This window comes from Chiloscyllium plagiosum, unplaced genomic scaffold, assembly GCF_037043375.1.
Source record: "Chiloscyllium plagiosum isolate Xiang-an unplaced genomic scaffold, Cpla_swu_hap1 HiC_scaffold_39, whole genome shotgun sequence".
NCBI lineage: Eukaryota > Metazoa > Chordata > Chondrichthyes > Orectolobiformes > Hemiscylliidae > Chiloscyllium > Chiloscyllium plagiosum.
The window spans coordinates 2,126,195-2,943,876 of NW_028270177.1; the positions used below are offsets into that span (position 1 = coordinate 2,126,195).

General features: G+C 40.8%; 7 protein-coding genes and 3 non-coding genes across 25 annotated transcripts in view; 3 read left to right on the forward strand and 7 right to left on the reverse strand.

The window, feature by feature from the left end:
- Positions 1–112,734, reverse strand: part of dennd4a (DENN/MADD domain containing 4A) — a 151,600-nt gene extending 38,866 nt beyond the window's left edge. For 7 of the 11 annotated variants that reach the window (XM_043674614.2, XM_087981450.1, XM_087981449.1 and 4 more), the window contains exons 1-18: positions 82,304–82,433; positions 81,675–81,989; positions 75,410–75,659; positions 60,747–60,816; positions 59,747–59,916; positions 55,298–55,539; positions 54,045–54,111; positions 53,609–53,667; positions 52,116–52,260; positions 46,659–46,834; positions 45,635–45,735; positions 42,131–42,349; positions 41,454–41,599; positions 13,318–13,451; positions 10,173–10,308; positions 9,641–9,847; positions 7,294–7,422; positions 1,868–2,015 (exon numbers count right to left, since the gene is read on the reverse strand). In XM_043674614.2, coding sequence (XP_043530549.1) covers positions 1,868–2,015; positions 7,294–7,422; positions 9,641–9,847; positions 10,173–10,308; positions 13,318–13,451; positions 41,454–41,599; positions 42,131–42,349; positions 45,635–45,735; positions 46,659–46,834; positions 52,116–52,260; positions 53,609–53,667; positions 54,045–54,111; positions 55,298–55,539; positions 59,747–59,916; positions 60,747–60,816; positions 75,410–75,659; positions 81,675–81,979 — 2,704 coding nt within the window. In that variant the 5' untranslated portion in view covers positions 81,980–81,989; positions 82,304–82,433. Of the gene's footprint in view, positions 1–1,867; positions 2,016–7,293; positions 7,423–9,640; positions 9,848–10,172; positions 10,309–13,317; positions 13,452–41,453; positions 41,600–42,130; positions 42,350–45,634; positions 45,736–46,658; positions 46,835–52,115; positions 52,261–53,608; positions 53,668–54,044; positions 54,112–55,297; positions 55,540–59,746; positions 59,917–60,746; positions 60,817–75,409; positions 75,660–81,674; positions 81,990–82,303; positions 82,434–95,572; positions 96,240–112,598 lie in introns of those variants that run through there. The other 4 variants (XM_043674605.2, XM_043674604.2, XM_043674607.2 and 1 more) reach the window with 4 other exon arrangements.
- A 16,472-nt stretch (positions 112,735–129,206) lies between these two features.
- On the forward strand, positions 129,207–147,101 carry rab11a (RAB11a, member RAS oncogene family). Its single transcript, XM_043674615.2, has 5 exons — positions 129,207–129,332; positions 140,429–140,624; positions 141,082–141,275; positions 142,564–142,644; positions 144,697–147,101. Exons 1-5 carry the CDS (start codon positions 129,293–129,295, stop codon positions 144,834–144,836), a joined length of 651 nt encoding a protein of 216 aa, XP_043530550.1. The 5' UTR covers positions 129,207–129,292; the 3' UTR covers positions 144,837–147,101.
- A 430-nt stretch (positions 147,102–147,531) lies between these two features.
- On the reverse strand, positions 147,532–633,292 carry megf11 (multiple EGF-like-domains 11). Of its 3 annotated transcripts, XM_087981453.1 has the most exons (25): positions 633,072–633,292; positions 538,294–538,405; positions 532,965–533,087; positions 526,999–527,100; positions 525,891–525,991; positions 462,268–462,360; positions 301,278–301,524; positions 285,542–285,662; positions 280,824–280,960; positions 249,601–249,813; positions 244,238–244,412; positions 229,178–229,298; positions 226,465–226,628; positions 224,786–224,888; positions 209,593–209,739; positions 204,134–204,268; positions 196,696–196,824; positions 189,198–189,326; positions 187,990–188,118; positions 181,220–181,348; positions 177,897–178,130; positions 159,291–159,409; positions 158,184–158,307; positions 152,890–153,090; positions 147,532–151,296 (listed from the first exon to the last, which is right to left on the reverse strand). In XM_087981453.1, exons 3-25 carry the CDS (start codon positions 533,075–533,077, stop codon positions 151,121–151,123), a joined length of 3,342 nt encoding a protein of 1,113 aa, XP_087837579.1. In that variant the 5' UTR covers positions 533,078–533,087; positions 538,294–538,405; positions 633,072–633,292; the 3' UTR covers positions 147,532–151,120. The 3 variants fall into 3 exon arrangements, with proteins under 3 accessions (XP_087837579.1, XP_087837580.1, XP_087837581.1); XM_087981454.1 differs by lacking the exons at positions 158,184–158,307; positions 159,291–159,409; XM_087981455.1 differs by lacking the exons at positions 187,990–188,118; positions 189,198–189,326; positions 196,696–196,824.
- Positions 633,293–646,219: 12,927 nt separating this feature from the next.
- Positions 646,220–699,499, forward strand: dis3l (DIS3 like exosome 3'-5' exoribonuclease). Of its 3 annotated transcripts, none has more exons than XM_043677085.2 (17): positions 646,220–646,490; positions 647,399–647,552; positions 662,433–662,561; positions 664,375–664,510; positions 672,698–672,874; positions 674,404–674,482; positions 674,565–674,744; positions 675,623–675,792; positions 677,856–678,017; positions 681,897–682,144; positions 683,524–683,616; positions 684,241–684,774; positions 686,660–686,814; positions 691,706–691,884; positions 694,790–694,932; positions 698,027–698,201; positions 698,809–699,499. In XM_043677085.2, the coding sequence occupies exons 1-17, from the start codon at positions 646,331–646,333 to the stop codon at positions 699,109–699,111; spliced, it is 3,177 nt and encodes a 1,058-aa protein (XP_043533020.1). In that variant the 5' UTR covers positions 646,220–646,330; the 3' UTR covers positions 699,112–699,499. The 3 variants fall into 3 exon arrangements, with proteins under 3 accessions (XP_043533020.1, XP_087837474.1, XP_087837475.1); XM_087981348.1 differs by having other exon boundaries at positions 646,395–646,935; positions 698,809–699,494; XM_087981349.1 differs by lacking the exons at positions 646,220–646,490; positions 664,375–664,510 and having other exon boundaries at positions 647,414–647,552; positions 698,809–699,491.
- A 15-nt stretch (positions 699,500–699,514) lies between these two features.
- tipin (timeless interacting protein) lies at positions 699,515–734,859 on the reverse strand. 2 transcript variants are annotated; one of them, XM_087981350.1, is made up of 8 exons: positions 734,723–734,859; positions 716,939–717,095; positions 709,994–710,087; positions 708,136–708,211; positions 704,883–705,005; positions 703,486–703,549; positions 702,269–702,469; positions 699,515–700,378 (listed from the first exon to the last, which is right to left on the reverse strand). In XM_087981350.1, exons 2-8 carry the CDS (start codon positions 717,072–717,074, stop codon positions 699,999–700,001), a joined length of 1,074 nt encoding a protein of 357 aa, XP_087837476.1. In that variant the 5' UTR covers positions 717,075–717,095; positions 734,723–734,859; the 3' UTR covers positions 699,515–699,998. The 2 variants fall into 2 exon arrangements, with proteins under 2 accessions (XP_087837476.1, XP_043533023.2); XM_043677088.2 differs by lacking the exon at positions 734,723–734,859 and adding an exon at positions 719,107–719,208.
- A 13,823-nt stretch (positions 734,860–748,682) lies between these two features.
- On the forward strand, positions 748,683–808,711 carry map2k1 (mitogen-activated protein kinase kinase 1). Its single transcript, XM_043677090.2, has 11 exons — positions 748,683–749,171; positions 785,293–785,503; positions 787,283–787,429; positions 788,685–788,762; positions 790,102–790,153; positions 794,503–794,627; positions 795,559–795,760; positions 796,425–796,489; positions 797,579–797,640; positions 801,123–801,168; positions 804,767–808,711. Exons 1-11 carry the CDS (start codon positions 749,092–749,094, stop codon positions 804,878–804,880), a joined length of 1,182 nt encoding a protein of 393 aa, XP_043533025.1. The 5' UTR covers positions 748,683–749,091; the 3' UTR covers positions 804,881–808,711.
- A 1,589-nt stretch (positions 808,712–810,300) lies between these two features.
- Positions 810,301–816,728, reverse strand: rpl4 (ribosomal protein L4). Its single transcript, XM_087981456.1, has 9 exons — positions 816,476–816,728; positions 815,075–815,181; positions 814,671–814,809; positions 813,512–813,636; positions 813,205–813,334; positions 812,513–812,669; positions 811,630–811,713; positions 811,066–811,186; positions 810,301–810,419 (listed from the first exon to the last, which is right to left on the reverse strand). Exons 1-9 carry the CDS (start codon positions 816,711–816,713, stop codon positions 810,378–810,380), a joined length of 1,143 nt encoding a protein of 380 aa, XP_087837582.1. The 5' UTR covers positions 816,714–816,728; the 3' UTR covers positions 810,301–810,377.
- Positions 811,490–811,560, reverse strand: LOC122541138 (small nucleolar RNA SNORD18). The gene has a single exon (XR_006309529.1). It is a non-coding gene; the product is annotated as a small nucleolar RNA SNORD18 (small nucleolar RNA).
- Positions 812,169–812,240, reverse strand: LOC122541139 (small nucleolar RNA SNORD18). Its single transcript, XR_006309530.1, has one exon. It is a non-coding gene; the product is annotated as a small nucleolar RNA SNORD18 (small nucleolar RNA).
- LOC122541140 (small nucleolar RNA SNORD16) lies at positions 814,867–814,966 on the reverse strand. Its single transcript, XR_006309531.1, has one exon. It is a non-coding gene; the product is annotated as a small nucleolar RNA SNORD16 (small nucleolar RNA).
- Positions 816,729–817,682: the final 954 nt, after the last annotated feature.

The following is an 817,682-nucleotide window of genomic DNA, read 5'->3' on the forward strand; positions in this document are numbered from 1 at the left end:
ACATTTTATAAATTTCTACTTTGGATAGAACCAGTCTGACTCAAGATTGGGATACAGACAGACTCTAACTACACACCTTTAATATATTGTCTGAGCTGAGATGTCACCTGGTTTTTATAAAACCTCAAGTTTCACAAGAATTTGACTTAAACGTAGTTCTGGGATTAACATATTAATTAACCAAAACTTGCAACCCACTCAAAAAGATGAAAGATTTAACAGCAATCTAGGTTTGTTCAATATATCATTTCAGTTACATGACACTGTAATCTTTTGCTATACCTTCTGTGTCTTATGATCCTGTTCCACAGTTACCAGATGAAGGAGCAGTGCTCCGAAAGTTAGTACCTCCATATAACCTGGTGTTGTGTGATTTTTAGCTTTGTCCACCCCAGTCCAACACTGACACCTCTGCAACAAGAATGATTGAGGTCAAGTGTTCAGGAAACTGGAACAACATACTTGATTTGAATAACATTATTGTGGTAACAAAATGAAATTCTTCTAATCATATTACTTCAGTTCACAACAGTTCATCAATTAAATCAATCACCATTTAATAAGATTTTTGATCCTCCCAAGAAAAGCAAATGATTCCCAAGGCTTCATTATGGAAGAGATGCTGATTGCAAGAGTCCTCCAAGGTTTAATTTTCACTTAAATTGATTAAATATATGAGAACAGAGATGAAACATTAAATCATTCTTCAAAATGGCATTTGAACCTCCTATGTTACTGCCATGGTGTTAGATGGAAATCTGTGAAATTTGTGATCTGTAGTTAAGAGGGATAAGACCTTCACCTGGAAATCAGTCTGGGGAGAGGATAACTGCTAAAGCTCTAAACATTTTTCTATCAGAATATTGTATCGTGTGGGATTCAAGTTTGTCAGTGAGCAGAGCTGGCATAGCTAGCATTATTGATGTTCCATTTCTGACAGTAGCAAAACAGAAGAATACTCCCAATAAATGTGGACCAAACACAAATATGTGATGGAAATAGAAGATAATGAATTTTTGGTCTTCAGAAATAGATTCTCATAGATGTTAACACAATATTAAAATATTTCTAGTTACAGGAAAAGCAATTAAAAATATGTAACAGATGAGCTGTAAAAAGCAGAGTATGAGAACTTCAAAGCAAAACTGAACTATAAGGAAATTATACCTGACAATGATATCTTTATTAAATATTTTTCACACAGCCTTGTGCACTGCAGACTGTGAAACATCTGTACTCTTCCTAGTGTGTGCTGTCCACATGAACATGCTATCAATCTGTTCCATCTCAGACAAAAGCATCAACACAGAGGTTCTGCACCTCATGGGTCAGCAATACTGTGTTTTAGGAAGGTCATCTGATGAGAGCAATGTGCCTGGTTTGACTCTCAGTTTTTACTGAATTAGTTGCTTTCAAGTATGGCACTGACAGCAGAAGGCCTGCTGCCCACACTAATATTCAATACATTCCTGTTCTATGCAATGTTACATTTTTATAGCAGGGAACAAGAGCATTTAAATATAATATTGAGTTTTACATCTTATTATATTTAAGTTGAAATATTTTTAGAATTATCAGTAAACCAATTTAATTCAGAAAATAAGACAATTTCATATAGTATTTGAACACTGTCTTCCTACATGTTTTATTATAACTCTGAATTAAATAAAGACTTAAAAAACATCTTCAACTCCTAAGTAAAATTAGAATAAAATGGTTTACAAAGCCTATGGAAATATTGCAACTCTCAAGACTACATCTACTGAAATTATCAGCTTTACAACTAAATGCGCCTCTGCATAGATCAGCTGAACAGCAAGTGCTTTCTGAATCACACAGATTGCCTGATTCTAACTTTGAGTCCTACCTGAGAGCACTGGAGTTTGTGGTGGGTTTGCTGGGGCCCTTTTCAAAGCTCTGCGGAACTGAGCTGTTGCAAGCACAACATTCCTTATCTTCATCCACAGAAAATAGCCGCCTCTGTTGCTTGATGGCCACGTACTCTCTAAAACAGCCTGTGGAAAATCAAATGCAGCCCACTATTAGCCCAGTGCAAAACCAAAAGAAAAAGCTCCTTTTTGAGGGCATAAAATCAAACTGTCTGGATATTGGTAAAGTTAGATTTTACTTGCTATTCAGGCTGTAGGTAAAGAAATGTAACTGTCAGTCGGGAATTACAGAAACCCTAGCTCCTGTGTCAACCCTGATTGTGAATGAATCCTCATCTAGTGCAGATGACAGAAGCTTGCTGCATGACAAGTAAAACATGATGGACTAATGTTCACAAAAAGTCCCATTTTTATGATAATAAAAACAAAACAACTTCCAATTATATCAGAAAACATCCCAAGGTGTTTCATCAAGTGGAATTTAAAAAAAATTGTCAGGACAAATGAGGTGCTATTAGGATGGGCACCAAAATCTTGGTCAAAGAGGTGGGTTTTAAGGGTACTTTAAATGAAGAAAGGTTGGTCGAGAGATGGAAGGGCTTGGTACTGGAATCTCAAAGTGCACTGTCCAACCTGTCAACTTTGGGATGTGGAATTATGGTCAATGCACATGAAACCAAACTCAAAAGGATTAGCAAGGCTAGATCTCATGGAAGAAAGGGAGAACTAACCATTTGGATACAGAACTGGCTCAAAGGTAGAAGATAGAGGGTGGTCGTGAATGGTTGTTTTTCAGACTGGAGGCCTGTGACCAGTGGAGTGCCACAAGGATCAGTGCTGGGTCCTCTACTTTTTGTCATTTACATAAATGATTTGGATGCGAGCATAAGATGTACAGTTAGTAAGTTTGCAGATGACACCAAAATTGGACTTGTAGTGGACAGCAAAGAGGGTTACCTCAGATTACAACAGGATCTGGACCAGATGGGCCAATGGGCTGAGAAGTGGCAGACGGAGTTTAATTTAGATAAATGAGAGGTGCTGCATTTTGGAAAAGCAAATCTTAGCAGGACTTATACACTTAATGGTAAGGTCCTAGGAAGTGTTGCTGAACAAAGAGACCTTGGAGTGCAGGTTCATAGCTCCTTGAAAGTGGAGTCGCAGGTAGATAGGATAGTGAAGACGGCTTTTGGTATGCTTTCCTTTATTGATCAGAGTATTGAGTACAGGAGTTGGGTGGTCATGTTGTGGCTGTACGGGACATTGGTTAGGCCACTGTTGGAATATTGCGTGCAATTCTGGTCTCCTTCCTATCGGAAAGATGTTGTGAAACTTGAAAGTGTTCAGAAAAGATTTACAAGGAGTTTGCCAGGGTTGGAGGATTTGAGCTATAGGGAGAGGCTGAACAGGCTGGGGCTGTTTTCCCTGGAGTGTCGGAGGCTGAGGGGTGACCTTATACAGGTTTACAAAATTATGAGGGGCATGGACAGGATAAATAGATAAAGTCTTTTCCCTGGGATCGGAGAGTTCAGAACTAGAGGGCATAGTTTTAGGGTGAGAGGGGAAAGATATAAAAGAGACCTAAGGGGCAACTTTTTCACGCAGAGGGTGGTACATGTCTGGAACGAGCTGCCAAAGGATGTGGTGGAGGCTGGTACAACTGCAACATTTAAGAGGCATTTGGATGGGGATATAAATAGGAATGGTTTGGAGGGATATGGGCCGGGTGCTGGCAGGTGGGACTAGATTGGGTTGGGATATGTGGTCGGCATGGACAGGTTAGACCGAAGGGTCTGTTTCAATGCTGTACATCTCTATGACTCTAAAAGGAAGAGCGAGGGGTGATTTGCAGGACTGAAGATGATTACATTCATAAAAGGATTAAGCCAGAAAGAAAATGTAAACACAAGGATGGGAATTTTAAATCTGAAGTCTTGGCTCCCAGGAGACAAGGTAGGTCAGTAAGGAGAGAGGCAGTCGGTGAACAGCACTTGGCATGCAATAGGTTAAGAACGTTTTGGATGAGCTGATGCTTATGGAACATGGGAGAGGATTGGACCAGTCTGGAATTACAGGCATGGTTTAGATTTCAATTACAAGAGGGTATAAATCAGTTAAGGTAAATCATGTTACGGAGGTGCAATGGAATTAGGGTCAAATTGGGTGTTAAAGTTGCAAAGAGTTTGGTTCAAGCTGAGTCAGTACCCAGGAGGTGGATGGAGTCAATAGCCTGGTACAGAGATTTTGTGGAAAAGAGTGAAGGTATTTCAGACTAAAATATTCACTGACATCAGAATGAATAACAGTATCACTGAACAATTCTAATGTGAAGTGGGGGTTATTAAAGAATGACAGGATGCGAAGATAGTATTTGACACATTTGCCTTCATTGGTCATAACATGATTATAGGAGTTGGGATGTCATGTTGTAGCTGCACAGGGCACTGGTGAGGTCACTTTTGGAATACTGCATTCAATTATGGTTGTCCTTCTACACGAAGGATGCTGTTAAACTTGAGAGGGTGCAGAAAAGATTTACAGGGATGTTGCCAGGACTAGAAGGTTTGAGCTATGGGGAGAGGTTGAATAAGCTGGGGTTTTATTTCCCTGGAGTGGTGGAGACTGAGGAGTGACCTAATAGAAGCTTATTAAACCATGAGAGGCATGGATAGGGTGAATAGCCAAGGTCTTTTCCCTAGGGGAGATAATAGATCATAGATGAGAGGGGAAAAAGTTAAAGGAGTACCTGAGGGGTAACTTTTTCATGCAGAAGGTGGTGCATGTATGGAATGAGCTGCCAGAGGAAGTGGTGGAGACGGGTACAATTACATTTAAAAGGCACCCGGATAAGTATATGAATAGGACGAGGTTTGAATGATATGGGCTAGGTCCTGGCACTTGGTACTCATACAGATTGGGATGTCTGGTTGGTGTGGATGAATTGGACCAAATAATAGGACTATAATATCTTTGTTCTAGTACTGCATGATGTAATTTATAGAATATGGCAGAAACTCTTAAAAACATTGCCTTTGAAATCAACATTGAAATGTGCATTAAGGGATTGAGGAATAAAGCTAATATTTGACTATATTCTAAAGAGCTAGATTGTTGTACTGTAGCTTTCAGGCTCCATTATATAATTAATGACTATGAAACAGCTCAATCCTGTTCAGCTTGCATTGGAGTCAATGGCATCATAGATCGGCAAGTTCAATTAACTTTAATCAGACCAACATTGACAGGTAGAAGTCGAACAGGTTCATTTTAAAGATTATCTTATAAAATACAATAAAGTTGTGCAGCAAAATTATTCAATTTCAAGTTATGAAATCATTTTTTATTTTATATAGTAACAGTGAAAACAGAATTTAAACAAAAGCTTATTTGTCTACAGAAAGTGTAAGTACAGTTACTCAATGAATAAATATATGCACAGTTGAGGTTCAGAGTGATATAGACCAGAAATGATATGTTTCTGAGTGATAGAACTGGAAATTATGGGGAAAGAGATTATACAGATCAAAAATGAGGGGTACAGTCATCCATATTGGGAAAAATATACAGATCCATGTGAATTAACTAATCTCAATTGGCAAGAATCAGTAAAGGTTTATGAAGTCAGCCGTATTTTCCCGGTCTCAGGTCAGGGCAATAACATACTATTGACCCCATTGCTTTTAAGCAGTAACTTCAGCTAAACTGTGCGCATGAATGAACAATAGAAACCAAGCTTAGCTTCAACATTCTTTTGGATAGAATAGCCTACCAATTTATAATCCACACTCATACTCAAAGAACAGATTCTTGGACAAAATAAGTGCAGTTGTCAGTTCCATGGAAACAAACTCTACTAAAGCAGTGCCTTCAGGAAATAAGGGGAACAAAACAAAAATCAGATGGAGGAAAAGCAATGCCATTTTATTTAAAAATGTAATTTCAGTTATTAGAGTACAGAAAAAAGCAGGGTAGTGTGATGAGTTTTGCACTGTTCCCTAGGACATTAACCTGTGACTCTGGATTACTTGTGCAGTGACTAACTACTAAACCACCATCTCTCCATAGGGATTTACCGCAGAATTCTGCATTATAGAAGGCCTTTGTACATGAGCCACAAAACAGCAAGTCCAGTAAGTGATCAGAAAGGCAAATGGATGCTGGCCTTTATTACGAGGGACAGAGTATGAAAGTAAGGATGTCTAAATGCAATTGTCTGGGGTTTTGGAGAGAATGCATCTGGAGCACTGTGTATAGTTTGCAAGGGGAGGCTTCAATTGCAGAGAAGCAGGACAGAATGGGATCACTCAGCTCATTCCTGGGGTAAAGGGATTGTCTAATGAAAAAAGGATGAGGAGGTTGTACCAATAATCATGGGGGTTTGAAGAATTAAAGGTAATCATATTGAAATTTGTAAGATTCTGACAGAGTGGACTTGACAGAGAAGAAACTGAGGAGATATTTCCTCTCGTTGGGAATCTAGAACTAAGGGCACAGTTAAAAAAAAGATGCCTCTATTTGAAACAGACATGTGGAGAAATATCTTTTCTCAGTTGGTCATTAGTCTTTGGAATTCACCAAACAGCAGTTGAGGCTAGATCATTAAAAATATTCAAGGGTGAGTTAGATATCTTTGATTGATAAGAAAATCAATGATTATGGGATGATAGACAGGAAAGGGAGTTAGGACCTTAAGGAGTTCAGCCATTCTAATGAATAGTAAAGAGTCAATGGGCAGAATGGCATTCACCTGCTCTTATTTTTCTGAGTTTATTTATCTTTTTAGGGGTCGAACATCGATTTCCAGTGAGCATAACCTGGAAAATTTCTCAAGAAACTCTGAATCTAGTTTAAGTAAACTTTGCTGAATTTATTGTATTTTGACACAGAACTTTGAATTGTAAACTAATCATACAAGTCACTGGCTCAACTTGTAAACTGATCCACCACAGCTGTCAATCCAAAGCATCAATATAATTCTAAAACCTCGAGACTGCTGGGGTTTCCATTCTTCTATAAATCATTGAAGTACGGATCTTCTACAAGACTCATGTTAATAAATGAGCTGCTTTACAAAAATAGTAAAGAATTTAAAGGCATGCTATTGATTAACATGTGTAGTCACACTGGTTTGGACCTTTAATATTGTAACACAAACTGAAGTGCTTGCAGCATTCACAACACAGTGTCAATGGTTTCACCAATTAAATACTGAGCATTCAGAATGATGTTACCCTCATTAGGCCTATTAAATGTGTTTGCAGCTTGCTGAAGAGTAACACTGGCAGAGGATGAAAACAGCTCACTACCTTGGGAAAAGCAATGTAAGAAAAAAAGGTGAGAGAATAAGAATAATTTACAATTAAAAAGCAACACAAAGTCTCAGTAAACATGTAGAGGCTCATACCTTATTGTAGTAACCATATGTTATAGCATTGGGGTGAACCCCAGCTTTCTTCATCTCAAACAAAACTCTCACAGCTAGCACTGGCTGCCCATACTGCCCACATAACTGCATCAGAACACGGTAACAGACCTTGATTGGGGAGAAAAAAAAATCTTCCTTCAGCAGGAAATTGTCAGGGAGATCCACTGAAGAAATTATCTCCCAAATGTATTCCCATAATTACACAAGTGCCAGAATCACTGTTCAACACTGTCAGGCAAAGATGTACATCACCTGAAGGTTTTGAAAGTTGTTGTCAGGATATGATTAAATCAGGTTTAACAGGTTTACAGTTTAAATGACATACAAGTGCATATTGGCGAAATCCCAGCATACGTTGACTTGCTCCAACAATAAATACTTCTTGATAAAGCTTTGCCTGCTTGGAGAGCGCTTTCTCTTCATATTGAAGAGATTTTGTCCTATATCATTCAGTTTATGACTTTAAGAGAAAGGTTGAGCAATATCAATAATAATTGGTTATGAAGCAAAGCCTCAGGAAGATTCCCAAATTCCAGCTACGACTATTTGTGCCTCCGTGCAGGACAAGTGGAGGCATCTGTGCAAGTATATGCTTGTCTGTGTCCATCGCACTCTTGCTCTGCGTCTGTATCTCTCTGCACCTGCATCTTTCTCTCTCTCTCACTTTGCGCTTGCATCTCTCTATCTACTAATGGGTTTGGATGGTGCTGTCCAAGGAGCCTTGGTGAATCTCTGCAGTGCATTTTCCGCTTTTCATATACTTACAGAAGCTTTTATAGTCAGTTTTGCGTTTCTTGCAAATTAACCCGCATATTTTATTTTCCTCACTCTTCATCAATCTTTTTGTCCTCTTTTGCTGAATTCTAAAGTACGCCCACTCCTCAGAATTACTGTTTTTTTTCTGGCACTTTTATATGTCTCTTCTTTGGATCTAATACTATCCTTAAATTCATTTGAAAGCAATGATTGAGACATCTTTCCTGTTTTATTTTTGCACAAAGTAGGAATAATACCTGTTGTAATTCATGCACACATTCCCTAAATATACGCTGTTACCAAACCATTGCCAATCCTTTTGGTAAGATTCTCTCAACCATCATTGCCAATTTTTTTCACTCTCCACCTTAATTACAATTCCATCATATTACGGTCACTCTTCCCAATGCCTCCTTAATTGCAACTACATAGCACCCACGAATATCTAACTGCAGTGTTAATTCACTTACTTTATTGCTTATGCTCCACCTATTAAACACAATATCTTTAAGATTTGTCTTAACATCATTAGTCACCTTAGTTTTACTTTGCACTTTGGCCTCATTTGTTTTTTGTTCTTTTTTCTAATTTCCTCTAGTGCTTCTTACACTTCTGCCTTTCATTACTGGATTAGAGTGGTGCTGGAAAAACATAGCAGTCCAGGCAGCATCCAAGAAGCACGAAAATACAGTATTCCTGATGAAGGGCTTTTGCCCGAAACATCGATTTTCATGCTTCTTGGATGCTGCATGAACTGCTGTTTTTTTCCAGCACCACTCTAATCTAGACTTTGGTTTCCAGCATCTGCAGTCATTGTTTTTATCTGCCTTTCATTACTATCAATCCTTACCCCTGCTCAAGTTCCCATTCTCCTGTCAGTTGAATTTAAGCCCTCTCGAACAGCACCAGAAAGTAGCAATTCTGTGATTATTACCTTTGAAGCTTTGCTTTTCAATTTATATCCTAACTCTCTATATTTAGCTTGTAAGACCTCATCCCTATTATTACCCATGTCATCGGGACCAATATGTACCATGACCACTGGCTGTTCACCCTCTCCCTTCAGAATATCCTGTCACATCTTCAAGACACACTCAACTCTGGCATCAGGGATGCAACATACTATGCTGGAGACTTGTGTAGCTGCAGAAATGCCTGTTCCCCATATTAATGAATTTCCAAACATTACAGCCCTGTCATTCTTCTTCCTCCCATCTCCTGCAGCAGTGTCACCTGTCGTGCCACAGACATAGCTCCTGCTGCTATTCTGACAAGTTGACTCTCCCAACAGTACTGTATATGTTAGTGAATGGGACGGCAACAGGAAAGGTGTATGGGGATTATTTTAGATGTCCCATAATTATTGAAATAAATAGGGAAAAAAATACTGTTTTTAAGTTACACTGATGTTCAACTGGGGTTAGTTTGGCAGAGGAAAATCAGAAACAAAACAAGCATTCCATCACAGTGAACATGTTATTTATTATATTGTCTTTCCTCTCCCACCAAATCACATGGCAATACTGACACCATTGTTTGCTAATATGGTACAATGTGACTGTATTCATACCTCATCAGGTGGTTCCAACTTCTTGACTTGCATCTTCCTCAATACATCGTAAGCAGTCCGAAGAGCCCTAACCTTTGAATGGCAAACTTGCACATAAGCAGGGAGGCAGATAAACCAGAGGCCATAGCAATGGCGCAAGAGACATTTCGACCACATCTGAGGAATTGATGAATAACGCTTTGCAATTTTTTGAGCTGATTTTATTTCCTGAAATACAAACAGATAAAATTATGAAATGAAATTTATAATTCACATATGCATTCAAACAGTTCACAATTTTAATGTTTTACATTTAAAGTATTACTCTTCCTACACAGCGGTGACATGAAACACACTGTTCACCCAATTATTTATACATTCCACTTTTCCTACAAAATTGATTTACATTTCCACTCGAACAATACAGCCTAACCAATCCATCATTCTCCCCACTGAGTACAGTATTCAATCTTTCAGTGTGCCAATAGTACCTAATGGTATTCACACACTTTATGACAGAATATTCAGAATACAAACATCAATCATGGTGTACCTGCTTAGTTCTTCTGCCCATGGGCGCAGGACTGTTGGGACAACTATTTTTTGACGTTAACCTGTTTGCTGGAGTTTTTAATAAACCCACCGGTCTGTCAAAGAGCTCTGGTATTAGCACAGGGAAGCTAGAGTAACTGAAAGGACAGGATCAGTTTGGAGTTAATATATTAAAATGTCGTAAACATAGTCAACAACCAAAATGTAATTAACCACACATTTCAGTGCCAAATAAAGGCTTCACCTAACCTACATGTAACACTAGACATAAAAAAACTAAATATTGGATATATGGATGAAAAGCTGAAAATGTGTTGCTGGAAAAGCACAGCTGGTCAGGCAGCATCCAAGGAGCAGGAAAATCGATGTTTCGGGCATGAGCCCTTCATTCCTGAAGAAGGGCTCATACCCGAAACGTCGATTCTCCCACTTCTTGGATGCTGCCTGACCTGCTGCGCTTTTCCAGCAACACATTTTCAGCTCTGATCTCCAGCATCTGCAGTCCTCACTTCCTCCTATATGGATGAAAAGTCAAAACTGTCAAAAATTCACAAAGTTTGACAGCATTTGCAAAGTATGAGACAGGCCAACATTTTAGGAGCTTTAAGACATGAAAAAGGGGAGCAGAAAAACTGATGTAACTCAGCAGGTCAGGCAACATTGGAGGAAACGACCATGGTTAATGCTTTTTCAGAGTACACACATCCAGAGGGGTCTTGACAGGGTCTATGTGGAGGCAATGTTTCCTCCTTTGGGAGAATCTAGAACTAGTGGTTACTGTTTAAAAATAACGGGCCAATCATTTAAAACAGCAGTAAGGCAAAACCTTTTCACAGAAGGCCTTTGGTACTCCTTTCTTGAGGTGGTGGAAGCAGAGTCCTTTTTAAGGCAGAAGTTGGTAAATTGTTGTTAAGCAAGGGTTTAAAGGTTACCATGGTAGGCAAGAACATGGTTTTGAGGTTACAATCATGTCAATTGTGATCTTACTGAATGGTGGAGCCAGCTCAAAGGATCGAATTGCTCCTACTCCTGATTCATGTGTTCTTATGTACACAAGTAAAGCATTAACTCTTCTGTTCTCTCCACAGATACTGTAAAACCTGCTGTGTTTATAATTTTCTGTTTTCTTCCAGATTTCTAGAATCTGCTATTTGCTTCTTAGGTTCTGGGAAAGTATCCTTTATTCGTTGGATGGCCACACACCATTTCAGGCACTGCTAGTATCTGGCTTTCTGCCCTCAATCCAAAGCAACCGTCTGGTCCATGACATCCTCAGCACACCAGATTAAGCAGAAAAGAAAAACATTAGCCTAGATTTTCAACCTGATTGTTATGGAGTGGCATTGGGAGAGCATCGAATGCATATCCTTGTAGCAGCTGAACCACAAAATGCTGCCAGTTGGGAGAGCTATCAGATAGCCCAGAACTACTTTGGAATGAGACTCAAAGCAATACAACATTTTCAGAAGACAGCTAGATGTTTGTTAAACCCAGTGTTTGCAATCTAGTATTCACAATTTTCATCATTTGAAAAAATGTTGTTTTCAAAGCAGAGCAGAAAATTTATGTAAAGCATTTTTAAAAAATACAGTAGATACTCCCTGGAGGAGCACAGTTACATTCTCAACACTAAAAACAGATCTAATGAGTTTGCATAAAAATAATTGGCAGTGGTGAATACAAGGCTGCAGCATAATCACAGTTCTCTAAATTACAATACAAACATGCTAATTTTCAAAACTGTATGTAGTAGTTAACTTACAGCTTTTAAATTGAAACTTCATACTATAGAACATAGAACAATACAGCGCGAACAGACCCTTTGGCACTCAATGTTGCACCGACCTGTGAACTATTCTCAGCTTGTCCCCCTACACTATCCCATCATCATCCATGTGCTTCTCTAAGGACTGTTTAAATCTCCCTAATGTGGCTGAGTTGACTATATTAGCAGGTAGGGCATTCCACGCCCTTACCACTCTCTGCGTAAAGAACCTGCCTCTGACATCTGTCTTAAATCTATCACCCCTCAATTTGTAGTTATGCCCCCTCGTACACACTGAAGTCATCAGCCTAGGAAAAAACCATTCACTGTCTAATCTATCTAATCCTCTGATAATCTTGTATGTCTCGATCAAATCCCCTCTTAGCCTTCTTCTTTCCAATGAGAACAGACCCAAATCTCTCACCCTTTCCTCATAAGACCTTCCCTCCAGGCAACACCCTGGTAAATCTCTTCTGTACCTTTTCCAATGCTTCTGCATCCTTTCCAAAATATGGCGACCAGAACTGTACACAATATTCCAAGTGTGGCTGCACTAGCGTTTTGTATAGTTGCAGCATGATTTTGCGGCTCCGGAACTCAATTCCTCTACGAATAAAACCTAATACACCGTATGCCTTTTTAATAGCACTATCAACCTGGGTAACAACTTTCAGGGATCTATGTACATGGATTCCAAGATCCCTCTGCACATCCACACTACCAAGAATCTTTCCATTGACCCAGTACTCTGCCTTCCTGTTATTCTTCCCAAAGTGCATCACCTCACATTTAGCTGCATTGAACTCCATTTACCATCTCTCAGCCCAATTCTGCTTATTATCCAAGTCCCCCTCAACCTGTAACATTCTTCCAAACTGTCCACCGACTTTAGTGTCATCTGCAAATTTGCTAATCCATCCACATATGCCTGCGTCAAAGTCATTTATAAAAATGACAAACAGCGGTGGTCCCAAAACAGATCCTTGTGGGCACACCACTAGTAACCAGACTCTAGGCTGAATATTTTCCATCGACCACCACTCGCTGCCTTCTGTCAGAAAGCCAGTTTCTAATCCAAATTGCTAAATCACCCTCAATTCCATGCCTCTGCATTTTCCCCAACAATAGATGTTTAAACTTTGCATCTGAGTAGAGACTATGCCAATTTCATCCAACTTTGTGTACACAGCATGTCCACACCATTATACCAAAATAGAACTACCTACACTTTATGCAGTGTAAACGTTTTTATGATTATTAGACAGGGAAACAGCAAATGAAAATGATTCTAGGCATTTAAAACATTGTAAATACTAGACACATTCTGAAACCTTACGATTTCCTCTGTGCTCTAACCATGCAAGCAAACTTAGAATCATACCTATATTGAAGGGGATGTTCTTCTCCATTAGGCAAGCTTGGAAGATCAGGAGGTGTTATGAAAACCGTATGTTCACTTCGGTGAGACTCATCCAATTCTATGAGATGCAAATCATCGGGGCGCTCTGCGTCTAACTGGTTTAGCATAAATGGTAGAATTATCATCTCAAGTCAAATAGCATACTTCATACTGCATGTTACAATCAAATGGAATTGATAACACAGAGGAAAATGAAACAAGAACTACAAGGAAGTGCAATCTGTTTGTTCTCTCAGTTCCCATATGTTATGCAGTTTTTACAGCCAAAATAAAAGAAAATCTAGGTCCACCATTTCAATTTTTTTACTTTTAGTTGGATTTGACGAAGTTGCAGAGAACAACCTCAAGTCTGCAGTGAGAACTGCCTATTAGTTGAAATAAACTATTAACTTCATCCCATCCTTGATATATGTTAAAGAACACAAAACTTCCAGCACCTGCAGTTTCTTTTGTCTCAATTGCATTAATTATTGCAGTCATTTTAATCTATATTTCCTAGCCTTCTCCTATAAGCCCTCACATGTTATTTTCCCAATTGATGTTGCATGTAAGGGTCTTGGGCCTGTACACCTTATTGTCGCAGTATGTTGCTGAAACATTTTTTTTCTGCATTCATTTCTCACTGCTTTAGCACAAATACTCAGACTGCCGCCTTTGGTTCAGGATTGCCCTGCTAAAGAACATTCATTTCCCTTCTTTGGGCAGAGAATCATTACTGCACATAGAGGCCTTTTGGTCCATTGAGCCTAAACAGGCTTTCTGTAGAACTTCTAGGCTTATTTGGCTCATGGGCTTATTCAATTTCCTTTTGAAATCAGTCAGTATCTCTGCTTCCACTCACTGGTAGAGATTTCCTGCTGTTTAAGCATTTGTATTAGATCAATCCTCGCTAATACAATATAACTCTTTCAGTCTTTTCACTTGGATGAACTATTGCTGGAGATTCCCCAGGTCCGTTTGTCCTCCCTAAACTTAACTGCCCTTAGTAGTAATTGGAACACTTTCAAATGCTGATTGGATTTCAAAACTTCATTGTTTCAACAAGAGGTAAAAGAAAGAATGCATGACAGTCTCCCACACATCAGAGCTGAGGCCATCTCTCTCTACATTGTATAAAATACTTAATTTTGCCTTTAACCGTCACACATTAGTCGACAATGTATCAAACCTTTGCATCAGACTAGCTTATGGTCGACAGGTTTTGTAATTATGTTTGCAACTTGGGAACGTACAAGTTAGGAAATAGTATTTTCATTCTTTTTGCAATTAGTTCCCAAAATTCAAGTTAGGCATTTCTTCAGTTAGTAGCTGGGTTAGTAGCCATCCGATCCAACTCTTCCACGCTGACCAGATATCCTAAATTAATCTAGCTCTATTTGACAACATTTCTCTAAAACCCTTCTTATTCATGTACCCATCCAGATGCCTTCTAAATGTTGTAATTGTCCCAGCCTCCACCACTTTCTCTGGCAGCTGATTCCATACATGCACCACCCTCTGCATGAAAAACCTGCCCCTTTGGTCCCTTTTAAATCTTTACCTTCTCATCTTAAACCGACACCCTCTAGTTCTGGACTCCCCTACATTGAGAAAAACATAGAACATAGAACATATAGAACATAGAACATAGAAGAATACAGCGCAGTACAGGCCCTTTGGCCCTCGATGTTGCGCCGATCCAAGCCCACCTAACCTATACTAACCCACTATCCTCCATATACCTATCCAATGCCCGCTTAAATGCCCATAAAGAGGGAGAGTCCACCACTGCTACTGGCAGGGCATTCCATGAACTTACGACTCGCTGAGTGAAGAACCTACCCCTAACTTCAGTCCTATATCTACCCCCCCTTAATTTAAAGCTATGCCCCCTTGTAATACCCGACTCCATACGCGGGAAAAGGTTCACACTGTCAACCCTATCTAACCCCCTAATCATCTTGTACACCTCAATCAAGTCACCCCTAAACCTTCTTTTCTCTAATGAAAACAGCCCCAAGTGTCTCAGTCTTTCCTCATACGATCTTCCTTCCATACCAGGCAACATCCTGGTAAACCTCCTCTGCACCCGTTCCAGTGCCTCCACATCCTTCCTATAGTATGGCGACCAAAACTGCACACAATATTCCAGATGCGGCCGCACCAGAGTCTTATACAACTGCATCATGACCTCAGGACTCCGGAACTCAATTCCTCTACCAATAAAAGCCAGTACGCCATATGCCTTCCTCACCGCACTATTTACCTGGGTGGCAACTTTCAGAGATCTGTGTACATGGACACCAAGATCCCTCTGCTCATCCACACTACCAAGTATCCGACCATTAGCCCAGTACCCCATCTTTTTGTTATTCTTCCCAAAGTGAATCACCTCACACTTAGCTACATTGAATTCCTTATCCATGATCCTCATGATTTTATAAACATCTATAAGGTCACCTCTCAGCCTCCAATGCTCCAGGGAAAATTACCCCAGCCTATTCAGCCTCTCCCTACAGGTCAAACTCTTCAACTCAAGAGCATCCTTGTAAATCTTTTCTGAACCCTTTCAAGTTTAATAACATCTTTCCTATAGCAAGGAGACCAGAACTGAATGCAGTATCCCAAAAGTGGCCTAACCAATGTCCTGAACAGCCACAACATGACCGCCCAACTCCTATACTCAATACTGAAAAATGTGTTGCTGGAAAAGCGCAGCAGGTCAGGCAACATCCAAGGAGCAGGTGAACCGACCTTTCGGGCATAAGCCCTTCTTCAGGGATGAGGAGGATGTGCCAAGCAGGCTAAGATAAAAGGTAGGGAGAAGGGACTTGGGGGAGGGCTGTTGGGAATGCGATAGGTGGAAGGAGATTAAGGTGAGGGTGATAGGCCGGAGAGGGGGTGGGGGCGGAGAGGTCGGGAAGAAGATTGCAGGTCAAGAAGGCGGTGCTGAGTTCGAGGGTTGGGACTGAGATAAGGTGGGGGGAGGGGAAATGAGGAAGCTGGAGAAATCTGCATTCATCCCTTGTGGTTGGAGGGTTCCTAGGCGGAAGATGAGGCGCTCTTCCTCCAGGCGTCGTGTTGCCATGGTCTGGCGATGGAGGCGGCCAAGGACGTGCATGTCCTTGGCAGAGTGGGAGGGGGAGTTAAAGTGTTCAGCCACAGGGCGGTTGGGTTGGTTGGTCCGGGTGTCCCAGAGGTATTCTCTGAAACGTTCTGCAAGTAGGCGGCCTGTCTCCCCAATATAGCGGAGGCCACATCGGGTGCAGAGGATGCATTAAATGATGTGTGTGGAGGTGCAGGTGAATTTGTGACGGATATGGAAGAATCCCTTGCTGCCTTGGAAGGAAGTGGAGGGGAAGTGTGGGTGCAAGTTTTGCATTTCTTGCGGTTGCAGGGGAAGGTGCCAGGAGTGGAGGTTGGGTTGGTGGGGGGTGTGGACCTGACGAGGGAGTCATGGAGGGAGTGGTCTTTCCGGAACGCTGATAGGGGAGGGGAGGGAAATATATCCTTGATGGTTGGGTCTGTTTGGAGGTTGCGGAAATGACGAAGGATGATAGAATGTATCTGGAGGTTGGTGGGGTGGTAGGTGAGGACCAGTGGGATTCTGTCCTGGTGGCGATTGGAGGGGTGGGGTTCAAGGGCAGAGGAGCGGGAAGTGGAGGAGATGCGGTGGAGAGCATCGTCAACCACGTCTGAGAGGAAATTGCGGTCTTTGAAGGAGGCGGCCATCTGAATTGTTTGGTATTGGAATTGGTCCTCCTGGGAGCAGATGCGGAGGAGGCGAAGGAATTGGGAATATGGGATGGCGTTTTTACAGGGAGCAGGGTGGGAGTAGGTGTAATCTATGTAGCTGTGGGAGTCGGTCGGTTTATAATGAATGTCCCTCTACAAGCAAATCCTCTTGCAAGGATGCCTTCCTTGAAGAAGCTCTCTTCCTCCCTCTACAAGCAAATCCTCCTATACTCAATACATTGACCAATAAAGGCAAGCATACCAAATGCCTTCTTCACTGCCCTGTCTACCTGCGACACCACCTTTAAGGAATTATGAACCTGCACCCTAAGGTCCCTTTGTTTCGCAACACTCCCCAGGACCCTAACATTAAGTGTATAAGTCCTGTCCTGATTTGCCTTACCAAAATGCAATACCTCATTCGTATCTCAATTAAACTCCATCTGCCACTCCTCAACCCATTGGCCCATCTGATCAAGGTCCCGTTGTACTCAGATAACCTTCTTCACTGTCCACTACACCGTCAATTTTGGTGTCATCTGAAAACTTACTAGCCATTCCTTCTATATTCACATCCAAATCATTTGTATAAATGACAAAAAGCAGTGGATCCAGCACTGATCCTTGTGGCACACCGCTGATCATAGGCCTCCAATGTGAAAAGCAACCCTCCACCACTGTGTCTCTTATCTTCAAGCCAGTTTCATATCCAAATGGCTAGCTGCCCCTGGATTCCATGTGGTCTAACCTTTGTAACCAATCTATCATGCAGGTGGTTAGATCTCATGGAACATAGGGAGAACTAGCCATTTGGATACTGAACTGGCTCAAATGTAGAAGACAGAGGGTGGTGGTGGAGGATTGTTTTTCAGACTGGACGTCTATGAACAGTGGAGTGCCATAAGGATCAGTGCTGGGTGCACTACTTTTCATCATTTATACAAATGGTTTGGATGTGAGCATAAGAGGTATACAGCGGTGTTGCACAGGGATGGGAGGGCGGGTGAGGCGGTGTTGGGGGTGGGGGTGAAGTGTTGCACAGGGCGGGGGGTGGTTTTGGGAGTGGGGCGGTGCTGGACAGGGTTGGGGGCGTGGGGCCTCACGGGCTGTGTGCTTCTCAGGTCTCCTGAATGGGGAGCAGACTTTAAAAAGTTCAACCCCAGAGGAAAGGCATTTAATTGATTAACCGAATAATTGATTATTGAAACGAAATTGTGCCCGCCCATCATGTTCAGATAATCGAGGTTCCCCTGTAGTTAGTAAGTTTGCAGATAACTCCAAAATTGGAGGTTTAGTGGACAGCAAAGAAGGTTACCTCAGATTACATCGGCATCTTGATAAGATGGGCCAATGGGCTGAGAAGTAGCAGATGGAGTTCAATCTGGATAAATATGAGGTGCTCATTTTGGGAAAGCGAATCTTAGCAGGACTTATACACTTAATGGTAAGGTCCTAGGGAGTGTTTCTAAACAAAGAGACCTTGGATTGCAGGTTCATAGCTCCTTGAAAGTGGAGTCTCAGGTAGATAGGATAGTGAAGGCGGCGTTTGGTATGCTTTCCTTTATTGGTCAAGTATTGAGTACAGGAATTGGGAGGTTATGTTGTGGCTGCACAGGACATTGGTTAGGCCAATGTTAGAATGTTGCATGCAATTTTGGTCTCCTTCCTTCAGAAAGATATTGTGAAACTTGAAAGGGTCCAGAAAAGATTTACAAGGATGTTGCCAGAGTTGGAAGATTTGAGCTATAGGGAGAGGTTGACTAGGCTGGCGTTGTTTTTCCTGGAGCATTGGAGGCTGAGGGGTGACCTGACAGAGGTCTATAAAATCATGAGGAGCATGGATAGGATAAATAAACCAAGTTTTTTCCCTGGGTTAGGGGAGTCCAGAACTAGAGGACATAGGTTAGGGTGAGAGGGGAAAGATATAAGAGAGACCTAAGGGGCAACTTTTTCATGCAGAGGATGGTACGTGTATGGAATGAGCTGCCAGAGGAAGTGGTGGAGGCTAGCACAACTGCAACATTTAAAAGGCATTTGGATGGGTATATGAATTGGAAGGTTTTGGAGGGATATGGGCCGGGTGCTGGCAGGTGGGACTAGATTGGGTTAGGATATCTGGTCAGCATGAACAAGTTGGACCGAAGGGTCTGTTTCCTTTGAACACCTTGCTGACGTCCATATAGTCAATGTCAACTACTCTGCTTTCATCAATCTTCTTCATCACTTCTTCAAAAACTCAATCATGTTATGAGATAGTTTCCCACACATGAAGCGATTTAGGTGGGCCTGAAATCAAAGTTCTCAACTCGTGAAAGGCTGATTTTAATAAGATGAGATATGATTTGGCCAGAATAGACTGGGAACAGATATGTTCAGATAAATATATCTCAGAATAGTGGGATACATTCCAGAAGGAAATATGGAGTGTACAGGGCCAATATGTTCCAATAAGGAGAAAGGGTGAGACCATCAAATCATGTGAACCCTGGATAGAGAGTTATATAGCAAATCAGTGGGTTGAAAGAAAAAGGAGGCTTTTGGCAGATACTGGGGTCTTAAACTGTGGAAGCCCTAGTGGAGTATAGAATGTGGATGAGAAAACTTAAAGGGAGTTTATGAGAGATATAATGGATATTTAAGGATATTGGCAGGAAGATGCCAACTTGCCTTAGGAGGTACATTAAGGTAAAAGGAGAACAAGTGCAACAGTAGGGTCCATTAAAGACCAGAGTGGTAATCTGTGTGTGGACTTGGAGGATGTAGGTAGGGTTCTAAATGAATACTACGTGATGGTGTTCACTAGTGACAGGGACAATGTAGGTACGGAAATCAGCGAGAAAGACTGTGATACAATTAAAGAAATCAGCAAAGATAGAGAGGAGACTCTAAGTGGTCTGGAAGGCTTAAAAGTAGAAACATCTCCAGGGCCAGATAAAATACATCCCAGGTTGTTGAATGAGGCAAGAGAACAATAGCAGGGAAAATACTTGCAAAAACTTTCAGTTCTTCTCTGGCCACAGGAGAAGTGGCAGAGAACTGGAGGACAACCTATGTGGTATGGTTATTTAAGAAGGGAGCAAGCGATAAACCAGGGTCGAAACTCAATGGTGGGGAAACTGTTGGAAGCAATTCTGAGGGAGAGATTTAATCAGGACTTAGAAAGGCAGGGATTAATTAAGAATAGACAGCATGGTTTTGTTAAAGGGATTTAATTTCTGCCCAACTCGACTGGATTTCTCAAAGACGCAACCTGGTGTGTAGATGTGTGTAATGCTTTTGACGTAGTCTGCTTTGAATTCAGCAAGGCTTTAATAAGGTCCCACATGAGAGATGGATAGCAAAGATAAGAGCCCATGAGATCTAAGGAAATTTGGTAAACTAGATCCACAATTGGCTGAATGGCAAGAATCAGAGTGCGATGGTTATGGGGTGATTATTCTAACTGGCAGTCAGTGTCCAATGGGATCAGTGTTGGGTCAGTAAGTTTGCAGACGATACAAAAATTGGTAGGGTGACAAGTAGTGCAGATGATAGACTTAGACTACAAGAGGATATACATAGGCTGATCAGTGGCAAATGAAGTTCAATCTGAATACATGTGAGGTGATGCTTTTGGCAGGTAGGACCCTGGGAAGCACCAAGGATCAGAAGGACCATGTTGTGCATGCGCACCAGTCCCTTAAAGTGTCATGACAGGTAGATAAAGTGGTTAAGATGACATGTAGGATACTTGCCTTTATTAGTCAAGACACAGAAATTATGCGGGAGCTGTTTAAACACTTTTTTTTATAGATACACGGATCCTTCATGTTTAAAGCGTAGCGTCGCTGGGTAGCGTAAGGAGTACTGAATATTTAAGTCCCTTAAACACTTCTTCGCCTCATCGAATGCCTTCCTCTTTCAGACCAGAGCTGGGAAAAAGTCCTGGAATAACATGATCTTGGATCCTTTACAGATCATGGCTTGGGGATCTTTTCCAAGATTTCTAGAGGCTTTTAGGAGTATCTGCCTCTCCTTATAGCTCTGCAGCCGCAACAGGATCGGGCAGGGGTGCTGATTCGAGCCGGGCCTGCGTATTGCAACCCGGTAGGCTCGTTCCACCCTTACTTGGCCTGATCCAGCCTCCAGATTTAAAAGCTGTGGAAGCCAGTGTTCAAGGAACCTTGTCAGCTGGCCTTCCTCTTCCCGTTCGGGAAGGCCCAGCAAACGAATATTTTTTTGACGACCTCGATTCAAAAACCCTCACAGCATTTAAGTAGTATGTGTGAACCTGTGATGTGGACTTGGATGCCAAGTCATACAAAGGTATGGGCCAAGTGCTGTTGTTTTAACCAGAATGGATGTGATGGGCTGAAGGGCTTTTTTCTGTATGAAATATCTCCGTTTCAGGCATAAGCCCTTCTTCAGGGCTGATTCCTGAAGAAGGGCTTATGCCCGAAACGTCGATTCTCCTGTTTCTTGGATGCTGCCTGACCTGCTGCGCTTTTCCAGCAACACATTTTCAGCTCTGATCTCCAGCATCTGCAGCCCTCACTTTCTCCTCTATGAAATATCTACATACACACATGCCAATCTCAATTAGCATAACAGTTCAGCTTATACACAACATCATAACTGAGCAAGTCTTGGTTAAGAACAACCAATGCCTAAATTAGTGTAGTCTCAAGCATGACAAACAGCCACCTTCAGTGGCTATTCTTTTTTCAGACAATGCTCGGAAAAAAATAAGATAAACCATTCCTACCTAGATTGACATGATGAGTTTTCCTTCATTACTTTGAAACCTAGGAAAAGAGCCTTCTGTGACTAGTCTTCCTTCACTTGTGAGAGAAAGAAGCGGAGGATCTCTAAGATCTCAATATGACGCCCCTTCTATACTAATGCACATTGGGGCAATGCTAAACCAACAGCATTTGGTGACTTAATTATAAATATTCCACCTTACTCCTGGATAGTATCTAATCATTCCAGAGGAGAATAATGTTTGCATTCTTCTTCCCTCGTCTCCAATAATCATTTTATTTTGAATACATAACACCAAGATAGAGCTTCTCATTAAGACTACTGGCACCATTTAAGCACACCACTCATTAAAAAGAACATTTTCGGTCTAGAGATGCAGAGAGTTTTACTATACTGCCAGGAAACTTCAAGACGCATGACTATGCTTCAAGAACTCAGCCACATTCGGGGCATTTACACAGTCCTTGAATAAGCATATGGATGATGATGGGATAGTGTAGGGTGTTGGGCTTAGATTAGCTTACAGGTCAGCGCAACATTGAGGATCGAAGGGCCTGTTCGGCACTAAAAAAATTATTGTGGTGAGATATATATTTTTTTCCGTCTCAAACTGAAGATTGTGAAATAACTTATTAGAAATGCTCGGTACAGTAAAAGGAGCAGCAAAGTAAATGTGGAATTTTTAAATTGCCAGCTTAACTAGCAAGACAAGTGGCTAGAAGTTCAAGTTAAACACTGGATAAATAAAGGGAAGATAAGAATTTCTTTTAAAACAGACTTATTGAAATGAGACACAGAAGAGTTGCAAGTGGCAATTATTCAGTATAGTTTAGAAAGCACTGAATAACCCAAAGAACTTAAAAGCATATATGAAAAGAAGGAAATTATATGTTAAGAAATCCCAAGCTCTACCATTACACTGTCAATCTCCAGTCACAATCTCAAATTTACAATGTTTAAGTGGCATTCAAAGTCCATGGCTTAGGGCAACAGACTGTTGAAGTTTGCTCCACCCAAAGTCATTTTTAATTTACCAGGTTGTGCATCTTAATAAGGAAAAACGGAAAACAGTAAGTCAAGAAAAAAGATAACAGCATATCTGATTAGCAGTGACTTGAATTTTTTTTTTGGTTTCAACAGTAGTACACTGCACGGATTTAAAGAGACAGTTTTCAGGCAGACAGGTAGGCTCAGTTCCTAAATGGCAATTTACATAGAAATCTCTATAAGATTCGCAACTACCAGTTCTGCAGTGCATTTTAAATGCTCTTCTTCCTAAACAACATTTCCTACAACTGATGATTACATGTCAACAATCTGTAAAAGATCATCAGATCAATCCTGGTGCTAACTGATTCTCTCATGCACAAATGTGGTTGGATGTTTCACAAAAATGCACTGTTTACATAACCATATATCAAAGGGGTGCAGACCATTTGAAATCAAACAGAGGGACAGACTTGTTTAATAATATGAAATATCCAAACGATATTCATCAAACATATGTCAGAGCAAACTCTTCAGTGTACATTCCATTCCAGCCACTCCACTGTGTTAAGCTGCCATAGCATATGTTTTTGCTCAAGACCAGCTGAAGAAATAAAAGCAAATATCAACATGGCTGACTTCTTAATTTGACTCAACAGATTTTATGTCCACTGGGTTTATTTGTTGGAGTAAAATGTAATTCTGAGCCAGGCCACTTGTTTCTAATACAGTTGTCTGTAGACAATGAGAACATCTAAAAGGTCTTAACCAACACTCTATAGAGGCAGAAAATGTTTGGCTCCATCACAGCAAGATCTCAGAGAATAAAAGTGCACGCATTGACTTGAATACATAGTTTGATTGTACAACATGTTAGAATATTAGAAAGCGAGACATTTTGTTTGGCATCAAGAAACAGCTAAATGTGTTTCCGCAGCGAAAATGAACATAGGGCACAAGGGAATGGTTATGAAATTGCTGAATTCTTAAAGCCTTGAAGACGTTTTATTGGGAAATTGAGCACTGAGGTCAGTAGGTTCATTGGCAATAATCCTCCACAATTGAAGAATGGCAGGTGACCTACTTTTCCCCAGGAATCTTGCCTGAAGGGAAACAACAAAGGCGACAGAGAGGGAGAGAATGAATTTATCTGAACAGTGAATGGAAAGTAAACTCCAGCACTCTACGTAAATTATAGATTTCCACGTAAATTAGCATTTTACTGGTCTAACTTCAAATATGTTAGTAAAGCTTTTTAATCTTTGACTTGCAGAAATGCTGTAGGGCAAAGGATGCAATAACCAAATGTACAGGAAAATAATTTGAATGAGACTTTTATTACAACAGAAAATGAGGGCGTGCTATTTAAGAATGTAAAGAATTAGATGAGGTAGAGTGAGGATGAGAATTGCTAGGACTCCTCGTTTCCTTTTAAAGCTAATACAGAAAACTCCATTCAGAAATTAACTTTGGGTATACTGAGTGTTTATTAAAAAGAAAATTACATGCAAGTAAATAACAGTCGAAAAAAAATCACTCCAATGAACTAAGTCTGATTTCTGAATTCAGGAATCTAACTCAAACTAAAATATACATTAAAATTATTCCAGCATAATTAGCATAAATCAATGAGTGAATCCATCCTGTGTACATTTCCTTGCCCACATTACCTCATGCTAAAAGTTCTTATGGACAAGGGCCCAATGGTTCCAGTTTACATGAATGGTAGAAGGGATGAGGAAGTTCAGTGAAGACAGATTGGAGAGGTTTGGGCTGTTTCCTTTGGAGAGAAGGCTAACTGGAGATTTAACAGGAGTTTTTCACATCATGAAGGATTTGGACAGAGTAGACAGGAAGAAGTTGTAGAAAGGAAGAAAATACTTAAAATAATTTGCAAAAGAAGCAAATGTGAGACAAAAATAATGTTTTCTCACAGGAAGTAGTTAGGTACCAGTGACCCAAGAATGATACCCCAAGCTGGGTTCTACGAAGAACATAACCATTCACTCTTTTGGCTTTGAAAAATAGCACATAGTTAACTTCAAGAAAACAGTGGAATAAAAAAAGGGAACTGTATTGACTGTAAGACAATATCTGGAGGAAACAGTGAATTAGTTGCCTACGTCAACCTTTTGTTTATGTTTGTCGTATTTGGTGGAAGAACTGGCACAGTCCTACTGCCCCTTCGTCTAGCTTCTAGATTGCAACAATTTTGGAACCCATCAGGTTCTGAAGTTCAGTCATGCAAGATTACATATTTTAAGAGCTACCTTTCATTTAACTTACATCTGTCAAACACTTAACTCTTTCACTTGAATGCAGAATAGAAACTGTAGCATAATTAAAGCTGATACCTCTGTACTTCCTGCACTAGGTTACCCAATGGCTGCAGATAGATAAGATTTAAGACATCTACCCTTTCTTCTTCTGTTAATATCTTATGTTGGTGTCCAGAATTACAGTTGCCATTTGTATCTCTCCTGAGCAATATGATATATATATATAGCTATACAATGTGATCTGGATAGTAAGTGCTGGTAGGTTATTTATAGTTCATAGAGGCATACAACATTGAAACAGGCCCTTTGGCTACCATGACAATGCCAACCAAACTATACTAATCCCACATATCTCAATTTGGTCTCTAGGCTACTATGCCCTCTCATTTTAAGTGCTCATTCAGATGCCTATTAAATGCTGCCAAAGTACTTACCTCCACCATCCTCTCAGGCCATCTCTCACATCCCTCCCTAGGAGCTTCTTTCTCCTTCCCACACTGTTCCCTCTCTCCTATATGACTCCCTTCCTTCCTTCACCATCGTTTCACATACCTCCCTTCCCTTGCTTCCTGCTCTACACCAACTTCCCTCCCATGTACAGCAGTGACCAGGGGCACTAATTGATACATGGAGATATCTGTGGCCAGTTACCGTGGTGCATTTGCTAACCTGTCCCACCAATGCAGCCCACCGAGCAATCAGAAAATGCAGACAATACTGCTTACAACTATAAGCCATTCAGGCATAAGCCATTCCTGAAGAAGGGCTTATGCCTGAAACGTCGATTCTCCTGTTCCTTGGATGCTGCCTGACCTGCTGCGCTTTTCCAGCAACACATTTTCAGCTCTGATCTCCAGCATCTGCAGTCCTCATTTTCTCCTGCTTACAACTATAGTCTAGTTTAGTTTGCAAATTACACATTTTAGTATCAGAGTTTTAGGTTCCATCCTCTACGAGACTTCAATAACCTTACATTAACAGGGCAGTGCAGACTTGGCTCAATTGTGGCATCCCCAAAGAGTACAAGATCATGGATTCAAGTCCCAATAAGTTGCAGTACTGATCAAGCTATCATTGAATTGCAGAAAAGGAAGATAGTTGATGCCTGCTTTTGCAATTCAGGCAGAGTACTGTACTTAAAATCATCCTAAGCAATTTCACTGTTCAACTTCATGACAAATTGGAGGCTGGCAATGAATAAAGAAACAGAATACAAATGCTGTTATCTTAAGTGAACAATGAAATATGTAATGGGAAAGTTCAAATTAGTTATTTGTATTAGCTCATCACCATAACTGTTTGCTCTAAACACACCAGTTAAGTTGCTGCTAAATCAATCATAACTTTTCACCATGTGAAAAAATAGCATGGATGCTTCTAATTCCAAACAAAATCCATATGTATCTTTCTGTTTCTAAATTACATGGTCAGCTTCAGATGTCTGCACTCTGGTAAAGCATAGTTCAGTTTGTAAGGTTATCCTCAAATATTGTTAAGTATCCAAAATGGCATTTGATTTATACAATGTAGCATTTTTAAGAATCCATACAACTGGGTAGAATATATAAATTCAGTTGTATGCAGAGAACAAATCCACCCAATGGGATTTAATAACCTTCATTCACAGTTTCACTGTTGATCTACTTTACTTGTTAAAATGCAAAAATGTCAGTTATTCACAATAGGCTCTCCTCAAAGAATGATACAATTCTAACCATTAATCTTTCAAAGAATTTAGGCTTACTCCCATAATGCTAAACACAGTAAGTTCCTGGATGTCGCTAAAATAATTAAAAGGAATCAACAGAACAAGAAGTTAGGCTAGCTTCCACACAAAAGATTGACAGGAATAAGTCTCAGCTATTTGATTTTCAAAATTATATTAACTACACATCTTCTCTCATCCTCTATGCAAAGGGCAGAACCATGCTTTCTATAAATCAAAATGAGATTGTTTCTATTAAATAATCTAGGAAATAATATGCTCTGAGGCAACAAATAAATGCTTTATGCCTCTGGCCAGCACAACAGAAATACAACAATGTACTTCTAATTCAACTCCTGGGGATGGGATTCCTGGGATGGCAATATTGTCACATGAAGAGATACAGGGAAGTGGGTCTATATTCTTCAGGATTTAATAGAATGAGGGGCAAGTCAGGTGACTTCATTGAAATATACAGGGTTTGGGGGGTATAAGTTGAGATGAGGAGGAATTTTTACATGCAGAGAGTGGTGAATCTTTGCAACTTTCTACTACAGAGAGCTGTGAAGACTCAGCCATTCAGTACGTTCAAGACAAAGATTCATGAATTTCTAAAAAGACATCATGATATGTGGATAATGTGGATAAATCATTAAGGCAGAAGACCAGTCATCATCTGATTGGACTGTACACTAGACTGAAGAGCTCAAATGTCCTATTTCCTGTTTTTATTTTCTATATTCTCCTGGTCACTGGCAACTAAGACGCTGATAGACTGCAGGATACTAAACGATTTATTGTGGCTTGGATTTGTTTAGTTATGTTTCTCTTTTGTCCCACTGAGGCAAGGAAGGGACGGTCGATGGAAAGAACCGTGGGTGACAAGGGATATGGAATATCTACCCAAGAGGAAGAAGGTAGCTTACTTAAGGTCGAGGGAGCACGGATCAGACGGGGCTTTAGAGGGTTACAAGGTGGCTAGGAAGGAATTGAAGAATGGACTTAGGAGAGCTAGAAGTGGGTATGAGAAAACTTTAGTGGGTAGAATTAAGGAAAACCCCAAGGAGTTCTACACTTACGTGAGGAACAAGAGGATGGCCAGAGTGAGGGGAGGGCCGATCAGGGATAGTGGAGGGAACGTGTGCTTGGCGTCAGAGGAGGTAGGGGAGATCCTTAATGAATACATTGCTCCAGTTTTCACTACTGAGAGGGACCTTGATGTTTGTGAGGACAACGTGGAACAGACTGAAATGCTTAAATAGTTTGATGTTCAGAAAAAGGATGTGCTGAAAATTTTGAAAAAGATAAGGAAAGATAATTCCCCTGGGCCAGACAGGATATATCCAAGGTTACTACAGGACGCAAGAGAAGAGATTGCTGCGCCTTTGGTGATGATCTTTGCATTCTCACTGTCCAGATGATTGGAGGGCAGCAAATGTTATTCCCTTGTTCAAGGGAGGGAATAGGGATAATCCTGGGAATTACAGACCAATCAGTCTTACATCTGTGGTGGGTAAATTATTAGAGAGGATTTTGAGAGACAGGATTTATGAATATTTGGAAAACCATAGATTGATTAGATAGTCAGTATGCCTTTGTGAGGGGGAAGTCATACCTCAAAAATCTTATTGAATTCTTTGAGGATGTGACAAAACACATTGATGAAGGTAGAGCAGTGGATGTGGTCCATATGGATTTTAGTAAGGTGTTTGAGGAGGTTCCTCATGGTAGGCTCATTCAGAAAGTGAGGCGGCATTGGACGCAGGGAATTTGGCTGTCTGGATATAGAATTGGCTCACTCACAGAAGACAGAGGGTGGTAGTAGATGGAAAGTATTTAGCCTGGAGTTTGGTGACCTGTGGCGTTCTGCAGGGATAGGTTCTGGGACCTCTGCTCTTTGTGAGTTTTATAATTGACTTGAATGAGAAAGGGTGGGTTAGTAAGTTTGCTGATGGCACAAAGATTGGTGGAGTGGTGGATAGTGTGGAGGGCTGTTGTAGGTTGCAATGTGACATTGACAGGATGAAGAACTGGGCTGATAAGTGGCAGATGGAGTTCAAACTGGAAAAGTGTGAAATGCTTCATTTTGGAAGGTCAAATTTGAATGCAGAATACAGGGTTAAAGGCAGGATTTTTGGCAGTGTGGTGGAAGAGAGGGATTTGAGGTGATGTCCTTGGATCCTTCAAAGTTGGCACCCAAGTTGATAGTGTTGTTAAGAAGGCATATGGTGTGTTGGCTTTCATTAACAGGTGGATTGAGTTTAAGAGCCACAAGGTTATGCTGCAACTCTATAAAGCCCTGGTTCGACCACACTTGGAATACTGTGTTCAGTTCTGACCACCTCATTATAGGAAGGATGTGAAGGTTTACAGAGAGTGCAAAGGACATTTAGCAGGATGCTGCCTGAACTGAAGGCCATATCTTATGAAGTAAGGTTGAGTGAGCTAGATCTTTTCTCACTGGAACAAAGAAAGATAAGAGGTGACTTGATAGAGGTGTACAAGGTGATGACAGGCATAGATAGAGTGGATAGCCAGAGACATTTTCCCAGGGTGGAAATAGCTATCAAGACAAAGCAAAATTTTAACGTGACTGGAGGAAGGTTTAAGGGAGATGTCAGAGAGTGGTAGGTGCATGGAATACACTGTCAGCAGTGGTAGTACAGTCAGATACATTAGGGACTCTTGGATAGGCACATGGAAGATAGTACAATGCAGGATATGTAGGTTAGTTTGATCTTAGAGTAGGATAAAATTGAGGGCTGAAGGGCCTGTACTGTGCTGCACTGTTCTATGTTCTGTGTTCATTCTTCCACAAGATGTGGACATTACTGGCTAGATCAGCATTAATTGCTCATTCAGAACTGCCTTTGAGAAAATGGTAATGAGCACCTTCCTGAACCACCACAGTCCACGTGATTTAGCAGCTCTCAGTGCAGTCAGGGAGTGCCAGGACTTCATTGATTCTGGAAGAAAACAAGAAACTATATGCCAGCTAGCTTGATGTTTGTCACGGGAGAGGCCTTAGAAGTGATCATTCATTTTTAAAATTACTGTCACGTGTACCAAGATACAGTGAAAAGTGTTGTCTTATGCATTTTAAAGGCAGATCATACTACTGTATACAAGTGCATCAGGATAACAGGACAGAGTGTAGAATATTATGTTATAACAGCCGAGAAGGTGCAGAAAGAGATTCTCTAGAGATCTTACAGGAGATTACAGCTGACATTTAGAAAAATTCAAGGCAATTGAGGAGAGTCAGTAAGGTCTTGTGAAAGGAAGGTCATGCTTAATCAATTTATTAAGGATTCTTTGAAGAAGAAGTTTGTGGATAAAGTGGAACATAAAAACTAGGAGGAATAGGCAATTTAGCCCCTCTAGCTTGCTCTGCCATTTAAAACAATCATGGTTGATCTCATCTCATTCTCAACTCCACTTTTCTGCCCGCTCCCCATAACCCTTTACTAATTAAACATCTGTCTAACTCTTCAAAATTAATTCAGTGTTCTGGCATTCACCACACACCTGGATACACTCCTGTACATTTACAGAATACACTTGACAGGGTGCCAAATCAAAGGTTATTGTACAAAGTAAGAGTTCATATGTCCCTCCACACATATATTACCTCCAGATACATATTATCATGAATAGAAAATTGGCTGAGAGAGTGGTGGGCAAAATCTGGCAGATGGAGTATGCTGTATGAAAAAAATGAAGCTGTTCACTTCAGCAAAAATGATATAAACATAGAGTATTACTTAAACAGAGAACGATTGCAGGATTCCGAGGTGCAACGGGATCATCTAGGTGTTCTACTGCATGAGTCACAAAAAGTTAGTTTGCAGATATAGGAAGTAATTAGGCAGCTAATGGAATGCTATTCCTTTATTATGACAGGAATTAAAAACAAAGGTAACAATGTTATGCTTCAGTTATACCGGGCATAGACGAGTCCACGTTTTAAGTTATGGTGCGCTGTTTAGGTCTCCTCATTTGAGGAAGGATGCAAATGCATTGCAGGTAGTTTAAGGGGTTTTATTAGACTGATATCTGCAATGAGTGAGTTGTCTTCTGAGGAAAGGTTTGACAGACCAAGCTTGTTTCCAATCAGGATGATGTGTGGCTTGGAGATAAACTTGTAGGTGGCATTCTCCTGCATGTTCTGCCCTTGCCCACGTAAGTGGGAGAGGTCACAGGTTTGGAAGATGCTGTTGAAAAAGCCTTGATGAGTGGCTTAAAATTAAACAGAAGCTAGAACAAATAATGATGCAGATGGATTTTTAGATCTTTTTTTCACCTAATCCAGAAGATTATGTGGCTTTTGGGGTGCAAGTGTATAGATTCATGGAGTTATGGAGACGTACAGCATGGAAACAGACCTTTTGGTCCAACTCGTACATGCCGACCAAATATCCCAACTCAATCTAGTATCACCTGCCAGCACCTGGCCCATATCCCTCTAAATCCTTCCTATTCAAATACTCATCCAGATGCTTTTTAAATGTTGCAATTGGACTAGCCTCCACTTCCTCTGGCAGCTCATTCCATATATGTACTATCCTCTGCGTGAAAAAGTTGCCCATTAGGTCTCTTTTATATCTTTCACCTCACACATTAAACCTATGCCCTTTAGTTCTGGGCTCCCCGACCCCAGGGAAAAGACTTTGTCTACTTATCCTATCCATGCCCCTTATGATTTTATAAACCTCTATAAGGTCATCCCTCAGCCTCTGATGCTCCAGGGAAAACAGCTCCAGCCAATTCAACCTCTCCGTATAGCTCAAATCCTCTAACCCTGGCAACATCCTTGTAAATCGTTTCTGAATCCTTTCAAGTTTTGCAACATCCTTCCGATAGGAAGGAGACCAGAATTATATGTACATTTTTATTCACAAGGCATCATAATACATGGTAGGCTTTTGAGAAGATTTGTAGCTCAGGTTGAGGTTCTGGATGTAGGTTTGCTCGCTGAGCTGAAGATGGGGTAGGCTGATGAATCCGTTGGTATAAACAAACAGTTGCCAGTAAAATACAAAAATTCAACATCATTTTCCAGTTGTAGAAAATCTGCTGGCTGAATGCATTCCCTCATAAACTGAAATGTCTTTCAGAGTATAAATAAGAACATTGAACCAGCTCCAAACCCTGCAACAAGTGAATAGCACACCCGATCGGCTGGCTGACAATTACGTACATAGAACCATCAGGTAGTCCAAGATTAATGAGCGCTTTTTCTGCATCATTCCCCATAATGTGCATGATAGGCACATGTGATATTGATGCTAGAACTTCACCTATTTAAAACGGAAAGTTCTTCCTCTCTCACAAGGCATTACACTCAATGCTACCCCAAAGAAGACAAATAATCAGTTCCTAAGTTTCTGCGAGTTTCAATCCAGACTCACTAAAAAAATTCAGCGTAACCCGAACAAATCTGTATCTTTCTTTAAAATTGAGCAGTTCATGTTTGCTGTTTGTTGCTCTCCCTTCATCACTGACATGGAGTTCAATTAGAGAATTCCCATTTGTGGAATCATGAGTGCCAGCCACCTTGTATCTTAGTACACAATACCATGGTGCATCAACTCATTATTCTGTCAGTCCCAACTCTCTCAGTACTGGATTGCTTTTAACATGAAAATAATGTTTACTCTTATTAGGGCTGCAGATAGATCTTTGCAATCAAGATGATAAATCTATTTTTCTTGGGTCAGATGCTACTTGAATAAACAGCTGGCGACAGTTCTCATCAGTGCAAACTCATGGGAAATCAATCAGCTTGTTTTGAACAGGAATAGTAAGCATGCAAAGTTTTTTAGATTACACTGCATCCAAAAAGAATCCTTCCTTTTTCTCTGTAACAAACTCATACAACTCGCATCAAATAAACACTCCCATCAATGCCACTCAAGGAAGCAGTGTTGTCTTGTCTCACTTCCAATTGTGATAACGGTATTTGCTATCCTTAGATTGCTAGATATTCTGCACTAAGAAGCTTTTGCTAATAAAATGGAAACAACCACAATCATTTTGTTCAAACATAACTGAGGAAATGATCAAAAACAACCAGCAGGAATTACTACTTTGCACATAAATTATTTGCATGTTTTCATAATTACCTTACAAAAACATATGTCACAATCCTTTGTCAGAAGCAGGACTTTATTCACCCTTATTGTAAATTATTCCCTATTAGAGTCCAATCAAACACCCCACATGTAAGAAATGCTTCTGCCAATCTGGATACTTCAAAATGCATTTACACACAAACAGGAGAGAAGTTCTGAGGAAGGGTCACTCGACCGGAAACATTAACTCTGATTTCTCTCCACAGATGGTGACAGGCCTGCTGAGCTTTCCCCAGAAATTTTTATTTTTGTTTCTGATTTACAACATCTACACTTCTTTTGGTTTTTATTTGAGAATCTCTTCCAATTAACTATGCAGGAATATGATGCCTGCATCAATTGCCACTGCAAAGTCAGTACACTTATTTGCCAGATAAAATTCACTCAATGGGCATTTTAGAATGGGAAGAGCCTGGTCCTTTCAGACAGAACAATAAAACAAACATGTAGTTGCTGCTCTCGGCTACGTTCAGGGCACTTAGAATCCCACTCAAACAAAGCCCTCAATCATCTGCTGTAACTGGGAAACGTTGTCACCCCCAGGGCCACATGTGATGGTGCCTGCCTTGGGAGGGTTCAAAAAGATCTGGAATTTGGGAATTCCTTGATCAAGTCTAATCTGCATAATGTCCACAACCTATAAAAGACATCAGGACGCAGTGGAAAAGGTTAAAAATAAATTATAAACTTGAACTAAAACTGAGAAGGCACAACTGTCAGGAAAGATGGAAGTGGCTGTGGTTTGCCTTTCTAGAAAAAGACTGACTGTAAGTCATTAGGATAGATGTAAAGATGATGTTTCCATTTGTGAGGGGGTTCCAAATTAGGTGCCATAAACAGAATAGCTATTGCTAAGGAAGTCACTCAGCTCATTATGTGGATGCCATTAACCTCCAAGAGTACTTCGGTTGGTTCTACACTTGCTCATTTTCACTAGCTCAGTAATTTTCTCTTTTCAGATGCTGCACAATTTTCTTTTGAAAGTGACATAGAATTTGCCTCCACCATACTCTGAAACACTCACTCACTCCAAAAAAGGCTTTTCCTCATATTGCCATTGCTTCTTTTGTTAATGGCCGTAAATAAGTGTCCTCTGTTTCTCGACTTTTCCACCAATGGGAACAGTTTCTCTCTAGAGCCCTCATGATTTTGAGCACCTCTATCAAAACATGTCTCAACATTTTCTAAGGAAAGGAACTAAGTGGACACCAACATCCCTATGACTATGACTCTATAAGAGGTTGTTTTCCCTAGCAGGGCAACCAGAAACAAGGGGACACTGCTTCAGCTTAAGGGTCAATCATTTTCGACTGATAGGACAAGAAATTTCTTCACCTGTGATAGGGTTAGGGTTCACTTTAGGGTTGCCAATCTTTGGAATTCTCAAACATACAGGAGCCCCACCCTGTTGACAGGACCCTCCATTGATTCCAACCTAGATCACGCATGTCTGCTCTCACTTCCCCTTTTCCCTCCAAAGATCAAGACAGGGTTTCCTTTGTCCTCAGCTTCTACCCCACCAGCCTCCATATTCAACATCCTCTGCCACTTTCACCAGCTTCAGCAGGATGCTACCACCATTAAAACATCTTTCCTTGCTGCTCCTTCTCTTGCAGCATTTAAGGGACATGACACCAGTGTCCCTGCTGACTGCATCTGTGGGAGGTGCACTCAACTTCAGCTCTTCAAAAACTGCGTTAGAGAACTGGAGCTGGATGAACTTCGGATCATTTGGGAGGCGGATGGGGTTATTGAGAGGAGTTACAGTGAGGAAGTAACACCTCAGGTAAAAGAAGGTGGTAGATGGGTTACAGTCAGGGAACAGAAAGGGAACCGGCAGGCAGTGCAAGGAACCCCTATGGCTGTTCCCCTCATCAACCAGTATAGTTTTGAATACATTTGGAGGGGAAGACCTACCAGGGGTAAGCAATGGGGCACAAGTCTCTGGCACAGAATCTGTCCCTGGTGTTCAGAAGGGAAGAGGGAAGAGGATCCGAGCATTAGTCATTGGCGACTCCATAGTTAGGAGGACAGACAGAAAGTTTTGTGGGAAAAAGAGAGACTCACGGTTGGTGTGTTGCCTCCCAGGTGCCAGGGTTTGTGATGTCTCTGATCATGTTTTCAGGATTCTTACAGGGTAGGGGGAGCAGTCCCACATCGTGGTCCACGTAGGCACCAACGACATAGATAGGACGAGAGATGGGGATTGAAGGCAGAAATTCAGGGAGCTAGGGTGGAAACTTAGAGCTAGAACTAACAGGGTTGTCATCTCTGGTTTGTTAATCGTGCCACGATTCTCGATAAGAGTGAGAGTGACGGGTAGTTGTTATGAGGGACTTCAACTTCCCAAATACTGACTGGAAATACTATAGTTCAAGCACTTTGTTTGGGTCAGTTTTTGTCCATTGTGCGGAGGCTTTCCTGACACAGTATGCAGATAGGCCAGCAAGGTGCGAGGCCACATTAGATTTGGTACTGGGGAGTAAATCCGGCCACGTGTTAGATTTGGAGGTAAGTGTGCACTTTGTGATAGTGACAACAATTCAGTTATGTTTACTTTTGCGATGGAAAGGGATAGGTATATACCGGAGGGCAGGAGCTACAGCTGGGGGAAATTACGATGCGATTAGGCAAGATTTAGGATGCATAGGATGGGGAAGGAAACTGCAGGTGATGGGCACAATATAAATGTGGAACTTATTCAAGAAGCAGTTACTGTGAGTCCTTCATAAGGCTGGGAGGAAGTTGTTGAGCGCAGGATCTGATGTTTACTAAGGAAATTGAATCTCTTGTCAAGAGGAAGAAGGCAGCTTATTTTAGGATGAGATGTGATGGCTCAGTTAGAGTGATTGAGAGTAACAAAGTAACCAGAAAAGACCCAAAGAGAGAAGGGGAGCAAGGAGGGGACATGAGAAGTTGTTGGCGGAAAGGATCATGGAAAACTCTAAAGAGTTTTTTTATAGGCCTCTGCAGAGATCCAGGGAGGTGGAAGAGAAAATTAGCAAAATTATACTGGGTAGGAGTGAAAGGAACAGGGTGGTCGTTATGGGGGACTTTAACTTCCCCAAAATTGACTGGAAATGCTATACTCTAGTACGTCAGATGGATCAGTTTTTGTGCAATGCGTACAGAAGGGTTTCCTAACACAGTATATCAAAGGGCCGACAAAAAGGGAGGCCACACTGGATCTGGTGCTTGGTCATGAACCAGGCCAGGTGTTTTATTTATTTTAGGTGAGCACTTTGGCGAGAGTGACCATAATTTAGTTACGTTTAGTTCAGTGATGCAAAGGGATAGATACATGCCACAGATCAAGCGTTATCGATGGGGCAAGGGCAATTATAATGCGATTAGGCAAGAATTAGGATGCATAGAATGGGGGAGCAAAATGCAGGGGATGCAGACAATGGAAATGTGAAGCTTGTTTAAGGAATAGATATTGCGTGTCCTTGATAGGTATGTCCCTGTCAGGCAGGGAGGAAGCGATAAGCTAAGGGAACTGTGGTTTACTACAGAAATTGCATCTCTTGTTAAGTGGGAGAAGGACGCTTATGTGTTGATAAGACAAGATGGTTCAGATGAGGCGATGGAGAGTTACAGATCAGATAGGAAGGATTTAAAGAGAGCTAAGAAGAGCAAAGAGAGGACATGAGCAGTCTTTAGCAAATAAAATAAAGGAGAACCCTAAAGCTTTTTATAGGTATGTGAGGAATAAAAGGATGACTAGATTAGGAATAGGGCCAAAGACAGAAGTGGGAAGTTGAGTGTGGACCTGTGGAGATTGGAGAGGTGCTAAACGAACATTTCTTATCAGTTTTCACTGAGGAAAAGGAGAATATTGTAGAGGAGAAGAATGAGGTACGAGATATTAGACTAGAAAGGACTGAGGCTAGTCACGAACAGGTGTTATCAATTTGAGAAGGAGTGAAAGTAGACAAGTCCCCTGGGCTGGATGGGATTTATCAGAGAATTCTCTTGGAAGCTTGGGAGGAGATAGCAGAGCCTTTGGCTTTGATATTTGAGTCATCATTGTCTACATGTTTAGTACCAGAGGACTGGAGGATTGCAAATGTTGTGCCCTGTTCAAGAAGGGCAGCAGAGATGATCCAGACCAGTGAGCGTTGTAGGAAAGGTACTGGAAAGGATTATAAGAGATAAGATTTATAATCATCTCGCAAGCAACAATTTGAGTTCAGATAGTCAACATGGTTTCGTCAAGGGCATGTCGTGTCTCACAAACCTCATTGAGTTTTTTGAGAAGGTGACCAAGCATATAGATGAGGGTAGGGCATTTGACGTGGTATACATGGACTTCAGTAAAGCCTTTGATAAGGTTTCACATGGTAGCTGTTGGAGAAAATGCAGAGGCATGGAATTGAGGGTTTTTTAGCAGTTTGGACTAAAAACTGGCTTTCTGATAGAAGGCAGCGAGTGGTAGTTGATGGAAAATATTCAGCCTGGAGTCCGGTTACTAGTGGTGTGCCACAATGATCTGTTTTGGGACCACTGCTGTTTGTCACTTTTATAAATGACTTAGACGCAGGCATAGGTGGATGGATTAGTAAATTTGCAGATGACACTAAAGTCGGTGGAGTAGTGGACAGTTTGGAAGAATGTTACAGGTTGCAGGGGGATTTGGATAATAAGCAGAATTGGGCTGAGAGGTAGAAAATGGAGTTCAATGCAGCTAAATGTGAGGTGATGCACTTTGGGAAGAATAACAGGAAGGCAGAGTACTGGGTCAATAGCAAGATTCTTGGTAGTGTGGATGTACAGAGAGATCTTGGAGTCCATGTCCATGATCCCTGAAAGTTGCCACCCAGGCTGATAGTGCTGTTAAGGCATAAGGTGTGTTAGGTTTCATTGGTAGAGGGATTGAGTTCCGGAGCCGCAATATCATGCTGCAACTGTACAAAACGTTAGTGCGGCCACACTTGGAATATTGTGTACAGTTCTGGTCACCATATTTCGGGAAGGATGCAAAAGCATTGGAAAAGGTACAGAGCAGATTTACCAGGATGTTGCCTGGTCTGGAGGGAGTGTCTTATGGGGAAAGGCTGAGACACTTAGGTCTGTTCTCATTGGAAAGAAGAAGGCTAAGAGGGGATTTGATAGAGACATACAAGACGATCAGAGGATTAGATAGGGCAGACAGTGATAGTCTTTTTCCTAGGATGATGATGTCAGCTTGTACAAGGGAACTTAACTACAAATACCCCTACATTTACCCCTTACCTAACACTACGGGCAAGTTAGTATGGCCAATTCACCTTACCTGCACATCTTTGGACTGTGGGAGGAAACCAGAGCACCCGGAGGAAACCCACGCAGACACAGGGAGAACGTGCAAACTCCACACAGTCAGTCGCCTGAGGCGGGAATTGAACCCGGGTCTCTGGCGCTGTGAGGCAGCAGTGCTAACCACTGTGCCACCGTGCCGGCCACAGATTTAAGACAGATGTCAGAGGCAAGTTCTTTACTCAGACAGTGGTAAGGGCATGAAATGCCCTACCTGTCAACGTAGTCAACTCAGTCACATTTGGGAGATTTAAACAATCCTTGGATAAGCACATGGATTACGATGGGATAGTGTAGGGGGACAAGCTGAGCATAATTCATAGTTGGCGCAACATCAAGGGCTGAAGGGCATGTTCTGCACTGTATTGTTCTATAGTCTATGTTCTAAAGCTTTCTATAGGTATATAATGAATAAAAGAATGACTATAGCAAGATTAGGGCCAATCAAGGGCAATAGTGGGAAATTGTGCATGGAGTCAGAAGAGATAAGGGAAGCACTAAATGAATATTTTTTATCAGTATTCAATCTAGAAAAAGACAATGTTGCCGAGAAGAATACTGAGAAACAGGCTACTAGACTAGATGGGATTGAGGTTCACAAGGAGACGGTGTTAGAAATTCTGGAAAGTGTGAAAATAGATAAAACCACTGGGCAACATGGGATTTATTTTAGGATTCTCTGGGAAGCCAGGGAGGAGATTGCCGAGCCTTTTCCTCTGATCTTTATGTCGTCACTGTCGACAGGAATAGTACTTGAAGACTGGAGGATAGCAAATGTTGTGCCCTTGTTCAAGAAGGGAAGTAGAGACAAACCTGGTAATTATAGACCAGAGAGCCTTACTTTGGTTGTGGATAAAGTGTTGGAAAAGGTAATAAGAGATAGGATTTACAATCATCTCGATAGGAGTAAATTGATCAGAGATAGTTAACACGGTTTTGTGAAGGGTAGGTCGTGCCTCACAAACCTTATTGAGCTCTTTGAGAAGGTGACCAAACAGGTGGATGAGGGTAGAGAGGTTGATGTGGTGTATCCGGATTTCAGTAAGGCGTTTAATAAGGTTCTCTATGGTAGGCTACTGCACAAAATACTGAGGCATGGGATTGAGGGTGATTTAGCAGTTTGGATCAAAAATTGGCTAGCTGAAAGAAGACAGAGGGTGGTGGGTGATGGGAAATGTTCATCCTGGAGTGCAGTTACTAGTGGTGTACCGCAAGGATCTGTTTTGGGTCCACTGCTGTTTGTCATTTTAATAAACGACCCAGATGAGGACGTAGAAGGATGGGTTAGTAAATTTGCAGACAACACTAAGATCGGTACAGTTGTGGATAGTGCCGAAGGATGTTGTAGGTTACGGAGGGGCATAGATAAGCTGCAGAGCTGAGCTGAGAGATGGCAAATGGAATTTAATGCAGAAAAGTGTGAGGTTCACTTTGGAAGTATCAGGAATGCAGCGCACTGGGCTAATGCTAAGATTCTTGGAAGTGTAGATGAACAGAGAGATCTCTGTGTCCATGTACATAGATCACTCAAAGTTGCCACCCAGGTTGATAGGGCTGTTAAGAAGGCATACGGTGTGTTAGCTTTTATTAGTACAGCGATCGAGTTTTGGAACCATGAGGTCATGCTGCAGCTGCACAAAACTCTGGTGTGGCTGCACTTGGAGTATTGTGTACAGTTCTGGTCACCACATTATAGGAAGGTTGTGGAAGCTTTGGAAAGGGTGCAGAGGAGATTTACTAGGATGTTGCCTGGTATGGAGGGAAGGTCTTACGAGGAAAGGCTGAGGGACTTGAGGCTGTTTTTGTTAGAGAGAAGAAGATTGAAAGGTGACATGGTAGAGACATACAAGATGATCAGAGGGTTAGATCGGGTGGACACTGACAGCCTATTTCCTTGGATGGTGATGGCTAGCACGAGGGGGGCATAGCTTTAAATTGAGGGGTAATAGATATTGGACAGTTGTCAGAGGTAGTTTCTTTACTCAGAGTAGCAGAGGCATGGAACACACTGCCTGCAACAGTTGTAGACTCGCCAACTTTACGGGCATTTAAATGGTTATTGGATAGGCATATGGAAGAGAATAGAATAGTGTAGGTTAGATGGGCTTCAGATTGGTTTCACAGGGCAGCGCAACATCCAGGGCCGAAGGGTCTGTACTGTGCTGTAATGTTCGATGTTCTATGACACCCTGGCTCATACTTCATTCACCACTATGACATATCCTCTGCACTCGCATGGAAAGGTAACATCTTTAACTTCTTCCTGTTCATCATTCAAGGTCCTAATTACCCCTTCAAATGAAACAACCATATTGTATTCACTGTTCACAATGCGCTTTCCCCTCAGTCCTGAGAAGCAAGGGGGTGAAAGGTTATCAGGGTTAGTGGTAATCAGATCAGCAAGGATCTTACAGAACATGTAGCAGGTTCAAAGGGCCATGTGGCTTCATCTCCTCCTCGTTCCTATATTCATTTTTATGTGAATACAATAAGGAGGCCAAACAAAAACCATGTAACTACTTTGCAGAACACCTATGTTCAGTTCACAGGCTTCTAAAAAAACCTTTCATGGGATGCTGACATCAATGGCAAGACAAGCATTTGTTGCGCATCCTAATTCTCCTTGAATGGAGTGACCTTTTGGCCATTTCAGTCAAAAACAATGTTCAGGGTCTGATGTCATATGTAGACCAGTCCAAGTAAAAACAGTAGATTTTCTTCTTTAAAGCATAATCGTAAATTACTTTAACAACAAAAGATGTTAGTTTCATACCAACAGAGATTAGCTTTTAATCCAAAATTCATTGATAAATTTCTTGATGAAACTTGAATTTTATTAATAGTCTCTCCTGCCCTCCACCTTATCAAAAAAATTCCTTTTCATCCCTCCTGCCCTTAACCACCCTTTTATTTAAAATTGACATTTCTACCTTTTCTTAGTCCTGGTGAAAGGTCATCTCCACATGAAACATTAACTCTTGTTTTTCCTCCACAGATGCTGCATGACATGTTGAGTATTTCCAGCAATTCTTGTTTTATTAAAAATTAAAACTGGATGCAGAAGTCTCCAAGCACTTTTAATTTCAGAATCCAGCCCATAAAGAACCAGTTTCGTCTCATTGTCCATACAACTTAGATCATTTATAAACTGACTGAAACATAACTTTCAAGTATTTAAACAGCTTTTCCATCTCAAAGAAAACAAGTGGAAAATTGACAGGTTAATATTAGACTTACTTTGTCCACACAATCATCAAAGAAAGCCAGACTTGCATCCTTGTCACTCACAAAGGAACATTCCTCAATGAATCGAATGAACATCTGTGTTTTAGTCATCAATGAGTAAAACTTCTGGTGAGGACGGTCCCGACTCTTCAGGAAACCTATAAAGGTTAGCATGAAATCAGCAACCTTTTAAAAAATTCCTCTCGATCTGATCTCCAAAACATTGGTAAAGGACTTGTAAGACAGAGACTCCCCCTTTGATTAATTAATGACTTTTGAATTTCCCAGAAAAAGAGAATTGCAAAACAAACTAACAGAGTTTGGCTTAAGTTCCTTGGGAAAGACTTTCCAAAATTTCAAGGCCAATTGCTAAACGCAAGTGACAAAATTAAAGCATTTTGTTTTTATCACAGCTTTTATGTCACAATATGTGATTTGGATATTAATACTAAATTCACCAAAAGGAAAAAACTTTTAAATATAAATTGGAATGTAATCACTAATTTGATTTATAGTTTAAGTTGTGTTATGTTTCGAAAACACAGGTAACTAGTGCGTTTGAGTTTAAGTAATCTATAATGCTGGCAATATTGTGTCAAATATTTTACAAAGGAGCCATCAAACTTTATGATTGCCAAGTTGAATTGATAAATATTATTTTCTAACTATTTTCAAACTTTTGTCATCACCTTGAAGGTCAAACAGTGAGCTTGCATCTGTTGCTTTTTCAGAGGGAGCCTCCGTGATGGGTCGAAGATAAGTTCTGTAACCCTTCAGTATTGAAGCCATGAATCGGAGGAAAGCTTCTTGTATTTCTATCTCCAGTACTTGCATCCTCTTACCAAAGTTGAAATCATGATCATTCATTGATAACTCCATTAAAGCTTCTTCTCTGGGTCTTTGATGCACTGCAAGGGAATAAGTTTCATTTTAATTTTAAACGATTACTACAAAATGTACATTCTCAAATGCACTGTAGTGAATGACTGATTCAGCTTTAATTTAAAATTATTTTTCAAGTTATTTCTGCAAGAAAAGCTTAAATTCCTCTCTTGATTACAGGGCCTAACTCCTGGTAGGCACAGAGAAGGCTTGTCTTTTTTCCAAGTGGCCGTTTTTCATTTTCAAGCATAGGTAACGCTGTGTTGGGAGGTTTCTTCGCTGTGGATAGCATTAAATCTGATTTTGTTATGGGTTTGTCATACATTTGTGCGTTTAACTTCTACTATAAACCGACCGACTCCCACAGCTACCTAGACTACACCTCCTCCCATCCTGCCCCCTGTAAAAACGCCATCCCATATTCCCAATTCCTTCGTCTCCGCCGCATCTGCTCCCAGGAGGACCAGTTCCAATACAGTACAACCCAGATGGCCTCCTTCTTCAAAGACCGCAATTTCCCCCCAGACATGGCCGACGATGCCCTTCACCGCATCTCCTCCACTTCCCGCTCCTCCGCCCTTGAGCCCCGCCCCTCCAACCGCGATCAGGACAGAACCCCACTGGTCCTCACCTACCACCCCACCAACCTCCATATACAGTGTATCATCCACCGTCATTTCCGCCACCTCATTTATTGCATCCGCTGCACCCGATGTGGCCTCCTCTATATTGGGAAGACAGGCCATCTACTTGCGGAACATTTCAGAGAACACCTCTGGGACACCCGGACCAACCAACCCAACCACCCGTGGCTCAACACTTCAACTCCCCCTCCCACTCCCACTCCACCAAGGACATGCAGGTCCTTGGACTCCTCCATCGCCAGACCATAGCAACATGACGGTTGGAGGAAGAGCACCTCATCTTCCGCCTAGGAACCCTCCAACCACAAGGGATGAACTCAGATTTCTCCAGTTTCTTCATTTCCCCTCCCCCCACCTTGTCTCAGTCAAATCCCTCGAACTCAGCACCCCTTCCTAACCTGCAATCTTCTTCCTGACCTCTCCACCCCCACCCCCACCCCCACTCTGGCCTATCACCCTCACCTTGACCTCCTTCGACCTATCACATTTCCAACGCCCCTCCCCCAAGTCCCTCCTCCCCACCTTTTATCTTAGCCTGCTGAACACACTTTCCTCATTCCTGAAGAAGGGCTTATGCCCGAAACGTCGATTCTCCTGTTCCTTGGATGCTGCCTGACCTGCTACGCTTTTCCAGCAACACATTTTATGTACAATACATTCAAGTCATTTTGCAACTTTTGGTCTCTATCAAACACAGGTATTAATTTTTATACTGGTGCAGTGATTTGAACAAAAACGGAAACTCTGATCAGAAAGTTATACAGCATGGATCAGACACTTCTTGTCCATGCCAACCAAACATTCTAAACTGATCCAGTCCTACATGCCAGCGTTTGGCCCACATCCCTCTAAACCCCTCCTGTTCATATACCCATCCAGATGCCTTTTAAATATTGGAATTGTGCCAGCCTCCACTACTTCCTCTGGCAGCATGTTCCATATATTCATTCTGTACACACACCAACCTCTGCATGAAAGCATTGCCCCTCAGATTCCTTTTAAATCTTGCCCCTCTCACCTTAAACATAAGCAATCTAGCTTTGGACTTCTCTACCCTGAGGAAAAGACCTTGGCTATTCACCCCATCCATGCCCTTCATGGTTTGTTTATTAAAAACCTCCACAAGGTCATCCCCCAGCCTCTGACGCTCCAGGAAAAAAAACCCCTAGTCTATTCAGCCTCTCTTTATAGCTCAAACTTTCCAATCTCAGCAGTATCCTTGTACATCTTTTCTGAACCATTGAGTTTAAAAACATTTTCCTATATCAATCGATCATGCGGAATCTTGTCGAATGTCTTGCTGAAGTCCATATGGACAACGTCTACCACTCTGCCCTCATTAATCTTCTTTGTCACTTCTTCAAAAAACTCAATCAAGTTAGTGAGACACAATTTCCCATGTACAAAACCATGTTGACTCTCCATAATCAGCCTGTGCTTTTCCAAATGCATGCAAATACTGCCCCTCAGAAACCCCTCCAACAACCTACCCACCGCTGACATCAGGCTCACTGGTCCCTGGCTTTTCCTTAACACCTTTATAGACTCAGAGATGTAAACAGATCCTTCAGTCCAACTCATCCATGCCAACCAGTTGTCCTAAAATTAATCTAGACTCATATGCCAGCACTTGGCCCATATCTCTCTAAACCCTTCGGATTCATATACACATCCAGATGTCTTTTAAATGTTGTAATTGTACCAGCCTCTATCATCTTCACTCTGGTAGTTCATTCCATACACGCACCACCCTTTTTGCGTGAAAAGTTGCCCCTTAGGTCCCTTTTAAATTTTCTCCTGTTACCCTAAACCTAGTCCTGAACTCTAGCCCTCTAGTCCTGCCCCTCATGATTTTATAAACCTCTAGAAGGTCACCCCTCAGCCTCTGGCACTCCAATGAAAACAGCCTATTCAACTTCTCCTTATAGCTCAAACCCTCCAGCCCTGGCAAGATGCTTGTAAATCTTCTCTGAACCCTTTCAAGTTTCACAACATCCATCACATGAACTAACCTCCAGCTTTCCGGCATCTTACTTGTAGCTACTAATGATACAAATATCTCAGCAAGGGGCCCAGTAATCTCTTCTCTAGCTTTCCACACCTTATCAGGTCCTGGGGAATTATCCATCTTTATGCATTTTAAGACATCGAGCATCTCCTCTTCTGTAATATGGACACTTTTCAAGACATCACTATTTATTTCCCCAAGTTCTCCAGCTTCCATATCCTTCTCCATCATAAATACTGATGCAAAATACTTGTTTAGTGTCAGAGCCATCTCCTGTGGTTCCACACATAGATAACCTTGTGATCTTTTAGAAGCCCTATTCTCTCCCGAGTATCTCTTTGATGTATTTGTAGAAGCTCTTAGGATTCTCCTTAACCTGACTAAGTTTTATATCATGTTTCCTTTTGGCCCTCCTGATTTCCCCCTTAAGTATACTGTACTCTTACTGCCCTTATCCTCCTCTAGGGATTCACTAATTCCAGCTGTCCATTCCTGACATATGCCTCTTTCTTTTCTTGACCACAGCCTCAATCTCTCCAGTCATCCAGCATTCCCTATCCCTACCAGCCTTGCCTTTCACATTAACAGGAACAGATCAGAAAGGACCTTTTTGAAATCATGAACAAATTACAATATTTGATAGCTCAAAACATACTTACTCTCTGCTAACTGCTCATAAATGCTGCTCAAAGAGTTGATCAGATTTTTACAAGCTTTCTTAGGAAGCAGTTTCCATGTCAGGTTTTTTCTATCATCCGTTCTGAAACAACAACTTTACTTTAAATACAATTCTTGAGCTCAAACACAGCAAATGAATTCAGAATTTTCAATCGCAACATTGTTTTCACTATCAGCTGCAAGTACCCTGTTTAACTGATAGTCAGTTTAACAAAACAAGAATGTGTTCTAAATTATAATTCAGTATACACATTGATGAATCAGTGGCTAGCTGGAGTGTTTTGAGCCATGGAATAACATTGACAGGTATTGTAGCTCATTTCATTCATTAATATGGAACTGTCCCTCACTACCCTGACACAGACCACAGCCAGCATGATGAAGTTACTTGTTTATAAAGTAATTTAATGGCTAGAACAAAGAACAGCTCACCAGTCTAGTCAAAATGATTTGTGGAAGTAATAACAATAATATTAGACAAACAATGCACAGGTTTCACACTAGAATTCCAAATGTCTGTGTAAGGGCTCTTGTGGCACCATGGTAGTGTCCCCATCTTGAATTGGCAGCTTAGGTTCAAGTTCCACCTGTTCCAGAGGTGTATCACAATATCTATGAACAGGTTGATTAGAAAATATCTGCAGACAGCCAAAGTTACAAATGCAGAGGTGTTACAATACCACCTGAGGGAAGGATATAGGGAGACATTAAATCTTGTATAGGTATTTTCATGATAAATCTTAACCGAGAAACTGATAAGAAGAAAAATTATGGCTGCAAAACCTGGCCATAATTTCCAGCCTCAGGAGAAGATCACATAAGATCTCGTCTCCCTAATTTCTATCCTACATGTCGTCTAGTTATTGCTCAAAATGTCCATCTTATGGTGAGACGTTTCTGTTCGCAACATGGAATTCCTTTGATGAAAGTTTTTTTTCCTCCAAACACAATTGTTATTCATAAATTCACTTTATACTCTAATTGTAATTGCAATTAAAATCTTACTGAAAGATGGTGTTAGTGTCCAGGTCCACACAGCTTACGTCACTTGGAGGATCATACAGGTCAAAGTAGCGAGAGTCAACTCCTACGATGAAAGGGCAAGGGGCACTAAGAACATCTGCCAAAGCCAATGGGCAGAGAGGAATATATGGACATGGCCAATGGAATGGAAATATCATCTGCATAGAAAAAAGTCACAATAACGTCAACACACTTTCTCTTAAAAATCCACTTGCTTTCCGTTAACTGATGCAAAAGTGTATCACTTGCTCAGCTAAAGTTAAATAATTGCGAAGGGTCTCAACATTTTTTTTTAACATTCTCATAACATGACTGAAAGAAACCAAGTGCCAACTTTAGAAATCTACAAAACAAAATTACTTTGTTCCTGCAAGTACATCTTCATGTTAGAACTCTATTTTATAAGCAGAAATGAAAAGGAGTGAAAACTAATGTTTCCTTGCTAAAATATTTTGCAGAATATGCAAGCATTAATTATATCATATAGTCAAAAATGTCAACACACATCTAAGGATAGGATTAGATTGATCTGTCATGTCCAGTAAACCTACTCAAAAAACTTTATTCAATCTAACAAAAGAAGTTAGGAGGTACAATTGTATCTTTTTAACCTATGTACAATTTGGAAGACATTTATAAATGCAAGGGAGTAACAAAACCCAGCAGCTGTAGTAGCAAAGTTTTTACAAGTTCAATTCAAAATTATTTTCCACATTATATTTGATACCTTTAGTTTACAATTTTTTTTCAGATATTATGACTTTAATTAGAATTTGTGGATTCTGCAAAGTTCCAGCATTCAAAGCCATATGAAAATATCTCACCAATACCAATAATGACAAGGTAATTCTGCCAACACTCAAGTTAGACCTTTATTCTCAAATACAATATCTTTTTCAGTTGCACCTCAACATTCTTTATGAATCCATGGAGTTTGTACCCTTGCCCACTCTGCTGTATGGAAAATTTTCTTCAAAGCATTTTATTTGCTTGTAATAATATCCTTTGCGGTATAAAAGAAAATTATTCAATGCGGACGGCTGAAGCTAATTCTATCGATACAAGTAATTTCCCTTCCCTATCCCAACAGAAAATTCATGCAGACTTCCTCATTACAACTTCACTACACCATTAAATAAACAACATCTTTATTGACGTGAAAACCATTATTAAATACTTAAAGCAATCCTTTAATAATCCTTTCCCACTTCTCTATTCTTCTGATTGGCTCAAGAAGCCAATGTTATAAAAAGGAAGCTGTTATTATCTGTTCCTGCATTGCTATGATTTAGAATTTCATACACTGAACAGATATCTTTTCAACTTAAAGATTAAGTGCCACCCTCATGCTTTTAAAACAATGTACTTTTAAAGAAATGATTAGTTCCAAAGTTCTTTCTCACTTTTTCTTGGGTTTTAAGACATTTTTATTTAAGCAATGATTTTCTGGCACACCATCACAGACCAGCTGAACGGAAATACCGAACCTGACTGCACCAGTTGAATTAATATAAATGGTGAAAACCCAGGGGTGCTTTGGTGAATTATTTCACCCGCAGATAAAGGGACAGCTGGAAAATGGGAAGCCTTCAAAACTGAGATAACAAGAGTGCAGAGATAGTACATTCCTGTTAGGGTGAAAGGAAAGTCAAAGACTGTGGTGCTGGAAAAGCACAGCCAGTCAGGCAGAATCAGAGGACCAGGAAAGTTGAAGAGCATCAGGATGAATAGCTTATGCTCGAAACATCAACTCTCCTGCTCCTCAGATGTTGCCTGACCAGCAGTGCTTTTCCAGCACCGCACTCTTTGACTCTGATCTCCAGCATCTGCAGTCCTTACTTTCTACCAAAGGTGAAAGAAAAGGCTGGTGGGTGTAGGGGATGCTGGCTAACGAGAGAAATTGAGGTTTTGGTTAAGAAAAGGAAGGAAGCATATGTCAGGTATAGACAGGAATCCTTAGAAAAATATAGGGGGTAAGGGTATACTTAAGAGGGAAATCAAGAGGGCAAAAGGGGAATATGAGATAGCTTTAGCAAATACGGTTAGGGAGAATCCAAAGGGATTTTATAAATACATTAAGGACAAAAAGGTAACTAGGGATAATCAAGAGCACCTCAAAGATCAGCAAGGCAGCCTACGTGTGAAGCTGCAGGAGATGGGGGAGATATTAAATGAGTATTTTGCATCAGTGTTTACTGTGGAGAAAAGAAATATATGAAAAATATAGAATGTGGGGAAATAGATACTGACATCTTGAAAAATCTCCATATCACAGTGAAGATGTTGCTGGACATCTTGAAACACAAAAGTGGTTAAATCCCCAGGACCTGATCAGGTGTACCCTAGAACTCTGTGGGAGACTAGGGAAGTTTTTGCTGGGCCCCTTGCTGAGATATTTGCATCATCAATAGTCACAGGTAAGGTGGTGGAATATTGGAGGTTGGCTAACATGGTGCCCCTATTTAAGAAAGGAGATAAGGAAAAGCCAGGGAACTATAGACCAGTGAGCCTGACATTGGTGGTGGGCAAGTTGTTGAAGGGAATCCTGAGGGACATGATTTACATGTATTTGGAAAGGCAAGGACTGATTAGGGGCAGTCAGCATGGGACATGCATGGGACATCATAGTTGAGAGGGTGGCGCTGAAAAAGCACAGCAGGTCAGGCAGCATCTGAGAAGCAGCGAAATCAACGTTTCGGTCAAAAGCCCTTCATCAGGAATGAGGCTTGTGAGCCGAGGGGTTAGAAAGATAAATGGGGGAGGTGGGGGTGAGGTAACTGAGAGTGCGATAGGTAGATGGAGATGGGGTTAATGGTGATAGATTGGAGAGGAGAGTGGAGCAGATAGGTAGGAAGGAAGCTGGACAGGTAAGACAGGTCATGAAGACAGATAGACAAGCTTGAATGAGTTTTTTTGAAGAAGTAACAAAGAGGATTGATGAGGTAGATGTGATCTATATTAGACTTCAGTAAGGCATTCGACAAGGTTCCTCATAGGAGATTGGTTAGCAAGGTTAGATTTCATGGAATACAGGGAGAACTAGCCAGTTGGATACAGATCTGGCTGAAAAGTAGAAGACAGGCGGTTGTTTTTCAGGCTGGAGGCCTGTGACCAGTGGTGTACCACAAGATCGGTGCTGAGTTCACTGCTTTTTGTCTTTTATATAAATGACTTAGATGTGAACATAGGAGGTATAGCAAGTAAGTCTGCAGACGACACCAAAATTGGAGGTATAGTGGACAATGAAGGAGGTTACCTCAGAGTACAACGAGATCTTGATCAGATGGGTCAATGGCCTGAGCAGTGACAAATTGAGTTTAGATAAATGCGAGGTGCAAATTGGAAAAGCAAATCAGAGCAGGATTTAGACACTTAAAAGGAAGGTGCTGGGGAGTGTTGATGAACAAAGACCTTGGAGTGCAGGTTCATGGTTCCTTGAAAGTAGAGTCGCAGGTAGATAGGATAGTGAAGGAAGTCAGAGCATTGAGTATAGGAGTTGGGAGGTCATGTTGCGGCTGTGCAGGACATTGGTAATGCCACTTTTGGAATACTGCATTCAATTCTGGTCTCCTTGCTATAGGAAAGATGTTATTAAACTTGAAAGGGTTCAGAAAAGATTTACAAATCTATTGTCAGGGTTGGAGTATTTGAGCTATTGGGAGAGGCTGAATAAGCTGGGGCTGTTTTCCTTGGAACGTTGGAGGCTGAGGGATGACCTTATAGACATTTATAAAATCATGAGGGGCATGGATAGGATAAATAGACAAGGCCTTTTCTCTGGGGTGGACATAGAACTAGAGGGCATAGGTTTAGGGTGAGAGGAGAAAGATATAAAAGAAACCTAAGGGGCAACTGTTTCACACAGAGGATGGTGCGTGTATGGAATAAGCTGCCAGAGGAAGTGGTGGTGACTGGTACAATTACAGCATTTAAAAGACATTTGCATGGGTATATGAATAGAAAGGGTTTAGAGGGATATGGGCCAAGTGCTGGCAAATGGGACTAGATTAGGTTAGGCTATCTGGTTGGCATGGATGAGTGGATTGAAGAGTCCATTTCCGTGTTGTACATCTCTATGACTCTATGATTCCTGTTTTACATTGTTAGGCTCAGCAATTTCTCTCTGGCAGCTCCTCAATCTTATTATTTCAGAATTTGTTTTTTTAAACTAACTTCTTAAATAAATCTGAGAGAAAAAAGCTAGGATTTACCATTGGCATAATTCCTTGTGAAAGTGTCTCCAGATTGTAAACATGTTTTCAAATAACCTGACAGTTTCATGGGCTGTAGGGAAAAGTTTCAATAAACATCTTTGCAGACAACATGCTTACAACTTCCCAACAAATATCTCCATTTTTGATCAGTGTTATGAGCCATCTGAAGTGACACAAGCACCTCAAATCACCAACCTTCCTTACAGGAAAGCTCTGAAGACACAACTAAATGGTTTGGCAAAATTATCAAAAATTTAAAATCTAAGAAAACTTTAAAAATTTAAAAGCTGAATCTGACCATTCCACAATCCTTCCAAACCCCTACATGAAATGTCCCAAATGTTTAAAACGCAGCAAGTTATCACGTTCTACCATTTCATTTTCATGATGTATGATTAAACTATCAATTCTTCAAAGGGTGAAGTATTTGTCAGTGATAAACTGCACTTTATTACTATCATCAACAATGAATGCAGAAGTTACGGAATTCTTACGCATCAATAAACCTGGATACTTCCTTTCCACCACCGAACGCAAGTTCATTTCATAATTATAGATTCTATGATAGGTCATATCAACTTCTCATATCTTTCATTATTGCTGATGTGATATTTGTAAGGGAATTCATAAGAACATTGCGGCTTTTAGAAGAAGTCTAGTTACAGTGATGGAAAACTAGTTGTCGTATCAGAAACACCAACAGAAAGGTGACTGAGGAGGTTCTCAATGGCTCAGATGTAAAGACAGAATTCACCTGAGCAGAAACTGACCAGAAGATCCTGGATGTGATTTCTATCTGTGCTCAGTTTGTACATCAGATGGTGGAGGTCAGAGTGCTAGAACTGATCTCAATGCTCCAAAAGAAAACCAACATTGATCACATTTTTAGATGCTCTGCAGTGACTTACAGCAAAATGCAGCATTACATTATGTGATTTGATAATTTAATGATTGCAACAATAATTCTACTTACCAATTTGCAAATATAATCAATTTTTTAAAAAACTTCGTGTTTTGGTCATTCATTTAATTCCACCTATCATTAATTGTAAATTCACAGTTAAAGGCGAACCTTAGACGAGATGTTTTAGTCAAGGTAGAGCTAAGTTAAGGTTACAGGGTTTAAAGCAGCAGGAAAACTAAGCACAAAAATATAAATCAAACTACATCTTTGCAAATCTTCCTGACAAAATCTCTCAGAAGTTTGAGTGAGCTCAATACTCACAGAAACGAGCGCTTCAGCCACACTAGTCAACACAGCAGGGCGGAGAGAGTGAATAAGAATCTTGTGCTCAGTTACTGCATACAACAGCAGACTTATTGCTTTCTCTGGGCCCAGGTTCTGCAACAAAGTAGTGAAACTGCCACCACTGAAAGGAAATGGACAGACATCAGAATTCAGTGAAGTAATGCACTGGTTACTTTTCACTTCGTTTGTCTGACTAAAATATATTCCTGGAGACCCCAATTTATGCCTCTTGTTGCAGAAAGTATTACACGCATTCTCTCCACTCTGCAGATCATTTTCAGGCAGCATCCGAGGAGCAGGAAAATCGACGTTTCGGGCAAAAGCCAACTGCTGTGCTTTTCCAGCACCACTCTAATCCAGAATCTGGTTTCTAGCATCTGCAGTCATTGTTTTTACCTAGATCATTTTCAGACAGAGTTATTGTAGCAGATGAGCTGATTGCCCTCAAGGAAAATATCTTCCAATAATTTTGAAAACAGAACAGTACAGAACCAGATATTTAGATAATAATTTAATCTGCATTTTTCCACCAGTTGAAAATATTCGACAGATATCTGTCAAAATCTAGAGGAATTTGCATAATTGCCAACTTGCAACTGAAAATCACAAGATGGTGACTTTTCAACAAGGTATTTGATATCAAAAGATGAAAGGGAAGAAGAAATAGTATTGCTCTCTAGTTATAAGTGTACCATATGCTGCTGGATTACGTAAGGAACTGATGCTGGGAATGAATTGCATAGTTGTAAGTCAGTCAAGACTCTTGTGACAAAGTGAAAGCATGAAGCTTTGTTCTTACTTTTTTTTGCTTCATATTTGAACTCATTTATTTTTCTGATTTTTATGTCTTTTTGTTCTTGCATTTTGTTTGCTTAATCAGTAGAACAGATTAAAATAGTGGAGGCGAAATCTCTTTGGTACAGGAAGTTACATATTTACCATAGAGAGCTTTGGAGACATACATTACCGTAAGAGATGCAGCTTCATTTATATTACAGTTTTAGCTACTGCACAAATATAGACAAGTGAATATTGGATTTTCTGCTACTAACACCGCTACTCTGTTGTTCTCTTGTAGGTATACTGTTGTAGACAAGTTTACATCAGTGTTTTGGAGTTGTCACACTGGCATAAGAGCAAACACCAGATACAGAAGCTTAAAAAATAATAACAACAAAGTACTTATTCATAGAACATGAGTTCAAATCCCACCATGGAGATTTCAGTGTTTGAATTCAGTTTCTTAAAATGGTTGGTATCAGTCATACCATCGGTTTGTTGTCTAATCCACTAGTTCACTAATGCTTTTAAGGGAAGGAAGCCTACAAACTTTAACTGTCTAGTTTACATAGCTCCAACCTCCACCAGTTCTTGCTTATTTGGAAATGCTGAGTGGGACAGTGTTCAGGATACAATTTTCACTTTCAAAAATGTTTAAAAGAATTAAATTTGTACTTATCCATACGTACCTCAAAGGTAATGGTGATGATACAGGTTGGCAAAGCATCAGATAGTCATGTGGTGATTGCTATAACAAACGAGAAGATAGAATCTGCTAAATTTTAATCTAATACAAATTCTGGTCCAAGCAGAAGTATTCACATTAAGGAAAGCTTCTCTAATATCAGTTTCTTGCATTTCAAATTTTAACAATTTTAAATTCCGAATCGCTCACTTTTCACGTTTTTTGCTAACATTATTTTCAATGACACAATATTCTATGGAATTTGCTTAATCCATTGAACTCTACCATTTCAGATGCACTATCATATTACAAATGTTCAGGATGATTTTTGGGGTAAAAAATCAAATATCAATATACTCCTGCTACAATCTAAACAACAGAAGACATCTAAGAGCACAGTATTGTTGTTGTGAATAGCAACCGTGTAAACAGACACTCACCTGCACAAGAATCCTTGGCCTTTGAGGAGAAGGAAATGGAACATTATGCATGAAATGACTGATGTGCCTGCAAAATAGAAGTTTAAGCATGTTGAATGCATGGAGAAAACACTAGTATTCACCATCATCTTTTAGCTACAAGTCTATCCAATTCAATATATTATTTTATAACTTCTTTAAGCAAACACTTTAAGGTAAGGATTGTATATTTTTTGATCTTTGCCAATGTATTAAATCAGATTTTTGAGATTTTAATGTGAAACACACATCTTTGCTAGCTTACACTGAAGTGAGGAGCATAAGAATAGCAGAGCTCACACATATATCACAGCTAAGGAGGAGAATAGGGAGCAAAATGCAGGAATAAATAAACAAACACAAACACTCCAAAGTGATTGTTTGCATCAGCAACATTTTTTCAAAAGCTCCCTGTCAATCTTGGCATAGTATGTGAGGCAGACATCCACTGAACGCCAGTATATAATTGCTGGCATGTGCTGCATATTATCCCAGTTTTGCTATGAGAATAGCAACTACCATGGACTTGAGAATAGCAACTACCATGGACTACACACATCATGCAGACTTGAAATCATGATTATATTTCAACACACCAACTGCCAAGGTAGGAAAATATTAACAGAAGGAAGATGCATTAATTATTCAGAAAACTATCTACACTACATTAGATAATTACAACACATTCACCAATATGACACATGTTTAAAATCTTTCCTTATTATGAAAATAGAAGGGTAGGGAGCAAAAAAATGCAGGGTTCCAGGTGTGACCCTCTTCTGTTAGTGCTGAGTTATTTGACTTCAGCTATCCCAGAATTAATAGGCCAGAATTTGGAATCACCCTGTAATGTAAGGTTGCATGCCGTTTCTAATTTTAAAAATCCTTGCCAATTTAATTCATGCCCTTGTATTCTAAAGGCATCTACCCTCACTAACTTATAGCTAGTACTGCACCCTCTAATACTTTGGCCAGTTGGGTCTTAATTCTTAATTGCCAATGACAACAGCTGGCTGTTTGGTAGGGGGTGCATCACCCAACATTAACAATGTGCGTTTGCAGCATGACCTATTAAACAGCTGCTGCAGCAGCAACTTCCCTTCTCCAGTCAGGTGAACCATCACCACAGCCCAAGTGAGGCTAACTAACAAACAGGAATAATGCCTGGGAACATTCAATACCTACTGTCAGTTCTGGCAGAATCAGGAAGAATTAATCTTTTAAATGGAACTTACTTCTCAATGGGTAGTGCATGAGGCCCAGAGATTGAATAACGGTACAAAAACGTGAGAAACTTTCTAAAAGCTTCGAAGAACGGCCAATGTGACAGAAGGCAGATGCATTTGCTGGTATAAGCTGCTTTTGAGAGGATGGGTTTTCGGTCGGCAGCACTGACCAGCCCTAATTGGGATCGTTGCTTGTCTGTTAGATTCTCTTGAGGAAGAGGTTCATAGAACTGAATAGCTGCACCATAAACCTAGGAACAATGAGGAAGGGTGCTTGAACCATTACACAGCAGAACATTAGGTGGCAATTACCAATCTGGTATGATGATGAAAGCATAAACAATTCCAATAAATTATTTCAAGTATAAATCTGTAATTAGTTTAGGTGTGTCAAACACTGCATCATATAATTTACGCAACAGAATTTGGGTATAAAAACCATGCCTTGGTTTTGATTTTACTTTGAAACTAAGGACAGGCAAGAAATGCTGACCAGTTAGCAACGCCCACACTCAACAAATGAATAAATAACAAAAACTTACTATACAATGATGATGAAAGGGATTGTGTGTTTGCAAATATCTGGCAAAGTGGGATGTGTTTCCTGAATTAATTCTGACTATTTAAAAGGGGTCAGAAAGGAATATTCAAAATTTATTTCCTGGATGTTTGTTCTTTCGGAAAGCCAGCATAAACGTGGCATAACATACGGCCCCTTATAACCAATCATTTTATGATTTGAAGATGCCAGTCCTTCAAAATAAACCTGTTGGACAATAACCTGGTGTGTGATTTTTAACTTTGTTCTGGGTTTTCTAAGGCTTTTTCCATCTCCCTCAAATTTACATCTTTATTAGGTGGGATAGATTGGGTTCTGTATACATTGTGGCACAAGGCATCATAGATGCGTGAACAAACTCAACTATCCAGGAGTCTTTTATTTAATCCATTGTTCCACACTGGTCTAATCCATTCTGCACTCTGCCATTCTACACTCTGCCAATCCTGCCTGTTCAGATTTCTTTGTAAAGGAATCTGAAAGTAAAGCAACTGCTTATGTCTCTTTCTCTCGACAGAAAATTGGTTAGCAGACAGGAAATAAAGCGTCAGAATAAATGGGTATTTTTCTGTATGGTAGGCAGTGACTAGTGAGTATCACGGGAGTTGGGACTAGGGCCCCAGCTATTCACGATATATCTTGTAAAATTTTTAGATGAGGAACTAAATGCCATATCTCCAAGTGTGCAAATAACTCAAAGCTGGAGGGAGGGTGAGCTGTGAGGAGGGTGCAGCGATGTTGCAGCATGATTGCAACAGGCTGAGTGAATGGGCAAATACATGACAAATCCAGTATAATGTGGACAAATGTGAGGTTATCCACTTTGGTAGCAGATATAGGAAGGCAGGTTATTATTTGGATAGTTGTAAATTGAAAGAAGAGAATGTTCAACATGACCTGGGTGTCTTCGTTCACCAGTTAGCTCTTGGGGCTAAAGGGATCAAAAGATATGGAAAGAAGGCAGATTTAGGATATTAAGCTCAATGATCACCCATGATCACATTGAATGACAGAGCAGGCCTGAGGGGTCATATGGCCTACTTCTGTTCCTATTTTTGATGTTTATATGAATTAGCAGTGGAAAACTTTAGTACGCTGAAGTGGAAGTTATATCTGGGTATGCACATTCCATGCTCTAACTATGCTGATTTGTGTCTAAAGTAAGTAAAATGGGTTATCAAGAAATATCATATCCCATATCAGGCAAATTGAAATTCTAAGGGTGGATCTCTCAGAGTTTTAAGTTACTTTTGATTTTAAAAAATATGCAAATTAGAATACACACAATTGGCTAATAAGTTTTCAGATGAGGCTATTACAGAAATAAAACCTCTGAAAATGGAGATAAAACCTCTTCATTTGTGCAGACATTATTTGACAGGTTCCTGCCCTATTTACATAACATGCTTGCTTACTATCACAATTTCTACCATAATGGAATACAGTCACTCAGTTGTATTCAACTCTGCACACATCAGATAATGAACTGAGGATAGTCCTGAACCGTAGTACTTGGGTACCCAATTTTACTTAATTTTAAATCGATAAAATGTACTGATTACAAAAGGGAACATATGGGTGATCAGAACATATTAGGTACAAGTAATTAGTCATCACAATGGGCCTTGACAACACTCTGGCAATAGACCTGAAGACTTACGCTTCAGAAAGTGCCATCCCCCTAATCAAGCTGTTCCAGTACAGCTGACAACACAAATAAGTGATCAGATACATCTTGTACATATAAACCAGGACAAATCCAACCTGGCCAATTACCACCCAATCTATCAGCCATAGTGATGGAAGGGGTCGTTAACAGTGCTATAAAGCAGCACTGGTTCAGCAATAGCCTGCTCACTATCACTTAGTTTGGGTTGCACCAAGGCCATCCAGTTTGACATCATTAGAGCCTTAGTTCAAACACAAACAAACAGCTGAATCCCAGAGGTGAGGGGAGCATGACATCAAAGCCACATTTGATTGCATGTGGCAAAAAGGAGCCCTAGAAAAATGGAATCAATGGGAATTGGGGGAGGGAGCTCTCTGCTGGTGACAGTCATAAGGATGAGACTGCAGACTACTTGGAAGTGCATGGAAAAATAGGGTTGAGTCAGCATGGCTTTATCAAGGGGAGGTCATGCCTGACAAATCTATTAGAATTAACTGAGGAGGTAACGAGCAAGTTAGACAAAGGAGAACCAGTGGATGTGCCACACAGGAGGCTGCTAAATAAGATGAGAGCCCAAAGAGTAGGAGCAAGTTACTGGGATGAATAGAGGATTGGCTGATTGACAGAAGGCAGAATGTAGGATAAAGGGTTCTTTATCAGGACGGTAGTCATTGACTAGTGGAATGCAGTCGGGGTCAATGTTGGGACCACAACTATTCACGGTATACATTAACAACCTGAATGAAGGAACTGAGGGCATTGTTACTATGTTTGCAGATGACACAAAGATAGGTAGTTGAATAGTTAATGCTGAGAAAGAGTGGTGGCTGCAGAAGAACTTGGATAGGCAAAGAAGAGGTAAATGGAATACAATATGACACAGTGTGAGATTATACATTCTGGTTGGAAATACAGAGGCGTTATTTATTTTCTAAATGAGGAAAGGCTTTGGAAATTTAAAGCAGAAAGAGACTCGGAAGTTGGAGGTCAGGATTCTCTTAGAGTTAACATGCAAGTTCAGTTAACAGTTAGGAAAGCAAATGCAATGTTGGCATTCACTTCAAGATGGCTATAAAACAAGAGCAGAGATGTACACCTGAGGCTGCATAAGACTCTGGTCAGGCCACATTTGGAATATTGCAAGCAGTTTTAGGCCCTGCATCTAAGGAACGATGTGCTGGTGTCGGCCGGGGCCCAGAGGAATGATCCTGGGATTGAAGGGCTTGTCATTTGAGGAGCAGTTAAGGAATCTGGATCTCTACCTGATGGAATTTAGAAGAATGAGGGGATGGCAGGGATCTGATTGAAACTTGCAGGATTCTAAGAGGCCCGGATAGAGTGGATAGGGAGAAGACGTTTCCACTAGTAGGGACTGACTAGGGGCACAAACCTCAGGGTGAAGAGGTGACCCTTTAGAACTGAGATGAGGAGGAATTTTCTTCAGCCACAGATGATTAATCTGTGGAAATCTTTGCTGCAGAGGGCTGTCGAGGCCGTCATTGAGTGTACTTAAGACAGAGATAGATAGGTTCCTGATAAGCAAGGGGATCAAGGGTTACAGAAGTCTTAAGTGCGAACATTCTCTACAATGCTCAGCACCATTCACAATTTCTGAATTATTGAAGCAGTCCGTGCCCAAATACAGCAAAACCTGGATAACATCTAACTTGGGCTGAAAAACGAGAAGTAACATTCGTGTTACACCAAATGGACTGCAGCATTAGACAGCTCACCACCACTGTCTTAAGGGCAACTAGGAATAGACAATAAATGTTGGCCTTGCCAGAGTCGCGCATATTAATACATTTTTAAAAATTGAAGTATGATCACATAGGATGAATGCTGAAGGGCAGTAGGTCCCCTTTCCTAAAATGGCATCCATGGAAGAGATGGGCTTTTACAACATAATGATAATTTTGGATCAGAACCTTGGAAGCGAATAGAATTAATGAATTTACTTTCACAAATTCGTCACCTGATTTCAAATCGTGACCACTAACCTGTTCATCTATCAACATGTTATCAAGCCCCTTAAATTACAATAAATGTTTTGCAACTTTTAAAAGGCAACAAATTTATAATTCAATCCTTTTATTTTCCTTTATAAGTTCAGTCTTTCTCTTTCATATATTTATATGAACGTTTTAACAAACTGCTACTTTGACTAAACAAAGACAAGCATACAGTATATTGTGCAGTAGATTAAATGTCAGGCTTGCTACGAATGTACCTTTGCTGCAGAAGCTGCCGTAAGCACAAATGTGGAGAAGACAGGAAGCGGATATTTGGTATTATAAGGCCAACATTCAATGGTTGCTCCCATTGGCAAGCAAAAGAGAGGTACTGATGCAGGCAGTGGAAAGGATTCATAATCTTCCTCTGGATACCTACATATTAAACCTGTAGAGACAAGACAACAGACAAAAATGAAAATATCTACATTAAAACCATTCTCATCTGTGTACAATGATTTTTGAATGTTGAAACTACATTCAGATTTAGAAGATCCTTTCATGAAACCCAGAAATAATGTATGATCCAAATACAACATTCACTGGACCAGTGTCTCATTAAAATACTGACCAATCTGTAGGTTTTATTTCTCAGCTAATCAATTGTAAATCTCCTGAAGACTGGGAGAGAAAAAAAGCTGGATTCCAATTAGCCTGTCAATGATGACAATTTATGGCGACCAGCAAACAAGAGTGACAGTTTCCCCGACACAATCTCACTGGCACACCCTGGCCTCAGCCTAAACAATGGCAGATGCACCCTGGCCTCAACATGGAAATGCCAAAGAGTAATTGTGCATATAAGGTAAAATTGCAAATACCTTTTAATGGCGCTATATGAGAATTATATGCCATTTTCAGATCAATTTAAAGCTTAAAGTTACATTCAGTGCATCTTAAAATCTACTATAGTAGTAAAGGAAAGACTATGAAATTTGGAATTCTTAGGAAGAGTTTAATGAAATTGCGATGAACTATCGAGTTCAAATGATCTTTTCATTCATGCTCTGATCACTCAATATTAATACTGTCTCACTTCCAAATGCTTTGTTATCTTATTCACTAAAAACATCAAAACTTCAGCATGTAAAATAAGTTCATGTTGGCAAAACTCCTAGTGTAAGATGATCAATTTCCTAACAGTATACACAAAATCAAAATTTTTCAGATGATTTTTCCTTGCCAAAAAAGTTATCCAATCATGGATGCAGCACTTACCAGCTTTGTATGCTATACTGTTTGTCTTGGCCAAGGACTTTTTGTAACACAAATATACTGCTGACCCCCACTGCAACAGAAAATGAAATAAATCACTAAACTACTAATACAAAGTAACACTCTCCAAAACCGCAACATAGCTACTAACTAGAACTACCAAGGTCTGTCCAGATATATTTCTGTTTAACCTGTTTTCATTACAATACAAAGAATTTTAGGCATTTTGTAAAAAGACGTTTAATTATATTTTTTCATTTTGTGCCTTCGGGTGTCTCTTGAGCAAGTCTATATAAATCTACATATCCATTCACAAAAAAGTTCTTCCCAAATATTAATTGCAAAAAACGAATTCCATAAAAGAAAGAAATGTCACTGGAATAACAAGCTGTTCTTAGAGATCCCAAAGGAACACATGCAGTCAGAGAAACAAACAAGGAAATACTGAAGTGAAAAGGCAATTACAATAAAGTTTTTTTTGCAGCATGCAAGTTCCAAGTACTTATATTCACTAGAAAAAGAACAGCTTTCTCCAAGCTTGGATGTGAGTAAATGGTTTCTGCCAAATATACAACCATTAGCTAATCAAACATATCCTTTAGTTCAGGAATGTATCATCTTGAAAATAAAAACTCCCCAAAGTAAAATTAGTTATCAGACATGGTTTGGATCAGAGTCTCTGCAAGTCCACTGTGATTTATTTTTGGAATGTTTGAAAAAAAGATGAAAGGCTCTGGGGACCAGTAGTAATTCATTCACCAAAAGGGAAAAACAAACAAAAGTCTGCTGATGACATGGAGTGAAGAAAACAATGTGGACTACTACCCACTGATGACCACAAGGTACAAGGTTGCACGCACAGAATTTGTATCTTCTGAAACAGGCCAAATTCCTCTTCATTGACTCCATGCGGAGCTTTTACAGCAGCTCAATTCTTGGCAAAACCTGCAAAAGTTCACTTTCACAATTCTAGTACAATCCAACAAGTTAATTACTAGCAAAATGACTTTTCCTTCTGCAACATGTTAGTTAGGATGCACTGCACAATATTTAAAGCATTAATCTTTGAATTACATATTCTTACCATTAAGAAAATTTTCCAGCAGCTCTAACCAGTGGTACAACACTGATTGGATGACTACAATCTCCTGTTTATTATCTTGCTAAATTACAGTCAGAAAACATCCTGACAATCTAGAATGTCTTGGGAGGACAGGAAATGTTACACAACTCAAGGTTAAACAAAAGAACAGATCTAAGTATCAAATGCCACTGAATCATGCGGCCCTGACTCAACACTTTAGATTAGATTAGATTACTTAGTGTGGAAACAGGCCTTTTGGCCCAACAAGTCCACACCGACCCTCCGAAGCGCAACCCACCCATACCCATTCCCCTACATTTACCCCTGCATCTAACACTACGGACAATTTAGCGTGGCCAATTCACCTAACCTGCACATTTTTGGACTATGGGAGGAAACCAGAGCACCCGGAGGAAACCCACGCAGACACGGGGAGAATGTGCAAACTCCACGCAGTCAGTCGCCTGAGGCGGGAATTAACCCGGGTCTCTGGCGCTGTGAGGCAAAAGTGCTAACCACTGTGCCACCGTGCCGCTCACATGGGCACTTAGAATTAAGTTCCAGACTAAGGTCCATTCAATAAATATGTTTCACTTCACTGGTTTTACTCGGTGATCTAGCTCTGAAACTCCAATTAAAACATGCAATATTTTTCAAACTAATAATGTGCAAAATAGAAGCTGAAAGACAACTCCAACTAAACATGGTCCAACTAAACATGGGAAGAAACAACATTTGGTTTTTAATCCTTAAGGTTGCCCAGTAGGTTATAAGAACTCTAATGTACGAGAACATGCATTTTAAAAAATTTACTCATGGGATATGGGCATCGCTGGCATTTATTGCTGAGCCCTAGTTGCTTTTAAGAAGGTGACAGTGAGTTGCCTTCTTAAACCGCTGCAGGCCATGTCCAATAGGTTGATGCACAAGGCCCTTAGGGAGGAAATTCCAGGATTTTGACCCAGGAACAGTGACATATTTCCTAGTTAAGACCATAAGACATAGGAGTGGAAGTAAGGCCATTCGGCCCATCGAGTCCCCTCCGCCATTCAATCATGGCTGATGCGCATTTCAGCTCCACTTACCAGCGTTCTCCCCGTAGCCCTTAATTCCTCTAGACAACAAGAATCTATCAATCTCGGCATTGAAGACATTTAGCATCCCGGCTTCCACTGCACTCTGTGGCAATGAATTCCACAGGCCCACCACTCTCTGGCTGAAGAAATGTCTCCGCATTTCTGTTCTGAAATGACCCCCTCTAATTCTAAGGCTGTGTCCACGGGTCCTAGTCTCCTCGTTTAACTGAAACAATTTCCTAGCATCCACCTTTTCCAAGCCATGTATTATTTTGTATGTCTCTATTAAGTCTCCCCTTAATCTTCTAAACTCCAACGAATACAATCCCAGTATCCTCAGCCGTTCCTCATATGTTAGACCTGTCATTCCAGGGATCATCCGTGTGAATCTCCGCTGGACACGTTCCAGTGCCAGTATGTCCTTCCTGAGGTGTGGGGACCAAAACTGGACACAGTACTCCAAATGGGGCCTAACCAGAGCTTTATAAAGTCTTAGTAGTACATCTCTGCTTTTATATTCCAACCCTCTTGAGATAAGAGACAACATTGCATTCGCTTTCTTAATCACGGACTCAACCTGCATGTTTACCTTTAGAGAATCCTCGACTAGCACTCCCAGATCCCTTTGTGCTTTGGCTTTATTAATTTTCTCACCATTTAGAAAGTAGTCTATGCTTTTATTCTTTTTGCCAAAGTGCAAGACCTCGCACTTGCTCACGTTAAATTCCATCAGCCATTTCCTGGACCACTCTCCCAACCTGTCTAGATCCTTCTGTAGCCTCCCCACTTCCTCAGTACTACCTGCCTGTCCACCTAACTTCGTATCATCGGCAAACTTCGCTAGAATGCCCCCGGTTCCCTCATCCAAATCATTAATATATAATGCGAACAGCTGTGGCCCCAGCACCGAACCCTGCGGGACACCGCTCGTCACCGGCTGCCATTCTGAAAAAGAACCTTTTATCCCAACTCTCTGCCTTCTGTTAGACAGCCAATCCTCAATCCATCCCAGCAGCTCACCTCGAACACCATGGGCCCTCACCTTGCTCAGCAGCCTCCCGTGTGGCACCTTATCAAAGGCCTTTTGAAAGTCTAGATAGACCACATCCACTAGTTGAATGGTGAGTGGGTTGGAGGGGAACTTGCAGATGGTGATTCCCATGTATCTGCTGCCCTTGTCCTTCCACATGTAAGCGATCATGGACTTGGAAGGTGCTATCTAAGGAATTGCTAACCTTTGAAGAAAATCTTGCTTGAAGACTTCAATGCTTTAAGCCATACTATCCCCATAACCCTTTATGCCACTAATAATCGATTACTCTCTAAAACTTAGTTAAAGACTGATCTTCCACAGCCCTTTGGAACAGAGAACTCCAAAGATTCACAATCCTAAGTAGACATAATATTTCTTCATTCCAATTCTCAATGGCATGTGTTTTATTTTTAAGTTGTGCCCTCTGTTCCAGAAACATCTTATCTGTATCCACTGTGTATTTTCTCAGTTTGAATGACAGCATCTCTCATTCTTCATAACTCAAGAGAATATAGACATATTCTACCCAATGACTTGTCATAGGAATTCAGAGGTTCAAGTCTGGTGCACCCCATCTAGGGGCAGGGGGAAGAAGATCAAAACTGGACACAGTATTCCAGGCTCAGAACCCAGGGTCTTAGCTATAGATAGGATTTAAACCTTTCAGTACAGAGATGACGAGAATTATTTTCTGTGGTGAGAGTGGGGAGCCTGTGAAGTTCACTATCATAGAAAGTGGCTGAGGCCAAAACATTGTGTTTCCAAGACGGAGATAATATAGCTCTTGTGACTAAAGGGGTCAAGGGATACAGAGGGAGGCCAGGATTAGGGTATTGAGCTCAATGATCAGCCACGATCACACTGAATGGCATAGCTGGCTCGAGGGGTCAAGTGGCCTACTCCTGTCCTATTTTCTATGTTTCTCACACTTATCTGAATTGAATTCAATTTGTCACTGATCTCATCTATACCCTCCTGTAATCGAAGACTATCCGCCTCACTAGTTGCCAGCCCAGCAATTGTCGGAACATCTGCAAATTTACCGACTGACCCTCCTCCATTCAAGTCTAAATCGTTTATGTATACCACAAATAGCAAGGGCCCCAGTGATCAATGTGGGACCCAACTGGACACAGAATTCCAAACACAAAAACATTCCTCGACCATCACCCTCTGCGCCTTGCCACTCAGCCCTATCTGGATCCAATTAGCCAAACTTCCTTGGATCCAATGGGCTCTTACTTTTGCTTTGTGTCTCCCATGTGGGACTTTTCAAAAATGGAAATGTGTTGCTGGAAAAGCGCAGCAGGTCAGGCAGCATCTAGGGAACAGGAGAATCGACGTTTCGGGCATTAGCCCTTCTTCAGGAAAGACTTTTCAAAAGCCTTGCTGAAGTCCTTGACGTGGAGATGGTAGTGTTGGACTGGGGTGGACAAAGTCAGAAGTCACACAACACCAGGTTATAGTTCAACAGGTTTATTTGAAATCACAAGATGGACTATAATCTCATGTTGTGTGACTTCTGACTTCACTGAAGTCCAAGTAGACTATGTCAAATGCATTGTCCTCATCGATACACCTGGTTTTCTCTTTGAAAAATTCAAGCAAGTTGGTTAGACATGACCTCCCCTTAACAAAATCGTGCTGACTATTCTTGATTAATCACTGCCTCTCCAAGTGCAGGTTAATTCTTTCCCTCAGAATTGCTTCCAATAGCTTCCCCACTATTGAGTTTAGACTCACTGGCCTACAAAGAAAATTACAGCACAAGAACAGGCCCTTCAGCCCTCCAAACCTGTGCCAATCCAGATCCTCTACCTAAAGCTGTCGCTCCCTGCCCATTCATCTAACTGTCTAGATACATCTTAAATGATGCTATCGTACCTGCCTCTACCACCTCTGCTGGCAACATGTTCCAGGCACCCACCACTCTCTGCATAAAGTACTTTTCATGCATATCTCCCCTAAGCTTTTCCCCTCTCATCTTGAACTCATGACCCCTAGTAATTAAGTGCCCCGCTCTGGAAAAAAGCCTCTTGCTATCCAGTCTGTCTATAGCTCTCATGATTTTGTAGACCTCAATCAGGTTCCCCCGCCTCCATCTTTCTAACGAAAACAATCCTAACCTACTCAACCTCGCTGCATAGGTAGTGTCCTCCATACCAAGCAACATACAGTTTCCTGGTTTAGCCCTTGCTCCCTTCTTGAATAACAATACCACACAGGCTGTCCCCTAGTCCTCTGGCACCTCTCCAGTGGCCAGGGAAGAATTAACAATAATTGTCAGCATCCCTGTTTCCTCTCTTGCCCCACTCAACAGCCTAGGATGCATTTCATCCAGCCCTGAAGATTAGCCTACTTCTAAGCCCGCCAGATCACTCAGAATCTCCTCTCTGTCTATGGTAATTTCTTTCAATATATCACAATCTTCGCCCTGATTTCTATACCCACATTGTTTCTCTGAATAGTGAACACCATCACAAAGTATTAATTCAGAACTCTACCCACATCCTCTAGCTCCACACACAAATTACTGTGGTGTTTAATGGGTTTTTTTCTTCCCCAGGTGTCCTATGATCCTTAATATACTTGGAAAGCAACTTAAGAATTTTCCTATATTTCCCTGCCATTATTTTCATGCTCCCTTTTTGCTCTCATAATTTCCTTTTTAAGTTTCCTGTTGTACATTCTGTACTCCTCTAGGGCTCCTAATGTTTTGAAGCCTCAGTATCTGCCATAAGCCTCCCTTTTCTCTTAATCCAATACAATATATCCTTGATATCCAAGGTTCACAGAACTTGTTGTTCCAACCTTTATCTTTTTTGGAACACATTGGCCCTGAACCTACCCTATTTCCTTCTTGGATACATCCACTACTCTTGATACAGATTTATCTAAAAGTCTCTGCTTTCAGTCCATTCTGGCCAAATCAGATCAGATCTTATTAAAATCAACCTTTCCCCAATTTCGAAATTTGATTTCAGGCCTAACCTTGCCTTTTTCCACTGCAATCATGAATCCAACAGAGTTATGATCACTGTCGACAAAATGATCCCCACTGATACATAAACTACTTTCCTGGCATGATCTCCTCAAATTGTCCTTCATGTTCCTTCTCTTGTAGGACCTTCTAAAAACTGGCTTAAAAAGCTCTTCTGGATACACTTCAAGAATTCCATTTCCTTCAATCCTTTCACACTATGACTACTCCAATTAATTTTGGGGAAGTTAAAACCCCTACTGACATTATCCTATTAACTTTACACTTCTCTGAAAGTTTCTTACATATTTGATATTCCATTTTTCTTGGACTACTAGGGGCAACTCATACAATTCCAGCATTGTGATTGCTCCTTTTTGGTTTTTAAGTTCTGTCCATGTGGTTTCATTTGAGGAGCCTTCCAAAACATCATCCCTCCTTACTGCTGTAATTGATTCCTTGATCAATATTGCACCATCCTCACCTCTTTTACCTCCTTCCCTGTCTCTTCTGGAATATTGAGCTGCTAATCTTACCGCTCTCTCAACTTTTGTATCAAAAGTAGCAATGACATGATACTACCATGTGTAAATTTGTGCCTTTATCTGCATTGTGCATCAGACTGTTTGCATTAAAATAAATCCATCCAACCTTAGCAAATGCCCTTGTGCATTAACGGGTCTTAATTTTGATGCCTTCTTGACTCCCTTGCTGTCTAATTTGACTGTTATCTCCCCCCGCTGAACCTTTTCTCTGGATCTCACTCACTGCCCAGTTAGTTGAAATCTTCCCCAACAGCATTAATAAACCTTCCTGCAGAGACTACTATCTTTTGGCTCCATTCTTTAATCTATTTCCTAGCTCTCTAAATTCTGCTTACAGAACGTCATCTCTTTTACTACCATGGTCTTGGTACCCTTATATACCATCAATCTGTGTCTGTTTACCTTCCCTCTTCAGAATGCCCGAAGGCCACTGAGTGACATCCCTGACCCTAGCACCAGGGAGGGAACATTCTGGAGTCTCTTCTGTAACTGCAGAAATGCCTGTCTGTTCCTCTTAAATTGAATCCCCTACTACTATAGTCTTGCCATTCTTCTTCCTTCCCTCTTATGCAGCAAGCCCAACCATGCAGTCATGGCATGAGTTTCCACTGATTCTCCCTGCACAGCCATCTGTCCAACAATATATCTCTTAGAAAGGGAATGGCCATAGAAGGCTCCTGCACTACCTGCCCTCCTCTACTCTGCCTGATGGTCGCCCATGCCCTTTCTGCCTGTTCAACTTTCACCTGCAATGCGACTACCTCAGTAAACATGCTGAACTTAGCTTTGTATCATCTGCTATATATTGTGAACAGATGGGATTCAAATACTGATCCTTATAGCACCCTACTAGTCTCAGCCTGCCAATGTGATGATGTCCATGTATTCTCATGCTGTTATAATAGATTTAAAGATTTTTCCCTACCACCAATGTAAGATTGACAGCACTGCAGTTCTGTTTTCTCTATTGTTCCCCTTTTAAATGGGGGTGACATTTGCTTGCTTTCAATCTGCAGGAATCATTCCAAAATCTATAGAATTTTTGAAGATGATCACCAATGCATCAATTCTCTCTATTCAACACTCTGAAATGTAGACCATCAGGTCTTGCAAACGTATCAACTTTCAGACCCATTAATCTGCAATCTTTTTAAGAATACTGGTTTCCTTCAACTCTTAATTTTCCCATGTCAATTGGATCGCTACTTCTGGGAGTTTTAATGTATCTTCCTCAGTGAAATTAGATACAAGGTAATTGTTTATTTTCTCTACCATTTCCCAATATAAATTAACCCGACTCTTTTCATGTCCCCATAGAAGCTTCTGAAGTACATGTTTTGTTTTTGCTAGATTGCATTCATATTATGTTCCCTCATTCTGATCAATTACTTGGTCCTCCTTTGCTGTATTCTATAAACCTCCCAATCCTCAGATTTATTACCATTTCAGGTAACTTTAGAAGCCTGTTCTTTTAACCTTATATAATCCTCAACTTCTTTTGTTCGCCACAGTTGACTGACTTCTTTTAGTTTTCACACCTTGAAGGAATGTATGGCTGCTGTAAGCTATGTAAATGTTCTTTTAGCACTCTCCCATGCCTATGTAAAGTAATGCCTGTTATTGTATTTTCTCAATCCACCTTAGCTAGTTTTTGCCTCATGCCTTCATTACTCTTGTTTCAGATCACTTTCAAACATTGTGTAAAATGCTACCATATTGTGATCACTCATTTCTAATTGTTCTTTTACAAGATTATTAAGTAGCCCCTTTATATTATGGAATACTAGATGTAAAACATGCTGCTCTGTAGTCAATTTCCAAACATACTACTCCAGAAAGCCATCCCCAAGACACTCCAGAATCTGGTCCCTCACAGCTTTAATTAGTTTACTCAGTTTAAATGCAGACTGAATCCAGAGGGGTCTTATGACCGTGATAACATCCTTGCCTCTGAGCAAGAAGGTCTGGGCTCAAGTCCAACCAGCCTTTCAGATGTGTGATAATGTGTCTGAAAAGGTCGATTCAAAATACAAGGAATCTTGTGGCGCAATGGTAGACTATCTCATATTAAGTCCTATCTGAAAAATGAATGAATGTGTAGACTGAAGTGACTTATGACTACAATGTTGCTCATGCTACCTCCATCTTTCATCTCTTGATTAATACCATGTTCCACACTGCAAATACTATTTGGTGGCCTACAATAACTCCAACCATTGTCTGCTGCTCCTTACTGTTTCTTAGCTCCACCCAAACAGATTCCACACTTGTTTTTCTGATCAAAGATTCTCCCTTCTCACTCATCTCCTTCACAGGTAATACTATAACCTCAAGTAGCTACCACATTTGCCCAACAACATACTTCATTCAATAATTAATTAAGCACAACCTCTTCTCCTGGCTCAATCAATGTGAAAAGGAAGTCTGAATTGTTGACTTTTGCCACAATTGAAGCAGACATGAACATTTTCAGTGACTTGTATTTCAATGCAATTTTATTTGTATTTCAATGCACTTTGACAGGAACTCTTTACTCCAAAACACTGTTTCCCACATCCAATTTTGGCATGCTTTCTAGGCTAACACTGGCTGAAGGTTCTGTTACAAATAAGTCACAAAATCAAAGATCTGCAATGGTCTGGATACAGTTTAGATGTAGAAAAACTGAGCAGGAAGTTTACCAAGTGCCCTGACCTAGAAACCCCCTCAACCAACAGCACAAAAATCAACTACATATAAGCAGTTGACTGCCCATGAAACAGCTGCTGCATTTCAAAGAAATGTATCATTTGTGAAGAGCTCTGACAGGTCTGACAACTCAACTTTTCACTTTGTATATTAATGATCTAGATGAAGGAATGGAGGGCATTCTGGCTAAGTTTGCAGATAATACAAAGATAGGTAGAGGGACAGGTAGTATTGAGGAGGTGGGGAAGCTGCAGAATGTTTTAGACAGGTTAGAAGAGTGGACAAAAACGTGGCAGATGGAATACAACGTGGGAAAGTGTCAGTTCATGCACTTTGACAGGAAGAGTAGAGGCACAGACTATTTTCTAAACGGGGAGAGAAATTCAGAAATCTGAAATGCAAAGGGACTCGGGAGTCCTAGCCCAGGTTTCTCTTAAGGTAAACGTGCAGATTGAGTCAGTAGTTGGGAAGGCAAATACAATGTTGGCATTTATTTCAAGAAGACTAGAATACAAAAGCAGGGATGTACTTCTGAGGCTTTATAAGGGTCTGGTCAGACCATATTTACAGTATTGTGAGCAATTTTGGGCCCCATATCTTAGGATGGATGTACTGGCCCTGACGTGGGTCTGAAGGTTCATGAGAATTATCCCAGGAATTTAACTTTGTACACCCCAGTCCAACACCGGCATCTCCAAATCATGACTACTATCGACACCACTAACTTAAAGTGGAGAGGATCTCCAAGAAGATTGCACATATCGACACAGACATCAAGTTTCTACAGGAATGCAGGCAAGCAGGAAAGATCCCAAAAGGATTACGGATCACGAACCCACTTAAGTCGACCTATAACACAGACTACACAGAGAGACTTTGCCACTGCACCTCTCGTAAACTCCTCAATCATCTCATGCACCAACTCTACAGTAGGCGCCACAACCTTGAAATTCAAATGGAGTCCACACTCTCAGCCTGCACTCAGGATACATCAGTACAATTACGTGACATTGCCAAACAGACAAGGTGACAAAACTACAGCACGTACATGCACGCCAAGAACAAAAAACTGGAGAAACTTGGCATTCTCACCGGTAATAGCAAAGCCCACACTGGAACCACAGTAGACAACATCATCACTGTGGGGAAGCCTGTTATCAACTTATCGGACCACACCCTTCGACCAAAAGAAATTGAAGTCCCGAGTAGGAGTCTCAACTTCTGCCCCACCACCAAAATGGACCTGTTGGTTCTGGCAGCATGCACGGAGGAGTTCATCAGACGAATGAGACTCCGGGAATTCTTTCAAGGTGCCAGCAGTGATCCCAATGAGCCCACTGATGAACTGGAACAGTCATCACAGGGATCTGTAGAGGAGCGACCAAAGAAGGTGTCAATTTGGATCCCACCGGAGGGCCGCTGCCCTAGGCTTGACATGTTTGCTCAAACAGTCAGGAAATATATAAATGCCAGATTCATCAGCCGCACCCACAAGGTAGAGCAAAATATCACCCATTCACAGCGCAATGCCATCCAGGCTCTCAAAACCAATCACAACATTGTCATCAAACCAGCAGATAAAGAAAGAGCCATTGTCATTCAGGATAGAACAGATTACTGCAAGGAAGTGTACCGACAACTGAACAACCAGGAACACTATGGCAACTACCAGCTGATCTGACCAAAGAACACACCCGTGAATTAAACGCACTGATCAGAACTTTGGATCCAATTCTTCAGAGTTCCCTACGCGCCCTCATCCCACGTACTACTTGTGTAGGCGACTTCTATTGCCTTCCAAAGGTACACAAAGCCAACACACCAGGACGTCCCATCGTATCGGGCAATGGGACCCTATGTGAGAATCTCTCTGGCTATGTGGAAGGCATCTTGAAACCTATTATACAAGGCATCCCCAGCTTCTGTCACGACACTACGGATTTCTTACAGAAACTCAGCACCCACTGACCAGTCGAACCGGGAACATTCCTCATCACAATGGATGTTTCCGCACTCTACACCAGCATCCCCCACAATGATGGCATCGCGGCAACAGCCTCAGTACTCAACACCAACAACTGCCAATCTCCAAACACCATCCTACAACTCATCTGCTTTATCCTTGATCACAATGTCTTCACCTTTGACAACCAGTTCTTCATCCAGACACACGGAACAGCCACGGGGACCAATTCTGCACTCCAATTTGCCAACATTTTTATGCACAAGTTCGAACAAGACTTCTTCTCTATGCAGGATCTCCAACCAACATTATACACCGGGTACATTGACGACATTTTCTTCCTCTGGACCCATGGCGAGGAGTCACTGATTAAACTACACAGTGACATCAACAAGTTTCATCCCACCATCAAACTCACCATTGACTACTCTCGACTATCTGTCTCATTCTTGGACACATGCGTCTCCATCAAGGATGGACACCACAGCACCACACTCTACCGCAAACCCACAGACAACCTCACAATGCTACACTTCTCCAGCTTCCACCCAAAACATATTAAAACAACCCCTATGGACAAGCCCTACGTGTACACCAGATTTGCTCAGATGAGGAGGAACGTGATGGACACGTGGAAGTACTCGGGGATGCCCTCACAAGAACGGGGTACGATGTCCAACACATCAACCGCCAGTTCCGACATGCCACAGCAAGGAACTGTAATGACCTCCTCAGGAGACAGACAGGTACTGCAACCGACAGGGTACCCTTCGTTGTTCAGTATTTCCCAGGAGCTGAAACATTACGCCATGTTCTTCGTGACCTGCAACACATTATCAATGAGGATGAGCACCTCACCAAGACCTTCCCCACACCTCCACTACTTGCCTTTAAACAACCGCCAAACCTCAAATAGATTATTGTTTGTAGCAAGCTGCCCGGCTCTCAGGACAACTCCATACAACCCTGTCACGGTAGGTGCTGAAGACGAGTCAGAGTGTGGACATAGATACCACCATTAAGCGTGGGGACACTTCCCACCTGGTACATGGCAGGTACTCATGTGACTCAGCCAACGTTGTCTGTCTATCTTATATATTGCAGGCAAGGATGCCCGGAGGCATGGTACATTGGGGAAACCGAGCAAAGGCTATGACAACGGATGAATGGGAACCGCACAACAATCAACAGACAGGATGGTTCCCTCCCAGTTGAGGAACACTTCAGTGGTCCAGGACATTCAGCCTCGGACCTTCGGGTGACCATCCTCCAAGGTGGACTTTGGGACAGGCAGCAGAGAAAAGTGGCCGAGCAGAGGCTGATAGCTAAGTTCACCACCCATAGGGAGGATGTCAACCGGGATCTTGGGTTCATGTCACATTACAGGTGACCACCATTGCACTATACACACACACACACAGGTACTCCTACGCACACACACTGGCACTCCTATACACACATACACCCACACACACCCTTCCCACACTCATACATACACCCCCTCACAGACTTAAGACATTCTGCACTCACTACACACACACACACACACACACTTTCTCACACTCTTAACCTCCAGCCCAGACAGACAGATACACATACACACACACACACACACACACACAGACAGACAAAGACCCACATGCACACATATATTTTGTGGGGTGAATTTGTACTTGCAGGGTTACATTGTACTTTGCTCAAAAACTGCATGCATTCATGTAGAACTCTGAGCTCAAAGACTGCAAGAATTTATGTAAAACTCCATTATCTCACTTTTTAGATTAGAATCAATCTAAACATTATGGCATAGACAGAGAACACAGGGGGCTAACACCTTCAACATATTGTCTAGCTATCACCATTGTTAACAGCTAACCCGAGAATGCAACTTTTTAAAAAAAATGTTTTGTGATTTACACATGAAAGAAGTGAAACTATCACTGTATTCTAACAGATGAAAGGCTTAACAGACAATCAATTTTTCAATGTATAATTTCAGTTACATCACACTGCAAATTTTTGCTATAAATTCTGTGTGTTAGGATTGAGCCCTCCATTACCACCTGATGAAGGAGAGTCGCTCCGAAAGCTAGTGTGCTTCCAATTAAACCTGTTGGACTATAACCTGGTGTTGGGTGATTTTTAACTTTGTACACCCCAGTCCAACACCGGCATCTCCAAATCACAATCCCAGGAATGAAAGACTTAACATATGAGGAAAACTTGAAGACTCTAGGTCTATACCTGACAGAGCTTAGGAGAAGGAGGGGAGAATCTAACTGAAACTTACATAATACTGAAAGGCCTGGATAGAATGGACATTGGGAAGATGCCTTCATTAGCAGGAGAGACAAGGACCCAAGGACACAACTTCAGACTTAAGGAAAGACCCTTTAGAACAGAGATGAGAAGAAACCTCTTCAGCCAGAGAGTGGTGAATCTATGGAATTCATTGCCACAGAAGGCTGTAGATGCTAGGTTATTGAGTAAATTTAAGAGCGAGATATATAGTTAAGGAGATCGAAGGTTACGGGGAGAAGGCGGGAGAATAGTGTTGAGAAACTTATCTGCTATGATTGAATAGCACAGCAGACTCGATGGGCCAAATGGCATAATTTATGCGCCTATGTCTTATGATCTCTTCACCCAATTCAAACTATTCAAATCAGTTTTATCTTGTATGTTGAAAACCTCTAGTGTTCCATCAACTATAATGTGTTGAATTAATTCAGCTCAGAATTTTCAAACTGCAGCCCAATGAATCCTTGGACACGCACAATGAAATCTCGCAGGAGGTGAAAAGTCGTCATATCTCGACTGTGCCTTACTAAAAAAACCAATTATTCTCTAGTAATGATATTGTTTTAACCACGACAGCTGCTGCAGTCTTTCACAACTCATGGCAGGGAATGCATCGATGTTTGCAGTGGGATCCATACAAGGAAGATGATTTGATAGTTAATTGAAGCAAAAGCCTTTTTAAAGAAAATGTGTTCTTTTCTATAGGATTGCTGCAATATTGCAAACTAAAGGATAAACCTTTTAAAATAAGTAAAAATAACAATAATTTTAAATTTCATAAAGTAATATCAAGAAGCTGTATTTCATAACACAAATATTCTGAGCTAAGATAGAATCAGAGATAGCATTACAATTGAGATGACAATGTTGACAGGAGATTAGACAGACTGTTTACAATTTAATCTTTACAATGAGTATAATTAACTTAGCACTTGTATCTGACGATATCCATTACTCTACCCTAAAGGTTACCTGAATGTAGACTGTTGACCTTACCATGCTGCTGTTTAGATTTTTATCCACTCTGCAAAAAGTGTGTGGTGGAGTCTCCCCTTTACTTGGAATAATAATACAAATATCAGTGACGGCTAAGGAATTCTGGGCCATATTTTCTGATGCACGACGGTACGTTATATAGATTCGTTGAGATGAAGTCCCACCACTGATATTAGCAGGTCGGCCATAAGGCGTAGTTTGAATGATCTGACATCCATGCTTTAGTCTCTCTTTCCATTCATATAAAACTCTAGAAAGCAAAACAGGTAGATCAGCTGCTGGGAAAGTCATAATGACACTAAACTAATTCTGCTTCATCAAGCAAGCTTCACACATTTAGAGTTTGGAATATGTTGCATTTAGAATTCAAAATGAGTTGCTTATCACAAATCAAATAAGCGGTTCAATATTAAGTATGCTAGAACTCACACTTATAATCAGTAGAACAAATACCAAAATTGACCATCTAAGAAAATGGCCATTAAGAAATCTTTCAAAGCATATTATGCTAATCTAAGAAAACTACACTTTGATATATTAATTTCAGCTTTTTCACAGATTTTCTAACTGTAATAATCCTCTTGCAAGCATTAAACAATCAATAATGCTCTAACTGCACACTAATATATTATGCTTCGTCTGGAGGCTCACTGAAAATGTTACCTAGTATGGTGACGAAACGTCTGAAAATGAACCTCAGCGAGCAAACCTACATCCATTATGGTAATAATTGGGGAAAAATCAAATGTTTTAAAAAGAAACCAAAAGCACTACAGATGCTGTCAATGAGAAACAAATACAGAATTTGCTGGTAAAGCTCAGCAGGTCTGGCAGCATCTGAAGAGAAATCAGAATTAACGTTTCAGTTCAAGTGACACTTCCTCAGAACTGATGCTGTCAGACCTGCTGAGCTTTTCCAGCAATTTGTTTTAAAAATGTTAGTTAAAAATCGGGCCTGTATTCACTTGAAGAATAAGAGTGGATACTGTTAAAACAAAATGCTGACAGTGCAGCACAGACATTTTATCTGTAGGTGGGGTAGTTTGTAGAACTAGGGATCACTGTCTCAGAATATACAATAAGCTATTCTGAACTGAGCTAAGAAAAAATCTTTTCAGTCAGTGGTAAACCTGTGGAATTCGAAACTGCAGAAGGCTGTGACGGTCAGGTCATGGAAATAATTAAGAAATAAATGGTTAGATTTCTAGAAACTAAAGATGTCCAGGGCTTTAGGAAGACAGTGATAGTGTGGTAATGTGGTGGCATCAGACACCATCATGTTAAGCAGCAGAGGAAACACACCAGACTGAATGACCTACTCCTGCTTTTCATGTTTCGCACTGCTGTCTTTGGATTCCAATCCCTGAACTGATTGCGATTCTGTTGGTGTGTAAATCTAAACAGCTTTCGATGTTTGAAGTGACATCAAACTGCATGGAGTTATAGAGAACATCACTACAATATTGAAGTCAGCATTCTGACTTTTCATTCAACCAAAACCAAATACCAGACAGTCTAAAACAATTCCAACAGCAAACCACTAAGTTTATACAATGCAATTAAATGTAGTAAAATATCCCCAGGTACTTAGGGGAGTGGCAGTAGAAGAACTGGATTAAGAAACAAACCTGATTAAAAAGGCAAGTTTCAAAAGATTATTAATGGCAGATTCATGGGTAGCACAGATAATGTTTTGAATGTGGGGTCAAAACAAACTGGATACCTACCATAGAATAGGAGGCAGTGAATGCAAGTGAAAACCAAAAGCCATCAATGTATCTGCTGGAAGAGTGAGGGAGTGAGGAAGAGGAGAGGAGGGAGACATACAGACAAGAGAGTGCAAGAGAGAGCAAGAGTGAGATAGAGCAAAAGCGCGCAAGAGAGGAGAGCGAACAAGAGGGAGATAAGAGATTTCGGAGACTTTCTTGGACTCCAGTGACTCCTGAAAGGTTTCCAACAAGGCCTCCCCAATCTCCTCAGCTATCTCCTTCAGAACTCTGGGATGTATTCCACCTGGTCCAGGTGATTTACCCACTTGCACATCTTTCAGCTTCCCAGCACCTTCTTCTTCGTGATGGCCACTACACTTACCTCTGCCTCTCGACTGTCTTGAAGTTCTGATATGCTAATAAGGTCTCCAATCATGAAGATTGAAGCAAAGTATCTATTAAATTCCTTTGGCATTTCTTTATTCCTCATTACTATTTCTTCAGCCTCATTTGGTGGTTCAATGTCCACCTTTGCTTCTCTCTTAACGTTACATGTACCTAAAACAACTTAGTTTATATCACTCGCTACCTTAACTTAATATTTCATCCTCCTCTTCCTTATTGCTTTTTCAGTTGTCCTTTGCTTGTTTTCAAAGGTTTTCCACTAATTTTCGACATATTACATGCTGTTCCTAGCTTCCCGTGTCAGTCATGATTAGATTAGATTACTTACAGTGTGGAAACAGGCCCTTCGGCCCAACAAGTCCACACCGACCCTCCGAAGAGCAACCCACCCAGACCCATTCCCCTACATTTACTCCTTCACCTAACACGATAGGCAATTTAGCATGGGCAATTCACCTAACCTGCACATTTTTGAACTGTGGGAGGAAACCGGAGCACCCGGAGGAAACCCATGCAGTCACGGGGAGAATGCTCTCACGGGCAAACTCCACACAGACAGTTGCCGGAGGCGGGAATTGAACACGGGTCTCTGGTGCTGTGAGGCAGCAGTGCTAACCACTGTGCCAATCGTGCTGCCCACATGGTTGCTTTGCTCTTCCCTAGGTAAAAACAATGACTGCAGATGCTGGAAACCAGATTCTGGATTAGTGGTGCTAGAAGAGCACAGCAGTTCAGGCAGCATCCGAGGAGCACTCAGTCTCTCTACTTTTGAGTTGAATTTCTGCTGTGCCTCCTGAAAACCCCCAGAAACTCCTGCCATTGCTGCTCCACTGTTTTCCAATCAACTCTGGCCAGCTCCTTCTCCTTGTCTTTGTAAAAGGCAGCATTCTTCAATTGCGGTCATGAGAATTTCCAACATTGTGTGCCCACTCAAATGAGAAAGGAAGTTTTGCTAGACCTGCTTCTTGGGAATGAGGTAGGCCAAGTAGATCACATGTCTGTGGAGGAATATTTAGTGGACAGTGATCATCGTATCATAAGGTTTAAGACATTGAAGGACTTCAATGGAGCAAGAATGAGGCTGGGCTGGATAAACTTGAACCAAAAGTTGGTGGGAGAAAACTGTAGCAGTACAATGGACTACCTTCAAAAGGGGTGATGGATCAGGCATAGTTAAGGCATGTTCCCTCAAAAGGGAAAGGTAGGGCAAACAAATCCAGAGATTTCTGGTGGACAAAGGAAATAGAAATTAAGTTGAAGAAGAACATCTGGGCCAATAACAGGTGTTTGATAGAAAATACAGAGGAGAAACAAGTTGAATATAGAAGTGGCAGCAATGGATAAGCCGTCATTACTTGGCACTAGGTGCAGATGAGATACATCCAAGAATACTGAAGGAAGTGAGTGTGGAAGTGCAGAGCCAGTGATAATTAATCTTTCAAACTTTCCTGGACTTGGATGTCAGAAGACTGAAGAACTGCAGACATGATGCCCTTCTTCAAATAAGGATTGCAAAGATAAGCCCAGCAATTTTAGAGCACTCAGTTCATCTTTGGTGTTGGGGAAATTACTAGAAACAATTATTTGGGATAGAATGATAATGACATGGAAAAATATGGACTAATCCGAAAAGGTGGCATGGATTTGTTAATGAAAAACTGTGTCTAACTAACTGGCTGGAGATTTTTTTGAAGCAGTAATGGAGAAGGTAAATAAGTGCAAGTTGATGTGATGTACATGGTCTTCCAAAAGGTTTTTGAAACAGTGTCACATACAAGACATGGCAGCAAAATTATAGCTCATGGAATAAAAGGTTTAATAGTAAAGTAGATCCAAATTTGGCTTAGGATAGGATAAAGAGAACAACAGTTACTGGGTATTTTTGGGTTTCAGTGAAGCTACATTATATATTAATGATCTATATCCTGATGTGCAGGGGACAATTTCAACGTTTGCATATGATACAAAACTTGAGAGCATTGTAAACTGTGAGGCCAATGTAGAATTTCAGAAGGACATTGACACGTTGATGGAGTGGGCAGTTGGTGACAGATACAGTTCAATGCAAGGATGTAGGTCATACACTTTGGTACTATTTTATATGATGTGCAGGAGCAGAGAGGGTCACTGAAGGAAGTAGGTCAGGTACAGAGAGCTGTTAGTAAAGCATACAGTTTTTAGGCTGACTAATAGGGGCATAGAATACAAGGCTGAACTCATTCAGAACACCAACCAGTCCTTAACTGGTGTACAGTGTACAATGCTGGATGCCATACTTCAGGAAGGATGTGAATATACTGGACAGTGCACAGAGGTTTACAAGAATAGATCCAGAAATGAGAAACTTCAGTTATGAGGATAGATGGGAGAAGTTGAGACTGTCTTCCTTGGAGAGGAGATGGCTAAAAGGAGATCTGAGGGAAGCTTTCAAAATCATAGGAGGTCTACATAGAGTAGATAGGAAGACGTGGTTCCTGCCCACAAGAAGATCAAGAGCCAGAGAGCATAGATTTTAAAAATTTTGCAAAAGAAGCAATGATGGAAGTAGACTCAATTGAGGCATTCAAAAGGGTAGATGATTATTTAAACAGAAATTATGGGCAGGGTCACAGGTATTAGCATTGGAAGCAATCCAGACAAGCTTCTCTAGATTGGCTCCAGGTACAGAGTGATTTTCTTATGGGAAGAGGTTGAGTAGGTTGAGCTTGTGCTCATCAGAGTTTATAAGAATGACAGGAGACCTTATTTAAACATATTGATTCTGGGGATATTTAGGGAAACAGAGTAAATGAGGAGAAGTTGCTTCCTCTTGTGGTAGAGTCCAGGAACAGAGGACATAATCACAGAGTAAGGGATCACCCACTTATGACAAGGATAGGAAGGATTCTTTCCCTCTTCTCTCAGAGGCTGAGACAGACAGATCTTTAATTAAGTAATGGAATCCAGAACTGTGGGAGTTAAGGCAGGGAAGTCAAGTTGTGGATTAGCAGATCAGCCGGATCTCAATGAATGGCGGAGCAGACATTGTGGACCAATTAACCAACTTCTTTCCACTTTATGCTTTCATGGTTTTGGAAAGAAGACAGGAGATTGGTAGCAAGTGAAAACACTCAGTTGTTGCAGACACAATAAAATTGTCTTTATGTGCATGGTAACAATTCTGTGATTCTGTTAAAAAAAAAATCAAACACTCTTAAAACCAACATCAGTTGTGAAAAAATGGGAAGAATTTATTCATCCTTTTGGGCTTGGTCATAACACTATCCAGTTTCCTCTCAAATATTTCCTGTATATTAATGAGTTCCATATTCTGACAACTCTTCTGGATTTCTTACTGGATTTATTTGCAATCATCTTATAATTAAGGCGAGTAATTCTGGTCTCATTTGAAAAGGTTATGGCTACCCTTAAAAAAAAACTTGCATAATTTTCAAATCTCCATCAGATCAACCATCTTCTGCTCTTTTCCAGAGAAGAACCATAGCATGCTCAATCTTTCCCAATAGCAGAACAGAAAATATGTTTATCATTCCGGTTTATTCTTTTCTCAATGAGCCCAGAAGATGAACAGTACTCTAGGTGCACTCCAACCAAGTCTCCCTACCAGTCAAATACTTGTCCTTAAAATGCTCATTAGCCAACATTTATTTTGCTTTTTCTCTCCTAGCTGCGTTTTGGGAGAAGAACTGTGATTCTTCTGAATTCATAGTACATTTCTGGAAATGGGAAGAAAGAGGGCATAGATTTAAGGTTATTAGCAAAAGAAGCAATGGTAATGTGAGGAAAAACCTTTTAATGCAGAATGGTTAGGATCTGGAATGAACTACCCAAATGCAGGTAGGCAGGTTCAATCGAGACATTAAAGAGGAAATTGGCTCTCTATCTGAATAGGAATCATGTGCAGCCTGTCAAGTACCAACATTTCACCCATGTGCATAATGCAGTATCTCGGCCTTACTGTACAGGTGGTAGTGATTAACAATTGGATCTCATTAGGCTGTGATATCACCATATATTTTAAACAGTTTACTGGAGATTATGATAGACAAGACATGGAACACAAAAAGTTTGCATGATAAGAAAAATCGCACATGATTTTGCAATGCATAATTTGGATCAATGTTAATTTGTATAAACTTTCAGTTACGTACCCCAAGTCAGTCAGAGGTGGTTTATCTCGACCCCTTTTATAGCAAAGCAAAATTTGAGGGCCCATTAAGCTTCCATTATTGAGATCAGCCGATAATCCAGTTTGAGTGGTTTCCACACACGTATACCCCTGGGGAACTTCTTCGCCCAATGATTTCACAATAATAGCCACATCAGTGATTGGTGCTTTTGGTTTAGCTATTTTGTGGCAGCTGTCATTAAACTGTATTTCCTCTTCGAGTGGCTTTGAAGCATTAGTCATGCCTGCCACCACAAAATAGTCTGCAACACGTGGGCCTTCCATCATGGCAGATCACCTGAAATGCAAGAACATCATCAAAACAGTGCAAACACTAATCTGTCACTGCAGGTAGGCAAACTGAAGCTACCCTTGAAAAAGGGAAATCATAGAGCAATTCTAAGGTCAGAAATTTTAGTTGAAATTCTAAAAGGTTCAGCTATTTTAATGACTCTATATCCCGTATCCCCACACAAACATCTTCTTTACTCCATCCCACCACCCCAACTCTTCATTTGATCATATTTCACATGCAAATACAGTGAGCTTCAAATCAAAATCCAAAGTGATACAGCGAAGGATTGAGATTAAAAAGAAAAATTGTTTACATGCCTTTCAAAAGAGAGCACATTTAATCTGTCGAATAACCTATTCATGATCCAATGATATCCATACACAGGCCTTTGACACTATCATCTGATACCAATTTATTTTGAGGTAATCTGGGCTGGCATTTTTCTCTCTGTAGTTGAGGAAGAAGGCTATTAATATTTAATGCAAAGGAGATACATCAGTGATTGGTGCTTTTGGTTTAGCTATGGTTTAGGAGAGCAGGAACAGAAGTAAGCTAAAAGAGTGGGGAAGGAAATAAATTAAAAATAGAAGGCAGGAATGAAGAAGGATGAAAGTGAGTTTTGAACACACAAGTAAAGGAAAAGTAGCCCTCCTGATGAAGGGCTTTTGTCTGAAACATCGATTTTCCTTCTCCTTGGATGCTGCCTGACCTGCTGTGCTTTTCCAGCACCAATCTAATCTTGACTCTGATCTCCAGCATCTGCAGTACCCACTTCTGCCTAAAGGAAAAGGAGGCCATTCAGCCCTTGAATCTGCTCTGCCATTTAGCAAAACCCTTGGCTGATGTAGCTGTGGCCTCAACTTCAGATTCCTATCGCACTCCCATAATCCTGGGTTCCTATAACCTCCCTTCTTACTCACTGCTGCAGGAATCTTCTGGTGCAGGAGTCCCAATTTTGGGCTTGCAATGTCGGGGCATAGGTACATTGGAATAGTGGGTGCTGCTGACACACATTGAGGGGATGTGGTCACCTCAGCATGGAGGCGACCACGACCATCTGAATTGAAATTTTTAAATAAATCTGCCAAGGCCAACTGAACTAATGGGTAGAGGAGAAACTCTCTGCAACATTTTTCAAACAAGTAAATCCAGTCTTTCATCCCACAGCCATCATTAGAGCGTGAAGCCTCCGACTCTGGTGTCCACCTGGACTACCACCAGGAATCCAATGAGTACATTTCAACCCAAAAATGATTTAGTAACAAACCACCCAAAAACAGGCTTTCAATTTCTGAATCATGACAAAGAGTAAAATTGCAAGATGGGTGAAAAAGAAAGAGACACAAAAGCAATCAGGAGAATGGACTGCAGCAAAGCAATCGCCTCAATTGCACCCACAACCAAAAAGCCAAATTCCCTGCCAACAAAGCAGGGTTTGCTGGGGGTTTGTTTTTGCACTTTTGATATTTGTTTTAATTTTAAAACTATGTGGCTTACACTTACACTGACAAATATGTAATATATTAGTAATGCAACTTTTAATAATTATTTACAATCGACTTATTCTTTTATAGTCAGCAGCTGTTCAGTACTTAGGAGTGCTGGTTGGCTTATGTTCCAACCACCATAGCAATATTCTGTACGCTTCATACAATGTAACCAACTTAAAGACAGAGTTAAAGACTAACCCTTCTACTACAGTAAACGAAAGCAACATAGCACAAACAATTTAATTGTTTCCATTTGCGAAGTGGGGATGCTGGGGTCAAAATGATATCAGCAAGCTTAAAACAAATGATAAAATGTAAGGTGCAAGATAAATGTGAGGTGTTCTCCATTAGGAAAGGATCAAGAACAAGATGGCACAGATGTGAAGTAATAAGTAAAAACAGCAATAAAATGATATGGGGAAAATGCTTTCATACAAGTGGCTCAGGTCTGGAATGCATTCTCTAAGAGTGTAGTGGAGACAGATTCAATCAAGGCATATAAAAGAGAATTAGACAGTTTACTGAAAAGGAAGAATGTGTACAACTCCAGGAAGATATCAGGAGAACGACATTTGCTGAGAAACTCATTAGGCAAACCAGAACGAATGTGTGAGGCCAAATAGCCTTTTTTTGAACACAGGTAAATATGATTTGAGGTTGTAATGATTATTTATTGCCAACTTAGGTTTGAAAAGCACAATGATTGTATGAGAAGAAAAAAGACTAATTGCATTAAAGAACTACATAGTTTTGGAGTCTTGGGAGAATGAGTGAGCAAGTAATAGGACAAGCAGTCTTGTTTTCAAAATAACAGAAGAATTTTGGAAAGCAGATTTTCATCTTAAAAGAAACAACGGGAAAATTCAGAACAGAATTGAGAGTAATTTATAAATGAAATGTTAAATAAACAAGAGTACTTTATTATACATTCCATGCTTGTAATACAGCACACAAAATTAACAATGCTCTTTTGAGAAATAGCTCAATACCACAGCTAAAGTGGAAGATCATTGTAACATCATTTTATTGGCATCACAGTAAGTCTACAAATTCTCCCATCAGTTTGAATGCCAGATTATTGTACATGGGTGGATTGGAATGTACTACGAGCACTACAGTTACAATACAAACACTTAGAGTTCACAGAAAAATACTTTTACTTTAACTACAGATTAAATTCAATGGCAGCCAGTTACAAAGTAAACAAATAATCCCAGGTTTAGGATGTTGTGCAAACAGGCTGTTAAGAGGTCCTTTAATTTTTTTTGTTAAGAGGCAAACAAATTAGCTGACAACATAAAACTGCACAATCTGAATGAAGTCTTATTCTACTTTAGAAAGGCCAACAGCATTAGAAGTACGATCAGTTGAGGTGAAGGGCACGTTGCCCTTGGTGCACATTAAACAGGTGCAAGACAGTTGTGTGCAATGGTGTTTATAGCCATCCCATAATAAACATGTTACAAATGTTCCAGAAAGTAGTTATGTAAAAAGGTCACTAATTATATTCACAGCAAGACGCAACAACAATTTGTTTGTTTTTAATTTAACCTGTTTTTTAAATGGACCTGTTGCATGAGGTTATTATAAACCTCTGAGCAAATGGGACTTGAACCAGGCCTTTTTGGACCAGGGGTAGGGATCTACCACTGTGCCATCTAAGTCTGAATTTTTACAACTACAAAAGTTTTGCACCACAGCAAGAGTGGATTGATTTGATTTCATTTATTATTGTCACATGTACCAAGATACAATGAATAGTATTGTTTTGTATGCTAACCAAACAAATTATACCTTACTCAAGTACATCAGGGTAATGGAACAGATTCATACAGTGCAAAAAAGGTGCTTCGGCCCATCAAGTCTGCACTCTCATATCTACCACTAAATGTGCGCTAATCCCAATTTCCTACACTTGCCTCATATCCTTGAACGTTCTGATACTCATTCAAATATTTTTTTAAAGGTTGTAAGGTTTCCAGCTTCCACTACCTTCCCAAGCAGTGCATTCCAGATTACCATGTCCAACTGACAACATTTTTTCTCAAATCCCCACTGAATCTCCTGCCACTTATCCTAAGACTATGCCCTCCCATGATTGACGCTTCAACCAAGTGGAACAGCTGCTCGCTTTTCACATGTCCATACCCCTCATAATCTTATAAACTTCATTCATGTCCCCTTATCCCCTCCCCAGTCTTCACTCCTCTGAAGAAAACAATCCAAGTCTATCTAGTCTCTCCTTATAACTCAATGTCTCTTTCCCAGGAAACATCCTGGCAAACCTCGTCTGTAGCCTCTCTAGCGCTATCACATCCTTCCACTGGTGAGGTGACCAGAACTGCACATAGAACTCCAATTATGGCCTGACCAACGCTCTGTACAACTCCAACATTACCTCCTTGCTCTTAAACTCTATGCCTACGAATACCTAAGTATACCAAATCTTCTCCAAATCTCAATACCTACTTATTCACTACAGTTCTATCTTCAACACTATAATCCCAACCCCAAACTAATCTCCAAATTCCGAGACCTAGGTCACTGCAACTGGATGCTCGACTTCCTGACCCACAGACCACAATCAGTGAAGATAGGCAACAGTACCTCCTCCATGACAATTCTCAACGCTGTCGCCCCACTAAATACGGACTCAGCCCCCGACTGTATTTCCTGTACACTCATGACTGTGTGGCCAAATATCATCTCAACATCACCTACAAGTTCGCTGACGACACTAACTGTAGGGTGGATTAAACGGTGACGAGACAGAGTACAGGGAAGAGATAGAGTGCTTGGTGGAATGGTGTAAAGATCTCTCTCTCAACGTCAGCAAAACTAAAGAGCTGATCATTGACTTAGGAAGCAAGGAGGGCGGCATACCCCTATCTATATCAATGGAGCGGAGGTGGAGATGGTCAAGAGCATCAAGTTCCTAGGGAGTGGCTATCACCAACAATCTGTCCTGGACCACCTACATTGCTGCGATGGTCAAGATGGCACAACAATGCCTCTTATTCCTCAGGAGGCCAAGGAAATTCGGCATGTCCATAAGGACTCTCACCAACTTTAAAGATACACCTTAGAAAGCATTCTATCTGGTTGCATCACAGCTTAGTATGGCAACTGCTCTGTCTAGGATCATAAGAAACTACAGAGAATTGGGAACATAGCCTCGTCCGTCACGAAAGACAACCTTCCATCTATTGGCTCCATGTATACTTCTCAATGCCTTGCAAAGGCAGTCAACATCATCATAGATCCCTGCCCCCCCAGGATATAATCTCTTAAAACCTCTTCTGTCAGGCAGAAGGTACAAAAGCTTAAACATATGCACCAACAGGTTCAAGAACAACTTCATCCCTGTAGTTATTAGACTTCTGACTGGAACTCTCAAATTTCAAATCTAATGTTGATCTTGCTTTTTATGCACCTTCTTCGCAGCCATAACTTTGTATTCCTCGCTTTGTTCAATCACCCTACCAACTTTCTATGTTATGAGCTGCCTGTACTGCATATAAAACTTTTTACTGTACCTAGGTATGTGATAATAACAAATCAAAATGCCACAACTGATGAAAGCAAGTGTCCCATATGCTTTCTTGACTATCCTATTCACGTGCTCTTACATCTTTGGGGATCCGTGAATAATTATCTCAAGATCCCTCTGTTCCTCCAAGCTACCCAGTGTCCTGTCATTAATTACATACACTCTCACCTTGTTGCTTCTTCTAAAGTGCATGACCTCACACTTATCAGGGTTAAATATCATCTAACACCGGTGTGCCCCTCTGACCAACCCACATATATCTTCCCTGTAATCTACAACCATCTTCTTTACTATTAACCACTCTACCAATCTTGGTGTCGTCTGCAAATTTGTTTAACATTCTTCCCCACATTTTCATCGATATCATTTATGCATGTAACAAACAATAAGGGTCTCAGTACTGATCCTTGTGGTATATTGCTGGATATTGGCCTCCAGTCACTCCAACAGCCTTCTACCACTACCCTTTGTGTCCTATTAAGTCAGTTTTCAATCCATCTCGCCAAGTTTCCCTCAATTCCATGTCCTTTAACCTTCTCAATCAGTCTCTCATGTGAAACCCTGTTAAAAGCTTTGCCAAAATCCATATAAACTACATCAACTAAACTTTCTTCATCCACACATATGGACACATTTTCAAAAAATTCTAACAAATTTGTTCGGCATGACCTCCCTTTGACAAGGCCTTGCTGACTATGCCTAATTAACCCATGCCTTTCCAAATGGGTATTAATTTGCTCCTTCAGAATTATCTCCAATAGTTTCCCTCCCACTGCCGTGAGGCTCACTGGTCTATAATTTCCTGGTTCATCTCTACCACCCCTCTGAATAAATGGAACAACATTATGCATCTTCCAGTCCTCTAGCACATCCCAAGTGGCCAGAGAGGAATTAAAAATTTGTGTCAGAGCCCCTGCAATTCTTGTCTTTCCTCCCACAGCAGTCTGGGATGCAATTCATCCTGACCAGGGATTTGTCTGTTTTTAAGCCCGACATGACTTCCAAAACCTCCTTATTTCCTATGTCGAACTGTACAAGCTCCTCATAGTTCCGCTGAATGCAGAGTACAGCATTACAGCTACAGAGAAAGTGCAGAGAAAACATTGTTTCTTCTGTAATTAATGATGTACTAGTAATGTTGTGGGAATGAGCAATTTTGAAGTGCAAAATATTTTCTTTAAAAGTGGGAATTTCCTAGGTACTAACCCTGTCTCTACAAAGCAGTGGCCACCTAACAGCTTGTCAAATCATGGTTCTTAGAGACTGAACAGAATGATGCACTGAGGGACTGATGCATTGATGGCCCCCTGATCTCACTTCTGCTCATTGACTGAATAATTATTAGTTGGTTTGACATTGGCTTGAATATGTCAACTGAGCCAAACATCATATTAGATTCAATTAACGAAAAGTATCAAATTATATTTCTATGCAAGTGTTTCAGCATTTTTGATTTATTTTAACAGATGCTAATGGATCTACCAGATTTTTTTTATTTTGCCATTTTTGTATCAGCAAAGGAAACTGCCTAGCAGAGCTACCAGATGACTAGTTAGCAGATGCAACCAAACTGATGCAACTGCTTGCTGGTGATTTTATAGGACCCAAAATAAATTAAGCTTTTTCAATTTATTTATTCTTTCCATGGGATATGGGCATCATTGACAGGCTTTTGTTGTCTATCCCTAATTTTCCTTCAACCAAGAGTTTTGCCAGGCATTTCAGAAGACAGTTAAGAGTTAACCACGTTGATTTGGGTCTGCAGTCATGTGCAAGTCAGACCCGGTAAGGACAGCAGATTTCCTTCCCTAAAATACAAAAGTGAACTGGATGGGTTTTCAATGACAATTGGTGATAATTCCATGGCCACCATTACTATGACAAGCTTTCAATTCCAGAATTATTGGTTACATTTAAATTCCACCAACCATTGTGGTGGGTCTTGAACCTGTGTCCCCAAAGCATTAGTCTGAGCCTGTGGAATACTAGCCCAGAGACATTACCATTACACCAGTTTTATTCAATTTCTGGAGTGTTACTAATATTCAATTGCCATCTGGCTTACAGAATCTGATAGAACGGCTATTGCAATGTCAAAGTGGCACACAGGATAGATGGATTTCTGAGACTCAGGCAGAACACAGAGATTAATTGTGTCTAACTCAGCAGGTCTGGCAGCATGTATGGAGAGAAATCAGAGTTAGAATTTCGGGGTTCAGTTCTAGAGAAGGGTCATTGAAACTGAAACAGTAACTCTGATTTCTCTCCACAGATGCTGTTAGACCTGCTGAGTTTTTGCTGCTTTTTCTGTATTTGTTTCCAATTTCCAGCATCCGCAGTTCTCTCAGTTTTTTTGACATTAACTGTGTACCTCAATTTGATGTTGACACAACAAAAGAAGACAAGTTAGATTTCACAAGCTGATATCCAAGAATTTAATGTTGAAAAATCTACAAGTTTTCAATACAGATTGGTTTACAAATAGGTAAAATACAAAGATCTGATAGGAGTCTAATCCTTATTAAAAATGTCCTGCAAGAGTGTCATAGCCAACCTCTTCAAAGTATCACTTGCGTGGTATCATTGATAGCCTTGAGATGTCCTCAGAGTGAATACCCTGCTTTATTTCCCATCCATGTGATTTTAGATGACAGGCCCACAGAATAAAACTGGCTCTCCATAACAGTGCTACCCTTTGTTTCAGATTGGTTAGACTTATACTCAATGTAAATGTCAAATATAATTAGAAATGATGATTAAAGATTCACAGTGATAGTACTACATATCGACTTAATTTTCTATTCTACTTAGATTTATGGGAAGGTGACCACTAGACTACTAATCCATGTTCTGGGCACCTGGGTTTGAAAACCACTGTGGTGGGATTATCAAATTCAATTAAAAAAAAACTGGAATTAAGCATTTACTGATGACCAAAAAAACCATTATCAATTTTTGGAAAAACCCATCTGGCTCACTAACGTCTTTCAGGAAAGAAAACTTGCCATCCTTACCTTTTCTGGCTTACATTGTGACTCCAGACCAAGAAGGTAGATCACCCCACCTTCTCAAGGGCAATGATGGATGGCCAGACATGCCCATGAGTGAATTTTAAAAAAAAAGTGAAATGCATAGTATTATGGCTGAATTAGGAAAAGAAAAGACAAGACAACAAAGCTTAACAATTGAAGATTATCAAAAAAGATCATTATATGGAGGTACTAGTGTTGGACTGGAGGGGACAAAAGTTAAAAATCACAAAACACCAGGTCATAGTCCATCTGGAAGCACTAGCTTGTACTTCAAAATAAACCTGTTGGACTAAAATCTAGTGTTGTGTTTTTTTTTTAAAATAAGATCATGACATTTGGTATGATATTTTAGAAGAAAAAAGAACCATGTTAGTCCATTGTACATCAACTTGGATGGAGTTGGTAGAATTACTGTTTGTGGAGAAAGTGAGGTCTGCAGATGCTGGAGATCAGAGATGGAAATGTGTTGCTGGAAAAGCGCAGCAGGTCAGGCAGCATCTAGGGAACAGGAGAATCGACGTTTCGGGCATTAGCCCTTCTTCAGGAATTAGCCCTTCTCCTGAAGAAGGGCTAATGCCCGAAACGTAGATTCTCCTGTTCCCTAGATGCTGCCTGACCTGCTGCGCTTTTCCAGCAACACATTTCCATCTCAGAATTACTGTTTGTGTAGAGTCTTTGGAGGAAATTGGTTGGGTGAGCTGATATCCATGCCCTTTTCATTTGTTTAATGTTAAACTCAAGATTTCATCACAAAATATTACTATTGCTGAAATATCTTTTAAATTAGATTTGAGAATGATCGAGTGTTTACATATAAACTAACCTTGACACAAAGGAGGGGACAAATAATGTTGTCAATTGTTTTATGTACATTTAAATTTGGTCTTCCAAATGCTAAAACAGCTTGTGTCAAATCTAAGGGAGAAGCATAAGAAACCAGATGTGTTTCACGACTTATCCAAGGATAATCAAGTGTTGTAAAACTCAATCTTGCTCCAAGTCTCTTGACTGACCTCCTCTGTACTTGCAGTCTGCCAAATACGTAGCTCTGCCTGCCCATCCATCCACCCACAACAGATGGCCAGTTATGCCAGCCTCATCTCATAACAATCTGTTAACACAAGGTGGCTCATCTGAACTCATGAAGTATTTCGTCTTTCGAAGTCCTGAACCTAATATTACATTGGAAACTTAAATAAAAAAGGATCAAGCCGTCATTCCACTGAAACAATATCATGGTTGCTGTTCTTTATGATTTTCCACTAATTAATGGAATAGTTTGAATTCTGCTTTTGCAAATCACGAAAATTAAACTTTGTCATAAGGTCAACTTGCGACATTGAATATAATCTTGACCGAATGATTTTCATTAAATGATATGAAGTGTCGTGCAATCAAGTACAATCGTTAGTATAAAGACAATATACTTACACTTTTAACATGTAAATAGTTTTAACACATTTCACAGAAGCATTATAGGCCAGAAGATGTAGCAGCAGAAGTAAGCTATTTGGCCCATCAAGTTTGCTCTACCATTCAAGAAGATCATGGTTGACCTGATGAGAATATTCAACATCATCTCTCTGCCTTTCCCCACAACCCCGAATTCCCTTGCTGATTAAAAATGTTTGTTTATCTCAGCCTTGAATATCCTGGACGATCAGCCTCCACAGCCCTCTGTGGGAAGCAATTTCACAAATTTCTTGCCCTCAAAGAATTGCTCCTCATCTCCATCTTAAATGGGCAATCTTCTAGACTGAAATTATGCCCTTGGTCCTAGACTCTCCCACAAGAGGAAACAACCTCTCAGCATTTACCCTGTCAACTCTAGTAATTTTATATTTTAATTAGATTTCCTCTCATTCTTCTAAACTCCAATGAGTACAAGTCCAATCCACTCAACCTCTCCTTATAAAAAAATCCATTCACACCCACAATCAACATCGTGAACCTGAACTGGTCTGCCTCCAGTGCCAGTACAGCATTCCTTAAATAAGGGGTCCAAAACTGTTTGACCTTCCCATTTTTAAATATTTCTTTCTCTTTGAACTAAAGGCTGACAGTCCATTTGCCTTTCCCAGTACCTGCTGAATTTGTACACTTGCTTTTTGGGATGCATTCCCAAGGACCCCCAAATCCTTCTGTGCTACAGCTGTCTGCATTCTTTCCCCATTTAAATAATATTTAGCTCCTCTATTCTTCTTGCAAAGGGCATAATCTTGCATTTTCTTGTATCATATTGCATCTGCCAAGTTTTTGCTCACTCACAAACCAGCCAATATCCATCTGGAGACTGTTATTCTCACCACTTGCCTTCCCACCTTTTTGTGTCATCCACAAACTTGGCAGCAGTGCATTCACTTCTCTTAATTGAATCATTAATATATATTGTAAACAATTGTCACTCCAGCACCGAGTCTTATGCAATTAATTAAACTGCACAATATTGCTAAAAAAAATTAAAAACCAGCAGTACATTATGCTCTCCCATAAAAGTCTACTTATCCTTCATACACAATGTTTTGTACTGAATGTGTTCAAGCTCTACTAAAGGCTCTTCAGCAATGGAGATCCAGAAAAAAGACACTTCCAAATGGAAAGATGGGAATAATGGAAAGGTGACAAACAATAACATGAGACAACACATCAAGGAAACAACACAGCCTGCTCGTAAGTTAGAGCAAACTAGGATACTCTCTTTATGTTAAGACAAGCGCCACAAGCCTGCTCTAGCTGTTATGAACTAAAGGAATATTTACATATTTTTCATCACAATATCTTCTCTGTCAACACTGGACATTTTAGCAGTTGACTTCAAACGTTTGAATGAATTAAAATACTGAAACTACATACACAAAATGCTGCTTGATAGTTCACTCAGATTACATTCCTGCTGAATAAGATCTGCAAATAAAATAGTTCAGCAATGGTCTGCCACTTATATACACAGGATCAAGGTGGGATACTATTCATGGGGCTTGTGTTGAGGGTAGCTGGACGTGAGGCCAAACATTTGCAGTTAGAAGTCACATTTGGCTGCCATCAAGGATTACAATTTGAAGATGCCAGTGTTGGACTGGGGTGTACAAAGTTAAAAATCAGATAACCTGGTGTTGTGTGATTTTTAATCAAGGATTACGTGATGAGCACTTACTTCATAACTTATACTGGAAACTTGGATGTGTTGGAACAATTTTGATAGCATAAACAAGGAGAAATTGTTTCCACTAGCAGGAGGGTTTTGTAACCAGAGTACACAGATTTAGCTAATTGCCAAAAGAATCAGACATGACATGAAAATTCTTCAGTACTTTCTGTTTTCTCTCAGATCTCCAGAATCTGCAGTTATTTGCTTTATATTTATTCACGGTAGACTTATGAGATGCTTTACGATAGATATGGCAGCAGATCTACAGGCCAAATGTTTACTTTTAGCAGGACCCTTCATTTGCTCTTGATATCTACCCCTTATCTCCTTTGGGTATGAAATCAACACTCAGTCCCCCAGTTCGGTAAATATCCTACAGCTGGGAAATTGGTGAATACAAACACAGATTTACATGAAGTAAGTCTAGTGAAAATCAGGAGATAAAAGTGCAGCAATGGCAAGTTGGACTTTCAGTGACACAAACAGACATAACCATGTTGACCAGTCAAGTTTTAAAAGTATTTGCCAAGTTGATGGCTTAAAAATGGAACAGAAAAAACTTAAAAGAGTGAATGCCTGGAAGCCATTCGACCCGAAGATATATCATCATAATGCCTATTCCTTTCCTTATCCAATGCTCCATCTTTCAGTTAGAAGAAACTGGATAGTAATCAATAGCATGAAACAAGGATGATTTCTCCAGGTAAAGAAATAAGCCACTGATCTGCTTTCCAATTTCAGCCACTGTCACAATCATTTATCACAACAGACCAGAGGTTTTGTAGTCTAGGGCCTTCCAGCATGTATAGTACATTAGCACACATGAACACCGCATGTGCATACTAAGTCAGCATGGAGGCAAACTATATTTTGTATTGAGCATTGTACAGAACACCGAATAAAATTAAGTAAGTTTTGAGAATCATAACTTCCAAATCTATTGGTGTACAGTAATTAGTATTTAAGAAATTTGTATTTTCTTGGTTTTTTAAGTATTAATATGTAACTAAATTATCTGAGTTGGCTGGATGGCCGGTTCATGATGCAGTGTGGTGCCATCTTCTGAGGTAACCATAAAGACTCTCCTTCTCAACCTCTCATGTAACAGGAGGCATGGTGACCTTCAGGCATGGCGACCATCACCAGCTCCGTCTCTCTCTCTCTCTAATGAGAGAGTAGTGTTATGGTCCAAGAGGACTACGGCAACTTTTATCACACACTTTAACACAGATACTGCCACATATTCTTTACCAGTACACATTTCCTTATGGACAATGGGCAAAGTGTCAGACTCAAGGTTATAAAAATCGAAGCCGTAGACCATATGGCCCACTGAACCTGTTCCGTCAATTACTAATACAATAACAGCTATGACTGCGGCCTTAACTGCACTTTCCTGTCCATCCTCTCATATATATAAATCAAAATATTTGTTGGATCAGCTTTGAATATAAATCCAAAAAGCTTTCATCTCAGAGATCATTCTAGTGAATCTATTTGCTTCCAATAGAAGTATACCCTAAAGTAAGGAGGACTAATCTGTACAAGTATGCCAGATGGTCTCAACAATATTCTATTCAGTTTAGATTAGATTCCCCCCAATGTGGAAACAGGCCCTTTGGCCCAACAAGTCCACACCAATCCTCTGAAGAATAACCCACTCAGACCAATGCACCTAAAACTATAGGCAATTTAGCATGACCAATTCACCTGACCTGCACAGGTTTGGACTGTGGTAGGAAACCTGAGCACCCAGAGGAAACCCACACAGACACGGGGAGAATGTGAAAACTCCACACAGACAGTCACCAGAGGCTAGAATCGAACCCAGGTCCCTAGTATGAGGCAGCAGTGCTAATCATTGGACCACTGTGCCACCTGTGCCATGGGTCAAACCCATGTTAAGGTCAACACAACGGCAGCATTTTCAGAGGCTGTTCCACGTATTCCCTTGGCGTGCTGAGGTAAGAGTCACAGTGCCATGTCCCCACTGACACACAAAAAGAAACCCTACTTACTCTGCATCAGGATAGACTGTTACACACATCACATTATTTTTAAAAACTTCAAAGCAGCGAGTCTTTCATGGAGTCCATAATGCAACATTATCAATTCACATTCAAGTGTTAATTTTATAAATTTCACACTAAGAATCTACAGACAAATGATATAAAGAATTACAGTTCACCCAAATGTACATTCTTACTCATAACGATGATGATTTGAAACAGACTTTTCCGTTAGCTGAGCAAACCAAACCATTGAATAATTGGGTCGATTATATGGGAAAGATCCAAAAGTGTGACTATTGCTGAATTAGCTTCCCTCATTGTAGGTTTTCAAAACTTTTTTTTTAAGTTACTTACCTGCTCAGAATAGTAAATGTTGGCCGCTTTTCTTCCCTCCTAAGAAATCCATCAAATATTTGGATTGTGTGTAATGAATAATTTACAAAATTTATATCCCAGTCTTTACCCAAATACCCTAACAATATCATGCAGGATAGTTTCTGAACAGTTACAAATCTTCATCTTGTGCCATTCTCTTTCCTGTTCTCGCAATCTAGTCACTTGCCACGTTTTTCCTCCTTTGTCCACTATGCACCATACATCACAACATCATTATCCGGTTGGGTTACCGAAGAACAGGATGTGTTACAACATCTTTAGGGCATCTAAATGAACTTAGCTGCTGATATAAACAAAAAGACATTAATCAACAATGTGAAAATTCAATGCAGTCATGAGTCCAATTGTGCAAATATCATAGGCACAAGTTTAAACTGGCCCTACTGTTGCTAAAGTCAAAATCTCACCATTAGAGATAGAAAGAGGTGGCATGGATCAACTAACTGCGTATGACAAATTCATGTAACCTGTCACACCAAGGGGGAGTTCCATCAAACAGCATGTGCATTAAATAAATCTTCAAGTGGTTTTGCAATGGAGTATCATGCAGTAATGCACTGTGACTCCTGTACATACGCAAGTGCAGCCATTATTGTCCAGATATACAAATGAAAACACAGATCATATTTCCATTTTAAGGGATTATTCCCATTCTTGATTACATCACAGAGCACAAAAATGCACAAATATCAATCAGACCTTCAGTCACAGACTAAACCTTTGCACCAAACTGTGCTTCTAAAGATTACACACCATCAAGGCTGTCAGAGATACTTGAGGCAAAGTGTCAAAATCAGAAAAACCCACATTTGCAGAATTCATGCAGTGCTAAAAGAGGATTACCAATAAACTTATGTAAGGGACCTCAAAGCTGAAACAAAACAATTGTCACATTTCAGTCGAATTTACCTTTCAGTGTGGTAGAAGACATTTCCTCTAGCAGGCAATGCAAAAGTAATAGCTGCAGCAGCACAATTTGCAGGCATCAAAATTAGCTTTGGTAATTCCAATGCACTTGGACATCTGTTACATGCTAAGCTGCAATCAATCTTCAGAGTTTTCCTGCCAAGACATTTTTTGCTTTCACCATAAGGCAGTTATTGGCATGGAAATTATAGAAGGTTATGATCACATCTCAAGTTCAATCAGTTTGAGTTTTAAAATAATGTTAAACAATTATGTAAAGAGTGCAATTAGGAAAAGACCTGGGGTGGATTATACAACTGTTGCTCTAAACTCTTCATTAAACTTCCCAAGTTGTTTATTCAAAAGCATTATTTTTAAAAATGCCAATATAAGTAAGAGGACTCCAGTATTCAGGCTCCAAAACCGTCATGAGTGGTCCTGAACTCAAAACATTAAAGCAACACCTCTGTTATATTTCAGTATTGTGATTATTAGGTCACAAAACAAAACCAAGTATTGACACAAAATACTAAATTACTTGGGTGATTAAAAATTCACAAGTAGGGATCTGGGTGTCCTGGCACATAAATCACAAAGAGTGTGCAGATACAGCAAGTGATTAAACTATTAAATGGAATATTGCCTTTTATTGCAAATATATTGAAATATAACAGTCAGGATGTTTTACAGTAGGACACTTGTGTAGAGTGCGATTCGGTAACGCCAAATCCAAGAACTGAGTAGTTTTGATTTCCTTATTCAAGCAAAGCTATGACCGTGTTAGCACTTCAGAAAATATACACTCAGTTGATAACTCAGTGGGGATTCTTGTATGAAGGAACAGTTCACCAAGTTGGACCTGTATCCACCAGACTGTAGACGAATATAGGCACAGGAGTATGCCACTCAGCTCCTTGAGCCTGCTCTGCCATTGAATAATATCGTGCTTGATTTGATTACTCCACATTTCTGCCTTTCACCATTTTGCTCATTAAAAATTTGTCTATCTCTGCATTAAAAATAGTCTATAGCTCTGTTTTCACAACATTTTGAGGAAGAGAGTTCCATAGACTCTCAACATTGGTACAAAAAAATTCTCATCTCGATCTAAAAATAAGACATTTCTTTTTTAAAACAGTGATCCCTAGTTCTAAATTCTTTCCACATCCACCCTGTTAAAACTCCTCAGCTCTTAAATGTTTCAACAAATTGACTCTCATTCTAAACGCCAGTGAACATACGCATAACCTGTCCAACCTTTCCTCACAAGATAACTCACTCATACCAGATATAAGATGAGTGAACCCTTTCCAATCTGCTTCCAACACTTTCACATCCTTCCTTAAATAAGGAGACCAATACGGTAACCAACACTTCACATGACCCTGCCAAGGCCCTGTATAGCTGAAAAGCAAAACCTGCCTACTTTTGTATTCAAGTTGCTTTTCAATAGAAACATTCCATAGGGTTTTCTAATTACTGGCTATATCAGTATACTTATGTTTTGCAATTCTTACTCTAAGACACTCAGACTCTCTACATTACTGTTCTAAAACATGACTCAGCATTTTATTCTTCCTGCCAAAATAGACACTCATATTTTTGCACATTATGCTCCATTTGCCAGATCTCTGCTCACTCACTTAGCAACTTTATCCTCAATCCCTTCATGCAAGGAATTTACATAAATTGTAAAACAGTGAGGTCCCAGAACTAATCCCTGTGACACCCTACCTATCACATCTCACCAACAAATATTTATGTCGAGTGTTTCTTGTTAGCTAGCCAATCTATCTACTGGGCATGCCAACATGAGGTGGCACCTTATCAAATTTCTTCTAGAAAGCTAAATGCAGCACAACCAAAGAAAATATTACTTCTTCAAATAACTCCAATAAGTTGTTAAACATGAATTCCCTTTCAAAAAACCCAAGTTGATTCTTGCCTATAATATTTAATGTTTCAAATATAAAAAGTGTTTAATAGCTTCTAATAAACAGATGCTAACTGATATGTAGTTTCAGTCTCCCCCTTTATTTGAATAAAGCAGTTACATTCACTTGTTTCAAATCTAATGGAACTTTTCTTGAATTGAAGGAATTTTGGAAAATTAAGGCGAACGCCTATTGATTGTGTCACGAGCAACTTCTTTTAAGGCACTAGGATATAGTCCATCAGGACCTGGGAATTAGTAAGGCCACAGCTTCAATAGTTTACTCAGTGTCATTTCTTTGGTGACTCTTTATTTCTCGAAGTTCCTCTGCTCCATCATCAAAATTTAATAAATTACTTAATTTGCATTGTAACGTACCCTGCACCTTGCCTATATTCTGATACACCTTAATTCCAGGTGTCTGTACAACATAAATAATGTTGGCACAGACTGAATCACCATCAATCTTTAATATTTACCAATGTCAGAATTTTTGACAGAATTATGGATGGATGAAAAATCTTCACAAGAGATTTCATTAGGTATTTAGCCTGATATATATGCTTCTCCAGTTAAAAGCAACACATAAAGGCAATTGTTTTCAAAACTATAACGTGATCATAATATTTAAATTTTTTTAAATGGAATTTGAACTGTTCCTTTGTAGATTTCCTCATTCCCGATGAAGGGCTTATGCCCGAAATGTCAATTCTCCTGCTCCTCAGATGTTGTGCTTCTCCAGCACCACACTCTCGACTCTGATCTCCAGCATCTGCAGTCCTCACTCTCTCCCTTTGTAGATTTCTTGGTTTCTAAATTGTTAAATGATAAAGCCATAATGTAGTGCAACTATCATTTAAATACCTTTATGCAGATAAAAATGTTGAAATGAGACATTCTTTCAGTTTAGATCATAATTAATTGGTCTTTAACAAATCAGATTTACGATCTGGACACTTTCCAAATTGATCAAATGAGTTAGGGACAAAAATCTCAATTTAGAAAAATATTGCTGTGTGCTGGGAATCATTTTGCGTTGAGCAGATTCTGTTTCTAAAATTTCAGTAGTTCAATTATAGAGGTGATCTACAAGCATGGCTGCAGCTACAAATACCGAGAAGTACAGTTCAGACCTATGACGTGGAGGTGTCAGTGTTGGACTGGGGTGGACAAAGTTAAATATCACACAACACCAGGTTATCGTCCAACAGGTTTATTTGGAAGTACTAGCTTTCAGAGCACTGCTCTTTCATTAGGTAGCTAGTTCAAACCTAGGCTATGTCTGTAGGAAATATTTTGAGCCCTTTAAAATGAATTGAATTATGAACAGTAATGAATTTAAAATGATGAATTAGAATAATCCTGAAAATTCACACACTTCAAGCTACAGTGAAACGGTGTCCATCTATTGTTCTCTCAAAACACCGTAGGAATTGCACTTAAAATGCCAAAAGGTTTGACTTCAGTTTTACATCCTGATTAGTGAGTTTAAAGGGATTGAGAAAGATTACCTGCACTTCCTCAAGAAATTTAAAAATAATGGGAAAAGTATACATCATTGTTTGGTCCAGTCATTGGGCAACAGGAAATGTTGCAAGTCTGTGGTACAGCGGAAAAAAAAACTTAGAAATACAAATATAAATCACTAATTAACTTTGTGATGAAACAGCTGTGAAGACACATCCTGTCTTCCAGGACCTCCCAAAAGCATAAGAAAGAGTTCAAACTGAATGTGAGCAAGAAGAAACGCACATGCTACCACACAATATGTAGGATGATTTGTCAACTTCAGAAATTGTTTCTTGTTCTCAAAACATTGCGAGACAGTTGTTATCAACCCCCAAACTTGAACAGAAATACATGAATTAGAGTGAAGTTCACACATTCTCCCCATGTCAGCATGGATTGCCTCCTACAATCCAAAGATGTGCAGGTTAGGTGAACTGGCCATGCTAAATTGCCCATAGTGTAGGTTATGTGCATTAGTCAGGGGTAAATATAGAGTCATAGGGTAGGGGAATGGGTCTGGGTGGGTTACTTTTCAGAGGGTTGGTGTGGACTTATTGGGCCAAATGGCCTGTTCCCACACTGCAGGGATTCTATTCTACTCTATTAGGCCATATATCCCTTCTGACTGAATGGCTCAAACTCCCCCCACGTAATTCAAAGATACCATTTATATGACCTGCATATCTTTTATTAAATCAAAAGGAGCATTAAGTATACTCTGCAGTAAAAAAAAAGAGTCTGGAAAAACATTTAAAATGATATTGAGCAAACAGAATAGGATTTCAAAATCACGGCTGGACTTTTGAGTAATAGTGAACAATTAACAGGTGACAATTACAATAGTGGAAAGGAAGACAAGATCATTGTAATAGACTATAGATTTTTCACTTTTGGGACTATATACTAAATTAGAAGTTGGACTGCAATGATTGGAATATCTAGAAACTTTGGTTACTTAAAAAGAATCAAGTGCTGCATGTATTGTTGAGCTGTGCAATGCAGTGTTCTGTTTTGAAGCATTAAGAGGGAGAATTCAAGACTGAACGGCATTGAGAGCCTGTTGATTTAAAGATTCTGTCTAATAACAGCCCTTCTGCTTGAGCTGCAGTGATAAAAAGCCGCAAATACCAAGAGCAACAGAGAAGAAACATCCAAACTTTGAAGATACAAAGCATGCAGCTCGCTTTCTCTTTGTGCAAACACAACAGAAAAAAACAAAGCATAAAAAGCAGAATTCATTCAAGCGGAGGTCCAAGTCCACCTGTTTGTCTTAAAGTTATATGTGTTACAAAAATAGAGCTCCTTTTTTCCAATTACCAATGACACTTGGTATGAATCACTTTCATCCCAAGTAACAGTTAGCGCAGAAAGTTGTTCATATTGGTGGTGTCATTGGACTTTTTTACACTATGTGACAGCATGTGGAACAGAGACACATCTGTACATTCTTTACAGTAGGTCGTGACAGGAGAAATGGCATGTTTAAAATATTAGTTTATTTTTTATACACACAAGGAGAATACTCCTTTGCTCCTTTATCAACAAGTTAAAGGAAGTTCTACACTTCATATTCACTTATAGCAGACTAATTAGCTTTTAATAGTTCCAAGAATATATAAGGAAACAGTAAACACTTAACTGTGTTTAATGTTCTATGGCAGATTGCATCACATCTCCTTCCCAGTAAGCATGTGGCAATAACTGTCATCACTGCTCAGATAAGCAATGACTAATCCATTTCGAAGGACAGTGGTAACTGTATCAGATTTAGTTCAAATATACTGGGAACATTCTGTTTTCATGAGAGGATTTCAAATTTTTTTAAAATGACAATTTGCATCTTCATAAATTTCAACAAGAATATTTCAAACATTCATATGGATGATGCTATGAAAGAATCAGAGATTGAATCTCAACTCTACACTCCTGGGTATCCCCAGTCATTTTCCATCTTTTTAGTGTTTTAAAAATATTTAATGATTCTTCATCCACTATCTTTTGAGGAAGGGAATGCCAAAGACATTCAATCCTCACCGAAAAAAAAGTTTTCTCAGCTCTATATTAAATGGGTGACTCTTTATTTTTAAATTATGACCTCTAGTTCTCAATACTTGGGAGGCATGGTGACTCATAGTTAGCATTGCTGCCTCACAGCACCAGGAACCCAGGTTCGATTCCGATTCCACCCTTGGGTGACTATCTGCGTGGAGTGTGTACATTCTCTCCATGCCTGTGAGGGTTTTCTCCCATAGTCCAAAGATGTGCAAGTTAGGTGGTTTGGCCATGCTAAATAACCCTTTGTATTCAGGGACGTATAGATTAGGGGGGTTATTCATGGGAAATGCAGGGTTACATGGTAGGGGGATAGATCTGAGTGAGATGCCCTTTCAAGGGTTGGTGTGGACTCATTGGGCCAAATAGCTTGTTTCCACACTATAGGGATTCTAAGATAGTCCCACAAGAGGAAACATCCTTTCCACATCCATGTGGTCAAATCCCCTCATGTTCTTACATGCTTCAAATAAGACACCTTTAACTCGTGTAAACTCCAGAGGATACAGACCTGGTCTATCTAGCCTTTCCTCATAAGGCAATCCACTCATTCCAGGTATTAAGTCGAATAAACCTTCTCTGAACTTCCCCCAATGCTTGAACATCCTCCTGTAAGTTTGGTGACCAGTACACACTACTTTTGATGTAGTCTCAGCAAAGTCCTCTATAAATGAAGCATAATCCACCCTTACAGTTACATTCAATGACCCAGCAATAAAACATAGCATTCTATTAAGCACAATAATCATTTGCAATTCACACACTAGGTCTCACAGATTTTTATGATATTAAAATTGTTATTTTGTAAGGAGTTCTATCGATAAGTTATATTCACCACTTCAACCACTTGACTTCTTAGTCTCAGGAAGACTACTTGAAAGCATAGCGGATCAAAAACAAGAAATGTTCTTCTTTGGACAGACATGTTAGAAAAACCAACTCACTATACTCTCATATCTCCAACAAGGAAAAAAATCTAAGAATCTGAAAATGTAAATAGAAAGGCATCTTGATGCTCAAAAAGAGACTCAAAGTTAAAAAAGGTAAAAACAAGGACTGCAGTTGCTGATGAAGGGCTTTTGCCCGAAACGTCGATTTTACTGCTCCTCGGATGCTGCCTGAACTGCTGTGCTTTTCCAGCACCACTCTAATCAAAGTTAAAAAATCAGACACATCCTCTCACTGGGTTACAACATCACAGTCTTATGTAACAGGGCTGGAGCCCTGGATTAATACAACAAGAAAAAAAGCTGACATCAGGAAAAGGGACCTTAAAGCTCAGATTGTAATAAAAACCGAAATGATTCATTAACATCTGTTAGAATAGAGAAGGAAATCTGCCATTCTTACCAAGTCTGGTTATTATGCAACTCTAGTTTCACACCAACATGGTTGACCCTTAACTTCTAAAAAAGCAACTTAGTTGCATCAAACACAAAATCCATGACCACCTTCTCAATGGAACTTGAGAATTAAAAGAATTTTTCGACGTAACATAATTCTTACGAGAAAAGGCATGCTATATTAATTCTTCATAACTGAATGTACAAGATTGTCTAACATCCTGTCAGAATGTTACCAGTGGTATTCTAAATGACTCTACCTTAGGACGTCTTAACCAATATTTTCATCATCGCAGAGTTGCAAATACAACAACTAAATGTGCAGACAATAAGAAAGTCAAAGAACATAACATAAGAACTAGGAACAGGAGTAGGTTGTCTAGCCCTTCAAAGGTGGTAGTCTCCAAGGTTAAAGGGGATAGTTTGCAAGGATATTTAAATATGCTTGAGCAATAAGCAGATTGGTGACAATGTTTCACATGCAGGATAAATGTTTAGAAAGGACTGCTACATCAATGTAAAGAAAACAAAGTGCATGGGAAATGAGAGAGATCGGAGGTCCTCATTAGTAGTGACCTAAAGCTAAACCAATATCATCGGTGGGAATGAAAAAAAGAAATCAGAGATAAATTAAAAATTTAACATTGAACCAAAATGATGAGGATTCCTGCCCTATTATTAGAAAAACCTATTTTCTAATTAAACTGTTTATAGATGTCAACACACCCTGCTGGGACAGGTGAGACTTGAACCCACCAGTTTACAAATCATTGGTGCAACCGTACTTAGAACACTGTATACAATTCTAGTCACCATAGTAGAAAAATGAATACTGCTGCTATTTAAAGGGTGCAGCAGAAAGTAAGATAATGACTGAGGCATAGGTAGACTGACTAACAAGTAGGGGTGTTGTAAACTTTATTTCTCACTGGAATAAAGGGATGGGGGGGTGATATGATTGCTGTTTTAAGATTTTAAAGAGACTGAATAATGTAAAGCAGGACAAACTGTTATACCTTATCCAGAATAGTAGACCTAGAGGGCATGACTTGTTTAATGAGATATAATGCCAAAACAAATCTGCAGAAACAGTAATTCAGTGAGAAAGCAATATGGAATTACTCCCAAATGGAAAAGGTGAAAGCTGACATTTTGAATCATCAAATGCAAATTAGATAGACATTTTAGGATTTAGCACACAGTACAAGTAATTTGAGGCATAACATGCTGTGAATAGATCGCCCTTGAGAGTTCTGGCCTTGGGTTTTCAAAGGTCTCCATCACTGGGCTGTTTTCTCTGGAGCGTCGGAGGCTGAGGGGTGACCTTATAGAAGTTTATAAAATCATGAGAGACATGGATAGAGTAAACAACAAAGTCTTTTCCCTGAAGTGGGAATTAGAGGGCATAGGTTTAGGGTGAGAGGGGAAAAGATAATAAAAGGGACCTAAGGGGCAATCTTTTCATGCAGAGGGTGGTGTGTATCTGGAATGAGCTGCCAGAGAAAGTGGTGGAGGCTGGTACAATTGCAACATTTAAAAGGCATCTGGATGGGTATATGAATAGGAAGGGTTTATAGGGATATGGGCCAAGTGCTGGCAAATGGGACTAGATTAGGCTGGGATATCTGATCAGCTTGGACGAGTTGGACCGAAGGGTCTGTTTCCATGCTGTACATCTCTACGACTGTATGACTGGCGTTTTGTGTCTCATGGGGATCTGCCATAGATTCATTGACAGAGATTGATCACTGTGATTAGTCAACAACGCCATTATCATTGTATCATGTGACTATAGTCGATGAGCTAGATCAGCTATTACTATGCTAATTAAGAACCTACTGTCTGGAAAGTTGAATAATTTCAGGTGCAGAATACCTATAAGAGGAGATGTCATATACCCTACAATCCTCACGTAAACAAATATGAATTAGAGAAATTCTGTCTTAACTGTTTCATAAGCTTCATAAATCTGGGATTGATGCATACACTGGCACACGAGGCCATTCCTTTCATTGTTTCTAAATAGACTGAAAGAAAGCCAGCCAGTCTAATTCAGCTTGCTACCTCTTCCTATTAGACTTACAAGTTACAACACTGTATATGTATAAGATGCTCCCTTTGCTCTCTACCACCCTTTGCAGCAAGATGTTCCACATCCCTACCATCCTCAGTGAAAAAGAATTACTTTTAAATTACTTTAATTCGATGCCTCCTGATCATTGACCTCAGAATTTCCTATTCACTCTATTCAGAACTCTCATAACTTTGTGCATTTTAAATAGTCAACTTTGTTCCAAGAAAACAACCTAATCTTTCTGATCTTTCTTCAAAGCTACCCTGCAGGGATAGGTGGATATGCACTCCAAATTCCCTCTGTTTCTCCATACTTCAGTTTTCCGCCAATAATCTTCCCTTGTTTGCTCACCTCACATGTATAACTTCACAATTCTTTGGACTGAATTCAATTTTCAGCCTACCTAACCATTCCATTGATCTCTCAATGTGTACATATCTTCCTCACTACATCCACAGGGAATAATAAATGCTAACCTATTAGTGGGAGCAAAGACCAGGAAGATCCCATTTGAACGCACAGTCTATTCGAAGTCTATTCTAGTTACCTTTCAAACAACTGATAATGGAGATATAAAAGAAAGGAAGCAAGAGTAAACCTTGAGACATCTCAATCCTGTGCCACTACTTAACAAATGATCTTCAATCTTAATTCCACATTCCCATCTGATCCCCACAACTCAAGTATGGAAATATTGTTTTTCTTGTGGAAAGGCAATTAGATGTTGGCATTAAAAAGTCTTGAAGAGCTTGTACATGAATGTTATTTTTAACAATTTGAAAACATCCCATTTATCTATTCTCCGTATCAAAGTGATTAACCTCACATTTCCCGATATTATATGCCATCAGCCACATTATTCCTCATTCAATTAACCTATTTATATCCCTTTACAGATCTTTGTGTCTTTTACACAGCTTATTTTTTCACCTTTGTATCACCCATAAACCTCAGTACAGTTCATTCAGTTTATTTAAGTGGAGTGTCGGAGGCTGAGGGGTGACCTTATAGAGGTTTACAAAATTATGAGGGGCATGGATAGGGTAAATAGGCAAAGTCTTTTCCCTGGGTTGGGGGAGTCCAGATCTAGATGGCATAGGTTTAGGGTGAGAGGGGAAAGATATAAAAGGGACCTAAGGGGCAACATTTTCACGCAGAGGGTGGTTCGTGTATGGAATGAGCTGCCAGAGGAGATGGTGGAGGCTGGTACAATTGCAACATTTAAAAGGCATTTGGATGGGTATATGAATAGGAAGGGTTTGGAGGGATATGGGCCGGTGCTGGCAGGTGGGATTAGATTGGTTTGGGATATCTGGTCGGTGTGGACGGTTTGGACCGAAGGGTCTGTTTCTGTGCTGTACATCTCTATGATTAAGTGATTGATACGAATTGTAAAAATCTGAGCCCTGGTACTGATCATCACAATGGAAGTAACTGAAGTTGAAGAGAGATGTTTTTCAAAGGCACCTTTTAAGTACTTGTGTTATTCACATTTGCCTTTGACCATGGACTCCTGCTTGTCAAAGTGTATGAACATGAAGATAAATAACTGAGGTCACAGGCCTCAACATGCCTTCCTAAAATTAATCCCGGCTGTTTACAAAATGTAACATCAATGCTGCATGGCAAACTGCTTTTATACCAACAATTAATGAATTGGTAATGGGAACTACAGAATCAATGTAAACTTAACAAAATCGGATTTGCATTAATTTAGTTTTCAAGAACAGAAAGTTGCTGTTTTTTTTAAAAAAAGAGCAGGAAATCCACATTTCTGAAAAAACCACAATGTCAACTAAAAAGTATAATTTAATTCAAGGTCCAGTGGAAAGATCAGAGGAGTGGATTAGTTGGACAGGTCTACCAAAGCACAATAGTCCAAATGACCACATTCTGTTGTGTACTGGTCTATGAATCTAACATAGCAAGCCTTGATTAGATATCTTAAGAGATTCCATATACGACTCGGTATTTGATGGAGCATCAAAAAGTAGTATAAGGCTGCATCCACTCTGGTAAAAACTACTGCTGTAACTTTCATATCATGACTGACTGCTTAATAGTAACCTTTCTACAAATAAATATTCACAACAGCAACTAGCTACTACAAACAAGACGACTGTTTATTGAATACTGATGAAACATAGACATGCTGCCAAAGCCGTTGGTTACATTCATCAAGTCAAATGTAAGAAAACCAAATTTCAAAACAATTACGACAATTTTTACTTTCTTACAATGAATGCTGCTGAGAAGTTCTGTACTACTGTTTCTGGAAACAGTGTACAGCCTTAAAATAGGTGGTTTCTGGATCCCACTGGGGATACCACAACATACATATACACATTAAAATTTGTAATAAAACAATTAATACTTAAAACCAGTGCACAATCACCATTCTTTTCATCCTGTTCAGGCTGTTATGAAAACTACCCTATGATAAATTTGACATTTGCATAGCTATCTGAGCTTAGCGAGCACTGAAGAAGTGTTTCAGCTATCTAAACACACACAAAGGAAGTAAATCACCATGACTCTCACCTTCTCAAGACCAACCAAAACTCTGCACTGCCCAAATTCTGCTGAACATCTGCTCACTTACTGGCTCTCAGCCAGGAATGTTCCATGCACAGGCGAACTAAAAATAAATTACAAACTACACCAAGAATTAGCACTGTGAAAGTAAAGTGCCTCAGAGTGACACCATATCTTTCCCCACCTTACTCATGAAGGTAGTGATTGTTACCAGGACACCACACAACTTACACACAGGTACTGATGTCTGGTCCAGGAGATCAATATACTAAGCACATTTTACACATAAATTCTATACTCGCTCTCACACCAGGATACAAGCACTTCCAGCAAGTGGAAAGTGTATACTCACTCAGGTGCAGGAATTCTGAATCTTTCCTATTTTTCCCACCCAGGTATCCATCTGAGTGAGCATAGCATAAATAAAGATAAGGCAAGCATGACATGTGGTGATTTAGCTGATCTCCCCGATGAAGAGCAGCCAATATGTAAATGGAGGCAAAATTTCTAGATCCTACCCTGGCAAGGAATCAACACCTTTTTATAAGATGGCATAGGGAAAATTTGCATAAACAAGACTCTCTAAGCAGGCATGGTAGGAACTTGCAATAATTTCATTCATTAAATCTAAATGTGAAGCAAATGGTAGAGCTTTCACTTTGAATTAATACACGACATTCTCTCAACTGAGAGATTCAGAAAATTATTTCAGCCAATTAACACAAATGATGTCATCAATACCTTTGTTTTAGTGAAATCAAATTTACAATTAAAATTTATAAACCACATTGCTACATTGTTATATTTTTCAAACATTTGTTGATGAAATTGAATTGTGCAACATCTTAGCAGATCAGTATTCAGTGATGACGCTAATCACAAATGGGGATGTGGACTGTCTACAGCAGACATCTCAACATACTGGCGCAGTACCGACAATGCACAAGATCCTGTACCCCCACTGGGAAGACAGCTACACCAATACCAGCGTCCTGGTATCAGGCCAACACCCCCAGCATCGAGGCACTGACCACCTTTCATCGGCTACGATGGGCTGGGCACATTGCACGACTTACACAAGACTCCCCAAGCAGATGCTCTAATCCCAGCTCAGAAACAGAAGGCGAGCCCAGGTGGACGGAGAAAGTGCTTCGGAATTCTCTTAGGATAAAGTGTGGCATTTCCACAGACACCTGGGAACCACTGGTCCAAGACTGTCCAAAGTGGAGGAACAGTATCTGGGAAGGCTTTGAGAATCTTGAGACTTGCCATCAGGAAAAAGCAGAAGCTAGGCAAAAACAGCAAAAAGAGCGCAATGTCACACTAACACCCCACCCACCCATTTCCACGATCACCTTCTGGCCCAAGTTTGGCAGAGTTTGCAGAAGCCGCCTTGGATTATTTAGCCACAAACAGACGCACCAAGAGTGGGAGAGAGTTATCCTCATCTGCAACGGAATGCCAAGATACTCTCAATGCCGGCAAAACCAAGGAACTCATTATTGACTTTTGGCAGGATGTTACTCATGCCCCCCTACACAAATATGCCAAAGTTAATAGCACAGAGGTGAAATGAGTGGAGAATGTCAAACTCCTGGGAGTTGTCATCCACAACAAGCTTTCCTGGGCTCTTCATGTGGATGCACTGGTTACAAAGGCCCAACAACGTCTCTTCTTCCTCAGGTAGCAGAGAAATTTTGGCAAGACAATGAATACCCTTGCCAACCGTTATAGGTGTGCCATCGAGAGCATTCTGTCAGGATGTATCACTACCCGATATGGTAAGTGAACCATTCAAGATTGGAGACGGTTACAGAGAGTGGTGAACTCGGCCCGGACAATCACAAAGGCCAACCTCCCATTTATAGAATCTATCTACCAGGCCCGGTCAAGGAAAGGCCACCAGCATTGTCAAAGATCCATCCCACCCTGGCAATGCTTTTTTACAATCTCTACCATCGGGGATAAGGTACAGAAGCCAGAACACATGCACCAGCCGATTTCGAAACATATTCTACCTATTGTTGTTAGAATACTGAATGGACTCTCAAACTCTTAGCATTTGCCTGTACTCGTGTTTTTGTTTTTGCCGCTGTTCACTTATTATTTACTTATCTATGCTATTTAACCATGTGATCTACCTGTATTGCTCGCAAGACAAAGCTTTTTACTGTGCCTCAGTACATGTGACAATAAAGTCAATTCAATGATGATAATGATGTAATCACAAACTGTCAGTTCAATTACCATTTATTTTGAGGTAAAAAGTGAGATCTAAATATGAAAATTTTCAAACTTAAACTGCAGCATAGTGTGAAAGCAACATCAGCAGCAGCAATGGCTTACACCAGTGTTTTCCTGAACTTAACTCCCTATGATGAAAACAAAACAAGCGACACTCACTTTGGCTAACAGTTCACAACCACAGAAACAAGTTAAGTGATTTGCTAAGTTGTGGATGAAGCCTTCTATTAAAATACTCTAAACTTTCCCCTCAAATTAATTTTAAATAGATGGATCTTGATTGGCTAACAGTTGCTTTAAGAACATGCAATTCCTAAACTATTTAGCTTTTAAAAAGTTTATTTTTCATACATCATATGACTGTTGTGAAATTGAACCTCTGAGCAAAATGACACTTTCCCTCATCCATTCACAACTTACTCAAAAAGAAACAATTTGTACAGTAAAGGATAAATGTACACGTGCAAGCACAGGGTTTTCCCAGTGACATTTGCACAGATGTATCAGTGTGTTTTCGATACTATCAATAGAGCTGATGCTAAACCACAATGTGAATCCCAGAAAGCCCCTATTAACAAAATAACCCAGAAACATCCTGATACCTAACATTCATTTTAAAGTAAATTTCAGCAAAAGAATATTCTCCAGTGAAGAATGAATATGCCAAAGTTAATACATACACCCGTGCAATATGCCTTTGTTAAACCAACATTTTAAGTTCTTTTTAGGAGCTCACAGTAGTTATGCCACGCGATTCCTCCAATTAAACCTAAAGCGATTAGCTTATGAAACATCAAATACGAATTCTAATTTAAAAAAAAACACAAATGAATCCTAACAGAGCTCAACCGAAAGATAATTTCTACTCACAAACCCAGCCCAGGTGGGAATAAGGAACAAGATCAGAGTTAAACAGGAGACTGTCTCCAAATGTTTAAACAAAACTGGATTGAATCTCATTGGTTATTTCTGTGCATCCACTTTGTTAGCACCACAGATACTTTAAATAATGAATACCGTTATTCATTAGTCACCCTTTCGTGGTTTGAAAATATCTTCCAGAATTTTAAAAATAAAACCAAAATTTTGCGCATTATCTGACCCCAAAAGCAGACAAACGGAAAGAAATCTTAAGATGGAGAACAGATTATTTATTTTATAGACTTACAAAGCTATAAACATGTATGACCAGTGTGGTCATTAAGAACATTATTCAAGGACAGAGGATTATAGGAACATTTTTGGGGTGGGCAGTTTATAAAGAACATTGGAAGGCGTTTATATAAAGGACTATTAGGAAAGAGGGTTTATACAGAACATTAGGAGGGTACACAAAAATACTGGGTATTATAAATTACCTTGGAGGAGGGTTACAATGAACAGCAGGCAATGTTACAAAAACATGGGGAATTATAATGAACACAGGGCAGCCAGAAAGACGCTGGGGGATTATATTGAAATTAGGGGTTTTTTATAAAATCACTGGTGGGAATATACCGAATATGGGTGGTGGGGTGGGAGTTTATAAAGAATGTTAAGATGGGTAAATTACAAAGAACACTAAAATTGGGGAAGTTATAAAGAAGAATAGAGGGATATAAATAACATTGGGGATTTAAAAAATCAATGGGCTGTGAGGATTTAATAAAACATTACGAGGGGTCATAAAATCATTTCATGGGGGGGGGGTTATATGCACACCGGACTAGGGTGGGGTGCATGTTATATACACACCAGGCTGTGTGTGTTATATACACACCAGGCTGGGGGGGTGTACGTTATATACACATTGGGCTGGGGTGGGGGGGTGTGTTATATACACACCGGGCTGGTGGGTGTGTGTGCGCGTGCGTGCGCATGTTATACACACACCGGGCTCGGGGGGGGGTTACACACACACTGGGCTGAGGGGGGGGTGTTATACACACACCGGGCTGAGGGGGGGGGGGGTGTTATACACACACCGGGCTGAGGGGGGGGGGGGTGTTATACACACACCGGGCTGAGGGGGGGGGGGGGGGGGTGTTATACACACACCGGGCTGAGGGGGGGGGGGGGGTGTTATACACACACCGGGCTGAGGGGGGGGGGGGGGGTGTTATACACACACCGGGCTTGGGGGGGGTTATACACACACCGGGCTGGGGGTAGGGGGGGGGGTGTTATACACACACCGGGCTGGGGGGGTGGGGGGGGGGGTGTTATACACACACCGGGCTGGGGGGGGGGGGGTGTTATACACACACCGGGCTGGGGGGCGGGGGTGCAGGGGTTCCGTAAAGATCAAGATGACGGCAATGCGCCTGCGCACTGGCCCCAGTCACCAGCCGTTCACTAAACCCGGAGAATGTGGCGGCGGTACGATGTGGGGGGTCTCCCAAAACTCACCGCGCCCCCCAGGAAGGCGTGTCTTCCGCTTTTTCACCAGACTGAGGATTCAGACCAAAATTGCAATTATAGTGGTTTTTAATTCATGGTGAGTGCCGTCCGCTAACGGGAATCTCGCGGCTCGGTCCCGTGCCGTCCGGCGCCATTTTGGTTGTGAAGGAAACTCGCGCGTGACCGCGGGTGCGCGCCTGGAGCAGCCGGAGTCCGAGCGGTCCTAGCGCTCATCGCATTAGGTTCCTTGGAGCATTGACCTTCATCGCAATTACCTAAGGAGATAAAGTAACTGTGAAGCTGCTTCATGCAATGTCCGAATGATCAGATAAAGTCAGGAAATACTGGAAATGCTCAACAGCATGGCAGTGTCTGTGGATAGGAGAAAGTGCAGATGCTGGAGATCAGATTCGAGAGTGTGGTGCTGGAAAAGTACAGCAGGACAGGCAGCATGAGAAATGGTCCTGATGAAGGGCTTTTGCCCGAAATGACAATTCTCCTGCCCCTCGGATGCTGCCTGTGCGTCTGTGGATAGACAGAGTTAACGTTTGAAGAATGTGACCCTCACTTCTGAAGTACTAAGTTTGTTTTTCTCTACAGATTGTGCCCAACCTTCAGACCCAGTATTTTGTAGTTTTATTTCAAACTCTCAACTTGCGAGGAGGTTCTGATTGATGAGGCAAAGTAACAGCAGAGAAGGAAACACACCCTATACCCGGATGCCGCTATCTCCTGGGACATCCTGTGCCACATGCCTGAAGATAAGTGGCTCAAGAATTGGCCTGATCAGTCAAATAAAGAACCGTTGCAGAATTTTGAAAGACTGAGTGGACATCATCTTTGAAACCAGTGGACAATCAACAACCACTGTTCAACCACATTGGCTTATCCTCTACTCTGAGGAACAGCAACTTTGTACAATGGCATGAGTTGAGCATTGGGACATTTCTGTATATCTCTCCAATTTGTTCCTGGGAATAACTAGTGTATTACTAATGCTTGTTGAGGCCAAAATCTTTAATTGCCTACTGTTTTAATAGAGTTGTTGGAAGATATAGCCCAGAAACGGGCTGCTGTTACTTTTGCTCTACAGAAACTCCATTTTATCCCTGTTAAACCTTCTCTTGCGTTTGTGTCTTGTGCTAGCTAGCTTCTCTTTTAATGCATTTATGCTATTCATCTTTACTGTTTTTCACTGTAGTAGTGAGTTCCACATTTTTGCCACCCTTTGGATAATGTTTCTCATGAATTACATATTCAAGCTATCAGTAACAATATTATATTTATGACCCCCAATTGCAGACTTCCCTGTAAGTGGACATGTAATCTCCATGTCTGCCTAGCAACTTCACAATTTTAATGAATTTTAATTAGACTTTGGGATTCCTTGCCTCAAAAGACAATTGGGGGAGTGGTGTGGTATTGATTAACTCTAGGACAGATAGTTGGTTTCTTGTTAGGCTGGGAATTAAGGGCAGTCAAGATAGATGGAAATGTTAAACAGATCAGCCATGGTCTTATTGAATGGCAAAGCAGGTTTGAGGAACCAAATGGTCTATGTCTGCTCCTATTTCATAAGTTTGTATTTTCATTGGTCATTTCCCAGCCTTTTTTACTTCTCAAGAAATGAGCCCCAGCCTAATCCTTGCTGGTTGTTATAAAATCTCAGTTCTGGTGTCATCCTTATGAATCTTTTTTTGCACCTTCCTCTGTGCAATGTTATAATATGGGGATCGGCACTGTGCAGAACAATACAAATGTGCTTGAATTTACTTCATTTATACTATTTTGCTATTTTTACTTGGAATTAAAACAGGAGAAGGAGCTTCTAGTGTTTCTGTGATGAGCAGATCCAGAACTTGGTGAATTCTCCAATTTGAGATATGACTCAGTTCCGTCAATTCTAAATAGTTCACAAAAGAAAAATCAGTAACTGCAGGAGATCATAGTCTGGGATGTTGAGACCACAGACAAGGATCTTACAACAACAAAAACTACTTGCATTTTTTATAACTCCTTTAGGGTAATAAAATATTTTGAGATGGTTCACAGAAGCGTTCTAACCTGGAACATAAAACTGAGCTACACAAGATAGACAAATTATGGAAAACTTGGACCAGGAGGTATTTTAAAGAGGATATTAAGGAAGGAGTAAACACTTGAGAGGTGGAGTGGTTAATGAATTAATTCCAGAGCATTGGCAACCATGCCTTCAGCTTTCTAAGCCTAATGGTGAAACAATTAAAATTAGGATTCTCAAATCAGTGAGAATTGGAGGAGTGGAGTGGAGTTGGTGAAGATACATAAATAGGGAAAGTGAAACCATCAAGTGATTTAAAAGCGAGAGTGTAAGTTTTAAAATTGAGCCTTTACTTAACTGGGAACCAGTGCATATCAGTGAACACAGGGGCAGTGGGTGAATGGGATTTGGGTTGGCTGTGGACAAGGGCAGCAGAAAATAACAGGACAGTGAGGTTAGGATTACATGAAGGTGATAGAGATAAACCAGAAAACTATAAACAGTGAGTCTAATTTGGAGAAAAAAAATCTCCATTTAAAAAGGCAAGGCTTGGTCAGAGATAGTCAATGTGGATTTGTCAGAAGGAAATAATGCCTAACAAATCTGATGGAATTTTTCAAGATGGTAACCAAGTGTTTGGCTGAGGGTAGGGCAGCAAAGGAAAAATCTGGAATTAAGAGTTAAACATGACCACAAAACTCTTGTCAATTGTCAGAAAAATCCATCTAGTTCACTAATGTACTTTAGGGAAGTACATTGGATAAATAAAAAAAAGTTGATGTAGTTTTTATGGACTTCAGCAAGGCCATTGTTAAGATCCCACATGAGAAACTGATAAAGGAGGTAAAAGCTTAGGGGATCCAAGATAACTTTGCAAGATGGATCCAAAATTGGCTAAGTGGCAGAAGACAGATGGTGGTAGAAGGCTGTTTGTATGTTAGGAGCCCAGTGTGCGGTAGTATACCACAGGGATCAGTGCTTGGTCCCCTATTGTTTGTTATGTTCATAATGATGTACATGAAAATATGAGGGATAATAAATTTGTGAATGACACAAAGATTGATTGAGTGGTTGACAGGAAGAAATTATGGGTTACAGGAAAATATAGGCGAATTGCTCAGATCATTGGCAGATGGAATTTAACCCTGATCAAGTGAGGTGGTGTTCCTTGTAAGAAAGAACAAAACAAGGGAGTTCTCAATGAATGATAAGACACTAGGAAGCTCAGAGGTACAGGGGTATTAAGAGGTGCTTGTCTACATTTCTATGAAGGTGGCGAGACAGGGAATAGGGTAGTTCAGAAGGCATACAGTTGCTTGCCTTTATCAGTCATGGCATAGATTATAAGAACAGAAGTCATGTTGGGAGCTCTACAAGACTTTGGTTGGGCCACGGCTGGAGTACAGTGTGCAGTTCTGGTCACATTATAGCAAGGATATGATTGGACTGGAAGGGGTGCAGAAGGGATTTACCAGGATAGTGCCTGGGATGGAGCATTTCAGCTACAAGGGGAGGCTGGTTAAGCTTGTGTTGTTTTCTTTGGAGCAGGGAAGGTTGAGGGGAAGCCTGATAGAGATGTATGTGATTATGAGTGGCATTGACAGGATGAATAGAAAGCAGCTGTTTCCCTTAGTTGAAGGGTTAATAACAAAGGTACATCATTTCAAAGAGAAAGGCAGGAGGTTTAGGGGGGATTTGAGGAAACACATATTCACAGACAGGATGGTGGAGGTCTGAAATGCACTGTCTGGAAGGTAATTGAGATGGGAAACCTCACAACCTTTAAAAAGTATGTGGATGAGCAGTTGAACTATCATAACATTTAAGGCTATGGCATAGGGCAGGAAAGTGCAACTAGAGTATAATTAGCATGTTTTTTGGCAGCAGAGACCAGTATTGTTCTTTAGTGTCATACGGTAAAGAACAAGCACAGGTTTGATGGACCAAATGGCCTCTTTCTCTATTGTAAGTTTCTACGATTCAGACTGGAGTGATCTCCTGGAACAGTACAACAGCTGGGTTGCACGCTCAGTCATATCACAATGAATGTACTGGCTGTTTCCAAACAAACTTGGACATCTCTTGACTCAGTATGTAAACAGTTCACCATCGCCCTCCTCTGCCCACAAGCTGATATTTCTTGAGTTTAACAATAGTTTGTAGCTAAAGAAACAGGACTAACTTCACTAGGCAGTCAGCATTTTCCAATTACAAAACATCAAGTGTATTCAGTGTCTATGCTTTAGACTGTGCCCTGACTTGCCAGCATTACTGCTCCCTGAATAGTCAGATAGTGTGCAAAATATTGTGCAAGTTAATGCTTGTTTTCCATAGAGTAATTGCTACACACGCATCTTAAGGGAATCAAGGGTTCCATTATGTTTAAAGAGAATTGGCAGAATATGTTGTGGTTTGGGGGGATCTTGGATTCTCTGCTCTAATCACCATTTGCCTGGAATCCCGAGACATCACCAAATACATTAACAGTGACATTTGATCAGACAGCAACCGAGGGGCAAGGATGTTTCAAGCATAAGCTCTTCATCAGGACTGAGGGGGTGGCCCAAGGGGGCTGAGAAATAAATGGGTGGGGGGGTGGGGCTAGGGGGGGAAAGTAACTGGGAATACGTTAGGTAGATAAAGGTAGGGGTGAAGGTGATAGATCGGATAAGAGGGTGGAGCGGATAGATGAGAAGTTAGGACAGTTCAAGAGGGCAGTATCGAGTTGGGAGGTTGGACCTGGGATAAGGTGGGGAAATGAACCTGGTGAAATCCATGTTGATCCCGTGGAGCTAATTCAAGGTGATTTTATCTAATCTGACACATTCTACGTTGGATTAGGTTAGTCGAGTGCAATCTGGGTCAGCCTAAGCTAATTCGCTAAGTACAATTACTTTTTGAATCTCAATGTGGAGCGATTGTTTTGTTTTTTTTGTGATGGTTTTAGTTTCCTGTCAACATTTTTGTAATATAAGATTGTTATATTGTTTTTCCTTTGTATTTTTATAACTCTGTAAAAGTATAAAAACCTTTTCTAATAAAAAGAAATGTAAAAAAAAAGTTTCAAGTGTTTTTCAGTTTTCTAGACCCAAAAGCAGAATGGAGAAAGTGAGGACCGCAGATGCTGGAAATCAAAGTCAAGAGTGTGGTGCTGGAAAAGCACAGATCAGGCAGCATCCAAGGAGCAGGAGAATCAACATTTTGGGCATAAGCCCTTCATCAGGAAAGAGACTGTTGGTTGGGTGAGGGGGGGGCTCAGTGAGGAAGGTAGCTGAGAATGTGATCGGTAGATGAAGGTGAGGGAGAAGGTGATAGGGCGGAGAGGAGTGTGGAGCGGGGATGGGTGCTGCCTGACCTGCTGTGCTTTTCCAGCACCACACTCTCAATCCCAAAGAGAGAATGGCTGTGAAATGGCACCGGCACAACATTGAAAGATGAATTTAAGCATTTTGGGTCCTATACTAAAAAATGGAAGCCTTTGTGTAATTCAGTGGAGCTGGGGGAGGAACTAGCTGGATGGGTATTTGTTGAACATAATTATAGTTAGATTTGAATTTCCAATTGTTTATCTCAGGATTCAGTGTTGGATTATTACTCTTTACCACTGTTGTTAATGATCTGGATGTGTGCATTGCAAATCATGATCTGCAAATTTAAGATTTGTTTGAGTGTGGAGATGATAGATCCTGTCAGTCTCAAGTGGATCTTGATGTGTTGAGAGATTAGGTTCACGACTGTCAAATGATGTTTAACTTGGATAAATGCAGTGTTTTGTGGGTAAGCATGGTGGAAAAAGCAACAAATAAATGGAGGAAGAATACCCTGGGTGATTGAAAATTGGTCTCAAAATGTTTGTATGCAATAGCCAGAGTTTGGGGGCATTCATTAACACAAGGCATAAAATTCCTTTCATGGTTATGCCTTGTTTAGGAGACTTGTTCTGATTTGGGCTCCATATATAACATGTGATGTTGAAGCATTGGAAAGGCTGCAAACAGGAATTGCAATTTTAAAGGCCAGCTCGAAACATCTTGATGAAGAAAGGCTAGAAAATACTAGAACTAAAGTACACTTTAGAAAAGTGTAGATTTACAGATGACTTGACTGATATTTATAAAATAAAAAGATTAGATTGTGTTTGAGCTAAATAGATAAGGGAGAACCATTGTCCGCAGTATCACTACAAAAGCAAAAAAACAGAAAGTGCTAAGAAAACCTCAGTCGCTCTGGCAGAATCTGTGGAGAGAAACAGTGTTAACACTTAAGGTCAATGGTCCTTTGTTAGGACAATGAGATAAGGTTATGTAAGGCTAGATCTAGGTTCAAAGTTAGGAGATGGATCTTCTTCCAGAGATTGATAAGTTTATGATGCTCCTGAATTCCTTCAAGAAGCTGAGCTTGTTTTTGATTCGGAAACCCATCAGTTCTTACAAAGTACAGCTACTACAGGGAATTATCAATATCAGAGAGAACTCTTCAACCAGTTTTAACCATCTAAGGGGATGGAGTGGAATTTCCCAGCTTTGTTTCTTTCCAAAATTTTCCTTTTGTTTGTGCTTTCTCACTTCTTCTTGGAGATCACATGGTGGGGAATGTAATTATATTTGTACAAAGTTAATGGACTGAAGCTCTTTTTTATTGTTTCTCTCTCAGCAGGAACTGCCAGACCATGCTGAGCATTTCCAGCATTTTCTCTTTTTATTTCAGATTTCCAGCACCACAGTATTTTGCTTTTTGACTCTTCTTGCCTGAAGTGAGCTGTATGTTGTTAATTTTTTGTGAGTGGTTTATAAATGAAATATGAACTTACCTTATTTAAAGTCGTTCTTCTGAAAACAATGTGCTCTTCATAGAGTCATCAGATTCTCTATGTGATGGAGATTACTGTTTATGAGACTTACTTCTGTTCTTTGCACAACTCATCAATGTCCGCTCCCATTACCAGAACAACCAGAACTTGGAGTCAAAGTGTCAGCAAGTTCTGTGTGTACACCTCTGCCCCAGTGATAGGAACCCCATTGTGGAAAAGTTCAATAAGAACAATGATTTCAGATATGCAATGCTAAAAATCTTCCCATGTTAGATTAAAACATTTGTACACTCTCTGTTCTCTTGCAGCAATGTGATATTTCCAGCTCCCACACAAAAGTGATAATTGTTCGTCGAGTATCAATCTGTGGGAAGGTTTGTTTGTGAAGGCACAAGGACTGGGAGTTGGAAAGTGGAGAATTTAGGATCCTTGAATCTAGAAGTAGAGACAATATTTATTCCATCAACAAAGGCTGACTTTGAATCCTGCAGACAGTGGACTGATGCACAACAATTCTAACTCCCCATCTGCTGTTGCAATTTATATCACAGCAAGCTGAATTCCTATGGCATTGCTCATGTCCATTTGAGTCTAAAGCACAATTAGAGGTTTCTCTAGTGAGGTGGAGCTGAGAATAATCCTTCACTTTAATGCCCAAAGAGAAGCAGTCCCAGGAGGAATGTGTTGAGGTTCATTGGAAGAGAGTTTTAGTTGCTAATGAATCCCTGATTTCTGCCATTGAGTGGGGGCCAAGTTAGTGAAAGTCTGAAGAACCAATAGGAAATAATTTGTTTCACCTTTTGTGTTACATGCTCTTGCTTTACATGTGACACCCGAAATGTAACCTGTGTAAAGAGCCATATGGCAAGGATATAAACAGTTCAGTGGGTAAGAACATCTGCTGTTTGATAAACTCAGGAGTGGTATAAAGGAATAGTATTAAATCTGATTATTTTACAAAGTACTTGAATTTGTTTACTATTATAGACTTTTATCTATTTTAACTGTTTCAATCCATTGAAGTATCAAATTTGACAAAAGTTAGAATTGATTGACAGCTCTGTCATATCACATGGCTGTTACAGGAAATTAAACTGTATTTATGTCATTGATTTCAATGCAATAAGCATTGCAGCACAATATTAAAAATAAACTATAATAAACAAGTTTACTGTTTCAATACAGCTCATTTAACAATTTAATTACTCAACTTATCAAGGATCATTGGATCAGCCTTCTTGACAGTGAACCCATGGAAAGCGGCTGGTCCAGATGGAGTCCCTGGCCACGCACTCAGATCTGGCCTGGACCAGCTGGCGGGAGTATTTGTTGATATCTTTAACCTATCCTTAGAATGATCTCAAGTCCCTATCTGCTTCAAAAAGACCATTATCATCCTGGTGCAAAAGAAAAATCAGGCAACGTGCCTTAATGACTACTACCCAGTGGCTCTGACATCCATCATTATTTGATTTGGTTTATTGCTGTCATGTGTATTGGGGTACAGTGAAGTGAGTGGTCTTACATGCTTTACAGGCAGCTAGTACTATAGAAGTGCATCAGGATAACAGGAACAGAGTGCAGGATACAATGTTACAGCTGCCAAAAAGGTGCAGAGTGAGATCAATGTTAACATTAAAGAGGTAAATTCAAAAGTCTGATAACAGAGGGATATAAGCTGTTCTTGAATGTGTTTGTATGTGTATGCAAACTTTTATATCTTCTGCACAATGGAAAAGGGTGGAAGAGAGTATAACAGGGTGGGAGGGAGGGATATTTGATGTTGGTTGCTTTCCTGATGCAGCCAAAAGTACAGCTGGAGTCAATGGATAGAAGGCTGGTTTGCGTGGTGACTGGACTGTGTTCACAACTCTCTGTAGTTTATTTTGGTCTTGGGAACAGCAATTGTCATACCACACTGAGATGCATCCAGATAGAATGCTTTCTATGGTGCAGCAATAAAAATTTGCTAGAGCCTTTACGGACATGCTTCCGGAGGAAGTAGAGGCATTGCTGTGCTTTCTTCACCATAGTGACAATGTCGGTGGACCAGGACAGATTGTTGGTGATCATCACTCCCAGGAACTTGATGCTCTCAACAATCTCTACCTCAGCACCATTGATGCAGATAGGGACGTACCCTCCACTTCACTTCCTGAAGTAATTAACCAGCTCCTTCATTTTGCTGACATTGATAGAAAGATTGTTTTGTTTATACAGGTCCATAAACCTCTGAAAGTGACAACACAGGTGGATAAGGTGGTCAAGAAGGCATACATTATGCTTGTCTTTAATCGGCTGGGGCATTGAATATAAAATTAGTAAGTTATGTTACAGCTATACAAGAGTTTTAGTCAGGCCACATTTGGAGTATTGCATGCAGTTCTGGTCACCACACTACCTAAAGAACATGGATGCCCAGGGTGGAAAGGTCAACTACAGGAGGGCACAGGTTCAAGGCGAGAGGAGAAAGGCTTAGGGGAGAAGTGTGGGGAAAATCTTTCACCCAGAGGGTGGTGGGTGCCTGGATGCACTGCCACGAGGTGGTGGAAGCAGGCATTGTTTCAGGTGTACCTTGATAGACACATGAACGGGAATGAACAGAGGCATACAAACTGTGTGTGGGCAATAAACAACAGGTCTACATAAGGAACAGGTATTGGTGCAGGCTTGGTGGGCCGATGGGCCTGTTCCTGTATTGAATTGTAATAAAAGTTTTTAAGTACCCTATCTCCATCCTGTATTCTGTCTCGTCTTTGTTTGAGATCCAACCTACATTATGAAGTGCTTTGAGAGGTTAGTAATGGCACATGTCAACTCCAGCCTCCCAGCTTGCATTGATCTGATATAATTTCCCTACTGTCACAATAGGTCCATGGCAGATGCCGTTTTCCTGACCTGACACTCATCCCTGGAACAGTATGTTAGACTCCTATTTATTAACTTTAGCTCTGCCTTCAGTACCATAATTCCAACAAAACTCATCTCCAGACTCCAAGACCTAGGACTCTGCTCCCCCATCTGTAACTGGATCCTCAACTTTCTGGCCCATAGATTGCAAACAGTAAGGATGGTGACAACACCTCCTCCACAATAATCTACAACACTGGTGTCCAGCAAGGCGGGTTACTCAGCCCCTTAGTATACTCCTTTTTACAATCAAATGTGTGGCCAAATTCTGCTCTAACTCCATTTACAAATTTGCTGATGACATCGCCGTAGTGGGTTGATCTCAAACATCAATGATACAGAGTACAGGAAGGAGATAGACAACTTACAGCCATGGTGTAAAGACAACAATCTCTCCCTCAATGTCAGCAAAACAAAGGAGATGGTCATTGACTTCAGGAAGCAGAACGGAAGACATGCCCCTGTCTGTATCAATGGTGCGGAGGTGGAGGTGGTCAAGGGCTTCAAGTTCCACGGAGGAAATATGACCAAAAAGTCTAACTTGGTCCATCCATGTCAACACTACAGTCAAGAAAGCACACCAACACCTCTACTTCCTCAGAAGGCTAAGAAAATTTAGCAAGTCCACAAAGACTCTTACCAATTTGTATAGATGCATCACGAAAAGCATCCTGTCTGGATGTATCACTGTTTGGCATAGCAACAGCTCTGCCCAAGAAATTAGAGAGTTTGGAATGCAGCCCATTCCATCATGAAAACCAGCCTTCCTTCCATTGACTCTGTCTACACTTCCGGGTGCCTTGTGAAAGCAGACAACAAAATCAAAGACCCGTCCCGCCCCAGTTATACTCTCTTCCACACTCTTCCATTGAGCAGAAGATACAAAAACTTGAAAACTCTTACCTACAGGTTAAAGGACAGTTTCTTCCCTGCTGTTATCAGACTTACAAATAGATGGCTCATGTATTAAAGTTGATCTTTCTCTGTATCTATAACACTATATTCTGCATTTTGTTCTATTATCCTGATGTACTTATATAAGGTACGATTTGTTTTGATGGCATCCAAGCCAAATCTTCTCACTGTACCTCAGGACATGCGACAATAAAAAATAAAATTGAGTCAAATCTTTCTCTTTAGTATTGCAATCACTTTTAGATCAAGGTTCTGCCCCCATTTGAGTTTGTGCACATTTAAAACATGGGAAGTTAAAAGCATCACAAATGGTGAACATTAACAGCTGATGAAGTGATTTTTACACCTTCAGAAAAATGCTTGTCATGTTGATTACCAAAGAAATTGCTAAAGCCCTGGCATCTGATGTAAAAGAAAGACATTGAAATTAGTTTCTCACACCCAAACAAAAATGCTTGTTAAAAGGAAATGTTTGAAATCTTGGTCAATTTTGAAGTTCGGCAAAATGTTAAACTTGGAGAAAGTGAGGACTGCAGATGCTGGAGAGTTGAAAAGTGTGGCATTGGAAAAGCACAGCAGGTCAAGCAGCATCCGAGGAGCAGGAGAATTGATGTTTTGGGCATAAGCCCTTCATCAGGAATGTGGGAGTGGGGACTGAGAGATAAATGGGAGAAGGTGGGCTGGGAGGGAAGGTAGCTGGGAAGGCAATAGGTAGATGCAGGTGGGGGTGATGGTGATAGGTTGAAGGGGAGGGTAGAGCGAATAGTGGGAAGGAAAATGGACAGGTTGGACAATTCAAGAGGCGGTGCTGAGTAAGAGGTGTGGATCTGGGATGAGGTGAGGTGGGGTGGGGTGGGGGGAGGGGAGGGGAGATGAGGAAACTGGTGAAATCGTTAAATTTGTCAACCAAACCTTCTCTATATCTTGCATGAGCAAGTTGCTGTTAGCCAACAAAAAAGCCATCTTTGACTTATGTGAAGAAGGAAACTCACTGTGAAGCCAATCACCTTGAAGAATCTAAATAAGGAAGTCTCTGCTGGAATATTTGATTCGCTATCAAATCTGGTTCAGAGAGAGAGAGAGAGAGAGAGAGAGAGAGAGAGAGAGAAAGAAAGAAAATGTTAGATTAAGATGGAATGATGGAAAATGAAAGAAACAACAATTTGTATTTATGATTTAAATTATCTTACAATCACAAAAATGTCTTTAAAAATCTCCAATCAGTAACCAACATCTGAAAGAATATTCCAACATCCATTTATTCGGAGTACGAGTCCTGGAATAGATAGAGTACTTCCAAAACCTCAGCAGCCACCTCTCTCAAAAGGTCATTATTGACAAGTAGATCTATCACTGGCTCAGCTGAACCAGATCCACTTTGTACAGATTATGTTGAGACAACAAAGAGCTCTTCAGCTGACCAAAGATTTTAGTTTACAAATCAGCTGCCATCACCACAATCCAAGACAGCACTGAGACCTGGAATCTGAGTACTCAAAAAATACAATTAACAATGTCTCCGCCACATCCTTTGGATTCAATGGGAGGATGGTCACACACTCTAGGTGCATTTAGGCAAAACTCCTACAAAATCACGGTAGACAGTCTGGCTATGTGTCGATTGTACCTCACCAAGTCCAGTTCTCTTAACTCTCAAAAGATCACGTTCCAGTGGAGGCCAAAGAAAACCCTCCGAATACACTGAGGCTTTCCTAGAAGGGCAGTAGTATTTGCATTAATAACACAGAGGCGTGTGCTACTTCCTGTCTCTTCCTTGACAACCCCATTTTACTTTCACTAATCTCTTCTTAGAAACCCATGGAAGCTTTCACTATCTACTTTTAGGGCTGAATTTTTGTTTTGGGTAAGTCTGAGCTGCATTAAATTTTTTAAATGATTTCTCACCATAAGGTTGAGCAAATTCTCTCTATATGGGTTTCCTCCGGGTGCTCCGGTTTCCTCCCACAGTCCAAAGATGTGCAGGGTCAGGTGAATTGGCCATGCTAAATTGCCCGTAGTGTTAGGTAAGGGGTAAATGTAGGGGTATGGGTGGGTTTCGCTTCGGTGGGTCGGTGTGGACTTGTTGGGCCAAAGGGCCTGTTTCCACACTGTAATGTAATCTAATCTAATCTAATATCTTATCGAACTCACCTCATTAATTACCTATCCATCTCTCACATCCAATTTCCACCTCATCTGACCATGCATTGTTTCCAGAACAACTTGCCACTTCCTGAGGATCCTGGAATTCACTGGCATCAGAAAAGACGCCATCAGTCCGCAGCTGCCTATCTTACATAGTTCATTATTTGCCCAGGACATAGCAGACAGGGATAATCAGTGTCTCTGAGTGGGCTGGGATCTGGATCTCCGACTGGGATGGGATGAGGTTGATGTGGGATGTTCTCGTCTCCCAGTGACCAGCAGAGAAGGCCCCGACACCAGACCTGAGGTTACACATCCACTCCCTCCACCACAGGTCAGTGCAGTCTCAGTGTGTGGAGGAACGTGGTCATCTTCCGCTTGGCAACCTTGCAGCCCTCCGGACTCAATATCGAGTTCAATAATTTTAGGGCCTGAACTCCCCCATGTCCTCTCCCTGCACCAGGCCTTGTTTTAACATAGGAGAAAGTGAGGACTCCAGATGCTGGAGATCAGAGTCAAAAAGTGTGGTCCTGGAAAAGTACATCAGGAATGATGAAAGGCTTATACTTGAAACATTGATTCTCCTACTCCTCTGATGCTTGCTGTGCTTTTCCAGCACCACACTTTTCAACTTGTTATAACATAGTATGCCATTACACACTACCCATTAATTCTCCATTAACAGGTATTCATCCTCCCAGCCAGATTGTTATCGACTCCTTTGTTTGTTCAACTGTTCATCTCCCTCTTTGGGCTCTATCCCCAGCTATTGTTTACTCCTTACTCTCCCCCACTCCATCCTCTGCATACAAACTGATATTTTTCCAACTACATCAGTTCTGAGGAATGGTCACTGGACCTGAAACGTTGACATTAATTTCAGTTCACAGATACTGCAAGATCTGCTGAGCTTTTCATAGAACATAGAAAAGTACAGCACAGAACAGGCCCTTTTGCCCACGATGTTGTGCCGAGGTTTAATCCTAATGTAAAAAATATAATAACTTAACCTACACACCCCTCAATTCGCTGCTATCCATGTGCATGTCCAGCAGTCGCTTAAATGTCCCTAATGACTCTGCTTCCACCACCACAGCTGGCATCGCATTCCATGCATTCACAATTCTCTGAATAAAGAACCTACCTCTGATAACTCCTCTATACTTTTCTCCTAATATCTTAAAACCATGACCCCTCATACCAGTCAATCCTGCCCTGGGGAAAAGTCTCTGGCTATTGACCCTATCTATTCCTCTCATTGCAAGGTTTGTGAAGGTTTGTAGCTCAGGTTGAGGTTTAGGGTGTAGGTTTGCTCGTTGAGCTGTAGGTTTGATATCCAGACGTTTCATTACCTGGCTAGGTAACATCATCAGTGGCGACCTCCAAGTGAAGCAAAGCTGTTGTCTCCTGCTTTCTATTTATATTTTTCTCCTGGATGGGGTTCCTGGGGTTTGTGGTGATGTCATTTCCTGTTCGTTTTCTGAGGGGTTGATAGATGGCATCTAGATCTATGTGCTTGTTTATGGCGTTGTGGTTGGAGTGCCAGGCCTCTAGGAATTCTCCGGCATGTGTTTGCTTAGCCTGTCCCAGGATAGATGTGTTGTCCCAGTCGAAATGGTGGGTTTTTTTCATCCGTGTGTAGGGCTATGAGGGAGAGGAGGTTGTGTCTTTTTGTGGCTAGCTGGTGTTCATGTATCCTGATGGCTAACTTTCTTCCTGTTTGTCCTACGTAGTGTTTGTGGCAGTCCTTGCATGGAATTTTATAGATGACTTTGGCTTTGTCCATGGGTTGTACAGGGTCTTTTAAGTTTGTTAGTTTTTGTTTGAGAGTGTTGGTGGGTTTGTGTGCTACTAGGATTCCGTGGGGTCTCAGTAGTCTGGCTGTCATTTCTGAAACTTCTTTGATATATGGTAAGGTGGTTAGGGTTTCTAGCTGTGTTTTGTCTGCTTGTCGTGGTTTGTTCTTGAGGAATCTGCACACTGTTTTTTTGAGTATCCGTTGTTCTTGAATACGTCGTATAGGTGGTTCTCCTCTGTTTTTCAAAGTTCGTCTGTGCTGCAGTGTGTGGTGGCTCTTTGGAATAGTGTTCTGATACAGCTTCGTTTGTGTGTGTTGGGATGGTTGCTGGTGTAGTTGAGTATTTGGTCAGTGTTTGTCGGTTTTCTGTATACGCAGGTTTGTAATTCTCCCTTGTCCTTTCTTTCTACTGTGACATCCAGAAATGCGAGTTTGTTGTCAGTTTCTTCCTCCTTGGTGAACTTTATACCTGTGAGGGTGTTGTTGATGATGTTAAATGTCTCTTCTATCTTGTTTCGTTTTGTGATGACAAAAGTGTCATCTACGTAGCGAACCCAGATTTTTGGTTTGATGATTGGTAGGGCTGTTTGTTCTAGCCTTTGCATTACCGCTTCTGATATGAATCCTGATAGCGGAGATCCCATGGGTGTGCCGTTGGTTTATTTGTAGACTATGTTGTTGAAAGTGAAGTGGGTGGTGAGGCACAAGTCCACTAGCTTCATGATGTTTTCATTGGTAATGTGATTGATTCCTCTCATTGTCTTGTATACCTCGATCAGGCCTCCTTTCTTCTTCCTTCTCTCCAGAGAGAAAGGTCCTAGCTTATTCAACCTTTCTTCATAAGATAAGTCCTCCAGTCCATGCAGCATCCTGGAAAACCTCCTTTGCACCCTCTCCAAAGCCTCTGTATCTTTCCTATAGTAGGGCAACCAGTATTGGACACAATATTCCAAGTGTGGTCTCACCAGGGACTTGTAGAGCTTTAGCAAAACCTCGTGGCCCTTTTCCAGCAACTTCTGTTTTTATTTCTGATTTACACCATCTGCAGTTCTTTCAGTTTTTAAGTGCAAGTGTTATTAGAATCTGGAAGCAGGACTAAAGTTCCACCAACCAGGGCACCAGGTTGTCCCACTGGGATGACCATCCCCGGACGCTACCGCTAGGTAGCGCTCAAACTACGTTTAATGACCACCTGACGTCACCATTACGAGAGAATACCGCGTCCAATCAGAATCGACAAGGCCCCGCCCTATGGGTGGTGTCGCAGCGAGACCACGCCCCCAAATGAAAACTCACCAAAAATATTGAAGTCCAGACAATATTAACAAACTTAGTAATTTATTAATTAATCCTCTGTTACTATGAACTGATTTATTTATCCACTGTTCATTAATTTATTAATAAACTTAAATATCAATAAATTTATTAACAGACCTCTATTAAATAATTTATTAATCCACTGTTATTTTAAACTAATTTATTTCGACAGTTAATTAACTATCAGATTGTAAACGATTAATTAACTAGGCTGTTATCATTAACTGATCTATCAATACTATAATTTATTAATTAACGTATTACTTGACATAACTAATTTATTAACAGACTTATTTATAAAAACATGGTTAGTCAGTTTGTAATTGAGGCATTCCAAGTACTGTTTCTTTATTAACACATGTTTATTTATTAAATAATCAACTATTATTTATTAATCGATTAAATTCTATTATTATTTATTAACCCATTATTATTTATTAATTGATTAACTCCCATTATTACTTGTTTATTAAGCCATTATTATTTATTAATTGATTAACTTCCATTATTATTTAAGCCTAGTGTTATTTATTAATTGATTAACTCCCATTATTACTTATTTATTAACCCATTACTGTTTATTTATCGATTAAGTTCCATTATTCTTTATTTATTAACTCAGTGTTATTATATTATTAATCTATTGTTTCACTCCCTATCTCTTGACCATTTCCTCCGCGGTCGACCGGAAATATAATTTTGGAGAATTCCTGGTGGATTGTGACCGCTGCACCGGAAGCGGAAACGAGCAGCAGTGGGAGTCAGTGTAGAACTTTCGGCGGAGAGCGATGGGCGCCCGGGACGATGAGTATGATTATCTCTTCAAGGGTGAGTCCGCGGGCCTGTCTCTGCATTCACCCCCCCCCCCCCCCCCCAGCCTATCCCCAGGGACAGGGGAATGGAGTCGGGGAGGGGAATGGGGTGGTTACCTCTCACGGGGCTTCGGCACCTCCTCGTCCTCCCGGATCAATTCCCCGCCCTGACCTCGGGCCTGCCTCCCCATTCCCGGGGTCCCTTCCCTTTTTTTTTCCTTCCTTCCCTTTTTTTTCCTTCCCTTTCCCTTTCTCTCCCCTCTTCCCCCCCCCCCCCCCCTCCACTGCTACGTATAATTGATCAGATTTTTCCAGGACCTCTACTATAAATGACCATGATTTTCCATTTCTAGGTGCAGTCGTAATGAGCTTTACAGGGTTTGAAAATTTGATAATTGTAGAAACTCCAGAGTAGTCAGGAATTCTGGCCTTTAAGCAGTGGATAGTGAGTTGACTTTCTGTATTTTAGTTCTAGCCTCTTTTGTCAACATTTTAGGTATAATTGCACGACTGCCACTAACTGGTAGCCTGTGCTTTAAGGTAAAGGGATGCTGCCTGAATTGCTGTGCTCTTCTAGCACCACTGATCCAGAATGTGTTTTAAGGTGGATTGAATGTAGGCAGTTGGAAAATAGCACTGCTTCTAATTGGAAGAAAAGTACTTTTAGATCTCCAGTGGACTGAAGGAAGAGAGGACTTAGATGGTTGTGTTCTGTAGGATAGTATACTATTGGAGCATTTTGTAAAAACAGTGAGGCAGGTATCTGGATGTCTGAAGCTATCTTAATCTTTGATTTTCTGAATTTTTTTTGTAACAGATACAGGATAAGAGGATCCAGAATGCTCCAGCATTTCAGTTGAGCCCTAGTAACATTTGGGGTGGCACTGGCTCAGTGGTTTGCATACTACCTCACGGTGCCAGGAACCCAGGTTTGATTCCAGTCTCTGGTGACTGTGTGGAGTTGGAGCATATAGGTGGGAAGGAAGATGGGCAGGTAAAGAGGGTGGTGCTGGGTTGGATGGTGGGTGTTTTGGAAACTAGTGAAATTGACGTGTGATTGAGGAGTCCCAATGTGAAGTATTTTGTCCAGTTGTAGGATGGCTTGGATTCGGCAGTAGGGGAGTCCCAGGACTTGCATGTCCTTGAGTTGAAGTGGTCAGCCACAGGGTGGTGGGGTTATTGGGAGTGTGTCCCAAAGATTTTTCCTGAAATATTCTGCAAGTGGGAGTCCTGTCCCTCCAATATGGAGAGCAAGAGACGCAGTAAATGAGGTGGGTGGGTATGCACCGGATGTGAAAAAAATAAAAACTTCTAAAATCACAAGCAAGTTGAAGGAGTAGTGTTTCTAAAGAATGAATGCTTGGGTGTATCCACTTTGTATCAAGTGACAAATTGGAGGAAACTGTTCCTAACTGCTGCTAACTTGGCCAGTTTAAGGAAATGATGACTAAGATGTAATAAAAGCTCAAATGGTTTGGTCATGGTGTTTAGTAGCACAGTACCAGTATTTAAAATGACTTTTTGCAGGAGTGATGAGTCCTGATTCACAACTGTTCAAGCCAACTACTTTAGACCAGGATTTGAACCTCTAGTGTTCCCATTTTTATTTATAATCCGATATTGGGTTTTGTACCACAAAGGAATTGTCAGAGGAAATGCTTTGCATTTTAAAGCTGTTCATAACAAAGGCATCTGAATTTATTTGGACTCTTATTTACAGATCAGTTCTGGGTGTGTCTCTTTTAACAATGCATAATACCTTTTTTAAAAGGAGTCTTCAATTACAAGAGGGATCTTTATCCGGTGTTCAATCATCCGACCGAATCGCCAGGTCCCGAGGTGTGGCTAACGATGTTATCCAGCCTTTGGTTATCTGCCAAAATACTCCCCACCCGTATCCTTAGGATAATTGACTTTCCTCTAACTGCTGTGTGAGATGTGACACTGAAACTTGGTTGTGTTGATACTTGTCTGGGTTTGAGTAGGCGCTCGGTGAAAGAATGAGGACCACAAGGAATAATCTGAGCACTGCTTTTGGAGAGCTAGGGCAATGCAGTGATGGAAGGGTAAGTGTGAAACTGCAACTATTACAATATCCTGGCTCTAATTGTACTTTCAGGCAATGGCATGATTTACGAATAGTTACTGTAAGTACTGCAGACGCTAGTCTGTGTCAGTGTGTGCAGGAAAATCACAGCAGGTCATATAAGATCTAAGAGAGTCAGCATTTTGGGCATAAACCCTTCAGGATGAAAGCTTATGTCCGAAACATCAACTCTTGTGCTCGGATGCTGCCGATCTGCTATGTTTTTCGAGTGCCACGCTTTTTGACTTTGATCTCCAACATCTGCAGTCCTCATTTTTCTCCTTGACACTGGTCTGTCATCTAACTGACATTAGGCTTGCTGCAGTAACTACATACTGACTCCCATTTTGATGTAATCCAGGAATAGGAATTTATTCACTTTAATTGGTTAAACTTGGGGAAAACAACAGCTTGAATTTTCATTGTAAAACGAATTTGTTCATTGCAATTTCACAATTGCTGATTGTAGTCACTAGTCTGTTTTTGTTTTAATGTGAGTTTTTTTTGTTTTTAAACTTGGACCTTTTGTCATTGTGGTTTCCAGATTAATGAAGGTGACACATAGATAAGCATTTTGATTTGAGATGGATCCCTACTCTTGTATATTCCAGAACAAAGTTTGAACAATTCCCTTTTCACCCTCGCCTTATTTCTGCCCAAAATCAAGCATATGGGGAAAAAATGTGCTCTTTGCACTATATGTCACTATCTCCTATGTCTTTACTTCTCCACAACTTGAATGGAATTGGGGCATCTAAAGAAGGAAGTTTAAAACCCACATGAGGTGTGTTTTGCACAGGCTTGGCTGGAGGAAGATGACTGACTGAGTTGGAACTGGTGTTTCTCTTTCATCTAAGTGGCAGGAAATTTGAAGTCCTACTGACCAAGGAAGATAATTATTGGTCAGTTCTGGTGTATTTTCTCTGCAAGAGTTCCTAAGGGTCATGTCCTATGCCCAACCTTTCTCCACGAAGTCAGAAGTCACACGTTTGCTGATTGCACAATATTCAGTGTCATTTGTGATGACTCAAGATGAAGCAACATCTCACTAGCCCAGTTTGGCCTGACGTGGTGCGTAACACTTGTATCATAAATGCTGAGTAATGATCACTTTCAATAAGAGAATCTAACCATCAACTTTTGACATTATTGGCTTTATCGTCATTGAATTCTCCTGTTAACAAATCCTGAGACTATCATTTGGCTGGAAACTGAACTGGATTATTAATGAAGCCTGTGACCAGCTCTTGTAGACCGTACAGTAAATAAACCGTGTCCTGACTCTCTAAAGCCTGTCCATCATCTACAAGGCAAAGTCAGGAGCATGATAGAATACTCTACTTTCCTGGATGAGTGCAATTTTTTTCCCCTAATGAGTGCAGCTCCCACAACACTCAAACTTGACAACATCCAGGAGAAAGCCTTGATTGTTTCCTGTATTTACAAACATTCATGCACTCCACCACCAACACACTCAGTAGCAGCAGTGTATGCCATCTACAAAATGCACGGCAGGAATTCATCTAAGATCTTCAACATGTTTTCAACCCATGCCCATTTCTACCTAGAAGGGCAGCAGATGCATGGGACCACTACCACTTGCAAGTTCCCCTCCAAACCATTAACTACCCTAACTTGGAAATAGATCACTACTCCCTCAGTGATGGATCAAAATCCTGGAACTCTTCATTTTCTTTGCCCCCACAAATGGCATTGTATGTTAGCCAAAACACATGGACTACAGCAGTTCAATAAATCAGCTCACCACCTTCTGACTGGTAATAAATGCTGGTTCAGAAAGTTAAAATCCCATTCCCTGAATTTTCTTTATAAAATTGCCCCACAATAAAGTTTGTGCTGTGGAGCTGTTGACTAGTTTATGATGCAACTAAATTTTGCAGATGGCAAATGGGGGTAGGGCTTCAGATCTGAGTGTTCTTTTAATCAGTTACTGCTTTAAACTGACCCCACATTTTTGTGGTTGGTGTTTCAACAGCAGTTGAATAATGAATTAAAATCTTTTCAGTGTTTTGAATTCTTCCCTTTTTTTTCTCATTCAACAATCATCTTTCCCTTTGTCCTTAATCTTGTGGATTCCTCAAACTGCTGAAACGTTACTCTGGAGTAATAATAGGATGTAGTTGGGTGTGTTGCTCTTTTGAACAGGTCAAGTGACCTGGCATTAGGTGTTAGATGGGTGGTCAAAGACTGACAATGGAGCTGAGAGGGGGGACACCGTATTCCCGAATCAAGTTTATCCTCCACCTTGTGACCCAGTCCCAGGCATCTGGATTGTTGCATACTGAGTTCAGTGACTCGTGCAGAATCCTTCTGTACTATTGGAGAATTTTTTTCAATTAAAGGAAAAAGGTGTGATAGACTTGGGATTAGTGCTCAGGACTATCATTTTGTTTAATTCCACATGGGATGTGGGTGGTGTTGCTCAGGGCAGCAGAGCCCTCCACATTACTGGAATGGAGTCACAGGCCAGACCAGGCAAGATGGCAGTTTTCCTTCTCTCAAGGCCATTACTGAACTGAGTTTTTCCAAAAATTATCAGGAGACTCGTGATCCTTTAGACTCCCAATTCTAAATATTTTGTTGAAGTTCAATTCCACCATCTACTATGACAGGATATGAACCCAGGTCCCCAGAACATTACTGGGGTCTCTGGATTAATAGTCCAGTAGGGCATCACCACCTCCAAATATTAAAAAAAAACAGGAAATGGGATATACAAGTGTGCAGCTACTGCAGAAATTATAAAAAAGGGTGGCATAGTGGTTAGCACTGTTGCCTCACAGCGCCAGAGACCTGGGTTCAATTCCTGCCTCAGGCACTGTGCAAACTCCACACAGACATTCTCCCAGTGTCTGCATGGGTTTCCTCCCACAATCCAAAAATGTGCAGGTTAGGTGAATTGGCCATGCTAAATTGCCTGTAGTGTTAGGGTGAAGGGGTAAATGTAGGGGAATGGGTCTGGGTGGGTTGCGTTTCGGCGGGTCCGTGTGGACTTGTTGGGCCGAAGGGCCTGTTTCCACACTAAGTAATCTAATCTAAAAAATATGAACCGGGATGTCTGGCTATTCAAAAGCTGCAGAATCTATTGATTTATAAAATTCCAGGCTGATCAGGACAATGACAAACTGCACAGGTTCAACTTACTGAGTTTAGGGACTCCTGGTTGTCTAGGATCTCCATATCCGCTAATGCAAAAAATGTCTTGCTGCATCCTACTACCAGCATCCCAGAAGGGACCTGACCTGAAATGTCAACTTTCCTGCTCTTCCAATGCTGTCTAACCTGAGTTTTTATAGCTCCACATTTTATTAACTGACTTCTGGCATCTGCAGTATCTCCAATTCTAGGACCATTTCAATGTAGATAATTAAATTGTGATTCCACGTATCACTCTACAAATTCTGACTGTAGCTGTGCAGTCAGTTACAGACTTTGCCAATTAAGATAGAAATGATGCTTCAATTTCAGGATTTGAAAGTCAGCTCCAGCCAGAGGAATGGGCTGCAAGTGCAAAATGGATAAGGAAAGTTTGCATCTTCTCCCTAATTTAAAGCAAGGTAATGTTTTCTGGGGTTTGGCTGCAGTCCCAGTTTCTGCAGGGTAATGGGTTCTGTCATATGCGCACTCTTCAAGTAAGAACAATGAGGTAATGCATTACTGAAACTGAGATTAGATTGTTACAGCCTAATCTTTCTCCACTTGTTCCTGCCCTGTTGACAGACACTCATTGTGTAATGTGGTTCCCTGCACCCTGTAACACCAACTCCTATTGGTAGAAATTGTTTTTAATCTTTAAACTGCACAAAGGATTACATGGGATATCACATGAAATGTATAAACTGAAAGTTTCTTGGGTTTTAAACTTCAGGCAAAATTAACTTTTTGGTTAAGTACTTCCTGAGTTGAATAGCTTCTTAAAAACAAAGTCCAGGCTGTTGAAGCGGCTGTTTATTTTTTAATTGTTGGAAGTGCTTGGCAATTGGTTCTAGCATCTTAATGGCAGAGGGGCAAATGAACTTTATTTTGCAAACCAGTTGTTCCTTTTCTGGAGTCCTGTCCCTGCCCTGGCACATGTTTTCCTGTCACTGACCAACTGATTTGTCTTGGTTTTTACAGGTGCTGATCTTTCAAGTTCTATACACAAGGGTGACCCAGAAACAGACTTCCTTCAATTTTTATACTTGCTAAAATTCCTGATGTCATCACTATAATCTTTACTCCTGCCATTTCCCATGTTGAGTGCAGTGGAGCTGCAAAATAGTGACATCCACTGCATCCCCCCCAACCCCAAAAACAAATTGATTTGTAATGACTGAAGTGAGTTCATTTTGTTTAACTGTAACCTGTCCCAAAGGCTTTATAATAGCATTTGTTGTGAGGAATAATTCCCTCATTTATCTGAGTTGGACCTGGTCGTTTGAAAGTGTGACTGGTTTGTGGCCCAGAAACTTGGCCATATGTCTCATCAAGCTAGTTGTTCCCAGTTACTGATCCTGCAATCATTCATATATCTGCTGTGGGCATTTTTCCATTGCTGCACAGTTAACAAACCACTCTAGAAGTATAGCCACATATTCACTAACCTACATTGGCTTCCCAAATCCCAGTGGCTACAATTTAAACTAGAACCCTTGTCTCAATTCCTCTATGGCCTCAAAATCCTTTTCATCTGTTGTGTATGTTCGGAACAGCATAAATAAGTCTAGTTGGATAGGCTGAGTTCTATAGGGATTTTTTTTTCTGTTTTTAAACTCTACTAATCAACCTCGCTAACTCATTCTGGGTAATGTTCACTGTATACTTAGACCATAACTTTGCAATTTATTTCACTGAGCTGCCTGCTTAATGTTCTGAGTGGTCTGGCTTACTCCATAACAAATGTAGGAAAGTGAGACATCGTGTCCAGGAGGAAGATTCAAAAGGCAGACTAGTTAAATGGAACAAAACTCCAAATGAGTATGCAGTACAGAGGGATCTGGATATTCATGTGCTTGCAATGTAAGGTTTGCATGCAGGTGCAACAAATAATTAAGGCAGCAAATCAGGTTTGACCTTATATTGGTAAGGGGTTGGAGTTTAAAAATAGACCAGTTTGGTGAGGCCGCACCTGGGAGTTGAAGGTTGAGGAGCTTGCACAAAAGAATTGAGCACTGGAGCAAACAACTGTAATGTTGTTGAATGTCAAAAATCATAATGGATTTTGGAGTCCCTGTTCCTTCCTCAGGCAAGGAGTGGGGGGCTGTGAAGGGTTGCGGTTTCAAGTAAACCTGTTGGACTATAACCTGGTGTCATATGATTTTTGACTTTGTCCATTCCAGTCCAACACTGGCACCTTCACTTCATGGTTGAATGGCAGAGCAAGCTTGAGGGATCGAATGGCCTACTCTTTTCTATTCGTGCTCTGTTCTACCTGCTTATTCTAGTTAATAGAAGCTGTGGATTTGGAAAATCTGACTCTTGTAGCCCCTGAGTAATACCACTTTTTTTTAAAATGGTTTTTACTGCATTCAATGTGGGACAAATTCCTTACTGAATGGAGGAAACACCCCCCCCCCCCCCCCCCCCCCAATCCAGTATCTGCTCAACCCTTGTGCTGCCTCCTTATCAAGGATCAGATTTAAACTTGATTCACCAGTTTGTGATTTTGAGTCAAACATTGAGGAATGTTTGCTCAGATAAAGAGAGTAATTGCAACAGTGTTCTGTACTTATTAAATACCCTGCTTCCTCTGAGACCTGTGATTCCTGTTGTCATTGAGCCAATGTGACTGAATTCAGAATTCTCCTCCATAGGACGTTTTAACTGTTCTTAGCACTCTGCTGCTTTCCTTTTCCTGTGATCTTCTGATTCCCATCACTGTGTGCTGGAACAGTCAGCTGAGTCCACAGCTGTCAACTGTAATCTCACTTAATCACCTTACCCGCCATTCTTCTTTCCCAAACAAGAATCAAGATTGCTTTAAAATGTCTTTAGCTAGTTATGGTCAAAGTTAAGTTCCATATTTGGGTCATTTACAGCTTTCTGCTTAAGGACTGATTTGCTCTTGTCTGTGTACTCTTTGATCTCCTTTTATGGCCATAGACCTGTTGAATGAGCTACGGAGCGAGAGAAAATATCCATGTTGAGCTGACTGCTGTTACTGTGAAATTTAAAATGTAGGGGGTTATCTATGGCAGAGAACTCAACAGTGATTTTGTCTTGATGTTAAAAGATTAAATGGGAAAATCTCTGGACACTAATGTAATATTTAAACTGCACTGAGTCCACATACTGGATGGGGATGACAGTCATGCAGTAATGCAGATGACCCTCCCACTCCACTTAGACAGCAATTTGCTGCTACTCCCCCTACTATTATCAAACTAAACTATCATTCAGTCCCAAAGTTTGGGAGAAGATTTGTAGTTCGGGTGCTCGTTGTTGTGGTTCTGTTCGTCGAGCTGGGAATTTGTGTTGCAGACGTTTCGTCCCCTGTCTAGGTGCTCAGTGCTTAGGAGCCTCCTGTGAAGCACTTCTGTGATGTTTCCTCTGGCATTTTAGTGATTTGTACCTGCTGATTCCGGTTCAGTTCATTGTCTGCTGCAGTGGCTGGTATACTGTTCGAAAGGGCCACAACACACTGCAGTACACCAGAACTGCAAAAAGAGTAAGAAGAACACCTCTTCAATGTATTTGCCAAAAATGGATACCCCCGCACATTCATCAACAGATGCCTAAGGGAAAGACAATGGAATGAGGACATGCCACAACCCAAAGGACTAACCACACTACCATACATCAAAAACATTTCTGAACTGACAACCAGACTACTGCGACCACTAGGACTCATAACAGCACACAAACCAACAGCTACTCTCAGACAACAACTCACCAGGACAAAGGACCCGATACCCAGCATGTGCAAAACCAACTTAGTATACAAAATCCCATGCAAGGACTGCACAAAACACTACATAGGACAAACAGGAAGACAACTAACGATCCACATCCATGAACACCAACTAGCCATGAAACAACACAACCAGCTATCCTTAGTAGCCACACACACAGATGACAAGCAACATGAGTTTGACTGGGACAACACTACTATTATAGGACAAGCCAAACCAAGAACATGCAGGGAATTCCTAGAGGCATTGAATCTGTGGATGAGTGTCACCAACAAGCACATCGACCTGGACCCAATATATCAGCCACTGCAGCGGACAGCTGGAACTGAGAAGCGGCAGAGACAAACACTACAAATGCCGTAGGAAAGATCACAGAAGCGCTTCACAGGAGGCTCCAAAGCACTGAGGATGTCACCTAGATGGGGCGAAACGCCTGCAACACAAACTCCCAGTTTGGCAAACAGAACCACAATATCATTCAGTCCCTTCCATTCGAAATGCTTTCTAGCCATCTGCTGAAGCTAGGTACGTCACACCTGCATTGTCTTGTGGAATCACGGAGACAGAATCGTTAGCATAACAATTCCCCAAGACTAGGGCATTCTCACTTGCTATGTGAGAATGATCTCATCTGACCATTGTACCTGGGGTAACATGTGACTGGGGGTTGTCTTGTGTGGCATGTGACTATGGGGAAGTCGTCAGAGTATCTGTAAGTCTGGCCAACTGACCTGTATAAAGGGAGTCTGTTTTCTTTGTTCAGTGCCTCTTTGACTCGACTTCATCGTCCTGTGAAAAGGGTCAAAGAGGGTCACCTAGCTTGAACAGGCTTTAGTAAACTTTAACTGTTTGCAGAATTGGTGTGTGCAAACTGCATCTTGTGTGAAACTTCAGGAAAAGAACCTAACACTCCGACCTTTCATGTAACTCTAGTTAAGTCAAGATTTCACTTACCCCTCCTGGATGGATCTTAAGGCAACTATTTGATGGAAATTTCTGAAGTGTTCCTTATTTTACTAATCAATTTTAAAACCACTATCTCAATTATTAAATCACAATATAATCTCCACATGGGAAAAAATATTTGAGTCTACATTTTTCTCAGTAACTATTGAATTGGCTGTTAACTGCTTATTCAATTTGGTTGTGAAGTGTGATTATACAAATGTAATTCCTTTTTTTTTATACACAACTGTATGGCCCAAAATGATTGACTGAGTAGAAAGTAAAGATAGAGACATTGATCAGGGTTGTGATCCTGCAGTCTATGGGAGCGCACCAGCATTTGATCTTCAATAATTGGAGTCAACTGTTGCTTATCTCTGTCCTCCTGATGCTGATCCCAGTTGGGAAGTTTTTTTCCCAGAAACGAAGGCTCGCTTTCCCTCCCTCTCTTTTCGTGCACGCGCTCTCTGATTTGAATTGTATTTAGCAATGAATTCTTTTCTCCTAAGTGGTAAGTAACTGAAATGGAATGTTGGAGTTTACTGCAAGAGGACTACAATGTAAAAGTAAGGATGTTTTACTGCTGCTGCACAGGACGTAGATGTGACCGTATCTGGAGCACTGTACCACTGTCTCTGAAGGGTATAACTACTTTGGGAGCACTTCAGAAAAGTTGCACGTGGCTCATTCTGGGATGCCAGGCTTGTGTTATGAAGGAGGATGTAACGGGTTTACACTTATGTCCATTGGAGCTCAGTGAGATCTTACTCAAACCAGTTAATTCATGGTGGGACTTGATACGGTGTCTCTAATATTTGGGAACATCCAAGTATTCAATCAAAGTCATAGTTTCAGATTGAAGTCTATCTTTTTAAAGTTTTCTCTGGTTTTTTTGGCATGTAGAATTTTCTTTCACAAAGGTAGTGGCAGCTGTGTCTTTAAATTTATCCAAGGGAGTCGTAGATTAAGGAGTAGAGACAAAGTGCCACTGAAACAGCAACTAGATTGTGATCAAATCGCATTGTCTTGTTTGTGGACCTACATCTTGTGTTTCTCCTCATTCAGTGCTTGTACCTTTTTTTTTTCTTCTATGCAACCTTAGACTGAAGACTTCTGTAATCTAGCTCCTCAGTTACAGTTTAGACTCCTTTTCCTTTTTTTTATATATAGTGGTGCTGATTGGCGATTCAGGTGTTGGAAAAAGTAATCTCCTATCGCGCTTCACACGCAATGAGTTCAACCTGGAAAGTAAGAGCACAATTGGAGTGGAATTTGCAACAAGAAGTATCCAGGTAGATGGGAAGACAATTAAGGCACAAATCTGGGACACAGCCGGGCAGGAGCGATACCGAGCCATCACCTCTGCGTGAGTTTTAAATTTTCTGGAACAAAAAGTTGTCTTGTCTCTGAGCATTTTTTTTTTTGATTTCTTGCTCAGTCCAATGCCGCATTACACGTGTGGGGACACTATAGGTAATGGTGGGATCCTGAGTCAGTGCTGCATGTTGGGGCAGTGCAATGGATCTTGCCTCATGAGGGAACAGCAGCTTATCTTTGCTTGCAGTTTATTCGTCTGTTTATTTGAGCTGGTGTGATTGTTTGACTGCGCTTTAGTTTCTTGCATCTGAAATTCCATAAACTGTAAGGCCATCCTGGGAGAGAACCTGTGCCAAAAAAACTGGTTAGGCTCATGTAAGCCCTGTTATGATATAGGTACAAATATGTACATCATTCCAATTTAAATACTCACCACTTTCATAATGAATTAGAGACTAATTAAATAACTAATGAGAATGTTGTGTTTTGTTTTGTTTTGTGATTAGATATTATCGAGGGGCAGTTGGTGCTCTGTTGGTTTACGATATTGCCAAACACCTTACCTATGAGAATGTGGAAAGATGGTTGAAGGAGCTGAGAGATCATGCGGACAATAACATCGTCATCATGCTTGTAGGGAACAAGAGCGATCTCCGTCATCTCCGAGCTGTGCCTACAGATGAGGCTAAAGCCTTTGCAGGTATGTGTTCCAGATCAATCTTAGAGCTATTCTGGTTTAATACCTCCATTTATAAATTAGCCAGAATGAAAGAAATATGTCAGTTATGGATGATCCTCAACTCATTACAATACTTAACTTGAATACTAAATATGTACAGAATTTTTTTTAAAACTTGAGCTGGAAAAGCATGCAGAGGGCTCTCAGAACTGTTGCTCTTATCTTTAAGACTTCACGTAATTTCCATTTCTATCATCATCTTATCAATGCTGTACTGGTGATAACCTACTTTGTTTTTAAGCATTATCTGGATCTCTGACTTGAACTAAAGGTCACGTACTGCACCATGTCCACTTTTCCTGACTCATTCTAGGGCTGGAATGGGTCAGCCTATTGACCACAGCATGTGGTTGTACATACTGGAAGCATATATCATTTATCTCTCCACCCTTCAGGCACTCTGCCTGTATTCCTGATGAAGGGTTTTTGCCCGAAACGTCAATTTTCCTGCTCCTCGGATGCTGCCTGAACTCATGTCCTTTTCCAGCACCACTCTAATCCAGAATCTGGTTTCCAGCATCTGCAGCCATTGTTTTTACCCATACTGGAAGCAATATCAAGATGCTTGAAAGCATTATGGCAGGTTAGAAGGTGGGAAGATTTGAATCTGCTTTGAGAATCAGTGTTTGTGTACCATCTAATGCTATTATTAGTTTCAAAGTTGAAACAGTTTATACAAATAAGATGGCAGCTTGGTTGGAGTATTGGAGATTCATTACATTTTAACAGTGCCTCCACTAGGAAGTGGTTGCAATTTTCAAATGGCAGTTTACATAGACTTGCCCTTTTCTACAATGGGAAAAGGTGACAGGAAGCTGCACTTCTGAAAGATATTTGGATAGGAAAATGATAATTCGGCCATTTTTAATTTCTACCCCTTCTAAATGCAGCTTTCTTGACTCAGTGACACATTCACCTCAGTTAAAGGTAGGCTGTGGGATGGATTGATGAGATTGTTGTCCCCATTGGTTTTTATCTCAATCTCCAGCATTTCATCACTAATAGGCAGCAAGTGATCTGACCTACTGTTGGATTATCCATAATCTGGGGAAAAGGGACTTGTGCAGATGTTGTGTCCATACTTCTGAGCCAGGAGACTTGGGTTCAGGTGCTGCCTGTTCCAGAAATGTGTAATAACATCTGAGCAGGATGATTTTAGAAAATACCTAATTCTGGGAAACACAAGAACCGCCATTTCTCCTATGACTTGACTTTTTTGAAAAAGCTGATCAAAGTTTTTTGTTTTCAGAAAAAAATGGTTTATCCTTTATTGAAACCTCCGCTTTAGACTCTACAAATGTAGAGACTGCATTCCAGACTATCCTCACAGGTACGTCAATCTGCTTCAAACGTTGATATTTTGACTAGTTTGTTTTTGGGGGTGGGGGCAAACACACTGGGGAATTGTAGTTGTGATGGTTATGTGCCTTTAAAAGATACATTGTGTCCTGTTTCTGTTAGAGAGAAGTGTTGTCAGAGTGGTCCTGAAATGTCTCCTGCAGACAGGCAGTTGATAAACAGCTTCGCGTTCTCCCTTAATTTTTTTTATATAAAGGGTAAGACAAAAGAATCAGAGGTGGGGGGGGTCAGACTTACTGGGGCGGCACAGTGGTTAGCACTGCTGCCTCACAGCACCAGAGACCCGGGTTCAATTCCCGCCTCAGGCGACTGACTGTGTGGAGTTTGCACATTCTCCCCGTGTGTGCGTGGGTTTCCTCCGGATACTCCGGTTTCCTTCCACAGTCCAAAGATGTGCAGGTCAGGTGAATTGGCCATGCTAAATTGCCCATAGTGTTAGGTGAAGAGGGGAATGGGTCTGGGTGGGTTGCGCTTCGGCGGGTCGGTGTGGACTTGTTGGGCCGAAGGGCCTGTTTCCACACTGTAATCTAATCTAATCTTACAGACTACAAGACTTTAGTTTTGCTTTCAGTTGAATAGGGTTTTGCTGGAGCACTGCTGTTAGTGAAGTCTTCAGCTTCCTTTTAAAATCAAAAGGGACAAATTTGTTTTTATTTCTACTGGACTGGAGAGAAACAGCATGTGAGAATAACTTGCTGAATTGCCTTTGCCAAAAGTGTGTTTTTGGAATGCTGTCTGTAATGGAACAATTGATTAGTGGTTAAACAGTATACTTGAGTATTTTAATATAACAATTTTTTTGTATCTTAACAAGCTTAGTGATTTAAATATTGTTTTTTAATGTTCCTTATTAATGTAGAATGAAACTGTCTTCAGTGAAGCTTTCTGTCACTTCCAGTTCAGTTATAAGGAAAACAGTAGATCCCATGATCATATCCATTCTGTCAGCAATGAGCCCTTATCACTGCATTTGGTCAATAACTTGTGTAGCCTTAATAGTGATAATTGCTAATTAATTCCTTGTCTAAAGTATTTTGTACCTTTTTTGGATAAGAATTGTTGGAAACTTTTAAAAATTGTTTAATATTTATACTTTAATCAATTCCATAGATGGAAAGAAACAATTCACATTCCTTTTTGTTTTGTGGTCTTCATTTTTTCTTCTTTCTTTTGAAAGATATGATGTTCCAGGAGCCCTGGCTCCACTGTTCTTAGCTTACATTTTAATCAAAATATTAAGTGGGATATAAGATGAAGCCTATTTTCCCAGTAAAGCTGTGAAATGCCCTGCTTCTGTAATTTCCTGCCAATGAATTCATTGATGGCAATTGTTTTAAGTTACTTGAGTGGTTAATGAGGTCAGGCTAACAAGGGAGGGCAGGTCCTGTTTCAAAGAAATAATATCATTGAAATTTGAGTTAGTGTGGATGATAAGTACAAATATTTTTGCTGTTTTCTAATTGTAATTGTTTGGGTCAGTATGGATTCAATGTCTTACAGTGTGAAACTGTAAATTTATTTGTTCTGTGACTGACATCATTTCTACCACCACCTCACCATTCTGCCCCCTCCCCACCCAGAGCCCTTCTCTCCCAGCCCTCAACCTCTTTATCTGCAGCTTCTCACACCCCCACCTCCATTCCTGAAGAAGAGTTATACCAGAAACATCAGACTTCTACATCTGATGCTGCCTGGCTTGCTGTGCTCTTCCTGCCCCCTACCTGTCTATTTGACATTCTTGCTAGCAAGCCTTGGCTTATAACTATTTTTGGCCTTCACTTAAGGAACAAGAACAATCTGTTTAAAGTTTTTGTGAAGATCTTTGTGTTTTTTAATATCCAATGACCTCTAAATTAGCTATGTGTGCATATACAACTGGCACATGGTCACTCAGCAGCACCTTCTCCAGCTACTCTGCAGGAGTGTGCCTCTGCAAAATTTTCAATAACACTGAATTAAGATCTGAAATATTAAATGTCTTTATTTATGAAAGATTGTATTAATGTTGTTCTTTCCCCTTCAGAAATTCATCGTATTGTGTCACAGAAGCAAATGTCAGACAGACGTGAAAACGACATGTCACCAAGTAACAATGTGGTCCCTATTCACATGCCTCCAACTACTGAGAATAAACCAAAGATGCAATGTTGTCAAAACATCTGAGATAAGCAAATTGCTGTCCATTCCCTGAGCCTCCATCCACTTTGTACTTGTGTAATACTTATGATTTTTCATTGTCATTCAATTTGCTGATTAAATGTAACAATTATCATAAACATGTAACTGTCTTTATAAATTCCAACATGTTAAAGTAATGTCAGCTGTGGTGCATTTTTATCTAATTTGCAGGTAGTGTAAAATGGTTTTAAAGCCATTTTGTAAATGAAGTTATCATGTAAAAGGACAGAAGGGATACAACACAAGCTTTTTGTGGTTGGTGCTTTGAGATGGAAATGCTTATTTGAATCAGGAATGCTCATGAAGTGTGAACAACACAGATGGCATTTCTTAATTCAACCCATCACTAATTTGCCTCACTATTTTCCTGGTAACATTTTTGTAAATTGTATTTTATGCTTGTACTATAATCTCATTTTTATGTTATAATGGTTTAAAATATATTGTGTACTTGAATCTTCATTAAAATGAAATGGAAGGGAATTGGCTTGGATTACTTCAATACAAGGTGCTTTTTAGATGATTAGATTACAGTGTGGAAATAGGCCCTTCGGCCCAACAAGTCCACACCGACCCGCTGAAGCGTAACCCACCCAGACCCATTCCCCCTACATTTACCCCTTCACGTAACACTATGGGCAATTTAGCATGGCCAATTCGCCTAACCTGCATTTTTTTGGATTGTGGGAGGAAACCCATACAGACATGGGGCGAATGTGCAAACTCCACACAGTCAGACGCCTGAAGTGGGAATTGAACCCAGGTCTCTGGCGCTGTGAGGCAACAGTGCTAACCACTGTGCTGCCCACCGTGCTGTGTTAGACCTAAACCATTTAACTGGAATCCAGATCAGAATGGTAGTCTCTCTCTGTAAATAGGTTTTACAAGAGAAGGGTACCTTCTTGAACACTGAAGGGAAGCTCTCACCAGCAAAATGAAGTATCAACTGATTGGGGATACTCCACCGGGCCAGCTGCCTACTAAATGAAAAGCAGATGATCCCATGGGATTAAGTGCTGAATCATTTAACTGACGCTACTATCTTTAGTTGATTTGATTGGTAGATTGGACACGCTCTCTCCAACAAGAGGAGACTATATGAACCACCTCTAGCATAGTCAAAGAAAGTTATCACAAGTAAAAAGGCAAATTGTGAAAGTAACATTTATTATTTCACACAAAATGACAGTAAACATACTAAAATCAATTCTAAAAGGTGTTACTGGAGGCCAGTGTCTACTGTCTTATGGAACTACCACTAGAAAAACCTGTTCCTTCTACAGCAATACATTTTGATTGAAGTGAAATATTATGAAGTAGCTGGTTTAACGCTTTAGTTCTGGCCCCCAACTCAATGTTAAAAGCAATCAAACTCAGATTTGTTTCACACTTTAATTATAATGAACACACATCTTTTGTAAGTTGAAGTTTTTTTACTCCATTTTAAAACCATCTGAGCATCAAAATCACTGGTTCTGTCCGTGAACAAAAACAAAGCTTGTAATGTTGGTTTAAGTTAAAAATTCCCCATTTGTGTTTTCAAATAATTCTAACTCATTTCTGAAGCATAGTAGTGCTTCTGTGGTAATTCTAACTTTTGTTTTAAAATTGGGTACCATTGATAACAATGAAAGGTGGAAACATCAGGAAGTTGTACAACTTTTGTTGCATGATCCTCCACTTTCCAGAGGATCCAACTAGAATAGACTAAGATGTCTACCTTGTTAACCATTCATTAAGCATAAACCATTTCAACCCCATGATTAAACAGCAAATACGCTTTAGATCAATGAGGAGGATCAATTTACAGGGTAAAGTGATTTGGCCCACTGACTATTCTTGTCACAGACCATATACAGTCAAAAGTTTTTATTTTTAATAAACACACTTTCTCCTTCATGCTTAAAAGTAATGAATATTAACTTGCAGAAATCAATATTCATCTGGTCATTTCTAGATCCCATCAACAGTACATGTATTCAATAATTTGTCTTGACATGATAGTGACTTTGCAGAAATATCTACTGGCAAATAAACCAAAGGTTACAAAGTAATTTGTATTGACTGATTTTGCTTTTGGTGTTTGCTGTCATGGACAGTCAGATTCTGTGCCAATTACATTAATTGTTTAAAGTTACTATTAAAGTTGTAACAAGATTTGTAAATCCATAACAGTGAAATCATTCTTACAATTAACATGTTCCACTAGGATGCTGCCACTTTTTTTAATAAATGAAGCTATTGAATGACTATCTTCTGGCAGAATTCCTGTATTGTAATAGTTACCAATTTGATCTAAAGTTAATTTTCTTAATTCCATTTGCCAATTTTATAAAAGCTGACTGACTGACCGTATTCATCCTGTTTCTTTGCCCCTTAATATTTGCTGTTATCCCTGCATCTGATTTTATATTCACTTGTAACTTGCAAATCATCCTCTGTATTAGTGCCTGGATTTTTAACTTTTCAGTGTGAATACCCTTTTTCTTCCTCCAATTGATAACTTTGACCATGTCCTTAGCCTGAAAGGGAAGTAGTAAAGCAAACATTCTATTGGGAGGTAAGTCAGTACAAAATAAAACTTATTACCATATTTCCATTTGATATTGTATATACAAAGTTAATTTGTCAATTATTGTTTGATAAAAGACAAACTTGAGGAGTTGACCTGTTTTTAACAATGTTAAATATGTCAAAATCGATGATGCTGTCATAGGATTCCTCTAAGCTCAGTTCTTGAGTTTCATGAGAAACTTCCCTTGAGGAATAGCTCATCTGTGTTTTGGATACATAGTCAATAAATACTACTGTGAAATGAAACATAATAAACATAAGGATCTCCTTTTTTAATGGGTTTTATTCTAAGCTAGTTCACCTCTAAATGGAACTGCTAAATGAGCTCCGAGAATTCTAGCTGGGAAGTCTGCCTTGGGTTTCCTAATACTGTTCACTATAAACTACCTTTTTTTTACTGGTCAGTATGTACATAGTTTGCATAGTTCCACTTACTACAAGATTGATCTTTAATTGTAACCTCACAAAAAGGGCTGAAGCCATTTGCTTACTTTGCAATCTTAATGAAATAGCACAGCAAGGCAATCCTGCATGATAACTGTCCATATCAGAGAATTTCTTAATGAATGCTGCACAAACTTAAACAGGCCTAAGGCCCTTTGATATTGAAGAGTGCTCATTTGTCTGAGGTTACTCTGGAAGACTTGAGTGACAGATGAAGCTGGCTGTTTCATACTGCTATTATGCAGTAACGACACACAGCGAAGAGCATGCAATCAAGCCAGTAAGGCATTCTGCCAGTTTTCACTATTGAGTAATGTTATGATGATCGCTGGTGTGATGCTAGGTATAAATGCCATAAAGACCAGACCTTTTTGGGTCAAGTTGCTTGTAAATATCCAACCAGCCTTCGTTTCTGGAATCTTTTATCAATTAAGAGTTCATCTGCCACCTAATATAAATGTGTTATTCCTCTTTACATTGAAATACTTAAATTGTCCAGATGAGTGCAAGCTGACCATTTCAACAAAATGTATTTTTTTTTCAGCAATAGACAAGTGCTGTATTACCAAATAACTAAAAATGTTTTAATAACAGTAAACCACACACTTTAAAAAGTACAATAAGAAGGCAAGTATTGAAATTAAATGTAAAGTCTGCTATTCTTTAAATCCTTATTATACAATGCGGTGTCACTTTGTAGCTAGTTTCACAGATCACAAAGCCAGCTTGTAGCAAAAATAAATCACTGACTCCAGAATGAACAAAAATACAATCTTCACATGAACGAAATAGAAAAGGTGTAATTTTTTTAAGGATTTCCAAACTTTGGAGCACTGCAACTTGTAACTTAATTTGTGCAAACTCAATAGGACAGTGTGAATGTCCAAGGTTTCCTTGTATGTGAATGTATTCTGATCTCCCCACTCCCTCTGGTACATTCTGTTAATAATTAGTCGTCCAAATGGGGATGTGCCATTGTCAGTACAGCTATGCAATCCTTTATCCGAAATGCTCATGACCAGCTAGTTTTTGGAATTTGGAATTTTTTGAATTTTGGAATAAGTGACAGTTTGATGGTGAAATTAAAAAAAAAACAACTTATTGAAGTTACAACTTACAACAGACTCACTGAGTAATACAGGCTCTGAGACAGAATTGAGGCCTGCCAGTGCTGGGCCACGCCCACCCACATAATCTCTGAATGACCTGTATCGAGTGGGTGTGGAGTTGGGTTAACTGCACGCCAAACAACCTTGTTAACAAGAGAAAAACTTCACCGGAAAACTCTGATTTTGGAGCTTTTCGGAGTTCGGATAAAGGACTCTACCTGTAATCCATAATCCATAGTTTAACCTGAATGATGTAATATTTATCATGATTAATTTTTAAGCTACAGAATGATCTCATTACTGTCAGCAATTAGGGCTTTGAGAGCAATGCGCCAAGTTTTTTGAAAGGATTTTTACAATATAGTAATTGTTTAATGTAACAGCCTTATGAGTCTTCAAATATCCATTAAGTTTTAGTTTCCTCCATCCTTATGATTTCCCTTGTCATCCTCTCTTTGCTTCCCCTCATTAGAGAGCCTATGACTAGAGGGCATAACCTCAATGAGGATCACCCTTTTAAGACAGAGATAAGGAGAAATTTCTTCTGAGGTTAGGGAATTTGCAAAATTCTTATCCTCAATGGGCTGCTGAGGGTAGGTTTTAAGTATATTCAAGGCTGAGATGGAGAGGTTTTTACTCAGGGACTCAAGGGATTTAGGTAAAAAGCAGGAAAGTGGACCTGAGGAATATCAGCCATGATCTCATTGAATGACAGAGTAGACTCAATGAACTGAATGGCTTGCTTCTGCCACTACATTTTAAGGTATTTCAATGCCTGATCAAGAAGCAACCTCCCGAGCGCTAAGGCTATCAGGATCCTGCCAATGGCATTCTGAAACTAACCACTTAGCAATACGGAGCAGCATCTGCGGCTGAAGTATCTCATCAGTCCTTGGCAGCTCCCTTTCATCTTTCTTTCCCAGATCAAGAACTTTGTTTGTTGAACCTTGAGGTGTTAGGTCCTATTCCATGTTCGATACTTCCTAAGGCTGCCTTTTACAGCATCATCACCAAATTTAGAGAATGTCTTATGTTCATTAGGTTTCTGTAATAAGCCCACTGGAATGTATTTGATTCCCCTTCTCCCTTGGGACTCCCCACGATTGTAAGGATGTGGAGGTCCAGCACATTGTTTAAACCTAGCATCTGTCCTGCAGTTTAGATAACCTGTCAGTATGATTTACCAATAGCCTCCCTCAACTCTTTTACAGATAATCTTGGTAGGCAAATTCATTCTCTAATATCCACATCTGAAAGTTAGCAAAAACTTCAAATTTGTTAATGCTGTGGTACTTCATAGTCAGAGACCTACCTATCCACTGTATGCTGTTAATGGTGCTTAGCTTTCAACATGCTCACTCATCCTGGGGGAACAATTACTTTACCCACAAATGCAATGCAGTTCAAACAAATCCTAAAAATTCATATGTTGTATAAATTTTATAGGAACCCTACAATCCTTATTGTGTCCTAATGAATAATTTGACATTGGCAATTCTTCATGCTTCAGTGAGATCTTTAGGGAACATTCAACCAATCTTCTATACAGTAACTATTGGGTTTAAAATGCCTACTAGAATAATCAATGAAATTCTGGCCATACGTTCATTAATTCTCTTAAACAATGGCTCTATTTCAATAAATCATTCTCATTAAGTAGCAGTAATGATTAAAATGAAATATAAAGTTTCTCAGATTTTCTTTGTGTTCTTTTCTCTCCCCCAGTAATGAAATTGTACCTCCAATGTAGAATTTTGTTGCTGTTTGGTTTCATCCATTTCCTTGACAGTCACAGTTGCAATTGAATCAGCTAAATGATATTTGGGTTTACCCTTATAAGGGTTGAACTAGGTAGTACAGACAACTTTTTTGTTTTGAAAGAGAAACCATTTTCAAGTCTAGAATCAAGCTTCCTTGTTTTAATGTCATTATATGAAAGTTGGTTTTTTTTCTTTAAATACCATGCAGCAATAGAAATTTACACGATGGAGGCTGACAGATTGCTTGTATGCAATGTTCATGATTAGAAGTTATTTACAAGATACCTTTGAGTTTCATCAGATTTTAGGGCAAACGATTGTCTTTTCCGTCACCTTTGTTTGTGAGCAACAAGTTACAAAGGAGTGAGTGAGTTGACCAAAGTCATGCTTTGATTGGTTTGTTACATGCTTTATCATCCAAGTCATGTGTTGGGTTGAGCCTCACAGGTAGCAAGTCATAGTGACTTGGAATGTGGCTGTTCTTAGGAAGGTCATATGGGTTCTGGCTGCAGCTTGGGGTGATTCCCTGACCTCCTTGAACTACACTTATTGTTGGCTCTAGAAAAAGGAAAATAAAGCATTTGTTAGGTTCACTGAACTTAAATAAAACTGACCTCATTCTGGTCTTTGGAAACTCCAAAACTAAGAGTACCTGCTAAATGAGAATAACAGACTTTATTTTCTCTCCACGAGTGGATCCAATCTGCTCATTTACTGTAAATTCATAACTTTCTTTAAAAATAAAGGTACAAGGAAAGGCTGCTCAATCTTTGTACCTACCCTCACAAATGTCTTCATTTTCTCATCGGGTCATCGCATTAAATAAGCTTGAACAGTGAGCACTTAACTTCGTGAACAAATTATAAGGTAGGCAATAAAAAACAATGAGGCCATGGACTCCTCCATAGCCTTCAAAATGCAGCTCTCCAACTTATTTACTTAGATTCACTGAAAAGCACAAATATAACTCTTCAGAGCTTATGCTGCATCTGAGTAACAGCATTGAGATACGTTTTACATACCACATATATTTAATATTAGAAAGCACACTGTCAAAAGACCTTCAGAATGAGGTTAAAATTGGCAATCTGGCACACACCCTAACAAGTTGAGTCTCTGTACCTTTTTGCTGACCTTTTTGACTCACAAACGATCAGGAAAGTTGGTCCTTGGTTTGTTGGACACTCTACTATTCTCCTGATCAAGGGAAAGCAATGGCCTGTTAATCCAGAGACCCAACTAATGTTCTGGGGACCCAAGTTCAAATCCTGCTATGGTAGATGGTGGAATTTGAATTCAATAAATATCTGGAATTTAGAATCTAACGATGACCACAAATCCATTGCTAACTTTGGGAAAAACACATCTAGTTCATTAATGCCCTTTAGGGAAGGAAACTGCCATCCTGACCTATTCTGGCCTAAATGTGACTCCAAATCCACAGCAATGTGGTTGAGTCTTAACTGCCCTCTGGGCAATTAGGGATGGACAATGAATGCTGGCCTAGTCAGTGCTGTCCTCATCCCAGGAATTAATTTTTAAAAATCTCAAGGTAAATATCAGAGCTACAGGGATAGCAAAGTCTTCCAGAGACTGGATAGTTGGTAAGTAATTTGTTGAGTTAGAGAATTTGAGTCTGCAAAGGTCCAATAAAAACATTAACTACTGGATGTAAGTTTGCTCGCTGAGCTGGAAGGTGCATTTTGAAAGGATTTCAAATCCTTTGAAAACGAACCTTTTAGCTCAGCGAGCAAACTTACATCTAGAACTCAAAGTTTGGGTGAAGATTTGTAGCTCGGGTGCTCGTTGTTGTAGTTCTGTTACATCCAGAACCTCAACCTGAGCTACAAATCTCAAAACTCGCTAACATTCACTACATTTAACTAGTTCAAAACAAAACCCTGAATCCCACGAAAATTTACATAAATCAAGAGTGCCGATAATGGGTTTAAGGCAGAGATTGTGTTGGGGCAGTGGAAATATAGGGTTAGTGGCAACTTGGTTGAAGTGGAAAAGGGATCAGTGAGAGCTAGGAAATAATTGAATTTCAAGTGCACCATAACTACTTCTAAAATTATGGCATCCTGTGTTGACAAGAAGGCTGATTTTAGATGCTTTCTAATAATTCTATCTCTACCAGCAAGCACTTGCCAACTTCGTAGATGTTTTTGTTTGTGGAGGTTCCGGTCTCCGTGTAGGGGACATCCCTGTGAACAGGGGACTTCATCTCTACGTAGCTGCTTTCAGAATGCTTGCAGGTTAACATTGGCGGGTCTTTAATGGTAGCGTACGGGTTTTCACTGCTGTTTAACGAACATGTGCTGGAACTGCACACTGAGCCCTTCATATAATCTGACAAAAAAAAAACAAAAAAGAAATTAGAGATGCCATTTGCCTTTTATACTCATTCTGAGTAAACCACCTTAGGGACATTCTGGCCCAAAGCCGTGGGAGCATTGTAAAACGTCAGGGATTCTTCAGTACATTGTCAAGTGTTCATTTTAGCAGGGAGTATATCCATTCAGTAAGATTCCTCAGTGGGTGTGCCACATAAATTCCCTCTAATATACAGAAAATATGAACCACTTTATGACAAAAACTCAACTTTAATAACTAACTTTGCCTGTATCAACTACTGAGCAGACAAAGTAAATGTAAATAAATAGTATCCCACACACTATAATCTACTCATCTCCTTAACACACATCACATATGCTAGGAACACAGGAGCAGGAGTAGGCCATTTAGCCCCTTGAACCTGCTCTGCCAGTTGGGATTATGGTTGATCATCCAAGTCAATGCCATATTGTGTAAATTCTCAACCCTACACTATTAAAACTGACCCCTCACTCTCTTCCTGTCTGCCTACACAGAAGTGTCAGAATTCATCAGATGACACAATAAGCTCAATCTAAATTCACTGCCATTCTAAGATGCAGAGTCTCGGTTATACTGTGGCTTCTACTCATTGTGATTTGTCAATGGATAGGTGTGTCATGGAAGCATTGTGGAAATTCACACTCCCTGGACACAATGTGTGGATATCATTTTAACAAGAATATTATTCTCAGAAATATAGTCATTCAACTGAAACCTTCAACTGGTTTAATACAGTTCACGAAGACAAGTGTACTGAGAGGACTTCAATAATTCTAGAAGCGGCCCTGGCCAGAATAAATCCATTTTAAGAGTTTGCCCTCCTCTTGTAATTTTAACAAAGCTCACATACATTATTGTGTTACTGTATTACCAAATGATTTATTCTGGAAATGAGTACCCCTTTATTGTGAAGTTTTTTTTGTACTTGCCAGCATGACCAGGGCTTTGCTAATGGGATGAGTGAAATTGCTGATAGGCGTTCCAGTTGTACTTGTGTTGGGGGAGTCTATATTCAAGATCTCTCATCTCTCAGCCAGGAGTGTGATGTTCAATCACAAATCAATCATGCTCCTTTCCCAGGACTCAATTTCAGACACAACTGACTTTTGCATGTCTTTAAGTAGTGTCAAAGAGACAAGTCTGTAAATACCTAATAAATACAAACTCTGAGGTTTATACAAATGTTGAAGTGACATCCAGTAACATCCACATAGCAGATTACTTTTTGTCCCAAATTGCCAACATGATGGCCATTGCCTGAACTCCTTTATGTGTAAAACACATCTCAATCCAGTAAACACGTTTCCCTCTAGAATAAAAAAATCAGCATCCATTCTAGGTTTACATTGCCGTTTCCACACGGAAAGCTTTCATTGACATAACGCTGAAAATGCAGATTAATTGAAAGTGATATTTCTTTCAGTGAACAGAAAAATAATTGAACAGAACCTGAAGGTAGAGAAACCCCTAATTGCTGTTCCATTCCAGCTCTCCCTTTATTGCAACAAGAACAAGAACTAAAAATTAGCAGCAAGTTCCAAAATTGGGTGAAGGAGAAGCAAAGTGTATTGAAAACCTTAGAGAGAAGAAATTGATTAGTGGTAGAGCTCAAAATATTAAACAATATCTTATATTTCAAAGCTTTAATGTGCCCCAGTGTTGGAGTTTTAATCAGTTACACTCATTCTGTTTTCAGTGTAAGTCTTGTGAGTTGGCTCCTACCATTCAGAGAGTTGACTCTTGCACCTCTCCCCCAAATATGTATGTCTCATTTATTTTTGAGATGAGACAGCTGCTGCCAGATGGCAAGGATATATTTTGCAATATATTAACCAAGAGTCAACTCTCAGAATCCAAGTTAAATAAGGCTTTGTTTTAGATTCCAACTCATGTTCCTTTGTCATCTTTAGTGAATGAATCTTGCTGGATTCTCTCACTGCCAATTGATATTTCACCTGAGGTAATTTGTTATAAGTGAGTCTGCATAGTGAATGTTGGCAAACTCAACTGTGGACAGCATCACAGCTGTCCTCACCTGGCTTTGAGTTATCGAGTCATTCAGCATAGAAACAGGGTCTTCGGCCCATCATGTCTATGTAGACCAACAAACACCAAAACTACACTAATCCCATTTACCTACAGGCTTATCTAAGAGTTTTACAACAAGTGAACACAGGATAGTGATCAGAAGCATGGTCCAGCTCACAATGACCAGAAACCATTGTAATAATATTATTGACCTATTTGTCATCTCTTACGCTGAGACCACCACAGATTTCACATCAAAGCTGGGTCAAAGTCAAAAGATTAGCAAACTCTTTGTGCTATACAGTTAAAGGAAAATCTACAAGTATTGGAAAACTTAAGTAAAAAACATAAGATGCTGGAAAGAACAATTATGCGAGCACCATAGTTAAAAAAATAACACATTTGCAAGGCCATAGGAAAAGCTTGGGTGTGGCACTACATTGCATAGTTCTTTCAAACAGCCAGCACAGATATGAAGGGCCAAATGGACTCGACTGTAACAGTCTGTAATTCTAAAACACGTAGCTTGGCAGGAAACATCCAAGAACAGAAAATACAGGTTATGGTATTTTGTGTTTTATAATCTTGTATCAGGACAAACCATAAAATAGCATCTGAAACATCACAATTTTGTCTGACCTGTACAATGTTACACTAAGGTAAATTGGTAAAGAGAGATTACACAGTGGGAGTCCACAGTGCCAAACAATACTAGACTGATTTACAGAATAAGATTTGACACAAGGGATATACTGTACAAGCTAGGATTGGAGAAAAACATTAGATGCAAAAACTTGTGACATTTGTATCATCATCATCATCAGCAGAAGGGGAGAGCAGAAATCACTGCTAATGCTGGAACCTAACACCAGCAAGTGTAGTTTTAGCAAACAGGAAGTTCGACTTAATACATTTGATTTTTTTCTGAAGAGTTATTATGGTTTGAAGAAATTAGGCAGATGTAGGTGAATTTAATGAGCTGAAATACAGGGTTTATAGACAAAACAGCCAAAGTGAGTATTAGAATGAATTTAACTATATGCGCCATTTATAGCTAGAAACAACAGTTCAGAAATGTAAGAGAGAAACTCAAAATGATTGAGAATCAGAAAGAAAAGTAAAGTTGAATTATTAAGAGAGGCAGAATTCAAAGCAGATTAGCTAGAGGTGAAAGTGGACATTGAGGTTTGAGAGCTCCTTCACATTGGAATTCACAATAGGAGATGAATGGAAAATATGGCAATAGGGTCATTGGATAGTGGGGGATGCAGTTATAGCTGGTCTCTCATCTGCTTAAGGGAGTGCTGCACTATTGGATGTGAATGACAGGTCAAGCTGAAGACCCATTACCTTCTCAGATAGATCTGAAACTATGTTGAAGAAAAGCAGAGGATTTCTCCAATGTCCTAACCAATAATTATCTTTCAATACTGCAACTGTTTAAAAAAAAGGCCACTGATTTTATTATGTTAATGGAGCATGCTGTACGCAATGTGAACAGTGACATTTCAAAGTACTTCATTGGTTGCAAAGCACTTTGAATGTTCTAAAGTCATGAAAGACACTGCTTTGATGCAAACCTTTCTTTCTAGGGCCTCTGTTTGAATCTAGAAGTCAAACTGACTGTACAGTTTTACAGTTAAACTGACTGTACTGTAGAGTTCTATGTGAAAATAATTTGGATGAGTTCATGAGACATATAAATCTAAACACAAAGCTAATCATACTTTGACTGTTAGCTCCAAATTGTCGATGTAGTTCAGACAAGGCACTAACATGTGCTAAATGGAAATGTTCACCAATGCAGTGCTGACCAAGGTTCAAAGTGATTACATAAAATATCTTCATTGGGATAAACTGAAACAAGTGACTCAATTCACTGATGGATGGATACAGTGAAAATAATACATTCTTAAAATGAGTATTATCCAAGAATAGTGTAAGAAAAGGCTTTAAATATCTTGTGCTAGGCCATGGGTAACTGACTGAAGTTTAGCTGACATCTCTTTTTTTGGTCAGACCCAGGCAGCACAGAACACATAAAACCGTTCATATTAAAATACTGCCACCCATATAATCCTGAATGTTCAGAAATAAAAATGTGTAAGGCAGTGACATCACCACAGAGTTTAGTTGCAGTTCTTCAATCTGCCTGTGTTTTATCCTAGAATTAAGGTAATCAAAAGCTTGCTTTTTTCAGAGTGAGGAAGTGAACTGGTGGAAGGCTCTTCAAACTGTCAATGGAGTGTGGGATGCAGATTCAGTCTTAGCTGTATCATTATAGGAAGGTGCAAAATGAAAGTTGGCGCTTGCTCAGTTGGGGGCTAGTGTATGAAAAATAATTAGACATCAATCCATGGGCATTTTCTTGTTTCTGGATAACTGGAATCAGGTCTATTCATCTGCAATCTTGTTCACATCTGGGAAGAAAAATAGTAAGCCCTTGTTAAAGCACCACCAAGCTCACATTTTAATTATTGAATTGTTTCAACCCAATTCCTATTAGACGTGTTAATCCTTCAATTGGAACGAGAAGTGTAGATTTCCATCTTCCTCATTAATGAGGGGTGAATGCAGTCTCTTTACAAACATGTCTGAATTACCTGCATTAGGAATGTAAATGAGAGCACTCAAATGTCTGAACTGCATTGTAACATGATGTTTGCTCTCTGACAGCCCTCACATTATATTTTTCCAAACAGAAACCAAGAACTTAACAACCTCAAGAATTAAAAGAATGTTTATAATGGATATCAGCCCATAGTTTCTCAATATACTGTGTCAAAAAGTCTTTTCAAGGAAGTAAACCGTAAGCCATGTAATATATTTAAGGCAGGATTTTGCACGTCAGCATTGTAATATGAACTGTAGGAATATTGGAGGATTGGGGGAGAGGCTTGCACAGTACACAGAAGTATTCATTTTTGTATTAATGAAGGCATGCACAGGATGAATTTTGTTGATATCATCACTGCTATCATTTTAACCTGACATAAACCTCAATTTCAAAAGCAAAACCATGTTGAGGGCTTACTAACCTAAATTATTCAAGTTACTGTAGTATCTCCATTCAGGATGCAATGAGTTGTTGAAATCTTGTCTACAGCCTTCTTGTCCAGAAAGCTCTATACTCTTGAGACTTGAGAAAAGCTGTTTTTTTGTCTGTTCATGAATTAATAAAAGATTGCAATAGTTAAATGGGCAACTTTTAGCAAAAGTTAGAATGCCAGATATGTCATTTCAATATTATATCTTCACTTTATGCAATAGTAGTGCCACAGATTGGAGTGTGCAACAAGGCAGTCTAGTAAACAATTTTTAGAATAATCTTCCCAGTGAGTCTGGCCATAGCTATAAATTACACTGATTTTTTAAAAAACACTGCCACGCACACCATTGCACCTGGTGGGACACCACTCTACTCCTGCCTCCACACTGTCTTTCATATTCTTTACAGGAAGAAGTCCATACATGGTAAATGATCTCTGGAGCACTACTTACAGGATCATTATTCATGTGTGAAGATAGTAACTGTTGCTTATATTGCTAACAACAAGAACCCATCCTACTCTGACATCATATTGCAGCAATGTCAGATTTTCTTTGCTTCATCATCAAAAAACTTTTTTTTTCAAATGTGAGGTGTCAGGTTGCTCCTTATTTTAAGCTACTTTCTCCTTCTGTTTCTCTTGCTCTCCCTGGCTTATGCATCGATTGCAGCTTCCAGAGCAGTCAGTTGATTCTCAGATTTAAAATCCTCTGAACTAGTTATTAGGAAATGTGAGAATCTAATCCAGAAATTAGATTCACCAATGTGTAGGTAAATACTTAACTTCTCCCTACAATTAAGTAACTAAAAGCAGAGTCAAAGTTGTATGTCCTATGCTTTCCGGTTATGTCTTTTGTTGCATTTACTAAAAAGCACTCATAAAATGTATAAGGTTTAAGGGTGAAATTCAATAAAACTAGGAGACAGAATAAAAGATTGATGAAGTTTTCTTAATCTGTTGAATCTGCACTTGAAACTTGACCAATCACAGTGTGTTTCATGATATATACAGCGTTTCCTTGGGTTTTAGATTCCAATTAGAACTTGAGGCTTACATTAGCCATTGCAGTTTAATGTAATATTGTATCTTACATACCTTGATATAGCATCTTTCATCCGAGTTATTGATAAAACGGGTGAGTCTCCCACTCTGGGATAATGTGTGGTAACTAGGGTTGTTGAAACAGTGAAAGGTGCTGGTATTCTGAGATGGATCTAGAAAAAAATAAGTCAGCACAAAATGTATGTATATGGAGTAAATGTTAATTATAAAGGGAGGGAGAAAAAGGCAAGAAAGAGAGAGATTCAGCAAAATACAGTAAGAAAGTGCAAATGAACAAGTATGAGGCAGTGTGAGGTTGAGAAGTAGGAAAAAGGTAGAGAGAGTGAGATGAGAACAGAGAGACAAGGAGACAGAAAATGAGGGACTGGTCTCTTCCAGACATGCAGCAGACTGCGTTATAATGTTCAGTAACTTCTATATATAATGCTTGTGGGTATAGTTATGTTATAACGATTTTCAAATAAGACATAAATGCAAAACAGAAATAAAATTTAAATAAGACAAATTAATGCTTGTCACCAGGTTACAATGCAGCTGTAAAAAGCAGTTATGGAAACAAATCAACAGGAATTAATGAACAATTATCAATCCAGAGATTAACAAACAACAGCACGCAGCCGGACTGCAGGAAGAACACATGATTTCATTATGAGAGTTACAAAATTTACAAGAATTCTTGAAACTGATTATGAATTAAGCACTTTCACAGACTCAATGGGAACACTACACCCCAAAAAGTAAATCAACTTCATGCTGGAACCCAGTGAAGCCAAAAACCTTTGTCAGAAAAAGACAGTATTGCATGGACATATGTTATTACAGTCAAATTCTGAACCTATAAATGACAGGATCCACAAACATAAAAAATATATTTTATTTTCATGGCAAGAAAGGGCAAATGAGTTTCTCCCAGATCACTGCTTTCAACCACTCATTAAGCAAAAACAAAGTTCATCTCTGCCTCCATTTTGCCTCAATTGTTCCCTCTTGTGGGGAATTGTTTAATTACTGGTGAAGAATTGTTGAAGCATTGGAGTGGAGGAGCTGGTGTTGGACTGTGTGGACAAAGTTACAAATCACACACACCAGGTTATCGTCCAACAGGTTTATTTGGAAGCTCTAGCTTTCAGAGTATTGCTCCTTCATCTGGTAGCTGTGGAGCAGGATCATAAGACAGAATTTATTGCAAAAGATTACAGTGTCATGCAACTGCAATGATATACTGAACAAATCTAGATTGTTGTTAAGTCTTTCATCTTTTAGAATGGGTTGCAGGTTTCAATTCATTAATATGTCAATCCCAGAACTTCTTTTAAGTCACATTCTCGAGATAAGGTTTTATAAAGAAGGCGACAGCTCAGCTTAGACAATACATTAAAGGTGTGAGGTTAGAATCTGTTTTTATCCCAATCTTGAGTCAAACTGTTTCTACTTCTAAAGTTGAATTTACAAAATATTACATGGATTGACTGCCTGCATTGATCGCCTGCAGATTGTGCATTTTTGAACAATATAGAATGTATCTGCAAATATAATTCTGCAAATACAAATTCACCCCATAGACTTATATATGTGCATGAGAGAGGGAGTATGCATGTGAGTGTGTGTTTGCGTGTGTGCAAGCTTGGTAAAGAGTGTGTGAGTGTGATGGAGTATAAGCCTGTGAGAGGATGTGTGCGTGGGTGTGTGGGGGTTTGTATGTGTGTATGTATGAGAGAGAGCGCATGTGTATGAGAAAGGGTCTGCGTGAATGTGTGAGTATGTAAGAGCGTGTATGCATGTGTGAGAGAGTGTATAGTGTAGGGGGTCACCTGTAGTGTGACATGAACCCTCGACTTCGAGATAGGCAACAATGCAAACTGACTGAACAGAGGCTGATAGCCATGTTCAGTACTCATGGGAATGGCCTCAACCGGGACCTTAGGTTCTTCTCACACTACAGGTGACCCCACTACACCATACACTCTCACACACACTCTTACATACTCACACATTCATGCAGACTCTCTTACTCACATAAACATACACTCACACCACAGGCTTCTCTCACAGGCTCTCACAGGCTTATACTCCATCATACTCACACACACACTTTACCAAGCTTGCACACATGCAAACACACTTTCTCACGTGTGCACACACACATTCATAGATTCACTCTATCTCTCTCTTTCATGCATGCACGCACACATACAAGTCTATAGAGCAAATTTGTATTTGCAGAATTATAAGTGCAGATACATTCTATTTTCCCAAGTAATGCACAATCTGCAGGCAGTCAATCCATGTAATTTTAAAAAAAATCCACTTTGGAAATAGAACCAGAATGACTCAAGATTGGGATAGAGACAGACTCTAACCTCACATCTTTAATACATTGCCTAAGCTGAGATGTTACTTTTTTTATATAAAACCTCAAGACTGTGACTTAAAAGAACTTCTGGGATTTACATATTACTGAACCGAAACCTGCAACCCATTCTAAAAGATGAAAGATTTAACAACAATCTAGATTTGTTTAATATATCATTTCAGTTGCATGGACACTTTAATGTTTTGTCATAAATTTTGTGTCTATGATCCTCCTCCACAGCTACCTGAAGGAGGAGCAGCGGTCCGAAAGCTGGTGCTTCCAAATACACCTGTTGGACTATAACCAGGTATTGTGTGATTTTTGACTTTGAAGCGTTGGAAGTATTCCCACAGATGGTGAATAAGCCATGATTTCCTCAAGACCAGCAATACTGATGTAGATCAATTGATCTGCATTTATTAGGAGTTACAATCACTCATTTTAATTAGACACATTAGATACTTTGATGTACACTTGGAAATATAGACATACAGATCTATACTTAGAGAGAAAGCTTATAATTTGTTCCACTCTCATGGAGCATGAATGATGCATACACAATAACGTTTTCATATTATAGAAGTTATGACAAAGTTATACCCTAGTTTACAACCAGAGGGAGTGAGAAATGGGAGAAGGGAAGAATGCATTAATGTGTGGAAAAGATAAAAGGGAGAAGTCAGTAGACTGGGGGGGCGGAGGGGGGGGGGGGGGGGGGCGCGAGAAACAGAATAAAGGCAGAGAGGAAAATAGCAACCAGAGTAAACTATACAGTGCCTAGAGTCTGTTTCATAATTTAATCATGGTTCCTTTGTACTGCAACTCCATTTACCAGTCTTTAATCCTGGGAGTCTGCAATATCAATTCCATATCTTAAAATGAAGTGCTTACTTTGTGAAGCTACACCACAGCTAAGTAGTAGAGGCAGCATGCAATAGAACAAGTAATCCCACAATCAATGCATCAGATCTGCAGTCCTGCTGCATTTGGTTGGACAATTAAATGACCAACTTGATGAGGCTCAATAAACAACAGTATACTCAATGGTGGAAAGTGAAAGGTAAGCAACATTGAAACATTTCCTACAAATTTCTATCAGCGATACTGAAGAAATGGCTTAAATTGATTTTTCTTCAATGTTCTCAACTTCACAGATTCAATTCAATACATAGGATATCAAGAAACGGCTAAAGACACTCAATACAGCAAAGGGTATTGGGTCTGGCAACATCCCAGTTGTAATACTGAATACCTGTGCTCCAGAACTATCTGCTACCATAGCTCAACTGTTCCATATAGGTACAATACTGTCATCTACCCTATTTTGTGAAAACTTGCACAGGTATGTCCTATTCACAAAAAGCAGTACAAATCCAATTATCATCCAATCACGAAATAAGGTAGGTGAACTTGCAGCGTGGGTAGGTACCTGGGATTTCGATGTTGTGGCTATTACGGATACATGGGTAGAACAGGGACAGGATTAGCTATTGCAGGTTCCAGGGTTTAAGTGTTTTAGCAGGGTCAGAGGTGGGGGTAAAAGAGGGGGAGGTGTGGCATTGCTTGTCAAAGATAGTATTACAGCGGTGGAAAGGACGATGGATGAAGACTCGCCATCTGAGGTAGTTTGGGCTGAGGTTAGGAATAGGAAAGGTGAGGTCACCCTGTTAGGAGTTTTCTACAGGCCTCCTAATAGTCTTAGAGACGTAGAAGAAAGGATTGCGAGGATGATTCAGGAGAAGAGTGAAAGTAATAGAGTGGTTGTTATGGGGGATTTTAACTTTCCAGATATTGACTGGGAAAGCTATAGCTCGAGTTCGTTAGATGGGTCGGTGTTTGTCCAATGTGTGCAGGAGGGTTTCCTGACACAATATGTAGACAGGCCAACAAGAGGTGAGGCCATACTGGATTTGGTTCTGGGTAACGAACCAGGCCAGGTGTTAGAATTGGAGGTAGGTGAGCACTTTGGGGACAGTGACCACAATTCGGTGACTTTTACTCTTGTGGTGGAGAGGGATATGTGTGCACTGCAGGGCAAGAGTTATAGCTGGGGGCAGGGAAATTATGATGCGGTGAGGCACGACTTAGGATGCGTGGCTTGGAAAAGTAGGCTTCAAGGGAAGGGTGCAATTGATATGTGGAGCTTGTTCAAGGAGCAACTATTGAGTGTCCTTGATAAGTATGTACCTGTCAGGCAGGGAGGAAAGGGTCGTGTGAGGGAGCCGTGGTTTAATAAGGAATTGGAATCCCTTGTTAAAGGGAAGAGGGCGGCCTATGTAAAGATGAGGCGTGAAGTTTAAATTGGGGCGATTGAGAGTTATAAGGTAGCCAGGAAGGATCTGAAGAGAGAGCTAAGAGCAGCAAGGAGGGGACATGAAAAGTCCTTAGTTGGTAGGATTAGGGAAAACCCAAAGGCTTTCTGTAGGTATGTCAGGAATAAAAGAATGACTAGGGTAGGAATAGGTCCAGTCAAGGATAGTAGTGGGAAGTTGCGTGTGGAGGCTGAGGAGATTGGGGAGACACTGAATGAATACTTTTCGTCAGTATTCACTCAGGAACAGGACATTGTTGCCGATGTGAATACTGAGTCACAATTAATTAGAATGGACGACTTTGAGGTATGTAGGGAAGAGGTGTTGGAAATTCTGGAAAGGATGAAAATAGATAAGTCCCCTGGGCCTGATGGCATTTATCCTAGGATTCTCTGGGAAGCAAGGGAGGAGATTGCAGAGCCATTGGCCTTGATTTTTATGTCCTCGTTGTCTACAGGAATAGTGCCAGAAGACTGGAGGATAGCAAATGTGGTTCCCTTGTTCAAGAAGGGGAGTAGGGATAACCCTAGTAACTATAGGCTGGTGAGTCTCACTTCTGTTGTGGGCAAAGTCTTAGAGAGAATTGTAAGGGATAGGATTTATGAACATCTGGATAGGAATAATGTGATCAAGGATAGTCAGCATGGTTTTGTGAAGGGCAGGTCGTGCCTCACAAACCTTATTGAATTCTTTGAGAAAGTGACTAAGGAGGTAGACGAGGGTAAAGCGGTAGATGTGGTGTATATGGTAGTAGTTGATGGTAAAGGTTCATCTTGGAGTGCAATTACTAGCGGTGTTCCGCAAGGATCTGTTTTGGGACCATTGCTGTTTGTCATTTTTATAAATGACCTGGAGGAGGGGCTAGAAGGTTGGGTGAGCAAGTTTGCGAATGATACAAAAGTCGGTGGAGTTGTTGACAGTGAGGAAGGATGTGTCAGGTTACAGCAGGATATAGATAAGCTGTAGAGCTGAGCAGAAAGGTGGCAAATGGAGTTCAATGTAGGTAAGTGTGAGGTGATTCACTTTGGTAAGAGTAACGAAAAGATGGGGTACTGGGCTAATGGTCGGATACTTGGTAGTGTGGATGAGCAGAGGGTTCTTGGTGTCCATGTACACAGATCTTTGAAAGTTGCCACCCAGGTAAATAGTGCGGTGAAGAAGGCATATGGCGTACTGGCTTTTATTGGTAGAGGAATTGAGTTCCGGAGTCCTGAGGTCATGTTGCAGTTGTATAAAACTCTGGTGCGGCCGCATCTGGAGTATTGTGTGCAGTTTTGGTCGCCATACTATAGGAAGGATGTGGAGGCACTGGAACGGGTGCAGAGGGGGTTTACCAGGATGTTGCCTGGTATGGTAGGAAGATCGTATGAGGAAAGGCTTAGGCACTTGGGGCTGTTTTCATTGGAGAAAAGAAGGTTTAGGGGTGACTTGATAGAGGTGTACAAGATGATTAGGGGTTTAGATAGGGTTGACCATGAGAACCTTTTTCCACGTATGGAGTCAGCTATTACGAGGGGGCATAGCTTTAAATTAAGAGGTGGTAGGTATAGGACAGATGTTAGGGGTAGATTCTTTACTCAGCGAGTCGTGAGTTCATGGAATGCAGTGGTGGACTCTCCCTCTTTATGGGCATTTAAACGGGCATTGGATAGGCATATGGAGGATAGTGGGCTAGTGTAGGTTAGGTGGGCTTGGATCGGCGCAACATCGAGGGCCAAAGGGCCTGTACTGCGCTGTATTTTTCAATGTTCTATGTTCACACTATTCATAATAATCAACATGATGAAAGGTGTCAGTGACAATAATGTATGCACTGACGCTCAATTTAGGTTCTCCTAGTGCCATCAGCTCTTGATGTCATTACAGCTTTGGTCTAAAGATGGATTAAAGAGCTGAACTCAAGAGTGAAGGTGAGAGTGACTGGCCTTGATATCATAGCATATTTAATCGTATGTAAGAAAGTTGAAATCAATGAAAATCTGGGGAAAATTCTCCATTGATTGGTATCACATCCAAAACAAAGCAAGATAGCTGTGGATGTTGGAAGCCAATCATCTCAGTCCTAAAGTTCCTCAGACAGTGTCCTAGATCCAACAATCGTCAGCGGCTCCATCAATGACCTTCCCTAAGGTCAGAAGTGGGAATATTTCCTGATGAGATCTTGCTTTTAAGGCATAATGAGGAGAAATACTTTCTCTCCTTTCACTCTGTGTTAGGACTTATTAATCTGTGTTATAACTTAATTGTAAAGAGTGTACCTGTACTAATAATCATGTTCTACCGTTCCACAAGTCATCACAAATGTATAAAATTCCAATGAAACTACCAAAGTAACCCATTTGGCTGACTGACTGCTACTCAGGACAAAACAAATTCTCACCAGGTTTCATCAGTGACAAAAAAACTATTCACGCACTTAATTTGAACAAGAGCAGAGGGAAAAAAGGATTTCTAATCTAATATGTAACTTAAACTGTACCTCTTCAAAACCCCAAATCCACACACACTCAATCACTATTAAGACAGAGAAAAGACAAATAGTTTAACACAGACATGAAGGGTGGAAAAAGAATATAGACAGAGTAAATGTAATTCTGAGATCAAAGCCCAGCCCACAAGGTGGAAAGTGATTTTCTCAGTCTTTTTGACTTTAGCACTGAAGACTCATTGTTGTCTACAGAATGATAGTTGGTCTTCAATTAAATGGTTGATTAGGTACATCTTGGTCTTCTAATGCTATAATTGTTTCATCTCAGCTTTCTTGATTTTCCACATGGAGACAGGGAGGGAATGAAGAGATAAATTCTTTCTGTTTGTAGGCTCTGGAAGTTTCTCTCTTACATCCTGACACACTTGCCAATTTCAGAATGCTGCTGTCAGGCAGACTTCCCTCAACTCAAAACCGTCTTGAGGTCACTCAATCTCAGATTCTCCCTCTGACGGCTTCAGAAAGCACCATTGCATCATGCAGCTCAAACAAAGATAGCATTTGATTTTCAAGTTGTATAACTTTCCTGGTAATGTAGTCACAGTGGTCCAACTTCCATTTCAGTTTATATTCCAAAAAATAAAAACATTTGGTCTCTTTCATGCCTCCACTCTTAAAGAAAGTGAAATGCTATTTTTAAATACATTTCATTATGAGAGGAACTCAACATAGCACAAAACTACATAACAATATTTTACTAATTCATCGCCCTTCATTCCTGATGCAGGATTTGAACAATTTCTTTGTCATTTACTTCCCAAATTCTTTCAGCACAATCACACTCTTGAATAATTTATCTCCGACTACATTATCTTGTCCAGCAATGTGATCAATTTTTTCACTGAATAGTTGAATCAATCAGCTCAATTGAAACAATCTTGTATTTCAATTCTTAAATTTGTCTACCAAAGCTAGCAAATGATCTGTATTGATTAGTGTTTCTTTGTATTCCCGTCAGACATTGACTTCAAAATGTTGAAGAGCCAACAGTAATTGCAACGTCCCCTTTTCCATTTTAGAGTATTTCCTCTGATATTGGTTTAATTTCTTAGAAAAGTACTCACTAATTCTGAAGAAGGGTCACTGGATTTGAAACATTAACTCTGTTTTCTCTCCACAGATGCTGCCAGACCTGCTGAGTTTCTCCATCAATTTCTATTTTTGTTCATTTTACCCCTTGGTTTTCCTACTCCCGATTCATCATCTTGCATCTACCCTCAAATTACCAGTATCAATTGCCCATGTTAAAAGATTTTGTAAATTCAGGAGTTTCCAGCAATTGTTCACTTATTAAGATTGTCTTCAGCCTCTCAAAGACTCTTTGGCACTCTGCTAACCACCTTTGTCTGTTTTCATAATAAATCTGTAAAAGGAACCAACTGTTGTGCTGAAGCTAGACTCAGATTTCCAATAAAACTTATATATTCCCGAAAATTTCCCAATTGCCTGTTTCATTTTAGAATAGGGAATTCTATCATAGCTTTCACTTGACCTTGCCTTATTATATGTTCTAGGTGAGTTATCCTCACTTTTGCAAATTCACTCATGGTGAGATTTATTCTTAAAAAGCTAACTGCTTAATCCTGGTTATACTCCTTAGAAATGTCTTCTAACAGCGATGCATAAATTTTATGAACTCCACCTGTTAACTTGCTTTCCAATGGGCAATGTCCTGTTTTCCTTTGGTCACTTCATTTGTTTTGTTATTTTTTCAAATGACTCCACATTCATTTCCTCAAATTTTAGCATAAACTTAACATTTTCCAACTGGATTTTAGATTACGATCAGGACTTTCCTCAGTGATTCTGACAGTGTCTAACATCTCTTTATTAGCGGCTTCACTTTAAGCCAGTATTTCACTTTTCTCTCCTGTATTTCCATTTCTCTCAAATTCAAGTTCATGTTTCTCATTGACACCTCCTGCTTTTGAAGTTCCTTTATCATTCTTTTCATTTCCACCAGTTTCCTTTTCTAGCTTTCTCAGGCTATTTTATCTTTTTTTATTCCTTCAATGTTGCTGAAATTCCCTCCTTAACAGTACTTTGATTATAGCTACTTCATTTGGGTTGTAATAGTTTAAGGCAGGGGCTCATCACCACATTCCTGAGGGCAATTAGGGATGGGTAATAAATGCTGAGCTTGACAGTGAAGCTCACAACCCATGAAGTAATCACCAAATGCATTTGAAATTTCTGGGAAAGAGAGTTCATATTTCCATCACTTGTAGGAAGAGAAAGGAAAAAAGATAATAAGGACAGAATTACAAAGAAACAAAGAAGATTGAGACAACAGAAATAACAGAATAAGGTAGAGGAAAGTGAGGGTGATTATCTGCCTAGAATAGAGGGAACAGGCACATAGTAGATAGACAGCTTGAAATGGAATGAGAAACATGCACAAGCAAGTGATGAGAGGAAGCTAAAAAGAGTCTTTCTAAGGAGACCTTCTATACTATTCTGATGAAGATCAATTGCATTTTATACTTCCAATTAGGCAATTTCTGCTCTTTGGCATTAATATTGACCTCGGACCACAACATATAGCTTCTGAACATGGCCAATGAGGTGGTATGTGGGGCTTGGGTTTGGGGTTGAGGTTGAGTCCTTCTATTGGAGCAATACTGATAAGGTGATCTGCGTGTTGGTGTCTCCTGACTTCTTTCTTCTTCCAAGTTGTATGGTCTCTGGAGCTTGTACACTTTGCAAATTTTAATGCTTCACTTTTCAACTGTCGATCCACTGTTGCTTTAGTAATTTACATACACTTAGTCTCACTTATGTCATTTATTTCTCTCATAATGCCACGTTCCATCACATGTGAATATCACTTCTGGTATTTACCCAATTTTTCCCTTTTCTACTAAAAAAACTTGAAGTGGCATTCGATATATGTATGTGCATCTGTGAGTGTGTGTGTTTATGTGTTTTAAATTGATAGAATGAGTTTTCATCACTTAAAGGTTCAACATTTTCAAAATGGATGTATTATTTACATATATTTGAGTTCATGACTGTGTGTGTGTGTGTGAGAGAGAAGCTCCTCTATTTGAATAAAGTGACGGAGACTGAGTGATTGAAATGTATTTTTAATATTATTTGTGTTAAGATTAGATTTGAGGATTTTAAAGTAGTGATATATGGGTTTTGGGATTACGTGGAATTATTTTCAAAATCTTGAAATTGTATTATAAATAAATATGCTGTCTTATTTTCATGTTCACTTCTTTTGCTTGATAAACTTCAGTTTTTTTATGTTAAAATCAAATCTGCAACAGAATACTTACGTTTCAAAGAAGGATCAATTTGTTAAAAGCAAAACAAATGTGATCTATCAAATTAGACTTCACTCTGAAATATGATTTGTCCAGTAATAACATCAGTTGGCATTATGACAATATACATAGTAAGACCTAACTTTACCTTGCTAGCATTTGATGCACTATCTCCCTCCTTTGTAGCCTGGCTTCCTTACCTTTCCTGGTGAAGGGTTTTTGTCCAAAACATCAATTTTCCTGCTCCTCGAATGCTGCCTGACCTGCTATGCTTTTCCAGCACCACACTCTCAACTCTAATCTCCAGAATCTGCGATCCTCAGTTTCGCCTTCCTTATTTCTTGCCTGGTTTCTCATTGACTGCATCAATTTAGGGTTCCAGTGAATCACAGTGCAAATTGGAGGAACAACATCTAATTTTCAGACTAGGCTCTTTACACACTTCTGGATTTAATATTGAGTTCAACACCTTTAAATTGTGAACCATTTCTTCCCTTTCTTTTCACCCGTTATCATATCCTCCCCTCCCCCATCTCAGTTACTTCCCTTTCAACTCTGGCAGGAGATACACCATTGTTCTACTATTCTCACATTCCTATCACTTAATCTGAACTATCAACATTTTCTCTCCACCAGTATCCTACACCCACTACCCCCGTACCCCACCTCAAATTATAGTATAACGCTGTACCCCCCCACACTTCACTTTAACTCTGATGAAGAGTAATCTAGACTTGAAAGGTTAGCTTGCTCTCTCTCCATGGATGCTGTCTGACCCACTGGGATCTCCAGCATTTGTTATCTTCAGTACAGATTCCAGCATCTGCAGTAATTTGTTTCTACATCCCATTTAATCTCATGCTGTTTTGCCTTTACTCTGCATTACTATGTCTCTTTGATCTTTCATACAGTTCACACACTCAATTATTTCATGCAATGCATCCTTAATCCTTAATTTCCTGCAAGGCATCATTATGCTGCTGATTGCCCATTTTCATTTCTTTACACAATTATACTCATTCACCTCACTCATTAGATGCTAACCTGCAAAGGTGGATTCATCTGCATCAGCGAACATCTGCTATATTTATATCCATGTTGAAACCATTGAGGGGATTACTTAGCCCTTCTGATGATGTCTTGTACCCACTTAGCAACCTCACTAGAGCACCTATATTTCTCTGCACCTCAGAATTCAATCATTCTCTATTCAAGTGACACTTTACTGTTTTATCCTTTTCGCCAAAGTGAACAATTACACATTTTCCCATATTATATGCATCTACCAGATTTTTGTCCACTCATTTACCTATATCCGTTTTCATCCTTGATATGTGACTGTCACAACATACTTTCGTAGCTATCTTGTTGTCATCTGCAAATGTGGCCATCATATCTTCAGTCCCTTAAGATTTGAGTTAGGGGCACATGGGTTTTGGGTTTATGTGTCTGAAGGGTTTTAGAATTAATTTGTAAGTATTTCTGTAGCTATTATTCGTATTATTTTAAAATACATTTTGAGAGAGAACATTCTTGCTGTGTATTGGGGTTTTGCTTTCATTGGGAGAGTTGAACAGTGAACAATATCCATTAACCTTTCAGTTTACAAGTTCAGGGATTTTGTTTTTCTTCTGATTATGGGGAAACCCCAGAGTTTGGGAAAAAGCTTTTGGATTTCAGTTTGGGAGTTTTGCAGACATCTTGGCTGAAGCTGAATGTGTAAAGGGAATGGTTGAGAACTGTTAAGAAATAGGTTACCTATTTCTAGTATAAGCAGTATAGTTTGAACACTTCAGACCAGAAGTGATTAGCTCCAATCCTGAAAGGGTTATTTGAAAATGAGAAATCTAAGTTGCAGTTCAAGCTTCAGGAAGAGGCAATCAGTTAAATTAAGCTCCTCAGATGTGAAAGAGAAGGGCTGGTGTGATAATTGTACAGGAGGAATTAAAGATAATTTGTTTTTTATTATTACATGATGAGGGCATCGCTGGATGAATTGGCATTTACTGCCCAAACCAGACGGCAGTTAAGAGTCAACCACATTGCTCTATCCAGACCAGGTAAAGACAGAATTTCCTTCCCTCGACAATGGTTTCACGGTCATCATTAGACTCTTTTTAATTGTCTACTAAAATGAATCATCATCGGCCATGGTGGGATTTGATCCCAGGACATCTCCTCAGTCTCTGGTTTAACTGTCCAGTGATCACACCACTAAGCCATTGCTTCCCTGGCCATTCTAAATCTTAAAACTTGTGATATGTGTAAATAGTTTGTTTTATTCTATTTCATCTTCACCTGCTTTGCATAATAAACCTGTTTTATTGTTGGATCTGCTGCATTATGTACTGGTGCTTTAGTCAAAGATCACCTCATTCACAGTGAAAAAAAGAAGCAAAAATAAAAATCTATCAAGCCAGATTTCAGTCTGAGATCTGATGTATCTAGTAATAACATCAAGTCATTGCTACAAAATGTGAAATATTGAACCAGTCACACACCACAGTAGTACTCCACTCATCACATTCTGCTATTACAAAACATTCATTCATGCATCCTCATTGGTTTCTGCCTGGCAGCCAGCTGTGAACTTTCTGTTCATGCTAGCATTTTATTTGCTAAATCATGAGCTCCTACTTTATAAAATACCCTTTTGTATGGAACCTTGTCAAGTCCCTCCTGGAAATCCAAATACAATACATCAATGGGCTCCTTTTATTCAGAGCACATATTACTCCCTCAAGGAATTCCAATGAATTGGTTAAACAGAATTACCCTTTCACAAAACAATGCTATCTCTTTTTTCCCTCTATTATCTTGAGTCTTTCAAAGCGCCCAGTTTTAACACCCTTAAAGATCAATTTTAACAACTTCCCCACAACAGATATTAAACTAAACTGGCCTACAGTTACCTGTTTTCTACCTCCCTGCCTTCTTGAATAGAGATGCTATATTTGCTACTGTTCTGTCTGACGGAACCTTTCCAGAATACAGTGCATTTTGGAAAATTAAATCCAACACATCTACTACCTCAGTAGCTACCTCTTTTAAAACTCTAGGATGAAGGCCAACAGATCCTAGAGTTTTAACTACCTGCAACTCCATCAGTTTGTACAATACCAATTCCCTAGGTTCACCAAGTTCCTTTCTTTCTTCAAACTCCAGAGTAACATGTATTAATGGAATTTTTTTTTTCCTTTGAAGTTAAGACAGAAATATTTATTTTTTACCATTAACTATTAACTCCCCATTCTCACTAAGAGGACCAATTCTCACTTTCCTTCATCTTTTCCTTTTTTGATGCTTACAGTAACTCTCGCTTTCTGTTTTTACATTTCTAGCTGACTTTCTCTTGTGGCCCAATTTATTATTAGTCCTGATTAACCTTTTAGTCATTCTCTGCCATTTTTATATTCTGACCAGTCATCTATTTGCCACTCAACTTTGTGTAGTGATACGATTTCTTCTTAAATTTGATACTCCCCTTAACGTCTTCAGTTAACCACGGATGGTTGGTTGTCTCCTTAAAATTTCTCTTCACAGTAGGCATGCACTTATTCTGCAATTTCTTTTAAATGACTGCCCCTGCTATTCCAGTGATCTATGGCCAAGGTTTCTCCCAGCTAGCAGCTTTCATGCCCATAGTTGCCCTGCTTAAAGTACTTGGCTTAGACTCTCTTCTTTTCAAACTGGATGTAGAATTCAATCATTTTACAATCGCTGTGATCTAGAGGTGCTTTTATTCTGAAGTAATGAATTAATTATGTCAGATTATACAGTATCAACCAAGTCCACTATGGCTCACTCTCTGCTTGTTTTCACTCTAATAAACTCTCTCAAAAGCATTCAATGATCTCCTATCTAGGGTACGCTGTGAAATTCATTATTCTGGCTACATTATAAAACAGAACACTGATTCACTACTGAGGGAAAGTGTGAAACAGAAAGCTGATTTACTTTCCATGGTCAGTATGACATGGGAGGATAATTCACTATACAGTTGACAAGGAACCCTGTTTGAGCAGAAGGGTACATTTTGAAATGGCACCCTTTTTCACTATCAAGACTACAATGTGAAATGGGATGCTGATTCACTAATGAGGGTATGTTGTACAATGGCACTCTGATTGGGTATCAAGGGTTCAGTGTGAAACAGGTTGTTGATTCACTTTATCTGATAGTGTGAAATGGGATGCTGATTCACTAATGAGGGTATGTTGTACAATGGCACTCTGATTGGGTATCAAGGGTTCAGTGTGAAACAGGTTGTTGATTCACTTTATCTGATAGTGTGAAATGGGATGCTGATTGACCACTGAGGGTAGAGTAGGGCATGGGGCCCTGCTTGATTGGTGAGGGTTTAGTATAAAACAGGATGCTGATTCACTATTTGAGAGTACATATTGCAATGTGGCACTAATTCATTATCTAGGATACATGAGAAAAAGGATGTTGAGAAATAGGAACTACAGTGTAAAACACAATGTTGAGTCACTATCAAGGGTACTGGTTCACTATATGTGAAATAGATCGTGATTTACTTTTGAGGCTGGCAATAGAACATGGGTAGCTTTGGCTACTTTGAAATGAAAGATACTGCATGTATATCTAATCTTCCAATAATTAAAGCCTGAGAAGATTAATCATTATTCAGTAGAAATTCTGCAAGTGCACCCATTCAGACAATTTATTACAAAGATTCTACTGAAGAGTGATGGTAAACAGAAATGCTGATGAGTCAGTCAGTAGTAATGAAATGTTCAGAATCCCATCTTGATTTGTCACAGGGCACGGTACAGGTGCTAAGTACAAATCTGCTCATTGTATTCATGGTGCATTTTATGCTGATGATGTGAGTAAATTACTTGATCTGTGGCAGTACAAGAGAACCATATGCCTACTTAAAGAAAGGAACAATGAATAATAGTGAGCTTCTTCTGCCTGTATCACTAGCATAGTGTTAGGTACATTTTGTAGTCAAAATTATTTTGTTAAATTAATGATCATATATGACTGCGTAATTAATTTAGACTTCAGAAAGAGTAAATAGGGGATCTTGAGATGTTATAAAAAAATTGAGGGTGGGAAAGGTTTGAGCACAAATTTATTTTTGTTCTCAGTGCTTAAGCTTATTATATTTCTCTGCACCAAACATGAATATCAGGATCACCACATGGATCTATATCAATTGGAAATAATTACAAAGATATGGAGAAAGAACAAAAATATGGAACACTAATTAGATAGCTCTTTCAAAAGAACCAGCATAGACATGATGGGTAAAATGGCCTCCTTCTGTCCTGCATTATTTGATGAATTATTGTCAATTGGTACAAATTTTAGCAGATATCGTTTCAAAGTTGAATTTATTGGAAGCACTCATTTTAATACCGTTGAGATTAAGAAACTATTAACGAGATGAATAACACCCAGACATCCATTCCTCTGTATGAAATAGATTCACAGGTGCATTTCTTGATCAGCAATGAGGATCAGTAATTGAGAGGTAATGACAGTCATATTGTTTTGAATGGGAAAAGGAAGTACTATGACTAATCTCATCTGATCAATGAAATAATCTGTCTGAAACTTTTGACGCATAGCTATTAAGTAGTTAACAAATACAATTCATATGCCACATATGTAACTGTTCTGCAAACCATGGTGATTTACAGAAGAACTATAATCAAAGGCATAGTTCATATAAGCTTAGCTGTATTTCAGAAGGTTCTCTTTGTGTTTGATTACAGAAACTGGAAATATGATGATTTGGAGGTGTTGGATAAGGTGTACAAAATTAAAATTCACACAACACCATGTTATAGTCCAACAAGTTTATTTGGAAGCACTAGCTTTTGGAGTGCTGTTCCTTCATCAGGTAGTTGTGGTGCATATGGTTATACTGCACAACCACCTGATGAAGAAGCAGTGCTCCAAAAGCTAGTGCTTCCAAATAAACCTGTTGGATGATAACCTGGTGATGTGTGATTTTTAACTTTGGAAATATGATGACCATAAGTAATGATTATCATAGGGTATGGATAAGTTAGCAAGTTTTGAGAAGATTTGTAGCTCAGGTTGAGGTTCTGAATGTAGGTTTGCTTGCTGAGATGGAAGGTTCATTTTCAGACATTTCATCACCATACTAGGTAACATCTTCAGTGAGCTTCCGGACGAAACACTGCTGGGTTTCCTTCAGTTTGGGTTTCCTTCAGTTACCCAAACATATAAATAGAAAGCAGGAAACACCACCAGTGCTTCACTTGGAGGCTCACTGAAGATGTCACCTAGTATGGTGATGAAACATCTGAAAATGAACCTTCCATCTCAGTGAGCAAACCTACATCCAGGTATGGATAAGTGTGAGGTAGTTCACTTTGGAAGAAGTAACAGGAATGCAGAGTACTGGGCTAATGGTAAAATTCTTAGCAGTGTAGATGAACAGAGAGACCTCGGTGTTCAGATGCATAAACCTCTGAAAGTTGCCTCCTGGGTTGATAGGGTTGTTAAGAAGGCATATGGTATGTTGGTGTTTATTGGTAGGGGGATTGAGTTTCCGAGTCACGAGGTCATGCTTCAGCTGTACAAGACACTGGTAAGGCCGCACCTGGAGTATTGCATACAATTCTGGTCACCGCATTATAGGAAGGATGTGGAAGCTTTGGAAAGGGTTCAGAGGAGATTTACTAGGATGTTGTCTGGTATGGAAGGAAGGTCTTATGAGGAAAGGCTGAGGGAACTGAGACTTTCTTCGTTGGAGAGAAGAAGGTTGAGAGGTGACTTAATCGAGGCGTGTAAGATAATCAGAGGGTTAGACAGGGTGGACAGTGAGAGCCTTTTTCTTCAGATGGTGAAGGCTAACACGATGGGACATAGCTTTAAATTGAGGGGTGATAGATTTAGGACAGATATCAGGGGTGGTTTCTTTACTCAGAGAGTAGTAGGGATGTGGAACAGCCTGCCTGCAACAGTAGTAGACTCGCCGACATTAAGGGCATTTAAATGGGAATTGGACATACATATGGATAATAATGGAATGGTGTAGGTTAGATGGGCATCAGATTAATTTCACAGGTTGGCACAACATCGAGGGCTGAAGGGCCTGTACTGCGCTGTAATGTTCTACGTTTCTTTGTGAATTATTTCTATTTTGCTACATTAAGTATGAATATACTAAGCATTAAAAATGCTGGTGACTGGTATTACCAAGGTGATCAAGGTTAAAAGAGTCATCAGCATTAATTTGACTGTGGAAAACATACTGGCATGCAATTCACTTTGGCCTGGCCACACATTCACCTTTATTTCCTGTCTATTTCATAATCTATTCTTCCTAAATCACCATAATTCAAAATTACATTAAAAAGAACTTATAATTATAAGCCATCCTTATTCAAATAACAATTATTGAATATACCTACTGTTGTTTTGTACACAGACTTGGCAGAGGTTTACACAGCAAGTTCCCACAAACACCTTTGCAATAAATCATCACATGAACTATTTTAGTGGTGTTGTTTGAGGAAAAGCTGACCAGCACATTGGGAGAGATCTCCGCTCTTACTGAAATAATGCAATGAGATCTTTGACATTATTTGAACAGACATTGGCTTACTGTCTTATGACAAAGATCGGGCTCTGTAGCAGAGCAACAATTTCTTGATCTAAGATTGAAATGTTAGCTGAATTGTGGACTTAACTTCCTGGAATCAGGCTTGACCCTATGATCTCTGGTTGAATGAGAGACTGCTACAACAGAGAAAAGCTGGCACTAATCCTAACAACAAACTATTTTCACGTATTATTTCATTCATTATTTTAATAGTGCCTGGTGAGAATTGCAAGTAAAAATGAATGAATTTTTAATATGTTGCTGATTAATGAGCCATAGGTCCAGCTGACCCATTTCTTGAATCACCCCCAAATGGCTGAAACTGAGATTTGACACACATCTTTTGTTCCTCTCCTCCCTCAACCATGCTTAATTTCTTGCTCCATATTGCAATGCTGACCAGTATTCCCATCTCTCCTAGGTTTCAAGTTGTGTACAGATTTTGGGCATTGTACATTCATTAACCCGGTACAAGAACCATTGAATGGATTTGGATGCAATACCATGGACAGTAACTCAATATATATTCTACTACATTTATTCAGCCTTAGAAACCAGTGCAACAGTTTGATTTCCCTCTGTTGCACTGAAGCTGATCTTACCAGAGAGAGAATAGTCTGTATTAGTTATCCGCATGGCAGGAGTGTATGATACGCTGGGCATGTCGTGTCCTTTCTCTTTCTTTTTCCATTTGTACCAGATGAACAGAACCAGTAGTACAACTATTATCAAGAGAAGAATAATGATCCCAGATATGGCTCCAATGGAGTGCCTGTCTGATGCTAGTGCTGGACTGATCCTTGTGTAGGGGTTTAGTTCATCCATCAGTAGAGCAGCTGGAAAAGAAAGCAGATTTATTAGATGAAGAACAAATGTGACTTTGAATTGTATAACAATGCACACAATTACATGGAGCTTAAAGCACAGAATCAAAAATTCAGTTTGACAATGGCTGTAATCATGCTTCCTCACCCTATTCTTCATCTCACTTTACCAGATTATCCTCTATTCCTTTCCCTCTCATATTTTCATTTGTTTATGGGATGTAGGTTTTGCCAGTTAGATCAGCAATTATTGCCCGTTCTTAATTGCCCATAGGGCAGTCAGGAGTCAATCACACTGCTGTGCATTTGAGGTCAGATGTAAGTCAGAACAGCTGGAGGAGAATAAATTTCCTTCACTAGAAGATGGCACCCTCCAGCACAGCAGCATTCTCTCAGTGTAATATTGACGTGTCAGCTGAGTTGAGGACCTAAATCCCTGGAATCCCAAAAGGGCATTAATGAACTGGATTTTGTTTTACAATTATTGACAATGGTTACATGGTCACCATTAATCTTGTTTTTTTTGTACTGAATTCAAATTTCACCACCTTCCATGGTGACATCCGTTAGCCAGGGGCTCTAGAATACCAGTTCAGTGACATTATTAGCTTATAAATGCTGCACATAAATGCTTCCCTTAACTTTATCTATGTAAGGATTCCAAATAAGTGTGGCAGGTATTAATGTTTTATTAATAAAGATATTTTTAAATTACAAGCTAAATTCCATACTAAAAGAGAATCTGAAAACAAATACAGGAGACTGAGTGTCATGCATTACAACATACTGTATTATCTCAACTAGCCAGCAGACGGCAACATCAGATTTTCTATGTATTGCACAACCTACAAACAACTTCCTCAAATGAAGAAACTCTAAACCAGATAGTATGCTGTGCCTACATTTTCCTAATTGCATTGTCCAAAATTATTTGAACTGAGCAAAGTGGGATCAACTTGAGGGAATTTGATTTTTCATGCAGTTCTCCACACTGTCAGTAGCGAGTGATGCTACTGTTGAGCATGATTTGGAGGTGTCGGTGTTGGACTGGGATGTACAAAGTTAAAAATCACACAACACCAGGTTATAGTCCAACAGGTTTAATTAGATTAATTACAGTGTGGAAATAGGCCCTTCGGCCCAACAAGTCCACACTGACCCACCAAAGCGCAACCCACCCATACATTTACCCCTTCACCGAACACTACGGGCAATTTAGCACGGCCAATTCACCTGACCTGCACATCTTTGGACTGTGGGAGGAAACCAGTGCATCCGGAGGAAACCCACGCAGACACAGGGAGAATGTGCAAACTCCACACAGTCAGTCACCTGAGGCGGGAATTGAACCCGGGTCTCTGGCTAACCACTGTGCCAGTGACTATGGCCAAAGCCAGACCAGAAGCTGGGATATTCAGGAAGTCTTGATCCAAACCATTAGGAATTCCCATGTGATAGTGATAGTCCACTATCACCTGATGAACGAGCGGTGCTCCAAAAGCTAGTGTGCTTCCAATTAAACCTGTTGGACTATATCCTGGATTTGTGTGATTTTTAACTACTGTTCAGCAAGTTGTCAGGACATAGATATCACTTATATGGTCAATTCATCCTACATTATTAATCATCTCTTTGTGAGAATGCATTATTGGGTGAAATCTTGATGAGGCAGTGGGATGTTATTAGCCAGCTGGAAACCTGATGAAAGACTCATGATACTTCTTCCAGAGAAGGTCTACTGTGCCACACATCAATCTGGTGGTGGCAAGATCATCAGCAGGTCACCTCCTGGAATCCAGTCTCCCAGGAAAAGGTCCCTCCAATGGGAGCTTCTACTGATCACTGTGGCAGCTGCTGCTCAGCAGTGTTAGATGGCGTACTGAGTGCAAACTCAAGGGTGAGTTCCCACTAAGCTTGTGTTAAGTCAAGACCCTTGATCAGGTATATCACCCAAAGTGACAAGTTGCTAACACTGTTTGACCCATTGAGCATACTGCATAGCCCTAGCCTGCTTGGAGCAGTGGCAGACTGAGGCGGTGAAATGGCCACTTAAAGATTTTCAGTTGGTGGTGACCAGAAGCCTTCCCACTAAAATTTAATTTTGCTGTAGATGAGAAGGTATCATAGTTTGAGAATGCCACTGGCCCATCTATTAAATTCCTCACCTCTCTCCAAACTCAGCACCTACAGAAGCAGAATACTCCAACCACTTTCTGCTTTGAATCTTCCTCCCAATAATATTCAGTGAGCAGCTACATGCTACCTCTTCCATGCGAATGCAATATTCACAGAAGATGTCACCATATACTGGACACCCACTTGAGTAATCATTACCTGCTGGTATAAAACAGGTGGAAAATGCTGGAATATTCATCAGTTTCTATTCTTTGCAGCACCTCCAGGAAGTAACCTCTCCAAAGAAGGAAGCCTGATTCAATTATGTGAAAACAGCCCCCTGAATGGAGCTTTACTGGCGTTCTGCCAAAAGGAATTCCCAGGCAATACCTCACACACAAAAACTGTGGTCTGTGAATCAGCCACTCATGGTATATCTCTTAGTGTTTGGAGTTTAACTACTGCCCGTCACATTGAATGTTGAATTTTATGGCTTCATAATAGCTTCAGGAGAAGAGGGAGAGAGTGAAAAATCAGTGAAAAAAAGCCCTCCTCTTTGATGGATCCAAACTATAAAACCCCACTTGACCCAAAAGCCTCCGCAGTTTTCAGTAAATCATTCCCAAATTCTGACGCTTTACAGCAGGATACTTTTAAATTGTGACTGGCATTGAATCTGTACAAAGGCAAATTCCAATCTTTGTATTTCCGCCTCAATGAGATTTTATTTAAAAGAATTGATACATGGGAATTCCTAATGGTTTGGATCAAGACTTCCTGAATATCCCAGCTTCTGGTCTGGCTTTGGCTATAGTCACCTCATAAGGAGCATGAGCCTTTTCTTTAATGGGGCTCTTGTGGCATAGTGGTTATGTCTCTAACTCTGGCCCAAGAGGCCTGGGATCAAATCCCATTTCCTCCAGCGGTATGTGTAATAACATCCTTGATACAGATTGATTATAAATATCTCTACAAGCATCACATACCTTGGTCACACCGGATGCCTTTGAATCCAGATGTGCAGTAGCAGGTCCCAGTCACGTGATCACAGGTGCCATTATTCATGCACTCACATAGCTGTTGACAACCATAGCCAAATGTACCAGGAGGACACTCTATAAAGCATTGACAAAGAAATTTTAGGATTCACACAGTCCCTTCTATACTCTAATGAATCCAGTAACGTCAAGGTTTATGGCAGTTATGACACAGTATTCATCTTTTTGGAAGAGTGAACTTTCTTAGGAGCTCTTTTTTGAAAAACTCTATCGACTATGATCTATTTGTTTATTTGTTTTGTCTTATGTCATAAGTTACTGTATGAAGGTGGCTGTTTAGATGTACATTGTACATATCCAGAACATATTAGCATTCCTACATCTGTGCATGCCCTGTCAACTCTTCCCATTATAATTTTCCATATCCTCACTTGTATTGAAAACAGCCTGTATATCCTTTTCTTGCTCATTACAGTGAAGTGTGTAATTATAAGCTCGTCGAGCACCCATCTTGGTGCAGCTATTCAAAGCCTAAATTTAGTTTTCAGGTGAAAGGGAGTTAGAGGATAAAAATTGTATCAGAGTGTGTAGATGTAATTCACAAGATCATAGAAGTTTTCTTTATTTTTGTATATGCATAATAAAATTTTACACCTCAATTATATTGAAAACTTGTCCCTAAAAGTTTAAAGTAGGGAATGCATTATGTTTACATATTTTTGTCCAACATTTTTCCCTGATCTCTAACCTTGTTTCACCCGAAAATGATGTTGTTTTGACTCTCCATCTGCAAAATGGAGCATCAACAATTGCCTAGTTTGTCCTTCTTTGCCAAAATCGTAACTTTTGCTTGAATATATTTATTTACACATGTACATAATATATTAAAAGCCCAGACCACTTCCTTTTTTATGAACTTCCTGCTTTTAACATTTGATTGTCTCAATCAATATAAACTATGTTGTTAATGTGAAACTGGCTATGTATAAATATTACTATAAGAAGACTTGCATTTATATAGTTCTATACAAGACCACTGGATGTCTCAAAATGCTTAACACACAATGAAGCACTTTTGAAATATAATGTAGGAAACACAGTGGCTAACATGAGCAGTGAGCTTCCACAAACAGCAATGCAATAATGATATTATAAGTTGCTTCTTTTGAGCTATTGGTTGAGAGATAAATATTGGCCTTAATATTAAGAAGAACCCACAACTGTTGGTCAAGTAATGTTACATCTTTTATACCTACCTGTGCTGGCATGTAGAAACTCAGTTTCATGTCTTATTCAAAATATAGCATGAATGATCATGCAGGACTCTTTCAATACTACATTGGAACATCAGCCTCAATGTTTGTGCTCAAGCCCTGAAGTGGGACTTGAACCTGTGATACGAACCTGTAATAATGTGACTTTGAAGTGAATGCGCTGCCAATGGAGACACAGTTATTAGCTCTGAATTCCCTTTCTGGTTATGTCAGTAAGCCTGATTACACTGATAGTCTTGTGATTTTGAACAGATCCAGCAGTCCAAAATAGGACATCCAGGAGATGCTGTGGGCCATCAGCAGCAGAACTATATTTAACCACAATCTGTAACCTCATGTCATGAGCTCACCCCGACCCTATCGTGACCATCAATGCAGGGGATCAATCGGATTTCAATGGTAGCAAGGCATTTCAGATGCTGCAGAAGGCATAACTTTCAGTGAGGTGTCATAGAATCCTTCAAGTGTGGTAGTAGGGTATTTGGCCCATTGAATTTTTTTTTAGATTACTTACAGAGTGGAAACCGGCCCTTCGGCCCAACAAGTCCACACCGACCCGCCGAAGTGCAACCCACCCATACCCCTACATTTACCCCTTACCTAACACTATGGGCAATTTAGCATGGCCAATTCACCTGACCTGCACATGGGAGGAAACCGGAGCACCCGGAGGAAACCCACGCAGACACGGGGAGAACGTGCAAATTCCACACAGTCAGTCGCCTGAGGCGGGAATTGAACCCGGGTCTCTAGCGCTGTGAGGCAGCAGTGCTAACCACTGTGCCACCGTGCCGCCCACACCAACCCTCCTAAGAACATCCCACCCATGTGCACCACCTATCCTATCCCTTTAAATCTGCATTTACCATGAACACTATAGCAATTCAGCATGGCTAATCCATCTCACTTTCACATTTTTGGACTGTAGGAGGAAACCGGAGCACCTGGAGGAAAGCCACTCAGACATGGTGAGAACATGCAAACTCCACACAGACAATCATTCGAGGTTGGAATCTACAATACAGGACTATTTGCATGCCCAACAGTCGAAGCAGCATATGACACATTGAGCTAGGTGATCCTGCAAATGATTTGTTCAGATCTAAGCTCTTCAATCTGGTCACATCTAGTCATGGACAGTGGCCAATTAAATTGGAGGAGGGGTCTCCATGAACACTCCATTCTCAATCATGGAGGAGCAATGAATATCTGTGCAAAAGAGAAGGCTGAAGTAATATATACTATGTTGTTAATGTGAAACTAGCTATGTATAAATATTACTATAAAAAGACTTGCATTTATAAAGGCTAAAGTATTGCATCCATCTTCAGCCAGAAGTGCTGAGTGCATTAACAAACCACCTACATCACATCAAATGTGAGGAATGTTTGCTGATGATCTCACAATGTGCATAAGCAACAAGATTTGGTCAGTACTGAGGTTTGGGAAATTGCAAGTAACATTCGTGCAGCACAATTGCTAGCAAATGACTGTCTCCAAGTAGAGAAGGACACTTAGAATGTCAAAGATTACAGATGCATAGAATTATGACTACTTGCAAGTTTCCTCCAAGCCACACACCTTCCTGACTATTTCACCACTCCTTCAATGTTGCTGGGTCAAACTTCTGGAATGCCTTCCTAACTGCGTTGTGGGTGTAATCAAACTCCATGAGTGCAATTGTTCAAAAAGGTGGCTCACCATCATCTTCTCAAGGGGAGTTATGGATGAGTAATAAATGCTGACCTAGCCGATGACCCACATTCTATGGAAAACTAAATATAAAACTAGAATAGACATTTGTCTTGACAGAGTATATCCTTTGGTTGCCACATTCATTGAAAAGTCCTTATCTATTTAACTGAACCTATGGAACCAATCGCATGTGTTTTCTTATGCTTCAATATTAAAACATTCCCTACTCTAACTACAACAATGTTGGAAAGTTTCCACCAAACATGATGTAAATATCAAAATCTTTTGAATGATGTACATTCAACATTTTGATATGGATTAGATTAGATTCCCTACAGTATAGAAACAGGCCATTTGAACCAACAAGTCCATACCAACCCTCCGAAGAGTAACCCACCCAGACACTAGCCTATATTTACCCCTGACTAATGCACCTAACACAATGGGCAATTTAGCATGACTAATTCACCTAACCTGCACATCTTCGGATTTTGGGAGGAAACCCATGCAGACACAGGGAGAATATGCAAACTCCACACAGACAGGAGGCAGGAATTGAACCTGGTCCCTGGTGCTGTGAAGTAACAGTGCTAGCCAATGATATAATACATATCCACAGCGTACAGCACACATCTTTCCATAAACGGGTGACATGTTGTATATTCTCCACTGCTTTCAGAGTAGAGTGCGAATGAGGAATTAGCAGGTTAGTTCATTATGAACAAGGAGTTAGCAGGTTAGCTCATTATGAACTACGCTTCTGAAAATATCCTACACAAATTTGCAGAAATTATGCTTAGGATCACATAACCCCAGTGGAAAATCAAGACTCCTGAGTGCAGCTACTTTTAAAGCTGGATCTACAACTAATCTGTGTATTACTGCTGTCAAGTAATTTGCAGAATACTGCTGTAATACTGTTTTATGTCCTGCCTTAAGGCTGTAGGAAGAAAACAGAGAAAATGGGTCGATGCATACAATGTTGAGTCTTATTCCCAGTTTCCCAGAAGACCGAACATTCTCTTTATTTGCATATTAATGACTTGATTTTGAACTAACCTGGTCTGTGAGGAAATGGACGATTTTCTTGTGTTCGCAATAACCACAGCAAAATCACTATGTCTCACTGTTTTGTGGAAGTCTGTCAAAAAGATGCTGTAGAGGAAGAACATTTCCTATTGCTCAGGAAACCAGACACAATGTGTGTAACATGAAATAATCTGACAGAGATGGGATTTGCTTCACCAAGAAGGTTCCATAGGTTCAGTTAAAGAGACAAGAACTTTTCAGTGAATGCTACAATCAAAGGATATAGGCTCTTAAGACAAATGTCTATTCTAGTTTTCTGTTTGAGCGGAGTTGGATTTAATGGACTGAATTTTGTTTCCATAATTTTGTCTGTGTCATGATCAGCACAGAAACTACCTCAGATGTGACAAGTTCTTAATGCTGCAACTGTAGCTTTTTGCTGAAAAATAAACATAGCTTTTTATACGTGGATCTACGACAATTGACCACTGATGTCAGTGGTAAGGAAATTATTGGAAAAAAATTCTGAGAAGTAGGATTAATCAATACTTGAAAAGGCAAAGATTGATCATAGCTAGTTAGCAAGGAATTCTTAGGTGGAGATACTGTCTGAATAATTTTACTGCATTTTTGAAAAGCTGCCTAAATATAGTGATGACGTAAAGCAACTGATGAGGTATAATGGACTTAAGACAAGCCTTTAATGAAGTCCCATGTGGAGGGATGCTCCAAAAGGTAAGAGCCCTGGGATTCAAGGCAAGTTGGCAAAGTGGATCTAAAATTGGCTTGTGAATTGGGTGATGGTGGACGGTTGTTTTTAATGTATGAAAGCCTGTGATCAGTGGAGTACCACAAGGATCAGTGCTGTTTGGTTATGTATGTTAACAACTTGGATGTGAAGATAGAAGCTATACTTTGTCAGTTTGCAGATGACATGAATATTGATGGCATTGTTGATAGTGAGGAGTATGGTCTCAGGCTATTGTCTGATATTGATCAGCTGGTAAATTGGGCAGAGCAATGGCAAATGGAATTTAATCCTGATAAATGCGAAGTAATGTGCTTTGAGAGGTCCAAAATGAATAATAAGTCCCTATGGAGTACTGAGAAACCAATGGATCTTGGTGTACAAGTCCACAGATCGTGGAGGTGTCAGCACAGATAGACAGAAAAGTGAAGAAGGCATATAGTCATAAAGACATACAGCACATAAACAAACTCTTTGGTACAACCAGTCCATGCCGAACATAATCAAAAATTATCTGATAGTTATTTTCATTAGCCAGGGTATTGAATGTAGGAGCAAGGAGGTTTTGTTACAGCTCAGTAGAACATAGGTTAGGCGACATAAGGAATACTGTTTGCAGTTCTAGTCATCACATTATTAGAAGGATGTCATTGTACTGGAGGGGTGCAGAGAAGATTTACCAGGATGTTGCCCAGGATGAAAATTATATCATGAGGAGAGATTGGATAGGCTGGGTTTATTTTCCTTGGATCAGAGGAAACTGAACGGGAATCTAACTGAGGTATACAAAATTTTGAAAGGCATAGGCAGGGTAGATTTTCCCCACTGCAGACTGATTTAAGACCAGAGGGTATAGGTTGAAGGTGAGGAATAAATGCTTCAGAAGAGATCCAGGGAAAAATGTTTTCATTCAGAGGGCAGTTGAAATATGAAACATGCTTCCTGAGAAGATGGTGGATGCATGTGCTCTTACAACATTTAAGAAGTATCTGGATGTGAACTTAAAATGCCAAGGTATAGTAAGTGATGGACCAAGTTTACATAAATGAGATTAGTGTAGTTGGGAGCTTGTTGGTTGGTGTAAACATGGTGGGCCAAAGGGCCCGTTTCTATGCTGTATGATTATGAATTCAGAATTACAACTGGGTTACTAGAGAGGGAATAGCTTTACACAATGTGTGAAGCTTCAGTTCCTCTTTGTCCCTGAGAAACAGTATTATTCCAAAAGGAAAGATTTACTGCATGGTGCTCCTGTGGCACCCTAGGATTGTTTTTGAATAATTACACCCACCTAGATTCTCTGAGTTTCCTTTCATTATAACAAACGTATAGAAATTTCTCACCATATACCCTTGTTATGAATGCCAAGGGAGAAGATCTCTCTTTAAGGCTTCATTATACCCTGCATAGATTATAATTACAAAGATTCTCCATTTGTTTTCTTGAGACAACAGAACGCAAATGCATGGTGGCTATTACATGAGATGATATCTCAGGAAATATAGCATGATTATTTCAGGTTAACATAGACATATCAAATGTACACTGGGACATCGCATGAATGCAACAGATGTCAAATAAATGATTTTTAAAAATACTCATGGATGTGGGTGTCACTGGCTCAGCCAGCATTTATTGTCCTCATTGCCTGGAGGGTAGTTAAGAGTCAAACCAGTGCTGTGGGTGTGGAGTCACATGTAGGCCAGATCAGGGAAGGACAGCTGTTTCCTGGACCAAATGGATTGTTATGACAATCAATAAGTGTCATGGCTCATAAATCCATACCTTTATTGAATTCAAATTCCATCATCTGGTAAGATTTAAACCTTGGTCCCCAGAACATTACCTGGGTCTCTAGACTAATTACCTAGTGATAGCACCATTAGGCCATTGCCTCTCCTTAAACTGGAGTTGGAGTTGTTACGGCTTCGTGAAATATGTGTTGGCTGGTGATGTTCTCTACTTCATGCAATGTGAAAAGAATGTGTGTGTGCTTGTGCTATCTCACTCACTCTGCTCGCAGTGTTTCCCAGTGAATCCTGTGCGACACATGCATTCTCCTGTCACATAGTCACAGTCTGCTCCATTTTGGCATTTGCAGAGTTGAATGCAATCTTTTCCATAGAAGCCCATTGGGCACCCTGGAATGTAAATACTCTGTTAGAAAAGTTTTACATAATGCTATTAATTTTTTTATCATTACTTTCCAATATGAGAATAAATAAGTAAGAACGGGCCAGAGTCTGAGAACCACAGACAGCTGGAAAATTCTTTAAACTTTGGCCATTGAAGCAACTCACTGTTTTACAGCTGACAGTGACAGGGAACAGTAGGAGCAGAGAGTGATATGAAGGGGAAGGAGCAGAGAATGACAGAGAGGAGTAAGACCAGAGAGTGACAGGGAGGAATAGGAGCAGAGAGTGACAGCAAGGGGAAGGAGCAGAGAGTGACAGGGAGGAGTAAAACCAGAGAGTGACAGGGAGGAATAGGAGCAGAGAGTGACAGCAAGGGGAAGGAGCAGAGAATGACAGGGAGGAGTAAGACCAGAGAGTGACAGGGAGGAATAGGAGCAGAGAGTGACAGCAAGAGGAAGGAGCAAACATTTATGCCCCAGTCCTCACATGGAGCTGCCAATCTCCCACTTAGTAGCAACAAATTACTGCAGATGATGGGATCTCTGATGGAGAGTCATCTAGACTCAAAATGTTAGCTTGCTGTCTCTATGGATGCTGTCTGATCCTCTATGATCGCCAGCATTTGCTGTTTTTATTCGCCCACTTGGGCTCTGTATGAAGGCTTCTATAGCATTTTTGCCTCAGATTGGCTTCTGTTTTACTTTGAAATTAATGAAATCCCATTCTCAGGAGGCCAAGTTTCCAAATCACATATTCTTGTGATTTCAACAAATCATCAATTACAATGAAAAATGTCATTCCTGATTTTCAAATTGGAGACTGATTTTGACGCTGGTGTCTGGAAACCTCAGAATGTGCCTCAGAACGTGCAACAGTTGTTGCATAGAGATTTATTGATTTGCATCAATAAAATCCTTGTTGTCATAAAATTGGCTGATCTAGCATTAGAAATATTTAAATGTATTATGGAATAATTATTTTAGCATTGAATGCTCTACTGTGTTACTTTGTTGCACCACAAGATGGCAAACCCTTCACATGTTGGCTTTGGTTTGCATAAGGCTTCAACTGGAACTGTTACTCACTCTGTGTGCAATACAAGCCAGTCCAGCCCTGTGTACATCGACATTCTCCACCATAAGGACTGCACACTGCTCCATTATGGCAGTTACATATATGGATACAGTTGGGGCCCCAGTAACCTGGCTGGCAAGCTGAATAGAAAGAGAAACTGATGAATAAAGAAATCAAATATACAAAAAATACATTAAAAAACGCAGTGTCTGGAAGCTTAACCCAGATCTCAGGGCAGTACTTGCAGCGAGATGCAGGATGAGAGTGGAGTTCATGTGATCAATATATACCAATCAAGAGAACCCGAATGAGGCAGAGAGCAAGGATCCTGAGAAACCAGTCCTATCCCACAGACACAATGTGTTCACCATATCTGAGGATAAGGCTGTTAGATGATCAGCAAAGTTGCAGGCCGTGGACTTTGGAACAGGAGGCTATTCAAAGGGAGGATGTGAAAATGGAGGAGCAGAAGCATAGCATGATAGATGCTGGGATTTCAATTTGTTCTGAAGAAGGGTCACTGGATTCGAGGTGTTAACTCTATTTTTCTCTCCATGAATGATGCTAGATCTGCTGATCTTCAAATCAGCCTGAAGATATAGTCAACAGGAAGGAGGAAGATCTAGCTAGTATGATCCATGTGGGAACCAGCACATACTAATGAACAATCTGTGTTTTAAATCTGCTACCCCTTTTCCTAAAACTATGACTTCTTATTCTAGTGGCCCTACATAAGGAAACATCCTGTCGATATCTACATTGTCAATTCATTTTAGCATTGTATATACCTCAATTAGACCTTCTCTTATTCTTCCAAACTCTACAGAGTACAGGCCTAAACTGTTCAATCTCTCTTCGTATGACAAATCCCCCACCTACAGAATCAATCCAGAATCTCCTCTGAAATGCATCCAATAAAATTACACCATCTCTCAAGTAAGAGAACCAAAATTATATGCAATATGCCTTGTGTGGTCTCACTAATGCTTTGTACAGTTGCACATTTTCCTACTTCCCTATTCCTCTGGCAATAAATGCCAAAATCTCATTTGCCTTCCTGAAGAGAAGGCAAAAAGTCTAGTTTGGAAAGTACCAAGATCTTGTAACTAAATGAAAGAGTAGGATTCCAAGGGTTATAACCAGTGGATTACTAAACAATGTAAAAATTGCTGAATAGAGTCAGATTAGGGAGATGAACATGAAGATGACAGTGTTTTGTGAGGATGAAGGTTTCATTTCTTGGGATATTAGCACCAGTACTGGGACAGGAATGAAGTATACTGTTGGGATGGGCACCTCCAGAATTGGGTTGATCTCAGGGCACCAGCAGAAAGAATAAACATGACAGTCATTCGAATGTTAAGTTAGTAAATGGGAAGGAAGATTTAGGAGGAAAATGTAATATAGCTAATCACAAACAAAAGGGATGGGACAGAGCAAGGGTCAGAGATTATGCCTTAGGTACTAAAGGTACACAAAATCTAAAAGGTGAATAAGTCATTAAACCAGGGGAAAGCAACAAGAAATTTGCAAGTAACATATCACAGCAGAAAAACACATTTGGCCTTTTAGACCAAGTAAGTGCTCTTTGTACAAACATAGTGTATTTCTATTTTAGCGAACACAGTATGAAGTAACAAATCAAATTAATTACAGGTGCAAATTCAATTTGGAGGAGTTCAAACAGTCAGAATTGGAATCTGACCATAGCAGGGTTACAAGATTTACGGTAATGGCCAGGAAAATGGTAAAGGTGAGGAGTACCCACAGTGAAGACTGAGATCACTTCAATTATTAGGAAAAATATCAGTTAAGATAAACAGGCAGTGAAGACTTTAAGGATAGATTTAAGAACTAGAAATGTATTTATGGCGGTAGTGGGAGTTACATATAGGTTCCCTATGATGTGATCTGATGTATGAGTGGGGTAAGTAGACAAACATACAGCAAAGCTACCCTGATTTTAGATGAAAATTGAACTTTCAAATAATTTGGGATAAGTAGATAAGATCATCTTACCAAGGTATGAGAGTTCTTGAATATGTTCAGGATAGTTTTCTGAAGCAGTGTGTACTTAGAATAAGAGAGAGCAGGATCTAGATATTTTCTCTAATCAATCTGGTCAGAGTTATTATGTTACACCTCTGGAGCGGGATGGAATGTGAACCAGAGCCTTCTGGTACACAGGAAGGATACTACCACTATGCCATAAGTGCCTGAACAACTGGCTCTATTAGATTTATTAATGAACATTGAGTGAGATTTAGTTAACAGTGTAACAGTGTGTGACCACTTATCTAATAGTGATCATAATATGATTGAGTTTAATATGGTGTTTGAAAAGGAGAACCACATCATGGCTATTAAAATTAGATAAGGCAACGAGGCACAGAATATTTACCTGTGATGGATAAAGTTACTGAAATAGTCAAAAATAGACAATACAGAGCCAGTTAATATCCTAAAAGGAGATTTTTTTCAAAAGTTTACATGATAACATTGCAGATATTCTAATATTGCAGATATTCTAATCCTAATTTGCCACAGTTCTCTTGATTTGCATTCTAAAAAATTGCTGATGTCATCCTGCTGTTTAAGAAAACTCAGAAATTAAAACCAGGGAATTATAGACTACTTGCATAAATATAAACGTTTATACATACATTTATATAATGCTAGATCCATGGTGCTGTTACCTCTCGATTTTATCTTTTCAAAGCCTTCCTGGCTGGTATTCACAAATTTGATGTCATTCAGAATTCTGTTCTTGTTGTATGCAAAATTGCACTAAGTCCCATTCATCCATTTCCCATAAGCTCGCTGATTGACATTGAGGTGTTGTTTGGAAAGGAGCCAATTTAAAAATTTTCCTGCTTATTTTCAAATAATTGAATTAACTTCCCACTTTGATTTTCCAGTAATCTCTTTGTCCTGCAACATCTCCTAGATCACTCCTGCAAACCTTGCCACTTAGTCATTTCCAGTTTCAATCAGTTCAATGCAGAAGGCCATATTTCCAGTTGCCTGTGTTTGATCTCCCTTTCTTTCCAGCTTTAAGATGCCTCCTTAAAGACACCTTGAATTAGGCTTTTGGTATCTGAAGGTTCACTTGAAACATCATGCATCAAAAATATTTTTCCATACCTCCTGTATAGCACCATGGACTGTTTTACATAAAAGTTTATATATTAATGAAAGTTGTTGTTTGTCATTACTAGAGTATACTAAAGTCTGAATGCCGCATCACCTTGAAAATTGTTCAACTGATCAGAGAGAACCTGCAGAAATTTATAAAAGGAAGTCATGTTCGAAAAATCAATGAATTTTTTTAAACAGGCAACGAAAGTAGTAGACAAGTCAAAGGTGTTTATTAATATGGGTTTAATGAAGACATTATATGAAGACCCCATAAAATATGATTAGCTAATATTGAAGCCCATGAAATTGAAGGCAAACTATGATTTGGTTTGTAAATGTGCTGAACAGAAGGGTACAGAGACTAAGGAAAATGATTAGGTACTCTAATTGGCAGGTGAGTTGAGTGGCACCCATAAGGATGTATCAAAGCTTCAACAATTCACATTTATTAACAACTTGGATAATAGGATAGAAAGCCACATATCCAAATTTGCTGAAGCTACAAAGAAAAATGGTATTGGAAGCAGTGTGTATGGAAGCATAACATTAAATGGATAAAATTATGGTAGTAATGAATTTATATTGTCAAATGTTGTTGAAAAGCTAGAAACAGTTGCAATCCAAAGAGATTTGAGTGACCATTTACAAAAACTATTAAATCATAAATCATTAAGTACAGGCGCATAAAATAATCCAAAGGTTAATGGAATGTTGGGCTTTTTAGCTAATGGACTAAAATACAAAGGGCTAGAAACCATGCTACAGTGATAAGGTTAGATCACACCTGGATCATACGAGCAGTTTTAGACATCGCTTCATGAAAGATATATTGCTCTTGGAGGGACAGCAGAGTAGATTTTCCAGAATTATACCTGAACTCCAAGGACTAAAGTAAAAGGAGACATTGTGCAAACTATTACATGAATCTTTAAGATTAAGGAGCAATTTGATTTAGGTATTGAGGATATTGAAGGGATAGGCTAGACAATGGAATTATTGCCATCAATTGGGATGACAAGTTTCCTGATTTTCATGGGGCTGGACTGAGACAGTACTGAGGTCTTGGGAAAGTGGAGGGTTTGACCCAATTCCAAGATTCCCACCCCATTACCATTTCTAGACGTTTGTGCCAATCTGGGATAAGCATGTGGATTAAGCAAATCCACTGCACTGCCGGATGTTGTGGGGTAAATCCATGGGATTGACCTTGGTACACAATGTTAGTTCAGAGTGTAACATCAAATTGTAGCTCAGACGTCAGCTATATGACAAAATATAAAACTGCTCAGTGTAGGGAGACTTGACAGTTACATTATAATCTGTAATATCTTTCTTGTAGTTTAGAGTTTGCAATGACTATATTCTATTGAAACAAGTACAAGGGAATGAGAGCCCTAGAAAAATTGATAATATTTGATAGTAAGCATCTCCAGGAGGTTTAATTTAAAAGGGGTAAGTGATAGTAAGAGTGCTCAAAGTTGTGGTATGTTCTTCCTATTCTACGTGAAAGCTGGGAACTTTTCCTGGGAATGTTTCCATTGCCTGGAATCATCAGCATATGTACAGAAGGTGTCTCCAGCTGCAGCTCCAGGAGCCTGAGGTTTCAGAGCTGAAGGAGTGTCTGGAACACTGGGGATTATTGGTGAGGTGGCCATGTTATGCTTAGCATGTACAGAGAAGTGGGCACACAGCAGGCTAAGACTCCTCAGTGGTTAAGAAGGAAGCTCATCATCGCAAGAGCAACTCAGGATGGGCAATAAATTTTGCCAGCCAGCAATGCCCACGTCACATGAATGTATAAAAAAAGTATCCAAATAAGAGCTTCAAAAAGGTGTGTTGATGATGGAATTAACAATATTCACAAAGAATTCTTAAATTTAGTTATTTTTATTTTAATAATATTACTTAGACAACAAGTGTTGGTGTAATTTGTCATGGGGAGAGGAATTAGCTTTGAACTCTTCAGGGATAGGGAACGACCTTGAAACATATTGATAGTGATGTCAGTACACAATCCAATTAATTTGGTGGAAGGAAAGCAAACCATGAAACACTCAGGACACAGATTCATCCAACCACAAGAACTGCCGAGTCAAAAACAGAAATTGAAAAGTCTTTGGTGATTTCAGGGCTAATTAAACAAAATTACAACAGACTAATTAGTACAATTTAATTCACTTTTCACATTTTAGTTTGTTATTGAAACAAGAGTTCTCAATCTTACTTCATGTGTAAGTAGACACTACCAATTTAAATATGCAACTTCCCAATTACTTAGCACGTTCGGTAGATGATACCTCTTTAACTCTCAGTGTTAGTCAGTCCAACTCATTGACTCACAACCAACCACATTATAGGTCACTTCAAGAATCCATAGTCAATGATGATAACATTTATGAAAAACAATTCCAGCAAGATACATGAAGCATGTTAATTTTCAGTTTTGTCAAGTTAAGCACTTTGTTCTCTCACTGATTACTCGCTGTCATGTGATGATGTATATGTGATATTTTAAAATCATTACTAAAATTAGAATGATAGAATATATGCCTGTCTGTATGTGTGCATATATGTAGCCCTCTGTGCAGAGAAGGGTCTACACACACAGCTACCTTACTTAATAACATCTTGACCTTTGTTCTTGCATAACCCAGAGCAGCAAAAATTGAATTCAGGAAGATCAAATCAAGATAGGAGTTTCATGGTGAATGGTAGGGCCTTAAGGAGTGTAGTGGAACAGAGGGATCTTGGAGTTCAGGTTCACATTCTCTGAAAGTGGAGTTACAGGTAGACAGGACAGCGAAGAAGGCTTTTGGCACACTGGTCTTCAGTCTGGGCACTGAGTACAGACATTGGGAAGTTATGTTGCAGTTATACAGGACGTTGGTGAGGCCGCACTTGGAGCATTGTGTTCAGTTTTGGTCACCTTGTTATAGGAAGGATGTTATTAAACTGTAAAGAAGAAATTTACAAGGATGTTGCCTGGACCCAATGGTCTGAGTTATAGGGAGAGGTTGGACAAGCGAGGTCTTTTTTCTTCAGAGCATAGGAGACTGAGGGGGACCTTATAGAGGTCTATAAGATGATGAAGGACATGTATAGGGTGAGTGCACTCAGTCTTTTTCTCAAGGTTGGGCAATCGAGTGCCAGACGACATCAGTTTAAGGTTAGAGAGGAAAGAATAAAAGGGAATCTGAGGGGCAACCTTTTTACAAGAGGGTGGTACACATATGGAGTAAGCTGCCAGCGGAAGTGGTTGATTAACTTATCGACCACTTAAGTTCGATAAGTTAATCAACCACTTCCGCTTGCAGCTTATTCCATATGTGTGCCATCCTCAGTTGCCTACATATGGGGGGGGGTATATTAACAGCATTTAAAACCATTTGGACAAATACATGGATAAGGAACGATAGGAAGGATATGGGCCAAGTGCAGGGAAATGGGATTAGAATGGACAGACATTTTGGTGGGCATGGACCAGTTTGCGCCACAGGGCCTGTCTCCGTACTAAAGGACTATATGACACTACAGGGTCTGATCTCAGATTTATATATAGTTGAAGATAAACTTGGGCAGATTTCAAACAGATTTTTTAACCATTTTAAAATATATTTCTTCAGAAAAATTTCCTCTCAGTCAATTGTAAGAATAAAACAAGAAATAAATAATTTTTGTTAAGGTTTCAAACAACAGCACAAATGACATAAAATCTCATATGACATTAATGTAGAATTTTTAAAAAAGGATTATTCAAAATGCTCTGTGTGATTGGTTACTTATTTTTCAATGGAATTGGGAGGTTTAAAGATAGTCTCTAACTGATAGTTATGGTCCCCACATCAGCCTGCAACAATTAAAATTGACACAAAGTGGTTATCTGATCATACCAACTTGCAATATTTCTCCAAACTAATAAAAGTTTACAGATTTCAATACTTTCTGAGCATGTTCTTTCAACTCCCTCACAGGCAATAAAGTCAATTTGCTGATATCCTGCACTTTTATGGCCAATTTCACCAGCATTTCAGAGTTGAAAGCAAGTCAACGTTTTCGGTTGAACAATGGGATTTGACAACTCTGCAAAGACCTAAAATACACTAGGAAATTTTTAGCTAAGTCTTATAAAGTTTTATGTAAGGGAATCTTCCACAGATCCAGTTTGCGAAGGAATATTGAGTGACCTGCCCTAAACCTGTGTGGGAACCTCAACTGATTGCTGCAATTTTTATTGCATTTCTAAAAATAAAACCAGTCTTCAGATGTGGGCATTGTTGGCTAGGCCAGCATTTATTGCTTATCCTTAACTGCTTTGAGATGTTTCAGAGCACTCATAAACAACTGTAAAATGCAGATATTTCTATGACTTACTCTGAGAACAGTTTTTTCCAATCCAGCCTGGGAAACACTGACAAGAGCCATCGATAGGATTACAGGTGCCATTGTTTGAGCAGGAGCAAGTGTTAGAGCAGTTCTTGCCAAATTTTCCAACAGCACATACTATGGAAAGGAAAATGAAATGCAAATCAAATACATTTTGATAAAGGGTTAAAAAGCAAAATTCTTTTTGTTTAGCAAATTTACTTTCTAAAGATTTGGAATAACCTTGCTCCTGCTCTGAATCTCACTGTTGCTCCTTGTCCTGTTCTCTTTATCTATCTTGCTAATGTTCCCCTCTCCACTTTAATTGTGTTCCTTGAGCAGCTCCCTCACCTACTGCTGCTCTACACCAGATTTCATTCCCTGCTGCTGCACCTGTGCCACTCCTGATCCTTCCTCCTCCCTGATTTCTGAGGTTGTAACATATTTGGAAGCATGAGTAATTGGATTGGAGCAGAGGAAGTTCTCGGTACTGTCTGAGAGTAAGTTGTGAAGTCTGATAAGAGTATTCTAAAATTCTCTTTCCTTCCCTGTTCATGTGAAGGAGCAGCTGTGTGACAGAGAATTGACACCTTGGCTAACTGTCTTTCTATTTTTCTTCAGGCAGTCCCTCATGGTGAGGATGAAATGATTCTACACTAAAAATGAAGGACACTCTCAAAGTCTCCTTGAGTGCAACATCCCTATCAAAACCTGGGCTAACTTTATCAGCACATGCAAGTAATCAGAAATTTCTAATTTCAAAGACAGAATTGAAAAAATTGCAAGTCAGGAGCAGAGACCATTATCCCCTTATTTTTCCAATACAATATATTACAAAAAACCTTCTCCGAGCAACCTAATCCAGAAGCATGATTATTTAATGTTGCTCTTTGTCGGATTGCGTTAGTCTGGCTTTTCCATTCTATGTTTCAATTTCCTCCATACCACACACCATTCTCTTAGCAAAGGAGACAGGCAAACACAGCTATTGCTGAACTGATTCTGATTGCTAATAAATACATGAAACCAGCATCTAAGTTCTCTAAGATTTTCTCCTTGCTCATAATGCAGCCAATATCAAATGAAGATTATAAATGTCATGCTTACAGCATTGGCAACCTATAGACTCCTTAAAGTAGCAAGGAAAAGTACATGTCATTCTGTATTATGGAAAACAGTCTCTTTGTGTGTATCTCCTTGTGGCTGCCAAGGGCATTCACAGGTATAATCAAAAGCATTTCTGGGTGAAACACAAGGACTAAGCAACCAGTGAGTGAATTCCCAAGGAAGCACCATGTGAAAGAATGAACAAAGGCCAGGTGAGGGCAGGCATTAATGAGCAAATATCAAAAAGTGCAGTCCTGTGCAAGGATCGCCAACTCAGCAAATTGTCACCAAGAATTTGAGCAAACGGAAAGATCAAGAAAACAGAGAATTGAATAAGTGCAGCAATCTCAGTACAAAGAAAGAAAGGTTACAATATATGCCAAGCAGCCTGTGTTAGTGTTTAATTTCATACCAGCATTAATTCTGTTCCCTTAGGCTGTATCTTATAGGTTCTGAGGAGAAAGTTATAGCAGAATTGGATAAGAATTTTGGTGAAGTCCATCTCGTGTTGAGAGTATCGTGCTGCATCTTCTATATTTTTGACAAGTGGCATGATAGATTTCTTGCTAGGCAGCAGCAAATTAAGGGGACTGTAGCTTGTTGAACGCCTAGCTAATGGTAACTCACCTCATTAACATTCCACTTCCCACCTTACCAAACACACAAACAATATGGCTATCAAGAAAACCCAACATGGAAATCAGAATTTGTGCCTAGCAATTCTTTGTAGCTCATTGTTTACCCTGAAGGACCTCTATGTTGAGTACCAAACAGCATCTCAGCATGATTCACATGCAGCAGCCACACAAACCCCTCATCCACAGATACTACCATCCAGCATTCTCCAATCTCTCTTGACCATCATAGCACCTTTCCCATAAGCTTGCAGGCAGGGCACATTGAAAAGCTACAGCAAAGGCACTTTATGCACATAGATACGGACCTACCTCACAGATTGGACCAGGCTGCATTTCAGGGCTGCTCACTTGCTGTCAGTACCCATGCCTTGCTTACATTAGCAATGTCACACAACCAGGCAGCTTGCCTTTCTGGTCAAGCAAGAGTCCTCTGTCAAGGGATAATACACCTTGCTGTCGGGGTGTGTGCTGTATAAATCTCACACCTGCACCATATGCCAGCAGCTTACACAACAAACATACTCCACATGCAGCAAACGGACAGGCATGTCGTAAAGCCTTAGTATGAAGGCACCCAAAAGGCAGGGGGTTCCCGCACATTTAGTCAAGGGCAGTCTCTCAGATCAGTCCAGGGGATGGGCCATTGTTAGACATCCAGTCAGGGTGCTCTTAGACAAGTAGTTGGTGTCCCTGCCATCTAAGGAGTGGGTCACAGTTAGTCCTGTGGATCCATAGCTGCTAGTCCAAGGGTGCACTATCATGGTCAAGGAGATGTTATAGCTACTACTGAAGGGTCTAGATGCTTCCTGCTTGGGGCTGACAAATTGGGTTGCTCAAGGTGGTGGGTCATGGTCAGTTTGTTGCTTTCATCCACAGAAACTAAGGGGAAAGGAGGTCAGGAAGATGCTGCTGTGCAGGAAGGAAACTCGCTAAGTTATTCTTTGGGATGGCATGCAGCAGGCTGGAAGAGAGGAGGGGGATGGCACTTGTGAAGGGGGCAGCAGTATTGGCAAAATGGGGATGTAGCAAAGCATGTTGGGGTCACCCAGGGTTAGCAGTACCCTGACTTCAAGGAAAGGGGTGGACAGTGTATAACCACATTTGCACGGTCACTTCATATGCCAGGGACTTGAGCAGCTAGGTATATAAACTGTAGACAGTTTAGGTGACTACCTGAAGATATGTGGTCTATCAGGTTTACAGGAAGGGTTACTAGGAAGAAGATCTGGATATTTTGAACTTATTGACTGGAAGAGGCAGAGACTGTCACCTTCCATCATGCTGGAAATTGAAAATGCCCAATTTGGGAGAAAATAGCTGAAACCAAAGTCAGAGTGGGTAGGGTAAGGATCTGACCTGTGATAAGGGGACTGCCACTCACTACATCTCCCTCCCACTACATCTTAATGTACTCCCTGCTTTCACAGAGGCATGAAGGGAGTTTACTCAGCAGTGTAGCCTGTTAGCTCTAGAGGTTTGGTCAGACGACCCCAGGGGATTCTGTATCCGGATGCATCAGACAAGCTGACGGTCTTCTGCCATTGCAAGTGTACCCTCTCAGCATGATCCTCTAAGGATTGAAGGAGCAGGTGGTGGGGATGGTGTCCTGAATGGAGACTTCTGAGCAGCCTTTGTGTGGTTTGTCCTCTGGCTGTGTGCCTCACCTGGAGTGCGCACCAGGTTCCCCATCCCCCAGGCTTTGGTCTTGGAGTGAGTGGCTTGGGCATTGCTTAGTCAATCGGCTCTGGTGCTGTCATAATGAGTTCCTGTGATTCCACAGTTTTTAAGTCTAACATTTGCATTGCGGTATCAGTATCTGAGCTGGTGGTGGGTGGGGATGTGATGCAAATGGGTTAGGGAAGATGTTGCTGGCAATAGTGAGAATGGCAGAGCATGATGCTTGGTAGGAGGTGTGTGCAGTATCAGTGACAAAGTAAGTGTGAGGTCGCAGAAAGAAGGGTGTGGAACTTTACTTGGCACAGATCATTGAAATTCTTATGACACTGTTGGCTGTTCTCTACCTGGGTGGCGACCTCAGACTAGGCTGTGAGGATCTGGTGACCTAGTCTCCTCCACTGGTCCTCTAGAATGAGAGCTCCTCTCCTTTACATAATCCCCTTGACCAGGACCCTAGGTGTCACCTTTGCCTTCTACAGCATGCTCTGGAAACTTCCTTGACCAAGCAGGACAGCTTCAAAATGCGAATGCTCATCTGAAAGCACAGCAGCCTTGTATAGATAGGATGATCTTTTTGTGGATATTTGCAGAGTGGCGAGTTGTTCTGGGAACAGCGTGTGCTAAGATGGGGCTGGAATCAGATGTGGTGAATTGCTTTGGGTCAGGGTAGGTTGTTAATGAGGCAGGCTTATTAAGATATATTGTGAAAACTAGCTAGGCCTCGTGATGAAAATCTCCAAAAAGCATAACACAATTTGCAAGTAGCCAAAAAAAGTAAGATTCTGCCCATTATGTTTTGAGCCTGCAACATATTTCAATAAAATCATAACTGATATGATTGTAGCCTTGACCTCACATTCCCACCTATCCCTAAGCTTTGACTCCCTTATTAATCAAGGGTCTAACCACCTCTGTGTTAAAAATACCCAATGAGTGTTCTGCCTTAAATTCTTTATTTTGAATCATATTTATGCCCATATTTTCTACACCTTGCAAAAATGGAAAACAGTCAATTTCTGTGCATATAGTTTCATCCATTCATGGTTGCAGGCACCTTCCTTAACATTCCTTAATCTCCTGTGACCTCACTTTTCCATGATGTGGAGGTGCCGGCATTGGACTACGGTGGACAAAGTCTCACGACACCAGGTTATAGTCCAACAGGACTCTGAAAGCTTGTGATTTGAAATAAATCTGTAACCTGATGTTGTGTGACTTTGGACTTTGTCATTTTTCCATGCATTCTTTTATATTTATATTCTCTCATACCAGGCAGCACAACCTAGTGAAACTGGGCTGTATTGCCTCAGTGTTCTTCATACAATATGGAGCTCAAAATTCAAAACAGAACAGCATAGTTTGATTCCTTGCAGCATGTGATTTTTAAATAAAAACATTTTCTGGTTGATGTTATGGACTGTTCAGTTGAATATTGTGGAAATTTTTAGTTTGGGAATGTGGTAAAGGGGGCAATGTGTGTCTAAACTTCTGCCTTTTGAAAGCTGGTGGGAATATCAGCAGAAGATCATTTGAATACATATGGCTGGCTGAGGGACATTCTGTGATGGGAGGATGAGGATATTGTGTGGCGTTATATTTGGTGCAGTACTTGACTAATAGTTATAAAAAGAAGTGGAAACTCAAGCTATTTGCGGGACCTTGGGACTGGAGAAGTGTGAATGTCCATTATTAAACCAGCAAGATCCATTATGCAGCAATGATAGAAAAATATACTTCTGAAAATTTTCCTTTAGAAGCTGCCTCTACTGTTTGAACTTAGTTTGGTGATCATACCTCTTGGTGGAAGGGTAAAATTTTTCTCTCATTTAGGAAAAAATAAAACATGTCCCTATTCAACATCCAGGAATCCTTGCCAGAAGTTTGTGCATTTGGATACAATGAATGACAGCATCATTCTCAGCTGAGATATCCTCCATAGCTGATAACGGCAGACAACAATAGCAGTCACCTAAGTTTGGTCTAGATATTGCTAATCAACCTGTTCAGAAATGTTGTTTCACACCTCAGGAACAGGTGGATCATGGATCTGGACCTCCTGGCCCTTTTGTTTTTCAAGAAAGATGGTTTGGTGGCGGCAAAGCACCCTAAGATATTTCAGCTCATATCTTACATTATAAGACAGAGACAGCACAGAAGACATTGACATTATCAGAGTTAGATTTTTAATCAACCTGTTTAGACATGTTATGACACACCACTGGAACAGGAGTGACATGAAACCGGGCCTCCCATTCCAGACGTAGGAAGACTATCACTGCAGAGGAGCCCTTCCTGGGTGAGGTGACATGAGGATGGTCAGTGCCTCTGGAACCCAATGATAAAAGTCAAAGCATTCAAAAGATATGGAAGGAGATACCCTTTAAAAAAAATTAAAAGAATAAATGCTCTCAGCCACAATTTATACCCAAATGTAACTACAATCATCAGATTAAACATCTGATATTCAGTATGTTAACTATCTGAATTCCTTAATTGTATTACCATCTTGTTTCACCTTCTTATCAAATAATCAATGATTTATAAGTCTCTGGAATCTCTCTCAAATGTGCATTTCTTGCTTCTATTGCTATTTGTGGAAATATTTACATTACAGTGTAAATTTTAGCACAGTTTCATAAGTGGTTCCATACTTAGCTTACAAATTATATAACTTTTGGAAAACTTTCTTTTTGATCCTCATTTTAGTTAATGTACATCCAGCATATAGATCACACAAAATTCTTCTTAACCTTCTGATTCAAGAATCAAATTGGGCCAAAACCAATGGCTTGTCTGATGAAGCACTCAGTCAACTGAGAGACCCTTCTCATTTTAAGTAGCAGATGGCAGAAATTTTAGAGCAGAGCAAAGAACATCAAAATCCTTCTTAAGATGATTTATTTGATGGTATACCGCTGTTATTCACTATACTGGGAATTAATTCTATTAATCTATATTTAATTTATGTTTAATGACTATGGATAAAAAAAATTTCATAGAATTGATAATTTTGAAAAATTGTTGAAGAAACTTGCAATTAAATTTGCTAACAAGCTTGACCCCTAATTCAGGTAAAATGCCAAGGGAACAAATTAAAGCCTTTCAGAAAGAAATCAAAGGGATACATAACATTGCTGCTAATGCAGCATCTTGTAAGATTCATTAAAAAAAATTAGGAAGAGGGTTATATTATCATAGTCCTAGTTCTCAAACACCCACTCACCGCTAATGAGGCAACACATGAGGTGAGACACATTTTTCAGAAGTATTTCTGAAGTCTTGAATATGGGTGGATAGGGGTACACAAAGATTAAGAATGAGTTACCATGAGGCCCTTCAATGACCAGAATCATTAAGGAATACACCACTAAGATCTTCATGCAGTGCTTCAAGCACCTTGATAGATTGGGGGGGTTGTCTTACTACCCAGGCGCACTGTATCTTTCACATCACTGCTGCATAAAGAGGCCTAGCCATGAAGAAAGAAGCTAACCCTCAAGAGAGGCCAAAACAGAATGCCAACACCGATCAAGGGATCAGACTTGAGCTTTAATATCCTATCCGGCTCTTTATACATTTCATGCCATACATTTTAATTTGTACTCAACCTGGAAATTTCCATTTAAAAAAGTAATGGGAATCAAGTAACTCTTTCAAAGAGTCAGCACAGGCATGATATGTTAAATATCTTTATTCTTTTAATTCCTGCAATACCAATTAATGAGTAAATGTTACTGTTACTGAAGTTAGTGAAGAAACCAAACAACATTCCTGAATTTTGATTCTAAAAGTACAGTGGCATTAGAAGCAGACAAAGCTGGTGTAGCATCCGAGTACCAGGTCATAGCAAGATGTTGGTTCAAATAAGTTTCTTAACTATCTGTATTCTTAACCTTGATGCATTCTGGAGGTTTGAAATTTCTCGACAAAGAGCATTAAAGAAACAAAAGATATTCATCATGCCAGTGTAAAAGACTCATTAACTTCTATTGTCACATGTGACTCTGACACACTCAAGAGATTACCTTGGTTGCAGAGTGAACCGGTGAAGCCTGACAAGCATTCACAGCGGCCTGTGACATGATGACATGGTCCAATACTGTGTACGCACTGAGGACAAGCTTGATTGCAATGATGGCCATAAAATCCAGGTGAACAGACTATAAGAATGCCAAAATAACTCAAACAGTTAAACAAAATACTCAGCATCTGTGAATGAAAAACCTTTGCAACTTTCTCTTTTTAAAATATTTGCTTAAAATGAACTATTTCCTGATGTTTGATCATTTTTAACATTTCCACTGCACTGCCAAAACTGAAGTCAGTTGATTGATTTTGAAGGTTGATTCTCAGTCAACTAACCACCAGATTTTCTGTTCATTGTGTAAGTGGACAAAAATCATATGCAATAAGATTGTGATTCCCTGAATTTCCCTTTGAGTGTCACCTTTATTCAGCAATATAACTCTCACCTGAGCCAGAACCCCCACTCCAGGAAATCAGCATAACTTCTAGGCTGTGTTTTACAGCAGTACTACAAGGGTGCTGTAATGTCAAAGTTACTGTCTTTTTGACTGGATGTTAAACTGAAGCTTTGTTCATCCTTTGGTGGATGTAAAAGATCCTATAGCAATATTCGAGTGAGGATAGGAAATTCATTGCAATATCATGGCTAATATTTTAATATCAATTATAAATATTAATAAGTATTTTTCAATCACCACTAAAGATAAACGTAAATGATTTTATTGTTGATTGTCAGGTTTTGTCATATTTGATTTGAAATGTTACATATAGATGAAGACTGATTCATTTTGCCTATCCTGTCATGACAGGATGATTTCATTCTTTGTTTTTTCAGATGATTAGATTACTTACAGTGTGGAAACAGACCCTTCGGCCCAACAAGTCCACACCGACCTTCCGAATAGCAACCCACCCAGACCCATTCCCCCACATTTACCCCTTCACCTAACAGGCAATTTAGCAATTCACCTAACCATCTTTGGACTTTAGGAGGAAACTGGAGCACACTGAGGAAACCCACACAGATACAGGGAGAATGTCCACACAGAGAGTTGCCCGAGGCGGGAATTGAACCCGGGTCTCTGGTACTGTGAGGCAGCAGTGCTAACCACTGTGCCACCGTGCCGCCCAAAGCCATTGAGATTCCCAAAGCAGAAACATAATTATGAAGAATTCTGTTGAGTTTATTGATATCAATATTAACATAAACAGCAATCTCATTCAGCAGTTGGCTGCATACGAAACAGCTTTCTATTAGCAGATCAAAAATATGAGCTGTGTCATTTGTGACTTCAGAATATGATTTGTTTATGACCTATAGTAACTCCTAAACATGCAGTCTATAGAAAATAAATGTATGTAGGGACTGGTGTAGGAACCTTTGAAAAATGGTAATATAATTTAACAAAGCGTTTACTGAAACATATGGACTTCATAGAAGCAAAGAATAGAAAAGGCAGAAAGCATTGCTAAACCTGTATAGAATACAAGTTCAGCTCCAGCTGGGGACCATGCATTAGGAAGAATGTAAATGCTTGAAAAGATTTGAAATGGTTTCATATAATGGCTCCAGTTTTGTAGATACACTGGAGAAGCTGGGGGGTTTTCTCCTTAGAGCAGAGCAGAACTAAGAGGAAATTGGACAGAGGTGTTTAAAATCATGAAAGATTTAAATCTGGGTTGCCAAACTGTGGGACATGACCTAAGACAAGATTTTGGAGTTGTGTTGTCTGAGGCAACATGTGGTGTTAGAACTTTAAAATGCGTACCTCTTTTTTAGTGCAGTGTGGGGACAAATCAACTACTTATAAAGCCGGACTACTGCTGTGTGAGACCCTGTACGAAAAGGTAACCGTTCATTTTGCATGGTTTTTAATCAACTGTACCACGGGGGAGATGAAAGAAGGATGAGGGTTGGTGAGGGGAGACGTGCTTGATATGGTGTTCATGAAGGGAGGGGTGGGAGGAAAAGTGGGGATAGCTCATATCATTTTCGCACTTACTACAACTGAAGCTGCTTATCACTTTTGACTTAACAACTTAAAGTCCACTCAACAATTCTTGGGCTGCCACAAATTTTCACTGGGAGTCACATGAAGTGAGGTCCGAGAAAGGAGTCACACTGGAAAAATGTTTGGAAGCATTGATTTAGATAGAGTGAATAAATGATATTTGGTGGAATGTTTAAGAGTGCAACAGGATCTTGATCAGCTGGACAAGGAGTGGCAGATGGAGTTTAATTTAAATAAGTGTTGATTGAACAGAGAGACCGAGGGATTTGGGTACATAGTTTTTTGAAGGTTGCATCACAGGTAGACAGGTGCTTAAGAAGACGTTTAGCACACTTGTCTTCATTGCTCAGACCATTGAGTAGAGGAGTTAGGATGTCCTAATGTGGTTGTACAGGACCTTGGTGAAAAGCAACTTTTGGAGTACTGTGTATAGTTCTGGTCGCCCTGCTATAGGAAGGATATTATTAAATTGGAGAGGGTTCAGAGAAGATTTTTACTGCAAGGTGTTGCTGGGAATGGACGGTTTCAGTTATATGGATTGGCTTGGACTTTTCTCACTGGAGCATGGGAAGTTGAGAGGTTACCTCATTGAGGATTGCAAAATCATAAGGGGTACAGATAAGATGAATAGCAAGGGACGTTTTCCTAAGGTGGGTGACTTCAAAACTAGGGGCCATATTTTTAAGCTGAGAGGAGCAAAATTTAAAACGTACCTGAGGGGCAACCTTTTCACACAGAGGGTGGTTCATATGTGGAATGAACTCCCTGAGGCAGTGGTAAATGCAGGTACAGATACAACATTTTAAAAGACATTTGATTAGGTACATGAATAGGGAATGATTTGGAGGTGTCGGTGTTGGGCTGGGGTGTACAAAGTTAAAAATCACACAGCACCAGGTTATAGTCCAACAGGTTTATTTGGAAACACTATCTTTCAGAGCGCTGCTCCTTCATCAGGTAGTTGTGAATCAAAATTACGTTTTGGGTCCAGTGACCCTTCCTCAGAACTGAGGAACGTTATCTTTGATTTCTTTTCACAGATGCTGCCAGATCGGCTGAGTTTTTCCAGCAACTTCTGTTTTTGTTTGTGTTGGAAAGGGTACATGTTAGTGGGTCTGGAGGGTTTGAGTTACAAGGCTGGATTGGCTGGGACTTTTTTCCCTGGAGCATAGCAAGTTGAGGGGTGACCTTATAGAGGTTTATAAATCATGAGAGGCATGGACAAAGTGAATAGCAAAGGTTTTTTTCTTCCCTGAGTGTAGACGAGGTCAAAATTAGAGGGCATAATTTTAAGATGAGAGGAGAAAGATTTAAAACAGACCTCAGGGGCAACTTTGTCACAGAGAGGGTAGTTCATATGTGGAATGAAATACCAGGAGAAGCAGTAGGGTCAGATACAGTTACAACATTTAAAAGATATGGTGGCACAGTGGCTAAGTGGTTAGCACTGCTGCCTCACAGCGCCAGGGACCAGGGTTCGATTTCAACCATGGGCAACACTCTGTGTGGAGTTTACACGTACTCCCAGTGTCCATGTGGGTTTCCTCTGGGTGCTCCGATTTCCTCAAAAAATCCAAAGATGTGCTGGTTAGGTGAATTGACCATGCCAAATTGCCCATAGTGTTCAGGGATGTGTAGGTTAGGTGCATTAGTCAGAGGTAAATGGAGGATAATAGGGTAGGGGAATGGGTCTGGGTGGGTTACTTTTCAGAGGGTTGAAGGGCTTGTTTCCACACTGTAGGGATTCTAAAATAAAAACGATATTCTATAATAACATTTGGACAGGTACATGAATAGGAAAGGTGTAGAGGGATATGGGACAAGCTAAGTTTGGGTAACCTGGTCAGAATTGACTGAAGGGTCTGTTTCTGTGCTATGTGAATCTATGGCTCTATAAAAGGGCATTAAATTTAGGCACCTATCAAAAGAATGAGAAGCAACATAGAAAAAACTTTATTGCACAACAAATTATTAGCATTTGAAATGCGCTATGTAATGAATGGTGGATGCAGATTCAATAGTTGTCTTCAAAGAGAACAGGATAAACACTTGAAGGAGAAAAGAATTGCAAGGATATCAGAATGAGCAAAGGAGTGGGACTGACTGAGCTGCTCTTTGAAAGATCTAATAGACTTAGTGAGCTGAATGTTCTCTTTTCTGTGCTGTATAATACAATGATTCTTGTATACACTACTGGAGTTAAAAAAGTCAACAGTTTGTCTTCACTATGGCTGGAATCTTATGTTGCTCTCCAGAGTGGAATGACAGGGAAACCGAATTGGATGAGAGATCAAAATTCAGAACCCCAATCCTGGAATGAAAGTATGCAAGTAACTTCTCAGAATTTTAAAGGTAAGCTAAGTCCCCTGATGGCTAGCATTGGGGAGCTCTTTTGCGTGTATGTGCATGTCATGAATGCTCATTAAATTGCCAGCTCACCAGAATTAGGTTCCTATTCCTTATTAAATTCTATCTGACTGAGCAATATGTGCCTTCAGTTCACGGATGCACAGAAATAGAAATGTGTAGTAGACTTTGGAATGGGTAACTGATGCTAGGCCTCTTTGCAGGGCATTCTTCTCTGCCAAGATATGACTGTGATTGAATTGTGATTGTCTGAGTTGCACATGGCACAGAGAATAACCAGGAGGACAGAGGGAGAAGATAATGGGCACAATCAAGGAGGCTGGCAAACAGTGGAAGTCTGTTTGGGGAAGGGTGAAAGGGTCAGGATATTTTAATGCAAGGATCCGTTCCGGAAACTGGAGTGATGCTACTGATTTGCAGGGAATAAATGGTTCCAGAACCTTTAAGCATGGTTCCAGGACCTTCAACCCTATAAGTTAACAGCTTTGGCAATGCTCCTGCCACAAGATATGGTCCTCACCCATATACAGACCTATGTGCATAAAGTGAGGAGACAACTGCGTAATTGTGCAAGAAAAGCAGGCTTTCCTCTGAGCAGAAGTGATGCTCACTTCCATGTCTGCAGTTGAACCTGTACTCCGGAACAGAACATGCTGCCGATACTGAAAATAACTTGCACTAACGTAGTGTCATAATGTATTTAAACACTACACCACCACACTGTCAAAAGAAGCTTCAAAGGAGCAGAGTTAAATTTGACACACAAAGAAATATGAATAGGGAAGATTCCCAAAAGTTTAGTTTGCAATAAATTGTAATAAGTGACTTAAAGGTGGGGAATAAGTTAGTGAGATGGAAAGATTGAAGGAAGGAATTTCAGAGCTAAAGACAAAAGGCAGACATATCATTGGTTAATACACAAAATTCAGGCCAGCATCCAGAATTATCTTAACCTGGCATTAATGATCGAGAATGACTGCTTTACTCTTTCCAGAATTAATGGGGACCAAATAGGTGATGAAAGAAAAAATATTTTTAAAAATTCATTGGAAAACTACTCTGTTAGACCTCATACTTACTCCTCTGGCATGCAACTCCACGAAATCCAGGTGCACACACACAAATCCCATCCTCAGGTGAACAGGAGCCACCATTTTCACAGTTACAGGAAATGGAGCAGTTTGGACCCCAATGCCCCTGCTGACACACATTGTCACAACGAATGCCTGGCAGAGAAAATAGAACAGACATAAGAAGCACATTTATATAAATAGTCAAGACCTTTGCCCAGAAATTCATGGGTATAGAGAGGGTGGATTATCTCATTCCCATTTTGGGATTGTTGAGAAAATAAAAGCACGAGTAGGCCATGCAGTTTTTTGAGCCTGCTGTGATTCAATTTGTTCATAACTGATCAATTATGTCAGTACCACTTTCCCAAGCTATCTCCATTTCAATCAATGTTGTCAGTATCCAGGAATCTATTGATTTGTCTTGATTACATTCACTGGTTTACTTCGACATCTCTTTTGGGAAAGAATTCGAGATTTACTACCCTCTGTTAAACTGTATGCCCCTTGTTCTGAGACAATAACTCCTGGTTTTAGACTCAGCAGCTAGAAGAAACTCCTATCTACATCCACCTTGTCTCACCCTATAAATATTTAATAAATTTAGTTAGACATCACCTCTCATTCTTGGAAATTCTAGAGATTACAGTCCCACTTCCCTCAATTTCTCCTCATAAAACAATCTGCAATCCCAGGGATTAGTCTGGTGAACCTATATTACACTCTCTCTATGGTACACATGTCCTTCCACAGCCAAGGAGTCTGAAATTGTACACAACACACCAAAGTGCATCTTTATTCCTGTATTCAAATCCTTTTGAAAAGAAGGCCAACATTCCTTTTATGTTTCAAATTGCCTGCTGCACCTGAACATTAGCATTTAGTAACCCATGAACAAAGACATCAAGCTCCCTTTCGACATCAATGCTTCCCAATCTCTCACAATTTTAGAAAATCTTTAAATGGAATCTCATAGGGGTCTAAGTATGTGAGCTTTGGGAAGAAATGTGGCAGAATTGCATGATATGTCCAGGCGTTGAAGATTAAACTTTCAATAGACAGAAGTGAGTTCCTATTAAGGGGATTATTGCTTGTTAACAATCTGGTTACCTGCAGAACTCACTTCATTAGTATGCACCTTTCTATAGCACTAATCACTATGAGCAAAGTAGATGATGAGAATTCTCGACAAAGTGGAGAAGGTAATTGACTGTTTACCTATTGCGCAGATGGCTGAGATTGCTATGACCCAGCTGGCAAACTCAAACCACAGGGAGTTGCTCTGGAAGTCCTCAATTTGAATATGGACCTCAAAGTCTCACGGCCTCAGATCAAACATGGGCAAGGAGACTTTCTGCTGACTTCCCTCTATTGTATCCCCCTCAGTTGATGATTCATTACTTCTCCATGTTGAACATGATGTGAAGGAAAACTGAGGGTGGCAAGGGTGCAGAATGAGATAGTGAAGTGGGGGTCTATCTGCTCTCTCACTTGCATTTAGAAAGTTTTTATGGCTCAGCTTTAAAAAATGATCAGAAGAATTTTCCACAGGGTCCGGACAAAATTTATCTCTCAATCAATATTACAGAAACAGATTATCTGGCTGCTACCATTTTGTGGGAGCTTGCCATGCACAGTAGATCACAAGATTCTGTGATTGTTCTCCATAGATTTGGACGTCCAATAAATCTACTTCACAATGATATGGCTTTAAATGTTTTGAGGGAAATCTGAACCATGCCTATAAAATTCAGACTGGTGTTAAGCAAGGTGTGTGATAACTTCCATATTATTTCAAACCCACCTGACAATTGTGAGTCACCTCTTTGAAGATCAACTTCCCTCTGGTGTCAGTATAAATACTGCCCTAATGGAAAAATCTTTAATCTAGATCAACTAGGTGCCAAAACTAAACTGACCATCATAGACATACATGACATTAGGTAGATGAATGATTGCAGCGTCATTGCCCACTCTGCATCAGATTTGGAAGTCATTCTTGATCTCAATAATGATGGAAAAGGATAGACCAGATCACAGGTAAAGGGACGGCTGGAAAATGGGAAGCCTTCAGAAATGAGATCATGAGCATCCAAAGATAGTATATTCCTATTAGCGTGAAAGGAATGGCTGGTAGAGATAGCGAATGCTGGATGACTAAATAAATTGAGGGTTTGGTTAAGAAAAAGAAGTAAACATATGTCAGGTATAGACAGGATAGATCGAGTGAATCCTTAGAAGAGTACATATAAAGGCAGTAGAAGTATACTTAAGAGCGAAATCAGGAGGGCAAGAAGGGGACATAAGATAGCTTTGGCAAGTAGGGTTAAGGAGAATCCAAAAGGTTTTTACAAATACATTAAGGACAAAAGGGTAACCAGGGAGAGAATAGGGCCCCTCAAAGATCAGCAAAGCAGCCTTTGTGTGGAGCTGCAAGAGATGGGGGAGATACTAAATGAGTATTTTGCTTTGGTGTTTACTGTGGAAAAGGATATGGAAGATATAGAAGATATAGAATGTAAGGAAATAGATGGTGACATCTTGAAAAATGTCCATATTACAGAGGTGGTGGTGCTGGATGTCTTGAAACGCATAAAAGTGGATAAATCCCCAGGACCTGATCAGGTGTACCCGAGAACTCTGTGGGAAGCTAGGGAAGTGATTGCTGGGCCTCTTGCTGAGATATTTATATCATCAATAGTCACAAGTGAGGTGCCGGAAGACTGGAGGTTGGCAAATGTGGTTCCACTATTTAGGAAAGGTGGTAAGGGCAAGCCAGGGAGCTATAGACCAGTGAGCCTGATGTCGGTGGTGGGCAAGTAATTGGAGGGAATCCTGAGGGACAGGATGTACATATATTTGGAGAGGCAAGGATAGTCAACATGGCTTTGCGCATGGGAAATCATGTCTTACAAACTTGATTGAGTCTTTTGAAGAAGTAACAAAGAGGATTGATGAGAGCAGAGCGGCAGACATGATCTATATGGACTTCAGTAGGGCATTCGACAGGGTTCCCTATAGGCGACTGGTTAGCAAGGTTAGATCTCATGTAATACAGGGAGATCTCGCCATTTGATACAGAACTGGCTCAAAGGTAGGGAGACAGAGGGTGGTGGTGAAGGGATGTTTTTCAGACTGGAAGCCTATGACCAGTGGAGTGCCACAAGAATCGGTGCTGGGTCCACTACTTTTCATCATTTATATAAATGATTTGGATGTGAGCATAAGAGGTATAGTTAGTAAGTTTGCAGATGACACCATAATTGGAGGTGTAGTGGTCAGCGAAAAATGTTACCTTGGATTACAATGGGATCTTGATCAGATGGGCCAATGGGCTGAGGAGTGGCAGATGGAGTTTAACTTGTATAAATGAGAGGTGCTGCATTTTGGGAAAGCAAATCTTAGCAGGACTTATACACTTAATGGTAAGGTCCTAGGGAGTGTTGCTGAACAAAGAGACATTGGAGTGCAGGTTCATAGCTCCTTGAAAGTAGAGTCACAGGTAGATAGAATAGTGAAGAAGGTGTTTGGTGTGCTTTCCTTTATTGGTCAGAGTATTGAGTACAGAAGTTGGAAGGTCATGTTGCGGCTGTACAGGACATTGGTTAGGCCACTGTTGGAATATTGAATGCAGTTCTGGTCTCCTTTCTATGGGAAGGATGTTGTGAAACTTGAATGGGTTCAGAAAAGAATTACAAGGATGTTGCCAGGGTTGGAGGATTTGAGCTATAGGGAGAGGTTGAATAGGCTAGGGCCGTTTTCTCTGGAGCATCGGAGGCTGAAGGGTGACCTTATAGAGGTTTATAAAATCATGAGGGGCATGGATAGGATAAATAGACATGGTCTTTTCCCTGAGTTGGGGGAGTCCAGGACTACAGGACATAGGTTTAGGGTGAGAGGAGAAAAATATAAAAGAGACCTAAGGGGCAACGTTTTCAGAGTGTGGTACGTGTATGGTATGCGCTGTCAGAGGATGTGGTGGAGGCTAGTACAATTGCAACATTTAAAAGGCATCTGGATGGGTATATGAATAGGAAAGGTTTGGAGGGATATGGCTATTCACACTATCCATGCCCCTCATGATTTCATAAACCTTGATAAGGTTATGCCTCAGCCTCCGGCGCTTCAAGGAAAAAAGCCCCATCTTAGTTAATCTCTCCCTATAGTTCAAACCCTATAATCTCGGCAACATCCTTGTTATTCTTTTCTGAGCCCATTCAAGTTTAACAATATCTTTAACGTGGCCTCACCGACGTCATTTACAGCTGCAGCATGATATCCCATACTCAATACACTGACAATGAAGACAAGTGTGCCAAATGCCTTCTTCAGAGAGTCACCAGTGTTTTATAGATTTCCAGCAATAACTTATTTGCTCTTGTATTTTATGCCTCAGCTAATTGTTGCATATTACCTTATTGTTAAAGCATTGAGTGTAAGAGTTGGGAGGTTGTGTTGTGGCTGTACAGGACACTAGTTAGGCCACTTTTGGAATTATGTGTGCAATCCCTCCTTGTGAAACTGGCAAGCGTTCAGAGAAGATTTACAAGGATGTTGTCAGGGTTGGAGTGTTTGAGTTACAGAGAGAGACTGAATAGGTTGGGGTTGTTTTTCCTGGAGCATCGGAGGCTGAGGGGTGACCTTTCAGAGGTATATGAAATCATGAGGGGCATGGACAGAATGAATAGCCAAGGTCTTTTACCTCGTATGGGGGAGTCCAAAATTAGAGCGGAAAGATTTAAAAAGCTCATGTGAGGTAACTTGGTCACACAGAGGGTAGTGCATGTAAGGAAAATGCTGCCAGAGGAAGGGCTGGAGGCTGGTAGAATTACAACATTTAAAAGACATCTGGGGTGGGTATATGAATAGGAAGGGTTTACAGGTTTATGGGCCAAGAGCTGGCAAATGGGACTAGATTAATTTAGAATATCTGGTTGGCACAGGTATATGAATAGGCAGGGAATAGAGGGATATAGTCAGTGTACAGGCAAAAGGGTTTTAGTTTAGAAAGCCATCATGTGTCTTAGTGGGCCAAAGGGGTGTACTGTGCTGTACTGTTCCTTGTCCACCACAAATAGCACCAACTCTGCAGAACCCCACTGGAAACAGACTTCCAGTCACATAAACATCCCTCCACCATCATCGTCGATGCTTGCCTCTCATACAATTTTGGATCCAACATGCTACTTTGCCTTGGATTCCATGGGTTCTTACTTTCTTGACCAGTCTGCCATGAGGGCTTTTATTAAAAGCCTTGATGAAGTCCATATAGATCACATTGAATGCATTACCCTTATTAATACTCCTGATTATTTCCTCAATCAAATTTGGCACACCAGAAATTCCTTTAACAATAGAAACCATAAGGACTACAGATGCTGTAAATCAGAGACAAAAACAGAAGTCATTGGAAAAGCTCAGCACGTCTGGCAGCATCTGTGAAGAGAAGTTAGAGTTAATGTTTCGAGTCCACTGACCCTTCCATAGAATCTTCTGAATCTTGTTTTTGCTTCTTTAACAATTTCTTCCTACTCTCTCTAATTAAACCCTGTTTCTACAAATGCAGATGCATTCAGTTCCTGAGAATACTTTGATAACATCCCACCACCAAGGTTAGACTGACTGGCCTAATTCATCAAGTGAAGCGAAGGGAAGCTCACAGGCACAGAATATATAAGCGAAAAACAAAGAATAATACAGCGCAGGAACATGCTCTTCAGCCCTCTAAACCTGTACCTACACATTTTGCCCTTTCATACAAAAATTGTCTTCACTTACAGAATCCATATCCCTTTATTCCCTCCCTATTCATATATTCGTCCAGGTGTTTCTTGAATGCTGCTATTGTGTTTTCTTCCACCACCTCTTCTGGCAGCACATTCCAGGCACTCACCATCCTTTGTGTGAAAAACATGCCTCACAGATGTTTTTCAAAAGCCCCACCACCACCCTACACCTTGAACTTGTGTTCCCTAGTAATTGACCCCTCCAGCCTGGGAAAAGCCTCATTCTTTTGACTCTATCCATGCCATTCACAATCTTATAAACTTGTATCAGGTCACCCCTGAACCTCCTGAGTTCCAGTGAAAACAAACCCAGTCTTTCCAACCTTTCTTCATAGCTAATTACCCCCATTCCAAGCAACATTCTGGTAAACCTTTTATGAACCTTCTCCAAAGCATCCACATCCTTCTGGTAGTGTGGTGACCAGAACTGTATGCCACATTGCAAGTGTGGGCTAATTGAAATTTTATACAGCTGCAGCATAACTTGTCTATCCTTCTATTCAATGCCCTTTCCAATGAGGGCAACGTGCCATAGGCCTTTTTTTTCTACCTTATTTACCTGCGCTGCCACCTTCAGTGATCTGTGGAGCTACACACCCAGGTCCCTCTGCATATCAATATTCCTAAGGGTTCTGCCATTCACTGTACAATTTCCACCTGTGGTTAAGAAAGAGTATAGAGTCTGGATTAAATTCCATCTTCCATTTTTCTGCCCATGACTTCAACTGATCTATAACCTGCTGTATCCTCCGACAATCCTCCTATTTGCAACTCTACTAATCTTTGTATTGTCTGCAAACTTACAAATTAGACCAGCTACGTTTTCCTCCAAATCATTTATGTAGATCACGAACAGCACAGTTCCCAGCACTGATCACTGTGGAACACCATTAGTCACAACCCTCCATTCTGAAAAGCATCCTTCCGCTACTACCCTCGGTCTTCTACGACTAAGCCAGTTCTGTGCCCAGCTTCCAGCTCACCCTGATACCATGTGACTCCACCTTTTGTACTAATTTGCCATGAGGGATCTTGTCAAAGGCTTTACTGAAGTCCATGTAGACAATATCAACTGCTCTTCCCTCATCAATAAGTTAGTCAACTCCTCAAAAGACTCAATCAAGTTAATGAGGCATGACCTCTCCCGCACAGAACCATTTTTCGCTACTAAGCCCATTTGCTTCTAAATATGTATAGATCTTATTCCTGAGAATCTTTTCCAATAATTTCCCTACCACTGACATGAGGCTCACAGGCCTGTAATTTCCAGGATTATCCCTGCTACCCTTCTTAAACAATGGGACAACACTGGCTGTTCTCCATTCCTCTGGGACCTTACCTGTGGCCAAACAGGATATAAAGATGTCTGTCAATGCTCCTGCAATTTGTTCTCTTGCCTCCCTCAATATTTTGGGATAAATTCCATCAGGATCCAGGGACCCCTCTACCTTAATACTATTTAAGATGCTCAACACCTCTTCCTTTTTAATAACAACTTGGCCCCAACATGACCTCCCAATTCCTGTACTCAATACTCTGACCAGTTAGAGAAAGCACATCAAACGCCTCTGTCTTATCTGGCCTGTTTTTTCTGTGTTTTGGACTCATTTACTCACATTTTAATATTAATTCCACCTCAGCTTCTCTTCTCAATAAGCAACTTGTCAAGACTCCATTCCTCTGCCAATGTAGTTCAAATCCATCCCAACAGCTTAAAGAAACATCTCTGCAACGATGTTGTTCCTGTTTAGTTGTAAACTGTCAAACCTGTGCAGTTCCCATCTCCACCAGAAACAGTTCCAATGCCTCAGGAATCATTAGCCCTCCCTCCTGATCCACTTCTTCAGCAATGCATTCATCTGCTCTATCCTTCTATCCCTATGCCCACTGCTGTATGGCACCAGGAATAATCCAGTGATTAATACCTTTTAAGTCCTAATGTCTACATGCAGGGCTTCATTTAATTTTCCCCCCATGTCATTAGTCCCACCATAGGCCACTGGCTGTTCATGCTCCACCTTTAGAACTCCTTGCAGCCATTCTGCAACATTCATGACTCTTGCGACAGCATTTGCAGAGCAACTATCACTCTCACCATTTTGCAAGGCCAAAAAATAGCTTACAAGAGAGGTGCACTTGGAGGAATGTCCTCACTATTTAACTGGTCCCCTTCAGTCTGGTGGTTACCCATTCCCTCTCTGTCTATCTTGATGAATGAAAAGAATCTCTTCCAATAGGTCCTGTTTTCTCAACTCTCCAATAGCCAGAATTCTACAGGATGACAAATAAATGCTCAAAGGCATTCTGAAGTGTTCTTGAAACATGGCAGCAATGACATTAATGATTACAAATTGTTTAAAATTGCAAGAAGCAGCATCATGTTTTGTATCCAAAGTTGTAATGATGTGACAGAGCAGTGGCAGAGGAGAGAAAAGGAGGCAATCTGGGTCCCATTACTTTTTGGGACCTCCCATGTGCTTAAAGATTTGCATCAACAGTCGGTCTGTTCAGTCACATGAAGACCCAGAGAAGAAACGTGACCCTGTGTAGATGTCATTGACAAATTGAGGTATAATTGACAATGATTTGCAGTGTACAAACTGGCTCCAGCATTTCTTAACAATGATGACGCTTTAAAACCTCTTGATTGGCTGCCAGATGCTTTAGAATGTCTTCTGGCCATGATACAGAAATTCAAGTCTTTCTTTTTTCTTTCAAACAGCATTCTACTAATTGCTGTCACCTGTCTTTCTTGATTAAAAGTTATTACTTCTGTGTATTGTAAGGAATTCTTTCTAGTTTGTGCCATCACAAACTCAACAATTTTTGACAGGGAAGTACTTAACATTTCAGGTCAATCACCTTCAATCGCTGATGAACATTCCATCTGAAACGTGACCTCCATCTTCACAAATGCTATCTGAATAGTTGAGCACTTCCAGTATTGTTTTTATTTTGGACTTCAAATGTCCAAAGTATTTTGAAAACAGTATCTGACCTGTGTGTGCCGAAGGTAGACTACAATTAAGTGCAGTGTGCAAGTAAGTCAGCAAGGAAATCAGTAAATAGACAAATGTAGCAGCTTTGGAAGTAACAATGATTTGAGAAGTACATTAGATATTCAGTTTCTTCCCATTCCATTTCCGCTGTTTTTAGGTCTATTCGTTATAGAGTCATAGAGATGTACAGCACGGAAACAGACCCTTCCATCCAACCCGTCCATGCCGACCAGATATCCCAACCTAGTCTAGTCCACCTGCCAGCACCCAGCCCATATCCCTCCAAACCCTTCCTATTCATATACCCATCTGGATACCTTTTAAATGTTGCAATTGTACTAGCCTCCACCACTTCCTCTGGCAGCTCATTCCACACACGTACCACCCTCTGTGTGAAAACATTGCCCCTTAGGTCTCTTTTATATCTTTCCCCTCTCACCCTAAACCTATGTTCCTCTAGTTCTGGACTTCCCCACCCCAGGGAAAGGACTTTGTCTATTTATCTTATCCATGCCCCTCATGATTCTATAAGGTCACCCCTCAGCCTCTGACTCCCCAGGGAACACAGACCCAGCCTATTCAACCTCCGCCTATAGCACAAATCCTCCAAACCTGGCAACATGCTTGTAAATATTTTCTGAACTCTTTCAAGTTTCATAAACCCTTTGGATAAGAAGGAGACCAGAGTTGCATGCAATATTCCAACAGTGGCCTAACCAATGTCCTGTACAGCCACAACATGACCTCCCAACTCCTGTACTCAATACTCTGACCCATAAAGGAAAGCATACCAAACGCTTTCTTCACTATCCTTTCCACCTGCCACTCTACTTTTAAGGAGCTATGAACCTGCACTCCAAGGTCTCTTTGTTTAGCAATGCTCCCCCTTAAGTGAATAAGTCCTGTTAAGATTTGCTTTCCCAAAATGCAGCACCTTGCATTTATCTAAATTAAACTCCATCTGCCGTTCCTCATCCTATTGCCCCATCTGATTAAGATCCCGTTATAATCTGAGGTAACCTTTTTTGCTGTCCACTACACCTCCAATTTTGGAGTCATCTGCAAACTTACTAACTGTACCTCTTATGCTCATATCCAAATCATTTATATAAATGATGAAAAGTAGTGGACCCAGCACCGATTCTTGTGGCACTCCACTGGTCACAGGCCTCCATTTGAAGGATGTTAGTGTTAGGAGATGGGTAGCTTTGTTTATGTCAATCAGCATTTACATCTGATGTTTCCATCTTAGGTTCAGAATACATCTCCGACAATCTGCTCAAAACCTCACCTCAGTACTGTCTCTATCACACTGGCATGGTATTTCTAGTTCCCATAACGTCTGGTCTATTTATGTTTCATTTTGCTTCCTTTCTGGACCGTTCTAGTCAAAGACATCTTGCAGTCAAAGCAGTAAGTGGACAATCTATTCTCAGACCATCATCTAAGCCCCTCTCTCTGGAACGCTTGGTAATAACTCAACCTCCAACTGTCCTGCCAAGCAATAAAGCAATCAGACAGGGTATTCAGTGTAGTTGAAAATGGAACTTATCTTGCACTCCTTAGTGCAGCATGCTGAAACAGAGACAAGGCTGTATTGTCTATCACATCAGCGACCACTGTGGTGTCCGAGTGAGATTTCTAAACTAATGCCAATTACTGACAAATTATGGACTTTCTGTTACCGTGCTTCCACCACCCCACTTCACAAATTATATGAAAACAGGAACATTATTTCATCAAGAATAATTATAATTGGCACAGTAAAGAGATTTCACCTTAACAAATTAAAAATAAGTAATCTATTTTAACAAAAAAGACAGTGAGTAGGTTCTGTGTCCACTACCAGTTTGGACATCTGAATTGACCCCATTCTCCTCCTCTACTTCAGCTGATCTCATCTTGCTACTTTACTTAAACATACTGTCCTTTCAAATGCAGAAAGAGACTCATTTTAGTAGAGTAAAGAGAGAATTTTTTAATATGCAGTGTCATTAAAGCCAAATTAATCATCCAACCTAAGCCTTACTGAGATAAGAGAGAGAAGCCTATTTTAAATAGGCTGTGTTACTTTTAAAACCTATGAGAAATGACAGTTAGTCAGAACAAGTGCGAGATCCAGCATTACTTATGAAACAGAATTCTATATTCAGGTTAGCAAAGGTCAAAAACTAGGAGATTTTAAAATGAAAGTGCATCTGATCCTCCCTCCCTGTCAGAGGCTTTATCAAGCATGTAGCTTTCTTCTTTGGAACTGCACAGGGAAAAAAACAGAAATAGAGTAGAGTTGAAAATTCAATTCCAATCCTTAGATTATCGTTTTGCCTTCCAACAACACAATTTTACAGACATGTTACATTCTGCAAATCAAATGACTCCAGGAGCAGATGGTTATGTACGTATTGCAGCACAGAACAGTAGGAGGTATGTTTGCACCTGGGATCTTCCACATGGTGTATTCTTCAGGCCAGGAGTCCACTCACCAGAAGGGAGGAAAATTAGAGAGTTAGTCATCCCAGACCCTCTTGTACATCTCCTTACAGCTGGCCATCGAGCAATAATAGCACATGCCTGGAGCAAGTATGCAAGTGTGGCTGCACATCTAGTGAAGCTTGTGGCATTCGGAAAATCCATAGGGAAAAAAGGCATTGGACAGCCAACGAAACACATGAACAAAATATGAATTCAATATGAATCATCACAAAACATTGTACATTCTTGAAGAATCAGACAGAAAAAGAGATGGAATGCTCTGTCAAGTCATTATAAAAATCTTATCATGCATTTAACTGGATAGTTATTTCTAAATCCTCCACTTCAGAAGTTCCATTTTACTATACACCATAGTTCAAACTTCAGTAAAGATAAGGATTTCTTCTCTGGATCCTGCTAGCTTCAAGAGTTATAGGAAAAGAACAGGAAAGTGGATTTGAGGAGTATCTTTGACCCTCAGCTATACATTCTGTCAATAGATGGCAGCCTGGACTTGTCCTTGTGTATTGCAAGTGAATCAGCGTGGTGCTGTGAAGCTGGTTTGTGTCAAATGCAAAGATCCATGGACATGAGGTTCATGTGGCCACTGCCCATGGAGCACACCCTAAGATGTTGGTACCAGGTGTCCGAGATGAAAGTCCAGAAGAAGAAGTAGTGAGCTAGAAATGCAAGGTACCTGCTCTGACTTTCATGTCAGGGAGTCTTAGCATCTCGTTTCTAGCCAGCAGTTGGGAGAATGCATCTTAATGAGGTGAGATTAGACAATAATGAGGATGATAATAAGTGATCATTCATGCTGATAGGCCTCTCATTTCTCATTAGGTGATTCTCATTGAAGTCCAGGATTTGAATGGAAAACTAGTTGGTTTCATATTGAGAAGAGCCTCACATGACAGCTTATCTGATTTACTCAAATTTCTCGCCCTCGCCCATGACATTTCGGGGCTGGAATATTTTGCCCTATATGTCAACATTGGAAACACATCCTAAATGGTGCAGTAAAAGGTGCACCTGTACTAAAAGTCCTTCTTTATTCACAGCTGAGCTGCTAGCACAGTCTAAGAAATAATGATCTTTCAAAGTACATAAAAATATAAGCAGAAGCAAAATAATCTGACATCAAAGTTAGTGAAACAAGAAGAATGATAAAAACAGAAGTTGCTGGTAAAGCTCAGCAGGTGTGGCAGCATTTATGAAGAGAAATCAGGATTAACGTTTCGGGTCTGGTGACCCTTCTTCAGAACTGATCTGGTGACCCTTCGGTTCTCAGGAAGGATCACTGTACTCGAAATTTTAATTCAGATTTCTCTTCACAGATACTGCCATACCTGCTGAGCTTTTCCAGCAACTTCTGTTTTTATTTCTGATTTATAGTATTCGCAGTTCTGACATTTTTCTAAATGATAAATTGGTTTTAGAATCAACACGTTAATAAGTCATACCCAAACACAGAAAATCTGCAACTAAAAAAAATGCAGGTTAATCCTAGGCATAGACCACTAAAAGGTTAATGTAAGTTTTCATATTTCAGATGATAGCAGACCTACACATGGGCACTTTCCCAAACTTCCTACTTTTACCTGTCTAACATCTCTCATTCAGTGAAACAACAAGGAGGACCAGGGAGAGGATGATGTTTAGGAACAGGCTAGGAGCAAGCTACCTGTTCATGTTCTCACTCCAGGAATAATTTGCAAAGTGGAGAGACAAAGAATAGGAATTTCTAATTGAAGGGGAAACAGCGGCATAGTGGTAATATCGCTGCAGTAATAATCTAGAATCCTAGCCTCTAATGTTCTGAGGATATGGGTTCAAATTCTACCACAACAGATGGTGGAATTTGAATTCAACCAGAATCTGGAATTAAAAGCTAACCCAATGGTGACCAAAGTACCTACTGTTGATTATCGCAAAAACTCAATTGGCTCATTAGTGCCCTTTAGGGAGGTAAATTTGCTGTGTTTAGCTGGTCTGGCCCGCATGTGATTCTAGATCCACAGAAATATGATTGAATCCTAACTGACATCTGAAATGGCCAAGTGAGCCATACAGTTTCAGAGAAATCGGGGTAGGCATTAAATACTGACAGATATCCCATGAATAAATGAGAAAAGGATTGTGAGAAATATCTATTAGATTTACATTTCAACTTTATTTCTTGGGAGGAATTCAACTACACTGGACTTTATTTATGGTCCTGAGATGAGGTTTCATCTGGAGTGCAAAACTGAAATAATGGGATTGGGAGAATACAAGGTTAATGACATTGGTGAAATCTTGTGCTGTACTGCAAAGCAGAAAGCAAGGTAGGTGGTGGAACATAACCGGCGAAAAGGCCATAACTCAAGATTTTGGATAATGGGATGAAAAATTAAACTAGGTTCTATGAACTTTAAAACTTGGTTCAGCTTCCTGATGCTCTTTTGTATTCACATGTTATACTCACTAACAGGTCAATTTGCCAGAGTTAAGTTCTGCTTCCCAATTAATTTCTTCACAAGATAGCAATACATGCCTTCACATTCATGACTACACAGAAGTAGTGTGCAGCAAATGAGATAAAGCAGAGTTAACGTTTCAGAACAGAAGGGTCACTGGACTCAAAATGCTAATTTTGCTTTCTTTCCATAGTGGCTGCTAGACCTGCTGAGTTTCTCCAGCATTTTCTGTTTTTGCTTGAGGTGATCATCTGCCTGGAATTTTGGAGTGAATAGCCACTGCTTTGTCCTCTTCTTGTAGTGTTCACCTTAAGACTGGATAGGGTCAGGATGTTGTTCAATTCCATCAAAATAACACTGGTGGCACTGACTCCTGCCTACCCAGCGATAAGATACATCCTCCTCCTCGTGTGTGCATATATAATGAGGTAACAACTGTGTAATTGTGCAAGAAAAATTGACCCTTCGCAACAGGAAGAGAAACACACTTTCACATTGACCAGTCAAGTTGCACTCTAGAACAGAAGATTTTGCCCAACATTTCAGTACATATTAAAACTTTCCATTAAAATGTTCAATTCTGTAACTCTTTACAGTAAGCTTTCTTCAAAATGTGACAACTAAAATTGTTACTTCTATAAATACCATATGCACCACATATGCACAGGGAGAGTTTACTTTATAGATTAGATTACTTACAGATTAGATTACTTACAGTGTGGAAACAGGCCCATCAGCCCAACAAGTACACACTGACCCGCCGAAGCGCAACCCACCCAGACCCATTCCCCTACATTTACCCCTTCACCTAACACTACGGTCAATTTAACTTGGCCAATTCACCTAACCTGCACATTTTTGGACTGTGGGAGGAAACCGGTGCACCTGGAGGAAACCCACGCAGACACAGGGAGAATGTGCAAACTCCACACAGTCAGTCGCCTGAGGCGGGAATTGAATCCGGGTCTCTGGCACTGTGAGGCAGCAGTGCTAACCACTGTGCCACCGTGCCACCCATACTTATCGAACAGAAAAGAAGTCAAAAGGAGGATATAGGTAGCCCCCACTATTTGGAAGTACAGTGTTCCCAGGAAACCTTTCGCAAGCCAAAAATGGCGTAAAGCAAAGGTGCATGATTTATATGGGAAAAAGTATCGCCGTTTACCATAAAGCAAAAATCCTCTTCGGATTTGCAAAAACAGGTACTAATGTAGTTCTTTCGTAAAAGCAAAATTGCATAAAGCAAACGTTCGAAAAGCAGGGTTACCTGTATTCCTTTCATAGGTATATGACATCAACCACAAGCAAATAAACTTTATGCAAATGACTTAGACAGAAAGCAACATACCGCAACAGGATGTCATTCCGCATTCTGCACAATGGATCAATGCAACTCAGATTCCTAATGGGATAAGTACAGGATATGGGGAGGAGATGAGCAGAAACCAAAATAATATTTGATAAATTTCATGCTTCTCATATTTACCAGTCCAACCAGTTACACAGTGACAGAATCCAGTGACTGGATCACAACTGCTTGCATGACAGCAGTCACAATGTTTACTACAGCTTAGACCATATGTTCCATCCTAAAATGCAAAAGAAAAGAATGTTTCTAAATACACAATTCCTGCAGTTCAATATCTGTTGATACATTTTACAGATTGTTAGATTATTTATACCCTGGGACAGATTGCTTATTCCCAATTTGATCATATTCTCAGCAATAAAATAATCATTTTCTACAGTATTAAATTAAACCGTAAACAGAAGTATATTATTTTTGAAAAAGTAAATTAACTTTGAACATTGTTTTTTTTTCAGGCATCGTCTGGAAAACACTCACTGCCCCGCTGGCTGTGGAGAAGAGGTGGTGACTGGGTAGAGAACATACGACATGGCCCAGCACAGGAACAGGCCCTTTGGCCCAGTATGTCTGTATCGACCATGATAAAGTTCTAAACTAATCCCATCTGCCTGCACATAAAATGCCCCTCTATTCCCTACCTGTTCATGTGTTTGTCTAGAAGCCTCTTAAATGTTACTATTGTATCTGCTTCTACCACCTCCTCGGCAGTTTGTTCTAGGCACCTACCAACCTCTGTGTAAAAACCTTGCCTTTACATCTCCTTTAAACTTTCCTCCTTACAGCTTAAATCTATGCCCACTACTATTTGACATTTCCACCCTCGGAAAAAGATTCAGACTATATACACCCTATTAAGGCCTCGCATAAATTTATATATTTTTTTTTAGATTAGATTAGATTACAGTGTGGAAACAGGCCCTTCGGCCCAACAAGTCACACCGACCCGCCGAAGCGAAACCCACCCCTACCCCTACATTTTGCCCCTTACCTAACACTACAGGCAATTTAGTATGGCCAATTCACCTGGCCCTGCACATCTTTGGACTGTGGGAGGAAACCGGAGCACCCGGAGGAAACCCACGCAGACACGGGGAGAACGTGCAAACTCCACACAGTTAGTCGCCTGAGGCGGGAATTGAACCCGGGTCTCTGGCGCTGTGAGGCAGCAGTGCTAACCACTGTGTCACCGTGCCGCCCACAATATTCTTCTATTGAGCTGCCCCTTAGCCTCTAACACTCTAGAGAAAACAATCCAAGTTTGTCCAACCTCTCCTTATGGCTAATATACTCCAATGCTGGCAACATCCTGGTAAATCTCTTGTTCAACCTCTCCAAAGCTGCCACATCCTTCTTAAAATGGGGGGATCAGAATTCATACAATATTCCAAATGTGGCCTAACCAAAATCTTAAATAGTTGCAACATGACTTGCCAACTTTTGTACTCAATGCCCCGAATGATGAAGGTAAGCATGCTGTATACCTTCTTTGCCACCTTATTCACCTGTGTTGCCACTTTCAGGGAGCTATGGAGTTGCACCCCAAGATCCCTCTGTATATGGACTTGGGGTTTTAGCTGCACAGTTGGGAAGGGATCAAGTGGAAATACTTAGGAATAAAGTTAAGTCATATTGTAAATCATACTTGAGATGCTGTCTTGTGTACAGGCTACCAACAAGTTCCATTGTTATAGGTAGAGGGAGGTTATCTGGGAAGTGGTTTACAGCTCAAGGAAAAGTGGTGAAAATAAAATAAGATAAAAGAAGATAAGAAAACAGAATACAAAAACAGCATTTACCGGACATGGCTCATCACACTTTTCTCCATGCCAGCCTGGGGAACATGTGCATGAGCCATCCTCTGGATTACAAGATGCTCCATTGACACAGGTACAGCTATTGTTGCAGTAAATTCCCCATGTAGCACTGGAACAAGGGATTGAGCAGTCCACTCCCTGCCAACCTAAAATATAAACCATATATTTCAAGATTCTTTCAGCCAGCTTGAAACACTAAATCCTATGAAGTGACATTTTAAGTTGATAACCAGCAAAAGGAAGGTACTTCCAAAGCTATTGATTTCTTGTTAATGCTTTATCAAAAAGCTCAGTCCATGCATTTTTAGTATCCATGAAATGTTTTGCATTGAGCTTCTTGTAAAACAACCATAAACTTTGTCTTTACTCATGAAGAATACAATTTCAACTTCAATCGGGGGAACATAGAAGTTCTGGATACAAGACCAATTAATAGAATTCAGGAATTATCATTATAGACTTTCAAAGATGGAGAAAAATATTAAAATTTAGAGATTTGTCTCCCATTTTTCTCCTTTCAACACATTGCTTCCAACTCAATTATTTTGTCACTGAAACCATTACCATGGTTTTGCCACATTAAGAATCAACAGGACAGATTTCTTCCTTTAATCTAACTGAAAATAAATTCAGAAACTGTAATAAGAAATACCCACTGTTTATATATTATGTAAGGTCCATACACTGCCCACAATTTCCAAAGGGTTTCTCAGGTAGTCTCATTAAATCAATGCCTGAATTGTGCATATCTCAGTTTTCCCATTTTAATGAGGTGTTACCAGCCTCGTCTTCAGTTGTTTATGGCTGTTTACATACTTCACAGGTGGGGTGTCTAAAGAAGCCTTATTGAAAGAGTCTACATCAGGACCATTAGCCCAGAAGGACTGCAGAATATTGAGCTTAGTAGAAAAGTGTGCACGTGTTCCACACCTGATGGTCAGCCAGGATGCAATGATAAAAATACATTCTGTTCTGTAATTTGCTGCTCACTGCCTTCCCAAGTAACTTCCAACTAGTTCAAAGTGTAGTCAGCTGTATCTTGTCCTGAGTTACCTGCCAATCATGAACATTTGTATCTTTGCTAAACTAAATTGCTGCCCCTCTCACCACACTACTTGTTGTGTCCCTGGTTGCTCTGCTCCCATCCTCTCATGTCTCTCTCCCACTCGTCATCTTGTTCCTTCCCTCCCAGGGATGGTGAATAGTGAGGCTGCACAACAGTCAGTAAGGGGGAGCCAGTGAGGGTTCAGGAGTGGCGCAATGAGTAAAGCATGACTGCAGGATTTGAACTCATGTAAAACATTTGAAAAGCAAAACCTAATTTTTAACTCCTACTCTTTGATGCAGACATCTCACTGCAGCATCACAGGCAGTGATGTCACTGACACTCTAATTGCTTGGCAGTGAGTGGGCTATTGCAGTTGCACTAGCAATAAAAGCATAAGGGCTTATGCCCGAAACGTCGATTCTCCTGTTCCCTGGATGCTGCCTGACCTGCTGCACTTTTCCAGCAACACATTTTCAGCTCTGATCTCCAGCATCTGCAGACCTCACTTTCTCCTCAATAAAAGCAGCCATACAAAATTGGTTCCAGGATCCCCAACAAATTAAAGATTAAATTTTTTTGCTCCTCCCATTTGATTGGCCCTTCATCCCACCATTGGTAGCAAAGTAATTAACCATCTTGACATATTTCTTCGTGGTTCCAACTCAACTATTCTTTTTCTTTTGAGAATGATCATCCAGAAATTTATAAAATTATGAAGCGCATCAATAGGATGAATAATCAAAGTCTTTTCCCTGGGTTGGGGGAGTCCAAAATTAGAGGGCATAGGTTTAAGGTGAGGGGGGGGGGGGGGGGGAAGATTTAAAAGGCACCTAAGGGGCAACATTTTCAGGCAGAGAGTGATGAATGTATAGAATGAACTGCCAGAGGAAGTGATGGAAGCTAGTACAACTGCAAAATGTAAAAGGCATCTGGATAAGTATATGAATAGGAAGGGTTGAGAGGGATATGGGCCAATGTTGGCAAATGGGACTAGATTCATTTAGGATATCATGGACAAGATGGACCAAAGGGCCAGTTTCTGTACTGTACATCTTAATGACTCCATTCAGTTACTCCAAAGCTTGTCCTTCCTTTCCTATTCCGTCAAATGTCTCCGAGGCATTTTCTACATTAACAGCACTATATAGATATAAGCTCTTGATATAGTTGAAATGACTAAATAATTCTTTTTCTGATGGCTGGTAGTCATTTCACCTTACATAAGGAGTCTTGCAACATCAACAATAACCTCAGATTGCAGTTAGTATAGGTCATTCTGCTATAACATGTGCTTCATCAATGCAAATTGGCTGTAACGTGATTGACAAATAGAGGATGCTGTTCCTAAAGCACAAAATTCTGAAATGTGTTGCTTATTATGCGATTATATCACCAACACTTTCAAGTGCTATTTTTATTGTGTGATTTTTATATAGTGAAGGGTCATAACCATTGCATTACAGAAGAAATGACTGTATATTAAAGAACAGTCATAGCTATTTATTCAATCTTCCTTTTATTATAAGCACAAGGAAGCTAGTTTCATCCTCGAACATTCATCACCTTGTTAAGTACAGAATCTATACCAAATTGTGGCTAACGTATCAAAAAACAAATTACAGGTCACAATAGACTAGATGTCTCTACCTGCTTTACAAATACAGGAACCATCAATGGGAGAACATGTACCACCATGTTTGCATCGACAAGTATATGAGCAGTTAGCTCCGTATTTACCAGGAAGGCATGATAAGGAGCAATCTTCTCCCTAGAAAAGAAAGAAAGTGCACATCACTAGATCATGGCTTGCAGATTACTGTATATGCTTAAAAAGTGGAATTGTGAGATGACAAAAGGCCAAAGGTGATCATGTTACAATGATAATAGAATTGTTAACTAATTGTAGCAATGAAACTCTTTCAATTAGCTTACACCAGACTGAGATATGACGAAATGAAAACCCTAGGATTGGTGGGCTTTGGCATTCCACCCCAGCATGCTCAGGTCTCAAATTTTGTGCACATGTTGGTCCACATGTATTCTTAAATAATGAGGGGCCAATATACAGATAGTCTAAAATTTTGCTCTTGGATTAGGGTAGATTGTCTAAATATTTATTTTAAGGCAAAAATAAATCCTGGAGGGATTCAATTTAACTTCACTGTAAAACATAAGTCAATTATAATTACAGACTGGGCTTTGAGAGAAACACAATCTAAATGGTCTTTCAGTTCCAACTAGTTAACAAAAAACTAGACAAGTTTTTTTCAAAATTAGAGGGCATAGGTTTAAGGTGAGAGGGGGGAAGTTTCACAGAATTTATTAAATTCATCACAATAAATTCAAATGAATTAAATTTAATAAGGTAGTATCTTCAGTTAGTTTATAATGAAACACCCGCATGGGAATTCTAGCTAACTGGATGCTTGGTCTTGTTCTATTCTGTGGATTGATATCTTTCCTGTCGCTTCTCTCCTATCTGCTGCCTGGCTACTAAACTTTACTGCCATTAAATCCTTGCTAGTCATGACTTCTGCGCACAGTGGTATCCTCACATTCTGATTGGCTTGCTATCACATGAACAGCATATGATCAGGTGTGAATATCAGACTGAGAAGGTGTGGGACCACAATCTGATGAGCACCCCATTGTGATAGTTGGTTGAGGAAGAAATACCTCTGGCCAATGGCACTCAGAGGACTTCCAGAGACCAGTTACCTGTTCAGCCACAAGAAGACGTGAATCCTGCTGTGTCAGCAGTCATGGATTTCAGCTACATGCACAGGGAACAACAAGAGCACTAGACACATATGTGGTGCACAACTACCTTAAGTTGCAGCAATGATAATGCTATGTCAAATATGTAAACTGTATGTGCAAATAAACCTGCACCCTGTTTTCTCATAAAAGCAACAAACTGCAGAGATTTGAAAGTCAACCAAAAACTGATGGAAAACTCAGTATGTCTGGCAACAATTATGGAGAGAGAAACAGATGGCATGTTCTTCCAATATTTTTCCGATGAGTGTGGAGTGAGTATGTTAAGTGGCGACTAGGAGACTCCAACTGACGAGTTAATTCATTGCACCACCTGCCAACCAGCTCATCAAGTACTGGTAGACCAGTGAGGACAGGTACTTTGCCCCATCATTGGCTTTCAAACTGGTACCTAGATTGCCAGAAATGGCTAGCCAGAAGGTTGCAGCTTCTGGAACCTAAAGTACATGGTTTAGACATCCTACTCAAGGAATGAAGCAGAGAAAATGTAAGTCATTTAACGTCTTCTCATGTGATGGAGATTATGAGAAAATGGATGAGAGGCAAAAGCAGAAGCGTTGACTTTCAGAGGCTACTCTCTTGCCTGCTGTCTATGCCTCATCGACTACCCCCAAATTGGGGTATTTGGAGATCCCCTGTGATCTGACAGACAGGTCACCATTGTTTGTCACTCAGGAAGCTAGCCACCTATCTCGTTTTCCAGGAAGAAGGTGATTGGGAAGTAACATGTTAAGGTCATTACAAAGCCATGAATAGGCCACTTGCGGACGTAATATATAATTCTTTCTTATTCTTGACCAGAACCTCAATACCTTTATTCATTCACTGTTCCCTACTCTTACTCATCACTTTAACAGAAACATAATGCCTCAGATCTCTCGTTATCACACCTTTGATAGCTCATGCCTCATACCATTAAAATTTGCCTTACTCCAATTAAGAACTTTAACTTTTATGAAAGGTCTATTCTTTTCCATAACTATTTTAAAACAAATAGAATTATAATCTCTAGTCCCAGTCACTTGTCTGCCTTATTTCACAAGAGAACGTCAAGTTTGGCTCCTTCTCTAGTGGGTACATTAACATATTGATAAAGAAAATTGTCTTGAACACATTTTACAACTTCCTCACCATTCAAACCCTTAACACTATGACAGTGCCTGTCAATGTTTGGAAAATTAAAATCTCCTCTATTACAACCCTATTATTCTTACATATATTTGAAATCTCTCTATATATTTGGTCCTCAATTTCTCTCTGACTACTGGGATTTGTGCCTCCCACAGCAAATGGTCCAAGATGGTGGCACAGTAGGACACTCCAGCTGGAGCTCATCCTCTCCGCCCATTTTGTTTCTCCAAATTTTTCTCCTCGCTGTGATTTTCTCTTCCTTTTCTGTCTTTTTGGACTGCTGGTCTTGGACACCTGGTGTCCAACTCTTGGCCTCCGAAGTGGGGTCGGCGGCCTACAGTGGGAATGGGAACAGCTGCCGAGTGCGGTGGCAGGGGCAGGCCCAGCGGCCTGGTGCAGAGGCGAGGGCAGATGCCTGGAAGTGGGGGCAGGGCAGCAGACTGGAAGCGGGGCAGGAACCAGGCAGGGGCCCAGTGTGGAGCGGGAGCAGTGGCCCAGTGCGGGAGTGGGGGCAGTCGCCTAGTGGGGGAGTGGGGGTAGTGGCCCAGTGCTGGAGCGGGAGCAGTGGTCCAGTGCGGGAGCGGGAGCAGTGGCCCAGTGCGGGAGTGGGGGCAGTGGCCCAGTGTGGGAGTGACCTAGTGGTCCTGTGCGGGAGTGGCCCAGTGTGGGAGTGGGAGCAGTGGCCCAGTGTGGGAGTGGGAGCAGTGGCCCAGTGTGGGAGTGGGAGCAGTGGCCCAGTGCAGGAGTGGGGGCAGTAGCCCAGTGCGGGAGTGGGGGCAGTAGCCCAGTGCAGGAGTGGGGGCAGTAGCCCAGTGTTTGAATGGGGCAGCAACCTGGTGTGACAGCAGCCAGTAGTCAGACGACATGGACGCCTCTTGCGCTGGTCTGCTGCAGAGAGCCTTTGTAGAGAGACTGTGATGTTTGTCTTTTTAACTTTGCTTCTTTTTTTTCTGACCTATGGTTATACTGTGTATAGCTGTGATGTAACTTTTGTTTTCTTTATTTCTCTATTCTGTAACTAAGGATTATACATAGATACCTAAGGTGGCGCCATGTATTGGTGACATTGTTACACTGTAACTAACCTTGTAACTGAAGAAGCTGTACCTAGGTACTTCTGTGCCTGAGATATCGCTGTAAGTGGCGACATACACAGTTTTCCTTGTACTCATGATGTGGAGGTGCTGGTGTTGGACTGTGGTGGACAAAGTTAAAAATCACACAACACCAGGTTATAGTCCAACAGGTTTATTTGGAAGCACTAGCTTTTGGAGCGCTGTTCCTTCACAACCACCTGATGAAGGAGCAGCAATGCGAAAGCTAGTGCTTCCAAATAAACCTGTTGGACTATAACCTGATGTTGTGTGATTTTTAACTTCCTTGTACTCATTTGAGTACATGTGACAATAAATTCAATTTAATTCAGACTATTGGAGCGGCTACAGAAACCTTCTGGTCCTGGCAACATCCTAGTCGATCTTTTCTGAATTGTCTCCAATTTCATAACTTCCTTCCTATAGCAGGGTTACTAGAATTGTACTGTGTACAATTAAAGTGGACTCACTAACATCCTGTGCAATCTAAACATGATATTCCAACTCCTACAGTCAATGTTCTGAGCAATGGAGGCTGAAATAATTCCAAGAAGGCCACTATCTTGTCACCAAGTCACCCTCCAACGTGCACAGTACTGGACACTGGACCTGCCTCCTGTAAGCCAGCTCTTAGAGAGGACAGACTTCCGAAACTCTTGCTTATATCTGTCAGCCAGGGTTCCCTGATTGGACCCCCAACTGGCTGATCTCATTACAATCACTATAAAGGAAGCGTGTGAACTATCCAGTCTACCCGTGAAACCCTCTAGTCTCAGCAACAGCCTAGTAAATCTTTTCTAAACCCTCCCCAATTTAATAATATCCTTGCAAGAGTGGGGTAACCAGAACTGTACTCAGTACTCCAAAAGTAGTCTCACCAACAACCTGTACAACTTCAACATTTTATGTCCCAAATCCTATACCCAATGGTCTGAGCAAAGAAGGCAAGCGTGCTAAACGCCTTAACTGGTCTATTTACCTGTGATGTAACATTCAAGGAACCATATACTTGAACCGCTAAGTCTTTCTGTTCAACAACACTTATTCATGATGAAAGGCTCTTGCCCGAAAGGTTGATTCTCCTGCTCCTCGGATGTTGCCTGACCTGCTGTGCCTTTCCAGCACCCCACTCTCAACTCTTTGACAACACTGCCTAGGGCCCTACCATTAACTGTATAATTTTTGCTCTTAGCGAGTTTTGAGAAGATTTGTAGCTTAGGTTGAGGTTCTGGATGTAGGTTTGCTCGCTGAGCTGCAAGGTTCATTTTCAGATGTTTCGTCACCCTACTAGGTAACATCTTCAGTGGACCTCCGGGCGAAGCACTGCTGATGATTCCTGCTTTCTTTTATAGGTTTGGGTTTCTTTGGGTTGGTGATATCATTTCCTGTGGTGATGTCAGTTCCTGTTCTTTTTCTCAGGGGTTGGTAGATGGGATCTAACTCCATGTGTTTGTAGATAGAGTTCCGGGTGGAATGTCGTGCTTCTAGGAATTCTCGTGCATGTCTCTGTTTGGCTTGTCCTAGGATGGATGTGTTGTCCCAGTCGAAGCGGTGTCCTTCCTTATCTGTATGTAAGGATACTACAGAGAGAGGGTTATGTCGCTTTGTGGCTTGTTGATGTTCATGTATCCCGGTGGCTACCTTTCTGCCTGTTTGTCCAATGGTAGTGTTTGTTGCAGTTCTTGCACAGGAATTTGTAAATGACATTAATTTTGCTTGTTGTTTGTATAGGAACTTTCATTCGCTGCTGTTTTAGTGTGTTGGTGGGTTTGTGGGCTACCATGATGCCAAGGGGTCTGAGTAGTCTGGCAGTCATTTCCAAGATGTCTTTGATGTAGGGCTGAGTGGCTAGGGTTTCTGAATGTGTTTTGTCTGCTTGTTTGGGTTTGTTGCTGAGAAATCGGCAGACTGTGTTCATTGGGTACCCATTCTTTTTAATACTTGGTACAGGTGATTTTCCTCTGCTCTGCGTAGTTCCTCCGTGCTGCAGTGTGTGTCGGCTTGTTGAAATAATGTTCTGATGCAGCTTCGTTTGTGGGTGTTGGGATGATTGTTTCTGTAGTTCAGTATTTGGTTCGTGTGTGTTGTTTTCCTGTAAACGCTGGTTTGAAGCTCCCCATTGGCTGTTCGCTCTACTGTGACATCTAGGAATGGCAGTTTGTTGTTTTCCCCCTTTTTGGTGAATGTTATGCCAGTAAGTGTATTATTGATGGTCTTGAAGGTTTCCTTTAATTTGTTTCGTTTAGTGATGACAAAAGTGCCATCCACGTAGTGGACCCAAAGTTTGGGTTGGATGGTTGACAGAGCTGTTTGTTCCAGTCTCTGCATTACTGTCTCTGCTAAGAACCCTGATATCGGAGATCCCGTGGGTATTCTGTTGGTTTGTCTATAGGTTTTGTTGTTGAAAGTGAAGTGGGTGGTAAGGCATAGGTTCACTGGCTTGATGATACTGTCCTTGTTGATGAAGTTGGCTGTGTTTGGTGTATGTGTCTTTGGGTCTTCCAACATGCAGTCAGTGTTTCCTTGGCCAGGTTAATGTTGATTGATGTAAACAGGGCTGTTACTTCAAAGGAGACCATTATTTCATCCTCTTCTATTTAGTGTCTTTGATGGTCTTCAAGAATTCTTGGGTGGAGTGGATTGAGTCTTCTACTGAAGTGTTTTAGTCTTTGGTGTAGCTCCTTGGCCAATCTATAAGTTGCTGTTCCAGGTAGCAAGATAATGAGTCTGAGGGGGGCTCCTTGGTTTGTGAATTTTGAGTTATCCGTAGAAGCGTGGTGTGTTGGATCCATTTGGTTTCATTTTTTGGAAGTCGGTCTTATTTATTTCTCCAGATTTCTGAAGTTTGTTGGTAAGTGTTAGCATCTGTAAGTAGTGTGTTCGCTTTTTCAATATAGTCTCTTCGATTTAGAATGGCTATCAAGTGTCCTTTGTCTGCAGGTAGGATAACAATGTTTTATCTTTCTTTTCTTGTGTACTGAGTGTGTTTCCTTCCTTTTTTCTGCTTAATGTTGGTGCGACTATCTGTCTGATAGTTTGCTGGGTTTCTTCTGTGAGTTGGTCCTCTTTTAGTGTTGTTTCTAATGCTGCTAAGAAATCTTTCTTGACTGCATCCTGGCAATTGTAATTTAATCCTCTTACTAAGACAGCTTTTTCAGTTTGTTAAGGGTCGGTCAGATAAGTTTTTTTTATCCATGCTTCTGTGTTGTCAGTGTTGTTACTTTGTGTAAGTTTGTCTAGTTTTTTCTGCAGGTCTAGTTTTTTCATTTCCTGTTTTTGTCACTGTCTAACATGAATATCAACCAGCCACAAAATGACATGACCCTCTCTCACTAGTATCCTTACATTCAGATAAGGAAGGACACCGCTTTGACTGGGACAACACATCCATCCTGGGACAAGCCAAACAGAGGCACGCACAAGAATTCCTAGAAGCATGGCATTCCACCCGGAACTCTATCAATAAACGCATCGAGTTAGATCCCATCTCCACCGCCTGAGAAAAAGAACAGGAACTGACATCACCACAGGAAATGATATCACCAATCCAATGAAACCCAAACATATAAATAGAAAGCAGGAATCATCAGCAGTGCTTTGTCCAGAGGCCCACTGACGATGTAATCTAGTAGGGTGAAAAAATGTCTGGAAATGAACCTTCCAGCTCAGCAAGCAAACCTACATCCAATTTCTGCCCTTATTCATTTTATCAAAATGTAATACCTTGCATTTATCCAATGACTTTGTTTATTTTCTTTGCTGAACTGCAAATCTAAATATCAGTTTATTCAAATATTTTTTATGCTATATTTGTCAAGTAATGGTAATGGACAAGCTGCACCCTCTTCTGTCAGGAGTCTGGAACCAGGGGATGTATTTTCAAAAAACGGAAGAAGCCATGTTGAGAAGAATTTGTTTTTAACTCAGAGGTTGTTAATCTTTGGAATTCTGTGCACCAGAGGGAACTCTGTGCTGACAGTGGAAGCTCAGTCAGTGAACATGTTTAAACTAAACATTAACAATTTCTAAATACTGGTGACATAAAGAAATATGGGGATAGTGTGAGATAAAGACATTGAAGTGAATAATCAGCCTTCATCATATTGAATAATGGACAAGCAAAATAGCCTGCTTCCTCTTCTTTGTTGCAAATCCTATGTTATATTCATTAGAATAATAGATTTTTTAAAAATAAAACCTTCTTCAACATGTGATTCTGACAGCCAGTTTTAAAAACTATAATAAGTGGAATGAGATTTCACAAAGATTACGGAAATGTACCTGAACTGCAGCTTATACATCTACTCAAAGCTTACCTAGTCACAGGCTTGCATGATTAAGGGAATGTATTTGGCAGGGCAGCTGCAATTGCAACATTAGCCCTTATAGCTTTTACAGTCTCCCAGCTGAGGATTATATTAGGGTATAGCTTGTAATTAATAATATTTAATGCTAAGAAGAAACTGTAATGCAGTGCTTGAAAAGAAGGAAGTAACATAGAAAAGAGCTATATTGCACACTTTCTTTAGAAGAGGGATGTACAGATGGAGAGCAGAAGGCTTTTGGAGCCTTCCAGCATTCCTCAAATGTATTTATATTTGTAGGCAGCGTTCCAGTTTAACAGGCATCCTGGTGGTAACTTGAACAGCAACATTCTGCAAATAGAAAGTAGAACCAAGGCTGTGATGAGGTCAGGAACTGAGTGGCCCTGGTGGAGCTCAAACTAGGGATTGCTGAGCAGGTACTGCTTGATTGCACAGTTGATAACACCTTTCATCAATTTACTGATGAACGAGAGCAGACTGATAGGACAGTAATTGGCTGGATTGGATTTGTCCTGCTTTTTAAGTACAGGACATACTTCGGCCAATTTCTGCATTGTTTGGTAGATGCCAGTGTTGTAACTGTTCTTAAATAACTTGGCTAGGGAGTGGCAAGTTCTGGAGCACATGTCTTCAGTACTATTGTTAGAATGATGTCAGAGCCATAGTAGTATCCAGTGTCTCCAATCATTTCTTGATATCACATAGAGTGGATCAAATTGATTAAGACTGGTTTCTCTAATACTAGGAACTACTGGAGGAGGCCGAAATGGATCATCCACTTGGCACTTCTGGCTGAAGACTGTTGTGAAGGCTTCGGCCTTAGTTTATGTACTTATTTATTGTGCCCATTCATTATTGAGGATGGGATATTTGTGGAACCCCTTCCTCCAGTGAGTTGTTTAATTGCCCACCACCATTAGATGTGGCAGGACTGCTTGATTGTGGAATTCCTTAGTTCTGTCTAACACAGAGTGAAATTTTTCACGCAGGGGGTAATGAGTGTATGAAATGACCTGCCGGTGGAGGTGGTGGAGGCTGGTACAATTATAATGTTTTGAAGGCATCTGGATAGGCAGGGCAACCTCCTGCTGATTACCACGTGCTGTCCTTCCTTGATTGGTGAATCAGTACTTCTCCATGTTGAATTACACATGGAGGAAGCATTGAACAAGGGTGTAAAATGTACTTTGGGTGGAGGATTTCAATGTCCACCATCTAGACTGACTTGGGAGCAACACCACTGGTTGAGCTCATCAGGCCCTAAAGGACATAGGATTTAGAAGGATATGGGCAAAATGCTGGCAAATGGAACTAGATTAACTTAGGATACCTGGTCAGCATGGACAAGTTGGACCAAAGGGTCTGTTTCCATGCTGTACTTCTCTGTGACTCGCTGCTTGTGCTGTTTGGCTTATAAGTAATCTCGTTTGATAGCTCCATAAGGTTGATACTTCATTTTCCAGTATGCCTGGTGCTCTCCTCATTTGCTTTCCTGCGCTCTCCATTGAACCGAGGTGAATCCCTTGGCTTGTTACAATGGTTAAATTGGGAATTATGCCGGGCCATGAGATTGCATTTTGTGCTGGAGTACAATTTTATTGTTGTTGATGGCCTACTGCACCTCATGGAGTTTTGAGTTGCTAGATCTGTTCGAGTGTGCACAGTGATAGTTCTACACAATGCAGGATATTCTCAATGTGAAGGTGGGACTTTGTCTCCACAGGGACTTCTTGGTTCTCTCATTATCTACAACAGACTCAGTCTAGCAGCTATGTCCTTTAGGACCTGACCAGCTCGATCAGTAGTACTGCTGCCAAACCACTCATGGTGGTGGACATTGAATCTTCCAGTTAGAGTACATTTTGTGCCCTTGCCACTCACAATGCTTCCTCCAAATGTTGTTCAACATGGAGGAGTACTGATTCATCAACCAAGGGAGAATAGTATGTGGTAATCAGGTCTTCCTGCCCATGTTTAACCTGAAGACATGAGACTTCATGGAGTCCAGAGTCAAAGTTAAATACTCCCAGGACAACACCCTCCAGACTGTATACCACTCTGCCACCATCTCTGCTGGGTCTGTCCTGCTGGTGTTACAGGGCATACCTAGGGATGGTGATGGTTGCTTGTGGACCGTTGTCTGCAAGGTATGATGCTGTAATTACAACTGTGTCAGGTTAGTGCTTGACAAGTCTGTGCAACAAGTCTCCCAATTTTGGCACTAGCCCCCAATAAGGAGAACTTTGCAAGGTCGACAAGGCTGTTCCTGCGGTTGCCTTTTCCAGTACCTCGTCAATGCCAGATGGTCCATCCCATACCATTTCTTTCTTGAGTTTTTGTAGCGATTATTACAACTGAGTAGCTTGCTAGGCCATTTCCAGAGGGCAGCTGAGAGTCAACCACATTGCTGTGGATTTGGAGTCCTTCTCTGAAGGACATTAGTGAGTCATATGGGTTTTCCAACAATCCACAATGGTTTCATGGTCATCAGTAGATTATTAATTCCAGATATCTTTTATTGAATTCAGATTCCACCATCTGTCATGGCAGGTTTTCAAACTGGCTGAGATTCTAGATTAATAGTCGAGAGATAATACCACAAGGCTATCGTTTCCTCTTAAAATAATTTACATTATGACGGCATGCTTGTAATTTGAGCAAATTCTCATGCTATTCCTAGTACTCAATATCCATTGGTATCAAACCATTCTCCAACAGTTTAATGGATCCCAAACTGTTGAAACATGTGTGAAATGGAGACTGGGATATATGGTGCTTTTACTGTCATACTATCATTTATTTCACCCATGTGTAATCTGATATTTGCAGAGACCTTTCACAAATAATAGGCTGAGCTTCTCAGCATTCTCCTGGTTGTCTGCTATAACCGCAATGAAAATGCTGCGGGAGCCCTGGTGAATGGTGCTACCTTTTCACAGTAATCTGTGGCTGTTTTCAAGATGTTAACATGCACAAACAGGAGAATTCTGAAATTCACCCCGGTTTGATCTTTGTTATTTCCAAAATAAAATTAATGGCTTTTTATTCATCTGTCGTTTTACAGGATAACACATTTTGAGGTCAACTAACATAATCCTGGAAATTTATGGAAAAAAAGCCTTGTCAATTAAGTGAGTGCTGAGTGCAAGATATTATACTTACTGCAGCAAGTATTCTATGCATTGCTTTGGCTGACACAGTCCTTGACAGTTGAAGCCCAGTCTTAATACTTGTAATCATTAAATACCAGGTGTGCATATCTTCATCAAAAGAAAGGAAATCTGGCACAAAAATGGATGCAAGCAAGGATGCATGGCAGAATATGTTCTGCTGCTCTGATTTCATTACATGATGTGTTGTGAAGTTTTTATTCAACTGCAAATTTTCTGTGTAAGACTGAAAGCTGATTATGTTAATTAACATCTTAATGAATGTCTTTTCTAATGCATAAACTCCACATGAACAAACTTTTTGCCATTATAGGAAAAGCTTGATCACTTTCTACAAAGAAGAAACATTCACAAGAGGAGTTCCTTAGCTAAATCACATAATACCAACTGGCTTGGGAAACAGCTACCTGATGAAGGTGCAGCTAGTGCTTCCAAATAAACCTTTTGGACTATGACTTGGCATTGTGTGATTTTTGGCTTGAGAAAGCATGTAGTTCTTCCCTTTTAACTGACTGCTGTGAGGCTGTCAGATTTTCCTAATCGGGTTTTCTCTTTTCCCCACACTGCAGAAACACATGGACTCCAATTAACTTCTCCTGCACAAATAACTAAGTGCCACTGGAGAAACTAGAAGCATATGCCTAAGCAATGTATTCAACAGCATAATTAAATGATACTTATCTCACTTAGGTCATAATTTCAATCTGATGGTGAAATCATGTGAATTCTGTTCATTATGTGACTTCCACAATTCTTTCAAAGTAAATTTGAATTGGATTAAAGAGGCAGAAAAAAATAATTTGTATAAAAATACAAATAAATTAAAGTCTAATTACTGATCAATATGAGAAGGGGTAATCTCTGGTGTATCAATGAGAGATCTTAACACTATGGCCAGCAGTTAGTTCTTATAGAGAAGCCAGCTAAACAGACTGTAAATGTCCATTTTCAGCAACAGGACATCTACAATATACATAAAGTTTTAAATTAATTAAATAAACATGCAAATATTAAAACTGTGATTGTATATGTTATTCTTCCCCAGTGATCTGAACTGTTATCACTGTCTATGTACATATATATGACAAGTCAGAACTGCAAATGAAGGAATGTTTCAGCCACTAAAGAACACAATAATTGGCAATTTCCATTTTAATGTAAGATTGCAACAAATGTTTGGCCACCAAGACTAACTCTCATATATTCCATTTGTCACTGGGACTGTGATTGTAGTTTTTAATTGACAGTCACATAATTTGCTGGAATGGGACTTGAACACACAACTTTTGACTCAGTGCCACATTGAGCCAAGGCTACCACTGAGTTGTACTATGGTTGAAAGACTGCAAGACTTAAAAGAATATAAACAGATAGAACTGAGGTAATGAGCAGATTGAGACAGGAAGGTGAAGTAAGCATCTTATTTCACAGCATTAATGGTACTTGCAGACCAACGGGAATAGCATTGTTCTCAACAGTCCATTAAAGAAGAGAATGGCTTCCTTTCTGATAATTGCAATCTTTCTTTGCTGCAGGGATGGGCCAGACCCCCCAACAACACTTGATCGCAAAAGCAATCTTGCCAGATTGCCCAAGTATCATCCCGATCAGTTGCAGACTCCTATTATTAGTCTTGCTGGTTGGGGGCCAGCCAGCCTGTCATTCTACTAATTCCTAAAGAACAAAGAAAATTTACAGCCCAGGAACAGGCCCTTCAGCCCTCCTAGCCTGAGCCGATCCAAATCTACTGTCTAAACCTGTCGCCCAATTCCTAAGCATCTGTATCCCTCTGCTCCCCACCTATTCATGCATCTATCCAGACACATCTTAAATAAATCTACCATGCCTGCCTCCACTACTTCTGCTGGCAAAGCGTTCCAGGCACCTACTATCCTCTGTGTAAAGTACTTTCTGCCTGTACCCCCCTTAAACTTTTCACCTCTCACCTTGAGAGCGTGACCTCTTGTTATTGAATCCTTCATCCTGGGAAAAAGCTTACCTATCTATTAAATAATCTCTGGAACTGGCAGGTTTTCTATGCTACTCTCTCATATCCTTTCTGCCTTCCTTAAATACAGTCTTTACTGTCTGGATGTGCCTAGGAATACAATGAAAGGAAGCTCAAAAACCACTGGATTCACCTGCTGTCACAATAGCAATTTCTATTTTGAGAACACAGAGCTCCTTGTCACATTGTAATGATAACATCCAGACAATAAAATCAAAAATCTGACAGGGTATACGTTTCACAGGTGGTCTCGCTTTCAACAATCAAGGGAGTTCCATGAGGGTCCCTCTGACATTCTTCATTTTGTTGTATTTGCGGTTTCTGAGTATAATGTGATAAAAATAGTCTATTCCCATAAAAGCAGCTTTACTGAGTTTTTATGAAAGTCAAAGAGATCTTGAGTGCTATGAATGAGTAGGAGACAGTTTTCACAGTTGGGTTTTGCAGAGAAAGAATTAGATTTAGAGGTAATCAGTCATAAGAAAAGTGAAGGACAAGGAAAAGTAATTGAGACTCATTTTAGTTCTCCTGTGATTGCACCCAGCTACATTCTGAATAGTCCCATGTTTTTGTTTCAACTATTTTGTCTCGCAAAATTATCCCAAAGATTAATCATCCTATGAGCAAAGTAATTCCTCTTAATACGTATGTGTATATAAATGTCACACCCATTGTCATAAAAAAATTACACTGTATTTATAGATTGTATATGATTTCTGTTGTTCTACACAATATATCCTGCTTAAAAATGTGTTGCTGGAAAAGCGCAGCAGGTCAGGCAGCATCAAAGGAACAGGAGAATCGACGTTTCGGGCATAAGCCCTTCTTCAGGAAATCTGCTGGTTTATTTTCACAAGCATGTGCCAAATGGAGCCAAGGAAGTAGTGAGCATGTTTTTCACTCTTTTGGGTCACCCAAATCCTAGCTGCCCATGTCCTTACTTGCTGTAAGTTTGTTCCTTCTACATCTCTGTGCTCACTGACCCACATTGGCTCCTGGTCAAGCAACTTCTTGAATTTTAAAATTCTCAGTCTTGTTTTCCACTTCTTCCATGGATTTGTTCCTCCACATCTCTCTGATCTCCTACAGTCCCACAACTTCTGAGAAACCTTTGCTTCTGGCTTCTTGAGAAACCTTCAATTTTAGTTGCTCCATCATTACTGGTTCTGCCTTTAGTTGCCAATACCCTAAGCTTGGGCATTCCCACTCTAAACCTCTCCAACTCTGTATCTATCATTATTCAAGAGCCTCCTTAAGACCTAACATTTTGGCCATGTTTTTGATCATCTGTTCTAATATTTTCTTAAGTAGTATGATGCCCAATTTAGCTTGGTAATGCTCTTACATAGTTCTTCGGATATGTTATTGTTTAAAATCACTATACAAACACAAGTTGTTTTTCTCTTGCTATTCTCAGCAAAGCATGAAGACTTTGGAAATTGCCTCTTCACGGTGTCATGACTGAGGCTGGCAGATCAGAAATGAGGGATCAAGGGCACTAAACTTTTATCTCACAGCCTGTGGTATTTTTTGATGAAGCTGTGGCAAAGTATCTCCACATAACTTAAACAAAACTGATAATTATTAGTTATAAAGGATGAACCTTCATAAAATAATAGTTTCATTTAGAGTACTGTGTCTAATTCTCGGCACCACAGTTTATAAAGGATGTGACAGCTTTGTACAGGGTGCAGAAAAGATTGATAAAGTTCACTGTAACAATTCTGTGCAATTTTGATTCAGTTACATGGAGAGATTGAAGAAATCAGGGTTGTTCTCCTTTGAGAAAGTTTAGAGGAGATTTAAAAGAGGCATTTACAACAGTGAGAGGTTGAGACTGAGTGGGTAGATATAATGCTTCCACTGTTGGAAGGATTGAGAAAGAGGTCATGGTTGCAATGAAAAGGCAACAAAGAAACAATTTTTATAAACATAGTGATTACAGTCTGGCATGTACTGCTGAAAAGAATGACACAGGCAGTTTTGAGCAAAGTTCTCAAAAGGGAATTTGAAAATTACCCAAAGAAACAAATTGTGCAGAGTTATGAAAGAACTGGCATTGGGACTAATTATATTGCTCTTGCAGAGAGCTGGCACAGGTTTGACTAACTAAACAGCCTCCTTCTGCGAAGCAATCATTCTATAATTCTCGTCTATGATCTCTCTATTTCCACATATGTTACCTAAATAAAACCACTCACCTCAAATCCCGGAGCACAAACACATTTACCAGTGATACTGTCACAATCAGCCCCATTCTGACAGTTACAGATTTGCTGACAGTTCTCTCCATGAAACCCAGAGGAACAAGTCTCATTGCAGTATAGCCCAGTCCAGCCTGCTTTACAAGAACATTCACCAGATAAAGGGTGGCAGCTGAAAAGAGCATCAAAGAGTCAACAATGTTTTATGAATTTATTACATAACAGTGAACTTATTTCTTTCAATACACAAAAATTAAAAAAAAATCAAAGTGAACAACTCCCAAATGAAATCCTGACTATTGCATAGTTAATGTAAATGTTTGGCAAGGACTTCTATGGAACAGGAATAAAATTAATTTAGATCTTTCTGTTGAGACCATTAATTGCTCATACAGCATTTCAATTTAACATTGAACCAAAATAAATTTACTCAGTTGTAGTCACATTTCTAAAATGTCCTACTACCTCTGAATGAAATTCAATATTTGAAGAAAGTATTTTTTTTTAAAAGAGCTGATTACTCACAAGGAAGTATAATCTATTTTCTAACCTATTACATTGATATGTTGAATATTTTGTTTTAAACCACGATGGCAAATAAAATAATTAGAGGAACTAGCTGTTAACTTTGAATGAAAATGTCAAAATCTCAAGATTAGAATGATATAGTTTGGTTAAATATCGCTCTACAGAATATGCTGTAGAATGCAGTGGCACAAACAAATGATACATTAAAAAGTGCTCCAAAATGAAAAGGTGTGAATCTGTAAACCTTGACTTTGCATTAAAAAAGTTCTCAATCTCAACCTTGATTTGAATAGAAATGCAGAGAAAGGTTCTAGAGCAGCATTCTGTGGGTGGTTCATAATCAGACCACTATTGCACAATATTTTGTCACAGGGTAGTGATGGCATAATCTGATGTGTAGGAGATTGATTCTGATTTCACCAAGCCAATATTCTGAGTATGGTACAATCCAAGATATTGGGGAAAAGACATTAGTCAAGACAATGATGTAGGAGCTCAAGGTTTATGGTATCACAGGACTGGTGTTATGGTAACATACCAGAATTTGCCTGTTTATTAGCATGGATGATGATGGATTCTCCTGTTGCTTTGACAGATTAGTATAGAATGATTAATAAGTAATACAACATCCTGAATATATTACAACATTCACTCTATCCTATACAGAATAGCGTAAAAATATATTCAAAATTACATATTATATGCAGTAAATTATGTTGTTGAATTTGCAAAAATAATGCTTGAGGCACATGTACCAGCCTCCACCACATCCTCTGGCAGCCCATTCCACACACGTACCACCCTCTGCATGAAAACGTTGCCTCTTAATGCTTTAAAAAATTACCCAGTAAGAATCACATATGGAGAACTCATTACGCTTTGGGTGAGCAATGATCTCAAATTGTTTAATCTTTTTCATGTTGCTAAATGTATTTTTGTTCAGAATTAACTGACATTTCTCCAGTCGATGTGTTTGACAAAAATCATCAACCAAAACCATTGTAAGTTACTATCTGATCTTCCAGGTGCCACAGTCTTTTGCTTTTGTATTTGAACATTTTACTACTCCTTCAATTTTGTATCTCGTTTACTTGTCCCAATTGCTATTCTGTATCTGTTTCTTGAAGGAAATGACAGATGTTTTTATCTTACAAGTAGCTGTGAAACATGTTGCTAATTTCCTATTTAACAGTCACTCTTCATTTCTTCATTTCTATAATTCAGCAAATCATGAAATTCATCAAGCCCTCTCTTAGGAAATGGTTCTTAATTTTAAGTTAACACTTAGTAATTAACTGAAACACTTATGTAGAAAACTTTTAAGTAGCTGCGACGGTATGATGCTTAATTGCTAGGGTAAAAAAAAACTTTCTTACATTTGCATAAATAATTTTAAAGTGGTTTTAGTTTTCAGTTTCTTGGAGTATCAGGAAGCTTTAATTCAAAAATAAATTTTAAATGGCCCATAGGAAATAAGTTTATCATTCTACAGAAACAGGTCCAACCCGTCCATGCTGTCCCAGATATCCCAACTCAATCTAGTCCCACCTGGCAGCACCCGGCCCATATCCCTCCAAACCCTTCCTATTCATATACCCATCCAGGTGCCTTTAAATGTTGCAATTGTACAAGCCTCCACCACATCCCCTGGCAGCCCATTCCACACACGTACCACCCTCTGCATGAAAACGTTGCCCCTTAAGTCTCTTTTATATCTTTCCCCTCTCACCCTAAATCTATGCCCTCTAGTTATTAGATTAGATTACTTACAGTGTGGAAACAGGCCCTTCGGCCCAACAAGTCCACACCGACCCACCGAAGCACAACCCACCCTTACCCCTTACCTAACACTACGGGCAATTTAGCATGGCCAATTCACCTGACCTGCACATCTTTGGACTGTGGGAGGAAACCGGAGCACCCGGAGGAAACCCACGCAGACACGGGAAGAACGTGCAAACTCCACACAGTGTCGCCTGAGGCGGGAATTGAACCCGGGTCTCTAGTGCTGTGAGGCAGCAGTGCTAACCACTGTGCCACCGTGCCGCCCACCCCAGGGAAAAGACTTTGTCTATTTACCCTATTCATGCCCCTCATGATTTTATAAATCTCTATAAGGTCACCTCTCAGCCCCTGACGCTACAGAGAAAACAGCCCTAGCCTATTCAACCTCTTCCCATAGCTCAAATCCTCCAACCCTGGCAACATCCTTGTAAATCTTTCAAGTTTCACAACATCTTTCTGATAGAAAGGAGACCAGAATTGCACGCAATATTTCAAAAGTGATCTAACCAATGTCCTGCACAGCCGCAACATGACCTCCCAACTCCTGTAGTCAATACTCTGACCAATAAAGGAAAGCATACCAAACGCCTTCTTCACTATCCTATCTATGTACGACTCTACTTTCAAGGAGCTATGAACCTGCACTTCAAGGTCTCTTTGTTCAGCAACACTCCCCAGTCCCTTACAATTAAGTGTATAAGTCCTGCTAAGGTTCACTTTCCCAAAATGCAGCACCTTACATTTATCTGCCACTCCTCAGCCCATTGGTCCATCTGATTAAGATCCCGTTATAATCCGAGGTAACCTTCTTCGCTGTCCACTACACCTCCAATTTTGGTGTCATCTGCAAACTTACTAACTATATCTCTTAAGCTCACATCCAAATCATTTATATAAATGACGAAAACCTGAACCTAGGTCTTCTGGCTGAGCGATAGGGACACTACATCTGCACCACAAGAGTGCTCAAAGCATGTAAAATGAGATCATGCACCTGTTTACCAGCCCAATTAGTGTTCTTATCATCTTCTTCACTGAAATAAGTTTTAATATGTGATTGTTAGCCAACTTGGTACCATTAATCCTACATTCATCGATTTGATTTCCCTTTGTATAATATAAAGAGGATGTTCAGCCTGTTAATCCTGTTCGGTCATTCATATTAGAAATGAATGGTTCTGCTGTATTTCAGTTTTATTTATCTGAATTGCTCTACATACCTGATGCCCTCACTGAACAAAATCCATTGACCTCAGGTTTTAAGAATTTATATTGACAACATACATCCACATTCGATGTAGTCTCCTCTACATTGGGGAGACAGGATGCCAACATGCAGAATGTTTCAGAGAACATCTCTGGGACACACGCACTAAATAACACCACTGCCCTGTGGCCAAACTCACTTTCCAACTCCACCAAAAACATGCAAATCCTGGGCCTCCCCGACTGCCAAATTCTAGCCACCCGAAGCCTGGAGAAAGAACGCCTCATCTTCCACCTTGGGATCCTCTAACCACACAGGATCAATGTTGATTTCACCAGTTTCCCCTCCCTCACCTTATCTCTTATCCAACCTTCCAAATCGGCACCACCCTCTTGAACTGTCCTACCTGTCCATCTTCCTTTCCACCTATCTGCTCCACCCCCCCTCTTCGACCTGTTACCATCACCCCTTGACCTTCATCTACCTATTGCATTCCCAGCTACCATTTCCCCCCAACCCCATTTATCTCTCAGCCCCCTTGGGCCACCCCCTCATTCCTGATGAAGAACCCATGATCAAAATGTCAACTCTCCTGCTCCTCGGATGCTGCCTGACAGACTGTGCTTATCTAGCACCACACTTTTCGACAATATACATCCACAGCATTTATAGAAGTCATACAGTAAAGGAGAACAAAATCCAGATTTTCACACCCTTGTGAAGAGAAAAGCGCATATTTCTAAAATTCCGTAAGTTAAAAAATTGGGACATGCTGCCTCTTAGGAAAATGAATACTCACCCTGGGGTTCATTGTACTGTACCTCGTAGCATTGTCACTTGATTAAGACATGCTAACTTTCTGGGTAATTTTATTCTGTCCTAATTTCATATTTTTGGATTAGGGATCTAAAACATACTTTAGAATATGATTTAGTATATGCTCCAAGTCCAAAACTCTTTTTTTTCAGATTTTTTATTAGTTTAAAAAGTTGAGGCTAAGCAAGTGTCTTAATGTTGGTCAGAGAATCAACATCTTCTATTTTAATGTTATAAAGTTCAAAACTTGTACCAAAATACATTAAAACATTGATCACTTTGTTGGAACAGTAAATAAAATAACCATATGTCAGATTAAAATTCCCTCACTTTGGATTTATTTGATTTAATTGAAATTCTATCAAAGATTACAAGAAAAGCTAAACTATGAAGTGAAAAAAATTGAAAAAATTGAATATTCATATTGCCTGGTTTGTAAATTAATAGATAAAGTAATAGTTTCCTTGGTTTCTTGATCAATATTTTAACCAACAGCAAAACACTAAAATGTTGTGATCTGCTTATTATCACTATTTTTTGTGAGACCTTGCTGTGTTGTGTCTTGTTTTCTATCTCACATTAGTAAAGACACTTCAAGATAAAGTACCTGTGTTGAAGTCATTAGAGGCATTACAGAAACGTAAATTATTTACTTTTCTCCTTTTCATTTTAAAGCCTCTCAATCATACATGTGAGTTTAGTTTGGTAGGAGCATAAATTAATATAAATAAGGAGGAAATAATGGAATACGAGATTTGTGAAATAACCTATCACTCTATCTCATTTAAGTGCACTTCATAGTAGAAGTTTTGTTCTCCATCTTCAGGAAACAATGTTGGAAAACCTTACATTACCTTTCCAATATTAGATAGAATACAGCAAGAAATCTGTACAAAAGCAGCTTTTGACCTCCTTATGAGCATACAACTTGACTGGTTGAGTACATTTTATGACACCATAAAAGACAAATTATTTTACCTTTGCATGAAATCATTTCATGATTCATGTTAATTTTAAAAAATACCTTTGACTGTGTTTGCCAATGCAAGGACACTGCTTGTTGCACTTCAGTCCATATAACCCATCTGGACACATTCTGTCTTGACAACGATCGCCTGAGAACCCTGGCTCACAAAGACATGCTCCATTAACGTGGTAACATTCAGCTCCATTGAGGCACTCACACCTTTGGGCACACTGTAAGCCGTAGCTGCCAACAGGGCACTCCTCCTGACATCTAGATGAGAATAAACAATGAGTCACATTGTGGAAGAAAAGAACTGTAATAATCAACTCTCATCGTAAAAAATCAACTTGTATTTATTCATTTCAATTTATTTACACAGGATTTGAAATTACACTTACTTTAATCTATGAAATTATTGTGCTGGTTATTTTAACATCAGTTTTTATCACTGTTAAATACTTGATACAAAACATGAGAGAAGGTGTAATTTCAAAGCTGAAGAGAATAATGAATACTTAGGACTGATTATATAGCTCTTATCAAGATTACCTGCTAGCATTTGGCAAAGAGCCATTATTTTGAACAGGTATTTGCACAGGAACAACTGTACACATCTACTACAAAGCACTCATTTTCATAAAAAAAAGAATCAAAATGCAGTACCTTATCCATTTTCAGACTAAGCCCAAAAGTGGGTGAGATTGGAGGACAGAAACCTATGGCTTGTCAGAAGGTGAAAGCTCATTGGAACTTCTGACAATCAGGTACCCAATGAGCAGTCAATGGATTTTCAACTGGGAACTGGGCATGGAATGAGAAGGTCCAACAGACTGGTAGCTTCAGAACTTAATAGTGTCATGAGGAAATTTGTGGCTGTAATTGTATAATATCTCCTAGACTCCCAGGATGGACAGTCAGTCACTGTAGAGTTAATTATTGTTTCGAAGGGGGTGACATGTCATAGGTTGAGGTTATGGGAAAAGGAGGGCAATTGGGATTGCAAGAAAGTATAAGTGTGTCTCTCACTGACCAACCTCCTGTTCTATGCCCTATCCTTGAAATAACTCTTTATTTATTTATTTATTTGCGAGATGTGGATTTTGCTGGCTGGCCAGCACTTACTGCCCATCCCTAGTTGCCTTCTTGAATCGCTGTAGTCCACCTGCTGTGGGTTGATCCACAATGCCATTAAGGATGGAATTCCAAGATTTTGACCCAGCAACAGTGAAGGAATGGTGATATATTTCCAAGTCAGGATGGTGAGTAGCTTGAAATAGAAAAAGAAAGGTTTTATTGCTGCTCTTGTCCTTCTAGATAGTAATGGTCGTGGGTTTGGAAGGTGCAGTCTGAGGATCTTTGGTGAACTTCTGCAGTGCATCTTGTAGATAATACACACTGTTGCTACTGAGCGTCAGTGGTGGAGGGATTGGATACTTGTGGATGTAGTGCCAATCAAACTGACTGCTTTGTCCTGGATGGTTTCAATGGTAGACAGGCTTTTGGAAGTCAGGATATGAGTTATTTGCTGCAGGACTCCGAGCTTCTGACCTGCTCTTGTCACCACTTGTTTATGTGGTAAGTCCAGTTGAATTCTGGTCAATGATAATCCTCAGGATGTTGATAGTGGGGAATTCAGTGATCAAAAAGTGTGATGCTGGAAAAGCACAGCCAGTTAGACATCTGAGGAGCAGGAGAGTCAATGTTTCGAGCATAAGCTCTTCATCAGGATGAATTTCTCTTAGGAGATTCAGTGATGGCAACACTATTGAATGTCAAGGGTGCTGGTTAGATTGTCATTTATTGGTGATGATCATAAGCTGGCATTTATGTGGTGCGAATGCTACTTACCACTTATCAGTTTCCTGATGAAGAGCTTATTACTGAAACATTGATTCTCCTGCTGCTTGGATGCTGCCTGACCTGCTGTGCCTTTCCAGCACCACACTCTACTCTGATCTCCAGTCTTCACTTTTTACCATTTGTCAGCCCAAGCTTTGATATTGTCCAGATCTTGTTGCATTTGAGCATGGTCTGCTTCAATATCTGATGAGCTGTGAGTGGTGCTGAGCACTGTGCAATCTTCGGTGAACATCCCCACTTTTGACCTTATGATGGAGGGAAGGTCATTGATGAAGCAGCTGAAGATGGTTGCGCCCAAGACACAACCCTGAGGAGCTCCTGCAGAGATGTCCTGGAGTTGAGATGGCTGACTTCCAACAACCATTACCACCTTCCTATGTGTCAGGTATGGCTCCAACCTCTGGAGAGCTTACCCTCTGATATCCAATGATTCCAGTTTTGCTAGGGTTCCTTGATGTCACATTCAGTCGAATGCAACCATGATGTCAAGGGTGGTCACTTTCACCTCACCTCTGGAATCCAACTCTTTTGTCATTGTTTGAACCAAGACTCTAACAAAGTCAGGAGCTGAGTGGAACTGGCAGAATCCAAACATATTGCTGAGCAGGTGCTGCTTGACAGCACTTTGATGGCATCTTCCATTACAGATCAAATTGAAATAATTTAGCCCTGGCCAGAATAACTTTTTGCAATTGACCATTTAAAGACCTCAACTGGTTGTGTTTTGGTAAGGTAGTGCATGTGCCTTCCCATCCAGAGCTTAATTCAGTAAATGTGAGAAAATGACAGGGTTCTGATATATCATGATCCTACCAAATTAGGTTCCCTTCCAGCCTCAGGCCCAAAGAGTAACTACATCACAGAAGGAGGCCATTCAGTTCATTATGTCTATGCCGGTTCTCTGCAAGTTAATCCAGCCAGTCAAGTTCCTGACTCTATCCTGTTTCCCATATTCCCTCAAGTGCCCTTCCTTTTGAAATCACTGATCATCTAAACCTTCAACATGCATTTGGCCAGTGAGTTCGAGCTCATCCACCTATTGCAAGAAGTTCTTTTGGACATCCTCCTCTCCTTGTATCTTTCGACTGAAACCTTAAATCTGTATCTTTTGGTCTCTGTATCAGGTAAATAGGAACAGCTTTTTTTTGACTATCTTATCTAGAACTACTATAGTTTTGTATGACACTATCAGGTTTCCTCTCATCTTCCTTTGCTTCATGGAGAACAACCTTAGCTTCTAGAACTTAACCTTGTAACTAAATTCTCTCAATCCTGGAATCATTGTGGTAAATTTCCTTTGCATGCTGTCAAAGAACATTCATTTCCATTCTGAAGTATGGTGATCTGAACTAGGTGCAATACTCTAGTTTTGGCTTAAATAGAGTTTATAAGGGGTTCACCATAACTTCTTGGCTTTTGTACTTGAGATCCTATATGCTTTATTAACAATTCTCTCAATGTGCCTTGCTATTTTCAAAGAACTTGGATCGAAACTTAGTTTTCTTTGGATAAGTGCAAGTTATGTCACATTTTTTGGATAGATTCTCACTGTGAAGCCTAGTGAGATTTCTCACTGTATCTTACCCGACATTATACATTAACTATGCCAACAGTGTCCCTCATATCCAATTCCAGCTCCTGATGAAGGGGTTGTGCTCCAAAAGTCTACTGGTTTCAAATATAACCTGATGTCATGTGACTTCTGACTTTGACAGAGTAATGTCATAGCAGTCACAAAGCAACTCTGCTCATGGCATATAGCAGGCATGGTTGACATTCTCATGCAAATGTAACCATACTCTATCAAACTAGACACTGTTTATCTTCCAAGCCACACACTTTATTTTGTCCTCAAATACATTCCACCTAAAGATCCTCTTTAGGTCCTTGAGACTCTTTCCACAGTGGGCAGTGGTCACTCGCATCCTGTCATTGACCAGTAGAGGAAACCATGTACACGCAAGCCAGCAACAAGTTCAAACATGAACTTTTATTTACAGCCAGATAAAAGGAACACAAAAGAAACAAATGGAGACTGCAGTTTGCACAAAAGAAACAAATGGAGACTTGCACAGGCTGAGTGATTAACACATTGCATTCAAAAGAGTGTGCCTGCTGCGCCCTGACCCCCTTTCCATCCCAGACGCTCCTCAGCTATTCCATTTTCCACTGCATCCACTTGAATCCATTATCTTACCTTCACGATATATGATGGAATTGTCTTCCTTGTCACACAGCAACCTTGGAAGGTGCACAAATAACAGGTTACTTTTGCCCAGCACTTCCTTTTAAGTTATTGCTGCTAACTTCACTGCGATGACAATGTTAGCGAAGATATTACCAATGAATGATGCGATCCACTGCATGGATTGCATATGCACAAAGAAACATTTACCAATAAAAGTGGGTGGAGTCTGCAAACCCCCAATTAACCCTGCAGGCTCCCCATACACTTTTTGAAGACTGACAGTGGGTCACCCAGGACTGTATTTGCCCCAAACCTCTAACTGACCTCCATCTCGACATAAAACAAAGAAATGCAGACATTGAAGATCTGAAATGAAAGCAGAAATTACTGGAGAAACTCAGCAAGTTTGCAGCACCTGTAGAAAGCAGAGTTAACATGTTGGAGTTCACTAACCCTTCTTCTGAATTGATAGTAGCTGGGAGAAGTGGTACTTATAACACCATAATACAGAGGAACAGAAATTAGGCCATTCAGCCCATCAAGTCTGCTCCTTCATTCAATCGTGGCTGATTGGTTTTTCAACACCATTCTCCTACTTTCTCCCTGTAATCCTTGATCCCCATGATATTCAAGAGCCTATCTATTTTGGTTTTAGATATACTTGATGACTTGACCTCCAAAGCTTTCTGTGGCAGTGAATTCCATAGATTCACTACTCTCTGGCTGAAGTAGTTTATCCTTATCTCCATTCTAAAAGGACTTCCCTTTATTCCAAGGCTGAGTCCTCAGGGCCTAGTCTCTCCTGCCAATGAAAATATCTTTCCAACATCCACTCTGTCCAGGCTATTCAGTGTTATGTAAGTTGCAAATAGATCCCCCCTCATCCTTCTAAACTGTATCGAATATAGACTGTAGAGTTCTCAAATGTTCCTCATATGTTAAGCTTTTCATTCCTGGGACCATACTCACAAATTTCCCCTGAACATGCTGCAGGGCCGGTATGTCCTTCCTGAGATATTGAGCCACAAAACTGCTCACAGTACTTCAAATGTGGCTTGAGCAGAGCATAATAGAGCCTTAGAAGTAAATCCCTGCTTTTATATTCAAGTCCTTTCAAAATAAACACCAACATTGCATTTGCCTTCCGAACTACTGACTCAACCTGCAAGTTAACCTTCAGAGAATCCTGGACTAAACCTCCCAAGTCTCTTTGCACTTCAGACTTCTGAATTTTCTCCTCATTTAGAAAATAGTCCATGTTTCTATTCTTCTTACCAAACTGCATGAGCTCACACTTTCCCACGTGGTACTCCATCTGCCACTTCTTTGCCCACTCTCCTAACCTGACCAAGTCCTTCCGCAGTCTCTCTGCCTCCTCAGTACTACCTATCTCTCTACTTATCTTTGTATTGTCTGCAAACTTGGCCAGAATGCCCTCAGTTACTTCATGTAGATCATTAATGTATAAAGTGAAAAGTTGTGGTCCCAACACTGAGCCTTGCGGAACACCATTGTCACTGGCTGCCATCATGAAGAAGACCCTTTTATCCACACTCGCTGCTTTCTGCCAGACAGCCAATCTTCTATCTATGCTGGCACCTTGCCTCTGACACCATGGGCTCTTACCTTACTCAGCAGACTCCTGTGCAGCACCTTGTCAAAGGCCTTCTTAAAGTCCAGGTAGATAACATCCATTGGCTCTCCTTGGTCTAACCTGCTTGTTATTTCCTCAAAGAATTCGAGCAGATTTGTCAGGCATGACCTCTTCTTGATGAAACCATGCTGACTTTGCCCTATTTTACAATAGAGTTCCAAGTATTCAGAAATCTTATCTTTTACAATACACTAAAAATCTTACCCATGACCAAGGTTAGGTTAATCGGCCTTTAATTTTCTATCTTTTGCCTTACTCCCTTTTTAAACAGGGGTGTCATGTTAGTGATTTTCCAATCCTCTGTGACCCTCCCTGACTCTAGCGATTCCTGAAAGATCACCACTAATGCCTCCATTATCTCTTCAGATACCTTCTTTATAGCTCTCGGATGTAGTCCATCTGGCCTAGGTGATTTATCCACCTTCAGGCCATTCAGTTTATCTAGCACATTCTCTTTGGGGATGGCCACCTTACTCAGCTCTGCTCCCTGATCTTATCCAGATGACAGGGGTGGGAGTATACACTAACTCCTTTGTTGCAAGGTAAAGAATGACATGGGCGGTGTGGGCATCCAGGTATGCATTTTTAAAAAAGTGCTAAGAAAGCAAGTGAGCAATAGAGAGTTGTAAATTGAGAAGGATTATTAAATGCCTTATTAACACCATGATTTAATAGAGTCATACCAGGATGGAAACAGATCCATCGGTCTAAATCATCTGCGCCAACCAGATATCCAGATCTGATGTTCTTTGTTCTATCTAGTCGCATTTGTTATTATTTGGTCCATATTCCCTCTAAATCATTCATATTCATGTACCCATGCAGTTGTAATTGTATCTGACTCCACCACTTCCTGTTCCTCTATTTCACGCATGCACCACCCTCTGCATGAAAAGGTTGTTCCTCAGGTCTCTTTTAAATCTTTACTCTCTCACCTTAACCTATGCCCTCTAGCTTTGGACTCCCCATCCTTGGAAAAACACCTTGGCTCGTCACCCTATCCATGCCCATCATGATTTTATAAATGTCTAGAAGGTCACCTGAGGGGAAAAAAATCCCTAGCCTATTCAGTCTCTCCCTATTTCTCAAACTTTTCAGCCCTGGCAACATTCTTGTAAATCGTTTCTGCACCCTCTCAAGTTTAACAACTTCCTTGCTACAGAAGGATGACCCAGAATTGTACACAGTATTTCAAAAGTGATCTCAGTAATATCCTATAGAGCAGAAATATGACATTCCAACTCCTATACGTAGTGTTATAATCAATGAAGGCAAGTGTGCCAAGTTCCTTCTTCACCACCCTGCCTACCTGCAACTCCATTTTCAAGAAACCATGCACCTGCACTCCTAGGTCTCTGTTCGGCAACACTCCCTAGGGCCCTACCATAAACAGTACAAGTCCTGCCCTGGTTTGCCTTACCAAAATGCAACATCTCACACTTAATTGATTTGAACTCCATCTGCTACTTGTCAGCCCATCTGCCCAAGGTCTGTTGTACTCTAAAATAATCTTCTTCACTGTCCAATACATCTATTTTGGTGTCACTAACCATATCTCCTACATTCGCATCCAAATCTTTTATGTAAATGAAGAAAAGTAATGGACCCAGCACTGGTCCTACCGTCACACCACTGGTCAGAGGCCTCAGTTCAAAAAACAACCCTCCACACCACCATCTGTCTCCTACCTTCAAGTAAATTTTGTATCCAAATATCTAGCTCTTCCTGGATGTGATCTAACTTTACTAACCAGTCTGCCATGTGGAATCTTGTCAAATGCTCTGCTTTCATCAATCTTCTTTGTCCCCTCTTCAAAAAACTCAATCAAGTTAGTGAGACACGATTTTCCATGCAAAAGCCATGTTTCCTATCCCTAATCAGTCCTTGTTTTTCCAAATACATGTAAATCCTGTCCCTCAGAATTTCCTCCAACAATTTACCCACCATTAATGTAAGGCTCATTGGTCTATAGTTCTCTGGCTTTTCCTTACCAGCTTTCTTAAAAAATGGCACCACATTCAGTCTTTCAGCACCTCACATGTGGCTATCGATGATATAAACCTCTCAGCAAAGGCCCAGCAATTTTTTTTCCCTCACTTCCCACGAAATTCTGGGAAACATCTGATAAGGTCCTGGGGATTTAAACACCTTTATGTATTTTAAGACGTCCAACTCCTCCTCTTCTGTAATACGAATTGTTTTCAATACATCACTATTTATTTCCCCAAGATCCATAGTTTCTATGTAATTTTCCACAATAAATACTGATGCAAAATATTCGCTTAGTATCTCACCCATCTCCTGTGGTTCCATGCAAAGATGGTAATGTTGATCTTTAAAGGGCCCTATTCTCTCCCTAGTTACACTTTTGCCTTTAATGTATTTATAGAATCTCTTTGGATTCTCCTTAATTCTATTTGCCAAAGCTATCTCATATCCCCTTTTTTGCCCTACTGATTTCCTTCTTAAGTATATTCCTACTGTCCTTATAATCTAAGGATTCTTTCGACCCCAGCTGTCTCTAACTAATCTATGCCTCCTTTTTTTGACCAGAGAGCCAATGTCTCTAGCCACTTTTTATGTAATATTTCATCAAACTGCCTCTTAAAATTCCATTTGACAATCTACTGTATTATTTTCATCAACTGTCATTACTTCACCCAAAAATCTAATTCATCATACACTTTTTTATTCATTCAAGTAAGGATGGCAGTTTCCTTCCCTAATAGGTATTTCTGACTGATAATGACTCATGATTATTGTTAAGGTTCTTAATTCCAGATATTTATTGAATTCAAAATTTCACCATCCACCATGGCAGGTTTGAACCAAAGTCCTCAGAATGTTACCTGGTTTCAGGATGAATAGTCCAGCTACAATACCACTAGCCCAGCATCCCCCAACTCCCCCCCCGAACCTGATCTATCTTTTACAAATCCATGCTAACAGTCTTTAAATAATTCACAGCTCTTTAAGTGCTTGTTAATTTTGTCCCCTGATCAACCCAACATTGATGTTAAATTGACCAGCTTAGAGTTATCAGAGGTGACTTTACCGTCCTACTTGAGCAGGGGTGTCAACATTTGTCACTTTCCAATTCTCTAGCATGTATTGAAAGATTATGGTAAGTGCTTCCATAGGCTCCATGACCCACTTACCTTAGCAACTTTGGATTCAAGCCACCTGGACCAACCAGAGATCAGTCATGATTGTACTGAATGGTGGAGCAGGCTTGAAGACCAAATAGTCTACGTCTATTCCTATTTCTAATATTCTTATGACCAAGAAGACTTCTCTACCTGAAGAGTAGCTAGCCTTACTGATACATCTTGCTTATCAATCTACTAATACTTTATCAGCAACTTTTTACTTGGTAAACATTGAAGCCAAGTATTCATTTATCATTTTATTCTTACCCTGTGTCGCTAAACAAATATTACTTTTGTTTTACCCAATAGGCCCCACCCTGCCTCCTACCACATACTCTACTTACATGCTGTTAGCTTTTTGAGTTACCTATAATATTGCTGTTTCTATCCTTCTCTGTGCATTGTCCGAATTTTTAAATTAGTTGATAGCATGTGGGTGTTGCTGATGAGACCTATATTTATTACTGTCCTCTAGTTGTCTTGATCAGGTGTTGGTAAACCACTTACTTTAAATGCTGTTATACATGTGTTCTGGGTACACTTGTGTACTCTTAATGACAGTGTTCCAATATTTTGACTCCATGAGAACAAAGGAATAACCATATAGCCCAAGTCAGGATGTTGACTGACTTGGAAGGGAATTTGCAGATGGCATAGCCATTTATGTGCTGTCCTTGTCCCTGATGTAGAGCTTACAGAGTTGCAATGTGTCATGAAAGGAGATTTTAGAGTTATGATATTATATCTTGTAGATTATTACACTGTTGAAACTGAGAGTAGAGATGGAAAGAGTGCTTGTTTAAGATGGTGAATGGGCTGCCAATCAAACCAGCCACTTGGTCTTGGATGGGTTAAGCTTGAGTGTTGTTGGAGCTCTACTAATGCAGGCAAGTGCAGAGTAACCCACTACACTGCATTGGGCAAACGTGCAAATTCCACAGAGACAGTCACCCGAGGCTGAAATCAAACCCAGGTCCCTGGCGCTGTGAGGCAGTAGAGCTAACCACTGAACCACCATGCCACCCTAGTGGAGATGGAGCTTGCCTAACACTTGTGTGGTATAGTGTTACTTGCCACTTATGAATTGGTGCTGTCCAGGTCTTGCAGATAAAATCCCTCCATAGAAGCCACCAGAACACTCTCAAACATCATTTTACAGTTGGCAATCAGGGAAACATATCTTCAAAAGGGGAAGCAGTATTAGATTAGATTCCCTACAGTGTGGAAACAGGACCTTCAGCCCAACCAGTCCACACCAACTCTCCAAAGAGTAACCCAACCAGACCCACTTCCTTCTGACTAATGTGCCTAATACTACGGGCAATTTAGCATGGCCAATTCATCTGACCTGCACATCTTTGGACTGTGGGAGGAAACCGGAACACCCAAAGGAAACCCATGCAGTCACGGAGAGAATGTGCTGAACAAAGAGACCTTGGAGTGCAGGTTCATAGCTCCTTGAAAGTGGAGTCGCAGGTAGATAGGATAGTGAAGAAGGCATTTGGTATGCTTTCCTTTATTGGTCAGAGTATTGAGTACAGGAGTTGGGAGGTCATGTTGCGGCTGTACAGGACATTGGTTAGGCCACTGTTGGAATATTGCGTGCAATTCTGGTCTCCTTCCTATCGGAAAGATGTTGTGAAACTTGAAAGGGTTCAGAAAAGATTTACAAGCATGTTGCCAGGATTGGAGGATTTGAGCTATAAGGAGAGGCTGAACAGGCTGGGGCTGTTTTCCCTGGAGCGTTGGAGGCTGAGGGGTGACCTTATAGAGGTTTACAACATTTTGAGGGGCATAGATAGGATAAATAGGCAAAGTCTTTTCCCTGCGGTTGGGGAGTCCAACTAGAGGGCATAGTTTTAGGGTGAGAGGGGAAAGATATAAAAGACACCTAAGGGGCAACTTTTTCATGCAGAGGGTGGTATGTGTATGGAATCAGCTGCCAGAGGAAGTGGTGGAGGCTGGTACAATTGCAACATTTAAGAGGCATTTGGATGGGTAAATGAAGACGAAGGGTTTGGAGGAATATGGGTCTGGTGCTGGCAGGTAGGACTAGATGGGGTTGGGATATCTGGTCGGCATGGACGGATTGGACCGAAGGGTCTGTTTCCATGCTGTACTTCTCTATGACTCTATGACTCCACCCAGACAGTTGCTCAAGGTTGGAATCGAACCTGGGACCCTGGTGCTGTGAGGCAGCAGTGCTAACCACTGAGCTACCGTGCAACCCATTAGTCCAATGACAACTAAGGGGACAAATCTGACTTAAGTACCCACAAAGGAAGTCAATTACCAGACACCCAAAGCAAAAAACTAAATTGATGAGCAGTTTATGGCAGGGAAAATAACTTGGGGAGCCCTGGGGACTATTGTATAAGTATATCAGGAGCCTGGAGAAAACCTTTTGAGCTGAGCATCAGTGAGGATAAACAGCAAGTATGGATGGAGTTGGATCAAATAGTACACTATCTTTGGAAGATGACCCAACATTACATTCGACAATGGGAGAGTCATCGAGTCATAGAGTCAATGGAAACGGACCCTTCAGTCCAACCAGTCCACACTGACCATATTCCCAAACTAAACTAGCCCCATCTGCCTGTGTTTGGCCCATACCTTTCCAAATCTTTCCTTTTCATGTATTTATCCAAATGTCATTTAACATTGTAACTGTACATTTAACATTGTAACTGTACCTGCATCCACCACTTCCTCCGGAAGTTTATTCCATGCATGAACCACTCTCCGTGTAAAAAAATTGTCCCTCACATCCTTTTTAAATCTTTCTCCTCTCACCTTAAAAATACAGCCCCTTGTTTTGAACTCCTCTTCACTAGGGAAACAGACTCTTGCTATTCACCTTATCTATGCATGTTATGATTTTATAGACCTCTATAAGGTCACCCCTCAACTTTCTTACACTCCAGTTAAAACAAGTCCCGGCTTATCCAACCTATTTTTATAACTCAAACCCTCATTACCAGCAACATCCTGGTAAAACATGTATATTTACGGCCTTTGTATTTGAGACTGGCAGCTTCTAAATTAATTTCACTTAGAATCTTTATGTGCAGAGAAGGCCAATTTAATCTTGGCAGTCAGGGAAAATTTGAATCAAATCCAAAATGAAAAGATGTGTTCTAATCAAAGCACTATCTAGTTTCTTAACCCTCTTCACAGCAAAACAGCATAAGTTAAACATTTAAATGGGTCTTGATAGTACATGGACATGAATATATGAAAATCGTAGACCCCCCCCTTTACCAAATTTAATTCTACGTCAGAACCTAGTATATCTATGATTATGCTATATAACAATATTTTCTATTAATGCATAATAAATAGCATTACTTTAAAGTCTAAGTCTAAAGGCAATTCTTTACTTTGTTTTCTATTCAACTGGTTTGTTTCAAATCCAGTTTCAAAACCACATGACACAAGGATACATCAGCATCAACATAATAAAAACACAGATAAAAAGTTTGTCAAATCAATACATTTGTTCCAGTGACATATGTGATTATTCTACCTAGGACCATCCCTCAGACAACACTTAACTGATGTAGTCATACTCATGGAATCATACCTTACAGATGATGTCCCAGACACCATCATCACCATCGCTGGATATGTCCTTTCTCACTGGAAGGACAGATCCAACAGAGGTGGCAGCACAGTGGTATACAGTCAGGAGGGAGTGCACTGAGAGTCTTCAATAGTGACTCCAAATCCTATGAAATCTCATGGCTTCAGGTTAAATATGGGCAAGGAAATCACCTGCTGATTACCATGTGTCATTCTCCCTCAGCTGATGAATTGGTATTCCTTCATGTTGAACAACATTGAGAAGCACTGAGAATGGCAAAGGCACAAAATGTACTCTGGGTGAGGGATTTCAATGTCCACCAGCAAGAGTGGCTTGGCAGCAATGCTACTGATCGAGCTGGTCAGGTCCGAAAGGATACAAATGCTAGACTGGGTCTGCGAAAGGTGGCGAGGAGACCAAAAAAGGGAAAAACATACTTGATCTCATCCTTATTAATCTACCAGCTGCAGATGCATCCGTCTGTGACAGTGTTATTACACAGGGTAAAAACTCCTCTGCTAATTTAAACCTGACACACAGGAAAGCTCACCTCACACCATAATCTGTTAAATTTTGAGAGGCAAAGAACTATCCCAGATCTCACTATTTAAGGTAAAAATTAACAATTTTATTCATTAAGTCCAAAAGAGAACATTAAAACCACAATTATTTACAACTCATTTTCTCTTAAACATATATTTTATCTCCCACTCTACAATACTGGTCCAATAAAAAAAACTCCTATTAAGATTTACGAAAAAAAAATCATGTTTCAAAACCAGCCAGCTTTCTCGATTCTCCTTTGTAGATTTTCCTCCGGATTTTCCTGGGTCGTCTTTTCTTTGGTCTTCTACTGCACAACGTTTCTTACGGACAGGTACCGTTCAGAGAGCTATTTGGCTAGCAGTCTGTACTTGTTGGTGCTCTTTGCTTTCTCCCCCAACTGTTCAAAATGTCTGGTTTTATACCCAAAAGCATCAGATCATTTCATTGGTTTGATGTCATCCCAAACAGTAAAATTCAAATTCGATTGGATTTTAGTATCTGGGGCCTAATTTAAACTGATTGGCCAAATTTGAATTTGGTTTTGTTCCATGGCAACACAACTCCAGCTATTTCTTTCAACCAAATGTTACATTTTTAAATTGTTCAGCACACTCTGTGCTTTCAGTCAGTCCTTGCGAACTTCCTCTCGTTCTTAAAGGTACAGTACACACCGACATCTTCATAACACTTCCCCTCTTAAGAAAAATGAACCATCATAATGATGGTTTCCTTTTGTTTCTATTCCTTAACCACATTACCATGACATACATATGACTTTAATCTAAGTTCATATTAATATCTTCCCACATATATATAACATGGAATAGATACCAATCTAATCTATACTTTATCCGTTAAATCTGCGATAACGCATCTGCGATTGCATTCTTACAAACCGCAACACATACGATTTGTAAATTAGAAGTCTGTAATATAAGACTCCAATGAAATAGTCTCACATTCTTGTCTTTAAAGTGTTCCAAGAACGTAAGAGGATTGTGATCCGTGTACACAACCATTTCCAACACATTGTTCGTGACGTACACATTGAAATGTTAGAAGGCCAGTACCAAACTCAATAGCTCTTTTTCGATCATGGAGTATTTCCTCTGGTGGATGTTGAGTTTCTTTGAAAAGTAACCAACTGGCAGTTTAATCCCATCATCATCTTCCTGTAGCAGTACAGCTCCAACTCCGATGTCACTAGCATTGATGGCAACTTTGAAGGGTTTTGAAAAGTGTGGTGTAGCTAAAACTGGTTTGGTGGTTAATATTGTTTTTAAATGGTTGAATGCCTCCTGGCAATTTTCTGTCCATCGAACTTTGTGTTCTTCTTCACCAAATCAGTTAATGGTGCCACTATACTGCTGAAGTTTGGAACAAACTTCCAGTTGAATCCACTTAGTCCCAAATATAGAAGCACCTCTTTCATAGAGTCATAGAGATGTACAGCATGGAAACAGACCATTTGGTCCATGCTGACCAGATATCCTAGCCCAATTTAGTCCCACCTGCCAGCACCTGGCCCATATCCGAGGTTGGTCGTGGAAATTCCTCAATGGCCTTCATTTTTGCGTTCCGTGGGGTCAACCTTCCATGGCATGTAATGTCCCAAGAACGTCATCTCTGTTTTCACAAATTCAGTTTTAAGTTTATCACCAGTTTTGCTTCTCATAGTCGTTCAAAGAGCTCTGCTAACTCTAACATGTGACCTTTCCAGGACTTACTAAAGATCACTATATCATTCAAATAAACTGCACAGTTTGTTAACACAGCCACAACTCTGTTCATGAGTCTTTGGAATGTGGCGGGTGCGTTCTTCATCCCAATGGGTGTCACTTTGAATGGATATAGCCATTTGGGGTTACAAATGCAGAAATTTCTTTTACTGTCTCTGATAAAGGTACCTGCCAGTAATCATGCAGTACGTCCAAACAGGTGATGTAACTGGCTTGTTCAACTTTCTCGATACAGTCCTCCAATCTCGGTATTGGATATGAGTCCGATTTTGTAATGGTGTTGACCTTCCGATAATCCACCAGAATCATTGAGTCCCATCCAGTTTGGGAACTAAGGTGATTGGTAAACTCCACTCGCTCTGGCTCGATTCGATGATATCCTCATCGAGCATGGCCTCCACCTCCTTCTCGACCTGTCCCGCTTTGAAAGGATTAATCCGATAGGGGTATTGTTTTATCGGAACAATATTCCCTATGTCTACTTCATGTACAATAGCATTCGTCCTCCCCAACTGTTTCCTACATAAGTCCTCATACTGCAGTAATAAACCTTTCAACTATCCTGAGACAGATAGTTTAGTAACCTATCCCACTCCTGAAAGAAGTCTTCATTTTTTAACATATTTTGAGGAACATCAAAATCCCCAACATCTGGATTTGATTCTTCAGTCTGTGTGGCAGTAACTAACATCTGTTTCTCCAGTTCTTTCTCTCCATTATAATACGGTTTTATATTCCCATGATATATCTGATACAGTGTTTTGCTATCTGGCATCTTTACCAGATAGTTCACCTGTCTATTTGATAGGGACCACTAAATCTGGCTTTGAAGAGATCCCCTGTCACTGGTAACAGTACTAACAAGTCATCTCCTTGGAAAAATGTCCAAATCTCAAGAGTTTTTATCTGCCACCTACTTCATTCTGTACTGTGCCCTCTTTGGGTGCTATCTAGCTAACTCTCCAACTCGATTTAATTTCTCTCTCATCTCCGATACATAATTAAAGTTTGAAATCTCCGACTTTGGTCCTTTTCTCTTTACCTAATTTCTCTTTAATGAATTTCAAAGGGCCTCTTACATCATGCCAGAATATTAACTCGAAGGGAGTAAACTGAGTAGATTCATTTGGGGCATCTCTAATGGCAACAATACGAATGGGATACCTTTATCCCAATCATTCAGGTAATCTTGACAGTATGCTCTTAACATGGCCTTCAAGATCTTATGACACCTTTCTAGAGCTCCCTGGGATTCAGGTTGATTCACACTTGATTTAAAGTGCTGTATACCTAAGCTATCCTCATGTCCTTAAACAGCTTAGCAGTAAAATTAGACCCTTTGTCCGACTGAATCTCTCTGGGTAGCCTGTACAGTGTGAAGAAAGCTACTAACTCCTCTACCACCCTTTTTGCCTTGATAGTCCAGAATGGAATTGCTTCCGGAAATCTGGTAGACTCATCTATTATGGTTAACAATTACTGGTTCCCACTTTTAGTTCTCGGGAGGGGACCTACACAATCAACTATAACCCATGTGAAAAGTTCTTTAAATGTGAGAATTGGCAACAAAGATGCTGGTTTTATTACCGCCTGTGATTTACCTACATTTGACATGAATGACACATATGGCAAAAATTAACCACAACTTTGTGCATTCCAGGCCAATAAAAATGTTTTTGTACTCTAGCCTGAGTCTTTCGTACACCTTGGTGATCTCCTGCAGGTATTTCATGTGCTACCTGTAACACCTCCTATCTGTATGCTACTGGCAACACAATCTGGTGCACCTTGGTCCATTTCTCCTCTGCACTAACCTGCCATGGTCTCCATTTTTGTCTTAGGATTCTATCCTTCCGATAATAACACTCCGGAATATTCTCTGCCTCCTTTTCAGATACGTATCCACATATTTACCTTTTATTGTCTTGTCTTTCTGTTGCAAGTCCCTTAGCCTTACAGGACTAAACACTTCTGTCTGATCCTCTGTCTGTTCAGTTTTTTTCCTGCACCATTACATCAAATAGGGTGTCTGCTAACTGAATCTCAACTCCTTCATCATTCTCTTTAGTTTTGCTTCGTGCTGTGACTTATGATACTGGGATCTGGTGACCAAACAGTGTGAGAAAATTTTTCTTTTAACGCTCAGTTTCTTGATCTTCTTTGGGCTTCTCCACAAGAAGTGTCACTCCCACCTTGGACTCTGCTAAATCATTCCCAAGAACAAACTGGATTCCTGGAACTGACACTCTGCAAATCACTTTCTCTCACTTTCCCTCTCCGTTTCTTCTCTCTTTCTCTCTCCCTCTCTCCCTTTCTTCTCTAGCTTTGCTCAGCAAAGAACGTTCTCTCTCTCTCTCTGCTTTTCCTCTCTCTCTCCCTTTGTTTACCTTCTAACTCTATTTTCCTCAATTGTAATTTAAGATTTTCTAACTCTACACCACTTGTCTGTTTCTCTGACACATTTAAGTGTTTAAGTAATTCACTTACAATTTCAGCATTACTTTTGTCTTTGATTAAACCCAATTCTAACTTCTTTGCTAATTCTAAGAGTATGTTCCTTTCTTTTCATTCGAAACTTCCTTGGAAAATTTGGGAATCATCCTCAAACCTCAGAACCTCTTTAGCAATTTTAAGAGCCATTTCTCTCACTTTTAATTTAACCAATCACAAGTAACAAAAGTTAAACAAATTGTCTCACCTATGTTTTATTTAAGGATCTAGCACACTAACCGGCAAGTGTTTAAATCTACTGGGCTTTTTTCATACCCTAAATCTATTCAAATCTGTCCAAATATCAGACTGGATCTGTCTAAACCTGTTCAAATCATGGACGAGAGCCACTAAACTGTTATGGCATGGGGTAAACCCCTCCGCTAAGTTAAAGCCTACACACAGGAAAGCTCACCTCACACCGTAATCTGTTAAATTTCGAGAGGCAACGAACTATCCCAGATCTCACTATTTAAAGTAAAAGTTAACAATTTTATTAATAAGTCCAAAAGAGAGTATTAAAACCACAACTATTTATAACTCCCTTCTCTTGAACCTCCCTCTCTACAATACTGATATGATAAAAAAAACACGATTAAGATTTACAAAAAAAAATCACATTTCAAACCCAACCAGCATTGTCAATTTTTCTTTGCAATTTTCCTCTGTATTTTCCTGGGTTGTCTTTTCTTCGGTCTTCTGCTGCACAACTTTTCTTATGGACAGGTACCGTTCAACGACCTAATCGGCCAGCAGTCTGTACTGGTTAGTGCTCGTTGCTGTTCTCTCCCTAACTGTCCAAAATGCCCTATTTTATACCTGAAAACATTGGATCATTTCATTGGTTTGATATCATTCCAAAAAGTAAAACTCAAATTCGTTTGTGTTTTGGTATCTCGGGCATAATTTAAACGGACTGGCCGAATTTAAATTTGTTTTTGTTCCAACGCAACTCCAGCTATTTGTTTCAACCAAATGTTACATTTTTAAATTGTCCAGCACACTCTGTGCTTTCAGTCAGTCCTTGCTAATTTCCTCTCTCTCGTAAAGGTACAGTACATGCCGACACCTTCATAACAGCAGTATCAGTAAGAGTAACAGATTCCTGAAGAAGGGCTCATGCCCGAAACGTCGATTCTCCTGCTCCTTGGATGTTGCCTGACCTGCTGTGCTTTTCCAGCAACACATTTTCAGCTCTGATCTCCAGCATCTGCAGTCCTCACTTTCTCCTATCAGTAAGAGTGACCTCACAGTCCTTGTGGAGACAAAGTCCTGCCTTCACATTGAGAATAACGTCCATATTGTTGTGTGGTACTATCACCGTGCTAAATGGGACAGACTTTGAACAAATGTAGCAACTTAAGGCTGGACATGCATGAGGCGCCGTGGGCCAACAGCAACAGAACTGTATTCCAGCACAATCTGTAACCTCATGGCCCAGCATATTTGCCACTCAACCATTACCATCAAGCCAGGGGATCAACCCTGGTTCATTGGAGAGTGAAGGAAGGCATCCCAGGAGCAGCACTAAGCATACCTGAAGATGATGTGTCAACCTGATGAAGCCTCCAAACAGGACTACTTGCATGGCAAACAGCATAAGCAGCAAGGGATAGACAGAACTAAGTGATTGCATAATCAACAGATCAAATCTAAGCTCTGCAGTCCTGCTACATCCAGGCATGAATGATGGTGGACAATTAAACAAGTAACAGGAGGAGGAGGCTCCACAAATATCCCCATCCTCAATGACAGAAGAGCCCAGCACATCAGTACAAAAAAAAGACTAAAGCTTTCGCATCAATCTTCAGCCAGATGTGCTGAGTGGATGATCCATCTCAGCCTCCTCCACTGGTCCCCAGCATTACAGATACCAGTCTTCAGCCAATTTGACTCACTCCACACGATATCAAGAGACAATTGAGACACTGTAAAGGCCATGGGCCCTGACAATACTCCGGCAATAGTACTGAAGACTTGTGCTCCAGAACGTGCTGCTCCCCTCGCCAAGCTGTTTCAGTACAGTTACGACACTGGTATCCACCCGACAATGAGGAAAATTGCCCAAGTATGTCCTATACATTAAAAAGCAAATCCAACCTGTCCATCAGTTTGGTCTCAATCATCAATAAAGTGATAAAAGGTGTCATCAACAGTGCTATCAAGCAGCATCTGCTCAGCAACAACCTGCTAAGTGATGCCCACTCAGCTCCTGAACTCATTACAGTCTTGTTCAAACATGGACAAAAAAGCTGAATTCCAGAGGTGAGGCGAAAGTGACAGCCCTTGACATCAAGGCTGCATTTGACAGAGTGTGACATCAAGGAGTCATAGCAAAACTATAATCATTGGGTATCAAGGGGCAAACTTTCAGCAGTTGGAATCATACCTGACACATAGGAAGATGCTTGTGGTTATTGTAGGTTAGTCATCTCAGCTCCAGGACATAACAGTGTTACCATCACTGAATCCCCCACTATCAACATCCTGGGGGTTATCATTGACCAGAAACTCAACTGGACTCACCACATAAACACCGTGGTTACAAGAGCAGGTCAGAAGCTAGGAGTACCGCAGTGAGTAACTCATCTCCTGACTCCTCAAAGCCTGTCCACCATCTATATGACACAAGTGAGGGGTGTGATGGAATACACTTGACACCATTCAGGAGAAAGCAGCCAGTTTGATTGACACAACACCTATAAACATCCACTCCTCCACGCTCAGTGGCAACAGTATGTATTACCAACAAGATGCACTGCAGAAATTCACCAAAGATCCTCAGACAGCAGCTTCCAAACCCACAACCACTTTCATCTAGAAGGACAAGGGCAGCAGATACATGGGAACTCTACCACTTTCAAGTTTCCCTCCAAGACACTCATCATTCTGACTTGGAAATATGTCATTGTTCCTTCATTATCGCTAGGTTAAAATCCTGGAATTCCCTCCCTGATGACATTGTGGGTCAACCTACAGCAGCTGAACAGCAACGGTTTAAGAAGGCAACTCATTACCACCTTCTTAAGGGCAACTATGGACGGGTAATAAAATGCTGACCAGCCAGCGATGCCCACATCCCACAAATGAATAAGTAAAAAAAAACCACTTTGTAGTTCTAGAGCTAATTCAAAGTCTAAGATTTTTTTCTTTTTCTTTTTTATATCTTTTCCCCCACAGTACTGCCATACAGCAGTAATGTCTAAGATATATCAGTGAACTATTAAACTATTGCAGTAATTACCTCACACACCCAACTACACCTTGCCAGACCAAGCACGATTCCCTGGATCCTGTCCTGACTGCCCCTCCACTGTCCAGATCAACCTGATTCATTCCGCCCAGCTGAAGCTGACCCTACCCAATTCTAATTCCCCCACCTTGCAAGACCTGACCTGTCCTGACTCTTTTCAACACTCCTGCAACACCACAAAATAACTACACAAACAGTTAGAATGGAAGTACTGTGCTGCATTTCTGGAGAAACCCCGAATAGAATCTCCACTTAGAAACACAGAGCTCCCTTGTTTCGTAACAAAGCAGGGCTGGATGGTAAACTGCATGAGTGTGTCAATTATCCAGTGCAATAAATATGAAGCCTCTTCATATCTTTACATTATTTTCATAATGCTTGCTTTCTTTTTGCTTTACACTGATGAAAATTAGCAGATATCTCAGATTTTCGTCATAGTTTAATCCCTCAAGACGTCGCAGCATCATAGTCAATCTTCCCTGAAACCTTTCTAATGCATCTTTCTGAGGTCAAGTGACCAAAAGTACAAACCAGGATTAGCCTTACTACTAATGAGCTGACGAGCAGTTTCTTTGCAATGTCACTATGACCTATTTTAGCTTGCCCAAGTAATTCATTTATCTTATTAGTAACTGCCTCGCACTGACCAAAAGCTTTTAAATGTGATCGATGCTCAATTTAAATCTCCTTCCCTTTATCAGCTGGCAAGGAAGAGACTATTTTAAGTCATTTTAGTTAATTTTGATTTACATGTGCTAATCCTCTTTGAAATTTTCATCTGTTATTATTTCAAAAGATGCATTTGATTGGATCCTTGAGGGGCTCAGCTGCATTTATTGATATATCATGTAAATGGTTCATCCTGTGTATTGTGTGTACTTACTTTTACTTGGCTTTTTATGCTTTACCTGACTGCTATCTACATTAAAATTACTCAGTCCATCGACATAACTGATACAAAGTCTCTGTAAATGGGCAATCTTATTTTTACTTGTTACCTCTCCTTAGAGCTTGATATCAGCAAATGTAACAATATCACTACGGACAGTTGTTCCATTTCATTCACATTATAACTAGCAGGGGTATCAGAATAGATTGTTATGGACTTCACAAATGTTTCTTTTTCCAGACAGAGCATCTTCTATTTATCACTGAGTGTACTTTCAAATGATGATATTCAAAGTGAAGAATAAACAGATGTGATATCTTCACTGTAAGATTATACAGCCATCATCCACAATGGATTGCATGGAAATAATTGTTGGTAGTTTTCACAAGAGTATAATCACCAAAAATGTTTCTATGTTGTATATTGATTATTGTGAATTCATTAAAGATTTTTTTTAAAAAAAGCAAGTGTTTGCAGTTAGGGAGGTAAGAAGAGGTTTACAAAAGCTATTAATAATTATTAGAGCCAGTCACAGTAGATGAGTGATCTCAAACCCAATCTGAAACTCATTCTATTTTTTATTTGCTTGGAATTGGAGAGATTTCTTGCCAGTTTCCATTGTTAATGTTGCTCAATGACATTGTAGTCGATTCAACAGTTTCATTATTATTTGTCCTTGAGTTATTCCTTGCTTTTCTGAAAGGTTTATGTGATAAGAATAGTTTTCAATGTGTCCATGTTCCTTTTTCATGTGGGAATGCTGAAAAAATGCTTTGGCAGTCTGGCAATTGTAAGATAAATCCAATTGTGGGTGATGGATTGGCTTTGCACAACTGTAAAATCAGACATTCACATTCATTTTTTTCTTTTTTGATCAGATATTTTTGTGAAGTTGTCAGGATGACAAATGGGAACAGAATTATACAATATTAAATTTGGTAAATTTTCAGATTTGGTGTTGAATCCTAGTCTTAGAACAGCAATCTATCATCATATCCTAGGGAGATTCTCCTTTTCCTAAGTGAATATGCAGAGAGCCTCTGGTTGAAGCTGAGAATTTAGGAGTTGATTTGGACTAACTCAAACCATTATGCTCAGAAACGAGAAAGATTTTCACTTAATTGGCCTGGATTTGATTTGAATCCACGCGTTTGCATCAGAAGGACAGTGTGTTTAGAAAAATCCCTTCAACCAACTCCTAGAATTAAAAAAATGGCAGAAGCCATTTATGAAAAGAAAAATCTCACTAACTGCAAAAATACAGGATTGGATGTTCCTCTGCTGTACTGCCTAAAATCAATCAAATTAAGGAATAAATTTACTTTGACTTATTCAGATCTAGGCTTTCCTCCTCTTACCACTGCAGGAAAGACTACTGGCTGCCAATTTACTGCCCCTCTGTAGATACCAGACACTAAGGAGACCGGGAAATCAACTGGCTTATTTTCCTGATTTTGGCCACTGGCTATATCAGGACAAGGGATTTCTTTTGGAAGTTGAAGGCCAAACACTTAACCATGTTGAGCTACAATCAATCCAAAGCCTACCATTCACGGTGAGTTTATTTATTGCAGCACATTTGACACTCTGACACTGTCATTCTGGTGCTGTTTTCAAGCAGTGCTGCTACAATTCTCCTTTCCAGCCATGGTGAAATCCCTTTTGCCAGTGAAGATAATGCTGGGTGTCCACTCTTCATGCATCACTCGTCCTGGCTCTGGAAATGGATTAGGGTCATAGTGGGATTGGGACAATGAACCAAAGTCCCACCTGACCTGGTGGGAAAAGGGAAATTCAACTCTGTGTCCAAGAGATAACACAAATAATACTCCAGTATTAAACTTCACTTTCTGTCATTTGTTCATTGATAATGAGAGATAAATTGGAAGAAAGAACAAGTCAAGGGAGCACACAATGAATGGCAAGATATGAAGAAGCTCAGAGGATTAAAGGGATCTTGAGATAGTGTCTACAAATCTCTGATAACTTAATAGGCTAGTTAAGATGGCATATGAGGCACTTGAGTTTAGATTTTAAGAGGAAGGAGGTTATGTTGGAGCTGCACAGAACTTTAGATAGGCCACAGCTAGAGTACTGTGTGCAGTTCTGGTCATGAACTATAGGAGGGATGTGGTTATGTTGGAGGATGTTGCCTTGGATGGAGCATTACCGCAATGAATAGAGGAGGGATAAGCTCAGGTTGTTTTCTTTGAAACAGACAAAGAACCTGATAGAGTTATATGAGATAATGCGAGGCATGGACAGAGATACAAAAAGCATTTATCTCCCTTAGTCAAAGGTTCAATAAGATTATTTTAAAGTGAAAAGCAGGAGGTTGAAAAGGGAAGAAAACATTTTTCACCCAGAGGGTGGTGGCGGTCTGGAATGCACTGCTTGGGATGGTATTTGAGGTGGGAAACCTCATAATATTTTGCTCTTTCAGTACAGCTACAACACTGGGATCTAGCTGACAATGAGGAAAATTGCCCAGCTATGTTCTGTACATAAAAAAAAGGACATTGCCAATTACTGCTCCATCAGTCTACTCTCAAAAATTAGTAAAATGATTGAAAGTGTCATCTACAGTGCTATCAAGCAACACCTGCTCTGCAATAGTCTGCTTAATGTTGCTCAGTTTGGGCTTCGCCAGGTCTGCTTAGGTCCTGATCTCATTACAGCCTTGCTTCAAACAAGGACACAAGTTTTACATTATGGAGTCCTAGTAAAACTGGACCCCACGGGTTTCAGGGACAAACTCTCCAATGGTTGGAGTCATGCCTGGCACAGAAGAAAATTGCTGTGGTTGTTGGAGGTTATCTCAGCTCCAGGACAGCTCAGCATGAGTTCCTCAGGGTTGTGAGCTCAGCCCAACCATCTTCAGCTGCTTCATCAATGACCTTCCTGCCATCATAAGGTCAGAAGTGCGAATATTCGCTGATGTTTGCACAATGTTCAGCACCATTTGCAACTCCTCAGATACTGAAGAGGTCCATGTTCAAATGCAACAAAAGCCAGACAATATGCAGGCTTGGGCTGACAGGTAGCAAGCAACGTTCACGCCACACAAATGCCAGTCTATGACCATCACAAATAACGTACAATTACAACATTTAAAAGGCATCTGGATGTGTATATGAACAGGAAGGGTTTTGAGGGATATGGTCAAATGCTGGCAAATGGGGCTAGGTCAGATTGGGATATCTGGTTGGGGTGGACAAGTTGGACTGAAGGATCTGGTTCCGTGCTATATAACTCTATGTCTCTAAAAAACAATCTTACCACTGACCCTTGACATGCAGTGGTATCACCATCATTGAATCCCCACTATCAACATTCTTGAGGTTACCATTGATCAGAAACTCAACTGGACTTGTCACATAGACATCATGCTACAAGAGCAGGCCAGAGGCTCACAATACTGGGCAAGAAACGCATCTCCTGACTCTTCAAAGTCAGTCCACTAACTACAAGGCACAAGTCAGGAGTGTGATGGATTACCCTAGACAAACCTGGATGGGTGCAGCTCCAACAACACTCAAGAAACTTGACACCAACCAGGACAAAGCAGCCTGCTTGATTGGCACCACATCCATGAACATTCACTCCCTCCATCACTGCTGCTCAATAGCAACAGTGTGTACCATTTACAAGACACACTGCAGAAATTCATCAAAAGTCCTCAGACAGCATCTTCCAGACCACAACCACTTCCATCTAGAAGGTCAAGCAAGGACAGTCAGTATATAGGCTGCAAGTTCCCCTCCAAGCCACTCAACATCTTGACTTGGAAATATATCGCCATTTCTTCAGTGTCGATGGTCAAAATCCTCTGTAATGACATTGAGGGTGAATCTAAATTGGAAGGTCAGATTGGCTGGATTGCTGGTTTTCAGCTTTATCTACACCAAATGGATTGCAGCGGTTCAAGAATGCAGCTCAGCATCAACTTCTCAATAGCAATCAGGAATGGGCAATAAATACTGACCCAGCTTGTACCCCGTGAATTATTAAAACAAAATGCCATGGTCAAACCAGTTCCTCTCCTCTGGTTTTAAAAATTACAAGAAAAAAATAAAGAAGGTTTAGAAATTAAGCAGCTATCTTTCCTCGCTGCACAGATTTCCTGATGACTGTGGCCCTGATGTCATCAAAATACATTGACACACAGATAAATAATATGCTCAAGAAATGACAAATGATCTAAAGTATCCTGTAAACTCTCTTTATAATGTTAAAAAGCATCACACTCATTTATTTAAATAAGGAATACAAATGTTATAGCTAACTTTTAAAAAGCTGCAAGCTACAATAGGACCTTGTTACCAAGTTAACTATTTTCCTCTACAAACTCTATACATGCTATACATCTATTGCACCTCTAAATGGTTTAGAAGCTCGATATATTTACACTTAATTATAAACATATAATTGCGTATGGCTCCATTTAGTGTTTGAACTGTACTGGGGGGGGGGGTCTTCAATTCCTGCAAGTAGGGAATGTTAACACAGTCGATAATTATTAGGCTTGCTGGGTTAATTCTGTGATTGCTCACAGATTAATGAGGATAATTTATATGAATATTAAGTAACAGATGTTATATCTTTTTGTTAAAAAAACTTGAAGTAAATTACCACATGCACAGGATCTCGAATAATGACTGCCAGATTTAATTACATTTGTCTTAATATTCATGTGATTACGTTACACAAATCTTTTACATAGGACATTTTCAACAGTTCATAATTAACTCTATTATCTGAGAATCTTATTTTTATTGCTATTCTACGTAAATAAGACTGTAATACCGCACTTGCATTAATCTGCAAGCATGTACTCCCAGAATCATAGAAATCAAAATTCACTTCAGACTAAATAATTCAGCTGCAGAAAATGTGACTGCTAATTTCTACATATTGCAGCTCCCTACAACTTAAGTCAATTTCACCCCCTCTCCAGACATTTGGCAGCTATGATATAAAAGATTGCCTTTCCTCCTCAAACCTACTGTATAAGAAAAAGTGCATTGTAGGATTCCACACAAGGAAAGTATTTCTCCTAGTCGAGTATTGAGTTACCACTCCAACTAACACAATTAAATCCTGCCATAGTCCTTCACTGGTAATGAAAAATATACAAGAAGAAAAAATAACAATGTATCCGTGACATATTAAATGTTACATCTGTGTGTATTTCTACAAAACCTCACTTCCTGTTGTCATATTTTAGAACACAGAACATAGAACAGCAAAGGCCCTTCGGCCCTCAATCCTACTCTAAGATCAGACCAATCTACATAACCTTTATTGTACTATCATCCATGTGCCTATCCAAGAGTTGCTTAAATGTCCCTAATGTATCTGACTCTAATATGGCTGCTGGCAGTGCATTCCACGCACCCACCACTCTCTGTGTAAAGAATCTACCTCTAACATCTCCCCTAAACCTTCCTCCAATTATCTTAAAATTATATCCCCTCATTATAGACATTTCCACCATGCGAAAAAGTCTCTGGCTATCCACGCTATCTATGCCTCTCAACATCTTGTACATCTCTATCAAGTCACCTCTCATCCTCCTTCTCTCCAACGACAAAAGCCTTAGCTCCCTCAACCCTTCTTCATAAGACTTGCCCTCCAGTCCAGGTAGCATCCTCACAAATCTTCTCTGAACCCTCTCTAAAGTTTCCACTCTTTCCTATAATGAGGCAACCAGAACTGAACACAATAGTCCAAGTGTGGTCTAACCAAGACTCTATAGAGCTGCAACATAACCTCGTGGCTCTTAAACTCAATCCCCTGCTAATGAAAGCAACACATCATATGCTTTCTTATCAACCTGGGTGGCAACTTTGATGGAACTATGGACGTGGACCCCAAGATCCCTCTGTTCCTTCATACTGCCAAGAATCCTTCTTCTACCCTGTATTCTGCATTCAAATTTGACCTTCCAAAGTGAAATGAATCCAGACGGCCAGATTTCCCTGTATCCCATGCCTCCTTTCTTTCTGAATGAGCCTACCATGGGGAACCTTATCAAACACCTTGCTAAAATCCATGTACACCATATCCACTGCTCTACTTTCATCAACCTGTTTTGTCACATCCTCAAAGAATTCATAAGGTTTGTGAGGCGCGACCCGTCCCTCACAAAGCCATGCTGACTATCTCTAATTAAACTATGGTTTTCCAAGTAATCATAAATCCTGTCTCTCAGAATCCTCTCCAAAACTTGGCACACCACAGACGTAAGACTGACTGATCTGGAATTCCCAAGGTTATCCTTCTTCCCTTTCTTGAACAAGAGAATAACATTTGCTATCGTCCAATCATCTGGCACTACTCTAGTGGACAGTGATGGCACAAAGATCATCTTCAAAGGCACAGCAATCTTCTCCCTCGCTTCCTGTAGTAACTTAGGTTATATACTGTCTGGCCCAGAGGATTAATCTATCCTTATGTTTTTCAAAATTTTCAGCACCTCCTCCTTCCTAACAGCAACCTGTTCTGTGTTCTGTTTCACACTGTCCTCAGAAACATCAAGGTCCCCCTCAGTAGTGAAAACTGAAGCAAAGTACTCAAGAACCTCCCCTACTTCCTCCGACTCCAGGTGCAAGTTCCCTCCACTATCCCTGATCAGCCCAACTCTCACTCTGGCCATCCTCTTGTTCCTCATTTAAGTGTAGAGCACCTTAGGGTTTTCCTTAATCCTATCTCTTAAAGCTTTCTCATGCCCCCTTCCATCTCTCCTAAGTCCATTCTTCCTGGACTAGCTCTCCTAAGTCCTTAAGTAAACTTCCTTCTTCCTACATTAAAACTATACTAAATTTTAAATTCTTATCTCAAACTTAACTTGCAATCTATCTGTGTAAACTTGTCTCAATTACATACATTCACCAGTGGAGGCCTGTGATGCCTCAGTTTTGTCTCAATTCTTCAAACTGTACTGAAGTGAAACTCCTAGACACCGTCCTAAATCGGTAAATGTTTTGTCATCCAGCTATAATCAATATAATGCATGACTCGAAAATGGAGAAAGAATTGACAGATCCTGGTCTAATTAAGATCATAGGATGTCAGAGCACAGAAGTAGGCTATTTGGCCCAGCAAGTCTGTTCTGACATTGAATGACTTCATGGCTGGTCTGATTATTCTCAATTCCACTTTCCTATCTTATCCCCATAATCCTGGATTCCCTTATTGATTAAAAAAATTGTCTATCTCAGCCTTGAATATACTTAACAACCTAGTGTGACAGCCCTCTGTACGAAAGAATTCCACAGATTTACTAACTACAGAAAAAAAAACTGCTCCTCATCTCTGTTTTAAATGGGTGTCAGTTTACTCTGGGATTACGCCCTCTGGTCCCAGACTCTCCACACCTACCTTGGCAAACTCCTAATATTTTCACATGTTTCAATAAGGTCTCCTTGTTTTGCTAAACTCCAATGAAGGAACTGATACAGGAACAAGAGATTAGGAATACAAACAACTAAATAACACAAAGGCAGACTGCAAAATCATCTTTTGGTATGCAACGAAAAAGATTGCAAGGATGAATGTCAGTCCATTACAGGCAGAGAAAGGAGAATTTACAATGGATACACAGAAGAAAACACGCAATTACATTATGTATGTCTTTATGGAGGAAAATACAGAAAGGCTAGTGAACCAAGGGGTTTGTGAAATGAAGAATTGATCAAACACTGCCAGGGTCAGGGGGTTAGATACAGAGTAAAACTTCCTCTACACCGTCCCCCCGTTAAACACTCCAGGGACAGGGGATTATATACAGAGTGAAGCTTTCTCTACACCAACAGACAATCATCTATACCAATGGAACAATGCATTGTGGAAACCACTGAAATAATCTGGCCCATTCTATTATTCTCTTCTATTTATCACTTAACTGCATTTATCTGTTTGTCTTTGGTGTGAATGAGGCTGAAAACAAAGTTTTTTTGCCTTTAAAGCATAGAGCAATTAGATTACTAGGTTGTTTAATTTTGCTTTAAGTTAATATATTGTTAATAAATTGCTAAATCCTTTGTTTAAGATACAAACCAGTGTCTGGGATTGATTATTCAAATGAGTCGTTTGGATCCTTTTGAATCAATTTTGAGGGTCTTTGAAGGTTATAATTTTACTGTGTTGTCAATAAAGAGGTAGAAAGGCTGATATGGTTCAGCTGTCCTCTCTGTATCGCAACACAGTTTATTTCTTAAATGGTGAACATTTGGGAATCATTGATGTCCAAAAGGACTTGGCCTTTTGGACATCAATGAATCACTAAAAGCTGTAATGTTGGTTCAGCAAATAATTAGGAGGTAAATAGCATTTTGGGGGATCTTGTGGTGCAGCAGTAGAGTCCCTACCTCTAGGCCAGGAGACCTAAGGTCATGTTGCACCTACTCCGGAGGTGTACCATAGCATCTCTGAACAAGTTGATTAAAATATCTAGTATATTGTCCTTCATAGCAAGAGGATTTGAGTCAGGTGTTTTGCTGCAATTGTGCAATATCTTGGTCAGACCTCACCTGAAGTATTGTGTACAGTTTGGGTATGCTCACTTAAGGAAGGATGTACTTGCCACGAACTAAGTCCAATGGAAATTCACCGAACAAGACTGAAGGATTAAGTAGGAGAAAGTGAGGAGACTCATTCCTGATGAAGGGCTCTTGCTCGAAACGTCGATACTCCTGCTCCTCGGATGCTGCCTGACCTGCTGTGCTTTTCCAGCACCCCACTCTAGATTGTAGGATTGTCCTCTGAGGACACAGAGAGGAAATTACACCTGCATTCTCAAAAGGTTCAAAGAGTGAGGGACGATCTCATTGAAACTAATAAAGTGCTTACTGGGTTTGACAGGGTGGATGTAGATAGAATGTCTCCCTGGCTGTTGAGTCTAGAATAGTGTAGATAAGTCTCAGAATAAAGGATAGGCCATTGAAGAGAGACATGAGAAGGAATTTCTTCATTCAGAGGATAGTGATTCTTCACAATTCTCTATCCAGACAGCAGTGGAAATTTCTGGATTGTTTTTATTCATTCTGGGATGTTAGTTAACTAACTAGGCCAGATACTAATGACATCAAGAGATATTTGGGTAGCATGAGAAAGTGATATTCAGGTAGATAATCAGCTAAGTTCTAACTGAATGGTGGAACAGTTCAGGCAGGTTCAATAGGATGAATGGTTAATTCCCGTTCCTGTGTTCCTATGACCTGAAATGTTAACACTGTTTCTCTCTACGGGTGCTGCCTGATTGCTTAAGCTTTTCCAGCTTTTAAAAAATCTTATTTCAGAGTTCGAGTTCAACGGCATTCTGTTTTTGTGATCCAGTTGTCTTCCATATGTTTAAAACTAATTAACGGATTCCCTTTAATTTGTGCAATATATTAAAGCTTGTTGGTGAACTTTGCCCTGAACAAGCCAGGATATGGTGTATATGTATTTTGCAGTGCAGTGATATATGGTGGCTTTAAATCTGTACCTGTCCTACTCATTGTGAGGTGATCATTTCTGTAGAAGAGACTCAAGACTACTGTTAGCTGACTAGCCCATATTCCCTTTCCAAACCTTACTGAATACTAGAGAACTCAATTATCATTAATGCAAAGTGTTATCCAATAAAACTGAAGATACATCCTGAATTATTTTAGTATCATAATAGTGTTCAACTGGGATTCTTAAAAAATGCACCAACATTTATTGCAAGGAATCAATGCCTGTGTGTGTTGGAACAGTAACCCCACTCTTAGGTATTAAATTTCGCAACTATTTTATTTCGAGAAAAAAAGAAATAAAACAGGCCAATTTCTACCCAAAAACAGTAGAAACAATCCATTTTTATTGCCAGATTTGTGCTTCAGGAGAGGAGGTTAAAGAATATAGACCATATTTACATGCCGCATTAGATTTGTTCTTACCTGTCACCTGTATATCCAGCTATACAATGGCACTTTCCAGTCACATGGTCACACTGTCCTCCATTATGACAAGGGCAGTCTTGGGTACAGTTGATCCCAAATTTTCCAAATGGGCATGGCTGTGCACAGACCAATCCCTACACCAAGGGTGAAATAAAAATCTCCATTATATTTACATTTCAAACAGAATTTTCAGCTGCTTGGCATATAAATGAATAACGCTTTACTAATGAAGTAAGAAGCATACTTTTCTGGTGAAACATTGTAGATCAATGAATGTGCCCACTTATCTATTATGCAACCTTGATATGTATTATTTAGGACCTTGAACATAAGTTATTCATTGTACAATCACCTCAATGCATTAGTTTGCCTATTAAGATGATTCGTTTTATGTTTAACCCTCTGAATACTATATGCAACCTGGCAAATGCAGTAACTATTCTTTGTGAAATTTTTAAGTAAAAAATTAATGTGTTAAAAGGTATTACTAAAAGCTGACATCAGATAACCATTGAGAAATCTATTTATTTTTGTACATTACTTGAAAATCTAGCAATGATTTTTGTCCTGTTGTTAAGTATTGATAAGGAATATGTATAACAGGAATATTTACTGAGGATGAAAAGTTATTTTTTGTTCCCCTAAACAGTTGTTTGCGTCAATTGTAGTTTAAATGAACAACTTTCCTGCAATGAGAAACACAATTCTCACACTGAAGAGCATTTCCTGTTGTCTAACTAGTTGGGTTTTATACAATATTCTAAAAGGCCATTAGAAGGATAAAACTGAAACTACTCTTTACACGTTCTTAATCTTTTATTTATAAAGATGCGCATTATAAGCAGATACTGTACTTGCTAGCACAATCATCACAGTTTCAGTCTATACCTAGTTAATGTCCATCACCTGCAAACAACTAAACATAATTAATAAACATGATTTGGAGATGCCGGTGTTGGACTGGGGTGTACAAAGTTAAAAATCACCCAACACCAGGTTATAGTCCAACAGGTTTAATTGGAAGCACACTAGCTTTCGGAGCGACTCTCCTTCATCAGGTGGTAATGGAGGGCTCAATCCTAACACACAGAATTTATAGCAAAAATTTACAGTGTGATGTAACTGAAATTATACATTGAAGAATTGATTGTCTGTTAAGCCTTTCATCTGTTAGAATACAATGATAGTTTCACTTCTTTCATGTGTAAATCACAAAACCCTTTTTTTAAAGTTGCATTCTCAGGTTGCATTGTTAACAGCTAACCCGAGAATGCAACTTTAAAAAAAAAGGGTTTTGTGATTTACACATGAAAGAAGTGAAACTATCACTGTATTCTAACAGATGAAAGGCTTAACACACAATCAATTCTTCAATGTATAATTTCAGTTACATCACACTGCAAATTTTTGCTATAAATTCTGTTACGATCGAGTCCTCCACAATTACCTGATGAAGGAGTGTCGCTCCGAAAGCTAGTGCTTCCAACTAAACCTGTTGGATTATAACCTGGTGTTGTGTGATTTTTAATTAATAAACAGTTAACATGGATGATCAATTTGGTTGTTATTTTGGATTTGATCTTGCACATGTATAGTTATTCAAAGCTTTTGTGCTGAAACTCACCTGTTTTCATAGAACCTTCGAGGAGAAAGTGAGGGCTGCAGATGCTGGAGATCAGAGCTGAAAATGTGTTGCTGGAAAAGCGCAGCAGGTCAGGCAGCATCCAAGGAACAGGAAAATCGACATTTCGGGATTCCTGAAGAAGGGCCTATGCCCGAAATGTCGATTCTCCTGTTCCTTGGATGCTGCCTGACCTGCTGCGCTTTTCCAGCAACACATTTTCAGCTGTTTTCATAGAACCCCTGCTCAGATTGATCTGCCAGAGCATTTTGTTTGCTGCACAAGACTGCAGTGTTAGAACTGAATCACAACATACGTTGTAATGTTTGGCATGAGCCCACATTCTGGAAATTATCTTGTCAGCCATATAAATCATCTGTGTCCTCTATATTTATATAAGTCTAAGTTTGAGAATCTTGTAAATTATCCCTTAGGCACCCAACAATGATTGAATACTAGCAAAATACTATTATTTTGCAGACCTTAAAATTGAAAAGGGAATTACCTCTAATTCTAGCAGCATGTTTGATTTGGTGGAAGCATATATAGAAATATATATCTATGTTTATGGAACAGAAGGAAGTCAGGGCAGTGTCCTAGATCCAACCATCTTCAGCTCCTTCAACAATGATTTTCCATCCATTGCATGGTCAGAAGTAGGGATGTTTGCTGATGCCTATACAATGAGCAAGCCCTCAATTTATGAAGCAGTCCTTGTCCACAGTAAGCAAAACCCAGGCTTGGCTGATAAGTGAAAAGTAACATTCACATCACACAAATAGCAGGTGATGACAGTCTCCAACACAGAAGCTAACCATCACTCCTTGACATTCAATGGCATTACCAGCACTGAATTCTCCATTATTAACTTTCTGAGCTGATGTTGACCAGAAACTGAACTGGACCAGTCAAAATAATACTATGGCTACAACAGCAGGCCAGAGGTTAGGAATTTTAAGGCAACTCACTCAACTCCTAATTTCCTAAAGCCATCTAAGAGGCACAAGTTAAGTGTGGGATGAAATACTCTCAACATATCTCATGAATACAATTCCAACAAGACTCAAGAAAATTGGCTCCATCTAGAACCATGCAGCCCATTTGATTGGTACTCCATCTAGCACCTTTAACAGTCACTCCTTTCACCAACGATGCACAGTGGCATCAGTGTGTACTATCTTCAAGATGCACTGCAAACCTTCCAAACCTATGACTTCTAACATCTAAAAGGGAAGGGGCAACAGAGGTATTCGAGCACCACTACCTGCAAGTTCCCCTTCAAGCCATTCACCCGAGATAATTTAGAACTACATTGTCTTTCCTTCAATGTCACTGAATCAAAACCTCAGAACTCTCCATCTCCTAAGGGCTGCAGAATTTCCAGAATGCAGCTGACCACCACAGTCTCAAAAAGGCTGTTCAGGATGAACAATAAATGCTGAGGCTGAGCCAGCAACGTTCATGTTTTATGAACAAAAAAGACAAAGTTACATATGTGAAACTTTAAAGGCCAGATTCCTTCAGTTACAAACTCAAGCCAGCTGGCATCAATGGATTTAAACTACACAGTAGTGGGAATAGAATAACTCTGGGCAGTTCCTCTTTTCCTAGAGAGTAGTGGACCTCTAGACCACATTGTAGGCTGGTATGTATACCAAAGCTTTACTTTCAATTGGCAACTGGACTAATTCTGAGCTGTGTCAGAGATCATTATTCAGTTTTAGAAAATAGATTTTTTTATTCATTCCCAAGATGTGGACATCACTAGTATTTATTGTCCATTCCTAATTGCTCAAAGGGCAGTTGAGAGTCAATCACATTGCAATTGGTCTGGAACCATATGCAGGCCGGACCAGGTAAAGAGGCAGATTTCCTTTCCTAAAGGACATTAGTGAATCAGGTGGGTTTTTCTTGACAATAGTTTCATGGTTACCATTTGTTTCTTAATCCCAGATCTTTTTTTATTGAGTTCAACTTCCACCAAGGCAGGATTTGAAACTGGGTCCCCAGAACATAACCTGGGTAACTGGATTATTAGCCTAGTGATAATACCACCAGGCTACCACCTTCCCTCTAATTAACAGTTAAAGTGCACTTAGTCCATGGTTTCTGTGAAGACTGGTTCTGATTTGTGATTTGGGTTTGGGAGGAATTTTCCAGAGTTTCTTTTTCCAAATTGGGCCAGCTCTCTTTATTTCCTTTGCCTCAGGGGATTTCATGGTTGTGCAGGGAGAAACTGACTAGTTATGATAATGCAGATGTTAGCTTTTCATATGTTTGCATAAAGTGGTCATATATATTTACCATTCTAAACCATTAGTACTGTAGATTTTGAGATAATATCCTTATTCATCTGTTTTTTGGTTGTCCCAAAACATTCATTCTTGTATGAAGGCTAAAAACGTTCTTATGAATTTCTTTCAATGTAAATGCCGTTAAACTCTAACCTTCAGCATTGGCAAATTACACAACTATATAAGTAATACAAATATACCAAGATAGTCACCAAGGCAAATAACCACAGAAAGTGCTCCAAAAGCAAAATCAAAAGTGACCAGTATTTTTGGCAGCAGATAAGTTAACATTCCAGCAAATTGAAGGAATTGCACTGAATACTGAAAATCCAATAAAGGTTCAAATGTGCTGGAAATCCAAAGGTGACTGGTCTCTAGATCGGATAAAACATACTAATTGAAATGTTACTTTATCCTTCTCTTTCAGATGCTGATGGACCTGATTGTATTTCAAGCATTGTTTTCTTTTATTGAAAAAAATCCAAGCTACTATCATCAGAATCAACATTAGCCAACACTGATTATAAGGTCAATTCCTCTGATGATGAGAAAGAAAACGTACGGTGGATACTGGAAATTGGAAATGAACATCAAAATGCTGGAAATACTCAGCAAATCTGGTAGCATCTGTGGAGTGAGCAACAGAGTTAAATGTTTCAGTCATAGGACCTTTCTCTGCTTCTCCCTCCAAAATGCTGACAGATCTGCTGAGTATTTCAAATATTTTCTGATTTTATCTTTAATAGTGAAGTTGCCTTATTAAAACAAAATTATGAAGAAGCTTTCATCTTTAAACATACCATCCAACCAGCTGGACAAGAGCAATCTCCAGTGATATGGTGACATTTGCCACCATTCTGACATGGGCACCGTAATTCACAGTGGGCTCCATGACTGCCAGATGGGCAGCGTTCTTCACAACTGCAGATTAAAAGTAGACAATACAATTGGTCATTACAACACTGAATGGAAACCTATCAAAATTCTACAGGGCATGCATTTCCTTATTTATATCTAACTATGTGAATATTCAAGTGGATTAAAACCAATAATACTGAATCTGATAACGATCACTGGATCTTGTATAAATTGCATCTCAAGAATTTTCTGTGTGCCATTATATTTCAACACCAGGCTGTTTTGTGCTTGCTGGTGCTTTTTGTAATATCCCACAAAAGAGAGATAAAAAGAACAAGGAAAAAACAGAAGGAAAAATGAAATAGAATGAAACCTTGTGCTAAAATTCTATTACGACACATTTGAAGACCCTCAGACTATTTTTCTTTTACATTGTGATTAATAATAAACAGTCCTTTAGTGTTTCATGCTGCTTTTTAATTGAATCAGCCTTAGAATTCAGTTTCAACAATTGTGGTGCTATGTTATTATGCGAAAGACAGCATATATAAGAAATTTAAAGAAAAAAAATCTTCTATGGAGTTTTTAATGTAACGTTACCAGATTTGTTCAATCACATTTGTTACTTAAATAACTAAACTTTTAAGAGTGTAAAATTTGAAATTTTTCTCTATTTTTCGTGGGCAACTGAGTAATGAATCTGCGCTAATACTCAGATTTGACCAGTATCATTCCATGCATTTTGTGGGGATCAATTTTGCCTTGTTCTGTTTTCAGGTATGAAATGGCTGCTGTGCGTACATGCTGGAATAGATGTCTGGAGGCTAGTCATTTTTAGGGACACCAGTTTGGGTTACTTTTAACATTGAGGGCAGATCTTAGGTTGTTCCAAGAATAGCGGTAGGAAAGGGAATAGAATGGGTCCACGTTACTATCAAGTATTGGTGATGACTTCCAACTGGAAAGTGTAGGCACAGAACATGTCCAGCCAAATTTCAGAATTGATTTGCAGAACATATGTTGAACCCTTAATGCCCATAGAAGACACTTATGTTTGTTTTTGATGGCTGTTAGGGTGTTAATAAATTTCAGGCATGCTAATATGGTATCAGATTTACTTCAGGTTCTTGGAGAGCACAGTCACTTCAAATCGATGCTTTTTACCTCTGTTCTGCCCATGACAAACTATGCCACAAAATGAAGTTTTACTTGATTCATTTTCAAAAATGTGTACATCTGGCAGAATACCTGCATACTGGCTCAAAATTAACTTTGATCTACTATAGGAAGATTACTGCATTTAGAATTAGCCCAATGGTAGTGGAAGAAGGAATTTAATCACTTTAATTATGCTGTAAAATATTCAACAGTAGCGTACATCATGTTCAACCAGTACTTAGAAAGCCTTTCACAAACTGTGCAGATACATACATATGTCTTCTGGTACAGTAAAAACAACTCTATTTTATTTTGACATTTGTGTCAGTTTGTGGTTCTGTTATATTGTCTTGATTCTTTCAGTTGAAAACCTGTGGTAAGGAAGTGATATTCAGTCACAAACATGATGCTCGCCTCTAATGAGTAAAAATGCATTCGGATATGCTACATGTGAATATCTGCAGTCTACATAAATAACTAAAATAAAGTTTGTGAGAAGATTTGTAGCTCGGATGCTCGTTGTTGTGGTTCTGTTAGCCAAGCTGGGAATTTGTGTTACAGACGTTTCGTCCCCTGTCTAGGTGACATCCTCAGTGCTTGGGAGCCTCCTGTGAAGCGCTTCTGTGATCTTTCCTCCGGCATTTGTAGTGGTTTGAATCTGCCGCTTCCGGTTGTCAGTTCCAGCTGTCCGCTGCAGTGGTCGGTATATTGGGTCCAGGTCAATGTGCTTATTGATTGAATCTGTGATAGAGGTGAACAGTGCCGTTACATCGAATGAGACCATGGCTTCTTCCTTGTCTATGTGTATATTCCTGATGATGTCCAAGAATTCTTGTGTTGATTGTATAGAGTGTCTGGATCCGCTGATCAGATGTTTCAGTTTCTGCTGTAGTTCTTTAGCCAGTTTGTGAGATGGTGTCTCTGGTAGTGATACTATGGATATGAGTAGGATGCCTGGTTTGTGCACTTTAGGTATCCATAGAATCTGGGGGTGTTGTTGCTTTCAGGTTTCATTCTTTGTAGGTCAAACCTGGTTATCTGTCTGTTTTTTTGTAGGTTCCTCAGTGTGTTGTTTATCCTATTGGTGAGCTGTGGGGTGGGGTCAAACCCCCTCTTTTGGTAGGTGTTGGTATCTGCAAGTAGTTGTTGCACTTTCTGGATGTGTTGTGCTTTGTCCAGGATGACCGTCATTCTACCTTTGTCTGCTGATAGTATGATTATGTTCTTATCGTTTCTTAGTGATTTAGTGCTTCCCTCTCCTTGGTGTTGAGGTTATGTGTTTGTCTTTTCCTTGTTATCGGAGGTACAATACTTTGTCTCACTGTTTGTTGTGTCTCTTCTGTCAGTCCATTGTTCCTGAGTGTGCATTCTAGTGCTGCTAGGAAGTCTGCTGTCTTAGCGTCCCTGTGGTTGTAGTTGAGTCCCTTGGCCAGTATTGTTCTTTCCGTGTCTGTGAGCTGTCTGTGGGAGAGGTTTCTAACCCAGGTGTGTGTTGTGGTGTCCTCTCTGTTGTGTTAGTTTGGCCATTTTTTCTTTCAGTGCCATTTTTTTTGCGGCGTGTGGTCCTGTTCTGTCCTATGGTGACGGCCTGTTCTATGGTCCGGGTCCATTCCTGATTGGTGGTTTTTGAAATTAATGATTTTTGGCGCGCAATTTCTTGTCTGTATTTGTGAAGTCTGTTGTAAGCGTCTGTAATCATTACCTGGATCATCCTGAATCCATTCTGTCTGACTGTGTCCCTGGCTTGTGGGTTGTTGACTGGTGGTCTGTATCTGACACATGGTGGAAGGATTCGATTCTTTCAGCATTCATGCAGGAACAGGAGTTATTCGTATGTGGCGCTTAGGCGGTTGGCACAGGATTCCGATCTCCTGGCTTGTCTTAGCGTCTCTCGCCCGTAGGTGTTCAAAGTTTGTGAGAAGATTTGTAGCACGGGTGCTCGTTGTTGTGGTTCTGTTCGCCGAGCTGGGAATTTGTGTTGCAGACGTTTCGTCCCCTGTCTAGGTGACATCCTCAGTACTTGGGAGCCTCCTGTGAAGCGCTTCTGTGATCTTTCCTCCGGCATTTGTAGTGGTTTGAATCTGCCGCTTCCGGTTGTCAGTTTCAGCTGTCCGTTGCAGTGGTCGGTATATTGGGTCCAGATCGTTGTGCTTATTGATTGAATCTATATTCAACAAATTCAATCAATAAGCACATTGACCTGGACCCAATATACCGACCACTGCAACGGACAGCTGGAACTGACAACCGGAAGCGGCAGATTCAGGAGGCTCCCAAGCACTGAGGATGTCACCTAGACAGGGGACGAAACGTCTGCAACACAAATTCCCAGCTCGGCGAACAGAACCACAATAACTAAAATAACTAAATAGCTAACTAAATATCTAACACTTTCCAGTTGGAAGTCATCACCAATACTTGATAGTAACGTGGACCCATTCTATTCCCTTTCCTACCGCTATTCTTGGAACAACCTAAGATCTGCCCTCAATGTTAAAAGTAACCCAAACTGGTGTCCCTAAAAATGACTAGCCTCCAGACATCTATTCCAGCATGTACGCACAGCAGCCATTTCATACCTGAAAACAGAACAAGGCAAAATTGATCCCCACAAAATGCATGGAATGATACTGGTCAAATCTGAGTATTAGCGCAGATTCATTACTCAGTTGCCCACGAAAAATAGAGAAAAATTTCAAATTTTACACTCTTAAAAGTTTAGTTATTTAAGTAACAAATGTGATTGAACAAATCTGGTAATGTAACTTGTGCACGTTACAAAAATCAATTCTGAGACTTGCATTCCTCAGAATCGTGCATAATGCTTTTTGTGAAAAGTGGTTCTCTTGGTGACTTATTCCAGTTCTACTAAGTAGTTGCTTTTGCTACAGATTCTGCACTATACTGTAAAGTGTGTTTTCCCCACTTCCCAATGGAGATCTCAGTCATGTAGTTTTAACCTTAACTAGATGATATCTTCAATCATGTTGGATTAGACATTGATACTGCATCACAAAGTGGGTTTGCAGTTTCAAACATATACTAATCGCAAAAGAACAAATAAGAAAACATAGATGCCCCATTGCTGTGCAGGAAGAAAAATGTGAAGGGATCATGCTAACTCAAGACCATTTTATTATATCTCTTCACATCAATTATAAATTGGAAGCAGTAGTAATCTTCTGCCAAACTGAAAATACTGAAATCTCAAAATCATGAACAGGCTGGACAGGGGAGATGGGGAAACGCTGTTGCCACAATAAAAGGGACAAGAAGAAGAAGGCATAGATTTAAAGTTTAAAAATCACACAACAAGTTATAGTCCAACAGGTTTATTTGGAAGCAGTAGCTTTCAGAGTGCTGCTCCTTCGTCAAGTAGCTATGGAGCAGGATCATAAGACACAGAATTTGGAGCAAAAGATTACAGTGTCATGCAACTGAAATGGTATATTGAACAAACCTAGATTGCTGTTAAGTCTTTCATCTTTTAGAATGGGTTGCAGGTTTTGGTTCATTAATATGTAAATCCCAGAACTTCTTGTATGTCACATTCTCAAGATAACTGAAGGTTTTATAAAAAAAGGTGCCATCTCAGCTCAGACAATGCATTAAAGATGTGAAGTTAGAGTCTGCCTGTAAGCCAATCTTGAGTCAGTCGAAAGTAGGAATTTATAAAATATTACATGGAATGTCTGCACTGACTGCCAGCAAATTATGTGCTTTTTGAGCAAAGTAGAATGTATCTGTAAATGTAAATTCACCCCATAGACTTATATGTGTGTGTGCTTGCATGAGAAAGAGAGAGAGGGAGAGAGAGAGAGAGTGTGTGTGCATGTGAGTGTGTTGTGTGGGTGTGAATGTGGGGAGTGTATGTGTGTGTGTATGAGAGAGAATGTGTGTATGAGAGAGGGTCTGCGTGAGTGTGAGAGAGTGTGTGTGTGTACGCGTAAGAGAGTGTGTAGTGTTGTGGGGTCACATGTAGTGTGACATGAACCCAAGACTAATTGGTCTTGTGGCAGACATGGAGAAATTCATCAGAGAAATGAGACTCTGGGAATTCGTCCAAGATGCCAGTAGCTATCCCAATGAGCCAACTGATGAACTGGAACAGTCATCAGAGAGATCAACAGTGGAGCCACCAAAGGAGACGACGATTTGGACCCCTCCAGAGTGCCACTGCCCTGGGCTTGACATGTACGCTCAAAACATCAGGAAATGTGTAAGTGCCAGATTCACCATCCGCAGTCTCAAGGGAGAGCAAAACATCACCCGGTCACTTTGCAGTACCATCCATGCTCTCAAAACCAATTGCAACTTTGTCATCAAACCAGCAGATAAAGGAGGAGCCATCGTCATTCAGAATAGAACAAACTACTGGAAGGAATTATACCGACAACTGAACAGCCAAGAACACTACAGGCAACTACCAGCCGATCTAACCAAAGAACACACCCATTGAAATCCAGCCCTTCAGAGCTCCATACACACTTTCATCCCATGTACTTCTCACATAGGGGCTTCTAATGCCTTTTGAAGTTGCACAAAGCCAACACATCTGGACGTCCCATCATATCAAGCAACGGGACCCTGTGTGAGAACCTCTCTGGCTATGTTGAAGGCATCTTGAAACCCAATGTACAGGGGATTGCCAGCTTCTGTTCGCGCCACTACAGATTTCTTACAGAATCTCAGCACCCATGGACTAGTCGAACCAGGAACATTCCTCATCACAATGGACATTTCAGCACTCTACACCAGCATCCCCCACTATGACAGCATCGCTACAACAGTCTCAGTACTCAATACCAACAATTGTCAATCTCTGAGCACCATCCTACAACTCATCTGTTTCATTCTTGACCACAACGTTTTCACCTTTGACAACTAGTTCTTCACCCAGACACAGACAAGAGCCATGGGGACCAAATATGCACCTCAGTATGCCAACATTTTCATGCACAAGTTCAAACAAGACGTCTTTGCTGCATGGGACCTCCAACAAGCATTATACACCAGATATATTGACGACATTTTCTTCCTCTGGACCCATGGCGAGGAGTCACTGAAACAACTACACAGTGAAATCAACAGGTTTCATCTCTGGAATCCAAGATGGTGGCAACCTAGGAGGATCGTGGTTGCTGGGGTCCGTGCCACAACAGAGCTAGAACCCATCCCATCCATCTTACTGTGAATAAAAAAAAGTCAAAGAACAACAGAACCTGAAAATTTTACTTACCTTCATTTTTGCTGCAGGAGAATGCCGTAAAAAGTAGGAAGTTCACCTGGGGCCGGGGCTGCGGCTCAATCCACAGAGGCAGTGGACCTGCTTACTCACCAGGCCTTGGTTGATGATCTTGCCAAATCTCATGAGGTCCTCGGGAAGCAGATTGAAGAAAAAAAGTCAAGGAAAAGCTGGCCCCGGTCTCTGCTATGCTGCAAGACCTGCAGAAAAGAACTGATGAGCTTGCGTGCCGGGCCACAGGGGTGGAGGAAGAGGCTGATTCATCCAAGAGGCAAAGTGAAGCCATGGTTTGCTGTATCTGTGGAAGACCTTGAGAACAGGGGCAGAAGAAAGAACGTTCGTGTTGTTGGCATGCTAGAGGAGACGGAAGGTGAGTGGCCAGTGGAATTCTTTGAGACGTGATTCCCAGAACTCCTTTGTTTGGAGGCTGAAAAGGGAAGGATAAAGATTGAGAGAGCCCACCGGGTCACGGCACGAAGGCCAGGAATGGACCAACACCCTCATCCTGTCCTGGTACAGTTCCATCATTATAAAGACAAACAGAGAGTCATGGAAGCTTCCAGAGCCCAAAGGAAGGATTCAAGGGTGTTTTATGTGCAAGGGTTCCAGGGTCATGTTTTTCCAAGACTTTTCAGCGGCAGTGATTTGGAAAAGGAAGTCCTACAACGACGTCAAGATGAGATTGAGAGAGTTTGGGATCCAGTACTCTCTAAGGTATCCAGCGGTGCTTCAAATTAATTAAAATTTATCTGTACATTTATTTGACTCACCAGAGAAAGTGAGGAACTTTGTGGACACACTGACTTAAGCCAGACGACTGAAAAGGCACAGATAACAGAGTTGTTTGGGTTTGTCCTTGTTTGGAGAGGACTTCGTGGAGTCTCCTTTTGTTGGTAATAAGTTGAATTACATTTTGCTTGAGATGAATAGAATACTTACCTTTAATTTCTAAGTTAAGCTATACCAAGGAATGGATGACGTATTTACTTTTACCTTACTTGTGTATATTACTAATCTTGTTTTTCTACCAGCTTTTTGTGTTTGTGTTGTGACCCTAACTAGTAGGAGTTAAGAGGGCGGTGGGGATGGTTAGTAGGGTTTTGAGATGTGTAGGTGCCCCCTTTGAATGGGGGCTAAATTCCTCTAATCAGTGCCTTTGGCACTTTTTTGTTTTTCTGTTTGTGGTGTATATAGTTTTTGTAGGTTTTGTAAGTTTGTTGATTACAGCTGTTTTAGTTTATGTAGTTTTTGTGCTTTGTGGACTTTTTTGTACTGAAACTCAGCAATTTGTAGTTCAAGTTCTGCCTTTCTGGAGTCTAAATGGTGTAATAGAAGGTTATGGCTAAGGATGTGTTCAAGTGGTGTACCTGGAACATTAAAGGGAGTAGCCAGTCAAGAGGAATAGGTACTTTCTAGTCTTAAAAGGGAGAGGGTGGATGTTGCCTTATTGCAAGGAAACACACCTAGATGATGCAGAGCATCTGAAACTGTGATAGAATGGGTATGATCGGGTTTATTACTCATCTTTCAATACGAGGAGTAGGGGTGGCCATATTTGTTAGGAAGAATCCCCAATATAAATTGTTACAATGTATTAAAGACGCACATAGGAGATTAGTAAACCTTAAAGTTTTGATAAATAGGGAAGAATACAGGATATTGAATGTTTATTGTCCCCTGGCCCACCCTCTCAGGTTCTTGATAGATGCACTTTCTAAACTGGTTAGAACATAGAACATAGAACATAGAAAAATACAGCGCAGTACAGGCCCTTTGGCCCTCGATGTTACGCCAATCCAAGCCCACCTAACCTACACCAGCCCACTATCCTCCATATGCCTATCCAATGCCCGTTTAAATGCCCATAAAGAGGGAGAGTCCACCACTGCTACTGGCAGGGCATTCCATGAACTCACGACTTGCTGAGTAAAGAATCTACCCCTAACATCTGTCCTATACCTACCACCCCTTAATTTAAAGCTATGCCCCCTCGTAATGGCTGACTCCATACGTGGAAAAAGGTTCTCATGGTCAACCCTATCTAAACCCCTAATCATCTTGTACACCTCTATCAACTCACCCCTAAACCTTCCATTCTTCAATGAAAACAGCCCCAAGTGCCTCAGCCTTTCCTCATACGATCTTCCTACCATACCAGGCAACATCCTGGTAAACCTCCTCTGCACCCGTTCCAGTGCCTCCACATCCTTCCTATAGTATGGCGACCAAAACCGCACACAATACACCAGATGCGGCCGCACCAGAGTTTTATACAACAGCAACATGACCTCAGGGCTCCGGAACTCAATTCCTCTACCATATCAGCATATTATCGTAGGGGGGGATTTTAATTGTCTAATAGACCCTATAGTGGACAAATTGCTCAAAGGCCCCCTGATATCTTCTTCACGATCTAAGCAATTAAGGGTTTATGTGTTGAACTAGGATTGGTAGATGTTTGGAGGCACCTTTACCCTACTGGCAGGGATTTTACATTTTTCTCAAATCTGCACAAATGCCATACCAGGACTGATCCCTTTTGGACTCCCACACCACATTTGGATTTGGTGGTGTCATGTACAATTGGCAATATCACTGTTTCTGATCATGCTCCAGGTATCTAATAGTCAAGAGTAAGGATACTATGGTAGGTTCAAGGCACTGACGACTGAACCCCTTCATTCTTAAGGATAGCAAGTTTACTGAATTCTTTTCTACTGAATTCAGGGCTTTTTAAGACATTAATTCAGGTTTGGCCAGTATTCCATCCATTCTCTGGGAAACCGCTAAAGCCTATGCCAAGGGGTTAGTTTTTTCCTATTTTGCCAGTAAGAAACTGCAGAAGGGTGAGCAGCAATGCTTACTCGAGACACGCTTGAAGGCAGCTGAAAAGGCATACTTTGATAGGCCCTTGTTGGCTAAACTGCAAAGGATCATAGTGCTTTGTTCCACACTGAACTCTACGCTCACACAGACAGCTAAGACAGAACTTACATTTGCAAAACAAAGCCTGTTTGAGCATGGGGAGAAGCCAGGCAAGTACTTAGCGTATCTTGTCAGGAAAAGGAGTGCTCCCCAAACCATTACCTCAATCAGGGAAGTTATGGAAATTTAACCCATGATTCTAAAAGGATTAATGTGACATTTCAGAAATTTTACTCCAAACAATACTAGCCTGAAAGTTGAGAGAATGGGCAGGTTAGGATGGAGTCTTTGTACCTCCTGGGAGTGACCCCTGAGCAAGAGTCTCTCCTTAATGCCATGTTGTCAGATCAAGAGGTTCAGGAAGCTGTGAGGCAGCTTCAGAATGGAAAGGCGCCTGGTCCTGATTGACTTCCCTGTGATTGTTATAAGGAATTTATAAGTATACTTTCAGGACTGATGCTTACTATGTTTAACGATTCACATAGTCATGGCTTCCTCCCATCTTCTTTAAGAGAGGCAAATAAAAAAAGGGTAGTGTCCGAAGGACTGTGCTTCCTATAGACCCATCTCACTCCTGAATAACGATTTCAAAACCCTATCTAAGACTCTTGGACCAAGACGAGAAACTGTGCTGCCCTCCATCATTAAGGAGGATCAGATGGGTTTTACAAAATGTTACAGATCGTTGAATAATGTCAGGAGGTTACTTAATATGATCCAAGTATGTCAAGAATGATCAGTACATGAATTAGTGATTGCTTTAAACATGGAGAAGGCATTTGACCAGGTTTCGTGGTCAGATCTTTTTTTAAACTTTAAAGTGGTTTGGCTTGGGTGAGGTCTTTATCAGAGCTGAAAATGTGTTGCTGGAAAAGCGCAGCAGGTCAGGCAGCATCCAAGGAACAGGAGAATCGACGTTTCGGGCATAAGCCCTTCTTCAGGAATGAGGAAAGTTTGTCCAGCAGGCTAAGATAAAAGGTAGGGAGGAGGGATTTGGAGGAGGGGCATCGGAAATGTGATAGGTGGAAAGAGGTCAAGGTGAGGGTGATAGGTCAGACTGGGGTGGGGGCGAAGAGGTCGGGAAGAAGATTGCAGGTTAGGAAGGCGGTGCTGAATTCGATGGATTAGACTGAGACAAGGTGGGGGGAGGGGAAATGAGGAAACTGGTGAAATCCGAATTCATCCCTTGTGGTTGGAGGGTTCCTAGGCGGAAGATGAGGCGCTCTTCCTCCAACCGTCGTTTTGTTGTGGTCTGGCGATGGAGGAGTCCAAAGACCTGCATATCCTAGGTGGAGTGGGAGGGGGAATTGAAATGTTGAGCCACAGGGTGGTTGGGTTGGTTGGTCCGGGTGTCCCAGAGGTGTTCTCTGAAACGCTCCGCAAGTAGCCGGCCTGTCTCCCCAATATAGAGCAGGCCACATCGGGTGCAGAGGATGCAATAGATGATGTGTGTGGAGGTGCAGGTGAATCTGTGGCGGATATGGAAGTTTCCTTTGGGGCCTTGGAGGGAGGTGAGGGGGGAGGTGTGGGCGCAAGTCTTGCACCTCCTGCGGTTGCAGGGGAAGGTGCCGGGAGTGGAGGTTGGGTTGGTGGGGGGTGTGGACCTGACGAGGGAGTCACGGAGGGAGTGGTCTTTACGGAATGCTGATAGGGGAGGGGAGGGAAATATATCCTTGGTGGTGGGGTCCGTTTGGAGTGGTGGAAATGACGGCGGATGATGCGCTGAACATGGAGATTGGTGGGGTGGTAGGTGAGGCCAAGTGGGGTTCTGTCCTGGTGGTGGTTGGAGGGGCGGGGCACAAGGGCGGAGGAGCGGGAAGTGGAAGAGATGCGGTGGAGGGCATCGTCGACCACGTTGGGGGGGAAATTGCAGTCCTTGAAGAAGGAGGCCATCTGGGTTGTGACAGGCCGGCTACTTGCGGAGCGTTTCAGAGAACACCTCTGGGACACCCGGACCAACCAACCCAACCACCCTGTGGCTCAACATTTCAATTCTCCCTCCCACTCCACCAAGGATATGCAGGTCTTTGGACTCCTCCATCGCCAGACCACAACAAAATGACGGTTGGAGGAAGAGCGCCTCATCTTCCGCCTAGGAATCCTCCAACCACAAGGGATGAACTCGGATTTCACCAGTTTCCTCATTTCCCCTCCCCCCACCTTGTCTCAGTCTAATCCATCGAATTCAGCACCGCCTTCCTAACCTGCAATCTTCTTCCCGACCTCTCCGCCCCCACCCCAGTCTGACCTATCACCCTCACCTTGACCTCTTTCCACCTATCACATTTCCGACGCCCCTCCCCCAAATCCCTCCTCCCTACCTTTTATCTTAGCCTGCTGGACAAACTTTCCTCATTCCTGAAGAAGGGCTTATGCCCGAAACGTCGATTCTCCTGTTCCCTGGATGCTGCCTGACCTGCTGCGCTTTTCCAGCAACACATTTTCAGCTCTGATCTCCAGCATCTGCAGACCTCACTTTCTCCTCTGAGGTCTTTATCAGATGGGTAAAGGTTTTGTACAGTGACTTTCTTGCAGCGGTCCTCACCACTGGAGTGCAGACAAGCAATATTCTTAGGGGCAGTTGACATGGCTGTCCCTTATCAATATTGCTTTTCACATTGGTGATTGAACCACTGGCGAAGGCAATACGTAGGAATCCCAATATATCTACTCCAGAAGTGGGGACAAAGTTGCATAAGATTGCATTGTATGCAGATGATGTTCTTGTCTTTTTATCAAACCCAACCGTTTTGGTGCCTCATCCGATACAATGCATTAATTTGTTTGGCAGCTTTTCACGTTACAAGATCAACTTTGCCAAGTCAGAGGCCATGCCCATGGGTGGTCTCCTGAAAATGCCTAGTCCTGAGGACGAATCTCAATTTCCCTTTAGATGGTCACATGAGGGCTTTCTCTATTTAGGTATATTCATTATCGGCTATGTAAAACCAATTTTGCCCATTTATTCAACAGAATCAAATAAGATTTTGAAGATGGGAGGTGCTTCTGATCTCTTGGTTAGGTCGGATAGCTCTCATTAAAATGAATATTCTCCCCCGTCTGCTGTATCCTATATGAATGCTTCCTCTGCTCTTTATCAAGCAAACATTTAAAAGACTGAATGGCTGGTTCAGTTCCTTTACCTGGTATCGCAAGCGGCTCCTTATTAAACTGACTAAACTCCAGCTACCCCACAGACTGGGAGGAGTGGACCCCCCAGATATCAACAACTCATAGCTATCTTACGTGAATGACTGGGCCCAGGACTGTCTGGAGTCTAAATGGTTAATAGAAGATTATGGCTAAGAATGTGTTCAAGTGGTGTACCTGGAACATTAAAGGGAGTAGCCAGTCAAGAGGAATAGGTACTTTCTAGTCTTAAAAGGGAGGGTGGATGTTGCCTTATTGCAAGAAACACACCTAGATGATGCAGAGCATCTGAAATTGTGATAGAATGGGCATGATTGGGTTTATTACTCACCTTTCAATACGAGGAGTAAGGGTGGCCATACTTGTTAGGAAGAATCCCCGATATAAATTGTTAGAGTGCATTAAAGACGCACATAGGAGATTAGTAATCCTTAAAGCTTTGATAAGTAGGGAACTCGGATTGGTAGATGTTTGGAGGCACCTTTACCGTACTGGCAGGGATTTTACATTTTTCTCAAATCTGCACAAATGCCATACCAGGACTGATCCCTTTTGGACTCCCACACCGCATTTGGTATGCTTTTCTTTATTGGTCAGAGTATTGAGTACAGAAGTTGGGAGGTCATGATGCGGCTGTACAGGACATTGGTGAGGCCACTGTTGGAATATTGCATGCAATTCTAGTCTCCTTCCTATTAGAAAGATGTTGTGAAACTTGAAAGGGTTCAGAAAAGATTTACAAGGATATTGCCAGAGTTGGAGGATTTGAGCTACAGGGAGAGGCTGATCAGTCTGGGCTGTTTTCCCTGGAGCATCAGAGGTTGAGGGGTGACCTCATAGAGGTTTACAAAATTATGAGGGGCATGGATAGGGTAAATAGGCAAAGTATTTTCCCTGGGGTCGGGGAGTCCAGAACTCGAGGGCATAGGTTTAGGGTGAGAGGGGAAAGATATAAAAGAGACCTAAGGAGCAATGTTTTCACACAGAGGGTGGTACGAGTATGGAATGAGCTGCCAGAGGATATGGTGGAGGCTGGTACAATTGCGACATTTAAGAGGCATTTGGATGGGTATAGGAATAGGAAGGGTTTGGAGGGATATGGGCCGGATGCTGGCAGGTGGGACTAGATTGGGTTGGGATATCTGGTCGGCATGGACGGGTTGGACCGAAAGGTCTGTTTCCATGCTGTATATCTCTATGACTCTCTCTCATACGTACACCCCTACACTCTCACACACCCTCTCACTGCACCACACTCACACATACACTTTAACAAGCATGCACACATGCAAACATACACTATCTCATGTGCACTCTCACACACATGCACGCACTCACATTCTCTCTCTCTCTCTCTCTCTCTCTCATGCATGCACACATTCATATAGGTCTACGGGGTGAATTTGCATTTTCAGAATTACATTTGCTCAAACAGCACACAATCTGCAGGCAGTCAATACAGGCAGTCATTTCATGTAATATTTTATAAATTCCTACTTTGGAAATAGAACCAGTCTGACTCTTGATTGGGATACTAACTTCACACCTTTACTGCATTGTCTGAGCTGAGAGGTTATAAAACCTTAAGTTATCTCGAGAATGTGATTTACATATCAATGAACCAAATCTTGCAACCCATTCTAAAAGATTAAAGACTTAACAGCAATCTAGGTTTGTTCAATATATCATTTCAGTTGCATGACACTGTAATCTTTTGCTCTAAATTCTGTGTCTTATGATCCTGCTCCACAGCTACCTGATAAAGGAGCAGCGCTCCGAAAACTAGTGCTTCCAAAAAAACCTGTCAGACTATAACCTGGTGTTGTGTGATTTTTAAGTTTGTCCACCCCAGTCCAACACCGGCTCCTCCATTCCATAGATTTTAAGTGATTGACAAATGAAGGGTGACGCTAGGAAAACATTTTTCACTCAGCAAGTAGTTAGGATATGTAATCCATTATCTGGAATTATGGTGGAAGCAGGTTGAATGAGGCATTCAAGAGGGCATTAGATAATTGGATAAAAGTAATGTGCAAAATGTATGGGGAAAAAGCAGGAGATTGGCACTAGGTAATGATGTTCAGTTTCTGAGCCAGTGCAGGCATGATGAACTGAATGGCCATAACACGTCTATGATTCTGCAAGTGCCATGGCAATATGTTAATGACCAAACTACTATAAAAGTAAGGGAAAATAGAAATGATATAACTTAAGTATACTCTCAATCTTGTAATAACAAGATGCATTGCAAGAGGGACCAGAGATTCCAAACTTAACTGGGTGGCATGATGGTAGACTCTATAGCCTGCAGAATGTTTGTAGTTCATTCCCCTGGGGTTGAGTGGGATGGTGGAGGGAGATGTTGCTGCAGCTCTTATCTCCTCATACATGTTTACATTGCCAACTTGCTTTCTGTGAGCAACTTGACTACCAGACCCTTGCTCTGCCTGTGTCAAACCTGAAATTGGGTGGATTAGGTAGGCTTGAAATCCTTAAACTTTTAACACTGCTTTTGGTGTTGAGATTCAGTTTAACATATTGCCTAGCTATCACCATTGTTAACAGCTAACCCGAGAATGCAACTTTAAAAAAAAGGTTTTGTGATTTACACATGAAAGAAGTGAAACTATCACTGTATTCTAACAGATGAAAGGCTTAACACACAATCAATTTTTCAATGTATAATTTCAGTTAGATCACACTGTAAATTTTTGCTATAAATTCTGTGTTACGATCGAGCCCTCCACTATCACCTGATGAAGGAGCGTCGCTCCAAAAGCTAGTGTGCTTCCAATTAAACCTGTTGGACTATAACCTGGTGTTGTGTGATTTTTAACATAATAATGTTAGCCAGCTGTACTTCATAGAATATCAGTTCCCTGATTGTGGGTGTTAATCCAGTCCAATCAGGGAGACCTGGCTGACATAAAAGAATGAATTTCAGAAATATTGAGGGCCTGAATACGTGATTCAGTGAGAAGCAGTGCGAATGTCAAAGGCTATGCATTTGTAAATGAAGGGTGACTAGTGATGTCCTCTTAAGAGTTATTTCAGATTGTATGTTTGATTCTTTTATTTATTGAACTCTATGCTACCCTGGAATATTGGCTTGTAAATCTTTTTTTAAAAATTGAAATGTTTATATCGGTTCAAAATATATTCCCGAGTTTAATTGGGAAGTCTGGTAAACCTGTACTTACAATGCGCCAGTGTAACCTGGAGAACAATGGCACTCTCCAGTCTCATGATCACAAGTCGCTCCATTTTGACACTGACACTTATACTGACATTCTTTTCCATACTTTCCGTGGTCACAGGGTTCTTCACATCGCCATCCCTTATATCCATCAGCACAGACACAGGACCCAGTGATGGGGTTACACAGGGCTCTGTTTTGACACTGGCAACGGTTACTACAATGTGGTCCCCAGTGTTCACTGTCACAGCCTGTGTGGGTGCAAAAGACACAATGAAAGAGAAAGGGATAAGCTATGACAATTTATTGACTGAACAGGGCATTGAAATTGTAACTCACTTGTAGCAGGATGAAATAATGCTCTCATATGACATTGTCCCCAATTCAGTCAGGTCACCAAACAAAAGTTGTGAAAGTGAGGACATTTAACAACTTGTAGAAATCATTTAAATTGTTTTTACACCTTTCCCAGTTACCAATCTGTCAGTCAGAATTAGACTGCTTAATTTTTCTCAAAAACGAAAGGCAAGAGGTCGAGACTTGTCCCACTGACATCAGTTGGAAGATGAGATGCTGCACATCATGATTTTTATTGCTGGCAACAAAGCATATCTGAAGATAGCAGTAATAACAGTAGAACAAACATTGCACACAGTACCAAAGATCTCCTGCAGCCTTCTACACTTATCTCACATAGTGTTTGTCCTTTTAACCATCTCAAAGGGTTGAATGGTTGAGACAATGATTACCACCAGCATTCATTAGTTCAGTGTTATAGATGCTTGCTACTATCATAGCGACAATATTTAAAAGTTTATTTTTTCCTGGGATGTGGTGATTGCTGGTCAAGCCAGCATTTCTTGACCAACCCTAATGGCCCTTGAATTAAGTGGATTTCTAGGTCATTTCAGAGAGCAGTTTAAAGTCAACCACGTTGCTGTAGATCTGGTATCACATGTTGATCAGACCAAGTAAGGATGGTACATTTCCCTCCCTTAAGAACATGAGTAAACTAGTCATGTTTTTATTGAGAAAGTGAGGACTGCAAATACTGGAGATCAGAGTCAAAAAGTGTGGTGCTGGAAAAGCACAGCAGGTCAGTCAGCATCCGAGGAACAGAAGAGTTGACGTTTTGGGCATAAGCCCTTCATCAGGAATGTGGGGGGTGGTGGTGGGGGTGGGGGCAAGGGGGCTGAGAAATAAATAGGAGGGGGGTTGGAACTGGGGAGAAGGTAGCTTGGAAGGCAATAGGGAGTCGAAGGTGGGGGGTGATAGTGATAGGTCAGAGTGAATAGGTGGGCAGGAAGGTGGACACGTAGGACAGTCCACTGGGACCCTTCAAACACATGGCATCATTGCTAATTTCACCAGTTTCTTCATCTCCCCTTCCCAACCTTATCCCAGATTGAGCCCTCCAACTCAACATCGCCCTCTTGAACTGTCTTACCTGTCCATCTTCCTTCTCAACTATCCACTCCACACTCCGCTCCAACCTATCACCATCACTCCCCACCTTCATCCACCTATCGCCTTCCAAGCTACCTTCACCCCAGTCCCACCCCCTCCTATTTATCTCTTAGCCCCCCATGGGCCCGCATCTCCCCCACATTCCTGATGAAGGGCTTATGTCCAAAATGTCAACTCTCCTGCTCCTCAGATGCTGCCTGACCAGCTGTGCTATTTCAGTGCTACACTTCTTGACTCAGTTAGGTTTTTATGACAATCAACAATTTCCTGGGGCTGAATCATATGCTTTCTTGGCTAAGATGAGTTGTGTATTTTTGAAAGATTTAACAATGCAAGGCCTAATATGTTTTCTCAACATAACTTACCAAACTCACCTCATTAATACCCATCCCACCCATATGGAATCTCTCAGAATTTATCTTTATCTTACCATGAGCCATTCCCAGAATAGGAGTCCTGATAGCTCTCAATTCATTAACATTCCTTGCAACTATATCATTTTTTAAAAGGCTATTGTGAACCTAGACAAAGACTATCAGTTACAGACCTGACTAGCACGGTTGTCAAAAACTTTCTCCAGACATGGCAGATGGGAGAAATTGATGGCCTACTTTGTGGACAAAGACCCTGAGATCTTGAATGGGGTAATTCACATACGCGGCTCTCTCTTCCCCAGATCCAGCAGAGGAGGCTGTAACACCAGGCCATGTCAGCCTGAACTAAGGTTGCCAACCAGGTTAAAACAGTCTCAGCTATCCGGAGGAATGCCCAGCATTGTAGGAAGAAGGACAATGACTCTGTCTACTCCGCTTATATAAGAGCCATGATTTTCTTTCTGATATCTCACAATCACTCCATTGCACACTAAAACTCATGCTCCATAGGCTGAAGAAGGGCTCATGCCCGAAACGCCGATTCTCCTGCTCCTTGGATGCTGACCTGCTGCGCTTTTCCAGCAACACATTTTCAGCTCTGATCTCCAGCATCTGTAGTCCTCACTTTCTCCTCGAAGAAATGCTAGTGCCTGGATTCTGACATGTGTTTTGGATCAAAGGGTGAGCTGAATCTACAAGTTGCTTGTTCTGGTTTTCTTGTTAAGTTTTCCCAACATCTAGCTTGTTTGATGAGTTTGGTAAGATGAGAGGCTGAAAATTGATGAGGCAAGTTGTAGCAATAATATAGCGTGTAGCAAGCATTGATTCCTGTCAATTGGAATCATGCTGCAGCCTTGCAAGAATCTAACCACAGCATTTGTGAAACGCAAAACGGAAGGCGCAAATTGCACCCAATATTGAGACTGGCCTCGCTGCTCAGCGCCTGATTGTGCCACACATTTCACTACAGCTCTGTCACTCAGACCTCTGTCACTCATTCTGCACCTAGTCAGCATTACCGAGAATAGTTTTAATTTCCAGAGTTATTATCTGAACTTAAATTCCTTTACTTGTCATGATTGAACTTGTGTTCCCACATTACACTGGGCTGCTGAATAGCTAGAGTCAAGATTAGAAATGGTGCTGGAAAAGCACAGCAGGTCAGACAGCATCCGAAGAGCAGGAAAATCAACATTTCGGGCAAAAGCCCTTCATGAATAGCTAGTCCAATGATGTTATCATAATTGTGCTAACTCCCCTTTATGAACTTTTTGAGTTTTATGTAAATCTAAATATATATTGTGATCTGTCAATTGAAAATGCCGAAGCAAAGATTGATGTATATGTATTACATAAAGTTATTAAGGGTTATAAACCAAGGTAGATGGAAGTCAGATACAGACCAGCCATAATGTAATTGAACATCTGAATCAAGTTGAGGGCCCTCCTGTTCTAATAATACATTCAAACTTCAAACTGGCAACACAATACAACTGTGTAATTCATAACTACTTGTGGTTCTGTTCGCTGAGCTGGGATTTGTGTTGCTGACGTTTCGTCCCCTGTCGAGGTGACATCCTCAGTGCTTGGGAGCCTCTTGTGAAACACTTCTGTGATCTTTCCTCCGGCATTTATAGTGGTTTGAATCTGCCGCTTCCGGTTGTCAGTTCCAGCTGTCCGCTGCAGTGGTCGGTATATTGGTCCAGGTCGATGTGCTTATTGATTGAATCTGTGGATGAGTGCCATGCCTCTAGGAATTCCCTGGCTGTTCTCTGTTTGGCTTGTCCTATAATAGTAGTGTTGTCCCAGTCGAATTCATGTTGCTTGTCATCTGCGTGTGTGGCTACTAAGGATAGCTGGTCGTGTCGTTTCGTGGCTAGTTGGTGTTCATGGATGCAGATCGTTAGCTGTCTTCCTGTTTGTCCTATGTAGTGTTTTGTGCAGTCCTTGCAATGGATTTTGTACACTACATTGGTTTTGCTCATGCTGGGTATCGGGTCCTTCGTTCTGGTGAGTTGTTGTCTGAGAGTGGCTGTTGGTTTGTGTGCGGTTATGAGTCCTAGTGGTCGCAGTAGTCTGGCTGTCAGTTCAGAAATGCTCTTGATGTATGGTAGTGTGGCTAGTCCTTTGGGTTGCGGCATGTCCTCGTTCCATTGTCTTTCCCTTAGGCATCTGTTGACGAAATTGCGCGGGTATCCGCTTTTGGCGAATACATTGTATAGGTGTTCTTCTTCCTCTTTTTGCAGTTCTGGTGTACTGCAGTGTGTCGTGGCCCTTTTGAATAGTGTCTTGATGCAACTTCTTTTTTGTGTGTTGGGGTGATTGCTTTTGTAGTGCAGGACTTGGTCTGTGTGTGTGACTTTCCTGTATACCTTTGTGGTGAATTCTCCATTCGGTGTTCTCTGTACCATCACTTCTAGGAATGGGAGTTGGTTGTCCTTTTCTTCCTCTCCAGTGAATCGGATTCCTGTGAGTGTGGTGTTGATGATCCGGTGTGTGTTCTCTATTTCTGTGTTTTTAATGATTACAAAGGTGTCATCCACATATCTGACCCAGAGTTTGGGTTGAATTTGCGGTAAGACTGTTTGTTCTAATCTTTGCATTACCGCTTCTGCTATGAGTCCAGAGATGGGTGAGCCCATGGGTGTGCCGTTGATTTGTTCATATATTTGGTTGTTGAATGTGAAGTGTGTTGTGAGGCACAGGTCCAGTAGTTTGAGTATGCCATCTTTGTTGATAGGTTCAACATCCTGTTGTCTGTTCTGTATGTCCAGCAGGTTGGCTATTGTTTCTCTGGCTAGGGTTTTGTCGATAGAGGTGAACAGTGCCGTTACATTGAATGAGACCATGGTTTCTTCCTTGTCTCTGTGTATATTTCTGATGATATCCAAGAATTCCTGTGTTGACTGTATAGAGTGTCTGGATACGCTGATCACGTGTTTCAGTTTCTGCTGTAGTTCTTTACCCAGTTTGTGTGATGGTGTCCCTGGTAGTGATACTATGGGTATGAGTGGGATGTCTGGTTTGTGCACTTTAAGTAGTCCATAGAATCTGGGGGTGTTGTTGCTTTCAGGTTTCATTCTTTGCAGGTCAAACCTGTAGGACAAGCCAAACAGAGAACAGCCAGGGAATTCCTAGAGGCATGGCACTCATCCACAGATTCAATCAATAAGCACATCGACCTGGACCCAATATACCGACCACTGCAACGGACAGCTGGAACTGACAACCGGAAGCGGCAGATTCAAACCCCTATAAATGCCGGAGGAAAGATCACAGAAGTGCTTCACAGGAGGCTCCCAAGCACTGAGGATGTCACCTAGACAGGGGACGAAACATCTGCAACACAAATTCCCAGCTCGGCGAACAGAACCACAACAACGAGCACCCGAGCTACAAATCTTCTCACAATCATGACTACTTATTATCAAAGGGTGTAACATTAGGGGAACTCAACCAATTATAAAACCAACAACATTCAAGAAGATGAACAGAGTTCATTTACCGGGCTTAAATGTCAGATTTAACTCTACTTCTCTCTTTACAATTGCTGTCTGACCTGCTGAGTATTGCCATTTTTTTCTGTTTTTATACATGGGTAAATTTTCGGTTACAATACATTGTTCACTCATGATTTTTGAGGCACCTGCTTTCCTGTTCAATATTTAAATAGTCTGAGCCACAACTTTGAGATCAGCAAAATAAAAAAGTCATGAGTTGGCATTCTTTCTTATTAAGAAGCAAGACAAAAATATTTTATCCCATATCTCTATATTTGTAAACTGCTGTTAGGAAGCATAAGGTTTGTAATATAAAAATACTTGTCAGTAGGTGGGAAATAAACAGTGTTCATATCAGCTGACATTTTAGTTTTTTGGTTAAATAAATAAAAGAATAAAACTGCATAGGCATTAGTCTATGCTGAGTAGAGTTCTGTACAATGGCAATGATTTACACTTGAGTGTGTCTTGTTTCATTAAGGTGCACTCATAGTAGGGGCTGAATCTGCAACTCTCACTTTACTGGATACTGCAATCGAAACAGAATTCTATCTTTGCAGCCCAATCTACTTTCATTCTCTCCCACATCTTTGTAATCTAGTCTAGGAATCAGTTTGTGCACCTGGTTTTCAGGCACTACTCGGGTTAAAGTAGTTGGTAATGCACTTTCCACCATTTTAGGTCAGGACAAATGTTATCGACCTTTTAATCAGGCTGAAAGGCAGAAAGTCCTTTGCAATGGCAAACGAAAGGCTGAACACCCAAACAAGCACCTGGTAGATTCAGCTCATCCTTCATTACAGAATCTCACAGGATTGCTCAAAACTGAAACTAAAACTGCAAAGGCTGTTTACCATGATAGCCAGCTGACATAACTAGACTCAGGGAACAATGGCCTACAAGGCCCATTTAGAAAGGTAGATAAACTCCAGTATAGAGGCTATGTTTAAGAATTTGATCACGTAAACTCTCCCAAGACTTATCCCCACTTATAACCCTAACACCCAATCTCTCCTAGCTTTCTCTTATTTTCAGTCGCAATACTCGCCCTCCTTACCCCAACCCTAAATCCAGCCTACCCTCCCGAGATGTTTCCAATTCCCAGGCCAACATATTTATCCTGGCCCTTGAGCTCTCCAAATACCCTGCCCTGATCCCTGATTTCCTACTGGATCCCATCTCACACTTCCCTACTTCACCATCCTACAAGCCCAGACCAACGTCCTAACCATCCAGTTCCCACGCCCCCACCCCAAAACCAATGCTATTAATTCATATTCCCTGGCAACTCTGGTCACTGTTAATATACATTTCCCAGATTCTAGACCACCTATTGACAAACTGTGCCCCGTACCTGCACAGCGACCGGAAATTTAGAGAGAACGAGGTGAATGTTGAGTGGATTTGGAAGCAGCATGAACAGGCAGGTGGTAAATATAATACTTGTTTTTCTGTTCTGTAGAGGTTCACTTTAGCTGCTTTATATTGAACAGAAATATATCAAAAACAACAACTTCAGAAATATGTTCAGTTGGGATGTAGCATGGTTGGATTTGAGCAGGAAGTAAACTCTCTCTCCACTGGACATGGAACCTCCTGAACATTGTCTTTGACTTATAGGTTTTTAATAGCATTTATTGTAATTTTGGGTTTGGGTTTTTGAGTTAGTAATGTGGTTTTCTGAGTGTCTGAAATTAATAATTAACTTTTAAGTATTTCTGTAGAAATAGTGATTTATTTTAACACAGTGTTTGAGGCATAGTTTTATAATTAATGCAGTTTGTGTACACTGTTAAAGATTTAAGATTAAACAAAGTAAACAAACTTCAGTTTACAAAGTCAAGTGAGGATATTTTTAAGGGAACCATCCATAACTTAGAGTTTTTTTGTAATTTTAGTTTGAGTTTTGAGCAGCCCTGTGAGATCCACTGATGAAGATGCTTGTGTAGACCAGTGTGCAATAACTTCACAGAAGTGGCATCCTGTCACCACGTCACCATTTATTTATACATGCAAACTCTTTGACATTGATCTAGCTCCCTCAGAGCCAGCTCTCAGTGTCAGGATGTATTCCATAAATTCCACTTTGTCACAATGTTGGTCTTTTTACAAGGTTACTATGCCCTTGAGTTTTTTTTTCCAGAGAGGGGGTAATTGGCCAGGCTCCAACTAGGTTGGGTCTGAAAGGTTTATTGAGGGCCCTTTTTGTTTACTCCTGTAAGATAATGCCTCCAGCCTAAGCTTCCTTGTCTTAAAAAAAATTGTATTATCAAAAGGGAGTGGCCAGCTTGCTGTGTAGCTAGCCTTCATTTAGATGAATGTTTTTGATTCAGTTCAGCAGCAGTGGGTGTGAAGAAAGGCTGCTGGTTCTCTCCCTTCTTCTGCCCTTCTGACTTCGTAACCTGTAAGCTTTTTGTGTCATTTATACTCTTTGTGCTAAGGGGTCTGTTTATGGAGATTGTTGCAAGTCTTTTTGGAACAACACCATTAAGTCGGAATGGTCCGTCAGGTTTTTCAGATAGGATAAGCTATCCAGTATTCTACTTTCTGTTCTTTGTGCTTCATTCCATCATTTTGTAAATAAACTTTGTTTAAAACTGGGCAGTCAGATCAGCTAATTCACTCCAGGAATATCTACTACACATTTACCTAAAACAAATAGCAAAGTTACGGTCTGGGCTACCTGCTTAAAAAAGGTTAGAGGGGTCAAGCATCGTCTTTAACAACTTGCTGCATTTTCCAATGATAAAGCCAGTTGTAGTGCCTGTTTGAAGTCTAGCTGGACTTCAACGAGTAGGTGCTTTTGCATGGATAAATCATTAATCCCACAGACTAAACGGTCTCACATTAAGAGTTAAACCAAAGTCATATGCCTCTGCCAGTTGTCTTGACCCCAATACAGACTTCCCTGATTCTTGAATTACTGAATAAAAATGATAGTAACTCAGAATTTGAAGAGGCTTGAAGTCTTAATATTCCTTAACTAAATCAGTCAATTCTTGAAAGGTTTTGGTATCTGGTATCGCAGGGAAAGTTAGGCTCCTAATACCTGAAAAAGGTACGGATCCACAAACTGTCAGGAGAATTACTCGTTGTTTTTCATCTGCCCCAATGTTACCTCCCTGGAAAAAATAATGTATTCTTTCTGAATACTGGACCCAGTCTTCAATGGCAGGACCAAACGAATGAAGCTTCTGCTGAAGATGCAATGGTATGAATGTCTAGGAGAAGCCACCAAACTGCATCTTGCCTTAAGACACAATATCTTAGTGGAGACATCTGACAGGACTTAAACAAAGCAGCAACAGGGAATGAAAGAACGGGAAGAAAAGATATCTTTCCCTCTGTGCCCATAGACCTGAGAGTCAAGAATCATCCTATTCAGTTACATCAAGACATATGAGTCATAAAGATGTATAGCATGGAAACAGACCCTTTGGTCCAATTCGTCCATGCCAAACAGATATTTTAAATTATGCCGCTCCCATTTGCCAGCATTTGGCCCATATCTCTTTAAACCCTTTCTATTCACGTACCCATCTAGATGCCTTTTAAATGTTGTAATTGTACCAGTCTCCACCTGACAGCTCATTCTATACACACACCATCCTCTGCATGAAAAAGCTGCCCGTCTCCCTGTAGCCTGAAACCTCCAACCTCAGCAACAGCCTTGTAAATCTTTTCTGAACCGTTTCAAGTCTAACAACATCTTTTCTATAGCACAGTGACAAGATTTAAACACAGTATTCCAAAAGTGGCCTGAGCAGTGTTCTGTACAGCCACAATATAACATCCCAACTCGTATAAAACAAAATCCAAAAGAGGTATGCTTTCCTTTATTGGTCAGAGCATTGAGTATAGGAGTTGGGAAGTCATGTCGTGGCTTTACAGGACATTGGTTGGGCCACTTTTGGAATATTATGTGTTATTCTGGTCTTCTTCCTATCCAAAGGAAGATAGGATTGTTGTGAAACTTGAAAGGGTTCAGAAAAGGTTTACAAGGATGTTGCCAGGTTTGGAGGATTTGAGCTATAGGGAGAGGCTGAATAGGCTGGGGCTGTGTTCCCTGAAGTGTCGGAGGCTGAGGGGTGACCTTGTAGAGGTTTATAAAACCATGAGGGTCATGGATAGAATAAAGACAAGGTCTTTTCCCTGGGATGGAGGAGTCCAGAACTAGAAGGCATAGGTTTAGGGTGAGAGGGGAAAGATATAAAAGTGATCTAAGGGGCAACTTTTTCACGCAGACAGTGATGAGTGTATAGAATGAGCTGCCAGAGGAAGTGGTAGAGGCTGGTACAATTGCAACATTTAAAAGGCTTCTGGATGAGTCTGTAAATAGGAAGGGTTTAGAGGGATATGAGCTGGATGCTGACAAGTGGGACTAGATTAGGTTAGATATCTGGTCAGCATGGGCAAGTTGGATCGAAGGGTCTGATTCCGTGTTGTACATCTCTATGATGCTATAACTGTGGATAATTAAATCGAAGACAAAAATAGAAATTACTGGAAAAGCTGAGCAGGTCTGGCAGCATCTTTGGAAAGAAGTCAGAGTTAACATTTCTAGTTAAGTGACCCTTTTTGAATTCTAAGGAATGGTCACTCGATCCAAAACGTTAAGTCTGATTTCTCTCCACAGATGTTGCCAGACTTGCTCACCTTTTCCAGCAATTTCTGTTTTTGTCCCAATTCCTCTACTCAATGTACTGACCAAAAAAGGCAAGCATACCAAATGCCAAAGAACATTGAAAAATAAAGAGAAAGCATAGATTCAAGGTGTGTCCTTGGAAGCTGCTGGACTGGAAATCCATGCTATTGAGTTTTACTCTCTCTAGTTTTTATAGCCAGTTAAAGAATTGCGCATTCTGAGGAAAGAATCCAGTTGATAAGAAATAAGTGAATATTCTTCAGAACCTGCTGAAAGTAATTTGCATTGAACAGTGACTTTGGAATTCAAGTAGGATACATTTTTTTGTCCCTGGAATACAGCATATCAACCCAAGACCTGGTAATCATTATTGGACACGATCAATCTGGCCTGTTACACCTCTTTCTAATTTATCCTTTGCGTGTGTGTGTGTGTTCAACATCTGTGGGGAAATAGTAGACATGTTGAATAATTATTTTGCCTCTGTATTTGCAGTAGAAAAGGAGGATAGCCTGCTGAAGTTCCAAGGAAATGAACAGTGGATCAGGACCAGGGACTGAATAAAATTAACCTAACCTGGGTAATGAGGAAATTAATGAAATCAACAAATGAAAATTCATCAGGATTTGATCCATCTGGGGGTGTTAGGGAAGTAGGGGTGCACATTGTAGACACTCTAATTACAAGTTCAGAGTTCCGTAGATACAGGAGTCATCTCTCTGGATTGGAAAGTTGCACGTGTCACTCTACTTTTTAAGAAGGACAAAAGAGGAAAACTCAGGGAACTACAGACCAGTTAGCCTAATATCTGTAGTCAGGAAATTGTTGGAGTCTATAATGAAGGATGGGGTAACTGAACAGCTTGAACATTTTCAGTTAGTCAGGGAGAACCAGCATGGATTCATGACAGGTAGGTCATGCCTGATAAACCTCATTGAAGTTTATGATCCCAAATCAGCCTCCTCCTTTTACACCCTCTCACTATTTATATGACTATAGCAGACTTTGGGATGTCTCTTTATGTTGGCTGCCAATCTTTTTTCATAATTCCTCTTTGCTTTTCTTATTTGCTTTCTCCCCTCCCCTTTGTCGTGGTTCTTAATTTTATTTTAAGAGAAGGATATAGTGAAGTTAGATTACCTTAGAATAAAGTGTTAGTGTTAGTCCCAAACTAGAAGCGTTGAGATAAAACCCTGAGAGGATTATAGAGTCATAGAATCCTCCAGCACTTTTGCCCAAACTGGTCCATGCTGACCAAAATGTCTGTCCATGCTAACCCCATTTCCCTGCACTTGGCTCATATCCTTCTAATTTTTTCCTATCCATGTATTTGTCCAATGCCTTTTAAATGTTAATGTACCCGCCTCAACCACTTCCGCTGGCAGAGCATTCCTTATGCATTCTAACCTTAAACTGATGCCCTCTAGTCTTTGATTCCTCAACTCTGAGACAAACACTGAGTGCATTCACCCTATTCATGCATCTCATATCTTATACACCTCTTTACTAAAGAAAATATCCTAGCTTGTCCAATTGCTCCCTATAACCCAGACCATGGGGTCCAGGAAACATTACTTGAAGTTAAATATGTTTAACCTTAGATGTGTAATAATTCCAGGAAGAAGCTATCAGAGTTTCCAGTCTAAGAGTTAAAGTTGCTGCTAAACCTACCGAGGTGTTAGAAACAGGAATTCTGCTATGGGTACTATGTAAAGGCTGTTTTTGGGTACTATACAAAGTACATTTAGGGGTGCTGTCCTAGGGGTGTAGTTTGGATATTTTACAAAAACTATTGTTTGTGTTTTCAATTGATAAAAGAAATAGAACAGAGAACCATACAACACAGGAACAGGCCCGTCAGCCTACCATGTTTGTGCCAACTGTGACGTTATTCTAAAGTAATCCCATCTGCCAGAATATGATTCATATTTTGGAATTAAATGAAATTATACTTTTATTCTGCTTAAAAATCTTTGCATTTATATTATAAGTAGATAGCTTGGTTCATTATATTTTGCCTTTACCTCCTTTATTAATTAAACATCTATTTTATTGTTAAAGGAATATCTGCAGCATTGAATGCTTATGCTTCAGCAAGAGACCACTTAGTTAAAACCAAAAAAAAGCATGATTTATCAAGCCAGGTTTCAGTCTGGGATATGACTGAACTAGTAATAACATCAGTTGAAATCATAACATCATCGACAAAGCCCAGGTCATAGTCTGCTTTGGTTGCTTTCTGAGGTGTCCTGCTTCTTCAGACAGCCTGTGATTTATTTGCTTTTTTACTTCCCTTCTGAACCTTTCATATTTATCTTGGTTCGCAATTTTATTTTAAGGGAGGTTTCTCAGTTTCGTTCTGCTCACTATATGGGAGCTATTTAACACTAGCAAAGTCACATTCTATTCTATTGGGCACAGTTCTTTAGCAGTGTGATCTGCTTTCATGCTACTCAGATCGTAGTTGACTATTGATTAGATTCTCTACAGTGGCCCAGCAAGTCCACACTGACCATCCGAAGAGTAACCCACCCAGACCCATTCCCCGACCCTATGTTTATCCCTGACTAATGCAACTAACACTACGGGCAATTTAGCATGGCCAATTCACCTGGCCTGCACATCTTTGGATTGTGGGAGGAAACTGCAGCACCCGGAGGAAACCCACACAGGATGAACTGATAATTGTACCCAAAGGTCACCAGCTCAGGCATGAACAATAAGTACCAAAATACTCACTGATTTGACAATTTTACCTTGAATGACAGCAGTTAGCCTACTGAACCTTATTAATGTTTTGGAGGTACTGATGTTGGACTGGGGTGTACAAAGTTAAAAATCACACAACTCCAGGTTATAGTCCAACAGATATGTCGAACCACCTGATGAAGGAGCTGCGCTCTAAACACTACTGCTTTCAAATAAACCAGTTGGACTACAACCTGGTGTTGTGTGATTTTGAATCAGATGAACAACTGCTTAATGTGCAATTTGCCTCATTATGATAATCATAACAATAATTCCTGGTTAAGCAGTCTAGAAATGGGGAACACAATTTCAAAATAACAAAGAAGCCAGTTTGACCAAGATAAGGAGAACTTCTTTACTCAGAGGACTGTGAATCTTTCCCAGAGGGAAAAAAAGTGTAAAAAAAAGTAATACTTGGAAACTGACATACTGGTCAGATTGGAGTTCCATTTTGGGATTTACAAGGCAAGTTGGACCAATGTGTGTCAATCACAAATTTTGCTGACATCCTTCTGGATTGGAATCTTCTATCCCAAAGGATTCTGGACACTCAGTCATTAAATAAATTTAAAGTAAAGACTGACAGATTTCTAAATACAGTGATGTAAAAGGATAAGAGGATAGTGTGAGGAAAATAAGGCATGAAGGAGGCTGGAACAACTTAGAACGTCAAAATAAAAGTGAGAGTCATTACTGTTATTCTGCCCTGGGTTTAGCTCTGAAAATCATTGGCACTGTAACTGAACACTGCAGATTAGCAGACTTACTTCCCACCACTGGTTATGCAGGTTTAACTCTAACTCAGAATGATTCAGTAAGTTTTTGCATTCTCTCTCCCTCTACTTACTGACTTGCGCCTGGGTTAGTCTCAATCAGTCCCTATTGAACCACAACCAAAACTCATAATGCACAGTAAGAATTTATTTTCTACTGGGACAGCTTTATCTTTTTATTCAGGTTGTTTCATAACAGAACTGATATTTGATGAAGACAATAGATTTCAAAATTGGAATACCTCTCTCCCTATACTTGTAGTTGTGAGTATTTCCAAAAAAGGGACAAGCCTGAATGTGGTAACTACAGGGGAATCTCCATTCTGTTGACTGTTGGAAAAGTCATTGCCAAAGTCCTCTTCAACTATCTCCTTCCTGTGGTTGAGGAACTCCTTCCTGAGTCACAGTGTGGCTTTCGGCCAGAGAGGGGTACAATGGTCATGATTTTCACCATGTGACAGCTGTAGGAGAAATGCAGAGAAAAGAATCGACCCATGTACGTGACCTTCTTCAACCTTTCAAAGGCATTTGACCCTGTCAGTCGGGAAGCATTACTGAGTGTCCTTCTTCGCAACATGAAGTTTATCACCATCCTTAGCCTGCTCCACGAAGACATGGAAGTTGTGGTAATACAAATGGCTCCAACATTCTCCATTTGGAGCAGTGTCAAGCAATGCTGTGTCATTGCCCCAACACTGTTCTCAATCTACCTCGCTGCCATGCTTCACCTCACTGCCGACAATCTCCCCACTGGAGTGTAGCTAACTTGCACAACTTTGGAGAAATTTTTCAACCTCTGTCGCTTTCAAGCCAAAACTAAAGTCACCCCATTCAGTGTCATCAAGCTGTGGTACACAGATGATGCTTATGTATGTGCAATCTTGGAGGATGTACTCCAGATCATCGTCAGCACCTTTATGGAGGCAGACAAGAACATGGGGCTCACCTTGAACATCCACAAGATGAAGGTGCTTCACCAACCTGACCTGGTATTGTGGAGCAAACCCTGATCATCAAAGTCCATGGGAGGCCTTAGAGAACATTGACCACTTCTAATACCTCAGCAATGTCCTGTTGGCCAAAGCAGCTATTGATGAAAAGATGCAGCATCGCCTCCAGTGTGCTAGCGTAGCCTTCAGCTGCCTGAAGAAAATGGTATTTGGGGACAACAACATCAGATCTGGCACCAAGATCATGGTTTACAGAGCTGTGATGGCTCCTGCCCTCCTATATGACTCTAAGACGTGGACTATCTACAGCAGACCCTCAAGGCATTGGTGCGGTACCATCAATGTCGCCTGCACAAGATTTTGCGAATCCGCTGGGAAGAAAGATGTGCCATCACCAGCATCCTTGAACAGGCCAACATCCATAGCATCAAGGCACTGACCACCCTTGATCTTCTATGATGGGCTAGGCATGTCATCTGGATGACTGACATGACACTCCCCATGCAGGTATTCTAATACCAGCTTCGAAATGGCAGGCGGGCCCCAGGTAGACAGAGGAAACGTTTCAGTGATACCCTCAAGGCCTCACTGGTGAAGTGTGGCATTCCCACAGACACTTGGAAATCACTGGCCCAAAGCTACAGTGGAAGAGGAGGGGGCATCCAGGAAGGTGTCAAGCACCTCAAGACTTGTCATCGCGAAAAGATGGAAGCCAGGCAAAACAGTGAAAGGAGAGTTCTGCCACACCAATGCCCCACCCACCTCTTCCGGTGACCATCAGCTGCCCCAAATGTGGTACAACCTGCGGTAGCCACATCAGTCTGTACAGCCACCAATGGACTCACCCAAGAGTGGAAGTGGGTCATCCTTGTCTGTGAGGGACCCACAATGAATGAATAAATGAACACAGACTGATAGGCATAGTTGGTAATATCACCTCCTTTTTTAAATTCAAAATTTATTGCAGTCAGTAGAAGAGTTGATCAAAGTAAAGAATCAATTCACCCCTCCTAATCTGGTCACACCACTATACTGACAATCTATTTTGAAGTTTGTAACAGTTTGTAGTTTGGCTCTCCCAATCTTGCAAAATGTTTGAACTAATAACCAGCATCAGGAACATCTAAGCTATGGCCCACACATGGAGACTTCACCTTCCATCACCAAGCTAATTCTGTAACCTTGGATCATATTTTACCAGTAACCAGATCCTTAATGCCTCAATCAGCACCAGAATTGGCACGGCTGCAGCTGTCATGCCAAAGTTGAAAAGTCATGTGTCGACCAATGGCAAACCATCCAAAAATCAAAGCCGTCAGTACCATGATTGTGTCCTCAGTAACTTCAATTACAGTAGCAAATCATGAACAACTTTTACAAGCCAAGCGGGACAGCTTACTTAAACGAATTATGAGCATCTCTGGCATTAGTTTTTGATGGAGAAGTGTAGGGATCCCAAGCATATTTGCTCGCTTGAATGAGTAGAAACTTTGTGAGCTGGTTCATGTGAGCTCAATGAATGACAGCTTCATCCCCAGAGAGATGGCCTGTCGTGACCTTGTATCACCAACAAACCTCCAGATCATCTACGCCTGTGATACAAGGATGTCTCTAAGGAAAAGCACGGATCTGGGATTGGAGTTGATACATGTAAAATCCTTGCTGCTCACCAGAACTACCTTGGTCAGTAGGAGTAGAAATACAGAGGACAAATGAAATGATCAGATAGCAAAAACAACCCACTGGAACGAAAAACATCAATCGAACTTGGTCCAGTGCTAATCACCTGCACCAGTTGCAGAAAGGACTGTCACTCATGAATGAACTACCACAAGCATATAAGATGATGGTCAATCCAGAGGTGATATACGTCCTGAAAGTATATGCTCCTGAGATGATGGATGCCATGATCCATTCAAAAACAGGTGGTGAAGGAACATTTATGAAAAATAGTTTAGCTTACTAAGGCCTTGTTAAAAGATCAATAACATAAGAAATTCATTGACAATTATGTTGGGGATTGTAACAGAGGGTCAATATGGATTGGCCAATAGGAAATTATCATGTATCAGTAAATATTTACATGCAACCATTTTAGAACATAGAACATAGTACATAGAACGATACAGTGCAGAACAGACCCTTAGGCCCTCGATGGTGCGCTGACCTGTGAACTATTCTCAGCTCGTCCCCCTACACTATCCCATCATCATCCATGTGCTTATCCATGGATTGTTTAAATCTCCCTAATGTGGCTGAGTTGACTACATTGGCAGGTAGGGCATTCCACACCCTTACCACTCTCTGAGTAAAGAACCTGCCTCTGACATCTGTCTTAAATCTATCACCCCTCAATTTGTAGTTACGCCCCCTCATACAAGCTGACGTCATCATTCTAGGAAAAAGACTTTCACTGTCTACCCTATCTAATCCTCTGATCATCTTGTATGTCTCTATCAAATCCCCTCTTAGCCTTCTTCTCTCCAATGAGAACAGACCCAAGTCTCTCAGCCTTTTCTCATAAGACCTTCCCTCCAGACCAGGCAACATCCTTGTAAATCTGCTCTGCACCTTTTCCAATGTTTTCACATTCTTCTCGAAATATGGTGACCAGAACTGTACACAATATCCCAAGTGTGGCCGCACTAGCGTTTTGTATAGTTGCAGCATGATATTGCAGCTCCGGAACTCAATCCCTCTACGAATGAAACCTAATACACCGTATGCCTTCTTAACACGCACTGTCAACCTGAGTGGCAACTTTCAGGGATCTATGTACATGGACTCCAAGATCCCTCTGCACATCCACACTACCAAGAATCTTTCCATTGGCCCTGTACTCTATCTTCCTGTTAGTCTTCCCAAAGTGCATCACCTCACATTTAGTTGCATTGAACTCCATTTACCACCTCTCAGCCCAGTTCTGCAGTTTATCCAAGTCCTCCTGCATCCTGTAACATTCTTCCAAACTGTCCACTACTCCACCGACTTTGGTGTCATCTGCAAATTTACTAATCCATTCACCTATGCCTGCGTCTAAGTCATTTATAAAAATGACAAACAGCGGTGGTCCCAAAACAGATCCTTGTGGCACACCACCAGTAACTGTACTCCAGACTGAATATTTTCGATCAACCACCACTCGCTGCCTTCGTTCAGAAAGCCAGTTTCTAATCCAAACTGCTAAATCACCCTCAATTCCATGACTTTGCATTTTCTCCAACAGCTTACCATGTGGAACCTTATCAAAGGCTTTACATCTTTCATTTTTTGCAAAGAAAGATGTAATTCAACAGAAAACAATTGGTATAAGTAAAACATCCTTTTTTCTATATTATAGCAATCGAAGCCATTCTTGTGATTTGAAAGACCTAATAAGGATAATTAAACTTTAATTTCAAAAATTACAGAATTCGTTGATGTTGATGAGTAAAAGGCAAGAGAAGAAGATGTAGTTTTAAGATTTATCTATCACAGAAATAATTCTATGAAATGTATTTATCAAAACTTGTCACTCTAAGCTGGAGATATATGAAAACATGAAAGTTAAGGACCAATAATGCATTTTCTCAACTTAACACATTCAATATCATTCTTAAATTAGCTCAGGGTGAGTAAGTCAATGTGATGCCAGTATTAAGCTAGAAAATGTGCTCATTCAGTTACTAATGGCACAAACCAACAAAAATGCTGTGGTTAGCAACTTTCTGATGTAATGTAGAATATGAGCACTTATGAACACTTGAATTCTGATTCAGATTTAATTAAAAGCCTGTTTTACCTTTATTGAGTACAATTTGGATATTGATAGTCTATTATCATACTTTCAGTAAGTATTTTACAATTTCAGAACCCATTTACATCTGTTCCAAACTGATGGGATGAGAACAACCACCTCAAATGGCTGCAAGATTCTGCAATAAAAAAAAATTACAATTGTTTCTAATTCCTCATGTTATTGATTGTGTTAAAAAAACTATATTTAAATCAGCACAAAATTGCAGTCCTGCTTGATGAAGGCTGCAAGAATGATTAGTTTGGGAACTGGAAGTCTTGTTGAGGTCAGATTGTGTCCTGGTGTTGTTGGGGCGCTCACTGGCTTAGGGATATTCCAATATAAGCCAATCTAATTTGTCTCAAAGCTATGTTTGGAGGTTACTAATGGTGGGTTGGAGTGGGGTGATGTCTGAGAGAGGGGAATTGCAAGATCAGCAGTAATCAAAGTTATTTTTATGGGATTTGTTCCTATTGGCCCAACAAAAGTAAATCAACAGTCACTTCCTGAGCTCCTAAGTGGCTGGACTATTAACAGATACTGGGTGTAGTCTATTAACTTGCAATATGTTGCAATAAGTAGAATGAACAAACAGATTGATTGCTTACATTAAAAACAAATGGAAGGGGCTGCTATGAAGAAGGAAGCACGTAGAGGTGAGATAACCTGGGGCCTCTCAATATCCTTGTCTAGGAAGTGAGGGAAAAGTGGTCCCAACGTTAAGGTAGGTTGGAATGTAAGTGATATGAAAAAAGGATAGAAACGCTGAGCAGATAGTTGAAAAGTGAAGATGGTAGCTATGATGCAGAGGTGCCAGTGTTGGACTAGGTGGACAAAGTCAGAAGTCACATGAACCAGATTATAGCCCAACAGGTTTATTTGAAATCACAAGCTTTCGGAGTGCTGCCCCTTTGTCAGGTGAGTAAAAGTATCATTGGAAGTAACAGGAAGTGAAGGAATAATTTGAAAATGATGGAGTAGTTGGTGTGATAGAATCTGGGGTGCAGAGGGAATAATAAATGAAGAATGGAGGAGATAGGAAGAGGAAAACTGAGATTTACATAGCTCACTAATTGCTTTTATAACTGTGAAGAAGATTATTAAAGATTCACTAGTATATGTTACCATTAACCAGAAACTCAACAATAGCCATATAAATATTGCAGCTACAAGAGCAGGTCAGAGAATAAAAATCCAGCAGTGAGCAGCTCACCTCCTGACTCCCCAAAGCCTGTCCACCATCTATAAGACACAAGTTAAAAGTGCAATAGAATACTCACTGCTTGTTTGGATATGTGTAGCTCCAACAACACTGAAGAAGCTTGTCAACATTCAGGACCAAATAACCAACTTGACTGGCACATAATTCACAAACATTCTCTCCCTCCACAACTGATATATATTAGCATCAGTGGTACTATGTACAGGATGCATTGCAGAAATTCACTAAGGCTCCTTAGATAGCAATTTTAAAAATTGCAATCTCTATCACCTGGAAAGACGAGAGCAACAGATTCATAGGAATGTCAACATCTAGAGCTTTCCCTGCAAGCTACTCACCTTGCTGACTTGAAGCTATTATTGCTGTTGCTTTACTGTCACCAGGTCAAAATCCCGATACTCCCTTTCTCCAGCATTGTGGGCATACGTACACCAAATGGACTACAGCAGGTTGAGAAGACAGCTTATCACCATCTATTCAAGGACATTTAAGGATGGGCAATAAATACTGGCCCAGTCAATGAAACCCACATCCCCTAAGTGAATTTAAAAAAAAATGTTTAGGTTCTTGGTATGCCATCTTCACAGGGAAGGCCAGCATTTATTATCCAACACTAGCCTTAGGAAAGTGGTCTGCTTTGTGATATGAGAGAGGGAGTTTCAGAGTCTTGGACCAGAAACATTGAAGAAATGGCACCTAGTTTGAAGTCGATGCTGATGTGTCATGGAGGAGAGCTAAAGATGGTAATATTCTTGCGTGTTTTCTGTCCTGGTCCTTCTACATGAGATGAGTGGCGTGCTTAGACGGAGCTGCAGTGTGTTGATTAGATTACTTACAGAGTGGAAACAGGTCCTTCGGCCCAACAAGTCCACACCGGCCCTCCAAAGAGCAACCCACCCAGACCCATTCCCCTACATCTAATACTACAGGCAATTTAGCATGGCCAATTCACCTAACCTACACATTTTTGGACTGTGGGAGGAAACCGGAGCACCCGGGAGAATGGGCAAACTCCACATAGACAGTTGCCTGAGGCGGGAATTGAACCCAGGTCTCTGGCGCTGTGAGGCAGCGGTGCTAACCACTGTGCCACCATGCCGCCCATGAGCATAGTGTGTACTGTTGGTGGATGGAGTGATGGTTTAAGGTGAGAGATGGGGTGCCAGTCAAGAAAGCTGCTTTGTTTTGGATAGTGTAAGGCTTCCCCCTGTGCATTCTTGAATCATTGAATCCCTACATGGTGGAAGCAGGCCATTCAGCCCATTGAGTCCACATTGACCCTCTGAAGAACATCCCAACCAGACCCAACACCCTACCCTATCCCTGAAACCCTACATTTCCCATGGCTAATTCACTTAGCCTACACATTGCTGGACACCAAGCTCAATTTAGTATGGAGGAGAAAGTGAAGACTGCAGATGCTGGAGATCAGAGTCGAAAAGTGTGATGCTAGAAAAGCACAGCCGGTCAGGTAGCATCTGAGGAGCAGGAAAGTCGACATTTTGAGAGTGAGTCTTCATCAGAAATGAACAGTTCATGCTCGAAACATTGACTCTTCTGCTCCTCGGATGCTGCCTGACCGGCTATGCTTTTCCAGCACCACACTTTTCAACCCTCAATTTAGAATGGCCAATCCACCTAACCTGCACACCTTTGGACTGTGGGAGAAAACTGAAGTACGTGGAGGAAACCCAGGCAGACACAGGGAGAATGTGCAAACTCCACACAGACAGTCACTGAAGGTTGTAATCGAACCCTGGTCCCACGTACTGTGAGGCAGCAGTGCTAACTACTGAACCACTGCGCCAGCCGAAGTTGCACTCATTCAGGAAAATGGAGAACATACCATCATAGTCCTGAGTTGTTTCTTATAGATGATGAGCAGGATTTTTGGAGAGTCAGCAGGTGTTTGAATGGTACAGAATTCTTACATATGACTTGCTCTTTCACCAGAGTATGGCTGGTCCAGTTCAGTTTTCTGGTCAATGATAACCTTTTGAATGATGTGGATGCAGGGGGATTCAGTATGCTGATTCCATTGAAAATCAAGGTGAGGTGGTTAGATTTTCAATTGTTTGAAGTGGATTGCCTGACAGTTGTGTGGTGTGAATGATACTTTGCCACTTATCATTTAAGTCTTGATGTTGTCTAGATATTGCTGTATATAGACACAAACAGTTTCAATAACTGAGGAGCTGAGTGACACTAAACATTGTCTAACTGTCAGCAAACACGCCCATGTCTGACTTTATGTTACAGAAAATGTCATTGATGAAGCAATTGACATTAGTTGGGCGTAAGACACCACCCTGAGGAACTCCTGAAGCAATGTCCTGAGATGATTGGACACAATTATCTCCTTTTATGCCAGATATAACTCCAGTGGAGAATTATCCACTAATTCTCATTGAATTCAATTTTTGTAAAGACTCCTTAATGCATCACTTGGTCAAATATTTCCTGAACGTCAAGGACAGTCACTCTCACCTGACCTCTGGAAGTTCTCTCTTTTGTCTATGTTTGGACCAAGGCAGTATTAAGGTGGCCCTCACTGAAACTGAACTGCGTATCAGTGCGCAAGTTATTGTTGAGGAAAGTGCTACTAAACAGCACTGTTGGCAGCATTTCTGATACTTTGCTAATGAATGGCATTGTAATTGGCCAGATGAGAGGTTTCCTGCATTTTAAGGACAGGACATACCCGAGCAATTTTCCACATTGCTCGCTGGATGCCAGGGTAGTTTGCTGGACTGCAATACTGTGACTATTGTACAAACGTAAGTCTTCATGACGGGATGAAGCAGCATTCCAGAGCTTTGATCCACATCCTTTGTCACGATCTATTAACTGTCACAGTGAAATGTGACTACTAAATATATAATTTAATTCAAAAGCACGAGTAACATGATATCTAGTGGAATATAGAATATGTCTAAACAGCCATCCACTCCGCATCCACAGCTGCATCAACATACATTGATCCAAGGAGTTACTGGTTTGATGTAATAGTTACATCAGTGGTCCAGGAACAATAACTCACTGAGCACAACCAGTTCAAAATACTTAAAATGTGAAGTCCACATGTTGCACAAATATTATACTTTTGGTCAATGGTAAAATATATAATTAGCTTTCCCAAGCGTACATTCTGTGATCAGGGTTTCCAGAAACTGCATGTGAAAGTAACTAATTTGCATCTTATTTTAATACAACTCAGATGATCACTCATTCAACAAAAATGAATAAATAGAGAAAATACTCCAACAGAAACATATTTTACACAACTGGGATTGCATTTGCAAATTATGTTGCTGAGCTTTGGTGATATTCGGTTGTAGATTAACAATATTTGCTCTGTTGAGCATTAAAAGCAAAATAAATAATTGAATGTTATATGCTTGATCAGGCTTTTCTATTGAAATTTTCAGCTCGGATCAGGCATTTTAAATAGCAGTGAATAAAGAGGTTGACTATTCTTTGTAATTCTTTTCTTTGCACTTGAATTTAAAGGCCTTAAAGGGTTACAATAATTTATATCTAACATTGCTGTAAAGGAAAGATATGCTGCTGAAGCTTTTAACCATGCACTCATCAGAACAAATGGGAAGAATGCCATATTCAAACAATAAATGACTGAGGTGTCTTTCTCAATGACGGGGATTCCAGAACCAGGGGTCACAGTCTAAGGGGTAGGCCTTTTAGGACAGAGATGAAGAGGAATTCCTTCCTGCAGAAGTTGATGAGCCTGTGGAAGTTGAGGCCAAAACATTGAAGACTTTCATGAAAGGTGTAGGTCTAGCTCTTAGGACTAAATGGATCAAAAGATGTGGGGACAAAGCAGGAACAGATAACTGAGTTGGATTATCAGCCATGTCATACTGAATGGTGGAGCAGACTCAAAGGGTCAATTGGCCTACTCCAGCTCTTATAATCAAAGCAAATTTATGCTATGGTTGGAAAAAGGTCCCTACTGAATGGCAAATCAACTCTAACTGGCAGAAGGAATGCCATGGAGAAGCAATGGGGAACTACAGGCTCCTGGGTGATTCAAAAAAAGATGCAAATATTTAATATATTCCTTTTACAAGGATTCAGTCCTGGCGTATGAATATATTCTGCTTCTAGCAAGTAAAGTCACATTACTTGCTTGGCTGATTATCATAAATTGTTTTTGAGAAAATCTAAAACGCATTCAAGAGTACTCAACAAATCCTGCCAAAATGAGGAATCACATCCATCAGCAGACATTTTGTTTTAGGTTTTGCAAAATCACATGCTGATTTGAGTCTGGTCTACAATCCGTGTATTCCATATCTTTTGAAATAACGATCAAATTTTCATTTGTCTTCCCCATATCTGCTGAACATGTATGCTAGTTTTTAGTGATTTATGGATGAGGACACTCAAATTCCTATGTTGTAATGTTCTGCAGTCCTCCTCTACTTAAATAATATTTAGCTCCTCTCTTCTTACTGCCAAAGTGCATACAGGTAGTCCTTTAAAGTGATGGTTGTGTTCTTTTGCAAACCTGTGTTATAGAAAAATTGTGGCTTTAGAAACAGTGCTTAAAGTGTTAGCAATGTAATCGCATTACAGCCAACACATGTTTTAAAAGTTTGTGCTTTAAAAATAGTGCCCCCAATTTGTCAATCACATTATAGCAAATTTACATTAATGAAATGCATGTTATAACAGAATAATCTCACATTTTCCCACATTACGTTCCATCTGTCAATCTTTGCCCACTCTCTTGACCTGTTTAAACCCCTCTAGAGACTTTGTACCATTCACATCATTTGCCTTCCCATCTATTTTTATTTCAAATGCAAACTTGGTAACTGTACATTCACTTTCTTCATCCACTCATTACTATACATTGTAAATTACTGTAGGCCCCAGCACTGATCCCTGTGGCACTCCACCAGTTACAGGTTGCTATCCTGAAAATGCTTCCCTTATCTCAACTCTTTGTTTTCTTTCAGTTAACCAATCCTATTAGTTAGTAATGTACTACCTGCAACATGATTACTACTTAATAAGAGCCAATGTGTTGTAATTTATCAAATGCTTTTTGGAAATCTAAATATGTTACAGCCACTCCTTTTCTTGTTAAGTATCCTAATTGGTATCTCATCGAAGAATTCTAATAAATTTGACAGGCATTTCTTCTTTGTGAAGCCAAGCTGGCTCTGCTTGATCATATTATGTATTTTTAAATGCTCTGCTATTTCATCCTTTATAATAAATTCTAACATTTTCCTAATAACAAAATGTGAAGTTAACAGGCCTATAGTTAGCTGTTTTTATTTGTCTCCCTCCCTTTTTAAGTAGAAGTATTATATTAGTAGATTTCCAATACTTAGATTTTTCCCAGAAAGATTCCTAGGGGATTACTACCAATGTCTCCACTATCTCAGTAGCCACTTCCTTTAACATCCTAGGATGCATCCCATCAATTTATTTTATCAATATTTATTTATCAATTTTTAGCCCCATTAATTTCCCTACTACTTTTTCTCTAGTGATGGTTATTGTATTTATTTTCTCCCCTTCTTTTGCCCTTTGCTTATTTACTATTTTAAAAATTCTACCATTATCTTTCACTGTGATGACCAATGCAAAGTACTTATTCAATTCCCCTGTCATTTCCAGGTTCTGATTCTTATTTCCCCAACCTTATTCTTGAAGGGCTATATTCACTTTGGCCTCACTCTTTATATATTGAAAAATACTCTCCACTTGCTTGGACAGCAGCTCCTACAACATTCAAGAAACTCCATCCAGGGCAAATCATTCTGCTTAATTGACATTTCATCCATCATCTTCACATTTGCTCCCTTCACTATCAATGCACTGTGACAGCTATATCATTTACAAATTTATGGCATAAACTCAACAAAGGTCTTTAGATGGAATCTTCCAAACCAGTAATCAAACCAGCTTTAAGGACAAGGGCAGCAAATGAATGGGAATACCTACCTGCAAGTTCTCCTTCAAGCCACACAACATCCATGTGGGCGGCACGGTGGCACAGTGGTTAGCACTGCTGCCTCACAGCGCCAGAGACCCGGGTTCAATTCCCGCCTCAGGCGACCGACTGTGTGGAGTTTGCACATTCTCCCCGTGTCTGCGTGGGTTTCCTCCGGGTGCTCCGGTTTCCTCCCACACTCCAAAAATGTGCAGGTTAGGTGAATTGGCCACGCTAAATTGCCTGTAGTGTTAGGTGCAGGGGTAAATGTAGGGGAATGGGTCTGGGTGGGTGCGCTTCGGCGGGTCGGTGTGGACTTGTTGGGCCGAAGGGCCTGTTTCCACACTGTAAGTAATCTAATCTAATCCAGACTTGAAACTATACAACCATTCCTTCACATTGCTGGGGCAAATTCCAGACACTCCCTTCCTAACACTATTCTGTGTGTCACTACAATTCAAGGACTGCACCAGTTCAAGGAGGCAGCTCACCTCCACCTTCTCCAAAGCAATAGCTTTCTCAGTGAAAACCACATCACATGAATGAATTTTTTAAAATCCTGGAACTCTTTTTCTAACAACTCTGTTGGCATACCTACACCACATGGATTATAGCAGTTCAAGAAACCATCTGATCATTTTTGTCTCAACTGCAATCAGGAATGAAACTATAAAATGATGGCCCAACCAGCAACATCCATATTCTGCCAAATAACAAAAAGGAAAATACTTTCTCATATGAAAATATAATAAATATTCCCAACCTACAATTTTTACAATAAACCTGTTGACTGCAAATCCCCTTGCTGATTTGTAATAATTTTAGCACTCTTAATAAATGAGCAACTCCCTTAATTTACCTCAAGCTCGTTGCATCCCATCTCTATTCCCTTATGATTCACCACTTTCCTCCTTGCTTCTCATGCTTGCTCCCATCTCTCTCTCCAACCCTCCCAATCACCATTTCCCTCCCCCCCCACCGCTTTGTTTCCATCCCAATTCCTCTACTTCCCTCCTACATACCGCATCCCTTTTCCAGATTCTCACTGTAAATCAGGAATTGAGATGGACGGTCAGAAGAGATTATGTCAGCATGGGAATGAGTGAGGAGGTAAGCAAGACTGTTGGAAAGGATGCAGCAAGGGCTGAATAGTGAATACCTCAGGTAAAACTTAAGATTACAAAATGGAAACTGGCCTCTGAGATGAGGAGGACTTTCGACAAATTGAGGGTGGTGATTCTGTGGAACTTGTTGTTGCAAAGTGCTGTGCAGACCAAGTCATTGAGTGTATTTTAAGTCAGCGATTGATACATTCTTGATTAGTAAGGGCGTCAAAGGTTATGAGAGACTGCATGAGAATGGGGTTGAGAAACATACCAGCCATAATTGAATGGTGCAGCAGTTTCAATGGGCTGAATGGCCTAATACTGCTCTTACATTTTATGGTCTTATTATGTGTATCTAGCAATAAGCAGACAGATTCTTACCACATAGTAATTATAGTTGTTTAAAGTGGTCCATTGCAAAAGTTACATGAGGGTCTAGTTTAATCTAAAAAGTGATAAGTTCTGCCTCTGACAGTGTGATCATGACCTAAATTGCTCATCCAATGACCCAGTGAAGTTTAGGAATGTGTGCCTTAAACAGTCATTTGATTTTCCTGGATTTAATTCAAAGTGATCCTTAGCAGTAGGGTTTACTTCCACTCCTTTTCCATCCCAGTTAAGCATGTTTAACTCCAAAACTGTACTTCAGGTTTTTCCTGGTGATTCTCTCTTCAGTGCAAGCTGGGAAATCTTTCAGCATTATTTCAAATCTTCAAGAATTTGGTCTTTTCAATCTGGGCAACTGCTCATACCCATGTTCCAGTGCAGTGAACGTTAGACACTTAGACACATAGCTGTTCCCTCAACCCACTAGAGTGCTGGAGTGTGAAGAAGTATTTCGTTCCTTTTTCCTAAACAAAGAAGTCATTACTGATTACCAACAAGCATTTCTAGTCTTTAATGTAAACTTAAGGTCTTTAGTTTTTGATTGGGAATTCACCCTTTTTTCTAAAGAACAAAGAATAATATTGCACAGGAACAGGCCTGCAGCCCTCCAAGATGCGCGGACACATTTTTGCCCTTCTATTCTACAACTGTCTTCATTTGCAGGATCTATATTTCTCTATTCCCTTTTCTTTTGCATTCGTTTAGGTGCTTCTTGAATGCTGCTATTATGTCCACTTCCACCACTTCCTCTGGTACCGAGTTCCAGGCACTCACCACCCTTTGTGTGAAAGACTTGCCTCGCACATCTCTTTTGAACACCCCCCACCTTGAACTTGTGTCCCCTAGTAATTAACCTCTCTATTCTGGGAAAAAGCCTCAAACTTTCCACTTTATTCATGCAATTCACAATCTTTTAAACTTCTATCAGGTTGTTCCTCAACTCCTGCGTTCCAGTGAAAACAAAACCTGTCTACCCAATCTTTCTTCATAGCTAAAATTCCCCATAACAGGTAACATCCTGGTTCTCTTTTTTTCTTAAAAATAACTTGTTAGGTAGATTGACAGCAATGTGAAAAAAAAGGTCTGGTGATGTGTTGCAACTGCAACATGTGGAAGCTGCTGGACACCAAGGTGATCCATGGTGAACACGTCAGTAATAAATGTCTGTAGCAGGAGCAACTTTGGATTCAAGTTGAGGAGCTGGAGTCTAAGCTGTAGAAATTTCATCTTACCAGGGAAGGAGAAAGTTACCTGGACATTTTACTCCAGGAGGTGGTCACATTCCTTAGATTGGATGATTCAAACTTGGTCTGTAATCTGGGACACAACAGTGAGGTTGTAGGTAAAACAGTGATCTGGACTCAATTGACAGCTGTTGAGGAGCATCAGTTTCACAATGTCCAACAGTTAAGCTGTGTTTGATAAGGTTCCCCATGTAGGCTATTGCATAAAATATAGAGGCATGGGATTGTGGGTGATTTAGTGGTTTGGATCAGAAATTGGCTAGCTGAAAGAAGACAGAGGGTGGTGGTTGATGGGAAATATTCATCCTGGGGTTCAGTCACTAGTGTTTTGGGTCCACTGCTGTTTGTCATTTTTATAAATGACCTGGATTAGGACATAGAAGGATGGGTTAGTAAATTTGCAGATGACACCAAGGTTGGTAGAGTTGTGAATAGTGATGAGGAATGTTGTAGATTAGAGAGACATAAATAAGCTGCAAAGCTGGGCTAAGAGGTGGCAAATGGAGTTTAATGCAGAAAAGTGTAATGTGATTCACTTTAGAAGGAGTAACAGGAGTGCGGAGTACTGGGCTAATGGTAAGATTCTTGGTAGCGTAGATGAGCAGAGAGATCTCGGTGCCCAGGCACATAGATCTTTGAAAGTTGCCACCCAGATTGATAGGGTTGTTAAGAAGGCACACGGTGTGTTAGCTTTTATTGGTGGAGGGATTTAGTTTCAGAGCCATGAGATCATGGTGCAGTTGTTCAAAACTGTGGTGCAGCCACATTTGGAGTATTGCATACAGTTCTGGTCACCGCATTATAGGAAGGATGTGGAAGCTTTGGAAAAAGTTCAGAGGTGATTTACTAGAATGTTGCTTGGTATGGAGGGAAGGTCTTATGAGGAAAGACTGAGAGACTTGAGGCTGTTCTTGTTAGAGAGAAGGTTGAGAGGGGATTTAATTATGACATCTTGAATTACCAGAGGGTTAGATAGGTTGATTAGTGAGACCCTTTTTCCTCAGATGGCAATGGCTAGCACAAGGGGGCATAGCTTTAAATTGAGGGGTGATCGATATAGGACAGATGTCAGTTTCTTTACTCAGAGAGCAATAGGGGCAGAGAACGCACTGCCTGAACAGTAATAGACTCGCCAACTTTAAGGGCATTTAAATGGACGTTGGATAGGCATATGGCCGAGAATGGAATAGTGTAGGTTAGATGGGCTTCAGATTGGTTCCACAGTTCGGTACAACATCGAGAGCCAAAGGGCCTGTACTGCACTGTAATGTTCTAAATGTGGACAAAAATGTGGTCTGCAGGGAGGATGAGGGTGCTGATAATGGTATGATGATTTAGGGATCTATTCTAGTGGAGAGAGGAAGTAGGAACATATTAGTCTTAGGTGACAGTTACAATTAGACGAATAGTTGTTGACCATATAATATTAAATATCTTGTCTATATACTGTTTTACTTCAAAGCTTTCCAAGTAGTATTTGCTATCTCAGTATAATAGAATGTCGCTCTGAAGTTAAGCTTATGCCTTTCATGATCCTCCTTTGTGATCTTGCTACCTCTCATAGTCCACCCAAGCCACAAGACAAGAAAAATAATCTAAGAATTGAAAGGTGAGCAATATTTTGAAGTATAAAGCAACATTTTTCAAAGTTTTGCAATTACTTTATGCAGCATTTCATCTCATCAATTGGTTTGCAACGAAAAATTAAGAGCGAGCATCCTGGTAACATAGGATTACTTGGTTAGTAGAAGTGCTACAAAGACATAACATTGGCTGATTAATACGCAAGAAAACTATCCTTTTAATTACGATTAGCATTCTGGATCTAAGATTCTATCTGTTCGGTAACCTTTGGACCAGCCCCCCACAATGAGAGCTGTCCCCATTTAACAGTCACAATGAGTCATCCCTGATTTCAAGAATGAGCAATGCATTAGAGTTCAGTCATTTACATTGTGTGGCATAAAACTGCTCTGAAGTTAATCATTGATTACTTAAGTAGAAAGCCAATGATAAACTGATACTGAGTTTCAAACACTGTTGAACCTACAGGTGACAAATATATACTAACTTTCAAAAGAGGTTTCATGATCTTAATGGAAATATGAAGTCAGAAAAGATCTTTTCTCTTTCAGTTTGCTCTTCCAATGATGAATCATGCACAATTTATTTTGCCACATTCTTCAAGCTTTGTTGATCTTCTGAGGAACAAAGAATGCTAAAGCTCTCATCCAATTTGGAATAATTTCCTCTCCTTTGAGCAATCATAACTTTGACTCGCTACTGTAAAAATAAAGTCAAACTATTTATATTGACTAATAATTAAGATATGGTTGAGATCACCACAGTGCCCTATCCCATAGCCTAAAGATTACATTGCGCAAAGTGAACTTCCACTGTTAAGTAATTATAGGTGGAATCTACAGGGGTCTGACTACATTGGCTGTAGTGCGATGTGTGGCAGAATGAGATAGGAAATCTGGTGAAGTCCATCTCATTGGGAATATCACACTACATCTTTTAGATATTTTATTCAACCTATTCTGATATCTTACTAAACATATCTGGGGTAGGTGGGATTTGAATCTAAATATTCTGACCAGAAGTAGGGAACATTGCCATTGCACCACAAGAGGTGAAAGTGAGGACTGCAGATGCTGGAGATCAGAGTCCAGATTAGAGAGGTGCCGGGAAAGCACAGCAGTTCAGGCAGTATCTGAGGAGCAGGAAAATTGACATTTCAGGCAAAAGCCCTTCATCAGGAATGAGGATGAATCCTGATTCATTCCTGATGAAGGGCTTTTGCCCGAAAAGTCGATTTTTCTGCTCCTCGGATGCTGCCTGACCTGCTGTGCTTTTCCAGCACCTCTCTAATCTTGACATTGCACCACAAGAGCCCTACTCCGCTGAGCAGGGAGGCACGTTTCTCACCAGAAAGCAGTAAGTTGCCAACTAAGGGGGTATTATGAGATTGTTAGAAGTCCTATTAATGCCACAACTTGCATTATTATTCAGCTTTCTACTTTACCATACACACTGAACAATCGTGACATTGAGAATTTTCAACATGGAAATCACAGTAGTATCTGGTGACTTAGCTCATCACTGGCTCCAAACAAATCTCTGAATGCAAGCCACAGGTACCAGTTGCATGTACCCCTTGTCAACAAACATTGGCATCTGATAATTATCATCCTTACAAACTACCATGGCACTTCACCAATCCACTTGGAGGCCACTTGGGAAGCACAGACTTGCCTAGCAAGTAGTACTGAAACCTGCAGCAGGGACACTTTGTCAGAAGTGACAGGCAATCAGCTTATGGATTGGCCCAGATTGCATCTCAGAACTGCTAACTTGCTCTCTTAGTGTTTGCTCACAGTACCTTCCTGCATGCTCATACCATCATGCCTTACTTTCCCATTTTGCACTAAGCCAAAAGTACGGTAATGCTATATTAATGTGGTCTCAAGTGTAGCCACAGGGCCATGCTGCTTGTCATGTTTGTCAGTAGGGCTCTTTCCAGACTGGGAGGGACATTTTGCTGAATGGCCAACCTGGATGTCAATCTAACACCAACAACATACGCCAGCTGCGTGACAAACTCATTGTAGTTTTTGTCAACCAAATAGCTATGTCATTAACTGAGTGGGGGTTGTTGTCTGTCGGGGATGCCTGGTACTGTCAGTCATGTTCAAAATCTATAGTAAGTCTGGAGACTTACCAAAGTCAGTCCTCTGCTGGGGCCTGGCACAGTCAAGGGATATGTCTGACCACAGTCCCAGAAGTGGGCAATGCTCAGTCCTGAAGGGCCAGTGATAGTCGTCAGGGGATTCATGTATCACCAATTTGGAAACTGCAAAGACAGTGGTCAGGGGTCTGGTCAGTCATGTCTAGGGCTGCTCGATGAAGCTGGTCAGAGGTCTGCAGTGAATGCAGTTCTGGCAGTTCTGGAGGGTGCTAGGGAGCAGTGTGGGGAATCATTGATAAAGGGGATGGAAGAGTCAAGGTTGAGGAGGTGAGGAGGCATAAAGCAGAGGCATTTATAATGGTTGGAAAAAGGAAAGTGATCGAGTAAACATGAGGTTTATGGGGGAGGAGATTTAGGTGGAACACCATCAGCGACGTAGCTAGTTATGTGGGGGTGGAGAGGTTAGTGCAATGGTCTGGATGGAGCCAATTTTGTCAGATGCGTCCAGGAAGGATTCCTGGCTGACTGGGGGAAGGCCATATTGGATTTGGTGCTAGGCAACGAGCCAGGCCAGGTGTCAGATCTCTCAGTGGGAGAGCATTTCAGTGACAGTGACCACCAACTGCCTCACCTTTACCATAGCCATGGAGAGGGATAGAAACAGACAGAATGGAAAGGTATGTAATTGGGGAGGGGAAATTCAACTGCTATTAGACAGGAGCTGTGGAGTATAAATTGGGAACAATTGTTCTATGGGAGATGCACAACAGAAATGTGGAGGTTGTTTAAGGAGCACTTGTTGCGAGTGTTAGGTAACGTTGTCCCAGTGAGACAGGCAAGAAATGGTAAGGTGAAGGAACCTTGAATGACAAGAAAAGAGGAGGTTCTCATCAAGAGCAAGAAGGAAGCTTACTTAATGTTGAGGAAGCAAGGAACTGGCACAACTTTAGAGGGTTACAGGGTAGCTAGGAAAGAACTCAAAAATGAACTGAGGAGAGTAGGAAGGGGCATGAAAAAGCCTCGTGAGAAGGATTATGGAAAACTCACAGGCTTTCTACACTTACATGATGACTAAGAGAATGATCTGAGAGAGGGTAGGGCTGATCAGGGATAGTGGAGGGAATATGTGCCTGGAGTCTGAAGAGTTGGGGATGCCCTAAGAGTTTTTTGCTTCAGTAGAGAGAGAGGGACCTTGTTGATAGTGATAACATCGTGGACCAGGTTAATAGGCTTGAACAGGTTGATATTAAGAGAGTGGATTGCTGGCAATTCTGGGAAACATCAAGATGGATAAGTCCACAAAGCCGGACCAGATATATCCAAGGTTACTATGGGAAGTGAGGAATGAGATTGCTGCACCTCTGGCAATGATCTTTGCATCCTCACTCTCCATGGGAGTAGTACCAGATGATTCGAGGGAGGCGAATGTTGTTCCACATCAAGAAAGGGAATAGGGAAATCCCTGGGAATTACAGACCAGTCAGTCTTATGTCTGTGGTAAGCAAGGTACTGGAAAGGGTTCTGAGAGAAAGGATCTATGACTATTTGGAAAAACATAGTTTGATTAAAGATAGTCAGCATGGCTTTATGAAGGGCAGGTCATGCCTCACAAGGCTTATTGAGTTCTTTAAGGATGTGATGAGACAAGTTGACGAAGGTTGAGCAGTGGATGTGGTGGATATGGATTTCAGCAAGGCATTTGATAAGGTTCCCCACAGTAGGCTCCATCAGAAAGTTACGAGATATGGGATACAGGGAAATTTAGCTGTCTGGATACAAAACTGGCTAGTCAAGAGAAGACAGTCAGTGGTAATGGATGGAAAGTATTCCACCTGGAGGTCGGTGACTAGTGGTGTCCCACAGGGATCTGTTCTTGGGCCTCTGCTCTTTGTAGTTTTTATAAATGACCTTGACGAAGAAGTGGAAGGGTGGGTTAGGAAGTTTGCTGATGACACAAAGGTTGGTGATATTGTAGATAGTGTTGAGAGCTGTTGCAAGCCACAACAAGACATTGACAGGATGTAGAGCTGGGCTGAGAAGTGGCAGATGAAGCTCAATCTTGATAAATGCAAAGTGAGTCATTTTGGAAGGTTGAATTTGAATGCTGAATACAGGTTAAAGGCAGGATTCTTGGCAGTGTGGAGGAACAGAAGGATCATGGAGTCCACGTACATAGATCCCTCAAAGTTGCCACCCAAGTTGATAGGGTTGTGAAGAAGGTGTATGGTGTTTTTGGCTTTCATTAACAGGGGGCTTGAGTTTAAGAACCGTGAGGTTTTGCTGCAGCTCTATAAAACTTTGGTTAGACCACACTTGGAATATTGTTTCCAGTTCTGGTTGCCTCATTATAGGAAGGATGTAGATGCTTTAGAGAGGGTGCAGAGGAGATTTACCAGGATGCTGCCTAGATTTGAGAGAAAATCTTATGAAGAGAGGGTTGAGTGAGCTAGGGCTTTTCACACTGGAGAGAAGAAGGAAGAGAGGTGATTTGATAGAGGTGTACAAGGTAATGAGAGGCATAGTTAGACTAGTTAGCCAGGGACTTTTCCCCAGGAAAGAAATGGCTGTCACAAGGGGGGATAATTTTAAGGCGATTGGAGGAAGGTATATAGATGTCAGAGGTAGGTTCTTTATGCAGAGAGTGGTGGGTGCATGGAATGCACTGCCAGAGTCAGAGACACTGGGGACATTTAAGTGACTACTGGACAAGCACATGGATGGTAGTAAATTGAGGGGTGTGTAAGTTAAGTTGATCTTAAATTAAGATAAATGCTTGGCACAACATTGTGGGCCGAAGGGCCTGTATTGTACTGTCCTGTTCTCTGTTCTAACATGGCCTCCATAGGGAAACCACAGAGCATCAGCAACAGCATCATTAAGATGCTGAGGTTCAGGGGCAAGGAAAGAAAGTTGGGGGTCAATTTCAGTGTGGTATGATTCCACATGGTGATGATTGGAAAAGGACTATTGGATAGAGCAGAGTGAATATGAACATGGAGGCTCTGGGTGGAGTGGAGGGGAGCCTGAACAATGTGGAGGCCAGTACTGATGATATCCATCCATCACTTGCTGTTCTCTAGATACAACTGGAAAACAGTTGCCCAGAATCGGCAGATACATTGTCAGTTTGTTAGATAAAAGCACGGTATCCACATTTTTTTTAGATTACTTAGTGTGGAAACAGGCCTTTCAGCCCAATAAGTCCACACCGACCCCCCCCCCCTCCGAACAGCAACCCACCCAGACCCATTCCCCTACATTTACCCCTTCACCTCACACTACGGGCAATTTAGCATGGCCAATTCACCTAACCTGCACATTTTTGGACTGTGGGAGGAAACCGGAGCACCCAGAGGAAACCCACGCAGACACTGGGAGAATGTGCAAACTTCACACAGACAGTTGCCAGAGACCGGAATTGAACCCGGGTCTCTGGCACTGTAAGGCAGCAGTGCTAACCACTGTGCCACCGTGCCGCTCCTAGGTGTTATGACACTGAAGGTGCAAATACATGAAGCAGGCATTTACAAACTCCAGCTACATGTAATTTGCCTCATTTCATCGTCTATCTGCAATCCATACAGACTGAACATGCTTTGGGTGCAAGTGCTGGTCAAAGGTGATTTGCACCTTGCTACTGAAATTTGGCATCTCAGCGATGCTGGAATTGACAGCAATGATTATAAAATATATCACAGCCAGTGAAAGCCAAACAATTAACCATGCAGGAGGTGCAAACCATCATTTCATCATCAGTCATGTAAGTTTAATGATGGTCTCCACTGAATGCAATGAAAATTTGAAGGATTGAAATGGGTCTGAGATGGAACAGGGGTCAGAGCATAGCAGTTCACTCAGCCAAGCTGCACCTTCACCAGGTTGGTGGATTGCTGAGGTGGAAGCAGAATGAATAACGGAGACATGTTCCTTAGTATTGGGATGCAGAATGTCTCATTTTATGGAGAAGTGTGTACAACTCTCATCTGCAGGGTATGCTACCAATGATTCTTCTGAGACCTAAGAATTTCTTTCATGCCTTGTGTTTCCAGGATAGGTTGAAACTCCAACAAGAGTCAACCTGTGTCCTGCACTGCTTGGATGCTGCTCACTGTGGCGAGCTTCCTAAGAAAACAAAGGCAGATGCAGGACAACCTGGGCTGACAACAAGCCCTAGAGCAGCAGCAGGTGACCACTGATGACAAGGTGCATGTAGCTCCAGGAGAGGCCACAATGGCAAGGCCACTTTAGATTTGTAGAGTCACAGGAGGCTCAGATATTTCAGCCAGACTCCATTGCTGGGGATAATTGAGGCACAGTGTCAGAATAGGCTTTGTATCTCCCAGGACATGGTGAATGAACTGTGTTGGATGCTAAAGCAGGACTTGAGGGAGACAGGAGTGGGAGGTTTTCCTCTCCCAGTGGACATGAAAGTGATAACTGTCTTGAACTTCAAAACAACTGACTCCTTCTAGGGAGTGATGAGTGACTTTTATTGGACTCTACCCACATGGCGAAAGTGAGGACTGCAGATGCTGGAGATTAAAGTTGAGAGTGTGGTGCTGGAAAAGCACAGCAGGTCAGGCAGCATCTGAGGAGTAAGAGAATTGACGTTTCGGGCAAAAGCCCTTCATCAGAAATGATCTGCTCATTCCTCAGGAAGCGCTTTTGCCTGAAACGTTGATTCTCCTGTTCCTCGGGTGCTGCTTGACCTGCTGTGCTTTCCCAGCACCTCATTCCCAACTCTACCTGCATGGCACTGAGAGGTCAGTTCACAAAATTTTGGGCCGTATGGTGGCTGTGTTTAGTACTGCTGCCTCACAGTGCCAGGGACCTGGGCTTGATTCCACTCTTGGGTAACTGTCTGTGTGAGTTTGCACATTCTCCCCGTGTCTGCATGGATTTCCTCTGGGTACTCCAGTTTCCTCCCACAGTCCAAAGATGTGTAGGTTAGATGGATTGGTCGTCTTAAATTGCTCATGGTGTTCAGGAACCTGCAGGCTAGGTGAATTAGCCATCGTAAATGGGGATTACAGGGATAGGGCAGGGAGTGGGTCTGAGTGGGATGCTCTTTGTTGAGGCCGAATGGCCTGCTTCCACCCTGTAGGGATTCTGTGATTCAACAGCACTCTGTCTCAGACTTGCTGCAGTGCTCCAGCAAAGTTCAATGCATGCTGGAAGAATAGAATCCCATTTTCCATTTGGAAACCCTGTAGCTTTCAGGACTCAATATCTAGTTCAATCATTTTAATGCTTGAGCACCTTCTCCCATGTCCTTAGCCCAACCACTGCACACTAGGCCTTGTTATCACATGGGCTGCTACCATAAACAATGCATTGCTAGCCACTAATGGCTCCCATTTGCAGCTATTGCTTCTCACAGGCTGACTTTTATCCATTTCTTTGTCTGCCCAACCATTTTTCTCTCTCCCATCATCTGTCAATTACTCCACCCCTTTCCCATCTTCAAAATATATACCAACCTTTACCTAGCTACAGTCAGTTCTGAGGAAGGGTCACTGGACCCGAAACATTAAATTTGCTTTTGCTTCACAGATGCTGCCAGACCTGCTGAGGTTTTCAATCAATTTCTGTTTTTGTTCCTGATTTCCATCATCCTCAGTTCTTTGGTATTTTTGGTCTTTAAATGATAGTGTAGGCACAAGGGATGCAGGCCTTTTGGCAGACAGAAGTAAACAAGAGGGATTGCATTGGGGCAGGGCTTTTAGTTAATGAAGCATACTTGGCAAGATAATGGCAAGAAATCCTTATGGGCCTCAAAGTGAGAACCCCCTGAAAATCTCTCATGCAGCCAAAATAATGTATGATTTAGTCCGTTGTGCTGACCAGGTTGTGAACACATGCAGCATACAAATTAGACAATTTTCCTTACCAAATATTCGCACAAACATAACCTAATAATGAGATTTGCACTGTGGTGGAATTTTCCCTCATGACTTTAAGTTGATTCAAGATTCTGTGTTCTATTTTGTCTTGCAGTCTTTGGGGCCATATAGTGATGAACACATTTTGAATTATTTTTGCCTTATTTAGTTCAATTTATATTAATGACAATGACAGAAATGAGAGCAGATATGATTATCAACTAAAAAAAAGGTAATTCCAAAGCAGAGTATTCTCACTAGATAACTACAAACTGTGAAGAAGTTGCTTTTGGGATTGTGAAACATCAGCAAACCATCATCAGAATTAGACGTTTCTTGATCCATATTGAATATTTGAGAGTCTGGAAGTTGAGTACATTATGGATACAATCTTAAGAGTGATAACATCTCTCCATTCCATTTCTACTTTACAGTTGTTGCCAAAATCATTATCAGCTCTCTGCTAACACTGCAAAGGTTTTACTTGTTTCATATCTTCACATGCACACTTTTCCCTTCGGGGAACAACGGGGATGTGTTGGAAGGATTAACATCCTGATTATCAACCTGTGGAGTGACAATATAAAAGGTTCTTTCCATGACCAATGTGGCAAGGGCCTTCCTGCCTCAATTGGCATCTGGACAGGAAAGCCAATCTTGACCTTTCCTGTATTGACCCAACTAGAGAAGGTTTGGGAATGGGAAGCAGAAAGGCCACAGGCTCTCCTTCCCTCACCTTCTCTCACATTTAACCTGCATGCTGCAGACCAGCCTACTCCTGCGCAGGTGCACTAAATTCCACCCTTCTTTCTTCCATTAACTCCGATGAGGTGTTCAATAAGCTGTAGTAAACATTCTGTGCTGGTGAAGCCCCCAGAATTCCAGAATTAATTTTGATGTAACAAATTCTCCCAGTGTATTTTAGAGGTGCTCTTCACAGCAAAGAACATTAAATGGTTAGTTTCCTTCAAAAGTAGTGTTTAACGCTCACATCAATAATTTGCATTCATCCAAACAGCTGGTTACTGTTAGGAGAAGACATCAGACAAATGTCATTCACCAAAATGAGCGCGAGCAGGCATTTTAAGTGGCGATCAGCTGTTAGCTGGTCTCTGGGCGGCATTTCCTAACACACACTTCACCTTTACTAAACTGGCATCTTGCACTCAATGCAGGTGAAACTGACATTTTAACACAAGACTACACCTTGGCCTCCACAGAGGATCTTTAGTAACTGAATGCCACTAAATGATGACCACTATCTCTCCTGCCTGAAGCTTTAGCTCTGTGTGGAACCAATTTAATTCTAGAATATTTACTTGAAATTCAACAACAAAAAGACAACACAACATGTTAAACTACTAAAACTGTCACTTTAAAATGAGTCTATAAACTGGTAGCATGAATAATACAAATTTCTAAACGGTGAGAAAATTCATAAAGCCAAAGTACAAAGGGATCTGGGAGAGCTAGTCAGGATTCTGTAAAGGTTGATTTGCAGGTTGAGTCCATGGTTAAGAAAGCAAATGTAATGTTGTCATTTATCTCAAGAGAGTTGGAATGTAAAAGCAGCGATATGCTACTGAGACTTTATAAAGCTGTAGTTAGGCCCCATTTAGAATATTGTTCTGTTTCGGTCCCCACACTTCAGGAAGGACATACTGACACTGGAGCGTGTCCAGCAGAGATTCACACGGATGATCCCTGGAATGGTTGGCCTAGCAATACGATGAATGGCTGAGGATCCTGGGATTGTATTCATTCAAGTTTAGAAGGTTGAGGGGAGATCTAATAGAAAATTACAAGATAATGCATGGCTTAGAAAGAGTGGATGCTGAGAATTTGTTTCCGTTAGGCAGGGATACTAGGACCCATGGACACAACCTTAGAATTAGAGGGGGTCAATATAAAACGAAAATGAGGAGACATTTCTTCAGCCAGAGAGTGATGACCTGTGGAACTCATTGCCACAGAGTGCAGTGGAGGCTGGGACATTAAATGTCTTCGAAGTAGGGATTGATCAATTCTTGACCTCACACGGAATTAAGGAATAGGGGGAGAGTGCGAGTAAGTGGCGTTGAAATGCCCTTCAGCCATGACTGAATAGTGGAGTTGACTCAATGGCTGAATGGCCTTACTTCCACTCCTATGCCTTATGGTCTTAAATCCAAAAAAACAAAACTGTTCACTTGTGGGTCAATTCCATCACAGATAACAAAAGCAGCAGCAGTGACAATGTCATAGAAATTAAAACACACTTTACTGACATGTAATTTGTGTAGATTGATTTCCTATTTTTAATTAATAATTCTAATTATGATGCAGCAAATTTAGCCAAAAGCCAAAGTGAATCAATTGGACAGTATCGATCGTGGCAGCACCATTATCTCTTTGTACCTGAAGTCATTGATTTTCTGTTGAGAGTATTAAAAAACAGGACCGACTTGTCCCCAAATTCTGCTAGAGGTGCAAATCTGGTTTAGATTCAGTTCTATTCACACAGTGCCCTATTTTACAAATTAAATAAAGAAAACTGCACATTTCCCCAAATGCTTCAAAATGTCTTTGTCAGACAAGAAACTTTATTCTGAGCCACCATTAGTCATGTTAAAAACATGATGTTAACATTCAGAAATATCACTTGAGTTCTGATAGTCTTTTGTGTAGAGAAATACGGGACTGATAGTTAGGTCTATAGCCAAACAGTGCATTTACAAATTTTCTATGACTTTCTTTTATATAAACCTGATTACATTAGGAATTCCAATTGCAATTATTTTAATTAAGACACAATTAAATAACTGGTGTAACCACACAGGTAATGAATATTTGTCTGCTGATATTAATTTAGCTCCTACAAATGTAAGAAACCTAACATCATCTCAGAAGGGCTTCCAAGGGTCATTATTGATTACTATTTATTTCAATTTGTATTTTGCTTTGGTGAGTTCAGTGTTAATCCTATTTTACATTATTACATGGTTATTACAAGGAATGATCATTCTGACTCTTTGAAATGTTTTTGTAGAAGACCTCATTATTACTTGCCTAATACTAAGCTTACGGATTTGTGTTTTATTATATTGGATATTTGGATTTTTCTCCCTTGTTAAAATGTACTCAGGGGCTACATCCCAGAGTTGAATACTTAGCATGACCACTGACAAGATCAACCTCAATAATCTTTGCAAATTGTGTTTAGTTGAAGTTATTCACTTCACAATCATTGCATGAAGCGACTATAAAGCTCCAACAAACATTGTGTCTACCCTATTACTATGAAAGTAAATGCTACTGCGTTACTTAATCTAGTTGGTTTAATAAATTGAACAATATAATTTAATACCATTGTAGAAACAGACAAAAGTCAGCAAATGAGACCATAAGACATAAAAGCAAAAGTAAGCCATTCACTCCATCAGGTCTGCTCCACTACTCAATGAGATCATGGCTGATTTGATAACACTCAACACCACTTTCCTGCCTTTTCCTCATAAACCTTAATTCCCTTACTCATTAAAAATCTGTCTCATATTCAAGAAAACCACATCCCAATTGTTGTATTTCATTACTTTGTCTTCTATATTTCTGAATGCACAACATTGCTGGGAGCTGATAAGAAAACAAAACCATATTTTTCTGAAGGGTCACTGGACCCGAAATGTTAACTCTGCTTTCTCTCCACAGATGCTGCTAGTGCTACTGAGCTTCTCCAGCAATTTATGATTTTGTTTCTGATTTCCAGCTTTGCAATTCCTTGGTGTTTTTGTTTCCACATTTTTACTGCCAGTGTCCAACTTTCCCAATCACTATATTTGTCACATAATTATCATGATTTCAAGTTGACCTGGACCTTTTCTCAGTTAATCTGAATAAGATCAATCTACTGATCTTAGAGGGGTGTGAAACAAAACACCTTTTTCCTTTAGCTCCATTTAAAGGTAGTGCCTTCTTATTTCCTTATAAGTGTTCCTGGTTAATATGTTGGAGTTGGGTCGTCCCCTGCTCTCCCATGTAGATTTCACAATATTCATAACTATCCTCAGTTCTCACAAATCATTTACCACAAGGGTATTTTTGTTAAATAGGTGTGGAACAAAATCTTAATGAACAATTAAAGAGGCACTAATTGCTGAAATTTAATCAAAATGTAGAAAATAATGAAACGGAAGATTGCGGTCAGTTACGAATCAACAACAGTAGGTAAAGAAACTCACTGAGGCAAGAAAAAGTTATATACTGTTCTGGACCAAAGATCTTTGTAGGAAATAAGAAAATTTTACGGGGTAGCTCGTAAGATGCTGCTCCATGACAATTTCCTTCCTTACATAACTACAAACACTAAAATCTTTAACAGATGATACATCAATGGTATTGTAGAGGCTGTATCTATGTAAGACAAATATGGCAGCTAATTTTGTGCAAAACAAGTTCCACATTCAATGTGATGAAGACAAAATAAATCTGCTTTGGTTGATATATTGGTCACAGCAGTCAATGAGGGGAATTTGACTGCTTTTATCTGAAGCAGAGACTTCACACGGCAGTGTATTGGCACATTAATTACATTGTGTATCTAAATCCTGGATTGGTAATTGAGCCCATAATCTTTTGACTCAATGGCAAGTGTGCGAGCATGAGCTGAGGTTGAGAACTTAATTGGATGCCATATCATTATGAGGAGCTACAAGCTTAACTCCAGAACTCAGAGGACTGAAAATTGAACAGCAATTGTGTATCATTGCACATTCTTCCCAAGGGAAGATTAAGATGATTGTTAGTGGAAGATTTTAAGTTTAGGAAGAGTGTAAATAGGTTAGTTTTCTGTCAAAAGTAGAATTCCTGAGTTAGGAGATTTATATTTAAAAAACGTAGGGACAGGGGCAGGGACAGGAATGGTTGTAGCAGGTTCCTGGATTTAGATGTTTCAGTAAGAACAGAGAAGATAGTAAAAGGTGGTGGTGGGGGGGGGGGGGGGGGGGGGTGATTGTTAGTCAAGGACAGTATCAGAAAGGACGTTTGAGGACTCGTCTACTGAAGTAGCATAGGCTGAGGTCAGAAACAGAAAAAGAAAAGTCACCCTGTTGGGAGTTTTCTATAGGCCTCCGAATAGTTGTGGAGATATAAGGGAAAGGATAGGAAAGTATAGCAAAGATGATTCTGGATAAGAGCGATAGCAACAAGGTAGTTGTTATGGGGGACTTTAACTTTCCAAACATTGACTGGGAATACTATAATTCAAGTACTTTGGATGGGTCAGCTTTGTCCAATGTGTGCAGGAGGGTTTGCTGACACAGTATATAGACAGGCAAACAAGGAGCGAGGCCACATTAGATCTTATACTGGGGAATGAACTAGGCCAGGTGTTAGATTTGGAGTAGGTGAGCACTTTTGGTGATGGTGACCACAATTTGGTTATGTTTACTTTAGCGATGGAAAGGGATAGGTATATACTGCAGGGCAAGAGTTGTAACTGGGGGAAAGGCAATGATGATGCAATTAGGCAGGATTTAGGATGTATAGGATGGGGAAGGAAACTGCAGGGAATGGACACAATTGAAATATGGAGCTTATTCAAGGAACAGCTAATGCGAGTCCTTGATAAGTATGTACCTGTCAGGCAAGGAGGAAGTTGTCGAGTGCAGGAGCCATGGTTTACTAAGGAAGTTGAATCTCTTGTCAACAGAAGAAGAAGGCTTATGTTAGGATGAGATGTGAAGGCTCAGTGAGAGCGCTTGAGAGTTACAGGTTAGCAAGGAAAGACCTAAAGAAAGAGTTAAGAAGAGTCAGGAGGGAACATGAGAAATCATTGGCAGATAGGTTCAAGGAAAACCCTAAGACTTTCTATTGGTATATAAAGAATAAAAGAATGACGACAGTAAGATTAGGGTCAATCCAAGGATAGTAGTGAGAAGTTGTGCGTAGACTCAGAAGAGATGGGGAAGCACTCAATGAATATTTTTCATCAGTATTCACACTAGAAAAAGATAACGTGGATGGGGAGAATACTGAAATACAGGCTACTAGACTAGATGGGATTGAGGTGCATAAGGAGGAGGTGTTAGCAATTATGGAAAGTGTAAAAATAGATAAGTCCCCTAGGCCAGATAGGATTTATTTTAGGATTCTCTGGGAAGCCAGGGAGCAGATTGCTGAGCCTTTGGCTTTGATCTTTATGTTGTCATTGTCCACTGGAATAGCGGCAGAAGCCTGAAAGAGAGCAAAAGTTGTTCCTTGTTCAAGAAGGGGAGTAGAGACAACCCTGGCAATTATAGACCAGTGAGCCTTACTTTGATTGTGGGTAAAGTGTTGGAAAGGTTATAAGAGATAGGATTTCTAATAATCTAGAAAGGAATAAGTTGATTCGGGATAGTCAACACAGTTTTGTGAAGGGTAGGTTGTGCCTCACAAGCCTTATTGAGTCCTTTGAGAAGGTGACCAGACAGGTGGACGAGGGTAAAGTGGTTGATGTGGTGTATATGGATTTCAGTAAGGTGCTTGATAAGGTTCCCCATGGTAGGCTATTTCACAAAATATGGAGACATAGGGTTGAGGGTTTTGTAGCTGTTTGGATCAGAAATTGGCTAGCTGAAAGAAGACAGAGGGTGGTAGTCAGTTACTAGTGGTGTACCGGAAGGATCTGTTTTGGGTCCACTGCTGTTTGTCATTTTAATCAATGGATGAGGGAGTAGAAGGATGGATTAGTAGCTTTGTGATGACACTAAGGTTGGTAGAATTGTGGATAGTGCAAAAGGATGCTGGACATAGATAAGATGCAGAGCTGGGCTTAAGAGGTGGCAAATAGAATTTAATGCAAAAAAGTGTGAGGTGATTCACTTTGAAAGAAGCAACAGGGATGCAGAGTACTGGGCTTAAGGATAAGGTTCTTGGTAATGTAGATGAGCAGAGGGATCTCAGTGTCCATGTACACAGATTCCTGAAAATTGCCACCCTGGTTGATAAGGATGTTAAGAAGGCATATGGTGTGTTAGCTTTTATTAGTAGAGGGATTGAGTTTCGGAACCACGAGGTCATGCTGCAGCAGTACAATACTCTGGTGTGGCTGCATTTGGAGTATTGCGTACAATTCTGGTTACCGCATTATTGGAAAGGGTTCAGAGGAGATTTACTAGGATGTTGCCTGATATGGAGGGAAGTTCTTATGAGGAAAGGCTAAGGGACTTGAGGCTGTTTTTGTTGGCGAGAAGAAGGTTGAAAGGTGACAAATGAGACATATAAGATAATCAGAGGGTTAGATCGGGTGGACAGTGAAAGCCTTTTTCCTCAGATGGTAATGGCTAGCACGAGGGGACATAGCTTTAAATTGAGGGGTGATAGGTATAGGATAGATGTCGGAGGTAGTTTCTTTTCTCAGAGAGTAGTAGGAGCCATAGAACGCGCTGCCTGCAACAGTAGTAGACTTGCCAACTTTAAGGGCATTTAAATGGTCATTCGATAGACATATGGACAAAAATGGAATAGTGTAGGTTAGATGGGCTTCAGATTGGTTTCACAGGTCAGCCGAACATCGAGGGCTGAAGGGCCTGTACTGTGCTGTAATGTTCTATGTAAATGTCAACCCTCAGTAGTGCTGCACATAGGAAATCAAGACCAAATATAACCTTATTATGTAGAATCAGAGAGGGGACAGAATGTGGACAGAGAGCACAGGGTAATTCAGCTCCAACTCAAAATGGCACACTTTGTCCTTGTTTCACATAGTACGTCATTGTAGCATAAAACATCTTGAACAAAGGGAGATCAATTTTTGAACAACATAATAACATTTCCTATGTACAACACCACTGGAGATGGACAGGTTTACATATTTTAAATGCAAATTCCCAGCTCTGAAGTTCTGTATTTGACTGAAAATTCATCTATTTCAATTCCTTCATTTTAACAACATTAATTGAATAGGAAGGGATTTCAGAAAGAGTCACGTATCTCATATTTGAAAGTATTCATAGTTTGTAATGTTATAAATGAAAAAAAATTACAAAGAAGAAATAGGTGGGGCAGTTTGAAAAATGATGATCTTGGCCTTGGAATACCCCTCCCCATAGATGACCCTAGCCCATCTGGAGATCAGCAGCATCATTAACAACACAAACCACCAACAGTAGTGAACATCAGGGGCTAGACTAAGACACCTGCTCCAACATATGGTCCTAAGTTCCCACTCTATAAGCATTCACCTGGCACTGATGTAACACTTCCAATGATTAAAGAGAAATTGAAAAGCCATTTGGAGGTCATTTCCAATTACAAAGGTGCAGAGGAGATAAGGAGCTTCCCTGGAACTGAAAAAAAAAGAAATGTGGATCAGGAGTGGATGATGAAGTCAGGTAGAACAAACTATAGATGATACTTCTTTGGAAAGTCTAATAAGCCCTGCTTGTACAAGGAATCCATTTTAACCCTGTATTCTCATGCCTACTTGCTTCCCCCATTCATCTTAATTCTCTTGCTTGTGTGACATCTTTCTGCAGCCTTTGATTCAATAACCATTCTACCTTAGCAATTTCTCCTCCATGTCACCAACTGTTTGTTATTTTATTCTTGCTACTCCTGCTGCAGTGAGCAAATTGTGTGTAATGGCTTCTCCTTACATCTGTGTTGCCACCTCTGATCATCTTTCCTTCTTTTCCTCAAATAAATATTGCCTTTTAATGACTTCATAAGCATTCAATCACTTTCAACTCTACAATTGTTGTGGTGTTGGTCCAATGTCAAATCACAAATGAAACTAAATACTGTAAGACCACAGCTGATCTATGTGGTTCTTATGAGAAATGCTATATCTTAGTCTAATGTCATTTTTTTCTGGATCTGTCACTGTTCTTTTAAGCTAAACTAAGTGGTGTGATAGCCTCAGATGGGCTGTTCAATCCTGACATAACCTGACCATCCAAGCCTGTGCAAAAATCCATCATGAAAACTGTCCAATTCCATCTTGGCAATAGCACTCATCTATCCCCAACAATCTCAGTCCCCAACCCAACCATCAGCAACCTGATCCCACGACTCAAAACTCACATTCTTGATATTCATTATCTCTAGCTCAATACTTCCTTATGATTTTCTAGATTTGATTCAATCAAAATCTCACACACCTCTGTTCCCAGTTGTAAGCCATATAGCATGTTGTCACTCAACGTGCAAATGGATTTTGATAGCTTTGATTTTAGTGAATAATGCACAAAGGTACGAGGTTTCAGAGTGGACCCCAAGGATGAATAAGGAACTGGGGGGCTTTAAGGGCAGAAAATGAACACTTCCTAGAACAGTTCTGTCAAAATGAGGGAGAAGTATTAACTGGTGAACCTCAGGGGCTGATGTTTCTAATTTACTTAGTAGTAAACTTTGCAATGTTACTGAAATTGGAATAGAGTATGGAATTTGCAAAGGTGGCTCAGAAGCAACAGAATATGAGGGACAAAATGTACAGACAAAATATACAAAAGATAGAACAATGAGGTAAAATTCTCCTCCTTTTTCAGATTCATAAAAATGCCCGTTTACTGAAGTTATGCAGAATATTAGAAATTTAATAACGAATTAAAATAAAAAAAGGTCCCTGTGGAATCATTTAGCTATTTATCCCAGTACTAGTTCTGATTTAAAGATATCATCATACATTTTGATGGACTAGGTAAATTGCTGATTCTTATAATATAAACAACTAATGATCAAGGTATTAGGAAGCATTTGTGTTGCAATTCCTTGTGAATCAGATTCATATCTTGATTATATTTTTGAAAGAGAGGTACCAAGTTATTGTGTCTTTTGCCCCCAAAAATGGCATTCTTATTAATATTTAATGTTATAGTATGTTAGTGGCAGAGGTCTGGAGAATAGCTTTCTTGTTTGCCTCTGCACAGAATTACAGCAGATGTGAAACCACTTAAAACAGGAAATGAACAAAACAAAGCTTTAAATTTCAAGATTTTCAAAGTATTTTGTTTACTCAATATTAGTCATTTGTACCAAAAACATTTTACAGAATTTTCAAAACAGATTGAAGGTCAATACTGCCATAAAGGTATAAATAATGCAGCATGATCTCAGGAGGAAATAGAATTAGCATATTGCTTTGTATGCTTTATTTAATTTGCTTCTGAAGTGTGCAAAATACTGCAATGACTTCTCTTGCATTAACTTTTTTGCAGCTTCCGATGCCCATTTAACGCAGTATTTGAGAGTTTGGTTTACTTATAAAATATATTTTTAAATCATTACGACAAATGGTAGTAATTATGTGCATTGTAAAAATTATATTCAGCAACAGCAAAGGAAAATTTCCGTGTCTTAGGCAGACATATTCTTAAATCTTGAAGGGGAATTTATGAAGATATAAAACATGAAACTACAAAAGCAAATTTCAAGATAAATGTGACATGTAACTAAGCAGCAGTAACTTTGTTTAAGCCAGAAAACAGAGAACAACATCTTGTTGGTGTAATCAAGTTGAGAATTATCCTTCTATCTATCAGAGCTCAGTGTGAACCTAGACCTGACTGATATGTTATAAAAGAGTAGCTTGTTTATTTGCTCCCAAGGTGTCATCCTCAATATTGGGGAGTATTTAATCACCGCATGATGTTTCGGTACAAATATGGTTAGGTTTGGCAACTCGATGATAGAGAATCCATAAACACGTTACATCTAACCACCTGTGGCATTATACATAAAGCTATGTCATACTGTGTTACCTTCCAATGAAGAAATTATTTGTTGTACTGTCGAGTAGTTGTTTGATTCTACACAACTTTAGTTTTGCTGAAAAAGACACATTTTGACCTGAGAAGCTTGAACAAAATGTCTTTTTTCAGCATACTTAAATTTTGACAAGCTTATTACTTTACTGTAAAAGGAGCTCTTTACTATACAATTAGAAGTTTTATCTGTGAGAATATATTATTTGAGAGTATGCTCAATGAGTTGTTGATTGATCTATGCTAACCAGATATTATCATTGATTAGAAGATTAGCATGGACCCTAATACAGAATCAATATTGGTGCAGCACAAAATACAGGAACACCATTCTCTCTTTTCTGCCTGTCATGTTTTAATCATTCCCCTAGCTTGTCTATGGACTGTTCTGCTGCCTTCCTTGAAAGGCTTGATATAAATTATGATATTTAGATGATTCAATTTGGAGAAGAGCTGGTGAATTAAGTACAAAGTGGCAGTGAGTGAAGGAGAAAAGAAAGGCTTATCTATAGATTCTCCTATCCTAACACCAAGTAGCATCTTAGATGCCTTAGAAAGGTTCAGATACTTTCCTTTTCACATGTTGAACAGTAATGACATGGGAGCAATGGAGAAATAACTCAAAAATAACAAGTCATTTAAAGAGGTCACCGATATATTTTCCCAAGGAAGTGACTGGTGCTCAGAAAATTAAGGAAATAAACCAAAAGTAAATTTACAAATGCATTTAGGAAAGAAAGTCCTTACCCAACATGCTGCTTTCTATGGCAGCAATCTCTTTTCTGTTTCATTCTATTTGCACCCTTCAGTGGGAAGCCTATGGTCAGTCGCATAGAACATTAGTGTGATGATTGAATCTACTGCTGAAAACCTCCTACTAATTTCAAAGAATAACTTAATGTGATCTGAAGGGAAAAAGGTAGCCAGCTCTGGGAGGCCAAAAGAGAGATATCATTCATGATATTTGCAATGAGTGACTGCATGCAGGCACAGTAACAAAGCCAGATTATCAGGCAAGCAGGTGTGCAGAGATAAGGTGCTGATGCCCCACTGTGGGACATGAGGAATTTATTAAGCAGCTACTGAGTGAGACTTCAAATACTGACACGGTCTCCTTCTGTCAAATGAGATCTTTCTTACATTCACGAGCATTACAAATAGACCAACATAACTTGACTCTCAATTAAAGGCAAAGTGTTGCAGACAATTAAATCAAAACAAATACATTCTGAACATTTGTACTCTCATTTGTCACGTTTTAGAAATTGTGCTTACATCTATTTCTTAAAGTACTTCTATTTTGGGTACATTAAAATAAAACTCAACCCATCAGTATTATGAATAGACTCTGCCGTAAGATACAAAGTCCTTCCTGCATTTTAGTTGACATATCAATAGCAGGCCATATGCTGAAATAATTGTTTTTCCGTATCAATTCTTTCCCTTCATCTTTACCTCTTTTTGACTAAAGATTCTAGCTCAGGCTGCATCATGGTTCCACATTTACTAAGCAGGATCAGTGGAGTAATTGACATGTATCCATCAACTCCATTCCATCAATCTTCTTAGTAACATTCTCAAAAAAATCCGTGTTGTCAAACATGATTTTCCATTTGCAAATTCATACGGGCTATACCCAATTAGATCCTTTCTTACCGAAGTGTCCATTTTTCATTCTTTATGATAGATCGCAGCATTTTCCCTATTACTGACAATAAGGCTGATGGGTCCCCCAACATGATATCCCAGTGTCTTCTCTCGTTCCTTTCTTAAAGAATACAATGAAATTTGTGAGTTTCCAACCTGCATTGGAATTTTTGGAAGATGATTACCAATGCATCGAGTATCTCCATAGCCACCTCCTTCAACTTTCTGGGATATCATGTTGGGGGACTTATCAACTTTCAGCCACATTAATTTCTCCAGAACAACTTTCTTACTAATATGAATTTCCTTCAACTCCTCATCCCTTCCCAGTTAATTAGATCTCTAATTCTGGGAGATACCTTGCATCTTCATCTTTGAAGGCAGTCACAGTAATTTAGCTTTTTGTATAATTTGTGATTTCCCCATTATAAATTCTTCTGACTCTACTTTTAATGGATCCCTATTCATCTTAGCCAAACATTTCCTTTTTAGGTACCTGCAGAAGCTGTTAAGGTTTGTTTTTGGCTAGATAGTAGTCTTCTATCTTACTTTCCTGATCAGTTTTTTAAATCTTTCTTTGCTGTATTCTTAAAAACTTCCTAATTCTCAGATCTTTTGCTATTTCTGGCCACTTTCTAGGCCATTTTTTAACTGTACACCATCTGAACTTCCTTGAAGGAATGTATAGTTGCTGTAAATCATATAGTAATTTTTTTAACAACTATCAATTACCTATGTACAATCATGCCTTTTAATGCGCATACTTTCCAAATCCAGGTCAGCCAACATATACTTCATGCTTTCATTGTTTTCTTATTCAATTACTTGCTTCAGATTGAACTACCTCACTTTCAAATATATTGTAAAATTCTATCATACTGTTGTCACTCATCCCTGAAGGTTCTGTCACAACAATATTGTTAATTAGCCTATGTTCATTACATAATACTAGTTCCAAAATAGTTTGCCCTCTAGATGGCTTTTCAAAATACTGCTCTCGAAAACCATCTCTAAGACACTCCAGAAGCTTCACAGCTTTAGAGGTCAATGATTTACTCAGTCAATATGCAGATTGAAGTCACCCACTGATTACTGTGTTGAACATACTAAAATCTTCTCTCACCTCTGATTTATACAACGCCCCACACTGCCACTATTATTGGGTGGTCTATAAATAAATTCAACTAATGTCTGCTGACCTTTACAGTTTCTCAGTTCCACCCAAACAGATTGTACATATCTCCCCTATTGGTTACTCCTCCCCATCTATAGCATATATACCAATCCTTCATAGCTAAAATCAGTTCTGCAGATGGATCTGAAATGTTAACTTTGTTTTCTCTTCAGAGATGATGCCAGACCTGCTGAGTTTTTGCAGTAATTTCAATTTTTGTTTCAGATTCCACACTTTGTTCTTCTGATATGAGATCTTCCCTTACTACTGTTATGATTCCATTTCGCATTATCGATGCAATTCCATCTCCTTTTCCTCCTTGTCTGTTCTTCCTAAACATAGACTATTTTTTAATCTTTAGTTCCTAGTCCTGGTCACCAGGAAGACGTGTTTCTGTAGTGGAAACAATATCACAACCACTTACAGCTACTTGTGCTTTCAAATCGTCTATTTTGTTTACTATCCTTCAGAGCCAGCTTTATAGTACACTAGTGACTGGAAATTCCACATGTAAAGGAAATCTTATTCAAAGAATATTCTAAAAATAATCCTCAGGAACAGAGGTTGAGCACAACCTTCCCCACCCATCCAAAGTGATAACCGCTTTCCAGGTATTCAAGGATTATTCAAAGTACAGTTCAACATTTTGCGTTGTGTCTCCTCCATCAATTATGAGTCTGATGCCAATTTAAATTTAGTTTGACCATAAATCAGTTGACTAAGTCTTCTGTAAAAATATCATTACGACAGAAAGCTTGTGAGAGAAATGTAATTTGTTAATTCAAGGTCTGCCAACCTCGCGCATGTTTAGCTTCCTCTATAAAGTATTAAAGTCAGCAAAAAGTTAAGCTTGCTGACTCCTCACACATCTGCAACTGAGTAAAGATGGATTAACTGTCCAACTAAATTGACTTGCTTCAGCCTTTACACACTGCTGTAAGCTCCTGTCAGAACTGCAGTGTGATGCCAAAAACACAAACTATACAAGTAGAACTGTTGTTAGCTTCTTTTAGTTTACAGATGTTTTCTCAGTAATTATAGTTAGAGAAAAAAGGACATTTTTTCAGTTAATCAAAGAATGAAGAAGTCATCCTCAATTATCTAATGTCATCCACTTCAGGCCAGATTTAATTCTTCATATGTTTTAGATTACTCACTTCCTACTTGGATCTTTTAGGATGCTCCTATCTTGTAAGATCTAATAACGTGGGCGGCACGGTGGCACAGTGGTTAGCACTGCTGCCTCACAGCGCCTGAGACCCGGGTTCAATTCCCGCCTCAGGCGACTGACTGTGTGGAGTTTGCACGTTCTCCCCGTGTCTGCGTGGGTTTCCTCCGGGTGCTCCGGTTTCCTCCCACAGTCACAAAAGATGTGCAGGGTCAGGTGAATTGGCCATGCTAAATTGCCCGTAGTGTTAGGTAAGGGGTAAATGTAGGGGTATGGGTGGGTTTCGCTTCGGCGGGTCGGTGTGGACTTGTTGGGCTGAAGGGCCTGTTTCCACACTGTAATCTAATCTAATCTAATCTAAAAACGTTTATCCTGACTAAGTCTACCCCAAAACAACTAGCAGACTGCATAACATATCAGTTTACAATGAGAACTGACATACACAGGTGGCTCTTCATCCCAACAGAATTAATTTGTATTCCTCTCCAATCATGAGAAACTGTACTCAGGCAACCAAAGCCTGTCTGCACAACTCAGCTAAAATGCAACAGAGCTCAAGATGACATACACATCTAATAAATAATTTTTCATGCACTCTTGAAGAGAATTGTTGCTGCCTTTAATCCATATGTATACAATTGCTGCTGCAACTATCACCCCATTTTATCAAATATTACCCACTTTTACTCCAGGCATTAACAGATATCTGAGTAAGAATTTAACAAAAGAAGCAAAACAAATCAAAAGATTGAAACACACATCTTTGAGAATTATTGAGACTTTAACACAACTGACTTGGAAGGAGACCCTTTAAAACTGAGTGTTCCTTCTTGCAACCATTTTAACTGGTCAAAGCGGTTTGGTGGCTCAATCACCTACTGATGGCAAACAAAAGATTTAAGAATTTTATTACACAGTGTCCAAAGCTATTAATGGGATCCCAAACCAATTTTAATTTAGCAGGAATGGTGAGGTAGTCATAAATTTTCAACTTGTCTAAAACAATTCGGCAGCTGCTGGGAGAATAAAGAGGTACTCCAAGGTAAGTAGAAATCTTTCCTTTCTGTTCTTGAAATGGCCAGGGCTTGTTTTTCGAGACCACACAACAAAACTTGTGAACTCCATTGTTCCTCTGTCTGGATGACACTCTTTTCACGTATGAAAGCCTCCAAACTACAAACCATGTGATTAATCTGGTTGCCTGCAAGTGCATCATTGCTGCTCATCATCAGACTCCAGCTATCCAATCTGCTGCTCCATCTGCCAACCAGCTGCCACATTCCACTCACTCTGGCTGAATATCAGATCAGCCAAACATAATTGAGACCAGTCAGTTAAAATACCCTGAGATAGAAATATGGGCCTGCGAGAGTGTCTTGCACTCACCTGCATGAAACTACAGTTAAAACAAAATTCCTTAATTGCAATCTTTTCTATAGGTATACTTATAGAAACTTAATAGTGTCAATTTATTTATGGTGCTCAATCCATCACATTGCACTAAGTTCAGAGAAACCATAAATTGTTGAATGTAACGTGCAAAGGGGAATAGACAAACTAATTGATTCAACTTCAATTCGTAGTTTAGCTCCATGTGACAACTGTGAAGGACCAGGGAGGATAAACTGAAGTAATTACTAAATGGTGAGAAATTATTGACGATAAAGGAGGAAAGGATGCTGAGCACAACACAAAAATCTTTAAGCACTTGTAGATAGGTGCAGAGGGAAATTACAAAGGGTAGTTAAAGGTACTATTTATACAAAAGGGAAAAAGTTATGCATTAGTTGCAGAACATCTTGGTCAAATCTTATCTGGTGTACTGTATTCAATTTTGGGCACTATCAAGCGGAATATATTGACTTTGAAGGGTCTCAGAGCAGTTAACCAGCAATATATTCGTTGATCTTCAAGGAGAGAATGGCTACGTTCATCATCAGCTGTTTTGGTAGATTTCCAGTGGGTAGTAGGTGACTGCTAAGGCCAATCTACACCCAGAAGATTCTGCTGCATACAAGACAGGATCCCACAGGTGACTTGAGTTTTCAGACTAGATAAGTCTCCACAGAAATCTGCTTAGGGAAACAAGTGTCCGGTATTCTGGCCCCTTGAACAACCCAACTCAATTGTATCTGTCTCAATTTTGTCTGGATACTTTGTCTCAGTTGGGTTAGCAGCTTAATGTTTGGAATTCTGTGATGTCAACTGATCTTCATAATCTTTCAAAGGCAGTTCAAATGAGAATGGTTGAGCAGGATGCTGGCACACTGTCCAGTTTTTGCACGTGCAGAGCAGAAATGAATGCTATTGTTCTACAGAGTTTGTTTATCAGACTTATTCTGCCTCATTCCCAAACTGATTCTTGTGTCTTTCATGTGGGTAGGTTGCACAAACATGGATTTCAAACTTTTGCATTTAAAAGATAAATTGATTTTATTGAAACATTTAAAATGTAAATAGATTTGATGGATATGAAGGAACCCACTTTGGTGGAGAAATCAACAAAGGGACATTAGAGGGTAGCCATTCAGGGGATAAGCAGGAAACACAAGATGTAATAAAATTTGTAGCTTTCTCCTTCAAATGGGTGGGGACAGTGCAGGACAAATGTAGCTTTTGTCATCTAATTGTATTAAAGAATATGGAACAAAGACATGTGAATGGGATTCAAGATTTAAGTGAATAACTGGGAAGATTCAAAAGGCTGAATGCCCTATACCTCTTCCTAATGTTCTAAACATACAAACTAGGAGCAGAAGTAGATCATTCAGACCTTTAGGTTTGCTCAGGTACTTAATAAGATAATGGCTGGTCTGTATATATTTTGAATTCCACATTTCCAATTACTTCCAAAAAACTGTCAATTTCCCTGCCAAAACATCACAACTTAAAATACCCCATAAAGGCTGTGCACAAGTCAGCCCCATTAAATTTCTTTTGCACTGCAACTTAAACAATGTGCATACTTAAGCAAATTGTGTACAATAAAGAAAATGGAGTGTATGAAAACCATATCTCATTAATGCTCCTAATACTTCCTGACTGTAAATTGGATATAGCTATAAATCAAAGCTTAAAATATCTATGAGGTTATGCACCATGTATACCAAATGGTGCACCAAATATCAGATTATTATGACATGTTCAGAACTTGTGGCAGTGAGGTGCATGCTGCTATTATTTGATTTAATGCAGTATGTTAATTGCTTGCTGTGGACTTTCCATTTGATAATATCTTCTGTTCAATTTGGTTTCTTGCTGCACGCATTCTCACAAAAAAAAGCTTTGAGATTTAAACAATTCGTAAGTATGCAATAAATAAAATTCCACAAAAACAGTTCCTGTGTACTAAGACTTATAGTGTAAAATAATCCTGTTCATGTTAATTAGCAATTTTCATAATAAGACCAAACTTTCTGCAAACTATAATAAAAAGTGTTTTGTAAACTGAAGAAATCTAATACTTTTTAAAGAAAAAACAGGGAATGTTTAAAGTGCTGAGAACAAAGTTTATTACCTACTCATTAACTCCTTACTACTGAAAATGCAATGGTATGAATGACTAGGAGAAGCCACCAAACTGCATCTTGCCTTGAGTCACAATATCTTAATGGAGACATTTGGCAGGACTTCAACAAAGCAGCAACAGAGAACAAAAGTACAGGAAGAAAAGGAAGGATATATTTCCCCCTGTGCCCAGAGATCTGAGAGTCAATAATCAGCCTGCTCAGTCACATCAAGACCTATGAGTCATACACTCATAGAGATGTACAGCATGGAAACAGACCCTTCAGTCCAACTCATCCATGCTGACCAAATATCCTAAATTAACCTAGTGCTATTTGCCAGCACTCAGCCCATGTCCCTCTATTCCTATTCATATATCCATCCAGATGTCTTTTAAATGTTGTAATTGTACAAGCCTCCACCACTTCCTCTGATAGCTCATTCCATCCATGCACCAACAACCAAAACATTGCCCCTTAAGAAATTCACAACCATGAGCAAACATCATTCTTGAATCACAGGGCAGCTGCCATCAAATTCTGAGTCTCATTCACTTGTATCAATCTGAGCATAACAGCATCCAGTCAGCCAACGGTCTTCATTTGAAACGTTGAAAACAGCCTTTATCTAAACGCCTGCTAATACAGATGAATGCCTGCCATATCTGCCTTTGGGAATATCCGCAATACTAACCTTCAGCATTATTAAAGATGACAAAGTAAACATGTTAATATAGAACAAAATCCTCAACAATAATCCATATACTGATTGAATGAATGCCCTTGGCTCAGATATGAAATCAGGTATTCTTTAATTAAGTAGATACCAGTAACAGGTAGATCCATGTTAGTTTCATAAGTACATGAATGACAGGAATCTATGACCATAAGAAATAGAAACAGGAATAGTCCATTCGGCCCATCGAACCTCCTCTGCCATTCACTCATATCATGATTGATATGACACTCCCCAAGGCCACTTTCCAGCCCTTTCTCCATAACCCTTGATTCCCTTACTGAGTAAGAATCTATCTCAACCTTAAACATACACAAGGACTCTGCTCTCACAGGTCTCTGTGGAAAGGAGTTCCAAAGACTCCCAATCTTCTAAGAGAAGAAATTCCTCCTCATCTCGGTCTTAAATCTGCACCCTTTTAGTTTGAGACTACATCCATTGGTCCTACACTTCCCATCTTCTCAGGGAAACATCCTCTCAGTCAAGACCCTTAAGAATTCTATATATTTCAATGAGATCACCTTTCATTCTCCTCCCCAACCTGTTTAGCCCGTGCACGTAAGACTATCCCTCCATTCCAGGGACCATCCTAGTGAACTTCTCTGAACTAGCGTCAAAATAAATAATGGAAATTGAATAATTTGATCTGATCCAATAGCAGGGTTTCTGTTTATGGAGTGATACTGGATCTTCTACAACAGGTGAGATGTGGATTGATAATGAGATCAGTGTTGCTTGGAGGGTTATGTACATCTTATTCATGGATTTGGGTGGAGACATTGGACAGGACTAAACTGAAAACTGGTGATATAATTTAGATGAGAGCTGCTAGCAGGATCCACATAACACATTTATGAATAGGAGAATGTGTATGATTAAGGCAGTGAAAATGTCATATTAATATTCCTCCTACAATTAGGGAAATAAATCTCTGATTTGGAACTTCACACATATTTCAATCAATAAAGCAGATGGCAAACGACTTGAAAAGCATTCAATGGCCCAGCAGTGCTGCTAAGTTCTGATGGCCAGTGTCTGTCGAAAGACAAATTTATAAGCCTAATGAGAATAGTAGAAACTGAGATGCAATCACTACTTCAACTAGCATGCAATATCAAAGAGTAATGGCTAATCTTTAATCATTGCTTCTCATGATTGAAAATATTGCTTTATTTTATGATTTGAAGATACTAATCATCCTTCTTCTTAAAATTTCACAACAGGGTGGTACAATGGTATAAAGCTGTAAAACAGGATTTTGACACAGGATAATAAGAGCCACTTCAGATTCTTAAAGGGACCAACTAATGGCAAACAGGTTAATGAGCTAAATGTTAAGCAATACCTTGAGATTTTGAAATAATTTTACAGGGTACTGTCTTTCAGGAGGTTTTACAGGATGGCACACAGTGGTTCCACAAGAAGTAATTTAAAAACATAAAACTTAATTACGTTAATTCACGTAATATGATTATTACCCTACACAGTGCTTTAGATCCATAAAGATTCTACGTCAGGAATCTACACTGTACTAAAGGATGTTTTATAAACAATCTCATACTGTCAAACATTAATAAAGTGTGTTCACAGTATATAAATTACAACTTAATAGCTGCATTGTTATTAACACATGAATTAATCACATTATTTTCTTCTGAATAAGATTAACCAACTAACTACTGTCCCCATTTTTAAGAGAAATCTACTTTTAAGTATTAACACAGTCCTTGTGTTCTTGCTATGCTACAATTTCACACTAGGGTCCTCACCTCAAGGAACAAGTTATTTTCATTGCCCCATGTGAGGCTCGCATTCTGCAACCTCGATCAAATTTGTCAGGATTGAAATTATGTCAGAATCTGCACTATATTGATTTAATTATAGGTGCATACCAGAAAATGTATTACTTTAAAACCACTGCTGGTTTATACTTGATGAAAGTGATTTGGTGCCATTAGAAAGCAGCAAATTAGGATGTCTCGTTGAAAGCAGCAGTGCTCTGAAAGCTAGTGTGCTTCCAATTAAACCTGTTGGACTATAACCTGGTGTTGTGATTTTTAACTTTGTACACCCTAGTCCAACACTGGCATCTCCAAATCGTTGAAAGTAACTTTGCTTTCTAACAATTTAAATTTTAAAGGTCCACGGTTATATAAGAGACTACAGGAATAATGGCTATGCATGAAGCAGCTTTCCAAGTTTTTAAAAAAATGCATTCATGTTGGCATTGTTGGCTAGGCCAGCATTTATTGTTCTTCCCTAATAACCCAAACAGCACTTAAGAGTCATATAGCTGACGTCTGGAGTCACTTTGGGCCAGACTAGATAAGGACAACAGTTTCCTTCCTCAAAGGACATTAGTGAGCCACACTGTTTTTTTTCCCTAAAATTGATAATGGTTACATGATCATATTTAGGTTTCCAGATTTCTTTTTTCTGAATTCAAGCTCCATCATTTGCCAGTTAGTTAAATTCAGTTTGTGAAGTTAGACTCTTTCAAAACATATTGACATAAATCAATGACAAAAAAAGTTGAAAACTTTCTTAAATAAGACAATAAAATTTTCCATATTCAGGTCTGATGTTGCCTTTCAAATATACACAAAGCAACTCTTTAAGTACACTTATCTTGCAAGCCAATTTCTTTATTTTATAAAGATTCTCCAAAAAAAAGTATACTTTCATTAAATAATGATGACAGCCTCTTCCATAATATTTTTATATATCCGAAGGTAATAGAGATTATCTTTTTCAATCACCCATGATAATACAATTTCTCTGTTCACAAAGCACGAATGGATGTCAATGCATCTGGTGCTGATGCGTTTGCTAGAATATGTCTGTATTAGCAGTTTTGAAGAAAAACTGGGAACCAGGAAATACATAATTTGGTCAATTCATCAAAATGCTAATGCTTAGAAACACACGCTTTTGAAGGAAAACTTTAATTGATGTTTGCATTTCTAATATTATTTGCTACAGGAACATAATGGTCAATTTTATCAATGTAAAGCATAATTATTCCAGTCACAACTGCAAAGAGACTTATACCTGAAATATACATTTTCAATCCTAGTTGTCACATTTGGTAAAAAAAACAAAAGCTAGATGTTTCCTCACAGGGCAGCCCAGCAAAATCAAAGCATTATATTCTAGTGTCTAAAGTGCAAACAAAACCAACATACACACCAAAAGGACATGTTAACAAACTCAATGGCAAAATTTATCAAAAGAGGAAAAATTTCATTATTTTTAGATGAATAGAAAAATAAAAGACTAATCTTTTACATTAAAATGTATTCTTACCTATATATACATTTATTCCCAAGTAATTCAACCATAAAAATAAGTGGTTAAATAATTAGCTAGGGCTTAGTCCTATTCTGCAGACAGCATTCAAACAAAAACTTGCAAAGTCTCTGGAAACTTATACACTTTAATATCCTCCAAGGTGAAGTATAATGTGCAGCATTGAAATCTGCTTTTTGCAAACATTCAATATGATCATTTGTTTCAGAAATGAGATATTTAAGTGGTGGGACTGGTCAACTCCATTTCATAAAAATTATATACCTAAAACCCGACAACCCTTTCTGCAAAATTCCACTGTGGAAAGGGCAGAAAGCGGTCCAGACACTGCCAGTCTCTGCACAGCCTTATCACAAATCAGAACTTCAATCCATCCTTTTTACAGTGCACCAATGTCCAGAAGGGCCAGGAGCAGGGGATATGGGGTCAGGACACAGACATACTGGATCAGACACAAGGGTAAAAGGACATCAGAGAGAAGTGGTTGGGGGCATAAGTCAGAGTCAGAAGTCAGGGTTGGAAATGAGGCAGAGACCTTAGCAGAGATACATAGGTATAAAGGTAAAAAAACTGGGGACAAATGGCAGGAGGAGGGGTATTTCAAGGGCAGAGGTTGGGGGAATTATAATGTTAGAAAGACCTGAGATCCTGGCCTCACTGAGAACCAGCATAACTATAGTGGCACCATTAACCAACTTACGGAAGAAGAACACAAAGTATCAGTGGACAGAACAATGCCAGAAGGCATTCGACCATTTGAAAGCCATATTAACCACCAAACCAATTTTAGCTACACCAAACTTTTCAAAACCTTTTAAAGATGCTAGTGACATTGGAGTTGGAGCTGTATTCCTACAGGAAGATGAGGATTGAACTGCCAGTTGGTTACTTTTCAAAGAAACTCAACATCCAGAAGAGGAGATACTCCATGATCAAAAAAGAGCTATTGAGTTTGGTACTGGCCTTACAGCATTTTAATGCGTGGGTCACAACAATGTGTCGGAGACAACTGTGTACACTGACTCTTTAAAGACAGGAATATGAGATTATTTCATTGGAGTCTTATGTTACAGACTTTTAATTTAAAAAGCGTAAAAGTTGCGGGTAGTAAGCATGTAATCACAGATGCATTATCACGGATTTAACTGATAAAGTTTAGATGAGATTTGTATATAGGAAGAAATTAGGGTGAACTTAGATTAAAATTATCTGTATGTTAGGGTAATGAGTTTTAAAAAAAAGAAAAAAAATGAAGCCATCTTTTCATTATGATGGTCCATTTTTTTCTTAAGAGGGGAGGCGTTATGAAGAATCATAGAGTCATAGAGATGTACAGCATGGAAACAGACCCTTCCGTCCAACCCGTCCATGCCGACCAGATATCCCAACACAATCTAGTCCCACCTGCCAGCACCTGGCCCATATCCTCCAAACTCTTCCTATTCATATACCCATCCAAATGCCTCTTAAATGTTGCAATTGTACCAGCCTCCACCACATCCTCTGGCAGCTCATTCCATACACGTACCACCCTCTGCATGAAAAGGTTGCCCCTTAGGTCTCTTTTATATCTTTCCCCTCTCACCCTAAACCTATGCCCTCTAGTTCTGGACTCCCCAATCCCAGGGAAAAGATTTTGTGTATTTACCCTATCCATGCCCCTCATAATTTTGTAAACCTCTATAAGGTCACCCCTCAGCTTCCGATGCTCCAGGGAAAACAGTCCCAGCCTGTTCAGCCTCTCCCTGTAGCTCAGATCCTCCAACCCTGGCAACGTCTTTGCAAATCCTTTCTGAACCCTTTCAAGTTTCACGACATCTTTCTGATAGGAAGGAGACCAGAATTGCATGCAATATTCCAACAGTGGCCTGACCAATGTCCTGTACAGCCGCAACATGACCTCCCAACTCCTATACTCAATACTCTGACCAATAAAGGAAACCATACCAACTGCCTTCTTCACTTTCCTATCTACCTGCGACTCCACTTTCAAGGAGCTATGAACCTGCAATCCAAGGTCTCTTTGTTCAGCAACACTCCCTAGGACCTTACCATTAAGTGTATAAGTCCTGCTAAGATTTGCTTTCCCAAAATGCAGCACCTCACATTTATCTGAATTAAACTCCATCTGCCACTTCTCAGCCCATTGGCCCATCTGGTCCAGATGCTGTTGTAATCTGAGGTAACCCTCTTCGCTGTCCACTACACCTTCAATTTTGGTGTCATCTGCAAACTTACTAACTGTACCTCTTATGCTCGCATCCAAATCATTTATATAAATGACAAAAAATAGAGGACCCAGCACCGATCCTTGTGGCACTCCACTGGTCACAGGCCGGGTGTACTGTACCTTTAAGAGAGTTGAAGGACTTAGCAAGCACACAGTGCTGGAGAATTTACCATGTAACATTTGATCCAGCAGCTAGAGTACCAGGTTGCTATGAGACAAAAACACATTCAAGTTTAGCCAATCAGTTTAAATTATTCCCCAAAATCAATATTTAATGTAGAAATTTTGATAATATGAGCACCAATGAAATGATCTGGCACTTTCAGGTATAGAACCCAAAAAAAATTTGAACGGGGGTGTCACGTTGGCTCAGTGGTTAGTACTGCAGCCTCACAGCACCAGGGTCCCAGGTTCGATGCCAGCCTCGGGTGACTATCTGTATGGAGTTTGCACATTCTCCCCTTGTCTGCGTGGGTTTCCTCTGGGTGCTCCGGTTTCCTTCCACAGTCCAAAGATGTGTAGGTCAGGTGAATTGGCCATGCTAAATTGCCCATAGTGTGAGGTGCATCAGTCAGAGGGAAATGGGTCTGGGTGGGTTACTCTTCGGAGGGTCGGTGTGGACTGGTTGGCCCGAAGGACCTGTTTCCACACTGTAGGGAATCTAATCTAAAAATAATTAACAAAAAGTGAAGGAGAACCGCCAAGCCACCAACATATGCAGACTGCCTGTAGAATAGGCTCTCTTAAAGGCACCTTTATCTATCAATGACCCGTGAAACCGAAATCCCGAAGAAGAAGAAAATTTATCGAGGAAATTACAAAGGGGAGATTTAACAGCGTGGTTTTGAGGTTTGAATTTTGGTAAATCTTAATCAGGGGCTTTATCGGACTAGTGTTATAGAAGGGAAAGTAAAAGATGGGTATTGCAGAAGGAATTGTAAATAGTTGTTAGTTAATTATTCTCTGTTATACTTTAAGAAATAAAGTTGTCACTTTTAACTTTAAATAATGCTTGGCCTCTCAATTTTTCACAGATTAAAGCATGGGGTGAATCTTTTCTGTGTTTGGGTTTAAATTAGTGGGGGGGGGGGTGTTTACCCCAAGTCGTTACAATACATCCCCCCCTTTGTGATTAATTGCACTTCCCTAAAATGCTTAAATCCACCTTCTCCATGTACTTCAAAATAGTGAATATGAAAAATTATGCCAGCAATTTGCCCCCCGACCACTGTTAGGGCTTCAATCTGACTATAAGACTGTAAGACATAAAAACAGAATTATGACATTCAGCCCATTGAGTCTGCTCCATCATTTGGTCATAGCTAATATGGCATTCATGACTGATGACATTCCTGCTGAAATATAGATTAATATATACAATTTCCAGTGAAATGAGAAATTCCAGAATTACTTCTCCCTCAAAACTCTCCCTACCCACTCTGAAAGCACTGACACCTCTCCTGCCTGACTGCCTTAGATAGGAGATACAGTGCATACTGGATTGTCACTGGATGACTAATCTACAACCCAGGTTAATGATGTGGGACATGGTTCAAATCCCACCATGACAGATGTTGAAATTTTAGTTGAATAAAATTTGGAATTTAAACGCTAGTCCGATTGTAACACTGCAACATTTGGTGGAAAGAAATATCTGGTTCACAAATGCCTTTTTAAGGAAGGAAATCTGCCGCCTGTACCTACATGTTATTTGAGACCCAAAGAAATGTAATTGAAATAGAAGATTGAAACTGAACGGTTTACCTGATATTGACTGAAATGACAAATGGCTAAATCAGTCCCAGTGAATGTGCAAAGTTCTCCTTACTAATGTCTGGCTTGCCCCAAAATGGGACAACCGCCCCAAAGGCTAGTCAAGCAACATTGTGAAATAGTCATACCCATGGAAACAGAATTCCAGACACCACCATACCATCCCTGGATATATCCTGTCCTACCAGCAGGACAGACCCAATAGAGGTGTTAGTAGAATGGTATATAGTCAGGAAGGCATTGCCCTGGAAGCTCTCAACATTGACCCCAGACTCTATAAAGTCTCATGGCTGCAGGTCAAACATGGACAAGGAAGCCTCTTATTGATTGTCACCTACTGTCCCCTGTTGGCAGATGAAGCAACATTTATCACTTCACTTCAAAGATGTATTCAAGGTGGCAAGGATACAGAGTGTATTCTGGGTGGAGGATTTCAATGTTCATCACCAAGAATAACTCAGTAGCGCTATCATTGACTGGGCTGGTTGAATCTTAAAGAACATATCCACTAGATTGGATCTCTGGAATCAGATGAGGGAACCAAAACAAGGTAGAAACCTGTTTCACTTTATCCTCTCCAATGTACCTGTTGCAGATGGTTCTGACCATGACAGTATGGTAGGGATGACCACTGCACAGTCATTATGGAGAAAAATCCCAGTCTTTATAGTGAGAATATCCTCCATTGTGCTGTACAGAACAACTACTTTGCCAGATGGGACAGACTTTGAATAGAACCAGCAATTTAAAACAGAGCATCTATGAAGGCACTGTGGTCATCTGCAGCAGCAGAATTTTACTTAACCACAATCTGTAACATCAGGTCCTGGCATATCCTACACTCTTAATTTTAAAAAATCCTCATATCCTCTCCAAACCTTCTGCCCTTTACCTTTAGTCTATGCCTGCCAGATACTGATCCCTTCGCCTAGCAGAAGAGTTCCTTCCTGCCTACTCTGTCTATGCCAGTCCACAAAGAGCAGGACATATTCAACCTGGCTATTTACTGCCCTATCAATCTACTGTCAATCATCAGCAAGATGATGGAAAGAATTTTGGACAGTGCTATCAAGCAGCCCCCAAAAGAAATAACCTGCTCACTAAAGCTCAGTTTTGGTTCTGCCAGGGCTACTCAGCATCTGCCTCAGTTTAAGTTTGATCCAAGCATGGACAAAAGAGCTTGAACTCCAGAGGCGAGGTCGAAGTGACTACCTTTGACATCAAAGAGCTGAAGTCAATGGGAATCAGCAGGAAAATGCTCCCCTAACTGCAGTCATAGTTAACACAAAGGAAGATGGATGTGGTAAATCCTTTCAGTCACAAGAAGGCACTGCAGGAGTTCCTCAGAGTTGACCTAGGCCCAACCAGTTTCAGCCACTTCGGCTGTAATCTGCACTGAGTCACAGTGAGGATGTTAGCTGATGGTTGCATAATGTTAGCAACTCATCAGATACTTATGCACCTCATGTTCATACCCAGCAGAACTGGACCACATCCAGGCTTGGGCTGCTGCAAGCAAATAACAGTCATGTCACACAAGTACGAGGCAATAATCTGGATCTCTAGCAAGAAAGATTCTAACCAACTTCCCTTGATAGCCAATAGCATTACCATCTCTGAATTCCCAACTAACAACATTCCAAGGATTACCAATCACCAGAAATCATACTGGACCATCCACAAATATTTTGGCCACAAAAGAAGTTCAGAGGCTGGGAATTCTGAGGTGATTCATCACCATCTGACTCCACACTGACTGTTCACTATCTTCAAGGCACTATCTGCAAATCAAGGGTATGATGGAATATTCCTTTTGCTTGGTGGATGCAGCTGTAGCAATACATAAGAAGCCTGAAGCAAAAACATAAATTGCTGAAAAAAACTCAGCCGATTTGGCAGCATCTATGGAGAGGAATCAGAGTTAACATTTCAGGTGCAGTGATCCTTCTTCAGAACTAAAATGCGTGACACCATCCAGGACAAAGTAGCCTGCTTGGTTGATACCTTATCTACTACCTTCACATCCACTCCCTTCACCAATGATACACATTGAAGCAGTGTGTACAATTTATAAGATGCACTGCAGGAACTCACCAAAGCTCCTTATTTAGCACCTTTCAAATCCACAAACTTCACCACCAAGAAAACCAAGAGCAACTGATGCATGGGAACACCAAAACTTAAAAAGTAGCCCTCCAAGCCAGACTGGTATTATATTGCCATTCCTTCACTGTTGCTGCATCTTAATCCTGGAACTCCTTCATTAACAGCACTGTAGATATACCTACATTCCAAGGACTGTAGCAATTCAAGAAGGCAGCTCACCAATACTTTCTTGAGGGCAGTCATGCAATTAATGGGCAATTAATATTGATTTGGCCAGTGACACCCACAACTTAGTGGAACTTATTAAAATGAATAAAAGGAAACAGGGCTAAACCAAGGCAGAATATCCAACCCTCCATGAAAGCAAACAGGCTTTTTCCTAATTTATTTTGATAAATATGATTTTGAAGTTATTTTTAAAATTGTATAAATTGTGCCTATTGAATCCTGCAAATGCTGTTTTGTTCAACCAACAGTACAGTGGGTTTGTTGGTTTGATGTAACTCCAGTAGAATTCCTTTGTGCTTACCATGTTATTAACAATTCTTTATTAGAAAGAACCAGAGGTGTTAGAATTATTTTGTTTCCATTGACTACCTTGTACACAAATCACTTTAGCAATTCCCTTAGTTCCTTATATATATGTTGAATCGTGTATCTTTAATATTCTTGTTTTTAAAGGTTTTATTGAATTGTCTTTCAAACACTATCTGCTAACCCTTTGGCACCCTTTATGTTACTGTTATCTCCACTCATTTGAACTGTTTTTAGGATCATATTTGTTTATGTTTTTATAACTATTCTCTTTTGATATGTAACCTGATCGTTTTATCAACTAACCCACTCCTAAACATGATTGGCAATGCAAACTAGTCCAGTATGCGGAACATCACTACATGATTACTCAGTGTTGCTATTCTTGATCATCCTTTCAGGAATATGGTCCAGAATGGCAAGCCTCACAGTAGATTGAGACTGAAACTTCAATAGCAAACCACTTGCTCATCATTTCAACATTTTTAAAAGGCTATTCTATTAGTGTTAATTCAAAGACAATAGTGTTGTGTTGATATTGCTTCAAAACAGTATTTGGATAACATTACTAGCTGCAAAACAAAGTTTTTTAAAAAAATCTGGGCTTTTCTGCACATCCAGCAGCAGCTCACCCTCACTAAAATAATTGTCTTTTAATGATCAGATATTAATGCAAATTGGATTCATCTGGAAATAAATCTTGCAGTGAACATACAATACTCACCAGGTAGCATTCCTGCCAGCACTACTGAAATAAATCCAGCTGGGCTGAGGCCTGGACATTTGTTTTTCTGTCAAACCAAACCCCAGACAAGGGACATTAGCAGCCTATATCATCTATATCATGGGGGAGACCTGCTGATTATCTAATGATGTATTGTTTTGGTGTCTCTCGAGCAGAAATAGGCAGGCCTCTCTCTACATTACCTTCAACCAAATATATTTTAAGTTCAATGGTTTCGCCCATTACACAGGGAACAATACTCCAGTGGTAAACATATTGTCTTGTCAGGGGAATGTTCTTGGGCTCACTGAGGTCTTTGATATAACAGTAATATAGCAACAGGCTTGACACTGACATAGAAACCTGTCAACCAGGTTTGAATCCTGCTATGGCAAAAACGAAATGTAAAGTATTAGCTCTTGTGGCACAGTGGTAGTGTCCCTACCTCTGGGTCAGAAGATCTGGGTTCAAGTCGAATTTGTTCCAGAGGTGTGTGAGTATTAGCATCCTTGGACAAGTTGATTAAAAACTACCTAGAACCAGCACATATCGGTTTCTTGTGGTGTAGTGGCGGTGGTCATTACCTCTGGGCCAGGAGATCCTGGTTTAAATCCCACCTGTCATGGAAGTGTGTCATAAATTTGTATATTTAAAATTAAATCAGAAGTAACCCATGCTCCCAATTATAATACGGAATCTCAAAATAAATCAGTTTGCTGGCCCTGAGGGCCTCAACTCCACTTTCTTAACTGCCCTCCAAAACCTTGTGACTGACTTCATTGTTAGTCAAACCATAATCCAACACTCTCAAAAATATTCAACAACTTTGCCTCAACAGCTCTCTAAGAAAGACTTCAAAGGATTTATAACCCTTAGAGAAAAAAGTTAACACGTCAATCTTAAATAGTTAATCCCTTACTTTAAAAGTGCAATGAGTAATATACTACAGGTAGTTCTGGGATAACACACGTTTCGGCAAAGCAATTTGGCTGTAACATCCCTGAAGAATTAGGGAAAGGTATTTTGGAGTACACATATCTCTGTTTGCAATAGCGCAATTCCAGCAGGGATCAGTTCGCACGCTTTGGTCTGCACATGCCCTGATGTCCGCGCCAAAATCTCCATGCCATGCAGCACATGCACGATATCAATGCTGGACATCATGCCATTCTTCTGTGAATGACTTCGGAAATGACTGCCTGACTACTCAGAGCCCTTGGCATCATGGTAGCCCACAAACCCACCAACACACTAAAACAATAGCTAATTAACTTGAAAGACCCGATACAGACAACAAGCAAACTAATATCATTTACAAAATACCATCCAAAAACTGTAACAAACACTACCACTGGACAAACAGGTAGAAAACTTGCCACCAGGATACATGAACATCAACTAGCCACAAAACCACATGACCCTCTCTCACTAGTATCCTTACATATCGATAAGGAGGAAACCACTTTGACTGGAACAACACATCCATCTTAGGACAAGTCAAACAGAGACACTCACAAGAATTCCTAGAAGTATAACATTCCAACCGGAACTCTATCAACAAACACATTGAGTTGGATCCCATTTACCACCCCCTGAGAAAAAGAACAGGAAATGACACCACCATAGGAAATGACATCACCACAGGAAATGACATCGCCAACCCAAAGAAACCCAAACATATAAATAGAAAGTAGGAATCATCAGCAGTGCCTCATCCAGAGGCTCACTTAAGATGTTACCTAGTATGGGGACGAAACATCTGAAAATGAGCCTTCCAGCTCAGCGAGCAAACCTACATCCATCTACCCTATTATGAAGTAGTTGAGAACTGGGTACTAAAGCTTTGTGTATCAATTTTCATAATTATAAGCTGACTGAAGGAAAAAGTGAGGAACATTCCTGATGAAAGACTTCTGCCTGAAATGTCAACTGTCCTGCTCTTTGGATGCTGCCTGACCTGCTGTGCTTTTCCAGTGCCACATGTTTTGTCACTGAATTAAAATAAGGGCTTTTTCACCATTCTCTAGAACTCTTCCTCCACCACACTCTCATCAATTTTGCGACATTTGTTCTAAGGAAGATGGCACTGACTAGCCAGAGCATTGTCACTAAGTCTGCAGGAAGACACAGTCGAGCAAAATAAACTGTCAAATAATGGAACAGGCATTTGCAACCAGGATGAAAATGAGCACAGACAACCTATCATATGAATGCGAGTCGGGGAAATCCATCTTGCAAAAATATGCCAACTACTTATTAGACCTGCTACTTATTGCCTAAGCGCAGTTTCTATCCTTTTGTTCACCTCCCATTCATGTGTCTATTAAGACATGCCTTAAATGTTGTTCCTACCGTATCTACTTCTGCTGCCTCCACTGGCAGTGCATTCTAGGTACCTATCACATTCTGTGTGCAAGATTTTCTCCATATTTCTCCCCTAAACGTTCCCCCTCTCATCTTGAATGTGTGCCCTCTTTTTGTTGACGTTTCCACCCTGTGGAAAAAAGCTCTAACTATCCAATATCTATGCCTCTCATAATTTTGTAGACCTCTATCAGGTTGCCCCTCAGCCTCCATCTTTCTAGTGAAAACAATCCAAGTTTATCCAACCTCTTGTCATAACCAAAACCCTCCAGATCAGGCAACATCCTGGTAAACATTCTCTGTCCAAACATCCACATCTTTCTGGTAGTGTGGTAACCTGATCTGCACACAGTATTCCAAATGTGGCCTAACTAATGTTTTATATAGTTGTAACATAAATTGCCGACTTTTATATTCAATGTCTTGACTGATGAAGGCATGCATGCTGTATGTCTCTTGACCCCTTTATATAGAAACTCTTTTGTATTAAAAGAATTTCCCTGGGTCCAATTTTATTTCCCTTCCCATAGCTTCATGTTCAGGAGTTGATGACTCATCCTGCACTCATTCAGTACTTTACCCATCTATTCATTTCTCAGTACTGATTTGAAATATTACTTTTCTTGGTAAATTGGATTCATCATGAATGTAAAAAATCATGTTTGGGAGCTGTTCATCGACTGAGAAATCCACATATATATCTCGACTTACTGTTCAATCAATGTGGAATGTACACTACCTTTGATTACCCTAACTGGGATAATGATTAACAATGCCATGGGCTGTAGATAACAAAATTAGACAATTCACTTAGTTTTGAACTTTCATTGCATGGTATATCATTCTGAAGCCATGTCACCTTTAATAGATCTGCTAGAATCCTCTACACCCAATCCTGCATGCCAAGAAAGGTCATCACCGTTTGCTTGTCAAACAACTGAAGAGAACACATTTTAACAAAGTGACAGCAAATAGCAGATAGTATTTATAAGCAGCATAACTGAATACTTCCAAAATGCACCATTTCCTATTGAAACAAAAGCAACAAGTACCAGTTTCTGGAAATCTGAAAAAAAACAAGAAATAATGGAAATGCAAAGCTCAAGAAACATCTCTGAAAAAAGAAACAGAATTAATGTTTCAGGCCTTTTATGAAAATCTATTAAATGTTGATTTTCCTTTAGAGTGTAGAGCAGGTAAAGAAGCTGTGTCTTCCTCACAAATGTAATCATTTGAATTTATAAGACATCTCTAAAATGTTGCAAAACTTTGACAGAGTGCAACAAAATAATTTTTGACACTAAAAGGAAATGCAAGAACAGGTGATGAAAAGATTGGTCAAAGTTGGATTTTAAAGATTTCTAGAGGTAAAGAGCAAGGCAGTAAAGTACATCAGATAATCACAGGTGAGGTGCTAGAAGACTAGAGGTTGTCTAACGTGGTGTCACTATTTAAGAATGGCGGTAAGGAAAAGCCAGGGAACTACAGACCAGTGAGTCTGGCATCAGTGGTGGGTGAGTTGTTGGCAGGACTCCTAAGGGATAGAATTCACATGTATTTGAAAAGGCGAGGACTGATTAGGGGTAGTCAACATTGCTTTGTGCGTGGGAAATCGTGTCTCACAAACTTGACTGAGTTTTTTGAAGAAATAACAAAGAGGATTGATGAGGGCAGAGCAATGGACATGATCTATATGGGCTTCAGTAAGGCATTCAACAACGTTCCTCATGAGGGACTGGCTAGCAAGGTTAGATGACATGGAATACATGGAGAACTAGCCTTGTGGATACAGAACTGGCTTGTGGTTACAGAGGGTGGTGGTGGAGTGTTCCTTTTATGGTTAGTAAGTTTGCAGATGACATCAAAATTGGAGGTGTAGTGGACAGTGCAGAAAATTCCCTCAGAGTACAATGGAATCTTGATCAGATGGGCCAATGGACCAAGGGGTGGCAGATGGAGTTTAATTTAGATATATGTGAGATGCTGCATTTTGGAAAGGCAAATCAGAGCAGGTCTTATACACTTAATGGTAAGGTCCGGAGGAGTCTTGCTGAACAAAGAGACTTTGGAGAGCAGGTTTCCTTGAAAGTGCACTTTCCTGGAAAGTGGAGTCCCAGGTAGACAGGATAGTGAAGGCGGCATTTGGTATGCTTGCCTTTATTGGTCAGTGCCTTGAGTATAGGAGGTGGGAGATCATGTTGCGCCTATACAGGACATTGGTTCGGCCACTTTTAGAATACTGTATTCAATTCTCATCTCCTTGCTACCGTAAGGATGTTTTGAAACTTGAAAGGGTTCAGAAAAGATTTACAAGCATGCTACCAGGTTGGAGGGCTTGAGCTATAGGGAGAGGCTGAACCGACTGGAGCCATTTTTCCTGGAGCATTGGAGACTAAGGGGTGATGTTATAGAGGTTTACAAAATCAAGAGGGGCATGGATACGGTGAATAGTCATTTTTTCCCCCAGGATGGGGGAGTCCAAAACTAGAGGCCATAGATTTAAAGTAAGAGGGGACAAATTTAAAATGGACTGAAGAGACAATGTTTTTACAAAGATGGTGGTGTGTGTATGGACTAAGTTGCCAGAGGAAGCTGGTACAATTAGAATGTTTAAAAGGCATCTGGATGGGTATATGAATAGGAAGGATTGAGAGGGATATGGGCCAATTGCTGGCAAATGGGACTAGATTAATTTAGATAATCGGAATGGATGAGTTGGACTGAAGAGTCAGTTTCCATGCATTACTTATCTATGACTCTATTCCAGGAGCTACAGCTGGAGACACTTTCTGCACATGTGCTGGTGCCAGGCAACAGACACATTTCTTGGAAAAGTTCCCAGCTTTTCCACAGAACAGGAAGGGCACAATTGAACTCTGAGCGCTCCTGTCATGACTTATCCCTTTAAATTAAACATTTAGAAGATGCTTAATATCAATTACTCAGGGGCCCATTTTACCTGGTTACTATAGAATATACTTTGTTACTATAGAATATAATCCTTGCAAACTACAAAATACAAAAGAAAAGCAAAACAGATCTCTTCCTCTCTACATCAAGTTCCCAATGTGCTCCAAATTCCCAGAAACACACATTCACTCCTGTTATTCTAATTGTGTCTCCAAAGTGGTTCTCAATGAATAAGCTGTATAGATTACCAAGGCTGCTGATCTAATTACCTTTGGTCAGGCAGTGGAATTACAAACAATTCCCATGCTGCTGCTGGCTAATTCCCTCTCAGCAAATCTTCCGCCAGTAGATCACTATTGTTAGGAAATGCACCCAACCAGGAATATATCTTTGGATTAGAGAAGAGTAGTGGGTTTGTGGGAGGAAGGTTTTCTCACCCAACTACTCCTTCCCCTGCCTCATGGATGGACAACTAATTACTATAGTGGTGCTGCCTGGTGCTCAAAGCATTTTTAAATATGTCATTTATAGTATCCGTTGCTCGCGATGCAGTCTCCTCTACTTTGGGGAGACTGGACGCCTCCTAGCAGAGCGCTTTAGGAAACATCTCTGGGACACCCGCAACAATCAACCCCACTGCCCCGTGGCCCAACATTTCAAACTCCCCCTCCTACTCTGCCGAGGACATGCAGGTCCTGGACCTCCTCCACCGCTGCTCCCTCACCACCCGACGCCTGGAGGAATACTGCCTCATCTTCCGCCTCGGAACACTTCAACCCCAGGGCATCAATGTGGACTCCACCAGTTTCCTCATTTCCCCTCCTCCCACCTTACCCCAGTTCCAACCTTCCAGCTCAGCACCGTCCCCATGACCTGTCCAACTGGCCAATCTCCCTTCCCACCTATCCGCTCCACCTTCCCCTCTGACCTATCACCTCCATCCCCACCCCCCATTCACCCATTGTACTCTTTGCTACCTTCTCCCTAGCCCCCCCAATTTATCTCTCCACCCTGAAGGCTTCCTGCCTCTATTCCTGATGAAGGGCTTTTGCCTGAAACGTCGATTTTCCTGCTCCTCGGATGCTGCCTGACCTGCTGTGCTTTTCCAGCACCACTCTGATCTAAACTCTGGTTTCCAGCATCTGCAGTCCTCACTTTTGCCTAGCATTTTTAATATTTGTTGAGTATAACTAATATTTTAAACCCAACATATAAAATACAAAAACTGCTTGTTTTCATCTACTTTGTGTTCTTTTCTCCTGTTCCCTTGCTACCAATAAGCAATATTTTCTTCCCATACTTGCACATTAAATCCAATAGTCAATATCAGAGAGAAAGGTTACATGGTCAGGTCAATGGTCTGGGAATTGGAAAGCTCAAACCGCAAGATTATACAGTACTTACAAATCTTGAGTGAACCTTCAGTAGTTCAGTAAAAATTGACTTCAGATAAATAAAAACATGTCTCCCAGATGGCTGATTTTATGGCTGGGTTCTTTGTTTTCACAAGAGAAGATTTTCATGGTTCATAAGCCGAAAGGAAAACCATAACAGGCCTGTTTGATCCACTAATTTCCTTCTTGTGCAGGATGTTATTAGAGGAAAATTGGGATGCTGTTCCAGTAATATTATTCTTAACGCTCAATGTTGAAATAATTGTACAACCCTTCAGTTTAAACTCACAAAACACATTTCAGCTGTGCACATACCAAGTTGAATGGGACAATATAAGTATTGCTTGAATCTGGGCAATGAACAATTCACTTTATTAGACGTACTGAAGATATTCAGGTATAGATCACCTTTCACTGTTGATAAAATGATTGGGGCGGAGAAGAGACTATTTAACTGAGACAACAGGGGCCTTGCCACTTGCTGGAGAGCCTGCAGGAGTTGCGTATGCCTTTTTTGGAGAAGGTCTGCCAGAACTAAATTCCAAAGGGGCACATAAATGGCCAGCAAAAAGTGTGTGGATTGAAATGTAAACATGTACCAATGTTCTTCCTAGTCTGCTGTCATCATGGGACCTCCACCATGAGACACATACACTAGAAGTGGCCATTTTACAGGCACTTCTGCAAAGACACTGAGCATAGAACATGGTGTCATAAGTGAAGTTGAGATTGAATGTGAAGAGCTGTAAAACAGTAGATTGACTGACAAGGAGACACTGGAATGTTCAGAGCTGTAAATACTGCTATAAGCAATTGAAATAAACTAAAAATAAAATAAATAAAAGAAACAAGCCACAGCTGAACAAAGGGGTAACAGATAATGTTTTCAACTTTTTCTCTTCCATCTACAGTCAAAATAAGAAAGGATATGAAGCAAAACTGGAAATTCTTCCACATGCAATGGCAAAATTACAAGAGTGACAGATCTGTTTAATAAGACGGAGCAGCTAAGAGTAGTACACTGCTATTACTAGTATTAACGTGCATTCCATCCTGAATCTCTCTAAACAGAATAAAAAACAAATGCCAAAATTTTGAATGCTTTGAGGGCACATTTTGAACCCCAAGTGAATGTAACTAACAATGATGCTTGTTCAATATGAGGACCCAGGTTAAACAGATTCTATAGATCAATACATGACTTGTTTAACTCAGCTTGCAGACTCCTGTGAAAATAAGAAATTAAAAGATAATCTAATAAGGACAGGAATGTACTAGGTATAAGAGATCCCATAGTGAGAGGAAGTCAATTGAGAGAGGAGAAACATACCGTCAGAAAAGTATTGATCTGATTTGTTGTCACCATGTGTACCCAAGAGTGGAAAGTTTTGTTTTATGGGCAGATCATAAGTTGATTGAATTGCATGAGGAGTACAAAGTTATAGATCAAGGAACGATCACAAAAAGCAAGATCAAGATTAGATTTGAAATTTGGGAAGTCCATTCAGAAGTCTGATAACAGTGGGAAGAAACTGTTCTCAAACCTGTTGGTATGTGTGTTGAAGCTTTTGTAACTTCTGCCTATCGGAAGAGGTTAGGCAGGTTATAACTGGGGTGGGAAGGATCTTTGATGATGCTAGCTGCCCTTTTTGAGGCATCAAGAAGTATAGATCAAGTCAATGGATAACATATTGGTTTACATGATGGTCTAGGCTGTGTTCACAACTTTTTGTAGTGACTTACAGTCCTGGACAGAGCAATTGCTGTACTAAGCTCGTAAGTTACAAATTATGGACATGCTTGCAGGAGAAGGTGCCATGAGCTGTGAATTGTTGGGAATGAAGGAAGAGTGGACCAGAGTGTCTCAGAGGGAATGAACCTGCATAAAGCGGACCAGGGAGGGGAGGGGAATGTATGTCTGGAGGTGGTGGAAATGGTGGCTAATAATTTTCTGGATGTGGATGCTGGTGGGATGGTAGGTAAGGACAAGGGGAACCCTATCGCTGTTGTGGGAGAGAAGAGAGGGGGTGAGGGCTGAAGTATGGGAGATAGGTCAGGCCTGGCCGAGGGCCCTGTCAACAATAGTGCTGGGGAATTCTCGGTTCAGGAAGAAAATGGACATTTTGGAGGCTCCCTTGATGAAGTTCTATTCCAGCCCTGAGACACAACTCTTTTTCCGTTATATTGATATCATCATAGGTGCTGCTCCCTTTTCTCATCCAAAATTGGAAAGGATTATTGATTGCAATTCCAATTTCCATACCACCCTCCCTTTCACCTGGCCCATCTCCGACTCCTCCCTGCCACTCCTCGACATCTCTGTTTTCAAGAGTCGCCTGCTGCGCTTTTCCAGCACCCCATTCTTGACTCTGGCCACTAATATCCACTATAAACCCACTGACTCCCACATTTCCTTGGCCTATACATCCTCACATCCAGCTTCCTGTTAAGAGTCTATTCAATTCTCCCAGTTCCTCCATCTCCATCGTTTATTTTCCGATGATGCCAACTTCGATAGGTAGCTTTATCCTTAATTGAAGTAAACATGAATTTCAAACACCTCACCAATACACATCTTAAACTGAATCTTTCAACCTCTTTGTGTTAGAATAATAGAGCTTACATCCACAGCAGAAGCAAGACTCCAGGAATACACTTTCTGTTGATTGAACGTAGGTCTTGTTAGCCATTCCATTTGTTACAAGAAATTAGTTCTGACTTACTGATTGCTAAAGATCAAGTTTTTTTTAATGTATCACCTGCAAAGCCCAAATTCCTTTGTACTAACTGCTGACTTTACAAACATACCCAGCATGGAAAAGAATGAAAGAAGAAGTATAAATGAAGGTAAAGGGGAAATAGCAAATGCAAGCTTAAACAATCTAATCATTTCCATCTCTACCTCATGGTCCTCTGACTCTTGGAAGTTCACAATGAAGAGGATCAAGTTGCTTCTGGCAAAAAGGCTCCTGGCATGTCTCACCCCTATCTGCATTCCGAAGAGACGATTCCCTTGTTAAGTCCACACCCACCATCAATCCACCCTCCAAACCCGGCACCTTCCCCTGCTGCCACAGGAGGTGCAAAACTGCACCCACACCTCCCCCCTCACCTCTGTCCACAGCCCCAAAGGATTTTTTCACATCCAGCAGAGATATTCCTGCACATCCATCCACCTCATCTACTGTGTCTGTTGCTCTCCTCTACATCAGTGAGATAGGATGCCAATCATGGAACGTTTCAGGGAACATCTCTTGGACACATGCTCCAAACAACCCCACTGCCCTGTGACCAACCACTTCAACTCCCTTCTCACTTGCCCGAGGACACGCAAGTCCTGGGCCTTCTCCACAGTCAAATCAAAGCCACCCACCAATTGGAGGAAGAATGCCTCATCTTCCACCTTTGGACCTTTCAACTACACAGCATCAATATCAACTTTACTAGTTTCCAATCTCCCCTCCCCCACCTTATCCCAGATCCCACCCTCCAACTTGGCACGGCCCTTTTGAACTGTCTTACCTCTCCACTCTCCCCACCAACCTATACAATTAACACCCTACCTGCATCCACCATTCGACTTTCCACCTACCTTCCCCCCAGCCCCAGCCCCACCCCCGCCTTCCTATTTATCTCTCAGACCCCTTCCCCTCCATATTTCTAATAAAGGACCAATACCCGAACCGTCCACTCTCCTGCTCCTCAGATGCTGCCTGACCTGCTATGGTTTTCCAGCACCACCCTTTTCAACTCTGACTCACCAACATCTGCAGTCTTTATTTTCTCCTACAGCAGGTAATAGGAACGCAAATGGAATTTTGGCATTTATTCCTAAAGGAATAAAGTATAACATTTGGGAAGTGTTGCTGCAACTGTATAAGACATTAGTGAGATTGCACCTGGTAGACTGCTTACAATTTTGATCCCCTTACTTGAGGGCAAATGAACTGCAATTGAGGGGTCCAAAGGAGATTCAGGAGATGAGGGGTTTGTCTTATGATGAGAGATTGAGCAATTTAGGCCTATACTCTCTGGTATTTAGAAGAGTGAGAGATCTAATTAGGTGTATAAGATACTGAAGGGGGATTGATTAAGTAGACAGAGAGAGGATGTTTCCTTCTGGGGCAATCTAGAATGAGAGGTCATAGTTTTAGGATAAGTGGTAGCAGATTTAATCAGGGATGAGGAGAAATTACTTCTCTCAAAGGTTTGTGAATCTGTGGAATTCACTACACCAGAGGGTGGCAAATGTCAGGTCACAGTAAATTTGAGGAAGAAGTAGACAGATTTATAATTAATAAAAGGTTGAAAGGTTTTGGAGAGTGGGCAGGAAAATGAATTTGAAGCAGAGATGAGATCAGCCACAATTGTATCAAATAGCAAAGCAAGTTTGAGGGGCTGAATTGCCTACCTCTGCTCCTAGTACTTATGAGGGGCCCAAAGAACAGTCTTCCTAGGTCTTTTCTCTATTCATGTGACAGGTGAGCCACCTTAACACACGCTAGGATGCCTTTACTTTTAAAGCAATTCTTTGACAGATTAGGTGAGTGAATTCAACCAAACTCTTTAATAGGATCGGGAATTTTGAAGTGGGACATTAGAACATTACAGCGCAGTACAGGCCCTTCAGCCCTCAATGCTGCGCCGAGCTGTGAAAGCAATCTGTAGCCCATCTAACCTATTCCATTCTTGTGCATATGTCTATCCAATGACCATTTAAATGCTCTTAAAGTTGGCGAGTCTACTACTGTTGCAGGCAGTGCATTCCATATTCCTACTACTCTGAGTAAAGAAACTACCTCTGACATCTGTCCTATATCTATCACCCCTCAATTTAAAGTCATGTCTCCTTGTGCTAGCCATCGCCATCCGAGGTAAAAGGCTCTCATTGTCCAACCTATCTAACCCTCTGATTATCTTATATGTCTCAATTAAGGTCACATCTCAACCTTCTTCTCTCTAACAAAAACAGCCTCAAGTCCCTCAGCCTTTCCTCCATACCAGCCAATATCCTAGTAAATCTCCTCTGAATGCTTTCCAAAGGTTCCACATCCTTCCTATAATGCGGTGACCAGAACTGATGCAATATTCCAAGTGTGGCCACACCAGAGTTTTGTACAGCTGCAGCATGACCTCATGGCTCCAAAACTCAATCCCTCTGTCAATAAAAGTTAACATATTGTATGCCTTCTTAACAAGGCTATCAACCTGGGTGGCAACTTTCAAGGATCTTTGTACCTGGACACCGAGATCTCTCTGCTCATCTACACTACCAAGAATCTTACCATTAGCATTCCTGTTACTCCTTCCAAAGTGAACCACCTCACACTTTTCTGCATTAAACTCCATCGGCCACCTCTCAGCCCACCTCTGCAATTAAGAGTCTAAAGATGACCATGAATCCATTGTCGATTGTTGGAAAAAAAACCATCTGGTGCACTAATGTCCTTTTGGGAAGGAAACTGCCATCTTTACCTAGTCTGGCCTTCATGTGACTCCAAAACCATTGCAATGTGGTCGGCTCTCAACTGCCCTCTGGGCAATTAGGAATGGGCAATAAATGCTGCAGCGACACTCTCATCCCATGATTAAGTCCACAGACATGGCATCCAACACATACCAGTTTCACTGCATCCTCTTGGCACATCCATGTTCTGCTTCTGCACTTCAATGCTGCACTCTGGAGTACACTGGCACCTTTCATTGGAATGCTGGCACCAAGACATTTTGCACACAGGGACCCAGCTCATGGTTTGGGAAGAATGTATCTCAGGGATCCTCATTTGCTCTCTTAGCTCACTCACTGTGTGCTTATTTCAATGTTCACAGCATCTCTGCCTTGCTTTGGCCCGCCATGCCTTGCTTTTTAGTGCTTTGCTTCTTTAGCCTAAGCTTAAAGGCTACAGTTCTTCGACCTGTGATCTTGACTTGCCTTTTAATGTGGACACAAGCAATCATTGCGCTATATTAGTGTAACAATGGCACCACGTGCCAGCTGTGTACGAGTCAAACATATTGAACCTGCCTTAAAAGAACAGCATGTCTCAATGTTCCAGGAAAACAGTTCTCAGTAGAGTCAAGGGAAACACCCTTCAGGAAAAGGATTCCAGCATACTAAGTCAAAAGCAGCCTCAGGTATCAGTCCAAGGTATGGGCCATGGTCAGCTCTATGGGTGCAATCCAATCAGTCTGGGGGATAATGGTAAGAAAGTCAGGGAGCTGTACAGACATCAGTCACAGTCTGGTCTCTCATCGTTAGGGGATGTCTGACAAAGTCACTCAAGGCGGGGTAGATGGTTATTTATGGGATTCCACACACTAAAATTCAAGGGGTGGGTGGGAGGAATATGACAGTAGAGCATTGAATGGAAAGGAGTAATGTGGTGGGGGGGTGGGGGGGGGGGGGGTTATTGATAGCAGCATCCTGGCTTCAATGGAAGGACAATGCATTGTTAGATCTCACATGTAGGGAGATGAGGATTTAAATATACAAGGTTGCTTTGCAACTTGGGAAGTTCAAAGTCTATGAGGGCGAAGGGTAGGACTACTAAGAAGTGAATGCATGCATTTGGGTGTTCACCAATGTTAAGATGCCACATCTGAAACTGTTGAGGTATGACTACTGCTTCTTTCTGTTGGTTGTAATTAACGAGTGAGTGATGAAGATGAAAATGGCTGTGATTAAATTTGGAATGGGCGGAGTAAATGCTTCATTCTGAGAGGTGCTTCAATTTTGAATGTGATGCCCTTCAAAGGATAATAGCAGTTCAAAGACACCCATATACTGAAACATATCCGCAGGTTCTACATGCTATCTGAATGTATGAACCTTAGGCATTAACTTATTGCCTGTACTCCAAAACCTTGTTCCAAGAACTCTTGAGCATATCATGTAACGTTATGGACTACTCTCACTAATGGCTGCAATGCACTAGCGATATTTGGCCAGCCGGAAGATAGAATCTAGTGGCCAAAGAGGTAACCAACTGCCATTTACCTATAGTCTGCAAATGGGGCAGGAACTGCTCAGTTCACACCCTGACCTATCAAACATCATGTAGGAACACGATGGCGCCATGTGTGGCGACATTATACACTTTTCACTGCACTCCTGTACTTGACTACATGTGGAAATAAAATCTAAATCTAGCACAAAGAACGACCAGGCTTTCTACCTTCAATTTTGTAGGTGCGACTAGACAAATAATTTTCATATACAGCTGATGAAGAAAAGTGAACAAATATTTACAAATGTGAAAACGTATTTACAGTGTCATGTCACCTGTGCGCTTAGAAGTTCTTCTTCTTTCTTCCCTACCAATGACATCGGAAAGGTCAGATTCTGCAGCTGGTAGAATCACAGAATCCCTACAGTGTGAAAACAGGTCCTTTGGCCCAACAAGTTCACACTGGCCCTCCGAAGAGTAACCCACCCAGACCCATTCCCCCTACCCTATATTTACCCCTGACTAACGCACCTAGTCTATACATCCCTGAACACTATGGGCAATTTAGCACAGCCAAGTCACCTAACCTGCACATCTTTGGACTGTGGGAGGAAACCGGAGCACCCGAAACAAAACCCACACAGTCACGGGGAGAATGTGCAAACACAACAGGCAGAATGGAATTGGAATGCCAAGCTCCAACTGACCATCCTGGCAGGAATCTTCTGACTGCCCTGCTTGCAGCTCCTGCTTGCACCTCCCTATCCCTGTGTGAGGAAACCTGCACAAGGTCCTTCATCCTCCAGTTGCCTTGTTATTGGTGCGGATGCATGCTTAGACACATTCCAAGTAATGGCCAAGCAGTATAACTTGTCCATGGAGGCAGTAGGGTGATTATGGTCCACTCATGTTTGGTGGGTCAAAGCAAAAACTGCAGTTGTAATCAAATGGACAGAAACAAGAACATACAGCAGGTTTCCCAGCACCCCCAAAAAACTTCCCTACTGCTGCGTTTGCTTGCGCACGTCATGAAGTCACAAATTGCCAAAACCATAGGATCATCTCCTACCTAGGCTGAGTAAGTACCTCATTTCTGGCAGTCATCCCAGTGCAGCAACATGTGGTGTTTCTTCCATGACTAGCTGTGGAGACGTGGCAGTGATTTGCTCACCAGCTTGTGCTCCTGACCCTAGTCTAGCTAACATTGTCATTGAGGTGTCAGTATCTGACCTTGTGGTGGGTAGAGGAGGCAGCCTTGCTAATACTACCTTGGAAGCATCTATGGTCTGTTCCTCAGAGGTAGACGAGGCAATGTCTTATGATGCCACCCTTTTGATTGCAGAGACTGTCAAATGCGAATGGTACCCCCATGGAGACAAAGCAGGGAATGTGTCAGTCAAGGGTTAGACGTTGTGGCATGTTCTTAATACAATCATAGTGGAGGTAAGAAGTAACACAGCAGAAGACAATGCTTTTTCTTTGATTGTTGAGACATGGAGGTTTCCATGTATCCACAGGACAGGTTTCAGATCTCTCCAGAGAGAACATCTGATTTCCTCTTTGGAGGTAGCACTAATGGACATTCCTCCAGATAGTTGATACTGTACTAACTGTCTGACAACCTCAGACCAGGTTGGCAGAGTGTGGTGTCATGGTCTCTTCTGCTGGACCTGAGGGAAGTGGATAACGTTCATGTGCACCACCCCACCCAAAAGGACCTTTAAATCTCTTCTTGCAAAGAAAGCACAAATTATTCCATGACTGCTATGCATGGGACAAATACATGTTAGTTTCAGGCTAATAGCACTTTACTAGGTGCACAATGGCCTTTTAAATATGGTGCCAGTACCAGGGATCTCAGGATATCCTGGCAGTGGAGAGTACTTCTGCTTACAGAAAGTGGAAGAATTGGATTGGGAGTTTGGACAAGCTAAGTTCCATGGAGCATAGTACCTAGTTAATGAGGCTGGTTTGGGACAATAGTGCTAGAAACACACTAGGCCATTTCAGAGGGTAGTTGAGAGAATCAACTATATTGCTGTGGGCCTAGAGTCACAAGTTGGCCAAACCAAGTGAGGATGGCAGATTTCCTTCCCTGAATAGTGAGTCATAAGTAACTTCAACCCTTTTACCCAACTCCGAGCGAATAACACTAGCAACCAAGTTAAATTCTAAGCGCCTGCATGCTCAATAGTCCATTAATAGAAAGTATGCACATTTCCTCATTAAGAAATTGCAAATTTGCCAGCTTGTTTGATAGACTGAATGGAGAGTGAATGATAAATTCATGAGACTTGATTTGTTGAGTGGAATGGCCCATTTCTGAAGCCAAGCATTTTGTACAGAGCTTGGTAGGTGAAGAGGTTAGCAATTTAATCAATATTAACTGCTAAAGGCTCTGAATAAAAATCAACAGATTTAACAATTTACCAGTTAGTGCTTCCTTAGAGATTAATCCACATGAGCTCTATACTTCTATGGATCGTGCAAAATGGCTCACGCACTGTAACCAATAAAACTGCCTTTTGCAGTTTTTCTCCTGCTGTCTTTATTTTTACAGTCATGCTCCTTTACACCCGAATCCTATTTGACTATCAGTGAAACAACACCTTCAAACTTATCTTATTTTATTGTTAGTATTATTGATTCTGAGTGAAATTGAAAGCTGGCAGATTGGTAACAGACGATTAAAATTAAAATAGCAGAGAACAGCCAAATTTTCCAAAGCGCCACTAGACTGTTGTATATTAAAAAACAAGGACTGTATGATAATCAGACTGATGTAATTTTAACTATGGACAAAGGAACTACTTTTGAAATACCGAGTAGGAAATTCCCAGTAGCAAGAAATGATATAAAAATTTCTGAAAAATGGGAAAAAAGAACTAAGGACCTACGAACAAAATGGCAAAAAGAAGGTACCTTTGATATAAATATGTGCAATGAAATTGAAGGGTTAATTAAGAACCACAGACCCAAAGATAAATCTAAAAAGAGGACACAGAAAAAGGAACAGGAGACGGTGAAACTTTTCAGGATTGAGGGAAAAGAGTTGAGAAAAGCCCAGCGGGTACCTGTTATGACCAGGAGGGGTGCCAGAGAGCAGAACAAACAGTTTTTGGAAACAAAGGCTCTGGAAGAAAAAAATCTCCACGCGCTCAGAACAGAACAAACAGCCTTTGGAAACAGAGGCTCAGCAAGAGAAAACATACACATATCTGGACTTAAAGGAATTAGAAAAAAAACTCCCTATTCAGGCAAAGAGAATGTGAAACACTGTCTGTACTAAGGGGAACAGTAGAGATAGAGCAAGAATTGGATTGGGAGGAAGCTGACCAAGAGCTGAATATATTAAGAATGAAAAGAGAGGCAGAACAGGAGAGGAGGCAAGAAGAAATAGAAGCTGTACAACAGGAAAAAGAAAGATTGCGAGACAAAATTCAGATATTACGCACATTAAGAGCACAAAGAGATTATGAGGCATACCTAAACCATTACAGGAATGTTGAGCGGAGAGAAACAGAGAGTGGTAGGGTGAAGGGGGCAGAGGATGCAGTAACATGCCCAAGCAGTAGGAAAGGAATGGGACGAAATAAGTCGAGTAAAGAATTGGAATCCGATGGGGAATCACAATGTAGCAGTTTCAATAAGGGAAAGAAGACACCACAGGGGAAGATGCTGCCATTGCTTATATCAGTGGGGAGACAGCCACAATACATTCCTTGGATTTGGAAGGGCTGAAAAATGTGTTGCCCAGATTACATGATGGAGCAGGAAAGTGGATTAGAGCTCTGAAGACAAAACCACAAGACGGTTGTTGGCTATGGGGGATTTGAAGGCACAGCTAATAAAGGTGGTGGGGCTCCCAAAATTGAGAGATAATAGACTGAGCCCACCTGAAGGATGTGGTGGACAATCCGATGATTAATAGTGCTGGGTTTGATCGAGTAAGGCAAAGGTAATGGCAGGCCCTTAGAGTCTATTACCCAGCTAAGATCGATCCCAAAGCTTTGGGAAGGGATCCACTGGGAAACACTAAAAACCCCACAGCCTATCTAGAAAACCAGGCTTGAAACAGAAACAAGACATGAAAGGTAGCCAACTGTTGACCACAATGTTCCAGACTGCTATTGTCGAGACAATGCCCCCTCAAGACAAACCTAACCTCGAGGAGGTAGTAAGTCTAACGTCAATTGCCCACCAGGAATTCAGAGATCATGTAGTCCATGCAGTCAAAAGAAGGACAAAAAGAAGCTGGTCAATCAACAGGAGGAGGTGCAAAGAAAGTTGACACAAATGCAGCCCGAGAAACTTAATGAGAGAGAGAAAGACGAAAGGATGTTGCCAGTGACAACTGAGTTGATAGGCGCTACTGAAACGAACAAAATGCTGGTCCAGAGAGAACCCTCTCATACCACCTGGCAGGGGCCGGAAAATTCCATGCCGATAATAAACTTTTTGAGGGAGATCTTTTCCACAAATACCATACCAAGGGCAAAATAAAATTAAACAAAAGCCCAGACAGAACTGGGGTTTCCAAGAACAGGATCAAAGAGATGGGGGGGGGGGGGTCCAAAGGGTATCGTGAGAAATCAGACTGTGTGAAGAAATAGTGTGTTGGGGATGGCAGAATTTAGTTCAGACTGAATTGGGGAATACGCTGAAATAATGAAGGAGGTAGGGCATGCAAGTCTGAAGAGTGCACTGCAGTGGAATGAGGATGCTGCAGCAGCTTTGAACACCCTTAAGCAGGCATTGCAGTCAGCCCCAGTGTTAGCCCTGCCCAACAATGAAAAACTTTTCCACCTTTACGCAACCAACAGACAGTTATGCTGCCGCAGTACTTGCACAAGAGACGGGCGTAGGGAGAGTTAAGCAGCCTATTGCATATTATTAGACCAGACTGTATGAAGTGGCTCAGGGATATCCACCTTGATACCAGGGCTGGCATCCTCATTTTACATATGAGAAGGCATCCTCCATAACAATGGGCTATCCTGTAATTTGTACATGCACCATAAAGTAACAGAATTGTTAGAAAAAGGGCAATTTGTATTGACGACTGCCGGGACAAATGTACATCGGATGTTATTGACATTTCCAGACATAACTATACAGAGATGCGCCACAAGGAACATAGTTGACTATGTTCCACTCGAACATGAGGGAGATCCCCATGATTGCATGAGGGAGGTGACTACATTTGCTAAATTGAGGACTGATTTACAGTCTGAACCACTGCCTGATGAGGATAAAAAAAATTCTATTTGTAGATTTGTATTTATGGGCGGCACGGTGGCACAGTGGTTAGCACTGCTGCCTCACAGCGCCGGAGACCCGGGTTCAATTCCCGCCTCAGGCGACTGACTGTGTGGAGTTTGCACGTTCTCCCCGTGTCCGTGTGGGTTTCCTCCGGGTGCTCCGGTTTCCTCCCACAGTCCAAAGATGTGCAGGTCAGGTGAATTGGCCATGCTAAATTGCCCATAGTGTTAGGTAAGGGGTAAATGTAGGGGTATGGGTGGGTTGTGCTTCGGCGGGTCGGTGTGGACTTGTTGGGCCGAAGGGCCTGTTTCCACACTGTAATGTAATGTAATCTAATCTAATGGCTCACGCTATGGAGAGTATGATGGGAATCATGCTGGGTTTGCAGTAGTGGAGCAAGAGCAGTCTCAGTTTAGGACAGTTAAATTGGAGGCGTGTCCACAACCTCAGCTAGCTGAGTTTAAGGCACTAACAGCAGCATGCGAGTCGATGGAAGGTGAGGAGGCGAATATCTATACTGAGCTGAAAATGTGTTGCTGGAAAAGCGTAGCAGGTCAGGCAGCATCCAAGAAGCAGGAGAATCGACGTTTCGGGCATGAGCCCTTCTTCAGGATTCCTGAAGAAGGGCTCATGCCCGAAACGTCGATTCTCCTGCTCCTTGGATGCTGCCTGAACTGCTGCACTTTTCCAGCAACACATTTTCAGCTCTGATCTCCAGCATCTGCAGTCCTCACTTTCTCCTCGACATCTATACTGACTCAGCTTATGTTCATGGGGTCTACTATCTATTTGGGGTGGCCTTGAAGCAAAGGGGCTTCAGGAAGAGCAACAGCGATCCCATACAACATTGTCAGCAGATTGTACAGTTGACGGCTGTTTTAATGAAGCCAAAAGCGCTAGCTATTATAAAGTGCCAAGCACACAAAAAAGACAGTGATATGGTGTTTAAGGGTAATCAGGCAGCAGATGAAGCAGCTAGAATGGCTTCTGGGTGCATTTCAGCTGTCATTACACCCCAAGTGCATTTAGATCCAGAACCTACAATAGCAGACAACATTGAGATGCAAGGGAAGGCAACCTTAGCTGAATAAATACTGTGGAGACAAAGGGGAGCCGGGCGAAACCAAGAAGGCATGTGGAACACAGAGGAAGGTTTGTGGGTGGCACCTACTCCTTTGTTGACCATTCTCATCCCAGAGGCACATGGGTTGGATCATTGTGTTAGAGGGGAAGTACTGAGGAAGATAAAAAAGGATGCTTGCTGGTCACCTTACTTGCAGGCCTCAGTGGATTACATTGTCACAATGCAATGTATGTGCTCAAAATAATATCAGGAAGGGGATAGCGACCCCTATAGGACATACCAGTGCCTGAGGGAGCATTTAAGCATTTGGTGATTGACTATGTGGACATGATAAAGACAGTGAGAAGGAAGAGATATATGTTGGTGGTAATCGACAGATTCAGTAGATGGGTAGAGGCAACTCCATTTAAAGACTCAGAGGCAGGCACAATAGTGAAACTCTTAACAAATAAAGTTATTCCAAGGTTTGGCACACTGTCAGAGATCAGTTCAGACAATAGGTCTGCTTTTATCCAAAGAGTGGTTAAGTTGGTGTTGCAGACTTTGATGATCAAGCAGAAATTTGAATGTGTGTATCATTCCCAGTTGCAAGGTATGGTGGAACAGATTAATTGAAAGCCAAGTTGAATAAAATTTGCGCAAGTACCAACCTTAACTGGGTCGATGCGCTGCCATTGGCACTGATGAGCTACTGTATGTAGACTAACTGTATGACTAACTTGATGCCGCATGAAGTGCTTACCGGTAGACGTATGCCAGTGCCCAGGTAGAGGGGTCCATATCAAGGACCGAGCTTGGAACAATTGAAACTAGAACTTAAGCAGTTTATGCAACAACTAGCTATGATACATGAGTCTATCCACACACAGGAAAAACTGAGGGAGCCAGTGTTTGGCAAAGAAGAGGGGCTTATTAAAATCAGAGATCAGGTGTATGTACGTGTTTTCCGGAGAAGGTGGAATGAGCCGAGAAGAGGGGGACCCTACACAGTAACCAAGGTGCCGCCCACTGCCCTTCAAGTGGAAGGACAATCTACATGGTATCATCTCAATCACCAGAGCTGTCCTGCAGATGCATACTGACTCCGGAGATGAGGTAACTGAAGGTAAAGAAGGGGCAGCGGTGATCGATTGGGATGCGCTGGGAATCGATGCTCTTTCACGTGATGTTGGGCAGTCGGTGAGTGCGGTCTTTGGGGATACTGGTGCTTCTGGGTCTATTAGAGGTGGGTCTGTGGAAGGTGAATTTTCTCCTGATTGTATGGCTGGGGACGGGTTAGGGAAAGCCATTAATGCCCCCCTTCCCAATCCTGAACCTTTCTACTGCTGTACAGACTTGGGGACCATCAATTTGGCAGACCTGGCTGATCTCACTTGGTAGTGCCAATACCCTGCAAAGCCTAGCCAAAAGGTATAGAGGATTAGAATACCTAGATTACTTACCGTGTGGAAACAGGCCCTTCGGCCCAACAAGTCCACACCGACCCGCCGAAGCGCAACCCACCCATACCCCCACATTTATCCCTTACCTAACACTACGGGCAATTTAGCATGGCAATTCACCTGACCTGCACATCTTTGGACTGTGGGAGGAAACCGGAGCACCCGGAGGAAACCCACGCAGACACGGGGAGAACGTGCAAACTCCACACAGTCAGTCGCCTGAGGCGGGAATTGAACCCGGGTCTCGGGCGCTGTGAGGCAGCAGTGCTAACCACTGTGCCACCGTGCCGCCCACTAATGGCCGACTAAGGAGTAAGGAGTGTGGAGCCCACTCCCTTAGCATGGTTGTCTGCCTGTAGCAATCATTGGTACCAATGGGCAAATTACACGGCAGAGATGCTGACTAGACAGGACTGCTTCCTGTGCACTAAGACACAAACATCATACTTAATCGTTCTTGTGCCCTACAATTCTTCCACCTGCTCCCAATGGCAATGACAATGACCCCGTCGGCCATTTGATCTGAATCGCTCACCGTTACAGATGCAACCCTATTGTCCTTTTTGGTGTCTCCTCCTTCAGGCTTCCACATTATGTCGACAGGATGAGTGAGGAGGCAGCAACTCCAACAGTGTTGCAGTTATGATACTCCTTGGTCTACCAGTAAAAGTAATCAGACGTTCCTCGTGGCTGATTTTGTGATGTGTTAAGGCTTGAGTTTTGAATGTTTCAGACAGCATTGTCTGTTCTGGGAGGCCACTTTGGAGGCCCTTGTGGGAACATGCTTGACATTGAGATGGACCCAACATTTGGTGCCAGTGCGCCACACCACAAGTTCATTATGAATTCTCAGCACATTCCATTAGCAGATATCTGGTGACTGTGTGGCCTGGAAGGGGGTGTTGGGTCCGATGCTTCCCACCGTCTGGGATGGTGTCTGCAACCGTGTAATGCTCCTCCATGAGATTGTTGTGTCACCACGGGCCCCATATGACGCTCCATCATAACCGACTTTGCAACGCCCTAAATGGGAGTATGTCTCTGATCCAGCAATACAAATTGATGGTATAGGTCAGCCAAGGGGTCTCGGAGCTGAAAATGTGTTGCTGGAAAAGCGCAGCAGGTCAGGCAGCATCCAAGGAGCAGGAGAATCGACGTTTCAGGCATGAGCACTTCTTCAGGAAGGGCCTGAAACGTCGATTCTACTGCTCCTTGGATGCTGCCTGACCTGCTGCGCTTTTCCAGCAACACATTTTCAGCTCTGATCTCCAGCATCTGCAGCCCTCACCTTCTTCCAGCCAAAGGGTATCCCCAATGAGTTCAAGGCCCGAAATGAAATTGCCGTGGGCTGGGAAGCACTTATCTCTGCCATTGGTGTTAGCAAAAATGCTGCATGGATTAATTACATCTATTACAACCAACAGAGATTTGTTAATTACACTGATGATGCCATCTCAGCTTTGGGGGAACAATTGGATGCAACTGCCAGGATGACATGATCGAATAGACAGGCTTTGGACTGTTTATTATCCAAAAAATGAGGGGTTTGTGTAATGTTTGGTGAACATTGCTGGACCTTCATTCCCAATAATACTAGCCTCGAACGGTAATTTACTAAGGTGATGGATAAGCTAAGGAATCTAAGGAAGGAGCTTAAGAAGAATGCGGAGTCTGACCATTGGTTTTTTGGCTGGTTGGATAGCGTTTTGGGTGGAAGGGGGCCTTGGTTCACCAAGATTGGGATCGTTGCAGGTATCGTGCTGATTATCATTGTGTAAGTCTTTTACTGTGGCCGACCTTTTATTAAGTCTTTTATGCGTCTTGCTGCACGGCAATTCCATGTCCTTCCTTTGAACTCTGGATCATCCCCCTCTTCCCCCAAGGTTTCAACGCTCTATTACTATGATCTGCTGTATGCTGAAGTGCTAGACCCTTGTTCGAATGAAGACGTCTGAATTGTGTTGTGTTGCGTGCGTGCTTAGATTGTGCGGGATCATTGGGTCCTTTTTCCTGTTCTAGGTATTGTGGGATGGGTTTTTGGCCCAGTGACTCCAGGAACGGAGGGAGAATCCTTTGAAAATTGAACCCCAGAAATTGTTTTTGCCTGCTTTCAGGGCTGCAACTACCGCTTTGGCCTTTGTAGTCGAGCCTCATTGTATTCTTTCTCTGTGTGAGACCAGTAGATATCAAAGTGGGGGAATATGGAAAAATGCAAGTTAATTTCGCAATTACATAGTTAACTTAGTGGAGAAATGCATGCATAGGATCATGTTACAGATGAGCAACAGCTGGGCACATGTAACAGACAACGGTATCACACTATGATAGGCGAGTTAAATCATGTGATAGATGAGCTAATGCTAAAGATGATGGTGGTGTAATGTGATAGGTTAAGTGTAGAGTAGCATAGCAGTGTGACAGAAGATGATTAGTTTAGAAAGACAAGGCAAGCTAGTATGATTGGTTATGCTAATTACACCAGAAAAACGGGGAACTAGAACAGTATAAACAAAAGGGGCCTGAAGGATGTGTGGGCAGACATTTTCTGATTGCCATGGTGTTTGTTTGCAAATGAAAGTTTAACTTTGAGAAGGATTTTCTGCATCTCCTGGTGATTTTCTGAGTATTAGGTGATCTTTCCACAACACCACAAAAATGAAGGTTTATTGAAACTAAAATCCTAATATGCCTCAGGCTGGCTGCTACCCAGACAAAAGCAAGCCACACCAGTTTCTTCAGTAACAGTAAAATAACAATTTATCGTAATACATTTAACTTTAACAAGAACAGTAATTTATATATCTTAAATTTTATCTCTTTTTAAAATTTCCCCCACACTCACAGAGGCATGCAAAGTGAAAAAAGACAAACCATGAATATTGTGTGTAGAGGGAAAACCACTGTCAGAAGAACACAGTTCTGTATCACCAGTCCAAATCACAAAATGAGATGGATTCTCTGCACATTCCATTGACTCTCTGATGCCACGATCATATTTGCACAGCAATGATCAGTCTTAAGTTCACTGGCTGCTCATTTAAACCTGGGATCTTTCTTCACACTTTTGACATTATTATTTCTTTCAGCATGTATGTCTGTCTTCTGCTCTTTTGAACAAAAACTTACAGAGCAACTTTACAAAGAAATGAGAGAGAGGAAGAGATAGATGCAGCTAATTTCTGAATGTCTCCATGCTCTATTTCACTCCCCTCAGAGTCTACCTCAAACTGCAACTGACCAATCAGAAGGTCTATGCTAAGCTCAGCTCTCCTGAACCCATGACAAATGGCACCAATTTGTCTAGACTCCATGTGCCTGAAAAGCAACATTATTTTATATGCACCAATTGAGTTCACTAATTTTTCCAAGTTGCAAACACTCTTGTACCTTCTCCCCTTCTTAAAACAATGCATATTTTTCTCAGTTTCAGTCCATAAGTAAAAATATGTGGACACTTACATTACAAATTTGGCTCCTGATGTTCTACCAACACAGTAGTTTTACAACTTCCTTTGTACAACTCTCTTTAAAAATCTTTTCATTGTGCTAGACTCCAGCAAATTACAAACTGGTTTTGCAGGGAGCGTGCAGACAGTATTGTTTTTGTTTTAACATATTCTCTACAGGTTCTGGTGCCATAAAGTGGAGAAGAGAAATACAGTTTATGAAAAATTGTATACTAATGAGTCATAGTCATAGAGATGTATAGTACATAAACAGACCCTTCGGTCCAACTTGTCCATGCCGACCAGATATCTCAACCTAATCTAGTCCCATTTGCCAGAAATTCACCCATATCCCTCTTAATCCTTCCTATTCATATACCCATCCAGATGCCTTTTAAATGTTATAATTATAGCAGGCTCCATAACTTCCTCTAGCAACTCATTCCGTACATACACCATCCTTTGCGTGAAAAAGTTATCCCTTAGGTCCCTTTTAAATCTTTCCCCTCTCACCCTAAACCTATGCCCTCTAGCTCTGGACTCCCCCAACCCAGGGAAAAAACTTCGTCTATTTATCCTATCCCTGCCCCTCATGAGTCATTGTCCAGGATAGCAACACATGATCACCACTAAGTTAGCTTCAAGATTGTTATGGGAAAGGACAGGTTGGGCCTGAAATCAAAAGTTCTAAAGTGGGGAGGGGGAGTGGAAATGGCTGATTTTAATAAGAACATAACATATGATTCAGCTATAGTGGACTGGAAGCAGATATTTTGAGGTAGATCTATTTCAGAACAATGGGATGTATTCAAGAAAGAAATTGGGAGTAGAGGCCAACATGTTCCAATATAGATGAAGAGTGAACTCTGGTAACTGAGGGATATACAAAAATGAATAAAGGGAAAAAAGGAGGCTTCTGTGAAATACTGAGGGCTCAAAATATCAGACACCCTACAGGAACATAGAATGTGCAAGGGGAAACTTAAAAAGGAAATTTGGAGAGCAAAAGGGGGAAAAATAATGCAGGTAAAATAAAAGGACGATGTCCCAACTCCTGTACTCAATACTCTGACCAATAAAAAGGAAAAGAAAAATAAGTTAGTTTAGAAGTATAATAAGGGCAAAATGATAACTAGGGGAAGAATAGGGCCCTTAAGGACCAGAATGTGTGGAGCCGGAGGTCATATGTAGGGTTCTAAATGAAATATTTTGGTAATTCACGAGTGAGAGGGATAATGTGGGTATAGAAATCAAGGAGAAGGATTATGACTATTAAAGGAATTATCATAGACAGAGAAGAGATTCAAAGTGGACTGGCAGGCTTAAAAATAGATAAATCTCCAAGGGTGTTGAGTGAGGCAAGGGAGGAAATTGTAGGGGCGCTCCGGCAATAATTTTCAATTCCTCTCTGGCCGCAGGGGAGGTGCCAGATGACTGGAGGACATCTAATGTGATACGGTTATTCAAAAAGGCAGTAAGGGAAAAAATAGGAAATTACAGGTCAGTCAGTCAAAGTTGAGTGGTTGGCAAAGTATTAGAAGGAATTCTGAGGGGCAGAATTAATCTGCACTTGGAGAGGCAGAGATTCATCAAGTAGAGTCAGCATGGTTTTGTTAACAGAAGATCTTGTCTGACCAACTTGACTGAACGTTTCAAACATGTGGCCATATATGTAGATGAGGACAATGCATTTGACTTAGACTATTTGCACTTCAGTAAGGCTTTTGTTAAAATCCCACAGAGCAGACTGGTAGAGTCATAGACTCATAGAGATGCACAGCATGGTCCAACCCGTCCATGCTGACCAGATAACCCAGCCCAATCTAGTCCCACCTGCCAGCACCCGACCCATATCCCTCCAAACCCTTCCTATTCATATGCCCATCCAAATGCCTTTTAAATGTTGCAATTGTACTAGCCTCCACCACATCCTCTGGTAGCTCATTCCATAAACATACCACCCTCTGCATGAAAAAAGTTGCCCCTTAGCTCTCTTTTATATCTATCCCCTCTCACCCTAAACCTGATATACCTATAGAAAGCTTTAGGGTTTTCTTTGATCCTTTGATCCTACCTGCCAAAAACTTCTCATGTCCCCTCTTGGTCCTTCTTAGCTCTCTCTTTAGGTTCTTTCTGGCTAACTTGAAACACGCAAGTGCCCTAACTGAGCCTTCATGTCTCATCTTTATATAAGCCTTCTTCTTCCTCTTGACAAGAGATTCAATTTCTTTAATAAACCACAGTTCCTTTGCTCGACAACTTCCTTCCTGTCTGACAGGTACAGACTTATCAAGGACATGCAGTAGCTGTTCCTTGAACAAGGTCCATCCCCTCAAATTTCCTTCCCCAACCTATGCATCCTAAATCTTGCCTAATCGCATAATAATCGCCTTTCCCCCAGCTATAACTCTTGTCCTGTGGTATATGCCTGTCCATTTCCATCGTTAAAGTAAACGTAACCGAACTGTGGTCACTATCACCAAAGTGCTCACCTACCTCTAAATCTAACACCTGGCACGGTTCATTATCCAGTACCAAATCCAATGTGGTCTTGCCTCTTGTTGGCCTGTCTACATACTTTGTCAGGAAACCCTCCTGCACACATTGGACATAAACTGACCCATTTAAGTACTCGAACTATAACATTTCCAGTCAATATTTGGAAAGTTAAAGACCTCCATAACAACTACCCTGTTTCTTTTGCTCCTATCCAGAGTAGGAGTGAACTTGATGGGCCGAATGGCCTTACTTCCGCTCCTGTGTCTTATGGTCTATCCAGAATCAACTTTGCAATCTTTTCCTCTACATCTCTGGAACTTTTTGGAGGCCTATAGAAAACTCCCAAAAGGGTGGCTTCTCCTTTCTTGTTTCTAATCTCAGCCCATACTACCTCAGTAGACGAGTCCTCATCAAACATCCTTTCTGCCCCCATAATACTGTCCTTCACTAACAATGCCATACCACCCCCTCTTTTACCACCTTCCCTGTTCTTACTGAAACGTCTAAACCCTGGAACCTGTCGCAACCAATCCTGCCCCTGCGCTATCCATGTCTCCGAAATGACCACAATATCAAAGTCCCATGTACCAACCCATGCTGCAAGTTCACCCACCTTATTCCGGATGCTCCTGGCATAGACACACTTCAAACAACCTTCCTGCCTGCCAGTGCACTCCTGCAACCTTGAAACCTTATTCATGACCTCACTACTCTCAACCTCCTGTACACTGGAGGTACAATTGAGGTTCCCATCCCCCATGAACATCAACTAGCCACAAAAACACATGACCCACTCTCAGTAGTATCCTTATATACAGATGAGGAAGGGCACCACTGCGACTGGGACAACACATCTATCTAAGGATAAGCCAGAGACACTCACGAAAATTCCTAGAAACATGGCATTCCAACCAGAACTCTATCAACAAACACATTGACTTGGATCCCTGGGAAAAAGAACAGGGAATGACATCACCATAGGGAATGTCATCACCACAGGAAATGACATCACCAACCCAAGGAAATCCAAACACATAAATAGAAAGTGGGCTACATCACCAGTGCTTCATCCGGAGTTTCACTGAAGATGTTACCTAGTATGGTGATGAAACGTCTGAAATTGAGCCTTCCAGTTCAGCAAGCAAACCTATATCCAGTTCCACCCCTCTGCTGAATTAGTTTAAATCCTTCTGAAGAGCATTAGCAAACCTCCCCCGCAGGATATTGGTACCCCTCTAATTCAGGTGTAGACCATCCCATTTGTAGAGTTACCCCCAGCCCAGAATGAGTTCCAATTATACAGGTGTCTGAATCCCTCCCTCCTGCAACATCCCTGTAGCCACGTGTTCAACTGCTCTCTCTCATTATTCCTCACTTCACTAGCACGTGGCACAGGTAACAAAACCAGACATAACAACTCTCTTTGTTCTGCCTCTAAGCTTCTACCCTAGTTCCTTGAATTTCTGCCTTAAATCCCCATCCCTTTTCCTACCTATATCGTTTGTGGGGCTGCTCCCTGTCAAAGATCCCCAAAACAGTATTTAGATGTGCTCTTGTGCTACCAAGGTTGTGGGCCAAGTGCTGGAAAATGGGATTAGAATAGTGAGGTGGTTGATGTGGACCAGCGGAGATTTGAGGGACTGAAGGGTCTTTTCCTGTACTGTAGACCTCTACAATGCTATGATGACCAGTAGCCATGAGGAGTCTAAGCAGCAGCATGCCAAACTAAGAATAGGCTGCTTTGTAACTGCAAGTAATCAATTTGTTTGTTCAGTTAACCTGTTTGAAATGAATAAGTAAACTGCACCTATGCTACTTGCAAATTTAGTAAAATAGTTGTCATTCTGTGTTATAGAAAATAACACAAGAATACGGCAGGGTGATCAGCAGTGATATTTCTTTAAAACTAAATATAGGCAGTGATCAAACTCAACTCAATTCAAGCTTTTGAGGTTTGGTAACTCTTCCTGATTTGGTGATCATATACCGATCTGGAGAGAAATATATTGTGATCAATTTATCTTGTTTGTCTTGATGAAAATTGCTGTCACTCAATTCAATACACAAATAATGTTTTAGATTACATTACAGTGTGGAAACAGGCCCTTCGGCCCAACAAGTCCACACCGACCCGCCAAAGTGCAACCCACCCATACCCCTACATTTACCCCTTACCTAACACTACGGGCAATTTGGCATGGCCAATTCACCTGACCTGCACATCTTTTGGACTGTGGGAGGAAACCGGAGCACCCGGAGGAAACCCACGCAGACACGGGGAGAACGTGCAAACTCCACACAGTCAGTCGCCTGAGGCGGGAATTGAACCCGGGTCTCTGGCGCTGTGAGGCAGCAGTGCTAACCACTGTGCCACCGTGTCGCCCACAATGTTGTCTATATTCTCTTCCTGACTTTCTTCATGTATGTTTGGCATGTCTTCATATGACCTAGACTGGTCGCATATTCCAGAAACCTTTGCTGATATTCAAGAATTTCTATTTGGATTTCAGACTCTCATTCTCTGCCCATTACACAGATGTGGTAGGTCTTTACTGCTTACCAGTTGTGTTTCTCTTTCATCTACCTCTGTCATTTAAGAAGAAAATTTTATGCATTAGAATGGTTAGACAATTGGTTTCTCAGCAAGGTCATTCGCTCTTGCCTATTGAGCACAAGTTGTGCTTTGGATAGTTATCTCTCTCACAAAAATGTAGTAATTTTTTTTATTCATTTGTGGTATGTGGGCCATTGCTGGCTTGCCAGCATTTATTGCCTGTACCTAGTTGCCCTTGAGAAGGTGGTGGTGAGTTGCCTTCTTGAACTGCTGTAGTTCACCTAGCGACAGTGAAGGAGCTGTGATATATTTGCAAGTCAGGTGGGTGAATGGTTTGGATAGGAACCTGGTAGTGTCCCCATGTATCTGCTGCCCTTGTTCCTCTAGATGGAAGTGGTTGTGTGTTTGAAAGGAACTCCAATTCCACTCTCCAGCCTTTTCCCCATAATCCTTGATTCCATCACTGATTAACAATCTATCTTTTGAAAACCAAAACTGTTCACAATATTCTAGGTGTTGTCTAATCTACTCTAGGTGTCTTGCATAGTTTTAGCAAGACTTTTCTTTCATAATATTCCACTCCCTTTGAAATAAAAGTCACATTCTATTTGTATTCTTATAACCTGCTGAATTCATATGCTACCCTTTTGTGGCTTATGCACAAGAAGTCCCAAATCCTTCTGTGCTGTAGCTTTCCTTCATTTGATTAATATTCAGCACCTCTATGCTCCCTGCCACAATACAATCACCTCACATTTTCCCACACTGTCACAGCATCACAGAATTCCTGCAGTGCACAGAGGTAATTTAGCCCATCAAGTCAGCACGACCCCCCAAACAGCAGGTCCACGGGACGTTGGCCTTTCACCCCAATACGCAGATTGCTATAACGATGGTCATGGGATTTATTTCCTCTTTCCCTTTTGTCCCTTGATTATTTAGTATTTTTGGAATACTATTCATACCTTCTACCATGAAGGTGCAAAGTCTTGTAAAGGTTTGCCAATGAACTGTGGTCTGCTGTCAGACCTTATTCAATATGAGACAATAAAGAAATGGAATACAGCAGGTTCTTAATTCTAAAGTAATTGGTGATTGCATTTTTAAAGATAAAAATAGGATAGAAGCTAGAGTTTAAATTGCAGGAAAAAGGATTTATTTTTCATATTATTTGCTTCTGAAAAAGAATTGCATTGTTGTACAACAAAGTAAAAAATTGGTGAGCAATTTACCTGACACAAGTCTAGCAAAAACAGTTATTTTATTTGGCAGTTATCCAAACAACATCTCAGGCAAAACCGCCACTGTGTGAATTTAGATTCTTGGACATGAGTTTCCAAGTGCTTACATTACTAAATCCAGCTACTTTATCTCAGAATGCTTTCTGAGAGGCAATTCTTTGGCCAAATTTGAGCCTCATTCCTGATGAAGGGCTTATGCCTGAAACGTTGATCCTCCTGCTCCTCAAATGCTGCCTGACCGGCTGTGCTTTTCTAGCACCACACTCTTCAATTCTTTAGCAAAATAAACTTAGATGTTAAATTGTCTACTGTCATTCCTGTGAATGGACTTTTCTATTTTTTTTGGTGGCAGTTTGGAGGTGAGGAAAAGCATTTAATCAGGCAGGATGGTGGTGTAGCTAAATCCGGCCATCTTCTCACTTATGTAAGAATTAATAAGAATTAAATTCTTCGAGGTGAGACCAATGGTTGATCTCCCCATCTTGCCATCAACTGAACCTGAGGCAGTCAATTAATGACTCACTCCACTATCACTGAGTTTAACCCAGTTGCATGTTATCACCATTAGGCAATCCACAACAATTAAAACTATAAACCTAAATTGTCACTTCTTTGTGAGTGGAGGTTGCCAGTGGTTGTAATGGTTGTAATTCATTGCCTGATTTAAAGCAAAATCAGGAATGGGGGACCCATTGAAAGCCAAGTCATACATTTGCTGCCAAATCCCCTCTACCATCTCCATGACTTCACTTTCCCCCCATTACTTAATTAAAGCTTGCATCATTCCTTGATCCTGTGCATTTAGTGCATGTCTTTCTGGCAGAAATGACAGCCTTCCTGTGGCATTACTGAGCATAAGAATGGGCAACCTTTGATTGGCCATCGGCTCTTATTAGCCAAAACCTTTATCCCCAGTAACTTAATTCCATAGAAAGATGTGGAGAAGATGGTATTCGACTGGGGTGGACAAAGTTAAGCATGACACAATACCAAGTTGTAATCCAACAGGGTTACTTGGAAACACTAGCTTTTGGAGCACTCTGAAAGCTAGTACTTCCAAATAAACCTGTTGGACTATAACCTGGTGTTGTGAGATTTTTAACTTTGTCCATAGAAAGATACCTGCTGGCTTTTCCATTGCCTGGTTATCTTTTGGGACAGTGCTGTTCAAGAAAGAGGAACATGCTGGTCATTCATAGAGTCGTGGAATCAGAGAGATGTACAGCACGGAAACAGACCCTTCTGTCCAACTCATCCATACTAACCAGATATCCTAAACTAATATAATCCAATTTGCCAGCACCTGGCCCATATCCCTCCACACCCTTCCTATTCATATACCCATCAAGACGCGTTTTAAATGATGTAATTGTACTAGCCTCCACCACTTCCTCTGGCAGCTCACTCCATACACGCACCATCCTCTGCATGAAAAAGTTGCCTCTTAAGTCCATTTTATATCTTTCCCCTCTTACCCTAAACTTATGCCCTCTAGTTCTGGACTCTCCCACCCCAGGGAAAATACCTTGTCGATTTACCTTATCCATGCCCCTCACGATTTTATAAACCACTATACGGTCACCCCTCAGCCTCTGACGTTCCAGGGTAAACAGCCCCAGCTTTTTCAGCGTCTCCCGATAGCACAAATCCTCCAATCCTGGCGACATCCTTGTAAATCTTTTCTGAACCCTTTCAAGTTTCACAACATCATTCTGATAGGAAGGACACTAGAACTGCATGCAAAACTCTGAAAGTCGCCAAACCAATGTCCGGTATAGCTGCAACATGACCTCACACCTCCTAAAATCAATGCTCTGACCAATAAACAAAAGCATACCAAATGCCTTCTTCACTATCCTATCTACCTGCAACTCTACTTTCAAGGAACTATGAACCTGCACTCCAACGTCTCTTTGTTCAGAAACACTTCCGAGGACCTTACCATTAAGTGTATAAATCCTGCTCTGATTAGCTTTTCCAAAATGCAGCATCTCGCATTTATGTAAATTAAACTCCATCTGCCACTCCTCAGCCCATTGGCCCATCTGATCAAGATCTCATTGTATTCTGAGGTAACCTACTTCACTGTCCACTGCACCTCCAATTTTGGTGTCATCTTCAATCTTACTAGCTATATCTCCTATGTTCACATCCAAATCATTTACGTAAATGGCGAAAAGTAGTGGACACAGCACTGGTCCTTGTAGCACACCACTGGTCACAGGCTTTTAGTCTGAAAAGCAACTATCCACCACCTGTCTTCTACCATCGAGCCAGTTCTGTATCCAAATGGTGAGATCTCCCTGTATTCCAGGAGATCTAACCTTGCTAACCAGTCTCTCATGAGGAACATTGTCAAACGTCTTACCGAAGTCCATATAGATCACGTCCATTGCTCTGCTCTCATCAATCCTCTTTGTTACTTCTTCAAAAAACTCAATCAAGTTTGTGAGACATTATTTCCCACACACAAAGCCATGTTGACTATCCCTAATCAATCTTGTCATTCCAAATACATGTAAATCTTGTCCCTCAGGATTCTCTCCAATAACTTGCCTACCACCGATGTCAGGCTCACTGGTCTATAGTTCCCTGGCTTTTCCTTACCACCTTTCTTAAATAGTGGCACCACATTAGCCAGCCTCCAGTCTTCCAGCACCTCACCTGTGACTATCGATGATACAAACATCTCAGCAAGGGGCCCAGCAATCACATCCCTAGCTTCCCACAGAGTTCTGGGACACATCTGATCAGGTCCTGGGGATTTATCTACTTTTATGCATTTCAAGACATCTAGCACTTCCTCCTCTGCAATATGGACATTTTTCAAGATGTTACCATCTATTTCCCCACATTCTATATCTTCCATGTCCTTCTCCACAGTAAACACTGATGCAAAATACTTGCTTAGTATCTCCCCCATCTCCTGCGACTCCACACATACGCTGCCTTGCTGATCTTTGAGGGGCCCTATTCCCTCCCCAGTTACCCTTTTGTTCCTAATGTATTTATAAAAACCCTTTGGATTCTCCTGAACTGTATTTGCCAAATCTATCTCATGTCCCCTTTTTGCCCTCCTGATTTCCCTCTTAAGTATATTCCTACTGCCTTTGTAGTCTAAGGATTCACTCGATTTCTCCTGTCGATAGCTGACATATGCTTCTTTTTTTTCTCCTAACCAAATGCTCAATTTCTCTCGTCATCCAGAATTCCCTTCCCCCATCAGTCTTTCCTTACCCCTAACAGGAATATACTGTCTCTGGACTCTTGTTATCTCATTTTTAAAGGCTTCCCATTTTCCAGCCGTCCCTTTTCCTACAAATACCTGGCCCATTCAGCTTTTGAAAGTTCTTGCCCATTACCATCAAAATTATCCTTACTCCAATTTAGAACTTCAACTTTTAGATTTGGTCTATCCTTTCTCATCACCGTTTTAAAACTAATGGAATTACGGTCGCTGGCCCCAAAGTGTTCCCCCACTGACACCTCAATCACTTGCCCTACCTTATTTCCCTCGAGTAGGTCAAAGTTTGCGCCTTCTCTCGTAGGTATATCCACATACTGAATCAGAAAATTTTCTTGTACACACTTAACAAATTCCTCTCCATGTAAAATTTTAGCACTATGGCAGTCCCAGTCTATGTTTGGAAAGTTAAAATCCCCTACCATAACCACCCTATTATTCTTATAGATAACTGAAATCACCTTACATATTTGTTTTCTCAATTTCCCACTGACTATTAGGGGGTACATAATACAATCCCAATAAGGTGACCATCCCTTTCTCATTTCTCAGTTCCACCCAAATAACTTCCCTGGATGTATTCCCAGGAATATCTTCCCTCAGTACAGCAGTAATGTTATCCCTTATCAAAAACGCCACTCCTCCTCCTCTTTTGCACCCCCCCAATGCGCCCCACCACCCCCTTTCTATCCTTTCTATAGCAGTTGTATCTTGGAACATTAAGCTGCCAGTCCTGTCCATCCCTGAGCCACGTTTCTGTAATTGAAATGATATCCCAGTCCCATGTTCCTGGGTTAATCTGCCTTCCCCGTTTCGGTCTCATGCATTGAAATAAATGAGTTTATCAGTGCTACCTTGTTCTCTGCTTTGTTCCTGCCTAACTTGACTCTTTGACTCACTCCCTCTCCCAACTGTACCAGTCTCAAATTGATCTCTTTCCTCACTATTTCCCTGGGTCCCACCCACCCCCCAACCCCCTAACCCCCCACCTTACTAGTTTAAATCCTCCCGAACAACTCTGGCAAACCTCCCTGCCAGTGTATTAATTCCCTTCCAATTCAGTTGCAATCTGTCCTGCTTGCACAAGGGATTCCAATGATCCAACAATATGAACCCTTCCTCCCTGCACCAGCTCCTCAGTCATGCATTCATCTGCTCTATCTTCCTATTCCTACCCTCACTGGCTCGTAGCACCGGGAGTAATCCAGATATTACTACACTCGAGGTCTCCTTTTTAAATTCCTGCCTAACTTTCTATATTGTCCCTTCAGAATCTCATCCTCTTCCCTTCCTACTCACCAGTTCTCCAGCTGGGAGCCAAGACCCTGACACCTCAACAAGATTCCGTTCCATATTTACTCAACTAAATGGAGTTTCATTTTTCCATGTAACAGACACAGCTGAAATGAAGGAACCAGGTTTATTCTAAATGGCAATAATACAATTAGGAATGATGACTCTCCTTGAATCTTAACTAAAACCACACATGTATAACAATGGCTAATGCTTAGTTAGATTCTTTAAAATCAAAACTTAACCTGGCTACTTAATTTGGTATTGAAATTGACAAAATTAGGAAGATTTTGCTACTTAATGTCATTTGTTCCACACTAATGAAGTATCAACTATTTCAGGTCCAGCTTTCACTGCTCAACTGTTCTGTAGAACTCATTCAATAAGGTTTTTAAGTAAAGCAAGAATATGCCTTGTATAAAATCAATGTGATGCTTCTTTATCTTCTTGTAGGAAATAAAAGCATGCTCCCTATTCATAGATTTTGTAGAAAATAACAGATTGTAATTTGTTGAAAATTTTAGGATCTTTATGTTGGTGAACAAGAAGATTGTTTAATTTTGCTGACAGCAACAAAACAATCAAGGCAGCGTTTCCTTACAAGTTAATTGGCACTGGCAAGCTGCAAGTTAATTCAGCTTTGTTTCGAGGATTTTCTGGAGAATACTCTTGCTTGATGTCCCAGTAGGTAGTTTATAATCACTGCACAATAAAATTAAGTCTTGGGTTAAACATCTTGGGATCTCAAATGAAAAGAGAATTGCATTGAATATTGATGATTTGCTTTCCATAGGCTGGTCAAGGACAGAACTATAGAAAGCTAAAACAGGGATTAGGGCAAGTTCCCTGCTTTTCATCCAATTACATTTCATCAGTAATCAGACAAGATAAATTATTGAATCTCTCAATTCAGTGTGTGTATCCATTTAGTATCTAAAATATAAAGTAAAAAAGGTACACCTGTAGCAGACCCAAGGACCTTGTTTATTATTTGATTCAGGTTAATAAAATATGTTTTCAAAAGCCTAGAAGGCAGTACCTAGAGTATTTCATGTCAAGAGAAAAGCAAAAAAAATGTGTTTGTCAAAATCTTTAAAAATACGGTAGGTGAGATAACCAGAAGTCTGAATTGAAAAGCGTTGCTTGGAAACTTAAGTTCTTTTATATAAAGTTGAAAGTGCAGTCATGCAGGCTCTGAATGTGAATTTAAATTATACCTTACGCTCAGCTTTCTCTCACTATGAGTTTATATTGTACAGGATATGTTCATTTTCTCATTATGGATTTTATCTTGAAGAGAGGGTACAGTCTTTATTATATCTAATGGTGGATTTATGGTATATGAAAATCCAGTTCACATGTCAAATGCTGTCGTTATCACTGTAAGGGAAGTTAGCAGAGGAGAAGTGTTCATTGTCAGCAATAAATATTCTCAGTGACATTACTACTGTGAATTAGGCACGAAGTGATCACTTGGCAAGCTTCTCAGTCAATCATTTCCAAGGAAAGCAATGCCCAGTTTGCCTGAGGCTATTGGCCAAACAGAAGTTATTAGCCACTGGGAGAAACAGTGCCACATCAGAGGTCCAGGTGGTTACTGCACATCAGCAGCAAAAAACAGAAATAGTGAGAAGATAAATAGCATTTTCTTCGAGGAGGCAGGGGCAACAAAATCACAGAAGGTGGTCATGTGGGTGGGGGAGATGCTCAAGGTGATAACAGAATCAGGGAGTAGTGATAATGTGGGTGAGCAACTCAGTGTGAATGTGAAGGCAAGGGTGACATCCACCGGTCAACCTCCTAAATTCCACCTGTGCACCCAATTTCCACAGATTGGGGTACATTAAGGACCCCACAAACCATACTACTCAGTAGGAGGACCTCCCTGAGTACCATATGGCAAGATTGCTACTTTTCTCTCCTGCAGGAAGCACTGTTAATCCGGGCAAAGACCAAATTAGTCTTTAGGTGGTTGTTAATTGACTACCTAAGGGCCTTAATTGACAGTGGGTGAGGATGGTTGACCATCCACTTTCCTGCACAGAATTTAATTCCTGACGAAGGGTATCTCCCTGGTGCCATTGTACCTGATTATATGTCTTTCTCAACACTAATAGTAACTTCCACCTTGAGATTTTTTGTTGTTGGACTCAGCTCTAACAGTTCAAAGCTAACAACTGGCCTTCCTTGGATGCCTAGCCAATTCAGCTGATCAATTAGACTGCACAACTCCTCCATTTCAGTTTGGAAGCTACAACATCTTTTTGCGAGGGTCTACTTTGACTAAAAACAAGACTAGCAGTTTCCAAAAATAAAATTGCTGATGTAAAGTGACACTTGATTCAGTCTGCCTGATTTCCAATCCAATGTGCTTGAAAGCCCCAAAAGCCTGATTTACAATTTTGAGTTCTGGTTTAAGTCTGTTTAGGACAATATTCTTGCATTCACTGCTCTCCTCCCACTCAAAACAAAATCATTTAAGTATGTCATAAAAATGCCTGAAAACTGCCCCTCATGGTCCCAGTAAAACATGACATCATCTGCTTTTGACTGAAGACAGCCCAGTTTTAAGAAGCCAGACTCTATTCAGAAATACCAATTCAAAAGGCAATGTTTAGGATGTATATACACATTAATTTAACTTCCAGAGTATCCAAATTATGTTTGGTAAGTTTTTGCAGGACAATAAAACATTTCCCTCAAACTGCAGAAATGCTGTTTTAATATCAATTGATCTACACTCCCAAAGGTGTGTATCAAGACAATCAAGAAAATTTCAAAGCTGTTTTTCCTTCCTTTGGTCAATCTACTCTTGCATCTTGGTGCCCCTGTTTTTCTTCAAAACCTTGTACAATTAGCCTTGTAAGTCCCATTAGAAAACACCTTTTCATGCATATCCACCTGTGTAATAGGATTGGTTGCCCTCTATCTGGCACCACTTTGTAAACCCCAAATTTCCTCCAGCTTTGCAGTTCTTGCTGGTCAGCACAATTTCTTCACTTGTTTCTGGCTTGTTGTGGCTGCTTATAACTTCCCAATCATATGGGGTTTTGCTCCTGTTGGCATTCTTGATTTGTACTATATTTCTTGTTCATGTTAAACTACACCCTTTATCTGCCTTCTATCTCTTTCTGGACTGATACTGTTTTGATTGCTCCCTCCTATTAATAGCATCTTCTTCAACAATTTGCAATCTCTTTCTAAGCATATCTATGGTCCCTGACCCACCATTTGGGTAAACATTGTGTCTTCTTGTCTTCCATTTTTGTAATTTAAGTTCGCAATCCATGGGCCTAACCTCCTGACTCTCATGCTGCACATTCATCCAGCTTTAATATTTTCTAGTGACAGTCCCTGTCTTACTTATAATACTTGCATTTCTCCACTGACTAGCACCTCTGGTAAATATTTGACTTTTGTATCACCTTTGGCAGTTGGCCTTTGGGACCAATGGACTCAAATTTACCATTAGAATTTATCTATCTACCAGCAGACAAACTGTGAATTGCAGCAGTTCGATTCTCATGCTGTATAACGTTTGGGGATGAGAGATTCCTGGTTGCTCATTATTTTCTCTAACTCCTTCAAAATCTGCAAATTTTTAATCCTTGAAGAGTGAACCTGAACAATCTAGTTCCAGTGCTGCACGATTATTAGTTTTCCATTCTTATCGATAACCAATGTGGGCCTCTCCATCCTATAAGCCCCTCTCTTTGATATTAAATCATATCTTACTGATTGCAACTGCTATCCAATGGTCTTACTTTTATCTTAAGGCTCATTTAATTTTTTCCGAGACTTCAGTTTTATCGATAGCCTTTCTGCTTGCATGTGGTGAATCCAAATACTCCAAAAACGTAAAGCTAATGAAGTGTCTTCTGAAGCTGTCAGCTGATCACTTATTACTGATGGAACTTCAGAATTCCTACCAGAAACAGATATTAATTTTACCCACCAACTAAATGGAATGAATTCCCAGCATGGACACCCCTCTAATGTAGATGACGATTTACAGTTTGGCCAATCTGCCTTAATTTTATGAGCAATTTTACTATTACTGTATACTTTTCAAAATCCTATTACTATATTTATAATGCTATATTCAAAACCATTATGATCATATTTGTACACATATCTCTGAATTCATCATTAGCAAATTCTAACATCCACTCCCATTATTAGTGAGAAATTTTACAGGTGGTCCAAGTCTGATCCTATCCACTTTTCTATTACTTTATCCAATATTACTTTCTTTTTTTTATTATGGTTGACCAATAAAATCCAGTTGCTAAATCTATTAAATAAAAAGTGATTTTTTTTCACTATTCCATACTTTTAAATTCATAGCCACTATCTTGTTGAAATCTCTTGCTAAGGGCAGACATAATATAGGCTATGACAGTATCCATCAACATTTCTTACAAATCTCACACCTATCACTTATGTCTTCTATGAGCTTATACTCCCCATCCCTTATTCCTGCATCCTTTACAATAAGTTTTAATCTTTTTGAGGATGCATAGACAAATTACCTATGTAATTTTAATGCAATTGACTTTTTGTCTTCTTTATTTCTACCTCCATGTCAATAACACATTTCATTTGTCTAGTGGAGAGGGCTATAACCTATTAAATGAATTCAATAGCATCCTAAGTTTGTAAATTGGAAATTCACAGATTCCCAAATACAAACACTTTGTCATTTTCCATATTCAGTTTCATCTGTGCTGTTTTCAGCAATGGGCTACTTAATTATCAACGGTATTTCACTGCATACTATGACAGTGCTAATAAGTTAGCTTGATTAGTTTGATATTGACTATTTCACAAGGAGTGACTGTTCTTTTCAAAGAGTTTAGTGAGTTATCATCCCCAAATCTGAAACTACTGGAACTCTCAAATTCCTTAACTTTTTCCTGATCCCTATCACTCAGAAATTTTGGGTAGCTTTCTAGCCAGCATATTCCACATACACAGTACAGTTGGTTTAGATATAACACGATCGTCCCATTCTTGTGCGATCTCACATTATAGGAAAATCACACAACAGCTGCACCATTTAAACTAATGAGGCCGGAATCACATTATAGTCAATACAGGTAAGGAAAGTTCATGTTCTACAAGTAACAGTCTAAATTCTTCTATCGCTTTAAAGCCAATTTGCATTGAAGAAATACGTGTTATAGCAGAACCAACTGCATAATTATTTCTTAAATTTTAACTTATTCTAACATTTTACATTCAGGATAATGTAATCTCCACAGTATTTTCCATTAACACAAACTATTTTTACATTAAATGGTTGCAACAAAAGGCTCCATCTGAATAGTCTCACGTTCTGATTTTTAATGTTGTTAATGAAGGCTAGTGGATCATAGTCAGTGTAAATTAGCATCTCCTTATTTCCATATTGAATATAGACAGCAAGGTTGCAAAGATCCAATAACAATCGATAGTCTGTTTTTTGACAGTAGAATACTTTTTCTATTACTGGTTTAGCTTCTTATCTAAGTATCCCACTTGCTTCTCTACTCCTGACTCATCATTCTGTAACAAGACATCACCCATCCTCAAATTATGAACACCAATTGCCATTTGAAAGATCTAGAAAAATCAGAGTGGCCATCACTGACTCCTCAGAGACTGAAGCCATCCATGTTCAAATGCAACAAGACCTGGACAATATCTCAGGCTTGAGCTGACAAGTGAAAAGTAACATTCATGCCATACAAATCTCAAGGAATGTCCATCTCCAATAAGAGACAATCTAACCAACACCCCTTGACATTCAATGATTACCATCACTGAATCCTCCACTATCAACACCCAGGTGGTTACCATTGAGCAGAAACCTAACTAGACTTGCCACATAAATACAGGAGCTACAACAGCTAGGGATACTGCAGCAGGTAATTCACCTCCTGTCTCCCCAAGGCCTGTCCTCCACCTGTAAGGTACATGTCAGGAATACTCCCCACTTCCTTGTAATGAATGCAGCTCCAACAACACTCAGGAAGCCTGACATCATCTGGGACAAGGCAGCCCACCCACATCATCCAGAACTGGCATCACATCCACAAGCAACCACTCCCTCCATGGTCAACATTCAGAAGCAGTAACATGTATGACTTAGAAAATGCACTGCAGAAATTCGCCCAAGATAGCACATTTCAAACACACAATCATTTCCATGTACAAGGTAGTGGAATCATGGGAACACCACCACCTACAATTTCCCCTCCAAGCCACTCACCATCTTCACTAGAAATATATTGACATTCTGTTCCTGTTGCTGGGTCAAAATCCTGGAATTCCCTCCCTAATGAAAGTGTGGATCTAGCTGCAAATCATGGACTGCAGCGATTCAAGATGGCAGTTCACCAAAGTCTTCCTAAGGGCAACTAGATATGGGCAATAAATGCTGGCCCAGCCAATGACGCCCACATCCCACAAGAGAATAAAAAATATGATATGAAGCTTTGATAAATATGAAAAAAATCCCTTTGCTGCGTGAGGCAATAACTAGGAATAATGGGTTCTAAATCATTGATAATTGATCTGGGGGAGAGAGGAGGAGAAATGCTTTCACTCAGAGTTGTTAGCTTAAGGAACACTAATTAATAAGATAATAGAAGTTGCCTCCATCTTTATTTTGAAAAGGAGTTTCACAAGTACTTAAGGATGAGAAACATACACATTTATGAATAAAATTTTATAATCCAGGACAAAATACCATTGCTTTTTCAAACAGCCAGAATTGGCACAAGGGTCAATTGGCCTAATCCTGTGCTGTAAATTTCAATGATTCACAGTTACATGGACTTCAGTCAAATATATATCCTACAAAGGAGTGGACACAGTTTAAGTAAAATGCTGTCCCATGCATGTTTAAATTGGGTGGCACAGTGGCTCAGTGGTTAGCACTGCTGCCTCACAGTTTCAAGGACCCAGGTTTGATTCCAACCTTGGATGACTGTCTGTGTGCCCTCCATGTCTCCGTAGGTTTCCTTTGGTGCTCCGGTTTTCTCCCACAGTCCAAAGATGTGCAGGTTAGGTGAATTGGCCATGCTGAATTGCCCATATGTCTGGGGATGTGCAGGTTAGGTGGATTAGCCATGAGAAATGCGGGGTTAACAGGGATAGGATAGGGAGTCGGAATGGGTGAGATGCTTTTCGGAGGGTTGGTGAGGACTCGGTGGGTCAAGTGGCCAGCTTCCCCACCGTAGGGATTCTATGATCTTAAGAATGAAGTGTAAGGTTGAAAGTCTAAGACACTATCTAAGTCTACTTCTAAGGCTAAAAGATCAATTGTTGCCTTTTGAGATAAGTATAGGAATAACTATCTGCAGCTTAAAATGACAAAATAAAGCTACAATATAATCAGTGAAAAATCACACAACACCAGATTATAGTCCAATAGGTTTACTTGGGAGCACTAGCTTTCAGAGCGCTGCTCCTTCATCAGGTGGTTGAGGAGTATAAGATTGTAAGATAGAGAATTTATAGCAAAAGTTCACAGTGTAATGTAACTGAAATTATATATCGAGAAAAACTTGGATGGTTTGTTAAATCTCTCATCTTTTAGAATGAACATGTTGGTTTCAGTTCTTTCATATGTAAATTGCAGATTTAAGTATATGGACTGTACATGTACAGAGTACATTACTTAACTTTTATTAATTTGTCTTCTTAGCATTATCAATGGAAGACATCATCAATGGAGTTTTCTCATTAACTTGTTTGTTTTCAATGTCTGCTTTAATCTTTTTCTCCACACCTCCTCTACCGCCCCCACCCCCCAACACAAACACACACACACAGAATAAATCTTTAAGTTGCAATGCTATTTGGCAAACATAATAATTGCAACACTGGTCATACAATCTTAACAGCATGATATGATCACAAGCAGCCTTTTTTTCTCTTTCGATTTTTAAATTTGATTTGTCAATAGATTTAGATTTTTGATTGAGAAAGGACTGAAGGACAGGCAGGAAAGTCGAGTTCAGGGCAAAAATAGATCAGCTGTGTGTATTAAATGGTGAAGCGGCTTGACTGGCTGAATGGTCTGCTCTGCTCCTATTTCTTATGATCTTAAGTCCTACAAGTGTTACGTAAATATGAATCAGCACTTTGGGAGTAGTGACCTAATTTTCAACATTTATAATCCAAGTAGAAATGGAGTATGACATCAGGGAACTCAAGCCTGATTTTACCCAAACCCACGGGCAGGTTTGAGTCAGTCAGCCCTTTTATACTTTATTCTCCATTGAATGCTCTATGTTATGTGTGAGATAGTTGACTGGAAGCTAAACCCAGCCACTGTACATATCGCTATGTATCATCTAAATTGTACTAGAGTTACAAATGCATTGAGGTAATTGACTCCGTTGGTTTCTTGCTCTTTAAGTCTGTCCATTGACAGCACAAATGAAATAGATAACTGACTGCGAAGAATTCCAGCATAAAAATCACACTAGAACACCACATGACTCAGAGCCACTATGCATGTTCTATTCTAAAACTAATATGTTACCCAAATGTTATCGTTCTAAAGCTGTTCTCAATGTTGCAAATTGCCAAGACTAGATTTCAGATATGTCCTACTCCCAGAGTTCCTTCAATTCTGAAGGGGTCCCAGTGCAGTAAAAAGTAGCTATTGTAAAACATTATTTAAGAAAGGAGGGAGACAGAAAGCAGGAAACTATCAGCAAGTTAGGCTAACATCTGTAAAAGGGAAATTGTCAAAATCCGTCATTAATGAGGTTTAGCAGATACCTAGTAAATCAAAATATGATTAGACAAAATAAATTTTATTTTGTGAACAGAGAAATGTCCAGCTTATTAGAATTTCTGAACAAATTAGAGAAAAGGGGAAACTCTGAATTTGATGTTCTTGGATATCCAAAAGGTATTTGATAATGAGGACTCTTTCTTCTTTCAGAGGACCATCAGTTTGTGGAATTCTCTTTCCCAGAAAACAGTAAAAGCAGATTAATTGAATTTATTCAAGGTTTACTTAAAAATAGCTTCTTGATAGTCAAGGGAGTCAAGAGCTATGGGAGTAGGCCATGTGTGGAGGTGAAGACCACAATCAGATCAGCCATGATCGTATAGAGTGGCGGAGCAGGTTTGAGGTACTGAAAGATTTGCTTCTGATCTTAAATCCTATGTGCCTGGGCAGCCTATCAGCTTTGTGAGAAACAGATTTCGTTTTCCATTGATTTTCTCTTTTGTTCTTTATTTAACATGAAGGCTGTGGTTAGTTGCACCAAGCCTGCAGCTTAATTGCTCTGAGAAATAACTTAATGTAGCAGCACAACACTTGGTCATTCTTTTACACTAAGTACACATTGTAGATTGGGCCTACGTCTGATACTGAGTGTAATCTTGTTGAAGCAGCAGAATTTCATCAGGTGGTTGGAAAGCTATCAAGTGACCAGCACAGCCCCTTTCAGGGAAAGCACACTAAACCACATGACAATCAAGTGGTAGTAAGGCTACTGGCTGGCCATTTTCTAGAATAAAGGTCCCAAACAGAAGTCTTACCTAGTATGACTGGCAGCTCTTGGCTTCAGGGGTGCCAAGGGGAGGCCCAGGATTTATAGAAAACAAAGGACTATGTTAAGTAATTCTGGGCAGAGTTGGGGGGATGGGGGTGAAAGCTGTTGGGTTATATAGTTTCTGAGATCAGTGGTGTGGTGAGTGGGACTAGTGAGGTCAGAGAGAATTGATTCCTAATGCCAATATCCTGTCCAATAGCCAGTCCATTTAATCAGACATATGAGCCTTTTATCAAGGGAATCCTGTCCCTCTGCCTCTGTGATAACACCCCAGTGCCTGGCAACCCAATAAAATAAGTTGTCCACACAGGGCAACAAATGCTGACTTTGGCAAGGAAGTTCACACCTTTATATTCGTGGCCCGTGGTTTCTGTATCCTCAACAAGTGGAAACATCTTTTTCAGTGCTTACTGTAGAAAACCCTTTCATAATCTTAAATACATTTACCAGACCATCTCTCTTCTAGACTGTGGAAGTGCTGGTGTTGGACTGGGTGGACAAAGTTAAAAATCACATAACACCAGGTAATAGTCCAACAGATTGCATTTTCAAATAAACCTGTTGGACTATAATCTGGTGTTGTATGATTTTTAACTTTGTCCTTCTTTTAGAGAAAGACATCACACCTTTGTTAATCATATAATCTTTATTTCTTGTATCTTCCTTGTGAGTCTTTCTGCACTTTCTGCCATGTCTCTATAACTTTATTAAAATACTCAGACCAGAACTGTGCACAATATTTCAACTATTGCATTCTCTAAGGAATGATGCAAGTTTGCAGAATTTTTCTGTTTTTCAATTCTATTATTAGAACAATGAATATTGTTACTTGCTGTTTCAATGACCTTACCAAGCTGTCTTATCTTTCTAGCGAGTTGAACATCAATAACCTAGTTAGCAATCACTCAACACCAGGTTATAGTCCAACAAGTTTAATTGGAAGCACTAGCTCCTTCACCAGGTAGTTGTGGAGAATAAGATTGTAAAACACAGATTTATAGCAAAAGTGTAGATTAGATTAGATTCCCTACAGTGTGGAAACAGGCCCTTCAACCCAACCAGTCCACACCGACCCTCCGAAGAGTAACCCACGCAGACCCATTTCCCTCTGACTAATGCACCAAACACAATGGGCAATTTAGCATGACCAATTCACCTGACCTGCACATCTTTGGACTGTGGGAGGAAACCGGAGCACCCTGAGGAAGCCCACGCAGACACGGAGAGAATGTGCAAACTCCACACAGTCACTTGAGGCTGGATTGTTTGTTAAGTCTCTCATCTTTCAGAATGACCAGGTTGGTTTCAGTTCTTTCATATGTAAATCGCAAAACGTTTTTTAGAAGTTACATTCTCAAGTGAACTTTAACGACTGGTGTCTTTCAGGCCAGATAATGTATTGAATGTAACTTTTTAAAACAAGTTTTGCGACTTACACATGAAAGAACTGAAACCAACATGGCCATTCTAACAGATGAGAAGCTGAACAAACAATCCAGGTTTTTATCAATATATAATTTCAATTACATCACACTATAAACTTTTGCTATAAATTTTGTGCCTTACAATCTTATACTCCACAATCACCTGATGAAGGAGCAGTGCTCCAAAAGCTAGTGCTTCCAATTAAACCTGTTGGACCATAACCTGGTGTTGTGTGATTGTTAACTTTGTACACCCCAGTCCACCACCAGCATCTCCAAATCAATAACCTAGGAATCCTTTCCTTGGCTAAATATAAATGTAGCTATATAAAATTCTCTTTCATCATGAAGGCACATCAAAGCAAGCAATTAGATATTTTTGAACATTGCTCCTTGTTCTGTGCATCTTTTAACTGCTTTATGCAAAGATTTGAAAGTTAACATACTGATTAATTCACATAATTGAGCAAAAACAAATCATTTGATACTACTTCCTACAGAGCGAACTGTGACAGAGCTTTACTCCAGCAAAGGATGATAAACATAGTTAACCATAAATCTTTCACAATACAACATGCAACAATTTAGCTTCCCAGCAATAGGGTGACTATTGGATTGCAAGACCTTTGTAAAAAGGCACACAACAGTGAGTCTTTTATATCAGAAGACCATACTGGTAATAAGAGAGTTTGTGAGAACATGCATATTTGAAAGCATGTATCTTCATACTTGTATGTGAAAGGAGGTTTTAATAGTCTTATTAGCTTGTGGTGTGACTTTGGACAATATATGAATCTGAACACTAAAATTTCTTTCTTTCTCTACCCTATAGAGAGAAATATAACCATATAGAAATAAAGGGAGCATCATAAAAGCACACCTACCCATCATACTGAGAGGTAATATGAGAATGGAGCTTAAAGACAGATATGAAACTCATCTTAAAATTGGTTGGCACTATTTCACTGCATACATATTGACAAGGTACGTAGGGCCTAGCTGTAGAGGTGATACCATTGCTTAAAAGACTAAATTACTAGGACACATTTCACAAATTTGGGTTGTATTCCCTCGAGTTTACAAGACTGAGAGGTGATCTAATAAATCTTTAAAATGGAAAAGGATTTTGAAAGATTAAACAGAGAAACCATTTTCCCTTGTTGGCAAATCCAATACAAAGGGACATTGCCATAAAATTAGAATTAAATCATTTAGGAGTGAGATCATGAAGCAATTTATCCACACAAAGATAGCAAAAATCTGGATCTCTCCTTTGAAATGCTGGGGCACAAATAGAACTTCCAAGACTGAAATGAATAGATTTATGAGATAAGAATCCAAATTTATCAGAGGTAATGTAGGTAAATGGAGTTGAAATACAGTTCAGCCATGATCTGACTGAATGGCTTCCAGTCCCCAATGCTCTTATGTCTTCAGTATTCCAAAGCTACAGGGACCACTTTATACTAAAAGGATTTAGTAACTAATTTGAATTACCACCAAGAATGTAATATATCTTTACCAATAAAGGCATCCAGACCTAATCTTCAAAAGGATAATGCTCTGCTTGAATGCAACAGTTTTGCACACCTCTCCTTTCGTGTTGCATTTTGCATATGGGAACATAGCCCATGTTTTTAGTCTCAATTCCTTTCCCCCTTTCTCCCAATATCTAGTCATGAAGATACTTCGGTGGTTGCAAGAGTTTAAGCAATTGGGATTGTCTAAGAATGTTGGAGTCCTGATCTTCCCACAAACTCTACATAAACTATCATGAACCACTTCTGTCATCAGACTGCAGATGACTTGAACAATCAGGAAGTGGAGTTCCTTCTGGTTCACAACAGTTCTGAGGAAGATTTTTTGGCATATTACTGCTGTCAATGGCCATGCAACTTGAGGAATTCACATATGGCTGCAAACCTGACAGCTTTCACAGCCCAGTTGAGAATGTCAATGTCACCTTTAATGGAACAGGCAACGAGTTCTTATCACCATCACTTCATTTCCTGCATTCTACAAAACTCCACAACCATCTGGCTGGAGAGACGTAGCCTTCATAGACACTGGTATTCAACAGCTTGATTGAACTAAGCTTTTGGTGGTACACGCTTTAAAATGTGTAGCATCTTCTGTGAGCAAGAGGATGTCTTTTGTCCCATGCATCCTCATAAAATTTAAATGTCTTTGTAAACATGTGAAGAAGCTCATGTATGTTATTTATGATTTGGAGATGCCGGTGTTGGACTGGGGTGTACAAAGTTAAAAATCACACAACACCAGGTTATAGAACAATAGGTTTAATTGGAAGCACTAGCTTTTGGAGCACTGCTCCTTCATCAGGCGGAGGACACAATTGTAAGACACAGAATTATTATTGTTAGTATTTTCAAAATTTGGGTCCTGAAGTGAACAGAACCATGCATAGCTTTAAGTTTGGTTTGCATCTCTATATTGTGTGGATTAAAAAGGAAGGAATTAGATTTATTTTTGAATGCTGAGAGTGGTGATGGTGCAGCAGGAATTTTGTTTTACATATATTTAACTGAAGTTTAAATAAAAAACTTGAGGTGGATGGTTCATTGATTTAGAAAACAAAGAGAAAAACAATGGGTTTGTTTCCCAGTAACAAAGTGTCCCACCACACAGGGAAACAGACAGAAATAAGTCTTTAAGAAGTACAGAACCATTCAATCTGTCAGTGAACATGCAAGTTTCTTCAAGAGAGCATGCAGATTTCTGACAGAGAAAATAAGCCCACAGCAGCAAAGGTGTTGTCAGCTTAGCTGTCTCCAAAACAGTTCAGGCTGGAACAAAGCCCAAGAGTTAAAGTCAGTAGGAAAAAAGCTCCAGAAACAGAAGATTTTGGAAGAAACGTGTAAGGAATCCAGGTTTAAAAACAGTTGAATTATCAGTTTTTTAAGGGTCTCAGTAAGAGACACTGACTAAAGAAATAGCATCAAGTGAGCGCTGAAGTTTTCTGGAAAGAAATCAAGTAGAGCTATGCCCATTGAACATGGAACTTGTTCCATGGAACATGGAGGTAGAAACAGGATTCCCCTTCAAAAAGGTTGTAATGTTATTGAGAATAAAAGGGTTGAACTTTACTGATATTTGTAAAAAGACCATTCCAGATAGTTCAAATACAGTGTTAAGTAACTTGCATTTTTTTTTCTCCTGTTGTGCATAATAAACGATGTGGTCCTTTGTAGAAGTATATTGGCAGTCTGCTGTGTATATGTTCAGTGAATGACCACTGTCAAAATCTTGCAGGTTACCATTTACCAGAATCTGAACAGGATTAGCCATATAAATACTGGAGCTTTAAAAGCATGTCAAAAGCTAGGAAAGCTGCAGTGGATAACTCACCTCTCGACTCCCTATAGGATGTCTGTCATCTAAAAGACACAAGTGAAGAGTATGATGGAATACTTTGCATTTGCCTGGATGATTGCAGTTCCAACAACACTCAGGATCTCTCAGAGGTTGCACTTACAAGGTAACCGCCTTCATCCTCCATTAGCACAGATGCTAACACTTCTATGGGTATTTTAGCCACATTACAGTAGAAATCACATGCTGGTGAGTACATCACTGCCACAGTTCCACAGTTGATTGAGGAAGAAATGTGTCAGGTTACTGGCATTCAAGAGAACTGCCAGAGATCAGTAAAGCGAGGACCCCGTGTGTCGGCAATTCAAAACTTCATACAAATGCACAAGCAGACACCAGAGCAGCACACAGTTTAGCTGGAGATACTGGGTAAACTGACTAAAGGGTAGCAGGACACCACCAAGTTGTTTGAACCATGCTGCCTCAGCATGCACGTTTTCCACCTTCATAAACAAGTTGCCAGCTGCCACTAAGAACAAGACCCAACACACTGTGTTTGCTGAATATATGCACAGACGTGCACTTCATCCCTCCAACCAGCACCACCAGCAAGTGACCGGGACTTTACTCCAGGTGCTCCTTCCTCCTATGGAGGCAGGGCCAGTAGCCACCCAGACGAAGGAGGAACCAGATAGAGGCCACCCCAGATCTTTCCTCTCAGGAACCTTTGTGGTGACCAGGCCTTCCACTTCTACCCTGCCTACCACCCTCTGTCCTGTGGGGGTTCAAGCTGAGGAACGAATGAAGGATTAAGGTACTGGGCTAGCACAATAACTGGTATGCTGAAGCTATTCACAGCTTTGACTTCAGGTGCTACCTTGCATGGATCTTGATCCACACAGAAGAAAAAGAAATTAACAGGAATAGTGATGTCAAGTTCCCCTTCACCACCCTTCAATATTGTTAGTTCATCTGCATCCCAGCATGCTGCCTGCAATACTCATAACTGAGTTCCAACCTTCCCAACCACAGCAGTGATAAATTCTCTTGAGCTTTAGTGGACAAATTTCCCCAAGACTGACTGTGACTAATCCTTGGCCGTGTTATGACAGACCAGACTCCTAATTGATTTCTGCACAGCTCCCCACCTAATTTACCACAACTTCCTGGATTTATTGCACTGGACCTACAGACCAATATAAACCACTCCCCAGACTACTGTGATGCAGCACACGAACAGTAGGAGTGGCCTGATTGGGTATGGTCAAGCTTTCATAGAAATAGGATTTTCAATGTAATTTTTTAGTTTTTCAATAGCAGCAGTTATTGCTGGGGAATCAGCAGGGTTAAAAGCTGCAGTAAAACTCTCCCAGCTGCTATACTCTGTCAGAATTTTCACTTGATGTTTTCTTCCCCCCTGGGCTGCTGTTTGTGAATTTGCCTTTTGCCAAGGGTGTGTTGATGTGATGTTATTATATTGGAAGTTAATTAGTAATAGTTATTGTATCTATAATTCTGTCAAGTTTTCCAACAGCGTTGTTATTCAAATTCATTCTTTCTTTTGTTGTATTTTAATTATAGTGGATGAATAAAGTGTATTTGGCTTTAAATCCAGTGGTTTGACAAACTGAATTGCATCTGGAATGCAAAACCTTATATTTACCTTTACATAAGAAAACATTATGGTCGAGACTTTTTTCTGAATATTTTGAGGGGATTTGGTTTGATCCATAACACTAGTGTGCTCTGAATTGCAGAACTGTTATTATAAGTGGATTGGAGATGTGTCATAAGGATGTGCTGAGGTTGTTTCATGTCTGATGCTGACATATCCTTGGACTTGGGATTTAGGTGGTCACTGGGAGCACACACGGATTAGGGATAGTCAACATGGCTTTGTGGGTGGGAAATCATGCCTCACAAATTTGATTGAGTTTTTTGAGGAAGTAACAAAGAGGATTGATGAGGGCAGAGCAGTAGATGTGATCTATATGGACTTCAGGAAGGCGTTCAACAAGGTTCCCCATGGGAGACTGATTAGCAAGGTTAGATCTCATGGAATGCAGGAAGAACTAGCCATTTGGATACAGAAATGGCTCAAAGGTAGAAGACAGAGGGTGGTGGTGGAGGGTTGTGTTTCAGACTGGAGGCATGTGACCAGTGGAGTGCCACAAGGATCAATTCTGGGTCCTCTACTTTGTGTCATTTACATAAATGATTTGGATGCGAGCATAAGAGATACAGTCAGTAAGTTTGCAGATGACACTAAAATTAGAGGTGTAGTGGACAGCGAAGCACGTTACAACAGGATCTTGACCAGATTGGCCAATGGGCTGAGAAGTGGCAGATAGAGTTTAATTCAGATAAATGCGAGGTGCAGCATTTTGGGAAAGCAAATCTTAGCAGGACTTATACACTTAATGGTAAGGTCCTAGGGAGTGTTGCTGACAAAAGAGACCTTGGAGTGCAGGTTCATAGCTCCTTGAAAGTGGTGTCGCAGGTAGATAGGATAGTGAAGGCGGTGTTTGGTATGCTTTCCTTTATTGGTCAGAGTATTAAGTACAGGAGTTGGGACATCATGTTGCGACTATATAGGACATTGGTTAGGCCACTGTTGGAATATTGCATGCAATTCTGGTCTCCTTCCTATCGGAAAGATGTTGTGAAACTTGAAAGGGTTCAGAAAAGATTTACAAGGATGTTGCCAGGGTTGGAGGATCTGAGCTTCAGGGAGAGGCTGAACAGGCTGAGGCTGTTTTTCCTGGAGCATCGGAGGCTGAGGGGTGACCTTATAGAGGTTTACAAAATTATGAAGGGCATGGACAGGGTAAGTAGGCAAAGTCTTTTCCCTGGTGTCGGGGAGTCCAGAGCTAGAGGGCATAGGTTTAGGGTGAGAGGGGAAAGATATAAAAGACACGTACGGGGCAACCTTTTCACACAGAGAGTGGTACATGTATGTAATGAGCTGCCAGAGGATGTGGTGGAGGCTGGTACAATTGCAACATTTAAGAGGCATTTGGATGGGTATATGAATAGGAAGGGTTTGGAGGGATATGGGCCGGGTGCTGGCAGGTGGGACTAAATTGGGTTGGGATATCTGGTCGGCATGGACGGGTTGGACTGAAGGGTCTGATTCCATGCTGTACATCTCTATGACTCTATGACACCCTGAGATGTTGAGGACTGCTGTCCAAGGTGGAGGCCCAGAACAGCAAGTACAGAGCTGGAGTGATCAGGTACCCCTACTGACTTTCTATCTAATTGGCATATCAATGAGGCAAGGTTAAAGTGACATGGTAATACATGTAAATGGTGCAAACAGGATTCTTACTGTTCACTAGTGAGATTCGCATCTTGCCATTCAAAGTTTGGGTGGTGCACGGAATTTCTTTTCCCTCAATTTATAGATTCTTCTTTTGTTGATCTCATTTTATTTTCTGAATAGGCTCTGTTATGGACCAGACCAATCTCCTCAAAATATTTTAAGAAGGTAGCCCAGAGTCTAGCTTTTTCTTATTTTTAAAGGCAAATATGAAGTAGCTGTTCCAGATGCAATGTGACTAGTCAAACTACTCGAAGTTAAGCAAAACACAATTTATTTAAACACTGTACAGAGGAACCTTGATTATCCAAGGGACATGGGTAGGGAGTATTCCGTTCAGTTAATCAAATAATCAAATACCGGACGACATAGTTTCGCCAAGCACCGGGACCGTGTGATCTTGCCGGATAATCCGATATTCAGATAATTGAATGCCGGATAATCGAGGTTCCTCTGTAGTTAAAATACAACCAAGAAAGAAGAACTTTGAATAACTATACCCTACTGGAAAACTTAACAGAATAATAGATACAGTAACTATTACTAAATAACTGTTCTAATAATAACAACCTCCCATAAACATACTTCTTGGCAAAAAGAAAAATTCAGACACAGATTTTAACATGCAGTTCTCCCATCCAGGAGGAAAAAAGTTCAAGAGAAACTTCAAAGACAGTAACAGCCAAGACAATTTACTGAAGCTTCCAACTCTGTTGAGATCTCAACCGTTTCTGCTTAAAGTTGTGTACAAACCCAGAAGTCCTGATCTGCGAGTGCTTGCTATACCCATTCAGGCTGTTAAAAGAAACCCAAGGCTTCCCTAGCTGTTTACTCAAGTGATCTTAACTAGCTAGCTCATCACTTCTGCTTTACAGCATCTCTTCAAAAGGAAGCAGGACAAAATAACTTCTTAAAATGACAGATCGTCATAATGCTCACACCATTCAGGGACTTGAAAGTTTTCACCCAATGACTCATGTCATTTCTTATCTCAAACTTAATTTCCCGCTGAGCTCAACTCACTTTCTCCACTCATTGACTCTTATTTCTTTTTCTTTCTTTTGCTTGTCCTTAACTCAATACTTTTGGCAAGCTTTAATCTCTCCTGCCCTCTGTACCTATTTCCAATTCTGCCTCCATATCTTTTAAACTGCAGACAGAAGCAATAAGTCAATAGCACAACTAAATCCCGAACGAGTTAAAAACTGCAATATAATTTAGAAATGAGACATTTTTACAATGTTCAAACTATAACCTCATGGTGCGGTGTGGGCATCTCAACCTTGAGATTAGATCAGAGGCTTTATCTTTCTTCATTGTAACAATGGCATAAAGCATCTGAATTGGATTACAGCCACTAGTCTCTCCATTAATCTATATTTGCAGTTAGTTCTGAAAGATAACCCATACTTCAAAGTGTTAGAATGTACTGTAAAATCTGTTATTAAGTTCGGGCTTATGTAGCACTGGAGATAGATGTTTACCCCCAAACCACATACTATAAAAGTCATAATATACTTTTAGATATTGCACAATCTGCTATTTCCAGAATATGACTACCTTCAATTTTCACAATTTCCATAGCGTTTCTTTGTTAAGGTATGATAAAATGTTTTTGTTTTTATTTTGTATTGTCATAGTGTATTTTTTTAAAACATCCACCTCCACAGCGCTGTTCTTAGTTAACCATACTCCTACGAGAGCTGTGAAGACACACAGCCCTATTACAGGCCTACGTCTGTTGTGTTTAATCAGCTGCAAGGCTGTCCTTGGCTTATTTAGGACACAGTGGCTCTCATGTCTAGAAATAAATGCTGACAAAAAAGAACTCCATTCTTTCCTGCCAACATTCAATGTTCTCATGTCTCAATGGTACCCACTGGCCAAAAGAGATCTCTACTAAAGCCTGAAGTCACTCCACCTTGGAATGCTTTTGGCATCAACATCAAGTACCATCCTCCTTCATGTATCAGTGAACAATAAACAATGACAAAAGATGGTAACATGGCCACGAGAGCAGAACCTTATTTTGCAGATGATTGATGGACTAAACTGGAGGATATTCTGAGGGTTTTTCTTATTTTAATGTGGGCATAAATGTTTGACTAATCATATGCTTGAAATTCTTCAAAGGCATCTGGTATAAAAGGTAACCCGTTTTCTTCTTTAGCAGCTCTTCAATTTCCATGTTTCTGGATTATACTGTAGTTTGGAATGGCACATATTGCAGAACCTAAGCTTAGTTTAAATGGAAAGTTTTTCTTTTAACCATTCCAAATAATTTTCAGCAGGTTGAAAGCGTATGATTTTTCACCTAATCTCATCTTGAGCTCTTTGTCTATGGGACGAATGGAATTGCCCAGCAAGGTGAAACTCTGTCAACTTTGTTTTGATTGATACAAAAGTCTCTTGATGGTTTCCTGTCATCATCTTCATTGTTTTTTATTTTGGTGTTTAAGTTGAGTTCCACTCTCTCAAACGGATTGCTGACTGAGTTAATGAACTGCTCTGATGCTATTACGCTGTTGTACAAGGCTGGATTGTCATCAGCACAGTCCAAAATTGTAAACTGATCTTCACTGATTTCTTTCAGTCCAAGGTTATTTTTGATTGACTTGCTTAATATCCAGTCAATGTGATAGCAAAACAGGTGTATAGACAAAGGAAGTACTTCTGTTTTCTTTGTTTCCTTAGGAAGACTTTCTTACATTCTGACATTGAAAGTCCTGAAGTAACTAAAGAGTCCAATGTTGGATCTGCAAAACCCTGCCATGGTGGAGAAGGATATCTTTGATGAGGTTAGATGGATATTTGGATTTTATGTAAGCTCCTTCCAATGGAAGCTCCTTCCATGGCATCTATTTGGCAGAGACACTTGAAATGGCTGCCACCTTCATGGAACCTTCTTCTTTAGTTTGGCTAGTCTTCAGCAAGGAATCACCACGAATAGGCAGGATGCTGGATTTTTCCGGGAATTATTGAGGACTCTCTTGAACCATTTACTTTGCCCTCCTGGAAATCACTTGCCTTGATGAAGCTTGGAGTAGACAGCTTATTTTGGAAGTTTTGTCAAGACACGTGGATGATATGGTATGCCTGTTGCAGCTGAGTAAATGTAACCAGTATCTCAACACTGAGGATGGTGGCCTGAGAGATAAACATTGATTTTGGAACCTCTATCATGCTATTTAATTTACAGTATTATACAGAGGCATCACTGGTGATAGTTGTCTCCAAGGATTTGAACTGTTTCTGCACATTGTACATGTCTGTAAAGGCTGACTTGGTAAATTTTATCAATGCCGGTCCTTGCTAAGAGAAGACTCTATGAGACTCTATAATATTGTAGAGGGATTAGGCAGTTGGCTGATCAAGTTTGCTCTGCCATTCAATTATGGCTGATGTGTTTCTCAATGTATTCTCCTGCCTTCTCCCTATAACTCATGATCTCCTTATTAATCAAGAACCTATCTCCATCATAAATACACTCAATGAACTGACCTCAACAGTCTTTTGGGGCAATCAGTTCCACAGATTCAACACCCTAGGGCTGAAGAAATATCTATTCATCTTGTTCTAAAGCATCTTCCCTTCACTCAGAGGCTGTACCTGGGATTCTTGTCTCTTCTACTAGTGAAAACATCTTCTCAGAATACCTACAGTGTTGAAGCAGGCCATTCAGCCCATCAGTCCAAACCAACCATCCTAACAGCACCCACTCAGATCCACTCCCTGACCCAATTCCTGTCACCCTGCATTTCCCATGCCTAATCCACCTAACCTGCACATTCCTGGACACTATGGTGCAATTCATCATGGCCAATCCACCTAAGCTGCACATCTTTGGATTGTGGGAGGAAACCAGAGCACACAGAGGAAGGTTTTGAGAAGATTTATAACTCAGGTTGAGGTTCTGGATGTAGGTTTGCTTGCTAAGCTGGAAGGTTCTTTCCAGACGTTTCGTCACCCTACTATGTAACATCTTCAGTGGGCCCCCGGGCGAAGAACTGCTGACGTTTCCTGCTTTCTATTTATATGTTGGGTTTCTTTGGGTTGCTGATGTCATTTCCCGTTCTGTTTCTCAGGGGGTGGTAGATAAGGTCTAACTCTGTGTTTGTGATAGAGGAGGTCTAACTTGATGTGTTTGTTGATAGAGTTCCAGTTGGAATGCCATGCTTCTAGGAATTCTGTGCGTGTCTCTGTTTGGCGTGTCCTAGGATGGATGTGTTGTCCCAGTCAAAGTGGTGTCCTTCCTTATCTTAATGTAAGAATACTAGTGAGAGAGGGTAATGTCGTTCGTGGCTAGTTGATGTTCCTGTATCCTGGTGGCTAGTTTTCTGCCTGTTTGTCCAATGTAGTAGTTTTTTTTAGATTACTTACAGTGTGGAAACAGGCCCTTCGGCCCAACAAGTCCACACCGACCCGACGAAGCGCAACCCACCCGGACCCATTCCCCTACATTTACCCCTTCACCTAACACTACGAGCAATTTAGCATGGCCAATCCACCTAACCTACACATTTTTGGACTGTGGGAGAAAGCCGGAGCACCCGGAGGAAACCCACGGGGAGAATGTGCAAACTCCACACAGTCAGTCGCCTGAGGCGGGAATTGAACCCGGGTCTCTGGCGCTGTGAGGCAACAGTGCTAACCACTGTGCCACTGTGCCGCCCACTGCTGTTTTAGTGTGTTGGAGGGTTTGTGGGTTACCATGATGCTAAGGAGTCTGAAGAGTCTGGCAGTCATTTCTGAGATGTCTTTGATGTAGGAGAGAGTGGCTAGGGCTTTTGGACGTGTTTTGACTGCTTGTTTGCTAATGTCATTGATAAAATAATGTGCAAGAGCTGTAACAAACACTACATTGGACAAACAAGCAGAAAACTAGCCACCACAATACATGAACATTAACTAGCCACAAAACGACATGACCCTCTCTCACTAGTATCCTTACACACAGACAGGGAAGGAAACCACTTTGACTGGGACAACACATCCATCCTAGGACAAGCCAAACAGAGACACGCACAAGAATTCCTAGAAGCATGGCATTCCAACCGAAACTCTATCAACAAACACAGAGTTAGACCCTATCTACCACCCCCTGAGAATCAGAACAGGAAATGACATCACCACAGGAAATGACATTACCAACCCAAAGAAATCCAAACATAAATAGAAAGCAGGAATCATCAGCAGTGCTTCGCCCAGAGACCCACTAAAGATGTTACCTAGTAGGGTGACTAAACATCTGGAAATGAACCTTCAGCTCAGTAAGCAAACCTACATCCAGAACACAGAGGAAATCCACACAGACATGGGAAGAATGCGCAAACCTAACACAGTTGCGCAAGGGAGAAACGGATCCAGGTCCCTGACTTTGTGAAGCGGCAGTGTTAACCACTGAGCCACTTTGCTGCCCTTTCTCCACATCCACACTAAGAAGGCCGCTCAGAATTGCACAAATTTCAGTGAAGTTCTTCTAGACTGCATCAAGTACAGACCCAGAGTCCTCAACCACTCCTCAGATGACAAGATAGGTGGCACGGTGGCACAGTGGTTAGCACTGCTGCCTCACAGCACCAGAGACCCGGGTTCAATTCCCGCCTCAGGCGACTGATTGTGTGGAGTTTGCACATTCTCCCAGTGTCTGCGTGGGTTTCCTCCGGGTGCTCCGGTTTCCTCCCACAGTCCAAATATGTGCAGGTTAGGTGAACTGGCCATGCTAAATTGTCCGTAGTGTTAGGTGAAGGGGTAAATGTAGGGGAATGGGTCCGGGTGGGTTGCGCTTTGGCAGGTCAGTGTGGACTTGTTGGCCTGAAGGGCCTGTTTCCACACTGTAACTAATCTAATCTAATCCCTGGGATCATTTTTGCCAACCTCCTCTGGACCCCCTCCAAGGCCAGTACATCCTTCCTTAGATATGGAGCCCAAAAATGCTCACAATATCCAAATGGAGCCAAACCAGAACTTTATTCTAGCCCACTCAAAATGATTGCTTACATTGCATTTGCTTTCCTTAACTGTCCAATGAACCTGCATGTTAGCCTTAAGAGAATCATAAACTCAGACTCCTGAGTCCCTTCGTGCTTCAGATTTTGTGATGCCTTTCCCCAGTTACAAATTGTCTATGCCTGTATTCTTGCTACCAAAGTGCATAACCGCACACTTTCCCAAATGGTGTTCCATCTGCCAATTTGCTGCCCATTCTCTTAGCCAGTCTAAGTTCTTCTGCAGTCTCCATGCCTCCATAACACTATCTGTCCTTCCACCTATCTTTGTGTCATCTGCAAACTTAGTAATAATGCTCTCTGTCCTTCATCCAGACTGTTAATGTATAATGTTGTGGTCCCAACATTGATCCCTGCAGAACTCCACTTGTTACTGGCAGCCACCCAAGAAAAGATCCCTTTATCTTCGCACTCGGCCTTCTGTCAGTCAGCTAATCCTCTGTACCTGCCAGTACCCTACTGATGAGGATCATGCTTGCATGTCATCATGTGAAAGACAGAATATAGTGACAAATTTCTGAGGGGGTAACCAAACTCGAGGGGGATGCTCCTTCGGAGTTGTTGAAGTTGAAGGCCTTTGCAAGGTCAAGAAAGACAACTTCCACTGTGCTTCTTGATGATGGAACTACACTATAATTTTGGTGGATCTCTTTGGTCATAGGGAGGAGGTTCGAAAGGACTATTGTAATGAGCTTTGCTATAGTGGATAGTAGAGATACCCCTCTTTAGTTTTTCATTATTTTTAATGTGTCCAAGATCCCCTGACATGGCAGGCTGAGGTTGCGTTGCAATGATGGCAGGTAGCATGTCACAGGATGTGGCTGAAGTCACTGATCATGTACTAGGGTCTCTGAAATCTCAGCAGATATAGCCTGCTCAGGAAATAACATTGACAAGTTCTTTCATTCACTTTTCCATAGGAACAATCAGTTTTCATCCTGAACTCGCACAAAAAGTTTCAGAAACAGAAAACATGCGTCATGCAGTTTGATCTATAGCAGATTTTCCTCAACTGAAAAACCCACTCACAAATTCTATGCCTGCACACACTGTTCAATCAGAACTGAGAGAAAATCCATTTAAATAATCAATGTTTTCCCTAAGCAAGTTCAAGCAACCAAAACCAGAAACTATCTGGAACAGTGTGGTTTCCAAGAAATATCTTTTTCAAACAAAAAGTCCAATGTTCTTTCATTGATCTTAAAACAAACGATGCATCTTCACAATTCTTCAAGATGAGTTGCTAAAATTATTATATTGAAGTGTCTATAACTGTATGAATTAAAGTAGTAGAGAATGAGGTGGCAGGATATCAAAAGTCAGTGAAGGAAGCATAGATTAGTGACCACACCTAAGATTTTATAGCATAAACAAAAACAGGAAACAGTGCATTCCATCAGGTTTATATATAAATGAATAGAAGTGAAGACAAGTGCTCACAAAGACTAGTAGGAATGGATCAACAAACAGTCACCAAGAACAAGAAAATGAAGCTACCCACAATATCATGAGGAGAAAGTGAGGTCTGCAGATGCTGGAGATCAGAGCTGAAAATGTGTTGCTGGAAAAGCGCAGCAGGTCAGGCAGCATCCAGGGAACAGGAGAATCGACGTTTCGGGCATAAGCCCTTCTTCCTGAAGAAGGGCTTATGCCCGAAACGTCGTTTCTCCTGTTCCCTGGATGCTGCCTGACCTGCTGCGCTTTTCCAGCAACACATTTTCAGCACAATATCATGAGACTAATGTTGCACATCAGAAAAATTACTGGCATTATGAAAGCAAGGATAGGACTCATTTCTGCAAGAGATGGTACACTTTTCTCAAAGGAGAAGTCAAGTTATAATGATAGAAGTAAAATTCACAAAGTTAAAAGTCACACAACACCAGGCTATAGTCTAACAGGTTTATTTGGAAATAAGCTTTCAGAGCGCTGTTCCTTCATCAGGTAGCTTATGGGACAGGATCATAGGACACAGAATTTATAGGAAAAGATCAAAATGTCATACAACTGATGCTATTGAACCACTAGCTACCTGACAAAGAAGCAGTGCTCCGAGAGCTTGTACTTCCAAATAAATCTGTTGGACTATAACCTGGTGTTATGCAATTTTTAATTTTGTCCACTCCTATCCAACATCATCACCTCCACATCATAAAATTTCCTGATGAAGGGCTCTGGCCAGAAATGTTGATTTTCCTGCTCCTCAGATGCTGCCTGACCTGCTGTGCTTTTCCAGCAACACACCCTCAAATCTGATCTCCAGCATCTGCAGGCTTCACTGTCTCCTATCATAAAATTTACAGCAAGCCTTGGGGGTAGGATTAAGGAAAACCCCAATGCATTCTACACATGAGGAACAAAGAGATAGCCAGAGTGAGGGTAGAGCTGATCAGGGATAGTGGAGGGAACTTGTGCCTGGAGTCAAAGGAGGTAGGGGAGGACCTTAATGAATACTTTGCTTCAGTAATCATTAGTGAGAGGGGCCTTGTCATTTGTGAGGACAGTGTGAAACAGACTGATATGCTCAAACAGGTTGATGTTAAGAAGGAAGATGTGCTGGAAATTTTGAAAACCATGAGGACAGATAAGTCCCCTGGGCCATATGGGATATACCCAAGGTTACTACAGGAAGCAAGGGAAGAGATTGCTGCGCCTTTGGTGATGATCATTGTGTCCTCACTGTCCACTGGAGTAGTACCTGATGATTGGAGGGTGGCAAATGTTATTTCTTTGTTTAAGAAAGGGATTATGGATAACCGTGGGAATTACAGACCAGTCAGTCGGTGATGGGCAAATTGTTGGAGAGGATTCTGACAGACAGAATTTATGACTATTTGGAAAAGTATAATTTGATTAGAGATAATCAACATGGCTTTGTGAGGGGCAGGGCATGCCTCACAAACCTTATTGAATTCTTTAAGGATGTGACAAAATATGTTGAGGAAGGTAGATCAGTGAATGTGGTGTATATGGATGTTAGCAAGGCACTTGATAAGGCTCCCCATGGTAGGGTCATTCAGAAAGTAAGGAGACATGGAATACAGGGAAATTTGGATGGCTGGATAGAGAATTGGCTGGCCCAGATACAGAATTGGCTGTGCCATTTAAGGCAGAGAGTGGAGTAGGTGGAAAGTATTCATCCTGGAGCACAGTGACCAGTGGTGTTCTGCAGGGATCAACTTTGGGACCTCTGCTGTTTGTGATTTTTAGAAATGATTAGGATGAGAAAGTGGAAGGATGGGTTAGTAAGTTTGCCAATGAAACATAAGATTGGTGGAGTGGTGGATACCTTGGAGGGCTGTTGTAAGTTGCAAGGGGACAATGATAGGATGCAGAGTTAGGCTGAGAAGTGGCAGATGGAGTTCAACCTGAAAAAGTATGAAGTGATCCATTTTGGAAAGTCGAATTTGAATGCAGATTACAGGATTGAAGACAGGATCCTTGGCAGTGTGGAGGAACAGAGGGGTCCGCGCCCATAGATCTCTCAAAAATGCAACCCAAGGTGTATGGTGTGTGTCTTTCATTAGCAGAGGGATTGAGTTTAAGAGCTGCAAGGTTATGTTGCAGCTACATAAAGCTCTTGTTAGACCACACTTGGAATATTGTGTTCAGTTCTAGACACCTCATTATAGGAAGGATGTGAAAGGTTGAGAGAGGATGCAGAGGGGATTTACCAGGATGCTGCATGGACTGGAGAGCATGTCTTATGAAGAAAGATTGAGGGAGCTAGGGCTTTTCTCATTGGAGCAAAGAAGGATGAGAGGTGACTTGATACAGGTGTATAAAATGATGAGAGGCATAGATAGACTGGATAGCCAGAGACTTTTTTCCCCATGGTGGAAATGGCTGTCATGAGGGGACATAATCTTAAGGTGATTGGAGGAAGGTTTAGGGGAGATATCAGAGGTAGGTTCTTTACACGGATAGGCACATGGATGATAGTAAAATGAAGGGTATGCAGGTTAGTTTGATCTTAGAGTAAGATAAAAGGTTGGCACAACATTGAGGGCCAAAGGACCTGTATTGTGCTGTACTGTTCTATGTTTTTCAATGGATCGCTTCTAGTCAACCCAGCCCAATTTGATCATCCTTCAACTGAACTTTCAATAATTGTAGAGAACTTCACTAAAAAGGCTCGTGAATGGCAATTCCTATACTCTAGAACAACAAATCTCCTGTTACAAATTCCCCCATTTCCACAAATGCTCAAGGCAGGTGCAGAAGCAACCATCCAGTGTAGCTGTGTAAACTTTACAATTAATTGACATTGTTCTCCAAAACTGGCAAGCTAGGGGAGTACTCGTGACACAGTGGTACTGACACCACCCCTGGGCCAATCCCACCTGCACCAGAGATGTGTAGTAACATCTCTGAACAGGTTGATTAGTGGAAAATTGGTTGAATTAAAAATGCTAGTAAGCTGGCACAATTATGTAACCACCCCAACACCCACAAACAAAGCTGCATTAGAATACCATTTAAAAATAGCAAGGACACATTGCAGCAACCCAGAAGGCAGAACAGGAACACCTATTCAAGGGATTTAAATGAAACAGGTACCCCAAGAACACTACCCTCTGGTACAAGCCTAAAGAAGAAAAAATTACATGGCCAGATATGATAGTAACCATACTGTACATCAAAGAAATATCAGAAATTGAGACGTATAAGATTATGAAAGGATTGGACACTCTGGCAGCAGGAAACATGTTTCCGCTGAGGGTGAGTGCCGAACCAGAGGACACAGCTTAAAAATACGGGGTAGACCATTTAGGACAGAGATGAGGAGAAACTTCTTCACCCAGAGAGTGGTGGCTGTGTGGAATGCTCTGCCCCAGAGGGCAGTGGAGGCCCAGTCTCTGGATTCATTTAAGAAAGAGTTGGATAGAGCTCTCAAAGATAGTGGAATCAAGGGTTATGGAAATAAGGCAGGAACAGGATACTGATTAGGAATGATCAGCCATGATCATGTTGAATGGCAGTGCAGGCTTGAAGGGCTGAATGGCCTACTCCTGCACCTATTGTCTATTGTCTATTGTCTAAATGACTACCCGACTACTCACACTACTCTTAGTGGCCCACAAACCAATAAACATCTTTCACCAGCTCCTCACAAAGGTTAACAACCCAACACCCACATCCAACAGGACGAATGTTATCTACAAGATACCCTGCAAGGACTGTGAAAAACACTACATAGGACAAACAGAAAGAAAACTGACTATACAACTGCACAAACATCAACTCGCCACTGCCAGACACGACCAGTATTCTCATTTCCAATCACAAGACAACAAAGGACACCAATTCAACTGAGACAATATAACAATCATAGCACAGGTAAAACAGAGACACACGAGAGAATTCCTTGAGGCCTGGCACTCCAATTGAACTCAATCAATAAACACATTGAACTGGACTCCATATATAAAGCACTCAGATACAGAACCAGGAGTACTAAAAAACAGAGACACATAAACACCAGGCAACACAGACCACCAAAACCTCGTGAAAGTTGCACTGATGATGTCACCTAGCGAGACAACGAAATGTCTGCAGAAAAACACATCACTTGGCGAACAAATCTACGATCTCACCCACAATCTGAATGACAAATCATTTCAAAAATTCTAAATTATGTATATTCCCAAAAAGGCAACATCTAATATAATCTAATCTAATCATTGAGTGCAACAATGATATATCAATACAAGGTGAAGTTTAATACTTTCAAATTTATCTTTAAGGCATCCTGAATAACCCCACAGAGACCAGTCTCCAGTCACACGATCACTCTTTTTCAGACGTGGAAAGTCCTTAACACTGATCCAGCTCCCTCAAAGCCAACTCTCAAAGTGAACAGAACCGCTGATACTACTGTTTATATCTGTCAGCCAGAGCTTCCTGATTGGACAAGATTAACAGCTTCAATCAGGGAACTCATATTCTATGATGTCAACATGGCAGACCTTGTTACAATCATGACATCCCTCCCGCTCTGACTGCAAGAACACATGCCAGTTTTTCCTTTTTATATCTCCTCTTTAGGGTTGGGGGGCAGGGGGGAGGAGGGTTTGGGGGCAGTGGAGATTTTAGCACCAGCTCAGCTTCCTCCAAATCTGACTCTGACACATGCAGCGTGTAACAATTTGTAGCTCGCCTCTTGTGCCTGGAGCAATTGACAAGAAATTCAATCTCTTCTTCAGGTAGCAAAAGCAGCGAAGTCTACAGTGTCCATCTCAGATTCCAAAGCATCGTCAATGCTTAACGGAGAGAAAGAACCCATGGCTCTGGAATAATCAGAAAGACTGTCAAGGAGTCAGGTATGATTTGCTCCCACACTGTTGCGGGTTTACAGCTTTCATATGGTCCACATGTTTCTTCAGATCCGTCACACCTACCCAAACTTTAATTGTCACACCAACCATACCTCTTACCCATACAGGGCTATTCCTGTGGACCCGACACCAAACTTCATCCCCTGGTGTAAACAATCTCTTTCACTTAGCAGAGTCTCTTACCTACCATTGTTATTCCTGATGTTACTTCACTTTTACCCCCTAGATCCAGGAAGATCAGATTTCAGTTGCTCTTTCTACCAGACCATTGAAAGATGGATAGGTACAGAGCTGTTTGCATTTATCAAATCACATACAACTTTAAGAAATACTCAAATTCCCTGCTGTTAAGTGGTGGCCCATTATCTGTGAGCAACGTTTCTCGGAGTCCATATATTCTAGAAGAAGCACACAGTTTTTCTATCGTCATCCCCCTGTTTGACGACTGAACCCCATGCATGTCTAGCCATTTTGAACAGGTGTCCACAATGACAAAGAACATTGTGCACTGCATAGGACCTGCATAGTTGACATGTAACTGAGTCCAGGGTTTGCACAGCCATTCCCAGAAAGGTGGGGGAAGCTGCTGACAGTAAGTTTGGTCCTTTTTGGCATTTTGGGCACTGCCAATACCACTAAGTCTGCATCCAATCCTGGCCCCCAGACATAACATCTTCATTTTGATTCTGGATAACCCTAGTGGAGCTCAACCAGTATCTGGTGGCGACCTTTAGTCAGGACAATCACTCTTGGACCCCCTAACAATATGCTATCCTCTACTGTGATCTGGTCTCTCAGGCTCCAGAAAGGTTTCACTTCTGGTTGTGATGGCCCTTTCGCTTCCCCCATCACCACCAGCTGTTTCAGTTTAGCCAGGACCAGATCTTTCTGCTTCCAAAGTCCGAAATTGTCAGCTGTGATTGGAAGTGTGTCCAGAAATTTAAAACCATTACGGACTCTTCCAGTGGAAGTTCCATCAATAGTGTATCTACCAGTGGGAGGCAGCTCAATGCATCTGCATTTGCTACTTGGCCCCCTGCATTGTAATTAAATGCACTTAATATTAGAGCCCAACACTAAATGCAGCCTGACGCTATGGGCAACACTGCCTTGTCCTCTGTAAGTGACCTAGCAGTGGTTTGTGGTCCGTTATTATTACAAATTTACATCTACAAAGATATTGGTGGAACTTCCTGACTCCAAATGTGACCAGTTTCCTCATTTCCCCTCCCCCCAGCCTGTCTCAGTCAAATCCATCAAATTCAGCACCGCCTTCCTAACCTGCAATCTTCTTCCCGACCTCTCCGCCCCCACCCCAGTCTGACCTATCACCCTCACCTTGACCTCTTTCCACCTATCACATTTCCGACGCCCCTCCCCCAAGTCCCTCCTCCCTACCTTTTATCTTAGCCTGCTGGACACACTTTCCTCATTCCTGAAGAAGGGCTAATGCCCGAAACGTCGATTCTCCTGTTCCCTAGATGCTGCCTGACCTGCTGTGCTTTTCCAGCAACACATTTCCATCTCCAAATGTGACCGCCAAACCTTCCTTCTCTATCTGGATGCATTTACATTTTGCATTAGCCAAAGTCCTGGTTGCATATGCTGTTGAGCGTTCCTCTCCATTGGATCACCTACGAGTTAATATTACCCCTACCAGATCTCGCCTTGGATCAGAGTGTGTCAACACCTTAGAGGATGATAGCTGTTTCTTCAATTCCCAGAAAGTTATGGCTTGGCTACATGACCATTTCCAAGGCTGACCCTGTTTTAGGAGTTAAGGAAAAGGTGCCAGGATGGAGGCCAGGTTATTTATGAACTTTCCATAATAATTCACAGGCTCAACGGAACATCCAGGACAGATATGGGATCCGGGGCACCTTTGTACGTCATCACTTTATCTTCCAAAAGGCGTAACCCAGTCTTGTTGTCTCTGTAGCCCAAGTAGGTCATTTGGGTGCCTGGAACACACATTTTTTCCCTTCTAAGGCATTCCCTGCCGAGGAGAAATGTCTAAAGACTATGGCTAGGTTCTCTAAGTGCTCATTATTGGTCTTCCCTTTTATTGGCATGTCATCTAGATAAATGGCGACCTTGGATAGATCTTGAAAAATGTTCTCCATCATCAAGTGAAAAATTGCACAGGCTGACTATACCCCAAATGGCAGTCTCGCATATTGGTATAAACCCTTATGGTTATTAGCTGTAGCATAATTCTGGGAATCCTCATCAAGCCACAATTGCAAGTATTAAAAATGCGTTGCTGGAAAAGCGCAGCAGGTCAGGCAGCATCAAAGGAACAGAAGAATCGATGTTTCGGGCATAAGCCCTTCTTCAGGAATCCCGAAACGTCGATTCTCCTGTTCCTTTGATGCTGCCTGACCTGCTGCACTTTTCCAGCAACACATTTTTAAGCTCTGATCTTCAGCATCTGCAGTCCTCATTTTCTCACAATTGCAAGTATGCATGGCTCATGTCCCGTGGTTTACTATTTGTTTGAAATCTCCACAAAGGGAAATTGACTGATTGGACTTTACAATTGGTACAGCAGGTGTGCCCATTCATAAACTGGACTGGTTTGATCATTCATTTGCTTTCTAGACTTCTGATTTCAGCCTCTGCCCATTCTGAATGGCCCTTGCAGAATCGTGGAATTGCTTCCTAGCCAATATATAAGGTAGCCTTGACTCCTTTGATAGTCCCGAGACCTTCCTGAAAAACCTGTCGGTATTTAATTGGGACTTCACTCAGGCAGCCATTTTCTAATGGAAAAATGTTGAGCCAATCAAGGTAAATCTTTCTCAACCAATTTCGCCCCATCAAGCTTAGACCCGAGCCTTCTACTACAATCAGTGGTAACTGAACCAGCTGCTTCTCATGACAGACCAGAACTGAAGTAGTACCCTTAATCTGTAAAGGTTCCCTGGTACAGGCTCTCAGTGTAGCTAAGGTCTTGTGCAAACTTCAGGGTTGGAGTCCTGAGTGAACCCTGTTAAAGACTGGTTCTGCAATCACTAAAATGTCCGGTGCAGTATCAACCTCCATTAGAAAAGGGTGAACATTTAACTGGATATTTATTTTGACTGATATGGATTAGAAGGTTGCTAAGCAATTTAATTTTCAAAACCAGATGTAATGGACTTTCCAGGGTGTGCATTCTCCTGGATACCAGCCTATGAGTTTTCTTATTCAACTTAGGTCTAGTGGGACTCTTTTACTGTCTCAAGTCCACATACCAGCAGCAACTATAATGGCTTGCCAGCCTGGATCCTAAAGAACATTTTAATCATTTGGCTGAGGCTTGGTTTTGTTTTGGGGTTTTGCTGTGGGTTGACTTACAGTCCCTCTGTTTAGAATATGTCCTGAGTGAGGCTATGAAATTCCCTTCATTCAAGTGGCATTCCTCAAGTTCAGTCTGATTGGTGAGGGTGTCCATTTTCATCAGAATATCCTGCAACTCATATGCTCCACTTGCCTTCCTTTCCAACGGGGAGAAAGTGAGGTCTGCAGATGCTGGAGATCAAAGTTGAAACTTTATTGCTGGAACAGCACAGCAGGTCAGGCAGCATCCAGGGAACAGGAGATTCGACGTTTCGGGCACAGGCCCTTCTTCAGGAAACTGAAGAAGGGCCTGTGCCCGAAACGTCGAATCTCCTGTTCCCTGGATGCTGCCTGACCTGCTGTGCTGTTCCAGCAATAAAGTTTCAACTTCCTTTCCAACGATAAAGCTAATTGTCGTGCCTGTTTGAAGTCCAGTTAGGCTTCAGCTTGTAGGAGTTTTACATGGTTCCATCATTAATCCCACATATCTAAATAGTCTCTCAGCATCTTATTAAAGTCACATGGCTTTGCCAGTCATCTTAAGCTTGTCAAATCCCAATCCTGATTCCCCTGATTCTCAAATTGCCAAGTAAAACAGCTGGTGTCTCAAAATTAGAGGCAGCTTGGGATCGTAATATTCCTTCGTTAAATCCATCAACTCTTGAAAGGTTTTAGTAGCTGTTGTCTTAGAGAATGTAAGGATCCTAAAAACAGAACAAGCTGTGGGTCCACAATCTGTCAGAAGAATTACTCAATGATTTTCATCTGCTCCATTTTGCCCAAATAAAGAATGCATTCTTTCTACATACTGCACCCAGTCTTCGATGTCAGGATCGAATAAGTCAAGCTTTCCAAATAATGACATAATGTCTGAAATGCTTAACCCAACTTAAAGATGACTGTTGCATGCAACTTTCTTCAGCTGCATGTTCTCTCACCGCCACTGAAATAACTCCAGAGGCCAGTATTGCGTCACCAAGTCATCCTTAACTGACACTGATCCAGCTCCCTCAGAACCAGCTCTCAGAGTGGATAGGATGTCTGACGATCCTGTTCTTATTTGCCAAACAGGATTCCCTGGTTGGACCAAATTAACATCCCCAATCAGGGAACTCATATTCTATGAGGTCCACCTGGCTGACCTCATTACAATCACTACATATTCGAAACATAGTGAGTGGACAATTTGAAGAACAGATCAAAACACTCCATACCGGAGCAGATTTTTATACTAAAACTGTTTGCAGATTTTCCGCACCTGTTGTCTCCCTTCCAGTCCATGAGAAAGAAACGCCAAAGAAAACACACCAGCAGCAGACAGAGAGCTGTATCTATCAACTTCAATACTTCACCATTTCCAAACCTCAAATGAAAGCAAGACTAAAACCCTGAATCTCTATCCGCCTGACATCACCCACTCATGCTTATTTCGTTGAATTTTTAAAAAAATCACTCAGGGAGCTCAAAGCTGTTTAGCCACTGCTTCTGAAGCAGACATTCCGGCACCACTGTGGGAACAGCTCCCTGCAAGAGAAACAGCACAGAACCAATCTGTCTTAAAGGCACATTACCATCAGACATGGCATCCCAGCAAGAATAGTTACCATTATTGAGATGATCTATGAGAATTCCAGATGCTATATTAGGACTTTCAATGTAAGGAAGCTTACAGTGATTGGTTCCATTTGTTATCAGGGGTCTAGAAAGGTTGCATCCTTTCCTTTCATCTGTTTTTGTCACCACTAAACTATATATTAAGAAAGTGAACGAAGGATAATCTTGGTTTGAAATTGAACAATGATGGTTGGCTGTCCCTAATATAATCTTAGTATTGCATTTCCTCCAACCACTTTGAAAATGCTTAGTGTTTTTCTGATCAATGTGCACCTTTCAGTAAGATTTTTATTCATTGGGACTGCCCTCAGTGCATAAAGGCACATAACTATTATGCACACACCCTCTCCGCCAAGTTATTTCTTTTAGCATCATGAATTTTTCCTCCTATCTCACCATTGCCACTTTCATACACATCATACCAGAATTCAGGAAGAAATCAAATAACTATTCTCAGCCTTAATTTATGCCCATTGGAACTACAAGTCAAAGAGCAATAACTTTATTACTAACTGCTTGTTATTTGTGGTGCAACTTATAAGGTACACAATGTGCACAATGGAGCAGCTTGATACTGTAACATGCTAAGGCAGTAGTAGAAAGCATTTCTGAATACACTTTCTGCACATGCATCAATAGATGCTCATTCGTTATTGAATTCACAACTTCAGACTTGCTGCTCTGGAAGTAACCATTCAATGTTTAAGCCTATTTTCCCTGTGTATTGTAACACTAAATGGAAGAGAGAGTTTTTCATATTATGGAACTGCCAGCAATCAGGTCAGGGCAATGCTGGCAGAGGACTGGGAGTATGTCTTGGAGATAGTTATCTCCTGCTTTGTGGAGACCCAGGATTAGAGAGAAAAATGAAGCAAACCTCACAGCTAAGTAAAAAATGAATCAGTTCACTGCTGTGTCACGAGACATCAACAACGTTAATTTGTTTGTTATAAATTAAGAGTAAGACAATAGACAGATCCACCTTGTTTTTATCTGCATTGCAGTGGTACATTTTTTATTATTGCAATAAAAAAAATCTTGTCACGTCTGTAAAATACTTACCAAATGAAAATTTCAGAGGTTAATGTAGAACCAAGGAATGTCATGAGAAAAAAGTTTAAAATTGCAAAAGCTGGTTATGATTTTTTTTTGTAACCACATTGGCACAATAAGGATTTAACTTTGAAAATAAGCCTAGACGGGTCATTTATTAAAATTAACAAGGCAGATTTAATTTAAAAATTGGCTCCAACTCCCATTTTAGTAAACGAAAGCTTCCAACTGGAAAAATCTTTGCTGGAATGCAGCCCAGTAAAGAAATAAAAGTTATGAAAAATGTGTGCAATTAAACCATTGAAAGGATTTTTGTCCCTCAAAGTAAAATACAATGCTTGCCATGTCATCCCAAAAACTTTTAATTTATTTACATTTTTTGCTTACACAATATTGTAGGAGCATTCTTAAAATGCATAATCATTGGCACAAACCCTTTGAACAGACATTCTTCAAGCTCTGATTGATGATATTACATGAGTAAAATCTCCCTCTAGCAAAATATTCTATAATTGATCTCAAGTAACAGTAATGAAAAGCAAATCCCAAACACTTGTAAAGTCATTCAATTAAGATAATTTCAATAACCTTCTCAGATAAGGTTTAACACTTTTCATTAATAGTGCAAACATGTGATGTTAACTACAATTTATTCCAAAGTAAACCAGAGTCGATAAAGTGTGGCACTGGAAAAAGCACAGCAGGTCAGGCAGCATTTGAGGTGCAAGAGAGTTGACATTTTGGGCTTAACACTTCATCAGCCCTGATGCAGTCCTCCTAGGTGTTCCAAAATAAACCAAACAGCCACCTATTTAGGAATGGAATCCATACAAATCGTGATATGTTTAATTTTAACAAAGATGTTGAACTATTCTCTTTATTGTTTTGCAATGTCATTATCTCCCCTTCCATTCACTTAAATAGGTGGACCATATTTTACGTATGACTCTGATGCCACCAGTAGGGCTGCATCTTCCCTTAAAGCTTCCCTCCTCTCAAGTCAGCCCTGCACCGTTCTCAAAGCAGCCTCTGTCAAGGCGGGGTATTAAAGGTTTGGTAAGCTTCCTTCGTAAGCATAAAGTCACCACAAGCTGTCGGACACAAATATGATGGTGCTTGAAATTGTACTGACTCTGAAAGAGATTTGAGCTAACAGCCAAACCTGGTGGACATTAAATGCTAAACAGAAAATATTTTTCCCCATTTCAGTTAAAGTGGATGATAAATTGACATTTATGTGAAGTTTTGATTGTAGGCTTGCTGAACAATGAAACGTAATGTGTCAATTTGTGATTAAGATGTTTCCTCACAGATGACACGGGGTGACACGGTGACTCAACGGTTAGCACTGCTCCCTCACAGCACCAGGAACCCACTTTCAATTCCAGCCTCGGGCGACGGACTGTGTGGTGTTTGCACATTCTCCACATGTCTGTGTGGGTTTCCTCCGGCTGCTGTGGTTTTCTCCCACAATTCAAAGATGTGCATGTTAAGTGGATTGGCCATGCTAAATTGCCCATAGTGTTCAGGGATGTGTAGGTTAGGTGCATTACTCAAGGGTAAATGTAGAGTAATAGGGCAAGGGAATTGGTCTGGGTGGGTTACTCTTCGGAGGGTTGGTGTGGACCTGTTGGGCCAAATGGCCTGTTTCCACACTGTAGAGATTATATAATGATTATATATGATGATGACAATCGCACAAACAACATGTATCCTTTTTATCACACTGCAACAATACATAAAAAGTCCTTCTAAATGGTGGACGATTGTGATGCAGCTAAAACTGAAACTAAGGGAGATAAAGTTGGTCAAGTGAAAAGAATTAACATGTCTCTAGGTTAGTAAGAGTTGGAGGAAGACAAGCAGTTGAACAATAATTTTCGCAAGTCTGTGTTTATGGGCAACCCCATCACCAGGAGGAGTGCTACAGCATGACATTGTTCTACAAATAATCAGCCTTTCACTGAAACCAGGGGCTTGTCTGCCAGAAATGAATTTTCAATAAGTCATCTTAATTTAACAACTGCTTTTAAAAAGTACGATAAGTGAGAGACTTTTGTCTCCTCTCATTTGCCTCTGATAATAATTAAAGATACAGAAAAGCCAATTGTATCATAGAAACTTCTACTTCTGGACAACGAAAGTTAGTAAAATGTCAATCTAGTTAAATCTACTTAGATAAGCTGAATTGTAACTCTGTTCATAAATTCCAGCTGGGTATATTATATGCTGGTATGACGTTAGGGGTGCAACTGCACAAAACCTGTAGATGAATGAAGGCAGTCATATTAGCATTGGGAACTTATGCTACAGTTGAAAATGCTGACAAATGAGCCTTGATCAGATTTTTCAAATCTAACCTTCTTTAAGGAAATTCTATCAGTCAGGTTAATTTAATAATTCTCAATTTTGGCATACTTAAAGTGGAAGTCTGTTCTCAAAATTTGGAATAGGAGATTTGAGTAGCAGCTTAGAATTTCTGCCTTTAAATGGAGATGCTACACTCTATTTCACAACTTACAGCAAAAGTATCAAGTTTTCTTTGAACTGAATTGATTTCCAAAGACTTTTCTATGAGACATAGAAACAAGGAGCAGAAGTAGACATTCAGCCCCTTGACCCAGCTCCACCATTTAATAGAACAGAACAGAGTAAAAATATATTGTCATATGAACTTTTATATGAAAGATACAGTGAAAAGTTGTAAAATTAGCCTTACCAAGGAACAATATATTTATGACCAGTTGTACATAATAATTAGTACTTTAACTGAAAATTCATATTTTCACCTACCCCGATAACTTTTACCCCCTTGCTTACCAAGAATCTATCGACCTCTGTCTTAAAAACAGAAAAATGATTCTGCCTTATCAACTTTGCAAAAAGGGTATTCCAATGATTCATGACCCTTACTGACAAAAGTGTTTGCTTCATCTGCTTTAAATAGACAACCCCTTATTTTAAAACAGTTACATTTAGTTTTGATTTTCCCAACACTTTTAGTTCTAGATTCTCCCTGAAGAGGGAACATCCTCATCACCTCAGGATCTTAAATGTTTCAGTCAAAATCATTTCTTACTTTTCTAAACACCAATGGATACAAGTCTAGCCTCTTCGAACTTTCCTCATAACACAACCTGGCCATTCCAGATACTAGCCTTGAAAACCTTCTCTGAACTGCCTCTAATGCACTTACAACCTTCCACAAATAAAGCAGTCAATATTCTGCACAACACTCCAAATGTTGCCTTACAAATGCCCAGGATAACTGAACAATAACTTTCCTAAATGTGTTTTCAATTATTCTCACAATAAATGATAACATTCTATTAGCTTTTCTAATAACTTGGTGTACCTCCATACTAGCCTTTTGTGATTCTTTCATGAGGACACCAAGATCCCTCTGTATCTCAGAGCTCTCCAATGTGATGATATGGTGGCTTTAAGATGTGTATTTGTTTTTGTTCTTTTTAATGAAGAACGGTTGGCACAGAAGTACTGAGTAGTGTGCTCCAAAGCTAATAATGTAACAGCTGTGAAGATTTAGAGGTTTTTTAAAAAAGTTGGAACAATAGAAGCAGCTTGAACAGGGGTGGGGGAGGGGTCAAGCTCCCACAGAATCAGGATTTTTTTTTACATTTTAGCCCTCAGTAGCAGTTGCTGTGGGAGTCTTGAAGCTGGATGTGGAAGCAGTTTATCATCTCTCTGTCAGCTAAAAGCTGCTAGAATTACATGTGCGACAATCTATTTTACTAAATTTGTCTTTGTCAAGGATGTATTTATAGGATGTTACTATATATCTATAGGATGTTACTATATAATCTATTATTCTGATAGGTTTTTCAACAGAGTTTTTATTCCAATTCTTTCTTTTGTTATATTTTAACTATAGTGTATGAATAAGGTATGTTTTGCTTTAAGACTGGTAGCTTGATTAGTCGAATTGCAGCTGGAATGCAATGTCTGGCACTTGTGCCTCAAAATAAGAAAAAGTTACGGTCTTGGCTATCTTCTTCATATACTTTGAGGGGCTTGGTCTGGTTCTATACAGTCACCATTTAGATATTATACTTTTTTATTCTTCCTGCCAAAATGAACATTTTCACATCTTCCCAAATTATACTCCTATTGCCAGAACTTTGCACATTCATTGAACTTATAACTTATCTCATGTCCTCTTCACAATTTACTTTCCAACCTATCTTTGTCTCATCATTTATATAAATTTTAATAAGTTGAGGTCCCAGCACTGATCTCATTGCACACCAATCTTTACTAAATACTACTTTCCTGGTGATTGTAATTTTCCCAATTTCATTTCTGCCTTCTATTTTCTGATGTTTTGCTGCTCTGGGATGTTACTTGTATCCTCTATTGTAAAGAATGATGTAAAACATCTATTCAATTAATCTTCCATTTCCTTACTTTCCACTGTCAATTTTACATACTCTCATTCCACAGCAGCAACATTTTTTAAAAAGTATTTTTGAAACCCTTTACTGTATGATTCTATATTTTTGGTTAGCTTTATCTTATACTCAGAATATAGAACATTACAGTGCAGTACAGGCCCTTCAGCTGCCAACCTGTGAAACCAATCTAAAGTCCATCTAACCTACACTATTCCATTATCAGCTATATGCTTATCCAATGACTATTTAAATGCCCTTAATGTTGGCAAGTCCACTACTGTTGCAGGCAGGGCATTCCACGCCCTTACTACTCTCTGAGTAAAGAAACCATCTCTAACATCCATCCTATATCTATCATCCCTCAATTTAAAGCATTGTCCTCTCATACTAGTCATCACCATCTGAGGAAAAAGGCTCTCACTGTCCACCCTATCTAATCCTCTGAGCATCTTTTATGCCTCTATTAAGCCACCTCTTGACCTTCTTCTCTCTAATGAAAACAGCCTCAGTCCATCAGCCTTTCCTCATAAGACCCGCCCTCCATACCAGGCAACATCCTGGTAAATTTCCTTTGCACCCTTTCCAATGCTTCCACATCTTTCCTATAATGCGGCGACCAGAACTGTACGCAATATTCCAAGTTTGGCCGCACCAGAATTTGGTACAGCTGCAACATGACCTCGTGGCTCCGAAACTCAATCCCTCTACCAATAAAAGCTAACACACCGTAGGCCTGCATAACAACCTTATCAGTCTGGGTGGCAACTTTCAGGGATCTCTCTGCTCATTCACACTACCAAGAATCTTACCATTAGCCCAGTACTCTGTATTCCTGTTACTCCTTCCAAAGTGAATCACCTCACACTTTTCCACATTAAACTTCATTTGCCACCTCTCAGCCCTGCTCTGCAGCTTATCTATTTCCCTCTGTAACCTGCAACATCCTTCTGCACTGTCCACAACTCCACCAGCTTTAGAGTCATCTGCAAATTTACTAAACCACCCTTCTACGCCCTCATCCAAATCATTTATAAAAATGACCAACAGCAGTAGCCCCAAAACAGATCAATGTGATACACAACTACTAACTGAACTCCAGGATGAACATTTCCCATCAACCACCATCCTCTGTCTTCTTTCAGCTAGCCAATTTCTGATCCAAACTACTCAATCCCATGCCTCCGTATTTTCTGCAATAACCTACCATGGAGAACCTTATCAAATGCTTTATTGAAATCCATATATACCACATCAACCGCTTTGCCCTCATCCACTTGTTTGGTCACCTTCTTAAAGAACTCAATAAGGTTTGTGAGGCACGACCCACCCTTCACAAAGCCATGTTGAGTATCCCTAATTAAATTATTCCTTTCTAGATGACTGTAAATCCTATCTCTTATAATCTTTTCCAAAACTTTGCCCACAACTGAAGTACAGCTCACTGGTCTATAATTATTAGGATTGTCTCTACTCCCCTTCTTAAACAAGGAACAACATTTGCTATCCTCTAGTCTTCTGGCACTACTCCTGTAGACAATGATGCCATAAATATCAAAGCCAAAGGTTCTGCAATCTCCTCCCTGGCTTCCTAGAGAATCTAAGGACAAATCCCATCCGGCCCAGGGGACTTATCCATTTTCACACTTTCCAGAATTGCCAACCCCTCCCTCCTTAGGAACCTCAATCCTGTCTAGTCTAGTAGTCTATATCTCAGTATTCTCCTCAAAATCATTGTCTTTTTCCTGTGGCTTGTGTGGTTGAGTCAGCCTTACGTGACTGCAGCCTGTCAGGTGACAAAAGGTGAAGAAAAATGACCACGGCACAACATGATGGTCTGCAGCAATCTAGAAGACAATTCTGGCAGTGTCTGATTGGTTAAGGGGATATAATGTAGACTTAGTGTGATTGGTTTTGCTAATGTAACGGGGATAGGGCGTGGCCTTTAGAACAACATAAACATAAGAGTACTCTTGCTGTTCGGGCACTTTCGGGGTTGACTTCTCTGATGGCCACAGCTTTTGTTTACAAATAAAGGCTTATCTTGAGGAATTCTCTGCGTCACCTGGTCCTTCCTAAAATGCTATCAACCACAACACCTGACACCAGCCCTCTGATTGCCTGAGCTGCAGAATGGTAAAACACTATAAGTGCTAAGAGCAGCAGAGTGGAAGAAACCTCCAGAGACTGCAGACAGAAAGCATCTATCTCCTTCTCTCATGCGGAGAACTGATAGAAAAACAAGCACAACTTAAATTCTGACATGCAAACAACATGTTCACCTGATCGTTCAACAAATCAAAGAACGACTCTCACCCTACAGACAATAGTATGCTGTTATTTTAAAATCAAAACTGATTGGAAGGAATGTGCAGCAACTCGGCTTCATTGTGAAATAGAGTAAGAAATGGGACCTGTGTGAGAAGGGCAATAACTGCAGCAGGTTAAAAGCTTGTGGCAGAGAGCCTGGTCAACCTATTTCTAACTGTCAGTGTCTAAGTATGATCTCACAGGGAAGCATATAGATGATTGGTGGATATTTCTTCTGGGTCTCTTTAGACTGGTCAAATGATTTAAATGAGGAGACATGATTACAGCAAAGGAGACAGTTAGAAAATTCTCTTTAAAAATAGTTAACATCCAAGTTAATTTATTAAATAGAACAGAGATGATTTGGCAGGCGATATATTGCAGCTGGTATGCGCAAGCTGGAAGATGCCAGCATGATCCATATTAAGCACATTTGCAGCAAGTGTTAGTTGCTCGAGGAACTTCAACTCAAAACTGATGAGCTGCAGTCTAAGCTATGGATGCTGTAACACATAAGAAATGGGCAAGTTATCTGAACACAGTTTCAGAAGAAAATCACATCCCTCAGATTAATTACAGCAAATTTGGTCTATGGAAATTGCCACTATGCATGAGACATGTATTAGGATCCGGAATTTAACAATGGAGGGGTCTCAGCCAATAGGTACAATGTTTTTGCCCCAGTGTAGATGAGGGCATAGACTTGCTGCACAGAAAATGTGCAAAGTGACTATAACATCCTGGTCTAGAGCACCATTTAAGTGGAGGGGAAAGGAGAAATGTAGTCATATTATTATTATTAGTAGTAATAGTAGTAGTGGACAGCATAATTAACAGAATAGCTACTATTCTCTGCAGCAAAGACAGAGAGTTCCAAAGGTTGTGTTGTCTGCCTATTGCCAAGGTTAAAGAATCCTTTCTGGACTGGACAGGAACTTGGAGTCTGAGGGGAAGGATTCAGTTCTAGTGGACCATAAAACCACCACTGACTTGGCAGGACTGAAGTTCTGTTGAGGGATTAGAAGCAACTCAGGGCTAAATTAGAAAACAGAACTACAAAGGTAATAATCTCAGGATTACTATCTGAGTTATGTGTAAATTGGCATGGAGTAACAAGATTAGATAAGTAAACGTATATCTCAAAGATTGATGTGCAAGAAATTATTTCCAATTCATAGGGCACCGGTACCAGTACTAGACAAAAGGAGAGTTTCCATTGTGATGGTCTTTATTTGGACCATGCTGGATCCAATATCCTGGTAAATCATTCAACTGGGATTCTAGCTAAGGTTTTCAACAAATTAATAAAGGGAGGATTCAAACAATAGGATAGTTTAAGAAATCAAAAAGAAATGTGAGAGTAAAGTTGTGTGCTTATAAAGACTAGGAACTCAACAATCAAGGCTATCCAAAGTTCTGGAAAAATAGGCACAAAGGAAAAGGAGATGGGGTAGCATTGTGAATAAGGGTGTATTCATGCAGTGGTGAGTAGTAGTATAGGCTATTATGCAATGATATGGAATCAGTTAAGGTGAAAATAAGGAATATCAAGGGAAAGAAGTCACAGATGATGTTCATCTACAAGTCCCTGAAAAGTCATTTCACTGTCAGACAAAGTACAGATCAGGAAATAATTGAGGTGTGTAAGAAGGGCACTGCAATTGTCATGGGTGATTATAATCTCAATATTGACTGGAAAAATCAGGTGGACAATGGTAACATGGAAGACAAATTTGTGTAGTGCATCAGGGATTGTGCCTAGGACTAGTGAATTGTGCAAAGTACCCAAGAACATGCTGGTAGCAAACACAACATGGTAGAATTTCAAATTCAGTTTCAGGGACAGCAACTTGGGACTCAAATCAATGTCCTCAACTTGAGAGTGAATTTGAAATAAGGGTAATTACAGAGGTATGAAGATACAGTTGTCTCAACTGGGCTAGAAAAACAGACTAAGAGAAAGGTCAGTAGATGAGCAGTCACAGACTTGAGCTGATATTTCATAATGCTCAGCAAATATTTTTTCTGCTCAAGAACAAGGTCTTGATGAAAGGTTAACCACCTGTAGTTAACAAAGGTGCACAGGAGAGTATCCAATCAAAAACTAAGGCATTCAAAGTGGCAAAAACATGTGAAAGGCCAGAGAACAGAATGTTTTTAAGAGTAAGCAGTGGATGACTTAAAAATCTAATTAAAAAGTAGAAATTGATTATGAAAGTAAATTGGCAAGAAATATAAAAACAATCAAGAGCTTCCATGGGTCTTTTCCATGGGTCAAGAAAAAGAATAGTGAAAGCGAGTATGAAGTCCTTGGAGGATGAGTCTTTGGAAATCGATACAAGAGAACAGGGAAATGACAGATAATTTAAATCAATATTTAATGGTGGAGGACATTATAAATATCCCAAATATATCAGATAAGCAATCTATTAATTGAAGGAAACTTTTGTCAGTCTTCATCACAAAGGAAAAATTGTTTGAAAATCTATTGGACTGAAGGCAGACAACTTGCCAGGGTTTTAAAGGCAGTAGCTGGAGAGACAGTGGAAGCATTAGTTGAAATATTCCAGAACTCCCTGGATTCCAGGGATTGGAGAGGCACTAACATGATAGGGAAACACAGTAGGAAACTTCATGCCAGATAGCCTAAAATCTGTTGTTAGGCTAACTGTTAGAAAATATTGTTAGAAAATGCTAGAGTTCATTATTAATGAAGAAATAGCATTACATTGAGCAAAGCTTAACGTATTCAAACAGAGCCAACATGACTTTGTGAAAGGGAAATCACGTTTGACAGATTTGCTAAAGTTCTTTGAGGATATAACAAAGTTGATGAAGGGAAACCAGTCAGTGTAGTGTATCTGGATGTCCAAAATACATTCCATAAGGTTCCAGATAAAAGGTTATTGCACAGATAGGAGCTCATGATGTTGGGAGCAATATTTTAGCAAGGATTGAGGTTGGTTAGCACACAGAAGGCAGAGTCAGGATCATTTTCTTCAGGTTGGAAAGATGTAACCATTATCCAAATTTGCTATCAGTACAAATTAGTGAGAGGGCATAAGAGGGTCTCCAACCCACTCTCAGAGGACCCCTTCACCTACCTCCAACACACCTCATTCACCTGGACACCCCATGCTAGTCTGTTACCGCCCTCAACCTCTTTATTTCCAACAGCTGCACAGCCATTGACCGCCTCAACCTGTCTACCCCCCCTTCCCCACTCCAACCTCTCACCCTCACAACTCACAGCCCTCCACTCCCTCTGCTCCAACCCCAACCTCACCATCAAACCAGCGGACAAAGGGGGTACAGTAGTTGTTTGACAACTAACCTCTACACCGCTGAAGCCAGGCGCCAACTCAAAGACACCTCCTCCTACCGCCCCCTCGAGCATTACCTCACACCCCATCACCAAACCATCATCTCCCACACCATACACAACCTCATCACCATAACTTCCAACCTCATAGTTTGGGAACACTGCACCACCCGGGTTGTACCTCCTACCCAAGATCCACAAGCCTGACTACCCCAGCCGACCCATTATCTCAGCCTGCTCCTGCCCCACCGAATTCATCTGCACCTACCTCGATACTGTCCTATCCCCCTGGTCCAGGAACTCCTCACATACGTTCGGGACACCACCCATACCCTCCACCTCCTCCAAGACTTCCATTTCCCCGTCCTCCAATGCCGCATCTTCACCATGGACATCCAATCCCTCTACACCTCCATCTTCCATGACCAGGGCCTCCAAGCCCTCTGTTTCTTCCTCCCCCGCCGTTCCCACCAGTACCCTTCCACTGACACGCTTATTTGTTGTGGTTCTGTTTGCCAAGCTGGAAATTTTTGTTGCAAACGTTTCGTCCCCTGTCTAGGTGATATCCTCAGTGCTTGGGAGCCTCCTGTGAAGCGCTTCTGTGGTGTTTCCTCCGGCATTTATAGTGGCCTGTCCCTGCCGCTTCCGGTTGTCAGTTTCAGCTGTCCGCTGTAGTGGCCGGTATATTGGGTCCAGGTCTATGTGTTTGTTGATGGAGTTTGTGGATGAGCGCCATGCTTCTAGGAATTCCCTGGCTGTTCTTTGTTTCACTTGCCCTATAATGGTAGTGTTGTCCCAGTCGAAGTCATGTTGCTTGTCGTATGCATGTGTGGCTACTAAGGATAGCTGGTCGTGGCGTTTCAAGGTTAGTTGATGTTCATGGAACATGATGATCCATGAACATCAACTAGCCATGAAACGCCATGACCAGCTATCCTTAGTAGCCACACATGCATACGACAAGCAACATGACTTCGACTGGGGCAACACTACCATTATAGGGCAAGCCAACAAAGAACAGCCAGGGAATTCCTAGAAGCATGGCACTCATCCACAAACTTCATCAACAAACACATAGACCTGGACCCAATATACCGGCCACTACAGTGGACAGCTGAAACTGACAACCGGAAGCGGCAGGGACAGGCCACTATAAATGCCGGAGGAAACACCACAGAAGTGCTTCACAGGAGGCTCCCAAGCACTGAGGATGTCACCTAGACAGGGGACGAAACGTTTGCAACAAAAATTTCCAGCTTGGCGAACAGAACCACAACAACGAGCACCCGAGCTACAAATCTTCACCCAAACTTTGGACACTCTTATTTGTTTGGCTGAACTGGTCCTCACCCTCAACAATTTCTCCTTTGAATCCTCCCACTTCCTCCAGATGAAAGGGATAGCCCTGGGCACCTGCATGGGCCCCAGCTATGCCTGTCTCTTTGTCGGCTACATAGAACAGTCCATCTTCTGGAGTTATACCGGCATCACTCCCCAACTTTTTCTCCGCTACACTGATGACTGCATCAGCGCCACCTTGTGCTCCCATGAGAGGTTGAACAGTTCATCAACTTCACCAACACATTCCACCCCAACCTTACATTCTCTTGGACCATCTCTAATACCTCCCTCCCCTTTCTGGACCTCTCCATCTCCTTCACCGATGGCCGACTCAACACTGACATTTCTTACAAACCCACTGACTCCCACAGCTACCTGGATTATATCTCCTCCCACCCTACCTCCGCAAAAATGCTATCCCATATTCCCAATTCCTCCGCCTCTGCCGCATCTGCTCCCAGGAGGACCAGCTCCACCACAGAACACACCAGATGGTCTCCTTTGTTAAAGACCACAATTTCCCCTCCAACACATCTCATCCATGTCCCGCACCTCCGCCCTCGAACCCCACCCCTCCAACTACAAGGACAGAACACTCCTGGTCCTCACCTTTCACCCCACCAACCTCCACATAAATCGCATCATCCACCGACATTTCCATCATCTCCAAACGGACCTCACCACCAGGGATAGATTTCCCTCTCCACCCTATCTGGTTTCCGCAAAGACCGTTCCCTCCATGATTACTTGGTCAGATCCACACCCCCCAACAACACACCCTCCCCTCTTGGCACCTTCCCCTGCCACCGCAGGAATTGCAAACCCTGCGCCCACATCTCCCCCCTCACCTGCGTCCAAGGATCCAAAGGAGCCTTCCACATTCATCAAAGTTTCATCTGCACTTCTACACGTCATTTATTGTATCAGTTGCTCCCAATACTGTCTCCTCTACATTGGGGAGACCGGGTGCCTTCTCACAGAGCACTTCAGAGAACATCTCTGGGACACCCGCTCCAATCAACTCCACCGCCCTGTGGCCGAACATTTTAACTCCCCCTCCCACTCTGCCGAGGACATGCAGATCCTGGGCCTCCTTCACTGCCACTCCCTTACCACCCGACGCCTGGAGGACGAATGCCTCATCTTCCACCTCGGGACACTTCAACCCCATGGCATCAAATGAACTTCACCAGTTTCCTCATTTCCCTTCCCCCCACCTTACCCCAATTCCAACCTTCCAGCTCAGCACTGTCCTCATGACCTGTCTCACCTGTCAATCTTCCTTACCACCTATCCGCTCCACCCTCCTCTCTGACCTATCACCTTCACCCCCACCTCCATCCACCTACTGCACTCTCAGCTACCTTTTTCCCAGCCCCACCCCCTCCCATTTATACCTCCACCCCCGAGACTCCCAGCCTCATTTCTGATGAAGGGCATTTGCCCGAAACATTGATTGTCCTGCTCCTCAGATGCTGCCTGACCTGCTGTGCTTTTCCAGCACCACTCTAATCTTGACTCTAATCTCCAGTATCTGCAGTAACCACTTTTGTCTCGAGGGCATGTTGTGGTGAGGACTTAAGGAATCTGCAAGGAGATACAGAAAGATTGAGTGAGTAGGCAAAAACCTGGCAAGTGGAGTTGACAGTAGAACAGTGAGAGTCATGCAATTTCGTCAAAGAATCAAAATAATAAATAGAAATTTGGCCTTTATTGCGAGGGAGCTGGAATTTGAAAATATAGAAGTCTCGTTACAACTGAAAAGGGTGGAGTACTGTGTACAGTTTGGTGTCCATATTTAAGAAAGGATACTGTGACATCAAGGGCAATTCAAACGGAATTCACTATGCTGTTTTCTGGGTTGAGGGATTTTCTTATCAAGATTAATGAAACATATCAGGCTTTTATTTATGAGCATTTAAAAGAATGAGAGGTGGTCTTATTAGAACAATTGAGAAGATGTTTCCACTAGTGGGAGAATCTTGAACCTGGGGAACAATTACAGAATAAGAGGATATTTACTTCAAACTCAGATGCGAAGTAATTTAGGGTAGTGTAAAAGCTGTAAGAGTAAAATAGTCAAAAGATACATAAAAGTTAAAAAGGGATTTCTACATTCACAGTAAAACCAATGGAGCAGAATTCTCCAGAAGAAGCTTGAACTTAATAAAGGCCATTATCAGCACAACCTTCGAGAAAGGCATTGGAAATCACAGGAATTTAGCTGGTTAGGAGACAGAATGAGAGATGAGGTAAAACATATAGTGAACAGATTATGAGTAAAGAAAATAGTCAGAAGGAGGTAGACTAGTGGAAGACTAATCAGCCTTTGCTTGGGTGAATAATGATATTTACTGTGACAGGAAACATCTGCTTTTTAATAGAGTTCTATTCTAGACTATGATAGACTGTCCCACGTAGGCTTGAATTAATAGTCATAAATGTTCATTTGGGGGTTTCCTGTGGTTGATCATTAGAAATGACCACAATGGTAGTAAATGTTTGGAATTCTTTTGCCCAGAAATTTGTGGAGGCTAGATTACTGAAAATATTTAGGGGACAAATAATCTTTTGAAATATGGGAGACCTGTATTTGAGATTTTGAAGGACATAGTTTGTCACAGAATCCCTACAGGGTGGAAAGAGGTCATTTGGCCAATCAAGTCTGCACCAAACTCTGAACAGTGCCCACTTGGACCCAGCACTCTACCCTATCACCATAATCCTGCATTTACCAAGGCCAATCAACCTAACCTGCATTTCTTTGGACTCAAATTGCATACATTAGGAGTCCATTCTTATTATTGCTCGTTAAATGTATTACAATTAATAAAATGTTCTTTTGCAGTTACTGAAGAGCTCAATGTGAATTATTTTTGTCCTCAGTTGTAGTCTGAGATGTAAATTGGTCATTCTGGTGGTCTCACTGGGATGTAACACATTTATAGATTTTGTGAGAGCTAGTGGAACATACATGGCACAATTACTGGTGCACTCTTCCCAGTTCAGTTACCTGAAAGAGCAGCACTTAGAAAGCTAGTACTTCCAAATAAACCTGTTGGACTATAACTTAGTGTTGTGTGATTTTTAACTTTGTTCATTCCAGTCCAACACTGGCACCTTCACATCACAGTTAAGTTGTGACGTTGAGAATAAGATAAACCTTAGGCATTTACTAACTATTCACCAAATAGCCAGGTTCTTCTTCTGTAACAGAGCAAGAACTAATTCCCCAAGGCTGAAAATGTTAAAAAAGTAAGAAAAAACAAAGGCCTACCTCTTTCTCTTCCTCCCTCAACTTCTTTAAGCACCAAATCTGAGCAATCATTTGCAAGTCAGTCAAGTGTGAGTCACAATAAATTGGGTTGGTTTCTATGTACTCAACACAAAATGTTGAGGAGCCGGTGCTGGACTGGGATGGACAAAGTTAAAAATCACAACACCAGGTTATGGTCCAATAGGTTTTTTTTTAGAAGCGCTGGCTTTCGGAGTGCTGCTCCTTCATCAGGTAACTGTGGAGCAAGACCATAAGACGCATAATTTATCGCAAAAGATTACAGTGTCATACAACTGAAATGATATATTGAACAGCAACCTAGGTTTGTTCAATATATAATTTCAGTTGCATGACGCTGTAATCTTTTATTATAAATTCTGTGTCTTAAGGTCCTGCTCTACAGCTACCTGATGAAGGAGCAGCGCTCCGAAAGTTCGTGCTTCCAAATAAATCTGTTGGACTATAACCTGGTGTTGTATGACTTTTAACTTAACATAAAAAACCAAGTTGACTCAGTTAGAGAGAACTAGTGTCAGGTGACTCTTTAATTAGCTCGGCCCAACTGTTCTTTCTCTGAAGACTTGCTAAAACCTCACTTCAGGCTGACAATTTTACAACTTAAACAATAGATTTCAGTTGAATATTAACTGCAAACAAAATTAGATTTGTACTAAACGTTCTTACACACCAACTGACAGCATTCAAGTCCTCCTCTATGTACTGCTGATTGCCTGTCTTGAGGTCCTCCTCTACCTTCTCTTTGCGAAAACAAGGCTATGTTTGTTCTCTCAGACAGTTGTAAAATATCCCACAGCACAATGTGAAGTAGACCAAGAGAATTTCCTTCAGGGAACTGTACAATATTTACACCTCAAGCAAAATCAAAAAAACTATTAAACTTTCATTGCAATGCTGTTTGTGAAAGCTTGCTGTGTGCAAATTGGCGGCTACATTTCCGAATTAAAACAGTGACGAAACGTCAAAAACATATGCACTTCACTGGCTGTAAAATTCTTTGAGGCATCTGGTGGTCATAAAAAATGCTATATAAATGCAAGTTTTTCCTTTCCCTTCTTCAAACAGCCTGCTCTTCCTCAAAATTCTTTAATTATGATTTGAAGAATGCTGTGATTTTAAATATATGGACATATATAATACCACCACTAAGTTCGGAAATAGGAAATGTTGGGAGACACAGCAAGTAGAGATACTCAACAATTTTCTAAATCCATTTGAGTTTTGCAAATTCAGTGAAAGTGAGCAGAAATCCAGGCTTGCTTTTGAAAGTAAAAGCCATCACGGTCCCGGAGGGCCAAGGGGTTTTTTTCTTATTAACGACAGAGACGACTGGTGATAAGGTTAACCTGATGTTTACCATGCCTTAGGCAATGAGTGAGGTTGAGAAGGTGAAACCTTCATGATGACCTCAACTTATTGCAGTTTGAAGCAGTATAATTGCATTCTTCACTTGTACATATGTTTAATTTGGAACGAACAAGAGAAAATAACAGCTTGTTTACTCTTGCAAAGGTCTTCATGTTTGGAATCATTGCAAAGCAACATTATTTCATGGTATTTTGCTACTTCTTGAAACATTTTTGAGACTATCTCACAGACAAATTGCTTTAGCAACAAAAAGTTAGAATCATATATGCCTCAGGCACACAATCACAGCACAAATATTCATTACACCATGTCAGGTTAATGAGATCTGTCAACATAAATAAATTATGAAGACAAGCCAGCAAACAGCAAATAGAAAGAATAGTAGACAGGTCTATTTGCAGGAGGGAGGGGTGCTGAGGAGGGGAAAAAGGGCAACTTCTCTACACCTCTTTAAATCTCTCACTTCCTCTACCATATTATTGAATAGCTATTGAGTAAGCGGTTTTCCAAAGACTGGCAATAGGATTCTGTATTAAGAATGTTTTTCAAATGAAAATATAAACATAAAGAATGTAAAAGTTAAAAAAAACTTTCTTCATTTAAGATGGCCACTATCTGAAATAAAAGCTTAATCTGTTTCACATCAAAATTTTACCCTGGGCTTCCTCATTTTTTGAAGAGCCTACTGGTTTTGCAAATTAAAATTAAACTAAATAAAGCACACAATTTTAGCATTGATATTTAACAGAATACGTGTCCTTTTAAAGAGGAGATAATTGTTGATGCAATCCCAATCTCCCCAATACATTAGGAAAATATTTAACTTCTGCGTGAATTATTTTTACTTTTCCTTCATACCTCTTTCCATCTCTCAAGTTCTCAACTTGACTCTAATTCACCATTATGCACAGTTGTTCCTCTGCATCAATTTCAATCCTCAAATCTTGCTAGGTTGAATGAAATAGACTGTTAATCTCATGATTCACTGAGGCCTCAACTGCCCAATTTCTCTCACTGCAACATTTCTACCTCACACTTCAAATACATTAGAGTGTAAGCACAGCTGCATGTTATATTTGCACTGAGGGATTCAAGAAATCTAAGTAATGGGAGATTGTGCATCATTTTTCCTACTCAAGCAAGATTGAAACAATGAATGTTGAAACTGTATAAAATGAGTAAATAAAAAAAACTTAATTCTATAGAAAGTAATTAAATAGGAATTCAAACTTGCATAAGAGACATTCGAAGCAGAATGAGAGCTCCGGCACATTTGATTTGTTCAGTATTTATTACAATAAGTGACAACAATTTGTCACAGCAAATCCATCAGGAAAAAATGGCTTTGGCCTTACACTGGAGGTGAGGAAGGAGTAATTTTGTGATTGTGAAACTTTGTTATCCATCTGAGGGATATTGCCTTCGTTCGCTGGGCCAGAATTTATTGCCCACCCCTTGTGTGACAATACTATGGGTTTAAGAGGTGTATTTAGTCCTTTTTTTTAAAATAAAGAAAGGTTGAGGTCAGAGGTGCTGACCAATCTGCTTCAAAACCCATAAAGTAAACAGCTTGTGAGGCCTTGAGTTTTTCTTGAAGTTGGAAAAGTAGAAGCATCCTGAATGGGTGGGGTCAAGCTCCCACAGAACCAGGATTTTTAGTTTTACTTTTTCAGTAGCACTTGCTGCTGAGATCTTAAAGCAGGTTTTGGAAGCTGCAGTACGTCACTCCCTGCTACACCTTCTCTCGAGTTTTCTCTTGATGTTTATATTCCTGGACTGGATAATTGCTTGTGAGGCAATTTATTGTACAGAGTTTGCTTTTTGCCAACAGAGTGTTTATGGGATATTACTATATTGGAACAGTTACTGTTTAGTAGTTAAATAATGTATTATCTTTTAGTTAAGTTTTTCAATAGAGTTAAATATTCTAATTTCTTCTTTTGTTTGTTATATTTTAACCATAGTGTATGAACAAAGTGTGTTTTGCTTCATATCTGGTAATTTGATCAATTGAATTGCATCTGGAATGCAACACCTTGAATTTACTTTTAAATAAGAAACATTACAACCTAGACTATTTTCTGAAAGCATTTCATTTGTTTTATTCATTTGTGGGTTGCGGGTGTCACTGGTTGGCCAGCATTTATTGCCCATCCCTAGTTGCCCTTGAGAGGGTGGTGGTGAGCTACCTTCTTGAACCTGCTGTATATTGACCCACAATGCAATTAGGGAGGAAATTCTAGGATTTTGACCCAGTGACAGTGAAGGAATGGTGATATGTTTCCAAGTCAGGTTGTGAATGGCTTGGAGGGGAACTTGAAGGTAGTGGTGTTCCCATGTATCTGCTGCCCTTGCCCTTCTACATGGAAGTGACTGTGGTTTGGAAGGTGTAGTCTGAGGATCTTTGATGAATTTCTGCAGTGTATCTTGTAAATAGTACGCATTGCTGTTACTGAGCATTGGTGGTGTAGTGAGTGGATGCTTGGGGATGTAGTGCCAATCATGCTAGCTGTTTTGTCCTGGATGGTATCAAGCTTCTTGAATGTGATTAGGGTTGCACTTATCCAGGCAAATGGAGAATATTTCATCACACTCTTGACTTCTGTCTTGTAGCTGGTGGACAGGCTTTGTGGAGTCAGGAAGTGTATTACTCACTGCAGTATTCCTAGCTGCTGACCTGTTCTTGTAGCCACCGTGTTTGCCAGGTAGATGCCTGTGTTAGAACTGTACTTTAAGAGATTGGCTAGTGGAGCAGCAAGTTCTGGAGCACAAGTTTTCAGGATAATTCCTGAAATATTGTCAGGGCCCATGCCTTTGCAGTGCCTCCAACCATTTCTTGGTATCACATGGAGTGAATCAAATTGGCTGAAGGTTGTCAACTGTGATGCCGGGGACTATGGGAGGAAGCAGAAATGGATCATCCACTCTGCACTTCTGGCTGAAGATAGCTTTGTCTGCTTCAGTCTTATCTTTTGTACAGATGTTTTGGGTCCTTCCATCATTGAGGATGGGGATATTTGTGAAGCCTCCTCCTCTAGTGAGTTTAATTAATTAATACCACCATCTTGTTTCATCATAGAGGATTAATATTTCTATCCTAAAACCTCTCCATGATGGATTTTAGTTGGCCTCTTATTTCATGGCTATGGACTAATTTAAATGGATGAAAGGCGAGTCTTTGATAATAGATTTTTTTAAAATCCAGATGTTTGTCCCAGTCATGGGGAAAATTTTGCAACATGTTTCAGTCACTGTCTTGAGAGTCTTATGATATCTCTAAAGCTAAAGTCTCCTGGGTGTGTAGATGTATATGTATACTGTGGACTTAACTGTTTTGTACCCAAGTTACATGTTACATCTTGAAAAATAAAGACATCAAATTGGAATCTTGGTCCAGCTGTATTTCTATTGGTAGTCCACAACAAGTAAAAAGTTGGATTAATTGTCCATCACTACTTTAGTTGCAATTGTCCTCAAAAGGAGGTTCTCAGGAAATTATGTTTCACATTCATAACATAACTGCTTCTTTTTCAGTAATGGCCCTAACAGTCTCCTAGCACCTTACTGAATGTGTATTAAAGATATTGGTTTGGTTATGTGCTGAGGTGTATTCATCACTTGATGCACACATAGCATGCTTTACAAAACTGAGCGATGAAGACTGAGCCAGTAGAAATTCTTGAGTCTTTTATATTCCTCCATGTCCTGCCATAGAAATTTCATGAACTACCCATAATCACTCTTTATGATACCTGGTTGATACCAATATCTGATGAATAATAATCCACTCTTTATCTGCAGATCTGTCAGGAGGTCTCTACTTGCTCATCAGGATCCTATTTTGAACACAACAGCTCTCTGGAACTAACTTAGCCTCAGTTTAAGTGTTAGTTGATTGCACTAACTTACGCTGGATCTCCTTGTTCAGCACAACTAAAAAATGCTTATTAAACACTTCTTTTTAATTATCCCCACCTTTAAAGACATTTTTGGCTGTCCTAATACCTACTTCTGGTTTCAATTTGACCCTGGTGACTTTAATTAACCACTACTGTGGTCATCGCACACTAAAAAAAATTGGAATTTACTCATGTAATTGTTGGAGCTCTTTAATTTTACACAGACTTTCTGTGATTCTAAATGAAGCTATAACCTTTGTTTTTGCCAAATAAATACCAACGAGTAAGTCAACCCCATCTAGAAGTAATTTGTGAACAATCCGTATTGTCAATGTTCATGACATTAAGTCACATTCTAAGTGCACTCTATACAAGGGAACGGATATACACTCTCCAATAATTAACTAATGAAAAGTCTGGCTTTCAATGCATTCTCTGGAGGAAAGGATCTATCTTTTCTTAACAGAAGAGTTCAAGTGCCTCCTGTATCCTTTAATATAGTTATGGGTTTAGCCATTTCTTTTGAGGAAAAACAGTCACTTTTCCTTTTGACTAAAATCATTACATCTCTCATTTACTTTATGCATTTCTTCTGAATTCACAGCAGTATTCACCTTCGGCCACGTAGATATGCTACAGTTTGAAACATCATGTCTCTTTCTGGAATGATATTTACAAGCTCCAGTTAAGACTCCTGTGTTTTCCATGCAACTTAGAAGTACCCTGAACAAAGATATCCTGCTTTGTTACAATGTAAATACTAAGGCCTTTGATTATTACTTCTACCCTCAGAACCTTTCTTTCCAGGCTGAGGGTTCTTTCAGGGCATTCTCAGCATTTCTTTCTTTGCCCTGGCTATTTGTTTGCTTTCACTTTCCCATCTTCTATCCTTCTTGTGTTTAAATGGGTGCCAGAAAGAAGGTTTATTTAATGAATCTGTGCTTTACCGTCATCAAACTCCTGCCAACCCTTAGGTGTTCAACACAATTTCTAATTATTAGAGGAAATCTTTTTAAATTATTCAAAGAGCATAATTTCCTGTTGTTAAATCCTGCTAACCAGTCAGAAATATTTCCTCCATCTGCAGAAAACTTTAGACATCGCCAATGTAATTTTGGCTTTGTAATGTAATAAATGGATATCTATCCTTTTTGTTTATCTTATTCATTTGTGGGACATTTAACAATTATTATTACTCCTTGTCCAATTTCCTGTTCTTCATGTCAAGCACCATACATGCATTTATCATTAATATCCAAACAATAGCTGTATCAGATGGGCATTTACTCCTCATGCCTGTATCCACTGGTCAAAATTATCCAGCTTTAGCTTTTTAAATTCAATGTAGCTTTGAATAGCTGTTTCCTTATGTTTCAAAACATCTGCCTGTATTCTTCAGGAACTAACTGATATGCACTAAGAATGCCTTTTATTTTGCTTCATATTCCATAGAAACTCTTCAGTAAGTGATGCATAAATCTCATGAGCTCTACCTGCCTACCTGTTCTTTATACATTTTGCTTGTTATAGTCACAAAAAATTCTAATAAGGATATTGAACAAAATTTTGCTTCTGCAAAACCATGTTGACATACTTTCTGTTTTCTAAGATTTTCTAAATAGTCTACTACTACTGTTTCCATTTAAAAAAGGGTCCCATGCATTTTTCCGACGTTAAGCTAACTGGTCAGTAGTTTTCTTGAATAGCGATGTCGCATTTGCAGTTTTCCATTCCGCTGGAATGTTTTCAGAATCAAGGGAATTTTGAAAGTTTGCAGTCAACATATCCACTATCTCTGCAACCGATTCTTTTGAGGGCCTAAGATGCAGGCCATCAACTCTTAGGGACTTATTAGTCTTTAGGCCCATTGCTACTTTCATTTTTTCATGAAAACAATCTAAAATGTAACCTTTGAAAAAAACTGAAATCTTTTACTTGTTTGAAATAGCAAATCCTGTGCATTCACTACAATTATATCCAATAATACAACTGAATTTTAAACAACAGGAGAATGTACAAATTAATGTACTCACTTACCACTTGAGCAGTCTGTTCCTCCCCAGCCAGGTTCACACTGACAGGTATCCGGAGAAACACACCTCCCATGCATGCATTCTTCTGTGCACAGTGCTATAGAAGGATAAATAATGTATTAATATTTGCATAATTTCAAACAGTAACAAATTAATATTTTAGCTATATGAAATATTAAAGAAGACCTCTTACCATCAGTGACCCTTTTAAAAATTAAAACTGCAATTAACCTTATTTTTCAGGTTAGCAATTGTGGTTCTAACAGGATGTGGCAATGCCATCATTGGGTCAAGTAGTTGGGAAGGATACTTTAGATAACAATTTAAGTATGCTGAATGAACATCAGCTGAAATGTCATTAATGCACATTGCTTTACATTGTTTATCCATAGTTTATTTTAATTCCCAGGAGGCGATGGCCTAGTAGTATTGTCACTGGACTAGTAATCCAGAGGGCTAGGTATTGTTTAGGGGATGTGGGTTTGAATCCCACCATGGAAAATGGTGGAATTTAAATTAACTAAAATACATCTGGAAATAAAGTCTAACAATGACTATGCAAACTATTGTCAATTGTTGTAAAAACCCACCTGGTCCCATTGATGTCTTTTAGTGGAGAAAAACTGCCATTCTTACCTGGTCTGGCCTATATAACCATAGCAACACAGCTGACTCTGAACTAATCTCTGAAATGGTCTTACAAGTCAATCATTTCAAGGACACCCAGGATGAGCACTTCCCATGTATAAATGCATTTTTAAAAATCATACTCTAGGGCCTTGAGCTCTGAGTGCTAACTCGTGGAGGTAGATTTTTAGCTTTCAATGGGCATGGAGACAGTTGGCTTAAAAATCTGCATTACCAGCTTGCAGGTCTGTTCCCCAGCTCCAGCCTACCCATGGTCACATTTTCCTGGAAACGGGTGGGGAGTTAGCAATGACCTGCTGTCAAAGACTCCTCAAGCTCCCAAGAGCATCAAGGCATAAGGGGAAAAGGCAGTAACAGACCAAAGTACATAGGTCCAGACAATTCATCGAGCCATTGTCATACAATATAAAAACAGGCCATTTGTCCCACCACATCTATACCAATCACCAAACAACACTAATCCCATCTACCCGCACTAGTCCATGGCCTACTACACCCCTTCATTTTAAGTATTCATCCAGATGCTTCTTCTGTGTTACAGGAATACCTGCCTCCATCATTCTCTCAGGCAGCATGTTCCATATATTTACCACCGTCCAGATGAAATTGTTTTTCTCAGATCTCTTCTAAGTCACTTGCTGCTCACTTTAAACTTATGCCCACTAGTGAAAGACATGGCTGCCATGTGGAAGAGATTTTCAGGGGTTCCCTTTGCTTGCCTAGGTTCAGATGTAGTCGCGGGCTATTCAATGAAATGACTTCTCTCCACAGTTGTGGCCCAGTTGCTGAATCTGGGTGAATTTTAGATTTTAAGATGTTGGAGACATTATGCCTCAATTTTGTGGTGCTCTCTCCCTCAACCTTGAATGGAAGCCATCTGCTGTTTCAGAGGGCCCAGCCAATGTCTTTAATTAGTGAGCAAGCCCATTCTTTGGGAATTAATTGGCCAACTCAATGAAATCACAGATTAGTGACTGTTACCTAGGTAATGCAGACTTCAGGCCCCCACTTGAGCTTGTCTGTAGGGTACTGAGGCCCGTAGCCAAAGTCCTTCCCCTCTATTTTATTTTGTTTATTCAATTTTCTTTTTTGTGAAAGCAGACTGATAACTTCAGATGCTGTATACAGCTTTTATGCTGGACTTCTAAAATCCAAATGAAATGTTTGAATAACTTTAAAAGATTTGTAATTTAAACTGTATGTAATATTAGCTTTTCTTTTAATTTTTTGGAATTTAATGTACATTCATAGCCAATTTGCCCTGAAATTGTCATAAGTACTTGCATCAATGACATCGATTCAAATCCATTTTTTTGAAGGATGTTGATGAAATGGCAATTTGAACTCAAATAAACTGCCAACTGCTGTGGAAAACACATGACAGAAAACAGAAGGAAGGATCATAAATTTGTAAGAATGGCAAAATACTGCAGCTGTTGTAAAACTGAAACAAACACACAAAGTGCTGGAGAAACTTAAGAGGTCTGGTAGCATTTGCATTCTCACTGCAGTGAGAAATGTTCAAAAAACTTGTCACATCTCAATGTAGCCAAGAAAACATAAGGTTCGCCTATCTGGATCATGTTCTAAAGGGAGGGAAATGTACCATCCTTACCTGGTCTGATCTACATGTGATACCAGATCTACAGCAACGTGGTTGATTTTAAACTGCTCTCTGAAATGACCTCGAAAGCCACTCAGTTTAAGGGCTATTAGGGGTGAACAAGAAATGCTGGCCTGCTCAGCAATCCTCACATCCCAGGAAAAATATAAAAACTTTTAAAAATAGTCATTATGATGGTAGCAAACATCTATAACATTGGACTAATGAATGCTGTTGATAATCACTCTCTCAATCATGGAGCAGTGAAGAGAGAAGCAGAGTTAACATACTTGATCTGATAGGATTCTTCATGAGTCATAACTGTTTCTCTCTTCATAGAGACTGCCAGACCTGTTGAATTTCTCCAGCACTTTCTGTTTTTACTACAGAGAACACAGATCTATTAAAGCCTATAATCAGGTGAAATAACTGCACAGAGGTCAGTGTCTGTCACCAAGTCACCCTTTATTTATGTGTACAGTACATGGGCTTTAACCAGCCAGCTCAAAACAAGTCCCTAGACTAAGGAAAACTTTTGAACTTCTTGTTTTTATTATTTTTTTGTCTTTTCTTCTGGGTGGTTGCATTGCCTGAAACACTATTTACACTGTCTCCCACCCATTTTCCTCCTCTAACCAAAAAACCTTTTGTGTGCCGCACTGGTAAGGTAACTAGTTTTATAAAAATTCTTTCTTTTTCTACAGTCTCTTTGGGAATTTAGAATAGTGGGAATGGTGGTTAGGGCAGTTGAGTGTTCCTCCTGCAGAATGTGGAAAGTTAAGGGTCACCACTAGTGTCCCTGCTGATTTCCTCTGCAGGAAGTGCACCCAACTCCAGCTCCTCGAAAAAGGCGTTAGGGAACTGGAGCTAACCTGGCTGAACTTTGGATCAATCAGGAGGCGGAGGGGGTTGTTGAGAGGAGTTACAGGGAGGTAGTCACAACTCAGGTGCAAGAAAAAGGCAGATGGGTTACAGTCAGGGGACAGAAAGGGAAATGGCAGGCAGTGCAGAGAACCCCTGTCACCGTTCCTCTCAATAACAAGTGTACTATTTTGGATGTTGTTGAAGGGGACGACTTACCAGGGGTAAGCCATGGAGTACAGGCCTCTGTCACAGAGTCTGTCCCTTCAGAAGGGAAGAGGGGAGATGAGCAGAACGTTAGTCATTGGGGACTCCATATTTACGTGACATAAAGAGGTTCTCTGGGAACGAGACAGACTCATGGTTGTTGTATTGCCTCCCAGGTGCCTGGGTTCATGATGTCTCAGATCGTGTTTTGGGGATCCTTGAGGGGAAGGGGGAAGGGGAGGGGGAGCAGCCCCAAGTCGTGGTCCACATAGGCACTAACGACATAGGTAGGAAAAGGGATGGGTATTTAAGGCAGAAATTCAGGGAGCTTGGGTGGAAGCTTAGTGCTAGAACAAACAGAGTTGTAACCTCTGATTTGTTGCCCGTGCCACGTACTAGTGAGGTGAGGAACAGAGAGAAAGAGGAGTTGAACACGTGGCTACAGAGATGGTGCAGGAGGGAGGTTTTCGGATACCTGATAATTAGGTAGGTGGGACATCTACAAACAGGATGGTCTACACCTGAACCAGAGGGGTACCAATATCCAGGGGGGGAACTTTGCTAATGCTCTTTGGGACGCTTTAAGCTAATTCAGCAGGGGGATAGGAACCTGAATTGTACCTCCAGTGTACAGGAGGTTGAGAGTAGTGAGGTCATGAATAAGGTTTCAAGGTCGCAGGAGTTGACCGGCAAGCAAGAAGGTGGTTTGAACTGTGTCTACTTCAATGCCAGGAGCATCAGGAATAAGGTGGGTGAACTTGCTGCATGAGTTGCTACCTGGGACTTCGATGACGTGGTCATTTTGGAGACATGGATAGAGTAGGGACAGGAATGATTGTTGCAGGTTCCAGGATTTAGATATTTCAGTAAGAACAGAGAAGATGGTAAAAGAGGGGGACGTGTGGCAATTGTTAGTCAAGGACAGTAGTGCGGTGGCAGAAAGGACGTTTTGAGGGCTCGTCCATTGAAGAAGTATGGACTGAGGTCAGAAACCCGAAAGAGGTCACCCTTTTGGGAGTTTTCTATAGCCTCCAAATAGTTCCGATGATGTAGAGTTCCCCACACTACCACCTATCAGCAGTAGTGCTTATTTTTCCCCAGCAACCATGTCGTGTGTGTGTGCAGGTGTCGGACACAGTGAAAAACAACAAGTGCGTAAATCTTTATTTTTATTCCACCACCAGGAAGAAAGGAAACACCAGAGTGGCCGGGGATAAGCAGTGCCTTTCTGAACAAAGGGAAATGCTGCGAGATCAAAAAAAAGTGAAAGGGGAGGGCAAAGATTAAATCAAAATAGAGTCAGTCGGGAAATAAAGCACTCCACACCCCGCAGTGCCCACCTCTCTCTGAAAATCTCGAGGGTGTTGGTATCTCCTGTTTTTTTTTCTTTTTCTTTTTTTTACACCCGAGTGGCCAGTGACAAGCAGTGCCCTTACACTCCTATTTATTTTTTTTCATTTTAACCCCCACACTACCGCCTAACTGCGGTAGTGCTTATTTTTTCCCCAGCACCCATGGTGTGTGTGTGCAGGTGTGAGACACAGTGAAAGACACAAAGTGCACGAATCTTTATTCAAATTCCACCACCAGGAAGACAGGAAAACACCCAGGTGGCCAGTGACAAACACTGCCCTTCACATCAAAGGGCAGTGCTGTGTGATCAAAAACAGTGAAAGGGAGGGCAGGGATTAAATCAAAATAGAGTTGGAGGGTCTCCTGTTTTTTTTTAGATAGGAAAACACCCAGGTGGTCAGTGACAAACACTGCTCTTATGTCCTTTTTTTTTTAAAACCCCCACACTACCACCTAAGTGCGGTAGTGCTTATTTTTTCCCCAGCACCCATGGGATGTGTATGCAGGTGTGAGACACAGTGAAAGACACAAGGTGCACGAATCTTTATTCAATTTCCACCACCAGGAAGATAGGAAAACACCCGGGTGGCCAGTGACAAACACTGCCCTTCACATCAAAGGGCAGTGCTGTGTGATCAAAACAGTGAGCGGGAGGGTAGGGATTAAATCAAAATAGAGTTGGAGGGTCTCCTGTTTTTATTTATTTATTTATTTTTCTTTTTTTTTTTAAATCCCCTATTAACCCCCACACTACCACATAAGTGCGGTAGTGCTTATTTTTTTCCCCAGCACCCATGGTGTGTGTGTATACGTGTGAGACACAGTGAAAGACACAAAGTGCACAAATCTTTATTCAAATTCCACCACCAGGAAGATAGGAAAACACCCGGGTGGCCAGTGACAAACACTGCCCTTCACATCAAAGGGCAGTGCTGTGTGATCAAAACAGTGAGCGGAAGGGTAGGAATTAAATCAAAATAGAGTTGGAGGGTCTCCTGTTTTTTATTTTATTTTTTATTTTTTTTTATTTTTTTGAGTCCTTGCACATACACTCAAATTAGGCAAACACCCGGGTGGCCAGTGACAAACACTGCCCTTCACATCAAAGGGCAGTGCTGTGTGACACTCCTGTTTATTTATTTTTTTTTCTTTGTTTTTAACCCCCACACTACCACCTAAGTGCGGTAGTGCTTCTCCTGTTTTTAATGTAGCAGCCAGGGCTCCCTGATTGGCCCAGGTTAACAACTCCAATCAAGACGCACATAGTCAATGAAATCCACCTGACCCTGGTTCCAATCACAACACCATACCAGAATTATTATTGCCTTCATTACTGCACTTCGTTTTACTCCTTTTCATAGCAAGTACATAACAAATAATAGCAATAAGGTACAACTACAAGTCACAGACTTGAAATATTAACCTTATTTCTCTGCACAGATGCTATCATAACCTGATGTTTTCCACCATTTCTGATTTTGCTACAACTCTTGGGTTTGGGTTTATATTGAGAAATTTGTTTTTTTCTGTTTACTATGAAGGTGCACCAATCGTCCAAAGCAAAGGCTGTTTGTTGTAAAGTGACTTATTAAGTCTACACTTAAGTCCATCATAATTCGGGCAATTTGAATGTTGACAATGTACCACTGGGATGAGGTTCAAGCAATTGATGAGCGTGGTCCCACTGAAGAGAATGTTTTCCCCAGAAAACACAAAGCTGTATCATATTATTACAGCATATATGGGTCTCCTTAGACTTCTGATTCTTCCATCCATTTCTTAGAATAAGAACAAGCAGCTCCATCCTTTGTTTATGACTTGGAATGAAATTATCCTTGCAAGCGCAACACTGTTTCTACCATTCCTTGACCATCCATCCAAAGCAGTCCTATCCTTGATCTTGCACATATCTCTCTACTTTCTTTATATTCTACCCTCCTACCATCTGTTCTATTCTCAGATCCCACTTTCAAGACATATTTCCACCAAACATTTGACTAATCAACTTAGAGTCAGTGAGTCACACAGCAACTCGTCTATGCCAATCAGGTTTCCTAAACTGAACTAGTCCCATTTGCCTGTATTTGGCCCACATCCTTTTAAACTTTTTCTATTCTTGCACCTATCCAGATGTCGTTTAAATACTGTAATAGCACTTGCCGCTACCACTTCCCCAGGCAGCTCTTGCCATATACGCACCATCCTCCGTGTGAAAATGTTGACCTTCAGATCCCTTTTAAATCTTTCACCTCTCACCTTAAACCTATGCCCTCTAATTCTGAACTCCCCTATACTGCGGCAAAGCCTTCACCACTCACCTTATTTATGCACCTCATGATTTTATGAACCTCTAGAAGTTCACCCCTTCGCGCTTCGGGGGAAAAAGGCTCAGTCCCAGCCTACCTCACAGCCGTAACATAACATCCCAACTCCTGTACTCAGTGCTCTGATTGATGAAGGCAAGCATGCCAAATGTTTTCTTCAACATCCTGTCTACCTGTGACGCCACTTTCAAGGAACTATGTATCCGAACCCTAGGTCTCTGTTTGACAACACTCCAAAAGGGCCCTACCATTAACTGGGTAAGTCCTGCTTTGGCTTGTCTTACCAAAATGGAACACCTCACATTTATCTAAATTAAACTATCTGCTACTCCTCAGCCCACTGACCCAGTTGATCAAGATCCGATTATACGCTTAGACAACCTTCTTCACTGTCCACTATACCACCAATTTTAATATCACCTGCAAACTTATATTCACATCCAAATTGTTTGAATAAATGATGAACAACAATGGACCCAGCACCAATTCTTGTGGCACACCACTGGTCACAGGCCTCCAGTCTGAACAACCCTCCAACACCACCTTCTATCTCTTACCATCAAGCCAATTAACTAGCTCTCCTTGGTCCCACGTAATCTAACTTCATTAACCAGTCTACCATTTGGAACCTTGTCAAAGGCTTTGATAAAGTCCATACTGACAATATCTACCATTCTGCTTTCATCTCTCTTGGTCACTCCTTCAAAGAACTCAGTAAAATTTGAGAGACACAATTTCCCATGAACAAAGCCAAGCTCATCTGTCTGTTAGTTCCTCGATTTTTCCTTGCAGCCTTTCTGAAATAATGACACAACATTAGTCACCCTCCAGTCTTTTGGCAACTACCTCATGGCTATCGATGATACAAATATCTCTGCTAGGAGCCCCGCAATTTCTTCCCTAGCTTCCCACAATGCCCTGGGATAGACTTGATCATGTCCTGGGGATTTATCTACCTTTATGCATTTTAAGACCTCTTCTGTAATGTGGATTATTTTCAAGACATCACTATTTATTTTCCCAAGTTCCCCAGCTTCCGTGTCTTTCTCCACACTACATACTGTTATTTAGGATCTCTTGTGGGTCCACAAATTGATGGCCTTGTTGATCTTTAAGGGGCTCTATTTTCTCCCTAATTACTCTTTTGCCCTTAATTATACTTGGAGAAACTCTTTGAATACTGTATCTGCCAAAGCTCTCTCAAGTCCCCTTTTTACCCTTATTTCCCTTTTTCCTCTTTCCCTACATCCCCAATTCTCTTCAATGGATTCACTTGATCTCATCTGTCTATACCTGACATATGCCTCCTTCAGAGTTCCACACTCCTGCCAGCCTTGCCCAGCACACTAGCAGGAACATTCTGTCCCTGAACTCTCATTTTCTTGCTTTAGAAAGTCTGCACTAGTCAAATATCCTTTTACCTGCAAACAACCTCCCCCAGTCATCAGTTGAAAGTTCTTGTCTAATACCATCAAAATTGGCTTTGCCCCAATTTAGAATTTTACCATGTGGACCAGACTGGTCCTTTCCCATAACTATTTAAAAACTAATAGAATAATGATCACTGGTCCTGAAGTGCTCCCCAACTAACACCTCAGTCACTTGCCCTGCCACTTTTCCCAAGAGGAGGTCAGGTTTTGTCTCTTTTCCAGTAGGGTTATCTACATATTGATTGATTAAGTTTTCTTGAATAGACGAAACAAATTCCTCCCCAACAAGCCCTTAACGGTATGAGAGTCCCAGTCTATTTATCAAAAGATAAAATAGTTTACTATTACACCCATATTATTCTTACAACTATCTGCAATCTCCCTACATATTTGCTCTTCAATTTCTTGCTGACTTGAATTAAAGTTAGATTTTATTGTCACCAGTACTCAAGTACAATCCCATCAAAGTGATCACTCCTTTATTATTTCTCAGTTCCATCCATGTGCTTCACTGAACGATCCACCAGAAATATTCTAATACTGTTGTGATGTTTTCCCTCATCAAAAGCACTACTCCTTGTGCCGTCTTGCCTCCCCTTCTATCCTTGCTATTGCACCTGTACCCCGTAACATTGAATAGCCAGTTCTGTCCCCCCCTCAGCTGTGTAATAACTATAATACCTCATGTCCAATCCATGCCGAGTTCATGCCTCTTTCATTGAAGTAATTACATTTTAATTCATTTTAATTTTATTTCCTCCTCTTAGTGTTAATTGAGATAGTAACTATTCTCCGTCCTCAGGTACTCAAAGTTGCCAGTTTATTGTTATTATTAAGTGCCAGGATAGGAGTATGGCAGGCAAGGTCATATTGCCCACCCCCCCCCCCCCCCCCCCCCCCCGATGGATGAAACCTTTAGAATTCTAAGAGGATTAAACTGGGTAAACACAGGACACCTCAACACAGTTCCTTTGACTGTGGAGTCCAGAATCAGGGGTCACAGTCTAAGATTATGGGGTAGGCCATTAAGGACTCAGATGAAGGGAAATCTCTCTATTCAAAGTGTGGTGAGCCTGTGGAATTCACTGCCACAGAAAGCAGTTGAGACTAAAACATTGTATGTTTTCAAGAAAGAGTTAGATATAGTTCTTAGGACTAAAGGGATCAAATGGAATGGGAAGATGGTGGGGGGAGAAAAGAAAGCATCCTATCTGAATGCATCGCAGGATGGTATAGCATCTGCTTTTCCCAAGACCGCAAGAAACTACAGGTCATGAACACTGCCCAGTACAACATGCAAACCAGCCTTTCATCCATTGAGTCCATCTATACATTCTGCTGGCTTGGGAAAGCAACCAACATAATCAAAATTTGGAGATGCCGGTGTTGGACTGGGGTGTACAACGTTAAAAATCACACACCATGTTATAGTCCAAAAGGTTTAATAGGAAGCACTAGCTTTCGGGGCGCTGCTCCTTCACCAGGTGGTCGTCATAATCAAAGACTCCTCCCACCTCGGTTATACTCTTCCACTCTCTTCTGTCAGGTAAAAGATATAAAGGTTTGAACACGTTAGTGATTGGAAAGAGGGCCAGGTGGATCTTATTGACTATGAGGTCCTAGATTGGTGTTGTTAACAACTACGACATGTGTTCAAACCTTTATATCTTTTACCTGACAGAAGAGAGTGGAAGAGAGTATAACCAAGCTGGGAGGAGTCTTTGATTATGACAACCACCTGGTGAAGGAGCAACGCCCCGAAAGCTAGTGCTTGTCAGTCAGAGTTCTTTGGATGTAAACAGGAGATTCAGAGAGTCTCAATATTCTTGGGACTGGCTCCAAACTGTGTACATGTAAATAAAGGGTGACTTGGTGACAGGATACCAGCCTGTGTGCAAATATTTCAGTGGTGACAAGAGAAAACAGTACACTCCTGAAGAAAATTTGCTTGCAAGTTGTGTTTGTGTTGGGGTAAATGTTTCTGGCATCATGCCTTTATTTGGGAAGCTTAACTTGTTTGATGCTGCTATCGAAGATTGGGCCCAATATGTGGAAAGAATGCATTATTTATTTAAATGACATTGTCGAAGATGAATAGCAACAAGTAATCTTTCTGACTGCATGTGGACCTGCAGCTTTTTTGGTTATTAGGAGCCTAACATTCCCTGAGGCACCAATTACTAAAACTTTTCAAGAGTTGATGGATTTAGTCAAGGAATATTACAACCACAAGCCTCCTCTAATTCTGGAGGTTTTATTCAGCTGTCTGAGAACCAGGGGACTCCATATCAGGATTTTTGATGAGGTTAAACTGACTGGCAGAGGCACGTGATTTTGAGCTAACACTGAATGAGATGCTCAGAGATGTTTGGTATGTAGCATTAATGCTAGCCTCTTCCCCTCCAAAAGCATCTACAAGCTAAAGCCCAACTGGACTTCAAACAGGCCCTACAACTGGCTTTGTCATTAGAAAATGTAGTAAATAGAGCATGTGAGCTTTAGGGCATTCAAATGGTGATGGACTCCTTACCTGTCTGACTGAATCTGGGGAACACCATCTGAGTATAAGCAATCGCAGAGCCTCATGCAGGACACATCCTCAGCACAAGGACCCTAGGTCAGCCCACAGCAAAACTCCAAAACAAAGCCAAACCTTGGTCAAATTGCTAACAGTTATTTTAACATATGAGAACAAATTCAAGAATAGATTCTTCCCCACTGTTATCAGACTTTTGAATGAACCTCTCCAATGTTAATTCTGATCTGTCTCTCTAAGCATTCTCTGCGGATGTAACAATATATTCTGCAATCTGTTCTGCTACTCTGATGTACTTTGTATGGTACAATCTGCCTGTGTAGCATGCAAAACTGAGTTGGATTGTCAGCCATGATCATATACATATGTAGACAAGCAGGTGGATGGAAGAACACAGCAAGCCAGGCGATACCAGGAGGTGGAGAAGTCAATGTTTCAGGTGTAACCCTTCTTCAGGGCTACTGAATAGCAGAGCAGGTTCAAAGTGCTGAATGTGTGGTGCTGGAAAAGCACAGCAGGTCAGGCAGCATCTGACCTGTTGACCCAAAATGTTAATTTTTCTGTTCCTTGGATGCTACCTGACCTGCTGTCCTTTTCCAGCACCAAACTATCGACTCTGATCTCCAGAATTTGCAGTCCTCACTTTCTCAAAGTGCTGAATGGCCTACTCCTGCTCCTATTTTGGATGTTTCTGTAAGTCTTCTTAGAGTTCAGCAACTTAATACAATAGATTGGTTTTCAATGCCAGTCATCCACGATTGCATGGAATTGGAATCGCATGTAGACTAGACAGGAAAGGACTGCGGGTCACCTTCCCAACAGTTAAAAATTTCATGGTCACCTTTGCTAGCAGCAGCTTTTATTTTCAGATTTTAGTTTAATCTGAATTCAATTTCTCAAACTATCTCATGGGATTTATGCTCATATTCTGTTTGTTTTGTGTTAGTCTAGTAAAATACATACTGTACTACACAGAACAATCATAAACCTTCTTCAAAACACAAGCCCCAAACTCCTCTATCTTTGCAAGTATCTGTCCCAGGTGCTAGTCTCTTTCCCTCCAAAATTCTTGATCACATTGTTGTTTCCCAAATCCATGTCTATATATCCCATAACACTGCTGAAATTCTTCAATCAGGATCATTTTGAGGTGCAAATCTAACTGAAGTCAAAAATAAATGTTGTTGTTACTATCACTTCCCTCCTTGTCCATTCAGGCTTTAACATGGCCTTTCAACATCTTTCATCCACTGTTTAATCAATAGGACACTGTTGGATTTACCTATATGATTGTAGCCAAACAACCTTCAGCACTGACTGATGTTTTTGTGTCTGCATATCATATATCGAATCCAGGGATTTATCCTCGACTCTCTATTAACATCATCGACAGATCATCCAACAGCAAGAGATAAACTTCCACACAAATGCTACACAGCATAATTCACCATCAATTCTGAGGAGAAATCAAGTATTTATAGATCACAAATGTTGCCAGAAAAAGCAAATCACTTTGGTATAGAAATGATGTTACCGATGCTGTTCAAGAAAACAAGTTTGTCATGATTATGCTTTAAATTAATAACACTATTGTATAGCGGTCTTTGTGTGCCACACTTTTCTAGACTGGTTTTGTTTGACTGGCTCAGTTGAACAACTGTGCTCAGATATCATTGATCTGAAAATATTAGCATTCTTGGCATGTTACTAAAATCAGTTTGTAGTTTCACTCAAGCTAGCAATAAAAGTGACCTACATTGTGCCCTGTAACCATGCCAGCTGAATGGTTATACGTTTAGCATGAATTATTCTAGTCTTCCCAAGGTCACCCAGCCAGTTAAATTAAGCTATTTCTTATCTAGAAATATGTCAACATGAAAAGTTTAAAAGCATTTCACTTAAAGCTTCTCACCTTCTCAGGTCTTATGGGTACTTTGTTACCCCATACTATAATGATTCTAGTGTTTATGTCAATAATAAATTGAATGGTTGCAATGTCAAAATTTAGGGAAGCAGTTTTATACTCAAAATTAGAAATATTTATATTAAAAAACAGTGCAACATTTTTACCAACAGTCAGCATGAGGCACTACTTAGCATTACTAACGCCCTTTAGGGAAGGAAACTACTATCTTACATGATCTGGCCTACATGCGACTCCAGACACATAGTGATGTGGTTGACTTTTAACTGCCCTTTAGGCAATTGAGGATGTACCATAAATGCTGACCTAGCCAGTGTCACCCAGATACCATGAATGAACATTTAAAAGAAAGTATTTCTGGGTTAGATGTAAAATTATACCTAATTTTTTTTAGATAGGACATCAAGTGATTTGAACTAAGGTGGGTAAACAGGGTTATGCAGACCATGACTGAATGGCCTACTTCTGCCATCACAACATTATTTGCTACCAAGCAGGATTTCTAAAACCACATCAACAATGTGTCTTTAATTCGGAAGAGTAAAGCTAATGTCTAATTTCCTGCACTATAAAAGTTGAGGCCTGACTATGTTAATTTAGCTCAAGCTTCGTGATGCGTCATGTTGCCAAGAGCCAGCAGTAACTAGAGCTGATCTTTTCAAGAGTGAAGATTGAACAATACTCCACCTTACCCAAGGAAGGAAGGACATTGTAGCTGATGTGGTATTATGCCTGCCCCTGGAATAGATAAATTGAGTCTGTGTACCACATAGTTCTCATTGGTGAGAGTTATCTCTGAATGTCAGTTTCACATTCACATGACGTTTTTTGTTGAATTCCTGCCATGGACACTTCGGATCTTTTGTCTTTCCAAAATTCTACTTCACCAAGGATGGTTTGTAAATGAGATGATAAAAATTTGATGATGAAAATCTTTGGTAGGTCATCAGACAGTTCTGTATGACATCTTAATGGGGTTGGAAATTAAATACATGTAATTTGTACCCATTGCCACCATGCAACAACCTCTTATGTTAGACAGGTGTCTCTTCTTAGTAAGACTCACCAGTGATTTATCCTCTGGCACTGATCATTAGACAAGTCTTTTGAAAGAGTTTAAAACAACAGAAAGGAGGATTAGCGAGCTTTTACAATCGTGGTAATGTCCATATCTCTAGGTTAGGGGACCTTGGGTTCAAGTGTTACCTGCTCCAGAGTTGTGTCATAACATTTCTGAACAGGTTGATTAGAAAACGTATAGAAAGGAGGATTGAACTTAGGCTTGTGTGGTGGAGTAGCAGTGTCCTTACCTCTGAGGCAACAGGTCTGAGTACAAGACCCACCTGCATCAGAGTTGTATCACAACATATCTGAAGAAGTTAATTAAAATATCGAGAAAGGAGGAGCAGTGGCAATATCCTATCTCAACCACACAGAATCCAAATTACACTTTTATATTTACCTCTACAAAGTCCATGCTATGTTAATGAGAATACACTTTCTGACACTTTCAAAGGTCATAAGTAAAAAGATTGTGACCTGGAAATTCCTGAGCCTCTGATGGCAAATGAAATCGTAAGAGGCTGATTCTGAGAGATCCCAGCAGATACTCGTTCAAATAATATTGATGACAATCCCACATGCACTGGATTAGCAAACCAACCAAAAGGTAAAAGAAAATTCAGGGAAGGTATAAATTCAGGAAGGAGACACGTCAAACAAATTCCATATTTTAGGGAATGCATGCAATTAAGAAATTTATTAGAATAGCTTTTGAGACAAGAGATGAGCACCTAACTGCTGTAAGCTGATGTGGAAATGTTGCTGGTCCATATCGGAGGAAAGTAGGATACAATTGTGTCAGATATACCAGAGAAGTCAATCACCAATGTTTCTTGCAGCACATGGCACCATGTCCATTTATTCAGAAGCAGTCAGTTGGCAGCATTCCTCAACAGTATCTCAAATCTTGTACTGCATGCCAGTACATTCAGGATCCTTCCTCCTTTACGTGCACTACTACTATCATCCACTATACTAATCTGACTGTGGCAGAATATCTCACAAACCATAGTTAGTTTACACGATGCATTCCTCTTGCAGAAGGTATAGTAGCCAAAGTGGAGGCAGTTGCATGGTTGCATGGTTGGAGAAATCTGCCAATGTTTGCCATTTAACAATAAATGAAGAGAAAAAATAACAAAATGTGGTGTCAAATTTGGCTTAGCAAATGGGAATAGAGATTTATGAATCACTGGGAAAAAAGAATTGGAACGTTTGCTTACAATTGGACCTACTTTTGAGGATGTGTACGTTGTGCTCCATAATTGTAAACATCTCAATCAAAATTGCACCATACCATTTTTCAAAGTTCCCTGGCAGCCACGTAAAACAGTTTGATTATATGCAAATAATAGTCTGACATCTGTTTTTGGTTCTTTTACTGATATTTGATTACTCATAACAATGTAGGCACCAGGCATTCCGGGATGGGATTATTAAAAGGTCAATGCAGTTTATGCACTAGTAAGAAAGAAAGACAACCATGCATTTATATAGTGATGTTCATGATCACACTTGCATCTAAAATAGTTCATAGTCAATCAAGTACTTTTGAAGGACTTTGTAGGATGGAAGTGGGATTAATTTCCAGATATTTTCAGTTCTGATTGAGCTAAAGTAATGTGGTCTGGATTTGTCTTAGCTTCTACTATTGATTGTGACTGAATTCAAAATGCTCTTGTCTCTGCACTACTGAGAATCTACTGTCTTTCAATGATTATTAAATATAGCATGTCTAAGGAGACTAACTCTGCCAAATTAAAACTCTCCAACTCTTGTGCATCAAAAGTCAACTGTTGTGAACCAGACAAAATCCCCTCAAAACATGTGCACAGTGCACAAGGCAGTCTAAACCCTAACCTTTTCTTATTTTAAAGGTAAGTGTAAGGTGTTGCAATCCAGATACAATTTGACTGGTCAAATTACATGATTTGAAGCAAAACACACTTAATTCATGCACTATAGTTAAAATTCAACAAAAGAAAAAAATAAAGAAATTAATTGGCTTAGCTGTAACTCAATTAAAATAATAGATACAGTAATTGTAGATATTGGAGCAATGTCAGCCAGGGTATGGGTATGAGTTCCCTGATTGGGCTGCTAACCTGATCCAAACAGGGAGTTCTGGCTGACAAATATAAACAGAAGTGTTAGAAGTTTTGTTCACTCTAGGAATTTGTTCTGTGCTAGCTTGGTCAACGTCATGCACTATGCACATGTAAATAAAGGAACACTTGGTGACAGGATACTAGCCGTCATGGTGTATTTCAGTAACTATAACTAGTTAACTATTCCAATATTGTAACATCCCATAAACACACTCTTGGCAAAAAGCAAATTCAGAAAAATAGATTGTCTCACAGGATACCATTCCAGAAGGAAATGGATCAAGAAAACAACTCAAAGTAGTTGTAGGGAGAAATGTACTGCAACTTCCACCCAACTTCAAGATCCAGCAACAACAACTTCTGCAAACTAAAAACTAAAACTCCTGGTTCTGTGGGAGCTTGACTGCACCTAGTCAGGCTTTTTCTATTGTTCCAACTTGTAAAAAAAACCTAGGACCTCACAAAATGTTCACTCTAATAGCTCTGAGTAGACTGCTCCTCACCACTCTCTTAACCTTTTTTCATTAAAATAAAAACCCAGGGCAAAATGCACCTCTTAAAAATCATAATATCATCACACTGTCCCTCTTAAAAAAACATCAATATACAAAGATGTCTTCATTTGTAAAAAACTTTAGTGTCACACTATTAGTACGCTACAATGCATATATATTACATTGACTCTAAGCATGCAAACATTCACTACTATAGTCCATTTCAGTCCTTTTTTCCTGCCATTGAATGTCTCCATCTTCTTTCATCAAAGTCGCAATAACACGTCAGCAATTACATTCTCTTGTTCTGCCACGTGTGTAGTTTTCAATTTTAATTACTGTAATAATAAACTCCATCAAAACAATCTGGAATGTTTATCCTTAATTTTTTTCCAAAAACTTTAAGGTATTATAATCAGTATACACAGATGTCTCAGACACATAATTTCTAATACAAATGTTGCAATGCCAACACCAAGCTCGAGGTCTCCTTCTCAATCATGGAATAGTTTTGTTGATGATTATTCAACTTTCTGGAAAAATACCCAATTGGTCTTTCTATCTTCTCGTTGTCTTCTTGCAACTGCACTAACACCCACATTACTCGTATTGTTAGCCACCTTGAATGGCTTGCTGTAATTAGGTGTGGATAACACTGGGGCAGTGGTTAACACAGCTTAGAGGCAGTCAAATGCCTTCTGACATTCCTTTGACCACTGAAATTTTCTGCATATCTTCAACAAGTCAGTGGAGCAACAACATTGTGAAACTTTGATATGAACTTCTGCTAAAACAACTCAATCTAGAATTGTAGTACTACTCTCTTTGTCAAATGGTATGAGAAACTCCCCAATAACCATTATTTTCACATCTGTCCAAGTCCAATGACATGTCCCAGGAACATGACTTGGGCTTTTGCAAAATTACTTTTACCTTGGTTTATCACCAAGTCCACCTCCAGAAGTTAATCAAACAATTCAAATAAACGTTGCAAATGTTCCTTCCACGTGTGACTAAAAATTCACCAGATCGTCAATGAACACCACACAATTGTGTAATGACTTTATTGGTTAGTCTTTGAAATGTTGCTGACACATTTTTCATGCCAAATGGCATATTTTAACTGGTACAACCCATTCGGTGTCATGAAATCGAAATTTCTTATGCTTTTTCAGATAAAGATACTTGCCAGTATTCTCTGACTATGTCCAACTTGGAAATTTAAGTTGCTTGTCCCACCTTCTCAATAGAGTGTTCCAAACATGGAATAGTATATGAATCAGACTTTGTAACAGCAGTGACTTTGCGATAGTCCACGCATAATCTTTGGGTATTATCTGGTTTGGATTTGGCACCATACTATGGGTGAGATCCAATCACTGTAACTCACTTCAATTATAGTATCTTTGAGCATGTGTTCACTCTCTTCTTAAACTTGTGCCAACTTTAGAGGGTTAAGTCAATAAGGATGTTGGTTAATTGGAACAGTATTTCCTATATCTAAATCCTGCGTATTTAGATTAGTACTTCCCAGTTTATTCCCACATATCTCCCCATTGATTGTTAGAATTTTTTCAGGTCATTTCGATTTTACTCTGGAAAGTAACTCAGTAATTTATGTCAATTTTTGAGAACTTCCTCATTCAAATTTAATTTTAAGAATGTCCAATTCAGAATTATCTGAATTTGGTTCTTCACTCTGGGTTGTAATCAGTAACACATTTTCCTTTTGCTTTCCTTCTCTATGAAATATCTTTTGAACATATTCACTCTAAGCTTTTTTTTTATATCTGGCATTCTTATCAAATAATTCACCTCACTTAATTTCCTTTTGATCTGATAAGGCCCACGAAACCTAAAAGGTTCACCGATCACTGGAAGTAATACTAACACATTATCAGCACTAGTAAAATTCTGAATTTTTGATTTCTTGTCCGTTTCCTGTTACATCACATGGGGCTGTGGTCTATCCAACTCTCACTCTCTATTTAATCTTTCCTTAAAATTTGACACAGTCCAAATGTGTGATCACTGAACTCTTAATTAATTTGTGGTCCTCTCACCACATGTCCAAAAACTAATTCAAATGGACTGAATTTGGTAGGTTCATGTGGTGCATCCCTAATTGCAAAAAAAGTACAAATTTAATTTCTCTATCCCAATGCTCTGCATAGTGTTGACTATAAGCCCTCAACACAGTCTTTAAAGCGACCGTAGTAATGCTCCCTTCTAGATGATAGACAGTGGATCTGTACTGTTTTATTCCAAAACTATCTATAAATTCCTTGAATAATTTTGATGTAAAATTTGATCCTTCATCCAAATGTATCTCTCTGGTTAGACTGTATCCAACAAAGGATTTGAGTAACTCTTCTACAATACATTTAGCTGTGATACTGTGTATGGAATGGCCTCTGGAAATCTAGTAGACACATCTATTATGGGGAATAAATACTGCTTCCCACTTTTTGTTTTACGTTTGAAGTCCTATGCAATCAATTAAGACTCCTGTGAATAATTCCTCAAATCGATAGTCAAGTGACTTCTGGAAGATAGATAGTAAGATTCTTTGCAATAATTTTAAAGGCAAAATAATCCTCTTCACATGACAGATAGCTCTCCTTTAATGCCATAAATGCATTTCAATGAAACCTCGCTTTATAGAAAATCGTTTAATAGAAATAATGGAGCCTATGGGAAAACTTGGTTTCAGGGCAGACCCGTAAAAAATATCATTCATGATTGCTCAAAAATCACCCAAAAGTCTAACATAAAGTATAGCACACTCTGAATGAAGGTTGAAATCATATTTATATGCAGAAGATGATTGATGAGGGCACAGTGGTGGATGTGATCTATATGGACTTCAGTGAGGCATTCAAAAAGGTTCCTCATGGTAGACCAGTTAGCAAGGTTAGATCTCATGGAATACAGGGAGAACTAGCCATTTGGATAGTAGAAGTCAGAAGATGGTGGTGGAGGGTAGCCTTTCAGACTGGAGGCCTGTGACCAATGGTGTGCCACAAGGATCAGTGCTTAGTCCACTGCTTTTCGTCATTTATATAAGTGATTTGGATGTGAACATAGGAGGCATAATTAGTAAGTTTATAGATGACATCAAAATTGGAGGTGTAGTTGACAATGAAGAAGGTTACCTCGGAGACAATGGGATCTTGAGCAGATGGGCCAATGGGTTGAGGGATGGCAGATGGAGCTTAATTTCGATAAATAGGAGGTGCTGCATTTTGGTAAGGTAAATCGGAGCAGGACTTGTGCACTTTTTTTTAATAGATATTTTTATTGAAAATTTAACATATTTTTACAAGTTTACAAATATAAAAAACCCAAGTATAAACATTGATATGCAATTAAATCTTGAATAAATAATAACCAGAATTTAACAAAAAAAACCGAGAGAAAAAAAACTCAACTAACTACTAATCTAACCTACAACTAACCAGAGTGTATAATTAAGTCTCTTACATTATTCAAATAAGACGGAAAACACAGAAATTGGGTAGTGAGATACATGCTCGGAATGTATTAACATCAAATTGTAACAAAACTCATATTCGTGCAGGATTCCTCTCCCAAGGGGCCCCAGACCAGCCAAGTTCGCCATCTCAATTAAATAAAAGCCCTTGTTAGGATGGCAGAAATATCTGTATTCATATAATTCAAGAAGGGCTGCCATATTTTATGGAATAATGCGGCCTTTTGGTGCACCATATTTGTAAGGAAGTCAAGGGATTTCCATGATTAATTTGTGCCAATTCAAAAGTCCAGGGGGGCCCTCAGCCACCCAGTTTACCAACATATTTTTCCTTGCACAGAAAGAGAGAATAGAAAATAATCTCTTCCCGTGCATATCCAGAGAGGGTAAGTTCGAAAAGCCCAAAAAGAGAGATACAGGGTCCACTCTAATTTCCGTTCCTAAGATTTCTGTCAGAGCACTTGTTACTTTAGTCCAATATCTATAGATCTTATGACAGGTCCGTAAGCAATGTACAAGAGTGCCCACCTCTATTTTTCATTTGGGATACATTAGAGATGCTCCTGCCTTAAATTTTGCCAATCGATTCGGTGAAAAATGGGCCCTATGAAGTATCTTCAACTGAATGGCCTGAGTTCTGTTACAGATGGTGATTCTTCTGGCATTTTCCCAAATGTCATTCCACGTTTCTATAGAGATTTCTAGTCGCAAATCCTGATCCCATGTTTTAAGCAGATTGTCCAAATCTCCCGATACTTCATCATGTAGTAAATGATAAATAGTGCTGACGGAAGATACCCCCATTGGCCATAGCACTCTACGTTCTCTATCTGATTTATAAAGACTATCTAATAACGTAGTCTTCTTCTGTATGTAATCTCGAATTTGGAAGTATCAAAAGAGGTCTCCATTAGGTAATCCAAATTTCTGACGCAGCTGTTCAAAAGACATCAGGACCCCTTCTTTAAACAGACCCCCTAAACATGAGATACCCCTGGATCTCCAGAGTTTGAAAGTGACATCTGTAAGCCCCAGCTGAAATCCCCATGCTCCCACTATCGAAGCATAGGGGAATTTTTTATGTGAATTGCCCTCATTTTGCCGCATTATATTCCAAACTTTAATTGTGTTTAGTATCATAGGGTTTTTACAGTGATCCGTGATGATTTTCCTCTGGTCTGAAAATAAAAAGGTTAATAAGTGGGCATTTTACTTGAGAAGCCTCGATATCCAGCCAGATTGATTGCGGGTCAGACAAGACCCAATCGGCTATGTAACTGAATAGGGAACTTAACTGATATTTCCTTAAATCTGGGAAGTCCAATCCTCCCCTTGCATATGGAAGCTGTAGCTTCTTCAGCTTAATGAGAGGCCGTCTATGATTCCAGATAGAGGAACCCAACCAGCCATATAATTTACGTAGTGCCAGCCTCGGCAGCATCACCTGAAGCATTCTCATAGGGTATAAGAGATGGGGCAGGACATTCATTTTAATTAGTGCTATTCTACCTAGCCAGGAAATTGGAAGGTCTCCCTATCGCTGGAGGTCCTGCCTTATCCTTTCCAGTAAATGCACAAAGTTAGCCTTGTATAACTGACCAAATACTGGGGCAATAAAAATGCCTAAATATAAGAAACCTTCCAGGGACGACCAAAAGGGAAAGTGGGATCCGTCCAATAAGTGGGATATACTAGCAAGGCCACCCATTGGCAAAGCCTCCAATTTTGAGAAATTAATTTTATAGCCTGAAAATACACGAAATATATTAATAACTTAGATTAAGCGAGGCACAGACATCAGGGGATTACTGAGAAATAGAAGAATATCATTTGCATAAAGGGTGATTTTATGTTTACCTGTACCAATCCTCGGGGCCATTATATTAGGGTCAGTCCATATAGCTTCTGCTAGCGGTTCAATTATTAGCATAAATAACAATGGCGAAAGAGGACATCCCTGACGGCATCCACACTGAAGCTATCCGAGCCTAATCCATTGGTAATCACAACTGCTTTGGGATCACTATACAATGTTGAGACCCATTTGGTAGACACCTTTCCAAAGCCAAACTTTTCCAATGTGTAAAACATATATGACCATTCAACCCTATCGAATGCCTTTTCCGCGTCTAATGAGACTACTACTCCTGGTATCTTTCCCTGATGACAAGCTTGAATCACATTCAAAACTCTAACATTATTGGATGATCTACTGCCCTTAATAAACCCCATCTGATCCTCCTTTATGATATGTGGCAATACTCTTTCTAGCCTCAATGCTAACGTTTTAGAGAGGATTTTAAAATCTACATTTAGCAAGGATATTGGTCGGTATGACATGCAATCTTCTGGGTCCTTTCCTTTTTTGAGGAGGAGAGAGATATTCGCCTCTTTCAGCGAAGGTAGGAGACAGCCCTGACTGTATGAATAGTTATACATGTCCATAAGTGGACCAGCCAATATTCCTGTAAATTCTTTATAGAATTCAGCTGGAAAACCATCTGTGCCAGGCGCCTTACTGCTCTGAAGTTGCCTGAGCGCTTCAAGTATTTCTTGGATTGTTAGGGGGACATTCAAGACCGATACCTGTTCCGGAGTTAGATCCGGAAAGGTCAAGTTTTTAAAAAATGACTGCATCCTCCTAATCCTGTGATTTATATAAATCAGAATAAAATTTTCTAAAGATTGCGTTAATCCTTTTATGATCATGAGTCAGAGTACCCGCACTTTCCTGGATAGATGTGATAGTTTGAGGGGCCTTCTTTTTCTTTGCAAGAAATGCTAAGTATCTACCAGGTTTATCGCCAAATTCATATAACCTTTGTTTTGCAAATAATATTTCTCTCTTAGCCGTTTGGGTAAGCGTGGTGTTTAGAGCTGTCCTAAGAGCCGTAATCCTACGTAATTTGATAATAGAAGGTCTATCAGCGTATGCTGTTTCAGCCGCTTTTAAGCGAGCTTCGAGCAGACGCTGTTAGAACATAGAACATAGAAGAATACAGCGCAGTACAGGCCCTTTGGCCCTCGATGTTGCGCCGATCCAAGCCCACCTAACCTATACTAACCCACTATCCTCCATATACCTATCCAATGCCCGCTTAAATGCCCATAAAGAGGGAGAGTCCACCACTGCTACTGGCAGGGCATTCCATGAACTTACGACTCGCTGAGTGAAGAACCTACCCCTAACATCTGTCCTATACCTACTCCCCCTTAATTTAAAGCTATGCCCCCTTGTAATACCCGACTCCATACGCGGGAAAAGGTTCACACTGTCGACCCTATCTAACCCCCTAATCATCTTGTACACCTCAATCAAGTCACCCCTAAACCTTCTTTTCTCTAATGAAAACAGCCCCAAGTGTCTCAATCTTTCCTCATACGATCTTCCTTCCATACCAGGCAACATCCTGGTAAACCTCCTCTGCACCCGTTCCAGTGCCTCCACATCCTTCCTATAGTATGGCGACCAAAACTGCACACAATATTCCAGATGCGGCCGCACCAGAGTCTTATACAACTGCATCATGACCTCAGGACTCCGGAACTCAATTCCTCTACCAATAAAAGCCAGTACGCCATAGGCCTTCCTCACCGCACTATTTACCTGGGTGGCAACTTTCAGAGATCTGTGTACATGGACACCAAGATCCCTCTGCTCATCCACACTACCAAGTATCCGACCATTAGCCCAGTACCCCATATTTTTGTTTTTCTTCCCAAAGTGAATCACCTCACACTTAGCTACATTGAATTCCATTTGCCACCTTTCTGCCCAGCTCTGCAGCTTCTCTATATCCTGCTGTAACCTGCCACATCCTTCCTCACTGTCAACAACTCCTCCGACTTTCGTATCATCCGCAAACTTGCTCACCCAACCTTCTAACCCCTCTTCCAGGTCATTTATAAAAATGACAAACAGCAATGGTCCCAAAACAGATCCTTGCGGAACACCGCTAGTGACGGCACTCCATGAAGACACTTTGCCATCAACTACTACCCTCTGTCTTCTTCCATCCAGCCAATTCCTAATCCAAACCTCCAACTCACCCTCAATGCCATATCTCCGTATTTTCTGCAGTAGCCTACCATGGGGAACCTTATCAAACGCCTTACTAAAATCCATATATACCACATCTACCGCTTTCCCCTCATCAACCTCCTTCGTCACCTTTTCAAAGAATTCAATAAGGTTTGTGAGGCACGACCTGCCCTTCACAAAACCATGCTGACTATCCTTGATCACATTATTCCTATCCAGATGTGCATAAATCCTATCCCTTACAATTCTCTCTAAGGCTTTGCCCACAACAGAAGTGAGACTCACCGGCCTATAGTTACTAGGGTTATCCCTACTCCCCTTTTTGAACAAGGGAACCACATTTGCTATCCTCCAGTCTTCTGGCACTACTCCTGTAGACAAAGAGGACATAAAAATCAAGGCCAATGGCTCTGCAATCTCCTCCCTTGCTTCCCAGAGAATCCTAGGATAAATGCCATCAGGCCCAGGGGACTTATCTATTTTCACCTTTTCCAGGATTTCCAACACCTCTTCTCTACATACCTCAAAGCTATCCATTCTACTTATTTGTGACTCAGCTATCCATTCTACTTATTTGTGACTCAGTTCTATTTATTTGTGACTGTTGTTCTCCCTTTAATTTTTTCTGGGTCGCTGAGTATGAGATGATTAAGTCTCACACGTAAGCTTTGATGGTCTCCCACATCGTTGATGGCCGTACCTGAATTAATTTCTAAAAAAGTTTTAAATTCTTGAGAAAAGTACTTTACAAATTTACTATCTTTCATCAGGAAGGGGTCCATACGCCAATGCCGGGGGGATGTCTCATTGTTCCTCGCCTTGATTTCCACATATACAGCAGTATGATCGGAAATTGCTATACTGCCTATTTTACAGGATGATATGGAATTTTTAAAAATCGAGGGGGCAAAAAACACATCGATTCTGGTGTGACACTTATGTGGATTGGAGTAAAAAGAAAAATCTCTGCCCTGTGGATGAAGGCATCTCCATACATCTACGAGTCCTAATTTTTTGTTAAAGTCCACCACTTGTCTAGATCTGGGAGATACTCCTGCAGTACTCTTGGGAATCCTATCTATTTCTGGATCCATAATGCAATTAAAATCTTCCCCTATAATTGTATGACGAGCACTGAAAGCCATCAATTTTGAGAAGGCTTCCGTTATAAATTTAAAAGGATGTGCCGGGGGGGCAATACAAATTTAAAATTCCATATTCCTCTCCATTTATAAGGGCTTTAATCAAAATATATCATCCAGATTCGTCTTTTATCTGATTTAGGATTTTGAAAGGGAAATTCTTCCAAATAAGAATAACAATTCCCCTGCTTTTTGAGCTGAAAGAAGAAAAAAAAGCCTGACCAAATCCACCCTGTCGTAATTTCAAGTGTTCTTTATTCAATAAGCATGTCTCCTGTAGGAGAGCTATATCAACCCTTTCTTTCTTGAGGTTTGATAATATTTTCTTCCTTTTGATTGGTGAATTATTCCCCTTGACATTCCAGGTGCACCATTTAATCGACTGATCAACCATAATCGTCTGGGCAAATCCGAGACCCCTCGGGAGGGGAAACCCTATCCAGAACATCCCAAGCATAGAGCATATAAAATTCACAAAAATAAAGGCTCTTTAATACACTCATCAATATAATAAAAAACTATTTCTAAATAAAAACAATATAAAATGTATTTAAATGGAGATTTTCCCCCTTGTTCCCAGGGGGTATCCCTTCCTTTCCAAAAGACCATCGTATCCTTTCCCAACCAGTGCCCCACCCTTGACCCAAGTGCTCCTCGATAGGATGAAGAAAATTCAAATATACTACAGAGCTAGAGTTAACAGTGAGCACCCTACGCCCCCCTCCCCCACCCACACCTGGATATATTTGATAATGTTAATACCATGTATAAACATATATAACTATAAAATTACAGCCTCAACAAGTAATAATTAAATACAATAATACAAAATAACAGGGGAAAACAACCCCGCTCCTAAAGACAGAGATAAAATAGGATAAGGTAACCACCTCCCCCAACTAACATTAACTAGACCCCCCCCAGCCTAAGTATATAAAAAATATAAAAAAAGGGGCAGAAAATCATTAAGTAGAGAACAAATAAATAAATCCCTCTCCCCGCCCCCCCGAAGATAATATTAAACAGTAAGGTTAAAAAAGAGGGATGCAAACCGGAGGGGGGGGGGAAAGCAAAACAACATCAATTCATTCTTACAATTTATCTAAGAGAGAGTCCAAACATTCCTTGGCTGTTTCCGGCGATCCAAAGTTATACACAGACCTTTCATGATTAAAGCGTAGCATCGGTGGGTAGCGCAAGGAGTACTGAATATTTAAGTCCCTTAAACACTTCTTCGCTTCATCAAACGCCTTCCTCTTCCAGACCTGAGCTGGGGAAAAGTCCTGGAATAACATAATCTTGGATCCTTTATAAATCATGATTTGGGGATTTTTCCCAAGATTTCTGGAAGCTTGTAAGAGCATCAGCCTCTCCTTGTAGCTCTGTAGCCGGAACAGGACCAGGCGGAGCGCTGGTTTGAGCCGAGCCCGCGTATTGCAACCTGGTAGGCCCATTCTACCCTTACCTGGCCTGATCCAGCCTCCAGATTTAAAAGCTGTGGAAGCCACTGTTCAAGGAACCTTGTCAGCTGGCCTTCCTCTTCCCGTTCGGGAAGGCCCAGCAAACGAATATTTTTTCGACGACCTTGAGAATCAAGGTCGTCAATGTGATTCTCTAAGGTCCGGACTCGCTGGTCGAGAGTCCGGACCCGATCCTCAGCCAATTCTGCAGCAGCCTGGGAGGTTGCGGCCTTTAGCTCCGCCCCTCCTACTCGGCGCTCAATTTCCTTGATGTCGCAGTCGAGAGAGAACCCCATCGGCTCCGGGACTCTTCAATGAAGGCATCGATCTTCGCATCAAGTTTAGAAATTATTTCCACGAGTAGGTAAGTCCCCCGGGGCGGCTGTGGATGCCTCTGCTGCAGCTGGAGAGGGTGGGGGAGGGGTTCCTGCCTGCTGAGAACTGCGGGCTCCCTTCTCTTTAGTCATTTTTACTGGAGATTAAATTGTTTAAATTCAGTATAAAGCAACTAATTACATTAAGTAAAAACTATTTTAAATGATTTGGTGAGTGTGGTGGGGGCAGGTGACCCACTTTGACCAAATCTTGGGAGGAGAACTATAGGCTCAGACTTGCTGGGTCGCCGCCATCTTGGATCCCCCAGGACTTGTACACTTAATGGGAAGGTCCTAGGGAGTGTTGCTGAACAAAGAGGCGTTGGAGTGCAGGTTCATAGTTCCTTGAAAATGGAGTCACAGGTAGATAGGATGTGAAAAAGGCGTTTGGTATGCTTTCCTTTATTGATCAGAGCATTGAGTACAAGAGTTGGGAGGATAGGTTGCAGCTGTACAGGACATTGGTTAGTTCACCTTTGGAATATTGCATGCAGTTTTGGTCTCCCTCCTATCTGAAGGATGTTGTGAAACTTGAAAGGGTTCAGAAAAGATTTACAAGGATGTTGCCAGGGTTGGAGGATTCAAATGACAGGGTGAAGCTGAATAGGCTGGGGTTGTTTTCCTTGGACCGTCAGAGGTTCAGGGGTGACCTTATTGAGATTTATAAAATTATGAGGGGCTGGATAGGGTAAATAGACAAGATCTTTTCCCTGGGTTGGGGAAGTCCAGAACGAGATGGCATAGGTTTAGGGTGAGGGGGCAAAAGTTTAAAAAGGATCTATGGGGCAACTTGTTCACACAGAGGGTGGTGTATGTATGAAATGAGCTGCCAGAGGAACTGGTAGAGGCTGGTACAATTACAACATCAAGGGCATCTGGACAGGTATACCAATAGAAAGGAAGGGTTTAGAGTGATATGGACCAAGTGCTGACAAATGGCACTAGATTAGGTTAGGATATCTGGTCAGCATGGACGAGTTGGACCGAAGGGTCTGTTACTGTGCTGTGACTATAGGGACTGTTCTATTCCTATGACTCTATGACAGCACATTTTAAAAAAAATGTAAGTAAGCTCCTCTCCATACATTACCTCTCACAGGAAGCTGCTCTGTCAGCAACTGACATCAGTGTATATGCAGAATGGCACAAAGACCAACGCTGATATCACACATGTACAGAACAGCACAGAGACTTTGCGCAGACATCGGCACATGCACAGAACAAAGCGCGCAAACTGATCCCTGCTGGAATTGTGCTATTGCCATGAGGGGTAAGCGTTCTAAAAAAATACCGTTCCCTAATTCTTCGGTGACATTATAGCCAAACCGCACTGCTGAACTGCCTGTATATGTACTGGAACCATGCATCTGTGACACCACAAAACAGATTCTTGTGAAAAGGTAAGAGATTCAAAGGGCAGTTGCAATGGGAGCAAACTTCATTCTCCAACTTTTAAAAGTAAGAGCTTACAACAATTGGTGACAGAATGTAAACTGGTTTCTTCAAACTTTGAGGTTTTTTTTAAATTGGAGAGACTAAAGACAGCACCTACTCTTCCAGAGGTGCAACAGCTCCTAACTAACCTGTTCGTACCAACAATCTGTTCAGCCACCTGGAAGCCAAACACAACTGTCGGCAGGTTGAAGGCTGCAGACTAATCAGCTACTCATTGCTGGATGAATCTCAGTTTATGCACACACTCTGGTGCTAGTTCATCTACAACTAAATGTCCCTTACTAGTTGAACAAAACAGTTTAACTAGCACCTACAGCAAGTACTCAGCCTGTTTTTAAAAAGTACAGCAACCTTTTTCACATAAATTGGTTTTTAAAACAGTCCTTTTCCCAATTTCTGTCCACAATCAAAAATACAGAAAAATAAAAAGGACACAGTCTTTACATGAATGAATATCCTTCAGAGAGCGATACAATGAAACAATAGACCAAATGACAGCCTCCTTCACTGTAAGGATGTTGTAATTGTGATCATTTGCTTCCAATTTGCATGTGACATTAGTCCATGGACTAGTAACCACAAGATATACACTTAAATTGTTCAGGGAGGTAAAAACAATGACTGCAGATCCTTGAAACCAGATTCTGGATTAGTGCTGGAAGAGCACAGCAGTTCAGGCAGCATCCAAAGAGCAGCGAAATCGATGTTTCGGGCAAAAGCCCTTCATCAGGAATGATGCTGCTCCTTGGATGCTGCCTGAACTGCTGTGCTCTTCCAGCACTTAAATTATTTGGCTGAGTCAACAGATTCTTATTGCTCTGAATAACATTTTACATTTGTTTTACTAAAACAAGTTAAATGAATGCAAAGTAATATCTCATTAGTCACCTTCTATTTAACCTCTTAAGAATTGTATTATTTGAAGTTTACCTTGAAGCACACTCAATATTCTTCCTTCCTTTTTAATTCATATTCTTAAGTTTCTATATATCAAAATACCCTCCCCTGTAAGAAGGATTGGGAGTAAGCCTGCGTTTTGATGTCTTTACTCACACTGCTTTTATTACAGCAACTTACATTTATATAGCTGTTTCAATATAAAATATCCTATGGTATTTGCAAGGGGTTGGTAGAAATGTAGGTCAGAGAAGATGGTGGTAATGCACAACTGAAAGATGTTGCAAGACAAGAGGCAGGGTGCCTCATTTTGCACCAGCTGTCATTCATGGAAGGATGGGAAGTCATAACAGCCACATTACATGTGTGAAATTTGAGCTAAATTCAACTTTGATGGAGTAGGTAGCTGCATGTAGCAGAGATGCTGTCAATTATATACCCAGCCCAGTTCTGTCTATCCACTACCACCTGTTCTGTATCCCCAATAAAGTTGAATTTGACCCTCACTGGTTCCAGAATTAAATGAGAATGAGTGAAGATTTCAATGGTGAAACCTCTGAAGGTAGAAACAACTTAAGGTTAACTTGCTAATATTGGATTATAGGAGAAAACACGAGTTTGAAGTTAAGTGTAAGCTCAAACAGATCGATAATGTTTTGCACAGTCTGATTCAATCAAAATAAGTGACTGGCTAGTGGGATGCTGCACATAGCAAAAAGAAGTCATGTTGGAATCCAAAAACAATGGTTGCAGAGTTCCTTATGTTCATAAGGAGGTAAATGCATTGGCAGCAGTAAGAGGAGATTTACAAAATTGATACTTTGAATGAATGAGTTCTCTTATGAGGAAGGACAGAACCAGGCCAGCTTCTTTTCACCACAGTTTACAAGAGTGAGAGGTGATTTGACTGAAGTTTATAAGATCCTGAATGGCCTTGAAAAGTTGGATGTGGGGAAGTTGGATGGCAGTGGATGAGTCCAGAACTGGAGAACACGGTTTTAAATTTAGTGGTTGACTTTCTAGAGCAGAGATACAGAGAAAATGGATTGTGATACTTTGGAAATCCCTGCCTTAGAAGACGATGAAGATGAGGTAACTCAATATTTTAAGTGCAAAGGTCAATAAATTCTTATTAGGCAAGGGAATCAAAAATTATTAGGAATAGATATAAATGTGAAATTGAGGACATAAGCAAGTTAGCTGTGATCTTACTGAATGGTTCATCAGGTTTGAAGGACAGAATGGTCTACTTCTGACCCTAATTTGTGTGTTATTAAAAATGCTGCAGATAAAAAGAAACTTCAGAAGGCTGCTGTTCTTAGGAAATAACGCACAGAAAATCATGTCCATCTACTCACTTTTCACGTGCAAATAAAGTTGTAAATTATCCCCTTACAATATACTGTATTCTTTAATGTAAAAATTGAGTTTCTAAAACTAAAATTTTTTAGTCGATAGAAATATTATAATGATCGAAAACCACATTCTGCCATTGCCTCACTCTCACAGCAGCAACACTAGAAACTGTTCCTGCCAACCTTATCCACAAAAGTAGTGCAAAGAGAACAAAAAGCATATTTAATTACTGAATGCTTATTCATAAGCAAATCATAATCTTCATTGAATCAAGCATTAATTTCACTGATTAAACTTTATCTGAATAAATGTACACAGAAGAACTACTGTGAATATATTATTTTCATGGCCAGCTGTCTTCATTAACACTTTTTACCTCTGATATTTCTCAACTTCTGAGTTTTTAAAAATTCATTTATGGGATGAAGGCATCACTCGCTAGGTGACCATTTATTGCCCTTCCTTAATTGCCCAGTACAAAATTGTTCCTTTTCCTAAACCTAGTAGACCATGCAAAGTTGGCTTTGAAGTCTGCAATGCCAAGCTTTCTTGCTTGTTTCAGGGTGAAGATTTGTATAAATCCTCAAGAAATTAAGAGTCCATTCTGTGATGTTCATTGGCATATTTTACACTTTAGTTTTCCAATTGCAGCCACATGCTGGGTTTTTCCCTGTTTGTGCATTTATTCTTAAGTATATGCTTTAAATGTATATACAGTTTTCTCCAATTTCTAATGTTCTTCTCAACACCTTGAATTATCTAGCTGCTGTTCAATTATTTAGCTGCTCTGCAATCTCAATGATATTAAATCTGTACTGGGCTGTATCCACTATTCATTACTGATACCATATTGCCATACTAAGAGGAAGAATTGTCTACAACACAGAACACACCAATGACGGAGTAGTCTTTAGATTTTGCTGGCATAGTCACACATGACAAGCTGAATGGTTGCCTTCAATGGTATGCGACTCTATGGTATTATCAAATAGTTTTTCACAAGCGCAAGCTTAACTTCAGCAGTGAATGGGTAATAAGTATTAGGAGTTCAGATTTTTGGTTAAAGTTGAAGATTGACCAACACAAGGTGAAGACTCGTGATTTTTAGACAAAAGTTGTGATATTTATATAAGATTGATCAACACTCAATTATAAATGGTAGTTTACATAATTGTTAAGAAAGACTTTCAACAATGGATAAGAAAATTGTATTAGAATAACTGACTTCAGTTGAAAAGCTAAGTTTAGTGCACAAATGATAAGCCAAATGTTTTCCTTTTACACTGAATTCCACACACTGGCACTTTAAAAAAAAATTCATTCAGGGCAAGTGGACGTCACCAGCAAAGCCAACATTTATTGGCCATCCCTCGATGCCCAAAGAGCAGTTAAGAGTCAATCACATTGTGTGGGTGTGGAGTCATATGTAGGCCAGAGAGGTAAGGATGGCAGATTTCTTTTCTGAAAGGGCATTAGTGAACCAAATGGGTTTTGCGACAAATGACAATGATTCTATGGTCATCAATAGACTCTTATTTCCAGAATCTTTGTTCATTGAATTCAAATTCCACCATGTGCCAGGATTCAAATCTAGGTCCCCAGATATTATCTGGGTTTCTACATTAACTGTCTATCAATAATACCATTAGGCCTTTACCTCTTCTATTCTTCTGTAAATCAATATGAAGTTTTTTGTATTATTTTCTTCTTTTAAATGATAGATACTGATGGCATTATCAGTGAACAGATTGAATTGACGTATGTAACAGCATGAGAAAGGTGAACCAACTCATTCAAAATTGAAATAACAATTATGAAACATATCCACATTCATGAAGATTTCTACTGTTCTTAGTCACCATCTGTCACACGATTGGGTTCATGAAAATTCAAAAGCGAGTGTCTCTTCAAGTAAGTAATAATTGGGTTTTGCCCTGATAAGAAGCAGTGCATTTTTGAGGTTATCCTTAAATTGTGTTAAAGGTTTCTTCAGTCTCAGTGATCACAAGACAGCCTGCAAGCCCAAACATCCAGGAGATTTAACATACTGAATAATGGAATATCATGCCACATAGAACAGGAAGGTCATAAGTGAAATTGCTAAACTGGATTAACTGAATTCAGATAAGTTGTTAATATGGTGACTACAATGGCCAACTTTGTATCCTTGAGATAGTAAACAGAAAGAAGACAATCAGCAAGTTCTCCTGATGCTGGTATTAACTGGCTATAATAGAAAAGGTGCATTTGTGGCCATTGATTGGAATAAGGGTATCTTTTTCCTATGATGGAGGACTTCAAGACTAGGGGGCGCATTTTTAAGGTGGGAGGAGAAAGATTTATTAAAAAGACATGGGGGAAATTTTTTTGAAAGCATACAGGGTGGTTAATGTGTGGAATGAACATCCTGAGGAAGTGGTGGATGTGTGCACAATTACAACATTTAAAAGAGATTTGGATAAGTACATGAATAGGAAAGGTTTGGAGAAATATAGGCCGGGGCAGGCAGCTAGGATTCGTTTAGTTTGTTTGGCACTGACTGGCTGGACTGAAATGTCTGTTTCTATGCTGAATGACTCTAAGATAGGATTCAGTTTGAGGTTATCCTAAAATTGTATCAGTGCTCTCTTTAACTTCAGTTCTATGCAGACAGTTCACTCTCCCATTCAAAAAAAAACTGTGGAAGCTGGAAATCAGAAACAAAAACAGAAATTGCTGGAAAAACTCAGCAGGTCTGACAATGGATTTCTCTCCACAGATGCTGCAGACCTGTTGAGTTTTTCCAGCAGGTCTGGGGACTGGGGGGAAAGATAGGATTTTTAAAAAAATTTCATTAAAATTGCCAACCCTCTCGAATTATTCTGGGGTCTCTACAAAGTGAAGCTTGATCTTCTAGGCACTGCTGCAAGTAATCCTGAAGAAAAATAATTAAATCAACCTGTTTATATTAACAGTTGAACAATTAAGTTCTTTTAATGTTTGCTTAGAAAAGCTAAATTCACAAGCTGAGCTGTGAACAAAATGAATAGATTTTACATTTAAAGTAATCTTACTGAAAACTTTATCTCTTTGTCTGCACAAAGGTCCACAAGAATAAAAACACTTATTCTTGAAAAGATTATCGTCTTTTGGAGTTTAACTACATTTTTGCATCCAGACACAGTGACATCTTTGAAATATAGAATTGCTCTTTTATGCTCACCCTACCAGTTATTTGAAGTTTCCTTTCAAGAGTAAAAACTGAAGCGAGTCTCTTAATTTACTAAATGGAAAGCTCTTTGCCAGATGAAGACCTTAATTCATTTAGTCTTCCTATAGCTAATTCTTTTTAACAATATATTTAGACCAAATACAATATGACTTATTTTGTAGAGAAGTCATTTAAGATGACTGGCACATGAAACATATTTGGTGGTTTAAAGAGAGTAAAAGACAGACAATGTTTATTAATGTTCCTTTTAACATTTATTCACATTCATATTTCATCAACAGTTGACCCTTTAACTTACATTTTGGTTTGCACTCATGGATTGTTAACCAATTTTTATTGTGAGGGGATGACATTTGTGTTGATAACTGTGACATCAACGCAGCAAGATCACAATTCAGAAATGCCAATCTTTGGGACCTTTCACTTATCTTATGTGTGCTGTTTATACAAATACTCAAAAATGTCAGCATATTTGTGTTGCTTAATGATAAACTGAAGGATAAAATTGGTCATCTTAAAGGCCAAGTAGGTCAAAGAACAATGTTTTGCAAATAAAGTCCATTCACTCAATTTGCTTTCCCTTTTCAGATCTTTACAGAATGTGACAAATAGCCTATTGTTGGCAAAATTGCTAATTGTTGATTTTCTCTCTCCCCGGTCACAGCATTAGTAACTAAAATTTCTATTTCTAATGCTGAAGTTTGCACAAATAAAAAAAAATCCCAGATTTGTACATTGTAGGTTTCATGTGGGTCAAAACACAGGTTTAACATGATAAGCACGTTGATTGAGCACCCACATTTTCTCAGCTCAGAGCTATTCCTGATAGCATTCCAGCCACATTTAAATGCTTGTAATCAACATGTAGACATGTTTAATAGTTATATTATGTAAACAGTACAATTTTGAAACTTATGAATGTCGGCTCAGAAAGAAGAATACCTGTTTTTCTTTCCTTCTTCTGAAATTCACTTGTATTTTGCCATGTCGTAATTAGAAAGCAATCAGACTGAAACTAATAGGATAAAATAGCTAGAAGGAGGACTGCATAGGAGCAAGCAGCTAGATAGAAAATGTTTCCAAACCAGCCACCAGCTGTCCCCATGTAAACTGACTGTTCTTTTCCCCAATGTCATGTGTGTGTGTGTGAGAGAGAGCACGTGAGAGAGAGCACGTGAGAGAGAGAGCGAGCGAGAAGAGACCAGGATGTCTTTGACATTGCAAACCACAGTTAAGAGTATGCTTAAAAAGGTCCACACACCACTGGAACTATCAAGCCTATCAGAGAACTGCCAATGTTGTCAGACAACACGGAATATAAATCTTCAATTCAAAAAGAGTTCCTACTTTTAAATTAATCACTAATGAAAACAATGAATTTTTTTTAAAATTAAGTAATGATATCATCAATAACCACATAACAATGCCAAAACGTCTCCTGAGTTTTGACCATGGTGGGAACTAGGTGAGTTGTCATGGAGGAAGTGAGGGCAAAGCATGATGCTTGGCACATGGGTTGGCATGTTATCAATAGGTTGGCCTAATAGATAGAAAAGGCCAGGCTGAGAGTACAGGATCATGGAATACAAGGGTCATAAGGGGCCTATGACAATACTATGTCTTTGAGAGGTGTATTTTGTCCTTTTTTCTGAGAGGTTTTGAACCATAGATATCGAGCTGTCTCCTCCAGTTTAATAAAGTAAACAGCTTGTGAGGCCTTCAGGTTTCAAAAAGTTGGAACTTTAGAACCAGCATGAATGGATGGAGTCAGACTCCCACATAACCAGGATTTTAGTTTAGCTTTCAGAAGTTATTGAGATTTGAAGTTGGCTGGGGAAGCTGTTACATGTCTCTGCCATGGAAAACAGCAGGAGTTCTCCGAGTGTCTTTTCTTCTGGACTGGAAAAACACTGCATGTGAGACAATCTATTCTATTGAATTTGCCTTTGCTAATGTGTTTATGGGAATATGCTAGATTGGAACAGTTGCTGTTCAGTATTTAAATAATCTATTATTCTATTAAATTTTCCAGAGTTAAATTGATACCAGTTCTTCTTCCTTTTGTTGGTATTTTAACAGTGGGGTAAAAATAAGGTGTGTTTTGCTTAAAGCCGAGTGGTGTAACCAATCGAATTGCATCTGGAACACATCACTTTACCCTTGCCTTAAAAATAAGATAAAAGTTAAGGTTGATGTATTTGAAGGGGTTTTGGTCTGAACCATAACAGGGGCAAGTAGAGGGACATAATGTAGCATGACGATGGCATGTCTGGGTTATGGGGAATTTGTGGTAGCAGTGTAATTGTGAGGGGAAAGTGAGGGGAAAATTTTTGAATTTAATTTTTATGAACTCTCAACATTTTGCCATTGCATAGAGGCAGCACTTGTGCCTACGTCCACAGTCATCCCTCTCATTTTGAGATTGCCCATTACCAACTCCCATGGAACTCTGGCAGCCAAGAATGAAAATCCGATTATCAAGGACACTTTTTCTTGGTCACATTAGCATAGCCAGGAGAAAACTGTTGCCTCAGATTTTTGATAGTTTGTGTGCGTAATAATGCACAAGTACACAATCCTTTATCCAAAATCCAAAAAGCTCAAAAATCCAAAGTTATTTTCTGTATAACAAGGTTGTTTGGGGTGCAAACAGGTGACCCAACTCCACACCCACTCAACCCACGTCACTCAGATGTCACATGGTAGCATGGCCCAACATTGGCAGGAATCAATTGTGTCTCAGCGCTTGTACTAGTCACACGTGGGTCTGCTGTTCAGTATAATTTTTTAATTTCACTGTGAAAATGTCATTTATTCTGAAATCTGAAAAACAACTGACCCCAAGGATTTTGGATAAAGGATTGTGTACCTGTTGTATAAAGAATACGGAGTACAGTGCTAATGAGACACAGTACACATCACCACAAGAATTCTTTTACAGCTTCATGGCAAAATGAAAAGCCCCTTCAGGATTCTTATACAGTTTCTTAAGAAAGGCTAATTTTTTCCATTAGAATATATGAACATATGAAATAGCAGAAGTAAACCATTCAATGCCCCAAGCCTACTCTAACATTCATTCAATAACACTGTGGCTGATCTGTCGAATTCCACATTCTCATCTACCTCCAATAAGATTTCTCTACCTTGACATTATTCAATGAACCCACTTCCACTGTCTTCTGAGAGACAGCTCCAAAGTTGCACAGAGAAAAGAAATACCTCTCATCTCTGTCCTAAAAGGACTGCCCATAATTTTAAGTGTTTCTAAGTTCACAGCTCACTCACAAGAGGAAACATCCTTTAAATGTAATTTTGTCAAGACCATTCCAGATCTTATATACTTCAATCGAGTCACCCTTCACTCAACTCCAATAGAAAGAAACCCAGCCAATCCACTCCATCTTCATAAGACAGTCTATTAATTGCTGATATCAATGTGCAAATTTTCTTTTGAACCACCTCCACCTTTATATCCATTCTTAAATAAGGAGACCAAAACTGTACATGGTCTCAAGACATGGTCTCAACAATGCCCTTACAATTGAAGCATAACATCCTTTATTTGTTCAAATCATCTTGTAATAAAGAACAGCATCCAATTAACCCTCCCAATTATGTGCATACTAATCTTGTGTAATATTGCCTTTTTTTAATTTATCCTGCCCATGTGAATAACTTTACATTTGTCAGATATTTGCCTACTTACTCAACCTATGTCCAATTGTAAACTCCTCATGACTTCTTAACATATTTTTCCTCCCAATCTTTATGAATTTAGCGATATGCCTTTGCTTCTCTCATCTCAGTCACTGATGCATAGATCTCTGCTGGAATCCATCCATCACATCCTTCCATTTATGCAGGTGTCTACTTTTCTGCCAGCCAGCCAGCCAATCATCTATCTATGCTAATATGCTACCCGTATATGGGAGCTGATATTTTCCACAATAATGTTTGATGTGGCACCTTATCTAATACCTTCTGGAAATCCAAGTACAGTACATCTATAGGCTCCTTTTTATTCACGGAGATTGTTACTCCTTCAAAAAGCTGTAATAAATGACTAAAATGTGACTTCCCATTCATCAAACATAGAACATAGAACAGTACAGCACAGGAAACCATATTGACTTGTCGTGATTACATTGAGTTTTCTAGGGATCCAGCTATAACTGCTTCAATAACTAAGTCTAATAGCCTCCTCATGAGAATGTTACAACACGGATAAACTCTTCCGCTAATTGAACCAAACACACAGAAAAGCTCACCTTGCCTCGTTATCTGTTAAAGTACAAGTGACAGATAACCACCCAAATTCCACTATTTAAAGAAAAAAAGCAACTTTATTCTTTAACCCCAAAAGAGATCATTAAACAACAACTATCTACACTGTAAACCTCCTTTGTCTTAATGATTTATCTACCTCCCACTCTATAGTAATATATTGATCAGATAAAACCCGGATTAAATTTACAAAGAAATCAAGTTTCAAAACCAGCCAGCTTGTTGATTCTCCTCTGTCAATTCCTGGGTCTTTTCTTCAATCTTCTGCTGCACAGATCTTTCCTATGAAAAGGTACCTCAGAGAGAGAGGGTGTGCGGACAGTCTGTATGGTGATTTTTGTCTCTCTGGCTAACTGTTCAAAATGTCTGATTTTTATACCCCAAATCATTGGATCATCTCAGTGGTTTAATATTGTTAAAACAGTAAAATTCAAACTCGACTGGGTTTAAGATCTTGGGGTATAATTTAAACGGATTGGCTAAATTTGAATTGTTGAGGAAACACAGCAACATAGTTCAGCTATTTGTTTCATAGCTAAATGTTACATTTTTAAATTTTCCGGCACACTCTGTGCCTGCTAGGTGCTTGCCAGTGTTTACTCTCAATGGTATAGTACACACCTTCAAGCTCATAACAAGAAACATGAAGATAACTGGCCTATGTTTTCCTGTTTTCTGCTTGTCTCCCTTCTTGGGCAGAGGGGCTGCATTTGCTAAGTTCTAGTTTGATGGTACCTTGCTTGAATCTAGGGCATGTTAGAAAATGAACAGAAATGCATCTAACTCCTCAATCAGAGAAAAGCAAAGTACTGAGAATGCTGCTTTAGAGGTCTTCTCTAATCCTTCTACCAATTAATTGAAATTTCTGCTCCCTGGTAAGTAATGTCTCCACTGGGGGAAGCAGTCTTCCATGTCTACTCTATCGAAACCCTCCATTATTTTAAACATCTTAGTTAAGTTATCCCTCAGTTTCCTTTGTGCTGAAGAAAACAACCTTAGCCCATCTAAACATTCCTCATATCTGCAATTTTCAAGACTGGCAACATTCCCTCAAAAGCAATTATATCCTTCTTGCAATGTGGTGACCAGAACTGTACATAAATCTCCAGCTGTGGCCTAACCAGTGTCTTATATAGTTCCAACCTTACATCTCTGCTATTGTATTCAATAAATCAGCCAAAGAGGGAAAATATTCCACGTGGCTTCTTAAGCACTTTATGCACCAGCTTTGTCAGGAACATGCGAATATGCACTCCAAGTCTCTCACTTTCTCTATTGCTTTCAATATGCTCCCATTTATGTGTGTTTCCTTGTTTTGTTTGTCCTCACAAATGTCAATTCTCTGGATTCAATTCCACTTGTCATTTATCTGCCCACTCAATGAAACCCTCATTGATGTCATCCTACAGTTGAGAACCATCTTCTTCAGTAACATCTACCTGGCCAATTTTTATTTCGTCTGCAAATTTTCCAATCATGCCTTCCACATTTGAATCTAAATATTAATACGTACCACGAACAACAACGGATCCAACACTGACCCCCCATGGAACACCACTGGAAAACACTTTCCATTCACAAAACCATCCATCAACAATTATCCTTTGCTTCCTGTCAATGAATCAATTTTGGATCCAACTTGCCACGTTCCCCATGTGCTTTAATTTTTCTGACAAGTCTACCATGGGGCCTTTGTCAAATGCCTTATTAAATCCTTGTAGAACAGTACAGTACAGCATAGTACAGGCCCTTGGCCCTCAACGTTGTGCTGGACTAACCTACATAATCTTCATTGTACTAACTTCCATGTGCCCATCCCTTAAGTGTCCCTAATGTATCTGTCTCTACTACCACTGCTGGCAGTACATTTCACACACCACAACTCTGAGTAAAGAACCTACCTCTGACATCTCCCCTAAACCTTTTCCCAACCACCTTAAACTTATGCCTCCTCATAATAGCTATTTCCACCCTGGGAAAAAATCTCTGGCTATCCACTCTATCTATCTATGCCTTTTAACATCTTGTACATCTGTATCAAGTGGGTTCTCATCCTTCTTCACTCCAACGAGAAAAGATCTAGCTCCCTCAACCTTACTTCAGAAGGCACACCCTCCTGACCAGGCAACATCCTGATAAATCTCCTTTGCACTCTCTCTAAAGCTTCCATATCTTTCCTATAATGAGGTGACCAGAATCGAACACAATATTCCAAGTGTGATCTAACCAGGACTCTACAGAGCTGCAGCATTACCTCGCTGCTCTTAAACTCAATCCCCCTGCTAATAAAAGCCAACACACCATACACCTTCTTAGCAACCCTTTCAACCTGGGTGGCAACTTGGAGGGGGTCTATGGACGTAGACCCCAAGATCCGTCTGTTCTTCCACACATCCAAGCATTCTGTCTTTAACCTTATATTCTGCATTCAAATTTGACTTTCCAAAGTGAATGACTTCACACTTTTCCAGGTTGAACTCCATCTGCCATTTATCAGCCCAATTCTGCATCCTGTCAATGTCTCATTGCAACCTACAACAGCCCTCAACACCATCCACAATTCCACCAACCTTTGTGTCAACATCAAACTTACTAATCCACTCTTCCACTTCCTCATCCAAGCCATTTATAAAAATCACAGAGCACAGGTCGCAGAATTGATCCCCGCGGAACACCACTGGTCACTAAGCTCCAGGCTGAATACTTTCGATCTACTACCACCCTCTATCTTCTTTAGGCCAGTCAATTCTGTATCCAGACAAACAGGTTTCCCTGTAACCCATGCTTCCTTACTTTCTGAATGAGCCTACCATGGGGAACCTTATCAAACACTTTGCTAACAGCCATATACACCACATCCACTGGTCTACCTTCATCAACGTATTTTGTCACATCCTCAAAGAATTCAATAAGGTTTGAGAGGCATGACCTGCCCCTCACAAAGCCACGCTGGAATATCTCTAATCAAGCTATGATTTTCAAGTAATCATAAATCCTGTCTCTCAGAATCCACTCCAATACTTTGCATACCACAGACCTAAGACTGACTGGTCTGTAATTCCCAGGATTATCCCTATTCCTTTTCTTGAACAAAGGAATAACACTAACCACCCTCCAACCTTCAACTCCAGTAGACAGTGAGGATGCAACGATCATAACCAAAGGCACAGCAATCTCTTCCCTTGTTTCCTGTAGCGACCTTGGGTATACTCTGTTGGGTCCACAGATTTATCTATCCTTACATTTTTCAAAATTTTCAACATATCCTACTTCCTAACATCAACCTGTTCTAGCATATCAGTCTGTTTCACACTGTCCTCAGAAATGTCAAGGTCCCTCTCAGTAGTGAATACTGAAGCAAAGTATTCATTAAGGACCTCCCCTACAACCTCCAACTCCAGGCACAAGTTACCTCCACTATCTCTTATTGGCCCCTATCCTCGCTCTGGTCACCCTCTTGTTCCTCACTTAAGTGTAGAACATCTTAGGGTTTTCCTTAATTCTACCCATTAAAGCTTTATCATGCCCTCTCCTAGCTATCCTAAGTCCATTCTTCAGTTCCTTCCTGGCTACCTTGTAATGTTCTAAAGCCCTGTCTGATCCTTGCCTCCTCAACCTTAAGTAAGCTTCCTTTTTTCTCTTGACTAGATGGTTCCACATCCCTTGTCGCCCAAGGTTCTTTCAACCTACAAACCTGTCTAGCATTATCAGCAGGTGATAAACAATCTCTACATTTCTGTTGTTCATTTCCCTTAAAACATCTGTTCCCAACTTATGCACCCCAGTTCCTGCCTAATAGCATTGTAATTCCCCCTCCTCCAATTAAATACTTTCCCATACCATCTGCTCCTATCCCTCTCCATGAGTATAGTAAAGGTCATGGAATTGTGATCACTATAACCGAAATGCTCTCCCACCGAGAGATCTGACACCTGGCATGATTCAGGAACCCTTCATGGACACACCTGACAAAAGCTGCTCCAACCAAATTAGTTGAATAAGTAGGTTCCAATCAAAACTCGGGAAGTTAAAGTCACCCATGACAACAACCCTGTTACTTCTGCACATTTCCAAAATCTGCCTCCCAATCTAATCCTCTGTGTCTCTGTTGCTATTGAAGGGGCCTGTAGAGAACTCCCAATAAAGTGACTGCTCCTTTCCTGTTTCTGACTTGCACCCATACTGACTCTGTAGATAAACCCTTCTTGACGATCTCCCTTTCTGCAGCTGTGATACTATCCCTGATTAGCAATGCCATTCCTCCACCTCTTTTACCTTCTCCCCTATTCCTTTTGAAACATCTAAACCCTGGAACATCCAACAACTATCCCTGCCCCTGTGATTTAAAAGTCTCTGAAATGACCAAAACATCATAGTTCCAAGTACTGATCCATGCTCTGAATTCATCACCCTTATTCCTGATACTTCTTGCATTAAAATAGACACACTTCAATCCATCACACTGACTGAACCTTTTCCTTATCAAGTGCGTATCCTTCCTCACAGACTCTCTGCAAACCGTAGCTGGCTGTTCACTACCTTCATCATCTGATCCGTAGCTCAGGTTCCCACACTCTTGCTGATCTAGTTTAAACCCTCCCAAAGAGCTCTAGCAAACCACCCCCTCAGGATACTGGTGCCCCTTCAGTTCAGGTGCAACCTGGCCTTCTTGTACAGGTCCCATCTTCCCCAGAAGGTATCCCAATGATCCACATATCTGAAGACCTCCCTCCTACAGCAGCCCTGCAGCCATGTGTTCAGCTGCACTTGCTCTCTATTCCTAGCTTTACTAGCATGTGGCACCGGTAACAATCCTGAGATTATTACTCTGATCTCATGTACATCTCTAGCTTCCAACCTAACCCCCTATATTCTCTTTTCAGGCCCTACTCCCTTTCCCTACCTATGTCATTGGTACTGATGTGTACCAAGACTTCTGGTTGCGCTCTCTCCCCCTTAAGCATCCTGCAGTTGCGATCAGAGACATCCCTAACCCTGGCACCCTTATCAATCCTCCTCATTACTTCCACAAAAAATTCAAGTACATTGGTAAGACTCAACCTTCCCTCAACAAAATCATGCTGATAATCTCTGACTAATCCATTATTTTTTAAGTAACAGTTAATTCTATCACTCTGTATAGATTCTGGCAATTTGTCCACCGCGGAGGTCAGACGAACTGGACCATTTTTCACAGACTTTTTGAATGATGGTACAATTTTTACAGACTTCCAATATTCTAGTATTGCACCTGCATCTGATAGGGATTGGAAGTTGAACCTCAAGAATATTTGCTATTTTCTCCATGTCATCCTTTAACAGCTTAGGTTAAACTCATGTGGCCTGGTTATTTATCTACTTTCAAGGAGGTCATTCTCTCTAGTACTTCCCTTCTCAATATGCTTATTCATGTACATTTCTGATAGGCCCTACACTTTCCTTAAATCATCCTCCTAATATACTTACAAAACGTCTTTGGATTTTCTTACTTTTACCATTGTTTTGTATACTTTTTGCTATCCTAAATCCTCTTCACTTCAGCCCTGTATTTTCTATACTCCTTTGAGTTTCCTGAAATATTTGAGATTGTCATAAGCTCCATTTTTTTGCTTTATCCTACCCTGTGTGCTCCTGGATAACAAGAGAGCTCTAGATTTGGCAGTATCAACCTCTTTGAGGGTATATGTCTATATTGGGCCTGCAGAATCCCATTTTTGAATGTCATTGATTTATCACGACTGTCTTTCAAGTAGTTGGTTCCAGTCCACTGTTGTCAGATTATTTCATAGCTTTATGAAGTTTGCCTTTTCCCACCTAAGAATTTATTTTCCTCTTCTACCGTTGTCCTTTTCTATAATACTGCTAAATCCAACTGTATTATGATCACTAGCTCCAAAATGGTCACTTCTACTTCATCAGGAGATTTCATTTCCTAAGACTGAATCCAGAATTATGCCCTCTCTTATTGTGCTTGTTATGTATGGCTAAAGTTCAAGAATTTTGTACCCTCTGTGCCTTTCACACAGTTTGTACAATTGTTGACATTTGGGTTGAAGTCCAAACTATTATCGCTCTATTGATTTTGCAGTCAAATTTGCCTATATCTTCGTTCTTCAAAGACTCCTACACAATTTGGGAGTCTATAAGTACACATTTAGGAGTATGGCTACTTCTTTGTTGTTTCTGAGCCCACCCATCTTGATTCAGCTGATGCATCATTTAGTATATTACACTTCAAAGTTTGAGAGAAGATTTGTAGCTCATGTGCTCGTTGTTGTGGTTCTGTTCGCCGAGCTGGGAATTTGTGTTGCAGACGTTTCGTCCCCTGTCTAGGTGACATCCTCAGTGCTTGGGAGCCTCCTGTGAAGCACTTCTGTGATCTTTCCTCCGGCATTTATAGTGGTTTGTCTCTGCCGCTTCCGGTTGTCAGTTCCAGCTGTCTGTTGCAGTGGTCGGTATATTGGGTCCAAGTCAATGTGCTTATTGATTGAATCTGTGGATGAGTGCTATGCCTCTAGGAATTCCCTGGTTGTTCTCTGTATATTACTCTGCCCCAAGAATGCTCTCTGGACCTAAAATACCTAGCAGTGAAATGCCATCCCTACTATGTGCTGCATGAGTTCCCCTCTGTTATCCTCAGAGCAGTCTATGTATCACCCCCATGCGGAAGTGAAGAGTGCTCTGGATGAAATTTACACCACTACAAATGCACTTGAGATAGAATATCCCAAGGCTTTATTCATCATAGCCAATGATTTCAACCAGGCCAACCTCAAGAGGGTGCGACCAAAATCCATCAACATATCTCCTGTCCCACCAGAGCGCTGAACATCCTTGACCATTGCTGCACAATCAAAGATGCTGACTGCTCCATACCCCATCTGCGCTTTGGAAAATCAAATCACAATCCTGTGTGCCTCCTCTCAGCTTACAAGCAGAAGTTGAAACGTGAGGACCCAGTACAGAAGTAGTACAGTGCCAGTTTGAGTCAGTGGAAGTGCTTCTGCAGGACTGCCTGGAATCGGACAACTGGTCCATATTCTAAAATTCAGCAGCCAATATAGACAAGCATGCCACCACTGCCATGGACTTCATTAGCTAGTGTGTTGAGGACTGCATGCCAAAGAAGTCAATCTGTATGCTTTCTAACTGGAAATCATGGATGAACCAAGAAATCTATTGCCAACTGAAGACCAAATGTGGCATATAAATCAGATGAAACAGACCTTTATAGAAAAACCAGATACAACCTCCACAAAGCCATTAGAAATGTCAAGAGGCAATATCGGACTAAGTTAGAGATCCAAACCAACCACACAGACACATGTCATCTGTGGGAAGGGATACAAGATATAACTGGCTACAACATGAAGCAGAACAGAACAGTGGACAAAAATACATCCCTCTCTGATGCGCTCAATGTTTTTTACACTCGTTTTGAACAGAAGGTCAGGGAAACAGTGTCACCTGCTCAGACAGCCTCTGGCGCACTTGTTCCCTCAGTCACCGCTGAAAACGTTAGAGTGGCCTTCTTGAGAGTGAACCCACGGAAAGCAACTAGTCCAGGCAGGGTCCTTGGCCATGCACTCAGATCCTTTGTGGACAAGCTGGTGGGAGTATTCGCTGACATCTTTAACCTCACATTACTACAATCTGAAGTCCCCACCTGCTTCAAGAAGACTACCATCATTCCATTAGCAAAGAAATCATATACAACATGCCTCAATGATTACCGTCTGTTGGCTCTGACCTCCATAACTATGAAATGCTTCATGAGGTTAGTCACAACTCACATCAACTCTAGCCTCCTATCCTGCTGCGATTCCTTGCAATTTGCCTATGGGCGCAACAGATGCCATTTCCTTAGCCCTACACTCATCCCAGGAACGCGTGGATAATAAGGATGCCTATGTCTGGCTTCTACATATTGCCTACAGCCCACCTTCAACATATAAACCCCAACCAAACTGTTCTCCAAACTCCGAGACCTAGGTCTCGTCTCCGCCGTCTGCAACTGGATCCTCGGCTTCCTGACCCACAGACCGCAATCAGTAAATTGGGGCAACAGCAGTTCTCCAATGACAATACTCAACACCGGCAACCCGCAAGTACGTGTACTCAGCCCCCTACTGTATTCCCTGTACCGACGTTTGTATGGCCATCTACAGGCGTTGAGCATTGTCATTGGAGAACTGCTGTCGCCTAAATTTACTGATTGTGGTCTGTGGGTCAGGAAGCAGAGGATCCAGTTGCAGACGGCAGAGATGAGACCTAGGTCTCAGAGTTTGGCGAGCAGTTTGGTTGGAGTTTATAGTGTTGAAGGCGGTGCTGTAGTCCATAAGTAGAAGCCAGTCGTAGAGGTGGCACAGTGGCTCAGTGGTTAGCACTGCTGCCTCACAGGGCCAAGGACGCAGGTTCTATTCCAGCCTTGGGTGACTGTGTGTAGAGTTTGCATGTTCTCCCCGTGTCTGCGTGGGTTTCCTCCGGGTGCTCCAGTTTCCTCCCACAGTCCAAAGATGTGCAGGTCAGGTGGATTGGCCATTCTAAATTGCCCATATGTTAGGTGCTTTAGTCAGAGGGAAATGGGTGTGGGTGGGTTTCTCTTCGGAGGGTCGGTGTGGACTTGTTGGGCCGAAGGGCCTGTTTCTACACTGTGGGGAATCTAATCTAATCATATCAAGGTTCGCTGATGACACCACCTATAAAAGCCGTATATCAAACAATGACAAGACAGAATACAGGAAAGAGACAGAGTGCTTGGTGATATGTTACAAATGTAACAATTCCTCCCTCAAAACTAAAGGGCTGACCATCAACTTCAGGAAGCAAGGAGGAAGGCATACCCTTATCTATATCAATGGAGCGGAGATGGAGGTCGTCAAGAGCATCAAGTTCCTTGAAGTGAAGTCACCAACAGTCTTTCCTGGACCACCCATGTTGATGAGACAGTCAAGGCGGCACAACAAGCCTCTTCATCATCAGGTGGCAAAGAAATTTGGCACACCCATAAAGACCCTCACCAACTTTTACAGATGGAACGCACAACGTATTCTATCTGGATGCATCATGATTTGGTACAGCAACTGCTCTTCCCAGGACCATAAGAAAGTATAGAAAGTTGTAAACACAGTCAGACCATCCCGCAAGCCAACTTTCCATCCATTGAGTCCATCCACACTTCTTTTTGCTGCAGAAAGGCAGCTAACATCATCAAAGACCTCTCCCACCCTGGTAATAATCTCTTTCAACCTCTTCTGTCAGGCAGCAGATACAAAAGCTAAAAACACAAACCAACAGGTACAAAAACAGCTAATTCTTCACTGTTATTAGACTTCTGACTGGACCTCTCAAACTTCAAATCTAAAATGATCTTGCTTTTTTTGCACCTTTGCAGCTGTAACTTATAATCCTCGCTGTTCAATCACCCTATGATCTTGTGTGTTATGACTTGCCTGTATTGCACACAAAATAATAAAACCTGTACTTAGGTTTATGTGACAATAATAAATCAAACCAAAACAGCTGATTCTTTAACCAGCAGTGCTATACATCCACAGGGCCTCCTGTGGTGGTAGGTACAATGGTAGTGTCCCTATTTCTGAGCCAGGATTCCTGGTTCAAGTTTCACCTGCTGCAGAGATGTATTACAACATTTCTGACCAGACAGATTTAAAAAATATCGGCTGCACACTACCTTTTTGATCCTATTCTGTCTGAAAATTCCATATCCAGGGAAACACAAAGCTGCCATCGTTACTCCTCTTTAAACCTTTCACTTGTAGCAATTAGATCATTCTGTCATGTGTACTACTCTTTTCCTTCTTAAACATCTGTTGATTCATATTATCTATTTTTAAGATTTCTAGTTAGTTTCTATCGAATCCCTACAATGTGGAAACAGGCCTTTTGGCCCAACAAGTCCACACCTATCCTCTGAAGAGTAACCCACCCAGACTCATTTGCCTACTCAATTATCCTGTATTTACCCCTGACTAATGCACCTAACCTACACATTCCTGAACACTATGGGCAATTTAGCATGGCAAATTCACCTAACCTGCATACCTTTGGATTGTGGGAGGAAACCCACGCAGACACAGGAAGAATATGCAAACTCCACACGGTCAGTCACCCGAGGTTGGAATCAAACTTGGGTCCCTGGCACTGTGAGGCAGCAATGCTAACCACTGAGCGGCTCTGAGCAAACATGCCGCCCAAACCCCTAATTTCTCCTCCTTTATAGTCACTCTCCGCCCTTCGTTATATTGTGATTAATTATCTCACCTGTCACTCATTTTTTGTGTAGCTATTTACTTTTTCCTTAAGATCAATGCTTTCTCCAACTTATTTAGTTAACCATGGATGAAGATCACGGGAAACTATCAACTGACTCAATTTGCTGCACCCTTAATATGTGTCAATTTTTCAGAGTATCAAGGATCCAGGCAGCCAATGACCTAACCCAATGGAAGCTAAGAATGGAGGATAGATTTACAATCAGTGCTCATTGGAAGGAACATTTAAGGAATGTCCTCAATCAAGACTCAGTTCCTCACTGAGTGCCTTTGACCATATTTCATAGCATGCTACCTGTTATCACCGAGGAGAAAGTGAGGTCTGCAGATGCTGGGGATCAGAGCTGGAAATGTGTTGCTGGAAAAGCGCAGCAGGTCAGGCAGCATCCAGGGAACAGGAGAATCGACGTTTCGGGCATAAGCCCTTCTTCAGGAATGAGGAAAGTTTGTCCAGCAGGCTAAGATAAAAGGTAGGGAGGAGGGACTTGGGGGAGGGGCGTCGGAAATGTGATAGGTGGAAAGAGGTCAAGGTGAGGGTGATAGGTCAGACTGGGGTGGGGGCGGAGAGGTCGGGAAGAAGATTGCAGGTTAGGAAGGCGGTGCTGAATTTGATGGATTTGACTGAGACAGGGTGGGGGGAGGGGAAATGAGGAAACTGGTGAAATCCGAGTTCATCCCTTGTGGTTGGAGCGTTCCTAGCCGGAAGATGAGGCGTTCTTCCTCCAACCGTCGTTTTGTTGTGGTCTGACGATGGAGGAGTCCAAAGACCTGCATATCCTTGGTGGAGTGGGAGGGGGAATTGAAATGTTGAGCTACAGGGTGGTTGGGTTGGTTGGTCCAGGTGTCCCAGAGGTGTTCTCTGAAACGCTCTGAAGGAATTGGGAGAATGGGATGGCGTTTTTACAGGGGGCAGGATGGGAGGAGGTGTAGTCCAGGTAGCTGTGGGAGTCGGTCGGTTTGTAGTAGATGTCCGTGTTGATTCTGTCGCCTGAGATAGAAATAGAAAGGTCGAGGAAGGGGAGGGAGGAATCTGAGACTGTCCAGGTGAATTTGAGGTCGGGGTGGAAGGTGTTGGTGAAGTGGATGAACTGAATTTTTCAATTCCCCCTCCCACTCCACCAAGGATATGCAGGTCTTTGGACTCCTCCATCGTCAGACCACAACAAAACGACGGTTGGAGGAAGAACGCCTCATCTTCCGGCTAGGAACGCTCCAACCACAAGGGATGAACTCGGATTTCACCAGTTTCCTCATTTCCCCTCCCCCCACCCGGTCTCAGTCAAATCCATCAAATTCAGCACCGCCTTCCTAACCTGCAATCTTCTTCCCGACCTCTCCGCCCCCACCCCAGTCTGACCTATCACCCTCACCTTGACCTCTTTCCACCTATCACATTTCCGACGCCCCTCCCCCAAGTCCCTCCTCCCTACCTTTTATCTTAGCCTGCTGGACAAACTTTCCTCATTCCTGAAGAAGGGCTTATGCCCGAAACGTCGATTCTCCTGTTCCCTGGATGCTGCCTGACCTGCTGCGCTTTTCCAGCAACACATTTCCAGCTCCGTACCTGTTATCACTGCTGCACAATACTAGCCCAACATGAGGTTGAAAGGTCCATTTGACAGCTGAGAACCAACAAGGCTGACAACAGGATAGAATGATCAACAAAATACATGGAAAAGCATTCGTGGCATAAATACATGATCTCATCACCTTTATCTGAAAGGAAGAGAGCATGCAAATGGATCTTTGAGATGGTACAATTGTGACCATTTTAAAAAAGTAGATAGAATGATAAAGGTAACTACAAAGGAATTTCTCTGCTGTTCTTCACAGCAAATGTCACTGCAAAACTGGTTCCTGCCTGTGGCTGATTAACTTTTACCTGAATGAAAATGCAGATTCTCCACAGGCAAGGGGAGGATTGGACTTCCCAGATTTTAGGAAATATCAGTTAAGTTCCTTATTAAGTTACATAGCTGATTGGGTCTTGTTTGATCCACAATCAATCTGGTTGGACATCGAGGCTTCTCAAGTAAAATGCCCACTTACTAACCTTTTATTTTCAGACAAGAGGAAAATCATTATGGATCACTGTAAAAACCCTATAATACTAAATACAATTAAAGCTTGGAATATAATGCGGCAAAATGAGGGCAACTCACATAAAACATCCCCCTATGCGCCGATAGTGGGAGCATGGGGATTCCAACCGGGGTTTACAGATGCCACTTTTAAACTCTGGAGATCCAGGGGTATCTCATGTCTAGGGGATCTATTTGAAGATGGGGTCCTGATGTCTTTTAAACAGCTGCGTCAGAAATTCGGATTACCTAATGGAGACCTCTATCGATACTTCCAAATTCGAAACTATATACAGAAGAAGACTACATTATTAGATAGTCTTTATAAATCAGATAGAGAATGTAGAGTACTACGACCAATGGGGGTATCCTCCATCAGTACTATTTATCATTTACTACATGATGAAGTATCGGGAGATATGGACAATCTGCTTAAAACATGGGATCAGGAATTGGGACTAGAAATCTCTATAGAAACGTGGAATGACATTTGGGAAAACGCCAGAAGAATCACCATCTGTAACAGAACTCAGGCTATCCAGCTGAAGATACTTCATAGGGCCCATATAGCACCGGATCGATTGGCAAAATTTAAGGCAGGGGCATCCCCAATGTTTCCCCAATGTAAAATAGAGGTGGGCACTCTTGTACATTGTCTATGGACCTGTCATAAGATCCATAGATACTGGACTAAAGTAGCAAGTGCCCTGACAGAAATTTTAAGAACGGAAATTAAAGTGGACCCCGTATCTCTCCTTTTGGGCTTTTCAAACTTATCCTCTCAGGACATGCATGGAAAGAGATTATTTTCTATTCTCTCTTTCTGTGCAAGGAAAAATATTTTGGTAAACTGGGTGGCTGAGGGCCCCCCTGGACTTTCAAATTGGCACAGATTAATTATGGAATGTATTCCCCTTGACTTCCTTACAAATATGGTGCACCGAAAGACCAAATTATTTTATAAAATATGGCAGCCCTTCTTGAATTATATGAATACAGATATTTCGGCTATCCTGACAAGGGCTTTTATTTAATTGAGATTACGAACCTGGCTGGTCCGGGGCCCCTTGGGAGAGGAATCCCGCACGAATATGGGTTTTGTTGCATTTGATGTTAACACAATCCAAGCATGTATCTCACTACCCAATTTCTATGTTCTCCGCTGTTTTTTTTTCTCTTTCTCTTATTTGAATAATGTAAGAGACTTAATTATACACTCTGGTTAGATTAGATTAGATTACTTACAGTGTGGAAACAGGCCCTTTGGCCCAACAAGTCCACATTGACCCGCCACCCACCCATACCCCTACATTTACCCCTTTAACCTAACACTACGGGCAATTTAGCATGGCCAATTCACCTGACCTGCACATCTTTGGACTGCGGGAAGTTGTAGGTTAGATTAGTAGTTAGTTGAGTTTTGTTTTTTTTTCCTCGGTATTTTTCTTTTGTTAAATTTTGGTTATTATTTATTTAAGATTTAATTGTATATCAATGTTTGTACTTGAGAGTTTTGTTTATTTTTGTAAACTTGTAAAAATGTTAAATTTCTAATAAAAATATCTATAAAAAAAAAGAAAATGCAGATTCTTTCCATCAAGAGGCACAAGTTCATAGAAAGACAAGTGCAGAGAGCAGCACCAACATTTTTATGAGACTTCATAATCTCTCCCAGTTGATAAGAGTTACTTCCTCATGTTTTGGGTCACCACAATTCTTCACCAATTGCACAATGACATGAAAGCCATAATGATTACTAATGGATCCATCAATGACCCAGTATTTGTGCTAACTGGGGTCAAGGAAGGCTGTGACATCACACTATCTTTCTTCTCCATCTTCCTCTCCACACATACATAATGCTGAAGTGGATTTGTGTCTCCTCCAGACCAAAATCAAGACCAGCGCAACTCATTACATCGAGTTGCAGTGTACAGATGGCACTTGCCTACATGCATATTCAGAGACCAAGCTCCACACCATCAACCATGCATTCACAGAGATGTATTTGAGAATGGGCCTTAAGTGAAACATGCCAAAGATGAAAACATCTACCTGCATTGCAAAACTGTCCCCTATCAAAATTGAAAATTTAAGACGTGGGCAGACCAGGCTCAGTGGACATTCTGTAATTGCTGTTCATTAAATGCTACTATGTTATCTGTGAGGCAATGAGTGACTAGGACTTTTTGCAGAGTTCTTGAGTCCATCAAATTTGAATTTCCTGTGGCACGATTTCAGATACCTGCTATATTTTATCATGTCACAATGAAAACAGAAGGCCAGGTGACACTAGTGCAATATTGACCATGAAATTTAGTCCCAGTTTTGAAGTCTTTATCATCAAACACTTTACTACTCAGATGCCCAAAGGCTGCACTGGCACACTGGAGACAATGTTTCTATTGCTCCACTTGAAACTTTATTTCACAACTTTATCATTCTTTGTGGTGAGTAGAATTTCTTGATATTACTCCTAAAATTATTTGGTAGTTTGAACCTGTCTCCCAAAGTTCAACTTCCTCATTTTAATTTAAGTTCTGGGTTAACATTTAATAGAATTAAATCCATTTGATGTAGCTTAGTGAAGAAATTAATATTGTAGCATGAAATACATTAAAGTATCAATGTGATGTTTAATTATGGAGCTGTTAGGTACCATTTTACATTTTTAGTCTGTCAACAGTGAACTTCCAGACACAAAAGAAGAATGTACATGATACTAATCAGAAATAGTTTTTTTCCTTTGAGAGTAGAAAATAAAGAGTCACACCCAGGGGTCACTCACATGCTATCCAGCAACTAATTACACCGCAACATGTGCAAAAGTTCATTACGAATTTTCCATGCACCCTCTTCATTGTGGGTATCACATGTCAGAAAAGACAAAAGAAAGATTAAGGGAAGAAATTAAATTTCTACAATGGGAAGAGGAGTGCCATTCTTTATACAACTCTATACAGCTGAGTGTATGGGGCATTTATTTTGCCCTTCGATTATAGTTATTGGGGTTGTAAGAGTTATTTTCTGTACATGATCTTTGGGAAAGTATATCACAATTTTGTTAGGTGCAGCACCCTTAATTAATGGTTGTGCTGAATAGAATGCTTTGAAACAGCTGTGGTATCTAGAAGCAATTCATTATTGAGAGTAGCTGTGCCAAATGCACATCATAGGGAATGAAACGACAACAAAGAGACCTCTGTAATTTGTCTTAAGGCACTCTGTTGAATCAGCGCTTGCTTTTACTTCTTCTTTGCTTCTGTCCACAAAGACGTCCAGTAAATACATAACAGCTGTGACTGATAAATCTTACAGTGAGTGATCGTTAGTTTTTCTGTTTCAATTGGGGTCAAATGTATTATGGGTATTTATAGAGCGGAAACATCATTTTTTTAAAAATCAGTATTTCCAGATTCTCTGGTTCCTTTCATTCTCCAACTGACTGTGCATTCATTCTTGATTTAAGAACTCAAAATATTTGAAATCAGAAAATTCTGGCATTTACGAATGAGCCACACAGGGATGTACACATACATACCATAGATTAAATATATTTCTCATCATACCATGTTCCAATGAAAGTCAATCAATGTAAATAAAAATTGTGTAGCTTCTATGATAGATTATGGTACACAACATTGAAATTGTAAACTAAAAATCTACTCCACTATTTATTCTCTCAATTTTTATTCAGCATATTCATTTTTAAAAGGTAATCCAACTAGAAATAATGCACAAAATCTGGCAAAGCAGCATTCAGTCTTTTCATTTAGTGTTACCAGCAATTGCACCCAAGTTTGGAAGCCAATTTTTACTTCTGTATTGGTGGGATTTTTGTACATCTTATTGCATTCAAATATTATATGTTAAATTGAAAATATGATTAATTCTTCACATAACTGCTATAAAACACTAAATGGAGTGTTGCAAATAATCTTAATTCCACTACTGGCATGCATAAAGTCAACAGTACAAAGCTGTGTTATCATGACATTAATGGATTACACTCAACTCTGATAAATTGAAAAAAATGGTGCAATAAGGTGTCTTTTGAGCATCAAATTTAAAGAGCATTATTGGGTCAGTTATAGTAAGGGAGGATCATGTTACAGCAGAGATATTAGTGGATCTGAAGTTGACAAGAGTCTGTTCACAGGTGAAAAATGGCTAGCACACGGGACTTGTCAACCAGAAATAAGAAAAGTCCTAAATTCACCCCTAGATCTTACTGGAATAAATTTGGCGAGCTCAATCATTTGGATACTTTGAATTTCAGATAAGTTCAAGAAAAAGGTACAGCAAATGAGAAGATCTGATGGTCTTGGCCAATAGCCTGCAACGTTAACCGAGAAAAAGCAGATGCTTTTCTATTTTCCCTGGTTCTATATTGGAACAGATCTGTTACCCACTAGTTCTTCTTAAGAACATCTGCTTAAGCTGTAGCAGTTAAACAACAGCAAAAGACTATATTAAATACTTTTAGAAAACAGGTCTTAAAACAGACATAGGTTGCACCTTTTCATTATTGAAACAAAATTTCCTAAAATTAGACCTGAATAATTTAACAGTAGCCCAAAAATGCATACAAACAAATCAGAGAGGGGCTCTCTCTCGCTCCCCCCCCCATTTGTCTGCTAAATCCTTAATTGCTAAACCTGTCTCACTCTGAAATAGTCAGTTTGCTAAAGTCAGATGTCATAAGTTAGTGAAGACAAAAAGAATGCAGGGTCCTGATTTCAATTTTGACATAAGGCCAATTTTATTTCTGTTGGATGCCAGGCTTTGCTAATTAATCATCAATGTACCATTTCACATCTACCAACAGGCAAAATGTCGTTGAGTTAATGCCCCTTGACATCAAAGGCAATTTATGTCAACAGTGGAAACGCTATCCCATGCAGCAGTTCTGTTGCAAGTTAACAGTTATTTTGTAACATCAATATTTAATAGTTTATTGGGAAATCTCATTGTATTCAGATGCAAAAATGAAAGAAAAGGATGGCTTGCAGGCTTGAAAGGCTTTAATGTTTTAGTCAAAGAGCTTTTATTTAAGATAACATGAATTGCAGAAATGCAGGATGTCAATTTTTCAGCATTTGGGAGTGGGCCACAGGATATAATCCCTGGACTTGAAAATTCATGCTCGTTCCAATTTTACCTTATCTACAGGAATATATTGTTCCAAATTTTAAACTAACCTTACTACTACTCCCACATGATTAAATAAAAAGAAAATTTATCTCATATTCACCACTGCTTCCAAGATCTTTTTCTATATCATTGAAACTGCGTAACTTGTTTCAGCAAAATTGAGTAAACTGCAATTCATCACAAATTTAAAGCAAGATTCTAGAAATTCACTGCAAGTCAGTTGACTGTTGCCTGTTTTGGTGAAGGTTGTCAACTAACACATTCAACACTTTTTCTTATTTAAATGTTGAATTAACCTGTTATTCGCTTGCAGTACTTTCTCTTTCATTTTTGAAGCATTCACATGATTATCTTCTGCAAGTACACAGATCTGTTGTATTATCAATGGTTTGGTTTTATTTATTTTCATTTAACACAGATATTTAGTGTCAGCTTCTGTACTGCCATTGCATAGGACCAACAATTATCCAATGTAAGTTAGCACTGACGCAACTGGGGTATTGCAGATGCTTAGCACTTAATGCATAATTCCCCCAGTGGATGTATGTCACCATCAAAAGCACTCAATCATACAGCACAGAAATAGACCCTTTGGCCCAACTCACCCAAGCTGACTAGGTTTCCTAAACTAAACTAGTGCTTTTTGCATGCATTTGGCCGATATCCCTCTCAACCTTTCAAATCCATGTATCTGTCTAAATGACTCCGTAACATCCTTAGAAAGCTTTTTTGCAACTCTTCAATTTAATTATTCTTTCTCTAGCAGAGTGACTAGAACTATATGCAGTACTCCAAGTTTTGTGAAGGTTTGTAGCTCAGGTTGAGGTTTAGGGTGTAGGTTTGCTCGTTGAGCTGTAGGTTTGATATCCAGGCGTTTCATTACCTGGCTTGGTAACATCATCAGCGGCGACCTCCAAGTGAAGCGAAGCTTTTGTCTCCTGCTTTCTATTTATATGTTTGTCCTGGATGGGGTTCCTGAGGTTTGTGGTGATGTCATTTCCTGTTCATTTTCTGAGGGGTTGGTAGATGGTATCTAGATCTGTGTGTTTGTTTATGGCATTGTGGTTGGAGTGCTAGGCCTCTAGGAATTCTCTGGCATGTCTTTGTTTAGCCTGTCCCAGGATAAATGTGTTGTCCCAGTCAAAATGGTGGTATCAGAATACGATTCCAACGAACCACCACACACTGCAGCACAGACGAACTTCGGAAAACAGAGGAAAACCACCTATACAACGTATTTAAGAAGAACGGATACTCAAAAAATACAGTCTGCAGATTCCTCAGGAACAAACCACGACTACCAAGACCCCTCGGAATCCTAGTAGCACACAAATCCACCAACACTCTCAAACAAAAACTAACAAACTTAAATGACCCAGTACAACCCATGGACAAAACCAACGTCATCGACCTGGCAAAGGAAACACTTACCACACTTTTAGAAGAGACCATCACACACCCCAACCACCATCAATCACATTACCAATCACATCATGAAGCTAGTGGACCTGTGCCTCACCACCCACTTCACCTTCAACAACATAATCTACAAACAAACCAACAGCACACCCATGGGATCTCCGCTATCAGGATACATAGTGGAAGTGGTAATGCAAAGACTAGAACAAACAGCCCTACGAACCATCAAACCAAAAATCTGGATCCGCTATGTAGATGACACCTTTGTCATCACAAAACGAAACAAGATAGAAGAGACATTTAACATCATCAACAACACCCTCACAGACATAAAGTTCACCAAAGAGGAAGAAACTGACAACAAACTCGCATTCCTGGACGTCACAGTAGAAAGAAAGGACAACGGAGAACTACAAACCTGCGTATACAGAAAACCGACAAACACTGACCAAATACTCAACCACACCAGCAACCATCCCAACGAACCACCACACACTGCAGCACAGACGAACTTCAGAAAACAGAGGAAAACCACCTATACAACGTATTCAAGAAGAACGGATACTCAAAAAATACAGTCCGCAGATTCCTCAGGAACAAACCACGACAAGCAGACCAAACACATCCAGAAACCCTAACCACCTTACCATACATCAAAGTCGTCTCAGAAATGACAGCCAGACTACTGAGACCCCTCAGAATCCTAGTAGCACACAAACCCACCAACACACTCAAACAAAAACTAACAAACTTAAATGACCCAGTACAACCCATGGACAAAACCCATGTCATCTACAAAATTCCATGCAAGGACTGCCACAAACACTACGTAGGACAAACAGGAAGAAAGTTAGCCACCAGGATACACGAACCAGCTAGCCACAAAAAGACACGACCCTCTCTCCCTCGTAGCCCTACACACGGATGAAAAAAAACCACCATTTCGACTGGGCCAACACATCTATCCTGGGACAGGCTAAACAAAGACATGCCAGAGAATTCCTAGAGGCCTTGCACTCCAACCACAACGCCATAAACAAACACAGATCTAGATACCATCTATCAACCCCTCGGAAAATGAACAGGAAATGACATCACCACAAACCCGGCATGGTGACACAGTGGTTAGCACTGTTGCCTCACAGTGCCAGAGACCCGGGTTCAATTCCCGCCTCAGGCGACTGACTGTGTCGAGTTTGCACGTTCTCCCAGTGTCTGCGTGGGTTTCCTCCGGGTGCTCCGGTTTCCTCCCACAGTCCAAAGATGTGCAGGTCAGGTGAATTGGCCATACTAAATTGCCCGTAGTGTTAGGTAAGGGGTAAATGTAGGGGTATGGGTGGGTTGCGCTTTGGCGGGTCAGTGTGGACTTGTTGGGCCGAAGGGCCTGTTTCCACATTGTAATGTAATCTAATCTAAACCCCAGGAACCCCATCCAGGACAAACATATAAGTAGAAAGCAGGAGACAAAATCTTCGCTTCACCTGGAGGTTGCCACTGATGTTACCTAGCCAGGTAATGAAACGCCTGGATATCAAACCTACAGCTCAGCGAGCAAACCTACACCCTAAGTACTCCAAATGTATCCTTAGCAAAGTCTTATACAGCTGTAACATGATGTCCCAACACATGTACTCAATGCTTTGACTGATGAAGGCAAGCATGCCAAATGACATTTTCACCACCCTATCTACCTGTGACATCAACAATCCTCTACCATCACCCTCTATCTTCTACCGTCAAGCCAATTTTATATCCAATTAGCTAGATCTCCCTGGATCCCATGTGATCTAACCTTATTAGGGTGGACATGTTGCTATACAGGGCGAAAGAGGGTACTGCAGCTGCTAGAGATTAGAGTCAAGGTTAGAGTAGTGCTGGAAAAGCACAGCAGGTCAGGCAGCCTCCAAGGAGCAGGAAAATCAACGCTTCGGGCAAAAGCTCTTTATCAAGAATGAGGCTGGGAGCCTTAGTGGTGGAGAGATAAATCGCCTGCTCCTCGGATGCTGCCATGTTGCTATATAGCACCATCAATATCACACCTACAGCAATTTCCCAGCAACCTACAAGGCAAACAAACTGCTTGTGCTTTACCCAAATGGTCATGTCTCAAAGTCCTCAGGAAGTAGTTCTCAGGCAAGGGAGGCTGCTGTCAGTTAGTGAAGTCTGGTACAGTAAATCAAAGGTATTACCCAATCTCAATCCAGGGGCTTGGACATGGTCACTCAGTCGCTTGGGCAGTCACAGTCAGGGGGTCTGTTTCGCTACAGTCTGAGATATGGGCTGCAATCAATGCTGCAGGTCCAGTGCACACAGCCAGGACATTCATAGTAAGTTAGTTAGTCAGGGAGCTGCACACGGGACAGTCGGATGTTTGATCAGTTATCAGTTGGGTTGTCGGTAATCAGTCTGTCAAGGTCGGTCAGGATGGTAGATTATGGTCAGTCATGGGTGTCAGTGGGATGAAAGTACTATAAGGGAGCACTGCGTGTTAAGCATTGGTGAACTTAGTGCTAGGGATTGGGGGCAGTAACCTGGATTGCAGAAGAGATAAGGATGGTAAGGGGGAATGTTGAACTAACAAGTGTGGAGACAATAGGGTATGGGAGAATGCAAGGTAGTATGGGATGGGTAGTATGGGCCAAGTATTTGTGGAAGACCAGTAGTGATGAGCTGGTCAGAGAGTGCAACAAAGAAAGGGACAATGAGGTTTGAAGGGAGGGTTCTTTAATTAATGAGCCTGTGTCTCATTTTGCCAAATGTGACCTGTATTTCCTGCCATATGTAATCAATTCCTAAATGTGAAATATAAATGGCAATATAAAGGCATAACTGGCTAAAGTGAACACAGAAACCATGTTAAAAGATAGGACAGTAGAGTTGCAGTGGCAGACTTTTAATATTTAATAACTCTCCAAGGCTTTTCCCTATGAGAGAAAAAAAAGTTTTGAGAAGAGTGCATCATCTGTGGCTTAATAAGTTAGTTATAGACAGAAACAAATTGACAGGAACACTGCACAATTTTGTGAAGTCTTGTGGTAGGTCAGACGATTGCAGGAAAATTTAGGACTAGTAAAGAACATGTTTTTTAAAAATGAAGAATTTAGAGTACAAGAGAAATCTATTGAGTAATATAAAAACAAATGGTAAGAGTATCTACAAGTTTTTAAAATAGGAAAGGAATAACCAATGGTACTAGTCATCCCTTACAGAGAGAGTGGTGAATTCATAATGGAAAGGCAGGAAATGATGGATGTTTTGAACAGGTCATTTGTATTCGTCTTCACTGTAGAAGACTTACACACCTTCCCAAAGACTTCTGAAAATAAAAAAGATTAAAAGGAGGGAGGACTTTAATACAATCACCATAACAAGGGAAAAAGTGTTGGGAAAAGTTTGACAAGCATCCAGGACAAAAAGGCATATACTGTAGAGTGTAAAAGTAAGGGGCTGAAGAATTTGGAGATGGTAAGGAGTGCAAATGCTGGAAGTCAGAGTCGATAAAATGTGAAGCTGGAAGAACACAGCAGATCAGACAGCATCGGAGGAGCAGGAAAGTTGATGTTTTGGATCAGGACTCTTCATCAGTCTGAAGAATTTATTGAGGTGTTGGTTATAAATTTCCAAACTTCTTGAGACTTGAGCATTTTAGTGAATTGAAAAGTAGATATGAAAACTATCAAAGAAAATGACAAGCAGAAAGCAGGAAACTATAGACTAGTTAGCCTATCATAGGGAAATTGCTAGAATCCATTCTTAAGCAGGTTTCAGCTGGATATCTAGAAATTATGTTCAGATCACACAAAGTAAATATTGCTTTCAACTGTAAAATGAATTCATATCAACACAGGAAGAGATTAAGAAAAAAGTTAGAGTCATAGGGTCTGGACTGACCAGCCACCCCAATCTGACCTAGTCCCATTTGCCAGCATTTGGCCCATATTTCAAACCCCTCCTATTCACATACCCATCAAGATGTGGTTTAAATGTTATAATTGTACCGACCTCCACCAGTTCTTCTGGCAGCTTGTTCCGTCCATGCACCACTCTTTGCGTGAAAATGTTACCCCTCAGGTCTCTTAAATCTAAACTCTCTCACCTTAAACCTATGCCCTCTAGTTTTGGACTTCCCCACCTATGAAAAAAGACCTTGGCTATTCATCTTATCCATACTCTTCATGATTTTATAAACCTTGATAATATCAACTCTCAGCCTCCAAAGCTCCAAGGAAAAAAGTTCCAGCTTGTTCAGCTGCTCCCTATAGCTCAAACCCTCCAGACACTGCAACATCATTGTAAATTCTTTCTGCACCCTTTCAAGTTTAACAACATCCTATAGAAGGAAGACCCAGAATTGTACACAGTATACCAGAAGGGACCTCCCAAATGTCCTGTACAGCTGCAACGTGACATCCACAATCCTATATTCAATACACTGATCAATAAAGACAAGCATGCCAAACGCCTTCTTCACAACCCTATCTACCGGTGACTCCACTTTCTAGGACCTATGCACCTGCACCCTAGGTCTCTTTGTTCGGCAACCACTCCTCAGGGCGCTACCATTAGGCCGTACAAAAATGCAACACCTCACATTTATCCAAAATAAACTCCATCTACCTCTCTTCGACCCACTCATTCATCTGGTCAAGGTCCCATTGTATTCTGAGATAACTTTCTTCACTATACCACCAATTTTGGTGTCATCAGCAAGCTTTCAACCATACCTCCTATGTTCACATCCAAATCATTTATGTAAATGATCAAAATCAGTGGACCCAGCACTGATCCTTGGGGTACACCATTGGTCACAGACCATAGGCTGTAAAACAGCATCTCAGCACCACCCTATGTCGCCTACCTTCAAGACAATTACATATCTAACTGGCTAGCTCCCCATGGATTCTAACCAGTCTACAATGCAGAATCTTGTCGAATACTTTACTTAAGTCCACATAGTCAACATCTATGGCTCTACCTTCATCAATTTTCTTTGTCACCTCTTCAAAAAACTCAATCAAGTTAATGAGACTTCCCATGCAAAAAACCATGTTGACTATCTGTAACCAGTCCTTGCTTTTCCAAATGCTTGTAAATCCTGTCCCTCTGGATTCCCTCCAACTTACTCACTGCTGACATAAAGCTGACCGGTCTATAATCCCCTGGCATTTCCTTACTCCTCACTCACCTGGGATACCCCACTGCCTTTCTACCATCTGCATTTGCCATAACAGCTGTGTCATCAACTTTCAGCTTATTAACCATTCCTCTCTTTCTATCATTCCATGAGTCGACAGCTTACAGTAGCATAGAAATAGTCAGGATGGAGGGCTTCCTGACATTTGACTTATTAGCTTCTACAAGGAGAGAATCCTGGCCCTCCAGAAGGAATTGCTGAGTCATCAATGTCCTGCCAACCCGGTAAGTACCATTCTTCATCCCACTGCAAGTTTCACAGTAACCAGATGTCAGTCTTATTAATTGCAAACCACTTCTAAGCATTTGCTTTGACATTTTCTCTATTTTGCCTTACACAGTTACTGCCAGCATATCCACAACCACCATTGAGAAATAGTTGGTTCCCCCAGATGCCACCTTTTCAACCTCTAAGGATGAGAGCACAGAAGCATCAGAAAGGCCTCCTCCACTTTCCATCAGCTGAAATATTGACACCTCAGTGGGAATGTTAGCACTAGAAGGCATAGGAGCAGAATTTGCTGAGTACCTCATTGTGACTGTTCCACAATGGAGAAACATTCTAGGCCGCTGACACTTGGAAGTCTGCTGGAGATCATGTACATGCCCATCCCCAGGAAGGGGAAGACCCTTTGGTCAGCAATCAGGAACCTCATTAGAATGTACAGGGAGAAACCAGAGCAACAGATAACTATATGGGATTCAGTAACCCTTACTGCCCATAAGCTACAGTAGTGAGTCAAGCCATCATCTGCATGCCTCCATGGACAGGTTAGAAGTGATCATGGCAATTCAAGTCCACCCACACACAACTGCACTCCATCACACACACTTGCACTCTACCACTTCGACATTGATCCAGTTGGAGGAAGACACACAGAAGCTGCTCACCTCTCAGGGAATTCATTTTTTTAACCATGAAGTAAACTGACAGGTTAATATATTCCTAAAGCTATATTTACCTGAAACCTGACATTAAATGCTATGCCCTAAATGTTTGTTTCCCTTCATTTAACACATAGCATCATAAGGCTGCAGGGAAGCAAGTATTTATAAAATTGTCAATTTTTGAATATTTTCATGTGGTTAGAATCTTGGGCAACAATTATTTTATCTAAATGTATTTAGGTGACACCTACAGGACTTCTGCAGTTTAGTCAAAAATTGTTGGAGATGTTATAAATAGTCTAGCAGTCTTAACTGAAGAACAACACTTACGGATACAGTAATCATCACTTTCGTAGTATCCAGGGCAGCACTGTGATCTTCTTCTATACATTGTTCTTAGACCTCGACGATAAGCTGTTTTGTAACTGATTCTATAATAAAACAATTATTTGTGAAATTGCTGGTGTCTTCCCTTTATGTAATTGAAAATTAAAATAGTTTTATCCAACAAACATTTTAGAAAATTCATAATCCAGCAAATGCCATTTTAAAATTCTAATGATAATGAAAGTAAATGGGAAATATGCAAAACTCTTGTGGTGAAATCTGCAGAAATGGCAATATCAACAGAACAGCTTTGTCACATATGGAAGTTTAAAAGAATTCAGTTAATTTATTATTGAAGCAAAATAGTCTGGAACTACCAAATCTGCAGACTGAAGTTACTGCTACAATTAGTCAACAACTTTATACAAACACAGACTGCAGGCTAGATACGTGACTATCTTTAAATTTCCAACAATTCCAGATGATTTCTTTGCTTACAACAAGACAGTAAACAATTAATGGAAATAGAACTGAACTTGAGTTGGGTCTAGAAATTACAATGAAAGCACTTTCACTGGTAACACATTCTAATCACTGACATTAACGTATACGTTGAGATTTTCCATCAGAGAGTTACTGTAAAACAAATTAATAACCAGACAATAATATTGTGTTTATTCTTGGTTAGAAGAATGGAAGCTTGCAAAAAAAAACTATTATTTAAGGAATAATTTTATCAAGAGCTATAGGTAACATAGTTAAAAATCACAACACCAGGTTATAGTCCAACAGGTTTAACTGGAAGCACTAGCAATTAAACCTGTTGGACTACAATCTGGTGTTGTGTGATTTTTAACTTTGTACACCCCAGTCCAACACCGGTATCTCCAAATTATAGGTAACATAGCAGCAATGTTCTTTTGATTAATAAAGTTATTTGAACTATATGATAAAGTTATCACCTTGGCCTTTTTGCAATTACTATTTTTTACTCAGTGGTGAGTTTTATAGTTTTTCCTCTTTTTTGTTTAGCCACAACATCAGGAGTGACAGTGAACAGTCAAATAACACAATCTAACTGAAAGAATCTGCGCTGATTTATAAAACTAACCTGTGCCTGGTACATTTAAACCAATTAAGAATATCAGTACATCTTGTGTAGTAGACTTGGTCGAAGGGGTGGGCATAAGATTCCTGAACAGTGACTGCATAACTGAGAAAACAAAACACAAACAAGTTTTAATTGTTCTGTTCATGAGAACTAAAATGACAGAGAAAATCCAAAAATATTATTAACCACAAGGCTAGATATTGATTGACTCAAAAATTAGAAATAATGCAGCCTTGCTTACAACATCAATTTGTCAAAGAACATGCATTTCTATAGCATAGTGATTACTGCTGGTAAATAAGTCTTGAAGTGTATGACATAATTGGTTTCTAGTTTGTTTCAAAGATTATAGGAATTAATTCATATCAGAACTTTGTTCCATTTTATATAAACAACTTTAGCATATTAGTTTTTAATCAGAACTCAATGTGCAACAAAATGTTTCTAACATGAAATTAGTACTCTATTTCATCAATCCAAGTTCCTGGTGTAACTCTTGTAAATTCATATCATAACTTTTGTTTTCCAGTATTCAGTGGCTCGCTCTCAGGTTACTCGTTCTTTCCAACTTCTCTTGCCCGGCCATATTAAGACTCCATATAGTGATTCTCAGAAGCTGCAACAACTCCAATTGTGGAACAATCACCATCACAAAGTATCATATTGTGATATTATGAATAGAAGAAAAATAACCTGCTCTTTGAGTTCAAATGAACTTAGCATCCAACATGTCAGATGTTGTTTGTGGCTGTACAGGACTTGCCAAATTTACAAATATGAGTGAACCTCTCTCTCACATCTGGGCATATCTGGAAATTGCTGAAACACTCCACAATTTTTAACCCATCAAATTCAATCTTACCAAAATGTTCTTACCAAAATGTGGATATAATCCAGTTGCAAATGAACACCGAAGACCAAAGAGTCAAATTTCCTGTCAGGGATACTCACTCTACAGGTTGTTGATACATAATCTGAACAAATACCTCATGTCAGCTTTTCACCCAAATTTGTTTCTCTATAGGATTTGTGCAGTGTCTTTAAATTGATGCAGGAATGTGGCATGTGGTGTGTCTTTTAGCCCTCTTACATCACTTTCCCCTTCCTACAACTACAGGGTATCAAAGTGCAAGGATATCCAAAATGGACTTTGCACCTGTCAATCTCTTGAATAAAAGTTATATGGGGGACATTCTGGATTCTGTTTACACCCCATTTCCCAGTGCAATGAGTTTGTGTGTTTAATTGACCAGCCACATTTCATTGCATCCAGGCCTAAGCAGGCACTTCTCTTCTGAACAACAAAGACCTGCTTTAGCCCAGAATGTGCTACCCGAAAAAGTGTTGGAACTAGATATCATAGGAACTACAGTACAAAAAAAATGGTCATGTACTTAAAGTGAATTAATTTACAAGGTTTATAGTGCAATAAGACCATAAGATATAGAAGTAGTATTAGGCCATTTAGCCCATCAAGTCTGCTTCACCATTCGATCATGACTGATGTTTCACATTCCCATTATCCTACCTTTTCTCCTTAACCTGATCCCCTTATTAATCAAGAACTATCTATTTCTGTCTTAAAGACACTCAATGACTTGGCTTCCTCTTCATCTCAGTTCTAAAGGGGTTCAGAGGCTGTGCCCTGGAGTCCTAGTCTCTGCTACTAGTGGAAACATTTCTCCAAGTCTACCTTATCCAGGCCTCTCAGTATGCTAAAGTTTCGATGAAATTTCCACTCATCCTTCTAAACTCTATCAACAGAATCAGAAATAAATTTTCATCCACTCCTCATATGACAAAAGCTTTATTCCCGGGATTATACTTGTGAACCTCGTCTGCCCCTGCCCCCCAACCCCCCCACCCCCACCACGCCCCCACCCTCTAAGGACAGCACATCCTTCCTTAGATACAGGGCCCAAAACTGCTCACAATTTTCCAAACACTGCCCAGAATTTTACATCGTTTCAGCAGTGCATCTTTGCACTTGTATTCTAGTCCTCTCAAAATGAATACCAACATTACACTTGCCGCCTTAAGTGCCAAGTGAGCCTGCATGTTGACCATACAAGAGTCCTGAACTAGTTCTCCTAAGTCTCTTTGTGCTGCAGATTTCTGAAGCCTTCCCTTATTTAGACAATAATATATGTCTCTGTTCCTCTGACCAAAGTGCAAAACCTCACACTCTCCCACACTGTATTCCAGCAGCAACTTCTTTGTCCACTCTCCTAGCTATCAAAATCCTTCTGCAGGCTACCTACTTCCTCAACACTACATGTCCTTCCACCTATCTTTGTGTAATCCTAAAATCTAAGAACAGTGTCCTTAGTCCTTCACCCAAATCTTTAATGTATAGCGTGAAGTTGTGGTACCTGTGGGGCTCCACTAGTCACTGGCTGCCATCCTGAAAAAGACACCTTTATTCCCATTTTCTGTCTTCAACTAGTCAGCCAATCCTCTAAACTTGCTGTAAACACCTTGGCTTCTCTCGTTTAGCAGCCTCCTGTGTGTCACCTTGTCAATTCCAAATAGATGACATTTAATGGCTCTCCTTTGGTTAATTTGTTTTTACCTCCTCAAAGAATTCTAAAAAATTTGTAAGGCATGGTCTCCCTTTGACAAAGCTGAGCTGACTCACCCTACTTTACAACGCACTTCCAAGTACTCCGCAATCTCATTCTTAATAATGGTCTCTAAGATCTTACCAATGAATGAGGTCAGGCTAACTGGCCTATAATTTCCTATCTTCTGCCTCACTCTCTTTTAACAGGAGTGTTACATTACAGTATGACAAGAAAATTATGGTCAGGTCTAAATTAGACAATTCTATCAAGGAGTCAGTTGAGACAACAGGCCAAATGGCCCTCTTTCTATTTCACAGTTTTATGGGTTTGCTCAGCAAATGGTCAGGCAATGCCAGGATAGCAAAAATCTGACCCTTGATCTGAAGCATCTGCTCATTCATCAGGAATACTAACATTTAAATCCATAAATTGCTTTGTGAGAAAAATGCTTAGTCTTTGGATGTTTGGTTGAGATGAAGAATTATGGATGCAAACCTACATTTACCATGCTGTGACACAGCATATTTCAACCAGTGTATTGCAGTCACTATTTTTACAAGTCATTTGATTCCTGAGGATAAAATCCCTATTTTAATATATTGAAAATACTATTATGTGATTACAAATTAATGGCTGAATCAGATATTTCTTTGAAGAAATTACACACATTGTCCTAACTGTTTAATAATCAACATATAATCCTAAAGGGCAATAAAGGTCATTTGCTCAAGCTCCTATCGCAATGTGATTTATTAATGTCTACATAACAAAGTCATCATGTGATGTACAGCAAATCAATAATAGAGTTTAATCTGGCTTTTCTCTTGATTACAATGTTGTGCTCATACCAATTCATTCAATCAATAGTGTGTGTGTGTATGCTTTTGGTTTGCTAATGCTCCTTTAAAGAAAATTGTAGGAGGTCTTAGTTTCTTGATTAACCTGAAGAATCACTGCTCTTATGAATTTCTCTTTTCGTTTTATATTTTATTTTAATTTAAAACTTTCAAATAGAGAGGAAAATGAACTTAAACTTTTCTCTTGGAAAAAATAATTTTGTAACAATATGCATCTTGTAGATTAAATTAGATTAGATTCCCTACACTGTAGAAACAGGCCCTTCGGCCCAACTAGTCCACATCGACCCTCCAAACAGTAACCCACCCAGACCCATTTCCCTCTCACTAAATGCACCTAACACTATGGGCAATTTAGCATGGCCAATTCACCTAACCTGCACATCTTTGGACTGTGAGAGGAAACCGGAGCACCCTGAGGAAACCCACGCAGACACGGGAAGAATGTGCAAACTCCACACAGCTATCACCCGAGGCTGTAATCGAACCTGGGACCCTGGTGCTATGAGGCAGCAGTGCTAAACACTGAGCCACCGTGTCGCCCCTAATACCTTGCATATTATTAACTGAGTAGAGCTTAAACAACTCTTTTTCCACTTTATTTACAAGTACTCTTTATAGTCACAAAGTCAGAATACAGTTTTAATTTGATTAAGATTTCAAATTTATCTCAGACAGAAAAGATTTCAGGATGTCCTAACAATAATGTAATTACATTAGTAATAAAAAAACTTGATTAGGTTCATGTTTACTTTGCTTCGAATCTAACAATCACTTCCAGAAGGAACAACAAACACAATCTTACATTTATACCAATTAGAAGCAACAAAAAAGATTATTTCCATTGTTTACAGCTTCCTCTCGCCCAACAATATAGAATAAAATATAAGTGAAACATCTCACTGTTGAATTGCTTTGTTTTTAATTTTTTTTAATGTTCACATATAAAATCAACATATTACAAGTTTTACAATTCTTATAGAGTCATGGAGTCATACAGCACGGAAACAGATCCTTCGGTCCAACTAGTCCATGCTGAACATAATCCCAAACTGATCTAATCCTACCTGCCTGCTCCTGATCCATATCCCTTCAAACCTTTCCTGTTCTTGGATCTATCCAAACATCTTTGCAATTGTAATTGTACCCACATCCACCACTTCCTCAGGAAGTTCACTCCACACAAGAACCACCCTCTGTGTAAAACATTTGCTGCTCATGTCTTTTTAAAATCTTTCTCCCCTCAACTTGAAAATGGTTCATTCTACAAAATGTACAGTCTCCAGTTTGCAGAGTATTACCTTTCTACTCACATCAACCTTCAAAGTATTCCTTTTTAAGCATGAATTATAGTTGCATCAAAAATCCTACACCTTTAGTAATTAATTCATTTAGTAATCCTTCAGTTAAGTTCGATATATTGTTAACTTTAAAGCAGACTTGGCCTCTCGTGAAATAACTTAGGATTTGTTTCTACAATGAACGAAAAAAGTAAGATAAGAGGAGCACATGCTCTTTGTATGGGCTGTAGTAGTGTAATTCCTAGCTAGCGAAGTTGCCAGCGCTCAGAGATATCAGCTACTGCCCTATAACTGAAGCAATGTTTTGCCAAAAAAGCAACATATGGCTCATCTGGTACCTGAAGTAAGGAATGGCGAGAGAAAGTGATGGAAGTTATTGTCACACTTGCTGCTGAGGAAAACAAATTAAAATGACCAAATATGGGCACAATACATGCCTGTTTTCCAAACGCTCAAGGGAGGAGAAAGACATAATATGTTAGGCTCCTTGCTAAATGTAGATGTGTTAGAAACAAAAAAAAAACTGCAGATGCTGAAATCCAAAGTAGACAGGCAAGAGTTTGGAAGAACACAGCCAGCCAGGCAGCATCAGGAGATGGAGAAGTCAATATTTCGGCTGTAACCCTGAAGGTGGTTTAAGTTTACAGTGATAAGCTAGCAACCAAACGTATCTTGACATACTGTAGAAATATGAAACAAAGTAAAGATAATCCTTACTTAAAGTATGAATTGTGCCTTATTTTATTTCCCAGGCATAAGCAATTGTAGAATTTTAATGTCAAATAATTTTCATTAGAAATTAGCTATTTTCTATAATTGTTTAATCTGCTGCCAACTTTCTTGTCCCCTTTCAGTTTCCTTAAAAGATAACAACATGTTGTTGGGGGTGGTGTGTCAAATTTGCCAACTTCCAAATAATAATAACATATTATATGGGGTACTGTCTTTGATGTGGCAATTTTACGCTGAAGTATTTAGAAATATGTATGTACTAAATTATAAAGCTTTTCATTATCGAATTGGGATCAAAATTAAAAAATGGTCGCCCATATCCCAAGAAATGAATAAAAATAAATGATCAAGTTGAACTCCTTCCTTTGAAAGACAGTACACAATTTTAATTTTGAAATTTCTACAAACAAATATACCAATTAAAGTATTCAAATTTTTTGTGAACATCAAAGCAAATTAACACACCACACAAAATATGTGAGTGAAAAGAAAACTTCAAATATTGAGTTTACCTTTCCCAATGGCTGCACACATTGGGATCATCAGGATTCAGACACCAGGCTGCTCGTGTTAGGTAGCAAATCATGATCACACTCAAGCACCAACTGAATGAAGCACAAACCATTCTTTCAGATCTAAAGAAAACAAAACATTACAAATTTTATGTAATTTTTCCAACAGGACCAGTAGTCTGTGCACTTCACCAGAGAATTTCCCTCTTTGTGGAAGTCCACCTAGTTTCCATTCAGAACTTGTGGGGTGCGTAGGTTAGGTTATTTTATATTAGGATTAATCCTCGGCACAGCATCGTGGGCTGAAGGGTCTGTTCCGTGCTGTACTTTTCTATGTTCTATGTTACTTATGCTTGAATAAGGTGGGATCAGGAATTTGGCTTATGAAGATGCGAGTGTTCAAACAAACATCCTATTTTACAACATTAACGCTTAGAAGCAGTGTTCTGTATTATGTTGTTATGACAATAAATCAGAATCCCAAAACATTTATTGACATTTACTTTAAATTCCAAAATGTGTTGTTTTAAAAGAATAACTGTAGATGTAAATTCAATAACTGAGGGGGAAAGTTCTGGTAAAGTCGATGAAATATCATGCGTGTAAATTATCAGGAAAAACTTCAAAGTAGGAAACTTCCTTTCAAAATTACTTTAGGAATCAGCTTCCACCAGCTGAACTCAGAAGGAAAGCATTTCTCAACACACCTCCTCTGAATCTTCAATATTTTTGAATTCTTGACTCCTAGTTATTCACCCACACTGTACAGAAAATATTTGTCCCTATTTATTCCATTAAGACATCTCAAACCGCTCAACTCTTAACCTTCTCTGGTCCAAGGAAAACAGAACAAACTTTCCAACCTCTCCACACTACTGAAGTCCCAGATGACATCCTGGTAACTATCTTCCTTTATTTTCTATTAAATTTTCCTTTCCCTTTAAATTTTTCTTTCAATCATTCTTGCCCAGAATTATCAATCTCTTTGGGAGGAATGTTATGGGGTCTGAGCAACTTTGGGTAATGTAAGATTTATAGTGGAATCAAATGAGAATTCCAGCAAGGCCAATTTTAACATCAGGAGAATCTCACTACATCTTTTCTGCTTTTCCCAAGCAGCTTGGCAAGATTCTCCTACAGCAATTAAGGGGGATTATTGCCTGTTAAAACTTGATAACCCAACTCACTCATTAATATTCAGCTTTGTATCTTACCGAGCTTGCCAAATAAGCCAGCAGTTGAGAAATCCTGACATGGAAACCAACAAAAATACCTGAAACGTTTAACTCACCACTTGCTCCAAACAACCTCTATGTTGGTCACTGGCTATCAATATTTCATAGTTCACTTCAATGGGCACCACCTACATGCACCTCACGTACACGGACACTGGTATCCAACATAACCTCTAAGAATCCACATCCCCAATCCACTTTCAGGATGCTTCAGTACTTCAATGCATGTTGGGCTCCATTGGCAACGATCACTGTAATGTTGCAGCAAGGACATTGTGTGGTCAGGGACAAACATCACCCATGGACTTGACTTGGCTGCATTTCCAGGTTCTTTCCTCGCTGTCAGAGTGGTCATTCACTTTGACCCTACCTCAATGCTTGCCCTTAGATGTTTTTTTGCTTAGCCCCCCTTCAGCCAGAGATGGCTTTTATTGGTAGAGGAATTGAGTTCCGGAGTCCTGAGGTCATGATGCAGTTGTATAAGACTCTGGTACGGCCGCATCTGGAATATTGTGTGCAGTTTTGGTCGCCATACTATAGGAAGGATGTGGAGGCATTGGAACGGGTGCAGAGGAGGTTTACCAGGATGTTGCCTGGTATGGAAGGAAAATCGTATGAGGAAAGACTGAGGCACTTGGGGCTGTTTTCACTAGAGAAAAGAAGGTTTAGGGGTGACTTGATTGAGGTGTACAAGATGATTAGGGGGTTAGATAGGGTCGACAGTATGAACCTTTTCCCGCGTATTGAGTCGGGTATTACAAGGGGGCATAGCTTTAAATTAAGGGGGGGTAGATATAGGACTGATGTTAGGGGTAGGTTCTTCACTCAGCGAGTCGTTAGTTCATGGAATGCCCTGCCAGTAACAGTGGTGGACTCTCCCTCTTTATGGGCATTTAAGAGGGCATTGGATAGGTATATGGAGGATAGTGGGTTAGTGTAGTTTAGGTGGGCTTGGATCGGCGCAACATCGAGGGCCAAAGGGCCTGTACTGCGCTGTATTCTTCTATGTTCTATGTTCTATGTTCTAGATGCCAGTCTCATATTACTACCATCTTGTCTTTAATTTTGGTAGGCAGAAAGGAAGGAAGATGGTCATCGTTATCAGCAGGCCTCAGTCAAATTAAAGGGGCAAGCCATCGATCAAGGGGACCCAATACAGAAAGTCAAGGGCAACCTTCAATAGCAGTCCTGGGGCTTGAACAGTCAGTCAACCATTCCAGGTGGTCACAGTCAGAATGGTCGTAACATAAGGGGTAAGCAGCTGAATGTCTGGCAGCACACTCTGTTTTGAATCTTTCTGCCTTTTTGGGGGTTGTTTTCTTTCTATAAATGATAGAGCCAAATATTAAGGTAAATGAAAGTGTGTAGCACAGCTGTGTGGATCACCACACTTTTGAAGCAGGTGGGGAGGTGCCCTAAGTGAGTGACTAAGCGCTGAGGGTAAGCAGGTTGAGTGCAAGTTGGGGGGTTGGGGTGGGTGACAGCAAATGAGAAAGATGTTGCATTAGTGAGAGTGGTAGAGCATCAGCTTGGTGGGAGCTGGGTACAGTAGCATTGATACAGAGTTATTGGAGAGACACTGGTGGCACTTATGCCGAGGGACTGATAAGGTCATTGACCTCCTTCCTAGAGCTGTGCATTCCTCCAGATGAGCTGAGACTAGCCTGGCTATAGTAGTCGCTGACCTGACTGGCATGGTCAGGTGTCATGGCCTCCAGAAAATGAATAAGTTGCGCCTCTGATCACCCATCTTGTCAGACCTCCAGGACCTTGCCTACAAAGGCCATCCCAAAGTGAATCACTTTACAGTTCACACATTGATATTGTTTGGCAATTTAGGTACTAAAGGAATATTAAAGAATCTTGTGTATTTAGAAATGTTTCCAATCAGAAAAATACAGAGTGTTAAAATAAGTTATAAAATCAACATCTGAAAGGCATTTATTGTACTAAAGACCATAATAAGTTGGTAACAAAAAAGGCACCTTAGCACGTTTTTTAAAACTATCACCCACTTTTCTTTATATATGCATTTGCCTTAATAACAATGTTTGGATCACATTTCAGACATTTGGCAATAACCAAAAAATAGAATGTGCATGCAACCTGCTAGAACTGATTACTTGCATCAACCAACATACTTGATGTATAGTTACTGTGGAGACATGCAAATCATCTGATAACAGTTCTCACTCTGTTTTAAGAGGATTTTCAATATGGTTTGGTTAACAAACAAACTTGGGAAAGTTGAACATTAATGAACATTAGAACTATTGCACTCATACAAAATAAAGACATTGGTAATGGGTATCAGATGGAGAGCTATTCTTTATGGCAGGGATCACTGTAAGGCTGTGAACATTGGAAGTTTTTGAGCAAGTAAGGGACAGATAGGATAACCGGACAGATGTAGCAACACCATAAAGGAGCAGAAGAGAGAAGGGCCTTGGGATACAAAGCAACATCTAGAGGACGAGCAAGAAGGATTCAGAGACATGTGGCCCTACTGAGTATGCTCTGCCATTCAATCATAGCTAATATGTTTCTCAACCCCATTCTCCTGCCTTTACCAATCAAGAACCTATCTATCTCTGTACTAAAGACACAATTAATTGTTTTCCACAGCCCCCTGTAGCTATGAGTTCTACAGATTAACTACCCTCTACTGAAGAAATTCCTCCTTATCTCAGTTCTAAAGGGTCATCCCATCACTGTGAGGCTGCGTCCTGGGGTCCTAGTCTCTCCTACTAATGGTAACATCTTCTCTGCTTCAATTCTATCCAGGCCCCTCAGTATCCTATAAGTTTTAATTAGATCCTTCTCATCCTTCTAAACTCATTAAAAGCAGATCTAGAGTCCACAACTGTTCCTCATATGACAAGCCCTTCCTCCCCAGCATCATTCTTGTACCTTTTCTGGACCCCCTCCAATGCCAGCACATCCTTCCTTAGATACGGGACCCAAAACTGCTTACAATATTCAAAATGTGGTCTGACAAATGTGGCCTCAGCAGTACATCTCTACTCTTTTACGGTAGCCCTCTTGAAAAGAATGCTAACATTGCATTTGACTTCTTAACTGCCAACTGAGCTTGCAAGTTAAGGTTAAGAGATTCATGAACTAGGTCTTCTAAGTCCCTTTGTGCTTCAGATTTCCAAAGCCTTTCTCCATTTAGATAAAAATCTGAACCTCTATTCACAACCTCACACTTTCCTACATTGTATTCCATATGCCACTTCTTTGACCACTAGCCTAGTATATCCAAATCCTCTGCAGCCTCCCCACTTCCTCAAGATGATTCATCCCTCCAGTTAAACTTGGTGTCACCTGCAAACTTAGCAACAATCCCCTCAGTTGCTTCATTCAGCTCGCTAATGCATAACAAGAGTAGTTATGGTCCCACACTGATTCCCGTGGACCTCCACTCATCACTGGCTGCCATCCTGAAAAAGACCCCTTGATCCTTACGTTCTGCCTTCTGCCAGTCGGCCAATCCTTTATCCATGACAGTACCCATGACAGTACCTGGCCCTCAACAACATGGGCTCTTATTTTATTTAGCAGTCATCTGTATGGCACTTTTTAAAGGCCATTCGGAAATGAAATAGATCATGTCCACAGGCTCTCCTTTGTCAGAGAGATAATGAAGTGGTGGATTGGGCCATAGAACAAGTGGAAAGAACAAGCATATTGCTTGGGGTGAAGGCTGTTATTCATTTTGGTACAGTACAAAAATTGGTAGTAAAACTCAACAGGTCTGGCAGCATTTGTAGGAAGAAAACATTAACGTTTTGAGTCTGGTGACTGTTCACCGGATGTTCTGATGAATAGTCATCAGACTCAAAAAACTCTGCTATCTTCCTACAGATACCACCAGACCAGCCATTCTTTCACCAGTAATTTCTGATTTTGTTTCAGATCTCCAGCATCCACAGTTATTATTGATATCACTGACATTAATAGATTATTCATCATCACAATTTTATGCAAGCAGTGCAACATTTTAGATTTATTTTTATCCAGCTTCACCTGCATCTGCTTTTTAGAATTACTGCTGTGCTTGAACATTGGTTTATCTCAGACACTTGGCTTACCTCAGACTTTGGATTTGTTACAGAGCTCCTGTTGTTTTGCTAGACATTCAGTGCATTTCAATAGATTTATACAACTGGCAAGCTTTCAAAGATAGCTTCTTTAGGAAGATCCCTAAGGTACAGCAAGAGGTCAAAATAGAAAGGGCAAAGGATTAGTGAAGGTGTCAGCGAAAAGAACTTATGCAATAACAGTATCAGCATTGCAAAAATATGCATAAGTTAATCGTAATGACCTAATCAATGTGCCATTGCCTGTGGGCTTTGGAATCCAATGCTAAAGTAGTCTGTTGCAGAATTTTATAATTGCCACAGAAAGGGAAAAGATTGTGCTCACTGAAACAAAAACAAAATGTATAAACTGGAAACATTTCCTGCTTTTTCAATGCAAAAGAACGTGCAGTCCCTGCATGGAATTTTGTACACCACATTTGTCCTGCATATGGCTGTTGGTTTATGTGCTGTCATGGATCCAAGTGGTTGGAGAAATCTGGTTGTCAGTTCAGAGACGTCTCAGCCAGACTTCTCTGACCACTTGAATTCATGTTAGCACATAAACCGGCAGATTCCACAGAATCCTCATCCACTCCTCATATGAAAAGCTTTGTTCTTGGGATCATTCTTGTAAACTAGTTCTGGAAACCTTCCTAGGCCACCTACCTTAGATATTGGGCCCAAAACTACTCACTACTCCAAATGCAGTCTGACTGGAGCCTTACACAACCTCAGTAGTACATCTCTGCTCTTGTATTCTAGACCTCTCAAAATGAATGCCAACATTGCATTTACCTTCCTAACTACCAACGGAATCTATATGTTGATCTTAAGAAAATCCTGCACTAGGGCTCGTAAGTCCCTTTGTCCTTTATATTTCCAAAACCATTCCCCATTTCAAAAATAGTCTACACTGTATTCCTCCTTCCAAAGTCGCTACCTCACCATTCCACTCCTCTCCTTCACCCCAAAACCATCCCCCACCCCTTTTATCTGCAGCTTCCCCCTATCCCCATCTTCTTTCCTGAAGAAGGGTTGTATCAGAGATGTTGACTTCTTCTCCTCCCGATGCTGCCTTGCTTGCTGTGTTCTTCCGATCTCCTGCTTGTCGACTTTGGATTCCAGCATATGCAGTTTTTTGCCTTCAAATCGGGTAAGAGTGGCAGTTTCCTTCATTAAAAGGCATGAGTGAAACTGGTTGGTTTTTCTGACAATTGGCAAAGGATTCATCACCATCATTAAACTCTTCATTCCAGATTTTTAAAAGTAAATCAAAAAAGAATCATTCACTTCACAATGGTCTTTGGCTACCTTCTGCTCCATGAGATAATGGTGTGCACCTGAGTGGTCAATTCTGTGTTAAATATTACTTGGTCTGACATGGAGGTCTCTGCACTTGCTACAATAAATATAAATGAAAATAATGCAATGTCCTTTTGATATTTCTGGATCAGGTATGTCCTGCACATTGAAAGCAGGTCAAATCCAACCCAGCCAACCACCACCCCATCAGTCTACTTTTGGATATCAATAAAAGGATTGAAGGTGTCATCAATAGTGCTATCAAGCAGCACCTAAGTCAGCAATAACCTGCTCCGTGATGCCCAGTTTGAGTTCTGCCAGGGCTATTCAGCTTCTAACCTCATTATAGCCTTGATTCAAACATGGACAACACAGCCCTTGACATCAAGGCTACATTTGACCGTGTGTGCTTTCACTCCTTTTTTTCTCTTTTTTCTTCTTCTCTTCCCTCAGCATCAGAGGCAAATACTGGCAGCAGGTGCCAGCAGCAAATTCCCAGAGTCATGAGCCCTGGAGCAGCATGTGACCTGCAAGCCCCAGAGGAGCATGAGCAAGGAGCCCTGGTATGGCGCTTGGGCTATGAGCCCAGAACACCACAAGCAGTGAACCCTGGTACAGTGCGTGGGCTGCGTGCCCCAGACCAGCATGGGGAAGCAGCCCTTGAGCAGCATTTCTGAAAGCAACTCCGGAGCATTGTGCAAGCAGTGAATTCTGGGCAGAGACTGCATGGAGAAGACGGTCCTGACACTTAGCTTGGAGAGCTGATATGGAGAGTTCTGAGGCTTGGAGCGGATGAGAGGGGGGGGGGGGGGGGGAGAAAAGGCTGTTTGACAGGGGTCGGGAGTGGGCAGCCAGACCACGTGCGGAGGCCCTGCACTGAGCCGCTACATTGTAATGTCAATTTGAAGTTTGCTACATTACTGTAACGTCAACACTTGAATGATGACGTATTTTTAACTTATTTTTCAACTCTCAGTAATACAACCAGATCAGAGGCTAGGATACTGTGGCAAGTAACTCACCTCCTGACTCACAAAACCTGACCATCATCTACAAGACACAAGTCAGGAGTTTGATGGGATAATTCCCACTTGCCTGGATATGCGCAGCTCCCACAGCACTCATGAAGCTTCAATATTATTCCGCACAAAGCAGCCCATTCAATTGGTACCACATCCACAAACATTGACGCCCTCCACCATGGACACTCAGCAGCATCAGCAATGTTTACTAACTACAATATGAACTTCAGAAATTCACCTAAGATTCTCAGACAGCACCTTCGAAATCATGAGCATTTACATCTAGAAATACAGTGGCAGCAGATACATAGGATACATAAGTTCACCAGCAAGCCAATCACCATTCTGACTTGGAACTATATTGCTGTTCCTTCACTGTCGCTGGGTCAAAATCCCAGAATTCCCTCCTTATTTGGCATTATGGGTCAAACCACAGTACATTGGCTGCAAAAGCTTAAAAGACATCTCACTCCCATCTACTCAAGGGCAACTAGGGACAGGAAATAAATACCGGCTAGCCAACGATGCTCATATCCAACATGGTTATTTCACCTGAAAGAAGTAGTGCTCCAAAAGCTTGTAATTTCAAATAAACGTGTTGGACTATAACCTGGAGTCATGTGACTTCTGATTACATGGATTGTAATACTTAAGGTGGCAGCTCATCACCATCCTTTGAGGACTATTAGGGACAAACAACAAAACACTGATCTCGCCACTGAAGCCCATATCTCCAAAATAAAAACAATTAAAATGAGCTGAGAAGTTGCACAATTTGCTAACCTCTTTCTTTCACTCCCACTTCTCCAGCTAAGCAATTTTTATTCCTCACATCTCAATGCCCTCAATTAGTCAACTCAAAAGTTCATGGTCATTGGCAGGAATCTCCCAATATATGCATCAATGGACATTCATCTTCACATCTCAATTGCAGATACCCTTGTAGTAGAGGTAAAAGCAACCAGCAAGACGTGATCTAATGGTTAGTTCACATACAAGAAATCTTTGGGTAAATGGCCATCATTCATCCAACTGATATGGTTAAGCTAATGCAGATGCCATTGGATCAATATCGAGTGCACACTGATAGAATTAGTTTGCTCCAGGATTTCTGAAGTGACGAATTCACTTGCCAAGTATGCATATGAGAAAGTAAACTTGAAAAATGTTCAGCCTTCTTTCCTTGGATCTTAGGTTCGCATAAGGTGGTTGCTTGGCACATGGGTCACAGATCTTCTCTCATCTTCATTCCAAGACAGTTTGTCTTTTTTTAAATTCACTCATGGGACCTGGACACCACTGATTAGGCCAGCATTTATTGTAAAGGTGGTGGTGAGCTGCCTTCTTGAACCATACACTGTAGGTAGACCCACAGTGCCATTAGGGAGGGAATTCCAGAATTTTGTCCAAGTAACACTGAACAAATGGTGATATATTTCTACTCAGAAGCGAAGGCTACACTAGGCAAGTGGCATTCTGTTCAGATCCCAGGCTCTGGAGGGGAAAATCCTAAAAATTCAAAACTGTGAGCTCACCAAGAATAAAGCATATTTAATTTCTTAACATAAGACTGGATGTAGGATATGACACTTATATCTGTTGTTTGAAGAGAAAGGGAACAAAATAAAGATAGGGACCACCTTAACAGCCACTAACAGGGGAAAGTATCGCCATTTTTACATCGTCTTGCCAACCTGCAGCTCCAGACCCACAGAAATGTGGTTGATTAAGCTACAAGATATAGGAGCAGAATTAGACCATTTAGCCCAGCAAATCTGCTCTGCCAATCAATCATGGCTAATATGTTTCACAACCCCATTAACCCACCTTCTCCCTGCAACCCTTGATCCCTTTGCTAATCAGGAACCTATCTATTTCTGTCATAAGGCACTCAATGACTTGGCTTCAACAGCCTTCTATAGATCAGATAGGCAATAAGATCCAGAATCACCACACTCTGGCTGAAGAAATTTCTCCTCATCTCAGTACTAAAGGGTAATCTCTTCACTCTGAAACTGTGCCCTTGGGTCTTAGTCTCTCCTAGTAGTGGAAACAGCTCCACATCTAGTCTATCCAGGTGTTTCAATAAGTTTCAGATCTAAGTTTCAATCAGATTCATTCCTCATCCCTCTAAACTCCACTGAGTATAGACCCAGACTCCTCCACTGCTCCTCATAAGACAAATCCTTAGAACATAGAACATAGAAGAATACAGCGCAGTACAGGCCCTTTGGCCCTCGATGTTGCGCCGATCCAAGCCCACCTAACCTATACTAACCCACTATCCTCCATATACCTATCCAATGCCCGCTTAAATGCCCATAAAGAGGGAGAGTCCACCACTGCTACTGGCAGGGCATTCCATGAACTTACGACTCGCTGAGTGAAGAACCTACCCCTAACATCAGTCCTATATCTACCCCCCCTTAATTTAAAGCTATGCCCCCTTGTAATACCCGACTCCATACGCGGGAAAAGGTTCACACTGTCAACCCTATCTAACCCCCTAATCATCTTGTACACCTCAATCAAGTCACCTCTAAACCTTCTTTTCTCTAGTGAAAACAGCCCCAAGTGTCTCAGTCTTTTCTCATACGATCTTCCTTCCATACCAGGCAACATCCTGGTAAACCTCCTCTGCACCCGTTCCAGTGCCTCCACATCCTTCCTATAGTATGGCGACCAAAACTGCACACAATATTCCAGATGCGGCCGCACCAGAGTCTTATACAACTGCATCATGACCTCAGGACTCCGGAACTCAATTCCTCTACCAATAAAAGCCAGTACGCCATATGCCTTCCTCACCGCACTATTTACCTGGGTGGCAACTTTCAGAGATCTGTGTACATGGACACCAAGATCCCTCTGCTCATCCACACTACCAAGTATCCGACCATTAGCCCAGTACCCCATCTTTTTGTTATTCTTCCCAAAGTGAATCACCTCACACTTAGCTACATTGAATTCCATTTGCCACCTTTCTGCCCAGCTCTGCAGCTTCTCTATATCCTGCTGTAACCTGCCACATCCTTCCTCACTTCAACAACTCCTCCGACTTTCGTATCATCCGCAAACTTGCTCACCCAACCTTCTAACCCCTCTTCCAGGTCATTTATAAAAATGACAAACAGCAATGGTCCCAAAACAGATCCTTGCGGAACACCGCTAGTGACGGCACTCCATGAAGACACTTTGCCATCAACTACTACCCTCTGTCTTCTTCCATCCAGCCAATTCCTAATCCAAACCTCCAACTCACCCTCAATGCCATATCTCCGTATTTTCTGCAGTAGCCTACCATGGGGAACCTTATCAAACGCCTTACTAAAATCCTTATATACCACATCTACCGCTTTCCCCTCATCAACCTCCTTCGTCACCTTTTCAAAGAATTCAATAAGGTTTGTGAGGCACGACCTGCCCTTCACAAAACCATGCTGACTATCCTTGATCACATTATTCCTATCCAGATGTGCATAAATCCTATCCCTTACAATTCTCTCTAAGACTTTGCCCACAACAGAAGTGAGACTCACCGGCCTATAGTTACTAGGGTTATCCCTACTCCCCTTTTTGAACAAGGGAACCACATTTGCTATCCTCCAGTCTTCTGGCACTACTCCTGTAGACAAAGAGGACATAAAAATCAAGGCCAATGGCTCTGCAATCTCCTCCCTTGCTTCCCAGAGAATCCTAGGATAAATGCCATCAGGCCCAGGGGACTTATCTATTTTCACCTTTTCCAGGATTTCCAAAACCTCTTCTCTACCTACCTCAAAGCCATCCATTCTACTTATTTGTGTCTCAGTATTCACATCGACGACAATGCCCTGTTCCTGAGTAAATACTGAAGAAAAGTATTCATTCAGTGTCTCCCCAATCTCTTCCGCCTCCACACGCAACTTCCCACTACTATCCTTGACTGGACCTATTCCTACCCTAGTCATTCTTTTATTCCTAACATACCTATAGAAAGCCTTAGGGTTTTCCCTAATCCTACCGACTAGGGACCTTTCATGTCCCCTCCTTGCTGCTCTTAGCTCTCTCTTCAGGTCCTTCCTGGCTACCCTATAACTCTCAATCGCCCCAATTGAACCTTCACGTCTCATCTTGAAATAGGCCGCCCTCTTCCATTTAACAAGGGATTCCAATTCCTTATTAAACCACAGCTCCCTCGCACGACCCTTTCCTCCCTGCCTGACAGGTACATAATTATCAAGGACACTCAATAGTTGCTCCTTGAACAAGCTCCACATATCATTTACACTCTTGCCTTGGAGTCTACTTTTCCAAGCCACACATCCTAAGTCATGCCTCACCGCATCATAATTTCCCTGACCCCAGCTATAACTCTTGCCCTGTAGTACACACTTATCCCTCTCCATCACGAGAGTAAAAATCACCGAATTATGGTCACTATCCCCAAAGTGCTCACCTACCTCTAATTCTAACACCTGGCCTGGTTCGTTACCCAGAACCAAATCCAGTATGACCTCACCTCTTGTTGGCCGGTCTACATATTGTGTCAGGAAACTCTCCTGCACACATTGAACAAACACCGACCCATCTAACGAACTTGAGCTATAGCTTTCCCAATCAATATCAGGAAAGTTAAAGTCCCCCATAACAACCACCCTATTACTGTCACTCATCTCCTGAATCACCTTCCCTATCCTTTCTTCAATGATTCTAGGACTATTAGGAGGCCTGTAAAAGACTCCTAACAGGGTGACCTCACCTTTCCTATTCCTAACCTCAGCCCAAACTACCTCAGATGGCAAGTCCTCATCCATCGTCCTTTCCACCACTGTAATACTATCTTTGACAAGCAATGCCACACCTCCCCCTCTTTTACCCCCACCTCTGACCCTACTAAAACATTTAAATCCTGGAACCTGCAACAGCCAATCCTGTCCCTGTTCTAGCCATGTCTCCGTAATAGCCACAACATCGAAGTCCCAGGTACCAACCCACGCTGCAAGTTCACCTACCTTATTTCGTATACTTCTTGCATTGAAGTATACACACTTCAAGCCACTTTCCTGTTTACAGACACCCTCCTTGGAAATTGATGCCATGTTCCTAACCTCCCTACACTCCAGGCCCTGCACCCTGAAGCTACAATCTGGGTTCCCATGCCCCTGCAGAGTTAGTTTAAACCCCCCCCAAGAGCACTAGCAAACCTCCCCCCAAGGATACTGGTGCCCCTCAGGTTCAGGTGTAGACCATCCTGTTTATAGAGGTCCCACCGTCCCCAGAAAGAACCCCAGTTATCCAAAAACCGGAATCCCTCCCTCCTGCACCATCCCTGTAGCCACGCATTTAAGTGTTCTCTTTCCCTATTCCTCGACTCTCGATCACGTGGCACGGGTAACAAACCAGAGACAACAACTCTGTTCGTTCTAACTATGAGCTTCCAACCTAGCTCCCTGAAAGCCTGTCTAACATCCTCGGCACTCCTCCTACCTATGTCGTTGGTGCCAATATGGACCACGACTTCGGGCTGCTCCCCCTCCCCCTCCAGGACCCGGAAAACACGATCAGAGACATCACGTACCCTTGCACCTGGGAGGCAACATACCAAACGTGAGTCTCTCGTTCCCACAAAACCGCCTATCTGTGCCCCTAACTATCGAGTCCCCAATTACTACTGCTCTGCTCTTCTTCACCCTTCTCTTCTGAGTAACGGGGACAGGCTCCGTGCCAGAGACCTGAGCCCCGTTACTTACCCCTGGTAAGTCATCCCCCCCACAAGTATCCAAAACGGTATACTTGTTCTTGAGGGGAACGGCTTCTTCCCTGCAATCATTGTAAACTTCCTCTGGACCCCTTCCAATGCCAGCACATCCTTCCTTCGATACAGATCCCAAAACTGCTCACAATATTTAAATACGGTCAGACCAGATCCTTATACAGCCTCAGCAGTAGATCTCTACACACTTATTCTAGCCCTTTCGAAATGACTACTAACATTGTATTTGTCTTCCTAACTGCTAACTAAACCTGCATGTTAACATTAAGAGAATCCTGAATTTGGACTCCAAAGTCCCTTTATGATTCCAATTTTGAAGGCCCTTTCCCATTTTGAAAATAGTCTACACCTCTATTCTTCCTACCAAACCTCAAACTTCCCAGATTGAATTCTATTTGCTCGCTCTTCTAACCTGACCGAGTCCTTCTGCAGTCTCCTCAGTTCCTAAACACTACCAGTCCCTTCATTTATCTTTGTGTCATCTACAAACTTAGCAACAGTGGCCTCAGTTGTTTTGTCCAAGTCTTTATTGTATAACATGAATAGTTGTGGTCCCAACACTGACCCCTGCAGAACTCCAGTAGTCACTGGCTGCCATTCAGAACATGACCCTTTTAACCCAATCTCTGCCTTTTGCCAATCAGCCAATCCTCTGTCCATGTCAGCACCTTGCCCTTATTTAGCAGCCACCTGTGTGACACCTTGTCAAAAAGTTTCTGGATATCCAATTAGATTCCATCCACTGGTTCTACTTTGTCTAATTTACTTGTTACCCCCTCAAAGAATTCTAACAGAATTTCAGGCATGGCCTCCCCTAGATGAGGTGGTGTTGACTCAGCCCTATTTAACCATGGATTTGCAGGTTGTTCTGTTATAACTCACATTTTGAGAATGCAAATGCGCTGTAATGCGATTAACATGTTGGGGACACTTTCTACTGTGCAAACTTATAAAACGTGTGTTGGCTGTAATGCGATTACAGCACTAACACTAAGTGCTGTTTCTAAAGCACTAATTTTTTATAATGTGGCATTGCACAAGAATACAACCATCGTGTTATAGAAGAATTGACAGTACTCCACAATCTCACTTGTAATAATAGATTCTAAAATCTTGCCAATGACCAAAGTCAGGCTAACCAGCCTATAATTTTCTGCCTTCTGCATTACTCACTTCTTAAACAGCGGCATTACATTTGCCATTTGAGTCCTCTGTACCTTCCCTGACTCTAGCGATTCCTGAAAGATCACCACTGATGCCTCTCAATCTTCTCACTAGCTCCTTCAAAACTTTGGGTTCTTAATTACCCTCTTAGACTGAGAAAGCTACTTAGTTCAAGATCATTTTTAAATGGGCAACAAATGTCAGCCTTGTCATGAGATAATTTTTAGAACAGTAAAAGTAATTGTTCTTAAAATCTCAAAAGACTGCTGTAGAGTGCACAGTTCTGCCATAGTCCTACCTGTAAATCATAGACATTAACTTTAATTACTGCTACATGGAGAAATCAGGCAGATAGGGACGTAGAAGCAGATGGAAAGATTAAAATAAAACCAGTCTCTTACTATCCCAAATACTGCTTCCTTCTTGCCGGTCCTGTGCTGAATAAACTAACTGGACACCAAAAAATGGAAAATAAAAACAAAACTGCTGATACTAAAAATCAGAAACAAACAAATTCTGGCAGGACTGGCAACAACTATAGACTGAAAGCAGAGTTAGCATTTTAGCTCCAATTACCTTTATTATAGTCAGTTCTGAAGAGTCACTGGACTGGAAACATTATCTCTGCTTTCTCTCTACAGATGCTGCCTGACCTGCTGAGATTTTTGAGCAATTTCTGCGTGACCCATGAAACGGAAACTAGATCATACTTAAAATATTTTCATCTGTTCAGATGAGTTAATTATGATCTAGTTTTATTTGAGTGCATGCCTGGTGTAAAAATGAAATATTTGGTTTGATATAACACTTCTTATAAGGAGAAGTTGTAAAGTGTTTTATTGTTAATTAAATACTTCAAGTGTAGTCACTATCGTGAAGCTAGGTCATTAAATGTATTCACTGGGTCATTAAGAATATTCAAGGCTGAAATAGACTGATTCTTAATGAGTAAGGAAATCAACATTTATGAGGAAAAAGTAAGTGGACTTGTGGATTATCAGATCAAGCATGATCTCAGTGAATGTTGAGCAGATGCACTGGGCTGAATGGCCCACTTTTGCTCCTGTGTCTTAATGTTTGGAATGTTGCAGTGATGTGTTGTTGACAGAGAGATCAATATTGGCTAATACAACAGGGATCACTCACCTACTTTGCTTCAAAACAGTGTCATGGGATCTTTTGCTCCACTCAAATAAGCAGATGGAAGCTCCGTTTCATGTTTCATCTGAAAGGTAGTACTCTGACAGTATATCCCTCAGCACTACACGAGAGACCTCTGCAAGAATATTTTTTTCAAAAATATCAACATATACTTCCTTTGGCAAGAATACTCAGATGACAGCCTTGAGAGCCACAGCTGTAATGTCTAATGTGTGAACAGTCCTGGAATAAAGACTTTTTGTAGATGATTTGTTGCAGTACAGAAACAAAAAAAGCACAATTAACAAAACGTTATCAATGCAAAAACATTTTATTGCAATAGCTACAAATTAAGAGGAGTTCACAGTATGTAGCTTGGAAGTCACAATATGATTGTTCCACATGTTCTTTATTCCAATACTGGAGTTCCGATCAGACGTCCTGAATACACTTGGAATGAGCACTTTATTTGATTAGTTTAGGAACAATCTCTTCATCTGAATAATTTCTAGGGTCTTAAGAGGCTTCAAACACCTTGGACACAGGGCCAAACACCACATACAAATCATGGTCATATTGTGATACCAGTGTTAAAGAGACACAATAGATCTGAAGCCTGAGGAAACTGATCATGTAGGACAATTTTACCTAATGTACACTAGCACTCAACAGTGCCAAACAACATAATTAACAATAATGTAAAGAAATAACTTGAAATCTATGAATGTAATTTCAATTAGGTGAACTTCCCATCCATATTTGTACAAATGGTTGGAGGATAACAGTTTTAGTTTGCAAAACCACCATCTTTTAAACTTTAATTATGAATTTTATATGTTACAAGAGGCAATTCTGCAGAAGTTCTGAAGTAATGGAAACACTCCAACTTAACTCGAGCTAACTTATTATCAGTTTATTCTCAGCTACAAGGATATTAAGTATTAAATACTAATGTAGGTTTTATAGTATTCTGTAACCTGTACAAAATTCCACCTTTGTGAAACAGCCTTTTTTTAAAAAGTGACAGACCATATTACAACCTGAATAATTCTGCTCCTCACATCATTACAGAACATAAAATTATATTGTCCCTCATTTTTATAAAAACTGATCCATACACCAATAACAATTGGTACATTAGCCTTTTAAAATTAAACTTAAGGTTAAAAAACAACAAAACTATTCAAATTTTATCCATTACCAAAACTTAACATAATGAGAAGACTGAAATCCAGTCTATTCTTATATTTCAAAACCTCTATTCCCAGTAACATCCTGGTAAATTTTGACTGAACCCTCTCCAGTTTAATAATAACAGGACTACCAGAACTAAACACAGTACTCCATGATTAACTATGACAGGATATTCTTTCTTGGAATAAACACACAATTCTCGCCATGCTTTCTGCTGATGGTACGAGAATTTCCATAGTTTAGTGATCCCTCTCCTCAGGGTATGGCAAGTTAAATCAGCTGGATGTTGTAGCGCCAAGACATACAAATTCTAAGAACTTCATTTCCGGTCATCAAGAATTCTAATGGAAACTAGTGTCTCCTAATAGAATTACACTATGACATCTGAGTACCAAAGTGCTATTCAATGGTTTTAGTCTTTAAAAAATAAATCTAGATTGTAGTGTTCACTTCTGACTAGACTAGATTCTGTTAATGAGTATGTACATGCATGGAACGTCCAGAATATACCATTCACAAATTCTAACTTTCATGAACTATCTTTAAGTTATTAGTGCTCAATGTTGGGCATGTTAGCTTGGGCATGGATGCTGCTACTAGATTACCTTTCCTGACACCAGATTTGGCAGAACCTGTGAAGGCAGTGCTGCTTTGAAGCCAGTGATCAAAAAAAGTTCCACAAGAAATTTAGGACTAATAATAATTTTAGGTCTTCCGGAGCATCTTCTCCCACGTCTTTAACCTAACCACTATACACTAGGCCTTGTCTACACACAGGCTGCGACCACAATCACCCTTTTTTTGCCAGCTACTAATAACCTCAATTAGCAGCTACTGGTTTCCCTAGTTTGACTTTTACCCAAGCCTTTGTCTGTCCAACTGTTGCTGTCTCTCTCTGGACTTCAGCTCCACCTATTGTTTACTCCTCCTCCAACTCCTCTTCAGCATATACTTGTACACCAAAGTTTTCCCAGCTACAGTTCTGAAGGGTCACTGGACCGGAAACATTAATTCTACTTTGTCTCCACAGATGCTGCCAGACTTGCGGAGTCACCCCAGCAATTTGTTTTTGTTCCACAAGAGTCTCCTGTATTTCACACAAATCACAAATAATTTTGAGAATCTACTTGTTGTAATACATGATGCTAATATTTCCATTTACTTTGCATTTCTACTGAATTGAGAGTTTCTGGTAGAAGTATTCTGGCCATATTTCTTATTCCTGCTTAAGAGCTATATTGAAAAATCTTTACATTAATTAAATAGAGAGGAGTTTAAGCAAATAAAGTAACTGAAGGAAATTCTTAATTTGGATTTTGTTATTTCTTAAAAGATATGAAGCACAAAATTATTTAAATGTTGAATTATTTGAGCAATACTGAAAAATCAAAGTTATGTTATTCTGATCAACACCCACTGTCATTATGTGTTAGCTAATTCATATTAAACCTATTTGCTTTGTTCTCTCACCATACAATATTTCGAATTGGAAGCAGTCAATCATACTCAAAGTCAACATAATTACTATGTTATAATCACTATTAAATTTATGTTGGTGAAATTAATAGAATCGTACGGCATATAAGAAGAAGCCTAATGAGATGGTAAGTACTACAAGATATTGGTATACAAATATTTTTGAGATCTCAGTACAGTATGTACCTTTAGGGTGTAGGTTTGCTCACTGAGCTGTAGGTTTCATTACCTGGCTAGGTAACATCAGTGGCGACCTCCAAGTGAAGCGAAGCTGTTGTCTCCTGTTTTGTATTTATGTTTGTCCTGGATGGGATCTGGATATCAAACCTACAGCTCAGCGAGCAAACCTACACCCTAAATCTCAACCTGAGCTACTAACCTTCATAAACCTTGCAGTATGTACCTTATGTAAACTTTTATAAAACTTCAGTCAAATAACCACAAGTCTATAACAAAGCGGTTATGTTTTTACATGTACATGGTCTAATAGTATACTAGGTACATGATGATAATATTTGTAAGTATCATTTCTTAGTGCACATACAAAGGTATTGTAAACACTCCAGTGATGAATATACTGTAAGTTGATGTGCAAGCTGCTAAATCTGCAAGCATATAACCTAAATCTTAAAAAACTTGCATCAATTAGCTTCACTTAATGAAAATTCAAGAACTAAATCAACCAAATATGAATTAGTTTAAAAAAAAAACAAATTGATTTACAGATATAAATGCAGCTTGCTAAATCCATTGCCCCATACAAAAAAAACCTATGGATGAAATGTCAATATTTTGCCCAATATAGCAGTACTTTGCAGGTTCATATCCTGAATTCTCCAAATTCTCCACTATTCACTCAATTGTTATATCATGGAAGCGCCTGGTAAAAGAAAGAATAGAAACCAACATCAGTGGTAGAAGGCTCCACTATCACACTTCATTGCAGCCAACTGTAGAGCAGACTAATCCTAACATCCAGCGCATCACCCTATTTCTTTGGGGAAAAAGAGAAGGCACCATTAAGGATTTATAACAGGGAAAGATAGGAGGAATTAAACAACCTTGGGAAAGAGAATCAACTGCACCGAACAGAGTAACACATTGTGAAAAAACAAAAGCTACATGTTGGAGCTAGATGATGGATATGGATGAATGAAATTATGGTACATATCATCCACAATCCAGTTCAATACTGGAGCAAGTGCAATGAACTGGATAGTTACTCCTGTTTCTATGTTTTCCTCAAGATATCAATATTGCTTTACTCCATCAAACACTTGCTCATATCAATAACAACATATAAAATAACAGCATGTAATTAAAATAATAGTGATTTGAATTCGCAATTTATTCAATTTCTGCATTTGTATTCACGCCAGATCCAGACCAGGTTTATGGCAAAGAAATGGAAAAACAATTCCTACTTTCAGATATGGATTTTTTTTAACATATAAAGATTGATTGATATGGTACCATTGACTTACTCAGCCTGAAATTGTGGAGGTGAATTCATGTACTTAGCTGAACTGACAAGATCACTTAAAAAAAATTCAAGACTGCATCTTTAATGTAATTTAGTTCCCTCATGCAGTCAAACATTGTAACCTCTACAAGGCCAATCCCATTCCTATGAGGGATCATTAATTACGTTTACCATAATAAACCTACTGTCAACCCATGAACCTGAAATACAAACCTAACCGCCTGCATTCCACAGATGCTGCTTCACCTGCTGAGTGTTGCTAGCATTTTCTGTTTTGGATGTAGTTTTTTCAGCATGTGCATTATTCTGCTTTGTGTCCTGCTCCAACTCTCTTGGCCAAAGCATAAAAGATATTACAGGGGTATTGTAGATAAAATTTTTAAAAAACATTCTGGAATAATATGATATGTTGGAACATTAAAAAGAGCTTTGACAATGTTAAAAAGAACCAATGTAATTTGCTATGCATTAGGGAACACTGTTAGGAAGACAATGGGGAAAAACATTTCTAGATCCCATAACCAGTCAACCAATTAGGGTAAATGCACATTTATCATTCTGTGTTAGCATAGCTAAGAATTGTTCTGAGACACCTCAGCTCCCCAAAAATACTGAAGCCTTTCTGAGAAAGATGCTGGTCAAGCTTTCAATTTCAACTCAACAGAAGTTTTCCTTACAATCTACATCACCTATTTTCAGTATATAACAAGGAGTTTAAAAGAAACTTTTATACATGAGAAATATATTTAGTCACACAGATGTTATTTATAAGTTGTACCAAATTTTAAAATTTGAATTAGAGATTTAAACAAGAGTACATATATGAAACGGATTCATTTACCTCTCACACCAAACTAAAACTTAAAAATATTGAATTGAAAGAGAAGTCATATTTAAAGACAAATTGAGAAAAAGTCTTGAATTGCATATCAACTGTTTTGATGAGCAGTGTTTTTCTCTTATTTTAATAGACATGTCAGGTTTGACAACAAGAAGAAATCATGAATTACCACTGCCAGGTATTTTTTTTTATTTACAGATTATACTGGAAAAGTGAGCATAAAAATACAACGACTGAATAATCAAAATTAGCTTTCCGTGAACAATCAGAATGGCTTTGGTGGTTACAACACGGCTCATTTTGAGCATGCTATTGATCAGTTCACTTTAATATTATCATTCTCTGACGCAAATCAATAATCTCAATGTGAAGGTCCACTGTGAAAACAACTCTCAGTTTCATATCCTTTGACAATGGAAGAAACATAGAATGATAAGTGGAGATACATCCTGTTACTGCCTAAATTACAAATGACTGGTTTCAATCCTTGTTGCAATAAAGCAAGTATGTTTTTACATTAAGCTAAGTATAATTCTCACATTTGAATTTTATAGGTTGTAATTATGCACATAAACATGGCAGTGCTGATTTTGCAAGACTGATGTACAGAATGTGGATATATATAAAAATAAGCTTTAGAATGTTTATATCATGCATTTATCGTTTTAATGAAAAATACATTTTTTTCCTGATTGTAGTAATCTCACTCTCCAAAAAAGTGTATTAAAATTGATTTCTAAGTTATTTTCTTTGCTACAGCAATGCCTATCTTAACTTTCTCTGAACATCACTCACCTCTATTCTTACCAACTATATTGTGTGTTGAGTTTGAACATGTCAACAATTCAAGTTACATTTCAGATGTTAAATCAGGAGCAAAGAAGTTTTAAAAAATTACTATCAACTGTAAAATATTAGAAACATCCATCTTCCTTTACTAACAAAATGTTAAATAAAGATGTTCTGAAAAATCTGATTTTCAATGATTCATTGTTCCTCCAGGTCCCATCTTGTCAGTGTCAGACATAGCAGGATAAATATATTTGTAATAAAGAGTTCATGAATAACAAGGAGTTTATAGTGCTCTGTCCAATACATTGGCAAGAACCGACTCCAAAAGCTTTAATTAAACTTTAGCAGAGTACAAAGAGTTTTAACCTGCCCAAGGTATCTCGCCAGATTCAGCTTCTCTACTATCCAACACCGAGGATTTTATTTTCCTTTTGTGAGACACCATCTCCCACTCCCATGTCTCCAGAGTTCTGCTTTGTCTCTGTGATGTGAACACACAACTCCAAGGTTCTGATGGCAAACATCACAAAACATTAATTTTCAAACTTCATACAAACTGCAGTTGTTGATATGATGAATGTCAAAACATCTATATTAGTGAAGGATAGGAGCAAAATGCAAAGATGTCTCTATACTTCCTGATGATTTTATTGCATTAAGTATTTGAATGTTAACAATTCATACCCTGACAAAATTAATTCTTGTAAAGTAATATATTATTGCAATCTGTCTCAATTTTTAAATCTTTGCATTTCTGGACTCCTTCAGTGAATTATATTTTATTCTGTTTCCTGCCCAGTTCCCTCTAGATCACTACCTCATGCTGTATATTTACAATTAGATTAGATTACATTACAGTGTGGAAACAGGCCCTTCGGCCCAACAAGTCCACACCGACCCGCCGAAGCACAACCCACCCATACCCCTACATTTACCCCTATATCTAACACTATGGGCAATTTAGCATGGCCAATTCACCTGACCTGCACATCTTTGGACTGTGGGAGGAAACCAGAGCACCCGGAGGAAACCCACGCAGACACGGGGAGAACATGCAAGCTCCACGCAATCAGTCGCCTGAGGCGGGAATTGAACCCGGGTCTCTGGCGCTGTGAGGCAACAGTATTAACCACTGTGCCACCGTGCCGCCCACTATAAGGCGCACAATGTCTGTGTACACGATGCAGACATTAACAGATAACAGCAACTCACTGCAATTTCTGCTCCTCACAGAAGCAAAATTCTAAGTTATTTGCTTTCAGTAAACTGTGATGTAAAATAAAACTGGACAAACAATACAAGAGCAAACGTATTATGACAAGTGTCTACATGGTAACATTGAACCATTATGGAAAGAAATTTAAGCCAAAGAAAGTGTGCTATACAGATTCAGCCGAAAAAGACATCAGATTTATGATTTAAGAAACCACAGCAAAGGAGAAAGGCTCAAGAATTGTTTACACTGGACTGCAGAGAACTGGAAGACACATTAAAGTTTTATTTAAGCTTCCAATGTTTTAATAGGGATTTTAGGGAAAAGCAATATTTTTTCCTGACTGGGGAGTCAGTAACAAAAAAATCAAATTAAAATTGCTATTAACAGAAAAGAACAAGATTAGGAGAAATGCCACCAGGTTCAGAAGGTGGGAGCTAAAATTAGCTTTGCCAGCTAACGTGCCAATTTCGTGTTTCCACCTGACCTCTAGATCAATTATGCATCAGATAGCCAAACAGGATCATTAAGAACTTAATGCAGGTAAATTGACACCAAACTGAATTTTATGATCAGATACCAGGTTCACATCTACCACCTGATGAAGGAGCGACGCTCCAAAAGCTAGTGTGCTTCCAATTAAACCTGTTGGACTATAACCTGGTGTTGTGTGATTTTTAACTTTGTACACCCCCGTCCAACACCGGCATCTCCAAATCACATAGGCATGGGTCAGTTTAGGTGCCTGGAGGCAAGTAACTGACAGCAGCCAGGGTGTGGCAGTATCCAAGGGAAGTGCGGAGACATCTGTGTCTGTCTATGTGTGTGTGTAGGAGGATCAGCCATCTACCACATCGGTGAATAGTAATTTACAGTCATTATGTTCCACATTTTGCTGAATTAAAAATTTAAGAGGGTTGGAAAGGGAAAGTGTTCTTCCATATGGAAGACTCTGCTTCCTTATTTACTTCTAATTTTAGCCTTCTGCTTCTTTCAAACAGGAAGGTCCTCCAACTTTCAGACTCTTCTCATTGTCTTTAACTGAATGGCAAGCCTTCCTTCTCACAATTAATTGATCATCCTGCAGAAAATCATAGGTCAGTATCTACAGGAAAAATCCAGCCCAAGATCTTTTCACTTGGCTGTTGGATTATAGAAATCAGTTAAGATAGCCACAAAATAAGAAAAGGAAGATAGATGGATCCCAAGAAAAGAATCTTGGACTTTGAAACATGACTTTACACTATATATCACAATTGTTCGACTTATTTTTAAAATTCACATGATGAGGACATTGCTGGTAAAGCTAGAATACTATCTTAGCATATTTACAATTGAGAAGAGGTGATCTGTCGTCTTGAAATGCAGAAGCAATAGTTTATCAATATCACAAATTAAGGTGACCAATGCTGCAGTGGCCATGGACTTATGTAAAATATAGCTGTGTAACTCATTGAATGTTTAATTTCAATATATTGCTGTTAACATGACATGGAAGTAGTGTTAAGATATTTTGATGGGCAATGAAAATGCTTTTTCAAGATATATTTTCATCCTTCTTCGGGAGAAGGTGCGATGCAAGGTGTTTGAAAAAAAATTTTAAATATAATTTATGAGAGATTTGTGGTGTGATGATGGATATTTGTTTGCGTTAGGAAGTTTTATGAATGGATAAAGTAAATATTGAAAGTATTAGTTTGCTTTCAATTAGAAGGTCAGGAATTGACTTTTCTTGCTTGGAGCCTTAGAAAGCTCTTTGCTTCTGTTCACAGAAATCTTGGTTGAGGATGGATATATAAACCAGATTTCCTAAAGATGGGATGTAGTATAGAATTGCTAGGGAATAGATCAACTCAGTAAAAGGAGTTTATTTTGGAAGTTCCAGACCAGAAGTCTTTATTTAGAACCGTGATTCGAAGCTGAGAAAATTTAAGCTCAGTTGTGTGAAAACTCAAAGAGGCGATCAAGCTCTCAAAATTGGGAATGGAACGCCAGTTACATCACCAGTATAGACATGGAGTAAGGAATTATGTCTGGTTTTTGAGTATTGTAAAGGAGGGCTGTTTGGATAGATAGAATATTGTATTTTACCAAGTGGTTCAAAATGTTTACAATTGCAATATATGCAAATAGTTTGGTTTTTTTTGTATGATTAAATTCTGCTTTATTGCTAAAACCAAATCTGTAACACTGCTTGTACCTCAGTTTAAGTCAACCTCGTTAATTTTTTTAAAATGATCTATCAAGTCAGTTTCAGTCTGAGATCTGACTTGTCCCGTTATGACATGAGATTATAACAGCGTATCTTGCCTTCAAGACATTTCATCTTTAAGAACTCCACAATAAAACTATACAATGTTTTGACTCAGCCGAGCAAGCTGCACACACAGACAGATCAATTGGTTTGCTGTAATGCATGCTTCATAGTTTACAAATGTGTTTTACCATTTTAAATAAACTAACCCATGGTGAGCAATTGATTATTACGTTCCTCCCAGTTATTCGGTTCAATGCTATTGTGCTTTAAGGAGAACCTACAGAGGGTCTTCATACCACTTTCTTCACCTTTCACTGAAAGGTTGGTCATTTGAAAGCTGAAAAATAGGAATTGGCAGAGGAGTTGTTTTCAGTCAGTCAGTCAGTCATCGGGACAGTGTCCAGTCTATCATAATTGATTTTTAAGGAATGCTGGTAAAGTTGGTGTCAAGAGGAACACTAACATTTATCCAATAGTGTCGAGGCTGGAAATTTAATGGAGACATTGCAGGTGAAACTTCTCTAGCACATTTATGTGACATTGATACACTGTACAGGTCTCACTGCAGGACAGGAGTCCAGAGACGAAAACTGCTCTATACTAGGACTTTGTTTGACTTGTGGAGATCTTTGTTGCCAAACACTCTGGCATAATTTATAGCAGGTATCTTATATATATGGCTGCTGTAGTTACACTTCAGGTCAATGGTAACCCTTACCAAGATGATAATGGTGGGGAGTGTTTGACAATATCAATTAAATACAAAACAGATTTTCTTTGGTTGCCAATTACACTTGTCACTACACAAGTTTATGAAGCTAGTGCATGACGTGTTCAATTTGACATGACATTGGGGTTGTCCTCTTCTGTTATAGGACATCCATAAGACCAGATATAAAGCATATTTCAGAGTTCTTGAAAAAGAGCTGATATCTGCATGGAACATTATAATATCAAAAGTAAAGAAGAAAGGGTTGCAAGTTAGTGATGAGATTGATTGTTCCCAGAAAATAAAAGGGAGGAATAGAACGAGTGAATGTCATATTGTACTAAGGGACAATGAGGATATAAGGAAACTCAAGAATAGAGCAAATTTAAAGATTTTGTATCTTAATGCACCAAACATTGGGAACAAAGTGGCAGCACAAATCAAGGTAATTGAGTATAATCTCATAGCCATTAGGGAAACATGGATGCAAGGAGATCAAAACATTCAGGGATATTTGAACCTTCAGGGAGACAAGAGGGGTGGAAAAGAAGGGGGAGTAGCACTGTTAATAAGAAATTAAATTAGGACAGTTGGCAGAGGTCATCTTGGCTCCAATGATGTAGAGTTCATTTGGGAGGAGATAGGAAGCTGCAAGGTAAAAAGGATATTGGTAGAAGTGGTGTACAGATCCCCAAACAGGAGCCAACCTGTGGAATAGGTGATAAATCAACAAATATTTGCAGCAAGTAAAAAGAATAGAACAATAATTACAGGTGATTTTACTATTCATGTTGACTGGGTTAATCAAATTGAAAATGGTAGCTATGACAACAAACTCAGTGCATTAGGGATGGTTTCCTAAAGCAATGTGTCACTGAGCCAACCAGGGAACAGGCTAGCTTAGATTGTGTATTGGGCAATGAGGCAAGTTTAATAAATACCCTCTAAGTCAAAGATCCCCTGGGAAGTACTGATATGACAAGAAAAAAAAATTCAGTTTGACAGTGAGAAACTTGGGTCAGAAACCATGTGTTCAACTTAAATAAAGGTGATTATAATTAAATAGTAATAAAGTTATGTAAAGTAACCTGGACAGATAGATTGGGAGGAATGACAGTAAACAAGCAGTGGCAGACATTTAAAATGAGTATGGGGCAACAGTTTTGGGCGACAAACAAACGGCAGAGGCATTTAAACAGATATTTTGCATAATGAAGGAAGATTCTTCAAATATTCTATTAATACTAAAGAATACAGGAAAAGAATTAAATACCATCACTAAAAAAAAAGTATTAGAGAAACTAATGGGCCTTAAAAAACAGATAAGTCCCCTGGCCCTGATGGCTTGCATCCTAGGATTTTAAAAGAAGTAGCTACTGAGGTAGTGGGTTGTAATTGGCTGTAATTTTCCATAAATTCTGAATAAGTAGCAGAGAATTGGAAAACTGCTAATGTGACAACCCTATTTAAAAAAGGGAAGGAAGCAAAAACAGGTATATATTAGCCTAAATATATTATTGGGAATTAATTATTAAGAAAGTAATAGCAGACTATTTAGACAATTCTAATCTAAACAAGCAGAGTCAGCATGACTTTGTGAAAGGGAAATCCATTTCTGACCAATTAATTAGTGTTTTTGAGGAAGTCTCAATACTTAACCCTTGCATATGCAAAGCTGGCGGGGGGCTAACCTTCACAAAGCTGGACAAGAACCATGCATGCTTGTAATTGCAGTTAGAGATGGATTCCCAGAAGTATGCAACAATTAATATCCATAAGGGTTTGTATCAACATTTGAGACTTCCGCTTAGGGTATCTACCACCTTTGCAATTTTTCAGTAGAAGAAGGTGGTATCTGGCCGTGTGCTAAATCACCCCAGGAGGAGCTACGAAAATGAATGTAACAAGGTCAGCCAGGTGGACTTCATACCAAAAGAGATCCCTGGTTGGGGCTGTTAATCTGGTCTAATCAGGGACCCCTGGCTGACAGATAAGGAGTGTCAGACATCCTATTCATTCTAAGACCTGGCTCTGAGGGAGCTGGAGCAGTGTCAAGGACTCTCCAAGTGTCAATAAACAGTGACTCAGTGATGGGATACTGTGGAGTTATTTTATGAGGAAATAAATACAGTTGAAAACCAAGCTGAATACAGACAGTTCAGAAGAAAAAAGTGTAGAAAAAATGCTGGAAGCAAAAAGGGATTATAAAAAAAGACTGGCAATAATATAAAAATGGAATCCTGGTGCACATCAAATAGCAACTTGGGTACAAAACTGGCTGAGGGAGAGGAACCAGAGAGTAAAGGTTAATGGGTATTTTTCAGGCTAGACAAAGGTTATAGGGGAGCTTCCTTGGGGTCAGTATTGGGACGTGTGCTTTTCTACATACTGGTCGTTCTGCGATAACAAGTGTTTCATTAACACGAATTCACTATAACGCAATTGATGAATTGGGGACATTTCATGCTTTAGAAACACTTTTAAAACATGTGTTGGCTGTAATGTGATTACATCACCAACATTTTAAGCGCGGTTTCAAAATCGCAAATTTTTTACAACATAAGGTTGCATTAGAATGTTATAGAAGAACTACTTGTATATAAATGCATAGACCACTCTTTGTTGGTACTGTGGACTGATATAGAAGAAAATATTGTTTTAAACTAAGGGACTTATGTAAGATGTCTGGTGTTTTAAAAACAAGCTCCTGGAACACACAAGTTGAGTACACAATGTTGTCTTAATTCAAGCGGTGAGGGATTCCACACAAAAATCGCACTGCCAGCCTGTTCAGGGTACTTTTGCCCAGAGACGGTCTTTTGATTAGTTGTTGAGAGCTCAGGAGAGCTTAACATAGAAGCATCTGACTGGTTCTTGGCAGGTGGTTGTAGCCTTGTGTGATCAATACAGCTGAAAAATTCGGCCTATAAAAAGAAAACATCCATCTCTCTCGCTCTTTCTCACTCTTCTGTATGGAGAAGTACAACCAGATAACTGATTACTCTTTCCTTTCTCTGTAAGCTGACCCCTCTGCAAATCTCCTGTTGATAGGAAAAGGAAATAAAATGAAAAACCAAAGAACTGCGAATGCTGAAAATCAGAAACAAAATTAGAAATTGTTGGAAAAACTCATCTGGTCTGGCAGCATCTGTGGAGAGAAATCAAAGTTAACATTTTGGATCCACTGACTCTTCTTCAGGAGAGGGTAAAACCATCACCTTCAGAGGTACTGAAAGGGCAAAACTTCTACTACTGAATGAAATACTGGGAATCGTTATAATCACAACCTTGTATCACTAGCAGAGTCAAGAGAAAACAACTATGTCTACAATCCAAACCGGTGCTTCACTTGACTTACTTTCCTTCTTTAGCCCCAATGTGTGTATTTTCTCTGTGTGTTTGTGTATGTATGGGAATTTTAAGGGGTATCAGGCTTCTATCCATGCTCGCACCTTGCCTCTAACACCATGTGCCCCTTTCTTACTCAGTATCCTCCTGTGCAGCACCTCGACAAAGGCCTTCTTGAAGTTCAGGTAGATAACATCCATCTTTAGTCTAACCTGCCTGTTACCTCCTCAAAGAATTCCAGCAGGTATGTCAGGCATGACTTCCTGTTGATGAAATGCTGACTTTGCCCTATTTTACCACACTTCCAAGTGCTCAGAAATCTCATCCTTCACAATGGTTTCCAGGATCTTACTCACGACTGAGGTTGGGCTAATCAGTCTGTAATTTTCTTTCTTTTGCCTTATTCCCTTTTTAAGCAGGGGTGTTACATCAACAATTTCAGTCCTCTGGGACCTTTCCTGACTCTAGCGGTTCATGAAAGATCACCACTAATGCCTCCACTATCCTCTCAGCTATCTCCCTTAGTACACTGGGGTACAGTTCATCTGTATCCACCTTCACGCCATTCAGTTTTCTAGCACCTTCTCCTTGGTGATGCCCACTATACTCACCTCTGCTCCCTCATGCTCTTACATTTTTGGGATATTACTCGTGTCTTCCACCTTGAAGACTGATGCAAAGTAATTACCCAGTTCCTCAGCCATTTTCTTGTCCCCCCACTACTATCTCTCCTGTGTAATTTTCCAGTGGCTCAATGTCCACACTTGCCCTTTATATATCAAAAGAAACTGTTATAGTCTTCCTTTATATTACTGGCTAGCTTACCCTCATATTTAATCTTCTCCCTCCTAATTTCTTTTTTGTTGTCCTCTGTTGGTCTTTGTAAGCTTCCCAATCCTCTGGTTTCCCACTGGCCTTCGCCATATTATATGCTTTCTCTTTTGATTTTATGCTATCCGTGACTTCCCTAATCAGCCATGGTTGCCTCATCCTCCCTACATCATGCTTCTTTTTCCTCCGGGTGAATCTCTGCTGTGTCTCCTGAATTACTCCTAGAAACTCCTGCTATTTCTGTTCCACTGTCCCTCCTGCTGGACTCCTCTCCACGTCAATCCTACCCAACTTCTCCCTCATGCCTCTGTTGTTGCCTTTATTCAGTTAGAATCAGGGATAATGGTATTACATCTTCCCCCTCTCAAATTGCAGAGTAAATACAATAATATTATGATCACTGCCACCTAAGGGTTCCTTCATCTTAAGCTTTCGAGTTCTCTGTACCAAAAGGAGATTACAGCCAGTAGACCTGAAGGAGGTTCAGGCCATCAGAAACATAAATAAGTCTTAAAGCTGTTTCAGCAGTCCAAGAAGGAAAACTGGAAAAAGCCACTCCAGAAGAAAATTAAAGAATAAAAGTTGGTGTGATATTTCTGGATGAATTATCTTAAAAAGTCCATTGCTATGAAAAAGGTTAAATTTATGTTTCTGCTGTTTATATTACAGCCTTTTCAAATTGCTTTACATGTAGCTTTACTTTTAAAAATTTCTTTCTAGTAATAAAGTTGTGTCCCTTTGTTAGAAAACATTAGCAACCTTGAATGAACATGTTCGATGACTTACCTCCAGTAATCAACTGCAAAAACTGAACTATTAAGTCAGGCTTCACTCTGGGATCTGACTTATCCAGTATTACCATTAGCTGGGATCTGTTTCTGTGATGATTTCCCACATTCTTCCATTCACTATTCTCATTTGGTTCATGAATAATGTTAACACATTAAATTGTATTGAACTGACTTTATAATCAAAATCATTAGGGAGGGCACTGATATTGTCTCATCCTCTAACAAGATTGCTGAATCACCTCTCCTACTACAATTTCCCCGTACTGGTAACAATGACAGAATTTGGTAGAAGATGACCAATAAAAGGAAATAATTGACCTTACCTCATGTACCTATTTACAATGAAAACTACTTGCTTCATATCTGCATGACTGCATGACTTTATATAAAACATACAGTTAAGGGCCAATAAATCAAACGATTTAATGAAAAGAGTCACTGCAGTAGATTACGAATTGGATTTTTCTTTCAAAAAATATTCTGTGCTTTTATTGAACCTATGTCCTCTATAAAGAGAAGATTGTGAAGTAAGCATCTATATCAGCAATCTGTTGCAACACTTAGAACAGCAAGCAATTTCAATCCTATTGATCGTCTCTAGAGACGACACTATGAAATTAAATTTCTCCTTGTAAGCTTTGAGGGCTAAATTTACATCAAACTAAGTAGCCTGAAAAGTTATAACTTTTAAACAGAAAATACAGGAATCCAAAAGATTGGCATTTAAATAAATACAAACATATTCTAAAAGTAAGCACCTTTTTAAAGTTTCAGTTTACCAAGATAATCTATCCAAATGCGGAATCTGAAGGCAGACTGTTGACTAGTGCCAGCACATCAGAAGGTCAAAGTTTTATTCTATGCACAACATCTGATGAAGGGCTTTTGCCCAAAACATCAATTTTCCTGCTCCTCGGATGCTGCCTGAGCTGCTGTGCTTTTCCAGCACCACTCTAAGCTAAAATCTGGTTTCCAGCATCTGCAGTCCTTGTTTTTACCTCTATGCACAACAAACCACAACAGTGCTTCAGATGGATCCTCAATTTTTCTTGCTGTCATGACCACAGATCACAACTTGGAACACCTATGGAAATTGAACTTTAAATTTCAACATGTGGACAAAAAAAAAATGTAAATTCTTTGGAGTGTAATTCAATCATAATCCAGAAGGTTTGGGTGGATTACCGTTGGCCTCAAGGCAGACCACGGATTGTCATACCCGACAAATGTCAAAGCTTCAAAGACCATAAAACTATTAGAAATAGAAACAAAAGTAGGCCATTCAACACGATCATTACTGGTCCAACATGCCTCATATTCACTTTCCTGTTTCTCAAAGAGAAAATGCACTGCAAACTGAACTGTAATCTCCTGTGAGTTATCTCAGACTTGTTGGTCAAGAGGCCTGTTGTATTTTCATCCTCTTCTGAACTCCCTGTTCATTTCTAATCTCTGTACATGTTGCATTATTACTTTTTCTCACATTTAGTAAATAATAAACTTGCTCTTTTATTAATCCAAGAAATTCTGGTTAAATTGATTCTTTTTAAAACATAAATTAATTTGGTCCAGAATAAAGACATCCACAAGGGATGGATCCTTTCTAAATTAATCTTATTGCAACCAGAGGGGGCTTCTGAATACAGAAGGGGAGTCATTTCATCCAAACTCATGCAGGAGCTTAACAATTTGAGTACTGTCTGTAACTGTACTTGGGAACTGCTTATAACATTACAGCCAGTTATCAGACTTGCACAATGTTCTGCAAAAAATATCTTACCCACCCTTTCCCACTGTTTTTAGTGTGACATATTCTATATATACCATAATGATGTTCAAGTAAGATAAGTCATCATTGTAACAGCACAATTGATTTACTAAGATACGATTATTACTACTGGTGAATTATTTAGCGAATGCATATGTGACAAGGAATAATAATAGGAGGTTGTTAACATATCACAAAGATGCAATAGAGATAATAAAACAGTTATGTTCCTTAAATCAGCAAAGTTATGGTACATCCTTAAATACATAACTGTATTGTGGTCGTATCTATCCCACATGGATGCAGCAGTTCAAGTAGTAAGCTCACCCCATCTGCTTAAGGGCAATTAAAGATGGGCAATAAATACTGACCTAACTAGCAATGCTCATATCTTGCAAAAGAATATTTAAAAAACCGATTTCTTTATAGATTTTTTTTATTAGATTACTTACAGCATGGAAACAGGCCCTTCGGCCCAACAAGTCCACACCAACCCTCCGAAGAGCAACCCACCCAGACCTATTCCTCTACATTTACCCCTTCACCTAACACTAATTAATTTTAATCCAAAAAGAGATGCTATACTACAGAGATTTTTATTTTTGAATACCATGCAAATTAAATTACCATGATTAATTCTAAAGCATCAGGATTTTTTTCTGCTTAATTACTGAACCTCTGTTGCCACTTTCCCCTTGACTATTTACTAGCTGCTTGCTGATATAGAGGGTCCCCAAATAACCAACATTTGATTACGAGCGTTAATACTTCCAAACATGATCCCATACAGGGGTGTAATTTTAAACATTGACAAACATTTCCTGGACTTACAAACAACTGTTTGTCCTGCATTGTGTTCTGACTTGCATACAAATTGACTTGCAAACAGACCTCAGAATGGAACCTGTTGGCAACCCAGGGACTGCCTGCATGAAGAACAGATTTTATTCCTTTGCCAATTTTATTTCCGCTGTTCAATCATCAACCAAGCTTTTCGTCACTTGAGTTTGATTTTACCACAAGATTAGATTAGATTAATTTAGTGTGGAAACAGGCCCTTTGGCCCAACAAGTCCACACCGACCCGCCGAAGCACAACCCACCCATACCCCTACATTTACCCCTTTAACCTAACACTACGGGTAATTTAGCATGGCCAATTCACCTGACCTGCACATCTTTGGACTGTGGGAGGAAACCGGAGCACCCGGAGGAAACCCACAAAGCAAAAGACTGTCAAATTAATCTATTTTCAATACGCTGCAAGGTTTTTTTTAAACTTTTCTGTAGTCTTGTTGGGAATTTAAAATAGTGAGAATGAAGGTTAGGGCAGTTGAATGTTCCTCCTGCAGAATGTGTGAGGTAAGGGTCACTAGTAGTGTCCCTGCTGACTGCGTCTGTGGAAAATGCACCCAACTCCAGCTCCTCAAAAACCGCATTAGGGAACTGGAGCTGGAGCAACTTCGGATCATTCGGGAGGTGGAGGGGGTTATTGAGAAGAGTTACAGAGAGGTAGTCACACCTCAGGTAAAAGAAGAAGGTAGATGGGTTACCGTCAAGGGATGGAAAGGGAACTGGCAGGCAGTGCAGGGATCCCATGTGGCCGTTCCGCTCACCAACAAGTGTACTGTTTTGGATACTGTTTTGGGGGGGTGAAGAGAACTACTTACCAGGGGGTAAGCCATGGGGCAGAGGTCACTGGCGCAGAGTCTGTCCCTGTTGCTCAGAAGGGGGAGGCGGGGGGGGGGAAAAAAGGAGAGAGAAGAGGTGGAGGAGGAGGACAGCATTAGTCATTGGGGACTCCATAGTTAGAGGACAGATAGAAGATTGTGGTTAAAGAGAGACTCACAGTTAATGTGTTGCCTCCCAGGTGCCAGAGCTCATGATCCTCGAGGGAGAGGGGGAGCAGCCCCAGGTCATGGTCCACATAGGCGCCAACGACATAGGTAGGAAAGAGATGGGGATTTAAGACAGAAACTCAGGGAGCTACAGCGGAAGCTTAGAGCAAGAACAGACTGTGTCTCTGGTTTGTTGCCCGTGCCATGTGCTAGCGAGGCGAGGAATATGGAGAAAGGGGAATGGAATACATGGCTACAGGGGATGGTATAGGAAGGAGGGTCTTGGAGTTCTGGATAACTGGGATTCTTTCTGGGGTAAGTGGGACTTCTACAAACAGGATGGTCTTCACCTGAACTACAGGTTTACCAATATCCTGGGTGGGGGGAAATTTGCTCATGCTCTTCGGATGGGTTTAAACTAATTCAGCAAGGGGATGGGAACCGAAATTGTAGTTTGAGCATATGGGGGAGGTTGAAAGTAGTGAAGTCAGAACTAAGATTTCAAGATCGCAAGAAGGCACTGGCAAGCAAGAAATTGTTTGAAGCATGTCTACTTCAACACCAAAGAGCATTTGGAATAAGATGTGTGAACTTGCAGCATGGGTAGGTACCTGGGATTTCGATGTCGTGGCCATTTCGGAGACATGGGTAGCATGGGGACAGGAAGGTTATTGCAGGTTCCGGGATTTAGATGTTTCAATAACAATGGAGAAAATGGTAATACAGGGAGTGGTGCGGCACTGTTAGTCAAGAACAGTGTTAGGGTTGCAGAAAGGACATTTGGAGACTCGTCTACTGAGGTAGTATGGGCTGAGATTAGAACAGGAAAGGAGAGATTAACCTGTTGAGAGTTTTCTACCAGCCTCCAAATAGTTCCAGAGATGCAGAGGATAGAATAGCAAAGATGATCCTGGATGGGAGTGAGTGTAACAGGGTAGTTGTTATAGGGAACTTTAACTTTCCAAATATTGACTGGGATTACAATAGTTCAAGTACTTCAGATGCGTCAGTTTTCATCCAACATGTGCAGGAGGGTTTCCTGACACAGTATGTTGGCAGGTAAACAAGGGGCTGGGCAACATTATGTTTTGGTACTGGACTTGGCCAAGTGTTAGATTTGGAGGTAGGTGAGCACTTTGGTGATAGTGACCACAATTCAGTTATGAGAAAGTGAGGACTGCAGCTGCTGGAGATCAGAGCTGAAAAATGTGTTGCTGGAAAAGTGCAGCAGGTCAGGCAGCATCCAAGGAGCAGGAGAATCGACATTTCTGGCATAAGCCCTTCTGCAGGAATGAGGAAGGTGTGCCAAGCAGGCTAAGATAAAAGGCAGGGAGGAGGGACTTGGGGGAGGGGTGTTGGGAATGCGATAGGTGGAAGGAGGTTAAGGTGAGGGTGATAGGCCGGAGAGGGGGTGGGGGTGGAGAGGTCAGGATGATGATTGCAGGTCAAGGCGGCGGTGCTGATCAGAGGGTTAGGACTGAGATAAGGTGGGGGGGGGTGGGGGGGGGGAGGGGAAATGAGAAAGCTGGAGAAATCTGCATTCATCCCTTGTGGTTGGAGGGTTCCTAGGTGGAAGATGAGGTGCTCTTCCTCCAGGTGTCGTGTTGCCATGGTCTGGCGATGGAGGCGGCCAAGGACCTGCATGTCCTTGGCAGAGTGGGAGGGGGAATTAAAGTGTTCAGCCACAGGGCGGTTGGGTTGGTTGGTGCGGGTGTCCCAGAGGTATTCTCTGAAACGTTCCGCAAGTAGGCGGCCTGTCTCGCCAATATACAGGCGGCCACATTGGGTTCTGCGGTAAATGATGGTGTGTGGAGGTGCAGGTGAATTTGTGACGGATATGGAAGGATCCCTTGGGGCCGTGAGGGGGGAGGTGTGGGTGCAGGTTTTGCATTTCCTGCGGTTGCAGGGGAAGGTGCCGGGAGTGGAGGTTGGGTTGGTGGGGGGTGTGGACCAGACGAGGGAGTCGTAGAGGGAATGGTCTTTCCGAAACACTGATAGGGGAGGGGAGGGAAATATATCCTTGGTGGTGGGGTCTGTTTGGAGGTGGCGGAAATGACGAAGGATGATACGATGTATCTGGAGGTTGGTGAGGTGGTTGGTGAGGACCAGTGGGGTTCTGTCCTGGTGGCGATTGGAGGGGTGGGGTTCAAGAACGGAGGAGCAGGAAGTGGAGGAGATGCGGTGGAGAGCATAGTCAACCACATCTGAGGGGAAATTGCGGTCTTTGAAGGAGGCCAACTGGGTTGTTTGGTATTGGACTTGGTCCTCTTGGGAGCAGGTGCGGCGAAGGCGAAGGAATTGGGAATATGGGATAGTGTTTTTACAGGGTGCAGGTTGGGAGGAGGTGTAATCTAGGTAGCTGTGGGAGTCGGTCGGTTTATAGTAAATGTCCGTGTTGAGTCGGTCGCCCAAGATAGAAATGGAGAGGTCTAGGAAGGGGAGGGAAGAGTCTGAGATGGTCCAGGTAAATTTGAGGTCGGGGTGGAAGGTGTTAGTAAAGTGGATAAACTGTTCAACTTCCTCGTGGGAGCACGAGGTAGCGCTGATACAGTCAGTCATCGATGTAGCGGAGGAAAAGGTGGGGGGGTGGTGCCAGTGTAGCTGCGGAAGATGGACTGTTCCACATATCCGAAGAGGCAGGCATAGCTGGGGCCCATGCGGGTGCCCATGACTGCTCCTTTGGTTTAGAGGAAGTGGCAGGATTGGAAAGAGAAGTTGTTCAGTGTGAGGACCAGTTCAGTCAGTCGAAAGAGGGTGTCAGTGGAAAGGTACTGGTTGGGTCGGCGGGAAAGGAAGCAGCGGAGGTCTTTGAGGCCTTCGTGATGGGGGATGGAGGTGTATAGGGACTGGATATCCATGGTGAAGATAAGGCGTTTGGCAGGAGGTAGAAACAGGCAGTGCGTGGTTGTGGGACCACAACCTCCTCACTTTCTCATAACTGAATTGTAGTCACTATCAAAGTGCTCACCTACCTCCAAATCTAACACCTGGCCAAGTCCAGTACCAAAACATAACGTTGCCCAGCCCCACAACCCTACACCGCCCATTTCTACCTCCTGCCCAAAATCCACAAACCTGACTGCCCCGGCCGACCATTGTCTCAGCCTGCTCCTGCCCCACCAAACTCACCTGTGCACACCTCGACACGGTCCTGTCCCCCTTAGTCCAAGAACTCCCCACCCATGTTCGGGACACCACCCACACCCTCCACCTCCATGGATTTTCACTTCCCTGACCCCCAACGCCTTATCTTCACCATGGACATCCAGTCCCTATACACCTCCATCCCCCATCACAAAGTGCGCCCACACCTCGCCCTTCACTTCCCTCCAAGGCCCCAAGGAATCCTTCCATATCTGTCACAAATTCACCCGCACCTCCACACACATCATTTACTGCATCCGCTGCACCCGATGTGGCCTCCTGTACATTGGGGAGACAGGCCGCCTACTTGCGGAACATTTCAGAACATCTCTGGGACACCCGCACCAACCAACCCAACCGCCCTGTGGCTGAACACTAATTCCACCTTCGACTCCACCAAGGACATGCAGGTCCTTGACCTCCTCCATCACCAGATCATGGCAACACAACGCCTGGAGGAAGAGCGCCTCATCTTCCGCTTAGGAACCCTCCGACCACAAGGGATGAATGCAGATTTCTCCAGCTTCCTCATTTCCCCTCCCTCCACCTTATCTCAGTTCCAACCCTTGGACTCAGCACCGCCTTCTTGACTTGCAATCTTCTTCCCGACCTCTCCGCCCCCACCCCCTCTCCGGCCTATCACCCTCACCTTAACCTCCTTCCACTTATCGCATTCCCAATGCCCTTCCCCCAAGTCCCTCCTCCCTACCATTTATCTTAGCCTGCTTGGCAAACCTTCCTCATTTCTGAAGAAGGGCTTATGCCCAAAACGTCAATTCTCCTGCTCCTTGGATGCTGCCTGACCTGCTGCACAATTCAGTTATGTTTACTTTAGTGAAACAATGGGATAGGCATATACTTGCAACTTTTGAGAAAATATCTAGCTCAGATGGAGGTTCTGGATGTAGATCTACTTGCTGAGCTGGAAGGTTAGTTTTCAGACGTTTGTCACCATACTAGGTAACAACATCAGTGAGCCTCTGGATGAAGCAGTGATGACATGGCCCGCTTTCAATTTATGTGTATAGGTTTCCTTGGGTGGGTGATTTCATTTCCTGTGGTGATGTCATTTCCTGTTCTTTTTCTCAGGGGTGGTAAATGGGATCCAAGTCAATGTGTTTGTTGATAAAGTTCTGGTTGAAATACCATGCTTCTAGGAATTCTTGTGCATATCTCCATTTGGTTTGACCTAGGGATGGATGTGTTGTCCCAGTCGAAGTGACGTCCTTCCTCTTTTTGTGGTTAGTTGATGTTTATGTATCCTGGTGGCTAGTTTTCTGCCAGTTTTTCCAAAGTAATGTTTGTTACAGTTCTTTCAACTGTAAATGTAAATGATATTAGTTTTGCTTTTGTACACCCACCCAAGAAAACCTAAACATAAATAGAAAGCAGGCCATGCCACCACAGCTTCATCCAGAGGCTCACTGATGTTGTTACAGAGTATGGTGATGAAATGTCTGAAAACAAACTTTCCAGCTCAGCGAGCAAACCTACATCCAGATAGGTATATACTGCAGGGCAAAAATTACAGCTATGGGAAAGGCAATTACAACGCAATTAGGCAAGATTCAGGATACATAAGATGGGGAAGGAAACTGCAGGGGATGGGCAGAGTTGAAATGTGGAGCTTATTCAAGGAACAGCTACTGTGGGTTCTTCATGGGTATGTACCGGTTAGGCAGGGAGGGAGTTGTCGAGCACAGGAGCCATGGTTTACCAAGGAAGTTGAATCTCTTGTCAAGAGGAAAAAAAGGCTTATGTTAGGATGAGATGTGACGTCTCAGTTAGGGCGCTTGAGAGTTACACATTAGCCAGGAAAGACTGAAAGAGAAATGAGCTGAGCCGGGGGGGAACATGAGAAGTCGTTGGCAGATAGGATCAAGGAAAACCCTAAGGCTAAGGCTTTCTATAGGTATATCAGGATTAAAAGAATGACTAGAGTAAGATTAGGGTTGAAACTTTATTGCTGGAACAGCACAGCAGGTCAGGCAGCATCCAGGGAACAGGAGATTCGACGTTTCGGGCACAGGCCCTTCTTCAGGAAATGTGCCCGAAACGTCGAATCTCCTGTTCCCTGGATGCTGCCTGACCTGCTGTGCTGTTCCAGCAATAAAGTTTCAACTTTGATCTCCAGCATCTGCAGACCTCACTTTCTCCTAGAGTAAGATTAGGGCCAGGTAAAAACAATGACTGCAGATGCTGGAAACCAGATTCTGGATTAGTGGTGCTGGAAGAGCACAGCAATTCAGGCAGCATCCGAGGACAGGCAAAATTGACGTTTCGGGCAAAAGCCCTTCAGGAATAAAGGCAGAGAGCCTGAAGCATGGAGAGATAAGCTAGAGGAGGGTGGGGGTGGGGAGAGAGTAGCATAGAGTACAATAGGTAGGTGGGGAAGGAGATGAAGGTGATAGGTCAGGGAAGAGAGGGTGGAGTGGATAGGTGGAAAAGGAGCTGGGCAGGTCGGACAAGTCCGGACAGGTCGAGTTACTGGAGGTTAGAAACTAGGATGAGGTGGGGGAAGGGGAAATGAGGAAACTGTTGAAATCCACATTGATGCCCTGGGGTTGAAGTGTTCCGAGGCGGAAGATGAGGCGTTCTTCCTCCAGGCGTCTGGTGGTGAGGGAGCGGCGGTGGAGGCCCAGCACCTCCATATCCTCGGCAGAGTGGGGAGGGGGAGTTGAAATGTTGAGCCACTGGGCGATTTGGTTGATTGATGCGGGTGTCTCTGAGATGTTCCCTAAAGCGCTCTGCTAGGAGGCGTCCAGTCTCCCCAATGTAGAGGAGACCGCATCGGGAGCAACGGATACAATAAATGATATTAGTGGATGTGCAGGTAAAACTTTGATGGATGTGGAAGGCTCCTTTAGGGCCTTGGATGGAGGTGAGGGAGGAGGTGTGGGCACAGGTTTTACATGAGGCTGTTTTTGTTAGAGAGAAGAAGGTTGAGAGGTGTATTAATTGAGACATAAAAGATAATCGGAGGGTTAGAGAGATTGGACAGTGACAGTCTTTTTCCTTAGATGGTGATGGCTAGCACGAGAAAGAATAGCTTTAAATTGAGGGGCGATAGATATAGGACAGATGTCAGAGGTAGTTTCTTTACTCAGAGCAGTAGAGGTGTGGAACGTGCTGCCTTCAACAGTAGTAGACTCACCAACTTCAAGGGCATTTAAATGGTCATTCAATAGGTATATGGAAGAGAATGGAATAGTGTAGGTTAGATCAGCTTCAGATTGCGCCGACCTATGGAGCCAACAATGAAGGCCAAAGGGCCTTACTGCACTCTAATGTTCTATGTTCTATACTTGGTCATCTTTTGTAGCTATAACTTGATATAAAGTAAGCAATTTTGGATTACATCAGTTGCAATGTAATAATTATAAAATTTATTTGCATGTGAGAAACCAGAATATCAACAGAGTGCTACACAACGAATGTCTCTGATCTCAATATCATTAGAAAGACGCAAAATAAATGAGGGACCATTCCACTTCCTTAAAAAGAACATTAATATTTATGCATTAAGTTTAAGCAAATATCTGTAATATTGCAAACATGTTTAATTTTTTAAAAATCAACCATATTTGTTAACCAGTACAAAAAAGGCCAGTAAACAAAATACACTTGAAACAAAGAGAATCATCTCGACTGTAAATAACCAAACAAGAGAAAAGGGCCGGCATTCACTCTGTCTGGACTGTGTCATCATAGTTATTTGTAAATATGCACAAATGATGGTTGTCCATAAAAAAGTAGATTTTAACAAATAGCCTACGAACTCATCAATTTTTTAAACTCAGCTGACGAAAATATGAATGTAACTAAAGAGAATTGCTGTTATTACAAAGTATTTTATTAAGAAACATCAGAGTAACTAAATCACTCTTTATCTGCATGGGTTCTACTTCTATGGCTAAAGAAATTGGGCTTACATTTTCTTGGCTAAGTCTGAGCTCTATTGAACTTTTCACCACAGGGCCTTCATGAGTTTTCTCAGCATTATCTTACTAAATTTGACTCATTAATTATTTACCTTGCCTTTAAGGCATCTCACATGACCAATTTCCACCCACCATAATTCCCACCCTTCCCACACTGCTTGCCACTTCGCACATCTCCCAGAATTCACCAGCATCCCTTAAAACCATGCCACCTTTGAGGTGAATTTAAAAGCACTGTTAGTCCAAGAGCTGCCCTGGATGTTTCCTGACATTTTCCTTACACATGGCAAACAGTTTTGCACGCAGGAGCCTGGAGATTCTACTGGAGCAGTAGTGCCAAACACTTTCTCCTCCCTCAGGACTGGCAGTGGAAGATGCAATACCAGATCATGCCAGCTTGGTCCAAAGTTTCCACCCATGTTAAAACAGTATCACCCATCTGGTAGAATGCATTGTACTGTAGGAAGGTGGTCAATGACCTCCACTCCACTAGGGGAAAGTGCACCATTTTCTCTCTGATATCGCACATACACTCTCTGCTATTGTACCCACCTCCCACAAAGGCACAGGGTCTACCACTTTCACTACTACCTGCAGAACCTCTCTCACAGGCTGTCACCCATCCCAATCTCCAAACCACTATCCTTGCATGATTTACTCATGCTCAGAACATCTCCCCCCTTGCCCAAAGTAATAGCTGTTCCACCTATTTCCATATTCCACATTCCTGCCCCTCTTTCAGTCCAGGAGGAAAACAGCCCCCAATAGGGCAGAGTCAAGCAGGGTGATGTGTAGCCCATCATTTGGCTCCTCATCCCTTTTGTGGAGAGAACCCAGACTCTGACTACCCAAGCAGGCCCAGGACTGGCAGTGGAGACATCCCATGACTAACTGTGCAAAAGACAAGATTTCCTGAGGCCCATTGACAACTGTGACAAGCTTCCTAGCTTAGTGTCTGCAGTAGACGACACAGCAGGAATGAGCTGAAAATGTGTTGCTGGAAAAGCGCAGCAGGTCATCCAAGGAACAGAAGAATCGATGTTTCGGGCATAAGCCCTTCTTCAGGAATGAGGAAAGTGTGTCTAGCAGGCTAAGATAAAAGGTAGGGAGGAGGGACTTGGGAGAGGGGCGTTGGAAATGCGATAGTGGAAGGAGGTCAAGGTGAGGGTGATAGGCCGGAGTGGGGTGGGGCAGAGAGATCAGGAAGATGATTGCAGGTTAGGAAGGCAGTGCTGAGTTCGAGGGATTTGACTGAGACAAGGTGGGGGGAGGGGAGATGAGGAAACTGGAGAAATCTGAGTTCATCCCTTGTGGTAGGAGGGTTCCTAGGCGGAAGATCAGGCACTCTTCCTCCAACCGTCGTGTTGCTATGGTCTGGCGATGGAGGAGTCCAAGGACCTGCATGTCTTTGGTGGAATGGGAGGGGGAGTTGAAATTCTGAGCCACGGGGTGGTTGGGTTGGTCGACACAGCAGGAATGCCTGGCATCTCTGGCTGATGGAGCAAAGCACAAAAATGCAAGGCACGGTAATTCAGGCAAGGATGCTACGAGCATCCAGGTAAACTCAGTGAGTGAACCCTATAACAGCAAGTGAAAAATCTGAGATCCAGCCTGGTCTAATTCATGCGCAGAGTGCAAGTGTCTGAGTGAAACAATTCTTGCCATGAGAGTTCTTAAAGGCTATCCCACGTTGGATGCCAATGTTGTTGATGTGGGGTGTGTGTGTGTGGCCAGTACCCATTATATGTGCCTAGGGATCCACTTTGATTTCCTGGAAGTTCTCCCAAAGTCTAACTTGTATGGTAAGATGGACAGCTGAATATTAATGAGGTGAGTTGTTTGTTAACAAAGCATTGATCAAACATTAATCATTGTCATGTGACATCTTGGCTGCCTAATTAGAATCTTGCTACCCCACAGGGAGGCAAAGGCCTTTTGGAATTATCATTAATGTTTTGGGACCCAGGTTCAAATCCCACCATGGCAGATGGTGGAATTTGAATTCAATTTTAAAAATGGAATTAAGAATCTACTTATGACCATGAAACCATTGTTGATTGTCAAATAAATCCATCTGGATAACTAATGTCCTTCAGGGAAAGATATCAGCCATCCTTAACTGTTCTGGCCTACATGTGATTCCAGACCCACAGCAATGTGGTTGACCTTTAATTGCCTTTGAAATGTCCATTTCAGTTCAAGGGCAGCTAAGTATGTGCAATAAATGCTGGTCAGCAAGTGATGCCCACATCTCATGAGAGAATTTAAAGTAAAGACTTGTGAAAAACAAAGATGGAGTGAGATCTTGATCTTCATGTCAAGATTGGTCATTGGACTTATTGTCCAATTCTCCCACACATCTCGCCATAGCCCACATCGTTGTCATCCCTATAAGACTCTGCCATTATATATTCCAACACAACATTTTTATCAGAGTGGAATTTTTTTCTTAGATATTAAACATGGTAAACTTGCCTTCTTTTGACTTCCACATATTGGTATGGTTCATGTATAAAACTATAAATATGGACCATGGTGCCAAACATACTCATGAGCTTTTGGAGTATACCAAATACTTAAAGATTTGCATTTCTATCACATCTCAGTCTCAAAACACCCCAAAGCAATTTGGAACAAATGCCACACTTTTGGAGTGTAGTTAATGTTAGGTAGGAAATCTGATAATGATGTTCCTCAAATGGATATTGGTATAGCATTAAATGTTGGCTAGAACACCAGGCAAAAAACTTTCTACACTCACTGCTATGGGTTTATAAACATCAAGTGAATCCTAAGAAGAGTATAAAGGCAGTAGGACTATATTTAAGAGGGAAATCAGGAGGACAAAAAGGGGATATGAGGTAGCTTTGGCAAATAGAGTTAAGGAGAATCCAAAGGGATTTTACAAATACATCAAGGGCAAAAGGATAACTAGGGAGAGAATAGGACACCTCAAAGATCAGCCAGGCAGCCTAAGTGTGGAACCACAGGATATGAGGAAATACTAAACAAGTATTTTGCATCAGTGTTTACTGTGGAGAATGACAAGGAAGATAGAATGTGAGGAAATAAATGGTGACATCTTGTAAAATGTCCATATTACTGAAGAGGTGGTGTTGGATGTCTTAAAATGCATAAACATGGATAAATCCCTAGGATCTGATCAGATGTACCTTAACATTCTGTGGGAAACTCGGGAAGCGATTGCTGGGTGCCTTACGGAGATATCTGGATCATCGATAGTCACAAGTGAGGTGCCAGAAGAGGAGGTTGGCTAACATGGTACCAGTATTTAAGAAAGGTGGTAAGTAAAAGCCCAGAGAAGAATGGACAGTGAGCCTGATGTCAGTGGTGGGCAAATTGTTGGAGGGAATCCTGAGGGACAGGATTTACACGTATTTGGATAGGCAAAGGCTGATTAGGGGTAGTCAATATGGCAGTGTGTGTGGGAAATTGTGTGTCACCAACTTGGGTTTTTTTGAAGAAGTAACAGAAAAGGATTGATGAGGGCAGAGGGGTGGACATGATCAATAAGGACTTCAGGAAGGTGTTTCACAAGTTTCCTCATGGTAGACTGATTAGTAAAGTTAGATCACATGTAATACAGGAAGAACTAGCCATTTGGATACAGAACTGACTCGAAGACAGAACATAGGGTGCTGGTGGAGGGTTGCTTTTCAGATTGGAGGCCTGTAACCAGTGCTGTACCACGAGGATCGGTGCTGGGTCCACTGCTTTTTGTCATTTATATAAATGATTTACATGTGATCATAGGAGGCATAACTAATAAGTTTGCAGATGACACCAAAATTTGAGGTGTAGTGAACAGTGAAGAAAGTTACCTCAGTACAACGGGATCTTGATCAGATGGACCAAATGGGCCAATGAGTAGCAGATGCAATTTAATTTAGATAAATGTGAGGTGCTGCATTTTGGAAAGGCAAATCAGGGCAGGACTTGTACACTTAATAGTAAGATCCTGGGCACTGTTCCTGAACAAAGAGACCTTGGACTGCAGGTTCATAGTTCCTTGAAAGTGGAGTCTCAGGCAGATATATAGTGAAGGCATTTAGTAATCTCTCTTTTCTTGGTCAGAGCACTGAGTATAGGAGTTGGGAGGTTATGTTGCAGTTGTACACAACATTGGTTAGGCTACTTTTGGAATATTGCTTGCAATTCTGGTCTCCCTCCTCTAAGGAAGGATGTTATGAAACTTGAAAGGATTCAGAAAAGCTTAACAAGGATGTTACCAGGGTTGGAGACTTTGAGGTACAGAGAGAGGGTGAGTAGGCTGGGGCTGTTTTCCCTGAAGTGTCAGAGACTGAGGGGTGACCTTATGGAAGTTTATAAAATCATGAGTGTCATGGATAGGGTAAATTTTCCCTCGGTTGGGGGAGTCCAGAACGAGAGAGTCTAGATTTAGGGTGAGAAGGGTAAGATTTAAAAGGGACCTAAGGGGCAAACTTATCACACAAAGGATGGTGTATATGTGGTGTCAGAGAAAGTTGCAGAGGCTGGTACAATTACAACATTTAAAAGGCATCTGATGGGTATATGAATAGGAAGGAAGGGTTTAGAGGGATATGAGCCAAGTGCTGGCAAATGGGACTAGATTAATTTAGGATACCTGGTCAGCATGGACAAGTTGGCCCAAAGGGTCTGTTTCCATACAGTACATCTCGACAGCTCTCTAACCACATCCATTTCAGAGCATTTTGAAGCCTCAGCTCAACACCTTAAACAAAAAGGTGCACCTCCAAATGTGCTTGTCTCTGGATTGATTCATGACCTTCTAACTCAGGAGGTAAGCATGGTAGCATTGAGTCAAGACTGATATCTTCTGAAAAGCATTTTGCAGATACAATACTCTGACAAGAAGCCACAAGTTATACAAGAATGACTCAGCACAGATGTCCAACATCTGTGAATAATCTCTCAATTTGGCTGAGTTTCTGATAATGAATCAAACTCATTGTTTTCTATTGTGAAGTACTGTGTCATCAGGATTCAGTGATAAAAACACCATGTAAATCCTGATTTTGAACCTGAAAATGACACTAGAAATATTTTTCCAACATAAGTCATTTAGCTAGATTTTAAACTATTGCAAGAACATTGTCATCTTTACTCTTTATTGTGGCGCATTTGTTCCAGTAGTGTAAATAAACAAAATCATTTAAAATTGTTTGTATACCTTTTCATACAAAATGTAGCCAACTTGATTTGCCGAAGAGGAAAGACTTCCAAGGCTAGTAGTGGAACTAACACCAAGAGGACCCAGAGTTTAATTTTACCTTTATGCTACACACAATGCCAAGGACATTGAGGGGGCTACTAAGAAGCGACTGAGGAAGATTGTGGGAAAATTCAGCTCTGTCACCAGTGACCAACCCAGAAGCAAATAGAAGGGCGGCACGCTCTAGCGGAGCTGTGGTTTTTGGAGCAGCCATTTTGAGAAGGGCTGCTTTGCAGTTGAACTGCTGCTGGAGGTTTAAGTGTTGGCCTTGGTGATTACTGGGTTTTGATGAGGAGGGTGATCAGCTGAGGTAAAGGCAAGGTAAGATTCTGTTCTTGGTCTTACAGTGAAAGGTCAGGGATGGCAGTTAGGGCAGTGGTATGCTCCTCCTGCCAGATTAAGATGATTATAATCAAGGCAATTATTATCAGTGTTCTTCTTTTAACAGCCAAAGCTACAGACCATCTGGTCCTAGGGACTTGTCAGTCTTTAAGTTTGACAGCACCTCTCCTGCAGATTTTGCCCACACCTCCCCCCTCACTTCCCTCAAAGGCCCCAAGGGATCCTTCCATATCTGTCACAAATTCACCTGCACCGCCACAACATCATTTACTGCATCCGCTGCACCCGATGTGGCGGCCTCTACATTGGGGAGACAGGCCGCCTACTTGCGAAACGTTTCAGAGAACACCTCTGGGACACCCGCACCAATCAACCCAACCGCCCTGTGGCTGAACACTTTAATTCCCCCTCCCACTCCACCAAGGACATGCAGGTCCTTGACCTCCTCCATCACCAGATCATGGCAACACGACGCCTGGAGGAAGAGCGCCTCATCTTCCACCTAGGAACTCTCCAACCACAAGGGATGAATGCAGATTTCTCCAGCTTCCTCATTTCCCCTCCTCCCACCTTATCTCAGTCCCAACCCTCGGACTCAGCACCACCTTCTTGACCTGCAATCTTCTTCCTGATCTCTCCGCCCCCACCCCCTCTCCGGCCTATCACCCTCACCTTAACCTCCTTCCACCTATCGCATTCCCAACGCCCCTCCCCCAAGTCCCTCCTCCCTACCTTTTATCTTAGCCTGCTTGGCACACCTTCCTCATTCCTGAAGGGCTTATGCCCGAAACGTCAATTCTCCTGTTCTTTGGATGCTGCATGACCTGCTGCGCTTTTCCAGCAACACATTTTTCAGCTCTGATCTCCAGCATCTGCAGTCCTCACTTTCTCCTTATTTCAAATTCATCCTATTAAGTCTTATTTTCACATATCTTTTGAAAGTTTTCTAAGCCTTCTACTATAAAGACAGGCACAAAATACCTGTTTGAAACATCCATCATTTCCTTGTTTTTTTATTGTCAATTCCCTGAAAAGAACTAGCTTTAGTTACTCTTTTCCTATTCAAATACTTACAATAATTCTTACTTTTTTTCAATACCACCAGCTAACTTTCTTTTATACATTTTCTGCATCCTTATCTTTTTAGGCCTTTTTTTGTTGGCTCTTAAAACCTGCCCAGTCCTCTAATTTACCACTACAAATGATGCAGCCTTCTTAAAGAGCCCTTCTCACTAGAATAAAACTGCTGAGTGTTATCAAATATCTCCTTAGAAGGTTCTACATGTACTCTTCTACAGTATGACGACTGTTGGGGAGTCTATAATTTACTTCCACAAAGGACTATTACCATTTGTCTTTACCTAAACTGTTTCTACATCCTTAAAGATCAAGAGTTAATGTCATCCCACAATGAATTAATGCCATTCTAACACAACACAGCAATCCTGCCACCGTTTCACAACTTTTTGTCTTTCAAGTATGTCAAATATCTTGCTATGTTCAGGTAACAGCCGGTCAACTATATCCCTGTAATGCCTATCAGGTCTTATATATTTATCTTCATCTGAAATAACAGCTTTTTTTTTTGCAAATGCTGTGTAGCAGATACAAGGCCTTAACCTGTTCTTTTTAAAAACAACTTTTACAAGCTCTGGCATTATGTGCTGGTTCTCTCTTATATTTGTATGTTCGGTCTCTATGTCAAACTCTGGTGATCATTACCCAAATTGCTGCCCTGCTCTATCACTTAGTTGGTTCCCTTTACTTTACCAGATCTCAATTTGTTCCATCCATTCTACCTATTTAGTTTAAAGTCCATTTATATACAAGACAAGTCTCAAAACAAATATTCATTTGGTTTTAACTTATTGTCAGTAAAACACACATTTTACTAAAGCATAACCATTTGTTGTTCTAAGAAAACACGATTTTAAAACAGATGAACAATAGAGGGACAGTCCACCCTAAGGAGTAGTTGAAAAAAATTGCATAGTTATATTAAAGGAAAACTACATGGATAAGCACAGGGAGAAAAGAATTGATGGTTATACTGATGGGATTAGAGTGAAAAAAGAGCATAAACCCTGGCATTGACCATTGAGCGAAATGTCTATTTTTATGCTGTAAACAATTTGGAATTTCACCAAGTCAAGCTGAGTAATACCATTAAGCAAAAGGCAGTGCAATTCAGCTATATCTCAGGCATGGCTTCATTCTGTAAAATGGTGAATGATAGAGATAATGAAAAATAGGAGTGTGAACAATGGAGGTTTCATCCCTGTTCTCAGGTTATACTGAAGGAATCTAAATTGATCTCATGTCACTACTTCATCAGTTTCAACACATTTCAAACAGGGAAGCCTTCAAAATGTTACCTGTTTACCTTCAAGGATGCAATTGTCAAAGGCTTCTAAAATTATCCAATTAGATTTATAAGATATTTTTCTTCCAGATGTTGTTCTGGCATCCACTACCAGTGTGCCCATTTGGAAAATGAGATGCAAAGCTTCATTCCACATTTCACTTCATGTAACAATGTTGGAACAAGCTCCTGATATGGATGTATATTGCCTGAACCTAGCCACTGATGCATGCAAGTCAGCTATACTGGTGCCAGTTTGGGAGTAGATATATGGGAAGGTTAGCAACAAGGAGATTCCACTTTAAAACCACCTGCCAAATCCAAAAAGTAATGGTTGATATGCAGCACAATGGCAACTCCACATATGCAGAAGCGAAAAGATTTATGCGTGATACAAAAGCTCAGCAGGTCTGGCAGCATCTGTGGAGAGAAATCAGAACTGAGGGTCACTAGACCTGAAATGTTAACTCTGACGATTTCTCTCCACAGATGGTGCCAGACATGTTGAGCTTTTCCAGTAATTTCTGCTTTTGTTTCCGATTTCCACCATCCCTAGTTCTTTTGGTTTTTATTTTTAAAGAAAGTGTATGATACCTCTATATACATTATTATATTGTGAAAATCATTCAATCAGATATTAAGAAGCTAAGTTAAAATCCCCTCACATAGCTCAATAAGTAAATGTTCCACAAGGTGTGACAATGAATTAGATATCCCTGCACCCATTATGACTGAGTTAACTGCAATTATTTGCAATGGCAGTACAAATATTTAGCGTCTATTTTCGGACAACGAACATGGAATAGAAGCAGTTGAAATCTCACTGAGTCCACCATCTAAGTGACCCGTATCAGAAAGTGACCAAGTGAGGGCAAGAACAGACTTTGTTATCAAGGTCCAAATTATTAAACAAACCGGTCATTCTAGTTTGTTAGGCTCACAAATGATAAATTTCTTCTTGAGTAGATCATTAGAGTGTTATCAATGCCTGTGGAACATGTATCAATGCAAAGTGATAGGTTAAATGAGTGTTCAAACATTTGACATGTGGAGCATAACGTGGGGAAATGTGAACTTATGTGCTTCGGCAGTCAAAACTGGGAAGTATCATGTTAATTAAATAGACAGAGATTGTATAAATCTGCAGTACAGAAAGATCTGGGTGTCCTGTGTGACAATACTATGGCTTTAAGAGGTGTATTTTGGTCTGGGTTTTTTTTTTAAAAATGGAGAGAGGTTGAGACACAAGCGCCAAGCAGTTCCAAATCAATAAAGTAAACATTTTATGAAGTTTGGGTTTTTTCTGAAGTTAGAATAACAGAAGCAGCATGATTGGGTGGAGTCAAGCTCCCACAGAATCAGGGTTTTAGTTTACCTTTTAGTTGTTGTTGGGTTTTTTTTATCTGCTTCAAATCTCTCTCTGCTACAGAAAAACACTTAGAGTCAGAGATGTACAGCATGGAAACAGACCCTTCGGTCCAACCTGTCCATGCCGACCAGATATCCTAACCCAATCTATTCCCACCTCCAGCACCTGGCCCATATCCCTCCAAACCCTTCCTATTCATATACCCATCCAAATGCCTCTTAAATGTTGCAATTGTACCAGCCTCCACCACATCCTCTGGCAGCTCAATCCATCCTCTGCATCTTAGGTCTCTTTTATATCTTTCCCCCCTCACCCGAAACCTATGCCCTCTAGTTCTGGACTCGCCGACCCCAGGGAAAAGACTTTGCCTATTTATCCTATCCATGCCCCTCAGTTTTGTAAACCTCTATAAAAGGTCACCCCTCAGCCTCCAACGCTCCAGGGAAAACAGCCCCAGCAGTCTTATAGTATCTGCATAGGGCCTTAAGTGAGACTAAATATGGGAGTACTGTATGCAGTTTTGGTCTTTTTACCAAAGAAAAAAAAATGCGTGCCATAGAGGGAACGCAGAAAAGGTTCACCAAAAGTGATTCTTGGAATGTCTGATTTGCCCAGTCAGGAGGGTTTGGGTGGAGTGCGCCTGTCTTGAATGAGGTTTAGAAGAATGAAAGGAGGTCTCATTGAGCCATAAAAAATTTTAACAGGGCTGGACGGACTGAATGCAGGGATAATGCACCCTGACTGTGGAATCTAGAACAAGGGGTCACGACCTCAAGATATGTGGTAGTCCATTCTGGAGTGAGATGAGGAAAACGTTATTCACTCACAGGATGGTGAACTTGAATTCTCTACCACAGTAGGCTGTGGCGATGAAATCACTTAATATATTTAAGAAAGTAGTAGTAGATTTCTAGAGGCCAAAGGTAAATGGGGAGGTAGTGGGACATAGTATGGAGATAAGAGGCTTGTGAAATGACAAAGCTGGCTCAATTTTCTAGGTTTCTATTCACGTGGAATTCAAATATTTATTAGCTTAAATATAATTGATTCACAACTTTGATTTCAAAGAGATTTCAATACAATCTCTTACTTTAAAACCAGCTTAATGGACTCTTACTTTGAATAGGAGCCATGCAAAGCTATTTAATTTAATTTCACTTAGTTTCAAGCATATAGAACTATTACAGGATTATACTAATATATGCTGTATATTTTATTTTTACTTCTTTCTGTACCTTTAGTTCAATTTCTGAAAATGTACTTGGATTGCAGGCATATGACAAGGGCCACTGAACTTGAAACATTAATGTTGCTTTCTCTCCACAATGCTGCCAAACCGGTTGGGTTTCTCCTGCAATGCCAGTTCTTGCTTCATATTTCCAGAATCTGCACTTATTATATAATATCATGCTATTTGTCAATTATTAACTCAATCCAATGGTCTGACCAATCAAAGTTTAAACAATTCATTTCCAGAACAGTATTTTAACCCAAATGTTATTGTTTCTGGGTTTCTATTCTCCATTTCAATCAGAATGTAATACTCTCCCAATGGTATAGGTCAGATTTTGGATTTGAAAGGACAAATGTTGTGGACATTCCAAGTAACTCTGAATGCAATTAGTATAACCAAAGGGTAATCAGCTCCTCCTGAATGGCATGTTATGTCATTCATGACATGAAAGAGAACAGATGCAAGTCCATTGGAAACTTGATTTCCTTAAAATAAAGCTGCATTTTCCAGAACACAACGTGATATAGAGAATGGTGTTAATCTCTCAGTGACCTTTGTTTATTTAAGATATTACACAAAACAATTCTCTATTGTTTGGTACAAGTTAGACATTATAATAGGTATAGCAAATTTTATACAGAATTAGTATAGGATTTATAAATATTAAACTCGCTTTCAAAAGGGAAAGCTGAAAACTGTATAGCTATAATTTGCAGTCACGTGTTCTGAGTCATAGGACTATGAATCCAGTAGTTTTAGAGAAGTAATGAGATGTGTTTGGCAGCACAAGAAGGATATTTGCATGATTTTGTTTAAATGTCATGGCTTTCCGTGCTACCTCTTGCATACGAGTGAACTCTTCTGCTGGAAGCCAATATAATTTCTAGTTTAGAAATTATGATTTTTTTTATCCCATTCTCAACTTATAAATAGTTCAACATTGCAACAGTTGCACTGCATGTTGCATTTTATTAAAACCTGACAATCAGAACTAGTTTAGATTTATAGTTAAGCATTGTGTGCCAGACAAAGGTTTTTTTTGTGTATTCAGATTTCTAAGTTGATTATTGTGACATTATTAAGTCTTTATGAATCTCATTTTTTTTCCAGGTAGATCTTTCTGGTCAGTTGCCAATGTATTTGGAATTTACTTTAGCCCAAACCTTTGGCTTGAATTCTTAATTGATGTCACAATAGGTTGAAGGTTGAAGGTTTATGGAACTATACTTGCATAAACATATCATGAAATGAAAGCAGCTATGAACAATGAACACAAGACCAACAATTGAACAATTTTTTACTAAGTCATCAACAGATCTCTTTCTTCTTTGTTTCATAATGACATTGTTAGAGTAACCAGACTTCAAAATGTTGCTTCCTTTATTTGGTCTCAAAATTCACACATTTCTGTCCTGAATTCTATGTACCACTAGGCATACGTGTAGCGTATGGATGACTGCACAAAAGTTTAATGTCAACTGCAAACAAACATGATTAACATCTTTTTTTATTCAATGTTTTGTAGGATAGAACAAACAGCAATACTATCACTAGAAAATCATTAATTATTGATTTATGATGTTCATGTACTTCATTTTTAAATCTTTTCAATTTTGAGTATTAAAGACTATTATAGATCTCGGTCAATTGTTAGTTGAATTTGCAGTTTTGCACAGATTTATATTTGGGGGCTGTGACCCTGAAGTCATTCCTTGGTGCGTCAATTGCTTTAATGTAATTACTTAGCTTTCGTAGCCTTGTTATAGATTATTTCATTTTTGGTATGTATGCCCATAGTTTGATATTGTAATGTTTTCGGTGTTTTTCTTGGGAGTTTTATTAAAAAGCACCAGGAATATCAATGGTTATGTGTCTAGTTATCAGTATGGATAGGAGTGAAATAAGAAACTATTTTCTTACACAGAAAATTGAGTTCTCTCCCTCTCTCCGTCTACCAAAATTTGCTCGATGTTCTTTCCTCCTGGCCTGGAGTCACATTGCATGTGAGACAAATCTATTTAATTTAATTTGCCCTTGCCAATGGTGTGTTTATAGGATGTTATTATATTGAACTATTGTTGTTTAGTAGTTAAATAATCTATTAATCTGTTAAGTTTTCCAACAGAGTTACAGTTAGATCAATTCTACTTTTTGTTTGTCTTTAACTAGAGTAAAAATGAATTGTGTTTTGCTTAAACTGAGTCATGTAACCAATCAAATTATATCTGGAACACAGCACCTTACACTTGTGTTTAAATGCAAAGTTAGGGTTTAGGCTATTTCTTTGATATGTTTGAAGGGGAGTTTAGTCTGGTCCATAAGACCTGGTACATGAATCATCAGAAGGTAAAACAAGTAAGCATAAAGGTAAATTGAAAGTTTATTTATTGAAAAGGGAATGAAATATACAAGTATGGAAATTTTGACAGAGGGCATTGGTGAGACCACATTTGGAATACGGAGTACAGCTTTGGACTCTACTTATGAAAGGATATAACTGCGTTTGAAGCAGTACAGAGAAGGCTCAAAAGGGATGAAGACGTCACCTTAGGAGGAAAGGTATAATCATTTGGGCCTGTATCCATTGAAGATTTTAAGACTAAGAGATGAGTTTCATTGAAAAGTAGAGGGCTTGACAAGGTGGATGCTGACAGGATGCTTCCCCTTGTTTGGAAGAGACCTGAACTGGGGGCCACAGTTGAAAATTAAGGTTCTCCCTCTTAAAATGGAGTTGAGGAGTATAGTTTCTCTCAAGCAGCATTAATCTCTGAAATTCACTTTCCCAAGAAGCACTGCAGGAAGGTCACTCAATCAAGATAGATGGATATTGATTGCTAAGGAAGTCAAAAGGTAAACAGTGCAGACAAGAAGGTAGTTTGAAAACCAAAATCAGAACAGCCATGCAGTCATCAAATGGTGGAACAGGCTCATGGGGCAAAACACAAGGATACAAAAAGGACAAAGTTATTCAGACAATACATTGTTGAATCGGTTGACATTAACACCCCCATTGTAGCATGAATTGATCTCTGATTATACATCATACCTCTTTACTTATTATTATTACATTACCATGTCTTAAAGGAAAATGAAAGTTCGAACTCATTTCTGTAAAATTCTTCCACAGAATCTCGTAAAAACATTAACCGATTGTTGGACATGTAATTTTTAGGAATTAACACCCAAGATCACTTCAATAAAGTTAAATTTAATCATGTGTCATACTAATTATAAATTATAGCCAAACCTGCAGATCTATTTAAGTCTTTTCTAACTTTCCTATGATTTTCCACCCAAACAAGTTGCTCCAAATGATCTCATATTTGGAGCATACTGGAGAAATTCCAACCCAAAGAATCTGGATTATAATTTCGGATCACAGGTGGTTGTAAAGTGGCTCAGAGGACATTGCACTGGAGTATTGCTGTGACAACAACTTGCATTACCAAAGCTACCTACCAAGAAAAGGATTTTCATAATATAAAACACGGTTTTTATATAAAATCTAACTATGCTTTGAAACAAACTTATTTCTCCTAAACATTTGACCCCTTTTTAAGGGTATAGTCAAGTGAACATGGGCCCTAAACTGGACCCACTGCCAGAGAAATCAGGACTGTCAGAAAATTGGTCAAACAAAATTAATAGCAACAGTCAGCTCCAGCTAACAGTGGAAATTAAGATCAAAGACGTTACAAAGGTTATGGGGAACCAGTTACAACCAGCCCAAAGGTTGTGTATTAGAAAAGTGCCAATTAGACATTCTGGCACCTTGACTACTTGAGCATGTGCACTTTACATTTCCCAGACATGGCAACACAGAAGAGTGCTGGAGTGACCCACTGCAAGGCCACAGAACATTCTGCAAGGTCAGGACGAGGGAAGATAAGAACATACACACAGACATCACCTCCTCACTAAAGATTCAGTGAAGACTGATGAAACTATGGCTTTAAGAGGTCTATTTTGTCCTTTAGAAAAAGAAAGGTTTTAAGATGGAGGTAACCAGATGTCTATTGAAAAATCATAATGTAAACAACTAGTGAAGCGTTGGGTTTTTCTTTAAAAGGTGGAACAATAGAAGCAGCCTGAATGGATGTAGTCAAGCACCCCGAGAACCAAGAATTTTGGTTTCTTAGTTTTTTGGTAGCAATTATTGCTGGGTATGTTGCTGCAGGACACCTCTCCCTGCTACACTCAGTTTTTCCACTTGATGTTTTTCCTCCTGGGCCGCTAGAACTACATTTTGAGACAATCTATTTTATTGACTTTGCCAAGGTTGTTTATGGGATGCTACTATATTGGAACAGTTAATTAGCAATAGTTACTGTATCTATTATTTTGTTACATATTTGAATAGAGTAACAGCTAAGCCAATTCTTTTATTTAATCTTTCCTTTGTTGTATTTTGACGAGAGTGTATGAATAAAGTTTGTCTCACTTCAGATCTGGTAGTTTGATCAAATGGCATCACTTACCTTTAAAATAAAAGGGATCTAGACTACCTTCTAACATATTTTGAGAAGGTCTGGTCTAGTCCATAACAAACTGGGGGCTCTTGCTGGGATCAAAATCTCCAATTCCAGGTTGGGTTTAGGATTATTAGACTCAGAGGCAGCAAGTCATAAGTGTCAATGTCTTTTATTTGGAGTGTTGAGTTTGGTTGGTTTACACAGGGTGTGCCTTGTTTAATAATGGCTCTTTCAGTCACAAAGTTTCCTGGAGGTGGGAGAAGTCACTTCTGGAATTTTACAGTTAATGGGCAAAGCAAACCTTTCAGAATTGGTGAACAAGCTAGAGTTGGAGTTGCCTTGGTCTGTGAGGAAAGGCAAGATAATTGTGGCAATGGCAGAGCATTTACAATTGCCAGGAATGCCATCAGAATCTTTGGAAATGGCTAAAATTCAATTGAAAATGAAGAAGCTTAAACATGAAAAGGAAATGGAATAGTTTGAATTCTGATTAAAACCAGAAGAAAAGAAAAGGAAGGACCTAGTAGAAGAATGGGAGAAGGAGAAAGTAGAAAGAAGTAGACAAACAGAAGAAAGGGAGAAAGAGAGATTTTTTGAATTTCAGAGGTTGGAACTGAAAATTCAAAGTCAACTTAAAATGGCAGAGGTAGAGGTGAAAAGTAACAGTAGTGATGAGGACAGTGATGAAGGAGCAATCCCGTCATAGCCAAAAGTCACTGGAGTCAGGGAAACTCCCAGATGATTGGAAGATCGCTGTTGTAACCCCCTTGTTCAAGAAAGGATCAAGACAAAAGATAGAAAGTTATAGGCCAATTAGCCTAACCTTGGTTGCTGGTAAATTCTAGAATCCATCATTAAGGATGGGATTTCTAAATTCTTGGAAGTGCTGGGTCAGATGAGAACACGTCAGCATGGATTTAAGGCAAGGTTATGCCTGACAAACCTGTAAGAACTCTTTGAAGAGGTAACTTAGACCAGGGAAAACCAGTGGATGTTATCTATCCAAAAGGCCTTTGATATGGTGCCTCACTGCAGGCTGCTGAGTAAGGTGTGGGTCTACAGTGTTTGAGGTGAGCTACTGCCATGGACTGAGGTTTGGCTGTCTGACAGAAGGCAGAGAGTTGGGATAAAAGGGTTCTTTCTCATAATGGCAGCAGATGACCAGTGGTGTCCTGCAGGCTTCAGTGTTGGGGACGCAGCTGTTCACTTTATATATTAATGATCTGGATGAAGGGACTAGGGGCATTCTGGCGAAGTTTGCCGATGATACGAAGTTAGGTGGACAGTCAGGTCCAGGAAATGGCTTACTAAATTCAACATGAGCAAATGTGAGGTCTTGCACTTTGGAAAAAAGAATACAGGCATGGACTATTTTCTAAACGGTGAGAAAATTCATAAAGCCGAAATACAAAGGGATCTGGGAGTGCCAGTCCAGGATTCTCTGAAGGTCGAGTCCGTGATTAAGAAAGCAAATGTCACATTGTCATTTATCTCAAGAGGGTTGGAATATAAAAACAGTGATGTGCTTCTGAGAGTTTATGAAGCTCTAGTTAGGCCCCATTTGGAAAGCTGTGCCCAAGTTTGGGCCCCACACCTCAGCAAGGACATACTGGCATTGGAGGTTGTCCAGTGGAGATTCGTATAGATGATCCCTGGATGGTAGGCCTAACATATGATGGCTGAGGATCCTGGGATTGTATTAATTAGAGTTTAGAAGGTTGAGGAGAGATCTAATAGAAATCTACAAGATAATGCATGGTTTAGAAAGGATGGACACTGGAAAGTTGTTTCCTTTGGGCGGGGAGACTAGGACCCATGGGCACAGCCTTAGAATTTCAGGGGGTCAATTTAAAACAGAAATGAGGAGACATTTCTTCAGCCAGAGGGCGGTGGGCCTGTGGGATTCATTGCCACAAAGCACAGTGGAGGCCAGGACATTAAATGTCTTCAGGCAGAGATTGATAAGTTCTTGATCTCGCAAGGAATTAAGGGCTACGGGGAGAGTGCTGGTAAGTGGTGTTGACACGCCCATCAGCCATGATTAAATGGCGGAGTGGACTCAATGGGCCAAATGGCCTTACTTCCACTCCTATGGCTTATGGTCTTAAAAGCCTGGTAGAGATCAGTTTAAATATGTCCAACTATTTCCTAAGTTCAACAAGAAGGACGTAGAAGCATTTTTAATTTCATTTGAGAAAATGGCTAAACAAATGAAATGGCCAGTGACCATACGGCTGTTGTTGATCAAAATGAAGTTGTTAGGTAGAGCTGGTGAGGTATTTGCATCACTCTCAGGTGGAGATATCTGGGGAACATAAGGAGATGAAAAATGTAATCTTAAGTGCATTTAGGCTAGTAGCAGAAGCCTGCAGATGTTTCAGGAATCTAAGGTGGGACCCTGGTCAAACTTACGTTGAATTTAAAAAGATCAAAGTAATTTTGATAGGTGGATAAGGGCTTTGAAAATAGATCGGTGAGGGACAGAAATTGGTGAGAAGAGAAATCCTCAGGTGGTAAGGGAAAAGGAGATCTCATTGAGAATAGTCAAAATAGTTTAACGCAGGGTATAAAGGAAGCCCATGAGGGGGAAAGAAGTAAAGAAGCTCATGTTTTCACTGCAATGAAATAGGCCACCTGAAGTCACAGCATTGATGGTTTAGAAAAAGCACTGAGAAGACGACGACATGTGAAAACAGGATAAGCCAGTGAGTTTTGTTGAAGTGGTAAAATCACTGTGGAAGCTAAAAAGCTGCAACAGAATGTAGAGAATTTGGTGCTGGAAAAGCACAGCCAGAAGGGCAGCATCTGAGGAGCAGGTGAATCGATGTTTTGGACATACGCCCTTCATAATCATTCCTGATGAAAGGCTTATGCCTGAAATGTAGATTTGCCTGCTCCTCTGATGCCTTTCCAGCGCTACACTCTTCAACTCTGATCTCCAGCATCTGCAGTCCTCACTTTCTCCTAATGTACAACCTGATATTGGGTTGATTGAGAAGAAAGTGCAAGATCTCCTCAAAGAATTTATTTGCGAGGTTAAGCTTCGTATGTATTTGCCAGGATGAGCACGTAAAGCAATTATAATTTTAAGAGATATGGAAACATGTCAATCTTTGATGGTAAGAGAAAAAGGTGGCAATAATATAGAACATCGTAGTGAAATGAGAGAAGTTCCATTATGAAAAGGTGAGGTTGGAGTGTCTAGTGAGAAGTGGTGGTAGTAGTACTGCAGAAACTGTCAGCTCCAGGAATACAAATTTGTCCTTGGTAATGATGTGGCTGGATCACAGGTGGGACTGATGCCTATTGTGGTTCAAAAGCCAGTTGACCGTTAGGAAACTGAGGAAGTACATCCTGGAATTTTGCCTGACTATGTGATAACAAGGTCACAAAGTCACAGGTTGAAGCAGGAGGAGAAATCAAAAGAATAACGATAAGGAAGCTGAAGTACAATTATCAGAAAGTATGTTTGATCAAATTGTTGAGAAAAAACAAGAATAGGTGGAAGACAAAGTGGATACTTTTACTTCAGAGAAATTAACTGAATTATGACAAAAAAAACGTAAAACTTAAGCAAATCTATCAAAAAGTGTACACAGAAGAAGAATCTGAGTGTATGTCAAAATATTACAATCGTAAAACTGATGTCTTGTTGAGGAATTCAAGACCATCACATATTCAAGTGGATGAGAAATGGCCAGAGGCTCAAAGTTGTATTACTGATTGGATATAGGAAGGAAGCATTGTGGGTAGCACCTGAATTACAAGTAGGAGGTAATTTGTGACTAAGGAAAACTTAAGCCCAAATATAAAAACATTTTTATTGGCCTGGACTTTATCAGGGTGTGATTGAATTTTGCCAGTCATGCCATATGTGTCAGGTAATTGGAAACCTTCAGGCATCAATAAAACCAGTACCCTTAAAACCCATTCCCACATTTGAAGAACCTTTTACACAGGTCTTAATTCATTACATAGGACCCCTATCTAAATTAATATTTGTTGACCATAATGGATGTGTCCATCAGATTTCCAGAGGCCATCCCATCACACAATAACACAGCAAAAAAGTCTACAGAAGAGTTACTCAAATCTTTCACTAGAAAACGGACTTTCCACAGAGACACAATTGGATCAAGAGTTGAATTTTACATCAAAATTATTTAGGGAAGTTATGGAGAGCTTAGGAATAAAACAATGCAAATCCACTGTGTCCCATGCAGAATCGCAGGAAGCACTAGAAAAGGTGGCATCAAACTTTAAAGACCATTTGAGGGCTTATAGTCAAGACTATCCAGATGATTGGGATAAAGGAATTCCATTTATACATTTTGCAATTATGGATACACAAAATGAATCTATCAAATTCAATCCATCTGTATTAGATTTTGGGCATGAAGTAAGAGGACACCAAAATTAATGAAGAAATTGGTAAGTCAAAGATCAAAGACCACGTATTTGACTATGTATCAAATTTTAGGGAAATATTAAAACAGACTGGGTGAGTTGGCTGGACAGAATGTGAAAGTAATCCAGCATGTGAACAAACAGAAAGCAGACAAGAAAGCAAAAATTTGCTATTTTGCTCATGGTGGTAAAGTGTTAGTATTACTTCCAGTGGTTGATGAACCTTTAAAAGCAAGGTTTAAATCGACCTTATCAAATTTAAAGGAGATTGGGTGAGATGATCTATTTGATAAGAATGCCAGATGGAAAGAATTTTCATAGTCTGCATCATGTGAACACGCTCAAAAGCTATTTTGACAGGGAAGGAAAGCAGAAAGAGAATGTGTTACTGGTTGCAACACAGGTGAAGAACCAAAGTTCAGAGGATTCCGAATTGGACACTCCTCAAATAAAACTGGACAATGAGGAAGTATCAAAGATTGGGATAAATTTGAGTTACCCTCTAGAGGAAAATCAAAATGACCTGAAAGAGTTATTACAATCACACGGGGAGATATGTGGGAATAAGCTGTGAAGTACTAATCTATTTATGCATTATGCAGAGACAGGAAACACTGTTCGAATTAAACAACATCCTTATACATTTAACCCTCTAAAATTGGCATGGATTCAAAAAGTGATTGAACGTATATGCTATTGGACATTCTTCTCAGTTGGTCTAACTATAAGCCAATACTACCCCAATGCCATACTGGGAGGAAGTGCATGTCAGATTTCACGTCAGATCATAGTGTGCTAACATCTTAGAGAATGATAGTTGTTTCTGCACTTCTCTCAAAGCTATGGCTCGGCTATGCAACCGTTTCTAAGACTGGCCCCTTTAGTTGACGCAAAGGTGCCAGGATGGAAGGCAGGTTGTGTGAACTTTCTGTAATAATTCACCAGCCCAAGGAAAGACCTAAGCTCCAAAACAGATGAGAGAGCCAGGACACCTTTGATCACCCTCACTTTACCTTACAATAGGTATGTGAACCGGTCTCGTTGATTCTACAATCCAGTTTGCGGAATGGACAGCACCAGTTGTACCAATTGTGAAGCTAACCGGTTCGGTTCACCTTTGTGGGGATTTTAAATAAATGGTAAACGGCTTTTCACAGATGGATAAATATCCAATCCCTTGTGTGGAAGACTTGTATGCAAAACTGGCAGGGAGATTGTTCTTCATGAAGCTAGACATGAGCAATGTGAATTTGCATTGCAGATAGATGTGGATTCCCACATGTATGCTACAATTAATTGCAGTAAGGGTTAAATGAGACTACCACTTAGGGTACCATCAGTCTGTGCAATTTTTCAGCGAATGATGGAGAATATGTTACAAGATCTACCCCAGGTCTCCATTTATCTCGGTAATATATTAAAAACAACGAAGACCAATAAGGAGCTCTTAGAGAACATGGACGTAGTCCTGAGATGTTTCTCTTGGGTGGACGTATGCCTTCAAAAGTGAAAATGTGTGTTCCAAGATTCCCCATCTCTGGGCTCTTGGCAGAAGCAGTGATGCAAAGACTGGGACAGATCTGACGCAAACTCTGGATCAGATACACGGACAACACTTCTGTAATTCTCAAGAGAACAGTGATCAAGAACCAGATTAACAACACCATGCTCACAGGGATCAAATTAATGAGAGAGGAGGAAACCAACAGCCAAGAACACAGAACAGTGAATGCACTACAAGAATGTACAGAAAAGCCACATACACATACCAGATCCTGAACTACAACAGCAAGCACCTGAACACACGAGAAGCTGCATTAGGACCCTGTTCAAAAGGGGCTACAACACACTGCAGCTCTCCTGACCTGCAAAGAGAAGAACATCTCTAGAGTCTACCTCATCCGAAGATGCCTAGCAACAAAGAATGTGACGAGGACATGCCATAACTCAACATACTAACCATGCTACCATATATAGAAACGCCTTGGAACTAACAGCCAGACTTCTCCGATCACTCGGATTCGTGACAACCCATAAACCGACAGTAGAGTTCAGACAATAACTCAGCAGAATGAAAGATCCTATACCCATCATGTGCAAGGCTAATACAATTTACAAGTTTCATGCAAAGACTGCATGAAACACTACATGGGACAAACAAGCAGACAACTAGCAATTCGCATCCACGAACACCAACTAGTTACTAAATGCCACAACCAGCTGTCTCTAGTAGCCATACACAGATGACAAGGACCACAAATTTGGCTGGGACAATAGAACGATCATAGGGCAAGTTAAACAGAGGACAGCCAAAGAATTTCTAGAAGCATGGCTTCATCCATGGAGTCCATCAACAAACTCAGACCGAGACCCAATATACTGGCCACTAGAACGAGCAACAAGAACTGGTAACCGGAAGCAGCAGGAACAGAACCAAATAAATTCCAGAAGACACAGTACAGCAGCGCTTCACAGGAAGCTCCAAAGCACTGAACATGTCACCTCGACAGGTAACAAAATGAATGCAAAACAACTTCCCAGTTTGGCAAACATACCCATAACTACGGCAACTGTTGCCCGAGCTACAAATCTTTATGCAAACCTTGAAAATTTTACCTGTTCGCCAAGGCTTGGCTGTGTTTTAGGGTTTTGCAGTGGGCTGACCTAGAATCCTTATGTTCAGGATATGTCCTGAGTGAGGCTATGCAATTGCTTGCACGCAAGTGGTGTTCCACAAGCTCAATCTGACTAGTGAGGATATCCACTTCCATCAGAATGCGATTCATATGCTCCACTTACTGCATTTTCCAATGATCAAGCCAGTTATAGTGACTGTCTGAAAACCACTTGGGCTTTTGCATGGTTACATCATTAATCCCAGATACCAAATGGTCTCTCAGTATCTCATGAAGTGTTAAACCAAAGTCAAATGCCTCTGCCAGTCATCATAATCTCAAAAACCCTAATAATGAATTCCCCTGATTCTCAAATTGCCGAATAAAATGGATAACATCTCAGAATTAGGTCAGAAGTCAGATGACATCAGATTAGAGTCCAACAGGTTTATTTGAAATTACATGCTTTCAGAGAGCTGCTCCTTCATTAGGTGGTGACCTCGCCAGACGAAGGAGCAGCACTCCATAAGCTTGTGATTTCAAGTAAACATTTTGAACTGTAACCTGGTGTCGTCGGACTTCTGACTTTGTCCAGCCCAGTCCAACACCTCAACATCTCAGAATTAGAAGCACTTTGGCATCATAATGACTAAATCAGTCAGTTCTTGAAAGGTGTTACTATCTGATGCCTCCAGGAAAGATAGGCTTCTAATAACCAAAAAGGCTGTAGGTCCACAAACTGTCAGAAGAATTACTCATTGTTATTTCCAGGAAATGACAGTTGGACAGATGAAAAAAAAATTCACATATTGGGCCCAGTCTTCAACAGCGGGATCAAATATGTCAAGCTTTCCAAATAACGGCATGAGGCCACTCCCTGCGGCGCCCACCTCTCCCTGAACAACTCCAGGGTGTTGGTCGACACCGCATGCTCCTTCTCCAAGGACACCCGGGCTCTAACGTAACCGCAGAAGAAGGGCAGGCAGTTGGCCCTAACGACCCCCTCCACGGCCCGCTGCCTCGACCGGTTGATGGCCAGTTTGGCCAGGCCCAGGAGCAGACCCACAAGGTCTTCAGACCTGCCCTCCTTCCTCCGTACCGGGTGCCCAAAGATCAGGAGCGTGGGACTGAAGTGCAGCCAAAAACAGAGAAGGTTTTTCAGAAAATCAAAAAGGGAGTGCAAACGCCCACACCCAATATATACATGGTCCACGGACTCCACAGCGCCACAGAACAAGCAGTTGGGCTGGGAGGCAGTGAACCACCACAATCTGCGGTTGCAGGGGACTGCTGCGTGCAGCACCCTCCACCCCAGATCCCCGAGAGAAAGGGAGAGGACTCCCACATAGAGAGACCTCCACTGGGGATCCCCATCGCCAGGTGACAAATGGGCACGCCAAGGCGTGTCCGGACGGTGGATGAGGGAGAAGAGGTGGACGGTGTGCAGCAGCAGCCGAAACAGGGCCCTCCTTTTTACATCTTTGAAACGGACAAAATTAAAATTTCGGAGGCGGCTCAGGTTGTGGGGCACAGGCTCCCGCGGGAAGTACAGGACCTTGGGGCCAATGTGATGCCTGTTCTTATCTGTTAGCCAGGACTCCCTGATTGGACGAGATTAACAGACCCATATGAGGGACATATTCTATGAACTCCATGTGACTGATCTCATTACAATCATTACACATTACATTCACTTCCTTATATATTAATGACTTGGAGGAAATTGTAATCCCAACACGGATCCCTGTCGAACCCCACCAGACACCGCGTGCCAACCTGAAAATGAACTCCTTATCCCCACTCACTGTTTCCTGCCCAAGAGCCAATTCTCTATTCATGCCAATATACTACCTTCAATACTGTAAGGCTTTTATGAATGAACCTTGTCGACAGCCTTCTTTAAATCCAAATACAACACATCTACTTGGTTCCCTCTATCGACTCTGGTTGAGAATTCCTCGAGAAACTAATAAATTAGACAGACAATTTCCTTTCAAGAAGCCATGCTGACTTTGCTTGATTAGATTAGGAGTGTCCAAACATTCTGCTATTACTTCCTTAATAAATTGATTCCAATACTTTTCCAACAATAGATTGTTTGAAAAGCTACTACGCTAATCGGCCTATTGTAACCCACTTTATGCCTCCCTCTCTTTACAACTAGGGCTGCACATTGGCAGTTTTCAAATCCTCTAGTACTTCTCCAGAATCCAAGGATTTTTGGAAAATTGTCTGTCTTTAGTCCCATTAGTTTGTCTAATGGTACTTCTTTAGTGATGGTGATGGTACTTAATGCTAAAACTACAGGAGAAGAATTAATGGGATGCTCAAAGTATCTACCACAGTAAAGACTGATGCAAATATCTGTTTAAATTCCTCTGCAATTTATTTTTCCCATAACCATCTCCCCACTTTCATTTTCTAATGTGCTCATATTCAGCTTGACCTCTCTCTATGTCTATATATGTTCTTTTTAAATGTTCCTCACCAATTTGCACTTGCTGTTCATTTTCTCTCTCTATCTTTTTAGTCCTCCTTTGCTATATTCTGAAATAATCTCAGTCTTTACAGCTGTCACTTACTTTTGGCTCCTTTTATGCTTTCTTTTTCCAATATAATACTTTCATAGAGCCATAGAGTTATACGGCACAGAAAGAGAGATTCTTGGTCCAACTCATCAATGCCAACTAGATATCCTAAACTAATAGAGTCCCATTGCCAGTATTTGGCACATATTCCACTCAATCCTTCCTAGTCATCTACCCATCCATTGCCTTTTAAATGTTGCAATTGTATCAGCCTCCATGACTTCCTCTGGCAGTTTATTCCACACAAACACCACCCTCAGTGTGAAAAGGTTGGCCCTTAGGTCCATTTTAAATCTTTTCCCCTCTCACCTTGAACCTTGGCCCTCTGTTTTGAACTTCCCTACCCTGCAAAAAAGCCCTTGGCTCTTCACCGTATCTATGCCCCTCATGATTTTATAAGCCTGTATAAAGGTTACCCCTCAGCCTCTAAATGTTCCAGGGAAAAAAGCCTTAACTTATTCAAACCTTCTACTCCCAGCAACATCTGAGTAAATCTTTTCTGAACCCTTTCAAGTTTAACAACATCTTTCCTATTGCAGGGAAGCCAAAATTGAACACAGTATTCCAAAAGTGGCCTCACCAATATCCTATACAGTTGCAACTCCTATACTTAATGCAGTGACAAATGAAGGCAAACATGCCAAACACCTTCCTCACCACCCTGTCTACCTGCGACTCCACTTTCAAGGAATTATGCATCGACACTCAGATCGCTGTTTGGCAAGACTCCAGAGGACTCTATTTTTTTTTAAATAGATATTTTTATTGAATATTTAACAGGTTTTTACAAACTTACAAAATAAGTTTACACAAATACAAACCTTAATATACAATTAAATAAATAATAACCAAAACCTAAACAGACAAAAAGAAAAAGAAAAAAGAAAACAAAACTCAACTAACTACTAATCTAACCTATAACAAACCAGAGTGTATAATAAAATATCGTACATTACTCAAGAGAAAAAAAAAACCGATAATATAGTAATTAAATAGTAAAGTACATGCTCGGAACGAATTAACATCAAGTCATAATAAAACTCGTATTCATGCAGGATTCCTCCCCCAAGGGCCCCCGGACCAGCCAGAACCGCTACCACAACTAGATGAAAGCCCTTGACAAAATGGCCGAAATATCTGTATCTATATAATTCAGGAAGGGCTGCCTTATTTTATAGAATAATTCAGTTTTTTGGTGCACCATATTTGTAAGGAAATCAAGGGGAATACATTCCATAACCAACCTATACCAATTTGAAAGTCCCAGCTACTAAGATATTTTTCCTTGCACAAAAGGAGAGAATGGAAAATAATTTCCTCCCGTGCACATCCAGGGAAGGCAAGCTCGAAAAGCCCAGAAGAGATACTGGATCTACTCTAATTTTCGCTCCCAAGATTTCTGTCAAAGCATTTGCTAATCTGACCCAGTATTTGCAGATCTTATGACATGTCCATAAGCAGGTGTTAGAGTGCCCACCTCTATTTTACATTTGCAACACATTGGACATGCTCCTGCCCTAAATTTTGCCAATCATTCCGGTGCTATATAAGCCCTATGGAGTATCTTTAACTGAATGGCTTGGGTTCTATTACAGATGGAGATTTTTCTGGCATTTTCCCAGATGTTGTCCCACATTTCTGTGGATACTTCCAACCCCAATTCCTGATCCCATGTTCTAAGCAAACGTTCCATGCCTTCCGAAACTTCATTATGTAATAAATAGAGTGCTTACCGAGGGTAAACCCATTGGCCAGAACACTCTTTGTTCCCTATCTGATTTATAAAGGTTATCTAATAACGTAATCTTGAATTTGGAAGTATCGAAAGAGGTCTCCATTAGGTAGTCCAAATTTCTGATGCAGCTGTTCAAAAGACATCATGACCCCCTCATCAAACAGATCCCCTAAACAGGAGATATCCCTGGACCTCCAGGATTTAAATGTAACGTCTGTGAGCCCTGGTTGAAAACCACATGCCCCCACTATAGGAGTATAAGGGGAGGTTTTATGTGAAATACCCTTGTTTTGCCACATTATCTTCCAGGCTTTAATTGTGTTTAATACTATCCGGTTTTTACATGGTCCATAATGACTTTCATCTTACGTAAAAATAAGAGATTAATAAGAGGACACTTTGCTTAAGAAGCCTCGATGTCCAGCCAGACGGATTGCGGGTCAGACTAGACCCAATCGGCTACGTAGCTTAATAGAGAACTCAGCTGATATTTCCTAAACTCTGGAAAATCCAGCCCTCCCCTTGCTTGTGGAAGCTGTAGCATCTTTAACTTAGTGAGGGGCCGTCTACGATTCCAGACAAAAGAGCCAAGCCATCCATATAATTTGCGCAGTGCCAGCCTCTGCAGCATCACTGGGAACATTCTCATAGGGTATAAAAGAGATGGGGCAAGATGTTCATTTTAATTAGAGCTATTCTACCTAGCCAAGAAATTGGAAGATCCCACCCAAACGTTGAAGGTCCTGCCTTATCCTTTCCAGTAGATGCACAAAATTGACCTTGTACAGCTGACCAAATACTGGGGTGATAAAAATACCCAAATATAAAAAACCCTCCAGAGACCACCGAAAGGGAAAGTGAGATCCGTCCAATAAGTAGGACATACTAGCGAGACCACCCATCAGCATGGCCTCCAATTTTGAGAAATTAATTTTGTAACCTGAAAATGCACTAAATAAATTAATAACTTGGACCAGGCAAGGCACGGACAAAGGATTACTAAGAAAAAGGAGATCATCATCTGCATAAAGCGTAACTTTATGTTTACCCATGCCAACCCTCGGGGCCGTTATATTAGAATCAGCCCGTATAGCTTCCACTAGTGGCTCAATTATTAGCGTGAATAGTAACGGCGAGAGAGGACATCCCTGACGGCAGCCCCTACCCACACTGAAGCTAAGCCTAAATCATTGGTGATCACGGCTGCTTTGGGGTCATTATACAATGTTGAGACCTATTTAGCAAATACCTTTCCAGTGTATAGAACAGGGATGACCATTCAACCCTGTCGAATGCTTTCCCCGCGTCCAACGAGACTACTATTCCTGGTATTCTTTCCTGATGACAGACTTGAATCACATTCAAAACCCTTCTAAATATTATTAGATGATCTACGGCCCTTGATAAAACCAGTCTGGTCCTCTTTTATGATATATGGCAATACCCTCTCCAGCCTCAATGCTAATGTTTTAGAAAGAATTTTAAAATCTACATTTAGCAAAGATATTGGTCTGTATGATGCACACAGTCTTCTGGGTGCTTTCCTTTTTTGAGAAAGAGAAAATCTGATTCTCTCAACGAAGGCAGGAGACAGCCCTGACTATATGAGTAGTTGTACATGTCCATAAGTGGACCAGCTAATACTCCTGTAAACTCTGTAGAATTCAACCGGAAATCCATCTGGACCAGGCGCTTTACCGATCTGAAGCTGCCTGATTGCGTCAAGTACTTCCTGGACTGTTAGGGGAACATTCAGGACCGACATCTGTTCCGGGGTCAAGTCCGGAAAGGCCAGGCTTTTAAAAAAGGACTCCATCTTCCCAGCTCTATCGTCACAATCCTGCAACTTATACAAATCAAAGTAAAAAATCTTTCTGAAGATTGTGTTGATCCTTTTATGATCGTGAGTCAGAGTACTAGCACTTTCACTGATGGACATGATAGCTTGAGGGGCCTTTTTTCTCCTTGCGTGAAACACTAGATATCTACCAGGCTTATCGTCATATTCATATAATCTTTTCTTTGCAAATAATATTTCCCACTTTGCCATTTGGGTAAGCGCAGTATTCAGGGCTGTCCTAAGGGCCATAATCCTTTGTAATTTAGCAACAGAGGGCCTATCAATGTACACAGTCTCAGCTGCCTTTAAGCGAGCCTCGAGTAGATGCTGTTGTTCTCCCTTTTGTTTTTTCTGGGTCGCTGAGTATGAAATGATCAGACCCCGCGCATAAGCGTTAATGGTCGCCCACATCATCGATGGGTTACTAGCTGTACCTGAATTAAATTTCAAAAAAGTTTTGAATTCTTGAGAAATATTTTACGAATTTACTATCCTTCATTAAGAAAGATTCCATACGTCAGTGTCAGGGGGGTTCTGTCTCATTGTTCTGAGTCTTGATTTCCATATACACTGCAGCATGACCAGAACTTATATTACCCCTATTTTGCAGGATAATATGGAATTCAAAAAAGGTCCAGGGGACAAAAAATGTATCAATTCTAGTGTGACACTTACGTGGATTAGAATAAAAAAGAGAAATCTCTGCCTTGCGGGTGGAGGCACCTCCACACATCTTAGTCTTTATTCAAAGAATCCAATTACCTGGATCTAGGGGATATACCTGCATTACTCTTGGGTATCCTGTCTATCTCTGGGTCCATAATGCAATAAAAATCTCCTCTTATAATTGTGTAACGAGCCCAGAGAGCCATCAGTTTCGAGAATGCTTCCATTATAAATTTGAAAAGATGTGCCGGGGGGCAATAAAGATTCAAAATCCCATATTCCTCGCCATTTATAAGGGCTTTAATCAGTATGTACCGTCCAGATTAATCTTTTCTGACTTAAGACTTTGAAAGGGAGATTTTTCCGAATGAGAATAACTACTCCCCTACTTTTTGAACTGAAGGATGAAAAGAAGGCCTGATCAAATCCACCCTGTTGTAATTTCAAGTGCTCCCTGTAGGAGAGCAATGTCAATGCTTTCTTTGAGATTTGATAGTATTTTCTTCCTTTTCATTGGAGAATTACTCCCCTTGACATTCCAGGTACACCATTTAATCAAATGACTAACCATAATCGTCCAGGCAAGTCAAAGAAACCCCCCGGGAGGAAGAACCCCATCCAAAACACCCCGAGCATAGACCATAGAAAATTCACAAAAATAGAGAGATTCTTGAATACACTCACGGCAATATAGTAAAAAACTATTACTAAATTTAAAAAATGTAAAACATATTTAAAAAGGAGATTTTCCCCCTTGCTTCCAGGGGGCATCACTTCCTATCTGAAAACCCATTGTATCCTCTCCCAACCAGTGCCCCAGGCACCCCATAATAAAATAGAAAAATTCAAGTGTACTATAAAGCTAAAGTTAACGGTGAGTACCCTATCCACCCCCCACCTATACCAACTAAATACATTTAGTAATGATAATACCATGTATAAACATATAAAACTATAAAGTTACAATCTCAGCAGGTAATAACGAAGTATAATAACACAAATTTAAAAGGTAGAAAAACCCCGCTCTAAAAGAAATAAGGTAGGACAAAGCAAACGCCCCCCCCCCCCCCGCTCACCTGAATCAACTAAACCGTGCAGCCTATAAAAAAAGGAAATCGCATAGTGGAGAACCAATAAGCCCCCCTCCCTACCCACCGGAGAGGATAGTAAACAATAAAGGAAATACAGGAAAAAAGGGTAAACCGGGGGAAGGGGGGGCACAACAGCATCATTAACCACACAGATTAATTCTTACAGTCTGTCTATTTAAGAGAGTACAAAAATTCCTTGGCCTTCTCCAGCGATCCGAAGTTATAGACAGAGCCTTCATGGGATCCATCTATAAAACGCAGTGTCGCTGGGTAGCACAAGGAGTACTGAATGTTTAAGTCCCTTAGACGCTTCTTCATTTCATCAAACACTCTCCTCTTGCCGACCAAAGCTGGGGAAAAATCCTGAAACAGCATAACCCTAGATCCCCTTTATGTCATGGCCTGGGGATCTTTCCTGAGGGTTCTGGAGGCTTCCAGGAGCATTTGCTTCTCTCTGTAACACTGAAGCGGGAACAGGACCTGGCGGGGGCGCTGGTCCGACCCGGGCCTGCGTATTGCAACCCGGTGGGCCCATTCTACCTGCACCTGGCCTGATCCAGCCTCCAGCTTCAACATCTGAGAGAGCCACTGCTCCAAAAACACTGCAAGCTGGCCTTACTCTTCCTGTTCGGGAAGGCCCAGCAAATGAATTTTTTTAGACGACCCCGATTCACGAGGTCGATGTGATCTTCTAAGGCCCGGACTCGCTGTTCGAGAGTCCGGACCCAACCTACGGCCGATTCTGCAGCAGCCTCGGAGGTCATAGCCTTTAGCACCGCCCCTCCAACTCGATGTTCGATTTTTTCAATATCTTGGTCGTGCTTTTTCAGCGCAACCGAGAGCAATTCCCACCTGCTTCTGGACTCCTCTATGAAGACATCGATCTTCTCTTCCAGCTTGGTAATTACAGCAACAAGGCTCGCCACCGTAGGTAAGTCCCCTGGGGCTGCTGCAGATGTCTCTGCTGCAGCTGGGGAAGGGGTTCCTGCCCGCTGCGAGCATTCTTTCCCTTAGTCATTTTAACAAAGCACCCAACTACTCAAGTTTGATGCAAAATGACTAACTATATTGAATAAAAGTTATTTTGAATGGTTTGGCAGGTGTGGTGGAGGCTGGCAGCCCACTTTGCCAGAGTCTTGGACAGAGCACTACAGACTCAGACTTGCTATGTCGCCGCCATCTTGGATCTCCCACAGGACTCTACCATTAACTTTACAAGCTCTGCCCTGGTTAGCCTTACCAAAATGCAACATTTCACATTTATCGAAATTACACACCATCCACCATTCCTCAGCCCCTTGGTCCATCTGATCAAAGTCCTGTTATATTCTAAAATAATCTTAATCACTGTCCACTGGATCACCAATTTTGGTGTCATCTGCAAACCTTACTAAGCATGCTCCTTATACTCACATCCAAATTATTTATAAAAATGAAGAAAAGCAGTGGACCCAGCAATGATCCTTGTGGAATACAGCTGGTCACAGGCCTCTGGTCTGAAAAACAACCGTCTATCACCACTCCCTGTCTCCTACCTTCAAGCAAATTTTGAATCCATTTCGCTAGCACCCCCTGGATTCCATATTTTCTAACCTTGCTATGCAGAACCTTATTGAACACCCTGTCCTCAATTTCCTTGATTACTCATATTTCGTTTATCCTTCTGTTTGAATCTTTCCTTACTGGGATGTACTTTTGCAAAGATGTGAGGCCTGGGGCAAATAAGCCATGGTCTTATAGAGTGGAGGGACCAGGCTTGAGGGTGCTGAATGGCCTACTCTTGAATTTACTTCATACATTCTTATGTAAACACAATGTCCACCAAAATTTGCAAAAACAGGAAAATACTACTCTTCAAATTCTAGGCACAAAGTTGGCTCTGTGTAATCATGAAATAGATCTTGGTCTGCCTTTTATGTTTCATTACCAGCTTACAAAAACAAAGCTTTCTTGATTACAGCAGAAGAGCATTGTTTCCTGACTGCCAACCAGGGTTCAGAGCAGGAATAAATGGGCCTTCTTTTTTTAGTCGTCACCAGTGACCACTGGGATACAATAGGGATCAGTGACTGAACCCCAATTATTCATTATGTATATATATTAATGGTTTTGATTTGAAAAATAAGTGTCATATCTCCAAGTTTACAGATGACACAAAGCTGGCTGGGAGAGTATGGTGTGAGGAAGATGCAGTCAAACTGAAATGTGATTTGGACCTGTTAAGTAAGTGGGCAAATACATGGCAGATGGATAATATGGATAAATGTGAGTTTTCCACTTTGGCAGCAAGATCAGACAAAAAGTTATTGTCCGAATAGGAATAAATTGGGAAGGGAGAGGTGCAGAGAGACTTTAATATCCTTGTGTACCAATCGCTGGAAACGAGCATACCGGTGCATCACACCTGGAGTTCTGTGTGCAGCTTTGGTTTCCCTATCCGAGGAAGGATGGTCTTGCTATAGAGGGAATGCAAAGAAGGGTTACAAGACTAATTCCTGGAATGACAGGGCTGATGTATGGCAACAGACAGGATCAGTTGGGAGTATAGAAGAATGAGAGAGCAAGTCTCCAAAAGCTATAAACTTTTATCAGGTTGAGATAGGGTAGATGCAGGAAGGATGTCTTCAATACAAAAAGGTTCTGCAAGTACATTAAGAGCAAAAGAGCAACTATGGAGAGAATAGGGCCCTTTAAAGATCAACTAAATTGGCAACGTTTGGAACCACAGGAGATGGGAGAGATACTAAATGAATATTTTGCATCCGTTTTTAGGGGAGAAAGACATGGAGCATAGGGAATTTGGGGAAAATAACTACTTATGTCTTGAAAACAGTCTACATTTACAGAATAGGTGGTGCTGGAGGTCTTAAAACATGAAAAGATGGATATATCTCCAGGACCCGATCAACTATATGCTGGGAACCTAGGAAGGAAATTATGGGACCTCTAACAGAGATATTTGTATCATCAACAGCCACAATTGAGGTGCCAGAGGACTGGAAGGTGGCCAATGTTCTACCTGAAAATGGTAGAAAGAGAAGCCTGGGAACTACAGACCAGTGAATCTGACATCAGTGGCGGGTAAGTTGTTGGACAAGGTCCTGAGAAATAGGATTTACATGCATTTGGAGGGGTAAGGACAGCTTAGGGTTAGTCAGCATGGCTTTGTACATGGGAGATCCTGTCTCATTAAAACTTGTTTTTCAAGTATGTAATCAAAAAGACAGATGAAGGCAGAGCAGTAGAAGTTTACACGGTCTTTATTAAAGTCTTTGACCAGATTTTGGCATGGTAGACAATTAGTAAAGTTAGATCACATGGGATTCAGGGAGAGCTGGCCAACTGAATACAAAATTCACTAATGGGTGGTGGTGGGGGGTTGATTTTTGGACTGGAGGCTTAGTGACCAGGAGTGTTCCCCAGGGGGTACTGGGTTCACTGTTACTTGTCATTTATATCAATTATTTGGATGAGAATTTAGGAGATATGGTTAGTAAGCTTGCAAATGACACCATAATCGGTGCTATTGGATATTGCAAACAGTTCTTGAACAATTGGGCCAATGGGCTGAGGAGTGGCAGGTGGAGTTTGATTTTGATAAATGCAAGATGTTGCGTTTTAGTAAAACAAATAAGGCTCTACCTAGACAGTTAATGGAAGGGCCCTGGGTAGTGTTGCTAAACAGAAAGACTTAGGGGTTAAGGTACATAATTGTTTGAAAGTTACATTACAGGGTGGTTAAGAAGGCATTTGCAAACTTGCCTTCATTGCTCAGACCATTGAGTCTAGGAGTTGAGAAGTCATGTTGAGATTGCACAAGATGTTGGTGAGGCCACTTTCGGAGTACTGTGTACAGTTCTGGTGGTTCTGCTATTGGAAGGATTTAATGAGTTGGAGAGGGTTCAGAAAAGATTTACCAGAAATTTGCTGGGAATGGAGGGCTTCAGTTATAAGGATGGGCTGCATAGACTGAGGCTCTTTTCACTGGAGGATAGAAGGTTGAGGGGTGACCTTAAAGCGTTTTATAAAATCATGAAGGGCACAGAGAAGGTGTTTAGTAAAGTTCTTTCTTTGGGGGTAGGAGAATTCAAAATGTGGGGGCATATTTTGAAGTTGAGAAGAGAAAGATTTAAGAGAAGGCTGAGGAGCAACTTTTTCAGACAGAGTTTGGTTTCTATGTGGAATGAAATGCCAAATGAAGTGGAAGATACAGGAATATTTACAACATTTAAAAGACATGCAGACCGGTAGAAAAGGCATAGTTTAGAGGGATATGGGTCAAACACAGGCAAGAGAGACTACTTTAGCTTGGGGAAACTTGGTCAGTATATGAGTTGGATCAAAGGGTTTCTTTCCATGTGTGTGAATCAAAGACTCTATGACCAGGGAGACCAGAACCAGGGATACAGTCTAAGAATAAGTGATAGGCTTTTTAAGACAGAGAGGAGGAGGAATGTCTTCACCCAGAGAATGGCAAGCCCTTGGAATTCTCTGGTCACAGGAAACTGTTGAGGTCAAAAATTGAAGATTTTCAAGAAACATGTAGACATGGTTCTTAAGACTAAAAGGATCAAAGGATATGGGGGAGAAAGGGAAACAAGGTACTGAGTTGGGATGATCAACCATGATCGTATGGAATGGTGGAGCAGGCTTGAGGGGATGAATGGCCTACTCCTGTTCCTACATTTCTACGTTTTGCATAAAACTAAATTTTATTCCAAAACACTACCAGTGCTTAAATTGAAATTGTAACAAAAAGTACTTATTCCTAAAATAAGTGCAAGTTTATGCATTGTATTGTTACAAAGGTGTAGGTGTGTTATGTACCTTTAAGAGAGTTGAAAAGCTAGCAAGGACTGACTGAAAGCACAGAGTTCTGAACAAAGTAAGATTGTAACACTTTGTTGAAACAAATAGCTGGAGTTGTGTTGCTATGGAACAAAACCAAATTAAAAATTTGGCTAATCCATTTAAATTATGCCACAGATACCAAAACTGATTCGAATTTGAATTTTACCATTTGGGATGACATCAAACCAATGAAACGATCCAATATTTTTGGGTATAAAACCGGACATTTTGAACAGCTAGGGAGAGAACTGCCAAGGACACCAAGAAATATGAGAGCTCTTTGAAAGGTACCTGTCTATAAGAAGGTTTGTAAATCTAAAGGAAAATCAACAAAGATCCTCGACAAAGCTGACTGGTTTTGAACATTACTTTTTTTTGTAAATCTTAATTGGGGTTTTTAATTGGACCAGTATTGTAGAATGGGAGGTAAAAGATAGTTTAAGAGAAAGGAGTTGTAAACAGTTGGTGGTTTTAATAGTCCCTGATGAACTTAAAGAATAAAATTGTTAATTTTGATTTTAAATAGTGTGATCTGGGATAGTTCTTTGCCTCTCAAAATTTAACAGATTATAGTGTGAGGTGAACCTCTGTGTCAGCTTTAAATTAGCAGAGGGGTTTACCCCATGTCGTAACAGTATCAAGGTCAGAGACACAGCATAATATTTTATAGATGGCTAAAGTCACTAGTGTCACAGATGAAATTCAGAATTTATTTCATATTTATAAGTTTCATATTACAGGAAACAGAACTGTCCATAATTAATTGCTAACTTTGGATTGTTTACACTGGGCAAATTCAAAGTGGTGCAGAAAGATTGACAACTCAAAAGAGGCAGCTTTTAAAAGTTACCCAACTGCAAGTTCTTAATGTTGACCGGATGGAAACATTGAAGAGAACAAAGAAAATTTACAGCTAGAACAGGCCTTTCGGCTCTCCAAGCCTGAGCTGATCCAAATCCACTGTCTAAACCGATCACCAAATTCCTAAGGATCTGTATCCCTCTTAAACCATGGAAGTTTGACACTTCTTTACATGAAAATGAAAGCAGCATCTCTAGATGTTCCCTTGTGAACCAGTAGCTAAATAGTTTCCCTTGCAAAAGGAAAAAAAAGAGAGAAAACTAATTGGTTGAAAGAGAGCATTCATAAACCTTCCTGCAGTCTATAACTTTGGTATAGGCCATTTCAGTCTGAATCAGTTGTGGTTCGTGACAGGGGAACGAGCATAAAAATCAAAAGAAAAATCATTTTTTTACTTGTATGCAGGATTTTTAACTTCTAATGCTAATACAGTTTGACAGATTGATTCTTAATAATGAATAGCCAGTGAAACAGTTTTACACCTGCAAGCATATTTTGAGGGCATGAAGTATTCCTGCAGAAACAGCACTTTGTGTTCCTCAAGCGATCAGAATCTCAAGTTCTTTCCTTTTATAATTCTTTAGCTTTCTTTGTAAATCTCGGTCACTAAAATGAAAAGCCTTCCACTACTTTAATTTGAACTCTATTCATCTTTCAACATTAAAGGGATTTACAGGTCCAAGTCAAAGCACCATTGTTGATTTCCAGTGCTTTTAAGAATCGTATGCCATTAATATCAACAAAGAATATCCATCTGATCTTGTTTATTTTTGTACCCTACATTAATTCAGAATGCCTATGGCTACTATTTATTTACCACTTAGTTACAGAGTTAGGAAATAAAAGTCAATACCTTCACATTTGAGTGGAGTTCAAAAACCTTTAATGGTGCTTGTTTTATCATGCTCTTCTTTTCATAAAAGGATGCTTTTAATGGTTCACCATTGATGGGACTACTTTTTTTCTTGTCTTGAGAACATCGCAAGATACTGCATATATTGTTTAAGGTTCCTTGTAAACGCTGTGGGTTAAACCCCCCTTTTATTGGCATCAGACAATATTCTCTCTTGAAATTAGGACAGTGGAGCACATTAATCTAAATAGATGAAAAAATGAAAACAGTACCTCCAAATCATCTGTTTCTCTTAATCTGATGTTCCAAATATCCCAGCTGCAGGCACAAGATGGTATGTTTCCGAAACTACCTGCTAAGTTTTAGTGATTTGCATTGCAGGACACCAAAATCTTATTGCTTCTCTATACTTCCCAGTTTCTCATCGTTTAGAATATACATGGTTTTATCTTTTTTGCATTCAAAATAATGATCTCACATTTAACTTTTTCCATTTAGTTAATCTAGGATTCTTTAAACTGTACACAGTGCCTCCCAAATTAACAACTTATATGCACAATTCCTTATTCCTCCATTCAAGTTATTGCTAAATTGCTGAAAAGCCAAGGTCCCGATACAGATTCTTGGGAAGGCTGCTTCTCAGATCCCACTTATTGCAGTAGGGATAATAACCTTATCAGAATAATCTTGTCTCCTATTCACAATCTATTTTTATCTCTATTACAACACCATCCTAAACCATGCAGTTTCATTTTTGCTAATATCATTTCTGCGAACCTGAACAAATTTCCTTTACGTCTACGCAAACAACATGAATGGTCAGTTCTTTACCAACCTCACTTTATTCTGTCTGTTGGTTATGGATGAAAGGTACTTCCTCAACATTGGCCATGATAAGGAACCTCAATGCTGGAGTAGCAGCATCAGTAGAATTTGCGGTAGAGGCCAGGTCTATATTTACTGTCTTTCAGAAAAAAAAAATGGATTTACAGAAAAAAAATTGCAGGACTATAAAGGAAAGGCAGGGTAGTGGGACTGAATGAACAGTTCTTTCAAATAGTCAGCAGAGGCATAATGTGCACAATGAACTGACTCCCTCTGAACTATATGATTTTATAACATTATGCTTTATGGCCCCCATACAGCCAAAAAGTGGTTAGATTCAAAGCATCATGCAGCACAGAAACAGTCCCTTCAGTCCAACCAGTCCATGCTAACTGTAATCCCAAATTAAACTAATCCCACTTGTCTGCACTTGGGCTATATCCTTCCAAATCTTTCCTTATCATGACCCTATCCAAATCTTTTTTAAACACAGGCAACATCCTGGTAAATCTCTTCAGAACTCTTGCTTAATTCGCATAGCTTCTGTTTTCCTTTCCACTCAGTATTTCCATTTAGTTTTGGTGATTTATTTCAAAACCACACTGATTGAGTCAGGGGTAGTTTGTCACCAATCCCTTCCACAAGCAGAGCAGATCCAAAGATACAAAGCCACATTCAGCAATTTAAAATCTTCCCAAGATGAAAGGGATTAAAGCAAACCTGATGACTTCAAAAGACTTTGTTTAAAGAATGAGATTTCACGGGTGAATTCTGAGAGGTAATGAGCAAGTTAGACAAAGGAGAGCCAATGGACATGATCTGTTTGGATTTCTAGAATGCTTTTGACAAGGTGCCACTCAGGAGACTGCTAAATAAAAATTCATGGTGATAGGGGCAAGGGACTAGCGTGGATAGAGGACAGGTTGTCTGGCAAAATACAGAGAGTGGGGATAAAGGGGCCTTCTTCAGGATAGCAGCCAGTGACGAGTGGAATTTTAGTGAGTAGAGGAGTTAGTATTGGGACCACAACTATTCATGGTATACATTTACGATCCAAATGAAGGAACTGAGGGCATGTCACTAGTTTGCAGATGACACAAAGATAGGTGGAGGGACAGGTAGTTTTGAGAAATCAGGTGGCTGCAGAAGCTAGGAGAGTGGGCAAAGAATTGTCAGATGGAATAAATGTGGGAAAGTGTAAGATTGTGGACTTTGGGAGGAAGAATAGAGGCACAGACTATTTTCTAGATAGGGAAAGGCTTCAGAAATCTAAAGCACAAAGGTACTTAGAGTCGTCCTCGTTCAGGATTCTTTTAGTTAACAGAGATTCAGTCGGCAGTTAGGAAGACAGATGCAATGTTAACACTCATTTCCCCTGCAGGGATACACTGTTAGAGCTGTATACAGCTCTGGTCAGACTGCATTTCCAATATTGTGAACAGTTATGGGTCCTGTATCTAAGGGAGGACGTGCTAGCCTTGGAGGGGATGAAATGGAAGATCACAAGAATGATCCCAGGGGTGAAGGACTTATCATATGAGGAGCAGTTGAGGCCTCTGGGTCAGTATTCTGAGTTTAGAAGGATGGGTAGGGATCTCATTAAAACTACAGAACACTGATACAGTGGATGTGGAGAAGATGTTCCACTAATAGGAGAAACCAGGACCTGATGCACAGCTTCAGTAACAACACTTTAGAATTGAGATAAGGAGGAATTTCTCCAGCTAGAGGGTGGTGAATCAGTGAGACTCATTACCACAGAAGGCTGTGAAGGCCATGCCATTGAATGTATTTAAGATAGAGATGCACAAGTTCTTGATTAGTAAAGGGATTAAAGGTTACAAAGAGAAGGCAGGAGAATGGGGTTGAGAAACGTATCAGCCATGATCAATTGGTGCAGCAGATGTGATAGACTAAATGGCCTTATTCTGCTCCTTTATTTTATGGTCTTAAGAAAAACATTGGGACAGCACAGTATCATAACATTACAAAGGCAAGTTCCTCAGTAATTCTGATTTCTGTCTCCTCCACCTCCACAAGGATTTGTACTGATGTCGCTATGTATAAGCAATGAGAAAATTTGCAAAAAAGTTACATTTTTAAAATCTTCCTCAATAATATCATTCAGAACTAACAATCTGGGAAAAGATCACGGTGTGGCTGAATTGAACTACAGTGGCTTTCATGTCTAAATTCCACTGTCTTTACAACCAAAACTGTCAACCTTCAGATTTTACCACACTGCTCCCAATATGTAGTGATTTCTGGACACAACCAATTCCCTATCCACCAGTACTCAGAGCAGATCACAGCTTTATATAATAGAGAAAAATCAAGAGAATGATAGAAGCAGCAATTTTCTGGTAATTAACTTCAAATTCTGCTTGAAACTTTGAGTAATTATGTCAATTGTTAAGTCTTCAAATGGTAACAGTGAATGCCAATAACATGGATTATATTGCCAGCTGGTGTCAGCACAAACATTAAAGTATATGAAACCACAAACACCCACATGAAATTGTCAGTGCATGCTACAAAGAAAAAACTATGGGTGTGATTCAAGAAAGCAATTTAATTGAAGGATCAGATGATATAAGTTTCAAAATCTTCCAAAAGAAAAACAATTCTTCTCATCTGTCTAAAAGGGCAACTCCAGTATGAAAATGCTACAATAGAATTCTGGACTCAAGTAGACAAATCCAGTCACTTTGTCAAGACCATTCAGGATCTTGTACACTTCAATCAAATCACCACTCACTTTTCCAAACTCTATTAGAAACAAGCCCATCTTGTTTAAGTTATCCATAAGCAATCCCCATAAATCCACTTCACAGCATACTCTTATCTTTGTGTCATCTGCAAATTTAGCTACTGTGCCATTGTTCTTCTCATCTAAGTCATTGACATAAATTGTAAAAGGGGTAAAGTCACCTTTCAGTACTCCACTTCTCACATCCTGACAATTAGACAGAGACCATTTATAAATGCTCCGTTTTGTGCTTGCAAGCCAATTTTCTATCCATGCTTATATATTATCCCCTACACCATGTGCTCCTATTTAGCATAACAACTGTTTACATAGCATCTGGTCAAATATTTCCTGGAAATCCAAGTATACAATGTCTACATATTCCCCTTTATCCAAAGTGTTTTTATTCCTTGAAAAGAACACTAAAACTGATTAAACATGATTTTCTTTCTAACCATACTGATTGTTCCTTATTACCTTGCGTTTGTCTAAGTGCACAACTATAATCCCTTCAAATGATTGACCCAACAGGCATCAAGGTAACTGGTATACATTTTCCTGCCTCACTCCTGTCTTAAGCAGAGGGATTATATTTGCTATTTTACAGTCTGATGGAATCTTGCCTGAACCTAACAAATGTTAGACAAATTAATTCCAATGCTAGCACTACATTAGCACTACATTTTAAGACCTTAGAACCGGGAGCTGACCTTCATCCTATCACTTTGCTTAGTACTATTCCACTTGCAATTTTACTAAGTTCTTCTATTCCTTCCATCGCCTGATTTGCAGATATTGCTGGAATTTTGTATCCTCTGTAGTGAAAAGTAAAATATCTACTTCTTTCATCCGTCATTTCTTTGTTATCTCCTATCAAATCCCCATTCTCACTCTCTAGAAACCAAAACTCTCCTTGCCTTTTAAATCTCTAATAACTCTTACTATCCATTTTTATGCTGGATAGCTTGTACTCAATCTGATTTCTTCCTCTTGACTAACCATTTAGTCATTCTCTGCCAATCTATATATTCTGAACAATTCTCTAACCTGCCACTCATCTGTGCTTACATGCTTTTCCTAACTTCTTCAGTTAACCACAGATGATACGTCCTTGCTTTAGAATTCTTTATATTTAGTGGAAATGCCATTGAACTTCAATAGGGCAATGGAGAGCATTGGAATAACCAAGTGATATTGCTGGCTTAAATGAGGATTTCAGCAGCACATGTACTCAGACAGGGGGTGTTGCTATGAAGATGTATGCAAGCAGTTTTAGTGATGGTATCAATGTGTGTTCACATGGTCATCTCAGGTCAAAAAATACCATCAAATGTTGCAAATAAACTAGTTTATTCTCCAATTGTTGCCAGGGACAGCCCTGGAATTGGTAGTTAGGGAGTGGACTTTGAAGTGGTGACCAAAACTAAATGGTTTCAAATTTCCCAATATTTAATTAACAAAATGTTTTTCATATTCAAAACTAGATATCAGATAAGCAATCTAATAATTTAGCAACAGTGGATGAGCCAAAAGAGGTGGTGTTCAGATTCAACTTATCAGGAACAGGGGCAGGAATCATAGGACCCAATGCTGCATGTGGTCTGGGCCTATGGCCAGCGCACAGTGGCCCTGTCCTCTTCCCAAGCATAGCAGATCCCTGAAGACCTGGCTCCAATTTTTGGACCCTGATATAGATTCCACCATATTGTCTGGATCCCCATCCCTGGCTACCACCACCACAACCACCATCATCACTCCGCAGCAATGTGTCATTTCCCACTTTACTCTCGGGTGATTTCACCCACGAGGCATCTTGTAGATGGAAACAGCAAGAGGCCAAGGATAGATTCTTGGAGGTCACCAGAGGAGGGAAGTAGTAATTGCATCGTTGCTTTTGTTTCTATTTTTGATAATATTTAAACACAAGGCCTAGCAGGTTATTTACAAAACAACTATCTTTATGTGCAAATGATTGATTCGAAAAGCTAAAAAGTAAAAATTAACTGAAAGGAATGAGTGCCTTTAATAGCTTCAGTATGTTCGTGCATCCACACAATTTAAGGACTCACCAGCTGCCCATTAAGACAGCCATCATTGAGCCCTCCTGCTCCAAATTTAATCGAGATAAATTGGAAGGTGTCTGGATTTCCATGCTGTACCTTTGCCTTGAAGGTTCACTTGACTCATTCCTGGCAGGGCCCAGGAGAGAGTGGTGAATATTGTGTCCATCACTGAGACTCAACCTATAGGGAAGCCTAAGTTCATTGGCAAGTAGATGTAGGTGTCCAAAGCAGCCAACGTTTTTGGCTTGTGTGTTGACTGGAGAAGTTGGAGTTGTTCTCAATAGAGCAGAGAAGGCAAAGTTTGAGTTATGAGGAGTGGCTGGATAAGGGATGAGGAATGATCTTGTAGAAGTTTATAAAATCATGAGGTGCATACAGAAAGTGAATAGCAAAGGTCTTATTCCCAGGTGAGTTAGGTGAGTTCAAATCTAGAGGAGTATATTTTTAAGGTGAGGGAAGAAAGGTTTGAAATGAACTGCCAGAATGTGGTAGATGAAGGTACAGTTACAACATTTAAAAGGTATTTGGAGATGTACATAAACAGAAAAGTTTGAGGGGTATGGCCTAACGCAGACAAGTGGGACTAGTTTAGTTTGAGAAAATTGGCTAACATGGACATATTGGATGGAAGGGTATGTTTCCGTGCTGTATGATTATGGCTCTAAGTGGAAATTGGATTAAAGCTGTTTAACATCATGCAGGATTTAGACTGTTAAACTACAAGAAAAAACTGTTTCCAATGACTGAGAAGTTGGTAACCAGAGAATTTAAGGTACATAATAAAACATAAAAAATGAGAAGTTTTCTTTTATTCAGAGAGTGGATAGGTTTGGAACACAGCGATACAGGTCCAATACAGCTTTCAGAAGACAGCGTTAAAGTGTTGAAAGAGAAACAATGGCGTATTATGGGAATTATATGCAGGCAGATTGCTTTTCAATAATGTCAGGACATATTAGATGGGCCAAATGGCGTCCTCTTTGCACTGCTACTCTACAAGTAAAGACAAGAGTGCTGGAAGCATTCAATCAATGTTGACCTTTTAATGACAGTTATTGATCTACGGTTTCTCACCGAAGAAGCCAAGAGAAGGCAAACATTTTTTTTAAATTAAGTTTTAAACATCACAGTGGAAAGACTTTCATAATTTCATCCTATAAATGTTTTAGGTGCAAGTAATAGTAAACAGAGTTGTCAGTATTTTATTCCTTTTAAAAAGTTGCTGTGAATAATAAGTTAACAACAAAAATACTGAGTATTTTACAAAATAAAACAATGAGCAGCAGAAGTGACCTTCTAAAGAAATTTGCATGCTAAAATCAGTAATCCTTGTGTGACTGAAGTCTGATAAAGCATAAGCAGAAGTTATTTCAAGAAAGTCATTTTCTTGTATTGAGGCACTTAAGACTTTTTTGAAATAGCAATGGCAAAATTTTCAATTTGATAAAATAAAACAAAAGCAAAAGTTATATTGCCATGAATCATAGTAGTGGGAGTGAGAGATTTCACACTGCAGAATAGCCTAAAATTGTCAACTTCAAACATTTGTGGACAAACACTCACACCCCAGTATTTTGTTGGATCTCTTAAAATTATATATAGCATGTCATCTCTCTCATTTGTCTCACTGACATGTATAATCTCATACTTTGAATTTCATTTTTCATGTGCCTACCCATTCAGTTTGTCTAGGTCCCCTTGAAGTTTATTACCCCCTTCCCATTGAAGCCTACAAACTATTTAAAAAGGGATAGATAAGATAGATGCAGGTAAGATGTTTCACCTGGTTGAATAGTCTAGAACCAGGGTTCACAATTTCATAAAAATGGGAAGCCACTTAGGAACAAGATGAGGAGGTTTTTTTTAAAGATTAGATCAGTGTGGAAACAGGCCCTTCGGCCCAACAAGTCCACACCGACCCGCCGAAGCGCAACCCTTGAGTATTCTTTATCCCAGGATACTGTGCAAGTTCAGTCATTATGTTTAAAGTACAGATTGACAGATCTTGAAATACTAATGATATAAATGGATGTAGGAGTAGTGTGGGATCATGATCTTATTGAATGATGATGCAGGTCAACTCCTACTCTTATGTATATAGAAGGTTGATAATTATTCCCAAGTGTCAAGGAGTTTGCATCAGACACTGACTGAAGCTCAAAATGTATTGTTGTTATATTCATAACAGGTTGATCGGATGATTTATTTCTACATTTTACAGATATTGGCTCTCTCAATGAGTCATGCATACCATTTTGTTGATGTATTCTTACTGAAGAATAATTAAAAATTTTGCATTTAATTTCCCAGAAACAGTATAATCTATCAAATAACAAATGTATTTAGCACGTAAGAGCAAAAATGAAATTGCACCTTTTTTAAACTATTGATCTCAACAATAACATCAAAATTAAATCGGTATATTGATTTTTGGCAATTTCCATCAAACTACCGGAATTAGCAGATTTTTGCATATTTTGCAATGTTTGAAATATTTGTACCGTGTCTGTCAGATGTGTTCCATATACCTAATGATGGCACCAGCGAATGGGTCTTTTCAATTCAGTTTCCCCCCAACCCTCCAATTTTGACTTCAGGCAAAATCCATCACCCATTACTATGATATATTCTTGCCAGATGAAAATGGGAAACTGGCCTGTGTAATTCCTCTAAAAGTTACTAAGGAGATTACTAAAAATGAAACATACCCATTTTTAGTAATTGTTAATCTGAAGCTAAGAATAGATTTGAGAATGAAAGAACCATTTTTGTCTAAAACTTCAGAGTCTTATTCTAAAAACAATGATTGAGACAAATGCAGCATAAGCTTCTTACTGTCCTGAAAACTCTTTAGAATTCAAATTGAAAGAGTTCTGTGCTCATGTTTTACACAGAAAACTGCAAAAGAATCATTTAAGAACGTATTTGAAGAGGTTTTTGAATAATTTAACAATTTAAATGAGCCAATGCTTCAATAAAAGGTTTGTTGTTCTTTGCATGTTTTGTTTAAGACATTTTTGGAAAAATTGTGGGATAGATATTGCATGCCTTGTGTCCTTTTCTCGATATAAAAAGTGACGAGGAGCATTCCAATGTGGATGTAAGACAGCCTGCAACCAATCTGCACAAGCAGTAGTCTCGCAACAAAATGCTTGGGGACCATTTTTACAGGTGATACGGATCATTTTAAAGAAAGATGTGTTTTTTAAAAAATAACCTGTGGAGCCAGAAACAGCAGGAAACAGAGGCCTCAACAATTCTATAATTCTAGATTATTGCAACCTGAACCCCACCTCACCCAACAATCAATCTCTAAGTTCTTAGCTGAGGTAAGATCCAGGGGAGATGGGTGTCCCTAAATTCATTTTTCTCCTAAGAGTAGCTTGTGAGATTGCAAAAATACAGTAAATCCTCAGTATCCAAAAAAAAACGTGAATCGTAAATTCACCTATTCTTGCCAAAAGGAGGTACTGTGGCTCGTATATCCACAATTTTTAACCTATGTTTAAACATTTTTAAATGAGCTATGCACTTGCAAATTTCATCATTTGCAGGCGTTTTCGGGAATGGAACCATCACAGATATAGAAGAATTACTGTCCTTGCAATTTGATCTTAAGACGAGAACAAAGCCCTCCAGATTGGAGTTAACAAAACTGGAAACTCTGCATTGGTACAATTTATTTGTATTTAAAGGATCAGCTCTGAAGAATGGAGCACTTTTCCAGTTTAAGCGTCAATGTCTAACATACAAGGTAAGCAACAGCAAGGACACAATGCTTTCAATCCAATCTCTTACACAGTTTTACAATTTTCCATCTTCAGATTCAATATTTTTGCAATCTTTTTGAATAAGACTGCTGATTTAAAACAATTCATCCCAATTTATCACTGCATTCTATATGGTGAACAATATCACAAATGAACTGATATTGCTTAATCTTCAAAGTTTAAATTTAAATCATTGTATTATAAAAATGAAATATGTCACTACTGCAAATTGAATTTTTCCCCTTGTTGCATTAAAGAATGGTATTAGGCACACCTAAATACAGCACAACCAGAGACAAAGCAAAGCTGCCTAAATTTTCTTGAAGACAAATCTCAGAAGGTCACACCCGTATTATGCCTCACTCAGATATGGCACTGGAAATCAAGCTCTGCTATTCCTGCAGTCATCCTAAAAGTTAAATTTTTTTTTAAAGTATACAGAATTCCCCAACTCAGGGAATTTACTGTTCACAGAAAGCATGGAGTAGGTTTCTGTAGTTGACAAGAATTACCAATTATTACTAATAAATAGATTCTACATATGGATAATCAATTACACATCAGTGGCATATAACTCTTTTGTTAAAACTTTAAGCCACTTAAAAAGCAGCCACACCACCCACACACGACAAATAAACAAAGGTCACGTGGGCAGAAAGACTGGAAAGGCAATTCAGTAGTCCCTGACCATAGAGTGTGTTGATCAGAATGCAGTTTCTCCATCTTTCTCCAGACATTTTCACTGGTTTCCTGAAAACTTTAGGTGACTGGTTTACACTTGTAAAGGTTTCTGATTTACTAGTTAACAGCCATAGCTTACAGCAACTGATAAGGAGAAATAAATTGGTTATCTTCAGGCTTGAGGTACTTTTTACTGCAGAGCACAAGTATAGTTCCATCCCTCCAGGCAGTCCATTTGCTTCCCCCCAAAACATTCATGCCTCCAAATGAGCAGGTGGCAGGCCAGAGGCCTCTCATCAATAAGTGGTCACCATACCACAGATCAATCAGCTGTTCATTGAAGTCCAGATCTCCATTTGTACACAAACCCCTGGCTCCAGATTGACTGTAAAAGGGTTTGTCACTACTTGAACCAACAGTGTGTAAACTTGCAATAAGTATCAGTTACTTGCTTTTAAAAATGTGCAGCAATCCTTCAACAATCCTTGACTTTTAAACCACAACTTCTCCCACTTAATTTTTCTGTATTTTTGTGGATCTAAGATTTAAAGATTTATCTCTTTATGTACCAGTCTATGATACGAAGGAGCCGCTGTTGGACTGGCGTGGACAAAGTTAAAAATACCACCAGGTGATCATCCAACTGGTTTATTTGGAAGCACAGTTTTCAGAGTGCTGCTCCTTCATCAAGTAGCTGTAGAGCAGGATCGTAAGACACAGAATGTAGAGCAAAAGATTACAGTGTCATGAAACTACAATGACATAGCAAACAAACCTAGATTGCCATCAAGTCTTTCATCTTTTAGAATGGGTTGCAGGTTTCGGTTCATTAAAACGCAAATCCCAGAACTCCTTTTAAGTCACTTTGAGGTAACTAAAGATTTTATAACAAAAGGTGACATCTCAGCTCAGACAATGCATTAAAGATGTGAGATCAGAGTCTGTCTGTCTATCCCAATCTTGAGTCAGTCTGGCTCTATTTCCAAAGTGGAATTTACGAAATATTACATGTATTGAGTGCCTGCAGATCGTGCATTTTTTGAGCAAAATAGAATGTTTCTGCAAATACAAATTCACCCCATAGTGTGCAGGAGAGGGAGGGAGGGGAGGGGACAGCATGAATGCAAGTAATTGTGCGCATGTGAGTGCAAGTGAGAGAATGTGTGTTTGTGTGTGAAAGCTAGATAATGTGTGTGTGTGGGGGTGTGATTAAGTATAAGCCTGTGAGATGGTGTGTGCGTGGGAGAGAGTGTTGGTGGAGGGGGGGAGGGGGGGGGAAAAAGATGTGTATGTATGTATGCATGCATGCATGCATGCATGCTGTGTGGTGGGGTCACCTGTAGTGTGACATAAACCCAAGATTCCAGTTGAGGATACGGAGCTTGGCTATTAATGAACCGAAACCTGCAACCCATTCTAAAAGATGAAAGACTTGATGGCAATCTAGGTTTGTTTGCTATGTCATTGCAGTTTCATGACACTGTAATCTTTTGCTCTACATTCTGCGTCTTATGATCCTGCTCCACAGCTACTTGATGAAGGAGCAGCACTCTGAAAACTGTGCTTCCAAATAAACCAGTTGGATGATAATCTGGTGTGTTATTTTTAAACTTTGTCCACCCCAGTCCAACAATCCTTCGTATCATAGACTGGTACACTAAGATTTAAAGATTTCTCTCTGCTCGGCCACTTTGTGTAGTTGCCTATCCTGAAGTCCACCTTGGAGGACAGTCACCCAAAGATCCGAGACCAAGCGTCCCTAACCACTTAAGTGCTCCCTGACTCGGGGGGGGGGGGGGGGGGGGGGGGGATTGTCGATTGTTGTGCCTTCTATCTCCTATACAGAGTATTACAAGATGGAAACAGACCCTTCAGTCCATCTAGTACATGCCGACCATGTTCCCAAAGTAAACTTGTCCCACTTGGCTGCATTTGACCCATGTCCCTCCAAACCTTTCCTACTCATTTACCTGTCAAAATGTCTTTTAAATTTTGTAATAGTACCTGCATCCACCATTTCCTCTGGCAGTTCATTCCATACACAAACAATTGAGTAAAATGGTAGCCCCTCATGTCCTTTTTAAACCTTGCTCCTCTTACCTTAAAAATATGACCACCCTCAGGAAAACATCCTTGCTTTTCACCTTATCTAGGTACCGCTTGATTTTATAAAAAGGTCACCCCTCAACATTCTGCACACCAGTGAAAGGTCCCAGTCTATTTTTATAACTCAAACCCTCCATTCCCAACAACATGCTGGTAAAACATGTATATTTATTGCTTTTGTATGAGAGACTGGCAACTTCTAAATTAATTTCACTTAGAATCTTTATGTGCAGAGAAGGCCAATTTAATCTTGGCAGTCAGGGCCAATTTGAATCAAATCCAAAATGAGAAAATGTGTTCTAATCATGGCACTAACTAATTTCCTAACCGTCCTCACACCAAAACAGCATAAGTTAGATTTTTAAAAATAGTACAACTTGCACACATAGATCGACAGCTTCTCACCACATTCTCCAATGCAATTAATGATGGGCACTAAATGCTGGCCTTACCTGTGACACTCATTTTGCAAAAAAGGGCAGAAAAGAAAACAAACAGTTCAGAGAGTTTTGGACTTCATACATCTTCTCAAGACCTACTCAGCAGCAGCACAGATACGGGCTTCTTCTTCAATAGTGTGAAGTATACATAAGTATCAAATTGAGGAAGAAAAAGAAATAGATGCCATAAATTAAGTTAGTTTCTTGGAAAAAAAAACTTTAAAATGAGTGAAGGTACTTGCTTTGAGGAGCTATCAAACAAATGAATGAGGGAGCTGAATCCCCACACAATACAAATTCATCTTAAATCATACTATGAACACCCAGATCTCTAAGATTTCAATTGTGCCGCACCAAAAATAAAGAGAGAGTGCTGCTCACAGTGTGGTTCGCTCCACAGCAGGGAGACAAAGTGCAGACTGGGCATCCACTCTGCAAAATAACCAAGTTCTGTCCGCAGAAATAACCCTCAGCTTCCTGTTACCTGCCAGTTCAACATATCACTGTGTTCCCTCGCCAACATCTGTCTCAGGCTTTAGATTAGATTACTTACAGTGTGGAAACAGACCCTTCGGCCCAACAGGTCCACACCGACCCACCAAAGCGCAACCCACCTGGACCCATTCCCCTACATTTACCCCTTCACCTAACACTACGGGCAATTTAGCATGGCCAATCCACCTAACCTACACATTTTTTGGATTGTGGGAGGAAACCTGAGCACCCGGAAGAAACCCACACAGACACGGGGAGAATATGCAAACTCCACACAGAGTCGTCTGAGGCGGGAATTGAACCTGGGTCTCTGGCGCTGTGAGGCAGCAGTGCTAACCACTGCCACCAGCAAAGCACTGTGCCAAGCTGAAAGAACAGCATCTCATTTTCCACTTTGTGACCCTGCAACCTTCAGGATTCAATGTTGAGTTCAATTATTTAAAGATCTGAGCACATTCGTCCACATCCTTATCCCAAACCTCACCTGCTAGACCTTGTCATCACATGGGCTGCTACCATTAACAACCTATTGTTAACCATTAATGGTCCCCATTAGCAGATATTGAATCTCCCAGGCTGACCTTTACCCATTCTCTGGTGTGCCCAACTGTTTTATTCTCTCCCTGGGCTCCATCTTCACCTGTTGTTTACTCCCTGCCCTCTTCAGCATTTGTAACAACTTTTTCCCCAGCTAAACTCAGTTCTCTAGATGGGTCACTGGACCCAAAATGTTAACTTTGCTTTCTCTCTACAAATACTGTCAGACCCACTGACTTTTTCCAGCAATTTCAGATTTGTAGAATCTGCAGTTCTTTGGATATTTTTGAACAGTTGTGTTTTATTAGTTTCTAGCCATCTCAGTAATTCTTCAAGCTGGAAAATAAATGCATGGGATGCTGGTAGCGGTTTGGTCTCAACATTGTCTCCATTATCATCTTTCCCTTGTTCGATGGCTTGAGTTTTTAAGATCTGTTTCATTGCTTGCTATTTCATCTGTCATAGTCTCACTGACATCTTCAGCCATACATTAACATGAGTATCTACTTCAACTCCAAGACTGAACAGGTATTGTTTATTTTGTGGTGACGGAGTCAGTTGTAGTCCACAATCCTCCTCTTCATTTCAAATAGTTCTTCTTCAGTAAAGCCTCTTAAATCCTCATTGCCTCTTTATTGGTTTTCCTCTTAAATGTAGTACCCAGGGTATGTCTTCAAGAATTCTTGTTCAGTATCATTTCATGCCAGGTATAGTGTTAGATTTTTCATTATTTTTCTTTTATTCTTATGTCAATTTTGGTTTGGAGCGTGAACTGAGAGCTAAATATGACTTTTGAACCATGGGTTACAGCTAGTCTTAGAAGGAAAACAGACCAAACATGCTTTTGTTTATTCACGAGGCCAGGCCCTGAAAGTTAATTGCATGTTGGTTCCTAATGCAAAGGTCTGCAGATACTTCACTGAGGAAGAGCATTATGTTTAAACAGATAGCTGCATTTGGGTAATAGCAAGTACAGGGGAATTGGTTCGAACAAGTCTGAAAATTACCTTATGCTCAATCACATGGCAGATGTTGAATAGTAACTTGAATCTTGTGGAGGAGACGGTAGTCTGTCTGGGATTGGTCAGAATTTTAATTGGCTTTTGGATGGTGTTTTCTGTGAAAAAGGAATCGGTTTGTTGACGTGATAGCATGAAAATTGGAAAGCTCACTGCCTAACCTCCCATGAACAGCTCTTGGAAGCTCAGACAATAATAAACTAATTTATAAGTGTTACTGCCTTCATCTGAGTGAACTGTAAAGGTGACCCTAATCAACATCTTCAGAAAAATCAACCAAGAAACCTTTACCTATGCCAATGGAACAATTCATCATGAAAACCACTTAAGTAATTTGGCCAGTTGTTTTTCCCCATTTATCCCTTAACTATTTGTTTGTCTATCTTGTGTGAATGGGCTGAACACAGCTTTATAACACAGACCAATTAGATTACTTTATTGTTTAAATTTTGCTCTACTAAAGTTACTATATTGCTACTAAATTGTGAAGGCTTTGGTTTCTGCAAACCTATGTCAAGAATTGATTCTTTTCAGTGGGCCTTTGAAGGCTTTTATTTTACTGTGTTACAAATACATAGAACGGCTGACCTGGTTCAGCTGTCTTTGTGTTGTAAAATAGTCAGATATGTGGATTTCCTATCATATCTTGATTCTTCAGGCTGATTAGCACAGATTTTTACTGTTTTTAATTCTCTTGATTAGATTTGATAGAATGTACAGTATAGAAACCAACCCTTCGGTCAAACTCGATCATGCTGACCAAGTTTCCCATACTAACCTATTAGTTTTGTTTAAAGATTGATATGATGCCTTGGTCAAGGGGTTGAATTAATCATGTACTCTCTCCACCCAACCCCAAAACAAAATCTATCAAACCTCTGGCTTTTCTTAGTTCAATTTACCTTTAAGTCTTGATTCCTCCAATAACAACCTGGCATAAAATCACCACAATTCCTGGACAGCAAAGTTTGTTATTACAGTGCTGGAATTGCCAAAATTAATATACAGATTGCAATGAAAATGAAGACTGATACTGCAGAGTCCCAATTTACAGTTATAGATGGACACAATAATAAAAATGAAAATTGTTTTTGAGCCAATGCAATGCACAGATCATTTTAACTCATACCAAATCTTTAAAGTTACAATGTAACTGATTTCACTGAGCCCAGTACATCCATAAGACCAGAAAAAGACAGACTTCCCTCGGTTTGAAAGTTGTTAAGAATAGGGCAGTGTAACTATATGGAATCCGAGCTGTTACGAAAGGAAGCCAATGAAGACCGTTTACTGATGCGTAGAAACTCCCTTAAATGCTTCCCTTGGAGAAATTCTGCATAACGTTCTTTCAGGTAAGCTACGTTTTCTCCAAAGTTAAATCCCAGTAATATCCATACAGAAAAAAAGGTCTTCGAACTGATAAAGAAAACTTGTCTGTAATTGCTGTGATAGCATTCCGTCCTTTGGGACTTTGCTTTCCTTTTAATGAGTGAATTAGTCTAGTAAGCAAATGTTACAGTGCATTTATCTTGATAACTCGGCACTTACATTTAGGAGAGGGTAAAAGTTGCAATATTTTTACAGATGTGACACGTAAAAACTGTCAAGTAAATCATATTAGATCCGTTTTGCTTAAGTAGTATCTTTAAATATCCCGAAAAGGCTCAACTTTAGCTACGTGATGACGGTATCAGAGAATTAACATCTTTGTTGCGGGTGTCTTACCGCTTGATAAACTAGACGAAATCATCATCATCTAAATAGGATAACCATAATTACTGGATTACAAAACCAAAACCCATAGTAAAAGGGACGTGTAACTTTAAAGATTGATATATGGGTTAAATCTGCATTGCATTAGCTCAAAAACAATTTTTGTTATTAGGTGTCCACCTATAACTGCAGATTGGGACTCTGCCCAGTGTCAATCTTCATTTTCATTGCAATCTGTTCCGTTTCTGTAGATTTGCGATGCGCGAAGAGTGTATGAATTCCCGACGGCTCAACTGTCCTTCGGAAGAGGCAGCACCGAACGGAGGGGCCGAATGGCCTCCACCTGCGCACGAACCTGATCTTGAAAAGCAAATCTGAATCTCGGGATCTAAATAGGAGAAAATTGTCGATCACAGCAAAGGTGCTGTTGGCGTTTAATTAAGTGAAAAGTTTAAATAAGAACCACTTGCCTCCTTCATTTCGGTTGCTGCCCGTTGGCGGCAGGATCCGTCCGCTCCTGTCGGCGGGGGACAGTGTTGTTCTGAAGCTAAAGGCACTGGCCCCATCACCCTCATGGGCTGCGTCCGCGCTCGCGCTGAGCAGACACCCAACCGCTACAGCGCGCGCGCCCATTCAAACCATTAGCCCTGTTCCCAAAGGAACGTTTCAGAGAACACCTCTGGGACACCCGGACCAACCAACCCAACTACCCCGTAGCCCAACACTTCAACTCCCCCTCCCACTCCACCAAGGACATGCAGGTCCTTGGACTCCTCCATCGCCAGACCATGGCAACACGACGGTTGGAGGAAGAGTGCCTCATCTTCCACCTGGGAACCCTCCAACCACAAGGGATGAACTCTGATTTCACCAGTTTCCTCATTTCCCCTCCCCCCCCACCTTGTCTCAGTCAAATCCCTCGAACTCAGCACCATCTTCCTAACCTGCAATCTTCTTCCTGACCTCTCCGCCCCCACTCCACTCCGGCCTATCACCCTCACCTTGATCTTCTTCCACCTATCGCATTTCCAACGCCCCTCCCCCAAGTCCCTCCTCCCTACCTTTTATCTTAGCCTGCTGGACACACTTTCCTCATTCCTGAAGAAGGGCTTATGCCCGAAACGTCGATTCTCCTGTTCCTTGGATGCTGCCTGACCTGCTGCGCTTTTCCAGCAACACATTTTCAGCTCTGATCTCCAGCATCTGCAGCCCTCACTTTCTCCCAAAAAGGTACATGTGTCCCTCTCCCACGTCCTCGTGAACCTCACCCGGAACCATGTGTGCCCCTCCCCGACGCCAAAGATCATGTGGCTGCACCCTTGGACCACATGACTCTTACCAGGCCTCAAGGACCGCCCTGCGAATGCGCAGTCAGAATTTGCCAGGGGCGTTAGCAATGTTAAAGTCATCCTGTTAACTTGCATTATTTTGTTTTTTTATAGAAAGCTGATAAATGGCACATTTTAAGCCGTCTCCCTCTTGCACCCATACTATGCATGACAATTGTGGTTTTGCTTTTCATTAAGGCTGCAAATTTAATTTTCCCTTTCAAAATATTAAAATTACCAGAAAGCCACTTTCCAATGTTGTTAAATAAAAAAAATCAGTGTTGCACTCAGCTGGGCATCTAAGGCTGCGTATGCTATAACTTTTAGTTTGTTTTTGATTTCAGCGTATGCTTCACTGAGTAGCTAATTTGAGACTGAGTTGGGCATTGTACCCATCGACCGCCAGTTCTGACATGCCACAGCAAGGAACCGTAATGACCTCCTCAGGAAACAGACACGTGCTGCAACCGACAGGGTACCCTTCGTTTTTCAGTATTTCCCAGGAGCTGAAAAATTACGCCATGTTCTTCATGACCTGCAACACATTATCAATGAGGATGAGCACCTCACCAAGACCTTCCCCACACCTCCTCTACTTGCCTTTAAACAACCACCAAACCTCAAACCGATCATTGTTCGTAGCAAGCTGACCGGCTCTCAGGCCAACTCCATACAACCCTGTCACGGTAGGCGCTGCAAGACGTATCAAAGTGTGGACATAGATACCACCATTACGCGTGGGGACAACTCCCACCTTGTACATGGCAGGTACTCATGTGACTCAGCCAACGTTGTCTATCTTATACATTGCAGGCAAGGATGCCCGGAGGCATGGTACATTGGGGAAACCGAGCAAATGCTACGACAACGGATGCATGGGCACCACAATCAACAGACAGGAGGAATGTTCCCTCCCAGTTGGGGAACACTTCAGTGGTCCAGAACATTCGACCTCGGACCTTCGGGTGATCATCCTCCAAGGTGGACTTTGGGACAGGCAGCAGAGAAAAGTGGCCAAGCAGAGGCTGGTAGCCAAGTTCGGTACCCATAGGGAGGGCCTCGACCGGGACCTTGGGTTCATGTCACATTACAGGTGACCACCATTGCACTACACACACACTCCCTCACTCACATGCAACCCCTCACAGACCTAAGATACTCTGCACTCACTACACACACTTACACTCAACTGCCAACCCAGACAGACACACACACAGACAAAGACCTACATGCACACATATTGTGGGGTGAATTTGTACTTGCAGGATTACATTGTACTTTGCTCAAAGACTGCAAGAATTTATGTAAAACTCCGTTATCCCACTTTTTAGATTAGAATCAATCTAAACATCATGGCATAGACAGAGAACACAGGGGGCCAACACCTTCAACATATTGTCTAGCTATCATTGTTAACAGCTAACCTGAGAATGCAACTTTTTTAAAAAAGGTTTTGTGATTTACACATGAAAAAAGTGAAACTATATGGTAATCAAACAGATGAAAGACTTAATCAATTTTTCAATGTATAATTTTAGTTACATCACACTAAATTTTTGCTATAAATTCTGTGTGTTAGGATTGAGCCCTCCACTACCACCTGATGAAGGAGCGACGCTCCGAAAGCTAGAGCTTCCAATTAAACCTATTGGACTATAACCTGGTGTTGGGTGATTTTTAACTTTGTACACCCCAGTCCAACACCGGCATCTCCAAATCATAATTTTTGAGAAGTAGCCCAGTACTGATCTTCTTAGCTGTGTTAAAACAGGATTGAAAACAATAATTTTTTTCGGAATCTGCCCACATTAAAGGTGTTTCGCTGTTTTAAGTCCAAAATTGATCACGCTACCGAGACCTGTACTTTAAGATATTATTTTCTATTTCAATATTCGATAAATTGTTTATTGCACATTAGGTTTTCAAGCTACATAGTATCTGGAAGAACAATTTCACGTTATTTTACTTCTCCCACGGAAAAAAAACGTTTTGTACATTTTCACCAATAGTGCGGTGGTGTTGTAGGAAACACCTTCGCTAACTTTGCGAGTTACTGCAGCAGATGGTGGATAGCAGACCCCGAAAAACATCAAGTCTCAACTGAGTTCCTAAAGAAACTTTAACTCTTTCTTTCTCTACGTCTGTTAGATTTTTCCAGTGTGTTCTGGCTTTAAGTCTAATTCAAGATCTATTGGAAGTCAAGTGCGGAGAGTTTACATTATAAGAGCAGGACAGCAAGACGAGATACAGTTGAGAATTATGAATCGTTTACTTTAATGCTTTATTAAATGACTCCCTTGATTTTTTTTTAAAACTGTTATAGTACTTTTTCTATAGAGTGGATAGATTAAGAGATGAATAATATCGAGAGAGACGAAAGAATGTGAAATGACTGTGATAACAGGAAACCACGCTTTTGGTTCCATCTCCATCGTAAGGGACAATCGAGGTTGACAATTAATGCTTGCCTCATTGGTCACACTCACATCCAAGAATAAATAAAAATTATAGCCCGTGTAGGAACAAATTACTGCTGGAATCTGTACTGATAACAACAAACGCTGGAGATCACAATGGGTCAGACAGCATCCATGGAGAAACAGCAAGCTAAAGTTCTAGATGACTCTTCACCAGACTCGAAACTAGCTTGCTCTCTCTCTATGGATGCTAACTGACCCATTGATCTCCAGCATGTTGTTTCAGTAAAAATAATAGCCCGTTCGTTAAGTCTGCATTCGCCTTTTCATCGCCTGTCTGAGAACCTACTTTGGGTATTATTTCTAAGTTAAGAGTTCTATATAAATATGTTGTTACCTCTACTGGCTACCAGACTCGATGGATCTGAAAATATAATACTTTCCGGACAGCGGCAAAGTACGAAGCGCATTCCACATTACTTTGCTTTTGTATTACTTTAAAGTCTGTGGTGCAAACTTGTCCAAATAACCGTACCGTCTCTAGATTACAAGACATTAACCTTTCTCTTGCTATTCATTTTATCAATTAAGTATACTCCATGCAACACCTCTGTTAACTTCCGTCTAATTTGTGATGACCAGTTAAATAATTCCGAACAACTCATATCGGATTCGAAATGTTGACTGTTTCTGTCTCCACAGGTGCCGCCAGACACTTTTTATTTTAGATTTCCAACATCTGCAATATTTTGCTTTTAATTCACCTTCCTCTGCCAGGTACATTGCCACGTCATCTAGTTCATTTCAAATTTCCAGCTGTTGTTTTCCCCTTCAGCTTAATACAGTTTTCAATGTCGACGCCATTCGATAAAGGAGTTTGCAATTCCATCTTCAGTTCGCTTGTGCAGCCCGAAGCTTCCCGTTTGCTATGTAAACCTACCGACATCCCGTCTTGGTACTTCAGAGAGCTGTATGAACCTCCTCGGCTGTACATCAAGGAATATTTAATATTTACTGTATATTATAAACATAACCTGTAATTTTAAGTAGGGTGAGGTGTCGCAGAGTGTTGGTAGAATTCGAACTGTCCTGCAATGTATTTTCACAAATTTTATAAGTCAAGTATATTTTACGAAAGTAAAAGTTATACTCCACGCAGCTCTCCTGTTCGCTCCTGTCTTAATGCGATTAATGAGAAATAATGACTAAGCAAAATGGGGAGCAACTGTGCAAAATGTCATCCAGGAAGAGATGAACTTTCACTATTTCTTTTACATGTGACATAAGGTGACCTTGTGATGAGTTAATATCAGGGTCCCTGGTGTGGTACTGTTGCAAAGGTTTCAGACATGTTTTTGGATTAATTACAAAGAACCCATATAATTCATTCCACCAAAGGATGTCGAACGTTACCACCACTGCATGTTCCAGTGATTTTATTTCAAGCTTTTTATTTGATCTCAAACAGTGCTAATAAAACATTTGTGCTCTGTGCACGAACGTAGCGAAATACTCACCCGAGACTACCGTGAAAGAAAGATGATTTTAGACAGTGCCTCACGCGACCTCAGAATGAAACAATGCGCTTTCCAGTAGGCTTGAAGTGTATTCACTGCTGTCAATGTATTACAAATACATTGATAATATTCTTCTGTTAGTTTATATTTTGGTGTTTCGTTCAACAATGAATGATAAAAAAAAACTGATCAGTGCCATCATGAAGAGATGTTGTACTGACAATTGTAATTTTACTTCCTGAACAGAATCCGCTCCTTGGAAATACAGGGTTCAGGAGCCCAAGCCAACTATCCCTGTGAAGACAGCCACTCATTCCAGAACCTAGTTCTCAAAAGTACACCGTAATTGTACCTCTAGACCTTTCTAAAATGTCAATAGCTGTAAGTTAATCACTAACACAGTATCCCGATTAAAAGCAGTACTGTTTAAAAATGCTTCAATAAAGAGCAAGTCTGGAGAAAACCCGACGAAGCCACATTTAAATCAAGCGTTCAATTTAAAATAGGTAAAACATATGGCTTTTTAAAATCACTATTTTTAAACATGCATTTCGAAGTTCCCAAATGCAATAAAGAGGATAAATCTTGTGAACTTACGTTTCAATTAATGTCCTCAAGCATGTTCTTGAAAACTGAACAAAATCTGGCAGTGAAATCATTACCTAAACACTGCAGCGCAATAACTTGTCCGGGATCTATGTCAATCCCTGGACACTATACTGCGGCCATTGCATTGATGCATTTATACTCCAGCAAGTAATCCCTTACACCAGCCTGCAAACGCCTCGGGGAATTCTCCATTGAACTGGTCACAATGAGTTCTTATTGGTGCTCGGTACTTGTCCGTCTATTCGGCTTCTGGTTGGATGAAAATGAAATTATATATACTTTTGTCCGCTTTCAAAAAAAGTGCATTGCCCACTGAAGCTTTGGAGAAGGAGATAAGGAGCAGCACAGTACAGAGGCGACGTGCTTTATATTTACTGTTCTGATGATGAGATACTGATTCCATATTCAAGTGACATTTTGGAGCAGAAACGAGCACCTTTAAAAAACCTGCACTGAACCTATCTCTGCACAGCACCTTGAGCTAATTCCTCTAATTTCTTTTATTGCTGCAGCTAAAACTTGACCCCACGTTAAATGTACCATGCATATGCTATTTTCTGAAGAAAATAAAGTTACATTTCAATGGATTTGCTTGATCTTCAACAACAGATGCACAATTCTGAACAAGCAGCGCCCTCAATCGTTTACGATCTGAAATTGAAGTGAACCATTCAAACCTGAAAATGTCCAGCACGTCCATCAATTACCATTTCACAGGCAAAGGAAGGTCATCTGTGGGGTCAAAACCCATCATCAGGGTCAATAAAAAAATTAACTTTTCCTTTTGGTTCAGGTGCTGATCGACTTGATGCATGTGATCTGCCAGACAAAATCGACGCAAATTTAATTTAGAAAGAAAACTAACTATTCATAAGGCAACACTACGGGAACGCCAGTTACTTTGTAATGTGAGTGAGCAGATTTTTCTTCAGGTGTTTTCTTCTACATGTCCCTTTTTTGCTCCATGGAAGATGTTGGGAAAGAACCATGACAACCTAGGATAATTGCAAATTATTTTTAATGGAACATTGTTGATATATTTTTTAGAAGCTTAGAAGCAATGAACACATTTTTGTTGTGATGGGAGACATGTGATGGCAAGGTTTTGTTTCTGAGAATGTCAGGGATGGAGGTAGTCACTGCATCCCTCAGAAGTTGGGAGGTCATGTTGCGGCTGTACAGGACGTTGGTTAGGTCACTTTTGGAATATTGCGTGCATAGATAGAACATAGAAAAGTACAGCACAGAACACGCCCTTAGGCCCATGATTTTGTGCCGAGACTTAATCCTAATGTAAAATATAGTAACTTAACCTACACACCCCTCAACTCACTGCTATCCATGTGCATGTCTAGCAGTTGCTTAAATGTCCCCAATGACTTCGCTTCCACCACCTCAACTGGCAATGCATTCCATGCAATCACAACTCTCTGCGTAAAGAACCTACCTCTGACGTGTCCTTCATACCTTCCGCCTAACATCTTAAAACTATGACTTCTCATACCAGTCAATCCTGACCTCGGGAAAGGCCTATTGACCCTATTTATTCCTCTCATTATTTTGTACACCTCGATCAGGTCTCCTCTCTTCCTCCTTCTCTCCAGAGAGAAAAATCTGAGCTTATTCAACCTTTCTTCATAAGGCAAGCCCTCCAGTCCAGGCAGCATCCTGATAAACCTTCTTTGCACCCTCTCCAAAGCCTCTGTATCTTTCCTATAGTAGGGTGACCAGAACTGGACAGAATATTCCAAGTGTGGTCTCACCAGGGACTTGTAGAGCTGCAGCAAAACCTCACGGCTCTTAGACTCGATCCCCCTGTTAATGAAAACCAAAACACTATATGCTTTCTTAACAACTCTATCTACTTGGGTGGCAACTTTGAGGGATCTATGTACTTGCACACCCAGATCCCTCTGTTCCTCCACACTGCCAAGAATCCTGTCTTTAATTCTATATTCAGCATTCGAGTTCGACCTTCTAAAATGCATCACTTCGCATTTATCCAGATTGAACTCCATCTGCCATTTCTCAGCCCAGCTCTGCATCCTGTCTATGTCGCGCTGCAGCCTGCAGTAGCCCTCGATACTATTGATGACACCTCCAACCTTTGCGTCATCTGCAAATTTACTAACTGACCCCTCAACTTCCTCATCCAAGTCATTTATAAAAACTGCAAAGAGCAGAGGCCCAAGAACAGAGCCCTGTGGGACACCACACAACACTGACCTCCAGGCAGAATACTTTCCATCTACAACCACTCTCTGCCTTCTGTCAGCCAGCCAATTCTGAATCCAGATAGCCAAATCTCTCTGTATCCCATACTTCCTGACTTTATGAATGAGCCTACCATGGGGAACCCTGTCAAATGCCTTGCTGAAATCCACATACACTACATCCACTGCTCTACTGTCGTTGACCTGTCTTGACACCTCCTCAAAGAACTCAATAAGGTTGTGAGGCATGACCTGCCCCTTACGAAGCTATACTGACTGCCTTTAATCACACTATTCTTTGCCAAATAGTCATAAATCCTATCCCTCAGAATTCTTTCCACAATTTTGCTTTCCACAATTTTTAAGACTGACTGATCTGTAATTGCCAGGGATTTCCCTATTACCCTTCTTGAAAAGTGGAACAACATTCGCCTCCTTCCAATCCTCTGGTACGACTCCCGTGGAGAGTGAGGAGGCAAATATCCTCGCCAGTGGCTTAGCAACCTCCTTTCTCGCTTCCCGGAGCAGCCTAGGATAAATCTGGTCTGGCCCTGGGGACTTATCAACCTTAATGTTTTCCAAAATGTCTAGCACATCCCACTTCATCAAACTTGATCTGGTCAAGACTATCCCAGCTCCTCTAAATTTTCATTTACAACAAGTTCCCTTTCCTTGGTGAAAGCTGAAGCAAAAAACACATTTAGGGCTTCTGCTACCTAATCAGACTCCACTATCCCTGATCGGCCCTACCTTCTCCCTGAGCATTCTTTTATTCCTCACGTATGAGTAAAGTGCCTTTGGGTTCTCCCTAATACGTCTTGCCAAGCCTTTTTCATGTCCCCTCCTGGCTCTCCTCAGTCCATTTCTGAGCTCCTTTCCAGAAAGCCTGTAATCCTCTAAAGCTGTGCTAGATCCTTGCTTCCTCAACCTTACGTAAGCTGCCTTCTTCCTTTTGATGAGAAGTTCCTCTGTTTCCGTCATCCAAGGTTCCTTAATCTTACCCCTACTTACCTGTCTCAGAGGAACAAATTTGTGCATCACTTGCAACAACTGCTCCTTAAATAGTCTCCACATGTCTGCTGTGCCCTTTAGATTAGATTACTTACAGTGTGGAAACAGGCCCTTCAGCCCAACAAGTCCACACCGACCCGCCGAAGCGCAACCTACCCAGACCCATTCCCCAACATTTACCCCTTCACCTAATACTACGGGCAATTTAGCATGGCCAATTCACCTAACCTGCACATTTTTGGATTATGGGAGGAAACCGGAGCACCCGGAGGAAACCCACGCAGACACGGGGAGAATGTGCAAACTCCACAGAGAGTCGCCTGAGGCGGGAATTGAACCCGGGTCTCTGGCACTGTGAGGCAGCAGTGCTAACCACTGTGCCACCGTGCCGCCCACTGCCCACTTTCTGTGGAACAATTGCTCCCAGTCTGTACTTCCCAACTCCTGTTGGATAGCGTCATAATTTCCTTTTCCCCAATTAAATATCTTCCCTCGGTAACTGCTCCTTTCACTCTCCAAGGCTATGGTAAATGTGAGGCAGTTGTGGTCACTGTCACCAAAGTGCTCTCCCACCGTGAGATCTGACACCTGCCTTGGCTCGTTGCTGAACACCAAATCCAAAATGGCCTCTCCCCTCATCAGTCTGTCTACATACTGAGTAAGGAAATCCTCCTGAACACACCTGACAAAAACGGCTCCATCCAAACCATCTGCACTGAGGAGGTTCCAGTTGATATTGGGAAAGTTGAAATCACCCATAACAACAACCCTGCTACTTCTGCATTTTTCCAGAATCTGCCTGCCTATGAGATCTTCAATCCCTCTACTGCTATTAAGTCTGTAGAAACCCCCAATGGGATGGCTGTTCCCTTACTGTTCCTAACTTCTGTCCATATTGACTCAGTAGGCAAACCTTCCTTAACAACCTTCATTTCTGTAGCTGTGATGACTCTCTGATTAGCAATACTACACCCCCTCCTCTTTTTCCACCCTCCCTGTTCTTTCTAAACATTTTAAACCCTGGAACATCAAGCAACCAACCCTGCCCCTGTGAAACCCACATCTCCTTTATGGCCACAACATCGTAGCCCCAAGTACTGATCCATGCTCTAAGTTTGTCACTCTTATTCCGGACACTCCCTGCATTAAAGCAGACACGCTTTAACCGATCCCTATGTTTCATCGCATGAGAAACATTCCTGATACATTCAATATATCCTGTCACTGTCCTGTCTGCAACTGACCCCCTCTCAGACATGTGGCTCTGATTCCCACCCTCCCTGCCAAACTAGTTTAAACCCTCCCGAATCACACAAGCAAATCTCCCACCCAGGACATTTGTACCCTTCCAGTTCAGGTGTAACCCATCCTTGATGTCCAGGTCCCACCTTCCCCAGAAGGTATCCCAATGGTCTAGGTATCTGAAGCCTTCCCTCCTGCATCAGCCTCGCAGCCACGTGTTAAGCTGCATTCGCTGACTGTTCCTCATCTCACTATCTCGTGGCACTGGTAGCAAACCTGAGATCACTACTCTACTCGTCCTGCTCTTCAGCTTCCAACCTAACTCTCTGTAGTCACTTTTCAGATCCTCAATCCCTTTCCTGGCTATATCATTGGTGCCAATATGTACCACGATTTCTGGCTGCTCACCCTCCCCCTTCAGAATCTTGTAAACCAGTTTGGCGAAATCCTGGACCCTGGAACCAGGGAGGCAACGTACCTTCCAGGAATCCCGTTCCTGACCACAAAATCTCCTGTCAATCCGTCTAACTATTGAGTCCCCTACCACTAGCGCTTTTCTATTCGTCCCTTCCCTTCTGAGCCAGAGACCTAACAACTATGGCTTTCCCCTGGTAAGCCGTCCCCACCAGCAGTATTCAAAATGGTATACTTATTGCTGAGGGGAACAGCCACAGGGGATCCCTGCTCTGACCATCGATTCCCTTTCCTCCCCCTGACAGTAACCCAACTGTTCTTATCCTGTGTCTGGGGAGTGACCACCTCCCTGTACATCCTCTCAATTTCCCCCTCAGCCTCCCGAATGATCCGTAGTTCATCCAGCTCCAGTTCCCTAACTCGGTTTTAGAGGAGCTGGAGTTGGGTGCACTTCCCGCTGATGTAGTCAGCAGAGACATGTGAAGTGTCTCTCACCTGCCACATTCTGCAGGAGGAACATGCAACTGCCCTAACATCCATCTCCCACTACTCTGAAAGCCCGCACAGAACTAAACAAAGGAAGAGAAGAACAAAAAGAAACCTGAAAACTTACCTAGCTTACAGACTCTTAGTAAGGTTAGAGGAGATGGGTGGGAGGGAGGCCCTATAGTGTAAGGTCTCAGGTTTAGATCTCACCCACTTAAAAACTTTCCAGAAGTCCTTTGCTCCTCCCTCACACCTCTCGGCAAAGGCAGTTCTGGTCTCTTTCCTATCGCAAGGATGTTGTGAAACTTGAAAGGGTTCAGAAAACATTTACAAGGATCTTGCCAGAGTTGGAGGATTTGAGCTATAAGGAGAGGTTGAATAGGCTAGGGCTGTTTTCCCTGGAGCATCGGAGGCTGAGTGGTGACCTTATAGAGGTTTACAAAATCATGAGGGGTATGGATAGGATAAATAGACAAAGTCTTTTCCCTAGGGTGGAGGAGTTCAAAACTAGAGGGCATAGGTTTAAGGTGAGAGGGAAAGATATGAAAAGGACCTAAGGGGCAACTTTTTCACGCAGAGTGGTGTGTGTATGGAATGAACTGCATTTAAAAGGTATCTGGATGGGTTTATGAATAGGAAGGGTTTCGATGGATATGGACCAAGTGCTTTCAAATGGGACTAGATTAGGTTAGGATATCTGGTTGGCATGAACATGTTGGACCAAAGGGTCTGTTTCCGTGCTGTACATCTCTATGATTCTATGCTGGGAAATGATTCCCTTTGATGTCAATTTTACATCAAGGAGCAATAAATGGTCCAGATCTTGAGTAAAGCAGTATCTAATCCAAGAAAAAAAACTTGCTTTCAAGCAAACCAAACTTTGTACATTTGAATATTTCAATTCACAGCATTCTACTGTATCTTCTAGTAAGATTGAATCATAAGCTTTTGATATAAGAGGGGTACTTATGTGGAGATGTTGAAGGTGTGCAATGAGGTAAATGTGGCAGCATGACTTAGGAATCAACCTTGACCTAAATACCAAAAGTAACTGAAACCTCTCAAGAGTGTCATGATTTACACTGAGGGCAGTATACTTTTTGTGTGGTGTGAACTTGGGAATATAGGAACAAGAGTAGGCCATTCAGCCCCTTGAACCTGTTCTGCCATTCAATAAGATTATGTCTGCTCTGTGGCTTAACTCCATGCTCTTGGCTCAAATCATTTAATACCTTTGTTGAATAAAAATGTATCTATCTCAGATCTAAAAATAACAATTGTCCACTACCATTTATGGAACAGAATTCCAAACATCCCCACCCTTTGCGTATAGAAGTACTTCCTAACATATCCCCTGAATGGTCTCAGCCTGTCTCCCTTAGTTCTAGAATCCCAACCAGGGCAATACCTTCACATACCTTGTCTTTTCCTATTAATATTGTGAAGATTTTGACATCAAACAGGCCTACTTCGTCTAATCTCTCCTTGTATAGTAACCCCGATGTCCAAATATTATTCTAATAAACTTTTGTTGTCCTGCCTCCAAGGCCAGCATATTCTTCCTCGGTAATGGTGCGCAGATCTGCTCATAGTAATCCAAGTGGAGTCTAACCAGGGTTTTGTATAACTTCTGCCATCTTATTCTTCAGCCCGCTGCATATAGAAATTAGCATTCCATTAGCTTTCTTGACTATTCTATGACATGTTCATACTGTTTTAAGCATAGGGAAATGGGACAATTCCGTTTAGGAAACCTGGTCGGCAGGGAAGAGGTGGGCCACAGAGCCTGTTTCCATCTTGTATGACTCTATGCACCCCAAGTCTGCTTGGACATCCACTGTATTTAAATCAATACCAAATAGAAAATACTCTGATCTATTCTTTTACAGTCCAAATTTGAAAAAAAGTAATTTATAATCATTTTTACACAAAAGGAACGCAATTGCTTTCTCATCGAAGAAATAGTAATCACACAGAATGGAGGTCTGGAGTTTCATGTTAGTACATATGCACAGAACTGTCTCAGTCAGAGAATGATTTGAGACTCGTACTTGGAGCATTAAGTATCTTAATGAATATTTCCTCTTTTGTTTAAACATTCCATTCTTATTTAGATCTAATGTTATCTTTAGATCATTTCATGGATTTTCAAACCAGTCTATCAGGTATTTTTTACTGCAAATCTCTAAGAAGCATCTTCCTGTAGTAACATTGAATATTACGTAAGGATCTTTGACATCCTCTAGCTTATGTATTGTGATTACGATGTCAGTCTGTTCCAAAACATGATATGGAGGAGCCAGTGTTGGACTGGGGTGGACAAAATTAAAAATCACTCAACACCAGGTTATAGTCCAACAGGTTTATCTGGAAGCACTAGCTTTCAGAGTGCTGTTCCTTCATCAGGTAGCTGTGGAGCAGGATCATAAGACACAGAATTTATACCAAAAGATTACAGTGTCATGCAACTGAAATGATGTATTGAACAAGCCTAGATTGCTGCTAAGTCTTCCATCTTTCAGAATGGGTTGCAGGTTTTGGTTCATTAATATGTAAATCCCAGAACTTCTTTTAAGTCACATTCTCGAGATAACTTAAGGTTTTATAAAAACAAAGGTGACATCTCAATTTAGACAATGCATTAAGGGTATGAGGTTAGTGTTGTCTATCTTGAGTAAGACTGGTTCTATTTCCAAAGTCAGAATTTACATAGATTCACTGCCTGCAGATTGTGTGCTTTTTGAGCAAAATAGAATTTCATCCCATCACCCCATAAGCTTATACATGTGTGTGCGTGCATGAGAGGGAGAGAGTGCGAGTGTGTGCCTGTAAGTGTGTGCGCGCATGAGAGAGTGTATGTTTGCATGTGTGCATGCTTGGTAATGTGTGTGTGTGAGTATGATGGAGTATAAGCCTTTGAGAGGGTGGGTGCATGGGTGTGAGCTTGAGGGTGTGTATGTCTGTGCATATGTCTGCATGAATGTGTAAGTATGTAAGAGTGTATTTGTATATGTGCTTATGTGTGAGAGAGTGTATAGTGTAGTGGGGTCAACTTTAGTGTGATATGAACCCAAGGTCCCGGTTGAGGCCAGAGTCATGGGTTTTGAACTTGGCTATAGCCTTTGCTCAGCCACTCTGCGTTGTTGCATATACTGAAGTCTGCCTTGAAGGATAGTCACTTGAAGATCTGAGGCTGAATGTCCCTGACCGCTGAAGCGTTCCCCAACTGGGAGGGAACACTTCTGTCTGGTAATTGTTGCGATGTGTCCATTCATCTGTTGTCATAGCATCTGCTTGGTCTCACCAATGTACCATGCCTCGGGGCATCCTTGTCTTCAGCGTATGAGATAGACAACATTGGGCGAGTCACACGAGGTACCTGCCACATTTATGGTGGGTGGTGTCCCCACATGTAATGGTCGTATCCTTGTTGACACTCTGACACGTCTTGCAGTGGTTGCCATGACAGGGTTATATGGTGTTGTGGGGGGCAAGAGTGTGGTGCTGTGGTACAGCAGCTCAGGCAGTCTTTGAGGAGCAGATGAGTCGACATAAGCCCTTCGTCAGGAATGAGGCTTGTGGGCTGGGAGGCTGCGATATAAATGGGAGGGGGTGGGGCTGGGGGGAAGGTAGCTGAGAATGCAATACATAGATGAAGGTGAGGAAGAAGGTGATAGGTCAGAGAGGAGGGTGAGTGGATAGATGGGAAAGACAATGGACAGGTCAGGAGGGCGGTGCTGAGTTGGAGGCTTGAGACTGGGATAAGGTGAGGGAAGGGGAAATAGGGAAACTGGTGAAATCCACATAAATCCCATGTGGGTGCAGTGTCCCAAAGCGGAATATGAGGGGTTCTTCCTCCAGGCGCCAGGTGGTTAGGGTTTGGTGATGGAGGATGCCCAGGACCTGCATGTCCTTGGTGGAGTGGGAGGGGGACTTGAAGTGTTCAGCCACGGTTGGTTTCATTTCTAACTGCCGCCGTGACATAGGCCGCCTCAACCTGTTCAACCCCCCCCCCCAACTGCAAAATCCTGCCCTCGCAACGCGCAGCCCTCCACTCCCTCTGCTCCAACCCCAACATCATCAGGAAACCAGCTAACAAGGCAGGCGTTGTCGTAATTTGGCGTACTGACCTCTACACACCTGAAGCCAGGCGCCAATTCGCAGACACCTCCTCCAACTGCCCCCTCAACTATGACCTCACCTCCCAACACCAAACCATCAATTCCCAGACCGTCCACAACTATCTGGGGATCTCCCATTCACAGCCTCCAACTCATCGTCTGCGAACCCCGCACCACTCGATTCAACCTCCTATCCAAGATTCACCAATCTGACTTCCCCAGTCGACCCATTGTCTCAGCCTGCTCCTATCCCACTGAACTCATCTCTGCATACCTTGACACCTTCCTATCCCCCTTAGTCCAGGGACTCCCCACCTATGTTCGGGACACTATCTACGCTACTCACCTCATCCAATACTTCCATTTTGCCGGCCTCCTATGCATCATCTTCACCTTGGACATCCAGTCCCTGTACACATCTATCCGCCTTGACGAATGCCTCCAAGCCCTCTGCTTCTTCCTCTCACACCATCCCAACCAGTACCCTTCCACTGACACCCTCAGCTGCCTAGCTGAACTGGTCCTCACACTCAACAACATCTCCTTCCAATCCACACTTCCTCCAAACCAAAGGGGTAGCTATGGGCACCCGCATGGTTCCAGCTATGCCTGCCTCTCTGTCGGGTACGTGGAACAGTCCATCTTCTGCAGTTACACCGACAAGGGGGTTGAACAGTTCATTAACTTCACTAACACCTTTCGCCCCGATCTCTAATTCACTCGGACCATCTCGGACACCTCCCTCTCCTTCCTGTACGTCTCCATCTCCATCTCCGGCGACCGACTAACCACAGACATCAATCAACTCCAAGCACACGGACTCCCACGGCTATCTGGACTACACCTCCTCCCACCCTGCCTCCTGTAAAAATGCCATCCCTTATTCACAATTCCTCAGCCTCCACTGCATTTGTTTCCAGGATGACCAATTCTACCATAGAAAATCCCAGATGACCTCCTTCTTCAAAGACGGCAATTTCCCCTCCCATGTGGTCAATGATGCCCTCCAGCACATCTCATCCACTTCCTGCACCTCTTGTATCTTGTACAGCAAACCTCCTCATGAGACAGACAGATTATAATCGTTAGGGTACCCTTTGTTGTCCAGTACTTCCCGGGAGCAGAGAAACTACGCCATGTTCTTCGCAGTCTACACCACGATATCAATGAGGATGAGCACCTCACCAAGAGCTTCCCTATGCCTCCAATTCTCGCCTTTAAACAACAGTCAAACCTTAAACTGACCATTGTTCACAGCAAACTGCCCAGCCTTCAGGACAACATGGACCACAACACCATACAACCCTGCAATGGCAATCACTGCAAGACATGTCAGTGTCGACATGGATTCCATAATTACACATGGAGACACTACTCACCACATACGTGGCAGGTACTCATGTGACTCAGCCAACATTGTCTACCTCATATGCTACAAGCAAGGATGCCCAAGGCTTGGTACATTGGCAAGACCAAGGAGACACTATGACGATGGATGAATGGACACTGCACAACAATCGCCAGGCAGGCATGTTCCCTCCCAGTGGGGAAACACTTCAGCAGTCAGGGACATTCGGCCTTGGATCTTTGGGTGACCATCCTCCAATGCAGACTTCGGGATATGCAACATGCAGAGTGGCCAAGCAGAAGCTGATAGCCAAGTTCAGAAACCATGTGGATGGTCTCAACTGGGACCTTGAGTTCATGTCACACTACAGTTGACCCCACTACACGATACACTCTCTCTCACACACACACACACACCTTACATACTCACATTCATGCAGACCCTCTCTCATACACACGGTCTCTCTCATATGCATACACATATATCCACTACACTTACACCCATGCACACACCTCTCACAGGCTTATATTCCAGCACACTCACACACATTTTATCAAGCATGCACACACTCAAACGTACACTCTCTCATGAGCACTCACACTCGCACGCACACACTCACACACTCTCTCTCAAGCACATACACACACACACACACTGTTATGATATGGGGTAAACCCTCTTGCTTAATTTAAAAGAGCAACACAGAAAGGATTCATCCCATGCAGTAATCTGTAAAAATTCGAGTGGCCAAGAACTATTTAAAGTAAAAATTAACAACGTTATTTCTTAAAAGTATAACAGAATAACTAACTAACTACTAATTACAACTTCTTCCTCTCACCTATCTTTTGCCTTCCCCTTCCACAATATGAGTCCGATAAGATCGATAAAACAAAACTTCTTATCTCAAAACACAGCAACTTTTGGTTCTCTGTATTCCTGTTTTCTTTTCTTCTTCTTGTGGGTTCTGCTTCACTGGTTACTGATCGATAAAGGTACCGTTAGAGATATTTTTCAGGCAGTCTTTACATGCTGGTAGCTTGGCAGTTCTCCTCTCAACTGTTCAATTTTCCCCAGTCTTAAAACACCCAGAGCATCGGATTGTGTCAATGGCTTTTAAGTTTGTCAATATAGCCCATTTAAACTTGATTGGTGGTGGGTATTTTGGGGTATAATTTAAACTGATTGGCCAAATTCTAACTTGTTTTTGTGTCCAGGCAACCAGCTAATCGAGGAGGAAGTGAGGACTGCAGATGCTGGAGATCAGAGCTGAAAATGTGTTGCTGGAAGAGCACAACAGGTCAGGCAGGATCCAAGGAGCATGAGAATCGACATTTCGGGCATGAGCCCTTCTTCAGGATCCCTGAAGAAGGGCTCATGCCCGAAATGTCGATTCTCCTGCTCCTTGGATGCTGCCTGACCTGCTGTGCTTTTCCAGCAACACATTTTCAACCAGCTAATCGAGTTGTTCGACCAAATGTTACTTTTTTTCAGAACACTTGTTGCTGTCAGGTAGTTTTTGCTAGCTTTTTAACTCCCTTAAACGTACAGCACACCCATGTCTTCATATAAACACATATAAGTCAATGGGGTAAATTTGCATTTGTAGTATAATATTTGCAGATACATTCCATTTTGCTCAAAAAGCATACAATCTACAGGCAGTCGATCCATGTAATATTTTATAAATTCCTACTTTGGAAATAGAACCAGTTTGACTCAAGATTGGGATACAGGCAGATATGAACCTTATACCTTTAATGCATTGCCTGATCTGAGATGCCACTTTTTAAATATAAAAACATTGTTATAGCTCAAGAATGAGTCTTCAAAGAAGTTCTGGGATTTACATATTAATGAACTGAAACATGCAACCCATCCTGAAAGATGAAAGACTTAACAGCAATCTAGGTTTGTTCAATATATCACTTCAGTTGCATGACTCCAATCTTTTGGTATAAATTCTGTGTCTTATGATCCTGCTCCACGGCTATCTGATGAAGGACCAGCACTCCGAGAGCTCGTGCTTCCAAATTAACCTGTCGAACCATAACCTGGTGCTGTGTGATTTTTAACGTTGTACACCCCAGTCCAACACCGGCACCTCCGAATCATTACAAGAGTGCGATACATTCAGATTGCAATGCAGATATCACGTTGCGCATGCGCTCCTGGTCAGTCAGCTGATTCCTTTGCCCCGCAGCTGATTCCTTTGCCCCGCAGCTGATTCCTTTGCCCCGCAGTTCCGGGTTACACTTCCGGTTCACGCGCGGGAACGCTGTCCGGGTGAGGCGGGCGAAAAATCGGCGGCAGAAAGCGCTTGTTGGAGTTGTTTACATCCGCGGAGCGTGGTCTCTTCGGGTCTTAGCGAGGAATCGATTTCGAGAAGGGAAACAAAAACGGCATCGACTAATGGCTCCTCCGCTGGCTTCCGACAACGTGATGATAAAAACGGAGAAGGTGCTGCACCTGAGGAGCTGCAAAGGAAAATCAGTTCGAGTTGTGAGGGAGCATTACCTCAGGGGGTCGGTTCCCTGTAACAGTTCCCTCTGCCAGGCTGAGTGCCACAATGGTAAAGTATGGCCCAGCGGGTGCAGTCATCCACAAAACAGAGCTCTCAGCGATATTAAAACGCATGGAGAAAAGAAAAGATTGTATTTATATGACACACCTTTGGATGTTTCAAAGTGCTTTATAGCCAATGAAGTGCATAGAAATGTGGTCATTGATGTAGGAAACAGCAGCCAATTTGCACACAGCAAGGTCCCAAAACAGCAGTTCCTGTTCAGAAAATCTGTTTTCATGGTGTTGATTGAACGTAAATATTGGCCACGATGGTAGGGAGGACTCCCCTGCTCTTCTCTGAAGTAATGCTTGTAAGATATTTTCTATCCACCTGAAAGATGACACCTCTGACAGTGCAGCACTCTCTCAAGTATTGCACTGAGTGTGTCAGCCTGGATTGAGTGGTCTGGTTTCTGTTGTGGGACTTGATCGTACAACCTCCTGAGTCAGAGGTGAGAGAATGCTATCTATTGAACCACAGTTAAAGATTGAATAGAATGACATTCAAAAAATATCCATGATGATGATAGGACAGAATTCCCAAAATAGAAGGAGCTTTATACATCTGTTTCATTTCCTTGGAACATCCCTAAGGTTTATACAACTGAATTATATTTAAAGTGAAATCAATGCTATTGTGCAAGCAAATCTGAAAGCCAATTTTTACTCAGAAATGTATCTCAAAATGTAATTGGACAATTTGTAATTGATGCTGGTTGAAGGAGGATATTGGTCAGGAAATGGAGAGAGCTCTTGTTTCTTCTTGCAGTGTCATGGGATCTCTTATTTTTATCTGAACATCGAGATAGTAAATAAATGTCTCATCTGAACGTCAGTGTTATTAACATACTATTAAATTGGAGTCTTTAATCCTTTATGCTACTTGCTTAATTCCATGTTCACTTAATGTTTCAGAAGGGAAATTGTTGTCAGAAAGTGCAACTCATTATTTGATACCTGACTGGAAAGTGGTGCAGGATTATTTGGAGATACTTGAGTTTCCAGAATTGAGAGGCATTGTCTTCATGCAGACAGCTTGTCAGGCTGTCCAGCACCAGAAGGGACGCAGGTTTGTGATGGCTATCTCTCTATAATATTTGATGGATTTAAACATCATGCAAAGCACTGGTCAGATATGAATGGAACAATTAAAGCTTCAGCACTATAATTGTTTAACCATGACCTGTGATTTGTAACTCATGATGGAGCAACACAAGTTGTAATATTTAATTGTTATCCTTCATTTTAAACATTCATTTGCATTGAATAATAGCAATTTGCACCAAGACACCAATTTTGGTGCAATGGCAGCATGCCTCTTGTCAATGGCCAACAGACAGAGGACTGATGTTGCCAGTAACAAACATGATGCCCTTGTGGAATAACTATAGAGATGTCAGCATAATGTTTTGCCACTTCCAAATGCAACGTTGAAGATGTAAGCAACACCTGTAAGCAGGTCAGACCATGACAAATTCTCAGTGAAATAAAAGCAGTTGGTTTTCAAGGATGATGGAAAATCACAAAATGATGAAGAAACAGAGCTGTTATTTAGGAGGTCCTGAGGTTTATATTTGTGGTAACCTCAAGGGGTGGCATGGTGGTTAGCACTGCTGCCTCACAGCGCCAGAGACCCGGGTTCAATTCCTGCCTCGGGCAAATGTCTGTGTGGAGTTTGCAAGTTCTCCCCATGTCTGCGTGGGTTTCTTCTGGGTGCTCCAGTTTCCTCCCACAGTCCAAAAATATGCCAGTTAGGTGAATTGGCCATGCTAAATTGCCCGTAATGTTAGGTGAAGGGGTAAATGTAGTGGAATGGGTCTGGATGGGTTGCTGTTTGGAGGGTCGGTGTGGACTTGTTGGGCCCAAGGGCCTGTTTCCACACTGTAAATAATCTAATCTAATCTAATCAAGCTTTCTGGTGATTATAATGAAAAGTAACTAAATATTACTTGAAGGCATTCTACCCTTTATAAAAATTATATAGATGCTGTTTTCTCGTTCACATATGTGGTTCAGCAATTTATGAAGTTTGTAATCTGGAAAATCACAATATGTCTTAGTTCCAATTATTCCAGACAAGATAAGTTATAGTGTACAAATTTAACTGAATTTCTGATATTTCCACCAATTTTCTTATTTTATATATATTACCTTGGCTGGCAAAATTGTTTATGAGTAATGTATGGGACAGATTTGTTTAGGGCAACTTTTGTTATATTGAGAAGGAGTTCTGAAATCAATCCCATGGCCCCTCAGGTGGTCATTTGTAGGCAGCCCTCAATAAGAAAGCATTCAGACGCTCTTTATCTTTGGGAACACGAAAGAAAGATTACATATTCCTTTGAGGGCAGCACAGTGACTTAGTGGCTAGCACTGCTGCCTCACAGTGCCAGGGATCTGGGTTTGATTCCAGCCTTGGGTGACTATCAATGTGGAGTTTGCACACTCTCCCTGTGTCTACGTGGATTTCCACTGAGTGTTCATGTTTCCTCCCACAGTCCAAAGATCTACAGGTTAGGTGGATAGGCAATGGTAAATGCAGGATTACAGGGATAGGGTGGGGGGATGGGTCTGGATGGGATGCTCTTCGTAGAGTTGATGCTGACTTGATGGGATGAATAGCTTCTTCCTGCACTGTAGGGATTCTGTGATGTTCAATTTTTTGATTGGAGGTTCTTGCTTAGAGTCTGTGTAATACACACAATGCATTTTCAACAGTGGTGTGCCACAAGGATCAGTGCTGGCTCTGTTGCTTTTTTGTCATTTATTTAAATGATTTGGATGTGAACATAGGATGTATAGTTAGTAAGTTTGCAGAAGACACTAAAATAGGTGCAGTGGACAGCGAAGAAGGTTACCTCAGAGTACAGCTGGATCTTGATCAGATTGGCCAATGAGCCGAGGAGTACCAGCTGGAGTTTAATTTAGATAACTGTGATCTACTGCATTTTGGAAAGGCAAATCAGGGCAGGACTTAGACATTTAATGATAAGGTCCTGGGGAGTGTTGCTGAACAAAGAGACCTTGGAGCGCAGGTACGTAGGATAGGGAAGAAAGCGTTTGGTATGCTTGACTTTACTGGTCAGTGCATTGAGTATAGGAGTTGGGAGGTCATGTTTAGAGTATTGTGTGCAATTCTGGTCTACCTCCTATAAGAAGGATGTTATGAAACTTCAAAGGGTTCAGAAAAGATTTACAAGGATGTTGTTAGGATTGGAGTGTTTGATCTATAGGGAGACACTGAATAGGTTGCGACTGTTTTCTCTAGAGCTTTGGAGGCTGAAGGCTGGCTTTGAAGAGGTTTATAAAATCATGAGGGGCATGGATAGGGTAAATAGGCAAGGTCTTTTCCCCGGAGTGGGGGAGTCCAAAACTAGAGGGCATAGGTTTAAGGTGAGAGGGGAAAGATATAAAGGGACCTAAAAGGCAACTTTTTCATGCAGAGAGTGGTGCATGTATGGAATGAGCTGCCAGAGGAAGTGATGTAGGCTGGTACGATTGCAACATTGAAAAGATATCTGGATGGGTATATGCATAGGAGGGGTTTAGAGGGATATGGACCAAATGCTGGTAAATGGGACTGGATTTATATAGGATATTTCATTGGCATGGACGAGTTGGAACAAAGGATCTATTTCCATGTTGTATATCTCTATGACTTTATAACTGAATATGTCACAGTACAGATTACAGGAGGATTCTAAACGATGAATAAAATGTATTATATTTTATGGTGAGATGTGAATAAGGTTTGCATGTGGGAATAATTTGCTTTTCAAACAACTGATTGCTTTGAATGAAGTCTCAAGGGGAAACTAAATATATTCAAATTCTCAAACAAGGAGTACCTATTGTCCCCTGTTGACTTCTGGCCCCAGTTGTGATAGTTGGGAACTGTTGTCAGATTATTGACAGTTAATTGTCAGCACCATTTTACAGTTGGCCACTGAATACTGCAATAGGAGGTGCAACCCCATAGAATGCCTTTCCAGTGTTCCTTTATTGAACATCGTTGGAAGGATCCTAGGTACATGACTACTTTTGCAGTGCTTTTACTTTATAGAGTCATAGTTATACAGCATGGAAACAAATCCTTCAAATCAACTTGTCCATGACAACCAGATATCCTCAGCTAATCTAATTCCATTTGCTAATATTTGGCCCATATTCCTCTAAACCTTTCCAATTCATGTACCCTATCAAGTGCCATTTAAATGTTATGATTGTACCAGCTTCCAATACCTTAGGTGCTCATTCTATGCACGCACCACCCTCTGGGTGAAAAAGGTTGCACCTCAGGTCTCTTTTACATCTTTCCCCTCTCACCTTAAACCTCTGCCCTCGAGTTTTGGATTTCCTTCCCCTTAGAAAAAGATCTTGGCTATTCACCTATCCATGCCCCTCATAATTTTATAAACCTCTGCAAGTCACCCCTCAGCTCAGGGGGAGAAAAGACCCGAGTCTAATCAGCCTCTCCCCAATGGCTCAAGCCCTCCAAATCCCGGCAAAATCCTTGTGAATCTTTTTTGAACCCTTTCAAGTTTAACCATATCTTTCCTACAGCAGGGAGACCAGAATTGAACAAGGTTTTTAAAAGTGGCCTCACCAATGACCTGTACAGCTGCAACGTGACGTACAGGAGTCCTGTACTCAATGCATTGACCAATGAAGACAAGTGTCTACCCTCAACTCCACTTTGAAGGAACTTATGAACAAGCACACTTGGGTCTCTTTGTTCAACAATACACCCCTATCATTACAACCCCAATGTTCTTGCAGATATCTAAGACCTCTTTCTCCCCGCCAGTGTATGGGTTTTCTTCCAATTCAGGTACAACCTGTCCTTTGTATACAGATTACTTCGACCCGAGAAAAGATCCCAATGGACCAAAAATGTGAATCTTTGCCCCTTACACCAGCTCGTTAGCCACACATCCTTTTATTCCTCCTCTTGCTAGCGCATGGCACTGGGAGTAATCCACATATTACTACCCTCAATGATCTACTTTGTAATCTCCTGCCTAATTTCCTGTATTCTCTGTGCAGAACCTTGTCCCTTTCTCTACCGATGTCGTTGGTACCAACGTTTACAATGACCTGCTGGTTTGTCTCCTCTTTCAGAATATCCTGCATCCGCTCTGAGATATCTTTGACTCTGGCACCAGGGAGGCAGCACACCATTCTCGCTGATGGCCGCATCTGTGCCTTTGACTAGAAAGTCCCCATCACAATCGATTGCTTTGAACTTGATATACCCCTCTTTACAGTAGCCCGTCACAGCACCAGAAACCTGGCTGTCAATGCTATATTCCCCTGAGAGGTCATAACCCCATAAAGTATCCAAATCAGCATATGTGTTTGAGATGGGAATAACCACAAGAGACTTCTGCACTACCTACCTTCCTCGCTTACTTTCCTAATAGTATTCCACTTGACTGTATCTGCAGTTACTCTACTTTGCTGAAATTGCCATTCTGCAAATGCCCCTAGCTCCTGTAAATTTGTCTTTACTTCTAAATGGCACTCCATCCGATCTGTGATCTAATAGGATTCACAACCAAACACACTTCCTGTAAACATAGTCTCCAGGAACATTGAAATGCTCCCTGATCTTGCACATCTGATAAGAAGAGCACATCACTCTATGAAAAGCCATGTCTTTGCTTAAAAGGTAGTAAGTATTTAATATGCTTTGTTAAAGCAGAAATCAAGGATCAGTGTGTTTTACTAGTACATATGTTTTTCCAATTCTCTTATGCTGATTTTCACTTTTGATTTGACTGCCTCCCCTGTGGAAGGAGGCTTATCAGCCCATAGTGCCTGTGCCGGTCCTTTTGTAGAGTTATTCGATTGATCTCACTGCCCATGCTTGTTCCCTGTATTCCGTAATATTTCTCTTCAAGGATTTGTCCAATTTTCAAAATTTTTATTAAATCTATTTCCAACGTACTTTCAGATAGTACACTCCAGATCACAACAACCCCCTGTGTAAAATGAAGAAATATGTTACATATTTTATGAAGGAAATATGTTTTGTTCTACATATTGCAAATGAGATAACTAGTTTTTTTTAATAAATCTAGTATTTAGTAGGACACAATATTAGGCATGTCATTGAATGCTGTCTATATTTTTTATTGTTATGCTAGATTTAAGAGGCATTGCCATCTCAGTAAAACATTTTACGAGATTCCTTATTATCTACCCCAGTAGAGTGCAGGTAATAACCAATTCAACTGTGAAATGTCTTGATGGGATTTTGGAGACACGAACTTTTTCGATTTATTAAACATTACTCTAAACCCATAACAAAATCATTTCCCTTTTAGATTTGTGACTATTCTATGGCTTTAAGAGGTGTATTTGGTCTTAATTTTTTTTTGAAGTGAAGAGCTGTCTATTTGAATCTAATAAAGTAAACAGTTTGTGAGACCTTGTTTTTTTTTAAAAAAGTCAGAACAATAGAAATAGTCTGAATGGGTGGGGCAAGCTCCCACAGAGTCAGGATTTTTAGTTTTAGTTTCTCAGTAGCAGTTGCTGGGGTCTTGTATCTGGGTTTGGAAGTACATCCTTCCATGCTGCTTTGTCTGAGTTTTCTCTTGATGTTTTTCCTCCTGGGCTAGAAAATTGCATGTGAGACAGTCTGTTTAACTGAATTTCCCTTTGCCAAGGGTGTGCTTTTGGGATGTTACTATATTGGGACAGTTACAGTTTAGTAGTTACATAATTTATTATTCTATTTTCTGATAGAGTTGTTCCAATTTTTTTGTTGTTATAGTTTAACTATAATATATGATAAAATGTGTTTTACTTCACGACTAGTAGCTTGATCAATCAAATTGTACCCGGAATGCAGCACATGGCACTTGCCTTTAATATAAGAAAATGTTAGCCTCGATCCTATCATCTTAATATATTTTGAGAGAGTCTGCTCTGGTTTATAACAGATTGTATGGCATCTTTTGAGCCAGAGGGGAAAGATATCACAATGACTGCTGGTTGAGTTCATGCTGCACTGTGAACTGATTTTTTTTTCATTCATAAACTCATGACCTTGTAAGATTTTATGACATTGAAATCTCAGTTGCAGCGTGAGTGGGATTTGTGAAACATTCATTCTCTGCGTTGCCTTGTTCTGTGTATCTCTGCCTTTCTTTTCTTTTTCCTCATTGTTTGATTGATACTATATTAATGAGTATTTTTAGCAATGTCATTGTCTATTGCTCTATCTCTATCTCTCTGTTGAGCAATTAGCCTAAAGTAGTGAGAGACTCTTTATTGTTCTGGAATATTCATATTCTCAATCATTTCATTGTTGCATGTGGATTTTCTCATTGTCTGATGCAGGATTAGCATGAAAATCGATAGGTGTGACTCCAGATCTACAGCAATGCAATTGACTCTCAAATAAAACAAAGGAGCAGAAGTAGACAATTCAACCCATCAAGTTCACTCCACCAAGCAATCACGACAGGTCTGATAACCCTTAACTCCACTTTCCTGCCACTTTCCTAGTCACATGAATGTCGCTTGTTGTGGTGCTTGGGGGAGTTTTTAACCACTGTGTCATCTCTGGTCTTCCTCTAGTTTACAATGCATAACTTGTACGCTATATGTGAGGAGGGGCATTCAACACAGCAAAGGCAGAATAGTTCAGTTAATTAGGGCTACTGCTGCTATACTGCATGTTTACTGCTCTGTTGCTGACGCACAGTGGATGCAGTGTGTTCAGTTTACAAAATCCATTGCACAAGTTAATCAAGGAAACTTCCACAGCACCTCCTTCCTAGTGGGCGCAACTGCTGAGAAGAGCAATAGCAGCAGTGTTCTGCAAACACCATTGTCTCAGAATTGCATTCTGATTTGGATTTGTTATGGTTTTCTTTCAATACTACTGGGTCAGTACAGTTAAAAATCCTTCAGCTGTGCACTAAATTCTACCAACCTTTTAGAGTAATAACTGTTGGTCGGCTATAAAAACATAAATACAGTACAGCCTTAGATGTATTGCTATCTTCTGAGAACAAATGAAAAAAGTTACTAATTTTAACTTCATTACTCTTCCAGGAAGTTTATTCTGTATGTTCTTCACCCTTTGGGTGACAATTTTGACTACCTGAAAGTTACATCACCTTCTCCCCCGTCTTCCTTTAGCTTAAAGAGATATTCCAGATCTTACCTTTTCAGTTCCCTTAACTATCTTATCGACTGTTCCTCTATAAGATCTTCCTGATGTATTCAAGAGTGAAAAGCTCAACCTTGTTCAATGTTTTTCTTACAATTCAGATTTTTGACAATACTCATTAATGTTGGGAGCTTCTCTGCACTGCCTCTAGTGCTTCAATATGTTAATTCTGTTTATGACTGAATCAGGAGGCACTACTCAAGGTGTCACATCACTGGATGCAATACTCTTTAGTCACAACCTCCTGTGACTCATATTCCTTTGTATTGTGTAAATTGACATTTGATTTGTTTCACGTATTGCTGCTGTCTGTGAGTTGAAGTTGTTGAATAATATCATTCTCTTAGTAGAAGAGTCTAGGACCGGAGGTGCAATCCCAGATTAGGGGGTCACCCATTTAAAATAAAGAGGAGATGGCATTTCTTCTTTCAGAGGGTTTTGAATCTATTTAATTCTTTACTGCATAGAGCTATAGAGGCTGTATCATTAAATGTATTAAAGCGGTTGGATAGACAAGTACTTAATCAGTAAAGGAATCAAGGGTAAAAGGCAGGAAAGTGGAGCTAAGGGTTATCAGACTTGTTGTGATCACTTGGTGATGGGTTGAATTATCTACTTCTGCTACCTTTGTTTTATTTGAGAGTCAACTGCATTTCTGTTGATTTGGAGTCATATGTAGACCAGGAGGAAGTGAGGACTGCAGATGTTGGCGATTAGAGTCTAGAGTATGGTGCTGGAAAAGCACAGCAGGTAGCATCCGAGGAGCAGGAGAATCGACGTTTCCTGATGAAGGGCTTACACCCGAAATGTCGATTCTCCTGCACACTCACATGTAGACCAGACCGGGTAAGGATGGTAGATTTTCTTTCCTTAAGGACATTGATGAACTAGATGGGTTCTGCGGTAACTAATATAGTTTCATGGTCATTGTTATTGGGGCAAACTTTCAATTGAATTTTTAGGTCATGATTAGATTGAGTGAGTAGCTAAATATCTTGGGGAAAATGTGAAATTCTCCTTGTAGCATGAAGAATAAAAAAGACATATCTAGCAAAGAAGTCAGGGTATCCTAGTGATTGATTTGCATTAGGTATAGTAAGTACTTAGGAAAGCTAATAAATATTACTGTTAACGTGAGGGGAATTGAATATAAAAGTTGGGAGTTGATATTTTAGTTATACAATGCATTGGAGAAAGCGATGACTGCAGATGCTGGAGATCAGAGTTGAGAGTGTGTTGCTGGAAAACACAGTAGGTCAGGTAGCATCCGTGGAGCAGGAGAATCGACGTTTAGGGCATAAGCCCTTCATCAGGAATCCTGATGAAGGGCTTATGCCCAAAACATTGATTCTCCAGCTTCTCAGATGCTGCCTGACCTGCTGTGCTTTTCCAGCAACACACTTTCAAGTTATACAGTGCATTGCTGAGGCCACATCTGGAATACTGTGTACAGTATTGGTCTCCTTATTTAAGGAAAATTCTTAAGTTTTGTTGGATGAAGTTCAAAAAAGATTTACTAAACTAATATCGGGAATGTGTCACATGGAAAGGTTGGACAAACTAGTCTTGTATCTGATGGAATTTATAAGTGTAAGATACGACTTGCTTGTAACATATAAGATCTGAAGGGTCTTTACAGTGTAGATGTTTCCTCCTGTGGGTGAATCTAGAACTAGGAATTAGTTCTAGAACTCAGTTCTGAAAAAGAGTCATACCAGACTCGAAACGTTAATTCTGTTTCTCTCTCCAGGGATGCTGTCTGATCTGCTGAGTTCCTCTCTCATTCTTGGTTTATTTCAGATTTTCATTACCTGCAGTATTTTGCTTTTATTTAAGTTAATCATGATCCTAGTTGAGGATCTATTGCACTATAATCCTTGTGTTGTGTAGACCCAAGATTTGTCTTGTTTAAATCAACCATTAAAATTATCCAAATGTAACTATGTCCTGTTTAATGCTTCACCTGCCAGTAGCTCCTGGCTAAAAAAAAATTGTGAGTTAAACTTCTGTTGAATTTCTAAATTTAACACTTTGTCCAGGTCTTGATGCCATCTGTGAACAGGGGAATCAAGGTCACGTCTTTCACAACAAATTGGCAGAGAGAGAAGTTTTGCCAGCTGCACAATGCATTACATTCCCTAATATACCGTGCAAACATGTTCCATTTTCCCTTGTAAAACCCGCAGTTTCTATATTTCATTCTTCAAAATTCAGTTTCAAAGCAATGCAGTTCTGTGTTTTTACTGCTCTGTCCTAACATGGCTAATTTCACATTCTGTTTCACTCACTACTGTTCGTAGAGTCATAACGTTATACAGTATGGAAACAGACCTTTCAGTCAGATTCATCTGTGCCAACCAGATATTATAAATTAGTCTATTCCCATTTGCCAGAATTTGGCTATATCCCTCTAAATGCTTTCTATTCATATAACCATCTAGATGCTTTTTAAATATTGTAATTGTACCCACTTCTACCATCTCCTCTGGCAGCTCATTCCATACATGCCACCATCTCTGTGTGTAAAAGTTACCCCTCTGATCCCTTTTATATCTTTCCCTCATGATTTTATAAACCTCTATCAAGTCATCCCTCAGCTTCCTGCACTCTAGGGGAAAAAAGCCCCAGCCTATTCAGCCTCTTCTTATACCTGAAACCTTCCAATCCCACATGGAACCATTCTTGTAAATCACTTCTGCGCTCTCTCTCCAAAGTATTTGCATCTTTCCTGCAATGTGGTATCCACAATGATAGACAGTACTCCAGCTGAGGTTTAGCAAGGGTCCTTTACAAGTGTACCTGTAGAAATTTGCTGATTTACTTGTACACAGCATTAGAAATCTTTTTACAGCACAGAGACTATTTCATGTTTATGATCTCAACGACGAGTGGAAATATCTTCTTTCTGTCTGACTTATCAATCTCTGACAAAATCTTGAAAAGCTCTCTCAGGACTCCTTCAGTTAGCTCCTTTCTAGAAAATACAGCCATGGTCTGTCCTATGTTTCCTATGATAGATTCACAGAATAGTTACAAAACGGAATGAGGCCATTTGGCCTTTCATGGGGCAGCACGGTGGCTCAGTGGTTAGCACCGCGAGAGACCTGGGTTCAATTTCTGCCTCGGGCGACTGTCTGTGTGGAGTTTGCACATTCTCCCTGTGTCTGCGTGGGTTTCCTCCGGGTGCTCAGTTCTCTCCCACAATCCAAAGATGTGCAGGTCAGGTGAATTGACCATGCTAAATTGCCCATAGTGTTAGGTGCATTAGTCAGGGGTAAATGTGGGGTGGGGCAGTGGGTCTGGGTAGGTTATTCTTCGGATGGTTCTGCGTGGACTTGCTGGGCCGAAGGGCCTGTTTCCATACTGTAGGGAATTTAATCTAATCTAATATCAGTGCTGCTCCACTCAAGAGCAAGACCACAAGACATAGGAGCAGGATTAGGCTCTTTGTCCCAATGGGTGTGCTGCACAATCCGATCATGGCTGGTATGCTCCCCACCCCATTCTCCTTCATTCTCCCATAATCTTTGATTCCCTTACCAATCCAGATCTATAAAGTACTCTTTAAGCTTTTAATTTTTAATTTTACATGTGTTTTATAAAAAAACAAATTGTTGCTTAAATAGACAATATTCAATAAGCCTGTTTGTATGTAAACAGTTTTAAGTGATCACTAAATTGGCCTTTGATGCTTTAAAGGTTACACTGTCCTATTTGTTGCATGAAAAATTATACTTAACTCAATTAGATTTGGAAATAAAAGATTGAGAAAATATAACCAATATTGAGAAAATATAATATAACCAATGTTCATAAAATATTTTGGAAAATCAATATCGTCAAACAAAATGTCTTGATTTTGAACATTTTTTTTCAAATAACTCAAAACATCTGGTTATACCTTTAATTTTCAAGAAGGAATATTGTGTACTCAAGTCATCAAATGGTTAAATTTGCAGTAAATAAAATCAACTGCCCGCTAACATTTTGAAAAATTTCCCTTGAGGATTGGGTGTCTGTTAAAAGCCTTGGGCTATTTTAATCAAAGACCGTCAATTTAACAGATTGCTGTTAATTTTGTCCCTGTTGTTCATTTAATTCCCTCTGTGTGCAGTATGGATTTCTGTGCCCGCTGCCACCAGTTACCTTCTGTGGTATTTTCATGGAAGCCTTTAACAACTTTACAGGTCTTAACTTTTCCCAATTTGTTTAATTTATAGCATAGAAACTTAAATCTTTTCAAACAGTTTGTGTCTTTAATGAATCGGAACTTCCAAACTTATTTGAAAATAACAGTTGGAAAACTTTTCATTGATATCTGATCTTGGACTGGTTATAAACAGCTCTGTAACAACAGGGGAGTCTTTTCTACCAAATTGGCAAATATTTTTAGATGTGAAAGAGAAATATTCTTTGCGAGTATCTTATCTGTTACAGGAATTGAATGTCAAATCCATTTCCCTTTTGATCAGTGTCTAGCTACTAATTTGAGTAAGATTAACTTTTGGCAAACTGGATTTTTTTTTCATTTGTCATTCGATGCTTTCATTCTGTTCAAAATCAATTAGGTTCTTGAAATGTTAAGTATTACTAATTTTCTTGGAATTATAGATGCAGTATTCCTTTCTTTTATGGTTAAAACATTGTACTTACAACCAGACATGATGGTTGGAAGTGTAATGCATTACAGGTCAGAGCTCAGTATTTGTGTTCACCATCTCCCTAAATTTAGTTAGTCATACACTTGGCAAATTTCTCTATCAAAATGTTGACGACATAGCAAGCTGCATGGGAATGATCATGTCTTGTTCATGTGTTAAGGTTTACACCTTTAGTCTGCAGAGTAATGCGTATTTTCATTGTACTTTTGTTGATTCCCAAAGTATTTATTGGAAAATCTCTCTTCCCAGTAGCTGACCCTCAACATTCATCATTGTACCAAATGTTGAAATACCATTCTGTACAAGGAGAATTGAGTTGTAATCCTGCCACATTCATTTCTTCAGTTAACTAATTTTCTTATTAATTAGTTCCATCGTCTTCAGCCCCATAAAACTCCAAATTCCCATCTTCTTCCAAGCCTGCCCTCTTGCGCACCTCATATCTTCAGCTAAGACCCTTAATTGTGCTGCTTACTTACTCCTTTATGATGCTGCTTGCAACCTATATCCTTGACAAGATTTTGGCCTTTATCCTTAAAAGTTTGCCATTTTTGATTCCACCTTAAATTTTGCTTCATAAAGGTCCCTGTGAAGTATTTGCTACATTGTAATGCCATCAGAGCACTATATACATGCAAGTTGTTGCTGCTTTACTTTTGAACCAACAAGATTAGTACAATTTATTTATTTTGTTAAAGATTCTCATTACATATTTCCATATCACCAAGTGAAACTAACCAGAAGTTTGTCTTTGATCCTGTGCCATTCGTCATTTGTTCTGTTATCCTGTGTATTCTTCTGCAACATAAAGTTAATGATTCAAGTCTTTATTAACACAGCATTAATTTTCCATAATGCATGCCTTTATATTTCACAAATTAGCTAACAAATTCAGAGGATGAAAAGACATGTGATGAGTTATGAATGTCCTGAATTTACTGATTAATTTATGCCACTTTGCTGTTTGCCTTTACAAACTGCATTTGACCCTTAGCCTTTTCATTATTTTTAAGAACTTGCTGGGTTTGTACATTAATTGGTTATATACACAGAAAATTAACAGTCCTTTCATTCTGGCAAGCTCACAAAACTTAGGAATTGTAATTTCACAACCAATTAGCAAAAGCTATTTTTTTTACATATGAAGACAAAACAATCATATAACTTTAGAACACCTGGAGTAGAATTACACATAAATATGCACTTCTTCCTTTTGAGTGTTTGTAAAGATAACAGGAAAATCAGCAGTCAATAATACTAAACCTATCACAAGAATTCTGACTCTGATAAATGTAGATATTTATTTGTGATTAAATGTAAACCTGCAAAGTTCCGTTTTCTTGAACATATTGGGGCAATATGTATCGTACAGCTGAGCACAAATACCCATTGATAGCTGGTTTAAGATGGACCAAAACTCATTTCACATTGTACAATATTATGCATGCTGAAATTACGGAATAAAAACAGAAAATACCAATATTGGTGCTCAATTGGTAGTACTTTTGTCTTTGAATCAGAGTTATGGGTTTGAGATCTGTTATGGAGCCTCAGTATACAATCTAGAATTTGTAGTATTACGGGTTGAATATAGTATTATGGATGTGCTGCATTGTCAGAAATGTGCTTCTTTTAGCAATGTCTACTGGTTTTAATGAAAACAAATCATTGGTGTATTAGACGGGGGGTGGAAGATCTGAAGAAATGGTGCACTGAGAACAACCAGCTCTCAATGTCGGCAAAACCAAGGAACTTATTATTGACTTTAGGCAGGATGTTACTCATGCCCCCCTATACAACAGAGGTGGAATGAGTGGAGAGTGTCTAGCTCCTGGGAGTGGTCATCCACAACAAGCTTTCTTGGACTCTTCATGTGGACGCACTAGTTACAAAGGCCCAACAACGTCTCTTCTTCCTCAGGCAGCTGAGGAAATTTGGTATGACGGCGAATACCCTTGCCAACTTTTATAGGTGTGCCATCGAGAGCATTCTGACTGGATGTATCAATACCAGGTATGGCAACTGTACCATTCAAGTTCGGAGACGGTTACAGAGAGTGGTGAACTCAGTCCGGACAATAACAAAGGCCAACCTCCCATCAATAGAATCAGGCTCACTGTCAAGGAAAGGCCGTCAGCATTCTCAAAGATCCATCCCACCCTGGCAATGTTTTTCTACAACCTCTACCATTGGGGAGAAAGTGCAGAAGCCTGAACATACGCACCAGCCAGTTTCAAAACAGTTTCTACACTACTGTTGTAAGAATACTGAATGGACTCTCAAACTCTTAACATTCGCCTGTACCTGTGTTTTTGTTTTTGCCGCTGTTTACCTATTATTTACTTATCTATGCTACTTAACTGTGTGATCTACATGTTCGCAGAACAAAGCTTTTCATTGTGCCTCGGTACACATGACAATAAATTCAATTCAAATTATTCGATTCTATTTTGGAACAGTATGTTCAATTCTGGTCTCCCTGCTATAGGAAAGATGTTGTTAAACTTGAAAGGGTTAGAAAAGATTTACAAGGATGTTGCCAGGAATGGAGGGTTTGAGCTATAGAGTGAGGCAGAGTAGGCTGAGGTATTTTCCCCCAAACTGTCAGAGACTGAGGGGTGACGTTATAGAGGTTTATAAAATCTTGAGAGGAATGGATAGGGTTAATAGCCAAGGTATTTTTCCCAGTGTAGGGAAGTTCAAAACTAGGGGGCAAAGGTTTAAGGTGGGAGGGGAAAGATAGAAAAGGGACCTGAGGGGCAGCGTTTTCATGCAGAGGATGGTGTGTTTTTAGAATGAACTGCCTGAGGAAGTGGTAGAGGCAGGTACAATTACAAGATTTAAAAGGTATCTGGATGGGTAAATGAATAGGAAGAGTTTAGAGAGATATGGGCCAAATGCTAGCAAATGGGACTAGATTAATTTGCTGGTAGGCATGGACAAGTTGGACCAAAGGGTCTGTTTCACCTCTATCACTATGATAAAAGTGATAGAATAAAGGTGTGAGGGGGAAAAAAGATAAACAAATAATACAATTTTGAAGATGTAAAATGGAAAAATATTGGAGCCAATCTGATCATATTCATTGGCTGTTTCATTACAGACATTACAACAAATTGCGGAACCTGCTGAAGGACGCTCGTCATGAATGTGTGTTGTTCTTCAATGAATTCCAGCTGTACTCATATGTACCGAGAGAGCATGGAGAATCTCTAGAAAAATGGCAGACCAGGTCTGTTGTTGAAATCCAACCTGAGATGTTTGGAACTTTTTAAAAATCTTGAATGCTTACTGTAAATCTTGTGTTTTAGTCTTTAATTCACACTCAATATTATACATGTTTGGAAGGTGCACAGAATATTATCTTTATTTAAATGTATAAATTGGATAACATTCACATTTCAGAATTATAAGAAGTAATTTGTAATGGTCAGCAAGTGGGCTTTGGCTGTCATAAGTATATCTTGCTATAATTGTAATTAAAGAATTAAAATAATACTGCCTAAGCCATGTATGAACAAGAATAAAGCAGGGTAGAAAGAATCTTGTTTCCAGTAGTTGAGGAGACGAAGAATGAGGCGCCATAATTACAAGATTAGAGTGGTGCTGAAAAAGCACAACAGGTCAGGCAGCTTCCAAGGAGCAGGAAAATTGATGTTGCGGGCAGAGGCCCTTCATCAGGAATGAGGCAGAGAGCCTTAGGGGTGGAGAGATAAATGGGAGAGGTGAGGCTGGGGAGAAGGTAGCTGAGAGTGCAGTGGGTGGATGGAGGTGGGGGTAAAGGTGATAGGTCAGAGAGGTGGGTGGAGCGGATAGATGGGAAGGAAGATTGATAGATGGGACAGATCATGAGGATGGCGCTGAGTTGGAAGGTTGGAACTGGGGTAAGGTGAGGGAGGGGAAATGAGGAAACTGGTGAAGTCCACATTGATGCCATGGGGTTGAAGGGTTCCAAGGCAAAAGATGAGGCATTCTTCCTCCAGGCGTTCGGTGGTAAGGGAGTGGCGATGGAGGAGGCCCAGGTCCTACATGTTCTCGGCAGAGTGGGACGGGGAGTTGAAATGTTCAGCCATGGGGCAGTGGGGTTGATTGGTATGGGTGTCCCGGAGATGTCCTCTGAAGTGCACTGCAAGTAAGCGGCCAGTCTCCCCAATGTAAATGAGACCACTTTCGCAATAATTACAAGATTAAGCACAAGAGATTTAGAATAGGGAAAAGGAAAATTAATTTGTACAGTTCTGAGAAAAACTTCATTTTTTTCAACAGGCCATTTGGCCCAACAGCTCCACACCTCCAAGAGTAACCCACCTAGACCCATTCCCCTACCTTATTGCTCTGCATTTCCCATGACTCATGCACCTAACCTACACATCCCTGAACATTATGGGCAATTTAGCATGGCCAATTCACCTAACCTTTGGATTGAGAGGAAACCAGAGCACCCAGAGGAAACCCATGCAGACACGGGAGAATGTGCACATTCCACACAGTCGCCCGGCAATATCATTGGAAAATATGTAATTATCTTTAATCGGCAATTGGATAGGTGCTTAAGCTAGGACAAATGTTCGGCACAACATCGTGGGCCGAAGGGCCTGTTCTGTGCTGTATTGTTCTATGTTCTAGTCTTTTTATAATGGAAAATGTTGAGAGTTTGATTTGAGTATAACAACATAATGCTTTTGAATGGATTCTTGACTTGGTGGGAATTGTGTGTGAGAGGATGTATACCCGATCTCTACGTTGTTGAAAGGTCTAGTATGGGGCGTATATGTTGGAGGAGGGCAGAAGTTATTGATAAATGTGGTTTTTTTTGTGTTGAGTGAAATATTTTATTTTGTGGTTATCTGGTACTATCATTTGATCATTGCTGTCTGTATTTTGATTTGGAGAGAATTTGAACTTTGGGAAAAAAGCATTCTGAGCTCAGTTGGAAGTTGATAAGTATTGAAAACCCTGTATGTTCTTCAGCCCACCGTTAAACAAAACATTAGACATTTCAGTCAAACAAAGGAAATAATAAAAATACAAATTATTTATTCCAGGTGTATTTACTATGCCACAGTCTGGTATTACAATCATCTTGCAGGATTGATGCCAGTTGTTATGGTAACCGAGGATCCAGAAGCCATTCAAAAATATGGAAGTGAAACAGAAGGAGTATTTGTCATATCATTTAAGGTATAGCCCACTTTTGTGCTTCATCATTGATCTCATTGAGCTCCAGTGTTAGGGTAGAGTTGCATGAACAAGAACAAAGAAAAGTACAGCACAAGAACAAGCCCTTTGGCCCACCAAGACTGCACCAAAATACAATGTCTTTCTAAACTAAAAACCTTTTGTCTCTACGTGGTCCATATCCCTCGATTCCCTGCCTAATCATAAATTTGTCAAGATTCCTCTTAAATGTTGCTGTTGTATACATCTCCGCCACTTCCTTTGGTAGTGCATTCCAGGCACTTACCACCCTCTGTAACTCTCACATCATCTTTAAACTTACCCCCTTTTACCTTAAACCTATGTCCTATCTTGGGAACAAGACTCTGACTGTCCATTCTGTCCATAATTTTGTAAGCTTCTATCAGATCTCCCCTCAAGGGAAATCAATTCAAGCTTGTCCAATTTTGCTTCATTGCTAAAACGTTGCAAACTAGACAATATCTGAGTAAGCAATTTCTGTACCCTCTTCAAAGCCTCCACATCCTTCTAGCAGTGTGCTGACCAGAACTGAATACATGAGTTAGGTCACATTTAGAATAAAGTTCTATACAACGGCAACATGACTTGCCGATTTTTATGCTCTATGTCCCAGTCGATGAAGGCAAGTATGCCTTCTTGACTATCTTATCACTTGTATTGCCTATGTCCCTCTGTATATTGATGCTACTAAGGGTTCTACTATTTACTGTATACTTCCCTCCTGTATTAGATCTCCTAAAATGCATCACCTTGCATTTGTCCGAATTAGACTCCATCTGCTATTTCTCTGACCAAGTCTCTTGCCTATCTACATCCTGCTGGTCTGGGAGCTCTGAAAGCCCCAGATATGTATTGGTTCTGGCGGCAATTACATATTTGTTACAAAATAGCAGCCAACTCAGGGAAGGATAATGCTACCTGGAGGCTGGGAGGGTGACTATGGCCATCATCCTCAAAGTATTGGACTCCTTCCAGGATGAAGTAGGTGATATTTGCTCAATCTTTCAGTTGCATTGGGAGCTCTGTAAGGGCCTGTCTTCCAAGCGAGCTGAAAATGTTTCACTCCAGAGAGAAGTAGCTCCCAGAACGAAAAATAATAGTAAAATTTGCAAAAGGTACATACTGTTTCTACCCAACTTGTAAAACTCAAATGGAGGTCCAGTGTAACAAGGATATTCATTTCTAGGGATCTTTCCTTTTTACTGGATATTCCTCTGGAATCTGAAGCAGGCATGTAGCTTTGTGACAGGCTTCCTCACAGAGACAGGTACCATTGACTGTACGCATCACTTTAGAGATACCACGTATCAACTCTTCCCCTGACAAAGGAGCCGCGCTCTGAAAGCTTATGATTACAAATAAACCTGTTGGACTATAATCTGGTGTCGTGTGACTTCTGACTTTGTCCACCCCAGTGTAACACTGGCATCTTCACACCATTTATCTTGGTTCTGTTTGTGAAGACCTATCAATCTCAGTCATGAAAACTGAGCCCTAACATTTAATCTTTTCATTTCATGAAAGGAGTCTATTCTATTCTCCAGTTATTTCTCTCTCCATTACATTGGCAATGGCTTTTCATCTGCTCTCATATTGTAACCTGAAGGCTCAGAACTTGACACTCTCCTATTGATTGTCAACATACTGCTGCTTAAGAATATCATCCTGGCATGAAGTATCAGATTCCACATTTATACTGACCACCGTCTTCTTTTTGGATCACCTCCACTGTTTCAAAAATGTTGTTTTACTTATCAGCCATCTCCAAAAATTATAAGATCAGTATTCTCTGAAGCTATAACAAATTCCATTCCCAAATTACTAACTCCTTCTCTCTCCTTGGTAATTCTCTGTAGCCTGAACTAGATAGTTTGCAATCTTGCAGTTATATTCAATTCCAATTACATAGCCATACAGTCACTAAGACTGTCTGTGTCCATCTTTGTAACATTACTTGACTCTAACCCTGCCTCAGGGTAAAGGTGAAGACTGCAGATGCTGGAGATCAGAGTCAAAAAGTCTACCACTGGAAAAGCACTGCCAGTCAGGCAGCATCTGAACAGCAGGAAAGTTGATGTTTTGAGCATAAGCTCTTCATCAGGAGTCATCATTCCTAAACATTGACTCTCCTGCTGCATGGATGCTGCCTGATCAGCTGTGCTTTTCCAGTGCCAGACGTTTTGACTCTAACCAGGTCTCAGCTTATCTACCACTTGAGCCCTCGTACGTGACTTTGTTAACTCACTGACTCTTCCAAAACACTCCTTGCAAACCATTTACATTCCACCTTCTGTAAACCTGAGGTGTAAATTGTGTTGCCTATGTCTTTAATCACACCAAGTCCAATTCACCCATCCTCCCTGTACTTACTGACCCACACTGGCTCCTGGTTAAGCAATGCCTCAATTTGAAAATTCTGATCTTTGTATTCAAATCTTCCTTACTCTGGCCTCTCCCTAATTCTAAGCTCCTCCAACCCTGGAATCTGCATTCCTCCAAATCTGGTCTCTTGACAATGTCCAATTTTATTTGAACCATCATCGAAAATACTATCCACTTCCTTGGCCACAACTTGTGGAATTCATGACCGAAACTATACAATGAATAAAGGCTACAAGTAGCACTACCCATTTATAATATTGTGCATCATTATTTACACTGATGTTACAAAAAAGTCCTTCCAATCAATTAGCCATTTCACTATTGTTTTCAATAAAAGTTTATTTTTTTCAACTTTGCTCTTGAGATATTCTATGTCTCCTGAGCTAATGATTAAAGAGGAATAAAGAAGAGGTTGCATTTATTGTTATGTTTTGATTAGGGGTAACATTAGGGCTGTACCTAGGGAGGATATTCCTGGGAATACGTCCAGAGAAGTTATTTGGGTGGAACTGAGAAATAAGAAAGGGATGATCACCTTATTAGAATTGTACTATAGACCCTCCCAAAAGTCAGTGGGAAATGGAGAAACAAATTTGTAAGGATATCTCAGTTATCTGTAAGAGTAATAGGGTGGTTATGGTAGGGGATTTTAACATTCCAAACATAGACTGGGACTACCACAGTGCTAAGAGCTTAGATGGAGAGGAATTTGTAAAGTGTGATCAAAATATTTTCTGATTCAATACAAGGTACAAAAGAAGGTGCAAAACGTGACCTAGGAGACAGTAAGGACTGCAGATGCTAGAAGTCAAAGTTGATAGGTGTGAAGCTGGAAGAGGACAGCAGGTCAGACAGCATCTGAGGAGCAGGAAAGTCAATGCTTCAGGTGAAAACCCTCCATCAGGACTAGACTTACTTGACCTACACTTGGGAAATAAGGCAGGGTAGGTGATTAAGCTGTCAGTGGGGGAGCACTTTGGGGCCAATGATCATAATTCTATTAGTTTTAAAATAGTAATGGAGAAGAATAGACCAAATCTAAAAGGTAAAGTTCTAAACTGGAGGAAGGCCAATTTTGATGGTATTAGGCAAGAGCTTTCAAAAGTTAATTGGGGGTGGATGTTTGCAGGTAAAGGGACAGCTGGAAAATGGGAAGCCTTCAAAAATGAGATGAGAGACCAGAGACAGTATGTTCCTGTTAGGGTGAAAGGTAAGGCTGGTTAGTGTAGGGAATGCTGAATGACTAGAGAAATTAAGATTTTGATCAAGAAACAGAAGGAAGCATATAGAGTCATAGAAATGTACAGCACGGAAATAGACCGTTCAGTCTAACTCGTCCATGCTGACCAGATATCCCAAACTAATTTAGTCCCATTTGCCGGTACTTGGCCCATATTCCTCTAAACCCTTCCTATCCATATACCCATCCAGATGCCTTTTCAATGTTGCAATGTACCAGCCTCCACCACTTCCTCTGGCAGCTCATTCCATACGCGCACCACCCTCTGTGTGAAAAAATTGCCCCTTAGATCCCTGTTATATCTTTCCTCTCTCACTCTAAACCTATGCCCTCTAGTTCTAGACTCCCCCACCCAGGGAAAAGACTTTGTCTGTTTTCTCTATCCATGCCCCTCAGCCTCTGACGCTTCAGGGAAAACAGCCCTAGCCTTTGCAGCCTTTCCCTATAGCTCAAGTCATTCAAACCCTGGCAACATCCTTGTAAATCTGAACTGAACCCCTTCAAGTTTCACAACATCCTTCCAATAGGAAGGAGACCAGAATTACTCGCAATATTCCAAGAGTGGCCCAACCAACGTCCTGTACAGCCGCAACATGACCTCCCAACTCCTATGCTCTGACCAATAAAGGAAAGCATACCAAATGCCTTCTTCACTATCCTATCTGTCAAGTATAGACAGCAGAGGTCGAGTGAATCCCAAGAAAAGTATAAAAGCAGGAGGAGTGCACTTAAGAGGAAGATCAGGAGAGCAAAAATGGGACATGAGATAACTTTGGCAAATAGAGTTAAGGAGAATCCAAAGGAGAATCTACAAATACATTAAGGACAAAAGGGTAACTATGGAGAGAATAGGTCTCCTTAAAGATCAGCAAGGCCACCTATTTGAAACCGCAGTGGATGGGGGGAGGTACTAAATGAGTATTTTGCGTCAAGTGTTTACTGTGGAGAAGGATATAGAAGTTATAGAATGTAGCTAAATAAATAGCGACATCTTGAAAAATGTCCATATTACAGGAGAAGGTGCTGGGCAGTTTAAAATGCATAAAGGTGAATAAATCCCTGGGACCTGATCACGTGTACCCTAGAACTCTGTGGGAAGCCAGGGAGGTGATTGCTGGGCCCCTTGCTGAGATGTTTGTATCATCAATAGCCTCGAGTGAGATGCCAGAAGACTGGAGGTTGGCTAACGTGGTGCCACTATTTCAGAAAGGTAGTAAGGAAAAGTCAGGGAACTATAGACCAGTGAGCCTGACATTGGTGGTGAGCAAGTTGTTGGGGGGAATCCTGAGGGACAGGATTTACTTGTATTTGGAAAGGCAAAGACTGATTAAGAACAGTCAACATAGCTTTGTACATAAGAAATCTTGTCTCACTAACTTAATTGCGTGTTTTGAAGAAATAACAAAGAGAATTGATGAGGGCAGAGAGGTGGATGTGATCTATACTGACTTCAGTAAGGCCTACAACAAGGATCCTCATGGTAGACTGGTTAACAAGGTTAGGTCACATGGAATACAGGGAGAACTAGCCACTTAGATACAGAACTGGCTTGAAGGTAGAAAACAGAGGGTGATGGTGGAGGGTTGGTTTTCAGATTGGAGGCCTGTGACCAGAGGTGTGCCACAAGGATTGGTGCTGGCTCCATTGCTTTTCATCATTTATATAAATAATTTGGATGTGAACATAAGAGGTGGTTAGTAACGTTGCAGATGACACCAAAATTGGAGGTATAGTGGACAGTGAATAAGGTTACTTCAAAGTACAATGGGATCTTGATCAGATGGGCCCAAAGAGTTGCAAATGGAGTTTAATTTAGATAAATGTGAGGTGCTGCATTTCAGACAGCAGATCAGGGCAGGACTTATATACTTAATGGTAAGGTCCTGGGGATTTTTGCCAAACAGAAACCTTGGAGTGCAGGTTAATAGTTCCTTGAAAGTGGAGTCTAAGGTAGATAGGACAGTGAAGAAGACGTTTAGTATGTTTGCCTTTATTGGTTATTGGATTGAGTGTAGGAGTTGGGTGGTCATGTTGAGGATGTACAGGACATTGGGTGGCCACTTTTGGAATACTGCATGCAATTCTGGTCTCCCCGCTATAGGAAGGATGTTATGAAATTTGAAAGGGTTCAAAAAAAATTTACAAGGTGTTGCCAGGGTTGGAGGGTTTGAATTATCGGGCAAGGCTGAATAGGCTGGGGCTGTTTTCCCTAGAGCTTTGGAGGCTGAGGGGTGACCTTACAAAGTTTTATAAAGTCATGAGGGGCATGGATAGGGCGAATAGTCAACACCTTTTCCCCAAGGTAGGAGAGTCCAAAGCTAAAGGGCTTGGGTTTATGGTGAGAGGGGAATGATTTAAAAAGGGTAGTGCATGTAGGGAATGAACTGCCAGGAGAAGTAGTGGAGGCTGATACAATTACAACATTTAAAAGGCATCTGGATGGATATATAAATAGGAAGGGTTTAGAGGGATATGGGCCAAATGATAGCAACTGGGACTAGATTAATTGAAAATGTCTGGGCGGCGTGGATGAGTTAGATTGAAGGGTTTGTTTCAGTGCTGTACATCTTTTACTCTATAAGAGGCAAGGAATGGGAAGTTTTTAAGTACAGTTGGGAACAGAATTAATGTTTCAGGTGACTACTTCAATGAGGTCCAAAGCTGGGAGTTGGGTAAATGCTAATAATATTATATTCATTGTACCTTCTGGAGGTGCTGAGTATGATTACATTTGACATTTTGCAAAAACTTGCAGTTCTGGTGCAAAATTTTATATTCATTTAAACCTACCTTCCATCAAACAATTTAATAATTCTCAATAACTAACATCAGCAACTATTCATTTCAGGAGTTGTCACTCAAAACACTTAACCTTGGGCTAGAAAACACTAGTGCTGCTAAATCTGCAGAAAAAATAGTCTCTTTGACTTCAATTAACTTGCTTCTCTTTCTGCGCTCATCCTTCATGCCTGTGCTCCCCTCGACCATATCTGTTCATTTTGCCATTCATGTTTACATATGTTTTCCAATTATTAATCAGTTGAATTAAGAATTGCTTTCTACTTTGCAAAGAAATGTATCTGTTGATAGTAATTCTTTATTGTCACCCTAGGTGGCACTTGTGTTATTGAAAATATCTTAATTGGAAACAAGGAGGGATGCAGAATTTTGATTAACATTTTTCCTTCAATCAGTAGGTTCCAGAAGACTTGTAATGTCTGAAACCTTTTACACAACTTGGCCCAATTATACTTTCAGAATTGTGGAAGCATACCTCAGATTGTAGACTGTCTCATATTAAGAAACATGTTTTTAAGAGTCATTTGTAAAAGGTGTGTCACTACTGGGAATGGACCAGATTGAAAAGGATGGTTTTGATTTTCTGCTGTAGCCAGCAGAGGTCTTTAATTTCACTGGTGCTTGCTCTGTTGGGTTACAGAGTCTTTGTGATGAAAGGTATTTCCCACTTCTGTGCCAAATCATTGAGCAACAGCTATTTGGTTCATAGTGTGGAAGCAGGCCATTTAGCCCATTGACTCCACACCAATCTTCTGAAGAGCATCCCACTCAGATCCATCCCCCTAGCGTGTCCGCATTAGCCTGCATTTCCCATGGCTAATCCACCTAACCTACACATCTTGGTTCTTCAAGTCTGTGTCTTCACAGTCTAGTCAGACCCATTTTCCTGCTCTATCCTTCTAACCCTGCAAATGGGAATAAGGTGTTCTTTTTCAGCTTGGTGGCCTGTGACCAGTGGAGTTTGACATGGATCAGTGCTGGGATCACAACTGTTTACAGTATAAATGACTTGGAGGAAGAAAATGAATGATAGCCAAATTTGAAGATGACACTAAGAAAGATATTGATAGATTAAGTAAGCGAGCAAAAAGTTGGCAAATACAGTATAATGTAAGAAAGTGCGAAGTTATTTATTTTGGAAGGGAGAACAAAAGAATAGAATATTATTTAAATGGAGCAAAATTGCAGAAAGCTGCAACACACAGGGATTTGGGAGTGACTTGTACACAAAACACAGAAAGCTTGCATTCAGTTGCGGCAGGTAATCAGGAACATTAGTGGAATGTTGGCCTTTATTTCAAAAGGTTTGGAATATTAAGTGTGGGGAAGTCTTGTTGCAACTTTACAAGATGCTAGTGAGACCACATCTGGAGTACTGTGTTAAGTTTTGGTCCCTTATTTAAGGAAAGATGTAATTGCATTGGAGGCATTTCCGAGAAGGTCACTAGGACGATTCCTGGTGTGGAGCAAAGTCTAAACACACTAGTGACATGGCTACTCATAAAGCCCAAAATTCCACTTACACCCTCAGTATTCAATGTCATTTTGTTGTGAATGCAATGTATGTGCATTTTGGAAACTGCATTTTATAAGCACCTTAGCTTATGATTGACTTGTCCATCTTGGAAGTGAATTCTTGTGCTATTCTGCGTTACCGGCATTAGTGCATTGACATACCTTTGAAGGAAATTCTGCAGTTTTGGGAAATGAACACGAGCCTGTGCTCTTATCACCATCATTCTTTTCAGAGTTATTTGGAGAACTTTTGGCCTGACTTGGAAGCCGTACATCAACTGTACGACTCTATTGTTCAGTCTCGGAAAGAAAGAGAAAGTGAAAATCAGGAAAAGAATAGGAAAGAATATTCAGAACATCTCCCTCTTGAAATACTGGAAGCTGGCATCAAATCCGGGAGATATGTGCAGGTAAGCTCACAGATAAAGTCTCTTAAATAACAATCGTGGGCACATGATAACAGAATGTTCCTTTTGAACTTCACAAAACATTGTGTCTTCATACCAAGATTCAGAATTATTTTGTTTTATTGGTTTATGGGATATTGGTGTCACTGGTTGGGCCAGCATTTATTACCTATCCCTAGCTGCCTTTGAGCAGGTGGTAGTGACCTGCCTCTTAAATCACTGTAGTTCCTGGCTCAGTAGGACAGCCACAGTTCTATTAGGAAGGGATGTCAAGGATTTTGATCCAGCAAAAATGAAGGAACAGTGATATAATTGCAGGCCAGAATGATGTGCAACTTAGGAAGGAACTTGCAGGTGGTGCTTCCATCTGTCTGGTGCTCTTTTCCTTCTAGTTGGTAGAGGTCACTGATTTCAAAGGTGCTGCTGAGGGAGTCTTGGCAGATCACTGCCGTGCATATTATAGATGGCTGCATGACAGCCACTGTGCTGCAGTGATGAAGCAAGTAAATACGTAGTGCCATAAAAGAGCAAGTTGCTTCGTCCTGAACCGTGTTGAGCTTCTTGAGTATTGCTGGTACAGCACACATCTAAGCAAGTGGAATGCCTTTCATCATATTCTCTACTTGTGCCTGGCAGATAGTAGGCAGGCATTATGAAGACAGGTGAGTTAATCACTGTAGAATTCTTAGTCTCTAACCTGCATTTGTAGCCATCATATTTATAGGGCTGATCCAGTTCAGTTTCTGGTCAGTGGTAACCCCAGTTTCTTGATAGTGGGGGATTTGGTGATGGTAGTGCCACTGAACATGAAGGACAAATAGTTAGATTCTCTTTTGTCAAAGATAGTCATTTTCTATGGCAAGAATGTTATCTGTCTCTTTTCAGCCTAAGCCTGGATGCTGTGTTCTGCACTGCTCAAAACTTATTCAAAGAAGCTGATCACATTGAGCATGCTTAATACAAGGGAGCAAACTTTTTTTTTCTTGATTTTTTTTTCCTGTACTAAATGAAGATTAAACTTAATGTATTGAATATTGATTTGTTTTTGGAAGAATGTTTTAAAACAAATTTAATGTTTTAAAAAATCATGAGCGTTGATGATAAGTTCAGGAAAATCAGCTAAGTCCGCTCCATTTAGTAACTTAACATGGTGGAATCATTGAAGCTCTTTCAGTCATTATTTGTTTCTGCTTATAGCCAAGGTTCCCCAATATTAGGAATCAGAAACTTTTTCCAACCTTTGTTTCCTCGTTTTTATCAGTCTGTAACAGCCAAATGTGCAGCAGATGTATGGAAAATCAGTGAAAATTATGCCAACTAGCATAACCCTACTCTTAAACAATTTACATAGTTGTAGAATCCCAATTCTGTGGAAACAGGCCATTCCACCCATCAAGTCCACACCAAACCTCTGAAGAGCATGCCACCTAGACCCAGCCACTACTCTATCCCTGTAACCTTGCATTTCCCACGCTCAATCCACCTAACCTGCACATTTTAGGATTAATAGTGGATTTGTTTTATATTCTTAGGGTGTTTTAAATGTCAACAAACACAGATCTCAGTTGGAAGCCTTTGTTCGTACTCAAGGATTCACTAACAAAAAATCAGGTAATTTTACTAGGCTTTTTCTAAAAATAAATTCTCGAAAAGGTGATTTGTTAGTACCAGTTTGTTTGCTGTTGTCTGCCAGAACTTGAAATGGACATCCTCATCTGTGGCACTAAGGCTCGAAACCGTGCCATTCAAGGTGATGTAGTAGCTGTCGAATTGCTGCCAAGGAATGAATGGAAGGGAAGAGTTTCTGTGTTATGTGAGAAGGAGTCTGAGGAGAAGACAGCTGAAGAAACTGAAAGTGAACCAATGGCTACAGGTAGGATACGATTGATCAATTAATCAATTCGCATTTAAGTGTAAACCAGTTTCCTTTTTCAACAATCTAAGTAAACAGTCCTTGAATGTTTCAAGGGAATGGCAATCAAGAGATGCTATGATTGCTTCTGCTTGGCAGTCGTACTAATAGCCATACTTGCAAGGTTTTTAGAGCTTTGTGTTGTAGATCTTTTCATCTTCAGTTAAAATTGAGATTCAGTATTTATATTTGGAAGTTCTTTCCTGTATGTTGTCTATTCTGATTTGTGAGGGAAATGTTCAAAAACCAGTCCCCCGTAGTAAACATTCTTACATTTGGAACTGAAACCTGACCTCACAACAGCCCATTCTGAATAGCATACGTTATTATTAGAAATGTGTATTGCTAACCCAGGACAACAGAAGAGTTTGTGCTGTGGAGTCATAGAGATATACAGCACAAACAGACCTTTGGGTCCAAATTGTTCATACAGACCAGATATCCTAAATAAATCCAGTCCTATTTGCCAGAATTTGGCCCATATCCCTCTAAACTCTTTCTTTTCATATAACCATCCAAATGCCTTTTAAATGTTGTATTTGTACTTCTTCTGGTAGCTCATTCCATGTACACATCACTCTCTGCGTTTAAAGAAAAAATGCCCCTTAGGTCCCTTTTAAATCTTTCCCTTCTGGTTTTTAGTCATTAGTAAGAAGAGAAAATGGTAGAAGTGCAAGTGTCTAATTTCCCTGACTAAGTTTTACAGCTAATTACTTCATCCCCTAGCTATTTTCCTTAAGTAGTAATCCAATGTGAACAAAACAACAGTGTTAAAAGATGAAAATGTCACCTACATTTTTGCTAACAGATTCAAATTAACATTGCCTTTTCATCTATAGGTAAAGTGGTTGGAATTATTCAGAGGAACTGGCGAGATTATGTTGCATCCTTTCCACCAAAAGAAGATATACAATCTCAGGGTAAAAATGTTCGGAAGATCCTAGTGACACCTTGGGATTATAGAATTCCTAGAATAAGGATCAGCACCCAGCAAGCTGAATCCCTGCAGGTGGGAATTATAAATAAATTTGCTACTCTTGCACCCCTGGCAAAAACTCTTGATATTTGAGGTTCATGAACTTTGTGCATATTATGAAGCATGTCTGTGAGAACAAAGAAAATTCACAGCTCAGGAACAGGCCCTTCAGCCCTCCAAGCCTGAGTCGATTTAAATCCAATGTCTAAACCTATCGCCCAATTCCTAAGCATCTGTATCCCTCTGCTCCCCAACTACTTGTGCATCTGTCCAGACGCACTTTAAATGAATCTACCGTGCCTGCCTCTACTACCTCTGCTGGCAACGTGTTCCAGACACCTACCACCCTCTGTGTAAAGTACTTTCCGCATGTATCCCTCTTAAACTTCTCACCTCTCACCTTGAACGCGTGATCTCTCATTATTGAATCCCTCACCCTGGGAAAAAGCTTTTTTCTATTCACCCTGTCTATACCCTTCATGATTTTGTAGACTTCAATCAGGTATCCCCTCAATCTTCTTTTTTCTAATGAAAACAATCCTAACCTATTCAACCTCTCTTCATAGCTAGCACCTTCCATACCAGGCAACATCCTCGTAAACCTCCTCTGCACCCTCTCCAAAGCGTCCACGTCCTTTTGGTAATGTGGCGACCAAAATTGTACACAGTATTCTAAATGTGGCTGAACCAGTCTTGTACAATTTTAACATGACTTGCCAGCTCTTATTCTCAATACCCCACCCAATGAAGGCAAGCATACCAAATGCTTTCTTGACCACTCTATCCAAGTGTGCAGCCACCTTCAGAATACAATGTACCTGAACTCTCAGATCTCTCTGCTCATCAACTCTTCCCTAGGCTCTTCCGTTCACAGCATAGTTCGCTCTAGAATTAGACTTCCCAAAATGCATCACCTCACATTTTCCTGAGTTGAACTCCTCCGCCAGCTCTCCAGTCTATCTGTATTCTCCTGTATTCTTTCTATGCTTTCTGCTACTCCACCAATCTTCGTGTCATCTGCAAACTTACTGATCAGACCAACATTGCCCTCTTCCAGATCATTTATGTATATCACAAATAACAATCTCCTTGATACAAAAATAGATTCTGAAAGGATAAGGATCCAAGAGATGCTATTGTGCCAAACATCTACAACATACCTCATCACTCCCAGGATGTATATCACTCCCAGGAACGATCTACCCTGCACAAAACCATGATGCCTATCACTGATAAACCCGTTCTTTTCCAAATATAAATAGATTTTATCCCTCAGTACCTTCTTTAGCAGCTTTCCCACCACTGACATATGAGACTCACTGGTCTGTAGTTACCTGGAATATCCCTACTACCCTTGTGCAGGAGACAACATGAGAAACCCTCCCATCCTCCAGCACTTCACCTGTATTTAAGGATGCTACAAAGATATCTGTCAGGGCCCCAGCTATTTCCTCTCTCGTCTCCCTCAGCATCCTGGGATAGATCCCATCCAGTCCTGGGGATTTGTCCATCTTAACATCCTTTAGCCTACACAACACATCTTCCCTCCTTATGTCAACATGATCCAGAATAAACAAACTTCTACCTCTAACTTCAAGATTCATCATGTTCCTCTCCTCAGTGAACACTGATGCAAAGTAATCATTGAGAATCTCACCCATAAGGTAGGAAGGCACCTTATCATTCATATAGAATGGATCATTGTAACTTATTTCCATTGGACTTTTTAATTTTTCAGTATTGTCTTTTCAGATGAGGTATGTTGTAGATGTTTGGCACAATAGCATCTCTTGGATCCTTATCCTTTCAGAATCTATTTTTGTATCAAGGAGATTGTTATTGTGTAGTTTTTTTCTTGATTTCTGTTTTATTTGTTTTCTTTCTTCTGTCCAACTCTATTCAATTGCCACCCTGCAGCTGTGGAAATGTAGAATTATATTCTGTTGGTTGAATCAAGTATGTACCTGGAGTGAAGTGCACGAAAGAGAATTGCTACTCTGTCTTTTAGGCACTGTACTTGTACATATTTATCAATATTGGAGTATTGCAATACTCAAAAAGAAGGCTTATTTTTTTTTATTTTCCCAATTACACAGGATTGTCGAATTATTGTACGCATTGATTCCTGGGATTCCACTTCTCTTTATCCCAATGGACACTTTGTGAAGGTTCTTGGAAGAGCTGGTGACCTTGAGACAGAAATTGCAGCTATTCTTGTTGAAAACAATATTTCAGTTAACCCTTTCTCTGAAGCCCAGGTTAACCTTTTTATATAATCTTATCATTTAAAGAAATGTAATTCTTTAATTGATGTTGTTAACAGTAGAATTCATGTACACTGATTCTATACAATAGAGCTTGAATTTTAAACATAAATGACAAAACTAATTATTGGACATTCAGTAGTCCAAAGGATGGACTTTGTCACTATAACCAAGTACTGGATTAGTGGTGCTGGAAGAGCACAGCAGTTCAGGCAGCATCCAAGGAGCAGCAAGTAGCACACCTATCTTCTCATACAGCAGGTATTCATTTGATAAAGTGTTGTGCGTTATTTTGGCTCAGTGCAGCAGACAGTGCTTCAGAAACAGAAGGATGTGGATACAATTCCTGCTTCAAATTATATGACTGCAAAATCTAGGATACTACTTTACTATTGTCCTGAGGCATTGCTGCATTGCCAAAGATGCTACCTTAAATTAATCTCAGCCTGTATATTCAGGTAGGTATTTATTTAAATATGGCAGAATTTGAAAAACAACTGCAGCATTTCTGCATACTCTGTGACCAACATTAATTCCTCGACAAATACAATTGAAAATAAGTGAAGCTGTCATTTATCTTAGGGCTAGTTGTAGAAATCTGCCATTGTTTGACTGCGTAACAACAGTGACAACACTTCAGAGGTAATTGTTTGCAAAAGTATTTTAAGATGCTTTACAAATGTGGAAGGTGCTACAATAATGCAAGTTTATTTTATCTTAGTGGGTAATTGCATGGTATAACCTGGTATTGAGCCAATACATACCTAGGAAGGTCTCCAATTTAAACTCCAATCTATGCTGACTTGATGCCGATTTTAACAACAGAGGTGCTGGGGAAACTCTGCTGGTCCAGCAGTATCTGTGGAGTAAGAAACTTGAGTTAACGTTTCAAGTCAAATATAACTTTTCTTTGAAATTGGACCTGGCAAGTTTCTCCGGCATTGACAGTTTTTAATCAGTTCTTGATTTGTAGTGGGATCAAGGGTTACAGAGTGAAAGCAGGAGAATGGGGTTGCAAAATGTATCAACCGTGGTTGGATGGTGGAGCAGAATCTATGGGCCGAATGACCTAATTCTACTCCAGTACTTTATGGTCTTTTTGTATTAGATCTCCAGCAACTGCAGTTGAAGAACATTCAGCTTTGGCTAAAGTTGCATGTTGCTACTCGTTAGTCGTGCCCTGACATCGGTAAGGTGTTGAGGTAAAGGACGATATCAAGATGAAAAATAAGCATTTTGATGTAAAAATATTGTGTCTGGAGAAGATTTGAATTTAGTTGTATGTGAGCCTCTAGGTTCTGTGAAAAAGCAGAATTGTAAGAGAGGCTTTGAGTCCCAGAGTGTAGTTCGATCATATTCATGTCCTAAGGAGAAATCAATAATCCACTTTGTGTATTATAAAAATGTCATGGTTAAGGACTGCCCTTTGGCTCAATGCATTTATTTTATTCCTTCTTGGGATGTAGTTGTCACTGGCCATTTATTGTCCACTCTTTGTTCCCTTGCGAAGGTGGTGGTAAGTGTCTTCTTGAAGACACAGTTTGTTTGTTGTAGGTAGACCTATAGTGCTGTTCGAGAGGGAGTTCCAGGATTTTGACTCAGTGACCAAAGGAATGATAATGTATTTCCAAGTCAGGATGGTGAATAGTTTAATGGGGAACTTGCAGGTAGTGGTACTCCCATGTATCTTCTGCCCTTGTCCTTCTAAATTGTGGTGGTCATAGGTTGGAAAATGCTACCTAAGGAGTCCTAGTGAATTTCTGCACTGCATCATGTAGATAGTGTATACTGTTGCTGTTAAGCATCAGTGGTGGAGGGAGTGAATGTTTGGATTTGTAGTGTCAATCAAGCTGTCTACTTTTTCCTAGATAGTTCACACTTCTTGAATGTTGTTGGAGTTGCAGCTTTCCAGGCAAAAGTGGAGTACTTGGTCACACTCCTGTCGTGGGCCTTGTAGATGGCAAACATGCTTTGGGGAGTCAGGAAGTGATTTGCAGAATTCCTAGCCTCTGATCTTCTCTTGCAGCCACTGTATTTATATGGCTAGTCCATTCAGTTTTTGCTCAGTTGTAACCATCAAGAAGTTGATAATGGGGTATTCAGTGATAGTAATGCCATTGTATGTCAAGAGACAGTGGTTAGATCCTGTTTTGTTGGAGGTGATTTTGCCTAGCACTTGTCTAATGTAAACGTTGCTTGCTTCCTATCAGTCCAAGTCTGGATATTGGTCAGATCTTGCTGCATTTGAACATGTACTGCTTCAGTATGTGAGGAAGTACGAATGGTGCTGTACACTGTGCAATTATCAACAAACATCCATAGACACATATTGGAAAGAATGGCCCATTGAGTTTGTACTGGTCAAAAACAACCACCTAGCTATTCCAACCTTATTTTCTATCACTTAGCCCAAAGCCTTGATCTTCCTTGGCATTACAAGAGTGCATCTACATACTTAAGTGTTACAAGGGTTTCTACCACCGATGTTTAGAGAAGATTTGTAGCTCAGGTTGACTGGTTGGCGCAACATCCAGGGCCGAAGGGCCTGTATTGCGATGTTATGTTCTATGTAAGTTTACTCGCTGAGCTGAAGATTTTGTTTTGAGACATTTCGTCACCATGCTAGGTAGCATCATCAGTGAGCCTGCAGTGAACCACTAGTGTTATGTCCTGCTTTCTATTTCAGTCTCGGACCAAGATATGTAAATAGAAAGTAGGACATAACACCGCGCTTCACTGAAGGCTCATTTATGATATTACCTAGCACGGTGATGAAATGTCTGAAAACAAACCTTCCAGCTCAGCAAGCAAACTTACAATCTGGATTCTACCAACCTTAAAGTCAGTGAGTTCCAGATTTTGTCCACCCACTGAGTGGAAAAAAAAATTCCTCACATCCTCTCTAAGTCTCAAATCCTTACCTTAGATCTGTGCTTCCTAGTCACTGATCCCTCCAGCAAGGAGAAAGATTCCTTCCTGTCTACCTTGTCTATGCCCCTCATATGATTATATATTTCAATCATGTTTCACATCAGGCTACTCTGCTCTAAGATAAACAAACCCCATTCTATCCAAACTCTCATAATTAAAACTCTGCAGCCCAGGCAAATTCTGATAATTCTCCTCTGCACCCTCTCCGATGCAGTCAACTCCCTCCTTTTAATGTGCATTCCAGAGCTGTACATGCTTCTCTAGCTTTGGCCTCTGACTTTATGCTGGAAAGAAGGTCATTTATGAAATAGCTGAAGATAGCTTGTTTCACAATTCATTGAAGTGAGTTCACCAATCTTAAACACAGTGTTGGAGGAAGGCACAAAACTGGAGGACAGGCATATTCCCTCCTGCATTTCCGAGTTGTGGAGAGATTACGGAGTTAATCTTTGAATTCTTCTTTGTCCCTGGTCACTGTTCCTAAGTCAGACTGGCAGAGATCACAGATTATTGGACTGTAGTGCATTGGGGTGGTGTTAAAGAAATTTGATTTGTATTTATTGTTCAAAACAGAGACATAGGCTTGCTGATGAATCTATACCATGTGTGTATCTGAAAAGGAAAAATTAAACATAAAATAGTTGAACTTTTCTTTTACTGAAATGAAAATTGAAATACAGGTCTTTCTGTTATAACGCATGTTTGGTCAGCGCAAATTGGCTATAACGTGATTGGCGAATTGTGGACATTATTTGGATGTTGCAAACTTTCTACTGAACGGGTATAGAGATTTTCTATTAGCGATCTTCGACAGTGCACTTTTCTACAGTGGTTTTCCATGGCACGATGTTGCAGAGTAACACAACTGTCGCGTTATAACAGAACAACCTATAATGTTCACTATACAGTATATGTTTTTAACTTGTTTGTTACACTCTGTAGCTGCGTGAGATGCCAGTGAACACTCCCGAGAATCCTTGGAAGATTGATACGGAGGAGCAAGCCCAGAGAGTTGATTTAAGGAACACTCATCTGGTGTTCAGCATTGACCCCAAGGATTGTGAGGATGTGGATGATGCATTATCTGTTCGCAGATTAGTTAATGACAATCTAGAGCTGGGAGTTCACATTGCTGATGTCACACACTTTGTTAAATTAAATTCAAATACAGATCTGGAAGCTCGATCAAGGTAGTTTAAAATAAAAAAAAACACAGTTACTGTGATTGAAACAATTAAATGGGAAATCCTTGGGGGAGTAAATTTTGTTTAAAGTACTATCTCATCAAAACTTAATTCATTTATCATAAATGTATTTGATATTTTCATTAATTGATGGATTTTTTTTCTGAGTTGGGAATTCCCACCAATGCTATTCTGATGACTTCACCGATGGGGAGCAGCCCTGTGTATTCTTAAATGGCCCCAAAGGAAACAGTAGCATTGCAGACTGATCTGTCAGATTCCCCAGAGCTAAGACACCTGAGGGTGCTACAAATGGAAAATTAGTAAATCTACTTATTTATATACTTCTGTGGTATCTGCCAGTTGCCACTGCTTCCCTGTTGTGAAGATGTGTAAATGTTATGATCTCTGGAAAGGACTGCTGAGCATCACTGGTGCAATGTTTGTGAGAAGATTTGTAGCTCGGGTGCTCGTTGTTGTGGTTCTGTTCGCCGAACTGGGAATTTGTGTTGCAGATGTTTCGTCCCATGTCTAGGTGACATCCTCAGTGCTTGGGAGCCTCCTATGAAGCACTTCTGTGATGTTTCCTCCGGCATTTATAGTGGTTTGTCTCTGCCGCTTCCGGTTGTCAGTTCCAGCTGTCCGTTGCAGTGGTCGGTATATTGGGTTCAGGTCGATGTGCTTATTGACTGAATCTGTGGATGAGTGCCATGCATCTAGGAATTCCCTGGCTGTTCTCTGTTTGGCTTGTCCTATAATAGTAGTGTTGTCCCAGTCGAACTCATGTTGCTTGTCATCTGCGTGTGTGGCTACGAAGGATAACTGGTCGTGTCGTTTCGTGGCTAGTTCATGGATGCGGATCGTTAGCTGTCTTCCTGTTTGTCCTATGTAGTGTTTTGTGCAGTCCTTGTATGGGATTTTGTACATTACATTGGTTTCCCTCATGCTGGGTATTGGGTCCATCATTCTGGTGAGTTGTTGTCTGAGAGTGGCTGTTGGTTTGTGTGCTGTTATGAGTCCTAATGGTCGCAGTAGTCTGGCTGTCAGTTCGAAAATGCTTTTGATGTATGGTAGTGTGGCTAGTCCTTTGGGTTGCGGCATGTCCTCGTTCTGTTGACAACGGAACCCAATATACCGACCACTGCAACGGACAGCTGGAACTGACAACCGGAAGCGGCAGAGATAAACCACTATAAATGCCGGAGGAAACAACACAGAAGTGCTTCATGGGAGGCTCCGAAGCACTGAAGATGTCACCTAGACAGGGGACGAAACTTCTGCAACACAAAGTCCCAGCTCGGCGAACAGAACCACAACAATCACTGGTGCAATTTTATTTCTGTACACTTAATATTCATTTGTGAATGCCTGCCATTTTCTTCTAGGGCAACAACTTGTTACCTCGCAGATCGTCGTTATGATATGTTACCTTCTATCCTGAGTGCTGACCTGTGTTCTTTACTTGGAGGTGCTGACAGGTAAGTCTCAACTATATTAGATTTGCAAATACCAATGAAGAAAGAGGTCAATTTTTTGGATTAGAAGGATTTATAGTTCTTTGATTCTTTTGTTCTGACAGAGAGCAGTTAACTGTTCCAGCCACGGTAAAGGAGCAGTGTAACTGCTGGAAGATTGGATGAAGAGGCAAGGGGTGGGAGAGAGAGTTTACATGGTAAAGTTTTATGCTTTGCCCAATCAGGAAACTGTCAGGTTTCCAATTGACACATCTATTGAACAATTCTTTTGCAATGACAAACTCTAATGAAGAAAAGGTCTAATATTTGCCTGTCACATTATGGAGTTGATCTTCATTGGTTCATCTTGCATTTTATATCTAGATAGTGCCTCTTCTGATTAACAACTAATGTTCCTAGGGTTTGTTTAACACAAATGTGTGTAATAAAATAATTATGATAGCCAATATTGAAAAAATTATGAGAATTTGACCCAAAGAGTGGGGGAAACGTATTTCTGTGCAAAATGATTGTTTTTAAAAATTAGCCATGATACTTATTTATTTTGAACTCAATTATTTGTGTATAGTTTGCTGTAATATCTATTTAAAATTAAAGCTAGTCTTCTGTATTTATTTTGTTTTTAAGGTATGCAGTCAGTGTGTTATGGGAATTGGACAAAACTAACTATGAGGTCCTTAAAGTGTGGTTTGGACGAACCATTATAAAGTCTGCATACAAGATGTACTATGAAGCTGCCCAAGCCTTGTTAGATGGGGATCTCCATATTATGGATGATATCCCTGAACTCCAAGGACGTGAAGAGAAAGACAAACATAGAATATTAAATGATCTGATATGGGCTGTAGAGAAGCTGACTGAAATAGCTCGCCACATTCGAGCAAAACGTGCACTTGGCGGTGCACTGGAGCTGGAGGGCATGGAATTACGAGTACAGTTAGATGAAAAGAAGAATATTAGTGACCTGGTCCCGAAGCAGCCACTGGAAGTGCACGAGACTGTAGCAGAGTGTATGATTCTGGCCAACCACTGGGTGGCAAAGAAGATAACTGAGAAATTACCTCATCAAGCCTTGCTGCGTTGTCATCCTCCACCACAGCAGGAATTCTTCGCTCAGCTGATTGATTGTGCAAAAGCAAAGGGATTCAAAATAGATACACGGTAATACATAGATTAAAGTTGCCAATGAGTAGATTTTCGTGACTATATTTTGAGAAATGTAAGACAAGTACAAAGGCCCAGTTAGGACACCGCCAATGTTGTAAAAGTAGGAAAGTAGACTAGGTAAATTAGAAATGATTAATTCGATGAAGGCAACCTTGAATTTTTAATTTACTGGATTATGGTTGTAAGTTTGCTCGCTGAGCTGGTTCTTAGACATTTTGTCACCATGCTAAGTAACATCATCAGTGAGCCTCCGTTGGAAGTGCTGTTGCTCTGTCCCACTTGCTGTTTATATGTCTTGGTCTGTTGTGGTGGGTGATACCACTTCTCTTTCTGAGAGATTGGTAAATGGGGTCCAAATCGATGTGTTTGTTGATGGAGTTCTGGTTTGAATGCCAGGCCTCTAGAAATTCCCATGCACATCTTTGTTTAGCCTGCATTGTCCCAGTCGAATTGGTGTCCCTCTTCGGCTGCGTGTAAGGATACTAGTGATATATGGTCCTGTATCCTGGTGGCTAGTTTCCTGCCCGTCTGTTTGATGTAATGTTTGTTGCAGTCCTTGCATTTTATACATGACGTTCATTCTGCTGGTTGTTGGTACATCATCCTTTTTAGATTCATCAATAGCTGTTTCAGTGTGTTGGTAGCTTTGTGGGCTACCATGATGCCAAGTCTGGTCATCATCTCTGAGATGTCTTTAATGTATGGTAGTGTGGCTAGAGCCTCTGGGCATATTGTGTTTTCTTGTTTAGGTTGTTGTTTAAGAATTGGTGGATTGTACTTATCAGGCACCTGTTATTCTTGAATACTTTGTAGAAGTGTTTTTTTTTAGATTAGATTACTTACAGTGTGGAAACAGGCCCTTTGGCCCAACAAGTCCACACCGACTCTCCGAAGAGCAACCCACCCAGACCCATTCCCCTACATTTACCCCTTCACCTAACACTACGGGCAATTTAGTATGGCCAATTCACCTAACCTGCACATCTTTAGACTGTGGGAGGAAACCGGAGCACCCGGAGGAAACCCACGCAGACATGGGGAGAATGTGCAAACTCCACACAGACAGTTGCCTGAGGCGGGAATTGAACCCAGGTCTCTGGCGCTGTGAGGCAGCAGTGCTAACCACTGTGCCACCGTGCCTCTCATAGTCCCTGGGTGCTGCGGTTGTTGTGGCTCATTTAAGTAATGTTCGATGCAGCTCTGTTTGTGGGTGTTGGGATGGTTGCTCCTGTACTTGAGTATCTGGTCAGTGTGTTTTGCTTTCCTGTAGAAACTTACCTGCAACTCTCCATTGGCTGTTCATTCTACTGTGGTACCTAGGAAGGGGAGTCTGTTATTGTTCTCTTCCTCTCTGGTGAACTTTATACTGGTATGGATGTTGTTTATGTGTTTGTGGGTTTCTTCTAATATGTTGCGTTTTGTGATGACGAAGGTGTCATCCACATAGTGCACTCAAAGCTTGGGCTGGATCATGGGGAGGGCTGTTTTTTCTAACCTCTGCATAACTGCTTCTGCCAGGAATCCTGATATTGGTGAACCATTGGTGTTCCGTTGATTTGTTTGTCAGTCTTGTCGTTGAAGGTTCACCTTCAAGACCAAGACACACAAATAGCAAGTGGGACAGAATACCAACGTTCAATGGAGACTCACTGATGATGTTACCTAGCATGTTGACGAAACATCTGAGAACAAATCCTCCAGCTCAGTAAGCAAACCACAACCTTGTTTTGGAGTATTTGGGTTTGGAGGGGGATGCAATATAAGGAATTCCACAGTTTTGTTGTGTATAAAATTAAGCTGGAGCAGGAAATTTTGTGATCTCTCTGGCACAGACAAATGTACACATATTATTTAAAATGTTTATATTGACCACTTTTAGCTCCAACAAGGCTTTGGCAGATTCTCTGGATATGGCAGAAGATCCAGATGATCCTCAGGTGAATAAGCTGTTACGATCCATGGCCACACAAGCAATGTCCAATGCTGTTTATTTTTCTACTGGCTCCTGCTCAGAGGATGAATATTATCATTATGGTACGTGAAATTATGTTTATCCATTTTACATTGTACCTGACTGAGGAGTACAAATTTTTGAGAAACAGAGATCAGAGGAAACTTTTTTTCCCTTCTATAGAGAGGTCAGTAACCAAGGGTGTGGTTTTGAGGTAAGGAACAGAAGGTCAGAGGGTATTTGAGGACTTTTTTCCACCCAGAGAATGATGCATGTCTGGAACTCACTGCCTGTAAGGGTGGTAGAGGCAGGTGCCTCGGGATATTTAAATATTGAGCTGTGCGCTTGAAACACTACAATATTCAATACTATGGGCCAAATGCTGGAAAATGGGATTAGAATAAATAATCACTTGACGACCAGTGCAGACACAGTATGCTGAAGGGTTTCCTTCTGTACTGTAAATACTCTATAACTCTATAACACTGAGTATAAATGGTATGAGATTATTTTTTAACAAATATTAATCATCGATATTTCTTGAGAGCTTCATTTTGTAAGATGCTTTCTCCATCTCTTCCCTATGACTCCCACATTTGAACAATCGGTAATTTCAGTTACAGCAGAAGCTGGGAGACTTTTAAAACCTATAAACAGTTCAATTGTACTTTGTTCAAAAAAAATTGCATTTTTTTTGTCCAATCTGGGTAAGACAATTTTTCTTTTCTGAAATGTCCGTGTTATGTATTTGGTTATTCTGACCTTGAATAAATACATTGGAAATAGAATAAATATTTGCTTCCCTCCCCAAGAAAGTCATTGCTGCATTCAATCCATTAAGCCTCACTACAATGCAGTGATCAGACTGCATTAGTCAGTGCCTGTGTCAACACTGCATTGCAGGTGTCTAGTAAGTTATTTTACAGGATTTCTGTGCTGAACTGTGAGGTATTATAATGATTTTGTAGATTCGGTAATGTATTTTCTCAGAATATGTGGCAAATGAAAATAAGCTTAACATTTAAAAAGCCACGTCCAAATACAAAGGTTTTTGATATGAACATTTATAAATGGAGCATTTTCTGTAAATTATAATGTTTCAATTATAACACCAGCAGGTATTTACATGGCATTTTTAACATTGTAAAATGTCCAAAGAGCATCATAGGAACATTATTTTTTTAAAAATGATTCTGAGCCACATAAAAAATAATTCAAACAAGTGGCCAAAGGGTTGGAGTCAAACTTAGGATTTAAGGAACACCTTAAAGTAGGAGAGGATAGATTTGTTAAGGAAATTCCAGAACTAAATGTCTGGGAATGACTCCTGGAGATGGACCAATGGAAATTGAGGTTATGCACATATGAAGAATTGGTAAATTGTAGGGCTGGAAGAGATTATAGAGATCAGGAAGAATGACTCCATGGAGAAACTTGAAACAAGCATGACAGCTTGAAATTCAAGGTGTTACTGAACCTGGAGCCCGTGTTGGTCAACAAGCTTGGTATTAATTCTGCTGTAATTTCGTGTTTGAAATGTTTCTGATGATTCACCTAGCAGGGGTGGAAATTTTAAGTTTTCATTCCCTATTTCCAATGCTGGAAACAATTTAAATTGTTAGAAAGGCATGTCCTAAGGTTATTAACTAGAGGAATGGGTTATGCAGTTTCTGCATATTTAAAGCGCCTGTGTATTTTATCAAAGCAAGCAGCAGCAAATGGACTGTTGAATCTACCATCATTTCCTATTGAGGGGCCTGATCATCAAGTGAAACTTTAGGAAGTCTGATAGTCAACATTTCAAAATTCCTGAAGAAGGGTTTATGCCCGAAACGTCGATTCTCCTGTTCCCTGGATGCTGCCTGACCTGCTGCGCTTTTCCAGCAACACATTTTCAGCAACATTTCAAAACTAGGCAATCTTGTTTCTCAAAGCAATTGATGCCATAGGTTAATAAAGCTTCTTCAATCAGTAAAACTCTGAGCTAAGCAAGTAAAGGTGTTTTTAACAATTGGTACCTTGCTGCTGAGGCTTCTGACCCCGATTGGCATCCTCTAGCTGCCATCCAGGTGAGGTGCAAGGGATATGGAGATAATGCGGGAAAGTAGCATTGAAGAGATGATCAGTCATGATCAAGAATGGCACAACTGGCTCAATGGACTGAATGGCCTAATCCTACCCTTATGTAAAGTGACCCATGAGGGCTCAGTGCCCTTGATTAATCTGCTAATGCCCAAGGACTCTCAAAGTTGTTTTACAGTTGTCACTTGGAATCCTTTCAGCAGTCCAAAAGCGAGAACAGACGATTTGAAAAAAGATCTTTGAAGTGATAAACAAAAACAGAAGTCGCTTGAAAAGCTCAGCAGGTCTGATAGCATCTTTGAAGTGATAGACTGCTGGAATCCACGGTGGTACCTTGTTGAAGTATTTTGCACTGTATATCTTTCAATGTACTCTTTCTAGCACCTTCACTGCACCATTTTAATGAAGAAATGTTTTTAATCTGAGCTGGTCTGGTTGGTGATGGTCTATTTCTATGAAATAACATCACGATTGCAGGCACTGAGAGATCATTTTACTACCATTGTGGAGGCAGCTTTTCATCACAACATATGCATGTATGTCAATTTGGTTTAAGTGCTGTCCTTCTGATGTTGACAAGGCCTTCAGAGGAAATGTTAAACTGAAGGCACTTCTCCATAGAGGCAAACAAAAAAATTACCGATAAGAGGCTGGATATGACTGGTCCATGTTCTTAAAATGATATAAAAGCAAAACATATGGATGTGCCAAAAATGTGAAATAAAATGCAAGTGCTAAAGGCCTCAGCGGGTCTGGCAGCATTGGTGGAAAGCAAACAAAAGTTAGAGTCCAGTGACCCTTCCTCAGAACTCATTTTTGTTACTAATTTGTAATGTAAGAGAGCAGGGCCTGGTAGATCAAAAAACAAGCATATAATATTAATTAACCAACTTGTCATGGAACAAAAGGCAAACAGGTGATAACATTTGTAGCATAGAACTAGATTAGGTGTCAAAGGAAGAATAAAGGAAATCAAGGTTTGAAAGCAAAAACATAAAAGTAAGATAGAAACTGGCATTTGCAAAAAAAATCAAGATAAAGTTATTCAAATCAGTGTTGAGTTCAGAAGGCTGTAAAGTTTGTAAACAGAAGATGAGCTGCTATTCCTCCAGATTACAATAGGCTTCACTGGAATATTGCAACAGGCTGATGATAGAAATGTAAGCATGAGAGCAAGATGGTGAATTAAAATGGCAAGCAAATGAAAGATTGCTTGGAATGGTAGATGGTGTTGATAATATCTTCATGGATAATATTCTGGTGGGCATGTGTAAGATTAATGGAATTAAGATGGAAGATTAAAGTACCTCACCTGCCATCGAAATGTACTTAAAAATGGTTGGGGTTAAAGTGTGATGTTGTGATTTCTATATGTGTAATTTTATGCAAACTCTTTCATTTCTTCCTTCAGACTTACTAGTCTGGAAAATAGCATGTGTGAACAGTGCAGGGAACTTTGCTGCAATGTCCCGTATGGTGCAAAAGGCTATGACACAGAATCATGCATTAAAAATAACCATTTGGATAAGGCATTAGGCAGTTCCCATGGAATCACATAGTCATAGAGCTGTACAGCATGGCAACAGACCCTTCAGTCCAACTTGTCCATGGCAATCAGATATCCTAAATTAATCTAGTTCCATTTGCCAGCATATGGCCCATATCCTTCTAAACCCTTCCTTTTCATGTACCCATCCAGGTGTCTTTTAAATGTTGTAGTTGTACCAGCCTCCACTTCCTCTGGCAGTTCATTTCATACACTCATCACCCTGTGCGTGAAAAAGTTGCCCACCCAGAGAGGAGTGAGTTCCATGTAAAAAACCAGAGGGGAGGTAACACTTCTTTAAAATGCTCCATATGAAATGCAGAGAATTGTTCTACTTTATTATCAAATACCTAATGTTTTTAGGATATGGACACCTTTGTATGCAATTAATTTACAAATGTTAATTCGAGTGAAATTGCAGGCAAGAAAAGCTCTTTTCCTGTTACATGCTGAGCCTAGCACACTGGATTGATTTTAATTTGTTTAAATCTGCACCTTTTACATTCTCTTGCAAAAGCAGTTGCTGGGTTTTCATGGAAACTGGTTACTATGGTTACTAAGTTGTCAATTTACTTTTGATAGCCAAGTATTATACATGCAAAGATCCAGCGCTTTTAGATGATGGAGCTTAGAATTTTGAGCTTTTCTGTTAAACAGAAGATGATAGATTCCAGGTTTACTAAAATAGGCAACGCCACTTAAAAAAAAATCAAAGCCTCAGGCATGTTTAAATGAGGGCAAATAATGCACATAGGATTGAATTATCTTGGCTTTGAAGGGCAGATTACCAGAGTTGCCAAAGTTCCAGGCTTCTAGTTGGTCATCTCAAACTAATATGAATTCTTCTGAGTCTCCCTCCAGCAGTCTTCTTGATTGAGCTTGCAAGTTGTTGCCAAAGAATGGATTATTTGTGCTCTGTAAGTGTAAAACCTAGGATCTGGATTGAGGCTGAATTAATTTCACAGAGCCATTACAGCTGCCAAATGGTTAACCTTTAGCTTTCAGTTCGATTCGAACTTTAATCTGGTAAATTAAAAGACAGATCCACACTGAGTAAACCAAAGGCATAAAGGCCAGCGTGCATTGATTGCATTCTTAGTTCTAGTATAATGCATGTTTAAATACGAGTGAGCCAGTTAATATTATTTTTAATAATATAGTTTTCAGTGGGAACACGGTTCTGTTGAAGTAAATCCAAGGTTAGAAATGAATAAAAGTATGATTCATTTTATCAGTGGAGCCTGTAATACAAGTTGGATGTCAAATATCATCAACAATTTGGATGACCTTGGAAGGCAAGAGATGGAAATAGTGTTGGAAGCTGTCCCTACTTTTTCTTATCACAGGGCTTGCTCTGGACAAATATACTCACTTCACTTCTCCAATCAGAAGATATGCAGACATAGTGGTGCATCGACTACTAATGGCAGCTATAATGAAAGATGAGAAATTGGAACCAGAAGATTCATTACTCAGCAACAAAGACTTAGCAGAATTATGTCAGCACATCAACAACAAAAACAGGGTGAGTAAACAAATTCAATAGGACATTTTTGTATTTTTTTTAAAGCATAGACTAATTTCACACGTATCATCCTAGTCACATTAGGGAGGGACGTGAGGGTAGTGCAGAAGATGTAGTCTACGTACGTTTTGGTAAGTCTTCTGGCAAAGTCTTGCATCTGGGCAAGAAGGTAAGAGCCCATCGGAATCAGAGCAATTTGACAAATTGGTTTCAAAATTAGCTGAGTGGTTGGAGGTAAAAGGTCATGATCAAAGGTTGTTTTCGTGACTGGAAGCCTGTGTTCTGAGGGGTACTGCATGGTTCAGTGCTGGATCACTTGCTGTTGCGTGCATTACTGATCTAGACATGAATGTAAGAGGTTTCATTCATAAGTTTGCAGATGACAAGAAAATCAGTGGTATGGGAAATTCCTAAGGAGGAAAACCTTAGGCCACAGGATGATAGAAGGCTGGTAAGATGGGCAAAGCAAATGGAATTTAACCATGTGAAGTGTGAGGTGGTGCATTTTGGAAGGTATATCAAGTCAAAGGAGTACACAATGAATGATAGGACCATAGGAAGTTTAGAGGATGAGGGAGACCTTTTGTTGCATGTCCACAGATTCTTGAAGGCACCAGAAAAGGTGAATAAAGTGATTCAGAAGACCTATAGGGGCTACTGGTGATTAGGTTGCAAATAATTATGACAGCATAGACTGGAATAGGTTTTTCCATTTATTAGAGGAATCATTAACGGTGGTGGTGGGAGAAAGGGGGGTGCACTTTAAAGTTTGCAGGAACATAGAAATATACAACACTGGAACAGGCCCTTGGAGCCAAGATGGAAGGAGATTTAGAGCGGCACGATATCTGTGGTTAGCACTGCTGCCTCACAGCACCACGGATCCAGGTTTGATTCCAACCTCAAGGAACCGACTGTATAGGTTTCCACCGGGTGCTCCACTTTCCTCCCACAGTCCAAAGATGTGTAAATTTGAGCAATTTAGCATGGCCAATCCACCTTAGTGTTCAGAGATGTATAGGTTGGGTGAATTAGCCATGGGAAATGCAGGGTTACAGGGATCAGGTAGGGGGTGGATCTGGATGGGATACATTTCGGGGGGTTGATGTGAACTTGTTGGGTCAAATGGCCTGTTTCCACACTGTGGGGTTTCTATGAAGTAATATTTTTCTTGATTCAGTGGGTGTTGAGTATCTGAAGCTCACTACCTGAAATGGTGGTGGAGATGGTAACACTCAAGACATTTAATAAGTATCTAGATAATTACTTGTGGCACCATAGCATACAAGGTTATAGGCCACATAATGGAAAGTGGGACTAGAGTAGATGAGTGCTTGATGACTAATGCTGATACGACGGACCAAAGGGGCATCTTTTCATGCTGTAAAACTGTCATTCTAATTTGCAGATTGCAAACATGGATCAGAAATGTTAAACAACTTTTCAGTTACGTTCCTCTAAAGAGTACTTTAGGATAGCTCTCTGTCCTCATGACCTACATTTAAATGCAGCCAGATTAATAGTGCTATTGAACAAAGAATGTTTACTCAGGCTACAAGGATGACTAGTTTAGGAAATTGAGATATTTTGCTCACCTAGTGCAGCTAAGAGGTTGGGATTGAAGCATACTTGAGACTCATGGAAATTGCACCTAATTGTACACACCTGACTTGGGAAAGGGAAAATTGTACAGTACCTGACTTCAGTTCAAAACGCAAAATAACTTCCACTTTTTGAACAGCAGAATATAAAAGGATTCAATAATCAGCATGTATATCAAGTTTTGTTGGGAAAGTTATATTGTTTTCAGCAAGTAACTAACTTAATATAACAGTGTATGTTATGCTCCCTAGCAAGTTAAGTCAGTGCGAACACTGATAGAATGTTTTGAGCTGAATTCCTCAGAAGAAAGGGAAACCTACCTCTTGCATGCCAGCCAGCATTTCACTTGAGTCCAGATTATAGTTTGTTTGGTTCATTCAGGAAAAGGGACCAGAAGAGAAAACAGCTTAAAAACATAGAAAACGTTGTTTAGTTCTCACTAATTTGAGCGCTATGAATATCTTATCTCAACCCTTTTTAAAAAAAAGTTCTGCTGGAAATCATTAGTAACTCTCCAGTAACTGATGTCTGCTGTATTACTGAATTACTCTGTAAAATAGAGCTTTGCATTTAGCTTTCTTTAAAAAAGGATTCAGTGAATGGAAGGTAACAAAGTCCTATAATGCTTGGTATAAAACCCTTTTTTTCTATGTGAACCAGTCACCAATTGTTTGGCAGGCAGAGGCCATTCAGCATTGCTGATAGATAACAGTGGGACCTCAAGAGTTCCTACCTGGAGTAATAAAATTAACTTTATATTAGATTAGATTCTCTACAGTGTGGAAACAGGCCCTTCAGCCCAACAAGTCCACACTTGTTGGGCTGAAGAGCAACCCACGCAGACCCATTCCCCTACATTCACCCCTGACACTGTGGGCAATTTAGCATGGCCAATTCACCAAACCTGTACATCTTTGGACAATGGGAGGCACCCAGAGGAATCCCACGCAGACACAGGGAGAACATGCAAACTCCACACAGCCAGTTGCCCGAGGCGGGAATTGAACCTGGGTCCCTGGCGCTGTGAGGCAGCAGTGCTCACCACTAAGCCACCATGCTGCCCTGGCTAATTTCTCTCCTCCCCTGCAAGAGATGTTGATAGCACTTATTGTCAACTGACTATTTTTGTAGCTGCACCAGGTTTTTTTTGGAGCTGACTTCCACGTGAGTAATGTCTCAATTGGAAATTTGCAATCCAAGGGTCCATAGTTATAGAGTAATGATTCCCCTGCAGTAAAGTTTGAAAATTAGAGCGTTGAATGCAATGGCCTAATTAAGCCTGGTCTTTTCCATTGTTTTCTAGGCTGCACAATATGTGCAGAAACAATCTATTGAGTTATTTCAGTGCATGTACTTTAAGGATAAAGACCCTTCAGACGAACGTTGTATAGCAGATGGCATCATATACTCAATTCGGGCAAATGGCGTGCTGGTTTTTGTACCAAGGTAATTCTTGAAATGTTCAATACCATTTAAAAACTAATCTGATAAATTGTAGCATTTGCAATTTCCAAATTATTCATAAATCAAAAGTAGCTAGAATGAATACCTTAAACCAGAGTTTGCTCATTGATCTTTATACTGTGTCCTGATTTGTTCATGTCACTGTAATATGTGGAAAAAGCCTGGTTCTGATTTAGTGTCACATATGAATGGTCAGGGCTACAGTTAAAAAAATGTCTTATGTTGCATTGCATCCTTCACATTCTCACTTTGAACCAAAGTACTTCACAGCCAATTTTTGAAATTTAGTTGCTCTTGTTCTGTCGATAACTGCAATATCTAGTTCGCACAGCAAGGCAGAACAAAGATAACCATATTCTAGTCTGCTAATTGATCAATAACTGTTGGCCTGGATAACAGAGTTCCCTTGCTCTTTGAAAAGTATCATGGGTTCTCTAATTTACTAGAAAAGTAAATGGAATCTTGGTTTAATGTTGTATCTGACAATATGACAATCCCTGAACCATAAGAAATAGGAGAAAGTGAGGACTGCAGATGCTGGAGATCAGAGCTGAAAATGTGTTGCTGGAAAAGCACAGCAGGCCAGGCAGCATCCAAGGAGCAGGAGAATCGACGTTTCGGACATGAGCCCTTCTTCAGGAATTGTGCACACCATAAGAAATAGGGCCAAGAGTAGGCCGATTGCTTTCCTGTTCAATAAGATCATGGTGAATCTGTTTGTGGCCTTAACTCCACTTTCCTGTCTGACCCTATGAATGCCTGCTCAATCAACATCTAACTCAACCTTGACTATATTAATTGACTCAATCTCCACTGCTCTTTGTGGAAGAGAATTTCAAAGGCTAATGACCCACATGGCAAACCCTTATTTTTAAACTGTGCACCCTGGTTTAGTAAGATATCTGACTGGAGGAAATTATTCCAGCATCTACCTTAAGACCCACCCCTTCCCCTGAATCCTCTTTTTCTGTAGGTCATCTCAATCAATCCTCATTGACAATCGCTTCACTCCAGGAATCAGCTAAGCAAACCTTTGGAACTCTCTTGAGTGCAAGTACATCCCTCAAGAAAGGAGATCAAAACTGTTCATAGTACTCTTAGTGAATCTCACCAGTGCCTTGTACTTCTCTATTCTTGTATTCCCACCTTACAGTATAGGAATGTGATAGGTGGAAGGAGGTCAAGGTGAGGGTGATAGGCCGGAGTGGGGGTGGGGGCGGAGAGGTCAGGAAGAAGATTGCAGGATAGGAAGGCGGTGCTGAGTTCGAGGGATTTGACTGAGACAAGGTGGAGGGAGGGGAAATGAGGAAACTGGAGAAATCTGAGTTCATCCCTTGTGGTTGGAGGGTTCCTAGGCAGAAGATCAGGCACTCTTCCTCCAACCGTCGTGTTGCTATGGTCTGGCGTTGGAGGAGTCCAAGGACCTGCATGTCCTTGGTGGAGTGGGAGGGGGAGTTGGTGTTGAGCCACGGGGTGGTTGGGGTTGGTTGGTCCGGGTTTCCCAGAGGTGTTCTCTGAAACGTTCCGCAAGTAGGCGGCCTGTCTCCCCAATATAGAGGAGGCCACATCGGGTGCAGCGGATGCAATAAATGATGTGTGTGGAGGTGCAGATGAATTTGTGGTGGATATGGAAGGATCTCTTGGGGCCTTGGAGGGAAGTAAGGGGGGAGGTGCTGGAGGAAGAGCGCCTCATCTTCCGCCTAGGAACCCTCCAACCACAAGGGATGAACTCAGATTTCTCCAGTTTCCTCATTTCCCCTCCCCCCCTTGTCTCAGTCAAATCCCTCGAACTCAGCACCGCCTTCCTATCCTGTAATCTTCTTCTTGACCTCTCCGCCCCACCCCCATTCCGGCCTATCATTCTCATCTTGACCTCCTTCCACCTATCACATTACCAACGCCCCTCCCCCAAGTCCCTCCTCCCTACCTTTTATCTTAGCCTGCTGGACACACTTTCCTCATTCCTGAAGAAGGGCTCATACCCAAAACGTCGATTCTCCTGTTCCTTGGATGCTGCTTGACCTGCTGTGCTTTTCCAGCAACACATTTTCAGCTGATCTCCAGCATCTGCAGCCCTCACTTTCTCCACCTCACAGTATACTCCAACATCCCATTGACCTTGTAATTACTTAAATGTGTGCTCATTTGTTATTCATACACAAAAACACCCAGATTCCTGAACATTCAGCATTGTGAAGTTTCTTTTCATTTAAATAATGCAGTGAAGCAGAAATATAATTATATTGTATTCTACATCATTCAAATCCTGTAGTTAACCTGAAACTACTAGTTCCTGTCTCAGAGAGGCAAGCTGGAAAAGTAATGAGGGATTCATTTCAGCAACGTGCAAGTTGCCGCTTGGGCCACGAGGCCTTGAAAATTATGATGGGTATGTGAGATTGTGCAAAAATGCCCAAGCACTTAACTGCCTAGGTATCACAAAAAAAAAGGTATGCTTGTCAGGATGGGCATATAATAGTTGGGAAAAAAGTTGTTAAAAGTTTGTGAGAATGTCACCTAGACAGGGGACGAAACATCTGCAACACAAATTCCCAGCTCGGCGAACAGAACCACAACAAAAAAGTTGTTCGTTGTGGATCAGTTAGTAGCAGTCTCTCTTCCACTCCCACAAAATTTAGCTTGACGTACTAGATCAGTAAGAGGTTACTGCTGCACAGTGAGAAGTATTGTCCCGGGAGTCACAACTATAAAGTACTTCAGGATATCTTGAACAACTTTGTGAAAGGCAGTAAATCAATGCAAATCTGTTTCTTCTCCTATAACTTCCCCATTAAACTGATTGCATTCGTTTTTGACATAGAGAGAACGTGATGACCTTCATTGAAGCAATTTCTTGATTTTTGTAATTTAGTCAATAGACAAATATAATGCATTAAAACTGAAGTTTTCCTTCTGTACACTGAATCATAGAATGGTACAATATCTTCAGAGTTCATTTCTTGTCCTTTGAAAGCTAACAGTTTTGCTGTACTGTATATTTAAATAATCAGCTTCTATTCTACTTTTTTCTGCACATAATTGGTAAAAATAAATTGAGATGTACTGTGTAAACCAGGTATGGCATAAAAGCTCCAGCATTCCTGAAGAATAAAGAGGGTCTTGTGATCTCAGCAAAGTCTGATGGGTCATGTGTCTGGAAACCGGGCTGTCTCAAACGCCTTCGAGACAAAATTATTTCTACTACAGTGGATGGAGGATCAGTTACTTTCTCTCTGTTTGATCACATCACTGTAAGTATACACTTCATAATTTCTATCCAAGTGTAAGTATTGAACAGAATCTGAACTAAAAAAGGAAACATCAGATGAAGACAAGTTTAGAAAAAGAAATAGAATAAAAGAAAAAAAGGGCCAAAGCCTTGAGTTTCTCCTTTTGCTCAAGAATTTTTGAAAATGTGATACTATGTAGAATAATGAGGTTATATGTTTAGAGTGATAGAACCAGTAGGCAAATAGGGAAGTTATACCAGTGATGCATGACCATTGCATTAAAAAGTTTGTTTATAACAGATTAATTCAATCTCCAACTTTTATAATTCACTAAGTCTTTACTATGTGATTTGTACTTTCTCCTGAATTTGTAACCATGAATCATTTGCTCATGTTTACAATGTTCCCTGCATTGATGGACTGAGTTCATAATTGCAATTTGTTATTAAAATCAAATGGTCAAACTCTTCCTTTAGCCTGGTGCATTGTCCAATATTCATCACAAATCCAGACTGATTTGAGTATTTTTAATTTGCTGAGGGTTTGATTAATTGGTTGGGTTTCTAAGTTGATTTCTAATAACTGAGTTTATTGAACTAAACTTGTCTCCCCTTTCTTGGTCAAAAAGGTAAGAATATTTGAACTCTCATCTCAATCACATCCTGACAGCATCAAATTGGACATCATCAGCAACCAACCTTATAATAAGACCAACACGGAACCTATGCACGAAACCTCACACAGTTCAAAGACTGACTTGATACGGGATGTAATCAGATCTGTTGAAGAGGCACAACTTGCTCAAGAGCATGCAAAAAGTACATCAGTCAGAGATGAAGATAAGGAATATTGTCAAACCAAAGGCAACAGCCTCTATTTGTTATTAGAAGAAATTAAGGAACTGGCACTTCTAGATGTTGCAGTCGGATAATTGCAGTAGTTTAATCAAGACTTTGGGTCTGTTTTAATTTCTTAACCAAAACCACTATCAGACCAATATATATTAACTGACACAATACTCCTGAAAATGGCTGTGGTTTTTCGAGCAAATTTGACAGCAATTTTACTTCTGTCTACAGTTGCACTCAAGAAAATCGACAGGGACCTACAGTTTCAAGTAAACCAGGTGTTATCTTGAAGCCACACAGGAGATTGTGTAAAAGATTTCAATGTCATGAGAAGATGTATGAATATTTTTTCAACAGGATGTAAATATTATTATAATTTTTATTCAAGTATGATTGATACAAATTAAGTATTACAATTCAATTTGTCTTCATACTCTTTTTAGGAGTGTTTAAAAATAATAACTTTTATTAGCAACAGTCTCATCATTAGTGCTTAAGTCCAGCTTGTAACAGTTTATTTTCTCCAAAAAAGTACAAAGACAGAACTAAATTGCTCTACTAGGCCTTAACAAACACTTCAATTCTTTTGAAAGCTTACACAAGAGAACAAAAAGAATATTTTTCTCCAAAACTGGACTGTGTATTTTGACTTACACAACAACTGCAAAGGTTGAATAGTATTTAAAATTATCTTCTAGCTTTAGTGTGATTCATTCTTCATCAGTATCAACCAATACACAACTAGCCCTTAAATAGCAAATCTATAGCATTAAATGTGAAGGATGTCTATATCAGATCCACACTAATGACATAGATAGACACAAATATTTCGCACAAACTTATGGCAAACATCAGTTACACTGCTGAAGGTATGGAATGATTATTTTCTGCCACATAACCAAACCTTGTCAAATTCTTTACTTTTGCCTCAAATAATCACTGGCCTGACATCCCAATATTTTAAATCAAATTAAGTTGTAGTTTCTAGTTCCTGTATTATTTGAGAGACATCTCTTATTTCAGTTAACTGTTCCATGGACAGATTCTGTGAATCAGTTGTTGTTTCTGGAATGGGTGTAGAAAAATTGTCTTCAATTGTGGTTTCAGATTCATGTGTTGATACAGCACAGTCAGTTATTTTGGTTACCTCAGATAAGTGTTCTGAGGTTTCCAAAGAGAGATCTATTTCTGTTGGAGACTCTGGTTGCTGAATTGGCTTAAAGGATTCAGTTTCAGTTGCCTTTTTCAAATCTTCAGCATCTGGATCTTCATAGCTATCCGTAGAATCTCTCAACACCTTAACTGGATTTTGTTCGACAGACTGACTCAAGGCCGGAGAATCATTTAGATCTGAAAGAATAAGTAAACCAAAACACATGAATAACCCAATTTTTATTTGTGAAACAAAAGCACAGCCAAATTGTACCAATGATTAGCGTTTGTGATTCAGTCAGAAAGCCTGAGAACTGGCCTCGTTTGCTATGCGTAATGCCATTCAAACTGCAAGGTATTGGAAAAACTTAAGTTTTAGCATGTGAACTCGACAAACATTTAAATTTAGAAAGAGTTGACAAAGTTTCTGAAAAATGAAGATAAGGTAACAGGGTGGAATTTCATTTAGTTTCTGATCATACTGTATACTGTGCAAAATAACAGTGCAGTTGAATTTATTGATTAGATTTAAGTCTGCATTCTGCTAACTCTTAGGTTCAGGTCACGTTGGTTAGCAAACCAAAAGGGATAAAACAAAACAAACTGCTGGCGGAACAAATCAGGTCTGGCAGCATCTGTGAAGAGAAACCAGAGTAATGTTTCAGGTCCAGTTCAGAACTCTATTTAAGTTTGTATTCAAAATTTATATATTTTGGATAGTCATGAAATCAAATTTTTCTCTTAAAGAAATGGGAAAGAATAGTAACAGTAGTTCTCCAGTCCCCAAGTTCCTCAGGGTAGTGTCCTAGGTTCAACCAACTTCAGCTACCTCATCAATGACTTTACCTCCATCATTAAGTGGGGATGTTCGCTGATGATTGCACAATGTTCAGCACCATTTGTGACTCCTCAGATACTGAAACAGTCCATGTTCAATTGCAACAAGATCTAGCAATATTCAAGCTTGGGCTGAAACAAATGCCAGGCAATGACCATCACCAATAAAAGACAATCTAATCATTGCCTCTTGATATTCAAAGGTGTTACCATCCTTGAATTCCCTATCAACATCCTAGGGGTCACCTTAACCAAAACCTCAACTGGACTCTCCGCACAATGATTACAACTGCAGGTCAGAGACTAGGAGTATTGCAGCGAGTAATTCGTCTCCTGGCTCCCCAAAGTCTATCCCATCATCTACGATGTACAAGTCAGGAATAGAATAGAATATTCCCCACTTGCCTAGATGAGTGCAGCTCCAACACTCAAAGCTTAACACCATCCAGGAAAAAGGAGCCTGCTTGATTGGCACTATTTCTACAATCATCCACTCCCTCCACTACCAATGCTCAATAGCAGCAGTGTGCTCTGCAGAAATTCACCAAAGATCCTCAGACAGCACCTTCCAAACTCTCAACCACTCCCATCTAGAAGGACAAGGACAGCAGATACATGGGAACATCACTGTCACCTTCAAGTTCTCCTTCAAGGCACACCATCCTGATTTGGAAATAAATCACAGTTCCTTCATTGTCACAGAGTCAAAATCTGGAATTGACTCCCTAATGGTATTGTGGGTCTACTCACAGCAGGTCGACTGCAGTGGTTCAAGAAAGAAGGTCACCACCACCTTCTCAAGAGCAACTAGGGACAGGCAATAAATGCTGGTCAGCCAGTGATGGTCACACCCTACAGAATAAATTTTCAATAAAATTTAAAGTCGTCAAAAATCAGTGCAAAAAGTGTATGTTTTGGTTTTCAAAAATAAAAATGTTATCCCAAGAAACTAAATTACTTTATAAGCCAAATAGACAGGAACCATATTTAACCAGCACCTTTTGTTCCAGGCACATACTTGTTCCATTTACTTAGTGATTGAGAAAGCACTTATGTAGACTGCTGAATTCTAATTTCTCCACAGTGCATAAGATAATTGTATCTTTTTTGAAGGCAGATTTTTTCAGAGAAAGGAAATGTCCCACTTCCCCTTTTCAAACTGATTAGAGTCAAACTCTGGATGGATCTAACCTATTTTAAGGATGGAAATTAAAGTTGACTGTATTGAATTAGATTAGAAAACACACTTACCATTGGAGGATGTCTGTTTTGTTAACTGAAGTTTTGCTTGTCGTCTCTGAAGTGCAAGCTGCTTGTTCCTTTCGATCCTAAGCTGCTGTTCCTCCGAGAGTATGCTTGAGCTCGGAGTAGATTCTGCAGCTGATTGGTCGGGCAATAGACTGAATGGAGTTTCTAAGTTTTCAATTTGGAGGTCATTCTCATTCTCTACAACTGTAATTAAATGTTATTTCAAAAGGAGGATTGTGTTTTTGGTCGATTCATCATAGCTCAAAAAAAATCTTCTGATTGCCTGTGAACATATCTACTAAGAAAATTGAATTTAGAAACCAAGAGAGTCTAAATTCAGTCCTTAACTGTGATGAGATAACTTAAGCCAGGGTCTCCAATTCTTGTTACTATCACTTTTTCTCTCCCTCATGCTGCAAAGAGTACATGTGTATCAATGTAGCAGAGCAGCATTGATGCTGTGAGACTGAATAACCCACAGATATTCCATTCTCAATATTTACACAATACAGGCCTTTTGGGGATATTTGGTGCCTGCAGAACTGAGCTTCAGCATTGTAGTAATGGAAATCCACAAAGCTGTACTGGGTAAAAGCAGTGTCTAAAGGTAGAAAACATATTCTGGGTTTGATCTTTATCTTTGTGGAATTACAGGGTATCAGACAGTAATTTATAAGCCATAGCCAGTCTCTGCTCCTTTGTTTAAATGGAAGAGACACAAATGAGTTCCTGTTCCTCATTGCAGTGCAGTGATTCTTATTGGCAAGTACTTACGCAATCTTACCCAAAATGAAGTGCAAGTGACTTCTTGAGACAGACAGCAAGAGATTATTTTTTTAAAATAACACAGCTGGGAGATCGGAATGTACTGCTAGAATTCAGGATTAATGCAGAGAACATGTTACCAGTTGAAAATCAGTTAATAAAGGAATCAGGGATACACTTAAATGGAGGAAAAACCACCACATACTGGTTGGACTTGAATGATTTCATTGATGCCTGAACACTTCTTTGCCCCAATTCCCAAAAAAACCACATCTTACTGTTCAGTGGAACAAAGATTAGATTTTGTTTTTAAAATGCAATGGTAACAGCCTCAGATATAAACCTTTGAATCTGTAGTATATTTACTGGAAAACACTGTAAAATGTTCATTAAACTTTGATTTAGATGGGAAAAATAATATAAATTTTGAATGAAGATTTGAAAGGAGCACTTGCCTTCTTTGGAAATAAAGTCTTCATGTGTAATGGGGATATCAAGGCGAATTTTCTTCAAGCAAGTCTGGAAGATAAAAATGACATGACTAATATAAACTGCAGGAAAGGTCATTAACGTGAAACTTTAATGCTGGTTTGCTCTCTCCACAGATACCTTTCTGTTTTAAGAAATATGTAGATATGCAAGTGAAAATGAGCAAATACAAACTGAATCTTTTAATGATATTACATAGGGAAACTGCACGAGACTTAAACTCTGATTGGTTTTCAAATTGAACTGGAACCTTTAAAAATACCCTCTGTGGCCACCTAGTGGCTGGACATTCCAACGACTTTGTGAGACAATTTGCAAAAGTGAACAGGAAATGATAATGTAACAGTTTACCATGGTAAATTTCAGCAAAAAGCACGACCACAAATCCTAGTTCATGGTCAAATAAGGAGGGCAACTGCTGTTATAATCTACAGAGGGTTGTGCACCATATCACATGGCACATTGTCCTACTGTCCATCTAAAAAGGAGTATTTTTAGGACCAGATGCTCTTCATTTTTCTCTCTAACCATAGGAGTAGTTTGCAGTCTTAACTAGAGATCAAAAATCACTGCTCCCATAAAGTTAGCATGCAAGAATGCCATCTCCCCATAACCCAATCAGGCCAAACACTGACCAGACTGATCTATTGAAGGAGTAGATTGCTAGATGTCTCACCAGCTAGTTCATCTGCTTCAAAATAAACAATTAGCAGACCTGCTATGTTTATAGAACTGTATTGTCAAGACATGCATAAGTAGTTGACAAAAGCACAAGCTACTCTTTTACTATTCCAAGTGCCCTGAAATGACCAACTGGCAGAGCTCTGGAAATATAAGCCAACTAATGTGTGTGCAATTAATGAAGGAAGGAGATAACAAATGAACTAATTTGATGGTAGCCAAGGAATAAGCATTCACGCGGACTCCAAGAACTCTCCTTCAAATAATGCCGTGTGATATTTTCCTTCCATAACATAATTAATGTTACAATTACAGCTCTTCTTCCTTCCTTTGACAAGAGTGCAAGCATAGACTGTACATCTCAGTAGAGGAACAATTCCACGGACATTCCTCACCAACTAATATTATCAAGTAGGTGATACCGGGATCGATTTACTCAGAGCCATCACAAAATCTCAAAAACATATCTCACACAAGGTGGCCATTTGGCTTATCATGCCTGCACCAACTTTCCAGGTGAGCATGATGACTTAGCACTTTTTGTAGCAATCTCATTCAGTGTTTCTTGCTCAATATAAATGGTATATGGCTGCGAATTGTTATGAAAATCTATTTTCTGGAAAAAAATTCATCACAAAGAACAGGGAGGAGAGAAAACAAATAAGCAATATTGAAAAGATACCTGAACTTCTTTTTTGCTACCCAAGGCCTCCACCTTTTCAATAAATTCTTCAAACTGCAATTTCGGGTACAGCCTATGAGCCCAATGCTCCATTTGCCAAAGGAGAGTCTTCACATCTTCACTCTTAACAGTGGGAAAAGAGAAGAAAACACATTATGTAAACATTGTAGAGGATTAAAGGCCAAAGCCAAATACAATGCAATAGGTCAGGTCAAGGGAAGAATTCTCTGCCTAGCATTACTCATCAAAAACACCAATGGGGAATTTTAATTTAAGTGGCAATAAGTAGAACCTAAAATTGCAAATCCCTTACACAATCTACCCAATTTTAGAACCAAAAAAACCCAAACTTTACTGTTTTTGTGCAGTCCTGCAGCCTCCTCTCCCAGTGCATTGACAAATAAAATCTCTGTTCACGTCTGAACAAAGGATAGGATAGGATAGCCTAAACCCCAGAGTGTTCTGAAATGTGAAACAAGCTTTGTCTTTCAGAAACTGATCTTATTTAGAATCCTAGCTATCTGTTTAAATTGATGAAATCCATCCTGTTTCTTACATATGGCCATTATGCAAGTGAAGTGTAATCCTGGAATATCAACATTATTGCACATACTGTTATCATGTAATGATGCATTCATGGGTTTCAGTGTATGCTACTGCATCATCGTGTTAATTCATTTTTAAAAATTGTGAAAAATTATACCCAAACCAAACAGCATAATTGCCTGTAACAGCAATTGAGGCAACATACATCATGATAACTGGAATACAAAGGGATCGGTGCTCACCAATCACTATCACGTGAAAAGAAAGAGAAAAAAAAAAGTGCTGAACCAATATATAAAATTCTGCACCAAACTTGATATTTAAGTTTCTGGGCAGTTAGCTGAATGAAAACTCATGACTCATGATAACTGTCCCTGCTCCAATTATCCACTATTCTCATCAATATTAAATATTCATGAAACAGCTCAAAGCTCAAAAGATTTACAAAACTGTATTTGATATGCAAAAGGATCAACATGAATGAACACTCCTTGAAAAACGCTTAATCTACACTCCTGATAGCAGCTGTGCTTCTAGCAATGTCAATGTAGTTTGTTTTATTTTCCACAGTGCTATCCTCTGCACTAACTCATCTGTTAAGTTCGCACAAGAACAACCACGACAGTAGACACATGGAAGACAGGAGGAGGTAATTTGACATCTGAAGCCTGTTTCATCATTCAAGAAGATCATCGCTGATCATCGAACTCAATATCTGAACTTTCCCTCCACATATCCCTTGATCCTTTTAGCCACAAGAGCTATACCTGCCTCCTTCTTGAAAACAATGTTTTGGTGTCAACTGTTTTCTGTGATAGCGAATTCCACAAACTCACCACTCTCTGGTGAAGTAATTTTTCCTTTCCTCAATCTTAAAAGATTTTTCCCTTATCCTTAAACTACGATCCCTGCTTCTAGACTCCCCCACCAGTGGGAATATCCTTCCTACATCCAACCTGTTTAGTCCTATTAGAATTTTACAGGTTTCTAAGAGATTCCTGTCTCTTTCTTGTAAACTCCAGTGAATGCAATACTAACGTACTCACTCTCGCCTTATTCATCAGTTCTGCCATCCCATGTATCAATTTAATACTCACTGCAATACCTCTATAGCAAGAATATCTTTCCGCAGATACGTAGACCAAAACTGCATAAAATAGTCTAGATGTGGCCTCACCAATGCCCTGTACAAATGCAGTAAGACATCCTTGTTCTTGTACTCTCATCCTTTTGCTACACAAGTCAACATACAGTTTGCCACCTTTACTGCCTCCTGCACTTGTGCACTTACTTTCAGCAACTGATGCACAAGGACACTCAGATCCTGGTGAACATTCCCCTCCTTCAATATACAGCCATTTAAATAATAATCTGTCTTCCTACATGTGCTACCAAAGTGGAAACTTCACATTTCTCCACATTATGCTGCATATTTGCCCCCTCACTCAGCCTGTCCAAATCACACTAACATTTTTGCATCCTCCTCACAGCTTCCTCTTCCAGCCAGCTTTGTGACACCTGCAAATTTGAGATACTACATTTTGTTCCCTCATCTTCACAGATTCCCCTAGAGCCTGGAAGCAGGCTATTTGACTCATCGAGTCCACACAAACTCCCTGAAGAGCATCCCACACAGATGAACCCCCCTACCCTATCCCTGTAATTCTGCATTTACCATGGCCAATCCACCTAGTCTGCATATCCCTGGACACTATGCGTAATTTAGCAATCCACCCTAACCTGCACATCTTTGGACTGTGGGAGGAATCCACAGCACCTGGAGGAAACCCACTCAAACACAAAGAGTAGGTGCAAACTCCACACTGATTGTCACCAGAGGATGGAATCAAACCCAGGTCCCTGGCGCTGTGAGGCAGCAGTGCTAACCACTGAGCCACCATGCCACCCTACATTAGTAACATATTTTGTAATAGCTGGGGTCTGATCTCTGCAGTATCTCACTAGGCAAGATGCAAAGGATGACAGATTCCTGTATAACATCCCCATTACAAGTAGTCAACGCTTCACGAAAGGTTTGGAGTGAGAGAAAATATGAACATATTAACATTACATTTGCAATGATTGGGCCTATTATAAGCCAATCACTATTGTATTAAGAACGAGAGCAAGTACATTTGCGAGGCAGAAAAATGTAAAATTGGCAATTTGTTCAATGAACCAACAATGGTGACGACTGCAAGAAATAACACATTGATACAGGAAGCGGCCTCTTCCATGGATTACATTTAGACAGGTTTGCGAACAGAAAAATAACACGTTTCATTATATAGCACCATTACATTGTAAAACCTCTCGGGGTGCTTCACAGGAGCATTATTAAACAAAATTTAATCTGATCCACATAAGGATCTATTAGTACAGGTAACATAAAGCTTGATCAAAGACCTAGGTTTTAATAAGGATCTTAACAAGGAGGCAGCACTAAATTGATTTAAGACAACAATTTCACAGTTTAGGGCCTAGACAGCTCAAAGTGCAATGACTAACAGTCAACTGATTAAAATCAAGAATGTACAAGAGGCCAGAACTGGAGAACAGAGAGTTGAGGTTGATGATGCTTGAGGAAGTTGCAAGATATCAAGGGAGGAAGCCTCAGTAAAATTTAAAACAAAGATAAATTTAAAATCAGCCACTGACCTACACTGGTTTCTAATCTAGCAGAGGAACCTTCATTTTTCTCCCTTACCTCATGTCCTTTGCCTTTAAATCGAACAGTATTGAACAGATTCCGTAAAGCTGGCAATCCTCGATCAGAGGTCAATCTTTTACATATAGAAAAGGGTTTGGTAAAAATTAGATCTCAAATAGTTATACAAGACCTCAATATCAGAAATGCAAAAGACAGTATACTATCAGATACCACAATGTGTTCTGCTAAATGCAGAATACATGCCACGACAAGATAACAAAGTGGATAAAGTTATTCTCTGAAAGAGTGAGTGCCATTTGGGGTATTGAAAATTCTGTTTGTGTTACATGAGAATGCAGTAGAGAGAGCTGGTGTGGAATGGGGAGATATAGGAGTTGAGGGATGAAACATTTGAGATTGGGGGTATAGGATGGGTTATGAGTGAAGTGGGAGATGGTAACTGTTCTGAAAGTGAAATGTATGGAAATTTGGAGAGTATTTCCTTAGGACATGATGTGCGCATGATGTCCACACTTATCATCTGGGGATCAGAGGGACATGCAAACCCAATCACAATATGATGCCCAAAATAAAATAAAATGGGATGACACAGTATGGGCTATGGGAAAGACGCCTGCAGCCCACATAGTGATTGTTCCTTAGCGAGACAAAGCCAACTGGCTCACTTATCTACATGCAACTCCAGACCCACAGAGATATGGTCGACTCTTAACTGCCCTATTAAATGGCCGAGCAAGTCACTCAGTTCAAAGGTAATTTCGGATGATCAACAATTGTTAGCCTAGTCAGTGACACATCCCATGAAGAAATAAAGAGGAAATAAATGACGTCTGAACAAATTCACTATTTAATTTCTTCACAAAATCATAACAGAATTGGTATTTAGTAGCCTGCTGTTCCTGATCCACCTCCAGATACCTCAACAAGTCATTGTAATTGCAATAAAATAAAATGACTGAAAAAAACACTCTTCACCAATACATCTCCAAGGACATTTTGCACTGAACTATTTTGTGGTATCATATTTGCACACAGCAAGCAACAAATAAAATGAACAGCTAATCCTCTCACAGAATACTGAGAAAACTCACCTGTTTTCTTTCAAATAGAACCATTAGTTCTTTTATGACCACTACAGTGATAAATGGAACCTTAGTTTAACATAACTGAAAAATGCATCACCAACAATTGCAACCTCTGTCCTGCATTGAAATGTTGCCTTTGATTGTGGATATTTTCTAATTAACCTGTTCAAAAATGTTATGACATATATCTGGAATAGGTGGGACTTGAACCTAGGCCTCCAGGTTTCACGGTAAGGACATTACCACTGCAATAGAAGAGCCTCAGGCCTTGAAGTGGAGCTTGAACCCATCTAACTGAGAGAAAAGAAAACCAATTACTGTCAGATTGTAACCACCACTGATGTAGCAACAACTGGTCTCCGCCTTGCTGGGCTAGAAGGAGGCAGCCAAATTCAAAGTCCCACAGCTAATCACTAACAAGTAACTGCTGTTGAAATGATGATAAACTGACAAGGTTGATAGGCTGTGTCAAGTGGTCCTCAGTCCCTCAGGATCAGCAGCCAGGAAATAATAGATACAAGACAGAAACAGCATCTGCAAACAGCTGATTCCATTGCCTGACTCCCAAATATCTGGAAAGAATTTTTACTGGCAGTTCTTTTTTTCATACCTTAATTTTAGATTTTATATTCATTGATTCAATTTATATTTTTAAAAATGTTATTTTCACCAACAGGGACTTTGGGCAGTTCAAATGACACGTTATGATTGCAATTCATCACTCTCCTCACTGTGCCCAGCAATGCTAGGGAACTGATTACGTCAACAATACTGTTCATAGGACAAACCAAAGTTGAAATTTTAGTTACCGCTGAGCGTCCAGTTTAAGCCGTGGTCCTTTCACACTTTTCCTGAGAACTACAGGCTCTTTGGATGGATTTCCTTCTTGTCTGTTTTCCTCATCTTGAGAGGACAAACCAAAAACAACCAACAGATTAATAACAATTGGGTGTAATCATGCATTGGCTTTGTTGACAGGCGAGTAATCCTGAGAACACTATGGATTTTTCTGGGTCACATGTCGAAGTGGTTACAATGATGGAGATGGAAATCTATCATCTCACAGTTTGAATCTTATCAATTATTGCTCCTCCAAATTTGTAGAAATTAGCAAGTTGCAGTTAGGAAGTTTCTTTAGACATCATTAAGCTTTACACTAATATCAGTACCAATATTTTAAACCCTTTGGTGCCTGAAATTGTTTAAATGAGGCAATCTCGGAAAAACATTATTCCCAATCCAACGTCCACATCAGACAGCCTCAGAAAATAATTATTTTATTTTTTACAGTGATGTAATATGAAGCAGCTACAAACACTTGAGAACAAAACCCTAGTCATTAACAACACAGGAAGCCATTCATCCATCAGACTCACTCTTTACTAAAATAGAAACAATGTTGAAGGATACAGGGAAAAGGCAGGAGAATGACACCAGGTTAGACTGCCCTTTTGGAGAGCACAATAACAATTCTCTGGTTCTGTAATAATATCAGAAATACCATAGCTATTTTTATCCCACTTACAGACATCAAGTGATTTATTTTTCAACATTAATTTAATTCTATTCACTAATTATCCTTGGCATTCTTAAACTTTTAAATATTTTTATATTTGACAACACATTCCTGACTCAGGAATCATTTTACTGAATTCTTTGACCAACAATTCTTTATTGTTGAAAAGCCAGTCAGTTAATCCTGAACAACGATCGTCAGCCTGAAGCAAAATTACACTTTAACTTATCTCATCGTGGAGAGTTAGGGATCAATCAAGAATAGACACTATCCTTTTGTTATGGGGTCACCTCTGATCGAAAAGGTGACCAGGTCTGTAGAATGCAGCAATGTTTTTGACATAGTCTCTTACAATCCCTAGTGTGGAAGGAGGCCAGTTGGCCCAGTGAGTCCACACAGACCCTCTGAAGAGCATCCCACCCAGACCCACCTTCTCCCTATAACCCTGCATTTTCCATGGCTAATCCACCATATCCACACATCCCTGGACACAATGAGCAATTTAGCTTGGCCAATCCATGGACTGTGGGAGGAAACTGGAGCACCCAGAGGAAACCCACGCAGACATAGAGAATATGCAAACTCCCCACAGACAGTCACTTGAAACTGGAATTGAACCCACATTCCTGGGGCTGTGACGTAGCAGTGCTAACCACTGAGCCACCGTGCTGAGTCCTTGGATTTACAGCAAATCTTTTGACAAGGTCCTGCACTAACTGAAAGCAAAGGTAATAGCCCACTGGACCCAAGCAAATTTGGCAAATTGGACCTGCTATTGGCTGAATGGCAGAAAGCAGAGGGTAATGGGTGAGTACTTTTCCAATCGGAAGTCTGGTCCAATGGTGTCGCACAATTGTCAGTTTTGGAGCTCTTGTTTGTAGTTTGCATAAATTATTTAGATTTGAATGTAGGAGAATTGATCAGTAAGTTCACAGACAGTACCAAAATGGTTAGGGTAGTAAATAGTGAGGACGATAGCCTTAGACTAAATTTGAATGTAGGCAGGCTGGTCAGATAAGCTGATCAATCCGGATAAATGTGAGATGATGCATTTGAGCAGGTCAAACAAGGCAAGGGAATGCATGAAGATCAGTAGGACCTTGGGAAGCACTGTAGATCAGAGGGATCTTGGTGTGCACGTTCAGTGGTCCCTCTAGGTAGAGGACATGTGTATAAAATGGTTAAGATGACACAGGGGATACTTGCCTTTATTAGCTGAGACATGGAATTTAAGAGCACGGAGATGATGCTGGAACTGTGTAAAACATTGGTAAGGCCATTGCTAGAGTAGAGTATTGTGTGCAGATATGGAATTCTATATTGTAGGAGAGATGCGAGTGCACTGGAGAGGGTGCAGGGAAGATTCATCAGGATTTTGCCCCTGGGCTGGGTATTTCAGTTATGAGCTGAAAATGTGTTGCTGGAAAAGTGCAGCAGGTCAGGCAGCATCCAAGGAGCAGGAGAATCGACGTTTCGGGCATGAGCCCTTCTTCAGGAATCATGCCCGAAACGTCGATTCTCCTGCTCCTTGGATGCTGCCTGACTTGCTGCCCTTTTCTAGCAACACATTTTCAGCTCTGATCTCCAGCATCTGCAGTCCTCACTTTCTCCTATTTCAGTTATGAACAGAAATTAGACAGACAGTGGTTGTTTTCCTTGGAGCAGAGGAGATCAAGAGGAGTCATGATAGAGAATGTATAAAATTATGAGGGGCAGAGATAGGGTGGACAGGAGGAGATTTTTGCCCTTGATGGAGGGATCAATAATCAGGAGGCATAGATTTAAGACAAGGGCAGAATGTTTTGTGCAGATGTGAGGAAAAGCCTTTTCACCCAGAGCAGGGTGGGAATCTGGAACTCACTGCCTGCAAGACTGGTAGAAACAGAATTCCTCATAAGATTTAACAAGTATTTAGATGTGCACTTGTGATATCAAGGCACAATGTTTTAGCCAAGTGCTGGAAAATGGGATTAAAAATTAGGTGCTTGTTTTTGACCAGCAGAGAAGGGTTTTTTTTCTGTAGATCTCTATGATTTTATAACAGCAACTAAACTGGTTGCTGAAATGGACACTGAGCATCTCCATGGGAGATCTGCTAGAGTTTGCATGATTTATAATACTAAAGGATGACAGTCTTGGGGTATGGTGGTAAATTGTTTGTAACTGGTCGAAAACTGATAATGGAGAAAGTGAAGACTGCAGATGCTGGAGATCAGAGCTGAAAAATGTGTTGCTGGCAAAGCACAGCAGGTCAGGCAGCATCCAAGATTAGATTAGATTACATTACATTACAGTGTGGAAACAGGCCCTTCGGCCCAACAAGTCCACACCGACCCGCCGAAGCGCAACCCACCCATGCCCTTACATTTACCCCTTACCTAACACTATGGACAATTTAGCATGGCCAATTCACCTTACCTGCACATCTTTGGACTGTGGGAGGAAACCGGAGCACCCGGAGGAAACCCACGCAGACACGGGGAGAACGTGCAAACTCCACACAATCAGTCGCCTGAGGCGGGAATTGAACCCGGGTCTCAGGTGCTGTGAGGCAGCAGTGCTAACCACTGGGCCACCGTGCCGCCCACTAGGAGCAGGAGAATCGACGTTTCGGGCATAAGCCCTTCTTCAGGAAGCTGATAATGGTCAATTTTATTTCCCCAACACCACCTTACGTACCCACAAATATCATTGTCTCCCTATTATTTCATTCTTGAATATTTCTGAAAAACAACGGCGACTTGGTTCTGAGGTTCTTTTTAAGCATTCATCAGGACAGACACAAGAATACTCAATTTCAAAGGGAACAACAATTTATACTGCATAGGAAAAGGCGGCTAATTGATTGGCAAGTGACCTTTGATTGGTGTGGTGTTACCATGGTGAATTTGCCAGGAAATAGTTGCACCCATGTTTTCTTTCATTGAAAAAAGCATAAAACATGAAAATGTTCTGTTTGGAGAGGACAGGATTCCTGCATATGAATGTTATAGCTTTTAGAACATTAAGTGGCAGCACGATGGCTCAGTAGTTAGCACTGCTGTCTCACAGCGCAGATACCCAGCTTCAATTCCTGCCTTGGGTGACTGTGTACAGTTTGCATGTTCTCCCTGCGCCTGCATGGGTTTCTTCTGGGTGCTCCAGTTTCCTTCCAAAGTCCAAAATGAGCGAGTTAGGTGGATTGGCCATGCTACATTGTCTGCAATGTAGGTTAGCCGTGGTAAAACAGAGGTTATGGGGATTGGATAGGGGTCTGGGTGGGATGCTGTTTGATGGGTCATTGCAGACTCAATGGGCCAAATGGTCTACTGTGACATCTGTGTGGATTGGAAAAAAATGTAAAATCCCTGTCTGTAGGGTGCAGACGCCTCCAGATGTCCACCAACCCTAACTCCACACACAGATCCACTAATTGTTTAGTTTGTATAGAAGTTATTGAGGGGCAACCTGTCTACTGTGGGATCCATGAGACAGTTAAAATCTCCCCCTATAATGATAAGCCAGGACTCAAGACTAATCAGTTTAGAAAGCCCATCTACCAAATATTTGAGGCGATGAGCTGGAGGGCAGTAAACATTTAAAACAACAGATTATTTTCCATTTGTCAGGGCTTTGAGAATTACAAACCTCCCATTTGTGTCTTTAACACACTCTCGTAACTTAAATGGAAGGTTCCTCCTTACCAATATAGCCACTCCCCTACTTCGGGTATTAAAAGATGAAAAGTAAACCCAATCAAAGCCATTCTGCTGTAGTTTCAAATGCTCCCTATCATCCAAGTGCGTCTCCTGTAACAAAGCAATATCCACCTTCTCCTAAGACTCAACAATACCTTCTTCCTCTTAATTGGTGAGTGACTCCCCTTGATATTCCAGGTACATCATTTCATCAAGTCATTAGCCATACCCTTCTGCAGTAACATTTAAATTCCAGAGAGGAGGAACTCGAACCACAAATCGCTGAGCCTTAGTGTCACATGATCCATCAAACATAAAAACTACATAAACTAAAACCATTACATTTAACAAATCTATAAAGCTATCAAAGATTATATATACAAGAGGAGAGGACGAGGGCATTGACCCAGACCTGATCTCCGCACTGTGACCCGGTGAGCCCTCTCAATCTTCAAGCCTCTCATGCCATTCTCCAAGTTAAAGAATTTCAGCAAACAATCCTCAAAAAATTCCACAGGCCTCTCATTACCCTCAGGCAGACCCATGATCCAAATATTTTTTCTCCTGCCCTTGTTCTCAAGATCATCCACTTGGTCATGCAAACTATAGACCTGCATTTCCAAGGCTTGGATCCTATCCTTAGAATAACTGGCATCAGCTTCCACCACTGTGATTCTGTGCTCAACCTCATCAATCCTCTTTTCCAGGTCTCCCATGGTAGAGTGATGGAGAAAGTGAAGTCTCATGGAGTCCAGGGTATACTAGCTAGGTGGATGGAGAACTGGCTGGGCAGCAGGAGACAGAGAGTAGTAGTGGAAGGGAACTTCTCAAAATGGAGATCTGTGACCAGTGGTGTTCCACAGGGATCCATATTGGGACCACTGTTATTTGTGATATACATAAATGATCTGGAGGAAGATATAGGTGGTCTGATTAGCAAATTTGGAGATGACACTAAGATTGGTGGAGTAGCAGATAATGAAGGGGACTGTCAGAGAATGCAGCAAAATATAGATAGATAAATTGGAGAGTTGGGTGTAGAAATGGCAGATGGAGTACAATCCGGGCAAATAAGAGGTGATGCATTTTGGAAGATCCAATTCCAGAGCGAACTGTATGGTAAATGGAAAAGCCCCTAGGAAAAACTGACATACAGAGAGATCTGGGTGTTCAGATCCATTGTACCCTGAAGGTGCAATGCAGGTCAACAGAGTGGTCAAGAAAGGATATGGCATGTTTTCCTTCATCAGACAGGGTATTGAGTACAAGAGTTGGCAGGTGATGTTACAGTTGTATAAGACTTTGCTTTGGCCATGTTTGGAATACCGTGTACAGTTCTGGTTGCCACATTACCAAAAGGATATGAATGCTTTGGAGAGGGTGCAGAGGCAGTTCACCAGGATGTTCCCTGATATGGAGGGTGCTAGTTATGGAGAGAAGTTGAGTACATTAGGATTATTTTTATTAGAAAGACAGAGGTTGAGGGTGGACCTGATTGAGGTCTAGACAGGGTGGATAGCAAGAAGCTTTTTCCTCGAGTGGGGGACTCAATTACCACGGGTCACGAGTTCAAGGTGAGAGGGGAAAAGTTTAAGGGAGATATGCATGTAAAGTTTTTTTTACATGGAGGGCAGTGGTAGAGGTGGGCATGATAGCATAATTTAAGATGTATCTAGACAAATACATGAATGGGCAGGGAGCAAAAAGATCTTTAGAAAATAGGAGACAGGTTTCGATAGGGGATGTGGATCAGCGCAGACTTGACCGCTGAAGGGCCTGTTCCTGTGCTGTAATTTTCTTTGTTCTTTTGTCCTTGATTCCAGATTTTTATTAAATTCAAATTCCAGCATCTGCCATTCAAACCCAGGTCCTCAGAACATTACCTGTGTCTCCAGAATAATAGTGATAGCAGCCCTCTCCTTGTGAAAGTAAAATAACAAGGTGCTGCTCAGTTCATTGACGAGGTCCTCCACAGAGGTACAACTGATATTTAAATTAGTACAATAAATTAGGACCCAAATATCAGAGATAGACAGACCATATGATAAATTTAGATTTCAGACTTCTTGCATGATTGTTTTTGCAAATTATACAGAGATTACAGTGCTCACACTTTGAAGGTTTACTTGTAAGCCATTTCCCCCACTGGTCAATTCGTCACCAACAACACATGTAGGTTTAATCAACTGAACGATAATTTCCTGGTTTCAGATTGTTTCATTAAATGGACAGCTTATTTTCTGCATTCCAATTCTTTAATCTAAAAGAAGGTATTGTATTTTATTCTATACAGTTGAAATGAAAGCTGACGTACTACAGGTAATTCTATTATAACACAACAGTTTGTTTTCCACTACAACCTTGAGCTATAGAAAATCGCTATATCCCTTCAGTAAAAAGTTTGCATTACCCAAACAACATCCACAATTCGTCAACTGCGTTATAGCCAATTTGCACTGACAAAACGCACATTATTGCAGAACACCCTGTTTGTAATGGATCTCAGAATCAAAACTATTTCAATTATCCACAAAATGCATTACAATTTGAGACTGACTTACCCCCATCAGCAGTAACTCCACCATCTGCCACTTGTCCAGGGGATGATGGAGGAGGAAGAGGTGGAAAGATTTCATCATCTTCTAAGTGATCACAGTCAGGAATATCGAACAAACCATTTTCCAAAGTGTCACTCATCACAGATGCTTGTCCTATTCACTTTATAAAATTAAATGAGGATGGTAAAACCATTGGATCATTTAAAATAATAATATAAATGTTATGAAATAGTTATTTTCAGTCCAGTATCTGTTGTGTGATTTTATTATTTGGTATTTGTCGTACAATACCAAATAAGAGACAGAACAATGAGAAGACTTATTTGACTATCTTCCTTTGTCTGTGCAGCATCCACATTGACTCGAGTTTCTAATCATAGCTTTTGGCTTGATAGAAACAGGATGTCAGGTGAGGACACAGGTCCCAAGAATCACCTCAGTCTATACGGGAACAGCATAGTAAAATAAAAGCACACAACGAAGCCATTTAGCCCATCATGTCTGCTCCACTAATCCCACTTACCAACACCTGGTCCACTGCCCTACAGGTTCCAGCACGTCTTGTGCAGATCCAGGTTTTAATTGAGTTGAGGATTTCCGCTACAAGTACAAAACTGTGCACGGAATTCAAAACACTAACCATCGTCTGGGTGATCAAGGTTTTCCCCATATGCCCTCTAACCTTGTACACCACTTGAATCTATGCCTTCAGATAACTGACCTCGCTGCTAAGGGAAACAGATCTTCCCTGTCCACTCTATCAAAGCCGTTTATTGTAAATCTCAGTTTTCTGCGTTCTAAAGGAAAACAAACCTAACCTATTTAAACCTTCCTTCATAGATGAAATGTTCAAGCCCTCACAATATTCTTATAAATGTCCTCTGTACTGTCTTTAGAGCAATCATGTCTTTCCTGTAATGTAGTGGCCAGAACTGTACACAAATCTCCAAATAGCCTAACCCAGTGTGTGTATAGTTCCTACTCTTGCATTCAACATTTTGGCTAATGAAGGAAAACATCCCATATGCCTTCTTTACAATGTCTTCAACCTGTCCTACCATCTTCATGGACCTGTTGACATGTCCCCCAAGGTCTCTCACTTCCTTTACCCCTTTCAAGATCTGTCACCTTATTGTGTACTCTTTTGCTTTGTTTGCCCTCCTCAAATGCATAACTGTGCATGTCTCCAGATTGAATTCTGTTTGCCACTTTTTCACCTACTCAACCAAACCACTGATATCATTAGTATCACTGGCAGAACAGGCTCAAAGGGCCAAATGCACTAGTACAACTAAATCCCTCTGCACCTCGAATTTCCATAATCATTCCTCGTTTAAGCAATATTTTGCTTTTTTTATTCTTCCCAAAGTTTCCCACACTAAGTTTTAGTTTTTAGTTCGCTCACTCAACCTATCAACTGCCTTCTGCAAACTTCTATGTCCTCTTCGTAACATATTTCCCATCTGGTATAAGTTCAATGGGCCTTTCTCTGTCCTGTAATGTTTCTGTGACTACGCTTTGATGAAAACATATTTTGTGATTAAAGGCTTTGGACATCTCGGAAAAGAGGAATGCAAGTTGTTTTTAAAGTAGTGATCAGCCTCAAGTGAAATTTTGTTTATAGTCAATGCCTCAAGAACATCTGTCTGTATGGAATTTATACATTCCTCCCACAGTCCGGAGATGTGCAGGTTAAGTGAATTGGCTATGCCCATAGTGTAGCAGGGATGTGTAGGTTAGGTACATTAGTCAGGGTCAGTATGGACTTATTGGGCCCAAGGGCCTGTTTCTACGCTGTAGAAACTCTATGAACATTCACTACCACAAACATTCTGTACGCAGGCGCCGGCCCGGCACAGCCGTGTAGGGGGTCGGTGCGCAAGTGCAGTTCCGGCACTGCCCTGTAGGTGTTCCGTGCGCAGGCGCCGCCCCGGCTCTGCCCTGTCGGGTGTCCATGCGCAGGCGCGAGCTGCTGACTCCAGCTCCAGCAGCGTTAAAAGTTGGGAAATTCCTGTCCCCGAAACTGGATAAACGCTAATTCAGGTTCAATAAACGCGTAATAAATTACTTTTCTAAAAAGGTGAAGGAAAATAGATGTGTAACGTTACTGTTAAATTCTGAAAACTCTACTGCATCTACTGAAAGCAACTTCTCTTCGAATTATAACTTACCGAATTATAATAGAATTAACAGGAATTTAGTTTTAAATCTTAAACATGAAATGACTTCTTTGCCGCAGGAGGAACCAAAGCGCGCGCTCCACTGCCCGGCCAATCAGAGCCTGATGATGGCCCGGCTCCACCCACACATGTGGCCAATCAGCCCGCAGTTTACAGACCGGCCAATCACCAATGGCTGCTGTTCAAACCAATCAGAGACGGGTCTGACCCTCACTGGGCTGATTGTCATTCAGTTTTGCTGAGGGATTGGGGGATGGTAGTGAGGGGAGGGGCTGAGGGATTGGGGATGGTAGTGAGGGGAGGGGCTGAGGGTTTGGGGGATGGTAGTGAGGGGAGGGGCTGAGGGATTGGGGGATGGTAGTGAGGGGAGGGGCTGATGGATTGGGGGATGGTAGTGAGGGGAGGGGCTGAGGGATTGAGGATGGTAGTGAGAGGAGGGGCTGAGGGATTGGGGATGGTAGTGAGGGGAGGGGCTGAGGGATTGGGGGATGGTAGTGAGGGGAGGGGCTGAGGGATTGGGGGATGGTAGTGAGGGGAGGGGCTGATGGATTGGGGGATGGTAGTGAGGGGAGGGGCTGAGGGATTGAGGATGGTAGTGAGAGGAGGGGCTGAGGGATTGGGGATGGTAGTGAGGGGAGGGGCTGAGGGATTGGGGGATGGTAGTGAGGGGAGGGGCTGAGGGATTGGGGGATGGTAGTGAGGGGAGGGGCTGAGGGATTGTGGGATGGTAGTGAGGGGAGGGGCTGAGGGATTGGGGGATGGAAGTGAAGGGAGGGGCTGAGGGATTGAGGGATGGTAGTGAGGGGAGGGGCTGAGGGATTGGGGATGGTAGAGTGGGGGGGCTGAGGATTGGGGGATGGTAGAGTGGGGAGGGGCTGAGGAATGGGGATGGTAGAGTGGGGAGGGGCTGAGGATTGGGGATGGTAGAGTGGGGAGGGGCTGAGGGATTGGGGGATGGTAGTGAGGGGAGGGGCTGAGGGATTGGGGATGGAATTGAGGGGACGGGCTGAGGGATTGGGGGATGGTAGAGTGGGAGGGATTGGGGATGGTAGAGTGGGGAGGGGCTGAGGGATTGGGGATGGTAGTGTGGGGCGGGGCTGAGTGATGGGGATGGTAGTGTGGGGAGGGTCTGAGGGATTGGGAGATGGTAGTGAGGGGAGGGTCTGAGGGATTGGGGATGGTAGTGAGGGGAGGGGACTGAGGGATTGGGGATGGTAGTGAGGGGAGGGGACTGAGGGATTGGGGATGGTAGAGTGCGGAGGGGCTGAGGGATTGTGGTATGGTAGTGAGGGGATGGGCTGAGGGATTGGGGATGGTAAAGTGGGGAGGGGCTGAGGGATTGGGGGATGGTAGAGTGGGGAGGGGCTGAGGGATTGGGGGATGGTAGAGTGGAGAGGGGCTGAGGGATTGTGGCATGGTAGTGAGGCGAGGGGATGGGAGAGTGGAGAGGGGCTGAGGGATTGTGGCATGGTAGTGAGGGGATGGGAGAGTGGAGAGGGGCTGAGGGATTGTGGCATGGTAGTGAGGGGAGGGGCTGAGGGATTGGGGATGGTAGTGAGGGGAGGGGCTGAGGGATTGGTGGATGGTAGTGTGAGGAGGGGCTGAGGGATTGGGGATGGTAGTGTGAGGATGGGCTGGGGAATTGGGGAGGCAATGTGGGGAGGGGCTGAGGGATTGTGGGATGGTAGAGTGGGGAGGGGCTGAGGGATTGTGGGATGGTAGTGAGGGGAGGGGCTGAGGGATTGGGGGATGGTAGTGAGGGGAGGTGCTGAGGGATTGGGGAGGGACTGAGGGATTGTGGATGGTAGTGTGGGGACAGGCTGGGGGATGGTAGTGTGGGCAGGGGCTGAGGGATTGGGGATGGTAGTGTGGGGAGGGGCTGAGGGATTGGGGGATGGTAGAGTGGGGAGGGGCTGAGGGATTGGGGAGGGGCTGAGGGATTGGGGGATGGTAGAGTGGGGAGGGGCTGAGGGATTGGGGGATTGTAGAGTGGGGAGGGGCTGAGAGATTGGGGATGGTAGAGTGGGGAGGGGCTGAGGGATTGGGGGATGGTTGAGTCGGGAGGGGCTGAGGGATTGGGGGATGGTAGAGTGGGGTGGGGCTGAGTGATTGGGGATGGTAGAGTGGGGAGGAGCTGAGGGATTGGGGGATGGTTGAGTGGGGAGGGGCTGAGGGATTGGGGGATGGTAGAGTGGGGAGGGGCTGAGGGATTGGGGGATGGTTGAGTGGGGAGGGGCTGAGGCATTGGGGGATGGTAGAGTGGGGAGTGGCTGAGGGATTGGGGAATGGTAGAGTGGGGAGGGGCTGAGGAATTGGGGATGTGCTGAGGGATTGGGGGATGGTAGAGTGGGGAGGGGCTGTGGGATTTGGGGATGATAATGAGGGGAGGGGCTGAGGGATTGGGGGATGATAATGTGGGGAGAGGCTGAGGGATTGGGGATGGTAGTGAGGGGAGGGGCTGATGGATTGGGGGATTGTAGAGTGGAGAATGGCTGAGGGATTGGGGATGGTAGTGTGGGGAGGGGCTGAGGGATTGGGGATGGTAGTGAGGGGACGGGATGAGGGATTGGGGATGGTAGAGTGGGGAGGGGCTGAGGGATTGGGGGATGGTAGTGTGGGGAGGGGCTGAGGGATTGGGGATGGTAGTGATTGGAGGGGCTGAGGGATTGGGGATGGTAGTGTGGGGAGGGGCTGAGGGATTGGGGATGGTAATGTGGGGGGCTGGGTATGGTCGTGAGGAAAAGGGCTGAGGGATTGGGAATGGTAGTGTGGGGAGGGGATGAGGTATTGGGGATGTGCTGAGGGATTGGGGGATGGTAGAGTGGGGAGGGGCTGAGGGATTGGGATGGGGCTGAGGGATTGGGGATGGTAGTGTGGGGAGGGGCTGTGGGATTTGGGGATGATAATGTGGGGAGGGGCTGAGGGATTGGGGGATGATAATGTGGGGAGAGGCTGAGGGATTGGGGATGGTAGTGAGGGGAGGGGCTGATGGATTGGGGGATTGTAGAGTGGAGAATGGCTGAGGGATTGGGGATGGTAGTGTGGGGAGGGGCTGAGGGATTGGGGATGGTAGTGATTGGAGGGGCTGAGGGATTGGGGATGGTAGTGAGGGGACGGGATGAGGGATTGGGGATGGTAGAGTGGGGAGGGGCTGAGGGATTGGGGGATGGTAGTGTGGGGAGGGGCTGAGGGATTGGGGATGGTAGTGATTGGAGTGGCTGAGGGATTGGGGATGGTAGTGTGGGGAGGGGCTGAGGGATTGGGGATGGTAGTGTGGGGGGCTGGGTATGGTCGTGAGGAAAAGGGCTGAGGGATTGGGAATGGTAGTGTGGGGAGGGGATGAGGTATTGGGGATGGTAGAGTGGGGAGGGGCTGAGGGATTGGGGGATGGTAGTGTGGGGAGGGTCTGAGGGATTGGGGATGGTGGTCGGAGGGGAGGGGAGAGGTGGTGAGGGATTGGGGAAGGTGGTGGGAGGGGAGTGATTACAATTAAATAAAGAAGGAGAAGAGTAAATATGAGGGTACGATTGCTGGTAATATTAGGAAAGACTGCAGGAGTTTCTTTAGATATATATATAGGGCAAAAGTGGACATTGGGCCACTGAAAAATGATGCGAGAGAAGTAGTAATCGTGAACAAAGAAATAGCTGAGGATCTGCATATTTTGCATCTGTCTTCATGGTGGAAGACACCAGCAATATTCCAAAAATTCAAGAGAGCCGGGGCCGGCCAAGATGAGTACAGTGGCCATTACTAAGGAGAAGGTGCCAAATAAGCTGAAAGTGGATAAATCACCTGGACCAGATGGGTGACGTCCTAGAGTTCTGAAGGAGATAGCTGAAGAGATAGTGGAGGCTTTAGTAGTAATCTTTCAGGTACCACTGGAGTCATGAAAGGTCCCAGAGGACTAGAAAGTCACTAATGTAACCCCCCCCATTTAAGAAGGGGGCAAGGCAAAAGGCGGGAAATTATCGGCCAATTAGACTGACCCCAGTCATTGGTAAGATTTTGGAGTCCATTGTGAAGGATGAGATTTCTGAATACTTAGAATTCAATGGTAAAGTAGGGCAAAGTCAGCATGGTTTCATAAAGATGAGGTAATGTCTGACAAATCTGTTAGAATTCTTTGAGAAGGTAACGAGCAGGTTAAACAAAGGAGAACCAATGGACGTTATCTCTGAGGACTTCCAGAAGGCTTTTCTTAGGGCGCCGCACAGGAAGCTGCTGAGTAAGATAAGGGCCCATGTTTTAGAGGCAAGATACTAGCATGGATAGAAGATTGGCTTTCTGGCAGAAGGCAGAGAGTGGGGATAAAAGGGTCCTTCTCAGGATGGAAGTCGATGACTCGTGATATTCCACAAGGGTTGGGACCACAACTTTTCACTTTACACATTAATGATATAGACGAAGGAACTGAGGACATTCTGGTTAGGTTTGCAGATGATACAAAGTTGGAGGGATAAGTAATATTGAGGAGTCGGGAATGTTAAGAGAGTGGGCAAAGAAGGGGCAAATGAAATACAATGTGGGAAAGTGTACGGTCATGCATTTTGATAAAATTCTTGGCAGTGTAGATGAACCGGGAGATCTCGGTGTCCAAGAGCATAAATCCATGAAAGTTACCATCCAGGTTGATAGAGTTGTTAAGAAGCATATGGTACGATAGTCACAGGTGAGGTGTCAGAAGACTGGAGGTTGGCAAACGTGGTGCCACAGTTTAAGAAGGGTGGTAAGGACAAGCCAGGGAACTATAGACCAATGAGCTTGACCTCGGTGGTGGGCAAGTTATTGGAGGGAATCCTGAGGGACAGGATGCGCATGTATTTGGAAAGGCAAGGACTGATTAGGGATAGTCAACACGACTTTGTGTGTGGGAAATCATGTCTCACAAACTTGATTGAGTTTTTTGAGGAAGTAACAAAGAGGATTGATGAGGGCAGAGCAGTAGCTGTGATCTAAATGGACTTCAGTAAGGCATTCGACAAGGTTCCCCATGGGAGACTGATTAGCAAGGTTAGATCTCATGGAATACAGGGAGAACTAGCCATTTGGATACAGAACTGGCTCAAAGGTAGAAGATAGAGGGTGGTGGTGGAGACTTAAAGAGAGAGCTCAGAAGAGGCAGGAGGAGACATGAGAAGTTGTTGGCAGATAGGATCAGGGTAAACCCTAAGGCTTTCTATAGGTATTTAAGGAATAAAAGAATGACAAGTAAGATTAGGGCCAATCAAGGATAGTAGTGGGAAGTTGTGTGTGGAGTCAGAGGAGATAGGGGAAGCACTAAATGAATATTTTTCAACACTATTCACTCTAGAAAATGACAATGTTGTCGAGGAGATTACTGAGATACAGGCCAGGAGACTAGGTGGAATTGAGGTTCACAAGGAGGAGGTATTAGAAATCCAGCAGAGTGTGAAAATAAATAAGTCCCCTGGGCCAGATGGGATTTATCCTAGGATCTTCTGGGAAGCCAGGGAGGAGATTGCCGAGCCTTTGGCATTGATCTTTAAATCGTAATTGTCTACAGGAATAGTGCCAGAAGACTGGAGGATAGCAAATGTGGTTCCCCTGTTCAAGAAGGGAAGTAGAGACAACTCTGGTAATTATAGACCAGTGAGCCTTACTTTGGTTGTTGGTAAAGTGTTGGAAAAGGTTGTAAGAGATAGGATTTATAATCATCTAGAAAAGAATAATTTGATTATGGATAGTCAGCACGGTTTTGTGAAGGGTAGGTCATGCCTCACAAACCTTATTGAGTTCTTTGAGAGGTGAACAAACAGGTAGATGAGAGCAAACCGGTTGATGTGGTGTATATGGATTTCAGCAAGGCGTTCGATAAGATTCCCCACAGTAGGCTATTGTACAAAATGCAGAGGAATGGGATTATGGGAGATATAGCAGTTTGGATCAGTAATTGGCTTGCTGAAAGAAGACAGAAGGTGGTGGTTGATGGGAAATGGTCATCCTGGAGTCCAGTTACCAGTGGTGTACCACAAGGGTCAGTGTTGGGTCCACTGCTGTTCGTCATTTTTATAAACGACCTGGATGAGGATGTAGAAGGGTGAGTTAGTAAATTTGCAGATGACACTAAGGTCGGTGGACTTGTGGATAGTGACGAAAGATGTTGTAGGTTACAGAGAGACATAGATAAGCTGCAGAGCTGGGCTGAGAGGTGGCAAATGGAGTTTAATGCGGACAAGTGTGAGGTGATTCACTTTGGTCGGAGTAACCGGAATGCAAAGTACTGGGCTAATGGTAAGATTCTTGGTAGTGTAGATGAGCAGCGAGATCTTGGTGTCCAGGTACGCAGATCCTTGAAAGTTGCCACCCAAGTTGACAGGGTTGTTTAGAAGGCATACAGTGTTTTAGCTTTTATTAATAGAGGGATCGAATTCCAGAACCATGAGGTTATGCTACAGTTGTACAAAACTCTAGTGCAGCCGCACTTGGAGTATTGTGTGCAGTTCTGGTCACCGCATTATAAGAAGGATGTGGAAGCTTTGGAAAGAGTGCAGAGGAGATTTACTAGGATGTTGTCTGGTATGGAGAGAAGGTCTTACGAGGAAAGGCTGAGGGACTTGAGGCTATTTTCATTGGAGAGAAGAAGGTTGAGAGGTGACGTAATAGAGACATATAAGATAATCAGAGGGTTAGATAGGGTGGACAGGGAGAGCCTTTTTCCAAGTATGGTGACGGCGAGCACAAGGGGGCATAGCTTTAAATTGAGGGGTGATAGATATAGGACAGATGTCAGAGGTAGTTTCTTTACTCAGAGAGTAGTAAGGGTATGCAATGCTTTGCCTGCAACGGTAGTAGATTCGCCAACTTTAAGTACATTTAAATCGTCATTGGACAAGCATATGGACATACTTGGAATAGAGTAGGTTAGATGGGCTTCAGGTTGGTATGACAGGTCGGCGCAACATCAAGGGCCGAAGGGCCTGTACTGCGCTGTAATGTTTTAGGTTCTCACTTTGGATGAAAGATTGTCTACTGAAAGGGGAATGGAGCATAAGTATAAGGATGCTTTCTTACGGTTGTACATGGCATTATGAGACCACATCTGGATTACTGGAGACCACAGTTTAGGTTTCTATACTTAAGAAAGAATATTAATTGATTAGACATTATTCAGAGAAAGTGCATTTGACTGGTGCTTGTAATGAAGGAGTTATCTTATGAGGAAAGATTGGACAAATCAGAGATGACGTTATTGAACTATGTAACTATATAAGATCCTGAGGGAACTTGACAGTCTCTGTGTTGAGAGGGTAGTTCCCTTAGGGGAGAGCCCAGATCTATGAAACAACAATTAGTCATAGAGTCATAGATATGTACAGCATGGAAACAGACCCTTCGGTCCAACCTGTCCATGCCGACCGGATATCCCAACCCAATCTAGGCCCACCTGCCAGCACCCGGCCCATATCCCTCCAAATCCTTCCTATTCATATACCCATCCAAATGCCTCTTAAGGTTTGCAATTGTACCAGCCTCCACCACTTCCTCTGACAGCTCATTCCATACACATACCACCCTCTGTGTGAAAAGTTGCCCCTTGGGTCTCTTTTATATCTTTCCCCTGTCACCTTAAATCTATGTGCTCTAGTTCTGGACTCCCTGACCCCAGGGAAAATACTTTGTCTACTTATCCTATCCATGCCCCTCATGATTTTGTAAACGTCTATAAGGTCAGCCCTCAACCTCCAATGCTCCAGGGAAAACAGCCCCAGCATATTCAGCCTCTCCCTATAGCTCAAATCCTCCAACCCTGGCAACATCCTTGTAAATCTTTTCTGAACCCTTTCAAGTTTCACAACATCTTTCCGATAGGCGGGAGTCCAGAATTGCATGCAATATTCCAACAGTGGCCTAACCAGTGTCCTGTACAGCTGCAACATGACCTCCCAACTCTTGTACTCAATACTCTGACCAATAAAAGAAAGCATATCAAACGCCTCCTTCACTATCCTATATACCTGTGACTCCACTTTCAAGGAGCTATGAATCTGCACTCCAATGTCTCTTTGTTCAGGAACACTCCTTCGGACCTTACCATTAAGTGCATAAGTCTTGCTAAGATTTGCTTTCCCAAAATGCAGCACCTGACATTTAGCTAAATTAAACGCCATCTGCCACTTCTCAGCCCATTGGCCCATCTGGTCAAGATCCTGTTGTAATCTGAGGTAATCTTCTTCGCTGTCCACTACACCTTCAATTTTGGTGTCATCTGCAAACTTACTAACTGTACCTCTTATGCTTGCATCCAAATCATTTATGTAAATGACAAAAAGTAGAGGACCCAGCACCGATCCTTGTGGCACTCCACCGGTCACAGGCCTCCAGTCTGAAAAACAACGCTCCACCACCACTCTGTCTTCTACCTTTGAGCCAGTTCTGTATCTAAATGGCTAGTTCTCCCTGTATTCTGTGAGATCTAACCTGGCTAACCAATTTCCCATGGGGAACCTTGTCGAAGTCCATATGGATCACATCTACTGCTCTGCCCTCATCAATCTTCTTTGTTACTTCTTCAAAAAACTCACTTAAGTTTGTGAGACATGATTTCCCATGCACAAAGCCATGTTGACTATCCCTAATCAGTCCTTGCCTTTCCAAATACATGAACATCCTGTCCCTCAGGATTCTCTCCAACAACTTGCCCACGCTGACGTCAGGCTCACTGGTCTATAGTTCCCTGGCTTGTCCTTACCACCCTTCTTAAACAGTGCACCACGTTAGCCAACCTCCAGTCTTCCAGCCCCTCACCTGTGGTTATCAATGATACAAATATCTCAGCAAGAGACCCAGCAATCACTTCTCTAGCTTCCCACAAAGTTCTCAGGTACACCTGATCAGATCCTGGGGATTTATCCACCAAATGCATTTCAAGAAATCCAGCACTTCCTCCTCTGTAATATGGCCATTTTGCAAGATGTCACCATCTATTTCCATACATTCTATATCTTCCATGTCCTTTTCCACAGTAAATACTGATGCAAAATACTCATTTAGTATCTACCCCATTTTCTGCAGCTCCACACAAAGGCCGCCTTGGTACTCTTTTGTCTTTAATGTATTTGTAAAAACCTTTGGATTCTCCTTAATTCTATTTGCCAAAGCTATCTCATGTCCCCTTTTTGCCCTCCTGATTTCCTTCTTAAGTATACTCCTACTGCCTTTATACTCTTCTAAGGATTCACTCGATCTATCCTGTCTATGCCTTACATATGCTTCCTTCTTTTTCTTAACCAAACCCTCAATTTCTTTAGTCATCCAGCATTCCCTATACCTACCAGTCTTTCCTTTCACCCTAGCAGGGATATACTTTCTCTGGATTCTTGTTATCTCATTCCTGAAGGCTTCCCATTTTCCAGCCGTCCCTTTACCTGCGAACATCTGCCCCCAATCAGCTTTTGAAAGTTTTTTTTTTAGATTATATTACTTACAGTTTGGAAACAGGCCCTTCGGCCCAACAAGTCCACACCGCCCCGCCGAAGCGCAACCCACCCAGACCCATTCACCTACATTTAACCCTTCACCTAACACTACGGCAATTTAGCATGGCCAATTCACCTGACCTGCACATCTTTGGACTGTGGGAGGAAACCGGAGCACCCGGAGGAAACCCACGCAGACACGGGGAGAACGTGCAAACTCCACACAGTCAGTCGCCTGAGGCGGGAATTGAACCCGAGTCTCTGGCGCTGTGAGGCAGCAGTGCTAACCGCTGTGCCACCGTGCCGCCCTTAAATTCTTGCCTCATAATGTCAAAATTGGCCTTTCTCCAATTTAGAACTTCAACTTTTAGATCCAGTCTATCCTTTTCCATCACTATTTTAAATCTAATGGAATTATGGTTGCTGGCCCAAAAGTTTTCCCCCACTGACACCTCAGTCACCTGTCCTGCCTTACTTCCCAAGAGTAGGTCAAGTTTTGCACCTTCTCTAGTAGGTACATCCACATACTGAATCAGAAAATTTTCTTGTACACACTTAACAAATTCTTCTCCATCTAAACCTAAAACACTATGGCAGTCCCAGTCTATGTTTGGAATGTTAAAATCCTCTACCATAACCACCCTATTATTCTTACAGATAGCTGAGATCTCCTGACAAGTTTGTTTCTCAATTTCCTTCTGACTATTAGGGGGTCTGTAATACAATCCCAATAAGGTGATCATCCCTTTCTTCTCAGTTCCACCCAAATAACTTCCCTGGATGCAGTTCCAGGAATATCCATGATCAAAAACGCCACTCCCCCGCCTCTCCTGCCTCCCTTTCTATCCTTCCTGTAGCATTTGTATCCTGAAACATGAAGCTGCCAATTCTGCCCATCCCTGAGCCAGGTTTCTGTAATTGCTATGATCTCCCAATCCCATGTTCCTAACCATGCCCAGAGTTCATCTGCTTTCCTCATTCGGCCCCTTGCATTGAATAAATGCAGTTTAATTTATTAGTCCTACCTTGTCCCTGCGTGCCCTGACTGTTAAACATAAGTTGCCTCCCATTTAAGACATTGTAATGACTATGTCTTTTCATTTTTCTATAATTTTGAATGTGGACTTAAAATGAAAAAAAAAACTTTTATAGCAAAGGATTATGGAAGGAATTGCTGTAGTTTTATAAACCAAGTTACAGAAACTCACTGTAAATCAGATTTATACTACTGCTTTACTCAAGCAGTGAGAGAGGCTGTTTGCATACAGGCTGGCAGTCAAGGGGTGTGCACTAATTGACAATTTGACAGTAATGGGTTGTTGATTCATTTGTGAAGTTGTGACCAGTTGGGGATGTCAAAGGCCATCAGCCTGACTGATTGACTCCTGGGTAGCTGAACATCTGTGAGCATGTATGATATTAGCAGAAGCCTGTGGACTGCAGCGAGGAGCAGATAATGTGTCTTCCTGTCCAGTAAGATACCTAAAGCCTGAAGATAACCAGTTTATTTTCCTTCACCAGTTGTTGTAAGCTGCAATCTTTATTCAGTAACTCTGAGACAGTTGACGTGCCTGAATTGACAAATTGGAAAACCCTGCAGGAAAGAGGATGAAGAACAGAAAATCCACACAAGCAAAAAGACCATCTCAGCGAAACCCATGGACTGGGGCTTTTGATCTACTACATCTGCTTTCTTTTCTCACTATGAAAGGTTGGACCAAAGGGTCTGTTTCCATGTTGTACATCTCTATGACCAGGGTGTTTTTTTTGTCCATCTGTGTGTATATGCATGTGTGTATGTGGGAGGAGCAGGTGGTTGGAAGGGAGTTAGAGATTCAACTAGTGGTATCATATATCAGCATTTTATGGTTGTTTATCAGTGGTTAGAATTTATTTGTTTATAATAATTACGTTCTTATAAAGCTGGTCTGTTTATTCTGTTAGCCTGGGTCTATTCCACAGGTAAAGTAAGGCCCACTGCTTTTTGTAATTTAGAAAAATTATTTGAATGCGAACATAGGAGGTATAGTCAGTAAGTTTGCAGGTGACACCAAAATTGGAGGTGTAGTGGACAGCGAAGAAGGTTACCTGAGATTACATAGGACCTTGATCAGATGGGCCAGTGGGCTGAGGAATGGCAGATGGAGTTTAATTTAGATAAATGTAAAGTACTGCATTTTGGAAAAGCAAATGAGGGCAGGACTTAATGGTAAGGTCCTGGGGAGTGTTTTTGAATGGAGAGACCTTGGAGTGCAGGTTCATAGTTCCTTGAAAGTAGAATCGCAGGTAGAGAGGATAGTGAAGGTGGCATTTGATATGCTTTACTTTATTGGTCAAAGCATTAAGTATAGAAGTTGCGAGGTCATGTTGTGGCTGTACAGGACATTGGTTAGGCCACTTTTGGAATATTGTGTGCAATTCTGATCTACCACCTATAGGGAAGGATGTTGTGAAATTCAGAAAAGATTTACAAGGATGTTACCAGCGTGTGGGCTTTGAGCTATAGGGAGAGGCTGAGTAGGCTGGGGCTGTTTTCCCTGAGCATTGGATGCTGAGGGGTGACCTTATAGAAGTTTATAAAATCATGAGGGGCATGGATAGGGTAAATAGACAATATCTTTTTCCCTGGAGTGGGGAAGTCCAGAACTAGAGGGCATAAATTTAGGGTGAGAGGGGAAAGATTTAAAAGGGACTGAAGAGACAACGTTTTCACGCAAAGGATGGTGCATGTATGGATTGAGCTGCCAAAGGGAGTGGTGGAGGCTGGTACAGTGACAACATTTGAAAGGCATCTGGATGGGTATGTGAAATGGAAGGGTTTAAAGATTATCGGCCAAATGCTAGCAAATGGGACTAGATTAATTTAGGATATCTGGTCAGGGTGGACAAGTTGGACTGAAGAACCTGTTTCTGTGCTGTACATCTCTATTACTCCATGACTTTGCGTACTTTGGTTATTTTTTATAATGACTCTGAGAATGACAGGGCTTTATTTCTGAAATATGTTTGTATGTATATGTGACAGTGAGAGTATAAAGGGGTATAGGTCTGTGAGAGGGTGTGTGAGCATATGAGAGAGGGTCTGCATGAGTGTGTGTGTGTGTGTGTATAGAGTGCAGCAGGATCCCCTGTAATGTGACATGAATCCAAGGTCCTGGTTGAGGCCATCCCCATGGGTACCAAACTTGACTATCAGCCTCTGCTTGGCTGCTTTGCATTGTTGCCTGTCACAAAGTCTGCCTTGGAGGATGGTCACCTGAAGGTCCAGGGTCAAATGTCCTGGACGGCTGAAGTACTCTCCGACTGGGAGGGAACACTCCTGTCTGTTGATTGTTGTGCAGTGCCCATTCATCCATTGCCAAGGCCACTGTTCAGTCTCACCAATGTACCATGCCTCAGGGCATCCTTGCCTGCAGCGTATGAGATAGACAACAATGGCCACGTCACATGAGTACCTACCACGTACATGGTGGGAGGTGTCCCCATGTGTAATGGTGATATCCGTGTCAACACTCTGACATTTCTTGTAGCATCTACCGTGACAGGGTTGTGGGGTGTTGTCCTGAAAGCCAGGTAGTTTGCTGCAAACAATTATCTATTTGAGGTTTGGTGGTTGTTTAAAGGTGAGAAGTGGAGGCGTGAGGAAGGTCTTGGCAGGGTGCTAATCCTCATTGATAATGTGTCGCAGGCTGCGAAGAACATGGCATAGCTTTTCGGCTCCTGGGAAGTATTGGACAAAGAAAGGTACCCTGTCGGTTGCAGCTTGTATCTGTCTCTTGAGGAGGTCATTACAGTTTCTTGCTGTAAAACAGCCATCCTCTACGGACAAGCCCTACGTATATACAGGATCTGTTCAGATGAGGAAGAACATGATGGGCACTTGAAAGTACTCAAGGATGCCTTCATAAGAACGGGGTACAATGCTCAACTCATCTACCGCCAGTACTAATGTGCCACAGCAAGAAACCATAATGACCTTTTAAAAATTAATATAGTGAGATATTTTTAAAATGTATTTCTCTGAAGTTATCAATGAAAAATAGGTTGCAAATTAGTTATTAAATAAAATACACAAAAAGTGGTCGTTAGTGTATCATTTTTATCATTAATTCCTTCAATTAATTATACTGCTCCAAAACAAATAATGGAGAGAAAAATCAAAGTTTTTATATAGAATTGAAACAATTATAAAAATATTGGGAATCTAAGATTGTATTGAAAGTTTGAGGAAAAGGGAATGTATTAAAAGTGTATTATAGGGATAAATTGTTTTGAGAGGAACATTTAAAGGGAGAAGTAAATATAATAGCAAGAAGCTAGTTCACATTAAACCTGCAGATCTCTCAGTACAAATTAATGAAATAAAACAAGTGGAGTGCGAAAACTTGGAATTAGGAGGGGAAGTACACAGAAAAATAATGTATTAGTTCTACATCTGCCTTAGAAAGTCTCTTGGATAGTACAGTAATAATGGGTCTTGTAGTTTGTGCATCTCTACTCTTCAATAATACTATACCCTGGGGCTTGGACCCTGAGTGTCCAATTATATGGTGAAACGGAGTTTGGAACAGTAAGATCCTGAGTGCAGCTGCAATTATTAATACATTTCTCAGATATAGTCAACAGAAAAAATATCAAAATGTTTTTGAGAGCAGGATTATGATTGCTGCAGTTATTAAATATATCACACAGAAAATGTTGCAAAGCAGATGCTACCAAAAAAACTTGAATTCCCAAACTGAATGGCATAAACTATAGCGGCAACTATTAACACATTTCTAAATTAATGTGAATATATACATTAAATGGTCAGCAGTTGGGGATAAAGGATTAACTTAAAGCAGTTTTCATTAGATCTAATATTTATGAATTGTTGCTTTTTGGTAGACGTAGGTGCAATGTATGTTTACAAAAAATCTCTTGCTTTTTAAGAGGCAACTGCAGAAGGTCTTAGCTTTGTAGAGAAGACAGCTGGAAGGTGAAGGTTAGAAAGAGATAACAGCAGCTCTTAGAACAGAAGGACTGGAGGGGAACTATTGTGAAGGAGATGTGACAAGGTAACATGATGCTTTTCAGGTGGTGACATTTCTCTTTCAGTGTTGACAAGACGGACTAATAACCTCCTTATGCACCATAGCACTTCTCTGATTCTGTATTATAATGTTGACACAGTAGGTGAGTTGTGTGCAAATGTGAGAACTTAACAACATGATGGATTACACAATTTATAGTAATAAAGAGAAGCCAGATGGAAGAATTAGTCATTTCTCAAATTTAAAATTTGATATTGAGTTGAAATTCAGCTTAAGTAGTATAATAGAACAGGTGACAGTGAATCAGCCTGTTTTATACACTGACTTGTTAGAAAAGAAAATCAGAAATAAACAGCTGATTGCTATCAACCATTTCACATAATCCCCGAAGATGGAATTTAGATCTTGAATGTTTTGTGATAGCAAGGACATCTTTTTGTAGAGTTCAATGCTTCTAAATGTGTTTAAGAAGTAATAACTGCTGAGAGATCCTTGTTTGCAGCTTTAATTCCTTTTGATGAGAATACAATTCATTTGAAAATTGCCCATGACAAGCTTCCAGATATACATAGTTGAGAAGATGATTGCATTAAGACTGGGCTACATTTGAAAAGATTAGAGTCAAACATTGACACCTGACCTCAAACCATCAAATACTGAGTAAAACTGCAGATACAGAATTTTCAATTGATACAGGTTATGAGATTTTACACATCCAAGAGCAATCTATTCCCTTCACAAATAATATGAAAGGATTAGATTAATTCATGAATGAAATAAATTCTTTTGAAACTTATATCATCAGCCTGTTTCCCCCCACCACATGCACACAAACCCACCATAACAGAACACTTAGCATAATTCATCTTCTCATGGACACGGTAATGTGTTCTTTTTACTTTAGAAATAAGCTGAAAAGTTTCCAATTTATGGCTTCTTAGTTATTTTATGTGGAAAAAAGCCAGGACTTAAAGCCAGGCCAGTTTTTTTTAATAGATTCCATGCAAAGTTATTCTGGCCTTTTGGTTAATTTGAGCTTGCCCAGGCATTTCAGGGACCTTGTACTTTTCGATCTGAATTCTGCTTTCAGGCAGTAGACATTACAAGACAAACATGTTCAGTCTCCAGACTAACCTGTCGATGCCTTCTGGTGTTCCAGCCTCTGATAATCTGGACATACTGAACATATGAATCACATCTTCATGGATCAGGTTGCATCTGTCTGTGGCTACTGTCTCATTAGGAGAAAATGCAGCTCAAATATCCCAAGCATGGATTAGTAACCTCTCGCATGCAAACTGAGATGTAACGCATGGAAAGACTCTGCTGAATGTTTTCCTTAGCTGATATAGGGGTCGTAAAACAAGAAACACTTGTATTTATATCGCACCTTTAACAGAGTAAAATGTGTCAAGCCTGTTACTGGAGCAATTACCAAACTGTCGTAGCAATGGAAACTGTTTCTTTGTTTACTCTTATCAAAACCATTCCTGATTTTGAATATCTCTACTAATTCTCCACTTAACCTTCTCCTCTCAAGGGAAAGCAATCCCAGTTTCTCCATGTAACCAAAATTCAACAACTCTGGTACATCTTTGTGTATCTTCCTTATACTTATTTGAGGCATTCAAATCTTTCCCAAAGCCTGGTGCCACAATTAAACACAATATTCCCATTGAGACCCGATCTGTGTTTTACAATGAATTAGCATAAGGTCCTTGCTTTTGTATTGTATGTTTCAGTTTATAAAGCTAAGCATTCTGTACGCCTTTTCAAACATTTACAATTTGTTCTGTCATCCTAAACATTTGTTACAGATCCCAGCTCCTTATTTCTGCACTTTCTTTATAATTGTACAATTTTGTTCATATTGCCTCTTCCTCGTCTTCCTATCAAAATGTATCACAGTTTTCAGTGTTAAATTTCATTTCACTTGTCATTTCACCAATCCATGTCCTCCTGAAATCTGTTACCATTCTTTTAAATATTTTTTTAAATCTTAAATATTTTTGTGTTTTGTGTTTTGTTACCTGCAAACTTTGAAATTATGTTCTTTCTACTCAACTCCAGTGTATTAAGATATACCAAAATGAGCAATGGTCTTAATACCAACACACCAGTCCATGAACCCATTACTGTAAACAAGGTTGAAGTTGTTTGATTATGAAACAGGAAATGGCATGTAGCTAATGGATCGTCAGTGTGTTGATTATCAGAATGATTGTAATAGGGTCTGCAGTTACATAAGAGTCTAAACATATAATTAAAATGTTTTCAAGTGGAGTTTATTTTAAGAATATTAATGATGCATATAAAGTAAATGTGCACAGTTGATCTGAATAGAGCCAGCAGAAAAGTGTTGTTAAATTTTAGTGTTTCCTGTTGCCATAGTTGCATGAATTTACTGCTGGTGTAGATTTGTTAAGTCTTACTTATTACCAATGACAGTCACTGTGATTTTGTAAAATTATATTTATTTTCTTTGTATTTGTGTCACAGTTCAACATTTCAAGGCAAATGGAATTAATTATACTCTTCTGTCTTAAAAATAGCTTCATCATCTTCTCGATGAAAGTCAATGCACTGCTGTTTGACCTTCCACATGAGCTCATTCAGAACTCTGCGGACCATGTCCTAACTTACATGAAGTCCCATTGGTCCATCATGTCCAATGCTCACTGACCCACATTGGTTCCCCATTGTTCCCTGGCAGTGCCTCGATTTTAAAATTATTATTCTGGTTTTCAAGTCTTCTCTGTAATCTCCACCAGTCCCATGACCCTCTGAGATGCCTAGGTTCCTCCAATTCTGGCATCTTGCACATCCTTGAATTAGTGTTTTCTGATTGGTGTCTGTGCTTTCAGTTATACAGGCGCTAAGTTTAATTTATGTCAAAGGTGTTTTACAGGCACAAGTTATGAAGGTTAATGCATCTTGAGGTAAAGTTTCATGATGAACAGCTCTTTATTAATTTGTCTGTGATCAGACTTGCAATTGAGCCCTGACAGGTGATGAAAATTTCAGGCTTTTGATCCCAGTAATTAGATCAAGATTGTGCAGCCTCTCAATGTGAGAGTTGTGGAATAAATGGGTTACAGAGTACCAGCAGCACAATGGGAGACCCCATGTTGCTGGAAGCAATATCTGCTCCTAGAATCCAGTCTACTTCATCTCATTCCACATGGCCCAGAGCATTACACTGGGTTTCTGATGCTGGGGAAGTGAAAACTCCTAACAAAGGAAGTCCTCAGCTCTGGACTCACCTCCAGGTCACCTGACATTGAATCTCGGTTCTGATTGTATTCCAAATGCCTGATCTAGGCTCCTGCTGGAGTTGTGCTCATAATTTATCTAAGGTCCTGAGGAATTACAGTGTTCCAATGGTGTCAGTGCTTTCAGCTATCCAGCCTGTATGTTTTTTTTTACATTAAAGGTGCAAATATAAGTACACATTATGTCTTTAATTAGACTTTTTTTATTTCAAAAATAAACTTTATTCATAAAATTATTTTGATATCTATACAATTGTCATGCCATTCTTACGCACACATTGCATTTCTTTACATACAGAGATCGGAATTAATCATTCATATATACAAGTCTGTACATTGACCATCCAGATATTTAGCTGAGGCGTCAGTGGGGACCAATTTCTGGGTGGGCCCCCTGTTCTTCTTAGGCAGGCAGACCTTACACGTGGTCTTTCTCCACTGCGCCTTGGCGACAGCTGCCCCAAGCTTCAGTGCGTCTCTCAAAACGTAGTCCTGTTCCTTGGAATGTGCCACACAGTCAGGGTCAACTCCTTCAGCTGTAAGATCAACAGGTTTCGGACAGACCAAAGAGCGTCTTTCACTGAGTTGATGATCCTTCAGGCACAGTTGATGTTCGTCTCGGTATGCGTCCCGAGGAACAGACCATAGAGCACTGAGTCCCAATGAGACATGTCATAGGCAAATTCATCTCTCTCTATTTTGCAATGAAGGTGAGAAAGTAAGACTGGCTGAGTTGTTACTGCTAAGAGCTGGTACAGACATGGCAGGCCAAAAGCCTCTTTCTGTGCTGTAACCATTCTATGATTCTACTATTCACATAGGTACATTTTCCAGAGGGATTTTAATCAGCAGTGAGAAGCCTAACAGATGGTTCATGCACATTACAACCAACCTGCGCAACAGAATGCTTTACACAAACTGGGGCCCATTCTGGGATCTTTCTGTTCCACATAACGAACCTATCTCTTGAGTAAGCACTGTGTCTAAATGTTTTTATGAAAATTACAATAAAAAAGTTTAAAATGTTTGTATTCTCATTATGAAAGTTCAAGTTATGAAGTTATATTCCTTGTCTCAAATTTTCTTAATTTGAATGAGATAATGTGCAGTTTTTAAAACAATTATGATTTTGAATTATTGGGATTAGATTATAGCAGAAAATAGATCACTTATTCAATAAAATAAACATGCCTAACACACAAATTCTTTGATTATTGCAAACTTTAATGGTTTAGCTCTCAACAATAATCAAACAAAGAGGCACGACCACATAATTCTATGATCTCTGAGCCCTTTAGGCCCAAAGTATAACAACAACTTCTGAACTCCCTCCATTATTCTCTTTTCTGTGAATTTATTTCACTGTCAGTGTTCGAGACCTATTCTTCTCATTAATATTTATCAGATCTTTTCTGTTATTATCACTATGACACCTTATGAATAGCAATTTCCCCAAAATATGTTAATATACAGCACAAGGAGAGTGCTGCAGCTTGAGAATTGAAGCTGAGTTCGGTTACATTCTGATTCAAGTTCAAGGTTCCAACATTTCATTATATTTTCTACTGCTTTGCTTTCATTTATTCCGCCTTCTACACCCCCTCCACCTCCACACTCACTCCTACTCTCTGTTCTATATTCCACAGAGATTGGCAGATGCTTCCTTGCTTCTCTTTTCAGTGGGCTTTAGGATGAGTTTGAGCATTTTAGAGACACTGTGATTAATTTTCCTTCCTTGTTTGTGGGGGCAAAGATTGTCCACCTCTGTGTGGGTGAGGGGTCAAAATCTGAAAGAAAGTCTTGAGCAGTTAGATAGGTTCATCTGAAACTGAAAATGAGATTATTACAAGACGACTTTTGGGCAGGCTTTTCTCAGTGATTGATTAATTTGTGAAAAAATGAATCTGAGCATTTATGAAGTAGTTCCTATTGATGCCAGTTTTAGGTTAAAACAAACAATGTACAGATGAAGTCAAAATGACATGCATTCTACAGGGTAAAATGTGGTTAAAAGGAAGATCAATAATTGACCTAGGGTTCAAGAGTCAAGATTGAACTCCTGTTTTAACGTTACAAATCTAGTTATAATTTTCAGATTTCTGATATAAATTCACATATTTACATTTATGATGAATGTACCTATGTCACTTTATCACATTGCAATCCATAAGCTAAGTAGGAACAGGAGTAGACCAATTAGCTCCTTGAGCCAGCTCTGCCATTCAATAGGATCATGCTTGCTTCCTCGCATCCATTTTCTGACCCTTTTCCCATAACCCTTCATTCCCCAATTGATCAGCTTAAATATACACAAGGATACTGCTCCACAGCTCTCCGTGCCAAGGAGTTCCAAAGATTCTTAACCTTCTATTCTCTCAGTATTTACCCAGTCAAGCCTCTTAGGATCCTTATATGTTTAAATAAGATCACCTCTCATTCTTCTAAATTCCAATGAATGGAGTTCCGACCTGTTTAACCTTTGCTCATAAGATATTCCCTCCATACCAGGGATCATCTTAGTGAATCTTCTCTGAACAGAACAGCCTGCAATGAAATAATAGTTGCTTAAATAAGGGGACCACGACTGCTCACATTACTCCAGCTGTAGTCTCACCAGCACCTTCTACAATTGCAGTAAGACTTCTCTGCCCTTATACTCCAACCCCTTCCCCCTTGTGGGTGGCACAGTGGCACAGTGGTTAGCACTGCTGCCTCACAGCACCTGAGACCCGGGTTCAATTCCCGCCTCAGGCGACTAATTGTGTGGAGCTTGCACGTTCTCCCCATGTCTGCGTGGGTTTCCTCCGGGTGCTCTGGTTTCCTCCCACAGTCCAAAGATGTGCAGGTCAGGTGAATTGGCCATGCTAAATTGCCCATAGTGTTAGGTAAGGGGTAAATGAAGGGGTATGGGTGGGTTGTGCTTCGGCGGGTCGGTGTGGACTTGTTGGGCTGAAGGGCCTGTTTCCACACTGTAATGTAATGTAATCCAATCTAATCTAAAAAGAAGAAATAGGAATCACATGTAGGCTAGACCAGGTAAGGATGGCAGATATCTGTCTTAAAAGAACCAGATGGATTTTTATGACAAATTATGAGAGATTCATGGTGCTATTTCTAAGATTGGTTTTGTTAATTGAATTTAAATTTCACAGGTCATGATGTTAGGATTTGAATCTGTCTCCTTTGAGCCTCCGGATTACGAGTCCAGTATATTTACTCATACACCATCTTCTTCCCCAAATTGCCATTATGGTTTCCATTTTAAATCTGGACACAGAAATTTTACAAAGAGCTGCACTCAGATATATAAAATGTTAAATAAACAGAGAATGCTGAAGAAACTCACCAGATCTGGCAGCACCTTTGGAGAGAGAAGCTGTGTTAATGTTTCGAATATGGGATGACTCTTCAGAAGTTTACACTATATTCTGGGTAGCCTGCGACCTCTGTACACTTGTGATTTGATGTACATTTCACCAGAGCCTAATTGTCTTCCAGCTTCAGAGTCATTATTACGGGAGTGGCCAATGAGAAAATCCAGCTGATATTTGATACAGAATTGGGAATACTGAGTGTGCAGTGTCTGCTTGAAGCTAGCAAAACAATAGCTAGGAACCCCAAAGATCCATAGAAACCTCTTTCCAAGACCATTCAAACTGGAGAACAAGCATTCATGAAGGGGCCTACAATCTCCAGCATCTCTGACAGGTCCAGGTGGAGGCCAAGTACAAATAGCAGGAGGAGCCTGTGGAAATCCAAGCATCACACCCAGTCGGCTGTTCAAACACCACCTCTGCTCAATCTGCAGTGGGATCTGTGGACCCACATTTAGTCACCTCAGGACTAACAATACCAGAGAGGGAGAAAGGCATCCTCTGTCCCAAGGGATTGCCAAGAAGTAGCAGTTAGGATACTTTCAATTTCATGGGAACTTCATGTGAAAACATCAATTAAACTAGGCATTGAATCAAGAGAACTTATAAACTAAATTCAGTGATGTTGTGAAAAATGTTACTTTCATAATGTTATTAATTTTAAGATCTTATTTTGATCAATGCCTTACATAGTGTTGTGTGATTTTTAACTTTGTCCACCCCAGTCCAACACTGACTCCTCCACATAATTATTTCTTGGAGACTTTTCAGCAGTTTTGACACAACTGGTAGCTTGCTAAGGTTTTTCAGAGGGAGGTTAATAAAGAGTCCGGCTGTAGTCTAAAGTCATGTGTAGGCCAGACCAGGAAAGTACCAATTTCCTTTCCTTAAAGGATGTTGTGAATTTGAATTATTTTTAAAAAAAATAGTTTCAAAAATAAAGCTGAGCAAGAAAGAATGGTGATTTGAAATTAAGTTGAGTTACAACGTGGGCAGCAGAAAGTTGTGGAGGCTAGATAACTGAAAGCATTTTTTTTTCTTTTTCCTTTTTTTTTAACCCCCCACACTACCGCCTAACCGCGGTAGTGCTTATTTTTTCCCCAGCACCCATGGTGTGTGTGTGCAGGTATGAGACACAGTGAAAGACACAAAGTGCACAAATCTTTATTCAACTTCCACCACCAGGAAGATAGGAAAACACCCGGGTGGCCAGTGACAAACACTGCCCTTCACATCAAAGGGCAATGCTGTGTGATCAAAACAGTGAAGGAGAGGGTACTGAAAGCATTTTTTTTTCTATAATTTAACCCCCACACTACTGCCTAACTGCGGTAGTCCTTATTTTTTCCCCCCAGCACCCATGGCACTCCTGTTTATTTTTTTTTCTTTTCTTTTTTTCTTTCTTTTTCTCTTTTTTTTAATTTAAACCCCCATACTACCACCTAAGTGCGGTAGTGCTTATTTTTTCCCCAGCACCCATGGTGTGTGTGTGCAGGTGTGAGACACCGTGAAAGACACAAAGTGCATGAATCTTTATTCAAATTCCACCACCAGGAAGATAGGAAAACACCCAGGTGGCCAGTGACAAACACTGCCCTTCACATCAAAGGGCAATGCTGTGTGATCAAAACAGTGAAGGGGAGGGTACTGAAAGCATTTATTTTTTTTAATTCTTCTTTTTTTTCCTCCTTTATATTTTTCTTTACCCCCACACTACCACCTAAGTGCGGTAGTGCTTATTTTTCCCCAGCACCCATGGTGTGTGTGTGCAGGTGTGAGACACAGTGAAAGACACAAAGTGCACGAATCTTTATTCAATTTCCACCACCAGGAAGATAGGAAAACACCCGGGTGGCCAGTGACAAACACTGCCCTTCACATCAAAGGGCAGTGCTGTGTGATCAAAACAGTGAAGGAGAGGGTACTGAAAGCATTTAAATAGGATTTGAAATATTGAGTGGTTAACAACTAAGCTGAGCTGTCATTAAAGAGGAATTAAGGCCTGAGCGGATCAGCCATGGTCTTGTCAAATAGCAGGACAGACTCGAGGGGCCGAATCACCTACTCCTGCTCCTATTTCTTATGATCTTGTTTACCAGCTCTTTATTCCTTTATTTTCCTTTTCTTCAGCCACCTGCTCATGCTATTCTTAAATGTTAGCAGTGTCTCTCCTTTAATCAGCCTCATAGACTTCTGTGTAAAAACCTCTGTAGATGTAGACATGCTGTGATTGGGTGTTTCTAAAGTGCCTATCAAACAGTAAGTGCATTTTGTCATTAGTGTGAATCACACACATTTTTCAACCAACTCATAATTCTTGGTATAATAAATAAATCCAACATGAGCATGGTTAGATTTTGAATAATAATGAACTTGAGCAATAGAAGGTTGAAACAAACCATTATTTCTCACCATACCAATTGAAGGTAACATTTAAATCCTGACAACTTCACAGAAATCCTTAGGGAGCTTCTTAATTATTATACTTTCTCTTTGCAGTCAATCAGTGAAAGTTTCCAAGTAATTGTACAGAAAACTCTGACCTTTCATGTGTGATTAAGGTTGAAATCCTTACCAGACCAAGCAGCTAATGCAACAGTAAATTTAACCATTTAAGCTAATTAAGAGAAGGCTCAGATATAAACCCAAGCTTTACTGCAACAGAGATAAGTAAGTCAGAATAAGAAGAGAATGCATAGTAAGTAAGAGGGGGCAATCTTGCTCAATGCAAACTCAACAGAAACCTTTTTGCTATATAAAGTCTTAGAATGTAGACAGAGCCATTAATCTTCAAAAGTAACCATTCAAAGAGTCAAAAGAGAATATATATTGTTACAACCGTGTGAGAAAGGATGAATTAGCTTCCTTTTTTTTTAAGCACACTGTTGATTGGCTGTAATGAAGATATTTTAATTATTTTTAGCATACAACTATATCACGCTTCAATTAATACATAGTAATAACTCAAGTTAAAGAGTCAACTACAAAGTTTTTTTTGAGTGAAAGAAAGAGGAAGTTTACAACTTCCTAAATCTGAGAGAAAATGTGATATCGAACATACACACAAACATAAGTATAAAATTTAATAGGGGGAGAGTGTTTAGTACAAAAAAAAGCATGAACAATTTCCATGAGACCTTGAGGTGTTAGATTTTAAACTGACCACAGTTGTTTAATTGATGTATCCTTAGCAGTAGTGAAATTTGTAGATGTCCTTGAATTCTTGGTGAATGGATGTTTCTCCAATTTGCTGTGTCATCACCTGCTGTTTTCTGAGAGGCTGAGAGAAATTGAGACAATTGCTTTCAATCCAAATTCTCACTCTGTTCTCTGCCCCCAAATGCAGTTTGCCTGAAATACAGCTCATGTTTGTATCCCTGTGTCTATTTTATTGTTTTCCCAAAACAATGGGGAAAAATATCCCTGGATAATCTACAGGTAAATTTAATAAGATGTAAATTAAACAGGAGGTACAGATCTAGTGATATTATCTTTAATAAGATGTTAATTTCAGTTCAGACTGAGTCTTGTTAATTTATGGTTTCATGAAGCTTGTTTCAGCCTGGTCAGGTGTTCAATGTGTTAATCTTAAGTGAGAGTTTTTCTTTTTTGTAAATCTTCTTTTAGTCCATGAAAGGTCCCAGGTATTAAAATCCTGTGACAGAATTCAAACATTGGTAGTCCCTTTTTACCACGATCTTTGGTACATAAGTAGAGTACAAACTTCCTGCTGCAGTTACCTTGCTGCTCCCCAAATATAGGAATATTAAGTAATTGTAAATCTTTGCCACTTATTTGCTGCAGAATCACTTATACCCACTTGTGCAATGTTATAGATGAAAATTTGATAAATATCCTGATTCCTAAATGTAATCATGTGAAATACCAAAATATTTTATATCACCAATATTCTGTTCCTCTTATAACCTATTGGCAATGAATAGGTTTTGGATACTAAGGAACTGAAAATAATTGAGAATAATTATAATTGGGAAGATGCAACCAAACATTTACTGAATAACAGAACAGACTCAAAGGGCTGAGGGACTACTGCTGCCCCTTTGTCATATATTCTTGACCCCTGAGCTCCAGCAGAATGGGTTCGATCATTCACTCCCATGTGGTGCTGGGAGAGCACAGCAGATCAGGCAGCATCTGAGGAGCAGGAAAATCAATGTTTCGGGCAAAAGCCCTTCAGGCATGAGGCTGGGAGCCTCTGGGGTGGAGAGATAAATGGGAGGGGGGTGGAGGTGAGGATATTAGTACAATAGGCGGATGGAGGTGGGGATGAAGGAGATAGGTCGGAATGGAGGGTTGAGCAGACAGGTGGGAAGGAAGATTGGTAGGTAGGACAGGTCATGAGGATGGTGCTGGGCTGGAACTGGGGGAAGGGGAAGTGAGGAAACTGATGAAGTCCACATTGATGCCCTGGGGTTGAAGGGTCCCGAGGCTGAAGATGAAGAATTCTTCCTTCAGGCATCGGGTGGTAAGGGAGTGGTGATGGAGGAGGACCAGGACCTGCATGTCCTCAGCAGATTGGGAGGGGCAGTTGAAATGTTTGGCCACAGGCGATGGGGTTGATTGGTACGGGTGTCCCGGAGATGTTCCCTAAAGTGCTCTGCGAGAAGGGATTCCTGTTTGCCTGAAACATCGATTTTCCTGCTCTTCGGATGCTGCCTGACCTGCTGTGCTTTTCCAGCACCATTCTAATCTTGATTCTGATCTCCAGCATCTGCAGTCCACATTTCTGCCTAAGATCAACATTAGCTAGATCAGCTTTAATTGAAGTGAGAGTGTCTGTTCATCAGTCTAAGGCCTGGAAGAAGCTGTTCCAGAATCTGCTGGTGCATGTGTTCTCCAGTACCCAGTGCTCACAATATTATAAATATACAGGGAACAGGAGAATCGACGTTTCGGGCATAAGCCTTCTTCAGGAATGAGGAAAGTTTGTCCAGCAGGCTAAGATAAAAGGTAGGGAGGATGGACTTGGGGGAGGGGCGTCGGAAATGTGATAGGTGGAAAGAGGTCAAGGTGAGCGTGATAGGTCAGACTGGGGTGGGGGCGGAGAGGTCGGGAAGAAGATTGCAGGTTAGGAAGGCGGTGCTGAATTCGATGGATTTGACTGAGACAGGGTGGGGGGAGGGGAAATGAGGAAACTGGTGAAATCCGAGTTCATCCCTGGATTTCACCAGTTTCCTCATTTCCCCTCCCCCCACCCTGTCTCAGTCAAATCCATCGAATTCAGCACCGCCTTCCTAACCTGCAATCTTCTTCCCGACCTCTCCGCCCCCACCCCAGTCTGACCTATCACCCTCACCTTGACCTCTTTCCACCTATCACATTTCCGACGCCCCTCCCCCAAGTCCCTCCTCCCTACCTTTTATCTTAGCCTGCTGGACAAACTTTCCTCATTCCTGAAGAAGGGCTTATGCCTGAAACGTCGATTCTCCTGTTCCCTGGATGCTGCCTGACCTGCTGCGCTTTTCCAGGAACACATTTCCAGCTCTGATCTCCAGCATCTGCAGACCTCACTTTCTCCTCATATTATAAATATAGCCTCACTAGCAATCTACACAAGGCCAAAGTAACTTGTTACATGGGAGTGATTTAATCTTCCATTGGGATTTTGGTCCATGTCAGAAACCACGGCTATATACCTCCATAAGATAACAGTCTTGAAATTACTTCCTTGTTTCTGATGTTGCCAGAACTTTTAATGTTGCTTGGTTAATGCAAACAGCACTTCAATCCTCTTATCCTAACTATTGGCTATATTTAATTGGATGGATGCAAGAGTTGCCATTGAGTGTGAATATTTGATCCACAATATTAAAAATGTGGTAGGAGTGAGATAGGTTTTTAAAGATTTCAATTCCTTTTCATTATTAGCGAAGGAAAAACAACAGAATTCAAACCTATGTTAATTCACAAGTAGAGCAAATGATTTGTTTCATTGAATGCCTTATTGAAAATCTAAATTATCTTCAGGGCTGGCTGCTCCTACTCTCTTTAAATTATCCATCCCCTACTAGATTGCAAAATAGGGAATTACATTTTTTGCTGGGATTGATGGTCTTAACTTCAGACTTCCCAGTTTTAGGTGGAAGAAATTTCTGCTCAGCTTGTACTGGATTTTGAAAAAGCAGCCTGAGAATGTAGCAACAAGAGAAGAGTTGAGGGAGGTTGTGGCATAGCAAAATTGGATGTTTGCAGTACACATCTGAAAACCATCACTATGCTTTTGGATAATAGTGTCAAGGTGATGGAAAAATAGGAATAACAGAATTTAAAATGGAAATAAAAACTAACATTTGTAAAAGTGGCCAAGAAACTGTTCAAAACCAAGATGTTTTGGTAATATGCTTTTGGGAAAGAACTTGACATTCTAGTTCATGTAAAAGTAGTGACTAGCAGTTAATGAATGTAACCCCCCACCACTACCTCTTGCACTTCAGAGAAATAAGGGTTGGGCAATAAATGCTGTCCTGGCCTTTAAGAATGTTATTCCATCATCTTGCTGACAAGAAATTGTACATTGAAGTCCGTTGATTGCTAGTTATCCAGGAATTGTAATTGTGGAACAAACACACAGGCTGGAGAAACACAGCAGTTCTGACATCTGTGGAGTGAGGAACAGAGAGTTCTAAGGAATAGTCGTACCATACTTGAACCATTAACTCTGTTTCACTCTCCACAGCTGCTGCCAGACCTGCTCAGTTTCTCCAGCATTCTGTTTCAGGTTTCCTGCACCTGCAGTATTTTGCCTTCACACAAGTGATAATTGTGGGTTTGACTATGATTTGGAGGGATTGGGGGAGTGGCTAGGACTCCACAGACAATATTGGCCAAGAGGGAACGGAAAAGTTTGCTGGGTGCTTCGTGAAGAGCCGCACATAAAGGAAGTGGGGCCTTAGGCATCAAGGAGAAAGTGAGGTCTGCAGATGCTGGAGATCAAAGTTGAAACTTTATTGCTGGAACAGCACAGCAGGTCAGGCAGCATCCAGGGAACAGGAGATTCGACGTTTCGGGCACAGGCCCTTCTTCAAGGCCGAATAACTGCCAGTAGTATTGAGGCAAAGGACAGGAGACAAGTAATTAGATGAAAGTAAAGTTAGGCATGGCAAGGTGGCAGTGGTTAGCACTGCTGCCTCACAGCACCAGGGACTTGGGTTCAATTCCTGCCTTGGGTAACTGACTGTGTGGAGTTTGCACATTCTCTCCGTGTCTGTGTGGGTTTCCTCTGGGTGCTCAGGTTTCCTCCCACAGTCCAAAGAATTGGCCACTCTAAATTGCCCATAGTGTTAGGTGAAGGGGTAAATGTAGGGGAAGGGGTCTGGGTAGGTTGCTCTTTGGAGGGTCGGTGTGGACTTGTTGGGCTGAAGGGCCTGTTTCCACACTGTAGGGAATATAATCTAAATCAATATACTATTACAAAGGATGAACTTTAACATGTTTGTACAAGAAACTAAGATTACGCCTAGATTGTAAGAAATATTTTAAAAATGTGACCTATAAAGCCACCTAAAGGCTGAACTGTGCAATTACAGTGGCGAAAGTGAGGACTGCAGATGCTGGAAATCAGAGTCTAGATTAGAGTGGTGCTGGAAAAGCACAGCAGGTCAGGCAGCATCCGAGGAGCAGGAGAGTCGACGTTTCGGGCAAAAGCCCTTCATCAGGAATCTATGCAATTACAGTGACCTAGTCAGTAAAACGTGAACATAAAAATTTTAAATAGGAAAGTTTGATAGTGTGGCCAAAAACATTGACAATAAGTATAAAGCGTTACTATTTGATCCACATGGAGTGAAGGGGGAGTGGAGTTTACTGCTGAAGAATGCATTTATCTGCCCCATATCATGTAACATCTTGGAAAAAGTACAGTACTTCACTAACTGAAAGACTTAGTGATATCCTGATTTGAGAAAGATGCTATATAAACATAACTCAGTCTGTCCTGATGCTCGTAATTATAAACTGTTATTCCCCTGTCCATATTTAATAATGAGAATGCTTATGTAAACCTGTCACTGTCTTTCATTGGGAAGTGGTTGTAATTTTCAGTCTAAACTTAAAACAAAGTTTAGTCACACAGATTATTTAATAACATTTAAAGCACTTTTATAGAGACCAAGTAAAAACCACGTTATAAAATAATCACTTCTAAATATTCAAAGTTTATATATTCATTTGCTTTTCCTGAAATATTCTCTAGTTATAATTGGGGGGTATAGTTCTTAATTTTGACTGTTACCTATAGTAACTGACCCTATTAGTCCTGCGCTGAGATCGGTCTATTAAAGTGAGGAGCGGATTCTCCTGATACAGAACTGTCCTGGCTGAAATATTTCACTCTGTCCAACACCGCCTGAGCACTGCGCGGCTCAGATTTAAATAGATTGCCATTTTTTTGTGTGTGTGAAGGTATCGGTGACGCATTTCCGCAAATCCGGGTTGGGATTGACGATTTTATGGACAGGGAAAGAATGTCCTCTGAGGCCCTGGGAGGTATCATTTGAGCAGAGCTTCAGTGAAGTGTATCAGGCGGCTGCAGCTTGTTACATTGTGACTTCGGCTCGACTGAGAGTTTCCCTGAGAGCGGGGTGACAGTGAGAGGACACTGGGTGCTGTGGGATCTTCCTGGAGAAGGGGAGCCGGGACTGAGGGGGTCCAGAGGCTGCTTTAGACTCTCGGGAAACGAGAGATCGCAGCATTTGACGTTTCTCGCGAGCAGCCTCGCCGGGAGAAAGGCGGAACTGAATTTGTAAAAGTGGTGACAGGGGCGGCTCAGCGAAGGAGCAGCTCTCACTCGGTCATACACACACATACACACACGTGTGCCGCTCCCTCCGGCCACAACATGCCCAAGAAGAAGCCGGGACCGATCCAGCTGCACCCAAGTCCCGATGGCTCGGCTCTGAATGGGACCACTTCCGCAGAGTAAGAGAATTCCTCTTCGTCTCTCATTATCCCGGGAACAGCAGCATTAACGCGGGTTCATCGCACTGCCTTGAGCGGGTGAATGAGGGCGAGGGAGGGTGTTTCTTGGTTGGGACGGCGGGCAATGTTTTTTTTTCTGCAATTTCAGAGCAGGTTTAACATGAGACCCGCAGGGTGTGGGCCTGGGTTATTACAGAGAGATTAGAAAGGAAATTGATTAGAAAGAGCTTGTATTTCTTTTGTTGCCGCCACGACATTTACACATGTCGAAACAGCCTTTTTTTTTTAAAAAGACCTCCGCCACTCCCCGATGATAAACATGTTATTGAAACCTTGTGGGCAGAGCATCGAGGTGACTGTGACTATGGGCTTTTGGAAGAACCTGTTAACCATTTAGTTGAAACCCTTCAAATGGGTGGATGGAGGGGCTCAGAACCAAGTGTCCTCTTAAAGGAGGAGAGGTTTAGGGAGTTTAGTATAAATAATAGAATCTATTCTTTTCCACTTTATACATTCCCATGGACGGTTTCCTTTGCAAATGATTCTATGTAAACATCACACTGTAATTACAACCTTGTGCCTGTGGTGGCAGCACACCATTTCATGGGCGATGTTATTAAATTGTGACAAGACTGCATTGTAAATGTGAACACGGATTTAAAATGGTTAATGTTGGCAGGAAGAACGTGTAGATGAGTAACATTTGTTTGAATTTCTATGGAAGTCCAGGGATATAAATTCAAATGTGTAACTTCATGTTAGTGTCATAATCAGTAGTGTTGGGGGAATTGGAGAAATCTTTGGAATTTTTAGTTTTCAGTTATATGCTAATATAAATAATGAAAGCATACCTTTTAACCAAGGCAGCAGAGAATTCTGATGTATTTCAGATATACTTTCTCCTTGTGTCTCCGTTTTCTCAACATTTCCTTATTTCCCTCTCTCTCTTTCTCTCGTCTGGATTCTGTTGTTCTGCATCCCACTGCACTTAGATGAGCTGATTATATTGGGGGAAAATTCCTTTTTATTTTGGTTTCTTAAAAAAATGTCTAGAGTGATAATCCCAGCATTTGGAACAGTCATGAATGACATCATTAGTATGAGATTCGATCAAATGTAATATTTTTTTCTTTGAGTTCTTCCTGCACTCACTTGTGACATTAAGTAAATGAGGTGACCTTTGAAGCAGATGGGCCATGGTTTAATGTTTAGTCGGAAAGATGGTCCCTCTGACAGTGTAGATGATTAGATTAGATTCTATACAGTGTGGAACAGGCCATTCAGCCCAACAAGTCCACACCGACCCTCTGAAGAATAACCCACCCAGACCCATTACCCTACACTTACCACCTGACTAATGCACCTAACATTATGGGCAATTTAGCATGACCAGTTCACCTGGCCTGCACATCTTTGGACTGTGGGAAGAAACCAGAGCACCCAGGGGAAACCCACGCAGATACGGGGAGAATGTGCAAACTCCACACAGTCATTCGAGGCAGGAATCAAACCCGGTTCCTTGGCGTGGTGAAACAGCAGTGCTAACCACTGAACCACCCCTTCCGTACTGTTCAGGAGTGTCAGCCTAAATTTCAGGTTATCTCACAAATAAGGATAATCTTTTTGCTCCAAGCAGTAGGTGAACACTGGTTATAATAATTTGGTAATGGGGTGTCCACTCTGAGCATTAACACCTGACAGCCTGGCCATTTAGGCTTCCACTTGTGGTTACTTTTTCACTTTGTCAGACTGGAAGGCCCCTCAAGGCTCAAACTCCAGTGTGAGCAGTTGATGCTCCAGCCCCCCCTCTGTCTCCACAGAGATTGAGCTCCCCTGTTAAGGTCTATTGTGGATTATTGAGTCAGGAGAAAATGGGTTGAAGTTTGCTTTCAAACACTTTAGCAAATAACCCTCAATGTAACATTGAGGAGGTGCTGCATGGTCAAGGGTGTCAAAGTTCGAACTAGATGTTAAACCAAGTCAGTGTGAACACCCTCAGATGGATGTATAAGGTTGAATGGCATGTCTTCAGAGAATCTGATCGTTACCTGAGACTAGTATTTATCCATCACAGGTCTGTCTGTGAAATCTCTTGTCTCCGAATTTACTGCTGTGCTTCCTACAATACAACACTCCAAGAATTACTTTATTGGCTTTAACCCAGTTTGGGAGATCCTGAGGTTGAAAATTCTTATATAAATGCAAGTCTTCTGCCTTGAATGATCTCAGGTGCTCAGCTTCCAATTGCAACTGATAGTCCTGTTGCTAATGAGGCACAACTTTCCAAATAGACTGTGAATGCTCGGGGCAGGGGGCTGCTTATTTATTCTTTATAGCTGTTGTTTGAGATAGCAGCAGCATTTTCAAAAATTATAACAAACAATCTGAAAAAGCAGTACGGGAGATTGTAAAATCCTGGGGTTGGCCTATTTTAAATCAGTCATGGTTCAACCCAAGGGGCTCTACCCCATAGAATGATGAAACTCTCTTCCATTTGATACTGATCATGTAACATAGAGTCCTGGAGATGTACAGAACAGAAACAGACCTTTCGGTCTAACTCTTCCACGCCGACCACCTATTCTAACCTAACCTAATCTAGTCCCATTTGCCAGCACCCGGCACATATCCCTCCAAACCATTCCTATTCATATACCCATCCCAGATACCTTTTTAAATGGTGTAATTGTACCAGCTCCACCACTGGCAGCTCATTCCATACATGCACCACCCTAAACCTATGTCCTCTATTTCTGGACCCCCCCCCCCCTTGTCTATTTATCCTATCTGTGTCCCTCATGATTTTATAAGCCTCTGTAAGGTCACCCCTCAGCCTCTGACGCTCCAGGGAAAACAGCCCCAGCCAATTCAGCCTTTCCCTGTAGCTCAAACCCTGGCATTATCATTGTAAATCTTTTCTGAACCCTTTCAAGTTTCACAACATCCTTCCGATAGGAGGGTGACCAGAATTGCACACAATATTCCAACCGTGGCCTGACCAGTGTCCTATATGATCGAACTTGAGTTGATACCCTTTGATGCCGAAGAGACTTGGGTCTGGTGGGATCTGTGGAGAGAGAAACAATTAAGGACTCAAACATGAACTCTGTTTCTCTCTCCACAAATACCACCAGACCTGTTAAGCCCCTCCAGAGTTTCTGTTTCTATTTCAGATTTCCAGCAGTCACCGTATTTTTGCTTTTATTCCCTTTTTTGATTCTTGGCTCTCTCCAGTCTACACGGATCCTCCCTGTTGACTCTGTCCAGACCCTTCATGATATTTGAACTCCTTCAGCAAGTCTCCTCACCACATTCTGTTGCCAAATGAAAACCAATTGGAGAAATTGAGACTACCTGCATAAAAGTAATGTTCCTCTTCCCTGAATGCATTCTTGTCACCCAGAAGTGGACACATTTTTCCAATTGAGGCTAAACCATTGTTTAATACAGGTTTATCATATTTTCCATGTTTTTGTACTCTGCCTCTACTTAGAACAGCATCTAGGAACCTGGGCTTTATATCTACTTCTTCTTTGACCAGGTCTGCCACTGTTAACAATTTGTGTGCATGTGTTTCTGGGTCACTATTCCCTGTAAACTGTGTGAATGTGTAACTGCTCCAAGGTTCTGTGCTCAGATCAGTATGCTGATGCATCGACCTTCAGTTTCAGAAGTCGTTGCTGTGCACAGATCTCGGAAGACTGCACACCGAAAAATAATCAGAGAATATCGCTCCAGGTCTCTGTTCCTGTAGCCCCTTTAAAATTGTAACCTCCATTTTGTATTGCTTCTCCTCATTCCTCTTACTTCACTGTTGTACTAGTTAGCAATTCTCTGCATTGTATTTAATCTGTCATGTTTCCATCATTCCGTCATGCCCTTTGACATTTCAGTACTCTTCTCACTTCACATATCCTCAAGTTTGATATCATCTACAAATATTGAAATTAGATCCTGGATGCCCAAGTTTAAACCATTCTTATAACAATTGAAAACACAGTGGTGCAGGCATATACTCTGGGGAACTTGCTGTGTACTTGCCTTCAGTTTGGAAAACAATCAACACACTGTTCCCTGTCACTCAGCCAACTTCACATCCATGTTGCTACTATCCCCTTTATCTCATGGGCTTCAGCTTTGCTGGCATCCTGTTAAATGTTAACACTTTAGCATACAGCTTTTGAAAGTCCACATGCACCAGATGAATTGTATTACCCTCCTCAACCTTCTGACTTCACAAAGGTGTAACTTTACAGGATGATCATAAATGGCTTTGTTTAAAATAGTGCTGCCTGCTGTGATGTCTGTGTGTCCATTTGAGGTGAAGAACAGAATCTTGCTGCCTTATGGTTAAATGAGGGAATTTCCAGCCTTTAATTTAAGAACCCATGAATCTTTCTGGAGTTGGCTAAGTAACAGGGACCAGTTAAAAGCAGAGTCAAAAAGTGTGGTGCTGGAAAAGCACAGGAATGCCTGATGAAGGGCTTATACCTGAAACGCTGACTCTACTGCTCCTTGGATGCTGCCTGACTGGCTATTGGAGCTACTGGCTGGGCGTTTACTCTGGAGGTGAAACTGATCAGTAAACAATTAATTTTGTCATTCTCTTAAATATCAGAACTACTCCTCTGAAGCTTTAAAATCCTACTGTTTTTGCTTATCAGATTCTGGTATTGCTACCCCATGTTCAGTTTGCATCAGTTGAGAACTGTCGGCATCAAAAATATTAAAATTCTCTCAAATAGGGGTCTGCCTTACGAGTGAAGTGGCAAAAATGCAACTGCATTAAAGGAGAAGGGGTATCTGTTGAAATTGACAAGTAAGTCAACATTTTCAGCAGAAAAGGAGAAATATACAAACTGGATGATCTTGCCTCTGAAGCATAAAAGACTTTAAATGACTGTGGAAAGTAAATGTGTGCAAAGGGAATTTTTTTAAATAAAAAAGATTGAATATTAACAGGAATTTAAATATTAATTTTCTTGCACACAATTGGCAAGGTTTGGTTCAGGATGTAGTGAATCGACGCTTTGGGCCAGAGCCCTTCATCAGGAATGAGGCTGGGAGCCTCTGGGTGGAGAGATAAATGGGTGGGGCTGGGGAGAAGGTAGCGGAGAGTGCAATAGGTGGACAGAGGTGGGGTTAAAGGTGATAGGTCGGAGAGGAAGGTGCAGCGGATAGGTGGGAAGGAAGATTAACAAGTGGGACAAGTCATGAGGATGGTGCTGAGCTGGAAGTTTGAAACTGGGGTAGGGTGGGAGGAGGGGAAATGAGGAAACTGGTGAAGTCCAATTTAATGCCCTGGGGTTGAAGGGTCCCAAGGCAGAAAATAAGGTGATCTTCCTCCAGGTGGTGAGGGAGTGGCGATGGAGGAGGCCCAGGACCCGCATGTCCTCGGCAGAGTGGGAGGGGGAGTTGAAATATTCAGCCACTGGATGGTAGGGTTGATTGGTGTGGGTGTCCCGGAGATATTCTCTAAAGCGCTCTGCGAGAAGGCATCCAGTCTCCCCAATGTAGAGGAGACTGCATCGGGAGCAACAGTTACAATAAATAACACGTGAAAGTGCATGAGAAACTTTGGAGGTGGAAGGCTTCTTTGGGGCCTTTGATGGAGGTGAGGGGGGAGGTGTAGGTGCAGGTTTTACAATTCCTGTGGTGGCAGGGGAAGGTGCCAGGAGGGGAGGGTGGCTTGTTAGGGGGCATGGACCTGACGAGGTAGTCGCAGAGGGAACGGTCTTTGCGGAAAGCGAATACGGGTGGGGAGGGAAATATATCCCTGCGGGTGGGGTCTCTTTATAGGTGATGGAAATGTCAGTGGGTGATGCAACTTATGCGGAGTTTGGTGGGGTGGAAGGTGAGGGGTGGGGGTTCTATACTTGTTGCAGTTGGAGGGGTTGCAGTTGGGTTTAAGGGTGATGAAGTGGGACGTGGATGAGATGCGTTGGAGAGCATCTTCAACCATGTGGGAGGGGAAATTTCGGCCTTTAAAGAAGGAGGCCACCGACTCCCACAGCTACCTGGATTACTCCACCTGCAAACATGCCATCCCATATTCCCAATTCCTCTGCTGTATCTACTCCCAGGAGGACCAGTTCCACCATAGAACACACCAGATGGCAGCATCCTTTTTTAAAGACCATAATTTCCCCTCCCACATGGTTGACGATGCCCTCCAATGCATCTCATCCACATCCCACACCACTGTCCTCCAACCGCAACAAGGACAGAACCCCCCCCTCCACCCCAACAACCTTCGCATAAACCGCATCAACCTCCGACATTTCCACTACCAACAAACCACCAGATTCCACCATGGATATATTTCCCTCCCCACCCCTATCTGCTTTCCACAAAGACCGTTCCCTCAGCGACTACCTGGTCAGGTCCATGCCCCCTAACAAGCCACCTTCCCCTGCCACCGCAGGAATTGTAAAACCTGCACCCACACCACCACCTTCCCCGGCCACCTCCATTTAAGGCCCCAAAGGAGCCTTCCACATCCATCAACGTTTCTCATGTACTTTCACATGTTATTTATTGAATCCGTTGCTCCCAATGCAGTCTCCTCTACGCTGGTGTGGGTATCCCGGCGATGTTCTCTAAAGCGCTCTGCGAGAAGGCATCCAGTCTCCCTAATCAACCCCACCACCCTGTGGCTGAACATTTCAACTCTTTTCTTCCCCCCCCCCCCCCCCACTCTGCCGAGGACATGCAAGTCCTGTGCCTCCTCTATCACCACTCCCTCACCACCTGACACCTGGAGGAAGAACACCTTATCTTCCGCCTCGGGACCCTTCAACCCCAGGGCATCGATGTGGACATCACCAGTTTCCTCATTTCCTTCTTTCCCCCCCTTACCCCAGTTCCAAGCTTCCAGCTCAGAACTGCCCCCATGACCTGTCGCACCTGTCAATCTTCCTTTCCACGTATCTGCACCACCCTCCCCTCTGACCTATCACCGTTACCTCCACCTCCATCCATTTATTGCACTCTCAGCTACCTCCTCCCCCAACCCCTCCCACTCTCAAGGCTCCCAACCTCATTCCTGATGAAGGGCTCCTGCCTGAAATGTTGATTTTCCTGCTTCTCAGATGCTGCCTGACCTGCTGTGCTTTTCCAGTAACACACTCTCGACTGTAATCTCCGGCATCTGCAGACCTCACTTTCTCTTAGTTCAGGATTTGCTGAGATAATGAGTATGTTATTTGTAGGGTACAGAAGCAGGTTAATATTCTCAAATGTAGTTTTAAACTTTTACCTTTGGAAGAAATGAAGGAAATTAATGTAATTTTAGTACAGAATAAGTTTAGTTGTCAGCTGGAGCTCAGTGGGTAATATTCTCACCTGAGTCAGGAGATTGTGGATTCAAATCTCACTCCAATAATTTGAGCTCAAAAATTGAGGCTGACCTTTCCAGTGCAGTGCTCAGGGAGGGTGGCACAGTCAGAGGGTCAGTGCTCAGGGAGGGTTGGTGCTATGGGAGGGTCGTGCTGTTGGAAGGTTGGCACTGAGGGAGGGTTATGCTGTTGAAATTTCATCCTTTGAGATGTTTAAACAGATGCCCTGCCTGCCACTCAGCTGGATGTAAATGAATCTGTGGCCCTGGTTCAAAGAGAGCAAAGGGATTCTCCTCAATGTTCTGAAAAATATTTATTCCTCAACTAACATTACCTGTCTTTTTAAAAACATTGGCATGTAGGAAGGTGTATAGCCATATTAAAATTAGTTTTGCTCTACTGTCTTTATCTGTGTCCCTAAAAATCATGAAAACCTGATCGCATTATCCTTTTTAATGATGTAAATTTCATCTTAATCCAACTCTAGTTTGTGTGCTCTTTTCACATGTTTGATTTTGTTTGGAGTTCAGCTATCGTTCTGGTAGACTTGCAAATCACAAGGCTGGTATATCCTTTCCAAAATGTAGTAACCAAACCTGCTGGCAGTAACTTGTGGTGTGTCTAACTAGAGCCTTGTACAGCTAAAGCAAAACTTCAATCTTCTATTACTCTAGTCCTCTAAATATAAACTTCATTCCATTACCCTCCATGATTAAAATCTCTTGAACAGGTACAGAAAACAATGATGTAGTTGCCTGGTCCCCCCAGACCTCCAATGTATCTCACTTTTCACTATCGCTCAGTGATTTGAGGGAATTGCAGCATTAGCTTCACTGGCTGTATTACACTTCAGGATGTCTTTAGATTGGGAAAGGTGCTATAGAAATGAATATCATTCTTTTCAGCTCTTTGTAGCATTCTCATCACTTGGTCTGAAGGTATGGGTCTTAGTCTCATTAGTATTTTAAGTTGACATTGTGGTTCTTTACTGTCAAAGTGCTGCATTTCCTTGGGCACCTCCTTTACATGAGATCCTTAAGTGGATGTTAAAGATTGTGATCATTTTAAATCTGTTTTTACTTTGAAAGTTCCATAGCTTGAGAGTTTGCTTGTTGTTTGATAAGGATGTTAAGCGTTTCAATCAAGGGTGGATGATTGTGGATGGAATTAAATATGAATCAATTGTGATCTAATTTAGAATCATAAAATCCCTACATTGTGGAAATAGGCCATTCAACCCATTTGTGTCTGCACTGACCCTCTGAAGAGCATCCCATCTACACTCAGCCTCCCCCCACCCAATCCTTGTAATTCTACATTTTTAGCATGGCCAGTCCACCTAATCTACACATCTTTGGACTGTGGGAAGAAACTGGATTACCTTGTGGAAATCCACACACACACACACACACACTGGGAGAATGTGCACTTCCACACAGTCAGACCTCCAAGGTAGGATTTGAACCCGGTTCCCTGGCACTGTGATGCAGCACTGCTAACCACAGCCACCCAAATTTGAGTGTTGGACATACATAAAAGGCTTCATGAAAATCTTCTCTTGTTTGTGTCACTTTAATACAGACAGCTACAAAATTAGTGTAAAACTTCTGGGAATCGATAGAACTAGCTATGATGAGATGTTCAGACAGGCGATGACACTGTTTTGGAGAAGGTGGGACTTTAATCAGGGAATCCTGGCTCAGAGGTAGGAATAGCTTCACTGCACCACCAGAATGAACCAGTACAATTGATATGGATAGTTAGACCAGCTCTCTCTCTTCCACTTACTTATTGAATTCAAATTTCGCCATTTGCCTTGGGGTTTTTAACCCGTGTCTTCAGAACAGCCTGGAATGCTGTTATAGTGATATTGTGACTATTTGGTTCTAGTAACACTCCTTGTTGAAGCACTTGAATCCAGGCAGAGCGGACTCCTGATATTTAACCACCCACCATCAGTGAGCCAAATATTGCCAAAGCCAAATATTGCCAAAGCCAATTGGCTGGTCATTTTTTCTCTCACTCACTGTTCATGTGATGTAAATAGTTGTCACATTTATCTAGACAACAGCAATTCTTATGTTCTCATACATTGTGACAATTTTGTTTAAATGTTCCATGCGATGCAAATCCTTTTCCTCCTTTATTGATGGTAAGATTAGAGCCTCTGATTAAAGCCAGCGATTGGCTTTGTTTCTTTGTGTATTTTTTCTCTCTCCGATTGCTTTTGAATAAATTACACATTCTCTGCGCTGATGGTGCTGCGAACAAAATAAAGGTCATTTTAAAATGAGTCCCCTTTTTCTCAACACTCTCCATACCAGAATGGTGACCTTTACAACTCAGTAGCAAGCCTGTGTCCATCAGCACTTGGCCTTGTGTGTCGATGAGCTTAATGATCATTATTATTTGTAGTCTGTTTATATTTGCCCTGCCATTTTGCATCTTACTGTGGGGCCTCATCACTTAAACAGGTTCATTTTAAAATGTCAGCTTTTTCAAATCCCTCTCTGGCTGCTCTGACTCTGTAAACTTGTCCATCCTCACCGCCATCCGAGACCCCTGGGGTCTGATATTAATTCCTCCACCATTAAAAGCTGTGCCTTCAGCTGATTTGGCTCTAAGCTCTGGAATTCTTTCCCTAAACCTTTCCTCATCCTTTAAGATACTCAATTAAATGGACCTTTTTGATCAAGGTTTTGGTCACCTGCCCCATCTTGTGGCTTGGTGTCAAATTTTAACTGATATTGTACTTGTTTGTTAAATAGGGGCTATTTGTTGTTTTCACCTTTAATACAAACATAAATGAAAAGTTGGTCATAGATACCATTGGCTTGCTTCCAAAGTTTAACAGATGTTAACTTTGGTGGAGTGCATGAGAACAAACTGAGTGATGTGCCAGTTGTTTCACCTACGTGCCTGGAGGTAAATCAGAATATTAAAAAGCTTTAGCCCATTGAGTTCCAGCTAGTTTCAGGTCAGAACTATCTAAAGAAAGCATTGCATTTATAAAGTGTTTTTCACCATTGCCATGTATCTGAGTTTTGCAGCCATTGAAATACTTTTTGAAGTGTAGTCATTGTTGGAAATTGGGGAAAGGCTGCCAGTATGCATAGAGGAAATTGTCTCAGACAGTGATGTGTTCATGAACAAATTTGTATTTTGTGTGTATTATTGATTGTCCAATAAATATTGGCTCAGGTACCAGGGATAATGCCCTGTCGCTCTGCTTTAAAATAACACCATTGGATACACTATATTCCCCCTGAGCAGGTGGGTGGAGTTTCAATTTTGTCTCATCCAAAAGACCGCACCTCTGATAGTGCAGCACGCTGATATTACTGCATTGGAGTGCTGACCTTCAGCTTTGTACTCCAACCCTGGGGTGGAATTTGAAGCCAGAACTACAGCTATTCTCAATCCCTGTGATTTTTTTTCATAATATTTATTTAACATTTTTCTTCATCTAAATTTCCCATTAAATGTCTTTATTAGCTTGGCTTCAATAGTTCTTTACGACAGTGCATTCCAATCTTTAGCTGGAAAAGCTATTCGACCTCCCCTTCAGTAGCAATCCTCAATTTATGCTCATTCACCAGCTACTGAAAGTTATTTGATTATATTTGTTAGTCTTGAAACCTTGGTTGAAACTCTTTCAGATGCTGCTTCATGTCTTCACCTGTTGATTCAATCTGGGTTCAGGAATTCATCCAGCTGTGAATTTATAAATGCACCCTGAGATTCCTTGTTGCAACACATTAATCAATCAGCTGTATTCTGTTGGAGCAAACGTTCAGAGCAGGGAATGCAGTGGAGATCAATGTAAACAGTGACAGTAAGGCTCCAGTTGCAGTATTCACAGCACAGCAGGTCCATACTGGTGTTTAAGCACATCCCAGGCCTAATGACTATATCCATCCTACCAAACCTTTCATTATCTTAAAAGCCTCTACCAGATCTCTTGTCTATCTCGTTTCTATAAAACAAGAGCCCTTGTCTGCTAACTCTCTTCTGATGGGTACAACCTCTCAGTTTTGATTAATTCTAGTCATTTTGTTTTTATATCTTGACCAATAACCCTTTTATAATGGGACCAGATCAGTTCACAGCACAGTAACTAGATATTTACACAAGATTTAGGAGCACAGGGTTCCAATCCAGCCCAAAAGTTGAGTCACTATTGTTTTCCTACTCTAAAGATCTTAAGTAAAATGTAGTTTGAAGCAGCCTGCACTAATTTCTAAGTAGTTGTAAGTTTACTGTACTACAGTATAGACCCAATGATAATTCTGTTCTCAATGCTAAAATCACACTATAAAGTGCCACATGGAATATTGCTTTGGAAAAGTTAACATCACCCAGAATGAGAAGGAGTTGCTTCTCTGATTACACATAAATCAAATAGTTTTTTGAACAAAGACCATATGAGCACATTGGTTCCCATGGTGATAATGTTATTCATTGGAGATAGAGTGCAAGTGTGGGATTCTTCTGTTTCTGGAGGTGGTGGGAAGGGCACTTAAGTCAATGCAGTATTGGTGATACACCCATTTCCTGCTGCCTTACAAACTTCCAACAGGACAGGCTGACTGTTGCCTGCCACCACTTGAGACCCTAAAGTGTTTGATGTAAGAAACACTGGCAGGCCTGAGCCTGTCCAGCTGGGGTTAAACCAGCTGCAGGAGGGTCTGACACCGTGCAGTTTACCCAACAGTTGCTGCCCTCTGGGTAACTTGTCACCTTGTGGTGGGGTGGATGTCCCCTGACCTAAGGTAGTCAGTGATTTACCAACTGGACATTGTGTGCCAACTGGGAGCCAACCTTCTTCCCCTGTTTCTATGTTCCCTGCCCCCTCCCTCCTATGAACCCTGCCCCCATCACTGCCCTCAGTCTATGATGCTGGAACTCTGGGGGCACTCTGCCATCAGGACCCACAGCTGCCTTGGTAGTGGTCATCGATCTGCCAACTTTTCCCAGCTCTTACCTCTGCCTGCAGGGTCTTCATTCAGGAAAAAGCCTGTCAGTGGCATTGCCACTATCTGATTGATGTGTAGCTTGGTGACCCTCCTCTGAACAAACAAGATCCTAAGTGACTAAGGTACTGCCCCAGAATTGTCTCCAATAGAAAGCCAGCACAGAATGGAGCATTGAATTAGGGTTACTTTAATGAATGTTTTGGGAAATCAGTGCCATTTTGACTCTAGAACCACATGTAACTGCAGTTTTGACTTGACTTTTTATTCATACGTGGCATGTGAGCGTCACTAGCTAGGCCAGCATTTACTACCCTTGAGCAGGTGGTGGCAAGCTGCTTTCTTGAGCTTGTGCATCCATTTGGTCTAGATACATCCACAATACTTGTGGGGAAGGAGTTCCAGGTTTTTGACTGAGGAAGAAAGTGTTCTGTATCTGATATGGGGTATAAATGTTAGACTTGGAGTGAATACAGTACTAAAATACAATGGCTAAGTTCCATAAACATGGCTTATATTTCCTAAAGTTTAGATCAAGATCATTAAAATTATATAAGATTCAGTAGGGTAGATTCAGAGGAGAAAGTGAGGTCTGCAGATGCTGGAGATCAGAGCTGAAAATGTGTTGCTGGAAAAGCGCAGCAGGTCAGGTAGTATCCAGGGAACAGGAGAATCGACGTTTCGGGCATAAGCCCTTCAGGATACAGAGGAACTGTTTCCATTGGTGATGATCCAAAAAAAAGCTGCAGAATCTCAAAATCTGACCTACAGCAACACTCATGAGCAAATTTGGGAAGTGCTTTATCTTGGAGGTTGGTTTATTTTCTCCCAAGGCCAACATCAAAAGGTTGTGATTGAATAATCCAAGATGGAGGACAGGAAAAATTTCTGGCTATAAGAGCTGCTCCTTTGAGGTATTTTAGGTGCTGGAGGTGATTTCCTCTAGTTCCAGGAGCAGCAATTACTGTTTTATATGCTGTTGCATTGTTTTGGAACTTTGGGGGGGAAAAAAAAGTCAAAACAACGGTTTAAAAGGGAGAAGAGCAGACAAAGGAAGCACATGTTAAGGACAGTGCAGGGGAGAGCGAGAACCTGCAGTTACCGCCTTTGCTGTTTGAATTTGTGTATCGCTGGACATCGGAGTGCATTGGGGAAAACTAACAAATGTGAAATTCACAACTAATCTTGGAGGAACTGTTGGGTGACATTCACAGCACAGAATCAGAAGTTAATTGTTGTTTTAAGTCTGTCCAAGAGAGGCTGCAGTAGTGAGTATAGTGGATTCTTTCTTGATTGTTTTTGGAGATAAATCTCTTGATTAAACTTAAAATATAAGCCATAGCTATTAATTTAACCTGGGGCAGTGTTTGTAGAGGAATAAGACGGTGTTATTTTCTCGGTCTGTAGATTGTGAAGGAGCAAAAATGGCCTTTGCAGCGATATATACTTGTCAGATGTGGGAGTTTAGAGAATTGAAGGGTTACTGCGGATTATATCTGTCATAAATGCTGTTGGATGCGAATCTTGTCAGATCAGTTGGAGAGACAGATAGAAGTGATGAATTTGCAACAGTATGTGATAATGGCAGTTATCGGAAGGGGAAAAGTCTCAGATACAGTCACATAGATGGGTTAACTCTAGGAAAGGTGAGAGGTCGGCACCGAGGGCAAGAGCCTTTTGTGGATATACCCATTTCAAACAGGTATGTTGTTTTGGAAAATGTAGGGGGTGATGGATTCTCAGGGGAACGTAGCACAAACAACCAAGTTTCTGGTATTGAGACTGGCTCTAATGCAACGAGGGGTATGTCGGCTTCCAAGAGATCAATTGTGTTAGGGGATTCTGTAGTCTGAGGTACAGACAGACGTTTCTGTGGCCAGCAGAGAAAAAGCAGAATGGTGTGTTGTTTCCCTGGTGCCAGGATCAAGGATGTCTGAGAGGGTGCAGAATGTTCTCACTGGGGAGAGGGGCCAGTAGGAGGTCATTGTCCACATTGGAACCAACAATATAGAAAGGGAAAAGGTTGAGATTCTGAAGGGAGATTAGAGTTAGGCAGAAACTTAAAAAAGGAGGCCCTCAAGGGTAGTAATATCTGGATTACTCCCGGTGCTATGAGCTGGTGAGGGCAGGAATAGGAGATAGAGCAGATGAATGCATGGCTGAGGAGCTTGTGTATGGGAGAAGGATTCACATTTTGGATCATTGGAATCTCTGGAGTAGAAGTGACCGATACAAGAAGGACGGATTACACCTGAATTGGAAGGGGACTAATATACTGGCAGGGAAATTTGCTGGAGTTGCTCAGGAGGATGTAAACTAGTAAGGGGGGGTGGAACCCAGGGAGCTAGTGAGGAAAGAGATCAATCTGAGACTGGTACAGTTGAGAACAGAAGCGAGTCAAACAGGGCAGGTAGGGACAAGGTAGGACTAATAAATTTAAACTGCATTTATTTCAATGCAAGGGGCCTAACAGAGAAGGCAGATGAACTCTGGGCATGGTTAGGAACATGGGACTGGGATATCATAGCAATTAGAGACATGGCTCAGGGATGGGCAACTTAATGTTCCAGGATACAACTGCCACAGAAGGATAGAAAGGGAGGCAAGAGAGGAGGGGGGAGTGGCATCTTTGATAAGGGATAGCATTACAGATGCACAAAGGGAGGATATTCCCGGAAATACATCCAGGGAAGTTATTTGGGTGGAACTGGGAAATAAAGGGATGATCACCTTTATTGGGATTGTATTGTGGACCCCCAAATAGTCAGAGGGAAATTGAGAAACACCCCCCACCGACCCAACCTCCACTTCCGGCACCTTCCCTTGCAACCGCAGGAGGTGCAACACTTGCGCCCACACCTCCCCCCTCACTTCTCTCCAAGGCCCCAAAGGAAACTTCCATATCCGCCACAGATTCACTTGCACCTCCACCCACATCATCTACTGCATCCGCTGCAGCCGGTGTGGCCTCCTCTATATTGGGGAGACAGGCCGCCTACTTGCGGAGCGATTCAGAGAGCACCTCTGGGCCACCCGGACGAACCAACCCAACCAACCTGTAGCACAGCATTTCAACTCCCCCTCCCACTCCACCGAGGATATGCAGGTCATTGGACTCATCCACCGCCAAACCACAACAACCCGACGGTCGGAGGAGGAGCGTCTTATCTTCCGACTGGGAACCCTCCAACCGCAGGGGATGAACTTGGACTTCACCAGTTTCTTCATCCCCCCTCCCCCCACCTTGTCTCAGCCGGATCCCTCCAGCCCGGCACCGCCTTCCTGACCTGCAGTCTTCTTCTTGACCTCTCCGCCTCCATCCTACTCCGACCTATCACCCTCACCTTGACCTCTTTCCACCTATCACATTTCCAACGCCCCTCCTCCAAGTCCCTCCTCCCTACCTTTTTATCTTCTCCTGCTGAACACTCTCTGCTCATTCCTGAAGAAGGGCCTGTGCCCGAAACGTCGAATCTCCTGTTCCCTGGATGCTGCCTGACCTGCTGTGCTGTTCCAGCAATAAAGTTTCAACTTTGATCTCCAGCATCTGCAGACCTCACTTTCTCCTCGGAAATTGAGAAACAAACTTGTAAGGAGATCTCCGCTATCTGTAAGAATAATAGGGTAGTTATGGTAGGGGATTTTAACATTCCAAACATCGACTGGGACTGCCATAGTGTTAAGGGTTTAGATGGAGTGGAATTTAAGTGTGTACAAGACAATTTTCTGATTCAGTATGTGGATGTACCTGCTAGAGAAGGTGCAAAACCTGACCTACTCTTAGGAAACAAGGCAGGGCAGGTGACTGAGGGGTCAGTGGGGGAGCACTTTGGGGCCAGCGACCATATCTATTCGTTTTAAAATAGTGATGGAAAAGGTTGACCAGATCTAAAAGTGGAATTTCTAAATTGGAGAAAGGCCAATTTTGATGGTATCAGGCAAGAACTTTCAAAAGCTGATTGGAGGCTGATCTTCGCAGGTAAAGGGACGGCTGAAAAATGGGAAGCCCTCAGAAGTGAGATAACACGAATCCAGAGAAAGTATATTTCTGTCAGGGTGAAAGGGAAGGCTGGTAGGTATAGGGAATGCTGGATGACTAAAGAAATTGAGGGTTTGGTTAAGAAAAAGAAGGAAGCATATGTCCGGTATAGACAGGATAGGTCAAGTGAATCCTCAGAGTATAAAGGAAGTAGGAATATACTTGAGGGAAATCAGGAGAGTAAAATAGGGACATGAGATAGCTTTGGCAAATAGAATTAAGGAGAATCCAAAGGGTTTTTACAAATATAAAGGGTAACTAGGGAGAGAATAGGACTCCTCAAAGATCAGCAAGGTGGCCTTTGTGTGGAGTCACAGAAAATGGGGGAGATACTAAATGAATATTTTGCATCAGTATTTACTGTGGAAAAGGACATGGAAGATATAGACTGTAGGGAAATAGATGGTGACATCTTGCAAAATATCCAGATTACAAAGGAGGAAGTGCTAGATGTCTTGAAACGGTTAATGGTGGATAAATCCCCGGGACCTGATCAGGTGTGGGAAGCTAGAGAAGTGATTGCTGGGCCTCCTGAGATATTTGTATCATCGATAGTCACAGGTGAGGTGCCGGAAGACTGGAGGTTGGCAAACATGGTGCTCTGTTTAAGAGGGGTGGTAAAGACAAGCCAGGGAACTATAGACCGGTGAGCCTGACATCGGTGGTAAGCAGGCTGTTGGAGGGAATCCTGAGACAGATATACATGTATGTGGAAAGGCAAGGACTGATTCGGGATAGTCAACATGCTTTGTGCGTGGGAAATCATGTCTCTCAAACTTGATTGAGTCTTTTTTGAAGAAGCAACATAGACGATTGAGGGCAGAGCAGTAGATGTGATCTATATGGACTTCAGTAAGGCGTTCGACAAGGTTCCCCATGGGAGACTGATTAGCAAGGTTAGATCTCATGGAATACAGGGAGAACTAGCCATTTGGATACAGAACTGGCTCAAGGGTTGAAGACACGGTGGTTGTGGAGGTTGTTTTTCAGACTGGAGGCCTGTGACCAGTGGAGTGCCACAAGGATCGGTGCTGGGTCCTCTACTTTTTGTCATTTTACATAAATGATTTGGATGCGAGCATAAGAGGTACAGTTAGTAAGTTTGCAGATGACACCAAAATTGGAGGTGTAGTGGACAGTGAAGAGGGTTACCTCAGATTACAACAGGATCTGGACCAGATGGGCCAATGGGCTGAGAAGTGGCAGATGGAGTTTAATTCCGATAAATGCGAGGTGCTGCATTTTGGGAAAGCAAATCTTAGCAGGACTTATACACTTAATAGTAATGTCCTAGGGAGTGTTGCTGAACAAAGAGACCTTGGAGTGCAGGTTCATAGCTCCTTGAAAGTGGAGTCGCAGATAGATAGGATAGTGAAGAAGGCGTTTGGTATGCTTTCCTTTATTGATCAGAGTATTGAGTACAGGAGTTGGGAGGTCATGTAGTGGCTGTACAGGACATTGGTTTGGCCACTGTTGGAATATTGTGTGCCATTCTGGTCTCCTTCCTATCGGAAAGATATTGTGAAACTTGAAAGGGTTCAGAAAAGATTTACAAGGATGTTGCCAGGGTTGGAGGATCTGAGTTACAGGGAGAGGTTGAACAGGGTGGGGCTGTTTTCCCTGGAGCATCGGAGGCTGAGGGGTGACCTTATAGAAGTTTACAAAATTGAGGGGCAGGGATAGGATAAATAGGCAAAGTCTTTTTCCCTGGGGTCGGGGAGTCCAGAACGAGAGTGCATAGTTTTAGGGTGAGTGGGGAAAGATATAAAAGTGACCTAAGGCGCAACGTTTTCATGCAGAGGGTGGTATGTGTATGGAATGAGCTGTCAGAGGATGTGGTGGAGGCTGGTACAATTGCAACAGTTAAGAGGCATTTGGATGGGTATATGAATAGGAAGGGTTTGGAGGGGTATGGGCCGGGTGCTGGCAGATGGGACTAGATTGGGTTGGGATATCTGGTCGGCATGGACTGGTTGGATCAAAGGGTCTGTTTCCATGCTGTACACCTCTGACTCTATATATGATAGTGTAAAGGTATTGAGGGCTATGCACAAATGATGTATAAATGGAATTGAGGTCCAGATAACACATGAGCTAATTGAACAACAGACTGACAAGGGGCTGAATGGCCTTCTCTGTCCTTTAATGATTTTATGGATCCTTGAGAATAGGCAATGGACATGTAAATGTTTAAAACTAATTCCAGCCCAGCACTGATGGCCTGCAGAAAATAATTTTAAAAATCAAGTGGAAAATGTTTTTGATCTGCTTCAGAGGTGAGAGAAACGTTTTGGATAATCGACAAAGGTTTTGTGAAAACAACTCTTCAGTTTCTATGGTAACTTCAGTTCTGTGATACCTGAAAGTGTCATGACAACTGCAGGAAGCTTTTATTATTACATTGTACGTTGAATATTTTGAATTAGTTTCTGTTTCATTTTTTTCCTCTTTCACTGCTATATGTAACAGCTTGTAGATGTTGGGGATGGTGGAACAAATTTTTGTTGACTCAAATTGCACTATAAAGAACAACAATGTGCCTTGTCTACCTCGCTTGAAGGTTGAGTTTGTGCTCGGTGTATTTCAATAAACACTAACTCCCTCCCACTTATATCTCATCTTCAACATAGTCACCAGCTGCCTCTCAGAAGTGCTAGCAAAGAAAACTACACAACGATTCACATTTGGGGATGTTTGGGCAGATTATCAAAAACTTATTAAATAAAGATATAAAAATTAAAAGGATGGGTTGTAAGGGGTGTCTTGACAAAGAGTGGGAGACAAATAAGTGAAGGTCTTTTGCTTAGTTCTCCACCAGTGTTGAATTAAGTTGAGCTGGTTTATCTGACTGGGGACCGCATTTGGCCTCAGGACACAGTCAGGAAGGGAATAATTGCCTGTGGCCACTATTTATTAACATCTATCTAGTGGCTTCCACTAGAAAGTCTGAATTCGTATCAGATGACAGGAGCTGCTGATAACCTAAGTTGAGCTTGGATAAGTAACTTATCAATAAAATATCATGACATTCAGACATGGATCGGGCACTTGAAACCGTATGGCCGGTACTCCGTAAGGTGTACTTTAAAACAGGAGTAAAGGGAAGGAATTGGCCAGATGGAAAAGTGAGGTAAGGAACATATCAAGTTTCAATTGGTAATGTCTGTGAAGAACCTTGGGATAAAGACGAAATGTTAAATGAAGTTGCTGCACTTCTGTAAACCTTTCACTCGGGCCAGTCCAAAGCACTCAACAGTTATGAATAACTTTTGAAATTTAACATTTAATTTGCGGATGATGTTGTGGTAGTAATGATCATGGCTACTGGTAAACCCAATTAATAAATCTGGAATTGAAAATTTTAGTCTTAAGTAATGATGAACATGAAACTGTCTTTCTAAAATCAAAAAATCTGGTTCACTAATGTTCCTGTCAGGAAGGATATGTGTCATCCTTACCTGGCCTGGCAGACCCACACGATCTGGTTGACTCTGGAATGGCTGAGCAAGCAACACAGTTCAAGGGGTTTATGTACAACAAATTCTTGCCTTGTCTGTGACACCCACTTCCCATGAGAATCACTTTTCAAATAAACTTCACATCCAGTTTCCTTCCATTGGGATCCAAAATAACAATGAGATCAAGTACTGGTTATTCTACTTTTAATTGTTGGTGTTTGTTGGGAGAGGATGGTTGACCAGGTGACCTCTCCTAGGCATTTAATAGTGCCATGAGGTCTTGCACATCCACCTAAAGGCACATAGCATCTCTGGTTTAACTAGTGATACCTATGACAGGACAACATCCCCACATTACTGTGCAGACTGGTTCGCCTTGAATATGCCACTCAGCCTTGCAGTCAATTTTGGAGCTCCCGACTCTGGGATGGAAATGCACTCTCACAGAGCCAAGCTGAGTGTCACCATTTGGGAATAATATTCTGAAAGAGTCACTGCCTTCAGCAAAGGATGTGGAGGAGCTAGTGTTGGTTTAGGGTGGCCAAAGTTAAAAATCACATCACACCAGGTTATAGTCGAACCAGTTTTGGAGCCCTCCGAAAACTTGAATTTTCAAATAAAACTATTGGTCTGTAACGTGGTGTTGTGATTTTTAACTTCAGCAAAGGAGGAAGAAAATTAGAAACTTGTCACCATTTTGAACATTACCCTGACCAGGATCCAGTCATAGGATTGAAAGTGGTTGTGATGCAGAGATGGTCTGTTATGAACAGAAGCTGCGATTCCCTGCAGACTCCATATGCTCATTGCCAATGAAGTCACTGTCACTTTAGTCTGGGATGGCAGGTGGCAATCTTTGCTTGGTCTGTACTTTCTTAAAATGTGCATATATTTCTGAGATTAATACTGCATAAGCACTGCTGACTCCGATGTAAAAAGTAATACTGAATTTGTCTTAATCAGGCATTTTTCCTAAGCATATAATACATGTACAGGATTGGATATCGGAAGGGATTGGATTGTCATTTAGTTCACCTAGTGTTTGATGACAAATGCATTTCTGCAAACTGATGCAATTCATTTTTACTGATTTTTAGGCATGGAGATTTGCATCCTTTCTGTTCCAAATCCATATACCAGATGCTGCATCAAGGATTTTTTTTCCATTTATTGACTTGATTGATATTCTTTGTCACCCAAAATCAGGGCCACTAGGCTACATGCCATTGTTCAGATTTAAAGTGCTGGAGAGTAATTTCATTGGAAGGCACTTCATGGAAATGATTAAGACAGTAAACAGGCAGGTAACACAACCTTTATCAGGACTCTAGATGATGGAAGATTAAAATTATTTTGACAATAAAAAGTTGTTTTGGTAATAAACATTTGATGACTTGTATCTAATCTTGAGAAGTCGCAGAGAGAGGTGGTGGTGCAGTGATCATGTAATGGGACCAGAAATCCAGAGATGCAGGCCAGTGCTCCAGAGACATGTTTGAATCCCATGGCTGTTGGTGAAATTAGAATTCAGTAAAAGCTAGAATGAAAAGTTAGCCTAATGGTGACCAATTGTCATGAAAACCCATCTGGTTCACTAATGCTCTTTTAGGGAAGGAAATCTGCTATCTTACCTGGTCTGGCCAACATGAGACTCCAGACCAAAAATAATGTGGTTGACTGTTAACTGCTCTCTGGCCAATTAGGGACAGACAATAACCGCTGGCTTTGCCAGCAATGCCAACATCCTGTGAATAAATAAAGAAACAGTGGGAATCAATGCTGCAAACTGGTACAATATGCCATTGTTCCAGGATATAGTTCCAGGCTGGCTTCAGCTACCTGGACTGTCAGCTATGGAATTCTCTCGACCCCCCCCCCCCCATCCCCATTCGTATAAGACACCTCTCAAAAGTCACTTCCTTGACCATCCTTTTGGTATCTTGCCCTAATCTAGTTCGGTACTAGATTATTTCTGAAGGTGACGTTTGTGAAAATGCCTTCGTATGCTTCACTTTTTTGTTAAAGGTTCTCTGGGTATTGATCCTCTTTTCCAAAATTCCTTGTAATCTGGAAGGTTCCTAGCAGATTGGAAAGTCTTTATTCAAGAAAGGAGGGAGGCAGGAAGCAGAAACATTGGCAAATTAAACTAACATCTGTCATAAGGAAGCTTTTGGGGTCCTTTATTAAGGAAGTTATACTTGGCTAAGTTGACTTTACCTGATCATAGTAATTTTCTATGTGAGGTGGAAATTGTGTTTAACTAGTCTATTAGAATTTGGCAAGGTATCATTCACAGTGAGTAGAAGGAGCCAGTAATGCGATATACTTGGATTTCCAAAAGGTGTTTGATGAAGTGTCACATCAGAGATTGCACATTGTGTAATGAGTAACATATTAGTATGTAAAAGGAACGGTTAGCTAACAGGAAGCAGAATGCAGGGTCATTCTGTGGATCAGTGGTTTACCGACAATATCAATGATTTTAGATGTGAGAACCAAATCTAAGTTGGCTAAATTTGCCACTCTGACCAAGATAGGTCAAAAGGGAAGTCATCAAGAGGAGATTGGGAGTCTGCAGATATATAGAGAGTGATTGGGCAAAAATTGGCAGGTAAGTGTATAATGTGGGTTAGTGTGAACTAATCCGGTTTGGCAGGAAGAATAGAAAAGCAATGAAATACTTAAATGGGGAGAGATTGTAGAATCCTGAGATTCTGGGGATCTTGCTACATGATCCACATAAAGTTAGTATACAGGCACAGCAGTTGATTAGGAAGGCTAGTGGAATGTTGCTGTTTATTTCAAGTGAAATGCATTTTAAAAGGAAAGAAGCTTTATTCCAGCTGTATTGGTGAGACCATACCTGGAGTTCTGTATATAGCTTGGGTCTCCCTGTTTGACAAAAAGGTGTATAATTGCTTTAGAAGTCATTCAGAGAAGGTTCACTCACCTCATTCTTATGATGAAGGGCTTATTTTATAGAGAAAGATTAAGTAGTTGATCTGAACCTGGGGTTTGAAAACAAAATTTAGGCCTGATTCCATTTGGAATTTAGAAGGTTGAGATTTGATCATATTGGGACATCTAAGACTGGATGGGTACCAGGAGGGTGTTTCCTTTCATGGGGGACATTAAATAACTTAAGGATAAGAGATCTTTCTTTTTAAGACAGAAATTAGTTTGTTTTTTTGTTGAGGAGTATTAAATTGTGTGAAATATTCTTACCCAGAAGATAGTGGAGGCTGAATGTTTAAATGCATTCAAGGTTGAGTTAGACAGGTTTTTGACAGACTAGGCAATTGTGGTGTATGGGGATCAGACCGGAAAGTGGGGCTGAGACCATAATCCTGATCTTATTGAATGGTGAAGAAGACTGAAAGGATCAAAAGGCCTACTCCTGCTCCTGTGTTCTGATATAAAAGCAAGTTGTTGCTGTTGTTTTGACTAAAGTGTTGAGCTTTTTGACTTTGGCCTGAGCTTGATCTTGCGAATGGTCTGATTGAAAGCCACAGTGTCTTGCGTTGTGGAATCAGGAGTGGGACCTGCTCCCAATTACATTGGCAGCATGTTGGAACAGAACTCTCTCTAAGGTACTTTCATGCAAGGTGGTGCTGATACTCAGTAAAAGAGGCAAAAACTTCCAAACTTATCTCATACTCCAAACAATGCAGATTGTTCTGTTATAACACTCATTTCGTCAACACAAATTTACTGTAACAGGATTGTGGACGCTGTTTCTACAGCGAAAACTTTTAAAATGTGTTCGCTATAACGTGATAATAATGCAGGGTTGCACAAGAATGCAATACTTCCGTTAAGAAGAACCGACTGTGCCGGCGATACTCGCAGAGCGCTTCAGAGGCCTTCTCCGGAACACACTCACCAACCCCACAGCTCCTTCCCACTCTGCCAAGGGCATGCAGGTCCTGGGCCGCCTCCATCACCAACTCCCTCACCACCCGACACCTGGAGGAAGAATGCCTCATCTTCCGCCTTGGGACCCTCCAACCCCCTGGCGTTAATGTGGACTTCACCAGTTGCCTCATTTGCCCTCTTTTTTTTCCCCCAAACACCCCTTTATCCCAGTTCCAACCTTTCAGCTCAGCACCACCCTCATGACCTGTCTTACCTGTCATTTTCCTTCCCACCTATCTGCTCCACCCTCTCCTCTGACCTATCACTTTTACCCCCAACTCCATCCACCTATTGCAGTCAGCTACCTTACCCACAACTCCAGTCCCTAGGCTCCCAGCTTCATTCCTGATGAAGGGCATTTGCCTAAAACGTTGATTTTCTTGCTGCTTGGTTGCTGCCCGACCTGCTGTGCTTTTCCAGCACCACACTCTTGAATGTAACAGCTAAAGTGCCAGAATTGGTTTAAGAGGCCTTGGGTTCTGGACACTTTGAATTACTGAGATCTTTACTGGGCCTCCTTGCAGCACCTTCCCACTGCTCGCTGTCCTCTCTATCCCTGGTCCATTATAACACAATGTGTGTTGATTCATGAAGTGGTCATTAGAAAGTTTGCAGAGCGAATTGACAATAATTCATATCACAATATGCTGTGTTTTATCTGGGTTCCCCTGCCCCTCCCTCCCCCCCCCCTCCCCCCCTCCCCCCTCCCCCCCCCCTCCCCCCCTCTTCCCCCCCCCCCTCCCCCCCTCCCCCCCTCTCCCCTCCCCCCCTCCCTCCCTCCCTCCCTCCCTGGATTACCCTGGAAGCTGTAGGATTTCTACATGCAGGGTACAAGAAATGTCGTAAAAGCATTCTTTTTTTTTTAATAGTTTTTATTTGGTTTAAAATGGTTAGTTAAACTCCCTAATAGGGTAGGTGGTTGGAGTTTGGAGATCTTGTATTGAAACATCCAGGAATATGCCCAACCAAAATAGGATGCTACATATTTACACTGGGCCTGTGATTCTGCAAAACTCATTTCTTCTCCCATCCCCTGTACTATCAATTAAAGCACTAATCTATTTAAATTAAGTTGCTGCAACATATAACCTCAAGGTGTGCAGAAGTATTTTAACAGCTACTGGAGGACATTTTTTTTAATCCACTCAAGGGGTGTGGGTGTCACTGGTTGAACCAGTATTTTCATTGCCCTTGAAGATGGTGGTGAGCTGCCTTCTTGAACCTCTGCAGCCCATCTGTTGATATATGATCAGTGCTGTAATGTGGCACCCTTAGCTCGTTTTGTGGGAATTCTGCCTGTCTGAAATATGCATCAGCTGCTCCCAATTCAGCAAACCACTGGCCCAAATCAAACAAATTCCTGAAGGATGTTTGGATGCATCCCACATAGACATTGGAGTTGTTTGTGGCCAGCATCCTATCCAATTAAACTGATCCAAGAACACAGCATATTTTAATAATTGAAGGCATTTAGCCAGAATGAACAGACCTATTAGTTGCAACTTTGCAAAACAAATCAAAGTGAATTAGATGCAGCCTGTTAGTGCATCGTGATATACTGTATGCAAATTATTCAGTTCTGTGTTTGGCAAACAATGCAACAGAATATTTAATTAATATTCTTTTTTGTACCATCCTATTAGTTATGCTAATAAGAAATCACTGAAATCCAACTCCGGTTCCAGCAAATTATTTTACATATGAAAGACTTCACACAGTAAGAAATAGAACATTTTAGTCACTGATAAGCAAGAAAAAGTCTTTCTGTTCCTTTTGAGAGAGAATTCAAAAAGCAAATTAAAATGCAAATTCATTTAATTATTTTTGTAGTTTTTGTTCCAGCCTGTGTTGGTTTCTCTGATTTTGTAGCGTTTCCCACTGTCAAAGGTCCTCCTTCCAACCTCTAGCACTTGTCGCTATGACCCTTGCTGTGAGGAAGGGGAGATCAGAAGATCACTTGGAGACCTGGCAGCTCTCGCTTGCCTAAATGATTCACTTTGTAGCAGTGATTCAGTGTTCGTAGCTGTGTTATTGAGAGGAAAGTATGGGTCTGTATCCCACTGTAAGGATGTGAGTATTATCATGTTGGAACTGTCAGCCAAAGACAATGAGGGATTAGCGAGTTTTGAGAAGATTTGTAGCTCGGGTTGAGGTTCTGGGGTGGTTCCTGTGTTGGAAGCGTCTTCTTTAAGGCAAGTTGTTAAACTGAAGGCTATCTACCCTCAAGGAATAATGTATAAGAACCCACAGCACTATCTGTAGAACAACAGGGTTCACACCAGTTTTCAGCATGAGCTCAGTGAAAAAGGATGCATCCATCTCTTTTCTGTTACTGTTCTAAGGGAGTCAACAATGCAGGATCCAGTTACCCAGACTGTAGTGTGACTTTAGATGGGCTTATGGGTTCTGCCTTGTCTGGGGCTGTAATGAAAGCCAGCCTCTGCCTCTTTATTACTCTGATAGACAATCTTGCATGCACTCAGCTTCCCACAGTCATCCTTCCTGTATAGTCACAGACCTCATTTCCTCAAGGCATTCCACATCCATTCTGAGGAATGTTAAACTTGTGTAACGCCCAATCCTGAGAGTGTATGGCTGCACAGTCCAATACTGATAGTTCAGTTGCTGGAGGGCTGTTTCACAGTGCAGAGTGACAGAAATTGTGCATGTTCAATTCCTGCTGAGGTTACTGTGAAGGACCTTCCTTCTCAAACTCTCCCTTTGCTTGAGGTGTGGTGACCCTCACGTTAAACTCACTATCAGCCACCTGTCCCTTTGTGAGAGCAGACCTCTGGGACTATGGCAACTTTCCCTACATCTCACTTTTTGTTGATGTTTGCTTTTTGTATGAAGCTTTGCATTCTTTTTATTTTAAAAACATTGGCAGCCCTGTGTGAATATGTTCAGTGGCTAACCAACCCGGTAACCAACGACTGAAATAAAAAAAACTGTTAAGGGTCTATCAAGCCAGATTTCATTCTGTGATCTGACTTGTCCAATATTACAATTTAGCTGTTATTGCTAATGTGGTGGTATCATTGCAATTTGAATTCTTTAATGGACTTGTCAGCTCAATGAAATATTGTTTCTCTGTCAGTGCACACTCAGTCCATGATCTGCTTTATTTTCCCTGTTCTGAAGGTTCTGACTCTTGTTGGGGTTTATTTCCACAGAACCCAGAACGCTTCTCCACATCTGAAAGTGGGAAACTCTGGACAGAACAAAGCTCCTTCAGTACTGCACGAGTGCCAGCCTGGAATTTGTAGTTATGCCTCTGGAATAGGGCTTGTACTCTCCGCTTACTGGCTTAGAAATGTGGGTGCCACTTGATGAGCCAGGGCCAATACCCCTGACAGCACTGTAGGGTTCACCTCTCAGTTAGTAAATATAGGAGAGACATAAGAATGGTTGATTCTGAAAAACCCTGTTTAAATATGGGGAGGGCACGTTCACAAGAGGAAACCTCTAATGGGAAGGAGATGAAAGGAATGTGTGTGGAGTAGTATGGTGCCAGATGAGTGATTTATAAGAACTTCCCACTCACCGTGCTCAAACCCCTGTCAGGGGTTTATCTTGTCCAGTGCTGGCAATGGTCTTTATATATACATAGCTGCCTTGCCAGTTGGAAATGTCGGTGTTTAATGCAATGACTATTTCTGAAGAATGGTGACTGTTGTGCAGTGATGCTGTTCTTACTGAAATCCATAAACACTTGGATGTGATTGCCACAACATAATCTGAGGAATTCCTGTGAATGTCATGGTTTATAGCCATCAGCTCAACCCGAGGCTTGTATCCATATTTTAAACTCTTCTGCTGTTTGAATTTTGTGTTCAGAAATGTGAAGAATGTTGGCATTGGGGAAAGAACTTGTCCAGTTTGGAATAATCAATGTAAAGAACTGGGTTAGTTTGATCTGAAGTAAAGGTCTCCAATCACTACCCAACAAGCACCTCCAGTTCAGCCCTGAGAATCACCCTCTAAGTGACAAATCTGGCTAAGTTGGTGGCACCATCAATCCTGAGTTCAAGTCCCATACTAGAAACGTAAGCTCAAAATCTCTAGGCTAACATTTCAGTCCAGTACTGAAGGAGTGCTGCACTGTTGCAGGTGCCACGTTAGGAACAGAATAGGCCATTCAGCATTTTGAGCCTGCTTCGTCATTGATCATAGCTGAACAAACACTTTAATGCCTTTTACCCACACTATTCCCAAAACCCTTGATGTCATTCATAATCAGAAATTTATCACACTCCTACTGTACTCAAGACTGAGTTTCCACAGCCCTCTGGGGTAGAACATTCCAAAGACTCGCCACCGTTTAATGAAAAGTTTTATCTTCATCTTGGTCTTAAATTGTATCCACGTTATTTTTAAATATTTCCCTGGTCCTAGTTTCTCTAACCAGGGAAACATCTGCACCTACTCTGCCTATCCCTTTAAGTTGCAATTAGGTTCTTCAAGACTCAAGAGAAATTTTTAATCATTCCTGAGATGTGGGCATCGCTGGCTGGGTCCAACACTTATTACCCATGAGGTAGTTAAGATTAACAAAATGGCAGTGGGTCCAGATTCAAATGTAGGCCAACCAGGTAACGCCAACTTTCATTCCTAAAAGGGCATTATTGAGCCAGATGGATTTTCACTATAATTGACAGTGGTTACGTGGTTGACATTAGTCTAATTCCAGATTTTATTGAATTTGGACTTCCCTATCTGCTAAGGTATGATTCTCACCCGGGTTCTGGAAAGCTAATTCAGTTATGTAATGACTATGTCACTACCTCTCAGTTTGCCAATTTCTCCCCATAGTACAGCCCCACCATCCTAAGAACACAAGTCTGGTGAACTTTGTTGCACTTCTGCAATGCCAATAATGTGAGGAGGCCAAAACTGCACACCTGACTGCAGGGGCAGTCCACCGAGCTTCTATACAGTTGAAACAAGACTCAAATCTTGCAATAGAAGCTAATGTTCTAAATAGCTTGCTGTATTTGCATAGAAGCCTTCCGTGACTTACTGTTGACCACTCTTGTGTCAATTTGTCCATCAATCCTTTCCTATCTCTCAAAGAAATACTTCGTATATCTTGTACCAAAGTGGATAACCTCATGTTTCTCCATTATAATTGATCTGCCATGTTCTTGTCTACTCGCTAAACCTGTCCAAATCCTCTTGAAGCTGCTTTATTTCTTCCTCAAATACACATTCCCACTAAACTTAGTATGAATCTCATATTTAGAAATGTTACATTTTTGCCCCCACGTACAATTCATTGATATATATTGTGAACAGCTGGGGCCCAGTCACTGATCCTTACAATATCCCATTAGTCACAGCCTGCCACGTGACAAAGACTAGTTTATTCTTACTATTTTCTGCCTCTTGGTCAATCCTTAATCTAAGCCAGTATTTTACCTCCCATCCCATGTGCTTTAATTTTGCTAAGCAGGCTCCTGTGGGGGACTGTTTTCAAGGTCTTCTGAAAATCCAAGTATATTGTATCTATCAATTTGCCTTTAACAATTCGATCCATAACATCCTCAAAAAAACCCCAGAGTTTGTTAAACATGATTTCTCATTCATAATTTATGCCATTTTCAATCAGTCTGGTCTTTTCCTACTAATGAGGTAAGGCTAACAGGGCTGTAGTTCCCCATTTTTTTTTTCTCTCTTGTTCTCTTATTTAGTAGGAGCTGATGTTTTCTGATCTTCAGGAATGATTCCAGAATCTATAGAATTTTGGAAGACGTAGACTACTGACACCCTCCTTCAACACACTCTCAACCATCAGGCTGTATCAACTTTTTAGCCACATTAATTTCTCCAGTATGATCTCATACTAATTTCCTTCACTCATCAATCTACCTAATCACTTGGGATTCTTAATTTTAGGAAACTTCATGTATTCTTCTCAGTGATACAAGTCACAAAAAGTAATTCAAATTAGAATTAGAATCCCTACAAGTGTGGAAACAGGCCCTTTGGCCCAACAAGTCCACACTGACCCTCTGAAGAGTAACCTGCCCAGACCCATACCCTTACCCTGTATTTACCCCTGACTAATACACCTAGCCTACACAACCCCGGCCAACCACGGGCAATTTAGCGTTGCCAATTCACCAAACCTGCAAATCTTTGGATTGTGTGAGGAAACTGGAACACCCAGAGGAAACCCATGCAGACACTGGGAGAATGTGCAAACTCCACACACAGTTGCTCGATGCTGGAATCGAACCCGGGTCCCTGATGCTGTGAGGCAGCAGTGCTAACCACTGAGCTGCCCGCAATCATTTACTTTCTCTGCCATTTCTCTATTCTCGATTATAAAACCTTGCGTCTGTGCCTGTAATAAACCCACATTCACCTTGACAAAACATTTCCTTTTTACATACCTAAGAAGGCTCTTAAGGTCGTTTTGTTTTTCGCTCCATTGCATTCATTTTCATTCAATGCTCCCTTTCCTTTTTTTTTGTTTTTTTTCGCCCCCTCCTTTGCTGTTTTTTTTTAAAGTCCCTAATCTTGTACAATTCTTAACCTACTTTCTCAGTCACAGTTGACTGACCTTTTTGAGTAGTTTTGCACCTTTAAAGAAATATATAGTTGTAAGCTATATAATAATTCCTTAAAGACTATCCATTGCCTGTGTATAGTCATACCTCTTTAATGTATTTTCCCAATAGACCCAAGCCAAATTATGCCTCATGCCTTAATTCCTTTTATTTAAATTTAACACCCTTGCTATTTCACTATCAAACCTAGTGTTTTACATTCTCATTGTGATCACTCATTCCTAATAACTATTTTATCAGAAGATTAATAATTAGCCCTTTATAATTACAGAACATTAGATCTAAAATAATCTGCTTCGCAGTTGACTCCTCAACATGCTATTCTGGAAAACCACTCTGAAAATACACTCAAGAAATTGGTCCTTCACAGCTTTAGTAAGACCAGTGTAGAACTAGGCCATTCAGTCCATCAAACCTGCTCTGCCATTCAATGAGGTCATGGCTATTCTGATAATCCACTTTGCCTTTTCCCTGTAATCCTAGATTCCCTTTTCGATTTTAATAAAAAACTCTCTATATCAATCTTGAATTATTTTAATGGACCAGCCTTGACATCCCTCTGTGGTAAAGAATGTGGTACAGATTCACAACTGAGAAATACAATTCCTCCTCCTCTGTAATCTCTTAATTGTTTTACCCAATCTATGTGCTGACTGAAGTCATCCATGATTACAGTGTTGTCCATGCTACAAGTTTCTCTCATATCCTGATTAATGCCATGACCCTCATGGTCTCTACTATTTGGTTGCCTATAAATGACTCCAGCAAAGATTAGCTGCTATTGCAGTTCCATCTAAATCAGATTCCACACATTGTTCTTCCACCTCGAGACCCTCCCTTACTAATGTTCTGATCCTGTTCCGTATTATCAGCACAAAACTGCACCATCTTTTTCCTTGGTGTCTGTTATTCTTAAATGTTGAATATACTTGAATATTTAGTTCCCAGTCCTGGTCACCATGCAGGCAGTTAGATTGGAACTGCATACCTCTATTTGTGGCTTTAGATCATCTATCTATCTTGTGCCCTTAATTTTGTCTTTTGACCTCATTATGCTTTTAAGACATAGTTAATACTTGGCTTTATGTCTCCTGCCTGCTGGTCTCCTTTTTGCAGCTTTTCTGCTTCCTTTTCCCAACTTTACTTCCTTCCAATCTGGCTAACCCCCCCAGGTTTTCATGTCCCTGACAAACTGGTTTAAATCCCTCCCCTAACACTTACAAATTTACCTGTCCCAGAACCAATCCCAATTCCTGAGAACTCTGAGGTCCTCCCTAATGCACCAGTTCTCCAGCCAGATGTTAATCATTCTTCTTGTTCCTACCCTCACTTACATGGCACACTGGGAGTAATCCTGAGATTACTGTTCTTTAGATCCTGCTTTTTAATTTCCTTCCTAACTTCAGTGTGGCTTCAGCAGAATTACACTGGCCATTCTGCAGGCTGAGCCCAGCTAACAAATTACAATTCTGTGGACGCAGGCTGTACAATCTGACTTCATCATAGAACAATAGCAGCAATAGTTTACACTTACTGAGTACCCAAAACATTATAAATATCCTAAGGAATTTCACAAAACTTAGTATAAAATATTACAGCATTTATATCAGGGCTTATCAGAACAGATGATGACAATCTTGATCAAGGAAGTGATTTTTAGATAGCATCTTAAAGGAGGAGTAAAGAATAAAGGCCAGTAGTGGGAGAAGGCTTGCTTAGCATCAGAATAGAACCTGTACCCGTGTGTGTGTGTCCGTACCCCAGGAAGAGACAGTCTGTGTGTGACCCGTACCCCAGTGAGAGTCAGTAGAGGTGTGTGTGTGTGAGACTCATTCCCCAGTGAGAATCAGACTGTGTGTGTGATCCGTACCCTGTGTGTGTGTGTGTGTGTGAGTGTGTGTGTGTGAGTGAGAGAGACTTGTACCCTGCTGAGTTTGAAATCTGGAACTCTCTGAATTGTTGGGGGTGAGTGGTAAAAATTATTTGTAAGAGAAAGCACAATAATCTTATGTAATCAGTGAGCAAAATGACTGACTGAGTCAAGGGAGTGTGGAAAAATGAATGAATCACTTCCTCTGGGATACGACATTGACAAATTTACTGAGCTGCTGCAGTGTTGCAACAATGAAGCCAAGAAATCCTGAGTCAATCATTCCCTGTCCTCTGGCCGATCGATACAAATGATAAATAATGGATTTGGTTTTCAAAATGCTTTTCAGATCATGTGGTACAGTTACAGTTGTCTGAAATAGTTACCCCTGCTGTTCTCTAAGGTTTAATATCGGTGATGTCAGTAGGCAAACTCGCTGATTTGTCTCTTATGTACCTTTATTTCCTTGGAGAGAATAGAAAAGGGAAGGTTTAATAGTTTTCAAAATTATGAAGTGACTGGAGAAAATAGGGAGAAACTGTGTCCTCGTTCAACAATGAATCGGCACAGACATAATGTAACTTGTACAAGGAGCAAATGCGATGTGTAAAATAAAGCCATTTCTACACAACCAGGAGTTAGGATCTGGAAGTAAGATGGAGGCAGGTTTTGTTGAGGAATCCAAGAGGGCATTAGATGGTTATTTAAATAGAAACAATATTCAGGGTGACGGGCACCAGGAGATTGGCACTAAGTCATAGAGCTCACTGGTACAGATACAGTAGGCTGAACAGGCTCCCCTCTGCACCATAATAATTCCCTGATTCTGTCTTTAGGCTGTTTAAACTAGTTAAGGCTTGTACCAGTTAAAATTGACTCTTGGTAAAATAGCAGACTGAGAAAAATAAATGAGCAGATTATGCACAAACATCAATAATATTCAGTCCAACAGATTTTGGGTTTGAGGGATATAAGCGGGTCATCAGGCTGACCAGTCTATAGTTCCCTGGCTTTTCCTTACCACCTTTCTTAAATAAAAACACTACATTAGCCAACCTCCAGTCTTCTGGCATCTCACACTTCGACTGTTGATGATATAAATAGCTCAGCAAGGGGCCTAGCAATCTCTTCCCACAGAGTTCTTGGATACACATCAGGTGACAGGGCTTCATCTACCTTATGCATTTTTAGTCCTTCAGTACCTTGTGTTCTGTAATTCAGACACTTCTCACGACATCACTATTTACTTCCTCAAGTTCCCTAGCTTCCATGTCCTTCTCCAGTGAATACTGACGCAAAATATTTGTTTAGCATCTCACCCATCTCCACACACAGATGGCCTCATTGATCTTTAGGGGACCGTATACTCTCTAAAGTTAGTTTCTTGCCCTAAATATTTTTGTAGAATCTCTTTGAATTCTCCTACTTGTCAAAGCTATCTCAACCCTTTTTTTGCCCTTCTGATTTCCTACTTCAGTATACTCCCACTACCCTTAGATTCCTCTAGGAATTCACTTGATCCCACTGTCTACATCTGACATATGATTCCTTTTTCTTGACCAAAGTCTCAATTTTTCCAGTCATCCAGCCTGTATTGTATCATTAAGTCAGTTTACCCACTGGGCCTGAGTTGGATGTCTTCGGAAGGTCAATGCAGACCCATTGGACCTCTCTGCAGTGAAGGGATTCTATGAAGTGAAACGCAGGAAAAAAAAATCAATGGACAGCAGAACTAGACGGCTTAGATTTTTCTTCACTTTTTTTGTTGAACCATTTTGTTTATTGGGGCTAGAGGGAGGGGCCAGTGAACATACATTGTTTGACTGTTGCATAATGAAGGGGAGGGGCAAGGTATTGCAATGGTAGACATGACGAATGACCAATGGTGGGAGGTGAAGGTGAGATATTTAAATGCAAGAAGTCACATGGTGCAATTTCCCAGAATACATCCAATTTCACTTGGCAACTGTGATTTGGGAGATTTGTAAATTTAATCTTGTCCTAGAGAATAACCCCCTCTAGGGAAATTTCAGTCACTTCCTGTGTTCAGTTAATGATAAAATAGCAGTTGGAATTCCAGACAGCACAATGAATCAATTGCCGATTTAAAGGACCCTGCCCTCAGGCATCCAGTTTATATCTTTGGCAACTCCAGTTTAAAATTAGCGGAGTAGGGCAGTGACCTAAAGAGGGAAGACAACTGATCAATTACAACTCTTCCCTCAATTCCATCTGTTTTTGGTTTTGAATTAAGTTAGAATTCTTCCTTCATCCTGTCTTCCAAATAATCTGTAAATGCTGCTGCTATGCCCTCAGTTATTCCATTCCTGAACAGGCCACAGGAGAGAACTCCATACCAGAAACCCAGTCTCCACATCACCTCTGGCCTTCAGAACTCTTTTATTGCAAGCTTCCTTATCCTTCTCTTTACTGTTCCTGCCATGGTTAGGGCTGCCCACCGTTTTCCTGTCCCACTGCCACTAGTATCTACATTGTCTTCCTCCCCCTCTTTGGGCTGAAATTCTTGCGCACTCACCTTTTCTGGCTCCTTGCCACCTTGCATTTTCAAAACTAAATTGAACATTTCAATTTGCTGAGCACACGTTGGGTTGTGGTTCCCACATTTTCATTGTGACTTCACTTCAAAAAGTGGCCCTGCCTGGAAAGCACTTTTGGGATTCTAAAAGAATGACCGTTCACTGAAGGAGACCATTTGGCCCCTCTAGTCTGTACCACCTCTCCAAATAAGTGTCTCATCTTCGCCCCCGTAACCCAGCACATGTCTCATTTCAGACAACCATCTATCATGGAAGAATCATAGAATCCCTACGGTGTGGAGAGAGGCCATTCAGCCATCGAGACCACATCAACCCTCCGAGCATCCCACCCAGACTCACCTCCCACACCCTATCTCTGTAACCCTGCATTTCCCATGGCCAATCTACCTAATCTGTGTATCTTTAGACTATGGGAGAAAACCAACGCAGACACTGGGAGAACATGTAAACTTTACATAGACCGTTGCCTGAGGCTGGAATCCAACCCTGGTCCTTGGTGCTGTGAGGCAGCAGTGCTAACCCCTGAGCCACCATGCTGCCCATTTGAGCTCCATCTAGTTCCAGTTTGAATGCTTAACTGGAACCTGCTTCCACTACATCCTTGAGACCCTTAACTACTCACTTTTTTTTTTTTGCTTCTTTTGCCAATGACTTTAAATCTGTGCCTTCTCATTCTTGATCCTTTTGTGAGTGGGAAATGTGTAATTAATCTGTTCTCTTGTTAAAAGAACACTAGCAACCACACACGAGTGTGTTCAGTAACCAAATAGTAAAAAATTAAATGGTGGCTAACAAGTCAGATTTTCTGAGATGGTGTCCTGTCACTGTGTAAGTGAGCTTTTTTGGGAATCTAATAGTGAGCTGACATGACAAAGGTCAGTTCATGCTGATACAGGGTAATGGGATGGTGATTATATTCCCAATGGAGCTAGCATCAACTCATCGCTCACTGGACTGAACTGGTTTTATGTTCTGTCACCAAACAATTAAACTATTGATCGGTCTGTTGATCCATTAACTTAGCCTTATCTATCTATACATCTCCCTTGACTTCTTACTTTTCTATACAGATCAACTTCTCATATTCTCTCTCTCAAATTCCATTTCTGATAAATGCTCCTCGAACAAGCTGAGTACAGATTGAAGTTTTAAGAAGTGTTTTTGTTTTTGGTCAGCACTGGATAATTGATCATCCTTTTGCAATTAAGCACCAAGATATTTGGGTGCAGCCACAGCAGGCCGCATTGATCAATCCTCCATCTCTACCCATTCAGTAAATCTTCATAAACATGAGGAGTAAGGGTGTACCCCAAACAGCAGGTGCGTTATGTCCATTTGTGGGATGATAATGCACATTGTCTGTTCAAAGGTTTTCCTTTCTGTTTTGGCAACAATTTAGGACAAATCTGGAAGCTCTGCAAAAGAAGTTAGAGGAGCTCGAGTTGGATGAACAACAGCGCAAACGTTTGGAAGCATTTCTGACCCAGAAACAGAAAGTTGGCGAGTTGAAAGATGATGACTTTGAGAAGATATCGGAACTGGGAGCAGGAAATGGAGGAGTAGTTTTCAAAGTTTCTCACAAACCATCCAGCCTTATAATGGCCCGGAAGGTAAAATTCAGTTTTCATCCTTTTCTAATCCCCTTCTCTCCCAAAGATCAATTAGGGTTTTGTTCCCTCATTGTTCAAATGTGCAGTCTAACCATGAGAGTCAGCAAACACACACGCTCACTTGTTCTCTGGCTGTCTGTCTGACACATTCACACACATGCATTCTCTCAGATATACATTCTGTCATGCACACATGCATTCTTTCATGTGCACAAGTGTTCTCTCTCATGCATGCATACTCATGCTCATTTGTCTCTCTCACATATACATTCACAAACACATTCTCATTCTTATTAACACTTACGCTCAGTCTCTCGCACACATGCAAACACAAGTATTCACACACAGGCACTCTTCCTCCTGTGCACAGCTACAAACAGATTGGATTGGACAGGATACCATCTCCAGTTTGGTCATGTTTATAATGTGCTCTGTGTCGATCTGTAAACATCGTGCACACAATGTGATCACATCATGTTGAATCTCCGCAGTTAAGAATGAAATCATTGCATTTCATGCCTGTGGCAGCTCTTTTCCATCTTGTTCACACAGTCCAACTTTTCTCTGTAATCCTATGAATTATTCCTTTTCAAGTAAATGTCCAATTACTCTTTGAAATTCAATGAAATCTGATTTCACCAAACTTCTAGGTACTGCACTCCAGAACCTGTGTGGAAAATTACTCTTTAGTTTTGTTGCCAGTTATTTTAAATCTCTGGCCTCTGCTGCTGGTTCCAACAGTTTCCTCTACTTGGCAGCAGGATTATTGCGTGCAATTCTGGTCTCCTTCCTATTGGAAAGATGTTGTGAAACTTGAAAGGGTTCAGAAAGACTTGCAAGGATGTTGCCAGGATTGGAGGATCTGAGCTACAGGGAGCAGCTGAACAGGCTGGGGCTGTTTTCCCTGGAGTGTCGGAGGTTGAGGGGTGACCTAATGGAGGTTTACAAAATTGAGGGGCATGGATAGGATAAATCGACCAAGTCTTTTCCCTGGGGTCGCGGAATCCAGAACTAGACGGCATAGGTTTAGGGTGAGAGGGGAAAGATATTAAAAACCTAAGGGGCAACTTTTTCACGCAGAGGGTAGTACGGGTGTGGAATGAGCTGCCAGAGGATGTGGTGGAGGCTGGTACAATGGCAACATTTTAAGAGGCATTTGGATGGGTATATGAGTAGGAAGGGTTTAGAGGGATATGGGCCGGGTGCTGGCTTGTGGGACCAGATTGGGTTAAAATAGCTGGCCGACATGGACAGGTTGGACCGAAGGGTCTGTTTCCATGCTGTACATCTCTATGACTCTATACACTCTCTCCAAATTTCTGATCACTTTCAGTTTCTCTGTTAAATCTTTGTTAAACTTCCTTTGCCTAGGGGGGAAACAATCCCAATTTTTCTACTATTTCCGTAAGAGTGAAATCCCTTACTTCCAGCATCATCCTGGGTGACCCTTCATATTCTTTTCAGGGCTTTCCCATTCTTCATAAAATGCTGCCCAGACTAATCAATCCAGTAGAGACTTTAGGAGAAAGGTCTTAACCCAGCAAATAGTGAGAACCTATTACCAGACAGAGTGGCTCAGGTGAACAACATGAATACATTTAAGGGAAAGCTGGATAAATGCAGAGGGAGAGAGTATGTTGATAGAAGTGGCTCCTGTAGAACATGAACAACCAGAATTGGTCAGTTGGACCAAATCGCTTGTATATGTGCTGTATACAGGATATAAATATAAAAGGCTGATGAAGTGACCTAAGTTTACCTGTATCTTTTTTCTTCTAGCTAATTCACCTGGAAATCAAGCCAGCCATTCGGAATCAGATAATCCGAGAATTACAGGTTCTGCATGAATGTAACTCTCCATATATCGTGGGATTCTATGGAGCTTTCTACAGTGATGGAGAGATCAGCATCTGCATGGAACACATGGTACTGAAGCTAAAAAGTACTTTCCATTTGAGAAAATCAAGAGCTAGAAAGAGAAAAAGAGAACTTTTCAAGTCCAGCTGTAGAAGCAGCTGGGATCATTTCTATCTTCATTTAGCAAGAAGCCCTTGTCTCCCGAGAAGTCTCCAGTCCTTTGTTCCACAAATTGCAGTCCTTCATTCTTCTGGTTTTGTTCAAACAGCATCTTCGTATTTACCTCACACACACTTTCTTTTAACAGATTTAATGTTTTCATTAATCTTACTGAACTTTCTGTTAGATCTTTCCCGTTCGATCTCACTTCCTTCCTGTCTCCCTAAGGCCCAGAGTATTCACCCCCATGTGCCTTTGAAAGTTGTCATTGAATTGGTTGCCTTATTGTTTTCACACAGCACACTCCAGTCCTCAGCGCACACTGTTTGAGAACGTACTGACCTCATTTGATCTCTGCTACGTTTTCTGATTAGCAAACAAAACAGATATAAGATACAATTGGCAGGTGTCAGTAACCAGTTTCTATTAAATTGCCCCAAGCCACCTCTCTGCTGCAGGGAAGCAGTCCCAGTTTCCTCTGAAGCTCCACACAACTAAGTCCCTCATTCCTGGCACATGGGATTGTGGGGTTTTCTCTGTAAACATTGCTAAAAAATGCTTTGCAGGCAAAACTCTTTTTCTAAACCAGCGAGGATTGCAAGGTTTAAGATAATGGATTGTGCTGATTGAAATCTGACTTGCAATGTTGCTCTGCCACTTCTCTGTGGTCATTGACACATCGCTATCTGACAAAATCTTTACCTTATTTAGGTTGGAGCAAGTCACCAGCAGGTGTATAGCTTTCCCACTGACACATAACAAATCTCTTCGGAAATCCCTGCTACCAAAGGTTCTGTATGTTGCTAAAGGCAGCTGTTACAGTGTAGCCACTGGGAATGAGAGGGGGAGGGAGCTGGTGTCATACAAAACATTCCATTTTTCAAAATGGAAAAGCACAGATCTTCACTGTAAACACTAGAAACCAGATTAATTAATGGAAAATTACTAATCACAACTAAGGGCCAGCTGGAGGAGGATTCTTAATCACATTGCTTTATTGATCATATAGTAGTTTCTTGTGACCGTATGATCAATATGTTGCTAACAGCAGTGTGTCTGTGACAGTATGATCAATATGTTGCTAACAGCAGTGTGTCTGTGACAGTATGATGACCAGAATGTGGTGCTGTTCACACTGAGTAATTCTAACGTTTCACTTTGTTAGGATGGTGGATCACTGGATCAGGTGCTTAAAAAGGCTGGAAGAATTACAGAGCAAGTGCTGGGTAAAGTGAGCATAGCTGTAAGTACAATTCATTCAGTGCAGGGATGTGATAACAGATCGACTCTGTGCAGGAGTGTCTAACCGTCCAAAAGCAGTCACATGCTGAGGTCAGTTGTACACATGTCCATGATGGGGATGTTTAGATATTTTAGGTTCCTGTAGTTTTGGCTCTAGGTCAAACCAGCTCAATGTGACATCCTGTCTTTCTTTGACACTTGCATCTGTGCAACAAGAATGTACTGGTGATGAAAATGTCAGTTGTGGCTCAGAGGGTAATGTCTTTCCTTCAGTTAAGTGACTAATGGTTCACTCAGAGCTGAAGATTCAAGTTGCATCAAGTATGCTCATACTTCCAGTCAAGAACTAAGAGTGCTGCAGTGTCAGAGATCTCCTCTTTCAGTCGAGCTGTTAAATTGCATTCTCTTCAGTCAGATTGTGTTTTATCTACACTGTGTGGGCTGCAGTTGTTCAAGAAGACAGCTCACCACCACTTTCTCAAGGACTCTTGGGGATATGTAACAACTGTTAGCCCAACCAGCGACCTGAAAGCCCATAAATAAATAATAAAACAAAAACCTCTTAGCACTTTTTTTATAAGAAATGTTGTGGATTTCTCTCTAGTGTCCTGGGCCAATATTTATCCCTCAATCAATGTCACAAGACCTAGATGATTTGGCTGTTATCACATTTGCTGTTCGTGGGAACTTGCTGTGTACAAATTGACTCCGATGTTGCTTACATTAAAACGGTAACTACACTTCACATGCATTTGATTGGCTGTAAGGTGCTTTGGGACATGGTGAAACTTTTATAGATTTTGCAGAAATTTAAATGCCCCCTTATCTTTGTCTTTGTACAATGGTCCCAGTGAGTTGAAGGATTTTGTTTTATGACAATGGAGGTGTTCTCCCACAGCGTGGAATGTGGTAAAGGTATGTTCCAGGAAGTGTGCAAGGTAATGAGATTTCTATTACATCATTGATTGGTTTCCTGGAGCCATAGCCAATGGAGAGCCAGAGCCAGATAGAACTTCCAGTGGAGTTCATTGGTGAGGATAGTTTAAGCTAACATTCACAAACATGATGGAATTCCAATTTGAATTTGTACATTCCATTGTAATTTTCATATGTTCATGATGTTTGCTATATCCATTTTAAACTAGAAATATCTAGTGTAAACTTGTCACCTTGTAATTATACTTTGTTTTTCAATTTCCCTGCTTATTGGAGTGCCACCATTGGCAGCAAAGTGAAGAAACAGATAGTTAATGCATTTTAGATATAAACAGATAGACTTGTTCCTGGCATGTCCGTTAAAGAAAATCATGCTGTTTAAAAGACAATTACAATCTTTGCAGGTGAACAAGGGATTGGCATATCTGCGAGAGAAACACAAGATCATGCACCGAGGTATTCGTTGTCTTAAATGCTGTTTTCTTGTGTATAATGTATCATTTGTCTGACCCGCGGAATTCTATGGTATAAAAAGGGGCCTGACATTCAACCTTGATGTAAATTAGTCCCATACCCAATCTTCAGTGTGTTTGCCTAATTGAAGTAGCATCAGGAACATTTGACTGTGTGAGCAGCTCGATCCCACACAATCGCAGCTGTGGTGATTTACTTTGTCTCATGGAACCATTTCAGAGCACTTGTTTCATGCAGAAAACCATATTCACCATGTTGCTATGTCAACTGTCTGATCATAAATACAAAATGCTAGTTTGCGTTAGTAGAGAACCTGTTATGTGGGAAATTATCCCAAGGTGCTGTAGAGGAGCATTAATAAATAACATTTTGATGCTGAGCCACAAGGAGGGACTAGGCTGGCTGAGGTTGCTTTTAAGAGGTTGGTTTTAGGGAACATCCTAAAGAGGAGGTTGGTTATGAAGAGGTTTGTCAAGGTGAAATTGAGAGCTCTGGGTCCAGCCAGCTAAAGGCACAGCTGCCAGTGTTGAAGTGGAAGAAATGCTGGATATGTAGCTGTCCCCACAAGATAGTGTGCAGCTGCCTTGGGGCTGGATTTCTGGTCAAATGAATCCACTTTCCTCTATATTAGCTTCATCTTGCTATTTCTCTATAACCCTTGACCTGAAAGGAATTGCTGACAATTTATTAATGTCCATATAATGTCATCTGACAGTCTGCTGAGACTTTGTTGCAACTGTTTTCCTGCATTAAATTGTAAAGGAATGAAAAGAATCACCAGATTATTACGGTGCAGGAGGAGTCCATTTGGACCCACGTACCTGCTCCAACTCTTCAAATGAACATTAATACTTCATGCCAATCTCTTGCTTTTATCCCCCATACACTTGTGCACTATTTCTTTCCAAATAATTATCCAGTGCCTCTTGAATGCTTTGACTGTACCTGCCTCCAGCACATTTCCAGCTAGTGCCTTCTATTACCCTAACTACTGGCTCTATGAAAAAGGTTTTTCCTTGAATCATCTTTTGTTATTTTTGCACATCACTTTAGATCTATGCCCCCTCATTGTTTTGCTTTTGTGCATGGGAACAGTTTTCCCCCATCTACTTTGACCAGCGCACTCTCAATTTTAAAAACCATCTTATCAAATCTCCTGTCCTCCTTTTTTCTCTGAAAGGAGAATGGGCCCCAATTTTTCAATCTATCCTCATATATCTGGAGTTTCACATTCCTGGAACCATTCTTGTATATTGCATTTCCAGAGTCTGCAAGTGGGCAGCACGGTGGCACAGTGGTTAGCACTGCTGCCTCAGCGCCAGAGACCCGGGTTCAATTCCCGACGCAGGCGACTGACTGTGTGGAGTTTGCACATTCTCCCCATGTCTGCGTGGATTTCCTCCAGGTGCTCCGGTTTCCTCCCACAGTCCAAAAATGTGCTGGTTAGGTGAATTGGCTATGCTAAATTGCCCGTAGTGTTAGGTAAGGGGTAAATGTAGGGGTATGGGTGGGTTACGTTTCGGCGGGTCGGTGTGGACACTGTAATGTAATGTAATCTAATCTAATCACGTCTTTCCTATGACCCCATGCACAACACAGTTCTCCATATGAAATCTAACCACTGTCTTGCTCTCGTATTCTATGCCCATTAATAAAACTGAGGACGTTGTGTGCTTTATTAACTGCTCTCTCCATCTGTTCTGCTGCCTTCAATAGTCTGTGCATTGTACACCCAGCTCCCTCTGCTCCTCTAGCCCCTGTTTTTCTTTCTGACCAAAGTGCATCAGCTAACACTTCTGTGCATTGAACTTCATCTGCTACCTATCTGCCCACTCTACCAACTTGCCAATGTCCTTTTTGGAGTTCCATTCTCTCCTCTTCACAGTTTACAATTTTTCTAAGTTTTGTGTCATCTGCAAACTTTGAAATTGTCTCCTACGTACCAAAATCCCGATCAATATTTTATATCAGGAATAGATCAGGTCATTAGCACTATATGTGGAATGAACTTCCAGAGGAAGTGGTGGATGTGGGTAAGTTACAATTTTAAAAGACATTTAGGAAGTATGTGAATAAGAAATGTTTTTGGAGGGATTTCATATTCAGGAGCAGTCAGGTGGGTTAGTTTAGTTTTGGGATTATGGTTGCCATGGACGTGTATCAGGAAAAACCAGGGTTCCGTTACTGACCCCTGAAAATCCAAGACAAATCTTCCTCTAACCTGAAATCTGTTACCTGTCACTCGACCAGTTTTGTCTCCCCATTGCCTTTGTCACTTTTATGCCATGACCTATTACTTTCCACACAGGTCAATTGTGTTTTTTAATCCTTTGTGGAATGTGGTTGTCATTGGCTGGGCCAGCATTTATTGCACATCCCTAATTGCCCTTGAAAAGGTGATATATTAGACACCTGGCAATATCAAACGAAAACAGTGATGGAGAAACTCAGCAGATCTGGCAGCATCTATAGAAAGAAAAACAGAATTAATATTTTCAGTCCAGTATTAGAAATGGAAATAATTGGTGAAGAGTGATATCTATGCTGATAGTGAGGTAGGCGACAGGGATAGGCTTGATTGCAAAGTCAGGGTTGGATCGGAGAGTGCAGTAAGTTCAGGAAGATAGGTTATAATGAGGGAGGGGAGCAGAAATCTAGTTAGTAGATTGAATCAAAATATGGAATCTGTTTAACTTATTTGGATAGAAAACTGGCTAACCGGTCGAAGGCAGAGAGTGGTGGTAGATGGTAAATATTCAGCCTGGAGCCCAGTTACAAGTGGAGTTCCGCAGGGATCAGTTCTGGGTCCTCTGCTGTTTGTAATTTTTATTAATGACTTAGATGAGGGAGTCGAAGGGTGGGTCAGTAAATTTGCAGATGATACGAAGATAGGTGGAGTTGTGGACAGTGAGGAGGGCTGTTGTCGGCTGCAGAGGGACTTAGATATGATGCAGAGCTGGGCTGAGGAGTGGCAGATGGAGTTCAACCCTGCCAAGTGTGAGGTTGTCCATTTTGGAAGAACAAATAAGAATGCGGAATACAGGGTTAATGGTAGGGTTCTTAGTCAAGTGGAGGAACAGAGGGATCTTGGGGTCTATGTACATAGATCTTTGAAGGTTGCCACTCAGGTGGATAGAGTTTGTAAGAAGGCCTATGGAGTATTATCGTTCATTAGCAGAGGGATTGAATTCAAGAGTCGTGAAGTGATGTTGCAGCTGTACAGGACTTTGGTTAGGCCACAGTTGGAGTACTGTGTGCAGTTCTGGTCGCCTCACTTTAGGAAAGATGTGGAAGCTTTGGAGAGGGTGCAGAGAAGATTTACCAGGATGTTGCCTGGAATGGAGAGGAAGTCATATGAGGATAGGTTGAGAGTGCTTGGCCTTTTCTCGTTGGAACGGCGAAGGATGAGGGGTGACTTGATAGAGGTGTATAAGATGATCAGAGGAATAGATAGAGTAGACAGTCAGAAACTTTTTCCCCGGGTACAACAGAGTGTTACAAGGGGACATAAATTTAAGGTGAAGGGTGGAAGGTATAGGGGAGATGTCAGGGGTGGGTTCTTTACCCAGAGAGTGGTGGGGGCATGGAATGCGCTGCCCGTGGGAGTGGTAGAGTCGGAATCATTGGCGACCTTTAAGCGGCGTTTGGATAGGTACATGGATGGGTACTTAATCTAGGTTAGAAGTTCGGCACAACATCGTGGGCCGAAGGGCCTGTTCTGTGCTGTATTGTTCTATGTTCTATGTTTATATAACCAGGAACAGGGAAATCCATGGATACAGTGTTCAGATTAAAATGTTTTACTTGCGAGACACCATTATAACCTGTACCTTCAAATTCTTTGAGTCACAGAACCAAAAGCTCACCACCAGCTTTTATTTTCAAACAAAATACTCCATATTTACTTTCCATCTTTTTCCAAACATTTTGAATCCCTTGCTGCTGCCTGCAGTCTGATTCACAAGTTACTTGTTTGTGCACTTCAGCTCAGCGTCCACATGCTCCTTCTTGCTCTCTAATTAAACAGTCAGTATTCATTCACTCTGATGCGAATTAGATCATACAATCATATAGTGTGGGAGATAAATAAGCAAATGTATCCAAATTTCCCTCATTTATTTATCTTTCATCAGCCTATCCAAACTATTCTTAAGTGACAGTTTGCTGTTAAATTTGTCTGCCTGTGACATCATCTGCTTCTTAATTTTCTCGTGTGGTAATTTGTGCAGTTTTTTTTTTGTCTTCAATCGTGCTGCTTTTCCCAAGTAACTGGTTAAAGTAAACCAGAAATGTGTAATTTCTTGTAATTTTAAATTGTATTTCTTTTCCAGATGTTAAACCTTCAAACATCTTGGTGAATTCCCGCGGTGAAATCAAACTTTGTGATTTTGGGGTTAGTGGGCAGCTGATTGACTCCATGGCAAACTCCTTTGTTGGGACAAGATCTTACATGTCAGTAAGTTCCTCCATTGCACATGACAACAGAATGGAAAACGCTCTGATCTTAGTGACACTGCTGAGGTTCTATCCCCCTGGGCAGCTATCTCCAGGAAAGATATATTATTAAAATCTCAACACTGGAATCTGCAGTAAGATCAGGAAAATGCCAGAAACCTACTGCAGGGATCAGGGAATTCTGATGTTGTGAGGGAAGTGGAAGCACTTGCCTCGGTAACTTCCTTGCATTTACATTTTGGAACTTGCTTTACTCTGTGGTCCTAATGTTACCAGATTCTGTTCTGAGTCTTTCTCAGGTATAAAGATCCAAAAATTGCACCCAATCGGACTGTGTGACGGTTTTCTAATGATTTGTTTGAATGATTTAGGAATGCCAGAAGAGATGGGTATTGTGTCCAGTAACTCCTGGATTTGTTCTTGTACTTTCGGGGCAAGTTTTGGTCCAGAGAAACCCAGCAGTCAAAGGAAGAGAATATTTGCTTCCTGATGATTCCCAACTCCACGAACAAGAAATTCACAAAAACACTTAGAATGAATAAAGATGTGTTTAATGATGATTTTTACAATTAATCTATTGCAAAAATATCCTTGACATTAATTAATGTTAATTTGCTAGTTTCACTTATTGACTGGTACTGTGCCAAAGGCCAATCAGCCCATCATGAATCTTTAGATAAATTTATAGTGTGCTTTGGGTTTGGAAGAAGATGTGCCAAAATTGTGCCTGTGAGGTGGGAACAACAGGTTCAAATTTCTACACATCCCAGGATATAATAAATGAATGTTTTGCAAGACTTTGAGGAAAGAACAGTGCAGTGGGAGAAATGAGAACGCTCTTTCAGAGCCAGCAGAGGCACAAGGGGCAGAATGTTGTTGCTAAGAGTCTGGAAACTCCCCTCACTGCTTCTATATTTTGACTTGTTTCTCAGCCTGAAAGACTCCAGGGGACACATTATTCTGTTCAATCCGATATCTGGAGTATGGGGCTGTCTCTGGTGGAGATGGCCATTGGAAGGTATCCAATTCCTCCACCTGATGCTAAGGAGCTCGAACAGATCTTTGGCTGTCACGTGGGAGAGGACCCTTCATCCTCCGAGTCAAGCCCTCAACCTTCAGGACGTCCAGGGAGTTGTGAGCTTCAGTTGTTTACTCATTTCACATCATTCACAAAGAAATTCAAATCTTTTAAGTTAGAGACTACTGGGTTGCAGTGGGACTATATTGCTGGGGTAACGGAATACTGGAGTACAGTGGGACTGTATCACTAGGCTAAAAAGGAATAGTGGGGTACAGTGAGACTGTATTGCTGGGGTAACAGAATATTAGGTTACAGTGGAACTGTATCGCTAGGGTAATGGAATACTGGGGTACGGTGGGATTGTATCGCTAGGGTAATGGAATACTGGGGTACGGTGGGATTGTATCGCTAGGGTAATGGAATACTGGGGTACGGTGGGATTGTATCGCTAGGGTAATGGAATACTGGGGTACGGTGGGATTGTATCACTAGGGTAATGGAATACTGGGGTACGGTGGGATTGTAGCGCTAGGGTAATGGAATACTGGGGTACGGTGGGATTGTATCGCTAGGGTATTGGAATACTGGGGTACAGTGGGATTGTATCGCTAGGGTAATGGAATACTGGGGTACAGTGGAACTGTATTGCTGGGGTAATGGAGCACTGGAATGCAGAGTGCTAGGATTAATTCGGTCAGTTGTTGAATTAAACAATTTGTCAAAGCAGAATTCCACACTCCCCTCCAGTCTGTTTGAATCGATCCATTCTCTTTGCAGCTTTTGGTGGTGATTGTCGACCTCCAATGGCAATATTCGAATTGTTGGATTACATTGTGAATGAGGTCAGTCCCATTCCCATCTTCTGCCTTTCACTGAACTAGGTTGTGTTGTGAGTCTCGTTTTTATTTTACACCGTGATTCTCACTCAGGAACAGACTGGTTGCTGAGATTGTACAATGATTACAATCATTCAACCCAACTCTCTGTTAGTCCACATGAAGAACTGCCTTCCACCCACTCCATCTAAAATTGAATAACAGGATTGACTCAAATGTTTTAGGCACAACTTCACTCTGACAAAGTTGTGCTGACTATCACTGATCAAATCTTGCCTCTCCAAGCAGAGATAATTCTCAATTTCAGAATTTTCTCCAGTAGTCATTTCCCTATCAATGATCTGTAGCTCCCTGGTTATTCCCTATTAGCTGTCCTGCAGTTCTCTGACACCTCTGTCAAATTATAGCCAGATCACTGCCCCTTAATGTGGTTTAAAGGGATCAGGCAGCATGGATGCCCCATAGTCTATATGAATTTTCTTTTCCAATAAAATTCTATCTTGGACAGCATTTAGCTGCTGCCTGAATTCTAGTAGATCTACTATAAGCAGACGGATACTCTGACTCACTGGCAATGAAAAGTTAATCCAGATTCAAATATAAAAAAAGTGTGGATGATGGCAGTTTGGGGTCTTTTCACTTTGAAATGGATCACCTTTTTACTGGTTAAGGAATATTGTGCCAGCGCAAATAAATACCATTTAAGGTGCAGATCCCCCAAGATCCCAGTGAATAATGGCACAGGGTTGAGGGGCTGAATGACCTTCTCCTATTTGTCTTTGCCCACTGTAGATAGCGATTGGACATGTTTGTCAGGTGCTTTTCCCTATGGATATGTGCAGGTCACCCATGGCATTGCTCACTGATATGGCCAATATACAAATGAGTGTTATTGGCCAGCTATAAATAGAATGATCATGAAGATTTGAACTGCTGCAGAATTTCAAAGTTTTAATGTCTTTGGTGTCGGGAATACCACACATTGTCAATTTGCTGTCTTTCTAACATACTTTGTGCCCATGTTAGCTGCAAATTGTGTTGTTTCTATCCATTTCTCTATTTGTTTATCAAATTATTAATCTGTTGCATTTACAGCCACCTCCTAAATTGCCAACTGGAGTATTTAGTGAAGAATTTCAAGACTTTGTGAATGCATGGTGAGTGAGTTATTAATGCCGGTGAGTGAGTTTTTGATAATGAAAGCCCCGTGCTCCTGGCAGAAATGGTGGCTCTGTGACCTAATGGGTCACTTCACTTGGGGTATGTTTCTCTGGACTGACCGCACACTTCCCTCACAGGCAGTGAGAGACTCTGGCAGAGAACCATTGTAGGAATCCCTGGGAAGGTTTCTCACTGATCAACTTTCAACAGGACTCCTGAGTAGAATCGATCCATGTTCTATTTCTACCAAAGAAAACATTGCTGTTCTGTCAAAGTTGAAGTGATGGTGAAAGAAGGACCTGCTGTTGCTGAACAAAAAGACCTTGGAGTGCAGGTTCATAGCTCCTTGAAAGTGAATAGATAGGATAGTGAAGAAGGTGTTTGGTATGCTTTCTTTTGTTGGTCAGAGTATTGAGTACAGGAGTTGGGAGGTCATGTTGCGGCTGTATAGGATATTGGTTAGGCCACTGTTGGAATATTGCATGCAATTCTGGTCTCCTTCCTATTGGAAAGATGTTGTGAAACTTGAAAGGGTTCAGAAAAGATTTACAAGGATGGTGCCAGGGTTGGAAGATTTCAGCTATAGGGAGAGGTTGAATAGGCTAGGGCTGTTTTTCTCTGGAGCGTCAGAGGCTGAGGGGTGACCTTTATAGAGGTTTACAAAATTGAGGGGAATGGATAGGATAAATAGACAAAGTCTTTTCCCTGGGATCGGGGAGACCAGAACTAGAGGGCATAGGTTTAGGGTGAGAGGGGAAAGATATAAAAGAGACCTAAGGGTCAACCTTTTCATGCAGAGGGTGGTACGGGTATGGAATGAGCTGCCAGAGGATGTGGAGGCTGGTACAATTGCAACATTAAAAAGGCATCTGGATGGGTAGAAAGGGTTTGGAGGGATATGGGCTGGGTTCTAGCAGGCAGGACTAGATTGTGTTGAGATATCTGGTCGGCATGGACGGGTTGGATCGGAGGGTCTGTTTCCGTGCTGTACATCTGAGTGTATGACATCCCAGAAAAAGTACAGAGGTTCACAGGCAATGAATGACTTTCATTGTTGTTGTTCTTGTTGTCTCAGACAAATATATAAACCTAATGTTCTGGTCTTTTTACAAGCAGTTTGACAATGCGTTCAGGTCAGTCAGATATGTTGAGAAACCAGGGATTTTGATGCTGAGCTGTTCCATGCTGCTTGCATCATCCAATCTGCGCATGTTGACATGTGCCCCTGACTTTCAGGACAGTCCCTCTGGAGATTCTTGCACGAATGGTGGAGTGGCAGATCCATAAGGAAATATGTTTGCAAAGCCCATCAGTGTGGACAATACGGAACAGCAACTCTAGGATCATGTTTCTCTGTAGTAAGTTCACAGTTTTAGCTGTGCTCTGAGGATGTGTAATCCCATTGGAAGGGAGGAGAGAAAAGGGAAGGGTCTTACCTGAGTGTTGCCCACTGCAAGGGAGGTGATGGTCCAGTGGTATCACTGCTGGTCTATTAATCCAAAAACCCAGGAAAATGTTCTGGGAACTCAGATTTAAATCCTGCCATGGTAGATGGTGGAATTTGAATTCAATAAAAATCTGGAATTAAGAGTTTTAATAGTGACCATGAAACCATTGTTGTTTGTCAGAAAAATGTACCTGGTTCACTAATGTCATTTTTAAGGAAACTGCTTTCCTTATCTAGCCTTACCGAGGGTGGGCAATAAGTGCTGGCCTAGCCAGTGACACACATGTCAAGTGAATGCATTGAATCAGAAATCTCTAGGAGCATACGATGGCCTGGGATTAAGTTGTCTTTCTGATGTCCATGGGGAGAACTTTGGAGGAATGAAATAATCCTATTAATTAAAATTCTCACTTAGACATTGTAAGTTTAGGAAAACCATCTTGTAAAACTCTTCAAGAAAAAGTTTAGGTGACTAATTTGGATGCTTTAAAAGGATTTGAGATTTTTTTTAAAAAGGAGGGGAAAGGAAGGAAACATTTAGTGTTGATAGATTTGAGTTGAAGTGGAGAGAGTAAAACACATGAACCAACAAAGGCAGGCACTCAATAGGTCTAAAGGTCAGTTTCTCTGCTGTAAACTCTGTCAAATGCAAATTAATACAGCTGAAACTGTAGAGTCAGGAAAATTCCTCCCAAACTACAGGCCAGTAATCTGCTTGACATTCCTTATCTCCAGTTTTGTGGTTAGAATTTGAATGAAAACTTGAAGTAGAAAGATGTAATGCACAATAGTGTCCCCTCGGTAGCCGATACCTCCCTCCAGTGGTTAGACACCAGCATTACATGAGTTGAAGAAAAGCTGGGGATGAGACATTTACAGAGACTGAAAACAAAAATGCTGGCGATCAGAGGGTCAGGCAGCTTCCATGGACAGAAAGCAAGCTACTGTCTTCAGGGCTGACATGAAGTGTGGAGAGACTGCATTTATGCAGTAGTTGGAGGGTAGAGGAGAGTGCTGGGGGAGAAAGGATGTTGATAGTTCAGATTTATAGAGAAGACCTTTCTCAACCCCTGGATACTGCAAGGCATTTACATACTTTGTTTGTAACATAAGGAACACAGCAGTTGAACTGAACACAGTAAATTCCTGTAATCAACAATATAATGAGCAGAAAGTTTGTTTTAGTAAAACTGGTTGAGGGATAAATATTGGCTGAGACAGAGTGAACGCACTCCTGTTCTTCAAAACTGTAACATGTGGCTATTTAGATCCATCTGAAAGGGCAAATGAGCTTTTTGAATCATTCTGATAAAATCTGCATAGAACAGCACTGGAGAGTCCGGCCTGAATTCTGTGTTGAAATCTCTGGAGTGGGACTTAGACTCACCATTTTTGGACTCCAATGTGATAGAGCTGCCCATTCAATGTCTGGTAATTACCACATTCCTGTCCATGCAGGGGAGATGACATTCAGACCGTTTCCTTCAATAAGACAGATCGTGTCCTTTTTTTTTCTCGTTATTCAATAGGTACGTAAGGTTCTTCAGTATGTGTTGACTAAACTCTATCTTAAGTGGAAGAAATTAGTTTTACTTTAGTTTTCAGACAAAGATATTTCTTTAAACAAAAACCTACAAGTCAGCTGCAAAAATTGGTTTGGTTGATGTGGTGCCCAGTCAATGCTTTACTCCCAACAGGATATGTTAAAACCTTTATATCTGTTCAGATACTTCCTGTTTCTTCTAATGCCATGCATTTGTTTCAACTTTTCTGTGACACCATCTGAAGTCATGATAGTCGGCTCCCACGGTCAGTGTCAGGTCACTCAAAGGTAGATCCACTAGTTTCTTCTCTTCAGAGAAACCTGTCCTTGTATCAGTGCCTGTCTCTCTGGCAGCTTAAAGTACGCAGAGAACAGCAGGGGAGAACCTGCCACGCCAATATCTGGGTGGGCTGAATGGCCTGATCTACACTGTAGGGATTCTGATTTTTGTTTAACATCTGACAACGTCTTTAATTTTTTTTTTAAAGTTTGATAAAGAATCCTGCGGAAAGAGCAGACCTGAAGCAGCTTATGGTGAGTGAGTCACTGATCTTTTGCTGATTTTGGTTTTTGGATCAAGTTACAAGTAAAAATTACAAAGTTGTCATTCATAACAAAACTTTTTTTAAAAAATAAATATACAGGCACTTTCTTTGGTAATTGTGAGCAGTGATCCTTTGGTCTGTTCTGTTAGTTTACCCTCCGTCCATGGCTTAGAGACTCTCTCCTGGGGGTGGGAACTTAGTGGGAGGTGTTGGTCATTGATTCTTTAAAGTTAACAATTGTAGGGTTTAAACCTACTCTTAATTCAGAGATATTGGGTAAGGATAGCACTGGGCTCAAATGTGATGCCTCATTAGCCAAGGATCTCACTGGTTGGTTGTAATCCTTACAAAAGGTAATTACCCAAATGGTGTTTTCATGATTTGGTTTTGATAGGAAAGGATGGAAGAAATTTCCTTGGGACATGTTGGTAACCAGGAGACAAATTTTAAGGAAACCGGTTAAAGGACTGGGGGTTCTGGAATCCCTGCAGGAAAAATCTTAGCATGTGTTACAACACAACAGGCCTTGCTACCCACCATGTCTGCATCAGCTGTCCAAAGGAGCAATTCACCCAGCACCACCGTTGCATCTTTACACATGCCTCCTTTTCTGAAAATAATCAAATTCCCATTTAAATCCTTCAGGTTCTCAGGAAATCAATTTCAGATCCTGATCTCTTGCCACATGAGAGCGGTTTCCTTCAGGTCTCCATTGTTTCTTTCTAAATGTGTTCTCTCTCCAATCAATAAAAAGTTTGTCCCTAGTCACTCTGGCCAGACTCCTTATGATTTTGAATACTTTATCAAATTTCTCAACTTCCTTCCTTCAAGGAAAACCCCCTTGTCCCAACTTCTCTGATCTGTCCATCTAATGGAAGTTCCTCATCCCTGAAACCATTCTGAAAAACGACAGTGAAAGCTGCTGCTTGGACTTAAACTTGAAAATGAAAACAATACAAGGTTGAGGGAAGTGCTGGCACAGTCACAGTGGGTCAAATGATAACCTCTAAATTATTTTAATCCACCTATTGTATGTTATGACACACCTCCAGGGCAGGTGGGATTTGATCATCTACTTCCTATCCAAGAGGTAGGGTCACTACCACCGTGCCACAAGATGTAATGAACCCCTTCAGTGCTCTGCATTTGATTTGATTTGATTTAGAAGGATAAAAGATCCTGGGGATTTGCTAATGCTGGCAAAGCCAATATCTCTTGCTCAGCTTGACTTGCCCTCCATGCTTTTGTGAGCTGCTATAGTCTCTGGTGTATGTACTCCCACAACACTGTTAGGTACTCCAGGACTTTGCCATTCTGGAATTGTTACTGAGTCAATGCACATCTAAATCAGGCTGGAGATACTCCCAAAGAGATTATATAAATTTATGAAGGGCAAAAGAGTAATTAGGGAGAGAATAGGGCCCCTTTAAAATCAACAGTATGTGTGGAGTCACAGTAAACAGATGAGATCTGAAACCAATATCTCTCATTGAGATTTAGTGTGAAGACATGGAAGCTAGGGAACTCAGGGAAGTAAATAGTGATAACTGGAAAGAGTCCACATCTCACAAGTTGTGCTGGAGGTCTTAAAATGCACAAAAGGAAGATAAATTCCAGGGATCTAATCAAGTGTATCCTAGGACATTGTGGGAAGCTAGGGAAGAAATTGTGGGGCCCTTAGCAAAGATATTTGTATCATCAACAACCATGGGTGAGGTATTGGAGGGTGGCTAATTATTTAAGAAAGACTTCAAGGAAAAGCCTGGGAACTACAGACCATTGAGACTAACGTCGCTGGATAAGTTGTTGAAGGGTATCCTGAGACAGGATCTGCATGCTTTTGGAAAGTTAAGGGCCGATTAGGGATAGTCAACATGGCTTTGTGCATGGGAAACTATTTCTCAAATATGATTTGAGCTTTTTGAAGAAATTATGCTTCTGCCTACATGGACTTTAACAAAGCATTTGCCAAAGTTCTGCATGGTAGACTGGTTAGTAGGGTTAGATCACATGAAATCCAGGGAGCGATAGCCAATTAGATACAAAATTGGTTTGCTGGTAGGTGGCATGATGGTAGTAGAGGATTGTTGTTCAAACTGGAGGCCTGTGACCAGCACTGTGCCACAAGGATCATAGTCATTTTGTATAAACAAACATTTTGTATGTAGATGAGATTATAGGAGGCATGGTTGGTAAGATTACAGATTACAGCAAAATTGGTGGACAGTGAAGGTTATCTCAGAGTACAACAGGATCTTGATCAATTGGGCCAGGAGGTTGAGGAATGCAGATGGAGTTTAATTGTGTTGCATTTTGCTAAGATAAACCAGGGCAAGACTTGTACATGTAATAGTAGGGCCCTTGGGAGTGTTGTTGAACCGAGAAACCTCGGGGTGCGGGTACATAAGTTCCTTGGAAAGTGGCAACACAGACAGGGTAATGATGATGATATTTGACATGTCTTCATTTGTCAGAGCTCTGAGTACAGGAGTTAGGATTCTGGATCAGTGGTGCTGGAAGAGCACAGCAATTCAGGCAGCATCCAAGGAGCAGTGAAATCGACGTTTCGGGCAAAAGCCCTTCATCAGGAATAAAAGCAGTGAGCCTGAAGCGTGGAGAGATAAGCTAGAGGAGGGTGGGGGTGGGGAGAAAATAGCATAGAGTTGCAGTGGGAGAGGGACTCGGAGATTCTTGTAGAGAGGAGGAAAACTTCTTCAAGGCAGGCATCCTTGCAAGAGGATTCGCAGTAGGGTTAAAATCAACGAGGTAAAAACAATGACTGCAGATGCTGGAAACCAGATTCTGGATTAGTAGTGCTGGAAAAGCACAGCAGTTCAGGCAGCATCAAAGGAGCAGCGAAATCGACGTTTAGGATGTCGAGTTATAGGCATACAAGACATTGGTAAGGATGCATTTGGAGTACTGTGCATAATTCTGGTTATCTTGTTTAGGATGGATGTTAAACTAGTAATTCTGTTTTGTACCCTTTCGAGGAAGTTACCAAAGTTGGATGGGCTAGGACTACTTTTCCTTTAGTGTAGGAGGCTGAAAGGTGACCTTAGAGGTTCATTAAAATCATGACATAGACAAGGTGAATAATCAAAGGTCTTTTTTTTCCCCCCCAGGGTAGGGGAATCCAAAACCTTACATTAAGGGGACGGGGAGGATTTAAATAGAACCATCAGGTCCCATTTAACAGATAGTGGTGCATATATGGTACAGAATGAGTTGCCAGAGGAAGTGATTGGGGCTGGTATAATTCCATCATTTAAGATATTTGGACAGCTTTTTTTTTTCTTCTTTGTGCAGTCACTCCTGTTTATTTTAATTTTATTTTTAACCCCCACACTACCACCTAAGTGCAGTAGTGCTTATTTTTGCCCCAGCACCCATGGTGTGTGTGTATAGGTGTGAGACACAGTGAAAGACACAAGGTGCACCACTTTGGACAGCTTTATATTGATAGCAAACACTTAACATAGGGAAATGGGAGTAGTTTAGTTAAGTGTTTGATATGGACAGGTTGGGCCAAAGTGCCTGTTCCTATGCTGCATCACTCTAATGATCAGTGTCTTATTTTGTGGCAGGCTCATGCTTTCATCAAACGATCAGAGGCGGAAGAGGTGGATTTCGCAGGTTGGCTGTGCACGACTATTGGCCTGAAGCAGCCAAGTACACCAACGCATACTCCTACTGTGTAGTCGCACAAGCTGCTAAATGTCTGCTCTTTGTGCAGCAAATTGATGGATGTTTCTGCTAACATTACCTCATCAATATCCCTCTGTCCCGTAAATAATTTTAAAAATGTACTTTCACTTTTAAAGGAAAGGTGTCTGTTTTAAAAAAAAAATGCCAATTTTAACTGCTGCTCAAATCATTAGAATTTGTCAATAGGAACCCATAGTTTTTAGTGGAGCTAAAAGAGAATTCTTTGATCAACAGAAAACCATTCTGTATCGCCCGATTTAGTGGATGATTGTGGAGACATCCCACTATGCTCAGGGTTAAATTCCATCCTTTTAAAGATGTGCTGCCCTCCCTTCAATGGTCAGGAACCCTAATTTATTTGTATACAACTCACCGCAATTGAGAAACCAGAACAGATTAAAATTACATTTTCCCTGATTTCTATTACGTCCTTCATACAAACAGAAGGACCATTCATTTGCTCAATACTTTCCCTTTATTCCACCAATGATTTGCCCTGAACAGTCCAATTGGGGAACTTATTAATTGCCAGCAGGAACTCCCTTGAGGTTTGGAGTGGGTAGGGCAAGGCGAAGACTTTTGTTGACCACTGGGGAAGATATTGAATACAACATCCAACAAAGACAGTAAAGGATTAAAATTGTTTTAAGACCAGCAAGGAATTAAATTCTATTTAATTTTCATAACACAAGCTGATCTGATTCAAACCATATGCAAAGTCCTTGTTGAAAGGTGCAGGCTCTGAAAGAATTAAGCCCACATTAATCAGAATCAAACAAAGTTTAGAATCTTGCCTATCGCATTTGAAAGTCCCTGTCCAGCGCAGTCCCTGCAAGGCCAGCATTTGTTGTCAATCCAGAAGAAAACAGGCTAGAAGTCCACCAGTGCTGTGGTCTTGGACTCACTTTTACACTAGATATGGTAAATTTCCTCCCACAAATGACATTGGGTTCTCAATAGGTATTTATAATTTGTTCTTTCATGATCACCACTACCAATATTAAGTTAAGTTTTCAATTCTTTATTTCACTAGCTATGGTGGGATTTGAACGTGTACCCTAGAGCATTATCTTGAGCCTCTGGATTACTGGTAATTATAATCACTACACTGTCTACAGGATGACTGATAGTTTTAACTGCCTTATTTTTGATGTGGAGGTGCCAGTGTTGGACTAGGCTGGTCAAAGTTTAAGAATCTCACACCAGGTTATAGTCCAACAAGTTTATTTGAAGTGCTAGCTTTCAGAGCACTGCTGCTTTATCAGGTAACTAATGAAGGAGCAGTGCTCTGGAAGCTTATACTTCCAAATAAACCTGCTGGACGATAACTAAGTTTAAAATCTCTCAACACCAGGTTATTTTGAACCATCCTGTTCAGAAATGTCACCATTCTGAGACAGGTGGAACTGGAGCATGGACCTCTGTCCCAGTGGTCAGGATGCTATATCTGCAAGTCACATTACTATACCATCACTTCTTTAACAGCCTTAAGCAAAGACCAGATCACAGAACATATGCAGAAACTACAAATTTCTTTACAAATACTGCCTAAAGACAAGTTAATATTTCAGGGTTTGTCAGACTAAAAGGAATTTAAAGAGACAGGTGAGAAGTGATAGGGAAAGTCTAATAGGATCAGAGACATGAGATTTTTAAAAAGTACTGATAGAGTGCAAAAGTGTGATGGTCATAGGACAAGTGAAATAAAAGATGGAAGTGCAAATGGCAACATTGTCTCAAAACATTGAGGTCAAGTCAGGAGAGCAATAAAATGAACAAGTGCTTTATAAAGTCTGAGGAACAGCAAAGGACAAAAGACTGTTGGAGTGTTTGAGAAAGTGAAAGGCTGCATATGGATGTGCTTACAAATTACAGCAGTCAATTTAAAGTATGGAGTAACTCATTTCATGTTGATCTCACTGCACACTGGAGATATTGATTAGGCTGCACATTTGGTTTTTTTTCCCCCTGCCCAACAGGATTGTGCCAAAACTAGAGTGCTGCTTTAACCTTGATTACAAACCTAGTAGAAACTCATTTGGTCACTTGGTTGTTAGTGGTATATTATAATATCAGACAGCATATGAAATGTTCAAACTTTTGGAATTTTGAGTGGATTATAAAATGGAAGCTGTGACAAGTGTACAATTTAACATTCAGAATAGCATCCTGGACTGGCTGATTTGTTCTCAGTGTCAACTCCATTTTCACATTAATTTTGAGAATCATGGATGCATTTAGTTCCTCAGGATACATGGGGTAAATAGTACTTAGAAATAAAAATCAAATCATTGTTAGTAGTATATCTTTTGCAAAGTAGACAGTTATTACTTCATCTGGCAATGTCAAAACAACTTTAATATTAAACACTACCGCAACATGCGATTTTCTTCTATTAATGTGATTTACAAGTGAGCAACCGGTGTTCTGCTCACCCTAAATCAGCTACAGCATATCTTAATGACAGATATTCAATCTCTTCAGTACCAGTGAACAGTAACTGCATTGGGGTTAAATTAAATTCACACTTCAACAGGAATTACCAACATAACAGAACTTCTCACTCCATAAAAACATGCAACTATTCATCAAATTCTCATGTGAAAGTTGCCCTGGCTCACCATTTGGGTGCAATTAGGAGAAAGTGAAGACTCTAGGTACTGGAGAGTAGCACTAGAAAAGCTTAGCAGGTCAGGCTCCATGCAAGGAGCAGGTGTCAATGTTTCAGGCATAAGCCCTTCATCCTGATGAGCTTTTCCAGTGCCACCCTTTGAGTCTGCAATTTCATTTGACATTTTTGTCAACCAGTTTAAGTCAGTATTCAAACATTACTATTAGTAGCAGAATGGATTTACACAAGAACCAGATAATCATTAACCCAGCCTTGCTACTCTAATGTGCCAAAATAAATCAATTGTGGAATTCAAAAACATTTCTCCCCAGCTACTATTTCAGCCCATTCCTAAATTGTCAGAGGCAGCAATGAAATAAAAGCGCAAGCTAGAATTGTTATGATCTATACTGGGACTGGGTAAAAGCAGGGAATCCCAGTCCATTTTACAACTTGACATCCCATTTCAGTAGGTTTCAAACCTTTTTGATTGAAGGATTTAAAAAAAAAGTGTAATAGACCATGATCCAAATAAATAGTTATAAATCAATGAGTGTTGCCATGTAAGGCAGAAGTATTTAGGGAAAAATCAGTAAGGTGGGTGTACACAGATCTCACTAGTGTCCTTAGGATTAACATTTACTGAAGTCCACTCACTATTCACAACAGCACTCCTTATACTTTAATGTTATTTTGCAGCCCTCTCAAAATATGGACCCTTCACAGCTCCACAGGCTACTCCTTTCCCTCTGGTGCAGCTCAAACAAGCTGTTAATTCACCCCCCAACCAAATCAACTGTTCATAGATATTGCAGCTAGAGACTTGAAATCAGGTGTCCTATCTCAGAGATAGGGACACTACCTTAGTAATCTGTCAAAAGCTGGAAAATTGTATTACTATAGTGCCTCCACCTACTATTCAATATGAACAGTTAAATGCCCAGCCAGATGGCAACTCATACAAGATTTTTGTTTCATAGAAATTCTGGAAACCAAACTGGAAATGTCAGGGACAAGAGATATGCAGTACACTAAATGAGACAGACAGAGAGACAATCTTTCTTTAAGTACAAATGGTGTAAGAAAATATTGTTGACTGCTAGAATTGTGTATAATGTGAGAAAATGTAATTCAGAACCCTCTTCAAACTGCGTTCCTGCTAAAGTTATTAAGCGGATGTTGCAATAAATGATCTAATGTGATCTTAAAACAATTTCCCTGTCTGTCTTTATTTTGCTACTTTGCAAATCAATTAGAAGAACATGGCATTTTTAGTCATTACAAATAGAAAAGACATCTTTATAGTGTCATTAAACAAACAGGACAAACATTGACAGGCTCCAGAATCTTTTCCAACAAGGTAGAATGTAGTGATGAGGAACACTAACAGCAGACTTGGCAACACCACACTATTGCACAACTGATTTAAGAGTGGACATTAAAAGGAATAGAATGACCAGAAATTTAAGACAAAATAACTTTTCAAAATTCTATACTGGATAGGTTAATAAAAGTAGATCCAAATCAGTATACAAGTTTCAAGAACACCATCCCCCAATTCTTACACCTGATCATTCTAGTCTGCACTGCCTGAAAGGGTGGAAGGAAATTAGTTTTACATATCTATCAACAAATCTTCCCCCTACCAACCTTCGCATAAATCAAATCACCCGACAACATTTCTGCCACCTCCAAACAGACCCCATCACCAGGGATATATTTCCCTCCCCACCCCTTTCCTCCTTCCGCAAAGACCGTTCCCTCCATGACTAACTGGTCAGGTCCACACCCCCCCCCCCCCCCCCCCCCTTACAAGCCATCCTGGCACCTTCCCCTGCCACCGCAGGAATTGCAAAAAACTTGTACCCACACCTCCATCCAAGGCCACCTTCCACATCCAAAGTTTTACCTGCACATCCACCAATATTATTTATTGTATCCGTTGCTCCCAATGCGGTCTCCTCTAAATTGGGGAGGCTGGACGCCTCCTAGCAGAGCGCTTTAGGGAACATCTCTGGGACACCCGCACCAATCAACCATACCGCCCAGTGGCCCAACATTTCAACTCCCCCTTCCACTCAGCCGAGGACATGGAGGTCCTAGGCCTCATTCACTGCCGCTCCCTAACCACCTGGAGGAAAAACGCCTCATCTTCCACCTCGGAACACTTCAACCCCAGAGCATCTATGTGGACTTCACCAATTTCCTCATTTCCCCTTCCCCCACCCCAGCTCAGCAGTGTCCCCATGACTTGTCCTACCTGCCTATCTTCCTTTCCACGTATCTACTCCGACCTATCACCACCATCCCCACCCACCTACTGTACTCTATGCTACTTTCTCCCCACTCCTACCCTCCTCTCATTTATCTCTCCACCCTGCAGGCACTCTGCCTGTATTCCTGATGAAGGGCTTTTGCCCGAAACATTGATTTTCCTGCTCCTCAGATGCTGCCTGAACTACTGTGCTTTTCCAGCACCACTGATTTCCAGCATCTGCAGTCATTGTTTTTACCATGCAAGAAAGGCCAAATGGCTTCCACTCATGCAGTATCATTCTATGATTATATCTGCCAAGTGACAAGATGCTTTTTATAACAGAACCACTAAAAATAAGTGACCAATAACCAGTTCAAGTTATTTCCTCATCTCTTGAACGGTTTAGCAATACGTCTGATGTGATTCAACCAGTGAACTGTATAAAAATGAACAGTATATAAAAATCAGTAATCCAGTTCAACGTGATTTGCCCAAAATGCATGTTAAGTACAACTTAATGAAAATGATCTAGCTCTTCAATAGGAAAGGCTGCATAAACATTTATTTTAAATAAATTTTATTTAAACTGAACCCATGTGTCATTAATACAGGAGCTTTAGGTTTATGCTGCTGCCTTTTGCTTCTTTTCCAGATTGGCTTTGCGCTGAAAGGAGGGGAAAAAAAAACCAAAGTTAGATCAACAATTCACCCCCAACCAACTCATTTTCGGAAACTGCAGCACTTACATAAAAATGTAAATGCAGAGCTGCAATAATTAATATGTTTGAGATTATGGCAGGAAATGGATTACAAAGGATTCCTGCACTATTTTAAGTAACTAATGTAATGTCCACTGTAGTCAGAGTAAAGCAAACATTAAAATATAGCTTTATAAAAAATTCTTAGATCTAACTGGTTCGGCAAAAGTTAGAAAACAAATCTGTACCAGACTTTTTTTTGGCGGGGAGGGGGGGCCTGTTGTACCTCATCATTTTTACAGATGACCATAGCCACCTCGTGCTATAGCACCCTAACTTCAGAACAAAATTATTTTGCAACCAGCTTTTATCCCATACTTTCTGGCAAGATTTTCTGAAGTGTTAAAAATGACAATACTGGCTACACAACTACAATGGAAACTAATAAATCCCAACATTTTCACAGTGCAACTATTGTCAATTTATTAATGCCCTCTAAAGAGTTCAAACAGGCCAAAGCTCAAAATGGCTATGTTTCCTGCAATTTTTGAACATCCAACCCAGAAAGCAGCTCCATAATGGAGCAGCAATGTGTATATTGGCCATACTTACATTCCGTTGCTGCAGGAGAATTGCACGACGCCGTGCAGTCTTGGCATATGGATTCAGTTTCATCATGATCCTCAAGTTCTTCAGCGGGTTCTTCTTAAGGACTCTGCGCTCAATCTTTTTGCTGCGGATAGCATGAAAAATCTCATCAGCTTCCAATGCAAACATCATTGACAGTAAAACAAGAGGTACAGGAAAAGCAGCACAGTCCTTACAAAATGATACACAAAGTACAGGAGTCAGCATAGTGGAAAGTTTAACAGCACACTATCTCAGCTACTCTTAAAAAAAACCAGCATAATCAGGTCATTGCAATCACAGGTAGGACAGATCATGCCAGGTTAGTTTGAAATTTCAGCTAACTTTCCTTTGAATGTTCTCTCTTCACCCTCCAACGATCCCATCTTTTGCTCCAGGTTACAGTTCAGACATCAGAACTTCCACTAATATCATAAGGTATCAAAAACACGGACCTAGAAGTGGAATCTCATCATTGTCTAAAACTGAAGAGTTAACAATCTAACACCAAAACTTGTATTGATTCCCAACTGAAACATTCCGACTTACTTTGGAGGACGAAGAGCCTTCTGGATTTCCGGACTCTTCATGATACGACTCAGATCGGTGTTTGTCATCTTGTGAATAGGAAGGCTGAATTGGATTATTAAAACAAACAGTTACAGTAAGAACAAAAAGAAAAATTAAACTATTAGAATTATTTCAGGGAAGACTATGCTAATAGAAGCCACTATTTTGGACAACACAGCTGGCTTTAAACAGAAAGCAAAAATAAAAATGTTACACACTTAATGCAAACAGTTACATATAGAATCTAATAGGATTCTTCTTCAGAGGATTCTGAAGAATCTAAAGAGTCTTACTGAATTCAATGGTTTCCCTTTACACAGATGCTACCAGGTTGGTGGTTCTCCAGCATTCTGTTTTGTTTCAGACTTTTAGCATTTAGTTTTTTTAAATTTAGCGTTTTATTAGGTATCCCTGTTATTCCAAAGTAATTCTCAATTCAAAGTAGTGTTAAACAAAACCTCTGGTGGAGAACCATTGAAATAATAATTCTGTATTAATTTTAACTTCCTGCTTTTGTCACAATCAGAACTTCCAACAATATCATTCACAGTCAAAAACACGGACCATGAAGTGGAATCTCATCATTGTCACAAATGTCTCCAATTACACTCAAGGGGATAAAAGAAAATCCAATGATTTCAGCAGAGCGGAAGTGCTGCCACTGACCTCCTGAGTTACATGAACTGCTTATCAGACATGACAGGACAGGACTACTGTGGGATACCCATATATGTGCATTTGCCATTTTGGCAAAGTAGCAGCTCCTATAGATAATGGAGGAAATTGAAAAGGCAATTCATAAGAACTAATTAAGAGGAGCTTCACTGCACCAACCTATTCTTATCGTATCACAGAGCCTTACTTGTATCCAACCTTCAATTTGGAAGGTTTGCGCCAAGTTCCATATAGATCATCCAGCTTGCGAAAGGCACTCTCTGTCCAGATGCAGAATCGCCCAACATGGCCACCAGGAGCAAGTCTTAGGATATTTAACTTGTTGACATTGAGAAGAGTTATGCCTACAGCAGACAATTTAAAGCACATTAGATTCTTCAATGAAAATAGTCTACCTTCAATTCAAGTAATTTCTTACCATTGCAATAAGCCAATATAATAGTGACGACAATGGATTTTTTTTTTTGCAAGTACAAACTCACCCATGCCACATGGAGAGGCTGTATACAAACCAGTTTTCTACCAGAATGAACAGAGCCACAGAAAAGAAAGTCTTTTTTAAAAAGTTTCTTACACAGCTTTAGATATCAAAAGGCTTACAAAAATGATCCCAGCCATTGCACACAAGACTCCACTATTGCCACTAAAGTCTGAACTTCAATTATCACGTTTTCAAAAACAGACCAAGAAGTGGAATACCATCAATCTAGCCAGAACAAACAGTAACTGCTGAGTATTTAAGTCAATTTGTTACTGAATGGTACTCTTCCGATCCTAAAGAGAATTTAATAAATAAATTCACAGTAAACAAAAATCTAAAACAGAGTGCACTCCTGCTCATAGCAGACACTAAACTGCAAACCCTCCAGACAGAATTACCTGGGATGTTTCTGAAAGCTCTTACAACACCATTGTTCACATTGTAGATAATGCACGGGCCCTTGCGCCGGATACGACGGCGGTTCCTCATTTTACCTTTGCCAGCACGCATACGTCGGGAAGCATAAACCTGTAGAGGAAAAAAAAGTCTCCTTTGACTAATTACAAATAGCAATCACATGCTTTTCTGAAAAATCAGCTAAGATCAGATCTTCAAAATCGTCAGTTATCAGAAACACAGACCAAAAGTAAAATCTCTTCCTCTCTTGCAGCGTATCACTGTGATAAAGATGAAAATAATGCTTGCCTTTTTGACATCATTCCAGGCTTTCAGCTTTTTTAGCATTAAAACAGCCTCCTTTGTCTTTTTGTAGCTCTCAATTTTATCTTCAACCACAAGTGGGAGCTCTGGGATTTCCTCAATGCAATGACCTGCAGGAAGTTGTAAATCTGGTCAGATTACTTTTAAAGCAGAAACCAATTTCCCATATCAATTGCAGAGATGACTCCAAAAGGAAGACAAAGATAGAACCATAACTGGCCAAAGCAAAATATTTCCTACCTACGCCCAATCATAAACAATAATCCCATTCAATGTCTCAAGCTACAGACAATAACATGAATTATGATGATTAGAATCAGATATAACAGATTTTCAGACATGAACTTTTTTTAAAAACCAGAAACGTGATTAAAAAGAACATTAAAAATGCCAAAAGCTAGCATCACCACAATAGGATAAACTGGCTGCCTTTAAAACTCCACGATGCAAGGGTGACAAAGATTTGCTGGTCTCAAGTGGCCTTGTGGACTAAGGTTTAAATTCCCAGTCACTCAAATTTGAAAATCTCCATTAACACAATCAGGAGCTGCTCAGATCCAAATGACCATCATATGTCTGCACCAGTGTAATAACAGAACTGAAACTTTATTGCTGGAACAGCACAGCAGGTCAGGCAGCATCTAGGGAACAGAAGATTCGACGTATCGGGCACATGCCCTTCTTCAGGAATGCAACTGCCACTGTGCACAGCATCAGACACAATTACAGCATCATAGCAAACTTGTACTTCAAAGCACCAATCCAGCTACTTCAAAATCAGGACAAATTCAAGCAGGTGCAAGTAACCTGCTAGTTGTGTTTTTATTCTAGAACTCACTTTGACAGAAAGCATTTAAGAAAATCTCCAAGACTGATTATTCTCATGATGAGAACTTTCACTTGATTCAGAAGTTGCCTGGATATAAATCCATTGCATAATTATTTATGCTGTTTTACTGCACAAATTCCAAAAGTCTCTTCTATTTCATTTACCATGAAACAATGAAGGAAGTCATTGGGACGAGAGAAAAAAAGCCTCCCCAGTTCCTTGGGGTTCAAGAACCAAAATGCCATAGGGTTCTAACCATAAAGCATCGGAATAAAATATACTGCTTTTATTAAATGTGATGTGATTTGATCTTACCTTTTGACAAGACCAGAGCAGGGAGGGCTGACGCAGCCAGAGAAGAACAGATGGCATATCGCTTCTGGGTCACATTCACTCGGCGGTGCCAACGGCGCCAGGTCTTTGTAGGAGCAAACATACGGCCACCACGGCACATCTGTAATGTAGGTTAAGGCGCATAACCTTTCCAAAAATAAATTCTGGACATCCATGTTGCTCAGACTTCATTGCTCGTCATTTCCCTGTACCAGCATAATGACAGAAGGCAACTGCCGCTGTGCACAGCGTAAGACGCAAATTACACCATCATAGCAACAGGACCATACATGATGAGCATCTGCTTAAAAGGGGAGAACAGAAAGTGAGATTAAGAGTACGCATTACACTTTGCAATATTTAATCTTACACGTTAAATAGGATACATTTCCAAAAGCACCCTGGCCAGACCGATGAGTGCCACCACCCCGTACACGGGGAATACGAGCCACAGCCCTGCCAGTACCCCACGATTCAGCACTAGTTTGATGACCTGAAAAATAAATATTGGTCAGATATAAACAATGGAGCAAGTTTCCGAACAAAACCATTGAGTAAACTATACAGGCCACAAATTTCCAAAAGTACTGGACTTTCAGTATTCACTAAGTTGAAAACCAAAATGAATCCTACACAAGGATTGTGCAACCTGAAAACAGGTACTCTTATCACTTCCTCATGCCTTGTTAATGTGCCACCCCTCACCATCTCAGCCTGTTTTATCCTATTATTTCTTGTGCTTATCTCTAAAATGCACCCAGACGAAAGAGGTCAATTTCATATTCAAACCACACTCCAGGTAAGTTTTAACATCACCCACCTTTAGTCTACCTGACTCAATCTTAAACATGGCACCTGTCTTCTCCTTTCATGAGGTATAGAAACAGAAGTAGACCATTTAGTCCTTCAAGCTTGTTCTAACAATGAGATGTTTGTAGCTGAACTACATTAACCTATCACTGGCTACAAAAGTTGATCAACCTCAGATTTCTAACTGATAAATCAACATCAATTGCTATTTAATGTTCCCTGGTCCTAAACTGCTAAAGTACAGAGGAATGTCAATTATCCGAAGGACATTGGGGGGGGGGGGTATTTCATTCGGTTAACTGAATGCCAAATAACAGTTAGCCAAGCATCGAGCCCTTGCAATCTTATTCAGATAATCCAAAATTCAGTTAACTGCATGTTGGATAATCGAAGTTACTCTATTTTATATATACCCAAATTATTCCCTTGAGCGTATTGAATGTCTATCAAATCATCTTTTTAAAATTTTCCTTTCACCATTGTTCCTGTATTTCCAGCATGTCTTTTTTAAAAAGTCAAGTTTCCAAATGCAATAGCACTATTTTACTTTCAACCCCATTTACACAGTAAGAATGCATGCCCCAAATTCAATCTGGTTGAAACCATAAATTAGAATTTGCTAAAAACATGCAGAACAGGTAGCATCTGTGGAGAGTGTTACTTTTCAGAGACCCTTTTATTCTGAACTCTCTAATTCCTACCCTCAAATGTTTCTAACTGCAGTATTCCTACATTTTGTTTTTAATTTCAGACTGCAGCATAAAATTAAGCTCTGGATGAAGAGATACTGGTTAATAGTGACAGCCACAGAGCCATTCTAATGTCTTACCCAGCTACTCATCAAAAGTACTAATGCCAATCAACAGTCAGGACCAACTTCATTTTTGCTTTTAAAGGAGGAAAATATTTTGAACGCACATGAACCAAAAGATCACAGTACGTCATACATGGTATAATTTACAAAACCAATATCTTACCTGCATCTGCACTTACAGCATATGGCTGTCTGCTGTTTTTGCGTAGATTTGTGTGAACAAAGTTCACAATATCCGGCCGGATGGGAGCCTTGAAAACAGCAGGCATAACAACATTTTTGCCTGATACTTCTCCCTTGTCACTGTACACTGTTATTAACGGTCGAGCACAAGCCTGAAAGGTAAAATTTAAAGTTAGCCATTGAGATACATTGGAGTCTGGCGGCACAGTGGTTAGCATTGCTGCCTCACTGGGGACCCAGGTTTGATTCCATTCTTAGGCAAGTGTCTGAGGAGTAATGCAGTCTCCATCCCTGCATGCATTTCATCCAGGGGCTCAGGTTTCCTCCCAAAGAGATTAGGCAGAGCAGATATGCTAAATTGCCCATAGTGTCCAGGGATATATAAGCTAGGTGGAGTAGCCATTTGAAATGCATGGTTTGGGGGGGGGGGGGGGGGAATCTGGGAGGGTTAGTATGGAGGAGAAAGTGAGGTCTGCAGATGCTGGAGATCAGAGCTGAAAACGCGTTGCTGGAAAAGCACAGGTCAGACAGCATCCAGGGAACAGGAGAATCGACGTTTCGGGCAAGAAGGGCTTATGCCCGAAACGTTGATTCTCCTGTTCCCTGGATGCTGTCTGACCTGCTGCGCTTTTCCAGCAACACATTTTCAGGGTTAGTATGGACTCAATGGACTGAATTTTTTGCTTCCACATTGCAAGAGATTCTAACTCACAACTTATTCCTGGTACTTCAGTGTTGATGTTGAGACAGGACCATGGGTGCTTTCCACAGGACAGGCCCAAGTGACGCAACAATGCTCAATTGAAACATTCCAGTATCCAACAACTATACTCACTCCTGTCAATAGAGCACTGCACTTAAAATTACCACGAGAAAGTGAGGACTGCAGATGCTGGAGATCAGAGTTGAGAGTGTACTACTAGTAAAGTACAGCAGGTTAGGCAGCATCAGAGGAGCAAGAGAATTGGCGTTTCAGGTACAAGCCCTTCATCAGAACTTAAAATTACCATGCTTATTAATGTTCTTTTAAAACAAACGCCCCAACTCAAATATCAGATAAAATGCAGAAAAGATCGTCCTTCCCTACAACGGATCAGGTTACAAAAACCTCATACGATTCAATGCTTTAACACGTGCCATAACCAATGCTAAGACGAAAACCCAGTCAACATTTAGTAACTTAGTGC

Bases quoted from the DNA above. Each gene is read 5' to 3' on its own strand.
- rab11a (XM_043674615.2), top strand. From the start codon at position 129,293: ATGGGCGCCCGGGACGATGAGTATGATTATCTCTTCAAGG. The intron at 129,333-140,428 runs GTGAGTCCGCGG...TTTTATATATAG, and splicing joins GTATGATTATCTCTTCAAGG to TGGTGCTGATTGGCGATTCA. The intron at 142,645-144,696 runs GTACGTCAATCT...TTTCCCCTTCAG, and splicing joins ATTCCAGACTATCCTCACAG to AAATTCATCGTATTGTGTCA.
- megf11 (XM_087981453.1), bottom strand. From the start codon at position 533,077: ATGGTTTGTGCTTCATTCAGTTGGTGCTTGAGTGTGATCATGATTTGC. The intron at 285,663-301,277 runs GTAAGTACAGGT...TTTAATCTGCAG, and splicing joins CCAGGTTACACTGGCGCATT to TTGTGAAGAACGCTGCCCAT. The intron at 280,961-285,541 runs GTATGTTTAAAG...CCCTTGGTGTAG, and splicing joins CTTGTCCAGCTGGTTGGATG to GGATTGGTCTGTGCACAGCC.
- dis3l (XM_043677085.2), top strand. From the start codon at position 646,331: ATGGCTCCTCCGCTGGCTTCCGACAACGTGATGATAAAAACGGAGAAG. The intron at 678,018-681,896 runs GTTAACCTTTTT...TACACTCTGTAG, and splicing joins ACCCTTTCTCTGAAGCCCAG to CTGCGTGAGATGCCAGTGAA. The intron at 698,202-698,808 runs GTAAGTATACAC...TTGGTCAAAAAG, and splicing joins CTCTGTTTGATCACATCACT to GTAAGAATATTTGAACTCTC.
- tipin (XM_087981350.1), bottom strand. From the start codon at position 717,074: ATGAGTGACACTTTGGAAAATGGTTTGTTCGATATTCCTGACTGTGAT. The intron at 705,006-708,135 runs GTAAGGGAGAAA...CCCACTGTTAAG, and splicing joins TTAAAGGCAAAGGACATGAG to AGTGAAGATGTGAAGACTCT. The intron at 703,550-704,882 runs GTATCTTTTCAA...TTTATCTTCCAG, and splicing joins GTAGCAAAAAAGAAGTTCAG to ACTTGCTTGAAGAAAATTCG.
- map2k1 (XM_043677090.2), top strand. From the start codon at position 749,092: ATGCCCAAGAAGAAGCCGGGACCGATCCAGCTGCACCCAAGTCCCGAT. The intron at 794,628-795,558 runs GTAAGTTCCTCC...CTTGTTTCTCAG, and splicing joins GGACAAGATCTTACATGTCA to CCTGAAAGACTCCAGGGGAC. The intron at 795,761-796,424 runs GTGAGCTTCAGT...TTCTCTTTGCAG, and splicing joins TTCAGGACGTCCAGGGAGTT to CTTTTGGTGGTGATTGTCGA.
- rpl4 (XM_087981456.1), bottom strand. From the start codon at position 816,713: ATGCTAACCACTGTGCCGCCAGACTCCAATGTATCTCAATGGCTAACT. The intron at 814,810-815,074 runs GTATCCTATTTA...CCTACATTACAG, and splicing joins GCCAGGGTGCTTTTGGAAAT to ATGTGCCGTGGTGGCCGTAT. The intron at 812,670-813,204 runs GTAATTCTGTCT...TGTCTGCTGTAG, and splicing joins AGCTTTCAGAAACATCCCAG to GCATAACTCTTCTCAATGTC.